At 42.4% G+C, this 1115935-nt stretch overlaps 2 protein-coding genes and 2 non-coding genes across 4 annotated transcripts; 2 read left to right on the top strand and 2 right to left on the bottom strand.

Moving 5' to 3' along the window:
- Positions 1 to 141269: 141269 nt before the first annotated feature.
- On the bottom strand, positions 141270 to 1022780 carry LOC126263277 (uncharacterized). Its single transcript, XM_049960363.1, has 16 exons — positions 1022605 to 1022780; positions 1002925 to 1003414; positions 568945 to 569167; positions 558151 to 558303; positions 523725 to 523778; positions 516030 to 516164; positions 456173 to 456319; positions 438146 to 438274; positions 390573 to 390754; positions 379640 to 379748; positions 309341 to 309592; positions 298127 to 298347; positions 232589 to 232828; positions 208090 to 208223; positions 161252 to 161354; positions 141270 to 144610 (listed from the first exon to the last, which is right to left on the bottom strand). Exons 1-16 carry the CDS (start codon positions 1022778 to 1022780, stop codon positions 144440 to 144442), a joined length of 2919 nt encoding a protein of 972 aa, XP_049816320.1. The 3' UTR covers positions 141270 to 144439.
- Trnat-cgu (transfer RNA threonine (anticodon CGU)) lies at positions 334207 to 334280 on the bottom strand. Its single transcript has one exon. It is a non-coding gene; the product is annotated as a tRNA-Thr (tRNA).
- LOC126262375 (uncharacterized) lies at positions 658252 to 762207 on the top strand. Its single transcript, XM_049958971.1, has 3 exons — positions 658252 to 658541; positions 716170 to 716494; positions 760692 to 762207. Exons 1-3 carry the CDS (start codon positions 658285 to 658287, stop codon positions 761484 to 761486), a joined length of 1377 nt encoding a protein of 458 aa, XP_049814928.1. The 5' UTR covers positions 658252 to 658284; the 3' UTR covers positions 761487 to 762207.
- Positions 1022781 to 1069110: 46330 nt separating the features above from the next.
- On the top strand, positions 1069111 to 1069183 carry Trnaa-cgc (transfer RNA alanine (anticodon CGC)). Its single transcript has one exon. It is a non-coding gene; the product is annotated as a tRNA-Ala (tRNA).
- Positions 1069184 to 1115935: the final 46752 nt, after the last annotated feature.

Genomic DNA, 1115935 nt, shown 5'->3' with positions numbered 1-1115935 from the left:
TTTGTAATTCACGGTGCGAGCGAGCAGCGAAAACTGTTGCTTATGGAATGGAAACTAGTGCACTGTTTCAATTTTTATCGGATTTCTCGCAGGTGCGTTGCACTGTTCTTGTGCAGACCTGACATGCTCCTGCGGTTGTTTTTTGCGTAGCTCTGAAAAAATGCACAAACTTTTTCTTGGCGGTTTTCCAGCGCTCTAAAAAGAATTTTACGCTTGACACACAATATCTTAGACAGTCACTTAATACCACTTTGATTCGACATTACATACAATTTCAACGTAAACACATACACTCACACCCGCACTTTTGTTCTATAACTGTAGAAGGGCTGGATTTTGCACTGGGAGAGAGGGGAAAGCCATTGTGGAGGGGATGGTCACGTGAGGTGCTGAGTGCGAGACCTTGAGCCACCTGTCCAGACTGAAAAGAGTGTAGTTTGAAAATGTACATTTGTTGCAACCTCACAACATAAAAATAAAGTTTCAGAAAAGCTAGTAACAGATGTGATCGTCCTTGAAACAGTATAAATGTAGCAAAACCGTCGTGACCTGTGTCATTACGTATGCCGTGAAGTAATTACTGCTGCGCAACTGTACCGTAGTACTGGGTCCCGCCGGCCGAAGTGGCCGTGCGGTTAAAGGCGCTGCTGTCTGGATCCGCAAGACCGCTACGGTCGCAGGTTCGAATCCTGCCTCGGACATGGATGTTTGTGATGTCCTTAGGTTAGTTAGGTTTAATTAGTTCTAAGTTCTAGGGGACTAATGACCTCAGCAGTTGAGTCCCATAGTGCTCAGAGCCATTTGAACCATTTTTTACTGGGTCCCAGGGCGAGTGCTGGTGGTTTCTGTGCCGCGTAGTGAAGCGATGCGACGTCATGCAGGGTCAGCTGAACCTCCAACAGATGGTATGCCGTAGGCGACAGGAGTGAGGGGTCTGGTGTGGAGTTTTGACTTAAACTGACTGATGGAGCTCGCTCCGCGGCTTAAGTCTACTGCTTCGGTGGAATAACCGTGGGCTCTTGAGGAACACGAAACGTCAGGACGCTGATAGCAGCGCGCAAAGCGTGCTGCGTATGGACGATGGTAGCGTTCTCTGGTGGTTCCTACTAATGTTGAGCCTGTTAAGCAGAGTGTTTACTGTCACAATCGAGTCTAAACACGGAGTGTTCTGGCGAGCGCGTAACTGTCTCCGAAGGAGGAACGCCTGTGGAATTAAAGAGCGGCAACCCGCAGGATGCTGACGTCGTGGCAGAAACAGGAGTGGTCGAGTACTGCGCTCCATATACAGGCAACAGGCACTCCAAAACGGATAATGAGGAAATACAAAAAATAAACCGATGTCTTCCGGAACCTGATAAAACAGAATTTAGTGATCTTCAGGAGGTCTTACAAAGCCGGAAAAACCTAAAATCTCCTAGAACGGACATTACCAACGTAGAACTTTTTAAATACCTTCCGGAAGGAGCAAAGTATAGCCTTTATATTTTTTAAAAATTAGTGATGGCAGCTAAGGAAAATAGCAGTGGAATTGAAACCAGTAGCAATCAGCATTTTTAAAAGAGGAGGAAGTTGTAGAGCCATAAGTTTTTTAAATACGTTATGAAAAATACATGCGAAGATAATGGCAAAAGGATTGCGAAACATCGCAGACAGCATAGTACTCGAAGACCAAACAGTTTTTCGGAAAGTAAGATCTTGCTGTTTTTATAGATGATATAATGATTCTGATAACTGGTCACATAGAAAGTGTGGGAAAAATAGGAACACCACTAAATTTGATCGAAGTTATCCGAAGTACATATACAAGAACACAGACAAATGTACAGCTAAAATCTGTAAGTATCATCCAAGGAAATTTAATAAAGGGCTGCGACAAGGGCGTTGTATTACACCGCCACTTTTTAATTTATATTTAGACAACTTTTGGAGGGAATGGAAACAACGGATTATAAAGTTTCACTTCAGTGGAAGACACTTTATAAAACTGCAATGTTTGCTTACGACCAGATGCTGATTGCGAATAACAAAGATAACTTACAGAGAGCAGTGTAAGAACTATATAAGATATCAGTGCAACATAAAGTATATCGACAAATAAAGTCACGTCCATGGCAATCCAATAGCTTTAAGATGTAAATTCATATTACGAAAGAAAGTTGTTGAACAACTTAACAACTTTACATTCTTAGGGTGTAAAGTATCAAACCTTGGAGAAATTGATGCCGGAAAAAAAAGAACGAGAGATTCAATGTGATCTGTGGCACCATGTAAAGAACGCTTAGGGGAAATGTACAAAAGCACATAGTGCTAAAATGTTATGAAGTTATAGCAGTTCTCTATGGACTAAATGGAAGTGAAAACTGGACTATATACTCTAGAACATACAGTAGACTCTAGGCAACCGAGATGAGATTTCTAAGAACAGTCCAGGGAGTAAAAAGAAGAGAAAGATTAAGAAATTAGACCATCCGGAAGAACTTACGAATTTACCACTTACGAGAAAATATTAAGGAATACAGAAATTAATAGAAAAAAACAAGAGAAATAATGAGCGATGACAGTATTACAAAACAACTACTACAGTATATCCCTAAGGGAAGAAGGAACATTGGTAGAAGAAAGAAAAGATTAATGAATCAAGAGATCATAAAGAGCCAGTAGGTCTAATGCTTGTAGAAGGAGAAGAAGACAACGACTAAGAAGAAGAAGAAGAAGTAATTAATGAGGAAATTCCATTGAGTTAGGAAAATAAATTGGTTTTAGCAGCTATGTTTTCTACTAACAACAGACATAGTGACACTAAGAGTCGGCCCTGCTGACATATGAACAGACCTGAAGTGTCTTCCTGGACACTCATCTAACCTGCAGGCTTTGATTCTCAAACTGAAGTTCTTTGCATGTGTGTGTGTATATATATATATATATATATATATATATATATATATATATATATATATATATATATATATATAAAGATTTTTAGTTTTGTTTTATTTTTAAATCTTTATTTTTTTAGGGTATCATCAATAACTCAGTTTTTAAATGAACGGAAAAATTTTGTTCGTGTAGCTTCTAACATTTAGTTTGTACGGAAACGACCAGTGTCAGAACACGGCGTAACGTGTAAAATATATGAAGCAATAAACAAATCTGTTTCCGGTTATCGGTGGCCCTTTTACGGTAGCCTTGGTACGGTAGCCTGTCAGATGGTTTTTAAGCTGTTCTGATCGTCCCTTCAGATCGTTTAATCAGGGGCACACAGTTAACAGTGCAAACGATATGGTGTGACAATAAGCAGTAACTCACTTTAATATTTTGCTATCTGTTTAATTCTTCTCACTTATCCTCTGCACGTGTAATACTTGTCACTTATTCGTGAATAAATCAAAACAGTTTATTATGTTAAGATATTCCTGAGCATATATACCTTAATAATATTTCCTAAATGATGACACTCGGCCACAGATAGACCTATAACGAAAATACATCTTAATCTGGTGCTTAAAATACTCTTCTTCTTGCTACATTTTCGAGGGACACTGTGAGAAAATTTAGAGAACCAGCACTTGAAATTGACTGAAGAACGATTCTACTGCCGCTAACGTACATTTCGCGTAAAGACCACAATGGTAAGAGAAATTAGAGCACGTACGGAGGCATATAAAGAGCTGTTCCATCTTCCCTCTATTTTCGAGTGGACAGGAAAGGAAATAACTGATAGTGGTACGAGATATCCACATCTACATATGAATGGATACTCCGCAAATCACGTTTGAGTGCCTGGAAGAGGGTTCATAGAACCACCTTCACAATTCCCTATATTCCAATCTCATACAGCGCTCGGAAAGAACGAACACATACCTATCAGTACGAGCTCTGCTTTCCCTTATTTTATTGTGGTGATCATTTCTCCCTGTGTAGATCGGTGTCAACAAAATAATTTCGCATTCTGAGGAGAAAGTTGGTGATTGTAATTCCGTGAGAAGATTTCGTCGCAACGAAAAACGCCTTTCTTTTAATGATGTCCAACCCAAATCCTGTATCATTTCAGTGACACTCTCTCCCATATTTCGCGATAATACAAAACGTGCTGCCCTTCTTTGAACTTTTTCGATGCACTTCGTTAGTCCTATCTGGTAAGGATCCCACACCGCGCAGCAGTATTCTAAAAGAGGGCGGACAAGCGTAGTGTAGGCAGTCTAGTTAGTAGATCTGTCACATTTTCTAAGTGTACTGCCAATAAAGCAAAGCCTTTGTTTAGCCTTCCCCACAACATTTTCTATGTGTTCCTTCCAATTTAAGTTGTTCGTAACTGCAATTCCTAGGTATTTAGTTGAATACACGGCCTTTCGGATAGACTGATTTATCGTGTAACAGAAGATTAACGAATTCCTTTTAGCACTCAGTGCGATGACCTCACACTTTTAGTTATTTAGGGTGTAGTCCCAATTTTCACACCATTCAGATATCTTTTCTAAATATTTTTGCAATTTGTTTTAACCTTCTGATAGCTTTATTAGTCGATAAAAGACAGCGTCATCTACAAACAACTTAGGACGGCTGCTCAGATTGTCTCCCAAATTGTTTATATAGATAAGGAACAGCAAAGGGCCTAGAACACTTCCTTGGGGAGCTCCAGAAATCACTTGTGTTTTACTCAATGACTTTCCGTCAATTACTACGAACTGTGACCTCTCTAACAGGAAATCACGAATCCAGTTAAATAACTGAGACGATATTCCATAAGCACGCAATTTCGCTACAAGTCGCATGTGTGGTACAGTGTCAAAAGCCTTCCGGAAATCCAGAAATACGGAATCGATCTGAAATCCCTTGTCAATAACACTCAACACTTCATGTGGATAAAGAGCTAGTTGTGTTTCACAAGAACAATGTTTTCTAAACCCATGTTGACTGTGTGTCAGCAGACCGTTTTCTTCAAGGTAATTCATAATGTTCGAACACAATATATGTTCCAGAATCATGCTGCATATCGACGTTAATGATATGGGCCTGTGATTAAGAGGATTACTTCTACTACATTTCTTGCTGTGACCTGTGCAACTTTCCAGTCTTTAGGTACGGATCTTTCGTCGAGTGAACGGTTGTTTGTGGTTGTAAGGTATGGAGCTAAAGGAGCAGCATACTCTGAAAGGAACCTAACTGGTATACAGTTTGGAGCAGAAGACTTGCTTTTATTAAGTGATTTAAGTTGTTTTGCTTTGCTTCACTACTTCTTCGTTACTCATGTTGGCGGCTGTTCTTGATCCAAATTCTGAAATATTTACTTCGTCTTCTTTTCCGCTGCGCACCTTATGGTGGCTTGTGGTGTGCATGTAGATGTAAAAGTCTGACCACGAACGCGCCTGTCCTCAGTGAGCTGCAAGTGCCAGCCGTAGTCGTAACGGCGCTTCGTGTCGTTGGGAGTCCATTACGTCCAGGCCAAGTGAATTCAAGCGTCGGCAAGCTGTTGGCGCTCGTATGTTGGGTGCTTCCGTAACCGAAGGAGCCAAAGTGTTTGATCAATCAAGAAGCATCTCATTGAAGATGTATACCACATACAGGAAGGCGGGGATACGTCATCTACACTACTGGCCATTAAAATTGCTACACCACGAAGATGACGTGCTACAGACGCTAAATTTAACCGAAAGGAAGAAGATGCTGTGATATGCAAATGATTCGCTTTTCAGAGAATTCACACAAGGTTGGCGCCGGTGGCGACACCTACAACCTGCTGACATGAGGAAAGTTTCCAACCGATTTCTCATACACAAACAGCAGTTGACCGGCGTTGCCTGGTGAAACGTTGTTGTGATGCCGCGTGTAAGGAGCAGAAACGCGTACCATCACGTTTCCGACTTTGATAAAGGTCAGATTGCGGTTTATCGTATCCCGACATTGCTGCTCGCGTTGGTCGAGATCCAATGAATGTTAGCAGAATTTGGAATCGGTGGATTCAGGAGGGTAATACGGAACGCCGTGCTGGATCCCAACGGCCTCGTATCACTAGCAGTCGAGAAGACAGGCATCTTAGCCGCATGGCTGTAACGGTTCGTGCAGCTACGTCTCGATCCCTCAGTCAGCAGATGGGGACGTTCGGAAGACAACAACCATCTACACTAACAGTTCGACGACGTTTGCAGCAGCGTGGACTATCAGCTCGGAGACCATGGCTGCGGCTACCCTTGACGCTGCATCACAGACAGGAGCGCCTGCGATGGTGTACTCAACGACGAACCTGGGTGTACGAATGGCAAAACGTCATTTTTTCGGATGAATCCAGGTTCTGTTTACAGCATCATGGTGGTAGCACACGTGTTTGGCGACATCGCGGTGAACGCACATTGGAAGCGTGTATTCTTCATCGCCATACTGGCGTATCACCCGGCGTGATGGTATGGCGTGCCATTGGTTACATGTCTCGGTCACCTCTTGTTCACATTGACGGCACTTTGAACACTGGAAGTTACATTTCAGATGTGTTACGACCCGTGGCTCTACCCTTCATTTGATCCCTGCGAAACCCTACATTTCAGGAGGATAATGCACGACCGCATGTTGCAGGTCCTGTACGGGCCTTTCTGGATACAGAAAATGTTCGACTGCTGCCCTGGCCAGCACATTCTCCAGATCTCTCACCAAATGAAAAAGTCTAGTTAATGGTGGCCGAGCAACTGGCTCGTCACAATACGCCAGTCACTACTCTTGATGAACTGTGGCATCGTGTTGAAGCTGCTTGGACAGCTATACCTGTACACGCCATCCGAGCTGTGTTTGACTCAATGCCCAGGCGTATCAAGGCCGTTGTTACGGCCAGAGGTGGTTGTTCTGGGTACTGATTTCTCAGGATCTATGCACCCAAATTGCGTGAAAATGTAATCACATGTCAGTTCTAGTATAATATATTTGCCTATTGAATACCCGTTTATCATCTGCATTTCTTCCTGGTGTAGCAACTTTAACGGCCAGTAGTGTAAATCATAACGCGGATGAAAGTGTATATTTAGTGATCTCGACAGACGTTCATTGACAAGGACTGTGGCGAAAAATAAGAGGACTACAGCTGGAAACGTCACTACGTAACTGACTATCGCACTCGCGAACCGTGTCTGGACAAGGCAACAAAAAGGGAGCTCCACAGTCTGAGAATTACAGGGCGAGCTGGAATTACAAAACCACTCACCGGTGATGAAAATATCGGCAACTGGAAAACGTGGTGGCGAAGACTAAGAACCTGGGCTACGGAGCAATGGAGGAAAGTCATTCGGTCGGATAACTCTTGCTGCACACTGTTTCGAACTTTTGGACGAACTTAGTTGGTTCAAATGGCTCTGAGCACTATGGGACTCAACTGCTGTGGTCATAAGTCCCCTAGAACTTAGAACTACTTAAACCTAACTAACCTAAGGACAGCACACAACACCCAGCCATCACGAGGCAGAGAAAATCCCTGACCCCGCCGGGAATCAAACCCGGGAACCCGGGCGTGGGAAGCGAGAACGCTACCGCACGACCACGAGATGCGGGCCGACGAACTTAGTCCCTTGGGCGAAACATGGTAGGGGTTCACTGATGATTATGTGACCTGTATGGCTCTTAAGGTCCATCATATGATACAATGTTTGTTCCCCAATTGTGGTGCTGTGTTCCAGGTCGAAAGGGCCGCTGTTCACACAGTTCACATTGTCCATGACTGGCTTTATCGGCAAGAGGATGAACTGCCGCATCTTCCCTGACCGATACAGTAACAGTTCTCAATATTATTGGGCTTTATTGTGATGCTTTGGAGAGAAGGTTTCATCAATGTTATTCAACACTGAATGTGCCACTGTTTTGTAGGAACAATGGTGTAAGATTCTCATGAAAACCTTATAGGACCTCCACTCGTCCACTCCAAGATGGCTGGAAGCTGCTTTGAATGGCAACGGTAATGGCATTGTAATGTGTTTTTAGGGATTCCATGTTCTTGTGCAACTCCTCTATGACTGAAAGGAATATTGTATATTCGAAAACAAATTTTCATCATCATACTGTGCAGTTTTCATGTTGCATACTCATTTGTAGAACTGTAGGGCAAAATGTGTTGACTTAGAAGGACAATCAAATACTAAATTGAGACAGTGTAAAATAAATAATACACGTTTTTTTGGGAAAAATGCACGTGTGCAACCGACAAAAACGATTGTCTGCACCGCAGTTATAGTGCGAAGATTTTTTACACAGAAATAGCGTGTTTCAAACATCAACTAACCTCAATCAAAATTCACTTTAAAAATGTAATGAATCAATGTAGGTTGATTCTTACAAAGAAGAAGACAGCAACCAGCCACTATTAATACTGTTGTTTACTTAAGTAAATAGCGCCATAATCATGTGAACAGCCGTCTGTTGATGAACTTGTCAGTTCGAAACCGGTTACGGCGCTATTTACTTAAATAAAAAGCAGTATTAATAATGGCTGGTTGCTGTCTTCTTCTTTGTAAGAATCAACATAGATTAATTGTACACAGCCACGGTCTCACTATGACAGTTTTAGATGTAATGAGTCAGTTTTGCATGAAATTGAATTGCTACTAATTGCTGATTAGCTCCTCATTCCTTTAACAAACGCACCCATTTCTCTCACTACCAAGCTTCATAGTGTCATCTCTGGTTCTGACATTTCGGTGCCGCAGATTAATTATGGACAGTTGTTTGTAGACGTGGTACATCACCGTCTGTAAACATTTCGTTCACTATTTGCTGATAAAGTCGTTTTATTTGGAGCTACCTTAAACAGTGCCGGCATGAAATCGCTTCATCTGGAACGCAGATCCGCGTGAAACATTGAAACCCCCTGGGGATTTCAAACACTGGCCGTGTGTGCGCGCTACGTGTGGCAGGTGACGTAAAGCCACTGGTTGCCCCAGCGGAGCTAATTAGAGCTCTAGCGTCCAGTCGTGTGTGCAGCGATAGTGCTGCACTCGCCGGGGTTCGAAACGCCGCCGCCGAGCAGGAAGGCGGCGCGTGTTTGAGTGCGAGCGCCAGACCCGGCCGAGCATCTAATTAACACTGCGCCACCGCCCCAGCGACCCACCGCCTCTGTGCCACCCAAGCAGGCGGACTCATTCCGCGCCGCAGTAGGCGACGTCTGTCGACTGCCCAGAACGAAGCACTGGCCTTCTCAGAATGTGGCAGTTCTCAAATACTAGTGAATGTTGTAAGTGTACCGTATTTTCTGGGTGCAAATTCATTGGGAAACATTTATTGGGCGCTGTCTCGCTGGTAGTGCAAGTCTTGTGATTTGAGTGCGTGTGCTGTATGAACTAGACGAGAGTGTTTCGAGCGACCTAGTAGATGAGACTGCGTCACAAATTAAGGAACACAGGATATCAAGAGGATCGGAGTCATACTGAATATTAGTGAAGATTAAAAGTGAATAAATGTCTATTATAGTTACGAAGTAAAAGTACCAAGAAAGGAAGAATACTCACAGCTATTGGATAAAAACTTTCCGAAACCAAGATCGTATAAATACTTCTTGATTTACAAACAATAGGTGTCAACAGGGTTTGCTGCCATGTTAAGATCTTCAAAAATTTATATTATAAAATGCGTTCGTTTTGAGTTGGACCTCACTTGAAGTTGTCATGTAGATAAAACGTAGAACATAATGTAATTTTATCCACGAGGGTCACTCCAAACAAAATGCACACTTTTTTTTAATCCATCTTTTATTCTACATGTTTGAAAGTTTTACAGTGTGTAGATACATCCTTTAGGAACAATATTTTCATTTCTCCACATAATTTCCATCCCTCTCAACTGCCTTACGCCATCTTGGAACGAGCGCCTGTGTACTCGCACGGTAAAATTCTGGACCAACCTGCTGGAGCCACTGTTTGTCAGCGTGCACAAGGGAGTCATCATCTCCAAACCTTGTTCCACGAAGAGAGTCTTTCAGTTTCCCAAAGAGATGATAGTCACATGGAGCCAGGTCAGGACTGTAAGGCGGGTGTTTCAGTGTTGTCCATGCGAGTTTTGTGATCGCTTCCATGGTTTTTTGACTGACATGTGGCCGTGCATTGCCGTGCAACAGCAAAACATCCTGCTTTTGCCGATGTGGTCGAATACGACTCAGTCGAGCTTGAAGTTTCTTCAGTATCGTCACATATGCATCAGAACTTATGGTGGTTCCACTCGGCATGACGTCCACAAACAAGAGTCCTTCGGAATCGAAAAACACAGTAGCTATAACTAATCCAGCAGAAGGTGTGGTTCTGAATTAGCATGATCCCACTCCATTGATTGCCTCTTCGTCTCTGGTGAAAAATGATGGAGCCATGTTTCATCACCTGTCACAATTCTTCCAAGAAATTCACCTCCACCATTCTCGTACTGTTCCAAAAGTTCGTTGCATACCGTTTTTCTTGTCTCTTTGTGAGCCACTGTCAACATCCCGGGAACCCACCTGGCGCAAACCTTTTTTAACGCCTACACTTCCAGTATTCTGCAAACACTTCCTTCCCCTATCCCAACGTAGCTTGACAATTCATTCAATGTGATGCGTCTGTCAGCAGTCACCAATTCGTTAACTCTCTGCACATTGTCTGGAGTGTGTGCAGTACGACGCCTGCCGCTGCGAGGACAATCCTCAATATTGCCGTGCCTGCTTTCATCACGTAACCTGCTTGCCCACTAACTGTACTGCGATCGACAGCAGCATCTCCATACACCTTTTTCAACCTCTTGTGGATGTTTCCCACTGTATCGTTTTCACAGCACAGGAATTCTATGACAGCACGTTGCTTCTGACGAACGTCAAGTGTAGCAGCTATCTTGAAGACACGCTGTGACGGCGCCACTCACGGGAACAGGTTGAACTAAGTTTGAAAACAAGCGGGAAGGATGTATCTACACACTGTAAAACTTTCACACATGGAGAATAAAAACTGTATTTTTACAAAAACAGTGTGCATTTCTTCTGGAGTGACCCTCGCACGCCAGCCGGAGTGGCCGTGCGGTTCTAGGCGCTACAGTCTGGAACCGAGCCACCGCTACGGTCGCAGGTTCGAATCCTGCCTCGGTCATTGATGTGTGTGATGTCCTTAGGTTAGTTAGGTTTATTTAGTTCTAAGTTCTAGGCGACTGACGACCTCAGAAGTTAAGTCGCATAGTGCTCAGAGCCATTTGAACCATATTTGACCCTCGTACATGACAACCTGGCGTGAGGTCCAACTCAAAATGAACACAGTTCATAACATAAGATTCTGAAGATCTGAAGATGACAGCAAACTGTGTCGAAACTGATTATTTGTAAATAAATAAATATTCATGTGACCTCAGCTTTAGAAAGTCATAACCAAGTAAATTCAATGAAAGCTATTAGATGAAACTGGTGTGGTAATTAAGCTGAACATCGTAGGTGAAAAGCTAAAAGATGCTCTGAGTAGCCGAGAACACTAATGTGCTGCCTCCTGGACTCGGGTAGGCGCCCCGACCCCCGGATCGAATCCACCCGGTGGATTACCAATGTTGGCCGGTGTGCCAGTCAGCCTAGATGTGGTTTTTACGCGGTTTTCCACATCCCACTAGGTGAATACCTGGCTGGTCCCCATGTTTCACCTCAGTTACATGACTCACAGATATCTGAACACGTTCGCACTATTCCATGGATTACACTAGATGCAGACAGCTGGGGTGCACTAATTTCGTCCCGGGGGGGGGGGGGGGGGGGCTACGGGGAGGCGGCAGAAGAGCATCCGGCCACCCCTTAAAATTAATCTTGCCAAATCCGTCCTATCCGTGCCACAAACGCGGGACAGGGCACCAGCAAAAGAAGAAGTTATCCCTAAGCAACTCTGGAGCTTCAGGAGATGACTACATGAAAACTGCTACAGTAAAGAGACCACCTCTCCAAGTTTAAAACTCACGTTACAGTTGCTTAATACCAGCATCGTTTGTGAAGCGTCAATATTATATGGACGGAAGACTGAGTCTTTGCAGTTCACTAAAGATACAGCGATTGTTGTTGTTGTTGTTGTGGTCTTCAGTCCTGAGACTGGTTTGATGCAGCTCTCCATGCTACTCTATCCTGTGCAAGCTTCTTTATCTCCCAGTACCTACTGCAACCTACATCCTTCTGAATCTGCTTAGTGTATTGATCTCTTGGTCTCCCTCTACGATTTTTACCCTCCACGCTGCCCTCCAATGCTAAATTTGTGATCCCTTGATGCCTCAAAACATGTCCTACCAACCGATCCCTTCTTCTAGTCAAGTTGTGCCACAAACTTCTCTTCTCCCCAATCCTATTCAATACCTCCTCATTAGTTACGTGATCTACCCACCTTACCTTCAGCATTCTTCTCTAGCACCACATTTCGAAAGCTTCTATTCTCTTCTTGTCCAAACTGGTTATCGTCCATACATGGCTACACTCCATACAAATACTTTCAGAAACAACTTCCTGACACTTAAATCTATACTAGATGTTAACAAATTTCTCTTCTTCAGAAACGATTTCCTTGCCATTGCCAGTCTACATTTTATATCCTCTCTACTTCGACCATCATCAGTTATTTTACTCCCTAAATAGCAAAACTCCTTTACTACTTTAAGTGTCTCATTTCCTAATCTAATCCCCTCAGCATCACCTGATTTAATTCGACTACATTCCATTACCCTCGTTTTGCTTTTGTTGATGTTCATCTTATATCCTCCTTTCAAGACACTGTCCATTCCGTTCAACTGCTCTTCCAAGTCCTTTGCTGTCTCTGACAGAATTACATTGTCATCGGCTAACCTCAAAGTTTTTACTTCTTCTCCATGAATTTTAATACCTACTCCGAATTTTTCTTTTGTTTCTTTTACTGCTTGCTCAATATACAGATTGAATAACATCGGGGAGAGGCTACACCCCTGTCTCACTCCTTTCCCAACCACTGCTTCCCTTTCATGCCCCTCGACTCTTATAACTGCCATCTGGTTTCTGTACAAATTGTAAATAGCCTTCCGCTCCTTGTATTTTACCCCTGCCACCTTCAGAATTGGAAAGAGAGTATTCCAGTTAACGTTGTCAAAAGCTTTCTCTAAGTCTACAAATGCTAGAAACGTAGGTTTGCCTTTTCTTAATCTTTCTTCTAAGATAAGTCGTAAGGTTAGTATTGCCTCACGTGTTCCAACATTTCTACGGAATCCAAACTGAACTTCCCCGAGGTCCGCTTCTACCAGTTTTTCCATTCGTCTGTAAAGAATTCGCGTTAGTATTTTGCAGCTGTGACTTATTAAACTGATAGTTCGGTAATTTTCACATCTGTCAACACCTGCTTTCTTTGGGATTGGAATTATTATATTCTTCTTGAAGTCTGTGGGTATTCGCCTGTCTCATACATCTTTATCACCAGATGGTACAGTTTTGTCATGACTGGCTCTCCCAAGGCCATCAGTGGTTCTAATGGAATGTTGTCTACTCCCGGGGCCTTGTTTCGACTCAGGTTTTTCAGTGCTCTGTCAAACTCTTCACGCAATATCATATCTCCCATTTCATCTTCATCTACATCCTCTTCCATTTCCATAATATTGTCCTCAAGTACATCGCCCTTGTATAAACCCTCTATATCCTCCTTCCACCTTTTGCCTTCCCTTCTTTGCTTAGAACTGGGTTGCCATCTGAGCTCTTGATATTCATACAAGTGGTTCTCTTCTCTCCAAAGGTCTCTTTAATTTTCCTGTAGGCAGTATCTATCTTACCCCTAGTGAGATAAGCCTCTACATCCTTACATTTGTCCTCTAGCCATCCCTGCTTAGCCATTTTTCACTTCCTGTCGATTTCATTTTTGAGACGTTTGTATTCCTTTTTGCCTGCTTCATTTACTGCATTTTTATATTTTCTCCTTTCATCAATTAAATTCAATATTTCTTCTGTTACCCAAGGATTTCTATTAGCCCTCGTAATTTTACATACTCGATCCTCTGCTGCCTTCACTACTTCATCCCTCAGAGCTACCCATTCTTCTTCTACTGTATTTCTTTCCCCCATTCCTGACAATTGTTCCCTTATGCTCTCCCTGAAACTCTCTACAACCTCTGGTTCTTTCAGTTTATCCAGGTCCCATCTCCTTAAATGCCCACCTTTTTGCAGTTTCTTCAGTTTCAATCTGCAGTTCATAACCAATAGATTGAGGTCAGAATCTACATCTGCCCCTGGAAATGTCTTACAATTTAAAACCTGGTTCCTAACTCTCTGTCTTACCATTATATAATCTATCTGATAACTTTTAGTATCTCGAGGATTCTTCCAGGTATACAACCTTCTTTTATGATTCTTGAACCAAGTGTTAGCTATGATTAAGTTATGCTCTGTGCAAAATTCTACAAGGCGGCTTCCTCTTTCATTTCTTCCCCCCAATCCATATTCACCTACTATGTTCTTTCTCTACCTTTTCCTACTGACGAATTCCAGTCACCCATGACTATTAAATTTTCGTCTCCCTTCACTACCTGAATAATTTCTTTGATCTCGTCATACATTTCATCAATTTCTTCATCATCTGCAGAGCTAGTTGGCATATAAACTTGTACTACTGTAGTAGGCATGGGCTTTGTGTCTATCTTGGCCACAATAATGCGTTCACTATGCTGTTTGTAGTAGCTAACCCACACTCCTATTTTTTTATTCATTATTAAACCTACTCCTGCATTACCCCTATTTGATTTTGTACTTATAACCCTGTAATCACTGACCAAAAGTCTTGTTCCTCCTGCCACCGAACTTCACTAATTCCCACTATATCTAACTTTAACCTATCCATTTTACTTTTTAAATTTTCTAACCTACCTGCCCGATTAAGGGATCTGACATTCCACGCTCCGATCCGTAGAATGCCAGTTTTCTTTTTCCTGATAACGACGTCCTTTTGAGTAGTCCCCGCCCGGAGATCCGAATGGGGACTATTTTACCTCCGGAATATTTTACCCAAGAGGACGCCATCATCATTTAATCATACAGTAAAGCTGCATGTCCTCGGGAAAAATTACGGCTGTAGTTTCCCCTTGCTTTCAGCCATTTGCAGTACCAGCACAGCAAGGCCGTTTTGGTTAAAGTTACAAGGCCAGATCAGTCAATCATCCAGCCCGTTGCCCCTGCAACTACTGAAAAGGCTGCTGCCCCTCTTCAGGAACCACATGTTTGTCTGGCCTCTCAACAGATACCCCTCCGTTGCGGTTGGGCCTACGGTACGGCCATCTGTACCGCTGAGGCACGCAAGCCTCCCCACCAATGGCAAGGTCCATGGTTCATGGGGGAAGGATACAGCGATACAGCGATAGCAGTGATGAATATGATCATCCGGTTTTCTGTCTACAGATCTGAATTAATTCGATATCAAAATTTGGAGTTAATGGCTTGTGTCAATTCAGTGCACGATGCCACGCGAGATAGGCAAAGGGCGCGCGCAGGCGAAGCAGCTGCTTCGGTCGTGCAGGGGTCGGCCGGTAAGGCTGTCCGACAGGTTTTGCCCCTCCGGCAGCCCCATCGTCCACCCCCCTCCCCCCCAGCCACTGATGACGATCCTGGCAACGCTTATGACGAATCAGGCAACGGATAGGGCGCACACAAGGGCAGCTCCCACAGGGGACAACGTAGAGCCAGGGTCCCGCGAAGAGAGGTTAGCCCTTCCCCTCTCAGACCTTCCCCTCTCAGATACAGGTCGCTGTCGGCAACACGGCAGGCGGAATCAAGTGGGGCTCATTGCACTAGAACCGCACACTCCTCCTTCCCAGACTATACAAGCGCTGTCGATGGAACCAGACCACCATATCTTCCCCAAGACAGAAGACACTGAAATGAACGTGCTAAGGGATTCGCATCAAGACGTGAAATTGTAACATGTACGAGTGATAACGGAGAGGTCATCGAAGGCGTTAAGGCTAATAAGGAAGAATTTCTAAGTCATATGTGTAGTACAGAAATACAAGTCGCTGGGGAATGAAATAAATAGGAAATGCATAGCAGCTAAGGCGAACCGGCTGCAGGAAAAATATGAAGACATCGAAAAAGAAGTGATTGTCGGAAGGACAGACTTAGCATACAGGGAAGTCAAAACAACCTTCGGTGACATTAAAAGCAAGGGAGCACGTTTAAAATTAAGAATACAACGCGATTTCCACTGTTAAATGCAAAGGAGAGAGCGGATAGGTGGAAAGAATACATTGGAAGACTCCATGAGGGGGAGGATTTGTCTGATGTCATAGAGGAAGAAACAGGAGTCGATTTAGAAGAGATAGGGGATTCAGTACTAGAATCAGAATTTAAAAGAGCTTTGGAGGACTTAAAATAAGGCAGAAGGGATAGAAAAAATTTCACGAGAATTTCTGAAGTCATTGGAGGAAGTGGCAATAAAACGACTATTTACGTTGGTGTGTAGAATGCATGGGTCTGGCGACATACTGTCTGACTTTCGGAAAAGCATCATCCACACAATTCCGAAGATGGAAAGAGCTGATAAGTGCGAGAATTATTGCACATTCAGCTTAACAGCTCATGCATCCAAGCTGCTTACAGGAATAATATACGGAAGAAAGGAAACGAAAATTGAGAATCCACTAGATGACGATCAGGTTGGCTTTAGGAAAGTTAAAGGCACGACAGAGGAAATTCGGACGTTGCGCTTAGTAATGGAAGGGAGAGACGGGTCATATACAATATGTACAACAACCAACAGGGAATAATAAGAGTGGACGACCAAGAACGAAGTGCTCGTATTAAAAAGGGGGTGAGACAAGGATGTAGGCTTTCGCCTCAACTGCTCTATCTGTACATCGAGGAAGCAATGATGGAAATAAAAGAAAGGTTCAGGAGTGGAATGAAAATTAAAGATGAAAGGAGATCAATGATACGATTCGCTGATGACATTGCCACCGTGAGTGAATGTGAACAAGAATTACATGATATGCTGAACGGAATAAACAGTCTAATGAGTACAGAGTATGGATTGAGAGTAAATCTAAGAAACACGAAGGTAACGAGAAGTAGTAGAAATGAGAACAGCGGTCACGAAGCAGATGAAGTTACGGAATTCTGCTACCTAGGGAGTAAAAAACTAATGACGGATGGAGCAAGGAGGATATCAAGAGCAGACTAGCAATGGAAAAAAGGACATTCCTGTCCCACAGAAGTCTACTTGTGTCAAATATCGGCCTTAATTTGAGGAAGAAATTTCTGAGAATGTAGGTCTGGAGCACAGCATTGTATGGTAGTGAAACATGGACTGGAAAAACCGGAACAGAAGAGAATTGAAGCATTTTAGAAGTGGTGCTACAGACGAATGTTGAAAATTAGGTGGACTGATAAGATAAGGAATGAGGAGTTTCTGTGCAGAATCGGAGAGGAAAGGAATATGTGGAAAACCCTGATAAGGAGAGGGGACAGGATGACAGGGCATCTGTTAGGACAAGAGGGAATGATTTCCATGGCACGAGAGTGCGCTGTAGAGGGCAGAAACAGTAGAGGAAGACAAATATTGGAATACATCCAGTAAATTATTGAAGGCGTAAGTTGCAAGTGATACTCTGAGATGAGGACGTTAGCACAATAGAGGAATTCGTTGCGGGCCACATCAAACCAGTTAGAAGACTGATGACAAAAAAAGGTGCCATGATCATAATTATAATGTAATATGTATTCAGGAAACACACAGAGACGTGAGTCATCGTCGTCCCAAAATCAAAGGAATGAGTGTAGTGATTGAATATCCTCATCGACAGTACGAAGTGATATATTCATCCAATCTCATATTCAGGTTCTCTCCACGAAAATATCAGTGGAAGATATTACGTAAAATCTCACAGTTGAGTTCAGTAACTGTTCCGAAGCGTATGTTTATAAGTTACCAGGCAATCAGTTGAGATTTGTGGAGGCTAGTAACTTCCAGAGCAGACATATAACTCTATATGTTGGTGGTTGGCGACTTCAGCAGACATAATACTGCACTGCCAGAAAAATAGTACACCCTTTTCGAGGTTTCCAGTAAACACAAGATTTATTGTTTCAAAAGTGCGTAAGAAATACACGAAATGATTACATTTACAGTTCAATAGCACAATCGGGTCTCAGGTACCAGGTATCGACCCATTCTGGAACACCCACATTAGTACGTGTTTTTGTCTCCAACGGGTACAAAGCAGGCGCTGACTGTGACATCCAGTCGATTGTACAGACGGCGAATGCTGTCCTGGGATACGTTATGCCAAGCCTCCTCAACCTGTTTACGTAGTTCTGTAAGAGTTATTGGTTGACGAAACGCACGAGTCTCATCGTATCCCACAGTTGCTCGACTGGAGACAAGATTGAAGATCGGGCCAGGGAATTTGATGCACGTATTGTAAAGCCCACTGAGTTTACAATGTTACTTATAATCCGTCTTGATTGCAAAATTTTTGTTCATATGACCGGTTTCGGTTCATCTAGAACCATCTTCAGATCTGATATTTCGGTTACAGCAGTAACCCGTCCAAATCCAGCAACTTTCACATGCTGCGACACAACAAGTTGTTGGATTTGGACGGGTTACTCCTGTAACCGAAATATCAGATCTGAAGATGGTTCTAGATGAACCGAAACCGGTCATATGAATAAAAATTTTGCAATTGAGATGGATTATAAGTAACATTGTAAAATCATTGATTGCTGCTATCCTATCCCACTGAGTTTCAAAGGCAGTATGTGACCGGGCATTATCCTGTTGAAACAACACATCAACTTCTTGTTACAAGAATCGGAAAATAGGGTCTAATAACATTCTGCATTTTTGAAACTGCCTGGTAGATTAAAACTGTGTGCCGGAACGAGACTCGAACTCGGGACCTTCGCCTTTCGCGGGAAAGTGCTCTACCATCTGTGCTACCCAAGCACGACTCACGCCCCGTCCTCACAGCTTTAGTTCTGTCAGTACCTCGTCTCCTACCTTCCAAACTTCACAGAAGCTCTCCTGCTCTTATGCACGTACACCGTGAATTGGTTTACGTCCCCTCCAGAAACATCAAAACTGAAGGTAATCAAACGGAACACCTACAGACGTCCTTACCACGTTATTTAGTATATGGCTACCAGTTTCTGTGCTTCAGTGCACTATCTTCAGGCCTTAAATGAGACCGAGGTGGTTAACTGCAATCGTATATAGGATTCATCAGTGGCCTACATCTATGAACAGATCTCATCTGATTTCCGGAAAAACATCATCCACACAATTCCGACGACTTCAAGAGCACAAAAGTGCCTAAACCTTGTACATCCAAGTTACTGAGAAAAATAATATACAGGAGAATGGAAAAGAAAATAGAGGGGGTGTTACATGATCAGTTTGTTTGGCGTTAGGAAAGTTAAAGGCATCAGAGAGACAGTTCTGACGTTGCGGTTGATAATGGAAGTCAGACGGAAGAAAACTCAAGACACTTTCGTAGGATTTGTCGACCTGGAAAAAGCGTTCGACGATGTCAAATGGTGCAAGATATTCGCTATTCTGAGGAAAATAGGGGTACGCTATTGCGAGAGACGGTTAATATACCGCATGTAGAAGAGCCAAGAGTGAATAAAAAGAGTGGAAGACGAAATACGAAGCGCTGTGATTGAAAAGGGCGTAAGACAGGGATGTAGTTTTTTGCCCCTACTGTTCACTCTACACATCGAAGAAGCGATGATGGGAATAAAAGAAAGGTTCAAGAGTAGAATTAAAATTCAAGGTGAAAGGATATCAATGATAAGATTCGCTGATGACATTGCTAGGAATCTTCTGAATTACAGGATCTACTGAATGAAATGAATAGTTAGCTCTGGAAAAAATGTCATTCATGGCCAAGAGAAGTCTACTAGTATCAAACACGGCCTTAATTTGAGGAAGAAATTTCTGAACTTTCTAAGGATGTACGCTTGGAGCTCGGAATTGTATGGTACTTAAACGTGGACTGTGGGAAAACCGGAATAGAAGAGAATCGAAGCATTTGAGATGTGGTGCTCCAGGAGCACGTTGAAAATTACGTTGACTGGCAAGGTAATGAATGACGAGGTTATGTGCAGAATCGGTGAGGGAAGACATATGTGGAAAACACTGAGAAGAAGAAGGGGCAGGATGACAGGATACCTGTTAAGACATGAGGGAATAACTTGCATCGCACCAGAGAGAGCTATAGAGGGTAAAAACTGTAGAGGAAGACAGAGATTGGAATACGTCCAGTAAATAATTGAGGACGTAGGCTGCAAGAGCTTCTCTGAGATTCCCTGTGATGAAGAGGTTGGCACGCGAAGGGAATTCGTGTCGGGCCACATCATACCAGTAGAAGATTGATGACTAAAAAAATATAAAAATAAGAAACAAGAAGAAACTGTGAGATACATCTCTTCTACTGAGCAACTTATAATAGATCATAATTAGTGTATTTCGGAATCCATGTTTACTGAACAATTTTCTCTTGTTTTGATCCATCCTACCTACACCCAAATTATGAAAAGCAAAGAGTTTGTAGTAAAAAAGATTTGTTTCGTGGTACCTAAAATGAAGAACGGCTGATGCTCTTAAGATATGCATTGTAGAACCCATTTTTACTAGACCTTTTTGCTTCAAGTGATCGTTCCTGTCATATCCCTGAATATTGACAATTCCTCCTGGGATAGCCTGTATACCAAGAGGAAGTGAAAGGTTAAAGTGTACAGGATTGTTCGTAAGTGCGTGAATAGGTTTCGACAATTGGCAGGTAAGAAACTGAGTTCGTTTGCACTGAGAAGTACAGAGATTGACAAAATTTTGAAACTGATTGTTACGACCCATGGCTCCATCCAGGCTTATTATGCTAAAACCCATAAATACATTACCGTCAATGCTAGTTTCCATACCAGAAATGTGGGTGTGAAGACGATACCCATCACAAAACACCAATGGAAAAAAGTCGCAGAGGGTTATGTTACATCAGTGACTCGCTTACCTACCCTCTGAGTCGTGTACATCTCTGTGGCAAAATGCGATTAAGATATTCTTCAACATCTCTGTGATGGTGTGTTGGACAGCCGTATTTCTGCAAAATGTAGTCGTTGCTGCTTTCATTCAGGTGTGATATAAATCAGGCTTTTCAATAAATCGAAGTAAACTAGCCCGGTCACTGTAGAAACACCTTCTCCTTTGAAATGGCGTAGGAAACAAAGATCTTAAGTTGTGCATATTTTGCCCATTTAATTTTCAAAACAGAAGGAAAGTTTAAACGCATAGTGTTCCACTGTGAGTGCCACTCTCAACAACAACCTGTTGGATATTAAGCTGCATCATTTTGAGAGATAAAAAGACAATGTCCACTCGTACACAACCCAGAATGATTGGCACTCTCCGGAAAAGTGCTACGAACAATTTTTGTTTATCTTCAAGCAGTTGGTGGCAAATTTTTCCCTCGAATCCAATTAGACCAATTAATGAAACGGCATCAGGATGTGTACGTTACAGCCACAAAATTTGGAAAACTCACAAAGCAAACGTTCCATCAGTTTCTGAACAGAGTTTAGCGGTCTTACGTATAAGTGAAGCTGTTTCTATACGTTATTGACTCGTGGGATGGGCAAAGCGATTCCTCCTCACACGATGGTCTGTTTGTCGATGAAATCGGAATGCCGTCGCGTTCATTTAAGGAAATACTGCCAAATTGTATGCCGTTCTGTTACGCGTGCGACGTACACGTTTACTGACAAGTGAAGAATTACATTGGTCGATTACGGAAGTGTCCTATTGTCATTGAACAGCAAAGGGAAAGTAGAAGCGATGCTCGTATTAAAATAAACGTCTTGATTCAAAGTCAATTGCAGGCTCTAGTTTTCGAAAAACTACTCCGATATACTTGGTTTGCCAATAATTATTGCCATATCAAGATGAGTTTTGTTTGTCATAATATTTCCTAATGCTGTTCACAGTATGCTGCGGGATATGTTCCTTTGTAAGCTGCTCGTGATGGTCCATTTTTTTATGATTGTAATGTTTTTGTGACAGATAGCACCCTGGGGAATGCACTGTTTCTACATAGATATGAAAGTGAAAATTAAAGAAAAAACTAGTATACTGGAATTTATACGAATTTCATATATTAATATTAATGGTATAAGATCACATAAGATTTGTGGTGATAAATCCGTATTTAATAAGACCTGGAATGTTTATTTCTTTTGCCAATAATTCTATTATATTTCATGATGTCACAAAATACATTAACGTCACACACCTCGGCGAAAACAAATGATAAAGGAAACCTTAAGACTGGATTTGACCACTGGGCGCAAAAATTCGGAAAAGTGCTCTCAGCCACTGCCGCTACCAACTCGCGCGAGCGGATTGATGGAGACCAGTGGAAACTCTGACCGTAATTTTCTTGGGAACTGTTACACTGCTGAGTTTCGGCACCTCAGCAAAATATATGTACCTTTACTAGTATCCCTCTCTCACCTTGCGAAGTTACGACTGAGTCGGACAGCGACCTACGGAGGTTTCCTTGTAATAGCTGCCCTGTACAGAAAAAAAAAGTTCAAATGTGTGTGAAATCTTATGGGACTTAACTGCTAATGTCACGAGTCCCTAAGCTTACTCACTACTTAATCTAAATTATCCTAAGAACAAACACACAGACCCATGCCCGAGGGAGGACTCGAACCTCCGCCGGGACCAGCCGCACCCTGTACAGACATCTATGGAAACACTGAAACCAAAGAAACAAACCAACTAGCATAATTATTGCTCTGCTATTCAAACAGCACGGCAATTAGGAATTTGTATCAGGTGGGGTTCAACCTCGTACGCCAGCAAAGTGAGGAATGGGGGTTTAAAACCCTGCTCGATCAAGCTGATGAGTTTTCCGTGGTTTGCCTAAATCGACCGAAAGCATATTTCGGACGTGTTTCTTCTAGAAAGGACACGGCTCAGTTTCTTTGTAAGGTGTCAGGCAAATCCAACACCTTCCATGAAAACCCTGACATGATAAGCAAATCCAGTAGTACGTCACATAGCTCCGAATAAATCGTGACATTAAATTAACCAAAGTAATACGTGTAACGAGTGAGCAAATGGAATACCACAGACTAACACAAGAATGCCTAAATGCATGTCATACCTTCCCACAGTCAGACAGACGCAGTTCCGAGGGGAGAAACGAGGACAGAAGCCGAGAGCAGAACCGTGTTAAGCTGGAAGGCCCTACGATAAGGGACGGACAGACAGCCACGTCGCCAGCTAACTGCTAGGACCACACCACCCGCAAGTTTTAGCGTGAGACTTTTTCACGTCTCTGTTATGTTAGGACCACCCCCCAGCCCATGTTAAAAGCTAGAGCCCTCCAGAAGAACAGTATAGACCTTACGATAACGCTAAAAGGACCACACCAGCTGCAAGTTTTAGCGTGAGACTTTTTCGCTTCTCTGTTACGTTGCAAACTATAAAAACATTGCCCCACCACGAAAAGTATAACGTTTCTCATTGGATAGACAGAATTTTTGTAGGCGGAGCTTAAGGTTAACATTGAGACACTGATTGGTCAGATGAAAACACAGCCAGATAGTTTTTTTTTTAAACCAACTTCGGTAAATTGTAGTAAGGAGAAGTTAGGACAGAGTTGCTTCCGAGAGGGCGAGCTGGCCGGAGCTGCGCCGGCCGCCGCCCCCTGACGAACACCAACAAGGTAATGAACGCACGCGATGCCGCATTTTTGAGTGCATAATGCTTCACTCAGAACTGCAGAAGTCTCATCTGTTACACCCCCTTTTTGCGTAATACTAGTGTCGATCGTCAACTAAAGCTCATGGTGTTCACATTTGCCACTTGAAGTAAAAATCTGAAACGCGATGATTTTTCTGTTATATAGTTATTGAGAAGCCACATCAGCCACTGTAATTTACGACAAGTTAGATAAGTAATTAAAGATAATTGAGGATCACTGTAGACCATTTTGATAGTTTTCTCTTTTGTGAAACTTAATTTAAACGTAGATTATAGATGTGATATAGCATAGGTCATCCTTCGATCCATTGTAGAACTTGGAAACCCATTCAGGGAATATTCGTTCACATTTTTGTTTAACGCAGTTGGTTTTTACCATTCTGTATTAAACCATTTCGCTGGCCGAAGTGGCGGTGCGGTTCTAGGCGCTGCAGTCTGGAACCGCGAGACCGCTACGATCACAAGTTCGAATCCTGCCTCGGAGATGGATGTGTGTGATGTCCTTAGGTTAGTTAGGTTTAACTAGTTCTAAGTTCTAGGGGACTAATGACCTCAGAAGTTGCGTCCCATAGTGCTCAGAGCCATTTGAACCATTTTTTATTAAAACATTTCCTTTTATCAACAGTGCGATTTATAAACGATAATTTGTGAGTAGAATAAAATTTCCAATGGTAAACTTAACTGCTTTTTCGACGTTATTTTACCAGCTAACTAAAAATAGGAAAGCCTTGAACCCCTTCCACTAAATTTAGTTAGTATTAAGATTCTTTTACAGGGAGTGCAGTGGAGCTGACGCTGAAATCATTAAGTATTTGGTTATATCATCGCTAATCTCACTGAACACTTCTGAATTCTACATGCCATGTGTGGTCTGACGTCTCCTTAGCAGCAACAGGTCCCAGGTTCAAACTAGTCAATTCCCTAAAAAACACGCTCAGAGTGTCGTTGCGTGAAAGTGGTAGGGAGACACGATATAGAACAAACAGACACCACGCAGAATGTTTAGAAAATGGCGACCCTGCCAGGATGATAAAATACCATGATTGAAGGTCGACCACATGCCTAACCCTGTCAGAAAAATATTCTGTTGAAAAATTTTCGTAATAAAAAAAAAATTTTTTTCTAAAGTTATAAATACTCGAAAACAGTAGCTGCAGCGATAGATAGTAAGAAAGTATTCAATAAAACAGAGACATTCTGGCAGAGACAATAGCATAATTAAGTTATGAATTTTAATATTGTTGGAATTAAGTTTTCTCTCCAATGCAAGCGCACAGGTGTGGGATACATCGTTGACAAGTTGGTTCTGACCCAACAAGTAAGTGAATGGTTTGTCAAATCGTGTGAACAAAAAACTTTATGAAACGTGTGAGATCGTATGAGCGCATGTTGACGCGAAGTAGGGCGCGTGAATTGCTTTTAAAGCAGAAAATAATTGATTCGGAATGATTAGCAATGGCAGATCGAGACCTTGACCGAATTGAGGTAGAGACCCAGCATGAAAATGGACAGAGAATAGAGGACAGTACAACAGACGATGCGGTATCGCGAGAAATAGGATCTACAACGCCCCATAACGAGGATAATGTACGTCAAGGCATAGAAAACGTAAGTCAGCATACGACAGACGAGCAGGAAAGTAGAGAGACAGTCGATGAGGATTCTAACTTGCATCTTGAATACGTAGAACCCATAGTACAAGTAATCAGAGCTCCCTCACCACAGAGTACAAGGAATTCGAGCAGAAACGTGTCACCGCACAGTTCAATGCAATCGGTTGCAAACCAACACTTGGATGAAAACACAGAGCGTAGGACGTCGGAAGAAAACGCAATAGGACCCACCAATCTGGCAGAATTATTACAATTAATGACGGAAACCATGACAAGACAAAATAAAGAAATTGCGAACCAAATTAAAATTCAGAATGCAGAAATGACGAAACAAAATGTAGAAACCACGAGACAAATGCGTGAGATTAAAGAACAAAACAAAAAAAATTCAGTTACACCTAAGTCATATTGAAGACGAGGCAAAAGAATATCGAGAAGTGATAGGAAACTTAATAACAGGTCACAATCAATTGAGAACAGACATTGACAAGGTACAAGCGGACGTACAAACATTGCGTAATGACATTAAGGACGAGATCAAAACATTACGTAACAACACCCAGGGAGAAGTCAAGAAACTAGAGAAACAGATAAACCTAATTACTAGATTAGCAGCAGGTACAGCGCGTGAAGTTGTTGAAAACAGTGTGTTACACAAACGTATCACAAAAGCTGCGCTGAAAAGATATGACGAACCGCATAGTCAAAATAGAAGCGCAAACGAAGCGACAATTTCAGAAATTGCGAACAGAGTTGTTGCAAACCATTGAAGAGCGTAGTGAACAGGATCGAACAAGCACAGAGTCTGCAACCACATCCGTATCTGTAACAGCACCGGAAAAACAACCAATTAACGAATATATCATGCATTTGCGATTCCAATCACAGGCGGAAAGTATCATACGTGACAATGGAAAGCCAGGTCGCGAAGAGTACAGTGCAATGCATTCAGCTACACGTTCACAACAGATCGAAGAAAATTATTGCGTACCACTCCAACGATACTACGCAAGGGTAGGCGAAAGTTACAGTGGACAATATCCAATGGATCTACCACAACCGGAAAGTACGACGGGAGAAATGATCAGAAACAAAAGTGGCGAAGGATCGCGAATTTCATATGGAACTATGACAAAGTACGACAACGATCATTTCCTCACAGTCAGAAAATTTCAACACTTTCGAGAAGGAAACTCATTACATCCACGAACTTTTATTGATCAATTCCGAGTAGGATTACCAGAACACTGGACGCTAGCACACAAATTAGACTTTATATGTGTATACATGTCAGGAACAGTCGCAGAAACCATGCAGAATGTTGCAGCGACATGCCGATCGTACGAAGATTTCACAGAGAAGTTTCTCTCACGATATTGGTCCAGCGAAGCACAGAACAGAGTGAAGTACGAATTATTACGGAACCCATATTTTGAAAATTCAGAAGAGAAGAGTCCCGTGAAATTTTTCGAATTAATGGCCAAGAAAAATCAATGCCTAGATGTACCATACAGTGACGGAGAGTTGATTAAATTATGCGCGATGAAGCTACCATTGAAATACCAGCAATCATTAGTAGGTCGCGGAGGCAATGACGTCGAACCATTTAAAGGTATTCTAAGGGAACTAGAGTTCATATTTTCGGAAGATGACGCAAGAAAAAGACGAAGCGCACGTGAAAACGAAAGCAAAAAGCAGTGGAATCCACAAGACACAGTACGAAGAAACATTCATTACGAACCATGTGATAACTTCGCACCAAGAAACGACAATAGATTTCAACAAAGAACCGGTTATGGATTTAGAAGAGAATATGGCAATAACTATAATTCACCCAGGAACGACAACAAATATTACAGAGGGAATAACGACAATCGGAACGGGCACTGGAGAACGAATAGACCGACAAATTATCAACAAAGAAACCACTATCAACAAGCTGAACAAGAAAAGAGAATAAAGATAGAAGAGGTGGAGGTAAGACCACCAAACCCCGATAAACGTTCGAATTGACAGCTAAGCGCCCATGCCAAAGAGAATGACGCACCGACCCAGGACAATTGCAGCACCTTGAACAGAGAGGTAAAAATCTTATCACGAGAAGAGAAGAACGAAGAAACAAATCCGCATGGACCAGATAAAAACGAAGACAAGAAAATAACACTATCGTGTTGGAACGAAATTAATTGGGAGAATACTGACGAGGAAGATGAATTACCAGAGGCATGCACAACGAATGTAGGAGGAAAGGACGAAGTAATGAGTATTGCAGAGCTATTTGAGATGGAAACCAGGGAAAGCGAATTCAATGAGGATAATGCGCAGTCGACAGAAGTTGAAAATAAGTTACGAGTGGGCACACAACCCAACGTATATAATGAAGGAAGTTATGAAGCGACAATTAGAGCATTTAGATGCGATTATGTGGAAGTAGCGACGAAGAAGGAGAAGATAGACGAGGATGAGGAAAAAGTAGAGGATGTTGAAGAAAGCGTAAATGAAGGAAGAAATAGAGAAGAGGAAATAAAAGAGAGAGAAGTAGCAGTCGAAGCTTATCCTACAGAAAGTTCGAATTCACAAGGGAAATTCCTAAAAAGACTCACGTATGATTCAGTGGAGGATTCGTTGATGCAAGAAGAAGAAGAACAGAACCAACCCTTTCAAATTCAACCAATTGTGAAGGCCATGGTAAAGCATATCCCAGTCAATATTGTAATTGATAGCGGAAGTGAACTGACTGCGATATCAGAAAATTTATTCATGCAGTGTAATGCCAATGAGGAATTGCCGGTTCTGAAAACACGTAAGATTAAAGTAAGAGGTCGTATTAGAAACAATGCTGCGGAAGTTACGAGACAAACAAGATTAACTCTTTCGTGCCAAGGTAAAAAGATTGAAGCCAACTTCGTGATTATACCTAAACTAACTGTAGATTTGATTATAGGTGCAGATTTTTTAAATGAGAGGCGAGCGATAATAGATATGGGGAAAGGTAGCGTAACATTCAGGAATATCACACTTCTCTTTGAGCAAAAGCTAAAATTAGAAGAAATACCAGTTACAAACAAACAATTAAGAATGACGTGAGATAAAGAGGATGAAGAATTAGAATGGTATGCACAAAAAGAGGAATCGCCTCAACTCATGTTAGAAGTCCATAAAGAAATCGACGAAAAATTTCAAGAAGTTCAAGGTATTTCGGAACACAGTAAAAGAGAATTAGAGGGTATTTTACGAGATAAAGCAGAGGTATTTTTACCTAAGACTGGCAGTATTAAACACTTTCAGTACAAGTTTGAAGATTAATTTTATTACTGGTAAATAATCAGTACAATATTTCAAGATTATGTTGCAGATAAGATCGTCAGGAGAAAGAAGAATGAAGAGAGAGGAAGGTGGGAAAAAGAAAGTAGTTTCAATAAAAACAAAAACAAAAATAACACCAATAGTACCATTGATTAAGGAGAGGGGATAAAGCATAAATAGTCTAACAGCATGAAATACTAAAATGCTATACACCACGACACTACACAAAAAATAAAAAGAACCGAATTTAAGGATTTTTGTAGAAGTTAAGATTCAAAATATCTTAGAATGGTAACATGGAAATGGCGCCGAAATTTGTAAAGCTTTTAAAAAGGCGCAAAATAATGTAGGTACTAGACATATGTTAGATGATTATAAGTAAAACTTTTTGTAAGAACCATTGTAAAAACTCCAGCAAGGACGAGATGCAAAGACCCACAAGTTAAACGCGAGAAGTATCAAGAAAGAAAAGGACGTAATTAGCAAGACACGATTCCTACAAGGCAGAAGCGTCGAGAGAAGGGAAAGGACAGCGACACCAACAGAAGGCCCTTGTAACTGAAGTGGGCAATAAATTTGCCTGCTAGGCAGAACCCTGCTGGGACAGAACACCCTGCAGTGACGCGACGCAACGCCGAACTCAGTGGAGTGGAGTGAGCAAAAAACGGCCCAACGAGAAGACCGCTTGGGCAAGCCACTACTGGCAAAAAAAAAAAAAATATGTGTAAAAGTCACACTACCGCTATTAAACAGCACGCTGATGCACGAAACTGAAGAAACATCCACAAAGTAAAAATGACACACCCAAACAATTTATCAAACTGTTACTAGGAGGAGAACTTCAAAGCGACTAGCTATCAATAAATATTTCCATATCCTGCCCAGAGAAGAACCAAGAAGCAAGTAAGAAGCAGAGAAAAAGCAGGAAGAGCAGAAGTTGAAGATTTGCAAGATTGAGACCAAGAAATAGACGACACACCTTCCCAAATCCCTATCCTATTGTAAACTAGTCATCTGCGAAGTATTACAACGAAAAACGACCGCTTTCAGCGACACATAACGATGACTTTTATGCATACAAAGCCAGTAAACCACGAGATTCCGCACTCACAGCTCCATTCCATTATGGGACCTCCACAACAGCAACACACACTTGCAAAGCCAACAAGGAACGACGAACGAAGCTGTACATCAAATACCTGCCCACATCCATCTTGCTCAAGTCCATCACCTTCGTGCAAAAACATTTGCCAACCTCATGCTTAAACATTCATAGGATTGTGTGAATGTGTGAAATCAAATTATGTGATGTAGGAATTGTGAAAAAGAAACATGTGAAAAACTAAATAAGTTAAGCACACCAGACAGCTAATAAACTACAAAATAACAGTCATTGACTATGGACTTAAATAAAAAAAAGATTATCGATAAAAATAAGTCATTAGTTCTGAAATGGACAGTATATAAAGAACAAAAGTAAGGCATAATAAACACTAAAACTATATGCCACTTATTTTCTCCTTATAAAAATAAAAGAATAACTATATTTTACTTATTTGCTCCTTATAAAACAAAGAATAAAAAATTATATTGTTGGATGTTTTCCCTTTTTTAACATTTGTCCCATTTGTTAGGATAATATCTCAATACTTGTGTATGTATATTTCTTTGTCAAAGCAATTCTTGGAAATAATTGTTATTTGTTAGTGTAACAATGTTGAAATGAGTGTATAGAAACAAAAACATTTTACTTGTACATGATATTTAGAAAATGTGTTAGGAATAGATTTTACTTAATTACTACATTTATAAAAAAATATATTTCTAAGAAAATCGATGTGAAAGACTCCTCACTTTCGATAACAAACTTCTTAAAAAACAAACTTCACACTTAAATAAAGAAAGAAAATAATTAAAAATTAATAATAGCATAAAAATATTCTTCTCTTGTCATTTTTAATTATAATATGGAGGAATATAAAAATATAAATTAGTAATACAAACCAGCATAGAACCAGAATAACGTGGCTAAACAGTAGGCAACAAAATTTAGATAAAGCAATAATTTTTGACTGACTTAGACAACGATTCAATCATTGCCTAACTTCAGTAGAAAAATTAAGTTCGAAGGGTTGTGATATGTAAGGTGTCAGGCAAATCCAACACTTTCCATGAAAACCCTGACATGATAAACAAATCCAGTAGTATATCACATAGCTCCGAATAAATCGTGACATTAAATTAACCAAAGTAATACGAGTAACGAGTGAGCAAATGGAATACCACAGACTAACACAAGATGCCTAAATGCATGTCATACCTTCCCACCGTGAGACAGACGCAGTTCCGAGGGGAGAAACGAGGACAGAAGCTGAGAGCAGAACCGTGTTAAGCTGGAAGGCCCTACGATAAGGGACGGACGGACACCCACGTCGCCAGCTAACTGCTAGGACCACACCACCCGCAAGTTTTAGCGTGAGACTTTTTCGGGTCTCTGTTACGTCAAGACCACCCCCCCAGCCAATGTTAAAAGCTAGAGCCCTCCAGAAGAACAGTATAGATCTTACGATAACACAAATAGGGCTACACCACCCGCAAGTTTTTAGCGTGAGACTTTTTCGCATCTGTTACGTTAGGACCACCCCCCAGCCCATGTTAAAATCTAGAGCCCTCCAGAAGAACAGTATAGATCTTAGGATAACACAAAAAGGGCCACACCACCCGCAAGTTTTAGCGTGAGACTTTTTCACGTCTTTGTTACGTTAGGACCACCCCCCCCCCCAGCCAATGTTAAAACCTAGAGCCCTCCAGAAGAACAGTATAGATCTTACGATAACACAAATAGGGCTACACCACCCGCAAGTTTTTAGCGTGAGACTTTTTCGCATCTGTTACGTTAGGGCCACCCCCCAGCCCATGTTAAAAGCTAGAGCCCTCCAGAAGAACAGTATAGATCTTACGATAACACAAAAAGGGCCACACCACCCGCAAGTTTTAGTGTGAGACTTTCTCACGTCTCTGTTACGTTAGGACCACCCCCCAGCCAATGTTAAAAGATAGAGCCCTCCAGAAGAACAGTATGGATCTTACAATAACGCTAAAAGGACCACACCAGCTGCAAGTTTTAGCGTGAGACTTTTTCGCTTCTCTGTTACGTTGCAAACTTTAAAAACATTGCCCCACGACGAAAAGTATAATGTTTCTCATTGGATAGACAGAATTTTTGTAGGCGGAGCTTAAGGTTAACATTGAGACACTGATTGGTCAGATGAAAACACAGCCAGATAGTTTTTCATTAAACCAACTTCGGTAAATTGTAGTAAGGAGAAGTTAGGACAGAGTTGCTTCCCAGAGGGCGAGCTGGCCGGAGCTGCGCCGGCCGCCGCCCCCTGACGAACACCGACAAGGTAATGAACGCACGCGATGCCGCATTTTTGAGCGCATAATGCTTCACTCAGAACTGCAGAAGTCTCATCTGTTACACCCCCTTTTTGCGTAATACTAGTGTCGATCGTCTACTAAAGCTCATGGTGTTCACATTTGCCACTTGAAGTAAAAATCTGAAACGCGATGATTTTTCTGTTATATAGTTATTGAGAAGCCACATCAGCCACTGTAATTTACGACAAGTTAGATAAGTAATTAAAGATAATTGAGGGTCACTGTAGACTATTTTGATAGTTTTCTCTTTTGTGAAACTTAATTTAAACGTAGATTATAGATGTGATATAGCATAGGTCATCCTTCGATCCATTGTAGAACTTGGAAACCCATTCAGGGAATATTCGTTCACATTTTTGTTTAACGCAGTTGGTTTTTACCATCCTGTATTAAAACATTTCCTTTTATCAATAGTGCAATTTATAAACGATGTTTTGTGAGTAGAATAAAATTTCCAATGGTAAACTTAACTGCTTTTTCGACGTTATTTTACCAGCTAACTAAAAATAGGAATGCCTTGAACCCCTTCCACTAAATTTTGTTAGTATTAAGTTTCTTTTACAGGGAGTGCAGTGGAGCTGACGCTGAAACCATTAAGTATTTAGTTATATCATCGCTAGTCTCACTGAACTCTTCTGAATTCTACATGTCATGTGTGGTCTGACGTCTCCTTACCAGCAACAGGTCCCAGGTTCAAACTAGTCAATTCCCTAAAAAACACGCTCAGAGCGTTGTTGCGCGAAAGTGGTAGGGAGACACGATATAGAACGAACAGACACCATGCAGAATGTTTAGATCTCCAACATCACACACCTGAATGGGAATTTTAAAATCGTGGTTTGAATAAATAATTAGTACAGCTGAAGCGGGTCTCTTAGTTGCAGATGACCTAAGCACCAAGTCTTCGCCAACTTCCTGTAGCTGAACTTGAGCGCCGACAGGGCGGCAGCGCAAGCCAGTCCAGGCGGCTCGGGAAGTCATCTGGATTGGCCCGAAATCGCAGCAGCACATCTACTGCCGCTGGAAACGAATTCTCCCCCAATACTCCATTTTATTTTGGTTCCTCTAGTAGCGTGCTGCGGTATTATGGTATACGTATTTACGTGTGTACTATGACTGAAGAACCTGTAAACAACGAACAGGAACAACAGAGGGCCTATAACACTTCTTGGAGAGCGCCAGATACTACTGTTTCACTATGACTTTCCTTTAGTTATTATGAACTGTAACCTTTCTGACAGGAAAACGCGAATCCAGTCAAACATCTGAGACGATACTCCATAACACGCAATTTTATTAGCAATCGCTTGTGAGGAACGATGTCATAGCCTTTCGGAAATCTAGAAATATGGAATCAATTTAACGTCTCCTGTTGACAGCACTCATTACTTTGTGAGAACGAAGAGCTAGTTGTGTTTCATATGAACGATATCTTCTGCATACATCCTGGTTATATGTCAATAAATCGTTTTCTTCGGTGATTCATATTGATCGAGCACAGTATATGTTCCAAAATCTGGATGCTGGATAACTGCAATGGTAAAAAAAAGCCGTAGAAGAAAAAGTGATCTGTAAACGCAATAGATAAAAAATTTTCAATTATTTTATGACCAGAATATTTATCGTCAGGCCGTAGACGATTTCAGGCTGATTTAGACGAGAATGCGCGACCGAGAATGGGGCTTTGACTTTGAAACTAATAGCGAACAAATAAAAAAAATAAAAATAAGAAAGTAAAGTTGTACAATTCTTGATTTTGGGGAAACGTGAAGTTCATGATGACATCCTAAACACGAAGTCAAACCATAATCTTTCTTCCTCCTAGCGACTCACCGAGCGTGGATGAATATTTGCGGAAAATTCACTCCTTCATTGACTAAGCTGTAGCTTGTGGAGAAATACACTGAAGCGCCATGTGTATTCAAATACAGAAATATGTAAACAGGATGAATACGGCGCTGCGATCCGCAACGCCTATATAAGACAACAAGTGTCTGGCGCACTTGTTAGATCGGTTACTGCTGTTACATTGGTAGGTTATCGAATTTAAGTGCGTTTGAACCTGGTGCTATAGTCGGCGCACGAACGATGGGATACAGAACCTCCGAGGCAGCAATGAAGTGAGGATTTTCCCACACGACCATTTCAGGAGTGTACCGTGAATATCAGGATTCCGGCAAAACATCAAATCTCCGAAATCACTGCGCCTGGAGAAAGATCCTACAAGAACAGGACCAACGACGATTGAAAAGAATTTGTTCAACGTTACAGAAGTGCAACTCTTCCGCAGATAGCTGCAGATTTCTATGCTGGGCCATTAACAAGTGTCAGCGTGCTAACCACTCAACGAAACATCATCGATAAGGGCTTTCGGAGCCGAAAGCCCATTCCTGTATCCTTGATACTGCACGACACGAAACTTTACTCCTCGCCTGGGCCCACCAACAGCGACATTGGACTGTTGATGACTGGAAACATGTTTCCTGGTCGGATGAGTTTCTTTCAAATTGTATCGTATGGATGCACGTGTACTGGAATGGAGACAACCTCATGATTCCATGGACCCTGCATTTCAGCAGGGGATTGTTCAAACTGGTGGAGGCTCTGTAATGATGTGGGGCGTGTGCAGTTGGAGTGATGTGTGACCTTTGCTACTTTTAGATACTACTCTGACAGGTGACACGTATGTAAGTATCCTGTCTGATCACCTGTATCCATTCATATCCATTGTGCATTCCGACGGACTTGGGAAATTCCAGCAGGACAATTCGACAACCCACACGTCCAGAGTTGCTACAAAGTGGCTCCTGAACACTCTTCGGAGTTTAAACACTTTCGATGGCCACCATCATTGAGCTTATATGGGATGCCTTGCAACGTGCTGTTCAGAAGATTTCGACCCTGTCGTATTTTTACGGATTTATGGACAGTCCTGCAGGATTCAAATGGTTCAAATGGCTCTGAGCACTATGGAAATTAACAGCTGTGGTCATGAGTCCCCTAGAACTTAGAACTACTTAAACCTAACTAACCTAAGGACAACACACACATCCATGCCCGAGACAGGATTCGAACCTGCTACCGTAGCGGTCGCGCGGTCCCAGACTGAAGCGCCTAGAACCGCTCGGCCACCCCGACCGGCTAGTCCTGCAGGATTCACGGTGTCAGTTCCCTCCAGCACTGCTTCAGACGTTAGTAGTGTTCATGTAACCTCGTGTTGCGGCAGTTCTGCGTGCTCGCGGGGGCTCTACACGATATTAGACAGGTGTACCAGTTTCTTTGGTCCTTCAGTGTATGTAGATGTACATGTAAATGGTTGGAGGAAAGTGTTACATAATGAACGAGACACGTTATTAGTTGAACGCATTTATCCTGGTATAGATGTTTCTAAGTCACTCACCAGAGACAACCCAGTTGACAACGCTTGTATCTGAATGCAGACGCTCACGATAAATCAAGGGAAATCCGCAGACCATACGTGTGACATCAAAGCAACGTTGTCTTAGGAATTAGTACACCGAGGAAGCCACAGGAGAGCTGCAGGTGCTGGACAAAAATATGGAAATACCACGAGAAATGCATGCTCCAGCATAACGAGACGCTAGCCAAGCCTGCAAGTTGCGCTCTTGTATTTGGCCACGAACGGCAACTGTGCAATGTTGTCAATATGTTGCCAGTGCTAGTCGTGGTCAGAACAGTGATACGTTTATTCATCTGTGCATTATGTCGAAGCTGTGAGCAAATTCGAACGTGAGCAAATTGTTGGTGCTCGAATGTTGGACGCTTTCGTAGCGAAGGTAGCTGTAGTGGTTGGTGTTTCAAGAAGCAGCGTGTCGAAGACGTATATTGCGACCGATGACCTTTGTAGTCTGGTCCATTCAACCCCCAAAAACAAACTTATACGGCACGCAGGCAAAGCGGTAAACATCAGCCGCTCATTCAAAACACAGCCTAATTTGTGTGTTGACTGATAGTCACAGAAGGGCACTGAAGAGGATTGTGACGAAAAAGAAGAAGACGACAGAAGCAAAACTCACTGCATAATTGAAAGTCCCACACTCATGAATCCAATCAACAGCGAAACAACAGGAAGGGAAATGCAGGACGAGCTGGAATTCCGGAACCACTTATCAGTAATGTAAATTCCCATAACAGGAAAACGTGTTGGCGAAGCCATGAAACCTGGATATTCAACAACTGACGATAGTCATTTGGTAGGATGAGACCTCTTTCACGCTGCTTGTAGAGAATACGTCCAAGAGTGATAGTCTGGTCTGCCACGTTCCTTATGGGTGCTGTGCAAGATCTCATTACTGCTAAGAATTATATGACCATTATGGCTGATCACTCCATCCAGTATTACAATGTTTGTTCCCAAAGGTGATGCTGTGTTTGAAGATGCTCGAGTTGACACAGGACTGACTTTGTCAGTGTGAGGACGAATTGCCGCATCTGCTCTGGCCAGCACTGTCACCAGATCTCAACGTTTTTGAGACTTGCTGGTCTTCTGTGGAGAGAAGTGTGTTTGATTGCTAACCATCTGCATCATTGTTATCCGGACTTGTCACAGTTTTGCAGAAAGAATGGTATAATATTCCCTTGAAAACCACACAGGATCTGCATTTGTCCATTCCGACACGACTGGAAGCTGTTCTAAATGCCAAGGGTTTCCATGCATCGTATTAGGCGTGGTAATCTGTTGTGTTTTAGTGTTTCCGTATTTTTGTCAACCCCTTGTATCTTTCCTCAGCTGCCTAATTCAGTTACTGGTCAATACAGTAGCATGCAACATGCTCCATATGCTTCACTCGTACTGTAGCTACCGTTTATTCTTTTTTATTTTTTTTTCTTTCCTGTCTGAATTGAGGGGGTCCGTAACGTATTCCTCTCTTGTGCCAACCTCTTCCTCAGAGTAGCACTTACAGCCTCCGTCCTCTGTTATTTCCAATCTTTGTCTTCCTCTACAGCTCTTACCCGTTGCAGCTCCCTCCAGTACCATGGAAGTCAGACCCTGATGTCTTAACAATCGTCATATCATCCTGTACCTTCTATTTGTCAGTGCTTTCCACATGTACCTTTCCTCTCTAACTCTGCGCAGAACCTCCCCATTCCTTATCAAATTAGGTGAACTAATTTTCAACATTCGTCTGTAACATCACATCTCAGTTGCTTCGTTTCTCTTCTGTTTCGGTGTTCCCACAGACCATGTTTCACTACCATTCAATGCTGTGCACCAAACGTACATTCTGAGAAATTTCTTCCTCATGTTAAGGCCTATGATTGATACTAGTAACTTCTCTTGGCCAGGAATGCCCTTTTCGCCAGTGCTAGTCTGCTTTTGACGTCCTCCTTGCTCCGTCCATCATTGGTTATTATGCTGCCTAGGTATCAGAATTCCCTAAATTCATCTACTTTGATCAGTGATTATGATGTTAAGATTCTCCCTGCTCTCATTTCTACTGCTTCTCATTAATTTCGTCTATCATAGAGTCACTCTCAGTTCATACTCCGTACTCATTAGACTGTTAATTCCATTCAGTAAGTCCGTTATTCTTCCTCACTCTCATTGACCACAGTAATGTCATCAACGAATCTTAACATCGAGATCATTTCACTCTGAATTTTAATTCCACTCTCGAACCTTGCAGTTATTTCTATCATTTCTTCTTCGATGAAAAGATTGAATAGTAGGGGCGAAAAACCTCATCTTTGTCTTACAACCCTTTTAATCGGAGCACTTCATTCTTGTTCTTGCAATATTATTAGTCCCTCTTGACTCTTGTACATGTGCATATTACCCGTCTATCCTTGTAGCTACCCCTTATTTTCCTCGGCATTTCGAACGTGTTGCATACTTGACGTTGTCGAACGCTTTTTCCAGGTCGACAAATCCTACGAACGCATCTTGATTTTTCTTCAGTCTTGCTTCCATTATCAACCGCAACGTCAGAAATGAATTGCTGGTGCCTATACCTTTCCTAAAGGCAAACTGATCGTCATCTAACACATCGTAAATTTTCTTTTCCATGCTTCTGTGTATTATTCTTGTCAGGGACTTTAATGCTGTTAAACTGATTGTGCGGTAATTCTCGCACTTGTCAGTTGTTGCAGTCTTTGGGACTGTGTAGATATTATTTTTCCGAAAGTCAGATGGCATACCGTCAGACTCATATATGCTCCACAGTAACGCGAATAGTTGTTTTGTTGCCACTTCCACCAATCATTTCTGAAATTCTTTTGGAATATTATCTATCCCTCCTGCCTTATTTTATCTTACACTTTCGAAAGCTTTTTTGAAACCTGGTTCTAATACTAGATCCCCTTACTCTCCCCTGTCGACTCATTATTCTACTTGTGTTAATTCAGACAAAGTATTACCCCTCACATAGATCTTCAGTGTACTCTTTTCAGCTATCCGTTCTCCTCTTTTCATTTAACAGTGGAATTCCCATTGCACTTTTAATGTTACCACCCTTGCTTTTAGTTTCACCGAAGGTTGTTTTGACTTTCCTGTATGCTGAGTCTCTCCTTCCGACAATCACTTCTTTTTCGATGTCTTCACATTGTTCCTGCAGACATTTCGTCTTAGCTTGTCTGCACTTCCTATTTATTTCATTCCTCGGAGACTTGTATTTCTTGTACTTTTGCACTTTCTCCTTTCATCGATCAATTGAAGTATTTCTTCTGTTGCCCATGGTTTCTTCGCAATTACCTTCTTTGTACCTGCGTTTTTCTTTCCAGCTTCTATGACTGCCCAGTTTAGATATGTCCATTCCTTTTCTACTGTAGTGCCTACCGGACTATTCTTTATTGCTCTATCTATAGCATTAGAGAACTTCAAGTGTATCTCGTCATTCCTTAGTACTTCTGTGTCCCACTTCTTTGCATATTTATTGATCTCTTACACTTCAGCGTTGTTTTCGTCACTACTACATTGTGATATGAGTCTATATCTGCTCCTGGGTACGCTTTACCATTCAGTATCTGATTTCAGAATCTCTATTTGACCATGGTGTCTTCTAACTGAAATCTTCCTGTACCTCCCGGCTTTTTCCAAGTGTACCTCCTCGTTTTCTGATTCTGGAACTGAGTATTCGCTATTACTAGCTGAAATTTACTGCAGAAATCAATTAGTCTGTCTCCTCTCTCATTCCTTGTCGGGAGCCCATGTTTTCCTGTAACCTTTTCTTCTACTCCTTCCCCTACAACTACATTCCACTCTCCTATGACTATTAGATTTTCATCTCCCTTTACGAATTGAATTAGCAGTTCAACATCCTCACATACTATCTCTAGCTCTTCCTGTCCTGCCTGCTACGTTGGCTTGTATACTTGAACTGTCGTTGTGGGTGTTCGTTTGCTGTCGATTCTGATGAGAAAAGACCTATCAATCAACTGTTCACAGTAACACTCTCTCTGCCCTTCCTACCTATTCATAACGAATCCTAATCCAGTTACACCATTTTCTGCTGCTGCTGTTGTTACCCTATACTCATCTCACCCAAAATCCTTGTCATTTTCCTATTTCACTTCACAGACCCCCACTATCTCTAGATTGAACATTTGTATTTCCCTTTGCAGGTTTTCTAGTATCCCCACCACGTTCAACTTGCAAGCCCCGAGTCGTAGAACATTATCCTTTCGCTGGTTATTCAGTTTTTTTTCTAATGGTCATCTCTGTACTGGCAGTCCCCTCCCGGAGGTCCGAATAGGGGACTATTCCAGAATATTTTGTCAATGGCGAGATCATTATAACACTTTTCAATTACAGGCCACTTAACCAGTGGATACATTTTATGTGTCTTTAATGCAGTAGGTTTCTTCTGTATCCTCATGCCGTTGGTCATTGCTCATTCTTCCTCCTGTACGCCCATATGGTACCACTCTATTTTTCGGCGTTGGACCCAACGTCTTTTAGCTTAAATAACCGCCGCATAACCCGCGAAGTGAATCCATCATTGGGCCGAACAGATGGACGTCGGAAGGTGCGAGATCCGGGCTGTAGAATGGATGAGGAAGAACAGTGTAATGAAGTTTTGTAAACTCCTTTCGGATGCACAGAGTTGTGTGAGGTTTTCGTTGTCATGGAGAAGGAAAAGTTCGTTCGTGTTTTGGTGGCTACGAAAACGCTGAATTCGATTTTTCAATTTCCTGAGGGTAGCACATACTCGTAGATTTCAGAGTTGTTCGTTGCAACATGAGTGGAGACGTCAAACAGAATAAAACCGTCAGAGTCCCATAAAGACCGTTGCCACGACTTCACCGGCTGTGGCGCAGCTTTGAACTGAGTCTTCGGAGGAGAGGTGGAGTGGCGGCACTCCACAGATCACCGTTTTGTTTACACTTCGAAGTGATAAACCCGTGTTTAATCGCCTGCACCTCTGGCGATGTTAGACAAAATATCGTGACGATCGACCTTGCAATGCGCAAGCAATTACTTTGTTTCTCTTTATGGTCTTCTATTAGGCGGCGAGGAACCCAGCTTGTACACACCTTTGAATACCCCAGCTGGTGGACGAGCGTGCTATCATTTCCAGCGGAGACGTGTAGTTGAGCAGCGAGGTGTTTGACTGTGATCCGTCGGACCACTGTTCGCACGTTCCAATATTGCGGCCGGCACGCGGGAGATCGGACAGGTTTTCGTGACTTTGTTGCGATGATGACAGACGCCTCGCCAAACGACTCACCGTGCTTTTGTTCACCACCAGGTCTCCGTAGATATTCTGCAAGCGCCTATGAGTATCTGCGATGGTGTGGTTTTCTGCCAAAAGAAACACTGCTTGGAACACAACTCCGTTACGGAAGCCACTTTATGAAACGGAATGGGCTGAAGCGGCAATATTCCACGATGTCTCACAACAGATTTCGCATTTTTTACAAACCGAAACTGGCAAAGAAAAAGTAAGTCTGCAGGCTTTCGTGGGCGTTGTCACTGAAGTTAAAATCTTCTGGGTTATTAGGCCGCGTCATGTTTCTTCTAAAATGTTCGACGTTTCTACCCCTCTGCTGGGATCTTCCTCAGGATCTTTTGGTGTCCACTACTGCTAAGACAGTGTCAGAGACGAGTGTCGCGTCCACTTATAAAGGTGGAGTTTCCTGGTGTTGCTCCAGATGTTTGTGACTTAATCGAATTATGTCATCGTTCGAACTATTTTAAATACAATGGTGAATTCTATGAACAGGATGACGACCTCACTATGGGCTCGCCAGTTGCAGATGACGTTTTTATGGAACATTTTGAGCAACAAGCGTTAAGTAGTGCTCCTTTGATGGCTCCGCTATGTGGACGATACATTTGTTATATGGCCACGCGGCGAAGAACAGCTTCGCTCTGATCACTATGGGACTTAACATTTGAGGTCATCAGTCCCCTAGAACTTAGAACTCTCCGGCCAGTGTGGCCGAGCGGTTCTAGGCGCTTCAGTCTGGAACCGCGCGAGCGCTACGGTCGCAGGTTCGAATCCTGCCTCGGGCATGGATGTGTGTGAGGTCCTTAGGTTAGTTAGGTTTAAGTAGTTCTGAGTTCTAGGGGCTGATGACCTCAGATGTTAAGTCCCATAGTACTCAGAGCCATAACTTAGAACTACTTAAACCTATCTAACCTAAGGGCATCACACACATCCATGCCCGAGGCAGGATTCGAACCTGCGACTGTAGCAGTCGCGCAGTTCCGGACTGAAGCGCCTAGAACCGCTCGGTCACTAAATGGAATTCACCCCAAAATCAAATTCACCTTGGAGGTTGAGAGAGAGGTCGGTCTCCCGTTCCTAGATGTGTTGGTATACAGAAGATCTGATAACAGTCTAGGTCACAGAGTGTACAGAAAGCCGACTAAAACAAACAGGTGTTTAGATGCCACTTCGCACCACCCAGCCCAGAAGCAAGCAGTACTCAACACTCTGTCTTCACGTGCCTTCCGTATCAGCGATGACGACAACTTGGAATCGGAGTTGAATTTTTTAAAGAGGACATTGAAGGCAAATGGGTATGATAGTTATTCAATCGACAGGGCTTTTAGGCAGAATATTTATACCGCTAATAAGAATGACGAGGAACCGACTTCTCACTCCGTCAGGTTACCGTTCGTTTCGGGGTCACTGACCACATAAGCAGAATTTTAAAGAAAAATGGTATTCAGACATCTTTCTTTAGTATAAACAAAATAAAAGACTTTTTCTGGCGGAAAACGGATGCACCTGATTACCTCCACAATGCAGGCGTCTACCAAGTGTCATGTGGCTGCGGCGAAGTGTTTATAGGCGAAACGGGAAGAACTGTTAAAGAACGCATTAAGGAACACGAACGGCACATGCGGCTAAATCAAAGTGCAAAATCGTCAGTAGCGGAACATCATGAGAACTGTGGCTCTGACATCGATGTTAATAACGTACGTGTACTGGCTAAAGAAACAAACATTTGTAGAAGAAAGGTCCGAGAAGCGGTTGAAATTTCTAAGAATTCATCTAATTTCAATAGAGAGGACGGCTATAGGCTTCAGGCATCGTGGCTCCCCGCCGTCAAGGAAGTAAATACGCGGCCGCGGTGTGTGAGCGGCATAAACAACGCGCTGCAAGTCACCTCGGAGCACACTAATATTTTGGGTAAACATTCCCCCTCTCTTGCTCTGCCCGTTTCGAATCTAGCCACTGATGACGACCAAACAATAGCGGTAGCAGGTTCAAATGGTTCAAATGGCTCTGAGGACTATGGGACTTAACTTCTGAGGTCATCAGTCCCCTAGAACCTAGAACTACTTAAACCTAACTAAGGACATCACACACATCCATGCCTGAGGCAGGATTCGAACCTGCGACCGTAGCGGTAGCGCGGTTCCAGCTTGTAGCGCCTAGAACCGCTCGGCCACTCCGGTCGGCGCGGTAGCAGACATTTCAACCAATAACCCTTCTCCAGCATAAGTGTGGAATAGTGCCTTTCTATGCAATGACGATGGACCATCATTGTTATCCACAGGAGATGAGCTACTTCTGCATCAGAGCGGGAATATTAGCCTATGGCTATGGCCCAACAATGGTAGCCATATGAATTTTAACCAATACTATCACTAAGCACGAAGGCCAGAAAACTTCCCCTTTATAAGTGGACGCGACACTCGTCTCTGGGCCGGAGTGGCCGAGCGGTTCTAGGTGCTGCAGTCTGGAACCGCGCGACCGCTACGGTCGCAGATTCGAATCGCGCCTCGGACCTGGATGTGCGTGATGTCCTTAGGTTAGTTAGCTTTAACTAGGGGTCTGATAACCTCAGAAGTTAAGTCCCGTAGTGCTCAGAGCCATTTTTGAATTCGTCTCTGACAGTGTTATAGCATTAGTGGACACCAAAAGATTCTGAGGAAGATCCCAGCAGAGGGGTCGAAACGTCGAACATTTTAGAAGAAACATGACGCGGCCTAATAACCCAGAACATTTTAACTTAAAAAAGTGTTATATTACTTATTGGACGCCCGTCAAGGCTTTTACCCTGACGATACTAGATCTGTGGTCCCAAGCGGAACCCTGTCTGCGGACCTTCTCTATTAGCTTCTGTAATGCTCCCGTCTATTGGCGGGATTCCGTATTCAGGATCTGGCATCTGTTACAAGATGACGCTGGTTGTCGAATCACTTTGAGGTCAAGACAGTCACCGTATTCTGCTGCCTTAATTTTCAGCAGGATCCCTGAAGCGCCCAGGAGGTGGTCTAAAACTGCGTGGCGCCTCCCCCGGCGCGCCGCCTCTGCGCAGCAGGTGTTGCGGCGCTAATGCGGCAACGCGGCGCGGCTGCACGCCGCGGTCGTAACCACCTGCCGCCGCACGCTGCGCGCCAGCCGCACGAGTTGCAAACTGTCTGCGCGCAAATTACCGCGCCGCCGCCGCCGCCGCACCGCAGCCGCACGTACGAGGCCGCTGTACGCGGGCTGTGCGGCCGCCCCATAAAATATTAACAGCGCAGCGCGCTGCCGGCGCATCCCTCACAAAACAGCGCCGGCAGGAATGTTAAGAGACCGCCTTCCGGGCACCGGTCGTAAATACTGCGGCCGGAACGTCTTACTCGGCCCGTTACCGCCGCCGCTCGCCTACTTTAATTGCCTCTGCTGCCCCAATCTCATCCACTGGGGGAGGGACCCTAGGCAACCAAATCCAGACCCTAAGATGACTATACTGTATACTGTAAGGCCCCAAGGGCAGAAACCCCCAATTAACAAACTTTGTGGAAACTTAAAGTAGCGAAAGGTATCATCTTGACAGTGACTGCTGCTATTGACGATTAAGTCTACACTGGTAATATTTTGATTAACACCTATATTATTCAAATACTGAGAATAGCATACAAAAAGGGGAGATAAAAGGATTATCATAGATTCTTTATCAAACATCTATAGAATATGTGCATTTTCAACTTCTCGCGGCTTAATGAATAATCCATTAAATTTCGGGCATGCAGCCGCATCGGGCGCACTGTATATCCGATAAAGACAATTTGCAAGAAGAGATCACATACCTCAAGAGCATTTTTAAATCGAATGGATTTTCTCCGCAACAAATTCGTAGAGCATTCGATGCGAAACCTAAGAAGCAGGTATGTGATGGCGAAGAAGATAGTAATTCCTTCAGATCTAGTGCGATTTTGCGCTATGTGGGTGCTCTTTCCTCGAAGATAGGCCGTATTCTTGAGAAACACTGTGTTAAGGTGATCTTCCGGCCCCCCACGAAGATTGCAGCTTTACTCTGCTCTGTGAAGGACGATTTACAGCTTCGCAAAGCGGGGGTATATCAGATTCCTTGCGGAAATTGTGAGAAGTCGTACATAGGTCAAACAACACGCACCGTTCATGAGAGGTGTGTGGAGCATCGAAGACACACACGCTTATTACAGCCAGACAAGTCATCTGTGGCCGAACATTGTATTGACACAGGTCATTCCATGAATTACAGTGATGTCAAGATTTTAACATCCACCTCTTCTTTTTGGGAATCTGTCTTCAAGGAAGCTGTAGAAATGAGGTTAGCTAACAATTTAATAAACAGAGATAATCGTTTTAATTTGGACAAAGATGGAATCCGGCTCTTGGAGCAATTAAACTGCAGACAAGTCGTCATCGTGTCACCGCCGCCGATCATACATCGATAAGCGAATCGAATGTCAGTACGCCTTCTCCACAGGCGGCGCATGTGTAAGCGTATGTCTCTGCCGCCGACCAGCATCTGTGACCCGCATGCGCAGTACCGCCGCGGTGGAGCTTAAAAGGCCGCGCTTGGCATCTTGTAGTCCATTTTCGGCGGTAATCCGGCAGGATCCCGCCCTTCAATTGACCTTTCGGTTCTAATCGAAGCGTTAGGAGTATTGCAGGTGCCAGCCAGCCAGCCAGCCAGCCAGCCAGCCAGCCTTCCAGCCGTCCAGCCGTCCAGCAGTCCAGTAGCAGCAGCAGCAGCGGTCCCGGTCCCGGTCTGCAGCGGCGGTCCAGCCGGCAGCAGCCAGCCAGTCCTCCTGCAGCAGCGGCAGCAGCAGCAGCAGCGGTCCAGCCAGCCAGCCAGCCAGCAGCAGCAGCAGCAGCCCCGGCCCCGTCCGCGGCAGCAGCAGCAACAGCAGCTGCGGCGTTCCTGCCACCCGCCGTCGCCTTCGCCGTCGCCGTCGCCGTCCCTGGTCTTCGTCAGTTTTCGTCTGTCCCCAGTTTGTGTCCTTCGTCCCGTGCGTTTTTGTTTCTCCCTGTCGTCATGTCCGCCCCCACCCCCACCCCCACCCCCACCACCACCGCCACCACTACCACCACAGCCATAGTTTATACTTCCCCTTCCGCCGCCGCCACCACTATAACATGGTGTGCCCATTCACACCCCCCTCCTTCCATCCCACCTCTTCTCACTCTCCCTTCGCCCTCGCTCTTTGTCGCCCCCTCTCCAGCTTCTTCCTCCCGCTCCTCTCGATCTGATCCTTTCCACCCACTCCCCCAGCCTGTCACTGCTGCTCCAGCTAGGGTGGTGGCCCGTCGGGCCACTGTCCATGCCCAGCTCTCCCCATCGCCTTCGCCATCACCGCCGCCACCGTCGCCGTCGCCTTCGCCTTCGCCTTCACCATCACCATCTCCGGCGCCGACTGCTGCGTCCACGCCGGGACCTGTCCCTTTCCACCACCTCCCTATAGCTCCCGTCCCTCATATCACCACCCGCCCTTCTGCCGCCATAAAACGCCCTAGTGGCACCACCACCTCCTCCGCTCCCAAAAAGGCCCCGCCACGTCCTCCTTCCCCCCAGGGTGCCATGGATGTCTCCCCACCTGGCCCTGCTCCCTCTGCCTCCTCCTCCTCCTCCTCCTCCTCCTCCCCCCCTCTTTATACAAATACCTCCTCTCCCATCCCGATCCTTCCCTTCTCAAGGCCCGGAATCTCTCCCTCCTCCTCCGCCAACACTTCCCTGGTGCCCCCAACTCTCTCCTCACTCCCAGACAGGATTCTGTTCTCATCTCCTCCCCCAGCCCCACCCTCCATACTGACATCCTCTCCCGCCTCCCCATCACCCGTTTTGGCCCCAACGCCTCCCTCACCCCTGCTCCTTCTCCATCTCCTACCTGCCAACCCCAACCCCCGCGTCGCCCGCCGACCCTCACTGCCGTGATCACTCGGCTCAGTCCGTCGATCACGGAGGAGGAGGTGTTGGCAGAGCTCAAGGCGCATCCCACGCTGGAGGTGCGGTCGGTCCGCCGCATTTTCAACTCGGCCGGCCCCACTCGCCTTATGCGGGTTTTCTCCGAGGACGCCCCCTCCATTGACCGTCTCCTGAAGGAGGGTGCCCTCCTCTTCAACCAGCGCTACAAGGTCGACCCCTCCCGTTCCCCTCCTCAATCCCTGCGCTGCCAGAGGTGTCTGCGCTATAATGCACACCCAACAGCTGAGTGCCGCGAGGCCCCCACCTGCCCACATTGTAGGCAAGCGCACTTCCTCCGGCAGTGCCCTAACCTTCAATCCCCTCCCTCCTGCAATACCTGCAATCTCCCCCATCCCACCTACTCCCAAAAGTGTAAAGCCCGACCCCCTCCGACCACTCCTGAACTCACCGTCCCTGTCCGTCCTCTGGACGCCCCACCCTTCCTGGCAATTCCCTTCGTCCCCCCCCCCCCTGCTGAGGACATCATCAGGTTCCTCACCATCGTCCTTCAGAATGTTCATCCCTTTCAGCGCCCCCACACCCTCCAACAGATCTCCCTCGCCGCCCGTTCCATTTTCCAACTCAAGATGTGCGCCACCTACTCCAACAACCAGGCCCATTTCACCTTCTCCCGTCTTGACACCCTCGTCTAAATCCCTGTCATGGTGCGACAGCAACGTATCCTTTTCAACAATATCCGCTCCCTTCCCGCCAACAAGAACCTCTTCCTGCACACTCTTGCCACCCACCGCATGGATGCCTTCCTCCTCAATGAAACCTTCCTCCAACCCCACCACTCCATCCACACCTCACCCTATCTCCTCCACCACTCCGATAATCCCCTCCCAATTGTGTGTGGCGGAGTTGCCATTGGTCACCACCGCCAGATCCCCATTCGGCTCCAACCTCTCCTTCCCGACCCCACCGAACACCTGATCCTTAGTCTCTTCTTCCCCGGCCTTACCATTACCTGCGCCACCATCTATGTCCGCCCCAACGCCCCTATTCCTTTCGACTTCCTCTCCCACATCGACCGTACCTTCTCCTCCTACGTGATCGCCGCCGACTTCAACATCCATAGTCGTTCCGCTGCCCAGTTACGGTTCCTCTCCTCCCTTCAAGGCGACCTCATCCCCATCCCCCAGCACACCTGTCCCGAATCCAACTCCACTCCTGATGTTATCCTCTCCTCCCCCAACCTCCTTGGCCGCATAACAGTCGATGTCCTGGAGCCTATTGGTAGCGACCATCTCCCTGCCCTCCTCACCGTTTCAGACAGTCGTCGCCCCTGCCCCGACCCTCGTCATGGTCCTCCCCCCAAGTACGTCCATGACTATTCCCGTGCCAACTGGAATGCCTACCGGGATACCCTTTCCACCCAGGTCGATAGCCACCCCTTCACCTACCACCACCCTGACGATGTCACCCATGCCGCCTCCTTTCTCCAGCAGACCTTGTCTGAGGCCGTGGAGGCCCACGTCCCTACTGTCGTCGTCCACCCCCACCGTCCTACCTTACCCCCACAGGCTGTCCTCCTCCTCCGTGAATCCCGTCGTCTCTACCATGCCTTCCTCCGCACGCGTGACCCGGACACACTACGACGCCACCGGCAACTCCAGCGACACATTCATAATTTGCTCGCGGCTAAGAAACGCCGGGACTGGCGACAGACATGCACCCGTTTAAATGCTACCCTACCAATCAACTCGTCCAAGTTCTGGTCGGCCTTCCGTCGCCTTACCGGAACTATACCCTCCCCCTATTATCCTCTTCTCCATGATGATCACCCCTTCCCTGACACCCTTAGTAAGGCCAATCACTTTGCCTCCTACCTCTCGAATGTATTTTCCATCCCCGATGATCCCCAGTTAAATTACTCCCTCTTCCCGGATATCCGCGATCGCGCTGACACCTCTGTCCCTCCCCTCGTTCCTGGTTTCCAGTACTTGGACAACATTGCACACACGGAACTCAATGCCCCTATCACTGCACAGGATCTCATTGTTACACTCCGCACAAAACGCAACACCGCTCCTGGTCATGATCGTGTCACCTACCGTCACCTTCGTGAAGCTCCTGTCTCTTTCCTCTCCACCCTGGCCAGGCTCTACAATGTAGTCCTGTCCACCGGTTACTACCCCGACCTGTGGAAAACCTCCCGTATCCTCATGTTCCTTAAACTTGGCAAACCGCCGTCCGCCGTCTCCTCCTACCGTCCCATCAGCCTTACCTTGGTCTTCAGCAAGGTCCTGGAATCTATCCTCACCCGACGCATCCACCAGCATATCCGCCAGCACCGCCTCCTTCCCATGTGTGGCTTTCGGCCGTCCTTCTCTCCCGACGACCTTCTCCTTCACCTCACTTATCTCCTTTCCGAACAGCTTAATTCCCGTCGCTCCGCAATCTTCCTCTCCCTGGACATCAAACCTGCTTATAACCGCGTATGGCATTCCGGTCTCCTCTTCAAGCTCCAAACCTTCGCCCTTCCCATTAACTACGTCCGTCTGATCGGCTCCTTTCTCTCCCGCCATCCTTCCTATGTCACCATCCATAACACAGTTTCCTACACCTTTTTCCCCTCTGCCGGTGTGCCCCAAGGCTCCGTCCTCTCCCCCCTTCTGTACCTTTTGTACACGGCGGACATGCCGCCGCCGTCAGCCCCCGTCCACCTTCTCCAGTTTGCCGATGACACCGCCTTCCTTGCCCTTGCCCCCACCCTATAGCGCTCCCAACACCTTCTCCAATCCCATCTTGACCGGTTCACCACTTGGTGCAACCAGTGGTTGCTCAAGGTCAATCCCTCCAAAACCCAGGCGATCATTGTAGGCAAAACCACTTCTTCCTTCCGCCTCCTTGATTTCTATCTCACCATCTATGGCCATCCTATCGCCCTCACTCCCACCCTTAAGTACCTTGGCGTCACCCTCGACCGCCGCCTCTCCTGGACTCCCCACCTCCGGACAATCCAAGCCAATGCACACTCCCGACTCAGTATCCTCAAGCTCCTCTCCGGCCGTACGTGGGATCTGGACCCCTCCACCATCCTCCACACCTATAAATCCCTCATCCGCCCTATCCTTTGTTATGTCCATCCGGCTTGGATCTCCACCCCCCCTACCTTTTATAAATCCCTCCAAATCCTTGAAAGCCTCGCTCTCCGCCTCCCCTATCGCATCCGTCTCCCCTCCCCCACGCGGATCCTGTACGATGTAATCCCCTTCCCCCACCTCCTCCTTTTCCTTGAAAGGATACGGATCCTGTACACCTCCTGCAAACTCGATCCTCCTCACCCGCTCGTCTCCCCGATCCTCTCCCACCCCCGCCCGCTGCCGCGCGTGTATTCGCACATCCCACCCGGTCTCCATCTCTCCACACTCCTTACCCTCTCCCAAGGTGGCTTCCGCCAGCTCCCTCTCCCTGATGATGCCCTCCTCCCCTCCATCTACCCCTCCTACCAACTTTGATCCTCCCGCCCTCCTCCTGTGCTTGCTCCTCTGGGCACCCTCACTCCCTTCTCTCCCTTTTCCCTCCCTCCTCCATTTCTCCCCCCTCCTCCCCCGGGCTTCCCCTCCCGTGTCCCTCTCCTCCTGCCCCCATCTCCACAGCCATTGCCACCCTTTTTCTCCCCTCTCCCCCACCTCACCCCTGTTCCCCTCTTGGCAGGTCCCCGGACTCGCACACGCTAAGTGGACATTCGCGCGCCAGAGATCACCGCCATCAGTGTTTCGTGTGTGCCGTCATGTTTAGTGTTCAGTGTTCACCGTCACACTCCATCGTTCACCAGTGCCATCGTCTTCTTCAGTGTTTGTGCGTCGTGCCAACAGTTCGTAGTGTGGATTGTCATCGAGTGTGTACGGCTTCAGGTTTTTTTATGTTCATGTGTCTACTGTTTTTTCCCGCCGTTTTTCCAAGTGCTGTATCTTCTCTGTTTATATCATTGTACTCTCTTCGGCTGAAGAGGGGCGTATTGTGCTGCTGCCAGCCTACCTGTTTCACAGGTTTTAAAATCACAATAAAGAAAAAAAAATCTTGTCGTCAGTCTTGTGACTCGCTCTGAGGATGGCTGGACGATACGCGGCCGAAATATCAGTGGAGAAAATTTTATTTGCGTGGCTGCATGCCCGAAATTTAATGGATTATCTATAGAATGAATTCAAAATCATATGAACGAAGGTTAAATCCAAGAAAGTAATTCAGTCAAAGATAACATTTACCATGGAAGAGAGTTGTAGCCGCATCGAAAAGGAAATTCAATGCGACTACAATGCAACTCGGATATGGAAATGTTCAGTTAGTTGCTCTTGAGTCGCTCTAGAGTACTTTTGCGATAGTTGTCTGGACGCAAACGCTATTAGATTTTTCAGTTTTGGAATTCGTGAGGTAGAGACTGAAGTACTGCTCAGTCATTCGACTGATGAAAGTTAATCTTTACCGTTCTCAACGCGACGGTATAGTACGACGAGTGCTAGACTTCAATTGAGTGATATTGGTTTATCGGACTTAACCTTCGTACTGATGAACAGTTACAAACCTTGAGAGCAGTGGATCAACGACAGAAAAACAATTCGTAGTTTTGAGTAGGACACTGAAACGAAGACAGGAAGAAAGACAAGTGCGTCGATTAGTCAAAAGTTGTCGTCAGCGTCACGATTACTGAAATGAACTGAAATCCTCGCTATGTATGATGTGAAAAACGACCGTAATGATGAAACAAGAATCAAGATTTTATTTCATCTCGGAACTAACCGGGCATAAAAATAAAAATAAACGGTTGCAGATTATCAGTTCGCACAAACTGAGAAGACTGTTGCGGACAAGTAACAGAATATTTCTAAACCACCTTGCTATAAGAACTGTTTATTACAAAACCAAGCTAAATAAAACCCCTGAGACTAATGTGTGTTGTAGCGACAAACAATTAATTACCGAAAGAACAATAAAATCTGAGTCAAAAGGTAATTCTTACGTGTCGCCTAACTCTTTAATCATTTTAAGTGAGTAAGTGAGTACATGAATAATGGACAGTGAAGAGTGATTAGTTTAAACCAGTATTACGCGTATTAAAAAAAAACATTTACTCCAACATAAGTTATCTCTGGAGTTACGTCGAAGACCGCAGCTCGTGGTCGTGCGGTAGCGTTCTCGCTTCCCACGCCCGGGTTCCCGGGTTCGATTCCCGGTGGGGTCAGGGATTTTCTCTGTCTCGTGATGGCTGGGTGTTGTGTGATGTCCTTAGGTTCGTTAGGTTTAAGTAGTTCTAAGTTCTAGAGGACTGATGACCGTAGATGTTAAGTCCCATAGTGCTGAGCCATTTTGAGTTACGTCGAACCGTAGTTAATAACTGGACGTAGCAACGGAATAGTAGACAGAAAAAATTTCATCCTCGCTATGTATGATGTGAGAAACGACCGTAATGATGAAACAAGAATCAAGATTTTATTTCATCACGAACAAACCGGGCATAAAAATAAAAATAAACGATTGCAGTTTATCAGTTTGCACAAACTGAGAAGACTGTTGCGGACAGGTAACAGATTATTTCTAAACCACACGAGGAGTTGTGTTCCTACGAGAGTCGCGGGTGCTGTTCCACGTCACACCGACGGGGACGAACATCGTTAGAGTTGCGTTTCTTCCCGGCAAGTGAAGAAGGAGGGAAGGGACGTCACAATACGTACAGTACAGTAGAAACAATTGCGGGAACAGACTCGGGTCCTCCAGCACGACATGATAGTACAACTTCTGATGGAATTTATTATATTGTTATTGCTGACCCTCTGGAATTTTGGGTGTCCTCCCTCCGAAACCTCTTCTCACCTCTCTCTGTTAATAAATTAACTACCTATTTAAGCTTCTTGTTGTATCACTCTATCTTTCCTTCAGTCAAACTGTGCCATAAAGTTGTTTTCTGCCCGATTCGATTCAGTAAATTTTCGTTAGTTGTCCGACCTACACATTTAATCTTCAATATTCTTCTGGAACACCACATTTAAAATGTTCCTATTCTTTCCTCATCTACACTGTTACTTCTAGCTGACAAGTTAAAATAAATTCAGAGATGTTTGTCACGGCTCTTGCAATTGAACACTGACATCCATATATGGTGCAGATGGACGACGTTCCTTTTCTGGATAATTTGAAACTTTGTGATTTGTTTGACTTGTTACTATTTACTTTATGTAAACAGAGGTTTTTGCTATACACACACTATTCTCATTAAAGGTCATTTTATTTGCATAATAGTTTTCAGAGATGCTATGATTCTGTTACTACTGTTCATCACATTTGTTATATGCGGAATGGATGTATATCTAAATCGAACACTAATGCTATCGTGTGCCCCGCTTGCTCTGTAATTTGTTACGTGCGTCATTTAGAGGACTGTAGGTTACGTTCACACATTATAATTGTGCGATCTTGTTGATATATGTGTGTACAACGTTTCGAGATCTTGCTGCAGCATATCGTTGAGTTATAGAGGCCCAGTGACGGAGTTTGGAAGCTGAAAATGCAACTGTTCTTGGCAATGGGGTTGAGTTGTTCGGCGGAGGAGACCAAACAGCGAGGTCATCGGTCTCATCGGAGTAGGGAAGGACGGGGAAGGAAGACATCAGTGAGATTTCAAAGGAACCATCCCGGCATTTGTCTGGAGCGATTTAGGGAAACCATGGGAAACCTAAATCTGGATGGCCGGACGCGGGATTCAACCGTCGTCCTTCCGAATGCCAGACCAGTGTGTTAACCACTACGCCACCTCGCTCGGTTTTTGGCAATGTCGTTATCACAAACACAGCTTTAAATAAAGAGGAGACAACTGTAAATAAAGAGGAGAGAACAAAACAAATACTTTATGACATGTGCGAAAATAAAAGTGCCTCAAAAACAGTCATGCAGCTGCTTTTTCTGGAAAGAGGCAGGAATTAAAAATATTTTTACTTTTTTCGAAATGAGAGCTAGTCAGATCCAAACATACATATGGATCAACTACATTAGAACGCAGATTAATCGAAAAAGGGTATAAACGAAGACTAAAGCAAGCAGATGTCGTATTTATACAGGGTGAAGAAAAAATGCCACATGTGGTATTGGACAAGAAATACCACATCCCAATTCAAGACAAAAGTGTCTCTAGCAAAACTTGGTCTTATCAATAGGTTTAACAGAAATGCAATTTTAAAAAATGGGGCTCTGGCAATGCTGTAATTGCGTGCAGGTTGGCTAGGAGCAGGTAGCACGAGCTCTGTGCTGTGCAAGAGCTGTCCCATTAGGTCAATGAGACGAGACAGGGCTGCGGATAACGATGATAAAGACTTGCCCATGTCCAAGTCACGTTCGTCTGAAACTTTTTTTTTCAGTTAAAACATGATTGTATCCAATTTACACCACCCCAGTGCGGTATCTTGTGTATTTATTTCTGTTGCTTTCATCTTTATTTAAATATTAAGACATAATATGAACATCTTACACATGTAAACGACCGCTTTGTTTCCCCATGAGAGAACTAAAACCCACAGAAAATAAAAATGGATACAGTAATGGTTGTGTCCTCTTCTAGAGGATGGAGGGTGACTCACCGATGTGAGACATTCACCTTGCAATAAGAACTGTTTATTACAAAACCAAGCTAAATACAACCCCTGAGGCTAATGTCTGCGATACTTTAGAACAGCAATGTACGGAGGAGCGGGGAAAATTGGTTACGACACAGGCCCACGAGGCTGGTAACATGTAGGCAGCTTCCTGATCAACAGCGAATGCTGTGACGACACGGTCCTTTGAGGCTGAGAGCTCGTAGGCAGTCCAATAGTAAAGACTAGAGATGGGTAGTTCGTGAACGAACGGGTCCAAAGGAACGGTTCACCAAGATGAACGAAAGGACCGTGGAACGAATTCCAAGGAACTGTCTTTCATAGTTCACTTCGGTCGCGGCGGTCTACTTATAGTTCCCGGGAACGAGGAACGATCGCTTCATAGTTCACTAGTTCACTAGTTCACTTCGGTCGCGGCAGTCACTTCGGCAGTTCTCGTTCCAGCCTTGGTCGCGTGCTCGTCTCAGTCTCGGTCTCCCTCAGCCGCACACGTCGTTCTTCGCATGACCACCTGTCGCAGTTACACTGCCGACTGCTTCTAGTTAGTTCAGTATCCAGTTAGTTGTTTGTTTCGTTCACTGCGCTCGCCCATTTTACATGTGTTTCAAACTGTTCTTACACCTAGTTCTGGCTACTCAGCATCCACGACTGGTAATTAAAAAGTATTTTATAGTTACGTAAATTACATAAAAATTACGTTGTACGTAATAGGTACGTTTTTTCAGGTAACAAAAGGGCATATCAGCTCACTTCATTATATCGATGAACAGCGAAAGACATACGAGTAACAAGGCAAGTTTTTTTTATTCATATATTTTTTTGTTTCATCGGTTTGATTTAGCAACTAACTTTCAATAATTTGCTTAATTTTTAGCGTAAGAAAATTCATATAAAACGATTTTCGTGTATCTTTCATATACAAAACATTACATTTAGGAAGGCTCTAATTATTTTTAAGTTTTGTTGTTTCCAATTTGCATTACCTGCTGGTTTGGTTTCTTTGAGAAAGAAAAAAAAGTTGGTTGTGGGTCATTTTAGCTCAGTAGGATAAGGGGTGCCTCTCCATTTGAAAAGACATAGATTGCCATAAAATCGTATTTAATTGTTATCTCAAAAACATGTGTTCAGAAGGAGCTTTCAAACAATAAACTTTATTACTGCGAACTTAATTATTATAATTGCTGCATTAACTTAAATTATGCAATATAAAAACCTAATTTTTACTAAACGTGTTAGACAAGTATCATGAGAAGACCACATTTTATTTTAGAACTATTTATTCTTCCATAACGTCTCTACATCGCCTAGGAACTCAGAGACAACATGAAGTATATGTAGGGTGTAAATGATTGTTGTTTACAACGTATCATAGCTGTGTAGAGGAAGTCGAGACGAAGAATTTTATATAAGACACTTGTGGTCTATTAAGTTGGGAAACAGCCACCAACAGGTTTACTAGACTACATGAGCTACAGCCCATGCGCGTCGCGTGAGATTTTCATGTTATGTTGTCCAGCTCTCTACAAGCAAACTATTAATGCTAGAAAAAATGAATAGGACCTTTTTTGTAGGAAATTTAATGTAGTTAAATATTATATCGGGATACGTTTTCGCTAGAGCCCACGGTTTTCCACTTATTAAAGAAAAATGTAGGGAAGTGGCTTTGAAAACTATTCCATATTACAGTAAACACAATTATCAGCATTGAACTAGTAATAGATTTCGCTTTTATTTTATTTTCATATACATCTGTGTAAAGTTTATATTAAGTATAGTAAAACGTAATTGTGAAATTTCATATTCGTTTCATTCTCGTCGGTTAATAGGTGCCTGACTACCCTTGCTCGCGCAGAAGTTCTCTTTCTCAAATACCTAATGACTGATTCCATTCACGAACCCTTCCCACCATCTTCTTTCTTTTTTCTTATAATGTTAAGACGATATTCCAGCGTCCTTACGTAGTTGCCGCTGCTGCTGATACAAAGCTTATGATTTTAGTATGCCGTTTCGCAGCTCCTGTGTCGGAAGTTATGATTTATATAAATAAAACTTCAGTTCCCGCACAATTAGTATGGCAGTTTGATGCGCAGACAATGTGATGTAGACACCAGCAAACTGCAAAAGAAAACTATTAATGTTGGTTTGTTAGACGACTCATTACTGGTCAGTTATTTAATGCGAGTAATTCCCTTGCGAATGTGAATTATTTTGCGTAAACAAACAGAAAACAAAGACGTTGCACTTGCTACGATCTTCCCTCGAAAAGGCAAGGCGACTGTGTTCTGGGGTGGCTGTGCTGGATCGTAAACAGGTTTTAGTTCCGTAAATCCGCACTTCCGTTCGCGCTGTGCCTGCCGGCCTATCTGTTAGTCTTTACCTGACTATGTGACCAGCTAGTTACATCTTTGTGTGCTTGTAGTCACTTGCCCGTCACATGAATATAGCGAAGCGAAAAACGTATTCAACTAAGAAAGTCTAAGTAAACAATCTGTCTACATTAGGCAATTAATCAATTTATCATGTAGTCGTGCTTGGGCGGACTTAATACTTTTTCAAGGTTTTCAAATTTGTATGGTCAAGGGGCCTTATCTCATTGAGCTCAAATTTCACAGCTCCTTTCTACATGGAATGGAGCCCAGTTGGGGAAAGGGGAGGGAGGGGTGGTTGCCCAAGACAAGAAAACATAACTTTTAAAATTGTCATAAGAGCAACCGTAACTATACTTCAAATCTTTTATCACTGAATTTATCAACACCATTCCGTGCTATTCAATTTCCAACTATTTTAATCATGTGTAATTTTACGTATCAATATTTATTTGTAATGATTTATACAATGCACACAGAGATTCTCTTTAAAACTTTTCAAGGTAACTTTTTAAGGCAAATTAGTAATGAAATTATAATAATATTACAGATGCCAAGATTTTCATCGTCTGTATTGTGGTATCACTACAAGAAAATAGAGGTGGATTGAGGGGAATGCAAATATTGCAAAGCCATCATCAGTATTGCTGGAGGCTCCATGGCTAATTTAAAAAGGCATCTTATAAAGAAACCACAGTGCCACTGGAGAGGACGGATTTTCGATCTAGGTCTCCATCGTCAACATCTGCAGAAACAGTGCTACGAAATCAACTGCGTCTTGCCAGCGATTCAACCCAGCCTCTACCTCCTCAGCCTCTGTGAGCGAACCTGTCAGGGATGTTGATTCGCATCGTTGAACAATCTGGTCAGCAGGATGCCTGAATTTGCCGCCTTTGAACCTGTTTCAATAGGAGGAGGGCAGTCATCTTTGACAAAGTTTGTCAGTATTATTAAGCCCCTTCCAATTTATAAAAGCAAAGAAATCGACTTACAGTTGCTTAAAATGATTTGTAAGGAATTCCATCGCTTCATCATTGTGGAAGACAAAGAATTTGTTTCCCTGCTCTGCCCCAATTATCAGCTTCCAAGTAGTGCAACCCTTTCGACCAGCTTGCCGCCACAACTATTCAGTCAACTACGGGATAATTTACGAGGAAAACTGAATTCGACGACAGCAGTTGCTCTGACAACTGACGGGTGGACTTCCTCGAACAATCAAAGTTTTATTGCGATTACTGAACACGAGACTTCATTCGAATGTATTGGGCTGCCTGGAATTTTGGCCTCGACACACTGCAGAAAACATAGGTAATTTTCTACGAAGAGAAGCGACTAACTGGGGAATAGGCAAGAAAATAGTGGCAATTGTAACCGACAATGCAGCTAACTGGTTGCTGCGGTCAAAATTAGTACATGGACTCACATCCTCTGTTACGCCCACACTATAAATTTAATTGTCAAATCTGGTATAAAACCAATTGAAAGTGTGGTCGAAAAAATGATATGTCTCGTTCAGTTTTTCAAAAAACGTTTACTTGCAATGAATAAACTAAAGGAAACGCAAGTGCAAATGAATCTGTCCATACTAAAACTAAAACAAGAAGTCCCCACGCCATGGAACTCGCTTTTCGACATACTATTACGTGTTTTTGGAAACAAATTGCCCATAATCTCCACTTTAGCTGTTGTCGGAAACGATGAGCATAAACTGCGCCAGAGGGCTGGGATATCATAGAACATTCAGTTACATTACTTCACATCTTTTATGAAGCAACTAAAGAGATGAGCGTTGAGCAAACTGTGTCGTTGCCCAAAACAAAAGTTTTGACCTGGACGCATTTAAACTGCATGTCTACGTTTAAAAACCAGGAAGGGTTGCCCCCCGTAATAGTTGGAATGTCTGAGACGATGATAAAGGCTGTCGAAGAGCGGCTTGTTAATACGTCATACGTCGTATGTTGTCGGCCAAGCGACGTTAATTGATCCACGATAAAAAAAAAAAAAAAAAAAAAATAGGTTCACAGCAGGAATCACGAAGTACATGCAGGCATACGATGGAATCGTGAGTGAAGTTCATCAACAAGAAAAAACTAATGAACCCACTTCAGTAGCTTCCTCTTCAAACGTACTTACATCATCATCTTTTCCGACATTCACAAATTTTAATTTGTGGAAAGCCTTTGACAACGAAGTGGCAAAAACAACACAGACTTATGATTCTAAGGCTATGACTGTAACTGAAATGGACAAATACATTTCTGAGATGTTGCTCCCGAGGGATGTTGTGGTGGGAACAAAGAAAACTTATTTACCCACATTTATATTCATTGGCCCTAAATTTCTGTAAGTACCAGCGACTTCAGTACCTTCAGAGAGGATATTTTCAAAAGCAGGACGAACACCGACTGAAAAAAGTCGATTGAGGCCATCAAAAATTTCAGAAATTATGCGTATCAATGGCAATGTTTAAGTTTGTACATATTTGTTCTAGAAGCTGTTAAATAAAGTTTTACAATGAAGTGAAATGAATTTACCTAAATAGTCCCCTGTACCATTTTCACATTTCAAATTCGGTCGATAATCCTTTGGAGGAATTACAGGGCAGTCTGACTGCTTTAAGTCCATTCTAATCTCCTTTACATTCGCTCAATTTTTTTTAATACCACGTGTTTCGAAAATGTCTGATCACACTTGAGTATATAAAATGTGTATTATTTATTCAGATACTACAATTTTTGTATTATCTGTAATACTTTTTTGCTGGAAATGAGTCTGTCATGAAAAAAAGATTTATGAATTGTAATTTAAAAAATTGTTTCACAATTTTTATCCAACACTGTAAAACGTAGTGTTTGTAGGGAACAATACTACTAGTCGTGAGTGTCCGCAGAAATTTTTCCAAGGAGGGGGGAAAGGCTCTAAAAGAGCCATTCTTGATATAAATTAATTGATCACTTTTGAGATGTGTCATACCACCAGAATTCTCCTCGAAATGATGGATATCGACTCAATATTCGTATTTATTATGGGTAGACTACTTTGATACTTATAAGACAGGCATTATTCACTATTATCTTCTTTGAAGTAAACCTTTCTGTGTTATTAATATGATTCTGGAAATGACACATTTCTCAAGTTGACGATCTAACACTATATCATTTTACGATAGCATTTAACATGTATTCAAGAAAATCGCCAGTAAGTTAGGAAATAAAACAGCCAAATATTAGAAACCATATTTTTATCAAGTACTAGTAACGTCAAACTGTTACTGAAAACGAAAAATCTGAAGTATGAAACTATCAAAAATGAGAATGCTACTGGTTATAAACAAAAATGAATCAGTCATAAAGAACCTTTGACTAATCTTTCTCGAAAGTGATTAAGCAGAAAAAAAGTTTTAAAGCATAGCGCAATGCACACGGCATTCTGTTAAACAAAACATAGCTCTAGGAAGCGTTACCTTTCGCTACTGCTGATTACGTTAAGAAAACTGTGACAGGGAATCCGGTCCCACGACAATGGTGAAACACCTCATACGCAACTCCACAACAATATATCGAAGAAGGCAGTGAAGAAAGTCGGTCCAGCACAGACGAGCGGCTAGTTTCCGTCTTTCTTTGAAGCATGTTCATTGCTACGGAAAGCAGGCCGACTTACAACCGAATGAAGCCTGCGCTCCATAATCGAGTGTCTGCTCTCATATTCTGTAAAGAGAATATGATAACTTCTACAATATTATTTCAGTTGTACAGTCTGGCACATGAAAAATCAGCCCCGATTACTAGACTGCTCATTGTCCCCCAACAATCATCTATTGTTTCGCCGCTGTTGCTTGCATTAGCTTATTTGTTATTTCTTCTCTGCCTAATTATTACATGTTTATCTGTTTGTTGTATCTGCTCGTAACGGGCAACAAATCTTGCGTAATTGGCGAGCAGTCTGTATTCGGGGCCGGTTTTCTGTGCGCCACCCTGTATTATTTCCCCTTCGATCAGCCACACAATACTACAGTTGGTTAAACGAGAGGTTCTGCCGAATCATGGAAATTACTTCTACAAATGTGTGAGAATTCTGTAATGAATAAAAACTTTGCACTCCAGGGGGAGGCAAGTGCTCTCTCTTGGTACCCTCCATCCTTCAGTCACCTACACTACTAGTTTCCAGTTTTTCATAAGAAACATATACCAAGCACAAACGGACGTTGAACGAGTAAAAAAGAACGGTTTCCAAAAAAGAACGGTTTCCAAAAAAGAACGATCACCAGTGAACTAGTTCTCAAGGAAGAACGAGTTTGCCCATCTCTAGTAGAGACACGTTGCCACACAGTGGAGTCCCCATTGTGGTTAGCGGCAGCGAATTGTTGTGCGTGGTTCAGGATGAGGATGGCACGGCACCTTATCGGGGAACAAAGTAGCAGGAGCTAGTGGCCGTAGTTGAGAATTGAGGCAGCTGGTCTCTGCTCGGAACTGAGGTCGTAACTGGTCCTTCATGGACGAAATGCCGACTTAAGTACGCTCCTGCAAAAGGATACATGTGTAGTGTCATGTGAGCATGTCACCGTGCATATGTAAATTAGTGCCCGTGGTTGCAGCGCTGTGTGCTGTGACTTGCACTCCATGTTGTGGTGAGACTGGCGTCCCCAGAGGCCGTGGCTACTGCTGGCGGCTTGACTGTACACAGTACCCAGCCTCTTGTGCTTACTAACAACCTCCTATGTGAGGCAGGTGTCATACCTAGCCCGAAAAACGTACACATGATTGTAGTGGCCGAAATATGCGAGTGTAGCCCTAAATACTCAACAATATACATTGTTTGCATCCAGTGAGGTGCAAAAAACACAACAGGTAGGCTACACTAGACTGCGAATTATGTTATAAACAATAATTCTATTCTGTACAGTTGACGTCCAGAGTGATCTTCACAGAGCCAGTACATACACGTATGAGCAACATTCACTTTAGAGTAGATGTTCAAAGCGACCACCTTGACAGATGCGGACGAGTATCCAACCCAGTGCCACGCGACCAAATAACCAAAGGAGGGTAGGTAACACAGACTTTAAGTTAGCCTTGACAGTACAAAATAGTGATCTTTAACAATTTATCAGTTATTTTCAAAACACTGGTAACAATGTAGGCAGATAAAATTTCACACACAGTCTGAAGTGCTGATATAAAAAACAAATTAAGACGGAAATACAACAAATTCCCAAAGCAAAATGCCGGAAGGTCTGATTTTAACAAACAGCAAACAACAACCAATAACGCCTGAGAGACTGATTTAAAGAAATTGCCACTACCACAACGAATAACGCCCGAATGGCTGATTAAAAAGAAATTGCAACTAACAACCAATAACGCTTGCAGGGTTGGTTCTAACAACAAATAGCAAACTGCAACCACTAACGCCTGAAGGGCTGATTTTAAGAAGTAGCAACTACAACCAATGATTCTAGAAGGTCTAATTAAAGAAATGCAAATAAAAACTCAATAATTAACTAGTATTTGAAAGTTAATTTTGAAACAGGCCTGATGGGCTATTTGACAACAAGGTATTTGACTGAATAATTAACAGACACTTTAAACACAAGCAAAAAGTTTAACAAAGGAATTACAGTAATAGGTAAACTTTAAAATTTCCACAGATGATAGCTGCAATCGGCAATAAAATAACTGAGATTTGTTTCTCAGCTCTAAATTAGTGCAATGTGCTTCACATTTTGCTCATACATGGAGTGGCCAGTACACTACAGCCGTCTCGCAAACCACAAGTTTAGCGTGGTACTGTCCACAAGTCTACAACACACTAAAACATTCAATTACCAGTCGGTACTGACGATTAAATACAAAATAAAAGAAATGAGGAGCTAAACTGAATTATGCTGGTCCTACGTTAATAAGCTGGCGTCGCAATGAAACATTTTATTATTCAAATAAAAGTTCGCGGCCCCAGCCGCCAATTAAAGAAACACACGTGAGATACCAACACGCCAGATGAATCGTACACAGAACGCTCTCTCCCTGAAGTTGTTAAAGAAATAGAGCATAAAAAATCTTAATATAGGGAGGGGCAGATTGAGCCGACACAGAGGTCAAATATATAAGCACAGTCAGTCAATTCAAACTGCTTAACGACTGACTAGAACGGTTGGCCATAGTGGAAGAATCTTGAGGAGGTGGCACACACTTTCGTAGTAGTCTGCAGAAGCAAATAATAATTTTGCTCTCCATAGCAGCAGGCAGCTGATTTCAGTGCTGATCTAGCAAAACTGGAATGGATAGCCTCTAACGAATCCCGCCTGAGTGCCTCACACAAACACCGAGGCTGTCATTCCATAACTCCTTATCGGTTGCAACTAGCAGGTTGCGCCGTGCTAACAGCCCATACTGAAACCTCCACAAGCAGCGACGTACGGCTTACTCGTCCCTCTAAGCACACACCATGCAACTTACTTGCTGTCACGTGCCAACCAATCCAGAACTCACTGCAGGAACGTTAGCATTGACAGCCAAGGCGCCACTCTTTACATTCTTTACTCCACATCCCTCCACAGACTCTCGCCCTGCCCTCACTAACTTCTATGACGAATATCACTGGCCGCAAGTAGGAAAGATAAACTAGCCGAGCAGTGGTCTGGCTCACACCTTGCATCTGCAAAGATTTCACCACTCGCTGGAGCATAGTTTGCTGGATCCTATGCAACACACCTGGAGCCAGCGTTGCCAAAGCGGCACGCGCGTAAGCTATTTGTGGGTGGAGTACTATAAACTTGTTCCTTTACATTACAAGGTTTGACAGAGCAAAGGCTCTAGAAGATTGTATAGATAGTTGGTATTTGAGTGACAAAGTTGCTATGAGAGCAAAAGGTTTGGAGCTATTTAATGATCATTAAAATCTATTTTAATCACTTAGAGACTGTAGAAAACTGTTTAATTAGCTTTGCGTCAAAGTTTAAATAATCAAAATCGCTTCAGAAATAGTGAAATTACCTTGATATTAATTTTCTGCAGTCAGGAGGCATGTATTGAGAGCTTACTCAACTGTTGCAAGGCAAGTGTAGCTGAGAGCGACAGAGAGAGATAAGGAGGTGTGGATAGTTATCTGAAGGCCACGTCAGCTGCTTTATAACAGCCGGCTGTTTATTCTAGAGAACGTTGGAGTTAGAGGTCTCTTATGGGCAAGAGTTCCGCCATTTCTCTCGCGTGCAGCGGCCAGCAGCTGCCGATACTTTGCTAATGACTCAACTAAAAAATTTTCAATCAAAATTCTGAGTTGTGAATCGTATGTCAAATTTTTCTTACTGTAGATTACTAGATATGCAATTGTATCTTTCGAAATTTTTTCATTAAAATGGCATATAATTTCATTGTAGTTTTCTCTATAGCTAACGCATTCATTCTCCTAGACATATTTATGAAATAGATAGGATAATTTTCAACGAAGTTTAATAGACTCACATTAACATCACGATTCAATTGTGTAGTTCTCTTAAAATCTAGGAAAGCATTATATGTTGTTAGATAGTTATTTGCTGGAACTAGATTCCACATTTCTTGAGGAAAAACTTCGTTTCTTCCATTTTTAATATAGATATTCTGTAATTTAGCACGATTGAATAAGGGAGAGACAACTAACTATTTTTCCTTTTTGTGTGGAAAACAATGCAGATTTAATAAGGCATATCAAATTCTGCAGACTTATAGAAATTTGTAAAATGTAACTCAAATTTTTCTTTTCATCCAAACCGGCAATCTCTACAGTTTGTGACTCAAAGAAAGAATTGGGAATTTTCGGATTTTTAAGTCCATTTTGTTCTAATTCAAGTGAATATTCTGATTCAAATTTAACCACAGGAACACGAATTTCCATCGATCCTATGGCAATTTTAACCTCTTTTGGAAGTGTTGTCACATCTTCAACTCCTGAATAGACCTCCAGCACTTGAAGATCATGTAAAAATTACTGTTAAATCTCCTTCCCACATCATTTCTTTATAATCTTTAAAAAATCCACCAAATAATTCTAACTGATAAAGTACTTAATTTTTATTACTTTTTATCTTTCAATTATTAAGAATATGTTCCTCCATGGTTAGCTCATTGGCTAGAGTCGAAGCCAACCGAATAAGAGGTGATGAAGAAATAAATGGAAATTCCACTCTAAACAAAATATTGTTTTCTTTATTTGTGGTGATAATATCGAACAGTTTTGCCACATAATTATTGACTCATTTTCATTGTATTTTCCATCATAAGTTAGATAATCTGTACCATCAGTCCAATAATACTGATGTTTGTGTATAATTGGGCATGATTAGGACAAAACCCAACCATCTCCAATATTTATATTAATCTCGGTGTTTTTGTTGGGAAGATTAAAATTAGTTTTAGTCTTCTCATTCACAGGGATGAGTAAAACTGATAACTGTCAACTTTGTTCATGATTTATTTAACAACAAAAAATATTAAAAAATTTCTAAAATTACTCTGATACAAGCACCATTAAAATCAATCAAATTATCGTTTTCATCAGTTATAATAATTTCTAAATCTTGAATTGGATCAAAAACTGGCATATTTACAGGATAATGCAGTTCATGAATTATTGGCGCACCAAATTCTGCATGAGGCTTGAGTGAGGCAATAATATTAGTTTCCTATGAAAATTCTCATTATGCTTTACAAACATTGAATCAGCCAAATTAAAATTTATATTTATTAATTTGAATGGAATAATTTTAGTAACATTTTTCGCAACAGTTTTTTCATTAAATTCAACAATTTGAGCACTAAATCCAACCTCACTTGCAATAGTATCTTTTATTTCCACATAGAACTTAAGATCACTCTCAATAGTATCTCTATTTAAAATTTCATGTGCTCTAATGTGAATATTTGGCTTTATGGAATGAATAAATATTTCTGATTCTTTTAAGCTATACTGACCAACAAGAATTTCTATCATTTCTCCATCACAGTAAAATTTATTATTTCACAATGTAATATTTGGAGTTAGAAAGGTGAATAAAAACCAACTAATCCAACATTATTAAGGCTGTCTCATATACATACAGTCAATCTTCTTCTGCGAACAGATGACTTACCACTCAATTGAAATAATCTACTCATTTATTATAAAAAATTATTTAATTAAATGAAAACAGATTTGGGAGCCAAAAGTAAGATTTCCTGAAAAGAAATCAAAAAATAAACATGGTAAACTTTTACCAAATTTAACGAGATAAGTCATAACTGGACTGAGCAGATGTGGAAAAACAACATTAATGATTGACAATTATATTTTTGCCCCAGGATGGCTAAATTGGAATAGAATCGGTCATTTGTACATTTATTCAAAAAGTTTAGATCAGCCAAAATACTCGGAATTTATAGAAGGATGTGAAAAAATTAAAGAGAACATCGCCACTTTATTGCAAATAGAAATTATTCCATTAGATCAATGCCAAGATAATTCTCAGGTAGTTTTCAATTACTTCATTATAGAAAATCAAGATATAGTTAGAGAATATTTCACTAGAGGAAGACATAAAGTAATGGATTGATTTTATTTGGCTAAAACATACCCAAAAATGCCTAAACAGTTACTAAGAGGTAAACTAAATTTTTTAAATATCTTTAGATAACATGATACAAATTTAAATCATGTTTACCATGAGTTTGTTGGAGGCGATTTGAAGTTTGATGAATTTAAAGAAATATGTAGTAAATGTTAGAATGAACAGTTTGGTTTTATTACAATAGATATGACAAGATAACCAAATGATCGGAAGTTCAGAAATAAAATACAGCATTTATTAAATATTTATTCTACATAAATGGACAGCTTAAAAAACGATACTTCTTATCTGTTAGACCACAGTAATAATATTTCACCAGCACATATAAATGAATTTTAAAACTGTCTTGAACATGTAACTGGATATGAAAATTTAGAAAAAATTAATGAATGTTACACTATTTGCCCTTGGCCTGATGAAGAAACTACAGATGGTCCAGATACATATGGTTGCTAGTATTTCGAAAAATGTATAATGAGAATGCGTTATCTTACAAATTTTTATAAACATTAATGTTTTTTCTTCTTTTATTAAATGTTTGCAAAATATGACCCACAGACTGTTAAAAGGGCCAGACGAAATAGAAGAGTAAAGGAGCAATGAAAATAAGAGTTGAAGAAATGAAACAAACAACAACCAAGAATCAGAATGTGAAAAATATGAAAAAGATGATCAACCAGTTATCGATGCTACTGATCAAGTTAAACAAAGAATTGAGGGACTAGGAGATAATATTTTCAAAGCAATTCCGGAAAATAGAGACAGGTTTGAATAACAAATGGTTCCATATCATCACCATGATGATTTTGGAGATTTACAATTACATGATGATATTCCTGTTAAATATGACTATACATTAAGTAAATCAGAAATTGAAATGGCATTGAAAAAATATGATGAAGAGAAACAATCTAAAAAATAAAGGATAGTGATGTTAAGAAAACAAATAGAAGTGAAAGAATGCTAGAATATGTAAACCTATAATGAAAATACTACTTTTGGATTAATACCTGTTGGTGCATTTACATATATAGGAAGATTACCAGTAACATTTGAAGGAGATAAATTAACAGTAGGTGAAATGACTTATGAAGGAGCTGATGGTTTAATAAATCTTTTAACTAAAGTGAATATTACTATGGATCATATGGATGAGAATTTAATTCAGTTGATTTATCAAATTATATTGATATATTTCATAAAACAAGAGCAATATATTCTGTAAATAACCCAAATAGAGTTAAAGCAAGTGGAAGAATCAAATATAAAGGTTTGATAAAAGAAATTGTTAATGGCTATTTTCAAAGTTAAGAAGACCAACTATAGATTCCTCAGTAGGTGATGGCTTAATAAAAAAAAAGTAGACCAATCGAATATGTCTGGATGAATGAACTCCATCAATTAATCGATAGATTAGCAGTTATTCATGGCGAAGAACTAGCTGAAAATAAAAATTATCATGACGAAAAACTTGGAATTATGCAATCGTTGACAGACAAATGCAGTGATTTCTTTGTCAACATTCCAAAAGTAAGTATGTATTTGATTAGAATTTTGAATAATCTTCCTCATACATTTTGGAAGAGTGAAAAATATGGTAAAGGGTTAGTCAGTTGAGTTTAAATAATAAACCAATGCCTGAGATGCACCTATCTGGTTGTGAGTACTGTGGGCTGTTCACTAAATTTGAAGAAACACTAATGTGTACTGATCTGGGAATTAACCCAGAAGATGAAGCTTGTAAAAATCATGATATTGCCTACAGAGATCATAAAGGTTTCGAAAAAAGACATGAAGTGGATAAAGAGCTTCTGCTAGCTGCAAAACGAAGAATGTATGAAAGAGATGCTTCTTTAGGTGAATAATTTGCAGCAACAGCAGTTTGAGGAATCATGTATGGCAAACGAAAATTAGGCATGGGCATAGCTCTTGTGAAAAAAATCGTTGAATATCTAACAAAAAAGATACATGAAGGTGCATTTCTTCCTTTTTTTATTAGCAGCTTTGCCTTATCTTGCAACAATTGGCTCACTTGCTGCTGGATCTGCAATAATCGTAAATGCAGTCACAAACAAGAAGGAAGCTGATAAACAGCTAGAAGAACAAACAAGACATGATTTGGAAATGGAAAAGAAATCTGGAGTGGGATTCAAAACAACAACAAAATTCCAAAAAATGATTAAAAATTTAATAATCCTTTATCTAATTTCTACATAGAAGAATTAATTAAACAATTAAAAATAAAACACTTTAAAGGTATTTATATGATCGATAACTGAAGTTAGGTACTTCTGACCATGTTGGCGCCCATGGAATTTGCCATTATAAGAATAAGGGTAAAAAATTCGTTTTTGATTCATATGGGGGGGGGGGGAATATTCCCAAACAGCTAATTAATTGTTTGGGAAAAAAGATCTGTACTAAAATAGCGAGAGAATACAAAATTTCTATGAAATAATTTGTAGTCATTTGTGTTTGTTTGTTTTGGAACTGTTATGCAAAAATTATAACTTTAGTGATATTTTAGATTTACTGAATGGACTTTTTTTGGATACAAACTCGTTAAGTGTTTTCAGTCATCAGAAAGTTTAATCAAACAGTTTCATAAAGAACTTGCATCAGCTAAAGGACTCTTCAGTTTGCGACTATGAACCATCTTTAAAGTAGCTAAAGGAAATATTGATTTTAAGGGCAGGAGAATTGTAGCTATAAAAGATTTGGTAAATGGTTATGATACTGTTACAAAAAACAATACTTAGTAAAAGAATATGTTACAAAACCTGAATTCACAAGCATTCAAACATAGTTCAGTAATTATATCACAAAAAGAGATCTATCGAATTACTTTACCAAAAAAGAAGTAGAAAAAGCTTTTCCAGATTATTTCTCAAAAACAGATTTAACCCCATACTTGGATGATTTAAGTAATCTCTAAGATAAAATATATGATAATCAAATCATTGATTTTACTTTTGTGACTGGAGTTGAACAAAAAATTCATAATTTCAAGTACAGGTTTATTTTTTAAAAAATTATGGCTACTGGCCAAAATATAAACAAAGAATGATCATTTAATGAATTCGATATTTCGGTAAGTGTTTATGATACTGTGTATGAAATAACTCCTTCTAATCTGTCAATAATAGTAAATAAGTCAAGTTTTCTGACTGTAAGATTGAAAAATTTTCTTAAAACTGTTCCTGTTGATGTAAAGTTAATTATATTTCGTGAAATAATTTAAGCTTTATTATATTTTTATCTACATAAGTGGATGAACACATCTACTGCTTGATGTGTAAAAATTTACTGATAGTCATGAACCTCACAGAGTTATCACAAAAATGGAAGACAAAGAATTAAAGGTCTTGGCACAATTAGTGAAAAGAAGAAAAAAAGCTTCGTTAAAACAATTTTGTAAGTGGAGGGGTGAACAAATGGCTTCATGAAGAAATTGTTAATGAGTTACATAAACTGATGAAAAACATTTTTAAATGAAGAAATGTAATTTCTCTCAGTATTGATGATCTATGGCAAGCCTATCTGATCGAAATGGACTCTGGCAAGTTGAAAGAAATTTCGAAGATAAATCGAGGATGTAAATATTTATTAACTGTTGTCAATGTCTTTCCTAAATTTGCATGGGCTACCCCAGTTAAAGATAAAATGGCTAAGAATGTAGTTGATGCATTTGTTAAAATATTCAGGACCAGCTGGAGAAGGCTTAGACCTGCAGTAATCGCCTGACGCCCAAAAAATTTACAGACAGACAATGGTAAAGAATTCTGCAATAAAGAGTTTCATGAGCTGATGAATCAATACACGATTAATCATTATTCGACTCATACAGAATTAAAAGCGTTTGTTGTTGAGCAATTTAACAGAACATTGAAAGAAAATATGTAGAAAAAAATTTGCTCCTCAAAGAAATTATGAATGGGTCGACCTAGTCTCAAAACTAGTTGATGAGTACAATAACACAGTTCATTGAACTATAAAAATGAATCCAGTAGAGGTTAATGAAGAGAACTATAAGACAGGCATCATTGCGCCTAACGATAAGGCTAAATTTAAAAAAGGAGATAAAGTGAGGATCAGTAAACTTGAAGGACTTTTTGAAAAAGGATATACAGCCAACTGAAATGTTTGAATTTGAAGATATTATTCATTCCAATTGAAATGCGTAATTAAAAGCCTTAGATGGAGAAGAAGTAAAAGGAAATTTTTATGACTATGAGCTACAGAAAACGAAATTCCAGATGTGTATCTCGTTGAAAATGTTCTGATAAAGAATGGAGATAAAGTCTATGATGAGTGGTTAGGTTTCGATAATTCGCACAACATTTGGGTGACTAAGGCGAATGTAGTCGTAGGCTAAGTCGCAGACTTGAGTTGGCGACTGCCAAAGCAGTAGCAACCGAAGCAGCCTTTCTGGATACGCCAGTCCTCAGACAACGTCTGCTTTAATAAGACCTGTTCGGGATCAAAAAATTATATCAATTCAGAGATAGCCATAGCTGTCTCATTTTGCGTCAGTGGACAAAAAATCCGACCCCGGGGAAAGATGAATTTTGTATATATTTTTGATAGCGTCATTTGAATGCTACCAAATATTATATTAATCCAGAGGCTGTGCCTGCCTTCAGACTGTGTCAGTCTGATGAAGATTCATTACATCGTTAATCAAGTATTCTTGAGCATAGTTATTCAAAGTATTGAAATAACTGAGGTGACAGACAATCCTCAAATTTTCTTTCATTCTTTGATATAAATTTAGTGAGTAAGGATTGTACTCAAGTCTCAAAATTTCTTCACAGTTTGGATGTCTGTCTACAATTCCATATAGCTTTCTTTGTAAATTTCTTCTTTGTATTCTAATGACATAATAATCATAGTCACAATCATCAGCAAATAATCTTAGAAGGACAAATATATGTCTCAAATTAGTATCTTCATTTGGTGGAACTACATGCAGTTGTGTTTCTCTAATTTTTAGTCTTAATTTTTGAAAGCCTTATCTTCTTTCCTTTACAACAATTTGTCCTTGGAAATTTTCAATGGTTGATTGTAGTTTATATTAGCCAAATTTTCGAACTGAAGGAAAACTGCATGAGTAATCTATCTTCTAATTGTTTTGCTTCTTCTTTTTTAGAGGATAAAATTATGGAATACAGACTGGATTCATTGATAAATACTATATTTTTTTATGTATTTAAAAGGGTGCTATATGATAACACCCCTTGTTCTCATAAATTTCGAATGTAATTCTTTCATCAACATCAGAATTTACAGTGATAGCTTGTTGTGGATTACTGTATTCTAAAATCTCAGCAACATCTTTTGCTTTGAACTAAGGAACATTATTTCCATCAATAATCACACATACTTGCTTACCATTGTATGCAGGCTTGTTGTTGATAAGGTCTACAATTCACTCCATTTACGAGAAACAATTTTTAATAGATCTGTAAGAAATAATTAAAATTTTGAATATATTCTGATAGGGCCACTCACTGCTGTCGAAATTGTCATAAGTTTGTGGGCGACTGTGGACTGGCATTGCCTCTTTAGGTGAACGTTTCGTTCAGGTTAAAATTGTTTTTTTAAGTTAAACCCATACTGGGTAGGGGTTCAGAAATATCTTCACAGGAATAATTAGATTCCTGTGAAATTCCTATATCTGCAGACAGGAAATCTTACCACCCTGAACGCAATCCAAGACTGGCGACTGCCAGAGCAGCAGCAGCTGAACCAGCCTTTCTGGCTGCACTAGTCTTCAGACTGCATCTGTTTTAGCTGTCGCTGGTTCATTGATAGAAACAATATTCGAAACATCTTTGAAGGGGTGAGTGATTTGCTCACCCTTAAATTTTCGTATATTTTTTTTGCAAATCTATTAAAAATCATTTCTGTATAAATGTATAAAAGCAGTATGAATGCGGAAACTGACACATTCCTTCATTCCGTCTGTATATTATCCTGATGATGACGAAGATATAATCTCTACATTCATAAATCAATTAACTGATCTAAGTGTGACTTATTTATACAATCTCATTGGAGATGAAATTTGAATTGTACATGACTACTTTAAAAACAGATTTAAAAATTCAGTCGCTGACTTTCGTGGGTCCCACACCTGGAATTCCATAATGACTGAAACTCCAAAGTATAAAATATCTTACGTAATTCCAGATGTGGGAATTTTCCATGCTAGGATTTCCATAAAAATATGCTAGAATATAGTTTTTTTATCGTTAATATTTTCAGCCAATAGCATCACATTGTCTTAAATTCATGCAGGGTCCAGGAGTGTGAGTCCTGATCTTCTACAGCACTCTGTTAATTTTTCAGGCGATAAGTATTTAGTGCCTGGAATTCCATCTGTGATTCCCTTTGCATTTTGTAAAATTGGCAGAGGTGATATTTCAAAGCTCTGAAATTCCTTTAATTTTTCAGGAGGTATATTCATATTCTGTAACGAATAAAGCATGAAACTTTTTATTTTTGCATTGTTTTGGGTAGAAAACCCAGAAAGCTGAATTTTTGTGACAGACACAGTTCAGAGTAAACATTGCTGTTTAAAATCTGCAGGGGGCAGAATATTTTTCCTCTGGCATTCCATCGAAAAAGTTGCTGACTGGATGAATCACCCAGTATATATTTTTGATTAAAGAATAGAGACTCACCTCGTTGATAAAAATAGTATTTGAATGGAGAAACGAATCTTCAAACAGTGACCTCGCTAAATTTCTATGAATAATTAGATTCCTGGTAAATCTTTACTGTCTGGAATTCAATAATCTCTTTTCTGGCGGAAAATCTTTCACGTCTGGAACTGACGGTCAGTAAATGAAAATTCTACAGCAGGAACAGTTAATATTATGTCACAAATATTTTTTCTTTCGCCATTACTTCATCAACAATGTCATTGGATTGGTCACATAATTTCACACCAAGTAAGATAGACTGTTGAAGTGCATATTCTATATTTCTTTTCTTTTATTTACTCTGTATACACTAAAATAAATATTAAGCATTTGTTCTATTAAGTTATAATCAGTATACTTATATTTTCTGACATAAAATATTTTATTGTCCTTAGGTCTTACGTCATTATAGCTTGAGAATCTTCTTGAAAGAATATTTTCAGATAGTATGCCACCAACTTTGAAATAATTTTTCTTGGCATACTGCTTGAATGTGGCAATGTATATAATTTGTTCTTTTTCATCTCTACTACAGCAGATACTAGATCTTTTAATTGTAGACATTCTTGATCTTGTTTTTGTATTTCTATCAGTTGTTGTTCAATAATTTTTGGAGATTGCTCTTTTTCAACAGATGTGTATTTTAGGTGATCCACAAAGCTTATCTTGATGCTCAAGTAATACTTTCTCACTTATTTGCGTTGTTTCATCTTGAATGTCATCACAGATTCTTCAAAATGATCAGACAGTTAAAGGAATCCAACACTTTTGTATGAAGTTACTTGCCTTAAGACTTGTTTCTCATTTTGAATGTATTCGTATTCTAAGGCAAAAGGACTATCGTGTTGAATTTCTATGAAAGGGATGCCATTTTATTTAAGAAATTGGATATAATGTCTTCTATTTCTCTATTAAATTCCAGGCATCAAATTTTTGACATCGGGATTTCCGTACAAAAACGTTATAGTATCATTAGTGATGGCACCCAAATGTTAGCAAAACATGGGCCCAAGTTTAATTCACATTTTCTGTCTTCAACGAATTTGAAGATATTCAGCATAGAAGATTCGACTTCCATTTATATTGAATGAAAATACGTTAGTAAACAAAAATTTTCTTTTCAGCAGCTGGCATCATGGTCACTGAAATTCTGTAAATTGTTCAGGTGCCAAATATTTAGAGCCTGGAATTCCATATGTAATTTCCTTAAGAGCATGATCAATTTGCTTTTCACGAAATATGTATGTGAAATAAAAAAAATACATAGTAGGAATGATGGTGACAGTGAAAAAATTGAGAGTGTAAACATTTTATCTACTCAACTATCTAGTGGACAGCAAAAAGAAAGTGGATTCATTTGTTTATAAAAAATTTTATTAGTAAATGGAAGACTTGAAGAAGTGTAAAAAAATGCTAAGTGAAGAAGTCAATTGATAACTTTCATTCACACACATACTCAAAGCATAAGCGTTCATACATTTGTAAATAATATACTAGAATCTATGGTAGAAATAGATGTTGTTGTTGTTGTGGTGGTCTTCAGTCCTGAGACTGGTTTGATGCAGCTCTCCATGCTACTCTATCCCGTGCAAGCTTCTTCATCTCCCAGTACCTACTGCAACCTACATCCTTCTGAATCTGCTTAGTGTATTCATCTCTTGGTCTTCCTCTACGATTTTTACCCTGCACGCTGCCCTCCAATGCTAAATTTGTGATCTCTTGATGCCTCAAAACATGTCCTACCAACCGATCCCTTCTTGTAGTCAAGTTGTGCCACAAACTTCTCTTCTCCCCAATCCTATTCAATACCTCCTCATTAGTTACGTGATCTACCCACCTTATCTTCAGCATTCTTCTGTAGCACCACATTTCGAAAGCTTCTATTCTCTTCTTGTCCAAACTAGTTATCGTCCATGTTTCACTTCCATACATGGCTACACTCCATACAAATACTTTCAGAAACGACTTCCTGACACTTAAATCTATACTCGACGTTAACAAATTTCTCTTCTTCAGAAACGATTTCCTTGCCATTGCCAGTCTACATTTTATATCCTCTCTACTTCGACCATCATCAGTTATTTTACTCCCTAAATAGCAAAACTCCTTTACTACTTTAAGTGTCTCATTTCCTAATTTAATTCCCTCAGCATCACCCGATTTAATTTGACTACATTCCATTTAGAAACAGATAGAAAATACTAAAAAAGAGCGTTTTAAACAGTATATATCTAATCATAAGAAATTTTAAAACAAATTTCGAGTGAAGAGTATACTAAAATGTTGAAAACAGTAACTGATGCAATGGTAGCTGAAAGAGATGAAACTAATGCAATTTTTTTAAAAAATGTAATGGTTGTCAAGAAATTAAGGATTCTGATTGCTTTTATTCGAATCACACATCTAGGGACAAGCTCACCAGTAAATGCAAAATCTGTAAACTAGAAGATAAGTGAAAAAAGAAAATAGTGTGTTGTGGAAAAGAAACAGTTAAAAGTGGTCTCAAAAGACATTTACGATCAAACAAGCACAAGAAATCAATAGAAGCTTAATTTTGTGAGATATTAATTGTTTTTTGTCTTATTTAAATGGATGCTGTGTTGACAAAGTTTACAGTCGCCCAACTTTGCAATTAGTACAGAAAGAATAATTTATGTGTTTATAGAGGAATTAGAAAAGCTGATTTAATAACTTAATCATTTCAAATACTCTACCACCTCCTACAAGAACTCTCGATGATTTGGGAGTAAAGGAACTCAACGATTTAGCTAAAAATCTTGACATTATAGGATGCAGTAGATTAAGGAAGTCAGAGTTAATTAATGCCATTGGATTACAAGAGTTTACATTTCATCCAGAAGTATTCCCAGCAGCAAGATCATGACCACAACATGTACCTAATATAAATTATTTCTACCGATCTTACCTTCTGAGAGAGTAAAAAGTAGTGAGACTAGATCAAATTTACCCTTTCAGTAGCAAAATATTTGAGCAAGAAAAGGAGACTGAGCCATCTAAAAAGCATTTATTTGAGATTGAAGAAATTTGGTCGAGATTTAATGAAAAATTTAAAGCATCGTCTGTTAGCTACAGAATTGTCTTTAACGATGTTAATATTGCCTAACTTGATACCATTAGTGAGAAAACAGATTATACAATGAAAGCAGTCAATTCTAAAGTACCTAAAAAGAGGACTAATTTTAGAAAAGGGGATAAGTTGAATTTAACAATCAACAATACAAAAATGCTTTATCCAGTTTCCACAGGATGTAAAGCATCGAATAATACAAGAGAGTCTGTTCAAGTTTTGTGCAATAAAATTAAAGATATCTTAAGATATAATGAGACTGTTGATATAACTGATACCTCTTTTAATATTCAGATATTAGCGATTCATGGAGTTGGAAAAGGTAAAAAAAATAAATGTAGCTGATGACAAAAAGACTAAAAGAAGTATCACAAGAATTAATAACACTGATAATTTGTTTTGTCTTAGAGCAGTTATTGTTGCATTAACATACCATACAAATAATATTTTGGGAAGAGAACTAACCACTGGCGAAGTTAAGAAGATTAGAGAGTGGGTGAGATAAATACAGATTACAGTAAGAGTTAACTGACAAATTATGTAAACAGTTGGGCGAATAAAATGAAGAAGGATTTACTTTGGATGACATTAAAAATGTTGAAGAATTGTTAGATATCCAAATAAATGTCGTATGTAAAGATGAGATCGAGATATATGCCCATTGTAGATATGAAACGTCAGTGCTTCTCAATTAACAGTTAGATTTTCTTGTAAAACATTTCTATGATCTCTTTGTCGAAATTATATGAACAGATATACACTCTTTTGTTCAGAAAATCACAGGTCCCAGTTGTATCCATGGCAGAAATGTACCTTAGAACAGTAAGTAAATATTTATATCACAATCTTAACCTTCCAACTAGAAATACTACGAAATATGACTCCATTTTTAATAAATCAGTTTTATGACATTGAAAATTCTATGTCATATAATAGCACTCTGCAGCTGATCATTCCATTATTACATATATCACCAGTGGCAAATAAAGTTAACATATGACATACAGACTAAATCTAGCATAGGTGTATACTTGCAGTCGAGTCACAACTCACATATCGATATGATGCTGCAATGCCAAAGACCTTCACAACATCATTGACTTTGAAACCATTGTGGTAGTACCACCTTAGCCCATAGAGGGCACACTGAGTGTACATCGTCTGTATTTATTTTAAAGCTTTTAATTGATATTTTATACAATATTTGAGTAGTACCATGGTTGTAATGGATGTAAACGCATTTTACTGTGATTGATTGACGTGAGGTAGAGGGAGAAGAGGTAGGTGGAGCATTTTCGTATTTAAGCGTATGCCCGTCACATGCTGGCACCAGTTGACATCACAGCAGCTGAGAAGGGTGCTCTACCTACCATCTTCGAAGGATTCCATGGGTATAACAAGTCTTATTGTATTTTATCTTTATAAGCATTTTGTCATATTTTATTGTCAATCTAATAAAGTTCATATTACTTTCTAAATTAAATTACAGGTCTGATGATGGTCGTGTGATATGACGGAAATCAGTCACCTATGTTCTTACAGCATACGTGGTGCGATCAAGACTGAATTTTAAAAAGAAAAATGTTTAAAAAATTTTTTGATCACTGTTTCAAAAATGTTTGTTGAAATTGTTTATATGTCGTATGTGCTGAGAATTTCAATTCGGTTGTCTATAGTGGTGCTGAGAAAGAAATCAAGATATATCTGAATAAAGATCGAAACCATTTTGATGTAATTAACGGCATGACAGCTTTCCTAGCATCAGTGTATTTCTGTGATAAATGTAATAAGCCATATAAAAACAAGAACGGTCACAGACGTATAATAGAGAGAAAAATGTGCATGTTATACAAAAGTCCAGAAAATGAAAGTGAAGAAAATAAGATTTATTGTGAGAAATGCAGTAGATACTGTTATAGTGAAGAATGGTTGAACAATTACCAAACGTTTGTGATACAGCTTACAAATGTGAAGGATGCAAAAAGACTTGTTTTAGATCTAAAGAACATAAATGTGGCTTTGAACTTTGCAGAAAATGTAAACAAGTAGTAACAATGGAAAATCAGAAATGTGGTATCTGTGAAAGAAAATTTGGTGAGAATTTTATAGTCAAGATTGTCCAAATTGTAATAAAGATGGTTGTTATATTAATGGAGAACTTCAAGATTTTTATGTTTATCAGTGCTCTGAATACAATAAAATAGTTGCAGGTAAAGAGTTTAAATGTTGTGATAAAGGTTTACCTTGGAGAGTGAATTGTACCTGTACTGAGAGATACATGTGGTTTGACTATAAGCAACTTAAGAAACGGTAACACACATTCCAAATCTCATAGTTGTTCACAATTTTAATGGAGATACTGTTTATAAGTCTGTCAGTGGATGATATCTAAAACGAAACAGTTCCCACACATTCATAGCTCACCATGCAAGAGGTTACAATTCCCAATTCATTTGGAAGTACTGTGTTGAAAGTACAATAAGGCCACATACCATCTACACAGGAACTGTGTTACTACATCGTACCAACGCCAATCGGTCACACTAAAATCACACTCCTCCTTCATATACCAATTTGTACGAACATCATTAGACAAACTACCTCCATCCACACTATTTACTTCAGCCCTCTCTAAATTTTCTGTTAGTTCTTCCACACCTTTCGCCGATTCACTATCCACAGCATGCACAACTTTAATTTTTTTTCCTCTCCAAAATATCGACACTTGCATATTCAACAAAATTACATATTAATTCACTTTGAAACACATTATATTCCTGAAATAATAGATCGATCCCTAAGCCATCATCACCATAAATATTCATCTCAGCAACCGTATCTGCTGATACACCATTTAAATCACTATATAAATTCACATAGGAAACCTTACATTCCTGCGCCGACAAATTTACGTGAATCCTACACAACTTTATTCCCCACCACTACATTACACGAATTGCTGCTGCCTTGTCGTACAGTTTTGGGACTTCCAGACTTGCTACATTCCGCTGTAATTGGAGAAAAATCAGCACATACTGCCATTTACACACACTTTTCATCCAGATTAACCCCAGATCCTACTTTACAAACATCCTCACATTCATTCTCTGACAAACATTTTAGATCCACACATTCATCAATAAGTTTCGTTTCGCCTTCATTCGTGACTAGAAACGCATAAATTTCTTCCTCCGAAGTATCAATACCAGTAGCTTTTACATCACGACATAAATTACCATTACTCCATTCCTTTAAACAGAAATTATCTACCTCCGCCGATACTGTTTAACTTCAACTGCTGGCGAGACCAATGCTAAGCCTCCCTTAGTAACATTGACGCTTTCCGCCGAAACACAATCACCCCCATTTTCAGCAGGCGAGACCAAAGCTTCGCCGCCTTCACTAACATCGATGTTATTCGCCGACTCACAAATACTTGCTACTAAAACACCTTCCTTACTGCAAATGCTACTATTTGCTAATGCCTCTTCAGAACTCTCCACACAATTTGCTTTCACAAAATTCATCTCCTCTTTATCTTCTTTCTGAACCACTGAATCTTTCCATTCATCACCATTCACACACTCACTCATTACACGATCAAACTAACATAATTCCCCCAAATTTATTCCCATTACTTTTACTTAAGCCTCTCACAAATCTATGCTTCCGTCGTTCGCGCCTACTTTTATTGAAAGAGCCCCCTGTGTAGCCTACATATTTCTTGCCTTTCTACAAACGTATCAACATTTCTACCATTACCATTATCTCCAGTCCTTTTCATCACCTGTTCAGACAGCCATCCCCGGACCTGAGATGCGGCGAACATCAATTTCCCGACCGGTTGTTACGCAATTGCAGTACGCGCGAATTTCCCCCATCAAATCTGCGTTCTTTACTTGGGTCCCATTCACGGAAGTTATCACTCCCGTCGTTCTCCAACCATTCTGTTCACTCCAGCTACTATCTCACGATTTTTATTCTGGTGATGATCATTTGGATTCCCATTTTCATAAATACCACCCGATTTGCTCTGTGTTTGAACTTCAAAGCCCTCTCTAATTTTTCTACAAACTCTAGAAATTCGTCCACGGAATCACATGGACTATGGACAAGATCCCACTGCAAATTTTCGGGTAATCGCCTTTTTAACGTGGTGATTTCCGATAAAACCTCCAATGGATGTTTCACATGCATAGGCTTGCCAAGTTCGCACTTCGCAAAAATCTCTCATCGTCCCATTACCATACCTGTAACTCGGCCCGTTTAAAAATTCGTTTTCGATCCACGTCTGTTTTGCCTCGCTCCAAAGTTTATTAAAAAAACACTTTTCGAACTCTTCTAAGATTCGCACGTACTACATTTAACATTTGCCCAAGACTGTGGGTTTCCCTCCAAATGTCGTTTAACGTATTCTATTTTCGCTTCGTCCGACATGCCATGAACAAAAGCGTCCCTACACGCAGCCAAGAAATTCCGTATCTTCCGTCATCTGTGTAACAGTTCATAGATCCGGTACTTGCCCAAGGGATATTTATAACCGGTGTGGCCTGTTGGGAGCCTAACGAAATTAAATCACTTTTTATCTGTTGCATTTGTTTTTTAAATTCATTTTTACTAGTGATACTGGACTCTACTTTATCTTTAATTTTTCCCACTTCTTTCTCCCATTCACCTACACGATTGGCAATGTCACTAATTGCTAAATTTATATTGCTTTTATGAGCATCTTGCGCTTTTATACAGTCTCTTACCTTTCCCCCAAGTTCCGTCTATACCTTATCCATTTCTTCCCCAAGATCTTTTTCCACTGATTTGATTTTAGATTTTACTATTACACCTTCGTCTGCAGCTTTCCCCTTATCCACTCGGACACATTTTAATTTATCATCAATTGCTTTTTCAAGGTTACCCATAATTTTTTCTACTTCCTCTTTCACAGCGAAACCTACTTCAGTTTTCTTTGTACCCACATCAGTCCGAATTGTATCCGTAACTATGCAGCGAGCCCATATCTGTTCACAATGTACCCATATCTGTTCGATTTGTACTGATATTATTTGCCATTGTATTCATATTATTTCCCAATCCCTGGATTATTTGCATTAGTTGGGACATCATATCTCCCCCACATTAATTCCCCTTGCCTGGATTCCTATTAGTTACACTTTTCCGCTCTGGTTTCGGACTAACCGGCTCACTTCCATTTTCACAATCACACATACTAGGTGACTGTTTTATATTCGCGAGATCTATAAGTAGGGCTTGAGCTTCAGAGTTAAACACTATCTCACTATTTGCGCAAGCACTTATTGATCTGAAATGGTTCCCTCTGCCATGGTGATGCCGTCGGTTGTAGTGTAAGTCGACATTGAAGACTGCCCTGGAGTACTCGAAGACGCTGCCGTCGTACTGCCGATACACTGCGTACGTCACTGAGGCAGTCGCCTGATGTAACTGTAGCTGCTGCTGGTTACCTCGTGTTCCAACCGTCTCTAATGCCGCTGTCTGTTGAACGCGCTAACCACTACCGTTCCCTGCACTCAACTTATTTAGACTCTCAGCCCCCACGAAAATTGCTTTTAACGTGACAGATTAGGACCTCTATCGATAGCGTTGTTAGTTGTGAAAATTTCTGCGTAATTTCACTGTTTCCAGAAACCTACTTGCAGAAAAAAACGATCTCTCACTGAGTTTTGTGAGAGGTTCACTCTACAGAAATCTCTACTGGTTTTGCGAAGGTTTTTACACTTCGCATAGTACGCTGAATAACAGAGAGCAAAGGAATTACCACTCTGCAAGACACAAATCCCAAACGAGCCCCCAGTTGCAGGTATTTTAAAAAAATAATGGTGGCCCTTAACTACGTACCCTCAGACTCAGAGTTGAAATATTACAAGTTTTGGCTGGTTTCGTTGTCTAGGGGCTGGGATACGTAGTTATCGCATTACAAGCCAAATACTGCTGTGATACTTGTAGATGAAGTGATTATTTATGGGTTTATAGATAGACAAAGGCAATCAAAATATGAGGAACACTGAAAATGGGCGAAGAAAACACCTGTCTGTAATGACCTTTACACCCGTCCAACCTTTGTGTTAAAGTGAATCCCGAATCTTATTAATGTAATGTTTGGCTCTTGTGGGAAGCAATATCTGACAGTGAAAGCTCTACAGAATGATCTCAGTCCAGCACATATAGACAAGTTGTCATGCCACTGAATATGTCCTTCTAGATGTTCTACAAACTTCCCACATGACACAATAAAGGTAGCATGTGCAATTTATTTTTATTTAGTAGCGAGTTTCAGCAAAAAAAGCAAAATTAAATGTAATTACAAGGAGTGTAAATATTCGATCTTGCAATGTAACGTCTAACTAACGACCTTTCATGGTAGACTTCATATAACGCTACATCCAGTTGACATATAGATGAAACCTGCACCTCAGGCGGCACATACCATGTAACCTAGACCTCGTGGTGTAAGTCCCAAAAACACTACGATCTATACCTAATATCACCTATCTAGAACTTAAACATAAGTGCCTGTTCGTATGTTCTTTGGATTTCAAGTGATGCATAACATCATTTCAATTCCTGGATTACCAGATAACAGCGTTAGGTGTGTGAAACTAAGACTTCAGTTGAGAAGTGATACCACATTACATCAGGTTATGCATTTATACTGTTATTGAGATAATGGACACCATTCCATTTCTGTGTTTTCGTTACTGTTATTTTTGACTAGACCAAACGACGTTTGTAATCTTTCAGACATTCATACTTTGTAGTGTTTCAGCTTGATCTCTGTAACTATCACATAGCATTTGTACATCTGACAGTTATAAGGTGCCCATTATTAAGTGTGGAATTTTCACCAACTGTACATCACTGTAATTGTGCCAAAATACAGCACATTTATGTGAACTGTTGTCAGACAGAGTATTATGACATTATATAAGTTCTAGAATTGGTTAGGTCATATTTAACGGAAATGTATTTTTGATCCGTTGATGTACGCTATATACATTCTGTCTCAGCGATACAGGTAGCCGAACTGTAGGTGCAACCATAACGGAGGGGTATCTGTTGAGAGATCGGACAAGCGTGTGGTTCCTGACTAGGGGAAGCAGCTTTTTCAATAGTAGCAGGGGCAACAGTCTGAATGATTCACTGATCTCGCCTTTTAACGTCAATCAAAACAGCCTTGCTATGCTTGTACTGCGAACGGCTGAAAGCAAGGGGAAGCTACTGCCTTAATTGTTCCCGAAGGCATGCAGCTCTACTATATGGTTAAATGATGGTGGCATCCTCTTGGGTAAAATATTCCGGAGGTAAAAATAGTCCCACATTTACATCTCCAGAGGACGTCGGTATCAGGAGAAACAAGCCCTGCGAGTAGACAACGTTCTGTTAGAGCTGGGGATAGCCTCATAATTACAGTTCCAAAGAAATCCGGTGCTGCCAGGTGTGAAAATTGTCGAACTATCAGTTTAATAAGTTACGGCTGCAAAGTAGAATCCTTTACAGAAGAATGGAAAAACTTACGGAATGCGATCTCGGGGCAGACCAATTTGGATTCCGGATAAATGTAGGAACACGCGAGGAAATACGGGCCCTACGACCTGTCAAAGAAGATAGATTAAGGAAAGGCAAACCTACAATTATAGCATTCGTAGACTTTCAGAAAACGTTTGACAATATTGACTGGAATACTCTCTTTTAAGTTCTGAAGGTGGCAGGAGTAAAATATTGGGAGTGAAAGGCTATTTACAATTTGTAAAGAGACTACATGGCATTTATAAGAGGCTAGGGGCACGAAACGGAAACAGTGATCGAGAAGGGAGAGAGCTAGGGTTGTAGCCTATCGCCGATGTTATTCAACCTGTATGTTCAGCAAACGGTAAAGGAAACGAAAGAAAAGTTAGGAGTAGGAATTAAAGTCCAGGGAGAAGAAATAAAAACTTCGATGTTTGCCAATGACATGGCAGACATAATATGACATGACATGACAAAGACAGCAAATGACTTCGAAGAGCAGTTGCACGGAATGGACAGTATCTTGAAAGGAGGATATCAGATGAACATCAACAAAAGCAAAACGAGGGTAATGGAATGTAGTCGAATTAAATCAGTTGATACTGAGTGAATTAGATTAGGAAATGAGACACTTAAAGTAGTAAATGAATTTTGCATTTTGGGAATCAAAATAACTGATGATGGTCGAAGTGGGGAAGATATAAAATATATACCTGCAATGGTACGAAAAGCGTTTGTGAAGAAGAGAAATTTGTTAACTTCCAGTATAAATTTAAGTATGAGGAAGCCCTTTCTGAAAGTATTTATGTGGAGTATAGCCACGTATGGAAGTGAAACATATACAATAAACATTTCAACCAAGAAGAGAATAGAAACTTTTGAAATGTGATGCTACAGAAGAATACTGAAGATTAGGTGGATAGATCACGTAACTAATGAGGAGGTACTGAATGCTATTGGGGAGAAGAGAACCTTGTGGTACAACCTGACTACAAGAAGGGATCGGTTGGTAGGACACATTCTGAGGTATCAAGGAATCACCAGTTTAGTACTGGAGGTCAGCGTGGGGGGTAAAAGTCGTAGAGGGAGACCAAGACATGAATACAGGAACCAAATTCAGAGGGCTGTAGGCTGTAGAAGTTTCTCGGAGATGAAGATGCTTGCACAGGGTAGAATAGCATAGAGAACTGCATCAAACCAATCTTTGGACAGGAGACCACAACAATTACAACAACAAAAACCGTGTTCTCCTGTGAAGATGGTTATAACAACAGAAACTGTTAGCGAATAAACATACAATTGTGCACAAAATAATATGCTTGTTTCAAAACTGATTTTATTCCTGTTGTATAAGCAATGCCAGCGTGTAACTACGGCGCCAGCTTGAACTAACAACTGTAAACAACAGATGCATGTTCTACTATTCAGTTGTGAGGAGGCAGTGTCAAGCAGTGGATATATGGCCATACTACGTCAGCGTTGTTGCGTCTCAAATCGCGAGGGAACAACATCTCTAAAATAAGTGTTGAAGACATTCTCATTAATGTTCTGGAGAAGATAAAAGTATGTGCAAAGTTTGTGTCGCACATCTTAACTCCTGAACGAAAACAAAGTCGCTTGGAATCCTGCCACGATTTGACTGAAATGCAAAACCCGGACACTTCTCTTCTGTAGGAAATCATCACTGTTGACGAGACTTGGTGTGATCAAAACGTAACGACCACAAAACCACACAGCACGGAAATTCACACGAAGAATAAACACTTCGACGGCATAACCGATATTCAAGCCAATATAACGCGCGAGTTGAATAACGTTCCGAGGGAGGACTTTTGACAGTTTCTAATTGTTATATGAACGTTAAGGGCGTTGTGCTAAAGTTGAAGGAGACAGAACACCTGGAGCATTAAAACCGGCAACATAACGTTTCCCTAATTTTTATAAGTCCAGTGTGGAAATTGATTGACTGACTAGGTAGTACAAGAATACTGGAGGCTACGCAAACGTTAATGTATTTTTCACTAAGTACACTAATTAATAACTTGTCGACTTAACTTTTACAGGCCAGGCGAATTTAACTTATTTTGGTTGATCTCCGCGCCACTAAGCACGAAAAATTATTAACTCATCCGTCGCTTACTTCTGTTTGTGTAACATGCTGTAGCAAGAGTGAATAAATAACCTCAAAGTTGCTGAACGAGGGATAATATTTGTCAGTAAAAGTGCTCTGGAATAGGTACGCCAGTAACGCACAGTAGGTCCACATTCTATGAAATTTAAAAACATCTGAAATATACGCATGACATGTAACGCAAAGTGAAGAGAAAGTCAACGAAAAGCCTATGGCTTGTATTTCTGGACGTGTGATCAGCGGGCCCCGCCAGGTGCTGTGATGCGAGCAAACGGCCCATTTTAATGTCAAAGGAACACTCGCTTTTGAAGTCGAACGCACGACAAACACTTCGCTCTGGCGAACAAACCAAAGATGTATCTCGTGGCCCTGCCTTTACAGCTCTCTCTCTCTCTCTCTCTCTCTCTCTCTCTCTGTCTCTCCATTCGTCTTGCCAGCGTCCTTCTCTTGGATCGATGGGGAACAGTACTGGAGATTTATATTTCGTTAACACTTTCAGTTATGCCGCAAATGCTGTGTCCTTTGCAGGTATTTCTCTATATTAGCCACAGTGTATTATGTAAACATTGCAGTTTTCCCTCTGCCGTTTCCGCATCAAGTCTGACAGCCGTGACTGAAAATCTCGATCTGATGTTTACGTTCAACATATAGCCGAAAGTATGTATAAGACAAAAAAGGCATTACTTTTCAGAGGCTCATTTTTTGCCATTTACCAGGGCAGAGTGTTTTCAAGTATATTTTTATTTGTTTCTGGGACGATATTGTCCTTTAATCCAGACAAATATATATATATATATATATATATATATATATATATATATATATATATATATATAAGCCCGGTTGAAAAAGGAGGAGGGGGAGGAGTAACACCTCGTTAAAAAACCTTGGTTCACCTGGCCCGGGTGATAGTACCTCGTGAGGGTCCCTAGCCAGGGAAACGGTGAAGACCTCAACGGCAGTGAAGGCGGCGATGAAGATCATCAGAACGGCGGAACTGGCGGAAGAGGCAGGCTTTTATATAAAAGCACCAGACTGTAGCGTCTGTTCCCACAGTGGGCGGCTGCAAAAGGCGTCTGTCCCACATGTTAGTGGCGGCCTCACTTATAATTCTAAGCTAAATGCTTGAATTTTTATCATCGAAAGGTTCAACTACCTTTCCCCAAACCAAACTTTAACCTAAGACATGATGGTAAATTTCAAAATGGAAACTACTCCAGGAAGTAACCAATCTTCCATCGCTATTCATGGCGGTGCAATTAGGCCTTTGGATTCTGGAGAGCCTAGAACATCATGTAAGGAAGAGTCGGAGCTTCCTAGTACTTCTTCAAAGATAAGACCCAAGAAAAAACATCTACTGGGGACTCTGAATATCAACACACTTATGAAAGTTGGAAAACTAAAACACCTAACGGACGCTCTCAATCAACGCAACATACTTATATTAGCTCTTCAAGAAACAAGGTATCTGGATGAAAATGCATTTGAATCAGGTGAATACAGGATCTACAAAGGAAAACAAGTCATTAAAAATTCCAATAATACGAATATATTAGGGACCGCATTTATGGTCAAACAGCAACTTACGGAATCAATAACTAATTTTAGCTCCCCATCAGAACGAATTTCATTTCTGACGTTCAAGTCAGGCAATAAACGCTACACTGTTATAAATGCACATGCACCTATTCACCAACATAGCAGAACAAATGTTGACAAAGTGGAAGATTTTTGGGAAATTCTTGAACACGAAACATCCATATTACCAAAAGACCATATAAAAATTTTAGTGGGAGACTTTAATGCACAAGTTGGCAAAGAAATAAAATTTAAATCAGTAGTTGGAGATTATCCAGCACATGCAAGAACCAACAGAAATGGGGAAAGACTCATAGATTTTTGTAGACAGTTTAATCTAAAATTAATGTCGACATGTTTCAGGAAACTTGCAAGAAAGAAAAAACGTGGGTGTCACCTAATCCAGATCAAGGTGAATATCAGTTGGACCATGTGACAATAACGACTCGCAACTACAAGGAAATCTTGGATGTCAGAGTGAGGAAGGGCCTAAACATAGACTCAGATCATTATCTGACAGAAATAAAGACCATGTTCCAACCAAACAAACCTAAACCAAAACCAAGAAGATTTCCAAGAGTAAATACTAAATTTCTCCTGCAAAAGCAGGACAAATTCTGTCATATACTAAACACAAGAAAAATGGATAATTGGGAAGAAATTAAAGAAACAATGATAGAGTCAGTTAAAGAAATGGGACAGCCACGAAGAATACCAAAACACAGATGATGGAATGAGCTGTGTGATGAAGCAATTGACAATCGACTAAAGGCATGGAAAAAATGGAACAGTAATAAGAAACACGAATACTGGGAAGAGTTTAAAGAAGAAAGGAAAAGGACAGCAAAAATCATCAGATCAGTGAAAAGAAAATATGACAAAGACAGATTAGAAGAAATGGATTCTGATTTCAAAAGGAACAACACTAGAGACTTCTATAAGACTTTCAGAGAAGTTTTAACAGAATTCCAGTCACCAAGTTTACATTTTAAAGATAAAAATGGAAAAATGGTTTTAAGCAATAAAGAGAACTGCCAAATCTTAGCTGAATACTTTGAAAATCTATTAAATTGTGAGGAGCCTATTGACAGGTTACAATTTCAAAAACCGCAACATGAAAATCCACCGTCGGAACCACCTACAGTAGAAGAAATAGAAAAGATTATCAAAGCATTGAAGAATAACAAAGCACCAGGTGAGGATGGGATAGTGGCAGAAATGTAGAAACTAGGGGGCTTATCCGCACGTCAGAAAATTCACAAAGTAATTAAAGACATTTGGACAAAAGGAATCATACCCAGTGACTGGAAACAAGCATTGATCCGCCCTCTCCATAAAAAAGGAGATAAAACAGACATTAACAACTACAGGGGCATATCCTTGTTACCAGAGACATACAAAATACTTTCTAAAGCACTTTTAAATAGAATAGAGGAACAAGTAGGACCTAATATAGGAGATTATCAAGCAGGATTTAGAAAAGGTAGATCATGTGCAGAACAAATTCTTAATTTAAAAACAAATTTGAGAGTGAGAGCTATACAAAATAAAAATACAGTAGTTACTTTCGTAGACTTCAAGAAGACCTACGACTCAGTTGACAGACAAACACTATTCCAGATACTTTACGAATCAGGGATAGATGAAAACACCAGAAGACTTGTTGAACAAACGCTCACAGATACGACATCAAGAATTAAGTTTCAAGGCGAAATTTCTGAACCATTCAAAATCAAAACAGGAGTTCGACAAGGTGACGGACTGTCCCCAATTCTCTTTAACTTGGTTTTAGATAAAGTAGTAAAAACATGGGAAAACACATTAAAAAACAGAGGCACAAAGGGTATAAGCATGGGCCAAGGAAAGAACGAATTTGAAGTAAAATGTTTAGCCTTTGCGGATGATATGGCATTGATAACTGAAAACCGAACAGACACAACAGTTATGCTTGATATGTTACACGAGATTGCTGAAAAGACTGGGCTAAAAATATCCTACGAAAAAACCGAGTATATAGAACACAAGCATAATACAGAAAAGTTTATGAAAACAAAGTATGGAAAAATTAAAAGAGTTGATAGATTCAAATACCTGGGGGAGTGGATCCAAGCCAATGGACTGGATAACACAACAAATAAAGAAAGAATAAAAAAGTTGGAATTTGCATATAAATTAACACAAAACTACTACAATAAGAAATCAATATCCATACAAGCAAAGATTAAACATTATAATTCAGTTATTAGGACACAAGCAACATATGGATCAGAGTGCCTAACATTGAATAAGAAAGGCGAATTAAGAGAACTAGAAAAAAGAAAGAGAAAAATATTAAGAAAAATTCTAGGTCCTGAGAAAAACAAGGAAAACAGGTGCATTAAAAGGAGAAATGAAGACCTATACAAAAATACAGGAAAGATCACAGATACAATGAGGAAGAGACGGCTAAAATTTTATGGACATTTAAAAAGAATGGAAGAAACACGGATTACAAAGAAAATTTTTAATTACGTTAGTAAGCTGAAAAACACTGTAGGATGGATAGAAGCAGTAAAGAAAGACGCCAACAAAATAGGTGTTACAGAAGAAATGGAATAACGTTAGGCTACTTATAGAAAACGCAAACTATGAAGAAGATGCGCCAAAACCTCGACCCAAGAGAGTGTGGACAGATGAGCAGAGACGAGCAGTTGGCGAGAAAATGAAGAAGTACTGGGAAGAACGGAAGAAAAAGAAACACCATAAGTCTTAAGTTGTATGCGGCCCATAGCTGGCCAAATTCATAATATATATATATATATATATATATATATATATATATATATACGAGGTGTGGCTAGAAAAAAACCGGACTAGTACTGGTGAAACAATAAAACGAATGCAATAAGGCTGAAAGTCGCGTGGCCTGTCACGTGACTCTCGCTCCGCCTACTGCTCGAGTTTCATCTGCCTCCTACACTCAGTCTGCCCGTGGCGTCTGTTTTAAGTAGTTGACGTTTTGTCTGTGCGTCGGAAAATGTTGAGTGTACAGAAAGAACAGCGTGTTAACATCAAATTTTGTTTCAAACTAGGAAAATCTGCAAGTGAAACGTTTGTAATGTTACAACAAGTGTACGGCGATGATTGTTTATCGCGAACACAAGTGTTTGAGTGGTTTAAACGATTTAAAGAAGGCCGCGAAGACACCAGTGATGACACTCGCACTGGCAGACCATTGTCGGCAAAAACTGATGCAAACATTGAAAAAATCGGTAAACTTGTTCGACAAGATCGCCGTTTAACAATCAGAGTAGTGTCTGAGTTAACAGGAGTTGACAAGGAAAGTGTCGAACAAGTTTACCGATTTTTTCAATGTTTGCATCAGTTTTTGCTGACAATGGTCTGCCAGTGCGAGTGTCATCACTGGTGTCTTCGCGGCCTTCTTTAAATCGTTTAAACCACTCAAACACTTGTGTTCGCGATAAACAATCATCGCCGTACACTTGTTGTAACATTACAAACGTTTCACTTGCAGATTTTCCTAGTTTGAAACAAAATTTGATGTTAACACGCTGTTCTTTCTGTACACTCAACATTTTCCGACGCACAGACAAAACGTCAACTACTTAAAACAGACGCCACGGGCAGACTGAGTGCAGGAGGCAGATGAAACTCGAGCAGTAGGCGGAGCGAGAGTCACGTGACAGGCCACGCGACTTTCAGCCTTATTGCATTCGTTTTATTGTTTCACCAGTACTAGTCCGGTTTTTTTCTAGCCACACCTCGTATATATATATATATATATATATATATATATATATATATATATATATATATATATATATATATATATATATGTGTGTGTGTGTGTGTGTGTGTGTGTGTGTGTGTGTGTGTGTACAATGTAGTGTAATGTCTGTGTTGTATGATGATGATGGTGAAAGAAGGTAGAGGGTGAAATGCAGTGCTAGCACAAAGCTCATTCCTCGCGAATAGCACCATGGGGTTGACAAGCTTAACGTTCCCATCTAATGGACGGATCACCATCAAGTGTCACATGTCTTCACTTCAGATGACGCTGCAGAGAATTTCGGTATTTAATCCAGCACATCTGCTGATCAGGAACTTTACGCCACCATCTCTCCTCCCCTTTCCGGTCAAATACTGGCTGTGAATATTTTTTCCACCACCAAAATTCGAATCTGCTTACCTTCAGCTCGAGTGTCACCGCAGAAGCATGCATTAGCGTCTATAAGCGAGGAGACATGTTCCTAACAGAATCTGAAAGTAGGAGAACAGAGCAGTTTCTCATGATTCATGACCATTATGTAAACAAACACTACCTGTCATCCTTATCTTAATCCTATCCTTCCTTCTCCCCATACCCTTGCCCCTCTTCCAAGTAAGCCAGTTGTTCTCTTATCTAGTATTTAAGCCAAATTTGTGACCTTACTTAACACCTTAGCGGCTATAGTTTATGATCCAAACTGATTGCCTTATATTAATTACCATGATTACCCAGTATGTATGCCACTATCAAAACATCACTGCCGCTACATTTATAGTTATGTTATGGCTATAATTTATGACACAATATTGCCACCAGATGCTTACCTGAGATACCTTTATCTTAATTAGTGTAATTTATGACCCTAGATATCTGCTGGAAATATCTCCAAGACATCCTTATTTTATTGTCTATAATTTATGACGCAAAATTGCTGAAATATTATGATATCATTAACAGGCTGCCCAGAGTAATCAGACCCAATAAAATTAGAAATTTGGAAATTTGTGGTAAGGACTATGGGACCAAACTGCTGAGGCCATCGGTCCCTAGGCTTACATACTACTTAATCTAACTTAAGCTAACTTACGCTAAGGACAACACACACGCCCATGCCCCAGTGAGGACTCGAGCCTCCAATGGCGGGAGCCGTGCAGACCGTGACAAGGCGCCCCAGACAGCATGGCTACCCTGTGCGGCATGAAACTAGAATGGACATGTGAAAACATCACGGTAAATTAAAAAAATTCAAGCCAGTATTACGTCAAAAAATTCTGTTACACACAAGAAACCCCTAACTACACTGTGGAGGTGTATAACCAAATGATAGGCCCTGTTTCATTGCCTAAGAATTACCATAGATGTTTTCTTATGCAGTCATGCTGTTACCACCTCAACTGGGATAATATTGGAGCAATTAAATCTTAATTTAACACAAACAAGATGCATGACACCTCTCCCACAAGGTCGACGTAGTGTATTTGTAAGTGGGCCTATCCACTCCATGCCACCACCGTAGGGGCAAAGAGCCCTGTGTTGCCAGCACCTCTTCTACACCATCAGGCACTACCTACAGTACTGGGCTGTGCTCCACTAGCAAAAAGCACTGCTGTGTGACTGCAACATTAGAAATGTTGCACCCAAGTACACACGTGGATAAATAAATTAAAGTGCACGCTGGGAACCTTCCTCTCTGAGCCTCCACTGACAGGCGCCTCAAGGAACGACTGCCTGACCACTGCATGTGGGAAGCAGCCATCACTATTACACTTATCAAATTACAGAGTGTTCCAGCTAGAGCCTTAATCTGCTTGAATATTTCCAAGAAAGAGACATCATTATTAATATTCCATCACCATGAGTTATGTATTGTTCTTTTGTGTGGTCTTCGGTCCAGAGACTAGTTTGATGCAGCTCTCCATGCTACTCTATCCTGTGCAAGCTTCTTCATCTCCCAGTACCGATTGCAACCTGCATCCTTCTAAATCTGCTTACTGTATTCATCTCTTGGTCTCCCTCTATGATTTTTACCCTCCACGCTGCTTCCAATACTAAATTGGTGATCCCTTTATGCTTCAGAATATGTCCTACCAACCGATCCCTTCCTCTAGTCAAGTTGAGTCACAAATTTCTCTTCTTCCCAATTCTATTCAATACCTCCTCATTAGTTATGTGATCTACCCAACTAATCTTCAGCATTCTTCTGTAGCACCACATTTCGAAAGCTTCTATTCTCTTCTTGTCCAAACTGGTTATCGTCCATGTTTCACTTCCATACATGGCTACACTCCATACAAATACTTTCAGAAACGACTTCCTGACGCTTAAATCTATACTCTATGTTAACAAATTTCTCTTCTTCAGAAACGCTTTCCTGGCCATTGACTGTCTACATTGTATATCCTCTCTACTTCGACCATCATCAGTTATTTTGCTCCCCAGATATCAATCTAATTTCCTCAGCATCACCCGATTTAATTCGACTACATTCCATTATACTCGTTTTGTTTTTGTTGATGTTCATCTCATATCCTCCTTTCAAGACACTGTCCATTCCGTTCACCTGCTCTTACAGGTCCTATACTGTCTCTGGCAGAATTACAATGTCATCAGCGAACCTCAAAGTTTTTATTTCTTCTTCATGGATTTTAATTCCTACTCCGAATTTTTCTTTTGTTTCCTTTACTGCTTGTTCAATATACAGATTGAACAACATTGGGGAGAGGCTACAACCCTGTCTCACTCCCTGCCCAACCACTGCTTCCCTTTCGTGTCCCCCGACTCTTATAACTGCCTTCTGGTTTCTGTACAAATTGTAAATAGCCTTTCGACTGATCTTCCCCGAGGTGTGCTTCTACCAGTTTTTCCATTCGTCTGTAAAGAATTCGCGTGAGTATTTTGCAGGCGTGGCTTATTACACTGATATTTTGGTAATTTTCGCATCTGTCAACTCCTGCTTTCTTTGGGATTGGAATTATTACATTCTTCTTTAAGTCTGAGGGTATTTCACCCGTCTCAAGCATTTTGCTCACCAGATGGTAGAGTTTTGCGAGGGCTGGCTCTCCCAAGCCTATCAGTAGTTCTAATGGAATGTTGTTTACTCCCGGTGCCTTGTTCCGACTTAGGGCTTTCAGTGCTCTATCAAACTCCTCACGCAGTATCATATCTCCTATTTCATCTTCATCTACATACTCTTCCATTTCCATAATATTGTCCTCAAGAACATCGCCCTTGTATAGACCCTCTATATACCCCTTCCACCTTTCTGCTTGCCCTTCTTTGCTTAGAATTGGATTTACATCTGAGCTCTTGATATTCATGCAAGTGGTTCTCTTTTCTGCAAAGGTCTCTTTAATTTTCCTGTAGGCAGTATCTATCTTACCCCTAGTGAGATAAGCCTCTACATCCTTACATTTGTCCACTAGCCATCCCTGCTTAGCCATTTTGCACTTCCAGTCGATCTCATTTTTGAGACGTTTGTATTCCTTTTTCTCTGCTTCGTTTACTGCATTTTTATATTTTCTCCTTTCATCAATTAAATTCAATATCTCTTCTGTTACCCAAGGATTTCTATTAGACCTCGCCTTTTACCTACTTGATCCTCAGCTACCTTCACTATTTCATCTCTCAAAGCTACCCATTCTTATTCTACTGTATTTCTTTCACACATTCTTGTCAATATTTCCCTCATGTTCTCCCTGAAGCTCTGTACAACCTCTGGTTTAGTCAGTTTATCCAGGTCCCATCTCCTTAAATTCGCACCTTTTTGCAGTTTCTTCAGTTTTAATCTACAGTTCATAACCAATAGATTGTGGTCAGAGTCCACATGTGCCCCTGGAAATGTCTTACAATTTAAAACTTCGTTCCTAAATCTCTATCTTACCATTACAGTGTCTCCAGGCCTCTTCCACGTATATAACCTTCTTTCATGATTCTTAAACGTAGTCTTAGCTATGATTAAGCTATGGTCTGCGCAAAATTTTACCAGGTGACTTCGTCTTTTATTCCTTACCCTCATTCCATATTCACCTACTATTTTTTTATTCATTATTAAACCTACTCCTGCATTACCCCTATTTGATTTTGTATTTGTAACCCTGTATTCACCAGACCAGAAGTCTTGATCCTTCTGCCACCGAACTTCACTAACTCCCACTACATCTAACTTTAACCTATCCATTTCCCTTTTTAAATTTTCTTACCTACCTGCCCGATTAAGGGATCTGACATTCCACGTTCCGATCCGTAGAACACCAGTGCAGAACTCCATATGCAACAACTAAACAAATATGCATATTAATGACACTGAAGCTACATACACTTTTCTCCGACGATACTACATAGTGTTATTTAAACAACTCGTGTTATAAAATAAATGTGTGAAGACTCATAAAGGTAATTGGGAAGTCAGTGACAGCAGAGGACAAGACCGAACGACCAGTATACACTATAACAACTTATAAAATTTCATTCGAATTTGATAGTAGTCAGGGATTCCAATAGGGTGCCAGGCTCTCCCTCCTTTATGTTCCATAACACTAACGCCATCGAAGCTACTGGAGATATGTAATCACACTACTGCATTATAACAAGAAATATGTGTGTATTTTCAGGAGTTTAAATGGATTTTCATGGAAGAAGGCAATGAAATTCTCACCCAAGCACCATGTTACAGAGCACCATATCAGTAAGCAATCATGAGCTTCATTTTAGCACATTGATACAGGTTTTCGTGCAGGGGTACCATATACTCACATCAAAAAAGTTTCGTATCACCTCGGTTCCCAGAATGCCTGAAAACATATGTTGATAGTGGATATTGTAGCTCAAAAAAATGGTTCAAATGGCTCTGAGCACTATGCGACTTAACTTCTGAGGTCATCAGTCACCTAGAACTTAGAACTAATTAAACCTAACTAACCTAACGACATCACACACATCCATACCCGAGGCAGAGTTCGAACCTGCGACGTAGCGGCCGCTCGGTTCCGGACTGTAGCGCCTAGAACCGCACGGCCACTCCGGCCGGCGATATTGTATCTCAGACTCAGTCCCTTTGACTGTTCAGAGATATCTCTAAACCAGCCCACGGATGTAAACAATTATGCATGAGCAGCGCCTATTAGACGGAGGGGGTCCGACAGCCGATCAGTTTTAGTCATTCCATCAGGAAGGAGGTACACGGCTCATGTTGCCTGTAGTTCAACCATGCCTAGACGGTCAATACCGCGGTTCGATCGCGTCCGCATTGTTACTTTGTGCCAGGAAGGGCTTTCAACAAGGGAAGTGTTCAGAAGCCTCGTAATGAACCAAAGCGATGTTGTTCGTACATGTAGGAGATACAGAGAGACGGGAACTGTCGATGACATGCCTCGCTCAGGCCACTCAAGGGCTACTACTGCAGTGGATGGCCGCTACCTACGGATTATGGCTCGGAGGAACCCTGACAGCAACACCACTATGTTGAATAATGCTTTTCGTGCCGGCACAGAAGATCGTGTTGCGACTCAAACTGTGCACAATAGGCTGCATGATGCGCAGCTTCAATCCCGACGTCCATGGCGAGATCCATCTTTGCAACCACGACACTATGCAACGCGGTACAGATGGGCCCAACAACGTGCCGAATGGACCGCTCAGGATTGGCATCACGTTCTCTTCACCGATGAGTGTCGCATATGCCTTCAACCAGACAATAGTGGGAGACGTGTTTGGAGGCAATTCGACCAGGCTGAAAGCGTGAGACACAATATCCAGCGAATGTAGCTAGGTGGAGGTTTCCTGCTATTTTGGGGTGGCATTATGTGGGGCCGTCATACGCCGCTGGTGGTCGTGGAAGGCGCCGTAACGACTGTACAATAAGTGAATACCATCCTTCGACCGATAGTGCAAGCATATCGACATCATATTGGCGAGGCATCCGTCTTCATGGAAGACAGTTCGTGCCGCCTTCGTGCACATCTTGTGAATGACTTCCTTCAGGTTAACGACATCGCTCGACTAGAGTGGCCAGCATGTTCTCCAGACATGAACCCATTCGAACATGCGTGGAATAAATTGAAGAGGGCTGTTCATGGACGACGTTACCCACCAACCTGTCTCAGGGATCTAAGCTGTATCGCCGTTGAGAAGTGGGACAATCTGGACCAACAGTGCTGTGATGAACTTGTGTATAGTATGCCACGACGAATACAGGCATGCATCAATGCAAGAGGACGTGCTACTGGGTATTACAGGTACCGGTGTGCACAGTAATCTGGACCATCACCTCTGAAGGTCCCGCTGTATGGTGGTACAACATGCATTGTGTGGTTTTCATGGGCAATAAGAAGGGCGGAAATGATATTTATGGTGATCTCTACTGCAATTTTCTGTACGGGTTCGGGAACTCTCGGAATTGAGGTGATGCAAAACTTCTTTTCATTTGCATACATGCTACCACTTTAGCAGTACATGTACACAAACTTGCTACCCTATTAGTTGCTCGTAGTGCATTGTGCGATCTGCATTGCGCACACACAATATGATCAAAAGTACCTGGGCACCTGGTGGTGAATCTATTAGCCAAAATACACGCCGAATTTAGGTCCCATACCACTACTTTGTTGATGGTAATCAGCTTTTTAAGACTACTGTGGAAAAGTGCTTACACTGCTCTGAGTTATTCTGTGCTTCTATATTGTTAGGTACGGTATATACAGCTGGCACTCTTCTACAGTTAAAGTAGCCATGATTTCAATAAAATCTGTACTTCATTCTATCAGGTAACTTCTCCTCTACAATGACAAGAACAGCTCTCCAGGAATTAGTACATTCGTCTATTATGCCACTGTTCAATTATTGATGGATAAATTCTTCCATAATGGATTGTAAGTGATTGGGGACTCTGTGTGGTTGTCGAAACACGGGCGGTTAATTTCCCATCGGAATCCTGTGTTGTTTATGGGTAGTGTTAGCGATGGATGATTCAAATTGCTCTGAGCACTATGGGACTTAACATCTGAGGTCATCAGTCCCCTAGAACTTAGAACTACTTAAACCTAACTAACCTAAGGACATCACACATGTCCATGCCCGAGGCAGGATTCGAACCTACGACCGTAGCAGTAGCGCGGTTCCAGACTGAAGCGCCTAGAACGGCTCGGCCACAACAGCCGGCTGTTAGCGATGGACCCTGAGGACTAAGCAAGTCCTCGAATACCAACAATAACAACAACAACAAGCCGGCCAGTGTGGCCGAGCGGTTTTAGGCGCTACAGTCTGGAACCGCGCGACAGCTACGGTCGCAGGTTCGAATCCTGCCTCGGGCAAGGATGTGTGTGATGTCCGAAGGTTAGTTAGGTTTAAGTAGTTCTAAGTTCTAGGGGACTGATGACCTCAGAAGTTAAGTCCCCTAGCGCTCAGAGCCATTTGAACTATTTGAACAACAACAACAATTTCTCCATAGCTGCTATCTGGGTTCCCTTCAAATGCTACACTTTTGCACGTAATGTAGTGATGCCGTTGGCTTACCAGTGGCTATAGCCCATTCTCGATATGTCTAAATGAACTTCATCCAGCACATCTATATTAGCGAATAACAACCCCTTAAACAAACTTACAGGTCTGAAAGTTATACACAGATGGGAACCACTCTCTCATTATTTATGTACTGTACCTTGGAATGTGCCCGCCCGGTTGGCCGTGCGGTCTAACGCACGGCTTTCCGGGCGGAAAGGAGTGCCTTGTCCCGGCACGAATCCAGCCGGCGGATTTATGTCGAGGTCCGGTGAACCGGCCAGTCTGTGGATGGTTTTTAGGAGGTTTTCCATCTGCCTCGGCGAACGCGGGCTGGTTCCCCTTATTCCGCCTCAGTTACACTATGTCGGCGATTGCTGCACAAACAAGTTCTCCACGTACGCGTACACCACCATTACTCTACCACGCAAACGTAGGGGTTACACTCGTCTGGTGTGAGACGTTCCCTGGGGGGGGGGGGGGGGGGGAGGGGGGGGGGGCGTGTTGCTCCAACGCAATTTGAATCGCGCGCCAAAAACAAGACAACCAATCAGAGACTGTGCTCGACATCTATTGAGCAGCCCAGAGAGCATCAAAGAGTGCCCCAGAGAGCATCCCAGAGTGTCCCAGAGAGCTAAAACACCAAGAAGAATCGCTTCTCGGCTTTTGGCAAGATCAATGTGTAGTACTTGTGGCCCTTAAAAGGGCCGTTTGTTGAGAACTGCTTTCAATGATTATATAATCAACACAACAATCACCCACAATGTGACAATCTTCCAAAGAAGAAGGACCACTAGCCTTCACCCATAAGTGAACGTTAGAATCAGAATTTATCTTAAAACGTCTACGACAAGACAAAGACAAATTCCCGTGAGGTAAAAGGTAGGAACCCTCACTAGCAATAATAATTTCAGAAACAGGTATAGTACGGTAAGCTAAAACTTGTCTGTTTGTTGCTGGAAAACTCACTTCCGGTTGCGCAACCTTGCTGATAAGCATTTCCTGTACAGCGTTAGTAGTTAGTTCTTAAAATAGACATTATGTAATCCTGTTTTCTTCAGCAACTCTGGGTTCGGTGTGGGGCGGTGGAGGGGTGAAGTGGACTGAGGTAGTCGTCGTGGGGTTGTGGACCACTGCGGCTGCGGCGGGGACGGAGCCTCTCCGTCGTCTCTAGGTCCCAGGTTAACATACAATACAATACCTTGGAATACTTCTACATAAAGAACATCGTGATGCATCCACTACGTAAACTTTTCTAGCAGTTGTACTATTCACAACACGTCAACAGGTATTTCATCTTCACACTCTTCCAAAGAAATTTCGTGGTGCCTTATCTAATTTAATCTAATCTTTACTACTTGAGTTGAGCTTTAGTGATTTTGGCTGCAATTCAGTTGGTTTGTTGTCCCTTGTGACGGACAAATCTTGCGACAATACATAACTAATGTCACTTTCTTCCAGCTGGATCAATGTTTCCACGAATTCTACTGTGTGTCACCGAAGGCCAATTTTAGCATGATGCTTAAACCGAAAATCCTAGCGTAGGCGTTTGCAGTGCCCTTCCCCTCTATAGGAAACAACTCCCAAAGACTGTTGGAACCATTTCGTCCTACTGAAAACTCAATAATGCTGAACTTAGTGAAGCCGCACCACTGCCCCCCACGCCATGTAACGTATAATGTGGAGGGTTCAACTACTTTTAATCCAGGTGGTCCAGACTCTTCACTGACACAAGTGCCCATGAGTTGAATAAAATTCTTACCGTTCACGACGTCAGCTAAGCAATACTCCACATCTGCATACGTTTAGCAGCATTGAAACTGACTGGGAAAGCCCACTGGAGGATTTGGAGTTCCATTTACGATTAATGCGTTATTATTCGGCCTCTGCCAATTTTGTTTACATTCCTGCAAGCCTGCTGCTATCAAGGTTCACCGTGTTTACTACATTGTGGTTGGCAACACGTCCTCTGGATGAGGTTCAAATGTTGACACTTTACAACAGGAGACACCTTCGCTCCATAGTCCTGTTACTACACCTACAACTTCGAGCTCTTTAGCTAACTTCATGGCAGCAGAGATATCCTTTAGTGTTTCTGCCTGTACCCTCCTCGCATACCACATTCCCGTCACCTAAGTAAAGCGTCTAATGTACTATGCCACATTCCTGGAAAATGACTGACTGCTGTGTCATTCTGCATCAGCTCTTAATTATTTACGTTAACTTTTCGTATTATGTTGACAAAACTTTCTCAGCATCGTGAGACCCACTCAGTTATTCCAAAAACAACCCTGATAATGTTTGTTTCATAATTTAGGTAGTGGCTAATTTCGAATACAGGACTGAGGATGTTCCGTTTATTAGTGAGCAATTATACCCCTAGACCACGGGTCCACCACCTAGTGAGCCACATTCCTTTCGCAACAACATTGCACTTTCCAATACGCAAAAACTGAAGCACATTTCCCATAATTCGCATACTCTTGCGTCGTGACAACTCCATTCGCTAAAGACAAGAAAACAGTAAAACAAAATAAAAATATGAGAAGGAAGCTTAACCATAACACCGTCATAATACACTCCTGGAAATTGAAATAAGAACACCGTGAATTCATTGTCCCAGGAAGGGGAAACTTTATTGACACATTCCTGGGGTCAGATACATCACATGATCACACTGACAGAACCACAGGCACATAGACACAGGCAACAGAGCATGCACAATGTCGGCACTGGTACAGTGTATATCCACCTTTCGCAGCAATGCAGGCTGTTATTCTCCCATGGAGACGATCGTAGAGATGCTGGATGTAGTCCTGTGGAACGGCTTGCCATGCCATTTCCACCTGGCGCCTCAGTTGGACCAGCGTTCGTGCTGGACGTGCAGACCGCGTGAGACGACGCTTCATCCAGTCCCAAACATGCTCAATGGAGGACAGATCCGGAGATCTTGCTGGCCAGGGTAGTTGACTTACACCTTCTAGAGCACGTTGGGTGGCACGAGATACATGCGGACGTGCATTGTCCTGTTGGAACAGCAAGTTCCCTTGCCGGTCTAGGAATGGTAGAACGATGGGTTCGATGACGGTTTGGATGTACCGTGCACTATTCAGTGTCCCCTCGACGATCACCAGTGGTGTACGGCTAGTGTAGGAGATCGCTCCCCACACCATGATGCCGGGTGTTGGCCCTGTGTGCCTCGGTCGTATGCAGTCCTGATTGTGGCGCTCACCTGCACGGCGCCAAACACGCATACGACCATCATTGGCACCAAGGCAGAAGCGACTCTCATCGCTGAAGACGACACGTCTCCATTCGTCCCTCCATTCACGCCTGTCGCGACACCACTGGAGGCGGGCTGCACGATGTTGGGGCGTGAGTGGAAGACGGCCTAACGGTGTGCGGGACCGTAGCCCAGCTTCATGGAGACGGTTGCGAATGGTCCTCGCCGATACCCCAGGAGCAACAGTGTCCCTAATTTGCTGGGAAGTGGCGGTGCGGTCCCCTACGGCACTGCGTAGGATCCTACGGTCTTGGCGTGCATCCGTGCGTCGCTGCGGTCCGGTCCCAGGTCGACGGGCACGTGCACCTTCCGCCGACCACTGGCGACAACATCGATGTACTGTGGAGACCTCACGCCCCACGTGTTGAGCAATTCGGCGGTACGTCCACCCGGCCTCCCGCGTGCCCACTATACGCCCTCGCTCAAAGTCCGTCAACTGCACATACGGTTCACGTCCACGCTGTCGCGGCATGCTACCAGTGTTAAAGACTGCGATGGAGCTCCGTATGCCACGGCAAACTGGCTGACACTGACGGCGGCGGTGCACAAATGCTGCGCAGCTAGCGCCATTCGACGGCCAACACCGCGGTTCCTGGTGTGTCCGCTGTGCCATGCGTGTGATCATTGCTTGTACAGCCCTCTCGCAGTGTCCGGAGCAAGTATGGTGGGTCTGACACACCGGTGTCAATGTGTTCTTTTTTCCATTTCCAGGAGTGTACATTTCATCGCTACTTAATTGCTCTACCTGAGGGGCTGCTCAAAGCTACTTCTTTGCACACTGAAAGCAATGGATACTCCATGACAGCACTCAGCTTCATCTCTTTGAATCACTACAGATGGGTACTACCCTGTACACCCCTGGACAATGAGCCACACTCCTAACTTGTCATAATGTAGAATGCCAAATTAACATTTCTATTTACACACTCACAGAACACTGTCTGTGAATAATGTATACGAACTGAGCTTACTAATACACTTACTCATTTGGCAAAAGACCCACTGACGCTTTTTGATACTTTCAGAAAAAAATAAATTAATAAAAAAAGGACTGCACTCAACGAACTGAGTGTTCACAAAACTGCCACCCCACAGTAGTCGAGTCTTCCTCCTCATTCATGAATGGCGGTTGCAGGCATTGTCGATCCCACCTCTGACGCCAGAAATGCCATCAGGTGGTGCACTACTCCTAACGCGTGTTTCTTTCTTTTCCTTTTTTTTTAGGGGGGGGGGGTGTTGTTGGTGACGATGTGACAGGAGCAGGCCATAGGTATCGTAGGCATAGAGCATCAAAAGGCAAAACATTTTACTGGCTCTCGTTTGACTATACTGACAGTAAGTTTTTGGGGGCGACAGACACGCCCCCTCGCACCAGATGACAGGGTTTGTGCGTGGTGGTGGCGACCTGAAAACTAGCGCACAGTGACGTTAGTGCTCAAGAATGCCGACACCAGTGGCTTATACAGCAGCATGAGGCCCAGCTAGTGAGACACGGCTGCTTGCGAAACAGAGCCAGCAGAGCTGTAAACTGTGGAGTTACTTGCAGGTGATGGCAGCCTCTGGTGGTGGATCTCGCCCCAGGGAGTGACGGTGTGTGGTGCTTTTGTGTGTGCACCAGCACAGAAGTGTGGGCTGATGTAACGCGTGGGCCTCATTCTGCTACTTTCCAGGCAACGAGTCTGGCAGATGCTGGAGTGGATCAGGAGGCAAATCACAGGGGGAGATGTACCAAGTTCAAGGAGGAGGACATTACCAAGCCAGAAGGTGCGGTGGTGCACACCAAAACTTTTAGCTGTTGTTTGCTGTGTCATACCGCCCTGCCGTCCGGTGTGACACTATCTCCGTAGGCAGTATTGGATTGCTGAATCCTACGCTCCAGTTGGTTATCTACAACCGTTTACGGCCCACTTGTACCGATGTGCTGTTGCCAGCCATGTCCAGTACAAAAAGCCGTGGCCTGAGAGTGTGGAAGAAGCTTGAATCGACCTGCAATAGTGACGTCTTACTGCTGGGATTGCAAAATAGTCGCGCTAGGCTCAGTGCGCCGGGTGCTGTCTAAACATCACCCATGCTGCAATTGGCACATTGGCACACTGGCCCCCGCCAACTGCCTTCCACTGCTACGGATGAACTGCTAGTATCTCTGGTACCGCCAAAAAAATAATGACGGTGTTACGTTTGATTTGTGTCTCACTGAGACATTACGGAGGAAAAGCGTTACCTGTAATAGTTTCCGCGCACTCCCAGACAATCAGAGAGATAATGGTTAACTGGGCGACGCTCTCGTGTATAATTCTGAAACTAATTTGGTTCTGGAAGGCGGTAGATGAGTAGACACAGGTCGGAGGTGGCAGCAGCTGTCGGCAGACTTGGTGAGAATGGTATCCTAGCTTAAGTGCAGTACAGTTGCAGTTACACAGAATTTGTTTATGAATACATTTTCTAATGTGTTTTATGCTCACAGGTCGACAAAATTTTTGCGAATAATGTAAAACTGTGTACCTTGTACGATGAGCTGTGGAGAGCATTATGCGGATATCAAGGATCAGAGATAGTACTGAAAAGATAGTGCCGACAGAAGCAGTTAATGATGTCTTGTAAAATTATTGGACATGAAGTGGAAGACAAAGATGAACCCGATGAGTGGATGTAGTGGCGTTGTGTTGGTAACTAAGTGCAACTTAATAATAAAGGAAGAAGACTTGTTACTGCGGTATTATGCCTAGTTTTAAACTAATTCGGTTTCTGCGTCCAATGTACGTATCTGAATTAAATTTTATTTTAAGCATGTTCTGCTCGTAAGTCAATCATTGTTTTCAACCGTGGTTGTGATGGACGTGCAAGAGGAAGGAATGATTATGTAAATAGGTTGTACTCTTTTAGGCACAGAGGAGACTTAAACAACACGACAACAGAAATGATACTGTTTCGTGAGCAACAAAGTTCTTGCACTCCCAGGTGGAGCTTCTGCGAGAATGTTCTCTTTGACTGTATGCGATCTACACTGAAGTTAGAAAAGTCATCGGGTAGGTGTATGCTTATGCACAGATGGCTTTAGCATCGCGTTCAAAGGCATAAAAAGCAGTGCATTGGCGGATTCATGTGAGAAGGTTTCTGACGTGATTATGGCCGCACGAAGGGAACTAACATACTTTGAACATGGAGTGGCAAATTGGAGCTACACACACGAAACATTACGGAAATCGTTAGGGGATTCAGTATTCTGCGATCCAAAGCGTCAAGAGGGTACCATAAATACCACATTTCAGGCATTACCTCTCATCACGGACATTGTAGTGGCCAACGGTCTTCATTTAACTACCGAGAGCAGTTTGGAGTTGTCAGTGCTATCAGGCAAGCAACACTGCGAGCAATAACTGCACAAAACGGTGTGTGACGCTTTCAGTGCTATCAGGCAATTAACTCTGCGAGAAATAACTCCAGAAAACAGTGTGTGACGTTGTCAGTGCTAACAGGCAAGCAATGCTGCGAGAAGTAACTGCAGAAAATACAGGGTGATTCAAAAAGAATACCACAACTTTAGGAATTTAAAACTCTGCAACGACAAAAGGCAGAGCTAAGCACTATCTGTCGGCGAATTAAGGGAGCTATAAAGTTTCATTTAGTTGTACATTTGTTCGCTTGAGGCGCTGTTGACTAGGCGTCAGCGTAAGTTGATGCTAAGATGGTGACCGCTCAACAGAAAGCTTTTTGTGTTATTGAGTACGGCAGAAGTGAATCGACGACAGTTGTTCAGCGTCCATTTCGAACGAAGTATGGTGTTAAACCTCCTGATAGGTGGTGTATTAAACGTTGGTATAAACAGTTTACAGAGAATGGGTGTTTGTGCAAAGGAAAAGTTCTGGACGGCCGAGAACGAATGATGAAAATGTAGCACACATCCAGCAAACATTTGTTCGCAGCCCAGGAAAATCGACTCGCAGAGCTAGCAGAGAGCTGCAAATTCCACAATCAACTGTATGGAGAGTCCTACGAAAAAGGTTAGTTATGAAACCTTATCGTCTGAAATTGGTTCAAGCACTGTCTGCAGCTGATAAGATTAAAAGAATCGATTTCTGTGATTTTATCCTTGCTCAAATGGAAACAGATGAATCTTTCGTTTCAAAGATTGTGTTTAGTGATGAAGCAACTTTCCACACTAACGGGAAAGTCAACCGTCACAATGTCTGTATATGGGGCACTGAGAATCCGCGGGAAACAACTCAGTATGAACGTGACTCGCCTAAGGTGAACGTTTTCTGTGCCATTTCAGCCAATAAAGTTTTTGGTCCCTTTTTCTTCGAATGTGCTACTGTAACTGGACTACAGTATCTGGAGATGTTAGAGAATTGGCTGTTCCCTCAGCTCGAACAAGAAGCACAACAATTCATATTTCAGCAGGATGGAGCGCCACCACATTGGCACTTATCTGTCCGTAACTACCTGAACGTCAACTACCCGAGGCGATGGATCGGCCGCCAGGCAGCCCGTGACAGAGCACTTCATCACTGGCCTCCAAGAAGCCCTGATCTTACCCCCTGCGATTTTTTCTTATGGGGGTATCTTAAGGATATGGTGTTTCGGCCACCTCTCCCAGCCACCATTGATGATTTGAAACGAGAAATAACAGCAGCTATCCAAACTGTTACGGCTGATATGCTACAGAGAGTGTGGAACGAGTTGGAGTATCGGGTTGATATTCAAAAATGGTTCAAATGGCTCTGAGCACTATGGGACTCAACTGCTGAGGTCATTAGTCCCCTAGAACTTAGAACTAGTTAAACCCAACTAACCTAAGGACATCACAAACATCCATGCCCAAGGCAGGATTCGAACCTGCGACCGTAGCGGTCTTGCGGTTCCAGACTGCAGCGCCTTTAACCGCACGGCCACTTCGGCCGGCTGGGTTGATATTGCTCGTGTGTCTGGAGGGGGCCATATTGAGCATATCTGAACTTGTTTTTGAGTGAAAAAAAACCTTTTTAAATACTCTTTGTAATGATGTATAACAGAAGGTTATATTATGTTTCTTTCATTAAATACACATTTTTAAAGTTGTGGTATTCTTTTTGAATCACCCTGTAGTGTGGGACGTACGACGAACCATCCCGTTGGTCGGTTCGGCGAAATTTGGTGTTAATGAGTTATGTGAGCAGACGACCCACGCGAGTGCCTTTGCTAACAGTACAACATCGCCTGCAGCGCCTCTTTTGGGATCATGGCTATATAGATTGGATCCCAGAAGATTGAAAAACCGTGACCTGGTCATATGAATCCCAATTTCAGTTAGTTAACCTGATAGTAGAGTTAGAGTGTGGTGCAGATCCCACGGAGCCATGGACGCAAATTGTCACCAGGCCACAATTGTTCGCGGAAGGCTTATAAAACGCTCTAGACATTTCGAGCGAATGGTTTGGCCACCAAGGTTGCCCGACAGGAATCCCATCGAACAGTTGTGGGAGGTCAGTTCCTGCACAGGACCCTATACCAGCAACACTTTCTAAATTGTGTACAGGTACAGAGGCAGCATGACACAACATATCTACGGGGACCTTCTAACGACTTGTTGAGTCCATGCCACGTCGAACTGCTACACTACGCCGGGCAAAAGGACGTCCGACAGGATATGTTGTGATATACCATGACTTTTCTAACCTCAGTCTATGTATATTTGCAAGCTATCGTGGGTGTTGTCACTGAAGCCAAAATATTATATGTTGTTAGGCAACGTCATGTCATTCTTCAGTTTCTTCTAAGCGATCACGAGTGTCACGCAGAAGAAACTGAAGAATAACGTGACGCGACCTAACAGTCTTGAGGATTTTAGCTTCAATTGTATGCGATCTGCTAGCCACAGACATAGAGAATCGTCAAGAAGAAGACATGCCCACCACAAATTTAAGCAGGTGAGTCATGTGTAATATTTGTGTAGTAGAAAGTAGTAATGTATGGTTCTTCACAGAGTAGAAACGTAATTTTGAAAGGGAGGACACTATTTTTCTAGAATCTGTAGAGGATTAATAGGATTTGCATGTATCGAATCGTTTTCTGGCCGTCTTCAAAGAGGATCCGTGAATATCCCATTTTTGCACAGAATTTATTTAGTAATATTGTGTATGACTTTGGTGCTTTAATTATGATCATTTAGATGTCAGCTTTGTTTTATTCTTAATTATTTTGAAATTGTCAAGTACCTTTTGTGTAATTCAAGCTATTATATCACTCAAATTTCTCGTCAAATGAAGAGTTTTTTAAATTCATAAAATGATGTACCATCAACTATACAAGTATGTATTGATAAATTGTACTAGATTTAGATCTAATTCTTTTGTCATTTTTTATGTGCCTAACGAGGAATGGAGGAAGTAACGGAAGTTAACGTAATGACACACGTGGCATGGACTAACCGGTCAGCTCATTGCTGGACATCTTGAGAAGAACTTATCCAATGGAAGCACACAGATGTCCATTACATTGCCTAGCAGAATGGCATCCATCCAACACCATTGCTGGGAGTTTTTACTAGTTTGAGTGTGGTGCTAGCCGCTTTACCTTAAACATGAACAGGATGCTGTACTTGGGTCCACCAACTAAGGTTCATCACTTGCGGAGTGTGACAGAGACTGCCATAGTATCCAAGGAACAGGCAACCAACGAAGTCTCTAAAACATCAAGATAGTTCGATAATGTCTAGTATCATTGCCCAAAAGTGTATTTCCTTTGTGCATGCGACTGTGTAAATGTGCAAACAAGTGTCACCTATAATGTTCTGTAGTACAGCTGGCAATAAAAGTGCCCTGGAAGACTGGATTCAGTTGGACGTGAATGTATGCATATAACCACACCACATGTACGCCCACCACGTGATCCAGACTGGTTCAGAGCGCAGTGTGAGCTGTCTCAGTGTGAGTGAAGCTGTACAAAGGGGACGGTGATACTCAGAGAGGAACAGCGGATATTCGTTGCGGAAAGTTACGTGACACCAAAGTTGTGGAAACGGTGTGGTCAATTGCTTGGTCAGAGGTTTAACGGTCTCGAGGTGTTAGCAAAGTGTGCCTGCAATGCTTAGGCCAAAAATGGCGTCAGACAGGATCTGTTATGGACAAGTCAAAAAATATTCACAAGGGAACCTCCCCATCGCACCCCCCTCAGATTTAGTTATAAATTGACTCAATGGATAGGCCTTGAAAAATAACTGATCAATCGAGAAAACAAGAAGAAGTTGTGTGAAACTATGAAAAAATAAGCAAAATATACAAACTGAGTAGTCCATGTGCAAGATAGGCAACATAAAGGAGAATGTTAGCCGACGAGCCGGCACGGTAGCTCAGCGTGTTCGGTCAGAGGGTTAGCAGCCCTCTGTAATAAAAAAACTGAGCTAATCGATCAACAACGAACTTAATCGGATGTATTACCACGTCCGCCCCGAGCAGATGCAACGAACAAAAGTGAACAAAATGAGAATTAAAAAAAAAAAGCGCCATGGTCTCGTGGTTACAGTCAGCAACTGCGGAACGAAAGGTCCTTGGTTCGAGTCCTCCCTCGAGTGAAAATTTTACTTTCTTTATTTTCGCAAAGTTACGATCTGTCCGTTCATTCATTGACGTCTCTGTTCACTGTAATAAGTTTAGTGTCTGTGTTTTGCGACCGCACCGCAAAACCGTGCGATTAGTAGACGAAAGGACGTGCCTCTCCAATAGGAATCGAAAACATTTGATCTCAAGGTCATAGGTCAACCGATTCCTCCACAGGAAAACACGTCTGATATATTCTTTACGACACTGGTGACGGCATGTGCGTCACATGACAGGAATATGTTGTCGACCCACCTAACTTGCACACTTGGCGAATGGGTAAAAAGATTCTTCTACCTTGCCCGATTTAGGTTTTCTTGTGGATGTGATAATCACTCCAAAAAAAGTGATGAAAACATAAGAGTTTGTCACATAAACTGCATCAAATGAATGCAACAGTTTCAGAGTCGCACAGTTTTCACTGTGCTCTGTCAAAACATATGTTTTTTACGTTTTCAAATGTTTCCGTGCGTAGACCGTCAAATTCTGTATATATCCAAGCAAATCTGAACATGTCCTGGAATTTTGGAGAGCGAAGTTGATTATGTGTGAGTGCCTGAACTTTGATAATTATCTGAAAATAAAAAATTAAAATTTTCACCCGAGAGAGGATTTGAACCAAGGACCTGTCGTTTCACAGCTGCTCACGCTAACCACGGGACCACGGCGCTCGTAAGCCAACACTCTCCTTGATGTTGCCTACGTTGCGCATGGACTACCCAGTTTGTATATTTTGCTTATTTTTTTCATAGTTCCACACAACTTCTTCCTATTTTCTCGATTGATCTGTGTTCAGTTTTTCAAGGCCTATCCCTGTGCTAACTTATAACTAAATCTGAGGGGGGTGCGATGGGGAGGTTCCCTTGTCAGAAGCCATTTGTGGCAGCATTAATGAAGAAGGAAAAGACCTGCATGATGGGCCAACTGATCATACAGTCTGCCGAACTTTGGAGCACATCTTCACAATATTCATGCCTGACAGAGTTGTAAGTAGAGGAGCACATCTTCACAACCTTCATACCTGACACAGTTGCTAGTAGAGGGCAGTTCGGTCGCGGCCCTAACTGGCCACCCAGGTCATCTGATCTGTCAGTGCACGATTACTTTGTGTGGAGAGCCCTCATGTGTAAGATGTATCATAACAACCTTTGTAGTCTTCAAGAACTGCAGCAGCACTTCAAATAGTCCAGCTCCGATCCACCTCCAGCAACCTTCTGACCAGGGGCCAGAAGTATGAAGAGATAAATGGTGGCCACTTTCAGCATCTGCTATAGTCAGCTTAGTGCTGTATTTCCTTTCCTCTGCTGTGTTTCTTTGTATCCTGGAACTCTGTTCTCTGGGCCGCATTTATTTGCTCCACCCTCGATCTCTTCTCCGTTCTTAGAACAATGAAACTTTATAATTTTATTTATGCAGGGAAATTTCTAGGAAAAAGACCATACATTTAAACGTGTTAGGTGAATTCTTTCCCCAAAGATTAACCTACAAAATAATGAACTCGTTTGCTACCTCTTCTTTTAAACTGTGCTAACAGCTCATGAGCCAAGTCAGAAAGGTTAACATGTTTTTTGCATAAACTTGGTATTTTATGAACACTGCTGATGATTTTCATACATTATGACACAAGAAGATAGCTCAGTTCGAGATTAATGTCAGTTTTCATCTTCCATTACACTGTTCTACAAAAAAACCTTTTTTTCTATTTCTGATAAAAATATTGTGATCCTAGTTGTATTTTGCATGCTGAATTGAAAACTGTTTCCGGTTTTTTTCTGTCAGGGATAGTTTATGAGTAATCGCAATTTTATTTCTCTTTTCAGTTTCTGATATAGTGCAGCAAACGTGAGGTGAAATTCGACAAACAAATGCACATCTTTATGATGTTATAAGTTTATCACATTACTGGAGGGTGGGATCTAACATATAACACAGTAACCTTTGTGTATACACTTTGAAGCATTTATTTGACGTGTGAAATTACAGAAAATTGACAAACAATGAGCCACTGCCTTGTAATGCACATAACTTTTTCTCTTGTATTGTGAATCTTTCTTGTACCCACTTCCCTTCGTAGCGCCTTTCTATGGTAGAAATGTCTTTATGGAATCTTTCCCCATGTTCATCCGATACGTCACTACAACTCTCTGTGACGTAGTCGAGATGAGAGTCCATCATATGTACCTTCAAAGACTTTTTTTTTTTTTTTTTTTTTTTTGTCATCAGTCTACTGACTGGTTTGATGCGGCCCGCCAAGAATTCCTTTCCTGTGCTAACCTCTTCATCTCAGAGTAGCACTTGCAACCTACGTCCTCAATTATTTGCTTGACGTATTCCAATCTCTGTCTTCCTATACAGTTTTTGCCCTCTACAGCTCCCTCTAGTACGATGGAAGTCATTCCATCATGTCTTAGCAGATGTCCTATCATCCTGTCCCTTCTCCTTATCAGTGTTTTCCACATATTCCTTTCCTCTCCTATTCTGCGTATAACCTCCTCATTCCTTATCAGTCCACCTAATTTTCAACATTCGTCTATAGCACCACATCTCAAATGCTTCGATTCTCTTCTGTTCCGGTTTTCCCACAGTCCATGTTTCACTACCATACAATGCTGTACTCCAGACGTACATCCTCAGAAATTTCTTCCTCAAATTAAGGCCGGTATTTGATATTAGTATACTTCTCTTGGCCAGAAATGCCTTTTTTGCCATAGAGAGTCTGCTTTTGGTGTCCTCCTTGCTCCGTCCGTCACTGGTTATTTTACTGCCTAGGTAGCAGAATTCCTTAACTTCACTGACTTCGTGACCATCAATCCTGATGTTAAGTTTCTCGCTGTTCTCATTTCTACCACTTCTCATTACCTTCGTCTTTCTCCGATTTACTCTCAAACCATACTGTGTACTCATTAGACTGTTCATTCCGTTCAGCAGATCATTTAATTCTTCTTCACTTTCACTCAGGATAGCAATGTCATCAGCGAATCGTATCATTGATATCCTTCCACCTTGTATTTTAATTCCACTCCTGAACCTTTCTTTTATTTCCATCATTGCTTCCTCGATGTACAGATTGAAGAGTAGGGGCGAAAGGCTACAGCCTTGTCTTACGCCCTTCTTAATACGAGCACTTCGTTCCTGATTGTCCACTCTTATTATTCCCTCTTGGTTGTTGGACGTATTGTATATGACCCGTCTCTCCCTATAGCTTACCCCTACTTTTTTCAGAATCTCGAACAGCTTGCACCATTTTATATTGTCGAGCGCTGCGCCTTTTGTTTACTTAGTCCTAGATCACGTACTAAATCATTTAAATCTGCCTGTGTTAACAAATGTGGCGACGACTCACTTGTGCAGTGATATAAAGAATCATCATCAGTGATTTCTTCAGTACTACTTATTTCACTGTCTGTCGCTCGGAATTTGACCTCGAGCTCTTGAAGGTATTGGAAGGTTGTCGGAATGCTGCACTGGCATTCTCGCTGAAGGCAGATCTGGGTAAACAATGTATCTCTTTGACTTTTTGTTTGTAAAACCCTGAATTTTTGTTAGACAGAAATAACAATCAGTAACATGGTCCTTAGGCTCCCTCCCCACCATGGGAACAGCAAACAACGCCACATTCTCTTTACCTTTCCACCACTGAATTAGTTTGCAGTAACATGTAGCACAACAGAAATGTGGTGCCCATTTTTTATCTTGGTCTCCTACCTCTACTCCAAAGTAATGTTTGTATGCTTTCTTTATGACTGAAGAAATTTTCTTCCTATTTCTGGCAAAAGTGGACTTCCCACAGATGTAGCAGAATTTGTCCGGCTTATATCGACATCCACGACGACGTGGCATTTCTGCAAATTTAAAAATACCACTTTGGTAATACACCTGTATTAAATTAATAGCAGGGAACTAGAGGAACGCTTATGTGTAAAAACAAGCAGTCGACTTACCTTCAGCACCAGGCTCAATCAGTTTACACACAGGAACTAAAAAATTCAACCGTGCTCGGAAATATGACAGACAGTTACTTGTCAGCCAAAACACTCACTCGTTAATACTGACACAAATTGCGGCTAACACCACTGTTGTAAACTCGATGCACCTGCCCCTAGGAGGCACGAAGCTTTACTGCCGATGTTTCAGGTGGTCTTAATGACATAGGTGTGGCGGGGGATAACCTAATGATGTCTGATTCTTCCCACCTGCTGTTGCACAAGAAATTATCACGTTCTATCACTACTGGATGCGGCAACATACCCGTATTTCTCTATAACATCTCTGTGTTTGCCATGAACTGTGAATATACATACATATACATATTACATAAAAAGTATCCCTGACAACGATATTTTGTTTACATATTTGAATTTCCCACGGTAAAATGGTCTAGAAGCACATACTTTAATATCAGAAATAGAACCCATGTCGAACGCTCTAATAATTATTAGAGTAGATGTAGCATATTTTATGTAGTGCTGCTAGTTTGGTGTTGTGTCGCAGCTCTGTCTCTCACAGCAGAAAAACTCTGTGACCAGCTGAACAGGAGACGTCACATCAAGGTGACACAAGAAGACACATTATGGGGCCATACATAAGAAGCTGTAAACAGATTATGCTGACACTGGAAGGCTAAATTACCACACAGCCAAGGCTGTGGAGCTACTGACACAAGAGAAAAGCTGAGGCAATAATGTTATGTACGGTCAGTCACATCTTCCACCCAATCTTACTCTATCTTAGAGAGCTAAATTGCTACCATTTCAGAAACAACAACTGGCCAAATCTGCCTATATAACGCCAATTCTAGACATGCATCATGCAGACACTGCTAACAGCCAACTACGAGAGGAACTTTGCGCTAGGCTATTATTTAAAATGTATCAACAGGCTGCCATTGCCTACCTCTGTGTTCACTAGTTTCAGTCTTGGTATGCAAGTTACATCGGAATACTGCTGACATCCTGCCTACCAACCAGTTGGCCCCTACTGGCTAACTTCCAACCACTACTGACCTCCTACTATGAGGGCAATTGGGTCATGCCAGGGTCATCTAGCTCTCCAACTCTTATTACCTGTTAGTGATTTTCACCTGTGTGGGCAGCCACTGTTGTTGTCCATTATCGTCTGTGCAGACATATGTCACGACTTGTGAACTGCCTCCGTCGACACTGAGACTACGTATTGTTCTGCACACTCCATTGCTTCATGCAGTGACCTGTGTAATCGTGCCAGTCTGTGTAGCTGCCTATACTCTGTGCCGCTCACTGCCCTGCATGGGTTATGAGTCAGCACACCTGCTGTAGTGTCGATCGCATTACCTTACCCAGCTGCCACAAGCTTCCCGGGGAAAGGCCACAAGCCAGCCGTGAGAACAGGCCATTGTTCAGCCAAACAAGCTTCATTGGCTGAGTCCAGCTGGCTGAGTCCAGCCGACGCCATTGTTGCATTGGCCGCCGCCTAGTACCATTACAGTTGTTTTACTTCGATATGAAGTACTGTTTTTGTGATGAAATGTTGAACAGCCACCAAAGTATCACTTCAACCTAGAGTGGTGGACTGAAGACGTTCCTAACCACTGTCCACATAGCTCTACCATTCACAGTAGACGCCATTCACTTCAACCGCTACAAGTCGTTTCAGAAGCGTCGCTGCCACAAACCGTCACATCAGGGACTCTGTCTCCAGCCATATTGAGGAGCATCAAGAATGCAGTGAGTCAAGACAACAACCATGTGCACGAACAGTTCGACGACGTTTGCAGCAGCATGGACTATCAGCTCGGAGACCATGGCTGCGGTTACCCTTCACACTGCATCACAAATAGGAGCGCCTCACGACGAACCTGGGTGAACGAATGGCAAAACGTCATTTTTTCGGATGATTCCAGTTTCTGTTTACAGCATCATGATGGTCGCATCCGTGTTTGGCGACATCGCGGTGAACGCACATTGGAAGCGCGTATTCGTCATCGCCATACTGGCGTATCACCCGGCGTGATGGTATGGGGTGCCATTGGTTACACGTCTCGGTCACCTCTTGTTCGCATTGACGGCACTTTCCACAGTGGACTTTACATTTCAGATGTATTACGACCCGTGGCTCTACCCTTCATTCGATCCCTGCGAAACCCTACATTTCAGCAGGATAATGCACGACCGCATGTTGTAGATCCTGTACGGGCCTTTCTGGATACAGAAAATGTTCGAATGCTAACCTGGCCAGCACATTCTCCAGATCTCTCACTAATTGAATGCGTCTGGTCAATGGTGGCCGAGAAACTGCCTCGTCACAATACACCAGTCACTACTCTTGATGAACTGTGGTATCGTGCTGAAGCTGCATTGGCAGCTCTACCTGTACACGCCATCCAAGCTCTGTTTGACTCAATGCCCAGGCGTATCAAGGCTGTTATTACGGCCAGAGGTGGTTGTTCTGCGTACTGATTTCTCAGGATCTATGCACCCAAATTGCGTGAAAATGTAATCACATGTCAGTTCTAGTATATTTGTCCAATGAATCCCCGTTTATCATCTGCATTTCTTCTTGGTGTAGCAATATTAATGGCCAGTAGTGTACTTACATTCGAGCAGCTTAAATAAACAGCGATATAAGAAGCACTATAGGGCTGAATTCCTTGAAGAACATCTAAATGGTGTACCACAGTGGCGAAACGAGTCAATAGAAGGTTTTGTGGATAGAACAGGAAAAATGAATACCAATATGTGCGATATGGTGAGAAAGTGAGTCAGCAGGGAGCGGAACATACAGCATTGGCGGGTTCTTGAGGGAGCTGCTGCTCTCTATGTAGAAAGCCAGAAGGACGTGGCTACTGCCGTCAGGGGAGTCACACAGCTCGAGGAAGGTGATATCGATGTGGGCATTCTGGTCGCATTCAGAGGCATTGGCACCAACCACAGTATAAAAAATCAGGAGCTGTATGGTGCCGAGATGAGGAATGTTTACGTTGAATGCAAAATGAGAAGGTAAAAAGTAAGAGCAATCGATCGTTAAACACCAATGCGAACTCGAAATCCGCCGGACGACGGTCCCAGCAACTTTCTATGAAACATGTACGTATGTAGGCGTGCAGTGTCGATTAACTTGTGTAATAGAGGGTAGAGAGCGTACTTTCTTACTAGAAACAGAAACTCACGTATCTGTGACGAGTTTGTACCTCTTGGAGAAGAGATATTATAGGCTGCGTGGGGTGGGGAGTTATAATGTTGAGTCGTTACGTTCACCGGTACTAAGTTTTTAGAATGGAAGAAAACACTTCCAAGACGCTATGTAAGTTTCGCGCCACATAAGTGAAGGCTACTCCAAGATCGCCGGCCGAAGTGGCCGTGCGGTTAAAGGCGCTGCAGTCTGGAACCGCAAGACCGCTACGGTCACAGGTTCGAATCCTGCCTCGGGCATGGATGTTTGTGATGTCCTTAGGTTAGTTAGGTTTAACTAGTTCTAAGTTCTAGGGGACTAATGACCTCAGAAGTTGAGTCCCATAGTGCTCAGAGCCATTTGAACCATTTGAACTCCAAGATCCTTGTGTAAATTTCATGCATAAATTGATCTTATGCTGCATAATCGGTGTTACAGCTGAGGAAGGTGTTGCCAATGACTGTCACAAGGGTTGCCTGTCACGGAGGACAAACCAATTAAACTGTGCACAAAGACATTAAGACTCGATTCGCGTGATAAGATGCCGCTACGCACAGGGAAATTACTTTGGATGAAGTGGGAACGTACTGTGCGTGGTAGAACCACTAGAGGGGAATGAATTAAATACATTGCGATGTTTTACATGCAGGAATGTTCTACGCGTACAGGAAGTGGATGGTGAACAAGAGGTTCCTGTCAGTGTGGTTAATTTCTGCACCGATGGAAAAAGTTTGACAACGGATTGTTAGCTGCCAAATTAGAGTTCTATACGAGGATGATCTAGACACGTCCAGTGTGGAAATGTGGTGGACAGATTTTTTAATTTCCTTTCTTTCAAATGCCTTCAAGTATCTTGTGGTTTATGTGTTCTAACAGGTAATGAGAAAGTGTTATGTAACTGATATTATTATTATTTTGAATTATATTACTTACAATGTACTTGTGTATATTACCTGTGTATATCTTGAATCAAAAGATCGACCGAAAAGGAAACAATTGAGGAGCGAGTTTTTCAACGAATCGATTTGGATGTTAAGACGGAAAGTCGGAATTTTGGGAAAGTTTGTTAGTTTGTTAAAAGAAAAGTTGTTTTACGAATGTGGAAATAAGGAGTGCTTTGGAGAATACTACGCTGAAGAATCAAAGAAACTCGTACACGGGCCAGGCACTTTATTGTGAATAGCAGAGTAATCACGTAGATGTAGTTGTAAAATCGTGTAGGACCCCCGCGAGCACGCAGAAGTGCCGCATTGTATTAGATTAGATTTACATTCATTCCAATTGATCCGTAGTGAGCAGGTCCTCCAGAATGTAGAACATGTCAAAAAAAAAAAAAAAAAAGAAAAACCAACAATACATGACAAATATTTACAACTCAAACAAATAAGATAATGTGCCATTCCACAGGTCCCAAAGGAATGATAGTCATTTTTTAATGAACAGTATATGAAAGAATCATTTTACAAATACTAATACACTGAATTTAAAATAAAAAAAGTTTATTTATTTATAAGGTAATAAACGTGTAATACAACTACTATAATACTTATTTAGAATGAACACATTACTGCACTGAAATGGTGCAGAAGTTAGATTGTACTTACACACACACACACACACACACACACACACACTTAGTGCGTTTTGTGTACGACTGTCTGCAACCTCAGTGATCTAATAGTATGGTGATGTGTTATGTGTGTCCATGAGGAATAAATGACTTAAGGAATTGCGGCGACTATTGACAGTGAACTGAACAACTTTGACTATAGAATCTAAGCTTTTTGACTACAGTCTTGCTTCTGCTTCACGATCATGCTTGTTTGTAGTGGTTTTGTGAGACATATAAATAATTCTGTTACATGGAGTAGTTGGTATTTGTGCGCACTTCCGCAGAGTTTAGTACTAGTAACCCATAGAGTGTTTGAACATGAGCTTCTCTATAACAAGCGTCCTTCAGGGTCGTAATTTATGCCATAGCTGATGGTCAACTGCGCATTCATGGCTAAAATTTGGCAGCCTTTCGAGCCAGTCCGCAAACTTTCTCCTCCTCATAGGCATCCACAAAGGGAGCAAGAGGGGCACTTACTCCAACCCCCCCCCCCCCTCCCCTGCTATGCCATTCTCCCCTCCTCCTCCCCATGGTCCCATGGAATGTGGAGAACAGAGTTTTTACTCTTTACAGAATTCTCAGACACTTATAGGCGTGATTTGCGGTAATTACATAATACGTCTTGTTTGGCCAATCATTATGTGGCTGACCACAGTGAGACAGTACTATAGCAACTACCATCCTCTCTTTAGAAAATGGAATTCCGGACATTCGATTATGGAGCACTGGCTTCAATCGTTTGTGAGTCGCTCTCTTTTCCATAATAAAGAGCACGCTCTATACGGTGGATCAAACAAAGACGGAAGAAAAGCCACTGTCGTGTGCCGTGCCGACTTCTTTGATGCGTTTCTTCGGAGTATTTGTGTCACGTTACCTGTGAGGTGTACCCCAAATGTATCGGAATCAAATTCTTGTAGCAGTCTCCAAAAACCGCTAAACACTGCTCATCGTTGAGCATTATTTGGTTACACGTGTGGTACCGTGTGCACTGCGCTATGCCTTAATGATCGCTTTCGAAGCAGCTTTGTCGCCTTCATCACAAGTAAAGAGTACATTTCAACATTCATTTTTTTAATTTATTGGCTTTCGGAACTTGCCCATACAGTAATCTCAAAACTGAAAATGTTATGCTTCAGTCTGTTTTTGACAGTTCAGAATATACATTAGTTTAAGTCGTACCCTGGCACGTAGGCTTACCAAAGGACAAATTCCGAAATAAATGAAATTTTACACCCACAATATAATGAAACGAGGAAACAAGACGAAAGAAAATCAAATGGCTCTGAGCACTATGGGACTCAACTGCTGTGGTCATAAGTCCCATAGAACTTAGAACTACTTAAACCTAACTAACCTAAGGACAGCACACAACACCCAGCCATCACGAGGCAGAGAAAATCCCTGACCCCGCCGGGAATCTAACCCGGGAACCCGGGCGTGGGAAGCGAGAACGCTACCGCACGACCACGAGATGCGGGCAAGACGAAAGACGAACACAGAATACAGAGGTAATATGTTATAAAAATCCTCCTACTAACTTAATAGGAAATAGCAACTCGCCGTTGATACACATTTGGCATATTCCAAGTTTCGCCATTTCATAATGCTGGAAAGAAGTGTAGCCTACTTACGGAATCTTGGTCACTTAGTTTAGTGTATTATGTTTATTTAACAAGAAGGGAACATCACTGTCAGGTCCGGACATTCACACTCGAAGTGAGGGTAATCCCGTATACTGCAGTAAACTAAAGCCGGAAACAAGGATCATTCACATTTGTCGCGGCTAGCGGGAGTCAGTGACTGAGGTTTTAAATAGTTAACAATTCGGCACAAGTCGTCAGCTGAACCCATTTCTACATAATTATGACTTAGCACTGGAAGATGGCAGCACCTTCTTGCTTCCCTCTGTTGAAGAGCAATTCCGGAATGGCGGTTGCATCTTGCAACACTATCGAACACGTGTTCATAATGCACGACCTGTGGCGGAGTGGTTACACGACAATAACATTCCTGTAATGGACTGGCCTGCACAGACTCCTGACATGAATGTGTTATGACAGTCGGAGGGAGGCAAGTGCCAACCACTTCGACAAATACTTCGCCCAGGACAGCAATGACGAATTGTTGCGTTTGTCCCCAACACTGACTTCTTGATGTAGGACTGAGGTTAATACCTTTCCCAACTTATGGTTTAGTTTTGTATGTCCTTATATTGTCTGATGTCAACCTTGCTCATTCGCTGATTACAACTGACGGTGTTAACAGAGGGCGATCACTTATTACCAGCGTATTTTATGTCCATGTGCCTGTAAAGGAAACGCAGATCTCATACTGTGCTTATATTTTTGTTACTCAGATAAAACAGTGATATTGTATGGGCGGTCTGAAGTAACATAGTCAATATTAACAAGATTTTATTATTTCGTAAAATTAACAAATATGATTTTTAGGTGATTCACCAACAAAAACGTGATAAAGTTTCTTTATTACACATGCAGTTCATTGGACAGACCATCATCGAGCACCATAAAATAAACACGATTACAAGACGATACAAAGTCAATGGCGTCAAAAGATTTTGATTTCTTTTTTCGATAAGCTTCCTTTAATTTACGTCTATGGTCACAAACTTTTTTAACAGATTACCGGTTTCGGTCTATAATGACCACCATCAGATCTGTTTATAAAAACAAAGTCCTAATGTACTGCAGCCATAGTGGCATCGTCAAATGTTAAATGTTTCGAGACCATCGATTTCGTCTTGTTAGGTGTTGTAATTATTTTGTGACACCTGATAATGGTGTTAGTATCGAAACTGGATGAATAATAAAAAAAAAAAAAAATCATCAGCAGCTCTTGGCGTTGAATCATAAGAACTGAGTTTTCTACTGCCTCAGTTACACTCGTTGCACATTGTTTGAAATGATTCAATTTGACTATGCCCTCTATTTTCTACCTAAAAGGATTCTTAAGAAGCGGTTACCCATAGTTGCCTGTTTATGTATGTTTGATTTATTCGACGTATTCAGAAAATGTATCACCTTTCCCGCTACAAAAGCTGCCTTAAAGATCACTGCATTAACAATTCTTCCTCCTTGGTGTGAAAGAAAAATCAATGTACTTTTGCTATCGTTCGGGTATGCGTAGGTATTGTGCAGTCACAAATGGGCAGAAATGGTAAATCTCTGATTCAAATGCGTCTTGACACGACCGACATCAGTTCGCTTTCAACTTTTGAGATTGTAGCTGAATGATGGAACAGTTACTGTAGTGGTCATTACCAAAAAGGGCAGCTCACAGTCATTCGCGCTGTGTGACGTCAGGCGCTGTGATTTGTTCGCTTCAAATCTTTGTTAGCACATGCAAACTGGAACAATAATGGAGATCAGCGCCAGCTTATGTTCGATGCTCGCGCATATCCTGTGCTCGTGTGAGGTTTCAGCCTTCATCAGAGAGGTGCACTGATCTCTGTTTTGGAGTGAGCAATGGCTTTACCAGACGGTGTGAATAACAGGCGACAAGACATTGGAAAATAAAACAAAATTTCCGTATCGAACTTACTCAGGCTTTTGTTACTGACCTGGCCAACAGTGGAGAAGGCAGGAATAACACAAATTTTCTTGCAAATTCATAAATTGACAGCACAAGCTGTTGGTATTTCCGAATCGACTGTATTCCGTATTATCTATGCAGTAAAATCGGCAAAACATGCAGATATGAGTACGTGTTTTCATTCTCTAAGAAAGGGATGTAATAGAAACCGGAAAGCTACGGAATTTGAATATTTTAACAAAAAGTTAGGGCGGAGTATTGCACTAAAAACTAAGACAGAGGAAATAATTAATTACTCTGGCTCAGAGGCCATTTTTCGTCTTCTTCGCTCACTTGGTTTTCGATTCAGGAACTCTAATGATTGACAAAAGGCTTTAATGTAATACAGAGACTGTGCAGCAGCAAGAGCGAAGTTATTGTTTACAACGCACTTACTGCGTGCTGACGGTAATAGTCTTCTAGTATACCTGGATAAAACTTGGGTTCCTCATAACCATACGAACAAATTTATTTTGCTTGTCTTCAACAAAAATGGAGTCTATCGTAAATAAATTGCGGTCGCAGATGACGTGATACATTAACGATATCTCAGATGTTACGAAAATTAATTTTATAGTTTTCTTAACAACTTTCAAGCTAACAATTTCTAAGAGTTCCAACAGAAGACAAATTCATCAACGACGACATTTTTCGCTACACAGGCGAAAGCGTTTAATTTTTTTATCTCGGAATACTTCCACGTTTCCAAAACAAAATGTGTATAACAGACGTCTACAATCTTGGAAAATTTCCGTTTTTTTTCAGTCCAAATGTGTTTTCACATGCGTTGAAATACAAAAATGTAATACTTCTTGAAAATTTCCTGTAACATAACGTTTAGCCATTTATGTATGTATATTTCGTGAAGACTGGTAATAACTTTCTGTCTGAAGATACTCTTTCATATTATAGACTAAAAATAGAGAGGTTAAATGTTTTTTTTTCGGAAATTTTACTAAGATCTGAAATTATCACTATCTGGCAATTCAGTGAGAATGTGGGATGACCTTTATCTGTCGGGTTCTGTGTCGTTCATTATTAATGCATGGTCTACTGTGAAGGGGAGTTGCAGGACGATGCACTTGAGGGAAATGGAAACAAAGTTATTTAGATGCAAAATCTCCTGCAGATTTTATTAAGACAATAATCGAAAAGGACACATTTTAACGGGTTTCTTCTACTATCAGCAAAAAGAATGTGGTACACCAATAATTTCATACAGACCAGGAGCAGGTTTCATTGCAATATCACAGTTATTTCTTACAACTTATATTACGTTCACAAATTAAGGGGAGGTTTACTATCATTTGGTTCAAAAATTCGATTTTTTAAAAAATTGCATTTTCGGATCCATAAAAGTGTTTAGAATCCAGTCCTGAAACGGTTTTTCCGAATAAGGAACGGAAATGTTTGTTGTTGGCAGTTGAACAAAAAAATGCACCTGCCTGAAATCTGCCTTTTTCACGCACCAGTTTTTTCGGGAATTTGGACTTTGTAGCCGCGAAAAATTATTCTATTTACATGCCCATGACTAAAACTGATACAGTGATCAAGGAGCTTACGACGTACTACGGCTTGGCAATCCGACGGCATTCCAATTCGGTGGAACAGGTGAAGAAGGCAATTTGGGCAACGTATTTCCGCAAGTGTTCGACGGATGACCATAAACAACACCAAAATTGTCCGGCTGGGGAAACTAGTTGGTGCAAGTGGCGCATTGCAGAGGCTACCGGACATCTGGGCGAATATCAACACGACCAGCCGCTCTCCAAAGAAATTCAAAATGTGATTCATCTTATCTACGAGGCCCTTTCGGAGGATGAGTTATTGTACCGATGCTTGGGAGGAAACACACAAAATTCAAATGAAAGTTTGAATGCGTGTGTTTGGAAGTTAGCCCCCAAGCATTTTCATTCTGGTGCGAAGACTGTGGAGATTGCGACTTTCCTGGCAGTGAGCAGCTTCAAGGAAGGGTATTCAGCAATTCTGAAGACCATGACAACGATGGACGTCACCCTGGGAGTCTATTCGACGCATCTCGCCAAGCATTCGGACGACCACCGGATTCAAGCGGCCGAAAACCTTCTCACCGGCCGTACGAGCGACTCTGGAGCAGCGCAGGGTGGCCCAGATCGAGCAGAACGCCCTCTATGAGTAGAGGAAAGACTAGTTTATGGACCCAGAATAGCAGATTGAACGTAAGTTGCGTAATATTGCATTTATATGTAGTCAAAACTTTAAAGGCATTTTTCTGGAAATGACGTTTCTTTATCGCGCGGTATGGTAACTTCAAATCTACTGGCATGATTCTTTGTTTCCAACGAAGCTAACTGAATTGTCTAGTTGTTGTACCACTTTTATTCCAATCCATCAAATATAAATATATTTACTTCGCTGTCGAAGTCGAAAAATCGAGGAAAAAACCCTTTTTTTAAATAAATGGCCGCTATTTTGTTTCCTATGGTCCAAATAACTTAAGCGAGGTACAACTAAAGAATCTTATATACTCTGCTAACGTCAACGCAATTTTGATTTCAGACGAGCCGGCTGACTTGTGACATGTACATCGAAATTTTGTTTCGTTCCGACGGCACGTCCGCCTTTGCTTTTCGACGTTTCCGGTCGAAAAAATTCCGGTTTATAGAGGAAATATCAGTAAACATTTTGACCAAATTTGACATTGATATCTACAGGGAGTTACAAAAAGGTACGGCCAAACTTTCAGGAAACATTCCTCACACACAAAGAAAGAAAATATGTTATGTGAACATGTGTCCGGAAACGCTTACTTTCCATGTTAGAGCTCATTTTATTACTTCTCTTCAAATCACATTAATCATGGAATGGAAACACACAGCAACAGAACGTACCAGCGCGACTTCAATCACTTTGTTACAGGAAATGTTCAAAATGTCCTCCGTTAGCGAGGATACATGCATCAACCCTCCGTCGCAAGGAATCCCTGATGCGCTGATGCAGCCCTGGAGAATGGTGTATTGTATCACAGCCGTCCACAATACGAACACGAAGAGTCTCTACATTTGGTACCGGGGTTGCGTAGACAGGAGCTTTCAAATGCCCCCATAAATGAAAGTCAAGAGGGTTGAGGTCAGGAGAGCGTGGAGGCCATGGAATTGGTCCGCCTCTACCAATCCATCAGTCACTGAATCTGTTGTTGAGAAGTGTACGAACACTTCGGCTGAAATGTGCAGGAGCTCCATCGTGCATGAACCACATGTTGTGTTGTACTTGTAAAGGCACATGTTCTAACAGCACAAGTAGAGTATCCCGTATGAAATCATGAACACGTGCTGCATTGAGCGTAAGTGGAAGAACATGGGGCCCAATCAAGACATCACCAACAATGCCTGCCCAAACGTTCACATAAAATCTGTGTTGATGACGTGATTGCACAATTGCGTGCGGATTCTCGTCAGCCCACACATGTTGATTGTGAAAATTTACAATTTGATCACGTTGGAATGAAGCCTCATCCGTAAAGAGAACATTTGCACTGAAATGAGGAATGACACATTGTTGGATGAACCATTCGCAAGAGTGTACCCGTGGAGGCCAATCAGCTGCTGATAGTTGAGAGGTGGCATGAGCCCCCTCTCATATTTCTATCTTACGACTCTCCTCTCTATTTGCATGCGGTGGAGGGCTGCTATTCCTTCACACGCGGACTTCCCATGCAGCGTCTCTCGTCACCCGGGTGGTCCAGTGACAGGCGGGCTCTTCTGACTTTGAAAGGGTAGGCCGACAAGCGTGGGGGGTCGAGTGAATGCTTTCCGGACGCCGGCATTGTCAGGAGACGCGCCCGTTTGGAGCCGGAAGTGGCGGCTGGGCTGGAGGTTCCGTTGCTTCGCAGAAGCTTAGCGAAAACACTTTCTGGCGGGCTACCAGCGAGGCGTGGGAATGACTTATGTACCCAGGCAGCTGTGGCGGGAAAATTCCCGCGCTTTCTGCAAAATAGGACTGTGATTGGCTTGCTCAGGGCATAGCTCCGTGACGGAGCAAAATCAGCACAGAAATTGGCGCCAAGAATCTCCATTGGTGGAATGGTAGTGCCCCGGCAATGGAGTGGAATTTCCGCCGGTTTTCGAGTTGCTGATTGGAACGTAACCACGGCCACTGTCGTGGGGGCGGGAATGTTGTGTGTTCGGCCTGTACGGGTGCTCTGGTAGTCGGCAGTCGCCTTTCGGTCGAGGACGTCGAAGCAACCAGCCAACGGCTCCGGTACGCCAGATCGTGTCCTGGCAGTCAAGAAGACAGTTTGGTAATGTATGTCCGCAGCACCGGAAGACAGGGATTTTCCTAGGTGATAATCAGAGCTCAGCAGAGCGCGCCTGTTCGTCTTTTTCTAACTTTGTTCTGTCTTGAGTAGCAGCAATTACTGTTGGGTTAGCTGTGTGTCTCTCTTGAGATTTGAGTGGCAAGGAATTGGCTCCACATACCACCTCGTCTTAAACCTCACGATCTAGTTTAGGGACAACTTCACCTTTACAGTGTTTGTATGAATCTCCAATTTGTGCCAATTTGATGTATTATAAATATTTCCTGTGTTTCTTTTACTATTCTGTGTTTAGTCCTAATAAATCATATTGTTATTTTGGACAGAACTTTCATTCTGTTAATCGATAGAGCAACCCTATCATTCCTCACTATGCTAATGAAACCTTTGTTTATTTAACTTATTTATCAAATTAAATTATTGCAGGTGCCAAACTCTCTTCTACTCCACTGGCAGGGTTGATTAGAGTCAGATCGCGTATTTTTTTTATCCTTGTGCAACAGCAAAGAGTTACATCACCCATGTGTGACGAGGATCAAATTGATGACATTAACCCAATACTGAGCTTCCTACGATCAATGAAAGAAGAAGCTGACGAACAGCGTAAGAAGGAGAAAGAAGAAGCTGACGAACAACGCAAGAAGGAGAAGGAAGAAGCTGACGAACAGCGTAAGAAGGACACTCAGGCAATAATTTCGCATATAGGGAAAATTCGTGGGGAATTACTAACAATAAAGAAAGAATGTGGAGAAGCAAAACAGATGTCACTGGTAGCACAAAAAGTAGCAGGCCTAGCCAAAACGGCAGCAATGGGGGCAATGAAAGTTGCAAAAGTAACTTCTCAACTCGCAGGTCGCTTGCGACGTGCGACACAAGCCCACTCAAAATCCCTAGCGTTCTTAAAAACCCAAGGTAATATTGCGGTTACGAACATCACGAAACAAATGAAAGAAGTAGAGAGTCGGATAGCAAAACTAGAGCGAAATGGGCACACGAGCACTGCGCGTTCGGATACCAATGATGGAGTACACAGAATTGTGTCTCCGAGGAAAAGCCCGCCGTGCTCCAGCCCAGTGACAGAGTGCGGAACTAACAATGCACACGCAGAAACACCTAGTAATAGTTCAAATAATGGTAGTCCACTTAGGAGAGGGAATTCGGAGTGCCACTTCCACTGTGATACAGAGGTAGCACATCACAGTCATCAGCAAGATAGATCAGGACACTCATCAGACGTGCAAGTGTCGGAAACGAGTGACAACACCAGTGCGAGGATCGGACAGGATTTTGATCACAATCACTTCCTGTCGATACTAAAATTCCAAAAGTTCAGAGATAATGGAGGGTCGATGCATCCGAAGAGCTGGGTGACGCAGTTTACTAATTCATTACCGTCATCATGGCCAACCCACGCAAAATTAGAATTCATGTGTGGACACATCGAAGGCCAAGCCGCGGAAAAGATGCAGGGTGTGGCAGCGACGTGTCGGACCTATCAGGAATTTGTTGGTGCATTCCTGCGTACCTACTGGTCAAAGGAAACGCAAGACAGGATTAAAGAGGAAATAATATTTTGTCCTGAACTGGAAGTGTCCGGGCATAAGAACGCAACCAAATTTTTTGATGATTTACTCAAGAAGAATCAGTTTTTAGATAGCCCATATAGCAACGGAGAAATCATTAAATTTTGCTTTTCCAAATTGCCTATTAGGTATCAACAGACACTTGTCGGGAAGTGTGGATCTGACATAGAAGCATTCAAGAGTCTATTGCGCGAACTCGAAGTAGTCTTCGATAAACAAGACGCAAAGGACAGGAAGAAGGCGCAAAATAACAAATACCACGGGCCAGCAAGGGCAGACGACAACAGATCGCATAATCGCGCTCGTCGGTTAGGAAACCAGAGTTACGGAAATCAAGGTTACGCAAGTCAAGATTATGGAAACCAGGGACACGGAAACGAGAACGTTAGGGAACAAGGTCAATCTAGACAAGGAATCTGGGACAGGAGGAATGACGAACGGCAAAGCGACCGTAATTGGAGAGAGCGAAATCAAGGACAACAGGAGAACCAGGAGATTGAAATTAGACCTCCGAATCCTAATGCACGTCAGAGGAGGGGGAGTCTAAGAAGGGATTGACGCTAGTCCATAGGACTCCACCACTTCCCTCACACAAAGAAGTTCATGGAATAATAGTAGTTTAAGTGGTGTACATAGTAGAATAGGCAAATATATGAACCTTTCTTCGGGGAACAATAATTGTTGCATTAATAGATTAAGATTGTTAAAAGTATTAACACGCTGCATTGTCTCACATAAGAATGTACTGCTGCTATCCTTTTTTGTGTATGTTCGCGACTTCCAATGTCGATGGAGTAGGAGACACTACCTTTCCATGAGCAATGTTTTAGTCCTTTCCTGTCTGGTGTCCATGTTGAGGGATAATGATGAGTGAGGAGATGTCGCACAAACGGGCGCATACAAGAACGTGCTCTTAGAAGCGTTCTGAGAAGTCGTGATACGCTCAATAGCGGCCACAACCAGATCGTGAAACGTTCATACCAATGATTGCAGGGACGCGTCAGTGCACGGCAAGATTGTGGTATATTGCGTGATTTCGAGGATGAATATGGGCAGTATAGTTTTTTTGCAGAGCTGCGCCAGCATCGTTGTCTTGCAAGTCGGGGTGATCCTGTGAGCGTTTGACTCCAATGGTGCCCTAGACGAGAGAAATGCGAGCATAAAGCCTACCATGCCAATGTGCTGGTTGGGGATTTAGCGTGCTGCTCGTGACTGTCACAGATGAATAACCAGGGACTTATACTTGGATATTCGTGACATACTGTGTAGCTGGCGTGTGTTGGGCGACTGAATCCTCAACAGGAACCAGTCCTGGCTTGGTCATATTACATTGCTTCTGGAAAGGTGTGCTTTGATCGCGAAAACCGCATCACATAGAGAAGGAAGTTGCAACTATAAATTTATTGTCGTGTATAGCCATGGCTAACCCAGTCTCTGGAGTTTCAGTGAGGCGTAGTGAGAACTCGGAGGCCATGTCGTACGGCGCGCACATCACTGTCGTCAATAGCGGCGAGCAGCGAGACATCTCAACGTAACAGGAATTATGTAAGAGTATTGTATAAAAAAAAGTAATAATAATAATAATAGAGTACCATATTCTAGGATAAATTAAACTTTAGGATTTTTACAATAACTAGATTAATATTGTGGGGGTTTTCTACCACAAGTGTTGTGTTTGGCGCGCGCCTGTTGGGATGTTATTTTTCAGGTCATGAAACCACAGACCCGAGATGGAGGGACGACCGGCGAGCGAACGTACAATAGTTGCATGTTCGAACGTAAAATAGTTGCATGTTCTTTATAGCTCAGTAAAACTTCAGCCTGCATAATAATATAATTTATTTAGAAGACATAGAATGTAGATCGTTGGCATATGGTAGTTAATTCTTGAGCATGTCTACTGTCGATCTATATAATTAATAGTAATATTAGTGCGGGCCCGCACATTTAGTTGTTCATCCATTACAAAGCATCAGTTATCACACACCATGTACATACTGAGATCGGTCTCTACACATATATCAAAATAAATTATTTCCATGTCTAGATTAGATGTTATAATGATTGCCATAGATTAATAACTATAAAAGTAAAATAAGAGTGTCTGAAATGACAGACCATCAATGTTTCATTATGTAAATTTATTATAACATAGAAGGTCATGGGAAAAAGTTAGGCATAAGATTTTTGTAAGAATTGTGCAGATGACGGGGATCGTGGCAATGCAGAGGCCGGCCAGAGCGGGAACAAGAGGTCTGCGGCTACCTGCAAGAAAAGAGCGTCAGCACCCCACCTGACGTGAAGGGCGAGAGCATCCGGTCCTACGAGCTGACAGCACGGGGCCGTGTACCTGAGGGATTAGGCGGCAGACAGCCCTCGCCGGGCCACAAGCGAAAGTGGGGCTGGCCGTTGACACTGACACGCGACCCACACGCGACAGCCTGCTAGCTCTCCGGACGCGGCAGCCGTTTGGAGGGATTCCCTGCGGCAGACCATGTTGTCGTGAGTACACGAAGAAGATCACATATCGTGTCAGAATCTGCGCCTCATGTGCCTCAGGACAGAAAGGGACGCTATATACTCACCTGTTTGGGTTTTTACAACTCATTAGCATTGGCCGATCTGCATACACAAAGCAGGATCGTGCCACACTAACAAATGTATGTCTCATTTCTTACTTCTCCTCTCTATTAGAGAGCAGTTTTAACAATAGTCGCTCCTAGTTCGATCCTGTATGGATGACCTCACACACTTGTGGAGTCACTCCACGTGCCATCATCCCTCGTCGAACTGCAATATTGGGAAACGTAAAGTTCTGTCCAGCGAGAGAAGAGACCTAGACTAGTGATGTATCCCAACAAGTAGATCTCAGAGACAATTAATCGACGTGAGGTGAGCCTATCACTGTGTCTTCCTACCGTACTACCGTGATCATATGTGTGGGTCTTGGTGCAAGCTCAACAGAGTACTGCAGAAGCTCCAGCACACCCTATTGCCGTTGCAACAACGTAGCAACAACACCCGACGTTTAGCCTTATGTGATGTCAGTAAGGTGTAATGTGTGAAGTGCTTCGAATATTTCTAACAATGTGATTTAGTGCCTCATTCTCAGCACAGTCGTGAACTTTGTGCAATGTGCATGCACAATTTGATGCCCCATGAACCTTGTTTTTTTTTCTTAAATTTCTTTCTCTTATGTTGTTTTTGTAATGTATGTTATACCTTGTATGCGTTCGTGTTTTACACTGTAATTCTTATTACAGATTACTGTATTGTTCTCCACACCATGTTTTTTTTTGTATTTTGTGTTTATTGTTGTGTGTATGCGAACAGTGTGCCTGAAGTCCCCATAAACTGAAGCAGATACCACCACTGTCATTGTGAATGGACCATCAGTTCAGGGAACATTTTGTAAAGGTTATTCTTGCTGCAGGGAGACAGAATGAATCGGAGGTTGTAATTAGATTCTGAAAGCTCACAAAGAGATTGTTAACTTAAATAGTATCATGTGTGAGTGAGTTCAGGTTAGTTTAATGATTAAAATTGTTGTAACATCTTGGGCATTTAATTGCGGAGCACTCCAACTCTGATTGTAAAGAATAAACTGCTCCATATTTGGCTCAGATGCCCGGGCCATATTTAGAGCGTGAATGTCTGCGTGAATCGGTGTTTGGAAGGGGCTCCCTGGGTATGGATGTGTGATGTGAGTCCTAGTGTTCCATATTAAGAAGGTGAAGTTGGCTACATCATAAATAATCCTCCCTCTATGAGCTGCATTTTTCAGTTGCAGTGATTTTCTTTATAGAGTGCGGCATGTGGAGCCAGTTGCGAGATTGTTCTTGGGCGATTGACTCACTACCTTGCTCCTAAGTGAGCCAACCACTCACCAATTACAATCTAAAATGGCGTAGGGGCTATGAGAGGTGGCATGAGCCCCCTCTCATATTTCTATCTTACGACTCTCCTCTCTATTTGCATGCGGTGGAGGGCTGCTATTCCTTCACACGCGGACTTCCCATGCAGCGTCTCTCGTCACCCGGGTGGTCCAGTGACAGGCGGGCTCTTCTGACTTTGAAAGGGTAGGCCGACAAGCGTGGGGGGTCGAGTGAATGCTTTCCGGACGCCGGCATTGTCAGGAGACGCGCCCGTTTGGAGCCGGAAGTGGCGGCTGGGCTGGAGGTTCCGTTGCTTCGCAGAAGCTTAGCGAAAACACTTTCTGGCGGGCTACCAGCGAGGCGTGGGAATGACTTATGTACCCAGGCAGCTGTGGCGGGAAAATTCCCGCGCTTTCTGCAAAATAGGACTGTGATTGGCTTGCTCAGGGCATAGCTCCGTGACGGAGCAAAATCAGCACAGAAATTGGCGCCAAGAATCTCCATTGGTGGAATGGTAGTGCCCCGGCAATGGAGTGGAATTTCCGCCGGTTTTCGAGTTGCTGATTGGAACGTAACCACGGCCACTGTCGTGGGGGCGGGAATGTTGTGTGTTCGGCCTGTACGGGTGCTCTGGTAGTCGGCAGTCGCCTTTCGGTCGAGGACGTCGAAGCAACCAGCCAACGGCTCCGGTACGCCAGATCGTGTCCTGGCAGTCAAGAAGACAGTTTGGTAATGTATGTCCGCAGCACCAGAAGACAGGGATTTTCCTAGGTGATAATCAGAGCTCAGCAGAGCGCGCCTGTTCGTCTTTTTCTAACTTTGTTCTGTCTTGAGTAGCAGCAATTACTGTTGGGTTAGCTGTGTGTCTCTCTTGAGATTTGAGTGGCAAGGAATTGGCTCCACATACCACCTCGTCTTAAACCTCACGATCTAGTTTAGGGACAACTTCACCTTTACAGTGTTTGTATGAATCTCCAATTTGTGCCAATTTGATGTATTATAAATATTTCCTGTGTTTCTTTTACTATTCTGTGTTTAGTCCTAATAAATCATATTGTTATTTTGGACAGAACTTTCATTCTGTTAATCGATAGAGCAACCCTATCATTCCTCACTATGCTAATGAAACCTTTGTTTATTTAACTTATTTATCAAATTAAATTATTGCAGGTGCCAAACTCTCTTCTACTCCACTGGCAGGGTTGATTAGAGTCAGTTCGCGTATTTTTTTTATCCTTGTGCAACAGCAAAAGTCGGAGTTAGAATAGGGGGGGCTTAGAGCAAGATTTACATATGTGGATTCTAGTAGAATTTAGTGATAAATACACTGCTAGCCCTGGCACCTCGCATAGTGCCTGCACACGCTGTACATGGTACGGCAACAACTGGTTCTCCCGTAGCACTTTCCATACAGTGACGTGGTCAACGTTACCTTGTACAGCAGCAACTTCTCTGACGCTGATTAGGGTTATCGTCAACTACGCGAAGAATTGCCTCGTCCATTGCAGGTGTCCTCGTCGTTCTAGGTTTCCCCAGTCGCGAGTCATAGGCTGGAATGTTCCGTGCTCCCTAAGATGCCGATCAATTGCTTCGAACGTCTTCCTGTCGGGACACCTTCGTTCTGGAAATCTGTCTCGATACAAACGTACCGCACCACGGCTATTGCCCCGTGCTAATCCATACATCAAATGGGCATCTACCAACTCCGCATTTGTAACATTGCACTGACTGCAAAACCACGTTCGTGATGAACACTAACCTGTTGATGCTACGTACTGATGCGCTTGATGCTAGTACTGTACAGCAATGAGTCGTGTGTCAACACAAGCACCGAAGTCAACATTACCTTCCTTCAATTGGGCCAACTGGCTGTGAATCGAGGAAGTACAGTACATATCGACGAAACAAAAATGAGCTCTAACATGGAAATTAAGCGTTTCCGGACACATGTCCACATAACATTTTTTCTTTATTTGTATGTGAGGAATGTTTCCTGAAAGTTTGGCTGTACCTTTTTGTAACACCCTGTATAACACATCCCGAGAAAAAAAATTCTCAAGGAACATGCTTTTTTCGGGCCAACGATAGTAAACCTCCCCTTAAGCGGAATGTGGTGGAGAGCTAATCCGTTCGACGTGTCCACAGACTGAGTACCCGTTCGGTATCGACGGCTCAGTACGTAATGCTGGTTTGGTTCAACGGAGAGGCACAACCGCCGGCAGCGTGTGCAGAGCTTGCAGTTCTGGGAAGACAACACGTGGCGTGTGTTGGGTCTGCGCGGCGTGCGGCTCCAGAAGCCCGGCCTTTGACGCTGCCAGGACGCGCACGTGCTGCGGTCTGCTGGTACAACACGGCCACGCGTGTTGTGTAGCGCGCCGCGCGGAACAAAGCGACGTGTCCGCACAATGGACGCTGCGGCGCGCTCTTCTCCATAATTCAGACGGGCGGCAGTCGCCGCTTTGACGTCGTCGCTGCCAGCTTCTAGACGTCCGGTCGCTGCTGCTGTTTGCCGAGGACACACACCGAGCCTTCCGGGCCTGAAGTGATCGCTGCCGGGGGCGGAGGCTGCAGGCACAAACAAGTGGACGCAACACGATTGATGGGGCCGGGGCGTTAATTAACGCCGGATACCGAGACACCTCTTGTTAGACAATGGTAGCCAGTTCTTAACAAATATTGTAAGAAAGTACAAGCTAAATGTAATATTCAACAGGTACCAATTTCGAAATATTGACCTCAAAGTAACCCCATTGCGAGGATAATGAAACAGTTGAATCGCATTTGTCACATTATTTAGCTTAAGCTGAGAAGTAGTGTTCAACAAAGACTTAAAAGATATAACGGAACAGGTATGCTTGCTATGTTTCACATAGGAGATAAACACATATTAGGAGTTCCACACTTCATAAAGAAATAGGGAATTTTAGTCATTTACTCCAAGGACCCTGACAGGTGATACGTAAGCCCCACCCAAAAGCCCTACTTTTATATAATGCTGAGACTCAGTCTATTACAGGACTATATGATGCAGCACACATGTGGACGTATGCTGACACATAAATCATAAAATATCTCTTTACGAAACTGTATACAGAAGTGTAAAATGCAACAGTGCAGTAAAAGACAGATTGTTGTGTATTTCTTTGGTCCTAATTGACCAGTAGTAAAAAAGAAACATTTAAGTTTCATTATTGCTGTTAAAGTAAAGAAAGAAAGAAATAATCAGTAATATCAGGGAATGTGGTAACACTAATAGATATAGTGAAAATGAGTGTAATGTATGTATGCTAGAATGTAAAGCAGTATAATTAATAACTACCAGCCAAGAAGGAAAGCTTAGGTCTGTTGTGGTCTGTGGGATGTTTTTGACTTACCAGGCTTGGACCTAATACTTTGGGACTGTAGTTAGAGAAGACGTATTGCACTCATTCTGTAGGAAAATGAAAATCACTCCTCTGGGCTGTAGGGAGAAGCTCAATTCACACCAGAGATTCCTGTGATGGGGGACACGACTTTTGGATTGTTTGGGGGAAGAGACCAAACAGCGAGGTCATCGGTCTCATCGGATTAGGGAAGGACGGGGAAGGAAGTCGGCCGTGCCCTTTCAAAGGAACCATCCCGGCATTTGCCTGGAGCGATTTAGGGAAATCACCTAAATCAGGATGGTCGGACGCGGGTTTGAACCGTCGTCCTCCCGAATGCGAGTCCAGTGTGCTAACCACTGCGCCACCTCGCTCGGTGGGGGGACACGAATAGTTATTGTGTTTTGGGGACTATCATCATCATCGTTGGTTCCAACAACCTAAATCTGTCTTGATTTTTCCTTTCTCTGTCAATCTGTGCAGAAACAGCTTTGTAATCCCTCTTTTCAGACACAAATGCTTCTGGCTAGGATGCTTCTTATTTCTGTCACTGTAACCTTGCAGAACATAATTACACTGCAGGCTAAGTGACTCCTCACAACTGTTAAGAGAGAGAGGACAGCAGAAAGCTATAATACATGCCTCAAAGGGCGCGCAAGTAAGAAATATAAACAACTGAATTCTGAAAATTATTGTCACAGTCGGCTCACAACCATAATTTAACACTGTGGAGGCAATGAGAGAATATAACGTCTACGGTTAATAATAATCGTAGTGAAAGTTAGATAAAATAAGAGTGAATCGATTACATCCAGTAAAATGTTTGAGGAGAAACAACTGGGCTAGTACCATCAGTCTCTGACTGTTAGGAGAATAATGAAGAAAGCGTGGGTTTTATGTATGTTGCGTATATAGTTTACTAAAGGAAATTTTTATGCCCATGCCTCATTTAGTCAGAGATTAATATACAGACCATGCCTAACGTAGTTCTTGTTTATTTGTGACACGGTACTCAGAGTATTTCAAGGAGTCAATCTCCACAGTGACCTTACCTGCAGAAGAGTGGTGGCAGGTTGACTCGGGCTGGCCATTTATGAAAACGGTGGGTGGTAATCCAAACATGGGCCAAAGCTGCTTGTTAGGGCTCGTATATCACAGTAAGATTTTGAGTAACCCCCATTCATCTCACTGATACTACTGGAGTACATACACTATGTGATCAAAAGTATCCAGTCACCTAGCTTAAAATGAGTTACAAGTTCGTGGCGCACTCCATCGGAAATGCTGAAATTCAATATGGTGTTGGCCCACCCTTAGCTTCGATGACAGCTTCCACTCTCGCAGGCATACGTTCGATCAGATGCTGGAAGGTTTCTTGGGGAATGGTAGCCCATTATTCACGGAGTATTGCACTGAGGAGAGGTATCGATGTCGGTCAGTGAGGCCTGGCAAGAAGTCGGCGTTCCAAATCATCGCAAAGGTGTTCTACAGGATTCATGTCAGGACTCTGCGCAGGTCACTCCATTACAGGGATGTTATTGTCGTGTAACCACTCCGCCACAGGCCATGCATTATGAACAGATGCTCGATCGTGCCGATAGGTGCAATTGTCTTCCCCGAATCGCTCTTCAACAGTGGGAAGCAAGAAGGTGCTTAAAACATAAATGTAGGCCTGTGCTGTGATAGTGACACGCAAAACAACAAGCGGTGCAAGCCCCCTCCATGAAAAACACGACCACACCGTAACAGCATCGCCTCCAAATTTTACTGTTGGCTCTACACACGCTGGCAGATGATTTTCACCGAGCATTCGCCAAACCCGCACCCTGACATCGGATCGGCACAATGTGTACCGTGATACGTCACTCCACGCAACGTTTTTCCACTATTAAATCGTCCAGTGTTTACGCTCCTTACACCAAGCGAGGCGTCGTTTGGCATTTACCGGCGTGATGTGTGGCTTATGAACAGCCGCTTGACCACGAAATCCAAGTTTTCTCACCTCTCGCCTAACTGTCATAGTATTTGCAGTGGATTCTGATGCAGTTTGGAATTCCTGTGTGATGGTCTCGATAGACGCGTGCCTACTACACATTACGACCCTCTTCAACTGTCGGCGGTCTCTGTCAGTCAGCAGACGCGGTCGGCCTGTGCGCTTTTGTGCTGGATGCGCCCCTTCACGTTCCCACTTCACTATCACACCGCAAACAGTGGGGATGTTTAGGAGTGTTGAAATCTGGCGCACAGACATATGACACAAGTGACACCCAATCACCTGACCAAGTTGGAGGCCCATGAGTTCTGCGGAGCGCCTCATTCTGCTCTCTCACTATGTCTAATGACTACTGAGGTCGCTGATGTGGAGTGCCTGGCAATAGGTGGCAGCACAATGCACCAAATATGAAAAAGGTATGTTTTTGTGGGTGACCGGATATGTTTGATCACATAGTTTATTATAATGGAATTAAGTCCAGTATATCGGACTATCCAGTTCCTCTAAATAATTCCCGCTGAAGATATCTAGTAAATGTCATACTAATGCATCTTTAAAGGTTTATCAGACAAAACCTCGATTGAAATAGACACAATACGTTGTAGAATATGCATATAAAAGTCACTAATAATATAAAGAATTTTGAAAAAAAGCTAATCATACATCACGAACAATCAGTCATACTGTAACACCATGGCTCTAATACTCTACTGGTTTATTTTGCCTTTTGTTTTATTTAATGTTACATCGTTGAGCTTCTGTAAATATGTTTGATTGAATAGATAACAGAAAATTGTATACTGCTTTCTTTATACAAACTTTGATGTCATGGTTTGGTTCTATGCAATGTAGTGTATCTGTCATTTAAACTCTTTGTCCCATTTGGAGGGAACAAAACTTACTGTATATAATTGTAATTTTGTGTGAATAATTTTTTGTAGAGATGTCAGTGTGTGTAAATGTTTTGTTTTATTTAATGCATTTGGTTGCTGTTATGTAAACTGCTGATCCTCACTTAGGGCTCTTAGTTATTCTGTATGTAAAAGTTGTTATGGTTCCCCTCGGGAACGGAACTGTGTAGCGCGCGCAAATTGTGGTTGGCCTAGATAGGAAAGGTGGAACTGATAGTCAGTCGGGGACGAGCTAAGAGTCGGGGACGAGCTACGAGTCGGGGACGAGCTACCAAACTGTGCACTGCCATGTAAAAAAATTGCATATTGTGCTGGTTCCGAGAGAGGCTTTTTCTGCTACTTTCCAATGCCTCGGATGGATGGATAAATAGCTGGAACTATTCTGGAATTTGTATCTATCATCGCCACCAAGAAATGACACAGTCCAGCAATTCTACCTGCAATTCCACCTACCAACATGCAGTTGCCACCACATTGCGCAATCATTGCATCGGAATACTACAACGATGTACAGTGAAGGATCAGCTTAATGGATGTGTTAGTGTGCTCAAATATAAGGTAATTTATATCTGAATTTATGTACCTACCTTGATTTTCCTCCTCATCATAACACCTCTCAGGTTTCTCTCCGTTTGAACTAAAGTGATTACCGAGTGTCCCTACTGAAATAACAATAAATCCCAGTGTTTTGCTAATCGATGCCTCTTTAACATAGTAAAAAGAAAGTTAAAGTTAATGTAGCTTGCTGAAAGTAATTTTCCCAGTAAAACTGCTTATTAATGTGCTGAGGCCAACTTCAAAATTAAAAGTTCTTAAGATTGAGGCTTATAAAGTTTTGCTTGGTGAATGACCACATTACTGCCTGTTGTAAATCGCAGAAGGTGAGTCAGTATCTTACACATATGTTAATTTTGTCTCTCAATGTAGTAAAAGTGGAAAACTGCAGTTGTGAAAAGTTATATACTCATGTTTGCTAAGTGTTTGTCTCTCTTGTGTATTGGAAGTGCATATTAATAACATAACAGGATCCACAGTTTGTCTATTGTGTTAATGCTGGGTAACAAGTAATGGGAAGATGACTAATTATGAAAACTATAATTTCTTTATTCAAATGATAGTGAGAAGCAACCTGTTAGTGGATTCCAATTAACTTTCATTTTAAATAGTAAAGTATTTAACCGAGAGAGACTTAACCTATATCCAATTAATGATTCTGCAGTGAATAGTAATAATAACGTTATAAAGACCATTCAGTTTGTATAAGCCCTGAAAGTGATAGTGTTTTTCTGTACCTGTTATAATTTTGCAAATAGTTTGTACTGCTCTAACTGTTAGTTTCAATCTTACCGTAAACATATGTATGTGTCAGAGTTCACTGCACTAGCGTGTGACAAAGTATAGTGTGTGTTTATCCATTAAAGTTACTAATAACTACTTTCTTAAACGAGAATGTTAATCTTTCTCTTGCCTAATTAGGCTGGCGACCGTTTTCGATTATCAGTTAAACAGTGCAGATAGGCAAAATTTTGTTTGTTACTGTTCAAACATTTACGTAATTCTGACTTTCATTTCCGATAAGCCACCTTCGTTAGGTACAACACGGTCAACATAGCAAAATTCCTCTCAGAGGGTAACACTGCTCTGTTGCTATACACCATAATTGCTTTAACAAAATAGTTTTATTTCACAACCTGTTTCCAGTTTTAAGGTTATGGTACAGTAGTAGCAGACGGGAGTGTTATAATACCTCCTGAGAATATCACCCAATTAGATAATTTTAAATGCCAACGCCCATGACGCAGTGGTAACACCGTCAGATCACAGAACTTAAGCGCTGTCGGGCTGGGCTAGCACTTGGATGGGTGACCATTCGGTCAGCCGAGCGCTGTTGGAAAGTGGGCTCCACTCAGCCTCTGTGAAGGAAACTGGGTAGCTACTTGATTGAGAAGTAGCGGCTCCGGTCTCGTAAACTGACTTACGGCCGTGAGAACGGTGTGCAAACCACATGCCCCTCCAGTGACTCCTGTGGGCTGTGAATCACACGATCGGTACCGTTGGGTCTTCATGGCCTGTTCGGGCGGAGTTTTTTTTTTTTTTTAGTTTTAATTTTAAATATCCCAAGATCGGGATTTCCTAGGATTGAAGGAAAATTAAAAAGCGAGGTTGGTTGCAAAAAATGGGTAGATAGTGCCTACACAACACTTAGCAATAGAAGCAGTGGCGTAAATCCTCTAATATGATAGAAACACAATCATTACCCTCTAGAAAAATAAGTAAATTAATGCTAAGAGTGGTAAGTAATAGAATAAGGATCAAAGACAACTGCTTTTGCTTCTTATTGTTCTTACTGTTTAAATATAAAGAATCAACTGAAGTATAAATAAATACAAATAGCCAGAAGAAATTTTGGCTTATATTAACAATAAGGCAGTGTCCTCCCAAAATCTAGTATGATCAAAACAATGTCAAAACACTGAACCATGGAATCGTACATATTACATGGGAAATTGTTCATCTTTAATTAGAGCCTAATGCAAGTATGACAAGCGTGTGACCTAAGAGAAAATCACATTTCTGTATTTCAGAATAATGATAGATTTGGTTGCAAAATTATATATCAGTAACGCATTTTGCCCTTTCGGGGCACCAACAGATTGTCTATAAAACAAGAAAACTTTGTATTACAAACAAACAGAGGAAGGAGTATGTTCCTATATTTTTATACTACGTAGCTAAAATAAACTAAAAGTACGAGTAATAGAAACTTAAATGTTCTTCATAAGAACATATAAAATGAAATCTGGACCTAGTTAAAAGAAAATTGCCATTACATCACCAAGAAGGTAGAAGAAGGTGGCGGAAAAATATCATAAACTATCACATGTTACCTTAAGCACAGCAGCAGACCCCACCATAGTAGGCCACTGCTAGGATTGTTCCTTTGAAAGGACACGGCCGACTTCCTTCCCCGTCCTTTCCTATCCGATGAGACCGATGACCTCGCTGTTTGGTCTCTTCCCTCAAACAATCAAATCCAATCCCCACTATAGCAGCATGGAACAGGACCACGCTTACAAGATACACGCTGTATGAGCCACACGCAGCTCAGGGTGCGCGCCAATGTACACTGCGATACACGCCGTCTAAGGTAGACCATACGTTTTGCAACAAAAATTTTTGAAGACCTGAAGACGACAGCAAAACCTGTCGAAACCTGTGGTTGAAAATTGAAGAAATATGTATGCGGTCTTGGCTTTAGAAAGACTTTTAGCAAGTAAAACAGTTCGCTTCCTCTCATTTCTCAATATGAGAAAATTCAATACTACTGCCAACAAGGTTTGATGCAGCAATAATGGATGGTTCAGCCAAATTACATGGTAAATTACTGTGTTCTGTGTAGAGACCTCGGAGATAAAAGAAAGTAGTTCTCTTATCGTTAATTGAATGTCATATGAGGAAACATATTTTGTAATATAAGAATGGATACCATCGTAAATTATATTTTATTGTAGTCGTGTCAATTGGTTACATACAAATGTTAAGGTACTATAATACAGTTTTTGTACAAAGAATAATGATATCAGAATATAACATCCATCCAAATAAGTCTTTTATATTAATGGTGAGTCATTTTCCTTAACTCTTGATTGCAAACGGTTTGCACACCGTATCGACTTCGGTTCAAATGATTCGTACTGGTATGGAGGGCCACACACACCTGTAATGATAGTATGGAGCGGAGCAGAAAGGGAGTTGGATTCTTTCGTCTGCTCTGGCACACGTATTTGGCTACATTTTCGAAGCTGTGTACATAGGCTACTGTCTCTCATCTTCCACTGAACCAGCACAGCGCGAAATGGCTACTTGTATTTAAGTGGTAGAAATAGAAAAAACACCAGTGAACGAGAGCTGAAGAGGATATCATGGGAGAGGTTAGCAACATATGAAGAAACATAGCGTGACAAAAAAAAGTGACAAATTTCTGCTGTAGCTGATAAATCATAATTAACAGTGTACAATGACGTTGGTAAAGTGTAAGTTAATAAAAGCAAAAACATACCAATGAACATGAGTTTACAAATCAACTGTAAATTTGTGATTGTGAGTCGCCACTGACTTCAGTAGGAAGTATCGCCCTACTTAGTAGAAATGTCAGTGAAATATAAACTTTTCGATTAATTTCTCTTCTAATTAGGCTCGAATTTCTCCAGCTGTCCATGGTTGTGGAACGTGGCAGATGTATACGGCCACCGACACTTTCTGCTGCTTACGTAAGACGACGACATGTGACGCCCGATATGGTCAGTGATGGACTTGTCTAACAGGGGCCACATCTTTATATCCAAGATCATCTGACATCAATCCTCGATATCACTCTTGGGAGTGATGTGAAGACCTCTTTCATTGATCCGATTCAAGAACTGACCAGAGAATTTTACAACCTTTTCAAGATTTACGAGATCATCCAGGGGGTGTCATAGACAATTTGTATCTCACTGCAGAGACGAGTATAGAGTTGCATCCAAGTCCGAGGGCGACACGCGAGACACCTCCTTGAACTGGTACCAGTATATATAAAAATGTACCACACAATGGGCTGAAGTAGTATTCTATTTCTTGCTAAGGTAGACCGAGGGTGAAATCTGCACCTAAGTCTTCGGGGACAACCAAAACGTTTACATTTCGCATACATTTCTACCAACAGGGGCAGTAATTTATAGTGAAGTCCGTATTCACAATTATGTGGCAAACGTGTCGCTTGGAGATTCGTGTTTGGTGGAACGTTTTTGCTTCTATTTTCGTGCACTTTCACCTGTCTCAGTTTTCGGTATCAATTACAATACACCCAGTATAAAATCTAGCAGATCATGTTAACTTAATGACAATGCGAGGTCCTCTACGAGGATATTGGTATTGCGTGGTGATGTTACGAAGTTTCGGGGATGACGAAGAAGGGTAAATGTGTTAATTTGAGGTAAGGAGCCCTAGTCCGGAAACGATCGATTCGGAAGTTGTAAGCGAAAATTGTTCCGACAACTATGACAGTAGAATATATGTATCGGTACAGTTGTTGCTAAGATTGTAAGGAAGGTAACTTTCAGACGTGGTAGTATGGACGAAAAGAAGAAGAAAATGGTAGGTAAACACAGCCTCTAAAATGCATACTTTAAGAGCGATGAGAACCTGTTCATCCTCGCTACTTTGAACCACATCTCTTCTACTGAACAAGTACCCATAGCTTCAACAGGATGCATTTGACACCCGATACTTACTGGACATTATTTCTTGTGTTGGTCCATACTACCTCCTTTAAAATATGGAAAGCAAAGAGCTTGCAGTACAGGAGATGTGTTTCACAATAGCGAAGATGAACAACTGCCCATAGCTCTTAAGGGATGAATTTCAGAGCCAATGTATTCCAGACTCTTTCTTCTTTTGGTCCATACTACAACCTCAGAAAGTTGCTTACCCTATAATCTTAGCCACAATTGTGATGGTACGTTTATTCCATTGTCAGAGCTATCACATCGATTTTCGAACAGATGGAATTACATTTTTGTGGGAAAATATTAAGCTTCAACTTTGTCTTCAGATTCTGTCCTTATCGAAGGACGATAATCGCTTATAACATTCGACTCCATCGTTTTTGAACCAGGATTTCTGTTTTCAGATTAATATATCTACGTTTCTCCATCATCTCTGAACGTGTGTAACGTCATTATCGAATCATCGTGGGTAATACTGAATACGTATCAATATTAAAATTATTTATAATTCTATCGAAGCTGCGGTGCGAAAAATCATCTATTTACGGTGGTTAGTTTCGGACGTGACGCCCACTATCAAACCGTTGACTTCATCGTATGTACTGATACATAATACAACAGTTAACTGGTGCTACGTGGCTAGGAAGATTGATAACACTCTGTACATGATGTCGAAAATGTTACTCACTATTTCCAGTTGTGGCTGTCTGTAAATGTGCTGGTTGTATTACGTGCCAATACTTATGAAGAAAGCGATGTTTTTATAATGGACGTCGTGCCCAAAACTAGTCAACGCATATAAAAGATTTTTCTCCACGCAGCTTCGACAGAAGTACCGAAAATAGTTTTAATAAAAGTAAATTGCTGACACGTTTTCCTGCATGATATTGGATGTCCACAAATATCATTATGCCAGCCTATAAGGAGGTTTATTTTTGATATTTATATCGAAAAATCGTTTTATGTTATTGACACCATTAATATGAAAACAGATGCATGATTGTTTCTAGAAGTAAAATATTCTTAACATAATAGATCAATGACTGTCGTCTCCCCACGATAAATATGCCGTAGTTCTATAGCCTGTTATGCTCAACTAAGCAGTCCGCGGTTGTCTGACGGGTGCAGAGCAATGAAAGGAAATAAGTTTCCGGTGGATTAAGAATGGGAGGGAAAACCGGCATGCAAACCACTAGAGTTTGCGGCATCTTACGAACAGCACAGTGTCCGTACCCTCCCCTCGGTCCCCCTGCTACCACCTACACGCGCCTCCTGTGAGGCGCACAGTGCCCCCACGCTGCGGGCACCGCCAGCCAGTGCCTGGGCAGCCGCGTCGCGCCGCGGTAACCACTCAGCGGTGTTGGAGGTGGTGCGGCAGCGGCGGCTGCGGGTGGCGCGGCTACGAAACCTCGATGCCGGTGTGCACCTGGCCGCTGGAGGTGTCGGAGTCGCTGCGGTCCTCGACGCTCCCGCTGCCACCTCCGGATGACGTGGCGTTCAGGTGGTAGCCCATCTCGTGGTAGCGCACCGGGTACGTCAGCTGGTTGCCCTTGTCCCACGTGAACAGCTCCTGTCGACACACGAGAGCAGGACGTACAAAATCGGGTATTATAACACTTCCGTACGTTAACGGAATTCTGCCTCACGTCCACATACAGGATCAACAAAATATCCTCCTATTGTTGAGGAATACACGGAAACTGGTCCATATACACCGAAGCTACAAAGAAACTGGGAGAGGCATGCGTATTCAAATACAAAAACATGGTTCAAATGGCTCTGAGCACTATGGGACTTAATTTCTGAGGTCATCAGTCCTCTAGAACTTAGAACTACTTAAACCTAACCAACCTAAGCACATCACACACATCCATGCCCGAGGCAGGATTCGAACCTGCGACCGTAGCAGTCGCGCGGTTCCAGACTGTGGCGCCTAGAACCGCTCGGCCACTCCGGCCGGCTATTCAAATACAGAAATATGTAAACAGGCAGGATACGGCGATACTGGGTAGTCCTTTGATCATGACCGGCCCAAATATCTCACGAAATAAGCGACAAACGAAAGAACTTTTTTTTTCTTTTTTTTTTTTTTTGGTCATCAGTCTACTGACTGGTTTGATGCGGCCCGCCACGAATTCCTTTCCTGTGCTAACCTCTTCATCTCAGAGTAGCACTTGCAACCTACGTCCTTACTTATTTGCTTGACGTATTCCAATCTCTGCCTTCCTCTACAGTTTTTGCCCTCTACAGCTCCCTCTAGTACCATGGAAGTCATTCCCTCATGTCTTAGCAGATGTCCTATCATCCTGTCCCTTCTCCTTATCAGTGTTTTCCACATATTCCTTTCCTCTCCGATTCTGCGTAGAACCTCCTCATTCCTTACCAGTCCACCTAATTTTCAACATTCGTCTATAGCACCACATCTCAAATGCTTCGATTCTCTTCTGTTCCGGTTTTCCCACAGTCCATGTTTCACTACCATACAATGCTGTACTCCAGACGTACATCCTCAGAAATTTCTTCCTCAAATTAAGGCCGGTATTTGATATTAGTAGACTTCTCTTGGCCAGAAATGCCTTTTTTGCCATAGCGAGTCTGCTTTTGATGTCCTCCTTGCTCCGTCCGTCATTGGTTATTTTACTGCCTAGGTAGCAGAATTCCTTAACTTCATTGACTTCGTGACCATCAGTCCTGATGTTAAGTTTCTCGCTGTTCTCATTTCTACTACTTCTCATTACCTTCGTCTTTCTCCGATTTACTCTCAAACCATACTGTGTACTCATTAGACTGTTCATTCCGTTCAGCAGATCATTTAATTCTTCTTCACTTTCACTCAGGATAGCAATGTCATCAGCGAATCGTATCATTGATATCCTTTCACCTTGTATTTTAATTCCACTACTGAACCTTTCTTTTATTTCCATCATTGCTTCCTCGATGTACAGAATGAAGAGTAGGGGCGAAAGGCTACAGCCTTGTCATACACCCTTCTTAATACGAGCACTTCGTTCCTGATCGTCCACTCTTATTATTCCCTCTTGGTTGTTGTACATATTGTATATGACCCGTCTCTCCCTATAGCTTACTCCTACTTTTTTCAGAATCTCGAACAGCTTGCACCATTTTATATTGTCGAACGCTTTTTCCAGGTCGACAAATCCTATGAAAGTGTCTTGATTTTTCTTTAGCCTTGCTTCCATTATTAACCGTAACGCCAGAATTGCCTCTCCCGTCCCTTTACTTTTCCTAAAGCCAAACTGATCGTCACCTAGCGCATTCTCAATTTTCTTTTCCATTCTTCTGTATATTATTCTTGTAAGCAGCTTCGATGCATGAGTTGTTAAGTTGATTGTGCGATAATTCTCGCACTTGTCAGCCAGACTCATATATTCTACACACCAACGTGAATAGTCGTTTTGTTGCCACTTCCCCCAATGATTTTAGAAATTCTGATGCAGTGTTATCCATCCCTTCTACCTTATTTGACCGTAAGTCCTCAAAAGCTCTTTTAAATTCCGATTCTAATAATGGATCCCCTATCTCTTCTAAATCGACTCCTGTTTCTTCTTCTATCACATCAGACAAATCTTCACCCCCATAGAGGCTTTCAATGTATTCTTTCCACCTATCTGCTCTCTCCTCTGCATTTAACAGTGGAATTCCCGTTGCACTCTTAATGTTACGAACGTTGCTTTTAATGTCACCAAAGCTTGTTTTGACTTTCCTGTATGCTGAGTCTGTCCTTCCGACATTCATATCTTTTTCGATGTCTTCACATTTTTCCTGCAGCCATTTCGTCTTAGCTTCCCTGCACTTCCTATTTACTTCATTCCTCAGCGACTTGTAATTCTGTATTCCTGATTTTCCCGGAACATGTTTGTACTTCCTCCTTTCATCAATCTACTGAAGTATTACTTCTGTTACCCATGGTTTCTTCGCATCTACCTTCTTGTACCTATGTTTTCCTTCCCAACATCTGTGATGGCCCTTTTTAGAGATGTCTATTCCTCTTCAACTGTACTGCCTACTGCGGTATTCCTTATTGCTGTATCTATAGCGTTAGAGAACTTCAAACGTATCTCGTCATTCCTTAGTAGTTCCGTATCCCACTTCTTTGCGTATTGATTCTTCCTGACTAATGTCTTGAACTTCAGCCTACTCTTCATCACTACTATATTGTGATCTGAGTCTATATCTGCTCCTGGGTACGCCTTACAATCCAGTATCTGATTTCGGAATCTCTGTCTGATCATGATGTAATCTAATTGAAATCTTCCCGTATCTCCCGGCCTTTTCCAAGTATACCTCCTCCTCTTGCGATTCTTGAACAGGGTATTCGCTATTACTAGCTGAAACTTGTTACAGAACTCAATTAGTCTTTCTCCTCTTTCATTCCTCGTCCCAAACCCATATTCTCCAATAACCTTTTCTTCTACTCCTTCCCCTACAACTGCATTCCAGCCGCCCATGACTTATTAGATTTTCGTCCCCCTTTACATACTGAATTACCCTTTCAATATCCTTATACACTTTCTCTATCTGTTCATCTTCAGCTTGCGACGTCGGCATGTATACCTGAACTATCGTTGTCGGTGTTGGTCTGCTGTCGATTCTGATTAGAACAACCCGGTCACTGAACTGTTCACAGTAACACACCCTCTGCCCTACCTTCCTATTCATAACGAATCCTACACCTGTTATACCATTTTCTGCTGCTGTTGATATTACCCGATACTCATCTGACCAGAAACCCTTGTCTTCCTTCCACTTCATTTCACTGACCCCTACTATATCTAGATTGAGCCTTTGCATTTCCGTTTTCAGATTTTCTAGTTTCCCTACCACGTTCAAGCTTCTGACATTCCACGCCCCGACTCGTAGAACGTTATCCTTTCGTTGATTATTCAACCTTTTTCTCATGGTAACCTCCCCCTTGGCAGTCCCGGAGATCCGAATGGGGGACTATTCCGGAATCTTTTACCAATGGAGAGATCATCATGACACTTCTTCAAATACAGGCTACATGTCCTGCGGATACACGTTACGTGTCTTTAATGCAGTGGTTTCCATTGCCTTCTGCATCCTCATGTCGTTGATCATTGCTGATTCTTCCGCCTTTAGGGGCAGTTTCCCACCCCTAAGACAAGAGAGTGCCCTGAACCTCTATCCGCTCCTCCGCCCTCTTTGACAAGGCCGTTGGCAGAATGAGGCTAACTTCTTATGCCGGAAGTCTTCGGCCGCCAATGCTGATTATTTATCAAAATTTAGGCAGTGGCGTGGATCGAACCCGGGACCGAAAACGTTTTGATTATGAATCAAAGACGTTAACCCTAGACCACGGGTACGATTACGAAAAATCTACAGAGAACGAAACTCGTCTAGCTTGAAGAGGGAAACCAGATGGCGCTATGCGTGGCTCGCTAGACGGCGCTGCCATAGATCAAACGGATATCAACTGCGCTTTTTAAAAATAGGAACCCTCATTTCTTATTGCATATTCGTGCAGTAAGTAAAGAAATACGAATGTTTTAGTTGCACCAGTCCCTCAGACCTCAAGAAGAATAAAATAATTCCAATCCCAAAGAAAGCAGGTGTTGACAGATGTGAAAAATACCGTAATATCAGTTTAATAAGTCACAGCTGCAAAATACTATCGCGAATTCTTTACAGACAAATGGAAAAAGTGGTAGAAGCCGACCTCGGGGAAGATCAGTTTGGATTCCGTAGAAATATTGGAACACGTGAGACAATACTGACCCTACGACTTATCTTAGAAGAAAGATTAAGGAAAGCCAAACCTACATTTCTAGTATTTGTAGACTTAGAGCAAGCTTTTAAAAATGTTGACTGGAATACTCTCTTTCAAATTCTAAAGGTGGCAGGGGTAAAATACAGGGAGCGAAAGGCTATTTACAATTTGTACAGAAACCAGATGGTAGTTATAAGAGTCGAGGGACATGAAAGGGAACCAGTGATTGGGAAGGGAGTGAGACAGGGTTGTAGCCTCTCCCCGATGCTATTCAATCTGTATATTGAGTAAGCAGTAAAGGAAACAAAAGAAAAATTCGGAGTAGGCATTAAAATCCATGGAGAAGGAATAATAACTTTAAGGTTCGCCGATGACATTGTAATTCTGTCAGAGACAGCAAAGGACTTGGAAGAACAGTTGAACAGAATGGACAGAGTCTTGAAAGGAGGGTATAAGATGAACATCAACAAAATCAAAACAAGGATAATGGAATGTAGTCGAATTAAGTTGGGTGATGGTGAGGGAATTAGATTAGGAAATGAGACACTTAAAGTAGTAAAGGAGTTTTGCTATTTGGGGAGCAAAATAACTGATGATGGTCGAAGTAGAGAGGATATAAAATGTAGACTGGCAATGGCAAGGAAAGCGTTTCTGAAGAAGAGAAATTTGTTAACATCGAGTATAGATTTAAATGTCAGGAAGACGTTTCTGAAAGTATTTGTATGGAGTGTAGCCATGTATGGAAGTGAAACGTGGACGATACATAGTTTAGACAAGAAGAGAATAGAAGCTTTCGAAATGTGGTGCTATAGAAGAATGCTGAAGATTAGTTGGGTAGATCACATAACTAATGAGGAGGTATTGAATAGAATTGGGGAGAAGAGGAGCTTGTGGCACAACTTGACTAGAAGAAGGGATCGGTTGGTAGGACATGTTCTGAGGCATCAAGGGATCATCAATTTAGTACTGGAGGGCAACGTGGAGGGTAAAAATCGTAGAGGGAGACCAAGAGATGAGTACACTAAGCAGATTCAGAAGAATGTAGACTGCAGTAGGTAGTGGGAGATGAAGAAGCTTGCACAGGATAGAGTAGCATGGAGAGCTGCATCAAACCAGTCTCAGGACTGAAGACCACAACAACATCAACAGTTGCACTACTTTTTTCAGTTGCACCACTTTTTTCGCTTTGTGATATATGGCGCTGTAATAGTCACAGACATATGGCACACAGTTGTAGACGAACACTTGGTAACAGGTAGGTTTTTTTAAATTAAAATACGGAACGTAGGTACGTTTGAACATTTTATTCGGTTGTTCCAGTGTGATACATGTACCTTTGTGAACTTATCATTTCTGTGAACGCATGCTGTTACAACGTGATTACCTTTAAATACCACATTAATGCAATAAATGCTCAAAATGATGTCCATCAACCTCAATGCATTTGGCAATACGTGTAACGACATTCCTCTCAACAGCCAGTAGTTCGCCTTCCGTAATGTTCGTACATGCATTGACAATGCGCTGACGCATGTTGTCAGGCGTTGTCGGTGGATCATGAGAGCAAACATCCTTCAACTTTCCCCACAGAAAGAAATACGGGGACGTCAGATCCGATGAACGTGCGGGCCATGGTATGGTGCTTCGATGACCAATCCACCTGTCATGAAATATGCTATTCAATACCGCTTCAACCGCACGCGACCTATGTGCCGGACATTCATCATCTTGGAAGTACATTGCCATTCTGTCATGCAGTGAAACAGATTGTAGTAACATCGGTACAGAACATTACGTATGAAATTAGCATACATTGCACCATCGATAAAATGGGGGCCAATTATCTTTCCTCCCATAATGCCGCTCCATACATTAACGTGCCAAGGTCGCCGATGTTCCACTTGTCGCACCCATCGTGGATTTTCCGTTGCCCAATAGTGCATAGTATGCCGGTTTACGTTACCGCTGTTGGTGAATGACGCTTCGTCGCTAAATAGATTGCGTAATTTCTCTTGTGCGCAGTGGCAGAACTATACACGACGTTTAAAGTCGTCGCCATGCAATTCCTGGTGTATAGAAATATGGTACGGGTGCAATCGATGTTGATGTAGCATTCTCAACACCGAAGTTTTTGAGATTCCCGATTCTCGCGCAATTCGTCTGCTATTGATGTGCGGATTAGCCGCGACAGCAGCTAAAACACCTACTTGGGCATCATCATTTGTTGCACGTCGTGGTTGACGTTTCACATGTGGCTGAACACTTCCTGTTTCCTTAAATAACGTAACTATCCGGCGAACGGTCCCGACACTTGGATGATGTCGTCCAGGATACCGAGCAGCATATATATAATACGCCCGTTGGGCATTTTGATCACATTAGCCATACATCAACACGATATCGAACTTTTTCGCAATTGGTAAACGGTCCATTTTAACACGGCTAATGTATCACGAAGAAAATACCGTCCGCACTGGCGGAATGTTGAGTGATACCACGTACTTATACATTTGTGACTATTACAGCGCCATGTATCACAAAGCGAAAAAAGAGGTCCAACTAAAACATTCATATTTCTTTACGTACTACACGAATGTGTAATAAAAAATAGGGGTTCCTATTTAAAGAAAACGCTGTTGATATCCGTTTGACCTATGGCAGCGCCATCTAGCGGGCCTACCATGGCGCGATTTGGTTTCCCCCTTCAAGCTAGACGAGTTTTGTTCTTTGTAGTTTTTTTGTTTGATGATTATTTCGAGAGATATTTGGCGCGGTCACTATCAATGGACCGCCCTGTATAAGACAACAAGACTCTGGCGCAATTTTTAGAACGGTTACTGCTGCTACAAAGGCCGGTTATCAAGACAAGTGAGTGTGAAAGTGGTGTTATAGTCGGCGTACGAGTGATGGGACACAGAATCTCCGAGGTAGCGATCAAGTGGGGATTTTCCCCTACCGATCCATTTCACGAGTGTACCGTGAATATCAGGAATCGGGTAAAATATCAAATCTCCGCCATCGCTGTGGCCGGGAAAAGATTTTGCAAGAACGGGACCAACGACCACTGAAGACAATCGTTCAACGTGACAGAAGTGCAACCCTACTGCAAATTGCTCCAGATTTCAGTGCTGGGCCAAGAACAAGTGTCAGCGTGCAAACCATTCAACGAAACTTCATCGATAGGGGCTTTCGGAGCTGAAGGCCCACTCGTGTACCCTTTACTTCTATCCTGGGTTCGTCAACACCGCCATTGGACTGTTGATGACGGGAAACATGTTATCTGGTCGGACGAGTCTCATTTCAAATTGTATCGAGAGAATGGACGTGTACGGGTACACAAACAAACTCATGAATCCATGGACCCTGCATGGCAGCAGGGTACTGTTCAAGCTAGTGGAGGCTATATAACGGTGTGGGGTGTATGCAGTTGGAGTGAAATGCGACCTCTGATACGTGTAAATACCACTCTGACGGGTGACACGTACGTAAACATCCTGTCTGATCACTTGCATTCATCCATGTCCATTGTGCTTTCCGACAAACTTGGGCAATTCCAGCAGGACACTGAGACACCCCACATGACCAGACGTACAACAGAGTGGCTCCAGGAACACTCTTCTGATTTTAAACACTTCCACTGGGCACCAAACTCCACAGACATGAACGTTATTGAACATATCTGGTATGCCTTGCAACGTGCTGTTCAGAAGAGATCTCCACCCCTGGTACTCTCACGGATTTATGGACAGCCCTGCGGGATTCATCGTGTCAATTCGCTGAAGCACTACTTCAGACCTGGCACATCGTGTTGCGACACTTCTGCCTGCTCTCGAGGGCCCAACACGATATTAGGCAGGTGTACCAGTTTCTTTGCCTCCTTCGTGTATATTACAGGAATAAACTACATATAAGCATATAGTCAAATTGCTGCCTAGTGTGCGTTCTCTCTGACAGTGATTTTTGGGATTGTTGAAATTAGCAAAGTAATTAATGGACTGTTTCATGGAAGGTAAAATTACTTCCCAACAAGAAATTACAACAAAATATTGGATACATAGGCTTCGCCTGGAATATGCCAATGAATAGTTGTATAAGTTTAGGTTATTGTGATAATTTTTACTTTGGCACCATCTAGTTACAGCCGAACGAAACATAATTTTTGTGCCATATGCGTTTCGCCTTTATTCTTTGCACAGCATCTTTAGTGTCCTAGAATATGTAAATATTTTTGTTTATACAATTTACATTTAGGACGTTGTATATAATCAGTTATGGCAGTTTCTGCTTTTCTATGAGACAGCAATAATTAAATTTCTACTTAAAATTTTGTGAATGTTGATCTGCATTTTGTCTTTTTCTTCCTTTGCTAGCGCTGTTCTTCTCATTATAATTGCCGTTTGAAAATTTGTTTTCAGACTTCACCGCAATAGAAACTGAACACTTGTTTTGATGTTATGTTTTTTCGCTGGTGTTATCGGCTGTATAATGTTACTGTCAACTTTTGAATATGTTTTAAAACATGGTACGAAGAACACATCAGGTATTGTAAGTATAAAAAAAACACTTCATATTTGCAGAGCCCTTAGAATAAAACAACCACCATCCTACAAACATGCAACGATATGAGAACAATCCGAATAAGCAACCATGAAAAATATCTGATACAAATGCAGTAAAACTAGCACATCCAGAAAGCCATTGCTGAGAAGTAATGTGATAAATGAGCAAACAAACGTCAATATACACTCTCTACTAAACTTAATAAAAGGAATGATAAGGTAAAAATCATGCTGCCACATTAAAACAAATTCATAATCTCTCTCTCTCTCTCTCTCTCTCTCTATTTGACGCAAACACACACACACACACACACACACACACACACACACACACACACACACACCAGCGCGAGCATACATACTCACACCATTACCATACAAAAAGTAAGAAACTGTGTATACTATCACTTGTATCACACCAAAGGAAATAAATACCATGTCGCACACACACACACACACACACACACACACACACACACTCACACAAAAACAGATGCACACGCAACCGGTTCACAGATATCACAAAAACACATTCATTAGTTGGCAATAACATCCGACAGTTGTCAACACCACCTAAAACATAGCATTGTAACAAGTGTTGAGTTCCTAAGCCTGAAAACAAAATTTCAAATGGCAACTATAAGAATAAGAGTAGCACTAACGAAGAAACAAAACCGCAACATATAGATCAACATCAACTTAAATCTGTAAGTATAATTTAAATTTTTATTAGATCATAGAAAATCAAAAAGTGACACTACTGTTTCTAACCTATATATGCAACATCCTAAGCGTAAACTAAATAGTAGAAAGAAATACGTATACATATTTTAGGTTACTGAAGACGCCATGCAGGAAATGAAGGCGAAACGCGTTTGGCATACAAATTATATTTCCTTCAGTTGTAATTAGACCAGGCCAGGCAAAGCTTTGCACGGAAGCCATTTCCTCCAACACTACTCGCGTAGTGACGTCAAGCTTCGCTGTAGCCCACAGTTCGCTTGTTTACTAGCAATCGTGTGGAGCAGACTCTCTTAGGCTGATCCCTAAAAGCACAGGCTTTCGCATGTTAACTGGCTTAACTTCGTAGGCGTATCGCTGTTTTGTTAGTCTGCTAGCTCTTGGTGTTTTGTTCAGATTTACTCTCATAAATATTGCTCTGTCGTTCAGATTGAAAACTTGACTATTGCTGTATCTATTATTTTGGGTTTTATATGGTTATTACTGTGACTGTTCTTGTGTTTCAGTTCTCAACAAAGTCGAAACAAAAGAATACTGAAAAGCATGCTTTCAGTGAGGAATGGAAGACTGAGTAATTCTTTTTACACAATTTCAATGAAATGCTCCAGTGTTTAACATGCACAAGTAAAAAATGCTCAAGTCAAAGCAACGGTAATAATCTTGTTCGACATTTCTCTTCGCTTCGCAAAATATCACACGGACGTTACTGACATGACGAACTATACAATTAAAGAAAGAGACATAAGACAACGCGTGAACGATCAAGTCTTAAAGAAAGATTTTGTCTTTGCAGGGATCGATAGCCTCCAAATGCTTAATAGAGGAAATAATGGTCTGCAGTTGATTGTAATGTAGACGATCTTTATTTAAATCGTTCTATTACCTAATATCCCCGACTTTTTTATTTCAAGCAGCTGTAGAACCAAGGTGGAAAAGTATCACATTGTCTGGATACTTCTTAATATATCACCATGTATAAGTAACACATTACACACCTCACATAAACATACCACTTTACCATGTGAAATACCTATTGGCATGTTTACTGTTGTGTATGAAATGTCATAATTGTCAAATTATTTTCAACACACGTAAAAAGTAGACTTTATATTTCATCCTTACATTGAGATGTTATATTCCATCAGTATACTGTGAATGAATCCACACTGATATGACAGCTGTAAACATCATTTTCGAACTTTGCTCTAGGAACTACAGCTTGACGACTAAGAGCAGCTAATATATTGTTGTCAAAGATAAAAATACACTCAAACACTGTAGCGATATCGATAGCAAATATCAGAGGCACGTTACATATATTGTTGGTGTGTTAGACTTGGTTGATGTGTTGTATATCAGACAACCAGCGAGCAAAGACTGCTTACGGCCGTACAAACAGACCTAATTAAATATTTTAGTCAGTAAGTTAACAATAATATCTGAAGTAAATACAAATTTAACAAAATATTGAAAAATGAACAATCTTTAGAGTATCGTTTTGGCAGTATTGTGCGTCCAGTAAGGTGTACCCAGAAAATAGTGTCGTTTGTACTCTGAATCTCGTGCATGTTTATTACATCATCACAACTTACCCATTTTAGCGAAGACAAAGTGAGGATTCTGCCTGCTTGTCAGTAATAATATAATTATATTGAAATTGTATTTCTATGGAGCACTCTTTTGTAAGAAATGCCAATAGTTTAGCTTCAGTGAGTCTATTTATAGCATCCAGACATCGATGATCTATGATATAAGACATTCGTTAAGTCTGGCTCACCAGTAATTAATGGTTTGTTCATTTTTCAATACTTTGCGAAATTTTTACTTATTTCATATATTATTGTGAATGTACTGTGTACAGTAGTTTATTATGTCTGTTTGTACGACCTTAAAAAGTGAATGGTCGCTGACTGACTTATATACAACACATGAACTAAGTCTGGCACACCAGCAATGCCTCTCACATTGGCTATAGATTATCTTACAGTGTTCGGATGTATATATATCTTTGACAACAAAATACTACCTGCTTCTCCTTGTCAAGCTGTAGTACTTAGAGCATATGATGTTCAAAGTAGTCACGTTACAGTGGATTAATTCACAATGTAATAATGGAATATAATGTCTAATTTGTACGTGTAGTGAAAAATAAATTGTCAATTATGCCATATAATACATAATATCACACATGTAACTAGTAATTTTGCAAGTGATATGTTAATGTGAACTGTGTAATGTGTCACTCACTCATATATGGTGATGTATAGCGACGTGATATTTTTCCACGTTGGCTTTACAGGTACTTCCAGATGACAAGTCAAGATAATTAGCTGACAGCACGATCTAAATAATGATCGTCTACAGTACACGCTACTTTAGACCATATTTTCTTTTATTAAGGAAAAGAGTTTAACTGCCTCATGTGTGGTACGTTTAAAATTAGTAATAGCTCAAAAAAGATTTAGAATATGGAATAGAAACGGCAAAAGCAGTTTGTTACTGTGATGCTGCTGAGCATTTTAAAACACTGGCTTTGCCACATAACAGAGTAAAAAGTCATGTTCTTCATATGGGACATGTCGGAAAAAAGGAATGAACTATGTACTGGTAAATTGTCGGCATTATTCTTTGTGTGAGAACGAGAGTACTGATCGCACAGATCTTAGTCAACCACTAATTTTTATTCGTCGAATAATGGTCGACTTTTCTGTACCAGTACATGAACAGTTACTCAGAACAACGTATTTGGGTGTTTTTAGGGCAGTGCTAACAAAATTGGTGGTTTAAAAAGTACTCTGCTATTTGCGTGGATGGTACATCGGCTACGGTCGAAAGCGAAAATGGCTTAGTTGGTTGTTGTTGTTGTGGTCTTCAGTCCTGAGACTGGTTTGATGCAGCTCTCCATGCTACTCTATCCTGTGCAAGCTTCTTCATCTCCCAGTACCTACTGCAACCTACATCCTTCTGAATCTGCTTAGTGTATTCATCTCTTGGCCTCCCTCTATGATTTTTACCCTCCACGTTGCCCTCCAATACTAAATTGGTGATCCCTTGATGCCTCAGAACATGTCCTACCAATCGGTCACTTCTTCTAGTCAAGTTGTGTCACAAACTTCTCTTCTCCCCAACCCTATTCAATACTTCATCATTAGTTATGTGATCTACCCATCTAATCTTCAGCATTCTTCTGTAGCACCACATTTCGAAAGCTTCTATTCTCTTCTTGTCCAAACTCCTTATAGTCCATGTTTCACTTCCGTACGTGGCTACACTCCATACAAATACTTTCAGAAACGACTTCCTGACACTTAAACCTACACTCGATGCCAACAAATTTCTCTTCTTCAGAAATGCTTTCCTTGCCATTGCCAGTCTACATTTTATATCCTCTCTACTTCGACCATCATTAGTTATTTTGCTCCCCAAATAGCAGAACTCCTTTACTACTTTAAGTGTCTCATTTCCTAATCTAATTTCCTCACCATCACCCGACTTAATTCGACTACATTCCATTATCCTCGTTTTGCTTTTGTTGATGTTCATCTTATATCCTCCTTTCAAGACACTATCCATTCCGTTCAACTGTTCTTCCAAGTCCTTTGCTGTCTCTGACAGAATTACAATGTCATCGGCGAACCTTAAAGTTATTATTCCTTCTCCATGGATTTTAATACCTACTCCGAATTTTTCTTTTGTTTCCTTTACTGCTTCCTATATATACAGATTGAACAACATCGGGGAGAGGCTACAACCCTGTCTCACTCCCTTCCCAACCACTGCTTCCCTTTCATGTCCCTCGACTCTTATAACTGCCATCTGGTTTCTGTACAAATTGTAAATAGCTTTTCGCTCCCTGTATTTTACCCCTGCCACCTTTAGAATTTGAAAGAAAGTATTCCAGTCAATATTGTCAAAAGCTTTCTCTAAGTGTACAAATGCTAGGAACGTAGGTTTGCCTTTCCTTAATCTAGCTACTAAGGTAAGCGTAGGGTCAATATTGCCTCACGTGTTCCAATATTTCTACGGAATCCAAACTGATCTTCCCCGAGGTCGGCCTCTACTAGTTTTTCCATTCGTCTGTAAAGAATTCGTGTTAGTATTTTGCAGCCGTGACTTACTAAACTGATATTACGGTAATTTTCACATCTGTCAACACCTGCTTTCTTTGGGATTGGAGTTATTATATTCTTCTTGAAGTCTGAGGGTATTTCGCCTGTCTCATACATCTTGCTCACCAGATGGTAGAGTTTTGTCAGGACTGGCTCTCCCAAGGCTGTCAGTAGTTCTAATGGAATGTTGTCTACTCCCGGGGCCTTGTTTCGTCTCAGATCTTTCAGTGCTGTGTCAAACTCTTCACGCAGTATCGTATCTTAGTTGGTAAGTTAAGGAAAAACAGAATAAATTAATTAACTTTGTATTGCGTCATACATTAGGAAGCACTATGGGGGAAAAGCGGCATTGTTTTCCGCAATGAAAGATGTGACGAAAATTAAGACTGCCGTAAATATTTAAATATCTCGTTAATGTAGGTACTAGAATCTGGGACAAGTAAACAAAAATCAAAGTTTTGGTAGTCTATGTCTTAAGACGTTTACTTTGAGGGACTAGGCAGGTCTCATGACCAAGACCGACTGTCAGTTATTCCTGAAATTGGCCGGTGTGGCTGTGGCTGGATCGTCACGACACCGCATGGTTCGCGTTGGAGGGGGAAGTATTTGCTGGAGGGGAATGTGTCGCGAGCCACTCTTTGCCAGGTCTGAATTAAACGGTCCCAAAGCTTAATTCTGGAGACATTCACCCGTCATGCACAAGAACTGGGGTGCACGTAAATATTGTAAACATTGCTTATGAGGACGAAGCAAACGTATATGTTAGGTGGATACACATTGCTCTTAGAAGACGTCAACAACTGGCGTTAGCTTACGAACGACAATACACTGTGAACACTGCAGCCAACATTTACGTATGTTGTTTCTTACCTCAAAAAAAAAAAAAAACGAAAAGTTTTACCACAGCTTTGCTTGACTGATACTGAAGTGTGTCTTTCCTCAACGCTTCAGTTATTTACAGGAAAGCATGCATCTGGTCGACCGGGAGCGTGTGGCCTAGCGTGTCGATTCATCACTAGGGAACGTGGGGATTACAGGTAACGGACTACAGCGTTGGATATACTGTGCATGCATAATTATGTACAGCCATAAAAGTTACTGCCAGGCAGCTTAAATACGCTATTATGATTCAGATTATCAGATCGGTATGTTAGAAACTCAAATTCCATTGGACCTAGTCTTTGCCTGTAGACATTTAGAAATCTCTGCAAACATAGAAACACAAGGCTTATCTACACCGATGCTTCGAACAACGAAGCATAATGATAGCTGAGTTATGGCTCTACGAGGAGCGTTTCTATGCACCGAGAAACATCAGGATATCCAGATTGTTATCCTCTTCGATACCAGAATAACGCAACAGCTACTGAGATAGCGCTACAGTGAACGACGCTATCATTCGACGGCCTACGACACAATTAACCTGATATGCACAACACCAGATGAGGTGCCAAAAGCCGTTACTTTTGAGGGAGAGAAAAATCCCATTTGCAGTCCTTTTAAAGCTTCTCAAACTATTAATACTAGAGAAGTAGAATGTAGAATTGGAACAGTCATCATAATACAAAGGCCGAGATTATGACAAAATTAACCAGGTAACAGATGACTATGTTCAGATGTGAGAAACAATAGTGCAGTAGATTCGAGAACATTATACTCCGTATTATGTTCGCTGAATCAAACACTATCACACTGGTTTGGTAGTACTTGTATTTTGCTACTGCAGTATAGAACAGATGTCAATCACATTTTCTTTGGTTGTCAGGTAGACGTAATACTACAACTGTTACAACATATGCTCGATATGGACTGCCCTCCTCTGACTTCTACAATTACGCTGATATGCCTAAAATATTTTAAGCGTATTCTATCTATTATAGTCAGTTTTGATTGAAGTGCAGATGCCCTTTTAATATGATGCACTTGAACAGAATTATTCATAAGTACCTCCGAAGTTTTAGAAACTGTGCCACAAATTTGTTGCCATCTTTCAATATTTATCTAGAACTACGAGGATAAGAGAAATTAGGGAGTGTACCGTCCATACCATATAAAGAGTGATTTCTACCTCGCATATCAAGCGAATTAAATTCAACAGATTGCATTATAATTTGAATCCAGTGTACAATTTGTTGTGGTATATGTATGTAGACGTAGGTGTCCAACTGTTAGTGTAATACAATGAGCAAACCGGATTCACGGAAGAGATCGATAAGTTTCATAAAAGTAACACCCTTTTCTTCAAGTGCATTATTTCACAACATCAGAGTCATACGTAAATAAGAGAAATGAGGTATACTTAATATTAGGAAACGACTGTGTCAGTAATTTGCAATATCGGATCACTCCCGCATTTCACTGGACTCCTGGTACATGTGGAAGAGCGAGTCAATGTATTTCAGATTCGAAACCTGTATAGAAATAGACGGAGTGCGCTTAGACAAGTAATTCAAATTTCAAAGCATGTAAAAATTTACCCGAAGCGTGTTTCGCACATATCAGTGACTACTGCCTCACAATAGTGTGGTATTGAGACACGTGCATAGTTACACTTTTCTTTTCTTTTTGTCTGAGAAACATTATCCTAAAAACACTGCCTTTTTGAATCTTTGTATAATGTCATACACGCTGGATATCGCAAGGTTGGCCTAAAGGTTGCTTCTGATATTGGAATATTGTCTTAAAGGATCCACAGTAAGGAACAGCAAGAAAAATGGCAATAATCCAGCGATCACAGTGTCTTCAGGTAAATTAAAAGTACAACTGTGTGATGTACGTAACGATGACGAATCTACATTAAGTTCAGTCTGACGTTCCTGTGCGATAAGGAGTTAACGTAATCATTTCTGAACAAAGTGTGCGCGTAAAGCAGCGCTTAGTACATTCCTGGTGATATTCAGAACGTGACACTGCTACAACGTCAGTTCCTGGCTACCACTGACATGTAAACAGAAATATCACACACAAGTCTCCAAGAAACAGAATTCGATGATTTGTATTTCCCCTTTCGAGATCACCACTAGTTGTATGAGTGAAAGCAATGGTTGACGTACCTTGTTTCTGTGATTGTATCCGATCATTGTTGTCCTCCTGAATGGATTAGTAAAGTTGAGATTCACGTCCTGTAGATTGTTCGTATATAGGTCAAGGGCAAAACTGCAACAGAAAACATTTGTGTCCAATTAAGCTTCATTAAAATACACATAATCTAAAAATCGACTTTAGTCACAAATTTTTCAAGGGAGTGCTTGTACCAACAGGAAAGCTGAAAATGTGTAAACAAAACTGTTAATTATAAGAGTATTTAAAATTATGAACGACAGTTACAGCAAAAAATTTGTTTCAGGAAACAATGGAGAGGAACAACACAGCTTCAGGAATGGGCAGCCAAGTACACCCTTGTCATATTTACACCATGCTCGTAATTCAAAAAGTTAATACCGAAAAGAATGGAATCAAAGGCACATTTAATTAGAAAGTTAATATAGAAAACAAAGCAGTCAAAAGACACATAATGTCTCAAATACGAGAAAATATCAAGTTTTAGTTTCTTTATGCAAAAAAAACATGTTTCTAATTACACACTTAAATTAAAAGTTTGAAAATTAACGACAGTTATAAACATTAATCATGGCTATCAGGATCCATCACCATTATTATCATTTATTTATGTGAACTACATAATCCAGGGATCTAAAGCAACTGTTCCACTTCTTACAAAATTCTATCTAATAATAATGCTTGAAAGTTGCTATCTGCAGACGACTGGACACTAATGCCAGTAAGCGAAACTAATTTACAAAGATCTATATACAATATTCGTAGCCAGCTGAAATAGTTTAGGATTTGAAACACGGGGAAACAATGAAACAACTGAACAAGTAATAGATTTTATATATGTGGGCAACACATACATTTACAAATCATACCGTCGCAGAGACCATTAACGAGATACAATAAATTTAATGTAATTTATTTTAAAGAGAAAATATGGAAAAGTAAAATCTAGCTGCAGAAATGAGGCTCTAAAGCAATACTTACAAGAGGAAAGCCTCAAATACGGCCAACGATTCGGCTCATATCTGGTAGGTTGCTTGTGTAAAACGTAAAATGAAATACTCATAAAACTTTTTGGCTAGACACCCACCAGTTTTCTTGGGAAAACCACTTCTAAAGTTCATCAACATTGACGGGATTGATAGATAATTGAAAACTAAGCATTTTTTAATCATATATGGGGTCCTGAAACACACATTCCAATACGTTTTGAGAAAATAAACTGTTACGATTGCTGCTTAGGTAACGATAAGATAAACGCCGTTCAACGAAAGTGCCGCTGGCGTAAAAACGAAGAACTCTGACTGGGGAGCAGAGAATCTGTGTTCGCTTCCACATGCATCATGCAGTATTTTTTATTTGTATTTATTTTGCCTCGAATTTCGTAAGATTAATGTGGTAGGAAAGCAATAAAGAATAATGACAAGACAGGCAAATAAACTTCTCGATCGACATGGATTAAAGAAAAATTAAAATTACAATGTGCTTCTAAGAATTCAGTGGGAATTGCACAACACCACGGACGCAATAACGATTCATAGCATAATTCATGAACAAGTTTCAATACCATAAAAATGGTTCAAATGGCTCTTATGACAATGGGACTTAACATTTGAGGTCATCAGTCCCCCAGACTTAGAACTTCTTAAATCTAACTAACCTAAGGAGATCACATACATCCATGCCCGAGGCAGGATTCGAACCTGCGACCGTAGCAGCAGCGCGGTTCCGGACTGAAGCGCCTAGAACCTCTTGGCCACAGCGGCAGGCTTGAGTACCATATTTTCTGGTGATATTATCATATGTGTGACAGGCATCAAAATTAATTGCGGAAAAACGATTTATTTTTAAATGTAAAACTAAACTGTTTTCCTCCGAATCTTCGGTAGATATTACGCAGTTGGACTAAGACTGCATTCATTAGATGTTCTCGATGTTGCCAGTGTATTTACTTCGAATTGTTTTATGACAAGTACCATCTGTATAGTTGTTCCAAGGAAAGTGAGGTCGTGTAACAGACAGAGTGAAAAAGGCGGTATAGACTCACTAGGATTAAAATTTTAATTCTTTACTGGCACAAGTTGTTTCAGAAATTTATTTGTCTACCTTTTTATCATTTCTTATCGAGTTACTTACCTTCTTAAGCCTCTTATTCTCGCCAATTTTCATACGGAAAAGAACAAAATACTGCAGAATACATTTGCAAATGGAACACAGGTTCTCCGTTACCCAGCCATAACCCTCCGTCGCCGACCAGCGGCGCTTCCGTTCAACATGGTTTACCGTATTGGTACATTAGCGGCACTCGAAACAGTTTCTTTCCTCAATTTTTAGGAAAACATGCGATTTAGGTTCCCATGTACGTACGATAAAAATGCTTAATTTTCGATTATCTAAGGATGCCGTCATATTCGAGTTGATTGCGCGTAATGAACTTCAGCAGTGGTTTCCTCAAAAAGGGCTGGGTATTGAGCCAAAAATCTTAGAGCCATTTATTTTACGTAGACCCTATACACAGGTGAACTGCCAAATCGGTTGGCCGTGTCTGAGGCCCTCCGCCGATTAGAAATCGTCTCTGTGCACTGAAGTGAGAGCTAATCTCCACGTCAAAATCATAAATCAAGAATAAACAGCCCATACACTATTTTCTTCCTGGAGTAGTTTAAAGAATATAATTTAGAGATAGGCCGTAAAACAATATTGACACAAAAAAATGGTGCATAAAGTCCAAATGTATCAATTACAGTTGTAACAGGATGCTCTTACGATGTCAAAGAATAGGCTACCGTACCGTAAAATTTGCTCTACATTGATGTCAAAAGAGGACATAGTGAGGAAAACGTTATTGTTGACACTGAACGGTTTGACTAGCGGAGTATGGGAACTCTTCCAAAACCGCTCATATATAAAAACGATTATGACGATAATCATAAGCTGTAAAATTATTACATGACCTTTGGTAAATATTACGATCACGATTATCAGTAAATAATGGATCCTATAGGTACGCTATCTGCCTAAATGTGAAACACTCAAAACTAAATTTTCATCACTAGTACTAGTTTTCCTCTAGATTAGATTAGATTAAATTCAGTTTCTGTTCCATAGGCGCAAAAATGAGATGATTCTCATGGGTGTGGAACATTTCAGGTGATTGTCAAAATAGGTGAATACATTGCAGTAAACTTTATCTGCTAACATTTACAGAATCAATACAGTGTCAAAATCAAACATCAATCAATATCATATTACAATAACCACTATCATTTCAGACATTATGTCATAAGGATTACAATTCCGTACACCATATAAAACGATGAATTACAGTAACATTTTTATATATTGCAACCCCTTTGTTCAGTGGAATGCTGTAAATCTCGGTATAAGGTGAGCGAGGTACAAATCTTTATCATTTACTCTCTCTATCTAAGTGAGAAGGTGAATACGCGAACGGTTTCATCACCAACACAAAATCCGGACTTTTTTTTGGAAATTTTAACAACTACTGTTACGTACTAAAGCAGAAAAGGGTTCCTAAAAGGAAACATACACACGCGAATAACGAGGGTGAAATAGAACTTATACTACTGCACCTCTGTTAGCTAGGAAGAAAAAACCTTGTCGACTTCAAAACACGTTAAAGGGAGGAACGCACACAGAAAGTGAATTATACACTACATTCAGTAGCGAAAAATATTTTTAATAAGAATCTAACTGAAGAATCGTATTATGAATGCAATATTTGTAGAACATGACTAATCATAATGCTTTGTCAGTAACAGTGCAACACATCTCGTGTTCATTCTCTTAAATTTCAGTTCGACAAAGACAGGAAGAAAGTCAGATGACAGTTCCACTCTTTCCTCTTCAATATTTTAATACTGTCAACTGGTATTTTTACAGGTTTACGTGTTGGGAACGATACATTATTATCATGTTGTGTCTATCATTCGCCTATATCATTCTGTTACTTTGTCGAGTAATTTATGCTAACTTAATGAGTGCGGTCTCGCGGAAAATTATCCCTGAAAAGTGGCAGCTCAATGCTGTGCTATAGTTCTGTGGTTCATCAGAAGAGTATAGAGCTACTCTAACTTTAATGCCGAGGATTAAGGGTATCTATGTTTACTAAACCGTTTAATGAGATTGCCGCGATTCGAATGACCGATACACGCATACATCGGATTTGGACATCATGAAAGCTAGCTGCGAGTCAGGGCATTCCCGCCTAGGCTTGCCACACGGTCATGGTTGTGAGACCGCTACGTGTGTGTTAGTTACCCTTTGGTTGCTTTGGTTTCCTTCTTTCGTATTGCTCCTTGGAGTAATGTTTATGATGCCTAGGCGGTCTTCCATATTTATTACGCACAGGGCAGTGAAAAATTTCATTGTTCTCTAACTTAGTTTAACAGGTAGATAACAATAAAACATGAAGTAGGGGTTGTACATCATCATTTATTTTTATAAACAGATATAAAAAGTAATAAAATTAACGAAAGTGTGTAGAGCATCAGCGGCCACAGGCTCCATCTTATTGGAGCCTCATTCATGAAACCCTTTAATATAAAGAAGCTCTACCCTTTAGCAGTCTTTAGCAGTAGAAATGAAGAACATAAGCTGCACTCGACACGGACGGATGGGAACTGATTCTGAGATTGTAGAAAAGTCAGTTAACTACTGCAGTGCATTTTACTGTTGAATGCCTTTTCCAATTTATTATTGACAGCAGTCCCTCTATATATTTCGTGCCACAGTAAGGACATCGTTGTAATCAAATGTTCAGATGATCGAAATCTTTAAGTAATAAAGATTTACCACGTCAGTAGGTCTCAGGTTCCTGAAATACGACGTTCGTCAAGTATTTGTAAACTTACAATACTCACACTGCAAGCGAGATAAAAAACGTAACAAAACAGTACATTATACCAACGTAGAATGCTCCACCCAACTGGCGACAAAGGGAAATAAAAACTAACGCACCACAAAGGAGTTTGCAAATCGGTCACAAACTAATATTCATATAGGTATCGACGGAAAGCGCAAAATTATAATCTTTGGTGGCAGAAGGATGAATGTCTGACGCAACAGCGTAATTCCACCGCGCAGATAGCAAGGATAGTAAACAATGGACATATCGACAGCAGGGCATAAAGTCTTCGCGAATTTCGTTACGTGTACCCAGGTCGACAGCAACTTTGCCTCGCTTACAGGTGAGTGAGCAGTACACTGATCAGCTAGAGAATTATGACTGCCTTCGCAATACCGAGCGAGGTGGCGCAGTGGTTAGACACTGGACTTGCATTCGGGAGGACGACGGTTCAATCCCGCGTCCGGCCATCCTGATTTAGGTTTTCCGTGATTTCCCTAAATCACTCCAGGCAAATGCCGGGATGGTTCCTTTGAAAGGGCACGGCCGACTTCCTTCCCCGTCCTTTCCTAATCCGATGAGACCGATGACCTCGCTGTCTGGTCTCCTCCTCCCCCCCCCCAAAAAAAAAAACAACAAAAAAACGCAATAACCGCTATGTCCACCTTTGGCAAAGATAACAGTGGCTAAGCGTCGTGATATGGAAGCAGTGAGGCCTTCGTAGGTCGTTGGATGCAGTTGGAACCATATATGCATACGCAAGTTACCTAAGTCCCTAATATTCCGGGGAGGGGGCGATGAGCTCTGACGCCTCGTTCACTCACACCCCAGATGCGTTCGATGGGGTTCAGATCTGGGGAGCTGGGGGCCCAGCCCATCAATTGGACTAGCCATTTTGTTCCTTGAACCTCTCCATCACACTATTGGCTTTGCGACATGGCACATTGCCTTGTTGAAAAATGCCACTGCCATAGGGAAACATGAGGGGGTGTAAAGGGTCTGCAAACAGAGTACGAAACTTCTTGGCTGTCATGGTGCCTTACACGAGCTCCACTGGACCCATGGATGCCTATGTGAATGTTCCACAGAACATAATGGAGCCGCCCCCAGCTTGTCTCCGTCTGGCAGGACAGCTGACAAAGAGCTGTGGGCCTGGAACACAACTGATTCGCGCCCTCCCACCAGCATGATGAAGAAGGTATCACGATCAATCAGACCGTGCAAGGCTCTGTACTGCGTCGACGTTCAGTGCCGTTGATCACGTGCCCATTCCAGTACTAGTTGCCGATATTGTGGTGTTAACAATGACACATGCATGGATCGTCTGCTGCGGAGGCCCATCATTAGGATTATTTGGTGCTCTTTCTCAGACATTCTTGAACTCTGACCAGCATGAAAGTGTGATGTTAGTTCCACCACAGCCCGCCGCCTCTGCTATTTTACCAACCTGCCCAGCTTGCAACGTCCGACATCTGTAATGAGGGGGAGCCGCCCAATCCCAAGACATCTGGACTTGGTTTCACCTGGTTTCGCCATGTACTGAAGATACTCCTCGAACATCCATCAAATCATGCGGTTTCGGGAATGCTCGTGTCGAGCCTCCAGGCCATAATAATCTGCCTCTGTCAAACTCAGTTATTGCGCCTTCCCCATTCTACACACGGATATTACACGCAACGTGCGTGTGTCTGACTGGCAGCCATTCACTGCCAGGTGGCGCTGCTATCGCCTGGACGGGTTTATATCGATAGTAGGTCGATAGTTATGATGTTCTGTCTGATCAGTGTGTATCCAGATGTCGGCATTTGAGAGAGAATCTATAGTTGGAATTAAATATTCTGGTTGGAGCAATCGGGGAATCCCTCGACATTGAAATAATGCAGTGCCATTGTTGGACGATCTTGTTGAGAACTGATGAACCATGGCGTGAAGAAGGATGATGATGATGTCTGGTTTATGGGGCGCGCAACTGCGCGGTTATCAGCGCCCTTACAAATTCCCAACCTTGCTCAGTCCAAACTCGTCACATTCATGAATGATGATGAAATGATGAGGACAACACAAACACCCAGTCATCTTGAGGCAGGTGAAAGTCCCCGACCCCGCCGGGAATCGAACCCAGGATCATGTGCCCAGGAAGCGAGAACGCGACCGCGAGACCACGAGCTGCGGACGTCAAGAAGGAAGTGGTTGACCTAGAGAGAAGGTAGAACATGAGTACCGAGTACAGAGGCACTCCGAGCGCCAGGTTCATCATTACCATCGATCCGACGTGCAATTGTGGTTTCAGTGCCCACAAGGATCATTAATAGGCGGCTCACAGAAAGGGGGCTGAGCTCACAACGCCTCTAGACTACCATTGACTTCTGAACACCAACAAGTCCACTTGCAGTGGCGTCGGCCGCATTCGGCCTGGAATCACATTTGGAGGCGCCTTAGACAACGACGGGATACGGGGAGTGACGGTCTGAGGTGCCATTCTGTTTCACAGCACGACCCCTTTGGTTGTCATGCGCGGCAATCTTACAGATTAGCGGTATGTCGACGATACCCTACGTCAACGTAATGCCTGCTCGCGAACAGTGAGAGTTTCTACTACATGTCTTCGTGCTTGATAAATCCTACCTTGTACAGCAAGACTGCCACATCGCTCCGCAATTGAGGACGTTTGGAGCATCATGGTCAAGGCTCTTCAACGAATTTGGGTTTTTGAGAATCTAACGCACCAATTGGACAGAATCTGGCACGATATCCCTCAGGATAACATCCAACAACGTTGTCAGTCAATGCCAAGCCGAATAACTGTTTGCACAAGGACCAGATGTGGACCAATGCGTTACTGACTAGCCCAAATTGTGAAACTCTTTCTCTCGAACGAATAAATGAGCCAATTATTCTGAAATAGTAATTACTTGTTTGCCTGTACATATAAATCACATCTACCTGTTTCCCGGATTATTTTTCAGTTGTGCGGCGCTCTTTCTTTTCCCCCTCAGTGATATGTGACGCACTGGAAACAGTCTTACAACTTTGGAATACTTTGTAGGCGCATTTACATTACGTTTACTGCGTGTAGGTGATATCCTATACTACTCCTTGAACAAATAAAGCGATTTTCACCGTGCCTATTGAATTCGTCAGCAACGTCTTAACAGAAAAAAGTATTGGGTGTAGCAGCCGACAAATTTTTATTTTTCGTGTGCTTCTAATTGCAATTTTTATACAGTTCGAAAGGTTTTGAATAATTATTTCCTTCCCTATTACTTCGATATTTTCATTTTTAGTATTACGAATGTTGCGAATCTCTCGTGAAATTAACACTCGAAAGTGTCTAAGAGTGAAAATCGCTCCAACTAACAATTTATGGAAAGGGTGACTGGGCACATATGCAAAACCTTACGTGGACTGTAGTTGGCAAACGGCGAACTTTTCAACATCGATGGCCTTTGTTTGTATGTACATGATGTTGGAGCCCATTGCAAACTCAAGTATAATAACGTCCCACCTTCAGGAAGAAAAGCCTTATGAAAATTGATGAGAATCAGTCCATTTGAATAATTTAAAGAGACTTAAAATATGAAGCTGTTGTTATATTGTTCTGCTAATTCCATCAGCTATGTGTCACACATAAGATTTAGGCATATATGTATTGCATGTATCGCTAAAGCCGATGTATAAGCATTGCACGAGAATGATGCCAGATTACACAGGGAGGGAAAGTAGTTGGTGCCAGCCTCGTTGAGTCTGTAACCAATGCCACCGATTTCTTAGGGTATCGGCAAGAAATGAATCAAATACAATTACTACTTAATTTCCTAAAAATTATCGACGTTGAATGTACAAGTAGATAGAGATGAAATGTCGCTGGAATGAAATATTGACCTGGCAAAAAAAAAAAAAAAAAAAAAAAAAAAGTCCTAATTAGCGGGCTGCAGCTTCCCAAGATGTAATGCTAGTGCTAAAGCTGATGCTAATGCCAATGCTGATGCTGATGCTAATGCTGATGATATTGCTAGCAACATAACAAATTAAGGCATTCTCATCGCCAGCATAACCCAACCAGCCTGAAAATCACAGGGAAATTTGTAAGGTGATGGGGTCTGCCTTGATGAGAGTAGTTAAATTTCAATCATTCAGTCGTCACATCATATTGCAAGGTTGGTTCGCTGTCGGAAATTATGCGTCTATTTTGGCTGACGAAACTTCTCCCGTGACGTGAACCGCTTTTTATAGAAAATCCATTGCATCATGACAGCAATACTTTCATTTATTCAACTGGTGCAGTTCGTTTGAAGATTCCTAACTATATAGACATTTCCTTGTGTCCTTCATTCTTGGCACCACTACAGAAACACAATATAACAGGACTCTCTGTTTTTTTTCGAAGAATGAATTTACTCGCCATATCTACTTTTACGTCAGCTCAGGATATTTTGGTTGGATTATGGGAAACATTTTTATCCTTGGGAGAGTCTCTCTCTTAAGTGCAATGGGCCAGTTTTAATGCACGTAATGGTATGAAGACTACTCGGTGAAATATTAGTCTTCACCAGCATACACAATTATACCTTAAGAATCACTGTATGGAAGAGGGTACTTCATACTGTATACAAAAAAAAAAAAAAAAAATTGTGTATCGGTAACCGAAATCTGTAATCAATGAAAACACGATGACAAAATCGTACGTGAAAGTTCTTCTTGTACCACATGTTAATATTTCTTTCCGTTCAATTTGCTGCGCGTAGCACGAAAAGTTGCATGTGCTCCTGTGCTAGATGTTATCCGTGCCGTTTCCAATTGAGGAGACGAAGAAATTCCTATTTTCTGCCATAAAATAGAGTGCTTGGAATTTTATAAGCAGCTTTTCATGGGGTATAAGACGACTGTATTTCAATGCCTACCATTTAAAATGATTTAGCATTTGTGTTACAAAATTTGAACCAGTAATTCTTTCATTTATTCAAGCTGCCCTTCTTCATACACGCTCGATGTCCCTTCTTGTTCTGACATTGTAAGGATCTCAACCACTAGCGCAATATTCAGTTATGAATAAATATTTATTCGGTGTAAATCACAAGAATATAACTTCACATTATTAGTTCTGATCAAATTTTTCCATCGCCTAATGTGGTGATACACTATGAACACTGAGTGATTTTTCATGATAATAGCTGCAATATACACCCACAACAGTGAATGGTCAAACTGGAGTCTGAAATTATCTCATTGTGTCCTGGACTGAATAAACCATTTGGCAGTTTATTTTTCGGTGGCTGTATCTCCTGCAAACTTTATGTCAACAGTTACTAAAGTCAGTTATTAACAGAATAATGGTATTGCTATCAATACAGGTTCCAAATGTCCTACCAATAAATCGAATTTGATTGAACTACAAGTGAACGTATTTTTACTTCTTCCTTTATACAGGGTGTATCGTAATTAATGGAGTAAACGCATACAGTTGAAAGTACACGATACCAGAAGCAAAAAAGTCTCAGTAAACATAGGGTCAAAAATGCATACCTTAAGAGTTGCGAGCAATTTTTCATCTTCGATACTGAGAAACAAATCTCTTCTATTGCAAGTTCTTTGCTTTCCATATTTTGGGTAGTGGTAGTATGGACCGAAATAAGAAAAAAATATCCAGCAAATTTGTGCTGTAAAACGCACACCTTAAAAGTTACGGGCACTTGATCATTAGAAGAGTTGTGTTTCAAATTAGCAAAGATGAACAAGTGCTCATAGCTTTTAAGGAATGCATTTTAGAGCACTTGTTTATTGGACATTTTTTCTTGGTTTGGTCCATACTACCAGTTCCCAAAATATAGAAAGCAAAGAACTTGCAGTAGAAGAGATATGTTTCACAGTATCTAAGATGCTCGTAGCTCTTAATGTATGCATTTTCGACCCTATGTTTACTGAGACTTTTTTGCTTCTACTTTCGTGTACTTTCAACTGTATGCGTTTACGCCATTAATTATGATACACCCTGTATAGGGTAGCTTAAAGGTATCTATACTATATAAACGACTATTCGCCAGTTAAGAATAACGCACCCAAACAAACCTTTCGTTAAGTGTAGAGATTTACTTTGTTCTAGACTGGACGTTGGTTTCCAGTATTACCACCACAGACAGATATGTTGCTAATGTGTAACTGGATATAACTATCAGATTAAAATTCCGTATAGGTAACAACACCATCTTCAAAAATCTATGGCTCTAATAATATTTTGGACTCTCAGACATCAGTGTGTTACATGAATTGTAATGTTTGTATTACTTTTTCACGGGAAGTCCAGTTTTTTTGTGTTTGTATATTATAACTCTTCACTCAGGGTAAAGTGGTTCCTTTTGTATTTCAAAAGTTGTCAGTCCATTGGAAAGGCTGACTAAATATCTAACAGCAACATCCTTATATGTGAGGGCAGGCTTTCTCGGCGAATTTCATATATGAAGTCTTCACGCGCTGTCAGCCGAGTAGCGTCGTCGTCTCGTAGCAACACTTTAGTGTTACGAGCACTTGATCATTAGAAGAGTTGTGTTTCAAAGTAGCAAAGATGAACAAGTGCTCATAGCTCTGAATGAATGCATTTTGAGCCCATCTTCGCCTGAAGATGATGGAGACGCATTCCATCGAAACGTTGCTACAAGACGACGACGCTACTCGGCTGACAACCCGTGAAGACTTCATACAGGCGACATCCTTCCTTTAGTAGGCTTCATTGTGATCCCGAGTCAAAACATTTTTGAAAGTCCGTAGGATAAAAATAGCAACGAAGATCCGTAACCAGCCACAATACATCGCATTAATTTTGTGCTACACGTTTCGAGGTTTAATGTCTCATCTTCAGACATTTTCCTTCTCCAGCATCTGAGTTGATGTTGACGTTTGACACTACTGACTATAATTACGTAAGTAAACAGAAGGATAATTGAATATTAACACTTTAGTGACTGGGGTGTTCATATGTCTAGACCGATCGCTTCAATTAATTACAAAGTGATTAATTTCACTATTGTAATGTGCTGTTACGGATCTATCTCGGAATAGGAGCTACGTTTCATTACACAAATATGGTTCAAATGACTGAGCACTATGGGACTTAACATCTGAGGTCTTCAGTCCCCTAGACTTAGAACTACTTAAACCTAACTAACCTAAGGACATCGCACACATCCATGCCCGAGGCAGGGTTCGAACCTGCGACGGTAGCGGTCGCGTGGTTCCAGACTGACGGGCCTAGAACCGCTCGGCCACAGCGGCAGGCTTCATTACACATTATAGGTTTGAAAAGGCTCATCTACCAGAGGCATGAATAGTGGTAGGAACTTCGTCTACAGATTGTGTTGCACACCGTGTTCCTAACTCCACGTATGTATGTCGGTACGAAGGAACTATTGAGAGGGAGATGTGGAGTCCATGCGAGGTGATGACGTGGCATGGCACTGGGCCAGGACATGGGGACGAAGCCTTCTGATCCGTGCCCTGCTGTGCTGTGCTCTCGCATAATCCCTTCTTCCGCAGCCGTAGCTGGCCCTTTCCGTGTCGTTCCCTCCCTCGTGTTTTCGGACAACTTTATCGCTCAGAGCTGTTAAAGGCGCGAACCTCCCTTTCCTCCTACCCTTCCACATACACAAACACAAACACACACACACACACACACACACAGAGAGAGAGAGAGAGAGAGAGAGAGAGACGCGGTAACAATTTATCCGATATCTGGCCCAATGCCACTCGCTTACATTTGGCCCCCGCTGACGTTAATTCAGTCGCCCGAGCACGGCAGAAGCGAGGAGCACGTGCAGTCGACCGGCTCTAGGCAGATAATTAAAAGCACAAGAGGCGGCGATTTTTGCCGCTCGAGTACCGCTCGTTAGCGCCATAGAGGAGCAGCGAAAAAAGAGAGCCAAGAGCGTCACAATACCTTTGTGTGTGTGTGTGTGTGTGTGTCCGAAGAGGAAAAGCCAACAGGTTGATAGAATCCTTCATGGCTATCGATACATCACAGTAACCCTACACGTAAAAAGACGTTCTCTACATCAACAATATGAAGTAAGAAAAAATTACATATATAAAGGCGAAAGTTCCCACTGCATGTGGCTCCAATAAAGTTCTCTGCTCTCTGCTCCAGTAACGGGACTGCTTCAGTTCACAGATTTTATTGGAAAAAATGTTCTAAATCTGGCAACAGACGATAAAATGCAGTGGGAAAGAAATTTTGTTCATTACACAAGATGTGGCATCCACCATCGGCTTTCTCAAACACATCCAAAACGTGGGCAGGTTTTCGTTAAATTACAGCGGAAAAAGTGGCAAGTTTTCTGGCGTACACAGGTAAGTTTTAAGGCTTATAGCTACCGAATTATAACACAAAATTTTCTTAATGGAACTAATTTCCATGGTATTGGAAGAACTACCAAGGAGAACTTCAGCAATGTCACTTTTTCGGAACTTTATCAAAAACAGTAACAAGTTAATAGCGCCGCAACAAACCACCGTTCCTCTGTCAGGAAGACGGAACTTATAAAAATCTGCCCTGCTATACCAAAGGTGGGCAAACACGTAACTCAGATACGATTCGCGTGCTTATTGTTATGATTATCACATGAAGATATAACACTACTTTTTATGGTTCATCTGAATATTTATAATTTTTTTGCTCTAAAATATTCTCATATTAGTACTATATTTTCTGTGTATGTAAAGTGTACTATACTGGAAGTTGACGTTCTTTGCATTGTATGTGAGTAATGTAAGTAAATAATACGTAAAATGTTTATTACGTTAAATAATTTTCTGACGGCATTCGTATTTAAAAATATTTGTGTATATAAACTATTCATTTTGATGTAAATTTGACAATTCTAGCCGGCCGGTGTGGCCGTGCGGTTCTAGGCGCTTCAGTCTGGAACCGCGTGACCGCTACGGTCGCAGGTTCGAATCCTGCCTGGGGCATGGATGTGTGTGATGTCCTTAGGTTAGTTAGGTTTAAGTAGTTCTAAGTTCTAGGGGACTGATGACCTCAGATGTTAAGTGCCATAGTGCTCAGAGCCATTTGAACGATTTTGACAATTCTGAGAAATGGTCACGCTTAGGAACAACGCAAGAAATAGGTGTTATGTAAAAGCCAATGTGCTTTTGTTTGAAACGGAAGTGGCTCTGGGGAGTGGAAAAGACGACAAGGGCGAATTGGCGTCACACAGTCTGTTGACAGCAGTGATTAAGGCAACTACCTTGTGGAGCAGGAGGAGCTTTGCCAGCAAATTTGCACAAAAATGCCTCGGATGAAGACTGCAAGCGGCTTACGGCATAGTTGCGAGTTGTTGGGCTATTGTATGTAAAATTGAACGACTCCAAGAGGAGAAATTTAGCCCAAACAGCAAGATACTTGCAGGCCGTACTGTGGGAGTGTAGCTGCTATAATTGTTCGCCACTCTCAAGCCTACAGCCACCAGATATGATTTTTGAGTTCTACTTTTGTACAGCGTGAACCATTAACTTAAACTGTGAATAATAATTCTTGAACTTTAAAGAAACTGGTTCGCCCTGTTATTTCATCCTAATCAGACATCTACACTCCTGGAAATTGAAATAAGAACACCGTGAATTCATTGTCCCAGGAAGGGGAAACTTTATTGACACATTCCTGGGGTCAGATACATCACATGATCACACTGACAGAACCACAGGCACATAGACACAGGCAACAGAGCATGCACAATGTCGGCACTAGTACAGTGTATATCCACCTTTCGCAGCAATGCAGGCTGCTATTCTCCCATGGAGACGATCGTAGAGATGCTGGATGTAGTCCTGTGGAACGGCTTGCCATGCCATTTCCACCTGGCGCCTCAGTTGGACCAGCGTTCGTGCTGGACGTGCAGACCGCGTGAGACGACGCTTCATCCAGTCCCAAACATGCTCAATGGGGGACAGATCCGGAGATCTTGCTGGCCAGGGTAGTTGACTTACACCTTCTAGAGCACGTTGGGTGGCACGGGATACATGCGGACGTGCATTGTCCTGTTGGAACAGCAAGTTCCCTTGCCGGTCTAGGAATGGTAGAACGATGGGTTCGATGACGCTTTGGATGTACCGTGCACTATTCAGTGTCCCCTCGACGATCACCAGTGGTGTACGGCCAGTGTAGGAGATCGCTCCCCACACCGTGATGCCGGGTGTTGGCCCTGTGTGCCTCGGTCGTATGCAGTCCTGATTGTGGCGCTCACCTGCACGGCGCCAAACACGCATACGACCATCATTGGCACCAAGGCAGAAGCGACTCTCATCGCTGAAGACGACACGTCTCCATTCGTCCCTTCATTCACGCCTGTCGCGACACCACTGGAGGCGGGCTGCACGATGTTGGGGCGTGAGCGGAAGACGGCCTAACGGTGTGCGGGACCGTAGCCCAGCTTCATGGAGACGGTTGCGAATGGTCCTCGCCGATACCCCAGGAGCAACAGTGTCCCTAATTTGCTGGGAAGTGGCGGTGCGGTCCCCTACGGCACTGCGTAGGATCCTACGGTCTTGGCGTGCATCCGTGCGTCGCTGCGGTCCGGTCCTAGGTCGACGGGCACGTGCACCTTCCGCCGACCACTGGCGACAACATCGATGTACTGTGGAGACCTCACGCCCCACGTGTTGAGCAATTCGGCGGTACGTCCACCCGGCCTCCCGCATGCCCACTATACGCCCTCGCTCAAAGTCCGTCAACTGCACATACGGTTCACGTCCACGCTGTCGCGGCATGCTACCAGTGTTAAAGACTGCGATGGAGCTCCGTATGCCACGACAAACTGGCTGACACTGACGGCGCCATTCGACGGCCAACACCGCGGTTCCTGGTGTGTCCGCAGTGCCGTGCGTGTGATCATTGCTTGTACAGCCCTCTCGCAGTGTCCGGAGCAAGTATGGTGGGTCTGACACACCGGTGTCAATGTGTTCTTTTTTCCATTTCCAGGAGTGTATATAGGGTTCCTTCCTGGTGTTTGATTAATGCGAATCTCCAGTTTCACAGACTTATGAAGCACCAAGTTAATATAAAGAAGCACCAAGTTAGTATTAAGAGGCACCATTTAAATTGTTTTTGTGTAAATAATGAGAAAGTTTTCTTAACTATTGCAGAGTGTTATAGTAAAAGTTTGCTTACGTGAAATTAAATCAGAGTGAAGCCAAGTTACTAGAATCTGTTAAATGACTATACAGAGTTAGTTAAAATAATTATAACTTTTGAAAGTAAATTCCAGTAAGAAACACGTTTTTTTGAAGTGAAATGTTCAGTATTAAAAGTATCTAAGTATTTGAGTATTTAAGTTCGTTGATTATGGAAAGTGCTTTTCTAAAGGTCCCTCCCGGCAATTTTTTTTTAGCTTCCTGAATGTTATCTATTGGGATTTTTCTCTTTTGAAAACGTAATGTATAACGGTGTAGTAGTCAAAAAGAAATTCCAGTGTCTGCACCAACAATGTTTACGTGGAGTAATATTAATTGGAAGAAACAACTTAAACAGTAGCAAGAAAGCAGGAAAAATTAATACTTCTGCTTTTCCAATACTTCGCTGTTTCGTTTCCCGGGTAGGTTGGAGAGCGTTAGTGCATGTTTTAAATCATTAAATGAACTTGGAACTAAGTTTTCCTAGATTCAATATAATACTATTAATAGTGCGTTTCTTTCTAACCACTGGGTAATACCTTAAGTAAAAGAATTGCATAGCCTGATTTTCTTAACCACTAGACACAACACAGTCAAATCCTGAAAAAAGGGTAACTCTATTGATTAGCTTTTCCTATTAACAAGACTGTCCCCCCATAGTGTACTTTATTTGGAAACTAAACTAAATTTTAGTAAGAGGGTTATACGTGGCAACATAGAGACAGGGTTTTCTGTTATTTAGGTAAAAGCATACTAAATTACAATAGTAGTGGTAGGGTTATAAAGTGCTCAAAATATTTAACTAGAAAACTGATACGAGGGCAGTTCAATAAGTAATGCAACACATTTTTTTTCTCGGCCAATTTTGGTTGAAAAAACCGGAAATTTCTTGTGGAATATTTTCAAACATTCCCGCTTCGTCTCGTTTAGTTTCATTGACTTCCGACAGGTGGCAGCGCTGTACAGAGCTGTTAAAATGGCGTCTGTAACGGATGTGCGTTGCAAACAACGGGCAGTGATCGAGTTTCTTTTGGCGGAAAACCAGGGCATCTCAGATATTCATAGGCGCTTGCAGAATGTCTACGGTGATCTGGCAGTGGACAAAAGCACGGTGAGTCGTTGGGCAAAGCGTGTGTCATCATCGCCGCAAGGTCAAGCAAGACTGTCTGATCTCCCGCGTGCGGGCCGGCCGTGCACAGCTGTGACTCCTGCAATGGCGGAGCGTGCGAACACACTCGTTCGAGATGATCGACGGATCACCATCAAACAACTCAGAGCTCAACTTGACATCTCTGTTGGTAGTGCTGTCACAATTGTTCACCAGTTGGGATATTCAAAGGTTTGTTCCCGCTGGGTCCCTCGTTGTCTAACCGAACACCATAAAGAGCAAAGGAGAACCATCTGTGCGGAATTGCTTGCTCGTCATGTGGCTGAGGGTGACAATTTCTTGTCAAAGATTGTTACAGGCGATGAAACATGGGTTCATCACTTCGAACCTGAAACAAAACGGCAATCAATGGAGTGGCGCCACACCCACTCCCCTACCAAGAAAAAGTTTAAAGCCATACCCTCAGCCGGTAAAGTCATGGATACAGTCTTCTGGGACGCTAAAGGGGTTATTCTGTTCGATGTCCTTCCCCATGGTCAAACGATCAACTCTGAAGTGAATTGTGCTACTCTTCAGAAATTGAAGAAACGACTTCAGCGTGTTCGTAGGCACAAAAATCAGAACGAACTTCTCCTTCTTCATGACAACGCAAGACCTCACACAAGTCTTCGCACCCGAGAGGAGCTCACAAAACTTCAGTGGACTGTTCTTCCTCATGCACCCTACAGCCCCGATCTCGCACCGTCGGATTTCCATATGTTTGGCCCAATGAAGGACGCAATCCGTGGGACGCACTACGCGGATGATGAAGAAGTTATTGATGCAGTACGACGTTGGCTCCGACATCGACCAGTGGAATGGTACCTTGCAGGCATACAGGCCCTCATTTCAAGTTGGCGTAAGGCCGTAGCATTGAATGGAGATTACGTTGAAAAATAGTGTTGTGTAGCTAAAAGATTGGGGAATAACCTGGTGTATTTCAATGCTGAATAAAACAACCCCTGTTTCAGAAAAAAAATATGTTGCATTACTTATTGAACTGCCCTCGTACATACAGTAAAGCGATTTCGAACAGACAATATTGAATTTCATCTGGAGTTCTGCAGCACAGCCTCATCTTGTTTGGTATTTCATCTCTCTGGGAGTCGTCGGTGTCTCCTTCTAGATAACTTCCTTTCATTCAGAAAAAATCGCCAAATTGAGTGCTATCTCTCAGTGAAAACCACACTTAACTATATTTACTAGCCCTGAATGTAACTGGGTTTCCGTTAGCTCCCTCATCCTACAGAAGGATCATCAGCTCAGCCAAACCATGGGTTACTAATTCGTTCCACCGATTTCGAACAGCTTCAACGTGGGAAAGGGGAGCAGAATGAACTCGTGTAAGCGTGGCGATCATACCTCATCACCCACAAGAAGAACGGATGGGATCGATGGACCTGTTCAATTCATCTCTGGTTTTGCCAATCAACGATCGGATCGAATTACTCAATGGACATCTGATGGATTGATTCCGAATGAAAACTCTTTATTTTCTATACCTTACGCTTGAAGTAGTAAAAGTTGGTTCTGATACAGAATAATGGACCCTTTCAGCTACAACATAAAAGGGCTGGAAATTATTTTTATCTTTGACAGTAACTGTTCCATGCGACAGTGCTTGAAGAACGTGGATAACACATTAAAACAGAAACACTTTCTTGATGGTCTACAAATATAATTTATCTGATCTCTTACTGGTATACATGAAATAACTAGCAAGCACGCAGCTGCTTCTTGGCAAATGTTTTCACATTACTTACAAAATTTCGTGAACAGTAGCTAACGTCGGAAGTTCTTTTCAGTTTTATATATTTCCTTAACTTCTATGTTAAGAAAAAGAGTAAATAATATAGCATTAATTATATATTATTTATAAAGTAAGAAAAATGTGTTTAACGGTTTCAGTATCATCAGTATTAAACCCACCAGGTTAGCCGAGAGTCTTCCAGGACTCTGGTAGGCGCGCTGGCCCCGGATCGAATCCGCCCGGTGGATTACGACGAGGGCCGGTACGCCGGGCTGCCTGGATGAGGTTTTTAGGCGGTTTTCCATATCCCACTAGGTGACTACCAGGCTGGTTCCCACATCCCGCCTCAGTTACACGATTCGCAGACATCTGAACACGTTCGCGTTACTCCACGGCCTACACTAGACGCAGACAGATTGGGTACGCTAATCCCATCCCAGGGGTATGGGGTGGCGACAGGCAGGGCATCCGGCCACCCTCTGACACTAACAACGCCAAATCGATAGTAACAAGGCCGACCCTGTGTTGCAGTGGGACAAAGGCACAAGGAAATGATGATGATGACGAGTGTCATAGGTATTAAATGAATTAACACCAGGTTGTTCTGTATTCTCTCGTCTTTATGCCAAATAAAAGACAAAATAAATCGTGGGAGTAGTGGAACTGTGTAGCATTCCAAGAACAATATGAAATATATTTCTTACTTGTGAGGTACATTTTAGCTTAATAATCCGATTAATGATGTTCCATCAAAGTTTTAAATTCAGTTTTACGGAATGTTATTTTTATTGTAACACCATATATGCAGAAACCATAGACAATAACATTCTATTCCATTTTTACTTTGGTAGTTTCACAATAAATTTTTTCGTGTGTTTATAGCTCTTCTGTACACATATCTTTCCAGCTGAATGCTCGAATTACAAGCGTGGTTCGCATGCAAGGACTATGTTTCCATTACTGGAAATTTCTCGGAAGCAGATGTGCATAGACTTTCAGGAGCGAAAACACTGTCAATGACGATGTCTGCAAATTTGGTTACCATGAGAAAGCGTATTGGCCGCTACTCTTTTTTAACGCCAATGTTAGCTACCAACACTTGCTGAGTACACCACAAGTTTTCATTACGCCTACGATCTGGGTTTAGCAACTTAGGCTGAGTCCCTTGAAGAAGTGGAACTTGACTTGATACACTTTAGAGAAGATGAATAGTTATTAGAATACGAGGTTCGGCTAGAAAAAAACCGGACTGATGCTGGAAAAAACATTTATTTACAATTATTTACAATTTCATGTTATCTCCTTCAATGTACTCTCCTCCTCGGTCTCTACACCGCTCCATACGAATTTTCCACTGTTCATAGCAATGCTGCAGATCATTTTCGGTAAGTCCATACATTACTTCCGTCGCTTTTTCTTTTACTGCTTCAACAGTCTCAAATCTAGTTCCTTTCAAAGCTGACTTGACTTTAGGAAAAAGAAAAAAGTCACAGGGGGCCAAATCAGGTGAGTAGGGTGGATGATCTAAGATGGGAATGTTGTGTTTTGCCAAAAACGTCTTCACTGACAACGCACTGTGAGCTGGGGCATTGTCTTGGTGAAGGATCCATGACTTTTTTCTCCACAAATCGTTCCGTTTTCTCCGTACTCGCTCACGTAGGGTAGCCAGGACGCTAATGTAGTAATGCTGATTCACTGTTTGTCCCTCTGGTACCCAATCAATGTGCACAATCCCTTTGATGTCAAAAAAACAATCATCATTGCCTTGAATTTCGATTTTGACATTCGTGCTTTTTTTTGTCGTGGAGTTTTCCAATGCATCGATTGGCGTTTAGTTTCGGGATCGTAAGTAAAAAACCACGATTCATCGCAAGTAATAACATTTTGTAAGAAGGTGGGATCACTTTCAATGTTTTCCAGGATGTCAGAACAAATCATTCTTCGGCGTTCCTTCTGTTCAATTGTGAGACACTTTGGAACCATTTTTGAACACACTTTGTTCATGTTGAAACTTTCATGAAGAATCTGCCTAACACTTTCCTTGTCAACTCCTGTTAACTCAGACACTGCTCTGATTGTTAAACGGCGATCTTGTCGAACAAGTTTACCGATTTTTTCAATGTTTGCATCAGTTTTTGCTGACAATGGTCTGCCAGTGCGAGTGTCATCACTGGTGTCTTCGCGGCCATCTTTAAATCGTTTAAACCATTCAGACACTTGTGTTCGCGATAAACAATCATCGCCGTACACTTGTTGTAACATTACAAACGTTTCACTTGCAGATTTTCCTAGTTTGAAACAAAATGTGATGTTAACACGCTGTCCTTTTGTACACTCAACATTTTTCGACGCACAGACAAAACGTCAACTACTTAAAACAGACGCCACGGGCAGACTGAGTGCAGGAGGCAGATGAAACTCGAGCAGTAGGCGGAGCGAGAGTCACGTGACAGGCCACGCGACTTTCAGCCTTATTGCATTCGTTTTATTGTTTCACCAGTACTAGTCCGGTTTTTTTCTAGCCACACCTCGAATGAATCAACTTCGAACTATTCCAGTTACAACTCAACTATATGATTTCCGTCTTAAACACAGACATACATAGCGTTTGACAGTGAGGAGTAGAGTTGGATCATACACTAAGCCACAATAATTAGATGTTGCATTTGACCGCTTCTTGATTTGCAAGCAGTGTTGCAGTAATACAAGACTGGAAGAGTAAGCAACAACTAACTGTCTAAAGAAGATAATCTGTGCTACACGCAGGTCTCAGACACTAATTTTAAGAACAGTGGCATTATTAGTTATGCTGTGGCAGAATACACATGCCTTGTCTGTAGGTCTGCGCGTACCGAAGAGGTTGACAAGGCACTGACAATGAAGCGCGCAGGACTGTTACTGGGTGTCAGTGCCCTACACCGCTTGCCGAGGTATATCATCTGCCAGGCACTGTTCTTCCCACATATCTGTCTGTAGGATGCTGGCAATGAAGAAAAAACGATCCTAGTCGCCAAGCCTATGCCACCAAAAACTGCTATCAAAGATTGAGGTCCAGGAAAAACATAAATTTGTAAACGACTCGATCCGGAACAAAAATGAAAATGTGGGAAGCTCAGATTTTGAGGACCCCATCTGAAAATCTCTCACTTGGCTACCAACAAGGCGATCTCTCAATCGCCTATGCATTGATGTACGAAGACCGAAAAATGGCGACTTCTGTTGTTATTAACAACTGTAGGGAAGCGCAAACCGTGGACCAATTGCTCTGCTGAAGACTTTGCAGGATTCATGGTGTCAGTTCGCTACAGCACTACTTCAGACATTAGTCAAGTGCATGCCACGTCGTGTTGCGTCACTTCTGCGTGCTCGCTCGGCAGCTATACCAGCTTCTTTGTCTCTTCAGTGTATAGGCACAGTTTTTCCGAATGTACTTCCTACCAAAAAGCGATTCTGGTAGGTGGAGTTAGAGGTCTTTGTTAATCCTACCTTTTGAGTTCTTGTGGTAATACTTTCACAGAAGCTTTCACCCACTAACATATATTTCCTTAGAAGACCAGTAACAATTTTCATAGTCTTAGCTTAAAAACGTTTTGATATAGCGGTAACGAAATATATTCAGAAACATCTTCATGCCATACTTCATATCCCTTAGTCACTAAATTTCCAAAAATACTGGAATACCTATTCTTTATGTTTACCCGACAAGTCAAACGCCAATTTTCCACAGACATAGCTTTAAAATGCCTTATCAGTACGTTAATAACGATTTATTTTCCAATCAGTTTTACCACACATTAGTGATTGAAGAGTCCAAAAATGCTGAAGCACATATTTTTTCTTTCTGACCGAGAAACGAAATAGCAATTTTCTTGGTTCTAGATTCAAAATTGCCTAAAGAGTGATATATTTCCAAAAAAATTTTTTCACCCGGCACTTCACCCCCCCTTAGGGGTCGAATTTCCAACAGTCCTTTAGTATATGACGTGTGTATAAGACGAACAGCCTTTCCAAATTTGAAATTCCTGTCCTTAGCGGTTTGAGCTGGGCTATGCTATGTCAATCAATCAGTTAGGCTTTGTTTTATCCCCTTGCGGGTTGAATTTCCAAAAAACACTGAAACCCTAAAATTTTATATTCTACCCGAGAAGTCAAATACAAAGTTTCATGGATTAAGCTACGAAAATGGTGTCACAATGAACTATTTGTATAATAACCTTTATCACCTATCTAATCCTCTTAGTTACTGAATTTTCCAAAAACACTGAAACACGAATTTCTTTTGTTTCTAATGGAGAAGTCAAATACCAAATTTCATAGACGTAGGTTAAAAAACTTTAGTAATGATGTAATTTTTTGAAAAAGATATTTCACCTGCTATTCCACCTCCTTAGGGGCTGAAACACGTATGTCTTCAGTTCTGCTCGAGAAACCAAACACCAGTTTTCTTAGTTCTAGCTTCAAAATTGCCTTAATGGCGACATATTTTGAAAAATTCTTTATTTCCCAATTTCACTCTCTTAAGGATAGAATATGAAAAATGCTTTCTTAAACGGTGCCTATGCCTATGGTCAACACCGTCTCTAAATTTCAAGTTTCTACCCTTACCGGTTTGGGTTGGATGATGATGAGTCAATCCTCGTATATATAGAGATTTAATACGACAGTTGCAGCAGGGACGCATTTTGGTCAATTAGTGTTTGAAGGTCCTGTGCAGATCTTCGTTTATTATATTCCCTTTTCGCTATCCACTTAAGGAATTAGGAAAGTAGATGCGAGTCGAAATGTGTCAATCTGGATACCTTGTTTCACACAAATTCGTTGGAAGTACAATCACTCCTCAATAACAGTCAATTCACAGCAGTGATAAACTCACGTATCTGTCCAATGAAACTTACGTAAACACTGAAAAACTTGTATAGGATTTGATGTACACTGTGCCTGGTTCTAGTTTCCGTAATGATTCAACTAGTTTGCTTAGTGCAACGTCTCCGAAGCACGCGGTGCTGAAGCACCGGCGCAGTTGCTGGCCGCTCGCCACGTCTATTACGAGAGCAAACTAGCGTGCGAGCCGGCGTGATTGGAATCTAATTATAAGTAAGAGTTAGTGCGTTCAGGTGCACGCGAGCCGCCGTCCCAGCAGGCTCGGCCGCGTCTTCTGACGCTGGCGTGGCCCCAGGCGGCAACTTCATCAGCAAGAAGGGGGCTTTAGGGGAGGCACTACCTAGTGAGGGGAAACACCCGAGGCGAACTTTTTGAATATTTACCTAAGAGTTATTTACTGTCCCTTGCTGGTTCCAGTCTGTAAGTGGCGAAATTTCTCGCTCTTTTGCTGTTGCATTGTAAAATGGTGTACAAAATTTAAGGAAGGCAGTCATATTTCGCATGGTGTCACGGCAAGTAACATAGCTCGATGACACTTGGACCATACATAGGAATATCTGCTACAGGATAATACACTAATGGCCATTAAAATAGCAACACCACGAAGATGACATGCTGAAGATGCGAAATTTAACCGACAGGAAGAAGATGCTGTGATATGCAAATGATTAACTTTTCAGAGCATTCACACAAGGTTGGCGCCGGTGGTGACACCTACAACGTGCTGACATGAGGAAAGTTCCCAACCGATTTCTCATACACGAACAGCAGTTGACCGGCATTGCCTGGTGAAACTTTGTTGTGATGCCTCGTGTAAAGAGGAGAAATGCGTACCATCACGTATCCGACTTTGATAAAGGTCGGATTGTAGCCTATCGAGATTGCGGTTTATCATATCGCGACGTTGCTGCTCGCGTTGGTCGAGATCCAATGACTCTTAGCAGAATATGGAATCGGTGGGTACAGGAGGGTAATACGGAACGCCGTGCTGGATCCCAACGGCCTCGTATCACTAGCAGTCGAGATGACAGGCATCTTATTGGCATGGCTGTAACGGATCGTGCAGCCACGTCTCGATCCCTGAGTCAACAGATGGGAACGTTTGGAAGACAACAACCATCTGCACGAACAGTTCGATGAAGTTTGCAGCAACATGGACTATCAGCTCGGAGACCATGGCTGCAGTTACCCTTGACGCTGCATCACAGACAGGAGAGCCTGCGATGGTGTACTCAACGACGAACCTGGGTGCACAAATGGCAAAAAGTCATTTCTTCGGATGAATTCAGGTTCTGTTTACAGCATCATGATGATCGCATCCGTGTTTGGCGACATTGCGGTGGACGCACATTGGAAACGTGTATTCGTCATCGCCATACTGTCGTATCACCCTGCCATTGGTTACACGTCTCGGTCACCTCTTGTTCGCATTGACGGCACTTTGAACAGTGGACGTTACATTTCAGATGTGTTACGACCTGTGGCTCTACCCTTCATTCGATCCCTGCGAAACCCTACATTTTAGCAGGATAATGCACGACCGCACGTTGCAGGTCCTGTACGGGCCTTTCTGGATACAGAAAATGTTCGACTGCTGCCCTGGCCAGCACATTCTCCAGATCTCTCACCAACTGAAAACGTCTGGTCAACGGTGGCCGAGCAACTGGATCGTCACAATACGGCAGTCACTACTCTTGATGAACTGTGGTATCGTGTTGAAGCTGCATGGACAGCTGTAGCTGTACACTCTATCCAAGCTCTGTTTGACTCAATGCCCAGGCGTATCAAGGCCGTTACTAAGGCCAGAGTTGGTTGTTCTGGGTACTGATTTCTCAGGATCTATGCACCCAAATTGCGTGAAAATTTAATCACATGTCAGTTCTAGTATAATATATTTGTCCAATGAATACTCGTTTATTATCTGCATTTCTTCTTGGTGTAGCAATTTTAATGGCCGGCAGTGTATAAACGTGAACTGAAAGAAATACGCAATGAGACGAATGAAAATGACAGTTTTGTTCAAAGACAGTGATTACACTGAAGTTACCGCGATTGATGATGGTCCCCTGGACACGGGTCTTAAAAGCGCTCCCATGCTGCCCACAAGACTGGTAAATAGTTACTGAGGTAAGGTGACACATTCCTCCACCGGCGCAGTCGAAAATTGCTGGATGGTCTTTAGTAGGTGTGGACGTGTTGCAGTACACGTCGCCCCGTCGCGCCCAACACGTGCTCGATGGGACTTAAATCGGGGGAACCGGCAGACCAGTCATTTCGCCGATTACCCTATCATTCCAAGAGCTCCTCCACCTGTGCTCTTAGATACTGTCTATCAGTTGTATACCACAAAATTGAAATCTGGGCAGACAACGACCCTGGAAAGATGCACAAAGGGAAATGAATATAACGACACAACAGCGTTGACCGGTGGGTGTGCCGCATTCGAACATTTGGAGTTGAAAATTGCTCATGCAACCTTACACCGTTCCACAAGACAACACCTGGACCAGCAAATCGACCATGTTCGACTATGTTCCTGGGTTCGTTGCGTGTTTCAACCTCTCGCCATATGAGGGTACGTCCAGAGACACTTTTCAAAACGGTTCAAATGGCTCTGAACACTATGGATCTTAACATCTGTGGTCATCAGTCCCCTAGAACTTAGTACTACTTAAACCTAACTAACCTAAGAACATCACATACATCCATGATCGACGCAGGATTCGAGCCTGCGACCGTAGCAGTCGCGCGGTTCCGGGCGGAAGCGCATAGAATCGCTCGGCCACAACGGCCGGCTCACTTTTCAAACTGAATCTAATCTGATACGAGAAGAGTACACGACCCTACTAATCGTTGGTGGATCACGGGGTCCCAGGTTCGATTCCCAACCGCATTGTGAATTTTCTCCGCCCGGAGACTGGGTGTTTGTGTTGTCCTCATTATTTCATCATCATCCATGAAAGTGGCAAGATTGGACTGAGTGGAGATTGGAAATTTGTACGGGCGCTGGTAACCGCGCAGTTGAGCGTCCCGCAGACCCAACATCATCATCGTCATCGTCAACATCATCATCATCATCATCATAATCATAATCATAATCATCCTCGTTTGTACACGTCCAACACTCCTAGAACAATCGCTAACGGTGTGTCGATGTGCAAGTGCCAACGGAACACAACGTCGTGTTCGTAGGCAAAGGGATTACCCCATGTGTTGGCGGGCCACTGTGAGCTTGACATTGCGTACCTTGCAGTTTTGTTAAACGTCATGTTGGGCACTAATAAACCGCTTCAGCTGTGTTTAGTCCTTTATTACTGGATAACTACCGGCTTCTTGGCACTAAAAGCCACATCTTCTGGTGAACGTATCACTGAAACATTTACCGGAAAAGCTTGGAACCAGGTTATCCATCATTCGTTGTCCCTCAGAACAAAACACCACTAAATGGCGGTATGTCATAGAATAAAACAGCCGGGTTCCAATATAGTGGATGGGTCCGCGTCTCTGATCTATACGGAATCGCGAACAGGGTTCGTGGTAGTTGGATAAAAAAGATTCCGAGGTTTTCCGGTCTAATGTTTTAACCATATGTTCAACTGAAGGTGTGTCTTTTAGTGCCATAAAACCGGTAGTCATCCAATAATAAAGTAATAAATACAACTGAAGCGGTTTATTAATATCTAAGACGACTACTCATAGCTGTGGCTGCCGTATCTACAAGGTTGTTTGTTAAAAGTGGTTGCATATACAGCCTCTGTTTGACGTCTTTCCCTTGTTGCCCGCAGCAGAAAGTAGAGCTGTTGTGCTGCTGTAGTTGACAGTGGTCGAGCGCCTCCTCTCCAATGAGCAGCAGTGCCTGTGGTCCGGAATGCACCTCACGCACGTGAACTAGTTCTGTAAGCAGTATCAAACTCTTGGGCTACACTCGCCACACTTGATCCTTCTTCCAGCTTCTCGATGATTCTTCGCTGTGTGAAGTCAGTGAGGTGTTGTGTCCCAGGCATGTTTTAATGACGTATACCTCCACAGTGCACCGTAACCGTTCCTTGACTAACACAAACTGTCTTTTCCCGTTGCCTCAACTGTCTCGTGTTGTGAGGTCAGCCCCGTTTGACGCTACGTTCACGCTGGCCTCATACCATGTGGCGTCCAATACTCTGTGCGCGACTTCTGTCAACATTCTCCAGCTCTTTCATTCATTTCCACCTAATAGTTAACATGCGGTGCTACTTTATCCAATCTCGTCCTTAAGTTTTGCAGAGCAGTGTGTTTCTCTCTGAAAGGTCTGACTCTCAATTCCGGAATAGCAACAGCTCTTATCCAGCACATCTAGAAGTACTACATCAATCATCAATATAACAATTGGCGAGGAAATAACTTGGCTGGAAACGTCGGAATTTGAGTCCCTGTTGATAATGTAACACGGAGGAACGGATTTTCGAGCTCTTCTAACTTACTTTGGGCACATTTGCCCGTTGAAACAGCAAAAAATCTTGGCGAGGGGCCAGTCAGTAAGTTCACATATTTTTCGCACTTCAAATAAAAGTCATATTTAATAATGGGTAAATAGACGTCCGGGAGAGACCAAGGGAGGCGGGGCAGTAGTTAGCGTACTGGACGCGCATTCTGGAGAACGACAGTTCAAACTCGCATCCGGCCATCCAATTTAGGTTTTTCGTAATTTCCCCAAATGGCTCCAGGCAAATCCCGTTATAGTTCTTTCAAAAGGGCACAGCCGATTTCCTTCCCGGCCCTTGACACAATCCGAGATTGTGCTTCGTATATAATGACCTAGACGTCGACGGAACGTTAAACTAAATCTTCCCTCCCTTCTACTCAGGAAGACGCCGGCTGGGGTGGCCGAGCGGTTCTAGGTGCTACAGTCTGGAACCGCGTGACCGCTACGGTCGCAGGTTCGAATCCTGCCTCGGGCATTGATGTGTGTGATGTCCTTAGGTTAGTTAGGTTTAAGTAGTTCTAAATTCTAGGGTACTGATGACCTCAGAAGTTAAGTCCCATAGTGCTCAGAGCCATTTGAACCTCAGGAAGAAAATGTCTATGTCCAATGGAGTTCAGAAGGAACGAAGACGTAGATAATTGCAATACCAGAAGAAAAGATGACGTTCGTTACCTGACATTAAACATGTCTTCCATTCAGAATGGGGGTGCACAGTGTTGCCTCCAAAAATTTTGATGACTTGCCCCGTGGTATACAATTGCTGACAAACAGCTAGGTTGAATTTGAAAACGTACTAAAAAAAGTTTTTTCTTGACAGATCCCATTCCATGCTCCTGAGTAATTCTAATGCCAAAGAAATTAAAACACAAAATATCAGTTTATGACACGATGGTAGTGATGTGATGTTCATTCTCTTCAGTTGTCTGGGGCGTCTGTAAACATATCGTCGTCGGGGCTCAGTTCGAAGCGAGACTCATCACTGAAGACAATTCTGCTTCAGTCAAGGAGACTCGGGACGAAGACGTGTCTGGAGACATCTAAGCCCATGGTAGAATACCGACCTAACTGTCTCCCCATAATGCCCGACACCGAGCGAGGTGGCACAGTGGTTAGACACTAGACTCGCATTCGGGAGGACGACGGTTCAATCCCGCGTCCGGCCATCCTGATTTAGGTTCTCCGTGATTTCCCTAAATCGCTCCAGGCAAATGCCGGGATGGTTCCTATTAAAGGGCACGACCGACTTCCTTTCCCGTCCTTCCCTAATCCGATGAGACCGATGACCTCGCTGTCTGGTCTCCTTCCCCAAAACAACCAACCAACCATAATGCCCGACAACAAGGAGTGATGGCGTGGGGTGGATTTTTTTTTGTCACAGCAGGACCTCTCTGGTTGTCATCCGCACCACCCTTGCTGCACAGCGGTACGTCGACGATACTCTACGTCCTGTTTTGTTGCCCTTCGTGGCAATGCATCCTCTGCTTACATATTAACAAGGGAATTCCCACCCGCACACGGCGAGAGCTTCTGCTGCTTGTCCTGGTGTTTCCCGTACCCTACCTCGACCAGCACTGTCACCGGATTTTTCCCCAATTGAGAACTTTGGAGCATTAGGGTCAGAGTCAAACCAACGCGGGATTTCGACGATCTAACGCGCCAATGGGACAGAATTTGGCACGATATACCTCTTGAGCACATCCAAAAACTTCCAATCAGTGCCAAACCGAATAACTGCTTGCATGAAGGTGGACTTACGCATTATTGACTTTGCCAGTTTGCAAAGCTCTTTCTCTTTAATAAATCATCAAGTTTTTCTCCGCTTGTAATCATTTGTTTGTCTGTACATGAACATCACATTAACAGACTTTCGATACATTTGGCTAATTCCTTCGTCGCGAGTCTTTTTTTTATGTCTTGAAGTGTAACTCAGATGCTCCGCCATAGAATTGGCCGAAGCACTTGCTCACACCTAGCCCTTTCATTTTACATATCCTGCTAGGGGTATAGGGGTAGCGCTTTTGATTCATAATCAAAACGTCTTCGGTCTCGAGTCAAATCCCGCCGCTGCTTAAATTTTGATTAATAATCAGCACTTCCGGCATAAGTAGTGACCCCTCATTCTGCCAACGATCTTGTCAAAGATGAAGAGTTAGAGAACGTGTATGAGGATATTGAAAGGTTAATACAGTACGTAAAATCTAATAGTAATGGGAGACTGGAATGCAGAATAGAAGAATAGGTTACAGGAGAATACAGGCTTGGGGCAAGGAATGAGACAGGAGAAAGACTAATTGAGTTCTGTAACAAGTTTCAGCAAGTAGTAGCGAATACGCTGTTCAAGAATCACAAGAGACGGAGGTATACTTGGAAAAGGCCTGCTGATACGAAAGACTTCAGTCAGAATACATCATGGTCAGGCAGAGATTCCGAAATCATATACTCGATTGTAAGGCGTACCCAGGAGCAGACATATACTCAAACATATACTATATAGTAGTGATGAAGACAAGGCTGAAGTTTGAGACCTTAGTCAGGAAGAATCAATACGCAAAGAATTGGGATACGGAAGTACTAAGGAATGACGAGATACGTTTGAAGTTCTCTAAGCCTATAGCTACAGTAACAAGGAATAGCTCAATACGCAGTACAGTTGAAGAGGAATGGACATCTCTAAAAAGAGTCATCACAGGAGTTGGGAAGGAAAACATAGGTAGAAAGAAGGTAACTGTGAAGAAACCATGCGTAACTGAAGAAATACTTCAATTGATCGATGAAACGAGGAAGTACAAAAAACTTCCGGGAAACTCAAGAATAGAGAAATACAAGTCACTGAGGAATGAAATAAATAGAAAGTGCATGAAAGCTAAGTGAGACAAAATGGCTGCAGGAAAAATTAGAAGACATCGAAACAGAAATGATTGTCGGAAGGAAAGACTCAGCATACAGGAAAGTCAAAACAACCTTCGGTGACATTAAAAGCAAGGGGTATAACATTAAGAGTGCAATGGAAATTCTACTGTTAAATGCAGAGGAGAGAGCGGATAGGTGGCAAGAATACATTGAAAGCCTCTATGAGGGGGAAGATTTGTCTGATGTGATAGAAGAAGAAAAAGGAGCCGATTTTTAACAGATTGGGGATCCAGTATTAGAATCACGATTTAAAAAAGCTTTGGAGGACTTAAGATCATATAAGGGAGAAGGGATAGATAACATTCCATCAGAATTTCTAAAGTCATTGTGGGGGGTTGCAACAAAACGTCTATTGACGATGGTGTGCAGAATGTATGAATCTGGCGACATATCATCTGACTTTTGGAAAAGTATCATCACACAATTCCGATGACTGCAAGAGGTGACAAGTGCGAGAATCAACCGCACAATCAGCTTAACAGCTCTTGCATCCAAGGTGCTTAGAATAATAATACATAGAAGAACGGAAAAGAAAATTCAGGATGCGCTAGATGATGATCAGTTTGGCTTTAAGAAGGTAAGGGCACGAGAGAGGCAATTCAGACGTTGCGGTTGATAATGGAAGCAAGACTAAAGAAAAATCAAGACACGTTCATAGGATTTGTCGACCTGGAAAAAGCGTTCGCCAATGTAAAATGGTACAAGATGTTCGAAATTCTGAGAAATGTATGAGTAAGCTACAGGGTGAGACGGGTCATGTACAAAATGTACAACAGCCAAGAAGGAATAATAAGAGTGGACGACCAAGAACGAAGTGCTCGTATTAAAAAGGGTGTAAGACAAGGATGTAGCCTTTCGCACCTACTGTTCAATCTGTACAACGGGGAAGCAATGATAGAAGTAAAAGAAAGGTTCAAAGTTCAAGTGAAATGATATCAATGATTCCATTCGCTGATGAAACTGCTATCCTCATTGAAAGTGAAGAATAATTACATGATCTGCTTAACGGAATGAACAGCCTAATGAATTCAAAATATGGTATGGGAGTAAATCAAAGGAAGACGAAGGTAATGAGAATTAGTAGAAATGAGAACAGCAAGAAACTTAACATCAGAATTGATGGTCACGAAGTACATGAATTTGAGGAATTCTGCTACCTAGGCAGTAAAATAACCAATGACGGACGGAGCAAGGAGGACATCGAAAGCAGTCTAGCGATGGCAGAAAGGGCTTTCCTGGTCAAGAGAACTTTACGAATATCAAATATCGGCCTTAATTTGGAAAGAAATTTCTAAGAATGTACGTCTAGAGTACAGCATTGTATGGTAATGAAACATGGACTGTTGGAAAACCGGAACAGAAGAGAATCGAAGCATTTGAGACGTGGTGCCTCAGACGAGTGTTGAAAGTTAGATGTGATTAGGTATGGAATGAGGAGGTTATGCGCAGAATCGGAGAAGAGGAAAGGAGTATGTGGAAAACACTGATAAGGAGAAGAGATAGGATGATAGGACATCTGTTAAGACATGAGGGAACGACTTCCATGGTAGTAGAGGGAGCTGTAGAGGGCAAAAACTGTAGAGGAAGACAGACATTGGAATACATCCAGCAAATAATTGGGGACGTACGTTGCAAGTGCTACTCTGAGATGAAGAGGTTAGCACAGGAGATGAATTCGTCTCGAGCCGCATCAAAACAGTCAGAATGCTGATGACCAAAAAGAAAAAAAAAATTATGGCAGTGAACCCAGCAATGCTTTGCAGTTGCTAAATATCTACGGAAACTGATTTTTTTTTTTTTTTAGTCAACGGTCTTCTGACCTTCTGACTGGCTTCATGCGGTACGCCACGAGTTCCTCTCCTGTGCCAACCTCTTCATTTCAGAGTAGCACTTTCAACCTACGTTCTCAATAATTTGAAGTACGTAGTCCACTCTCTGTCTTCCCCTTCAGCTTTTACCCTCTACAGCTTCGTCTAGTACAATGGAAATTATTTATCGTGTCTTAAGAGATGCCCAACCATCCAATTCCGTCTGCTCGTCAGTTCAAATGGCTCAAATGGCTCTGAGCACTATGCGACTTCTGAGGTCATCCGTCGCCTAGAACTTAGAACTAATTAAACCTAACTAACCTAAGGACATCACACACGTCCATGCCCGAGGCAGGATTCGAACCTGCGACCGTAACGGTCGCTCGGCTCTAGGCTGTAGCGCCTAGAACCGCGCGGCCATTCCGGCCGGCAGCTTGTCAGTATTTCCCATATATTCCTTTTCTCCCCGATTCTCCGGAGAACCTCCACATTTCTTACTCATCAGTCCACCCAATTTTCAACATTCGTCTGTAGCATCACATCTCAAACCCTTCGATTCTCTTCTGTTCCAGTTCTCTCACAGTTCATGTTTCGCTACCGTACAATGCGCGCTCATTCTCAGAAATTTCTTCCTCAAATTAAGGCGTATGTTTGACACTAGTCGGCTTGTCTTGGCGAGGAATGCAGTTTTTGCCAGTCTGTTCTACTTTTGATGTCCTCCTTTCTCCATCCGTCATTGGTTACTTTGCTGCCTAGGTAGCAGAATTCCTTAAATTCATCTACTTCGCGACCATCAATACTGATGTTAGGTTTCTCGCTGTTCTCATTTCTCCTACTGCTCATTACTTTCGTCTTTCTTCGATTTACTCTCAATCCATATTCTGTGCTCGTTAGACTGTTCATTCCATTCAGCAAATCGTGATATTCTTCTTCACTTTCACTTAGGATAGCTATGCATTAGCAAATCTCATCACTGAAATCCTTTCCCGTTATATGTTAATCCCACTTTCCAACCTCCTATTATTTCCGTCATTGTTCTTTCGATGTATAAATTGAACTTACACGTGAAAGATTACGTCGAGTCTTGCACCCCTTTTAACCCGAGTTCTCCGTTCTTGGTCTCCCACTGTTATTTTTCCCTCTTACCTCTTGTGCATGTTGTATATTATCCGTCTCTCATTATAGCTCACCCCAATTTTTCTCGGAAATTCGAACATATTGCACTATTTCACAATGTGGAGCGCTTTATACAATTAACGTGTGTTGATTTTTTGTTGGCTCTTGCAGTCTTCGGAAAGTGAACTCCTCTCCCCCCCCCCCCCCCCATTTCTCTCTGTCCATCTCATCCTCCCCCTCTCTTTGTCCAATTTCGCTGTCTGTGCATCACCTCCTCACCCTCCCCATGTCCATTAATTCTCGCCCCACCTCTTACTCCTCTCTCTGCCACTGAGCTATGTTTATTGTTGTTGCAAACAAAACCATGATTGAAACTTCCTGGCAGATTAAAACTGTGTGCCCGACCGAGACTCGAACTCGGGACCTTTGCCTTTCGCGGGCAAGTGCTCATTCTGGAAACATCCCCCAGGCTGTGGCTAAGCCATGTCTCCGCAATATCCTTTCTTTCAGGAGTGCTAGTCCTGCAAGGTTCGCAGGAGAGCTTCTGTAAAGTTTGGAAGGTAGGAGACGAGATACTGGCAGAAGTAAGGCTGTGAGACCGGGCGTGAGTCGTGCTTCGGTAGCTCAGATGGTAGAGCACTTGCCCGCGAAAGGCAAAGGTCCCGAGTTCGAGTCTCGGTCGTGCACACAGTTTTAATCTGCCAGGAAGTTTCATATCAGCGCACACTCCGCCGCAGAGTGAAAATCCCATTCTTAAAACCATGATTGGGAAGTGTAGTCGCTTAAACTCCACGATGAACACCTCTCCAGCTGCTGGATCTGTGACAATGATTATGTTCCGTATAGCTTTAATCTGAAGTGGGTAGGTTTGCAGTGTCTCAGACGATTCAAGTTCCGTCGTAGTACTGAATCATAAGCCAGTGAGCCATACATGCAACTTCCTGTTTTCTGTTGACCAACAAACAAGAAATTGTTGTGAATATAATATTTGTTTGAAAATATAGGGAGAATCAATATATATGGAAGAAATAAACTGTCTAACGGTTATGTGTCCCCCTATCATACGTAGTAGTAAGTGACGGCTAGAAGGAAACCTAAAGCGCAAATGTTCGCAGAACAGCACACAATTTTCTTAATCGCATGTGGTTTTAATACGAGTGTTGGCCAGAAAGTAAGTTCCGATCGCCAATAGGAAAATTCGGTAAAGTTTGCACAGGTGTGTTGGGCAGTGTCTCTAGTACACACGTCGATCGTGTCGTAGGAGAGCCTGGTTAGAGATTTCCCCTGTGTCATGCAGCCCACATAACACAACTGTCGAGCAGTTCCTTCATGCCAATCCTCGGCAGTACACTGCAGGGGCAATGAAGACGCTCCTGCAGCGATTCCAATTAGAAGTGTTTGATCACCCACAATACAGTCCTAACTGACTCCCCCTGAATCTCATCTCTGCTCACAAGAACCGCTGGCTATGAAGACAAAATTTTTCCACAGACAACGAGCTGCAGACAACTTCAGATAACTGGCCGAAAGTACAGGCTGCTGCTTTCTATGACGAGGATATTGGAAAGTCGATACACCACTACAACACGCGAAGTTGGAGCGGCGACTATGTAGAGAAGTATGTGGATGGTATACCTAACTGTTGCAAATAAAACGTTTCTGGTTTTCACTGTGGTTTCCATTTCGTGACCGATCGGAACTTACTTTCTGGGGACAACACTCGTAGAATCCCTGTCCGCCCGATTATTTATTGGGGTATCACGTAAAAATGTGACTGAGTCGGTCATCAGCTTCCTGAGGTTTTTGGTAACAAGGGTTTCCCCTTTCTATATTATATTTATCTATTATGTATACAAGAAGTATGTAGTGTATGTTCTTTGGAGCTTAGATTAGATTAGATTAGATTAATACTAGTTCCATGGATCATGAATACGATATTTCGTAATGATGTGGAACGAGTCGAATTTTCCAATACATGACATAATTAGGTTAATTTAACAACATACTTAAGTTAGTATAACAACTTTATTTTATTGTGTTTTTTTTGCTTTATTTTTTATTTTTATTTATTTTTTTTTCTTAATTTATATCTAAAAATTCCTCTATGGAGTAGAAGGAGTTGTCATTCAGAAATTCTTTTAATTTCTTCTTAAATACTTGTTGGTTATCTGTCAGACTTTTGATACTATTTGGTAAGTGACCAAAGACTTTAGTGCCAGTATAATTCACCCCTTTCTGTGCCAAAGTTAGATTTAATCTTGAATAGTGAAGATCATCCTTTCTCCTAGTATTGTAGTTATGCACACTCCTATTACTTTTGAATTGGGTTTGGTTGTTAATAACAAATTTCATAAGAGAGTATATATACTGAGAAGTATATATTTGATTTATGCAGCCTAGAACTTTTAGAGATTTTCGGTGACAAAGTTTTCGCTTTACACTGAGGTGACAAAAGTCATGAGACAGCGATATTCCCATTTACACATGGCGGCAGTATCCGTACACAAGGTATAAAAGGGCAGTGCACTGTAGCACGTGTCATTTGCGCTGAGGTGGTTCATGTGAAAAGGTTTCCGGCGCGGTTATGGCTGCACGGCGAGAATTAACAGACTTTGAACGCGAAATGGTACATGTAGCTAGACGGATTGGAAATTCCATTTCGGAAATCGTTAGGGAATTCGATATTGCGAGATCCACAGTGTCTAGAGCGTGTCGAGAATACCAAATTTGAGGTATTACCTCTAGCCACGGACAACGCCGTTGATGGCGGCCTTCACTTAACGACCGAAAGCAGCACCGTTTGCGAGAGTTACCAATGCTAACAAACAAGTAACACTGATTCAAATAACCACAGAAATACATGTTTGACGTTGGTCGAACGTATCCGGTAGGACAGTGCGGTGAAATCTGGCGTTAATGGGCTGTGGCAACAGACTACAGATGCGATTTCCTTTTCTTAGAGCACGACGTCGCCTGCAGCGCCTCTCCTGGGCTCCTGACCATGCCAGATTTACCCTACAGTCCTGGAAAACCGCGGCCACGTCGCGATTTCATTTGGTAACAGCTGATGATAGGGCTCTAGTATGGCAGGAACCCTGCGAAGGCATAGAACCAAGTTGTCAGGAAAGGACTGTGCAAGCTGGTGTTGGCTCCGTAACGGTGTGGGCTGTGTTTACATGGAGTGGAGTGGGTCTTCCGTTCCAACTCAACCGATCGCTGACCGTAAAAGGTTATGTTTGTTACTTGGAGACCATTTTCAGCCATTCATTGACTTCGTGTTCCCATACAACAATTACATATTTATGGATGATAGTGCACTTCATGGAGCCACAAATGTTCGCGATAGGTTTGACGAACATTCTGGACAGTTCGAGTGAATGGTTTGACAACCCAGAATGCCCGATATGAATCACATCGAACATTTAAGGAATATAATAGAGAGGTCAGTTTGTGAACAGAATCCTGTACCGGCAACGTTTCCACAATTTTGGACGGCTGTAGAGGCATCATGGCTCAGTATTTCTGCTGAGGGCTTCCAACGACTTGTTGAGTGAGTACCACGTCGAGAAGCTGCACTACGCTGCACAAAACGACTTCCGACACGATATTAGAAGGTGTCCCGTGACATTTATCTACTCAGTGTTTACATAGCTTAGAGAAACGTGCAAAAATTTTGATGTAAATCCTTTAGATACTTTTCGAGATTTGTGGTAACAGCGTTAAACAACAACTTGGCTTGATATTGCGTAGTACTATTCTGACACTCCACTCCTTTTCTCTTTCGTCAGACATTAGCATAAACACCCTGTGAGTGCGTTAGCGTCTATAGAATAAAAGACGGGCGTAAGGAGTGGAGCTTTATTCTATGACAGAGCACAACGGTGCTTAACCTGTACACAAACTGTTTTTAATTCAGAATTATTATCAAGGAAATACACGAATTTATATAGGTTGTAGTGTGACAAAGATAGGGCAGTTGTCAAGATAACACATTCTGTTCTGATGAATCGAAATAACTCTAAACACAACAATATCAAATTTTTAACCACAAGGTTCTTCACAAAATTATTCCTACTACTACATCGTGAAGTTGACCAATATTACGACAAATTATCCGATTCCGGTTCTATATTTGGTACTATTTAGGATGACAATCAAGTCTATGGAGGATGGTTAGTTTTTGTGGCAAGCTGAGAAAAATATTACTCAAGGTTGCTCGAGTTCACAGGGGACAAAAGCTGGTGAACCAACAAGTTTATGCCTCTGCACGCGGTACTTACCTTAGCTGCGATGAGCTGTTGGCTGCATGGCTACTCTTGTCCTCTGAAAGTCCTATGAAAGCTAATCAAAACCTTTAAAGATTATATCAGCAGAAACTCTTCTATGAAACTCTCCTATAAAAACATGCACTCATCCCTAGTCTTGAAATATGGCGATTTGCACGTGCGTGGATGGAATAGCGTGCATATTACAATGCCCTCTCAATTATCACAAGAACAATTAACTATGTGGCTGTTTCTTTTCTCCGCTGTTGGAGCTCAACGACGCTACAGCTAATATCTAACTGAATGCCAGCTGAAGTGAATGCAGTGTTCACTGAACATTCCTCCTTTGTGTCATAGAGTGCGTGAGGCGCCCTGTTCTGCAGTTAACGCTGGTTCAGAAGAGAGTCCTCGAAATTTTCGGTCTTGTGGTCTGTCGTAGCAAAACTCTCGCCCACCTGGATCCTTTCGTGCTCCAAGTCACGGCTTTTTCCGACGAATAGGAACGTTCCTTGTACTTTGTGAAAACTATCTCTGCCAATCGCAAAGGGCCTACCATCAAACTGTGTCAAAATTTCGGCACTTTACTCCTTCCTAGTCCATGTCAACCAATCGGATATTTTGTGCTCTCTCCATATGCCTAAAAGTTACATGCATACATCATGAGTGAACCACGCGCAGTTCTGGTGATCGACTGCGTCACTGGTTTGTTCGTATCCATCTGGCAATTCCCCAACGCAATTTTATAAAGATTCTCTCTGTACCACGCCACCTACTCCTTAACTCCCTCTTCGATGAGTCACCTAGCTTGTTGGTTGTCCATCGCCCTGGGTCCCTTTAAGAGCATTCCATTGTACTCAGGCCGTGACATCACAACTCGCGACCGCTCCCAAACTAGGACATTTCCTCCAGCAGCTTTTTTCTTCTCTTGCTCGTTGACATGCAGGATTTAGGTTCCGTGTGTTAATACCGTCGACTGAGTGTCATCCCTTTATATTGCATACTATACATTTTAGTTGGCAAATCTGCTCATTTTCTCTGAAGTTTGTCAGTTGACATATTCACCTTCCTGTTACGATGTGTAAAATCTCTCATGGAATCTGCGAAATTGATATTCATTTAATCTGTAACCTTACACTATTTATTATCTGATGTTAGTAGCATATTGCAGGGTGATGACTGATCTGGATAAAAGGAGGTACATGATTCGCTTATCTTCACATCAAAATGATTTCCAATACAATCTTTGATTATTTTAACATGCCGAAAGACTGACCGATTTTACAATTTTTTTTCCTTCTCATCCTGTTGTGGGAACATCCTCAAATGATCATCGTAATAAACATTTATATTCAAAATTCAGGACACGTTTTGGACTAACGAATGCCCACGATCAGGTGCAATTAGTCACGTGCTGTGACCGCTAGTACTGCTAGACAGGTAGTGTGGAGGCGACCACCGCAAGCGATCGCAGAACACGAAATCAACCGTGAGTTTCGAAACTGAAGCGGTGTCTTCCATGTTTACTTGGGATTTTCATTTTTTTCTATTTTCCGCTATTTCATTTTCATTCCAAAGTCATTTCATCCTCAGGTCGTTCCAGCCCTGCTACGTTCATCGAATAGTTTCCTTAATGGAGCGGTGGTTATTTTCCGCATATCCTGTTTGATAAAACAAAGTATTGCGATGCGACGCGGTTCTAACAATATAGGAGTCTCTGCAGCCGCCCATACCATTGCTCAGCATCTGTTTGAGGTGATTGGCAAGTAATACGAGCCTATCCGTCATTATTTAGAAAAATCTTAGAAAAAACCTTGAAATGTAGTAATAAGCCGGCCGCGGTGGCCGAGCGGTTCTAGGCGCTTCAGTCCGGAACCGCGCTGCTGCTACGGTCGCAGGTTCGAATCCTGCCTCGGGCATGGGTGTGTGTGATGTCCTTGGGTTAGTTAGGTTTAATTAGTTCTAAGTCTAGGGGACTGATGACCTCAGATGTTAAGTCCAATAGTGCTTAGAGCCATTTTTTGTTGTAATAGCAAACAGCAACCATAGAATTCAGAAGATAAACCATGCACAAAGATTAGACTCCAACCATGCCATAGCACCCAAAACCCAGGTGTCAAATTAATTGCACCTTTCTGTGAATGCATCAAATTCTCATAGGCATGTGTAGTTAATAAATATGGAAATTTTCTATATTGTAGCTACATTCACGGTAGTTTTATTTGACAAACTAGTCGTCCAAACTCTTTATCAACTTTTATGTGGGGTGATTTGTGTTGGAAGAGAAAGATTTTTATAAATAATGTAATCACAGGAAAATCGGAAAACTACAGATTATACATTCTCCCATAAAGTTTCCATGCCAAGAGGTCTGTATACTCATTTGACATATCGAATGTGTCACTGTAGTATCTTGAAACACACTTTTTCCATGAACATATTATAAGAAGTAATATATTTTTAATAATTTATGTCTCATTTTAGACGAATTTCTATCATTAAGATGTATTTTTGTTAGAAAAATAATTTGATTTTTAAAGTCCATGAATATTACTACAGTAATGAAATGCGATCTGAAATAGTTGCGTCTGAATCCGTATTGTGATCAACTTTCGTCTTTGTGCTAGTTCAGTTTGTATCCTCAGTTCCAGTACAGAGTGCCCACATTTTCTTGGCTCCTGGTCTCTTTAGTACTGAGTAGGTAGGGTCACTAGAAAACTGCTCATATGGATTGTGGTATGAAGTTAGAGACATTTTAACTTTCTGTACTGCATATTACCACTCGTTTCCCCCCGGGACGGAATTAGTGTACCCCTGCTGTCTGCGTCTAGTTTAAGTCATGGAATAGAGCGAACGTGTTCAGATGTCTGTGATTCGTGTAACTGAGGCGGAATGTGGGGACCAGCCCGGTATTCACCTAGCGGGACGTGGAAAACCGACTAAAAACCACATCCAGGCTGGCCAGCACACCGAACGACGTCGGTAATGCGCCAGGCGGTTTCGGTCCGGGGCCGGTGCGTCTACCCGAGTCCAGGAAGCAGCGCATTAGCGCTTTTTTTTTTTTTTTACAGCAAGTGACTCTGGTTCACACTGAATTCGGCGCACTGCCGGCGCCGTGTCGATAAGTGGACTAGTAGTTTTGGATGCAGATAACAGACGGCCTTGTCGTGAAAGCTATGGCGTACAGCGTATCTCCGAGTGCAATGTATTAAGAGAGTGGTGACCAAGTTATTGTTTGATGTGAACCTTGCCTACGTCTTCTGTGTCAGATGAACCAACAATGAAGTTTCAGCAAATGGCACATTCATTTTCTTCTGAATATCGAGTGAATTAAATTGCTACAATTAGAATGTACCGTATATGTGAAGAATAGTATCTTAATCTTCCTTTTTTGCATCTCTGCTCTTATGAAACCATATAGCAATGGTAAAGATTCTTCCAGGGAGACCAGTACATTGTGTAAGTCTAATACCGTTTGCACGATTTTTCCTGTTTCATGCTCCCCGCGGCAGGGTCTGCCCATGCGAACAGTGAAGGTAGCAAGTAGTATATCTGCACAAGTGGGAGTGGGAAGGCAGCTGCAGGTCCTAGTAGAGAACTAGAGGCCACCAATTGGCCCCCCGGTCGCAGAGTGCCAAGTCCTCAGCGTTGAGCACAGCACCGTGGATGTTAGCATGTAAGTCCACAAGAGAAGACGTTAAGATCCATTAAACTTGAGTATCAGTAGACACTAAGACTGCGAACTGTTGTATGTCCCTCCTCATAGAAGAACGCCTGCACACTATGATATCGCTAGCTGTAAATGAGGAACATTTGTGCGGGCTTGCCCTGTTCCAGTTAGTTTACTTATTCGTATGGTGATTTTATACAATATACACTTGATAAAAGACAAGTGATTTTATACAAATTGATATAAGACAAGATTAAACCGTAAAGTGCGTGTTTTTCAATCAATTAATAAAGCTGGGTGTGAGAGTGAACGAGTCGTCGGGAATTACCGGTTATAAATGTAGTGGACAGCGTTAGACTAGATGTTCAATTGTCTGCTCTCCTTGATTACATTCACACATTGGTGAACTGATCCACCCTCATTTGTAGCAGAAGTAGCTACAACAACCATGTCCAGTCCTTAACCTGTTGAGGCGGCACCAGAGGTTCCTTGGTAGGTCAAAACCTTTTGGCTTCTTTGTGGGATCAAGGTTCAAATGGTTCAAATGGCTCTGAGCACTATGGGACTTACCTTCTGAGGTCATCAGTCCCCTAGAACTTAGAACTACTTAAACCTAACTATCCTAAAGACATCACACACATCCATTCCCGAGGCAGGATTCGAACCTGCGACCGCAGCGGTTAAGTTTATGAACAACAACCAGCTGAATATACAGGATGCTTATAGTTAAACTTCCAGTACTTGAGAGGGCCTCCATGAAAAACGAGTGATCGTAGGACAATGAAACTTTGTGGAAACATTAGAAGGACATGCTGCAGAGAAATAAGAAGTATGCCGTTGAAACAAACACATTTTTGATTTCCACATTTTAAATTTACACATGAGAGGGTAACGTTTGTTAATTGCGTACCATGTTTACGATCCAGGTCATAAACTTTGCTCAAAGTGGCGATCATCTGCAACAATGACAGCCTGAAACCACACTAGAAACACCATTTCACAATTGTTGGCAGCACTCTTCGAACGGTGGACCAGGGAATGTTCAGCTGTCGTGACGCAGCTCTTGCACTGCTTCAAGATCGCACGTCGTATCCAGCATTCTCAGCCACGATGACAGTAACTGCTTTAACAATTTGTGACGCAGCTGACCACTGGCCTATCCCAAAGCAGTTCCCAAATCGCAAGTTAATCCGAACTTCTGAATGATGTACTTCAGTCCAGTGCGGAAGGAGAACTTCTCCTTACTCCTTTAATGCTCTAACAGATTTTCGAGTAAAGCCCTGCTCACCTTGTCCAGACCCTTGTTGAAAAAAGGAACATCAGGTTTAACGTCCCGTCGACATCAAGATCATTAGAGACGGAGCACAAGCTCGAATTGTGTCAAGGATGGGGAAGGAAATCGGCGGTGCCCTTTTAAAGAAACCATCCCGGCATTTGCCTGGAGCTATTTAGGAATACGAGGTGCCAGAATAAAGTAACGAGACGGATGTGAAAAAATGTTTCTTACCGTTTTAGTCTAGTAAAGTAGTTCCATTCTTATTGAACACCCTTTTTCCAGCGCTTCTGCCATTGATGGTAACATTTCTGGAACTCATCTTCTGTAATGTCCTCCAAAACCCTCGTCACAGCATTTTTGACATCTTGTGTTGTTTGAACATGGTGTCGCTTGACCTCCGTTTTGACTCTTGGAAATAGAAAAAAGTCGCACTTAGCGATATCTGGTGAATAAGGTGACTGTGGTAGTACTGAAATTTGTTTTGAGGTTAAAAATTGCAGTATTGACAGAGCAGTATGGGATGTCACATTATAGTGATGCAGAATCCAATTATCAGCAATGTTGGCACCGACACCAAGAACTCTTTTACGAAGTCTTTCTAAAATTTCTTTGTAGTAATATTGGTGAAGTGTTTGTCCAGGAGGCAGCCACTCTTTATTCCCTTGGAATCAAAGAAGCACACAACCATGCATTTCACTTTTGACTTTGACATGCGAGCTTTTTCTGGTCTGGATGATCCCTTTGAGCACCACTGCGAACGCCGGCCGAAGTGGCCGTGCGGTTCTAGGCGCTGCAGTCTGGAACCGCGCGACCGCTACGGTAGCAGGTTCGAATCCTGCCTCGGACATGGATGTGTGTGATGTCCTTAGGTTAGTTAGGTTTAACTAGTTCTAAGTTCTAGGGGAATAATGACCTCAGAAGTTGAGTCCCATAGTGCTCAGAGCCATTTGAACCATTTTGAACCATTGCGAACTTCGGCGTTTTGTCTCTGGATCATATTGAAAAAGACAACTTTCATCACCAGTGATAACACGGCTCAACAATTCTGGACTACATTCCGTTTGCTCTAGCAGATTTTTCCGTGTTTCTCGCTGTTGTGGTGTGTGAGTTTTGGGGACCATTTTTGCACTAATCTTTCTCATACCAAGATCTTCAGTTATTATTAGACGAACCGTTTCTCTATTGACGTTCAGTTTTTCTGAAATCATTTTCACGGATAATCTTAGGTCAGATCGTACAAGTTCACGCACCCTGGCCGAGTTGACATCCATCCGTGAGGTTGATGGTGGTCCACTGCGGTCTTCATCTTCAATATTCGTTCTGCCTTCACTAAACATTTTATGCCAACGAAAAACTTGAGCTCTTGACACATCCTCCTCTCCAAAAGCCTTCTGAAGCTTACTGTAAGTGGTCGTCGCATTTTCATCTAATGTAACGCAAAAAGAAATGGCATACCGTTGCGCAATATTATGCAGTTCCATTTCTGTGACGAGAGATACAAACACGTGTTAACTTATTAAAGCACAGCTCACGACTGAGCAGTTGCATCGATGTGCCGGTTGGACTAGAATCAGCTTATAGACCAAGGTCAAAGATATTGTGCCTACGCAAGCCTGCAGGGTAGCCACATCTTGCAAAGAAAATCAGTCTCATTACGTTATTGTCGCACCGTGTATCATGGAAAACCTAAGTCTGGATGGCCGGACGCGGGTTTGAACCGTCGTCCTGCCGAATGCGAGTCCATTTTCCTCGGACCAGACCCAGGTTGAGTGTTGGGAACTTCCATGCGCACTGATCCTTGTGGTTCAGCCCTACTTGGCAGTACCAGTGCCGGCACCTAACGACAGGTCAAGACACTAACCCTACTAACAGTGCAAACCTTGCAGCGTATAGTCTGAACAGGATTCCTTTAAAATTATGTACTCCTACGTAAATGATTTTCCCTCTACACTGGCTTAAGCAGCGAAAATTTAAGAATAACGAACCTGTCCCGTAATTATAATATTATTACAATAGGTCATTCCATTCATTCATTTACATTTCTGGAGATGCTTACCTCAATCGGTAAAACGGAAGTCTACAGGATCACTTCGTTGTCGTCCGTTTGCCTGTCTGTGTGCCTGTTCGACTGTTCAGAACTATTTCTCTCTCGAACGCGTATCCAAGTTGAAATTCATGTCAAGTATTAAGGTCTTCAGTCCCTTGGCAGTCTAAAATAGGGGAGCTTATAAGTCAGTGGAATCAAATATACGGCCGTTTATGTTACACATTTTAACACTTGCCTACCCACTCATCGAACCTACAGGATACTTAACGTTAATCTAGAATCACGAAATTTGCCAAGAAGCAAGGTTTTACCAGAAAAGGAAAAATTTCGGAAATTGTTAATTTGTAATCACATCACAGGCAAAAAAGTCGTCATTTGTTATCCGATTGACTGTCTGCTCCTCTGTGTTTTAAGAGCTCTTTTTCTCAGGAACGGGTAGTTCGGAATGTATGTCAAATGCTGAGCTCTACGGTCTTACGGCGCTGCAGTAAATGTTAGCTTCTAAATCAATGCAGTCAAAGGATACCGCTATTTGTGTCAAATATTCCGATACTCGCAAACCCATTCACTTTCCGTTGGTGTAGGAAAATTAAATTTGGTAAGAAGAAAGACTTCACTGTACAAGTAAAGTAAAAAAATCGTAAAATCGTTAATACGTAAAATATTTCTTCTGTCATTTATTATCTGGTTTCAAACTCGAAATTAAAAATATTTATTATAGAAAACAGTCTTGATCACAAATTATTTATTACGGTGACCGGTTTCGACCACAACTGTGGTCAACTTCAGACCAATGAGTAAGAATCTCCTACGGTGGTAAATCACTGAAGATCACCACAGTCGTGGTCGAAACCGCTCACCGTAATAAATAATTTGTGATCAACACTGTTTTTATAGTAAATATTTGTAACAACATTGATCACTGCATACTCCCATAATGTATTCAAATCGAAATTAAAACACTCTCGAAAGTCTTGGAATCCCTGGGACCAATATCTTGCCAATATTAATGTCGATAGCACGCGAAATCGTCAATATCTTTGGTACGGAGCCCTCAGTTCTAGTACTACCCGCACCCGGCCGATTTTTTTCTTTTACGGGGCATCACAGCGCACGTATTATACCTCTGCAACGTGAAACTGCTCATCGACGCATTTATCGTGGATATGACCTAAGGAACACACAACTAGACTAAACAGAGCTACATTGACTACAAACACAGCTGGAAAGGATCCTGTGTTGCAGAAACTGCAGCTAACAGTTGGAACCCGTGCCTCTCATAGGGCGCTGTTGCAGGGCTGTCGAGTCGGCCACCCCCTCTGTGACTTCTGCAAGTCGTGCTCCCAGCAGCAGGCGGCGGATGCGTGGAGAGGGCACACGTGCAGGTCGTGCGCTCTCCAGGCAGTCGCGAAGGGTCGCTGCTCATTAGTGTTGTGCAGCAAGTAGTTGCCGCTGCAGACGCTGCTGCTGCCGCTGCTACTCACGCTATCTTTGTGATGCGGTCGGTGACGCTGTTCACGGCGTACAGCACGCCGCACACGACGAACATCTCGCCCACTTCGTGGTGGTTCACGCTGATGTTCCACATGTACTGCTTCTGCATCGTCGACGTGTCCACCTGCAGCAACGCAATAAAGACAAAACAGGATTATGTACAGCCGCAGCATCGGAGCACAGGGGGCAGCGCTATTAGGCAGTCAAGCCTATTTTTGAAACTTCCTGGCAGTGTGCCGGATCGAGACTCAAACTCGGGACCTTTGCCTTTCTCGGGAAAGTGCTCTACCAACTGAGCTACGACTCACGACCCGTCCTCACAGCTTCATTTCTGCAAGTACCTCGTCTTCTACCTTCCAAACTTCACAGAAGCGAACCTTGCAGAACTAGCACTCCTGGAAGAAAGAATATTCCGGAGACATGGCTTAGCCACAGCCTGGGGTATGTTTCCAGAGTGAGATTTTCACTCTGCAGCTGGGTGTGCGCTGATACGAAACTTCCTGGCAGATTAAAACTGTATGCGGAACCGAGACTCGAACTTACCTTTCGCGGGCAGAGCTCTACCAAATATAATATAACAAGAAGTCCACCTTACAGAATGCGACAATAAGACATTAAAATACAGTAAACTAATGGAATGCTTACTGTGCAACCGAAGCACTGCCCTCACCAACCATGGCCCAGCTGAAAGGACGAGATAAAAGAAAGGAAGATATTTTAAAAAATCCGTGGCCTCTTATTCCATAACAACAAACTTGTCCGAAACAAAAATGAAACCTTTAGCAAATTACCGGAAAAGTCTGAGGCACAATGAAATGTTATTTTATGGAGACAACCTCAGAAAAAAATTTTGGCTACTTCCACAATAAAGAAATAACCAAATTTATCCAAGATAACCCCAAATCACAGAAAATATGCTCACAGATGAAACTACAAAAAAAAGCAAAGAAAAGAAAGACAGATTCCAAGTCAAAATGAAAGCCAAACGAAGGATCGATATTGCTGAAGTAAAAAGGAAAGCAAGATGTAGAATGGAACAATATTGAGCTAATAGAAAAGCACAGGACACTAAAAACTGACTTAATGAATCGCAGCATCTGGTGAAACGAAAATACAATAATTAGTTTATTGGCGGTGATCTTGCAGCAGAAAAGTTGGTCCCGGCGCTTTCATTTCCTTTTTTTTTTTTTCAAGATTTTAGAAACATTAAGGATTGAAACAAAAGCAAAATGTGTTAATGTGGAATTATTGAGCGTGCTGTAAGTATAGCTGTAGATTATCCTGACGTCAGAACGAAACGGCGTTAACACTTTTACAAGCACTATAGACGCCTGTGTCAGCTTGCAGGAGGTGCTCGCGCCCTGTGCATTTGATGATAACGGCTTTCACACTGGTTGTGGCGCATAAAGGACAGGCAGACACGTCCCGTCTGCCAACATGCAATACGAAAGTTGGCATTTACAAGAGAAACAAAGGAGTCTATTACCGCTTCTGACGGTAAAAGCAACGTGGAATTGGGATTACGAGAAACGCGTAATCTAGATTAACGCAACATGCAGTAGAGGAACTAGGCTGCCTTAAATGTAAACGAAAAAATACGTTGGAGAAAACACACACGGACACATGTTTTACATGGTACACAGAAAAACCATTGCTTTTGAACAGGACTAACCTATCTAGGTCCGAATGGGTACTGAGGGTGCAGGGCATACAAAAAGCAAACGAATAGCGAAATAGGCTGACCACATGTGGAAAAACAGTTCACTTGGTGGTGCGGCTCTTAATGAAGTTCTCGTGGCCGGGTGACCGAGACGTGGACTGAGGAACTAAGCTGCTGCTGCTTGACAACAGGACTTTGGTGGGCTTACAGTTTCGCTCAGAATTTTTCTTTTGGTGGCTTTTCCATTACCTCCTGGCTCTAGCTGTCAAGTCAAGTGAGGGTAACCTGAAGAAACCAACCCTGACTGTCAGCTTACACAAGTCAAGGGCGAGCACCACCCATAGCCAGCAAGACGCCTCCACATGGTGCAAAAAGCTGTGAACGCGCCCTGGGTGCTTCGCCCGGCAAAGTCGACATTCATTTAACTTCCTAAATTGGTGCTCATATCCTCTGCCCGAGACATGCAAACCAGCAGACCCGTAATTCTTTGCAAAATTGCTGCTTTCTGTTGTAGTAAATGTCAAACTTAGGGGTATGAAAGTAGAACTAGGAGAAAATCTAGTGAAGTAATTTACAACTGGCATCTCTAGTTGTTTGATATAGTTGGTAATCCGAATAATAATAAGAAATTTTGATAAATATCGTTACCTTAAAGTATTCGTCATCCACTACCCATTCCTTCATCTATATGAAAATTTACTAGTAACTTCAGTATTTTAACTCTTGCATATTAAAGAGAGAAGAGTACCTACAACACTCACATAACGTTTTTTAAAAGTAGTGCTACAAGATGACCCTAAAACGGAGAAACTTACTGTGGGCGTACTGGTGAATTTCTTGGTGCTGAGGTGTTCCTGGTGCTGTTGCTGTTGCTGATGTGCCCATCGTGTGAAGAATAATGGCGGTTTTCTGGCTTGAAGGGTTTATGGTTGGGAGGAATAGGGTCTCCAGGTGGGAGGTCAAATTGTGAGACGACGTGCGAGCTGATTTAAGGGCGTGAAGGGAAGGAACGAGTTTGTTGTGGAACATTATGATGGTTCGGGAAACTTTTTGTAATGCGTGCACTGGACAGAATGAAAGAAAGAAGAGACAAGGGTATCTAGCCATGAAGAAAGAAAGTGAGAGTGGATGTAGGAGAACACGAAGGTGGAATTTGGGTGGAAATGAGAGGGGGAGGAGGGTGCTGATGAAACTGTTGAAGGGAGCTTCAATGATATTTAATTGCATTATAGTTATAGGAGTAGGTGAGGTGGCGTACTTTACTGGAATTACGTAGGGTGGGGTGGAGATTTGGGTACCTAGCGATTATCTCTGAAATAAAGACAAGTCGGAAAAAGTTTGTAGTTTCAAGTAAGATGGTCGTTGCAGGTAAGGCTCTGACCACTATGCGACTTAACTTCTGAGGTCATCAGTCGCCTAGAACTTAGAACTAATTAAACCTAACTAACCTAAGGACATCACACACATCCATGCCCGAGGCAGGATTCGAACCTGCGACCGTAGCGGTCACGCGGTTCCAGACTGAAGCGCCTTTAACCGCACGGCCACACCGACCGGCTGCAGGTAAGGTATTAGTGGGATCAGTATTCAGGTTAAAGCTGCTGCGGATGAATTTTCTTGTTTTGAGAAAACTGAAGGGCGATCTGTGTAATGGTTTCAAAAACCATTCAACAGCTAAGATCACATAATTTTTTAAAAAATTTTAAGACAACCGGTTTTAGCAGACTATGCTCTCATCTTCAGGTCTTAAAATCTTTTGTTGTAAAACATGTTCCTTTTACGCTGACCTCACGCAGATGATGTCAAGTGGATAAAAATGGACATTATAAAAGGTTTGTCATCGCTAAAATATTTAAAAATGTAAAGCACACTGCGCAACAGGCTATGTCCATAGCCATCTAGCTCGCAGTTGCTTGTTACATCATACAAACTCGGTACGCAATAGCACAACTCTTTAAATTTGCTGGACATATTCTAAACAGTTTAGAATGCATATGTAAACAGATGTGCTACTGTGTACTGAGTTTGTATCATTAACAAGCAGCTGCTAGCAGTATATACGGACACAGCCTGTTAGGCAAGGTGCTTTATGTTTTTAGATATTGTAGTGGTGATAAACATTTTATAATGTGCTGACTTTACCCACTTGACATCTCAATCGTGAGGTCGGCGTAAAATGAACATGTTTTACAACAAAAGATTTTAAGACCTGAAGATGACAGCATAGTCTGTTGAAAATGGTTGTCTTAAATAAAAAATATTCTATGCGATCTTGGCTGGTTTTTAATCATATCTGTGTCCAATCAGGCCTTCTCCGCTGTGATTTGTGCTGCTAGTCGTAAGTGTGGGCTGAACTTACGTTATATTACCCAACGGTTGTCATTATTACAAATGATGCAATTATAGTCAGACACTATACGCTCTGGATCTAGTTCGCTGTAGAATATTTTGTTAATACGAAATGTTCTGAGAACACTGATAATTAAATAAGGTTTTCCAACCGTGCGCCGATTTCTGTCGATACCTGATGAGAGCTGTCTAACATGGTGTTGCTCAGCGCGGCGTGGTGGTCTTTGCCGCGGTCCCATAGGGAGCGCGCGAAGAGGAAAAGTGAGTGTAATGTCAGTCTTTCCCTGCAATTCGATGTTACCTCGTTGAGATCGGGCGTTCTACCGGTAGTCCGCGTCTTCCAAGCAGGATATTTTGACGATGCAACAATACGTCTTCGTCAGGTGTTCCATGAGCCTCACGGAAAACTTGATGAAGATGTCGAGTTACGGAGTCTAAATATCCTGCTGCGAATACGCGGACCATCTACATCTACGTGATTACTCTGCTATTCACAATAAAGCGCCTGGCAGAGGGTTCAATGAACCACCTTCAAGCTATCTCTCTACCGCTCCACTCCCGAACGACGCGCGGGAAAAACGAGCACTTAAATTTTTCTGTGCGAGCCCTGATTTCTCTTATTTCATCGTGACGATCATTTCTCCCTATGTAGGTGGGTGTCAACAGAATGTTTTCGCAATCGGAGGAGAGAACTGGTGATTGAAATTTCATGAGAAGATCCTGCAGCAACGGAAAACCTCTTTGTTTTAATGACTGCCACTCCAGTTCACATATCATGTCTGTGACACTATCTCCCCTATTTCGCGGTAATACAAAACGAGCTGCCCTTTTTGTGCTTTTTCGACGTCATCCGTCAGTCCCACCTGATGCGGATCCCACACCGCACAGCAATACTCCAGAATATGGTGGACAAGCGTGGTGTAAGCAGTCTCTTTAGTAGACCTGTTGCACCTTCTAAGTGTTCTGCCAATGAAACGCAGTCTTTGGTTTGCTCTACCCACAATATTCTCTATGTGATCCTTCCAATTTAGGTTATTTGTAATTGTAATCCCTAAGTATTTAGTTGAATTTACAGCCTTCAGATTTGTGTGACTTACCGCGTAATCGAAATTTAGCTGATTTCTTTTAGTACTCATGTGAATAACTTCACACTTTTCCTTATTCAGGGTCAATTGCCACTTATCGCACCTTATAGATATCTGTTCTAAATCATTTTGCAAGTCGTTTTGATCATCTGATGACTTTACAAAACGGTAAATGACAGCATCACCTGCAAACAATCTAAGACGGCTACTCAGATTGTCTCCTATATCGTTAACATAGATCAGGAACAATAGAGGGCCTATAAAACTTCCTTGGGGAACACCGGATATTACTTCTGTTTTACTCGATGACATTCCGTCTATTACTACCACCGGCTGAAAGCCCGATCTCAGCGAAGTGATAGGAAAAGTGAGGATTTTACGCAACACGACGGAGGGAGAGTGAGGTTCTCTTCGCCGTTTCTTGCGCTAGAGCACTTTGGTACGCTGCTTGGTTTGGGAGAGGGCAGAACACGAGACACTGCAGTGGACGGGTTGCGCCTGCTCTTTACCATGCTGTGGTGCACCACGATGAACGGTGGTAGCCGAGCAGCGTCGTCCGGAAGCGTCTTACGGCACCTGCATTGAAGATTTCTGCCAGGAAAGGTTTAAATTAGGCTTCAGGTTGTTGGGGTGTATTCACTTTAGATTTAGGGCCATCTCATTTTGACTGTACTGTCCTGGTCGCGTTTTGGCGATATTAGAACTACTTCTGTTAAACAATTTTAATCAATGTAGAAAAATATCCCCTGCCAGTCACAGTAAAAGGTTATTTATTTGTCACACGACCGGTTTGGGGCTTGCGCCCATCCTTGGGTGTTTATACTGAGTGATCAAAAAGTCAGTATAAATTTGAAAACTGAATAAATCACGGAATAATGTAGATAGAGAGGTACAAATTGACACACATGCTTGGAATGACCAAAAAAATACAAAAGTTCAAAAAATGTCCGACAGATGGCGCTTCATTTGATCAGAATAGCAATAATTAGCATAACAAAGTAAGACAAAGCAAAGATGATGTTCATTACAGGAAATGCTCAATATGTCCACCATCATTCCTCAACAATAGCTGCAGTCGAGGAATAATTTTGTGAACAGCACTGTGAAGCATGTCCGGAGTTATGGTGAGGCATTGGCGGCGGATGTTGTCTTTCTGCATCCCTAGAGATGTCGGTCGATCACGATACACTTACGACTTCAGGTAACCCCAAAGCCAATAATCGCACGGACTGAGGTCTGGGGACCTGGGAGGCCAAGCATGACGAAAGTGGCGGCTGAGCACTCGATCATCACCAAACGACGCGCGAAAGAGATCTTTCACACGTCTAGCAATATGGGGTGGAGCGCCATCCTGCATAAACATCGTACGTTCCAGCAGGTTTTTATCAGCCAGGCTGGGGATGATGCGATTCTGTAACATATCGGCGTACCTCTCACCCGTCACGGTAGCAGCTACTGACGTTTTACTGTCCAGCGCCATCCGTCGGACATTTTGTCAACTTTGTTTTTTTTGTTTCTAATAAAGCCCCATGTCATTCCAAGCATGTGTGTCAATTTTTACCTCTCTATCTACATTATTCCGTGGTTTATTACGTTTTCAAATTTATACTGACGTTTTGATCACCCTGTACATTCATGTACATGTTTATACTGCTGGAGGTCACCGTATAAATACAAAAAAAAAAAAAAAAAATTGTAATAGCTTTTAGTAATTTCATATATATAACATCATTGTACTTCCTATATCTAAGTTCTCCGACCAGAATGTGGATCAAAAAATTTCATAATGTGTATCAAAAAACTTCGCAGTCTATAATAGTTTCTATATGTGCAACACTCTTGCACTTCCTGTGGCTAAGTTCTTTGACCATAACCTACATGTTTCTGTATGAGAAACATCTTTACATCTGCTACGTCTAAGTTCTTTGACCACAGCCCTCATGTTTGTATGTAAACACAGTGTATTTCACGAGTGCACATCGTAATAGTCAAATATGTAGCTAAACTTGGTAAAACTGAAATATGGACGTGAAAATGATAATAACTGTGTCACTAAGTGGCAAAACTGTAACCACAGCGTAACTATACTAATGGTGCTTCATCTTTATGTAAGTACAGATATATTTTCGTCAAATGCTGCCTTGCCACTCACAATTGTCCCACTTGTATGTGTTTAGTCACAAACAAATAATTTTTTTTGTATTTTGAAACACGTCGCTGGTAATGAATACATACGTGTTTCAATTTATACAGTGATCTCCAGCAGTATAAACTTGTACATGAAAGTATAAACACCGAGGATGGGCGCAAGCCCGAAACCGGTCTTGTGACAAATAAATAACCTTTTATTGTGACTGGTAGCGGATATTTTTCTACACCCCATAAAGGAACAGTCACGGAGTTCTACAGCATCCACTATGGATAAAATTCCTTTAATTTTAAACGGCTTTCCTTGTGGTGAAACCAGTTTGTACTGTGGTTAGTTTCCTGCATTGTATTAATGTAAAATACGACTCAACTAGGCACTGATGTTACGTAAACTGAGTACGTGCGTGCCTTCAAACTATTAAGTTCAGTGTATTTCCAAGCACGGCTTAACACGTAATTATTCTTGCATGCTTTTCATGTTTTAATGTCCGTTGTGTAGTTATATTTCTTCTGTCTTCAAGAGTGTGTAACTTTCCTTTCTGTACATTGTAGTCAAGTGGCCCAATGACGCCGGTGGTATTCGTAATCTCTAAGTCACCCACACCACTTGTACGGAGTCGATTTTAATTTGTGTGTTGATTAGGGGTCCTTGCTGCAGGGTAGATGGTAATGAATTGTTATTGCTTTTGAAACATGTCTGTCTGTCAGACTTGCTAGTAACCGAATATTTAAAGATGTAATTGAAGGGTATTTTTTATTTGTTTTAAAACTGCTTTAATAATTGTAATTGCTTAGTTCAACCTGTAACCTTAATGTTGAAGATTTTTGATATAATTTATTTAATTTCAATTTATGATTGTTTTAGAGCGCTTGGTTTAAACTGTATTAAATTAAATTGAATATGTTTCTTTCGAAGATTGTGCTAAAACTCCTTTGTGAAGACCTCTGCAAATAGAGACAGTTATTATATTGAAATTATATATTATATTGAATATATATATTCTCTCTCTCTCTCTCTCTCTCTCTCTCTCTCTCTCTCTCTCTCTCTATATATATATATATATATATATATATATATATATATATATATATATATTATATTGAAACCCTCTACTAAAGCCCAATACCTACCACTTCCCTTCTCCACGTAGTTGCTACCATAGTAAACATCCTTCATCATATTAATGGTAGCAAGAGCGTGGTTGCATAAATGCAAATCCAAGGGAAATTTGGCAAACTAAGGAAATTATTAAAGCAGTTGAGTTTTAATGTTTGTACTGTTCTTTACGTTGTGTTGCAAGTTATTCTACTGCCAAGCATGGCCTCCCGAGAAGCTATTTGCATCTCTCATTTAAAAAAGGAATGTCTTAACACGAACTGCGAATAATGGCCCAAGTAGCTGAGGTAAGCGTGACGGAACTAGCGCAGAGGTTGCGGGACGCTTTGCTGCCCATTACAGCTATGTAGGCAGGATGTAGCGAGGTAGCTGCGGCTGCTAAACTGTGTTACGAATACCTCTCCAAATGGTTCAAATGGCTCTGAGCACTATGGGACTTAACTTCTGAGGTCATCAGTTCCCTAGAACTTAGAATTACTTAAACCTAAATAACCTAAGGACATCACACACATCCACGCCCGAGGGAGGATTCGAACCTGTGACCGTAGCGGTCACGCGGTTCCAGACTGAAGCGCCTAGAACCGCTCGGCCACATCGGCCGGCGAATACATCTCCGCGGTGAAAGTCAATATTAAGTTTTTGCAGGACAGCTGCCTTCTCTTAAGCAAGTATACCGTATTGAAGCAAAGTTAAGCCACTTGGCTTTTTTCAAATCAATACGGATAGGAAACAGATTCCAACTGTAGAAACACTGCGTGGAAGACTGGTGAAACTTCAGATCATGACCAAATGGTTGTCGTATATGCAGAAAGGATCGGAAGACAGTGTTATGCAGGACTGTGGCGGAAGGTGATGACTTGGGACTGCGGCGTTGCTTCAATAAGTTTCCCAGTCCGATTGCTAGAATATTTTAGGAAGTAGGAGTTTGGAAAATTGAGTCGAATATGGAGACGGTGTTAGCGGCAAGTGAACGTCCTTCATTTTTCGCACCTTCAGATGTTTCAGGTGATTTATACTCTCGCTAGCGGTAGACTGAGTGGAGCAAATTATCGGCGACCAGGTCTCCCTTGAGGCATTGCGTAGCCTAATTTTTCATCGAAACCTCTACAGCAGGTGTAACAATGAGATGATAAATTCGTATTATTTTAGAGTTCATGGAGGCATCGAAAGTTTAGTCCATTGCGAGGATGATATCCAAAGAGTTAGGATTGCGCTTTGTTTGGGAACTACAGAAAGTGACACTAATAATAATATTTTGAAAGCATACGTCTGGCAGACGACTCGCGGGTGATTTTCATGGTAAAGCCTCAGAATTTTCTGGAACTTGTGGAGTTTTCGCTTTAATGATGGAAAAGGGACGAAAGCGGAGTACGACTCTGTAGTGGCAAGTCCAGTGAGCCTGTGGACGGAACGAAAAAGGTAAGTTTCACGCGGGGAATTGTTTTGGATGTAATCAGAATATGGCTCGCGACTGTTAATTTCAGCTAAGCGATCTTAAGAACAGCTGACGGCACCGGCGAAGCGGTGGGCTTTCGAAGGGTTGTAATAAAATCATGGCCTGAACCGCGGCCTACCATTCATTTGCACCGCTATCAGTCGCGAGTCCACGAATCGGTGTGCAGTTTATTGGATTCTGGGAATATTTGTTCCTTAATGGATTATCATTGGTGCTAGAGACATAGGTCTATTTGTAGCTTTCCTCTCTAGCAAACCTTTAGTAAGAAATGTCGTACAGTGAGTAGGGAAAGTTTACTGTTGCTAAGCAAGGTGCGGGTTCAAGTAAAAATCATGATTTGTATTGTTCGTTAGAGTTCATGGTATCTAGCAGCTCGTCTTCAAGTGTTACTTTGGGTTGGGATTGTATAGTCAAGACGCCATGCATTTTGGATTATGCTGGAATAAATTTTCTCTTTAAATTTCACCCGCAGAAGAAGTACATGCTGTGCAATTATAAGAGGGCCAATAGAACTAAAGCAGGTCTCTGATGCTTTGAAAGACCGGTTGGGCGTCACCAACAAGCTCGAATATGACATTCAGCTAATGGATCACGTGCCAAGAAGGCAATCGCACTATCGTCTGACTCCGCCCAAGATCAAGATTCGAGAGTTAAAACAGCTGCTGTGAATTCTTCCGGGTTGTATGGCCGTGGTCCATGGAACTTTTCAATCCCTGACGTTTCGTCCAAGGCCGTCGGCAAGACTCAGCACAACCAGGAGCACCTCCGAAGGTGTCCAACGTAGCCTTGGACGGAACTTCAGAGATTCAAGGGTTCCATGGACCACGGCCATACAACCCGGAAGAAGTCTCAGCAGCTGAAACATCCGGTCGTGAAAGCCTTCTTTGTATGATTAGAGTTAAAACAGATCATCAGTCAGTTGCTAGAGGATGGAGTCATTAGACCCTCCACTTCGCTTTATGCGGTTCCTAGTTATTTTTCTTTTTCCTTTTTTTTAAAAAAAAGAAGGCAAGGGGTACCGATGGTGTAGTAGATTATCGGGTCTTGAACCAGAAGGTTGTGCTAGAATCACAAGAATCAGTTCTATTAACGGATCTCCACAAATGCTTTACGTGGTTCAGAAGAGCCCGCTATTTCACAGTATTATATTTGAATCAGGCTTAATGAATGCTAACAACTGTTGTATTAAAACGTTACTCTGTTGCAGCCCCGTACCTACCGCTTCTCTGCCCCTTGCAGTTGCTACCATGGGAAATACCTTTCACCATATCAGTTTGTTTACCTTACTGAGAAATATAGACAACAAGGCACGTTTAACGTTCGTCGTAGCTCAATTTCTTCCGTAGAAGGTGGCATATTTAGGTAAAATCCACTAAACGTAATGAATACGTTGCGAAAGGATGGTTATAATCAAAGGATTTTTCTAAACTACTAGTACTTCACACGATTTCAACAAACAAGGACCGGTAGATGTCGCCGAGCGGTTCTCGGCGCTTCAGTCCGGAACCGCGCTGCTGCTACGGTCGCAGGTTCGAATCCTGCCTCGGGCATGGATGTGTGTGATGTTCTTAGGTTAGTTAGGTTTAGTTCTAATTTTGCGGCCTGAAGACCTCATATGTTAAGTCCCAAAGTGCTTAGAGCCATTTGAATCATTTTTTGAACAAAGTATGTAGCAATAAAAGTAATGCTTCCAAAGTGTTTATTGCATTACATGGCTTCACATGAAGCGAGTTATTGGAAGGAAAAAAAGACAAATGGTCTTATACATAGAACGAAATAATTCTAAATTAGTTACTTCGACGGTATGGTTTGACTTGACAATAAGAAACTTCATTTCTTTGTACAGAAAGAATTTACAAGTTACTGCATGACGACATAGCCCTCTCTACCATAGGACAGCTGGTTACCAATGAGTAAACCATAGTACATAACTATTCATAGAGCATCACACCTGATGAGTTGGGAGGATTTTACTGAAATTAGTAGCGCCATCACCTTTATGAGCGAGAACAGTACCACCTGCTTACTAGTCGCTCTTATAACGAAAGAGAACAAACCTTTCTGCATTAGAGAGAACACTTGACGTAACTTTTTTGGGAGTGAAATTGTCTTCGCCTTATTTTAGTGCAAGGCTACCGACTTCCCCCGTCCCTCTCTGCCCGCCCTTCCTTAACTGCCTCATTGTTCCTGGCGTGAATTGGCTGACCATTTTCAGCAACGAAATAATAAGATGCACGTACAGATTATTTGTGCTGCCGCAACTACTGATACTACAAGGTGCTCATAAATCAGCAGTGTTTCACGGGTTGAATAATTGTTATAAAAAGAAGGACGTAGTGACTTTGACTAATAATCAAAAAGCCTTGTGTTCCTTTTTCTACGCAAGCCAATGCTTAAATTCTGAATAAAAGTTATCAGCAAGGGCTGTTGAAGGCTTCCGGCATAAGGAGCCACCCGCGCTCTACCAACGGTCATGTCAAACAGAGCGGAGGAGCATGCAGGCTAACTCTTCCCCTCTGGGTGGGAAACTGCCCACAAAAGGCGAAAGAATCAGTGATGATCGACGACTTGAGGATGCAAAAGGCAATGGAGATCACAGCTTTAGAGACACAAAATGTACATCCATAGCATGCATGACTTGTAATTGGATAAGTATCTTGATCATCTGTCTATTGTTAAAGGATTCGGAATCGGTCCCCTATTCGGATCTCGAGGATGGGATTGCCAAGGAGAAGGTAACCACCAGAAAAAGAATGAATAATTAACGAAAATCTAACATTCTACGAGCAGTCGCGTGCAATGTCTCAAGTTTGAACGTGGTTGGGATGTCGAAAAATTTGAAAAGTGCAGTGGAAGGCGGAATCTAGATATAGACAGGGTCACTGAAGTGAAATGAAAGAAGACACGGCTTTCTGGTTAGAGGAACATAGAATGATATCAACAGCAGCATAAATGTTATAACGCAAATGTGGTTGGTTATGAGAAGGATAGGAGAGAGAGGGACGGCAGAGAGTGAATAAACATTTCAGCGATAGGGCAGAACACGTCAGAACCAGTAGCAAACCAAAGCCAGCAATAATAGTACAAGTATATATGCCAAAATCTCACGCAGAATATGAACAGATAGAGATTATGAAGGCAGTGAACCGGTAAATCAGCGTGTTAAGGGATTTCATAACTTAATGGTCATTGGGTATTGGTATGTGGTAGTACCGAAAGTCATGGAAGACACAGTTAAAGGTGAATACTACCTTGGTAGTAGGAACGAGAGAGGAGATAGAATAGCTGACATCTGTAAGAAATGTCAGGACTAGCGACTACACAATTCAAAAATCACAAGAGGAGTAGGTATGCTTGGAATAGGACCGGAGACTAAGAAAGATTCCACATGGATTACATGGTCAGCCAGAAATACTGGAATGAGATATTTGATTGTAAGTGGTTCCAACGAGCAGATTAGAGTTGGATCATAATTTGGTAATGCTGAAAGGTATAGTAAAGTCTATGAGAATCGTGTGGAAAAATCAAAGTGGAAAGATGAGGTTAAAGAAATAAAGGGGAATGATGAAATGCGTTTGAAGTTCTGTAATCCTGTAGATACTGTGATAATGAGTACTACAGTAGGCAGTTCAGTTGAAGAATGGACATCTCTAAAAAGGGCGATCGCAGAAGTTTGGACAGACAAACTTTGCCACGAGAAAGAAAACTCCGAAGAAATTTTAAGTGTCAGAACAAATAATTCAGTTGATCAACGATAGAAGAAAGTATAGAAAAGTTCAGGGAAAGACAAGATTACAGCAACGTAAGTCACTTAGGATTGAAATAAAGTGCAAGTGCGCCGAAGCCAACGCCAAACGGTTGCATGAAAAATGTGGAGAAATTGAAAAGTGCTGCTCGTCGGAAGGACTGATTCGGCGTATAGAAAAGCCAAAACAAACTTCGGTGAAATTAAAAGCAAGGACGGCAACATTAAGAGCGACGTGGAACTTGCATTGTTAAACTCAGAGGCGAAAGCGGACCGACTGAAATAGTAGAATGAAATTCGCTACTTGTCTGACGCCTTGATGGAAGAACACATGGGAATCGAAATGAATGGTAAAGGGGACCCAGTATTAGGGTTCAACAGATCGTGGAAGAAGAGGTAGATTATATGCCTTCGAAATTTCTAGAATCATTGTGAAAAGTGGCAACAAAGAGAATATGTAGAATCGAAGGTACTATAGACACCATAACACTTTCGGAGAATAGCATGCACATAATTCTTAACGTCTCATGCATCCAAGATGTTGACAAGAATAATTTACAGAAGAATGAAAAAGGAAAATGAGGGGCTGCTAGATGACGATCGTTTTGGCTTTGGGAATCGTAGGGGCAACAGGCAGCCAGTCCTGACTTTGTGATTGATAATGGAGGCAAGACTTAAGAAAAGTTAGGGCTCGGTCGCTAGATTTTGCTAGATTTGCAGACGGAGGAAAAGCGTTCGACACTGTAAAATGTTAGAAACCCCGAGAAAAATAGTAATAAGCCATGAAAAAAGACGAATAACGTTGGATATGTACAACAACCAACAGGGAACAATAATAATCGAAGTTCAAGAACGAAGTGTTCGGATTAAAAATGATGTAAGACGGAGATGCAGTCTTTTTACCCTATTGTTTACTCTATGCATCGAAGAAATAATGACGCAAATAAAACAGAGGTTGAGGAGCACAACTAAAATTTAAGAGGGAACTAAATAAATTACAAGAATGGCTGATGACACTGCTATTCTTAGTGAAAGTGAAGGAGAATACAGGAAATGTTGGATGAAATGAACGGTCTAATGGGCACACACTATGGATTAAGAGTGAACACAAGAAAGACGAAAGCTATGTGCAGCAGTAGAAAAGATGTTAACGATGAACGTAACATCAAAAGCAGTGACCATGTGTGCGACGAAGTATGGAAATTCTGCAATCTTGGAAGCAAAATAGCACTGAAGGACCAAGCAGCCTAGCACAGGGGCAGAGAGCATCCTCCGCCAAAATGTGCCTACCAGCATCAAACATAGGCCTTAATTTGAGGAATAAATTAGTGAGAATTTACGTTTGGTGCACAGCATTGTCTGAAAGTGAATCACACACAAGTCATGTGAACATCAGAAATGACTCCAAGCGTTTCGGATGTGGGACGTAGTGCTACAGAAGAATGCTGATAGTTAGGTGGACTTATCAGTCCAGGTATTCTTCGCTTAGTTAGCAAGATAAGGAACATGTTATGAGACATGAAGAAACAAAAAAAGAATGAAATGATCGTGTGGCACTGTTGGCCGGGAGGCCCATGCGGGGAAGTTCGGCTGCCGTATTGCTAGTCCTTTTTAGTTGACGCCACTTCGGCGACTTGCGCGTCAATGATGATGAAGGACACACATCACTCAGTCATCACGAGGCAGAGAAAATCCCTGACGCCGCCGGGAATCGAACCCGGGACGTCGTGCGCAGGAAACGAGAACGCTACCGCAAGACCACGAGCTGCAGACAACATCCACTGGACTAAATGGAGCTGTAGAGGGTAAAAACTGCATGGGATATATCTAACAGATAAGTGGGGACAAATGGTACACGTCCTACTGTGAGGTAAAGAGGGTCATGTAGGAGAGGAATTCGTGGCGGGAGGCGTGGTGATTTACATATATTTTTGCGCAATACACCGCGACGTAAGGCTTCTCCCCATTTCTAGTAGATTAGATTCATCAGAAGATAAAATGAACCACCCATTTATCATCTACTGGATACGAGGAGATCCCTCGTAAACCTTCTCCAAGTTTGGTTGAATTTTCGTTAGTCTTAAGTAACAAAATAAAGAATTTTGTGATAGCGTGTCGATCTAAACGTACTATAAGAGTTGTCTGCTCACACATGATCAGGAAATAATGCATCTAGTCTCTTGAAGTTGGCGCTGGAAATTTCTGACTACTCGAGTTCTGAGCTTAAGGAATCAGTGAGCGTTGCGAGGTCAGAGAAATACGATTAATTTGCAATAGGGCTGATAAACGAATCCAGACAGGAAGATGACGACTTTTTTATAATAAAACAAATTAATTGTTTGGTTTTGGTTAAACTTGACAAAAGATACCTGACGCCTGAGCATACTTCCATAATTCTAGCTGTTGGCAGAGATGTTGCGAAGTCTAGTCTTGCTCACAGAGATTCAATAAAGCTCGCAATTTGCAGCATTGTTCACAGAACTTCTCACGGGTCCGTGGTTCCGAATCGAGTGGAAGGATTGAACCAGAGACTTGGAAAACTCTGTAACAAACCAAACCGCAACATTTGTACTTGGACCATAAGGCTGAGAACTGTAGATTTGTCTAAGTGGGTCGGGTGTGCACTACACATCAGAGGCTACTAGTCAGGTGGCTGACTGCTTTCGTAGTTGTAGGTGAGCAGAAAGTGCCAGTATAAGATCAGGCCCCACCATTGCCAAAAGAGTATTTGATTTCCTAGGCACATTTACTGTGGAATCCTTGTCACTAGCACACGTGGGCTAGTTTTCATCAGGAGACTATACTCGACACCGCGTTGTCTCCAATACTGTTTTCCGTAAAGTAATGTTCATTTCAAATTCTTCAGTAGTGATAATAATTGAGTTTGGAAGGACCTTATAGTTTTCTTGCTTAGTCGCAAGTATATTACAGATTTATAAACATAAATGATATGTCACTTGAACTCCACTCACGGAAAGAAATGAGTTGAATACACAATTCAGCCGGCCGAAGTGGCCGTGCGGTTAAAGGCGCTGCAGTCTGGAACCGCAAGACCGCTACGGTCGCAGGTTCGAATCCTGCCTCGGGCATGGATGTTTGTGATGTCCTTAGGTTAGTTAGGTTTAACTAGTTCTAAGTTCTAGGGGACTAATGACCTCAGCAGTTGAGTCCCATAGTGCTCAGAGCCATTTGAACCATACACAATTCATATAAGGCTCAGTAAGTAAAAGTATAGTAATGATATGAGATAACAAAGAAAAGTGGCTTTCACATACTTTGCTTACTTTAGATCTTGATGACTTTCTTCAGAAAAAAATTGCCGTGGCAGTCAGGGGAAGGATAATGAAATATATGAGATATGCTGATAAAATGGTAATGCTAAGCAAAATGAAATTGGCATTGACAGTATGTTAAAAGAACTGAATACCAGCTGTAAGGAATATGGGATGAATATAAAAATAGTGGAAAAATGCAAGTGCCTAGACTGCAAAATAAGCAGTAACATGACGTGTAATAAAGAAATAAAATGAAGGACAGCTATCCCAAAAGAAATTTCTTTGAATAAACAATAAAGTAAATCATTAGCGAAGTGTTTTGTTTAGAGTGTCCTGTTATGGTTTCGAAACATGAACACTACGGCGGAGAAAGAAAAAACCCTTAAGAGTCATTTGAAACGTGGATTTGGATGAGAATGGAAGGTGTGAAACGGACGGGTAAAATGCTGTATAAGGTTGTGTTACACAGGGTGGATGAGAGAAAACAAATACTGGAAACAATTAAGAGAGGGAAACTAAATTGGATAGGACAGTGGACGAGAGGAGACTCTGCCATATGATAATGAAAACATTTCCTTTCGAAGACCACATTGACCTTTTAGCTATATGTCGGTGCTTATATACCCACCTCTGAGTGGCGCTTGGTTGGTGCTTATATACCCACCTCCATATACGCTGTAGCGACGAAGTCAAACGGCAACTTTTTGATCGCTTCTTGCAGAATGCAATAAGGAATTCTGACGGAGAAAGGGCTAGAGAAAGAAGATACCAGTTGATTCACGATTTCAAGATAAGAGTACCATACTTAGCTACGAAAAGGACGGTGGAAAAGTGGGATTACTGCAGAACGCTGAATTGCAATAATGGACCTACAATATGGGCATAGCACATCACTTCACACTAATGGTACAATCTAGTTTTTGTCTCTGCAGTGTGGCTTTTTATAAAAAAAATACATTGCTGTCCAAAACGTAATGAAGAAATAGCAAAAGCACCATAACAAGTTAACTACCCGATGGAAATGAATGGAAATGCTGAAAGATGTTGTCATAGGCCTCCCAGCCGTGGACAGAAAGCTCGGCGTCACGGAACACAACGTACTGAGCGTCGGGCAAACAGACCACTCGGGTGCAGTCACCATGCCACTGTCAACTACAGCAGCAAATGTCCGCTACATTGTGCAACAGGCAAGAAGGTTCTCATGTCAAACGGCTAGTGCAGTTGCAACCACATTTAACCAGACTGCTACGCTTGTGAGCGCAGGAACTGGACCAATGAACACTGACGTCGCGTGTTTCGATAAGAGCGAATTCAATCTGCGTAGTGAGTCTGGACGTGCCCTCATTTGAAGAGAGGTGGGAACACGCAGTGCCTCCAGGAACATAGTCGGACACGATCGTTTTGGCGGTCCAAGCGTTATCGTGTGTGGAGGCATAGTGTAGCATGGTTTTCTTGTCCGAATCATCAGTCTCCCGATTGGTTTGATGTGACCCTCTCAGAGTAGCAATTGCAACCCACTGCCTCAGCTGTTTGCTGAATGAATCCCACTCTCTGTCACCGTCTACAGTTTTTAATCTCTACAGCTCCCTCCAGTACCATGGAAGGTATTCTTTGATGTCTTAACATACATCTTACCATCCTGTCCCGTCTCCTTGTCCGAATTTTCCATACATTCCTTACCTCGCTGATTCTGCAAAGAACCTTACTATTTTGTACATCTTCTGTAGCAGCGCATCGCAAAGAAAAGATTTTTTCAGTTTAGATTTTCCCACAGTCTATGTTTTACTCCCCCCACCCCCCCCCACCCCACCCCATTAAGCATGGATCTCGTCGTAGGTGGGGAGGTTTGCGTGCCTCAGCGATACAGATAGCAGTATTGTAGGTGCAATCACAACGGAGGGGTATCTGTTGAGAGCCCAGATAAACGTGTGGTTCCTGAAGAGGGGCAGCAGCCTTTTCAGTAGTTGCAGGGGCAACAGTGTATATCATTGACCTGGCCTTGTAACACTAACCAAAACGGCCTTGCTGTGCTGGTACTGCGAACGGCTGAAAGCATGGGGAAACTACAGCCGTAATTTTTACCGAGGGCATGCAGCTTAACTGTAGGTTAGAAAATTTAAAAAGGGAAATGGATAGTTTAAAGTTAAATATAGTGGGAATTAGTGAAGTTCGGTGGCAGGAGGAACAAGACTTTTGGTCAGGTGAATACAGGGTTATAAATACAAAATCAAATAGGGGTAATGCAGGAGTGGGTTTAATAATTAATAAAAAAATAGGAGTGCGAGTAAGCTACTACAAACAGCATAGTGAACGCATTATTGTGGTCAAGATGAACACGAAGCCCACGCCTACTACAGTAGTACAAATTTATACGCCAACTAGCTCTGCAGATGACGAAGAAATTGATGAAATCTATGATGAGATAAAAAAAAATTATTCAGATAGTGAAGGGAGACGAAAATTTAATAGCCTTGTGTGACTGGAATTCGATAGTAGGAAAAGGGAGAGAATGAAATATAGTAGATGAATACGGATTGGGGGTAAGAAATGAAAGAGGAAGTCGCCTGGTAGAATTTTGCACAGAGCATAACTTAACCATAGCTAACACTTGGTTCAAGAATCATAAAGGTAGGTTGTATACAAGGAAGAAGCCTGGAGATACTAGAAGCTATCAGATAGATTATATAATAGTAAGAGATTTAGGAACAAGGTTTTAAATTGTAAGACATTTCCAGGGGCAAATGTCGACTCTGACCACAATCTACTGGTTATGAACTGTAGATTAAAACTGAATAAACTGCAAAAAGGTGGGAATTTAAGGAGATGTGACCTGGATAAACTGACTAAACCAGAGGTTGTACAGTGTTTCAGGGAGAGCATAGGGGAACGATTGACAGGAATGGGGGGAACGAAATACAGTAGAAGAAGAATGGGTAGCTTTGAGGGATGAAGTAGTGAAGGCAGCACAGGATCAAGTCGGTAAAAAGACGAGGACTAGTAGAAATCCTTGGGTAACAGAAGAGATATCGAATTTAATTGATGAAAGGAGAAAATCTAAAACACAGTTAATGAAGCAGGCAAAAAGGGATACAAACGTCTCAAAAATGAGATCGACAGGAAGTGCAAAAAGGCTAAGCAGGGATGGCTAGAGGACAAATGTAAGGCTGTAGAGGCTTGTCTCACTAGGGGTAAGATAGATACTGCCTACAGGAAAATTAAAGAGACCTTTGGAGAGAAGAGAACCACTTGTATGAATATCAAGAGCTCAGATGGCAACCCAGTTCTAAGCAAAGATGGGAAGGCAGAAAGGTGGAAGGAGTATATAGAGGGTCTATACAAGGGCGATGTACTTGAGGGCAATATTACGGAAATGGAAGAGGATATAGATGAAGATGAAATGGGAGATAAGATACTGCGTGAAGAGTTTGACAGGGCACTGGAAGACCTGAGTCGAAACAAGGCCCCGGGAGTAGACAACATTCCATTAGAACTACTGATGGCCTTGGGAGAGCCATTCATGACAAAACTCTACCATCTGGTGAGCAAGATGTATGAGACAGGCGAAATACCCACAGACTTCAAGAAGAATATAATAATTCCAATCCCAAAGAAAGCAGGTGTTGACAGATGTGAAAATTACCGAACTATCAGTTTAATAAGTCACAGTTGCAAAATACTATCGCGAATTCTTTACAGACGAATGGAAAAACTGGTAGAAGCGGACCTCGGGGAAGATCAGTTTGGATTCCGTAGAAATGTTGGAACACGTGAGGCAATACTAACCTTACGACTTATCTTAGAAGAAAGATTAAGAAAAGACAAACCTACGTTTCTAGCATTTGTAGACTTAGAGAAAGCGTTTGACAACGTTAACTGGAACACTCTCTTTCAAATTCTGAAGGTGGCAGGGGTAAAATACAGGGAGCGAAAGGCTATTTACAATTTGTACAGAAACCAGATGGCAGTTATAAGAGTCGAGGAGCATGAAAGGGAAGCAGTGGTTGGGAAAGGAGTGAGACAGGGTTGTAGCCTCTCCCCGATGTTATTCAATCTGTATATTGAGCAAGCAGTAAAGGAAACAAAAGAAAAATTCGGAGTAGGTATTAAAATTCATGGAGAAGAAGTAAAAACTTTGAGGTTCGCCGATGACATTGTAATTCTGTCAGAGACAGCAAAGGACTTGGAAGAGCAGTTGAACGGAATGGACAGTGTCTTGAAAGGAGGATATAAGATGAACATCAACAAAAGCAAAACGAGGATAATGGAATGTAGTCAAATTAAATCGGGTGATGCTATGGGGATTACATTAGGAAATGAGACACTTAAAATAGTAAAGGAGTTTTGCTATTTAGGGAGTAAAATAACTGATGATGGTCGAAGTAGAGAGGATATAAAATGTAGACTGGCAATGGCAAGGAAATCTTTTCTGAAGAAGAGAAATTTGTTAACATCGAGTATAGATTTAAGTGTCAGGAAGTCGTTTCTGAAAGTATTTGTATGGAGTGTAGCCATGTATGGAAGTGAAACATGGACGATAACCAGTTTGGACAAGAAGAGAATAGAAGCTTTCGAAATGTGGTGCTACAGAAGAATGCTGAAGATAAGGTGGGTAGATCACATAGCTAATGAGGAGGTATTGAATAGGATTGGGGAGGATTTTGTGGCACAACTTGACTGGAAGAAGGGATCGGTTGGTAGGACACATTCTGAGGCATCAAGGGATCACCAATTTAGTATTGGAGGGCAGCGTGGAGGATAAAAATCGTAGAGGAAGACCAAGAGATGAATACACTAAGCAGATTCAGAAGGATGTAGGCTGCAGTAGGTACTTGGAGATGAAGAAGCTTGCAGAGGATAGAGTAGCATGGAGAGCTGCATCAAACCAGTCTCGGTACTGTAGGCCACAACAATAACAACAACAACAATGGACGACCGAGCCGTACAGCGCAATTGCAGGAGCTCGTGAAATGGGAGCGTATTCGGGGAATGGACTGGCCTGCTTGTTCCCTCGCCTTCAGTAGCTTCGGGCACTTGTGGAATGCGTTGTGGAGACGTATTGCGTCGTGTCCACATGCACCAACGGCCTTTGAAAACCATTCTGGTGGAGAAATTAAATGCTCTACCACAAGAACTCTTCACCAACCTTGTTGCTATCCGTGGTGATCAAATATTCTGTTAACAACCACGTCCCCCTCTTTGTAATTTCCAGGTGACCATCATAATTTGCGGTGGATCACGTATTTGTTGTTTTTGTATTACACGAGCGTTTCTGTTCCTCAGTTACCATATGCACTATGTGAACCATGTTAGATGGTCCGAGATTACCGCTGAGATCGAGTGACTGGTTTGTCTTCATAGAATGTCTTTGGTGGTATGGATGAGGCTTGCGAGCCCAGCGGTAGAGCGCGCTCGCGGAGTGGATGGCCAGTGGCTCTGCGCGAGCAGTAAGAGTTTGCGAGCGTAACGACCAGTGATTGGACGGTTTTTGGTGAGGCTGCCGGAGGCAGAGAAGTGTGCGTATCTGATCGAAGACACATGCACAGACCTTCACTAATTCGGGGAAGAAGACGGCACGGCATGGCAGCCACCTTACTTAGAAAGGTGGTATGTTGCTTTTGGAACTTCTGAAACTTTTGCTAGTTGAAAATGAGGACACTGGTTTCGGCTTCACCCGATGAAGTGATCTTGTTCTAGGATCTCGTAGAACTGTGTTTTGAAGCTGACCTTCTTCGAGGGGGAGAAATATGGACCGCGCCGGTAACGAATAAGTTGATTTGGTTTGGTGGAAATAAGGCATGAACTGTAACCTGCTGTATTGGTCAAGAAGGACCTATTGTTCTGGTAGTAACGCTTAAGAAGTGTGATATGGAAAGTACAAAAATACGTCCGGTCCAAAGGGTGGGTACATGTTTAGGTTAGTCTGTACATGGTACGAGTACTTTGATGAAAGGCTGTATTTTCTGTTATTTTAACACCTCACTGTGTACGATTATATGGTACACTGGATTTCTTTTGTTTGAGGACTGTATGTATTAGCACAGTGTGGTAATTACCGGAAATAGTGGAGCGCTCTCAGGTTAATATGTTGGTAACTGTTCTTGGTAAAATGAATTTTATAACTGCATTTCCTTTGGTTAACTATCTGAAAATTATGGCGTGAGAACTTTTCTGATCATTTTCTGCGTGATCTTTGGTTAAATTATTTATCAAGAGCTTCAAATACTTTTGTGGAAATTTAATGGCAAGCGTCCTCTGGAATTGTTATTTAATAGATTATTGTGAAAGAATTGTCTTCTGAAATTGCCTGAGTTTTTAATTTCAACTTAAGGGATTGAAATCCAAATTTGTTCAGCGGAGGTTGTTTTAGAAAATTGTTTTAATATTGTTATTCAGTTAATTTTTTTAAATTTTGAGAGTGCTGAAGGGCGATTTGTTTTGATTGTTAAAAACCATTGAAAAGCAAAGATCGCACAAAATATTTTTTACTCAAGACAGCAGGCTACACAGATCTTAGCTGTCATCTCCAGGTCTTCATGTTTCTTTCCTTGTAGTGAAATATTTCATTTTACTCTGACCTCATGCAGAAGACGTCAAATGGATAAAACTCAACACATCACAAAAGTTTATCATCACTGAAATATTTAAAAAAATGTTCAAATGCGTGTGAAATCTTATGGGACTTAACTGCTAAGGTCATCAGTCCCTAAGCTTACACACTACTTAACTTAAATTATCCTAAGGACAAACACACACACACACACCCATGCCCGAGGGAGGACTCGAACCTCCGCCGGGACCAGCCGCACAGTCCATGAGTGCAGCGCCTGAGACCGCTCGGCTAATGCCGCGCGGCAAATATTTAAAAACACACAACATCTTGACAATAAGATATGTCACAGATATTGTTCACAGAAGCTTGTTACTTGACAGAAATACAATACACAATACCACATCTGTTTATGTATCCTGGACACGTTTGTTGTGTCATGCATACGTAAACATATGTGCTATTGTATACCGTATTTGTAGCATCTGTGAACAGTATGTACATGTACATAGCCTTTTGGACAAGATGCTGTGTGTCTTTAAATATTTTAGCAATGACAAACGTTCACAATGTGCTGCGTTTTATCCACTTGACATCTTATGCATGACGACAGCGTAAAATAAGAATGTCTTTGAAACCGGTTGTCGTGAATAAGAAATATTTTGTGCGATCTTGGCTCTTGAATGGCTTTTAAGAACTGTTGTTTAAATTTTTATGGGGTATCGTCTTTGCGTAAGCTCTTGCAAGTGACTGTTAGAAAACAAAACCAAAGGATTTCAGCGTACGACGAAACTGAAACACTCGCCGATTGACAAAATAAATGAAATGGTAGGGCACAGTGTTGACTGTTCAACCAATGTAGAAAAGAAAGGTTATTGGGCTACTGAAAATTAATAAACTTTTGTAATAAGGAGTCTTCAACTTTCACTGTACCACCACTCTGCTCCACTTCCCCACTAAATCCGTCTCTCTGCCGTTCACTATACTGGAGCAGTTCTTTCTACGTTTGGTACAAGTTTCGTCGAGTTATTTTACTTGGCACTGACACATCAAGCGAAAGTTACTCTAGTCCTTAAGTTTGGCACAACGTCATGTTTAGGGATTTACCTTCATGACGATGGTGTTGTTGATATCTGGCAGGGCATAGATGAGCCAGAGGCCGTTGTCGTCCACGGAGAAGTCGATGTAGTTGTGGTCGGTGGAGTAGAGGTAGTTGGAGCCGTTGGTGGCGACCAGGGGCACGTCCAGCGGCGTGTAGTGGCCCGTGGACAGCTCGTAGCGCAGCACGCGCCGCTGGTCGCGCTCATGGTAGAAGAACGACCCGTTGTACACCACGTGCGCGTTGCCCTGCGGGTCACCGCAGCACAGGGTTAAACGACGGGGAAACTGCTGTACAGGCGAAAGCAGGTGGGATTACGTTAACAGAACAATACGGCTATATGTTGAGCAACCAAGGTACATTTCTGCGTACCATAAATTGATGCCATCAGTTAAGATTGTCTCCCAGTCCACTCACGAAGTAGTTCATACCAGTTTAATGCAATTAAGGGGGTTGGACAATAATATGGAAACATCGTGAATATAATGCATTACCATATGTAATGTTGTTGTCTTCAGTCCTGAGAATGGTTTGATGCAGCTCTCCATGCTACTCTATCCTGTGCAAGTCTCTTCATCTCCCAGTACTTACTGCAACCTACATCCCTCTGAATCTGCTTAGTGTATTCGTCTCTTGGTCTCCCACTACGATTTTTACCCTCCACGCTGCCCTCCAATGCTAAATTTGTGATCCCTTGATGCCTCAGATCATGTCCTACCAACCGGTCCCTTCTTCTCAAGTTGTGCCACAAACTCCTCTTCTCCCCAATTCTATTCAATACCTCCTCATTAGTTATGTGATCTACCCATCTAATCTTCAGCATTCTTCTGTAGCACTACATTTCGAAAGCTTCTATTCTCTTCTTGTCCAAACTATTTATCGCCCACGTTTCACTTCCATTCATGGCTACATTCCATACAAATACTTTCAGAAACGACTTCCTGACAAATCTATACTCGATGTTAACAAATGTCTCTTCTTCAGAATCGCTTTCCTTGCCATTGCGAGTCTACATTTTGTATCATCTCTACTTCTACCATCATCAGTTATTTGACTCCCCAAATAGCAAAACTCATTTACTACTTTAAGTGTCTCATTTCCTAATCTAATTCCCTCAGCATCACCCGACTTAATTCGACTACATTCCATTATCCTCGTTTTGCTTTTGTTGATGTTCATCTTATGTCCTCCTTTCAAGACACTGTCCATTCCGTTCAACTGCTCTTCCAAGTCCTTTGCTGTCTCTGACAGAATTACAATGTCATCGGCGAACCTCAACGTTTTAATTTCTTCTCCATGGACTTTAATACCTACTCCGAATTTTTCTTTTGTTTCCTTTACTGCTTGCTCAATATACAGATTGAATAACATTGGGAAGAGGCTATAACCCTGTCCCACTCCCTCCCCAACCGCTGCTTCCCTTTCATGCCCCTCGACTCTTATAACTGCCATCTGGTTTCTGTAAAAATTGTAAATAGCCTTTGCTCCCTCTATTTTACCCCTGCTACCTTCAGAATTTGAAAGAGAGTATTCCAGTCAACATTGTCAAAAGCTTTCTCTAAGTCCACAAATGCTAGAAATGTAGGTTTGCCTTTCCTTAATCTTTCTTCTAAGGTAAGTCGTAAGGTCAGTATTGCCTCACGTGTTCCGACATTTCTACGGAATCCAAACTGATCCTCCCCGAGGTCGGCTTCTACCAGTTTTTCCATTCGTCTGTAAAGAATTCGCGGTAGTATTTTGCAGCTGTGACTTATTAAACTGATAGTTCGGTAATTTTCACATCTGTCAACACCTGCTTTCTTTGGGATTGGAATTATTATATTCTTCTTGAAGTCTGAGGGTATTTCGCCTGTATCATACATCTTGCTCACCAGATGGTAGAATTTTGTCAGGGCTGGCTCTCCCAAGGCCGTCAGTAGTTCCAATGGAATGTTGGCTACTCCCAGGGCCTTGTTCCGACTCAGGTCTTTCAGTGCTCTGTCAAACTCTTCACGCAGTATCGTATCTCCCATATCATCTTCATCTACATCCTCTTCCATTTCCATAATATTGTCCTCAAGTACATCGCCCTTGGATAGACCCTCTATATACTCCTTCCACCTTTCTGCTTTCCCTTCTTTGCTTAGAACTGGGTTTCCATCAACTCTCTTGATATTCATACAAGTGGCTCTCTTTTCTCCAAAGGTCTCTTTAATTTTCCTGTAGGTAATATGGTGTAGGAAACTCACTAGCATTCAAAACAACTTCCAAAGATAAACACATGTCCTGTTTGGTTTTCAAAGACATGTTATACCGTAATTCCTGAAAACAGTGGAAAGCTAAGGCAAGTATGATGGAGGTGGATAGTGGTCACGCCCCCGTCTTTTCAAAGCACACCACAAAGGCTCAAAATATTGACAAGGTGTAAGGGATCCGTGATGCCACGAACATAGATGCTAGTATCCGACACCCAAGTCGATAGCAGACATGAGTCGATTGTCGAGCGCTGCAGGAGGCAGTGAACCTAAATAGTGTCGAGCGCGTAGTACTGTTACTGCAGAGATGGCCATGAATGGTGGTCGAGTGAGTAGTAAACGGTAAATTCACCGGAGTATGACTAATGAGCGCGGCCCCCTGATCGTCGAGGGATGGACCCTCATCGCAAGCGATTCGCGAGTGATATGAAACCTAAAGTGACAAGTGCCGAATTACATGTTTCGCGTCAACCGCGTCGGCCAGCAACAACCATGGATTGCAGTGAGGATTGTTGTGAATGTTAACCACCATCATTGCGTGTGACGAAGTACTTAAAAGCCATAATCAATAAAAGATATAACCCTAATTAAGCGTGTAAGGCGAAGGTAGCATCTGCCTCAGAATTTGTTTGTTATTATAGAAAATACATATCAGTTTGTACATCGCAACCTTTATGGTCTTTTATGACAGACAGACTTTCAATCAATAACTATTCCGTCTCAGATCAGCCGCATTCGGTTGAAATACCCCCGAAACCACAGCAGGAAAACCGATAGCCTTCATCCATTAAGCACACGATCATATAATAATTAATTGTTTTGGCGGCTTTGGTAATCACACAAAACCCAATAAAGGAATTTAAACGGAGGTATTTCGAAGGGGAGCCTCCATACTGTAAATCACGGATTTTGATGCGCTTCAAATATGTTGTAGAGGCACTTACTTTGAGTACCTGGCTATACGGATTTTTAGCGACGGGCCTTTTGAGAGAATCGATTTTGAAGTTCATTGCGCGCTCTGTATACCCGTAAGATTACTCATATTCCGAGCAAGTCAGCGTAGCGCAACGGTAAAGGCTCACGGCTACCACGCTGGAGGTACCGTGTTCGAACCCTGCTGCCATATGTTTTTTACGTATGCAAGAACTGTCCGGAAAATTTGGTCCTAACGTTCAGAAACGAGTAGACGAATTAACTGGGAAATACAGAAATCCGGGAAGTTTACGAAACTGGTGTTCGAAGAATTTTTGGGTTCTGTAAATCTTCCGTATGTGGGACAGAAATTTTTTTTTTTTACATTATCGATTCGTGGGGAGGGCAAACCGATTTAACTTAATATGATCATCTATGCACTGATGAAAGGAAAGCGAGCACCTGCACCCTAAAAGTGGTCCCACCAAAGTGCATTCCTTATTGCCAGCCCTGCGATGTTTATTTTTACCACAAGGTGAAAATCTTCACGAAAATTATTCAGAATGCTCCCGACTTGATGAAAGACAATAGAGTGATCGTTTCTAAGGAAGATTCGATAAAATTAGATTCGCTAATCCTACATAAATTCAGAACACCTAATTTTGAAAGAATGATTAGATACGAATGGTTCTCATCGAAATTAGCGGATGAAAGAGAAATCTTTTTGAATGCAAAAGAATTGTGTTTCCCGGTATCGCTCATGAAAAAACCTTGCGCCTGCAAGACGGTTGCTTTTATAAAATGCTCGTGATGCTGCGAAAATTTGTGCTTCGGTTGTTCCTATGATAAGTGTCACCCAAACTATTGCTCTGGCACATCAAGCGATGTGGACGATGAAAAATACGATGTTGTAAGACTGACTGACAGAAAAAATTAATAACTGAATATATCTTTATAATTTCGCACACCATACACTGTTTTTTGATATTTCTTGATTTAAAATTGAAAAATTCGGTTGATTTTGAAAAAAAAAGTACAAGAGCAGGATTCGAACACGGTACCTCCACCGCGATACCCGTGAGCCTTTACCGCTACGCTACGCAGACTTGCTCGGAATATATGTAATGTTACGGATAAACAAAGCGCGCAGTGAACTTCAAAATCGATTTTCTCAAAAACCAAGGCCCGTCACTAAAAAACCGGATAGCCAGGTACTCAGGGTAAGTGCCTCTCCAACAGACTTGCAGCGCATCAAAATCCGTGATTTACGGTATGGAGAGTCCCCTTGTGAGATCTGCTGAGTGTGGTGGCCAGCGAAGATGCGACAGACAGTTCATCGTCGTCCTCACAAAACGAGTCCTTTACGGTGCGAGATGTGTGAACAATTGACTGTCGTCTCTGATACCAGCATCATTATTGCGGAACAAACATTGTAAAATGGGATGGACTGGATCAGCCAAAGTGACCACACAATCCTTGGCAGCAACGAGACTTTGCAGGGTAAGTATAGATCCCCCGGAATATCGCAATATTCCTGCTCAAATCATCACCGAATGCCTCAATGTTTCGATACAGATGCATTAAACTCAGCCAGGTTGAAAACAATGTAACAAGAGTCATGTGACCATTCTTCCATTGCTCCACAGTCCAGCTTTTTACGCTTCGGCATCATGTTTCCCTGTTACTGGCTTTTGAATCACTGACAGGTAGTTTTGGAACTCCAGCTCCCATTACAATTGCCTGCTCACGGAGCTCCCTTCGTGTTGTTTTGGAGCTGGCCCTCGTTTGAGATCGCAAGAGCGACACTTAGTTCTGCAGTCAGTTTTGCAGCAGTTTTACAGCAGTAAGCATCTGTCACGATCACATAACACATAGTTTCGTGCACGTTGTGACTTAGCTGGTGATCTTTTCCTGCTTTCCCTGCACGGTATAAATATTCGATAAGGTGCCTGCTGAAACACCAAACACTTCGGCTTCCTTGGTTACAAGTACCAACAATTTATCAAGTTAGAATCCTCTTAGATACGATAAAATGCTTTCACTACAACACAGGACACTGTTCAGGCCCCGAGTGGCGCTTGCAGGGTATTTAGGACATAGAGTAAAAACTCGGTTAACCATCACTCTTTAATCCTTCAGTTTCTGTTAATCGTCACTGCTGTAACAGCATAATAATACTGTAATAACAGAATGCTCTAAGGTGCAGTGACGCGTTCGCTTTGTTTATTTACTCTATTTTAGTGGGAAGTGAATGTACCCGCCAGCCGTAGAATGGTACATAAAATATGACCTTCAGTTGACGTGCTAACACATCTCCCCCTATTCTTGTCTTTGTCTCACTTGTGAGTCAACAATCACCGCTGGATCCGTTTCCAGTTGTGGCGAGAAAACTGTAATTGTATCAGTGTATCTAGCGGGCTGTGCCGTGTTACGTGTTTTCCACTTGAATAAGCTTTATTGACTAATATTCTACACTACTGTATTTAGTGCAGGTGTGTGTGATACAGTGACTTGATAAAATGTCTGAAAAACGCAAACGTGTTGTTTTAGGACTTAATCAAAGACTTGAAATTATAAAACGCTTACGAAAGGGCGAAACTGCGACAAGTGTAGCGCTGATTTATGGTATTGGAAGAGCAACAGTTAACGATATAAAACGTGATGCTGATCAAATAGAACAACATGTGTCAACAATGCAGAGCATGGATGGAGATGTGCGAACAAGAAAGACAATGAAACCTGCAAAATATGATGAATTGGACACTGCAGTGTGCCGATGGTTTATACAAGCAAGAAGTCAGGGGATTCCACTTTCAGGGCCTATAATAATGGCCAAGGCTGTTGAAATGAACAACAAACTTGATGGCAACTCGTCTTTTAAAGCAAGTATCGGATGGCTCGACAAGTTTAAATTTCGTCATGGCATTCGCCAACTTGATATCAGTGGGGAAAAACTCAGCGCGGATAGCTCTGTAATTGCTGAGTTTCGGGAACAATTTAAAGAAAAAATGGCTGAATTGAATCTTGTTAGGGATCAAGTTTACAATTGTGATGAAACTAGGATTCACTGGTAGGCTTTACCACAAAAGACATTAGCATCACTCTCTGAAAAAGCTGCTCCAGATTTCAAAGTATAAAAAAATCGCATCACTGCTATGGTTTGCGCAAATGCGACCGGCAATCATAGGCTACCTCTACTTGTGATTGGGAAATCAAGAAAACCTCGTCCATTCAAGAATTTGAATTTGAATGCTCTCCCTGAACAATACTACGCCCAGAAGAGTGCTTAGATGGATCAATCAATTTTTTCTGACTGGTTTCACAAACAATTTGTACCTCAAGTTAGAGCACATTTGGCTGAAAAAAAGTTGCCACAGAAAGCGCTATTGCTATTAGACAATGGCCCAACGCACCCTACTTGTGAAATGAAAAGTGATGACGGAAACATAACATGTCTCTGCCTTACAGCAAACACAACTTCACTTATACAGCCCATGGATCAGGGAATCATCAAAAACATGAAACGTCGTTATAGAAAAATATTTATCGAAAATTTGCTCTCATCTGATGAATCAACATCGGTAAAACAGTTTTGGAGGTCTTACAGTATCAAACATGCCATTTTCAATGTTGCCAGTGCATGGAGTGATTTGTCAGTGTCAAATCTCAAGAACGGCTGGAATAAACTTTGGCCTCAACGTAGAGGTGAAGAATCGGAGGAACCTGAGTGTGTGACAGTTGACGAGATGGTCAATTTGTGCAATAATTTACAAATCAGCACAAATGTGACGTCAGAAGAAGTATCAGAGTGGTTAGAGTCTGACAAAGTGGACGAGGGTTTCAAATTTTGAGTGATGACGAAGTTGCTGCCAGCGTAAGTGCCACCAAAGAAGAAGAAGAAGAAGGGGCTGATGAAGACGAGTGGTCAAACCATGAAGAAAAACAAACTATTAGCCATTCAGAGGCCGAAACAATGCTGTCCAAGTGTGTAGAATGGTTTGAAAGTCAAGAAGAGGCTGATGCAACGCAGGCACTACTGCTCCGAAAAATACGAAATATTGCCGCGGTGAAAGCTGGAACATCAAAAAGGCAGAAGAAATTGACTGTCTATTTCCAAGCTAGATAAACTATTTCGCCTGTAAGTTTATAGTACAGTACAGTACTGTACATTACGTATTTTGCAACTTTTGTAGCTTATGTACAGATGTTTTTATCATGTACTGTAATAAATAGTTTTATTTGCTATTACAATCGTGTTTAATTTGTTTTCGCTCCGAAATATTATTATATTACTGTGAGAGTGATATGTGTCTATACATAAAATAATTGATTGAGGTTATGTTTTGGAGTAATGCAGTGTTTCTGTTATCCGTCTATTCGCTCAACCGTCACGACCACGGTCCCGAAGATGACGGTTAATCGAGTTTCCACTGTAAATGCAACAGTGAAACTTGTAGCTATGCTGGGATCTGCATTTAAGTTCAAGCATGCATCTCTCACGGTTTTCCCACATTTTTATCCAAGCCTTGTATGTAAAGCAAGGAAACTCACTTTTTATACGTCTTGTGCTGAGAAACTTATTGTAACCGTGAGTCGCAGCGCCTGCAAGCTAGTCTTCCCTCAAACAAGTCCAGCTGTACAGCACGGCCTCAACCCAGGCGAAAAGAATCCACCTACAACTTGCAGCGTCTTGTTGTAGAGGTCGTTATTAGGTAGGAACAATATTTCACGTGGCGCATCACGTGGAAAAAAATAGTTCGGAGCTTAGTATTAATTCGCATCAGTAAATAAGTCGCGCTTTGGGGCTTAACTTAGGTAGGGTCGGCCGATCACAATGCATCGTGGCGTGCCCTCCCACCCGCCCCGTTTACAACCACCCTGGTCATGGAGGAGAGACATCCGACAACGACGACTTAGGCTACGAATACGGCACCTTCTGGTTCGACGCAGTCGGAAAACATCACAGAGCCTGGCACCAGGCTGCTGCTGGTCAGCTCGCGTCCTCCTAGATCGAGATCCAGATCGGGAACCAGGCAAAATGCCGTGGGCAGGACTGTCGGTTTAGAACCTTACACCCCACCCGGCGTCAACATTTATCCTCTGCCGACCACGGACGACCTGCAAATCACCGAAGAAGACAGCAGGGGCTGCGACCAATAAGCGTGGGACATTGCCGTCAGGCGTGGACTGGTAACGCCTGAAGTTGACTACGACTCGTCAGGTGAGGATTGCAGGCGTGGCCCGCTCCCAGGGTCGGAAACCGACTGTGCACAGCCATCAAGCGATGAAGGGAATGGGCAACCATTCCAAGAGGTTCGCTACAAGTGGACGGGAAAAAATCGAAAAAACTCACCAGAACTTAAACACTCCTACAAGCACCAGCACCTGATTCCTACATCAATTTGACCCATTTCCAGTAGATGGTGACTAGATGTGAGTGACAACGCAACCGGCTGCAGAGGAAAGCCCTCTGTGAGCAACCACAGCCGCCGAAAGTGCCAGCAGCGAAGGCGCCACCAACCACGACTAACTGTACAGGCAAATATCGTTACTTGAACGTGGAGGTCAAGAAAGAGATAAGAGACTCGATAAAGGCCATATATAAGGGGGAAACTATTAAATGCCATTTTTAAGCTATGGAGGATCAACCCAAAGCGCTCAACTTCCTACAGCAGAGAAAATCCCGTTTTTCACTCACTAGCCGCGCATGGGAAAATCTCTAAAAGTGGTGATCAAATATCCAATTACAGCCAAAGAAAGGAAACGGAGCTGCATGTCCACCAATTCAAGTCCAGAGATGAGAAAACCACACAGTTGGTGATCAGCCCATCTCCACGCCCGCAGGACCAACAAGTGGATATACGACGTTCGCCATACAATGGATACTTGAATCAAGGTGGAAACATACCGAGCTCGGGACGGTCCTCCACGATGCAAGCGCTGCCTCAAATTTTTTTACATAGCTAATTATTGTGCGCCGCATGCCAGGTGTGTTCGGTGCTGGGACAACCATCAACCACATCCTGTATCCGGCCACGCTTTCAAAAGCCGTAGTGCCCAAACTGCGATGTCGATCATCCGCCTACCTACAGAGGCTGTCCTACGTGTCAACAAGCCCTTTATGCGTATATGGCTCAGGGGCAGGCTATCCCAGCAAAGGGGCAGCAAGCCAGCAAAAATCCAACACTACTGACAATTGTCGAAACCAAGACATTTCCATCATTGTCACAACGACAGCATCCTGCTTGGACGTCATCCACCTCCAGCCGCGTCCCGCGGGGCCGTCAAACAACTGCAACTCAGTCTAGCGTCCAAATCCTCATAGATGGTACCGACCTCTCCCGACTTTTCACTTCATTGTTGCTCTGCAACAATGGGAAATCTTCACCACCATCAAGAATACTCTACAAAAATTCAACTACACAACAAACAACCTTATGTAACTCTTGGTCCTCTTCGAGGGAGCAATGTCTCTGTTTGCCGCCAGTCATGGTCTGTGAAGTCGTCTGGTCCAGAGACCTTTTACACGCGTTTCCAATCTTAATGGAATTTTTCGTCAAAAATTGGAACTGGAAGAATTTATACAAGACATTCTGCTGTTAACTGAAACACATCTCCGTCTGACTCAGACGTTTAAACGAAAAGTCCTGGCAGGTTACAGGACAGACAGGGCAAATGGCCATGTGGACACGATGGCCATGTTTATCAAAAACTCAATGGCTCATGCGCCGGCCGCTGTGGCTCTTCAGTTCGAAACCGCGCACCTGCTACGGTCGCAGTTTCGAATCCTGCCTCGGGCATGAATGTGTGTGATGTCCTTAGGCTAGTTAGGTTTAAGTAGTTCTGAGTCTAGGAGACTAATGACATCAGCTATTAGGTCCCATAGCACTTAGAGCCATCAGTGGATCATTCACACTCTTGAGCTCACTGAAATTACGATATCCACGTTCTACGGGATTATTATCTTCTTCATTGCTTACCTAAGTCCTCAGAGTCCCTTCGAGGAGAGCGACTCACAGCTCATTTTCAGTCAGTTCCCCGAGGTGCCCTTAGGTGGCGACTTGAACGCCGGAAACATCACCTGGCAATCTCGACGTACAAATCCACGTTGGATACGTCTTTACAACATGGAGGAGCTCCTGGAGGTTACAACCTTTGGACCAGAAAACCCGGTGCACAATCCAGAAAATCCACCCCATAGCCCAGATGATCTGAATATCGTAATACTCAAGATCTAGTCACATCTTCAATTACGTACATTCAGCTACCTTACATCTGACCATCATCCCGTACTTGGTGTGCTGTCTGAGGGCCTGGACTGCTTGCCAACGCCACTGCCTGTTACCACCTAATCGGGATCAGTTTGCGCGGTGGCTCAACGATCTCTCGAAGAAGTGTATCTTTTTGTCATTGAATAAATGTGTGTTTTGTAAATAGATATGTAGTGATTTCAGTACTGAGAGGTTTGGTGCGTATCGAAATTTTGGTTGAAAGAAGCGTCCCTGTTTACACTGACGACTAACAACCAACATCGCTCGCCCTCTCGAGATACAACAACTTCAGTACCAATTTCAGTATTATGCAATCCTTCTCTTGGATTGAGTTGCAGCAGAACTATTAGACTGCAGCTTGTCTTATTCAAAAAACTTTCAGATGACCACCTCTGGCTCAGTGCTACCTACCAGCACAAACTCAGACTAACGGGCACTTGATAAGTGAAATAGCTCAGCGCATACTAACTCACGATAATATGCAGTGCGTTACATGCCCATATGTGACCACGACAGACTGACTGACTCCCTCCAACTGCCACTTCTCTTTCCTTTCAACTTCTACCTTTTCACGTGGCATGATGTGATGTATCTTTTGAATTTCTTGCTTTTATGTTTTCGTTTTCTTAAAAGACAAATAGAAATGGTGAGGCGATAGCCCAGCGTAGAGCCTGCGCCAACCGTCATGTATTCTTTATTTTAAAATGTTAAAAAACAAAAGATGTCTTTTCCTGTTCCTCAGTAAGGTGGGGGAGGGTGGGGGCAGGGGACTCGCTCTCTGTAATGAACGAAAGTAGACGCACGTTATTTTAGCAGCGAAATCGGCGGCAGACATTTTTTGTATGAGAATAAGTAAAAAGTCTGTATTTTTTATATTTGTAGAAGAAATAATACAGTCGTATTTCATCAGGGAAAACCTGAATTGTTATTCCAAGTAGTATTGTAATATACAAAAATCCAAGAAGCTCACCTGTGTACGTCAGAGTTAACACGAAGATCCAATTACAATATGATGGACACAGTCAAGATTTTGTACGTGGATACGACGATCGGACGTAGTATTATTAACTGGTAAGCATAATTATATGACAAGAGAAAGACTATTTTTCCCATATAGAACTAATACGAAAAAATTCTTTACCATTTACAGGCATAGCCCAGCTTATTGTGCATGTCCGACATGGCGAAAAATTAATCTCATTATTTCCATATATCTAAATATTTATTATATATTCTTTTAGTATATTATAAAGTGGCGACCGTGACAAGGCGATACGTAGTGGGCAAAACTGTGAGTACTAATATTCTTAAGACAATGAATGTACACGTATGTTAATAATTTCTTTACGTTCCATTTATTCTGATGACATGACGGTGACGATGATGTAACACTGGAGAAATACTAACTGAACGAAAAAGAAATAATAAATAAATTAGAAAGAAAAAGACAAGAATACCAAGAGTGGACAACAAGAAGTACAACAGAGGGAAGTACCAGTTACAAGACAACAATGCATGTAGAAAATGCGTTCCTCGTAAATCTATTAGAAAATCCCTTGGATTTCCTAAAATCCAGAACCTAGAGCTTCAAAGGTTTCTTTGTCAGTACGAAGAGCATATTGAGTGAACAGCAATTGAGATTACATTCTGTCGTGCGTGAAATAGCGCGGAAGTGAAATCCAAACAGAGAAAATTTTGGTAACTGCAGAGGCATAAAGATTTCTATAATGGATGGACAAAACAATAAGGAAAAATCTTTTCAAAATCAAAATGCTAATGTGGTACACTTGCATTTGCAAAACGTAACAATGTGTGGTTTGCAACCGTCAAGCGTTGGTTATTTGCATGCCGGGCGCCTTCGACGCCCGTGAATGCGGAACATTTCATTAGAAGTAATACGTTGATTACAGAAGATGAAATTAATGACACCTCATGGAAGAGGAATATTTCAAATGAAAGTAGTACGCAGAGTACACACGCAGATGCCGACAGGCGCAGGCCAGAAGTAACTAGGGAGCCTCAACACAAACACAAACATACATGAACGCAATGAAAACAGACATCAAAAATGTCGGGTTTAAAGACCAATTTGAATACAGTAAATTAAAAGAATGTGGAGTTGGGAAACAATACAGGCGGGCATGACTAATTTGAAAGCAGACATGACCACAGTAAAGTCCGTGACTGGGAAGGTAAATACATACATGACACACATATCAAGTGAAGTAAAAAATTTCCGCACAGAACTTAATAATATGGACACGAAGTTCACACAGCAGATTCCGCAAATCTCCACTGAGGTGGATAGCAAAATTAACAAACTAGTACAAACTTCAGTTCACGATATGAGTGATAATTTAAAAGGCACAGTGGAAGAAAAATTTGAAACGCTCACGCACACGTATGGACAGGAGCTATCCGGAATCACAGAATCTCAGGATAATTTACAGGTAATGCAAAAGGATACGCAGGTTAACATACATAGTGTACAATCAGAAGTAGCGAAGCTGCATTCGTTCTGTGACTACTTGCCAGAAAAAGTGGAGACTGGATCACTTAAGTTAAAACATAAAAGAATCAACTCAGACATTGTGCAACTTTACGAAACAGTAAAGGATAATACAGAAGATGAAAACACAACGTTGGCGGAAAAATGCGTAGGCGAACAGCGTACTCACGTGGAAGCGGCAAAGGAAGTAATGGGAGACAAAAAAGAAGAAACTTTAAAACGTGTAGAACATGATATGAAGCAGGTGGAACAAAGATTAATGGATAAAATAGTTAGCAAACAAAGTACGGTAATATCATCGCCTGGGGGCGGTAAGCGGAGCTATAAACGGCCGTCTGCCGGTGAGAGAGGTCAGTGCAGTGGTACGGACAGCTACCCAAGCGGCGCGAGCGCGTGCCGACGCGCGGCGCCAGCAACGGGCAAAACTTTCATAAGAGAGATATGTCATCACCACATGTAAACGCTGTTCTGTCCTGCTGGACAGCGTTGTTAATGGACAAGAGTTTTTATAAGACACCGACAGTTTCCTGTATTTTCGTGTGAAACAAAGCGAACACGTCCGGTGGCGTACAGCCTTTAGGAATGTACTGCCTAGGACTTGGACAGAAGTTCAGTAGATCAAATATGTGGTAAGACACACAGAAGGTGGCGCCCTTTTGTGGGCCACAGAGATGTTGGAACTCTGCAAGACATATGACCAACTTGAGAATGCATTATTAGATAAATACTGGTCAACAGCTATCCAGGAGAGATTAAGACAAGAGGTATTTAACCCGTTATCATATCATCTAATATTCGGAGGGCTAAGAAACTATTTTGCAACATATCTGAACAAGACCTGCTACTGGAATTATCCGATGTATCATGTCGGTGTACTGAAAATCTTAAAGAACAAGTTGCCTGCAAATGTTAGGGAAAATTTAGTATAGATTCCCGAATATGACCTCGAGTATTTTCTCTCAGTGCTCGGCTGAATAGATCTAATTCATGAGGACGGGAAAGGCATGCCTAGTTATCATAACGGTAATGAACACAACCCAAATGGGAGGAACAAGTACGGTAACGGTAATGGCTTTGGAAACTATAACGGTCACGTGCGTATGAATGAATGGCATTCTTATGCACCACGGCGCCACAACGGAAATCCGTACAATCTGTTTACCTATCAGCCACAGGGTGACCGAAGGTACGAACATAAATGTCAGCCCCATCGGTACGCCAATGGCCCAGACAGGAGAAATTCGAGAGTAAACTTTGATATTAGGCGACAAGGAAATGCAATTTACCAGGATCGGAAGGTGGAACTCAGGGATCAAAGAGAGAACCGCCAACCGTACGGTTAAACCGAAACAACCGGGATACGAACTGGAGAAAACGCGAACATACGTGAATATAGTAGAAGTGACTGCAGAAAATGAAATAATACCTTTACCGCCCCCTGGAAATAACAATAATCGGGTATGACTACACGAAGAAGGTAATGAACTGCCAGTGTGTCACAGTAATAATATTAGCGACATACACACTAACAGGAACAGAAATAAAAACGAGGAAGTAGACACTGAAACAAGCTTACACATACAGCTTATCTGTAATTTAGTTTTAAGGTGTGATAAGGAAGCAGAAATGAAAGAAGATTTGTTCACTGAAGAAAAAGAAACAACACGAAAGGTAAGTTAAATCACTCAGGCAACAACAAAGGTAAAGGTGGGAAACATAGTTATACCAGTTGTTTTGGGTACTGGCGCATCAACAAGCCTGATGTCAACCAGCTTGTTTAAAGAGATAGCGCGGGAAGTAAATGTACCTACGCCACCCGCAGGGAACTGAAAGATCGTAACGGCGATGGGAATCTAAAGTTATAAAATTACAGGCCAGCATACCCATTAGCATATGAGATGTAATTTTGTAGTGTACATTCTTGTTGGTAGACAAGCTTATATTGAACTGTTTATTATTATTTTACTATATACTTGGTGTGAAGGTGTTCTGAAGCTGGGAGGTTCGTCGCCCTTTGACGAATAAACCAAATGGCGCTCGGTTCCCCTCCAGTTAAGGAGTATAATATTTATATTTCCGGCATCCTCTCCCTCTTCTTCTATCCTGTTTAGACAGTAAGGAATGTTCAGTTTTTTTCTACTATCTAACATGCAAAGAATGACATGCAACTCACTGAACAAAAATTTTCCATGTATTTTGATGTTGTGCATTCTTAAGACTTAAATATCGGTAGAAGCAAAGGAAACCTTTTGATATTTAAGAAAACATGAAATAGACAATACGAACGAAGACAATTATACATAATTCTTAAGGAGTTAAAGCCATTAGATGACGTAGTTGTCCTACATCAAACGAAAAAACTTGAATAAGAGTGATGGAAAAGGAAGGGATTCACAGCGTGCGAGATTTAAGCGAGAGCGACGAGCGGTGAAAAGTACTGAGACGCGCAGCCGCGCTTAAAGCTGAGCGCACAGTAACAACGATGTGGGTAGCGGCTAACAGCTGATCGTAGGGGTAGAGTGCGCAAAATGCAAAGTTAAGTCCAGGGTCACCTTTAGGGGCCGGCTGCAGCCGAGATGCGCAAAGACACACTGTGCACCACCACGGAAACCATTTTAGAATTTAAGCAAATCGGCATGGACAGCGCGCAGCCAACTGGGCGAAAGAGAAGCGATACGAAATGGAGTACTGTCAGCTGATTACTATAACGTAAATCAGCTACACAAACAAAATGAATAGAGACATTTATTCCCAAATCGGAGACTATACTGTAAAGGACACTAATTATAAGAGTATATCATTGGGTGAAGCATACGTAGTTTTAAGAAAAGGAGCGCATTGACGTAAGTAAACTATAAGGAGCGTAAAATACGCTCAATTTGTGAAATTAACATCGGCTATTGTATGTACATAGTTAGAAATAAGCACACGGATTAAAAGTAGAGGGGAATACATACAGGAAATGACTTATCCGACTATATACAACAGGATTAAGTCAAGTTTAAAAGAAAATAACACGTACACTTAAAAGAAAGTGATTACCACAGAACTTAAGAACTAAGCGACTTACATACAGCAAACAAGAAAGCGACAGTGAGAAACGCAGAATGAAATATGAACATAGAAAAATGCGTATGACTAGGACGTAAAGTATAAAATAACATATTGTACAATATTTAGCGAGAGGACCAGTTGTGCACTTATAGAACTAAACTTCTTTACAGACTACATTACAAGAAGTGAGCTTAATGTACTGGGAGAATACATACCCACAAATTTGCTATTACAGAAGAACTCACTTATGTTAGTGGCTATTAATTACATAGTGCCTTATAGGAAAAGCATAAGTAGCAAAATAAAACTGTGAACATGAATTGTACAACACGCGGGAGATAAGCAAACTAAATATGTAAACAAACCAATACCCACACTGCATAATTACATGAACTTTAACAAAATAATTGTGGTAAGTACTGCATGTTTAAAAATCGATATGGAGAAATAAATGAAATTTCACTGCTGGGTAATACTAGGAAGTAGAGAGAGTGTGAAAGATTTTAGATTCAACTGGAGGTATTAATTAGTTAATCTACGTTTGTGGTGACATATCATACGTGGAGTGCAACTAGGAAGAAATTGAAAGTGTGTTAGAGTAATGTGAGTTTATTTATATTTGTGGGAAGAAATAAATAGGGTGGTGGTGCCAGTGTGAGAACCCCACAGGTAATATATGGGTATACATCGAGATTTTTTATGAATAATTATATGGGTATACGGCGATGAATATGAAGATGAATATTACAGGCGTACCTAGGAAAGGGCCACGAAATCGACATAAGAAAGATTATATTATTTAGTTTTGAGCCTTAAAATGAATGATTGTATGACTGTGGAAAGCGAAGTATGGTGATACATTTGTTGTTGTTGTTGTGGTCTTCAGTCCTGAGACTGGTTTGATGCAGCTCTCCATGCTACTCTATCCTGTGCAAGCTTCTTCATCTCCCAGTACTTACTGCAACCTACATCCTTCTGAATCTGCTTAGTGTATTCTTCTCTTGGTCTCCCTCTACGATTTTTACCCTCCACGCTGCCCTCCAATGCTAAATTTGTGATTCCTTGATGCCTCAAAACATGTCCTACCAACCGATCCCTTCTTCTAGTCAAGTTGTGCCACAAACTTCTCTTCTTCCCAATCCTATTCAATACTTCCTCATTAGTTACGTGATCTACCCACCTTATCTTCAGCATTCTTCTGTAGCACCACATTTCGAAAGCTTCTATTCTCTTCTTGTCCAAACTCGTTATCGTCCATGTTTCACTTCCATACATCGCTACACTCCATACAAATACTTTCAGAAACGACTTCCTGACACTTAAATCTATACTCGACGTTAACAAATTTTTCTTCTTCAGAAACGATTTCCTTGCCATTGCCAGTCTACATTTTATATCCCCTCTACTTCGACCATCATCAGTTATTTTACTCCCTAAATAGCAAAACTCCTTTACTACTTTGTGTCTCATTTCCTAATCTAATCCCCTCAGCATCACCCGATTTAATTTGACTACATTCCATTATCCTCGTTTTGCTTTTGTTGATGTTCATCTTATATCCTCCTTTCAAGACACTGTCCATTGCGTTCAACTGCTCTTCCAAGTCCTTTGCTGTCTCTGACAGAATTACAATGTCATCGGCGAACCTCAAAGTTTTTACTTCTTCTCCATGAATTTTAATACCTACTCCGAATTTTTCTTTTGTTTCCTTTACTGCTTGCTCAATATACAGATTGAATAACATCGGGGAGAGGCTACAACCCTGTCTCACTCCTTTCCCAACCACTGCTTCCCTTTCATGCCCCTCGACTCTTATAACTGCCATCTGGTTTCTGTACAAATTGTAAATAGCCTTTCGCTCCCTGTATTCTACTTGAAGTCTGTGGGTATTTCGCCTGTCTCATACATCTTGCTCACCAGATGGTAGAGTTTTGTCATGACTGGCTCTCCCAAGGCCATCAGTAGTTGTAATGGAATGTTGTCTACTCCCAGGGCCTTGTTTCGACACAGGTCTTTCAGTGCTCTGTCAAACTCTCCACGCAGTATCGTATCTCCCATTTCGTCTTCATCTACATCATCTTCAATTTCCATAATATTGTCCTCAAGTACATTGCCCTTGTATAAACCCTCTATATACTCCTTCCACCTTTCTGCCTTCCCATCTTTGCTTAGAACTGGGTTGCCATCTGAGCTCTTGATATTCATACAAGTGGTTCTCTTCTCTCCAAAGGTCTCTTTAATTTTCCTGTAGGCAGTATCTATCTTACCCCTAGTGAGACAAGCCTCTACATCCTTACATTTGTCCTCTAGCCATCCCTGCTTAGCCATTTTGCACTTCATGTCTATCTCATTTTTGAGACGTTTGTATTCCTTTTTGCCTGCTTCATTTACTGCATTTTTATATTTTCTCCTTTCATCAATTAAATTCAATATCTCTTCTGTTACCCAAGGATTTCTATTAGCCCTCGTCTTTTTACCTACTTGATCGTCTGCTGCCTTCACTACTTCATCCCTCAAAGCTACCCATTCTTCTTCTACTGTATTTAGTTCCCCCATTCCTGTCAATTGTTCTCTCATATGCTCTCCCTGAAACTCTCTACAACCTCTGGTACTTTCAGTTTATCCAGGTCCCATCTCCTTAAATTCCCACCTTTTTGCAGTTTCTTCAGTTTCAATCCGCAGTTCATAACCAATAGATTGTGGTCAAAGTCCACATCTGCCCCTGGAAATGTCTTACAATTTAAAACCTGGTTCCTAAATCTCTGTCTTACCATTATATAATCTATCTGATACCTTTTAGTATCTCCAGGATTCTTCCAGGTAGACAACCTTCTTTTATGATTCTTGAACCAAGTGTTAGCTATGATTAAGTTATGCTCTGTGCAAAATTCTACAAGGCGGCTTCCTCTTTCATTTCTTCCCCCCAATCCATATTCACCTACTATGTTTCCTTCTCTCCCTTTTCCTACTGACGAATTCCAGTCACCCATGACTATTAAATTTTCGTCTCCCTTCACTACCTGAATAACTTCTTTTATCTCGTCATACATTTCATCTATTTCTTCATCATCTGCAGAGCTAGTTGGCATATAAACTTGTACTACTGTAGTGGGCGTGGGCTTCGTGTCTATCTTGGCCACAATAATGCGTTCACTATGCTGTTTGTAGTAGCTAACCCGCACTCCTATTTTTTTATTCATTATTAAACCTACTCCTGCATTACCCCTATTTGATTTTGTATTTATAACCCTGTATTCACCTGACCAAAAGTCTTGTTCCTCCTGCCACCGAACTTCACTAATTCCCACTATATCTAACTTTAACCTACCCATTTCCCTTTTTAAATTTTCTAACCTACCTGCCCGATTAAGGGATCTGACATTCCATGCTCCGATCCGTAGAACGCCAGTTTTCTTTCTCCTGATAACGACGTCCTCCTGAGTAGTCCCCGCCCGGAGATCCGAATGGGGGACTATTTTACCTCCGGAATATTTTACCCAAGAGGACGCCATCATCATTTACTCATACAGTAAAGCTGCATGTCCTCGGGAAAAAATACGGCTGTAGTTTCCCCTTGCTTTCCGCCGTTCGCAGCACCAGCACAGCAAGGCCGTTTTGGTTAATGTTACAAGGTCAGATCAGTCAATCATCCAGACTGTTGCCCCTGCAACAACTGAAAAGGCTGCTGCCCCTCTTCAGGAACCACATGTTTGTCTGGCCTCTCAACAGATACCCCTCCGTTGTGGTTGCACCTACGGTACGGCCATCTGTATCGCTGAGGCACGCAAGCCTCCCCACCAACGGCAAGGTCCATGGTTCATGGGGGGGGGGGTGATACATTTACGGTAAGTAATTGTGAAAACGAACGTTTTCGAGAAGCAGTGAAGAGTAAAGAAGAGACAGTGAAGTCAGTAGTAACAAAGGTACACTGTACATTTAACGTACGCCACAGTAAAGTAATTTGCTAGACATACATCAGAATGAAAAACAACTTAGCGACTAACAGCGTGAGCAACTATTAGATGAATATAAATGAAAATATGACACACAATTCGTACGGGGGATGAACAGAAACTGCAGTAAACAATATTTTCTACGCTGAGTTCTTGACACACGCAGAAGCGAAGGCAGTACATTTAGCATGAGCACCTTCTTCTTTAGCGGGAATGAATTATGAGTGGAATCACACCTGACAAAAATACAATACGATTACCAGTCACACGTTACGAAGGTAGATATTTGTATGTCGTCGGATCAATAAGGTGCTTATGCTTTTCCTATAAGGCACTGTGTAATTAACAGCAACTAACATAAGTGAGTTCTGTAATAGTGATTTTTTGGGTATGTAATCTCACTGTACATTGTGCTCACTACTTCTAATGTTGTTTGTAAAGAAGTTTAGTTCTATAAGTACACAATGACCGCGCCCCAGCCTTTTACCGGCCAAGCCACCAACTCCAAACACTCAAGGTATACCTTGAGTACTTCCTATGTAGCAGAGATGAATATCGAAATGAGTCGGCATGTGATCGGAAAATAAAGGCAAAGAGCTCTCCCGCAATTGGTGAAAAAAATACATGATCCAAATGAAGGTGGCTGAATGAAAAGATGCATTTCAACTTTAATTACTACGGAGAGGGAAAGAATATGAGCCTTCGAAACGTTGTGTTACAGAATAATAGTGCAGATCACTGGTAGACGGGTATATTGAGAAACTAATTAACGAATTACTACGTCGAATTGGGAAAGAAAACAGCTCTACGGCACAAATTGACTAAGACTAGGGATTGGTTGATAGGAGCCTTCGTGAGGCACAATTTTAAGCGAAGGATGTGTGGAAAGTGAAACTTGTAGATGGGGACCCATGCTTGGCTACAAGAAAGGACGTTGAAGTCGATGTAGGTTGCAGGCGTTATGCATAGATGATTAGGTTCGGAAGGGATAGAGTTGTGTGGAGAGCTGCATCAAAGCATTCTTCAGACTGAAGAGCCAACAACATAATAATACCTAATCAGAAAGTAAGATAAGGAGAGGCACTGGAAACTGAATAAAGAAAAGGGTTTTGCACTTTCACTAGCTTTGGCTATACATTGGCGGGCCAAAACATAAGGACGGAACTAATGTTCGTATGCCAAGTAAAATAGCCCGATGAAACTTGAACCGTACATGGAAAGAACTGCTACAGTATAGTACAGAAGATGATTGACAGAAGTACACAGTTTGAAAAAAACTGACCCTTTTTTCAAAGACAATAATTACATTAAAGTCACTGCGATAGCAACTATCAGCCTCGATTGCGATAATGAAACCAACCTTTACCTAGGTTTGAGCCCAAATAATTGAGCCTTCTTCAAAAGATATACCTGAATCTGTAATTTACCTAAGAGGGCATGGTCTAGAAATAAAACTAAAACAGCCTGAATAGGCGTAGCCACATTTTAAAAATGCGCTACATAAGTACTAAGTCAACACCAAGACTTAAGCTCTGGCGTGCGCCTCGTCTCCATGGAAGCCGTGCGGTGGGCCTCGGGAGCCCACGTGAAACTAAGTAGGACTAGATAACCCGCTGCAAAACTACATGGCAGGGAACATTGCGTATGTCTAACTGAGACCATGACTGTCAAAGATAAAAGACCGACACAGTTATATCTTAAAACAAATAACTTATAGAAAGGTTGAAAATCTTAAACATAAAGCCTCTGCACCAGGTTATGACTAAAATGTAACAAACTGAGCATGAATTTATATAAGTTCGAACACACTACCCCGACTTACACTATTAGAATATATCGGCCCTCTCACAACGAATGCTGCATAACGCACCCATTGTTATTAATGAAATATGACATAGGACATAAAACAGTGAAACTGTAGTATGTAAAAGCCATAATGCAATAATCTCGGTTAACGTGTACACAGATGGTCGAGTAGATGTTTTTATCAGTTGATGGAGATATACTTCTTATTGCTGACACGCACTGAATGAAGAATATTATCATGATTAGTTTTTTATCTTATTACTAAAAATAACGTTTGAGTGAACGAACAACGCCACTTCATCGCCATGTAATAGCAAATGACCAGCATAGGTAAAATTATGTTCTACGTGTAAAAATGTCACGTACTGATTCCTATCAAGTGGTCTTACCACATACTGTGCTTACATAATGTGGCACACATGGTTTTTAAATAATTAAGGTTCAAAATGGTTCAAATGGCTCTGAGCACTATGGGACTCAACATCTTAGGCCATAAGTCCCCTAGAACTTAGAACTACTTAAACCTAACCAACCTAAGGGCATCACACACACCCATGCCCGAGGCAGGATTCGAACCTGCGACCGTAGCAGTCCCGCGGTTCCGGACTGCAGCGCCAGAACCGCTAGACCACCGCGGCCGGCAAATAATTAAGGTCCCCTCATCTATCCCATAGACAATGGTCATGTTCATATGAGTTGTTACTAGCCCACGAGCGGTGAAATGGAGCCTCAGGTGAGAAGATGAAGTTTAGCTGGTCCGTCTCGACCTTTTGGGATTTAATTCCCTTTACATTTATTTGTAGCTGCAATCCAGAGACGACTTCATCCTTGTCCATTTATGGCATGTGCATGGGCATATTAGTAGCTATCTTTTATTTCTTTTTAATTCTTCCCTGTGAAGAACACGTCCATAAAATTATCCTATGTGTGATTTCGGGTCAAGCACGTTTTATCGTATCATATCTATTTAACAATAGCCTTTAATATAAGAGACGATAATTTTCTTTTGTAGCGCCAGTGAAATTGACCTCTGTCGGTTGATAGAGTATAAGGGCGATGAAAGGGCGTTGTACGTCCGTTCACGCAGTTACTATATTTCTACACGTAATACATAATTTGACCTATGCTGGTCATTTGCTATTACATGGCGATGAAGTGGCATTGTTTGTTCACTCAAGCGTTATTTTTAGTAATAAGATAAAAAACTAATCATGATAATATTCTTCATTCAGTGCGTGTCAGCAATAAGAAGTGTATCTCCATCAACTGATAAAAACATCTACTCGACCATCTGTGTACAGGTTAACCGAGATTATTGCATTATGGCTTTTACATACTACAGTTTCACTGTTTTATGTCCTATGTCATATCCAAATGTTCAAATGTGTGTGAAATCTTATTGGACTTAACTGCTAAGGTCATCAGTCCCTAAGCTTACACACTACTTAACCTAAATTATCCTAAGGACAAACACACACACCCATGCCCGAGGGAGGACTCGAACCTCCGCCGGGACCAGCCGCACAGACCATGACTGCAGCGACTCAGACCGCTCGGCTAATCCCGCGCGGCGATGTCATATTTCATTAATAACAATGGGTGCGTTATGCAGCATTCGTTGTGAGAGGGCCGATATATTCTAATAGTGTAAGTCGGGGTAGTGTGTTCGAACTTGTATAAATTCATGCTCAGTTTGTTACATTTTAGTCATAACCTGGTGCAGAGGCTTTATGTTTAAGATTTTCAACCTTTCTATAAGTTATTTGTTTTAAGATATAACTGTGTCGGTCTTTTATCTTTGACAGTCATGGCCTCAGTTAGACATGCGCAATGTTCCCCGCCATGTTGATCTGCATGTAGTTTTGCAGCGGGTTATCTAGTCCTACTTAGTTTCACGTGAGCTCCCGAGGCCCACCGCACGGCTTCCATGGAGACGAGGCGCACGCCAGAGCTTAAGTCTTGGTGTTGACTTAGTACTTATGTAGCGCATTTTTAAAATGTGTCTACGCCTATTCAGGCTGTTTTAGTTTTATTTCTAGACCATGCCCTCTTAGGTAAATTACAGATTCAGGTATATCTTTTGAAGAAGGCTCAATTATTTGGGCTCAAACCTAGGTAAAGGTTGGTTTCATTATCGCAATCGAGGCTGATAGTTCCTTATATATTAGATTATCAGGACTGCTGATTGGGCTGCAATGTTGAAAGTACAATCACTGCGATTCATGTTGGTCTTCTTGACGTTAGAAGCGTCGGGAATTGGTTCTTAACAGGGTTTGTGATTATCGCACGCGCTCGATGGAATTTATCTCAGTGGAACGGGCAAGCCACTCCACCCGCCGAATATCCTCTCCTACCAGGTGCTCCTCCATTTGCGCTATTCGATGCGGTCACGCAGTGTCATCCATAAACACGAAGTCAGGGCCTAAAGGACCCTTGAAAGAACGCATTGTCACAACAACGTTGGCTGGTGTACGTTCTATGTTCAAAGATTTGCAGGTCAGGTGACATATGCAACATTAAGCCTCCTCACACCATTACACCTGGGCCACTAACACAGTCGAGTTGGACAAATATCCCGAGGTTGCTACGAATACCCATTTCTCGCCTTATGAGGGTCCGTTCAGCATTGTCGAACATGACCATTTTGGTGGTCCAGATGTTACGTTGTGGGTAGGCGTATCGTTGTTTGGGCACACTGACCTCCAGATCATTGAACAGGGTACACTCACCGGTAAACGCTATGGTGACAATGTACTCCTCTGATCATAGAATCAAGGCTTTCACAACCGGATGACTTAGTTGCTGGTAAACCTTTCGGGGTGTAAGGTCTTGGTCCAAGAAACTCTTCTGTTCCTGAAGTTCCGTCCAGGACTGCACTGGACATCCTCAGAGGCCTTACACCCCGAAAGGTTTACCAGCAGCAATGTACTCCTTTCCAATGTGCGTCTTTTCAGAGGTGTATTCCACCATGAGTTCACTTTTATGGCTGACAATCGATACCTTCAATGCGCGATAACAACGGTAAAAGTCACAGATGACAGTGCCACTAAAGCAGGGTTATTAGAAACGGTTTTCCGAAACTCCTTCACCAAAGAAGACGAAGTAATTAATCCTGAATTCGAATCAAGAACAACTGCCAAGGTGATAAACGTAGAAGTAGATATCCTCGGTGTATAAAGCAGCATAAATCACTGGACATCGGGTCCAGATTGTATACCATTCAGGTTCCTCTCAGAGTATGCTGATAAAATAGCTCCATATTTAGCAATTATATACAACCACTCGCTCACAGAAAGATCCGTACCTTAAAGACTGGAAAATTGCTCAAGTCACACCATTACCCAAAAAGGGAAGTAGGAGTAATCCGCTGAATTACAGGCCTATATCATTAACGTCGATTTGCAGTAGGGTTTTAGGACGTATACTGTATTCAAACATTATGAAGTATCTCGAAGAAAACGATTTATTGACATATAGTCAGCACGGATTCAGAAAATATCGTTCTTGTGAAACACAACTAGCTCTTTATACTCGTGAAGTAATAAGTGATATCGATAGGGGATGTCAAATTGATTACATATTTTTAGATTTCCAGAAGGCTTTAGACGCCGTTCATCACAAGCGTCATCTAACCAAACTGCGAGCCTTCGGAGTATCGCCTCAGTTGTGCGACTGGATTCGTGATTTCCTGTCAGAAAGGTCACAGTTCGTAGTAACAGACGGAAAGTCATCGAGTGAAACAGAAGTAATATCCGGCGTTCCCCAAGGAAGTGTTACAGGCCCTCTATTGTTCCTGATCTATACTAACGACATAGGAGACAATCTGAGTAGCCGTCTTAGATTGTTTTCAGATGATGCTGTCATTTACCGTCTTGTAAAGTCATCAGATGATCAAAACAACTTGCAAAATGATTTTGATAAGATATCTGTATGGTGCGAAAAGTGGCAATTGACCCTGAATAAAGAAAAGTCTGAAGTTATTCATATGAGTACTAAAAGAAATCAGCTAAATTTCGATTACGTGATAAGTCACACAAATCTTAGGGCTGTTAATTCAAGTAAATACTTAGGGATAACAATTACAAATAACCTAAATTGGAACGATCACATAGATATAGTGGGTAGAGCAAACCAAAGACTGCGATTCATTGGCAGAACACTTAGAAGGTGCAACAGGTCTACCAAAGAGACTGCTTACACTACGCTTGTCCGCCCTATTCTGGATTATTGGTGTGCGGTGTGGGGTCCGCATCAGGTGGGTCTGACGGATGACATCGAAAAAGTAGAAAGAAGGGCAGCTCGTTTTGTATTATCGCGAAATAGGGGAGATAGTGTTGCAGACATGATACGTGAATTAGAGTGGCAATCATTAAAACAAAGGCGTTTTTCGCTGCGACGGTATCTTCTCATGAAATTTCGATCTCCTGTTTTCTCCTCCGATTGCGAAAACATTCTGTTGGCACCCACCTACACGCTGGTTGCTCCCTCTTCCCCGCCAACACTGTGGTGTTCAATAACGTAATTTTTTACATAAAATTCCATTTTTCGGAACAATGATAACAGTGAAACAACTTGCTATCGTTATTGTGTATTATCCCACTAACACAAAAGGTAGAACCTACACGGTGTGATCAAAAGTATCCGGACACCCAAAAAAATATGTTTTTCAAATTAGGTGCCAGGTACTCCATATCAGCGACCTCAGTAGTCATTAGACACCGTGAGATAGCAGAATGGGGCGCTCCGCGGAACTCAGGGACTTCGAACGTGATCAGGTGATTGTGTGTCACTTGTGTCATACGTCTGTCTGAGAGATTTCTACACTCCTAAACATCTATAGGTCCATTGTTTCCGATGCGATAGTGAAATGGAAACGAGAAGGGGGACGGACACATACAAAACAAAAGCGTACAGGCCGAACTCGTTTGTTGACTGACAGAGACCGCCCACAGTTGAAAAGGGTCGTAAAGTGAAATATGCAGACTTCTATCCAGACTATCACACAGAATTTCCAAACTGCATCCGGATCCACTGCAAGTGCTGTGGTAGTTAGGCGAGAGGTAAGAAAAGTTGGATTTCATGCTCGAGCGGCTGCTCATAAGCCACACATCACGCCGGTAAATTGCAAACGACGCCTCGCTTAGTGTAAGGAGCGGAAACATTGAACGATTGAAGAGTGGAAAAACGTTGTGCGGAGTGGTGTATCATGGTACACAATGCGGTGATCCGATGGCAGGCTATGGGTATAGGGGATGCCAGGTAAACGTCATCTGCCAGCACGTGGAGTGACAACAGTAAAATGCGGAGGCAGTGGTGTTATGGTGTGGTCGTGTTTTTCATGAAGGGGGCTTGCACCCCTTGTTGATTTGCGTGGCACTATCACAGCACAGGCCTACATTGATGTTTTAAGTACCTTCTTGCTTCCCACTATTGAAGAGCAATCCGGGGATGGCGATTGCATCTTTCAACACGATCGAGCACCTGTTTATAATGCACGGCCTGTGGCGGACTGGCTACACGACAATATGGTTACACGACAATATCATCCCTGTAATGGACTGGCCTGCACAGCGTCCTGACCTGAATCCAATAGAACACCCTTGGCGCGTTCTGGAACGACAACATCTTTCCAGGCCTCACGAGCGACATAGATACCTCTCCTCAGCGCAGCACTCCGTGAAGAATGGGCTGCCATCTCCCAAGAAACCTTCGAGCACCTGGCTGAACGTATGGTTGCAGAGTGGAGGCTGTCATCAAGGTTAAGGGTGGACCAACACCATAGTAAAGTCCAGCATTGGCAATAGAGGGCGTCACGAACTTGTAGGTAATTTTCAGTAAGGTGTCCGGATACTTTTGATCACATAGTGTATTGGTAAATCGCAGAATTGTGTTATTTTAAAGGGTTTGCGATAATCCGTACAGTTAATTTCTCAGCGTAAAACTGCTGGAATTGGAAACAGAATGGGTCAAATAATCTACAAAAATTCTCCAAAAAATACGAGAAAAATCAATTGGAAAAAGGAATAAACTGTGGGCGATATACTGCTGCCACTGACTCAGAATGAAACAAAAACGAGAACACGGAATGGGGCGAGTGTCTAAAAACAGAAAGAGTTGCTTAGTAGATTCTGGTTGAATATCAAGGCGAGCTGGGCGGCTACACTTGGAAAATGGTTTTGATTGTTAACAAGTATTCATTACGGTTATGTTCTGAAGAAAAACTAACTGTTTTCTCTGACAATCCTAAACGAGGAAACCGATAACGAGTTCGAATACAGTGTTGATATCTTAGGGTAACTGATCGAATTTTCAAGTATGTGAAAAGAGCTTATTCACAATTTCTCTGGACTAACGTAAACACAAGAACCCAGCGAAACAGTTTCTCCATCCACATTTTATTTTAATCGTTTAGTAAAGTAACGTCCACCTATGATCCTTTTCAACATTATTACTCGTACTGTACCTCAAGCACTTTAATATATCTTTCAGGCAGGAACAATCATTGACGATATTAAAATAAGAGCTATTTCAGCAACACATTACAGGTATTTTGCTGTTGGCCTGCAACAGAGGTACTTAAAATATCTCATATGGATCTTTAAAACTCTGAACGACTTGTGTTAATAACAGCACAGTTCTGTATTGCACCGTCTCAATAGATAGTTTGAATCATAGTTTTCTTCAGGTGAAGTAAGCGATCATACGCCATTGTAGCATAGGACTGTAAATGTTTAGAAATGTTATGCACATGATTAAATAGCTTTTTTCTGGAGATTCTGTTTATTATTATAATTCCCTCGTTACAAGATATAGGCTTGTAACGAGGATACCTGGGTGGTGGGACTGCCGCTTTCAGATACACCAGCACACGTGTTTTTCTTCTGAGGTTGTCTCTCTCAGATAGTTGCCTTCACTACAGCTATGGCTCCGTAATTCCAGATTTTGTAGGGTGTCTTTCCTCGTTTTTCATCGAGGTTATCTCCTATTGGAGCTCTCTGCCCGACTATGTTGTGGTCTGCTCTTGGTCTGACTCCTTCCCAAGAGACCTGTCTGGCTTGAGCGGCCAGCGTCGGAAAGTTGTGCTCGCACCAGCTAAGCCCTCTGGGCCATGGCAGAGTGCACGAAGCTCCTCGCCACGCTAAGCCGGCAGTCTTCCAGGTGTAATTACAGGCAGAACGTTGGGAAAGACACTCCACAGAGATACCCTATTCATGTTGTATAAGGTCGTGACAACACCAGCACTGCTTTATGGATGCGAAAATTGGATCATTAAGAAGAGAGAGGAAAAGGGAGTAGATGCATGGAGAAATAACCTCCTTACTCATGTGACTGTACGAACTTTAATGGATAAAATGAGAAATGATGACATCCGAGATGAATCTAATGCGGATAACATAGCTGACGCAATTAAGCAATACCAGTTGAAATGGAAAGACATAAACTGCATGCCCGATGACAGAATCACTAAAACAATAAAACAGTACAACCCAAGAAGCAAAAGATCTTCATGAGAACGATTAAGAGGTGGCTTGATCAATTTTGAAGGAGACCGACCGAAAGCACCAACCCCTGATGTAGATGATGATGAAGACTATTAAATAGCGTCATGCTCTTTTCATCAATAGAAAAGGAAGTGTGCAATATGATATTCTTTACACTAATAATTTACTTTTTTGATTTCTGGAATGAGTCCGCAAGACATAGAGTTAGAGGGGAAAAAATGTAGTAAAAGTCACGAGATCAAATTTACCCTAATTTGTCACCTGGCCTTCACACTTACTGTGAAACTGAAAATAGGAGTAACAGCCAGATGGTAACCTCGATGCTGAGCGCCAGTAAGCGCCAACCACAAATATGAGCCGTCGTAGAACGCTATGCGTAAACAATCCTATTTTCTTTTTTAGTGCAGAGAAAATTCAAGTCTTTCCCGCTAGTCCATTGACATTAGCATCAGTGTCTACAAGTTTGTGTTCAGAAGTCCCGTGCACAATATTATTTATTGAAGTGTCGTTGTAGCGTCACTACTGTAGTGCTCACACACTGTTGACGTTAATCTCGGAGGTCAGTCGAACGTTGAGTTCTGTGAATTCTGTACTTCGCCAGAGCTCATCTAATAGCATACGATAAGAGCTGGGAGTCGTAGGTGTGATAAAGGTTCTCGACAGCGTCTGTACAATGATTAATGATATATTTTCGATTAGATTATAATCACACAAATCTAAAGGCTGCCAGTTCCAGTAAATACCTAGCAACTACAATCACAAAGAAATAAAATTGGAAAGATGACACAGATTAACGTTACTGGGAAGGCCAACCAACGACTGTGTTCTGTTGGCAGAACACTTCAATGATGCAACAATTGCACCAAAGAGACTGCCTACTCTACCCTTGACCGTTCTTTCTTAGAGTATTTCTGTGCAGTATGAGAGCCTTACCAGATAGGATTGACGGAGGACACTGAGAAAGTTCGAGAAAGGGCAGCGCGTTTTGTATTATGGCGAAATAAGGCAGAGAATGTTACGGACATGACACGCGAGTTGGTGTGGCAATTATTAAAAAATAATGGCTCTGAGCAATATGGGACTTAACTTCTGAGGTCATCAGTCCCCTAGAACTTAGAACTAGTTAAACCTAACTAACCTAAGGACATCACACACAATCATGCCCGAGGCAGGATTCGAACCTGCGACCGTAGCGGTTGTGCGGTTCCAGACTATAGCGCCTAGAACCGCTCGACCACACTGGCTGGCTAATTATTAAAACAAAGGCATATTTCGCTGGGGCGAGATCTTTTTCACGAAATTTGAATCACCAACTTTCATCTCCGAATGCGAAAATATTTTGTAGACGCCTACCCCCATAGGTGGAAATGATCATAGTTAATATAATAAGGTAAATCACAGATTGGACGGAAAAATGTTAAATGTTCGTTTCCACCCGCGCGCTGTTCGAGTGAGGAACGGTAGAGAAAAGATTTAGATTAGATTATTCGTATGTGATGGATATCAAGTGACGTAGGACTAAGCAAAAAACGAGAATGTTACGTTTGATAGCCAATAGCTTAGGTATACGAGTAAATACTTTACAGTGCGCAGACCGCAGATAGGACCTCATTTTGGCGCTTGCCGGAGTAATGCAACACAGAACGCTGCGTGTGGAGGGAACCGTAAGGTAGCCAGTAACCGCTGCGCATCGCACGACATGCGGTAGGGTCAGCTGTAGCCGGGGCCAGATGGGAATCGATAACAGCTGTTCACCTGTTGCTTGCGTCCGCAGATACGTATCAACAAGTTGTTGCGGAACAGCTGACCCCCTCTACCAGGCGGGGAGGTTGCGGGGAAGTAAAGGTCAACGTTGCGGCTGGCATGTTCAAAGGGTGAGAGTCAACAGGCAGACGACATCTCAACAAAGAAAGAGGGCCAAGAGTATTGTGAAGGTATAAGAACAGTGAACTTATCAGTGTTTTCACTGCTACTAATGAGGCTTTCCGATATTTATTTTTTGCTGCATTATATGGAGATGAGCTACTTAGGAACTGCAGCAGACCACAATTTGTTATTGTTAATCTTAAGTACAGGGTGTACATAAACTCCAGGAAGACTTTCAATTATTTACTGCACAAGAACCAAACATTGTATAGATATCATACATATGTCATTTTGAAGAGTAACCCTGGAAGTTTTTTTCCATATATACCGCCACAGCGTAATTTGGTAATTTGTCGATAGTGAGCGCTAGCCGCAAACATGGCGAGTGCAGGTGCGTTGGAGTTCGACAAAAACAAATGTGCTACAGCTGTTCAACGGATCTTTCGAACCAAGTACGGTAAGAGGCCACCAGCTTTCAGCCGGATGGGGCTCGACCCCATTTTTATCGTGAGGTTCGTGGGTACCTGAACACGAAGCTGCGGCATCGATGGATCTGCCGTGCTACAGATGGGGACAGCTGTTTCATGAAATGGCAATCCACCATCACCAGATCTCACTCCGTGTGACTTTTTTCTGTGGGGACACATTAAAGATCTGGTGTATGTACCGCCTCTACCACGTGATGTAGCAGAGCTCCGGGAGAGAATACGGGAAGCGACTGACACAGCCGACGGTGCCATGCTGGGACGGTATGGCAAGAATTTGATTACCATATTGACGTCTGCCTGGTCACTCATGGTTTGCACATCGAATGCTTGTAAAAATACATAAAAAAGAGTTTCTCTTCAAAATGCCTTATGTATGACATCTGTACAATGTTTAATTCTTGTGCAATAAATAACTGAAAGTGTTCCAGTATTAATGTACAATTTTATTTAGAAACAATTTTGAGAGAAATGAAAAGTGCCTACTAATTCTGTAATTAGTATGCTAGCGCTACTTATCAGCAACATATAATTACGCATTACTTTAACTACTTGCTAACATCTCGGTCCTTTCGATTGAATTTTCTCATTTTCAGAAGGCCGAAGGAGCCATTAAACTACTTGCTAAAAACATTCAGCTTAGGTAGCATAAATATTTCTTTATTTACGATAACCGGTTTCGACAGCTTTCGCTGTCATCTGAAGGTCTTAAAAAATCAACTAGGAAACGTGTTCATTTACTTGGCGTGAGGTCCAGCGTAACATGAAGACGTTCCATATCAACAGGATTTTTTAAAAAACTGAAGATGACAGCAAAGGCTGTCGAAATGGTTGTCTTAAATGAAGAAATATTTATGCGATATAGGTTGGTGAATGTTTTTAGCACGGTTCTTTCGTTTTGATTACGTCAGAGGTTACACAGGACTACATGCGTTAACAATAATTTACGTCTACAGGCACATCTCCACATGTACTCCAGAAGCTAGCTTGACGAGGTGTGGTGGAGTGTGCTGCGTGTACCACTCTCACTACACCAATCCCCCCCCCCCCCTCCCGTTTCTGTCACATTTGCATATGATTCGCGGGAACAACGATTGTTTTGGTAACCCTCCATGTGGGCTCGAATCTCTTTAATCCTGTCTCCAGGGTCTGTTTGTGAGATGTACGCAGGAGGAAGCAATGCAGAGGTTGACTCTTCCATGAACATACGCTCTCCGCACTTTTAACAGTACGTCTGTCTTGAAGCGTCTGCCATTGGAGTTGGCTGGTTATCTGTTTGACGCTTTCGCGCTTAGTACATGAACTTGTAACGAAACACACTGCTCTTCTTTGCATCCTCTTTGTTTCGTCCATCAGTCCTATCTTGTACAGATCACAGACTGACAAGCAATATTCAAGTACTGCTCGAACGGGGAGTCGCTAGCTACAGCCTTTCTTGAGGATTGTTCCAGTTAGTCTGGCATCGGCCTTACCTGCTATTAGTTTTATGTGGTCGTTCTAATTTAATCGCTCCACAAGAGTACTCTTATACACTTCTTGCCATTAAAATTGCTACACTACAAATTTTTCGTCACATATATACACTACAGGCCATTAAAATTGCTACACCACAAAGATGACGTGCTACAGACGCGAAATTTAACCGACAGGAAGAAGATGCTGTGATATGCAAATGATTAGCTTCTCAGAGCATTCACACAAGTTGGCGCCGGTGGTGACACATACAACGTGCTGACATGAGGAAAGTTTCCAACCGATTTCTCACACACAAACAACAGTTGACAGGCGTTGCCTGGTGAAACGTTGTTGTGATGCCTCGTGTAAGGAGAAGAAATGCGTACCATCACGTTCCCGACTCTGATAAAGGTCGATTTTAGCCTATCGCGATTGCGGTGTATCGTATCGCGACATTGCTGCTTGCGTTGGTCGAGATCCAATGACTGTTAGCAGAATATGGAGTCGGTGGGTTCAGGAGGGTAATACGGAACGCCGTGCTGGATCCCAACGGCCTCGTATCACTAGCAGTCGAGATGACAGACATCTTATCCGCATAGCTGTAACGGATCGTGCAGCCACGTCTCGATCCCTGAGTCAACAGATGGGGACGTTTGCAAGACAACAACCATCTGCACGAACAGTTCGATGACGTTTGCAGCAGCATGAACTATCATCTCGGAGACCATGGCTGCGGTTACCCTTGACAGACAGGAGTGCCTGCGATGGTGTACTCAACGACGAACCTGGGTGCACGAATGGCAAAACATCATTTTTTCGGATGACTCCAGGTTCTGTTTACAGCATCATGATGGTCGCATCCGTGTTAGGGGACATCGCGGTGAACGCGCATTGGAAGCGTGTATTCATCATCGCCATACTGGCGTATCACCCGGCGTGATGGTATGGGGTTCCATTGGTTACACGTCTCGCTCACCTATCGTTCGCATTGACGGCACTTTGAACAGTGGACGTTACATTTCAGATGTGTTACCACCCGTGGCTCTACCCTTCATTCGATCCCTGCGAAACCCTACATTTCAGCAGGATAATGCACGATCGCATGTTGCAGGTTCTGTACGGGCCTTTCTGGATAGAGAAAATGTTCGACTGCTGCCCTGTCCAGCACATTCTCCAGATCTCTCACCAATTGAAAACCTCTGGTCAATGGTGGCCGAGCAACTGGCTCGTCACAATACTCCAGTCACTACTCTTGATGAACTGTGGTATCGTGTTGAAGCTGCATGGGCAACTGTTCCTGAACACGCCATCCAAGCTCTGTTTGACTCAATGCCCAGGCGTATCAAGGCCGTTATTACGGCCAGAGGTGGTTGTTCTGGGTACTGATTTCTCAGGATCTATGCACCCAAATTGCGTGAAAATGTAATCACATGTCATTCCTAGTATAATATATTTGTCCAATGAATCCCCATTTATCATCTGCATTTCTTCTTGGTGTAGCAATTTTAATGGCCAGTAGTGTATTTTATGAAGGTGACTGCTTCCAATTATTCCGCAATCAAGTAACCATACACTAGTGCGTCTTTCCTCTTATTCATGCGCGTCACGTTACATCTGTTAATCATAATTAAAATTGCCCTCGGGTTTACAAATTTAAAATGTAAATGGATTCTGATAAACAGTAGGCATGGCAGAAGTGTAAAGCCACCATTATATAAATCGCTGTATCGAAAGTGCTACGAGAACCGAGGAGTATCTATGGAGAGGCCAACATTCGGTGCCGTCAAAAGGGAAGACGTCTACATTAAATATGCAAGAGGAATTGCACTGTTAAACATAGAGGAGAGAGTGGATCGGGGAAAAGAGTGCCCCAGCAAAGTGTGATAGGAGCTACGCTCAGAAATGATTTGTTGGACGGAGTGGGGAGCAATCTACTGTTGTTTGTTGAAGATGCGCTGGTGCACAGGAAGGTGTCGAAGTTGGGCATAGGAAGATACAAGACCACTGAGACTAAATTTCTAACTGGTGTGATGAATGCAAGCTAACTCAAAACGTGGAAAAATACAATTTAATGGGGATGATTAGGAAGAACAAACCGGTAACGTTCGGATATAGTATTAGTAGTATAGTATAGTATAGTATTGACACAGTCAAGTTGTGTAAATATCTGGGCGCAACTTTGCAGAGCAGTACGAAATGGAACGAACTTGTGAGGACTGTGGTAGAGAAGGCGAATAGCCGACATCGGTTTTCTGGGAGAATTTTAGGAAACTGTGGTTCAATGTAGAGGATACCGCATATAGGACGCTGCTGACAGCTGTTCTTGAGTACTGCTCGAGTGTTTGGGATACGCACCTAGTCAGATTGAAGGAAGACATCGAAGGAATTCAGGGGCATGCAGCTAGATTTGTTACCAATAGGTTCGAACAACACGTACACTACGTGATCAAAAGTATCCGGACATACCCATCCACATTAGGTACATTGTTTTGCCACCTACTGCCAGGTACTCCATATCAGCGATCTCAGTAGTCATTAGGCATCGTGAAAGAGCAGATGGGGCGCTCCGCGAAACTCACAGACTACGATCGTAGTCAGGTGAGTGTGTGTCACTTGTGTCATACGTCTTTACGCGAGATTTCCACACTCCTAAACAGCCCTTGGTCCACATGTTTCCAATGAGACAGTGAAGTGGAAATGTGAAGGGACACACACAGCAGAAAAGCGTACAGGCCAAACTCGTCTGTTGGCAGACAGAGACCGCCCACAGTTGAACAAGATCGTAATGTGAAATAGGCAGACATCTATCCAGACTATCACACAGAATTTCCAAACTGCATCAGGATCCACTCAAAGTACTATGGCAGTTGGGCGAGAGGTAAGAAAACGTGGATTTCATGGTCGAGCGTCTGCTCATAAGCCACACAACACGTCCGTAAATACCAAAGGACGCCTCGCTTAGTCTAAGGATAGTACACATTGGACGACTGAAAAATGGAAAAACGTTGAGTGGAGTGGCGAATCACGCTACATAATGTGGGGAACCAATGTCAGGCTATGGGTGTGGGGAAAGCCTGGTGAACGTCATCTGCCAGCGCGTGTAATGACAACAGTAAAATTTGGAGGCGGTGGTGTTATGGTGTGGTCGTGTTTTTTATGGAGTGGGCTTCCACCGCTTGTTGTTTTGCGTGGCGCTATCACAGCACCCCCTAACCCCCCATCCCCCTGACGAACCGTGGACCTTGCCTCTGGTGGGGAGGCTTGGGTGCCTCAACGATGCAGATAGCCGTACCGTAGGTGCAACCACAACGGAGGGGCATCTGTTGAGAGGCCAGACAAACGTGTTGTTCCTGAAGAGGGGCAGCAGCGTTTTTCAGTAGCTGCAGGGGCAACAGTCTGGATGATTGACTGATCTGGCCCTGTAACACTAATCGAAACGGTCTTGCTGTGCTGGTACTGCGAACGGCTGAAAGCAAGGGGAAACTACAGCCATAATTTTTCCCGAGGGCATGCAGGATTACTGTATCATTAAATGATGGTGGCGTCCTCTTGGGTAAAATATTCCGGAGATAAAATAGTCCCCCATTTGGATCTCCGGGCGGGGACTACTCAGGAGGACGTTGTTATCAGGGGAAAGAAAACTGGCGTTCTACGGATCGGAGCGTGGAATGTCAGATCGCCTAATCGGGCAGGTAGATTAGAAAAATTAAAAAGGGAAATGGATAGGTTAAAGTTAGATATAGTGGGAATTAGTGAAGTTCGTTGGCAAAAGGAACAAGACTTTTGGTCAGGTGAATACAGGGTTATAAATACAAAATCAAATAGGGGTAATGCAGGAGTAGGTTTAATTATGAATAAAAAGATAGGAATGCGGGTAAGCTAGTACAAACAGCATAGTGAACGCATTATTGTGGCCAAGATAGATTTGAGGGCAACGCCTACGACAGTAGTACTAGTTTAAATGCCGACTTGCTCCGCAGATGACGAAGAGATTGATGAAATGTATGATGAGATGAAAGAATTTATTTAGATAGTGAAGGGAGACAAAAATTTAATAGTCATGGGCAACTGGAATTCGATAGTAGGAAAATGAAGGGAAGGAAACTAGTAGGTGAATATGGAATGGGGGTAAGGAATGAAAGAGGAACCCGCCTGGTAGAATTCTGCACAGAGGATGACATAATCATAGCTAACACTTGGTTCAAGATTCATAAAAGAAGGTTGTATACATGGAATAAACCTGGAGATACTGCCAGGTTTCAGACAGATTATTTAATGGTAAGACAAAGATTTAGTAACCAGGTTTTAAATTGAAAGACATTTCCAGGGGCAGATGTGGACTCTGACCGCAATCTATTGGTTATGAACTGGAGATTAAAACTGAAGAAACTGCAAAAAGGTGGAATTTAAGAAGAACCAGAGCTTGTAGAGAGTTTCTGGAATAGTATTAGGGAACGATTGACAAGAGTATGGGGAAGAAATACAGGAGAAGAAGAGTGGGTAGCTTTGAGAGATGAAATAGTGAAGGCAGCAGAGGAAAAAGTAGGTAAAAAGACGAGGGCTAATAGAAATCCTTGGGTAACAGAAGAGATACTGAATTAAATTGATGAAAAGAGAAAATACAAAAATGCAGTAAATGAATCAGGCAAAAAGGAATACAAACGTCTCAAAAATGAGAGCGACAGAAAGTGCAAAATGGCTAAGAAGGATGACTAGAGGACAAATGTAAGGATGTAGAGGCTTATCTCACTAGGGGTAAGATAGATACTGCCTACAGGAAAATTAAAGAGACCTTTGGAGAAAAGAGAACCACTTGTTTGAATATCAAGAGCTCAGATGGAAACCCAGTTCTAAGCAAAGAAGGGAAAGCAGAAAGGTGGAAGGAGTATATAGAGGGTCTATACAAGGGCGATGTTCTTGAGGACAATATTATGGAAATGGAAGAGGATGTAGATGAAGATGAAATGGGAGATACGATACTGCGTGAAGAGTTTGACAGAGCACTGAAAGACCTGAGTCGAAACAAGACCCCAGGAGTAGACAAGATTCCATTAGAACTACTGGTAGCCTGACAAAACTCTACCATCTGGTGAGCAAGATGTATGAAACAGGTGAAATGCCCTCAGACTTCAAGAAGAATATAGTAATTCCAATCCCAAAGAAAGCAGGTGTTGACAGATGTGAAAATTACCTATCAGTTTAATAAGCCATGGCTGCAAAATACTAACACGAATTCTTTACAGACGAATGAAAAAACTGGTAGAAGCCGATCTCGGCGATGATCAGTTTGGATTTCGTAAAAATGATGGAACACGTGAGGCACTACGGACCCTACGTCTTATCTTAGAAAATAGATTAAGGAAAGGGAAACCCACATTTGTAGACTTAGAGAAATCTTTTGACAATGTTGACTGGAATACTCTCTGTCAAATTCTGAAGGTGACAGGGGTAAAATTCAGGGAGCGAAAGGCTATTTACAATTTTTACAGCAACCAGATGACGGTTATAGGAGTCGATGGTCAAGAAAGGGAAGCAGTGGTTGGAAAGGGCGTGAGACAGGGTTGTAGCCTATCCCCGATGTTATTCAATGTGTATATTGAGCAAGCAGTAAAGGAAACAAAAGAAAAATTCGGAGTAGGAATTAAAATCCATGGAGAAGAAGTTAAAACTTTGGGGTTCGCCGATGACATTTTAATTCTGTCAGAGACAGCAAAGGACTTGGAAGAGCAGTTGAACGGAATGGACAGTGTCTTGAAAGGAGCATATAGGATGAACATCAACAAAAGCAAGACGAGGATAATTGAATGTAGTCGAATTAAATCGGGTGATGCTGAGGGAATTAGATTAGGAAATGAGACACTTAAAGTAGTAAATGAGTTTTGCTATTTGGGTAGCAAAATAAGTGATGATGGTCGATGTGGAGAGGATATAAAATGTAGACTGTCAATGGCAAGGAAGGCGTTTCTGAAGAAGAGAAATTTGTTAACGCCGAGTATAGATTTAGGTGTCAGGAAGTCTTTTTTGAAGGTATGTGTATGGGGTGTAGCCACGTATGGAAGTGAAATGTGGACGTTAAATAGCTTAGACAAAAAGAGAATAGAAGCTTTCGAAATGTGGTGGTACAGAAGAATGCTGAAGATTAGATGGGTAGATCACGTAACTAATGAGGAGGTATTGAATAGAATTGGGGAGAAGAGAAATTTGTGGCACAACTTGACTAGAAGAAGGGATCGGTTGGTAGGACATATTCTGTGGCATCAAGGGATCACCAATTTAGTATTGGAGGGCAGCACGGAGGGTAAAAGTCGTTGAGGGAGACCAAGAGATGAATACACTAAACAGATTCAAAAGGAAGTAGGTTGCAGTAGGGACTGGGAGATGAAGCTTGCACAGGATAGAGTAGCATGGAGAGCTGCATCAAACCACTCTCTTGACTGAAGACAACAACAACAACATCACAGCACAGCCCTACATTGAAGTTTTAAGCTACTTCTTGCTTCCCACTGTTGAAGAGCAATTCGGGGAAGGCGATTACATCTTTCAACACGATTGAGCACGTGTTAATAGTGCACGGCCTGTGGTGGAGTGGTTACACGACAAAATCCCAGTAATGAACTGGCCTGCACAGAGTCTTGACCTGCATCCTATAGAAGATATTTGGGTTGTTTTGGAACGCCGACTTCGTGCCAGGCCTCACCGACAGACATCGATACCCGTCCTCAGTGCAGCACTTAGTGAAGAATTGTCTGCTATTCCGCAAGAAACCTTCCAGCACCTGACTGAACTTATGCCTGCGAGAGTGGAAGCTGTCTTCGAGGCTAATGGTGGGCCAACACTTATTGAATTCCAACATTACCGATGGAGGGTGCCACGAACTTGTATGTCATTTTCAGCCAGGTGTCCGGATACTTTTGATCACATAGTATAAGTTTTACGGAGATGCTTCGGAAACTCAAATGGGAATCCGTGGAGGGAAGGCGATATAGAAATGGCATTTGGAGCCGGAAGACATGGCAATTTCCAACGCTTACTGCTCCACCAAACGTAGATCATCTCATGTGTAATCGGCGATCTTCACTTCTATTTAGTCGGCCGGGGTGGCCGTGCGGTTAAAGGCGCTACAGTCTGCAACAGCGCGACCGCTACGGACGCAGGTTTGAATCCTGCCTCGGGCATGGATGTGTGTGATGTCCTTACGTTAGTTAGGTTTAAGTAGTTCTATGTTCTAGGGGTCTGATGACCTCAGAAGTTAAGTCCCATAGTGCTCAGAGCCATTCACTTCCATTTATTTATGTAACTACTTTCTTATGGTGACTCTGTCCTGGATTTCTTCTTCGTTTAGATTGTACGACAATGAATCATACGTAAGATGAAAATCATTCCATGATTTGTTTCAGATTCGATTGCTCTGTGATATCTCTGAAGGGAATACTGTGCCATACATCATCTGTGTTCTAATTTCTCCACAGTCATAATTACTATATAGTTAGCATCCTGCTTTGTACAGATACGTTTCTAGCGTCCATACCGCTCGAGGTTATAGTTTTTCCACACACCGGGAAAGAAATCAGAGACACGTCGCACTTTTGTACCTACATCTCCGGCCTCCTGCCATTCTCGCGTTACGCACGAAGCGATTTCTGTCTTTGAGTTTAACTGGTAATATCTACTTTACTTTTCAGAATCTCCTCATGGAAATAGCTAATGCGTTCAGTTGTTCCTGATTACCTGGTCTAAGGAGCCAACAGTTGCTATTTCGTTCATGAAATTGAGAGTTTGAAAAAGTTCGGAAATTTGTGATAAGGTCTAGGAAGAAACTATTGCGGTCATCGGTCCCTAAGCTTATGCACTACTTAATCGAACTCAAAGTAATTTACGCTATGGACAACACACACACCCATGCCCGAGGGAGGACTCGAACCTAGGACGGGGGGATCCACGCGGACCGAGACAAGATGCCTTGGACCGAGACAAGACGTCATAGACCACGCGGCTACCCCGCGCGGTCATTGAGAGTTGGTTGACTAATTGTAATGTATTTAGGAAAATTTTGCTTTTATAAAAGTGCAACCGCAACGATACTGTTAACACAGATCTGTTAATTGATATGTTATTTATTCTTTGTGGTCGGATTTCTTGTCTATGAAAGTTTCCCTCTGAGTACTATGTTGTTGTTAATGTTGTTGCTTTCTTCAGTCCGAAGACTGATCTGGTGTAGATCTGGACGTTAATCTATCTGGTGAAAGCCTAGAGAACAAGACAGGTCGCCACAGTTTATCAAAAGCTCCGAATATGTCATAACCCAAATTATGTACTTTTCCTCTGATTCATTGCTTACTTTTAACACCTTATTCACAGTACCCTTGATGGATTTTCGTTTTCAGAAACCACTCGAAGATTCGTTCACGCCGACTAATTTTCTTATTTCTTTCAACCTACTGGGAATGGCAAATTGCCTTTGTTGCATTTAGGGCCATGAACGCATATTATTTGGAGATTCATTTCTTCAGCGAGCCTCTCACTTCCTGTAACTGCTTAGTGGCTACTACGCAAAGCTGACGGTCGATAGAGGATAGGCGTCCCTCTTACGCACCATTTGCGAAGGAACAAAAGGGAGAAGTGAGAAGGGAGGGAGAGGCACGATGGTAGTGGTACCCCACGAAGGTCACGCGTAGGCTGCGGAATGCTGGCATACTTGTACGAAGACTGAAGCCACTACATTCCGTGTTAAAGTCACGCAGTGCAGTTACAGTGTTTATGTCCACTTTAAAAGCACACCGGCTCTCTTGCAGGCTTAAAGAAATATTTAATACGGTTACTTGCTTGTTTCATGAGTCGCTACCTGGATACATCACACTCGCTTGAAATGTATATTTTACACGCTATTCAATGTATTTTATATAAAAATACTGTAAAATAACTGTAGGCTGATCATTAACCGATGTGATTATACAAGAAGGTACAACAGTAAGTCTGAATGACGCAAATTTTCTTCTCTGCAATAATTTAAATCGATTCTACTACATTCTTCACCTCATTTATTGTCTATGGTTCTAGCGCTCATCTGATGTAAGTATTACCGATTTTTATTCTATACAACTTCTAAAATGGAACTTGTACTTCAATATGTGTAATCCCATCTGTAACTATTCGTTTCACTGTTCTAAATTCATGTAATGTTAACGTAAATTATGCGATTCCTGTAAACGAAGTACTATGCCCAGCAGGATAAAAATTAACATCTATGTAATTAGATAAAGAGGACGGCATCAGAAGTTGTGAAGCCTTCTAGTGAAGACGCGTTCGTGAATGTACGATTCCGGTAGGTATGGCGATAAGAAGTTTTTCTAGTAAAGTTTCGGACTGGGACGTGTGGAACAGAAGAACAAAGAGGAACGACTAGGAGAACAGGTCGAATAGAAGCAGTTATAGAATATTACCAAACGAAGCGCAGAATTTTTCTCGGAGACTGAGCAATGGCTTCTTGGTGGAACTTACTGGCGAAAGCTTAATGGAACATCAAGCACACTAATTACTTTGAAGTACAGAAGCTAGCACAAGAAGAGAAAAGACTGATATATTGACAGAAGAAGAAGAATGCAAAGCAATTTTTTGAGGAAGATTTGACATACAACAACAGAAGGAAAGAGAATCAAGAATCATGTAATGATGGACGGAAGAGACGCGAAGTTTTGAAGAATTGGGCAACTGAATGGAATTTGACTTGAATCCAAATTAGAGAAGTGAAGGAACTGGGTCCTGTATTTGTATACTTCCCCTGGGCGGAAGGGGGGGGGGGGGGGGGGAGGGTAGTCAGGATCGGAAAGCTGTGTGCGCATGTAAATGATACGTAGTACTCATGTTTGTAAAAAGAAAGTGTATCGGTTTGTTTGACGACGACAGGGGTAAGGGGGGGGGGGGGAGAGCGGGAATTACATGGTAGGGATTCCCAGGCGGACGAGAGAAGATAATTCCAGTGGCTGTAGACCAATCTTGGAGCAGAAGGGAACATGTCTAGGCGAAGAAATTGAGCCATTTAGCATCTACTCTGGGTGGCAGCTCGGAACAGAAGAGAGAGGTGTTTGTGCGACGTGATTTGATTACCAGGGCGGCTTTACTGATGTCTGGTTGACAGAGTGCTGCGTGAACCGATCGACAGCTGAAATGCGACGTACGAAAAGCCGACCTCTTTGTAAAATTTCAATAGCAAAAATTAATCGCGTTGGCCCTGGGGAGGGGGGGGGGGGGCACATTTGTACTGATCAATGGAGTGGAAGGGAGACTTGGATTGTGTTGCGTATACGGAGTGTGGTATGAAAACTAATTTTTCATTGGAATCTATGAAAGTTATTTGCGTATAAGTGATCAAACATCATTTTGATGAGTTCAATTGTTCTATATGTGGGTAAAGTTCGTTTGAGTGAAACTTTAAATAGAAGGTTCATTCCACTTGATTAAATAAATATGTTGTAGGAGTGCGTTGTTATTATGTACAGTGTGTGCTCTAACCCACAGAGTATATCTGAATTCTATCCAGCAGTTTTCTGAGAGAAGTTTATTACGTTTCGTGTTACGGAATTGTTTTCTAGAGCTGTGAGTTATTGAAAATACTTTTTTACGCAATTTACAAAGCTTAAACCGACAGCTAGCACCGAACTCTGAACATCCTGGTCCAGCGACGTCTTCTGCCGCCAGCAATTAGGACTGTGTCATTTACGGATAGCGCCGAATCGCAACTTTGACTGACATTCAAAGCATCGATAGCAAGTCGCGTGTATGAGAACATAACAACACACAAGCGCTATCTGCAATATTTCACTACAGTTGATGTTTTAAAACATATTAGAAAACTGTTGAAAATGAAGAAATTAAATAACAGGTTCCTAAATCTTTTGTATTTCGAAAACGCTTAGAAAAAATTCACGGTATCAGCACTTAGCCTACAAGAAACTGTGAACATTCAAATACTTGCAAAAAGGTGAACTTTTAGCCAATGTCGTTGGTTAACAACCTACAGCCTTTATTGTTGATTACCGGTTCCGGTAAGCATGGTTACCATGTTCACATCTCGATAAAGGGTTATTACATGTCTTCTGTACATGCTGTACAAATACTCTTTCCAAAACATTGCCAGGTATGTGAAGGACAAGATAAGAGACGCATCGGGAAGTCAGCGTGTGGTATGGGACACGAACATTTGTATACGGTGGTTTTAACTCCGACTTGCCGATGCATCGTTCACATACCTGGTAATGCTTTAGAAGGGTATTTGTGTATCTTGTATAGAAGATTTATAATAACCTTTATAGAGATCTGAAGGCGGTGGCCATGCTTACTGAAACCTATAAACAACAATAAACGTTTTTTTACAAGCGACCTTGGCTAAGCAGTTCACCTTCTCTAAAGTAATTATTACAGATCGCCTCCTTGTTTCTGAAGAAGAATAAACTAGTTAATGCATTCCAATAGTATTTTCTCTCGCTGATGTTTGATAGATAGATTTTGTATATATGTATACGTAGTGAATCTGATGTGCAACCCAGGCAGTTCGCAATTTTGTTGTGTTCCTGGTCCATCAAACGACATACACCGACAGACATCCATCGGAGAATGTCGAAAGTGTATGGGGCAGTACGTCTCTCAGTAAAAACCGGTATGAAATGGTGTTCCAAGGGGTGCTGCGGCTCCTTCATAACTCACGTTCCGGCATCTCAAATGGCGTAACGCAGGAATTACGCAAACTCAACTGGAAGACAAGCCATTATTACGTCTTCGGTCCCTTAAAGAAAGGCCTTGCAGGGTTAACGATTCCTGTTGATGGAGGAAGTGCAGCGGGCAGTTATGGACCTCTTCACGCAGAAGGATATGGTGCTTTACCAAACGGGTGTCGTCAGCCTAGTGCGTTGATGGGTTAACCCCACCCTGTTCACGGCGTTTTTTCCTCGTTGGCATGCCGATGCAGGACTGTACGGCCTTTCAACGCAAACTTTTTTATCACCACTTGTGTGTTTCCAAGTTGCCACGGAGCTAGTGGTTTGTATAGACCCAAATGTAAGTAACACTTATCTAACGCTTCACGAATTTCAGTCAAACAAAATGAATCAGAATAATTTACTGCACTTTTTTAAGATCACAGTGAGTGACGTTCCGTTCCGTAGGCTTAGACTCAACACGGTTCACTCGCGTTCGGTCGGTTTAACAGCAGTAAATTCCAACCTCCGTGGCACCAAAATGAACACAACAGGAGTTCGCAGCTATTTAACTTGGACTGACTTAAAATCCCGTCAACCCAGTTTGGTAACTCGAGTTGATTCATCTCTATTCAGAAACTTGGACTGACTTAAAATCCCGTCAACCCAGTTTGGTAACTCGAGTTCATTCATCTCTATTCAGAACGTCTTAGGATATAGGAAGGTAAAGTAGGAAACAGAATGATGAAAAATGTAGGACATTTTGAAACAGCCTGTATAACAGAAAAAATTTGTTCGTTAAATTTAATTCCCAATCTGAAACAATCTCAAGTCTTACATCTAAAAACCCAAACAACATGTACACCGCTATTAATGCACATGCACACATAAATGTAAGTCAACAGGAAAAGTAAAGAAAAAGTGGAAATATTTTCGAACTAACTGACATTATTCAAAAACTTCCAGAGAAAAGAACATCATGATTCTTCTTGGAGATTTTAATGCACCGATTGGCCAAGAAAAAAGTTTTAAGATTGTTGGAAACTATCCAGTCCATTTTAAAATAAAAAGAGGAATGGCATCAGGCTAATAGAACCTTGCCAGTTACATAACCTAATTCTCAAATCTACAGCATTCAAAGCACTGCCATGAAACAAAAAAAACATGGGTTTCCCCAAATCGCACCTTTGGGAAACACCAACTTGATCTTGTAGCGATTAAGAACTATGAATGTTAGTAGGCTTATAGCTGCACTCTTGGATTCGGATCATAATCTGTCTAAAAGCAAGTTTAAAGTTACCCCAAACGGGAAATACGAAGATAAAAAAAAGGACTGAGGTCGCAAATACAGCACGGATATAATACCAAGTTCAGAAGACTTTACAAAGACAAAAGAAAACAACCAGACTGGAACACGGGAAAAAATTGAAAAAAATTTGCTTAACATAGCCGAACAAAAATCATCCAATACTAAAATTAGAAAACATGCATTGTGGTCGATGGAATGTGATACATATATTTCAGCCAGAATGCAGTCTTTACAACAATGGCAATCACAAAAGACAGAGGAAAATAAATTAATATTTCTTAGAACAGGGAAAAGACAGACAAAAATATAAATAAGGTTACGAAGGCACATGAAAACAACATTCTCCTCCAAATTGATGACGAGTTTATCAAAAACAACACAAGAAGCTTCTACAGAATCGTCAAGCGAAACCTGTTGTTGTTGTCGTCTTCAGTCCAGAGACTGGTTTCATGCAGCTCTCCACGCTACTCTATCCCCTGAAAGCTTCTTCATCTCCAAGTAACGACTGCAACCTACATCTTTTTGAATCTGATTAGTGTATTCCTCTATTGGTCTCCCTATACGATAGCAAGAACTGTCAAAATATAAAGCACCAACCCTTCGATTTCGAGATGCCAATGAGAACATTGCTCATAACAATACAGAAAATTGTAATGTATTAGTTGAATAATTTGAGAAACTCTTGAATGGTGAACAAAGTCTTGAAAAATTTGGATTCATTCCAAATACGTCTAATCAGGTACATTCAGAACCACCAACAATTCAAGAATTACAAAACATTTCAGACTCAAAAAATAATGAAGCATTTGGTGAAAATCAAATGGTGGCCGAAATAAAAAGAAAGCTAATAAAAATCCACTAAATCACTTCAGTTGGACTACAACAAAATTTGGAAAGAAGAAGAAATTCTAGTAGAGTTGTAACGACAACTGTACATATAATAATTTTTTTCTGTATGAATTTCGATAAATTAGTGTGAAAAATGGTTGATTTAATTTCTTGCTCTTTTCGTGTCATGTTAAAGAAACAGTGAGCAACTTTTGAAATGAATATTATTATTTATGTTAGATTTCAAATGATGTGATAATCAAAAGAAAGTGTACTTAATGTTAAAACTATTGTAAAATATGGAAATTGTAATTTAAACACTTGGTCCATACGTAGGTAATGCATTAGGATATGTGTAGTAGAAAACCTGTGGTGAATACCCTACCTGTAGGGGAGCGGGAAAAGGTGGAGGCAGGCGAGTGCGGGAAAACGCACACTGGGCGCGGTTCGGCACAACGGGCTCAAGTAGACAGTCGGAGGCGAGCATCAGTAACAGTCGGAGTGGTGAATCGGTCAAAGGAACACGTACTGTACCGAGGCGGCTACCCAGGAAAAGTGGATTCCAGTGAGCCTCGGATGCACCGATTCCGACGACTATTTGGCATGGCTATATTCTGAGGCACAAAATTGGAAAGATTACGACGCTAAGAAGATGGAAAGTGCCGATATAGTGTGAGCCTTAGCCGTGCTTGTATGTGTGCCGTGCTGCCCGCTATCTCGCTGCCCGCCAACCGCCGCACCGACTTGCACAGGTCAAACATTTATTTCATCTTTAGAAGTGTATCTGTGTGGACCAGTGTCGAAAATGTTTCTAATTGTCCAATAATAACGTGATTTTTACCAGAATTGCTTTAGCCATGAATTATCCTGATCACTGACCTAGACAGGATCCCTACCTCGTATTGTGCAACCCGAGTATCCTGAACTGAAAGTTTATAATTAGTGTAAATGAGAATTATCAGCATTCAAACTTTTGCTATAAAGAAATTTAAAAGTTCTGTGAATTATTGCAAATGTTGGTAAAGGACAAAAGTATGACTAAACTGAAAGAGAGTTTTTTGAATTGAGTTAGCGATGCTATTTAATTAACTTGAGACAGAAATAATGTCAGTTAAATTATTCAGAAGTAAGACAAAAGAGTAGTTATCCACAGATTGATAATTTTGAGTGTTAATTTGCCTTCTGTACTTAACAGTTTCAGTATAACGACCATAACAGTTTCAGGCCCCCCCCCCACCCCTCTTGTCTTGTCCATTCTTTCAAACCTTGAAATGTGTCGATCATATTTGACCTGTAAATTTAAGTCCTTTATTGAACCTAAGTGTATTAGTGTTGTTTTCCCAATTTCAATAGTGACATTGTATGTGTGTTTTCAAAACTGTGCACTCTAGGAAAATCTATGCCCGATTTCAGTCTGATCAATATACGAAATGCAGATCGTAATAATCATTGCTGTGTGGTGTTGTGTGAATTTAGCTCGTCCAAATTAGTACAAAAAGAGAAAGCTTTAGTTCAGTGGATTTTTCCGGGTCCAAACTTTGCCATATAACGCATCATTACTACGTGTTACTATGCTTGTACATGCACACACTTGTACAAGGAAAAGCTCACTCATTGCCTAAGTAGGCTGGCGACCGAATCATGAATTATAGGTAGCATCTACTGTGTATACTTCTGGTCCATGCGAACGAGCAATTATACTTTACATATGCTTGATGAATCACTGTAGTTATTGACTGATTACAAGTCCGATCTTGCTTCTATTAGGTACACGCGGTCAACTTATGTACTAAAATCCTTGTTTGTAAGGTGAAGCCCGTGAAATTATTATAGTACAGGCTTTATACAGCTAACGTACGTCCGTTTAAGGGCGGTAGCGTTACACGTGGCTTCCCGGTGACAGGACATCCAGTTGTTGTCGATTACAAATTAACATAAAGATCGAACAGTGGATGTTCAGTGGCACGAATAGCAATAAAGTTCAGTAAAATAAACTGCAGTGGGAGTCAAGTATAATAGTGTGGTGTAGTTGGCATTCAATATGGACAGGAACGTAGGCAGGGTAGATGCGCCAAGCGAAATGGAGAATGCGGCTGGCAGTAGCAGGAGTTTACGCGGCCAGATAACAGATGGCGTTAGCGAAAGACAATTGGCGTACATACAGTACCATGAACACGTCAACGAACAGATTGAAATGTCGAGATCGTCTCGAACACAGCAAGGGACAAAACAGGAAGTAGAGGGTGACTTGGTAGATGATAGTGGGTACGTGAACGAATCCACTGACATGTTTGATTCACCACAGATAAAGAAAGAACCGAAAGAAACTTCTGAAGTAGAATCGGAACACATCGATCCCGTAGAACAAAACAATATAAAAATTTTAAGTATGAACGACTTATTTGAACAATTAACCAAACAAATTGCAGGACAGAGTGAGCAGCTCAAAATACAGAATGAGCAACTTCAAAAACAAGTCGGCAATCAGGTTAATCAGCTTAAAACGCACGTTGACGAGCAACTCAAAACACAGAATGAGCAGCTTAAAACACACGTGGATCGAATTAAAGCACAGGTTGAAGGACAGGGAATTAAAATTAGTAAACAAATAGAACAGGTAGAACAAAAAGTGGGTAATTTAAATTCTGTGGTACATACTCTGAAACTTGAAGTTGATACCATTAACAAGAATATGGATACTATGCAGGGGGAAATTGTTAACATTAACAGTATGTTCGATGTTGAAATTCTCAACATCCAAGAGAAAGTAGAACCTCTGGTTGAAACTAAGATAGACGAAAAAGTTTTCGGTCTCAAATCTGAGATCGTAAACGAATGTCAACACGGAATTTCACAATTGAAAAGGGCAGTTTCAGACACTGAAAAAGATTTAGGCGAGAGAGTTACCGAATGTGAACAAAATTCTTCGAAAATTCAAGGCAAAATTTTTGACCTTGAGAATAAAATTAAAGATAGGCCTGGTGTTGTCTGTAATGGCACACCGATTACGAAGCTGTTAGAAGGCGAGGAACGCTTTGATCCCGCCAAGAAACACAACGGATGGCATCCGTTAGATTTCATCAAAAATTGCGAGAGAATATTTCCTGAACACTTGTCTAATCAGGAAAAGATAAACATTGTAATTAGCGCCTTAGCAGGTGACGCTAAGCGCTGGGGAATTAATTTAAATACCGAACGAATGACGTTCGAAGAATTTAGGCAAAGATTTACGGAAGAATATTGGTCTGAACAAAAGCAGGACCATTTATGGCGGGAGTTCATCATGGCCAAACAGCATGATAACAGGGGCAGGAATTCTTTAAAAGATTTCTGCGAACATTGGTACCGGAAATTGACACACTTAAGAGGTAGGAGATCAGATTCGGAAATTATCTGGGAGCTATATAAAAAGCTTCCGGAGGATTCAAAGAGGTATGTGGGAAGCAATCATCGCAGCTTCCAAGCATTTCTAGAAAGGGTCGAAGACGAAGACCATTGGCGCGAAAGTCGTGCCAATTATCAAAATTTTGGTCATCGTAATAATCGTAATAATGACGAACGAAATGACGGCGAAGGATTTCGCGTCAATATGTTGCAAAGAGGTAGGGGCAGAGGTAGAGGAAGAGGAAATTATTCAGGTCGCGGTAGAGGGTATACCGCGCAAAGTAACAACGACGCGGGAAACTAATTTCCGCGAACGTTGCGGGCCAAACGGAAGCGGACAATACATACCGGCCCCGATTTGAAAAAAGATACCGGACCGACCGTAATGTAATGAGACAGGCTAGGGACAGGCACGGGACGCTGCGACGTGTTGTGGCGAAACAAGCGTCAGCTGCGAGCCAGAATGAGTCATTTCTGCGGCACAGAACGCTACATGTTAACAGGCGAGTGGAGCATCAGAGGGCAACGGCCCAGCCTAGCAGAACATCTGTTAGGAAAGAAGCCGCTGGAAATACGGCAGCAGTAGATACGAACATAGCCGTCAGGGCTAATGAAAATTTTACGAGTGATAATTCCGTGGCAAAGGAAACGATAAAGGAAACTGTGAATACACAGAGAGGTGCGGTTAGCAGGGTTTGCAATGAGAGAAAAGTCGAGGATAAATTAGCAGAAGTAACTGATTGGCGTGTGCAGATCGACGATCTGTACAAGGGCCTAAAGCAATGTGAGTGGGAGGATTTTAAGAAGGAGTATGAGGCAAAGAAATTAGTTAGTGGAAAAGGAGATAGTAGGGACGTCGATAAGGTGACGTGGCCCGAACTGGAAGAGGAGAGAATAAATAGCGCCGCGCAAAGTACGCGTGCCGCCGATAGGACGCAGATTAAGGGTAGGAAGGATTTGGAGGATGAAATCCTCAGCATTGACGAAGAAATAACTTCTGCTAACAGTCCGCCAATAGTACAAACTGCTACCGAGAGGCACCGTGGAGAAGGGGCAGATGATTACCTGAAAGTAATCAAAGTCCACGAGGATTACACCGAATATGAAGTCACAGTGGATGTGAATAAAGCTGAGGATGAGGCCGTATTGCAAAAAGAGGAGATTGAATTGAAATCCAAGCCTGACGACAATACAGAGGAGGAACTTAGTGCCTGTCTCAGAAAAGCTTTTATGTTAGAACCTGAAAGCGATCCGGAATGGTCGGATTCTGACGATAGTTCAGATGATGAAAGGTACGCAAATACAGACGAAAATGAATATACTAACTTTCCCTATTGTTCAAAAGTAGCGTACTTAAGTGAATCTGATGGTGCGGAAGAGAGTAATGATGACTCTAGTGACGATGAATTTTTAGGTGTAGACGAAAGTAAATATACTTTTACTGAAAGAGGGTATGAGAAAATTAGTGAAAATTTTCCAGAGCAAGATACAGTAAATAGAAGTGGGCAAAAACCGAATGAATTATTCAGTAATGTAAAACAGGGGCATAATTTGCAAGAACCTCCAAATGATACTATACTGGGGCACGCCTTAATAAATGTTTTGAAGGAGTGTGAATTACAGGAACAGAAAGAACCACCTGATAAAATGATAGCAGAACAGGGAATGTTGTACCTTGCTAAAGACTTTGAAATTTCAAAACCTAAAAAGCCACCTGATGAAACAAAACGTTGGCAAGATCTGAATGGTTTAGTGAAAGATGTAGAAAATAGGAGGCCTAAAAAAACCACCAGACTTAAGTGACTGTTTTATGAACCCTAAAAGACTGCCTTGTTAATAAAGAGACTGGGGACAGGATACTGTATTTGTATATATTATTAGTATTATACATGACTTTATTATTACTGTATCTCAGTGTTACCTGAAAGTGAATTATTGTTTTCTTGATTTAGAGTCTGGGGCAGATTTATATCGGATTTTGAGAACGACATGAACACATTACATCATGAAACTACAGGATTTCCACCGGAAGAAATTTTGTTAGGCAGAAGTAGTAAAAGTTTAATTGAAGAAAAACTAGAGTTTCCACCTTGTACAAGTTTGGGATTGGATCAAAAGAAAGAATTGGTGATAAAAAGGGCAAAGCAAAAAGCTGAATCTAGATCTAAAAGACACAATAAAAATTTAAAAGTTTCAAAATTTAAAATTGGAGATTATGTTCTTTTAAAAACCCACGAAAAGTCTAGTGAACTAAATCATGAAATTTCAAAATTTAGATATATTTATAATGGACCATATATAATACAGAATATTCCACACGACAATGCTTACTACCTGATCTACCCAAAATCCAAAAGACCTTTAGGTGTAGGAAATATTGTGGACCTGAAACTGTATGTTCCTAGAAATGAGTGATATAAAGATAATCAGAAAGCGACTTGCAGTAAATGTGCTGTATCTTATGCTGAACCCAAGTTATTCTAAATGTAACTGATCTTTGTAAATGTCTGTATAACCTTGAAAGTGTGCTAATGTAGTTATGTGAGTTTCAGATTACCAATTGTACTGTAACTATAAAAATGTATGGAGAAAGGGACTGAAATGAAAGGATAAATGCTATCAGCCAGATAAAAGATGGGACTGTCAAAAATGAAAATGGGCAGTGTATGAACCATGATATGAAGGACTGCCAAATACCAATGAGGGCAGATAAATAGTCGATGGAAAATTGTAAATGTGATCCAGGAGATGTAACAATATGAAGTGAAAAGGACTGCCCAAATCCGCATGATAGGCAGCAAATATGTGTAGTTAATTTTCTGAATATATGTGTGTGTGTGTTTTGTTTAGTAAGTAAGGAAATGGACTGCTATTCAAAGCAAGCAGCGATAAATTATCTTATAGTGTGTACAAAATATGCTATTGTTTTTGTAATTAAATGTTTGTATTCCAGAAATTTAAAGTATTTCTTTGGAAAAAAAAAGATTAAATTGCTATTTTAGTAATGGTATGATGGGAAGTTGGACTGTGCAAAAGGCAATTGAGTAAATGACAAATAATTATTCTGGATGTGTTAAAAGAGTGTAAACCTATGTACAGTAAGTAAAAGGGAATATGTAGTGTAAATCTTTTTGGATGTTTAAGTAAAGATTCAGAACCACTGTATAATTGTAAGATTTAGTGTTCCCATAAAATTTGAACTTAAGCAAAATTTTCTGGAAACAGGGGCATGTGTAACGACAACTGTACATATAATAATTTTTTTCTGTATGAATTTCGATAAATTAGTGTGAAAAATGGTTGATTTAATTTCTTGCTCTTTTCGTGTCATGTTAAAGAAACAGTGAGCAACTTTTGAAATGAATATTATTATTTATGTTAGATTTCAAATGATGTGATAATCAAAAGAAAGTGTACTTAATGTTAAAACTATTGTAAAATATGGAAATTGTAATTTAAACACTTGGTCCATACGTAGGTAATGCATTAGGATATGTGTAGTAGAAAACCTGTGGTGAATACCCTACCTGTAGGGGAGTGGGAAAAGGTGGAGGCAGGCGAGTGCGGGAAAACGCACACTGGGCGCGGTTCGGCACAACGGGCTCAAGTAGACAGTCGGAGGCGAGCATCAGTAACAGTCGGAGTGGTGAATCGGTCAAAGGAACACGTACTGTACCGAGGCGGCTACCCAGGAAAAGTGGATTCCAGTGAGCCTCGGATGCACCGATTCCGACGACTATTTGGCATGGCTATATTCTGAGGCACAAAATTGGAAAGATTACGACGCTAAGAAGATGGAAAGTGCCGATATAGTGTGAGCCTTAGCCGTGCTTGTATGTGTGCCGTGCTGCCCGCTATCTCGCTGCCCGCCAACCGCCGCACCGACTTGCACAGGTCAAACATTTATTTCATCTTTAGAAGTGTATCTGTGTGGACCAGTGTCGAAAATGTTTCTAATTGTCCAATAATAACGTGATTTTTACCAGAATTGCTTTAGCCATGAATTATCCTGATCACTGACCTAGACAGGATCCCTACCTCGTATTGTGCAACCCGAGTATCCTGAACTGAAAGTTTATAATTAGTGTAAATGAGAATTATCAGCATTCAAACTTTTGCTATAAAGAAATTTAAAAGTTCTGTGAATTATTGCAAATGTTGGTAAAGGACAAAAGTATGACTAAACTGAAAGAGAGTTTTTTGAATTGAGTTAGCGATGCTATTTAATTAACTTGAGACAGAAATAATGTCAGTTAAATTATTCAGAAGTAAGACAAAAGAGTAGTTATCCACAGATTGATAATTTTGAGTGTTAATTTGCCTTCTGTACTTAACAGTTTCAGTATAACGACCATAACAGTTTCAGGGCCCCCCCCCCACCCCTCTTGTCTTGTCCATTCTTTCAAACCTTGAAATGTGTCGATCATATTTGACCTGTAAATTTAAGTCCTTTATTGAACCTAAGTGTATTAGTGTTGTTTTCCCAATTTCAATAGTGACATTGTATGTGTGTTTTCAAAACTGTGCACTCTAGGAAAATCTATGCCCGATTTCAGTCTGATCAATATACGAAATGCAGATCGTAATAATCATTGCTGTGTGGTGTTGTGTGAATTTAGCTCGTCCAAATTAGTACAAAAAGAGAAAGCTTTAGTTCAGTGGATTTTTCCGGGTCCAAACTTTGCCATATAACGCATCATTACTACGTGTTACTATGCTTGTACATGCACACACTTGTACAAGGAAAAGCTCACTCATTGCCTAAGTAGGCTGGCGACCGAATCATGAATTATAGGTAGCATCTACTGTGTATACTTCTGGTCCATGCGAACGAGCAATTATACTTTACATATGCTTGATGAATCACTGTAGTTATTGACTGATTACAAGTCCGATCTTGCTTCTATTAGGTACACGCGGTCAACTTATGTACTAAAATCCTTGTTTGTAAGGTGAAGCCCGTGAAATTATTATAGTACAGGCTTTATACAGCTAACGTACGTCCGTTTAAGGGCGGTAGCGTTACAGAGTGAAAACCATCTCTCATCCAATCACTCCAGAAAATAGGCTTCAAAATAGACGCAAATAATCTTAGCTAGATGTAACTTGCAACATTCTTCCAATAGTCCTTTTAAATAGAGCATATCTGCAATTGGCCCCATAGCTGAGGGAGAACGATGGAGGGTTCAGAAAGGGTAGATCATGCTCTGAACAAATACTAAACCTCAAATATGGCAGAGCAAAAAACAAGGACAATGCTTTACGTAATTTCCTTCATTCATTTCAAGCAGACACATGGTTGAATTGATAAAGAATCCTTGATACCAGTAATCGAAGAACTGGCTTTGAATAAGAATACAACTAATAGAATATAGGCCAGCATTAAGACTAGGTTTTCAAGAGTTAAATTCATGGGTGAAGTAGCAGACCCATTTGAAATCAAAACAGGAGTACGACAAAGGGACGGGTTTTCCCCACTATTGTTTAACTGTGCACCTGAAAAAATAATCAGAGAATGGAACGCAAATATAAACAGTGGAGTAAGACTGGGTCGCAAGAAGAACAACCTCAGAATCAATTGCTTTGTCTTTTCAGATGATCTGAATCATTTTGCTGAAACGATGGAGGAGTTAAAGGAATAAGTCCTTGAACTAGAGTACCAAGCAGCTATAATAGGTCTTAACATTTCCTTTGAAAAACCTAAAATCGTGGCAAACAACGAACGTGAAAATAAATATTTAACAGTTCAATGAATAGAAAATATAAACATTAAAAGAATTTCAGTATTATCTGGAATGCAACAGAACGCAAGGCAAGGTAATCCGGGGAAAACAAACTTCAATTGGCTTTCCAACTGACAAAAGAGACATACAAGTAATCCTTTTCATAGCGGTCCAAAATTAAGCATTACAAAACACTGACAAAGCCAGAAGCAGTTTATGCAGCAAAAACCCTAACCATGAATCTCATAGGCCTGATAGAACAATGAGAACTAAAAGAAATATTTTAAAAGAAAATCATAGGATGAAAACCCCTCAGATTCTACACGTAAGAGAAGACAAAATTTTTACGGACAACTTCGTAGAATGAACAGTAATAGACTAACTAAGGCAATTTTGGGTGTCTTCCATTGTCGCATAACGAAACCTAACTGGTTTACGGAAATTACTCACTCACTTTATTCCGACGAGGGTGAAACGAAAGAAGACGAAGATAGTATCAATTATTTATTACATACATGTGTGGCCAGCCTGGGTGGCCGAGCGGTTCTAGGCGCTACAGTCTGGAACCGCGCGACCGCTACGTTCGCAGGTTCGAATCCTGCCTCGGGCATGGATGTGTGTGACGTCCTTAGGTTAGTTAGGTTGAAGTAGTTCAAAGTTCTAGGGGACTGATGACCTCATCAATTAAGTCCCATAGTGCTCAGAGCCATTTGAACCATACATGTGTGGTGTTTGTTCTGTCAGATTTGTTTGACAGAACAGACATCCCGCATATATATACAGTATACCAGTTGGATGACTCCCTTCATAACTTCAGTGTGGATCTACAACGGTGACCGAACCTCTTGTGGGAATACAGGACCCGCTCTGAGCAAGACAACATGGACAGTTAACGACTCTAATGCGTGACAAGTAGAGAATTTGGGTGGCACCGGAAGCTTTTCCGGACGGCTGAGGCGATAAAGACAACAGCTCGCGTTAAGTGGGAGATCAGGGATCAAATTCTGGTCTGGCACAAATTTTCAACTTTCTTATCGAATTACTTCGATGCCTGATTGCGACTGGAGCTGCCTCTCCTTTCAAAAATCATCCACACTTGTTATGAACCCATGTTTCGAACACCTGTAGCAACATCGATGTTTACTGGTTGCTTGGATTTAAATACGGACTACATAACTTACCTAAGTATTTAATATTTTTGTATATTGTAATGCCGAGTGATATGAATGCATCAGTGTTAATAAATATAGTGTTTACATCAGCAAGTGAAGCCGCGAGACGGTCCAACGGAACAGCAATGTTGTTTATTAGCGTAAGCAGCCACTATTTAAAAATATGTACGGAGAATAATGAACAGTTCTGTGTATGTGTCCGTCAGCCCAGTGATAGAGATAAATTTTCATCCAGTATGTGAAACATTGCAATGAGGTAGTACAAAGATGACAGTTTGTTTTTATTCTTCTGTTTATTTTTATAAAGTGGTAACAAGTGTAAGAACAGTCATTCAAGTCAAAGTTAAAATGTAGTAAAGTTGAAGAAAGCAGGTTAGCAGATACTAAGTCAGCAAATACCTATAAAGAACCGTTTTAGTGGTAGTCGCTGTTTTTCACAGCAACTACATCTTTTTATGGTGCAATATTGGTATATAAATAAAACTTGAATTTAATTAGATACCACTATTACACCACGAAAAATGAGTTTTTACGAAGGAATATAACCATTTACTTTAACAACTTGTACGTAATTATTTTGTACTGTATACGCACCAAATTCAGAAATGAAAGAGGAAATAACTGTGGAATATAATGAGCAAGCCAAAAGAAAATTAGCTTTGCCATGAGTCAGGTATTTTATGTCATTAGATAAACAGAGTTTGGTTGCAGTATTATGCGTCTCTTTATCAGCCAGAGTCAGTTTTAACGCAGTTTTGTCTCTAGTAGTATTCATTACTATTTCTAATATATAAGATGAAAGAATATCTGAACTCTCAAGGTGTATGTAAATGGAAAACACGTGACAAGCCCCGCCTCAGCTGTTTCCAGGTAATCACACCTCCTAGTGCAGTGGAGATTGTGCCTTTCAGTCCTAGTCTCGATTAGTTCCAGATTCAAACTGGTGTTTCATGATTGGAATAAGAAAATTGAAATCGAATCAGGCAAGTAAACATAACATTAATATGTGGCGAACACATATAAATGGCCGAATTCAGAGCTGATGAGAAATTGCTGTTTGGTCTGATAGTGAAATATCAGTTAACGAAACACCTGAAGCATATGTCTATAATGTTAGCGTAAATGCGGTGGAATCTTACTATCTCAAGGCTTCACATAATGAATTACTCATTAATTATTGGTGAGTTATTCTTAATTAGGAGTCCATGGTATATTAATGGTTGAAAAGGAGGTACTCCTCTTGATTTATTTTCCTGAAAGACATCTAGGAAGTCGGAAACGACTGAACTCAATTGTTTAAGATCTCCCATTAAATTGTAGCGTCAAATAACATAAAAGTCACCCTATGTCAACAGTTAATCTTGGTTTACATATTACAGTTCGGCTCCAATTTTTCATAAGGAGACAGTCGACATGTGCATGTAGAGCGCCTCCACATGAAAATCTTAAGTCTTCCATTTTCCTTCCTTAATTATGATTGTAGTTGACCGTCCCATTTCGAGTCGCTCCTTTGTCCTTAGTCATAAATATTTATACAATGTGACGCAGTATACTACCGGGTTCTTCCTATTTGTTATAAGCATTAGTTTACGAGTGTCAACATTCGAAAATTTTGTGCTGTCGTCCAATGACGATATTTTCCTACAGACAACATCGTCAGCGCGCAGTTTGTTAGTACTGCTGACTGTCGGATAAGTCGTTCGTGTATACTGGGGACTCTAAGAGGTCCGACTAAGCTTCCTTGGGGCATTGTATTGTATTGTATGTTAACCGGGGACCTGGAAACGACGGAGAGGCTCCGTCCCGGCTGCAGCCGCAGTGGTCCACAACCCCACGACGACTACCGCAGTGCACTTCACCCTTCCGCCGCCCCACACCGAACCCAGGGTTATTGTGCGGTTCGGCCCCCGGTGGACCCCCCAGGGAACGTCTCACACCAGACGAGTGTAACCCCTACGTTTGCGTGGTAGAGTAATGGTGATGTACGCGTACGTGGAGAACTTATTTGAGCAGCAATCGCCGACATAGTGTAACTGAGTCGGAATAAGGGAAACCAGTCCGCATTCGCCGAGGCAGATGGAAAACCGCCTAAAAACCGTCCACAGACTGGCCGGTTCACCGGACCCCGACACAAATCCGCCGGGGACCAGGCGCTCCTTCCCCCCCTGGAAAGCCGTGCGTTAGACCGCACGGCCAACCGGGCGGGCTCCTTGGGGCATAGTCGATGTTACTTTCGTTTCTGTAGAGCGTTCGTCTCTAGTATAAGGCAGTGGGTCCTATTAGTAAAATATTCATCGAGCCAGTCACATCTAAGTGAATAAATTCTGTGTGACTGTATCTTGATTAACAGTTGACGATGTGATAATACTGTTGAATTTACGTTCTGTAGATTCATGAAATTATTTTTTACTCAACTGACAGATCCTCTGTTCCCCTATAAAACATCTGTGCACGACTGTGATTCAGATTCCAACTAGCCTGAGTATTGATACTATAATACTAAGCAGCCCAATGCTCAGGACAAAAGGGCTCTACATAGGCCGCGCCTGGATATTCCGAAAGCCACAGAAGACGGTTTAACTGCGCTCTAATAGGGATGTCTTTGTTCAAGCTATCTGACAGTTGAGGGATACCACTCACTGCCAATCGTCTAAGACGCTTGTGCTAAGCCACTAAGGCTTTTCTGTTATGAACAAGTGGGGCTGCACCGTTCCCAACAGCTCAGGAATGAAGGAAAACAGCTGAGGGAATTCACTGCGGTTTTCACAACAAAATCCGTCACGTAAGCCGCTAGGGAACCGGCAGCCAACGATTGGCAGCACAAGAACAGAGGCCAGTGTTCGACGCTAGAGTTCCCATTATACACGACAAGCGCTACCCACAGACTTCTCGAAGTAACATCAGGCAGTTAGGGCCTTTATTCAGGGTAGTTACCCAGCGCCAGTCTTCATCGGGTGACACTGCAGATTAAGCCCATTAATGACAAAGATGATAGCATAACAAATTCAGCGCCCTGTAAGAAAGAGTGGAGAAACATTAACAAAACTACCGAGAAGGGGTAGCATAGGGATCTTTTTAGTCAAACAGAATGCAAGGTTGCCTTACTATTCTGTTTTTTAGTGGCTTTTTATGCTTTACGCTATTAGACATGAAGCAATTGAGAGCGAACTGAGCTCTTGTAATACTATGATACTGTGCTGTTTATCTCCCTCCCCTGCTGCATGCTGAGATTAAGTGTGCATGAAAATTTCTTTCTGTTGTGTAATTCATTACAAAGACTAATTTTAATTAACGATGTAATGGAAAAGGACTAATTCATGCAACGGGTAACGCGACAAGCACACAAAACCAACGCTCTAGGTAATGGGGGCGGTAACCGCTTTCTTTACTCATGTCTGACAACACAGATCTACTGAATTGTCAAGAGGGGGTGGGAGAGAGTGAACGAATGACTACTTAATTTAGCATCTCTTAAGGTGACCAGACGGGGGCTCCTATTGGTTTATAGCTGTGAAATAAAGTTAATCATCGAATAATTGGGTAGGAAAGGTAACAACTGTCTGTAATTCTAACACATATTTGTGTATTCTCCCGACTCATTTGCATACGTTGGTATTACTTCTGGTTCCTAATTGGTCTCTTACGTTTACGCTATGAATGGTCACACTATGAGGAGATTGGGGAGAGGGGGTGGGTGGGGAGGGATGGGGGCGGAATTAGTTTCTCTCTCTCTCTCTCTGTCTGTCTCTAGGGCAAACAACAGTCCCATGATGCATGTAATGCTGAAGTATACAGCGAAGCATTACGCGAAATATCACTGCTGTATAAATTAAAGCGGAAGCACGGTCACATAGGGAAGCTGCAGAATGAAACGCCTGGGAATACACATATTCATCTGCGCACGAGAGGTGAGCCCAGAGGAGATGTTAACTAATTACAGAATTTAGACAACACCAATTTTAATTGATTGTGATAATATAGATGCGTGTCATCAGTGAGAATGACGTGACAGGTTTCTCTCTCATGTAATTCAAATACGCGCTGGCAGAAATGGTGAAAGCCGTGTTCTGTTTTTAAAATATTTCAATAAAATTGGTCAATCAGTTTCAGTGCGAGGATGGCGGAAGGCCACTGTCAAAGATTATTGTGAATGAGATCGAATTGCATGCGAATCATGACGTATAAAGAAACTATGAAAGATCATTACTACTTATGTGACTGTTCCAAGCAGTCAGAAACTGTACCTTAATATTAAAAAAACTAAATTCAAATAAACTGTTCTTAAAAGATCCATGAAACATCACACTAATATCTTCCTGCCTCATATAACCCACAGGCATACTAATACACCACGGGGCCGCAGCACACAAAAAAGAAAGTTAGCATTAGAGAAAACCAACAGAAAAGCAACGTTAATTACGTAAAGCATACCTCCTTTAATTCGGAATAAATCTATGACTCCTCCAACGTTATTAAACATTGCAAAACCTAGATACTGTGGCTTCTAGAGCGCTCATTTACACATGGCATGGACTTACGACCCAAACCAAACCGCCAAAATTCACAAAATGATGAAAAAACACGCTATCTAGCTGCTATTACCATTAACAATCATTTGCTATTCCTTTCTGCTCACAAAGCACTTTGTTTCTCGCAACGAGGGTGCCACATGGAAGTGGCGCGGACATGTGCTCGCGTCTATGTTACAAAGAGAACTACTCAAAATTACTAAAAAAAATTAGCTTTTCCCCACAGTTCAAATGGTTCAAATGGCTCTGAGCACTATGGGACTTAACTTCTGAGGTCATCAGTCCCCTAGAACTTGTTGTAGTTGTGGTCTTCAGTCCTCAAACTGGTTTGATGCAGCTCTCCATGCTACTCTATCCTGTGCAAGCTTCATCTCCCAGTACCTACTGCAACCTACATCCTTCTGAATCTGCTTAGTGTATTCATCTCTTGGTCTCCCTCTACGATTTTTACCCTCCACGCTGCCCTCTAATACTAAATTGGTGATCCCTTGATGCCTCAGAACATGTCCTACCAACCGATCCCTTCTTCTGATCAAGTTGTGCCACAAACTTCTCTTCTCCCCATTCCTATTCAATACTTCCTCATTAGTTATGTGATCTACCCATCTAATCTTCAGCATTCTTCTGTAGCACCACATTTCGAAAGAACTACTTAACTTTGAACTACTTAAACCTAACTAACCCAAGGACATCACACACATCCATGCCCGAGGCAGGATTCAAACCTGCGACCGTAGCAGCAGCGCGGTTCCAGACTATAGCGCCCAAAACCGCTCGGCCACTCTGGCCGGCTGCCCATCAGTATCATACCGCGGAAGTAATATTTCTGTCCGTTGACGAAGCCCACTTCTACGTCTACATATTTCTTTTTTTTTTTCTAGCTTTCGCGTTTTTGATAGATTCTGACACTATCTGATTAATTTGAGTACTTACCACAATTTCGATGTTACGTAAATATAACAACGCTCTTTCTGAGGAGTGAGTTTGTAGATTGGCTTAATCTATAGGGCAGCTTGCATTACATGCAGGACGATGTTTTCACCCTTTTCTCTTTTACGTTTTGAAATTCACAAGTTGTAAAGATTCTGTTGCTCAGTAGGAGCAGTGATTAAGGCTAAGTATGACCTTAGGGTTTTACTGAAGAGTGAGAATGATGTAATATTTTTTATCTTATTTGGAGAACTATAGTAAATTTGTATCGCGCTATTGTGAAGTTGTATCGCGCTGTATCCTTATTGGCTGGACATGGTACTTTCCTTGTTGCCTTAAATCATGTCCATAGATATTCGAGTTTTTATTTGCGTATCTTACAGACAGAACAACGTGTCTAGCATATCGACAATGGACGAGATATGCGTTTCAATAGAGCTAATACCCACGCAGAGCTAACGTAGGAATTTTACGCGCGCGCATTTCGTACACAGTGTGATTTACGAACCAGAAACACCCGACGACTGCCGCTGCGGCATGTTTTGATCGCGTATACCACGTTGCGGCACATATACCCTATGCCCAAGACGCATCGTTTCTGGGCATTCAGCAGCACGCTCAACGTTAACGTTCAAAAGCACGGTTCGTCTGTCTGCATCTTCAAAAATCCCACACATTCATACACCATGTCCTGCTACATACTGGAAAAGGTACAGACAGACGACGAGGACATGTGACAATGCAAAAGTTACTGAAAGAAAACGCTTAGTGGCCCTTATCCACGTCAATCAGTTGCGTTTTTTGTTTAACAGGAGAGAAGAGGAAAACAACTGGTGTCACATCATATAGCATTTCTACGATCAGCTAATCAACTTCTGATATCCCTCAACTGGGACTGTGAATGAAGCATGGTTTACGTTCTTAGTAACGGTTCAAGAGGAATCAGAGTTTATTGGAGGGGTGAGATCAATCGATCCGCCTGGGAGCACCGTGAATTCAAAGAGAAGTGTGCCATTTGGATGTCATTCGGAGGTCATATGGAGTGCGGGAACTCTCAATCAGAGGTGATTGGAAGTTTCTTCTGAGATCACTTGAGAACTGCGCAGCAGGTCCTTTTAGGAGATTCTCATGCATCCTGCCAAGTAATATACATGCTGTTTTTCTTAAGGCATTCTGACTTCCTCCTGGATTCATGTCAGTCTGCTTTCCGTAGTCATATCCCTGCATTCACTCCGATGACTGTTGTTACTTTGTGGCATCTTCAGTTCTCTGCTGAACAAAAAATTGGAAACTGAAGCATCAAAAACAAAAAATACAAAATAAAACAAATGAAACATCATGAGCGATGGAACGTGATACATACATTGCAATAAAAAAATAGTCTTGGCCACCAGGCAATCGCAAGAAACAGAGAAAAATTGATTAAATTTCGTTATAATTATGAAAACGGTTGATAAAAATACAAATAAGGTTACGAAGGCACACGAAAACAACACTCTTCTCCAATTTGATGAGGAGTTTACAAAAAACAACACAAGAAGCTTCTACAGAACTTTCAAGCAAAATCTATCAAAATAAAAAGCATCAACCCTTGAATTTCGAGATGCTAATGGGAACAATCTTCACAACAATGCAGAAAATTGTAGGATATTAGCGGAATACTCTGAGAAACTCTTGAACTGTGAACTCAATCATGAAAAATTCGATTTCTCTCAGAATAATTCTGATAAACCAGATTCAGAACCACCAACAATTAAAGAAGTATAAAATATTATTTCAGAATAAAAAAGCGGGTGAAAATTAAGGGTGGCCGAATTATGGAATAAAACTAATAACTATGCCAGTGAATCACATTAATATATCTTCATTAAAATTTAGGGAGAAGAAAGTATCGGTAGACGAAGAATCGAAAATTCGTTTGTACCTTGATACAGTTGTGTTAGAACGTCTAAACTATCCACTTACCATAAGCGACAAGCGTCAATTGACAATGAGTGAACTAGGCTCAGTGCATCCATCAATAGGACGAATCTAGCCAGACTACTGGGTGTGTTAAAAACTGTGTCACATATACTAGGATTGTTGGCATCTTGTTGTGGTTTTGGGACAAACGGAAGAAATGGAAAAGTGAGGGCACCCTAACCGATTCAGACAAACTAGTGGCTTTCGTTGTTTTAAAATATCTATAAACGTAAATCTGGACGAAGAGAGGAGGAATTCTACTTACTTCATCAATAGTACAAACTCACTTTGTTAACACTTTGTTAGTAAAAAGACACGGAGGCTCTTTAAAGAGAGTATTTCGTTGTTAATGTAACCTAACAGAGATCATCAAGAATGATGCGCAAAGTTGATAAGAGTCTTTGTTAGCGTACTATCTTTGCAATCTGTTTTCAACTGGATCGTGGATCACACTAGTCACATATGAAGAAATAGTTATATACCATATGATTACAAAAACCTCCACAGACCCAAATCTGAGGTGAAACGAAGATCTTGCTGTCCTACGTTCAGAATACTGGACCCGTGTAAGGGGTGTAAATAATGTTTGATCATAATTTTCGCTTTTTATTTTGTTATTTTATCTGTACGTGACACCTAGAAGGACTGTTTCTCGTTGCCTCGTAGCAATTTGCTTAGGAGTAACAACCGACGTTACCATAGTTTACTGACGGAATAATAAAAATTATTACTAAATACGTGGGAAGCGATGGAGCGCGAGTCGCACGGCTTTGAGCGACAGGACGTTGTTTGAAGCGCGGACTGCACGCATCGCTGCTAGCACGACGCGTGATTTAATTTTGGTGTCACGCACAGCTGCCCGATTACTCGGCTGCGCGCCCGAGCTTAAATTTTCATCACTGGCGATCGATGTAAACACACACGCAGACTGCAAAGAGGATCTCGTGTGGCGACAGTTGTTGCGGTACTTACCTTGAATGGGTGGTCGAGCTTATAGACTTTGGTCGGTACGTCCTTGCTGAAGGAAGTCTTGTTGGCGAATTCGTACAGGTGGTACGGGTCAGTTTCGTTGGTGACCCAGAATTTCTCCGCGTTGGCTTCAGGCCGCGGCATGGCGTCTCGCATCCAACTGCCGTAAGTCATGTCCGTCCACCGATGGTACACAGGCTTCCCGATGGCGTACAGCAGGCAGTCTGCAAAAGCATGAGGCGTGCCCGTGACCACGAACAGTCTGCAGAGACTTGAAGCACAGTCGCACTGGAGCTGAGAATAGCGGCTTCGTAAGAGCAGACACTAAAACACAAGGGAAACGTTTACGAAAGCACAGGAATGTAAAATCAAATGGGCTGGCACTGCTGAAGCGTCTTAACAAATCTCTATTTGCAATGCGAATTGTGTCAGACACATGGGATATAAAAATGAAAAAGCTGGCATAATACAGGGTGATTCAAAAAGAATACCACAACTTTAGGAATTTAAAACTCTGCAACGAAAAAAGGCAGAGCTAAGCACTATCTGTCGGCGAATTAAGGGAGCTATAAAGTTTCATTTAGTTGTACATTTGTTCGCTTGGGCGCTGTTGACTAGGCGTCAGCGTCAGTTGATGCTAAGATGGCGACCGCTCAACAGAAAGCTTTTTGTGTTGTTGAGTACGGCAGAAGTGAATCGACGACAGTTGTTCAGCGTGCATTTCCAACGGAGTATGGTGTTAAACCTCCTGATAGGCGGTGTATTAAACGTTTGTATAAACAGTTTACAGAGAATGGGTGTTTGTGCAAAGGGAAAAGTTCTGGACGGCCGAGAACGAGTGATGAAAATGTAGCACGCATCCAGCAAGCATTTGTTCGCACCCAGGAAAATCGACTCGCAGAGCTAGCAGAGAGCTGAAAATTCCACAATCAACTGTATGGAGAGTCCTACGAAAAAGGTTAGTTATGAAACCTGAACGTCAACTACCCGAGGCGATGGATCGGCCGCCAGGCAGCCCGTGACAGAGCACTTCATCACTGGCCTCCAAGAAGCCCTGATCTTACCCCCTGCGATTTTTTCTTATGGGGGTATGTTAAGGATATGGTGTTTCGGCCACCTCTCCCAGCCACCATTGATGATTTGAAACGAGAAATAACAGCAGCTATCCAAACTGTTACGCCTGATATGCTACAGAGAGTGTGGAACGAGTTGGAGTATTGGGTTGATATTGCTCGTGTGTCTGGAGGGGGCCATATTGAACATCTCTGAACTTGTTTTTGAGTGAAAAAAAACCTTTTTAAATACTCTTTGTAATGATGTATAACAGAAGGTTATATTATGTTTCTTTCATTAAATACACATTTTTAAAGTTGTGGTATTCTTTTTGAATCACCCTGTATGCTTACTTTCATTCCATAAAGTCATTTGGGATTATTTTTGGAGTAATTCATCAAGCCAAGCTAAAGTTTTTCGGGCACAAAAACGTGTAGTAAGAGTTATATGTGGTGTGAACTCAAGAACATCCTGCAGAGGCCTGTTTAGGGAACTAGGGATACTACCTACTGCCTCCCAATATATTTATTCCTTAATGAAATTTGTTATTAAAAATATATCACTTTTTCATGGAATCAATACCAGAAATAAGAATAATCTTCACAAGGATTTAAAGTCACTTACTCTTGTACAAAAAGGTGTGCATTATTCAGGAACACACATTTTCAATAACTTGCCAGCAGCCATAAAAAGCTCAACAACCAATGAAATTCAGTTTAAGAGAAGCCTAAAGGATTTATTGGTGGCTTTCAGTACAGTAATGTGTTCATTGTAAATAAGTGTGTGTGTGTGTGTGCTTGTGTGTGTGTGTGTGTGTGTGTGTGTGTGTGTGTGTGTGTGTGTGTGTGTGTGTGTAAGTACAATCTAACTTCTGCACCATTTCAGTTCAGTAATGTGTTCATTGTAAATAAGTATTATAGTAGTTCTATTTCATGTTTCTTACCTTATAAATAAAAAAAAATATTTTAAATTCAGTGCGTTAGTGTTTGTAAAATGATTCTTTCAAATAGTGTTCATTAAAAAAGATGACGATTATTCCATTTGGGACCTGTGGAAAGTACATAAGCTTATTTGTTTCAGTTGTAAATATTTCTCATGTATTATTGTTTTTCTGACATGTTCTACATTCTGGAGGACCTCCTCACTACGGATCAATTGGAATGAAAGTAAATCTAACCTAACCTAATCTAATCTTTGGGGCTAGCAGAAGTTCCACGGCCTGAAGTACCTATATAAACAGGTCAAAAGTACTACCCCGTTTTCTATAGGTTAGAGATGCTGAATTGATTTTAAGCTAGCTGTGAGACACAAAATACACTGCACCATATTATCAGCACGAATAAATCTGATTTCGTGCAGCCAACTCAAACAATAGGAAAAACAATAGGAACTGCTGAGCCCTTTGGAAGGCACGGATCACAGCCATATGTGGAAGAGCTCCGAGCAGCCTACAGCTCTGATGCACCATAGTTACGGTTAGCCTCCTTAGAGGCCACACGAGATAAGATTATGTTTTCACCTCACGTCACACAAAGAGTTCCCAAGTGGAGATTTACCCGACAAACTTTAATATAAGCCGACACGCGGTTCCACTCAGTACCAGCAACAGTTCCGTACGGTACCTCAAGAGGGCCTCAGGATCGTTTCTACAACCGCCGACAAGACGAGCCAAACTGGACATTGTACAACTGATCGGGGTCCTTTGGTTTGGAGCCGAGTGGAGGGTCTCAACCAGAGGCTTCATCAACTCTGTGACCGTTTTGGCTGCAGATTTCTAGACTTGCGCTATTGGGTGGGGAATTGTAGGACGCCCCTAGATAGTTCAGGGGTGCACTACACAAAGGAAGCGGCTACTCGGGTAGCAGAGTACTTGTGGCGTGCACATGGGGGTTTTTTAGGCTAGGCGGTAGTGCGAAGTGTCCGGATGAGCACTCACCAGTCGACGTGCAGGCAGGGAAATCAGGACGCGCTCAGTGTAAAGACGCTTCAGCTATCAAGATATTAGCAGTAAATTTTCAGAGTGTTCGGAATAAAGTTCCTGAATTTACTGCCCTCCAGGAAGCGTGTGGCGCGCAAATTATTCTCGGGACTGAGATCTGAAATATTTAGTGAGGGTTGGAACGTGTATCGGAAAGACAGATTAGACACCGTAGGAGTTGGTGTCTTCATTGCAGTTGACAAATATTGTGTCTACTGAGGTCGAAGTAGTGTGTGATGCTGAAGTTATCTGGACACGTTTAACAGGGCTAGGGGAATAAAGTTAATTGTGGGGTGTTATTACCGCCCACCAGGTACCACCGTGACAGTTCTAGAATCATTCAAAGGGAGTCTACATTCTGTATCGCAGAAGTACCCGGATCATGCTATATTAGTCGGAGGCGACTTCAACCTACCTAGTATAGACTAGGATGTCTATGGATTCATTACAGGTGGTACAGACAAGCCGTCGTGTGAATTACTTTTGAACACATTATCTGAAAACTGTCTTGAGCAGCTAAATCTACTGCCAATTCGTGATGGCAGTATTTTAGATCTGGTAGCCACGAACAGACCAGACCTCATCGACGGTGTCAGTGTTGAGACAGGGATTAGTGATCATGATGTTGTCATTACGACTATGGTTACGAAAGTTAAAAAGTCGGTCAAGAAGGCCAGGAGAGTATTCTTACAAGAAAGAGCAGATAAGCGGTTGTTAGCATCCCACTTAGTAAATGAATCGACTTCATTTACTTCCGGTACGATGGACGTGGAAGAATTATGGGCAAATTTTAAACACATGGTAAATCACGCATTGGACAAGTATGTGCCGAAAAAGTGGGTTAAGGACGGAAAAGACCCACCGTGGTTTAACAGCGCAATTCGGAGAATGCTCAGGAAGCAAAGGCAGTTGCATTCGCGGTACAAGAAAGATCGGGAGAATGAGGACAGGCAAAAGTTAGTAGAGATTCGTGCTGCTGTAAAAAGAGCGATGCGCGAAGCATACAACCACTACCACCGTCATACCTCAGCAAAATATCTTGCTGAAAACCCAAGTAAATTCTGGGGTTATGTAAAATCGGTAAGTGGGTCGAAGGCTTCCATCCAGTTACTCACTAATCAGTCTGGCCTGGCAACGGAAGACAGCAAAACTAAAGCTGAAATTTTAAATTTAGCATTTGAGAAATCTTTCACGCAGGAGGATCGTACAAACATACCGCCGTTTGAGTCTCGTACAGATTCCCGTATGGAGGACATAGTGATAGACATCCCTGGGATTGTGAAGCAGCTGAATGGGTTGAAAATAAATAAATCGCCAGGTCATGATGGGATTCCAGTTCGGTTTTACAGAGAGTACTCTACTGCATTGGCTCCTTACTTAGCTTACATTTATCGCGAATCTCTTGCCTAACGTAAAGTCCCGAGCGACTGGAAAATAGCGCAGGTGACGCCTGTATATAAGAAGGGTGGAAGGACGGATCTTCAAAATTACAGACCAATATACTTAACATCGGTTGTTGCAGGATTCTCGAACATATTCTCAGTTCGAATATAATGAATTTCCTTGAGACAGAGAAGTTGCTGTCCATGCATCAGCACGGCTTTAGAAGGCATCGCTCCTGCGAAACACAACTCGCCCTTTTTTCACATGATATCTTGCGAACCATGGATGAAGGGTATCAGACGGATGCCATATTCCTTGACTTCCGGAAAGCGTTTGACTCGGAGCCCCACTGCAGACTCCTAACTAAGGTACGAGCATATGGGATTGGTTCCCAAGTATGTGAGTGGCTCTAAGACTTCTTAAGTAATAGAACCGAGTACGTTGTCCTCGATGGTGAGTGTTCTTCGGAGGTGAGGGTATCATCTGGAGCGCCCCAGCAAAGTGTGGTAGGTCCGCTGTTGTTTTCTATCTACATAAATGATCTTTTGGATAGGGTGGATAGCAATGTGCGGCTGTTTGCTGATGATGCTGTGGTTAAGGCAAGGTGTCGTCGTTGAGTGACTGTAGGAGGATACAAGACGACTTGGGCAGGATTTGTGATTGGTGGAAAGAATGGCAGCTAACTCTAAATATAGAAAAATGTAATTTAATGCAGATGAATAGGAAAATGGATCCTGTAATGTTTGAATACTCCATTAGTAGTTTAGCGCTTGACACAGTCACGTCGATTAAATATTTGAGCGTAACATTGCAGAGCGATATGAAGTGGGACAAGCGCGCAATGGCAGTTGTGGGAAAGGCGGATAGTCGTCTTCGGTTCATTGGTAGAATTTTGGGAAGACGTGGTTCATCTCTAAAGGAGACCGCTTATAAAACACTAATACGACCTATTCTTGAGTACTGCTCGAGCGTTTGGGATCCCTATCAGGTCGGATTGAGGGAGGACATAGAAGCAATTCAGAGGTGGGCTGCTAGATTTGTTACTGGTAGGTTTGATCATCACGTGAGTGTTACGGAAATGCTTCAGGAACTCGGGTGGGAGTCTCTGGAGTAAAGGAGGCGTTCTTTTCGTGAATCGCTACTGAGGAAATTTAGAGAACCAGCATTTGAGGCTGACTGCAGTACAATTTTACTGCCGCCAATTTACATTTCGCGGAAAGACCACAAAGATAAGATAAGAGAGATTAGGGCTCGTACAGAGGCATATAGCCATTTTTCCCTTGTTCTGTTTGGGAGTGGAACAGGGAGAGAAGATGCTAGTTGTGGTACGAGGTACCCTCCGCCACGCACTGTATGGTGGATTGCGGAGTATATATGTAGATGTAGATCGTACTTGCCGCTGGATTCAGGAATAGACCGAAGTTACAGTTCAGTGCATGTGAACATCTGTGGTAAGGCCTTATGCGACCAAACGGCTGAGGTCATCGGTCCCTAAGCTTACACACTATTTTATCTAACTGAAACTAACTGACGCTAAGGACGACACACACACACACACACATTCCCGATGGAAGACTCGAACCTGCGATGGGGGCAGCCTCCGATGGGGTGAAAAGACGCCTCAGACGGCGCGGCTACCCCGCGCGGAATATGGACACTGAAGTATTGCGAGGTACTATTTTCTAACTACAGTCAGTAGTTATTTTTAAGTTTCCGTTAATAAATTATTGCAAATTATTGCTAAACTGTGAAAACAACCAACATTTTGTCGTAGGTGTAACCTAACCCAGTTCGGTGCTGTGATAAGGTAGTTTAGTTCATTCCTCATGAAAATAACTGATTTCGGTTGTAGCGGCTTCTCTTCCTGACACATGCTTGACTCTAAAGGCATTTGGTGAATTTAACAAGAACAAATGTTACGTTATATAACAGTCATTCAGGAAATGCGTGGAATGACGTTCATATTCATTTCCTGGCCATCTAGAATCAAGGACTTGGAAGAACCTCAACAGAATGAGAACAAATGCAAAACTAATCTCAAAAAAGGAGTGTATCAATGATGAACTTTGTGAACGTGGGGCACGGCAGGGCTCCGAATACTTATTGGTATGCAGTAATCTGAGCGAACAGTGTGTGTTGGAAGACTTAGTGATGAAAAACCGTGCCTTTCTGGCTGCCGAACAATGGATTCATAAAATGTGAAATTATCTGTAGTTAATATATGATTGCCGTTTTAGATTTATTGTGTTTTAGTATTCTTTCGACTCGACTAAATAAAGATAGACACAAAGCCCATGCCTACTACAGTAGTACAAGTTTATATGCCAAATAGCTCTGCAGATGATGAAGAAATTGATGAAATGTATGATGAGATAAAAGAAATTATTGAGGTAGTGAAGGGAGACGAAAATTTAATAGTCATGGGTGATTGGAATTCGAGAGAAGGAAAACGGAGAGAAGGAAACATAGTGGGTGAATACGGATGGGGGAGAGAAATGAAAGAGGAAGCCGTCTGGTAGAATTTTGCACAGAGCATAACTTAATCATAGCTAACACTTGGATCAGGAATCATAAAAGAAGGTTGTGCACATGGAAGAATTAAGGAGATACTAGAAGGCATCAGATAGATTATATAATGGTAAGACAGAGATTTAGGAACCAGGTTTTAAGTTGTAAGAGATTTCCAGGGGCAGATGTGGACTCTGACCACAATCTATTGGTTATTAACTGTAGATTAAAACTGAAGAAACTGCAAAAGGGAGAGCATAAGGGAACAATTGACAGGAATGGGGGAAAGAAATACAGTAGAAGAAGAATGGGTAGCTCTGAGGGATGAAGTAGTGAAGGCAGCAGAGAATCAAGTAGGTAAAAAGACGAGGGCAAGTAGAAATCCTTGGGTAACAGAAAAAAATATTGAATTTAATTGATGAAAGGAGATAATATAAAAATGCAGTAAATGAAACAGGCAAAAAGGAATACAAACGTCTCAAAAATGAGATCGACAGGAAGTGCGAAATGGCTAAGCAGGGATGGCTAGAGGACAAATGTAAGGATGTAGAGGCTTATCTCACTAGGGGTAAGATAGATACTGCCTACAGGAAAATTAAAGTGACCTTTGGAGAAAAGAGAGCCACTTGTATGAATATCAAGAGCTCAGATGGAAACCCAGTTCTAAGCAAAGAAGGGAAAGCAGAAAGGTGGAAGGAGTATATAGAGGGTCTATACTAGGGCGATGTGCTTGAGGACAATATTATGGAAATGGAATAGGATGTAGATGAAGATGAAATGGGAGATACGATACTGCGTGAAGAGTTTGACAGAGCACTGAAAGACCTGAGTCGAAACGAGGCCCCGGGAGTAGACAACATTCCATTAGAACTACTGATGGCCTTGGGAGAGCCAGTCCTGACAAAACTCTACCATCTGTTGAGCAAGATGTATGAGACGGGCGAAATACCCTCAGACTTCAAGAAGAATATAATAATTCCAATCCCAAAGAAAGCAGGTGCTGACAGATGCGAAAATTACCGAACTATCAGTTTAATAAGTCACAGCTGCAAAATACTAACGTGAATTCTTTACAGACGAATGGAAAAACTGGTAGAAGCCGACCTCGGCGAAGATCAGTTTGGATTCCGCAGAAATGTTGGAACACGTGAGGCAACACTGATCCTACGACTTATCTTAGAAAATAGATTAAGGAAAGGCAAACTAACATGTCTAGCATTTTTAGACTTAGAGAAAGCTTTTGACAATGTTGACTGGAATACTCTCTTTCAAATTCTAAAGGTTGCAGGGGTAAAATACAGGGAGAGAAAGGCTATTTACAATTTGTACAGAAACCAGATGGCAGTTATAAGAGTCGAGGAGCATGAAAGGGAAGCAGCGGTTGGGAAGGGAGTGAGACAGGGTTGTAACCTGTCCCCGATGTTATTCAATCTGTATATTGAGCAAGCAGTAAAGGAAACAAAAGAAAAATTCGGAGTAGGTATTAAAGTCCTCGGAAAAAGAAATAAAAACGTTGAGGTTCGCCGATGACATTGTAATTCTGTCAGAGACAGCAAAGGACTTGGAAGAGCAGTTGAACGGAATGGACAGTGTCTTGAAAGGAGGATATAAGGTGAACATCAACAAAAGCAAAACGAGGATAATGGAATGTAGTCGAATTAAGTCGTGTGATGCTGAGGGAATTAGATTAGGAAATGAGACACTTAGAGTAGTAAAGGAGTTTCCTATTTGGGGAGAAAAATAACTGACGATGGTCGAAGTAGAGAGGATATAAAATGTAGACTGGCAATGCCAAGGAAAACGTTTCTGAAGAAGAGAAATTTTTTAACATCGAGTATAGATTTAAGTGTCAGGAAGTCGTTTCTGAAAGTATTTGTATGGAGTGTAGCCATGTATGGAAGTGAAACATGGACGATAAATAGTTTTGACAAGAAGAGAATAGAAGCTTTAGAAATGTGGTGCTACAGAAGAATGCTGAAGATTAGATGGGTAGATCACGTAACTAATGAGGAGGTATTGAATAGAATTGGGGAGAAGAGGAGTTTGTGGCACAACTTGACAATAAGAAGGGACCGGTTGGTAGGACATGTTCTGAGGCATCAAGGGATCACAAATTTAGCATTGGAGGGCAGCGTGGAGGGTAAAAATCGTAGAGGGAGACCAAGAGATGAATACACTAAACAGATTCAGAAGGATATAGGTTGCAGTAAGTATGGGGAGATGAAGCTTGCACAGGATAGAGTAGCATGGAGAGCTGCATCAAACCAGTCTCAGGACTGAAGACAACAACAACAACAAATAAAGAAACTGCGGGTTAACAACTATCCAAGGGTTTCCGCTCTCACCAATATTCCCTTTACTCTTCCTGAACCGCTCTCTTAAATAAGGGGTTAAAGTATAATTTAACGCCTATTCTAAATGATGTAAACATTAAACATATAATAGCTGTCGTTTACGTTGCGACGAAGGGTTCCCATTTGAGTAAATTAGATGTTTGTCAAATTGTCTTAAAAACTAAAGATATAATCACCAAAACAAAGTAAAAGTGAAATAGATAACGAATTTCTAAAGGTAAAAATATTAATGAGAAGTGTATATATTGTCTGCTATTTGTAGATGGCCACGTGATTGTTTCTGGGGACGAAGAGGACATGATTTAAGCGTAGAATTTTAGTGGTGAAATACTAGGAACATAGCTGTGGGATAAATACTGGAAAAATTCAGTATATGATCACTGAAGCGGAAGGACGTACAAAAACAAAAATAGAAACCGATGTAAGTACTTGGTCGTCCACAATGACAACAGATAGGAGGGATGTTCCAGCTGAGTAGAATAAAGTAAAGAAAGGTCGTAACTTAGGAGCCACATCAGTACTGGGTAATGACTATATCTCTAAAGCAATAATGAACTAGTTGTACAGGAGTTTTGTGGAAAGCAGTGTGGCATGGAGCAGAAGTGTAGCAATGCTCCACACAACGGAAGTGGTGTGTGGGAGAAGGAGTTGCAAACTTCAGTAACGGAAAGGAGTACAATGAGCAGAGATTTCTGGGATGGGCTGAGCGCTGATAGGCTGATTGGCTGCTAGCGAATGGTGACATGAGGCACTGTTACGGTCCTGATTGAAGTCATCTTCATTTATGGCTGTAAGTTGGTAAACCCAGCCGTCTAAAAGATTGAAGTCTGATTTGCGTCACACACCAGGGTGCGAAACATGAGGCAAAAGCAGTCCACGTTACACATCACACACACCTTCAACTGTAAGGAATGCAGCGATATGGAACAGAACACCAGGTTCACTGCTGTTATAATAGGAAAGCTAGTGATTTTGCTACTACTTTATCTTCGTTTTGTTGTTTGGATTGTTTTATTGAGATATTGAGGAGGTCGACATATTCCTGTTGGTGTTTTCGCACAAAATAGTTCACATACATGAAAACACAAAAACGCGAAGAAATACTTGCATAGTTCCTGCGCCTTTTCTTAACAAAATTAAATATCATTTAACGTAGTTAATAGTTTCTGTGATTGGCATAAGAAAGAAACTGACTCTCCTAATAGTTGTCTTGATGTATTTCGAGTATAATATGATTTCAATTTCAGTGTCATACTGATACAGGTATCTTCGAATTCAGTAAAACCTTAACTCTGTGTCACTGCAGGGGATGTTACTGTTTTAGTATATATGGAATGGATAGTCGTTCCATACGTGAGTTCTGCGTTATTTGTTTGTATTCAAGTCATGTCTAAGTAGAAAGAAAAATAGAACGATACCCGTTGTAAAAGTCGCGGCCGAGCTTCGCCACCTAACATCACTGGTACACACAGCAACAAAAACAGGTATGGATCGTATATGAAGGGCTTATTTTATTAGTGGTACAAGTCCATTACCTCCACTTTTATGATTACAGTGCTTCTGACATTAATGATACAAAGAAACAGTAAGAAAGGTTCATCTCTCGCAGGAAGCCATATGCGTGAATATTTCTGGTATCGCAACTGCAGATTTTTCATCTCTCATTTAACTTTAAGTCTCTGTATCTTAAAATGAACAAAAATGGACTTGTACCACTACTGAAATAAGCCCTTCATATGTAGTCATACAAAATAGCGTATAACAGGCAGATGTGGTACTCGATGATGTCAGAACGCATCCTAAACATGTCATAATAACGGAAATGTTGCTATTTAACGTGACTGGAGCAGAAAATCGCGTTGTCCGTAAGCCTTTACCTGGTAGACCACAGACCTGCCAAAAGGTGTGCTGCTAGGGCAGGACATGCGTGGCGCTACTCACCGGTGGTCCTGTTCGGCAAGCCGGGCACGGTGACGTTCTCGAAGCCACGGATGTCGAGCCGGCCGCCGACCAGCTTGAGCAGCGAGAGGTCGCCGCCGAGGCAGCGGCCCGCCCTGGGGCACTCGGGGCAGGGCTGGGGGGCGGGGCACAAGTCGTCCAGGTCGAGCGGCGGCGGCGGGCCCTCGCCGTACACCACGGCCCCCGGCAGCGACGCCAGCACCGGCGGCGGCGTCGCCAGCCGCGGGTCCACTCCTGCGGGCACACCACGCGGATGGCGGTCATCGCTGAAGCAACCGGTCCCCGCTTACAAAGGTTTTCTTCCACGCCAGTTTAACCCGACTGTTAAAACCGATCAAACTAGCCGGTTTCTGAAATAACCGATATTTTTTTGTTCCTATTATTTACCGTAACAAACGTAGAAATGGAACTAAGAGTTGAAAAGTTTGACTCACCCAGTTTCAAGTTATATGGAATTAAAACATTAAAATGATTAGACAAATAAAAGAACGCTTAATCCGTCCACCATTCGCTGTTTTTCTCGAAAAGTGATGACTGGTTGAATGATAAAAAGAAATCACCAGTACTCTCCACCTGATTCTAATTTCTTAATTTCTGTTAAATAAATGTCATGTGACTAGGGCCTCCCGTCGGGGAGACCGTTCGCCGGGTGCAAGTCTTTCGATCTGACGCCACTTCGGCGACTTCCGCGTCGATGGGGATAAAATAATGATGATTAGGGCAACGCAACACCAGTCCCTGAGCGGAGAAAAATCTACGAGCCAGCCGGGAATCGAACCCGGCCCGTTGGATTGACATTCTGTCTCGCTGACCACTCAGCTACTTCGGGAGGAATTAATTTCTGCTAAAAATCATTTTATAATCGGGTAGCAAACCACTATTTGACATTACGAATAGTCGGTACTAAAGGGTGAAAACTGATGTTGAAGAACTCTGTTTTTCGTGTTAATTCGTCCGTTTTCAAGAGCTACAAGCAGATAAAGTTTTGTATCCGGCCCGGAAGGTGGCGCGTGGATCTGCTCCTGCAGACTGAACGGTAGGCCTAATGAAGAAAGCGAGTAGGAGCATGAGGGGACAGGCACTTCGGTACTGCGATTAAAATATCAGACGTTTACTAAAGGCAAACACAAGTTAATTAATGGTTACATAACTTTGCGTACACCCCGTCGTGAGTAGTAGACGGTCTCTATAGCAAGTCAACACACACTGTAGTTTAAGCGATGTTCGAGGCCGTCTGCTTTCGATGAAATGGGGAGAATCTGTGGCGGAGCTCTTAGAGCTCTATAGCATCGGCAAGAGAGCGCTGTCGTCGGTGTCTGTCGTAGTGCCAACCTAATAACTTTAATCCGCCGTGGCATCGTTGCTATCGATACCACATAAAGGTGCACAGGCAGCAGGTCAGCTATTTTCTGAAACCTCCTGGCAGATTAAAACTGTGTACCGGACAGTGCTAGTCCTGCAAGTTTCGCAGGAGAACTTCTGTGAAGTTTGGCAGGTAGGAGACGAGGTACTGGCGGAAGTACAGTTGTGAGGACGGGTCGCGAGTCGTCCTTGGCCAGCTCAGTTGGTAGAGCACTTGCCCGCGAAAAGCAAAGGTCCCACCTTAGAGTGTCGGTCCGGCACACAGTTTTAATCTGCCAGGAAGTTTCAAAATCAGCGCACACTCCGCTCCAGAGTGAAAATTTCACTCGAGCTATTTTCTATTTTTATTATATACTGCAAATGAAATGTTAAGTTTTTGTTTATTGTTGTTACCATAATTACCTTTCTTTCTTAAAAGTGGCAGACGAATCTTTAGTCTTTTAAAGCAAATGAAGTATAGTGTTTCACTACTACTTCACTTCGTAAAAATATTTCCAGTCTAGGGTTGGTGCCATTCTGCAATACAGCGGATGTCCAGCGTCGATAGCGAGAAATCGCCGCTTAGAGGGTGTTTTACAACGCATGTTACACACTTCTCTGTAGAGAGAGCTTATAGATCAAGTTTTACATAGAAACAGAAACCCATGTCCGGAAATGCAACCAACGACGTTACAGAGCGTCGCAGTTATATACGTCCGCTCCTGTAAATGTGTGTGTGTACACGGTGATTCTGTGTTGATGTTACAAATTCTCAAGGATGATGGAGACGGATACATGTATCAATTTGAGATAACGACCCGTGGTTCGGAAGCGAACGAGTCGAAAGCTACAACCGAAAATCATTCTGAAACCTCTGACAATGCAGTACATGCACTGGTACTGTTGTTGCTAAGAATGTAGGCTAAGCAACATTCAGAGGTTTTAGTATGGACGAAGACAAGAGGAAGTGTAAACATGGGCTCCAAAACGTATATCTTAAGAGCTATCAGCTTTGTTCAATACATTCATTCATTTCCGTGTCCGGTCAGCATTTCCAAAAAATAGCAGGTGAGATACCTTTGTCGTTTCCTTCGTAAACATCTTGTATTGTGCACGGGTTGACGAGGAGGGGGAATACAAGGAGGTGGCTTCGATTTCCTTCTGCCCCGCAGTCACAAGAGGTGTCTGCGCTCGCTGGAACGATTCCCCATTTCTTCAGGATGGTCTTGCATCGGGGTACGCCAACTCTTAGACGGCTGAGGGACCTCTATCCAGGGTATTGCTTGCGTCAGGAGTTAGTTCTTCTGTTTGTGGTACGTCTACGGGCTTTGACCTCTTCCATGTTGCAAGACGAATTTCCTCTGGTGCTCCCTCCAGTGGCGCAGTCCTAGCAAGGAAACTCTAGCGGGATTTAAGGCGGGATCTTGTTGTCTGATGGCCTTACAGAGGGTGTGGGCGGTCATTCCCCTGCTTTCTACTCTCACTGTCTGCAGCAGTGGCCCACCAGATGTTCGTTGGGGCTATTCCCACAACCGTATACAATTTCTGCACTGGTGTTGGCTTCAACGAACAGCAAGAAAGAGTAGTGACCCAGAAACTATCAAACATTATAAAAACTAATGTGTTATATTAAGAAAAGTTATTAAAAAAGAAAAGTTATTAAAAAATCCAGAAGTATGTGTATCATGTCTGAAATCAGCAACTCTGATAATAAAATTAAAACAATTTGGAATATTATTAAAAGAGAAACAGGGCAACCAAGAGCACAGGAAGACAGTATTACCATCAAATTGAATGAAAACTTTACGAACAAAAAGTCAGAAGTTGAAAATATTTTTAATAACCATTTCCTAAATGTTGTGGATATAGTAGGATCCAGGTGTTCATTAGAAGATGCTAGGCTGTTAATGCAAGAGGCCATACCTATGCAATTTGATACAATTGAAATCTCACCCACTTCTCCCTCTGAAATTAGGAAAATAATAAACTTGTTTAAAAGCCAAAACTCACATGGCATTGATGGCATTTCCAGCAAAATACTAAAAGCTTGTTCTCAACAGATAAGTAAGAATCTCAGCCACCTGTGTAATAGCTCTCTGGAACAGGGCATTTCCCTGATAGACTGAAATACACTATTGTTATACCTTTGCATAAAAAGGGGGATAGATCTGATGTCAACAATTACCGTCCAATCTCCCTTCTAACAGCTTTATCCAAAATTTTTGAGAAAGTAATGTATTCAAGAGTAGCTTCACAGATCTGTAAAAAATGATGTACTAACAAAATGTCAGTTTGGTTTCCAGAAAGGTTTTTCAACAGAAAATGCCATATATGCTTTCACCAATCAAATTTTGAATGATCTGAATAACCAAACACCACCCATTGGGATTTTTTGTGATCTCTCAAAGGCTTTTGATTGTGTAAATCATGAAATTCTGCTAGACAAGCTCAAGTATTGTGGCATGAGTGGGACAGTACACAAATGGTTTAATTCGTACCTAACTGGAAGAGTGCAGAAAGTTGAAATAAGCAGTTTTCATAATATGCAAAGATCAGCACATTCCTCAAACTGGGGAACTATCAAGAATGGGGTTCCACAAGGGTCAGTCTTGGGTCCTTTGTTGTTCTTAATATATATTAATGACTTGCCATTCTATATTCATGAAGAGGCAAAGTTAGTTCTCTTTGCTCATGATACAAGTATAGTAATCACACCTGACAAACAAGAATTGACTGATGAAATTGTCAATACTGTCTTTCAGAAAATTACTAAGTGGTTCCTTGTAAATGGACTCTCACTGAATTTTGATAAGACACAGTACATACAGTTCTGTACAGTGACTGGTATGACGCCATTAATAAATATAGACCTTAATCAGAAGCATATAACTAAGGTAGAATTTTCAAAATTTTTAGGTGTGTCCATTGATGAGAGATTAAATTGGAAGAAACACATTGATGATCTGCTGAAACGTTTGAGTTCAGCTACTTATGCAATAAGGGTCATTGCAAATTTTGGTGATAAACATCTCAGTAAATTAGCTTACTACGCCTATTTTCACTCATTGCTTTCATATGGCATCATATTTTGGGGTAATTCATCACTGAGGGATAAAGTATTTACTGCACAAAAGCGTGTAATCAGAATAATAGCTGGAGTCCACCCAAGATCATCCTGCAGACATTCATTTAAGGATCTAGGGATATTCACAGTAGCTTCTCAGTATATATACTCTCTTATGAAATTTGTTATTAACAACCAAACCCAATTCAAAAGTAATAGCAGTGTGCATAACTACAATACTAGGAGAAAGGATGATCTTCACTATTCAAGATTAAATCTAACTTTGGCACAGAAAGGGGTGAATTATACTGCCACTAAAGTCTTTGGTCACTTACCAAATAGTATCAAGAGTCTGACAGATAACCAACAAGTATTTAAGAAGAAATTAAAAGAATTTCTGAATGACAACTCCTTCTACTCCATAGAGGAATTTTTAGATATAAATTAAGAAAAAAAGAAAAAAAACAAAAAATTATAAAAAAATAAAAACACAAAAAATAAAAAAGTTGTTATATTAACTTAAGTATGTTGTTAAATTAACTTAATTATGTCATGTATTGGAAAATTTGACTCGTTCCACATCATTACGAAATATCGTATTTATGATCCATGGAACTAGTATTAATCTAATCTAATCTAATCTAATCAAGCATCCTGAGATGATCCTTGCAGTATTGTTGATCACATTATCCACTTGCTTAGCGTGGGCTGAAGCGTTCCACTCAGAAGCATGATACTCAGCAGCAGATACACAAAGCACAAGTGCAGAAGCCCTTCGGAGGTGTGGGTTCGCTCGCCAGCTGCTGCCAATCAGCTTCTTAAGTGTCCCATTGCGAGCAATGACTTTCTGTTTCACGTCTAGACATCGCTGCCTCTACGTTAGAGTCCTGTCCATTGTGACACCTAGGTAGACTGGTGTTGGGCAATGTTTCAGGTGCTGTCCTCGCCATGTGATGTCCACCTTTTGCTGCGCTTCCCTGTTTCGTAAGTGGAAGGAGTTCATTTGAGTTTTACTGGGATTTGGAATCAAGTGTTTGGCATCATAGTACTTAGAGTTCATTCACTACTAGAGACAGTTGTCCCTCTACTTCTTTAAAGTCTGGCCCCTGAATATCTGTGTCATCGGCATAGATGAAGAACCTAGTACCTGCTGGTATTGACTGATCATTTGTGTAGATATTGTACAGCGCTGGAGCAAGCACGCTGCCTTGGGGGAGACGGTTATTCTGCGTTCGGCATCTACTCCTCTTACCCTGTAATGAAACTTGGCATCTTCTGTTCTGAAGATTGTTCAATAGAGGAGATGTGTTTCACACTAGCCAAGATGAACTGATGCTCATAGCTCCTTATGTATGCGTGATAGAGTCCATGTTTACTACTTATTTTTTCTGGTCTTGCTCTATACAACCACCTCTGAACTAAAATACCGGTATTGGCTTTAACTGGTGTGTTTTCCCATCCCTAACACACCACGTACACACTCGCTGCTGCAGACATCTGAACACACATTGCGTTAGGTTGCTCGCATTTCGTCTGAAGGCCCGATCGCCACCGGATAGTTGGTCTCATGCAGTTCACAGTCCTGTTGTTTGTCACCTATCCTTCACTGCAGTACACCTATCGCATACTACATCGTATATGCATATCGAGTATCATCTCAGTTGTGTGACTGGATTCGTGATTTCCTCTCGGAGAGGTCACAGTTCGTAGTGATAGACGGTAAATCATCGAGTAGAAGTGATATCTGGCGTTCCGCAAGGTAGTGTCATAGGCCCTCTGCTGTTCCTGATTTATATAAATAATCTAGGTGATAATCTGAGTGATCCCATAGATTGTTTGCAGATGACGCTGTAATTTACCGTCTAGTAAAATCATCAGACGATCAAATCCAATTACAAAATGATCTAGAGAGAATTTCTGTGTGGTGCGAAAAGTGGAAATTAGTGCTACAGAAAGAAAAGTGCGAGGTCATCCACGAGTATACTAAAAGAAATCCCATAAATTTTGGGTATACGATAAATCACACAAATCTAAGGGTTGTCAATTCGACTAAATACCTAGGAATTACAATTACGGGAAACTTAAATTGGAAAGACCACACAGATAACATTATGGGAAAGGGATATTGCTGCGCAGTATGGGATCCTGACAAGGTAGGATTGACGGAGGACATCGAAAAAGTGCCCAGAAGGGCAGCTCGCTTCGTGTTATCGAGCAATAGGGGTGAGAGTGTCACTGATATGATAAGCGAGTTGGGGTAGAAGTAACTGAAACAAAGGCGGTTTTCTTTGTGGCGAGAGCTATTTACGAAATTTCCATCACCAACTTTCACTTCCGAATGCGAAAATACAGGGTTATTACAAATGATTGAACCGATTTCACAGGTCTACAATAACTTTATTATTTGAGATATTTTCACAATGCTTTGCACACACACACAAAAACTCAAAAAGTTTTTTTAGGCATTCACAAATGTTCGATATGTGCCCCTTTAGTGATTCGGCAGACATCAAGCCGATAATCAAGTTCCTCCCACACTCGGCGCTCACTGCAGGCCGACCCGTTGATTTCCCCTTACAGAGGCATCCAGAAGCTTTAAACTGCGCATACCATCGCCGAATGGAGTTAGCAGTTGGTGGATCTTTGTTGAACTTCGTCCTGAAGTGTCGTTGCACCGTTATGACCGACTGATGTGAGTGCATTTCAAGCACGACATACGCTTTCTCGGCTCCTGTCGCCATTTTGTCTCACTGCGCTCTCGAGCGCTCTGGCGGCAGAAACCTGAAGTGCGGCTTCAGCCGAACAAAACTTTATGAGTTTTTCTACGTATCTGTAGTGTGTCGTGACCATATGTCAATGAATGGAGCTACAGTGAATTTATGAAATCGCTTCAATCATTTGTAATAGCCCTGTATTTTGTTGACACCCACCTACTTAGGGAGAAATGATCATCAAAATAAAATAAGAGAAATAAGAGCTGGAACGGAAAGATTTAGGTGTTCCTTTGTCCCACGTGCCATTCGAGAGTGGAATGGTAGAGAAGTAGTATGAAAATGGTTCGATGAACCCTCCGCCAGGCACTTAAGTGTGAATTGCAGAGTAACCATGTAGGTGTAGATGTGGCTGTGTAGATCAACGCTCTCCCTTTCATACTCAGCATTCTTCCTTCCCATCACCTCTTTCATAAAAATTTCCACTAGAGACTCCGGCGTTAATAAGTGTCCAACCATTATCTGTCTTCCATTCATTATCTAACTTATTAGGGATTTTACGGCAGTGACAAGTTTCAAGCGTTTTTCATTTCTTACTAGATCGATTCGGTTCAAATGGCTCTGAGCGCTATGGGACTTAACATCTATGGTCATCAGTCCCCTAGAACTTAGAACTACTTAAACCTAACTAACCTAAGGACATCACACAACACCCAGTCATCACGAGGCAGAGAAAATTCCTGACCCCACCGGGAATCGAACCCGGGAACCCGGGCGCGGGAAGCGAGAACGCTACCGCACGACCACGAGCTGCGGACTCGATTCAGTTGATCTTCAACAGCGTATGATGAACGACATTTTACAAAACAACATCAATAAACCACGTATTTACCAATGGTATCAGAGAGGCACGTAGTTGTCAGTGAGTCGCTGCATCTGCAGCAGTGAGGCACCAGAGTACTTGGATTCAGTACTATCTCGTGGTTTTTAAGTCATCACCGTAACCGTACTCTACCTTAGAAATAATTAGCCAAGCATTCCCCAATTTATTCTTACCCAGTACAAGTCCTTCCCGCGTAATACACGTAAATAGTACATTAAAAAAAAAAAAGAGACACACGACGAAGGAATTATCTCGCAGCTGTCTGACAAGGGAACCTCCCCATCGCACCCCCCTCAGATTTAGTTATAAGTTGGCACAGGGATAGGCCTTGAAAAACTGAACACAGATCAATCGAGAAAACAGGAAGAAGTTGTGTGGAACTATGAAAAAAATAAGCAAAATATACAAACTGAGTAGTCCATGCGCAAGCTAGGCAACATCAAGGAGAGTGTCAGCTCACGAGCGCCGTGGTCCCGTGGTTAGCGTGAGCAGCTGCGGAACGAGAGGTCCTTGGTTCAAATCTTCCCTCGGGTGAAAAGTTTAATTTTTTACTTTCAGATAATTATCAGAGTTCAGGCACTCACACATAATCAACTTCGCTCTCCAAAATTCCAGGACATGTTCAGATTTGCTTGGACATATGCAGGATTTGACGGTCGACGCACGGAAACATTTGAAAAGGTAAAAAACATATGTTTTGACAGAGCACAGGGAAAACTGTGCGACTGAAACTGTTGCATTCATTTGTTGCAGTTTATGTGACAAACTCTTATGTTCTCATCACTTTTTTGGGAGTGATTATCACATCCACAAGAAAACCTAAATCGGGCAAGGTAGAAGAATCTTTTTACCCATTCGCGAAGTGTGCAAGTTAGGTGGATCGACAACATATTCCTGTCATGTGACGCACATGCCGTCACCAGTGTCGTAAAGAATATATCAGACGTGTTTTCCTGTGGAGGAATCGGTTGACCTATGACCTTGCGATCAAATGTTTTCGGTTCCTATTGGAGAAGCACGTCCTTTCGACTACTAATCGCACGGTTTTGCGGTGCGGTCGCAAAACACTGACACTAAACTTATTACAGTGAACAGAGACGTGAATGAATGAACGAACAGATCGTAACTTTGCGAAAATAAAGAAAGTAAAATTTTCACTCGAGGGAGGACTTCAACAGAGGATCTCTCGTTCAGCAGATGCTCACTCTAACCACGGGACCACGGCGATCCTCAGCTTGTCTTCTCCTTGATGTTGCCTATCTTGCACATGGACTACTCAGTTTGTATAGTTTGCTTATTTTTTCATAGTTCCACACAACTTCTTCCGGTTTTCTCGATTGATATGTGTTTAGTTTTTCAAGGCCTATCCACTGTGTCAATTTATAACTAAATCTGAGAGGGGTGCGATGGGGAGGTTCCCTTGTGAGTCGTCTCCACGCACGTCTTCTTCCTAGAATCTCATTGACTGGAACAGAAACGTCTTCAGTGATGGGTCCTGCTTCGAACTGAACCGCTATGACCAGAGAAGTCGTGGTATCTTGAAACGCCCCGGACTGCAGTGGGATACGAACCTGACCGCAGCCTGCCACACGACTCGACAACCAGCAGTGACGTTGTGAGCTGCCATTTCAAATGGTTCAAATGGCTCTAAGCACTTTGGGGCTTAACATCTGAGGTCATCAGTCCTCTAGACTTAGAACTAATTAAACCTAACTAACTAAGGACATCACACACATCCATGCCAGAGGCAGGATTTGAACCTGCGACCGTAGCAGCAGCACGGTTCCGGACTTAGGCGCCTAGAACCGCTCGGCCACAGCGGCCGGCGGTGCCATTTCATTTCATAGCAGGACCCCTTCGGCTGTCATCCGTGGTACGCCGATGATATTCCGGTACGACCCATTTCGTCGTCCTTCTCAGCAAGCATTTCTGGGCTTATATTTGAGGAAAATAATGCCCGGCCATTCTGGGCGAGAGTTTCTGTGCTCGTCTTCATGCTTGCCAAATATTGCCTTCTCAGCAAGAGTGCCGGATCTCTCGCCAGTTGAGAATGTCTGCAGCATTATGGGCAGAGTCGTCCAACCACGTCGGGAGTTTGACGATCTAACAAACCAATTGGACAGAATTCGGCACGATGTTCCTGAGGAGGACATCCAGAATGTCTACGAATCAATGCGAAGTCGAATAACTGCTTGCATAAGGGCCAGAGGTGGATCAATGAGTTACTGACTTACCTAATTTGTGAAGCTTTTTCTCTTGAACAAATCACTCAATTTTCCTGAAATTGTGATCATTTGTTTGTCTGTACTTTTGTCGGTACATGTACATCGCAGCTACCGATTTCCGTCCCATTCAGATAATCCCGTCATTGTGCGTCGTTTTTTGTCTTAGAGTGTATTTCCTTTAAAATCTCTCATCACGTTTGTTTCATATGCCTTATGTTATTCAGAGGCCATCAATACATACCTCACATTTAAAGATAAGAACGTGGATATTTATGCTCTTTAAAATTTTGAATTCCATTTTTAATTTTTGAAGATGTTTATGTGAATAGTGGAATTTTGGATGGCCGTAAACATAACAAAGGAAACAATATCTTCCAAGCTAGCCCATTCAGAGCAAGATCTCGTTTGATCGGAGCAAAAGTAAGTTCTCCACCGATCTTGTCCTATCGCTTTCAGCTGGTCATTCTCTGATATCCGTTGCGTTGTCTGCTATAAGTTTCTCTAATTTCCACATCGTTATTTTCCGAATTTCTCCCCAATTTAGAACGTTCGGAGCATTATGGGCTAGGGATTTGGACGCTCTAACGCGTCAATTGGACATTTTCATTCTATATTATCGTTCTAATTCAATTCATTTATCTCAAGCGATTCCTAGTTTGCCTACGCTTTGGTAGAAAATGAATAAAATTATTTTCCACTTCACAAATATTTGTCACTTTTTATGATGGTATGTCTAAACCACTCAAAAATATATACCAAGAACATTGTAAACACCATTGCCTGTCCCGTTCTACTGTTAGGCTTCTCATGTATTCGACGACGATCAACTTCATCCTTACAATAGAGGCAATGCCTAATTTTGAATGCAGCAGTTTGCAACGCTTATGCCGTGATAGTTGGCTAAAAACTAATTAAACAGAAGAAAGAGCTTATTATCATCATGTGCGTGAAAATGCACTGTGTTATCAAAGTATCCGGACGCCCGTATTTAACGCGAAATGGAGCACTGGATGTCATGACAGACGTACCCGGAAGTATATAATAAGGAGACGGGGAGTACTGCGTTGTCAGTAGAGAAGCAGGAAACCGGGATTAGTCCCTTAGGAGAGATGACTTTGAACGTTGAGTACTCACTGGATGTCACCCGAGTAACAAAACTATCAGACACATTTGAGCCCTTCAGAATCTGCCCAAGTCGACTGTTGATGACGTGATTGTGAAGCGTCAATGCGGAGGGACAACGAAGAACCGCCAAACCATCGAAAATTGTGGAAATCGGTTGTACAAATCGCATTAAATCGGCGGAAGGAATCACTCGTGAGTTCCAAAAGTGCTGCTAACAGTCTAGATAGCACACTGGCTGTGTGTTGAATGGGTGGAATGGACGAGCAGCTCTTCATAAGTCACACAATTCAGCAGCTAGTGCTAAGCGAAGCTCGAGGTGGTGTGTAGAGCGACATCAGAAACGAGTGATTTGGATGAAAGGCTCTGGGTTTGGAAAATGCCTGGAGGAAGTTACCTGCAATCGAACAGAAGAGGGGGTATCACGATATGAGGTGGTTCATCGTAGTTTCGGTGTGGTAGACTTGTTGCTCATAAGAAAACACAAAATTCGAATGAATGTGAACAAATTTTACAGCAAGGTGTACTGCGCACTGTAAATGAACAGTTTAGAGAGGATGATTGTATCAGCATGACGATGCACCCTGTCATAAAGCAGTATCTGTGAGGCAATAGCTTGTGGACAGCCACATTCCTGAAATGGACTGGCCTGCTCAAAGTTCCGACCCCATCCGAATACGTCTTTGGGGGTGGTTAGAGCATTAAGCGTTCAACATCACTAAATTGGCTGGTTTGGATCCTCGAGGAAGAATGGGCTGTCGTTCCTCCACAGACATTCAGATACCTCGCTGAAAGTGTCCCCAGCAGAGTTCAATCCGTCATAAAGGCGAGAAGTGGACGGCCACATCCCATACTTATTCCGACAAGTAGTTTCCCTGTTAAGTTTGATGAGATAATGGATTTACAAAAAATGGTTCAAATGGCTCTGATCACTATGGGACTTAACTTCTGAGGTCATCAGTCCCCTAGAACTTAGAACTACTTAAATCTAACTAGCCTAAGGACATCCAAGCCCGAGGCAGGATTCGAACCTGCGACCGTAGCGGTCGCTCTGCTCCAGACTGTAGCGCCTGGAACCGCACGGCCACTCCAGACGGCATGGATTTACAGTTTCTGGTATTTGTGGGACAAAGCTGTGAGAGGCTTTATCATGTAATGATAAATACAAACAAAATTCGACGCTTTAAGTCAGTTGGTGCGGATCGCCAATAAACAAAGTGTTATGACCCTCCCATGCAATGGATACTGCAGTTAGCTGAAAGCAAAAGCGAAGAGCTAGAAATCTTAAAGACTAGACGACGGGAACGTAAGGTTCTCGAGTAGTTAGGGGTAAGATTTGGACAGCACACAGCTAAAGGACTGCGGGAAGTGGATGAGCTACGTATACGTGATGCAGAGTTAGCTGCTTAGCGAATTACAAAAGAAGCAAGAAAGAAAAGCAGGAGGCAACCACTGGGCTGTTGTGACACTTAAGAAGACACAGACTACGGACCAGCGCAATTCTAGTGCATAAAAGACACGGAAATGTAAGTCTGTATGAGAAGTTATAATAAAAAAGTTTTAAACCTCGATATCTCTGAACTACATTTTTTGAAATAAATGACTGATGGAAGAGACAAAGAAATTTTCACAACATGCGAAGTGTGATTCAACTCAATGGAAGTAGAATACTTAAAATATCCTGAGTCGTTTTGTTTTTATGTTCATTAATTTACAGAAGTCTGTCAAAAAATTCAATGTTTGAAAAATAAAGATAACATGCCCGATAATACAATTTCAGTAATAATTTTAATTCAGTGTATCTAGAAAGGTGCTTTGAACAATTATGGAAAACTGTAAGTTGGTGTTTTCAAAAGTTTCCAAGATAATGGGTCACAAAATTCACTAATTGAAAGCTGACGATATAGGACTTCCTATTAAAGGCATTATTACTGGCTTCAATGCGGCCGTTTGGACAATAATGTCCCTAATTAATGTAATATTATTGTAATATTCTGGCTGCGAGTACCAGCGATGAAGTGCTATCGTAATTGAGACGACAACGCTCTTTGCTGGGAAAAAAGAGCATCTACGATTTTTGTAATTGCCGGCGATAAGGAATATCGATTGGACATTGTGTTTTCTTGAGGTCATATAAGTTTGGATGTAGAAGTAATTTTTAAGTGCAAAGGAGATACAACTTGTAATCGCAATTATCAAGAATAAAAAAAAAATTATTTGTGGAAGAAGAAGGTAAATACCGTGTACGAAAGTTTATTCGATGTTGGATCCCCGAATCTTCATTAAAACTATTAGTGCGTTAAGCAATACAGTGCATAGTGATTTTTTTCGCGAATTAACAATACTGGGCGAATCTGCTACTATCACGGTCCGAACGATGCGCAGTGTTGCGCCGGCAGCTTGTGTGTTCAAGACGTTCCCTAAGCGACCAGTTTGTTAGTCAGAAGATATCATACTGCCAATGTTATTCAACCTTCTCATTCTGAAAGTGTTTCCAGATAAATCTTACGGCGTGTAGCTGCCGTAGAACGGAGTTTTCGTCGCGAGTTGTAGCAGTTGTCTCATACTTTGCCTGGCGTTATCTGAGAACCGGAGAGACTGAAACCTCCGACCGCCAACTCATCCTTTACCTAACCCGTTCTCTCCTTACAGCTGCAACGAAGAAAATATATCCATCTAATATTTTCACATATTGTTTGTATTAGACAGGTAAAAATTTTTAAAATGTATGCATGTAGGCAAAAAATCAAAAGAGTTTTAAATGCGGTACCTGTCTTATCTGTGTCAAAGTCAAATTTAGCAAGTTAATATTTTTTTTTTTTCTTTACGACATTCATTTTACTGGTTCTCGTGTGATCTGATCTTTAATGTAGCACTCTAATATTCTTTGAGGACCGTCTTATTCTTTCGTGAAGGCATTCCTATCGCCGAGGTGCTGAGGTGAAATGTTGCTTTTTGGCAGGTGCATAGGTTGTCAACTTTTTAATCTTAGCTTGGCCCTTTTATATGCCCCTTATGGCACTGGTCGCACAGTGGATCGTTGGAATTGTTATAAACATGAAGTTGTTTATCTGCTGCGTAAGAATCCTCCGGGTATTCTGTTGGATGGTGATTTTAACCGTGCATTGCATCCGGCAGATCAATCTCTAAATTTTAATTTCTCTTTTGAATTTCATCAATTACGCCTGAAAGACGTATGGATATGTACATACCTGACGTTAGTTAAATTTAGCCACTTGACTGCAATTTCTAGTGGTAGGTTAGATACGTTTTACTTATCAGACTGCCCGCGCGTTTTCTTAATGTTGAAATCATCTCATCTCCCTTTTCAGATCACTGTGTTGTGACTACAAGTCTGTCTTCAACGGCTACCAGTCAAATTTCTTCGCACTCCGTGGATGATAAAAGCTGCTAAACTAGCTGAATGCTCCCTCGATCACGTGATGCGAGCTATGTGATACCGTCCTCTACGGCCCACTGGGAAGTACTCTTCCATCCTTGACTGGTCGACACAGCTCGCAAAACCGAGGCTGAGGCAAACTTTTGTACTTTTTTGTGTGGGCATAGCGCGAGACTTTCGGAGAACTTACGAATATTACTGTTCCACCATGCTTGAACTTAATGATACTAGAGATCGCGCCCCTCTGCTAATTGCGGATGTTAGGCGTGTAAAGGCAAAATTGCTGAAAATGAAGAAAATACAAATAGAAGGTTTGAAGATGCGATCCAAGCCACATTCATTGGTGACAGACGAACTGACTTTTTGTATAATTTGCTTCGGCATCAGACCCGTCGTCGACGCGCTTGTATTCATTCTCTCACAACAAATAATGGACGTATCGTAATGGCGCAAGCTGATATAGTGCGTGTAGACGTCTAAGACACCGATGATTCCAGTGAAACCTTTTATCTTGGATAGAACAATTACACCTGAACACAATGAAAAGTTCTTACCTGTCTTTCAGCATGAGGAAATTTACAAACTCATCATTAGATCGCCTTCTCAATAGTCCCCAGGTCTGGATGGACTTCCCAAGGAATTTTACGTGCGCTTTTGGCCGTTGTTGGTTGCTATCTTTACGTCCCTTTTGAATGAAGTGTTACAGGGTAGAGTAGAGCCGACCTCGTTCAATGTGGGAAAAATTGCTTTAAACCCGAAACGCCCTGGACCGGCTGCCCCTGTTAGCTTTCGCCCAATTAATCTTTGATTGTAAGACTGTGTCACGGGCAGTTAATAGTAGGTGTCGCCACTGATGGAGACTAGTGTCACAAAACATCAAAGCCGTGTACCTGATCGTACCATTCCTACCTCTATATTCGGGTGTCGTGACGTGGTTTCGGTTGCTGCTGTAACGTCCGTCCCTTGTGCCCCTGCCTGTCTAGAATTTGATAAGCCATTTGATCGTGTTAATCACGACTTTTTGCTTCGGACTGTGAAGGCAATTAGTTTTACGAGGTGCATTCAAGTTCTAAGGCCTCCGATTTTTTTTCTCCGGACTGGAAAGAGATAGAAACATGCGCATTGTTTTAAAATGAGGCCACGTTCATTGTCAATACGTCCCAGAGATGGCAGCACCGTACGGCAGATGGAATTTTACCGCCAGCGGCGAGAATGAGAACTGTTTTAAATACTTAAAATGGCGACGTTTTCCTTACTTGAACAGCGTGCAATCATTCGTTTTCTGAATTTGCGTGGTGTGAAACCAATTGAAATTCATCGACAGTTGAAGGAGACATGTGGGATGGAGTTAGGGATGTGTCGAAAGTGCGTTCGTGGGTGCGACAGTTTAATGAAGGCAGAACATCGTGTGAGAACAAACCGAAACAACCTCGGGCTCGCACAAGCCGGTCTGACGACATGATCGAGAAAGTGGAGAGAATTGTTTTGGGGGATCGCCGAATGACTGTTGAACAGATCGCCTCCAGAGTTGGCATTTCTGTGGGTTCTGTGCACACAATCCTGCATGACGACCTGAAAATGCGAAAAGTGTCATCCAAGTGGGTGCCACGAATGCTGACGGACGACCACACGGCTGCCCGTGTGGCATGTTGCCAAGCAATGTTGATGCGCAACGACAGCATGAATGGGACTTTCTTTTCGTCGGTTGTGACAATGGATGAGACGTGGATGCCATTTTTCAATCCAGAAACAAAGCGCCAGTCAGCTCAATGGAAGCACACAGATTCACCGCCACCAAAAACATTTCGGGTAACCGCCAGTGCTGAAAAAATGATGGTGTCCATGTTCTGGGACAGCGAGGGCGTAATCCTTACCCATTGCGTTCCAAAGGGCACTACGGTAACAGGTGCATCCTACGAAAATGTTTTGAAGAACAAATTACTTCCTGCATTGCAACAAAAACGTCCAGGAAGGGCTGCGTGTGTGCTGTTTCACCAAGACAACGCACCCGCACATCGAGCTAACGTTTCGCAACAGTTTCTTCGTGATAACCACTTTGAAGTGATTCCTCATGCTCCCTACTCACCTGACATGGCTCCTAGTGACTTTTGGCTTTTTCCAACAATGAAAGACACTCTCCGTGGCCGCACATTCACCAGCCGTGCTGCTATTGCCTCAGCGATTTTCCAGTGGTCAAAACAGACTCCTAAAGAAGCCTTCGCCGCTGCCATGCAATCATGGCGTAAGAGTTGTGAAAAATGTGTACGTCTGCAGGGCGATTACGTCGAGAAGTAACGCCAGTTTCATCGATTTCGGGTCAGTAGTTAATTAGAAAAAAAATCGGAGGCCTTAGAACTTGAATGCACCTCGTACTGTTGACACAGGGCGAGTGCTCTCAAATCTGTTTAAGAGTATTTCAGATTCGGTGGTTGTTAATGGCCTCCGATAAATAACCGTCGCGGAGTGCCTCAAGGAAGCCCACTGTCAATGACTTTACTTGTGTTAGCATCCCAGCTAAAGGTTGGACGCTTTCCCGAGGGACTAAAGCTGTTCGTGCATACGCGGATACAGATCGTTCTATTCCTCCATCCTGCTGAGATACACCGACTGAAGGCTGTAATCGATGATTATTGTCGGAGTTGCGGTGGACTACTTAATGAAGTTATATTCAAGCTTCTTACTTTGCGGGGTTTTGGTGACGTGGTTGTTTCATGAGCTACTGCAGTGGATTGGCATGCGTCTCTCGGTATCATCATTGATCAAAGTCCACTCAAAATGGTGACACTCAACTGGAAGTCTGTTACGGAAAAAATTCAGGTAGCTATACAAAAACATGAAAGGCGTTCTCTTACTTTGCTCCAAGAAGTCCGAATAATGGACACATATGTCTTACGCGAAGCGTATTACGTGGCCCAAGCTTATCTTCTTCCCTCGATGATGGCGGAGAAACTACAGTTGCCTGATCATTTCTTATGGAAAAGACAAATATTTCGCTTACAGTATTAGGTGGTCACGAAGCCTCGTTCCTTTGGGGGTTTGGGCCTAGCTGATATACGAAGGGAGATGCAGGTGCTATATGTGACATGTACTGTTTTTACGATGACTAAAGTAACTCACACATTCATGTCTCGTTTATTTCTCTCTGTCCGTCCTGCTAGTCTCGAACCTCTTATTGGTGTTTGTCACCTAAATTATAAGTTAGAACACATTCGGTCTTCTGTCTTGCGGTGAGCTACTTAGGGACTGACATTTTATGGAGACCCGTCCTCACCATGAAATTTCTAAAGACTCGTTGGGAAGCAGGATCTTGGCCGAACCTAGTTGAAAGAGAATCGCCGCAAACAACTTGGAAGACAGTTTGGTTCAATATCAGCCTACCGATTTTGCCGATGCGCGTAGCGTCCTTGTAGTAAGAGGTAGTAAACAACTTGATTCCAATGGCTTCAAATGGCTCTGAGCACTATGGGACTTAACTTCTAAGGTCATCAGTCCCCTAGAACTTAGAACTACTTAAACCTAACTAACTTAAGGACCTCACACACATCCATGCCCGAGGCAGGATTCGAACCTGCGACCGTAGCGATCGCGCGGTTCCAGACTGTAGCGCGTAGAACCGCACGGCCACCCCGTCCGGCTGATTCCAATGAACAAGCGGCTTTTCCGTATTGGGCTTAGCGACACGGGTTTATGTAGTCATTTTACGTCTACAGAAACGAAACAGCAACGCTTTACTTGTGGAGGTCATATGGCAAACTGGTCTTCGATTAGGATACAATTGCTCTTCCTTGCTCCATCTTCTGAGACTGAATAAACTACGGACATCACATTGCGCCCAGGTTTTTCCTTCTTTCCACGGTCGAAAACCCATACCGTTACGTGGTTGCTGGGGCACTTCGTTCATTTTGTTGTAGAAGGTGAGGACGAAGATCCCATGAACTTTATGCAGTACATGATCATGGCGTATAGAACATGCTTGCTATATCGAGACCTCTGCGCTAACATGTTGAATTTTGTTTTCCGTCGGCAGTGAGTTGGTTAATGTCATTTTACTTATGATAGGTATTTTCATTCTTATGTTTGTTCCCATATGATTTGCTTCGGCTTATTCTCTCCGGTTTTCCCTGTTCCTTTTGTTTTGTGCTCTGACTCAGTATCGCTCCAGTTCTATTGCTAAAGTATATAGACGAAGTATACAGGGTGGTCCATTGATCGTGACCAGGCCAAATATCTCATGATCTAGCTTGAAGGGGCAAACCAGATGGCGCAATGGTTGGTCCGCTAGATGGCGCTGCCATAGGTCAAACTGATATCAACTGCGTTTTTTAAAAATAGGAACCCCCATTTTTATTACATATTCGTGTAGTACGTAAAGAAATATGAATATTTTAGTAGGACCACTTTTTTCGCTTTGTGATAGATGGCGCTATAATAGTCACAAACATATGGCTCACAATTTTAGACGAAAAGTTGGTAACAGGTAGGTTTTTTAAATTAAAATACAGAACCCATGTACGTTTGAACATTTTATTTCGGTTGTTCCAAAGTGATACATGTACCTTTTTGAACTTATCATTTCTGAGAACGCATGCTGTTACAGCGTGATTACCTGTAAATGCCACATTAATGTAATAAATGCTCAAAATGATGTCCGACAACCTCAATGCATTTAGCAATACCTGTAACTACATTCCTCTAAACAGCGAGTAGTTCGCCTTCCGTTTTGTTCGCACATGCATTGACAACGCGCTGACGCATGTTCTCAGGCATTGTCGGTGGATCGCGGTAGCAAATATCCTTCAACTTTCCCCACAGAAAGCAATTCGGGGACGTCAGATCCGCTGAACGTCCGGGCCACCTGTCATGAAATATGCTGTTCAATACCGCTTCAACCGCACGCGAGCTATGTGCCGGACATCCATCATGTTGGAAGTACATCGCCATTTTGTCATGCAGTGAAACATCTTGTAGTGACATCGGTAGAACATTACATAGGTAATCATCACACATTGCACCATTTAGATTGCCATCGATAAAATGGGGGGCCACTTATCCTTCCTCCCATAATGCCGCACTATACATTAACCCGCCAAGGTCGCTGAAGTTCCACTTGTCGCAGCCAGCGTGAATTTACCGTTGCCCAATAATGCATTTTATGCCGGTTTACGTTACCGCTGTTGGTGAATGTTGCTTCGTCGTTAAATAGAACGCGTGAAAAAAATCTGTCATCGTCCCGTAATTTTTCTTGTGCCTAGTGGCAGAACAGTACACGACGTTCTAAGTTGACGCCATGCAATTCCTGGTGCATAGAAATATATTAAGGGTGCAACCGACGTTTTTGAGATTCCCGATTCTCGCGCAATTTGTCTGTTACTGATGTGCGGATTAGCCGCGACAGCAGCTAAAACACCTACTTGGGCATCATCATTTGTTGCTGATCGTGGTTGACGTTTCACATGTGGCTGAACACTTCCGGTTTCCTTTAATAACGTAACTATCCGGCGAACGGTCCGGACACTTGGATGATGTTACGTGATACCACGCACTTATACGTTTGTGACTATTACAGCTCCATCTATCACAAAGCGAAAAAAGTGGTCCAACTAAAACATTCATATTTCTTTACGTGCTACACGAATATGTAATAAAAAATGGGGGTTCCTATTTAAAAAAAAACGCAGTTGATATCCGTTTGACCTATGGCAGCGCCATCTAGAGGGCCAACCATAGCGCCATCTGGTTTCGTCTTTGTAGTTTTTTCGTTTGATGTTTGTTTCGTGAGATATTTGGCCCGGTCACAATCAATGGACCACCCTGTATATACACTTGAGCATATACAGTCCTTGAAGTCAAATTGGAATTTTTCTAAGTTTACTTCTTAGAACACAATCTGATTTCGTTGTCCATCTGCTTTTAGATTTTACGTAAGGACTAAAAGAATAAATGTAAAATATACAACATAAATAAAATTTTTAGAAAGAATTAATAAAATATAAAAGCTATATAAAAATGTTGATAGACATCATGAGAGCTTGGTTATGGTTTGTCGGCAATGTTCTTGGGTTTTTTACTTTCTCTTTTTGTTGCTTTGTGATCATAAGTAATTTTTTTTTTCATTTGCAGCTTACATGATGATTTGTATGGTCTACTGAAGATCCATGATAGTGCCAAGTCGTTCTGATAATAAAAAAAGAAAAAAAAAAAGAAAAAGCCGGCCGGTGTGACCGTGCGGTTCTAGGCGCTTCAGTCTGAAACCGCGTGACCACTACGGTCGCAGGTTCGAATCCTGCCTCGGGCATGGATGTGTGTGATGTCCTTAGGTTAGTTAGGTTTAAGTAGTTCTAAGTTCTAGGGGACTGATGACCACAGATGTTAAGTCCCATAGTGCTCAGAGCCATTTGAACCATTTTTGCATAAAAAAAGGAAAAAGATGGCGCTGTAGTTAACGTAACTGCACAGTAAAAAAAGAGAAAAAAATGGTCTAGGGTAGCGTCTTTGATTAGTATTCAAAATGTCCTCGGTCCCAGGTTCGAAATCTGCCGCGCTTAAATTTCGATTAACAGTCAGCATTGGCAGCTGAAAATTTCCGGCATAAAAAGTCACCCTCATTCTGCCACCGGCCTTGTCAGAGAGGCCGGAGGAGCGGATAGAAGTTCAGGGCAGTCTCTTGTCCTTGGGATGGTAAAATGCCCCTAAAGGCGGAGCAATCAGCAATGATCAACGTCATGAGAATGCAGACGATAATGGAAACCACTGCATTAAAGACACATAACATGTATCCACAGGACATGTGGCCTGTAAGTGAAGAACTGTCATGATAATCTCTCCATTGGCAAAAGATTCCAGAATAGTCCCCCATTCTGATACAAGAGGGCGTGACCATGGGAAAACGATTAAATAATCAACGAAAGGATAACGTTCTGCGAGTCGGGACGTGCAATGTCAGAAGCTTGAATGAGGTAGGAAAGCTAGAAAATCGGGAAAGGGAACTGCAATGGCTAAGTCTAGCTATAGTCGGGATCAGTGAAGTAAAATGGAAAGAACGCAAGGATGTTTGGTCAAACGAGTATAGGGTAGCATAAACAGCAGCAGAAAATAGTATAACGTGAGTAGGATTCGTTATGAATAGGAAGGTGGGGCTGAGAGTGTGTTACTGTGAACAGTTCACTGATAGGGTTGTTCCTATCAGAATAGACAGCAAATGAGCACCGACGACGATAGTTCAGATATACATGCCGACGTCGCAAGCTGAAGACGAAGAGATAGAGAAAGTGTAAGAAGGTATTGAAGGGTAATACTGTATGTAAAGGGAGGTGAAAATCTAATTGTGATGGGGGACTAGAATGCAGTTGTAGGGGAAGGAGAAGAAGACAAGATTACAGAAGAATATGGGGTTAGGACAAAGAATGTGAGAGGAGAAATTTTAATTGAGTTCTGTAATAAATTTCAGCAAGTAACAGCGAACACTCTGTTCAAGAATCACAAGAGGAGGAAGTATACTTAGAAAAGGCAGGGTGATACAGGAAGGTTTCAGTTAGATTACATCATGGTCAGACAGAGGTCTCGAAATCAAATACTGGATTGTAAGCCGTAACAAGGAGCAGATATAGAATCAGACCACATTGTTATAATGATGAACAGCAGTCTAAAATTGACGAAATTAGTCAGAAAAAATTATACACAAGAAAATGGGATACAGAAGTAGTAAGGTATGACGAAATACGCTTGAGGTTCTCTAAGGCTACAAGTACAGCAATAAGGAATCCCTCAGTAGGCAGTGCAGTTGCAGTTGAAGATGAATGGACATATCTAAAAAGGGCAATCACAGAAGTTGGAAGGAAAAACATAAGTACAAAGAAGGTAACCGCTAAGAAACCATGGTTAATAGAATAAATGCTTCAGTTGATCGATGAAAGACGGAAGTATAAAAGTGTTCAGGGAAATTCAGGAATACAGAAATACAAGTTTCTGAAGACTGAAATTAATAGGAAGTGTAGGGAAGCTAAGACGAAATGGTTGCAAGAAAAATGTGAAGAAATCGAGGAAGAAATATTTGTCGGAAAGATGGAGTCAGCATGCAGGAAACTCAAAACAACAATCGCTGACAAAAAAGCGAGGGTAATATTAAAGGTGCAGCGTGAATTCCACTGTTAAACGTAGAGGAGAGAGCGTATAGGTGGAAAGAGTACATTGAAGTTCTCTGTAAGAGGGAAGATTTGTCTGCTGTGATAGAAGAAGAAACAGTAGTATATTTAGAAGTGGCAGGGGATCCAGTTTTAAGAATCAGAATTTAAAAGAGCTTATGAGGACTTAAGATCAAATAAGCCAGAAGTTATTGATAAAATTCCATCCAAATTTTTAAAATCATTGGGGGAAATGGCAACAAAAGGATTATTCACGTTGGTGTGTAGAATGTATGAGTCTGGCGACATACCACCTGACTTTCGGAAAAGTCATGTTGAAAAATGCAATCGTCAACCCCGAATTGCTCTTCGATAGTGGGAAGCAAAAAGGTGCTCAAAACATCAAGGTAGGCCTGTGCTGTGATAGTGCCACGCAAAACAACAAGGGGTGCAAGCCCCCAGCATGAAAATCACGACCACACCATAACACCACCGCCCCCGCATTTTACTGTTGGCACTACACCCACACTGGCAGATGACGTTCACCGGGCACTCGCCATACCCACACCTGCCATCGGATCGCCACATTGTGTACCGTGATTCGTCACTCCACACACCGTTTTTCCACTGTTCAATCGTCCAATGTTTCCGCTCCTTACACCAAGCGAGTATTTTCCGGCGTGATGTGTGGCTTATGAGCAGCCGCTCGACCATGAAATCCACGTTTTCTCACCTCCCACATAACTGTCATAGGACTTGCATTGGATCCTGATGCAGTTTGGGATTCTTGTGTGATGGGCTGGGTAGATGTGTGCCTATTAGACATTACGACCCTTTTCAACAGTCGGCAGTCTCTGTCAGTCAACAAACGAAAAAAAAAGTTCAAATGTGTGTGAAATCTTATGGGACTTAACTGCTAAGGTCATCAGTCCCTAAGCTTACACACTACTTAACCTAAATTATCCTAAGGAGAAACACACACACCCATGGCCGAGGGAGGACTCGAACCTCCGCCGGGACCAGCCGCACAGTCCATGACTGCAGCGCTTTAGACCGCACAGTCCATGACTGCAGCGCTTTAGACCGCTCGGTCAACAGACGAGTTCGGCCTGTACGCTTTCGTGCTTTACGTGTCCCTTCACGTTTCCACTTCACTATCACATCGGAAGCAGAGGACATAGGGATATTTAGGAGTGTGGAAATCTTGCGTTCAGACGTATGACACAAGCGACACCCAATCACCTGACGACGTTCAAAGTCCGTGAGTTCCGCGGAGCGCTCCATTCTACTCTCTCACGGTGTCTAATGACTACTGAGGTCGCTGATATGGAGTAGCTGTCAGTAGGTGGCAGCACAATGGAGCTAATATGAAAAACGTATGTTTTTGGAATTGTCCGGATACTTTTGACTACATGGTGTATTATAAAATGTTTCTTGAAATGTCTTTGTCCAGTTGGGGAAAAGTGATAGATATTTTTATTAATGCAGGTGGCTTCTTGATTTGTCAGCTGTAAATTTACCAATTTCATTTGTTCTTTTCCTTATCGAATTGATTTTCAAACAGTGTTTTACTACATTACGAAGGTGTGTTCATACGCATCCTCTTTGCAGTATCCTATAAGAGGTACCGTCTCAAAAGCCTTTTTGCTGGCAATAAATAAATTGTACATTGGCAATATCAGCTTTTTCCCGTGTCTGGTTAGTCGTGAGAATACTAATTTCACAAGATGTTGCTTTTTAAAAGTAACTAGTGACCCACCCTGTCTTCGCACGGGTGCCTCTAACTGTCTCCCTGGCAACACGACTTGTCTGGCATAATGGGTTGCACACACGCAGACACACACACACACACACACACACACACACACACACACACACAAGAGTTCCTCGCGAATCAGCCTACAGTAGTTGATAATTAATTGAAATCCTCAGCTGCCGACAGGTGTTGTTGATATACCTCGATAGGGACAGCTGAAAATGTGTGCCCCGACCGGGAATCGAACCCGGGGTCTTCTGCTTACGTGGCAGACGCTCTATCCATCTGAGCCACTGAGGACACCTGTCGGCAGCTGAGCGTTTCAATTAATTATCATTTATTCTAGAGAAGCTGCACTGTCATCAATGTTATCTGTTCTTTCGAGAGCAGTTACTATCTTCATATATCCTACAGTGATGTCTGAGATTAGCCTGACGTACAGATAGAAAAACACTACGAGGAATGTTAATTTAGTGATATGTGTAGATATAGGTGTATAGATATGTATAGATATTGCGCTTCTGTTATAAACTTTTGGCTAACTGGTAACGACCGCTTATTTAATATCTTAGCATGGGCTTGGCAACAACAGCTCCGTAAACAAGTGACACTGTAATGAAACATTGAATTCTGTCACTCTTCTTAAACATTTGTCAGATACGTAAGTGTATGGTGGATATATTTTTATTATATTCAGTAGTTTATGGTTAAATAAACATATGAATGTTATTGGACCTGGTATTGGAAACAAATTTGTACATTGTACTACTCGAACTTTTGTTAACGAATCAGTCATTTCAATGAAGGGGAAAAATTCCCCATGACCGTCAGTGGGGATGTATATGATTTGATTCTCAAGAGTGTTCGGATCGTTAGAGCCCAAGACAGAGTATTTCTTAGCTTGAGATACTTTTGATAAGGTGTTTATTAAGAGTGACGTTGGCCAGAAATGCATTGCCACGTTTGTCCACGATGAAAATTGTGTGCAAAAGTAGGGTTAGGTAATTGTGTTGCTGTCGCCGTTTCGCCTTGGCAGAGCTCCTTCCGTGAGCGAGAAGCCGACCTCACAGAACTTAAAGATGAACGCGATTTTGTGCTCGTGGAAATCGCGCCAGTCTCCACTCTGTTTCGCAAAGGTCGTTCAACCGAGGCTGCCATTCACAAAATAAAGTACTCTCGTAAAATATCAGGCTTATTTCCACCAGCTCTTAAAAATAATGGCAGTGGATCGACAAAGCCCAAATCTCATCATATCTTTGTCCTGCGTTCAGATAGCTTGACGTCAAAGACAAAACCTATTCCTTAAACATCGAAGTAAATTTATTCAGTTTTGATGGGTGGAGAAGATGGAGTAACAGCTTAAAGTAAAAGCATGCCATAACCTTCTGTGACAAGAAACTCATGAGATGTATAGAGAAACACTCCATCTTAATTAAAAGGTGTATGATTATATTCGTCACGGTAGCGTGTCAGTCTATTTTTTTCCTTTTCTTAAAAAAAGAAGAAGACTATGAAATAAAATCTGTTCTTTTTCAGCGCTGTCTTACGGTAGCGGGACGTTTTTCCAGTAGAAGCGGGAGACAATGGCGTTGGCAACGGTTGGAGTGGTGCGGTGGTGGGGGGAGGGTGGAGGGGAGAAACAGCCGCAGATTAATCTCGCGTCCCCCAACAAAAGATCCTCTTTAATGCCGGCCGGCAGGGGGCGGCGGCGTTCAAAAGGACTGGCACCCGCGGTCCTTCTCATTTTAATGAACTTGTTCATCTTTCGGGGGCGTTGTCACAGGCCGGAAATCGGAACCCAGCACTGGAGGGAGATACAAGCGCTTTAAAGCGCGGAGCTGAAAAATCTGTGCAAACGGTTGCTTTGTGCTTTATGGACTCTTCGCGTACAAGGAAAATATTTCCACATCTTGTTCTTTCATCGTGGTGGGTCTAAAATATCATTCCGTATTTTCATCATCAAGAGTTCTCATATAATATAGAGAGGTACAGAGGTAATTTGCAATCTCAAACGGAGCTCTGTAAAGAGTACGTCGCAAAGGCTTAACGAATAATGACTAAATGAAAGTCGGAAACGAACATAAATGCTACTCATTTTGAGACAGTTACTGTCACATCGCGATAGAAGGAGTGATTCTTTTAAAATGTAGTTTTAATTTTTCTCTATGCCATGATAAACACGGAACAGCACTGCGTTGTTTCTTATGAAGTAGGAACCTGAAACGTCCACACATCACCATATAGGCACTATGTACTGTCTTCGCTCGGTGCAAACGCATGGGCAAGGCTGTCACTAAATTATATATCTCAACTAATATTCTCATTGATATCTACAGACACAAAAGTACTACTCAAGATACCTTAGGGTGCCTGATCTACGGTACTTCATGCACGACTATAGTTTCTTCCTTTTTTCCTCTATATTCAGGAATAGTGGGCGAAAGAGCGTCTTTAGTTAAGTATGAATGTAAATTTTACTTTCTAAGATTTTAGGAAATGTTTACGACCAGTTAACAGTAATTAATACGTTGATTGTATCTTATTGGACACTATTTTTTCAGAATTTTAAGAGTTGCTTACTCACACACACACACACACACACACACACACACACAAACACACACTGCATGATATACCACTCCTTCTTCCCTCACCTATTGTCCAGTCAGAGACTAGTGTCTAGCATATTTGCTGACATTAAAATGGAAGAGCCAATTAGGGGATAGCCCCCATCACAGACATTTATCGAAAAAATACGTTTCCAGTATTTCAAAATGACACCAAAAATATTGTCAACTATCTTTTCATTACTGATTACAGAACATCGTTTACGGGCTGGCTCACCAGCCACTTATGCCAACATCATTCGAAGCTATGTAACGTTCGATAATGTTTGTTTACAGAATGCAGAACATGAATTTGTCTTAAATATTGTTCCGCAACACTTCAAAAACGTGAAATAAAAGCAACTACAGATTTATTCCCCTGTTGCCTCCCTTGCCAGCAGGTAGCTGTACCACAGTGCGAGACACAACACAGGTGCAGTTTAATTGTTACTACATCTACGATGCTTGTCAAACCATCAAATCACACAGGATCCTTTCCACGTCTAAAAAGTCGACAAATTTATATCAGCAACGCAAAGAATGGTATGTTTAGTGAAACATCACAAAGTTTATATACAGTATCACAGTGTACCTTCACACATATTCGTCAAACTGGTGCCCAAAACATTGGTGTAGACTTTTAAATTAAATGCCACAATGCTATTTTTATGAATATAAAAATAACTGACAGTTTAAATTTCCAGTTAGGCCTAAAATATTGAAACCTGATTAGCCTTATAACAGCACAAAAGACAAGTCAGCTAAAAATACTATGCAAGAACACAGAACCATCACTGTGGATTCTGAAATTAAGTGCCCAAATTATATTTACACGCGTAAACACAGTTTGTTTAAGAAAACTAACATACAGTTAACATTTAAAATTAGACCTAGAACGTCTAAACTAAGCCGACTATGATAAAATACTAATCAAACACACAGAAAATGTAATTTTGAAGCCTGATATTGGTGGAACACCCTGAAGTTAAATGTTTAAGTGTCACAACGGCATCTAAATATATAAAGGGTGTTCAATCTGATGCTGTGTACTGTCATCACCAAATATTTTTTCCCATTAATGTTTCACCACGAACTTAGAATGAGTGCAGAGACACAATAAATAGCTAAATATAATCGATTATACTGATTAGAAAATATTAACCAAGGTTAAGTACAAAACAAATTGCTGCAACTGGAAGAGTGGCTCTTTAAAGCTGTGATCAACTACTCAAGCATCTAATAAAAATACCACCACACACACACACACACACACACACATATGCGCGCATGTAGATGTACACACGCAAAAATCACTTCAGGAAGGAAGGAAAAGGTGTTTTTCTATTGCGATGTAGCACTTAAACTACAAAGTTTACACACACAAAATTATCAGAGATGATGACTAACATCCCTTCAACGACAATGACAGAGTCGATATCTCGAAAGGGAATTCTTTCTTAAAATTAATTATCATACATCAAGTACACACACACACACACACACACAGACACACACAATCGAGGGCGCACACACGCTTGCCATAAAACCTAAGTATAATTACAGATGTCTTCGAAAATTCGACCAAAATAAAAGTGTATTATATCTCCAAATTTAGAACATTTTTGGGCTTCAACTTAAATTTTTCGACATCCAAATTGCCTATATTACTTATTATAATACATGCAGCTTACATGCTTACCGTGATATGCAAGTATAATTATCGACCCATATGAAAATTCGAACCTGATAGCAAAATAAAATTTCACAAAACACACTTTGCAAGCACAATTAGCCTTCAGATTAAATATACTCACATCTAAATTGTCTGAATTTCTCTTTAAAATACCCACATCTTGCTTATTGCCACTACTAATACAAACCTTCAAGTTAAGCAGCACACAGAGGTTCATTAGCTGGACCGCTCTTTGCAAGTTCTATGAACCTTCAAATTAAATATTATCACATCTATACTTTCTGTTTTACTTATTAAAATACATACCACTCGCTTATTGCAGCCCTTAAATAAATTATAGATATGCAGACAGCAGTAGTTTGATCATCTTACCACATATTTAATTGATCCAGTACATAGAAATTGGTTGCCAAAACACGAACGTGAGAGCAACTGCAGATCGAACTTACAGGCTAAAATTCACAGAGAATTACGAAAGTTATCAATGACACAATTTTATGTTAGCAAAAAGCAGTTACAAATATCGCTGTCTTACCAATAGTATGTGTAAGACTTAATGTCCTCAGTTTCAACTTATCAGTCTTCCAATTCATTTTCCGCAACGTCAAGCAATAATCGACGGTTCTCAAAGTTCATCTTGAACAGGTATTATTTAATTATCATGTGAATTATTGCCCACTGCTTTCGAAACAGGCAAGAAAACTAGATGCTCCACCAACTCGTTCGGATCAGTATCTGCTCTTGATCTACTGGCGATTCTTATCCAGTAAAGAATTTCATCGAAATCATCCTCATCTTCCTTTTCCTCTTCATCATAGTCACTATCATCATCTTCCTCATAGCAGTTATCTTCTTCTTCTTCCCCAACTTGAGCTTTCATAAATACGCTGGATTCGCCGTATTTGCCTTGGTCCGTTTTCTTCTTTCAGATTTGTGGTCCCAGTCTCTGTAGTAGTTGAGAAGTGGATTTAAATGGTTTCTAGAGTACAGCGTCAGATTCATGCTGAGATTTTTTTGTATCCATCGTCAGGAACAGCTGTAATAGGGTCTGACACTGAGAATACCTAGTTAACATGTTTATTAAGCAATGGTGAGAGACCACGTAAATATTATTCCCTTACATACTGACTCACTGCGTTTGATAAAGGATTTGATGGGAAGTTGAAATATATGCTTCATAACTGGAATCTTCTCCTCTGATAAAACATGGTGGGAATTTTTCGTATCCAAGATTAGGTACAGAATTATTAGGATCTGAAATTGAGAATAATGTAATCATTATGTGATGGTAAGAGACTATATAAATAGTCTTTAACGTTCTCTTATGTAAGGATTTGCTGAGTTTTTTGTGTATGATAGCAATACCTATTTGAAATTTAATTCACTAAATTACTTTATGTAAAATAATATTAGCAGCAGACTCAGTTTCCATTTTTCAACCGAATCGCTATAAGAGCACGAAATGTATTCAACGTATATCAGCAATTTTCCTCAGTGAGGAGCCAGTTATTAATTAGTTGGTTGATTTTGGGTAGGGGACCAAACAGGAAGGTCACTGTTCGCATCGGATTAGGGAAGGATGGGGTAGGAAATCGGCAGCGCCCTTTCAAAGGAACCATCCTGGCATTTACCTGTAGCGATTTAGGGAAATCATGGAAAACCTAAATCATCGTCATCCCGAAAGTGAGTCCAGTGTGCTAACCACTGTGGCACCTAGCTCGGTCAGCTGTTAACCTTTTTTCTGGTTCTCCATATAATTCTTTTGTTTAGTGGCCCTTTGTTTGTCTTCTTTTAGTACTTCCCCATATTGCCTTCACAAGGAAAATCAGGTTGTGATGTCATAAAAAATCGCAGAAAAATGAAGTAAGTTCGGGGTAAGATGATACAGTTTGTGAGACAAGTTTATACAGTGTTTCGTGCCAGTTGGTATAGTTCCAGGGAAGGTGATTCAGTTGAGAAGAAAGCTGATGCAGTTTTGGAGGAACTGATGCAGTTATGAGGCAAGTCGACCTAATCTGGGGGCAAGTTGATACAATTTATGAATGAAACTGGATATAGTTTGGTGACAAGTTGATGTAGTTTAAAGGCAAGCTGATACAGTTTGGGGCCAATCTGATGAAGTTTTTGGGGTGGAGGTACGGTTTAGGAGGGAGTCAAGTCGATATATTTCAGGCAGGTTGATACAATTTTGGGGTAAGCCGATATGGTTTAGGAGCAAATAGACACAGCTTAAGGTAAGCTGCTACTACTGTGGTGGAGGGAGGGGGGGGGGGGAGGACGTTGGTACAGTTTGGGAGGGCAGGTAAACTGATACATTTTCGAGGTATGTTGATACAGTTTGTGTACATACACAGCATAAAACAAGTTGTACAATATTTCCTCTTCTGTCTCATGATAATCAGTAAATTTCAAGTCTCTGAATTGTAACACACAGTAAATTTCCTCCTCTCTCTATTTGTAACAGTTATTTTGATAAAGCAATAACGTTATATTTTCTTGACTTAATAAACGTGAACTGGCTTTTGTCTGTTATTACTAGGCGGAACAAATCTGAACATGCACAGTCGACATCACGATGAGACTTGCTGACATCTGCATACATTCGTTGAAGCAATCTCCAATGTTTTGCTGAGTATGGGCAATGCTTATCTACAACCAAATATAAAAGGCAAGGGATGGCCAATTTGTTTCATTTCTCTGTGATTTGTTATGGTGTAACAACCTGAATTTCCTCGTGAAGGCAATATGAGGTAGTACAAAATGCGGACAAACAGAGGCCCAATACTAAAAGGAACGTACAGGAAATGGAATGAGAAGTAATAACCAGGCCATCACTGACGAAATTATCTCATAAGTATGGAATGTATTTCAGCCCTACAGCGATTCTGCTGGTAATATTATTTGACATGAAGTAATTGAGTGAATATTTTAATTCAATTGTTTCGTACTGCTATCATCCACAACAAACATAGTGAATCCATATATAAAAGAACGTTGAATATAGTATTTGTTAGGCTCTACATCATTTAATCGTGATATCACAATATTTTTAATTTCAGACCTTAATCCAACTCTGCCTAATGTTGTATTCTAAAAAAATCTCACCATGTTTCGTAAGTGGAGGAGGCAACATTTAAGAAACATCCATTTCGATCCAGATCAGATTCATTTCCAAACACTGTGAATCAATAAATAATAGATAAATATTTGTAAGGTCTCTTATCATTATAATTTATGTATGGAAATATTTAATTTTGTAGGATTATAGTGCTTGCAAAGAGTATTTTGTGTTGTTTTAATTTGAAACAAATTAAAAATATCCATAGAGATTTGTAATTATACTTACATATTACCATAACCATGCAAACAATGTGTATTTTAATAAGTAATACAGAAAATTTAAATGTGGAAATATTTAATTTTAAGGTCCACTGTGCTTGCAAAGTGTAACAAATATTACATATTTTGAGAAATTATACAATTTCAGGTTGTTCCACTTTTCATAGCTATTAGTAATCATATTTTCATAATACAAAAAGCAATCTGCATATGTTCGTGTTCTGTTGTACTCGATAATTGATAAATAATTTTATGTAATCATTTTCTTTCAATATATTAACACTGTTATCATTGTTGGAGATGTTACATCTCTGTCACCATCTTAGACCATGTTGTCTGTACGTAAAGATAAGAGCTTCAGTGATAGTTTTTTTTGTGTGTAGTGGAGTATTGTTATTAGATATTTGTGTAGTTGATTACAGCCTTAGAGAGCCATAGTTATGAATGCAACAGTTGTTCTATACTTAGCCTGGCTTGGCTTAATCATGTTTAACACTCAATGATGAACGTCATTTCTTATATTTTTATCGTGATAAATTATCTCTGCCCTCATCCTTAACTGGTGGAAACAAAGTTAAGTGATGACAATACATGGCATGAGACTGAAACGTTGTGACAAATATGTAATTCTAGGGCGTTGCAGCAATACTAGACCTACATCTTATCCTGGTCAGCTTATTTTCGATATTTTGTGCCTAACTATAAACGTCAACTATATGTTAGTTTTCTTAAACCATGTCTGTTTATGCATGGGAATAGCGTTGAGATATATGCATATGGAACATGGCTTTCTTATAGCTCCCTCCAAACGCGTTGTTTTGTATGAGTCTCTGATCTTTACTAACGATAGCCCTGAAGGAAAGTACAGCTATTCCTGGTATCTTCTTCTCTAAGTCATACACTGAAGTGCCAGAGAAACTGGTATAGGCGTGCGTATTCAATTATGGGGATTGTAAACAGGCGGCTCGAAACCCTGACACTTATAAGAAAAAAATTGAAGAAATTCTTCCTGTCATTCTCGCTGTGCTTCCCCAATTAACGTATATGGCCAGCCCTTCTTCCTCTTTTTCTATCTCTATGAGTCATTCCACCTTTACCTCCCGTAAATTTTTTAACTGTGCGTTGTCACATTCATCTTTACCTTCCTAGTCTGTTCCTTTCTCCATGCCTACTGCTATTAGCACTCATGATGAAAAACCCATCTTATTGTTACTTCTAATATTAATGTTGTACTTAGATTACACAAGTATAAAATTTGTGTATATTTTTCGTATCAGTATTATTGTAAATTTTTCCTTTTATAAAATAGGTATAACGTGCTTACTGTAATACATGTAATACACTGTAGCGCCAAAGAATGGGGGATAGCATGCGTATTCAAATAAGGAGATGTGTAAACAGGCAGAATACGGTGCTGCGGTCGGCAACACGTTTATATGACAACAAGTGTCTGGCACAGTTGTTGGATCGGTTACTGATGTTACAGTGGCAGGTTATCAAGATTTAAGTGAGTTTCAACGTGGTGTTACAGGCGGCGCGCGAGTGATGGGACACACCGTCCCCGAGGTAGTGATGAAGTGGGGATTTTCCTGTAAGAACATTTCACGTGTGTTCCGTGAACATCAGGAATCTGGTGAAACATCGAATCTCCCACATCGCTGCGGCCGGGAAAAGATCCTGCAAGGACGACTGAAGAGAAACTTTCTACGAGACAGAAGTTCAACTCTTCCGCAAATTGCTGCAGATTTCAGTGGTGGGCCATCAGCAAGTGTCAGCGTTCGAGCCATTCAACGAAACATCATCGATACGGGCTTTCGAAGCCGATGGCCTACTCGTGTGCCCTTGATGACTGCACGACACAAAGCTTTACGCATGACCTGAGAGCGTCAACACCGACATTAGACTGTTGATGACTGGGAACATGTTGCGTGGTCGGACGAGTCTAGTTTTAAATTGTATCGAGTGGATGGACGTGTACGGGTATGGAGATAACCTCATGAATCTATGGCCTCTGCGTGTCAGGAAGGAACTGTTAAAACTGATGGTGGCTTTGTAATGGTGTGGGGCGCATGCAGTTGGAGTGATATGGAACTCCTGATACGTTTAAATACGACTATGAACAGGTGACACGTACGTAAGCATTCTCTCTGATCATCTGCATCCATTAATGTACATTGTGCATTCCGACGGGCTCGACCAATTCAAGCAGAAAAACGCGACAGCCCATACGTCCACAATTGCTACAGAGTGGCTCCAGGAACACTCTTCTGAGTTTAAACACTTCCACTGACCACCAGACTCCCCAGACATGGACATTATTGAGCATATCTGGGATGCCTTGCTAAGTGCTGTTCAGAAGAGATTTCTAACCCCTCGTACTCTTACGAATTTATGGTCAGCTCCGCAGGATTCATAGTGTCAGCCCCTCCAGTCCATGTCACGTTGTGGTGCGGCACTTCTGTGTGCTCATGGGGACCCTACACGATATTAGGCAAGTGCACCTTTTTTTTGTTCCTCAGTGTATATTAAAACTACCTACAAGTGCCCCTACGTGACAAACAATACTCTAGGCCTCACTGAAGGAATGTTTTGTGTGCTGCCATCGTCACTGGTCAGCTGCATTTCCATAGGAATATTTCAGTGAATCTGCCTAGCATCCGGCTTTCCTGCTACTAGATTTAAGTACTTTAATCCAATTTAAACCTTTCGTGACGCAAACTCTTAGATACCTAATAGTTGTGACGTTTTGCCAGTGTTTGATTGGCAATGGTATGGGACGTGTGTATCCCACGATAATTTATCAAAGAACCAATAGGAATTTGTTGCAGTTTGTTGCTAAGTATTAGTGTCTGACTAGTAACGGTAAGCATAATAATGCTAATGAAATTCGTATAGTTACAAATTTCACCTGTAGATTGTGCTGTCCTCAAGTTTCGTTGTTAACCCTCATGTCCTCATTGTCACATCGAGTTGGTTTGGACCTGCAGATAGGCAACCCATTTACCAGATTCGCAAAGCAGGCTGCGTTCGCGCCTTCCCGAACACATCGTGTGAACGTCTTGCACCCGCGAATTGACGCTTGTACGTCACAAACGAAGCCCACATTGGGCACGTGTGGTGTGAGTCACAAACGTGGAAAGATTTCCTGTGCACTGATGTGCGTCTGTTTTCAGCGTGTCGTGTAGTCACCTGATTAGAGTAATTGAATCACTCTTGTCATCAACGGTGCGTATGTAGTTTTCATGTGTTGCAGAAAGACATTTAATAAACTAGACCGTGACCAGCGCGGTAGTAAACACCGCTGTTTCACCTGATAACGGGCATGCTGCAGGTCCGGCCGTCTTGTAACCATTGACATATTGTTTGATGTTTTGCAATACAGCACTTCAGACTTCTTTTGCAAAGGTTATTCAACTTAAAGTTTAAGGTCAAAAGAATTTTGCAAATTCATTCATTTTGGTAAATAAAATTTCATGGTTAAATGCTTCGATTATCTGTAAAACACAGTTTACATATTGTTAAACAGGTTGTGTGAAAAGAAAGTTATATTGGTGGGTCCTCCCTTCCACATTTTCCTTATTTTCAATAAGTACCACGTATCAATAAACACTTTCACTGATGGTGCAGTTCGTCCCATAAAACACACCGAAGCAGAATGAATGTTTTTTCTAAATGGAACATAGTTTACTGAGGTACTGTGGTAATGACCAACTTTAGGCGCTTTTACATGCTACACTGGCTGGACTAAATGATCTGTGAGTGTTTCCGGTCTCAGGTTGCTTTGTGCCGGGTCAGAACTGCTCAGGGACGCCGCCTCCTGTACTTGGCCACCCTTCCTCTCTCCCCTCTTCCCCTCTTCCCCTCCCCCTTCCCCTCTGCGCTAATTACCACCGCCTTGTAGTTAGCAGCGCCCACTTGCGACAGTGCTTGAAGACGGCGTTCCTGCGGTTGCCGAAACGCTTCGCCTACACAGAAACTTCCTCCAATGGTGCTGCGGTCTCCGAAAAGCTTGCCGTACCCCAGTCGTCCCCAATATTCCGGGGGACTCGGTGTTACACTACACTCAGCACCCAGCCCTCTCGGCCCACAAGTCGGCAGCTCTGTGTGTCCGCCAAGGAGGGGCTTTGCAGTGTAGGTGTTGGCAGCATTAGGAAGCCCTGCGACTCAGTTCTGCCTGGGATTAAACATGGCCCAGATCTTGCTGGTGTTTTGTTCCTTATCGTCACCTGTACACTAAATCCATCTTTACACTGTAGCAGAAGTAGCAATTTGTATTTTCTGCGAGACGAGGTAATCCTTCTGAGACCTTTGTGTACTGATTCCAAAAGCGAAAAAGTTTCTTCGACGATAAGCGTGAAAGATGAGTCAGACATTATTGTCGGTTGCTTTTATGATCTATCTGCCTGAGTGCGACAAATGCTACATAGAACAACGGAAAGGTGTTAAAAACTGTGCAGGACAAACCAAATACACTATAATAATAATAGTAATAATAATAACAGTCCGACTCCACCTGAGCCGATCCCAAGCCAGATTGAAAAAGGAGGAGGGGGAGGAGTAATACCTCGTTATAAACCTTGGTTCACCTGACCCAGGTGATAGTACCTCGTAAGGGTTCCGTGCCAGCATAACGACGAAGACCTCAACGGTAGTGAAAGCGGAGGTGCAGATCATCGGAAAGGTGGAAATGGCTGAAGAGGCAAGCTTTATAAGGCAATTAAGCATATGCAAAAGTTCAGACACGTCTGTGTGGTAACCAATCTGCCCAGCGTCTGTTCGCCATATGAGGTGTAGCTGAACACTGCGCTGCAGGAACTCACAATCCCTGGTTCTATCTAACCAACATTAGCTGGAACCTAATTACAAGCAGAATGATTTGTACAAATAACATTAAAATTATCTCAGACGATCAATCGACTCGCGCTGTAGCGACAACAAAGCTATCGGATTCTGGGGAGCTTCACCTTGTACGACAGAGAAAGTCGGAGTACTTTGGTAAATTTACACGAATATCTCACACGTATAGTGTCACTTTTAACTTCTAAACACTCAAACTGAAAAATTACAGAATGTTACTACCAGAAATCAACAGACAGAAAATTCAAATCCTTGTACTTCAAGAGACTAGATTCACCGATTCGGAAACAACAGAGTAAGACAACTCCATTAACTTTAAAAGCAAAATAGACAAGAAAATATGCAGAGGAGCTGCGTTATTTGATATGGCACTTATTGTGAATAAGGACATCCTTGACTATGTTATTGATGTGAATCAAATCAGCAACAGACTAATGAGCATGCGAATTATAAGTACACCAACAAAACATACACAATTATTGATGTTCACTCCCCTACTAACATTGACAACAAAAAAGAACTAGAGAACACAGAAAAATTTAGTGGAAAACTTAAAACTGAAATGACAAAAATTCCGATGGAGGACATAAACGTTCTCCGCGATTTCAATGCACAAATTGGCAAAGAGAGAAAATATTAAAAAAAACAGTAGGCAATTACCCTGCACACAAATTCACGTTCGTCGAGTTGTGCCAACAAAACAATCTAAAAATTATGTCAACATCCCTTTGGAAGGACCTGAAGAATCAAAAAACGTTGCGATTTTTGATGTATTCGTGTGGAATACACATGAATACATCAAAGAAACAGCCAGGCTAGCTAGAGCTAATAACAGAATACAATTATTTTCAGTTCAATAATGAATTCTATTTGCAAAGGGAAGAATTACCAATGGGATCTGTAGCGACCGGAACCATAGAAAACATATTTATGAACCATGTAGAACAGATTATATTTAAGAAAATAGTGCTGAACAGGTACAACATCCTATACTGGACTAGATATATGGATGACATTTTGTTTCTGATAGACGAACCAAACAATAAAATTGACCAGTTACACACAGACATAAAATCTGTTCATGATAAGATACATTTCAAAATAGACAGTTAAATTTCTTGGATATCACCATAAAGATTCAAAACAATCAACACACATTTTCCATATACCGAGAACCGACAATAACAGACACAATTATACATAAGACATCACAAAACCCCAATTCTCTAAAGCAGGCAGTAGTTAGATACATGCTCCGCAGACTAAACACAGTACAACTACTTACAGACAATTAGAAAAAAGGAATGAATACTATAATACAAATAGCCACAAACAATGGATACAAAGAGAATTTAGTAACAAAGCTGAACAAGAAAATCAAGAAACAGAAAAGAACAAACACCCAACTGTCACCAACACAAGGACAAAATCACAAACAAATACACAAAATACAAGAATAGAAATAAGACAAAGTGTGAAAGGAACAGAAAGTAAAAGACGGTACACAATCACATACAACCACAAAAACACACACAGAGTATCCAATATTTTCAAAAAACAAGGCATAAAAGTAGCACATCAAACCAACAACTCAACAGGTCAAACCAGGAGTACATCTGACACCAGATACAAAGAACACGTAAGAACATGGAAGTATAGGAGAAGTCATTCAACTTTTGAAGAAACTTACACAAACATAAAATTACAACCAGAGACACGGACATGGAAATCATAATGATAAACAACAACAAAAAACCACCTCTTCACCTTAAAAGAAAACTACCACATCCAAAAAACCTTAACAGAAAAGAAACAACGCATAAATGATCAGATCAACTTGGCAAACCACACACTCTTTTAACTGATTGACCACTTAATATAACATTAAAAGTACAAATATAACCACAGGCTTCATATACCACTACCATTTTCTCCCAGATCTGTCCCATAATCACTGTCCAGACCATCACTGCCGTTCCTCCCCCTCCCCTTGGAAAGAAACAACACGCGTCTCACATCTCTACGTAATTTCACTAACTCTCTCCCTCTGTCTCTCTGTCTCTGTCTGTCTGTCTCTCTCTCTCTGTCACACACACACACACACACACAAAATCGTTTCATAGTTTGGCAACACTCACAACGTGAACGAAAACAAACGAATATGCATAAGCATTGTAGCGGTGATGAATGAAAAACAGTTAAGAAAGTCAATTATAAATAGTGCAGCGCAGGACATAACGCAAAATGCCAAAAAATGCAGATGTGAAATTAAACCTGTCGACATCAACCACTGCCAGCAAGAGGGGAGGGTGCAGACTGTGTAAAGAAACATTGGAAGTATCTTATGGACCAAATTCATAAAGAAAACGCTGTTTTTAAGCTAAAAGAATCAAATAAATGTACAAACATGTGTATCCAATTCACAGAATACTACAGAAGATGCTTTGAAAATAAAAGTGAAACACGTCTGGTGTAATTCTTTTAATTACATTGCAGTCAACTCAAAACAGATAACCTATTATAACAGATTTTAACAGCTGCTGCGGAAGATGGTCACACAAACAAAACAATGGTGGAATTCAAATTGTTATAACGCAACAGGGACAGCTGGCCTTCTTAAACTACAATTGTGACAAATCAGAAACCACACAACAGAAATTTTTCGAAGTCAGAAAACAAACAGCTAAAATAAATAAACCAAAGAAAATATCTTAATGTGCAGCTAAACTCAATTGATGAAGACTTTAGGAACCACAAAATACACGATTTTTACAAAAAATTTACAAATCAGATTAAAGAATACTCTATATGAAACCTCTGTTTCAGGAAAAAAAACGGAAAAGTGACAGTAACTAACAAAGAATATTGTCAAGAATTAGCTAAATACTTCTCATGACTTCTAAATTGCTTGCAATCAAGTACTAGATTCCCAAGATTACAACCAGAACATGCGAATGAAACAGTACCATCGAAAACTCGAGAAGAAATTTATAGTCACATAAAAAGCTCAAAAGTAATAAGTCATTGGGAGAAGATGAAATGTTAGCTGAAGTAGTGAAGAACATTTGTCCAAATTCCTTAAAACGTGTCACTCAAATCGTCCAAGAAATTTGGCAGACAGAAAATATTGCAGAGGAGAGAAAGTTTAGATGTTAAGAACTACATTGGCATTTAACTTTTACCTGTCGCTTACAATGTTTTATCCGAATGTCTCCTAAACAGGGCACATAAATAACTTGAACATAAATTTCAGATTACCAGTCAGGCTTTCGACCTAATAGGTCGTGCCCGGAACAGATTTTTAATCTTAAAACTATTTTAAAAATTAAAGCAACCGGGTTGAAACCTATAGTCTACACATTCGTTGATTCTAATCTCTATGCAGTATTCTAGGAGAACGTGGACTAGATACCATAACTCGAAAACTGATCGAGCAACATTGACAGAAACCAAACCTAAAATAAAATTCATAGATGAATGATCGGAACTATTCTTAGTTAAAACGAGAGTATGACATGGAGATGGGATGCCGTCACTATTATTCAACAAAGTTTGGACAAGGTAATGATAGAATGGGAAATGGAACTAAGGAAACCAAACTTTTGGAAGCCAATCGGACAAGGAAGAGCTCAAGGAAAATTGAACATTCCATATTTAGAGTTTGCAGATGACTTAGCTATTCTAGCCGACAATGAAGAAACAGTAGTAAAACAAATCGAGGCCTTCAAAGAATGAGCTGAGAAGTCTAACCTGCGAATCTCCGTTGAGAACCATGAATTCATATGTTGCAAGTCAGATATTCCGAAACTTAAAACAAACTATAGTGAACTCAACAGACAAACACTTTAAGTATCTCGGTGAGATTATTGAACTAACGGGATTTGAAAAAAAAAAACACACAAGAAACAGACTGCAGATAATGCAGAAAGCATCTGGACTTGATCAAATTTGTATTACAAAAACTGCCCGTCAAAAGGCATTAAAATGAGACACTACATAACAGTAATCAAACCGACAGTCACATATGCTAGTGAAACACTCTTGCTGAATCGAAAACTAGATTTACAAGAAATTAAGAAAGGAGAGAGCAAGATTATTAGAAAATTCTGGAATCAACATTCACAAAATGGATACAGACTGAAAACCATCGAGAAAACAGAAGAAGTATCAAACGTCGAAACTGACATTATAAAGAGACGAATGAAGTTCTAAGGACACTTAGACAGACTACCTGAAAACATACTATAGTGGCTGGCACAAAAGTAGGGCTTCAAGGTCATGTCGCCGTCTTACAGCATTGTCAGTTTTTTTATAGTGATAATTCCAAAGTTCGTAAAAGTTCAAAAAAGATATTGGGCAACTCTATTTTAGTCTAGAATATGATGGAGTACTTTCCAAAAGAAAATTATCACTAGCTGCTAGGAAAAAAATGAAAACTAATGTTACAAGAAATTATGGAGGAAAATAATTTTTTTTCAACCTGTGGCATTAACAGAATCACTAATGTAATTGGACTGAAAAAATATAAACATCCTAAAAGTTTACAGATGCATATGCTGTGTCTTTTATTTCTGGAACATAAATGTATTCTGAGATAAAAAAACAAAATATTGTAAGAGGTGTGAAACTGTGGCAACTGCGTAGCGAAAAATGTAGTCGCTGATGCATTTTCGCTCTGTAGTACTGCGAAGAAACTTTCCGCTAGAGAATTGTTAAGAAGACTACAAAATTATTTTTGGTAACATTTCAGACATAATTATTGTATTGTATTACATACAGAGGCAAATGACTTTCGCGATATTCCGTGGGCAGCAGCGAGTGAGAAGTAGGCCGTCACCAAGAGTTTTGCTCGGACGGCTCGCTGTAATATGACCGACAAAACTTTCCGAAAATATTTTAATACTTGCTAATACATATTCTTCGTCATTGGGTCAATCACTCAAAACGTCAATATACGCTACGGAAAAGTAATTGTAGTTATTTTGAAGCCAATATTTTCAATGAAGTTAAGCCAAATATTTGTTCGAAAGGTTTTTTGAAACCCAAGTTTCATGTAAATTTTCTGTAGGCCTATTATTCTCAGCACGCAATACATGCTTGGTACACAAAAACCTCATTCTTACTACTGCAATGGTCCTGTCTTGTGTTACAAATTTCGTCCATCATTAAAGTTTCTGAATTAAAAACCAAGTGGGCGGAGAAGACAGTGCATTGATGTGCCTGGCCAGAATAATCAGTTTTATCACGGACATTATCCTGTATTTCTCTAGCCACCGGATACTATCCTCTGTCATACTAAAGTAATACAATTCAACGTTCTAGCGTTCTGTATAAGTCGTCAAAAATCATAAATTTGTATGCCCTTCTCAGAGAATGAGAATAGGTGCTGGGACTGTTCTGATGATACTGCACTGCTTATACATATGTACAGTCCATATAGAAGGACCACAACGTCTTGTCATTTTATGAACTACGAAACAGGCGGTAAATCCTTCTATGAAAAAAAGAGTTAAATTTGGAATGTACAAGTAAACCGAATGCAGTGAGATTATATCCGAACGTAAAGACATTCGATAGAGGTTTTTAGGAAAAACTGTTGTTAATTAAAGCAGAATTGACAATCTTATTTTAATTGACAGTTACTGTTGAGTAAACTAGTCGCCACCACTGGCGATAAATTTATCAGACGTCTACTATAAGGGAAAAACATTCGCAGTATGTCCTCTATAACTGAAATGAATAGACAAACATGTAAATCAAGTCATCTTTTTACATAGACGGCACTTACCTAAAGTGGAGGATCTTCTGACTCCGTGTCTTCAGATTCACTGTCGCTTATTTCAGCCAGGTATATCATCACAGATTCCACTATGGTTTCTCTTAAATCCTGATACAAGAAATCTGTTTCTTACAATGCTTCTGCGTGTTTTACGCACCTCTCCCAGTCCTGCTGAGTAACTTTGTCAAGAGCTTCGTGTGTTACCTTGACATCAGCAAGTTTGAAAGTGGTATTTCTTTTCTCTGAGTTTCGCTTTACTTGGGCCCATATCATTTCAGTGGCATTTTACTGCTAGTGCTACGGTAGTAGACGTACCACTTGGTGTCCCATTTCGTTTGCCAATTGATCTAATTCATAAGTTTTTGGCACCTACGATTTCTTCCTTAGACAGGAGTTCAGCCTTCATTTCATCGACTGAAAATGAAACATTCTTTCTCTTTAACCACTCCATAATATCTGCCGTGCGCCAATTTTAAGGTGGCAGTTTTTCTATCTGAATGGAGTGGTAGCTGGCCTGATCCATCACGATAATTGACCCTTCTTCCAGCGAGACAACAGTCGAATAAACCAATTCTTAAAAACTTCTCCAGTCATTTGTGAATAGTAATCCGACTGGCAAGAACTTTTCCTACCACGAAAAACAAATTTGGCCTCTGGAACGAAGCCTGTGGTTAATGAACAAGCGTGGGCGATGATTAATCAGCCACCTCTACCAGTAGGCACTTTCAAACCAACGTTTCCTTTGGAGCCGTGCCATATATGTTTATTGTGTGGTTCTGTGAAACCCAAGTTTCATCCAAGTACACTATAGGTCTGGTGTCTTCAGAATACAAGAAGAGCATTGTACGCAAAAACTTCGCTCTTGGTGCTGCAATGTCTCTGCGTTCCATTAAGAATTTCCGTCCGTCATTAGACTTCTTGAATAGAAAACCAAAGGACCGGAGAAGACGAAGAACGGAGGTCTCTGAGCCCGAGTAATTAATTTTTTCACGGAGGTCAGCCTGTAATTTTTTAGCCGTTGGATACTCTCCTCTGTCCTAATATCCAAGTACAGTTCTACTCACAAAGTATTTGTTAAAATCGTCAAAGTCGATTGATTCTCGTTCACGTTCGTATCCCTTTCATGGAGAATCGAAACACTCATTCATGTCTGGAGATTCTGCCAATGACACAGATTTGCTAATATGGCCTACAGTTGACTTGGAAACACCACATGCTTTAGCAGTAACTTTATGAATTTGCGCAAAATTTAAGTTATTCCTCACTTCTTCATTGTCGGCCAAATCAGTACAAAACTTGAGTACATTCGATATGACAATTTTCGATTGTTTACGAATGTCTTTCCGCCCTGTACGCACACCGACCGGAGGAGTACTACAAGTAGGCCGTTGCACCTACGTTGTTGTTCACCAGCGAATACGTCAAAACACCTTTCTAAGAGACCAGAGGTGAACACTCGATATAGGACAGTACCACTGAGCTTCCAGCTGCTCTGATCTACCGCACCGCTAACGGTACCTACATGGCAACAAAGCCGAGAGGCGGGCCAATCGCAGCCCGCAGCTCCTGCTGGCGGCAGGAAGAGGTCCTGACCTTGAGGACTCTACTTTCATGCCGGCAACTATAGCTAAAAGTGACATCACTACCCTGATATCAGTACCCTGGATAAATAAAGTTGTGAAGGCTTTGGCGAAAGCAAAAATCGACATAAGAAGCACATGAGATGGGGATGCATTCAGAAGCAAAGTTGACAAGTGGGAGTTCAATCCAGAGACGGAACATAAACCTTACCGACAAAAGTGGACCAAAGAAAGAAAGAAGTCCATCGGGGACAAAACGAAGAAATATTGGGAAAATAAGAAGCCTTAAGAAAAAGAGAAAATCACATGTCTACTGTCCTCCAATGGGGGCATTCGCTAATAATAATAATAATAATAATAATAATAATAATAATATCCTCCTAAACCTACGGCGTATCCACTTTCTTCAGACAAAAACGTCTAGGTTACCTGAGTACTGAATCTCTTTTGACCATTCTTTGGATTACATCAATGCTCGAATGCTGTCTGAAATATTTTTTTTACACCTATAGCCTAGTCAGTCGAGATGAGGAGCACGAGTTAGTACCTTTGTGACCTGAACTGGACAGTTCAATCAGCTGACCCATAACAAATATGACAACTGTGTCTCCATTGCCTCTCTGGTTAATTTCTTTCACCGCGCTTGTAGTTTCTCGCAAAATATAGTATAATTCTGGCAAACATAAAAATTAATGTTAGATTTTTAAATGCTCTGCATTTATGTAGGTAACAAGAAAAAATAACCAACAGGGTGAAATTGCAGTTGTGGTAATTTTGTATTTATTTATTTATTTAACCTAGCAAGAATAGGGCCATCAGACCCTCTCTTATACCTAAACAGACGTCCCGTTAATTTTAAAACGCATATACACTGAAGAGCCAAAGAAACGCTCACACCTGCCTAATATTGTGTACGGCCCCCGCGAGCACGCAGAAGTGCCACAACACGACGTGGCATGGACTCGACTAACGTCTGAAGTAGTTCTGGAGGGAACTGACTCCATGAATCCTGCAGGGCTGTCCATAAATCCAAAAGAGTACGATGGAGTGGAATAATCTTCTGAACAGCACGTTGCAAGGCATCCCAGATGTGCTCACTAACGTTCATGTCTGGGGAATTTGGTGGCCAGCGGAGCTGTTTAAACTCAGAAGTGTGTTCCTGGAGCCACTCTATAGAAATTCTGGCAGTTTTGGGTGTCGCATTGTCCTTCTGGAATTCCCCAAGTCCAGTGGAATGCACAATCGATATTAGTGGATGCAGGCAATCAGAAAGGAAGCTTACGTTCGTGTCACCTATCAGAGTCGTATCTAGACATATCAGGTGTCCCATATCACTCCAACTGCACGCTCCCCATACTATAGCAGAGCATCCACCAGCGTGAAAAGTCCTCTGCTGACATGCAGGGTCTTTGGATTCATGAAGTTTTCTCCATACCCGAACACTTCCATCCACCCGATACAATTTGAAAGGAGACTCGTCCGACCAGACAACATGTTTCCAGCTATCATCAGGCCAATTTCAGTGATATCGGGCCCAGGAGAGGTGCAAAGCTTTGTGTCGTGCAGTCATCAAGGATACACAAGTGGGCCATCAGCACCGAAAGCCCATATAGATGATGTTTCTTTGAATACTTCGAACGCTGACACTACAGCCATTTGCGGAAGGGTTGCACTTCAGTCATGCTGAACAATTCTCTTCCTTTGTCGTTGGTCCTGTTCTTGCAGACACTTGTCGTCTTATATAGGCGTCGCCGACCGCAGCACCGTATTCTGCCTGTTTACACATCTCTCTATTTGAATACGCATGCCTATACCACTTTCTTTGGCGCTTCAGTTTATTACAGTAAGCATGTTATACTTATTTTACAAATATAAAAATTACAATTGTACTGATATGAAAAACATACACAGAGTTTATATTTGCGTAATCTAAGTACAACAGCAGTATTAGACATAACAATAAAGTAGGTTTTTAATCATGGGTGCTAACTGCAGTAGGCATGGGGAAAGGAATAGACGAGCAACGGAAAGATGAATGTGACAACGCACAATGAAAAACTGTACGGGAGGGGAAGGTGGCGTCACTCATAGAGAAAGAAAAAGAGGAAGAAGCGAGATGAGAGAAGGTAGGAGCACTGGCTTTGCTTTTTGTTAGAGGTGAAGTTGGCCATATACGAAAATTGGGGGAAGTATAGCGAGGATGACAGGAAGAATTTCTTCAATTTTTTCCTTAAAAGTGTCAGGGTTTCGAACTGCGCGAAGAGTGCAGGGCAGCTTATTCCAGAGGGGTACAGCAGCGACAGCGAAGGAATGTGCCATTATTCGTTTTTACGAATCGGCACAGCTAGGATACTAGATGGTGACATCTTGTTTTTTAATTACTATTTCACAAAAGATGTTTAATCTCTGACTCGAGGCGTTGAGCGGCTCGCGCACTGAGGAGGCAGTGAAGTAGACACAGCACGTGGTAGTCCCGTTACTAGTCTGGCCTCAGCTGGTGTATGAAGCGCTGATACGATCGTATTGCTGGTGCAGCGCACACAAGCGCTCATGGCTAATTCTAATCGCTTTGCGTTTTCACTACTTGTGCCATGTTAAATTACATCACACTAATGGAGCTTCGTTAGAACGAGTGACTGCACAGGTTTGCGTTTCACATCCCGGGGAAATACGCTTAGTAACTTTTTGAAGGCACAGAGGCAACAGGAAGCCTTACAGCTATGGTGACATATTCTCTGTCCAATTTAAACGATCAGCCAAAATTACACCCAAATTCTTCACTGCTTTCTGGTATGGTGTTGGGAAGCAATCAAGTTGAATGGGAAGCAACAAATCACGGAATTCGGAATTCAGCTTAAAAGACAGTAAAGAGGAAAATATTGTTCTTCAAATGGTTCTACACGAATGTTTACCCTATTAAAGACGAAACTATGGATGTGTATTTTCCGCCTAACAGTTATGATATTTAAGCTTATTCCAAGTTTTCTCAGACTGAAGTTTCAATGAAAAAAAAAGTGCATCGCAATGACAGCCCAGTCAACGAATTGTCAATTTTAAAAAGAATTCTTTTTAGGTCATCAGTCTTTTTGCTAGTGCCAACCCTTCTTTCAGAGCAGCACCTCAGCCTAACATCCTGAATTATTTGTTCAAATATGTTCTTCTAAAGCTGTTACCCTCTACAGCTCTTTCTACTGTATTACCGTGTACGCTTCTCCCCGTTGTCTTAATATACACTCCTGGAAATGGAAAAAAGAACACATTGACACCGGTGTGTCAGACCCACCATACTTGCTCCGGACACTGCGAGAGGGCTGTACAAGCAATGATCACACGCACGGCACAGCGGACACACCAGGAACCGCGGTGTTGGCCGTCGAATGGCGCTAGCTGCGCAGCATTTGTGCACCGCCGCCGTCAGTGTCAGCCAGTTTGCCGTGGCATACGGAGCTCCATCGCAGTCTTTAACACTGGTAGCATGCCGCGACAGCGTGGACGTGAACCGTATGTGCAGTTGACGGACTTTGAGCGAGGGCGTATAGTGGGCATGCGGGAGGCCGGGTGGACGTACCGCCGAATTGCTCAACACGTGGGGCGTGAGGTCTCCACAGTACATCGATGTTGTCGCCAGTGGTCGGCGGAAGGCGCACGTGCCCGTCGACCTGGGACCGGACCGCAGCGACGCACGGATGCACGCCAAGACCGTAGGATCCTACGCAGTGCCGTAGGGGACCGCACCGCCACTTCCCAGCAAATTAGGGACACTGTTGCTCCTGGGGTATCGGCGAGGACCATTCGCAACCGTCTCCATGAAGCTGGGCTACGGTCCCGCACACCGTTAGGCCGTCTTCCGCTCACGCCCCAACATCGTGCAGCCCGCCTCCAGTGGTGTCGCGACAGGCGTGAATGGAGGGACGAATGGAGACGTGTCGTCTTCAGCGATGAGAGTCGCTTCTGCCTTGGTGCCAATGATGGTTGTATGCGTGTTTGGCGCCTTGCAGGTGAGCGCCACAATCAGGACTGCATACGACCGAGGCACACAGGGCCAACACCCGGCATCATGGTGTGGGGAGCGATCTCCTACACTGGCCGTACACCACTGGTGATCGTCGAGGGGACACTGAATAGTGCACGGTACATCCAAACCGTCATCGAACCCATCGTTCTACCATTCCTAGACCGGCAAGGGAACTTGCTGTTCCAACAGGACAATGCACGTCCGCATGTATCCCGTGCCACCCAACGTGCTCTAGAAGGTGTAAGTCAGCTACCCTGGCCAGCAAGATCTCCGGATCTGTCCCCCATTGAGCATGTTTGGGACTGGATGAAGCGTCGTCTCACGCGGTCTGCACGTCCAGCACGAACACTGGTCCAACTGAGGCGCCAGGTGGAAATGGCATGGCAAGCCGTTCCACAGGACTACATCCAGCATCTCTACGATCGTCTCCATGGGAGAATAGCAGCCGGCATTGCTGCGAAAGGTGGATATACACTGTACTAGTGCCGACATTGTGCATGCTCTGTTGCCTGTGTCTATGTGCCTGTGGTTCTGTCAGTGTGATCATGTGATGTATCTGACCCCAGGAATGTGTCAATAAAGTTTCCCCTTCCTGGGACAATGAATTGACGGTGTTCTTATTTCAATTTCCAGGAGTGTATATGTTTCCAAACCGTCGTTTGCCTTCACAGAGTCTTCATTTCTTAACTTGTCGGAACACATAATTTCAACATCTTTCTATAGCACCACATCCCAAACGCTTCATCATCTTTATCGGTTTTAACATAGTCCATGACTCATTCTTATACTGTGCTATATTTCAGGCGTATATTACAAGAAAATTATTTCCACGATCTTGAAAAATACGAATGGAAGACGGAAATACAGGTTGCTTCGGAAGTAAAGTGTAATGAGGGAAATTCAGAATGGATGACAGAAAGATCTTGATGGAACTATGATTCACTGAAAATCGACACGTCATACAGGATTAAAAGTAATTCTGGAAAACTAGAATTTAAATGTGCTAATTTAGCTTTAGCAGCTTTACTGTATGATTAAATGATGATGGCGTCCTCTTGGGTAAAATATTATGGAGGTAAAATAGTCCCCCATTCGGATCTCCGGGTGGGGACTACTCAAGAGGACGTCGTTATCAGGAGAAAGAAATCTGGCATTCTACGGATCGGAGCGTGGAACGTCAGATCCCTTAATCGGGCAGGTAGGTTAGAAAATTTAAAAAGGGAAATGGATAGGTTAAAGTTAGATATAGCGGGAATTTGTGAAAGTCATTGGCAGGAGGAACAAGACTTTTGGTCAGGTGATTACAGGGTTATAAATACAAAATCAAATAGGGGTAATGCAGGAGTAGGTTTAATAATGAATAAAAAAATAGGAGTGTGGGTTAGCTACTACAAACACCATAGTGAACGCATTATTGTGGCCAAGATAGACATAAAGCCCATGCCTACTACAGTAGTACAGGTTTATATGCCAACTAGCTCTGCAGATGATGAAGAAATTGATGAAATGTATGACGAGATAAAAGAAATTATTCAGGTAGTGAAGGCAGATGAAAATTTAATAGTCATGGGTGACTGGAATTCGTCAGTAGGAAAAGGGAGAGAAGGAAACATAGTAGGTGAATATGGATTGGGGCTAAGAAATGAAAGAGGAAGCCGCCTTCTAGAATTTTGCACCGAGCATAACTTAATCATAGCTAACACTTGGTTCAAGAATCATAAAAGAAGGTTGTATACCTGGAAGAATCCTGGAGATACTAAAAGGTATCAGATAGATTATATAATGGTAAGACAGAGATTTAGGAACCAGGTTTTAAATTGTAAGACATTTCCAGGGGCAGATGTGGATTCTGACCACACTCTATTGGTTATGAACTGCAGATTGAAACTGAAGAAACTGCAAAAATGTGGGAATTTAAGGAGATGGGACCTGGATAAACTGAAAGAACTAGAGGTTGTACAGAGTTTCAGGGAGAGCATAAGGGAACAATTGACAGGAATGGGAGAAAGAAATACAGTAGAAGAAGAATGGGTAGCTCTGAGGGATGTAGGTAGTGAAGGCAGCAGAGGATCAAGTCGGTAAAAAGACGAGGGCAAAAAGGAATGCAAACGTCTCAAAAATGAGATCGACAGAAAGTGCAAAATGGCTAAGCAGGGATGGCTAGAGGACAAATGTAAGGATGTAGAGGCTTGTCTCACTAGGGGTAAGATAGATACTGCCTACACGAAAATTAAAGAGACCTTTGGAGAGAAGAGAACCACTTGTATGAATATCAAGAGCTCAGATGGCAACCCAGTTCTAAGCAAAGAAGGGAATGCAGAAACGTGGAAGGAGTATATAGCGGGGTTTATACAAGGGCGATGCACTTGAGGACAATATTATGGAAATGGAAGAGGATGTAGATGAAGATGAAATGGGAGATAAAATACTGCGTGAAGAGTTTGACAGAGCACTGAAAGACCTGAGTCGAAACAAGGCCCCGGGAGTAGTCAACATTCCATTAGAACTACAGATGGCCTTGGGAGAGCCAGTCATGACAAAACTCTACCATCTGGTGAGCAAGATGTATGAGACAGGCGAAATACCCACAGACTTCAAGAAGAATATAATAATTCCAATCCCAAAGAAAGCAGGTGTTGACAGATGTGAAAATTACCAAACTATCAGTTTAATAAATCACAGCTGCAAATTACTAACGCGAATTCTTTACAGACGAATGGAGAAACTGGTAGAATCCGATCTCGGGGAAGATCAGTTTACATTCCGTAGAAATGTTGGAACACGTGAGGCAATACTAACCTTACGACTTATCTTAGAAGAAAGATTAAGAAAAGGCAAACCTACGTTTCTAGCTTTTGTAGACTTAGAGAAAGCTTTTGACAACGTTAACTGGAATACCCTCTTTCAAATTCTGAAGGTGGCAGGGGTAAAATACAAGGAGCAAAAGGCTATTTACAATTTGTACAGAAACCAGATGGCAGTTATAAGAGTCGAGGGGCATGAAAGGGAAGCAGTGGTTGGGAAAGGAGTGAGACAGGGTTGTAGCCTCTCCCCGATGTTATTCAATCTGTATATTGAGCAAGCAGTAAAGGAAACAAAAGAAAAATTCGGAGTAGGTGTTAAAATTCATGGAGAAGAAATAAAAACTTTGAGATTCGCCGATGACATTGTAATTCTGTCAGAGACAGCAAAGGACTTGGAAGAGCAGTTGAACGGAATGGACAGTGTCTTGAAAGGAGGATATAGGATGAACATCAACAAAAGCAAAACGAGAATAATGGAATGTAGTCAAATTAAGTCGGGTGATGCTGAGGGATTAGATTGGGAAATGAGACACCTAAAGTAGTAAATGAGTTTTGCTATTTAGGGAGTCAAATCACTGATGATGGTCGAAGTAGAGAAGATATAAAATGTAGACTGCCAATGGCAAGGAAATCGTTTCTGAAGAAGAGAAATTTGTTAACATCGAGTATAGATTTAAGTGTCAGGAAGTCGTTTCTGAAAGTATTTGTATGGAGTGTAGCCATGTATGGAAGTGAAACATGGACGATAAATAGTTTGGACAAGAAGAGAATAGAAGCTTTCGAAATGTGGTGCTACAGAAGAATGCTGAAGATAAGGTGGGTAGATCACGTAACTAATGAGGAGGTATTGAATAGGATTGGGGAGAAGAGAAGTTTGTGGCACAACTTGACTAGAAGAAGGGTTCGGTTGGTAGGACATGTTTTGAGGCATCAAGGGATCACAAATTTAGCATTGGAGGGCAGCGTGGAGGGTAAAAATCGTACAGGGAGACCAAGAGATCGTTACACTAAGCAGATTCAGAAGGATGTAGGTTGCAGTAGGTACTGGGAGATGAAGAAGCTTGCACAGGATAGAGGGGCATGGAGAGCTGCATCAAACCAGTCTCAGGACTGAAGACCACAACAACAACAACAATTTAGGAGGTACCTACGGAAAAGCTCTATTAAATGCAAATGGTCGGCAGACGGAGAGTTCGTGACAGTAATAACACTGGTCAACACTCATTTTCTTGCCAAGGATATTTGAGTGGCTTTAGGATGGGTTAGTGGTGCTGAAGACGAATATAGCAACCATTTATGCAGTTTGGCTCTAGTTTTTGAGATAATGCTTGATTTATTCAAAAAATTAGTAAAAATTGCTAATACTAAACTCGAGCGCTACAAACCACAATGAAAAAAGGAAATAATCTTTATAAATAGCTTCTATGAAAACCTGATAGGCATTTGTCCACGTATAAAACATAATTGAAAAGTTTCTCTATAAGTATATCATTTTCCGTCCATGACGAACCGCTTCCTGCACGCTTTCCTTTTATAGGTCTCTTCAGAACAGTGACGTTGCAGATTCCAGCAATAATCTGCCATCATATGCCTGTCCCATCTTCCTTTATATCTTTCCTCTATTCCTTTCATATCTTGATGGAACCGCTCTCCTTGTTCCTCACTGAAATCACCTAGATTACGAGGAAATCGATCCAAGTGGCTGTGAAGGAAGTGCAATTTTATGCTCATGTTAGCTCCTAAGTTTTGAAAGTTAGTGAGCATGTTTTTGAGCAGTTCCTCGTAATTGGGAGCTTTATGATTGCCCAAAAAACATTTTACAACAGCGACAAAACTGTTCCAGGCCGATGCTTCAGTGACAGTCATGACACTTGTAAAATTGATATCGTTGATGAGCCTGCGAATTTGAGGACCATCAAATATTCCTGCCTTAAGTTTTTCGCTACTGAGTCCAAGGAACGTATTGCAGATGTATGTGAAGCAATTACCATTTCTGTCTAAAGCTTTGGTGAGTTGCTTCATTAGTCCTAACTTAATATGTAATGGTGGAAGAACAATCTTGTCCCTACTAACCAGAGGTTCATTAATGATGTTTGCTTCACCAACAGCCATATGTTCCCTTGGAGGCCATGTTTTCTGCTTCCAATGTTCGTGCTTTGCCCTACTATTCCACATGCAGATAAAACATGGGTGCTTTGTGTATCCACTTTGTTGTCCAAGCAAGAAGTTCACCATTTTCAAATCAACACAAATCAACCACTGGTGCTGCATATACTGAATTTTCTGCAGAACCATCTTGATGTTAGCATTTGCTTCACAAAGTTTTGTTGAGTGGGCAATTGGAATAGATGCGTAACGATTGCCATTGTGTAGGAGAACACATTTTAAACTTCTAGTGGAACTGTCTATGAAGAGACGCCAGTCCTCTGGTCTATATTCCGGCAGCCCCAATTCAAGTAAAAGTCCAGATATATTGCTGCAATACACTATAACCTCTTCTTGGTTGAAGTATGGAAGAAGGTTTTCTTCTCTCGTCCGGTAAGCTGTTATTTTAACACTTGGATGAAGACAGTTCTTTTCCTTAAGCCTGGATGCTAAGAGTTCTGATGCTTGCTTTGAAACATTGAGTTCTCGTATCAAGTCACTGAGCTCCTTCTGGTCGAACTGCTGGGGTTGTGTCTCACGACCTTCGTATTCCGAACCACTACTTGTACATTCCTCGCCGTGCACATCGTCATCTGATGATGTTAGCGTGGGTAATGTTGTGAAGCTTGGTACAAGAACATCGTTGCTGTGCACCACCGGTCTTCTTGCTGACTCCAAATCGGGATATTCCCACTTTCGTTTTTTGAACCTATTAAAACCTTTCACATTAACAATGCAAAAATAGCAATCATCTGTATGGTTCTTCTGCTCTCGCCATACCATAGGCACTCCGAAGTTTAAGCTTTTCCTTTTTCGTTTTGTCCACTGCCGTAAGCACTCCACACAGCATTTACAAACTTTATGGGGTGCCCACGCCTTGTCTTGATCTCCAAGTTTAATTCCGAAATATGCCAGATACGCTTCCTTCACAAAAGGAGTGGTATTCTTCCTGTTCTTTTGAAGAACGTATTCACCACAAATGTAGCAGAACTCATCTGGATGGTTCACGCAAAGACGGCGTGAAGAACTCATGTTTTCCTAAAACAAAATTGCACAAATACTACATATTATGCAGAACTTTCTTGTATTTGCATGTCAATCCCATCCAACAAACATCATTAATTGTTTTGTGTGAAATGAATACTCACCTCTTATTTGCTACGTCACGATGAAAAGGTTCTATCTCCTTGAAGCTGCACTGCACGTGTGTGTGACTTTCGACCATCGCCATTTTTCTTGTTTACACTGAACGCTACCTATCGGCTGTTGTGGGGATTACCTCGGTCAACAAATGAATGTCGAGTACCGCCGAATTCAAATCTGCACAACCCTCAATATCTTCAACACACGCACCGCACAACAGGATTGAACACATGCTGACAGAGTGATGTTTGCATGATGTAATCCTCAACCACACAGATGCACTCCCTGAGCACAATTGTTTAATAAAGATAGTACAATATCACTAATTAAAAAACAGGTAGCAAATACATTACACCATATATGGACCCTGCAGTCGATATTATCCACATGAAACACTCATTTCCACAAATAACCTATATCTCAAAAACCAGAGCCAATTTGGAAAAAGTACAAATATACTCGGAATGAGTATCATAACAATATCCCATTTTCGTTCAAACTTCCCTGGCAACGAAAAAAAAAATTTATTTTGTAGAGCTGTGTAATCTGTCTCCAAGTAAGGTGGAGGAGGAAGGGGATTTTAATGTGAAACAAATAGGTGATTGGAATACGACATAACACTAAACGTTAGAGCTCAATGTAGTCAGCAAGAGTCGGTGAGATACATTCGGAGGCACCGATATCTGTAGCAGGAGTAGAGGTTAGGTTGTTGTTGTTATTGTTGTGGTCTTCAGTCCTGAGACTGGTTTGATGCATCTCTCCATGCTACCCTATCCTGTGCAAGATTCTTCATCTCCCAGTACCTACTGCGACCTACATCCTTCTGAATCTGCTTAGTGTATTCATCTCTTGGTCTCCCTCTACGATTTTTACCCTCCACGCTGCCCTCCAGTGCTAAATTTGTGATCCCTTGATGCCTCAAAACATGTCCTACCAACCGAACCCTTCTTCTAGTCAAGTTGTGCCACAAACTTCTCTTCTCCCCAATCCTATTCAATACCTCCTCATTAGTTATGTGATCTACCCATCTAATCTTCAGCATTCTTCTGTAGCACCACATTTCAAAAGCTTCTATTCTCTTCTTGTCCAAACTGGTTATCGTCCATGTTTCACTTCCATACATGGCTACACTCCATACAAATACTTTCAGAAACGACTTCCTGACACTTAAATCTAATTCCATCAGTATCACCCGACTTAATTCGACTACATTCCATTATCCTCGTTTTGTTTTTGTTGATGTTCATCTTATATCCTGATTTCAAGACAATGTCCATTCCGTTCAACAGCTCTTCCAAGTCCTTTGCTGTCTCTGACAAAATTACAATGTCATCGGCGAACCTCAAAGTTTTTATTTCTTCTCCGTGGATTTTAATACCTACTCCAAATTTTTCTTTTGTTTCCTTTACTGCTTGCTCAATATACAGATTGAATAACATCGGGGAGAGGCTACAACCCTGTCTCACTACTTTCCCAACCACTGCTTCCCTTTCATGCCCTTCGACTCTTATAACTGCCATCTGGTTTCTGTACAAATTGTAAATAGCCTTTCGCTCCCTGTATTTTACCCCTGCCACCTTTAGAATTTGGAAGAGAGTATTCCAGTCAACATTGTCAAAAGCTTTCTCTAAGTTTACAAATGCTAGAAACGTAGGTTTGCCTTTCCTTAATCTTTCTTCTAAGATAAGTCGTAAGGTCAGTATTGCCTCACGTGTTCCAATACTTCTACGGAATCCAAACTGATCTTCCCCGATGTCGGCTTCTACCAGTTTTTCCATTGGACTGTAAAGAATTCGTGTTAGTATTTTGCAGCTGTGACTTATTAAACTGATAGTTTGGTAATTTTCACATCTGCAAACACCTGCTTTCTTTGGGATTGGAATTATTATATTCTTCTTGAAGTCTGAGGGTAGTTCGCCTGTCTCGTACATCTTGCTCACCAGATGGTAGAGTTTTGTCAGGATTGGCTCACCCAAGGCCGTCAGTAGTTCTAATGGAATGTTGTCTACTCCCGGGGCCTTGTTTCGGCTCAGGTCTTTCAGTGCTCTGTCAAACTCTTCACGCAGTATCATATCTCCCATTTCATCTTCATCTACATTCTCTTCTATTTCTATAATATTGTAATCAAGTACATCGCCCTTGTATAGACCCTCTATATACTCCTTCCACCTTTCTGCATTCCCTTCTTTGCTTAGAACTGGGTTGCCATCTGAGCTCTTGATATTCATGGAAGTGGTTCTCTTTTCTCCAAAGGTCTCTTTAATTTTCCTGTAGGCAGTATCTATCTTTCCCCTAGTGAGGTAAGCCTCTACATCCTTACATTTGTCCTCTAGCCACCCCTGCTTAGCCATTTTGCACTTCCTGTCGATCTCATTTTTGAGGCGTTTGTATTCCTTTTTGCCTGCTTCATTTACTGCATTTTTATATTTTCTCCTTTCATCAATTAAATTTAATATTTCTTCTGTTACCCAAGGATTTCTACTAGCCCTCGTCTTTATACCTTCTTGATCCTCTGCTGCCTTCACTACTTCATCCCTCAGAGCTACCCATTCTTCTTCTACTGTACTTCTTTTCCCCACTGCTGTCAATTGTTCCCTTATGCTCTTCCTGAAACTCTGTACAACCTCTGGTTTAGTCAGTTTATCCAGGTCCCATCTCCTTAAATTCCCACCTTTTTGCAGTTTCTTCAATTTTAATCTGACCAATAGATTGTGGTCACAGTCCACATCTGCCCCTGGAAATGTCTTACAATTTAAAACCTGGTTCCTAAATCTCTGTCTTACCATTATATAATCTATCTGATACCTTTTAGTATCTCCGGGATTATTCCATGTATACAACCTTCTTTTATGATTCTTGAACCAAGTGTTAGCTATGATTAAGTTATGCTCGGTGCAAAATTCTACCAGACGGCTTCCTCTTTCATTTCTTAGCCCCAATCCATATTCACCTACTATGTTTCCTTCTTTCCCTTTTCCTACACTCGAATTACAGTCACCCATGACTATTAATTTTTCGTCTCCCTTCACTGCCTGAATAATTTCATTTATCTCATCATTCATTTCATCTATTTCTTCATCATCTGCAGAGCTATTTGGTATATAAACTTGTACTACTGTAGTAGGCGTGGTCTTCGTGTCTATCTTGGCCACAATAATGCGTTCACTATGGTGTTTGTAGTAGCTTACCCGCACGCCTATTTTTCTTATTCATTATTAAACCTACTCCTGTATTACCCCTCTTTGATTTTTTATTTATAGCCCTGTATTCACCTGACCAAAAATCTTGTTCCTCCTGCCACCGAACTTCACTAATTCCCACTATATGTAACTTTAACCTGTCCATTTCCCTTTTTAAATTTTCTATCCTACCTACTCGATTAAGGGATCTGACATTCCGCGCTCCGATCCGTAGAATGCCAGTTTTCTTTCTCCTGATAACGACGTCCTCTTGAGTAGTCCCCGCCCGGAGATCGGAATGGGGGACTATTTTACCTCCGGAATATTTTACCCAAGAGGACGCCATCATCATTTAACCATACGGTAAAGCTGCATGCCCTCGGGAAAAATTACGGCTGTAGTTTCCCCTTGCTTTCACCCGTTCGCAGTACTATCACAGCAAGGCCGTTTTGGTTAGTGTTACAAGGCCAGATCAGTCAATCATCCAGACTGTTGCCCCTGCAACTACGGAAAAGGCTGCTGCCCCTCTTCAGGAACCAAACGTTTGTCTGGCCTCTCAACAGATAGCGATACAGATGGCCGTACCGTAGGTGCAACCACAAGCCTCCCCACCAACGGCAAGATCCATGATTCAGGGGGGAGGTTAGGTTATTTGAGTCAAAAATACACTGTCCGACGAGTAACGTGAAGCACCTGGAAAGCAGGAGGAAATAAAATGAAACTACACGGGTTGAAAGGGTATGTTACGTCATTTCATTGTTTATAATCTCGAGTCCAATTTACAATGAATTTGGCAGCATGGGTCCACTTATCAGTATAATGTAATATCTCCTCTTGCGTAGACGCACGCACTGATTCGGTTTGAAATGCTGTCATAAAGCCGTTCTTTCCTCTTCTGAAGCAAACTGACCTACTACAGTTGTAACATGTCCTTGATATGTTGGATACTGGCACTGTACGAAGTTAACGTTCGAGCTGTCCCATACACGTTCTATCGGGGACAAATTTAGTCACTTAGCTGGCCACGGGAGTATGTGAACATGACGCAGACATTTCAGAGACACATTCCATGTATGGACGTTCCGTTGTCTCTCTGAGTTCCGTCAATCACTATCAGGCGTGATATGAAATCATCCCATTGGTTCCCCCCACCACAACGCCAGACGTAATTCTGCTGTGCCTCTCCAAAATATCGGAAGAACAGGAAGTCTCCACAGGTCGCTGTCACACTCCCCGACAAAAGTCACCTGGGGTCGTGCAGAACCGCTGGACAGAATGCGGCGCTAATCAGCAGTCCACGCTTCCCATTTACGGCACCACACGAAACGCAGCCAGTTGTGTTGTGGTGCTAACGACAGCCTACGCATGGGGCGGTATTTCCTTAGTACGGTTGCTGCAAGCCTTCGACAAATGCTGCCAGTGGCATAGAAAGCTGCAGGCAGTCTATTACTAATTCTCGGATGGCAGGCGCAGATATGAAGGGATTAGGTGCACAAAAGAGGGATCATCCCTGGCGGTTGTCAGAAGTAATCGAACAGAATCTGGACGACGACTTCAAGTTCTCAGTCAATCCAAGTCGGGGTGCTGTCACGTCCGTCTCAGTGCTCCACAAAATCGGTTATTACACGATTCGACCAGCAGGCTAAATGGAGGCCCACAATAAAGCCCCGCTCCAATTGCTTCAAGTGTTGATAACGCTGTCTCACATGAGGACGTGGCATCTCCTTGTCGTTCACAGTGATGACTCAACATCTCACGCCTAAACACGAGCAGCCTAACGCACTCTGGTAGCTGCACTGCCTGAATTGCATCTCTAACCATTTACGTATTCGCAGATGGTGTGTACGTTACGAAGTTATATTGCCATCCGTCCATATTTTCTTCACTTTTTTTTTGGCTGGCAGTGTATTTAAAAGGGGTGAGAAATGACATGACCATCACTTGAGATAAATGTGAAAACAAAAACATTTCTAAAACTGCAGAGTGGCTGGAGTAATATATAGAAGATCACAAGGAATATCTGAAGCCACACTCTGTTAATGTCAATTCGGTTACAGAAAGGGAGAAAATAGCAGAGAAAAAGTTCTGACGTTGCGTTTAGTTATCACGTCACCACGTGATGTTCCCCTGGGCCTTACAAAAGACAGGACAGAGGTCTTAATAGGGTACGTGATCACCACGGACGGCAGTAAATGCCCTGCAGCGTGTTCTCATGCTGGCCACAAGGCTGGTAAGGAATAATTGTAGTAGGGCGTTCCGTTCCTCTGTCAGCGCGGCTGGCAACTACCCAGCGCATACCACATACGCTCGATAGGGGAAGACCTCCATTCGTTAAATGTCCTCTCGTTCTCACAGCTCCGCCACCTGCAATGCAGTCACGCATTGTCATGCATAAAAATGTTAGTGGCCGAATGCACACCTGAAAAGACGCACGTTCGAAATTAGTATAGTATCACAGTAACTCTTTGAACACGGTACACTCAGCGGTCAACATTCTTTTGACACTGTACTCCTTCCCCCAGTGGGTCTTTCCAGATGTGCATTCAGCCCTGACTTCATTCTGATGACTGGATGGTAAGTGACTGCATCAAACAGCGCAGTGCATATTCGACGAATGGGCCGGCCTGCCTCTTACCCCGTATTAAATTCCATGCAGCATTGCCGTTCGTGGTGATAGATTACACACCCTATTAAGACCTATGTAGTGTCCCGGGGCCATCATGAAATGTTCTCAAAAATTACTTCAGTGCAATTTTTTTTTGGATAAAAGTGTCACATCTGTTCGACTCAGTATGTACTGGGTTGTCTCATAAGTTGGTTCGTTTCGTTCGAGCGTTCCATCTGTAGCCCCTGCAAACCCTGCACCTGTCATGCCCCACTCCCCTGCACTCAGAGTAACACGGTTACCTAACAGCCCCTGCGACGTAGAGGTCGACAACCTGAATCACCGTTGGATATATGAGGTGTTTGTGCCTAGCGTTGGATGGACCAGCATGATCGTGTGATTGAAAGCTCTGGAAAGCAATAAATTTAGCTGATTTCCAGCTGGGATTTTCACCCCAACAGACAAACCTCTATCTGGATGGCCAACAGATACGGACATGGAACGGCTCAACAATCCACGAATGACAACGCTGGTGTTGGTATTAGAGCTCAAGGTAGCTCGTATTATTGTGGCCAGGAACTTGAAGAAACTGGGATACGTAAATATACACGAAGTATGACTTCCTCATAAACCGAGTGAAGGCAATTTACTCAGGAAGATCACATCTGTATTTTCGTATAGAGATGCAGCCAGAATTCTCCTTTTCTGGAACGACTGGTAACTGGAGATGAGAAATGGACCGTGTAGAACTACATTCCTAAGGGTAAATTGTGGCGCAAGACAGGGCAGCCACCACTATCTGTTCCTACATGAGGGTTGCATCCGACAAAGGTTCTGCTATTCATCTGGTTGGATTGCAAAAGCGTCCGGTATTACGAACTTCCTCCGAATGAGACTATCACTGTTCGTAGTTGGATCGCCTCACGGCAGCCATTGATGAGAAACGACCGGATCTGAGACACGATGTCGTCTTTCAGCACAACAACGCCAGACCACATACCTCTTTAGTCACCTGTAAAAACCTGTATTTTTTTGAGTTGAATGTGTTACCCCAACAGCTGTATTAGCCAGACATTGCCCATTCAAACTTTCATCTGTTCCGTTCCGTGAACAATTTCCTGAATGTCAAACGTTTCACCTCCTTGGAGGACTACAGACTGAACCTCGTAGAGTTCATCAACCTGGAAACACCCACTTTTTGGAAGGACAGCATTTATAAGCTTCCAGAGAAATGGCAATATATTGTCGACAATAACGATGTATACTGCAAGAAAAAGTTTGTTTACAAAACCGATCCACCTTATTTAATTACGTGGGCCATTCTGAAAGTAAGTTCCCGTCGGCCGATAAATTTAAATAAATGTTAAAATCATACATTTTCATTCGCAAGAGTTAGCTACAACTTCTAGCTACATATCTACGTAGTCGCCGCTCCAACTTAGACATCTGTCGTAAGGTTGTGCCAACTTTCCAATAACCTCGTTATGATAAGGCAACCTCCAGCGCTTTCTGCCAATTCTCTTCTCTGGTCTACAGGTCGTTGTCTGCGCCAAAGTGTTGCCTTCATAGTCAGCGGCTCATATGGGCAGAGATGAATCTCAGAGGTGGTCAGTTATGGGTTGTATTGTGGGTACTGAAACACTTCCCATCGAAAACGTTGCAAGAGCATCTTCATTACCGCTGCAGAATGCGGCTGACAATTGTATTGAAGAAGTAAACGCATGACAATTATGCTATGTGGGCTGCATAGCTTCAGGCGAAATTTCTCACCCGTCCCTCATATTTGGTGGAAGACACTATTTTCTAGGTATCCTTATGTTCTCGTAGTGCGCTCGAAACTGAAAAGAGCGACGTGACGCTATCGACGGGAGTACTAGAGACACTGACAACACGTCTGAGTAAAACTTAATCCGATTTTTACAGTGGTTTCTGTTACGCCGTCGCCAAGGTAGCCCCTGCGGGCCGGCAACACATCTAACACGACACAGGACCGATGTTGCCTATGCCCAAAGGCGTAAGCAATGGGAAACATCGGCTGTTCTGGAAACAGACATTCCGCGTATTACTTCCTGCAGAGGGAGTTCGAGATGGCCTGCAGGACGTTTAACTACACCAACATCTGATTGGCTGGCCAATACTGTTTAAATTCTAGAACCAGCACCGGACGTCAGTTCACGCCGAATACCGACCTCAAGGACGTCTCCACCGAAGACTACGTCTTCGATATCGGAACAGGATTTGGAATTAAGTGTATGTGTGTTACAACGGACTCTTGTGGGAAACTTATAAGTTATCTTTTAGTGCCTCTAGTAGGAAACCTCTTACTGGCTTTGTGGTTGTGATTTTTCGTTATTATTCAGTCATTTCCATGTAGACTCACGTCAATAAAAGTTGTGCTGTAAAAACGTTCGAATTGTCAGTTACAAACAGTTTTCATTTCACGACCGATCGGAACTTACTTTCTTAACAGCCCTGATAATATATTGTGCACGACCTTATGCACTGTAGGGAAAAGCGAACGAACTTATGAGGCAACTAAATATTTCTTTGAGTTACCTCCTCTATTTTACTGAAGAAGTCCTTTCTATATATGGTCCAAGATTCAAATATCTATGTTACTTTTCAGTGAACATCATGCTAAAGTATCTATCGTCCTTAAGGTTTAGACATCCCTGTACAACAACACAAGCGGCTGCGTTTGGAGTGGGGCAGATCAGGAAGTATGAACTGCTGCCGAATTGCGTCGCGTTGTGTTCACTGTGAATATAATTCTACACTCTCCCAGATGACTGTCAACAGTGAGCACGCAGCGACCTTGAAAAAGGTCCCATTCTTCCAGTCTTTAGGAGGGGCACAGTCGTATTACTACTCTCGTTATGCTGTGAGGAACCATCGGATATGACGTCAGAGCACATTTGGTTGTGATGGAGTGAACGCTGACGGCACAATGGTTCGTCACGGTCAGCTCGCTTACTCATGTGCCACCTCTCAAATGACAGCATTGTGGCACCGTTCTTCAACAGGACTGTTCTCATCTACCCATAGGACGCATCTCTATGACGTGTCTGCGTGATGTTGAGGTCCTTCCGTAACGAGTAAGATGCCGAGAAATGTCCGTGATAGAATATGTATGGAACCAACTCGGACACTAACTCCGTCCTAGTTCTAGTATCAGAGATATCATGGACGACTTACAACAGTCGCGGGGCAACTTGCCTGATGGGAGAATACAAAGGCTGTATAATACCTTTTCCAACTGAACCCCTGACTAATTCCACGCCAGAGGGCCTTTAATGTCATGTTGATAAGCAGTCCTTTGTAAATCTCACTCTATTTTGTAAATACTGAAATAACGTCATATATTCTCTCAACCCATTAAGTCACCTTCTTCACTTCTTGGTGCTTCATTTATTTTCTCTGGCAGTGTATACAGAAGAATCCGAGTAGGTTTTAGCAATGAATCATTATTGGTGATGAAAAAATAAGTTATCTTCTCTCGTTAGGTACATTATTAACAGCTCACAGGTCATGCGAGAAAGTAAGAGCAAGCAATATAATGAAGTGTTGCGAAACTTAGAAGTAGGGAAATGCTTCTGGAAGAGGGCGTTGCCACCATGCACCCAGGGTGGAGACGCACGTAGGTCGGCAGAATTGCCTGCAGGTGTGCAAGAAGATGGAATTCCAAAAGTGAGCCGGAGAGCGTCGTTTCCCGCGGGCTGCCTGCTCATTTAATTACTAGCTGGCGGAAACGCAAACGTTCGCAATGAAATATTAGCCGGCGCGATTACCTAGATTAAAACCACCGCCCATTTTTCTTCCGTCCGCCTCATAAAAATATTTTTGTAATATCCTGCGGTCTACGGAGAGACAGACCTGCTGTGGGCACATTCTAGGTACCGCATCCGCCGCATTCCACATGTAAACTAAAACCGTGGCTCATGACGACAGCAACTGCGCTAGGTCTAAGTTTCTCACCTGCCTTCACAGTGAAAAGCAAAAGATCCCGTCCTTATAGACTGCAAAATTTTCAACAGGGTTATATAAGATATAACTCATAGTAATGAACGCCCACAGAGTTATGATCTCGAAGTGCAGGCTTTTCTCCATGGGAAACTCACTTCTGTTAACAGTATATCATAGAACGAAGAAAGGACACCATGTGGTGTGGCGGAGTAAAATCTTCTCTGTAGGAATCAAACTGCTTTCCGCAAACGAATGCCTAGTGAGACTTGGATAGAGTGTGCCTCCACGAGATCTAGCTTCTGGCATACGGTTTATTAAATAGTTACTTGACTTCCGGGAGGGCATTCGAAAGAATAACGCAATATCGCTACCTCTACGAAATATCAAAGAAGCTTTGCGACTGGATTCAGAACTTCCGAGCAGGTAAGTCTCGACATGTTGATCTTAACGAGGCGAAATTTTCAGATGTAAAAGTAACTTTGGTAGTAAACCAGAGTAATATTGTAAAGCAGTTACTTTTCAGTATAAATATAAATGATATAGTATTTAACGTAGCTAATTCCATGAGGCTGATAGCGATAAAGCAATTGTATACAAAAAAGATGCAAATCCAGAAGACTCAGAGAATTTCTGGGCTTTGTGCAGAGGATCGATGGTTGGTGAAGGGGCTGACAATTGACATTTAACGTAATTTGTACGTATTGCAGATAAATAGTAAAAAAAAAATCATTACTGACCGATTGCATTTTTCGTGGCTCACGATTCGGAGTAATAACAAACAGAAAATAGCTAGGTATATCCGTCGAAACTGACCAAATCTCAAAAAATGGTTCAAATGGGTCTGAGCACTATGGAACTTAACATCTCAGGTCATCAGTCCCCTAGACTTAGAACTACTTAAACCTAACTAACCTAAGGACAGCACACACATCCATGCCCGAGGCAGGATTCGAACCTGCGACCGTAGCAGCAGCGCGGTTCCGGACTGACGCGCCTAGAACCGCTCAGCCACAACGGCCGGCTGACCAAAGCTGGAACGCAGAACTTAGTGAAGCAAACAGAGATGCCAGATTGAGATTTACTGGGAAAACCATAGGGAAAATTGTTAGAATGGTGTACACGTTTGTAGCGTTTTTGTTTTACATGTTGGTATTCCGAATGCTATGGGTTTACTTACCGATTATCACTCTTTATTTGTAGCTCACTGTTGCTATTTGAGTTTCTTACTGTCGTTTTGTAATTTGGAGACAGTGAGTAGGGCTGTGGACTCTAGATGTTGTGGCAAGTGGATCAGTCGCAACATTTCCGACATATTCATTCTTTTGTTTGAGTGCAGTAGAGAGGTGAGAGCAGCGGAGGCAGCCAGAAAAATTTGGGTTTTGTATGGCGATAATGCCTTTGGACAGAGCACAGGAAGGAAATGGTTTTCTCGTTTTATGGAGAACCGTTTTCACATTAGTGACTTTGCACGTACTGGAAGGCTTTGGGATTCGATGATCGGTTACGAGCATTAACCCACAATGACCCACGTCAGTGCACACGAGAACTGCCAGATGTGATGACCAAAACTCCGGTGTACGGGTACCGTTTGCTCTAAGCCAAAATCACAAAATTCAGCGGATGTTCACATGTGGATTTCTGCTTGCTCGTCATCAACTGTCTCGTGAACATCACCGAGCATTCCTATGCTGTATCGTTACTGGTGACGAGAATTGGTATCTTTAAGCTAGCATTAGGTAAAGAAAGGAACAGCTGAGCAAACCAAAACAGCAACTTTCCGTAGAAGAACCTGCGCGCATCCACATAAGATAATGTTTCTGGTGGAACAGCGACAACGTGGTGTACTATGAATTGCTTCCACAAGGTGCAACCGTCACTACTGACATTACTGTCAACAGCTGAGACGTCCTGCAGATGCAGTCCTACAACAACGACCGAGACGTCTGAGTGGCGTGCTGCTAAGCCGGCCGCATTCTGCTAGACTGACGAAAACTGTATACAGGAGTTGGGCCGGCAAGTCATACCGTGTCTACGTACTTTACCTGACCTCGCACCCTCAGATTTTCACCTTCCCCGCTCTCTGTCGAACAACCTTCAAAGAAGTTCCTTCACGGAAGAAAGTACGCTCCCAACACAGCTCCACGAGTTCTTCGCCTCAAAGTTCCGTGATTTCTCACAAGGCAACCTCCCCATCGCACCCCCCTCAGATTTAGTTATAAGTTGGCACAGTGGATAGGCCTTGAAAAACTAAACACAGATCAATCGAGAAAACAGGAAGAAGTTGTGTGGAACTATGAAAAAAATTAGTAAAATATACAAACTGAGTAGTCCATGCGAAGATATGCAACATCAATGAGTATAGGACTCAAGGAGCGCCGTGGTCCCGTGGTTAGCGTGAGTAGCTGCGAAATGAGAGGTCGTAGGTTCAAGTCTTCCCTCGACTGAAAATTTTAGTATCTTTATTTTCGCAAAGTTATGATCTGTCCGTTCGTTCATTGATGTCTCTGTTCACTGTAATAAGTTTAGTGTCTGTGTTTTGCGACCGTACCGCAAAACCGTGCGATTAGTAGACGAAAGGACGTGCCTCTCCAATGGGAACCGAAAACATTTGATCGCAAGGTTATAGATCAACCGATTCCTCCACAGGAAAACACGTCTGATATATTCTATACGACACTGGTGACGGCATGTGTGTCACATGACAGGAATATGTTGTCTACCCACCTAACTTGTACACTTGGCGAATGGCTAAAAAGATTCTTCTACCTTGCCCGATTTAGATTTTCTTGTGGATTTGATAATCACTCCCAAAAATTGATGAAAATATAAGCGTTTGTTACATAAACTGAAAATAATAAGTTAAACTTTTCACCCAAGGGTAGGTTTGAACCAAGGACCTCTCGGTCCGCAGCTGCTTACGCTAACCACGGGACCACGGCGCTCCTGGGCTCACGTGAGCCTTGTTGTTGTATATCATACGTATGGACTACTCAGTTGGTATATTTTGCTTATTTTTTCATAGTTCCACACAACTTCTTCCTGTTTTCTCGATTGATCTGTGTTCAGTTTTTCAAGGCCTATCCACTGTGCCAACTTATAACTAAATCTGAGGGGGGTGCGATGGGGAGGTTCCCTTGTCAGTAGTGGAATCTGAAAGTTACCCAACTTTTGGCAGATTGTTGTACGTAGTGAAGGAGAATACATTATCGGTGACTAACGTCTTTGTGATGTGTGTTCGTTGTGTTTGTTAATCTTATGGAAAAACGCTACGAACTTATGCTCCAATACGATAATTCAGCCTTAAGTGGCTCAGAAAAGAATTATTCGACCAATTCGTGAATATTGGTCATCAATCCGGGACTGTTACGAGTGGGTTAAGTAGATTAGTTAGAGAATGTGCAACGCGATTCGTCTCGGGTTCGTTAAGTAGGCTCGGGAGCGTTGCGGAGATGCTCGTCAAATTTGAGTGATAGACGCCTCAAAAAACGACGTGAATTTCTGGGAGGATTAGACTACTGTCAAAATTCTGAGGGCTTCCGTTCGAACCGAGCGAGGTGGCGCAGTGGCTAGCACACTGGACTCGCATTCGGCAGGATGACGGTTCAATCCCGCGTCCATCCGTCCTGGTTTAGGTTTTCCGTGATTTCCCTAAATCGCTCCAGGCAAATGCCGGGATGGTTCCTTTGAAAGGGCACGGCCGACTTCCTTCCCCGTCCTTCCCTAATCCGATGAGACCGAGGACCTCGCTGTTTGGTCTCCTCCCCCAAACAACCCAACCCCCTTACGTTCGAGTAAGTTAGACACTACGTTATTTCCAGGATAAGTTTTCATTCGGCAGCGAAGTATGTGCTGGTTTGGGACTTCTTACAGTTGAAATTGCGTGCCTAGCCGGGACCTGAACCTGGGACGCTTACCTATCGTCGAAAAGTGCTGCAACGACGGAGCCATCCAAGCACGACTCACGACCTCCTCGATACGCAGTTTTACTTCCGCTAACATCTCATCCCCTGCCTCCCAAAATTCACACTTCCTGTATATCTCCAAAGTGCTGGAAGTATTAGTCCCGCAAGGTACGCGGAACACCTGTGAAGTTTCGGAAGCTGTGGAGAGACATCATCGGAAGTGAAACTCCGAAGGGAAGGAGCTCGTGAGACGCGCTTGTATAATTCAGATGGTAGAGCAATCGCTCAGGAAAGACTAACGACCCAGGTTACGGCCTGGGTCCGGAGCACCGTTTTGAGCTGCTGTAAAGTTTCGGTATGTCATTTCCTCTTAGAACTATGGTGCTGGTACACACCCTAACACTGCAACGTGGCTTTAGGAGAATAGACGTACCTGTAGATTTCTCGTAGATGCTTTACGTGTCCTGTAGATCTCGTAAATTCTTGAAACGAACCCATTTATGAATATTTTAGCTAACTTAGCAGGATTAACGTGACTGCGATTAAGACATATTCACGTAAGAATTTCAGGCTGTCAAGCTTGATGATTTGGAAGGAATAAAGTTAATCCTTTCAAGTTCCATCGACCACGCGATCGCAGCAGACAAAGCTCAACTCGGGCGGGTAATGACTGGCAAGGAAACGGGCGTGTCCTTTCCCGTAAACCTGGGTGGTCGGATGAGGATCTGAACCGCCGTCCTCACAAATGACAGGCCACGGTTTCAACCACTGAACCGCCGTCATTGGTCGTGATTTTTGTTTCCTACAGATCTGGTACGTCATTCCATGTGAATGCCAAAATAATTCTTAATGATGAACCATGACTGAGTTCTCATTATGCAATATGTTTTGTAAATTATTATACCGAATGATTATTATTGCTATTATTACTGCTATTAATCACCGTATTTTGAATCCCACGTTTAAAAGAACTGATATTTTTTCTCTTTAAAAAGCTATGAAGACACAACTGCATCTTGTATGATAATGGGCCGCATGCGGAAATATCCTACGGAGGATAACAAAAACAAAAAATTCTTCTGAAGCAGCATTATATACATATAAATTAGGTACATTGTAATGGAACTTGAGACACTATGGGGCTTCGTGAACGCCTAAAATGTGTTACCGAGAAGTTTCTCCGTGACTCAGGTCGCGCGGTTCCTGACTGAAGCGCCTAGAACCGCTCGGCAAGAAGGAAGTATTACAAAGATATTCAGAGCATTTTAGTATGATAGTGGAAGAAACGTTTAAAACTATAGTGTAATTTCAGAGAAAATATGTATTTGAATTATAGTATGATTCCACTTTGACAAATCTGTTTTGCGCTCTGTATCCTCTATTTCATTTGTAATGGCAGTAGTGGCACCGGCCAGCCCGGGTCTTACTAACCTGCTCAGAGATATGAGTTACGTAGTTCCGTTCATGACTGATTAGCTGGTTGTCTTAGCAAGGGACGACAACTATATGTTGAGTTGCGCAAAATACGTCATTGCTTAAGATAATGAGCAAATTAATTCATCGCAACTACGCAGTTAATGCCCGCTGGTTCTGTTAAACAAGAACCTGCAATGGTGAAGTATTTCCTCGGAGGAGGCGACGATGATATGGAGCCAATCAGTACTGTGGAGTAGTTTGCAACATTCTCGTAAAGCTAAGGCCGTAGCAGGAGAATCTTACCAGTGAGTCGAAAGACTAGTTGTTGCTAAGAGCATTGAAAGACCGAACCGATCAACATGTAGCATTGGAGTTGCTAATGTCGTTGGAAACGTGTCTTTATTAACGAATTAACTCGGTTACGTGAATTGATGGACAGAGTGAAGAAATAGTATGTGTATATCGACCCACAGAAAGTCTAACGTATTAGTTAATTATTATTAGGGTGGACACGGATGCGGAAATATAAAGGAAAAATTTTCCTGTCGTGAATAACACAAAACACGAAGAGAGAAAATACAGTGAGGTAAGTCATAGCATACAGCTGGCATTCTAGGAAAGACTTTCGTTTACCGTAGACGTTGAAGACACCCCTGGTGATGCCCATCTCATTCTTGGCCACGCAGTGGTACTTCCCGTGGTCTGGCGGGTAGACTCGCGTGATGTTGAGCTGCATCCGCATCTGTGGACACGGGGAAGCCAGCAACAGTGACAGGGTGGCAGGAAAAGAGGTTAGACCACAATCTCTGTCACCAAACAACCTCAAATCAAGGCAGATGATATAGGAACCTAAACATACATTGACGGAAAGATTACGACACCAAAAGTAATTAACAAAGAGTAATGAAATTTTGGAAATAAATTTGTTCAGGTAATATAATTAGTAACTAAAATTGCACAATCGCAGGTTAATGTAAGCGCGAGATAAGCCATTCCAAATGTGAAGCACTGGCACATTACTAACTGATGTTACTGCCAGAATGTGGAATGCAAGCATGGAAACGTACATGAATTGTGTTGCACAGGTGCCGCATGTCAGTTTGTAGGACAGAGTTCCATGCCTGCTGCACTGGGTCGGTCATTACAGGGACAGTTAATGCTGTTTGTGAATGTCGCTAAAGCTGTCGTCCGATCATGTCCCACTTGCGCTCTGTTGGAGGAAGATTTAGAGATCCAGCAAGCCAGGGCAACATGTCGATACAGCTTTGTTAGTTTTAGATTACTAAACAGTTGACTTCGCGATTTTTTTTTGTAAAAAAGTAATTACTTAACTTTTGCTGATCTGCGTTTCCGCACATCTGGTCTGGAGGTCGCACTACCACTTTTATCACTGTCATATAATGACATATTTGTGTTCTCGTCTTCCACACACTGTTCGCCATGTTTCTCACTCTTTTTTTGTGGTGGACTATTGTTCTTTTGTCACTCGATACAACTACTTCGTCGTACACTGTTTTTCAAAACGTAAATATTGCGACTCCATTACGTGTTTCATCTTCTTTGGTATGTTTACCTATTTGTTGCCAACCTAATGAAGTATATGTTCGAGACTAACTTCTATTTGTGATGTTTATACTGTGCTTGCGTATGAGTGAGAGAGAGAGAGGGGGATAGAGCCGACGAGTTTTTCTTGGGGTGGGGGCTGGGGGGTGGGGGGAGGGGGAAGTGTACTAGCTATTAGCGAGTGGCTGAAATCTTTGGTGACAGCTGATTTGACTTTTCGTTTCAGTATGCTGTGGAGGGGTTCATGGATGAATGAGTGTAAAGATGTTGGGTTCTATTATTATTATTGGGACAGTATTATTAAATTAATACTTTTTACGAACGTTATTCTGTTATTTTATCTATTACTGTAAATAATGTATTGCTTGGCATGTGTACTTGGTTATTCAACAGGATTTGCCCCTCTGCTTTGGTTCTATGTATGTGGTAATTTTCTTGTATGGTAGGGAGGTGTTTTTTATTGTTTATTTTAATTATTTTCATGTCATCTTCCCTAGTGGTTGGTTTGTGGTCATTTTCTCTTAGGTGTTCTGCAAATGTGGAGTGCTTCGTCCCATATTTCCAGGCTCTCATGTGTTCTTTGTATCTGACATCGAATGTTCTATCTGTTTGTCCTACGCATGTGTCTTATTTACAAAACAAGTATTTATATGCTCGCTGCGGAGGATGGCCACACAAACAAACTTGTTAAAGCATTTCTCCTTCACTACTTACCTCTTGTTTCAGTAGGAGGGGACTATGATAACAGTAAGAGGAGCCCAGCGAGCATACACAGCGCAAAACAACACTGAGGAATTTTCTGCTTATTTGCGTCGAAAGTCCTATAGTGTTTTAGAAATTATAACGAGGAAGCTCGTATCTTAAATGTTGCTTATCCTTTTGTGTGAATTTTTATATATGAAAGCCAACTCCAACGAAGCCTGTAATAAAGGATCAAGAGTCACCGACAAATGTGAAAACCGTAGAACGATTGGTTTGGAAAGCCATGCTTGTAAACTGGTGCCCAGAATTGTATACAAAAAAAAAAAAAAATAGAAGACATGCTGGAAGAATGTCAATTTGCTTTCTGGGTAACAGGTACAAGAAAAGCGACAATGGGCAAGCCAAAACAAAGAAAAATAAATGTATGTTGGAAGCAATCGCCCAGAGAAAACCTTCGAGTCTGTAAGATGGAATAAGATACTGAGAAATCTAAGAAGACTGAGGGTAAAATATAGAAACAAACAGCAAAGATACAGCACTTACAAACTCAAGTAGAGTTTGGAGAAAGCCAAGTTAATTTTAATAAGCAGTGGATACGGTTCCACCCTTTAAAATAAACAGAATGGCACTGAGAGAAGTGTGTTTTAAAATCTGCGCTCCCCACTGCACTTTAACAGCGTATGACTGACCGAAGTTTCGACTGTAGTCCAAATATGTCCGTTTCACGGGTTGTGACATACATATGAAAATTCTTTCAAAGGCGAAACTGTGTAGTGGTGAAGAACATAACACAATTGGATGTCGTAGGCTAAATAATGCTAGCCAGTGCGGAAGATCATTGTCAAACAGAAATTTAAAAAACTGCCAAAAAACAGTAAAATGTTCTGTGAAATGATTTGTCTAAAAGTAAGAGACATAAGAAACATATGACGCGCTTTTGAATTATGCTCGAAATGATGTAGAGCAAATGAGACTGCACCATCTAAGCAGTTAACGAGACAAATTTCCTCCAGTACCGGTACTGTTTAACATTCTAAGTTTCAGAGTTAAATATTGAACTTAAAACTCTCAATCAGCACCGCATTTGCTGTACATTATTTCGAGTATGATCAGGAGGCACATCAAATGTTCCTCTAATCTGATTTATTTCTTACTTTTAGATAAATCATTTCACAAAACAACTGACAGTTTTTTCAGCTCTTTTCGCTTCCAAGTTTTGTTCAGAAACCTTACGCGGGCTGCATAAAATCTGGCTGAAGGCCTTAGCATTGAAATATAGAAAGACAGCACGCACTTCTCACTTGGCACGAGACTGCGCTCAGAACTGAAACGTGCGACCTGACGCGATCGACGAGAACACTGGAGACACTGCCCGACACATTTCTTCAAGATTTCGTCGGATTTTTCAATCAGGTTTTAATTCGTGACCGATCGGACATTGAAAACAGAAAATGCCTTGCATATGAAATTGTGAGAATAAAATTTTCTTGCCCCTGGAGACCCTTAGACAACCTGCAAACGGGACTGAGTGGACGTTTTAGGCGTTTAGTAATATAGATGAATCATTGCTTTCGTAAGGTTATTATTGACCCTTACTGCCCATTATAACATATGTCTTCCACCACTCCTTAACCACAGGTATTTTCTCTGAGGCCTGGGAAAAGGGACTAGCTAAGCCACTATCTGGAAAGGACGTTGCCACAGCACCCTCTGATTACTGACCTATTTGCATTATTCCTGCGCTGTCCAAGGTCTCAGAATATGTGATCAACGACCAGCTAACAAACTGTCTAACCACAAACAAACAAGTAGACGAATATCAGTCAGATTTTCGTGAACATTGCTGCACAACATCTGCATTAATAAAGCTAACATATGACCTGAAGTTTTCCGTGGAAGCACAAGAGGTGACTAATGTGCTTCTTGTACTTCAGTAAAGCCATTAACACTCTCCACGTCGACGTTTTACTTGCCAAACTCAGCAGTCAGCAGCCTACATTTCTTTACTAGTGCAGTGCAATGGTTTCGCTCATACCCGACATCTCGCCAGCAGTGCGCCTTGTCCAGCACTGTAAGGCGACCATAGTGGCAGGCAGTGTCCGGCATCACCTCCGGTTCGGTATTAGGTCGTATACCCTTTCCATTGTGTGTCAATGACGTGTCATCTATTCTGAGCTACTGCAAATACCACATATAAGCTGATGACTCCAGTTGCGTCTAAGTGTAGAAGCAATAAACCCGAAGACAGCTGTGGAGAACCTCAATACCGATCTATGTGCACTGTGAAAGTGAGTGTAGGGTGTGGGGTTAAAGCTCAATCCCCCAAAACCCAAGTGGTACCTCTTGCTTATTGTAGGCTTATTAGCCTGAAATTAGGGGAATCCCTACAATCTTCGACCGTAAACGGGGCTAATAACAACTTTCTCCCTCAGCAAGGCGTCTATGAGTAATAATAGACGAAAATCTAAATTAGACTGAGCACGTAACTGCAATATGCGAGAAGGCATGAGCATCTCTCCATGCCCTACTAAAATATCAAAAACTCTTTCCTCTTGACCTGAAAAAGAAATTTGTACAAACACTTATACTTCAAACGATATTTCGGCGAATAACTTTTCCACCATCATCAGGTGGTTCTGATGGAATGGCCTGTCTACTCATTGTCAGTGTTATTTCTGTCCGTCAGTCGGGCATCGATTCCCTGCGCCGACGGTCCGACTGCGGCCGTCGAACTTCCGGTAGCGGCCGCCGACATTCCGTTTGCGAGCGCCGACGCTTCGATTGCGGCCGCCGACATAAATTGCACTGACAATGAGCAGACAGACCATTCCATCAGAACCACCTGATGATGGCGGAAAGCTTGTTCGCCGAAATATCGTGGGACTTCAACGATCGCATCCGGCTGGACACACGAGAGCCCTGGAAACAACACACACGCCGCGAAAGCCTCCGATCACACTTATACTTCTAATTATTGATTACAGCGATGTTATACTGTGAGGTCATTCTCTGGAAAGCTCCCGGCGCCTGGATCTGGTTATGAATGACTGTGTTCCTTACATCTGCAACGTTCGGGTTGTTGTTGTTGTGGTCTTCAGTCCTGAGACTGGTTTGATGCAGCTCTCCATGCTACTCTATCCTGTGCAAGTTTCTTCATTTCCCAGTACTTACTGCAACCTACATCCTTCTGAATCTGCTTAGTGTATTCATTTCTTGGTCTCCCTCTACGATTCTTACCCTCCACGCTGCCCTCCAATACTAAATTGGTGATCCCTTGATGCCTCAGAACATGTCCTACCAACAGGTCCCTTCATCTCGTCAAGTTGTGCCACAAACTTCTCTTCTCCCCAATTCTATTCAATACCTTCTCATTAGTAATGTGATCTACCCATCTAATCTTCAGCATTCTTCTGTAGCACCACATTTCGAACGCTTCTATTCTCTTCTTTTCTATTTATCGTCCATGTTTCCTTTCCATACATGACTTCACTTCATACAAATACTTTCAGAAACGACTTCCTGACACTTAAATCTATACTCGATGTTAACAAATTTCTCTTCTTCAGAAGCACTTTATTTGTCATTGCAGGTCTACGTTTTATATCCTCTCTACTTCGACCATCATCAGTTATTTTGCTCCCCAAATAGCAAAACTCCTTTACTACTTTAAGAATCTCATTTCCTAATCTAATTCCTTCAGCATCACCCGACGTAATTCGACTACATTCCATTATCCTCGTTTTGCTTCTGTTGATGTTCATCTTACACCCTCCTTTCAGGACACTGTCCATTGCGTTCAGCTGCTCTTCCTAGTCCTTTGCTGTCTCTGACAGAATTACAATGTCATCGGCGAACCTCAAAGTGTTTATTTATTCTCCATGGATTTTAATACCTACTCCGAACTTTTCTTTTGCTTTCTTTACTGCTTGATCAATATACAGATTGAATAGCATCGAGGAGAGGCTACAACCCTGTCTCACTCCCTTCCCAACCACTGCTTCCCTTTCATGTCCCTCGACTCTTATAAATGCCATCTGCTTTCTGTACAAATTGTAAATAGCCTTTCGCTCCTTGAATTTTATCCCTGCCTCCTTTAGAATTTGAAAGAGAGTATTCCAGTCAACATTGTCAAAAGCTTTCTCTAAGTATACAAATGCTAGATACGTAGGTTTGCCTTTCCTTAATCTTTCTTCTAAGATAAGTCGTAGGGTCAGTATTGCCTTACGAGTTCCAACATTCTTACGGAATCCAAACTGATCTTCCCCGAGGTCGGCTTCTACCATTGGTCTGTAAAGAATTCCCATTAGTATTTTGCATCCGTAACTTATTAAACTGATAGTTCAGTAATTTTCACATCTGTCAACACCTTCTTTCTTTGGGATTGGAATTATTATATTCTACTTGAAGTCTGAGGGAATTTCGCCTGTATCATACATCTTGCTCACCAGATGGTAGAGTTTTGTCATGACTGGCTCTCCCAAGGCTGTCAGTAGTTCTAATGGAATGTTGTCTACTCCCGGGGCCTTGTTTCGACTCAGGTCTTTCAGTGCTCTGTCAAACTCTTCACGCAGTATCATATCTCCCATTTCATCTTCATCTACATCATCTTCCATTTCCATAATATTGTCCTCAAGAACATCGCCCCTGTATAGACCCTCTATATACTCCTTCCACCTTTCTGCTTTCCCTTCTTTGCTTAGAACTGGGTTTACATCTGAGCTCTTGATATTCATGCAAGTGGTTCTCTTTTCTCCAAAGGTCTCTTTAATTTTCCTGTAGGCAGTATCTATCTTACCCCTAGTGAGATAAGCCTCTACATCCTTACATTTGTCCTCTAGCCATCCCTGCTTAGCCAGTTTGCACTTCCTGTCGATCTCATTTTTGAGACGTTTGTATTCCTTTTTGCCTGCTTCACTTACCGCATTTTTGTATTTTCTCATTTCATCAATTAAATTCCGTATCTCTTCTGTTACCCAAATATTTCTACTAGCTCTTATCTTTTTACCTACGTGATCCTCTGTTGCCTTCACTATTTCATTCCTCAAAGCTACCCATTCTTCTTCTACTGTATTTCTTTCCCCCATTCCTGTCAATTGTTCCCTTATGCTCTCGCTGTAACTCTGTACAACCTCTGGTTCTTCCAGTTTATCCAGGTTCCATCTCCTTAAATTCCCACCTTTTCGGGTATTTGATCTTATTTCACAATCATGTGTACAATCATGTGTACAGCTATCCTGTCTGCGTCCAGACAAGTGCAGAGATTTCCATATCCTTTATATTCTATACCGTCTTATGAACGTTCACTATCCCCCAAATCTCTCCTTGACATTAAAGCTCTCTCCTTGCCTGAACAACATAGCAGAAAGAATCACTCTCATCAGAGCAAAACCCTCTCTATCCCATTCCACAGATCAGCCACTTTCTCGAAGCCTTTCTCGGTAGAAGAAACCTGATATGGAATAACTTTCCGCATTATATTAGAGAACAGAATAACATCTCCAGCTTCAGATGAGGGTTAATGATGTATGTACCAAAGCAACAATAACGATTATCATTGTCCATATACGCACTTGTAGTAGCACTGCCAGTATAACCATTATTAGTTCAGAGTCAGTATTACTTACTCACATTATCACTATAGACACAGTTAGTTCGCCTCCACGTTGTGCATCCTGTGTAACGCTAAATGAACTAACACAACTGGCGGCAGACCGAACGAAGAATTCCTGCCCCACATCACAGTGAAACAGAACGACAGACAAAGCGCTATGCAAGATACATACAACGGTCCTTTTAGGGACCAGCTGACTAAGGATCTCGGACCATGCATCCGAATCTGCCATTTCAACATTGAGGGCATAAGCAGAGCAAACTGTCAAGTATCGCAGAGAATTTTACACGATAAAGACATTGACCTGGTAGCCATACAGGAAACTCATGCTGAAAATAGAGCCCAACTTGAAGCTAGAGGAAGGATACTGAGATATGATCTACTTGGAGCCGCGTATGACAGACACTATGGCGTTGCGACATATGTGCGTGGGGACATAGAGGACGCCTTTCTAATTGGAGCCTCCATTGCAAATGATATCCATGAAGTTGTCATCAAAATAAGAGAAGTTACAGTAACGAACATCTATAAACCTCTTGCTACTACGTGGCCGGCTGAAGTGATAAAGATCCACCCACACCAGAGCGTATACGTTGGGGACTATAATAGTCACCACGAAATGTGGAAATACAGCACGAATGATAGCAATGGAGACATGCTGGTCGATTGGTCCGAGGAACAAAATACATATCTGGTCTTTGATGCCAAGGACCTAGGGACATTCAGATCAGCCGCATGGAACTGCGACTATAACCCGGATCTTGTTTCGAGGGATACAAACGATAAACCACTGACAGCCTCTAGAAGGGTCCTGACGGACTTCCGTCATAGCCAGCACCACCTCGTGCTTATTAATATCGGTATATCCATCCCGATAATAAGGTCTTACCCTCGACCAAGGTAGAATTTTACAAAAGGTGACTGGACAAAAATCTCCGATCAACTTGATTATACCTTGAGCTGGATCCCTCCAACCAGCAAGAGTTATGAGAGGTTTGTGGGAGCTGTCATTAGCTCTGCGAAAACAGAGATCCCAAGAGGGTACCGCAAAAAATACATTCCCGGTTGGACAGGGATATGCGATGACCTGTACGTTGAGTTCCTCAAGAATGGGGACCGGGAAATAGCGGATGAACTATTACATAACATCGACTTTATTAGACGGCAAAAATGGGACAATACTGTTGAAAATCTAGACTTTTCAAAGTCAAGCCGGTACCTACTGCGTAAACTTGGAGGTGCAAATCCCCCTGAACATAGAAAGGACGAAATAGCTCCCAGCAAGGTTGCATCCCTCATAGTTTCTGCGTCTAGAGCCCCCCGAGATAGAAAGCACACAACAAAAGTGAAGAAGGACTTGAAAACATTAAAAAGGACCCGTGCAATGGACTCAGAATATTCATCAGATATTCGTATCGAGGAGGTTACCAATGCCCTGAAGAAGGTTAAACCAGGCAAAGCTCCGGGTTTCGATGGTATCCACCCTGAGTTCCTCATACATGTCGGAGCCTACACAAAACAATGGCTGGTTAAGTTCTTTACGGACATTCTCCAAGTGGGTAACATTCCTCCCTCACATAAACAAGCAAAGATCATCGCAGTCCTGAAACCTGGTAAACCAGACGATAGACCAGAGAGTTACCGAGTTACTGCCCCATTGCCCTTCTCAGTATGATCTATAAATTACTAGAAAATTACAGAATAGGCCAATATACGAAGACAGTAACTTGTTCTCGAAAGAACAGTTACTGTTGATGACCGGGCAGCTTTTCCCTGGAATAAATGATGACTAACTGACAACCTCAGCTGCCGACAGGTGTTGTTGACAGGCCAAACTATACTCAAAAAAATCCGTATCGAACAAGCAGGATTTCGTCCCTATCGCTGCTGTACAGATCAAGTTCTATCACTGACAACATATATAGAGGCGGGGTTGCAGAAGAAACATAAAGTAGTTGCAGCATTCATAGACCTAACAGCAGCCTATGATACAGTTTGGAAACAGGGAGTCATGTACAAATTAATCTGTGCCGTCCCCTGCAAGAAGATAACCAACCTCATTGACGATATGTTGTCAAATAGAACCTTCCAAGTAATAATGGGGAATGAGAAAAGTAAACAGATGAAACTCAATAATGGACTCTCATAAGGCTCTGTCCTTGCACCCCTTCTTTTCAGCCTTTATATCACTGACATGCCTGCAACCAGATCGCGCAAATTTGGTTATGCTGACGACTGGGCTCCGGCAACAGCCCACAGAAATATAGAAACTGCCGAAGATATCCTTACGAGTGACCTAGGGATTCTCAGCGAGTACTTGAGAAAACGGAGGCTACAACGTAGTGCTACAAAGACGGAAGTATCTGCCTCCCATTTGAACAACAAAATGGCCAACAGAGAACTACATGTATATCTAGAAGGGAAAATACAAAATCACAACAAACACCCAAAGTACCTTGGGGTTACCCTATATAGGAGACGAACATTCAAAGAACACCTAACGAAAACTGCAGCGAAACTTAAAACACGCAACAACATATTGCAGAAGCTCTGTGGCACCACTTGGGGCTCCACAGCATCTACCTTAAGAATATCCGCACTTGGCTTGGTGTATCCAGTGGCAGAATACTGTGCCCCAGTGTGGCTCAACAGCAAACAAACACACACACACACACACACACACACACACATGGTAGATACCCATTTTAATGCAACAAAGCGTATTATATCAGGCACAATCATGCCAACTCCTACAGTGTGGCTGCCCGTTCTCAGTAACATAGCCCCTCCTAACCTGCGCCGAGAACACGCTCTGGTTAGAGAATTTCAAAAAATCATGACCGACCCTGAATTACAAATCCATGAAGATACTCACGACATCCAAGGAAAACGACTCCGGTCTAGGGATCCTCCACTAAAGACCACGCAGGCGCTGCACCAAACCAACTTTTAAATAAATGACCGATGGAAACAGGAATGGGAGAACAGAATAGCAGTAAACTGCCACAGTACGCCATGCATCTTTAGTAAACCAAAAGGATTTGATCACATCAGAACCAACTATGGAAGATGCGCCGACTTCTTACACAGATGGGGTAACTTCCTTCGGCCGCTTGCGACTTTGGCGCTGAGAGACAGGCGGTCAAACACATCGTGCAGGAATGCCCACTAAGGGCATATGAGGATGACCCACAGGATTTCCTAATGGCGACCCAAGAGGCAATCGACTATTTATTATCTAAGCTGGACGTTTGTTTGTGATTGCTCTTCTGTGAGTGTAAATTTACAATTGGTGGTGTCCTTATATACAAACTGTTATTTATTGTTCTGGTTATACATATGTGATTTTTTTTAAAAATCGTGTTGTTTCTGTAATTTTTACTGTGATGTTATGAGCCATACGCTAAATAAAATAAATAAATATAGACACAAAAATCATTTAAATTTTTTGTCTTATTAAAATTGTTGTTCCTGAGGTAACGGTGATATACAAATGACACTGTGTATATGATTTTGGATGTCGCAAAGGATGTGTAAATTTGGAAACATTTAAGAGTAGAGGAGAAAGTAATACAAAATCTATCTTGCACAAAATGTTCTATGTTTCATGCCGAAATTAAAATAACAGAGTTTGCAAATGAATTAGATGCCGTTTACATGTGCAGTGTTTAGGAAGCAGGTCGGACGCACCTTGTAGCGGTCCCTGTCGGACAGGCTGGTGACGAACTTGTGCCCGGGCTCAATGAGGCGGCCGTCCTCGCGCTCCCAGTAGCAGACGGGCTCCGGGAACGCCTCCACGTCGCACTCCAGCACCCCCGTCGAACCGTTGACCACGCCCACCAGCTGCCTGTGGATGCGGATCAGCGGCGGGACTGCGGGCAGAAGGCGCTTGGCTAGTACTTGTCCCACTGCAGTTGTACACCAACTGCAAAATAGGAGCTGCCGACAACGAGGTCACTACAGCTGCTTCACAACATCGGGTTCTCAATGCCTTGAAGGAGTCATCCAGGAATTTGAACGATGACACACATGGAAAATTTACACTGCTGGCCATTAAAATGGCTACACCAAGAGAAATGCAGATGATAAACTGGTATTCATTGGAGAAATATATTATACTAGAACTGACATGTGATTACATTTTCGCGCAATTTGGGTGCGTAGATCCTGAGAAATCAGTACCCAGAACAACCACCTCTGACCGTAATAACGGCCTTGATACGCCTGGGCATTGAGTCAAACAGAGCGTGGATGGCATGTACAGGTACAGCTGCCCATGTAGCTTCAACACGATACCACAGTTCATCAAGAGTAGTGACCGGCATACTGTGACGAACCAGTTACTCGGCCACCATTGACCAGACATTTTCAATTGGTGACAGATCTGGATAATGTGCTGGCCAGGGCAGCAGTCGAACATTTTCTGTATCCAGAAAGGCCCGTACAGGATCTGCAACATGCGGTTGTGCATTATCCTGCTGAACTGTAGGGTTTCGCAGGGATCGAATGAAGGGTAGAGCCACGGGTCGTAGCACATCTGAAATGGAACGTCCACTGTTCAAAGTGTCGTCAATGCCAACAAGAGGTGACTGAGATGTGCAACCAATGGCACCCCATACTATCACGCCGGGTGATATGCCAGTGTGGCGATGACGAATATATGCTTCTAATGTGCGTTCACCGCGATGTCGTCAAAGACGGATGTGACCAACATGATGCTGTAAACAGAACCTGGATTCATCCGAAAAAATTACGTTCTGCCATTCGTGCACTCAGGTTCGTCGTGGAGTACACCATCGCAGGCGCTCCTGTCTGTAATGCAGCGTCAAGGGTAGCCGCAGCCGTGGTCTCCGAGCTGATAGTCCATGCTGCTGCAAACGTCGTCGAACTGTTTGTGCAGATGGTTGTTGTCTTGCAAACGTCCCCATCTGTTGACTCAGGGATCGAGACGTGGCTGCACGATCCGTTACAGACATGCAGATAAGATGCCTCTCATCTCGACTGCTAGTGATACGAGGCCATTGGGATCCAGCACGGCGTTCTGTATTACCCTCCTCAACTCACCGATTCCATATTCTGCTAACAGTCATTGGATCTCGACCAACGCGAGCAGCAATGTCACGATACGATAAACCGCAATCGCGATAGGCTACAATCCGACCTACATCAAAGTCGGAAACGTGATGGCATGCATTTCCCCTCCTTACACGAGGCATCACAGCAACGTTTCACCAGGCAACGCCGGTCAACTGCTGTTTGTGTATGAGAAATCGGTTGGAAACTTTCCTCATGTCAGCACGTTGCAGGTGTCGCCACCAGCGCCAACCTCGTGTGAATCTTCTGTAAAGCTAATCATTAGCATATCACAGCATTTTCTTTCTGTCGGTTAAATTTCGCGTCTGTAGCACGTCATCTTCGTGGTGTAGCAATTTTAATGGCCAGTAGTGTATAAGGGGCAGTCAAATAAAAACGATAAAGCCTACACTGAGGTGACAAATGTTATGTGAAAACCTCTTACAGGCAGGCATATTTAGCAACTCGACATGGCAACGACTCAACAAATCGTTAGAAATCCCCTGCAGAAATATTTAACTACGCTGCGTCTATAGCCATCCGTAAATGCCAAAGTCTCCAAGCTGAACATAACCAGGTCCCGTAAATGATCAGCTAGACCAGAGGACCGAGTCCACTCCATGTAAACACAGCCCACACCGTTATGGAGCCATCACCAGGTCGCACAGGTCCTTGTTGCCGAGTGAGTTCATGCCTTATGGAGTCTGCAACACACTCAAACCTTAGTATCAGCTCTTACCGACAGCCGATCAGTTCCAGTCATTCCACTAGGAAGGAGGTACACGGCTTGTGTTGTCTGTAGTTCAACCATGCCTAGACGGTCAATACCCGATTCGATCGCGTCCGCATTGTTACTCTGTGTCAGGAAGGACTCTCAACAAGGGATGTGTCCAGGCGTCACGGAGTGAACCAAAGCGATGTTCGGACATGGAGGGCTACTACTGCAGTGGATGACCGCTACCTACGGATTATAACTCGGAGGAACCCTGAGAGCAACGCCACCATGTTGAATAACGCTTTTCGTGAAACCACAGGACGTGGTGTTACGACTCAAACTGTGCGCAATAGGCTACATGATGCGCAACTTGACTCACGACGTCCATGGCGAGATCTATCTTTGCAACCATGATACCATGCAGCGCGGTACAGATTCGCCCAACAACGTGCAGAATGGACCGCTCAGGATTGGCGTCATGTTGTCTTCACCGATGAGTGTCGCATATGCCTTCAACCAGACAATCGTCGGAGACGTGTTTGGAGGCAACCCGGTCTGGCTGAACGCCTTAGACACGCTGTACAGCGAGTACAGCAACGTGGAGATTCCCTGCTGTTTTGGGATGGCATTATGTGGGGCCGACGTACGCCGCTGGTGGTCATAGAAATCGCTGTAACGGCTGTGCGACACGTGAATGCCATCCTCCGACCGATATCGCAACCGTATCGGCAGCATAGGGGTTAGGCATTCGTCTTCATGGATGACGTGCACGTCTTGTGAATGACTTCGTTCAGGATAACGACATCGCCCGACTAGAGTGGCCAGCATGTATCCAGACATGAACACTATCGAAGATGCCTGTGATAGACTGAAAAGTGCTGTTTATGGACGAGATTTCCCGCCAACCACTCGGAGAGATATACACCGAATCGCCGTTGAGGAGAGGGAGAATCTGGGCCAACAGTGCCTTGATGAACTTGTGAACAGTATGCCACGACGAATACAGGTATGCATCAATGTAAGAGGATGTGCTACTGGGAATTAGTGGTACCGGTATGTACAGCAATCTGGACTACCGCCTCTGAAGGTCTTGGTGTATGGTGATACAACATGTAATGTGTCGTTTTCATGAGCAATAAAAATGTGGTGTGGACGTGTTGGGAATATTGGTCTCACCTGGAGCGTACAAGGGATAAGTCCCTGCAGGCGCACTATCATCTGTGCCGTCGGTGGCTCAGATGGATAGAGCGTCTGCCATGTAAGCAGGAGATGCCGGGTTCGAGTCCCGGTCGGGGCACACATTTTCAAGATGTTCCCAATAATGTATATCAACACCTGTTTGCAGCTAGGGTGTTGATTTAATTATCATTTCATTCTAGAGAAGCTGCACCGTCGTCAATGGTATCTGTTCTTTTGGGAACAGATACTACCTTCATATACAGAAAAAGCGAGGCTCTTAGGAATGAGGAATGAAGACAGCAGGATTGTCTGCTTAGGGAAGAAGTTAACAGGAAGTACAAGCTAAATCTGAATAGGTGAAGGGTTCATGCAAGATATTGAGAAAGATACAATTGTAGCGAAATTGGACACGCTGTACACGAAGACAAAATATAATTTTGGAAAAGTAAAGCGCAAAAGTGTTTGCTTCTGAGGTACAGATGGAAAACCACTATTCAATGCAAGAGAAAGGCAGAAAAATGGAGTACTTTGTCGCAGGTTTGTACGATGAAAAAGTAGCTGTCCCATAGTGTGATGAAGAGGCTGATGAAGTTGGTGTGGAAGAAGCTGGTGACCCAGTATTATAGCTCGAATTTGCCAGTGGACTAAAAGATCTGCAATGACACCATTCAGTAGTAAATTAAACATGTATGAGGTGAAGGAATTAGCTACTTTGAGTTTTGACAATAATACACTGCTGGAAATGGAAAAAAGAACACATTGACACCGGTGTGTCAGACCCACCATACTTGCTCCGGACACTGCGAGAGGGCTGTACAAGCAATGATCACACGCACGGCACAGCGGACACACCAGGAACCGCGGTGTTGGCCGTCGAATGGCGCTAGCTGCGCAGCATTTGTGCACCGCCGCCGTCAGTGTCAGCCAGTTTGCCGTGGCATACGGAGCTCCATCGCAGTCTTTAACACTGGTAGCATGCCGCGACAGCGTGGACGTGAACCGTATGTGCAGTTGACGGACTTTGAGCGAGGGCGTATAGTGGGCATGCGGGAGGCCGGGTGGACGTACCGCCGAATTGCTCAACACGTGGGGCGTGAGGTCTCCACAGTACATCGATGTTGTCGCCAGTGGTCGGCGAAAGGTGCACGTGCCCGTCGACCTGGGACCGGACCGCAGCGACGCACGGATGCACGCCAAGACCGTAGGATCCTACGCAGTGCCGTAGGGGACCGCACCGCCACTTCCCAGCAAATTAGGGACACTGTTGCTCCTGGGGTATCGGCGAGGACCATTCGCAACCGTCTGCATGAAGCTGGGCTACGGTCCCGCACACCGTTAGGCCGTCTTCCGCTCACGCCCCAACATCGTGCAGCCCGCCTCCAGTGGTGTCGCGACAGGCGTGAATGGAGGGACGAATGGAGACGTGTCGTCTTCAGCGATGAGAGTCGCTTCTGCCTTGGTGCCAATGATGGTCGTATGCGTGTTTGGCGCCGTGCAGGTGAGCGCCACAATCAGGACTGCATACGACCGAGGCACACAGGGCCAACACCCGGCATCATGGTGTGGGGAGCGATCTCCTACACTGGCCGTACACCACTGGTGATCGTCGAGGGGACACTGAATAGAGCACGGTACATCCAAACCGTCATCGAACCCATCGTTCTACCATTCCTAGACCGGCAAGGGCACCTGCTGTTCCAACAGGACAATGCACGTCCGCATGTATCCCGTGCCACCCAACGTGCTCTAGAAGGTGTAAGTCAACTACCCTGGCCAGCAAGATCTCCGGATCTGTCCCCCATTGAGCATGTTTGGGACTGGATGAAGCGTCGTCTCACGCGGTCTGCACGTCCAGCACGAACGCTGGTCCAACTGAGGCGCCAGGTCGAAATGGCATGGCAAGCCGTTCCACAGGACTACATCCAGCATCTCTACGATCGTCTCCATGGGAGAATAGCAGCCTGCATTGCTGCGAAAGGTGGATATACACTGTACTATTGCCGACATTGTGCATGCTCTGTTGCCTGTGTCTATGTGCCTGTGGTTCTGTCAGTGTGATCATGTGATGTATCTGACCCCAGGAATGTGTCAATAAAGTTTCCCCTTCCTGGGACAATGAATTCACGGTGTTCTTATTTCAATTTCCAGGAGTGTATATGGCACGGATGACTCAGCATCAGATTTCTAGAAACGTGTTAATACCACAGTAGGAAAGGAATTGCTTTGGAATAAAAACGCCATTTTCTTCAGAAGTACAAAAATAATAGAGGTAAGCAGACTAAATAAGAAAATATCCCAATATTACAACAACATAAATGGATCAACGAAGCTCAAAAACACGCAGAAAAAATGAATTGTGCTGAAGAAGGTACCCAAAATACAGAAAAAGTTAGAATCAAAAACCATAACGTCGAGGGTTTTCAAGAGAGCGAGGGAAGCAAACGCAGAAGAATCTTCACCGGGAAACAGAGGAAATTGCACCGTGAAGAGATACATAAAATACTGAAAGGCAAGAAAAATAAATAAGCCGAAAATAAGAATTCTTAAGTAAATGTTGTCAGCGATCGTTAGTAGGTAAGATCAGACACAAAGAATAATAAAAGTAAGACTAATATCTATGGATCCTCATTTATATAACTAGATTTAGGAATAACTAATTTTGTCCATAGCAAATTCTAAATCTAAAACATGTAAATGTGTATATGAAATCTTCAAATAAAGAAATAGTGTTAGTATATTTTTGATGATAAAAAGGCTTATGTTCCGATAGATGGAGGCTCTCTCCTCAAAAACTTGAAGAATTTGTTGTAGGAAGGAAATATCTCGAAATAATTCAATAAACACAGTATCTAAAGTTAAATTCCTTGGAAAACTTCTTGTCCATTTCAAATTATTTCAGGAGTCATACAAGAGACATTTTCCACCACTAATATTCAATTGCGTGTTGAAAAAGTTATGAGAATGGAAAGAAGAGAAGAAAAAACAACAATTTTTTGAGTCATCAGTCTTCTGACTGGTTTTATGCGGCCGCCATGAATACCTCTCTCGTGCCAATCATTTCATCACTTGCAGCCTATGTCTTCAATTTTTTGGTGGAGGTATTCCAATCTATATTTTCCTCTACAACTTCCCTTAGTACTGTGGAAGTTATTCCCTGATATCTTATCAGATGTCCTACATCCTGTCCCTTCTTGTTGCCAATGTTTTCATGTATTCCTTTCCTTGCCAGTTCTCCGGAGAACCTCGTCGCTCCTTATCTTATCATTCCACCTACAATTCAACATTCTTCTGTAGCACGACATCGCAAATGCTTCAACTCTTTTGTTTTCTGGTTTTCCAGCATACAGTACTATGATCTAAACATAGATACCCAGAAATTTCTTCCTCTCATTCAGACCTATGTTCGGTAGTGGTACGCTTCTATTGGCTAGGAATGCCCTTTTTGCCAGTGCTAGTCTGCTTTTTATGTCCTTCTTGCATTTTGCTGCCTAGATAGCAGAATTTCATAACTTCATCTACTTCCTGATCACCAGCCCCAATGTCAAATTTCTCGCTGTTCTCATTTCCACTAGTTATAAATACATTCGTCTTTTTTCGAATTATTCTCAGTCCATATTCCGTACTTATTACACTGTTCATTTCATTCAACAGATTCTGTAATTGTTCTTCACTTTCACGAAGGATGGCAATGCCATCAGCGGATGTCATCATTGATATCCTTTCACCCTGAATTTTAATTTCACTCTGAAGCCTTCTTTTATTTTCGTCATTGCTTCGATCTATAGACTGAACAATAGGGGCGGGGGACTACATTCCTGCCTCACTCCTCCCTTGAGCACTTCGTTCTTGGTCTTCCACTATTCTTGCTCCTTCTTGGCTCTTGCACACTACCCGTTCTCCCTGTATATTACCACTATTTTTCTCAGAATTTCGTATTTCTTGCACCATTTTACATTGTCAAAGCTTTTTCCAGGTCGACAGATGTCATAAATGTGTCTTGATTTATCTTTAGTCTTGCTTAGATTATCAATCGCAATGCCCGAACTGCCGCTCTGGTGCCTTTAACTTTCCTAAAGCCAAACTGATCGTCATCTAATACATCCTTAATTCTATTTTTCATTTTCTTTTCCATTTTGCCGGAAAGATCTAAGGGAGCGACGATTTATTTGGTCTTTGCAGACGAACTAGCAATAAACACGTGGAATCTTAAAGAGTGCAAAGAAAAGACTACAACTCCTAAAGGAAAAAAATGAAAAAGCGGGTCTGCAAATACAGTTTGAAAAGACAGAATACATGACAAAGGAATGTAACTCACCAAGAATTTAAAAAAAGAAAACACATATGATAAAGTCAAGAAAGCAGACAACTTGAAACATCTGGGTGAAAATACAAAGATAAAAAGTAAGAAAACGAAGTTAGAATTTGCACTGAAAAAAATGAACAGAGTTTACGTGAAAGTGAGATACTTGTAAAATAAAAAATGTCTTTCTAAAGACTTAAACTGAGGCATTGCAACACAGTTGCAAGCCCAGAGGCTCTCTCTTTTCCGGGAACAACACTTTTATTTGAATGTAAAATGCCATTGGAAGATTTGGAATAGATAGAAACAAGAATCTTGCAAAAATTATTTAGGTGCAGTCAAGAACAGAGGTGGCAACTGGGTTTGAGACCAAAGAAGGAAATAAGCTTATTCTGCCCTAAAATAACAGGTAATTCAAGAAAATACATGTCACGTACTATGGGCATCTAGCGAGAATTAAGGAAGGCCGATTAAAAAATAAGATCCACACATTCTTCCAAAACAGGAAAACAGGAAAAGAAAATGCGTTGGGAGGAAGGACTAAAAAGACTGAACAGGAGACCGTACTCAACAAAGACAAATTCAGACTGGAGATTGAGAAATCAGAAGGTTTTCGGGAAGATAAAACGAACAAGAAAACAAGTGGCGTCAGATTGTCAGGTGAGCGAAAATGAGCTCCTTCTGAGAAAATGAAACAGTTGTGGAGAAAGCTGAACGAAAAGAAAAGTAAATAATTATATTGACGTGGTCCTTGAGTGGTCTGAGACGAAGCAGAAAAAAAGGAACTCGAAACACGGCCCACGGCCTGCAATATCTTCTATGGTGAAAGAAATGTGCTGCAACGGAGTTTCACTCTGTGCCCTCACTTCTTTATAAAGTCATCCATAACAACACATTCACGACACCATGTGGTACAAGAATCAATGGCAGTTATTCACACAACAGGGATACACTCTTGGTGAAGACAGTGATAAACTGATCGTGGGTAAGGGAGCGTGTTCTTTAGATTGTGTTCAATGTACAACAGCGTGAAGTTCACTTTTTTTTATGTTGTCCATTTCACTAGTTTTAATTCACACAATATTCGATACTTAACTTAACCCTTAGTGTCGTATGTGTATGACGACAGGAGGAAAGCACAAATGAGATATTCGAAATAATGATGAAAGTTTGGGATATAAATTGAATACCTGCAGGTAAATATTTTTGATTCAGTAACGATGAATCCCAAAAATGTTAGAGAGCTTGAATTGACAGAGAAATTTAGAGGCAGATTGTTCACCAATTCTCCTACCTCCACTGTAACTCTCACTTAGCGGTCCTGAGAGCACAATAAGAGAGATTGGACCTCACACGGAGTGTTACCATAATAAGACCGCTACACAGTTTTTGCTCCAAATGTTAAACGATGTGTAGGATAAGGCCATTTGTTAAACGACGTGAAATTTGCAGATGTAGATAACTGAGTGTGCGACTAATAATCAATTCAGTATGGACTTTAGTGTCAACATATTTTCTTACTATTCGTGGATAGACTTACAAAACCCATTGAGCCCAAACTATCCATTTTTCGTGGAATGATCGTGGTATTAAAATTGTGTGAGTTTCAATCTACACACACGTGAGTCCACAGATTTTATTGCCATCCATCAATAGAACAGGATGTATGGAAAATTATTCTGGATCACCAAGTACATTTTACTAGGTCTTGCGGGTTCAACATCTACATCTACATGACTACTCTGCACTTCACATTTAAGTGCTTGGCAGAGGGTTCGTCGAACCACAATTATACTATCTCTCTACCATTCCACTCCCGAACAGCGCGCTTGAAAAACGAACACCTAAACCTTTCTGTTCGAGCTCTGATTTCTCTTATTTTATTTTGATGATCATTCCTACCTATGTAGGTTGGGCACAACAAAATATTTTCGCATTCGGAAGAGAAAGTTGGTGACTGAAATTTCGTAAATAGATCTCGCCGTGACGAAAAACGTCTTTGCTGTAATGACTTCCATCCCAATTCGCGTATCATATCTGCCATACTCTCTCCCCTACTACGTGATAATACAAAACGAGCTGTCCTTAAAGATGTAAATGGCGATCTAGTATGTATGTTTGGATACGTATATATATATATATATTTACATACAGACAGTCATGTTTATTTCACTCTCTACGAAAATGAAACAAAACAGGTAGTGCTAATATAGGTACGACGGGCTCTTTGCTATACACTGTACGACAGAATTTCGGATTATGTGTGTATACATAAATAAGGAAGTACTTTACAATTTGTTCTCAAAGTAATTCAAAGTACCGTACACGTAACTAAAACATAGCTCCTTTTGCGTTTCCAGTCTGCGTTTCGCACCAGGACACAGCGGGTAAATAAAATGACCATATAATATTAAAGAAGAAAGAGAAAATTTCAGCAGTGGCGAGGAATGGCAAGCGACTGGTATGAATTCGCTGACCTCATGCATATTAAGTACAATGTAACAATGGTTCGAAATGTGAAATGCAAATGAACGCTAGTGTCATCATGTGTGGAAACTATGCATACCAGCGATGCGGCACATTTTATTTGTTTTACCACGTCACATTGCTCTGCATATAAAATGCGAAAATATCTCGTATCAGGATATTCTCGCACGTCTAAAATCATGTATATTGACAAAAATGAGAAATTGTGGTACATTCCACAGCTTTCCTGCTATGGTATCTATGGAAAATTTTCATTTTCATCTACTTATTACGTAGAGAACTCTGTTACACTACCGACACATTTAATGTTTGTAGTAGTTTGGTTTTGGTACCAGTACTCACGCAGAAGCACGTATTACCGTTATTTTAAGTTCCTTTCAGAGGTGGAGGATGTAAAAAATATTCGAACAAAAAAATGGCTCTGAGCACTATGGGACTTAACTCCTAAGGTCATCAGTCCCCTAGAACTTCGAACTACTTAAACCTAACTAACCTAAGGACATCACACACATCCATGCCCGAGGCAGGATTCGAACCTGCGACCGTAGCGGTCACGCGGTTCCAGACTGTAGCGCCTAGAAACGCACGGCCACCCCGGCGGGCAAATATTTGAACAGATTACTCCATACTTGAAGTTCGTCATTACGGTTACTTCAAAGATTTCGTGATTTCCAGAATGCTCATAGACTCCGCCCTGAAAAGCAGTTCTTGAACTTTCAACAATAGTTTCTGGTAAGACAGTAGGCGTGTTTCTTTGACAGATAGATGACAATTTCTGTAATGCTCTACGATGAGGACAACAACACTGTGAACTTTTCCTTTGCCCTTGCTTGTATAATCTTAATGCGAGTATATGATCGAGCTCAAATGGATCTCAGAAAGTGTTGCAACATACGCCCTACACCTGCTTTCTAAGCACGTTCTTTAATTGAAATGAAGCAGTTGTCGATGGCCTATCGACTTCTCTTAGCTTTCCGTTTGCTTCATCTGTAACTGACCTACGTTATCGTTTAAGACTAACTTTACTGGTAAATAGTTAGTCAGGTAATCAGAAAGTACGACGTTTCATGAACTTAACAACTTAAAATTTCTCAACATTAAGAATTACTTACGTAAAATCAAACGAAAATGTTTCATGGGTAATTTTGTCATGTGCAAGAAAAGGGAGACTGAAAACAATAAAACTGTTAAGTAATGTCTAACATAAAGGACAATAGCCCTGTCTACATTTTTGAAGCAGGCCAGAACTTATTTCCGTACCTGTGTGTGGATATCCATTTTGGTTAACAAATTGCTCCCAGCATGTCAAGAAGTTTACATTTCAGTCGTAAACCTGACTAAATAATAGAAGTAGATACGACGTTGATCCAAATATATTAGAAAAGTCTAGAAATACCAACCCCACTTGAATATTTCAGTCCATGGTTCTCAGGGCATGATTTCTAATGAATGCTGTGTGATTTCCACGTGATATATTTATGACCGCTGAACCAGCTCTCAAGTACGAAATTACCGCGACGTAGTGTGATGGTTCTTAGTAGTTATCTAACTTTTCGTGTAAGTCAAACTGTACTCTCAATTTGCTCCATACTGTGACACTTTGTACGTGGTTCACCTGAAACTATGAAGAGATGATTATCCAAGGGTGTGAATGTACAATGCTTTGCGTCGTAAATGAAAAGCGGCCAAAGGGTGTCTGGGAATGGCACGCTGTATTTGGGGCGAAACAAAAATAGCATCTTTAACATACGTAACTAGGCACACATCTTAAGGGGACCACACCCCCGACTATCTAATCTATGTTAATTGAAGCAAGTATTTGACCCACTTCTGAAAAAAAAAACTATTTGATGCAGGACGTTAATATTTTTACTGTATGTTACATGATGCTAATAGAGTCAACTCCACTAAAATCTACATTATCCGTTTTATAGTTTTTAAGAAATACTTTTTAAAATTTATTAACAAAAAATATTAAGTTTTTTCTGCAGAAAATATTTTTTGTGAACTTCCTAATGGGGGAATATTAATGAATGTAGTACCAGAGGTGGCTTTTTATGTTATGCAGACTCTGAAAATTTCATTCATTTATCTATGATAGTTTCTGATATAATGGGGCATAAGTACTGAAAATTTTAGTTTGCGGTAAATTGAGTTTAAAGAAAAAACTTTTGAAATTTGTTACTTGCAGTTAATTAAAACTGTCCTGCTGCGTATGATGGCCCTTCTTTGGCCTCTAGCAGGTCTTCCAGATTCTTTTTCACCTTCCTGGATGTTTGTCTTGCTTTCTTGGCCATATTAGATGCAGACCTGTCTGCATCGGCTATCCTCATTTTATCGCAATGTTGCAGCCCAGTGATCATATTTTCACCAGGATTAATTGGTTCAAAATGGTTCAAATGGCTCTGAGCACTATGGGACTTAACATCTGTGGTCATCAGTCCCCTAGAACTTACAACTACTTAAACCTAACTAACCTAAGGATATCACACACATCCATGCCCGAGTCAGGATTCGAACCTGGGACCGTAGCGGTCACGCGGTTCCAGACTGAAGCGCCTAGAACCGCACGGCCACATCGGCCGGCCATGATTAATTCCCAGGTTTTTCAGTACCCAACACTTTCCAATATTACCGCAATTGAATGTAATAACAGCATCATGAACTCCTAGTTTCGTTGTATGCATGCCTACAAATACAGTTTTAGGAAGGCGGTTTCAAATTATGCTGTTGAAACATTCATTTGGGTTCTGTGCCTGCCCATGCACACATGTCCTTAGAAAGTCAGGATGAGCCAAGTCTCTGAAAAGAGGTTTAATTGCTATAATAACAGCAGCAGGAAGAGAATGCTGGTGAGAATAAGATTCTCCAGTTGCCTGAGCCCTATTGTATTTGCACCACGAATTTTCTCCTGATGGACACAATCCATGACATGGCGTATCATCAGTAGAGGACTTATGGAAGAATATGGCTCAAACATCTCTCTTCATTGCCTCCAGATTTTCTTTATTTCTCCTAATTGCCTGCCCATAGCATACCTGCAAGTTTTCTATTTCAGTTTTAGCTAACCGACCCTGTCCGGTCAACTATTTTCCATCTTCTAGTTGAAAGCGTGTTGTTTACAAACAGCAGAAACAAAATAATACCGACCGTTGCATTGTAAGGATAGCCAACACACTCGGGAGTAAAAAAATCCCTAACGTGCAATATAGGGGATATAAAGATCTAAAATATATGCAGAAAAGTGGGTGACAGAAAAGTGAGCGTGGCACATAAATACACGTGGTAGGAAAATGCTCTTTAAATGCTCGAAAAAAGTTTTTTTCAGCAAAATCCTTTTCAGAGTACTTAAATAAAACCTTAATCTATCGAAATATGATGAAAACCGAAAACCGATTTTTTTCGACCTGAACCACGGTGTGGTCCTCTGGCCTGAAAACTTACAGACGTACCTTTGACTTACAGTTAATGAGAAAATCTTTTACATCCTTTGGGGTGGCGTGTGCGATGCATCGGATCCCAGTTAACGTGGGGTGCTTCACTGAACTGCTTTGGAGCTGGTACCTAAAGATGATGTGTCTGTCATTTGTCGTGTTGTTTCTGGAGCACTCCTTTTGGTAATTTCTTGATGACATTCTGTATAACAATCTGTAACTGGTCTGGAAGCAATCTATCCAACGTTACAGTGAGGGACATTCACAATACAAGGTGGTTATAACTACATTTTCGCTACTACAGAGGGTCCTCATAAGAAACGAGTCATCGTAGGACGATGAAACGTTTTTGGAAACGTTTTTAAAGACAAGCGGAAGAAAATTAACAAATAAATCATTGAAAAGAAAACACTTTTTAGTTCCCAAATTAAGGGTAACATTTGTTAGTTGCGTACCATGTTCAAGTTGGAGGTTACAAATGTTGCTCACTGTCCCAACCATCTACATCCATCACAGCACGCAACCGAACTAGAGATTTCTCTGTCGCTGCCGGAAAATCTCAGCTGGAGTGTTGACTACGTCTCTTTCTATGTTCATCTTGAACCTACCACGTGTGTTAGTGTCCCGTTGATGAAAAGTGTCCTTCAGGTAACCACACAGAAATCACATGGGTTCAAATTTGGTGATCTTGGTGACCACGCTGTTTGGAACGAATGACCCTTGATTCGGATTTCTCCCGATGTGTTGCGGATTAGCCGAGTGGCCTCGTGAGTAATGTGAAGTGGAGATGCATCGCCCATGAAAACAGTTGAGTCGAAAACACCTCTCTCCCGCAGACCAGAGATCACATGTTGGCGAAGCAGATCACAGTAAGTTGCATGTCCTTGATCCTTGGAGTTCCAGTTCCTCTCCGTATTCTTTTAATGCATCGATTGCATCGATACTCGCGGAGAGCAGTAGCACTACTGCTGTTGGTTTGATGAACAGCTTTACGAGTAAAGCCCTGCTCACTTTGCCCAGATCCTTGTTGTCTGTAAGCAACTGCAATGCTCTCTGGTACTTGTCTTTCAAGCCATGACACTAACACCATTAACAACGCAAATCCTGCAGCACCCAGTCTCTACATCATTCCTATGTATTTGGTTACCCATACGGTAAATATTCTTCCTTCCACACTGGCACAAGTAGCGAAAGTTTCATTGTTATCACCCTGTACCACCCTGTAGATTAACCCTTCATTTGGCACTGTTGATCACTAGCTACATGAAAATTGCACACTGTTCTCTGCAACATGTTTCAAATTTGGTCATCGGATGGGTACTGGTGTTGCAAGCAACATTTAAGAACTCATATACACTGATATTCTATCTCTGGTGAAACGTTTCTGAATAGTGTGCATCTTTGGCAGACGTATTTCGAGGTTATGTGAGCATCAGTTACCGGTGTAGCAATCCGTTCGATTTTGTGGCGCAGTTTTTTTATTGTACAACGAAAACTGCGTATAAATGGAAATAGAAAGTCTTGAAGATGAATTACTATACAATATCTGGGACATTGTAAAGTCTGAGAAGACGAAGCCTGGCTTTGAGTATTGGATGGACAACAACTCCAAAAGGAGATCCTGAGTCAATGAACCATATAACGACACTTCTGGTCACTGCCCAGATTATGGGCCAAAACTAATATATAGGCTTTGCGCTCAGGGATAGTCGACTGCAAAATTCCGAAAATGTGGTATTCTTCTGCGCTTTGTAGGAAAAAAGGATTGTTTTAAGACATTTCACATCCAACAGTGAAAAATGCAATGACTTTTGCAGCCACAGCAACAACATCCGAGTACTTTTATTGCAGCGTCCATGCGCTTTTTGTGGGCAATGATACTGACACGTAACATCTGTATATTGAAACAAATTTTGTAAAATTGTCCATATGATCACATACGTCTCATCTAAGTACCTTATACTCTTTCTGCACGATATTTTCATGTGTGCCAAACAAATGTCTGAATATGGGAATATGTGAAATGGATCCAAACAAATTATCAGCCAGTTTCCTCGACAGATAGAATTAACTAGATTAGACAAAATCGTTACAGCTTCTGTAGCATGTGATGTAGATTACATTTCTCCTGAAGCATTGTTTATTTGGATATTTTAAGGTTCATAATTAAGCTGGATAGTCACAAAATAAAGTTATGTAATTAATTTTTTGTTTGTTCGGAGGCCAAATACGCTCTGAAAACCCCGCACCAAGGTGTCGTAGCACGCTGCCAGAGGAACTGCTGATATAGTGAAATATTACGCGGTAATTCGTTTTCGGCATTAGTGGGGGACCAACGCCGAAACATGCCATGCTGGTTTGGTATGAATGCGCGGTAACATTGTGCCATCATACGATACAAGTCCACAGACGCTTTCAGTGAGGTCAAATAATGCTGAATGCTGAAGAACGCACTGGCAGACCATCTCTCCGTGAATAAATAGCTGTACAGAAATGGATCTTATGGTGCTCGACGACCGTCGTATCAGAACCGAGGTGCTAGCGCAACAATAGGATCAGGTTTCAACAGCTTGCACGACATCTTGGAAATGGTTAAGTTCGCTGCCCGAGTGGTTCCACGGGTGCTCGCAGCCGCTCGAGAAGTCAACAGCACCAAGGCAACAGCGGCAACGTTTATAGCTGTGCCAGTGCTATCCAGCTTTCTTCATGCTTCCAATCGCCAACGAACAGTGCAGAGTATCGGTAAGCAAGAGACAGCATGAGTGCCTAACATGTTCCGAAACGGCGCACATAAAAACAGGATATTCCGGTGCTCAAACGTCCGGTTCTGTTGGAGATAAAGGTAGGGTCTAGTGCTTTAGACAGCCCTTGACTTAGGGACCGTTTCTATACGTAACAGAGGGATCGAATTTGTGCGACTTAGTGTCACTATCTCACACTACAGGGTCAATGTATGAATATTACACGTTCCTTACCGTTTAGGCAAATGGTGCAAATCGATTGGTTCTTTTTTGCATTTGAGGTGATTCACGGTGGGCTTGGCAGGACTTATAGAGGCGCCATTAGTTCGTGGGCGGTTCCTCTGAGAATCCTCAAAAGTTTTCTTTCTACTATATTTTCACCAGAAACCCAGAAACCCAGCCGTGGATTCGAAAATGGCTATGTACAGGAAATGGCTGCAATCTTTACGATGTATTCCTAATATCCAGTCACGAACTAACTTGAAAATTCTCTTCATACCCTAGGTTTGAGTTACTTTACTACTACTCGTAAAATCCAGTAAGGACAGAAGTCTAAATAATAAATAACCGGAGGAAATAGCTAAAATTTTAACGGTATATTCTGTAGGCATCTATTTATAAGAGTAACCTCCCCGTTTTCGAAAATCCTTATCTGTTATCGAGAAACATCCCAAAAACTTGTTTTTTGGGTACCAAGCCTCAAATGTGTATTCCGGGCCGGCTGTGCACAGCAATTGGCTGTATTGTTTACGATGTACTCGATTCCTAAGATCCAGATCTTGAGCAACCTTGAAAATTTTATTCATCTCCTTACCTGTTTCTGAGATACAGACGTTCAAAGTAGGATACTCGTAGATTAAAATATGCACCTAAAATCCGGTGTGAGACGAAAATTTAGTTTATAAAGTGATGTATGACGGAGAAATATGCTGTAAAATGTCTCCGTTGTCGTCTGAGAGCCCCATTTTATAGTACTGAAGCACAGGGAAAAATTTTTTGAACATAAAATCCGGTCGGAGGTGTAAAATTTAGTTTTGCATTATTTCAATTTTACATATGTAAATTATCTAAATTTTACTAACCAGCACGTTCCTTTTCGTATAAGTTACAAACTCTGACTGGAAAAAGGGATACCAGCTACTTCATTCTTCCTTTCTCAGCACCTTTAAAAATTTTCCCAAAAGTTTTGGTATGCGAACATATTGACGTTTTCTTTATATTGAGAGAGAAGAAGACAGAGGCAGTGGCAAAGAGAAGGAAAAGTAATAAACACTGGGATGTAGTAAACAGGGTATGTGTTATAGAAAGGGGAAGGAGACAATGCCAGTGAGGGAGAACGAGAGGACACAGTGGCAGTGGAACCTAGTTGACAGTAACAGAACTGATGGGAAAAGAGTGAAGGAGACAGTGGCAAGGGGGTGAGGGGAGGGGGGAGGAATAAAGCGAAAGAGAAAGTGGAAGTGTGTGGCAGCCAGTGATAATGAGAGGCGGTGACAACGTCGAAGATTGAGATAGTGACAGTGAGAAGAGGCGGCAACAGTGGCAAGGAAGGAATAAGATAGTAGCAGCAGGAGAGTACAAGAAGAAAATACTGACAGTGAGAGGGGACTACGAGAGGGGACAGAAAGAAGGGAACTGGGAGTGTGGTCCAAAAGACAGTGACAGAGAGACAACGAGCTGCGCTGACTGAGTGGGTGAGCAAGGGCAGCTGGCAGCGTATGGGTGTGGGCGACTTACAGCGAAGGACTAGTAGATGTGAGTGTGTTACAGTTAGGGGAGCTTGTATAGTTAAAGGTGAGTTGCATGTTAAGAGAAGCGTGAATATGTTCACATGCAAAAATTTTTTCGAAAATTTTTACCGGTGCTGAGGAAGGTAGAATGAAGCAGCTGTTACCTTACTTTTCAGAATCTTGCGAAACACATTCGCATTTTTTGTTTTCAGACAGCAACACTTTTCCACTAGTATGGCTATGACCCCGAGACTTCTTCGAAGTGTCCAGTGTGGCCTGTAATTATCACATGACGGCGAAACTTGGTAGATATTCTAAAGCGTTAATGCGGAACCGGTGTGAAAATGCAGTTAAATGACCAAAGCTCTGAATAAGCTACTAAAAGACAATTGTATGGGAATTTGGCGTATTATCGGTGCATTCTCCTTAAATGACCGAAGTTCCGTACAAGACAATCGTATGGGAATTTGGCGTATTATCTGCGCATTCTCCATGTTCCAAGGTCAAGATTTTATTATTAACGACACAGCTGCAGGCTTTCCAAAAACATCGATTATGGTGAACGAAACATGAGATTTTATTTCTGTAGGAATATTAACCTACTGATTATGTTGATAGGTGAGTAAATACTTGAACTACAGTGAGTGAGGTGGAGCAGTTGTTATCACACTGGACTCGCATTCAAATCCACGTCCGGACATCCTGATTTAGGTTTTCCGTTATTTTCCTAGATCGCTTCAGTCAAATGGTGGGATGGTTCCTTTGAAAGGGCACATCCGATTTCCTTCCCCATCCTTCCCTAATCCCATAGGACCGATAACCTCGCTGTTTGGTCTCCTCACCCAATTCAACGAACCACTGAACTTTAACAACAGAGCCGCTAAACTTTGTGGTTTAAGAAAGTTAACATTATGATGGTTAGAGTTTAATTTTTTATCAGTATATCCAAAAATTTGAAACTTTGTGCCATATTTATCGCCCTGCATGCGCACCACTGTGTATTTAGGGGCAGTCCATTTGTTTCATTCTTTTAACACTACATTTTGTGTCAACCTGTAAAGTATAAGGCAAACTATGTGTTTATCATTATCATAATTGTCATCATCATCGTCACTACCTACCCACATCCCTGTTTCGGTTTAACAGTCCAACACATTCTAAGGTGTCATACATTACATATTATTGAGACACGATATGTTGTTAGGTTTGGTCAGTGATTTTTGAATATTCTAATTACGTAACTGATCCAATAGTTTTCATGTCAACACTCTTTTCCTCTTTTGGAGCAGTGCTTAACCGAACCTAGAAACTTCGATCAGCTGATTGGGTTTGGCCTTTATCTCTCCTTATTAATACACGTGTTTCCATCTCACACAACAGAGCTGGTGCTGTCATGATTTAGTCAAATTTGTGTGTGCTTTTGTGTAGAGTCTACCTAGGCTCCTACGTATGTACCACAAATATTAAAGAAGAAATCGTTACCGTATGTACAGCGTTCCGGTCGTAATTTGTGGATGACAGAAACAATGAGTGTAGTCTGTTGAAATGGAATAAGATGTTTGTACGTCGAGCACACATCTGCTGTTTTTGTTGCTGGAGGGTAGCACTGGACGACAGACTAAAATTTGTATGCTTGTGATTGTCGAGATGCCGGCCGCGGTGGTCTCGCGGTTCTAGGCGCTCAGTCCGGAACCGCGCGACTGCTACGGTCGCAGGTTCGAATCCTGCCTCGGGCATGGATGTATGTGATGTCCTTAGGTTAGTTAGGTTTAAGTAGTTGTAAGTTCTAGGGGACTGATGACCACAGATGTTAAGTCCCATAGTGCTCAGAGCCATTTGAACCATTTGATTGTCGAGATGCCCATAGGGAGATTGGGCAATTGGGAGAGAAGAAAAGAAGCAGGAAGTTGTTTGGACCTTTGACTGTACGCAAGCGAAGACTCGGGGCAGTGATGTAATGTGCTTTTTACGATTTTGTTTCAGATGTGTCTATGTTTTTTGAAGCAAGTAAATTGGTACTTTATTGAACTTATAAACATTCAATCTTGTCATCAGTTATGAACGTTAAATATTAAAAAATGCGAAAATGAATATGATTGCTAATAATTACAGTTATATAGATTTTCCTTTTTGTGGTAACTGATATTAACCAAAAATGCAATATTAATTAACACAACAGTGGAAGGTTCTGATATTATTTTAATTCTTTCAGACCAAGCCTATTAAATATTTTATACTTTTCATAAAGGAATTAGTAACTGAACAAAATAAAAGTATAACGGAACAGATTTTTGAGTTATTTGTGATGCGTGTTGGATAATAATTATACTTGTATGAATGATAATGAGTTAATTTTGGGAAATTCTCAGTAAAATTTTGAACTAAATGAACTGTACTTTGTCGTACAGTATTTTGCCGTGTTATCATTACCAATCCACAGAACTATTTTTTATTATTATGGAACGGTTGGGAGTAGGGTTTGGGGTGAGATATGGAATATATCTACTAAATTCTTTTATTCCCACCGACCTAACGCCAAGTTTTCCGTTACTCTGCTGTAATACCATATCAGTTGTAGAGTATAGTAGTTTTCTAGCGGTGTATCAGATTCCATCAGTGATATAACTGTTGGAAGGTATAATGTTTGGAAAATTATTAATTTTTATTAATTTTACACATACACGAATATTAGGAACAATTCATATTGGAAGTCGCTGACAACTTTCCTTCTGTTTTGGTTTTGAACTTTCTATACTAGTACTTCCCCCAGTCACTTATTTTTGCTACATAGTCTACATTTGCTGCATCTGTTGAGTGGTAAGTGAATCCAGCGTTCCGTAATTCTCTTATCCTAATTCCGTTTTGCGTTCGTTCCCAAATTTATGAAAGTAGTCTTGTTTCAGTTAATGAGGTTTAGGTTTTTAAGGGTCTTGTTTCCTCACAAGGCAGTTGAAGGCCTTGCCATCTAATTGCAATTAAAGCTAGAAGTATATATCATTTTATCATTTGTCTAATTTAACGAGAGTAGGTAAGATGCCCTGCGGATTTTTGTTCATCAGTCAGAACTGTTCCAGGCTTCTTTCCAAGTTCAACTGTTATTTTGGCCTTATATGTTTAGTATCTGCGACATATATTTCCAGTGTACTCCACGGACTCAACTTATGACTCTCACAGCTTCGATGGCGCCCTCTCACAGCCTTTGCTGCTACCAGTTGTCTGTTCTGTTTTAATTAATAGAGTTTTTGCGCTGTTCGTGGATGTAGGTCAAAGGGATATAAATAAATTCTTTGAGAGCAAGGCAGCTTGTGGTTTTACAATGAGGGGTGTGAAACGTTGATTTTAATTCACGTTTGTGCCTCTTCATGCTTTATTTAAATTCCGACGCCGCGTTTCGCAGTGGTATGCCGAGCTATGTGTGTGCAGGGTTTGAATTATGAACTTGGGCACATCTGAGACTAGCGCAATATGTAAATACAAATGTGCCAGGCAACGGACCACGTTCTGTGTCGCTTCAGAGAGTGTTTTTTCCTGCAGTCAGGAAGTTGATTTCTGTGTGGAGTGTATAGCTCGTGGTACAGGTATTACTTATATGCACAGTATTTTTGGTTTCGGTTTTTGTGTATTTGTTAAAATGGGGACAAACGATACTTATCTTGAAGACTATCGTGTGAGGTGTCAGGCAGGGCTCTCCACTTCACCATTGAAATTCAGTATGTTTACTGAGGAAGGCGTTGACACAATGAAGCACAAAAACAAAGGCACAAAGATGATATTCTGGAAAGTACATGAATAGGATTATAGAAGTACTATCAGCTTACGTGAAGCAATACAAGTTACATATAAATGCAAAGAATACGAAGATCCTAGTATTAAGCAAGCTCCTCCAAACAGTGACATAAATGTTTAAGTGGGTAATTCAGTATGCAATTTTCTTTTACTTAGTAAACATCATTCGGAAGACAACAGATCCAACTCAGTAATTAAATGCAGAAAAGCCCTTGCTGTGTGCACCTTCCAGAAACAAACGTGTTTCCTATCAATCCACTACATGAAAATCAACATAAGGAAGACTTTAAGAAAGGTTTATATTTGGGGCATAATTCTACTTGGAAATGAAAAAAAGTTAATACCAGCGACATAAATGTGAATATGAAGGGAGCAAAGCAACCGATCTACACAAAAATGAAATCCAATGAGGGAGTTGGACTAGCAAGTGAAACAAGATAACTTCTTACGGGAATGGAGTTACGGGGAACAAATATTATACGTTATGCTCCTGGACACAAACGGTATACGCTTCTTTGCAAAATCGCCGAGGAAACGCCAGTTGTTCTCAATGAAACAGGACGGTTTTCACCCCTACACTATATATATGTATATATTGTGAGAAACAATATACACTCCTGGAAATTGAAATAAGAACACCGTGAATTCATTGTCCCAGGAAGGGGAAACTTTATTGACACATTCCTGGGGTCAGATACATCACATGATCACACTGACAGAACCACAGGCACATAGACACAGGCAACAGAGCATGCACAATGTCGGCACTAGTACAGTGTATATCCACCTTTCGCAGCAATGCAGGCTGCTATTCTCCCATGGAGACGATCGTAGAGATGCTGGATGTAGTCCTGTGGAACGGCTTGCCATGCCATTTCCACCTGGCGCCTCAGTTGGACCAGCGTTCGTGCTGGACGTGCAGACCGCGTGAGACGACGGTTCATCCAGTCCCAAACATGCTCAATGGGGGACAGATCCGGAGATCTTGCTGGCCAGGGTAGTTGACTTACACCTTCTAGAGCACGTTGGGTGGCACGGGATACATGCGGACGTGCATTGTCCTGTTGGAACAGCAAGTTCCCTTGCCGGTCTAGGAATGGTAGAACGATGGGTTCGGTGACGGTTTGGATGTACCGTGCACTATTCAGTGTCCCCTCGACGATCACCAGTGGTGTACGGCCAGTGTAGGAGATCGCTCCCCACACCATGATGCCTCGGTCGTATGCAGTCCTGATTGTGGCGCTCACCTGCACGGCGCCAAACACGCATACGACCATCATTGGCACCAAGGCAGAAGCGACTCTCATCGCTGAAGACGACACGTCTCCATTCGTCCCTCCATTCACGCCTGTCGCGACACCACTGGAGGCGGGCTGCACGATGTTGGGGCGTGAGCGGAAGACGGCCTAACGGTGTGCGGGACCGTAGCCCAGCTTCATGCAGACGGTTGCGAATGGTCCTCGCCGATACCCCAGGAGCAACAGTGTCCCTAATTTGCTGGGAAGTGGCGGTGCGGTCCCCTACGGCACTGCGTACGATCCTACGGTCTTGGCGTGCATCCGTGCGTCGCTGCGGTCCGGTCCCAGGTCGACGGGCACGTGCACCTTCCGCCGACCACTGGCGACAACATCGATGTACTGTGGAGACCTCACGCCCCACGTGTTGAGCAATTCGGCGGTACGTCCACCCGGCCTCCCGCATGCCCACTATACGCCCTCGCTCAAAGTCCGTCAACTGCACATACGGTTCACGTCCACGCTGTCGCGGCATGCTACCAGTGTTAAAGACTGCGATGGAGCTCCGTATGCCACGGCAAACTGGCTGACACTGACGGCGGCGGTGCACAAATGCTGCGCAGCTAGCGCCATTCGACGGCCAACACCGCGGTTCCTGGTGTGTCCGCTGTGCCGTGCGTGTGATCATTGCTTGTACAGCCCTCTCGCAGTGTCCGGAGCAAGTATGGTGGGTCTGACACACCGGTGTCAATGTGTTCTTTTTTCCATTTCCAGGAGTGTATATATTAACAGGATGACATTTTTATAAAGTTTTTCGAAATATTAGTGTTTTCTTCAATATTTTGTGTATTTTATGTTATGTATTTTAATGTTTTTAATCTGTAAAGATCTTTAATTTATATATGAATGTAAGACATATTTTGTGTACTGTCACTAGCTCATGCTTAGGCCGATACACTAATCGATATGGTAAAGAGGAAGGTAAGTGTACGAACAGAAAAGGTGGAATGGAATGGAATGTAGAGAGTGAAACAACTGTAGAAGAAACACTGCTGATCTGTGGCCGGCCTCTGAGAAAGGAGCATTTGGAGTAACATGCGAGGCTAAAGTGCTCATAAATTATTTCAAATGGTCCGCAAATGCTGCTAGTTTGGATTCTTAGTAACGTGGCATATAATTACATCCTCTGGATTACTATTCCTACGCTAAGAAGAGTTACTGAGTATATTACTTTATTACTTGGAGAGTAACGGCTGCACTATTTTGTCCAGCATCTGAAAATAAAAGATATTTTAATTTCCAATTATACGCCGAAAAAAAGGGATACTCAGCACCGATATTCAGCAAGCCCAGCACTGGGTTTAAACTATTTCCACAACCATAGCACTATCGCGGAAAACCGATGCCGATTTTAGCCAAGATCGGTTGTTGGCCTGGTTGAGCTCAGTTGTTGTTTTGTTTATGAGCTCAGTTGTAACCTGTATTTGAAAGTAATGCTTACAATGAAAGGTCACGTAGCCGCCGCGGAGAACAGAACGACACCAAGTCTTGTTTTGTTAGTGACTAAAAAAAACTCAAAAAGTTTTAGCTGCTGTGCTGCAACGATATTGACAGGAGAGGGAGGAACACGCAGGGCGATAATAGGTTTTCCATCTCTACTACGAATTTCTCTAAAAGCAGCGCAGAGATCGCAATTCGTCAGACGGGTTTGTATTTGCTGTAAAAGTAAAGTAGAGAACTGACCCTCTCAGTTCATTGCAGTTAAAAGCTTCCAACTCGTGGGTAAAATTTAGATGTAAGACTGTCTTTCGCAAAATAACCCACAAAGTTAGCAAGTGTTTCGTTGACGGGGATGCCGACATTCAGCAAAACGTTTTTCATGTCGTGAGAGGAAATAGGCCTCTCATTGAGGAAAACCTTCTGACACCAGGTCAAGTAATTAACGCCGACCAGTCAGAATCAGATAAAAAGCTACAATCTGGACGGATCCTCAGAGTGATGGGAAGCAAACACGTATTTCGTGCGGTTGGATCCAAAGCGGTAAAAACACACTTTTATATAATAATGTCTGGGATTATGATGAATGGTACGCTGGCACCCCATTTGTATGTTCTTGTAACTGAAGCCAAAGGTCATTTTTTTGCAAATGTGAATATGAATTTGCCAAACATCAAGACGACTACTAGTAAATTTGCTAATATGACGAAGAAGAATGTAATAGTCTACCTATAACAAGTAATGTAGCAGATACATAAGAAAAAACTAAAGCCCTTTTTCTTGTTGAGTCCTGGACAACCAATAGAGATGACGGCATATACAATTCTACAGCTCCTGAAGGCGTTGAATGCACGAAGAAGCTGATTCTAGAAAAGTGCACAGGCACTGTGCAATATACCGACGGTTTCTTCTTCCGTCCGAATACATATTTTGTGAAAATTATGTCAGACACAATTATGGTATCTTTTTTACGCCTTCAGTCACTTGTGTATTTCACAAACTTAATCAAATTCGCATTTTTTCAATACAGCTACGCCATAGATGTTGCTAGTGTATTTCAAACACACTAGCAGTTCTGCTCCGAAGAAGGATTAACTGATGAATATTTCCATTACAACTGTGACCAAGCTGCTTTCATCAAATGTGCACACTGCGAAAACTGTCTACGCATTGACTGCGCTGTCATTGTTGACTTGCCTACTTTTTACCTGAAATAGTGTAGTCAAGTAAGTAAACTCATTGACTGTGTGTCTCAAATAATTCATTTGCGTAAGAAACCATACTTACAGTATTCTCACCGTAGCTCTGACGACAGATACATTGTAATAGTCCACATCAGCTGCAACTTTTACGGTGTATATATATTTTGTTGCTGTATTAGCTGGGCCATGTACGAATATCATTTGCGCGGCGACATATCGTGATGTTCAAAATGGTTCAAATGGCTCTGAGCACTATGGGACTCAACTGCTGTGGTCATCAGTCCCCTAGAACTTAGAACTACTTAAACCTAACTAACCTAAGGACATCACACACATCCATGCCCGAGGCAGGATTCGAACCCGCGACCGTAGCAGTCGCACGGTTCCGGACTGCGCGCCTAGAACCGCGAGACCACCGCGGCCGGCTCGTGATGTTCCCTTGCCAGTTTTTCGCCTACCTCAGGCAAAGTAATGCCTAAGTATTGTGTACGTAGCATGAACTAGAGTCTCGTGTATTTTAGGTTAGTTAAAGTGCTTTATTCATGGCGTAGATGGTCAAGGGCAGACGATAAATCAACCATTAAATTACTTTACCTGTTTCAAATGGTACACTTGCCAATAAAAGTTAATTTCTTATTTCAGTTTCGATAAATTATCGAATTTTTCTCAGTACAGCACCATTAAAAGTAATTTTGTTAGTACAGAAATCTGAGTGTGAAACTTCTGAAAAAAGAGAGGTAATGCACTGAGTCAGTTTGATGGACTAAAATTTGCACACATAAAAAAAAAGTTTTGCATCACCCCGGTTCCCAGAACTTCTGAACACTGACGTTCACTGTGGATATTGTATCACAGACACAGTCCCTTTAACTGTTCAGAGCTATCGCTAAAACCGCTCAAAGATGTAAACAACCATGCATGAGCAGCGCCTACTTGTATTAGACGGAGTGGGTCCGACAGCCGATCAGCTCCAGTCACTCCACCAGGAAGGAGGTACACGGCTCGTGTTGTCTGTAGTTCAACCATGCCTAGACAGTCAATACCGCGGTTCGATCGCGACCACATTGTTTCTTTGTGCCATGAAGGGCTCTCAACAAAGGAAGTGTCCAGGCGTCTCGGAGTGAACCAAAGCGATGTTGCTCGGACATGGAGGGCTACTACTGCAGTGGATGACCGCTACATACGGATTATGGCTCGGAGGAATCCTGACAGCAACGACACCATATTGAATAATGCTTTTCGTGCAGCCACAGGACGTCATGTTATGACTCAAACTGTGCGCAATACTCTGCATGATGAGCAACTTCACTCCCGACGCCCATGGCGAGGTCCATCTTTGCAACCACGACACCATGCAGTGCTGTACAGATGGGCTCAACAACATACCGAATGGACAGCTCAGGATTGGCATCAGGTTCTCCTCAATGATGAGTGTCGCGTTTGTCTTCAACCAGACAATCGGAAACGAGTTTGGAACTAACCGGCCTAGACAAGCCGTCCAGAGAGTGCTGCAACGTGAAGATTCCCTGCTGTTTTGGGGTGGCATTATGTGGGCCCACGTACGCTGCTGGTGGTCATAGAAGGCGCCGTAACGGCTGTACGATACGTCAGTGCCATCCTCCGACCGATAGTGCAACCATATAGGCAGCATATGGGAGAGGCTGTCGTCTTCATGGACGACGTGCACGTCTTGTGAATGATTTCGTTCAGGACCACGACATCGCTCGACTGGAGTAGCCAGCATGTTCTCCAGACATGAACCCTATCGAACATACCTGGGATAGATTGAAAAGGGCTGTTTATGGACGACGTGACCCACCAACCACTCTGAGGGATCTACACCGAGTCGCCGTTGAGGCGTGGGATATTCCGGACCAACAGTGTCTTGATGAACTTGTGGATAGTATGCCACGACGAATACAGCTATGCATCAATGTAAGAGGACGTGCTACTGGGTATTAGAGGTACCGGTGTGTACAGCAATCTGGACTAGCACCTCTGAAGGTCTCGCTGTATGGTGATACAACATACAATGTGTGGTTTTCATGAGCAATAAAAAGGGCGGAAATATTGTTTATGTTGATCTCTATTCCAATTATCTGTACAGGTTCCGGAACTCTCGGAACCGAGGTGATGCAAAACTTTTTTTGATGTGTGTAAATTAGGATCAAACAGGTTTGTTAAAAGGGTACTTCATTACTAAATACTGTGTGCATGTTTTCTAATGTGCCATGTAATGAAAGTGTTCGTAGAACAGTGGCAAAGAGTGCATGACAGTTGAAGGGTGTTATTATTTTTTTGGTTTTATTACTTTGTTTATTGCTAGTCAACATAAAGCCTCTACTTACTGCCTACTTTAAGATTTGCACAATTTCTTGAAGTAGCTTAAAGAGATATGAGGGAGGCTGAATGCGTAATGCAACACTTTCTTTTCTCAGCCAATTTTGGAATTTGTTGTGGGACTTCGTTGAATATTCCCGCGTCAGCCCCTTTATTTTCATAAAGTTCTGATAGGAGGCGGCACCATATGCAGCCTTCAAAATGGCATGTGTAAGGAAGGTGCGTTTAAAGCCGAGAGCTGTCATTGGGTTTCTTTTAGTGGTAAAGTAGAGCACCGCAGAGGTTTATAGGCGAATGCAGAAAATCTAGAGAGACCTGGTAGTGAACAAAAGCACGGGCCGTCGTTGAGCGAGGCTGTCATCATCACAACAAGGTCGCGCATATCTGTCGAGTATCCCGCGTGTCGGCCGGTCGACATACACCTGTGACGACTGAAAAGTAAAATGTAAACTTTCACTGCCGGAATTGTCACAATTAATATAATATTCCGGCCTTTTATACCGTGGCCGTAGGGATTTCACTTTAGAACCCGATGTTTCGTCCCCATCTGTGGAGGGAATTTTCAAGAGGATCGTAGCTTAATTGAACGTCCGATTCACATCCTGGCTCGCTACTGACTACAGGTAAATTCCGCTTCCACGAGATCTCGTGCAGTGGTGTGACGTCACATGTTTTGAATATGCGAACGCAACTGGCCGTTGTCGACAGCCGTCGTCCGCTGTTACTGTCACCCCCTGGTGGAAGACTGGTACACATCTTCTTCAGCACCGGAATTCAAATTTCATTGTTTCAAGCCATCCTCATTCCTATTGAAATTCCTGATGTGTTTCACAATCTCTTTGGCCTCTCTGTATAGTCTTTCCTGGATTTGCTTGTGCCTGTCAGTACTTGAGTCGTATCAAAATGAATGTGGTGGTCGTCTGGCTGTAAATCATGTTGTGCAACAGCAGATCTGTCAGTCTTCCCTCTTCTGTAATTGCCTTTGTGCTCTTCGAGTTGTTTTTTGACAGTACACCACCCCACAACTACACGGAGTCCTATAAATTCCACCTTTTACTAGCGGTGCCCACTCACAAAAATGTAGTCACAAGGCTCATGTGAAAAGTGCAGTGTACTCAACGCCTTCAACAGGCATTAATAAAGTTATCAAGCAAATAGTTTCTTCAGTGCAATGCCCGTCCAACACACTTTTCGTTCATTTGCATATTAGTGGAAAACGAGTGAAATTCCAGTTGGACACGGGTGCCCCTGTTACATTGCTGAATCGTAACACACACGAGCTGTCAGGCTTATAATCACAACACATTCCCATTCTCGAAAAATGTACTTTGCCTGCCATGTATCTTTCGCATACGCATACTGTGAATTTCACTGTACTGCCCGCATCTCGTGGTCGTGCGGTAGCGTTCTCGCTTCCCACGCCCGGGTTCCCGGGTTCGATTCCCGGCGGGGTCAGGGATTTTCTCTGCCTCGTGATGGCTGGGTGTTGTGTGATGTCCTTAGGTTAGTTAGGTTTAAGTAGTTCTAAGTTCTAGGGGACTGATGCCCTAAGATGTTAAGTCCCATAGTGCTCAGAGCCATTTGAACCATTCACTGTACTACAATCCGCTATTGTGAGAACCTATTTGGCCTGGATTCTTTTCATTTGTTTGGCTTTAAAATTCAGGCCAATGTGTTGTCAGTGTCTGCATTCAGCGCAAAAGAAAGTGTAGCTGAAAGAATTCCATTAACTCTTTTCTTAAGGTTTAGGCAAGGCTATTTTTTTTTTTTTGCACATATTACTGTGAAAGACAATGTTCGGACGAAATTTTGCTGTGCCAGAACTGTTCCCATTACATTACGGGACAAAGCCGCCGCTGAAAAAGAATTGCAAGATAGTGAAGCTATTGTGACTATACAAGCTATACAAGCTAGTCAGTGGGCAAGTCCATTGGATTTGCTCCTCAAACCTTCATGTTGAAATCCCACTGTGTTTACTTTAAGGCAAACTGTGATTGATACATATTCATTGCCACGAATAGAGGATCTCACGGACAGATTGGCGCTGATCGATGATTTTCTAAAATTGATTTGCACGACGCATATCTTCAAATACCATTAGATAAAGAATCTCAAAAAGTTTGTGTTGTGAACACTCATTTGGACTTGTTTAAATATTTGCGTTTGCCTTTTGGCAGTGCTTCCGCACCCGCCTTTTTCCAACGGTGTTTGGAACAGCTGACTGCTCAAGTACCAAACTGTTCGAACTAGCCGGCAGCGGTGGTGTAGCGGTTCTAGGCGCTCAGTCCGGAACCGCGCGACTGCTACGGTCGCAGATTCGAATCCTGCCTCGGGCATGGATGTGTGTGATGTCTTTAGGTTAGTTAGGTTTAAGTAGTTCTAAGTTCTAGGGGACTGATGACCACAGATGTTAAGTCCCATAGTGCTCAGAGCCATTTGAACCATTTTTTTGTTCGAACTATTTGGACGATATTGTCGTAGCAGGTCGTACAACTGAAAAACACATTGTAAATTTGTGTGTTTCGTTTCGTGTGTTATCTGATGCAGGACTAAAGTGTAGACTAGACAAGTGTGATTTTTTTGAACCTGGGCTGTGGTATCTTGGTCATGCCATAAACAGTCAAGAAGTACATCCTCTTCAATGACATTTGTTAGACATATGAGATATGCCTGTTCCTCTCAATATCACAGAACTTCAGTAAGTCTTAGGGAAAATGAACTAATATGTTCGGTTCATACCGAATGCTGCACAAATCTCAGCATCATTTCATCGCAAGAATGTCCCCTTCATTTGGACAGACGGGTCCGGAAGCTTTTCAAAAACTTCAAGATGCGCTGGTCTGTGATCGATGACTGGTGCACTTTGATCCTGACAAACCCGTTGTGTTGCAAGTTGAGGCTTGGTCTTATGGAATCAGTGCAGTTCTTTAGCACAGAAGTGGTGATAACGACAGACTTACTGCTTTCGCATCAAAAGTGTTGTCCAACGCTTCGTGAAACTATTCACAAATAGGGAGAGAGGCATTGACTATTGTGTATGGTGTCACCAAATTCCACCACTATTCGGATATCAGAAAATTCTACTTAGTTGGTTGGTTGGTTTGGGGAAGGAGACCAGACAGCGAGGTCATCGGTCTCGTCGGATTAGGGAAGGACGGGGAAGGAAGTCGGCCGTGCCCTTTGAAAGGAACCATCCCCACATTTGCCTAGAGCGATTTAGGAAAATCACGGAAAACCTAAATCATGATGGCCGGATTCTACTTAGTAACGGGTCGCAAGCCACTGTAGCCCTTGTTTCATCTGAAGAAAACGATTAACTCCCCAAAAACTTTCCATTCAGAAAGCTGTTGCACTCAGTGACTGTTATATTGATTTGTAAATTATAGATTGCAGCGATCAGTAGTCCTTTTTTTAAATTTTATTGTGCAGATCTAGATTTAGGCTAGAAGCTAGCCATTCTCAATGAACTATTATTTTCGCTCAGTGCATGAATCCCGTGGATGAAGCCCTATTCCTAGTTGAAATCTAGAGCTGCACAGTAAATTTTAAAATAAAGGAAGACTGACCGCTGCAATCTATAATTTACAAAGATGGGCGTTGTTCTTGCTCCAACACCAGTAAGGGATTGTGTATCGTGCGTCAGCTCAACATGGTAATGTGAACGCACTTCCACGTTTTCCGATTGGCCCTGATACAGACTTTGAAGCTTCTGCTGCATCTTGTTGTCACATCGATGCTCAGGATTCTAAATTGCTTCAGTCCTTTCCACTGAACTATAGGAAAATTGCACAGGCCACCGAAGCTGATCCAGATCTGAACATTCTGCTAAAATAAAAGCGCAAATCTTGGCATCGCTATTTGCATAGCATAAAAAAACACGGTAGTGCTTCGATATTTTGCCTGTCGGCATAGCCTCGCTATGCAGAAAGGTGTGATTATTGGTCAAACTGACAGTTGACAGTTGATTCCCAAAGCTTTGCAAAAATAAGTGTTGCAGTTATTTCACCAAGGACACCGGGGGTTGTTCGTACGAAGCAGTTAGCTCATCGACATTGTACTTGGCAGGGTATGGACACCCAAATAGAACAGATGACGTCCCCTGCAGGCACAGCTTGCTGTTCAGCGCAGCGTCCACGATCCTGCCGGGCTTGCGTTGGCGAGCTCCTTGTACGACGACGGTCCGTCGCTTTGGAGGGGAGGAATGTCCCGGCGTAAAGTCAAGCGCCGGCGCACCAGGCGGGAATGTTAGAGCAGAGAGCGCTGTGGAGAACACGTCGGCGAATTGCACGCTCACCGAGCCCTCTCTAGGACGGCAACCCGACGGCAGCGCCCTCGACACGAAGAGGACATAAGGGGCGCGCCGCCTGGCCGCGGCCCAGTCGGAGACTTGCAGTTCCACGACTTCCACAGCGGCATCAAGAATAGGCACTTGTATAGCACTGACTTAGGAACTATATTAATTCTCTTGTATTACGAATTGTATACACGGTGAGTCACCTAACATTACCGCTGGATATATTTCGTAAACCACATCAAATACTGACCAACCGATTCCACAGACCGAACGTGAGGAGAGGGGCTAGTGTAATTGTTTAATACAAACCATACAAAAATGCACGGAAGTATTTTTTTAACACAAACCTACGTTTTTTTAAATGGAACCACGTTAGTTTTGTTAGCACATCTGAACATATAAACAAATACGTAATCAGTGCCGTTTGTTGCATTGTAAAATGTTAATTACTTCCGTAGATATTATAACCTAAAGTTGACGCTTGAGTACCACTCCTCCGCTGTTCGATCGTGTGTATCGGAGAGCACCGAATCACGTAGGGATCCAAAGGGAACGGTGATGGACCTTAGGTACAGGAGAGACTGGAACAGCACATTACGTCCACATGCTAACATCTTTTTATTGGTCTTTTTCACTGACGCACATGTACATTACCATGAGGGGTGAGGTACACGTACACACGTGGTTTCCGTTTTCAATTAGGGAGTGGAATAGAGTGTGTCCCGACATGTCAGGCCAATAGATGTTCAATATGGTGGCCATCATTTGCTGCACACAATTGCAATCTCTGGCGTAATGAATGTCGTACACGCCGCAGTACATCTGGTGTAATGTCGCCGCAGGCTGCCACAATATGTTGTTTCATATCCTCTCCTTTAACGTACCCCACAGAAAGAAGTCCAGAGGTGTAAGATCAGGAGAACGGGCTGGCCAATTTATGCGTCCTCCACGTCCTATGAAACGCCCGTCGAACATCCTGTCAAGGGTCAGCCTAGTGTTAATTGCGGAATGTGCAAGTGCACCATCATGCTGATACCACATACGTCGACGCGTTTCCAGTGGGACATTTTCGAGCAACTTTGGCCGATCATTCTGTTGAGTGGTCCTCAAGCGTCAACTTTAGGTTACAATATCTCTTGATGTAATTAACATTTTACAATGCAACAAACGGCACTGATTACGTATTTATTTATATGTTCAGATGTGCTAACAAAACTAACGTGGTTCCATTTAAAAAAACGTAGGTTTGTGTTAAAAAACATACTTCCGTGCATTTTTGTATGGTTTGTATTAAACAATTACACTAGCCCCTCTCCTCACGTTCGGTCTGTGGAATCGGTTGGTCAGTATTTGATGTGGTTTACGAAATATATCCAGCGGTAACGTTAGGTGACTCACCCTGTATACTGAAGAGACACATCATTCTAAATTTCTCAAAGTCAAATATCTTCATTTCTTTTCTGCAAATAAAATTCATTAATACGATTTGCTTGAATTGTTGTCTGGTAACCCCACTTTCCTCCTGCCCCTCCTCAGGGCTCCCTATCCTCCCCCTCCCTTCTCGTGAGCGGCTTTCCCTCCTACGCCTCCTCCCTCTCCTATGCTCCCCTTCAGTGCCTCTGCACTCCCTCCTGCCTTGTCTTCCCTCTTCATCTCCCGCCAGACCTGTCTCCTGCATCTCGGTGCACCCACTGACGTCCCTACTCTTTTCATCCCGCCCCCTCTCGTGCTGCACCTTGCCCTCCCCTCCTTTTTCTGTCCTCTAAAGGCCTATCCCTCGGCAGGTTCCTCCTGGCAGTTTTATTCTTCGTCAAGTGTGCTTCATCTCTCTAGGTGGGTTTAACGTGTTTTGTTCTGGAGTGATTTTTTAATGCTGTGGACAACTTTTAACCTGTGTATCCCCCCATGAACGTCTCCATGTCAGTGTATTTTTACTTCCATTATCTCTCCTTACTGTGTTTTTATGTCCCCCATTTTTATCGCCTTTCTATGTATCATTTTCTTCTTGAATTAGCTGCCATGTCACTCGGCTGAAGAGCGGCGAATTGTACCGCAGACAGCCCTCGCCTGCCCATATGGGGCAGGGGATGAAATCACAGTAAAGAAAAAGAAATGTGGTCTAGTGGTCCGAGAAAGCAGGCTTCCTAGTCACTCCATATTTGACGAGTGGGCAGTATACAACACTGTTTATAACAAATGGTTCAAATGGCTCTGAGCACTATGGGACTTAACTTCTGAGGTCATCAGTCCCCTAGAACTTAGAACTACTTAAACCTAACTAACCTAAGGACATCACACACATCCATGCCCGAGGCAGGATTCGAACTTGCGACCGTAGCGGTCTCGCGGTTCCAGACTGCAGCGCCTAGAACCGCACGGCCACTTCGGCCGGCTGTTTATAACACTATGTCACACAGTTGTATCAGGTAAAATAGAGTATTCCTAAAACTGTTATTATAAAAAAAAATGTTCGAAAGGAAAGAACTGGGCAACCGGCGAAGAGGTAGACTTGGAGTTGCTTCGTTGAAGACCCCAAGAGACAGATGGCGTCTGTGAAGTATGAGGACATGAAGTTCGAGGCTGGGGACAGGAGATGCTGTTGCCACAACAAGGTTTGGGCTTTGGAACATGTCATTAGGATTCTTCACAATTCTTAATAAGCAACAAATCTAGCTACTTGTGAAACTATTTCAGACTGATTCCAAACTGGAAGCCAGAGGAGGAGTATTTTCTGAAGCTTTTGCAAGCCAGAAATGGTCGGTATAGGACGAGAGGAGGGAGAAATTAAACAATTAATAAATAAATGTGTCATATTGAAGAGTTAAAGAAATTCCGTTGTGAGAGTAATGAACTTGAATGTTGAGTCTAAGTACAGTGTCAGTAGGTAGAAACGATAGTGACTGGTGGGCAGCCACAGAATCCTGATTTAGTCAATTTTATCCAGTTATTTGATAAAACTGTCGGAGATACAAAACCGTGCAGCTCACCTACTGAAGCGGATTTAATACGCAAAGAAGGGAGAGTACTGTACAACCAAGAAGAAAGTTTCTCTTCGAACATTGTTATTCAGAATTTTAGGATAAGGGTTCAGTTCAGAGATGACGATCCGCATAAAAAATTTCATACAGCACTTCACAGTGACACACAAAAAACTGGACTTAGTGTACTACGTGAAATAGCGGGCCCATCTGCATAAATCGCGTAGCCGATAAATGTGCAATAGTTTATGAGTTTAAGAATATATTCTGTAGCTATATTCGTCCAGAGATAAACGACTGAGGGCTACAGAAAAACTATTTTCCTCACTAATTAAGAACGAAGTGATAGGAATATGAGAGGTTTTCTTGAAAAATCACTCTGCCCGGATATCTCCTCGAATGATCCAGTTAGACATAACGATTTGATCAGTGTCTTGACGACACACAAGCTGTGGAATGCACGCGATTTCCGATGATATCGACAAATTGTTAAATCACAGTCCAATATACTGTATATACAGGGTGGTCCATTGATCGTGACGGGGCCAAATATCTCACGAAATAAGCGTCAAACGAAAAAACTATAAAGAACGAAACTAGTCTAGCTTGAAGGGGGAAACCAGATGGCGCTATTGTTGGCCAGCAATATGGCGCTGCCATAGGTCAAACGGATGTCAACTGCGTTTTTTTAAATACGAACCCCCATTTTTTATTACATATTCGTGTAGTATGTAAATAAATATGAATGTTTTAGTTGGACCACTTTTTTCGCTTTGTGATAGATGGCGTTCTAATGGTCACAAACATATGGCTCATAATTTTAGACGAACAGTTGGTAACAGGTAGGTTTTTTAAATTAAAATGGAGAACGTAGGTACATTTGAACACCTAATTTCGGTTGTTCCAATGTGATACATGTACCCTTGTGAAGTTATGATTTCTGAGAACGCATGCTGTTACAGCGTGATTACCTGTAAATGCCACATTAATGGAATAAATGCTCAAAATGATGTCTGTCAACCTCAATGCATTTGACAACACGTGTAACGACATTCCTCTCAACAACGAGTAGTTCGCCTTCAGTAATGTTCGCACATGCATTGACAATGCGCTGAGGCATATTGTCAGGCGTTGTCGGTGGATCACCATAGCAAATATCTTTCAACTTTTCCCAAAGAAAGAAATCCGAGAACGTCAGATCCGGTGAACGTGCGGGCCATGATATGGTGCTTCGACGACCAATCCACCTGCCGTGAAATATGCTATTCAATACCGCTTCAACTACACGCGAGCTATGTGCCGGACATCCATCATGTTGGAAGTACATCACCATTCCGTCATGCAGTGAAACATGTTGTCGCGACTGCTACGGTCGCAGGTTCGAATCCTGCCTCGGGCATGGATGTGTGTGCTGTCCTTATGTTAGTTCGGTTTAAGTAGTTCTAAGTTCTAGGGGACTGATGACCACAGATGTTAAGTCCCATAGTGCTCAGAGCCATTTGAACCATTTTTGAAACATGTTGTAGTAACATCGGTAGAACATTACGTAGCAAATCAGCATACATTCCACCATTTAAATTGCCATCGATCAAATGGGGGCGAATTATCCTTCCTTCCATAATTCCGCACCATACATTAACCCGCCACGGTCGCTGATGGTCCACTTGTCGCAGCCATCGTGGATTTTCTGTAGCCCAATAGTGCATATTATGCCTATTTACGTTACTGCTGTTGGTGAATGACGCTTCGTCGCTAAATAGAAGGCGTGCAAAAATTTGTCATCGTCCCGTAATTTCTCTTGTGCCCAGGGGCAGAACTGTGCACGACATTCAAAGTCGTCGCTATGCAATTCCTTGTGCATAGAAATATGGTACGGGTGCAATCGATGTTGATGTAGCATTCTCAACATCGACGTTTTTGAGATTTCCGATTCTCACGCAATTTGTCTGCTACCTATGTGCGGATTAGCCGCGACAGCAGCTAAAACACCTACTTGGGCATCATCATTCGTTGCAGGTCGTGGGTGAGTTGACGTTTCACATGTGGCTGAAAACTTCCTGTTTCCCTAAATAACGTAACTATCCGGCGAACGGTCCGGACACGTGGATGATGTCGTCCAGGATACCGAGAAGAATACATTTTGAATAGGCATACATCAACAGGATATCGACCTTTTCCGCAATTGGTAAACGGTCCATTTTAACACGGGCAATGTATCACGAAGCAAATACCGTCCGCACTGGCGGAATGTTACGTGATACCACGTACTTATACGTTTGTGACTATTACAGCGCCATCTATCACAGAGCGAAAAAAGTGGACCAACTAAATTATTCATATTTCTTTACGTACTACACGAATATGTAATAAAAATGGGGGTTCCTATTTTTAAAAAAAGCAGTTGATATCCGTTTGACCTATGGCAGCGCCATCTAGCGGGTCAACCATAGCGCCATCTGGTTTCCCCCTTCAAGCTAGACAAGTTTCGATGTTTGTAGTTTTTCCGTTTGACGCTTATTTCGTGAGATATTTGGCCCGTTATTGAATAAAACAAGGTGAAAAACATTAAGCTTTATGATTTTCAACGAGAGAAAACGAGCAATCCTGATTGATGTAGAATATCATGATGGCTTTTGTGTGTCGTAGACGAGTCGAGGTTAGCCCCTGCAATATTAATGATGAAATGTGCACTTTTCGGTAGTATCAGAATGTAAGTACTGTACTGATGCCTTAGTGCTTTTTTTTATGTGCTACATCTGTTCGCTTCCACCATTGCTGATGCAGGATCCAGACATCTGCTACACGCGCACCTTTGAGTAAGTAATACCTAGTTGCTTGTTCATTGCTGCGTTTGACGGCTAAGACATGACTGCACCATTTTATGCCGAAGAAAGATTTTCCTTTGTTGTACTCTCGGGTAATGTTTTTTTGTTTAAGTGCACCGTTACACGTGAGAGTTGATTTCCTCACCTGCCGCGCTTCTCGCAGCTCTTTAGGGAGTGTTCGCGCACAGTTGGTGCCTTACCACGACATAATGAAGTCATCTGCATTTAGTGTACCGCCCCTCCCTCCCCTCCCCTCCCCTCTCCCTCCCTCACACCCCTCTCCACCCCCGTAGAACCCGTGAAGCAGATGTCGACCTGCGACATCCTTCAACGTGTGACTACGAGAAGTTCAAAAATGGTTCAAATGGCTCTGAGCACTATGGGACTTAACATCTATGGTCATCAGTCCCCTAGAACTTAGAACTACTTAAACCTAACTAATCTAAGGACAGCACACAACACCCAGCCATCACGAGGCAGAGAAAATCCCTGACCCCGCCGGGAATCGAACGTGGAACCCGGGCGTGGGAAGCGAGAACGCTACCGCACGACCACGAGATGCGGGCAGTACGAGAAGTGTCGCGTAGGATTTATCTATAGCACAGAAACCACATTTGCTTTACACTGTATTCTAACGGTACAACGGTAATTAAAACAAAAAGTGTAATGTGTTATTGGATAACGTTTCGAAGGTGTTTATAAAATTGCGTGTGCCTAATTATTCGTATTCTATTTAATGCTTATCTGTACGATATTTTCTACGTCGTCGCAGATTTTCAGTATGAAGCTCATTTTAGCAACTACCGTTTGTAATTTGCGGCGCGCCTTTCTAGCCGCGTTCACGCTGCTCTCGTGCTAATTCGTGGACACGGTCGGTGGCGTTTGTGGCGCTGCTCCGAACCCGCGTCGTGCAGTGCGAGACTGCAGCAGAGAACCTGCGCTGATAAACACACAGGCCAGAGTCTTGGATAGACCAGCGGGCGTGCCAGAGAAAGTAGTTGGGCTTGGACTGCGAGTGGCGACGTGTGATGGACTTCATTCCCGTGGCGACAAGGAATGGACGCCCGGCATTGTTTTACGGGAATCGATGCGTGTTTCAAATGCCTTGCACGCCTTAATTAGGATCGTCCATAGAGTTCAGTGTTTGCCCATGGAGCAGTTGGAGAGAGACTCGGTGAAGAACGGAGAACCAGAAGTCACCTCCAAGCTGGTGGACCAAGGACCTGTCTACTGGATGCCACTAGTGGTCAGAGCGGGACGTGTCCGCTGTGTGGACAGTTGGTGTCTTTTCCTGGGCGATTTAAGTGGAGCTGCAGAAGAGGGAGTCCAGACTACAACTGGCTGATTTAGTGAACAGTATTTCGTTCGCTCGAGTGATGGAACAGCGTGCGGTGAAGACTGCAAGCTGCGCTTTTAGCGTGTCGGGCGATCAGTAATATTACAAGGTGCGCGGGTACAACGTGCCGGTTATGGTTGTCTGGTGGCACGCTGAAAATGCGGTTGTTTCCCCTAAGTGAGAACTTTCTCTAAGCTGTGAGCATGATTGGTGTTCAACATATCACTGTTTGTTGTTGTTGTGGTCTTCAGTCCTGAGACTGGTTTGATGCAGCTCTCCATGCTACTCTATCCTGTGCAATCTTCTTCATCTCCCAGTACCTACTGCAGCCTACATCCTTCTGAATCTGCTCAGTGTATTCATCTCTTGGTCTACCTCTACGATTTTTACCCTCCACACTGCCCTCCAATGCTAAATTTGTGATCCCTTGATGCCTCAAAACATGTCCTACCAACCGATCCCTTCTTCTAGTCTAGTTGTGCCACAAACTTCTCTTCTCCCCAATCCTATTCAATACCTCCTCATAAGTTACGTGAGCTACCCACCTTATCTTCAGCATTCTTCTGTAGCACCACATTTCGAAAGCTTCTATTCTCTTCTTGTCCAAACTAGTTATCGTCCATGTTTCACTTCCATACATGGCTACACTCCATACAAATACTTTCAGAAACGACTTCCTGACACTTAAATCTACACTCGATGTTAACAAATTTCTCTTCTTCAGAAACGATTTCCTTGCCATTGCCAGTCTACATTTTATATCCTCTCTACTTCGACCATCATCAGTTATTTTACTCCCTAAATAGCAAAACTCCTTTACTACTTTAAGTGTCTCATTTCCTAATCTAATTCCCTCAGCATCACCCGATTTAATTTGACTACATTCCATTATCCTCGTTTTGCTTTTGTTGATGTTCATCTTACATCCTTCTTCAAGCGTGGAATGTCAGATCCCTTAATCGGGCAGGTAGGTTAGAAAATTTAAAAAGGGAAATGGATAGTTGAAAGTTAGATATAGTGGGAATTAGTGAGGTTCGGTGGCAGGAGGAACAAGACTTTTGGTCAGGTGAATACAGGGTTATAAATACAAAATCAAATAGGGGTAATGCAGGAGTAGGTTTCATAATGAATAAAAAAATAGGAGTGCGGGTTACCTACTACAAGCAGCATAGTGAACGCATTATTGTGGCCAAGATAGACACAAAGCCCATTCCTACTACAGTAGTACAAGTTTATATGCCAACTAGCTCTGCAGATGATGAAGAAATTGAAGAAATGTATGACGAGATAAAAGAAATTATTCAGGTGGTGAAGGGAGACATATCATTGTACAGAAGGTAAATAAAATGTAAATGTCGGATAGACCGTTTGTCGGGTGCAAGTATTTCGATTTGACGCCACTTTGGCTTCTTGCGTGTCGTTGGGGACGAAATGATGATGAGTAGGACTACACAACACCCTCTCCCCGAGCGGAGGAAATCTCCGTCCCAGCCGGGAATCGAACCCGGGCCCTTAGGATTGACATTCCGTGGCGCTGACGACTCACCTACCGGGGTCGGACTGTACAGAAGGTGATTTTGTTATTATCACGATGTAAACATGTATGATTTGTGTATGCCACTGTATCGAAAGATATCCAATTACTTCTGTCTGTAATCGTGGTATGCTTTGAACGTTATATCGTAGAGAAAACCGTATTGAGGAATCTGCGTTAGTCACGTAGATGACTCATTGTTATTTTTCTTGATGACGTTGGTTGTGAGATCTACTGTCACTTGCCTACTTGTAACTAAAGGCCTTATTTCACAAACTATTAGCTGAGAAATTCGACTGTAGGAGTACCTTTCTAGGAAAGCGTAATGTATTAAAACTTCATGCAGGGCATGGCATTTTGTCATGCAGCTAATTGTTTATGAAGTCCTATCTTTTGAACTGTGTGTGTTACAGTGATGTATTTGTGTAGGTACATTCAGCGGAGCATTTGAATACTGTCTGCGAAATATGTTTCGAATAGAGTTAGTAACAAAGAAGTAATAAATTCAAACGGCGTGCACAATGCGATATTTTTTCACACATCCCAGCGTTTATGACATCATATCTCCTCAACTGTCGGGGATACCATGATATAATTTTATAGGTGCATTTAGTGGCACATGTGGATATTGTCTGCGAAATTTATTGCGAATAAAGTCACTAAGACAGAAGTAATAAATTTAAATGTCATATATGATGCAGTTTTTCACGTATCTCAGTGTTTATGACGTCATACGTCCTCGACTATTGAGGCATATGGTTTCAACCCCGACAACAATTCTTACCTGACAGTAAGGAATATATGTAACAAGTTTGGTTGAAATCGGCACAGTGATTTAGAGGAGATGTCGAAGATAAACACACACACACACACACACACACACACACACATACACACACACACACACACACACACACACACACACACATAAACACACGTCCATTGTAGTAATATGTATGAATTATTATCGCTGGCCCGATTTTACCTACGGGGGCGAAATGCTTCTGAATGTCGTTTATATGTGCTACAGATATTTTATGTTGTTATTCTCTTGTTGAACCCTGCCTCCAAGAGCCATATTGGGCAGTAAATTAAGTTCTGTTTTTTGACTTAAATTCAAAGGCTTCCACGACCGGTGGCATTTTAGATAAAATAATTTTGGGTGCTATGTCGAGTCATTGTAAACTACTAAAACAACTAAACTGCGGACGTTTTGGTCAACTTGCTGCGGTCCTCTTTAGGGCGGTTCACTGAACCATCGTCTTGCTGCGGTCCCCTTCAGGCCGGTTCACTGAATCACCCTGGTCGAAACGTCGGCACTTTAGTTGTTTTAGTAGTTTGCAATGACGCAGCCCAATAGCCAGAATTATTTAATCCAAAATAGTTATGTTCTGTTTTCATTTCTCTCTTGTCAAGAAGAATACAGGGTATTTCAAAAAGGTCTTTACAACTTTGACAATTCATATAAATTAATTCATAATACCTACAGAGGTGACTGTAGCGTCAATTTGTAGGGAAATACATCAAGTTTTGTCTCGCATAGTTTGGTAGTGCCGAATCGCACCGTAAGAAGCGCTAGTGGCAGTTGCGTTACAGATGGCTGCTTTCACTCGACCCGTGCATGCTATCTGTGTCTTTTGATTTGAAAAATCGAAGTCGGCGACAACTTTACAGCGTAATTTCTGTACCAAGTACGCTAAACATCCTTCTAGTAGGCCTACAACTTATGAGTGGCATAAGTGTTTTGTAGAAACAGCGTGATCGGTAACACTTGGGTAATCATCAGATCGTCCAAGCACATCTGACGACGTCGTTGAGCGAGTGAGACAACGTTGTGTCAAGAGCCCTACGACATAGACCTGACGTTCATCGCGCGATCTGAAAATCCCAAGTACGATTGTTTGTCTTATGTTGAGATACCGTTTGCATTTGAAACCGTACTGATTCAAAAATGGTTCAAATGGCTCTGAGCACTATGGGACTCAACTGCTGAGGTCATTAGTCCCCTAGAACTTAGAACTAGTTAAACCTAACTAACCTAAGGACATCACAAACATCCATGCCCGAGGCAGGATTCGAACCTGCGACCGTAGCGGTCTTGCGGTTCCAGACTGCAGCGCCTTTAACCGCACGGCCACTTCGGCCGGCTCCCGTACTGATTGACGGTCCTACAAGCAATAAAAGACACTGATGAAATTGCTTGCAAGAACTTCTGTGCAGATATGTTAAATCGATTACATGAGGATGAACATTTCTTGGACAAAATCATCTCTTTGGACGATTCTACTATTCACATGAGTAGCAAGGTCAACACACATAATTGTAGGATTTTCGGCAGGCAATATCCACTTTTTTGACGAGTCGACTTTTCACTTCAGAAGCAAGGTCAACACACATAATTGTAGGATTTTCGACAGGGAATATGTACATCAAACATTGAAACATGTTCGTAATAGCCCTAAACTGAACCCTTTTTGTGCACTGAGCAAGAACAAAGTGCACGGCCCCTTTCTTTTTCCATGAGAGAACCATCAGTGGAGTAGTGTACCTGGATATATTACAATTTTTAATATCATAGCTCGATAAGGATGATCAACAAGGAAACGTTTACTTCATGCAAGATGGTGCACCACCCCACTACCTGGCTGAAGTCTGGGATTTTCTCAGTGACCGCTTTCCAGGTCAATGGATTGGCCATGATGCGCAAATTGCATGGTTTCCATGTTCCCCAGACCTGACATAACTCGATTTTTTTATCGGGATTCATCAAGGATATCGTGTTGGTACCTACTGTGCCGGCTTCTCTACCTGAACTTAAGAGCAAGAATTTACGCCGTCACTGAGCAAGTTACACCTGCAATGCTAAAGCGAGTTTAGGAAGAAATTGACTTCCGATGGGATGTGTGCAGAATAACTGACGGAAGCCACATACAACATCTTTAGTTTAAGGTATTAAAAAAAAAAAAAAAAGGCTTGATGTATTTCCCTACAAAAGAACGCTAAACCCAGCTCTATATCTTCTTTCAAAAAATTTATATGGATTTGTAAAGTTGTAAAGTCCTTTTTGAAACACCCTGAATTTTAGGTTTAATAAATTCATTGTAAAATTCAATCCAAGCCTGCACAGCCCTCAACTTGAACCCGACGCCACCCAGACCCTGCGCTCCAAGCATATGTTCTTCCGTCAGATCACGCATTACTAAAATTAGTCATGTATCTTTGGATTATTATTTACTCTCCTGTTGTGATGACTATTCAGTTTTGTATAATTTCGGCACTGTACACAATATTTTAGTTTTAATAACATATTAGCGGAAAGTTTTAGTTCACTGCGTCATATATATATATATATATATTCAGTGAGACATCTACTGTAAATATCGACTTATAAACAGATGACTTGACAATTAACAATCTTATTGCTGTTAATGATTATTCATTTTCGACAAAAGAACATGGTTCAATCAGATATGCATTAATGTTTTGTGGTTTTAATCGTAGTGGCGATGTATTACTTTGACGCGATTTTCATAAATGTTGGTATGTACATAGCACTCGGTTCACAAACATAAACACAGCACAGTTTCGTATATCTTCCCAATGTCTATGCTACGGTGTTAGATGCGTGACGGTCAGGTTTGGGTTTAGTACACTTTCTACTTTTTCCGTTTTTGATTGCAGTTTTCTTTCACTTCTAAATGGAACTTTAGATCGCCCAAATATTAGAGTATAGAAATGTTCGTGCCATCCGAGGATGTGTAAGGGCCTTGTTCCTTTACAAGTAAGTGATATTAACTTTGGTAGACACGCGACAGTAGGTCAAATGTCAAGCTGTTGAAAGATGAAGAAAAGCATGTTGCTGACAGACAACAAAGGGCTATAGAGAACCGTAGTACTTCGTTTTCAGCCAGGACACAATGGAGATGTGGAAAAAGTTATGTTGTCATACGGACCTAGTGGTTCAATGAATAATCAGAGCATGAGAGAATGGGAGTGAAAACTGAAGGTGCGCATCTACGTTGGGAACGGAAACGCGATCTACAGTGTCGGTGTGAATGGGTTTTGTCGCGCTTTGTTGTGTTGCACAGTCCACTGTGCATTTTGATTTCCGATCCCTCCATGATATATAATTTGTGTTGTCCCTTGCACTTTTCTGTTAGGTTTTTATCATCTGGTGCGGTGCGTTTCGTAGCTAGTTTTGTTGCTGCCCAATAAGAAAACTGCATCTGCAAACGAATCGGCTTGAAGCATTCTCTTCAGTTAATATTCCACTGCCGCTGGTTTCTGAAACTACCATCACTGTGGTTTCTACATGCAGACTCATAGCAGGTAATAGTATCCTTTCGTTCCTCATCCAGCAATACGTTCTCCTTCGTGCAGAATTTTTTAGACTGTTATCTACCTCTTATTCGTTTTTGTACATCCTCTGGTTAACATTAGCGAACACTATGTCTACAGCCGGCCGCGGTGCCCGTGCGGTTCTAGCGCTGCAGTCCGGAACCGCGGGACTGCTACGCTCGCAGGTTCGAATCCTGCCTCGGGCATGGATGTGTGTGATGTCCTTAGGTTAGTTAGGTTTAAGTAGTTCTAAGTTCTAGGGGACTGATGACCTCAGAAGTTAAGTCCCATAGTGCTCAGAGCCATTTGAACCATTTGAACCACTATGTCTACAAATGCCAAATCTACGAATCAATTAAGATTAGTCTGTTGAGCTCAAAGAGTTAATAATAATTTGTCACAATACGAATTAGCATTTCGTGTTCCACGATTTATTAAAAACTTAGTTACTTGGACGTTCACTACTTCATAATTACAATCTTCTGCTGTGTAGAATTGTGGGTCCACCTATATGCAAATACTTTTCTTTTGTGTACCTCCCAAATAAATTTCCTCATTCCCTTTACTTTGAAGTCGTTGCATAACCGCTGTTTTCTCGGCATACAGCATGTCATGTTAGTTGGTCGACTTTTAGTTGGTCTGAAAACACAGAAAGAGCATAACTTTTCAACTGGCCATTACTTAAAACATTAGCGTAATTCTAACACTCATAATCGGAAACATCTCTTTATTTTCAAGACTCGGTGGTCTGGAGCCTGGGTGTAGTTCAATAAATTAATCGTGATGGGCTTAGCCGCAAAGGTTGACTAGTATGAATACTTTTGCTTTCACTGGACCAGTATCTGTTGTAAGTAGGCTGTTCATGTATTTGTATGTTGGCAGCGCTATGTAGCGCTTTGCATTAATAACTCTGACAGCACTGTCCGTGAGACTCTGTAAGAGAGACTGTGGCTGGTCGGACTCGCAGTTGGAGGTGAACAGCCAGCAGTGATGGAAGTTGGTTGAGTAGTCAGCAATGATTGAGGTTAGAGGTTAATAATTAGCAGTGTTGGAGGTTTGCAGCATTAGCACGAGCTGACGGTCTGAATGTGTATCCATCATGGAGATTTATTACTGGTGATTATATGATTTTTTTTAACTTGTTGTCACTTGATTAAGGTAAAATCTGCTAAATACATTGTTTGCTCTGCAACAAAACCTTCACCAGAGTTGGTAATTTGTGCTACTTACTGAAATGCTTATGAAGTGATGAAAAATATTCTCACGTTTACATACCTGATTATGACATGTATCTCTCTACGAGAGTTGCGAGAATTTTTACTGACTTATGAAATGCCACATGGCTATTAAATGCTGTTTCACGCTTTACTTTGTACATATTTGCTTATTTTATTTTATATCTAGTTTCTAGCTGCCCTGAAGCGTTGGTTATATAAAATTAAAAAAATTAATACATATGCTAATGTGTACAATTTCTGTCAACAGATCTTTTAAATAATAATTCTATGATCCACATACATAAAAAAGGGGAGCACTTGAAAAAAATAATAAGAAGGAGAAGTGACTAGTAACTGGAATTGCATACATAATTTTCTTTTCCAGGACTTGATAATTTTTTAGTAGAATAAGTTGTTGTGGTGCATCACTCTAGTGTTACGATATGACATAGGCAGTAAGACGTGAATAGATAGTTCCCTTATCTACATTGCTGTCTTTACTGTAACATTTTCTCTGCCTGTGCTTTCTCATGTTTAGGTGTATGTTACTGCATTTGCTGGTGCTACAGTACTGGCCATTAAAACTGCTACACCACGAAGATGACGTGCGACAGACGCGAAATTTAACCGACAGGAAAAAGATGCTGTGATATGCAAATGATTAGCTTTTCAGAGCATTCACACAAGGTTGGCGCCGGTGGCGACACCTACAACGTGCTGACATGACGGAAGTTTCCAACCGATTTCTCATACACAAACAGCAGCATGAGCAGAAGATAAAGGAGAACTGGAACAAAATGAAATCACGGAGGGGAGGAACTGATGTTGTAATATGATCATACCTGACCAATACGAATCTGGAAAGAGTATTATAGTAGAAAGTAATGAAATTTACGCTAAAGTAGTAGGCAGGCAGGTGCTATTTAATTAGCCACTGCAAGGAATAATGAGGCAGAGGACAACTAGGACGACATGGAGAGTGCTGGAGTGAAGGAACATGGTGGGCTGTGGATGGTACTCACAGTGTACCTCGAGGCGGTACGTCTTGTTGGCGGGCGGCGGGATGCCGTTGTCTGCGATGCACTGGTAGACGCCCATGTGGGCCCGCGACACGCGGGTCAGGTTCAGCGTGTAGCCAGACACCGACACGGCTGTAACACAGCACACACACACACACACATGTAGACTACACAAAGGCGCACTACAAGCAGCCGCGGGTAGATGCTGCCACAGTCCACGAAAGGACCACCGCCGGGAATTCATCTGCCAGTCTCATTCGTTGCCTGAAAGAGCGAGACGCTTCGAAGTGCACCTGTAACAGTGCAATCAGGCCGATGTAGTTACTGGTCACCGTGTCACTATTACATACAGGTTGGTCGGAAATTCCCGTTACAGACTTCTAGGACATGTGGAGGGTAGTGAGTACATAGCATTTTGAATAGGAACCCATGTCCGGATACGTATCGTTTCCGTTCTACGACAGTTCCAATGCTGATGATTATCTCATCCATACTCACGTGACGAATGTACTTAGGCGTGACCCAGTACAATTGTTGCAATCCATTTCAAAAGGATATTGACTCGTTCCGTTATTACTTACGCATTTGCATTACAACTTACACCTTATGGTTTACATTAGTCGACAACAATAAGAGCCCAGCATCTACGGCACCAGCCGCAACGTACCGAGGCATTACAACAGCGGTTCGATGTGGCGACCACCAACGTCGTTACACACATTGTATCTCCGAAGCATGTTCCGGTACATTCTCTCCATCCTAAGTGGTGTCTCTTCAATGTCTTGTGCAGCGGCCAGAACTCGTGCCAGCAGATCTTCCTCTGTCTCTACAGGTGCCTCATAAATTAGTCTCTTCATACGACGCCACAAGAAGTAGTCCATATGGGTTAAATCCGGCGATAGTTGCGGCCACGCGGTTGGACCATCACGTCCTATCACCATACTGTCTGTTGAGATGTCTCTGGACAGCCCGTGAAAAGTGAGGTGGTGCTCCATCATGCTGAAACCACGTTTCCTAACGGACATTCAATGGCACAGCTTCCAAGAACGGGTCCATTACGTGTCGTTGGAAGACAAAGTATGTGGGACCCGTGAGAGTGGATGGAAGGAGGTATGGTCCAATCACATGACCGTCCAGAATACCTGCCCACACGTTAATACCAAACCTGTCTTGAAATCCCTTAACATGCGTGGCATGAGGGTTTTCGTCCTCCCAGACATGGCTATATCGAGCATTCAGAACACAATCCCTTGTGAACCTACATTCATCTCTGAAGAGAACTCGACGTGGAAACAGGAGCGCGTCGATGCAACGGTGCACGAACCATGTGCAGAAGGCGAAGCGTTGTGGAAAGTCTGCTGGATACATAGCGTGTACCCTTTGTAAGTGGTACGGATGTAATTGTTGCTCATGCAGGACATCCAAGACGGTACTGTGACTAAGAGCCACTGCACGCGCAATTGTTCGCGAACTCTTTGACGGGCTATCTTCAGTGCGACGCAACTTCTTCAAATCCGAGAGTGCGAAGTCGCCGTGGAGCACCACAGTCCTGCCTCCTCACGGTGGAGGTACCCGTTTCTCGTAGCCGTTGTGTAACTTGGGCAAACAGTTTGTGCGATGGAGTGTGACGGTGTGGAAAACGTTCGTAATACAGCCGATTAGCAGCTCTTCCGTTACCTCCAGCTTCGCCATACACAAGGAACTTGTCTGTGTATTCCAAAAACGTGTACTGCACTATGTTTCCGCTTTCGGTGATGCACAGGTACTGACTCTGTCTCTCAGCAACGCGGACAGTAAGTGACATCTGGGGATCGTTTGACGTAGTACACGTCATCGTGTCTACCCTGCTGCATACCAGGACAGGGAACTCTGAGACGTTTCTTTTGCTCTAAGCAGACGTTGACGAGGTACACATCTGAAGTGAAACTGCCGTAGAACTGAAACGATACGATTCTGGACACGGGTTCCTATTCAAAATGTTCTGTACTCACTACCCACTACATGCCCTAGAAGTCTGTAACGGGAATTTGCGACGACCCTGTATTCCATCTAGAGTGAGTGAATAGTTTATGACCGTACTAAGCCGTATCGATAACTTATTTCTCACATATCTCATGGTAGTTTTGTCCTTTTCAAGCTGCGGAGTGGTGAAGCCATGACAGCTATACAAATCGCTTGTATTTACACATTTGTAATCATCATGTTGCTTCCACAGCGCTGGAAATTTGCGGCGTTAGCAGTGAAATACACTGGTGTGTAAACTTCGGGACGAAAGTAGCTTTCAGCTGACGTATCACTGCAAAGTAACATTGCAAGGTGAAACTTGGACAATACGTAGAGGTAGGGGTGTAAATGTGAAAACCCAGTTTGTTTTTGTTGTATAAAAGAAATGTTTACTTCTCTTTCAGCTTCAAAAATTAGCCGAAGCTAATTCATAATGTTTCAGCAATAAATGTAATATTATGAAACACAAAAACTAAATATGTTAAAATTGAAAAAACATTTTCTGCTTGCACAACGACTCACTATTTTTTCAAGAAGGGGTAATGTGGGGGTGATGTGGTAAAGCCTTTAAATTGTGGGAAACTGACTACTTCAAACGACAAGTGTTGAAAATGTTAGAAACGATTTTATTTTACATTAAATTTAAATTACACAAAAATATTTTAAACGGAACTGTATTAGAAAAATGCTTCATAAGCGAAGTTCACTTGCAAAAATCGCATATGTAAATATCTCCTTCATTTCCGGCACAGAAAAATTTACTCCACTCCTCACACACTACACACTTAATCCACAATTCTCCCGAATGTCTTTGGAAAATGCGGCTTCACAAAAAATACAAATTGCATCTTCTTCAGTAGGTTTTTCTTCCCCAACTGCGAGATCCAAATTTGACTCGCCTGAAGAGACAGTTGGTGCATTGGGCTCTTCATCTGAATCCTCAGATAACTTATGCCGTTTTTGCACGGTTTTCTAAGAGGAGCTTCAAGTTTTTTCTTGCTTTTGGCAGGTGCATTGGGAAGCTTCTGTTTACCCTTCAGTAAGGAGTCTCCAAGGCGTGTTTTATAAGGCGAAATGTCAAAACAGCTGATGAACCTGGCTTACGACTTCTGTTGGAAATCTTCCTCTTTAGAGGGGGGACTGGCATGATATCTTGTGCAGAGAGACACGTATTTGATGAGGTATTTGACAACGATGTTGACCTTCTGTTTTATCCATTTCAATGAGATACTGTACCAACTGATCCTCAATAGCATCAGGTAGTACAAGCTTCTGTCCAAGTCTCAGAGAAACACATTCTTCAGGTGACATATCACTATGCACAAACCTTTGAAGTGTCGTCTGAGGTATACTGAAAGCTTTTACTGCTCTTCTGAACCCCACCTGCTTTCCCTTGAGGCTATTATAGCCTTAATCATGTTTTTAGCATCGCAATCCTTCACAATAACTCTTGGTTTCCTATCAGTTAGCTTTCGTAGCATCTAGAAACAGACGCAAAACGTATTAGAAGTAACGTATTTGATGTTGGTATTGTGGAAACTTTTCCACTATTCCATTGTATGTATGCTTCCACATTACCTACGCAATGGCCATTTTAAATTTAGGTAGATTACATTAAGCAACTATCCATTTAAGGTTGACAAAGGACTCCTAAAACCTTCTATGCACCTCCCTTTATAAGCTGTCAGACGTAAAGAAAGATAACTACAAAGTATATAGATAAATATAATAGCACAACTTACCTCGAAAAACGCGCGAACGTAAATTGCATCACTGTGGCGGCGTCTGTTGCTCAACTGACTTCTGACCCTCTACCGTGACAAATAGGAACTATTGCAACAATTTCTGGCTGCCCCGCTACGGTGCAGCACTCTGCAGGCCAGATACTAACGTTTCCACATTACCCACACGTTTCCACATTTACACACCTACCTCTACACGAACTACTACAACATAGCACAGAACGTTACAAAAGGGGAGTTATGGTTTTTAATAGAGCATGTGATCACCACCGACCGCAATGCGTGCTCTGCAAAACACTCCCACGCTGGCCACAGGGTTCATACGCCGTCCTTGAGGCAGGCCGTCGCATCCCTCCACCATCACTTCCGACAACTGCTGAGTGGTCGTGGGTGCATGTGGACGTGCTGCATTAAGTGCCCTCCCCTCCCCTCCTCCCCCCTCCCCCAAGAGATCCCGCACATCTTCGATGGGATTTAAGTAGGGGAAACGAGCTGGCCGGCCGAAGTGGCCGTGCGGTTAAAGGCGCTGCAGTCTGGAACCGCAAGACCGCTACGGTCGCAGGTTCGAATCCTGCCTCGGGCATGGATGTTTGTGATGTCCTTAGGTTAGTTAGGTTTAACTAGTTCTAAGTTCTAGGGGACTAATGACCTCAGCAGTTGAGTCCCATAGTGCTCAGAGCCATTTGAACCATTTTTTGAAACGAGCTGGCCAGTCCACTATCCGAAAACCCTCTCGTTTCGAAAGCTCGTCCACATCCACAGTTCGATGTGATCACGTTTTGTCATCCACACAAAAGAAGTTAGCGCAGAATGCACGTCTCAATAGGCGGACATGAGGAAGGAGTATAGTGTCAGAATAACGTTTACCGGTGAGTTACTGTGTTCAAAAATTTGGAGGTCACTACGTCCACGCCATATTATGCCTTCTCACGTCATAACCACTGGATCAGCAAAACACTAATGTTTGATAATGGTGAGTTTACCCTCCTATGGCGAGAGTTGGGAACACATAATGCACCCACAAACACTGTCGAACATGATCGATTTGGTGGTCAAGGTGTTATGACTTTGGAAGGCATAATGCTGCATGGCTATACTTATTCCAAATCTTTGAACACACTACACTCTCCCGTGACCGTTATAGTGACACTGTACTGTTTCCCCATGCGCGTCTTCTCAAGGGTAAATTCCTCCCAGACTTAATTTTTGTGGACGACAAAGCGCGACTTCATAGAACAGCGGAACTGAAGGCGCTCTTGGAACAAGAGGATATTCGGCCGATGGACTGGCCTATCAGTTGTTGTTGTATGTTATATGTTAACCGGGGACCTAGAAACGACGGAGAGGCTCCGTCCCCGCCGTAGCTGCAGTGGTCCACTTCAACCCTGCGCCGCCCCACACCGAACCCAGGGTTATTGTGCGGTTCGGCCCCCGGTGGACCCCCCAGGGAACGTCTCACACCAGACGAGTGTAACCCCTATTTTTGCGTGGTAGAGCAATGGTGGTGCACGCGTACGTGGAGAATTCGTTTGCGCAGCAATCACCGACATAGTGTAGCTGAGGTGGAACAAGGGGAACCAGACCGCATTCGCCGAGACAGATGGAAAACCGCCTAGAAACCATCCACAGACTGGCCGGCTCACCGGACCTCGACGCAAGTCCGCCCGGCGGATTCATGCCGGGGACCTGGCGATTCTTCCCGCTCCGGAAGGCCGTGCGTTAGACCGTCCGGCTAACCGGACGGGCTCCGCCTATCAGTTACTCCGATTTAAGTCGCATCGAGGGATGCGTCGGGGAGACGTATTCCGGCACGTCCACGTGCAGCAATGAGAATCTAGCAGTTACAACCGCACTGACGGACGAATGGAACGCCTTACCACAGTAACTCCTTACCGACTCGTGGCCAGGAAGGGAGCGCGTTGCAGAGCATGAGCTTTTGTCCGTGGTGAGCACACGCCCTGTTATGAATCATTCTCGCCTTTTTTACTGTCCAGCGGACCATCACGAATTTCGGTGGCTGCAGCGTAATAATTATTTCCTTTGAATCGAAGTCTCATTTGTGTTCATCTCATTGCGTATTTCATTCAGTTACCTTCTGCACTACACTGTAGCAGTTCTTCCTGTCAGTGACACACAATGTGAAAGCTATTTTCGACTTTACGTTTTGTACATGAGTGAATTTTTCCATGGAGAATCAAGAGTATTCTCTTATTATTATTATTTTTGTTCTACTCAGCTCCGTTTTTCGTTTTAATGTGTATAATTTCGATTTCCATGCAACTACGGTTATATCTTCATGCATTTTTCTCTCTTTCATCGACGTGATACATTATTAGTGTGCCCTGTCACCCTCTAGTATGGTAACTATGAGACTAATATAGTACCTTAGCTTTTACACTAAAGGATGCTGGGGAGAAATTAACAGGACATATTTCCAGTGGCAAATCACAACAATCACAACGATAAAACGTCTCAAGACGAAGGCGTAGTTGCTTGGAAATGATTGCAAACAAATTGTAACAACAAAAACAAATGAATGAAAAAAGTAAACTGCGTAATTTTTGGTATGGAAACTGTAGCAGCTATTCATTTCTTCACAAACAGCGAATGTCAAACTAACAAATAAATTGTAAGTGAGAAACATACACTTTTTTTAATGAAATATGCATATTTTAAATGAGTGTTCAGGTAGACTTTATTACCTGCATTCTAGAAAAGTCGTTTCCGATGTGCGTGAGACGCAATAAAATCTTACTCGAAGAGCACAAACATGTGACAATAGTTTAGGAAGAATTTCAAAATGATATTCATCTATGTTGAGTCATGAAATTATTTAGTTTTCTATGTTCCACAGATCATTTGAACTATTCTTTTATCGATATGATGCGGAAAGAATCAGTTTATAGTATATTTATACATGTGTTAACATTAAACAATACATTTTTTTAGTCCTCTTCGTGCCACTTCACTTCAACTTCTTTTCAACCTATTGGGCATTTTATGGTATTGGGCAAATGATCAAAAAAATTTTGTTGCGTATTAAAGTCCTTTCTAAGCCACTGATAGATTTAATAATGGGCAATAAATGTCTTTTTCATCTAGTTTTGTTGGTATGAATATCAATTTTCTTGTCAAATTGTCACGGATAATTTATGAGAAATATCTTTAGCGAATGCGTATATTCTGGTGGTGCAGTTAAATTACCGAACTCCTTGAAGAGGTTCCTGTATGACGACCACAGGTGAAAACTATATGTTATTCTTACTGCTCTTACTTGTTCAACCAGTACTCTCTTAATGAGTTACGAGTTACTCCGGAAAATAATTCCAAAAGACATTACTGAGTGGAAATATGCAAAACATATCAGGAAGTAAATCCGTCTGTTTCCAAGACATGGGATTACGCGAAGAGAAAAAGCAGCTGAACTTGTTTGAGAAGCTTAGTAACATAGTTCTTCCAGAGAAGCTGTCATCTTTGTGTACACCGTAACATTTACAACAATCTACGCATTTACCGACTATTGTTCATATGCTAAATCAGTTGCTGGTAATACTCTGTTTGTTGTACAGAACTGAATACAGTGTGTTTTCTTAAAATTTAGGGGAAGTTCATTTTCAGAGAGCCATTTAGTAACTCTTCGTAAAGCATCGTTAACATTATGTAGCTTTTTCTCTAATGGGTGTTATTTAAAATCTTGTTGATAGTTTCAGAATAACTACATTATTTACATTTTACGATTTATCTGTTTTGAACATGAAACATATAGCTGCCTTATGCAGGGGTTCGTCATTTCATGCCCAAATAAGGATGTGCGTCACGTCGAATAAGGTGTTGCTTCGTCGCGATACCGGTATAAAACTGGCACAAAGAAATATACCTTTCATTGCGTCTGCGTCTCCTAGACGACTTCTTCTCAGACGAAAAAATTGGTTTGTTAGTTCTTTGCGATAATTCAGAAGAGAACAGTTGAAGTGTACATACAGAGATGTCCCGACAGACGATATCCAAGAGAAATGACAATTCAGTCAATGTGCAAAAAGTTATTATTTACATTACACAGGAGCACTATGCAGACGGTAAAGAGCAAGCCTTTAACGAATGGAGCGAACTAAATGGAAGTTGGGTCAGCTGTTCTTCATAATACACATGTTAGCGAGAGCTTCCAGAATAAGTCATACAGGCATTGTTGGCATTTTGCGCACAAACATCTTCCAACAGTAACACAGTAACAGTAACACACTTGATCAGTAGCTTTACCAGTGAGGTACAAGAATATGAGTGTAATTCTGTCACCCGGTTCTGAAGCGACATCTAGACAAATGGTCTCTCTTCACAGAATTCTCTTTACCGAAGAATCTACCTTTGCTAAATGAAGAAATACGCATTACAGGGCCTCTGAGAACCCGCGCTGACAGAGGTTAAACGTCAGAGGCAGTGGAGTGTGAACATTGGTGGGAGATTACGGTGTAGTACGTGATGGGTTCTTATTTAATTGAAGAAACATTAACGGATAAAAGATGCTCACAAATGCTAACTGAAGAACTATCAGCTCTCCTAGAGGAGGTATCACTTGCGTGCCTGGCTCACTACCCCTAAGTCATGGCTAGAAAGCTGCTCATCGACAGCTTTCCTTGTCGCTGGTTAGGCAGCGTAGGCGTTATCAGTAGGCCTGCACGTTCTCCTGATTTTGATACCATACATATGTACCGGCGATTACGAACCCTAACGGTAACGCGCCAACCTTTCAATATGCCTGCATAGATTTGCGTCCATATATGGCGATCCTGTGCACTTTGGACCCAGGACATCCAGTGCTTGAAATCCTTCTGCAGTTCATCTTCTAATCGCTTCCCTTGTCTTCCAATTAGTCTATTTCCACCATGTTTCTCAGTAAGTAAAGTTTTGGGCCGGAAAGTGTCTGCCCAAATGAGGAGGAGGAGGATATTTAACGTCCCGTCGACAACGAGGTCATTAGAGACGGAGCGCAAGCTCGGGTGAGGGAAGGATGGGGAAGGAAATTGGCCGTGCCCTTTCAAAGGAACCATCCCGGCATTTGCCTGAAGCGATTTAGGGAAATCACGGAAAACCTAAATCAGGATGGCCGGAGACGGGATTGAACCGTCGTCCTCCCGAATGCGATGCCCAAATGAGAATGTGCCCTGCCGGGCTTATTCTCCCCGCTTTCATTTTCTTCACGACATTCAGTTGCTGCATCACGTTAAACATCAGAGGCAATGTAGCATGAACATTTGGCGTTCTCTTCGCGGGCTGGTCCAAAAATCTTTCTCCCGATTTTCCGCTATAAAGGTCAACAGGTTCTCTTCGTCTTTCTCTGTGATGTCTTAAAGTTTGATCTTAACTGACAGATTTTTTGATGAAATTACTCGCATCTGCTTCAGACCGAAGTAAGTTTTAGACCAAATGATAAAAGTCATGCAATGTAGGCTTTCACGGCCGGTGTTGTCTTCAGTTGAAACTTCCGGATTAAGAGGCCGTGGTCGATGTATAAAATTTCCACCTAACGTTTCGATACCGTCTTCATCACGTGACGAATGGTGGTGCCCTCTACGAGCTCTATAAATGCTAGAGTACCTGGAGCCTCAGTGGCAGTAGCCGGACGACCTCAGAAGATGTCTCCCGCAGATGGAGACGAAACGTTAGGTGGAAATTTTATACATCTACCACGGCCTCTCAGCCCGGAAGTTTCATCCACTGACAAAAGGTTTATTAGACCGAGGCGCTTGTCGTCAGGCAACTGGAATCACAGTGATGTTAAGGGGTTGCCTACCTACAGGCACAATAAACTACTTTATAGATTCTCTCTGTAAACGCTCACTTTTAAAATTCTCAATAAAGGTGAGCGGAAGCCACCGACGGTTTTGCCGAAATGGGACAGGGGGGGGGGGGGGGGCCTTTCAGAGCGATCCTTGGCCATTTTATCCACGCATGTGTCAGTACCGGATCCGTCCGTGATTACGCCAAAGGAGGGACGCGAAGTCGTAGGGCTGAAAAAGCATAAGCATCCTTTGTTGCTTTGGATAACGTTCAGATTTCGTCGAACGGTTTTCAATAGTCCCTAGGTCTTCCAGCCTGTTCACGAGAGCATACATTGTAGTCGTGCTGTTCTCCAAAGAGATGTGATCACGCTTAATGGTGGTGAAACCCGACAATGTCCATAGAGAAGGGTTGAAACGTCCGAGGATGTCAGTACTGTCAAAGGCTGCCTAGAACGTCTTCCTGCTCCTCATCGCACTGCAGACTGTCGTTTTTGGCTGCGAAATGTGTTGGAATCAACAACCCAAGGAAACGTGTGGCCCACTGACGCCATTTATGAGACCTCCTGAGGCATTTTCGTGACATTGGTGAGCGGTGGTTTGTCTGGAATGTTTTCCTCGGTCACCCACACGAAAATCGCGAGATTTCAACGGTGGGCGCCACGGTTCTGACCTCCACCACAGAGGCGTGGAAAGAAGATGTGAGATGTGGAGAAGAAGGGCTGTGACACGTCAACGGTGGCGTTGGGCAGAATTGTGGTGAAACTTGGTGCCAATGTGAAGTCATTAAGCCGCCTTAGACGTCACATGAACTTCTGAGACGTAGATTTTTTTTTTTTTTTTCGTGTGTATCGACACTTTGCTGTTTGAAGCTTCACCGAGTGTTTCACAGAGTGTCAACAGATGAAACCCCACGGCATGGTTTCAGTTCGGGGTTGGCGTGGCCGCGCGGGCTGCTCGGCAAGCCGGGGCTCGTCAGCAACCGCGTGGTGCCGAACGTTAACCGGAGCAAGAGGGGCAGCCACAGCAGATGGTCCAGACCGACCGCGTGCCTGGGAATTCCTTGTTGACACTGTGTTGAGGAAGGTACTTTGTGTCAATGATGGAGATTTGTATGCCGGGTGTGCCAAAGATTGCAGACAATGTGTTTCCATAATGGCAGACATCTCACAGTTCATGTAGAAATTACGAGGGCAGTTCAATAAGTAATGCAACACATTTTTTTTCTCGACCAATTTTGGTTGAAAAAACCGGAAATTTCTTGTGGAATATTTTCAAACATTCCCGCTTCGTCTCGTATAGTTTCATTGACTTCCGACAGGTGGCAGCCCTGTACGGAGCTGTTAAAATGACGTCTGTAACGGATGTGCGTTGCAAACAACGGGCAGTGATCGAGTTTCTTTTGGCGGAAAACCAGGGCATCTCAGATATTCATAGGCGCTTGCAGAATGTCTACGGTTATCTGTCAGTGGACAAAAGCACGGTGAGTCGTTGGGCAAAGCGTGTGTCATCATCGCCGCAAGGTCAAGCAAGACTGTCTGATCTCCCGCGTGCGGGCCGGCCGTGCACAGCTGTGACTCCTGCAATGGCGGAGCGTGCGAACACACTCGTTCGAGATGATCGACGGATCACCATCAAACAACTCAGTGCTCAACTTGACATCTCTGTTGGTAGTGCTGTCACAATTGTTCACCAGTTGGGATATTCAAAGGTTTGTTCCCGCTGGGTCCCTCGTTGTCTAACCGAACACCATAAAGAGCAAAGGAGAACCATCTGTGCGGAATTGCTTGCTCGTCATGTGGCTGAGGGTGACAATTTCTTATCAAAGATTGTTACAGGCGATGAAACATGGGTTCATCACTTCGAACCTGAAACAAAACGGCAATCAATGGAGTGGCGCCACACCCACTCCCCTATGAAGAAAAAGTTTAAAGCCATACCCTCAGCCGGTAAAGTCATGGTTACAGTCTTCTGGGACGCTGAAGGGGTTATTCTGTTCGATGTCCTTCCCCATGGTCAAACGATCAACTCTGAAGTGTATTGTGCTACTCTTCAGAAATTGAAGAAACGACTTCAGCGTGTTCGTAGGCACAAAAATCTGAATGAACTTCTCCTTCTTCATGACAACGCAAGACCTCACACAAGTCTTCGCACCCGAGAGGAGCTCACAAAACTTCAGTGGACTGTTCTTCCTCATGCACCCTACAGCCCCGATCTCGCACCGTCGGATTTCCATATGTTTGGCCCAATGAAGGACGCAATCCGTGGGAGGCACTACGCGGATGATGAAGAAGTTATTGATGCAGTACGACGTTGGCTCCGACATCGACCAGTGGAATGGTACCGTGCAGGCATACAGGCCCTCATTTCAAGGTGGCGTAAGGCCGTAGCATTGAATGGAGATTACGTTGGAAAACAGTATTGTGTAGCTAAAAGATTGGGGAATAACCTGGTGTATTTCAATGCTGAATAAAACAACCCCTGTTTCAGAAAAAAAATGTGTTGCATTACTTATTGAGCTGCCCTCGTAATAATAGCCAGAGGAATTATGATACCTTGAAAAGAAATATGTACATTACCATTATTTGCACGACAATTCTGACGGTGTAATCAGATTTTCAATATCCTTATTGGCTATAAGTTTAGTATCTGACTGTAAATTATACAAGTAACACCCGGTAACGAGTTTTCAAAATCCAAATGGTTCATCCGATTTTGTCTATCGTCATGTAACTTGGCGGCTGAGGACTGAATGCGCAGTAGCACTGAAGTCACGTGACCTGCCGACCAATAGAAGTCAAAAAATGGCTCGGAGCACTATGGGACTTAACTTCTGAGGTCATCAGTCCCCTAGAACTTAGAACTAATTAAACCTAAGTAACCTAAGGACATCACACACATCCATGCCCGAGGCAGGGTTCGAACCTGCGACCTTTGCGGTCGCGTGGTTCCAGACTGTAGCGCATAGAACCGCTCGGCCATTCCGGCCGGCAAAAGGAGTCAGTCAGCCATAGCGAGCGCCCAATTTTATGTCGTTTTGTGCGGAGTAAGTTTTCGACTGGTTTTAGCATTATGTGTGGTGCTTTTTCGGAAGTTATTGCAAGGCATTATGGTAATATGAGTGCCAACAGCAAATCTCACCCAGTATTACACAGGCAGGCGAGGGAAATAATATTTTGCGAGTATCAGTTCTTTAGACGGCAGTTGGAAGTGGCAGCCTCAGCTGACAAAAAAGCGTCACCCAGTGTTGCCAAGTGCCAAGAACAAACAGCTGAGGCGTGTGGTATCGGTTTGAGAACTGTACAATGGATCGCCAGTGAAGCCAAAGCATCTGCTGAAGAGAACGCATCACCTATTTTTAAGTCGCCTGGTAAGAAATTCGTAAGTGAGCTTGACGATTTCAGCAAGAATGTGTTACAGCGCAAAATATTCGACGTGTATAGCCAAGGTGAATATCCTGCAGCAGATAAATAATGTTCCTCCATGAAAGAAGCCGAAAGTTTCAATGGCAGCAAATCTACCATGCTCAGAATAGTAAGACAGATGGGATTTAAATACAGAAAGAGCAATGACGGAAGAAAACTGCTCTTAGAAAGAAGTGACATTGTAGTTGCAAGAAATGTGTTCTTGAGAGAAATGCACTAGGTAAGACAAGCCAGAAAATCAAGTATTTATTATCTCCATGAGACATACATTCACCAGAACCATTCAAGACCAATGTTCTGGAAGATAAGTGACAATGTTGGTGGTCTGAAGGTACCTGTGGGAAAAGGGGGACACCTTATTGGCTTCACGCTGGTTCTGCAAAGACAGGTATAATACCAGAGAGTAAATTAATATTTAATGCATCGGAGACGAAGGAATCAGATGACTATCACTCTGAAATGACCTATGCTGTCTTCAAGCGGTGGTTTGTGCAACAGCTACTTCTGTACATGGCAGAGATATCTGTTATTGCCATGGACAACGCGAGTACAAGTAAATAAGACTCCTACTTCAAGCCGGCCGGAGTGGCCGAGCGGTTCTAGGCGCTACAGTCTCGAACCGCGCGACCGCTACGGGCATGGATGTGATGTGTGTGATGTCCTTAGGTTAGATAGGTTTAAGTAGTTCTAAGTTCTGGGGGACTGATGACCTCAGAAATTAAGTCCCATAGTGCTCAGAGCCATTTGAGCCTCCTACTTCAAATACCAGGAAGGATGAAATTGTTTCATCGTTGTCGTCTAATGGAATTCCTCACACAGCGTCACAGACCAGGGCAGAGTTACTCATGCTCGTAAATGCAAGCAAGCCGAAATACCGCACTTACAAGATAGATGAACTGGCAAGATAGTCTGGTCACCGAATAATCAGGTTACCACCATATCACTGACACTACAATCCTACTGAGCTGGTATGGGCGCAAGTTAAAGCCCATATCTCAGAAAGAAACAGCACCTTCCGAACTGATGACATGGAAAGACTCACACATGAAGCAGTAGACAACTTAAGCATATCAGCATGGGCAAACTGCATCAGACATTCGGAAACACTCCAGGAAGAAGATTTTAAAAAGGAAATCGACAGAGACTCCGTGTCGGAGCCTTTCATAATTAATCATCACGATTCGGATTCGTCTTTATCAGACAGCGAGGATGAAGACGATGTTTTGGAATACCTGTGACAGTACTGCAATGCTGCAGTAAGCATTTAAACATATATCGTAAATCATAAGCCTACATTATGTAACTTGAGTATAGGTTTGCATGGCTGGTAAACGTAATTATAAAAAAAGATTTTAGCTTCTTACGCAGTTTCGTTCTGGATTTTGTTTAGAGCTTGTCTTCAGTGATTACACTCGTCGATTTTCTTATTGAATTATCCGTCAAAACATGTAAATTTTCGTTTGTATTTATGCTTGATGGAGTGCTATCTTCATTTTTTAAAAGTAATTGCCCTTGCTTGCCCGAAAATTAGTCGCAACAAACAGCATGTGGAGACTTGTTTTATATTATGTATGACAATAACTATGTACCATAGACACAATATCAACAACTATAAATTATTTGTTTTAAGCAAGGTGTCTAGAAACAGAAAGTGCCTTTGGTTCTCTTAATAACGATTTTTAATGTGTGACAGGCTCATTTTACATTTTCTGAAATATGATTCTTTCAGCTATGTGCCGAAAAGATGCTCTACAAGTAGACTGCTCAGACGTTTGCTTAGGTCACTTAAAAGCAGGATTGTAAAAATTTCACATATGCGAATATTTCCCCTGCAATCCAAATAAATATTTTGACTACATATGGCTAGCCATCACAGGGTGAACGTATTCTCTGGGTTCGAAATGGAGACAGCAATTTTTCCCAGTACTCACAGATATTGTAAAACATTTTATTTGCATTTTTATAATTTGAGTATTAGTAGGTATACATTTTTTCGAGAGGTTTATTCTAGTTTTCAAATTTTATTTTTCAAGACAGCACAAGAGGATCGTATTTTCTGAGTTAGAATAGGCTCTGAGCACTATGGGACTTAACATCTATGGTCATCAGTCCCCTAGGACTTAGAACTACTTAAACCTAACTAACCTATGGACATCACACAACACCCAGTCATCACGAGGCAGAGAAAATCCCTGACCCCGCCGGGAATCGAACCCGGGCGCGGGAAGCGAGAACGCTACCGCACGACCACGAGCTGCGGACAGTTATAATAGGAAATATAAATAAATGCACAGCAGTTTTCCCAGTTACTCAACATGGTATTCTTGTATTGATCGACAGACACAATAAACAATGCAAATCTATGTTCATAGCTTTTTTATTGTTACACATTTTATACGACTCCATATTTTAAAGGCAGACGATTTGATGACAACGTCTTTCTCACAAAGATATATAGGTATTATTGCTCTCGTCACCTTTCCTGCATGCAGGCGTACTTCAATGCGCGGCGGTCAGTAGCCGACAGTCGAATGGAGCGGTAACGCGTAGTGTGGCTACACTGCCGCGGCTGGCGGCTGGATCCTTCCACCACTAACTGCTGGCTGTGCAGAGCTCCTCCATCACCCGCCAAGATACGTGATGCTCGCTCTAGTGTAAACTTAAATTGGTATGAATTACAGGCATGTAACTTTAATAGTACATGAGTTATTGGAAGTCAAAGTGGCCGATTACAATTGATCACGTCAGGCCATAAGTACTCCACAGTTACACGAAAAAACGGTAGCAGCATGCTTATCGATATATTTATTTCCCTATGTCTTTCTATGTATCGGATATATACTGTTCATGAAGAAATTGGTCAAATATTTACTGTGTTTTAGAAAGCACAGAGACATTAGGGTACTGGCCTACTTTTGTTGCTATTCCTTTGATATCCATCCAAAACTTTTAATATTTCAACTCTGAGTCTGAGGGTACATAGTTGAGGGCCACCATCACATTTTTATTCGAAAGCCCGCAAGCTCTCTATTAATAAGCGGCGGGTAACCAAAGAAGAGACAGCTGCAGAAGCTGCTACGGAGTCAAAGATAAAGAAAAGAATGAAGAGAAAGAGTATGTAGGATAAAGAAACAGGAGGACAACTGGAGTATGCAGTTGGAATGTTCTAAACGAGCGTAGTGGTAAGTTAATAAATCTGTAAATCTTCTTTTGCGATTTTCCAAAAACTTGAATTTTCATCATTCAGGTAAACTTTTCTCTTAAATGACTGAAGTTAAACTCACGAAAACTTGTACAGATATTTAGAATGACCTCTTCTGCCTCCCTTGCCTACTATTTCCTGAAAAATTTATGAACATGATGTCGCTGATATTCGAGCTACTTTTTTAAATATTTTTGTTGTAGTGAAATAAATTACTTGTCTCCTTCGCAGATCAGTACAGGGTAGGAAATCGGAGGCTTGAAGCACTTATGTGAATGTTGTCTGTACTCTGACTCTTTCTTACAAGCTGTGCAGTCAGTGGTTCCAAAGAAAATCGTACCGCAGTGAAATAGTGTTCCGTTTCTTACACTACTATAAATGTTGTTGTCAGTACCAAAATATAATAAATGTCTCAATGATTTTTTGGGAAATACTTTGAGTAATGACCCTAATTGCGTTTACGAATTTTGAGCTATCTCTCATTTATAGATCAGTTGCACTATGAAGGTGAAGATAATGCTAAAAATGCAACCAGTTCAGGGGTGTGTCCACTTACGAGCTGTGAGCTCTTGTTCGATAGAGGTGTATTTCACTCTAACGAAGATGAATAGGTGTTCAAAGCTCCTAAGGTATGCCTTTTACAGCCCATATTTACTAGACATTTTTTCTTGTCTACGTCTATAGTATACTACCACCTCTGAAAGTAGCATACCTCACATTCTTAGTAACAACCGTGGAAATGGAGATGAGCGTTTGGCGTCATTTTCCGGGACAGGTCTGGGGCAGGTCTGGCCGCCTTGGTGCAGGTCTTATTACATTCGACGCCACATTGGGCGACCTGCGCACCGGATGGGGATGAAATGATGAAGAAAACACAACAACCGGTGCCTGAGCGGGGAAAATTCCCGACCTAGCGGAGAATCGAACCCTGGCCCGTAGGACGGCAATCCATCACGCTGACCACTCAGCTATCGGGGCGTACAGGAACAACAGTACCAGTGCATATATTCCCTATCGGATGTATCAGAAAGATTTTCGCTTATAGCTTACATCTCGTTTGTTTCCGAACCAGAGGCCCTTACCTAAAATTGATACATTTATCTGTCTCCTTCATACCTGAAAGTTTGTAACTTCACCAAGAAATCACTCTGTATATACATACATTTACAGGCGCAGGCCCCTATAAGTTGACGCCCTGTAGCGTCGCCGGATGATGTTTCCGGACATGGGTTCCTATGTAAAAAATGGTTCAAATGGCTCTGAGCACTATGGGACTTAACATCTGAGGTCATCAGTCCCCTAGAACTTAGAACTAATTAAACCTAAGTAACCTAAGGACACCACCCACATCCATGCCCGAGGCAGGATTCGAACCTGCGACCGTAGCAGCAGCGCGGTTCCGAACTGAAGCGCCTAGAACCGCTCGGCCACTCCGGCCGGCTTTCCTATGTAAAACTTACGTACTAAGTCCCCTCTGCAACGTCTAGAAATCTGCCAAATGAATTGTGAAACACCCTTTATACACCTACCGTGCAACTCGCATCAAGCTTGTTGAAGGTGGCCATTGTGTGAGGAGGCAGAAAACCTTTTCTGATTAGAAGGCTGAACCACTTTTCGACGTCTTCCAGCTGACAGTACCCTAGTACTCGTTCTATCTTACCTTTCTTTTCAGTTTCTCAATATTTAATATAGTAGCCCGTGAGATACTGAAGAAAGTGATTGTCTACAAAGTCCACAAAGGTTAAAATGAAAATTGGACATTGCTATGGCAAGTGGCGGACGCCAGCGATTACAAGAGCGTGCTGCCAGCAGCTGAGCTTCTCTCTCTCTCTCTCTCTCTCTCTCTCTCTCACACACACACACACAGGTAGAGCCGTACTCACTCTGCCAGGAGCCCAGTGGGATGGGCGCGCCATCCAGTTTGCGCCACTCGACGTGCGGCCGGGGGTTGCCCGCGGCGCCGCAGCTGATGCGCACGTTGTCGCCCTCGTGCACCGCCGTTGGGTCCTTCCTCTCCATCGATCCTGAACCTATACAAAGAGAAAACATTTCAATCTTTGTTACGTGCCAGATTTAGACAGCGAGACGCCAGCTGCTACATTATTAATTATCTCGAAATAAACGATCTATTGCCACATAGTGCGGATTCAGAAAATTTCGCTCGTGTGGAACACAATTACTTCTTTATTCTCACCTACATCTACATTTACATGTATACTCTGCAAAACACATTTAACCCTCTAACCGGAACATCTTTTACTCGGCGGTAAGATGGAACATCGGTCTGCTAGACCGCTAGGACATTTAAAGTGTATTTTTCTCTATTTTTATGACTTTTCCGCACTTCTACGTTGCTTCTCTCTCTCTTTAAGGTGTAATTAAACATAATAATAGGTTTTTGAACCATAATATTTGTTAAAATACCAGTAAATTCAAGTTTATTACTAGGAAAAACTTTAATTTGCAGTGTTTTGTTGTTTACACATTACTCCTTTAGAAATACTTTTTTTTTACATTATTATAGTTACAACACAAAGAAAATGAATACTAAAATGTAATGCAAAGAAAAAATTTAACTTTTATTTTTAATTGCACAAGTCTTGCACACTTTTCGTGAACACTCCAAGCACGTTGGTTCTTCGCAAGAAATACACTTGTAGGCAGTTTTCCTCTTTTTTTGATATGGACAAAATCGACAGGTTTTTCTTTTACCAAGTGTGTCCGTCGGACACTCATCAACTCGAACAACAAATTTATTCCGTTGGCTAACGATTTGCTTTTCTTTTGCTGCCTCTTCTTCTAAAGATGAAATAATACTTTGTAGCTCTTGAGGCAGATTGGAGATTGCCAGTCGGGATTTTACGAAATCGTAGACCAAATATAGAGAAACTCTTTTCAGGAAATCAAAACGTGATACGGTTTTCTTCTCTCCAAAAAGTCCATAAAGTATACTTGCGTTTGATCCAGCCATGGCCACCATGTGGTAAAAAATAGCCAACGGCCACCTTCTTGTTTTGCGATTAGTAGAATAAACACTGCACTTCATATCTAGCGTGTCTATTCCACTTTTTGTGGCGTTATAAAAAGATATGATTTCAGGTTTATCATTTGAAACGTCAGTGTAATTGGAATGATGCATTGACGAAAGAAGTAGGACTGCCTTATTCCTTTTTGGGACATAAGAAAGCAGAGTCATTTCTTTCGTAAAGCCATAAAGGCTGGACCCAATTTCACGATCGCTTCTTGCTTGAAATTCTGCTGGTATCTGGGGTCTGTTTCTTTTTAGTGTCCCAACTAATGTCAAATTGTGAGCTAGTAGCTCCTGGGCAAGTTCCACAGAACAAAACCAATTGTCGCAACTAATATTTCTGTTTGTGCCATACAGCCCTTTAGATAGGCGGATTACAGACTGCGTGGGAATGCTCTTTTTCTTTTCTGCTGTAGAAAGTGTGGCTCCATCACAGCCTTTGCCGGAGTAGATGTAGGCATTGTAAATATATGCATTGTGTGCATCTGCCAGACCCATGACCTTAATGCCATATTTAGCCGGTTTATTCGGCATATATATACGAAATTTAACCCTCCCTCTGAAAGGCACCAAAGTTTCATCAACTGTCAAATGCGCTCCAGGGCTATAAATTTGTTGGCAGTTCCAAATAAACTTATTAAATATGTCTGTAATGGCAGCAGCTGGGTCATATTTTTCCCTCTGTTCCCTCGTGCTCGAGTCATCGAATCTAAATGCCCTAAGCAATATTCCTAATCGCTTTTCTGTTATTATTGATCGAAAAATTGGCCTCCCCAAGACCGAAGTGGAAAACAGCGAGGTCATAGGCTCCCTCGCAGATTTGAATATGCTGCAAAGAACTGTGACTCCAATCACAGCGTTCACTTCCTGCACAGTAGTGTCTCTGTAAGCTACACTTTCTTTTAGTTCAATAACAGAACGAATTTTGGCCAACTTTTCATTAGTATGCTTTACAATCGTCTCAATCATGTCGTCAGTAAACAAAAGGCGCCACACTTCACCTGGGAGTGGGTTTTTCCCCACGGTAAGAGCAGGCCCTTGTATCTTTGATAGCCGTACCTTTATTATATTGGATGCTGCTGTTCGCGTCTTAGAGCGAACAGGAGTTGATGACCATGTGAAACACTTGTTTCTTCCGTAGTAAGAAACTGGAAGACGACTCTCATCTAGAGTGTCATCAGAACGCGTAGATGAGCTAGCAACATCAGCAGGCTTCTGTGGAGTGATTAGTCTGCTTCCACCAGAAGTTATGTCAGACTGTGGTTGCTCTCCAGTTTCTTCGCGAACTGCGGTATTTTCGACTTCAAATATTTCTCGAATAGTTTCATCATCGCGATCATCATCATTGGGAGAGTCATCGTCATTATCTGTTTCATTGCGAGGATCTTGGATAGTAAGGTCCTCATCTGGAATGCATGATTCATCTGAATCCACTTCCGAGTCTGATTCTTCAAGGTAATTTTGAGAGCGTGCAAGGGCTACAATTCTTTTCGACCGATTTGAAACATATTTCGGACCTTCCATTGTAAACCTGCAAGGAAAAAGGGAAAAATGAGTTTTAACGAAATTTAATGGGGATAATTCTATCGCTGTAATAAGTTTGCGCGGTAAATTGGAGAATGTGTGTGAAAAACGGAAAGAGGAAAAATTAAAACGTTAAATACGAGTTGTTACACTTTTTTCTCGTTCTTCTATGAACACAAAAGTATTAAGCATCGTGTGGTGGCAAAAATTTCAATCAAATAGATGAAATGTTGCTACACAGAAAACAGAAGAGTTCAAAGAGTGGAACATCGGTCATACAGACCGACAAATGCGTGATACTTTTAGGAACACCGGTCTGGGAGACCGGCAAAAATTTGACACTTTTAGGAACACCCGGTCTGTCAGACCGGGAGGGGAATGCATTTTTTCGGAACACGGTCTCACAGACCGACAATACGTAACAAAAATTCTACTTACTTGAAAACAATGCATGCGCCGACAATACGTTGTTGGCCAGCTGCGGTTCGGGACCCGACTGAAGATTACTGGGCTTCTCCCCACCCTCACGAACAATGCAGCGCCGTTAGCATTGTTAATGTCAACTATGGCGGTATCTCAGACCGATGTTCCGTTCAAAGGGTTAAGTGCCTGGGAGAGGGTTCATCGAACCACCTTCACAATTCTCTATTATTCCAGTCTCGTAAAACGCGCGGAATAAACAAACACCTATATCTTTCCGTGCGAGCTCTGATTTCCCTTATTTTATTATAGTGACCGTCTCTCCCTATTTAGGTCGGAGACAACAAAATATTTTCGATTTGGAGGAGAAAGTTGCTGATCCAGATTTTGTGAGAAGTTTCCGGCGGAGGGAAGAACAACTTTGTTTTAATTATATCCACCCCTAATCGTGTATAATTTCGGTGACACTCTCGCCCCTATTTCGCGTTAATACAAAACGTGCTGCCCTTCTTTGAACTTTTTCGATGTACTACGTCAGTCCTATCTGGTAAGGATCCCACACCGCGCAGCAGTATTCTAAAATAGGACGGACAAGCGTAGTGTAGGCACTCTCTTTAGTAGGTCAACACCATTTTCTAAGTATCCTGGCAATGAAACGCAGTCTTTGGTTAGCCTTTCCCACAACATTTCTACGAGTTCTTTCCAATTTAAGTTGTCCGTAATTGTAATTCCTAGGTATTTAGTTGAATTTATGGTCTTCAGATGTCACTGATTTATAGTGTAACCGAAGTTTTAACGGATTCCTTTTAGCAATCCTGTGGATGACCTCACACTTATCGTTACTTAGCGTCAAATGCCAACTTTCGCACTATACAGATATTTTTTCTAAATCGTTTCACAATTATTTTTTTTTATCTTCTGATGACTTTACTAGTCGATGAACGACAGCGTCATCTGCAAACAACCTAAGACGGCTGCTCAGATTGTCGGCCAGGTAGTTTATATAGATACGGAACAGCGAAGGGCCTATAACACTACCTTGGGGAACGCCAGAAATCATTACTTTTTCACTCGATGACTTTCCGTCAATCACTTCGAATGTGACCCCTCTGACAAGAAACACGAACCCAGTCACATGAAGTAATGCTATCGAAAATGAATCCATGTTTCTTGATATACAGAAGGCTTTTGATTCTGTTTCTGACAAGCGGCTTCTAATCAGATTGCATGTCTATGACGTATTGTCTCACAAAGGAATGGTCTAATCCGACATGTCGTAACCTACACAGAAATTTTTCGTACAGGAGGAATACATCAAAAGAAATGCACCGTCAAAATTTTAGTCGCTAAGGCTCACAGTAAGTATTTAAAAAAGATGTTAAAAGTTACTCATTTTAGCTGCACGAAGAACTGCTTATAACAGCTGTTTTATCGCCCTTGTTTCCTAGCGCATGATTGCCGAATAAGCAGACGAAGTCGCAAGTGTACAGATTTTAAGTACTTAAACTACACAAAAAATTTCTCAAATCCTTAAGTTTTTAATAACTTGCACTACATATCGACAGGTAAACTGTTGCAGATGTAATAGTTAAGACATGTGACTGGCAAACGAAAGAAAGTTAAGGAGGTGTATGACGTTACATTACAGACGATCCAACAATTTATTGACATTAAATATTTTATAACAATTCTTGTTCTTGTGATCATTTTTGAATAACTTAGATTTTGCTAACAATGAAACAGTTCCTTGTTTATTCTTCTCTATTAGATGCAAAAACATTTTCCGTTACACCAGGTACACCTGATAAAAGGAAAATTAATGCTTTCAGGCACTTCAGGATAATTTCTAGTTTAGACAGAACTGGAATGGGGTAAGAAATGGTCGTGGTGAATGTTGTGCATATTGTGCTGCGTAACAGGCATGCTTAAGCAAATTCGTAAAATGTGGTGATGCAATCAGAGAATGCAGAAATGACTGAAACTTAACAATACTGTTTCGCTGATAAACTTGAAATGACAAAGAGCTAACGGAAATTACATTGCCCGACAGTTTTCTAAAAAATACTATAAACTATTGAAATATTTTTTATTCAAGGCTGAGTTGCTATTAGTTCCAGGTGAAATGCGAATTATATTAACAAGTCTTCTCGTTCTCCTAAAGCCAGAGATGGCGTTATGTCCAGACCTCGAGTGCAACAAAAGCAATGAATTTTTTTCCCGATGTAACTGAGAAAACAATTCTGTCCCATTTTTCAACGTTTTGCGATGTCGATTACAACATTTTTGTACGTAAACATACAGTTTCTAAAAATTTTTATCCTATTTTGCCTTGATGTTCCTGAAGACGGACATAAACCTGAGGAAACTGTGATCCATTGATACTTATCAGTGGCATTGTCGTATTCGGTTGGCGCTAAACCCAACTGTCCGGCTTTATACGCAGCACTTACGAGGACAACAAGATGGTTCGTCTTCACGTCACCTACGAATTCCTCTGTAGTATTACCTATTAATGACGTCCCCCCTACATGTTTAAGTGAGACAAACTTTTGCGGCTTTCCTGTTCGTAAAATTTCTTGAATCCTTGTAGAAGAAGCCTGTCGAAGAAGCCTGGTAATCAGAAGTATTTATCTCACTTGCAATTCAGAGCGCCCGATCTATGCCTCCCTTGGGTACGGTGCACTGACTCTCGCGAGGAGTTCTAAGTCTTTCGAATAGTTTTCTATAACACTTTTGAAAGTTCCATTTTAATTTCGTGCTTCATGTAAATCTTTTTTTCCATCCATACAATTGGTGACAAGATTTTGCGATATGAAACTGGCTTTGCTTACTGCTTATGTATAAGAGTTTTGTCCTCCTTTGTTTAACCAAACGTTTATAATCCTTTCTTTTTCTTTGAAAGCTATCGCCGTACATGTTTTCTTTTGGTTTAGAAAGTAATCTATTTTTGTTCTGAAATTCAGCTAGCACAATAGCCATCGTTCGAACCACAGTTCACGGAATCGACCGAACTATTTCCTGTTTTCTCTAATGTTTCCACAGTTTCTAACGAAGTGTCAACATGATTCGAACGAATGTAGAAGAAATTAAGTAATAAGTATCACATACGTAGGAGAAGTGGGTGCTCTCGTTTGCATAACACATTATTCATATTTATTTTTTGCAGGATTGAAAACATTAAATGGATTCCACATTACTGTGAAATTCTGGAAAATGCACAAAGACAGATCCTATTAGCAAGCATTACGAAGAAACCACGAAGAAAATTAGTTCAGTTTTATCTCCATTTTCACACTTAGCCAGATTGCAAAACGAACTGCTAATTATTATCGATATTAAATGAGTTGCATATTCGAGCGAAAATTAACTGTGAACAACTGTGTTAGAGGAACTATCAACGGACACTGAAACTCGCTTTACAAATTACGATTGTGTTGTGCCGTGTTATCTGTTTATCGATGTGCGGTTAATCAAGGACGTGTGCCCGCGGTGTTGTGCATACGCTGTCTGCTCCAGCTACGGCCGGTGTACACCGTACAATTCTCCAGCTGCCTGACGAGCTACGAATAAGGCAAAACTCAACATTAAAAAAATATTTGCAGTATGTTCTAGCAACTAAAATTTTGATATTGTGCTTCTTTCGGTGTATTCTTCCTGTTAAAAAAAAAGTCAGGTCACGTTTCGAGATCACAGTTGGTAGTAACTGGCGAAACACCATCGAGTAAAATAGAAGTAATATGTGGCGTTCCCAAAGGTAATCCAAGGAAATGTTGCAGGACCTCTGCTGTCCCTAATCTATATATGGAGACGACCATGGAGGTATAAGGAGGGGAGATGCCATGACGTCACAAACTTGAAGCCGACAGAAACCGAGCTCCGCCATTGGAGTTTGGTCAGAAGACTCGTTTCCGATTGTGCTACTGTCTAGAGCTGCTGAAGGTTTTTTTCATTTTAAAATGCCGGTTTGCGTTGTTTACGGGTGTACTAACCGTTGGAATAGTGCTACCAAGTTAAAAGGAATCACGTTCCATGCGTAAGTGGCCCCGTTCGTAAAATACTGTCGTTTATATTCGTGAGATGTGCGGCCTTGTTTACGTTTTGTGAAACTGTTTTCTTCTTATTTTATTTCAGATTTCCGATCAATGAAGCTCGTAGGGCTCTGTTGGTTCATATGCTTATTTTTCTTGACAAAGCACAAACGATGTTTGTATTTACAAATGAAATTTTGTATAAGTGTGTAAACGAGTAAGAAATATCATCCGGTATGTAAACTAGCATAGCTTTCGGGTTCTGCTTTCAGTTTTAAAAAAATGGTTCAAATGGCTCTGAACACTATGGGACTTAACATCTGAGGTCATCAGTCCCCTAGAACTTAGAACTACTTAAACCTAACTAACCTAAGGACATCACACACATCCATGCCCGAGGCAGGATTCGAACCCGCGACCGTAGCGGTCGCGCGGTTCCAGACTGAAGCGCCTAGAACCGCTCGGCCACACCGGCCGGCGCTTTCAGTTTACATCGACACAAATACAGTAAAAGGTGATTTGAGTTTGAAAAGAGCTTTGTACACTGTTATTTTTCATCATTCGAAGTTCGTATCCAAAAGAAACACTTAAGTTAACGATACCAAATCAGTTGTATTGCTGGGGCAAAAACGCATTAAAAACAAAACGAAAACACCTGAAAAAGCTATTCTGACGTTGTGTTATGCATGTAAACATTGTAACACTCATCATCTGAAATTATTTCGCAGACATAACGTTAAATGTGAAGAACACGCAATTCTAACAAGAGCTCGGTCACTATTTTGACCAATCAAACATGGCGGCCCACCGGCTTCAAACAGACGTACAGCAGACGGCCATAGTGCCATCTCCCCTCCTTATACCTCCATGGAGACGACATAGTAATAAGCATCTCTGGCGTAGAGAAACAACTGAAAGGTTTGAAAGCAAATAAACTTTCTTGGCCCGCATCTCGTGGTCGTGCGGTAGCGTTCTCGCTTCCCACGCCCGGGTTCCCGGGTTCGATTCCCGGCGGGGTCAGGGATTTTCTCTGCCTCGTGATGGCTGGGTGTTGTGTGATGTCCTTAGGTTAGTTAGGTTTAAGTAGTTCTAAGTTCTAGGGGACTGATGACCATAGATGTTAAGTCCCATAGTGCTCAGAGCTATTTGAAACTTTCTTGAGACTGAGAAGCTTATGTACACGAATCAGCTTCGTTCCTAGAACCGTCGCTCGTGCGAACCTAGGATTGCCCTTTCCTAGCATGATATACTGTGAACTGTGGATGAAAGGCAACAGGCATATTCCATATTTCTACATTTCCGGAAAGCACTTCACACAGTGAACCACTGCAGGTTTTCAACGAAGGTAAGAGCATATGGAATAAATTCACAGATATATATGTGGTTCGAAGACTTCTTAAGTAATAGAACCCAGCATGTTATCCTCGACGGCGAGTGTTCGTCAGAGACAAGGGTATCGTCAGTACTGCCCTCGGAAAGTGTAATAGGACAGCTGTTGTTTTCTGTATAGGCCTACGTAAGTGATTTGGTGAACAGGATTGGCAGCAATCTGCAGTTGTTTGCTGATGATGCTGTGGTGTACGGTAAGGTGTCGATGTTGGGTGACTGTGGGAAGATACAAGACGACTTAGACAAAATTTCCAATTGCTGTGATGAATGGCAGCTAGCCCTAAATATGAGAGAATGTAAGTTAATGCGAATGAGTTGGAAGAACGAACTTGCAACATTTTGATACAGTATTACTAGTGTCCTGCTTGATACAGTCAAGTCGTTTAAATATCTGGGCGTGACGCTGCAAAGCGATATGAGATAGAACGAGTATGTGAGAACTGTGGTGGGGAAGGCGAATGATCGACTTCGCTTGATTGGGAGGATTTTAGGAAAAAAATGGTTCACCTGTAAAGGAGACCGCACATAGGATGCTGGCGGGACCTATTCTTGAGCACTGTTCGGCGTGTTTGCGATCGGTGCTAGGTCGGATTGAAGGAAGACGTGGTGTCACTGCCAGACACCACACTTGCTAGGTGGTAGCTTAAATCGGCCGCGGTCCATTAGTACATGTCGGACCCGCGTGTCGCCACTATGTGATCGCAGACCGAGCGCCACCACACGGCAGGTCTCGAGAGACGTACGAGAACTCGCCCAGTTGTACGACGACGTTGCTAGCGACTATACTGACGAAACCTTTGCTCTCATTTGCCGAGATACAGTTAGAATAGCCTTCAGCTAAGTTAATGGCTACGACTTAGCAAGGCGCCAATTGTATCAGTGCATGTATCTTACTAGTCTCATTTGTATAGTCAAGAGAGATGTACCAAAGGAAGCATTAAAAGTTAAGTATATTCCAAAGCTACGTATTTTCTTTATAGCAGTCATAACGTATCCTGTTCCAGACTTGACGCCAGTCGGCGTGTGTGTACGCGTGCCTTTCGGCTTCCTTCTCAGTGTGGCGTAGCGAGCTTGTTACGCCACAACAGAAGACATCGAAGCAATTCAGAGGCGGGCTGCTAGATTTGTTATCAGTAGGTTTGATGCTTCGGAGTCTCAAACGGGAATCAAAAAAATGGTTCAAATGGCTCTGAGCATTATGGGAGTCAACTGCTGTGGTCATAAGTCCCCTAGAACGTAGAACTACTTAAACCTAACTAACCTAAAGACATCACACACATCCATGCCCGAGGCAGGATTCGAACCTGCGACCGTAGCGGTCGCGCGGTTCCAAACGGGAATCCCTGGATGGAAGCCGACGTTGTTTCCTAGAAACACGATAAAATTTAGAGAACCGGTATTTGATGCTGACTGCCGAACGGTTCTACTGCCACCAACATGCATTACGCGTAAGGATCACGAAGATACAAGAAATTAGGACTCATACGGAGGCATATAGGCAGTTGTTTTTCCCTTGCTCTATTTACCAGTGGAACAAGATAGGAAATGTCTGAGAGTAGTACAGGGTACCCTCCGCCAGGAATCGTACGGTGGCTTGCGGAGTATCTGTATACAAGCAGATGTAGATGTAGCAAGTGACTATGACCGCACGAGTGGATGTTACAGACTTTGAAAGCGGAATGGTAGTTCGGGCTAGAAGCATGGAACATTCCATTTCGGAAATAGTTAGGGAATTAACTATTCCGAGATCCACAATGTCAAGAGTTCGCCGAGAATACCAAATTTCAGGCATTACCTGTCATCACAGACAAAGTTAACAGACAAACCACAGAGCGTGAACTAATCGCAGAAATCAATGTAGGACGTACGACGAACGTATACACGAGGACTGTGCGGCGAAATTTTGAGTTAATGGGCGATGGCAGTAGACGAATGACGCGAGAGCATTTGCGAGCAGCACGACATCGTATGCACATCCTGAGCTCGTGACCATGTTAACTGGAGCGTGAATGACTGGAAAACCGTGAATCCTGATTTCAGTCGGTAATAAATTATGGTAGGTTTCGAGCGTCGTGCAGACCGACGAATCCATGGACTCAGGTTAACAAGGCACTGTGTAAACTGGTGGTAAGTCCCTAATGGTGTAGGCTGTGTTTACATTGAGTGGACTGGTTTCTGGTTATGGTTCAAATGGCTCTGAGCACTATGGGACTTAACATCTGTGGTCATCAGTCCCCTAGAACTTAGAACTACTCAAACCTAACTAACCTAAGGACATCACACACGTCCACGCCCGAGACAGGATTCGAACCTGCGACCGTAGCGGTCGCGCGGTTCCAGACTGAAGCGCCTAGAACCGCTCGGCCACTCCTGGTTATGTTCGGCCACTTGGAGACCATTCCATGGAATTAAAGTTCCCGAACAACGATGAGATTTTTATGGGCGACAATGCGTCATGCCACTGGGACACAAGTATTTGCGAGTGGTTTGAAGAGTACTGTGATAAATTCGAGCGAATGATATGGCCACCCAGATCATCCAACACGAATCCCATCGCAAATTTATGGGACGTAAGCAAGAGGTCAATTCATGCACAAAATCCTGCACCGGCAACACTTTCCCAATTATGGACGGCTGTAGATCCAGCACTGCTCATTATTTCTGCAGGGCATTTCAGACGACTTGTTGAGTCCACGCTATGTCGAGCTGCTGTACGGTGCTGGGCAGGAGGAGATCGGACGCGATATTAGGTGGTATCCTACGACTTCTGTATAATTATGTGACCTTCCCTCGTACCCTTTTGTGCCCGCAAATAACTCGACCCAAGAACAAGTAAAAAGTCCTTATCGTTTGGTACGCTTCTCCCCTCAATCTGTCGCGGACACTTGAGTACTAGAGTCCCGAATATGTTATTCACGCAATTCCGTTGTGTTAATGCTAGTCCGGAACGTACTTTTCACGTTGATTTGTACTGTCTTTTTCGGCTGTGTGCCGTCGGTCTCTCTTCTTGCCGTGGCTTCCCTGCGACCCTTTTAGCGCGGTAGGGGCCCCTGTCTTCCTTCCGTCAGTGGCGTGGAGATTAATTGCCCCCCCGTAACAGGCTGCCCAGTGTGACTGATTAAACTTTTATTCAAATCGGCCTCCAGCCTGGCGCTGCTGGTCTCCGCAGAGACGGCCCTGCAGGCCCCTCCGATGTTTCGGTGTTTACTGCAGCGTGTGTCGCATTTCCATATCTGCTCAGGTCGGCGATCAATTGTGGGAAGGCTGAATGGAACATGAGACGAGAAAGACAAATGGGATTTGCAGCTTAGTTATTTGGCAAGTAGCGTTACGCTGGAAGCTCAACTACCGTGTTATTGGGAACAACGTAATCACACACATATAATCGACCTAACCTAAAATGCTGGTATGCGATAACAGCCATTCTTCAAAGAAAGAAGAAACTGGGAAGTACATCTAGAAATAATGCCAAAAACTGCAGATGTGAAATGAAGCCTGTCGACACCAACCACTGCTAGCAAGAGGGGAAGGTGCTGACTATGCAAAGAAACACCAATGCCACACAATATTCTTTGTAGATAAAAGCGAAACGCGTCTAGTGTAATTCTTTTTAATTAAATTGCAGCCAGCTCAAGACAGATAACCTATAATAACATCTAGAAAGTTTAAATAAATACCGGAAATTTACAGATGCAATTTGCTGAACGAAGAGAGTTTAAGGCAATGGACTCGTATCCGAAAAGTAACTATTAAATCAGAGTACAGCACATCTAATTAACGTCTTCTGTGTTTTAATTTTTTATTTTCAGGTAAATGATGATACAGTCATAGCCGCTCTTTATTCAAATGGTACAAATGGCTCTGAGCACTATGGGACTTAACATCTTAGGTCATCAGCCCCCTAGAACTTAGAACTACTTAACCCTAACTAACCTAAGGACATCACAAACACCCATGCCCGAGGCATCATTCGAACCTGCGACCGTAGCGGTCGCGCGGTTCCAGACCAAAGCACTTAGAACCGCTCGGCTACTCCGGCCGGCCGCTCTTTATTATGACACGTAAACCTGTAATGAATTCGACGTTCGTTGAAATTTTTGTTGAAAACCTTCAGCTGTCTTTCATTTTGCACAGTGCTACTTGGTTCGGTCATAGACCATTTTAAAACTTAGCAGGCACAAGTGGCAGGAATTTAACATTTATGCCTGCTAAGCCTAAGCTTGATAATGGTCTAGGAGCGAAACTAGTAGTTTTGTGCAAAACAAAAGACTCCTGAAAGATTTCACCATGAAACGATTCTTTATCAGCTGATTTTTCCCGATCTATATGCGTACATGAATTCGAAATTTTGGCAAGATTAGTCCACACTAATAGCGTCAGATGCAGGTAGAGGGATACTACAAATCAATTCCGAGCAAGTTGTGAAATTTGCCTGTGCATGGCGTAGAGTGTATATTGATGTAATGTGAAATGCTAAACTATTATCCTGTCACACTGGCGCATCGAAATTCGTATTGTTTATTTGTCTTTCCAGAAGCAAACATAAAATCGTAGTCTGTCACTTAAACCTATAATATCTTTAAAAAGTTTCTGATTGTAAAACGTGTTTCGCAACACATACACATATTAATGACGTCTGTCGTTTTCAGTATTTCTTATTTTTAAAAAAATGGTATTTTAGTAATAGGTTTAAAAAGAGTCTCTACAAAGATTGCAGAAGTTTACCAACAGTACGTAAGGGAGTCAAGTACATACACAGATGTATCTGCAAGAGGAACATCAAATGTCTTGTGAGTGACATACGGCAGCTTCAGAATGAAATAATCAGCTATCTGTTCGTCAGTGGTTTCTATTCTATTAACGAATACCATTACGAGCATCCTTAAAGCTAATATTTTGACTATAAATCGTACTGGCGTTGCAAAATAATAATGTAGTATGTTTCAAAACAATTTATATGACCTCTTAAGACTACATCTTTAACATAAATTGAGACAGAAACTGGAGGTACGTTTTAAGCCTCACACAGGACTACAAAGTCTACATTTTCAAAAGAACTACCAGTTTTCTTTGGGGTTAGGGGGGAGGGGAGAGGGGAGAAGTAAATCAGTGAATCTTACTGATGTGCCTTTACATTATTTTGCAGTCCTATTCCTAAAACGTGCTTTAATTTCCATCATTCATTCTTTGATGTTTAGATTAATCAGTAGGGGAGAGAGGCTGGATCCGCCTTCAGTCCCAGCACTTAATTCCTGGTCTTACATTATTACTGTTGTCTCCTGGTTTTTGTGCATACATTGTATTATTTGTCTTTGCCTTGGCCGTACCTTAAATGTGTTAGGTGCACAGTTTCAACGGAGGCGTGATGTGTGTGCGTGTGTATTTGTTTTTCTCAAGTCTGGCTTCCAAAATCAATCACAAAGTCAGAATTGCCTGTCTGCCAGGAATTTGTCAGTTTGTCAAAAGGGTCGGGAGAGAGGGGTCACATTTGTTAAAGAGGACATTAAAAAGACTTATGTTTTTCACTTATTCTATAAATTTCCGTAAAGAGCAATTAACCGTTTTCTCGACAATAATCTTGTAGTGTTCAGTGTTCGAGTTGAGGAAGTGATCAGGAATGGACGAGACCTAATTTATTGGGATACCGTGAATATTACTGACACATCTCTGAAATTTTCTGTCAGATCAAAACTATATACCGGACCGAGACTCGAACTCAGGACCTTCGCCTTTCACGGGCAAGTGCTCTACCGACTTTTTTTTTAACCTCGTTTTGTTCTATATTGTTCGTTGACTTTGATCGTGACGGGCGTCCGATGACACTCGTTCAGGTTGTTCATTGATCCGTTCACTCAGTTTTTTTATTACAGAGGGTAGCTAAACCCTCTGACCGAACACGCTGAGCTACCGTGCCGGCATCCGACTAAGCTACGCAAGCACGACTCACAATCTGTCATCACAGCTTCAATTCTGCAAATACCTCGTCTCCTACTTTAAACACTCATAGAAGAGCTTCTGTGAACTGTCCGTGGATCTAAACCACGATCTGCTAAAATTATAACAAATAACACGGTATAATTGCACCCGTGGTCTAGGGGTAGCGTCTTTGATTCATAGCTCCGGCACGGTAGCTCAGCGTTTTCGGTCAGAGTGCTGGCTGCTATCTGTAATAACAGATTGGTAGAGCACTTGCCCGTGGAAGGCAAAGTGGTTAGAACACTGGACTCGCATTCGGGAGGACGGCGGTTCAATCCCGTCTCCGGCCATCCTGATTTAGGTTTTCCGTGATTTCCCTAAATCGTTTCAGGCAAATGCCGGGATGGTTCCTTTCAAAGGGCACGGCCGATTTCCTTCCCAATCATTCCCTACCCCGAGCCTGCGCTTCGTCTCTAATGACCTCGTTGTCGACGGGACGTTAAACACTAACCACCACCACCACCACCACCACCGTGGAAGGCAAAGGTCCTGAGTTCGAGTCTCCATCCGGAACAGTCTTAATCTGCCAGGAAGTTTCATATCAGCGCGCACTCCGCTCCGGAATGAAAAATCTCACTCTGGAGAGAGATCTCTGTTCGACAGAGAAACTACAACAATTTTTCTACATTAAACTTTCCTCGTTTAAGTATGCATCTCTCACTTCTTGCAGTGGAAGGAAGACCATTTTCTGCATTAAAGAATGTCCCGGCAGACAAATGCACGAGCCTAAATGACGAGAATTTGAGATTATTATTTCTTTTTCGTGTGGCTTTTAGTGCCAGGGGTTTCCGAAGACATGCTCGGCTAGCCTTCGACGCATCTCTTTTCATTTAAGCAAATGGGCTGCATCTTTAAGGTAACTGAAATCTGCCACGAAAGAAAGGTATTCGGAAGGAATTGGTTGTTGCCTATAGTAAGGGACCAACCCCAAAATTTGCTTATACTAAAGATCTGAAATCACAGAAAGCCATTTTCGAAGTTGCTGGCAGATGCATTCAAAGCACCTCATCTCCCGAATACAGGGATTGCTACCTCAGCAAACGTACGATTCAAGGAGTGTGCTGTCATCACATACAACTTCCACTCTCCAAAAATCCCCTACTCATTGTTCTGTATCGGAGCTGGTTTTGTAACTGCGTACCCCTGAGATGTCGAGACTGGGCGTTATTTTGCCATTTGGGCTACTAATGATAGAAAACTCAGCAGATTTTCTAAATGCAAAAATCACCGTTAGGACGATGTTTTTTATGGTAAACGTGATTTTGAGGCGACACAGACAAATCGAAGTGTACTATTATGCTCTGATTTTAATGTTATTTGTAATGATATTCACCGCTACACAGCCTTGTGAAACACTGAAATATTGCAACACCAAAGTTCTGCCAGCCTCCAAATAATGACTCTGGTCCTAACATTACACTGCTATAGATAGGTAATTATCTATTATAGGTGTTCAAAAATGTTCAGATGTGTGTGAAATCTTATGGGACTTAACAGCTAAGGTCATCAGTCCCTAAGCTTACACACTACGTAACCTAAATTAACCTAAGGACAAACACGCACACCCATGCCCGAGGGAGGACGCGAACCTCCGCCGGGACCAGCCGCATAATCCATGACTGCAGCGCCGTAGATCGCTCGGATTATAGGTGTGCGCACATATTTTTAACCTACCATACTGCTAGCGGACAAATTAAAAATCGGTTTTCCTCTTATTTCTTATTACAAAATTATTCATAATTACACTAGGCTGACAAATTTCACAGATAACGATATGCACATATATAGATATAGGCAGTAATGTCGCGTAAACAAGGTATTGAAGGGCAGTGTATTGGTGCAGCTGTCATTTGTACTCGGATGATTTGCGTGAAAAGATTCCCGACGTGAGTATGGCTGCTCGCCGAGAATTCACAACTTCGAACCCGGAATAGTACTTGGAACGAGACGCATGGGACATTCCATTTCTGAAGTCGTTAGAGAAATCAGTATTCCGCGATCCACAGTGTCAAGAGTGTACCGAGAATACCTCATTTCAAGCATTACCTCTCCCCACGGATAACGCAGTGGTCGGCGGCCTTCACTTAACGGACCGGGATCAGCGGCGTTTTCGGGGAGTCGCCACTGCTAATAGACTAGCAACAATGCGTGAAATAACGGCAGAAATCAATTTGGGACATGCGACGAATCAATCCGTTAATGGGCTACGGCAACAGACGACCGACGCGAGTGTGTTTTCTAGCAGTGCGGCGTCGCCTGCAGCTCTCCTGAATTCGCGATCATATCAGTTGGATCCTAGACGACTGTGTCTTGGTCAGATGAGCCCCGACTTCATTTAGTAAAAAAGCTGATAGTAAGGTTCGAGTGTGTGGCAGCCCCGTGAAGCCATAGACCCAAGTTGTCAACAGGCACTGTGCTCGCTGGTGGTAGCTCCATAATGGAGTGGGCTGCTTTTACCGGGTACAGGCTTGGTCCTCTGGTCCAACTGGTACTTGGAGACCATTTGTGGCCGTTCATGGGCGTCATGTTCCCAAACAACGATGGAATTTTTATGGATGAGTTTGCAACGTGTAACCAGGCCACATTTATTAGCGATTCCTTTGAAGAACATGCTGGCAAGTTGGAGTGATGATTTGCCCACCCAGACTGCCCGACACAATTCGCATCAAACATTTATAGGACAAAATTCGCGCACAAAATCCCACAATGGCAACACTTTCTCAATTACAGACGGCTATATAGAGGCAGCATGTGTCAGTATTCCTGAAGGGGCTTCCAACAACTTGTTGAGTCCATGTTACATCGAGTTGCTGCATGTGCCGGGCAGAAGGACGTGGGAGATGATAGTAGGAGATATCCCGTGACTTTTGTCAGCTCAGTATAGAACCTATACAATATCACAGCACAAAAACAGTAAACGATAGCACTTATATTAAATCCATCTGCAAGTATGAACTTGTCTCATTATGAAAACAACTGAGTTCCAGCAAGGTCAACAATTGGTCTTGGCTAATATAGAGATTAGCGATAGCCGATAGTGCTATGGACGTATAGATAGTGTAAATTTATCGTTACTGTTATTCCCTGTAGATAGTGTGTATCTCATTTTCGTAGTGTGACAAATGAGAATATCTTTCAATTTCACTACACGGAAACTACGTCACGGTTGATTTCATTTAGATGATAGCGAGGGGAGCGGTCGTGATACCCTGAACTGTTCCCTGTCGTCAGTCAACAATTCCTCAATTTCATTTTAGATCTTGTATATTACTATTGTTAACAGCTTCGTCGAACGATCTATTAATCTGATAGTGAGATAGTTCTCGCACTTATCTGCACTTGCTACTTTCGATGTTGTGTGGGTGGTTTCCTTCCAAAAGTCTGATGGTATGTTTCCAGTCTCGTAGATTCTACACAGTAACTTGAATAGTCGCTTCGCTTCCACTTCCCCAAACATAATTTCAGAAATCCCTTCCATCAATTCTGCCATACTTAACCGCAAGTCCTCCAAAACCCTTTTAAACTCTGATTGTAAGACAGGATGTGCCGTGTGCCACTTAATGTCTTCCATTTCGACACCCCTACTGTCATCAGCCCTCCCCCTAGTATAGACCTTCATCGTTCTTTTTCCAACTATCCGCCTTCCGCGTTAAACAGTGCTATTTCCATTGTACTCTTAATGTTGACGCTCTTGCTTTTAATTTTAGTTGATGTTGTTTTGACTTTTCTGTGTACTGAATCAGTCCCTCGGACTAACACTATTGTTTTGATGTCTTCGCATATTTCCTGCAGCAATTTCGCCTTTGCTTCCCTGCACATACTACTTATTTCATTCGTAAGTGATTCATATTGCAGTATTCCTGTCTTTCCCTGCACATTTTTGTCTGTCTTTCTTTCGTCTGTCAATTAATCTGACTGTGAGATTAGGTGACTTTGGAGGTAAATGGTGCAAAGAGATTTCCGTACTCCCACATCATTGTAGGATATCAAGTATGTTGGGATAGATAACACAACGCCTTTTTGGTGTTTAATAAAAGAACACATTGTCCGTTGTAGGCTGCATTTACTTTTGAAACTATTACTGCTGTCTGTCAGACATTTTATTTCATCTGGTAATTTATCGAAAAGTTTACAGAAGCATATTTTAGCTCTTTCTGTGCCAAAGATAGGTTTGGTAGAGGATAGTGTAAGTGTTTCTTTTTTCTGGTATTATAATCATGAATGTCACTGTTGTTTTCAAACTGGTCCATGTTGTTGAGAACAAACCTCATTACCGAGTAAATGTACTGTAAGACCGTTGTAACAATTTCTAACCTTTTAAACAGGTGCTTACAAGACGTGCGACTATGAGCACCATACATTATTCTAGCCACGTTATTTTCAGCAGTGAATACTTTTTGCGTAAGTGTTGAGTTACCCCAAAATATTATTCCATACGAATCAGAGTGAAAGTATGCAATGTGTGTTAGTTTGCTGATTTGTACATCCTCAAAATTATAAATTATTCTAATTGCAAAAGTTGCTGAACCTAGTCGCTTTAGGAGATCCAAAATATCAATTTTACAATTAAAATTCTCATTTATATGAACACCCAAACACTTAGCATGGTCTGCCCTAGCTACTTACTTCCGTTGATGTGTTATATACTTCTTGCTTTAGAAAATTGGATATACAGTAATTTTTTCAAAGTTTAGAGCAAGCCCATTCGCAGAAAACTTATCAATAACTTTTCCAAAGACATTATTTGCATCATTTTCTATTGGAGTATCTTTTACTGTATTAATAATAATTCTTGTATCATTAGTAATCAGTGTCTGTTTAGCTTCTTGTTTCAGGTAAATATATATAAAGAACAGAAGGGGATCCATGATCGAACCCAGTGACACACCTAATGTAATTTCACACCAGTTAGATGAAGTGGGAAACTTCCTTAAATGAATTAAACCATATAAACAAACTTTTTCTTCCTGTTCTGTAGATACGACATAAATCACTCATATGTTGTTCCATTTATACCATAGAATTGTAATTTCTGTAACAGTGTCATGGTTCACACAATTAAATGCTTTGGATAAGTCACAGAAAATTCACATTGATGACATTTCACTTTTTGAAGACTGTATTATTGCGGCTATGAAACTGTATATTTCTGTTTCATTAGAACACCAGTTTTGAAATCCAAGCGATGATTTACCAAGTATTCCATAACCTTTGAGATGCCAAACAACTCTTGAGTACATTACTTACTCTACGATTTTGAAAATGCTGTAATTATTGCCAGTAGTTATTGATATCTGTGGTGTCTTCTTTTATGTAGAGAGGTTTGACAATGCCATATTTTAACATATCTGGGAAAATGCCTTGAGTTAGTGATGCATTATAGATGTGTCTCAGAACATGAGCTGTAACTGCTCCACATTGTTTTAATACCTTGTTAGAGATGTCATCTACTCCAGCAGACCATTTATTTTGCACATTTTTAATGATTTTCCTTATTTCACAAGATGTTGTTATATGAAAATTAACCTGACAAGGATTTCTCGAAACTGACTCTTCCATGTACTGCTTGACTTTTGCTTTTGAGCTATTCTCACCAATGTTTTCACCTACACTTAAGAAATGGTTATTAAATACATTATCTACTTGTGTACTGTTGGTTAAGATGGTTTCATTACCTTTAATAGTAATGCTACCTACCCCAGTGGTTACTTTTTCTGTCTCTCTTCTAACTGCATTCCTCGGTGATTTGACTTTATCACCCGAGTCGTTAATTTCATATTTTTTGATTTTCTGACAAGTTTTCTCAGTATGTTACAAGAATTTTTGTGGTGTAAAATTAATTCTGGATCTTTAGTAATTCTTGTTGTGTCATACAGTTTTCCTTTTCTTTTTGAACTCTCTGTAATTCCTGTAATAACCAAAGGTTGGTGTTACATTTGATAATTTTTGAGGGCAAAACAGATCAAAAAGGGATATAAATCTATCCAGAAATATGTTACAATTACCATAAGCATTTGGCTCATTATATACTTCTCGCAGTTAACATTTCTTAAACTTTCTCGGAAGTGCTCTGTAGATGCCAGGCTGACCAGCCTTACACTTTTACTTAATGGTTTCTGAACAGTACACCCTGCTAAGTTTAGTAAGTTAACCAATTGTGCATCATGGCCCGATAATCCATTTATCACAGGGAAGGCATACGTTAGTTTTACATCTTCTTTTTGTCTAATACACTGCTACTGTCTTGATCCCTATGTGTAGGGAAGTTGATCACTGATTCTACGCCGGCCGGTGTGGCCGAGCGGTTCTAGGCGCAACAGTCTGGAACCGAGTGTCCGCTACGGTCGCAGGTTCGAATCCTGCCTCAGGCATGGATTTGTGTGATGTCCTTAGTTAGGTTTAATTAGTTCTAAGTTCTAGGCGACTGATGACCTCAGAAGTTAAGTCGCATAGAGCTCAGAGACATTTGAACTGATTCTACGTTATATGTCATTAATAACACTTCCAGTTCACTTCTCCTACAATAATTGTTTCAAATGGCTCTGAGCACTATGCGACTTAACTTCTGAGGTCATCAGTCGCCTAGAACTTAGAACTAATTAAACCTAACTAACCTAAGGACATCACACACATCCATGCCCGAGGCAGGATTCGAAACTGCGACCGTAGCGGTCGCTCGGTTCCAGACTCTAGCGCCTAGAACCGCACGGCCACTACGGCCGGCTCTATAATAATTGCTTAGGAAGTTTACATATAAATCACCACAGATGACTAATGTTTTTTTCTTGTCTGACAGACAGCATAGTAGGCAGTTAAAATTTTTTATCGATCGCTCCCAATCTCCTAATGGGGACTTGTACACTGTTGCTGATATCAACACTGCATTATCTAGCTATAGTTCACAAGGACAAACTTCAAAGTTCTGATTGATACAAAATTTGCTTATTTCTACGGTTTTCTACTTATACCCTTGTTTTGTGTAAATGGCAACTCCTCTTTTATCCATCCTTGATGTGCAAGTTTAAGATGCTCAGTTATACCCATTTATAACGACACTTTCCATCCCCACAGTTACATGGTGTTCAGACACACAAAATATATCAATCTCATTCTTATTTTTGAGACATCTAAAAACACTAGCAACTCATCTACTTTATTTTTTATTCCCCTAATATTTTGATGAAGTAAATTGGTACTACACTTAGCTATATTCCTATTTAGTGCACATGATGCTTCTTTTATTCTGTTTTTCTTGAATATTGTCAGGACTTTGGCTTTAACCTAAAAAACCTGTCTGCCTGGTCCCATTGACCACAGGGATCATCCCTTGTGTGACTGTGGCCCTCGTTATAGTATCTGCTGATACAGAAGCTAACTAGTCTTTATCTTTCCTATTTTGGTGCAGCCATGTATAGCGTGCCTGGAGCATTCTGTTCACCACAGTTTTAACATGCCTTATAGTAGTGTTAACCCAGGGCCGATCATGGCGCTGAAATACCTCCACAAATGCCACATTTGTGTGCCCTGTTTCTGCTGCTATTTTGTCCAGGTCACTCCTAATACTGTATCTTGGGTTCACAGCCAGGCTGTTTCCTGCTCCCCCAACTTTAACTACCTGATCTTCCTTCTCAAAGTCCCTGCATAATTGACCTAAGTCTTCTGTCATCTGGCTAAGGCCAGCACTTGGTTTAAAAAAACTTATGACCTAGTACCCTGCACCTAATTTCTCCTGAAGATGCTGGCCTGTTTTTTTTTTTTTTTCATCCGTACTGACTGGTTTGATGCGGCCCGCCACGAATTCCTTTCCTGTGCCAACCTCTTCATCTCAGAGTAGCACTTGCAACCTACGTCCTCAATTATTTGCTTGACGTATTCCAATCTCTGTCTTCCTCTACAGTTTTGCCCTCTACAGCTCCCTCTAGTACCATGGAAGTCATTCCCTCATGTCTTAGCATCTTAGCAGATGTCCTATCATCCTGTCCATTCTCCTTATCAGTGTTTTCCACATATTCCTTTCCTCTCCGATTCTGCATAGAACCTCCTCATTCCTTACCTTATCAGTTCACCTAATTTTCAACATTCGTCTATAGCACCACATCTCAAATGCTTCGATTCTCTTCTGTTCCGGTTTTCCCACAGTCCATGTTTCACTACCATACAATGCTGTACTCCAGACGTACATCCTCAGAAATTTCTGCCTCAAATTAAGGCCGGTATTTGATATTAGTAGACTTCTCTTGGCCAGAAATGCCTTTTTTGCCATAGCGAGTCTGCTTTTGATGTCCTCCTTGCTCCGTCCGTCATTGGTTATTTTACTGCCTAGGTAGCAGAATTCCTTAACTTCATTGACTTCGTGACCATCAATCCTAATGTTAAGTTTCTCGCTGTTCTCATTTCTACTACTTCTCATTACCTTCGTCTTTCTCCGATTTACTCTCAAACCATACTGTGTACTCATTAGACTGTTCATTCCGTTCAGCAGATCATTTAATTCTTCTTCACTTTCACTCAGGATAGCAATGTCATCAGCGAATCGTATCATTGATATCCTTTCACCTTGTATTTTAATTCCACCCCTGAACCTTTCTTTTATTTCCGTCATTGCTTCCTCGATGTACAGATTGAAGAGTAGGGGCGAAAGGCTACAGCCTTGTCTTACACCCTTCTTAATACGAGCACTTCGTTCTTGATCGTCCACTCTTATTATTCCCTCTTGGTTGTTGTACATATTGTATATGACCCGTCTCTCCCTATAGCTTACCCCTACTTTTTTCAGAATCTCGAACAGCTTGCACCATTTTATATTGTCGAACGCTTTTTCCAGGTCGACAAATCCTATGAAAGTGTCTTAATTTTTCTTTAGCCTTGCTTCCATTATTAGCCGTAACGTCAGAATTGCCTCTCTCGTCCCTTTACTTTTCCTAAAGCCAAACTGATCGTCACCTAGCGCATTCTCAATTTTCTTTTCCATTCTTCTGTATATTATTCTTGTAAGCAGCTTCGATGCATGAGTTGTTAAGCTGATTGTGCGATAATTCTCGCACTTGCTGGCCTACACCCCTCCATAACTGTAGCTAGAAGCATAACTGTTGTTTACAACAGTTTACAACACTGTAATGCGTATAATCAGAAGCTCTGTAAAGATGTTCTCAGACAAGTGGTGTAGGAACTGCAACTGATCATGAACGGAAATTAATGTAAGGCATTGCAAATCAACAGGTGAAGGGTCCATTGCTGGTCGGTCACGCTATTGGTGAAAAACGACTGGAAACAACAACAGCATTAAAATAGCTAGGAGTGACTGTCCAGAGCAAAGTAAAATGGAAAGACTCAAAGAACTGATTTTAGGATAAGCAGGTACCAGACTGAGGAAATGTAATTCATCCATGAAACAAGTGGCTTACAAGACAGTTGTAAAAAATGTTTTTGAGTATTGGTCTTCTGTTTCGGATCCTTAGCAGGTTGGATTAATAGCAGAGATAGAAAAGATCTAACTGAAGGCGTCCCATTTGTCAGGGGTTCATTTGGTAAGCTGAAGAGTGTTGCAGGTATAAAGGAGATAACTCCCGTGGCAGGCACTACGTAAAAAGCTTTTTGATTTATTGTTGAGAGATGTATTGTTGAAGTTTCTAGAACGTATATGAAGCTAGTCTATGTCGCGAATCACAGGACTTCTAGATTAAGAGAACACTAATCCTGCATATTTAAATGAGCGAAGTGGCGCAGTGGTTAGCATACTGTGCTCGCATTCGGGAGGGCGATGATTCAAATACGTGCCCGGCCATCCTGATTAACGTTTTCCGTGATTTACTTAAATCGCTCCAGGCAACTGCAGGATGGATTCCTTTGAAAAGAGCACGCCCAATTTCCTTTCGCACTCAGAGTTTGTGCACCGTCTCCAATGGCCGCTATGCCAACGGAATTTCTAATCTTCCTTGGCTTTACAGTTTGGCACTTAACCTGGAGCATGCTGACGTAATCTCTTTAAGATGATTAACAGTGAATGTAATTACGAATTACGTTGGTCGTTTCCCATTTTTTCCATTTATTAAACTGCATAGTAATAGTATCATTAATAGTACGAATGCACAGATCGGTAGAGAAAAAATGCACAGGAAAAGAGTTGGAAATCATCCCGCATATAAATTCACCAACAAAAATGAAACACGGCTCATAGAACTTTGCCAGCAGCACAACCTCAAGCTCATGTCGACATCCCCCATAAAATTAAAAGAAAGGTCAGCGTTGGTCTTAACATTGATGGTTTATTGATAGCAAATCGATTTTCAATCACATAGTGATCATCTTCAGTGCTGTGGTGTACAAATTAAACTCATAGGTGCTGATATCAAGTTATTATCAGTAACCAAATCTGAGAAACAATCAAAATAAGTCAATGAGTTATTGTGATCGTCAAACTAGAACATCCACGTTTAATAAACGAAGGTTCATAGAGAAAGAACCCTCCAAGAAAGCATTTCTTACTTACGCAGATGAAGAACTGAGAACATAATGAGAATGTAAAGTACATCGGAAGTGTTAAGCCGAGGATGTGCAGTGAACATGCTTTGAATTAAGTTAATAAGTCAATAAATTAGTTATTTACTGAGTTAGTTAGTTACATGTTCCGTACATTATGTGAAAGATTCTGTTACTGAAATAATGGGGAGTGAATCAGTGCACAGGATACGTGTACATGGTTGGTGTTTACATCAACAAACACATTTTAGTAGTCCTACTCATGCTACTGCTCTTAAAAACAAGGCTTTTCTTATTTTTCCTTGCCGGGTTCTAATCATGAATACGGCTGTATAATAGAACGAGTTGTACAGCATAAGTGATTTTAGGCTAGGTTTAAAACTTGCTTTGCTACCTGTCTGACATGTTATGATATTGGGCAAAAGATCAATCTTTTCTTTTTGCTGCATATTGGCATATTGACTTCCCTATTGATCCATTGACAGCTTTATTAGTGGGTAATACAGGTAATTTTTTTCTGTAGTGTTGTTGGTATGGGCATCAATGTTCTCCTCAAAAAAAGTGATGGATTACTTATGACGAATTTCATCAGCGGATATATGTACCGTCAAGGTACAGTTAAAATGCCTACCTTCTGAAGAAGTCATACATAACGACTGCGGGTGAGCACCACATAACTTTCTTGCTGCTGGCTTTTGCACGATCAGTATTTCCTTAAGTTGTGAGTTACCCCAGGACATTATTCCATACGACATTACTGATAGGATATATTCCAAATATGCCAGGACGTTGATTCATTTCTTTCCAAGAGTAGAAATTCTGCGAAGAGAAAAAGTAGTTGGAGTTAACAGATTGAGAAACTCGGTAATATACTTCTTCCAGTTCAAGTTTTGATCAACGTTTATTTAAAAAATGTCTCCTGTTCGGGTGCTACATTAATTGTTGATATGGCTCTATTTATTGTGCAGCAATGAAAATGTTTTTTTCTCAAACTTAAGGGAGACTCCACTTTCAGAGAACCTCTTAATAATTCTATTATAAGTAGTATGTTTTTAGGTTGGGGAGTACGTTCAAGTACATGTGGCAAGAGTAAGCCATTACTGCTTGTTTATGCCTGGTCAGATAGTCAGGTGTTGACACGTGGACGCAAAATGGTGAGTTTCTACAGACAGGCGTTGTCCACTTAGTGGTGCAGTTACGACCGTCCAGAAAACATCAGGCCGTCAAGTTTGTGACGTGTTTATGGAAAGACTGTTCGACCCAGGGAAAAAACAATCAACGCACTGCTGTGTGTACGTGTTAACGCCACGTATAAAAATACAGGCACCTATGTCCGTTACACGCTGTGTAGGGAACAGGTGGGTGCCAAAAACGCCGAATTAGGAGCAGTGGTACTGACGTCATAGTCAACTGGTGGTGGGTAAACACTTGTAGACATGTATACTTTGTACCTGTTTCTGACTTTCTGCTCTTCCTCATGGTACCAAGGGCGCCGGCTTCCGTATACCTCTCTCTTTCACTGTGTATGTATATGTGTGTTTGTGTGTGTGCTGTTAAGTGCGGCCAGTGCCGCCTGAGACCACAAGGCTCCTATCGATTCCTCCCGCATGGAGACAACTGCACTCTCCGTTGCTGCCACTGTCTTCCGCCACGGCCGAGACGCCGGGGCAACTGGATACGTGAGAAGTGTGCCATCTGCTGACCGCTCCATTATACCAGCTCGCCACGAAAGCATCAAGGCATTGTTGTGTACCTACGATGTGAGAAGCTTCATTAGAATGGCTGCAGAAGATATTACCTTGCGCCGTAAGCCGAAAAGAGCAGAGCTGTTCCGCATCTTCTCGGAAAAAGTTAAGCGTAAATGTACAAAGCAGCGAAAGGAATTCAGACGAGTGGTGACGCAAATGGATCGTACTTTGAAGAAGACCATTAGACCACCATTAATGGAATATATCTTGTAAATTCACAAATCTATATCATCAGTCAATTTTCTGTTTGGAGGACATCGTTCCATGTTTTCCATTGGACTGCAAGAATAAGTCTGTTGTAAAATGCTAGTCCACAACCGTTGAGAGGACATATGTCAACGAAAATTGTGACAATGTAAGGACGCAGTTCACAGTCTCGAAAAAATCATCAGGGAAGAATATTTCAAAGTAAGCAGAACGTAAAGGCAAAGCATCCAGTATTTTTTGGCCGTATTGTTTAGTTTTGTTTGTTACCAGCCAGGTGACTTATTTGACGTCACCAGCTGCGGTTCAATCTCTAGTGCAAATGACTTCATCCCTTTCACCATGCCAGTATGGCACTGCGGTGTTGAAACGAACATTTGTATTTAGGACAGCATTACCTTACTAACATTTGTATATATTCAATGAGCACACTGATTCCTTAGTGTGCGTGTGGTAAGAAACACTTGCTTCAAGTACCACGGTTAAGAAATACAGCAGCGTAACTTCTACGATTCTACGTTCTTCCTGGGGCTAAGTCGTTAGCCAAAATGCATTAGGTTGTAGTACCAACGGCTGTGTAGTTAGGAGACAAATACGTGCGTGAAGTGACGTGGCTAAGCTCGTTTCGACAAAGACTCGTAGTCAAAACTGAAGAAGAAAACTAAGATTGGAAGATACCCAACAAATAATTGAGGAGAGAAAATCGTGACGGTATGTATATCAGACTAGTCAGCAGACTGATACCAAACACTTACAGCAAAAAAAGACTTGCTTCAATTTGTCGACAGTTTCCGGTGATGGAGACAGAACAATTAAGAATCTAGACTCTCCATTTTTGCTGGGTAAATTTGTAACGTTCTTTAAGGGGGTCGTTCATGAAATTGTCTGAAACCGTTAGTTTTTTTTTTTTTTTTTTTTTTTTTTTTTTTAAGAACTCATGTACGCCATCGGCATTGCCGCAGCGCTAACGATGCTTCCGGTCATACCATCTAAGTTAAGCGCTGTCGGGCTTCGCTTACACTTGAATGAATCACCGCCTGGGTTTGCCGAGTGCTGCTGGCAAGCGGTCTGCACGCAGCCCTTGTGAGACCTATTGAGGAGCTCCGGTCTCGATAACTGACAGCAGCCGGGACAGCGATGTGCTGACCACATGCCACTCCATATCCGCATCCAATGACGCCTGTTGTCCGAGGATGACACGCGGTCAGTCGGTGCCAAGGGGTCTTCCGAGTCCTGCTCGGACGGAGTATCAGAACTCATGGACAACAAGTTCCCAAAGCATAAATAGTGATATCGCATCCGATGTGCCTGAAAAAAATAATTAAATGTTTGACGCGACCGTACTTCCACGGCCACGTTTTGAAGTCACAATTCAATACTAGATCGGTGGACAACGATTACGTGGATTACTTTCAAGCAAACTTGTTCGGGTTACATGTAGAAGGATGTGCATATACTCTTTGCTGTACAGATATTCTGTGACTCTGTCCGGATCTTAGAAACTATAACAAACCAGCTACAATGTTTATTAAGGAGAAGTTCTTGTTTTGCCTTGTGCAGCTGACGGGGATTTACGCAAGTTTTCGATTCTTTCATCGTTCAATAATGCCAGAACATATGTATTGTAAATGGAATGAGAGTGCACTACGTGCTACTGTTTTCAAAGAAGCGCTGTATCATTTGAGAGATGCAGAGGCGAGCGAGTGTGCCGGGACATACTCCAGTTCACTGCTACTAGCGCCACGTCATCATAACGCGGCTGTGCGTAGCATACAAGTATTACACTATAATCTAATGATGAAATTAAAAATTAAAGTTGCTTTTCGAACTTTGTGAACATGTGCTACATTATGTTGTTGTTGTGGTCTTCAGTCCTGAGACTGGTTTGATGCAGCTCTCCACGCTACTCTATCCTGTGCAAGCTTCTTCATCTCCCAGTGCCTACTGCAACCTACATCCTTCTGAATCTGCTTAGTGTATTCACCTCTTGGTCTCCCTCTACGATTTTTACCCTCCACGCTACCCTCCAATACTAAATTTGTGATCCCTTGATGCCTCAGAACATGTCCTACCAACCGATCCCTTCTTCTAGTAAAGTTGTGCCACAAACTCCTCTTCTCCCCAATCCTTTTCAGTACCTCCTCATTCGTTAGGTGATCTACCCATCTAATCTTCAGCATTCTTCTGTAGCACCACATTTCGAAAGCTTCTATTCTCTTCTTGTCCAAACTATTTATCGTCCATGTTTCACTTCCTTACATATCCTCTCTACTTCGACCATCATCAGTTATTTTGCTCCCCAAATAGCAAAACTCCTTTACTGCTTAAAGTGTCTCATTTCCTAATCTAATTCCCTCAGCATCACCCGACTTAATTCGACTACATTCCATTACTCTCTTTTTGCTTTTGTTGATGTTCATCTTATATCCTCCTTTCAAGACAATGTCCATTCCGTTCAACTGCTCTTCCAAGTCCTTTGTTTTCTCTGACAGAATTACAATGTCATCGGCGAACCTCAAAGTTTTTATTTCTTCTCCATGGATTTTAATACCTACTCCGAATTTTTCTTTTGTTTCCTTTACTGCTTGCTCAATATACAGATTGAATAACATCGGGGACAGGCTACAAGCCTGTCTCACTCCCTTCCCAACCCATGCTTCCCTTTCATGCCCTTCGACTCTTATAACTGCCATCTGGTTTCTGTACAAATTGTAAATAGCCTTTCGCTCCCTGTATTTTACTCCTGCCACCTTCAGAATTTGAAAGAGAGTATTCCAGTCAACATTGTCAAAAGCTTTCTCTAAGTCTACAAATGTTAACATTATTTTCCACTTTTGTGGCTGAAAATTAACTATGAACATCAGAAGTCATGACGAAACAACACCGTCAAGGAGACTCTGAACGGCTGATAGTGCGGTTTATGATGATGACATTATTATTATTATTATCAGGAATGTTACTTCGCTGTGAGTGTGAAAGTTTACCAAATATATCGATCAATTAGAACTCTAAATTTTCATTTATAATCGTAGTTACTGATCCCACTGAGTAAACAGAGAATAGAAACATTTCTTTCAGTGAGCCAAACAAAAATGTGGACTTTCAGACCGGAAACTATAGTCAGTATGATCTTCATCGCCTTCTAGCCGACCATGAAATTAGTTTTCAGGTTCTCACTAAATACGGCGAATACTCCTATATTTCATTTTTTTTTTAATTTTACTATCGACCTGCCGCCCTACCCTACGTATGTGCACGTGGTAAAACAGCTGAACATCCCATTCGTCATACTTATTTCTGTTGTTGTTGTGGTCCTCAGTCCCAAGATTGGTTTGATGCAACTGTCCATGCTACTCTACCCTCTGCAAGCTCCTTCATCTTCGAGTAACTAGTCAACATGCATCCTTCTGAATCTGCTTACTGTATTCATCTTTTGGTCTCCCTCTATGATTTTTACCCTCCACGCTACCCTCCGGTACAAAATTGGTGATCCCTTGATGCCTCAGAATGTGTCCTACCAACAGACTCCTTCTTCTAGCCAAGTTGTGCCCCAAATTCCTCTTCTCCCAAATTCTATTCAGTGCCTCCTCATTACTTACGTGATCTACGCCTCTAATCTTCAGCATTCTTCTGTAGCATTCTTCTGTAGCATTCTTGTCCAAACAGTTTATCGTCCATGTTTTACTTCCATACATGGCTACACTCCAGACAAATACTTTCAGAAAAGACTTCTTGACACTTAAATCATTACTTGATGTTAACAAACTTCTCTTCTTCAGAAACGGTTTTCTTGCCATAGCCAGTCTACATTTTATATCCCCTCCACTTCGACCATCATCATTTATCTTGCTGCCCAAACAGCAAATCTCGTCTACTACTTTAAGTATCTCATTTCCTAACCTAATTCCCTCAGCATCACCTGATTTAATTCGACTACATTCCATTATCCTAGTTTTGCTTTTGTTGATGTTCATCTTATACCCTCCTTCATTCCGTTCAACTGCTGTTCCAAGTCCTTTGCTGGCTCTGCAGAATTACAATGCCATCAGAAAAGCTCAAAGTTTTTATTTCTTCTCCCTGGTCTTTAATTCCTACTCCAAATTTTTCTTTTGTTTCCTTTATTGCTTGCTCCATATACAGATTGAATAATATCAGGGATAGGCTACAACCATGTCTCACTCAATTCTCAACCATTGCTTCCCGTTCGTGGCCCTTGACTCTTTATAACCGCCATCTGCTTTCCATAGAAATTGAAAATATCCTTTCGCTCTCTGTATTTTTTCCCTGCCACCTTTAAAATTTGAAAGAGAGTATTGCAGTCAGCATTGCTGCCTGCTTCAGTTACTGCATTTTTATATTTACTACTTTCATCAGCTAAATTTAATATCTCTTGTTTTACCAAAGGATTTCTACTAGACCTCGTCTTTTTACCCATTTGATCCTCTGCCGCCTTCACTATTTCATCTCTCAAAGCTACCCGTTCCTTTTCTACTGTGTTTCTTTCCCCTGTTCTTGTCAATTGTTCCCTAATGCTCCCATGAAGGTCTCTATAACCTCTAGTTCTTTCTGTCTATCCAGTCACATCTCCTTAAATTTCTACCTTTCTGCAATTTCTCCCGTTTTAATCTACTGTTCATAACGAATAAATTGTTTCAAAGTCCATATCTGCTTCTGAAAATCTCTTAAAATTTAAAACCTGGTTGCTAAATCTCTGTCTAACCATTATAGAATGAGTCTGAAACCATCCGCTGTCTCTGGGTTTCTTCTACGTATACAACCTTCTTTCATGATTTTTAGACCAAGTGTGAACAATTATTAAATTATGCTATGTGCAGAATTCTAACAGGCAGCTTCCTCTTTCATTCCTTTCTCCCCAGTCCATGTTCACCTACGACTTTTCCTTCTCTTTCTTTTCCCACTATTGAATTTCAGTCCCCCATGACTGTTAAATTTTCGTCTCTCTCAACTACCTGAATAATTATTTATCTCGTTATACATTTCTTCAATGTTTATATCAGCTGCAGAGTTAGTCGCCTATGAACTTGCACCACTGTGGTGGGTGTGGGCTTCGTGTATATCTTGGCTACAATAATGCGTTCACTACGCTGTTGGCAGTAGCTTATCCGCATTCCTATTTTTTTATTCGTTATCAAATCCACTCCTGCATTACTCCTGTTTGATTTTGTATTATAACCCTGCATTTACCAGACCAGAAGTCCTTTTCCTCCTGCCATCGATCATCACTAATTCCCTCCATATGTAACTTCTACCTAACCATTTCCCTTTTTAAATTTTCTAACGAACTTACCAGATTAAGCGATCTGACATTCCAACCTCCGATCCGTAGAACGCCAGTTCTGTTTCTCCTGATAACGACATTCTTCTGAGTAGTCCGCACCCGGAGATACGAATGAGGGAACATTTTACCGAAATATTTTACCCAAGAGGATGCGAACATCATTTAATCATATAGTAGAGGTGCATGCCCTGTAGTTTCCCCTTACTTTCAGCCGTTCGCAGTACCAGCACAGCAAGGCCTTTTTCGTTGATGTTACAAGGGTTGATAAGTCAATCATCCAGACTGTTTCCCCTGCATCTACTGAAAAGGCTACTGCTCCCTTTAGGAACCACACGTTTTTCTGGCTTCTCAACAGATACCTCTCCGTTGTCGCTGAGGCACGCAAGCCTTCCCAGCAACGTCAAAGTCCATGGTTCATTGAGAGGTGAGTGGAGGGGGGGGGGGGGGGGGGGAAGGGACGACGTCACTTACTTCCTTAAACCCAATAAATAATGTTTCAACTCTTCAGACACGTATGTCTATAAACCCTATAAATGTTGTCTCAAGAGTAAATTTTGAAATTCTTAGCATAAGCTGAGATAGGGAGAAAAGTGCTTTGAATTTTGCTTGAATTTTATACTATACTTACAGAATTACAATTTTAAAAAAAATATTAAAATTCTTCTATTCTATATATGAAAGAAAACCACATGAGAGAACGTCATTGTGTGCAGAGAGATTAAACAGGGAAATTTTTTGTAGAAATCTCGTAAATAATCTCTGAGAAAAAGGTACCTTTTATTTTTTGAAAATAAAGTTTTAAATTCCATAAAAAAGTTAAATATATGTAATCCAAAGATACTTAACAGTCAATGTACTAATTTCATTTAAAACATAGTACAAAATTTCATTGCCGTATCTTCAAAATTGTGAATTTGGTGCATCTTTTAAATAGTTTGTGCTTTCTACGAATGTCCGCCATTAAAGAAGGTTGAAGTGAGTGTATTATTCCTCAGTTATATGACGGATAATTAAACGCAGCAGCAGGAAACGTTTGCTAGAGTGTAGTGCTTGCAAATCTTGCACAAACCATTAGTTTCTGTAATGGTTATGCATTCTGCTAGGCCACTGTTGAAATGTATGGAGTCATCAAATGGCTCTGAGCACTATGGGACTCAACTGCTGAGGTCATAAGTCCCCTAGAACTTAGAACTACTTAAACCTAACTAACCTAAGGACAACACACACATCCACGCCCGAGGCAGGATTCGAACCTGCGACCGTAGCGGTCGCGCGGTTCCAGACTGTAGCGCCAGAACCGCTCGGCCACCAGCGGCCGGCTATGGAGTCATCCTTCAGCTTGACAAGAACATCGGAATGTGTCTTAGTTCATTTCCCAGTTTTTCAGCAAGCTAGAGCCTCCTGAACATATTAGCGTTTTAAGAGAAGATCGACGTTCGTCTGACACCTGGTTAGTTTCTTTCTGTAAGTACAGCCGTCTTAGGCATAAACTGAAAAAAAAAAGACACGAAACCAATAGCAGGCATTTGGAGTAATTTATAAAAATTATACATATGGATGGGAGAACATACGACATTAACAGGTTATATGTTAACGTTTTTATTTATAATACAAAGAGAGGAAGAAGTTTATATCAGATCAAGTGCTCGGGAAATATATCAGTTAGGGTTTAACATATTTGCTGTATACGGAGCACACTGAATGATTGAACAGAGAATCCTTTGGATACTCCAACGAATTAGATTCTGATTATGTGGGAACAAAATAATATCATGCAGTCAATTCTTTTGTGTTATTCTGTTCAGTGGTTCAAACACTAAGCTAGAGGAATCTATGAGGCCTAACTGATAATAGTTTTCCGTGGTAACTCTAAACCATTTCAGACAATTTCCGAAATCATATTTTAAACTAAGCTATGAGAAATTTCCTCCCCCATTTCCATCCACTCCGACATATATAATGATCTGAAAATCGACGTGACTTTAACATACAATCTTTGGTTAAGGCAGTTGTGACTATCCCTTGGTGCAAACACTTTATTTGCTGCACCCAAATTAGTTTCCGCGACAACTCGCCATCTTCACGATTTTCTGTAATCTTTCTCGAAGGCAGCTGTGATTATTCCTTTTATGCAAAAAAACTCTGTTTGTTAAATACAAATCAGTATCAGCGGCAACTCGCCATATCAGGATTTTTTTTTAATTATTACTTTTTCTGTTCCATACATGGGATAAAATTAATAGCCTATTGTGTTCCATCCAACAGCATGTCTAGTGCAAACCTCGATTTACGACGTAAATGGTTTGAAAACTTCATCTTTGCACCTGAAAGCGCAGTTAACTATTCCTCTGTAGTTGTGTAATAGAGTAACTGCTAGCATGATGACCACATCCGCGTACTGAGTTTTCGTTCCCATAACCTGCTTCAGTGACAGCCACATTATAGCAGACCATCGGACAATTACAGAGGCATAATTAACGGCGCTTTTGTTCACAAGGATAAAGTTACCAAAGCAATTACTCAAAAAGTCGAGTCCCTCGCATGGCATGCAATATGAAGTAACACATCACGTCACTATTATTGCGACATGTATGGAAAAGAAAAATTAAAAGAATGAAAAACAGAAAGTGATTACATTAATGCAGGCTCCCAAAACTCAGACTGTTTTTCTGCAAACAGGTACCAGTAGGGTGCAGGGCTTGCTAACACAGTTAATATTATTTCTCCTATTTTATGTAAGGTGCTATCAGAACGGATGTCTATAGATAATCTTTTATGCTCTAAAACTTAAAAGAATGTAAATACATTTCCCATAGCTGCTTATTTCTAAAACAAATATCTTTTATCGCACGTGCTGGCTGCTTTTACCCTTCTACGTTAACAACTGTATCTACTACGTTTGCACATACGAAAAATAATTTTTTGAAATGACTCATTACTCCTACATCTCAACGTGTTGGTTTGTATTTCACTACTATTGTAGAGTTATGGCATTAAGCTATTTTCGAATGTTTGGCACCAGTACCTCTATGCGCTTTCTCAAAAACGGCACAAGGCCACCAGTGTAAAACAGTACGGAAAAATACTACCACTAAGGTACCGTTTATTAAGGCATTGAGCTCCTACACTGTGTACCTAGTACTGTTTAAAGCTGGTTCTCTTATTTCCATGTTGTAGCTTCTCAATGACATACTGGAAATCTTGATAATAATAACTTGTCCCTGTACGTTGGTATGTGTGATACATAGATTCACACATTGTACGTAGGATTTGTTATTATTGTTTTAATTTTAGTACAAAGATTTTTGTCATAGGTCATTTCATTTACATTATTGTCATGTAAAGCTTATTAAACAGATAAAAAAACTGTTTTGGACCGGTGATGCTTTTGGTTTTTGTACGTTTTTTCCTTAGGACTGCTCTGTAATTGTTAAAATTATGGTTGTTTTTTCTGAAACTTATCTTTTGTGTCAAGATTTATATCGATTAGATATCTTCTTGGTGTTGTCTTTGAGATTACAGGTGCTTTGGCTTGTCATGTTATGTGCTGAGTACATACGGCCAGTTTTCTGTTGTGTGTGCATGAGAAATTTTGCTGGTGTTGTTCTCCTGCATTATTACTCATTAAACCGACATTTAATACGACTGTACGGTTCAGCATTATTGACATGTGACATGCAGTAGCCAATGTTTCGTAAGTTTCTTTTTTATATTTCATGTCCTTAAGACATTTTGCGCAAATATTTTGTTGTCATTTCTGTTTTGTAACGTTGATTCAGCTGCCAGATGATGGTAAGTGACCCACACCAGCAGCAAATTAATAAATTCATGTAATGCAGTCAAATGTCACGAATCTCCTGAAAAATAAACCAATATGTCGACAACTGCTGGCGGTACGGAGTCGTTTTAGAAATTACTAGTGACCGTGGACTCATGTTCAAAGAAAACCAGCAAAATACTTTCATGGGATGATTTATTTGACGGAGTTTTAGATAAAGACTACAGTAGAATATAGCAACAAATGTCTTGCATTTTCCAGATAAGGCTCAATAGTGGAAAGACATCTGGGCCAGATAAGATAACTGTAAGTTTCTACAGAGATTATGCAAGTGGGTTGGACCCCCTTACAGCATAAGTTTATCGTACGCCACAGGAGCGGCTACTACTGTTTGATTAGAGTTCTAGGGATAAATCACTGAAATAGTAATTCCTGTAAAATTCCCGGTAATAAACGTCCGGCAAGGCCTGAAGAGGAATGAGGACATAAAATTAACTGTAGGGAAAGCAAATTCCGGGCTGAGATTCATCAGAATAATCTTAAGGACATATAATTATCTGACGAAATAAGTGACCTGTAAAACACTTGTCCAACAGATTTTTGAGAGTCGCTTGTTAGCCTAATACCCTTACCAAGTCTGATTAGCAGAAAGGATACAGAAAATACACTGAAGAGGAGATAGGAGCGAGAGCTTTACAAAGGTGCTTGACTTATTCTAACGGAAGACAACGGAGGCGTTGTGCATCACGGAGAGGTTCCCGTTAACATTCGGATGGCTTAGGCCTAGTTTTGAAATTTGAAGGGCGTAAGTACCAATAAGAAACGAATTGATTCCTCCCATATACTGATCGCGTGATGCCCATAGTCAGAAAATAAGATAAATTACAAATAATTCTGAAATTTAGTGCCAGTTATTCTTCTCGCTATCTTTCCGTAGGGGAACAAGGAAAGGGGGCGGGGGGGGGGGAGAGTTAGAAGAACGACAGCGTTCCCAGAAGCACCATCTACCATGTGTGGTAGAAGTGCAGAATTGTAGATGTCAATGTATGTCTGAGACTGCGAAAGGTCTAGCGGTTCTGGCGCTGCAGTCCGGAACCGCGGGACTGCTACGGTCGCAGGTTCGAATCCTGCCTCGGGCATGGGTGTGTGTGATGTCCTTCGGTTGGTTAGGTTTAAGTAGTTCTAAGTTCTAGGGGACTTATGACCTCAGATGTTGAGTCCCATAGTGCTCAGAGCCATTTGAACCATTTAGACTGCGAAACTAATTTTCCGCAGAATACCTGTGTCTCTGTGATGACCTCAAGGAAAGAGTTTCACGAATGACTGAGTTAGAGCAAACTGTGATTTTATTACGAGCATTCAGGAGTTTTGTGATAGAAATGTTTCCTCACATGTAAGTAACATGAATTAACTGAATTCTACTACTGACTTGGTTAATTATAGATGCAACGTTACATTAATTCACGGTTTTACTGACTTTTTTAATTTAAGGGACAGTCAAATGAAAAGAGGATGGTAGACAAAAAGTAAGTATACTTTTTATTATTTCAAAAGTAATCCACAATGGCTGCGAAAAGTGGAACATAAGCGACCTTGGCGGGTTAATGTATGGTCCGGCATTATGGGAATGGCTCTGAGCACTATGGGACTCAACTGCTGTGGTCATCAGTCCCCTAGAACTTAGAACTACTTAAACCTAACTAACCTAAGGACATCACACACATCCATGCCCGAGGCAGGATTCGAACCTGCGACCGTAGCAGTCGCACGGTTCCGGACTGCGCGCCTAGAACCGCGAGACCACCGCGGCCGGCGGCATTATGGGAGGAGGGGTAATTGGCCCCCATTTTATCGACGGCAGTCTAAATGGTGCAATGTATGCTGATTTCCTATGTAATGTTCTACCGATGTTACTACAAAATGTTTCACTGCATGACAGAATGGCGATGTTCTTCCAACATGATGATTGTCCGGCATATAGCTCGCGTGCGGTTGAAGCGGTATTGAATAGCATATTTCATGACAGGTGGATTGGTCGTCGAAGCACCCTACCATGGCCCGCACGTTCACCGGATCTGACGTCCCCGGATTTCTTTCTGTGGGGAAAGTTGAAGGATATTTGCTATCGTGATCCATCGAAAATGTCTGACAACATGCGTCAGCGCATTGCCAATGCATGTGCCAACATTACGGAAGGCGAACTACTCGCTGTTGAGAGGAATGTAGCTACACGTATCGCCAAATGCATTGAGGATGACGGACATCATTTTGAGCATTTATTGCATTAATGTGGTATTTACAGGTAATCACGCTGTAACAGCATGCGTTCTCAGAAATGATAAGTTCACAAAGGTACATGTATCACATTGGAACAACCGAAACCAAATGTCAAACGTACCTACGTTCTGTATTTTAATTTAAAAAACCTACCTGTTACCAACTGTTCGTCTAAAATTGTGAGTCATATGTTTGTGAATATTACAGCGCCATCTATCACAAAGCGAAAAAAGTGGTCCAACTAAAACATTTATATTCCTTTACGTGCTACAAGAATATGTAATAAAAATGGGGGTTCCTACTTTAAAAAAAAACCAGTTGATATCCGTTTGACCTACGGCAGCGCCATCTAGCGGGGCAACCATAGCGTCATATGGTTTCCCCCTTCAAGCTAGCCAAGTTTTGTTCTTTGTAGTTTTTCGTTTGACGCTTATTTCGTGAGATATTTGGACCAGTCACGATCAGTGGACCACCCTGTATAGAGAACAAGACAATATACGGCAACAGGATGATGCCATCCGTCAATATACCGGTGCGTTCTGACTTTAGAGCGTTGCTGTTTTTGCAAAGTGTCCATGTTTCGCTGTGCGTTAATCATGGCGCCGTATTTCAGAAAGTCAACGAGCGGGCGGTTGATGGACGGCATCATTCCGTTGCAGAAGAATGTCATCTCACGTGTTGGTAAGTCGCTACGACTACGCTGCATAGTTTTCGCTTGGAAGCCCTTGCACATCCTCCATACAGTCCCGATCTCTCCCCATGCGATTTCCTTTTTGGTGCCCTGAAGAAAGACATTCGTGGCCGTCGATTACCTTCGGACGAAGAGGGGCACGCGTGGCTATAGTAACGGTACCGCAGGCTACCGCAAACATTTTCCCGTGAAGCCATTGACCGTTTTGTGTCACAGTGGGATGAATGCATTAGCAGTTACGGTACTTACCTTTGAAGTAATAAGCACTTTACTTACTTTTTTCCCATGTGTCTCTTTAACATCTGATTGCCTCTTTTACACAGGTTAAAATTAATTTCTAATATTTCAGTGTATGTAATCGTATTTGTAAAAGTGTTTTTTCTAGTGATTTTGTCTAATATTAATGTATATGTTGTGGTTAGTGTAAGTGACGTACTTTGCCCGTTACATCTAAGTCGTTAAATGAACAAGAAGACAGCCAAGAGTGGAAACATGGTGAGAGACGTGGAAGTACGACAAGGGTAGATCGGTTAATGTATTGAGGATAGAGGGTTTTGAGGAAAGGTTTAGATTGTGACGTGTGGAGTAAAAGCATAAAGAGATACTGTTGTGAAATGAAGTAAAAGTGGAGCGTTTCTCGAGAACTTGCAGGCTGAAAGACGTGAAGTGAGTTGTTGGATGTTTTTACCGGCTGATTCCAACGTGACAGTTTTAGAGCATTCAAAGGAAGTCTACGCTTAGTAGCACAAAATACCCAGACCATGCAGTATTTGTTTTAGGAGACTTTACCTTACCGAGCATGAACCAGGACGTCTATGGATTCATTGCAGCGTGTGCGGACTTCTTCTTCTTCTGTAGTGATCAATCCAAGGATTGGTTTGCAACAGCTACAATGGCAGCTTGTCTCCATTCTGTGCGTCTTTCAGCTTTTCTCTTCATTTCTTTATAGGTGTTACATCACACATCTTTCACGATTTGATCCATGTACCTCAGTCGTGGTCTTCCTCTTGGTCTTTTTCCCTCGACATATCCCTCTATGATTGTGTTCAGGAGTCCTTTATGTCTTAATAGATGGCCTGTGTGCGGACAGGCGGTGTTAAAAAGCGCTTTTGAACAAGTTTCCCGAAAACTGCCTTGAGCAGCTAGTTCGTCAGCCCACATGCAACGGAAATATTTTAGACCTTGTAGCTAAAACATAGCCTGACCTCATCGACGGTGTCGGTGTAGAAACAAGGATTAGTGACGGTCATGTCATCATAGTGATGATGGTTACCAAAATTAACGACTCAGTCAAGAAGACTAGAAGAGCTGGAGAGAGCAGATAAGCAGTTGCTATCATCCCACTTAGGCAATAAATGGACATCATTTAGTTCCACTACGATGGAAGTAGAACAACTACGAGCAAAGTTTAACGAACTGTAAATTACGCTTTCGAAAAGTATGCGCCATAGAGTGAATTACGTACCGAGAAGACCCGTCAATAGTTAACAGCAAAATTCTGAAAATGCTGAGAACCAAAGACTGTAAGACTGTTCCACTCACGGTGCAAAAGAGAACGCTTAAATGAAGACAGACAAAAGTTAACAGAGATTCATACGTTCGTAAAATGATTGATGCGCGAAACGTACAACTACCACCGTTATGACTCAGGAAAAAAAAACTAGCCAAGAACGCGCGAAAATTCTGAGCCTATGTAACATCTACATCTACATTTATACTCCGCATGCCACCCAACGGTGTGTGGCGGAGGGCACTTTACGTGCCACTGTCATTACCTCCCTTTCCTGTTCCAGTCGCGTATGGTTCGCGGGAAGAACGACTGTCTGAAAGCCTCCGTGCGCGCTCTAATCTCTCTAATTTTACATTCGTGATCTCCTCGAGAGGTATAAGTAGGGGGAAGCAATATATTCGATACCTCATCCAGAAACGCACCCTCTCGAAACCTGGTGAGCAAGCTACACCGCGATGCAGAGCGCCTCTCTTGCAGAGTCTGCCACTTGAGTTTATTAAACATCTCTGTAACGCTATCACGGTTACCAAATAACCCTGTTACGAAACGCGCCGCTCTTCTTTGGATCTTCTCTATCTCCTCCGTCAACCCGATCTGGTACGGATCCCACACTGATGAGCAATACTCAAGTATAGGTCGAACGAGTGTTTTGTAAGCCACCTCCTTTGTTGATGGACTACATTTTCTAAGCACTCTCCCAATGAATCTCAACCTGGTACCCGCCTTACCAACAATTAATTTTATATGATCATTCCACTTCAAATCGTTCCGCACGCATACTCCCAGATATTTTACAGAAGTAACTGCTACCAGTGATTGTTCCGCTATCATATAATCATACAATAAAGCATCCTTCTTTCTATGTATTCGCAATGAGCTACACAAAATTTCTCGTTGATTTGATAAATAGCAGCTAACTCTAAATGTCCAAAAATGTAAATTAAAATCGCTTAGCGGATGGATGGCTCCTGTCCAGTCACTCGTTGACAAATATGGTGTGGCAATAGAAGATATCAAAAGAAAAGCTAAAGTTTTAAATTTCGCTTTTAAGAATTCGTTCACGCAGGAGAACTGTACCAACATACCGTCGTTTGAACATCGCACAGACTTCCGTATAGAGGACACAGTTGTGACATAGAGAAGCAACTGAAACAGTTGGAAACAAGTAAGTCACCAGTTTCTGATGGAATTCCAATTCGGTTTTTTAAAGAGAACTTTACATCATTGACTCCTTACTTAGCTTGCATTCATCGCTTATCTCTCGGTCAACGCATAGTCCCAAGTGACTGGAAGAAAGCGCGCGTGAGTCCTGTGCCTTAGAAGGGTAAAAGGACCAACCCGCAAAATTACAGACCAATAATCTTAACATCGGTTTTCTGCAGATCTCTTGCACTTATTCTCAGTTCGATTATGAGAGAGATACTTGAGACGGTAAAGCTTCTGTCCTCGAATCTGCTCAGTTATAGAACACATCACTCGTGCGAAACTCAGTTTACAGTTTTCTCATGTGATGTCCTCCGAACTATGGATGGATGGCAACAGGCAGATTCCATATTCCTAGTTTCCCGAAAAGTGTTCGACATTTTGTCCAATTGAAGACTTTTTACGAAGGCACGAGCATACACAATATTTTTCCAGGTGTGTGAGTGGTTCCAAGAGTTCTTAAGTTAAAAGTCCCAGTACGTTATCCTCGATGGTGAGTGTTCATCAAAGATCAACGTAGCGTCAGGAGTGCCCCAGGACAGTATGATAGGGACGATATTGTTCTCCGTATTCATAAATGATCTAACGGACAAGTAAGCAGCAGTCTTCTGCGGTTTACTGATGATGCTGTGGCGTACAGTAAGACGTCGTCGTTGAGTGACTGTTGGGTGCAATATGAGCTACATAAAATTTCTCGTTGATTTGATAAATAGCAGCTAACTCTAAATGTCCAAAAATGTAAATTAAGACAGATGGGTACAAAAAAAAACACTACAGTTAAGTGACTTAGTAAAATGCGAGAAATAATTCTGCAAAGCAGGAACCAAACAACAGAAGTTAAATTTCGCTAACGTTTCGAAAATGTAGAAAATATATTCAGAATATTATTATTCAGTCTAAGTGTGATTGCGTACATAGCAGTGGTAATCTTGTTGTTGCGTGATATACAGCATGTGTGTAAATACAGTTAGTTATGCTCAGATTAGTTATAGATTTTTTTAACTTGCTTTCAGGACGGGCCCATACAACCATTTCAGTTGTTTAATATCAATTATGAGGATACGAACTTAGGGGCAACACAAGACCCAGTCCCCGTGGGGAGAAAATCTTTGATCTAACCGGAAATGGAACCTAGGCCCCTTTCGTTAGTACTCCTCGAAAAACCTGCCAATTTGAAAGATTCATATCAGATTAAGCACTGTAGCCCCACATTAGGGAATTCGCGCTGCAACAACGATGCTCACAGTTCTGTTTAAACTAAGAAGGTGTCCAGTAGTTACCACATACTACATCATTTACTATTGTAGTTTATCCTTCTGCTTTTATATTTGCGTCGCATGTTATGAGAGGGTCTATATATATATCCGTGTTGCGAACGGAGAGAAGTGACATAGCGCAAAAACGGAAATGTTTTGCTCATCATTGCATATGGTTGTCAGCTGATCAGACGTAATGAGAGCAGTAATAAGGTTCTTATTTGTGTCAAACGAGGAAGCAAAGAACCCTTGGTATTTGATTCATTGAGACAATGTTGAGAGATAGAATTAGTGTGAGAGCTGCGGATATGCGGCAGCCAACTCTACATGCCGTTTCCATCAAAATTAGTGTGTGCCTGTGTAATTCAGAGACTGATAATAGGATAAATTGGCATGAGAATGTTTACTGATGAAGTGGAATCATGGTTACAGGTAGCACGGTACTATCTAATTGTCATTTCTTTCTTTTATTAACACGGTGTTGCGCTCACTGGGTTGTGGAAGTTCCTGGTACGCATGCAAATAAAGAACGCATTGGATTTGAAAGGGCGAGCAGGGAACGCAACGACCAAACAGAATCGGCCAGCGGCAAGGACCGGCCACCCAGGTGGTGAATTCTTCGAAAGAAACTCCAGAACGCCCGCCCTGTGAAGCGGAAAGCTATTGTATTGTTCACTTTTGCGACTGCGCAGGCTGATGTCCGGTAGGAGAGCAGCGGAGCTTTGAGTGCAGGAAGCAGGGGCGCCTTTCGAGGTTTTAAGGACCTCCAATGAAGGTAGCCACCTAACGGTTGTAGAAAGCATGGGCTACGGGAAGGAAAGTCTAGCCTGGTAGCGACTTTTGCTTTATTTCTCGTGCGCTGAGGTGCGAGGCTATCGACACAGGTTGGAGAACGCGCGATTGATATACTATTGTCTGATGTCAAGAGTGCAGCTCTGAAGTCATGGCTTTTTGGTAGTGAGGGAGGCAAGCCATTTTTGAGCTTTTCACTAGTTGGAAAGCAGTGCTTCTTGATTTTGCAATTGGTGACTAGCACTGTTTGGTGGGAAGGAGTTAGGACAGCAGAAGTGAGTGCCACAGGAGAAGACGTTCGGATGTGCAGGCGTCCACACTGACAAGGCGTTTGGTCGCGGAGGTGTCCACGTCCCTTGCGCTTTGGTCGCGGAGGTGTCTGGATCGAATCCGTGGACGGAAGCTGTAGATGTATCAACTTGGTGTTACATCTCTGTTGGGCCTGTATCACCTTCACATTGCAACAGGGTGCTGACGACCTCGGCTTAACGAAGGGCCAGCACCTCTGCAGCGTACAGCATGGCGCAACACAGCCATAATCACGGTGAGCATACTTCGCAGCACCGGCGAGTAGTTCAGTTCGATTTCACACATGTGGATTCATGGACGATCGCATGTGGACGGACGTGTGGACGTTTGGGGATAGTTATCTACTTCCAATCTCTGAGTCAGAAATTTGCAGGATTATACAGGGTGTTACAGAAAGGTACGGCCAAACCTTCAGGAAACGTTCCTCACACACAAAGAAAGAAAATATGTTATGTGATCATGTGTCCGGAAACGCTTACTTTCCATGTTAGAGCTCATTTTATTACTTCTCTTCAAATCACATTAATCATGGAATCGAAACACACAGCAACAGAACGTACCAGCGTGACTTCAAACACTTTGTTACAGGAAATGTTCAAAATGTCCTCCGTTAGCGAGGATACATGCATCCACCCTATGTCGCATGGAATCCCTGATGCGCTGATGCAGCCTTGGAGAATGGCGTATTGTATCACAGCCGTCCACAATACGAGCACGAAGAGTCTCTACATTTGGTACCGGGGTTGCGTAAACAAGAGCTTTCAAATGCCCCCATAAATGAAAGTCAAGAAGGTTGGGGTCAGGAGAGCTTGGCCATGGAATTGGTCGGCCCCAACCAATCCATCGGTCACCGATTCTGTTGTTGAGAAGCGTATGAAAACTTCGACTGAAATGTGCAGGAGCTCCATCGTGCATGAACCACATGTTGTGTCGCACTTGTAAAGGCACATGTTTTAGCAGCACAGGTAGAGTATCCCGTATGAAATCTTGATAACGTGCTCCATTGAGCGTAGGTGGAAGAACATGGGGCCCAATCAAGACATCACCAACAATGCCTGCCCAAACATTCACATAAAATCTGTGTTGATGACGTGATTACACAATTGCGTGCGGATTCTCGTCAGCTCACACATGTTGATGGTGAAAATTTACAATTTGATCACGTTGGAATTAAGCCTCATCCGTAAAGAGAACATCTGCACTGAAATGAGGATTGACACATTGTTGGATGAACCATTCGCAGAAGTGTATCCGTGGAGGCCAATCAGCTGCTGATAGTGCCTGCACACGCTGTACATGGTACGGAAACAACTGGTTCTCCCGTAGCACTCTCCATACAGTGACGTGGTTAACGTTACCTTGTACAGCAGCAACTTCTCTGATGCTGACATTAGGGTTATCGTCAACTGCACGAAGAATTGCCTCGTCCATTGCAGATGTCCTCGTCGTTCTAGGTCTTCCCCAGTCGCGAGTCATAGGCTGGAATGTTCCGTGCTCCCTAAGATGCCGATCAATTGCTTCGAACGTCTTCCTGTCGGGACACCTTCGTTCTGGAAATCTGTCTCGATACAAACGTACCGCGCCACGGCTATTGCCCCGTGGTAATCCATACATCAAATGGGCATCTGCCAACTCCGCATTTGTAAACATTGCACGGACTGCAAAACCACGTTCGTGATGAACACTAACCTGTTGATGCTACGTACTGATGTGTTTGATGCTAGTACTGTCGAGCAATGAGTCGCATGTCAACACAAGCACTGAAGTCAACATTACCTTCATTCAATTGGTCCAACTGGCGGTGAATCGAGGAAGTACAGTACATACTGACGAAACTAAAATGAGCTCTAACATGGAAATTAAGCGTTTCCGGACACATGTCCACATAACATCTTTTCTTTATTTGTGTGTGAGGAATGTTAACTGAAAGTTTGGCCGTACCTTTTTGTAACACCCTGTATAGAATGGAATTATCATTGTCCTTTATATGAATGTATATTGTCAAGTACTAAATACATATATGGGCAAGTGACACTGCTATCCACTTAAACGTACACCTGAGTTTGGAAACAGTATTGTCACGATTTTCGTAGTTGACTTTATATGTCGTTAATTGATGTGTTTGCGAATAATTTTGAACATTTAATTAATCAGCACTTCTGTTTGGTGTCTTTACTATATCAAGTTAGATGCATTTAAACAATTTTCGGGGAGATATTTTCAGTCATACTAAATCATTTGCAAATAATTTATTCTAGTAAGACAGCATCAATCACATTCAGATTTATGCAAATTCCTCATTTTTGAGGTCTATGTCGAGGGCCGTAATTTCGTGTTATACACTTTTTGCACAATGGAAATTTAAAGGGTAGATTTTAAAGAAGTGGCCTGCTCACAGTTAGTTTTGAGGGCTTCGCCATTATATCCATGGCCGGGGTTTTGCACTGTTTTTGTTTACTTGGTAAGGTGGTAGCAAGTAAGAGAGAAACTCATTGAAGTTAGTTAGAGGAAGGTTAGCACCGTTTTAGTTTGAATGTGATAGGTCCTGAGTTACTTCATTTACCAGATGACGATCTGTCAGTATGAACGCTAAAGTTTGTCTAATTAGCATCGTGATCATCTCCCTGGTAAACTGAAACGTCAGGGAAACTGTTAGGTGGCTGGCTGTTTCGCTATGTACACGCATCTGTTGTCAGCAGTTGCACTCCGTATTTACCGCCTAATAAACTGACAGAAAAAATCACAATACCAAAGAAATCATTAATGTAGGGTAATGAAATTTAGGAAATACTTTCGTCTGTGTAACATGTTTAAGTGATTGATAGTGTAAGATCAGAGGTGCATGTAAGTGCGGGATAAACCATTACAAACGTGAAATTTTGGTCCATTAATTACCAGGATAACTGCCAGAATGCTGAATGCAAGCATGCAGACGTGCATGTACTGTTGTTGTACAGGTGCCGGATGTCGGTTTGTGGGATGGAGTACCATGCCCGTTGAATTTAGTCAATCAATACAGGGACGGATAATGCTGGTTGTGGATGGCGCTAGCTTTGTCATCGTATGATGACCCATCTGTGCTCGACTGGAGACAGATCTGGTGATCGAGGAGGCCAGGACATCATGTCGACACGCTGAAGAGCATATCTGGTTACAGCAGCGGTGTGTGGGCGAGCGTTAGCCTGTTAGGAAACACAACCCGTAATGCTGTTCATTAATGGTAGCATAACAGATCGAATCCCCAGACTGACGTACAAATTTGCAGTCAGGGTGCGTGGGATAACCACGAGAGTACTGCTGTCAAGCGAAATCGTACCCCAGACCGTAACTCCAGCTGTAGGTCGGGTGTGTCTAACACGCGGACAGGTTGATTGCAGGCCCCCAACTGGCCTTCTACTAACCAGCACAGGCTGTCGTTGGCACCGAGGCAGAACCACCTTTAATAAGATAAACAACAGACGTTCACCGTGTCCTCTAGTGAGCTCTCGGTTTGGCACCACTGAAATCGCGAATGGCGGTGATCAGCTTCAGTGGAACGCACGCTGCAGGGAGTCTGGCTTGGAGCTGACCTTGAACTAACCGATTTGTAACAGTTCGCTGTGTCATTGTGGTGCCAACCGCTGCTCAGATTTCTACTGCAGATGAAGTTCGACGCGCCAGAGTGATACGCTGAACGCGATGCTCTTCCCTCTCGGTAGTACCACATGGACGTCCAGAGCCCGGTCTTCTTGCGACCGTACAATCTCCTGATCATTGCTGCCAGCACCCTACGCACAGTGGCTAGCTTCCTGCCCAGTCTTTCTGCAACATTTCAGAAGGAACTTCGGGGTTCTCGTAGTATTAATATCCGACCTCGTTCAAACTCAGTGAGGCGTTTTTGTTGCCTTAAAGACATTAGTGATTTACATAAAATCACCACGTCTAGTCTCAAAGTCAACTGACGCTCACGACCGTTACAGCGAGCACTTACAGGAAACCTGATTTGCATTCTCATAGTGGCGCTTCTAGAGCCACCCTTTTGCGACCAGCACGAAATTCGAATACACGTCATCTTTCAGATGTAGAAACACGCCTACCAACTTTCATGTACGTCACACATTCCTTCTTGGCGATTTTTTTGTCATTGTCGTCAGTCCAGCCTACGAAGAGGTTGTGTAAATAGTTTCATATTGTAAGATAAGTGCGGAACACAGCGTTCTCTTCCGTCTTGTGTCGCTGCAACCCGTGCCGGCCCTACGATATCTACATTCCCATCTACAGCTACATTACTCTACTATTCACAATAAAGTGACTGGCAGAGGGTTCAATTAACCACCTTCAGGCTGTCTCTCTACCGTTCCACTCTCGAACGGCACGCGGGAAAAACGAGCATTTAAATATTTCTGTTCGAGACCTGATTTCTCTTATTTTATCGTGATGATCATTTCTCCCTATGTAGGTGGGTGCCAATACAATGTTTTCGCAATCGGAGGAGAAAGCTGGTGATTGAAATTTCATGAGAAGTTCCCGTCGCAACGAAAATCGCCTTTGTTTTAATGATTGCCACTCCAATTCACGTATCATGTCTGTGACACTATCTCCCCTATTTCGCAATAATACAAAACTAGCTGCCCTTCTTTGTACTTTTTCGATGTCATCCATCAGTCCCACCTGATGCGGATCCCACACCGCACAGCAGTACTTCAGAATAGGGCGGACAAGCGTGGTGTAAGCAGTCTTTTTAGTAGACCTGTTCCACCTTTTAAGTGTTCTGCCAATGAATCGCAGTCTTTGGTTTGCTCTACCCACAATATTATCTATGTGATCGTTCCAATTTAGGTTATTTGTAATTGTAATCCCTAAGTATTTAGTTGAATTTACAGCCTTCAGATTCGTGTGAGTTATCGTGTAATCGAAATTTAGCCGATTTCTTTTATTATTCATGTGAATAACTTCACACTTTTCCTTATTCAGCGTCAATTGCCTCTTTTCGCACCAGACAGATATCTTATCTAAATCTTTTTGCAAGTCGTTTTTATCATCTGAATACTTTACAAGACTGTGAATGACAACATCATCTGCAACCAATCTAAGACGGCTGCTCAGATTGTGTCCTATGTCGTTAATATAGATCAGGAACAATAGAGAGCCGATAACACTTCCTTGGGAAACGCCGGATATTACTTCTGTTTTACTCGATGACTTTCCGTCTATTACTACGAACTGGACCTTTCTGACAGGAAATCACGAATCCAGTCGCGCAACTGAGGCGATACTCCGTAGGCACGCAGTTTGGTTAGAATACGCATGTGAGGAACGGTGTCGAAAGTCTTCTGGAAATTTAAAAATATGGAATCAATTTGACATCCCCTGTCGATAGCACTTATTACTTCATGACTGTAAAGAGCTATTTGTGTTTCCCAAGAACGATATTTTGTGAATCCGTGTTGACTGTGTGTCAATAAATCGTTTTCTTCGAGGTAGTTCGTAATGTTCCAAAACCCTACTGCAAATCGACGTTAGTGATATAAGCCTGTAATTCAGCGGATTACTACTAATTCCTTTTTTGGGCATTGGTGTGACTTGAGCAATTTTACAGTCTTTAGGTACGGATCTTTCTGTGAGCGAGTGCTTGTATATAATTGCTAAATATGGAGCTATTTTATTAGCATACTCTTAGAGGAACCTGACTGGTATACTATCTGTACTGGAGGCCTTGCCTTTATTAAGTGATTTAAGCTGCTTCGTTACTCCGAGAATATGCTTCTATGTTTCTCATCTTGGCAGTTGCTCTTGTTTGGAATTTTGGAATATTTACTTCCTCTTCTTTGGTGAAGGAGTTTCGGAAAACCGTGTTTATTAACCATGCTTTAGTGGCCCTATAATCAGTGACTTCACCCTTGTATCGCTCAGTGAAGGTATTGATTGCGTCCTGTCACTGGTGTGCTTTATGTATGACCAGAATCTGTTTGGGTTTTCTGCCAGATTCCGAGACAGAATTTCGTTGTGGAAATTATTAAAAGAATCTCGTATTGAAGTACGCGCCATATTTCGAACTTCTGTTAATCTTGGCCAATCTTGGGGATTTTGTATTCTTTTAAATTTGGCCTGCTTTTTTCGCTGCTTTTGCAACAGCGATCTGAGAAGTTTTGTGTACCATGGGGGATCAGCACGATCACTTATTAATTTATGTGGTATATATCTCTCAACTTCCCCCATGAACCATGGACCTGGTGGGGAGGCTTGCGTGCCTCAGCGATACAGATGGCCGTACCGTAGGTGCAACCACAACGGAGGGGTATCTGTTGAGAGGCCAGACAAACGTGTGGTTCCTGAAGAGGGACAGAAGCCTTTTCAGTAGTTGCAGGGGCAACAGTCTGGATGATTGACTGATCTGGCCTTGTAACATTAACCAAAACGGCCTTGCTGTGCTGGTACTGCGAACGGCTGAAAGCAAGGGGAAACTACAGCCGTAATTTTTCCCGAGGACATGCAGCTTTACTGTATGATAAAATGATGATGGCATCCTCTTGGGTAAAATATTCCGGAGGTAAAATAGTCCACCATTCGGATCTCCGGGCGGGGACTACTCAGGAGGACGTCGTTATCAGGAGAAAGAAAACTGGCATTCTACGGATCGGAGCGTGGAATGTCAGCTCCCTTAATCGGGCAGGTAGGTTAGAAAATTTAAAAAGGGAAATGGATAGGTTAAAGTTAGGTATAGTGGGAATTAGTGAAGTTCGGTGGCAGGAGGAACAAGACTTTTGGTCAGGTGATTACAGGGTTATAAATACAAAATCAAATAGGGGTAATGCAGGAGTAGGTTTAATAATGAATAAAAAATAGGAGTGCGGGTTAGCTACTACAAAAAGCATAGTGAACGCATTATTGTGGCCAAGATAGACACAAAGCCCATGCCTACTACAGTAGTACAAGTTTATATGCCAACTAGCTCTGCAGATGATGAAGATATTGATGAAATGTATGACGAGATAAAAGAAATTATTCAGGTCGTGAAGGGAGACGAAAATTTAATAGTCATGGGTGACTGGAATTTGTCAGTAGGAAAAGGGAGAGAAGGAAACATAGTAGGTGGATATGGATTGGGTGGAAGAAATGAAAGAGGAAGCCGTCTGGTACAATTTTGCACAGAGCATAACTTAATCATAGCTAACACTTTGTTCAAGAAACATAAAAGAAGGTTGTATACCTGGAAGAATCCTGGAGATACTAAAAGGTATCAGATAGATTATATAATGATAAGACATAGATTTAGAAACCAGGTTTTAAATTGTAAGACATTTCCAGGGGCAGATGTGGATTCTGACCACAATCTATTGGTTATGAACTGCAGATTGAAACTGAAGAAACTGCAAAAAGGTGGGAATTTAAAGAGATGGGACCTGGATAAACTGAAAGAACCAGAGGTTGTAGAGAGTTTCAGGGAGAGCATAAGGGAACAATTGACAGGAATGGGGGAAAGAAATACAGTAGAAGAAGAATGGGTAGCTCTGAGGGATGAAGTAGTGAAGGCAGCAGACGATCAAGTAGGTAAAAAGACGAGGGCTAATAGAAATCCTTGGGTAACAGAAGAAATATTGAATTTAATTGATGAAAGGAGAAAATATAAAAATGCAGTAAATGAAGAAGGCAAAAAGGAATACAAACGTCTCAAAAATGAGATCGACAGGAAGTGCAAAATGGCTAAGCAGGGGTGGCTAGAGGACAAAAGTAAGAATGTAGAAGCTTGTCTCACTAGGGGTAAGATAGATACTGCCTACAGGAAAATTAAAGAGACCTTTGGAGAGAAGAGAACCACTTGTATGAATATCAAGAGCTCAGATGGCAACCCAGTTCTAAGCAAAGATGGGAAGGCAGAAAGGTGGAAGGAGTATATAGAGGGTTTATACAAGGGCGATGTACTTGAGGACAATATTATGGAAATGGAAGAGGATGTAGATGAAGATGAAATGGGAGATAAGATACTGCGTGAAGAGTTTGACAGAGCACTGAAAGACCTGAGTCGAAACAAGGCCCCGGGAGTAGACAACATTCCATTAGAACTACTGATGGCCTTGGGAGAGCCATTTGTGGTGTCGCCGCCAGACACCACACTTGCTAGGTGGTAGCTTAAATCGGCCGCGGTCCATTAGTACATGTCGGACCCGCGTGTCGCCACTGTCAGGATCGCAGACCGAGCGCCACCACAAGGCAGGTCTCGAGAGACGTACTAGCACTCGCCCCAGTTGTACGGACGACATTACTAGCGACTACACTACCAAGCCTTTCTCTCATTTGCCGAGAGACAGTTAGAATAGCCTTCAGCTAAGTTAATGGCTACGACCTAGCAAGGCGCCATTAACCATTTGTACCATTGCATGTATCTCAAGATAGTCTCACTTGTATCATCAAGAATGCTGTATACCAAAGGACGATATAAAAGTTAAGTGTTCTAGTAGCTACGTTCTTTTCTTTATCACATTCATCACGTATCCTGTTCCAGACTTAACGCCAGACGGCGTGTGTGTACGCTTGCCCTTTCGGCTACCCGTCTCTGTGGACTGGCTGCCTTAACAGTCCACAACATTGGCGACGCGGATTAATCAGGATCTTGTTCGTTCTCATTGCTTCCATTTACTTGTGTCATGGCTTCGCCACATTCTCCAGATGTACTGTCCGAATTTTATCGCTTGCAGAATCAGCAGACGCAGGCGTTATTGGATGCCCTGGGACAGCTCGTCCAGGGTCAACGTGCGCTGCAAAACGATGCGGCCGCCGCCGCTTCATCGATACCGCAGCCACAACACGCCGTTGCACCGTCCTTCTGTAGTTTTGATGCAGCCAACGAATCTTGGAGAGAATGGTCCCAACAATTTGGATTTCATCTAGCCGCCTACAGAATTCAAGGTAATGAGCGGCAGCCGTTTTTGCTTTCGTGTGGCGGTATGTCCACCTTCCGTGTGATAGTGAAATTGTTTCCCCGACGCGACGTAGCAACTCTGTCATACGAAGAAATTTTGTCTGCTTTAGATGCCTATTTCAAGGAAACAGTAAATGGCGTTGCAAAAAGGTATACGTTCTTTCGTACAAAACGTACGGCCGGTCAGACTAATAGGGAGTGGGTTGCAACTTTGCAAGGACTTACTAGGGAGTGTGCATTTGATTGTGACTGTGGCCTCCCTTATTCAGATACTATGGTGCGTGATGCAATAGCACAGAACGTTTCTGATGTTCGCATACGGGAACAGATTTTGAAACTAGTAAATCCCTCCCTTCAACAAGTGATAGACATATTGGATAGGCAAGACACACTTGACTTTGCTCAGGAATCATTTGCAACTTCGCCAGCCGTGTGTCACATTAACCGGCCCGCCGGGCCCGCTGCACGGAACGCTAACCTGCCCTCGCACACGTCCGCGCAGCCACGTGTCCCGCGCAAGCAAGCAACTGCAGTGAAATCATGCCCGCGGTGAGCAACTAGACATTCGCGTGAGAATTGCCCGATACGCCAGCCTATTTGCTTTTTCTGTAATAAGAAAGGGCATGTTCAAAGTGTTTGCCAGAAAAAGCTCAGATCAGACAATCACAACCATTCCAGGCCCTTTGCTTCGCGCCGGAATCGCACCAAGGGCAATCGGGCTCGTGAACCTTCGCCCATGGACATTCATGTAGTTAATTCCACCCCGTCCAGTGTTCCTCTCGCTAACAGTGACTGTGTTCGTCCCACAAAAAGTGTGCGTCGACGTCGCCGCAAATCCCGTCATGTCGCACGTGATTCTGTACCAGTGTCTGTTCACGTTGCACAAAACAGTCGCTCTTGTCGTCAGCAGGACAATAAACTTTTTGTAGATTTGGACTTTGCCGGACAAGTGATACCGTTCCAGCTCGATACCGGAGCTGCAGTTTCATTGCTCAGTCACGCCACGTACAAACAACTGGGCGCACCTCCGTTGTGTGCCGCAAATGTTAAGTTACATAGTTACTCCGGCCAAGCTATCCCTGTGTTAGGACAGTGCACTCTTCTTGCCACATACAAGGGACAAACAAAACTTGTGTCTTTTTACGTTCTTCGTTCTTCTTCGTCAGTGAACTTGTTTGGTTTAGATTTATTTCAGTTGTTTAACATGTCTATAGTCAATCGGGTCCTATCAGTGAATCAGACTGTGCCTTCAGACAGTGTTTCTCGTTTATGTGAGGAATTTGCAGACATTTTTGCACCGGGCCTTGGTTGCGCTAAGAACTATGCAGCACATTTGGAACTCAAAGTGAACGCGCAACCGAAATTTTTCAGAGCTTGCAATGTTCCACACGCATTGCGTGTTGAGGTCGCCAGAACATTAAACGATTTAGAATCACAAGGTGTCATTGAACGTGTGCAGGCTTCTCTCTGGGCATCACCCTTAGTTATTTTGCAAAAACCTTCTGGAAAATTGAGACTTTGTGTGGACTTCAAGGCAACTGTGAATCCACAACTTGTGACTGCTACTTTTCCTTTGCCCCGCCTGGAAGATCTTTTTGACAAATTGTGCCCGGGAACGTATTTTTCAAAGTTGGACCTAGCAGATGCGTACTTGCAAATACCGGTGGACGAAGAATCCCAGCGAGTATTGGTGGTTAACACGCATCTTGGATTGTACCGATTCAAAAGACTGCCATTCGGGTGTGCATCCGCCCCTGCATTGTTTCAGCAATATTTACAAACTGTTTGTGCGTCGGTCCCTACTGCTGCGAACTATCTGGACGATATTGTGATCTCCGGAAAGACAGAAGCCGAACATTTCGCCAACCTACGCACATTATTTCAGGTCTTGCGACAAAATGGTCTTCACTTGAGGAAGGACAAATGTGTGTTTTTTGCTCGTGACTTACCATATTTGGGACATGTCATCAACGCCCAAGGCATACATCCGACTCCAGAGCACCTCCGTGCCATACAGGAGTTGCCTTCGCCACAGAATGTGAAGCAGCTACAGAGTGTGTTGGGAAAAATTAATTACTACCATAAATATGTTCCCCATGCCTCTTCCATTTCAGCTCCGCTTCATCGCTTATGCCGTAAAGGTGTTCCGTTCGTCTGGACGACGGAGTGCGAACGCGCCTTTCGCCAGTTGAAATCGGCGTTGCTTTCTAATACTTGCCTTACGCCATTCGATCCCCAGAAACCCCTTTTGTTGATGGTAGATGCGTCGGATTTCGGGATCGGTGCTGTGCTTGCGCACAAAGATGGTTCGCATGATCGCCCTATTGCCTTTGCGTCAAAATTGCTCTCGTCTGCGCAACGCAATTATTCACAAATAGAGAAAGAAGCTTTGGCTCTCGTGTTTGGTGTTACGAAGTTTAACGATTTCTTGTATGGTCGTCACTTTACCATCATCACAGACCACAAACCTTTGACATCGCTTTTTCATCCGCACAAGCCTGTACCTCCACGTACGGCGCAGAAATTCATTCGCTGGTCTATTTTTCTCTCGCAGTACCGCTACGATATCTTGTATCGGTCCACTGCTAAGCACGGAAACGCCGATGCGTTGTCCCGTTTGCCTGTTGCTGCGTATAAAGCATTCAATTCTTCCGAACTTGCTTGCATGTTCATTGACTCGGCAACCGATGACGTGGTCGAATCGTTTCCGATTGATTTTCGTCGTGTAGCTACAGCCACAGCTTCTGACCCTGTCCTTGTTACTGTTTTGCGTTTTGTTGCTACGCAATGGCCCTTGTCAAAGTCGCAGATCGAGGATCCGTTGGTTCGCCGATTTTTTGCTCACAAGGAGAGACTTTTTGTACGACGTGGTGTTTAGTTGTTGCGTTCTGATAATGATCAGTCTCGGGTCGTGGTCCCACGTTCGTTACAGTCCTCTGTCTTACGGTTTCTTCACCAAGGACATTGGGGTATAGTGCGCACGAAACAACTTGCTCGTCAGCACTGTACTTGGTTCGGAATCGATGCTGCGATTACGACTATGTGCTCCTCTTGCATGGCGTGTGCCGAACAACAATCCCCACCACCGCGGAAATTCTTTGCGTGGCCAAAAGCCACTTCCCCTTGGCAACGCTTGCACATAGATTTTGCTGGTCCATTCTGGAATGCTCGATGGTTGGTTGTTGTCGATTCCTTCAGTAATTTTCCATTTGTTGTCCGGATGTCTTCCACGACGTCTTCTGCCACCATCCAAGCGTTATCCGCTATTTTTTGCATTGAAGGTCTTCCGCAGACTATTGTTTCCGACAATGGCCCACAATTCCTGTCCGCAGAATTTCAGTCATTCTGCAAGGCTAATGGTATTCAACATCTGACATCCGCGCCGTTTTCGCCTCAGTCAAACGGTGCCACTGAACGATTGGTCTGGACTTTCAAGTCACAGATGTTGAAGTTGAAAGAGTCGCATTCTCGGGAGGACGCGTTGTTCCTCTTTTTGTCTTCGTATCGCTCTCAGCCCCGAGATGGTCGCTCGCCGGCTGAGTTGTTGCACGGTCGTCCTCATCGAACCTTGATGTCTTTGCTGCATCCACCGCATTGGGTTCCTGTGCAGCGGCAGCCACCTGCTTTTGCTCCAGGCGACGTTTTATTCTATCGCAACTATCGAGGTTCACGGCGTTGGCTCGCAGGGCGCATACTTCGCTGCCTCGGCCGCGCGATGTATTTGGTTTTGGGGGCCTCTGGTGAGGTGCGTCGGCATCTCAATCAGCTGCGCCTCTGTCGTCACCCGGGTTCTGCCGCTCCCCGTCTGCTTTCAGCGACGGTGCCGTCCGGTCAGCGCCCTGGGGACCCATCTACTGGCTCGCCTCATCCCCAGGTGTTACCGACGATGCCTTCCATTTTGCCCCATGGCGTCGCGCCACCGCCGCCGCAGCCGCCGCCGGCGCCGCCCGCAGTGGACGCTTCGCTGCAGCCGCCCAGCGCCTCCCTGGGTCACGCGCCGCCGATCGCTTCCCGTGACACGGTGTCCTCCGCCATGGAACTCTTGCCCGTTCCGGACCAGATGTCGTCGCGCGTCGGATACCCCGACGCAATGGAGTTCGACCCTACGGCCCCTCCTGTCTCATTACGGGCGCATACACCGCATGTTGACGTGCACCCTGGACTAGGTTTTCAGGCGTTTCCTAGCTCCCCTCGGACCGAATGGCAGGGTGCGGGTGGCACAGCCTCGCCTGTTGTTAGGCTCCCCACCCCATCGCATACGTCTACATGGGGTCCTCCCCACGGCGGGCGGAAGCCTTATCACACGACCGTCCGCCGATTTGCGGGGGAGGAATGTGGTGTCGCCGCCAGACACCACACTTGCTAGGTGGTAGCTTAAATCGGCCGCGGCCCATTAGTACATGTCGGACCCGCGTGTCGCCACTGTCAGGATCGCAGACCGAGCGCCACCACAAGGCAGGTCTCGAGAGACGTACTAGCACTCGCCCCAGTTGTACGGACGACATTGCTAGCGACTACACTACCAAGCCTTTCTCCCATTTGCCGAGAGACAGTTAGAATAGCCTTCCGCTAAGCTAATGGCTACGACCTAGCAAGGCGCCTTTAACCATTTGTACCATTGCATGTATCTCAAGATAGTCTCACTTGTATCATCAAGAATGCTGTATACCAAAGAACGATATAAAAGTTAAGTGTTCTAGTAGCTACGTTCTCTTCTTTATCACATTCATCACGTATCCTGTTCCAGACTTAACGCCAGACGGCGTGTGTGTACGCGTGCCCTTTCGGCTACCCGTCTCTGTGGACTGGCTGCCTTGTCAGTCCACTACACCATTCATGACAAAACTCTACCATCTGGTGAGCAAGATGTATGAGACAGGCGAAATACCCACAGACTTCAAGAAGAATATAATAATTCGAATCCCAAAGAAAGCAGGTGTTGACAGATGTGAAAATTACCGAACTATCAGTTTAATAAGTCACAGTTGCAAAATACTAACGCGAATTCTTTACAGACGAATGGAAAAACTGGTAGAAGCGGACCTCGGGGAAGATCAGTTTGGATTCCGCAGAAATGTTGGAACACGTGAGGCAATAGTAACCTTACGACTTATCTTAGAAGAAAGATTAAGAAAAGGCAAACCTACGTTTCTAGCATTTGTAGACTTAGAGAAAGCTTTTGACAACGTTAACTGGAATACTCTCTTTCAAATTCTGAAGGTGGCAGGGGTAAAATACAAGGAGCGAAAGGGTATTTACAATTTGTACAGAAACCAGATGGCAGTTATATGAGTCGAGGGGCATGAAAGGGAAGCGGTGGTTGGGAAAGGAGTGAGACAGGGTTTTAGCCTCTCCCCGATGTTATTCAATCTGTATATTGAGCAAGCAGTAAAGGAAACAAAAGAAAAATTCGGAGTAGGTATTAAAATTCATGGAGAAGAAGTAAAAACTTTGAGGTTCGCCGATGACATTGTAATTCTGTCAGAGACAGCAAAGGACTTGGAAGAGCAGTTGAACGGAATGGACAGTGTCTCGAAAGGAGGATATAAGATGAACATCAACAAAAGCACAACGAGGATAATGGAATGTAGTCAAATTAAATCGGGTGATGCTGAGGGGATTAGATTAGGAAATGAGACACTTAAAGTAGTAAAGGAGTTTTGCTATTTGGGGAGTAAAATAACTGATGATGGTCGAAGTAGAGAGGATATAAAATGTAGACTGGCAATGGCTAGGAAATCTTTTCTGAAGAAGAGAAATTTGTTAACATCGAGTATAGATTTAAGTGTCAGGAAGTCGTTTCTGAAAGTATTTGTATTGAGTGTAGCCATGTATGGAAGTGAAACATGGACGATAACCAGTTTGGACAAGAAGAGAATAGAAGCTTTCGAAATGTGGTGCTACAGAAGAATGCTGAAGATAAGGTGGGTAGATCACGTAACTAATGAGGAGGTATTGAATAGGATTGGGGAGAAGAGAAGTTTGTGGCACAACTTGACTAGAAGAAGGGATCGGTTGGTAGGACATGTTTTGAGGCATCAAGGGATCACAAATTTAGCATTGGAGGGCAGCGTGGAGGGTAAAAATCGTAGAGAGAGACCAAGAGATCAATACACTAAGCAGATTCAGAAGGATGTAAGTTGCAGTAGGTACTGGGAGATGAAGAAGCTTGCACAGGATAGAGTAGCATGGAGAGCTGCATCAAACCAGTCTCAGGACTGAGGACCACAACAAAAACAACATATCTCTCAATTGCTGTCGATACTATCTCTTTGGAAATATTCCACAACTTTTCTACACGTACATAATGAGATCGGAAGGAGTGAAGACTGCCTCTTAAAAAGGCGTTAAGAGCATTTTATCAGCTTTTTTAAATATATATACTTTGCGTTTCCTTTTGATGGTTGTGGGTGTTACGGTATTCAGCCTAGCAGCAACTACCTTGTGGTCGCTAATCCCTGTATCCGTCACAATACTCACTATTTGTCCAGGATTGTTTGTTGCTAAAGGGTCAAGTATGCTTTCGCAACCATTTACGCTTCGAGTGGGCTCGTGAACTAATTGTTCAAAATAATTTTCTGAGGAAGCATTCAGTACAATTTCGGATGAGGTTTTATGCCTGCCGTCGGCTTTGAACGTATAATTTTTCCATCGTATCGAGGGTAGATTAAAGTCACCACCGACTATAGTTGTATGAGCGGGGTACTTATTTGAAATGAGACTCAAGTTTTCTTTGAACTGTTCAGCAACTATATCTTCTGAGTCCGGGGGTCGGTAAAACTATCAAATTAATCGTTTAGTCCGATTGTCAGGTATAGCCTCTACCCATACTATTTCACACGAACTATCTACTTCAGTTTCGCTACATGAGGTGGTTGGTCTGTGTAGCGACACGCTGGCTACTAGAATAGGAGCGGCGGGTGGACTGACCTGTGATGGAGGGCGGGATGAGCAGCTCGTTGCTGATGGTGCCGTTGACGCGCACCTTCCACGTGTTGATGCCCGGAGTGCCGGGGATCCCGTTGGTTCCCGGCTTACCAGGACGCCCACGGGGACCAGCGATACCTGGGAAACACGACAAGTACGTTCCGTCATTTCAAGTATAACACGCAGTGGATACATCGCCGTAGAGGAGAGAAAAATATAAGGAATTCACACAAACTTTTGGACTTATTAGCCGTCTGGGACGTTGACGTTAGTCTGAAAGCTTATCCAGTAATAATGAAACACTTCAAGAATCTCGTATACCTAATGTCGACACTTTTACTACAATGGAAACCTTCAACTTCAGTCAGTTTATCTTCTTTCAACAGATACTTCTGTTTTTAGGTGATATCAACTATTTAAAAAAATTAAGGTCTTATGTGTGATTACCTAATAACAGTATCACGCAGAAAATTTTGTTCGTATGGTGTACAGCTTTTACGATGTATCAATTATCGCCACTCGTCAGACAAGGAAATGGTTTAACTATTGAGTCAGTTTGCAGGAAAAATATTTCTGTTACTGATAAATCAGATATATGTACAGTATTTAACAATCATTTTCTGAACATTGCTGGTAAATTAAATAAAAATTTAGTTTCTACAGGAAATCATATAACTTTCTTGGCAAATGCCTTTCCGAGATTGATGTCTGAAATACTCCTCTGTGATACAGACAAGAGGGATATTGAGTCAATAATTAAATCACTGAAGACTAAGGACTCCGATGGTTATGATGGAGTGTCTAGCAGAGTATTACAGTACTGTGCTGCACATGTTATCCCTGTATTTAGCCATATTTGTAATTTTTCCTTTAGGAAAGGTCAGTTTCCTGTGCGATTAAAGTACTCAGTAGTAAAGCCACTTTATAAAAAGGGAGAACTGATAATGTAGATAATTTTAGACCTATTTCTATGCCGACAGTGTTTGCTGGAGTTATTGAAAAGGCTGTATATGTAAGGATAATTGATCATTTTATATCATACGATTTGCTATCAAATATACAGCTCGGCTTTAGATGTCGTTTATCCACTGAAAATGCTATAATCTCTTTTCTCTGTGATGTGCTTGACGGGCAAAAAAAAAAAAAAATTTCGAACGCTTGGCGTATTTTTTGATTCAACTAAGGCGTTTGATTGTGTTTATCACAAAATATTGCTCGAAGTTGGACTATTACAGAATATGGGAGTAGCTCACAATTGGTTCACCTCTTACTTTAGCGATAGGCAGCAAAAGGTCATTATTCACAATGTTGATAAGAGCTGTGATGTGGCATCTGAGTGGCGTACTGTCACGTGAGAGGTGCCCCAGGGATAAGTGTTGGGGCCACTCCTGTTCCTTGTTTATATAAATGATATGCCCTCTACTATTACGGGTACCTGTAAAATATTTAAATTTGCTGATGACACTTGCTTGGTAGTAAAGGATGTTGTGTGCAACATTGGCTCGGTTTCAAATAATGCAGAACATTACCTCAGTTCATGGCTTGTAGAAAATAAACTAACATTAAATCAGAGTAAGACTCAGTTTTTACCGTTTCTAACATACAATTCAACAAAATCTGAAGTTTTAATTTCACAGAACGGGCGTATGATTAGTGAAACTGAACAGTTCAAATTCCTAGGTGTTCAGGTAGATAGTAAGCTGTCGTGGAAAGCCCACGTTCAGGATCTTGTTCAGAGACTTAATACTGCCATTTTTACTATTCGAACGGTATCAGAAGTAAGTGATACTTCGATACGGAAATTAGTCTACTTTTCTTATTTTCATTCGCTGATGTCGTATGGTATTATATTTTGGGGTAACTCTTCCCATTCTACAAGGATATTTTTGGCTCAGAAACGGGCCGTTCGGGCAATAAGTGGTGTGAGTTCACGAACCTTGTAATGCTATTGTAAATATAATACTGCCATTAATTTGTAAATTTTAAAATTTTTTGCTCCGTAATAATTTTGAAAAATTAAGCAAATACTATAACGAGAGTAAGCTTTTGTTAACTGTAGTTTATCTGTTTAAAATAACCTCTTTGACGTAGGTGGAATAAATGTATTAAAACATATTTTGTAAATAATTATGTAATATTTCAAGTACAACTGTAATTAATTATGTCACTTTTGTATGTATATGATATAATGCAATTGTAGGTGGTTCATACTTAGGGCATTTGTAAGCAGAAGTGTAAATTGAAAAGGTGTAGGGATCATAGGTAGAACGGAACTCCGTTCTGTGGTGGAATGGAAAAGGTAGTGGGGCGCGAGAGTAAGAATTGGTGCGCAAGTGGCACCACACAGTCGGTAGCTGCCCTGGAAGTGGTGAACACGCATTACGTTGGTCAAGCACTAGAGGCCCCGAGTTTACCTGCAAGACTGGGTTTTGGCCTCGGACGTGTTATACATGATTGGCGCAGTACGGCAATAAATTAATCAGAAATTTGCAATTTTGTCGTCGCCACCAGGAGGAAAACAGCGCTATGTACATCAAGAGACGTACTTGCGCAATGTTACACCGCAGCACCGCCTCACGCCACCTTCGAAATCAGTAACAGGCAAGGTACTTTATTTAGAAGTGTATCACAGTATGAACCATCCATCTCCAATCAGTGGAACATAAGTGTTAAATGTACCTTTGCGTTTAACCGTAATTTTGCTATTTCAGGTACCTCAGTGGGGTCCTTACCTAAACGAATTCATTCCGAGTATCCTGCCGTTTATTGAAGCTTGAATAATAGTAAATTACTGGCAATAGTAGTGTTTTAGTAGTAAATTCTGAAAATCATTATTAAATACTAAAGTTTGCACGTATCAGTTTAAGGGCCACCGCTTTGCGTGACCATGAGGATAAGTTTTCAATAGCATTTCTGAAAGTAAAGTAACATAATTGTTTAAGTGCAACAATCTTAACAGTAATTGTTTGTGTTGCTTCTCCATGTCAAAGAAAGCCAGACAAATGTTGGTGTTAGTAAAACGTTAACAAATAACAGTCCTAAGGAAGTGAAATTTAGTCACGTTAAATAATAGTTTTGGTCATATGAATAACAGCTATAAGTTTAATATTTTTTTGTATCCTTGTTGAAACATATGTGTGTCTTCTTTAAATAATTACTGAAGTATAGTGATAAATTCCATAAGGAACAGAAAGTGGGATTAATAGTACTTACTGCCAAGTGACCGTAGTAAATGGAAATTAAGTGGTGTTGCGATTACGTAGTAAGTGAAAGTAGTTATTTATTCAGTGTCGAAAATTGACTTTATCTTTTGTGTAGACACTGTACCCGATTTGGGCTGGCGGCCGTTGTATTAAGCGAAACTGTTTATTGTTATAACAGGCATTCTCTGACTAAAGGTTTCCGAAAGTAATTATTCACAATGATTTCCCACAAACTGTATGATTCGGAGAAAAATAGTTCTATACTTTAACATTAGGTTAAACACGGTTAAAATCTCTCTCCGAGAGTCGATGGTTTGTAATGTTAGTGCTGCGTGATTTTGTGGTGGTGTTCCTGCCGTTACTTACTGCACAGTTCTGACATTCCGAATCGCGGATCTTCCGTCTTTACAGTGGCAGAACTTAAAAGTTCTGGTACCGTATTGACGAGAACGCGAAAGTACCGTTGCAACCTCTAATCGACCTCTGTTCACGAGTATGGTTATTTTGACATTGGCCTCTCAATATGTATATTCCTTATTCTCGTTTCTTGTTACCAATATTAGTTTATTCCCAACATTAAGCAGCTTTCTCTCGGTTAATACTCGGCACAAATCAAACCTGCATTTGGATCGGACTTCCTTAACTCTTGTGCAAAAAGGTGTGCAGTATACTGCTGAATCCATTTTCAATAAGCTGCCACTCGAATTCAAAAATCTTAGGAGTAATCCACGCGCTTTCAAATTGAAACTGAAGAGTTTTCTCATGGGTCACTCCTTCTATTCTGTCGAGGAGTTCCTTGAAAAATAAAGCTGATTCTCATTGTATTGCTGATAGCGTTTACTTAAACTTGTGGACTGACTTTTTTCAAGTTCATGAACATTTATTTTCATCAGTTATTAATTTTATGTTGTAATTTCATGTACTGACACGTCCCATGAGCTTGGAGATTTGCTCCTCAATTTGGTCCTACGGAACTTGACGTGTAAATAAATAAACAAATTCCAGCGAAAGCTTCTACCCTGCTAATGGCAAGTATCCTGCTGCTGCACCAATTATTTTGGGTTAAAATAATGTCTGTCACGTATGTTACATTCTTTTGTTACGTATGTTACATTCTTTTTGTTAACCAGTGAACACTTATCATAGTGGACGATTGCGAAAAATTATAGACGTATTAACTTACATAACACATTTAACTACTGATGATTTGGTTATTATGTGCAAAACGTAGTATAAGATTACGTGATCTGTTCTGGTGAACTTTGCAGTGTTTTGACGGAGAGTGACTCGTCCTCCCTCGAGAACCTATCAGGCGGGCGGCGCGGAGGCAGCTACCGACTGGAGCTTGTTTGTTTAGAATGTTTGGAACAAGCAGACTCTGCCGTTGCGACGGCTTTGCCGTTGATTCAGATCAACAGTTCCCGTAAGATGAAAAAGAAGTTGTACTGGGTCGTTCAGTGAACCAGCTATTAGTTGCATAAAAATGTATCAACGGCCTCGTAGATTGATGAGGAAACGTTATTATGCCGCCTCGAAAATGAGACAATAAATTCCTTAAAAAAGGCTGAATGAGTAGCGCAAATAAGACTTTGAATGTAGAAAAATCGAAAAAATGTAAGAAAACATATTGAAAAAATTCGTTATCGTTACCCGTCGCTTCACGTCGACTATTGAAGTTGTTGTTGTTGTTGTTGTTGTGGTCTTCAGTCCTGAGACTGGTTTGATGCAGCTCTCCATGCTACTCTATCCTGTGCAAGCTTCTTCATCTCCCAGTACCTACTGCAACCTACATCCTTCTGAATCTGCTTCGTGTATTCATCTCTTGGGTCTCCCTCTACGATTTTTACCCTCCACGCTGCCCTCCAATACTAAATTTGTCATCCCTTGATGCCTCAGAACATGTCCTACCAACCGATCCCTTCTTCTAGTCAAGTTATGCCACAAACTTCTCTTCTCCCCAATCCTATTCAATACCTCCTCATTAGTTATGTGATCTACCCATCTAATCTTCAGCATTCTTCTGTAGCACCACATTTCGAAAGCTTCTATTCTCTTCTTGTCCAAACTATTTATCGTCCATGTTTCACTTCCATACATGGCTACACTCCATACAAATACTTTCAGAAATAACTTCCTGACACATCTATACTCGATGTTAACAAATTTCTCTTCTTCAGAAACGCTTTCCTTGCCATTTCCAGTCTACATTTTATATGCTCTCTACTTCGAACATCATCATTTATTTTGCTCCCCAAATAGCAAAACTCCTTTACTACTTTAAGTGTCTCATTTCCTAATCTAATTCCCTCAGCCTCACCCGACCTAATTCGACTACATTCCATTATCCTCGTTTTGATTTTGTTGATGTTCTATATCCTCCTTTCAAGACCATGTCCATTCCGTTCAACTGCTCTCCAGGTCCTTTGCTGTCTCTGACAGAATTACAATGTCATCTGCGAACTTCAAAGTTTTTATTTCTTCTCCATGGATTTTAATACGTACTCCGAATTTTTCTTTTGTTTCCTTTACTGCTTGCTCAATATAAAGAAGTAATACACAATATAATACTGTAGCAACTACCGGTGTCAGGATATCAAGTGTTAAGACTGCTGTCTGGGACTCACAGTCATGATCTCTGTTTTCAGTCTATATGCTGCTTGCTTTTAGTGTTTTTATGAAAGTGAGTCGTTATTTTTCTGAGATTATATTCTTCGTGCTGCTCCAGAAACTGTTTTCTAGCCATACGTATAGAGTGACATTTTATAGTCGGTACTAATATCTTTCCGCTCGAGGAATTCGTATAAAATTATAGCTTAGTAAGGAGTTAATTCACGTACAAAAACTATATTGAATTTAACAAGAGCAGGACTCTTAAAACTAAGTTCTTTAAAACAGCTACAAGTCGCATCTAGTACCATTTATTTAACCTTTTCGCTCCTCAAATGAACAAAAACATAATAAGAATATTCAATTTAAAATAGACTGACAGCACTAAATATTGCGTTTCAATTTGACTGACAGCACTAACGACTGCGTCTGAAGTTGGCTACAGCATTAAAGATGTAACTGGCTATACTAAAGTACTTAACTTAAGCTTAAATCTTTGGCGCTGTCTAAGTCATCATTTACTACTGTAGTTTAAAAGTGAGTTTGGGTGCTACAGTAAAGCCAGTTTAGTATTTAGTAGTGTCAGTCAACATTAAACGCAATCTTTAGTGCCGTCTGGCATCTTTAAACTGTATAAGCTGATGGTGCTGTTCTTCCTTTGAAGAACGAAACCGGTAAACAGAAAACTATGTGCCACTTCTTGCTATTTTCAAAAACTTATATTGAATTTCATGAAGAGTGTTGGGAATTTTTGAGTTTATCAGCATTTTGTTCTACTCAGCACCACTGCAATTGATATCTATACCTATGTACCAATCATGGTACATTACACAAGAGCCAACCCACAACAGAGGTCACGTTCTCCCTCCACCGCAATAACCTATTAAAATAAAGTTCCCTCTCCTTCTTCCTTAAGTGACCAATGAAACTAACTACCTTTTTAAAATTATGACGTAATGGCATGCGCAGTGAACAGTAACAACAAAATATAAAGGATACTGCATAGCTAGAACGCACCATTAGACCCAGAACTAAATGATATTAACTCTTATCTGAGAAGTGAGGTATTGAGAACACGTTTACTTATGTTGTTCTTACCATTTATACTTCGGTGATCGTTGTTATTATTACTGCATCATGATGGCTAACCGCAGTCTCACTGTGTATATCCTGAAAGTGGTCAGATACGTTTCTTACCAAGCAAACTAACACATTCCGTGATGTTTCCAAATTATTTGTTGTAAATCTCTGACAGAACCCTCGCTGACAAACTACCCCTCACTGTAGAACTGACCACAGACCGTTGATGTACTGCAATGTCGTATTAAAGTATGAAATGTACTAAACTATTCTGTACTCAGGAGAATATAATTAACAATGCAAAACTTCTTTTTCAAAACTTGTTTCAAGTCCTATCTCCAAACATTCCATTCTTTGCGCAGAGGCCAATATGGTTAGTTTTACTAATTCATTTTCGAGACAGCAGTCAAAACACGTTGCACACAAATCCTTTATCGTCCTCCAACTTCCGCTGGGCCCACATATCAAGTTTATTAGAAACTGTGCGTTAGTTAAGGTGAACATGTAACCTAAGAAAAGTGTTGTATTCTATCACTGAAATGCAGACGACGTACCTCCATTTTTACATCGATTTAGCTGGTGGGTGGATATAAATTCTCTATGTTATTTACACTATACTGCATCATAACGTTGCAAACACCAGCTGTAGCCAGAATAACGTTTCTACTTCCCGACAGTCACTTCTTCGCCTCATTGTGCACGCTACCCGTAGTTTCTCAGTGCTCGTCTCTAATCGGTGCTGTATACAGTGAGCATAGCCTAGTTGTATTCATCTGGTATAAGATAGCTACAGCCTGTTGGTACTCACCTCTCGGTCCCTTCGGCCCCGGTGGTCCAATTGGTCCCGGCAAGCCTGGCAGTCCTGTAACGACGCAGACATCGACATTAGAAGTTGGGAACAGCTGCTGCTGTCGCGTTGTCAAAACATTAGGCAAATAGCTTTTTCATATTTTAAATTGCAAATAACGATGACTCGAGCAGATGCAGCTCAGTCGGCAAATGTATTCACAGGCCGAAATTATTATTGAACGCTAAGGTTTCTAAAGCAGTTGAGATACCACTCGGAGTAAAGCATTGGTAACACACCAGACTCGTATTCGGGAGGATGACGGATCAGAAGTGACCACCAAAATTTAATTTTTCCATGATTACGTGAAATCGATTTATAGACTGTCATGATGGGTCCTTTAAAACGATACGACCAGCTTTCCTCCCTATCTTTCTTAATTATTCACAAAACTGGGCTTGTGCCCCATTACTACAGACCACGTCGTTAAGTTAAACCCGAATCTCCTACCCTTACTTTCAATAAGCTGAGTCTCAGAATTAGGTGTCACAACGGAAATCTGGTGACATTTGTTTCTGTTTTATCAAAAAACTGCCACAAGTGGTTTAACTGCATGTTGTATCTTACAATGCAGAGTTATATACATGAGTACAAATTCCTTGCTTTTATTGGTAAACCCAGTTACAATAAGAAAACACTATTCTGTATGTATCTATACTATCGAATAGGTAAGTAGACATTTATAGTACTTATGGAATATTCCGTCGGTTCTTGGACGGACATAGACGTATAAATAACTTGACTACAACGTATTAAGGTCCCATAGTAATATTTATTAGTTTGTTATGAACCGGGTTTCGGCTTCTAATTAGGCCATTGTCAGATAACTTCTGACGACAGCCTAAGAACTAATAAATATTATTGTGGAATATTAATACTTTGTATTCAAGTTATTAATTAAATATTTATAGCTTGCCACCTACTGAAAATTAGGTTACAATTAACTCTATTTGTGTGAAAGGATACTGATCTCAATTTAGAACTTCCTTAGTGTGGCGTGTCTTTTCAGACGGGAATCTCGTACTCTTGTTACTCCACCAGTTGGGAAGATCACAATAGTCTATGCATAATTCGCCAACGTTGTGCTTGACATTAGAACTGTTGTTCTACCTTCCTCCAATTTGTGTATACAAGTGTACTAACGGGTGTGATAAGGGCCTTGATTTTTCTGTTTGCATTGTTATGAATGAAAATAAAAGATAGGACAAAAACTTCTCCTGGAACATATCCTATGTGTTTCACCTGAACTTTGCAAGGTAACTCTTCTTCGATGAGGTAATAAATTAAATCTAAAATATGGATCCGATTATGTCGTGTGCGGTTAGATGTTATATGGTTTAATGTCCCGTCAACATTCAGGTTATTAGAGACGGAGCACGAACTCGGAAGGAAATCAGCCACGGACTTTCAAAGAAACCGTGCCACATATGCTTGCAATGAATTAGGACAATCAGGGAAAACCTAATGCGACAAATAAATAAAAACACCAACTGTCGTCCTTATAATTTTATTTTGTCGCTACTAGTTTCAACGCTTCAGTGCGTCATCTTCAGGCTGTTTTTGATGCTCAGTTGGCACTTGATGGTTGGAGTGCTGACACATTATCTGCGTATCCAGTAATGCTGGCAACTGATGTATTAAGAACATTTTACTTGGCCGTCTATGGACCGAGACGTTAGAGAGATGGCTCCTCGGTGTCGGTTGTGTAGTGCGGCCAAGGCTAAGAACGCTCTTCAATAGGGCTTCTTGAGTTCTGAGCGCGAATCCTGCCCCATGGACAAACTCTATATCGATTATGTGGGGCCCTAACCTCTCATCAAAAGAGGCCATCGGTACGTATTGGTTATTATTGACGCGTTGTCGAGGTTTATCTGGTTTCTTCCGAGTTGTAACATGACTGCTGCTACAACAATTGCGGTTTTAACTAACGTATTTAGTGTTTTTGGACCCCGTAAGCAAATCGTTAGTGATTTCGGCTCCCTTCAAGGCTTTCTGTTTTCAAAGCGGTGTGAAACAGGTGACTACCACTCCATATTACCTGCAGGGCTCTTTCGCAGAGAGGGTAAATCGTAGTCTCAAATACACAATGATTATCTTCCGTCAGAAGAAGTCCAGTAAGTGGGATTCTTGTCTCCCTTGGCTTAGTCTTGCCTTCAATACCGCCAGCCAAGAGACTTTGAAAGCTACTCCGGTTTCCTTGATCTATGCTTATCCTGTTAATTCCCCCCTTATGTGGAATTCAAGATCTAATCCCTGTTGATATTACCTATCATCAAAGAAAACTGGAATCGTGCCAGGCGCAATATTTTTAGGGCCCAAAACAAACAGGCTGACCGTTAAGCCGTAATCGACGAGTCTTTAGGGGTAAACCAGGAGACCATGTGTATGTCCGTAATTTTCCGGGGAAAGAGGTGCGTCTTGGAAACCTTGGTAAGTTCACTCCCCGTTTTCTGGGTCTCTGTACTATTATGCAAGTTTTAGGCCCAGTTAATCTTCTGGTTAAGGACAACTGCACCAGTAAGCAATACTGGGTTCATCTTAATCAAATTAAGTTTGGTTAGGATGGTGTTTGAGGGGGGAGGTTGAGACTTGTTGCGGCTCGCGTTGGTGCCATTGGTAGGTTGGCATCGTGTGATACAGATAGTGGTGTCTCGTTTTCTTCTTGTGTTTACTGGTGCCACTACATCTGCTAGGGCTGTCTGTCCGTAAGTGGCAGCAGAAGCTGTTACCGATATCTAGTGCAGTGGTACTATCTTTGGAGGGACGTCAAGTGTTTTCTGGGTCGGAATGTGTTGGGCAGTAAGGGCCGGCAGCGCCAGGACATGCTGGGACCGCTGGCAGCACGCAGGCACTGCTGGATTGAGGGGCTGTAGTTGCAAGGGTCACAACCTGGTTGTCCACCGGACCCAGGGCGTTTGAGTTGAGTGAACATTAACCCGGTAGTGAAACCTCCACTATTTTGAGATCAAGCCATTTGTTCGCGCGTTGCTGCTCGCAGGGTCACTGAGCTGAAGAGTGACGAGTGGAGTGTTTGGTGTTGTCAAAATTAATTAGCCGTCCTCCACTTCTTATTATTAATCATTGAATTCCTTTTGTTTACTGATGAAGTTCCACCAACGATATTTTTCTGCCTAGTGGCCACTAATGCCCCAGTTACCTGCCCTGGAAGTTAGCGTGTTTTCGCGGCAGTGTACTTTTGCTCCCCTTGCCGCTGCTGTCTGGTAAGGCGTGTAGTTCGACAGCCTCCTTGATTGTGGTTCGGATATATTGTTTTTTCGGACTACCTTGGTCGAAGTGGTTCCTTCTGCTTCTGAATGTTCTAAACACTGGATTTTGAAGACGCAGTGCTGTCCACCGATTCTGCCTTGCCTGGGTTATTCTATCGTTGCGTTGGTAAGCAGATGTTAGGTAGATTTTGCAAGAGTGGTGGTCTGCGATTAAACTGTCACTAGTTTGAGTTGCCATCCGGTTAAGTGAATACAACTCTTGGCTGCCTGTCTCATTGTTTACGAAGTTGAGCGACTTTCCCAGGCCCACTTCTCTCTTGGTTAGATCAGATTGTTACGATTATTTTTTTAAATAAAAAAAATTATTTTGAGATAGTACTATTGGGGCCTTCAGCCGACAAGTCATTTGAATTTCTTGTCAATAAGGCCTTCACCCGTGAATGCAATTTCTCTAAAGAATTTTTAGATATGGTCTCTTAATAGTGAAATTTTAATGATTGTGTTTCTTCTTTAAAAAATATTTTAGTATATCTTGGAGAAGTTTAACAATTTTTAAGAATTTGCTACCCAGGCCTTCAGCTGTTAAATTGTTTTTGAGTTATTACTATTGGGGCCTTCAGCCGACAAATAATTTGAATTTCTGCTCAATATGGACTTCAGCAATGAATGTACTTTGTCTAAAGAATTTTTAATTAGATATTATCTCTTATTAGCGAAATTTTGATGATTGTGTTTTTTTTTTAATATTTTAGTATCGCTTGGAGAAGTTAACTGTTTTTAAGAATTTGCTATCCAGGCCTTCAGCTGTTAAATTGTTTTTGAGTTATTACTATTGGGGCCGTCAGCCGACAAATAATTTGAATTTCTGCTCAATAAGGCCGTCAGCCGTCAGTGCAAACTGCTTAAGGCCGTCAGCCGTCAGTGCAAACTGCTTAAGAATTTTTTGTTAGACATTGTGTATAAACAGACAAATTTGATAATTGTTCCTTATTGTCAACCTCATTTGCAATTGGTTCCAAATAAAGTGTGCGTGATTAAAAAAAACTAAGCAACCAACGGTAACTGAATAAGGCCCCGTCCACACCAAATCCTACCTTTCCCTAAGTCCCATGTCTCACACTTTTACATATGACTTCCAAATGCACCCTACATTGAACAATCTACAAAACTGTGAGCAAGATTTTGCCTACTGATGGCATGGCCTTGAACTTTTATGGCGTGGCTGATCCTTTGTGGCGGAACTCTATTGATGGCTCCAGTATTGGGATTCAAGCCAGTTAACTCAGCTTTCAACACCTCTCACAGTGTCGTTAAGAAACCCATCACCATACACAGCTTTCATTCTTCTAAGGATTTGAACTGGACACAAATTTTCTCGGAGTGGACACTGGATTTTCTCATGCACTGGCCTAACTACGTTACACACCGCCATGTTACACGCTACAACTCGGAGCCCTCTACCGGCAGGGGGCTGCAAATTGCGTCAGCGAAGCGGGGAAGGCAACCGAAAACTGTGAGTGAAATGTTACAACCTCAGCCGGTACTGACGACAAAACGAAGAATCCAGAGGCATTTACTGTACAGCATACCCTCGCACTTCAATGCCTGTAGCTGATCCTGTATTCAGGATAAAGTGCTGCGTCATGTCTGGTAAGGAATTTTCGATCCAGTCGTAAATCTGGTTAGACGTGACTCGCAAAACATATTTGGTTTAGAAGCTGTCAATGTGCTGACGAATCGGAAGAAAACGAATATCTAGAACAATTTGATATCCTCTATCTACAGCACTGAGGATATCATGTGTTATGTGCGCGATGTTTTGGGAACCCATTCGGATTGCCGGCCGAAGTGGCCGTGCGGTTAAAGGCGCTGCAGTCTGGAACCGCGAGACCGCTACGGTCGCAGGTTCGAATCCTGCCTCGGGCATGGATGTTTGTGATGTCCTTAGGTTAGTTAGGTTTAACTAGTTCTAAGTTCTAGGGGACTAATGACCTCAGCAGTTGAGTCCCGTAGTGCTCAGAGCCATTTGAACCATTTTGAACCCATTCGGATTTCCATGGAGAAGAAAAATTTGTTGCTGGCTGGTATAGTTTTTAGCTCTGATTATGTTCTAGTATTCAACAAGGAATAGGGTTGGGTTGTTTGGGGGAGGAGAGCAGACAGCGTGGTCATCGGTCTCATCGGGTTAGGGAAGGACTGGTAAGGAAGTCGGCCGTGCACTTTCAAAGGAAACTTCTCGTCATTTGTCTGGAGCGATTTAGGTAAACCACGGGAAACCTAAATCAGGATGGCCGGGTGCGGGATTGAACCGTCGTCCTCCAGAATGCTAGTCCAGTGTGCTAGCCATAGCGCCACCTCGCTCGGTTTCGCAAGGAATAGATCTGGCTGATACAGAACGCCAGTCCTACGAATTACTCCCTGTTAGATGGCTGTGAACTGTGGTCTTCCCCAGTCACGGAGTACGTCTCTTTGCTGAAAAGATCGCCGGTAAAAAGTGCTAAGGAATGCAGCCAATTCACTCGTAAAATCCTCACACAACTGGACTACAAAGGGGCTTTGATTTTCAGTAAGTAAGATTTAAGTAAAGTCGTCTTCGACGATGCTCCGTTGTTTGCTTCTGTCTTCACCTTATAAACAACAAGTTACGAGGAGGATTTTTGGTAGAAACGAACTGGTTGCTTTTTGATTTAGATAAGCAGTAAGGTTTAACGTTTAGGATGGGGCTCTTCCTTCAGGCATCACAGTTGCCCTGTGCCTTTGACTCTCACTGACACGTGCAGCGGTTAATTATCCACTACTGTTTTTCAGCGTGGTGTCACAGGTCTATTCACGACACACCGTAAGAACAGAGAAACGTCCACGCTTTCGAAAGTTTGTCGTCCATCTCTTTCTGGAGCCGATAATCATCCGTTTTTGGAACTCGTTTTCATCACGTCTCTTATCATTCTTTAAGGGGCTCCGGAACGCCCTATACTTGCAATGTTAAAATAACACTCATAAATTACATCTTTCCTCACAAAGTATTTGAGGTAGGAAGTTGAACTTTTTACAGATTATTTATTGGAATATGGGCTACAACTTAACACAGGGATTTTACAAAATTTTAGTTCAGTTATTAAAGATGATTTTTTTTTTCAATTGTAATGAAAATTCACAACATTTTTTTGCAATTTTTTATTTATGTATTCAAAAATATACAGTTTTTTGGAAAAAGGCTGTGTTAAATTATGCAGAAGGTACTTTGTAACATTTACTGAAAGTTTGAAACAAATATGTTTGGAAGATCCTTAGAAAACATGTAATTAGTATGAGAAAATAAAAGTTTTGGGAATCGAGCGACAAAGATTGGATTAACTTTTTAGTGCATTCCAGGTCCATAGGATGGATTATCTTCATCCTCTGCAAACTCCTCCTCCAGCTTCCTCTTGTTCCTCCTCCTGTTTACTCTTGCTTGTATTTCTAGACTCTTTACAGCCCTGTCTGCGGCCCGAAGGCGCTCCTTGTCTAAAGCAAGCATCGCTCGCACCATGTTAGAACCTATCTTCATTCCCATATTTCTAAATACCTTGCACCTTACAATGTTGCCATCATTGAAAGTCGCAACAGCATCATACACATCAAAGTGAAGTGTTTCTATTCCAACAAATACAGTCTTGGGGATTCTCGACCATATAACACTACTTACACTTTCATTGGGGTTTTGAGTTTTTCCGTGAATACACTTTTTCAACAGTTCAGGTGCTGCTAAGTCTCTGAAAATAGGTTTTATCACCTCCATTATTGCATGAGGCAGACTATGCTTATGAGTGTACACTTCACCAGTTAGCAATCCTTTGTTATATTTACATCAACTGTCTTCTTCTTTGGGACACAAGCTATGTTGGGGATTTTCATCGTCTTTATTGTTTACAGTAATAACACATACCTTTGGCTTTCCAACATTTCTCCTTTTCTTAAAAGCCTTCAGAGGATTTCTAATAACTTTACTTTTAGTCATTATTATACTTCAACAAAACAGAGACTCAAGAAACAGAATTAATTACGAATATTTTCGAGATAACGACAGAGTAAATAAACATGAAACAATCGACAATCACACCAGCGATATATATTGAACCATCACAGGTTAGCCACAACACATACTTTATCTCACATCACTAAAATGTACCTGATGAACACGGACGTTAATAATAACACCATTTGACAGCAGTTTAACAGCGCCACAGTGGGTCACGCCCATGTAGAACACATTTCAAAAAAAATTTAAAAATAGTTGTAGTCTTCGGAATTGAATAAATTGTATATCTATTAAAAGGTAATAGTCTGCAGTTTCAGAAAACGCAAAAAAGAAAAAATTGAACTTTTCATGATTTTGAGCCTTTCCGGAGTCCCTTAAGCATGGGCCTACAGCCGTAATGAATTCTCAAAATGAAAACTACAACGTTGTCCTCCTGCAGTAAAGTAAATTTAAAAATCAGTCTTGACTCCGAAGGCCTCATGTTCGATCCTGCACGGGCCTCTCCTGGATTCCACCTACCAGGGCTGTTGCGGACCAACCTAAATCCCTACGCACCAAACACGAAAGACGGCCGGACTTGAATCAGAAGTGGACAGAAAGACACGGCTTCCGTGCCTTGCTGTCCAGGTTGGCGCTGTGCTTGCTGATCCTACGCCCCATGTGTTTGCCTGACACGGGTTCCTCCCCCCTCCCACCCCCACCCCCAAATCCCCCATGACTTACTGCCCGACCGCCACACATTTATACTCTCAAAATCATCTTGTGGCATCTGAAGCTTTATGCATCGAAGCCGGTGTTACAATAAATTAAGATTACTTTTCCATGAAGCGGTTCGAGGAAATAAAATAAAACCTAAACTTGGCAGAATTCACAGAAAGATGTCCACTTCATACTAGAAGTCAACACTGCCAAGCTTAAGCGGAGGAAAAACCAATTAAAGATTCAAATAAGTATGGGCTAAGAGGAAAATAATTACATGAAATGGAGTATGTGCAAAGCTCCGACAGTCAGTCACTGTTGGCGAACACCACGAATAAACTGTTACGACACATAGTAATTGGTCTTACACTGTAATTGATCTTACGCTAGTCTTTACTAGGAACTTCATGTAAACGGCGACTTCCCGCATGTTCTGACATATATATTGGCTATTAAAAATTAAATATTAATCGTAAGCTGTTTAGCCTTTGAAGAATTTAAGTGAGCGTTAGATGGCAATAAATTTTGTTGGTGTATATCTGCTGCCACCCTGCCCGGCCTTTATTTCGATTGTCTGCATGTGGAAGTATAGGTCATACCCTTCGCGCTGTACGTGCTACTTTTAGAAACTGATCGCAATTATTCGCTCTGTACTACTAATTCCACGGCTAAATGGCTGGCAAATTTTTTTTACTGATTTCCTGAACACTTTGTAACTTTTATATCTATTAGAAGTAGGTTTATATTATGTAGCTTTGTATCTGTAATTATGAAGTGTTTATTCTTTATTAGTTAAGGTCATTAATTTGTGACAGGAAATTTAAAGTTTGTAATGTACATATGGAAAAAGATAACTGATTGTATAAAAAAATTAAATTTTATGATATGTGTAAGTTTATAGGGTAAAAAATGTGTACTGGAAGCTGGTTCATGCTTAGGACACTTATATCATAAAATGTAAAAGATGTAGTGAAATCCCTCCACAATGGAAGAGGCAAGGCGCGATGTAAAAGGTGGATTTGGCGGTCGAAATGGGCGGCTCCTTGGCGCGAACCATACGCAGGCAGTGGCTAGCCATTGCACCGTACACTTCGACGGTGCCCAGCAAGGCAATTGGAGGCAGCTTTGCATGGAATTTTGCCTCGGATGTGGATTTGGCTGTTGCATGGTACTCTCGGCAATAAAGAATGGCTCTAATAAGTTGAATAACCGTCGCCAAGAATATATTGTATAGAGCATTCAGACATCAACAGGAGTAATTACAGTTAGCGGCCACGTTGCTTGCCACCATAACTTCACCACTGCTCCACCAACTTCATTCATAGAGATGTGTATCGGAGCATGGACCAGTTAATCTGTGTGAGTGATTTTAATAACAATCCAAGTGCCATAAATCTGTGTATGGGACCGTATCTTCTATCCTGATCATGAACCTATGCAGGGTCCTCTCCTAAGTGTTTATAAAACAGAGTATGCTATTTCAAATTAACTAGTGATTTATTTATGTTTGTCAAATTTGGAAGGATTTACAAAAGTGAAGTTAGTTAGAATTTTGCTAAAGTACTCTCAGCTTATTACAAAGTATCGTTTAGCAAAAGTACTGTGCCAGATTGTGTATATGTTACTGTCTAAAATAACTGCTTCACAGGTGATGAAAAAGTGAAATAATTTAAACTCGTTTGAAATATAATATAGCCTTGATTACTAACATGAATGATTTTTTTGAAGTTATTTGAGCTCAGTGTTAAATAATTTGCCTTGAAAAGTAAAATATAAACTATCCCAAGTGAAGTTAAGAAGTGAATTTGTTTAAATTAAATTTTGCTACTGAAAGAATCGTAGAGTTTGACCAGTGATACGACACCAGTTTATAGGTCCCCACCATATTCTTCTCATATTAGAAAGATAATTGTAATATTATTGCTGCTAAGTAAAACAAATATGATCAGAGGGATATGAACAGTGTAATTTTGGTATCATTTATCTTTATTTGTGTTTTTTACATCCCAGTTAAGACTAGAGGCTCCTCAGGTCCATCTTTAGTCCTGCACATCTTGCATTAACATTTCAGTACTGGTTCAAGTAATTATCTAGAGTGTAACTGTTATTAGTATAAGTTGGTACAATTTTTGCTTTCTATGATTACTAATTTGTGCATTATTGGTAACTGCTGCTACCCACAGCTCAGAGTGCCCTGTGTCCGCTTGTATCCTGTGTGCTATCCAAATACTAATGAAACTAACTATAACTAACATCCAATTTTCTTCAATATATATTTCCAAATTCATGTGCCTAATTGGGCTGGCGACTGTTTATTGTTTCATTCCTATATGAATTTTACTACTTTGATTAACCCCAGACTTAAATCCTGTTTAGTTTTCTATTAATTGCAGTATCTTCAATATTACAAGTATACAAACGTTCAGAATTCCCAAATCCACTCAGAGGGTAACATTAGTTTTTGTCACAGCAGACTAGTGTTATAAATTACATTCGAAAGATTATCTGTCGGAATACCTGACACCGATTAATGCTGTGCAAAGAAATAAATTACACCATCAGCGGTCATTAACTGCGCTGAAGACATTGAAATAATAAATCCAGAGACATCATCTGGAAAAATTGAGTTATTTATTAAAGCCGGAAATCTATATTCAACCGGAGCTAGCGGAAGCGCTACATGGAGATACCTACGGTGTCTGAAGCCCGTCGACCGTGTTCTGACATCGACAACATTCCGTGTCGCACACACTGCAGGTGGACAGTACTGCCTGCAGAGTTTGCTTCTGGTGGGTATCACCTGTGGGCAGTTTACATCGAGTACAGAGCGTCTGACGAGTCTCCTGACAGACTGAGAACTTCGAAACTTGTCGCCTTGTAAATCTGGATGAACAAACCAAGATTTCAAGTCAGCTCATCCATCTTACGTCTCCAGTGCCCTGAACACTACACCAACTTTAGTCAACTCTTGGGGGAATTGTCAAGGCGTGTTTGGTGCATAACAGGATGGCTTCTCCCGGGGGCCTCTGTGAGAACTTACGGCAATACTAGGACTTCAAGAAGCGGAGCGAGTGGATGACATAATCATCATCCTGTTAGACTTGCGTTCTGCGCTGGAAGTATTGAGGAACTGTGTAGTCAAAAACAACGGCAACTGCTTAGTGTATCACTTCGTAGAACAGGGGGCGTAGTTGTATCGAAACGTGAACCTTCGTATCCCCTATCAGCACAATTGAAGATACCGCTGAAAAACCTTCGTAACATTCCATCACTACCGTGGCATGATTCTGGCACGTATCACAGGAACTTTCATACGATAATGTTAACCACGGAAAGTTTAGGCAGCACCTTCACCGATATAACAGTGGACTTACCCCTGAGCGAGTACACCACGGTCGAGCCTACTAACACTTTCGTCCTCTGAGGTCAAAAGAAACAACTCGTTTACTTCAGCGTCTAGCGAAGTGTGAGCAACTAGTTCCAACTAGGTTGAAGACTAGCGACATATGACGAGCTGCTACAAAATATGCCATCAACTTTTTAGCTACTACGAAAATAATGATATAGCCTATAATGCGTATAGAGTGTAGCATCCCACATTAGGATTACTTAGTGTAAGTTTTCTGTTTGGGCAGATAAGGGATTTTGAACGTCCCCTCCTTTATATTCCTTCCTTCGTCGTCTAGTATTTTTCTGTCATAAGTACACGATACTGGCAATACTAATACTTCTTGATTTTTTATGCCAAGATGGTTATTCAAGAAGGTACAATGAGGCGGTTAGTAAGTGTGTGAATAAACGAAAGCTATAACTAAGGTTATGGACTTTCCGTCCATTGTCACGTTTCACGGAAATGAGCACCCCAGACAGTTCACATCATGCCGATAACTACTTCTTCTCGATTTTACCACTACACAACGAGTCACACTAGAAGCTCAAACGACACCATCTTTGATACTATCCTCTGTCGACGAGCAACGACAAAGTTAACTTTCTCTTCCATGTTCTAAGTAATGAGGAAAGGTGTATATCAGAACCGCCAAGAGATGCTTATTAATTAATCTTTATAACTATTGATTTTCAACATCTAATGATCATCTGGTATATGTGGAGAACATGCTGAAAAAAACTGTCATAATATGATGCAACATACTCAAGTAAACTTATATTATTCTGAAATATCAGGTACGCCAAGATCGCTTGTAAATCTTTTTATTAATTAAGGGTTTCAACAGATCTGTGTTGTCATCATCGGATCTTGTAAAACATTAAAAGAAGTTCGTAATCGTTACAAACTTGCAAGTCATATAGTGATGTTGCGTCGTTTTACGAGGTAGCAAGCCACATCAGCATGTCAGACGTAAAATACCATGAATATAAAGCAAACATCATGTTCTGCCGATATCCTAGGGAATTCCCTCAACTAACACCACAATGGCGTCTGGCATAGTATAAAATAATTTTGACAACGTTCATGCATATAAAATTAATACTGTAGTTTACTGCTGTTCATTTGTACATTGTCGCCTGCCTTTGATGGAGAAAAGGTAACACTGTGTAAATGAATTTTAACACCTACTTCGTTTACATGCACGCACGTTGGTAGTTTCAACACTTTATAACATAATTTCAGTAGCGGACGATTGTTCTCATTTGACTTGTCGCCATGATAATAAAGTTGCTATACAGGATGCTGTACAGAATTTAAACTGAGAATGCTGCGTTGTATTGTTTTAATTTACAAGGCTCTATTCACCTCACATCGATGAACTGATACATAGTAGCTGTTGGAGTCTGTATCTACAATCATGCTCATAAATTAAGGATAATTGCAGAATGTGGTGCCAAACAACGCGCACTACACAAAACTGGTGCTAATACCATAGGCAGATAGGGAACACACACGACACAGATCTGTAAGTCCACGGTATTGGTGATAAGTTGAGAAAACCGTCCTGAAACACATGCTGCGCATGTACCCCAACATCAATATGGGATATGATCACCATGCACACGTACACAGGCCGCTCAACGGGTTGGCATACTCTGGATCAGTTGGTCGAGCAGCTGCTGGGGTATAGCCTCCCATTCTTGCACCAGTGCCTGTCGGAGCTCCTGACATGTCGTAGGGGTTTGAAGACAGGCTGTGATACGTCGACCGAGAGCATCCCCGACATGATCGATGGGGTTTAGGTCTGGAGAACAGGCAGGCCACTCCATTCGCCTGGTATCTTCTGTTTAAAGGTACTCCTCCACGATGACAGCTCGGTGGGGCCGTGCGTTATCATTCATCAGGAGGAAGGTGGGACCCACTACACCCCTGAAAAGGCGGGCATACTGGTACAAAATGACATCCCGATACACCTAACCTGTTACAGTTCCTCTGTCAAAGACATGCAGGGCTGTACGTGCACCAATTGTAATCCCACCTCACACCATTAAACCACAACCTCCATACAGGTCCCTTTCAAGGACATTAAAGGGTTGGCATCTGGTTCCTGGTTCACGCCAGATGAAAACCCGGCGAGAATCACTGTTCAGACTATACCTGGACTCGTCTGTGATCATAACCTGGGCCACTGCTCCAATGACCATGTGCTATGGTCTTGACACCAGGCTTTACTGGCTCTCCTGTGACCAGAGGTCAGTGGAATGCACCTTGCAGGATTCCGGGCGAATAAATTATGTCTGTTCAGTCATCTGTAGACTGTGGTCTGGAGACATCTGTTACAGTTTTTGCGGTATGGTCCCGAGCAAGGCTACCTGCAGTACTCTGTGGCCGTCTGCGGGCGCTGATGGCGAGATATCGGTCTTCTTGTGGTGTTGTACACTGTGGACGTCCCGTAGTGTAGCGCCTGTGTTATTTGAGCCACTTGCAACACACAGTCACCATTAGCACGTCTGAAAACGTCTGCGCACTTACTCGCTGCACCGTACTCTGACATGCATCAACACACCTCTGCGTATGTGGACTGCTGCCAGCGCCACCGAGCGACGACCGCAAGTCAAATGCACCGCACGGTTATACCCCGAGGTGAATTAAACCCGCAAACCGCCCAACAGAGCGTTGTTTCACCATGTAACAGCATAATCCTTAATTTATGAGTATGAGTGTACATACGTACTTCGCAAGCCACCGTATGGTGCATGGTGAAGGCTACCTTGCATCACTGCTTCAGTCATTTGGAAGATAACTTGTTACTCTACTGCCGGCCGGTGTGGCCGTGCGGTTCTAGGCGCTACAGTCTGGAACTGAGCGACCGCTATGGTCGCAGGTTCGAATCCTGCCTCGGGCATGGATGTGTGTGATGTCCTTAGGTTAGTTAGGTTTAATTAGTTCTAAGTTCTAGGCGACTGATGACCTCAGAAGTTAAGTCGCATAGTACTCAAAGCCATTTGAATCATTTGTTACTCTACTTCAATCATTTACTTTCCTGTTCCTCTGGAATATAAATCGAGGGAAGAGCACACACATTCAGCTTCATATGCCGAATTAGGGCAACTAGAAATTTTGACCGCGTCATCCTGTATCCTTCTGCAATCACTCAACGACGATATCTTCCCGTACTCCACAATATTTTCGGCGAACAGCCGCAGATTGCTGCTCACCCTGTCTGCCAGTTTATTTATGTACATAAAGAATAACAGCGGTCGCATCACACTTCCCTGGGACACTCCTGACGATACCATTATACGTACAACTGAGTGTACAGAAATGGTTAAGTGAGAAATATTTATTCATCAGCGTCTCAAAGTGGTTCTGAAATGTGACTTCTTTCAAATATTTCTGAGATGGGAGGCACCACGAGCACGAACTACTTTCCAATGGCTAGGTGATGTTGGACAAGCTACTGAATGATCACCAGTGGTAAGCGAATAGGTATCAAGACGCAATTACAGAAGTGATAAAAGGATGAAATACTAAATACAACGTGCGATAATATCGGACCATCAGACGTAAGAAGATACGAGGGTGAGTCAAATGAAAACCTTAAATTTGTAATAACAAATCGAAATTTCGCGCCGTTATCTTGTAAGTTGGTAAGCGTGCTACGAACAGCGTGGAGAATGGCCTGTAGGTGCCAGCATAGTGCAGATGCACACATACCGTCGCAGTATCAGTATAAAGATGGCCGCCCCACTTGTCACTTGCACCAGGGAAGAACAGCGTTCTGTTATTCGGTTTTTCCGTAGTGAAGGTGTGAAACCTGTTGTAATTCATCGACGAATGAAGGTTCAGTACGGTGATGCATGTTTGTCGCAGCAGCTTGTCTACGAATGGAGTAGGAAGTTCGCAAATGGTGTGATTTCAGTGGAAGATGCTCCTCTTCCAGGTCAGGAACAGCGAGTTGTGACTCCACAGAACATTGCAGCAGTTGAAGCCATAGTGAAGGAAAACCGCCGAGTGACACTGAATGGCATTGCAGTATGTTTACAGATTAGTCATGGGTCAGCACACCACATTGTGCATGATTTGCTCCAGTTTCACAAAGTGTCTGCAAGATGGGTGCCATGGCAGTTGACTCCTGAAATCAGAGAACGACGTGTTGATGCTTGTGAAGAACTTCTTCGACGCTTTGAACGAGGTGATGGCTTCCTTGCAAGAATCGTTACTGAGGACGAAACCTGGGTTCACTTCCACCAACCGGAAACGAAGAGAGCGGGCAAGGAATGCCGCCATTCCTCATCACCGAAACCAAGAAGTTTCGAACAGAACCATCAGCAGGGAAGGTTATGCTGACTCTCTTTTGGGACGAAAAAGGCGTCATGTTGGAACATTACGTGCCTAGAGGGACCACTGCCACCAGTGCATCAAACACAGATCTCCTAAGAAATCATCTGCGGCCTGCAATCAAATCAAAGCGACGTGGATTGCTGTCAGCAGGTGTCCTTTTGCAACACGACAAAGCAAAGCCCCACACTGCCCGCACAACAGTTGCAACAATCACAGACCTGCATTTTGAGTGTCTTCCTCATCCACCATACTCACCAGACCTTGCCCCAAGTGATTTCCGTATGTTTGGACCACTCAAAGGCGCAATGGGAGGAAAGAAGTTCCGTTCTGATGAAGAGGTACGCCACGCGGTGCACGAGTGGTTGCGCGTACTACCAACAGAATTTTTTTCCAAAGGAATTTATGCACTTTGTAAGCGCTGGAGGACTTGCATTGAGCGTGGGGGAGATTATGTTGAAAACTGATACAGCTTTGTACCACTTCTGCACAGTGAATAATATTTCACTTGACTCACCCTCGTATTTGTGTAACACAAAAAAATGGTTCAAATGGCTCTGAGCACTATGGGACTTAACATCTGTGGTCATCAGTCCCCTAGAACTACTTAAACCTAACTAACCTAAGGACATCACACAAATCCATGCCCGAGGCAGGATTCGAACCTGCGACCGTAGCAGTCGCGCGGTTCCGGACTGAGCGCCTAGTGTGTAGTACATTCTCTGCAACATCTAGTGATAGGGGCTTGCTGAATGGATGGTGTACGATAGACAAAAAGTAAAAATTATCGGTGAAGATTGTGGAACACCAGGTAAAAAGTGTTCCCGGAGCAGACGGTCGCAGCCGCGAGACTCGTGTCCGTCCGGGCCCCTCCGCCACCCCCATTCCTGCTGACGTCATCAGTGGCAGGTGGTGGACGACGTCGCGGGGAATGCGGCCGCCGGCTGGCAGATTACATTCCGCCCGCGCCGGCCGCAATGACACGCACCTTCGCTCTGCCCCGGCCACCGGCACGTGTGAGGGGGTCAGCCTGCGGGTTCGTGTTCCCCGTGGCGACAGCTGCCTCTGAGCGGCTGAAATTGCACAGTCCAGCCCCACTTGGCCACACCTCGTTTCTGGTGGTCTGACACGACGCAGGTGTCTCTGCTACGAGATGGCCGGTGTTCCTCCTGTTCGAGGTTGTACTCAAGCTAACACTTAGAAGATGAACTCAAGAACGACAGATATACATTTATAGAGTCTTTATATTTAGAAACAGCATTTAACGAAATTGACTAGGAAACAATGTGTATTCTGAAATAGTTATTGTTGGTGCTGTTGTTGTGGTCTTCAGCTGAAAGACTGTATTGATAGAGGTTAACGCGCTATTCTATCCTCTGCAAGAACTTTCATGTTAACGTAAATACTGCACCTTACATCTATTTGAACCAGCTTCACTACCTAAGTTAAACCACACAAAGCGAAATGTTAGCCACAAATTGTACCGAAACCCTGTGGTACAGCTGTAAGAGGGGTGAGACCTGAAAAGGAGTCAGCTGCTGAGAACAGAGTCAGGCACGGTTGTTAGCCTACTCGTATAGTCCATGGTATTCAGTCGATTCAAGGAGAAAAAAATAAGTTTACAAAATGTAGCAATGTTTCAGGAGAAGAAATAGAAATTCTGAAGTTTGCTGATGGCACTGTAATTCTGTGAGACTACGAACGACTTTATACTACGATTGAATGGAAATGATAATGTCTTGAAAGTATATAATAAAGTGAACATCAACGAAATCGTACTCGTACAACGAACTGGTACTCATGTGAAGTTGCGTTAAATCAGTTGAAGTTCAGGGGATTAAATTAGAAAATAAACAATAGACGAGTTTTTTTTTCATTTGTGTAGTATATCAGTGGTGGTGAGAGATGAAAATAGGTATAAAATAGAGAATAGCAACAGAAAATTTTTTCGGAAAAAGAGAAATTTCTTAACATAGAATTTAAATTTAAGGGTTAGGAATTTTTTTTTTTTTTTCTGGAACGATTTGTCTGTGATGTAACGTTGTATGGACCAGAAACGAAAACGTGGACGATAAACCGTACAGAAAAGGCGAGAATAGAAGCTACTGAAATGTGGCGGCGTAGAAGAAGGAATCAAATCAATGAGAGCAGGGTTTTGTGACACAACTTGAATAACATAAAGGATTCGTTGATAAAGGATCCTATGACATCAAGGAATATTGGTTAAAAACAGTATTGGTTGCAATTTTAGATTTTTATTTTTTAACTACGCGTTTCGCCTTTTTTTAGGCATCTTCAGGTTGTCTTAATTTGGTATTTCTTATAAGAATCCATTAGTCAGTGTAGCCAAAGGGCATCGTCGAATATATCAGGCCAACATCGCCTTCGTTAAACTTAGTAAAAAAGAAAAGTTTTTACTGAGTTTAACGAAGGCGATGTTGGCCTGATATATTCTACGATGCCCTATGTCTACACTGACTAAAGGATTCTTGTAAGAAATACCAAATTAAGATAACCTGAAGATGCCTAAAAAAAGGCGAAACGCGTAGTTAAAAAATAGAAAACTAAAATTGCAAGCAAGACTCTTTCTAACAAATACTGTTAAGCACCGGTTTTCTGTATGCCACATATGGATTGGAAGAACATCAAGGAATAATTAATTCGGCAAAGGAGAGGATGCTGACTGTGTGGGTGTGTATGTGCGTGGGGGGAGGGGGAAGGGGGGGAGGAGGCGAAGGCGGGAGGGGGCGGGAAGGAGGAGCTGGGTGGTAAAGTGAAATGCACGATCAAAGTTTGACTGCATTGAAACGGTTGAGGAGAACACAGGATGCAATAGAGAGAGAGAGACGAGGAAACACGTACAGGTTTGGCTAGTGTGGAAAGCAGCATTATTCGGACTGAAGATCACGTCTATTGAAGGCAACAGGGATATTTGCGAAACATATAATGTGTTTCAAAATTAATATCATGATCTTAAGGAATTCTAGTATTTATTGCCTTCGATACAATTACAAATAATATACAACATCTAATGAAAAAGAAACTAAAACAGTTGTCCATTCAATTATCTAATGTGAGCATAATTCGTCACACGGCATAGATCACAGCGTGTCGGGAGTAATTGTTGCAAAAACTGCTTCAATCCGGTTTGGTAAGTCAGGTAGATCAGCCAGTAGTGGTGAGAAACACATGATACTTTATGAACCCTCCAAGGTAAAAGTCGCGCGGCGTCGGATCGGGGAGAACATAGAGACGGTGTGAAACAAACTCCATCGCATTCGGGAGGACGACGGCTCAATCCCTCATCCGGCCATCCTGATTTAGGTTTTCCGTGATTTCCCTAAATCGCTCCAGGCAAATGCCGGGAAGGTTCCTTTGAAAGGGCACGGCCGACTTTCCCCGTCCTTCCCTAATCCGATGAGACCGATTACCTCGATGTCTGGTCTCCTTCCCCAAAGAACCCAACCCAACCCAAACTCCATCATCTGGTCACTTTCGATCAGTCCAGTGGTCGGGTACAACACAGTTTAACCAATGGCATAGCGAGTTATGCCAGTGAAGCTGCACACCATCTTCCTGCCAAACAAAGTTCTCTGGTTCAGCTCCTTCCAGTTCAGGAAGAAGCCATAGTTCTACGCATCAAGATATGAAACACCAGTTACAGATGCTTCACCGAAAAAGAAAGGCTCATAGACTTTTTGCCGGGATGTGGCACAAAAACATTTGCTTTAGGGGAGCCCCTTGCAACTGAACCATCTCGTGGGTATTTGCTGAAACCCACCACCTGACGAATGTGTGGTCACGTTTCCACTTAGGTGAAATGTCGATTCATTACCGAAGACGACACGATCCAGAAAATCTTTATCGTCATTGAGGAATATTTCGTTTGCGAAGTTTGCACCTAAAGCGTAATCCGTGAGTTTGTAACAATTATAACAGGTAAGGACGTAGTTGAATGTATCTCCTTAAAAGGCCTCATACAGACGCACGACTAGTGTTCCGAACTGATTTCTTGGGGCTACGCGTCGCTCAACAAGTTCTTATATAAAACTTCCTGGCAGATTAAAACTGTGTGCCGGACCGAGACTCGAACTCGGGACCTGGAGTCTCATTCTAGGAGTTCTTCTATAACTTTTGCTTGCCCCATATTCTTCCCTCTGCAAAGAAAGCCGATCTCTACAAACTGATGATACGGATGTACAAAGTAACTTCATACGCAATGCACGTTACTCTCTAACAACATATTCAGTCCTTGAGAACTATAAAATGAAAAATGCTTTTGTTCACTAGGCGCCATCTTTGCTACTAGCGCTTTCTAATAGAAGTCACAGAAATCAGTGCATGCCCACAGGTATACAAACAAAACTCTTTGAGTTGCTCTTTCATTTCATGTATTATTTACAATTCTAAGTTGAATATAATAAAGGCTGCAAAGTTAAAGCCCAATATTCGTTTTGAAACACTCGGTAGACTTGTTTATTACCTTTTTCAGTCAGTTTACTCACGTAGTAAAATCACAACTGGTACTTTTACTTATATTTGTTGACAACGTAGTAATTTATGAACCGGTAATAACTTGAGTCGCCTGAACTGACTTTGTAACCCTATACATTGGAGGTTAATGTAGCCTAACTCACAATAACAATTTGTAGCATATCCGCTACTTGTGAATACAGTAATACATTCCTTAATAAACACTAGTAGCATTGATACCAAACAAACACTTATCTGTCAATTGTTTATAAAAGGAAGCACTGGGAATCCTCCAGTTTATAGTTAAAAGAATACATTTTTGCCATTATTGCTACCACTTTCACCTGCTATTGAGCTGCAGAAAGTATTGTCATATAGGCAGAACTATGGTGACGTGGAGAGAAATAAATACAACAATATTTGAAGGTAAAATCACCGGTCCTTACTTTAAAAATCCTCACCTTCTGTAGTTGCCTTGGAAACAAAAAATGCTGGACTTCGACAGCTCATAAAATAGATGACTATTATTTGGAAATGTATAAAATGAACATAGACTATATAATTAAATAAGCACCCATCAAAAATAATTTTAAAGCAAATCAGATTGTTGGGAATTTTTTGAGTTCATGTTAATAATTGTTGAACTAATAACTGGTACAAACTGTGTTTGCGAAGCACAATTTCGGTTGGGATCTCAACTAGTAAAATCCATTTGGTTCGAATGAGTCGATCAGCTACTGCTACAATTAGGTTAGACATGTCTGAAAAGTAGCCTTTCGGTATGGTCCAGGTTGATTTAGGTTGCCCGAGAGGTCACCTCAGCGGCAGGCAGACTGGAATTACGGGAAGTACCCTTATATTCTTTGGTGATCCAATTGTTAATCTTAGTTGAAGTACCTTAAAAGGAAAAACACACACTTAATTGTTTCGTCATATATATATGTAAACTGCGTTAAATGAACTGCATTAAATGTTTGTATCAGTGGAGTTGTGAATATTTAAAGCACCTTCTCATTCAACAGATTTCACGAGTTTGAGTCATGTACCACCAACCGATAGTTTATAGGCTCAAAATGTGCGGTAAAATGAAATTCTTACCTTGGAACGTTACTAGTATTTACTTGGTCGCGGTACTGTTCCAATACTCTTGATACTGATGAAATCTTTGTGGCGATTTTAATATTTGTCGTGATCTTGATCACTATTATGCATCCGTTTCTCGAGGCTGTCAGGGTGGAAGACTAACACGTGAGCCCAGTCAGTAACTCGAAAACTCGCTTTATCGTGTACCACATGTTGTGCGTGATGCTTCTAAGCACGCATCTCGTGGTCGTGCGGTAGCGTTCTCGCTTCCCACGCCCGGGTTCCCGGGTTCGATTCCCGGCGGGGTCAGGGATTTTCTCTGCCTCGTGATGGCTGGGTGTTGTGTGATGTCCTTAGGTTAGTTAGGTTTAAGTAGTTCTAAGTTCTAGGGGACTGATGACCATAGCTGTTAAGTCCCATAGTGCTCAGAGCCATTTGAACCATTTGATGCTTCTAAGCTCCTGAACAACAGCAAAACATCGGTTTAACCGGACGTGTCAGCTAACATAGCGTCCTGTCCGGTATAAACGGTAGGCGAGCACGAACGAATAGCATTTTATTTTTCGCTTTCGAATATGCTTGCTGGTATTCCACTCGTCGATTATTTAGTGAATTATCAAAGGAAGTTCGCGGACTCTCTGCTTCGGTACGCGCCTCAATGTGTACAGTACAGAGGGCATTCGCTATCGCTGTCTGTTGGTTTACGCGCGTGAACTAGCTCTGTTACTGAACTTTAACTGTATGTGACACTTGTCAGGAGAGGATGTAACGTTGCTGATCCAACTGTATATATGTCAGAACCGCTTGTGAGATCCAAAACATCCATAACGACAAACGTAAATACCCGAAGTATTCGACATTCCCGCCAGTGAAATGAGGGAGGACAAATTCTATGCTCTATTCCTTTGGCGAGAACAGAATAAAATAGAAACTAGCTTCGGAATCGCTAAGAGCGAGAGAGAGTTCAATTTTACTACTGACGACAGATAAGTCTGTAGAAACTTATCGCATTAAAATCTCGCATTTCGTTTATGTGTACGAAACCTGCCAGTAGTAGTGTAATCTTTTGTTTGCCACACACAGCAATATTGTGAAGAAAAAGTATTAAGTTATTTAAATTAGATGTAAATGCTCACTTGAACGCTTTTACATCCACTTTGTCAAAATACAGTTTGTATCCTTTTAAATATCATTGCCCACAAGAGGGGAACGGATGCTGCACCATAAATGCTACAATGTTCAATATTTTATCCACCCTCAGCAATTGTAGTCGTATATAACGAAATGACCAGCAACCAGCTGCCATAAAAGAAATGTAATTTATTTACCGGTTTCGTGCACTTGGTGCCCTTCTTCAGAGGGTTACACGTACCGCATTATTTGTGTCAACAATAAGATGTATACAGAAAAATTCCATGGTCCTAAAAATATACTGAAGCAAGTAATTGAATAGTGAATCCATTAATGGCTTTAGTACTCTATTACTTATTGCTCTTGTATATTTTTATGACGGTGGAATTTTGCTGTATGCATTTTGTTGTTGACACTCGCAAATAATTATTCGATAACTTTCTGATGAAACTAGGAAAGAAATTAAATATCTTTTGTGCAACTGGATGCTTATTATTTTGTTATATTCTACAATGTTGTTCCTGTGGTTAATAATATGGTAGCATCTTGCACTATTTCATGTGAAATGTCTTTTATGCACAAAACACGGAAGAATTCCACATTTTCTACAATTTATACCCGAACACCTCTGAAGGCCGACACCAAATCTCCCTTTACGGTCCATAATCTAGCCAGTGCGCAAAAATACATTGTACATGATTCACTGACACTGGAGCTACAGTTTTCTTCTTCTTTTGGCCTTCTCGTTCCTAGTTAAAGCCAGACTTGCTCTTCCCAGAATAGATCAGACCGTTTGCAATGTTCCAGGTAAGCATTCGCTAACATAGTAGTACAATAACTGACCTTCAAGACTTCCTCATATACTGTTTATAAGCAGTTTCCAAATGGTTCAAATGGCTCTAAGTACTACGGGACTTAACATCTGAGGTCATCAGTCCCCTAGACTTAGAACTACTTAAACCTAACTAACCTAAGGACATCACACACATCCATGCCCGAGGGAGGATTCGAACCTGCGACCGTAGCAGCAGTGCGGTTCCCTACTGAAGCGCACAGAACCGCTCGGTCACAGCGGCTGGCTATATGCAGTTTTCAAAGCACAATAGAAAACAGCACTACAAAATCGAAACAAGCTGCTAAACCGGTAACTGATGCTCACGTAACCTAACACGTTATCTTCAAAAGATGCACGCTATTCAGAAACATTTCACCAGAGACGACAGACTAATGTTGTATATGACGAATTAAATGCTCTGTGCAAGCGCTGTTGCCCAGTCAAGGACCAAACTTGAAACACATTGCAGAAGACAGTGTGGAATTTTGATGTTGCTTGTGAGCAACACTTCTAAATGAAGGTTTTGGACAACGCTGTAGACCGTGGAGATACTAAGCGACGTCAAATAAGTTTTTAAATAACATTCGTTAGTGAGTTTGTTTGATTGTGAGATAGTGGTACCATAGTAATTAGTTTTTCTGCTTTTTGTAAACTTTGTGCTGTTACGACACCACGCATATCAATAAGAGATTACTGAAGAGTTTCGGTCAACCCGCTCCTTTTCACCACTGTCAGAATTTCCTAAGATTTTCCAAAACATATTTCGCGATGGTCAGAACCTTCATACCTAAGAATGAGCTGATGCTATATTTATTTATAGTGAATACACGAAGTTGACTAAATGGTTGGGACATTTTCGTAAAATGAATATATGTAAATAACTAGAACACCGTTTTCAATCTCAAATCGTTGTTTTTTTTTTTAAGATACACAGTGCATTTAAAGCCCTGGAGGGACATTTCAAGCGTGTAACTACAATACTTCGTTACTTTCTTACGTATCAGTTCATACTGGCTGTATTAAGCAAGTCCAGATCAATGAGAACAGAAAGTATTATGATGAAAGAGTACTATCTACTTCAGTCAGCAGATGTACTGACTTGAGACTCAATTAGATAATTAGATCTTTAAGATTGTGAAACTTTTACAGGATCCAGTGAGCAGTTTGAGAGAAATGGTTACTTTAGCCATAAATATCCGATTAATTGGCGTTGCCCAGTTACGTATATCTTCTCGTGTTATATAAAACAGGGCAAGGAATGAGACGTCTTAAGCGTAAAGATAAATGTATTTTACATAGATGCCTCTGAAGTTATCTATACAATACAGAAAATAATTAAAGTATTTTTCTTGCTTTAGATATTTTCGGTGTTTCTGAGCTGATCAGCGACTCTCCAGATTACATCTCTGTACTCGCTTCTAACCACATGTATTCTAAACTTGGATGGAACTTCTTCACACATTCCAGAATTTTACGTATGTGTCTCCCTTTATCGTCTATAGCGTCATCCCCAAAAGTGAAGCAGACATTATTATTGTTATTATTATTATTGTTATTATATTAGTAGCAGTGGTAATAGTATTATTTGAACTCAGACAGAATTCCTTATGTCTACCACCAAATTTCTCTAAACATAAATCATTTACCTAACGCCTTTACAATCTGTAAGATCAGCACTGTCCCCAATCGCCACTGAGACCGTCAACTTGTCTCCATCATCGTTGTCATTCGTTTCATTTTATTCTACATGACACCCCTCCACACTCGAATCCCATCCAAAGCGTGCTAGGCGTGGGCGCTTCACAGAGCCGCGCGGTTTGAGGTGCCTTGTCACGGATTGCGCGGACTCTCCCACCGGAGGTTCGAGTCCGCCCCCGGGCATGGATGTGTGTGTTGTTCTTAGCGTAAGTTAGTTTAGATAGTGTGTAAGTCTAGGGACTGATGAGCTCAGAAGTTTGGCCCCTTAGGAATTCACACACATTTGAAGATTTTCACAGAAAACAGGAAAGTGGTATTTATGGCTTATCTGTTTATGATTAGAATACCACCTGGAGGGCATTAAGCTACTCCACCAAGGATGGAGTAGGGGATCTCCCTGGCGACTACAACGGCCAAGATTACTTCGTGATCTGGCTGCTTACAGGAAGTATTGTACCCCGGACCACCTTTTTAAAATTAAACTTACTGAGATTTTAGAACGCCATTCCGATTTTATTACTGTTTACACGGATGGGTCTAAACAGGGGGATTTTATGGGCTGCTCTGCTGTGTTTCCCGATACTGTCCATCGGATGGGGCTCCCAGAGCAGTTCTCAGTTTACTATGCAGAACTGTTTGTCATTCTGCAAGCATTAGGGCATATGCGCCGACATCGGGGCACGAAATTCATCATCTGCTCCGATTCCCAAAGTGCTCTACACGCTCTTGAACAGATGTACCCAGCAGATCGGATGGTGCAAGAGGTGCAGGACGCACTCCTGCTCTTGCAACAGCAGGGTAAGGATGTAATTTTCTGCTGGGTTCCAGGGCACATAGGGATTCCTGGAAATGAACTTGCAGATGCGGCTGCCAAGGAGGCTTGCTCCATCCCACCTCCTGCTCGCTGTTCCGTACCCCTGCAGGCCATTACGTCTTTCGTGACTCGGAAGGTCATGCGTTGGTGGGAGGCTCAGTGGCTGGACGTGAGGGATAATAAGTTGCGAGCGGTGAAGGATTCTGTCCGAGCGTGGCTCACCTCCTTCCGACAACGACGCGCTGAGGAAGTAGCCCTTACACGGCTTAGAATAGGACATTGTCCTTTGACACATGGTTTTCTGTTACGTCGTGAGGAGCCACCAACGTGTCAGACATGTGGGACACAGCTGTCGATACGACATATTTTAACTGAGTGTGTTTTATATGCGGGTTTGAGGGAAGATTTCAGTTTCCCACCAGACCTACCCTCTCTTTTAACTAATAATGAGGCGAGTGTCGCTAGAGTTTTACGTTTTTGTGTGATGTCTGGCCTTCTTCCCAAAATATTGGGATTGAAGTCTTAATGTGCTGTCCAGTGGTTTAGTCACCCATTATTTGTAAGTGGTCACTCAGCCACCGTTAATTATTTTTCCCTGTTTGTACTGCTATTTTATTTTTAGTTTTATCTCCCTGTTTTGATGTGCTGTGTCCAATCTTGCAATTTGAACAATACCAATTCTCTCACAATTCGGCTCTGAATTGAACTTTTGGGAACGGGCGCTGATAACCTCGCCGTTGTGAGCCCTAAAACACTAATAATAATAATAATAATAAAGAATCTGTTCGCAGATTAGAACTGTTGAAAATATTGTCACTGAGGCTACTATCCTCTCAAATCCGGCAGCAGAAGAGGCTCTCATATCGAATATACAAATGATCGGAATCGAATTACACATTCGTTTTAAGCTACTAATCAAGATTTCGTTGGCAGTAATAAGGCTCAGTCGAAGAGGTGGAATTCTACATACCCATTCCATAAAGTGGTCACAAATTAGTGTAAAGTGATTTTCGTCTCATCGAGATTAATTAACAGGGGCAGTAAAACAAGAAGAATTATCGGTGTTCCAAAAGCAGACATTGCCCAACTGGCCCCGTATCGTGTACCTCCAAGACCTCGCTTCCTGCTACCGCCATACAGCAACGCTACTCAGTCGCTACTGGAATACTGGTTGTTCTTGGTGTGTAACTGTTCCTACTAATACAATCGTTAGACCGGATATCCTGGTAGACCAATTTGGGACGTCTCTATGGAATGGAATCATAAAATTTCACTTTATAAGTAACTTTATTGTAATAGGTAAGAAACCGAAGTTTTCTGTTTACACTGGATCAGCATTTGTTTGGATCGACTCACGCTACACAATGCAAAACGCAACTGCAAATACGCTATTGGCCATTAAAATTTCTGCACCAAGAAGAAATGCAGATGATGAACGGGTATTCATTGGATAAATATACTATACTAGAACTGACATGTGATTACATTTTAATGCAATTTGGGCGCATAGATCCTGAGAAATCCGTAGCCAGAACAACCACCTCTGGCCGTATAACGGCCTTGATACGCCTGGGCATTGAGTCAAACAGAGCTTGGATTGCGTGTACAGGTACAGCTGCCCATGCAGCTTCAACACGATACCACAGTTTATCAAGAGTAGTGACTGGCGTATTGTGACGAGCCAGTTGCTCGGCCACCATTGACCAGACGATTTCAGTTGGTGAGAGATCTGGAGAATGTACTGGCCACGGTAGCAGTCAAACATTTTCTGTATCCAGAAAGGACCATACAGGACCTGCAACATGCGGTCGTGCATTATCCTGCTGAAATTTCGAATGAAGGGTAGAACCACTGGTCGTAAAACATCTGAAATGTAACGTCCACTGTTGAAAGTGCCGTCAATGCGAACAACAGGTGACCGAGACGTGTGACAAATTGCACCCCATACCACCACGCTGGGTGATAAGCCAGTACGGCGATGACGAATACACGCTTCCAATGTGCGTTCACCGCGATGTCGCCAAACACGGATGCGACCATCATGATGCTGTAAACAGAACCGGGATTCATCCGAAAAAATGACGTTTTGCCATTCGTGCACCCAGCTTCGTCGTTGTGTACACCATCGCAGGCGCTCCTGTCTGTGATGCAGCGTCGAGGGAAACCGCAGCCATGGTCTCCGAGCTGATAGACCATGCTGCTGCAAACGTCGTCGAACTGTTCGTGCAGATGGCTGTTGTCTTGAAAACGTCCCCATCTGTTGACTCAGAGATTGAGACGTGGCTGTACGATCCGTTACAGACATGCGGATAAGATACTTGTCATCTCGACTGCTAGTGATACGAGGCCGTTGGGATCCAGCACGGCGTTCCGTATTACCCTCCTGAACCCACCGATTCCATGTTCTGCTAACAGTCAGTAGATCTCGACCAACGCGAGCAGCAGTGTCGCGATACGATAAACCGCAATCGCGATAGTCCACAATCCGACCTTTATCAAAGTCGGAAACGTGATGGTACTCATTTTTCCTTCTTACACGAGACATCACAATAACGTTTCACCAGGCAACGCTGGTCAACAGCTGTTTGTGTATGAGAAATCGGTTGGAAACTTTCCTCATGTCAGCACGTTGTAGGTGTCTCCACCGGCGCCAACCTTGTGTGAATGCTCTGAAAAGCTAATCATTTGCATATCCCAGCATCTTCTTCCTGTCGGTTAAATTTCGCGTCTGTAGCGCGTCATCTTCGTGGTGACGCAATTTTAATGGCCAGTACTGTATTTGCTGAAACACCAGAGAAATAATCCTGACGACTCCTAGGGGAGGCAGCCGAAACAAGTCTTAATATCACCTCGAAAAAGTTGCATAATTAATATTTTATTTGTTTGCAGGTGCATGTTTACTGTCGTGTTTATATTCCGTGCACTTCACTACCGTAGCAAGCCGCGAGAGGAGAAGGAAATTGCGCAACCTAACGATAGTGTAGCGGTGCCACTTGATAAAGTAGTTTTAGTGTGAATTTGAAGTGGTGGATTGCAGCCGTACCCGTAGGTCAGGCGCGGGCTTCTTGATAGTAACTTCATGCACTGTGGTGCGCCTGCTTAGCTTGATGGTAATGTGCTTGCCTCCCATGCAGCGGGCCCGGGTTAGATTCATGGCCGGGTTAGAGATTTTCTCCGCACGTGGACTGGCTGTAATGTTGTCCTGATCATCATTTTATCCTCATCACCGGCACGCGAGTCTCCCAATGTGGCGTCGACTGAAATAAGACTCGCACTCGGCAGCCGAACTTTCCCGGATGGGGCCCCCCGGCCAGCAAGGCCACACGGTGATTTCATTTTATGCACTGTGAAGTAGCACAGCATATCGGGCCGTCATGGACACGGGCCCACATGGGCATGCACCGACACGAGCGCAAGAGTTGACGAACCGACGTGCTCATTGGGAAAGCGATTAACGCTTGCTGGACGCCACCATCGAAACAGTGCACTGTCGCCAACTCAGTGTGTGTCAGTACGTGAGTTAAAGAGGCGCATTCCGAGAGAGGAGGACATTAAACACTAATCTCCTCGTCCTCCTCCTCCGACAGAGGACCATAGTTCCCGTATGTGGCGGGGTCATGGTTCGACCCTCTGAGTACGCAAGGGATTCGGAACCAGCCAGCAGCAGACGAGATCAGGCCTTCCAGCAGCACGGTCGACTCCTGTCCAGAGGCAGTGGTGTCGCGTCCCGGTTGCTGCAGAGTGCATCCACCCAACAGCAGCCGCCTTCCGCCATTGCGTGGAGCGGGTCGCCGTCGGGCGAGTACTAGTTGAGCACGGCGCGTGGCCGCCATCGAAGTTCGCTGCTGCGGCAGTGAGCCTCGCTGTGGGTTGTCGCCACTGGATCACGGGCAACGGGGTTGGTCTTCAGCAAAGCAGAACGACCAAGCTGCCGAATGCGGGAAATTCGATGTGAGCGGGACAAGGACACTTGTGCCACCTGAGGCAAAGGAAAAAAAAATGCTTACAGTTTTCCCTAGCGTCTCTCTGCACCCGTGAGCTGCCCTGTGACCCAGCCCACAGCCTTCACTCCAGCATCACCACGCCTCTGGCGACTTCAGTAGCGTACCGTGCGATAATTCGTTTTGTGCATTCGAAGGGAAACAATGCACCAACAACGGTTCAAATGGCTCTGAGCACTATGGGACTTACCTTCTGAGGTCATCAGTCCCCTAGAACTTAGAACTACTTAAACCTAACTAACCTAAGGACATCACAAAGATCCATGCCCGAGGCAGGATTCGAGCCTGCGACAGTAGTGATCGCGCGGTTCCAGACTGTAGCGCCTAGAACCGCTCGACCGCTTCGGCCGGCGCACCAACAATCCTATTCAAAAATCTCGCCGAACGGATGCAGTAACTAGAGAGTGAAAAGATTTGTCAAGCCGGTCCAGATGACGTTTTAGTGGCCTGATCACCGTGGTTGCGTGATTGGTGTATCACTATGAATCAGAGCCAAACGGGAAAACCAAGGAGTAGAGAGACATCGATGCAGCAGCGCCGAAAAGCGATAAGACCTATGTATGGTATGGCACCTTGGGCTGTTTTTTGGGGGCTAAGATGGTGTTGTACTAATAGACTTTGCTAGTAAACAGTAAACCATTACGGGCGCATGCTGTCGAAAATTACTGATGAAGTTGCGGGAAGATGTCAAGATTAAGAGGCGAGACAAGCTATTCAGGACGTTATTTGGTTCACGATAATGCGCCAGCTGTTCCTGTACAGAGCGGAGTCATTCGTGCTGCTTCTTTCGACTATCAAATTATTTCACTTAAGCCCCATCCCATTCCTCCGTTCTTTCTCCTGCCTTGCCACACAGTGACCTCTACCATTTTCCTCATATTAAGAAATTATTGCTTGGCAGACATTTCCACAAATAAATCAAAGCGAAAATGTCCCTGAACAGCCAAAATGCAGACTTCCATATTGGTCTCCGCCACGTCATCCGTCACTGGAAAAAGTGGACAAGTGTTGGTTGGACTCGCTCTCTGAGGGTTCCGTACAAACTTCATTATGTTTACAGATAGTCCTATGTGTTTTAATGATTTAGTTTGCGAGTATCAAAACATCTACATGTACATCAACGTACATACTCCGTAAGACACTGCGCACTGCGCGGGCGAGGGAAAAATGATGGTCCATCTGCCTCCATACGAGCCCTAATCTCCCTAATCTTCGTGTCTTTGCGCGAAATGTACGTTGGCGGCAGTAGAATCGTTGTGCAGTCAGCCTCAAACTCGAATTCTCTAAATTTTCTCAGTATTGTTCCTCGAAAAGAACGTCGCCTTCTCTTCAGTGGTTCTTACACTACTGGCCATTAAAATTGCTACATCACGAAGATGACGTGCTACAGACGCCATATTTAACCGACAGGAAGAAGATGCTGTGATATGCAAGTGATTAGCTTTTCAAAGCATTCAAACAAGGTTGGCGCCGGTGGCGACACCTACAACGTGCTGACATGAGGAGAGTTTCCAAACGATTTCTCATACACAAACAGCAGTTGACCGGCGTTGCCTGGTGAAACGTTGTTGTGGTGCCTCGTGTAAGGAGGAGGAATGCGTACCATCGCGTTTCCGACTTTGATAAAGGTCGGATTGTAGCCTATCGCGATTGCGGTTTATCGTATCGCACCATTGCTGCTCGCGTTGGTCGAGATCCAATGACTGTTGGCAGAATATGGAATCGGTAGATTCAGGAGGGTAATACGGAACACAGTGCTGGATGCCAACGGCCTCGTATCACTAGCAGTCGAGAAGACAGGCATCTTATCCGCATGGCTGTAACGGATCGTGCAGCTACATCTCGAACGCTGAGTACAGATGGGACGTTTGCAAGACAACAACCATCTGCACGAAGAGTTCGACGACGTTTGCAGCAGAATGGACTTTCAGCTCGGAGACCGTGGCTGCCGTTACCCGTGACGCTGTATCACAGACAGGAACGCCTGCGATGGTGTACTCAACGACGAGCCTGGGTGCACGAATGGCAAAACGTCTTTTTTTCGGATGAATCCAGGTTCTGTTTACAGCATCATGATGGTTGCATCCGTGTTTGGCGACATCGCGGTGAACGCACATTGGAAGCGTGCATTCGTCATCGCCATACTGGCGTATCACCGGGCGTATGGTATGGGGCGCCATCGGTTGCACGTCTCGGTCACCTCTTGTTCGCATTGACGGCACTTTGGACAGTGGACGTTTCATTTCAGGTGTGTTACGACCCGTGGATCTACCCTCCATTCGATCCCTGCGAAACCCTACATTTCAGCAGGATAATGCACGACCGCATGTTGCAGGTCCTGTACGGGCCTTTCTGGATACAGAATATCTTGGACTGCTGCCCTGGCCAGCACATTCTCCGGATCCCTCACCAACTGAAAACGTCTGCATGGGCAGCTGTACCCGTAAGCGCCATCCAAGCCCTGTTTGACTGAATGCCCAGGCGAATCAAGGCCGTTATTACGGCCAGAGGTGGTTGTTCTGGGTACTGATTTCTCAGCATCTAATCACCAAAAATGCGTGAAAATGTAATCACAAGTCAGTTCTAGTATAATATATTTGTACAATGAATTTCCGTTTACCATCTGCATTTCTTCTTCGTGTAGAAATTTTATTGGCCAGTAGTATAGTTGAGTTCCCGAAGCACTCCGTTATACTTGCGTAATGTTCGAACTTATCCTTAAAAAATCTAGCAGCCTGACTCTGAATTGCTTCGATGTCTTATTTAATTCGAACTAGTGCGAATCTTAAACAGTCGAACAGCATTCGATAATGGGTGACCCTTGTGTCCTACATCCAGTCACCATTACAGGTGAAGTACACTTTATTAAAATTCTCCCAATAAACTGAGTCGACCATTCGCCTTCCCTACTGCAATTATTACGTGCTCATTCCATTTCATACTGTTTCGCAACGTTACGCCTACATAATTAATCGACATGACTGTGTAAAGCAGCACAATACTAATGCTATACTCGGACACCATAAGTTTGTTTTACCTATTCGTCTGCATAAACTTACATTTACCTACATTTACAGCTAGATGCCATTCATCTCATCAACTATAATTTTTTTTACGCCATCTTGCATGGTCCTGCAGTCATTGAGCGTTCCCATACAGCAGAGGACCATCAGCAAACAGCGGCAAACTGCTGCTTACCCTATCATCAGATCAGTTATGTGTGTAAAAAAATAACAGGGATCCTGTCACACTTCGCTGGGGCACGCCTGATGATATTCTTGTCTTGAATGAGCGCCCACCATCGATGACAACGTAATGGGTTCTTTTCGCTCTCAAGGAAATTTATTATACTCGAAATTAGAATGTGTTGAAGGGTTGTGCAGCAAACCGATGCTAAAGATATTGGTCTGTAATTCTACGTGTCTGTTCTTTTACCCTTCTTGTATACAGTAGTCACCTGAGCTTTTTTTTCAGTCGCTTGAGACTTTGTCCTGGTCGAGCGATTCGCGATGAATACAGGCTAAGTAAGGGCAAATGCTGTAAATTATGCTTTGTAATGCGTGACATAAGTGGGTGTATCTTTGGATTGCATTGACTTGGAAGTTTAAATTTTTTACAGTACCAATTGACCGTAGACCTTAGTATTTGGTGTAAATTTGAACCGGATAATTCAAAACCTTACTGAGAAAACGAGGTCTTAACAGGCGGACGACAAACATCTGAGGTCATCAGTCCCCTATACTTAGAACTACTTAAACCTAACTAACCTATGAACATCACACACCCATACCCGAGGTAGGATTCGAACCTGCGACCGTAGCAGCAGCGCTCTTCTGGACTGAAGCGCCTAGAACCACTCGGCCACAGCGTCTGGCCACAGAGTTGGACAACAGAGGGATTGTATTCAGGTTTCGTCTTTACTAGCTGAGGTATGGAACCCTAAAAATTGGGATAACCGTGTCACAATAAAGGCATTAATTTACGGAGCCGCTGCTTTTGATGCAATAATTAAAGTTTTATTCTTCCCCTTTCTCGTTACGGTAATCCATGGGTGTAATTTGAGCCGTTCTGAGGCTGATTTTTACGAGAAGTTTTTTGCTTCTAGTATTGTATAGTTCCACAAGTGCCAGTTTTCGCTTTTAACTTAATATGTATCAAGTAGGAGCAGTGGGACGTGCACGATACAAAAAGTGATGAAAAACTAATGTTGGCCTACTGTGACTGAGCCGCCAGCTTCGGAAATGCCCATTGTATAACAAACAAAAAACAGAAATTACGATTGGAGCAGACATATCACACCCCAGTGTAGCATCTGTAATTTAGCCTGCAGTTTTTGAAATGCTCCTTGTATCCCAAACACAAAATAGATATTATAACTATAACTGTGCGTCTCTGCTGTGTGCTGTATGCTGTTTGCTGCATGTTGTGTGCTGTCTTCTGTTTCATGTACACCATTTGCTGTATAGTGTATGCTGTTTGCTGTCTGCTGTCTGCTGTTTACTGTATGCTGCCTACTGTCTGCTGTTTGCTGTTTGTTGTATGCTGTTTGTTGTCTGCTGTATGCTGTTTGCTGTCTGTTCGGACAGTGCTGTATGCTTGTGGTGTTTGCTGTTTACTGTTTATTGTTTGCTGTCTGCTGTGTACGGCGTGCTGTTTGCTGTATGCTAGTGCCGCACCGTCCGTGCCGTTCCTGCCTGGCGTGCCCGGCGTCCCCGGCACCCCGTCCGTGCCCGGCCTGCCGGGCACCCCGTCCAGCCCGTTGCGGCCGGGCAGCCCGTCCAGGCCCGGCTCTCCGGGCACTCCGTCTCGGCCGTCCAGTCCGGGAGGACCTGCAACAGGCCGACAGATACACGTGTAACAGCAACGTACACGTGTGACACTTCTGCAAGCAGAACACATCATATCAGTATCATTGTGGTTGCAACATAACACCAGTTATGCAGAAATCACAAGTTGGTGTACGATACTTGAAACAGCTATAAGCTGCGGGAAATACGAGTAATATGAGGGATCGGTAAAGTTTTAACTATCACCCAAATAAGACAAGCTACGTTATTGCTATGATCGTTTGTGATATTTGTTTATGTTGTACTGTAGGGAAGAAAGAATGCATGCCTTAAGTCCTTCTTAATCGAAGAACTTTTGTCATTATCTCAGATTATAATTGTTCCCTGTTCATTCTCTTAAACACTGTGCTGTGTCCTTGCTATAAAATAGCAACCAGCAATGCCTCCTACTACAGGAGGCTTTTTTGACTTCATTCGGTGCTCTGTCAAATTCTTCTGGATCACATCTCCCATGTCATCTTCATCCAGTCTCCACGTTTATTTCCTTTGTATACCCCTTCCATATCCTGCCAGTTTTGAGCCTTTCCTTCTCTGTTTAGTAGTGGCCTGCTGTCTGCTGACGTTCATACCTCAGGTTCTTATTTCTAAAATGATTAATTCAAGTTTTCTCTGAGCTGTGTCTATCTACCCCACGACCAAGTACTTTTCTACAACTTTGCATTTCCTTTCAGTCTTACGTTTTAGGCATGAATTCACTTTTACCACATCATTTTCTATATTGGTATATTTTATCCTTTCATTTACTTTATGTGATTAAAAAGTATCCAGATTCCCCCCCCCCCCCAATTATGTAACGCACATTGGCCACGAGATATCACGACAGGCGGACCCGCCGGTACGAAAGCAGGTGGGAAGCATTGTGTTATCAGTTGAGAAGCAGCAACAGTAGGTTCGGCTAACTAGAAGAGCTCAGTGAGGTCGAACATGAAATTTTCACTGGACGTCTTGAGGAAAGTAGTATTCCTGTCTGGGCTGTTTTTATTTTGAGATAGTCACTTTATTTCGTGATTCAGTTATCATCTAATTTCGCCATATTGGGCATTTTCTAGGTGCCTCTGCCGCTTGCATCGCATCAAAAATCTGTAATCATACAGCAGCTTATATTCCATACTTCTGTCTGAAGGAAGCAACTTCTGATAGTGTCCTTAACTCTCAGTCGGTGACAATGTTTTACAAAATAAACTGTGTCATGGGATATTTACATACTCCGTATTCCTACTGCATTTTCTAAATAGGCAATTGGACAGAAATATAAAGTAATGACTACAGGTTATTCCGATTGCTGTTTACTATTTTTTGACATCAAAACATCTTTACCAAATCAAAACATAACAATGGCTTGTTTGAAAACTAATGTCTCGTTATGGCAACAGCTTCAAATTGCATTGAATCTGTTAACTACTTATAAAACTTTAAAGTACATTGAAGATAATTAGGAGAAGTGCAGTTATGAGCATTAGTGTCCGAAATATAAAACTAAAGGAAGTTTATCATGTAAGCTTCAACTGTAGGCAATTTCGCAAACGCTGAACTTAAGCAATTTTTCATTCATCCACACATTCGAAGCAGATTGAGCGCCTGCAGGATGCCTGTATATACAGGCCACTTCAGTCTTCTTATACAATGTTTGAGGACACAGTAAATACCCCTTTAGTTTCGTTGGACCAATCTTCTGCACTATGGAAGGCAACTGAACCTCTGAGTTCTCTAGGTAGCTTGCAATGAGTAACCTTTCATTTAGATACATGTCGCACAGTTGTCTTGAAAGACCTTGTAGGAAATCAAATCTTGAGAGGTATTTATTGTCGCTGAAGGCTGACAGAAGTACATGCTAATTTACGACAGCAATGTTTAGAATTCTGAAGAACACTGCCATTGGCCAACGAGAGGTGTACCTACTATTTGAAATGTTCATACAGTTTGGATCTAATTCGTCGACATACTGGTTTGTTAGATTATAAAAAAGCATGATTTCAGGCTTAGGAGAGAGTGGGGAAAGTGGATAAGTGGGCAAGTGGGTACAATGGGACTGTGAGCTAACACGCATGCGCAGGGCGGACATGGGTGAGTAGAGGCTGTTGTTTACCGTGACGCAGTGCCACACGGCGTCAACAGAGTACTCTACGCGTTTTTATTGTTGAAATTGTGTTTTCATGAGTAGAAAGTAATTGTTGGCTAGTGTGTTTGAGTTGGCGTACCAGCAAGAGGATATTCTTCAGGAAGTTCACTGTTGGCACTGTTAAACGCCTGCTTCTTTCTAAGAATTTCATGATAGTTTCATCTTTCTAGACTTTATATTTTAGAGACTTAAGTTTGACTTACGAGACACTTATTCATGGGGCAAGATGATACGCGTAGCTGGGGCAAATTGATACACTGTATGAACGTACCCCAATATTGTAAAAATTAGAGTTTTGTCTTTTCTTACAGAAACATGGTGCGGAATTATACTAGGAAGACAGATCGAGGGAAAGTCCCGAATGAGATCTTTGAAAAAGCCTATGAAGCCGTCAAGACCAAAACCATGTCTTTAAGGGAAGCAGCTGTAGCCTTCGAGATCGACAAAATGACATTGTTTAGATCTATAAGAAAAAAAGATGAATCGCAAGGTGAAACGGCTACAATGGGGTATGGCAAACCAAGAAAAAATTTTCCAGACCAATTAGAATCCAACTCGAAGAGTTTATAATACACTCTTCTAAAATCTACTACGGACTTACACCACAAAACATCAAAGTTTTAGCTTACGAACTTGCTATTGCTAATAGGAATATCATTACATTGCCTGATTCATGGATTAACCATAAAATGGCTACAAAGGACTGGTTTAGCTAATTTATGAAAAGACACCCTCGACTATTAATTAGGGAGCCTGAGGCTACGACCCTTAGTCGCGCTACCAGTTTTCATAAAGCCAATGTTGGTCTATTTTTTGACAATTTAAAGAGTACTTTAGATAAATACAAATTTGAACCTAAGGATATTTGGAATGTCGACGAGACCGGTGTGCAAACAGTTCAGAGACCAAACAAAATCGTTGCTCAGGAAGGAGTACGCCAAGTAGGGAAAGCTGCGCCAGCGGAAAGGGGGATGGCTGTCACTGTGGTATTGGCTGTCAGTGCCATCGGCAACTCAGTTCCTTCGATGTTCATGTTTCCGAGAGCATTCTTCAAGGATCACTTCATCATTAACGGACCACCAGGATGTATCACATCTGAATCGTTTTCGAAGTTCATTAAACATTTTCACGGCAACGTAACAACTTTTGCAAAGAAAATGGTATCGTCATGTTGTCGCTTCCCCCACACACTTCCCACCGCCTGCAACCGCTTGACAGGTCAGTTTATGGGACTTTCAAGAAATTTTACTTCGCTTCAGTCGACGACTGGATGATCAACAATCCAGGGAAAACTGTAACAATCTACGAAATTCCTGGCATAGTAAAGATGGCACTACCTAGAGCAATAAATCCCACAAATATTATATCTGGATTTCAAGCAACAGGAATTGCGCCATACAACAGAGAAGTGTTTACTGATGATGACTTCTTGTCCAGCGCAGTCACGGATAGAGAGATGACTTCACAAGACAGCACTGTCAAGACTTCTCAGGCTGGGACAAGCAGCGCTGATGGTCTACAGTCCAAAGTGAACCGAACTGAGACTACAACTGCAGTTCCATCTACAAGTAAGGATGTTTCTCTAGATGTATTCACTGTGAGCCCTCAAGACATCCGCACCAACCCAAATGTTGGAGAGCGAGAAAATATCAAAAAAGGGAAGAGACCTTTAAAATCCGCTATCCTTACTAGCACACCAGTAAAGGAGAGACTGGAAGAGGAAGCAAAAGAAAAGGAAGCTAAAATGGTAGCCAAGTCAGAAAACGCCCAAAGAAGACTTTTTAAAACGATAGAGAGTCAGACTAAAGAGAAGAACAAGATGAAGAAAAAGAAATGCGTCCCAAAGAATAAAATGAAGATTGCACCAGAGTCTCAGCAAGAGAACGACGCCTTGTGTCTCATATGTTTGGAGCCATTCTCCGAATCCAAGCCAGGTCAGGACTGGATACAGTCCATTTCTTGCAAAGAGTGGGCCCATGTAGAATGTGGTAAACACTGTAAGATGTACACTTGTATTCACTGTACATCTAACTTTGTAATCAGTGATTCTGAGTAGGTTATGGACACAATCTCATGATCTGTGTGTTTAAAATAAGTTAATGATATGTCTTACGTTACCTTTGTAACATATTCTGCTTAATAATTTTTTTCGATTATCTATTGAGTAATTATTTGCCACCTTATTGTCAATTAGCTTATTATTTAAACATTTGTATCAACTTGCCTCTCGCTAGTATCAACTTGCCCCCATGTGGGGAACATTGATACACTTTGCAGCATTAAACAAATATTTCAATTTTGGGAGATATATGTGGTTAATCAAAGCGTCAATACCATAGAAAAGTGCACAGCTAATTGAAGTATAATATCATAATTTTCCCAATTAAAACAAAATTAAAACAAAAAATGTAAAAAATAAAATCTGAAATTTGTCTCAACATGCCCCGCTCTCCCCTACCTGTCTTATTGTTAGGGCATTTACAACGATGCATAGATGAAATTAACACAACTGTCTTACTTTTTTTGGGCACATGTGAAACAAGTGGCTTGTCTGTAGTAAATCAATCTTTACGATTCTGTTGTGGCAAGAAAATTAATGGAAATATCCTTTTATTTTTCTTCAGATTGCCTACATAAATTAGGTTCCGTTTTTCAGTCCGATTGACGATTCTGCAGCGGCAACAGTATTAATGGAATTGTCCTTAAATTTTTCATTATATTGAATACATAAATTAGCTCCCGTTTTTCAGTTCGTAAACAACTTCTACTGAGCTGATATATCTTCAAGTACCTTCGACAGGTTTTGACAGTCAAATTAAATTCTGTGATGGTATCAATAATTTCTTCTTCTCAGACGACAGTCCCATCCCTTCGCTGCCTTTGTCAGTACATACGTGGGCAGCTAGGAGATAATGTGTTCTGGTGTCACATAATATCATGATTTTGAATTCAAAATTTTGATACCATTTACACTTTAAATCTGCATCGTCCATGAAATCTAGCAACATTTCGCCAGTACAGAAGTTTTCTTCAAAGCAGCAGTAGGCGTGACTGTTCCTTACAAGTGAATTAAATAGTGCGAAACTGCAACTGTAGGATCGGTTTTCAGTCTACCATCCATTTTTCTGGAGTCGTCGAACCGAAGACAGATTAGCAAAATTAACATTCGTTTCAATGACATAGTGCAGGAGAACAACACACATCAAAAAAAGTTTTTCATCACCCCAGTTCCCAGATCTCCTGAATATAGACGTTGACTGTGGATATTGAATCACAGACACAGTCCCTTTGACTGTTCAGAGGTGTCACTAAACCCTCCGAAACATGAAAACAACCATGCATGAGCAACTCCTATTAGACGGAGGGGGGTCCGACAGCCGATCACTTCCAGTCATTCCACCAGCAAGGAGGTATGCGGCTCGTGTTGTCTGTAATTCAACCATGCCTAGACGGCCAATACCGCGGTTCGATCGCGTCCGCATTGTTACTTTGTGACAGGAAGCGCTCTCAACAAGGGAAGTGTCTAGGTGTCTCGGAGTGAAAGCGATGTTGTTCGGACATGGAGGAAATACAAACAGACAGGAACTGTCGATGACATTGCTCGCTCGCTGCCTACGGATTATGGCTCGGAGGAACCCTGACAGCAACGCCACCATGTTGAATATTGTTTTTTGTGCAGCCACAGGACGTCATGTTACGACTCGAACTATGCGCAATAGGCTGCATGATGCGCAACTTCACTCCCGACGTCCATAGCGAGGTCCATCTTTGCATCCACGACACCGTGCAGCGCGGTACAGATAGGGCCAACAACATGCCGAATGGACCGCTCAGGATTGACATCAAATTCTCTTCACCGATGAGTGTCGCATATACCTTCAACCAGACAATCGTCGGGGACTTGTTAGGAGGCAACCCGGTCAGTCTGAACGCCTTAGAAACACTCTCCAGCGAGTGTAGCAAGGTGGAGATTCTCCGCTGTTTTGGGATGGCATTATGTGGTTCCGACGTACGTAGCTGGTGGTCATGGAAGGCGCCGTAACGGCTGAACGATACATGAATGCCATCCTCCGACCGAAAGTGCAACCATATCCCATATCGGCAGCATACTGGCGAGGTATTCGAATTCATGGACGACTATTCGCCCCCCCCCCCCCCCCCATCGTGCTATCCGTAGGTAGCGCTCATCCACTGCAGTAGTAGCCCTTGGGTGGCCTCAACGAGGCATGTCATCGGCAGTGCCTGTCTCTCTGTATTTCCTCCGTGTCAGAACAACATCGCTTTCACTCCGAGACGCCTGGACACTTCCCTTGTTGAGAGCCCTTCCTGTCGCGATGTAACAATGCGGACGCGATCGAACCGCGGTATTGACGGTCTAGGCATGGTTGAACTACAGACAACACGAGCCGTGTACCTTCTTCCTGGTGGAATGACGGGAACTGATCGGCTCCGTCTAATAGGCGTTGCTCATGCATGGTTCTTTTCATGTTTCGGCGGGTTTAGTGACACCTCTGAACAGTCAAAGGGACTGTGCCAATATCCACAGTCAACTCTATATTCAGGAGTTCTGGGAACCGGGGTGATGCAAAACTCTTTTTAATGCGTGTATAAGCTGGTTGTTTAGAGTGACTGTGATTGCGACAGAATCTCGGCACTGTAACTTCACATTAGTACAGACTTGGTGGTTAACTTGCAACCAAGACGCGAAAATATATCAAATTTAATTCCAAATATTTCAGGTTTTTAATAGCTAATTAAACCTGACACTACAAAACCATTTGTTGCAGCTTCTAGATACGTCTAATGCGACTGGTTTTGCTACATTTTATCCAGTCGAGAAATATAATTCCATACATGGAATTCGTTCGCAGTTGCGAATACGGACAACTGTCATCTGTATAATGGAATGATGACAGTGAAAATATGTGCTGGACCGTCCGTCGAACCATGATTTCCCGAGATAACACAGAGAAAGGGATAACGTCTACACTACAGAAAACTGCATCTAATCTGAGTGATCGGAGCCAAGCCACGCGTTTGCGCACGTAAGTTTCTAGGGCTTGGGATGAGTCGATATTGATCTTCAGTTTTTACTTTCATTCTGCCATCTGGCTTTCAGTAAAATAATCAGTGCTGGCGCGACAAACATGAGCTTCACGTGGCTAATGGATTGATTGAGTCCTCGTCTAGGTAGGCACAGTATAATTTGCACAGTTTTACAGAAATATGTACGCCGTGCTCTTTTGTACTCCAAATACAGAGAAACTGCAGTCGACGCTTGTTGAAAACATAACGGGAATTTGACTGTGTCATCTCACAGTGTGTCATTACGGGCACATTTGCAACCAAACGATGTTGTTTGTGCTTGTGCTTCTGATGCTACTGACTGGCATCACGCATCACTTTGTGATAGGGGGAGGAGTTTATTTATTATCCACCGTTCACCACGCAGAGAGTGTATATATCCGTGTTTGTTACACTTCCATTTAGGCCAATGTTATCTCCAATTTCTCTTATTCGATTTTGTGTGATCTCATGACAAGCAGTGCTGCTACCTCTCAGAAAATCATGATTGTATGGCTCCTGCTTGGAAAAAAACATGAGCCTTCTTATCGGTAGCGAACCTTTCGAGAGCTGTCAAACCTCTAAACATGGATGTACAATGGTTACTTGTGCTGTATAATAATTTTAGTACAAAGTACCTGCAGCTGTACCTAATTCTAACTATCACAGTTGTGGAAAGAACAGTTCCCTATATCCGTCAGTAACAATCACAAAACTAACATTAGAAACAGAAAATTCTGTTATTCAATAATGCTTCTTCTATGTACTGCCACTATTTAGTGATAAAGTGTCCATAACACTACTTAAGTGAAATTTAGATATCTTACAGTGTTTTCTATGTGTCAAGTTCATGTAAGTTGAACAAAAGACGATCATATGGGCTTCTACATGTCTTCCAGAGTAAATATCACAAGTGGTAGGATTTTTGGATGATGCACTGATGCAAAGTGAATGCACAAACACATCGTTAATAGACACCTTTAACATACAGAAAATTTCGCTCTATTAAATGCCACTAGGTTAGAATACAGCCCGCAACAGAATGCAAAGAACTTAGCAACAAGGCAAATAGTATCTCTCTGTGACAATCAGTTGATGCTGTCGACTTTCAGGCCCTACAAGTTTACGTTGAAACCTCCGTGACTTCAAGCCAAGTGCAAGCTATGAAAAGAAGGGTAGCAAGGGCAATTTCTGAGCATAAGCAAGTGAAAGATGCCTATACAGGGTGGTCCATTGATTGTGACCGGGCCAAATATCTCACAAAATAAGCGGTAAAAAGAAAAAATTACAAAGAAAGAAACTTGTCTAGCTTGAAGGGGGAAACCATATGACGCTGTGGTTGGCCCTCTAGATGGCGCTGCCACAGGTCAAACGGATATCAACTGCGTTTTTTTAAATAGGAACCCTCAGTTTTTATTACATATTCGTGTAGTACGTAAAGAAATATGAATGTTTTAGTTGGACCACTTTTTTCGATGTGTGATAGATGGCGCTGTAAGTCACAAACGTATGGCTCACAATTTTAGACGAACTGTTGGTAACAGGTAGGTTTTTAAATTAAAATACAGAACGTAGGTACGTTTGAACATTTTATTTCGGTCGTTCCAGTGTGATACATGTACCATTGTGAACTTATCATTTCTGAGAACGCATGCTGTTACAGCGTGATTACCTGTCAATACCACATTAATGCAATAAATGCTCAAAATGATGTCCGTCAACCTCAATGCATTTGGCAATACGTGTAACGACATTCCTCTCTATAGCGAGCAGTTCGCCTTCCGTAAATGTTCGCACATGCAATGACAATGCGCTGACACGTGTTGTTAGGCGTTGTCGGTGGATCACGATAGCAAATATCCTTCAACTTTCCCCACAGAAAGAAATCCGGGGACGTCAGATACGGTGAACTTGCGGGCCATGGTATGGTGCTTCGACGACCAATCCACCTGTCATGAAATATGCTATTCAATACCGCTTAAATCGCGGGTGAACTATGTGCCGGACATCCATCATATTGGAAGTACATCGACATTCTGTCATGCAGTGAAACATTACATAGGAAATCAGCATACATTGCACTATTTAGATTTCCATCGATAAAATGGGGGCCAATTATCCTTCCTTCCAAAATGCCGCACCGTACATTAACCCGCCAAGGTCGCTGATGTTCCACTTGTCGCAGCCATCGTGGATTTTACGTTGCCCAATAGTGCATATTATGCCAGTTTAGGTTACCGCTGTTGGTGAATGACGCTTCGTCGCTAAATAGAACGCGTGCAAAAATCTGTCATCGTCCCGTAATTTCTCTTGTGCCTAACGGGAGAACTGTATACGACGTTCAAAGTCGTCACCATGCAATTCCTAGTGCATAGAAATACGGTACGGGTGCAATCGATTTTGATGTAGCGTTCTCAACACCGACGTTTTTGAGATTCTCCATTCTCGCGCAATTTGTCTGCTACTGATGTGCGGATTAGCCGTGACAGCAGCTAAAACACCTACTTGGGCATCATCATTTGTTGCAGGTCGTGTCTGACGTTTCAAATGTGGCTGAACACTTTCTGTTTCCTTAAATAACGTAACTATCCGGCGGAGGCTCCGGGCACTTGGATGATGTCGTCCTGGATACCGAGCAGTATACATAGCACACAACCGTTGGGCATTTTTATCACAATAGCCATACATCAACACGATATCGACCTTTTCCGCAAGTGGTAAACGGTCCATTTTAACACGGGTAATGTATCACGAAGGAAATACCGTCCGCACTGGCGGAATGTTACGTGATACCACGTATTTATACGTTTGTGACTATTACAGCGCCATCTATCACAAAGCGATAAAAGTGGTCCAACTAAAACATTCATATTTCTTTACGTAGTACACGAATGTGTAAGAAAAATGGGGATTCCTATTTTTAAGAAACGCAGTTGATATCCGTTTGACCGATGGCCGCGCCATCTAGCGGGCCAACCATAGCGCCATCTGGTTTCCCCCTTCAACCTAGACGAGTTTCGTACTTTGTGGTTTTTTCGTATGATGCTTATTTCGTGAGAGATTTGGCCTGGTCACGATCAGTGGACCATCCTGTATAGCCATTGCAACAAACAACTGTAGAAAACTACTGTCACACTATGAGTACTGCACAGTTTAAAAGAAATCATCAGTTTGACCAATCAGATTGACCAATTATTAGAAGGAGTGCCTGAGAATAAGATTACTACCCCGAAACTAGTTACAAAGAAATGAGGTATAAATACATAAAATAAAAAGTGATGCTATGAAGCTACTATTTCCAAAAGAAATAATTTATCAGTTACCGATCTACAAATATAATAATAATGGGAAAGGTCAGGGTAATCAAAAGTTGATATATGATTGGACAGGGCATGTTATGACATAGCGTAGACAGAGAGCAGGATGAGGCGCTTACTCACCAGGATAGCCGAGTTCGCCCTTGGGGCCGCGGGGACCGGGCAGCCCCGCCACACCGGGGAGTCCCCTGGAGCCGGGCTCGCCGGGGAACCCCCGCTCTCCGCGGTCGCCCTTGGCGCCGGGCTGGCCGTGCAGTCCGGGCGGCCCCTGAGGACCAGGAGAGCCCGGCACGCCCGGCGGGCAGTACTCCCGCGTCGACTTGCAGAACCCCTGGATAGCCACCAGCTGCAACACCACAACAAACAAGCGCTGTGAGGACAGATGGTTAAACACGAGACTGGTACTGCTACCCATTTCACAATGATTGATCTCTGACTTATAACTCACGTTTCGCTTAAAGTGAATGATCGACGTCGATGTATTGTACCTTGCGGGAAAAATTGGAAATGTGTACATTTATTTTATTTGAAAAGTGGGTGACATACGCGGTAATATTTAAGAGAAAGCGTACTTCTTCGAGCACTTTTCGCCGAGTGTCTAATTTGAGGAGTCATTAAAGCCAGATCGTAATTTCGTTAACAGTTTAAAGATACAACCATTCTTTCTTACAGGTGGGTTTTAGTTGCTTTCTGGTTAGTCGCTTTTTTCATAATATTTGCGGATGTAGATTCCCACAATCAGCCTAATGGTAAATAAATAAAATGTCGTTTGACTAGGGCCTCCCGTCGGGTAGACCGTTCGCCAGGCGCAAGACTTGCGTACCGATGGGGATGAAATGATGATGATTAGGAAAACATAACAGTCTCTGAGCGGAGAAAATCTTCGTCTCAGCCGGGAATCGAACCCGGGCCCTCAGGATTGACAGTCCGTCGCGCTGACCATTTTTTTTTTTAATCTCATTTTGTTCGTTTTCGTTCGTTGTATTTGCTCGGGGCGGACGTCGCAAAACACCCGTTCCAGTTCGTAGTTGATCCATTAACTCAGTTTTTTTATTACAGAGGGCAGCTAACCCTCTGACCGAACACGCTGAGGTACCGTGCCGGCCACTCAGCTACTGGGGTAACAAGTATGAACAAGACGAAATGCGTAAATGGAATAGTATTGTTGCCCTTCACAACTGTTACGTTTCCATGCTGATAAATTTACATAAATTGCTCATATCTCATGTTTCATTCATTTGCGTTTTCGTTTTTTGCAACATGTGGTTGCCAATGCTATGCTGCCAAAATCGCTGAGCAACATTTACTTTCCATTGTTTCTTGTTGATTACGTATTGTTTGCGGTGGATATCAGGGAGGATCTTGAATTAAAGTCCATGATCATTTTGAAAGAACTGGCCTCCGTTTAAACATCCAGAACGCTGAATACTGCGAAACTATTCCATCTCCTGGAACTGTAAAAGTTGATGGAACTTTTGTTACTAGTGTGGACACATTCCGACATATATGTTCTTGACTACAGAGTTGTGGCAATGTAAATGAGAACGTGACAGCAGGAATAAAAATGGACCTGGATAAGATTCAGAGACGTGACTGGTATTCTTCATGATAAGAAGGTGCCTAACCACCTAAAATCAAAGATATGCCGCACATTGGTGAGACCAGTTGCAGTATACCGAGAGCTGGAACACACTTAGACGTGCTCAGCACTCACTAAACGCCATGGTAATGCAGTTACAGAGAAGATCATTAGGCATTTCCCTATTTCACTGCCTAACCGTATCAAGAATACAACGGTCCGACAACTAGCTGGAGTGACTCCAGTCAATGAGAAGATGCAAGAATGGAGACTCGGATGGCGTGGACACATCATATGGTCGCCAACTAGTTCACTCATTAGCTCAGTCTATCATCTAACTGTTGCTAACCAGAGACAACGTGCAAGAACTGGGCACTAAAAACGTAGAGTACGAAGTTGCCATCCTTCACCGATCAAAAGGCGCTTATTGCAGCATTACAACAGTGGCAGCGTGCTGCAGTAACAAGTGCGCTCTGTTGGAGCTTTACATAGACTGGAGTTATTAACGCAGCTGCTTTACGAAAACTTAACTGACAAACACTGGGACTGTTCGTCAGTAATGACAACTGATGCAACCAACCAAAAAAAAAAAATTTAGCTTTCCACCCGTGTGTCTTCCGCCGCAATAGGGAAGCACAATCGCAGTGTCTGGCTTTTGAAAATGTAGCGGTGAAACGAATAATCAGAAAATAAGGGAAATAGAAAACGTAATATCTTCAAAGAGCGAAAATAAATTTTTCTCCTAATCTACATCTACATCTACATGGTTACCCTGCAATTCACATTTAAGTGCTTGGTAGAGTGTTCATCGAACCATTTTCATACTACTTCTCTACCATTCAAGTCTCGAATGCCGCGTGGGAAAAAGGAACACCTAAATCTTTCCGTTCGAGCTCTGATTTCTCTTATTTTCTTATGATGGTCATTTCTCCCTACGTAGGTGGGTGTCAACAAAATATTTACACATTAGGAAGAGAAAGTTGGTGATCGAAATTTCGTAAATAGATCTCGCTGCAAAGGAAACCGCCATTGTTTCAGTGACTGCCACCCCAACTCGCGTATCATACCAGTGACACTCTCACCCCTATTGCGCGATAACACTAATCGAGCTGCGCTTCTTTGCAGTTTTTCGATGTCCTCCGTCAATCTTACCTGGTAAGGATCTCATACCGCGCAGCAATATTCCAGCAGAGGACGGACAAGTGTAATGTAGGCTGTCTCTAGCGGGTTTGTCGCGTCTTCTAAGTGTTCTGCCAACAAAGCGCCGTCTTTGTTTCGCCTTCGTCACAATATGATCTATGTGGTCTTTCCAATTTAAGTTGCTTGCAATTGTAGTTTCTAGGTGTTTAGTCGAATTGACAGCCCTTAGATTTGTGCGATTTATCGTTTACCCAAAATTTATCGGATTTCTTTTGGTACCCATGTGGATGACCTCGCAGTTTTCTTTGTTTAGTGCTCATTGCCACTTTTCGCACCATACAGAAATTCTCTCTAGATCATTTTGTAACTGGAATTGACTGTCTGATGATTTAATAAGACAGTAAATTACAGCATTATCTGCATATTATCTAAGGGGGCTGCTCAGATTATCACCTACATCATTTATATAAATCAGGAACAGCAGAGGGCCTATGACACCACCTTGCGGAATGCCAGATATCACTTCTGTTGTACTCGATGATTTACCGTCTATCACTACGAACTGCGACCTCTCTGAGAGGAAATCATGAATCCAGTCACACAACTGAGACGATACTCCGAATGCACGCAATTTGATTAATAGTAGCTTTTGAGGAACGGTATCAAAAGCGTTCTGGAAATCTAGGAATATGGAATCGATCTGAGATCCCTTGTCGACAGCACTCATTACTTCATGGGAATAAAGAGCTATCTGTGTAGCAGAAGAGCGATATTTTCTGAATCCGTGTTGGTTATGTATAAATAAGTAATTTTCTTCAAGGTGATTCATAATGTTCGAGTACAGTATATGCTCCAAAATTCTACTGCAAATTGAGGTCAGTGATATGAGTCTGTAATTTAATGAGTTATTACTATTTCCTTTCTTGGATATTGGTTGAGCTGTGCTACTTTCCAGTCTTTAGGAACAGACCTTTCGTCAAGTGAGCGGTTGTATATTATTGCTAAGAAAGGCGCTATTGAGTCTGCATACTCTGAGAGGAACCTCACTGGTATACCAATTACGGTCTGGTTTCTTGACTCCTCAAAGATGACACGCACCAGAAAAACGCTCGTAAACATACCTGATCTCTTAAACATTATCACGTATGTCGCTCCCTTTTCAACTAAAATGTAATATTCGTTCCCCAAATGAAATAAGACATTTCCGCGATTCCGAAAAGGTACACCACATCGATGTGCGTGATGCGATATAACCAGATTACCTGCTCAAAGTCAGAGATCAGTCATTATAGAATGGATAACTGATTACACTATCTGGTCGAGCAGTTCCCTACATGGAGATAAATTCCCCCGTAAATGTAAAATAAAATTTTCACGAAAGACATTTCTTTTCGAAAAGATCATCTTCATGATGTTCTCGTTAGCCTCAATAACATACATAGCAGCCTGTAGTTGCCTAAAACTTTTAAAGAGTGACGCAATCCGGAGATAACCACTTCTCCTGAAAGGATTATAAGCACGACGTTATTTGAAATTCACGTCTAATTCGGGTTTTCCTAGGGGCAGGCATTTTGCTCCATGTAGTACGTAATACTCCTGGCGCAGTGCGTCGTCCTTTCGACAGTGACGAAACAATGAACTTGTTTTCCGACGGAATGCAATGCGTATGAGGCAGCACTTTCCGTCACGCGTGACACGCCTACTGGTTGTTGACGAGTCTAATGCGTTATACGTTCTATTAAAGCAGTTGCTTCAAGTAAAAAAAAATTTGTGTGCAAATCGCTATTACGTGTGCTAAAAAGCTATGATTGCGCGTCATTGCCAAGGAAGATGAACTGTTAATTGAAGCAGTGTCCAAACCGTGTTGTTTGCACGTGTGGACTGAATAGTTAACACGCTTGCTGTTTCGTCTTCTGGGAATACAAAATTCCGCAACGTATTTAAAGTTTTGTGTCCCATTCGATGGAAAACACCGTATCCTGTTCGCGCGGCGCAAAATTCCTGCTCCAACGAAAACACAGCTTTACTCAGCAACTACCACGAGACGTGCCGCCAATGGCCCTTGTCTTGATGTCTCGTCGTTCATTATTTCGCCAGTCCACTTCTGCACACAACGTATTCTGGATTCTTTCGCGATGCAAGCAGCAATATTTTATTATTTCAGTTGAAGCACCTCATAATTTTTAATGCTCAGCGTCAGGTGCAACTTCCATAACCATGCAATTCTTTAGGTAAATAATTGTGAGATACGTCTAGATCTTCTGATGAACGCTAGACGGTAAAAATTCTGCGAGGGCTGTTCAGAATGTCTCCTAAAACGTTTAGGTAGATAGAGAACAACAGAAAGCATATGAAGTTTCCTTGTGGAATCTCGGTCATAGCTTCTGTTTCGCTGTACGACTTGTTGTCAGTTACTACGAAATGTGTCTTTTGTGATACGAAATCGCGAATCCAACGGCATATCTAACACTGTGATTCAGAGGAACGCAATATGATTACAAGCTGCTTGTGAAGAACTGTTCCAAAACCCTTCTGGAAATTAAAGTTATCGAATCACCTTGAGAACTATTGTCGCCACCACTCATCACTTCGTGCAAATAAAGAGCAAGTTTGGTTCACAAAAACGATATTTTGTGAGTACATGCTGATTAGGTGTCAATAAATCGTGTTCTTCGGAGCATTTGATATTTTTGGAACACAATATCTGTTTCAGAATCGAGTTGGAAATTGATTTCAATTATGTGAAGATATAATTCAGCAGGTTACCTGGATTTCCTTTCCTGTGTACTGGTGTGACCTGTGCAATTGTGAAGTCTTTATATTCGGGTTGTGTGAATCTGAAGATTTTCAGTAGGCGACCATTGCTAGTGAATCCATTCAACCAGTTATTGTCCCAATTCTAAGCCCTGCTAGTGCTTTTGTGAGCTTTAATACCAATCTGCATCATATCTCGGAACCCAAGGCCACGTCCGCTCAGTGCGACAGCTCGTAACCGACTCCTGCCACTTTCGCGCGCAAGACGCTTTCCCTAGCCAACGTTTTCTAGATCTACATCTGCGTCCATACTCTGAAAACCACTGTGAATTGCGTGGCAGAGGTTGTTACCCGTTGTATCGGTTATTATGAATACTTCCCTATCCATTCAGGTACGCAGCGCGGAAAGAACGACTATTTAAATGCCTCTGTGCAGACTGTAATTAATCTGAGCCTGTCCTCATGACCTCTATGGAAGCGGTATGTAAGGGGTCGTTATACATTTCGCTGGTTCTTGAAGCTTTGAAAATTGGCTTTTTTTGTATTGTTAGCGTCATATCTTCAAGTGTCTGCCAATTCTGTTCTCCAACATTTCTGTAACATCATGATGTTCTCGTTAGCCTCAATAACATACATAGCAGCCAGTAGCTGCCTAAAACTTTTAAAGAGTGACACAGTTTGGAGATAACAGCTTCTCCTGAAAGGATTGTAAGCACGACGTTATTTGAAATTCACGTTTAATTCGGGTTTTCCTAGGGGCAGGCGTTTTGCGCCATGTAGTACGTAATATTCCTGGCGCAGTGCGTCGTCCCTTCGACAGTGGGTCAAACGAACCTGTGGCCAATCGTGCTGCATTTCTCTGTACACTTTCACCTTTCCCCGTTAGTCCCATTTTTGTAGGGGTCCCGGGACTCGAGTAGTAATCTAGGATGTGTCGCTCGAATAATATTTAATCAATCTCCTTTGTGGACTGACTGCGTTTCCTCACTGTTGTGCCAGTAAACCGAAATATGTTGAGTGCTTTGCCTACGGCCTTGTCGCAGCGGTAACACCGGTTCCCGTCAGATCACCGGAGTTCAGCGCTGTCGGGCTGGGCTAGCATTTGGATTGGTGACCATCCGGTCTGACGAGTGCTGTTGGCAAGCGGGGTACACTCAGCCCTTGTGAGGCAAACGGAGGAGCTACTTGATTGAGAAGTAGCGGCTCCGGTCTCGTAAACTGACATACGGCCGGCCGAAGTGGCCGCGCGGTTCTGGCGCTGCAGTCTGGAACCGCGAGACCGCTACGGTCGCAGGTTCGAATCCTGCCTCGGGCATGGATGTGTGTGATGTCCTTAGGTTAGTTAGGTTTAACTGGTTCTAAGTTCTAGGGGACTAATGACCTCAGCAGTTGAGTCCCATAGTGCTCAGAGCCATTTGAACCATTTGAAACTGACATACTGCCGGGAGAGCGGTGTGCTGACCACATGGCCCACCATATCCGCTTCCAGTGACGCCTGTGGTTTGAGGATACCACGCCGGTCGGTCGGTACCGTTGGGCCTTCATGGTCTTTTCGGGAGGAGTTTAGTTTAGAGCCTATGTGGAGTTCCATTTCATGTCTCCACAATGTGTTACACCCAGGTATTTGTATGAATTTTCCGATTCCAATGTGAGTCTTTGATAGCGAGTCACACAATAACTCGCTCTTTCGTTTTGTGAAGGGCAGCATTTTTCATTTCTGAACATTTAAAGTTAGTTGCCAGTTTTTGCAACATGTTGAATTCTTATCGAGACAGACAGCTTTATTCAGACAGTACTTCATTGTCATCTGCTAAAAGTATGAGATTACTTTTAATATTCTCTGCAAGGCCATTAACATACAACGTGGATAGCAAGAGTAAGAACAGCCCTGGGATACAGCCGTAGTCACTTCTACATCTGTCGATGACTCTCCATTCAGGATAAATAACATGCTATGTCCTAATCAATAAATTCTCAATCCATTTACAAATTTTCTCTCTCACTCCTACGATCGCAGTTTTGATAATAAGCGTAAGTGTGGCACCGAGTCAAATATTTTCAAAAATAGAGATATAGCGCATGTATTTGAGTGCCTTGATCCATGGCTTTCAGGATGTCAGGCGAGAAAATTGAGTTGGGTTTCGCATGATCAATGTTTTCGGAATCCACGCTGGTCGATATGGAGGAAGTCATTCTGTTGGAGAGAAGTCATTAAGTTTGAGCTCAAACTGTATTCAAAGATTCTATAACAAACAGTTGTTAAGGACACCGCACATTAGTAGATTACTTCTGCTACTCTTCTTGTAGATGGGTGTGACTAGTGCTTTTTTCCAGTTATCGGTAGTGGTTTCTTGTTCGATGGTTCTGAGGTAGATTGTATAAGTGGCAGTCAAATGAAAAAGTGACACATGGAAAACAGTAAGTAAACGGTTTATTGTTACGAAAGTAATCGCCGGAGGTGTTAATACACTTTTCCTACTGTGAGATAAGACGGTCAGTTCCTTCACGGAGATATGTTTGCGGCTGCCCACGGAACCATGACTGTATGCAGGTGTGCACCTCTTCAACCGAAGTAAATCGCCGCCCGCGAATGTTTTTCTTCAGGGCTTCAAGAAATTACATAGGGTGAGATCGGGGTTGTAGGTAGTATGTGCAAGGGCTTCCCGGACGTCATCATTCTGTCGCAGGATAATTCCCGCACACACGTTGCCAAGATTTTTTCGAGTGCGCTGCAGAAGTTTCGCTTCAAACCTGTAAACCTCCTCCATACAGTCGCGATCTCTCCCCACGCGATTTCGATATTTCTGGAGCGCTGAAGAAAGACAATCAAGGCCATCGATACCCTATACCAGTTCAGTCAAAATATAAGGCTTCATACGTTACGTATTTTGATACTCGAAAACTCACTCATGAGGACGTACAGGGTGTGTGTATTGTGTATTATATATTAAACCGGGTATCAAGAAACGATGGAGAAGCTTCGTCCCGCCTTAGCCCTCAGTAGTTCACAACCACACAACCGGCCACAGCAGTCCACCCACCCCACCGCAGCTCCACACCGAATCCAAATTTATCGTGCGGTTCGACCCCCAGCGGACCCCTCCGGCAACGTCTCGTACCAGACGATTGTAACCCTAAATGTTAGCGTGGTAGAGTAATTATGGTGCACGCGTACGTGGAGACAGTGTTTGCGCAGCAATTGTCGACATAGTGTAACTGAGGTGGAATAAGGGGAACCAGCCCGCATTCGCCGAGACAGATGGAAAACCGCCTTAAAACCATCCATAGGTTGGCCGGCACACCGAACCTCCACAATATCCGCCGGACGGATTCGTGTTGGGGACCGGCACGCCTTCCCGCTCGGGAAGCAGCGCGTTAGACTGCGCGGGGAGCATGGCGGGCACCTATAGGGTACTTCCCATAGACATAGAATCATGACATTTGTCAAGAAGCGAGGTTTTACAGTTCACTCACGGTTTCGCAGGCAATTGCAAACACTTTTCCACGAAGGTATTGATGGTCTTGTCTCACATTGGGATAAATATATTAACAATTATGGCGATTACTTTTGAAATAATAAATGGTTTACTTACTGTTTAGGGTTTCCGTGCCTCGAACCTTTTCTCTCAGGAATGAGTAGACGTATGACATTCAAGTGTATGTCACATATGTCTATGGTCCCTTGGCGCTTTAAAACTTTTAAGGTTCTAAATCATTTCAGTCAATAGATACGGCTATTTATGTATGATATTTTGATGCCCGAAAACTTACTTATCAAAACCTATAGTGTACTTCTCATGGACCTATAATCATGAAATTTGACAAAAAGTAAGCTTTCACAGTACAGGTGAAAGGAAATAGCGGAAACAGTTAATTTTTGATTCTGATACACGAAAAAAATATATCTTTTGTCATTTGTTACCCGACATGAAACTCGAAATTAAAATATTATCGAAAGTCTAGGAATCCCTGGGACCAATATCTTGGCAGTATCCATGTCGATACAAGCGACAATCCTGAATATTCTCGATTCCCGCTAAGAACGGACTGTCTACGTACGTAATTAAGTTTCTACGGAACCCTTAGTGCGCGAATCCTATCCGCATCTTCACAGTCGTTTCCATGTCTCATTTTCATTTGATAGCCGCTTATCCCGGTTGGTTCTAGTTAAACTTTCCCTATTTAACACGTTATAACACGGAAACCGTACGAGGACCAAGCTTGGTAGCATTAACGTCAAGGACATGGAGAAGAGAAATAATGCAGTATCAGTTCAACTGAAACAGTTTTAATGTGCTGCTACGGTACATCGTACCATTGCGTACCGGTACCATTACTGTTACAAAATGGGCTCATTATAGAGCCCATCATTGTCTAGAAGAGTCTGAAAGCGCGGGATTGCATTCTGCGCAGCAGAACGAAGCATGTCCGTATTTATCTTGGCTGCCTCTCTCAATATGCTGCGCTTCAGATCAGCACATGTGTGAATGTGCCCCGGTGAACTTTGTCCTTCAGGTAGTCCAAAACCATAAATCACAGGGATTGCAAACAGGTGACCGCGCCGGCCAAGCATTTGAAACCGATTGGCTGATAATTAGATCGTTTCCAAATGTGTTTCAGAGAAGCAGGTGACCTTCACGAGCGATGTGCTGTGGGGCCCCATCTTGCATGAAAACTGTTGAATTCAATGCGTCTCTCTCTTGTAGGGCGGGTATGACATGCTGGCGACGCATATCGCAGTAACGCAGGTCAGTCACACTGCACGTCTTTGGTCCTTGAGCGCCAACCTGTTCAAAAAAGAGTGGTCCAATGATGAAGGTAGCCGTGAAGCCACAACATTGACGCATTCACCATACAGAGGAACTCATTCGACAGATCTGTGTGTTCACCTCACACGTCGGAGAGAAATGAGCTTCGTCTGTCCATAGGATGGTCCATGGCCAGCCCTCGTCAACTTCAATCCTTACGATAAGGTGGAGAGCGAAGTCAACACGTCTTCGTACGCCCTGTGGTGCAAGCTGCTGGACGATATGGATTTTGTACGGATAACATTTGAGAATGGCTCGAAGCACCTTCCCTCAGTCTACCACGGAATAGTCAATCGTCGTGACACAGCACGCGCACTGCCTGATGATCTGGAATTGCATGCAGCTTTTTCTGCCATAGCAACAGCGATGTCATCAACCTGTTGGGGTGCAGCCAGTTGTCGGTCTCTTCCCGGAGCGACGCCCAGTTCTCCAGTTGATTCGAACTTCATCATGCTCCGCATGTGGAGAAAGCGGACCCTTCCGTAATCCTTTCAGCAGGTGATGTCTAGAAGTACAGCTGTAACATTACTGTTGGTAATGCCCTGCTCCTTTTGTCCAAGCTCATGTAGACACGTCAACAAGTGCACTGCGACTAGTCAGGTGTGAGAGACTATGAATTACGATGACTGATCACGGTACCTCGTGGTCATAGTTAGAACTCAACGGTGGTCCTGTGACGCCTGGACGTCATGCACCCCATACTCAGGACATTAATGTACCAAGTTTGTTACTCGTAGTGTAATTAGTTTCCGTGTTATAACAAGCTAGATAGGGAAAGTTTAATTATAACTACCCGGTTGTTAACAGAACAGCTAACTCAGCCACAAATTTGGCATAGAAGCTGATAAGGACTCCTTCGGACACGGGAGCTGTGTTCAGTTTCAGCGATTTCAGCTATTTCTCAAAACCACTGACACTAATATCTATGTCACACATCCTTGCAGTCGTGTGAGAATTAAATAGGAGTAAATAGCCTCAGAAGTTACTATGTTGCCTAAAACTTAAACAGGAACCAGTGATTCTTACAATGCTTGCTTGCATTAGTCTTGAAATAGCAATCTTTATATCCCTCAGTATATGAGTGGACAGTTATTCAGTTAAAGAGAAAGGAAAACATTACGAGTGTGCGTATATTTGTCACTGTGTTGTATGAGGTGTGACTAAGAAATAAAGGGACCATTTCTGGAACACGTTTATTACAAAAACATACATGTTTAATTACTGTCACACTCAATGCACTCCCCTCCTGTATCCATACAACGCTCTTCACAAGCTTTCCATTGAAGGAAACACTGCTAGAAATATTCCTTTGTGAGTTCTTTGATGACATGTGCTCCTTCTCCCTTTACTGCTTTAACGGACAGAAATGTTGCTCCTTTCATGTAGATTCGACTTTGGCGAATAGACGACAGTCAGATGGTGCTAGGTGAGGCAAATGGCATTGGTGGTCTAACACTGGGATGTGTACTTCTATAGAAACCTCTTAACAGACTACACGGATGAGTTGGTGCGTTGTCTTGTTCTTCCACAATTCTTCCTATTTTTTCACGGAGTAGAGTAAGACCCTCAAGGTTGTAAAGCGGACTAACAGCTTGACGTTCAGGAACCCAGTGAAGATGCACAACTCCAGGAATATTGGAAAAAAAGAGAAAAAAAAATCATCATCGCTTTGAATCTTGATTTGCTCATTCGAGCTTTTCCGATGTCGGTGAAGTTAGGTCGCATGAATTGGTATTTAGTTTCAGGATTTTAAGTGAAAAACCAAGATTCGATCGCACACAGTTTTAACACGTGTGTAAACTATGCCTTATCCATTCTTTGTCAATTCGTTCAGTTTCAGCAATCGATAAAATACTCGACCGACGGGCGGATCGAGTAGATTATCTAGTTTTCGATATTTTCACCCGTGTTTGTGGTTGAAGGGCGTTCGGGGCGTGAGTCATTTTCAGCGTCTGCTCGGCCATCTTGCAAACACTTGAACTACTCAAAAACTCGCGTACGTGACAAAAAGTCTTCGCCATAAATTTCTTATAGTACAAGATAGGTTTCAGCAGCAGATTTCCAAGTTTCATGTGAGACATCACTACAATTCGTTTCCTTTACTTTACATCTATGGTCACAAACTTTTGGTTAACACATTACTGGTTTCGGTCTATAATGAACATCATCAGATCTGCAGCAAAAATGGGAAAAACATAAATACATTCGCAGATTGTCTACAGCTTAAAAACAATACATATACCATAATGGAAAGTACTACTGACAATATATGCATGTGTGTGCTTTAAGTATGAAAAGGCATACCTGTTTCATAAAAACAAAGTCCTAATGTACTTTGTTTTTTATGAAACAGGTATGGATGTACTTTATTTTTATGAAACAGGTATGCCTCTTCATACTTAAAGCTCACACATGCATATATTGTCAGTAGTACTTTTATTATGGTCTATGTGTTATTTTTAAGCTGCTGACAATATGCGGATGTATTTATGTTTTTCCCATGTTGCAGATCTGATGATGTTCATTATAGACCGAAACCGGTAATCTGTTAACAAAAAGTTTGTGACCATAGACATAGAGTAAAGGAAACTTATTGCATATACAGGTCACTGTTTTATTCGCGACAATGTCGCAGCTTCTGTCACGACAATTCGTTGTCCTATTTTTACGCATATCATTATACCAGAAAAAAATAACAGCTCTTACACAAACGGGGGCCATGGCCACACTGATCTGTGTACAGGTACCGGAGATGCCGCTTTCGACTGAGAAGGCTTCACGTTTCACAGCTATTGGTCCTTCAGCTTCGGCGCATGTGTACTTACTCAGTGATGACAAGAGATGGAACTGATCCCCTATGGTACACAAAACATGTCCGAACGCTGTTGCAGAGGCAACGGAAAAAGCATGCGAAGTTCAGAAGAACGCAAAATTCCGAAGATTGGCTAAAATTTACAGACGCGCGAAATTTTGCACGGACTTCAATGCGAGATGCCTTTAATAGGTTCCACAACGAAACATTGTCTCGAAATTTGGTAGAAAATCCGAATAAATTCTGGTCATATGTAAAGTACACAAGCGGCAAGACGCAGTCATACCTTCGCTGCGCAGTGCCGATGGTACTGTTACCGACGACTGTGCCGCTAAAGCGGAGTTATTGAACGCAGTTTTCCGAAATTCCTTCACCAGGGAAGACGAATGGAATATTCCAGAATTTGAAACACGAACAGCTGCTAGCATGAGTTTCTTAGAACCTTAGGGGTTCGAAGCAACTCAAATCGCTTGATACGGGCAAGTCTTCAGGTCCAGATTGTATACCGATTAGGTTCCTTTCAGATTACGCTGATACAATAGCTCCCTACTTAGCAATCATATACAACCGCTCGCTCACCGATAGATCTGTACCTACGGATTGGAAAATTGCGCAGGTCGCACCAGTGTTTAAGAAGGGTAGTAGGAGTAATCCATCGAACTACAGACCTATATCGTTGACGTCGGTTTGCAGTAGGGTTTTGGAGATTATACTGTATTCAAACATTATGAATCACCTCGAAGGGAACGATCTATTGATACGTCATCAGCATGGTCTCAGAAAACATCGTTCTTGTGCAACGCAGCTAGCTCTTTATTCGCACGAAGTAATGGCCGCTATCGACAGGGGATCTCAAGTTGATTCTGTATTTCTAGATTTCCGGAAAGCTTTTGACACCGTTCCTCACAAGGGACTTCTAACCAAGCTGCGGGCCTACGGGGTATCGTCTCAGTCGTTCGACTGGATTCCTGTCAGGAAGGTCGCAGTTCGTAGTAATAGACGGCAATTCATCGTGTAAAACTGAAGTGATATCAGGTGTTCCCCAGGGAAGCGTCCTGGGACCTCAGCTGTTCCTGATCTACATAAATGACCTGGGTGACAATCTGAGCAGTTCTCTTAGGTTGTTCGCAGATGATGCTGTAATTTACCGTCTAGTAAGGTCATCCGAATACCAGTATCAGTTGCAAAGCGATTTAGAAAAGATTGCTGTATGGTGTGGCAAGTGGTAGTTGACGCTAAATAACGAAAAGTGTGAAGTGATCCACATGAGTTCCAAAAGAAATCCGTTGGAATTCGATTACTCGATAAATACTACAATTCACAAGGCTGTCAATTCAACTAAGTACCTGGGTGTTAAAATTACGAACAACTTCAGTTCGAAAGACCACATAGATAATATTGTGAGGAAGGCGAGCCAAAGGTTGCGTTTCATTGGCAGGACACTTAGAAGATGCAACAAGTCCACTAAAGAGACAGCTTACACTACACTCGTTCGTCCTCTGTTAGAATATTGCTGCGCGGTGTGGGATCCTTACCAGGTGGGATTGACGGAGGACATCGAAAGGGTGCGAAAAAGGGCAGCTCCTTTTGTATTATCACGTAATAGGGGAGAGAGTGTGGGAGATATGATACGCGAGTTGGGATGGAAGTCATTAAAGCAAAGAAGTTTTTCGTCGCGGCGAGATCTATTTACGAAATTTCAGTCACCAACTTTCTCTTCCGAATGCGAAAATATTTTGTTGAGCCCAGCCTACATAGGTAGGAATGATCATCAAAATAAAATAAGAGAAATCAGAGCTCGAACAGAAAGGTTTAGGTGTTCGTTATTCCCGCGCGCTGCTCGGGAGTGGAATGGTAGAGAGACAGTAATGATTGTGGTTCGATGAACCTTCTGCCAAGCACTTAAATGTGAATTGCAGAGTAATCATGTAGATGTAGATGTAGATTTTATAGTCACACCCCGCATGTGCTACGAGGAGCGACAATGCTGTTAGCGCCTGCCGCGGCCAGTGCCACAGCAGGTAGGCGCCACCCGCCACCACTGGGACGACTGCCGGTACTGAACGAGGGCGGCTGTGGCTACCGGGACTTGCAGCAGCCCCACCCTGGGCCGCAAGTTGCCGGTGGAGTGTCGCGAGGAGTTGCCGAACAGCAGCTGGGAGGGGCGGGGCGCGGCGGCGCAAGGCGGCGGGCGATTAGCGGAAGAGGCGCCAACTTGTGCTGTCGCTCCATTACCCAAGTTTACCCTCCAGCACGCCCTACGACTCGGCAAGGAAGGTGCGCGGTCAGGACGCTCCGCGCCACACTTACGTTACCGCGGCGGGCCTACGCACTCGTATTCAGCGCCCAATGATCATTGTGCCGAGAGGTGGGGTGAAATGGTTCACAAATAAATGATTCATTCAAGGAATTTTCTAACAAGGGAACCTCCCCATCGCACTCCCCTCAGATTTAGTTATAAGTTGGCACAGTGGATAGGCCTTGAAAAACTGAACACAGATCAATCGAGAAAACAGGAAGAAGTTGTGTGCAACTATGAAATAATAAGCAAAATATACAAACTGATTAGTCCATGCGTATGATAGGTAACATCAAGGATAGTGCGAGTTCAGGAGCGCCGTGGTCGTTTGGTTAGCGTGAGCAGCTACGGAACGAGAGGTGCTTGGTGCAAGTCTTCCCTCGAATGAGAAGTTTAATTTTTTATTTTCAGACAATTATCAAAGTTTGAAAACGTTAAAAACATATGTTTTGACAGAGCACAGGAAAAACTGTGCGACTGTGAAACTGTTGCATTCAGTTGTTGCAATTTATGTGACAAACTCTTTTGTTTTCATCACTTTTTTGGGAGTGATTATCACATCCATAAGAAAACCTAAATCGGGCAAGGTAGAAGAATCTTTTTACCCATTCGCCAAGTGTACAAGTTAGGTGGGTCGACAACATATTCCTGTCAAGTCACGCACATGCCGTCACCAGTGTCGTATAGAATATATCAGACGTGTTATCCTGTGGAGGAACCGGTTGACCTATGACCTTGTGATCAAATGTTTTCGGTTCCCATTGGAGAGGCACGTTCTTTCTTCGTCTACTAATCGCACGGTTTTGCGGTGCGGTCGTAAAACACGGACACTAAACTTATTACAGTGAACAGAGACGTCAATGAACGAACCGACAGATCATAACTTTGCGAAAATAAATAAAGTAAAATTTTCCGTCGAGGGAAGATTTGAATGAACCAAGGATCACTCGTTCCGCAGCTGCTCACTCTAACCACGGGACCACGGCGCTCCTGACGTCCCATTCTCCTTGATATTGCCTATCTCGCGCATGGGCTACTCAGTTTGTATATTTTGTTTATTTTTTCATAGTTCCACACAACATCTTCCTGTTTCCTCGATTGATCTGTGTTCAGTTTGTCAAGGCCTATCCACTGTGCCAACTTATAACTAAATCTGACGGGGGTGCGATGGGGAGGTTCCCTTGTAAGAGGCGAAAAACATTACCCAAAATTTCGAGTGCTCTAGGAAAAGACGGAAGCTTTTCTTTAACGAATCGGATTCCTTTATATAAAACGGTAAAATGTCACAACTTATTTAGTTTTTTTTTTTTAGTTTATTAGTTACTTGCGAACCCAGCAATGCTTCGCAGCTGCTAGATTTGAATGGGAACTGTCTCGCACTCTTCTCTCTCCCTTCTCTTTGTCAATCTTCTCCTCCTCCCCTGTCTATCTCCTCCTTCCCTCCCTCCATGTTCACTTCCTCCACACTCCCTGTTCACCCTCTCTTTCCCCCTTCCCGTTGACTACGAGCCTTGTTATTGGTCTTGCAAAGGGAACCTTGAATGTGAGTTAAACTCGTTTAAAATGAATGGGTAAATCAATTGGGATCATTGGTGTGTGGGGTATGAGAGGGACCACTCTAGCTTCTGGATCTCTGAGGATACTGGCTTCAATGTCAGTATTTTGCACGGCTTTAATATATCAGTCTGTTGGATTACGAAGTTTAGGAGCCGGCCGAGGTGGCCGAGCTGTTTTAGGCGCTACAGTCTGGAACCGCAGGACCGCTACGGTCGTAGGTTCGAATCCTGCCTCGGGCATGGATGTGTGTGATGTCCTTAGGTTAGTTAGGTTTGAGTAGTTCTAAGTTCTAGGGGACTGATGACCCCAGAAGTTGAGTCCCATAGTGCTCAGAGCCATTTTTTTTTTTTTTTTTGAAGTTTCGGATAATTCCGTGTGAACAAGTCAATGACGATTTGCAGAAAATTAATGCGTGGTGTAATGACTGGCAGTTATCTCTCAGTATTAGTAAGTGTAACCTACTGCGTATAACAACGCGGAAGTCCCCATTAATGTACGAGTTCAACACAAATGCCCAGTCTTTGGAAGCGGTAGCATCCGTCAAGTACTTGGGTGCGACTATGCGAAACGATCTCAAATGGAATGATCAGATTACACAAGCAACGGGTAAGGCGAACTCTAGATTGCGGTTTATTGGTAGAATCCTGGACTGGTGACCGCAGACGTTATGTCCCATAGTGCTCAGAGCCGTTTGAACCATATTTTTGGTAGAATCCTGAAGCGCTGCAGTCCTTCAACTAAGGAAATTGCTTACAATAGTTCATCCAGTCTCAGAGTATTGTTCGTCTGTATGGGACCCTTACCAGTTGGGTCTGATTCAAGAGATTGAGAAGGTCCAAAGCAGAGCGGCAAGATTCGTGACTGGCACATTTAGCCATCGCGAGAGCGTTACAAATCTCATAGAAAGTCTGAAGTGGGACACAGTTGCAGGTAGACGGCGCGCTAAACGGAAGGGGCTGCTCACTAAATTCCGAAATCCGATCTTCACCTAGGATGTAGAGCATTTATTATTACTACCAACTTTCAAACTGCGCAGTGATCACCATTGAAATATAAGGGAAATTAGAGCTCGTACTGAGGCGTACAGACAGTCGTTTTTCCCTCGCGCGATCCGTGAGTGGAACAATTCGCGAGAGGGGGGAGGGGGGGGGGGGAATATGACTTTGGAGCGAATTGTGCCCTCCGCCACACACCGCTTGGTGTTTAGCGGTGTATATATAGATGTAGGCGTAGACACAGTAGTATTCTGATCAGAAGCCAATAAGTCATATATACATATTTCCTGTTTTCTATTGAAACCAACTTTGACGAATAGAACGAACGGCACACTATTGTATGTCCACATTTCCTTTCGGTAGGCCTGCAACGTTTTTGTAATTGATGCTTCACAGGTCGTAAATGTTTTAAGACAGTCACATTTAAGGATCACTGAGAGTTGCTGATGACATAAACCGTTAGTACCTCCCAGTTTAGTTCAACCGATCATTATCCTGTAACATAAAATTACTATGTCAGCCTGTATGGCGTCGTTCTTACTGTGACGCCAGTCAATAGATCGGAAATTGTCCTGTGTCACTGGAACGTCCTTTAGTAATGAAATACGTTAAGGGTAAAATGTGTTAACATAGTTAAAAAATCTCAGTGCACTGTCAATACTTAGATTTAGTTTTATTATGCATACTCGGCAGTACCCAGAATGTACTGCAGACTGTAGGATGGTACCTGAATAAAGACCGTATACCAAGGTCATATGGATACGTTAATTCATTTTAATGTTACTGTTTCTGTCGTATTAGCCGTTTTAATCTTTTTGGATGCCAAACAATTTGAGATAAACCATCGACTGTCGAATTTACAAAGTTAGGAGCAGGTAACTTGAAGAAAAGCGACCAGGAGGAAACACCATACCTCAGATCAAATGAAGGGCTTTTTTCAATAGTGGTACAAGTCCACTTTTGTTCGTTTTGAGATACAGAGTCCTGAAGTTAAATTAGCGCTGAAAAATCTGCAGAAATATTCAAGCATATGGCTTCTTGCTAGAGATGAACCTTTCTTTCTGTTTGTTTGGACCATTAATGTCAGAAGCATCATAGACAGAAATAAGCCTTTCAAATTAACCTAATCAATTTGTGCTTTCAATGAAGTAAGGAAACTGCACAGTTACCTGTCCATTCAGAGCGCATGGCCAGGATGCACTATTAATTCTACATTAATAATTCCATGTTCGTGGGGTTGCGTGTAGCGAGAAATTTGGAGTCGTCGATCTGGTAAATAGGTTAGAGTTCTGCCTGGTGCTGTGACACGTTCCAGTCTTTGCTTCGCCAGTTTAATTGCGAATTAGTGGACCACAGGGCGCTCAGCATATCAGTGTCAGTGAACAGAAAATATAGGAACTTTTCAGAATCTCTTCTGGCGCAAAAAGATTGGACAAGGCATATAGCATACAAAACAATAATCTAGATTTGAATATCATCCTACAGTGTCTTTGATACCGGCTCATATTGAACTCAGTTATGAGAGTGCAAGGATTGGGACAGGTAGTGCAAAAATCTTTAGCTGCAAATAGTTGTAGTATTTGGTACATATCAAGTGTGGAATGTTGACTGGCGACAAATTTATTAGTGCCTTGTGACCAGTGAACGTCTGGGATCACACAGGTCCGGACTGGACTGTCTCATGAAAGGCAGTCATAACAACAACGTATGTGCTTGAGTGTTCCACGGGCGTCTTGACGGATAACGTTACGAAAGCTGCACAGTACTTCAACCAGACAGCTGTTGTCATCTTCACGTGCTTGCAGACGTGTTGCTGGCGCCGAAGGGTGAAGATACGTATAACATCAATACATGAAGTAATGAGTGCTGTCGACAAGGGATCTCAGATCGATTCCATATTCCTAGATTTCCAGAAAGCTTATGATACCGTTCCTCACAAGCGACTATTAATCAAATGGCGTGCATGTGGAGTATCGTCTCAGTTATGTGACTGGATTCGTGATTTCCTCTCAGAGATGTCACATTTCGGAGTGATAGACGGTAAATCATCGAGTAGAATAAAAGTGGTATTTGGCGTTCCGCAAGGTAGTGTCACACGCCCTCTGATGTTCCTGATTTACATGAATAATCTAGGTGATAATCTGAGCAGCCCCCTTAGATTGTTTGCTGATGACACTGTAATTTACCGTCTAGTAATATCATTAGACGATCAGTAACAATTACAAAATGGTATAGAGAGAATTTCTGTATGGTGCGAAAAGTGGCAATTAGCACTAAACAAAGAAAAGTGCAAGGTCATCCACATGGGTCCTATAAGAAATCCGATAAATTTGGGTATACGATAAATCGCATAAATCTAAGGGCTGTCAGTCATCCACATGGGTCCTATAAGAAATCCGATAAATTTGGGTATACGATAAATCGCATAAATCTAAGGGCTCAAAAAATGGTTCAAATGGCTCTGAGCACTATGGGACTTAACATCTGTGGTCATCAGTCCCCTAGAACTTAGAACTACGTAAACCTAACTAACCTAATGACATCACACACATCCATGCCCGAGGCAGGATTCGAACCTGCGACCGTAGCGGTCACGCGGTTCCGGACTGAAGCGCCTAGAACCGCACGGCCACACCGGCCGGCAAATCTAAGGGCTGTCAGTTCGACTAAATACCTAGGAATTACAATACGAGCAACTTAAATTGGAAATACCACACAGATAATATTGTGGGGAAGGCGAAACAAAGACTGTACTTTGTTTGCAGAACACTTAGAAGATGCGACAAACAAACTAAAGACACAGCCCACATTACACTTGTCCGTCCTCTGCTGGAATCTTGCTGCGCGGTGTGGGATCCTTACCAGGTAGGACTGATGGAAGACATCGAAAAAGTCCAAAGAAGGGCAGCCCGTTTGGTGTTATCGCGCAATAGGGGTGAGAGTGACACTGATATGATACGCGACTTGGGGTGGCAGTCACTGAAACAAAGGCGGGTTTCTTTGCGGCGAGATCTATTTACGAAATTTCAATCACCAACGTTCTCTTCCTAATGCGAAAATATTTTGTTGACACCCACCTACGTAGGGAGAAATGATCATGATAATAAAATAAGAGAAATCAGAGCTCGAACGGAAAGATTTACGTGTTCCTTTCTCCCACGCGCCATTCAAGAGTGGAATGGTAGAGAAGTAGTATGAAAATGATCGATGAACCGTCTGCCAGGCACTTAAATGTGAATTGCAGATTAACCATGTATATGTAGATGTATTTATTTATTTCATTAACAGTACAGAGTACCCCACCACCTTGAAATTTAAGATGGGTTGGATGCTTCTGAATCTAATAGCAAAGACTTCTCATTGTTACAGTCTTATTGGTATACAGTTGTTAATGCTTTTTTTTAATAATATAAAGAAAAAAATGCATAAAGGTTACAGCGAATTGAATGCTTAACAATTGTTAAAATGGTTCCATATAATTTGTTACTACCTAGTTGATAAGAATATAATTTATGTAATGCAAATGTCAAAGAAAAATAAAAAAAAGAAAATGTAACACAGTGAGCGCGATGAAAAAATTTGTAGTATGTAGAGGGAAGTGACATGCTGTATTTGGATGTGTAATAAAGTCTAACTACCATGTTGGTTAATAATGGCCTATTTCTACCTATTTCAGATGGAAAGGTCTCGGTACAACCTCGAGGTATTCTCATCTGGAATGGTTTGTGCTCTATTGTGTCTTTATTAATCGGCTTATTAATTATACTTTGTTTATTTATACCTTGTGTAGCCCTTTGTTCCCATAGCAGCTAACGACTTTATGGAAGACTTCTAGGAAAAAGCAGTTCAGTCGGCGATTTTGAAATCTAAATGTTTCTGAAGATATGTAGACGACACCTTTTGTAGTATGGCCACATGGACAGCAACGTTTCCTGTATTTCTGGAACACTTTAACTCCCTCCATCCGAGCACTCGTTTCACCATGGAAATGGAGAAAAATGGAGACCTACAGTTTTTAGATGTCTTGGTTCCCAGAAAAGAAGATGGTTCCTTGGGTCACAGTGTGCTCCGTAAACGAACTCACGCTGACCTTTATCTGTGAGTTACGACCTGCCATCATCCATCTCAACGCAATGGTGTATTACTGATACTCGTTCAACAGGGCTGTAGTTATCTCAGACCTAGGAAGCTTATGTAAGTCTGCATGCTTTCCTGGCCGTTGTCACTGCAGTTAAAATCTTCAGGGTTATTACGTCGCGTCATATTTCTTCTAAAATGATAGACGTTTCAACCCCTCTGCTGGGATCTTCCTCAGGATCTTTTGGTGTCCACTACTGCTAGAACACTGTCAGAGACGAGTGTCGCGTCCTCTTATAAAGGGAATTTTCCCGCGTTCGTGCTGAAGAAGTGATAGTATAGCGGGAATATTAGCGTATGACTATGGTCCGCTAATGGTAGCCATAAGAATTTTAACCAATACCTGCTTGATTCCTCGGGGAAGGTATGTTCTCGAAACTTCAACAAAAGCCCGTATCGAGCTACTGAGCGTCTCTCTTGCAGAGTCTTCCACTGGAGTTTGTCCATCATCTCCGTAACGCTTTCGCGATTACTAAATAATCCTGTAACGAAGCGCGCTGCTCTCCGTTGGAACTTCTCTGTCTCTTCTATCAACCGTATCTGGTACGGATCCCACACCGGTGAGCAGTATTCAAGCAGTGGGCGATCAAGTGTACTGTAATCTACTTCCTTTGTTTTCGAACTGCATTTCCTTAGGATTCTTCGAATGAATCTCAGTCTGGCATCTGCTTTACCAACGATTAATTTTATATGGTCATTCCATTTTAAATCACTCCTAATGCCTACTCCCAGATAGTTTATGGAATTAACTGCTTCCAGTTGCTGATCTGCTATATTGTAGCTAAATGATAAAGGATCTTTTTTTCTTTGTATTCACAGCACATTACACTTGTCTACATTGAGATTCAATTGCCATGCCCTGGACTATGCGTCAATTCACTGCAGATGCTTCTGCATTTCAGTACAATTTTCCATTGTTACAACCTCTCGATATAATACAGCATCATCTGCAAAAAGTCTCAGTGAACTTCCGATGTTATCCACAAGGTCATTTATATATACAGTGAATAGCAACGGTCCTACGACACTCCCCTGCGGCACACCTGAAATCACTCTTATTTCGGAAGACTTCTCTCCATTGACAATGACATGCTGCGTTCTGTTATCTAGGAACTCTTCAATCCAATCACACAATTGGTCTGATAGTCCATATGCCCTTACTTTGTTCGTTAAACAACTGTGGGGAACTGCATCAAACGCCTTGCGAAAGTCAAGAAACACGGTACCTACCTGGGAACCCGTGTCTATGGCCCTTTGTGTCTCGTGGACGTATAGCGCGAGCTGGGTTTCACACGACCGTCTTTTTCGAAACCCATGCTGATTCCTACAGTGTAGATTTCTAGTCTCCAGAAAAGTCATCACCGATTTGTGGAGAATTCGGATGTTGAAGTGGCCCGATACTGGAATGCATGGGAACATGAAGGCAGGAATCGTGTGGTCAGGTTTGCGATCGACCACGACTGACCACCAACAAGGGCGGTTCGTCGTGCTGGCAGCAAGAACGTCGCAACCTCTTCACGTCTGCGCCTGCTAGCACAGAACAAATGATGGACTACCTGTGAAATTCTTTGTCATCCCCCACCAAGGGTCAGAGTCTAGCAGCAGCCGGATTAGAGAATTACCGTCACATGCGTAGGCTAGTCTAGAATTGTAAATTTGTGGTAAGATCTTATGGGACCAAACTCTTAGGTCATCGGTCCCTAAGCTTACACACTACTTAAACTAACTTACGCTATTGACAACACACAGACACACACCCATGGCCGAGGGAGAACTCGATCCTCCGACGAGGGGCGCCGCGCGGACGGTGCAGGACACCCGAGACCACGCGGCTACCCCGCGCGGCGCTGCGTCTAGAGTGGTGCCGTGGCTGGAAAGAGTGGACTGCTACTGAATGGCGTTGCAGTGTGTTCAGCAATGAATTGTGGTTCTTTACCGTCACAGACGACCATTGCTCGAGAGTACGGTGGTGACCCTGTGTCAGGTCCCATACTTACAATGACTTGTACTGGCGCAGCGGTGTTACTCTTGACCTGATGGTGTGGCGAGCCATCGTGTACGATTTCAGGTCTCGGCTAGCAGTGGCTGAGGGAACTCTGGCGGCACGACAGTTAAGTCACGGACACTCTGTGGCTTTATCTATTACCTCTCACGCCACAGCACTACGGTACCCTTTAACAATAGGACAATGCTGGTGCACATATGGCGCGTTTCAGTATGAACTGTTCCGCGTAGTCTTGAGGTATACCGGTGGCCAATAAGACCCTGACAACTGTTCCCATATTCCCGGGTTCGATTCCCGGCGGGGTCAGGGATTTTCTCTGCCTCGTGATGGCTGGGTGTTGTGTGATGTCCTTAGGTTAGTTAGGTTTAAGTAGTTCTAAGTTCTAGGGGACTGATGACCATAGATGTTAAGTCCCATAGTGCTCAGAGCCATTTGAACTGTTCCCATAGAACGTGGGTGGGCAGCTCAGAAATCAATTTCATCCCAGTGTCGGTATGCAGGACATCGAGGACCAGTTACAACAACTTGGCTCTGGATCCTTCCCAACAGAGTCAGTGCATGCATCCACACCAGAGCGGGTGCAACATCGTATTGGTAAGGGGCTGATACTTCCAAGTTCTCTGTTAATTTGAGTCGACTGTGAAGCTTCGTTTTGTCTCTTCAGCCACTTCTGGATACTTCACTTTCTTGGAAATAGGAAGTAACGCTTGTACACTATACGTCCTCCGACGTACACAGTTCTTACAATGGCCTGTGGAACGCTTGTAAATGTACATATTGGCTCCAGGAATTACGAGCTCTACAGAAGCCATGGGAAACCTAAACGTGTACAACTGTACGAAGAACTGAACTTCGTTCATGCTCAATCACTGCGCAACCCGGACTTGTAGCCGGCCGGTGTGGCCGAGCGGTTCTAGGCGCTTCAGTCTGGAACCACGCGACCGCTACGGTCGCAGATTCGAATCCTGCCTCGGGCATGGATGTGTGTGTCCTTAGGTTAATTATGTTTAAGTAGTTCTAAGTTCTAGGGGCTGATGACCTCAGAAGTTAAGTCCCATAGTGCTCAGAGCCATTTTGAACCGGACTTGTACCGGGGTACTCTTGTAGCAGTCAAGCAGTGCCCCACACATTACAGTACAGTGTAGTTAGTTCGTTCCACCGAGACATCCAGAATAAACTCCAATTTTATGAAGCACGGACATGAAAATCAGTGCTGGAAATCTAGCATTTATAGTACAAGATAAGACTATATGTCACGGGTTCTTACAAGATAAGACTATTTATTATTGTATTTCGCGACAGTACATCAGAAAAATTGTTGCAGCTGCCGTTTTTAAACATAAAGATGTTCAATAAAATCTTATGAAGGAAAATAAAGGTTTATGACAGTTTGTGTCGGATTTTGAAACTAACTTTTGCGGCCAAGCACAATGCTGTGTACTCTAGTAAATGTGACTGATAAACATCATGTAAGTTGCAGTAAGTACTGATATTTCCGTTGGACCTGTCAGTGGACAGAAATAGCTTCGCCATCCATTATTGTGTCGGGCAACATTTGGCTGTCACCAACGTATGCGGGCACCAGTCGGCGCTATGCAATTCCTGAGAGCAAGTGTCTGCAACCATCAGCAACTCCTGTAGCCCTACCAGAGCTCATGTTGTGATTTATTCATCTACTTGAGTTCTCCTACTACACAACCACGATATTCAATCTTTTATACATCTAAATCTACGTGATTACTCTGCTATTCACAATTTAGTGCCTGGCAGAAGGTTCAATGAACCACATTCAAGCTGTCTCTACAGTTCCACTCACGAAAGGCGAGCGGAAGTAAGGAGCACATAAATTTTCCTGTGCGAGCCCTGATTTATCTTATTTTATCACGAGGATCATTTCCCCCTATGTAGGTGGGTGCCAACGGAATGTTTTCGCAATCGGAGGAGAAAAATGGTGATTGAAATTTCATGAGAAGGTCCCGTCGTAACAAAAAACGCCTTCGTTTTAATGACTGTCACTCCAATTCACGTATCATATCTGTGACACTATCTCCCCTATTTCGCGATAATACAAAACGAGCCGCTCTTCTTTGAACTTTTTGGATGTCATCCGTCAGTCCCACCTGATCCAGATCCCACACCGCACAGCAATACTCCAGAACAGGGTGGACAAGTGTGGTGTAAGCAGTCTCTTTAGTAGATATGTTGCACCTTCTAAGTGTTCTGCCAATGAATAGCAGTCTCTGATTTACTCTACAGCCGGCCGTAGTGGCCGTGCGGTTCTAGGCGCTACAGTCCGGAACCGAGCGACCGCTACGGTTGCAGGTTCGAATCCTGCCTCGGGCATGGATGTGTGTGATGTCCTTAGGTTAGTTAGGTTTAAGTACTTCTAAGTTCTAGGGGACTGATAACCTAGGATGTTAAGTCCCATAGTGCTCAGAGCCATTTGAACCATAAACTCTACCCACAACATTTGCTATGTGATCGTTCAAATTTAGGTTATTTGTAATTGTAATCCCTAAGTATTTAATCGAATTTATAGCTTCAGGTATGTGTAACGTATCGCGTAATCGAAATTTAGCGGATTTCTTTTAGTTCTCGTGTGAATAACTTCACACTTTTCTTCACACAGGGTGGTGTAAGCAGTCTCTTTAGTAGATATGTTGCACCTTCTAAGTGTTCTGCCAATGAATAGCAGTCTCTGATTTACTCTACAGCCGGCCGTAGTGGCCGTGCGGTTCTAGGCGCTACAGTCCGGAACCGAGCGACACCATACAGATATCTTATCTAAATCATTTTGAAATTTGTTTTGGTCATATGATGACTTTGCAAGACGGTAAATGACAGCGTCATGTGCAAATAATCTAAGATTTTGCGTTCTTTTAAATTTGGCGTCCTTTTTTCGTTGCTTCTGCAACAACGATCTTACCTGTTTTGTGTAGCATGGGGGATCAGTACCATCACTTATTAATCTATGCGGTATATATCTATCAATTGTCGTCGATACTATCTCTTTGAAATTACTCCACATCTTTTCTACGATTACGTGATTGGATCGGAAGGAAATTCCTCCTTTGTTCAATATTTTAATCCTGGACAACACCATTTTATTTCTGAGCACTAAATGTGTAAGAAAAAACATCAGAAACTAAGAGCTCTTACCTACAGATACTTTCAGGTACCCGAGCAGCTATGATACAAAGACACGATACAGACTGATGAATAATCATGACTTGTGCGGTCACGTCTCATCTTTGCAGAGTTTCAGCTCTTACCGCTCGCCTCGAATAAAAAACAGTCCACGGTTGCAGTAAATGATGTTTACTTCAAACCTTGACCATGGTTTCTGCTATGATAATATAGCCTTGAAACTTTCTGGCAGATTAAAACTGTGTGCCGGACCGAGATTCGAACTCGGGAACTTTGCCTTTCACGGGCAAGTGGTCTACCAACTGAGCTACCCAAGCACGACTCACGACCCGTCCTCACAGCTTCAGTTCTGCCAGTTCCTCATCTCCTATCTTCCAAACTTCACAGAAGCTCTCCTGCGAACCTTGATAATATAGCCTTCTTCAGAAGTCCTAAAAATAATTAAAAAAACATAGAGACACTAATAAATGAAAAATGTCTTAGCCCAGCGGCTGCGTCAGGACCAATGAAATAACTTCAACAGACATAAGCCTGTTTCGAACATAAGTAAAATTAGGTAGTGGCGGAGGACATACGATGCCATATGGAATTTTACTTATGTTAGAAACAGGCTTATGTCCGTTGAATTATTTTATTGGTCCTGACGCAACCGCTGGGCTAAGACATTTTTCATTTATTAGTGTCTCTATGTTTTTTTAATTATTTTTAGGACTTCTGAAGAAGTCTATATTATCACAGCAGAAACCATGATCAAGGTTCAAAATAAACATAATTTAGTGCAACTGTGGGCTGTTTTTCATTCGAGACAATTTGTAACGGTTGCTGTTGTCGCTACCATGATGAAAATGATGTTACCATTCGCTTCAGGCTTCCTAAAGCTCGACAGCAGGGATGGGAAAAGACCGGTTAAAACCGATACCTGTATTTTGGTACCGAATAACCGATAGTCTTCGGTACTTGTTTTTTCTCGGTTATGAAAGGTGTTTTTTAAAATTATTTACCAGGTAAAAAATCGAAATACTAATTGGAAATAGCAGCAGGGCTAAAACGGTCGATTTATAAATAAACCGTTTTTAAAATACTAGTAAAGTTTATTTGTGACATTTCCATTGCATTGAAATACTGCGTTACCATATAAAATGGGAAAGCAACCATAGCTATTGTAACAAGAATGCCGACAGAAACGAGTAACAAACACATGTTACAAGAATTGGTACAGCATTGCTGGGACAATAAGATACCTGTTAGCATGTGGATGATGTGCGTGTACATGCGGTGTGCGAGACTTACCCCATCTGGTCAATATAGCAGTTTCACGCCGCCGCCGGATATTAGTCTGTCAGTAAATATTTTACGAAGTGCGGTGCCAAACAAGTACAATGCTCCATATCCTTTAAAAATTAAGAACGGGAAGAGCCACAACAAACTTCCGACATCATACAAGGAGAAAACTTACAAATTAACAATTGATTCATAGTCTATAATATTGTTGCGCCGTAACGATAAGCGCCGGCTTGACGATGAACATTAGAGGAGAGAGGGCTGTGAGACGCTGTCAGACAATAGTACTCTGACTAGGGTGACACCAAGACAGGAGCGGCTACTATACGAAGAGAATAAGCACCAGCCGGCAATGTGCGCGAGCGGCCCCAAAACCGCGCTGCTGCTATGATCGTAGGTTCGAATCCTGCCTTGGGTATGGATATGTGATGTCCCTAGGAGAGTTAGGATTAGGTAGTGCCAGCCGTGGTGGCCGAGCGGTTCTTGGCGCTACAGTCGGGAACCGCGCGACCGCTACGGTCGCAGGCTCGAATCCTACCTCTGGCATGGATGTGTGTGATGTCCTTAGGTTAGTTAGGCTTAAGTAGTTCTAAGTCTAGGGGACTGATGACCTCAGATGCTAAGTCCCATAATGCTCAGAGCCATTAGAACCATTTTTGAACCTGTCCTGTCCTGCGGGTTTAGCATGGCGTTTCATGTATAACCGAACACCGGTTGTTTCAGCGATAGCCGCCATCCCTACAACACGGCAGTTACAAGTGTCACCCGACCCCCCCCCCATCCCCCCTCCCCCCCCCCTCCCCGCTCCCAGCACTGTACTATGCTCAGCCCTGGCAGTGGACCAACAGCTCATTATGTGACTGTGTCAGGAGTCTTGGTACAGGCAATGACCAGGCTAGCAGATTTATTTAGCAGGTCTAGGGTAGGCTGGTGCTGAGGCGCAGCTGGTGTGGTGGCGGTGGTGGTCGTGGTGGTGTTAGGTAGCTGCGCCAATTAAGGCTGCGGGAAGTGCGCCGTGTATCACGATTAGCGGCCGTGAATAAGTGAGCCAGCGGATAACTGCCCGGGCCGCCCTAATTGGGTTTGTCCGCAGTGAATGGACGGCGCGGAGAGCCGGTGGGTCGCCCTCCAGCTGACGGCCCGCCTCTGATCCCTGAGGAGCGACTCATTTCAATTACCGGCCAGTCACGCGCCGCGCCGCGCCGCAGCCCCTGCACGGGGATAGTCCCGTTATCACTGCGAGAACATTCCATTACGTGAAGATTTCGTGTCGGCGTCTGACTCACTTCTGACAGAGGCAATATCAAGGAATGAACGAAACAACATTTGCTTTAATACATGTTTCACTCTACAAATAGGAAACCGTATTCAGATAATAATCGTCCTGAAGGGCAAACGCTAAAACGCTCAACACCAATGTCACTCACAAACGTAGTGTTTGATCGTTCCGGAAACGAGTCGTTGTTGTTGTTGTTGTTGTTGTTGTTGTGGTCTTCAGTCCTGAGACTGGTTTGATGCAGCTCTCCATGCTACTCTATCCTGTGCAAGCTTCTTCATCTCCCAGTACCTACTGCAGCCTACATCCTTCTGAATTTGCTTAGTGTATTCATCTTTTGGTCTCCCTCTACGATTTTTACCCTCCACGCTGCCCTCCAATACCAAACTGGTGATCCCTTGATGTCTCAGAACATGTCCTACCAACCGATCCCTTCTTCTAGTCAAGTTGTGCCACAAGCTACTCTTCTCCCCAATTGTATTCAATACCTCCTCATTAGTTATGTGATCTACCCATCAAATCTTCAGCATTCTTCTTTAGCACCACATTTCGAAAGCTTCTATTCTCTTCTTGTCTAAACTATTTATCGTTCACGTTTCTCTTCCATATATGGCTACACTCCATACAAATACTTTCAAAAATGACTTCCTGACACTCATATCTATACTCGATGTTAACAAATTTTGCTTCTTGAGAAACGCTTTCCTTAGCATTTCCAGTCTACATTTTATATCCTCTCTACTTCGACCATCATCAGTTATTTTGCTCCCCAAATAGCAAAACTCCTTTACTACTTTAAGTGTCTCATTTCCTAATCTAATTCCCTCAGCTTCACCCGACTTAATTCGACTACATTCCATTATCCTCGTTTTGCTTTTGTTGATGTTCATCTTACACCCTTCTTTCAAGACAATGTCCATTCCGTTCAACTGCTCTTCCAAGTCCTTAGGTGTCTCTGACAGAATTACAATGTCATCGGCGAACCTCAAAGTTTTTATTTCTTCTCCATGGACTTTAATACCTACTCCGACCTTTCTTTCGTTCCTTTATTGCTTGCTCAATATACAGATTGAATAACATCGGGGATAGGCTACAACCCTGTCTCACTCCCTTCCCAACCACTGCTTCCCGAAAAGAGTCGCAGTACCAAAAAAATAATCAATGTAGAGTAATGAAATGTACGGAATACATTGCTGTAGGTAATATGTTTAAGTGATTAACATTACAAGATGACAGGTTAATGTAAGTGCGAGATATGCCATTTGCGAATGTGACTTGCAGATACATTAACCCTGTGAGCATCACATTGTTGAATGCAAGCATGTAAACATGCATATACTGTGTTGTACAGGTGCCATATGACAGTTTGTGGGATGGAGTTCGATGCCTGCTGCATTCAGTCAGTCAGTATAGGGATAGATAACGCTGGAGTTATCGTCCGGTGATGACCCGTGTGTGTTCGATTGGAGACAGATCTGGTGATCGAGCAGAAAACACACTCGACACACTGTACAGCATGTTGGATTACAACCGCGTGTATGCGTCAGCGTTCTCCCGTTGGAAGAAATCCTGGAATGCTTTACATAAATCAATGAATGAACAACAGTTCGAATTACCACATTGACGTACAAATTTACATTCTGTGTGTGGGGGACAACTAGAGAGTGCTCCGGCTGTCATACGAAATCGCATCCCAGAGCATAAGTCCTCGAGTTAGTCCAGTGTGTCGAGCACGTAGACAGGATGTATTGCTCCTGATCTATATTAACGACATAGTAGACCATATGAGTAGCCGTCTTAGATTTTTTTCAGGTGATTCTGTCATTTACCGTCTTGTAAAGTCACCAGATGATCAAACCGACTTGCAAAATGATTTAGATAAGATATCTCTATGGTGCGAAAAGTGGCAATTGACCATGAATAAAGAAAAGTGTGACGTTATTGACATGAGTACTAAAAGAATTCAGCTAAATTTTGATTACGCGGTAAGTCATACAAATCTGAAGGCTGTAAATTCAACTAAATAATTAGAGATTACACTTACAAATAACCTACATTGGAACGATCACATAGATAATATTGTGGGTAGAACAAACCAATGACTGCGATTCATTGGCAGAACACTTAGAAAGTGCAAGAGGTTTACTAAAGCGACTGCTTACACCACGCTTGTCCACCCTATTCTGGAGTATTGCTGTGCGGTGTGGGATCCGCGTCAGGTGGGACTGACGGATGACATCGAAAAAGTTCAAAGAAGAGCGGCTCGTTTTGTATTATCGTGAAATAGGGGAGATAGTGTCACAGATATGATACGTGAATTGGAGTGGCAGTCATTAAAACGAAGGCGTTTTTCGTTGCGACGGGATCTTCTCATGAAATTTCAATCACCAGTTTTCTCCTCCGATTGCGAAAATATTCTGTTGGCACCCACCTACACAGGGAGAAATTAACATCACGATAAAATAAGAGAAATCAGGGCTCGCACAGAAAAAACTAAGTTCTCGTTTTTCCCGCGTGCCGTTCGAGAGTGGAACGGTAGAGAGACAGCTTGAAGGTGCTAAGAATGAAATTTTCACTGTAGCGGAGAGTGCGCTGATACGAAACTTCCTGGCAGATTAAAACTGTGTGCCGGACGGAGACTTGAGCTCGGGACCTTTGCCTTTCACGGGCAAGGGCTCTACCAACTGAGCTACCCAAGCACGACTCACGGTCTGTCCACACAGCTTTAATTCAGCCAGTACTTCGTCTCCTACCTTCCAAACTTCGCAGAAGATCTCCTGCATGGCTCTGGGTAAGCCATGTCCCCGCAATATCCTTTCTTCCAGGAGTGCTAGTTCTGCAAGGTATGCAGGAGAGCTTCTGTGAAGTATGGAAGGTAGGAGACGAGGTACGGGCGGAATTAAAGCTGTGAGGACGGGCCGTGAGTCGTGCTTGGGTAGCTCAGTTGGTAGAGCACTAGCCCGCGAAAGGCAAAGGTCCCGAGTTCGAGTCTCGGTCCGGCACATAGTTTTAATCTGCCAGTAAGTTTAGCTTGAAGGTGGTTCATTGAACACTCTGCCAGGCACTTTATTGTGAATAGCAGAGTTATCACGTAGATGTAGGTGTAGATGTGGTCTGTTGTGGAGTGTCAAGTGGCCTCCTTCTAACCGACACAGAGGCAGAGCCAGCTTTCATCATGATATACAGCGGATCTCCACAGTGTCCTCCAATGAGCTCACACTTGATGGCACTGAAGTCACACATGGCGGTGGTTTGGGTTCGGTGGGACGTACGCTGTAGGGCATCTGGCTCTAACCTGTTCTGATGCAACTGTCTTGTCATAGTTTGCTGCGCCACTGTGGCGTCCACTGCAGCTCAAAGTGCTGCTCCAGATGCAGTACGATGCGCCAGAGCCGCGTCCCGAACACGATGGTCTTTCCTCTCGGTGCACCACGTGACCATCTAGACCCCAGGCTTCTCGCAACCGTACATTCCAGTGACCATCGCTGCCACCGATCGTCTACATAGGGTACCTTCCTGCCAAGTCATCTGCAAAATCGCAGAAGTAACATCCACCTTCTTGTAGCTTTATTAAACGACCTCGCTCGAACTCAGTGAAATGTTAATAAAGGCTTCTTTGCTGCCTTCAAGGGATTCTTGACTAATATCAGCTCACCGTGTCCAATCTCAAACGTATTTAATAGTCGAGACCGCTAGAACGCGTATTTAAAGCAAACCTGACCTGCGTCCTCGTAGAGGCGCAGCCAGCTCAGCTCTTATGTGACTGGCGCGAAATATGAATAGGCATCATCTTTCACATGTAGAACCACTCCTACAGACTTTCGTTTATGTTGCACAACTCCTTAGTATTGTGATTCTTTTTCCGTCAGGGTATTTACCGTGTTTGTGTCAGAATGATCAGTGTCTGAAGATACCCCAGTGTGTAGAACGAACCTAGTAATAAATCAAATAACAGAACATTTGAGGTGCGTCACGTGTTTATATACACTGGTATGCAAAATTTCCCCCCATGAACCATGTACCTTGCCGTTGGTGGGGAGGCTTGCGTGCCTGAGCGATACAGATGGCCGTACCGTAGGTGCAACCACAACGGAGGGGTATCTGTTGAGAGGCCAGACAAACGTGTGGTTCCTGAAGAGGGACAGCAGCCTTTTCAGTAGTTGCAGGGGCAACAGTCTGGATGATTGACTTATCTGGCCTTGTAACACTAACCAAAACGACCTTGCTGTGCTAGTACTGCGAACGGCTGAAATCAAGGGGAAACTACAGCCGTAATTTTTCCCGAGAGCATGCAGCTTTACTGTATCGTTAAATGATGGCGTCCTCTTGGGTAAAATATTCCGGAAGTAAAATAGTCACACATTCGGAACTCCGGGCGAGGACTACAGAAGAGGACATCGTTATCAGGAGAAAGAAAATTAGCGTTCTACGGATCTGAGCGTGGAATGTCAGATCCTTTAATCGCGCAGGTAGGTTAGAAAATTTAAAAAGGGAAATGGATAGGTTAAAGTTAGATATAGTGGGAATTAGTGAAGTTCGGTGGCAGGAGGAACAAGACTTTTGGTGAGGTGAATACAGGGCTATAAATACAAAATCAAAAAGGGGTAATGCAGGAGTAGGTTTAATAATTAATAAAAAAATAGGAGCGCGGGTAAGCTACTACAAACAGCATAGTGAACGCATTATTGTGGCCAAGATAGACACGAAGTCCACGCCTACTACAGTAGTACAAGATTATATGCCAACGAGCTCTGCAGATGATGAAGAAATTGTTAAAATGTATGATGAGATAAAAGAAATCATCCAGGTAGTGAAGGGAGACCAAAATTTAGTAGTCATGGGTGACTGGAATTCGAGAGTAGGAAAATGGAGAAAACGAAACATAGTAGGTGAATATGGATTGGGGGTAAAAATGAAAGAGGAAGCCGTCTGGTACAATTTTGCACAGAGCATAACTTAATCATAGCTAACACTTGGTTCAGGAATCATATAAGAAGGTTGTGTACTTGGAAGAAGCCTGGAGATACTGACAGGTTTCAGATAGATTATATAATGCTAATACAGAGATTCAGGAACCAGTTTTTAAATTGTAAGACATTTCCAGCGGTAGATGTGGACTCTGACCACAATCTACTGGTTATGAACTGTAGATTAAAACTCAAGAAACTGCAAAAAGGTGGGAATTTAAGGAGGTGGGGCCTGGATAAACTGACTAAACCAGAGGTTGTATAGAGTTTCAGGGAGAGCATTAGGGAACAATTGATAGGAATGGGGGAAAGAAATACAGTAGAAGAAGAATGGGTAGCACTGCGGGATGAAGTAGTGAAAGCAGCAGACGATCTAGTAGGTAAAAAGACGAGGGCTAGTAGAAATCCTTGGGTAACAGAAGAAATATTGAATTTAATTGATGAAAGGAGAAAATATAAAAATGCAGTAAATGAAGCAGGCAAAAAGGAATACAAACGTCTCAAAAATGAGATCGACAGGAAGTGCAAAATGGCTAAGCAGGGATGGCTAGAGGACTAATGTAAGGATGTAGAGGCTTATCTCACTAGGGGTAAGATAGATACTGCCTACAGGAAAATTAAAGAGACCTTTGGAGATAAGAGAACCACTTGTATGAACATCAAGAGCTCAGATGGAAACCCACTTCTAAGCAAAGAAGGGAAAGCAGAAAGGTGGAAGGAGTATATAGAGGGTCTATACAAGGGCCATATACTTGAGGACAATATTATGGAAATGGAAGAGGATGTAGATGAAGATGAAATGGGAGATACGATACTGCGTGAAGAGTTTGACAGAGCACTGAAAGACCTGAGTCGAAACAAGGGCCCCGGAGTAGACAACATTCCATTGGAACTACTGACGGCCTTGGGAGAGCCAGTCCTGAGAAAACTCTACCATCTGGTGAGCAAGATGTATGAAACAGGCGAAATACCCTCAGACTTCAACAAGAATATAATAATTCCAATCCCAAAGAAAGCAGGTGTTGACAGATGTGAGAATTACCGAACTATCAGTTTAATAAGCCACGACTGCAAAATACTAACACGAATTCTTTACAGACGAATGGAAAAACTGATAGAAGCCGACCTCGAGGAAGATCAGTTTGGATTCCGTAGAAGTATTGGAACACGTGAGGCAATACTGACCTTACGACTTATCTTAGAAGAAAGATTAAGGAAAGGCAAACCTACGTTTCTAGCATTTGTAGACTTAGAGAAAGCTTTTGACAATATTGACTGGAATACTCTCTTTCAAATTCTAAAGGTGGCAGGGGTAAAATACAGGGAGCGAAAGGCTATTTACAATTTGTACAGAAACCAGATGGCAGTTATAAGAGTCGAGGGGCATGAAAGGGAAGCAGTGGTTGGGAAGGGAGTGAAACAGGGTTGTAGCCTCTCCCCGATGTCATTCAATCTGTATATTGAGCAAGCAGTAAAGGACACAAAAGAAAAATTCGGAGTAGGTATTAAAATCCATGGAGCAGAAATAAAAACTTTGAGCTTCGCCGATGACATTGTAATTCTATCAGAGACAGCAAAGGACTTGGAAGAGCAGTTGAACGGAGTGGACAGTGTTTTGAAAGGAGGATATAAGATGAACATCAACAAAAGCAAAACGAGGATAATGGAAGGTAGTCGAATTAAGTCAGGGGATGCCGAGGGAATTGGATTGGGAAATGATACACTTAAAGTAGTAAAGGAGTTTCGCTATTTGGGTCGAAGTAGAGAAGATATAAAATGTAGACTGGCAATGGCAAGGAAAGCGTTTCTGAAGAAGAGAAATTTGTTAACATCAAGTATAGGTTTAAGTGTCAGGAAGTCGTTTCTGAAAGTATTTGTATGGAATGTATCCGTGTATGGAAGTGACACATGGACGATCAATAGTTTGGACAATAAGAGAATAGAAGCTTTCGAAATGTGGTGCTACAGAAGAGTGCTGAAGATTAGATGGATAGATCACATAACTAATGAGGAGGTATTGAATAGAATTGGGAAGAAGAGGAGTTTGTCGCACAACTTGACAAGAAGAAGGGACCAGTTGGTAGGACATGTTCTGAGGCATCAAGGGATCACAAATTTAGCACTGGAGGGCAGCGTGAAGGGTAAAAATCGTAGAGGGAGACCAAGAGATGAATACACAAAGCGGATTCAGAAGGATGTAGGTTGCAGTAAGTACTGGGAGATGATGAAGCTTGCACAGGATAGGGTAGCGTGGAGAGCTGCATCAAACCAGTCTCAGGACTGAAGACCTCAACAACAACAACAACAATGCAAAATTTAATGTAGAAAGTAACTCTCGCGTGATGCGTTCTGCCATGTAACATAGATCAGTGAAACTTGCACCACAAATACGAATAGAAAGAACAGTTACAGTATAGTGCAGCAGATAACTAAAAGAAATAGGCAGTGAGATGCAGAGAAATTGCAGTTTTATTCAAAGATAATAATTACGCTGAAGTCATCGCGATTTGCGAGGGTCCCCTGGACTTTAAAAAGGCTAGACATGGTTCTTTTATGTTGTGTGATCACTACGGACTGTATCATGCTCTGCAACGTAGTCCCACGCTGTCACAAGGTTGGTAAGGATTTCTTGGGATATAGTGTTGCAGTCCTTCCCCCGTGCAGTTGACGCCTGCTGGATGATCACAGGTACAAGTGTACATGCTTCTGTACGTTTCCCAACGCAACCCCACACGCGCTCTACGGAATTTAAATCGGGGGAACGGTCGTCCGGTCCAATCGCTGAATATCCTTTCGTTCCAAGAGCTCTGTCACCTGCGCTGTGAGATGCTCTTCCGCATTGCCATCCATCAAAATGAAGTCTTGGTGGTGCACCTCTGAAAGGACGCACGCGCGGAAGGAGTACAGTGTGTAATAACGTGACCGGTTAGTGTACCGTGTTCGTAGGTCTGGAGGTCAGAACGCCCAAGCAGCGGTACCCCGCCCGATACCATAACACCTTGGCCACCGAACCGATCAAGTTTGACAATTTTCCATGATGCATTACGTGTCTTCATACGGCGAGAGGTGGAAACAGTAATGCATCCAGTAAAAAACTTTGATTATTTTAGATGAAGATAATTTTGGTTTTCAGAAAGCTATGGACACCAGAGAAGCAGTTCCTACATTGCAACTGATAATAGAAACAATAGGTAAGAAATATCAAGACAGATTCATAGGATTTATCGACCGGGTAAAGTGCTCCAAGAAGTAAAATGGTGCAAAATATTCAAAATTATGAGAAAAAAGGAGTAAGCTATTGGGAAAGATAAAGTTTGTACAAAAACCAAGAGAGAACAAGAAGTTTGGGAGAACAAGAACAAAGGGATCTGACTGAAAAGTGTGTTAGGCAGGGATGTAGTCTTTCAATCCTGGTATTCATTCTTTGCATCGAAGAACAAGAGACGGAAATATAAGATTAAATAAGAGGATTAAAATTATTCAGGGTGATGGATGCCATTGATAAGATATGCTGATGATATTGCTAACGTCAGTGAAAGTGATGAAAAATTACAGGACGTGTTGAATCGAATGAACAGTCTAATGAGTACAGAATACGGATTGTGAGTACACCGAAGAAAGACTAGTAGAAATAATTGTTTAAAATCTCGACTGACCTACAGCACTGAATCCCAACATATGACCGGCAGTAACATCCTAAGAATATTCGATTACATCTAGACGCAGTGATTAGCGTCAGAAGCAGTGTATGGTAACGGCAGAAACATAACCGAAACGCTGAAACCCATATCGAAATCTGTATTTGCTTTCGGCACGGCAGATAATTTTTGGTTATTGGGGCGTGATTGCAGGCATAACTTTTTACTATTACCACACATTTCTTCTACAGCATTGCTGCGTTCTGAATAAGAAGAAACATGGTGTTTTTTCGTATCAGAGTCCTCTCGAACAACTAAGCCATGCTGGAGTTGGTTACACTTCCAAATCGATCAAGACAAAGTAAATACCAACACCACGAAACACAGTAGTCCATCTCTTCCTCTGTCCACTTCTTTTTCCCTCCCCCCCCCCCTGCCTTTCTCTATTTCCCCTTCTCTCCCTCCATCCCTCTCCCTCCCCCTCTCTCTCTCTCTCTCTCTCTCACCTCCTCCATCTCTCTCTGTGTCCCCTCACCCTCCTCTCTCTCTATCTACTCTTTCAAGCTCTATGTGCATCTCCTCCTCCCACTTCTCTCTCTTCATCTCTTCTTCCTTCTCGATCTCCTTCTGCCTCTCTTTCTCTTTCCATCTCCTCCTATCCCCTCTCTCTGCATATTCCTCCTCCCCTTCTCTCTTTCCATCTGCTTCTTCCCTAATCACTCCTCATCCTCCCCCATGTCTCTGACCATCTCCTCCTTTCCCCTTTCTCTATCTGCCCTTTTACCCTCTTCTTTGTTCATCTCCTCCTTCCCCCATGTCACTCTGTCCATCTCCTCACCATCTCTCTGTCCAGCTCTTCGTCCCTCTTCTCTCTGTCAATCTCTTCCTCCTCCTTCTGTCTCTTCCTCTCCCGTCTCTTTGTCAGATGGTGCATATGAGTCAGTCGCTTTATACAGCGGCAAGTGCCGTATTGTTGAGTTCATATATTACTCATAAACACTAAAAGCCTTCACCCTGCATCTTGCAGACTGGCCCTGTGTGTCGAAAAAATGGAAAAATGTCAGCTACATAGATTAGAGCGTCCACGAATAGTGATGAATAAAAAATTACTTTAATGTAGTCAAAGAGTAGCAAAATAATTTTGGTGTCCTGTGTGACGGCGCTGAATCTTTGAAACAGCTATTGACAAAGACTGTAACGTAAAACCTATACCGACAATTTTTACTGCAATAAACATTAAACGTAAATTTCTGTTTTGTCAGACGTAAATAAGAACCAGAAACATGTCATGAATGCATCCGAGAGCAGCGGCATATGAAAATAAATAAATGAATAACTAAAAAATTAAAAATGAAGCGACATCAATCGTCCGGTCGTGTATAATTTTCTTAACAAATAAGATCATTTTCAAAATTTTACTGTGGCAGAAATGCAGATGGACAACAAATGCTAAAAATCTGAGAGTCTTTATCGTGTTCTGCGGGTTTGAAATACTGTTTCAGTCATGTTTTCTTGCCACAAGTCCACCACCGTGATATAGTGAACCAGTATTTCTGGCATTGCTGGCTCCGACTTTCCGTTACCTGTTGAGTCTTTTCTGGGGTGGGGAGGACCGAAATGTGGCCCACTCGAATTGTGCAAAGATGACGCTCAAGATCTTGAAGCGTTCCACAGTTTTAGACTTCTATGTTGTTGATCATGTGAGGAATGTATTGGTTCGTAAAATCTTAACTGTAGAAAAGAGCTCTGAGGGCAAATGCCAACATTGCTTTCCAACACGAATTGTATCAGTCTGAAATAAAGCTCTGGTGTCGCAAGGCCAAGGCAGATAGGGAGGAAACTGAAAGTTTCAGGCATATGAGAATGTTGATCCCTATAGTACAACAACTTGAACGACAAATATCAGTTTCTTTCACAGCTCTTTTACATTACTACTGAATAAAGAATTTGAGTAACTAATTTCGTTAGTACTTTTGTAGGAGAAATGGGTAATATAAAGCATGATAACTATCGACTTAGAGAATTCAACTACAAGCAAAACTGAAAACGGGGAGGAATGTTACTAGACGGGCCTAAATAATTCTTTGCACCGAGAGAACAGCGTGGCCCCAGAACGAAATTAAAACTGTATGGAAGCTTGTGAATGAAATATCAGGACCGTTGTTAGAACTCCAACGTGTTACTTCTTCGCTGTGGAGAAATGAAACAGTTTTTAAATGCATAACAATTCTGGAAAATATTTAACAACAACTTTCTGTCTATAATTTACATGTAAAATCGATATTTAATTGGTATTGACAAGTACGCACAACTTTTCAAATATGTCGTTCTGAGACAATTACATTCAGCTATTGAAAACAGGAAAGGAGGAAGTGTAAACCACTGGAGAAAAAAATACAGCTTGGGTTTGAAGAAATATCTAGTAGAGCTATGAAGTTTACTGCACCGTGGGTTGTCTGTCTTTCAGGAATTGACAGTGTCCAGATAGATTGAAAATCTCCTTAAGAAAATCATTTTATAAAACGGCAGAAACTGTTAGTTCCAGAGATTTCGAAGGCTTTCCAGAAAACGTACCTTTTAATCAAAATTTACTGCAATAATCGCAATGTAAATTTTTGAGTGAGATACTTTCGGGAATGAATGATAACCTGAAGAGAGAATTTTGTTAAAAAATAGCGACCAAAAAAGTAGCGACCAATAAACAGCGAACAAATATGATTCTCACTTCGATGCTGTAAAAAGAGATGATATACCGTTCTTTTCTAGGTTAACAGCTTTTCTGAATACGTCAATTATATCTCAATAAAATATGCACAAGATTCAAAAAAAAAATTCTTTATTTGGAAGGCATAAGTATTGTCCGGAAAGAGTTGGAATGTAATGTAAGTGATTTAGCAGAAAAGAAATTGGTTACTATCAGTGCATGACTTAAAGAAAACAGATTATCATTAATTCATAAAAAAACGCAATGCATACAGTTTCTGAAACAGGAGTTCGTAAAAATACCGTAGTTATTATTTCAGGCTGATCAAACAATCAATGAATCTAAACATTTTAAATTCTTAAAATTGAATATAGAAAAATAGGGTTTCTTGGAACAATCAAATTCAACCTATCGTGAAAATGAATACTACTCTTTACCAATAAGAATAGTATTCGCTGCCGCCGACATTGAAATAAGACAAGGTCTTACCTCGGCTTGTTCTCAGTATTTTTCTCCTATGGTATTGTATTTTGTGATATTCTCAGCATTCGTAATGAGTGTTTTGAGGCTACTTGCCATATAAGTCTGCGAAAGTTATGCACTTTTTACAGACAGCTTGTCTTCATACTCTCCCATTGCTGGAGAAATACTCTCTTAATGGATTTGAGTTTGATAATATGTCCTCAAGAGTAAAGAATACATACGAAAAGAGAACGGTTGGCACAAAAACTGTTCGCACTTGAATAATACTTTCTTGAGTAACAGAGCAGTATGTGCGTTATTCTATACGTTCTGTTTTCAATAGGCTTCCAGTAAACCCTACAAAAGCTAGACATAGAATAGGGTTTTCAATCAAATGATGAAAGGCTTCCTAATGACAACCTTTCTTCTGTACATCAATACCTCGGGATAGGCAGGGCCTTTAGACGTGTTTCGTTTTCGTATTCCTTTATATACTGATGAGTCAAAATATTATGACTCACCGATTCTGCGTATCACGTATCCGGAAGTTTATTGGTAGGGTTTTAGAAGTATGTGGCGTTAGCTGTCTGCGCAAAGGTCATGTAATTCGTGTGAATAACGGGCTGCTGATTTGTGTACGTGGCGATGGCACCCGATGGCGGCCCAGATGGGTTCCATAGGATTAACATCAGGCGAATTTGGTCACCGATACATCAACGTGAGTTCACTGTAATGCTCCATGACGACTGTATCACGTTCTGGCTCCGAGATAGACAGTTACATTGCTGAAAGATGACATCGCCGTTGGGAAGACATCAAGCATGAAGGGATGCGGGTGGTTCGCAGCTGTCAGCGCGCCTTCGATTACTACCATAGGCGTAGGAGATATCTCTCGAAGGATAATACTTCTGCCACCATCCTGCGTCCGTGGTGTGCTGCACGTTTCGAGCCGCCGTTCACCTCGAACGTATTGACCCACTGCAATCGTAATTGACGACCTTGTTAGGTCAACATGTGAACACGTAGGGGTAGTCTGCTGTGGTGCTCCATCTTCAACGAAGAACGATGAACGGTGTGCTCCAAACAACTTGTGCGTGCAGCAGTATTGTGCTCTTTCGTCAGAGATGCCACAGATCACTATCTATCCTTCTTTACAGAGCAGACAGCCTTCGAACCCTGAAGACTTCTATGAAGACGCGTGGACATGCAAACGTCTAGCGCAGGGCTTAACAACTGGCCGGTTTTGAGCACGAGTACTCGCGTCTGCTCAGGCACCTGCTCGCGAGCAGCTGCAAGGTCGCGGAGTGGGGAGGGAGGGGAAATGCGCGCGCACGTTTGAATAGGGCCGCAGCGTGCCTATTGAATTCGCGCCGACTGTGTAACGTTTAAAGTACTACGATCAGCTCGTAACAGTCACTTCGCTGGTTAAGAATCATGTGAAGTCGCCGTTGTGTAACCCCAGCCATGCTTTCGCAGTTCAACCCCCATTGGGAGGAATTGTATCTGTTTACTGAAAAAGTTGGTGTTGCAAAATGATTAGTATGTCACAAAACGCTGAATTCTTTTACGATATTTAATTTGCAGCGACATTATATGTCGTACCACGCGAAAGACTACGGACGTGGAAAATGTGATTGACCAGATCGTGCACAGGAAGTTATTAAACTTAAAAGGAAGCTATCCGAAGAAGATCTGGACGACGAAGAAAAATCAACTGAGGCAGCTCTCAGAGTGGGTTACAAAATTGCTTTGCTTTTAGTAAAATCCCTGCGCCCCTTAACTGATGGCGATTTAATAAAAGAATGTTTGTTGGTAGCTGCAGCGGAACATTTGTGTCCATCTCAAGTTGAACAGTTTCTGATTGTGCCATTATCTAACATGACCATTATGCGTCGCATACAGGACATGGCAGACGACGTCCAGAGCCAGTTTGCAAATATCTGTAAAGATTTTATGGCGTATTCTCTAGCTCTGGACGAAAGTGTTGATATCACTGGAACAGCGCAGCTTGCCATATTTTTTAGAGGTGTTAATAGAGATCTTCAGGTGAGGGAGGAGCTCCTCGATGTAGTAGCCATGAAGAACACTACAAACGGAGGTGATATTTTAAGTAGTGTTGAAGAAAGTGTTGAAAATATAGGATTGTCGTGGAATCCTTTAGTTTCAGTGTCTACAGATGGTAGAGGCATACACTAAGCTAATAAAATTATGAGGCACGTGTACATTCTCCTTTATTTGTTTCATTTCTCGCAGTAATAATTCGTGAGTGATATCCCTGCAGGTGGCCACGGATTTACATCGACTGGCGGCAGCTGTTGTGTACCCCACGTGATTCTCCCCACTCTCTGCTCTGGTCCGGTGGTGGGGGTAGCGTGCTCGCGCTGCTCCGTGCTCGCGCCTTGCTGCTCACAGCTTGCTCCGCGAGCACGTATGTTGTGAAGCCCTGGTCTAGCGCCTAGTGGTAGTTTCACTATCCTTCTACCTCTACTCGCATTCGGGAGGACGACGCTTCAAACGACATTGTCTACAAGGACATACCAATTACACCCGATTATATGAAGCGACGTACTGTACTACTGCGGCCTGCTCGGACATCTCCGCTGAAATGCAAGCACGTTTGCAGCAGCTGTTCCATACCAGACTGGAATCTTGTACTGGCCGCTGCCAGTGATCGTTTTGAACACAACCTGTGGTAGTCAATCGTCTCTCTAGTGGTCAGAATGCACAAAACTAGTGTATGCACCTGTGTTGTTAGTGTTATTTAGTGTGTGCTGCCACAGGCATTGTACAAGTGTCGGTGTGGGGACTTTTCAAAATCCGAAATCTCTTAAACGCCTCGCACTAGAATCCTGCAACAAAAACCACTGACATTCTGATTTACCCTACTTTTATATTGGTCATGTCAGTAGGCATTGTTCCATTTGAAAAGTGTATGTTTGCACAAAAAATACGCTTTATAAGTATTGTTACAATCTGTTGATTGGCTAAATATACGAGCTCCATTCTGTGAAAACCGCTTATCAATAACACTTTCCATTCCTGCAATACTCGGGATGCAAGTATTAAGTGATACTCCTTTATGCATATAGTGCTTGATTTGTAAAGAGAGGTACTGTAACCATGACGGGGGTGTTGTTTGGAAATTTAAGCTCCTCAAAACTTTATTTTAACGTTTTCTTTTTGTCAGAGGTACCGGTACGATACGCTTCGGTTCGCCGTACCATTACCTCTGTCAATAGGGTGAATCGCGGAAAACTTTCAACGCACATATTGGGGAAACGGGAAGTTCTATTGATGTACGGCGGGCTCGTATTGTTGGCCAATCAAGAAATTGTGATAATACTTAGAAAGTGTATTTTAGTGCAAATACACTTTTTTGAAAGGAAAAATGCCTGATAACATTAAAAAACTAAAAGTAGCGTAAATTAGAATGGCAGTGGTGTTTGCTGCAGGATTCTACTGCGCGTCCGTTACAAGTTGTCGTATTTTGAAAAATTCCCACTTCTCCACTTGTACAATACTTGTGGCAGCACACACTTTAGAGCAACACAAGTGCATACACTACCCATGCTCGTTTAGTCGATTCCGACTCTCTGTGACCACGTGAACCAAGGCTAATTTCTTCTGCACTGCATTTTCTCCGCAGACTTTCCATGTTGGAATCCATCACTTCAGCGATGTCATTGATTCATATAATCCTCTGCCACCCTCTTCCCCTTTTACCTTCGATATTCCCAAGCATTTCGTCTTTTCCAGCGGGCAGACCTTCCAGTTGGAAATCTAGTTTCACTTCCTATAGCACTGACCTATTCGTTCTCTTCGCCGTCCATGGGACTCCTAGGTGTTTTCTCGAATACCATAATTTAAGGGAGTCTATTCTACGCCGTTCAGCCTTTCTTATGCGATAGGTTTCACGCGCGAGCGGGCCGTGTTGCTGTTGCCAGCCATCCTACGTTACGGCAGCAGACGGCGCCCACTGTACAGAGCTACCGTAGCCGTGGCTCAGAAGGCACGCTCCATTGGGTCCAGTCGACCGTTATCGGCCTGTGACAGAAACTTGCAATTCCGTTGCCAACTTCACGAGGCCCTTGGGGTGGTGTCGACACGTGATACCACATTAAGAGATATTAGGTTTCGTATAGTGAAATGCCAGTGGAAATTGATGGTGGACAGAATTTGATATTACAGTTGTTTACGGCAAAGCACAAGTTGATCTAGCTAAATTAAGATTGTAGGAAATTGTATAAGTGATTGTAGTGTTATATTTCCCCTTAACATAGACGTGTGGGATAGCTGCGTGGTCTAGGACGCCTTGCCACGGTTCGCGCGGCTCTCCCTGTCGGAGATTCGAGTCCTCTCTCGGGCATGGGTGTGTGTGTTATTCTTAGCGTAAGTTAGTTTAAGTTAGGTTAAGTAGTTTGTAAGCCTATGGACCGATGACTTCAGCAGTTTGGTCGCATAGGAACTTACCACACCTTAACATAAGCGTGGAGGGTACAAACGACTTAATTTGGTTCATGAATAGAGACACTTGCACATTTTAGTACTGTCATGTGATATTTGCATTTATTGTTGAAATACGTACATACATCTACATGATATAGAGGATGAAGCACCCAAAACATACACTCCATTAATTCCGTGAACTTTGGAAGATACTGAAATGAGGATTTCGGTCTGCGAAGGATACGCAGAGGATCAAATAATTCTGTTCTATTTTGAAACCCTAAGACTCTTGTCTCAACTGACCTCCTGAAGTAAGTAAGTTTTTTTAAGGAAATGGTATATTATTTTCAGTAACATTCTAAATCCCTTGAAAGGACGAGTACACTCATCACACTAATTTAATGTTGGAGTCGCAAATTTTTGCAAAAATATCTGAGAAATTTGCTTAGGTTTAGACACAACGCGGCTAGAATCTGCTGCTACGATTAAAACTTCATTCTGTCAACGTTTTCAACGGTTTTATTGTTTCCTCAAAAGCTCTTCACTTAACATGACTAAATTCAGTTTCAATGTTTTGCAACGAATTTCTTATCCACTATCTGGAAACTCTAAACAGGTCGTACATGTTCAATAAGTATAGTGAAATACAATGAGTTATATTTTGTATAGACTAATAATTTATGTTAACAGTGCGGGCTTTCAAATAACAACCACCCTCCGACACAGAGTTGCAAATATTAAAAGTTTTGGCTGGTTTCCTTGTCTAGGGGCCTGGATACGTAGTTGCCTCATTGCAGGCCAAACACAGCTGAGTCTACAGTATACGATAAGAATACACGCATGAATCGAATGGTCGAAGGTTTCTATCACTCGGCAATTGCCAATTATGAAAGTAACATATAAATTTACAAATGAAAGTATTGCAATTACATAAAATCTGCAAGTACTATCTTAACGACTTTAAATGATGAGTACGATAGTAGAAATACTTTTGAGAATGCGGTACATTTCTCCAAAACACTTATTGGAATCGATGGTCCAGTAATTAAATAAACTGTAAGTTGAATAACGGGGAAACAATATATTCCTACTGCACGTAATTAGTTATGAACAACAACAACATAGCTCGCGAGATATTCACTTCTAAACGCACATTACGTCTTCACTGCAGAAGCCACGGAAATCACACAAGAGCGAAGGTCGGCACTCCGAAATATTTCTATCCTCCGCGACCACGCGCGAACTGCTCCACTGTCCAAGTCTTTCCGCCGACTGTGCGTCCGTCGCGCTGTACTGTCCGAGTCCAGGACTCACTCCCGTGTCGTGCCGTACTCGAAGAGCTGCCGCACTCTCCCGAACTACCACGTGTCCTCCCCGGGAACGATGTTCCTCCCCAACCTCCATACATCTCTCTTAGAAACGAACACTGTGATTGGCTAGAGCGCTCCCTCCATGTCTCCAATCCAACGTATCCACACAAACATCTTGAAACACATACGAAATACTGGATTTACATTCAAAAAAACTTGAAATTAAATAAATATTTCTACGGCTGGACCATAAAGACGCTCTAACACACATTATTAAATACATAAACAAATTCAATAAACATACACTACTGGCCATTAATTTGCTACACCAACAAGAAATGCAGATGATAAACGGGTATTCATTGGGCAAATGTATTGTACTAGAACTGACATCTGATTACATTTTCACTCAATTTGGGTTCATAGATCCTGAGAAATCAGTACCCAGAAGAACCATCTCTGGCCGTAATAACGGCCTTGATACGCCTGGGAATTGAGTCAAACAGAGCTTGGATGTCGTGTACCGGTACAGCTGCCCATGCAGCTTCAACACGATACCACAGTTCATCAAGAGTAGTGACTGTCGTATTGTGACGAGCCAGTTGCTCGGCCACCATTGACCAAACGTTTTCAATTGGTGAGAGATCTGGAGGATGTGCTGGCCAGGGCAGCAGTCGAACATTTTCTGTATCCAGAAAGGCCCGTACGGGACCTGCAACATGCGGTCGTGCATTATCCTGCTGAAATGTAGGGTTTCGCAAGGATCGAATGAAGGGTAGAGCCACGGGTCGTAACACATCTGAAATGTAACGTCCACTGTTCAAAGTACCGTCAATGCGAACAAGAGGTGACCGAGACCTGTAACCAATGGCACCGCATACCATCACGCCGGGTGATACGCCAGTATGGCGAGGACGAATACACGCTTCCAATGTGCGTTCACCACGATGTCACCAAACACGGATGCGACCATCACGATGCTGTAAGCAGAACCTGGATTCATCCGAAAAAATGACGTTTTGCCATTCGTGCACCCAGATTCGTCGTTGAGTTCACCATCGCAGTCGCTCGTGCCTGTGATGCAGCGTTAAGGGTAACCGCAGCAATGGTCTCCGAGCTGATAGTCCACGCTGCTGCAAACGTCGTCGAACTGTTCGTGCAGATGGTTGTTGTCTTGCAAACGTCCCCATCCGTTGACTCATGGATCGAGACGTGGCTGCACGATCCATTACAGATGGCTGTCATCTCCACTGCTAGTGATACGAGGCCGTTGGGATCCAGCAAGGCGATCCGTATTACTCTCCTCAACCCACCGATTTCATATTCTGCTAATAGTCATTGGATCTCCACCAACGCGAGCAGCAATGTCGCGATACGATAAACCGCAATCGGCATAGGCTACAATCCGACCTTTATCAAAGTCGGAAACGTGATGGTACGCATTTCTCCTCCTTACACGAGGCATCACAACAACGTTTCACCAGGCAACGCCAGTCAACTGCTGTTTGTGTATGAGAAATCGGTTGGAAACTTTCCTCATGTCAGCAAGTTGTAGGTGTCGCCACCGTTGCCAACCTTGTGTGAATGCTCTGAAAAGCTATCATTTGCATATACAGCATCTTCTTCCCGTCGGTTAAATTTCACGCCTGTAGCACGTCATCTTTGTGGTGTAGCAATTTTAATAGCCAGTAGTGTATATCAAAGGAACAGCAACGAAAGGTAGGGCAGTAGCCTAATGTCTCTGTGCTTTCTAAAACACAGTAAACATTTAACCAATTTCTTCATGAATAGTATATATCGGATATAAACAAAGACATAGATGAATAAGTATATTTATAAGCATGCTGCTACCGTTTTTTCGTGTAACCGTGGAATACTTATGGCCTAACGCGATCGATAGTAATCGGCCACTTTGACCTCCGATAACTGATGTACTAATCAAGTTACATGCCTGTAATTTAGACCAATTTAGGTTTACACTAACAGATTTCTAAAGACACGTCGATCGACGAAATCGGATGAAGAGTTTAAATTTTGGAAATTCGTTGCTGGGTGTTCCTTGTATAATTTACCGTCAGATACTAAGCTTTAAACTAATAAAGATTTTGTATATCTGATTACACCATCAGAACCGTCGTGCAAATAATAGTAATGTACATGTTTCTTCTTGAGGTATCATGATTCATCTGGCTACTGTTGATTTCAATACGAACTGCGAAATGTCTGCCATTATGGTTTCACAAAGTCTTCCATCTTTGTCACTCCCGGCATAAAAGTCTCTTTCACTGACACAGCGTCATCATGGTATTCGCAGCCACGCGGTCGGGCTGTACGGCTCTTGCTTCGGCCAACGTCCGGCACCACGTGGTTGCTGCCGGGCCGCAGCTTTGACGAGCGTCCTGTGCGGCCGCCCCAACTCTGAAAATATAATATTTCCAGGGCGCCTCAACTCGCCCGTCACCTCATAACAGCAACCACTGGTAATATTAATGTGTTAACAAAACAGAAAATTGAAAACAATAATTAATTAAAAAAACATTAGATAAAAGGAATTAACTTTCAAGTGATTATTTCCAGCTTTTATTACTCAATGTGCTGGTGACAGCCTCCTAATAACTTAAATTTTGCCGGCCATCTACAACTATGCCTACTTCTAAACATATTGTTGCTACACTATTCTGCATTGCCCACTCTGGTATGTGCTTGCCTTGACGATCCTCTAGTCTAGGCGTACAAGTGTGTACGACCATAGCGTTATTTCTTTCTTTCCTTCCTTGTTTAAAAAAATTCTTATTTATTTCTAGATACCTGTATTTTAAAGTTTCTCTTAACTAAATTTATATGGACATATCATTAAAATCACCAGTGATTCCACGATAGGTGTGGTGCGATAGGCACCGATGGCTACGAGAAGTAGGGTCCGCTGAATTCGTCGGAGTACTGTTTTCTAGCTGCTCAGTCGAAGCTGATAAACCCAGACGCTGGCAGTGAAGGCCACCATGGCGTCGAATACAGCTTCGTGCTATGACCATACCATATGCGAAATGGTCATATGGCTCTAAGCGCTATTGAACTTAACATCGGAGGTCATCAATCCCCTAGACTTAGAACTACTAAAACCTAACTAACCTAAGGACATCACACACATCCATGCCCGAGGCAGGATTCGAATCTGCGACTGTAGCAGCCGCCTGGAACCGCTCGGACACCGCGGCCGGCACACCACACGCAACGGTAAGTTACAGTCAGCAGTGCCAGCCCGGGTAACGTTATGTGTTATTTCGGCGCTTTCTGTCGAAATTTACATGTGCGAAACACTTTTATTAAGCCCTCTTCGGTAAGTTAGAAGTTAGCATACAGTAACAGTTACAAAAACCGCAGCTGACCTTGTATTTGTGTCGCCCGAAGCAGGCAATTTGCATAATTTCAGTATTGTTGTCCTGCTTTCTTGTTGTAACGACAGAGCCTGGCATGAGAACTGCGCTTGATGGTGTTTAAACCACAACAGCCGTTTCCTGTCGCTTTGCTTCGTAATTTCAACGTCAAAGTTAACAACTGTTAAATTATTACAAGTCGTTTCAAGTTCTTTTAACTACCGTTAAAAAGAATTCATTGTTCCACTAAAAAATACTTGCCTCAGTATCTCCTCGGTTGATACAGTTGTCAAACTGATTAAACGTGCAAAAAAAATTATGGGCCCTTCTGCGTATCATCATATACTGGTCAGCTCGTTTCGATATTCTAAATAGTTCACTCTCTATTTTGACACGTGAGCCTACAAAGTTCTAAGTTTCTCTTGTATTCGCTATTTTCAATGTTTTTATCCAGTGTGTGTTCCAAATCCAAGGAGTTGCTTTATTGTTTGAGAAAACTATAAATCATTTGTTGGGGAAGTCAGATAGCTAATATAATTTTCTCATTAAGAGGTGTAATTCAATTTCGCTGAAGTAATGCTCTTAATTCGTGTTAGGAGTTGTCGTCCATAGTGGAAAATAACTTTAATAATGACGTAACATCGATCTAGTAATGCACAATACGAGTTTTACAAATATTGCATGTCTATTATTTTGAGACTGGGTGTCGTCCATGGAAGGGAAGTATAAGCGAAATATGTTACATGATGCGAAACAGCGTTTCAGATATTACATCCGCAACAGCATCGCAGGAATTCCGTTGTGTGTTCTTATTACAAGCCACATAGCTGCCGAATTACAATGCAAAACGTGTTGCCAGACTTCGGAAATGTGGAGACGACCACAGACTTGTTTAGGCGTGTGCATTTCTACCTGGCTACTCCATTTTACGAACGCCGTCTTCTGTGTGAACAAAGAACGTCTGTGGCAGAAACGTTAATAAACATCATTTCATCTGTGGCCAGATCCCCGTCTCATTTCCGCTGGCATCTGCTCCTCATAAATGCAGCTGCTGCGAGAAACTTGTAAAAGGATGCCATGCGGGGCGTAGCTGCTCCGCGGAAGCGAATTAATCCTGTTGACAACAACGGAAATGGGCGACTTTTTTAACTCCATTACCGTGCCGTGCTCCAGAAAACCAGAATTACAGTATTTAGAACTCAGTACGAGTTATGTATTCCAACAAACTTGTTAATGATTCAATTCTCGTTTTTTCAATATTGTTAAAATTTGGAATTATTACGTGAATTAGAGATGATGATTTTCCGTAATGTAGTAGTACTATATTCATACGTAGATCACTTTTACAAGGATATTGGAAATGTCATGGTACTACAATTTAGGAACAGCAAAAATAGCGTAATTTAAATATATAAGCATTTACATATAAATGTAGTCCGACAAGGATGAGGCAGTGGGCTTATTGTGGTGTCCATCGCCGCATTTGCCTGAAGTAATTTAGGGAAACCACGGAAAACTTAAATCAGTCTGTTTAAAACACAGATACAGCATTAGATTCATCAACAGAATCGATGAATAATGCCCTAAAAAGAAAATAATAGTAAGACAGAATTTGTATCATTAAGAGGTATTACGTTTGAAACATCCCCTTACAAGGGAACCTCCCCATCGCACCCCCCTCAGATTTAGTTATAAGTTGGCACAGTGGATAGGCCTTGAAAAACTGAACACAGATCAATCGAGAAAACAGGAAGAAGTTGTGTGTAACTATGAAAAAAATTAGTAAAATATACAAACTGAGTAGTCCATGCAAAGATATGCAACATCAATGACTATAGGACTCTAGGAGCGCCGTGGTCCCGTGGTTAGCGTGAGTAGCTGCGGACCGAGAGGTTCTAGGTTCAAGTCTTCCCTCGACTGAAAATTTTAGAATCTTTATTTTCGCAAAGTTATGATCTGTCCGTTCGTTCATTGACGTCTCTGTTCACTGTAATAAGTTTAGTGTCTGTGTTTTGCGACCGTACCGCAAAACCGTGCGATTAGTAGACGAAAGGACGTGCCTCTCCAATGGGAACCGAAAACATTTGTTCGCAAGGTTATAGGTCAACCGATTCCTCCACAGGAAAACACGTCTGATATATTCTATACGACACTGGTGACGGCATGTGTGTCACATGACAGGAATATGTTGTCTACCCACCTAACTTGTACACTTGGCGAATGGGTAAAAAGATTCTTCTACCTTGCCCGATAGATTTTCTTGTGGATGTGATAATCACTCCCAAAAATTGATGAAAATATAAGCGTTTGTTACATAAACTGAAAATAAAAAGTTAAACTTTTCACCCGAGGATAGGTTTGAACCAAGGACCTCTCGTTCCGCAGCTGCTCACGCTAACCACGGGACCACGGCGCTCCTGAGCTCTCGCGAGCCTTGATGTTGCCTATGCTGCGTATGGACTACTCAGTTGGTATATTTTGCTTATTTTTTCATAGTTCCACACAACTTCTTCCTGTTTTCTCGATTGATCTGTGTTCAGTTTTTCAAGGCCTATCCACTGCGCCAACTTATAACTAAATCTGAGGGGGGTGCGATGGGGAGGTTCCCTTGTTAGAAAAATTAAGAATGACTGTATTGGTAAGCTTCTACGTCATTTGATTTTCAAACAGCTGAGCAAAACTTAACGAACTCAAACAGTTTTCTCTTTACTTATTCTGATCATCACTAAACTGACACACAATGTTTTAGCGCAACGCAGTCTGACTTTCAATAATCCCTACAAAAGAATGACCCTGAATAACAATAACCTAAACTTTTCATGAATCACTTACCTCACGAAAATCTTCGTTACTCGAACTACTGAAATATAGCGAGCGCCAATACTGCCAGCTAAATAAAAGATTCTAACTACTGAAGGCACTAACTACTAATAGGCATTGTTAGCAAATGAAAGATTTTGATAGAGAACAAACAATGTATTTACCTTAATAATGTTCAAAAGTCATCATATATATATATATATATATATATATATATATATATATATATATATATATATATATATATACGACATCCATCTTTACAAATCTCCTTTTTCTGGCGGACACACGTCCAGATCGGCCGCTCATATTAATATCTCAAAACTCTGGCATCTCTCTCCTCACCTCCAACTGCACAACGCTACGCGCTATTCACATCCAACTGCCCAGCACTACAATAGCGAATATTCCAACAATAAGTCCAACCAGCCACAGGCTGCACACAGCGCAGTCAGCAATTTTCATACAGAGCACTGCGTGGCGTTACCAAGATAAAAACCTAAACAGCCTACTTACACGTTCCATTTCCTATTAACACTTGTGGATGTTTGCGGATTGCAAACGATCTGTTTACGAGATAACTGCAACTGCGTGGTCTTGGGCCGCCACTGACACTAACATGGCATATTCTCCTAGTTAGAACAGATTTATTTGCAATGTAAACTTTTATATTAAGTCTCCATATGAAGGTGCTCTAATTTAAGGTTAACACACATAATGTTCATGAATCTGCAAGTCTGCAGCGTTTCTCACTGAATGTGCGATTAGGGGTACTAGGTGGTCATACTGGGCGAAAAATTCCTCCAAGGAAACTTGATGGATGGAAGTACTACGGGATCACCAGAATTTGAGGTAGATAAGTTTCTTGCACAATACTGTGGAATGTGGTAAGCGCATGACAGGGCATTAGCGCGTTTTGCTATTGTTGTCAGACGTTACTTAAAGCGCCAATATAGTCGAACAGGTCTTCCCTCTACTTCGGTCTCTAATATTACTTTAGCTTGAGAGAGGACAAGTTCAAGTTACTCTCTCAACTATTTTTCACGTACGGAAAATTAATAAAGACTTTATTATATTACAACCTGACACACCTTGACTGAGACACTAGAAAGTAAATGGCCTGAGCAGATGTTGATGGATCCTGGAAGGACGCAAAAAAAAAAAAAGAAAAGAAAAAAGCACTCCGTCTTCAGGCTACGAGTGGCCTACCGGGACCATCCGACCGCCGTGTCATCCTTGGTGGAGGATGCGGATAGGAGGGGCGTAGGGTCAGCACACGCCTCTGCTGGTCGTAAGATGCGTAAGATGGTGTTCTTGATCGAAGCCGCTACTATTCGGTCGAGTAGCTCCTCAATTAGCATCACGAGGCTGAGCGCACCCCGAAAAATGGCAACAGCGCATGGCAGCCTGGATGGTCACCCATCCAAGTGCCGACCACGCCCGCCATCGCTTAACGTCGGTGATCTCAGGGGGAACCGGTGTATCCACTGCGGCAAGGCCGTTGCCGCTAAAAGCATGAGGTTTTTTATGATTCTTAGCTCGTACAAACGGCTTGTTGGGAGTTGAAATCAATTGGCGGCGAGCCCACCCCTTAGTAAATCTTGCTGGACAGCCACACAGCCGTACAGGGCAGACAGGGCAGTCCCTCGTCGAGATAGGGATTGCTCTGCTTTGAAATGAGTTTGTGCTGTCGTATGGGATGGGAGGTTTAGGCCTTTAGAGCTCTGTGATTGGCTCAAGGCTGTGTGATGGCGGTGTCGTTCATGCGTTTTGTGGGAAAAAGGAATTTTTTTGTAGAGAGGTGCGAAGCATTCGGGTGGTCTGGTAGGCACTTCTGGTCGAAGCTCTGGCATGTGCGGTTGGTACTTGGAATCTGTCCTGAGACTGAGTTCACTTGCGAGTTATTTCGACTGTGGAGCCTATGGTGAAGTTCTTACTGTACCGACAATATGACTTCAAACGTCTCGCACTACTCATTTGCCGAGGGCACACTTATTCCTTTTTGGTTTACCAGTCTTGACGTTTGGTATCCTTGTGCGCTCTGTCGTACAAGTGAGCCAAACTGGTCATTGGTACGAACATGGAACGGGTGTGTCACACTCTGAAATCTACCGAGTTTTCAGGGTTCTGGTAGAGAGTAAATTGCGATCCTTCTGCCTGATCGCTAGACCGTGAGATTTTTGCATGTTTCATGGCCGCGATCGATTCACAGGTGCCGCCGCTACGTCTCACCTCCGCCGCACACATCTAGCCAGCTGCAAGTTACATCAGCGCACGAAGTAAACAGGGTAACGAACTGCCACCCCGGCATTGATTGGGCGTACAGATCTCAATCTCCACTTGCTCACAGCTGCACCTATATAAAGAAACTTCAGTAGATTTGATCAATTAAAGTCTTCTCTGCGTCAGATCAATTCAGCTTGCCTTAGCCACATGTTTAGGGCCAGAGTACTTGAATCACCATCTAGTTAAACTGTCTTTGCCAACCAGAATCCACCCGATGGAGTAGTAAATAACCTATTAGCTGTTTTGGGGTATTCAATCTATAAAGTATTTAGTATTATTTGTGTTGTGTTTGAAAAAAAAAGTAAATGTTGTTACGACACTAAATTTTGCCTACATTCTCAATCAATTATATAGTCCCACTGGAGTTGCGTTTCAAGCTCAATCATCTGGCCTGGTTATGTAGCGTCATCTCGGCAGTCAAGTGTGCAGTAAATTGTTGCATGAACGTGCTGAAACAGTACCGTATTTCTTGTTAAGGTACACCTTTGCCAAAAACCAAAAGATAAGACTGTAGGAGGTCATGCTGAAAAGTAATACCTCCAAATTTCTTGGTTCAAATGACTCTGAGCACTATGGAACTTAACATCTGAGCTCATCAGTCACCTAGAACTTAGAATTACTTAAACCTAACTAACCTAAGGACATCACACACATCCATGTACAACACAGGATTCGAACCTGCGACCGTAGCAGTCGCGCGGTTCCGGACTGAAGAACCTCTCGGTCACCACAGCCGGCTCCAAATTTGTTGTTTGGAAACAAATGTCATTAACGTTATACATCTTTATTCTTCGCGTCTATATTTCTCAACATAGTCACGCTGGTGACAAACACAATCCTCCCAAAGAGAGACCAGTTTGTTTATACGGTCACTGTAGCATGGTGGAATTTGTTGCCGGAACGGCAGCCTACCACTGCCCACACCACTTCGTCAAAATCAAAGTAAAGTAAAGTCCACGAAGGTATTCTCTAAGTTTTGGGAACAGATGGAAATGTGTTTTGATGTTTCAGAGCAACAGTCATACAATAGTTTTTAAATGAACACACCGCCATTTGACTGTATTGTTGTTTATTAAGTTAGGACCCAGGTGCCCGCATCTCGTGGTCGTGCGGTAGCGTTCTCGCTTCCCACGCCCGGGTTCCCGGGTTCGATTCCCGGCGGGGTCAGGGATTTTCTCTGCCTCGTGATGGCTGGGTGTTGTGTGCTGTCCTTAGGTTAGTTAGGTTTAAGTAGTTCTAAGTTCTAGGGGACTTATGACCACAGCAGTTGAGTCCCATAGTGCTCAGAGCCATTTGGACCATTTTTTTAGGACCCAGGTGCGGTCCTTTACGCCGTTTTCAAGTGATTGAGTTTATGTCATTAACATATGCTGAAAGACATGAAGCTCAAAATGGGGAAATGTCGGTCGATTTTTATTGAACAGATATTTCTGTTGTAAATGAATACCAAGAGTTATATTGAAACGATATTCCATAAAACAACGTTTACGTGTAAAATTCTCCTTGTAAACACCAGTTCAACTTCACCTAGTTATTGTGTGGGTCCTATGGTACATGACTCAATGAGTAGCCGTACTAATTTGCTACATAAAGGGGCCTGAAGATGACGCAAATGTAGCGTTGAAAGTAGTCATCTGAATAATAAATACTTTAAAAATATGGCTGCGGTGTTCCACTTCCATTACTTATATTTCAGCCGCTGTCCCACGTCCACAAGAATGATGGACGTTCATAAGCGAAAACTTGCCGTTGGTTGACAGACCATAGCCTACTAGATCTTATTATTCATCGTCTCATAATATCGAATTTAGTGATACAACTCTACATCTACTTCTATGCGAAGTGCATAGGAGGGGCCAGGTCCCATTGTATCAGTTATTAGGACTTTTTCCATTCACTTACTGAGTTCATGAAAATTGATTGTTCAAATGCCTCTGTGTGCCGTGCAATTGATTTTGTCCTCAGGTTCCCAAGCGAGCAATATTTAGAAGGTTGGAGTACATTCCTAAAGCCACCATTTGAAGCCGGTTCCTGAAACTTTGTAAGTAGGCTTTCTCGGGATAGTTCACGTCTGTCATCAACAGTCTGCTAGGTTATTTCTTTCAACATCTGTGCGGTACTCTCAAGCAGGGGAAACAAACCTGAGAGCATCTGTGCTCCTCTTCTCTGTATAAGGCCAATATTCCCTTTTAATCGTGTTTCGTACAGGTCCTACACACTTGAGCAATGTTCTATCATGGGCTGCAGGAGTGATTTGTAAGCAATATTCATTGTAAACTGATTACATTTCCTTGGTACCCTACAACCAAATGAAGATTACCACCTGCTTTAGCCACGATTGATCCTATGTTCTTGTTCCATTGATGTCGCGCCGAAGTGTTACACCCAAGTATTTGTATCCGTTGACCGTTTACAACTGTGAATCACTGGTATTATAGTCAAGTATACTACGTTTCTTCTTTTTGTGAAATGCACAATTTTACATTTTTGGAGATTAAAAGCAATTTGTCAATCTTTGCACCGTTTTGAAATTTTGTCAAGGTCTGACTGAATATTTATGCAACTTCTTTCAGACTTTGCCACATTACAGATAACTGTATTATCTGCGAAAAGTCTGAGGTTACTATTAACATGTCCACAGGGTCATTAACATACATACAACATAAACAGCAAGGCACCTGACACATTTCTCTAGGGCATACCCGATGTTACTTCTACATCTGTCCATGGCTGTTCATCCAAGATATTCTGCTGCCTCCTCTTTACGAGAAAATCCTCAGTCGTCACAAATACGGCTTGATACGCAATAAGATTGTAGTTATGATAATAAGCGTAAGTGTGGTACTGAGTCAAATGCTTTCGAAAATCGAGAGTAACTACACCTATCTGACTGCCTTGATCCATGGCTCTCATTATGTCTTATGAGAAAAATTCGAGTTGGGCTTCATATGATCGACATTTACGAAATCTGTGCTGGCAGACACGGAGGACATCCGTTTATCTACATCTACATCGATATCTACATCTACATTTATACTCCGCAAGCCACCCAACGGCGTGTGGCGGAGGGCACTTCACGTGCCACTGTCATTACCACCCTTTCCTGTTCCAGTCGCGTATGGTTCGCGGGAAGAACGACTGCCGGAAAGCCTTCGTGCGCGCTCGAATCTCTCTAATTTTTCATTCGTGATCTCGTCGGGAGATATAAGTAGGGGAAAGCAATATATTCGATACCTCATCCAGAAACGCACCGTCTCGAAACCTGGACAGCAAGCTACACCGCGATGCAGAGCGCCTCTCTTGCAGAGTCTGCCACTTGAGTTTGCTAAAGATCTCCGTAACGCTATCACGCTTACCAATTAACTCTGTGATGAAACGCGCCGCTCTTCTTTGGATCTTCTCTATCTCCTATGTCAATCCGACCTGGTACGGATCCCACACTGATGAGCAATACTCAAGTATAGGTCGAACGAGTGTTTTGTAAGCCACCTCCTTTGTTGATGAACTACAAAAATGGTTCAAATGGCTCTGAGCACTATGGGACTTAACATCTATGGTCATCAGTCCCCTAGAACTTAGAACTACTTAAACCTAACTAACCTAAGGACAGCACACAACACCCAGCCATCACGAGGCAGAGAAAATTCCTGACCCCGCCGGGAATCGAACCCGGGAACCCGGGCGTGGGAAGCGAGAACGCTACCGCACGACCACGAGATGCGGGCGATGAACTACATTTTCTAAGGACTCTCCCAATGAATCTCAACCTGGCACCCGCCATACCAACAATTAATTTTATACGAACTCATTACCTTTGATCTTAGAATATGTTCTAAGATGAAGAAAGAATGGTGAAGATATTAGGTGGTAGTTCTGTGATTTACTTCTGCTGGTCTATTTTTAGACAGTTGTGATCTGTGTTTTTTTTTTCCAACTACTGGGCAGGGTTTCTGTTCGAGGGTCTACGTCAGATCATAGTTAACAGAGGGGCTAACTCAGCCGCAAATTGGGCGTAGAAACTGATAGGGCTTTGTTCGGATTTAGCGATTTCAGTTGTTCCTCAACACCACTGACAGTAATATCTATTTCATTCGCCTTTTCAGCGGTACGATAATTATATTCGGGGAAATACTTCCGGGTTTTCCTTTGTAAATGAACATTTGAAAAAAGAATTAAACATTTCAGCTTTTGCTTAGCTACCCTGTATTTCAGTTCCCCTCTAATCCGTGAGTGACAGGACACTAACTTTGGTGCCACTAACAGCCTTTACCTGTGACCAGAATTTTATGATATATCTTTCGACAATATTGTTCCACGGTAATTACTGAAGGCTTCACGCGCTGTGTGCTCTTGACAGCCGAACGAGTTTCATTCAGCATATCTCTGTCTATAGGCCTATGCTCGCTATACCCCTTTGCGGTAGCCTCTGTTTCTTTACAGTGGCCTCGATATTATGGAGGGTCCGTCCCATCATGACATGTTCTACTGGGTACGTATCTATCCAGTGCACGATCAAATGTTCTTTTAAACTTGATCCATTGTTCCTCTACATGCTCATGTCTTGCGCTAAATGTTCAGAGCTCCTCGCTGAGGCACGATACTATTGCTTCTTTACCTAGTTGATGAACAATAAATTTTTCGACTTTTTCCACGTTATTTACTTCAGTATGTCATTTTCGAAAACGTAAACTATCTGTTCATACTTTATGTCTTAGACGTTCGTTTCGCATAACAGAGCTAAGGAGAAAAGAAATACGTGTTTGGTACAAAGGTTTTGTTTTTCCACTAAGATGACACACACAGACAAACACACTCACACGAAGTGTATCTTTCTCTCCTCTCTCCTTTCAATTTGTAGGGCAACGTTCGTCCTTCAGCGTGCTCCTATCTGCCGCTAGTGAATCCTTACATCAGTTTTCGCGTTACAAATTCACTCATTACAAAGAGTTGAAAGATTTGTGCTCATACTATTTAATTTCATGGAAATACCCCACTCCTCTGTCCCCGCTGTCAACAAGTTTTCAATGACATCGCCTCAATTCAAGGTGCGAGATTGTATTTCATAAATACTTTGTACGGTCTGTTACGTAAATTCGGAGTATTTTTAGTATTCTGAACTGCGTTCTCACATTCGTCCATAATTGGATTGCTGGACCAGTCGGCAGAATGACGCAGTGCTTTTATCAGAAGGCAAGTCGCGGCTGTACATACCGCCTTTCATGGAAGTACGCCAGGCACCAGTGCTGCGGTCAGATAAGAGACGCGGTCAAAGGCCAACCAAACTCCTCGCTGCTCCAGCTTTGCAACTGAGAGTCCAGTATATGCTACGAGATTCATACTGAATACGACGTCTGAAATGCAGAGAAGGAAGAAGGGACGACAAGTTTTCATCACAGTACAAGGTTATGATAAATGACACGAATTCACAGATTTTATGAAACTACATTATTTGACATACCGTCAGAGGGACTCGCATACACATAGAAAAACTCTAAAAGCTTTGTTGTATGTATTACAAATGCTGCATATGCTGCAGATGTCAGGTCGATAATCAAGTTCTCCCCACATTCGGTGCAGCTTGTCCCTATAAATCAGCTCAAAATCACTGTTGACACGAGCTTGCAATTCTAGTGGATTTGTTGGTAGAGAAGGTGTAAATTCTTAATTTTTCACATAAACACACACAAAAAATCAAATGAAGTTTGGTCGAGAAAGTGTGGTCATGACGTGAAATGCGGATCATCAACACCACCATGACCGATCCATTGGTTTCTCAATCTCCCATTTAAGAATTCACGAACGTCATTGTGGATATGGAGTGGAGCTCCATGCTGTTATCAGATGAAATCCACACTGTCGGTCTCCAGCTGTGACATGTGCCAATTTTCCATTACGTCCAGGTATACGTGTTCTGCAATAGTCTTTTAACAGAAGAAAAATTGACCATACACTTTAATCTGTGAGACTTTACACAACACACAGCTTCGCACACTGTGCCTACCTTCTGTGCCATTTACAGTAAATATTGCTTCACCACTGAAGATGAGTTTCTCACAAAACTGATCCTCTTCCATAATCTGTTGCAACTGTGCCGCAAATTCAAAGCATCTGACTTTGTTATCGGGAGTCAGGGCTTGTAGCAATTTCAAACGGTAACGCTTCAGCTTCAATCGCTTCCGTAAGATGTTCCAAACGGTCGGTTGTGGTATGTTCAGCTCTCTGTTAGCCCTGTTTATCTACTTCTGTTGGCTACGTGCGAAATTTGCCCACATGCAGTCAAGCGTTTCTTCACTCATTGCAGGCTGATCCGTTGATTTCCCTTTCTAGAAGCATCCTGAAAGTTTAAACTACACAAAGCATCGCCGAATGGAGTTGGCAGTTGGTGGATCTTTTTAAAACTCTGTTCTGAAGTGTGGTTCCGCTGTTACGGCAGACTCACGTGAAAGCATTTCAAACACAACATACGCTTTCTCGGGGCCTGTCACCACTTGCCGAATCGCTTAATGCTGCGCTCTCGTGGCAGAAATCTGAAGTACGGCTGCAGCAATAAAAACTAAGTTTTTCTGAATGGGTGACAATATGTCAATTAATGTAGCTACAGCGCATTTACAACAACCTAGTTCTTTGCACATCGTCCTTCAACCACACGACAGACATTTGAGTAGCTGTAGTTCACGGTATCCGTGGTTGGTGGGCAACTTTAGACCGTTGTGGCAAAGTGAACATAAAAGACTAAAGAATAACTCCCCCCCCCCCTCCCCATCTCCGAGAATAATACTACTAATACGACGTACATCGACCCTTAGCCTTAACAATGGTCTCAGTACAGCGAGGAAGGCAGTCATAATTTCTTTCAGGAAGGAAGGAAGATTTTGGCTTAACGTCTGGTCGACATCAAGGTCACCAAAGACGGAGCACAAGACAGGAACGTTTGAAGGCTGGGAAAGAAAACCGGCCGTGCCATTTCCAGTGGACCATCGCGGTTTTTGGCTGGAGCGATTCAGGAAAATAACAGTAAACCTAAATCTGGATGACCGGACGCGATTTTATCTGTGTCCTCCCGAATGCGAACCCAGTGTGCGAACCACTGCGCCAGCTATCTTCGCTTCTTCAGCTACGCCATATGTACCAGGGATGTTGGCTGCTGCTTTCAACCGCTGTTCCAGGTAGCCCCATATTCTTTATATGGGATGAAGAGCGCGTAATTTAGTCAGATGGTCGAGGTGTGGGTGAGTGAGTGAATGTCCATCAACCCTGGAGCGTACACTATGCGTACAGCTCTGTGAACACTGTTTTTGTGATCTTGGAGAGCGCGAGTATACACAGAATTATCACAACGAAAATGCAAAAGAAACGGCACAACTTGGTCTCAGAAAATGTTGAAATAAAAATCCTGGTTCATGTTCACAATAAGGTGGTGCGCCAAGCGCGTGAGGCCTCACAGGGCCTTCGCCTCACCCCGTGATTTATGTCAGGGTCGGAAGATCGCTTGAATTGCATCTTTATTGCTCAAAAGAGACTAGTGTGTGCTTTTAACAGGGTGATATATTTTGTCCGTTGAGTTTAATAACTCCATTTCCAAAGAAGACAGATGATATAAGGTGTGAACAGAACCAGTCCACCACTTATATTAAGCTATGGTTGCAAATTACTAACACGAATTTTCCACAGAAAAAAATCGAAAAATTGTGGATACCAATTTGGGGATTACCAGTTTGGGTTCTGAAGATATGTAGGAGTGTGCGAGGCAATATTGACTCTACGATTTATCTGATTGAAATTATATCGCTTGGAAATTCCTACATGATTAATACTGAGGCCTGGACTCGAACCGAGACCCTTGCCTTTCGTGGCAATACTTTTAACAAGTGAGTTTAGGCATGGTCCGTCTACAATGGCAGCCTGTTATCATGCGTGTATGTGTTACAGGACACAGTAAATATCACACTAAAATTGTGCCATTTCTTTTCGAAAGCGAGCCGGAAATTGCACTAATATTACGTCATTTCCTTTCGAATGTCTGCTGTATGCACATAAAAAGGACAAGGACATGTTTTGTAGCACTCTTTCCGTAGTATATCGAAGCCACCGTTGAGTGCTGAAATAGTGGTCAGCCAGGCTACGATAAACTCAGATAAGGGGTGCAGAAGCTTGTTTTCTACTGTGATGTGACATCCCTTCTGGCAGTATGGGTGCTGTATTGCTCACAGCGCCAGGTCAGTATATATATTTGAAATTGCGTGTAGCGTATGTGCAAGAGTACAACATGAGGGGTTTTTGAGGAACTGTTGTAACCGCGCCATGGCTAAATGGTTTAATGCTCAGACTATTTGTGGACCTGGGTGCGGTTCACTCTGTTTTCAACTTTTTGTTTCGAATTTTAATTATTACTCGCAATGTTAAACTATCACTTATAAAATTTAAATGTATTTAAACAGTTTAATTTATGTAGGTAAAGTTAATATATTCAGTTTAGTTGCCATTATTATCCTTGTAAGCCCAAATGGTAGAGGCCACCACATTGTCCACACTGGCAAAATTTTACACAAGCTACCAATGCCCAGCCACCCTCACATCCTCATTCCTCCAATACCAATTACTAATTTCTAAACTTCACATAACTTCTGTACACATTGCTACAGTAGGAGGAAATGTATTTCGGAGTGAAGGATTATTCATATCTTAGGTTTGCAGTCCAACGTGATATACAGGAATACTCGTGTGTAGTTTGTGGAGTAGGAGTGAGATACACAGAATTAAAACTGTTGGGGTCAGCGACGATAGCTTGGTTGATCAAGCACTGCCCGTGAAACAAAGGTTCAGAGTTCGAGTCCCATCGTGGAGCACAGTTTTAATCTCTTGTGTATCTCTTTAATTAACCACAATAACTTGATGCGAAATAAACGAAAGTAAGAATATCGCGATGCATTCTCTTTACGAACGACAGACACTAAAAGAAAGGCTTTAGAAATGTCAAGTGTTCTACTAACGCCTAGATACTGATAGACTACATTTCAGTGGGTAAATTTGCGTTGGGTTTGGTCTTATACTATCGACCTCATTCGGGTATTTTCGCGGGTGTCGAATATCGTCTATTGATATTAATTCTACTTACAAAATATTTAAAATAAGAAATAACAAGAATATGAGAGGCTTTCAATCATCATAATCTACCGTTTCTGATTAGTGGATAAGTTGTTATAAAAAACAGTTTGAGTTCGGCACATCAACAGCCGTGATTTATTTACACCAGGCTCGTATTCTGTTTAGTACGACTGCCGAAGTAGCCTCTCATTCTCCTGAAGATGCCACAGGCGTTCCTGCTATAGCCCATGACTAAACTAGAGATGTACTAATCCAAAACTGTTGCCCGCAATTTACGAGTACCAAACAAAAAAAAAATTCATAGTGTGAGTGAAGACGTAACACAAAGAATACTTAGAAAGACATAAAAGGGCGAAGGTATTAGTATTAACAGAACAAGGTCTAGATCGGAAAAAAACTTGCAATCATGAAACAGACTGACAGATACAGAGTCCAAGAAAAACGGGAGTAAGACAAGAAGATGGGCTGTCTCCATTATTTTTCAACTGGGCGCTTGAGAAAGTGATGCAAGTGTAGCGCAAACAGAAATCAGTCTTTAAAATTGACCAACTAGGCAGAGGTAATTTATCTACTGATGCCTGGCATTCGCAAACGGTTCAACAATGTTAACATGCTGCATTTTATCTACCAAAAATAGACTGAACTCTTGAAAGAAACTGCAGAATATGTCGGTCTCAACATATCTTTTGAAAAGATGCAGTTCGTAGCTGCAACAAACAAGCACCGAAATTCGTGGAGACGAAATATGGGAAAATTAAAGGAGTACCAAACTTTAAACACCTCAGTGGAATCATTCAGGAAGATGGAATCGAAACAAAAGCAAACGAAATTATATATGAAGGTAGTATCTGTTCCCGAAAGAACAGATATCTTTTATGATTGTGCAGCTTCTCTAGAATGCAGATTCTCTTAAATCGACACCCTAGCTGCAAACAGGCATTGGGGGACATGCTGAAAATGTGTGCCCCGACCGGGACTCGAAACCGGGATCTCACGCGGTGTCTCACGGGGAGCGTGCAAGGGATAAGTCCCTGCAGGCGCACTATCCTCTGTGCCCCCGGTGGTTCAGATGGATAGAGCGTCTGCCATGTAAGCAGGAGATCCCAGGTTCGAGTCCCGATCGGGGCACACATTTTCAACATGTCCCCAATGATGCATATCAACGCCTGTTTACGGTTAGGGTGTCGATTTAATTATCATTTCAAACGTAATTAGATATCAAAAGATAAAGACTTACCCAGAATATCTACAACAAGAAACGTGTCTCTCAGAACACAAAACTGAGACATTGCAATAGTGTGAGTAAATCAGAATGCGTCCATGGATCAGAAACATTAATTTTGAACAGTAAAACACATGTTGGAGACATTGAGAAAGTGGAACGACAAATTGTAAGAAAAATTCTAGTTCCAGAATTAGTGGACAAATAACAGCGGCTCAGAAGGCATCAGGAAGTCAAACAACACACAAATAAACGTAGTGACATTAGGAAACGCAGGCTAAGATTCTGTGGACACATCAAAAGACTGAGACCAGACAGACTAACAAAACAAAGAGACAATTTTTTGGACAACAGGAGCAAAGTTGAAACGAACACAACGGAAACGGATTGGTGAGATCAAAACTGACATAAAATTGGCAGCAATTATTCCATAAAATTTACAAAACCGTCAACTTTTAAGTCTAAAATTCACAAATGGCGAATTGCCCGAGAGGAAAATCCAAAGAAGAAGACTGTAACAATATGATATGAAGAGAGAGAAAGGAAGCCCACAAGAAGAGAATGAAAGAAATATGGGCACAAGGAAAGGCAAATGCCCTCCACATAGTACTTTGCATAGTGTTAATGGGCTTATTCACCAATTATGATAGCAATAATAATAAAAAAGGAAGCTTGAAGGAAAAATCATTCTGTCTTGTCATTCATCGTTTACAGAAAGACCCACAATTACATGTTTTGCCATACAACTGCCAATTTTTTACATTTAATCATGTATCTTCCTGAAGTGCAACAATTTAACATCTTCAAACAACATAAAAAAGAAGGAGAACATAATTAAGATAAACAGTTTTCAATATGTACAATGATGTACGGCTTAAGCATAACTGTAATAATTTAAAGTATCAAATGGAACGAAAGACATTGTAAATTTAATGCCCATAACACAATGCTCGTTAAGTAACAAACCGGCAACTTAAAAACATTAAAATCAATAAGAAACGCGGTTAACGTAATAATGTAACCAATTAAGCAGTATCCACACTCAAATGCTCTTTATATTCAATTGTGACTATTTAAAAGAGATCTGAACACAGTAGGGTTCACGGTAAACATAATTAACGTATTCAGTACCCATACCGAAAATCTCCTTATATTCAATCGTGACAATTTAAAAATATTAAACATAATAAAGAGCACAGCAAGGATAAATAAAACGACCATTACACTCTGTATTCAGAACAAAATTTTTCTTGCGTGTAACTTTAACCAGCAGTTAAAGTTATATGTTAAATATTTTTATTGATATCATGTATGTACAACTTCTAGGAGCTTTAAGCAACGTTGTTAGTTACAGGAACATGGACTCAATTCCGCGATAAATTTTTGAGATCTTTTTTAAGTCCAGAAAGTGGTCACGAGAAAATTGGATGGGCAATGTCGCCACAATTCCATTGTTGCACTTACAATATGGCATTTCTCGTTGGACAATTGACTGGAGAAAGACTTTGGTTCAGCCTCATTCTGAATAAGATAGCACGGATGTTTTCAGCCCGCAGTTGGATTTGTGAACCTGATCCGTAAGAGCGGGTTTATGTCCTGCACTTTTGTCATTCGAACTAGAGCGTATCGCGTGTGACAAACACAGGGGAATCTCAATTACTCAAGTATCTCAGGGTTAGGCTTAAGCAACACGCAGCCTCCCTACAGATATAATTTCATTTTAATTAGTCCTGAAGATAGAATTTAAGTAAACAGTTATTTTTAATGTTGTGCTGACACACAGTTCTCGCTCTCGTTATTTTGTTACACTAGGAAAGAGCGATTCACTGGCAGAATGAAATTTTCACCCTGCAGTGGGGTGTACGCTGATATGAAGCTTCTTGGTAGATTAAAACTGTGTACTGGACCCAGACTAGAACTCGGAACTCTTGCCTTTTACAGGCAATTGCTCTAACGATTGAGCTACTCAAACGCGATCCACCCTCAGAATTTTAGGCAAATGTTTCCTACCTTCCGGACTTGACAGAAGTTCTCCTGCGAAACTTCGGGGGTGGTCTGTTGTAGTATTTCGCTACCTATTATCTAATGTACAGTCTGTTGAAAGATTTTGGAGATTTTAAATACAGCTGGTAACGATGCTTCCTCTTTAGAAGCTTGCATTAAAAATGCCCTCGCCGATGTCGCCCAAGAACAGAAAGAAACAGTAACACCTCAAAGTTATGATGGTGATTGCATCTTGCACGATCAATAGGCAGGGGTCCAATCATTACCATTTCGCGTACTACGCGCATTGTTATGCTCACCGACTGTATTTTTGCCCGAGCTACAAGTCTAAATAAAGAAGTAAAACTGTTTTTCGGTACTACTGTAAAGGTACCGATACTCTTCTCTCATTCACCTCTGCGAGTGGCTGTTCTCGATGCTACTGTTAAACGAAGAGGCCCTCAAAGTTGAGCCACAAGATGGAACAATCCCTAAAGTCCACGAGAGTTAAGAGACCATTCTAGAATATCATCAACGCGTCGAAGATAGCAGCAACCAGACGGCAATGTGAATCATGGATATGATCTAAGCTTGAAAGTGCAACAGCCAGTTTTTTTCCCTTTTGGTTGGAGGTATTTTAAAAGGAGTGCCCCAAGTTGGTTCCTGCACATACAATTGCAGACGCACACCACTGATCCTGTCTCAATAAATCTAGGAAGACCAGCATCCAAAAATTATATTTTGAATATTGGAGACAACGTTAATAATACCGTAATTGAGGAAGAACCAAATCAAGCAAAAAAATAAATAAAAATAAAAAAGAAAAGAAAAGAAAAGAATGTAACTAGAAAGAAATTCAGCCGCAAAGGAAGTCTGTAACATAATAATTCAACAGAGCAAAGAGAGATTTGAATTCTCCAGCCACTCACCGACCTCTAATTTACTTAAGCAGCACTTCGTACCTTCGCTGACACATAAAGTTTCAGAAAAAAATCTTTCTGCTGTTGTGCAGTCCGATCCATTCTAAAATAAATCGAAGTTAGAAACAGGACTACAAATCATTTACCCTGGAAATGAAATCCAAGAATGGAAAAGAGGATAACTTCTTCCGAAGTTTTTAATGGAAAATAATGTTTAGGTGACGTTATGAAGTTGTTGAAATTAATAGCTATTGTCTCAATGAGAACGTGTGAATCAGGGAAGTGTTCTGCACATTATTACAACTCAGAACGTTGCTTGGAAGTACTGTGAATGAAGATAGGCTGTGTGCTCTTGCAATGGTATCTACTGAAAAAGAAACGATCCACAGTATTTCAACGAAAGAGCTATGTACGGATTCGCCGCGAATCCCCTCGAAGGCAATCATGCTGATTGATGTCCCCCTGACGGCTAAAGAACATTTACTTGAAACATTTTGTAACTTGCATGTGGACAAACAGTTAATTACGGTGGTCAGGATAAATGGGACACCCTGTATTTAAATCTTGATTCACCTCTTTTTTTATAGCTAAGTTTATCCTTAATTTCTTGATTAATTTGTAATTTTGTTCCATAGTTCCGTGTATCTCCAGGTTGGATTTCGTTGTTACCCTGATATGCACATAAGCTGGGATGAATTTGTTCTTGAAGCGTTGTTTATTATATCGAATTCTTTGGATTATTTTCAACATCTTGATTTTTAAGCGCAAATATCACAGCGTATTCCCCTTTATTTTATATGACGCTATCGTCAATATTTTCTGCATGGTCGGGCATGCAGCATGAAACTCGACGTAATTTTATGTTTTAAATTGAATTTTCCATTTCCTTACACACGCACATACTTTTATTTATCTACGTTAAGTCGATTACCATCACACACACACACACACACACACACACACACACTCACACACGACACACACACACAGAGTGGCGGTGCGTTTTAAACTCAGATTCACGCTTAATGCGGGACAATCATATCATTTCCGCATTACGAGGCACCGACGGTCCCCTGCAACCGTTGGTACGTGTGTGTGTGTGTGTGTGTGAGTGTGTGTGTGTGTGAGGGGGGGGGGGGCGTGTGTGAGAGAGAAAGTGTGTGTGTGAGAGAGAGAGAGAGAGAGAGAGAGAGAGAGAGAGAGGAAGGAAAGATTATTCGGCGTACAAACCTTTTCTAGTAACTTTAACTACTAACGTATACAAGGAGTACCGAAAGTAGATCAATGTATCAGCCCGCGAACAATGATTCTTGTCAGACATAGAGCATCTGAACATGTAGGAACTGAAAGCATACTGCATAAACAAGCGACAAAGAACAACGAAAGTTAATACTGCTTATGAAAATGTATTTCAGAGAGCTCTTCCAGCCACTACGTTTCGCTGATGTACCTAAATTATTTAACAAAAGGTGGTTTTTGTACTTTTTCGGGACAAAAATCTCATCTTCAACCTAGAACGACAACACAGAAATGTTTAACAAAAGCACGCACAGAGACTAAATCTGTTTGTTACAGTTTTGGCATGTGCCGTGGCCATCCTGTGGACAGAGACAAAAATAATCTGCGAAAGTATTAATTCCTTTGTTAAGTATGTTGTTCATATAATTTTTTATGTACTAACTGATTTAATATGAAATGTCTGCCTCCTGAAGTGTTATGTATCGAAAGGAGCAAAGTTATTTGAATGGGACTCGAATCAACGGTATGTTGTTTAAGAGACTATATTTTTGGTCATGATTATTAAATACTGTCGCCAGTAATTTCAAGTAAACGTGTAGCCAAGAAAGTAAGCCATTTGCTGTTGTAGTTGTTGTTGTCTTCAGTCCAGAGACTGGTTTAATGCTGCTCTCCATGCTACTCTATCCTGTGCAAGCTTCTTCATCTCCAAGTAACTATTGCAACCTACATACTTCTCAGTCTGCTTAGTGTATTCATATCTTGGTCTGCCTCTACGACTTTTACCCTCCACACTGCCTTCCAGTACTAAATTGGTGATCCCTTGATACCTCAGAACATGTCCTACCAACCGATCCCTTCTTCTAGTCAAGTTGCGCCACAAATTCCTCTTCTCCGCAATTCTATTCAGTATCTCCTCATTATTTACGTGATCTACCCATCTACCCTTCAGCATTCTTTTGTAGCATCACATTTCGAAAGCTTCTACTTTATTCTTGTCCAAACTATTTATCGCCCATGTTTCACTTCTATACATGGGTAAACTCCACACAAATACTTTCAGAAACGACTTCCTGACACTTAAATCTATACTTGATGTCAACAAATTTCTCTTCTTCGCAAATGCTTTCCTTGCCATGGCCATTCTACATTTTATATCCTCTCCACTTCGACCATCATTAGTTATTTTGCTCCCCAAATAGCAAAACTCATCTACTACTTTAAGTGTCTCATTTCCTAATCTAATTCTCTCAGCTTCACCTGATTTAATTCGACTACATTCCATTATCCTCGTTTCGCTTTTGTTGGTGTTCATCTTATATGCTCCTTTCAAGACAATGTCCATACCGTTCAACAGCTCGTCCAGGTCCTTTGCTGTCTCTGACAGAATTACAATGTTATCGGCAAACCTTAAAGCTTTTTCTTCATGGATGTTAATTCCTATTCCAAATTTTTCTTTTGTTTCCTTAACTATTTGCTGTATTAAACTTCAGTTAGGAATACGTTTCGAAAATTTACACGAAATCAACAACACACTCGTGCTTGTACTAGCAAAATAGCTTTGTACTGCGCAGAGCACGAGTTGTACATGGATACCCTGAATGTTTTGCAGTCCAGGTACGATAACGTAGCTCTTAATTTTAATAAATTGGTTCAAATGGTTCTGAGCACTATGGGACTTCTGAGGTCGTCAGTGCTCTAGAACTTAGAACTACTTAAACCTAACTAACCTAAGGACATCACACACATCCATGCCCGAGGCACGATTCGAACCAGTGACCGTAGCTGCTGCGCGGTTCCAGACATTATAGCCTAGAACCGCTCGGCTATCCCGGCCGGCTTTGATTTTAATAACACACATAGTTGAATAATAATTAATTCAGTTTTTCGCGACCTTTCGCTGTGACTTGCTGGATGACTCACAATAACAAGGGGGATCCTACAACTATTCAGTCAAATAACCCATTTCTTGATTAATTCTTCCAATAATAAACAATAGTAAAAACATAGATCTAAGGACAGACACACAAAATCACTATTTAAAAACCAGTTTTACCTGTATGGCTATCGTAGGCGTTGGAATTGTTAAGACCTATATTTCTATTTCTGTAATTACAGTTTTGAAGTAAATTTTTTATTCTGAGAAATGATTTTAACAATCTTTGAAAGTTTTACTTCAGAATAAAATTGCAGGTGAATATTCTTTTTTATAGATTGAACTTAGAAACTTTAACTACCACATGGAGCACTTCACTTAAAAGACTATCTGCAAAATCAGATCCTATTAATCCACGAAGTTAGCAATTCTTTTCATTATTGTAACTAATCATTTAAGAACTTTCACGTTGTACTGAAAGAAAAGGAACAGGATCCCATTGAGGTGAATGACTATGTATAAACCTCGTTTCTTGATTTAAGATTACTGCTAGTCACTTATTATTTGAACACTTCAGCAAACATTGGTCCATGCATGCATTTACACTATTAAATGTTACTTTGCCTGAAGGTGGATATAGTGATGATATTCTGTGGCGGTAGAGCAAAGTCACATGTTGCAGTCATGGCTCTTGATACAATATGCTCTGCAAAATATCTTCTTGGTGTCGTAAATTCAGAATTTACAGAATGCAATAAATTCCACTTTACACCAGCTAGTAACGGTCCACAGCCGGGGCATGATTACTTCACTTTTCCAGAAGTCTTTGCTCATTGATCACTCGGGAGATTGACTCGTCGAAAGGCAGGCACTGACTATCTTGCCGCAAACACGTGTCGTGCCGATGCGCACTCTTCCACCTTCACTATTTCCTCCTAAACCCTTTGTTGAGGAGAGACTTTTCCCTAACTTTTCTACCATATATAATTCTACAATTCCTAAGCAGAAACCAATTACATATTGCAATTTAGTACTTAAAATGTCATAGCTTCAGAAAACACGTTTAGAAAATATTTTCAAATTACGTCCCATTGCAGAATATGAAAAAAATAATGATATACATCTCAAGTCAAATAATCAACATCGGCCTTAACACTGTTTATAAACTTCGCGAAGGACACTTGCAACGCGTCATCACTTTGTGCTTTAGGAACAAGATGTTTACTTTTTAAATTATTATTTTATTAAAAAAACTATGAGTATAAGACTGACAAACGAAGTATATATTCCCTCATATTATGTTATCATTTCTTCACGGGATGGTTATAGTACCTGCTGGACTGTAAAGAACAATTGTAACTTTCGTTAAATGCTTTTGTATTGCTATTATAGGCTGAAGATGAGGTTTGCATCTGGAAATATATTGCTTTAATCAGTTATTAAAGTTAATCAACGAAATTTTGTAACTGGTAGCGGTCTCTGAAAAACCTTTTCATGTTCATGATACAGTGGCGGTCGATTAACACCAGTATGTCTTTAACCTGATAACAGAGCTTGGTAACTGGTCAGTAACAACAACACTGCACACTCGAAAGACTGCACGCCCAGTTTCTGAAAAGTAATTTAGGTTAATCCATTGGTTCAAGAACCGTGCATGAAAACAGATTGAGCCAAATGGTATGATCACAGGGCAGAAAATCCAGTTACGTCGAGTCTAACTCACACTAAAAATAGGAGTGACTATGCTTTTCTGGTTGCTTCTTCCACCTGCTAGGTAAATCTCACGAGATAATTACGAAGGGAAAATCAATGGAATTCGAGGTCATACTTAGGCTTCTCAGCAGCAGATCTGTCTGTGCCCAATCGCGAATGCAACTGGAAAAGTGCTTGGGAGGAATGATAGTGGTGCCCGAAGAGCCGTCAGTGAATACAGACACAGATGTGAAATATAGACTCCTATCGAGCAAGTTAGAGCGACCGTGTGACTGCGATGAAGAATGCAATACTATAGATTTTTCTCTCTAGTCAGTAAATACGTTGAGAATATATCGTTCATTTTAGAGTGAAGTGTAAAGGGTCACCGAAACTTCGTGATATACATTGTCCATTCGAAGTAATCTACTCAGCTGTGAAGAGCCTGAATAATCAGCCGTGAGACGTGCAGGAAGAGTGTCAGTGAGGTTCTGGAAGGTAATGTTGCGGACGTGAAGCCATGACGACTCCAGTGTCTTGGTCAGCTGCGCTGGGTCTCTCGGTTGAGGATGCATGGGGCGCACAGTTCGATCGAGGTGGTCCCACGAATTCTCGGTTATGTTAAAATCCGAGAGGAGATTAATGGCCAGATGAGTACGGTGAAATCAGCGTGGTGCTCTTCGAACCACGCGAGCTGAGTGACACGTCACACTGTCCTGCTGGTAGGTGCCATCGTAAGGAGCATGTAGGGCTGAACGTGGTCTCCAAGGACAGATAAAATGCTTGTGTTGATCCGCTGTGCGTTCCAGAATGATGAGGTCACCCAGGGAATGCAACAAAAACCTCCCCCAGATGATGAAGCTCCTATCTCCGGCCTCGACCCTTTCGACGATTGTTTCACCGTGTCTGCTTCCAGACGTTTCACGCCGTCAACGCCAACGTCCATGTTCAACGAGATTTGTCTGTAAAAGTCCTTGTCACCACTCAGTGGACGTCCAGCTACGGTACTGGCGTGTAAATTCCAGCCTTCGTCCTCCATGAACGACAATAACAATGGGTACATCAACCGGACGCCTGCTGCAGAGGGCCACCACAGCGACGACCGCTGAACGTGGGGTCAGGAGAGACTTTTGGCAGCTCCTTGGTTCATCTGACAGTCAGTTGCTCAACAGCTGAATAGTTGCATGCCTATTCTCCCGTACACATCTCTACAGTCCCTACGGCGCTTGGTGCACCACTGCACTTCCACGCTTGGCCCGATAGCCAATGAACATACCATATCGGACGTCAGATACATTGTTCCGTTTACGCTTTGCGACAACGACTGCGCCGTTTTCCATCCTCCCTCCCCTTCCCCCTAAACGACTCGCTTTATATACCCTCCACTGTTAGTGTTACCATCTGCAGTCCGTGAGTGGTTATTGCACGTTGACGTCGTATGTTGGTGGTGGTCAAATTAGCGTGACTGGACCGTGTAGCAATAGAGGGTGTTTCAAAAAGTATATACAGGGCAAGTCAAAAGTCCTTGGACACCTTCGTAAGTTGGAAAATTAAAGGGAAAATTGAAATGTGATTATGGGAACACAGGTTTGACGTGGGCCGCAACATTTGGAGTGAATCTCATTCATGGCTGCCATCTTAAAATCCGCCATTTTGGATTCAATTCATTTATTTTAAATGGGAAGGGGGTGTATTACACGTCAAATAACACTCGCTTCAGCTCTGGAATTGAGTTGTGTAATTTGTTTTTGTCTGTCTTGTACAGTTTAGAAGTTACTGATGTTCAAAGTTACCTTGATACGACCCATGTCTCTCTTTGTTCCAGGTGATCTAAAATGGTTCTGACACGTGAACAGAAGATCGAAATCATCCTTATATCAGGGGAACGCAGCTATCGAACAATAGCAGCTGTACATATTTGAAATGCATATATTTATTAAACTTTAAGACATACGAATTTGATACTTTACACACATATTTACGAATCTCTCAAATTCAGATTACAGATGTTCAATATGTCCTTCATCAGCGACAATAACAATATCGCATCGATACTCAGATTCCTCCCATACTCGGGCAAGCATGTCCTTCTTTACTGATGCTATGGCAGTACGGATCCGGTTCTTCAAGTCTTCCAGGTTCTGTGGGAGTTTTCTTTTCCTTTTGTTTTTGCCTTGTCCCACGGTTACGAAGGGTCGGCATGGTTAGAAAGGATTTGGCTAGGTTAATTTTAAGGGGTGGCCGGAGGCCCTTCCTTCGCCACCCCGTATCCCCCGGGATGGAATTAGTGTACCCCAGCTGTCTATGTCGACTGTAATCTATGGAATAGTGCGAACAACTGTGAGTCGTGAAACTTAGGTGGAACGCAGGGACCAGCCCGGTATTCACCTATCGGGATGTGGAAAACCTCCTAAAAAACAACATCCAGGCTGGTCGGAAAACCGGTCGACGTTGGTAATCCGCCGGGCGGGTTCGTTCCGGGCCGGCGCACCGACCGGAGTCCAGGAAGCAGCGCAGTAGCGCTGTCGGCTAACCTGGCGGGTACTTCCAGGTTCTGGTGTAGTGGTGGTACGTAAACGTTGTCTTTAACGAAATCCCACAGGAAGAAGTCAGAAGGTGTCAAATCCGGTGACCGTGGAGCCCAACTAAGACATGCTAAGTCGCCAGCTCCTTGACGACCAATCCAACTGTTCGGTAGAGTTTCACTCACATATTCACGCACTTGGCGACTGACCATTAACCTTGTTTCCATCAAAGAAGAATGGGTCATAAAAGCTGATTGGGATATCGCACAAAACACATTTACTTTGGGCGAATCTCGTACATGCTCAATGGCTGCATGTGGGATCTGTAGACTCCAAAATTCAAACACTGTGTTTGTTTACATGACCACTAACATGGAAAGTCGCCTCATCACTGAACACGATGCGTTGTGCGAAAGTGTTATCATCGTCAATGGCATCAAGAATCTCGTTACAAAATGCCTCACGTTTGCGTTTGTCATCAGGACGCAGAGCTTGTAACAGCTATTACTTTTATGGCTTCATAACCAATCGACGTCTCAAAACACGTCCAATTGTTGTTTTAGGCAGTTGTAACTCCTGACTGGCACGACGAGTTGATTTTGAAGGACTACGTTGGAAAGCAGTTTGAATTCGTGCAACATTTTCTTTAGGAATACGAGGACTGCCACAACTCTTTCCATTACATACACATCCCGTATCTAGATACTGTAGATACCCACTGCGAATGTTCCACCCATTCGAAGGATCAATTTGGTACCTCAACCTGAAACGTCTTTGCTCTGTAATCATGGAATTGCACTTCGCACAAAATGATTTCTGCTGGGGAGTAGCCATTTTAAACGGTTATCAAGCAAAACAGAAGACACCTGACATCTAGTGACTATTAATATACACTAGACTATGTATTCGTTTCTCCAATACACGAGCCGAGGCGCAGCGATCGATGTTTTGGACCAATAATACTTCGTAATAAGTATATTCTTTTCCAAACACCCTGTACTGTGAGCAACCTCAGGCTTTTACATTTCGCGGGAAATAATGGCGACTGAGCTACCAATTTAGGGGAAGTACTCGTAGAAGGAGGTTATGTGGAGGGCCTTGAATCAACCTAGACAGCTCACTTGGCAAGAATACCGCATATAGGTTTAATGAGTCAGGAAGGTTCTTGAAATATGTTCTTTAATTAAAACCAAAGGCAGCTAAGAATACCAAAAACCTTCATTATCATTTCCCAGGAGCCGTAAATGCAGTAACCCGGGAACTCAGCTTGAGAATCAACATTTTATTGACACTCGAATGACTACCAGTGACAAATAATGTGCTCAGATGTGGGAATGAAAATGAAATGAATCATGACAATCCGTCACAATTGCGCAGACGCAACGCAGTGGCGCTTGTTCCGAGGTGATACAGCCGAGTTTTTTTGTTTTATATCGATCTCTGTTCTAAGTGCTTTCATCCGTTGCCCTCAAGTTCATCTCCCCACGTACATTGTACGGCTTATCTGGCGGAACAGAGGCTGAAACCAAACAAGGGACGTTGGTCACTGACTCCGACGTGTTGTAATTACATCACAATTGCTCTCTCAACGCAAGGGGTTATTGATTACCGAGGAAATGAAGCGCGTATATCAAAACGTGCGCGCACAAACAGAAGACCTACGTTACTGTGGAGTGTGTCGTCTGTGGCACGGATAAAACGTAATCTATGGCAAACAGTTGCTTCCCTTCAGTGAATCCCATTTTGATAATGCGGGGGAGAAAGTTCATTAAGCACAGTCGATACGTGGAAAGGCCATTAGCGTGCTGTCGTGGGGTAATTAAAGAAATGCGGAAAAGCTGTTAGTCTTTTCAGAGCTTCATTATACAGAGTCGGAACAGCTAATATGCTTACAGCCGCTGAAAACAGTACAATTTCGTTTCTGTATGGATCCTGTAAGACTTAGTACGTGGTAAAAGGTAAGATCTTATGAGATTTCTACCTTCAGATCGTGCAATTCCAGTAGACGGTGAGGACTGAGCTGCTTAAACTTTCAGTTCCCTCGATCTGGCCTAGATGAAGTGGTCAATATACAGGGTGGAGAAAAATTGTGTCACGAAATATTAACCCTGTATTGAACCCTGGATTGGCCGTGGGATTGCCATGTTTCCGTTGGTCTGTTGACGGTCTGTGCTATGGTCGTCGGTTCACATATGAAGGGCTTATTTAAATAGTGGTACAAGTCCATTACCTCCACTTTTCTGCCTATAATGCTTCTGAAATTAATGATCCAAACAGACAGAAAGAAAGGTTCATCTCTAGCAAGAAGCATTTCTGGTATCTCAACTGCAAATTTTTCAGCGCTCATTTAGGACTCTGTAACACAAAATGAACAACAATGGACTTGTACCACTTGAAATAAGCCCTTCATATACAAACGTCCCTCGCCCCGTCACTGCCCCAACGTTATACGCACACCTGTCGAATAGGTCTTGCTGTTTGTCTCCATATAATATCAGAGGCATTCACCCGTAAGCTTTGCTTCGGAGCACACAGACAGACCTGCGATTTAGTCGCTATCTTCGGCAGGCAAAGCATTCGCGATCATGCGTTGTCCAGAGCATCCGGCAACAGGGCAATCCCGCGGCCAATCGGAGCGCGTGGCGCCAAGATTTTGTAGTTCAAAAATTGTGCGTTATTGACCTACACAACATTAGTAAATTTGGTTCCTACTGTCATTAGCTATCCAGGGTTAAAATTTCGTGTCACAATTTTTCTCCACCCGCTATTTTATGACAGAGTAGCTGATGCTAATCAAAGCTATATATCATCCTCTCCACATTTTAGATCTGAAGATGGACTAATTGTGTCAGAACCAATTATTAAGTAAGCAGGAATTAGACGATATTTTATTCTTTAAATTTACGCATTTCCGTATTTCTTATGTGGTGCATTAACTTGCCCTTATAAAGCATGTCATCTGAGTATCCATGTTCTTATTCCAGCTTACATGATATAGGTGTTCATTTAGTACCTAAACGCTATGTAAGTTTCTGAATTACTAAATCTGAAGACGGGAACCAACATCGTGAGATTTTAAAAAATAATGCTGGAAAATGTCATTAGAAGGAAGCAATAAGAAAGCATAAAATAGCTAGTGTTAGCGTCCACAAATCTTTGTTTCAATTCGTGTTACATATCTAATACGAAAAAAAAAAGTTATGTTCCCCGGAAGACCTCGCCAGCCGACTAATAAACAGTTAAGGTACCTGAGGGGATATCACTAAATCTGTCCATCAAGTATATTTCCTGCAACTTTAAAAATAAACAGAAGCATGTTTCCTGAAAACGATTGTTGTACCATATACAAAAATTTTTCAGTAACTTATCACCATGTTCACCACCAGAACTAACAGATTTATATTGCGAGAAGAATAAATGTTGAATTCTCGTATCCATACTCACTTTAAGCAAAAGTAGTGTGCATAGTTCTGCGTAAATGAACTGTCATTTTGTTCTACGAGTGACAGTCATAAGGTTGTAATTACCAGCTCGAAAATGATTAAGTTACTTACGGTAGTTAATTTTTTGTTTCTTTCCAAGTACGTGACTGAAGTCCTGGTACTTACTGAAATTCCCGTGCCACAGTATCGTAGCACGCACTTTGAGGCGCAGCGTATTGATAAAGTTGAGATTACGACCCCTCGTAAGTTGTGGCATGCGACATTACACAACTTAACGGACCAATTTGCCTGACAGAATCAGTCACATCTGTATATCTATTTTGATTTAAGAATGTATAAGTGAGAACAAGTCACAGGAGCAATAACAGTTTATAACAGCTACTGAGACATACGCTAGTAAGTCGGAACCTTTTCACCACCTCGCGTGTATAAAATTAGCAATGGAAATAGCTCTATGCTTAATATTGCCGTGAGCTGTGGTGCCGGCAGTGATGCGTAGTGCTTAGCATGGCGCACCGGTGTGCTGCCGGTCGCCATTTCAAACCCGACCGCCAGCAGTTAGTTTCTGTTGTTACCTGAATGTTATGTGTGTTGCATACCTGTCGTACGTTACCTCATTTCAGTCCCTTTCTTTAGGTATGTGATCAGTGTCTTACCAGATTCCCTTCAAGCCCAGAAGCGTGAATCGCGTAGAGACTGAGGAAAGATATACAGGGCTATTACAAATGATTGAAGCGATTTCATGAATTCACTGTAGCTCCATTCATTGACATATGGTCACGACACACTACAGATACCTAGAAAAACTCATAAAGTTTTGTTCGGCTGAAGCCGCACTTCAGGTTTCTGCCGCCAGAGCGCTCGAGAGCGCAGTGAGACAAAATGGCGACAGGAGCCGAGAAAGCGTATGTCGTGCTTGAAGTGCACTCACATCAGTCAGTCATAACAGTGCAACGACACTTCTGGACGAAGTTCAACAAAGATCCACCAACTGCTAACTCCATTCGGCGATGGTATGCGCAGTTTAAAGCTTCTGGATGCCTCTGTAAGGGGAAATCAACGGGTCGGCCTGCAGTGAGCGAAGAAACGGTTGAACGCGTGCGGGCAAGTTTGACGCGTAGCCCGCGGAAGTCGACGAATAAAGCAAACAGGAAGCTAAACGTACCACAGCCGAAGGTTTGGAAAATCTTATGGAAAAGGCTAAAGCAGAAGCCTTACCGTTTACAATTGCTACAAGCCCTGACACCCGATGACAAAGTCAAACGCTTTGAATTTTCGGCGCGGTTGCAACAGCTCATGGAAGAGGATGCGTTCAGTGCGAAAATTGTTTTCAGTGATGAAGCAACATTTTTTCTTAATGGTGAAGTGAACAGACACAATGTGCGAATCTGGGCGGTAGAGAATCCTCACGCATTCGTACAGCAAATTCGCAATTCACCAAAAGTTAACGTGTTTTGTGCAATCTCACGGTTTAAAGTTTACGGCCCCTTTTTCTTCTGCGAAAAAAACGTTACAGGACACGTGTATCTGGACATGCTGGAAAATTGGCTCATGCCACAACTGGAGACCGACAGCGCCGACTTCATCTTTCAACAGGATGGTGCTCCACCGCACTTCCATCATGATGTTCGGCATTTCTTAAACAGGAGATTGGAAAACCGATGGATCGGTCGTGGTGGAGATCATGATCAGCAATTCATGTCATGGCCTCCACGCTCTCCCGACTTAACCCCATGCGATTTCTTTCTGTGAGGTTATGTGAAAGATTCAGTGTTTAAACCTCCTCTACCAAGAAACGTGCCAGAACTGCGGGCTCGCATCAACGATGCTTTCGAACTCATTGATGGGGACATGCTGCGCCGAGTGTGGCAGGAACTTGATTATCGGCTTGATGTCTGCCGAATCACTAAAGGGGTACATATCGAACATTTGTGAATGCCTAAAAAACCTTTTTGAGTTTTTGTATGTGTGTGCAAAGCATTGTGAAAATATCTCAAATAATAAAGTTATTGTAGAGCTGTGAAATCGCTTCAGTCATTTGTAATAACCATGTACTGTATAAACGGACGCAAAACCTGGGGAAATTAGCAAGCGACCAACGCACTTGATCATGTGTCTTCGTTTGGAAGTGTGAGAATTGTACGAGAACCGTTGAAAACAAGACAAAAGTCACGTGTGATGTCTGTGGAACGTGCTTATGTCATAATGCACTTGCTCTACGTCTACGAGAAAACCTCCTAAGTGTAGACTCTATCAACAATCAAACGTGTGGCTCAGAAATCTTTACAGAGTTTAGGAAAACTTTCGAGGACGGCTTCTAAAACAATTACTGAAGTGTCGGTGTGTACAATGTCTTCAACCTCACCTGAAGAGCAGCCTAGTCTCTCTAACGCCACTTCATCAGTTTCATCGGGGACACTTGTAACAATATCTGACAGACACAGACAAGTTCGCCGCTAGAGCTGTTTATGCTTCAGGAGCCTCATCATCGACATTAGAGACCAGTACTGGAGGAAAGCTGTTCGTTTAATTAGTGCCGGATACAAGCCACCTTACCATCATGCCATCGGTACCACATTGCTCAACACTGAATATCAACGTGTTCAAGCTGTTGTCACAGATAAGATTAAACGTCCAAATGCTCTCCCTGATGGATGAGTAGATGTGTCCAGCCACCAAGTGATTAATTGCATTGTCACCAAACCAGAACCCATTTTCGTCCATTCGTCCTGGTGAGTGCAGAGAAGCAGCACAATGGATATAAAACACGAAGTGGTCTAGCACTGAACCATGTGAGGTTCTAATTATGTACAAAACAAACAAGCAAAAGAACCCTGAAGTCGTATGCTCCCAGCTTCTCTGTTGCACAGTCAGTTCTTTCCATACCAAAGCCACCCAACGCACTGGTAATCCTACAATTTACTATGTCATTTATGTACTGTACCAAAAGTACCTAACAGTGGTTTTGGTAGAGAACAACTATAGTTCTAACAGTTGTGCTTCATTGGCAACCTTGCCTTCGGATTTGAACTTGGGTATGGTTGACGTGACAATATTGGCAAAACGGGAACGAAGGTCAGCAGCCGGCTTAAGAAGCTCACGACGATATGTAACAATGAGCCTTCTGCATATGCTGCATATTTAAAGGAGTTCAAGAAAGAGTGCTTATAATTAATAAATCAATGCAGATTTTGCGGAAGGTGCACAGAGGTGAAGTAATGGACGTTACGCAGGAGATAGAAATGTATACTCATCTAAGGAACCAATCTGATAGACTTATGAGTGGAAATGCTTGCAAAGCGAAATATGTCTGGAACATTTTGCCCCTTTTCTATGACGAGGCGTTGCAGGGCCTCAGAATGCGCTATAATCTCTATGGTGACAGTTACAGGCGGTCACAATACGGGGGAATAAGTAGCCATGAAATCGTAAGTTGTGGTGGTTCTGTCTTACTATATAACTGTAAGGGTAACTGTTCAATGAATTTTATTTTAGTGGAACTGTAAATTAGACAGCCTGACCTTTTTATGTACTTTATCTCACCGGTCCTAACTCTTCACGAAGTAAGTCGACAGATACAGGCTGGTAATTACACAAGTCTATGTCATCTCTGAGTGTTGAGGACATCACCCCTGTACCAGCGAAATGCATTCGCAGTTGCGAAAGTGGGCAACCTTCAGCTGTATAATGGAATGACGACGATAAAAGTTTGTCTCGAAGTGGCACTCGAACCCAGATTTCCTGCTTATCGCGGATGATCGCCTTACCATTAGGCTATCCAAGTACGCTTCAAGGCCAGACTCAGACTTCCATATGTTGTCAACCATGTGAAGCGTGCCGGCAGAGGTGGCCGAGCGGTTCTAGGCGCTTCAGTCTTGAACGGCGCGACCGCTACGATCGCAGGTTCGAATCCTGCCTCGGGCATGGATGTGTGTGATATCCTTAGGTTGGTTAGGTTTAAGTAGTTCTAAGTTCTAGGGGACTGATGACCTCAGAAGTTAAGCCCCATAGTGCTCAGAGCCACGTGGAGCGTGCTCAGATATCGTAATGGTAAGGCGAGCGCTTACGATATGTGGGAAATTCGGGATCGAGTCCCAGTCCGGTACAAATTTTCACTGTCATCATTGCATTATACAGCTGATGGCCGTCCATATTCGCAAATGCGAATACAACTCCCGTATTTCATAACGGCTGTAGTCGCCGCAGTGTCTGTTCCTCAGAATTGTATGCATGTCTGAAGGATCATTTCATTGTACTTCTGAACAAGACAGCCAATGCAATATCGTATTCATCCCTTTATGTGTAGCTTAGCGTAAGAACAGCGTTTCCCGTAGTGCCATGCCCAGATTAACCATTGTGCGGTGAAAACGCGTATGTCAGGGGCGGGCAGGAATTCTGCACGTGTGCGGTGCACATGCACGTGTGCAGTTAACAGGTGTTCTGCGTGCACACAGGGGCAAGCTGGCCACCCGCTTCTCTCCCCTCCCCACCATACCGTCTCTCCGCTTCTTCCTCTGTAATGCGTTTTGTTTCCTGGCCTGCTTTATTGAATGAAGGAATAAGGTTAGTAGGAGTGCTTGAAAGTAATCATCGTTTGAAAGAGTACCTATTACCTACGATACGTTTTATTTAATTATCACAGGTGGAGTTTACAATACGTTTAATGTCTGGAACAACATTTCTACATACAGACAAACGCAAACAGTTACGCAAATTTTCATTACTGATGTTTGCTCTTAACCGAGACTTATTAATTTTCATAACAGAAAAAAATCTCTCACAAACGTATGTCGAGCCAAACATTGACATTATCTTCGCGGCTTCACGATGGAGACGAGGCAACTTGCTGTGGAAAGTCGTGATAAAAATCTATCACACGTCTTGCCAAAAGGAACCTGTCTCTCAGACGAGAATTACGCTGTAGACCTATTAATTCCATTTGCAAACTGGGATGAATATCATCTACAGAAACAGCAGATTGTCTCGAGAACTATTCAAGACCTTGGGATAAGTAAGATATATCCCCAAATCACTTGAGAAATTCCTCTTTTATTGCACTAAGAACGGCAACATACTGAAATTTATTATAATGGCGTTCAATATTAAACTTCCGCTGACCAGCGAGAATACTGTCACATATTATACATTTCCAATTTTCACGTTTTTGCACAGAGAAAAAATGATTCTCCCATTCCTTTTTAAAAGATAGCAAATCTCCAATTCTCCGTTTCCTTGATTCACTCTGCATTTTCCGGTTACTGAAATTCACTACGTAGTGGTCGCTTCGCTTCAACGTCCGCAGCTTAGCCTGGAACTACACTGCGGCAACCTGCCGGCTGTCGCCACTGCTCCGTTCGACGGTTGCACGCGAGCAGCACACGTGCAGCGCTGTGTGCTCATGAGCCGCGTGCAACGTTTTCCCGCCCCTGGCGTAAGTCGTCTGCCACGGTGCGTGGAAATACATACAGTTTTAAATGTGTGACGTACATCCTCTTAATCGTGATGGTGACAGTGAGTAATGACACCGACGACATTTGCACTCACAACCCAACCACAATGGCCATTCAAGTATAACGTGCAAAGACCACTACAGGACAATGTGCCACCGCCGAATTCCTGGACGGTAACTTTTTATTAATCCTAATAATTTTTGTCATCTGAATGGTCTCTGTGTTAACCTTTAACCGACTGTTTATGCACTCAGTTCGTGTTGTTTCAGTTTACCAGGATATCTGAAAATGGTCCAATAACGGAACTGTACAACAGTTACAAATAAGAAAAAAACGACAGCTGCAATTTATATGAAATCAGTCAAACAAATTTTCGCAGTTGTGGACCCAGCTCAGTGAAGTTCGCCGTTCCATTAAAATGTCATGTTTACGGCTCAAGACGAAGATATTTCTGTCTGTACAGTTCGGGTCGGATCTATAGATTTCTTGTAAAAACTTCGGGATAAAAGTAAAAGAAGCGTAATTTACGAGGGTAGTCCAATAGGTAATGTCCCATATATTTTTTTAAAAACGCCATTAATAGTCACAGACAAACGTCCTTGTTCGTGCTTCACATTTGACGTTTGTTCTGTGCGTCGGTGAAGTTACGGACGGTTGTGGCCGAAGGCAGAGCCGTAGTACAGCGTCAAAATGGCATCTGCATAGAACTCACGTTACAAGCAACGTGCTGTTATTGAATTCTTGTGTGCAGAAAAAGAAACCGTGGTGAACACCCATAAACGTTTGTTGGCAATGTATGTTGATGCTGCAGTTGATAGAAAGTTACAGCCTCAGGAAATGCAGAAACAGAGCTCCATGATCAGCCACGCTGGGAAGGTCCTGTCACAGCCACTACTCCAGACATGCTTAATCGTGAGGACCCCATTATTCGTGCCGACTGGCTCATCACAGCCCGACAACTGGCTCTACAGTTGTCGGTCAGCATTGGAAGTGCGTCTGCAAGGATCAAGGCTCTCGGATATTGAAAGAGGTGCTCACGATGGGTTCCACGATTGCTCACAGCGGACCACAAGATTAAAAAAAAGGCCATTTCATCTGAATAGTTGAAGCGTTTTGAGACCGACGGAAAAGCCTTTCTGTCACGGTATCTGGGTGCACCACTTTGCGCCGGAAACAAAAAGGCAGTCCATGGAGCGCCATCATCCTCATTCACCACAAAAGAAGAAAGTCAAGGCGACCCCCTCTTCAGGAAAAGTCATGGTGACAGTCTTCTGGGATTGTGATGGCGTCATGCTCATGGACGTGATGCCAAGGGGGTCAACCATCAATTCAGAGGCATAAATGAAGACTCCGAATAAACTCAAGAACCGTTTCCGACATGTTCGTACGGACAAGAATCCAGCAGAAATCTTGCTTCAAGACAATAATGCACGCCCACACACAAGTCTGAGAACCCGGGAACACATCGCCAAATTGGGTTGGACATCATTGCGTCATCCAGACTATAGTCCAGATCTGGCACCCTCGGACTTCCATCTCTTTGGGCTGCTTGAAAATACTCTAAGGAGACCACACTTTGAGGGTGACTAGAGTGTCAGTCACGCAATGAAAACATAGCTACACCTACAGGAAAAGAGCTTTTACCATCAGGGAATACATGCTCTTCCATAACGTTTCCGTACGGCCATAGAGCGTGATGGAGACTGGAGACTACGTAGAGAAATACGACTTGGGCAAGACATGTTGATGTATATCGCCACGACGTTCTAACTCTTAAAAATCAATATGTTCTGCGAAAGAAATATGGGGCATTACTTATTGAACGACCCTCGTACTTATGAAGTTCAACCAAGGAGCGAATCAATGTTTTCACGTCAAAAACTGATTGGGAATATCAGTTCACCTCTGACGGGATTCTGTCACACACAAAAGTTCGACTGACGAGTGAATGTTTTCACATAAAAAAAAGTGTTTGGGAAGATCAGTTGCCAGCCGGAGTGGTCGAGCGGTTCTAGGCGCTACAGTCTGGAACCGCGCGACTGCAGGTTCGAATCCTGCCTCGGACATTGATGTGTGTGAGGTCCTTAGGTCGTTATTGTTGTTGTTGTTGTGGTCTTCAGTCCAGAGACTGGTTTGATGCAGCTCTCCATTCTACTCTATCCTGTGCATGCTTCTTCGTCTCCCAGTACTTACTACAACCTACATCCTTCTGAACCTGCTTAGTGTATTCATCTCTTGGTCTCCCTCTACGATCCTTGCCCTCCACTGTGCCCTCCAATGCTAAATTTGTGATCCCCTGATGCCTCAGAACATGTCCTACCAACCGGTCCCTTCTTCTTGTAAAGTTGTGCAACAAACTCCTCTTCTCCCCAATTCTATTCAATACCTCCTCATTAGTTATGTGATAAACTCATCTAATCTTCAGCATTCTTCTGTAGCACTACATTTCGAAAGCTTCTAATATCTTCTTCTCTAAACAATTTATCGTCCATGTTTTACTTCCATACATGGCTACACTCCATACAAATACTTTCAGAAACGACTTCCTGACATTGAAATCTATACTCGATGTTAACAAATTTTTCTTCTTGAGAAACGCTTTCTTTGCCATTTCCAGTCTACATTTTATATCCTCTCTACTTCGACCAATATCAGTTATTTTGCTCCCCAAATAGCAAAACTCCTTTACTACTTTAAGTGTCTCATTTCCTAATCTAATTCCCTCAGCATCACCCGACTAAATTCGACTACATTCCATTATCCCCGTTTTGCTTTTGTTGATGTTTATCTTATATCCCCGTTTCAAGTCACTGTCCATTCCGTTCAACTGCTCTTCCAAGTCCTTTGCTGTCTCTGACAGAATTACAATGTCATCGGCGAACCTCAAAGTTTTTATTTCTTCTCCATGGATTTTAATACCTACTCCGACCTTTCTTTGGTTCCTTTATTGCTTGCTCAATATACAGATTGAATAACATCGGGGAGAGGCTACAACCCTGTCTCACACCATCCTAACCACTGCTTCCCTTTCGTGCCCCTCGACTCTTATAACTGTCATCTGGTTTCTGTACAAATTGTAAATAGCCTTTCGCTCCCTGTGTTTTACCCCTGCCACCTTCAGAATTTGAAAGAGAGTATTCCAGTCAACATTGTCAAAAGTCTACAAATGCTAGAAACGTAGGCTTGCCTTTACTTAATCTATTTTCTAGGATAAGTCGTAAGGTCAGTATTGCCTCACGTTTTCCACTACTTCTACGGAATCCAAACTGATCTTCAAAAAAAAAAAAAAAAAAAAAATGGTTCAAATGGCTCTGAGCACTATGGGACTTAACATCTATGGTCATCAGTCCCCTAGAACTTAGAACTACTTAAACATAACTAACCTAAGGACATCACACAACACCCAGCCATCACGAGGCAGAGAAAATCTCTGACCCCGCCGGGAATCGAACACGGGAACCCGGGCGTGGGAAGCGAGAACGCTACCGCACGACCACGAGATGCGGGCAAACTGATCTTCCCCGAGGTCGGCTTCTACCAGTTTTTTCATTCGTCTGTAAAGAATTCGTGTCAGTATTTTGCAGCTGTGACTTATTAAACTGATAGTTCGGTAATTTTCATATCTGTCAACACCTGCTTTCTTTGGGACTGGAATAGGTTAGTTTGGTTAAAGTAGTTCCAAGTTCTAGGGGACTGATAACCCCAGAAGTTAAGTCCCATAGAGCTCAGAGCCATTTGAACCATTTTTTGAAGATCAGTTCATATCTGACGGAATTTTGTCATATAAAAAAGTTCGACCGACGAGAGAATAGACGTTTCCACGTCAATCAGTGATTGTGAAGACCAAGTAAAAGACTGATCGGCTAATACAGTCGGACGTAAGATGCCGTTAGGCAAATGCGTGAGGAAAGAAAGAGAAGCTGGAGTACCCGTGTGCGTTATGGACTAGCGGGAGGTGTCATTGACACCTATTTTGGGACTAGCCCGCCGAGCAGGCAGTCGGCTGCAAGCAGACACCGGCTGCAGACGCCGAGTCTCTGCGGCCGTAGCTGTAAGACAGAAGGGGCCCTGTGTAGTGCGATCCATTTCCCTGTGCCGACGTCAACGCGGCCGATAAGGCAGAGTGGCGTGGGAATGTGGAGTGAGAAGAGCCAGACGGGCTCTGGAGGGGCGCTGCCGGCCCGCGGTCTCGGCCGCCCGCAGTGCCTCCCAGAATGCGCGCCAGACCGCCAGCTGTGCTGCCGCTGCTGCTGTGGCTGGTGGCCACCGCCGGCGCCTCGGAGTGTCCAGGGGACGGCCAGCAGCAGCACGCAGTCTTCGGCTCCGGCCGCCACCTGGTGGGTTACGTGGTATTCAGCACGTGCGACCTGCTGGACCGCACCGTCAAGCCCACCCCGGCGGAGGTCCGCCGGTACCTGGACGCGGCCGCCGGCAGCGCTGGCGCCCAGGTCGACTGGCACGCCAACTACAGGTACTGCGCGGCCGGTCTTGTGTGCTCAAGTGGCAAGACAATACTTTGCGGCGGCGTCTACGTGGCACCTGTCTCTCTCCCACACCACACGCTTTAGCCTCGCCTATCGCTGCAACTGGCGACGCTAATTTAAGTGCCACTTTGAACTGTTCCTGTCTCCGATTCTCCCTAGAGACGTGCATACGGTCGGCCTGCTATCGCAGTCACTTCTTAAGGGGGGTAGGACGTCAAACGGGCCGACTTGGAGCAGGAGAGGCACCACACGACATTTTAATTTCCACTGTCCATACTTTTATAAATAAATTCATAAATCTTTGCCAACATGACCAGGAGGGACTCAGAATTCACACTCTTAGCATTACCGAACAATCAGTTTAATAAGTCACGGATGCTAAATACTAACGCGTATTCTCTACAGACGAATCGAAAAACTGGTAGAAGCTGACCTCGGGGAAGATCAGTTTGAATTCCGTAGAAATATTGGAACACGTGAGGCAATGCTGACCCTACGACTTATCTTAGAAGCTAGATTAAGGAAAGGCAAACCTACGTTTCTAGCATTTGTAGACTTAGAGAAAGCTTTTGACAATGTTGACTAGAATACTCTCTTTCAAAATCTGAAGGTGGCAGGGGTAAAATACAGTGAGCGAAAGGCTATTTACAATTTGTACAGAAACCAGATGGCAGTTATAAGAGTTGAGGGCTATGAAAGGGAAGCAGTGGTTGGGAACGGAGTGAGACAAGGTTGTAGCGTATCCCCGATGTTATTCAAGGAAACAAAAGAAAAATTCGGAGTAGGTATTAAAATCCATGGAGAAGAAATAAAAACTTTGAGGTTCGCCGATGACATTGTAATTCTGTCAGAGACAGCAAAAGACTTGGAAGAGCAGTTGAACGGAATGGACAGTGTCATGAAAGGAGGGTATAAGATGAACATAAACAAAAGCAAAACGAGGATAATGGAATATAGTCGAATGAAGTCGGGTGATGCTGAGGGAATTAGATTAGGAAATGAGACACTTAAAGTAGTAAAGGAGTTTTGCTATTTGGGGAGCAAAATAACTGATGATGGTCGAAGTAGAGAGGATATAAAATGTAGACTGGCAATGGCAAGGAAAGCGTTTCTGAAGAAGAGAAATTTGTTAACATCGCGTATAGATCTAAGTGTCAGGAAGTCGTTTCTGAAAGTATTTGTATGGAGCCTAGCCATGTATGGAAGTGAAACGTGGACGATAAATAGCTTAGACAAGAAGAGAATAGAAGCTTTCGAAATGTGGTGCTAAAGAAGAATGCTGAAGATTAGATGGGTAGATCACATAACTAATGAGGAGGTATTGAATAGGATTGGGGAGAAGAGAATTTTGTGGCACAACTTGACTAGAAGAAGGGATCAGTTGGTAGGACATGTTCTGAGGCTTCAAGTGATCACCAATTTAGTATTGGAGGGCAGCGTGGAGGGTAAAAATCGTAGAGGGAGACCAACAGATGGATACGCTAAACAGATTCAGAAGGATGTAGGTTGTAGCAGGTACTGGGAGATGAAGAAGCTTGCACAGGATAGAGTAGTATGGAGAGCTGCATCAAACCAGTCTCAGGACTGAAGACCACAACAACAGCAGCAATGTAAGTTCATAAATATAACAAAATATTTTTTTTACGTGTGAAGTTTCATCATTTTTTCACTTACTATTGGCTGCATTTGTTACTATAGGTACACTTTTCTTCATAAGTAAGAGAGATTCTTCGATGATTTTTGCACAGCATACAAACCATGCTTACAGTTGTATGAAACTCTAGAATTTATTTAATTAATGAAAAAATGATTGAGCTGTTACATTTTAAACTTCATGTTTAGAAAAAAACTCAAATTTTATGGTTAATTTTCTCAATTTTTACCACAGTTTTTAAAGATTTGGAAAATTCTAGAGTTTCATACACCTGTAAGTATGGTTTGTATGCTGTGCAAAATTCATCGAAGAATCTCTCTTACTTATGAAAAAAAGTGCACCTATAGTAACAAATGCAGCCAATAGTAAGTGGAAAATTGATGAAACTTCACACGTAAAAAAAAATTATTTTGTTATATTTTTGAACTTACATTGCTAAGAGTGTGAATTCTGAATCCCTCCTGGTCATGTTGACAAAGTTGTATGAATTTATTTGTAAAAGTATGGACAGTGGAAATTAAAATGTCGTGTGGTGCCCCTCCTGCTCCAAGTCAGCCCGTTTGACTTCCTGCCCCCTTAATGTCACCAGCAAACCTCACATCGTTAAGAAATTGAACGTGCGGTTATTTCTACATCTACATTTATACTCCGCAAGCCCCCCAACGTTGTGTGGCGGAGGGCTCTTTACGTGCCACTGTCATTACCTCCCTTTCCTGTTCCAGTAGCGTACGGTTCGCAGGAAGAACGACTGCCGAAAATCCTCCGTGCGCGCTCGAATATCTCTAATTTTACATTCGTGATCTCCTCTGGAGATATAAGTAGGGGGAAGGGATAAAGGAAGGGTTGCCATTTACACAAAACTAGGGTATAAGTAAAAAACTGTAGAAATAAGCTAATTTTGTATCCATCAGAACTTTGAAGTTCGTGCGTGTGAACTTTAGCTAGATAATGCAGTTTAGATATGAGCAACAGTGTACAGGTCCCTATTAAGAGATTGGGAGAGATTCATAAAAAAGTTTGACTGCTTACTGTGCTATGCTGTCTGTCAGTCAAAAAAAAAAAATTGTTCATCTGTGGTGATTTCTATGTAAACATCCTAAGCAATTGTTATAGGAAAAGTGAACTGAAGACAGTAACACTGTAATAGACAATAAGAGGATGTAAAACTAAAACATGCTTTCCCTGTGATAAATGGATTATCAGACAATGATGCAAAATTGATTTACTTACAAAACATAGCATGGTGTACAGTTCAGAAACCATTAAGTAAAAATGTAAGGCTGGTCAGCCTGGCATCTGCAGAGCACTTCACAGAAAGTTTAAGAAATGTTAATTGGGAGATGTATATAATGAGCCAAATGCTAATAGTAATTGCAACATATTTCTGGATAGATTTATATCCCTTTTAGATCAGTTTGCGCCCCAAAAATTATCAAATGTAACACCAAATAGTTTTCAAAGAAACGTTGGGTTATTACAGGTATTACAGACAGTTCAGAAAGAAAAAGAAACCTGTCTGACACAACAAGAATTACTAAAGATCCAGAAGTAATTTTACACTATAGAAATTCTTGTAACATACTGAGAAATGTGGTCAGAAAATCATAAAATATCTCTTTTAGATATGAAATTAACAATTCAGGCAATAAAATAAAATCACTGTGGAATGCTGTTAGAAGAGAAACAGGAAAAGTAACCTTTTGGTAGGTAGTATTACTATTAAAGAGAATGGAACCATCTTAACCAACTGTACAAAAGTAGGTAACGTATTTAACAACCATTTCTTAAGTGTGGGTAAAAACATTGGTGAGAATAGTTCAAAAGCAAAAGTCAAGCAGTACATGGAAGAGTCAGTTTTGAGAAATCCTTGTCAGATTAATTCTCATATAACAACCTACATCTACATCTACATTTATACTCCGCAAGCCACCAACGGTGTGTGTCGGAGGGCACTTTACGTGCCACTGTCATTACCTCCCTTTCCAGTTCCAGTCGCGTGTGGTTCGCAGGAAGAACGACTGCCGGAAAGCCTCCGTGCGCACTCGAATCTCTCTAATTTTACATTCGTGATCTCCTTGGGTGGTATAAGTAGGGGGAAGTAATATATTCGATACCTCATCCAGAAACGCACCCTCTAGAAACCTGGACAGCAAGCTACACCGCGATGCAGAGCGCCTCTCTTGCAGGGTCTACCACTTGAGTTCGCTAAACATCACCGTAACGCTATCATGCTTACCAAATAACCCCGTGACGAAACGCGCCGCTCTTCTTTGGATCTTCTCTATCTCCTCTGTCAACCAGACATGGTACGGATCCCACACTGATGAGCAATACTCAAGTACAGGTCGAAAGAGTGTTTTGTAAGCCACCTCCGTTGTTGATGGACTACATTTTCTAAGCACTCTCCCAATGAATCTCAACCTGGCACCCGCCTTACTAGCATTTAATTTTGTATGATCATTCCACTTCAAATCGTTCCGTACGCATATTCCCAGATATTTTACAGAAGTAACTGATACCAGTGTTTTGTTCCGCTATCATACAATCATACAATAAAGGATCCTTCTTTCTATGTATTCGCAATACATTAAATTTGTCTATGTTAAGGGTCAGTTACCACACCCTGCACCAAGTGCCTATCCGCTGCAGATGTTCCTGCATTTCGCTGCAATTTTTTAATACTCCAACTTCTCTGTGTACTACAGCATCATCCGCGAAAAGCCGCACGGAACTTACGACACTATCCACTAGGTCATTTATATACGAGGACGGTTCAGAAAGTAACCTCCGATTGGTCACAGTGCGGGTTGTGGGGGGAGTAGCGACGCCATCTGTGCGTTCACGCACTCAACAGGTCAGTCGGCATCAAGCCGTGTTCGAGTGAACGTCGTACCTGCGCTAGTTTAGTTTTTGTGGCAGTTTGAAATGTGTGCTGCAATAGAAAACCCCGCCAAATGTGAAGTGCGTGCTGTCATAAGGTTTTTTACAGCCAAAGGATATTCTGCAGCAGCTATTCATCGTGAGCTTTGTGCCGTGTACGGACCAAGAGTTATGAGTGAAGGAGTTGTCCGTGAATGGGTACGTTTATTTAAAAGTGGACGAGAAAACGTTCATGATGAAGAGAGGAGTGATAGACCATCATTGGTGACTGACGAACTCGTTCAGACAGTTGATGCAAAAGTTCGTGAAAATCGACGTTTCTCAATGTCGGAGTTGTCTACTGGTTTTCCACAGATTTCTAAGACTCTCTTGTACGAGATAGTGACAGCAAGATTGGGTTACCGTAAGTTCTGTGCACGATGGGTGCCCAAAATTCTTACCGACCACCACAAAACTCAAAGAATGGCCTCTGCATTAGACTTTCTGTCACGTTATGAGGACGAAGGAGAACCATTGTTAAACAGAATCGTGACCGGTGACGAAACTTGGATTAAGTACGTGAACCCTGAGACAAAAGAACAATCAAAGATGTGGGCACATTCAAATTCGCCTACCAAACCAAGAAAAGCCACGCAAGATTTTTCTGCCAGAAAACTGATGGCAACGGTGTTTTGGGATGCCAAAGGGGTGTTGTTGATTGAATTCATGGAACGTGGTACGACCATTAATCAAGACGTGTACTGTGAAACAATAAAAACGTTACGACGGGCTATACAGAACAAACGCCGTGGTATGCTGACTTCCGGTATAGTTTTTTTGCACGATAACGCCCGTCCTCACTCTGCTCGCAGAACAACGGCCCTTCTTGAGTCCTTCAAGTGGGACGTTATCAACCATCCACCTTGTAACCTCCCCACGGAAATTTAAAAAAGACTATATTTATTAGTAATGGTGCCACAGCTAAGTATAAACTCGCCACAAGAATATTAATGGCAAAGACAATTAAATGAAAGCTCGCTATCTGACTCAAGTACAAGTTCCCATTAAATAATGAACGCTAATCCCATGATAATGAAACTGTAATGATAACCTAAACTCAATTCAACCGAAAAGTCGGTGTTTGCCCTGTGCGAAACGAGAATAAATTTCTTACCTTAGTGAAACTGCATGTCAAAATTCTGCTCTTATTGTTCTCTGCCGCTTGCATGAAAAGCATTGGAAGTACCTTTTAAAAAATCTTTGTTAAAAGGAAATGGAAGGAAATTTGAATGATTGTCTCAAAAAATTGCTTTTAAATCAAGATTATTATTGGGGGCGATTTTTGAAAGTTAAATTACAATGACTGTTCGTTACATTATCTGATGAGCGCAAAGCTGCATGATTATTTATTTAAATAAATTATACCTCGTCCTGAATCTCGACCATTGCGATGCCGGCGCCCGCCGACTGCTCTCCGCTACTGCTAGCAACCGACTCCAAGCACTACTGAGGACTGACTACTGCAGACTGACTGACTGCTCGCTACTGCGAGTCGAGCGCAACTGCTCTGGTCAGAGATTCTACAATGTCTCAGCATCGCTGCCGCACAACATACGTGTTTCATAACCCTCCACTGGGGGGGCAAAAATTTGGCAGCGATGGTGAGTCATTTGGACTTGCCATCGTAACAAATTTTTCTTTTAATTAATTAACATTTACAAAATATTTAGATGTATCACATGAATTGAATGTTGTGCGCATGCACCGATTACAAAACATTACAGACAAGACAAAATATAAGTACAAAACAAATCAGGAAAGATGTATATACAAATTATTTGACAGATAACAAAGTGTACACACACTAAAAAATTCTTTAGCAGTTTCATAACAGGCAAAAAAAAAAAAAAAATCATGTTGACAAGTGTCATGAGTGCACATGCACTGCAGTGGAGAACATATTAGTAAAAGACGAAATGTATATACAAGAGTAACAAATGACATAAATCATAAAAGGTATACAGAATGAACACAAATCATATCGAAAATTGAGAAGAGTGCACAGGCACTATAGTTCAGTTGAAAACATATTCACATAAGTGCACATGCACTGAAAACTTTTGGACATTTTTATAACAAATAAACGCAAGAGTAGAAAAAATCATCAAATCACAAAAAGTATATACAATATAGATGACAAGAGTGCACACATACTGCACTTCAAAACAAATCGAAAATGTCTTTAGTATTTTGACAACAAATGGCAAAAATCATGTCGACAAGTGACACAAGTGTACTCGCACTAGAGTTCAACAAATCGAGAAAAAATGTATATGCCATGAACATAAATGGTGTTAGTAAAAAAATGATTTTCACTATTAGGATAGGAAAGGAAGGATTGCATCATGGTTGTAGCACTTTAGTTTGCACATAGCTGCACTGAAAGTCCATATCTTTCCACAGAATCACAACTAAGTGATACAATCTGCAGTTCCGTTCCCAGAAGTATTTATCAGCTTATCAAGACAGTGAAACGTCGTAGTAGTATTCCATACTATCATTTGGCAGTATACCAGGTACACCAAACAGTGGGACCAGAATAACGTCTTCATCGCTTACGGTGGTGGACAGCATGTCGTGTCAACACCACGCTCTTAAGAGGCACACCAACGTAGAATTAGTGCAAAACCAAATATAGTGCTCCATGATAATGAGGATGGACAAGACAAATGGATGTTACAATAATTTCAGGTAGTTAGGTCAGAAGGTGAAGGACATTAACTAACACACAAGTCTTGATTAGTGATTACATAAGTAGTTTGCGGTATCCATACTCTAGTCATTGAACATTTCTGTACCATGAATGTAGTATTACAGAAAAATGTTCATTAATTAATTTAAAGACAAGAGTGGTAATCAATCGCCATCAAGTATTGAGTATTAGAAAACATTTTTCCTCATTCAAATGACATATTTACAAGTAACTATTAACACTCAGTGGCCTAGCAACTTTCGATTAGTACAAAATATTTATCATCATTCAGTATTAATATGGGAAGTCATCATTGAAAACACTAACAAAACGTTAAGTTACATTAATTATTGGCACTCAGTGGCCAGCAAGTATTGAATAGTATAAAACATTATTCATCATTCAGTATTCTTCATATCATTAAGAAATCATTATTAAAAATCAGTTAATTACAGTCATAGCATTAATAAGCATGGGCATTATAAGTTACATTAATTATGGGCACTCAGTGGCCAGCAAGTATTGAATAGTACAAAACATTATTCATCATTCAGTATTATTCATATCATTAAGAAATCATTATTAGAAAAATCAGTTAATTACAGTCATAGCATTAATAAGCATGGGCATTATAAGTTACATTAATTATGGGCACTCAGTGGCCAGCAAGTATTGAATAGTACAAAACATTATTCATCATTCAGTATTATTCATATCATTAAGAAATCATTATTAGAAAAATCAGTTAATTACAGTCATAGCATTAATAATCATGGGCATAATAAGTAATTACATTAATTATGGGCACTCAGTGGCCAGCAAGTACTGAATAGTACAAAACATTAGTAGCATTAATAAGCATGGGCATAATAAGTACTCTCATTACAATAGATAGTGGCAATTATGTTTAGGTATCATTAAGAAGTCATTATTCAAGTGACATACTATTCAGAGCTGATCAGTGTTATTCAGAATTATCATAAACTAGTGACATTATCTGGGACTGTTAATACATTTTGTTTTTTCTGCTAGCAATGCATTACTTTGGGTAATTATAAGGGAAAGCAAGAAGAAATAAGAGAAAAAATTGCTTCTAGGTTGTTCCTATAAATGAAAAGATTGTGTAACGTCATTCGTCATGAGTCAGCTATAGCAAGGTTATCACATTTATAAATGATAGACACAAGTGGGTAAGAAAAATGCAAGTACTAGAACAGGTATAATAAGTAACAAGTTTAGTAAGTATCATAAAAAGCTTCTCCTGAAAGAAAAATACAAAATGGATTATTGAACTGAAAGAAGAAACGCAGACTATGCTGAAAAGTAGTGAACTTCGAATTAACAGGTAGTGAAATGTGTATAAAAAATGTGTTCCATAGCTGTCCTTTCCAAAACCTTCAGTCATCCTACTACGCAATATAACACCTGCTGTCAAAGTAAACTGCAACAAATACTTAAATAACTACATAGCATAAATACATAACTTCAACATTATCCTCATCTGTAAAGAAAAACTTCATTATTCATATCATCATAACTCCATCATTATCATCACCTGTAAACAAAAACTTCATTATTCATAGTACCATATTCTTCATCATTGTTCATTATCAGCATTCATTATCATCTGCAAAAATCATTTCATTATTCATCACACAACTATTCCTAATCCCTAGCATATTTCATCACTTAAAACTAAAATGTGTAGTTCTGTCTGACAGCTTGCATCAATCGCTTTGTATTCTGAAAGAAAAAATTAGTTAAGACTGCTATTCTGCGATGTGTATAATATATTCTGGTTAATGCTTGTTAATTCTGATCCATTTACTCGTCCTCATTAGCTTATTGCATCTTCTTTCGTTTATTCCATAGGTGAAATTCCCACTTCTGTTTAATTCATTTCCTGTACGCATCATTTATTTCTGAAATTGATGAACAAAGATTAATGTCTTGCATTTAAATCATATACCCATTAAATAGTGACTGGTTAATGGTGACTCAATTAAGCATACAACATAACATGACAGAAAACGTAATATCTCAAAACACAGACAGTGTTTAAAGGCAAAAAGTGTACAGAGAATATCGTAATGCAGCAGCAAAAAAGGAAAATGTAAAACAGTCATGATGTTGAGATATCACAAGGCAAAATGTCAAAGTCAAATGGTGTGTGTTATACCTTAACTAGTTCACAGTGCATACAAACAGAACATGAAAACAATCGTACATACATAAGAAAGACAAAATGTGACATTCGTTGTGTTCAGCTTATATGTAGTGTAGTTAATAGATGCGATAATTAAAGACTTCAATGGAGAGAGAATTTGATAAAATTAATGCGTCATTATAGAGAATTGCATAATTATTCATAAAATGCGTAAGTTCATCTGAAAAAATGCACGGTCTAGTGTGTAACGACAAGAAGAGCGACCTGCTAACCTTACCTTGCCGGGCACTTGCCAAGAAAAAATACGATAATCATCAATAGGTAGTCACATAAATGTAATTGCATAAGTGGTCACAAAATGTGTAAGTTCATCTGGAAAATATGCACGGTCTGATGTGTAACGACAAGAAGAGCGACCTGCTAACCTTACCTTGCCGGGCATTTGCCAAGAAAAAAAAATACGATAATCATCAGTAATTAGTCATGTGAATATAATTGCATAAGTGGTCATAAAATGTGTAAACGGCCTCATAGCATGTTACATCGTAAAGTGGTTTCATTCGATAAAGGGTTTAATGTTTGACACATGATGGTTCCCCTTACTTTTCCTGGTTCTCAAAGTTTCGACGTGTACAACATTAGGGTGAGGAATGCTGCGAATCCGATATGGACCTGCGTATAGAAGTTCAAATTTACTGCACTTACCTTTTAATTTGCTGGATAAATAGTGTGTACGTACTAATATCTTCTGTCCAACGTGAAAGTCTCGGCGTCTACAAACCTGTTTTTGCTGTCTTCTCCGGCGCTCTGCGGCACGTTTGATGTTGTTCAGCGCAATGTCAATTATTTCGTGGTGTCGTAATCGACGAGATGTAGGAAATGTTACTAATTCTTTAATTTTGTTTGGTGGTTCAACGTTTTTCAGTATAACAGACGGAGGTAGCATAGTGGATTCATTTGGAATGGAATTAATTACATCTTGAAATGAGTGTACGTGTGTGTCCCAATTAACATGTCTTTTGTGGCAGTATATTCTACACAGTTTACCAATTTCTTTCATTAGTCGTTCACAAGGGTTCGAAGAAGCGTGGTACTTAGATGTATAGATCGGAGAAATGTTTCTAGCTCGTAACATGCGTGTCCATATGACAGAACGAAATTGTGATCCATTGTCAGAAATTACTTTCATCACATGCCCTACATGAAATAAGAAATGCTTTACAAATGCTTTCGAAACAGTTTTAGCAGTAGCTTTGCGTAACGGAGTGAAGGTAACAAATTTTGAAGTGAGTTCAACAGCGACAAAGATGTAGCAAAAACCTCTATTAGTTCTCGGAATTGGACCAAAAATGTCTACTGCGGCCATATGTCTTAATTTAACTGGTATAATGGGATATAATGGAGGAATATGTGAAGTGGTGTCAGACTTAGCTTTCTGGCAAATTTTACATGACGCTAAAACTCGTCGTATACGTTTTTCCATGTTGGCAAAATAACAGTTCTGTCTCAGTATCAGAAAACATTTTCTTGCTCCATAATGTGCGTAGCTCAAATGAGTGTACCAGATTAATTTGTTAACCAGTTCGTCAGGAATGCATAATAACCAATTGTTACTGTCTGGATGAGAGCGGCGAAACAGAATGTCATTGCGTACAGTGTAGTGGTTTCTAATCGTAACATTATTCTTATCTTGCCAAAGGTGTTTAATTTCTTTCCACACATTGTCTTTGCTTTGCTCTTTTGCTATGTCCTGTAATGATGATGAAATAAAATTTTCAAATGCAACTTGTTGAATGTACATGACACTGAAATTTGCTTTGCAGAAGTTGGTTGCTACGTCTTGCTGATTGTTGCTGAGAGAACGAGAAAGTGCGTCTGCTATAACATTTTGTGTACCGGGAATGTGAACAATCGTAAAATTAAATTCTTGTAAATACAGTTTCCATCTGCTTAATCTGTCGTGAGTAAATTTAGCTGAAAGTAAAAATTGTATAGCTCTGTGATCTGTGTAAACGGTGGTATGTCTGCCATAAAGAAAGTGCCGAAATCTCGTAAAAGCCCATACAACACATAATGTTTCTAGTTCAGTAACGGAATAATTTCGTTCAGCAGGTGACAAAATGCGGCTTGCAAATGCGATGTTTTTAATTACTATTGAGCCATCTTCTTCAATTTCCTGAAAAATGTGTACGCCTAAAGCTGTGTTGGAACTGTCGGTGGCAATGGAAAAATTTCGAGTAAGATCTGGGTGCGATAAAAGTGGAGCATTCAACAAAGCATGTTTCAGGTTCACGAATTCAGAGTGTGCTTGCTTATCCCATGACCAAATAGTGTTTTTACCTGTTAATTGGCATAATCTAGGCGTGTCTAAAGCAGAGTGATGAATAAATTTACGAAAAAAGTTAATTAAACCCAAAAAACTGCGTAATTGCTTCTTCGTCGTAGGAACAGTAATGTCACGTAGAGCTTGAAGTTTTTCCGGATCAGGCGCAATGCCTTCTGCTGAAATTACGTGTCCAAGAAATTTTATAGAAGTTTTAGCAAAATGCGATTTACTGAGGTTAACTGTGAGTCCTTGTGCATGGAAAGTTTGCAATAGTCGTTCTAAAATCAGATTATGTTCAGACCAGTTAGCTTCTGCAATAAGAATGTCGTCTACGTACGTCGTAATTCTGTCTTTAAGTTCTGTCGGAAGTATTGTGTTCAAACCGCGAATAAATGCTGCAGAAGAAATAGTTAAGCCGAAAGGTAATTTACAAAATTGATAACAGTCGCCGAAACAGAGAAAAGCTGTATATTTTCTGCAATTTGGATGAAGTTGAATTTGCCAAAATCCCGATTTCAGATCTAATGTAGAATAAATTGCTGTACCGTGAAATTTCTGTAGTAGTTCTTCTAATGTCTGTGGTCGATCTGTTTCATTAATAATAATGTCATTAATGTGACGTGAATCAAGTACGAGGCGAAGTGAGCCATCCTTTTTCTTAACAATATGCAGCGGGTTTATGTACGGACTAACTGCTGGTTCTATAATTCCTTGGTCGAGCATATCCTGCAACTCTTTTTTAACCTGCTCTCTATGAATATACGGAATAGGATAATGCTTAGCTTTAAATGTGTCGTGCTGTTTGACTTGAAATTCATACATAAAGCCGGACATAGTACCAGGAATGTTGTCGAAAACTGGAGCTTGTTGTAAAAGAATTTTGTGTAATTGCGTTCGCTCGTCGTCTGTATTTGCACTGCTTTGTTTAACTTTATCTGAAATCATCTGCATTACGTCGTAGTCAGCTTCGTCTGGAATGTTATAGTTATGTACGTACGTGTCCGTGAACAATGAACTACAGTCTATGTTACGTGTTGCGGAAATGACCTCTGTGCGGTTAATTGTTTGTTCTTCTGCAGATAGTGAATGCTGAAATTCTAAAGCTAATTGCACATTTTCATCTTTTAGCATTAAATAAGAATTTTGAAAATCAACCACTGCGTCGTGTTGTACGAGAAAATTAGTACCTAAAATTACGTCTGTTGTCAATAAAGGAACAATCCAAAAATTTGAATGAAAAGTATGACCTCCAATGCAAAATGATAAATGCGTCTGTAATTTAACGTCTACTCCTTTACTTGATACTGCTCCTTTCACTTTGGTTTTGCCTAAAGGTAATGTGGGATAGGTATTCTCTTTGTTACACTCGTTAAAAGTTTCCTCATTAATGACTGACATAGGTGATCCGGAATCTATTACCGCTGAAAATTTCGATGAACCAATTTTAATTTCGATGACAGGATGTGAAATAGTTTTCTGAACAACTGGTTTTTCCTGCAAAAGAGTGTCTCTGATGTCGTCAAACGTAATTACATTCTCGTGAACAACATTTTGCGTGTCAAAACTAGTGCTTGTGTTATTGGAAGATGCGTCCTGTACAGTATCTAGTCAGATTCTATCTGACGTGTTATTATTATCATCACGAGGATGTTGTGGCATTTCTACAATTTGAACAGTTCTATTACTTCTTCCAGACGTGTTACGCCCTGGATGATACCTACTATCGGGTTCATTCACAAGAATATGTTGTTGCTGATCATTTTGCTGCTGGTAGGACCGACTGTTGTTAGATGTACGCTGAAAATTGTCCTCATTATTTTTACGTCTATCGTAATAGTCATTCCTATACGGTGCATTGCGATAGGAATTGAAGTACTGTCTTCTCTGTACGTAGTTATTTCCTTGCTGCCGTGCGTTACTATTTGTTGTATCAGGGACTATACGTGCACGCGGCGAAACATTGTAGTTGGGTTGACCTTGTGTATTACATTGTTGGTTATGTATTCCAACCGGCTGACTTTCATGCTGTTGTGGTGGAAAACGTCTATTGTTACTAAAAGGTGGTTCCTGTTGCTGAAAATTTTGACGATATTGATAATTAGTATTTTGTCTGTGATTTAAGTTCTGGTAGTTGTCATTCCTAAAGCGTCTGTTACTTTTCCTATTGAAATTACGTCCCTGATCATAATTACTGTAAGTTTGTTGACCTTGGTTGTTATATGAAAAATTTTTGTTTACAAAAGAATAATCCGATTGCTGCACTTCTAAAAGCTGCAACAGATCCCTGAATGCCGAAATGTTTTCTTTTTGCTGACCCGTCAGAAGTGACACTCTTAATGACCGCGGTAATTTAGAGATACATAATTGTATGAGGGCGGATTCACTGTACGGTTCACTTAGGTACTGGTTTTGTTGCACCATGTGCTCAAAAAATTGCGTCACACTGGGAAAATTGGAGTTCTCATAATTCGGTAAACTGATTAACTGATCTTTAATTCCGCGCTGTGTCGTCTTCGACCAATACGCTGATAGAAAAGCATTCTGAAATTCTTCCACTGAGTAACATTGCCTCGCGATCGGCCTCATACGAGTTGCCGGTTCGCCTTCCAAAAAGCTGCAAATGAATTCCAGTTTGTGCGTTACAGGCCAAGTCGGTGGAAAAGCAAAGCTAAACTGTTGTATCCAATCTAGCGGGTGAATCTGTGTTCTGTCGTTTTTAAATATTTTAAACTTTCTCACTGACAGAAAATGTTTGTAATCGAAATTATCATCTCTGTGAGATGGAACAGGTTCAGGATTGTAAGAGAATCTGTTGAACTGTGGTTGTTCGGAATCTAAGTCCCTTACTCTCTGTAGATTACCCAAATTACACGCGCTGCGTGAGTCTGGCAAATGTTCGAAAAGTGGTATCTGCTGTGATGTGTTATTAACTGAAATATTTTTCATCTCTGTTACTTCCTGTTGTAAACTTGACAGTTTTCTACGCAACGTGTTATTAGACGAATCGATTTCATTAATTGTCTGCTGTAAATTTTGAAATTCAGATGTTTGATTAAATGCAACCGGTGAAGTATCGTCTGATTTATTGTCATTATTAGTTTCAATAGCATCAATACGACTGGCCAATTCATCATATTTTTCAGTCAGTATTTTTGCCTGATCATCGTTTTTAGAATCGGACGCGTTAATCTGTTTTTCCAACTTACGTGTAATTTCGTTCAGTTTTGTAACATCGGAATCCTGTGTTAGTTCCAATTGTTTGAGTCTATCGGTCACTGACTGAATATCTACTGCGTGTGTATCTGTTTTTGATTTAAGATCCGAAATCTCATCACCTAATTCCGCGTTCAACTGTTTGACGGAATTAATTTCGTCGGACACTGTAGCAATATTGTTGTCTATATACGTTTTTGCCTTCGCAAACATTTTACGTTTGTCTTCCTGTCTCTGAGCAGTGATTGTTTCCATTACTTGACGTTTTACTTTATTTTGATCATCAATAAATTTGCGGAAACGCGTATCACTGTTCTGTATGTGAAGACTAAGACGTTCGTTAATCTGTGTGTTCTGTTGTTCGAATTTCGCGTCAATCTTTTCATCCATTGTGCGCGAAAGTTCTGTTGTCATTGCTTTAAATTCGTCGCGTAATTGTGTAGCCTTTTCCGAGCATTGTTTAGCGACTGTACTGATTTCCGCTCTAAGTGTTTCTGTTGTGGCTGTTTGCATTTCCCTTAATTCTTGAGCAACAGACCTAATTTCTTCGCTACTTTTTCGTGAACAAGCCTCAATTTCTTCGCGTAACTGTTCCTTAGTGTCATGGCACTGCGCGGCAACGGCTCTAATTTGTTCACTTAACTGTCTGGAATTGTTATCTAATTTTTCATTTAAGTGTTGTTTAAGGTTTTCGTTATCTTGTTTGTTCTGTTCTCTAAGTTGTTTGAGATTTACATCATTGTTATCTAATTTTTCACTAAGTTTGTCTTGTTTTTCATTCTGCTGTCTGACCTGTTCATTAAGTTGTTTGAAATTTTCACTCTGTTGTTGTAGCAATCTTGCCAAAAGTTGTTCCAACCCATTATTACCTACTCTATTCTCCGTGCTGTTCAATGGTGGATCTGGAATTGTCTCATTTTCCGTAACCATTTGGTTATTCTGAGATTCACAAAAAGGTTTATCAGTCGGATGTATACTGTCAGACACTATTTCGGAATTAAATAAATCCGGCGTACTTTGTGTATCCTGCTCATTTTCATTAGAGAAATTTGTCTGTACGTTATTTGAATTTTCCAAACTGGGTGTGTTAAGTTGGGCAGCGCTCATTACAATAGAGCTCCCCGCGTCATCAATTGTCGTCAAATTAATAGAAGACACAATCGAGTTCGTTTGTTCATCATTAAGACAAAAGTCATCATTAGTGGTTGGAAAGCATTGACTGTTAGTGAACGCAGCATTGTCACCACTACTCTGCGCGTCACAATTGCTATCGGTCATGTTTAAGTCGGCAATTTCGTTCATAATGCCTCGCGATACACTATTCACTGTCTTTCGCGGCATTTTCACAATAGTCACAATTATTCACAAAAGAAATAAGCACAATGCAAAAGCAACACACAAATACAACAGAGCAACGAATTGCCGATGATCTGAAGAAAGAAAGTCACAAGATTAGTAAAAGCGTTGCGCCAAATTCTAATTATATTTAAGCAATAAGAGCAGATATCTGTTTTTCAAAAGATTCTCTACGAAATACGATCCTGGACTGGGTGTCGCCAAGTGTAACCTCCCCACGGAAATTTAAAAAAGACTATATTTATTAGTAATGGTGCCACAGCTAAGTATAAACTCGCCACAAGAATATTAATGGCAAAGACAATTAAATGAAAGCTCGCTATCTGACTCAAGTACAAGTTCCCATTAAATAATGAACGCTAATCCCATGATAATGAAACTGTAATGATAACCTAAACTCAATTCAACCGAAAAGTCGGTGTTTGCCCTGTGCGAAACGAGAATAAATTTCTTACCTTAGTGAAACTGCATGTCAAAATTCTGCTCTTATTGTTCTCTGCCGCTTGCATGAAAAGCATTGGAAGTACCTTTTAAAAAATCTTTGTTAAAAGGAAATGGAAGGAAATTTGAATGATTGTCTCAAAAAATTGCTTTTAAATCAAGATTATTATTGGGGGCGATTTTTGAAAGTTAAATTACAATGACTGTTCGTTACATTATCTGATGAGCGCAAAGCTGCATGATTATTTATTTAAATAAATTATACCTCGTCCTGAATCTCGACCATTGCGATGCCGGCGCCCGCCGACTGCTCTCCGCTACTGCTAGCAACCGACTCCAAGCACTACTGAGGACTGACTACTGCAGACTGACTGACTGCTCGCTACTGCGAGTCGAGCGCAACTGCTCTGGTCAGAGATTCTACAATGTCTCAGCATCGCTGCCGCACAACATACGTGTTTCAACCTTACAGCCCAGACCTGGCGCCAAGTGATTATCACCTCTTCATGCATTTGAAGAAATGGCTCGGGTCACAGCGGTTTGATGACGACGAAGAGCTCAAAGATGCGGTCACAGGCTGGCTCCAGGCACAAGCGGGTGATTTTTATGCAGAAGGAATTTCAAAGCTTGTGAAGAGATACGATAAGTGCCTCAATCGCTATGGAGACTATGTAGAAAAATAGTGCAAAGATGTAGTTGTAAGATGTATATATTAAAATATTTTTATTTAACTTGGTGTATTTTTTTAAATCAACCGGAGGTTACTTTCTGAACGGCCCTCGTATATTGTGAAACGTTAAACATGTAAGCGAAAAAATTTTAGAGCAAGACCCAAATCACGTTTAAAGTGTGTTGGTAGCCTCTAACAGCTCTCGTTATCAACCTCTGGATCAGTAAAGCCTGTGTAATTTGCGCTCCACGTTAAGAAGAGCAAGTTTATCACACATCATATTTATTATGTCATATCTCCTGAACTAAGTGTCGTGCAATCATATAATTTAGCAGTGCATTCAGTGTTGCCGGCCGTTGAGGCCGAGTGGTTCTAGGCGCTACAGCCTGGAACCGCGCGACCGCTATGGTCGCAGGTTCGAATCCTGCCTCGGGCATGGATGTGTGTGATGTCCTTAGGTTAGTTAGGTTTAAGTAGTTCTAAGTTCTAGGGGACTGATGACCTCAGAAGTTAAGTCCCATAGTGCTCAGAGCCATTTGAACTATTGTTTGCATTCATTGTTGCATATGGATACTGTTTGCAAAATCTTTTGCTACTAGAGTTGCAAGTAAATAAGTAATACATTAAAACGTCATCCCTGATGCTGAAGTTTCACTGCACGAACAGTTTAAATGTAGTGGGCTATAAACTTTTGTTCCAAAATGGCTTGGTTCAAATGGCTCTGAGCACTATGGGACTTGACTGCTGAGGTCATCAGTCCCCTAGAACTTAGAACTACTTAAACGTAACTAACCTAAGGACATCACACACATCCATGCCCAAGGCAGGATTCGAACCTGCGACCGTTGCGGTCGCTCGGTTGCAAACTGTAGCGCCTAGAACCGCTCGGCCACCCCGACCGGCACTTTTGTTCCATGAATAACTTTGTCTGTGGGGGTGGGGATGGGTGAGGGGGGGGGGGCGACATAAAAAAAGTTTCGAAAAGGTTGAAAAGAAATTTTAAAATTTGCTGGAAGCCGATAAGTGCAGTCATTGTCAAATACCGGATGAATATAGTCTGGAATATTTGCGCGGCGTGTGTTACGCTGCCTCAAGATATGTACTATGTTGCTAACTATAATGCTTGTCTTATTGTACTGAACCATTAACGTAAGATTAATTTTATTAAATTGTTTTTGAAGCATCAGTGCCTTTTGCATGAAACAACGGATGCTCATGCAAGAAAACATCTAATGGTTCGGATGTGGTGAATGGTTGCAGTCGGTTAATAACGATCAGAGCGACAGCCAGTGAGATGGGACTATGTGACTGCAGGAGATTCTCATAGGTGTTTCTATTATAGTGGCCGTATTGAGGAGTTTATTGACAGTTGCTCTGATAAGCCGAAACCTTATGACCGCTGCCCACCACAACGTCTAATGCTGCCTGGTGCCGTTGCAACTATATACCACGGAAGCAAAAGTTTGGAAGCGGAGAAGACACGAACGAAGATATTGACTGCAAAAGCGGAAATCGATGGAGATAAGCGACGTTGACAGAGGGAAGATTATTGTTGCCCAGAGGATGTGAAAGAGTGTCTCGGAAACGGCGAAGCTGGTCGAATGTTCACGTGCTACTGTCGTGAGCATTTACCGTAAGAGGTAGTAGGACAATAAAACTACCAGTAGGTGCTAAATGGTTGAACGTTCACGACTCTTCACACAGCTTGCGGTTCGAAGGCTTGTCTGCTCTGTAAAATAGGAAGATGGTGATCTGTGGCATCTCTGCCGAAAGAACACAATACTGGTGCACGCGCAAGTGTTTCGGAGCACACCGTCCATCGTGAACTGTTGAACATGGAGCTCAGCAGCAGACCTCCTGTATATTCACGTGTTGACCCAGCTATATCGTCAATTACGAATGCAATGGAAATGGGACCATTAGGATTCGACCGTGGATCAATAAAAACGTGTCGGCTCTTCGGGTGAATCACATTTTTGCTACACTTGATCGATTGTCGTCTACAAAATCTCTTGTCATCGAAGTGAACGGCGGCTCGAAATGCGCAGCGCGCCACTGACACAGGCTGGTGGGAGCAGTATTATGCTTTAGAGACATTCTCTTGCGCTTGCATGGGACCTGTGGCAGTTATCTAAGACACACTGATAGCTGCGAACTACCTGCATCTCTTCATGCTTGATGTATTCCCCGACGTCGATGTCATCTTTCAGTAAGCAATATAATTATCCCTGTCTCGGAGCGAGAACCATGCTGCAGTGGTTTGGGGAGCATTATAGTGAACTCACGTTGATGTCTCGCCGACCAGATTCACCTGATGTAAATCCTAAGGAACCCATCTGGGTCACTATCGGAGGCCATCACAGCGTACGCAAATCAGCGGCCCGTTATTTACGCGAATTAGATGAACTGTGCGTAGACTTCTAACACCACATACCTCTACAAACCTACCTGCAAACTGCTGGTCCCTGACATGCAGAGTCGCAGAATCAGTGTTGTATTTCGTTCCAAAGAGGGACGAACAAGCTATTAAGCAGAGTGTAATAATGTTTTGGCTCATCAGTGTATTTTAACGTAAATTGTACTACTGCTTTTACGTGTGGTTTCGAAATAACACCACTGTGGCAGTACATATTTATGATACAAAATTTGTTACACGTAGGCCCATTTTAGCTTCGTCGTTAGGACTATAATTTGTTTTAGGCATTATGAGTTTCGAAGTGTGAGATTGTGTCTACGAAAAAAGCAAATTTGCTTTGAAATATACAACATGAAATGATGGATGGTCGAAAACTTTATGTTCTAGAGGTTTCAAAGTGAAACCACCTCCTTAAAACAATTGAATGTTTAATTTATGACCCTTTCTTCTTGTATTCTTTGCTTACTGTGATAACAAGGGGTTAGTTGTGTGAAAATTAAAATTACCATTTATCTTTTTCTCATATAGTGGGACTGAAAGGGTTAATGAGTACATTATGAAATAATTTTAAATTTTTTAATTCGGGCAATAATTACACGAAATGTCGAAAGTAAATTTCTTTGTCCTTGGAAAAGCGTTAGATGGGCAAGCAGTGTACCGAGACCAGCTTTAGCTGTTTACTAATTAACACACCTGACGTGTGTCCCTTATCCCACCCCAACGAACATTTGCTCCCTAATTTAGTGCTCAACCCTAACGTCGGTTTGCAACAGTACGCTCTTTCACTATTTTATCTGTCTTCCTTTTCATTTCAGTATGTTAAGCACACACTACAGCCCTCAGTCGGATGTGTATATGACATCCTTGGTCGTCCCTGTCGATTCCCTCCCGCTATACCTCCTTCGGGAATTCTTCCATATGTGATATTGTATCTCAAAATGTTTCAATGTGCATCCAGAGAGATTTGATTTCCTCTATTCTTCTGGCGCCACTTCGTTGCTAACTGCCTCCCCAGCTGATCTTCAACATCCTTCTGTAGAACCACATCTCCTAGCTGTCTTCTCTCTTGTCCAAATTACACACCCGCATAGTGCCACAATCTAAACAAATGCTTTTATGATATGTTTCCTTCTTTCCAGAATGATGTTCTGGCTGGTGAGTATATTCTCTCAAAAACTAAATGCAGTTTGGATTGCTGTATTCCCTCCACAGTTTCGTTCCGGATTGTACCAAACATTATGATCCTGTTCGTCTGTCACTTCTAACACCACTCTTACAACGTTCATTCTTCCAAGGTTCATATCATTCTTCAACTTAATACAATACACGTAGTCTTTCTACACTACAATTGCCAAACATCTTCACCGTACCTAATCTAGCATATGTACCGCCACGCCATCATACGTGCAACTCACAGTAACTAGGCAGCCGTGTGTCCAAGGCAGTGAGTAACTACTTGCACAGGTGTGGCTCGTCAGCAGAATCTTTAACGCCGAGCAGGGAGCGCCCTGTCGTCTCTTGACATTGAACTGAGGTGCAGGGGGTGTAGTATGTTTAAAGCGTTGTTCACAGTCATTTCGTACTTTGGTACGCTTGTGTAATTGACATACCACCAGACTGACAACTAACTTGATCACTTACTGGTCTGGGTATTTTGGACCATAAGTAAGTAATGTGATGGGCGCCCACCCATATGTCTCTGCAACATCCTTTCTTTTAGGAGTGCTAGTTCTACAGGTTCGCAGAAGAGCTTCTGTGACGGTAGGAGACGAGGTACTGGCAGAACTGAAGCTGTGAGGATGAGTCGTGAGTTGTGCTTGCTCTCGAAAGGCAAAGGACCCGATTTCGAGTCTCGGTCCGACACACGGTTTTAATCTACCAGGAAGTTTCATATCAGCGCACTCTCCGCTGCAGAGTGGAAATCTCATTGTGGAATAGTAATGATTTATGAAGCATCACGACTTAACACAATATCTGTATGTCAAGTTATTGAGACTTCTAGTTTAATTTACGTAATAAGTCAAGATTATAAAGGAATTTTTAAATTATTAACACTTAAAATGTCGCCTAATTTATAACGTCACGTAATATTTTCAACGCGAAGGCGATATTTACATTTTTCTGCATAGTCTAAGCCACTTTAAAAGCTGTATATTATAGAACTTCCGGTGGATTCTGTTATTTGGAACAAAGCACGGTAAATACACTCCTGGAAATTGAAATAAGAACCCCGTGAATTCATTGTCCCAGGAAGGGGAAACTTTATTGACACATTCCTGGGGTCAGATACATCACATGATCACACTGACAGAACCACAGGCACATAGACACAGGCAACAGAGCATGCACAATGTCGGCACTAGTACAGTGTATATCCACCTTTCGCAGCAATGCAGGCTGCTATTCTCCCATGGAGACGATCGTAGAGATGCTGGATGTAGTCCTGTGGAACGGCTTGCCATGCCATTTCCACCTGGCGCCTCAGTTGGACCAGCGTTCGTGCTGGACGTGCAGACCGCGTGAGACGACGCTTCATCCAGTCCCAAACATGCTCGATGGGGGACAGATCCGGAGATCTTGCTGGCCAGGGTAGTTGACTTACACCTTCTAGAGCACGTTGGGTGGCACGGGATACATGCGGACGTGCATTGTCCTGTTCGAACAGCAAGTTCCCTTGCCGGTCTAGGAATGGTAGAACGATGGGTTTGATGACGGTTTGGATGTACCGTGCACTATTCAGTGTCCCCTCGACGATCACCAGTGGTGTACGGCCAGTGTAGGAGATCGCTCCCCACACCATGATGCCGGGTGTTGGCCCTGTGTGCCTCGGTCGTATGGAGTCCTGATTGTGGCGCTCACCTGCACGGCGCCAAACACGCATACAACCATCATTGGCACCAAGGCAGAAGCGACTCTCATCGCTGAAGACGACACGTCTCCATTCGTCCCTCCATTCACGCCTGTCGCGACACCACTGGAGGCGGGCTGCACGATGTTGGGGCGTGAGCGGAAGACGGCCTAACGGTGTGCGGGACCGTAGCCCAGCTTCATGGAGACGGTTGCGAATGGTCCTCGCCGATACCCCAGGAGCAACAGTGTCCCTAATTTGCTGGGAAGTGGCGGTGCGGTCCCCTACGGCACTGCGTAGGATCCTACGGTCTTGGCGTGCATCCGTGCGTCGCTGCGGTCCGGTCCCAGGTCGACGGGCACGTGCACCTTCCGCCGACCACTGGCGACAACATCGATATACTGTGGAGACCTCACACCCCACGTGTTGAGCTATTCGGCGGTACGTCCACCCGGCCTCCCGCCTGCCCACTATACGCCCTCGCTCAAAGTCCGTCAGCTGCACATACGGTTCACGTCCACGCTGTCGCGGCATGCTACCAGTGTTAAAGACTGCGATGGAGCTCCGTATGCCACGGCAAACTGGCTGACACTGACGGCGGCGGTGCACAAATGCTGCGCAGCTAGCGCCATTCGACGGCCAACACCGCGGTTCCTGGTGTGTCCGCTGTGCCGTGCGTGTGATCATTGCTTGTACAGCCCTCTCGCAGTGTCCGGAGCAAGTATGGTGGGTCTGACACACCGGTGTCAATGTGTTCTTTTTTCCATTTCCAGGAGTGTACTTCTTTGAGCTTGTCAAATTGGGTACATGAGGCCGATATGCAAGCTGTATAAAATGGTTCAATGGCTCTAAGCACTATGGGACTTAACATCTGAGGTCATCAGTCCCATAGGGGAACAAGGAAGGAGCATCCACGCGTGCACTGTCTGAGATAAGAGACCGAGAATCATCTGTCAGATAATGCCGGCGTCCCCCAGAAACGTTGCAATAAAAGACAACGGCCAATCCTTCCAACACCGGAAAAGCAAACAAGAATGAGCCCTTCTCAGAGCCAACTCTGACGATTGCAAGCCTAGACATAGAGAGTATCACCAAAAACAAACAACAAATCATATCACAACTTTGCCGCACGCACAAATGGGAAATACTGTGTATACAAGAAACACACAAGAAAGAAGGGGCAATAAGACCAGAAATAGAAGGAATGAAATTAGCCATAGAAAATCCACATCCTAAATATGGCAGTGCTGTCTTTACAAAACCTGAGATGGCTATAATATCAACTAACAGAACTACATACAATAACATAGAATTACTGACTGTCGAATGTAGCACTTTAACCGTAACGTCAGTATACGGGCCGCCCGGAGATAAGTTCAACTTGAATTTGCCGCCAAACTTCAACAACCAGAAAACACAGTTCATCTTAGGAGACTCCAACTGCCACAGCACATCATGAGGCTACAAACATACAGACGACAACGGACATAAATTAGAGCAGTGGGCGGAAATAAATAACTTATCCCTGATCCATGATCCCAAGCTAGCATGCTCGTTCAGCAGCAAAATCTGGAAGCGCGAGTACAACCCTGATATTTGTTTTGTAAGCGCAAACGTGGAAGACCGATGCTTAAAAACTGCATACGCACCTCTTCCTGAAACACAACACCGACCTATCGGAATCCAAATATACGCTGCTTTGAGAACAACGAAAATACCATTTCGCAGACGCTTCAACTTTAAAAAAAGCTAAATGGACAGAATATGCTCTGGAACTGGATACAGAAATAAAAAATCTACATCCAATTACAGAAAATTATCAAACTTTCGTAGAGACCCTCCAAAAGATTTCTCGAAGACACATACCCCGAGGCTGCAGAGAGCATTTCATCCCAGGTCTCTCGGACGAATCAAAGAACATCCTGAGGGAGTACGAAATGCTTTACGAACAGGACCCCTTTAGTGAAGAAGTAGTCCAATGTGGAGAAACACTAATGGAAATGATTAGTGAATCAAGACAAAGAAAATGGGTCGAAGCTCTGGAAAGAATGGATATGACCCACGGCAGCAAAGTCGCTTGGAACTAAATAAAAAAACTTAATTGTGACTCTGGGACAGCTAAACAATGCTCTTCAGTAACAGCCAATCAAATTGCCCATCAGCTCCTACTAAATGGAAAAACCAACAAGAAATGTCAGAAAATAAAAATCAGCAGAATTCAGAGTCAAGAGTCAAGCATGTTCGAAATACCATTTACCATGAAAAATCTTAATCATGGAATGAACTCAATGAAAAACGGGAAAGCAGCGGGAGTCGACGATATATGCGTGGAACAGACCAAACAGGTCGGACCTAGTGCCAAGCAATGGATCCTGCAGCTCTTTAATCATTGCTTAAAAACGTGTAAGATCCCAAAGATGTGGAGGAAATTAAAGGTAGTGGCGCTACTAAAACCTGGGAAAGACGCTGGTCAACCGAAGAACTACCGCCCAATAGCACTCCTGTGCCATCTGTACAAACTGTACGAACGAATAATCCTAAACCGCATAGCAAATATCGCAGACCAAAAGCTCATTCCCCAACAGACTGGATTCAGACCCGGGAAATCATGCACCAGTCAAATCCTAGCACTCACAGAACACATAGAGGAAGGGTTTGAAAACAAACAAATGACAGGTGTAGGATTGGTGGACTTAAGTTCTGCATACGACACCGTCAACCACAGAAAGCTCATGGAAAAACTGTACTGTACATTTAAGGATCATCAGTTCACAAAAACCATTGAATCTCTGCTGCAAAACAGACAGTTCTATGTAATGCTGTACGGAAAAAAAAAGCCGATGGCGTCGACAAAAGAACGGTCTCGCCCAGGGCAGTGTGCTGGCCCCCCTACTATTTAACCTATACACCAATGATTAACCAACACCGGAACGTACTACCCATTTGTTGTATGCCGATGATCTGGCCATTACAGAGCAAGGAAATAGCTTCGAGGAAGAAGAAGGGAAATTAGAATGCTCGCTACACGTAACGTCTGAATACTATAAAGAGAACTCCCTCAAACCAAATCCATCTAAAGACACATGTTAGCGCTTTCCACCTCCGCACAAAACAGGCAAACAGAAAGCTGAACGTCACCTGGAATGGCAACAAACTGGACCATACGGACAAACCAACATACCTTGGTGCCGTGCTGGATAGATCACTGACGTACAGATATCACTGTGAAAAAACCTGCCAAAAAGTTGCTGCCACGAACAATATTTTAAGAAAACTGACGAATAGTAAATGGGGAGCTAGTCCGACTCTATTACGAACAACTGCTTAAGCACTTTGCTTCTCCACGGCAGAATATGCATGCCCTGTATGGTCCCGATCCACACATGCCAAAAAAGTCACTACAGTCCTTAATGAAACATGCAGGCTAACAACAGGATGCATGAAACCCACTCCACTTGGGAAAATAGACAAAGCAGCTGGATTCTCATCTCCTGAATCCCGAAGAATTGCGCACGAACATTCAGAAAAATTTAAACAGATTTTCGACGAGCGCCACCCGCTGCATGGTTCTTCATGTGGACGTAGCAGACTTAAATCCCGCAAGAGATTTCTCACTAGTGAACTGAATGAGCCTCCGAAGGACTACCCTGCCTCACGAGAAATACCCAGCGGCAGTACATCAAGCTGGAAGATCTGGAGAACACTGAACCGCATCAGAACAGGCGTAGCTAAACAGCCTTAAAGCAAACCTAGTCAAATGGGGCTTCAAGGACGAAGGAGACAACAAATGCGACTGTGGTGAAGTTCAGGATATGGAACACCTTCTACAGTGTTCCATCTGACCCACAAGGTGTACCCTAGACGAACTATGGCTTGAGAAGAGAGAAACATGGGACTTTGCCCGACATTGGGCTGAAAGGCTTTGAAACAAATCTCCGGACACGAAAAAGTAAAGTAAAGTAATCAGTCCCCTGGACTTAGAACTACTTAAATCTAACTAACCTAAGGACATCACACACATTCATGCCTGAGGCAGGATTCGAACCTGCTACCGTAGCAGCAGCGCGATTCGGGACTGAAGCGCCTAGTACCACTCGCCCACAGCGGCCGGCGCAAGCTGTATATATTTCTATAAAAGCGCGATGGCTTCTTGACGTTTGTTTGAATGTGCATGCACCGATATCGTCAGAATTCCTACGAGAATTAGTAATTTACCAGTAGGGGATTAATGGACGAAGGACGCTGCATTGCAGCATGAAGTAACTTAAAAATTTGAGTCGGTTAGGTGCTGTTTACGGATGGTCGAAGCGGTAAAGGCAACCACTTTTGGAAAGTGATAAATCCGGATTCAAGTTCCGCTCCTACACGAGTTTCCGCCATTGCATTACTACTTTGCCCTTTGCGGCTCAAGTCACGAATCCTCACTAACCCCCTTCCTTTCTTTCCCCATTATCTATTTCACATAAACGCCATGCGAATCATTTATGCTGTGGCACCAGAAATAACAATCATGCTAATTGTGATCATTCAGCTTACATTTACAAAAGATTAACAAAACGAAGTGAACAAATTTAGACTTAGTGGACATTTGTGGTAAGGTCTTATGGGACGAAACTACTGAGATCATCGGTCCCTAAGTTTACACAGTAGTTAATCTAACTTAAACCAACTTACGCGAAGGACGACACACACACCCATGCCCGAGGGAGGACTCGAACCTCCAACGAGGGGGGCCGCACGGACCGTGACAAGACGCCTCAGACCGCGCGGCTATCCCGCGCTATTTTGACTTATAAGTTAAACACTTACTCCCATTTTAACCAACTTCTATAAGTATTATCATAATTACTCAGGAAATCAAATCATCGGGTTTCAAAACTTTTTTATTTTACAGGGTGTAGCTTCGGGTTCCAAGGCTGTTTCCTACTGCCACTGTTAGACAGATCTTATTCGTATCTTCTGATGTGCGATGAAATTACCGAAGAAATGAAGTGGTAATTCGAAGTAAATCAAGAGAGTTCAACAAGCAGCAAGCCATTATTAATATTTTTTCTAACTTCATCGTATTGGCATTGGGGTACTGTTTAGTATAAAATAGGAAGCCAAGGTCATTTGACCAACTTAGTCAACATCTAAAAACTGAGTTTTTGGGATAAATTGTGTTCTATAGTTGAACAGTACGGGCTATGAAGGGTGGGAGGAAGGATCGACAAGGTGACCTCTCTGGTGTTTTTCAGTTTTTAATATTTCAAATTCTGAATATATATGTCCTCTCTGTCCTGAGAAGAATATTCTGACGTACGTTTAATTTCCAAACAATCCTGGAAAAATATATTTTTTACCTGTAATTTACAGATTTTGTTGATCCTGAAACAGGGCAGTGTGCGAGAAATGCTATCGAACAAAAGCTCCTAAAAGTATTTGATAGTCGTTAGGCGTTTAACTCGCTACTGTGACCCGCTTCTCAAAATATCTGAACGTACCTTTTAGTTATCACCGTATGTAGTTTTCTCCTACTTCAACGCAATGGTACTGCCAATCTTGCCAGGAAATGAGCTGGGCTTGTCAGTAATAAGTCGCGGGCACTAAGGTTTTACTTAAAAATAATTCTTCTTTATAGTAAAACACACAGTCTTAAATTCTGCAATAAATAGTACACTTTGCACCTTCCGTAGCAACCTAGCGCCGCTGTTACTGCCAAAGATTCATCTGTTATGTCTGCATAGAGCGTTTAATGCCAAGAACTTGCTAATGTATGACGTCAACTGTCCCTTATAAATATTTCCAGTGTCGTTAAGGTTATCACTTCTGGATACGAATATAAGACGATCTGAATAATTTTGCATACACAGCCTGGCGAGAATTAGGAAATGGCCATAGGCGTACATTTATGAATACCGAGGGACAAGAAAGACACTCAAGACAAATTGATGGCAGATTGGGAGTACGACATTAGAAAACACTTGGAGTCCTGGAGTAACATGTGTGCCTATAGCTAAAGAACGTAGTGCATGAAAAAACCTTGGGGACACCTTTAGTCAGCAGTGGGCGTCTCACTGCTGTTGATGATGAATAAAAAGAAGATGAAGACGAAGTAGAAGATAATTTGGAATTCTTTTTAAGGTCTTATGGGATCAAACTGCTGAGGTCATCGGTGCCTAAGCTTACACACTACTTAATCTAACTTAAACTAACTTACGCTGTGGACAACACACACCTCCATGCCCGAGGGAGGACTCAAACCTCCGACGGGGGGAGCCACACGGATCACGACAAGGCGCCCGAGACCGCGCATCTACCCCGCGCGACTAGTAGAAGATATTATGTCGCTTATTAATATCCACAGTTTAGCGTATTGAAAATCAGCCGATACATGTACTAAATATAAAAGTAATCTGAAGATCTTCAGATAGATATAAAGTAGGGTGTTTCAGTAGATGGTTTAGTAATAATGGCAAACAGCCGAAAAACAAAAACTTAACCGTCAGAACATTGGGAAGTCTGGAAACAGTAAAAATTACTTAGAACGTCCCTCGACTAAAGTGTTGTAGTACAAGGTAGAATTCCCATTGGTGTAATTTCTACATCTACACCACTAACAGAAATGTTAATGCTAAAATCATCTCAAGGCTGCCCGCAAGAAATGGCTGAAAGTGACTGAAAGTGCCTTTTGCTGTCAAACGTGACGCCCACATTTAGAATATTTATCTGTGTAGAGAGGACAATACACCCATTCATCAAAATGGACATGATGAATGCATGTCACAGCAATGTATTGACTGTCAAATACGCATTACATTTTGTTAATGATAATTCGCTGCGCACGATGCCATCCTTATTACGTCTCTCTGACACGTTCTCATATCCTCATACGAGGATTGGTTTGCAAGTCCAGAATATGTTATTTCGATGATGGCATGTCGTTTAGCTAGATCGGAGATTTTGTGACATCTCAACTTGCACCTGAGAATGGCTATAAAGCCGAAATAATGACTTTTCGAAATAAATGAACAGTAGTTAACAGTCAAACGGCGGAAAATTCTTTCGAAAATTGCTTACTTAATTTTAGGGATGTCCGATTTATGTGCGCGTACAATCAGCTAACCGTCGAGTTTTAAAGTAGGAGTTGCAGCAATCCCACCCAAATACACTCCTGGAAATTGAAATAAGAACACCGTGAATTCATTGTCCCAGGAAGGGGAAACTTTATTGACACATTCCTGGGGTCAGATACATCACATGATCACACTGACAGAACCACAGGCACATAGACACAGGCAATAGAGCATGCACAATGTCGGCACTTGTACAGTGTATATCCACCTTTCGCAGCAATGCAGGCTGCTATTCTCCCATGGAGACGATCGTAGAGATGCTGGATGTAGTCCTGTGGAACGGCTTGCCATGCCATTTCCACCTGGCGCCTCAGTTGGACCAGCGTTCGTGCTGGACGTGCAGACCGCGTGAGACGACGCTTCATCCAGTCCCAAACATGCTCAATAGGGGACAGATCCGAAGATCTTGCTGGCCAGGGTAGTTGACTTACACCTTCTAGAGCACGTTAGGTGGCACGGGATACATGCGGACGTGCATTGTCCTGTGGGAACAGCAAGTTCCCTTCCCGGTCTAGGAATGGTAGAACGATGGGTTCGATGACGGTTTGGATGTACCGTGCACTATTCAGTGTCCCCTCGACGATCACCAGTGGTGTACGGTCAGTGTAGGAGATCGCTCCCCACACCATGATGCCGGGTGTTGGCCCTGTGTGCCTCGGTCGTATGGAGTCCTGATTGTGGCGCTCACCTGCACGGCGCCAAACACGCATACGACCATCATTGGCACCAAGGCAGAAGCGACTCTCATCGCTGAAGACGACACGTCTCCATTCGTCCCTCCATTCACGCCTGTCGCGACACCACTGGAGGCGGGCTGCACGATGTTGGGGCGTGAGCGGAAGACGGCCTAACGGTGTGCGGGACCGTAGCCCAGCTTCATGGAGACGGTTGCGAATGGTCCTCGCCGATACCCCAGGAGCAACAGTGTCCCTAATTTGCTGGGAAGTGGCGGTGCGGTCCCCTACGGCACTGCGTAGGATCCTACGGTCTTGGCGTGCATCCGTGCGTCGCTGCGGTCCGGTCCCAGGTCGACGGGCACGTGCACCTTCCGCCGACCACTGGCGACAACATCGATGTACTGTGGAGAACTCACGCCCCACGTGTTGAGCAATTCGGCGATACGTCCACCCGGCCTCCCGCATGCCCACTATACGCCCTCGCTCAAAGTCCGTCAACTGCACATACGGTTCACGTCCACGCTGTCGCGGCATGCTACCAGTGTTAAAGACTGCGATGGAGCTCCGTATGCCACGGCAAACTGGCTGACACTGACGGCGGCGGTGCACAAATGCTGCGCAGCTAGCGCCATTCGACGGCCAACACCGCGGTTCCTGGTGTGTCCGCTGTGCCGTGCGTGTGATCATTGCTTGTACAGCCCTCTCGCAGTGTCCGGAGCAAGTATGGTGGGTCTGACACACCGGTGTCAATGTGTTCTTTTTTCCATTTCCAGGAGTGTATGTAGCAAGGTTGGTAGTACAGGAAACGTAAATTAAGAGGTTTTTATTATCTACTACCTCTCACGATAATCGCGGATCGATATATTCCGAGTTATGGCCGTCTGATATTCCCTTAATACGTCAGCGGTCTATCTGAAGAGGCGTCATACACGAGCATTCTCTTGGTGTCAATGAGTACACTGTCATGTGCCCTTAATCTGAACAGTAAAACATCAGGAATAGTCTATGAACCAAGCGTTTGAGTCAGCGGCTAAACTCTACGATCGTAACAATTCCAGCGATCTGCTTGAGGACTGATGACCACAGATGGTAAGTCCCATAGCGCTCAGAGCCATTTGATCTGCTTGAGACTATGTTTGCAAGCTTGTCGGAAACATTGCATACCAACAGTGCATGTCATAAACGGACTAGTACCTCTGAAAGCGTGCCTCTATATAGAGAGATAAATAAAAGAAAAAAGAAAACCGGACAAGTGGGAGTAGAGACTCCTCTTCAGAGGGTTCCGTATGAGCTTCCTTATGCATATAGATAATAACAATAGTTTCGTGTTTCTCAGTGACGTGGTGCAAGAGTTTCTATTGGACCCCACTTCAGCGACTTGTGTGTCCCCAACCGACCCCAGTTATCCAACCGGCGAAAGGGAACCCACAGCTTAGCGTGGATTCTGAACCACATGTTGTCCCTCGTTGTTCTTCACATCATTGAGAGGTGAAGGTTAGGTTAAAACGAAGACTGAAAGATCCTGTAGGGCAATGGACATTGGGTCCCGTGACCTCTCGGTTTCCAGGCACCTTCAACACTTCATTGATTTTTTTTCAAATTTATAGTACTTTTTCATTTGTTCTCGTGTTTTTAATTTTTAAATTTACTTTTGGTTATATTTGTGTTATTAAGTTTTTCTTTCCATTGTATCTATTTTATTATTCTCTGTTTTTCTCTCATCTCGTGGTGCATAAGTCATGACCTGAAGTTCAACATCTTCTGTTTCGAAACTATTACCTTCATCGGTTTGGGTGTTGAAATGAAAAATACTTATTTCTTCATTAACTATTGTACAGAAAAGTCTCTTCCTATGTTAAAAACGTACACTCTCAATCACCACTTGATCATCAGGCCCAACGTGTAAATGAACAGTACATCTATAAGTTCTGACGAGTGAGTTTTCAAGCTTCAAAGTGCGTGACATAAACGGACGTATTTTTTGATTGCATTGACATAGATCGCCGGCCGAAGTGGCCGTGCGGTTAAAGGCGCTGCAGTCTGGAACCGCAAGACCGCTACGGTCGCAGGTTCGAATCCTGCCTCGGGCATGGATGTCTGTGATGTCCTTAGGTTAGTTAGGTTTAACTAGTTCTAAGTTCTAGGGGACTAATGACCTCAGCAGTTGAGTCCCATAGTGCTCAGAGCCATTTGAACCATTTTTTTGACATAGATCCTTAATTTTTTACACGGCTCGTGGGACCGTAGACCTTAGTGCGCCTCATAAATTTCACCTTTTTACCCATATCTGTCACCAAGAAAAGAGGTTTTAATTGACGGACAAGCGTACGTCAAATGGCAAAAAAATATTACAAGTTAACAATTTTCGGTGTTTTTACTTTACCTGCCGAGAAATTTTGTTTCTTGTGAAATTTCGTTATCATAGAAGTACACTATAGGTTTTGATGAGTGACTTAGCAGTCATGATGAAATACGTGACATAAACAGCCGTACATTTTGATTAAATTGATTCAAAAGCTTGAATATGCCACACCGTCAGTGGAGCGGGGACCTTACTATAAGATATAAGTTTCAACTTGATACCTCTAGCTATTGCTGAGAAAAAGGAGTGGTAACAGTTGGACAGACAGACAGATGAACGATAAACTGGTCCTACAAAGGTTTCGTTTTTACCGATTGAGCAACAGAACCTTAAAAAGGACATTGTTGCAAGAAAGCGCCCCTCTGGAGTCACGAAATGTACTAGCGAGGAACATAAACGAGTAAGCTCTAGATGTCACCTCCTCGGAACACAGGATGTGTGCGAATCTGCCACTTCAGAATGCACACCATCTGCGCTGCCGCTCGTCCATTGCCATTGTTCGAGATACGTTTCGTACTATGTCGGCTGGTAGTGCACCTTCAAGCGCCGACCTAGTAGTGAAAACCAAGTTCTTTTAATTCTGTTTCGGATGCTAAGTCAGAAACGTCGCGTGCGTTTTGTTTCTATGAATCTTGAAATAAATGTTACATATACCCGTGTTTTAGCTGTTCTTATATTCTTGTGAGAAGGAAATGGCGGGTCTATGCGGAATTTGTCTACAAACAATAAAAAACCTACCTATAGTACACTCCGGGTGTCTTGTCCAGCGACCAGCTGCAGTTAGGCGGGTGGCTGAAATATGGTGCTGACACATTGTGTAACTCTTACGAACAACAAAGTTAATGTCGCCAAGCTTTGCGTCCCCATTCGGCGCAATTACGCCTCTTAACAGTGGCCCATGCTTTCACTCCTTGAGGCAGAATGAGGAAGTTTGTTCGACGCACATTGACATAGCATTTATTATTGAGTGTACGCTAAATTCCTTGGTTCCTTGCGGTATAAGGTCAGATGGTATAAATTTCTTCCACCCTTTTCATTCTAAATGACCAAGTACACCACTGGCCATTAAAATTGCTACACCAAGAAGAAATGCAGATGATAAACGGGTATTCATTGGACAAATATATTATACTAGAACTGATATGTGATTACATTTTCACGCAATTTGGGTGCATAGATCCTGAGAAATCAGTACCCAGAACAACCACCTCTGGCCGTAATAACGGCCTTGATACGCCTCGGGCATTGAGTCAAACGAAGCTTGGATGGCGTGTACAGGTACAGCTGCCCATGCAGCTTCAACACGATACCACAGTTCATAATGAGTAGTGACTGGCGTATTGTAACGAGCCATTTGCTCGGCCACCATTGACCAGACGTTTTCAGTTGGTGAGAGATCTGGAGAATGTGCTTGCCAGGGCACCAGTCGAACATTTTCTGTATCCAGAAATGCCCGTAAAGGACCTGCAACATGCGGTGGTGCTTTATCCTGCTGAAATGTAGGGTTTCGCAGGGATCGAATGAAGGGTAGAGCCACGGGTCGTAACGTCCACTGTTCAAAGTGGCGTCAATGCGAACAAGAGGTGACCGAGACGTGTAACCAATGGCACCCCATACCATCACGCCAGGTGATACGCCAGCATGGCGATGACGAATACACACTTCCAATGTGCGCTCACCGCGATGTCGCCAAACACGGATGCGACCATCATGATGCTGTAAACAGAACCTGGATTAATCCGAAAACATGACGTTTTGCCATTCGTGCACCCAGGTTCGTCATTGAGTACACCATCGCAGGCGCTTCTGTCTGTGATGTTGCGTAAAGGGTAACCTCAGCCATGTTCTCCGAGCTGATAGTCCATACTACTGCAAACGTCGTCGAACTATTCGTGCAGTTGGTTGTTGTCTTGCAAACGTCCCCATCTGTTGAGTCATGGATCGAGACGTGGCTGCACGATCCGTTAAAGCCATGCGGATAAGATACCTGCCATCTCGACTGCTAGTGATACGAGGCCGTTGTGATCCAGCACGGCGTTCCGTATTACCCTCCTGAACCCACCGATTCCATATTCTGCTAACATTCATTGGACCTCGACCAACGCGAGCAGCAATGTCGCGATACTATAGACCGCAATAGCGATAGGCTACAGCCCGACCTTTATCAAAGTCGAAAACGCATTTCTTCTCCTTACAGGAGGCATCACAACAACGTTTCACCAGAACAACACCGGTCAAGTGCTGTTTGTGCATGAGAAATCAGTTGGAAACTTTCTTCACGTTAGCACGTTGTAGGTGTCGCCACCGGCGCCAACCTTGTGTGAATGCTCTGAAAAGCTAATCATTTGCATATCACAGTATCTTCTTCCTGTCGATTAAATTTCGCGTCTGTAGGACGTCATCTTCGCGGTGTAGCAATTGTAATGGCCAGTAGTGTACATTTCTCATGCGCTGCATGCGGAATGTGGACATTTAATGTAAACTGAGGTGATAAAAGTCATGGGATAGCAATATGCACGTATAGAGATGGCGGCAATATCGCATACACAAGGTATAAAAGGGAAGTGCTTTGGCGGTGCAGTCATTTGTGCTCAGGTGATTGATGTGAAAATGTTTCCGACGGGTTTATGGCCGTACTACGGGAATTGTCAGACTTTGTGCGCACGAATGCTAGTTGTGGGGCACAACGTCACAAAACGACGGAGAGCATCGGCGTTTGCGTAGAGTTACCAGTGTTAACAGACACGCAACACTGTCTGGAATAATTGCAGAAATCAATGTGGGGTAAACAACCAACGTATCTGTTAGGAAAGTGCGGCGAAATTAGTCTTTAATAGATTATGGCAGTGGTCGAGCGACGCGAGTGCCTCTACTAACAACACGACACCGCCTGCACCACCTCTCCTTGCCTCGTGGCCATATCGGTTGGACCCTAGATGACTGGAAACCTGTGGCGTGGTCATATAAATCCTGATTTCAGTTGGCAAGAGCTAAAGGTAGGACACGAAGCCGTGGACTCAATTTGTCAATAAGGCACTGTGGAAGCTGATGGTGGTTTCATAATAATGTGGGCTGTATTTACATGGAGTGAACTGTTTCCTCGGACCAACTGAACCGACCGTTGACTGGAAATGGTTATGTTCGGCTACTTGCAGACAGTTTGCAGACATTCATCGACTTCAAAAAAACGGCTCTAAGCACTACGGGACTGAACGTGTGAGGTAATCAGTCCCCTGGACTTAGAACTACTTAAGCCTAACGAACCTTAGGACATCACACACATCCATGCCCGAGGCAGGATTCGAACCTGCGACCGTAGCAGCAGTGAGGTTCCGGACTGAAGCGCCTAGAACCTCTCGGCCATAGCGGCCGGTTCATGGACTTCGTGTTTCCAAATAACGATGGATGACAATGCGTCGTGTCGTTGGACCGTGATTGTTCGCGACTGGTTTGAAGAATTTTATGGACAATTCGAGAAAATGATTGGCCACCAAGATCGCTCGACATGAATCCCATCGAACATTTATGGGACGAAATCGAGAAGTCATTTCGTGCACAAAATCCTGCACGGGCAACACCTTCGCAACTAAGGACGGCAGCGTGTCTCACTATATCCATTCCACGTCGAGTTGCTACACTATGCTGGGAAAAAGAAGGTCCAACACGGTATTGGCAGGAATCCCATGACTAGTCACCTCAGTTTTGCATGTTGTGGCATTAGTAGGACTTCGAAATTTGAAGGGATAGTGTGGAGTGGAATGCGGATCCAATATGTGATTATCTCATGTGGAAAGCAGTAATGTGCCACACAGCTAAAAAGAAGGAAACCCACCAGCAGTCTTACTCCTTTACAAGTTGTAACAGTGACATTCCAAATGTAACCCTAGGTGGCAGCCCAACATCAATTAAAGACGACGGTTTCGCTCTATCTATAGTAGAACAAACAAATCTGAATCGGGGTTCCCGCTTTTTCCCTCTCTCTTGCTCGTGGTGAAGTCGCCAGATGGACTATAATTCGGCAGAAATTTAATTCAAATCTACATCCTACCGCGCAATCTGGGTTTTCCGTGGTTTTCCTAAATAGCTTAAGATGAATGCCGAAACAGATACTTTGAAAATGCCACGGTCGAACTGGTTCATCCTAAGAAATATTTGCTCTTTTCTAATTTCATCAAGGATGTTAAGCGATAACCTCTCTTTCTTGTTGTTTGCTATTTCATTATCGGTTCCACGACATCCACAGAGAAAACTTACGACAGTCATTGGGGCAAACAGCCTTGGTCGTTTTGTGTAATTATTTGCATAATAAAATAAGACGACTGGCGTAGTATTTAGTTGACAGTATGTGATCGTGAAAATTGCGAAGAAGCTGAAATACTACCTTGCATCAGGTTATTAAATTAAAGGGGACATGCCTAAGTTACACATCGGTTTAAACATTATTAATATATCTGAAGCATCATCAATAAATGTCGTTATAGGCCTATGGTTCCCTATTTGCGTTTATAGTCTCGTCGTACACACTCTCTCTCTCTCTCTCTCTCTCTCTCCCTCTCTCTCTCTCTCTCTCTCTCTCTCACACACACACACACACATGCGTCCACTGCAGACTATATTTGCAACACAATGCGGCATGCCACATACAATTATTTTTTATCAACAGTAATTTAATGTCTGTCGGCTTCAAATTCTCAGTATCAGCTTGGTTTACGAGGAACATAACTACATATGAACGCCCCTTTTCATTACACATGAGTTTCAAAAACAAGTCGGATGTCAGTAAATAATTTATTGGATCCCCAGGAGAGAACAATCTGTAAACACATTTTAAAGCAGATAGCATTAATTGACATGCATTACGCAGTGCTAATACCGTTTGCGACATCTAATTACCGTTACTAGTGGCTGCCATACAAATGTGATTTGTTTTACATGGAAATATTAGTAAACACACATATAAAATAACTAAAATCACTCTATATAGCAAACCGACGGAAAAAAATACGACACAGGCGCTAACACGCCACAGACGAAGCTACTAAAGCACATTTCTGTAACGTATAACCTGTTTATTCACTTATACACATCGGAGGCTACGACAACAATTTTGATTTTAGGTGTGAGTATACAGTATATCATTAAACTGAAAGAAACACAATTAGAAAACAGAAACACTTCATATCTCTCTCACTAATAGTTTTCGTGTCGTGTATTTATTATGAGCTACGATGTAACGTGATTGTAAGGAAACAAAGTTTTTACCATGTTCGCTAGACTCGTTTGTTTGCTCACTATATCTTTTTCCTGTGATGGTTCTTGCACCTCTAGTCCGAAGTAAAGGTAACCACGACTTTATTTTTCATAAATTCGTAGCCTAGAAGATTCAGAGCATCAGTATCCTCCATAAGTAATCCTAACAAAGATACTCTCATCTCTTAGTATTTACTCAACCGAATCTCTGCTTGTTCTGCGATTTAATATTATTAATATTCAATTAATCCTAAACATCCTTCCCTTAATATTTGTCTGTGTTTCGTTACAGCGAGAGTAAATTGTGTATGGGTTAATGTTTCTTGATACTGTAATAACCGTTATGTAACGAAGTTATCGTACGACGACTGATGTATGTGGGGACAGTTTGGTAAGATGCTCTGTAACTGTTAATTCTTTACCATCTCCCCGGCACGCTGGCCGTTAGAATGTGCTGGTGAGGATAACGTCCAAACACATGTGGCTTATGAAGCTGTCCCATGGCAATGGTGCGAGAATAAGTTTTCTACGATATCACTTTAGTTCGGTCCCTGATAAAAAAAAGAGGAGTAATCGCAGATTTCTATTTTTATATTTTTTTGTAGAACTAGTCACAATGTATAACCAGAAGCACTTTGTGACACACGGATGTCGACGGAGAAACAAATGTGGTTGTATTGGGCATAAAAACAAACCAGTCTCTTTATACTGACAAAGTGTCCAAAACATATAGAACAAAATTCATAAAATGTCGGTTTTGCCGTGCGTTTATTTCTTCTGCGGTTATTTCTTCCAAGAAATCTCTGTTGATTCTCCGAAAACTGGAAGTTTCATAAATCTGTAACAGAGTGAAACAGCATGTTTGGGCAACAGACATCAGTGATGCAAAAGAACAATTTAGCTAATACCGACAACACATACTGGTTAAAAAAAAAAAGAATATTTGCTTCTCAAGATACTCACTTGTGCGTGCCCATTATGATGGTCCAGCACGACTGGATAAAGAAATATGTTTGCAAGGGCATTGCAAAAGACTGAGTCACTTGTTTCTCCTCCCAACAATTTCATGAAAATGGACTGTGTAATAATGTTTTAGCAGTAAAAGTTTGTACAAGGATTACTGATGGCCAATGACACAACCGGAGAATCTTCTCGAGAATTTTGTTGTTAACGAAACTACACCCTCAAAGAAAACGCGACACTAAACGTTCCCTCATTAAATCTGATTTCGATCGATTGTGTCGTCACGGAGCAATAGCTGGTTTGCAACTTCTTTCGGAATTTTTACAAACCTATATCGGAAAAACGGCGCATGTTTTGTGACAGAAATGTCAATTTCTATCTGTTGGTAGTTTCTCGTAGCTTTCTGGGTAGGTGTCAAAGGGTAGGTCTGTGTGGTAATGTGTTAAGGGAAGAGGGCCATACAGTATGTGCAGCTCACTACATAAACTAAAAATTAAGAGAAAATGGTTATAACTAATCGATGTACACTTTAATTTCTGCGCGAGTTTACTGTATGGCAATATGTTTAAAGCATTTTTAAAGTATTCCAGTTGTTTCCCCTACACTGTTTAAAGCGTTATACATGGTGCAGAGCAACACTATCACCAGTAAACGTTAAAAATGGTCGCTTCTACTTACGACTAGCAGATGTTCTTCTATTGAGATCGCTAATTCGAGTATTACTCATCGTCTGCAGACTGAATTCTCAGACAGAGATTTTATCTTTACTGTTATTTCATATCCATCGCCCCATATGGGCGGGGTAAGCTGCTAGCGGTACAATTTTCCGCTCTTCAGCCAAGCGAATTATAACAAATTTACAATGAGAAATACAACTGAGGCTGTCTATAGTTAAAAACGGAAATGTATTCTTTAGAAACACATCTCTGGAACGCGAAATTCTTCTGATAAAAACGCCGAAGGACTGCACTTTCACTTAAAATCTGAAAGACGTACGCTTGGGTGAGAAGTATTGCCGGAGGAGAGAGTATGTTCCATAAGGCTGAGGGGTATGGATAGAAAGGTAGAGATCTGTTAGATACGAACACTGTGGAGATGAGAGGTAGGAGCTGAGGTGGATAGTGAGAAATACAATTGGTGAGAAAGACAGAGGATGAAGGGTAGTGTGTCGTGTACGTAGGGCAGGCATTGCAAGAGAATTAGGATGGGGATGGATGGAGGGGGAAAGGGGGGAGGAGCCCTGATGTGGAGTGGGATCGATGGGGAAGAGTTAAAATTGGTACGAGGAATAAATATAGGCCGGGCCTCATTGTCTGGGATACGGAGTTGGTCGAAGTTGCGTTGGGATAGGATATGGAGTGTGTGTAGGTGTAGGGACGTACGGATGTTCAAATACGAATAAGAACACAGGTATAAATACTGCTGTAATTCTAAATGTCAAACAAGTACGAACGGTGACCAAGTCATACTACGCGTGAATAACGACAAAACTAGAAGAAAACAACTGTTAATATATGTGTTAGATTCTTATGGTCCCAACTGAAAGCTGGGCAAGCGCAAGCGACCGTGTTTAATAACAGTATGATGAACGCTGTGAGCCCATTCCGCATCAAATATAATATAGAAAAATGAATATGTTTTCGTTCATATTCTGTGTTTTCCCATAACATTCTTCCGATTGTGATTAATCTTTGAATAGTTGTGTCATGCACACGAAGGTTTTTGTAGGGGTAAAAAACACCTAGCACCAATAGAGATGGGGATAAAAATGGGGTGACATAGAAGCTTAACTCAAAAATATCTGGAGCAGTTTCAATCAAATTTTGTGTATATATCAATCATTATTTCCAAAACCATTTTTATAAGTATATCGTGGAGATAAACTTCAGTCACATAGGTTCGAGAATGGCGGTGAGAAGGCGTGACGCGAAAATATTCTATAACAACGGATATTAGTATCAAACCCATAGTTCTCGGGGTCGCTAGACTTGTTGGTGTCGTTTACGATGTCGTCCCACACCTAGAGTTGAGGGTAGCAGAGGGGGGGGGGGGGCGGTGTAAAATCAGTTACACATCAGCCTATTGTCTCTAACACCTTCAGGAATCTCTACCAGAATTTGTACACATATCTCTTTCAATGTGGAGAAAGTTACTGTGACAGTGTAAGACGCCAACCGAGATAGCAAGCTTTTTGGTTGCTGCGGTGTTGTTTACCAGTTGTGCTGACAGACAGATTGCTCTGTATGAACACATATAAACAAATAAAAGTGTCACACAACGGTCTCTATCGTATGAAAGGAGTAGTCTTCGTGAAGAGTTAAGTTGTTGGTGCCAACAAAACATAAAAGTTTAATTAATTAAAAGAGGGTCTACTTAACTAATGAGTCAAAAGTTCTGGCCTAATTTAATCTCAGTTTATTACGATTATTCCTTGTATACACACACGTAATCAAGAAAGAAAATCCAGAATGAGATTTTCACTCTGCAGCGGAGTGTGCAGTGATGTGAAACTTACTGGCAGATAAAAACTGTATGACGGACCGAGACTCGAACTCGGGACCTTTGCCTTCCGCAGGCAAGAGCTCTACCATGTGAGCTACTCTCGCACGACTCACGCCCCGTCCTCACAGCCTTACTTCTGCCAGTACCTCGTCTTCTACCTTCCAAACTTCACAGAAGTTCTCCTGCGAGAGGCAAAGTTCCCGAGTTCGAGTCTCTGTCCGGCACATTGTTTTAATCTGCCAGGAAGTTTCAAGAAAGCAAGTATTTCACACTGACATGAGCAATAAATTACAAAGTCACAGGAACAACTAACTGCGACTATTAAAGTAGACTTAAATCACGGCTGGCTTAGTTTGTCAAAGTCCACTATGACCAAGTGGGACGGGTGTGACTATCGTCTCTAGGCGCTACAGTCTGGCACCGTGCGACCGCTACGGTCGCAGGTTCGAATCCTGCCTCGGGGATGGATGTGTGTGATGTCCTTAGGTTAGTTAGGTTCAATTAGTTCTAAGTTCTAAGGGACTGATGACCTCAGCAGTTATGTCCCATAGTGCTCAGAGCCATTTGATTTGACTATCGTCTCAATAGGCCATAATCAAAAGAATCTAACTGTGGATGGGTGTGCATCAATTGGCCAGATCGTGCCAGAAAGACATACGTAATACGCATGCAAATGTAAAAGTCTCGTTGGGGATGCACGAGCCTTGGAATCACTAACCATGCATTAAATCACGGAACCCAATCAAGTTTAGAAGCAACGGTTAGCCTGCGCTGCAAACTAATTTCACCAAAGACGAAGAGTTAGTGTGTCGTCAATGTGGCAAAGTCTTCTTTCAGCCACTAATCATCTGCCACGATGTGACCGGCTGACCCTCAGAAATGCAAATTGGGCTTCTGTCACACTGCCGAAGTCAGAACGTTCACAATTCCACTTCTCCAGGCTCCATCCAGAGTTTTCTAAGGGACATCATATTCACCGTTGACTACATAAATTATTTATTTCACTATCGCATTTTCAAGTGGCACTGCTAAAGCTAAAATAATACAAAAATGAGGCACAGAGTATACTCGTGTATACAGAACTACACCAACGTAACATGTTGCACATTCCGAAAAGGGCGAAAATAATACATCACTTACTTTTTGCTTCAGCACATGGCAGACTTGAAAAACCTCTGACACAGTAAAAAATACACCTTTTCACTATAGAAATACAGTAACATCAGACAAGTGCGAAGCTCTGTACGTCGTGAAATAACGTAATCATTACAAATCGATGTTCTAGCACACCGTTTACATGTAAACTACGGCCGTTGGCTCGAAAATAATTTCACAAGTTAAGACTGCCTATGCACTAATCAGAGACAGTACACTCCAACGATAACTGTTGTAAGCTTCGTATCATACCATCTTTTTACATCAGTTGATAACATACAGCTTTCTAGGTGGTAATGCAATCATAAGATGCAAAGGCACAGCTTAGGAAAATTTATTTGTAACAGAGTAGCAAAAAATCACGTATGTCATCTACTGAAAGGGTTTCACACAGGCTCGGGAACTCATACAGAACAAGGCAACACTAATGTTACGTATAACTTTATTTGCGTATACATTGCAATTGATGAAAATACATGGAAGGCGCAAAATGACTGTCAATGATACAGCCAAGAATATGTCACAACATATTTGGACAATACTTCACAAGACGCTACGTTGTAAATACAGAAATACACGATGAGTCTTCTTACCAACCCCTAATATGGGGAACATAGATATGTAAAAGCATATAATTATCAATTCCAAAGTGCTTAAAATGTTTCCGATCAAAGTGTATAAAAGTAATTATGTAATAATATGTGCACTGTTAAAATAGGTTAGACACAACAGCACACAGTTGTATAAAATGAAATGTAGAGAATAAAATTAGTTTACAAAAATGTACGTGGAGTGCACTTGATCCTCCCTCGTTGTTATGTACAAATCTTGCAATACTATAGAAAACTTCGGGATTACTGCTAAAATTTATTAGACTGCATTTATGAAGAGCTGGTAAAATACGTCACTTACGAGATTATAGAAATAAAATAAATAAAGATAAAAATAATAAGTAGCAGGGAACATGATTTTTCCATGTCACCAAAAAAAGTATCGTAAGTGCCTAACATATTATGAAATCTGCATACACACATCTCTGTACAAAATGTTAGGGCAGTAAACCGACATTCGATGGGAAAGGTAAGCCGTCTTATGCTGTACTACTTGCTGTTATTTGCATATAGAGTGGAAATTATCTAAAAAATCTTCTATTTCTTAAATTCTTTTAGTCGTTTGGTGAGTCACCTAGATGATTTTTAATGAAACTGTAATTTTCTGTGTCTTCGTGAATGTTCATGATTCTACTTTTAGGCAGTCTATGCAATACTGTAAGAGCTCAATTTATTTTGTTCACCATAAATTTATTTTCACATTATGTAATATTGTAAGGGCTGAATCTCTGTTGCTCACCATAAGTTTATCTTCACCTAAGTGTTCACTGAAGGTGGAGGTATTGTTGTTTGCCTAATATGTTATTTAAACTTGTCGCTGAACGTCCGCCCAGTTCGTGCAATACAACATTTTGTGCATGTTCCGCACACTATTCTGTATATCCGCTGATGCAAACTGATTGGTTCTACCAGTCCTGTGTCTGGTTTCCGGACTTAAAGAGTTGCGTGTGTGAAAACTGGTCCTTATGTTGGCTTTCTTGGATACCTGCACGATTTTATCCGAGACTGCACTGAGGTATAGTAAAATGGAAACTTAGTCTTTTTGTACTTAGCACTTCCTCTTAACGTTCATTCCCTATGCACAATGTCACCCTTATTACGAATCTTTGAAGTGTACTCATACCCGATAATACGATGACTGGTCTCTTTATAAGATCAGAGAAATGTTATTTCGACGATGACATGTCAATTAGGCGTATCGGAAATTTTGTGACTTTCTGATCAGATAGTTTAGTGATCATTTCTGTCTCCGAAACCATCGTTAATAGCTACCCCTAGAAAGATATCTAGTTCCTTTTTTGCTTCATCATAGCCTAGCGCTGGTTGCTTAGTCTCTGTATCAGAGAGTTAAAATAGGTTCGCTTATGACGTTACTGAATCGCGAGAATCGGTACTTATCGTGTAAAATGGTTCAAATGCCTCTGACCACTATGGGACTTAACTGCTGAGGTCATCGGTCCCCTAGAACTTAGAACTGCTTAAACCTAACTAACCTAAGGATATCACACACATCCATGCCCGAGGCAGGATTCGAACCTGTGACCGTAGCGGACTCGCGGTTCCAGACTGTAGCGCCTAGAACCGCTCGGCCACTCCGGCCGGCACTTATTGTGTAATTCGTGGTGGTTTCCCTACGAAAAATTCCAAATTTGTGTTGGTTGTTGATATTTGAAATCTGAAGTTCTAGGGAACTGATGAAATTACGCCAAATTACCATGCTCAAGTGCACTCTTGGATAAAATGGGCAGATATTCAAGAAAACCAACGTAGGGACCAGTTTTCACACAGGCAATACATTAGATAACAAAATAATACACAGCACTGGTAGAACCAACCAGGTTTCAAATTCAGGGGTATACAAAGTAGAATGTGGAAAATGCACAAAATTTTATACCCGTATTGGACAAAATGGACGGGCGTTCAGAGACAGGTTTAAGGAAGATGTTAGGCAGACAGTACATTCAGTAAACATTTGAGAGAGAATAAACATATGGCGAGCAACATAGATTGTCATTACAGTACTGCATACAGGGCCTAAAAGTGGGATGAGGCACATCCTCGAGGAAATAGAAATTAACAGCTATGTTAAAAATTTACTGACGACTTACTTAATGATGAAACTGATTTAAGAAATAGAAGATTTTTAGATAATTTCCACTCTGCTTTATGTGCAAATAGCAGAAAGTAGCACAGCATAATAAAATTTGGAAATTTGAGGTTAGACCTTATGGGACCAAAGTGCTGAGGTCATCGGTCCCTAAGATTACACATTACTTAATGTAACTTGAACTAACTTACACTAAGGACGACACACACATCCATTCCCCAGGGAGGACTCGAACATCCGACGGGAGGAGTCGCACGAACCGTTTCAAGGCGCCCTAGACCGCACGGCTACCCCGCGCGGCCATAGCGTAAGGACGCATTACTTTTCCATCTGATGTGAGTTTATTGCCCCAACGGCCTAACATTTTGTACAGAAATGTGTGTACGCTGGTTTCACAGTGTGTACGGTGCTTACGAAGTTTTTATTTGGTATCAAGGAAGAAACATACGCGCTACCACTTTTTATTTTCATCTTTATTCCATTTCGTTTTAGAATCTCGTATTTAATGTACTGGAATACTTTGAAAATATGAAGTGTCACCTGTGTCTTGTTTGCGTTGTTCAATGTATCTACATATAAACCTACGTGACTATTCTGCAATGCCCACTAAAGTGCCTTGCGGAGAGTTCATCAAACCCCCTTCAGATTATTTCTCTACCGTTTGTACAGTTCCAGTCTGCCCGCATCTCGTGGTCGTGCGGTAGCGTTCTCGCTTCCCACGCCCGGGTTCCCGGGTTCGATTCCCGGCGGGGTCAGGGATTTTCTCTGCCTCGTGATGGCTGGGTGTTGTGTGCTGTCCTTAGGTTAGTTAGGTTTAAGTAGTTCTAAGTTCTAGGGGACTGATGACCATAGACGTTAATTCCCATAGTGCTCAGAGCCATTTGAACCATTTGAACAGTTCCAGTCTCGAATAGCTCGTGGAAAAAGCCAACACTTAAATATTTCCTTGCGAGCTCTGATTTCTCTTATTTTATTGCGACTATCATTTCCTCCTATGTAGGCTGGCGTTGACAATATATTTTCGTATTTGTGGAGAAAGTTGGTGATTGAAATTTCGTGAAGAGATTTCGTCGCAACGATTCATTGCCACCCCACCTAGTGTAACATTTACGTGGAAGTATCTGCACCGTTTCGCAATATTGCTAAAGGAGCTATCCTTCTTTTGACCTTTTAGATGTCGCCCGTTAATCGTATCTGGTACGGATCCCCTACTGCGCAGAAATGCTGCAGAAGAGAACGGACAAGCATAGTGGAGGCAGAGCACTGCCAGTGAAAGGCAGGAGGCCTTGGTTCGTCTTGACAAAATATTATCTATGTGATCGTTCCAAGTGAAGTTATTCGCTGTTATAACACGTAAGTCTTTAGTTGAATTGACAGATTTGCGTGATTTCACGTGTAACTGAAGTTTAACGGATTCCTTTTAGTAAACATACTTATAATTATTCACAGTCGAGTGCCATTTTTCGCACCATGCAGATATCTTGTTGTTTCAGGAGCATAGATACGGGGGGGGGGGGGGGGGGAGGGCAGGGAGGTTGCCAACGCCCCCCGCCCCTTCCACTACCCATGAGAGGTTAACTTTTTTTATTTTATTTTTTAAAGAGTTTAAAGGGTTTTGAAAACATTTAAAATCGCTCATGTTGAAATATGGCAATTATAAGTTAATCAATATTACATTAATTTTTGCCTCTTAATCACTTACAATGACAGACTGCGAAGCTTGGCAGCAGACAGAAGCAGCACGATGTCTATAAAGCCGCGTCCACAACGACCGCGGCGCGCAATACCAAAGGAACAACGACGTTTGGCGCAGCGCGCCCTGTGGGGTCAACACACCGGGCAGCTGTGCGCCGCGCTAGCCTACAACTAATGCGGGGAAAGCGTCGTGTCGGTACTTTAAAGGAAATTGTTTGTTCTTGCATGACTCGGCTTGGTCGTCGTGTCTCATTTTGCGTTGTTACTGGTGCGCGCGCGTGCACACTGGAACACTGCTGCGCATCTGCGAATACCCTGCTCCACTCTGCGCAGTTGTGCGCTGCTCTGCGCCACGAGTTGTGTGCGGTGCATCGAGGCGCTGCACGATGCGGTGCGTCCGGTGTGGACGCCGCTTAAATTGTCGATTTCTAAAGCCGAGCTTCGGTTCGCTATTATCGGTACAATTCAGTATATTCGTGTAATCCTCCTATGCTTACGACTGTTGCCAACTGCAATGATCTAACAGCTGTAGCACTACAGTGACGTGGCACTCTCGTAAATCTGAAAATTAAATAACGTAACGACTGTGTTTGAACATGAACAACTCTGTGCTTTCACATGGCCGTGTGTAATTTGTACCATAGCTGCTGATTCTCTGCGTACGAGCATGCCTAAAGTTGCATCACTTTATAGCAGACTTAACCCTCCAACAGTAAGGTGAAGTTTCCTGACATAAACCGTAAGGTGGGGTTGGATCAGACCCCACCCTCCAAATATCGATTTTTCGGGGTAAAATAAAAAATGAATAATGGGAAAAAGTTTTATTATCAATTAAACACATATAATATTTTTTATAACAACAAGTTTTTTTTATTTTTATAGTCAATAAGTAAGAATATAAAGTACTTTGGAAAAAAATAGGAACTTGATTACAAAAAAATACCTTAATAGAAATATTCTCTATAAAATTATCGAAAACATAGTAAAAATCAATAGATTCAGTCATCAACTAGGAACTTGAGTGCTTTAGAAATTCTAAAGATAGGAACTAAATGAGGAACATATCTTACTAATTGTAGAAAATAATTACAGTGTCAGCAGTTTCGAAATATAAAGTTCTCAATAATAAATGACTTTGTACACATAATGTAACAGGAAAAAATAATAAATGTATAACGTTATCCTGGAAACGACCACATACAGCCCTGAAAATACATATTTGGCACAATTTATCACATCTCAGTTTCTTTACAGCCAGGGCATATAATAACTTTATGCTCCCCACATATAGAACGATTACACTTACTACAAAAAGCATTCCCCTTCCCATCTTTTGATCTGTCACAAAAATCACATCTTTTCTTTAGTGGCTGTGCTTGGGTAGGTTGTCTAATTCGATTCGTTCTTTTTCTAAAAGTTTTCCAATGGACGAACGGAGCTCATGGGGAAGATGTGTGTTATTCAACCTCTTTTCCATAAGAGGTTTTGTCAGAGAGAGCGCAAGATTTTTGAGAAATGATATTCTCGCGTCATTTGAAAAGCAGTCCATTTTGCTATTGCTTTTGTAAATCATAAAACTATTTATAGCAGCGATGTCTAAAATAACATAAAAGTACCGCATGGGCCACCTTCTCGATTTTCTTTTTGTGGTCCTGCTGTGGCAAAGCATATCTAATACATCGACCCCTCCTTTAGTTAGATTGTAGAACTCCACATTTCAGGTGTAAATGACATCAAAGTTTTGTCGTCCTGGTACATAAACGTTGAAGAACCTACTGGAGCGGAAAGCAGCATTGATGGTGGTATTTGCGGTTTGTTCCTACTCAGTGTACCTACAAATGTGAGTTTCTTTTGGAGGAGGGCGTCAGTCACCTCCAGTGAGGAGAACCAATTGTCCGCTGTAATGTTTCTATTAGAACCCCTGATAGATTCCGTCAGGCGAAAAACATACTGGGCAGGTAAAGGCAAATCTCCAGGTCTCTTCTTTATTCTGTTGTCCTTGGCAGTGTATGGAATGCCACACAAAAAATAGAATATCCTTGCGCCGCATAGTGACATCATTTTCAACCCATATTTGTCGGGTTTCGATGGGATATACGTTTTGAATGGACAGGCACCCCGAAAACTCAGTAGAGTCTCATCTACTGTGACATATTCAGATGGGCTATAATTGTTTTCACTGTCCCAAAATTCCCTGAAAGCAGCAAATTTGCCGTTGATTTTTCTGGCCTCTCTGGTGGCTTTATCATCGAAGCACAGGTTTTCTAGAAGAAATGCAAACCTTTTCTTGCACATAGTGCAACGGAATACCGGAGGTCCATAGGTTGCTGAGAACATCTCATCTACACTGAACATAGTATTTTTAGGACACCACTCATGAAGAGAAGGCCCATCAACCCTTTTATTTCAACGCTCTCTGTTGGTGAATGAAACCACTGGACCGTATTGTACTTTTGCCTAGAATTCTCGATTTCAAGATTTGTGTACAAAACAATTTTTTCTATAAGTTTCGAATCTATAAATAATAAAAATATTTCCAATTCACTAGTGACCCCTCTTGCTTCCCCTCGTGGACCACGGAGATGAGTAATAATATTTGACGCTGGTGTCCTAGAAAATTTTGAATGGATGAGTTTGTTGGTCCATATTGTCTCGGAGTCTTTATCTAGCTCGAAATTTCTCTCAACATCTACATCTGACTGAGAATTATCAAACTCGACTGCTCCTGTCGCACAATGAAATACCTCATCCTCGTCAGCAGTAGTAAATAATACATTATACTCGGTTTCTGAACAGTTTTCTGCATCGATATTGTCGCCATCCTCTGACTCACCCTCCTGTCGAAGAAACCCGTTGTATATCTCCTCAGGAGTTCTAAGGAGTTGATGCGCCATTTTAGTAAGATACTAGAAGAGAAAACAAAACTTAGGTGTAATGTAAACATCAATATGGGGTTGAATCCTCCCCACAAAAGAAACTAATAAGTGTGACGTAAACAGTAAGGTGGGGTCGGATCCAACCCGAGCGCGGGTAATGTAGGTTTCGGATAGAGAGGGTAGCTGCAGGTCACTCACCAGACTGACGTGGCCCCTCGGCGTTCTCGGGACGACTGGCTGGTGGGGTAGCTGGAACCACAGCGCTCTCAGAAACGGGAGTGGGGAGTTATAAACAAAACACACTCGCTGGGGTCGGATCCAACCCCAACCTTACTGTTAGAGGGTTAAGTTCGTCCTCCAAGTGACGACAAACTTCCCCTTCCTGCAGTCTCCGCATGTCGCTCTCCACTGAGGTCGAAGCTTTGTAGCAGTGAGGAAGATGTTAATCATCTTTGTCTGTCACAGAAGGTTTCAAAAAGCTACGAGACTACTACAGCATCGACTGACCTAGCGTATAAGATCACCGCGTGGGGTAGCCGTGCGGTCTCAGGGGTCTTGTCACGATTCGCGCGGATCCCCCAGTCGGAGGTTCGAGTCCTCCCTCGGGCATAGGTGGGTGTGTATGTCGTCTTTAGCGTAGGTTAGTTGAAGTTAGATTAAGTAGTGCGTAAGCCTAGGGACCGATGACCTCAGCAGTTTGGTCCCATATTCATTACCACAAATTTCCAACACTTTTTTGCATAAGCTCCTACACGATTTTATAACAGAGCGTCAAACAAGAATATAAGAGAAACGAATGTTTCATACATTACATATAGTAAATACACTCTAAAAAACACAACGAAGGAATTACCCGAATCGGACGGAATCGGAATGCGCCATGTACATTTGCAATTAAAAGCAAGGTTTTAACATCAGAAAAATTGGATGATTTTTTTCAAGAGAAGCAGTATTACAAACTGAGCAAGTCAGTATCGTATTGGTCCACCCTTGTCCACATCTGGTCCTTATTCAAGCAGTTATTGGGCTTGGCATTGACTGGCAGAGTTATTGGATGTCCTCCTGAGGGACACCATGCAAATTTGGTCCCACTGGAGAATTATATCGCCAAAATCCCGAGCTGGTTGGAGGGACCCGCTCATAACGCTCCAGACTTTATAAACTGGGATAAATCTGACGATCTTGCTCTCTCCTTCCCCAACGACTACATTCCAGTTCCCCATGACTATTAGATTTTCATCTCCGTTTAGATACTGTATTACCCTTTCAATATCCTCTTTCACTTTCTCTGTCCCTTCATCTTCAGTTTGCGACATCGGTATGTATACCTGAACTATCGTTGTCGGTGTTGGTTTGCTGCGATTTTGATAAGAATAACCCTATCACTGAACAATTAACAGTAACACACTGTCTGCCCTACCTTCCTATTCATAAAGAATCCTACTGGTTTATACCATTTTCTGCTGCTGTTGATATTACCCTATACTCATCTGACCACAAATCCCTGTCTTCTTTCCACTTCACTTTACTGACCCCACTATAACTAGATTTAGCCTTTGCATTTCCCGTTTCAGATTTTCTGGTTTACCTACCACGTTCAAGCTTCTGACATTCCATTCGTAGAATTTTATTATTTTACTGATTATTCAATCTTTCCTCATGGTAACCTCCCCCTTCGCAGTCCCCTCCCGGAGATCCGAATGGAGGACTATTCCGGAATCTTTTACCAATGGAGAGATCATCATGACACTTTTCCTATAACAGACCACATGTCCGCTGGATACACGTTACTTGTCTTTAATGCAGCCTTCTGTATCCTCATGCCGTTGATCATTGTTGACTGTTCCGCCTTCAGTTGCAGTTTCCCACCCCTAGGGCAAGAGAGTGCCCAGAAACTCTGTTCGATCTTCCGCCCTCTCTGACAAGGCCGCTGGCTCACACCAGACGAGTGTAACCCCAATTTTTGCGTGGTAGAGTAATTATGGTGTACGCGTACATGGAGACAGTGTTTGCGGAGCAATCGCCGACATAGTGTAACTGAGGCGGAGTAAGGGGAACCAGCCCGCATTAGCCGAGGCAGATCGCCTTAAAAACCATCCACCACAGTCTGGCCGGCACGACGGATCTCGACACTAATCGACCGGGCAAGTTCGTGCCGGGACCGGCACGCTTTCCCGCCCGGAAAGGGGCATAAGCATACTCTGACGAAGTCGCGGGAAAAAAGTTCAAAGTGTGTCAATTAAGTTTGAAAGATTGACACGTTTCACACAGTCAGTTAGAAGTTGCATTCTCACGAGTGTGACAGACGGAATGGCTAAAAATATTCCATACCCCAAAGCAGCTGATAAACACCTCTGGAAATTATGTTTAATGCACAACATAGCATTGTCTTTCAGTAATTTTGTACATCTTATTTCACTCTGTCTGTTTTGTGTTTGTGTACCTACTTAAAAAGAAGAAGAGGCGATGCAATGTATGCCCTTCAAGTTAGTTACCAATAAATATGTTAGAGAGAAGGGCAGCGCTGTTTATTGGTTCACGGGAGAACGTCACGGAATAGAAATACTGGAGAACTCGAATTGGTAGATACTTCAAGATGGACGCCAAGTACACGGTGACAGCTTGCTTACAAAGTTTTGTAAAACAGTTTAATGAATCTCGGCATATACTTCACTCCATACGTACCGCTCCCATGACGATGACGAACACAATATTGCGCTACGTAAACATATATGCATTCTTTTAAGCAGTCGTTCTTCTCGTGCTCCATACGCGACTGGAATCGAAAATACCCTTAACATTTAGCACAGTGGAGAACCCTGTGCGACGCACTCCACGTTGATTTGCAGAGGATTGATGTAGACATAGATCTTCCTCCTACAATCGTAGAACGGCTTAAACAAGTGTGTTGTAGAAACTATGAAGATTCTCTAGGAGAAAGAAATTACAGCTATGACAACAAAATTAAGAGATTCCGTTAATTTATGTAATGGAAGTTTTCAGTGACAGTATAATTTGATGCGAGTGGATAACAATTCACATGGTTAGACCTTCGGTAGTGGTCTGCAACTCAAGAGGCGCTACTTTCCCCAGCGACGACGGTGAGGCCTCTTGACGAATGGCCACCGACGACTTCATTAAAATATTTTATAAAATCCTCATGGTAATTGCAATCCTTCGCCTTAGTTGGTAACCGGATGGAGGTTCTGGCGTGTCAGTTGTGTCTACCGTTTCAAAAATCCTTTTTATTAACAGTCACGATGGTGCTGAACTAGCGTACACTCAAGCACATTCATCTAGGAGAACGGAAGCATGTTTGCACCACACTGTTATTTGAGTTCATAACCCGAACTTTTATTTTGTTTTTTATTTATTTAGTTATGGCAAAGGCCATACAGCGAACCGTACTTACAAAAGTGTCATATTGACATAATTGCATTTTCCAGAGTAGGACAATAAAATTCTTAATGTACAATAAAAACAGTAAAAGACGAACACCAGACAGTTCTTACAACACTATCAAGTTAACTTTAGCCCAATTTTCGCAATAGAACATTAATAAGAGTGTGAACTACATAGACAAGTTCTTTATATAAATTAAAAGAACACAAAATTACGACCTGGACCGGTTCGAGAGGAGAACGACATCCACAGCAACTTACGATTGAAACCTGGAATACGGCGTCGTTTACAGAGATTAGGTCATAATGCAAACTGAAAACACAAATAGATGTCTCTGTTTTCGAACAAAGCTGCGAGGGCAAGATCCACACAAATTATGGATCAAAGCTGGATACTGGCGTGTTTTAAATATCTCGCGAGCAAATAATACCTTTAGCTATCGAACTGGTGAAATCAAGTAGTCACACTTGAAGGCAGGGGGGTAGCCCCTCGCAACTAATTATTTGTACAAGACAGACTGTGTGGTTGGTACACGCCTATACGATGTGGTTCAGTTCTGCCACTGCCATTATGTCCTGATTATAATATCCAGAAGCGATGGTTGTTAGCCAGTATAGGTGGGCGAGATAACACCATTGTCCCAGCCTCATCTACATCTACATTTATACTCCGCAAGCCACCCAACGGTGTGTGGCGGAGGGCACTTTACGTGCCACTGTCATTACCTCCCCTTCCTGTTCCAGTCGCGTATGGTTCGCGGGAAGAACGACTGTCTGAAAGCCTCCGTGCGCGCTCTAATCTCTCTAATTTTACATTCGTGATCTCCTCGGGAGGTATAAGTAGGGGGAAGCAATATATTCGATACCTCATCCAGAAACGCACCGTCTCGAAACCTGGCGAGCAAGCTACACCGCGATGCAGAGCGCCTCTCTTGCAGAGTCTGCCACTTGAGTGTATTAAACATCTCCGTAACGCTATCACGGTTACCAAATAACCCTGTGACGAAACGCGCCGCTCTTCTTTGGATCTTCTCTATCTCCTCCGTCAACCCGATCTGGTACGGATCCCACACTGATGAGCAATACTCAAGTATAGGTCGAACGAGTGTTTTGTAAGCCACCTCCTTTGTTGATGGACTACATTTTCTAAGCACTCTCCCAATGAATCTCATCCTGGTACCCGCCTTACCAACAATTAATTTTATATGATCATTCCACTTCAAATCGTTCCGCACGCATACTCCCAGATATTTTACAGAAGTAACTGCTACCAGTGTTTGTTCCGCTATCATATAATCATACAATAAAGGATCCTTCTTTCTATGTATTCGCAATACATTACATTTGTCTATGTTAAGGGACAGTTGCCACTCCCTGCACCAAGTGCCTATCCGCTGCAGATCTTCCTGCATTTCGCTACAATTTTCTAACGCTGCAACTTCTCTGTATCCTACAGCATCATCCGCGAAAAGCCGCGTGGAACTTCCGACACTATCTACTAGGTCATTTATATATATTGTGAAAAGCAATGGTCCCACAACACTCCCCTGTGGCACGCCAGAGGTTACTTTAACGTCTGTAGACGTCTCTCCATTGATAACAACATGCTGTGTTCTGTTTGCTAAAAACTCTTCAATCCAACCACACAGCTGGTCTGATATTCCGTAGGCTCTTACTTTGTTTATCAGGCGACAGTGCGGAACTGTATCGAACGCCTTCCGGAAGTCAAGAAAAATAGCATCTACCTGGGAGCCGGCATCTAATATTTTCTGGGTCTCGTGAACAAATAAAGCGAGTTGGGTCTCACACGATCGCTGTTTACAAGAGACGAATGAGAGACATCACATGACGTCTTCTAAGGTTCTCCGAGCTGGGCCAAGGCCAGAAAAGAGACGTTCGGTTCCACTGCCGGCAGATGGCCGCCCCGACAGTGCTGGGCTACGTGCCATTCTGAAATCCGTACAAGGGCTGGTGTTGGGAGGAACTGTCCTTCCGTAATTCTCCTGTTAGCGACGCGATCAACGCTTTCTTTATGGAGAATGGCTGGACGATCTTTTATCCAACCAAAGTGAGTGGACGTGAATGCCCAATGTCTGCGCGTCTATAGGGGCCTCCAAGACGTCCAGAACACATCTCTTGTCTGTTTATCAAGCGCCGTATATTGTAGTTTCCGCAACCCACTCTCGCGGTCCGTGGGGATCAGTACGAGCCGCAAAGTCTACGTGTCCTGATGGCCACAACTCCGCTGTGCAGACAGACGAATCAGGCGGCAGCGCAAACATCCGAACTGTTTAGTTTCGTAAGAACTATCGGAGCTTCCCACACTGTTGACATCAAACACTCCTGCGACAGCATTTCCGCTCTGTCCCTTGGAGGCCAGGCTTTCTGCTTTGGACGCTACCTTCGAGTAGCTTCTGGCTGTTTTGCACCGCTTAATTTCTTATCTCCATGCTGGCACTTTAGGTTCAGAACTCCGTTCAAACCAGTTAGACCTGTCTGAGATCACAACTGCAATTTCTTGGGTGGGTAATAACCGTGCAGTGAGACAAATATGAAGAACCCATGTAAATACATCCTATCCGCAAATTCTTCAAGGCACTTGTTGGTCCAGATTGTCCCACTCCTTAACGGCGATTGGGCGTAGATCCCTCAGAGTGGTTGGTGGGTCACGTCGTCCATAAACAGCCCTTTTCAATATCCCAGGCGTGTTCGATAGGGTTCATATCTGGAGAATATGCTGGGCCCTGTAGTCGAGCGATGTTGTTATCGTAAAGGAAGTCTTTCACAAGATGTGGACGATGAAGGTCGAATAGTCGTCCATGAAGACGAATACCTCGCCAATATGCTGCCGATATGGTTCCACTATCGGTCGAAGGATGCATTCACGTATCGTACAGCCGTTACGGCGCCTTCCATTACCACCAGCGGCGTACGTCGGCCCCACTTAACACCATCCCAAAACAGCAGGGAACTTCCACCGTGGCCGCTGTGGTCGAGCGGTTCTAGGTGATTCAGTCCGGAACTACGCGGCTCTACCATCGCAGGTTCGAATTCTGCCTCGGGCATGGCTGTGTGTGATGTCCTTAGGTTAGTCAGATATAAGTAGTTCTAAGTCTAGGGGACTGATGACCTCAGATGTTAAGTCCCATAGTCTCTAGAGCCATTTGAACCATTTATTTTGAACCTCCACCTTGCTACACTCGATGGACTGTGTGTCTAAGTCCGCGTTGCTTCCAAACAAGTCTCCGACGACTGTCTGGTTGAAGGCATATGCGACACTCATGGATGAAGAGAACCAATTGCCAATCCTGAGCGGTCCATTCGGGATGTTGTTGGCCCTATCTGTACCGTGCTGCATGGTGTCGTGGCTGCAAAGATGGACCTCGCCATGGACGTTGGGAGTGAAGTTGCGCATTATGCAGCCTATTGCACACAGTTTGAGTCTCAACACGACGTCCTGTGGCTGCACAAAAAGCGTTATTCAAATGGTGGCGTTGCTGTCAGGCTTCCTCCGAGCCATAATCCGTAGTAACGGTCAACCACTGCAGTAGTAGCCCTTGGGTGGCCTGAGAGAGGCGTGTAGTCGGCAGTTCCTGCCTCTCTGTATCTCCGCCATGGCCGAACAACATCGCTTTGGTTCACTCCGAGATGCTTTGACGTTTCCCTTGTTGAGAGCCCATCCTGGCACAAAGTAACAATGCGACGCGATCGAACCGCGGTATTGACCATCTATTCATGGTTGAACTACAGAGATCAGGAGCCGTGTACCTCCTTCCTGGTGGAATGACTGGAAATGATCGGCTGTCGGATCCCTCCGTCTGGAAGGCGCTGCTCATGCATGGTTGTTTTCATCTTTGGGCGGGTTTAGTGGCATCTCTGAACAGTCAAAGGTACTCTGTCTGTGATACCATACCCACAGTCGACGCCTCTCTACAGGAGTTCTGGGAACGCAAAACTCTTTTTGATGTGTGTATACAGGGTGGTCGATTGATCGTGACCGGACAAATATCTCACGAAATAAGCGTCAAACGAAAAAACTACAAAGAAGGAAACTTGTCCTGCTTGAAGGGGGAAACGAGATTCGTTCTTTGTCGTTTTTTCTTTTGATGCTTATTTCGAGAGATATTTGGCCCGGTCACTATCAATGGACCACCCTGTATATGTAGCCCTCTGCCTGATAGCCTCCCCATTGCCCGCAGCTGCCCAGAGGACAGCGACAGCGGCCAGGATGCGGCGTACCCGGCAGAGGTGGAGCGCCAGCTGGCGTCGTCGCGGCCGCAGGACACGCTGTTCGACCTGCCGGTGGACGTCGCCCCCAGCGCAGCCGACTGCTTCTCCGAGGCGGACGGCGACGGCGACTCTGCCGACGGCGCATGCGCACCCTGCGCAGACTTCCTCAACCTGCGCGCCAGGCTGCGTGACGCGCTCGGCGGCAAGGCCAGGGCGCTCGCCAGCGCCCTGAGGGCCGCCGCCGCCCCCAGCCACTGCGCGCAGGGCGAGGGCGACAGCGACGCCGTCTGCCGGGTGAGCCCGCAGTCTCACTGGAAATTAGCCCGCTCACTGGCGTTCCCATGTTAAAGCCGTCAGTAGCACGTCAACACTTAGTAAATGATGTCAAATATCTGAAACGTTGCATTCCCCGTGACCTATGCTTGAGAAATACTATATCATTCAGTCTATAGTCTATTTTTTTTATTTTACTTACTAGCTACCGGTTCGGGTACATACACTACTGGTCATTAAAACTGCTACACCAAGAACAAATGCATATGATAAACGGGTATTCATTGGACAAATATACTAGAACTGACACGTGATTACATTTTCACGCAGTTTTGGTCCATAGATCCTGAGAAATCAATACCCAGAAAAACCACCTCTGATCGTAATAACGGCCTTGACACGCCTGGACATTGATTCAAACAGAGCTTGGATCGCGTGTACAGGAACAGCTGCACATGCAGCTTCAACACGATAACACAGTTCATCAAGAGTAGTGACTGGCGTATTGTGACGAGCCAGTTGCTCGGCCACCATTGACCAGACGTTTTCAAATGGTGAGAGATCTGGAGAATGTGCTGGCCAGGGCAGCAGCCGAACATTTTCTGTATCGAGAAAGGCCCGTACAGGACCTGCAACATGCGGTCGTGCATTATCCTGCTGAAATTTAGGGTTTCACAGGGATCGAATGAAGGGTAGAGCCACGGGTGGTAACACATCTGAAATTTAACGTCCACTGTTCAAAGTGCCGTCAGTGCGAACAAGAGGTGACCGAGACGTGTAACCAATGGCACCCCATACCATCGAGCTGGGTGATACGCCAGTATGACAATGACGAATACACGCTTCCAATTTGCATTCACCGCGATGTCGCCAAACACGGATGCGACCATCATGATGCTGTAAACAAAACCTGGATTCATCCGAAAAAATTCGTGCACCCAGGTTCGTCGTTGAGTACACCATCGCAGGCGCTCCTCTATGTGATGCAGCCTCAAGGGTAACCGCAGCCATGGTCTCCGAGCTGATAGTCCATGCTGCTGCAAACGTCGTCTAACTGTTTATGCAGATGGTTGTTGTCTTGCAAACGTCCTCATCTGTTGTCTCAGGGATCGAGACGTGGCTGCACGACCCGTTACAGCCATGCGGATAAGATGCCTGTCATATCGACTGCTAGTGATACGAGGGCGTTGGGATCCAGCACGGCGTTCCGTATTACCCTCCTGAACCCACCGATTACATATTTTGCCAACAGTCATTGGATCTCGACCAACGCGAGCAGCCACGTCGCGACAGGATAAACCGCAATCGCGACAGCCTACAATATGACCTTTATCAAAGTCGGAAACGTGATGGTACGCATTTCTGCTCCTTACACGAGGCATCACAACAACGTTCACCAGGCAACGCTGGTCAGCTGTTGTTTGTGTATGAGAAATCGGTTGGAAACTTTCCTCATGTCAGCACGTTCTAGGTGTCGCCACCGGCGCCATACCTTGTGTGAATTCTCTGAAATGCTAATCATTTGCATATGACAGCATCTTCTTGCTGTCGGTTAAAGTTCGCGTCTGTAACACATCTTCGTGGTGTAGCAATTTTAATCGCCAGTAGTGTAGTACCGTCCGCAGGTCAGGCCATCCGCTGGCACGCGGCCGTCGCGGTCGCTTCCCAAGTAGGTGTGTCGAAAACCGGGGTGACCGACGAAAAGATTTCAGACACACCGCAACTCACAATCGGCAAGAAAAGTCCTTAGACGTCAATGGAACAACCCTTTTCCTTGGGGCTTTGATTCCCTCACATTTTGCCGTCGAAAACGACAGTTCTCAGTGCAATACGAATAGGACGAGGTTCTTGACAACCTTTGAGACTGCTGTCACCTCCTGATGTTTCAAACCCTCTCTGAGGACACTGTGATCCCCACTGAACGTGATCACATTTCCTTGGAGTTCAGGGCGACGGCAATGTTTGCTCTCGGATGAAGTTGGAACCACTATAGATCGTACAAAACCATTCGACGTAATTTCAGAGTGATAGCAGCCTTCTAGGTTCACACTCTCCCACGACGTGATCACGGAAAGATGTGACAACAGATACGCCAAAACAACGACAACTAGTCCTCTAAGGACCTCTCTAGTTCGGTTATATTCGCGGTGGCACCTGCACACATATATTGAGCATTTTAAAAATATGCCTTTACATATAAAACTTTCGAAGTAGCCCTACTGGCAGACAACCACTTGACACCCTTCCAATACCTGTTCCCTGCCTGCAGGACATCTCGATCTACTTCACAGGTTCTCTCTGTAAAGGCACATCTTTTAAAGTCTCATTAAGTCTGGTCATCTGCCACCGTGGGTATTGCCGAACGAGCGATCCTTTGCCATTGTCTTCTCGGATGTGTTAGGGTCACACCACTTAGTCATTATGCCACAGGAGAGTGTGAACCAGGAGGACTGAAAAAGCGTAAGAATAAACCCCTTTGCTGCTTCCGATCACGAACAAATTTCGCTGAATGATTTTGTACGGTCCGAAGTAGTTACAACCTGTACACGAGAGCAGAAGCTGCGGTCGCTCTGCGCTCTAAAGGGGTGCGATAACGTACGATGGGGATGCAGCCCCCAATATCCTTAGAAAGTGATGTCAGCAGTGACGAAGGTTGTCAATAAAGTTGTTCTGTTGTTCACTGCACTGAGAACTGTCGTTTTCGACCGCGAAATGTGCATGGATCGACGCCTCACGGAAACGGGTGGTTTCATTGACACCCTTTGTGCCACCCTCTGAGGCGTTTTCTTGTTAATTCTGAACGGCGATGTGTCTGAAATCTTTCCGTCGGCCCCGATAAGAAAACCACGTAATTTATGACCTCAATTGCAGAGGCTTCAAAGAAAGGGGTGAAATATGGCTAAGAGGGCGTGTGACGGACTTCCCATCCTGCGACACGCCCACAGTCGTGTCGGCCAGAGTTGTGTGAGATTTGGTGCCAATGCGACGTCTTTGACCCACCTCAGAGCTCTGGCCTTTTTTCGCTTCTGTCGACACCGTGATGTTTGAAGTGCTGTGGAGCCCTAGGGCGATGTCGCAGGCTGCCACGCTCTTGCATGATTACAGAGGACGGACGTAAGCATCTTTGAGCTAATTTTCAAACGTCTGCGCCACACTGTGGAAGAGAATTACAGGGTTCCTGAAAACTGATAATTTAATTCTGTTGCGTAGTGTGCACACATTTAACGCGGAATTGATTACTCTATTGGAGTTATGAAGTCACGAGCCCACGTCTTTAAATGCGCATTCAGTAGCAACCGGACAACACTGTTGCCTCCACTTCAACCTCAGCCACTACTGTCACCAGACGAAACACCGTAGTATTTGCATGACATGGTAATAAAATTTCATCTCGTCTGTTTATGATATTACTACCCAACGGGCAACTCATATCTGCATTTTCTCACTTGGTTTTAAGGATTAGGCGAGTCTTTTGCTTTCTGGTTCAGTATCACCAAATTGGAGCACCATTAAGATTCTTCATGCCACTCTCAGCCCATAGACCACTTCTTTTAAACGAATCAATGTCTAACACGCGCAATTATAATCAAATAAATGTCAACTTGTACATATATACATAGACGTCCCTTAGGTTATGTCGGGCGAATGGGGGAGAGGGGGGGAGGGGCAAGGGGGAGGCGTAAAAAGTGGATCTTATTCCTTCTTGTGATTTGGAATACAGAATTTTAACACTACATGTTCGCTGTAAATGATGTCTCGATGCAGACGTGAGTTGAGCGTTGTCCTTGAATGATGGCGGACCTGACGATTTACAGAGCTTCCTGGCATTACAAGAATGGGGGCGATTTGTAATACGATGGACTCTGGAGAAACTCCTAACAGCCATGGTTGGCAATGAAGTATTTTTTAGATGAATGGTTCGGATCTTTATCCTTAAAATTCAAACAATCTTCGCCATCTGTGATTTGTATCGTGTTATGTCACAAATGTATGTGTAATAACTGTGGAATGCTTTGAACGTCCGCATGGCATAATTAAGATAACTGTATACTCAAAATATCAGATTAATAGGGTGGTCTGTATTCAGCTGTGTTATGAGCGTAGACACTGGCAGTTGGTGCATTAATTTTATGTTTTGTATACACTTTTATTTTAGTTATGACATGTGGTGATCCATTGTGATCTACTGTCCTTACACATGCATTTGTGATATGACACAATACAAAGTTCAGATGGCGGAGATTGTATGAACTGTAAAATTGAAGATCCGAAGATGGTAATATAGTCTTACCGAAACGGGTCACCTAAATAAATGCTTTACTGACGATCTTGTCTGTCTGGAGCTTTTCTGGGCTTCATTTAGAGAGCATTGCCAAAACACAGTCCCCAGACTACTCTATCCTCTCATCGCGCAGTGCTTGTCTAACTCCAGAAAGGGACTATTTAAAAACAATGGCGCTTGATTTCCGGCGTCTGCTGCATAACGTAACAGCAACAGTCGTTTACCAATAGCGTGTGGTCAAAGAACATTCGTCACGGCTCGCTGAGACCACTTCCATGTTCCACTCTCGAAGGGTTTGCACTAGACTCTGAAGAACACGGTTTTCATATAACATGGGTGTGCTCATCTGTACCTCAACTGCGGACCAAAATGTATCAATATAAACTAAAAAGATACCAATGGAAGAGAATAAAGTGTGAATAATGAAGTTCAGAAGTATGTCAACTTGAATAAATAGGTTCTTCTCAAACCCGTATGATGCAACACAATACAGCAGAATGCAGTGATAGAATTGCAAATCCAGCAGTCCAGAAGAAATGGTTGAAAAAAATTAGTCAAACTGACGAAAAGAGGAGTTAGAGAATAAGACGCATCTTGATTCAATCCTACGCCGTTAAGTGTTAATTGCACCTGGCCTTTTGTGACTGTTTTGATAGGTTATCCACATTCATCTTGTCGCAACTTGTAAAATGAATCTTTCAAAACACGTTTGATTAATGTTTAATAATGTCACTCAATTTTAAAAACTGAAAAAAGTGAAAATAATGAAATAAAATGCTTATACATGATATAATGTAAAGCTTTCAAGCAAACGCACAATAGTTTGGAAAGCAGGAGAACAGGAACTAGCGAAAGTAAATCTGTGGAGAGGACTGACGCCTCCTGCTTGGCTAGTTCACTCAGTAGAGCCCCTGACCGCCAAAGGTCTGGCTCACAGATTTAATCTGGCAGAAAGCTTCAAACATCTTTATCGGTTACATAATTTTAATAAGCATTCTTGAAGTTGCCATCCTGTTTCTTTACTTTACTGAATATTAATCAGTGGGAATTTTGGCGGTTACGTTTATTAATAATCAAATGGAATTTTGTCAAGTTTCCTGATATTATAAACAGCAATGTAAACCCTTGCCCTTTCTTGAATAAATTTCGGTGAACAGCCATGTAGGTAATTGTCTTCAATACCACAGAATTATGATGTCCACTTCATCACTGCAAAAGGTAACGAGACAAATTCTAAAATAAAAAAAACTCTAAGAATGTTCTGAATGCCACAACGAGTAACTGACTGGTTCTAAGTGCCATTGAGGTAGCTTTAGTTTCAAGTGTCATTAATACTGAGGCATTACGTTTGATTTACAACAATACAATTCCATAAATCCTGCAGTAATATTTTAGCTAATATAACCGTAGTCAAGCAAAACATTTTCTCATTTTTAAAGCTTTTTAGAAGAGGATAACAAAATAAAATTCAAGAATAATAATCTGTTAGTATCGACGTCTGTTTCTCGCACAGCTTCTTATTTGGGATCAGATGCTGCAAAGTTTACTGTAATACGTCCTGTGCTATTGAGAAAGAAATGGCAACATCTTCTATAGGACTTCCTATTTCAAACTAGTAAAGATGACTGGTCTTCCAGATAAAGTACGGCATAGCGTACGTCTGCCATTGTCTTTCCGCTTTTGGAATGTGCTGACATTTTTCCATTCTTCCGTATCAGAGTAAGAATTTTTAATAGCCATTTGAGATGGCTGAATGAGACGCACTTTGCTCACAGTGCAGTAGGAGATTTTACGCTCCTGCATTGACAACAATATTTCAACACCATCTTTAAAATCAAGAAAGTCAGCTGCATGAATTGGAATTACATCGAATGGGTTCATTCTTTTAACTGACTCACCCGTCTAGTGCAAATCGTGCGGAACAAGGCTTTGCTTATCTTCCTTCATTTCACTGTAATTGCAAAATGTGGCAGCTCAAGAAACCGCGCCCACTCACCAAAAAGCTGTGTGTTACCTCTTAAAACTATCTGGTGTTACATGCAGCAGTTTGTGATTAAAACATCAGATGAAGTTGTACAGTTCTTTATGACGGAAGTCTTTAAACTACCAGGTTTCCGGGGCTGAGCCCCATCTAAAGGTGTATACACAAACAGTAGGTCGAAGCGTCCGTATGGTAGCTAACTTACCAGGCAACACGTGTGCCGTGCGTGTCGTGACTCGCAAGAGTGAATATCCAAATGAGGCATACAGGACAGATGTGTTGCCTTGTAAGTTAGGTTTGACGTGGACGTTTCGTCCTACTATTTGTAAATACACCTGCAGGTGGGGCTGAGTCTCTGAAACCTGGCAGCGTAAATACACCAGTCAAAAAAACTGTACAACTGCAGCGGATGTTTTAAACATGTACGTTACACGCAACATTTGTGGATGTCCCACCGGCAAACATTCTTGCAAATCGAAGAGACCATGACACATGGCACTTCAAGCTCCGGAGAAAAGCTCGACTTGGCACAAAGACCGTTCGCTGTCTAGTAATAAATTTTTGAAACATTTTCTCCCTGATTTGACATTTGGAAAAGGTCTAGGGACATGCAACAGAGTACGGAGAAAACAATAGCACCGAAAATGCGCTTTGCGAAACACGGCCAAAGACGGCATGGGGATAAGCATCGATAGATGCTCAAATGGCTCTGAGCACTATGGGACTCAACTGCTGAGGTCATAAGTCCCCTAGAACTTAGAACTACTTAAACCTAACTAACCTAAGGACAACACACACATCCAAGCCCGAGGCAGGATTCGAACCTGCGACGTAGCGGTCGCGCGGTTCCAGACTGTAGCGCCAGAACCGCTCGGCCACCATCGGCCGGCAATAGATGCCTGTATGAAAAGGCTCCACTGCATCAGACGCACAGTCCTGTGACGTTGCTGCCTGGAATACCGGTGGCGTCACCCAATTAAATCGTTGGTAAAACTGGCGACATAGTGCTTAGAAGTTCAGCTCTTACACAGGAAAGGTAGCTAATATCAAAGACGAGCGACAAAAATATTACTGGACGCGGTCAGTTCATAGACATAGAGCATTAACCCAAAGAACAAAAGACATCGTTATTTTTCATGAAGCCACACCCCCCCCCCCCCCTCAATCAACTACAGTTGACATGAGTCCAATGGACGAACGCGGTTTGTTTGACATCAAAGAGTTAGACGAAAATGTCCAAAAAATTTAATTAGTATCACCGATAAAGAGACGTCCTGCATTTTTTGTACTTTTAAACTTCGTATGCACGATGATTTTGCAACGATTCGAAATTGTGCACCGGCTCGTATAATAAAATGGGATATATTTTTATTTACAAATAACATTATTAGAGTGTTACATTTCCACGGGATGTCGTGTTTCGTTTTTGAGAGTTTAAAGTTGTATCGCATATTTCTCATTCCGATACTTGTGAGGTATTGTCCTTTCATCTCATTTGTTGTGTTCTTTCCCAGTTTGGGTAATCATATAAGCTCACGCATGTTTAGAGAAATCAATCAATATCAAAAACAGCATTTAGCTTTCAGCAAATTCGGACACATTAAAGGGCGTGGAATACATTCATGACATATTATACAACCCATTGAAAAACATATTCACGATATATTTAAAGAACGAGAGGAAGTAGAAAAGCACATAATCAAAGCATTCTGAATATCTCTACTGTTACAGATATTTTAACATGTGTTTAAACACCACAGAAATCCTCCTTTTTGAAGATTTCAAGAACTTTTTTCACTTCTTTGATATTGTTGCTAACAAATTATGTTTCATTTACACCGATTATTCGCTGGTAACGTAAAGAGATTACAAAAAATCCATAACTGCAGTAGTATGAAAAAGAAAAATAATTAAAATAAATATTTTTCCGTTGCTCTGTTTCCAACCACACTGTCATTTTCAACCAAACTCTCATTTTCTGCAGTTTCCTCTTTTGTTGCTGGTGTGTGGAATGGCTTTGTTGGCAGGTTGGGGTTCATCAAAGTCTATGCATGAGTTTAAAGCTGCTCGGCTTGCAGCGGGTGTGTTGTCTTTGCACAGACGGTATTACTTTAATGGAAGCTGTCTCCAAAGATACCCCCAGATCTTGGTTCAGTATTCTGAGGAGAGTTAAATTACTGATAGAATAATTACCAATAAGAATAGATGAGAAAAGAATTCTATGGAAGACTTATCAGAAGAGAATGGTTAATGCGACAGCCAGGAATACATAAACTGGCTCTAGAAAGAACAGTAGATACCGAGGTGCAGGGCCTTTCACAATTCCAATTAAAGAGTTCTAGCGAGTGTAGAGACTTAGTAGATAAAGTTTACGTAAGGAATCCATGTGCGGAAATGTAGCGTTGGATACAAAGAAAGATTGAAGGTCGGGGCACTTTCAAATCTCTCACTCCACGGTACGCGCACAGCGGAGTCAACGATTGGTGACCTCTTTACTCAACAGACCTGTCCATGTTGGGACCCTGCTGTTCGTTGCACAACGTGTATTTGTGACGCATGCTTTCATACACATCGTCCACAAATATTGGTGGCCTTCCATGGTGCACTCCAATCAACCCTTCTAGATGCGAATCCACCATCCTCTCGAATCGTTGTCGTAGTTTGACGAAACGTACTTCTGAGGGATTAAGTCTACCTTGCTATGAAGCGGCAGATTTGAAAATTATGCGATACTGAAACTTACCTCACATTCACCCCTCTCTAACCCATAGAGCCCTGCAACAGCAGTTGTGGAACGTCTTGAAGGAAGGACAGACCAGTACTAGAATATATCAAACGGGCTGTAGAGAGTATTTGGTGTAGTACTTACAAGATAAGAAAAGATGGTCCGCAACATCCAAGAGTAGAAAAACAGATGACGTTAATAAAATTGCGTGTTGAGGTGGCCGAGAACATCGTGAGCCAGTAATTACAGTAGCACAGAAGGCAGTATTCTAGATGTGGTGATCTAGGGCTACGATTTACACCTCCTGACGTTGTAGCCTGGGACCGTAGCCAGTCATGAAGTGTCGAAAGCCAGTACGTAGTGGGAAGTGCATCCTTTGATATTAAACGTAATTCTCTTAACAAATAAGAATATGGATACTCGGAAAACTTTTCTATTTAATTTGATTTTCCAATTAGTTTGTGCACAGAATTAATAGTCATTAAAAAGCAATATTTAATATATCATGATTTAAAATTGGACAAAAAAGCATCAAATAATTTCTGTCAGCCTCTTCCAAATTTCTGACCTCATATAGATAATCCTAACAATTTTCGATGTATATTTTTTAGAGCTATGAAATTACATATAAGATTAAAAAGGAAAAACTATGCCATACTCAACGGATAATAGTAAGGAGGCGAAGTAAGCACGAAAGAATTACTTGTGACATGCGCCCCTATTTTTTCGTTGTAAACCTTCAAATATTTTCATAGTGATTAAAAACTCACAATCAAAAAAAAAAAAATTGCAGTCGATTTCAAACACATTGATGAGTTTACAACAAAGACATGTGGTGCTTTTCAAGTTTCCATTTTCACTTTAGCTTCACTTGAGTCAGCCAGTACATTGCTTCCTGATGCGTATATCTCACGAAAACACCGCGAAGGTAAAAATTAGAAAGATTCAAGCTCACACAGAGGATTGCCAGCAGGAAAGAAGGGGAAAGGCCACCGCACGCCTGACGAAAAAACGCTTTAACATTGCATTTCCATCCTATTCTCAACTACACTGGTGTCCAACATTAAAGCAACAAACCGAAATTTTGCAAGGTAGTGTTTATTTTGCCACAAAACATATAGTCAGGTAACAGTAACTCACATTACTGGCCATTAAAATTGCTACACCGCGAAGATGGCGTGCTACAGACGCGAAATTTAACCGACAGGAAGAAGATGCTGTGATATGCAAATGATTAGCTTTTCAGAGCATTCACACAAGGCTGGCGCCGCTGGCGACGCCTACAACGTGCTGACATGAGGAAGGTTTCCAACCGATTTCTCATACACAATCGGCAGTTGACCGGCGTTGCCTGGTGAACAGGTTGTTGTGATGCCTTGTGTAAGGAGGAGGAATGCGTACCATCACGTTTCCGACTTTATAGCGACGCCTACAACGTGCTGACATGAGGAAGGTTTCCAACCGATTTCTCATACACAAACGGCAGTTGACCGGCGTTGCCTGGTGAACAGGTTGTTGTGATGCCTTGTGTAAGGAGGAGGAATGCGTACCATCACGTTTCCGACTTTATATAAAGGTCGGATCGTAGCCTACCACGATTGCAGTTTATCGTATCGCGACATTGCTGCTCGCGTTGGTCGAGATCCAATGACTGTTAGCAGTATATGGAATCGGTGGGATCAGGAGGGTAATACGGAATGCCGTGCTGGATCCCAACGGCCTCGTATCACTAGCAGTCGAGATGACAGGCATCTTATCCGCATGACTGTAACGGATCGTGCACCCACGTCTCGTTCCTTGAGTCAACAGATGGGGACGTTTGCAAGACAACAACCATCTGCACGAACAGTTCGACGACGTTTGCAGCAGCATGGACTATCAGCTCGGAGACCATGGCTGCGGTTACCCTTGACGCTGCATCATAGACAGGAGCGCCTGCGATGGTGTACTCAACGACGAACCTGGGTGCACGAATGGCAAAACGTTATTTTTTCGGATGAATCCAGGTTCTGTTTACAGCATCATGATGGTCGCATCCGTGTTTGGCGACATCGCGGTGAACGCACATTGGCTGGCCTTTGTGGCCGAGCGGTTCTAGGCGCAACAGTCTGGAACCGCGCTACCGCTACGGTCGCAGGTTCGAATCCTGCCTCGGGCATGGATGTTTGTGATGTCCTTAGGTTAGTTCAGTTTAAGTAATTCTAAGTTCTAGGGGACTGATGACCACAGATGTCAAGTCCCATAGTGCTTAGAGCCATTTGAACGCACATTGGAAGCGTGTATTCGTCATCGCCATACTGGCGTATCACCCGGTGTGATGGTATGGGTGCCATTGGTTACACGTCTCGGTCACCTGTTGTTCGCATTGACGGCACTTTGAACAGCGGACGTTACATTTCAGATGTGTTACGACCCGTGGCTCTACCCTTCATTCGATCCCAGCGAAACCCTACAGTTCAGCAGGATAATGCACGACCACTTGTTGCAGGTCCTGTACGGTCCTTTCTGGATACAGAAAATGTTCGACTGCTGCCCTGACAAGCACATTCTCCAGATCTCTCACCAACTGAAAATGTCTGATCAATGGTGGCCGAGCAACTGGCTGATCACAATACGCCAGTCACTACTCTTGATGAACTGTGGTATCGTGTTGAAGCTGCATGGGCAGCTGTACCTGTACACGCCATCCAAGCTCTGACTCAATGCCTAGGCGTATCTAGGCCATTATTACGGCCAGAGGTGGTTGTTCTGGGTACTGATTTCTCAGGATCTATGCACCCAAATTGCGTGAAAATGTAATCACATGTCAGTTCTAGTACAATATATTTGTCCAATGAATACCCGTTTATCTTCTGCATTTCTTCTTGGTGCAGCAGTTTTAATGGCCAGTAGTGTAGAAACAATATAAAGAATACAGAACGTAAACAACTGCAATATGCATAACGGTAGACAAAAATGTTCGTCGTTTTTTTCCAACTGAACGGATTTACACGCACATTCCGACAACTGGTTAATGCTCTCAATATTGGATGACCACCTCTGGCGGCAACATAGGCCTGAAAACGACGGGGCATCGTGTAGACGATGTCATCAATCTTATTTCGAGGCAATAATGCTCATTATTCCTGTAGAGCTGCTCGCAAGTCTTTGAGAGTGGTCGGTGGACGCTGATGCGGTACAGTCCGTCCCCCTAGTGCGTCCCAGACATGTCGTATGGGATTCAAATAGGTAGAGCGAGTTGGCCATGCCATGCGTGCAATATCTTCCGTTCTGGAAAACATCAACCAGCCGTTCTCTATGAGGTCGGGCATTACTGTCCAGCAATACGATGTCTGGGCCCACAGCACCTCGCAACAACCGCACATGGGATCCCAAGGTCTCGTCACGATACCTGACAGCAGTAAAGCCTTTCCGATTTAACCGTACAATTTCGTAAAGTGGTGTTCGAGTGATCAACATAATCCCTGCCCATACATTCTCGTATCAGTCTCTTTCCACAATGGTTGGGCCACGAAATCGTGTTCCACGTTCCCTCCAGGCGCGAATCCGTCCACAATCACTGTCCAGACCAATCTGTACTCTTCTGTGAAAAGAACATTGGCCCACAGTTCGACCGTCCAGGTGGCATGTTTACGGCTCCACTGTAGACGTTCCCTTCTGTGAAGACGCGACGGTGGTATGCATACAGCAGGTCTCCGACAGTAAAAGCTACACTGCCGAAGCCTTCTGTACACCGTTTGTCTCCACTCCAACAGGTGCAGTGGATGCTGCAAGGTAAGATACCAGCTGCCATGCAGCACTAAGGCGGTGCTGCCTCACCCTTGCACCCGCATAAAGGTTCTCTCCTCCTGATGTCAACCGTGGTCGACCCTGCCTTGGTCTTCAGGATACAGTTTCATTGTCTATAAACTGTCGCCACATCCGGAAAATAGCATAGTGATTTACATTAAGCCATCGGACCACACCAGCTTGCGGCTGTCCTACTTCCGTTCTTCCCATGGCCCTCCACTGCAGAGAGCCGCGTAAGCGTCTTCTCTGTGCAATACTGCACCGTCTGTGAGCGTACACACAGCGATTGTGGATGTGGGACTACCCGGCAAACACTATTCGGTTTGATAGGTGCCCTGATGTCATCGTTGGTGTGGTTGTCCGTTGACAAGAATGCCATCTTCCGTGCAGATACGATGGTACGGACATCTCTTGATAGTTTGTACGACCATATCGCGAATTAGACATAGGGGAAGGAAACAGTGACTCTTTGCTTTAATTTTGGACACCAGTGTACACTGAGTTTCTAGTTTCTAGCTCATCAGGAAGTTACGTTTTAAAGCAATTGCAAAATTTCTACAAAACAGACAGGCAAGAGAATGAATTAATAAAAATGTGGTAAAATCAGTCACGCACATACCAAAATCGGTTGAAATTGACACAGTAGTCATTTTGACCTCCATCCCCAGCAGTCACAGCAGTTACTTTCCAGGTCCCAAGTGTTACACTGAAGAGAAACTATTTCAGTCGTTGCAGACATGCACCTATAAATCGAATGAGTTTCCATGTCGCTAACCGTTTTCTGTGGCAAGTAATTCAAGCACAAAGCGCCTGTAGGGGCTGTGACGCAATCTGCTAATCACAGCCATCGTGCAGGAACCCAAACACGACAGGCGGTGCTCTCCATTATGCTTTGTTGTCACCCCGTTTTACCACCACCCGGTGCCCTGTTGCAAATACGTAGTTTTTACTCCTATCCAATTGTCAGCTAAGTTTAAAATCTCAGGTCATTAGCTCATCGGTAAGTTGTGCATGTACACTATTCGTGTACAGTGATGGCCAGTAACAACTGCATATATTTCGTAAAAGAATTCCTTATGGGGGTTACATAGGTGTATATATTAATCATGTAATCGTCTTATTATATGACCATTCGAAATAACGTCATTGAGACACGCTGCAGAATATCACGTAGAAGGCAAGTCGAATTAGAACGCATTGAAAAATCACATTTACCGACAACACTACAGTATACACTGTAAGTAACTTATTATTAGAAATATATGTGTTTGTGCAATACATATACCGCTGATGATGGACAACGCCGTAAACAAGTCTGGTGAAGTGGCTTACTACTACAAAGCAGTTCTGTCGAACAATTAATGAATAAGATGACATGTTTACGATTTCTACAAGCTGCAAAGCGCCAAACGTGCAAGACATTCAGATTATAGGGATTTCAGCGTATACCGGTTACACAGAGATGGTAAAGTAGCACAAGTGAGAAACTAGTTGAGGACAGCGTGAAACTAGTGAAAAGCAACTAGACTCCTATGGCGATTTCCAGAACTAACATTGGTGCTCTCCACTATAGATTTATTTCTCAGTGATTATCATGTCTTTTCGCTCCTTGCTTATGTTCCAAGATGCTACGCCAGGCAGGTGTAAATATGAATGTGCGCAACAGAATATAGTGAACGTGAGAATCAAGATATGGGCCTGTATGACTACCCCCAGCAGCAGATCTTGGGATCTCTTAGTTGTGATATTATTTCCCCGTTCTTGCTCTTTAACACATAAATTACAACAAAAACATAAATGAATGGTTAAGGGAACTAGTAACTACAAAATGATAAGTATCTGCTTATACGTTTACTGTAGATTAAAAACCCTTTTATATATTAGAAATGTTATATATCAGTGTCCAATGGACATAGAAAGATACAACTGAATTTCCTAACTAATATGACTGATCAAATTGCCTAAATCTCCCCTCTTTTATGGCTACACGATCTAATATAAATAATGCGAGATGACTGACAACATCTATGCACCAAACACTAGAAGACAATAGTTTCAGACATGATCTACAGTGATGTGGAACCTCAGTGGAAATACACCTTACGTTATCACAGCTGTTTAGCTTTATAGTCCTAATAAACCAAAGCAATTAGCAATATCACCATGTGTACTGTGTCTGATGCATTAGGGTGATGGTTCTCAGACACGTCTGCGACGTTGGAAGAACTCCAATCACAAAATAGAAATTCTTTCTAACACTAGGACGGCAGAAGGCGGTCCTCTGACTAGTAAATCTAATAATGTCTTCTCCTCTCTGTGTTCTACAGACAAGAAACGCGAACTCCCAGCCACAAGGGCGGAATTCAGATAACGTCTCCACGTGAGTATAGACACAAGAAGTGCTCTCAATCAGTGAACACTGCATACTCAATGACAACTCCCTACCCGGACGCGAAGTCCAGAGTCGTATAAGTTTGCAACTCTACAGTACCTAGCCGTTCTATCTATAAAATCTCCTGAGAGCAATGACAGCAAGTCCGTCTGTACCAACAAAGCTGATACTGAGTGACTATAAAACACGGGCGCTCAAAACAGAAGACATCTTTCTCTCCACTTCTGGGTCCGCAGCAGAGCTCAGTTCCCCTCCCTCGTAACTGCAGAAGGCGAATCACATTCTCGAAACTATGGAATATTCTCCCTCTCTACAGATTCTTCCGAACGCCGACCAACCATATTTTAGTCTTTTGTCGTCCAGCGCTGAAAGTTTGCGCGGAAATACCTATCCTCATTAATTAGGAGTACATAAAATTGTACACTTCTGAGAGTAAAATTCCTCGGAAATAACCCAGCCTGCGTGATTTCCGAGGTAATGCTTCCTTGTTCCTCTCTGCTGCGTCCGAGATTTTCAGAGTTTCCGAAATATTATCCGGTTATTCTTCGCCCCCCCCCCCCCTTCAACATCGGCCGGCCGCCGCTATATTGTGCTCCACCACTCAGGTGCCACACCTGTTCATCTTGGCGACTTCCTGTGTTAAGGAGGACCAACACATCAGTACGGGCTTTTCCAACCACAGCTTGAGTTACGTCTGCTGTTTCGTTTCCACTGGCATTACAACCTCTACTAGTATAGGCAATCATTCATTATGCCGTTTTGATAATAAAGACACTCCGTCACCTCTCATGCAATAGGCGTTAACGATTATTTATAAGGCGTACATGACAATGTCAGTCTTATTTAAATATTCATATATGCGATGTACAACCTATGAAATGATTCCTAATTCCAGTTGTAAATCATGACAGTGTATGTAGATGAGTGCTTGTAAGGTCCAAAAATTACAGCCACTGTAGGGAAGCAGCCTACTCACGCCGTATAAAATTCACATCAGTCTTTCCATTGTGTGCCAGCCTAGTCCGCTGTAACTAGCTCTGACGTCATAAATTTTGCGCAATACTTTAAAAATCAAGTAAATAACCTGAAACGTTTCTAGCATGTCAGGAGTAATACTAAATCAATATGTGTTGAATATCAGTTCAATAACTTTAACCATTTTCGAACTTTGGACGTTTTTCTGTAAAAATCATTGGCGCAACAGAAAAGAGCTAGAGACTTAAAAATTTGTATTTAGATTCCTTTTTCATAATAGTTTAGTAGAAACAGTATTCTGGATCTCACAAATTAAAATTTTAGTTGAAATTCATAATTTTCTGGTTTTTGTCTTAAAAATTAAGGAAGCAAGATAGATTAAGTAGGCGAATAAATAAGGTTAGGATGTTTAAATTTAAGTAGAAGGGAGATCCGCTATAATCATAAAGATGTGAGAAGTTTCAACTGAATAACTATAAAACTATAGCGAAAGCGTATCTCCAAAGGGCAAGTTCAGAGCTCGTCTACTGCGTGTAGTGTAATTAAATTAATTCTCTCGCCCAAAATATTTGACTTAGCCACGTCAGACTTTTATTATGATTACTTACCTGTGTGATGATTGCACACTTAAATTGAGAGCATCAGTGGCCATCAGCAAAGGAAGCAATAACTTAAAGTGGTGCATTACTAGCCCAGTGGCTAGTCGCGAGAGCCGATTTGATCAGGCGTTTCCTTATCCGTCCGCACCGCGGCTTTATATATAAGAACGCTGCGCGAGGAAGGAAGGCCCCAGTTCTCCCCAGACGCTGATTAGCGCGCCACCTGTGTCGGGAGTCGCGTCGCTTCGGTATCATTGCTATAAACAGCCTCGGATGCCGTAATAAGTTACTCGGGATACGCGTAACCATGAAATCGTTTTCGAGTGAAGTGTTAATTCTGGGATGACTTTAATGATCTATCTTCAGTTTGCGTATGTCGTATTTTCACGTGCCGCCGCGGGACAAACATTCTACCATTATTTAGCGTGGCGTTTGATGAACATTATCATCAAATTATGGCGAGCATTCACTTAAACATTTAATTTGAACAGTTATAGTTGCATCAGCGCATTAGACTCTGAACTGCTCTGGTAGTTGGATTGTGTGGATTCTTTTTTTTGGTCTGTGACTTTCAGAATATAGTGAACATTTTAGACAGAATCGTTTTTGATTATGAATCCCAGACAATCTCCTAATTCCTCAGAGTTATAAGCTGTAGCTATAAGTGTATTTCTCAGATGAAGTGGGCACTAGGAATTCTAACTACAGGCTTCACATTTTGCTAATCACTTTCTGGTTGCCAATATTGTGGTTAGAGAGCCAGTGTTGAGAACGGCAAAAGACAGCATAAATAATAGAAACATTTTATAACAACAATCATTCCACCCGCCGCCCCACATATGGTTAATCGGCCGGGAAATACATATTTTCTACATTAAATTCAAATAACATCATAAATTCCACCAGCCACCCCACACCACCTTACAACGTTATTATAATACTGCATTTGCAATTGAAGCGTATGTCGTGCCATCTAACAGCCATGCTTAACCAATATCGGTCGGCAGTAAAATAAATTGTTATCACCACTCTTGTTTGAAACTCGTTGAAAGTGGTGTTCTTTTATTCGATGAAAGGGAAAAAAATCGCAACTCGTTTTATTATCTCCATTTATGTGGAATTTCGTTTACTGCTACACAAAAAATATTTCCAACTACGCACATTTGTTTGACACAAAGATTGTCTTTGCAATTGACGAAGAAGAAAGGATGATTCGTCATTAGAGACGTAGTACGAACTTGGATAATGGAAGGATGGGGAAGGATATCGACCGTTTTATTTCAGGGGAATTATGCTGACATTCATCTTGTGGGATTTAAAGAAAACAAAAAAAAGAAACATGAAACTGGATAGCCGGACGGGAATATGAACCGTCGACCTCTTAACTACGAGTCCACTTTCTTTCGCAGCGTCACCTTCCTCAGTGCATTCGACGAAAATTTCTTCTTCCCAAAAAATTCCAGTGGGACCTAATCTGTGTTAAGTATCAGTGGGAAAATAACTGGATGATGAAGATGGTTATGATGATGTGCAGTGCTTTTTACTCCTTGGTTATTCGCGCCCAAGGTTGCTAGTGCTGTGTGAAGGAAATGTGACACATAAAATTATATCCACATTCAGAAAATCTGTAAAAACTTAACTGTGATGCAGAGTGGTTAAATGAAAAGTCGCTCGGAAAAAAAACATTAAAACCGTTTTGGTTTACTGACAACTGATCGGAGGGAAAATATCTGAAATACGTGGATGAACAAGCTATTAAAGGGCGCCGTAATACACTGTGGCCATAGTTCTAACAGGAAGACAATGATGTGTAGCTTTGGCACTATCGTAGCGGTCGCATCCACAGAGCTGTGCGAAATTAAACAGTGTTCATAGATGCGCAGCACGGTTCCAGAGTGCTTACGAACATCAGTAAAAGTACGAGACGAAGCTTCGAACATCGCAAGTGTAGCTTTCATACACTACTGGCCATTAAAATTGCTACTCCACGAAGACGACGTGCTACAGACGAGAAATTTAGCCGACAGGAAAAGGATGCTGTAATATGCAAATGACTAGCTTTTCAGAGCATTCACACAAGGTTGGCGCCAGTGGCGCACCTACAACGTGCAGACATGAGGAAAGTTTCCAACCGATTTCTCATACACAAACAGCAGTTAACCGGCGTAGCCTGGTGAAACGTTGTTGTGATGCCTCGTGTAAGGAGGAGAAATGCGTACCATCACGTTTCCGACTTTGATAAAGGTCGGATTGTAGCCTATCGCGATTGCGGTTTATCGTATCGCGGCATTGCTGCTCGCGTTGGTCGAGATCCAATGACTGTTAGCAGAATATGGAATTGGTGGGTTCAGGAGGGTAATACGGAACGCCGTGCTAGATCCCAACGGCCTCGTATCACTAGCAGTCGAGATGACAGGCATCTTATCCGCATGGCTGCAACGGATCGTGGAGCCACGTCTCGATCCCTGAGTCAACAGTTGGGGACGTTTGCAAGACAACAACCATCTGCACGAACAGTTCGACGACGTTTGCAGCAGCATGGACTATCAGCTCGGAGACCATGGCTGCGGTTACCCTTGACGCTGCATCACATACAGGAGCGCCTGCGATGGTGTACTAAGCGACGAACCTGGGTCTACGAATGGCAAAAGTCATTTTGTTCGAATCTAGTTTCTGTTTACAGCATCATTATGGTCGCATCCGTGTTTGGCGACATCGCGGTGAACGCACATTGGAAGCGTGTACTCGTCATCGCCATACTGGCGTATCGCCCGGTGTGATATTATGGGGTGCCATTGGTTTCACGTCTCGGTCACCTCTAGTTCGCATTGACGGCACTTTGAACAGTGGACGTTACATTTCAGATGTGTTACGACCCGTGGCTCTACCCTTCACTCGATCGTTGCGAAATCCTACATTTCAGCAGGATAATGCACGACCGGATGTTGCAGGTTGTGTACGGGCCTTTCTGGATACAGAAAATGTTCGACTGCTGCCCTGGCCAGCACATTCTCCAGATCTCTCACCAACTGATAACGGCTGGTCAATGGTGGCCGAGCAACTGGCTCGTTACAATACGCCAGTCACTACTTTTGATGAACTGTGGTATCGTGTTGAAGCTGCATGGGCAGATGTACCTGTACACGCCATCCATGCTCTGTTTGACTCAATGCCCAGGCGTATCAAGGCCGTTGTTACGGCCAGAGGTGGTTGTTCTGGGTACTGATTTATCAGAATCTATGCACCCAAATTGAGTGAAAATGTAATCAAATCTCAGTTCTAGTATAATATATTTGTCAATGAATACCCGTTTATCATCTGAATTTCCTCTTTGTGTAGCAATTTAATGGCCAGTAGTGTAGTTAGTTATGATCGGCTGAAGGGAGGAAAATGTAGTAAACGTTATAAGCTGGTGACACCAAGGCTGGAAAGTCTAAAGACGAATGTTAGAAATGAAGGTTCGGTAGTGGTCGGTAGGATATCAGTGATATTTTTAGCTGATGACATCCCCATCCTCAGTGAAATTGAGGAAGTCTTACATGACGTAATGCATGGAAAGAACAGTCTGCTGGTCCCTAAAGACACACGAGGGAATTAGGAGAAGCAGAATGAGATTAGTGAGACACTTGATATCAGAATTATGAACGATGATGTAGATAATGTGAAATAATTCTGCTGTCTTGAACACAAAATAACACGTGTCAGACGCATCAAGGAGAGCATAAGTAAAGATACTAGTACAGGGAAAGAATATAGTCTTTGCCAGAGAAGCATACTACTATAAAACGTCGGTCTTAACTTGAAAAACAAATTTCTGAGAATGAATGTTCGGAGCAAGCCCAAGTAAGGGAGTGAATCATGGACTTTGGAATATCCGGAAAAGAAGAGAATCGAAGCTTTTGATATGAGGTGCAATAGAAGGATACTTGAAGTGGCACTGATAAGAAATGAGGAGGTTCTGCACAGAATCGGTAAGGAAAGGGATATATGGGAAACACTGACAAGAAGAAAGGGCAAGATGATAGGACATCTGGTAAGACATCAGGGAATAACTTCCACGGTAATAGAGAGAGAGCTGCAGAATGCAAAACCGTAGGGGAAGTCAGAGACTGGAATAAATCCAAAATAATTCACGTCGTTTGGAACAAGTGTGTGATAAAGAAACAAGACACTAATTGTAGAAATCAGGAAGGCCTGAAGAGAGAATGTCAATATTACTGTTTTTTTGGATACTTTTAAAAGTTTTATTTTTCTCTTCAAAGTATCTAGCATGTTACTGATTGTTTCTAAATTGTAGAGGTCTCTCAATGATGCACTGAATTCAGATTTCTTGTACTATCCGTACAACTTAGGAGGTAAAATTATTAACTATTTCTTGTAAACAACCGAAATATAATAAAGTACAGGGTGTTTCAAAAATGACCGGTATATTTGAAACGGCAATAAAAACTAAACGAGCAGCGATAGAAATACACCGTTTGTTGCAATATGCTTGGGACAACAGTGCATTTTCAGGCAGACAAACTTTCGAAATTACAGTAGTTACAATTTTCAACAACAGATGGCGCTGCGGTCTGGGAAACTCTATAGTACGATATTTTCCACATATCCACCATGCGTAGCAATAATATGGCGTAGTCTCTGAATGAAATTACCCGAAACCTTTGACAACGTGTCTGGCGGAATGGCTTCACATGCAGATGAGGTGTACTGCTTCAGCTGTTCAATTGTTTCTGGATTCTGGCGGTACACCTGGTCTTTCAAGTGTCCCCACAGAAAGAAGTCACAGGGGTTCATGTCTGGCGAATAGGGAGGCCAATCCACGCCGCCTCCTGTATGTTTCGGATAGCCCAAAGCAATCACACGATCATCGAAATATTCATTCAGGAAATTAAAGACGTCGGCCGTGCGATGTGGCCGGGCACCATCTTGCATAAACCACGAGGTGTTCGCAGTGTTGTCTAAGGCAGTTTGTACCGCCACAAATTCACGAAGAATGTCCAGATAGCAATGATTCCTTTGGAAGAAATGGCGGCCCAGACCAGTACTTTTTGAAGATGCAGGGACGATGGGACTGCAACATGGGGCTTTTCGGTTCCCCATATGCGCCACTTCTGTTTATTGACGAAGCCGTCCAGGTAAAAATAAGCTTCGTCAGTAAACCAAATGCTGCCCACATGCATATCGCCGTCATCAATCCTGTGCACTATATCGTTAGCGAATGTCTCTCGTGCAGCAATGGTAGCGGCGCTGAGGGGTTGCCGCGTTTGAATTTTGTATAGATAGAGGTGTAAACTCTGGCGCATGAGACGATACGTGGACGTTGGCGTCATTTGGACCGCAGCTGCAACACGGCGAACGGCAGTCCGTTGAAATTTTTCAAACAGATCCTTTATTGTATCCCTTTTCGGTCCTTTGGTTACATTAAACCTCCGTTGAAAACTTCGTCTTGTTGCAACAACACTGTGTTCTAGGCGGTGGAATTCCAACACCAGAAAAATCCTCTGTTCTAAGGAATAAACCATGTTGTCTACAGCACACTTGCACGTTGTGAACAGCACACGCTTACAGCAGAAAGACGACGTACAGAATGGCGCACCCACAGACTGCGTTGTCTTCTATATCTTTCACATCACTTGCAGCGCCCTCTGTTGTTGAAAATTGTAACTACTGTAATTTCGAAAGTTTGTCCGCCTGCAAATGTACTGTTGTCCCAAGCATATTGCAACAAACGGTGTATTTCTATCGCTGCTCGTTTAGTTTTTATTGCCGTTTCAAATATACCGGTCTTTTTTGAAACACCCTGTACATGATGTCGTCTTTGACCGGGCGACTGGACTATCTGACTTAGTGAATAATAGAAGTGAAGGGATCAGAAGTGATCGGTGGCCCAGTGGTTCAAAATTGTACTGAATTGTATTGTACTTAGTAATGCAATCTGCATCAAGTTTTTTAATTGGTTTTTGTGGCATTCGTTATATTTCGGTTCCTCAATTCCGATTGTTCTCTGTAAAAGATTCCACTCGAAACTCGTTTTGAGATAGAATGTAATTTAATTTACGTTTCTCCTGTCGGTTCACTAGCGTATCGTTCTGGCTCGGTAGCGAGAAACCTCGTCCCAAAAACGCGCACGAACGGACCATTACCAGTGATGTGCCGACACTGTGAAGAACAAGGTCGTGGATGCCCACACCGTACGTGGTGTGGCAGTACGGATTTGCTAGCTAAATGCTCCTATCTTTCGCTTCAACTTGCCTTGCAAGACAACGAACAACTTTATGTGATATGAATCAGTCCCCACTTCAGGTATACATTAATTCCTTCTCAGATCGACAGTAGAAAGAAGAGAGACCACCACGAAAAGGTGCACCAATTTTCTACAGGAAAGTGGCGTTTTTTTTATATAGGCTGTATTTAATTTTTCCTCATCTTCTTTCTTAATTTTAGCCTTCGAAACCGTTATCGAGTGTTGTCATGCACTCCTAAGAGTACCAACATATTAACAGGATTTGTTACCATCCTTATGATATACCAATTTGTATTGGCATTACATGATAATGAGTAAAAGCCAAAAACACAACGAGACGAAGAAGGGTTCTAAATAAATGGAGCCCAAGAACAAAAATGTTGTTTTCACTAAAAAATTATTTTTACAATGCTTACTTTTCTTTTATTTATTGTTTCCTTTCAACATCATTCGTCATTCCCTAACCCAATGTTTTAAACCTTCAGGCTATCATGTTGGATCAACATCTCGTCTTAAGACCAGCGAATATTGCTTCAATTTATCCAAATTCGAATTTATAATCGGCAGTTACGAAAGTTTTACGCTAGTAGTCGGCAAACGAGACATTTCTCTCACGTTATGCTCCTTCGTAAGTATAGCTTCATTATTACATAAACCTTCACTTCACGTTCAAATCATCTCAACAATCTTACAATTCATAATATGATTATTGCGATGTAACCTGAATTTAGTGGCACTTATTTCGGACTACCATGAAATGTAAATGCGTTTTTCGATAAATTCATTACTTTCATTGTTGTGTTTCGAGATGCTGCAGCTCATTGTTTCATCAAGAGATGTGTGTTCTAGAGTTTCCTTCAGGTTATCATCTTATTTTTTTGATGTGTTAAAAATGGTTAAATGAAGAACTTCGGATAATATGTTTGCTTATTTGACACTACGAAACACAAACGGCCTATAATACAGGACAACTATGGAAAATTAAATATGGCTGACATCACTGTTTTAAATGTTGATACAAAGCAGTTAGGCTTATTAATGAGAACTGGATAGAATGTTGTAAGGGTAAGTTAAAAGAGGTAGTGTTGGATGCTATCTTTTGTGATCTTTTCAAAGAGTTCGTTTGTACAGATCATGTTACATACTTAGAAAACCTCAAGTTTTGCGGAACCGATGATTGCACACAGAACTAGTTTCAATTATACTTATTGACAGAAGAGTTGTGCTGAATAATTGAAACAATGTTGCAAGGGTAGAAAAATTTAGCAACTGGGGAGAGATCAGAACGGAAGTGACACAGGGTTCAATTTTAGGTCCACTTGTATTCCTTAGATTATATGTAAATGAGACTCCACTTAAAAGACAACATTCGAAATTGGTCCTTTTCCAGGCAGTAATAAATGCGATTGGAGAGAAAGCAATAGAAACGATTCTAAATGATTTTTATCGAAGAATTATTAAGTGATTCTCTGAAAATGGACTCTCCCTAAATTTTAAGAACACATGCTGTATTCAGTTCTCTACAATAGACTCATACCAGTAACTGATGAAGCCAATGAACAGACGTTAGTATATAGGTAGAACGCTCCAAATTTTTGGAAAGTGGAAGAAGCATATTACTGAGCTTCTCAAACAACTCATACTATTAAATGCGATTATTTTACGTTAGCCTTTACTGTGACTGTTATTGGTATCTAATGAAAGAAAAAGTTTACTGTTATCTGCCACTATTTATATCCACAATGTGTTTCGATGGTTTAAACCTCCATCATCAGGTGGATTTATGTTTGTTATGTGACATACATGTGTGTTGTGTTACGATTTTGGGGTAACTTGTACCACTGTCTCCACTGGTCACAGGAACCTTTCTCCGTTTTAACACATTGCAAGTAAAAATGTAAAACATATGATGTGTTATGGCAGAGAAAAGAGCTTTTGACCACTGGAAATAGTGCCACAAGTCACCCCAAAATCATAATACAACACACACACATACCATAATGACACATGTAAATCGACCTGGAGGTTTAAACCTTCGAAACGCCTTATGGATATAACTAGTGAGTGGTAACAGTAAACTTGTTGCTCCATTCGGTAAGTTCAGCTATTTTTGCGCTTCATGTAATTGCTAGTCTTGCAAACCACCGTACCAACCTCCAGACATATGTTGCATGTTTGCAGTCAATAATGTCTTATGGAATAACTTTTTGGGGTAACTCATCACTTGGAAAGAAATATTGATCGCGCAAAAACGAACAGTAGGAATAGTGCATCGCGTTCACCCGCGGTCATCATGCCATCACATCCTCAAGAAGGAAAACGTTTTAACTGGATCCGCACCTAAATGAAATTCATCGTATATAATACATCAGAAGAGTAGTGATGTCAATACGTACAAAAATAGAGGACAAACTTATCTTTATTAACCATTATTAAAGCTATCAGTGGCTAGGAATGAGTTCAAAGCAACAACAAAAATTTTTGATCGTGTACCTTGTAACATGAAATGTCTGAGAGATAGCGGTGCCAGTTTAAAATCTAACCTAGATTCATTTCTCCCATACAACTCAAATTCCTAGGACGGATATCTGTTTAAAAATTGGTAGTGTGTAAAAAATGCGAGACAGTACGAAAATCGGATGTAAAATGAAATATAGTCTAATACGTATGAACAATGGGAATACTTGTAAAACAGTTCAAAAGAGTAACTCACGCACGGATTCGCCGGCAGGGACGAATTTCGACAGAACACTATGGGACGAAATCTCCTTCAGTTTTATATGGAACAAAAACGAATATGGAGCCATATATTCCACACAATATCACAGATGTATGCAGAAATAAAACAGTGGACAAACAATATATTGACAATGCAAAATGTTCAAATGTGTGTGAGTTCTTAAGGGACCAAACTGCAGAGGTCATCGGTCCCTAGACTTACACACTACTTAAACTAACCTACGCTTGGAACAACACACACACACATGCCCACACACACATGCCCAAGGGAGGACTCGAACGTCCGGCGGGAGAGGCCGTGCAGTTCGTGACATGGCGCCTCTAAGCGAGCGGCCACTCCGCGCGGCTATTGTCAATGCAATTGAACCAAAGCAACACATATAAGATGTCGTTAACAGGAGACAGTGCCGTGAAAGCACCTTTTGGGACGTGTCTTGTCAGATGATTTTTAAGTTTTGACGTGTTCTACGGCGCAATTATTTGCAACTGATAATGGTCAGACGGTTGCAATTTCAATATCTGGTCTTACAAATAAACAATTTTACAGTCAAAAGGCGACCACAACGTCATTTACAATATTTTACATGACTGTGAAACCCCATCTACGGGATGTTAATATTAGTTTTTGATTAAGAATTCTTGAATATACACTACCGGCCATTAAAATTGTGACACCAAGAAGAAATGCAGATGATATACGGGTATTCATTGGACAAATATATTATATTAGAACTGACATGTGATTGCATTTTCACGCAATTTGGGTGCATAGATCCTGATAAATCAGTACCCAGAGCAACCACCTCTCGCTGTAATAACGACCTTGATACGCCTGGGCATTAAGTGAAACAGAGCATGGATGGCGTGTACAGGTACAGCTTCCCATGCAGCTTCAGCACGATAGCACAGTTCATCAAAGGTAGTGACTGGCGTATTGTGACGAGCCAGTTGCTCGGCCACCATTGACCAGACGTTTTCAATTGGTGAGAGATCTGGACAGTGTGCTGGCAGGGCAGCAGTCGAACATTTCCTGCATCCAGAAAGGCCGGTACAGGACCTGCAACATGCGGTCGTGCATTATCCTGCTGAAATGTAGTGTTTCGCAGGGATCGAATGAAGGGTAGAGCCACGGGTCGTATCACATCTGAAATGTAACGTCCACAGTTCAAAGTGCCGTCTATGCGAACCAGAGGTGACCGAAACGTGTCATCAATGGCACCCCATACCATCCCACCGGGTGATACGCCAGTATGGCGATGACGAATACACGCTTCCAACGTGCGTTCACCGCGATGTCGCCAAACACGGATGCGACCATCATGATGCTGTAAACAGAACCTGGAATCATCCAAAAAATGACTTTTGTCATTCGTGCACCCAGGTCCGTCGTTGAGTACACCATCGCAGGCGCTCCTGACTGTGATGCAGCGTCAAGGGTAACGGCAGCCATAGTCTCCGAGCTGATATTCCATGCTGCTGCAAACGTCGTCGAACTGTTCGTGCAGATGGTTGTTGTCTTGCAAACGTCCCCAGCTGTTGAGTCAGGGATCGAGATGTGGCTGCACGATCCGTTACAGCCATGCGGATAAGATGCCTGTCATCTCGACTGCTAGTGATACGAGGCCGTTGGGAACCAGCACAGCGTTCCGTATTACCCTCCTGAACCCACCGATTCCATATTCTGTTAACAGCCACTGGATCTCGACCAAAGCGAGCAGCAATGTCGCGATACGATAAACCGCAATCGCGATAGGCTACAATCCGACCTTTATCAAAGATGTAAATGTGATGGTATGAATTTCTCCTCCTTACACGAGGCATCACAACAACGTTTCACCAGGCAACGCCGGTCGACTGCTGCATGTGTATGAGAATTCGGTTGGATACTTTCCTCATGTCAGCACGTTGTAGGTGTCTCCACCGGCGCCAACCTTGTGTGAATGCTCTGAAAAGCTAATCATTTGCATATCACAGCATCTTCTTCATGTCGGTTAAATTTCACGTCTGTAGCACGTCATCTTCGTGGTGTAGCAGTTTTAATGGCCAGTAGTGTATTACTTTGCTAGGTGAAAAAAATCTTTCGGATCCCAGGCACGCACTTTACTGCTACAGTACTGGAAATGAAATGAAGTCCCATGCTTCTTTACAGAGCGTAAGGGAACGATGCGGGAGACCCGCACCGCTTTACTAGGCAAGTTCCTAGTGGAGGTGGTTTGCCATTGCCTTCCTCCGACCGTGATGGGGATGAATGATGATGATGAAGACGACGAGTACTAGCCTGCACATTAACTATAAATGAAAAATTTTGTCATCTAAATCGTGTATTTTGAACTAAAAATACGTTCTTTCCTTATTCTGTCGTATTCAAAGTTCACGTTCAAGCTATTAGGAACGTTGCCGTCGTTCTTCGTTTCCGTATCGTAATACGGACCTAGCACTTCTTATGAACTGACGAAAAAAAAATTGCTACCATAACAAGAAGTTGTACGTCATAAACGAAGGTTGGTAGGCGTGTTTCTACATGTGAAAGATGATTTCTAGTCAGATTTCACTCCAGTCGCATAAGAGCATCGTTAGTAGCACCACTATGAGGATGCATATCTGGTTTGCTTCAAACATACGGTGTAACGGTTGTGAGTGTTAATTGCCTTTGAGACTGGGCGTGGTGAGTAGATGTTAGTGAAGAATGCCTTTAAAAAGACAAAGACGCCATTATTAACACCTGAGTGAGTTTGAACAACGTGGTGTAATAGGGCTACGACAAGTTGAATGTTCCTTCTGTGACACTGCAGAAAGACTTGGCAGGAATGTAACCACTGTACATGTTTTCTGGCAGCGGTGGTCACGAGAATGTACGGTCGCAAGCAGAGCGGGCACTACCGAGGCGGAAGACCGTATTCGGTGTATGGCTCTGGCGCATCGTACAGCATCTGCAGCATGAATTTGAGCAGCAGGTGGCACCAAAGGGACACAACGAACTATTAAAAAATTGGTTACTTCAAGGACAATTCCGAGCTAGACGCCCTGTAGCCTACATTTCACTGACCCCAAACCACCACCATTTGCGACTTCAATGGTGTCAACCGGGAGTGGGTGGGGATTTGCTGTGTTTTCTGATGAAAGCTGTTCTACCTGGGTGGCAGTGATGGCTGTGTGTTGGTTAGAAAGAGGCCCAACCTATTGCGTGCGGGACACTGCGATGCCACTGTCTGAATTTACTGTATTATTATTAAACCATGCGGCATCGGACTTCCGGAAAGCGGCTCTCGTGTGTAATAGGTTTGAATAGACACCCTATGGTAATCCCACTACTACACGGAATTTTTGGAATAAATAATGATAATGGCGCGTAACAAACTTATTTTTACGTCTATATTTGATTATTAGTAGCACTGATACTCTCTTTGAAGTTACTGAACAGGGAGCACTTAATTCTGTATGTTTGATATTGACTAGCAGGAGGACATTATTCATTTAAAACAATACCACAGCCTGAAATCATTTGACAATACATAAACACACATGATAAACATTTGAAGTTGTTTTAGGTTAATGTAAACTACACAAATTAAAATGACTGAATTTTAATGTTATTGAGCTTGCATGTGTACTGTTGTGGCAGCAATTTCCTTGAACGCTTAATTAAAGAACAATATAGACCTGCTTATCAATATAGTTACTGACAACACTAATTGAGAATCACGTTGCTCGGACGGAACCGAGTAATTTTTGACTATAGCAATGTACTGAGAAGCCACCACATCGAGCTGGATAGTAAGTAAGGTGGCACAATACCTGACATCTTCCATCCATTGCATGAAGCGGGGTCTGCTGGCAATTTCGGCGTTAATTCCGACTATTTTCTCTTGTAATATAGCTACGCCGATACTCACGCACCAAAACTTTTCACTGATGTTGCATCACATAGAAATCACTGGATACGGGGTAATAATGAGCTATTTCCTTTAAATAATTGATTACACTCGGGGAATGCAATTTAAACCAAAAAATTATTATTGCCTCCAAACTTTACACATTGTAGAGAACTTGGTTTTGCCGGCCGGAGTGGCTTGCGGTTCTAGGCGCTACAGTCTGGAACCGAGCGACCGCTACGGTCGCAGTTTCGAATCCTGCCTCGGGCATGGATGTGTGTGATGTCCTTAGGTTAGTTAGGTTTAATTAGTCCTAAGTTCTAGGCGACTGATGACCTCAGAAGTTAAGTCGCATAGTGCTCAGAGCCATTTGAACCATTTGAACTTGGTTTGACTATTACACAAACTGATTCACAAAGTATAAATGTACTGGTAATGGCGTCGGTATAACAACCACTGCTCATACTAATACTCTTGTAAGATGACTCCTAGTTCGTTGCTACCGAAGTGAGTTCACCAATGGACCTCACCAGTTATTGAGATCACAATACGCCGTTGGATGCGGCTACTGGTCCCTTCACACCTCGCCGTTGGCACAAGCAACTCGTCGGAATTAACACAGCATTGCACCATGCAGTGCCATGTACCTCAGAGCGGGAAACTGTAGTATTTTGCCGCTCACAGCCCATCTCCGTCGAAATACCGCGTCTTACAAGCCTTAGTGTCCATTTAGCTTGTAGCCATACGATAAACGAAGTCCATATCTGTTTTCAGCTCACTTCTAAATGGTCCGTTAGCAACGTTACCGTAGCATACACCGGCAGTTACTTTTACGGGACTTAACACTTGTTCTGCCTCAGAGCTACGCCAACTTACTTCTACCGCCAATATTATGCGCCAACCTGTACACTGTTCTCATTCTCGGGGATTCCCCCCACACCTAAACATTATTTTACACTACGTCAAGTTCTCTATTTACAATTAAACATACCACAGCATTACAATATTCGATTACAGTCATTTTCATATATTAAAGTAATATTACATTTTTATTTTTACTACACATAACAATATTATTTAGTTTTATTCTTTTGTTATTTCGCTGTCAGAGTGTAGCACAAGCCAGACACTGTCTCCTGCATAGCGTTCTTTAATTTAGCTATCACCGCTTTGCCTTCGATTCTGGCCCACAGATGGCATAAGCGTCCACTTTCTCTAGCGTTGCGCCTTGACTATGTCTGGCATTCACTAGACGGCACGTTGTCACATTACAACACAGAGGACCACACCTTGAGTTATGGTCTGCGGTGAGATTTCGTATGATAGCAGGAGTACACTAGTGATTATCTCACGGGCCCTGACTACAAAACTGAACGTCATTCTGGTAATTCGACCTGTTGTACTGGCATTCACGAACAGCGATTCAGGGCGCCTTTTCCAACAGGGTAACGCTCGCCTGCATACCGTTCTTATTACACAATGTGCTCTACAGTTTGTCGACATGTTTCCTTGACCTTCTCGATCACTAGACCGGTCTCCAGACATCAGCGGACATCTCCTGCACCATCCACAAGCAGCATTAAACGTCCCTATATTGACTGAGTGTGCAACAGGCATGGAACTTCATCCCACAAACTGACATTCCGACCTGTGGAACACAATTCATGCACGTTTGTATGCTTGCATTCAATAAACTGGTGGTTACACCTGTTAATAATGTACCATCGTTTCACATTTGGAATGACTTATCTCGCACTTAGGTTAACCCGTTATGTTGCAATGTTAATCACTTACATATGTTACCTAGACGAATGTATTCCCGAAATTTCATTGCAAATGGAATGGAAATATCTATAAGACTGGTATTTCACAGTTTAACACTTCCTGTTTCTGTCAGTTGTTCTCGTTATAAACAAAACACTAGGTGGGAAGACAAGATGGTATGTTCAGTTAATCTACAATGATCACCATATTCTTTTTTTTAAATTTTTATTCGGTTTCCAAGATTTATATCCACGTGTTGTCATAAGAGCAACCGTTTGATAAGAAGTATCCGAAACACATAAAACAATCAAGCTATCGTTTATTTTGAGGATGAAAAGAAGGTCCAAATACGCTGTATTCTCTTTATTATCCATGCAGTTGGCTAGTATCAACCGTGGGCCATTTTCAAGCCCTGATCTTAAGTTTCTACCCTAATTTCACTTTGCAATACATCGCTGGTACTAGTCTTGTGCCTGAAGTCAACAGCAACAAGAACAGCAGCAGCTAGAGTCTTCTGGTTTGTGACCGCACCAACTGTAAGGTTTAGGGAGCTATATAGACAAGTTTGTTGCTGTTACCAGTCTATTTCTGTAGGTGATTTGATAACTTTGTCTTACATAACACCAAGTTTGTTGTTGTTACCAGTCTAAATGGCTCTGATCACTACGGGACTCAACATCTGAGGTCATCAGTCCCCTAGAACTTAGAACCACTTAAACCTAAATAACCTAAGGACATCACACACATCCATGCCCGAGGCAGGATTCGAACCTGCGACCGTAGCGGTCGCGCGGTTCCAGACTGAAGCGCCTAGAACCGCTCGGCCACACCGGCCGGCTGTTACCAGTCTATTTTTGTAGGTGATTTGATAACTATGTCTTACGGAGCACCAAAGGCGTGAAGGAAGCCGTTGTTCTTCACGAATTTTTAACGTTTTCTAAAATATCCTTCGATTGCACCAACAGTCATAGGAACCTCTCCTTATTCGCCTGCGCTGCTTATTCTGGCCAGCATATTGACTGGGCGCCTCATATCTGCCTGTTTTCCATTTCTGAGCCTTCTCAGCGCCCATTCATCTTTTCGCGGCGTATCGCGGTGGGGGAGCGCTGCACGCTCTTCCTTTTGTCGTTCCTGACTGCTCCATTATTTTCTCCTGCATTTTAAATTTCTTTCACTCCCCCGCCGTATCGGGCTCACAGCTCCTGTCATCTGTAAACCCCTGACGGTCCGATACCTCACTGCCCAACTTTTTTATAGCACCGCAGCGATGCAGTAGTTTCACTGTGCAAAGAATTTGCCTTTTCGTCTCCCCCTTTCTTTTACAGCCAACGGACCATTTTCTTTTCTTTGAAGAACGACTGTCATCTACATAGTAAGGGTTATTCTCACACAGATGACAAACGTTTCCAAGGCAGCTAATGATTATGCAGGCAAAAACAAAGCAAATAGCGTTTAATCGGTATTGTACTCGATACCACGATGGACAGGCAGGTGTGACAAAGTTGTGCGTGATAGAGTGAAATGTTGACGAGTAGCTAGAGCCGTTATTGTAACTTTTTTCCCCAAACACATGAAGCTCGCAGTATGTTGTAGGCGAACATCTGATGTGATAGAGGTTATACACTTCGTAGACACGAGCAAACACGTATACTGTATAATCTCTAGTAATAAGACATTTTCATTACGTAAACTGGAATAGAATTCACACAGAATCAAAGTTGAGGAAAGTTTCGTATGGGTCAGATCCCTGTGTTATACCACGACTCGAACCAAGATCCTTGCCTTCCACAGGTAGTGCTGTTACGGACTTTCCTTTTAATTTCTGGAATTTTGTCTTATATTTTAAGTCATTATACCTTCAATCGTTTTATTATGTCCTTCCCTTTTTCACATGCCGTTACCGACGACTCTTTGGTCAAATTCATTATTGATATTAAAAAAAAATCTATTTAGAAAGATGAAGATATGGTAATAGTACTGCACTCGTATGACACATTCACTGGTTTTTAAAAATTATAAGCCATTTGATCAAAAGTATCCAGACATCACTGCGTAATGTGTAACTGATCAGTATGGTCGGATTAAAATTGCTTGATAGTTGATACTTCACGTTATGGAACTGGTTTCCTCCAGTCATAGAGCTCAACGAAACGGTCGAACTATTCGCCGTTGCCAAACAAGCACAATAATTGTTCAGTTCACATCCAATTCCTTGCCCCGGCCAATTTTCTTGATGTGTTTGGTTCCCGAATCATGGGTCTGGCACTTTGATTTCATATTCCATGACACAAGATAATCGCACTGAAAACTACATACACACACACACACACACACACACACACACACACATGATACTAATGAAATACACACTTCCATCCACAACACTAACCGAACACTACTGTATACTTCCGCACAAGAAGCGATTCTACATCACATACACATTTGACATAATCACAGAGATCGACTTACATTAGTTCAGATTCGCACGAAATTTTGTGAAGCGGAGATTCATCGTTGCGATTGTGTCTCTACAGCAATAAATATCACAACCTTACCCAGTGTCGGGCGAAAAACAGTGGTTAGCACGTGTAGAAGATCGTAGGGTCGAATCTCGTCAAATGTAACGAATAGTTTTTTTATTTCGAAATCTAATCAAAAGAGTTATTTTTATTCAATTAATTAGTGTAAATGTATTTTTTTCTAGTTCTTTGCTGCATCATTTTCACCGTCGTATTGACCATATTATTTGCTTTTATTTTTCTTCTTATAATTCATTTTTGGTCTGGAATCTCCTCGTGTCGCCTGTAATGTGCAACCAAGTGCCAACAAGGACTGCTCATCGGTTGGTAATGCGCCAGCTCGTGTGGCCAGTATGAGGATGGTTTCAGGTAACCAATAACGGCGAGAAATTACGCGTTCCTTATACCACTAAAACTGGATTTTTTCTGTCTTGAGTTTGCTCGTAGACGCTAACTCTAATCGCCCTGACCAAAGCGATCGTGATTTCAGTTCTGCCACAAACCGTTGGCTGCCGTTTTTCACGGATACATGGCACACCATGAGATTGTCGTAGGTCTAGAATATGTGTTTTACATTCAGGACTGCAAGACGCTTCGTCTGCCACAGTTCATTGGTCACTTAAAATTAGCTGTCGACAGAGAATCTCGCATGCCCGTCATACCCCGCGGCCGCCACTACCAACATTGCTCCTCGTTGTACATTAATAGCTTTTATGAAGTTATAAGCCATGTTTGTATGTCGTCTATAACCCACCGTTAGCCTTCAGCCGCCGTGGCAACACTGTAGCGACAAGTCTATCAAGTAATTTAAATCGGACTGTAGATGCCTGAAGAGGCGAATCCGCCTATATAAAAGGAGGCAAAAAGTATTGCGTTGTCAGTTGAGAACACATAACATCAAAATATATTGTTGGAAAAAAATTTGCAAAACCAAAAAGTAGTTACTGGAGACTAATGCCCTCCATAATCAGTATTAAGTGTGATCCTGAGTTACTACTACGGATCTAGATATGTGAGTAGCTCGAAGAAGACTTCGTAAGTTATAGAACCCTATGTGTTGTGCTCGATAGCGAATGTTCACTAGAGACAAGGTTCACGTCAGAAGCACTCCAGGAAAGTGCGGTAGGACCGCTGCTATTATTCTCCTTCCCTCCAGGGAATCCCATTTGTGTTCCCGAAGTATCTCTATAACTCGCGTGGCGTTCGAAAATACCGAACACAAATTGGAATCTCTCGAAAATAGGCGACATTCTTTTCGAGAAATACTATTGAGAAAATTTATCCAGAGTGGCCGGAAATTCCCGTTACAGACTTCTAGGACATGAAGAGGGGAGTGAGTACATCGTATTCTGAGTAGGAACCCATGTCCGGAAACCTCATCCAACGAGACTACAGAGCGTCAAAGTTATAGGCGCGGGCGTCTGTAAATGCCGGCCGCGGTGGTCTAGCGGTTCTAGGCGCTCAGTCCGGAGGCGCGCGACTGCTACGGTCGCAGGTTCGAATCCTGCCTCGGGCATGGATGTGTGTGATGTCCTTAGGTCAGTTAGGTTTAAGTAGTTCTAAGTTCTAGGGGACTGATGACCATACATGTTAAGTCCCATAGTGCTCAGAGCCAGTTGAACCAGTTGAACCAGCCAGTCTGTAAATGTACGAATACACGGGGTGTTTCCGTGATGTTAGAGACTTTCTAGGATGATGGAGAACGACAAATGTATTAATTTGAAGTAAGGATCCCTGTACCGGAAACGAACTAGTCGAAATTTATAAACGAAAGTCGTTCTGATACCTCTGACAGTTGAATACATGTACCGGTTTTTGTGTGGCGAAGAGTGTAGCACTATAGGACTTAACTGCTGTGGTCACCAGTCCCCTAGAACTTAGAACTACTTGAACCTAACTAACCTAAGGACATCACACACATACATGCCCAAGGCAGGATTCGAACCTGCGACCGTAGTAGTCGCGCGGTTCCGGAATGAAGCGCCTAGAACTGCTCGGCCACCACGGCCGACTAGTAGCGGTATGAGGCACCTCCGCCGTAGTGTGGACTGCGGAATATCGATGTATATGTAGATGTATATGTAGACCGCTGAGACAGTAGATTAACTGCGGATTACACGGACTAAAAATCCTTACTGGAGTGAAAAATCGTTGCCGCCTGATACCAGCAGCAGTAGGCTACGTTCACCGCTCATAGACTCGTATGCTGATAATTGTTGGCAACGATCAGCGTAATGACGTTATAAAATCTGAATTTTTGTACGCTTTTGCCTCACACAGTCAGTACATGAAAGACACTAGCGTGCGGCCCCTCCCGCCGGAGGTTCGAGTCCTCCCTCGGTCATGGGTATGTGTGTGTGTTATTCTTGGCATAAGTTAGTTTACGTAGTGTGTGATCTCAGCAGTTTGGTCCCTTAGGAATTCACTCACATTTGAGTGAACTATGAAACGGAATTATTTCCTGTAAACGTTATTGAATCAATCAAAACCAAAATGCGGTCACCTTATTTTCTATACAGTCTTTGGACTTTGGTATGCATTTCTCCCGTCGAACCGACAACTTTCTGACGAAATACTCGAATAAAAAAGAAGGAAGTGTGGGAGACCACTTGCGCTCCAAGTGCTCTACTGCTGCGTTGTCATCGAACCGGTGCACTCAGAGGTACAAACATTTGGTAGTCGCAGGGTTACAAACCTGCACTTTGTCATCGAATTTCCCCCGTTTTTTCCCCGGTAAAAGCAGCAGAGTGCCGCGTTGCATAGTCGTGCAGAAGAATCACGCTTCGGATCATTTGCCGGAGTCTTTTGTTGCTGCGCCTTGCTTCTGCCTTAACCAAAAGCGGGCATTAGGCACCGGTCTTCTGCAGTAATGCTGTCTATGGTTGTCCTTCGCGGGGTAGAGAGACGCTCAGTAGCTCGGTACGGGCTTTTGTTGAAGTTTCGAGAACATACCTCCACCGAGGAGTCAAGCAGTATATTTTCCCCTCTACGTGTATCTCGCGAAGAGACAATGAGGATAAAATCAGAGAGATTAGAGCCCATACAGAGGCATACCGACAATCTTTCTTTCCACGAACAATACGAGACTGGAATAGAAGGGAGAACCGATAGAGGTACTCAAGGTATCCTCCGCCACACGCAGTTAGGTGGGGCTTGCGGAGTGTGTATGTAGATGTAGAAGTCGATGTACATGTACGTTTCCCACAGCTACCCGCACTGCCACAAACGTTTTATGCCGTTCATACACTCGGTTCTTCGAAAGGGTTTCTTCCACAACCTGTGAACGGAGCCTCCTCAAAATTTCCGCAGGTTTGGTGCCTTCTTTCTGAGAAGCCTCATCATTGTGTGCTGCACAACAGAGTTGCTTGCCTCTTGTTCGCTCAGGGTGGCCTGACTCGAACGCTCGCATGACGCTAACTGCGGCATCACAGTAACATTGTCCGCAGCTCGTGGTCGTGCAGTAGCGTTCTCGCTTCCCGCGCCCGGGTTCCCGGGTTCGATTCCCGGCGGGGTCAGGGATTTTCTCTGCCTCGTGATGACTGGGTGTTGTGTGATGTCCTTAGGTTAGTTAGGTTTAAGTAGTTATAAGTTCTAGGGGATTGATGACCATAGCTGTTAAGTCCCATAGTGCTCAGAGCCATTTGAACCATTTTGAACAGTAACATTCTTGACATCCCCTACTAAGTCCGGTCAAGGTAGCGCCCATTTCCACCCACAGTCACGGACGCCACATTTCAATTCCATTTCATATCTGATACGCTCTCGAACGTGAAAGAATAAACAATGTGTCCTTGCAAATGCAGCAATAATGTCTGGTGATTGTACGATTCAAAAATCATTTCATATCAAAAAAAAAATCAATGCAAATTATATAAATGTTCTCAGAATAATTACTTTTCTTCATTTTTAGAAGTTTTTTTATAGATCTGTACTAAACTTTACTGGTTCATTTAATACACTACAGTGACATTTACCTCAGCTTTCAGAAACACCTTCTTGTCACATTTATAGCTGTTTTCTTATTCCTTATCGTACGCAACGTCAGTGGAGCCTGACGCAAAAACGACGGGTATCGCAAAAGTCTGTTATGCACTGGTAAAAGAAAGCAGTTTCAGGCTATAGACACAATAGTTCAAATATCCTCAGTGAACAATATATTTCCGAAGTGCAGCAGGGAAACGCATTCTCGGCGTAAACTTCAATCTAAGTAATAGAGAGTATTGAAAAGTTGCACTTCATGGACATTGAAACTCTCCATCAGCCTGGTACATGTCGGCGCTATTCAGCTACTTCTCTATTTCTCAAAAATGGCTCTGAGCACTATGGGACTTAACTTCTGACGTCATCAGTCCCCTAGAACTTAGAACTACTTAAACCTAAGGACATCACACACATCCATGCCCGAGGCAGGATTCGAACCTGCGACCGTAGCGGTCGCGCGGTTCCAAACTGTAGCGCCTAGAACCGCTCGACCAGCCCGGCCGGCTTCTATTTTTCAAGCCGACACTAACATCCATCAAACCTTTGACAGTTTTTTATGTTGACCGGCATAATAATGCGGCATACAAAATTAACAGCTCTCTGTCTTCCTTGCATACTGTGTCACTTTCTTGATATTGCTGCTAAAGCCCCTCATCTCGTCACTTGCTTTATGAGTCTTGATTATTCATTAGCGAGATGAACTGTCACCATCAGGATGTCCTCTCGTATCAGTAGCTAAGCACATATATCGCCATACGTGGCTAGACACACACGCACTTAGCTTTCTTACGTCAGAAGTAGTTCACTAAATATGTTGTAAATATTCATACACGAACTATAAATACAAAAAATAACATTTTATGCTAAATAGTAATTAAAATTCTTAGTTTAGGAAGACAAGACTCTGTGATATATCATACTATCTATAGAAAATATTATTTATCGATATATTTGCCTCAATCCTTGCTTGCTCATCCGGTACCTGTGGATATAGATGATATATTCACCGCCTATGACCGAGCGAGGTGGCGCAGTGGCTAGCACACTGGACTCGCATTCGGGAGGACGACGGTTCAATCCCGCGTCCGACCATCCTGATTTAGGTTTTCCGTGCTTTCCCTAAATCGCTCCAGGCAAATGCCGGGATGGTTCCTGTGAAAGGGCGCGGCCGACTTCCTTCCCCGTCCTTCCTTAATCCGATGAGACCGATGACCTCGCTGTCTGGTCTCCTTCCCCAACCCACCAACTAACCAGTCACCGCCTATCTTCCACGTCAACCACCATTAACCAGTCACAGACAGCAGACGCCCGCACTATCGATGGAGGATATATAAAGCATGTCAGAGAGACACGAAAAATGTGCAGTCGGCGTCGTAATGAAGAAACGGAACAATATGTCTCTCATCCAGAAGGGTATGATCATTGGCTTTCGGACCAAGCGTGGAAGCATTTCCGAAAGAGTACAGTATGTAAAATGTTCGCGTGCCGCCGTGCTTAAAATATACCGTGCATGGCAAAATGGCGCTATCCAAAACTAGTACCGAGGCAACGGTGGTCCATAGATGACAAGGGTGATCGACGGCTATAAAGATGTGTGTGGGCAGATAGACTTGAAACTGTTGAGCAACTAACCGTCAAGGTGCATCAAGAGGCTACAAACAGTGTCTCCTCAACGTTGCTGTGTATTGGCCTCCGCTGCAGGCGCCTGGGTCATGCACACGTACTGACTGCTGTCTACCGGCAACGAAGGCCGGAATCTGGACGTCACTACCACAACTGGACGCCCATGCCGACAGGTGGCCTTTTCCATCTGAATCACGTTTTGCGACCCATCGTTTCTGTGTGCGGCGTCAAAAGTCTGAAAGCAAACACGTTGCAATCAAGAGGGAGCGTTATCGTCTGGGGAATGTTTTCGTGGCATTCCCCGGATGATCTCATCATTAAGAAAGACGCAGTAGGTCAACACAAGTATGTCCACGCCTACACGCAATTTGTTTTCCAAAAACACGATGGCATCTACCAGCAGGAAAATGCAACATGTCAAATTTCTCTTCTTCTGAAATGCTTTCTTTATCATTGCCAGTCTAAATTTTATATCCTCTCTACTTCGGCCGTCACAAGCTTTCTGCTGCCAAAACAAAAAGCCTCATCTACTCCTTTAAGTGTCTCGTTTCCTAATATAATACCCTCAGCTGATTAATTCCATTACATTCTATTATCTTTGTTTTGTTCCTCTTGTACCCTCCTTTCAAGATACTGCCCATTTGTTTCAACTGCTCTTCCAAGTCCTTTATTGTCTTTGGCGGAATTACAGTGTCATCAGCAAACCTCAAAATTTTTCTATCTTCTCCCTGAACTTTAATTCCTTTTCATTTATTTTTCTTTGGATTTCTATACTGCTGGCTTATTTTGCAGATTAAATAACATCGGCGATAGACTAAAACCCGCCTCACACCCTTCTCAACCAATGCCCGTCGACTCTTATAACTGCCGTCTGGATTCTATACAGGTTGTGAATTCTATACAGGTTGTAAGTAGCCTTCCGCTCCCTATATTTTACTCCTGCTACCTTCATAATTTGAAAGAGAATATACCAGTGAACACTGTCAAAATCTTTCTGTAAGTCTGAAAATGGCATAAACATACTTTTGCCTTTCCTTAACCTAACTTCAAAGCGAAATAGTAGGGTTAGTACTACATTTCTCCGGAATCGAAACTGATCCTCCCCGAGCCCAGCTTCTAACAGTTTTTCCATTCTTCTGTAAAGAATTAATGCTAGTATTTTGTAACAGCTAGTAAAATTATGACATTTGTCCTGTTTTTGTTCTTCTGTCCCTTTAAAAGTCATTGCTTTACTTCTCATTATTTAAATATAAGGGGCAGTTCAGTCCTCGTTATACCAATCAAGATAATTCGCCTTGAGCATGGATGCATCAGCTTCAAGATAACAGTTCGGTGAGAAACCGTGTCCTGTTGCATGAAGAAGTCGTAACTGACTGCTTCACATCCTTGTCCGAGAGGAATTGCCGACTATTAGACGTCTTATTTTAAGGAACCGAAGGTGTGATAGCCGCATGAGGAATTATCAGGACTACAGTGCGGACGCTAGAATGCCTCTCATTTTCAGGGGGCGGGTAACTAGTGCGTAACATTTGTGACATGGGACGTCTGTCACCACACATTCATCAACATTGGATTCTGACAGACATGTTGCCCCATTCACATTTTTCAATCTCCGATAGATGTTTACCTGCGGTTTTCCTTCGGCACACATGAAAAGAATAACGGCACGTTGGTCTTCTTTGAACGAATTTGGTAATAACGTCACCACAGTTCACGTTTCAGCTTTTACAGCATGCACGCCAGAAAGACAGTAATGCCAAACGAATACCTTGCCTAGATGTCGCCGCTTACATACCCGCATCGGAGTCGCGCTATGTTGCACATACGCTGCAGCAACGCCCTCAAATGGAGACTATTTGATCGCTCCTTATGAAGGGTAATCACCTAAAACTTGCGCCACAAATATTTCGACAATGGTATGCTCCATTGATATGCGGATTGGACAGATTGGAATGACAGGCAATGTGTCCAACTATGCAGCCCATATTAGGGTGTTATGAATATCAAATGTGTATTTATTTTAAAAAAGTACAAATATTTCAATTAAATCGCGTCTACTGACAGTACCACAATCAAAGTAGACTAAATTAGACGTCAATGGCGTTTGTTGCAGGAGTCTTGTGCAAGTGGTTTACGAGACATCGTAGTTTGAGCATTGTAAACACCGACAGTTGTTTGTTCCATGTTTTAGAACAGACGAATATGAATTTCACATTTGTGCGTAAGTACAGACCTACACAGATGTTAGTAAGTCTCCGGTGGTGTCGCGTTGTTAAGTTGGACACTGCCTAGGACAAACGAAAGACAAACAAACGTGAATGCAGTACCTCTGTGGGGTCTGACACGTAAAGAACCACTGTAGCCTCAAAGCCTGCGCTCAAAAAGACCATCACCAGCTTCAGTACAAGCTTGCAGTCTGTGATGCAAGGACTGCTGCACACGTTCTAACATTTCAGCCGAAATTGCTGAACAAACAGCAGTAATACACAGTTTCATATCATCTGTAACTGTTTGAAGAGGTTGATGTCTACTGGGATAATGTTTGGTGTACACGGTTCACGAACGAACGATACACTTCTTAGATTCATCATAAGCCATGAGCATGTCCACTATTTTGCACTCTGAAATACTGTCTTCCAAGCACGTCCTGCTACGTCCGCTATAACACAATAAGTGACAGGAAGCTACAATGCAATCGCTGTCTATGCACAACGCAGTGTAAACAAACATGACATCGTCGCCTAGCATGTAAGCAATATGATGGAATGAACAGCTGTTGGTGTTTACAATATTCACAACACGGTAACTCAAATGTTCAAATGTGTGTGAAATCTTATGGGACTTAACTGCTAAGGTCATCAGTCTCTAAGCTTACACATTACTTAACCTAAATTATCCTAAGGACAAATACGCACACCCATGCCCGAGGGAGGACTCGAACCTCCGCCGGGATCAGCCGCACAGTCCATGACTGCAGCTCCTTAGACAACACGGTAACTCGTAAACTGCTTGCACTAGTTTTCTGCACTGATATTCTTATGTACGGCACCTTTAGGGTACTGTCAATTTTGCCCCATTTAAAAATTTGTAACTATTCTAGAGAACTGAACTTATCAACATCTCAAAAGTCTGTGGATTGGCAGCAAATAGGCGCCATTGCCTAAAATTCAGTACTGTGAAAACTGTGAAAACTGCATATAAATAGTGCGTACCATGTCCGAAATATCGGCGGTACAAGTTTACTTAATATTTTGTATCTGTGAGAATCCACACCCTCCAGATGCTTAAATAAATGTCAACATGGTCCATAGTAAGCTGCAATGCGATGTTTATTTCAAAAAAAATGGTTCAAATGGCTCTGAGCACTATGGGACTTAACATCTATGGTCATCAGTCCCCTAGAACTTAGAACTACTTACCCGGCCGAAGTGGCCGCGCGGTTCTGGCGCTGCAGTCTGGAACCGCGAGACCGCTACCGTCGCAGGTTCAAATCCTGCCTCGGGCATGGATGTGTGTGATGTCCTTAGGTTAGTTAGGTTTAACTAGTTCTAAGTTCTAGGGGACTAATGACCTCGGCAGTTGAGTCCCATAGTGCTCAGAGCCATTTGAACCATTTAGAACTACTTAAACCTAACTAACCTAAGGACATCACACACAACACCCAGCCATCACGAGGCAGAGAAAATGCCTGACCCCGCCGGGAATCGAACCCGGGAACCCGGGCGTGGGAAGCGAGAACGCTACCGCACGACCACGAGATGCGGGTGATGTTTATTTCATCGTGCCATTAGCTAATTTCAGATATGCGTCGTTATCAGACGCATTTGTACATTGGTAACCATGTTTTTATTCCAGTCTTTGGCAACAATATCAACTCTTTAGGCGATGACCGGTTTCAGTCCGTAATGACCATCCTCAGATCTTTTTTACACCATGTTCTAAAGTGATAAGGCCATAATGACATCGTCAAAACATACAAATATAATCAGCACAGCATTATATTTATAAAAAATGATTCAAATGGCTCTGAGCACTATGGGACTTAACATCTGTGTTCATCAGTCCCCTAGAACTTAGAACTACTTAAACCTAACTAACCTAAGGACATCACACACATCCATGCCCGAGGCAGGATTCGAAACTGCGACTGTAGCAGTCGCGCGGTTCCGGACTGAGCGCCTAGAACCGCTAGACCACCGCGGCCGGCTATATTTATATGTTTTGACGATGCCATTATGGCCTTATCACTTTAGGACATGGTGTAGAAAAGATCTGAGGATGGTCATTACGGACTGAAACCGGTCATCGTCTAAAGAATTGATTTTGTGATCAAAGACTGGAATAAAAACATTTGACAGTATTGGATCACTGTTTGTATACGTACGCGACCATGTCGTAGTTGGTGTGATTGGTAACCATGTTACTGTACACAGAGCAAAGCTCAGAATACGATCTAAAAACGTGTCACTGTACAGTGGATCCTTTCGTAGAATGACGAAATATGGATACTTTTTACTTGTAATTAGGAGTGATTTGAAAACGACATGAAAGCAGATGTTACAAACGTGCTTCATAATGGCGCTTAGTCGAAACTAGCTAATCGCACGAATAAACAAACATCGCATTACAGAATACTACGGACCATGTTTATGTTTGTTAATACTCTGTATTTAGGTGATAGTTCTGATATACAATTCATCACTGAGTGACACACGAGGACTTTTTTGCAGGAGTGGCAGCGCCAGCGAACGCCGGTAGGCCTGCTGGAGGTGCCGGTGGCGGAGGCGGCGGAGGCGGCGCTGCGACTGTGGGGGCGGTTGTGCACCTCGGCGGGCGGCTGCTGCGGTCGCGCCGGTCATGCGCTCACCGTGCGCGACGAGTTGTGGCGCTTCCAGGCGGCGCTCGACAACGCCAGGGCGACAGCGATCCAAAGGGCGGTAGACGACGCGCTGGGGGCGGCGCGACAGGTGGCCGACAGATCGCAGCTGGGGGCGGCAGCGTCCGCGGCGCTGGAGGAGGCGCGCCGTGACCTGGAGGCTGCGCTGGCAGACCAGCGGGCCGTCCTGCACACCGTGCGCAGCGCGCAGCGCGAGGCCCTGGGGGCGGCGCTGCTTGGAGCCGGCTGTGGGGGCGGCGCGCTGGAGGAGGCCGAAGCGGTGGAGGCGGCGGCATGGGGGTTGGCGCGCCACAACGTGGGCCGTGTAGCCGCGCGGCTCCTGGGGGAGGAGAGCGGCCGCGTCGAGGGGCGGTGGGGCGGCGCCGCCTCCGGCTTCCAGCTGACGGCGCAACGCGGGCTGCGGGCGCTGCAACTGGCCCTGTGCCAGGCGCAGCGCGTCTCCCGCGCCACCGCCGCCCTCTCCGCCACAGTGGTGGTCATGCTGGCCCACAGCGCCGCCCCGCCGCCGCCCACTGACGACCACACTGTCGACGCACAGGCAGTGGCCACCGCGTCTCACTTCCGGACGATCCGTATCGCCCTTCCACTGTCTGTCGCCGTGGTCCTACCAGCACTTTTCGTGCTATGAGCCAGTCCAGACACTGTTCAGCACTTTTAATTATAAGAGCGTCGGCAGCTGACAGTTACTTGTGTACGTTCATTCCAAAGTGGCTGCCTAAACTCTAACGTCCATGATAAGCACTTCAGAACATTGTGTATTACTTCACACACAGCGACACTCTAACACTACTCGTATCTATAGCAAGAGATAATCACCCAATCATTTAAAGGATTAGGTGACCCATCTAATGTCTCACTATCTTCTCACTTACAGGTATTGTAATCCAAAGGGTTGTGAAAAGATAAACAACGATTTCTATCTGTAGGAAGTAAGTCTATTAAATGACTGACATAGTAATGAGAAAAAATGTGCGTTTCACCTTCTGTTTCATAACTCAGCAGTTGCCTTTTTCCATTTTGCATGAGCTATAGCGACATCATTTATAAGGGCTCACAGTACGTGAACGGTCGAAGTTGACACAAACATATGTGCAAAATTGGAGCCAGTTGTACCCGTGAAATGTCTGACGGATATTTACAGCTGTGCGTGATACTAAACTCATTAAGACAATTACATCAGCTTTAGTGATCTAAGTTCGCGTCACGGTGCAAGTTGAAATTTGCTGTTATTTAAGATACGTGTCTTAGATTTACTCTCTGTGATAATTTTCATGTTTAGTTGCTTTGAAGCACCGTGGAAGACTACGAAGATTTCATACTTTTGCAGATCTTGCCCTTACATAGTAATATGTGAATAATAAATAACTTGAAAGAACAAAAACCATAATCCAAAGTAAACAGTTTGCTTTAACTGCTTATTAAGATCTAGAAGGAAATCCACAACAACGCCACTTACTGTGATTTAATTTAGTAAATTCAAGTAACTAATAAACCAGCGTTCTGAACACTATAAACGGAAACGAGAAGCCGATCCAACATTTTCTACGTAGCTAAAGAGGTTTTTTTTTTAATTTCGATGAACAGGGAGGATCGCTCTGACAGCGAAAAGCTGTGTCTTCGCCATGGGATGCGCAACGTGGGAATCGAACACACAATTCTCTCTTTACGAAGAAGAATCGTCGACTCCATCAAGACTCAAGCTCTATGCAGTCCGAGACCAAGGAAGAGAGAAAGAAAGTATTTTGCACCGTGTTCACATGAAGTAACACCAACGACACATTTCCATTCCTAATACTATGTACAAAAACAGTTGGCATTCGAAACAGCTCCCTATCGTCACAGGATGGGGTAAATACAGGTTGTACATGGTTTCCACGGGAATCATGTACTCTTCTTCCAGTAACGATGGTGGAGGTGGATAGCGATCACACATCCTTGCCTCCAAAGTAGAGAACTAAGGCTGAATAAAAGCGATATTTGGTGACTGTTGTGGTTAGGGCAGATGCTACAATAGTCCTTCGTACTCAGAAAACAAGTTCTGGACGATGTGAGCTGCGTGAAGCGGGGCCCTGGCGTCCTGGAACGCAGCGTTACCAATAGGGTAGAAACATTATACCATGGGATGGAAGTAATACGACTTTGCAGAATAACCTTGGTTCCCATGGAATACTACGATATGGCAACCCAAATCATCACCAAACCACCACCTGGAAGCAAGCAGTATGTGCCGCAGGCTTAGGACGGCGTAAAGTTGGCCAGAAGTTGGTAACAGTGTGAAACAAGACTCATCCGTCCCGATGACATTCTTTCATTGCTTCATATCCCAGCTTGTACGGCTTCGACAAGAATAATATCTGGATTTGGAATTTCAGTTCGATTAGAAATCTCCCATTGTTTTCATTTGGCGCCGATAGGTTTCACGAATGCGATATTCAGTTCTGTAGTGGCTTTTGCAGCTGTCGTCCTTTTATTTTTCGGAGTATTCCTCTTGAGTTACATTGTGTCACGATCACTCAACGCCGCGCGGGATTAGCCGAGCAGTCTAGGCGCTGCAGTCATGGACTGTGCGGCTGGTCCCGGCGGAGGTTCGAGTCCTCCCTCGGACATGGGTGTGTGTGTTTGTATTTCGGATAATTTAGGTTAAGTAGTGTGTAAGCTTAGGGACTGACGACCTTAGCAGTTAAGTCCTAAGTCCCATAAGATTTCACACACATCTCAACATTTTGATCACTCAACACACACTTTTCGTCCGCGTTGTGACTTAGCGCACAATACTAACGGGTGTTAATCTTCGATAGACTCTCTCCTGGATCACCAAATCTTCGGCTACTTTAGTTACGGAAGCAAGGGCCATACGAACACCAAACCTTTGCCCACGTTCAAATTAATGTAGCTCCGACCTAATGCACTTCCATTTACAAAGAACGCGGTTCTGACCAGTACTGACACCTGCAACATATTTAGGGCATTGCACAGACCTACGTCTGATACTAGTAGACTTCCCTTGGCCAGGAATGCCTTTTATGCAGTCCTGCTTTCCTTTTTATGTCCTCCTCGCTCCATCCGTCATGGGTTAATTTTCCGCCTATGTATCAGAATTTCTTAGCTTCATCTACTTCGTGATCATCAATTATGATGTTAATTTCTCCCTGTTCTTATTTCTGCTGCTTCTTATTACTTTCGCCATTCTTCGATTTACTCTCAATCCACATTCTATACTCGTTCCAATCAACAGATCTTGTAGTTTTTCTTCGCTTTCGCTGAGGATAGAAATCTTATAAACGAATCTTAACATTCATATTCTTTCATCTTTAATTTTGCGTGTGCGAATTTCTATGGGACCAAACTGCTGAGGCCATCGGTCCCTAGACTTATACACTACTTAAACTAACTTAAACTAACTTACGCTATTTACAACACACACACGGTGCCTCTAACCGCGCGGCCACTCCGCGCGGCTTTAATTTTGATCCAACTCTTGAAGCTTTCTTTTATTTCCGTCATTGCTTCTTTGACGTATGGATTGAACAGCAGCGGTGAAATACTACATTCCTGTCTTACACCCTTCTTAATCCGTGCACTTCACTGTAAGTCGTCCATTCCTGTTGTTCCTTCTTGGGTCTTGTACTAGCTTACCCCTATTATTGGCGCTTTTTCCAGGTCGACAAAATCTATGAACGTGTCTTGATTTCCCTTCAGTCATGCTTCCATTATCAACCGCAACGTCAGAACGGCCCCTCTGCCGCCTTCACCTTTCCGAAAGCCAAACTGGTCGTCATCTAACAGAGTCTCAATTTTAATTGCCATTCATCTGTAATTATTCTTGTCACCAACTTGGATGCATGAACTTTTAACATGAATGTGCAATTATTCTCGCACTTGTCGGCTCTTGCAATCTTGGAAAGTGTATGAATGATGTTTTTCTGAAAGCCTAATGGTATATCACCATCAAAACACCAACCTGAATAATCATTTTGTCTCAACTTCAGCCAATGATTTTAGAAATTCCGATGTAATGTTATCTATCCCTTATGCCTCATTTGATTTTAATTCTTCCAAAGCTCTTCTTTTAATACTGCATCCCCTATTTCTTCCTTATTTACACCTGCCTTCTTTGCCGGCCGCGGTGGTCTAACGGTTCAGGCGCTCAGTCTGGAACCGCGCGACTGCTACGGTCGCAGGTTCGAATCCTGCCTCGGGCATGGATGTGTGTGATGTCCTTAGGTTAGTTAGGTTTAAGTAGTTCTAAGTTCTAGGGGACTGATGACCACCGATGTTAAGTCCCGTAGTGCTCAGAGCCATTTGAACCATTTGAACCTGCCTTCTCTATCACGTCATCGGATAAGTCCTCCCCCTCATAGCCGCCCTCGATGCACTCTTTCCATACAACCCCTCTCTCCTTCGCATATATCAGTGGAATTCCTATTGTACTCTTAATGTTTCTGCCCTTTCTTTTAGTTTCACCGAAGATTGTTTTGACTCCTCTACGTGCTGTTTCAGTCCTTCCAACAATTATTTCATTTTCAGTTTCTTCACATTTTTCTTGCAGCCATTTCGCCTAAGCTTCCCTGCACTTCCTATTTACATTTTTGTAGTTCCTTCTTTCGTCGATTAACTGAAGCATTTATTCTGTTACCCACAGTTTCTTCACTGTTACCTTCCTTGTATCTACGTTTATCTCTCCAACTTCTGTAATTGCCATTTTTAGCGATGTCTATTCCTCTTCAACTGAACTAATGAGCTATTCACTATCGGAATATCTATAGCTTTAAAGAATTTCAAGCGTATTTCTTTATTTCTTAATATTTCCGTATCCCACTTCTTAGCACATTGGTTCTTCCTGACTAGTCCAATAAACTTCAGTCTACGCTTCATCATTACCAAATTGTGACCTGAGTCTATATCAGCCGCTGGTACCCTTTACAATTCAATATCAGATTTCGGAATCTCTGTCTGATCATGGTGTAATTTAACTGAAATCATCCTGTATCTCCCGGTCTTTACCAAGTGTACCTCCACCTCTTGCGATTACTGTTCAGAGTTTTCGCTTTTACCATCTGCAATTTATTGCAGTACTCAATTAGTCTTTCTCTTCCATCATTTCTACGACCAAGCCCATATTCTACCCCTTTTTCTACTGCTTCCCCTACAATCGCATTCCAATCCCCCATAACTATTACATTTTCATCTCCTTTTACGTACTGGATTACCTGTTCAATCTCCTCCTACACTTTCTCTAGCTCTTCATTTTCTGCCTGGACTATCGTTGTCGGCGTTCATTTGCTGTCGATTCTGATGAGAGCAACCCTATCACTGAACCGTTCACATTTACTCACTCCCTGTCCTATTCTTGACGAATCAAACTCGAATTATTCGATTTTCTGCTGATGTTGATATTACTCTATACTCATCTGACCAGAAAAGCTTGTCTTCTTTCCATTTCACTTCAAAGCGACCACTATATCCAGATCGACCTTCGACAGTTCCGATTTTCTAGCTCCCCTACCACGATCAAATTTCTGACGATCCACACTTCACCTCGTAGAACTTTATCCTATTGTTGGTTATTGAATCTTTTTCTCACGATTACCTCCCTTCTGGCAGTCCATTCCAGGAGATCCGAATGGGGTACCAGTACGGAACGTTTTGCTAATACAAATCTCATCATGACACTTCATAAATTACAGGCCACATGTCTTGTGGGCGCATGGTATTTGCCTTGAATTGAGTAGTTTAAATTACTTTCTGCATCCTCATGCCGTTGATCATTGGTGGTTCTTTCGCGTTTTAGGGGCAGTTTCCCACTCCAAGAGCAAAAGAGAGCCCTCAGCGTCTGTCCTTTCCTCCGTCATCTTCGACAAGGCCATCGGTGAATGAGGGTGACTTCTTATGCCGGAAGTCTTCGCCCGGCATTACTTATGATTTTTGCTCAGAAGTAGAGACGTGGTGAGGTTCGAACCCGGGAACGAGGAAGTTTTGATTACTAATCAAGGACACTTTTTCTTCTCCCTTCATCATCTATTCTGAGCGGACGCCACATGACACCCGTTCAAGTTCATCGTTGATTACTTCATTCAGTCTTTTTTGTTGCATGGGGCAACCAGCCATTCAACCAAACACGCTGAGCTACCGTCCTGGCAGTTCCACTCCGCCAAGGCAGGATTAGCATATAGGATGATGTTAAGCAAGCATTTCTCCTGGTATTCCCATTTTCTTGTCGACTCCCCGGCATTATAGTAATATTACTCCTGTCATATTGAGGGACTTGAATAACTGTTTTGAACAAATGACAGTCAACGATGTAGATGGGTACTTCTTCTTATGTCAAAATACCTCTTCTGGCTGGTCCCCTTACGTTATCACTATGTCATAGATATGGCGGAAATGAATGTTTTAATGTGGCCATAGATAATGTACCTCAGACAGTTATATGAATTGCGTCATGGATCACATCAGGATGTATACTACGAAATACTTTGTTGACAGTTGCATCTCAGGCGTTCCAAGTATAGTCTACAATCTCCTTAAGCTGAAACAAAGTCTTCTGTTTGCTGATAAGCAAGTGGTAAAACGTTGTTGTATATGTATTACAGACAGCCAGATCGATTACGCGAGTGGGAAGGGAGGTGATTCTTATCAAAGGCTCGAAATTTTATCCGAATGTGGCGAAGTAAGTAAATGAAGTAACTTTTACTCAAGTGATCAGCTGTGACATATTTTGTTACATTCGAGTTACATCTTGTGGTCAAATGCGGCTAACGAAACGGGATGTAAAACAACCGCTTTTATAAGAAATAATTAATGTTAAAGAAAACCATAACAACAACTGCATCAGAATAGACGCAAAGCGAGAGTTTAGGGAGGCTGATAAACAAATATATGTTTGATATGCACTGGTAAGTAATTGCGGAATCCATTTCTAGTAACCTGTTACTGACAAGTTTAGATATTTAATATTTGTGACTTTTTTTTGCCGAGATGTATTTGAATTTGGAATTCTTTTTTCGTTCATTCGCTTCTCGGCGAGACACTGTGTTGTGCTACTGTCAACCGTCGACGTTTTAACTGTTAATAAGGCTCCTGCAATGGGAAGTAGAGATATAACTGCGAGCCACTTGAGGTACCGCAGGAAACCAGCCGAGTGCCTCGCCGGCTTTGGCTGGTGCTCGTGATGAAATGGGGCGAGTCGGTGCGTTGCTCTGACGAGCGGCGGCTGCCTAGGCCACAGGGACACTGGCGCAGCGCAGCAGCGGAAGCCGTAAGACGCGCTCTGGCGGCGTCTTTGGCAGACGCAAAGGCCTGTGAGGCCAGCAGCGGCAGGGGTGTCCTCACAGCGGCCTTGCATACTGCAGGCGTCTGCTTTTAAAGGGAGCCCAGCCAGCGCCTAATCTGCTACGTCAAGTGGTGGTGGTGGTGGTGGGGGGAGGGGGTTTCAGGATATCACTGTGCTTCCAGCCTATATACTTTACGTCCTAGATACACTGACCTTAACTCTACTCAGCCGTGTGTATTAACTGACTGTATGTATACAGTTTATGGTGCATGTTGTGTAGAGCTGCTTACCCAGCACATGAGCTAATGTAGGCCACGGATCGAACATATGGTAAAGACAGCACAGGCTCTTCGGCGAGCACGAAGTATCCTCCTGCACCTGACTGGCGCGTATAGCACAACACCGACTGAGGCGCTCCTGGTGATACTAGGCTCACTTACCACAAGAAAAAAAAAGAAACAATGTTGGATCAAAAGGGTCGAATACGTTATGGTAAATGAGATAATGGGCACAGGAGCCACATCGAGAATGAAAATAAAGGCATATATTGGCAGAGAACAGCAAGAAATAGCTGTACACGCTTTTAGTTATTTTATTAACTGGCTTTCTCCCCACAGCATGGCCTGCAATTGTTTTGGATACATATCTTGAACGCACTTCCTTCTCCCTTCTCAGTGTCCACCTCCTCCTTCCCCTGACTCTCCACATCATCCTTCCACCTCTATCTGTCTCCTTCTCCACACTGTGTCAGTCTCTTCATCTCCTCCTCCCCACTCTTTGTCTATTTCCTCCACCCCATCTTTATGACCATATCTTCCTCCTCCCTCCCTCTGACCACATTCTCTACCACCTCTCTCTTTAGATCTCTGCCTACCCTACTTCCTTTACCAAATGCCCCTACCCCTCTATCCCTTGCACCTGCCTCATGCATCTCCCCCTCCTACCATCTCTCCATCCATTTCCTCCACCTGTCTGTCCATCCCCTCCTCTATCCATCTCAATCTGTCTCCAGCCACACTCACCACACTGTGTAGCCCACAAAACACAGTTCAGTGAAGGAGGCTGATACTACTATCACAACATGTCTGACAGGCAGGAGAGTCTGCATGTTGTTGACTGGAAAATGGCTTTTACCCCTGACGTGTAGGCTGTTCTGCAAATCAGGTTGATTTTGGGGGCCGATACTGTTGCCACACGACATACTTGTGATGCAGGGCAGCCTATGCACCAGGGGCTGGAAAAAGCACATTTTTGCTCATATCTCACTGTCCATATCGTATTGGAACTATGAGGTTCTAAACTCCATAGGCTGATCCTCGTGAGGCCTGCTGCCTCTGTTCCAAATTTGGTTTAAATTCATCCAAGGGTCTGGCAGGAGAACAATGCATACACACATAAACTGTGCTTTGTATACATTACAGACTTAGCGCAATATAAACCCAAAACACCCAGAGAGCTAGCTTCCTTGGATTCAGTCAGCGAGCGACTACTTGACGTAGCAAGACAACACTACCAATGTGTTGTTTCACATATACGTTACAGAAACATATGGCTCTGAACACTATGGGACTCAACATCTATGGTCATAAGTCCCCTAGAACTTAGAACTACTTAAACCTAACTAACCTAAGGACAGCACGCAACACCCAGTCATCACGAGGCAGAGAAAATCCCTGACCCCGCCGGGAATCTAACCCGGGAACCCGGGCGTGGGAAGCGAGAACGGTACCGCACGACAGTGAGCTGCGGACTACAGAAACATATCAGCAGGGCTAATTTACTGGTGAAGATTTTATATACATTGCTGGTTAAGTTTTTCTTTACTCATCAGTGTGATTTTATTTCGTGAATAGTCGTGTATTACATGTGCCAGAGATAATATTGCGTCTGCTGATAACAATATTTTAAATTGCTGTGCAATATTTTAACTTGTAACTTGACAACAGCAAACGTATGAGACCTAATTTTTTGGTACATAACAAAATTTAAATTAAAAACTAAAATCACTGAATTTCTTGAATGGTCTATTTTATACTATGCATATAATAATAAACAATATTCTTCAGATATGCATGTGTATCTGAAGGAAGTGTCTAGTACTATGAAGTACATTGCATAGTACTGTGCACACACTGTAAAATACAAACATAAAAGAAAATATTATTACATGCCAAGACAGACTGAAACGACGATAATAATAATGTCTCTCGCTCTGTGGGAATCACATAATATGAATGAGCAATAAGGGCTGTGAACATGGTAACATATGGAGATCTGGATCTGGCCAAGGGGTGTGTACAGATAACCAAAGGGGTTGAGGTGATCACTCCCGTTAGATAGGAAATCTGGGTTGGAGCTCTGGTCCAGCACAAAGTTTCATGTGTCATTAATAAACTGAACATCTGTTGTCTAGTCGTATTCACAATTTGTAAATACATTTCTTCTAAATCCTCTAAATACACACAGCCAGAAACTTATGCAACTGACAAATATTTTCACAAATTGATACATATATTTCAATAAAATTGATTTTTCTGTAGGAATGAAATAAATGTCATGAGCATTTTTACCGAAGGCTCTCTTTAACATCAACATCTAATGGGCAATTAAGTAATAAAACTTTTGCATTTAAAACCACTCATATGGATGTTCAGAATTTGTTTCTTTTCATCTTATCCAGAACTGAGCATAATGGGAAAAAGTAACATTTAATATTTATGTGTCATTATTGCCTCGAAATGATAACGAAAATCACCTGTTCTTTTACTTTCAATTGTGCTCTTCGTATGAGCCAAAATAGAATAAACCAGAGCCTGCGTATTTCAAAATTTAGTTAATAGAATATATTGTGTGGCTAAGTTAAAGCTAAGTCAGTTTTTTTTTCAATTTTTAAAGTAAGATAACAAATTTATTGTTTTTATACTTTTTATTTTTATACAGACATGATCTTGCCTTCTGAGAAACTTATGTATTTCATTCGCTCATAAGTCTACAGTTTTGCTTAACAGTTTCCTACAAACTCAAGCGTGATCTTTTTATCCTAATCTCATCCTAGTATATAAATGCACATATTATTGACATCAGAATCTACCCACAATAATTAGTGACACACGAAGCAGTGTATTTCTGATACACGATAGACAGACTTCTATATGATAGCGAGTCTCAACGGTTCCACATCTTCTTTCGACATGACTGTGGACCATGGCCACAGACTCAGACCAGCTCACGCTATCTCAACATATAAAACTGAACAAGGCTTCGGCCGCTTACAACAGTGTACTTAATTGTAACGTGGTTTAAACTCACTGCAACCTGCGGCCTGCTAGCTTCTTGGTTTATGTATAACATTCTCGATGGACTGCGATTGCCTTAGGTATGACGCCATAATTCTTCATACTGATCGCCAGATGTAGCGTTGTGTTATATTGGAGCAGAACAGTAGCACGGGCGTTCTGCATTTTGTATAGACATGTATCTGTGCTCCAGTTGGAAAAGAGTAATATATAGATTTATACATTATTTTTATTTCCTTTTTGAGGTAGAAGATTTTAGTTGAGTTTATTGAAACGCCCTGCTCCTGAGTTATACTAACACATCGAAATTTTATGTTAAATCTATTGTGTGTTACATTCATACACACAAAATCATGTGCAACATTTGGTCTTTTCTTGTGTCTACATAATGCACTAAAAGACAATAGCAAATAAATAAATGATGTCCTTAAAATTTCCTTAAAACGAAACTAAAGAAAGCTCATTCAGCTAGGAAACCAGAGCGAGGACCAACAGTTTGACATGGGAATATACCTTCCATCCAACTTGGTTTGCAACTTATCTACAGATGTACGAAGGAATATTTTTAATTGATGTAGTTTTCTTTGAGATCTTCTAAAGGCATGGACAGTTACATGTCGTTCATTACAGTTCCACGAAAATTTTTCGTAAAATAGTACAAGATGTCCGGCCATAGCGCAGGCCCCGACGTGTTCCCTTAAGTTAACGCTACACATCATACGAAACGTTTATGTGCTAGGACCTCGGCATTCTCTATTTTACACAGTTTCCGTCTACTAACGAACATCGTATATTTGATACAGACAAGTACTGTCACTTCTAGAACAAAATACGACCTTACGGAATACTGACGACTTCCTATCAGAAAGATCCAGGCATGTCATGGTTAGCTGAGATAAATCTTAGTAAATGTCGCCTCGGTCTATCGCTGTGGTATGATAAATGGCCATTACTTTTTGATATATGTAAGTATTTCTGGGGGATAGTGTCATACGTACGCTGAAGTCGTTCACGGTTGATGCTGCTATAAACGGGGAATTGCAAAATCGGGAAAACTGTAGTGAAACACAGAAAATTGCTGAATATGATGCAATGATTGATAGTTGACCCTCTATAAAAATAAATGGAAAGCACTATGCATAAATAGGAGAAAAGTCTTATTACTTATTTGATCAGACGTTTCACTTTAATTCACTGAATATGATGATGGTCATTAGATATTAACGAGTATGCGTCCTGAGTGATTAATTGTGGAACTACCGTACAAAACCAGTTTCTAAGAAACGCAAATATCAGACACAATTGAAGAACTGGAAGTAAAATAATGTAATTCACTTTCGGAGTAGAAAATGGGCAAAACTGTCGTCAGAATCGTTTTTCAGTTTTACTCTTCAGTCTGTGGCTCGTAGAAGGGTGGATTACTAGATGAGAACAAAGGATATCCGTTGTCTTACGTTTCTGCGTCTCAAGGAGATGCTTATCTAACTTGAGCGGAAACGTTTCAACAAAGGCGTAATATTTAGCTGATTAAATTCCGAGAGTGTACACCACAAAAACATCAAGGCACATACATCATGTGAAATAACTACGACGGTAAAATCAGAAGGCCTCAAACCCCCGCCCAGCACCCTCGAATGGATCTGGAAAAGAGAGAAATGCTTAGTGTACAACATGCCCTGGGCCACTCATAGTGCATGGAGGTAGGTATAGACTTCAGATCATTACAAGCCTCTTACCATTGTACTCCTCATCCGAATGAGTGTTAACGAAAATGATATGTAATGCAATTTGAAACTGATGTTTGCTTCAGTATCTTGATGGATCATAAAATCTTTTACGGACATTAACGTTACTGTCCGTCTAGCTGCTATCAGATCTTGAAAATCTTGTTTGGTAACCTTAAGTACTAATGAAGTATTGTGGATGTCCATGTTACATCATAAACAATATGCGCGGTAATGAAGGGCAGCCCGTTAGCGCTTCTGCAGTTCAGAGTCGGCGTTAGTTTGGTGCCCGATCACCATTGGCCGCCCATGGAAATGTTATGTCATCTCAGCGATGAGAGCATTAGGGGCAGTGCAGAGCAAAAGCTCGGTATTGACAATCCATCGGCTGTGACTTTCTTCACCAGACCATGCGAGCACTCGCCTTAAATGATTTCAAGAAATCGAGGAATATCTAAATATGCATGACTTGATGCGAAATTAAGGCCCGCTTTCTCATAAAAGTGATACCAGTGCCTAAACCACCTGCGTGAGTCCACTGCCTAAACAATCTGCCTGAGGCCATTTCTCTGTGCAACGAATTCACCATCGCCCTTGTGAGCAACCGGCTGACTCACTTCCTCTTATCATAGTGTTTGGTACGTGCTTCGAAGTCACAGAATACACACCGTCCGTCAACTATTCCTTGAAGCAGATGAATATGTTGAGTGATAAAAGTCACGGCAAGTTGAAAGGGAGAGAGAGGGTAAGTGATATTTGTGTGTATGATAAACCCCTCAAAATATTTCTCTCTTTCATATCTCCTTTGTGTTACCACAGGTGACGTGTCACTGACTTCATTTATACTGAGACTGCAGTACACGCGAGGTGCCTGTTAGCCTCCATCGCCCTGAGTGGAATGCGCAAGTGCTGATAAACGTTCACCAACCTGCAGTCTTCCATAGTTGTTGTCCCTTGAGGCTGTAACAAACTCTTAGCGACGAACTATTATTTTAAAAATAATTAAATTTCCGATCAGTTTGTTCATAAGGGACAGCACTCGCTTTTTATTGGCAGAATACGAGGAACTGCACATTACATTCCACTTTAGAGTCACAAATATTTTCTATTCTTCAACAAATTAATGAACTACGTATTTCTGCAATTATAATCACATTGTTCTTAGCTACATGTCCACGTAACCAAACACTGCTAATGAAGTCTTAACCTGACATCGACCACGGCAGACAAAATATCTGTTCTGCGACATTGCGGAACCAGCTGTCACCTCACAGCCGTACCACTTCGCCAGCCATCTAAGTTAGGCGCGACCCGAAAATTACCGAAGTGCTTCGTCGGCCTTTTCGTTTCGAAGTTGTTTATTCTTCTGCTGATAATTAATACTTGTGAGGTAATGGAATGATGGCACGCTATTGAGAGATGCGTTAATTTGAAATTCAAGAAATACGCTGTTTAGTTTTTCTAATATTAATAATAGAAGATTATCACTTTGGCCCGCAGCTTCCGAATACAGCAGCCAATCGCTGTGGAGGACCACAATTTGGGCGGTCTTTCTCACGATATCGGTATCGAACAACCCAATTATCACCGGTACCTCACACCACATTACGTCATCTTGCCACTTCTGCCTTCTAGACTGCTCTAAGAAGAGCTTCTTCTACCTGAATATGATGGATGTCAAGCCAGAAATATTACAAAACGTCTTATTATTAATCTCAATTCGACGTGAAATCTTATTTCATATCAGGTAAATTTATACTACTATTTAATTTAAATGTTAGGTGTTTGTTTTCTTCAGAGAAAGATACTGATAAATTTAACCCATAGTTCCGAAACTTTAATTTACCCTCGATATGTTGGCGAAAGTACATGTTTAATTCCGGAGGTACGCATCAAATATCACCCGAAACTGTGCTAAACGCATTCTCTGAAAATTATTTCAAGAAGTTAGTTCATGAGCCCACGCGCGTAGCAAACGGTTGTGAAAACAAACTAGACCTCTTAGCAACAAATAATCCTGAGTTAATAACGAGCATCAAAACAGATTCAGGGATTAGTGAACACAGAGTTGTCGTAGCGATACTGAATATTGTAATCCACAAATCCTCGAAAAATAAGCGAAAAATGTACCTATTCAAAAAAGTAGATAAAAATTCACTTGACGTCTTCCTAAGAGACAATCTCCACTCATTCCAAATTGATAATATAACTGTAGACCAAATGTGGCTTCAAATAAAAAAAAACAGTATCGGCAGCAATTGAGAGATGTACACGAAATAAATTAAGAAACGACGGAGCTGATCCTCCATGGTACACAAAACGTGTTAGAACACTGATGCAAAAAGAACGAAACAAACATGGCAAATTTAAACAGACGCAAAATCCCCAAGATTGGCGATCTTTTACAGAAGCTCGAAATTTAGCGCGGACTTCAATGCGAGATGCCTATAAGTTTCCACAACGAAACTTTGTCTCGAAACCTGGCAGAAAATTCAAAGAGATTCTGGTCGTATGTGAAGTATGTTAGGGCCAAGAAACAATCAATGCCATCTGAGCGATAGCAATGGAGATCCTATCGAAGACAGTGCTGCCAAAGCAGAGTTACAGAACACAGACTTCCGAAATGCCTTCACAAAATTAGAATAAGTAAATATTCCAGAATTCGAATCGAGAACAGCTGCCAACATGAGTAACGTACAAGTAAATACCCTCGGAGTAGTGAAGCAACTTAAATCACTTAACAAAAGCAAGTCTTCAGGTCCAGACTGTATGCCAATTAGGTTCCTTTCGGAGTATGCTGATGAATTAGTCCATACTTAACAATCATATACAACCGTTCGCTCGACGAAAGATACGTACCCAAAGACTGGAAAGTTGTACAGGTCACAACAATTTTCAAGAAAGGTAGTACGAGTAATCCACTAAATTACAGACCCATATCGTTAACGTCGATAAGCAGCAGGATTTTGGAACATATATTGTTGTCAAATATTATGAATTACCGCGAAGAAAACGGTCTATTGACTCACAGTCAACATGGGTTTAGAAAACATTGTTCCTGGGAAACACAACTAGCTCTTTATTCACATGAAGTATTGAGTGCTGTTGACAAGGGATTTCAGATCGATTCCGTATTTGTGGATTTCCGGAAGGCTTTTGACACTGTACCACACGAGCGGCTTGTAGTGAAAATGCGTGCTTATGGAATATCGTCTCAGTTATGTGACTGGATTTGTGATTTCCTGTGAGAGATGTCACAGTCCGTAGTTACTGACGGAAAGTCATCGATTAAAACAGAACTGATTTCTGGCGTTCTCCAAGGAAGTCTTACAGGCCCTTTGTTGTTTCTTATCTATATAAACGATTCGGGAGACAATCTGAGCAGCCATCTTACGTTGTTTGGAGATGACGGTGTCGTTTATCGACTAATAAAGTCATCAGAAGATCATAACAAACTGCAAAACGATTTAGAAAAGATATCTGAATGGTGCGAAAGTTGGTATTTGACCCTAAATAACGAAAAGTTAGAGGTCATCCACATGAGTGCTAAAAGGAATTCGTTAAACTTCGGTTACCCGATAAAGCAGTAAAATCTAAAAGCCGTAAATTCCACTAAATACCTAGGTATTTCAATTACGAACAACTTAAATTGAAAGGAACACATAGAAAATGTTGTGCGGAAGAGTAAACTAAGTCTGCTTGTTATTGGCAGGACACTTAGAAAATGTAACAGATCTACTAAGGTGACTGCCTACACTACGCTTGTCCGACCTCTTTTAGAATACTGCTGCGCGGTGTGGGATCTTTACCAGATAGTACTGACGGAGTACATAGCAAAAGTTCAAAGAAGGACAGCACGTTTTGTATTATCGCGAAATATGGGAGAGAGTGTCACAGAAATGATACAGGATTTGGGCTGGACATCATAAAAAGAAAGGCGTTTTTCGTTGCGTAGGAATCTTCTCATGAAATTCAATTCATCAACTTTTTCCTCCGAATGCGAAATAGTCTGTTGACACCGACCCACATAGGGAGAAACGATTACCGCGATAAAATAAGGGAAATCAGAGCTCGTACGGAAAGATACAAATGTTCGTTCTTTCCGTGTGCTATACGAGACTGGAATAATAGAGAATTGTGAAGGTGGTTCGATGAACCCACTGCCACGCGCTTAAATGTTATTAGCAGAGTTTTGCAGAGTATCCATGTAGATGTAGATGTAGATCGTCAATGTGTCATTAAGAATCCTTCTTGGATCAATCTTGGATTTCGCTCATATCTCAGTGTACAGCTTTTTCTAGAGACACTAGAGTCTTGATAGGAAGGTATCATACACGCGGGTGTATACAGACTGATTTCGAATACTGAGGACAAATTGCTAGGTACTATCCTTGGTCTGAAGAGAAACAAATGAAGTCGAAAGAATGCATGACCAAAAATACTTGGTTTTCACATAATTCATACCAAGAAGGATACTGCCCAGTACATTACAATGCACGACAAGATGTTTCCTGCCATAGACGGCAGGTTGGTGCGTAAGTTCGTAGCGTTTCAGTTTTGCAAGTTGCTATTCCGGTTGCTATGGGTTTATTTATCGATTGCCTTTTTTATTTGTATTTCACTGTTGCTATTTGAGTTTACATAATGTATTATAGTCATCTGGAGTTAGTGAGGGGAACCGTGAACGCTAGATTATTGAATGCCAAGTGGAGATATCGAGACGTTTTCGACACATTCTTCTGTTTGCGTTCAATAGAAGAGCGACAGCAGCGGAGGCAGCTGGAAATATTTGGGCCGTGAATGGGGATATAGCCAACGGACAGAGCACAACAAAATACGCTACTGGCCATTAAAATTGCTACACCACGAAGATGACGAGCTACAGACGCGAAATTTAACCGACAAGAAGAAGATGCTGTAATATGCAAATGATTAGCTTTTCAGAGCATTCACACAGGGTTGGCGCCGGTGGCGGCACCTACAACGTGTTGACATGAGGAAAGTTTCCAACCGATTTCTCATACACAAACAGCAGTTGACCGGCGTTGCCTGGTGAAACGCTGTTGTGATGCCTCGTGTACGGAGGAGAAATGCGTACCATCACGTTTGCGACTTTAATTAAGGTCGGATTGTAGCCTATCGCGATTGCGGTTTATCATATCGCCACATTACTGGGCGCGTTGATCGAGATCCAATGACTGTTACCAGAAAATGGAATCGGTGGCTTCACGAGGGTAATACGGAACGCCGTGCAGGATTCCAACGGCCTCGTATCACTAGCAGACGAGATGACAGGCATTTTATCCGCATGGCTGTAACGTATCGTGCAACCACGTCTCCTCTCGATCCCTGAGTCAATAGATGGGGACGTTTGCAACACAACAACCATCTGCACGAACAGTTCGACGTCGTTTGCAGCAGCGTCGACTATCGGCTCGGAGACCATGGCTGCCATTACCCTTGACTCTGCATCACAGACAGGAGCGCCTGCGATGGTGTACTCAACGACGAACCTGGGTGCACGAATGGCAAAACGTCATTTTTTCGGATGAATCCAGGTTCTGTTTACAGCATCATGATGGTCGCATCCATGTTTGGCGACATCGTGGTGAACGCACATTGGAAGCCGGTATTCGTCATCGCCGTACTGGCGTATCACCCGGCGTGATGGTACGGGGTGCAATTGGTTACACGTGTCGGTCACCTCTTGTTCGCATTGATGGCACTTTGAACAGTGGACGTTACAATTCAGACGTGTTACGACCCGTGGCTATACCCTTCATTCGATCCCTGCGAAACCCTACATTTCAGCAGGATAATGCACGACCGCATGTTGCAGTTCCTGTACGGGCCTTTCTGGATACAGAAAATGTTCGACTGCTGCCCTGGCCAGCACATTCTCCAGATCTCTCAGCGATTGAAAACGCCTGGTCAATGGTAGCCGAGCAACTGGCTCGTCACAATACGCCAGCCACTACACTTGATGAACTGTGCTATCGTGTTGAAGCTGCATGGGCAGCTATACCTGTACAAGTAATCCGAGCTCTGTTTGACTCAATGCCCAGGTGTATCAATGCCGTTATTACGGCCAGAGGTGGCTGTTCTGGGTACTGATTTTTCAGGGTCTATGCACCCAAACTGCGTGAATATGTAATCACATGTCAGTTCTAGTATAATATATTTGTGCAATGAATACCCGTTTATCATCTGCATGTCTTCTTGGTGTAACAATTTTAATGGCCAGTAGTGTAGTTTTCTCGTTTTAAGGATTATCCTTTTGATAATAGTCTCTCTCTCTCTTTCTCCTTCCCTCTCTCTCTCTCACTCTCCCCTTGTTCAAGAAGACCTTTGGGGTTTGATAAAGATCGCCTAAACGCATTGATTCATAATGATCCACGCCTATGTACTCGAGAACTGGCAAATGTGGTGGGTGGTGACCATTCCACCATCGTGTGACATTTGCATCCAATGGGGAAGGTTCACAATTAGGTACACGGGAGCCTCATGCTGCATGCTAGTGAACAGCAGCGACCATTCCTACCCTGTGTTTCGACTGGTGACGAGAAATGGTGTCTTTATGCTAACACGAAGCCCGCCGGCATTCTGCTAGACTCACAAAAACATAGAAGAGTTGGAGTGGGGAAAATCCACACCCACCTTATTCATCCGATCTTGTGCCATCAGATTCTCTCATTTTCCGCTCTCTGTCGAACAACCTTAAAGGAAGTTCCTTTCCGGATGAAAATGCGCTCCGAACATGGCTCGACGAGTTTTTCGCCTCAAAACCACATGATTTCTAAGGTTTCGAATCGAAAAGTTACCCAAGCGTTGGCACATTATTGTAAATAGTAAAGGAGAATATATTATTGATTACTAATGTCTCTGTTATGTGTATCTATTATGTTTATTAAGCTTACAGAAAAGGGGTACGAACTTCTGCAACGACCCCGTCGTTCTCCACGGCGGCAGTAGTGCAGTTCCTTATACGTGACGTGTCCCTCATTAGTCCCTGGGATCGCCGTCCTTCCAGAAAGCGCGTATCTGCCGTCCCTGCGAGACAGGCTGTCTCTCCCACTGCGAGAAGCTCTCTTGTCGGTGGGACACCACGTGGACGCTAAATTATGAAACTCCCGCAGAGTCCACATAGACAGAGCAGCTAATGATGATGTTGCCTCCTACTGGCTGAAGACCCTTTTGTATTGTTTTTACCAGTTCTATGTTCATTTCGGCTTTTATACAGTGTGCACTATCGTTTTAGGTTAGTTAAAATCTCTGAATACTGGTTTGATGGTGTTTTATTTGTTGGTGGAATAGAGTACGCATTTTCGAAGCACTGAAATGTTTTGGTTACGACTCAGTTGAATGGAAGTCTATCGAAATGCCTCCTGCAAGTCAAGAAACACAGCATCAGTATGGAAGCTGTTATCTTCTACAGTGCAAGCAGTCTTGGATTTATTCAGTCGTGTGAGTTGAGATGTTATTACCTTTTAAGATACAGTTTCCTGTTCACTCCCAACAGCGCGTGATACATAAACAAAATCAGGTTCATTGATAGCAGAATACTGAATGAAAGTCAGTAATGAGAACAGGAAAGTCGAGCTACAGTGCAGTCTCACCATCCAGTAAACAGAACAGCGTAAATGATAGTAGTTCGTGAAACGGACTATGGTAGACTGAATCACAGGCGCCCGTCTGGCCCCGTTGCTGCAAGTGGCTCAGCCCATGTGACTTCCCATAATTGCCCCCGATGGCGATCGTCAACCACGAGATGTTTCACTTCTGAGTCGCAATCAAATCGACTGTTGGCGCGGATATTAAATGGAATCATCAGGCCGCTAAAATATATGCGCCACTGAACGATTATGATAACTAAAACGTTTTTATACTTTCACCAGTCACCTTTTCTTACTGTAAGATCACAGCACTCGCTGTAAAAATATAATCATGTGACCAACCTAAATATAACCAAACCTACAGTATGATTCGCTCATGGAAAAAGACAGACGGCATTGCAAGCTGCCCCACGTGTTGTGCATACGTTAACACTGCCTGTGGCCGGGAGCAGTACAAAAATAGGTAAGTCACACCACACTATGTGATTTCATTGGTTGGTGCTTTCGTACATTACTGAAGCCTCTTTCAAAAATCCATTTGGTTTACAGAAATGCACCTACAGTAGATCTGACAGAAACGTTTACTTAATTCCTGCTGGTCTCCTTTCGTTGACAGTGTATACCGTTTGTATATTAAGTTCATAGTTGTTGCCGTGGTAGTTGTCCTTTTATCAGGGTCCTACTGCCACCATCAGAAATATTTAAGTATTATACCACAATGTTTATAAGATGAAATTTTTGCATTAACTCTGCATGCTTTCATGACAGCAGATCCAGTAGAGTCTCCTCTCCCTCCTTTCTGACTGTGTAAGCATACACTAGATCTGGTATAACTTCTAAGAAACACTATTGACGGCAATGGAGATATGTATACCAAATAAATTAATAACAGATGCCGGCCTGTGTGACCGAACGGTTCTAGGTGCTTCAGTCTGGAACCGCGTGACCGTTACGGTCGCAGGTTCGAGTCCTGCCACGGGCATGGATGTGTGTGACGTAGTTAGGTTAGTTAGGTTTAAGTAGTTCTCAGGCAATCTCCAATGTTATTCAATCTGTATATTGAGCAAGCAATAAAGGAAACAAAAGAAAAGTTCGGAGTAGGTATTAAAATCCATGGAGAAGGAATAAAAACTTTGAGGTTCGCCGATGACATTGTAATTCTGTCAGAGACAGCAAAGGACTAGGAAGAGCAGTTGAACGGAATGGACAGTGTCTTGAAAGGAGGATATATGATGAACATCAACAAAAGCAAAACGAGGATAATGGAATGTAGTCGAATTAGGTCGGGTGATGCTGAAGGAATTAGTTTAGGAAATGAGACACTTAAAGTAGTAAAGGAGTTTTGCTATTTGGGGAGCAAAATAACTGATGATGTTTGAAGTAGAGAGGATATAAAATGTAGACTGGCAATGGCAAGGAAAGCGTTTCTGAAGAGGGAAAATTTGTTAACGTCGAGTATAGATTTAAATGTCAGGAAGTCGTTTCTGAAAGTACTTGTATGGAGTGTAGCCATGTATGGAAGTGAAACATGGATGATAAATAGCTTAGAAAAGAAGAGAATAGAAACTTTCGAAATGTGGTGCTACAGAAGAATGCTGAAGATTAGATGGGTAGATCACGTAACTAATGAGGAGGTATTGAATAGAATTGGGGAGACGAGGAGCTTGTGGCACAACTTGACTAAAAGAAGGGATCGGTTGGTAGGACATATTCTGAGACATCGAGGGATCACCAATTTAGTATTGGAGGGCAGCGTGGAGGGTAAAAATCGTAGCGGGAGACCAAGAGATGAATACACTAAGCAGATTCAGAAGGACGTGGGTTGCAGTAGGTACTGGGAGATGACGAAGCTTGCACAGGATAGAGTAGCATGGAGAGCTGCATCAAACCAGTCTCAGGACTGAAGACCACAACAACAACAACAACAACAACAAGTTATAGGGGACTGATGACCTCAGATTTTAAGTCCCAAAGTGCTCAGAGCCATTTGAACCAAATAACACATGATACTGATCCCCGACGGTACACAAAACAGGTCAGAACACTGTTGCAAAAGGAACAAAAAAGTATGCCACATTTAAAAGAATGCAAAATCCCCAAGATTGGCGAAGTTTTATATAAGCTCGATATTTACAGGGAACATCAATGCTAGATGATATTAACAGTTCCCACATCTAGACTCAGTTTCGAAATGTGGCAGAAAATCCAAAGACATTCTGGAAATACGTAAAGTACACCAGCAGCAAGACGCAAGCAATACCTTCAAAAATGGCTCAAATGGCTCTGAGCACTATGCGACTTAACGTCTGAGGTCATCAGTCGCCTAGAACTTAGAACTACTTCAACCTAACTAACCTAAGGACATCACACACATCCATGCCCGAGGCAGGATTCGAACCTGCGACCGTAGCAGTCGCGCGGTTCCGGACTGAGCGCCTAGAACCGCTAGACCACCGCAGCCGGCGCAATACCTTCACTGCGCGATAGAAGGGGGTAATGATAATGATGGCCGTGCAACTAAAGCGGTATCAGTAAACACAGTTTTCCGAAATACTTTCACCAAAGAAAGTGAGGTAAACATTCCCTCGGTCTAGCGAAGCAGCTTAACACTTAATAAAACGAAATCTTCCAGTCCAGAGTGTATAGCAATTAGATTACTTTCAGTGTACGCTGACACAATAACTCCTTACTCAGCAATCTTATTCAACCCCACGCTCGACGAAAAATCAGTACCTGGAGACTGGAATCTTGCACAGACCACACCGGTACTCAATAAAGGAAATGGGAGTAATCCAGTGAACTAGATTCCCCACAAGCTTTTGACACTGTTCCTCATAAGCGGCTTCTAATATTATTTAGTGCGTAGGGAATAATGTCTTAAATTATGCTACCAGATTTGTGATTTCCTGTCAGAAATGTTGCAGTTAGTAGTAACTGACGGAGAGTCATCGAGTGCAAGAGAAGTAACAACTGGCGTGCCCCAAGGAAGGGTTACACGTCCTCTGCCGATCCTCATCTATATAAACGAGTTGGGAGACAATTTTAGTAGCTCTGATACATAGTTTGCAGACGATACTTCATTTATCATCACATGATCAAATCAGTTGGATATTGTTATAGACAAGATATCTCTATGGATCAAAAAGTGACAATTGGTTCTAAATAACGAAAAATGCGAAGTGATCCACTTGAGTACTAAAACGATTCCAGTAAATTTCGGTTATACGATAAATCACACAACTCTAAAGGCTGTGAATTCAACTAAATTATTAGGGATTACGGTTACAAATAACTTAAATTGGAACATACACATAGATAACGTTATGGGGAAAGCGAACCAAAGACTAAGGTTTACTGGCAGAGCACTTAGAAGGTGCAACAGGGCTACTAAAGAGACTCGGGAAAGCAAACAAGATTTATTTGCAAAGCACTTAGAAGATACAACAGGTCTACTAAACAGACTGCTTAGGCTACGTTTTTCCGTCCTCTCTGGAATATTGCTGGTCGGTGCGGCATCCGCATCAGATACGACTGTCGAAGGACATAGAAAAACGTCAGGGAAAGGCAGTTCGTTTTGTATGATCCCGACAGCATCTTATCGTGAAATTTCAGTCACGAACTTTCTCATCCGAATGTGAAAATACTTCATTCATGCCCCTCCCCCCTTATGTAGGAAGAAACGATCATTATAATAAAATATGGAAAATCAGAGCTTGCCCGAGAAGACTGATTTGTTCGTATGTATACACACCGTAGAATGGAGCTGCTGAGTCGCAGAGACGCACAACTTAAGGACCGCTAAACAAGGAAAATTTCGGCAAAAAGGCTTTCTTCTGAAATGGTTAAAACATACACACATACGCGAAACACTACTCACACACAGACTACTCACACACCGATGACCAGCGTCTATATGCTGCCGAGGTCTTTTGGCAGTCTTTTTGTTGTGCCTATATGCAGCTAAACTTCTCCACTACATGATGAGCAGGCAGGCTATGCTTTTCATAACATTTTCACTATTCCATCTTTGATGTTCCATTGTTCGTCTTTGTTATTTTTTAAAAAATAACGTATTTGGTGTGATTCAATCAAAGACACGCATTAAAAGACTGGCAGTATGGTATACAGTATGGTGTCGCTGAAGCAAACACTTTAGAATCACAACATGGCTGCGACAGCAAAGGACGTGTATACAGCGGTATAATTACTCAGAAAACAGTAGTCACAAAGGGGATGGACTGATATAACTACGTTACCTTTAGAGTTCTGACGCAAGGATCAGTACATGCATTGCGTTTGGCTGTAATTTTTCGTACAGCTGACGTAAGATATGGGAAAAAAGAGTATTTCTCAATACAAGCATAACTAGAAACAACGTCGCTGCTTTTGTTTTGTAATGTTATGTAAGCCAAAACAATTACATTGCCGACTGTGTTAGATGAAATACAGGAAATGATTAAACACAAACATCAAAAAAAGTTTTCCATCACCTCGGTTCCGATAGTTCCGGAACCCGTACAGAAAATTGGAATAGAGATCAACATAAACATCATTTTCGCACTTTTATTGCTCATAAAAACCACACATTGCGTGTTGTACCACCACACAGTGAGACCTTCAGAGGTGGTGGTCCAGATTGCTGTACACACCGGTACCCCTACTACCCAGTAGCACGTCCTCTATTGCATTGATGCATGCCTGCATTCGTCGTGGCATACTGTCCACAAGTTCACCAAGGTACTGTTGGTCCAGATTGTCCCGCTCCTCAATGGCGATTCGGAGCAGATCCGACGTCGTCCATAAACAGCCCTTTTAAATCTATCCCAGGCATGTTCGATAGCGTTCATGTCTGGAAAACATGCTGGCCACTCTAGTCGACCGAAGTCGTTATCCTAAAGGAAGTCATTAACAAATGTGCACGAAGAGGGCGCGAACTGTCATCCATGAAGACGAATGCCGATATGGTTGCACTATCGGTCGCAGGATGGAATTCACGTATCGTACAGCCGTTACGGCGCCTTCCATGACCACCAGCGACGTGCGTCGGCCCCACATAATGCCACCCCTAAACAGCAGGGAACATCCACCTTGCTGCACTCGTTGGACAGTGTGTTTAAGGCGTTCAGCCTGACCAGGTTGCCTCCAAACACGTATCTGACGATTGTTTGGTGAAGCTGCGCATCATGCAACCTATTTCGCCCAGTTTGAGTCGTAACAAGACGTCCTGTGGCTGCACGAAAAGCATTATTCAACGTGGTGGCGTTGCTGTCAGGGTTACTCAGAGCTATAATCCGTAGTAGCGGTCACCCACTGCAGTAGTGGCCCTTGGGCGGCTTTAGCGAGGTATCTCATCCACAGTTACTGTCTGTGTGTATCTCCTCCACGTCCAAACAACATCGCTTTGCTTCACTCCGAGACGCCTGGACACTTCCCTTGTTGAGAGCCCTTTTTGTCACAAATTAACAATGCGGACTCGATCGAACCACGGTATTCACCGTCTAGGCATGGCTGAACTACAGATAACACGAGCCGTATACCTCCTTCATGGTGGAATGATTGGAACTCATCGGCTGTCGGCCCCCTCCGTGTAATAGGCGCTGCGCGTGCACGGTTGTTTACATCTTTGGGCGGCTTTACTGGCATCTCTGAACAGTCAAACGGCCTGTGTCTGCCATAAAATATCCACAGTCAACGTCTATTTTCAGGATTTCTGGGAAGCGCGGTGATGCAAAACTTTTTTTGGTGTGTGTAGTTTACTCATATTTCAAGGAGTTTAATAAATCGGCTATTAACAGATGTAGCTTAATGTCATATTTTTAAGCAGTTTTAATCAGCTTCGATTTTTCTTCACGTAGTATGCTCGATATGAAAGTACTCATATTTGTCGTTGATAACAGTCTTTATTCATTTCAGCGTTCGTATAAAAATTATAGTCTGCTTTAAAGGTGTGTATATGTAATTTTATGTTTTTCTCTAACATGATTCTACAATAATCATAATCAATACGCAAATATTTACTCAACTGCAGAACTTGAGTAGGCCACCTAATCGTAGTAGCTTCATACATAAACTTTCTGACGCCGCCATTTTGCTTCACCATGCGTCTCGTAGTAAAACCCTACACACCCATTCTGACTCCTCCGCTTTTGCTTAATTGCAAAGCTTCTGTAGACCACCTTTCAGGAAATTAAAGTAATGCCATACACAGTATTCCGCCGACCGGGATGGCCGAGCGGTTCTAGGCGCTACAGTCTGGAACCGCGCGACAGCTACGGTCGCAGGTGCGAATCCTGCCTCGGGCATGGATGTGTGTGATGTCCTTAGGTTAGTTAGGTTTAAGTAGTTCTAAGTTCTAGGGGACTGATGACCTCAGAAATTTAGTCCCATAGTGCTCAGAGCCATTTGACCTACAGTCTTCCTGACGCTGCTAATTTGCCTCATCACACATCTCGTAGTAACGCAATGCACAAACTTGCCGCCATTTAACCATGATCGCCGTTGCGTCGTAGCCACTCTAGTAATATATGTCTGTGAATTAGACTTTGAGTGCATACGGGACAATCTTTGTCTGCTGTGGTTTTCTGTGGAGAGCGGATTCTATGGATAATGCTTTTTTGACAATAAGTCCCGCAAAATTGGCGTTATTTTAACGTCAAGCGCAAAATCGACGACCGCACGATCGGCTGTCGGCTTTGTGACAAGAAAGAATATGGATATTGTTGCTCCTCGATTTATTCGCAGCAATTTAAGGTGTCCTCTTACGTTCTTACCTAACCACAAACTCGGAAGTCGCTATGCTTTCGGAAACAGAGAGACTAAAACTTGTGAGAAGGAAAAAGAACAAATTTTACTTCAGCTCGGTTTAGTCGCAGCTTCTCAAGTTGTACTCTTTGGTTCCAGCCTAACCACACGCTCGAAAATCACCATGTATTGGGAAATAAAGAGCCAAATATTAGTGAAAAGGCAGAATATGAATTTTATTGCTGCTCGTTTCAGTCGCAGCATTTAAAGCTGTACGTAATCTTAGGTTCCTGCCTAACCACACCCTCGGAAAACGCCACAGATACTCAAATAGACAGCTAAATATTTGTGACAAAGAAAAATATGAATGTTAACGCTCCTCGTTTAACTCGCATCAGTTTAAACTGTCCTATTCGGTTCCTGCCTAGCCATAAACTCAAACGACAGCAAGTATTCGGAAATATGGAGCCAAATGTTTGTGAGAAGGAAGAACAAGCATTTTATTGTTGCTCCTTTCAGTGGCATCAATTAAGCTGTCCTCTTAGGTTCCTGCCTAACCACATACTATGAAATCGCTAAATATTATTTCATCCTTCGTTCTCAGATCAGACAATGTAAATAACATCCAATATTGCAGATCATACTTGTATAATATTAACAAAAAATTAAAAGAAAATATTAAAAACGCGAAACAACTGCATGTAACGGCGTGCGACCCAACAACATTCTATTCCAGAAACCATGACGTTATTAATTCAAAAAAATGGTTCTGAGCACTATGGGACTTAACATCTGTGGTCATCAGTCCCCTAGAACTTAGAACTACTTAAACCTAACTAACCTAAGGACATCACACAAATCCATGCCCGAGGCAGGATTCGAACCTGCGACCGTTATTAATTATTCCGTTACTTAACCATGTGATGTTTAACTCCGGTCTTGGTTAACATACTCTATATTGAAGGCTTCAATGTCGATGTGTTATTAAATGACATTTAATGATAATGGTGATGTGTTTCTGTTATGTTTTCGATGTTCTGTTACACTGAAACGGCAAACGGGAAATATAAAAGAAATAAATTTAATTCTTAATTTGTAATTTATTGGCGATAATAACAAACTCTTAAGAAAGCACTCTTATATGAAGGCATTAACCGTGCATAAACCATTACGTGAAATTTTATTATAGCAAAGATTATAATAAATCACTTCAAGAATGACATCTTTTTTTTAAAAAATCTGTGCCACTCGCATGAAAACTCGGAGGCCTGAATCGAATGCAATAGAAGTCGATAGCCGATCATTCGGTCGTCCATACTATCTGTGACGTCAAAATGACGTCAAGTTTGCAGGAATTATAAAACGAGCGTTACCCGGATTCTACACTAAAAGATTGCAGCGACTGTATTATTATCCTCTATTATCTAGACGTAAATGGTAGCGGACGCTATATCGAGTTACTCTCATTTGAAATTCAAGGCTATTGTTGTGACGTCCATTACAGTCTGTCGATGTTAATTTGCAATTTGTACGGTGTTAATTTCGTCAGATTAATGAAATTCTGCTCACAAACCAATGTAATAATTACATAAACATCAGTTCATGTTAAAAAAAAAATTTCTCGTTTATTCAAAACTCATTTACCTGATATTGTGGACGACGAATACGGTTGTAGGACTTCAGGAATACAGTTAAAGGATGCTCACTGGCCAATCCACAGCCGCGGTCAATACAGTACGTCATGAAGAAATATTAGCCCATGATTATTTCTGTGAATTTCCTAAGAAGCCTGTCGGGCATCAACGTTTCATTTGTGTGCTGCATTGCACTTTTTTAGAATCGGAAGGTTGTATAAGTGAAATTAAAGAATCATTTTAGTTCTCAGTCGACTGTACAGCATTTAACATTTGTGCAGCTGAGCGACGAAATCTCCTAGACAATCACTGCGACTTTTTAAAAATCGGTTTTCATGTTTCATTTACAATTTCTACGACGAGCAATACTGAATACACTTCATCATCGGAGCTAAGCCGAACTGATGCTAAATAAAAAGAGAATCTAAATAAAACCGAAAACTAATAACCACTACTTAAAATGAAAGATACGTTAGACATTTTATATGGTTTTGCCGATTCTCATAAAGAAACTTGAAGGTAGTTCGCTGAACCCTCTGGCAGGCACTTAATTGTGAAATGAAAAGTAATGATGTAGACGTAGATCAAATAAATGTCGTTCCACAGATGCAATACAAGATGTGACATGTCCAGCTAGTTGATTGTAACTATACATAGCAATAACTCTTTCTCCACCACTTCCTCTATTTCAACCACTCGACTCGAACATAATATCCAGAACCTGTGCGTCATTCAATACAACGCTTCATTCATAAGGAAATTGAAGCTTTACTTATATGTATTAACGTAGCTTCTTTCTCAGCGTATCCCAGCTTTGTTCCTTCTGTCGAGCAACGAACCACTATTTCAGTGTAATTTCCCCTATCTATCACAGTTACCTTCTCCTCGATATCGTCCTCTGACATTATCCCGTAACTTCTTGCTCATACTAGAACGAATCAACGTCTTCAGATTTGATTCCTCCTGTACTGCTTTCATGCATATGCGCTAGTATGTAATTACTCTGACTCAGAAGGAACGTCATGTTATGATAAAACTACTTAAAATAATGTCAGTAAGACTGACATTACTATAGTACTTATATTAATTTCTGTAATTGTTTTTGGCTCTGAGCACTATGGGACTTAACTTCTGAGGTCATCAGTCCCCTAGAACTTAGAACTACTTAAACCTAACTGACCTAAGGACATCACACACATCCATGCCCACGGCAGGATTCGAACCTGCGACCGTAACGGTCGCGCGGTTTCAGACTGTAGCGCCTAGAACCGCTCGGCCACTACGGCCGGCTGTAATTGTTTTTAATTACTATTAATTAATTATTACAATATAAATCTCATGTACTAGGTACACTTCAGTGTTAATTCTAAAGCGCAGTTCTCACTGTGGCAATACGATATGCGGTACAATATACTATGCACAAGCAGAAGTAACCCGTTGAGCGCATGGAAACGCAGTTGAAGCGACTTAACTGGTCCACACCGGGACGACAGTGATTCAACACCGATATGGTTCTCTAACGTATCGGCCGGTGCGACATGGTGTCTCTTTTGGACTTGCACGTGTTCTCTGCTATGTCATTCGATTTTGAGGAAAGTATTCGGTAAAAAAATGCGTCTTACAGTCAGGTAAAACAGCCTGTTTGCAAAATGGTTTTCTTTTCGATATTGCCCATAGTTATAGTAACACTTGGAAATTAATTAAGGCGCAGCATATATTTTGAGAAGTGTACAGTGTAATATTTCTGACTTTATAGCCATCATATTCGGCTACAAGAAGCTCTTCTTCAAGTAGTTGAGAAGGAAGCAGTGGCAACATGACGTAATGTGGTGTGAAGCACCGATTACAGGTGGTTTCTTCGGTAAGAGTACCGTGAGGAAGACCGCCGAAACTGCGCTCCTCCTCCGCGACTGGATGCTGCGTTCGCAAGTTGCACGCCAAAATGATAATCTTCTGTTATTAACATTACAGAACCTAAACACTGTATTTACTTGCATCTCATGCAAAAGCGTCTCTCAATAGCAGGCTATCATCTCATTATTTCTGAAGCGTTAGTTACCATCAGAATAACAAAGAACTGCTAAATGGAAAGGCAGGACAAGCCACTTCGGAAATCTGCGGATCGCACCTAACTTGGATGGCGGGCGAAGTGATTCGGCTGTGTGATTAGAGCTCGTTCGGCAATCTCGTAGGACAGACATGTTGTCTGCCGCGGTCGGTGTCAGTTAAGACTTTATTAGCAATGTCTGGTTATGTGGACATGTAACTAAGAATAATTTGACACTAACTACACAAATACGCTGCTCATTATTTTGTTCATTTCCGATGAAAAAAATGGTTCTGAGCACTATGGGACTCAACTGCTGAGGTCATTAGTCCCCTAGAACTTAGAACTAGTTAAATCTAACTAACCTAAGGACATCACAAACATCCATGCCCGAGGCAGGATTCGAACCTGCGACCGTAGCGGTCTTGCGGTTCCAGACTGCAGCGCCTTTAACCGCACGGCCACTTCGGCCGGCCATTTCCGATGAAAGTGTGAAGAACGGAGATGATTTGTGATACATAGGAAACGGGAAATTTGTAGTAAGGTCTTATAGGACCAAACTGCTGAGGTCATCGGTCCCTAACCTTACACACTACCTAATCTAACTTAAACTAACTTACGCTAAGGACGACTCACACACACCCATGCCCGAGGGAGGACTCGAACCTACAACTAGGGGAGCCGGGTGGAGTGTAACAAGACGGCCTAGACCGCGCGACTACTACGAGAAACTGCCCAATTATAATCCACTTTGATACATAAAGTGGATTAAAATTCGGAAGTTTCTCGTGGTCTGCTAGTAAGAAAGCGAGTGACGTCCACTGTCAACAAACCAACTAAAAATTTATTATTCATACAATATCAGTTCCTCGCTAAGAGTTTATTACAGCCTCAAGATAACGGATTCACGAGCTACGTGCTGTTTTCTGCGCAAGGGCCAACTATAGAAGACTGCAGGTTGGTGAACATTAATTAGAGCTTATACACTGCATTCAGGGCAGTGAAAGGAATAAGGAACCTCTCATGTACTGCAATCTTAGTACAAATGACATCAGGGACACGTCATCTGTGGTAACACAGAGGAAATATGAAGGACAGAAATTGTCGACGAAAGCGGTTTATCATAATCTCTCCCTCACTCTTTTTCAACTTGCCGTAACAGTAAAAATGTATTTTATGGCCAGTTTACATTTGGTATATTTTAGCTCATTCAGTGCTATATGCGAAATGTAGCTAAGACACTGAAATTGTTTATAACGCTGGAAAGAGAGCCATACGTCGCCTTTCCTCCGTACGTCCACCTTTTCAAAGATGGGTGCGGAATCTCGGCTGATCAGTACAGAATGGCAGACAAACATCCAAACCAACCAGTCAAATATGAAAATCCATCTTTTCCTGGTTTGGTTTGAATGCTTATCTAACAGTCGGCAGATGATGGTTAACGTAATCACCGTATCGAAAATCTACAAATACCAGTTTTTGAATGCTGGCCCCCGTTTTGACCGAACCGAGGTACGAATCCTCCTAAACGTCGACCAGGGGGTCTGAAGATAGCGTAATATAGTGCCAAAACTGGTAGCCCAATAAAATAAGTTTGTAAATTTAGCCGGCTGAAAGGCGCTTGATTCGACGTTCTATACGTCTTTCCAGTCTCGAGTACATTCGCGAGGTATTTAGAAATTGACTGTGTTGATGTGGAGGTGGAGACCACACGCGAGGCAATTGCCACCTACTTGCTCTCGTTGCTTGTTTTATCGCTCACTTGAGAAACAAAACTGTCGCACGAATAACCGTCACGTCCACCTCCCTTTTTTGCAACGTATTGTATCACATTTCGTATCACCTCAGTAAAAAAACATGCCTCGTCTTAAAATGAATACGTAACTAAACAAATGAAATTATGAAACTAACACTAGTGAGGTGCACAAAAATGGCAGCCTCACATCGTGAAAAAGCGTTACGCATACTCTAACAAAGTATTTTCAAAAAATTTTCAAATGTGTATGAATTTCTAAGGGACCAAACAGCTGACGTTATCGGTCCTTAGACTTACACATTACTTAAACCAGCTTATGCTAAGTACGGCACACACCCATGCACGAGAGAAGACTCGAACTTCCGGCGGGAGTGGCCGCAAAATCCATGACATGGTGCACGGCCACTCCACGCGGCAAAACATTTTCAGTCAGCTGACATTTGTACCACAGGACTGTTTTCAACGAAGCCGCCATGTTCGACAAACCCACTGTCTCATGGATGGTGAAATCGTCCTCTGCAAACGCCGGTACACTGTACTGCTAAATACATTGAAGAGCCAAAGAAACTGGTACACCTGGCTAATATCGTATAGGGCACCAGTGAGCACGCAGAACTGCCGCAGTACGACGTGGCTTGGACTCGACTAATGTCTTAAGTAGTGCTGGAGGGAACTGACAACATGAACCCAGCAGAGCTGTCCATAAATGCGTAACGAGGGGGCGGGGAGCTCTTCTGAATAGCACGTTGCAAGGCATCCCAGATATTCTCAATAATATATTAAAAAACTAGAAACCCGCCTCGATTGTGAAAAAAACACCTAGTGTTAACCTAGGTTTCGGCGTGGATAACTACACCTTCTTCAGAACAATAAAACCCACAAGTGCCTAAGAAGACCTTTGTCAATGATTAAAAGAACACCATAGCTATACATTTATACACGAAAAAAAAGGAAAACACAAACAGTACATGAGTACAAAGTCTAAACCGTTACATAACTTAATGGTGTAATCTCCAACTCACACCGGCCTATGTTAGATGGGCCATGACCCGCCATAAACTGCAGCTACAAATGGAATCCGGTAAAACATCATATCTCCGACACCGCTGCGGCCGGAAAATGATCTAGCAAGAACGTGGAGGTTACACCATTAAGTTAAGTAATGGTTCAAATGGCTCTGAGCACTATGGGACTTAACAGCTATGGTCATCAGTCCCCTAGAACTTAGAACTACTTAAACCTAACTAACCTAAGGACATCACACAACACCCAGTCATCACGAGGCAGAGAAAATCCCTGACCCCGCCGGGAATCGAACCCGGGAACCCGGGCGCTAGTTAAGTAACGGTTTGGACTTTGTACTCATGTACTGTTTGTGTTTTCCTTTTTTTCGTGTACAAATGTATAGCTATGGTGTTCTTTTAATCATTGACAAAGGTCTTCTTAGGCACTTGTGGGTTTTATTGTTCTGAAGAAGGTGTAGCTATCTACGCCGAAACCTAGGTTAACACTAGGTGCTTTTTTCGCAATCGAGGCGGGTTTCTAGTTTTTTAATATATTAACCAACGTGCTGACGCGCTGCGATGTAGAAGGTTCTTAAATTCTCAATAAGGTTCATGTCTGGGGAGTTTGGTATCCAGCGGATGTGTTTAAACTCAGAAGAGTGTTCCTGGAGCCACTCTGTAGCAATTCTGAAGTTGTGGAGTATCACGTTGTCTTGCTGGAATTGCCCAAGTCCGCTGGAATGCACAATGTACATGAATGGATGTAGATGATCAGACAGGATGCTTACGTACGTATTGCCTGGCAAGAGTCGTATCCAAAAGTATCAGAGGTTCCGTACCACTCCAGCTGCACACGTCCCATGCCACTACAGAGCATCCACCAGCTAGAACAGTTCCCTGCTGACCTGCAGGGTCCATGGATTCATGAGGTTTTCTCCATACTCGTGCACATCCATCCGCTCAATACAATTTGAAACGAGACTCGTTCGAGCAGGCAACAGGTTTCGAGTCATCAATAGTCTAGTGTGAGTGCTAACGGGCCCAGGCGAGGCGTAAAGCATTGTGTTGTGCAGTCATCAGGGGTACACGAGTGGACGTTCGGCTCCGAAAGCTCATATTGATGATGATTGGTCTAATGGTTCGCACTCTGACTCTTACTGATGGACCAGCATTGAAATCTGCAGCAATTTGCGGAAGGGGTGCACTTGTCACGTTGGACGATTCTCTTCAGTCGTCGTTGGTCACGTTCTTGCAAGATCATTTTCCGGCCGCAGCGGTGTCGGAGATATGATGTTTTACCGGATTCCTGATATTCACGGTACACTCATGAAATAGTCGTACGGGAAAATCCCCACTTCATCGCTACCTCGGAGATGCAGTGTCCCATCGCTCGTGCGCCGACTATAACACCACGTTCAAGCACACTTAAATCTTGACAATCTGCCATTGTAGCAGCAGTAACCGATCTAATAACTGCGCAAGACACTTGTTGTCTTATATAGGTGACGCCGACCGCAGTTCCATATTCTGCCTGTTTATATATTGTAACAGGTCCATGACTAAGGAATTTATTGCTAGCGCACTCGAACACTGCTCACCGTGGTTCGACACTGGACTCCCATTCGGGAGGACGACGGTTCAATCCCGCGTCCGCCCCTCTGGTTTAGGTTTTCCGTGATTTCCCTAAATCGCTCCGGGCAAATGCCGGGCTGGTTCCTTTCAAAGGGCACGGCCGACTTCCTTCCCCGACCTTCCCTAATCCGATGAGACCGATGACCTCACTGTCTGGTCTCCTTCCCCAAAACAACCCAACCCAACCCAACCCAATGCTCACGCGCTGCCTGCGATATGTAAGCTATAAGAGAACCTCAGACCAGAGAGGAGTGTTGGCTGCAGTAGGAACTGTGTGGCTGTAGGAGTTTGTAGTAGCGAGCAGTCTGGTGTATGGAGTTGGCTGGGCCGGTCGTGGAGAGTGATGGCGGTGCCTGAGCAGTGTAGTATAAGGTGAAAGCAGCCTCGCGCATACGTACTATTGTTACATCAAGTCCCATGTAAATGTTTTTAAAAAAATCTTTTAATGATAATCTTTCTTATAAAAATTAACTTTTGACAATCATTCATTTCAATTTAAAGAATTTACTAATTTCTCCAATCCATGGCCATCCCGATTATTGTAAAGAAAAATCTGTTGTCTCCTTTTATACATGACAACTCTATCGGCCAGCATTGCACTGGGCTGTGCCAGAAAAATTTCTTATAGGAGCAGATAGGTATGCGTTATCCGGCGACCTTATTGAGGTAAGAATTTTCAATTTATTCAGTATGATCTTTCAGGGGCATGACGCATCACTGCTGACGTAGAAATTTACCAGTTTAGATTCACAGTCAGTTAATTATTGAAAGCTTATAACTGAGCCACAATTTTATTGAGAGGTTAGTCACGTTATTATTGCGAGGTTACGGAATCATATATAATTATTTTTAACGTTGGTAGATTACACTGAATGTGAATGATATAATTATATAATTTTTGTGCGGAGGTTACAATATGAAGGGCTTATTTCAATAGTGGTAGAAGTCTATTAACTCCACTTTTCTGCCTATAATGCTTCTGACATTAATGATCCAAACAAACAGAAAGAAAGTTTCATCTCTAGCAAGAAGCCATATGCTTCAATAATTCTGGTATGTCAAATGCAGATTTTTCAGCGCTCATTTAACTTTACGACTCTGTATCTCAAAATGAACAAAAATGGACTTGTACCACTATTGAAATAAGCCCTTCATATCTCTGTATTTGAATACGCACGCCTATAGCAGTTTCTTTGGCACTTTAGTGGATATCTCAAGACCTGACCTTAGATTCAGAAAGCAATCTTTATTCTAGTCAGAGACAAAAACGTAACGCGCAACAGAGTAGTATATATTCAAAGTGCCGCAAATTAAAGACAGAAATTTGACATACTAAAATTCTTGGTATTTAGGCCACTTGAACGGTGCTGCAAAACAGATTGTCTTCAGTGTTATTAATCAAATATCCGGATGTCTCTGTACTAACGATAAAATGAGGTAAGCCATAGTAATGTAAGGATATCCTTATAAAATTCGTTGAAAGATACTGACACTGGACACTTCCTCTTGCAGAGCACACATAACTAGCTTGGACATGAAGCTCAGGAATTTGTAACGGAGTCTAGTCTGGTCGTCGACTCATAAGCCGTCGATCATATCGTCTGAGATCAATACTGACCCATCTATAGTTTACTTGTCGAGGTAGTTATCTTCTGGACTCTGCATACACCTAAATCAGTACAGCACATTACTAGGTTGGGATATATTTGTGGCATCACAAAACGTGACTCAGCCACCGGAATTTGAAATGCTGTGTGAACCAAGTTGCGGCTGCAGAAAAGGGTGCGAGACCGGCAGGACAAATTGAGCAGAAAGGGGGTAATACGAGAGCGAACCCTGTGGTACCACCAAGCAGCCGAACAGGACAGATACGACAGGACGCCGAGGCAGCTATGGTCTAAACGGCGGCGGATATGTAAAGTGTGCTGCCCGAGTACAGGAAGGACGCTCAGTGGTGTTTGGCACAGAGCAGTCTGTTGCTGGCAGGCGTGTGTGAGGAATTTGTTGCCACACAGCACCTACCACATACCTGGTGCAAATCGTCGTTAGCTCTCTCCTTTACATGGGCGGTGTCGTGCTTGGGAGAAAGAGCATACTGTGTTATTGGTGCGTACAGAGGTTCGTAATCTAAGCAAGGGTTCTTATTGCGTGGCTGTAAACATTTTTGTAATGGATAACCACTAATTCTGAGTACATGTACTCTGAGAACCGCAACGTTATGTTGTGTTGTACCTTTCAGCAGATGACGTTAGTACGTCTAAGAATAGCAAACCGTTGGCGTATTCTGGTGCCTTCGATGTAAATGACCTAGTAGATAGTGTCGGAAGTTCCATGCGGCTTTTCGCGGATGATGCTGTAGTATACAGAGAAGTTGCAGCGTTAGAAAATTGTAGCGAAATGCAGGAAGATCTGCAGCGGATAGGCACTTGGTGCAGGGAGTGGCAACTGTCCCTTAACATAGACAAATGTAATGTATTGCGAATTCATAGAAAGAAGGATCCTTTGCTGTATGATTATATGATAGCGGAACAATCACTGGTAGCAGTTACTTCTGTAAAATATCTGGGAGTATGCGTGCGGAACGATTTGAAGTGGAATGATCATATTGTTGGTAAGGCGGGTACCAGGTTGAGATTCATTGGGAGGGTGCTTAGAAAATGTAGTCCATCAACAAAGGAGGTGGCTTACAAAACACTCGTTCGACCTATACTTGAGTATTGCTCATCAGTGTGGGATCCGTACCAGATCGGGTTGACGGAGGAGATAGAGAAGATCCAAAGAAGAGCGGCGCGTTTCGTCACAGGGTTATTTGGTAACCGTGATAGCGTTACGGAGATGTTTAGCAAACTCAAGTGGCAGACTCTGCAAGAGAGGAGCTCTGCATCGCGGTGTAGCTTGCTCGCCAGGTTTCGAGAGGGTGCGTTTCTGGATGAGGTATCGAATATATTGCTTCCCCCTACTTATACCTCCCGAGGAGATCACGAATGTAAAATTAGAGAGATTAGAGTGCGCACGGAGGCTTTCAGACAGTCGTTCTTCCCGCGAACCATACGCGACTGGAACAGGAAAGGGAGGTAATGACAATGGCACGTAAAGTGCCCTCCGCCACACACCGTTGGGTGGCTTGCGGAGTATAAATGTAGATGTAGATGTAGATGTAGTGTTGTCATTACCACTCTGTTTTCTTTTGCAATGAGCGAGTTATGAAATTTGCATATTCTTTTTAATGTTGTGGCCCATAACACTCGTTCTGAAAAAAATGGTTCAAATGGCTCTGAGCACTATGGGACTCAACTGCTGAGGTCATTAGTCCCCTAGAACTTAGAACTAGTTAAACCTAACTAACCTAAGGACATCACAAACATCCATGCCCGAGGCAGGATTCGAACCTGCGACCGTAGCGGTCTTGCGGTTCCAGACTGCAGCGCCTTTAACCGCACGGCCAACTCGTTCTGAGCCAATGCCTAAAAATATTCATAGATTAGATGTCAGGAACTTACATCACGTTGTAAATTTGAATTGCAATGTGTGTGTGTGTGTGTGTGAATTCCTAAGGGACCAAACTGCTAAGGTCATCGGTCCCTAGACTTGCATACTACTTAAACTAACTTATGCTAAGAACAACACACACACCCATGTGGCGCTTTGAATTGTAACGAAATTCCTTACATATTGCTATATTCCTGATTTCTTATTACTGTATTGTGTCGTAGAGACTGTGGTCACGATTATTCAGAGAATTTGATTTTATTTTTACCTTTTTTATTTCAATTTATTGGCTTTCGGTTCGTGCCCCTGCATCTCAGTAGTGGAAGGACGCGTACAACAATGTGTTTGAGGTAGCGATGATGCGAATGTAAGGGAAATACAACACCCAGTCCCCGAGCGAAGAAAACTTCCGGAACAGCCGGGAATCGAAACTGGGCCCCTTCGGTTAGCAATCTGCCGCGCTGACCCTGCAGCTATCGAGGCGACAGGGCGCAAACTTTCATTTATATGTTCTCACTGCTATAATAATATTGAATTGGCTGCTCTGGCCTGCGTGCAATCAATTTGTTTTTGAAGCTGGTGTATGGTTTTCAATAGTTCTCATTCTGTGAATTGCTCCAGTGTAATTTTATTATTTGTTTTCGATGTTACGGTTATTATCTTTGGGGCCTGTTACCTAGTTGTGGATTTTTATAAATTTTAATGGTTCTTGGATTTTAATGGTTCTGCCACTTTTTCTGGGTGTTAACACATTACTCTTTTTTTGTTTCTTTAATGATTGTAATAACATCTCTGCTATGTTTTTAAATAAGTTTTAAAATTGTGATCACTCAGCAATGATCCCAGCTCTCCAGCCCCCTGTTACATCGCATCATTTTAAAGAATTAAATTCAAAATAGGTGTCATCCTCCTATTGTGAACTAGGTAATCGAGAGGTTTTCCTTAGTTGAATGACAGGATGATTCTGATATCTTAATGTGGGTTAGGATTCTCTGCTGACGGACGATGTTGGGCAGCTGAAGAAGGCCGACTCACGTTGTAATGACTTCTTTGTTAAGACTTGTTTCCAATAATTAGTGGGCAGTGCGCACAATATGAAGGCGACTCCCCCCAGAGGCGACGGCCTTGGTCTGCTGCCCGCGCGTTCTGAGGCGGTGCTGTGTTGCTGTGCCTCCAGGTCCCCGTGTCTGCTGTCAGTACTGAGCGCATCGATGCTCCAGGGCTCGGAGCGTAGTGGTCAAGTGGTACGTCATCACATCACTGCCCAGCTGTCCGACAATGACAGACTGGTTCTAGTGTCAATAAATCCTGCTGGAACATGTCTGTCAGCCCCCCCCCCCCCCCCCCGCCTCCAACCGTCTTAACTGAGTCGTTGCAGTACTCCTGCGGGCTGTGTCACGTGGCAGTAGCAAGTATAGTCTGTCGTCAGCGTAGTGTCTTGAAGTTCCTTATCACGGAAACCTTTCGCCGGCTGCGACCGTCCTGGTGGTACCTTGGTTTCGTCATGACGCTATTCGGCTGGTTCCAAAACTTGTTTATAATTTTATCCCCTTACATTCCTCTCCGAGACGAAGAAAATTCACCCTCGAATGTTATTTAAATCGAAACACTAGTTATCTTCACTCATTTTAACTTCGTATTTGTTCCTCCATTCGCGGTATCATGTTGCACATTATTTGTCTGACTTCACCAACACTTATCTCTACGAAGAGGTCTTTGTTCGTGGAGCACTTTGTCTCTCGTTCATTGCCTCCGGTTGGTGCTGATGTGACTAGCTCTAACGCATTGGGAGAAGGTGTAGTATATGATTCCCATTAATGCGAAACTTGTACAGACAAATGTGGTTGAAGATCCTATAAATACTAGTTGCCGCTGATGTTCGCTGTGGTACTTCTTTACGTGCTCTAAGAGGTGTTCTATTGACATGTGGCCATGCTGTGTGAACAGATTTCGATCTAGGGAGGCGAGCAGGATCGGGTCTAACGTGTTATTTATAACGGTTAGGTTTTCCATGGGTAAAATCGGAGGGGTAGATCGGGTACAAACGTCATTTTGTGGGTTGTATTTAGGGTAGAACTGTCTGATGTTAACTATGCTCTCACATAAAAGAAACCGAATAAGATAATATCTCTCCCCATTAACAAGAATACCAGTACTGTGCACAATCATCGTAAGTTGCAATTTGTCTGGAATTTAAGACTGCTGATGGTACACAATTACTTCCTCGACAAATAAATGTGCACCCTTTACAAAATAATTAATTATCGTACCACGTATATTGGTGTTTTCCTGCCGACCTAAGCGTTAAAGTTCAACTACCTTTATAGTGTCATGCAAAATCACACAAAACATTTCCTTTATGTTCACTTGTCAGCCTCTTTCACAAAAATAATATCCTCTACAATCCAGTCTTTCATAAAACATAAGTATAACCAAAAAACCAACTTTAATATTTAATAAGGGAACAAATCAGTTATAAAGTGTATTGAGTTCACAGTTATCCTGGAATTCTCTAATTACCTTATTATTCCAGCTCATCCCCTAAGAGTGTAGTGATGTGGCGGGGTAGTTACATAACTGTATTGCTTATCTTGCATAACTTTTCCTTTTTTCACTTGCTCCCAAATTTTTACCTCCCTTCTGTGGAAGACGCTGCCGACAGGTGGGACGGCACCTCTATGTTTCCATTAAAAGGGCGAGTCAGACTGACGTCAACTAAAGTGGGGCGAGCTGGGAGTTGTAGCTTAACGTTCATAGGCGACGTCATTTCTATAATCCAAAGGAGCCCTGATAGCGCCTCACGGATTTCTTACTTTTTCCTTTTGGTGCGTAGGGTTGTTCACCATAACCCACTGACCGTTGTGATAGCCAGGTAAATCTGCTTTTCGTTCCAAGGGTTTGGTGTTCATCTTCTTCACCTGCCGCCACATAGTTTTTAACCTTTTGGAGTAAATTTTCACTGGCAAAATATTACTTCCTGGGGCAGTTTTACAGAGCTCAAAAGAAGACGGCATCTTCTGACGAAAAACATTCTCATAGGGAGACAACTCTTCGCTCTAGGGAATTTTTGAATTGTATGCTCCAGTCACGTATGTGCCTAAAATATCCAAGTTGTAATGTTGTGAAAGAACGTAGTAACTTAACAATTTCGCAGTCATCCGACGAACTATTTCTTTCAGTCGATTGCCTGTGGTTGTAACTAATTAGTCCAAAGTTTCGTAAAGCGCTATAACATAATTGCATCAGTAATTAGGACTTACAGTTGGTCACTTTTTCTGTTATTGTTGTGTCAGTCCTTCTGAAGTTGAGTATCCAATGATCTTTGCATCTGCTACTGTTTCGGCCTGCTGCTTTGGTATGGCTATCAAGAAACGAAACACAAAAAATGATTGATTATCATCAAAAAGATACCAGTATCCTGCTGGTGCTTTTACAAAAGGTACAACGTCTGTCAACCAACGCACCTGAAATTGTTTATCTGCTTCAGGCAGTCTTTATAATAAAATCTTTTGGTGACTGATTTCCGTCCATTGCCCACATGGTCTACAATTCTTTATGTAACGATCGATGTCCTGTCTACAAGTTACACACCAGTAAGTCTGCACTTCTCTGCGTTCTGTTGCTCTGCGACCAGCGTGTCCTGCTAAAATCAAATGATGGGCCTGCCTCAGCACTTCGTTTCATAACGCTCTGGCACTACGATGCACAGCCCGCATCTCGTCTGCCTGTACACTAGTCTGTGCTGAATTTCGGCTACCTGTCGAACCGCTGACAAGCTGGGCCATTGTTTTCAGGGCCGTCTGCATTTGCGTGTGACCTTCCTGGACGATGTATTACTTCGAAATCAAACTCACTGAGACACGATGCCCATCTCGTTGACTTACTACTTGGAGCTTTAATTCCTAATAACCATTTGAGTGTAGCCTGATCGGTAATTACTTTGATACGACGTCGATATAAGTAACATGAAAAGTAATTTATTCCGAATATTAATGCCAGCATTTCTTTTCCAGTTGTTGAATAATTTCTTTCTGCCCGATTAAGCTGTCTGAATGCATGTGCCCTGGGGTGCTCCCGTCCATCTACTTCGTGATTTAAGACACAACTGAAAGGCACAACTGCTAGAGAAGAGCGGTACGAAGGTTTCTGAAAATGTGGAAAGGCAAGAACTGGTCTAGATGTTAATAAAAACTTCAGTTTTAAAAATGCTGCTTGACAATCTGGCGAGCAATGAAACTTTATTCCTTTCCTTAGCAATTATGTGAGAGGTTGTGCAATTTCAATGAATTTTAATACATAGTTGCGATAAAAATTGATGAGACGTAAATATGATTGTAAGTCCTTTACTGTAGGCCGGCCGGCGTGGCCGACCGGTTCTAGGCGGTACTGTCTGGAACCGCGCGACCGCTACGGTCGTAGGTTCGAATCCTGCCTCGGGCATGGATGTGTGTGATGTCCTTAGGTTAGTTAGGTTTAAGTAGTTCTGAGTTCTAGGGGACTGATGACCTCAGATGTTAAGTCCCAAAGTGCTCAGAGCCATTTGAACCATTTTCGACTTCATCTAGTACCTATAAATTAGCTATCAGAGTTCCATGTGATAGCTGTATGTCCTCAGCAGTAATGCTGTCAAAACTGATAGACACTACTTTGTTTCTTTCAGTTTCCAATATGTAGGATAAACTAAGCCATGCAAAAAACTTTACCTTGTCAGATTATTCATTTTCAGATAAAGTTTCAACAATGCGTAAAGAAGTCACTGGCAAATCAGCTCCTACATCAACTGAGGTTATCTTTCCAGTACTTCCGGTCTCATATCGCCGAGTTGCCTTTAAGAGATATCATGTACGCAGTTTAGATTGTCGCCTCTGGCCTAGGGGTGAAACTTATGACAGCAGTTGTATTTCGGCCCATCCAGTTCTACTATACATCGTTGGCGTGACGTTCAACTAGCAAATCTAAGCCTACCACGGGAAGAACCCCTACATCAACCCGGAAGTTATCTCCCGCCCTGGGAAACCTATTACCGCTCAGCCGAGTGCATCCACACGACCTCCAGCGACGCCGCTTAATGCCCCGCGTGATGAAATTAATTTGACTCTACTCAGTATACTGTCCCAGTTCCCCGTTGAACTGGAAGAAGCAAGGTCTGACATGTGACTGTGTTCCATGCCTCTGCGAATTTCTGTCCCTAAAATTCTTCTCACAAGGGAACCTCCCCATCGCACCCCCCTCAGATTTAGTTATAAGTTGGCACAGTGGATAGGCCTAGAAAAACTGAACACAGATCAATCGAGACAACAGGAAGAAGTTGTGTGGAACTATGAAAAAATAAGCAAAACATACAAACTGAGTAGTCCATGCGCAAGATAGGCAACGACAAGGGAAGCGCCAGAGCAGTAGTGCCGTGGTCCCGTGGTTAGCGTGCGTAGCTGCGGAACAAGAGGTCCTTGGCTCAAGCCTTCCCTCGGATGAAACGTTTAAATTTCTATTTTCAGTTTATGTGACAAACGCTTATGTTTTCATAACTTTTTTGGGAGTGATTATCACATCCACAAGAAAACCTAAATCGGGCAAGGTAGAAGAATCTTTTTACCCATTCGCCAAGTGTACAAGTTAGGTGGGTCGGCAACATATTCCTGTCATGTGACGCACATGCCGTCACCAGTGTCGTATAGAATATATCAGACGTGTTTTCCTGTGGAGGAATCGGTTGACCTATGACCTTGCGATCAAATGTTTTCGGTTCCCATTGGAGAGGCACGTCCTTTCGTCGACTAATCGCACGGTTTTGCGGTGCGGTCGCAAAACACAGACACTAAACTTATTACAGTGAACAGAGACGTCAGTGAACGAACGGACAGATCATAACTTTGCGAAAATAAAGAAAGAAAACTTTTCACCCGAGGGAAGACTTGAACCAAGGACCTCTCACTCTGCAGCTGCTCACGCTAACCACGGGACCACGGCGCTCCTGAGCTGACACTCTTCTTGATGTTGCGTATCTGGCAGATGGACTACTCAGTTTGTATATTTTTGTAATTTTTTTCATAGTTCCACACAACTTCTTCCTGTTTTCTCGATTGATCTGTGCTTAGTTTTTCAAGGCCTATCCACTGTGCCAACTTATAAGTAAATCTGAGGGGGGTGCGATGGGGAGGTTCCCTTGTCAGAATGTCCAAACTGTCTGACACTTCCATTATCTGCACTCACGCCTCTTATGCTTCGTCTATCTATACCTAAAACATTTAACATCTGTGGTACCTGTAACCAACTCTCTTTTCCCGAAGCTTGGTCGCCACATCAGTCTCGTCTAACACCAACGCTGTTTCTGTTGCTTCGTTTTGGAGCTTTTGGAAATTCAGTACGAACTCTTGGACACATTTCTGGCCATAACGACGATATGTAGCAGGATTTTCGAACATATATTGTGTTCGAATATTATGAATTACCTCGAAGAGAACGGTCTAATGAGACACAGTCAACAGGGATTCAGGGAACATCGTTCTTGTGATACACAACTAGCTCTTTACTCGCAAGAAGCGTTGAGTGCTATCGACAAGTGATTTCAAATGGATTCTGTATTTCGAGACTTCCAGAAGGCTTTTGACACTGTACCTCATAAGCGACTTGTAATCAAACTGCGTACTTATGGAATGTCGCCTCAGTTATGCTACTGTATGCGTGATTTCCTGTCAGAGAGGTCACGGTTTGTAGTAATTGACGGAAAATCATAGAGTAGAACAGAAGTGATTTCTGGCGTTCCCCACGGTAGTGTTATTGGCCATCTTCTGTTCCTTATCTACATAAACGATTTAGTTTTAGCATGTCCCCGTCAAAAACGGTACACAGATCATACATGAAAACAAGAAGAAGGTGTACTGAACTGTGGGAAAAGGAGCAGAACAGAAACAGTGGAAGATCCAAGCTCAAGATGTGCATCGTCGAGTGAAAGCGGGAAATACGTGTTTAAATCTCTCTCATGCTCCCTTTATTTATTTATGTTTCTAATGTATGAATTTAAATGTGATCAATAGTGAATGATGATGGCAGTTATAAGAGTCGAGGGGCATGAAAGGGAAGCAGTGGTTGGGAAAGGAGTGAGACAGGGTTGTAGCCTCTCCCCGATGTTATTCAATCTGTATATTGAGCAAGCGGTAAAGGAAACAAAAGAAAAATTCGGGGTATGTATTAAAATTCATGGAGAAGAAGTAAAAACTTTGAGGTTCGCCGATGACATTGTAATTCTGTCAGAGACAGCAAAGGACTTGGAAGAGCAGTTGAACGGAATGGACAGTGTCTTGAAAGGAGGATATAAGATGAACATCAACAAAAGCAAAACGAGGATAATGGAATGTAGTCAAATTAAATCGGGTGATGCTGAGGGGATTAAATTAGGAAATGAGACACTTAAAGTAGTAAAGGAGTTTTGCTATTTAGGGAGTAAAATAACTGATGATGGTCGAAGTAGAGAGGATATAAAATGTAGACTGGCAATGGCAAGGAAATCGTTTCTGAAGAAGAGAAATTTGTTAACATCGAGTATAGATTTAAGTGTCAGGAAGTCTTTTCTGAATGTATTTGTATGGAGTGTAGCCATTTATGGAAGTGAAACATGGACGATAACCAGTTTGGACAAGAAGAGAATAGAAGCTTTCGAAATGTGGTGCTACAGAAGAATGCTGAAGATAAGGTGGGTAGATCACGTAACTAATGAGGAGGTATTGAATAGGATTGGGGAGAAGAGAAGTTTGTGGCACAACTTGACTAGAAGAAGGGATCGGTTAGTAGGACATGTTTTGAGGCACCAAGGGATCACAAATTTAGCATTGGAGGGCAGCGTGGAGGGTAAAAATCGTAGAGGGAGACCAAGAGATCAATACACTAAGCAGATTTAGAAGGATGTAGGTTGCAGTAGGTACTGGGAGATGAAGAAGCTTGCACAGGATAGAGTAGCATGGAGAGCTGCATCAAACCAGTCTCAGGACTGAAGACCACAACATCAACAATTTATGAACTGTCCGTACGGTCACTGGCGTGTCTGTTCTCTTCTGCGGTTAGAAACTGTCATACTATACATTTGTTATAGAATATGAGTCACACATGGCAAGAATATATCAACGCCGTAAGGAAATGTGATGAATAGTGAAAGCAGGCGAGATGCTACGTAGACTGCTCACAGAAATGAAAACAACAAATAAACGGATGTGAACTATGCTACAACAAAGGAATTCAAAAGTTGAAACTTCCAAAGCAGAACGCGATAGTCATAATATGGGGTACTTGTGTAGAACAAATAGGAGGCAAGTACGTCTAGAAGTCCCTTCGTCACAGCCCCTGTTGCAGACCGACGTTACACAACGACACACACACACACATTTGAATACAGCGAACAGACACGTCAATAGTCGGACGAACAGTTCATAATTTTGTCAAATACGTGACGCACGAAGGAGATCTGAACACAAATCTTCCCCTTCGCAGTCCAGCGCTGCGAGCACACTACAACGATGCATTTGCTTTTCAAATTCGCTCGATTTTGCACATTTTAAGCTTGGACTGTTCAGTGTTTCTATTTTGCTTCTTTTTCACAGTTCAGTATACCTTCTTCCTGTTTACTTGCTTGATCTGTGTTCAGTTTCTGTCGGGCTGTCCACTGGGTCATTTTGCCACTAAATTTGAGGGGCAAGTGATGAGGAGTTTCTCTTGTTAGTATAAACTGCCGTTATGAGCAGATGCACACAGAATACCAAAAATAACAACAATGTACAAGTATATGACAGGTGCACTTTTTTATATCGACTGCATATTTCGCTGCTCCAGAGATATTACTTTTTCCCAGTAGCATAAATGTACTTGCTTACAAATTGGTGGAGCCATGGTATCTCAATATCAAGCTACTTAGCATACCTACCTAAGCAAAGTTTCCATATGTATCAAAACCATTCATATCTATCCTGCCAGTTACTCGCGGTCTAGTAGCTAGGGTCACTGCATCTAAATTTCAGGCTTCTATGTTCGACTCTTGGACAGATTGAAGATTTTCTTCTCTCGGAGACTGGGTATTTGTGTTATCCTAATCATTTCATTTCATCTTCACCGACGCGCAAGTTGCCAAAGTGACGTAAGACATAAAGAGAAGTTCAGATATCGGAACGACCCTGGATCGCATCTTCCGGCAAATAATGCCATACTATCAGTTTACTCCATATCTACGCAGCATTTCTAATTGCTTAGTTTCTGCCGTTCCATCTACTCCATTTCATTTGTGTCACTATCTCTTTCCTCAAAACAGTTTCATACCTAATTCCCAACAACTGCATCCAAGCTTCCTTACACTCCACATCAATATTATGCTCTACAATTTCGCCATTATTACATTTTTTGTTCGAGTTACTTCTGGCGCTATCGCTACATTATCAGAAAATACACAAATATACCCTCTGTGTATTGTTTGCTTACACCATACCCAGCTACCAGTATTTTTTGTCTGCTACATCCCTCGTCAGGGTCTATCTTCTGCTCAATGATATTTTAACAGGTATAATGACGCCTTTGAAGTGTGTTACACTATTTTACCGTATGGATGAGAAGATAGTGGAACACAGCATATCAATACGTCAGAGAACAGCAAGTGGGAGAGCACTTAGAAATGGAAGCACTCTGATATCAAGTTCCTTTTTCTGACATATGTAATTGATATACCACTTTTAATGTCACAAAATGTTAGCTTTGCCATTTTTGCTCATGGTTAAAACACAAGAACAACAAACCAGATCTAGTCCTATCACTGAAGTGAGAGCAGATGAAATATTTGCAAATATCAACAGATAGTTGGAGGAACACTGGATATAATAACCTTTTGTTGAAGCTCAGTACTGAATTATATTACATTATCCTTATTCAATTAATCCGCAAAGAAAAGTGTTATGGAACTGCAAAGTAGTCGAAGATGTATATTATACAAATTTTATTTTTCCCGTACAACCACTACTTTTCTTAGCACTCAAAAATTAGTCTATTCTTACGATAAAATATCAGAATTAAATTGTTCCAGTATTTTGGTGCTACAAACAGACCACACTCTTGATTGGAGAACACACAATTGAATTAATGAAGCGCCATAGTTCATCTACTTTTGCAGTACGCACCAATAAAGCTACAGCTGATGTAAAACTGAAGAAATTATTGCACATATTTCCATCCGGAAGTGAGTTATATAATTTTTTTGAGGAAACCCAAGTCATAGGGAAAGTATTTTCAAAGTGTGGATGTTGTTGTTGTGGTCTTCAGTCCGAAGACTGGTTTGATGCAGCTCTCCACGCTACTCTATCGTGCGCAAGCCTCTTCATCTCCGAGTAACTGCTGCAACCTACTTCCCTCTGAATCTGCTTTTTATTTTATTCATCTTGGTCTTCCTCTACTTCCCTCCAGTACTAAATTGGTGGTCCATTGACGTCTCGGAATGTGTCCTGCCAACCGATCCCTTCTTCTAGTCAGGTTGTGCCACAAATTTCTTTTCTCGCCAGTTCTACTCAGTACCTTCTCATTACAACGATGTTGGCAGTAGATGGCTGGAGATTCAACATCGTTGTTACAGATAATCTGCAAAAACCAGTTCGTCGATCTTGGCCAGTGATAATCGTATATGCGATTTAAGTTAACCCCCTCAGCATCAGTTAAGACCTGAAGATGCTTCAATGAAGCAACGAAACTTGTAGCCACATAATAAATAGCATCATAAGGACAGCTGTAGGTGTTCCATTATTACAAAACAGTCAGTCTACACAGACAGGCGCAGTCCACATAGTGCTGCATTGTGGCCATGCAGAAGACATCAGTTCGTAAAGTCTGTAGCGTGTTTGTGAAAGACTGTTAAATGAAGAAAATAAACTACAAACATTCTGATGTGTTTACATACAAATTTATCAAAAATGAAAATGTATGTTCCAATATGTTACAAAACGTCGTGCATAAAATCTGGATTTTTCAGGGGCTCATATCATGGTTTCCATTGGTGCCAGAATGATAGGGTCAACCTTTTTGGGTAGTCCTTGGTCTGGGGATCGTTTGTATACGCAACCAAGTATCGTCTCAATATCGCCATCCCACAGTACAGGGTCATACTTTAAATGTTACGGACTTCCTCCAACTTAGGCACAAAGAGGAAATCGGTTGGTTCATTTTGTACCTTAAGGGGCTTATGGATGTACTACTTAGTTCAGGGGTGGTTTCCCAGAAAACTTGAAAAAGGTGAGTTTCGCTATTTTTTCGCCGTCACAGCCGGCATCTAAACAACTAACTGCATCAAATTGCTCAAATTTTAACGTTGTATTATTTGGGCACTTATCTAGAAGTGCCATCTTCCAGTTTTCAAAACTTTTTATCTGTTATGGAGAAACATCCCAAAACCAAGGTTTCTGGTTACCAAAACCGAGCCAAGACGTTGATTCACAGCAAACGGCCGCAATTTTTTCGATATATTCCAAAGATCTCGATCTCAAACAACCTTTAAAATTTTATTTATATATGCATCCTACATGTACGCGTGAAATACGACCGTAAAACCTGGTGTGAGGCGAAAACATAGTTTATTAACCGACGTAGCATAGATAAGTATGCTCTAAAGTGTCTCCATTATGATCAGAAGGTTTCTGAGAGCCCCATGTTGTAGTACTGAAGCACATGCAAAATTTTTGTGCACGAAATACAGGTTTGAGCTATAGGACTAGTTTTCTGTTATTTCAGTTTCTTAAAAGTAAACTATCAAAATTTTACTGGTCCATAAATTTCTTTTCATTTAAGTGACATGCCAGCTGTAGCAGGAAAAAGATGGAACCAGCGGGAAAATACTCCTATCGGACCGCAGACAAATTAAATACGGTCTTGTTTAGTAAAAGACAATGACTGAAAAGTAGAGTATCAGCTGCCTCAGTCTACCTTCCTCAGCACCTTTAAAGATTTTCTCACAAATTTTGACTTGCGAACATATTCTCGCTTTTTTATGCCTTGAGTGAATGAGACAGTGGCACTGAGAAACGGAAGGAAAACTAACAAATACTGCAAGGGAGTAGACAAAATTTGTGGTACACAAAGAGTGAAGGAGACAATGACAGTGTGGGAGAAAGAGAGGGACACAGTAGCACATAGTTGACAGTGACAGAACAGAGGTAGGGAGAAAGCGGAAGAGACGTGCCAGTGGTAGAGGAATAAATACAACGAGAAAGTAGAAGTGATAATGAAAAACAGAGTCTATGACAATGAGAACGAGGATGAGAGCGATAGTGACAGCAGCAATAGGAAGGAATGAATGGGATACCACTAGTATGAAAGAGCAAAAGGGAGACAGTGACAGTGGTAGTAGGACAGAACGAAGGAGACTGTGACTGTGAGGTAGGAGACACAAAGAGATACTGACATTGAGTTGGGCTGAATGTGTGAGTGAGAATGGGCAAGTGGGAGTGGTTCAAATGATTCAAATGGCTCTGAGCACTATGGGACTCAACTGCTGAGGTCATTAGTCCCCTAGAACTTAGAACTAGTTAAACCTAACTAACCTAAGGACATCACAAACATCCATGCCCGAGGCAGGATTCGAACCTGCGACCGTAGCGGTCTTGCGGTTCCAGGCTGCAGCGCCTTTAACCGCACGGCCACTTCGGCCGGCGGAGTGGATAGGTATAAGCGACTTATAACGACGGACTAGTGGGTGTGAACGAATTACGGTTCGGGGAGCTCGTGAGAATGAGAGCTTAATTGCATGTTAAGAAAAGCGGGAATACGTTCGCATTCGAAAAATTCCAAAGGTACTGAGGGAGGTGGAATGAGGCAGCCGGAATCCCACTTTTCAGCGTCATTTAAACAGGAGCATACTAGCATTTTTTGCGCCAATAGGAGCATTTTGCCGCTGGTTATGTATTACCCGTCTTTCCCTACACCTTAATCCTGTTTTTCTCAGAATTTCGAATATCTTCTTCTTTTCTCCATTACTGAATATTTTTCTGTGTCAACGAATCCTATGAACACGTATTGATACATCTTAAGTCCTGCTTCCACTACCAAGCGCAGCGTCAGAGCTGCATGTCTTTCCGACAGACAAACTCATCATTATCTAACAGATCAAAAATTGAGAGATAATTCTGTACCTATCTGCTCTTACTACCTTCAACATGATGTGGATGATATTTTACCGGAAGTCTGATGGTATGTTTCTTGTCTTATAGATTCTAGAGACTAAACTGAATAGTCCTCAGGTTGATCTCAGAAATTCCGAAGGAGTGCTATCTCTTCCTTTTGTCTTCTTTAATCTAAAGTCTGCGAAAGCTTTGTCGAATTCTGTTAATGGATCTCCTGTGTCCTACATATCGACTTTCTTTTCTTTTTCTCTTACATCAACCAAGTTCCGACAGCTTTAGAAGCCTTCAATGTACTCTTTTCATGTATCACTCTCTCATCCGTCCATAATAGTGGAGAATGTCACTGCACTCTTAATGCTGTCACCCTTGCTTGTAATTTCACACAAGGTTTCTTTCACATTTACGCAAACTGAGTTAGTCCTTCCGACGATCATTTCTTTTCTATTTCTTCACGTTAATCCTGCAGTTATTTCACCTCGTCTTCCCTGCACGACCTCTTTATTTCATTCCTAACTTACTTATATTGCTGCACTTCTGTCTTTCCTTGAACACTTTTGTATTTCGTTATTTCTTCGATCAGCTGAAAACATCTTCTAATACTTAAAGTTCCTTCGTACTTATCTTCCTAATGTCTACGTTTGTTTTTCTAACATACGTGATTAGTGTTTTCTGTGATGTACACTCACGAATTTAAAACACGTCTCATCCTTCCTCGGTACTTCAGTACACCACTTCCTTCCACACTGATTGCTCGTTACGATTCTCTTGAACTTCAGTTACTCTTCATCAATGCTAATTTGTGATCTCAGTCTATATCTGCTGCTGGGTACGCCTTAAAAGCCAGTATCTGATTTCAGAAGCCAAGCTATAATCCAACTGGAATGTTCCCGAGTCTCCAGCAATTTTTACGTATTCTTCCTCTTATGATTCTTAGACAGTGTATTCCCTATTATTAGATGGAACATACTGTAGAACTGAACCAGTCTTTCCCCTCTCTTATTATTAATACCATGCCCATATTATCCCGTAACTCTTTCTTCTGTTTTCTCCCGTACTACTGAGTTCTAAAACCCGCATGACTATTAGATTATCATTTGCTTTCACATACAGAACTACTCGTTGAATATCCTCATACACAGCCTCTGTATCTTCCACTCTTGCTTGTTGATGGCGTTGGCTGGTTCTGATTCTGATTCTGAGCAAAACAACCGTATCACTGAACTGTTCAGCGTAATTCTCTCTCTGCCCTATCTCCCTTTCCACAAAGAATCCTATTTTCTTTACGAAGTTTTCTGCTAATGTTGATATTCTCCATATTTGTTTGATTAGAAATCGCTGCCTTATTGCCATATCACTTCACTCACCCCCACTATATCTCCACTCTGCCTTTGCATTCTCCTTTTTCAGATTTTATAGCTTCCGTACCATGTTAAAACACTTGACATACCAGGCTCTGACTCATGGAATGTTACTCTTTCTTTGGTTATACAAACGTTGTGGTTACCTCCGCCTTTTTGTCCCTTCCTGGAGATGCGAATGGGGTACTGGTCCCAAACCTTTTGCCAATGGAGAGATCATTATTGCAGGCCACATGTCCTGTGGGTACACGTTACTTGTATCTAACGCTATAGTTTCCATTTCTTTCTGCATCCTCATGCCGTTGATCGTTGCAGATTCTTCGAATTTTTAGGGGCAGTTTTCCATCCCCTGGACATAGGGCTGCCCTATAACTGTGTTTGCTTTTTCACGCTGTTTGATAAGTCGTTGGCAGAACGAGGGTGACTATAGATATCGGAAGCCTTCATCTGCCATTGCTGGGGATTTTAATTCAAAATTTAAGTAGTGGCTGTGACAGGACAGCAGAAATAGGACGTTTCGATTGCCAATCAAAGACACCCCCAGTAACTATTGCTAATGATATTTATTATTATAGTTTGAGAGTTAAATAATGTGTTAGGCTAATCGAATTCAATGTGTGGTTTTCCTTGGAGATCCATGTTAAGTTCCCCCAGAGCGGCACATAATTCAGATATACGCTGAATATTGTAAGCAGTTTGTAGCGACAGCTTTAGCAGCACTTTATGATGTGTCCCAAGTTCCTGACCGCTCAGTAACTGGTCCTACCGCGAACAATGCATGCGTGTCGTTACGTTAGTCTAGATCATTAGTGGAAACATATTCGTTTCTTAAGCAGACACAGGTTATTTAAATGGCTTGAGCTGCGACCTCATTCTTATTCGTCCGACTTAACTTGTGGAAGTTAGTCAGTGGATTCGGTGGGAGGTATCAAGTCGCGTCATTTTGCACAGCTGTTCCTTCCAGTCGTACCCCACACAATTCCTCGGTCACTCGCAGATGCCATCCCGCTGCCAAAGCACATTCCGGGGTAACACTCTAACTCTCCAACTATATCTTCTGTTTCTCTGCTCACTCGCTCTCAGTGATTTCTAAGTTAATTTCCCAACATTGAATAAAACTGCAAATGGGCTTCATTCCTTCGTGGTTTATTCGTGACACGCTTGTTGAAGTTTTGGTCTATATTTGTCAGTGTGTGAAGATTTCACAAGAAGCGACATAGTCGCGGATTACAAGAGTGATACAGGATCTCTACAAAAAATTGCTTGTATTTCCGTCAACGAACGCAATACTTTTAGTCCTTAGGCTACCTGTTTCGGTCAGCAATGACCATCTTCATATATCTGGAAATGAAATACAACTAGCACACAGTTTACATCCTAAAACAATAAAATATGATATAATGAAAAATATTTCTTTCATAGATGTGTAAACATTTGATTAAAATATGACGAGGCATATATGTTTTACAACGTGTCCCAAAATAATAGAGCCATAGTGGCATCGTCGCAAAATGCACATAAAATCAGCTTACCATCGTCGCAGATGTTTAAAATATATTGTAGACTATGCCACAGTGCCGGCAGAGTCATAATGTTACAAGCACAACTTAGAAATTTGTGGTAAGGTCTTATGGGACCGAACTGCTGAGGTCATCGGTCCCTAAGCTTAGACACTACTTAATCTAACTTAAACTAACTTTCGCTAAGGACGACACACACATCCATGCCCGAGGGAGGACTCGCAACTCCAACGGGGCAAGCCGAGCGGACAGTGATAAGACGCCTCTGACCTCGCGGCTACCCCGCGACTAGCGCAACTGTTCATAACAAACTGCAGTACAGTAGCCACAACATATGTTTGTGTCGTAAGCTCGTTAGATGTCGCTAGTGTAGGTCTACACATAGTCGTCAATTATGAAATTGTGCAGAATGCAATAAAATGAACAATACAATAGTTAAAGTCTGTAGTGGACTTACGAAGTATATAACTTAATACAGCGATATGAAATACGGTACATTAAAAACACGCTTAATACAGCGATATGAAATACATTAAAAACGCGAACGAGATGTGAAGAGTTAATGTGAAGATATTATTATTATTTCTTTCTTTTCTCAGACGTTATGTCTGGTCAAAAATGGAAAGTCACGTGGACCTTGATCAAGCGTGACTTCCTTTTAACTATACGGTATATGTTATATTGCATTTAGGAACTTTCGGGTAATTGAACATGTATCAATAATTACGGATTTCTGTAGTTGTACATATAAGTTTGGATGTAGCTGTATTGCATTGATGTACTGGTGGATATTTTGAGGTATGACTCCTGTAGTTGATATCATAATTGGTATAATGTCAACTTTATCCTGATGCCACATGTCCTTGACTTCCTCAGCCAGTTGGATGTATTTTTCAATTTTTTCTCCTGTTTTCTTTTGTATATTTGTTGTATTGGGTATGGATATTTCGATTAGTTGTGTTAATTTCTTCTTTTTATTGGTGGGTATGACGTCAGGTTTGTTATGTGGTGTTGTTTTATCTGTTATAATGATTCTGTTCCAGTATAATTTGTATTCATCATTCTCCAGTACATTTTGTGGTGCATACTTGTATGTGGGAACGTGTTGTTTTATAAGTTTATGTTGTAAGGCAAGCTGTTGATGTATTATTTTTGCTACATTGTCATGTCTTCTGGGGTATTCTGTATTTGATAGTATTGTACATCCACTTGTGATGTGATCTACTGTTTCTATTTGTTGTTTGCAAAGTCTGAATTTATCTGTTGTGGTATTGGGATCTTTAATAATATGCTTGCTGTAATATCTGGTGTTTATTGTTTGTTCCTGTATTGCAATCATGAATCCTTCTGTCTCACTGTATATATTGCCTTTTCTTAGCCATGTGTTGGATGCGTCTTGATCGATGTGTGGCTGTGTTAGATGATACGGGTGCTTGCCATGTAGTGTTTTCTTTTTCCAATTTACTTTCTTCGTATCTGTTGATGTTATGTGATCTAAAGGGTTGTATAAGTGGTTATGAAATTGCAGTGGTGTAGCTGATGTATTTATATGAGTGATTGATTTGTGTATTTTGCCAGTTTCTGCTCGTTCTAGAAAGAATTTTCTTAAATTGTCTACCTGTCCATAATGTAAGTTTTTTATATCGATAAATCCTCTTCCTCCTTCCTTTCTGCTTAATGTGAATCTTTCTGTTGCTGAATGTATGTGATGTATTCTACATTTGTGGCATTGTGATCGGGTAAGTGTATTGAGTGCTTCTAGGTCTGTGTTACTCCATTTCACTACTCCAAATGAGTAGGTCAATATTGGTATAGCATAAGTATTTATAGCTTTTGTCTTGTTTATTGCTGTCAATTCTGTTTTCAGTATTTTTGTTACTCTTTGTATATATTTTTCTTTTAGTTCTTCTTTAATATTTGTATTATCTATTCCTATTTTTTGTCTGTATCCTAGATATTTATAGGCATCTGATTTTTCCATCGCTTCTATGCAGTCGCTGTGGTTATCCAATATGTAATCTTCTTGTTTAGTGTGTTTTTCCTTGACTATGCTATTTTTCTTACGTTTGTCTGTTCCAAAAGCCATATTTATATCAATGCTGAATACTTCTGTTATCTTTAGTAATTGGTTGAGTTGTTGATATGTTGCTGCCAGTAGGTTTAGATCATCCATGGATAGCAAATGTGTGATTTTATGTGGGTATGTTCCAGTAATATTGTATCCATAATTTGTATTATTTAGCATGTTGGATAATGGGTTCAGAGTGAGGCAGAACCAGAATGGACTTAATGTGTCTCCTCGGTATATTCCACACTTAACCTGTATTGGCTGTGATGTGATGTTATTTGAATTTGTTTGGATATTAAGTGTGGTTTTCCAATTTTTCATTACTATGTTTAGGAACTGTATCAATTTAGGATCTACTTTGTATATTTCCAATATTTGTAGTAACCATGAGTGGGGTACACTATCAAAAGCTTTTTGGTAATAAATGTATGCATAGTGTAGCGACCTTTGTTTAGTTTTAGCTTGATATGTTACCTCTGCATTTATTATCAGTTGCTCTTTACATCCTTGTGCTCCTTTGCAATAGACTTTTTGTTCTTCGTTTATAATTTTGTTCTGTGTTGTATGTGTCAATAATTTCTGTGTAATGACTGAAGTTAATATTTTGTATATTGTTGGTAGGCATGTTATGGGGCGATATTTAGCTGGGTTTGCTGTGTCTGCTTGATCTTTAGGTTTCAGATAAGTTATTCCTTGTGTAAGTGTATCAGGGAATGTGTATGGGTCTGCAATGTAACTGTTAGATAATTTAGTTAGATGTGAATGTGTTGAGGTGAACTTCTTTAGCCAGAAATTTGCTGTTTTATCTTTTCCAGGGGCTTTCCAATTGTGAGTAGAATTAATTGCTTGGGTGACTTCATGTTGCAAAATTTTTACTTCAGGCATTTGTGGTATCAACTTGTAAGTGCCTGTTTCTGCTTGTATCCACCGTGCATGCCTGTTATGTTCTACTGGGTTTGACCATATGTTGCTCCAGAAGTGTTCCATTTCTGTTATGTTTGGTGGATTGTCTATTTTAATGTGTGTGTTACCTATTATCTGGTAAAATTTCTTTTGGTTTGTGTTGAATGTTTGGTTTTGTTTCCTTCTAAGTCGTTTGGCCAATGCTTGCAATTTCTGCTTCTTTTCATCTAATTGCTCTATCGCTTCTTGTTGTGAGATTTTACCTTACCTTTTTCGTTTTTTTCTGACATTTCATTTCTTATAAATTGTGTTAGCTGTCCGATATCTTTTCTCAGTTTTTCTATTCTGATCTGTAGCCTGTGTTGCCATGCTGGTTTTGTGGGTTTCTTCTGTGTGTTGGTTGGTTCTGATCTCTGCCTAGTGTGTATATTTGGTGTAGTGAGTGCTCCTATATAAACTAGTAGTTGTAACTCTTCCATAGTTGTGTTTTCATTTATTTTGTTGTGTATGATTGTGTTGATAGTTTTTATTGTTGTTTCTACTTGTGGGTTATTTGGCGGTCTATGCAAGAATGGTCTAATGTCTGTATTTGTGTCTTTGTATTCTACATATCTCAGCTGAAATTTTTCTTCTATATCTAACATGTGTGTCACTTCGTGTTCTATTTGTACTTTTTCTGGTGGCTGTCTTAAGATTTCGTTTTCCTCTGATTGTTTAATTGATGCGTGTTGTTCTTTGTTTGTTTGCTCTGGGATGTTTGAGTCCATTACTGTATTTTCTTCTTCTTCTGATTGCACATTATTTTGTTCCAGTATTTGTTGTACTTGTTGTTTGATGTTTAATTCTGACTGGGGTATCCTGTTATTTTTGATTATTACACGGATCTGATCAGCTAGTCGTTGTTCTGTTAAAAATTTTAATTCTGGGTATCTGGTAATAAATGATGTGTATACTTGTGATCTGTATCCAGTTGTGTTTGTTCCTAGGTTTGTTGCTTGGTAATAACAGAACATGAGGTGTCGATTAACTTCATCTGACCATCTCATCCTCTGTCTTTGTTTTCCTTTTAGGGTGGTTGCAGGAAGCATATCCTGCAAAACACCTCTATTTGGATTTAAATCAGTTTCCAGTTCGCTAGCGGTGTTGTTACCATTGTGGGCGGGCATAGGGTTCAAGCGTCGTCCCCGGCCATGACGGCGCTTGTCCGAGGCTTCTTTAGTTCTGTCTTGAACCAACTCATCACACTAAAAGGGGGGTTAGCCCTATTAGTGGTTTGTTCTTTTCGTCGCCTTTTACGACTGGCAGAACATACCGGAGGCCTATTCTTTTCCCGGGCCTCCACGGGATTTATTATTATTATTATTATTATTATTATTAGTATTAGTATCTATGGCTGAAAAGCACCTGTCGCCGCTTGAAGCGGAGCGTCACACTTCGACTGCCCTACACTACTTTACTCTCATTACTGACAGCCAGCGCGTTCGAAAAGCAGAACGAGCCGCCGACAACGTGGCACCGCGGCAGTTGTTCGCTGAAGTCGCGTCTCGTAGGCCGTTTCGGCAGCTGACGGCGACCGCTTCCTCACGCGCATGCGCACGTGACTGCCGATCCCAGGCCAGAGGTCAGGGCAGCGATACGTCTGTAGGTCTCTCCCCGAAGGCCCGAGTCACCAGGGCAGTGCCATTAAAGGCGGCAGGCTACGTCTCCCCAGCCATCCACCGCAGCCATGCAGCGTATTACCACTAAAAAGTTTAAAGCATTACACAACGAATGTAGCAGGTAGTTATCCCTTAGTTTAACTTTTATAAGTTGCTTATTTCTGATAAACGAGTTTCGGTGCGTTCATTTAACGGGAAAGTGTCCTGTCTGCTATGATAGGAGGGTTTTCTTTGTTGTTCACTGACGCTGCGTGTCATGGTAACTCATTCTGTAAATTGTGTTGTTTACGCTGTATATGTGAAGTCTGAGTCATATAAAACTTCTACACAGAATAGGAGAACCTCATATAACTGGGTAAATATTATGTATTATTTTCTGGTGCTACGTCTTTGGACTAACGCAACGTTTTAATTGCGATATCGCTCTGAAGTGTGGTGATTATCTGATATAATGTTACTACAAAGTGGATGCTACGTTTTCTTAGCATTGATGAGTGTACGTTAATGTTGGTGATCGTACACAGAAAATAAAAGATTATCCTGTTTTCTGAAAATGGGTAGTAGCTTTTGAAGAAACTAGCAATCAATAAAAATAATAAATGGCGAGCTTGACTTGTAAAGGTTCAAGTGGTTCAAATGGCTCTAACCACTATGGGACTTAACATCTGAGGTCATCAGTCCCCTAGACTTAGAACTACTTAAACCTAACTAACCTAAGGACGTCACACACATCCATGCCCGAGGCAGGATTCGAACCTGCGACCGCAGTAGCAGCGCGGTTCCGGACTGAAGCGTCCAGAACCGCTCGACCACAGTTGCCGGCAGTTTGTAAGTAGGCTGTTTAGGTTTTTATATTGGTAACGCCACGTAGCGCGCTGTATGAAAATCACTGGCTGTGCTGTGGGCAGTCTGTGGCTGGGTGGCATTGTTGCAATATTCGCTATTGTAGTGCTGGGCAGTTGGCTGTTAACAGCGCGTAGCGTTGCGCAGTTGGAGGTGAGCCGCCAGCAGTGATGGATGTGGGGAAGTGAGATGGCGGATTTTTGAGAATGGATAATCTGGAGGTGTGTCCATCAGAAACAGTACATTTGTAAGAATGGATGTCATGAACTGCTATATATATTATGACTATTAAGGTAAATACATTGTTTGTTCTCTATTAAAATCTTTCATTTGCTAACTATGTCTATCAGTAGTTAGTGCCTTCCATAGTTTGAATCTTTTATTTAGCTGGCAGTAGTGGCACACGCTGTATTGCAGTAGTTCGAGTAACGAAGATTTTTGTGAGGAAAGTGATTTGTGAAAGGTATATGTTAATGTTAGTCAGGGCCATTCTTTTGTAGGGATTATTGAAAATCAGATTGCGTTGCGCTAAAAAATATTTTGTGTCAATTTAGTGTTGATCAGAACAGGTTGTAACAACAACAACTGTACATATAAAAAAATTTTCTTCTGATTTTCGATAAATTAATATAAGCGATGTTTTGATGCCATTTCTTTTCTTGTCATGTTGTTATGTTAAAGACACTGTAAACACATTTCGATGTAAATCTTAATATTTATGTTAAATTTCATGTAATGTTATAATAGAAGTGAAGTTTAAATAATGTTGGGAATATTGTAAGATGTGAAAGTTGTAATTGTACGCCTGGTCCATACGTAGGCAATGTATTAGGATATGTGGAATGTAAAACCTTTGGTGAATACCCTATCTGTAGGGGAGAGGTAAAAGGTGGATGGCAGGCGAGCACGAGAAAATGCACTCGGGGCGGTACGGCATAACGGGCTCAGCAGACAGTCGGAGTTGGGCACCGGTCTGAGGAACACGTTCCGGATCGAGGAGGCTATCCTGGAAAAAGTGGTTTCATTTGAGCCTCGGATGTGCCGTTGCCGACGACTATACAGCATGGCTATATCCAATAGGCACTGAATTGAAAAGGATTACAACGACAAGAAGAAGCAAAGTGCCGATACAGCAAGAGCCATAGCTGTGATTGTATGTGTGCTGTGCGCCTCGCCCTCTTGCTGCCCGCCAACCGCCGCATCGACTTGCACAGGTCAATTCTTTACCAGTGTATCCGTATGGACCAGTGTTAAATTTGTTCCTAACTGTTCAATAATAACTTGACTTTTGCCAGAATTGCCCTATTAATTAATGATCCTAATCACTAACCTGGACAGGGTCCTTTCCGCATGTTGTGCAATCCGAGTGTCCCGAAAGGAAGATTTAAAATTCATGTTAATAAGAATTACGTGCAGAACTATCTATGCTAGAAAGATATTTAAAGAACTTTGTTGTTAATGAATATTTTGGTAAATAATAGACCTGACAAAATTTGAAGATAATGTTGAAAGTGGTTTAGTAATGAAGCTTAATTAATTAGAGAGACGAAAATAATGGTAGTTAAATGAGGAATTAATAAGACAAAAAGAATAGTAACTCCTATTTTGTAAATATTGAGTGCTTCATGTTTTCAATAGTTAATAGTTTCAACACAGTGACCATAACAGTTTCAGGGTCCCCCCCCTTTTTTTCATTCTTTTCATTTCTATTCATTTAAATGCTGAAGTGCACTGAACTGATTTGATCTGCAAAGTGAAAGCCAATATAAAACCTAAATTTATCAGTTTTTTTCTCTTATTAAGATTGACATTGTATATGTGTTTCAAAAGTGCTATTTCTAGGGCAACCTATGCCCGATTTCAGTTGGATCAATAGACAAAATGCAGTGTGTAGTAATCATTGTAGTGTAATGTTGTGTATTTGTAGCTTGTCCAAATCAGTACAGAATGGGAAAATACTAGTTTAGTAGATTTTTCTGGTCCTAAAGTTTTCCATATAATGCAGTATTACTACATGTGGTTATGTTTGTACGTACATCCACTTGTACAAGGAAAAAGCTCACGTAATGCCTAATTAGGCTGGCGACCGTATTATTAATAATTGGTAGCATCTGCTGCGTAGGTTTCTTGTCCATATTAACGTGTAGTTGCACTTTATAGTAGCTTGACGTATCATTGTTGTTACTGACTGGGTATAAGTCCGATTTTGCTTCCATTCAGGTACACGCGGTCATCATATTTAATAAAATCCTTTTCTTATAAGGTGAAGCCCGTCAACTTATAATAGTACAGGCTTTAAAGAGTTAACGTACGCAAGAGCGGGGACGTTACAAGGTACAGAGCGAAATGTCTGGGTACGTTCAGTTTTGCTCAGCTGTTTGAAAATCAAATAATGTAAGAGATTTATCAGCACAGTAATTCATTAATTGTTCTAAGCTGACGTTTCATATGTCGACCCTTAGCCGAGGATACCTCACTGGAATCTTCTGATTTTTTCTTGTAATTTGTGTAATTAGTGTAGCCTTTGTTTATTGCTAGCGCGTAATTGTAGAGAGAATTTTCTTTGTAGTTGTAGTTTTTCATTCTTGAACAGTAAAACAGTTGTGGCATGCATGTAGATTTTGCACCAAGTATTTCGCAGCTGCGCTTGCAATTAACGAGATATTATTTTCAATGCTATGCTAATGTGTTTTCTTATTTTGCTCTTCAAATTGTGGTTTTCTGTGTTGTCGTGTGAAATATCTTGACAATAATGGCGTGTGAAAAACGCAATACTAGGCTCCAAAGTAAACTGAGAAATGACAGTGAAGACGAAAGCAGTATGTTAACGCCGCCGAGTAATGAATTAACTAATGTTCAAAGTAGTAATTTGGTAATTGTGCATAGGGAAATGGAGCGGGCTGCAAATAATGGTGTAGGCAGTGAAACAATTAGTGAACAGGGAAGCATTATCGATCGATCGGTCGGCAACAGCTCGCCTCAGGAATCCGAAATGACAGGACACAATCTTGCAAATACTGTATATTCAGGTTTTGCGTCCTCACCGTTTTCTCAAATAAGTCAAGACATATTTTCTGCTTGTCAAAATGTGAATGTTGCTGGTGCAAATGCACTGCCGAAAAGCATAGAGGAACAGATTCCAGACACTAATACATTATTACTGCAATTAATGCAACAAGTGAAACAAAACCAGAGACAAACACAGCAACAGTTAGACACAATGGAACAAAATCAGAGACAAACACAGCAAAAGCTTCAAAAGTTAGACACAATGGAACAAAATCTTCAAAAGTTAGACACCACACTTGAACAAACACGTGAAGATTTAACTACTGAGTTACATAACATTGAATCGAAATGTCAAAAAGTCTGTAATGACGTAAAAACACAAATTTGTCAGTATTTTCAACATATTTTTTCGCGGCATGAAAATGCATTACAGAATCACGAAGCAGCCATAAAAGAACTGCAAACTATTGTTCATGAAAATCATGAGACCTTGCAAGCTAAAGTTGACTCAGTTGCATCTACCGATTCGGTTACGCTACTTGCAAAAACTCAGGAAAACTTAAAGGACACAGTATACTCTTAAAATTGGTTCAGAAAGACACATGGAGGAAGTTAGTTCATTATCAGAGAAAGTAGTCGAACTTTCGGATCAGCTAAATAATTTATCTACGAAGGTAGATGATAATCTAAATGACACAAGACCGGTAGTCTTTAATGACACAGAAGAGTGCGAACAAATTAGGAAATTCAATCAAAATCAGAATCAAATTAATACGCAACACCAAAGAGAAATCCGGTAAGTACATGGTCAGCTGGCACAAGTAATACAAGAATTACAAATTTCAGAGGACACTCGCGCTCAAACACGGGAAGAGGGACTTAGAAATACGGAAAAGCCACAAAATAATAACACAGGGCACTTCGGAAATTATGAAAGAAATTGGCAAGATACACCGAATTTTGAGATGGAACCGCTGAAACGAAGTAACAATGACCGATATGCGACTTGCCGACATGATGATTTGGACTATAAGCTGTTTGTTACTACACTTAAATTCAAAACATTTAAGAATTCTGGCAACGACATTCATCCACAAGCGTGGCTTGATCAATTCTCTCATTGTTTTCCTCCCAACTGGTCATTAGAGCACAGATTAGAATTTATGTGTAGCTATTTAGAGAATGAACCAGCTGTAAGAATGCGATCGGTCATTCACGATTGTCACAGTGAAGGAGAATTTTATCATGCCTTCCTCTCAGCATATTGGTCTCAAGCTACACAAGACCGAGTAAAACATAGTATCATAATGATGAAAAATTTCGAACAATCGGAATTTTCTAGTCTTATCAAATATTTCGAAGACATGTTACATAAGAATCAGTATCTGTCAAACCCTTACAGCCCCTCAGAACTCATCCGCATTTGCTTAATCAAATTGCCTGAACATTTACGACATATCATTTTGGCAGGACGTTGCAAAGACGACATTGCAGCTTTTCAGGGACTGTTACAAGAATTGGAAATTGACACTGCCAATCGCAGAACGCGAAAACAGGAGCACAACAACTACAGGTCACATCCGTCACAATTCCGCGATGACAGAAATAATAAATGGACACGCCAAGGCTATTCTTGCAACGTAAATCGTGACCAAAACAGACACGACCCGTATGACAACCGTTGGCAGAGTAGTAATAATTACAGGGAAAGATCACCTCTCCACGATAATGACTATGACAGAGACAATCAGAGAAACAGAGAATATGGGAACCAAAATAATTATTATCAAGGGAGACAGAATCACTTCAGACGCAACGGTCCAGCGCGCAGTTACGATTCAGGGAGAAATTCTCCACCACGTGACCGACAAAAAAGAAACTATGTTAATTACCGACAAAACGACAGACCTGAATTTCATCGGAACTGGCGGGATTCAAACAGGGCAGGGCCCTCTCGACAAGGTGAATTACTAGAAGTTAGATCTCCAAGTCCCAATAACGACGCGCGCCAACAAAGAGACAGACAATGACTCGCACTGCAGGCAGCCACGTGTGCAGGCTGGCTCAGCGAAAAATAACGTAGACGCTAACCTTGAGAAAAATTTTAGCATTTCTTATCGACGTATATAACATGATAATTACTTTGAAGTTGAAACTCTGCGTACTAGAAAGGGTAAAAGTTTACACCACATTTCACATGTAAAACCGTTTATTGAAAGATAACATGCTTTTTAACTTAGTCTTTGCCATAAAATTTTTCACTTCACACTACTAGTACAATTTGTCACACTGAGAAACTGTTAACATGCAACAATGTTTTGAAGTTAACTATCCAGTCTAGAACCTAGGGAACATATTTAGACAGTATTTACGAGTGCATTGTTATAGTGAACAGACGACACAGTGTTATTGTGTGTGTACATTCTCGCTTGTTAGTTGCATGATTACGTAACGACTATAAGGCTCACATACTTAGAACATGTACCAGTACTGCTAATGAGATTTTAATGCAACATTTTGGTTTACCTGAAAATACATCCTAGATTTAAAGTACTTTCTGAGAGATACCAGATGACACAGTGGTTTAGTTGTCAGTTACACGATTATATCACGACGCTACTAACGAGTGACACAACTTATATTATTGCTTTTGCTCTGTATCTGTTTTATATCTGCACAGTTTTTCTGAATTCTTCTGGAAAATATAACATGTTTTAGTAGCAACTTTTGTGGTATAGCTACAATGAGATAGCCTTTTCCATAGCACAACAATACGTTACAGTACAGTACTTTCTTCATCACGGCAATAAGCATAATAACTACGATATCTATACGCAAAGCATTTCACTTTTCATTATGAGGAGGTAAGTACATTGACTTCTACAGAACTTTGCTTACACACAACAATTATTACTACACTTGGCACATTTTTACCGTTAAGTAATAACAGACATTATCTTACAATAAGACGCACAGTTTAGCGCTGCAGTACACGTATTTGAGTGATTAATTTTGTACTTAAAACATTTAGGCTTAAAGATTTTTGAATTACAATGATACAAAGGTTTTCCGTGATACATTTAATTCCGTTGCTGTAATCTGTAACACCTGAGGGTATAATTACATTGTTCCTCAGGGGGGTACACGCTTACTTTGTGTACCATGTGTTTGGCAAGCACAAGGAGCCCTAGCTAATATAGTATTTGCTTATACATTTTTACACATCGGTACCATATTTCTCTAACACAGAATTACACAGCTATCTGATTATTTAACAGAGAAACAAACATTTTTTTACTATGTCAGTGACAGATATTTACGCAATTACACAGTTGGATAACTTCACACTTATGAAATTGTATTTTGTCTGTACTTAGTGAACTGTTCATATTTTTTCAGACCCATTGTGATACTATGAGAGCTTTGAATGATGTATTTGGTATGGGATAATGATTTTTAAAGTACGTTTGAGGTAGATGACACTATTGAAATGAGCAGAGAATTTTCTTTAGGTTTTGAAATTATTGCAGAAAGCTACGACGTTTTTGAGATTTGACTGAGGTGTTATTATTAGGACGACGATGTGTATTATGCTGTTGAGGAATGTTTATTATGATATGTATTTATTATGATGAAATATTGAAGAAGTGTCGACGAATATGTATATGTGTTTATATGTATATGAATAATGCATAGAGGTTAGGGACTCTAATTTGTGAAAAAGGATGTTGGAAACCAAGAATCGTACTTTAAGAGTTATGAAATGTGTGTACATACGTGAATGTATCACAATGCTGGCGAAAACTTTTTGGACACTGTTATATTCATAGGATTTTGTTTCTACACATTTGCAACGCAAATTCTCGATCTGTGAAATTTTTTTACATGAGACTGTAACTGTAGTGCAAACTGGTGTCGTAAATATTTCGGTAAGAAAGCTAAGTGACCTTGACGTAATGCGTTATGGGCGACCAGCTGTGCGAGTCGCCTGGAGAAAAAGCCATTAGTTGGAGAAAAAAAGAGACCATTAACCTCGCTATTAACATTCCTTTGTAGAAAGCATTGCAAATACGACACGCTCAAACTTGAAAACATATGATTACACTGTGGAGCTCTTAATTTATGATATATCCTAAAATGCCTAATGAACTGATGAGAAACATTTTACATCTATTGTCTTTCTAGTTGAGAGTTTGCTCATTTTGTTTAATATCTAGTTTCTAGCTGCACTGCAGCATTGGTTAAAATAAAATTTTATAGATGTACTAATATAGATATTTTATGCCTACAGATCCAGTAAATAATAACTTTATGATCTACTTCCAAAAAAAAAAAAAAAAAAAGAAACAAAGGAGCTCAAAAAGACATTTCCCTTCACAGGAATTGCATACATAATGTTCTTTTCAACTACTTGGTAATATTTTTCGTAGAATAAGTTGTGGTGCACGACTTTAATGACATAGACATTAAGATGTGAATAGACATTTCTCTTATCTGCATTGTTGTCTTTAGTGTACTATTTTCTCTGCTTGAGCTTTGTCATGTTTAGATATTAATTATTGCATTTGCTGCTGCTGTTTGCCAGGCATTGCGCTACTAAATTTCACTTTGTATTACTCTGTTAGCCAGTTTTACTATTGATTTATTTTTCTTGTTTGCTGCACATTGCCTTATATTAGTTGTAATGTTGCATTTGCTTTCCTAATTTATATTTATTGCTGCTTGCTTTGCCGATTTCCATTTTTTGTCATTGCTTTTGTGTGTTAATTGTTTTGTGCTGCTGCATTGCCTCGTCCCTTAGTTTAGCATCTGAGCTCAGTAGATTTAAGTTTGCTTAAGATGGGGTAGGCTATATAAGAGAACGAGTTGTGATGAATTGGAAGAAATGCATTGAGAAGCTATAAGAAAATGGTTTGGCCAAAAAAGTAGTGTGCAGTGGAGAAAAACTATTTTTGAAAGAGGATGTGAACAGAATACAGAAAGCATGCTTAGATAGGATTTTTTTTTTGGTGGAAACTAATGTTGAAATGAGAGGAAAGATCTACGGAATGAAGTTTTGGGTTGGACTGCAGTACCAAATGTCACTCTGAAAACAAACCCTCTCCCTTCCTTTTGTATTGTTCCGCTATGTGTTTGTGTACCATTGTGTATTTGTGTTCTTCCTGTCTTTATGTGTTTATCTGATAAGACTTATGTTGAAGAATTTTTCTAATGCTCAGTTACATTCACTATGATGAGGAATACTGTTATCCTCAAATATAATTTGCATTAATAATATGTCATTTTCTTTGTAAAGATGTTTACACATTATTAATTCTGTTCTGTTTCAATTCTATGCGTGAAATTAATGTTTCAAAAACTATTCTCATTATTTTATTTATTTACTTATGTCATAATTCCTGTAACACTGATGTATCTGGTTATTTCGATACTTTTGTAGAGCCTGTATTACTACAAATGTTATCTGTATTGTTATGTTCTTTAATGATGTATTTTTTACCTTTGTAATTGTATTCTCATGTCGTAAATTTATAATTGTATAGACACCAGTTCTTCAAATTAAGTTACATTTCACTGCACACGTTTTTGTTGGTCACAGTATATGGACAATATGTGAGAAGTAAGGACTGATAGTGTTTGCACGTGTGTTAATAATTCAGCAAGGGACTGGTTAACAGCATTGCTGGTTCTAAGGACAAAAAAAAAACTTTGTGAGTGCACAAGTGGTGGTTTATGGACTTGCTATATTCTCTGCAAGACTCTTCAGTGGTGATGGTGCACCTGCACAGTCCCAACAGATGGCTGCTAGCCATCTCTACAAGGACTACAGTGGGTCTACACCTTTGCTGACTCACCAGTACCATTATTTCTACAAGGACTGCTGTGGGTCTGCACCTCTGGTGGCCCACCAGTACCATAATCTCTACCAGGAATACAGTGGGTCTGCTCTGTGATGACCTACCTACCAATATGCTTCAAAACTTCGACTGGCTCTGCTGTGGGTTTGCTCTGTTGTGGCCCATTACCTGTCTGCATGTCAAGAGTCAGCACTGTCTTTCTGTTGGAAGGACAACACTACTTCTTCAAGACTGCATGGAAATCCACTACTTCTGTGTGCATTTTCTTTTACTGCTCAGACTGAATGATCAGCACTGTCTTTATGGACTGTGAGAAAATTTTATCTTTTGATCAACATTGTATCAATAAGTGTGTGCATTTGATTTCTTTGTTATTGTAATTATGAAAAATTTTTCAAATCTGTATTGGCCACTGCCCAAAACAATTTGTAAAATTTTTTGTGGGGAGCATGGGGCTATGTAAGTAAGCTGTTTAGGTTTTTATATTGGTACCGCCACGTAGCGCGCTGTATGAAAATCACTGGCTGTGCTGTGTGCAGTCTGTGGCTGGTTGGCATTGTTGTAATATTCGCTATTGTAGTGTTGGGCAGTTGGCTGTTAACAGCGCGTAGCGTTGCGCAGTTGGAGGTGAGCCGCCAGCAGTGGTGGATGTGGGGAGAGAGATGGCGGAATCTTGAGAGCGGACGATCTGGACGTGTGTCCAACAGAGACAGTAAATTTGTAAGACTGGATATCATGAACTAATATATATATATATATATAAATATATATATATATATATATATATATATATATATATATATATATATATATAATCACTTTTGAACGCTATTGAGGTAAATACATTGTTTGTTCTCTATCAAAATCTTTCATTTGCTAACTATGCCTATCAGTACTTAGTGCCTTCAGTAGTTAGAATCTTTTATTTAGCTGGCAGTAGTGGCGCTCGCTGTATTGCAGCAGTTCGAGCAACGAAGATTATTGTGAGGTAAGTGATTTGTGAAAGGTATAGGTTAATGTTAGTCAGGGCCATTCTTTTGTAGGTATTATTGAAAGTCAGATTGCGTTGCGCTAAAAAATATTGTGTGTCAGTTTAGTGTTGATCATAATAGGTAAAGAGCGAAATGTCTGAGTACGTTCAGTTTTGCTCAGCTGTTTGAAAATCAAATAATGTAAGAGATTTATCAGCACAGTAATTCAATAATTTTTCTAAGGGACGTTTCAAGTTGTAAAGGATTGCGTATTTCCAACTTGACGGTGTCAAGTTAGAGGAATTACCCAAAAACTTGTAGGACAACCACGAAAGTGAAACATCCAAGAGACTGAATCAATAGAACCGTTCAAAGAGAATAAAGTGACACATGATAAAGTATTAGCTTAGTACTTCCATGCAAAAGTCAAAGCTACTGCCAAAGAAAAATCTTCGTAAATGTTTTTGGACCATAAGCAATATAAGCTCTGAAAGCCAGCCAATACCCATCGTTTTTCCAGCAGATTATGTGTATCGATAACACAAGTCGCAACGATAATGTATCTATAATGTTGCCAACACATGAATTTCGTGTGTATCTGCGTGTGTGTGTGTCTCCTTCTTTCATATTAATTTTCTGACTGATCTAATGTGACCCGCCATGATTTCCTCTCCTACAACGAGCCCTTCGTCCCATATTGTCACTTACTCCAACTTCTTGAATAATCTGTTATGTTTATTCCAACCCGGGTCTTCCTACAATTTTTGCCCCTTATGGCTCTGCTAATACCATGGATTGTATTACCTTATGTCCTAACAAATGTTCTATCAAAGTGTCCTATCCTCTAGTTAGTCTTTTCGATATTTAGCTTTCTTGGCCTATTTTGTGGAGAACCTTCTCATGTCTGCTCAATTTACCTCATCTTTCTGCAACACCTCCTCAACTTAGAACATTAATCGACACCATCCTTCAGTTTATTACACAGCCAGGTACTTAATTACCAGTATCGAGCCGCACTCGAGTTTCCCCTATTTTCGATTACGTAAAATATAGGGACACAACATTAGCCAACACACAGTAAAATAAGCATACTGCAACATTTCACAAGAAGCATCGAAAACTGTAGATGCTACGGACTAATCTAGTAATGGATGGACCGTATAAGGAGACAACACAAAGCCGTTTGCCATCCGAATAATAAGTACACTAACTGAAAGACACTAAAGTTGATACGAGTATGCTCAAAACCATTAAAGAAACTGAATCTCATCAGAAGCGTTTTCATAAGAACCACATGCTGTATAAAACAATCCAACGCGTCAACTACACAGGATCAACATTGAGATTATTTAGATGTCGGTAAAGACCATTGAGACATTCGTGGGAATCAAACAGCAGTTAAGTTACTGAATGAAGCGGTTATCAGGTTGAAGGTTTGTGGTTAAGTTCCTATGGGACCAAACTGCTGAGGTCATCGGTCCCTAGGCTAACACACTACTTAATCTAACCTAAACTAACTTACGCTAAGGACAGCACACACGCCCATGCCCAAGGGAGAACTCGAACCTCCGACGGGGTGAACAGCGCGAACCTTGACAAGGCGCCTTAGACCGCGCGACTTCCCCACGCGGCGCGGTTGTCAAGGATAGTCAGGAGTACGGAAAGACTATGGTCTGAAATCTGGTGTTTAAATTACGGGGACATTGAGAAATACACGGTCCAGTGACATTAATGTGACCACCACCTATGTTCGACGTCAACGGGGCATGACCATTGGCTTTACACCAAGGACAGAAGCATTTTTGAAACAGCTGAGTTTCTAAACTGACAGCGTCATGCGACGGTTAAGGAATCTACATCTACATGGTTACTCTGCAATTCACACTTCAGTGCCTGGCAGAGGGTTCATCGAACCATTTTCATACTACTGCTCTAACATTCCACTCTCGAATGGCGCTTTGGGGAAAAGGAAGACCTAAATCTTTCCGTTCGAGCTCTGATTTCTCTTATTTTATTATGATGATCATTTCTGCCTACGTAGGTAGGTCTCAACAAAATATTTACGCATTCGGATGAGAAAGTTGGTGATTGAAATTTCGTAAATAGATCTCGCCGCAAAGAAAACCGCCTTTGTTGCAGTGACTGCCACCCCAACTCACGTATCATATCAGAGACACTCTCACCCCTACTGCATGATAACACGAAACGAGCTGCCCTTCTTTGCACTTTTTCGATGTCCTCCGTCAATCCTACCTGGTAAGGATCCCATACCGCGCAGCAATATTCCAGCAGAGGACGGACAAGTGTAATGTAGGCTGTCTCTTTAGTCGCATCTTCTAAGTGTTCTGCCAACAAAGCGCTATCTTTGTTTCACCTTCCCTACAATATTATCTATGTGGTCTTTCCAATTTAAGTTGCTCGTATTGTAATTCCTAGGTATTTAGTCGAACTGACAGCCCTTAGATTTATGCGATTTATCGTATACCCAAAATTTATCGGATTTCTTATAGTACCCATGTGGATGACCTTGTATTTTTCTTTGTTTAGTGCTAATTGCCACTCTTCGCACCATACAGAAATTCTCCTTCGATCATTTTGTAATTGGTACTGATCGTCTAATGATATTACTAGACGGTAAATTACAGTGTCATCTGCAAACAATCTAAGGGGGCTGCTCACATTATCAACTAGATCATTTATATAAATCAGGAACAGCCGAGGGCCTATGACACTACCTTGCGGAACGCCAGATATCACTTCTGTTCTACTCGATGATTTACCGTCTATCACTACGGACTGTGACCTCTCTGAGAGGAAATCACGAATCCAGTCACACAACTGAGATGACAATCCACATGCACGCAATTTGATTAATAGTCGCTTGTGAGGAACGGTATCAAAAGCCTTCAGAAAATCTAGGAATATGGAATCGATTTGAGATCCCTTGTCGACAGCACTCTTTACTTCATGCGAATAAAGAGCTATCTGTGTTGCACAAGAACTATATTTTCTGAATCCGTTTTGGTTATGTAGCAATAAGTCATTTTGTTCAAGGTGATTCATAATGTTCGAGTACAGTATATGCTCCAAAATCCTACTGCAAATTGAGGTCAGTGATATGGGTCTGTAATTCAGTGGGTTACTCCTATTTCCTTTCTTGAAGATTGGTGTGACCTGTGCTACTTTCCAGTCTTTAGTCTTCGTCAAGTGAGCGGTTGTATATGACTGCTAAGAAAGGCGCTATTGTGTGTGTATATTCTGAAAGGAACCTGACTGGTATACCATATGGAGCGGAAGACTTGCCTTTCTTAAGAATGCAGTATAAAGCAAAACAGCGCTATCCAAAACCAGCACCACGGAAACGGATGCACCACGGGCCGTACGTGACAGGGGTGGATGACAGCTGCTGAGATGTGTACGGCCGATTAGACGTGCTATTGTTGAGCAGCCGGCTGCGCAAATGAGCCAAGGGGCTGCCTACAGTCCGGCGAACGTTGCTGCGTGTTGGCCTCCGCAGTAGGTGCCTGGTTCGTGCACCCGTTCTGGTTGCTGTTTATCGGCGAGGAAGAGTAGAATTTGCACGCCACTGCCACGACTGGACGTCCACTGAGTGCCGAAAGGTGGCCTTATCAGGTGAATCACGTTTTCTGCTCCATCGAAGTGAAAGCCAACACAACGCAACAGTCGTCGGAAGGGTCCAGGCCAGAGTAGGAAGCGTTATGGTCTGGGAAATGTTTCAGTGGCATTCTCTGCGTGATCTTGTCATTCTCTAAGGCACAATTGATCAATACAAGCATGCATCTATTCTTTGGGAAAATGTCAACCATACATGAAGATTATTTCTCCCCGGCACGATCGCATTTAAAAGCAACACAATGTAACGTCACACGTCTCGCAGTGTACGTATAGTTCGAATAGCACAAGGATGAGTTTATCGTACCCCTCTGGCTATCAAACTCAACGGACACAAATCCAATCGAGAACCTGTGCGGTCACCTCGATCAGGTTGTTCGCACCGTGGGCCCTCAACCGAGAACCCTAGCACAACTGGCCACAGCATGGTTCCACATCGCTGTCGGTACTATTTACAAACTCAGTGCCTCTCTCCCTGCAACGTGCGTGATGCAAAAGACGGTTATTCAGGCTATTCACGGGTGGTCACATTATCGTGGCTGGACAGCTTCCGAATGGAAATTACCCGACACTTCTAGAGACTATCACGATCGGTTCAATCACACAAAAGTCCCAGAATTCCACCAGTAAACTCAATGAACCTTCCCACGGAAGTTCTTTATATTAATACCAACTTCATATTCCTTCGTGGACGTTTTAAACGACATTCAAGCCAAGCTTTGAGATTACAATCATCCTACTGAAAGAAAGGAGAACAAGGTTGTGTTAACCACCTGGTGCTCGCCTGCCAGAGGCGCAAACACGTAACTGAACTTGAGATACAAGAGCCTTTACAGCACTACAGTACTTCAGTCTGCTGTCAGCATTATATGTATTTAAATCACCGTTGGGCTTCTTCACCACAGCAGGTGTAGTGTTGTAAAATGAGCCGATTTAGAAACCAGCGATGAAAAACAGGCGCAGAAACCAAGAATGTTACTGCTCTGTGATGACATGCTGTTCTGTGAAAGGCTTAAATGTAGCCATTGGAAACTATGGCCGTGTTATACAGGAGAGAACATGGTATCGCGCATAAATGCAAGATTGCGATAGTTTCAATGAGTCGTTTTGAAATGTGCGCTGCAATCAATAGTAGGATTTTTACCGTATTTGACATGCAATTATAAAAAAAACTGCTCTGTTACAGTTTGTAGCTTCAGCTAGAAGCACCGGTGCAGCTTCCATATGTTTATATGTGCCCTCTATACATCTTGTATAGGGTTATACGGTTATCGCGTCGTAATATTTTTTCCCCTGGGAACTGACAGTGAACTCCGTTGGACCATTCGTTTGGTGGCATACGTTGATCAACTCCACTTCATTTCCGTCACGATCATAGCTGGCTCTGTCATTGGCGTCTGTTCTCTTATGAACCTGACTCTTTTCGTCCCTCGTAACAATTTTCCATATCACCATTTCTTACTAACCATTCCTCAGTTTTTAATTACTTTCCACATTGACAGTTCCTCAATTTCTGCCGCAATAAAAAAAAATTAGACGATGAGTAAGAAATGAGTTATCAGAGAGTTCGGAGGCTTTAGTTCAAAAATTTTATTTTCGTTACCACAGGCACTGAAGGACCATCTTTACTTTCTGTTTATTTAATGTTGTCAACAAATATCGTTGTCTTCAAATGCTCTAAGTATAAAAACTCATGAATTGCTTCTATAACTTCGTTCCTAGCTTCCACTATTATTTTTCAGTGCGTTCATGGGATATTATATTAGTTGTATAATAGTTTTTTTCAGATCTTCTTCCATACTTGCTCTAGTAAGTTTCTCCAATATCTGTTGGAGTTCATCTGCATTAGAGGCGAGCTTAAGCACAACGAAGTTGGTTCCGATAAATACCATTTGAAAGTACACGTGGTTTGTTTTCACTGTGTGGCTCTGGCTCTGAACGCTATGGGACTTAACATCTGAGGTCATCAGTCCTCTAGAACGTAGAACTACTTAAACCTAACTAACCCAAGGACATCACACACATCCATGCCCGAGGCAGGATTCGAACCTGCGACCGTAGCGGTCGCACGGTTCCAGACTGAAACGCCTACAACCGCTCGGCCACACCGGCCCGCTTTCACTGCGTGAGGATATCAACATTTCCGCAGCTCTGTTGAGAATAGTTTTGGCGATTGCAAAGTTCTTTGTCTGGTACCTCTTGCAATTCTGAATTTTTCTCTCTCTTATGATAATGCATAATGTAAGCTGTATCACTGGTGTGTATATTCGTCGGTACAATGACACATTGAAACGATATTTTGTTTCAGATTGCTGTCTGTACGTATGCCGCTGGAACTGAGAGAGAAGTTCCCTGAAACTTGCGAATCCCAACCAATATTGTAATTCATGCTTGATATTCTTGTACATAATAGGAGCAAGGTTTATCTTCTCAACAAGTCGTGGAACCTTATGCTGACCTGCATTAAAAGACGACGTTCTCGATCTATTGATGATATTGGCTATTAGTTAGAGCACCAGTACCTCGTTCTTGTTTATCTTTTACAGTATATCATTCTTAAGTTACGTGCTTGGGCTATTCCAGAGTAGTTACTGACTCCACTCAGTTGTCTGGAACCATAAATGAGAAAGACGTAATACATGAACACACTGATCTGGAATGCAAATCTTGTACCTCTTTCTGTAAAGAGGTGTACTTGAAGTAGAGGCACGAAGTACGGCAGTTTCTTAAAGCATAATTCATAATTTTTGATTGATTACTGCAAGAGCTTAATAAATGGTTGTCATCCTTTATGGTGATAAAACACAAAATTACAATTTGAGGTTCGTCTCAGTTAATATTTGATGTTAATTCTGGATCTTGTTATGGGAATATTTTCACGCTATAGTGATGATTGTTGGTTTGTGGTAAAAAGCAATAGAGCTGCACAGGCTTCTGCGATAGTTTTCATTCATTCATGACTACCAACTATTTGAACGACAGTTACCACAACCATCAGCCGGCAAGTAAGCAACTCTGTGCTCTGTCCCAGCCATTTTTGCATTGAAATAAAAAATAAATACATCACAAATAGTTTGTAACCTTCAAAGATTTTTTCAAATATATAAAATAATTAGTAAAAAACTATTATACTTCATCACCTGCGGCACAGCTTGTATTTTTTGCAGTATAGACAGCATTCATAGTACTTGGCGCTTGCGCAGAGTGCTGTAAAGTACCGTTTTATAAAGGAACGTCGGTTCCAACGTTGCCTAAGTTTATTTGCTGCCACGGCTCAACCTACGATTGACCAGCGGATCAACACTTCCCGATATGCAGTTCGCGCTCCGAGCAGGACATTCCACGCCTCTCCGGCTCTTCGGAGTCGTGGAAGAAGCAATTTTAATTACGAAGAACATCGTGGCATGATCCACCTGGATGTCTACCATGCTTCTGACAGCCTCTGGCATCAGGGTCTGTTTTACAAGCTATTCAATCATGGACTGACGATCGCTCTTGTACGACTCCTCGCCAGTTCACTGGAAAGCGTTGGGCTCGTGGACACCACTTCAACGCGTAGAAATGTAATGGCTGGTGTCCCTCAGTGCTTTGTGTTGGGTCCTTTCTTGTACAGTGCCTACACAGTATGTCTTCCATCGTCACCACTTGTTAGCCAATACATCTATGATGTATATACTGCCCTATATATTGGCACAGAAGACCAGATGTGAAACTACGCAAATTACAGGACGCCTGCAGACAGATCAAATAGTGGACATCAAACTCGCACATCGAGTTCAGTTCTGCGAAGAACCAGACGATTCTGCTCACAGAGCGGCGGCTCACACCAATAGGAGACGTCTCTCTCTTCGAAACCCGTATATGACTGACACGGACAGTACAACATCTAGGATTCATACTTGATCATCAGCTCACATGGAACACCATGCCGACAACACCTGCAAGAAAAGTATTGCCATTCTAGTAGCCCTTTACTCGCTGCGTGATGAGAGATCTGCTCTTCCTGAAGACTAGGCACTGAGAATCTTCCGGTCCTGTATGGCGGATGATGCTAAAACTCATACTGGCAGAGTCGAATGCTTCCAGAACAAAGCGATCAGGCGCATACATCCCGTTCCCAGTAATTTGCCGAGTTGGTATCTACGCGAAGCTACTGGGGAAAAACAAGTGGTCCAGAGAGTCAAGTTATTACGCAGTAACTCGCAAAATGCACCGAACGCTCTTATACGGCGCTTATGCCAGGGCGGTGAGGACAAACACCGCTTCGTAGTTACTTTTCATCCATCTGTTATCTAGGTGGTAACTTTCTATGTAACAGTAATACGGTAAAACGAGCGCTATTTATATTGTATTTATAAGACGTAAATAGTAATAATCATATTGCCTACTATGGTTTAGAGCTCATTACGCAAAACATGGAACGAATATTGAGTATCTTCTGTACAAGAGTCTGACATTATTCAATTTTCCAATCGCCAGTGGGAGCTTGTACTGCATCACGAGAAATTGTTTCTTGCGGACGTGCCTCAGCTGTCTTCTCGGCTGTTTGTTTTGGACTCAGCTACGCTGGAGCACTCTACACAGAAGCAACAGTCTGTTGCCAGCCGTAGCAGCCTTGATCTCTATAGATGGAAAGTCGTGTCGGCAATGAGACTCCGTTGTCCGTTACAAGAACCCCATCTTCCTCAGCTTCTTATTATCTATGACCAATGCCGCGCGAATTGTCCAGAAAAGAAGTATCTATTCTCTTGAACATACCGGTAACTACGTATTACAGACAACAGCTAATCTCACTCTTATACCACTAATCAGTGATCATTATTAATGCTACATTCACTGAACAATGTGCCTTACAGAATGGTTTTAAAATGAAGTGCTATGTAAGCAGATCTGAATTTAGTGGATAGTGGAACTCACGGACGCACCTTAAAACGTTCTGCAAAAGGGGACTTTATTGCGACAACTAGCGACTCACATATACTTACAGCATATTGAGAGAGAAATCTGGACACACTGAGAATATAGATGAGGCCTCACATGGCAGACAGGCCATTTTCATCTCGATCATAGACATTAGTAATCCTACAGTAGCAGGAAATTTTGCAAACAGATGAAGGTAGAAACAGTGTCGTTGTCGTGTGAACACAAACCTGTGAATTGTGTGAGGGATAGCATTAACTTTTTTTTTTGTTTTTTTGTTTTGTTTTTAGTGTAACTGTTGCATTTGTTCAATGAAAGTTATGTGGTTATCTCGGTAGAAAGATTCAATGTATCAGAAATATCACGATAAAAATGCGAGTAGGGCAGGAGTACAATTAACTACAGAAAAAATGGTTTCAGCAGACAACGATTGGCTCAGCTGAAAAGTATGGAAATAGTAATCAATAGTGAAATTATAAAGGTTTCATTGTATCGCTTCTCAATGAAGATAAGCATACGAGACAACGGAGTGAATTATTTTTCGGATAGAAGCAGGAATTAAAGGAAAAAGGGAAAGGGAACCCTTTGTGTGGGAGGGTGAAAAGGAGAGAGGAACTCTTAGAGGAGCTGGGTATTTCTTCATATGTGCAAAATATATAATGTATTAAAGTATTATTGCAAAGACAAATCTATAAAAGGTATACATTAATACTTTTACAGGTATTATTGATTATGGTTTGCAGACAATGAAGTATAACCTATTTTCTCTCACTCTAGGTATGTTACTAGGAATTCTCGTTCATATGTCACACTAGGGAGGAATGATAGTGAACGGAGGTAGGCAGAAAACTGAATAAACAAACTGCACTGACTTCGGGATGAAGACGAACAAAGTCATTACGATGATCGAAAACTCATCTGAAGTAAGCTTAAGGAAGGAAAAATTTATGAAGAGTAAAATATACACAACAAAAAAAGCTTTACGTCACCTCGGTTTCGAGAGTCCCGGGACCTGTACAGAAAATTTGAACAGAGATCAACATAAACCTCATTTCCGCACTTTTATTGCTCATAAAAACCACACATTGCATGTTGTACCACCATACAGGAGACCTTCAGAGGTCGTGGTCCAGATCGCTGTACACACCGGTACCTCTAATACCCAGTAGCAAGTCCTCTTGCATTGATGCATGCCTGTATTCGTCGTGGCATACTATCTACAAGTTCATAAAGGCACTGTTGGTCCAGATTGTCCCACTCATCAACGGCGATACTGCGTGGATATCTCAGAGTAGTTGATGGGTCACGTCGTCCATAAAAAGCACTTTTCACACTATCCCAGGCATGTACGATAGGGTACCCGGTTTGAACAAGCTGACCACTGTAGTCGAGAGATGTCGTTATCCTGAAGGATGTGCACGATGGGGGTGCGAATTATCGTCCATGAAGATGAATGCCTCGCCATTATGCTACGGATATGGTTGCACCATCGATCGGAGGATGGCATTCACGTATTGTACAACCGTTAAGGCGCCTTCCATGACCACCAGTGGCGAACGTCGGCCGCACATAATGCCACCCCAGAATAGCAGGGAACCTCCACCTTGCTGCACTCGCTGGGCAGTGTGTCTTAAGGCGTTCATCCTGACCGGGTTGCCTCCAAACACGTCACCGACGATTGTCTGGTTGAAGGCATATACGACACTCATCGGTGAAGAGAACGTGATGCCAATCCTGAGCACATTCTTGGGCCCATCTGTACCGCGCTGCATGGTGTTGTGGTTGCAAAGGTGGGCATCGCCAAGGACGTCGGGAGTGAAGTTGCGCATCATGCAGCCTATTGCTCACAGTTTGAGTCGTAACACGACGTCCTGTGGCTGCACGAAACGCATTATTCAACATGGTGGCGTTACTGTCAGGGTTCCTGCGAGTCATAATCCATAGGAAGAGGTCATCCACTGCAGTAATAGCCCTTGGGTGGCCTGAGCGAGGCGTGTAGTCGGCAGTTCCTGCCACTCTGTATCTCGTTCATGGCCGAACAACATCGCTTTGGTTCACTCCGAGACGCTTTGACGCTTCCCTTATTGAGAGCCCATCGTGGCACAAAGTAACAATGTGGATGCGATCGAACCGCGGTATCGAACGTCTAGGCATGGTTGAATTATAGATAACACGAATCGTATACATCCTTCCTGGTGAAATGACTGGAACAGATCTGCTGTCGGACTCAAAGCAAATGGCTCTGAGTACTATGGGACTTAATATCTGAGGTCATCAGTCCCCTAGTTCTTAGAACTACTTAAACCTAACTAACCTAAAGATGTCACACATATCCATGCCCGAGTCAGGAGTCAAACCTGCGACGGTAGCAGTCGCTCGGTTCCGGACTGAAGCGCCTAGAACCGCTCAGCCACTACGACCGGCCGGCTGTCGGACCCCCTCCGTCTAATAGGCGCTGCTCATGCACGGTTGTTTACATCTTTGGGCGGGTTTAGTGACATCTCTGAACAGTCAAAGGGACTGTGTCTGTGATACAATATCCACAGTCAACGTCTACCTTCAGGAATTCAGGGAACCGGAGTGACGTAAAGCTTTGTTTGATGTGTTTATGTATTTGTGTGATCAAAATTATGTTATTTACATCGAAATAGAAAATATGGTTCAAATGGCTCTGAGCACCTTGGGACTTAACATCTGAGGTCATTAGTCCCCTAGAACTTAGAACTACTTACAAGGGAACCTCCCCATCGCACCCCCCTCAGATTTAGTTATAAGTTGCCACAGTGAATAGACCTTGAAAAACTGAATACAGATCAATCGAGAAAACAGGAAGAAGTTGTGTGGAACTATGAAAAAATAAGCAAAATATACAAACTGAGTAGTCCATGCGCAGGATAGGCAACATCAAGGATGGTCAATACTAAGGAGCGCCGTGGTCACGTGGTTAGCGTGAGCAGCTGCGAAACGAGAGGTCCCTGGTTCAAGTCTTCCTTCGAGCGAAAAGTTTAATTTTTTACTTTCAGACAATTATCAAAGTTCAGGCACTCACACATAATCAACTTCGCTCTCCAAAATTCCAGGGCATGTTGAGATTTGCTTGGACATATGCAACGTTTGACGGTCTACACATGGTAAAATTTGAAAACGTTATATGTTTTGACAGAGCACAGGGAAAAGTGTGCGACTGTGAGACTTTTGGATTCATTTGTTGCAGTTTATGTGACAAACTCTTATGTTTTCATCACTTTTTGGGAGTAATTATCACATCCACAAGAAAACCTAAATCGGGCAACGTAGAAGAATCTTTTTACCCATTCGCCAAGTGTACAAGTTAGGTGGGTCGACAACATATTCCTGTCATGTGACGCACATGCCGTCACCAGTGGCGTATAGAATATATCAGACGTGTTTTCCTGTGGAGGAATCGGTTGACCTATGACCTTGCGGTCAAATGTTTTCGGTTCCCATTGGAGAGGCACGTCCTTTCGTCTACTAATCGCACGGTTTTGCGGTGCGGTCGCAAAACACAAACACTAAACTTATTACAGTGAACAGAGACGTCAATGAACGAATGGACAGATCATAACTTTGCTAAAATGAAGAAAAATTTTTCGCTCGAGGGGAGACTTGAACCAAGAACCTCGCATTCCGCAGCTGCTCACGCTAACCACGGGACCACGGCGCTCCAGATCTTAACTTATCCTTGATGTTGCCTATCTTTGCGTGGACTACTTAGTTTGTATATTTTGCTTTTTTTTATAGTTCCTCACAACTTCTTCCTGTTTTCTCGATTGATCTGTGTTCAGTTTTTCAAGGCCTATCCACTGTGCCAACTTATAACTAAATCTGAGGGGGGTGCGATGGGGAGGTTCCCTTGTTAGACCTAACTAACCTAAGGACAACACACACATCCATGCCTGAGGCAGGATTCGATACTGCGACCGTAGCGGTCGCGCAGTTCCAGACTGTAAGACTGTAGCGCCTAGAACCGCTAGGCCACTCCGGCCGGCACAGTGGGACATTTGAAGGTGTTTCTGGCGCTTGTTCTGAGTCTGCCAGACGTGTCTGTGACAAATTCTGTGTGTGTGTGCGTGTGTGTGCGCGTGTGTGTGCGTGTGTGTGCGCGTGTGTGTGCGTGCGCTCGCGTGTGCGCGCGCGTGTGCGCGCGTGTGCACGCGTGTGCGCGCGTGTGCGCCCGTTTGCGCGCGTGTGTGTAGAAGGTTTTTTTTTTTTTTTCAGGATACCTAACAGCAGCCTGAGACTTACTTTTTGACGTGCACGTATTTCAGATGACGCTTAAGTGTTAACCCCAAGACATATCACATATTATTTATTCCAGGATGTCTAGGCTTGTTCTAAATTCAACGAATAAGCACTGAATACGCGTAATATTAATATCCAGACTTCTTAACATTGGTCTCACTGTACAACATAGTAGTGTCGCCACATATTCACTTTTGGCGTCAACCTTTCAAGGAGATAAAGTACAGATGGTGACGGTAGCATTCAAATTGTTTGCAACTGCTTTTACTTAGCTCTTGTGACGTGGAGAAAGTATGAAACGATCATCACGACCACAGTAGCATAAACTGGCTGGTAACTTCCAGAAACTCTCCGCAGAATTTCGAGGCTAGTTACATTCCGTATCCCACTGTACGTTGGTTACGTAGGTGGGTGTGCAGTGGCCACACTTACGCTACACAGTCGCACGCAGAATAAGCCGTCAGAAGAGGAGACGCAGCTGCCTGTAGGTCAAAGTTTAGGAATACCCCATAGAAGCGCTGTAGCCGGTCCCGTCTTTGTAACCGCTGTTACTACGCGAAAAACATCCTTGTTTCTGTAAACTATTTCAATGAAATAGCTATATGAAAAGATTTCGACATTTAATACTTTGGAGAGCAGCTTTCACGCTTCGAAAGCACGATGACTTTTGGACAGTTTAACAGTGGCTGTTTTTGCTGCAGCAGCTGTGAGTACATCGGGAAAAATTACGCGAAAAATAAAACAGTTTCTCCCTTTTTCAAACAGACTATATCGTTTGCTGTGTGGAAAGCGTGACCATGAGTGATGTTACATTTAGCCATATTTAATTAAAGCTGTCAGTTTACTAGATTGGAAAGTTGTCTGCTTCCTTTCGACATTATCTACAGTGAAATAAAGGAGGTACGTATTATGGGCTATAGAACAGCATCAGTAGCGTAGGATCTGAATGTGTGTCTCTCCTGATGACTGGGTGTTGTGTGCTGTCCTTAAGTTAGTTAGGTTTAAGTAGTTCTAAGTTCTAGGGGACTGATGACCATAGATGTTAAGTCCCATAGTGCTCAGAGCTATTTGAACCAGCCATTTGAATGTTTGTCTGCTATTTTTTGTCAGTGGAATTTATTTTCCTTCGTTGCTTCGCAGTAGCCACTGTAGCAACAGTACTCTGGAGCAGAGAATGATTGTAGTTTGAAAACAACGTACATGAGCGCTCAGGCTAAACAGTACGGTTGCCACTGATTGGGAGCATCTAAAGAGCAGGCGATCCCCTTAGAGCTATTGTTGTTGCAGGTCCGAGTAACAGGGCTGAAGTCTTGTAATGCTCAAGAAGCGTTACAAGATACAAATAGCAACACGACGCAAGTTTTCTAGATTCTGAGAGGACTTTTCTAGATTCTGACAGGTATCAGCACTATCAGCACTCAAGAATGCTTTTAGTAACAACATTTTTTTGGTAAGTTTTTGTTCCCTTTAGTGTCATAAAATATGGCGTCATACAAGAGCAACGTAAGTTGCTAATAAATAATTTGGTTGATGAGATGAGCAATCTGAGCAGCCCAATCGAATCCCAGGAAGCATCCTAAGTGGAGACGAGCATACCCCCACTATGGGACAGTATGCCACTTCAACTGGCGTCACAGGGTAATGGTATGCACAAAAGCATTACTGCGAAAGTCTAGTTGCCAGTGCTCCATTATTACACAGTAATATGTAGTAGTAAAGTCTTTGAATAGAAAGAAAAGTGTCCCGGATCCCAAATTATGTCCTAGCCACTGCTTAAGCTTTGAATATAAATCACAAACAATGGCCACCGAAGATTTTCCGTATGAGTCATCATCGTTCTGCCAACGGTCTGGTCAAAGAGGGCGGAGAAGCGGACGGACGTTTGATTCACCTTCCTGCCGTTGGAGTGGGGAACTGCCCCTAAAAGACGGCGTAATTAGCAATGATCAAGGGCCTAAGGGTGCAGATTGTAATATAAGCCACTGAATTAAAGACGCAAAATGTATATTTGCGGGATATATAATCTGTAATTAAAAAATTGTCATGACGATCTCTGCATTGCCAATAGATACCGGATTAGTTCCCCAAGTGTATCTCCGGAAGGGGACTGCCAATGGGAGATATGACCATGAGAAAAAGACTGGATAACTAACAGAAGGGTAACAGTCTACTTATAGGAACGTGGAATGTCAACAGATTGAATGAGGTAGGGAAACTATAAGATGTGAAGTGGGAAATCCAAAGGCTCAGTCTAGACATAGTGAGTTTCAGTGAAATGAGATAGAAAGAAGATGAAGATTTCTGGTCATGTGCGTGTAGGCTTGTATAAGCAGCAGCAGAAAATGGTGTAACCGGAGTAGGATTCGCTATGAATAGAAATACAAAGCAAGTGAGCTAGTGTGAACAGTTAGACAGCAAACCAACGCCAACAGCAGTAGTTCAGTCACACATTCCGACGTCACGAGCAGAAGATAAAGAGTTAGAGAAATTATATTAGGATACTGAATACCTAATTCAGTCTGTAATCGTGGTTGACTGGGACATTGTGGCAGAGGAAGGGATAGAAGACAGTGAATATAGCTCGATAATAGGACTGAAAAAGTGGAAAAGCTAATTGACATCCGCAATATACACTCCTGGAAATTGAAATAAGAACACCGTGAATTCATTGTCCCAGGAAGGGGAAACTTTATTGACACATTCCTGGGGTCAGATACATCACATGATCACACTGACAGAACCACAGGCACATAGACACAGGCAACAGAGCATGCACAATGTCGGCACTAGTACAGTGTATATCCACCTTTCGCAGCAATGCAGGCTGCTATTCTCCCATGCAGACGAACGTAGAGATGCTGGATGTAGTCCTGTGGAACGGCTTGCCATGCCATTTCCACCTGGCGCCTCAATTGGACCAGCGTTCTTGCGGGACGTGCAGACCGCGTGAGACGACGCTTCATCCAGTCCCAAACATGCTCAATGGGGGACAGATCCGGAGATCTTGCTGGCCAGGGTAGTTGACTTACACCTTCTACAGCACGTTGGGTGGCACGGGATACATGCGAACGTGCATTGTCCTGTTGGAACAGCAAGTTCCCTTGCCGGTCTAGGAATGGTAGAACGATGGGTTCGATGACGGTTTGGATGTACCGTGCACTATTCAGTGTCCCCTCGACGATCACCAGTGGTGTACGGCCAGTGTAGGAGATCGCTCCCCACACCATGATGCCGGGTGTTGGCCCTGTGTGCCTCGGTCGTATGCAGTCCTGATTGTGGCGCTCACCTGCACGGCGCCAAACACGCATACGACCATCATTGGCACCAAGGCAGAAGCGACTCTCATCGCTGATGACGACACGTCTCCATTCGTCCCTCCATTCACGCCTGTCGCGACACCACTGGAGGCGGGCTGCACGATGTTGGGGCGTGAGCGGAAGACGGCCTAACGGTGTGCGGGACCGTAGCCCAGCTTCATGGAGACGGTTGCGAATGGTCCTCGTCGATACCCCAGGAGCAACAGTGTCCCTAATTTGCTGGGAAGTGGCGGTGCGGTCCCCTACGGCACTGCGTAGGATCCTACGGTCTTGGCGTGCATCCGTGCGTCGCTGCGGTCCAGTCCCAGGTCGACGGGCACGTGCACCTTCCGCCGACCACTGGCGACAACATCGATGTATTGTGGAGACCTCACGCCCCACGTGTTGAGCAATTCGGCGGTACGTCCACCCGGCCTCCCGCATGCCCACTATACGCCCTCGCTCAAAGTCCGTCAACTGCACATACGGTTCACGTCCACGCTGTCGCGGCATGCTACCAGTGTTAAAGACTGCGATGGAGCTCCGTATGTCACGGCAAACTGGCTGACACTGACGGCGGCGGTGCACAAATGCTGCGCAGCTAGCGCCATTCGACGGCCAACACCGCTGTTCCTGGTGTGTCCGCTGTGCCGTGCGTGTGATCATTGCTTGTACAGCCCTCTCGCAGTGTCCGGAGCAAGTATGGTGGGTCTGACACACCGGTGTCAATGTGTTCTTTTTTCCATTTCCAGAAGTGTATTTCAGATAGTAATAGTGTTTAACTAAACGTAAAATCCGTCTACAGAACGTGGCGCACCGACTGGTATCGACTAAACGCCGTGTTATCTTCCGCCACTGGCGTTATTGGATGCGGTACGTATTGGCATAGGGTCAGAACACCGCTCTCCCAGCTGTCGTCAGTTTTCGTGACCTGCAGCCGCTTCTGAACTTGACCACCCAGCAATGGAGGCGGACAATAGTGATTATACTGTCCAAAAAATGCAAGAAAATAAGACACTGGAAGATTCCAGCTGAATTACATCCAGTCCAGATTCCAAAATCAGATATTGTTCTGTAAGGGGTACCCAGGAGGAGGTATAGTCTCAGAAAGCAGTTCATTAATAATGAACGGCAGACTGAAGTTCAACAGACCCGTCCGAAAAAACCACTGCGTAAAGATATTGGAGCTATTGTTGTTCACTACGCTATTCGTGACAGATTGCTGGATCGTAAAGTATTTGAAAGTAACCATCTGTAGAAATCTAAAGCAGACCGTCACTTAAAACTAGATGAGTAAAAAAGGAGGAATCTTAAAATGATGAATTAAAACAGTGAAAGAAGTGACATTTAAAACATTTGCAAGACCGACTTTTATGTATTGATCTTTAATCTAGAGCTTTTAGCAGATACAATCAGTAGAAGAGACAGAGGTGGTTCACGAATACCAGCGCATTTCGCCTTTAATTCGTTTCTCAAGCGCGAGATTGCTGTGTAGATGCGCACCCGATTCCAGTTGCAGACGCTGCAAGAGAGGCGTTGTACACCACAGAGAGTCTTCTGTTACGATTCCGAGAGCGTACGTTCCTATGAGAGTCAGGCAACATATTACTTCCCCCTTCATACATCCAGAGAAATGTTCACGAAGGAAAATCAGAGGCTTAGCAGGAGTAGTTCTTCTGATGTAAAATGGAACGGGAAGTAAGATAAAAGCACCAAATTTCCTCTCCGTACCTAATTTCGTCCCGCTAAGGTTCTCTGTTCTGCCGGTAGGGGCGCCATCGGCGATATTTTCAGTTAATTGTGCTAATGGCCACCAGTTAGTTCTTGAAAGTTTCATGCGTCCAGTCCTCTGCGTGGCCTTTTGAGAAAACGTATTCTAATTTGTCAAAAGATGACTAGTCGAAATACTATCTGTAAATGCTCTATTCGAATTATTATAACGTGTTTATTTAGTTGTATTTGACATATCTGTTTAGGGTAAGCTACAACGAGAATAATCTGAGTGTTTTGCCATGTTTGGTTTACTTCACGAAGTGCAAGAAGGCGCCATGTTGGCAAGTAGCATGTACCCATTTTCGTCCCCCCAACTGTTCCTAAATTCGACAATGGGAAGAAATTTAGAACATAGTTTTTCATTTTACTTCAGATGCCGCCAAGAGGAAATCGGATAGAGAGACGATGAAATCGTCAATAACTGCGGTGAGAAACAAGGAAATGGGATATAAAGCTGCGAGTATGCCATTTACTGTGTCTGGGGAAACTCTCAAGCATTATGTAAGGAAAGGAGAAGGTAAAAGTGCTGAAGTGTTGATTGAAAAAGCTATTCATAGAAAAATAGTTTTTTACGTGAGTTAGAGGCTGAGCTAGAGTCTTATTGTAAAGCCATGGAGAAAAATTTCTGTGGCCTTACTCTGAATGATGTTAGGCGAATGGCCTATTAGCTTGCTATACCCAATAATGTTGCTCACTCATTTTCAGTAGGGCAAAAAACTGCTGGACGGAAGTGATTGCATCTGTTTTTTCAGAGACATCCGACGCGTTTCTATACGAACGCCTTAATCCTTGTCACTAGCTAGGGTACAAGGCTTAACGAGGAAAGTGTTAAGCTCCTTTTTTCTATTTTGAACCCCGAGTTGGAGAAAATACAGTTTAATCCAGTTAAAGCGTTCGACGTAGATAAAAACGGCATCACAGTGCTACAACGTAAAGTACGAAATATTATTCCTATAAAAGGGAAGAAGCGTGTGCACAAACTGTCGTCTGCAGAGAGAGGTGCACTAGTGACTGTTGTTTTGTGCACTCGGCATCAGGTACATTTGTGCCTTCTCTTACGATTTTTCTCAAAAAGCTGATGAAGAACGAACTCATGGATGGAGCTCCACCTGGGTCAATAGGAGCAGCGAATGAGTCTTGGTGGATCACAAGTGATCTTTTAGAAAAATTGTTTCGACATTTGATTTCAATTGTAAAGCCATCAAAGGAAGATCCTATTGTGTTGATATTGGACGGACACTATTCACGTTCTGGCAATGTGAATGTTATCAACATTCATCGTGATAATGGTGTTCCCATAGTTTGCTTGCCTTCTCACTCCGCTTCAAAACTGCAGGCTCTCGATGTGTCGTTCATGTTTCCTTTTAAAACATTTTATGCGCAGCCAATAGAAAATTGGCTGTCTAACCATCCTGGCAGGATTGTTGGTAACCTGCAGATTGCACAGCTATTCAATGAAGCCTATGAAAAGGGATCGGTTGTAAAAACTGCCGTGAGTGGTTTTAAGAAAACTGGGATTCTGCCTTACAACCCGAATGTGTTTGGCCCAGAAGACTTTTTGGTGATTGATGACGCCTCCTCAGCTTCTGACCCACACCCAAAAAATCAACCCTCAACAATCTCAGCTATACAGCCGGCCTGTCAAGCCTCTCAGCCTTCAAGCAGCACACAGACGCCACAGTTAACAGCAGTTAGCCCAAGAGATATCGTAGGAGTGCCTGTTATCTATTCATCTTCATCTAAGAGACGAGGCAGTGCTTCTCACCTTACAAGATGAGACTACAACAGTCTAAAGAGAAAACCAATCTTAATGTTAGAAAACGGTTAGATCTAGTTCCGAAGACATTGCCAGGAAAGGTAAAGACACCGTTAAAAAACAAAACAAAACTGGAAGTATCTAGTGACTCTGGTGACGGCTGTGATGTCCCACACCAAGATTCAAGTGAAGCGAGGATAATGAAGATGATCCTCAGTGCCCCAGTTGCCTAAAACGTTTTTCTCAAGGCAATCATGAGGAAAAAGGGGTGCGTTGCACTCACAAGGGGAAGGCCTCAGACACGGCCAATCGATTCGGCTCAGATTTGGCAGGTCGCTTGTGTACAACCTAAAACGAAGGAGTCTAAGATATTTTGGGTCAACACCTCCGCAATTTTGAGAAAATCATCCTTAAAGGTTATGACGAGCAATAGACTCAAAATTGGCGCGATCGATAGATAATTTTAAATAGAGTAATTTTCATCATCCGGTATGTGACAGGCTCCCAACTATATATTACAGCACTAGTCGAAGTGTGTACATCGTCCAATATTCAGATTATGCACCTGAAAGATATGACACATCAAACAGTTACTAGTTACTACGGCATAAACAGAAGAGCTAATTACTACAAACTACATACAGTAGTCGTCATATGTTACTTACGGAAGAACACTGTATTCATTCACAAAACGCATTTCATTCGGCGCATTAACGATGCACGTATCCGCGAGGTTCGCGGCAGCCTAATGACAGAAAACAACTCTTTCCGACTGACTTCTATACGGCCGGTGCTGGACACCTTCACTCTTTCAGGTTCACAACTATGATATGACGAAGAGGCAACCGGGACAACATAACTCTCCCGGCGTGCATTCCGTCCCGTGCTTCGTTGTAAACAAGCGTCGGAGTTGTTTTCATGTGACAAGGCTTAAAAGTTTAATACTTTACTAACTCAACGCCATTTGGGAAATTAGTTTGCCTACCTGCATATTATCATTCCTTATTGATCTACTTACCTTATTAACCGTCCTATCCCTATCAATTCAGATATGGAAAAATACAAACGAAAATAATAACATTCGCTAGGTTTCTTTGAGATTCGAACCCGGGTTTTCCGATTCCCAGCCAGTTACCTTGGCCGTTGCGCAATTTTTTTTTTTTTTTTTTTATCGTTGGGTTTGGTCGTTGCGGTCGTCACATGACATCCATTAAAGTTCGTTTTGTTGATCCTTCCACTCAGTTTTTTATTACAGATGCCAACAAGCTCCCTGACACGGAACACGCTTAGGTACCGTGACGGGGTGCTATCGGTGGAAAAGCGTTTACCATGAGGGTACAGAAGCGGCAGTTGTAAAAGTTTCTTTCCTCGATTTCTGGAAAAGTTTGCGTTTGCGGACCCCATACCTGGTGATGAAAAATGCTCTATTTACAATTATCTATCGATCCCAACCATTTTGAGTCGATTGCTCGTCGTAACCTTTAAGGATGATTTTCTCAAAATTGCGGGGGTGTTGACCCAAAATATCTAAGAGTCCTTCGTTTTAGGTTGTACACAAGCGACCTGCCAAATTTAAGCCGAATCGGTTGGCCGTGTCTCAGGCCTTCCCGTTGTCAGTGTTCTGTGTGGCAACACGAAATGTGCTCAGGAGCTCTTCTTTGGAAGGGTAAAAAATAATCTTACAGTTGCTAATCAGTATTTTTCGTACCAAAGGTGAACGTTTGTAGCCTGTATCTAATATAGATAAATGTTGTTACATGACTTTCTTATTACTACCTTGTTTTTAAACTGTTAATACCTCTTTTACAGGACGTTTTAGTAGGGCACGAAAATAGAAGCACTCTTTCAAGTTTGGTAAAAGTACATTGTCTTAGAAGTTTTTTCAGTAAGGATAACAAATCGTTTCTGATATATTTTGAGCTAAATCCCATGTGCAGGCTTAGTTGGTGATGTTATATAAATTTTTTGGGAATGATTGATTTAAAGATACGGTATTCAGAGACCAAAAACGGACTGAGGGCCGAAATTTGGCGCCTTTACCATAACCGAAATGAAAGCCGTGTCAAAAGTGGAGGAGAATTTTGTAGCTAGAGAATAGTGGACCTAGCAGCACACGATGTTTTATGGTCGGTACTTCCGCCTAGCGACTGATAATAGAAACACATGAATTAATAGGTTCTGGACACTGCCGTAAACCGTTTTCTCGATTTTATACAATTTTTGTTGTTGTATGAGGTTGTGTTTTGTGTAACACTTGTAAATATTTAGAGCTCCCCACTTTTAAAGTGCTGGGAAAATATTGTCAATTCTTCAGTTACAAAATATTATCGCCAATAAAATGCTGCACTAGTAATTTTAGGACTGTTTATGTGTGGACAGTTAAGCCATACTTGGTCACTTGTGCAGCATTTTGTACCTTGAAACGAAATAAGGTCTTTTTACCATGGAACATGCGATACTTGCAAATTAACTGAGATTCATTAATATCTTACCACTTTTATCTGTCTTGAAGATAGAAATTTTGTATTGATTTCCAATAGCTCCAATTTCAAAACGTGTTTAACTTGTAACTGGTTTTTGATAATACTTTTGCTTAATTTGATTTCACTTATAGGTTATTGGTATGCGGTAGGATATTAATGTAACAGATAGACCGTTAAATACCTTATTCATAAAATTTTACTGATTGCAGAGCTTTTTAACTTCAATAGAATGTTTGTTCCTAGCTGCATCAGCATGTACTGCCTTGAAACATTCTCACCTTTGGAAAAACTTTAATTTTTCGCAGTAATTTTTGCAGTTTCACAAAAATATTGCAGCATAAAAAACGTGAAATCTATAAGATAGAAATGGAATCAGAAAATTTAGGGGTTGGGAAAAAAAACGTAGAAAAACTGAATAACGCATGCTTGAACGTAAATGCATATTCTAGCCAAGCCTCCCGGATGTTCTGCTGTATTTGACCCAGAACGGAAACTTTGCGGTGTCTTCAGAACATTGCAATTGTCAGTCATGGTCAGAACGGTGTTCTGTGTAATTATGAGTGGATTATTACGTCGGTGGTAAGGGAATTTGGACGTGGGCAAATTGTTGGTGCTCATTTGCTGGGTGCTTCCGAACCAAGGTTACGGAAATTAGAAAAATCCAATTAAGTTACTATGCCAAAATGCGGTAGCAGGAAAAGCAAATCCCTTATCTTAGAGGCCTGGGTTTCGTCCTTTCAATATGTCAATCACTGAATCGTCTGAACACCTGTAAGTGTAACGGAAAATAATTTCTTTCCAGCATAATCACGCGAATTTCAAAATGAAATTACCAGAACTGGTGGAAGTGAACCAAGGCATCTGTCGTAGGATCTACAGATGGCCGGTGGTGGCTGAAACTGGTAATTCCGTTTTTAAATTGATGTGATTGTACCGGACAATTAATTATTTTCAAAATACGTAATCACTGTATACATTTCGACTGAAATGTCGTTCTTTCCAAAATGTAATTGTATATGTCTGAACAATATTAGAAGACTGATATCTTGCGGGCAAACTGCGCAACTTATGAAGTATTGCGGTTTAGAAGGTTTTAAAACGAGGAAGGACATCAACAAATGTTGTCAGAGACATCTGTTGTTATTTCGGCGATAGATTGGTACGCGGAATTAAAATAGTAGAGTGCTGAACAGCGCTGTCATCATCGCCATTTCTCAAGACCGTCGTACTGGCGTGTAAGTGTTCATTCTTGTTAATACTAAAAGCAAAGGCCACCTAACAACACCTACTGTCCTAAAACAGTTCACATACATTCTCCAGTATGTCTCTTTATACCGCTGTCAGACTTAGTGTCAACTAAACTGTCGACGACACAAGGATCGACACCACTCTGAGTTCTACAAGTGTGCCCAATTAATCGACCACGGATAGTTTAAGAGGTTAGCGAAGACGTTGAAAACAAACAAGAGTAATGAAACAGTGTCAACTGGAGAGTCGACGGTACCAGCCCGGTAACTGAAACTGACGAAGACATTAAAACTGATACTGAACCAGACTCGAAACTGGATGTTTGCGTTACCTGAAACTTTTGATCACACTGATTACCGTTCCCGAATAGCCAACGAAAGGCGAACATCCTAGTTCAAGTACAGCTCCGGTTAGGCACAGTCACGACTGAGCATACTAGTTGAAGAGTGGAAGACATAGCATGACGATGTTTACTGACCAAGGATTTATTTATTTTGTTCAAATCGAGAAGTTCAGGAAAACGGTGAATTCTTCTCACAAAATAGGCACTGCATGACGCTCATAAAACGACTGGTATTATATTATTGCTTAAAACTGATTTTGTGATAGTACATTAAAACATGTTGTTTTACGTTCACTCATATTAGCGACTCAGTTTCGGTACAGAAATACGTGAAACCGTTTCACAGCACAAGTAGCACTTGACATTTTGCCGTCCACGAATCAAGTGGGACAGCGTCACATTAGTAATGAGAGACAAGCGGCTTGCATTAACAACATGTACAGATTCCCTGCAACCAAATGAAACTGCTCTTCTAGAATATAATTGAGTGCATATTTTTCAAGGTATACAAAATTTTCTCTGAATGAGAAGGTCAATGAGGACGCTCCTGCAGTGTCTTCAATGGAACGTGTTAGATCGCCCACCATACTACCGGGACTTGGCTCCTTCTGATTTTCGTCTCTGTTCACCTGAACTACTGGCTATGAAATTAGCTTAGACAACAAGCTGCAGGTCCATGCAGAGAATTGCCAGAAAGCCTAGGCAGCAATGAACAATCGCTGGCAAAATACCCGAAAGCAAAACAGACTGCGAGAAACTTCAGCAACTAACGCGGTCTACCGCTCGTCTTTTTCTTTCCTTTATTGGATTTCGATTCCCCCCGAAGGGGGCGGGCTGGCAGCAGCTTAGTACGCTGCTCTTCAGCCTACAGAATTTTTAAAACGTAAGAAGATAAGAAACAATAAAAATAGGCGATAAAACGGTGAAGTAAAATGTAAAACGGCGGAAAATTGTGGAAAGTTAAAACATAAAACTAGTGGTGGGCGATGATAATAAAATACACAGGAAGCAGACAGTGAAAAAGTCGACAGATAATTAAAAAGACAAGGCGACAGTCTGGACTCTGTTCGCAAGAGATATTAAAAATCACACCCTGTGACAGCATGATTGCTGTTCGCAACACTTCGGAAAAGAAGCACAACATTTCAGAATCACTAGAAACAGTGCACTAAAAGGTCGGCACGAAGATGACACTCCACAGGCAAGGACAGATGGGAGGGGGGACCTGGACAGAGGAGGGGGAAGAAAAAGTAGTGGGGAGAAGAGAGGGAAAAAAGGAAAGGCGGGGGGGGGGGGACGACAAAGGGAGAGGACTCAGAAGGAGGGAGCAGGGTAGACGTGAGAGGGAATGGGGAAAGGCAGAGGAAGGAAAACTGTAAAGGACTCAGGGGAGAGAAGGGAGGGAGAGAGAGGGTAGGTGGGGAAAAAACAGGATGGAGGGGGGAGGAGGGAGGGGAATAGGGAGCCTGGGAAAAGGACAAGGAAAGGAGGGGGGGGGTGAAGATCAGAGGTGATAGGAGGGACAAATGGAGGGAGAGAGGGCATCATCCGGGAGGGGGAGTTGATGGAAGCCACCTTGTGAAAGGAGATGAAGGGTGTAGAGATGGGGGGTAGGGGGGACACAACAGTGAAGGCACGGCAGAGGGCGGGTATTGGAGAGGAGAGGAGCAACCAGGGGGTGAGGGGGATCGAGGCGGTGGGAGGTGTAGAGTATGTGGATATGTTCGAGGAATAGGAGCAGATGGGGGAAAGGAATCGCTCGTCACATGAACCCTCTAGAAACACTATCGCGGGTAAGTGCGCGTCTACGAGCGTTACGTCTGAACTTAGCCTAAGGCAGCATTTCACAAACAGCATAGATATTTCTGGGAACACCTAAATGATTGGTGCCTTGTGCTAACATTAAATATCTGTCTAAGAAGCCGATTCCTGCAGCATTAGTTGAACTACTGCGGCTGAGGAACTATCCCACAGTGGAGTGACCGCCGCTGCCGCCGCTACCGCCGCCGCCACCGTCCTGCTGCAGAGCGCAGTAATTGAGTCGATACAGCGAGAGCACTTCGTGACGCCACGCCGCCAAGAAGATTGCGAGCGCGAAATTTAGGACTCCCACTACAAGTTTTAATGGGAGTTCCACTTTCAATTAAATTCCAATTTAATATGAGATAATTTACTTCCAGTATCTCTCGTCGCGTTCTTTCTTGCAGGGACAGTGTCCTGCCGCTTAGAGAAGGAAGTAAGTTTCAGCGCAAGTAATTATCGTCTCCTGATTCACTGTCATGGCACCAAAGAACTTGTTGATCATTTATGAATACCTGCAGCCAATACCTGTTTCCTCTTGTTGTTGACAGGAATAATTATCCGGACGAGGTGGATTCGTGTTTAACGTCACTTTGAGGATGAGGTTATTGGAGCACATGCTCGTAAAAACCAGAATACGTCTGGGAATCGTACGTGTCTTTTAAATATGAACCGTTCTGGTATTTGGCTGAGGCGATTTAGATAAATAAAAGCTAAATCTGACGCGAATTTCAACTCTGCATCTCCAGAATGCAATATCAGTGCCTCTCTCTCTGCACTACCTTCATTAGTGGGAAGATCTTTTGAACCACGTGGTTTGCATCTTAAGGTCGGAAACTTATTCATTTTTGAATGCGCTGCAGCCGACAGCGAACTCAGGTGAAGAAAGCCGTCTTTTCACCCAAAACTTTTCTTCATTACTTATTTACAAACAGCAATCTTCACCCTTCAAGGTTATTTTCAGGAGTTCTCCAAAAAATTATAGATACCGTTTTAGATTGGACAGTGATTTAATTCAGTTTTCACGACAGTATTAGACATCCATTGTATAGTTCAAATCGCCTCTTGATTAATCGACATCTGCGGCAATACAGGACGGTATCAATAGATTCACCTTGCTGCTAACTCTTCATTTATTATCTTCAAATTAGTTATAGGGATTATCATAATCATCGGCGGTTCCCTTTTCTTATTCCTTACACGTGACAACATGAAAAAATGTTTCCTAGAGGCCAGCAAAAGACACACTAAATGAAGAGCCGCAACATATTTTTAATGATGCAACATGAAAGAAAGAAATAAAAGGAAGAGAAAGGACAACAGATGAAGAGGAATTATTGCTGAAACTTGCCTTGGGACAACCAACAAAGTACGGCATCTTCATTAGGAATCAAGGTATACCCACAAAATCATATTATAATTGTAGACCACCTGGGCTTTGCTGGGATTAAAGCTTAAATGTAGGCACTGACTATGAAGCAATGGAGTTTTGCATTTAGCGTCCCACTCACAACCTGGTCATTAAAGACGGAATGCAAGTGTGGCTGGACGAGAATGTGGAAGGATCTATGACGTATGGTTTCTTAACGGTGTCAACCCAGAATTCGCCTCAATCGACTTCGGAACATGCTAAATGCGCAGCGAATACACTGGTTCCCATCAGATCGCCGAAATTAAGCAACGTCTGCCGTGGCTAGTACTCTGATGGGTAACCGCCTGGGTATCCCACGTGTTGTTCGCTGCTTTGGCTCTGAGCACTATGGGACTCAACTGCTGAGGTCATTAGTCCCCTAGAACTTAGAACTAGTTAAACCTAACTAACCTAAGGACATCACAAACATCCATGCCCGAGGCAGGATTCGAACCTGCGACCGTAGCGGGCTTGCGGTTCCAGACTGCAGCGCCTTTAACCGCACGGCCACTTCGGCCGGCTTCGCTGCTTTCTCTTGGGCTTTACGGCAAAGGGTAGGGGTGGAGGTGGCGTAGAGTTCCTGTTCACCAGATTTTGTGCCAATGTCCTGGATTAAATTCCAAACCTCTCCGCAGTGTCTCATGAAGTGAGAGCTGCAGCACTGTTGATGGCGATACCGCCCATCGGATGGGGAGGTTGAGCTCAGCGGCCTAGTTCGAGCTCTCGAAGAGGACTAGGCTACGAGCCGACATTGGATTTCACTCTGTGCCTCCTCTCATCAACCTCATTCTCCAACACAAACATGACATTATACAGGGTGATTCAAAAAGATTACCACAACTTTAAAAATGTGTATTTAATGAAAGAAACATAATATAACCTTCTGTTATACATCATTACGAAGAGTATTTAAAAAGGTTTTTTTCACTCAAAAACAAGTTCAGAGATGTTCAATATGGCCCCCTCCAGACACACGAGCAATGTCAACCCGATCCTCCAACTCGTTCCACACCCTCTGTAGCATATCAGGCGTAACAGTTTGGATAGCTGCTGTTATTTCTCGTTTCAAATCATCAATGGTGGCTGGGAGATGTGGCCAAAACACCATATCCTTAACATACCCCCATAAGAAAAAATCGCAGGGGGTAAGATCAGGGCTTCTTGGAGGCCAGTGATGAAGTGCTCTGTCACGGGCTGCCTGGCGGTCGATCCATCGCCTCGGGTAGTTGACGTTCAGGTTTCATAACTAACCTTTTTCGTAGGACTCTCCATACAGTTGATTGTGGAATTTGCAGCTCTCTGCTAGCTCTACGAGTCGATTTTCCTGGGCTGCGAACAAATGCTTGCTGGATGCGTGCTACATTTTCATCACTCGTTCTCGGCCGTCCAGAACTTTTCCCTTTGCACAAACACCCATTCTCTGTAAACTGTTTATACCAACGTTTAATACACCACCTATCAGGAGGTTTAACACCATACTTCGTTCGAAATGCACGCTGAACAACTGTCGTCGATTCACTTCTGCCGTACTCAATAACACAAAAAGCTTTCTGTTGAGCGGTCGCCATCTTAGCATCAACTGACGCTGCCGCCTAGTCAGCAGCGCCTCAAGCGAACAAATGTACAACTAAATGAAACTTTATAGCTCCCTTAATTCGCAGACAGATAGTGCTTAGCTCTGCCTTTTGTCGTTGCAGAGTTTTAAATTCCTAAAGTTGTGGTATTCTTTTTGAATCACCCTGTACTACACACACTACAGTCACCGCCACTTATGAGATACACACATAACTGGGGACTGTAACACTCTTTCCTCAGTATTGTGAGTCCCGTGTCTTAATACTGCATCAACACACGTCGGTGCATATCCTGCAGTCAGAACATACGAGGAGCGTTTGAAAAGTCCGTGCAAAATGAGAGAGATGGGACTATCGGCGCGTATCGAGGTCATGTTTAGTTAGTAGCATCTTTGGAAAGAACGCACACCAAGTTTCAACCATATTGCTTTATTTCTTTGTGTTTGCAATTCGTGTGAATCAAGGAAGTCGAGTGATTGTCAAAAAATGGACGAAAAGGAATTTCGTGTGGTGATTAAACACTTTATGAAAGGCAAAGCGCCTCAGGCGACTAAAGAGAAGCTTGATAAACGTTACGGTGACTCTGCACCTTCGATTATAACAGTTTACAAGTGGTTTCAAAATTTTCGGAGTGGCCATATGAGCACAAGTGATGCTGAACGTTCTGGACGCCCTGTGGAGGTTACGACTCCAGAAATCATTGATAAAATCCATGATATGGTGATGGATGACAGAAGAGTTGATGTGCGTGAGATTTCTAGTACTGTGGGCAGCTCGAATGAATGGATACATAATATTTAGCATAAAGACTTGGACATGAGAAAGCTATCCACAAGATGGGTTCCGCGATTGCTCACGCTTGACCAAAAACGGAATCGTGTGAAGTGTTGCAAGGATTGTTTGCAGCTGTTCAGGAAGAATCCACAAGACTTTAAGCATCGTTTCGTCACTGTGAATAAAACATAGATACATTACTATACTCCTGAGACCAAACGACAACCTAAACAATGGGGAGGAAGAATCTGCACCAAAATATGTGAAGACCATTCCTTCCGCCGGAAAGGCTATGGCGACTGTCCTTCGGGATTCGCAAAGGATAATCCTCATCGACTATCTGGAAAAGGGTAAAACTATTACAGGTGAATATTATTCATCGTTATTGGACCGTTTGAAAACCGAGCTGCAAGAAAAACGCCGGCGATTGGACAGCAAAAAAGTCCTTTCCCATCACGACAATGTATCAGCACACACCTCAGCAGTGGTGCTCACAAAATTAATGGAAGTAGGATTCCCACTCGTTTCACGTCCCCCCTATTCTGCAGACTTGGCTCCCTCGGAATAGTATTTGTTCCCCCATTTTAAGGAATGGCTGGCGGGACAAAGATTTTATTCAAACACGGAGGTGATTGCAGCAACTAATGGATATTCTGCAGACTTGGACAATTCCTGTTATTCGAAAGGGATCAATAAGTTAGTACAGCGTTGGATGAAGTGTATAAGTCTAAAAGGAGACTATGTCGAAAAATAAAAAAAATAAAAAGGATTACCCCAAACACGTTCGTAGTTTTTATTTTGGCACGGACTTTTCAAACGCCTCTCGTACCGAAGAGAGTAAATTAAATAGAAGAGATGTAGGAAATAACAAATAATCTCAGCGTATGCATAAAAATACATCCCAAGCGAATTGATATAGCTAATAGAGTTTAGTACTAAGTGTGGTAGCGGAGTCGGCAGATGTTAACGGGTAAAAGACAGAAGTACAGTGTTGAACGGAGTCTCAGATTTTGTTCTAGGAGCAGTCAAAGACATGGCGAACACTAGATTTCTCTCTGTTTCTGTGCTTATAAGACAGAACTGTAAAAAGAAGAAAATGAGGAAAGAGAGAGAGAGAGAGAGAGACAGCAGAACCATGAATCTCCTTGGAAAGAAAAAAGCAAACTTTATGGGAAACAGTGATTGGATCATCCATATTAAAAGCAAACTTTATGGGAAACAGTGATTGGATCATCCATATTAAAACCAAAATATGGAAAATAGAAAGAAGAAAAAGTTAAGTATATGTATCTAGGAGAGATCATCGAACACAACGGTGGGGAAAAGGAAGCTATCGAAGGAGTATTATGAAAGATTCCGCTGAAAATAATATGCTTGTATTAAAAGCTATTAATGTCTAGAAGTAAATAATTCATCATTTCTAGACAGTAGGTTGCAGGGTTTAAGCTTCGTTGTTACCCTAGCTACAAATGGTGAAATGATGTGTGGTTAAACACATGAACGATTTATTGAAGATTTATACACTTCGAAACTTTTAGTAGATTGTTAGTAACATGCTGAACATTTATAAGGCTTCTTTTAAACATACAGATGCGAGTCAGTAATTCCTCCTCACCACCTGTTACACATTACAACGATAGATGTTCTTCTGCGGAGTAGGGGGTGTCACGGAGAGACTTTTCCAGTTAAAAGCGTGAACAGTAAGTGCGGTTTGATTGTCAGCCAGCTGGTCAACATTTTCCATCCGCTTTCTGACAGCAAGACAGCGTGGTGTGCTGGCGACATCGCGGAATTTGCGTTTGATGTGTTTGCCCGGGTGTGAAGTTGCAGGTGTAGGAGGGTGCGGGTCACTAGTGGTTGAGTCTCACGGCGGAGCTGCTGTCGGTTACAGAGCAGCGAGAGGCGTGGCCGTTAGGTCGCCCGAGTGAAAGAGTCTCATTCACGTCACACTTCCATACGACTAAAGTGTTTGTTCCTCTTTGATATTACTTCGTGTGGACCAGAATACGGAGAAGTGAGAAGTTAGTGTACAGCGTCATCACGCAGCCAGACATGTGTTGATGTGTTCAGCTCTCTAAACGAAATGAGGGTCTGTGACGTTGCGGATTTTGTGGGCGTAATTCTCGGATGTGCAGCTGTAATATTTTGGAGAGAACCAATGTGGTCATTGGACGGCTGGGCTGTTGGTAGAGACGGTGTGGTGAAATCACCAGGTACTCACAGCTATTTGCCTAACACTAGCTGCACTGGAGAATAGGATAAATCTTCTTCTATAGCTATCCGGAAACAGAGCAGAGCACACGACAAAATTTCAATCCATGGCTCTTTGTGGAACATGAGAGTAGATTGAAGTGAGCACTGCATGTGCTCGACCATGCCGTTACTAGCTAGGTGGTAGCTCGTGGTAAGAATATGGCGGCTGCTACAAAGCTCAATGAATTGTAGCCCCCGTCGAGAAAACCAGACAGTCACAAAAGCGTCGGTGACGGATTCAGCTGTAATGTCAGCTAGCGGTATGGCTTCTGGATACATGGTATAAACTCTCCGTCCGAACAGGCCTCGTAAGGGCCAACGGTAGCAAGCGACCGCCGTGTCATCCTCAGCTTATGGGCATCACTGGGTGCGGATGTGGAGGGACAATCAGTTAGCAGACCACTCTACCGGCCGTTGTCAATTGTCGTAACCAGGGCCACTGTTGTTCAATCAAGTAGCTTCTCAATTGACTGCACAAGGTCTGAGTGAACCTCGAGTGCCAACAGCGTTCGGCAGACCCGGACGGTAACTCATAAAAGTGCTAGCCAAGTCCAAGAGCGCTTACTTCGGTGATCTGACAGGAACCGGTGTTACCACTGCTGAAATGCCGTTGGCCACATGGTGTAACAGTCAGCGTTTATTAGTAAGGGTGGCCGTCTATACAAGGCAATGGGCCGACAAGAGCTAGGTGGATATGTGCGAAGCGTGCCGTCGGTAGAGGAAAATCCTGAATGGTTGCATGTAGATGACGTGAAACTGTTTTTGTGGCACAAAGCACGGGAGTGTGCCCTCACACAGCTGTCTTTATTTACACCTGGCCAGACCACTTTGCTTGCGACAAGTTTCACAGTTGCTTTCACGCCAGGGTGAGACATGTGAACAGCACTGAAGTTTTTGCAGTGGTAGAGGCCGTAAAAGATCGTTGCTGCAGACACATCACGTTTCATTTCCAGATTCGTCAACTCGAACATGTATCAGGCGAAGTAAGGCAGGTGCTCCATCGAGACTGTACTGTCGTATGAAAGTGTCTGCCAAGTGCCTATTTGCAGTCATTGCCTAATCCACCATTGTTACGCTGGCTTTCTCGAAAGGCAGTCAGCCACGGTATGGTCTTCGTCTTTGATTGTCGAACGTCTGTTGTGAATTTTATCACAAATTCCACATGTCGGCACTGACGTGGTGAAATAAGCCCAATTAGCCACTGCAGAAAATAAGTTCTGGCCGTCCAAAATTGGTTGGAAGTGTTTTACGGTTCTCAATCTATAGCGCTCCATTTAGTATCCATCTCGAAGACATCTGGAGAAAAATGCCAGGCGTTGTCAATATCTGTGAATATGTTACTGTAAGGCAGTGCCCACCACTAACTGGCTGGCATCTATAGAGTCAGATTGCTGCGCCGGGATTTGGATGTGTTAGCAGTGTTCCCTTAGACAGTGCTGTCTTCAGATCTTCAAACGCTTTAATTGATTCCACACACCACGTAGATTTTCTAAAGTGTTTTTTCCTGTAAGAAGAAGATCGAGAGACTACTGCACAACATCAACGTGCAGTAAATGATGGAGATAAAAGTTCTTCACGCCAAAACACCGTCGAAGGTCCTGTGTGTAGTAGGCAGTGATATATTTTGAATAGCCGAAAATTTTTCTTGCAGTGGTGACAATCCAGTGTAAGAGACCTTGTAGACCAGAAAAGAAATCTCTGCTTTTGCAAACACACATTTTTGTGCTTTAATGAGGATGCCAAAATCTTCAAGGTGCTGAAAGAACTGGTGTAAATGCTGTAAACGCTCTTGCAAGGGCTTATAAAAGATCAGAACATTGTCAAGATAGCAAAAGTCCAATGGCAGATCATAAAAACGCTGTGCATGAATTTCTGCCACCTCTATGGCCACTGGAATTTCAACACAATCTACGACACTAAATACAGTGCATCACTAACTGCATAATTAAATCGGCGATGTTTGGTACCAGATAGGGCTCTGATATAATGGGAGTCTTTAATGCTTGATAATTGCCTGATAATCTTTTCCATCATGAGGCGTGGATATGCTCAGTCGTTGTCTGACGTAGATGCAATGTTTTCTGCTATCGTCATTTTCATTTCCTTTGTGCTGCTGCAAATCTATCTGGACGTAGAGGACGTGCACCGCAAAATATAGGCTGTCTCTGCATCGTCTTGATGGGATGCTGTATGATGTGGCAGCGTTTTTCCAGTGCTTTCACTGGGTCTGTCAGTGTAGGAATTAATTCAATAACTGTGCACAGTAGGCGTCACTGGAGACGGGACATAATTCACTTGCCACGGATATTCTGGAAGAAGAAACGAGTTGCTTCTCTGATATTGCACACGTGTGTGGTCATACTTTTCTGAAGATCGAGACTCTTGGATACGTCGAACGCACCACGGAAATTTTCGTTCTCGTCGGAAAACATTCTGTGCACTCTTCGCGACGAGACAAGCAGAAACTTGTTTGTTCTGACTCGCACTAAACAACCGTTAACCAGGTCCTGCATCACTCCGAACAATGTTACGAAGTCAGCTCTTGTGATTGAGTCGCTGACACAAACGATGACAGACTTCCACGTCATCATGAAAGCATGACAGAAATGTAATGAGATCCGTCCACTGTACATATTGATGCGGGCCGCCATCAAGTTATGGCATGTAGCTGATGTTGATTCAGAGTGCTACGGAAAAATACTAATTTGTGAACCTACAAGAATCTGCGTCCAGTATTTGTTTTTACAGCCCGTTAGAATGTCCTAGCACTGCGACTGTAGCACTGTTGCGCCGTACGCTACGATTATTTTTGTTGTTGTCTGGATGGTGTTTATCTGCATAACGAGTGCGGCCGCACAACCAACAACCGTCGTTTCCGTTTGAGTAATCGCACAGCGCTGTACCTTGTCTTGCATTGCGTTCAAACCTTTTGTGGAACCAACACCAAGTTCTCTTTTTAGGTCAAGCACTTGCACTGCCGTCAAAATTGTGTTCTCTCTACACACATGATCTGTTTGTATGTACTGACCTGTACATGAACAGCTGTTGTCCGCCCCAGTAGCTGAGTGGTCAGCGTGACGGATTGCCGTCCTCTGGGCCCGGGTTCGATTCCCGGCTGGGTCGGAGATTTTCTCCGCTCAGGGACTGGGTGTTGTGTCGTGTTCATCATCATTTCATCCCCATCCGGCGTGCAGGTCGCCCAATGTGGCGCCGAATGTAATAAGACCTGCGCTATGGCGGCCGGACCTGCCCCGCGAGGGGCCTCCCGGCCAATGACGCCAAACGCATTTCCATGAACAGCTGTTTATTTTCACTGCGCAAGCTGTATGCTGTTGGCGACTGCGGCATCTTCCTCGTGAAGTCGCCCGATTAGGTGCCGGTCGCATTTTCTGCGGTTGTCATGCCCGTTCCAGCGCACATTCTGGAACCGCCCTCGCAAGATGAAGAAATTTGGCCTTGAGAATCTTTATCTTCTGGGTAATTATCCTTTATGTCTGCTAGCTTTGCTAATACCAGGTTAGTATGTGCTGCTGACACATGACATAGGTTTGCAGCGTGTTCGTTAAGCCATATAATGTAGTCGCACCAGTATATTTTTTGGAAATTTGTGGCAAGTTCCTATGGCATCAAACTGCTGAGGTCATCGGTCCCTAGGCTTACACACTACTTAATCTAACTTAACTTACACTAAGGACAACACGCTCTCTCTCTCTCTCTCTCTCTCTCTCTCTCTCTCTCTGTCTCTCTCTCACACACACACACACACACGCACACGCGCACACACACACACACACACACACACACACACACACACACACACACACACACACACACACACACACACGCCCGAGGAGGACATCGTCATTTTCATTTCCTTTGTGCTGCTGCAAATTTCTCTGGACGTAGGGGACTTGCACTGCAAAATATAGGCTGTCTGCATTGTCTTGATGGGATGCTGTATGGTATGGTATGGCGCGAGGGGAGCCGCTCGAACCGTGGAAATGCCACCCTAGACCGTGGGGCGCACCAGTGAATCAGATGGTTTCACTTGCACCTACATTTGACGTGAAAGCAAATTTTTCAGACATTCGTGTTACCGCATGGAGTTATTCTCAATAAAACCAACATTCACAAAAACATACGATTGTTCATGTAGCAGATCCTCAATCATTTTATATGATCACTCTCTAATTGGGTCAACGCTACGTGCGCTCCGTGTTTCTCTCGAAACCACAACTTACTGTTTGTTGAACAGAGTGAAGGGAGTTTCAGTTTACCAGTAATCGGTGGAAGTCAAGCGTTAACAGACCGGATTGGTATCGAATTTCAATGGCACATTTGTAGTCAGAGTTGAAGTGGTTGGAGTTGAGAACTACGTAATTTCTTCTTTGAGTGCTGTGGTAAGAGGCGACGATGGTGTCTCCATTGTTGACAACAAGGATAATACTGACTCAGCTATTAAATTTTTGCATGTTCTAGTCGCTATTTCACAGAACGTAGGGTTTAAAAATGGTTAAAATGGCTCTGAGCACTATGGGACTTAACGTCTGAGGTCATCAGTCCCCTAGAACTTAGAACTACTTAAACCTAACTAACCTAAGGACATCACACACATCAATGCCCGAAGTAGGATTCGAACCTGCGACCGTACCGGTCGCGCGGTTCCAGGCTGTAGCGCCTAGAACCGCTGGCGTAGGGTTTAAGCTTTAGTGTTATCCTTTCTACAAATGATGGAATACTGTATGGTGAAACATAACAACGATTTGCCGTAGATTTGAATAGATTGCTGGTAACATATGGCTTTACAAGACAGCAAAAGTGATCTCTGAGAAAGATATCATTTCAACTACACTGAGTCGATCGGTCGATCTCGTAGTCCCCATAAGCTAATTGAACCAGAATACACAGCATTGGGCAAATAAAAGTGGCCCGCACAAGTGGATACAACTGGACGTGAATGTATGCATATAACCACATCCACACGTAATCCACACAGGTTTAGAGCACAGTGCGGGCCGCAACAGTCTCAGTGGGGCAGTGTAAAGGTGGCCAAGGTACTCACAGTGGGGCAGCGGTTGTTCGCTGCGGGGAGTTACGTGACAGCATAGACGTGGAAACGGTGCGATCAGCTGTTTGCTGACAAGTTTAATTGTGTCAAAGAGCCTGCAAAGAATGCCATGCAACGCTTAGTCCGAAAATGGCGTCAGACAGAATCTGTTTTGCACAAGACAAAAAACATTCCCAAACGTGGCCGCACAATAGAAAATGTCGCTGCAGTTCACCAGAAAATGCTTCAGAGTTCTACCAAACCAAACCCGACGCCTGTCGCAATAGAGAGGCTTATCACGCCCATTATACGGACGAATACTGCGCCTGGATTTGCACACGCATTCCTACTGACTCTCTGCTGTTCATGTAATAAAAGCAGCAGGTGCTTGTCAGCGTCTCCAGTTTTGTGAGTGGCTGTTCACTGAGATAACAATGCGTGTCTTCACGTGGATCTGTTCTTTATGTCTGCTTTCACCGGAGTGGTTATGTCAACTTACAGAATGACAGGTTCCGGACAGCGGAGAATTCGCGTACCTTCCAGACAGACAGAACTGCTAGCAGAGGTCAGTCTGGTAGCGGCCCTAGCTGACCAACCGGGTCATCTGATCTGTCAGTGTGCGATTACTTCGTGTGGGGAGCCCTCAAGTCCAAGGTGTATCGCAACAACCCAAAGGGTCTTCAAGAACTGCAGCAGGACAATTCGAACGCTACTGCACCAATTCCAGGAGTTCAGCTTCGATCCGCCATCAGCAGCTTGCTGACCAGGGCCCAAAAGTGCCAAGAGACGAATGGTGGTCTCTTTCGATATCTGCCACAGTCAGGGTAGTACTGTATTTCCTTTCCACTGCTGTGCCTCTTTGTACTCTGGAATTCTCGTCTCCGGCCCACTTTTATTTGCCGTACCTACTATGTATGAATCACGAACACTAATCTTAATACCGATAAACAGAAAAAACAGTCCGGAAAAGTCTGTGGGGAGATATCAGGCAATACGACAACTCCCAAACTATAGGAATCAACGAGTGTTACAGAAGTATACAAACGTAAAAGAAATTAAAATGTAACTAAGAAAAAAAAAGTAAATGGGCTGTGGACAAATGAAAGGAATTTATTGTAACAGACTGAATAAACAACTTTACAACATTTAGAAAAATCAATAACAAGCCACAACCAACCAAGTTCATAGGTACCAAGACAAATCGGCATAAATAAGGAATAAATCGAAGATAGAACAAAATAGAGACATGGGCAGGTTTAATAAACAAACAAGGAACAAAGGAAATGAAACCAGTGATCAGTTTTAGACATGGATTATTTTTTTCTCTTTCATCGTAATTCACGACAATCACTGGTTCTGTTTTTGCAATTGCCACTATTAGGAGTAACCTACTGTCATATTCAAAATCGTATGGAAGCATAAAAAGCCTCGTAGCCAAGACGTCCTGTAATGGCGAGAGGAAATGAAATGCCGGCTATCATTAGTTCAGGAAACGTCGTCTTCATTGACGTCATAATAAGTTTGTGGTAGTGACAATCTTTGGTATGGTGATAGGATCGTGTCGTGCTATTCTGTCGTGCTTGTTTCACGATGTAGCGGCTGTTGGCGCATTCTGACATAATATACAAGATACGACTAATTTAGTGTAGTTAGACAGTGATGATGGCTCCCCGATAAAAAGTATCAGTTACGCATACATAGATGCTTAACACACAATGCGTTCACGTATCTTTAAACTCAATGAATAGTCCCCTAAATATGGCGACATAGTGATTACGGTTCCTCATCGTATTTTATAAAGGAAGATCCCCTTCGCCTGCAACGTTTAGAGACTTTCTCAGCCTTTTCCCTCTCACATTTTGACGTCACTCAGGAACACTGCAGCGCTTCATCTTCCCCTTTTACTGCATCTAAAACAATGTCTTATCTCCGGGCCGAGATGGAGAGATTCCATTTCCTCACCAGATTTAGTTGCAGCTGGAGGAGGCACCTTATCTTTCCCATTAACTCCCCGTATTCAGGAACTGAGGGTCCACGACGGCTTAAAGCAAAGTTTATGAAGACAATGAAACATTTTCCGATAAGCAGGACACAGCGAGGAGTCTTCAGTAAAGAACAACACGGTGTTTACACAGGCAGCAGATTAGGACGCAGTCCACTCGGGAAACAGAGATGCATATATGGCGCCGCGGCATTCACTGTTTCAGAATGCTGTAGCCACGATTTCAGATTACTGATCTTACCACACACTTGTTAAATTGCAAAAAAGAAAGAAAAGCAAATAAAGGTAAGCAGCTGTCGATTGAATGCAATGTTTATCTCCTGTAAAAATCGCATAGCAAATGACTTTCTGCAGAGCTTCTAAAAAAGATAATAATAAAATGGAAATGAAACTCAGCGGCAGAGTGAAGGATACATGAATACTAAGAAAGTATCTGCAAAACGGCATTCTAACAAACATATTTTTCACATCAAAATAAACGTAAGTAAAACAAGGAAATCTGACAATAAACTATACATTACTAGAAAAGAAAAAGAAGGAATGTTGATATTTAAAGTTGTCGACATTCAGTATGAAACTAGAATCGACGTCTACATCTGTAGCCCACTTGACATCGAACCAGTGCGTAGCGGGAGTACAGGGTGATTATACACTACTGGCCATTAAAACTGCTACACCACGAAGAAATGCAGATGGTAAACGGGTATTCATTGGACAAATATATTATACTAGAACCGACATGTGATTACATTTTCACGCAATTTGGGTGCATAGATCCTGAGAAATCAGTACCCAGAACAACCACCTCTGGCCGTAATAACGGCCTTGATACACCTGAGCATTGAGTCAAACAGAGCTTGGATGGCGTGTGCAGGTACAGCTGTCCATGCAGCTTCAACACGATACCACAGTTCATCAAGGGTAGTGACTGGCGTATTGTGACGAGCCAGTTGTTTGGTCTCCATTGACCAGACGTTTTCAGTTGGTGAGAGATCTGGAGAATGAGCTGGCCAGGGCAGCAGTCGAGCATATTCTGCATCCAGAAAGGCCCGTACAGGACCTGCAACATGCGGGCGTGCAGCATCCTTCTGAAATGTAAGCTTTCGCAGGGATCGAATGAAGGATAGTGCCACGGGTCGTAACACATCTGAAATGTAACGTCCACTGTTCAAAGTGCCGTCAATGCGAACAAGACGTGACAGAGACGTGTAACCAATGGCACCCCATACCATCACGCCGGGTGATATGCCAATATGGCGATGACGAATACACGCTTCCAATGTGCGTTCACCGCGATGTCGCCAAACACGGATGCGACCATCATGACGCTGTAAACAGAACAATGACGTTTTGCCATTCGTGCACCCAGGTTCGTCGTTGAGCACACCATCGCAGGCGCTCCTGTATCTGATGCAGCGTCAAGGGTAACCGCAGCCATGGTATCCGAGCTGATAGTCCATGCTGCTGCAAACGCCGTCGAACTGTTCCTGCAGATGGTTGCTGTATTAAAAACGTCCCCAACTGTTGACTCAGGGATAGAGACGTGGCTGCACGATCCGTTACAATCATGCGGATAAGATGCCTGTCATCTCGACTGCTAGTGATACGAGGCCATTGGGATCCAGCACGGCATTCCGTATTACCCTCCTGAACCCAAGGGTTCCATATTGGATCTCGACCAACGCGAGCAGCAATGTGGCGATACGATAAACCGCAATCGCGATAGGCTACAATCTGACCTTTATCAAAGTCGGAAACGTGATGGTACGCATATCTCCTCCTTACACGAAGCATCACAACAAAGTTTCACCAGGCAACGCCGGTCAACTGCTGTTTGTATATGAGAAATCGGTTGGAAACTTTCCTCATGTCAGCATGTTGTAGGTGTCGCCGGCGCCAACCTTGTGTGAATGCTCTGAAAAGCTAATCATTTGCATATCACAGCATCTTCTTCCTGTCGGTTAAATTTAGCGTCTGTAGCACTTCATCTTCGTGGTGTAGCAATTTTAATGGCCAGTAGTGACATAAACTTCCGCTACTTTCGCCAGTGTAGACGGAAAACTATTTACAGCATGGGTGCCAAACTTCATAAGAATGATGTTCAGACAATGAGCTGCAGAATCAGCGCTGTTAATAGCATCGGTGTCAGGACTTGCCGTTAGGCACTGGTACTGGCATGACGACGTTGCGCTGATACACAAGCATCAGTGTGGGTTACTCGGAGATGACGAAATATATGGGACAGAGATATATAGTGATTCAGGTGAAAACGATTCCGACATGATTATGGCAGCACGACGCGAATTAAAAGACCCTGGGTGCGGAATGTTCATTGGAGCTAGACTTATGAGACATTCTATTTCGGAAATAGAGGATTCGATATTTTGCGATCGACAGTGTCAATAATGTGGTGAGAATACCAACTTTCGGGTATTACTTATCACCATGCACAACGCAGTGCCCAACGGCCTTCACTTAACGACCGAGAGCAGCGGCGTTTGCGTAGAGTTGTCAGTGCTATCAGACAATCAACACCTCGTGAAATAACCGCAGAAATTAATGTGGAAAATACGACGGACGTATCTGTTAGGACAGTGCGGCCAAAGTTGGCACTAATAGGCTATGGCGGTACATGACCGACGCGAGGGCCTTCGCTAAAAGCACTACATCGTCTGCAGCCCCTCTCCTGGGCTCGTGACCATATCGTTTGGACCTAGACGACTGGTAAACGATGGCCTAGTCAGATGAGTCCCTATTTCAGTTGGTAAGGGCTGATGGTAGGGTTCGAGTGGGGCGCAGCCCCCACGAAGCCATGGACTCAAGTTGTCTATAAGGCACTGTGCAAGCTGCAGCGTGGGCTGTGTTTACTTGGAATGAACTGGTTGTCTCGTCCATCTGAAATGAACATTGATTGTAAATGGTTATGTTCTGCTCTTTGGAGTTCATTTTCAGCCACTCGCGGACTTGAAGCTTCCAAAGAACGATGGAATTTTTATGGGTGACAATCCGCCACATCATTAGGCCACAATTGCTTGCCATTCTTTTGAAGAACATTCTGGACAATTCGAGCGAATGATTTGGCCACCCAGATCGCCCGACTTGAAACCCATAGAACATTTATCGGACGTAAGTGAGTGGTCAGTTCGTACACAAAACCTTGCACCGGCAACATTTTAGTAATTACGAACGGCTCAGAATTTCTGCAGGTGCTTCTGACAACTTGTTGAGACCATGCCACGTCGAGTCGCTGCACTACACCGGGCAAAAAGAGGTCCGACACTATGTTAGGAGATGTCCCATGACTGTCACCGAATTGTACAGGTACAGGCAGTCTACGTGGCTCTGGACAAGGTGAGCAGGGCTTTATTCGTAAAGACGTTTTATCAAAACAATAGCACTAGTGGCGATTTATTTAGCGAGTATCGATGCGTTGAAGGAATACAGAGAGCTCCTCTTTCTGCACTGGGGTTCAAGAACGTAGTTCGGCAGTGTCAATTAACTGGCGATTTGAAACTTGCTTCCGGGACGCAGATTGTTGAAGGAGTTCCTGCTGCCACGGCTGAGAATGATGGACGCACTGCAGTGCACGAGCTGCTGCGTCACCACAGGCAACATCCCCCCACCCCCATCCCCCCCATTTCCCCACCCCCCTCTCACAGAGACGTTTCGGACAGGAATGGAGCAATGTCTAGTATAGTCCCACGCTGTCGTGGTTGCAGATGGCCGTCACAATGAGCAACGCTTGTAAGCTGGAACTGAAAAATAGTATGCAGTTAACAAATGTTATCCTCTAAAGTGGAAATTGAAATATGTTTCTTTCAGCCAGTTGGATTGGATTGTTTGGGGGAAGAGATCAAACAGCGAGGTCATCGGTCTCATCGGATTAGGGAAGGACGGGGAAGGAAGTCGGCCGTGCCCTTTCAAAGGAACAATCCCGGCATTTGCCTGGAGCGATTTAGGAAAATGACGGAAAACCTAAATCAGGATGGCCGGACGCGGGATTGAACCGTCGTCCTCCCGAATGCGAGTCCAGTGTGCTAGCCACTGCGCCACCTCCCTCGGTTTTCAGCCAGTTATTCGTTATTTCTCTTTCTCATGTACTTCCAAATGTTTTCACAAATTGTTCTGCGATCATTTATTTTTCATGGCGGCCCTCTGAAGTAGCGTGACTTAGCTACATCCGCCCTGAACAAAGCGCACTGGTACCATTCCGCAAGATCCAAGTTGTCTCATTTCACGAACCTAGCTCGTCTTTAGAGAACACCTTATGTGTATGAACTGCGTTGTCAAGAAAGGCCGAGGCCGAGACCGAGTATGACTTTTTTACACATTCTACAGAGTCTTCTTTGTGGAATATGATTCATGCCTAAATCTTACTGTCAGCAACGGTGAAATGAAGTCACACGAAAACAAAACATTGCGATTTACGATGCGAAAAACACATCCTAAACAGATTCATCTTCTGAAAGTCGTACAATGTATAATATTTTTATGATCAACGCTTTGCTGACAGTATGATTTTTTCATTATTATTCCTGAAGCAATTCTGAACAAATTTACTATCATGACGGCAGTATAATTATGGAACTAGTCAGCGAGCGTACTGCACTTTTTCACAAGATACGAAACTTAGTACACTTTTGCCAGCAGAATGTCCTGTACCTGGTTGAAAACTGTTCTAGAGTGTTTCATTAGGGCACAACAGTCCTTAGAGTTGCAGTTACCTTGCGTTTCCATTTGCGCCTATGACTGAGAAATCAAACGAATTTGTACGCAGTTTCTGCGTGGGCATTCACTGTAGTGTTTGTAGTTTCCGCGCGGAGTTCGCACAATAACACAGCAAACCGTCATTCAAGGCTGTTACGTGTGTACTTTGCTTCTTTCTCTGAACTGCTTCAAGCGCTTCTCTTTATGCGAAATTTGCATAGTAAGCGTCTGCATAGGCTTCCAGCAACGCTCGAGAGTTGTGTGACCCATTGGTCGACTAACATCTCAACACAGTTACCGTCTACATACAATGGAGAAATCGTTTAGAGGGTTTTCGTAAACACAGAGAGCAAACACATTCATGGGAGAGGGAAGAAAAAAGCAGGAAAAAAATAAACAGGAATTATCTCATTAAATGACGCAATGAAGTTCATTCCATTATTGCGTCAAACTGTAACCAACATGTCCAATATGTCAATTATGTTGGAACTCTTGTGACGTCCACTGCCAAAGCACCGAGGAGCAATTAAATTACAGAAGTCAGCTAAGTTCCATTATAAATAAGCACTACAAATAACATTACTGCACACAGGGGAAGAACTTCGACGCTCGAGAAAAAGGACTGCGATTGTTGACTGTTTCATCTTTTGGCTAGTGGTAACTCTACTATTACCAATCTACCAGGAAGCGAGTGCACGACCTGTTAAATAGCTCGTATGCAAAAGGGTTTTGCTGCACAAAGTTGCATTATGCCTTCACATAAGCGAATAACTATTATTAAGATGGCCTAAGAGATCAGTCAGTCAGTGAAATACTAATATATAAGACATGAGTAAATTAACCAACGAAACAGGGAATTAAGGCTATGATCCCTTAATGTACGTTTAGCACAAGATTGAATTACACTGTTGCTTTATTCACATGATATTACTGTGCTACGAATGATGGTCCTACACATACTATACATAATGGTACAGACGGACTATGAAATATATCTAGCAGAGCAGTTGCAGACAAATAAACAATTCAGTACATCACAGTCACTGTAAATTGCTCTACCTTCAGAGTTCAAATTCCTAATTAGAAAACAATACTAAACACAGTGGTACAGACGGAATCTGAAACAGTTCTAGCGTAGCAGTTGCAGGCAAATAAACAGTTTATTATATCGCAGTCAATGTAACAAACACGTTACACAATTTCGTGGCCGGCCGAAGTGGCCGTGCGGTTAAAGGCGCTGCAGTCTGGAACCGCAAGACCGCTACGGTTGCAGGTTCGAATCCTGCCACGGGCATGGATGTTTGTGATGTCCTTAGGTTAGTTAGGTTTAACTAGTTCTAAGTTCTAGGGGACTAATGACCTCAGCAGTTGAGTCCCATAGTGCTCAGAGCCATTTGAACCATTTTGAACAATTTCGTACACAATTATTGTAATCAGATGCTATTACATTTTCTTGTCATAAATATTTTTATTTGAACACAGCCGGCCGCAGTGGCCAAGCGGTTCTAGGTGCTTCAGTCCGGAACCGCGCTGCTGCTACGGTCGCAGGTTTGAATCCTGCCTCGGGCATGGATGTGTGTGAGGTCCTTAGGTTAGTTAGATTTAAGTAGTTCTAAGTCTAGTGGACTGATGACCTCAGATGTTAAGTCCTATAGTGCTTAGAGCCATTTGAACCATTTGAACACACTGCATGAATAGGAACAACAATTTCTCGGCTAAACTTTATTCTTATACTTCTTATAATTAAATTACCTGTTTTGCATTATGTTATTCTAATTCCTATACAATTATTAATACATATAGTTATTATTAAATAAACATAGAAAATTAAATATCAGTACAAATTTCTCAAGTAGAGACGAATAGGTTTATGTTTTTGTGGATAACGCCGTTTTAAATGGTTCAAGCACTATGGGACTTAACATCTGAAGTCATCAGTCCCCTAGACTTAGAACTACTTAAACTTAACTGACCTAAGGACATCACACACACCCATGCCCGAGGCAGGATTCTAACCTGCGACCGTAGCAGCAGCGATGTTCCGGACTGAAGGGCCTAGAACCGCTCGGCCACAGCGGCCGGAAACTGCGTTTTAGGCAAACTATTGTCACACATACATGTAGCACGTGTGCCATGATTTTCAACGGTTGTTCATAACAGTGGCACAGTGATATGTGGCACACATCCTTGGGTTGGTTTGTTGCTACTTGAGAAAGTTTATCTTGGGGTGGATGAGCAGTGGTTTGGGAACGTGGTATTCAAATTTACGACACTGGTGGAGACACTAGATTTGGACCAAATCACAATTAGAGCTCAGCGTGTACTGTTGGTCACACCGCCTTTTGCTGGGATCGCCGACGTCATTAAGATATGTGAACATACAAATCCCTTTATAGTTTACGAACAGTTGAACGTAACTGCCAAATGTATTGTTATCTCGTTGTGGCAACACTTTTCTTTAAGTCAAATGATCAGTTTTGCCACACAATACCACACGTGAACAATACTAATGTATTTTTCTGTGGAAATATTTCATAAAAGGCAGGCAGGCACTCTGTCTTCAGGCCACAAGTGGCCCATCGGGACCATCCGACCGCCGTATCATCCTCATTGAGGATGCGGATAGGAGGGGCGTGTGGTCAGCACACCGCTCTCCCGATCGTTATGGTAGTTTTCTTTGACCGGAGCCGCTACTATTCGGTCGAGTAGCTCCTCAATTGAGATCACGAAGCTGAGTGCACCCCGAAAAATGACAACAGCGCATGGCGGCTGGATGGTCACCCATCCAAGTGCCGACCACACTCGACAGCGCTTAACTTCGGTGATCTCACGGGAACCGGTGCATCCACTGCGGCAACGCCGTTGCCTGAAATATTTCATAAAAGCTGTTACGAAACTACCAGGCATCGGACATCAGCGGATAAAAATTTATATCACGTGAGATGCTGTTTGCATTCATAGATGTTCCATATGTTCCCAGTCTAACTGGAATTTATTAGTTCAGAGTGGTTCCTCGGCCACTAGTACACAATTATTATTGCAATTATAACCAACAACATTTGAATCTATATAGAAAATCAAACTGCCGCTGCAATGTTTCACTAAGATGGCGGCTAACTTAAGACAATCATTCATCGATTCTGGTTCAGGCATTATTTTACTCGTAATAAATAATACATATTAAATCTGTTCTCACCTTCACTATATGCATTAACGTTCGAAAATATTTCTCAATATTTCATGACACATTAATATTCACTATTTACCTATAAAGAGCGCTGTAAATCAATGGCGGTAATGACTGCCCTCTTTGGTAGCTGAGAACAAACCTTAACATTTATATAGGACGAAAATTACAATGATATAAGACTCCAAACAAAGAAGATTCATTTCAATAACATATAAACTCTATTTTTAAATATCAGTTAGCAACATAACAATACTTTAGTACAGGTTTTATAGATCTCTGTGTTACGAGACATCAATCACATACTCTCACTACAACAGTTCGAACAAAAAGAATGATCTTTCTACAAAAATCATAAGTAACAAACGATTAAGATTTTCATTATTTTATACATGAGTAACGTCTGAGATATAATTTTTTACAAAATATAAAATAATGTTGTTGACAATAATTATTTTACTAACGATGAAGTCCCTTTCACCAGTATCATGAGAATACGATCAAAGTTCAGTCACATTCCATATACAATGCTGTCGTGAATATTATTTTGAATAAAATATACGCGTGGATGTTGCACTACGTATTTGTTTCTCAACATAGTTACCCTAGCGACAAGCACGTTTCTCCCAATGGTAGTACAGTTTATTGATACTGTCAGTGTAGACTGAATTTGTTGACAGGTGACAACGCCACCTCTACTTGCACCGCTTCATCACTATCCAACTGAAGTCCACGAAGGTGTTATTGAAGTTGTGGGAACAGTTGAAAATCGGGCGGAGACAAGTCCGAACTGAATGGAGGATAATCCATGACAATGAAACCAAGGCATCAGGCTGGTGCAGACGTCACAGAGGTCGTATGTGGCGGTCTAGAACTGTCATGTTGCAGGAGGGGGTGCTCCAAGTCCGGACGAAATTTTCGAATTCGCGATTTCAGTTTTCTGAGGCCTCGTAGTACGAGGGTAACTCCAAACGAAATGCACACTATTTTTCTAAAAATACAATTTTCATTGTGCATGTGTGAAAGTTTTACTGTGTGTAGATACATCCTTTCCGCTTGTTTGCAAACTTAGTTCAGCCTCCCGTTCCCGTGAGTGGCGCCGTCACAGTATGTGTTCAAGATGGCTGCTACACTTTATGTTCGTCAGTAGCAAGGTGCTGTCATAGAATTCCTGTGCTGTGAAAATGAGACAGTGGGAAACATCCACAAGAGGTTGAAATAAGTGTATGGAGATGCTGATGTCGATCCCCGTACTGTTAGTCGGTGGGCAAGCAGGTTACGTCATGAAAGCGGGCACTGCAATATTGAGGATTGTCCTCGCAGCGGCAGGCCTCGTACTGCATACGCTCCAGACAGTGTGCAGAGAGTTAACGAATTGGTGACTGCTGACAGACGCATCACAGTGAATGAATTGTCACGCTACGTTGGGATAGGGGAAGGGAGTGTTTGCAGAATTCTGAAAGTGTTGGCGTTAAAAAAGGTTTGTGCCCGGTGGGTTCCCAGGATGTTGACAGTGGCTCACAAAGGAACAATAAAAACGATATGCAGCGAACTTTTGAAACAGTACGAGAATGGTGGAGATGAATTTCTTGGGAGAATTGTGACAGGTGATGAAACATGGCTTCATCATTTTTCACAAGAGACGAAGAGGCAGTCAATGGAGTGGCATCATGCAAATTCACCCAAGAAAAAAAAAAATTCAAAACCACACCATCTGCTGAAAAAGTTATGGCTACGGTGTTTTTCGATTCCGAAGGACTCTTGCTTGTGGACATCATGCCAAGTGGAACCACCATAAATTCTGATGCATATGTGACGACACTGAAGAAACTTCAAGTTCGACAGAGTCGTTTTCGACCAAATCGGCAAAAGCAGGAATTTTTGCTGTTGCACGGCAATGCACGGCCACATGTCAGTCAAAAAACCATGGAACCGATCACAAAACTCGGATGGACAACACTGAAACACCCGCCTTACAGTCCTGACCTGGCTCCATGTGACTATCATCTCTTTGGGAAACTGAAAGACTCTCTTCGTGGAACAAGGTTTGAAGATGATGACTCCCTTGTGCACGCTGCCAAACAGTGGCTCCAACAGGTTGGTCCAGAATTTTACCCTGCGGGTATACAGGCGCTGGTTCCAAGATGGCGTAAGTTAGTTGAGACGGATGGAAATTATGTGGAGAAATGAAAAAATTGTTCCTAAAGGATGTATCTACACACTGTAAAACTTTCAAATATGTAGATTAAAAGATGGATTTAAAAAAAGTAGTGTGCATTTGTTTTGGAGTGACCCTCGTACCTTGCAGTGTTTATGGTAGGCTTGAATTACAAATGCACCACACCTTAACCATTTCAGAACACTGTAAAAACGACTTTGCCTTCTGGTGGCATTGTCGTGAACTTTTTGGCGTCGGTGACCCCTTGTGGTGGCACTTACTTTATGCTCACCTGTCACAACGTTGTTAACAAGCCCATCAACATCCCGTTCAAAAGCGCGAAACAAATTGTTTACAGTTGTCCAATCCCCTGTCTTCCATGCCAGGAGTGAGCGTTCGAGGCACCGACAGTGCACACAGTTTTCTGCACCGTGATTCTGTAATGATGGGTTACAGACGCCCTCGTGCTGTACCACACTTATACGAGAACTGTCTCTGTGTTGTCCGACGATTTTCTCTGACGATTTCATCGGAACGGTCCCGACGAGTCTGGTCGGTTGCCGTAAGCGGTCGTCCACTCCGAGCTCTGTAACGCACGTTGAGGTCAGCACCACCGTTTCCTTCATTACGAGTAAGAACAACCCAGCATCACGCGTTACTGATGTTGATACAATCATCACCGTACACAGCTTTCATTCCACTCTGGATTTCAATTGGAGGCACGTTTTCTGCGGTTATAAACTCGATTACAGCACGTTGTTTCTCACTCACCCACGTAGTTACGTTACACACCGCCATGTTACACGCTGCAATTCAGAGCCCTACAGATCCAGAGGGCTACAACTTTCGTCAACGAACCGGGAAAGTCGACCGAGTAGTACGAATGAAATGTAATACGTCAACTGATTGCGGGCTAGCATGAGATGTTTGGCCTCACGGGCGGTTCCTCATCATTGGCTCAAACTCGTCTAGTGGTTGAACCTCGCATGTCGCATTACACGCCCTAAATTAGACGCTTGTGATCCTTTGGTTAAATCGTCTGGCTGATGCAAAGTTTGCGAGATTGTATGAAATATACAACGTTATTATAACAGTGATAATAATATCGGGGCCGGCCGAAGTGGCCGTGCGGTTAAAGGCGCTGCAGTCTGGAACCGCAAGACCGCTACGGTCGCAGGTTCGAATCCTGCCTCGGGCATGGATGTTTGTGATGTCCTTAGGTTAGTTAGGTTTAACTAGTTCTAAGTTCTAGGGGACTAATGACCTCAGAAGTTGAGTCCCATAGTGCTCAGAGCCATTTGAACCATTTTTGAATAATATCGGGAGCTAAATTAATAATAACCCATAAATGATATAGGCCACACAGCTGCGATTTGTTTAGGATAATGTTTATTCAGAAAGCAAACAAATAGCGAAAGTGGTTATATGTAGTTCCATCATTCACAATCTTATCCAGAATTACAAGTCCAATACTCCACCTCGTTAAATACGCCCAAAGATAGAATTCACACCAGGCGCGCGGCTGCTCAGAGACTAAGTCCACCGATACCACACAACACGAAATTTTCTAAGTCGTTTCACTTCCTAGCTACCTACAGACCGACCGTCCGCTTTCTTGTCTTCACCAGCACTGTCCCTCTGCCCGTCCCCGGCCGCGTTCACCAGGCGGCGAAAATCCTCGCTTAAGTGACTAGGACAGTTTCCTTTCCTGAAGCCGTCCATATGATTGAATACAGCTTATTCTACAAAAAAATATCCATTACATAATGAACGTTAAATTATTTTACATAACACCAATACAGTAGCCTTGCACCAGTTTGCTTTCACATAAATAAATAAAGAACAAAAGTAACTATTATGCGCTAAACTTTACAACAAATATTCTATTACCCTTCATGCAATAAGGTTTCATGCTGTCATCGTTCAATGTGTTTTGTGTGGAGGAAATGATGATCTGATGCTTAAATGAAAATACTGATAATTTTAATTTACTATATCTTTTAAACAAATCAAGTTATATTTGTCATTTTAATAATGACCTTCTATATGAAATATCGATAGTTAAGATAGACCAAAGCGTTCAGATTTTAGCATTCAGTTCTTTGTTACAAAACTTGTTAATTTCACTTTAACAGTAACTCCTAAACTATTATACACATGATCAATATTCATGTTTTACTGAGATCCCCATGAAAATTTGTGAGAGATGGTAGATTAAAATTACTGTGGCTTCACTCCCTGTTTTACTACAGAATTAAACAGTTTTCATAAATGTTTCGCCCGCATCTCGTCGTCGTGCGGTAGCGTTCTCGCTTCCCACGCCCGGGTTCCCGGGTTCGATTCCCGGCGGAGTCAGGGATTTTCTCTGACTCATGATGGCTGGGTGTTGTGTGCTGTCCTTAGGTTAGTTAGGTTTAAGTTGTTCTAAGTTCTAGGGGACTGATGACCATAGATGTTAAGTCCCATAGTGCTCAGAGCCATTTGAACCATTTGAACCATAAATGTTTCCCTTTGTGACCGATATTAGGTCCGCCATATTTAACACTGCTGCGTCTCCCTGGCCACAAATAGCTTCTACGGGATTTCCCTATGATGTAGATTCTCGTCTGTCTCACTCGCAAACTACAACGTTTAGGCCTCATTCAGCACAACAGACGCTTGTCAATGTCCCCATCTCGTGGCGAATCTGCGCTCTTTGTGGCCCATGGTCCTGGACGACAGGGTTCGTTTCACAATTCCTGAAGGCTGACTCTTTCGGCCATATACTTAAATGAGAGCGAAATGCTCGCTAGCTCACACGAATATGAAAAGAGAACACAAAATTCGGATGCATTAATTCTCAGCACGCCCTCGTAGTAAAGCTGTTAGTGAAACATTCCACTTCTTACTGCACACGACACACAAACGAAACTATGTGCGAGCAATACCGCACTACAGGTAGCGCTTAAATTCACGAAATTTTTTCTTGTCATTTCTTTCCCCAAACTTGCACCAGTTTGTGTTCTTAAATCTCAGTTGTCACATTTGTTGGATGCATGTTAAGTGTTGTTAACTTCCGGCCCGGTCCAAATCGCAATACGTTAACGAGTATTCCATTTCTACTGTTAGGTTGATACAGTAATTGACAGAAGGTATCTCCAGAATACTTTTTTCAGCTTTCCACATTATGAATGTTAAAGGTCTACTAGACTAGGTAAGTAAATTACTACTGACTAGAGTAAATTGAAGCTAACTTAGGTAAACTGAGACAAATATGATGAAGGTTTTCTGCATTTGTAATTAGGCCAACGTGATGTTTGGTAATACGCAGATCACAAGTTCATTGATTAAAGCGTTGGACAAAAACGATTAGTTTTGTGTACGACCGCATGTAGCCTGGCGTGACGAATTTTGACCCAGAAAGATAACTCGGTATTTATTCTCATAGGGAAGTTATATATAGTAATGTAAGAGTCAGTTTCTTCATCAAGGAAGACCGGAATGGGGAAAGATTGTGTTTCCTCTATCATACGTGGTGATCAAGAACTCTACCGACAACATTTAGGAGGTTGTTTAGGAACTGTAGGTAGAATCTTCTAGGATGTTATACTGTGCTGTGTTTCTTCTACACGATCGATGTTTCGACCCCTCTGTTGCGAACTCCTTCAGGATCTTATGATATTAACGATTAGCTGAACACTGTCAAAGGGCACTGCGGCGTTCTCTTATAATAGGGATTTCTCACGCACTTATGTTGAAGAACTGAGTTTATTGCGTAAAATTCCATTGTTTGGTCATCGTCATTGCTGAGAAAGGGAGTTTTCCCGCGCTTATCCCGAAGAAAAGTTACATGTTGCTGCTGGTGAGCCATCTTCATTGGCTAGAAGCGAAACGAGCAGAGCGAGAGAGGGGGAAATATTTATCATAATGCTTTCTGAGTATTTTGGTTCAAGGGATCTTTTATTTAAAGCGGTTCATTACAGACATTACTTCGTTTAATTTCTTAACCCCATTTACCTTCGTATCTAAATTAAGCCAAAAATATCTGATCAACAGCGTAAATGAAGGCGTTAACAGTAATACGTACGGAAAATTGTAGTGATGAAGAACTGGCCAACATGCATCTCTCGTATGAATCCACTGAATGCAGTGGGAGATCGGCAGAATGACGCCGTGCTCATGTATTCCGGCAGCGATGGAACTCACTTCACGCTACTTTTGCAGACGACGGTTGTGCATTACTCCGTGTTGTTTTCTGCACGATTTGGTGACTGCATATTATATGATTTCTCATTGTTGTGAAGGCATTTACACAGAAATAAAAGTAACTGGGGTAGAAGCTGTACATTATGGGGACCACGGATCCTTTAAACCAATATGCACAGAAAATATCTCTGAACACCCCCACAGTTTCGTCGCTGGAGTTCAGGTTCCCCCTCTATAAAGCACTTAGGGACGATGAGAGCATGAAAGGAGACTTTGGCGCTCTACCTAGCCTACAGTTTTCCACGTCTTGATGTCTGCATACGTGAATGGAACAAGAAATGTCGTTGCTAACGTTTCTGCCAAGTCTACCTTTGTGTTCGATAACTTCCACGCCCTCACACTACCAGCTTGAGACCTCAACGCCCTTGCCTAAAAATCGGCTGTAAATAGTGCTGCAAGAAACCCAAATTTAGGATATCACAAGGAAATAATGGAGTAAGAAAGGAATGGAAGCTAGATTACGACGTGCTGTGAACAATGTATTCATTGATCACAGTCAAATACCTCAGCTGAACTAGGGTAACGGATTAACTAGAGAAATTTGCACCTGGAGAGCCGGCCGCGGCGGCCGAGCGGTTCTAGGCGCTTCAGTCTGGAACCGCGCGACTGCTACTGTCGCAAGTTCGAGTTCTGCCTCGAGCATGGATGTGTGTGATGTCCTTAGGTTACTTTGGTTGAAGTAGTTCTAAGGCCCACTGACGCGTGATCCATTCACTATAGAAAAAGACAGCGCATAGACTGCTCCATAAACAGTTCGTTTTGGTATGCCGGACTTTGTCAGAAAAGGAAAAACACCGATCGCAAGCAGATAATCAAAAATAAAATTATAAAAAAAATTTAAAAAACTTTATAAGAAAATTTTTTTAAATTTTTATTTATTGTCTCATTCGCATTTAAAAAATGATTTTTTTTGCAAAGTGACGACAAGTTTCGTTAGTTTTTAGTTTTGTCTGAAACAGACAAACCAAAAGAAAAGCCTCAAGTAACATGTTACGCAAAAGTTGATATTGGCTTACTTTTAAAAAATTACAGGGATTTAATATACCACATGTAGTATTACAAAAGCAACTACTTTCGTAGGCAAATCACTGTTTGCAGTTACTGACTGTAAAAAAATATTTACATACACGTTTCACTTCATAAAAAAATTAATATTCTGTACTAGCTCTGTGTGTCACGTTCAACAAATTATTCTTTCCTCTAAATAACTATTTTCTTTTTCTTATTCGTTTGTCAGTAGATAATACACTGATCAGCAAGAAAATTCTGGCTACTGACCTGTTATCGATATAAACCCGTCAAGGCGACAGCAGCGTAATCTGGCGAGGAATGACTGCTAGTCAGACCACGGTGCATGTAATATCAGTGAGCGTGCTGTGCGTTTGTAGAATGGGGAACGAGTGCGAACTATCTGTTTGACCGAGGAAAGACTGTGATGGCCCGGAGGCTCGGTAGAAGCATTTCGGAACCTGTACGACTTGTCGGGTGTTCGAGAGTGCTGTGGTGTCTTCCACACGTGGCGAAACCAAGGTAAAACAACGCCCAGACGTAGCGTGGTTGGGCGACCGCCCGTCGTTACAGATGTAGGACGTCGTAGGCCGTGCAGATGGCAAAATAGGACAAGTGACGGACTGTGGCGAACCTTACACCAAACTTTAGTGCTAGTCAGAGTGCAGGTGTGTGCGGACACGCAGTGCGCCAAACACTCCTAATGATGGGCCTCCGAGCCAGCGACCCATGCTTGTGCCAATGTTAACCCCACAACATCGGCAACTACGGATGAAATGGGCGTTTGACCATCGGCACTGGACTTTGGCGCAGTGGCAGAGCGTTGCATTGTCTGATGATTCCCGATACTTTGTCCATCACGCCAATGGGAGGGCGCGGATCCGTCGTATTGTAGAGGAACAACTCCTAGACATCGGTACTGCGGGACGGACACAAGCTGGCGGCGGCTCCATTATCTTCTGAGGAACGTTCATGTGGGCATTCAGGGGTCCAGTGAAGCTCCTGCGAGGCTTCGTCACGGCCTAGGAGTACCGTACACTCCTTGGAGATAACGTAAACACTTTTACGACGACCATGATTCCAGACGCCTGGGGCATTTTTCAACAAGATAATGTGCCATGTCACAAGGCCAGGAGTGTGATGCAATGATTCAAAGAGCAAAGTGGCGAGTTCCAGTTGATGATCTGCCCCCCCCCCCCAAATCGCCAGATCCGGGCCGTATCGAATACATCTCCGATGTGATTGAAAGTTGCGTCAGAGTTCATCGCCCCCCTCCCATAATTTACGGGAATTTGGTGATTTGTGTGTGCAGATGTCATGGCACATCCGTCATGCGACCTGCCAAGTCCCCATTGCTTCCGTGCCACGACGCGTCGCCGCTGTTATCCGTGCCATAGGTGGACATACCGGTTACTCGGTAGGTGGTCATAAAGTTCTGGCTGATGAGTATATGTTTTTGCCTTTACGTTCGTTTTAGGCTGAATACATAACATTTGACCCGAAGATTTAAAATAAGAATGTTACAGTCGGTGCAACGGTGTTGTACACTTTTAGTTGCATTTACAATACTACATGTGGGCCGGCCGCGGTGGTCTCGCGGTTAAGGCGCTCAGTCCGGAACCGCGCGACTGCTACGGTCGCAGGTTCGAATCCTGCCTCGGGCATGGATGTGTGTGATGTCCTTAGGTTAGTTAGGTTTAAATAGTTCTAAGTTCTAGGGGACTGATGACCACAGATGTTAAGTCCCATAGTGCTCAGAGCCATTTGAACCATTTGAACTACATGTGGTACGTCAATTCTCCGTAAACTTTTTAAAACGCAATAGCAATTTTTACATAAGTTGTTACTCAAGGCAAATTTTCTTTTGGTATGTCTGTTCGTAGTCCTGAAAACTTAGCTGGGACATGAAGCAGAGCATCACTTCGCAAAAATTTTTAATCATAATTGCGATTGAGACAATATATACAAAATTTCTGAATAATTTACAATATTTCATAGAAAGTTTTCAAAATTTTTTATAATTTCATATTTTATTAGTTCGCTCTGTGTCTGTCCCACTTTATTTGCTCCGAATCTTCTCTCCCCTGACATCTGCTAGTACTGGACGTACTGGAGTATTGTCCACTCGGAGTCACTTCTGCTGTTTTTGAAATACACAGATTAGAAATAAACGATATAAGTTTCGAGAATTGTACAGTGTCTCTAGGATCAGACTGAAGACAGGTACCGACGTCCACGAACGTCATTCAAAGCCGTTGCAGAGCGCCCAAGGTACGTGGCCGAGGCCTGCAGCTACAGAGTTATACTGGGCAGCGAACCGTGAACGGCGGAAATCTCCGCACCTGCTTCAGAAGCATCAAACAGGCAGGCGCTTTCAGCCGGTCTAGAATCCGCGCAGCACACGCCGCCGGTACCTTCCTCAAATTCTGTCGGTAGTTGCCGGGAAACTTACTCGCACGCGATAACTGCGAACGTCACGCCCAACATCAAATCCTGTCGATCTGATAACCTCGATAGCCGGATGGAAGACGTTTTCTGGGCTTTCACATTGTCCCTCTCACTGGTATGTAGTGTAAGGAAAAAAAAATTAGATATAGCTCAGCACTGGATAACGAAACGTCCTTTAGTAGAGCCAAAAATTATGCTGAATTTACGTCTTCCAGGAGATTCCAATGATCGCTAAGCTTTTCTCCAAGCTACGTCAAAGCAAAGACGGGGAACTCTGTGTGAGAAGCGTTCAATGAACTGAATGCTTGATCTTACTTACGGAGTTGCCAGAACACTACCAAAATTTTTGAGCCGTCGGAAAATCAGTCAGTGAGAGAGAAAAGTCTTTCAAGGAGATCGTCGGTCTGATGGCACCTAAACGAAAGTCAGGGCTGAAATACTCACTTCTGTCTTCGCAAGTTGATTCAAGAATGATCACTTACTTGACGAAACACAGCAACCAACAACTTTTATCTTCATTTATGCGAGAATGCATTCTGGATATTCACCCATCTTCACTTACACAAAATTTCGTACGTAGGACATTCTCAATTGAGAGGCATGATAATTAATTGAGAGAGGTTTGCTAATTACTTATTCAAACTATGTCCATTTTCGGGATCTGAAAATCTCATCAGTTCGTGGTTTGCGTTCATACTGTGCGGGTGGCCGGCGGTGGCACAATTTCCGCAAACATGCAGTGATTGGGAGTAGTGATTTGGAGTGCTTGCACTGATTGGCCCGGCCGCATGTTATATGTTACCAAATACAATAATTTCAAACATCTGAATATGTGCTTTTTAAAATCTCGAAACCGGTCGCGGTTTAAATAAATAATTAGTACAGCTGATGCGGTTCCCTCTAAATTAATGATCATCTTCACTCAGCATGTTAGAGTTATATCTTCTTCAATACTACATTTTTATTGGATGTATTTTAAACGCTGGAGCTGCCTTTTATTCTGTAATTTATAGCTCCTTGTTTTCCATTTAACCGCATGATAATAATACTTTAGTTTTATTGATGCACTAACGCAGAGCTCATTTTCCTGCCCATGTCAGCGAAGATTACAACACAAATGTTTTCCAATGTTTGGTGAAATAACGTTGTCCTTAGTCGTCTAGTACACTCAAGCGCAAGAGAAAGTGGTGTAGGTTCAAATGGTTCAAATGGCTCTGAGCACAATGGGACTTAACAGCTGTGGTCATCAGTCCCCTAGAACTTAGAACTACTTAAACCTAACTAACCTAAGGACATCACACACATCCATGCCCGAGGCAGGATTCGAACCTGCGACCGTAGCAGTTGCACGGTTCCGGACTGCGCGCCTAGAACCGCGAGACCACCGCGGCCGGCAGTGCGTATTCAAATACAGAGATATTTAAACAGGCAGAATACTGCGCTGCGGTCAGCAAAGGGCTATGTAAGACAATAAGTGTTTGGCGCAGTCGTTAGATCAGTTACTGCTGCTACAGTGGCAGGTTATGAAGATTTAAGAGAGTTTCAGCGTGGTATTATAGTCGGCGCACGAACGATGGGACGCAGCATCTCCGAGATAGTGATGAAGTGGGGATTTTCCCGTACGATCATTTTACGAGTCTACCGTGACTGTCAGGAATCCGGTAATACACAAAATCTCCGACATCGCTACGGCCGGAAAAAGATCCTGCAAGAACGGGACAATCGACGACTGAACAGAATCATTCAACGTGACAGAAGTGCAATCCTTCCGCAAATTGCTACAGATTTCATTGCTGGGCTATCAACAAGTATCAGTGTTCGAACCATTCAACGAAACATCATCGATAGGGGCTTTCGGAGCCGAAGGCCCACTCTTGTACCCTTTATGACTGCACGACACAAAGCTTTATGCCTCGCCTGGGGTCGTCAACACCGACATTGGACTGTTGATGACTCAAAACATTCAAATTGTGTGGAGCGTATGGACGTGTATGGGTATGGAGACAACCTCATGAATCCATGGATCATGCATGTTAGCAGGGGACTGTTCAAGCTGGTGGAGGCTCTGTAATTGTGTGGGGCGCGAGCAGTCTAGATACGACTCTGACATGTGACATGTACGTAAGCATCCTGCCTTATTACGTGGGTCCATTCAAGTCTACTGTGCATTCCGACGGACTTGGGCAATTCCAGCAGGCAAATGCGACACTTCGCATGTACAGATTTGATAGAGAACGGCTCCAGGAACACTGTTCTGAATTTAAACACCTCCGCTGGCCGCCAAACTCCTCAGACATGAATATTATTGAGCAAATGTGGGATGACTTGCAACGTAATGTTCAGAAGAGATCTCCACCACCTAGTACTCATACGGATTTATGGACAACCCTACAGGATTCATGGCGTCAATTGCCTCCAGCACTACTTCAGACAATATTCGAGTCCATGTCACGTCGTGTTGCACACTTCTGCGTGCTTCTGGGCGCCCTACACGATATTATGCACGTGTACCAGTTTCTGTGGCTCTTCAGTGTAGTTGTATGTCTAGCGAATGAATTAAAAAACTAAACTCCAACCGATCAGGACACGAAGATCCGAAGGTACCGTCCGGCCGCCGTGTCATACTCAACAGACAGGCGTCACTGGATGCGGGTAAGGAGGGGCGTGCGGTCAGCACCCCGTTCTCCCAGCCGAAGTCAATTTACGAGACGGGATCAGATACTTCTCCATCAAGTACTACTTACTTTCCTCACAAGGGCTGATTGCACTCCGCCTATCAACAGCGCCGGACAGCTGAGTGGTCACCAATCGGAGTGCTAGCCCAGCCCGACAGCGCTTAACTTCGGTAATCTGACGGGAACCGGTGTTACCACTGCGGCAAGGCTGTTGACAGTGAATGGATTAAGAAAACGGTAAATTAACGAGAAGATTACTTTTAGTGAAATTCCTGTAGCGTATCATCAATTGCAAGCGCAATTTTTCAGTAAAGTGATCTGTTATGCGTGGTTTTCCGCGTAAAGTTATTGTCAACGCATGAAATCTTCAACAGTATTGACGTCGTTTCTTTCCTGAGTGAGATTGATACGAAGAAACGTCAATGTCGCAAACCCTCATTCGTCCGATGCTCGCTGTGTTCGTAGTTTATATGTTTCTATAAACACCATCATTAAAAGGCAATGCACTAAAGCTTCCTTGAAGAATAAACATAAGAAAGCAATATAAGAATTTATACAAGAATTTATATAGGAATGAAATGCAATAATCTGAGCAGCAGAAGATATTTTAACGCCTGGAAATACCTTTCACACATACATTGAAGAGCCAAAGAAACTGGTACACTTGCCTAATATCGCGCAGGGCCACCGTGGGCACGCAGAAGTGGCATGGACTCGACTAATGTCTGAAGTAGTGCTGGAGGGAACTGACACCATGAATCCTGCAGGGATGTCCATAAATTCTTAAGAATACGAGGCGGCGGAGATCTCTTCTGAACAGAAAGTTGCAAGGCATCCCCGATACGCTCAATAACGTTCGTGTCTTGGGAGCTTGGTGGCCAGCGTTAAGTGTTTAAATTCAGAAGTGTTCCTGGAGCCACTCTGTAGGAATTCTGGACGTGTGGGGTATCACAATCCCTTGCTGGAATTGCCTAAGTCCGTCGGAATGCACAATGCACAAGAAGGGATACAGGTGATCAAACACAATGCTTACGTACGTGTCACCTATCAGAGTCGTATCTAGACTTATCAGCGACCCCATATCTCTCCACTGCACACGCCCAACACCATAACAGAGCCTCCACCATTTTGAACATTCACTTGCTCCCATGGAGGACCCATGGATTCATGAGGCTGTCTCCGTACGCGTAGAAGTCCCTCCGCTCGATACAATCCGAAACTAGACTCGTCCGACCAGGCAACAGGTTTCCAATCATCAGCAGGCCAATGCCGGTGTTAACGGGCTCAGGCGAGGGGTAAAACTTTGTGTCGTGCAGTCATCAAAGGTACACGAGTGGGCTGTCGGCTCCGAAAGGCCATATCGATGATGTTTCGTTGAACTGTTCGCTCGCGGCAGTCCATGATTGATGGCCCAGCAGTGGAATTCGCAGCAATCTCCGATGGGTTGCACTTGTCACGTTGAACGATTCTCCTCAGTCGTCGTTGGTCCCGTTCTTGCAGGATCTTTTCCCGGCCGCAACCGTGTCGGAGATTTGATGTTTTACCGGATTCCTGATATTCACGGTACGCTCGTGAAACGTGAAAGGTGGCTACACTGAGCCACAGCGCCAGAGATCGCGCTAGAGAGTATTGTTCCGCCGCCTCCACTGGCAGTGATTATTGAGAACTCGTAGTTGGCAGTGCTTGGGGAGAGCTCGTGGTAGTCAGTGCTGAGATGTCGTAGTGAGGAGTGTTTGTTGAGATGAGCTAGTAGGCAGTGCTTGCTGAGATGTGATACTGAAAAGTTCTTGTTGAGATGTGATAGTAGCGAGTCGGTGTGGAGAGATTGTAATGTCTAGAGTGCTTTTCATCAATATAAATTAAGGTAACAAACTACTTTTCCTTTCTTTCTCATTATTTCAATGTCCTGAATAATGCGTCATTACAGGTTCAGTCAACAAAGCATCTGGCTTGTGTTCTTGTATTAGAGTGTAATTCTGGTTTTCTTGAGTAATTATGGTATTTCTATTTTCTTTAATTAATTCAGTATAAATGATATTTAAAATTTCTTGTGTTGTTGAAGAAGAACCGTGCCAGATGCGTACGTAGAGTCATACTTCCACACACAGAACAGTTACACTTGTGCTTTGGTTTCGTAGGTTTTATAGTTGCTGGGGACTTAATTAATTAATTGTGTTAATGAAAATTTCCATTTCATTCTTTGTTGTTGTTCTTTGCAGTCAGATAGCGTAATAATACTAGTCAGGGCCAACCGTTACGAGACTTCGTAACCGAACAGACAGCTACTGAATCAAAAAATTAAAATTATTTGCATTATATTTTAATTAAGCCCCCATGCACGTGGCGACCGCTGCTTCGGATCGTCCCTTGGAATCTTCTGATTGTAAAAATAGTAGACAGTAGTATTGTTGTAGTAATTTGTAGTTTAGCAATTGTAGTCTATTTTGCATGTGTAGATTTGGTAATTGTCATTCTTCTAATGGTAATTTTTTTTTTTTTTTTGCAAAATTTCATTTCTGTTGTCTTGTCCATGGGTTTGACAATTAGTGCAATTATTTCAGTTGTTCGATTAATCGTGTTTGAGGGAAACATTTCGTGTGAATGTTATTGTTGGAGATAAAGTGTCATTGTGTGTAATTTCATATAGTGACGAGTTTTGTATGTTTTGTAAATGATTACGCGGTCGATGAAAAAGGCAAAAATGAAGGACAGTGAGAATGACGAAATTGTTGACATGGCGAACTCGCCAACACAGGACAACAGTATGATGAATAATGGAGTGGAAAACAATTTAATAAGTCGGGAAAATAGTCCGGAACCATTTCAAAATTTTTCTCAATCAGGAAATTCACAGAATACGAGATTAACGATAGAAGAGTCTGAAATAGTATCGAACACAGATAGCTTTACAGCTATGACGAAGGAAACTGGTTTTGCGGGAAATGTTAGGGGCGAAAGGAGTTTCGAATCAGTTACTATGGAGCAGTTGATGAGTGCTATATTAAAAATGGAAACACGGTTTGGATCTGAATTAAAAACACAGAGGGGAACAATGGAATCACTGGGATCACAAATAGGAACAATTAAAACAGAGATGGGAACTTTACGATCTGAATTAAAAACTGATATGGGAACAATGGAAACACGGTTTGGATCTGAATTAAAAACACAGATGGGAACAATGGAAACACGGTTAGACTCACGAATAGGGACATGTTTCAAAAACATGAAAGATGAATTAAAGAAAGAAATCAGAGAAGAAGTACAACCGATTTTGAATGCTCACAATAATAGATTAATTGCAGTAGAGATTAGACAAAGGGAACAGGATAGAGAACAGGAGGAAAGAGATCGCGTGATAGTACAAAAATTTTCAGAGTTAAATTTACAACGTGCACATGATAAGGAAGAAATATTTGAGAGAATCGAGGAATCCGTACCAAATGACAGAATAAATAATCTAACACAACAATATGAACAGTTAACTACCAAATGTGTCAATACTGAAACCCGAGTCGCGACACTTACGGAAGACGTAAGCAAACAGAAAGAAAAAATAGGTGACTTATCGGAAAGAGTTGAGGAGATTTCAGATAAATTGACAAGTCTTAGTTTAAATGGGGATAGAGATTCAGATGATACAGCTCCATTACCATTTGCAGAAACCGAAGAGTACCAGAACATAAGTAAGCATGTTGAAAATCAGGGAAAATTTAATTAACGTGTTAAAAGGGAAGTTGAGGCATTACGAAAGCAAGTCAAACAAATTGAAGGGGAAATTGTAGGAAAAGACAGCGAAAGAAATTTGGAATCACAGATAGCAGAGGGGTTTGAATAAAATAATTTGTTTCATTTACGGGATGCAACAAGAGAGCGCCAGGTGCGCGAACTTTACAATAATCGACATTGGGACTGGGACAGACGCGGTAGGTCTTTGTCGCCACGAGGCGAAAACTTTGACTATAAACACTTTTTGACTGTTCGGAAATTTAAGATCTTCCGCAATTCTAAGAATGACATACATCCATGTTCATGGTTAGATCAATTTACGTACGCACTTCCACCAGATTGGCCATTAAGTCACAAACTGGAATTTATGAGCGGCTATTAATGTCCTCAGGGGATTCACTATACTAAGTGAATATGTGCCGTAGCGTTCACAGGGCCCCGAGCTGTAGTGGTGCTATTTCCCTTTTAGTTTTCTGCACCGCTGCCTACTCTTTCACTATTCCTTGCATCTATAAAAACAATTCTTCTACTATCCATCTATCTAGACAGTAGGTAAAGATTAACCGGATTTGACTGTTTTACCCAAAAGTGACTTTGGAAATTACCGTTTGGACTTACTGTATCTTCATCAGCATTCATTCGCAGTTTAAACGAAATTTTACCTGTTTATCTTCGTGACAATATTACTTCATATGTTGACGACATTCTTATTGCTAAACATTCTTGGAGTGAGCACAACAAAATTTTAGATTCATTATTACGTATTTTTGCAAGAGTTGGCATTGCAGTGAACTTAGAAAAATCTGAATTTGGTCGTTCACAGGTGAAATTTCTCGGTCACATTATTTCTACAGAAGGTATTCTCCCTGATCCAGAGAAACTAGACGCTATTCGTAATTATGCTGTTCCTTCCACAAAACGTGATGTTCGTAGTTTCCTTGGTGTCTGTAATTTTGTTAGACGCTTTGTTAGATTGGATGATTTGGCCACACCTCGTTTAGACATTTCAGTTATGCACACTTTGGTCCCAGAAAATGCTTTCATAAATTACGAGAAAATTACTACTTCAGTAATATGGAAAAACGTATTCGATCTGTTCTTGCCAAATGCAAATTATGCTAATAGGCTAAGCCGCCAACGATTTCTCACAGAGCACTGTTGTTTCCTATCATTCCAGCGAAATTAAAGGACATAGCTGCAGTCGATTTGTTCGGTCCAGTGGTTCGTTCTACTAATGGTTTTGCGTACATTTTGGTAGCAGTGGAATTAACATCAAAATACGTGTGTTTTACACCTTTACGCAAAGCAACAGCTCGTTCAGTATCTAATGCTTTCATCAAACATTTTCTTAAAGAAGTTGGTCATGTTGATAAGGCTATATCAGATAATGGATCACAGTTTCGCTCTAAAATTTGGCTTCGTACTCTACGGCGTCGTAAAATTAAACCAATCTTCATTTCACTTTTTCATCCTCAGTCTAACGCTTCAGAAAGATGGATGAAAGAAATCAATAAATTGTGTCGTCTTTATTGTCATCAGAATCACAGAACGTGGGATCAGTATCTTCATATTTTTCAAAACATTCTGAATGAACTTTCTAATGATTCAACTTCTTTACCGCCTATATTGATATTAAAAAATAAAGTACCAACAAATCGCATTTCTGAAATCGTTCCGTTTCCGCCTTCACGGAAACTGCGGCATTCTGAAGTTGTCAACCTGGCTCTACAAAATATTGCATCTGCGGCTGCTAGAAGAGAGAAATCAGCTAAACGTCCTGGTCGTTTAAAAATCTTGTCAGTTGGTCAGAAGGTGTTAATTAAGTCTCATCGTTTGTCTCATAAAGGAAAAGGCTTGTGTCGCAAATTTTTTCTGCTTTATAACGGTCCATATAGGATTCGCAAAATTATACATGATAATACTGTGGAAGTAGAAACTCTTAAATCTCGGCGCTCTAAGGGAGTACATCATATATCGAACGTAAAAATTTTTGTGGAATGACATACTTTTGAGAAACCAACAGTTATACGTAAACAGGTGGAGAATGCAAGGATACCGCGCCGTGTTCCGGCGGCGGCAGATACTCAAAGCAACAGTGAAGTCTGCGCGCCGCAAAAGGCAGTCGTTGACCGCAAACAATTACTTCATACGTCACGCGCCTACAGCTGAGCGAGTGTGAATGCACTGACAGCCGTAAACAAATACACAGTCTAATTTTTCCGACTAAATTCTGTATAAAGCTATGGTGACTTTATAAATTATGTTATTAACGTTCAGTATTTTTCAGGATACGGTTGTGTAAAATATTTAAGACCTTTAGGTAAATTCTGTGCGTGTCCGACGTTAAGACGACTTGCTATTGAGAAAATTTCAGGAAGAATGTCATTTCGAAGAAGAAAGTAATAAACAAAAAAGGTAACGATTAATTGAGTTTATTTTTCATAACATATTTCCACTTAGGTACGTACTTTAGACGTAATTTGCTGCTTGCGATTACGTGACTCATACTTTGTGCTAAATTTCGTGTTCTATGAATTTACTTGTGAAGCGACGTGCTTACGCACATTAACTGATTTTGACGATGATTGATTAATGAACGGGCTTGATATTTGTATATATTACGCATCGCTTGGCTGCACTGCTTTTTCACTGATGTCACATTTTTCTATTATGTGCCTGCTGTGCTTATTTATTTAAATTATAATTGTCACCTGATTAATTGTGCTGACTGTAGTCAGGTATGTAGGTTACACTTTGTGATTTATCTGCTTGCGCCTTCATGTTTACTTATTAAGATTACATATGAACATTTATTTGCTTATGCTGAATGATGCTAATGACTTGTTTATTACGTAAGATGTATGTTTGCTGCTGTGCGTATGGATTGCATATTTACACACTTCTGTTTTGTTGTCATAACTATAAGTTGGTATATAGAAATGCTGATATACTGTGTACAAACATAGAGTTTAGGTTACACTATGGTATTAATTGTAGATTGTTCGCTTGGCAGAGCCTCGTTGTAGGGATTGTGCTGCATCCACTTGTTGACATTCTGTTCTCTACTGGTATATTTACTCGCTATTGCATGTTTTGCTTACGCTCAGTGCCTTATATTTTTAAGATAAGAAAATGAACTGCTAATGCTACGAACGACATTAGTACAACAAAATTCATAGAAGCCAGATGACATGGAGGTTTTATGGAAGTTGTATAAATTTATGCTAATAGGAAGGAAGCTAACGACATGACATACCAACACTAGGTTAGACCATTGACAGTTATTACACTGCATTTTTCGTGAGTAATTGAAATAGGAAGTGACACTTGACACAAGAAATACTCCACATGTTTGCTTCTGTTTGCCATAATTTTTGAAGTGGTGCACACACTGTGAAATATTATGATCACTAACACTTCGTAATCGTACTTACTTACTGAAAGTTATTCAAACTAAAGGCTGTTAGAGGTCATGTATGCATTTCTTTTATTTAATGATGGACAAGGAACCAAAATGTATCTTATAATTTATAATGAGTAGAAAATTTGTGTCAGATGGATTACACAGAGGTTGTGTGTGGACACTGTGTCTTCGGATTGTATGGGATGCTGAATTGAAGTTGCACTAGGATTTTGTCTGTACTTGTTCGAGGAGACTGACTACAGGAAAGAGTTGTTATGGAAGTGAAATGATATTGGTGCTGAGGTTTATATGTATCGACGTATTATTGAGGTATTGAGATTATGTGAAGTTGATGATTATTGGAGTTTCGTGGACAAGAGGTAAGGTAAATGAGGTATTATTGAAGTATTGAGATTATGTGATGCTGATGATTATTGGAGTTTGGTGGATAAGAGGTAAAGTAAGTGAGGAGCATATTTTTTTTGTTGGTCTATATGGAACAAGGAGGATGAAGATGGCAGACTAGAACACTCAAGTAGAAGGAAGATTGTCTACACATACACTTTGTTAAATCACTAAGTAGTATATACTTTTTTTTGGGAGAGAGGAAGTAATTGCATATCTTGGCTCACTGTCAGTTGTTCAGCAACTGTACATTTTGATCTGGCTTGGCAAACATTGGTCTTAACATGATGAATATGATGTTGACTAACTATTATTGACTGTTATACATTGCTGCCACTACCACTTGATACACATGATGAACATAAAATTTTGACAGAATTGCATTTACACAGTTAACACTATTCAACTACACAGTAGCACTAAATGTGGATGAAAGATGAGTGAGTGTGTTTTGTGTGCTTTCCTTTTATAATCCCAGAGAAGTGATCCCAACCTATCTCCTAAATATTATTTTACTTGTTGTTGTGGCTTGCACTGACACTCATAAATATTATAGGTTTACTGGTATTTGTGTATTGTAATAGTTAATAGGACAATTATCTGATATCATTTGTGTGTTTGTTATGATTTGTATGTTTAGTGTAAAAGCATTGTATGTGTATTCAAACTATTGTTCATGCCCGAACTGTCTGATTAGTGATGGTGCTGCACTTATCAACATGATGTGTGACATTTAGTCATGTTTAATTTCTGCTGATGAACTGTGTGATTAGTGATAGGGAATATTATGAACTGTTATTTGCACTTTTTCTACATGATGGGTGCCACTGATGGACTGCTTCTACTGAAAAGATGTCACCTGTTGATGTCTGCACCTGCTCAACATTGCTGGGTGCCACTAATGGAACTGCTTATACTGAAATGGTGCTACTTGTTGGTGTCTGCACCTATTTAACATTGCTGGGTGCCACTGATGGACTGCTTCTACTGAAAAGATGTCACCTGTTGCTGTGTGCACCTGCTCAACATTGCTGGGTGCCACTAATGGAACTGCTTATACTGAAATGGTGTTACTTGTTGGTGTCTGCACCTATTCAACATTACTGTGTGCCACTGATGGACTGTTTCTACTGAAAAAATGTCACTTGTTGGTATTTGCACCTGTTGACCATTGCTGGGTGCTACTGCTGGAACTGTCAACTGCTTATTCTTGAGCTATGGAAAGCGTTTATGTGAATATTTGTATAAACTCATTTTTTTGTGTATTACTGTTTGTGAAAAGTTATGAGACTCTTATCTGCACATATTCGTCATTGCTGACGCTATTGATTGAACTGTTTAACCACATAATACTTGTGTAAACTGTTATGTAAAGTCACATGTATGAAAGAATTTATATTGCTTACTGTATTTTATATATTAGGTTATTGAAAGGTCAGTGCAAAGCCAAAATTTTATCTAGTTATATGATATTTACGCATGAATATTATCTTTTATTTTTGTCTGTATTTTTTTTTGACGAATTTGGTGGTATTTTCACCACCAATGCTGGCAAAAATACCATCAAATTCTAGCCTGTGGAGGAAGGGCATATGAAAGGTGGCTACACTGAGCCACAGCGCCAGAGATCGCGCTAGAGAGTATTGTTCCGCCGCCTCCACTGGCAGTGATTATTGAGAACTCGTAGTGGGCAGTGCTTGGGGAGAGCTCGTGGTAGTCAGTGCTGAGATGTCGTAGTGAGGAGTGTTTGTTGAGATGAGCTAGTAGGCAGTGCTTGCTGAGATGTGATACTGAAAAGTTCTTGTTGAGATGTGATAGTAGCGAGTCGGTGTGGAGAGATTGTAATGTCTAGAGTGCTTTTCATCAATATAAATTAAGGTAACAAACTACTTTTCTTTTCTTTCTCATTATTTCAATGTCCTGAATAATGCGTCATTACAGGTTCAGTCAACAAAGCATCTGGCTTGTGTTCTTGTATTAGAGTGTAATTCTGGTTTTCTTGAGTAATTATGGTATTTCTATTTTCTTTAATTAATTCAGTATAAATGATATTTAAAATTTCTTGTGTTGTTGAAGAAGAACCGTGCCAGATGCGTACGTTGAGTCATACTTCCACACACAGAACAGTTACACTTGTGCTTTGGTTTCGTAGGTTTTATAGTTGCTGGGGACTTAATTAATTAATTGTGTTAATGAAAATTTCCATTTCATTCTTTGTTGTTGTTCTTTGCAGTCAGATAGCGTAATAATACTAGTCAGGGCCAACCGTTACGAGACTTCGTAACCGAACAGACAGCTACTGAATCAAAAAATTAAAATTATTTGCATTATATTTTAATTAAGCCCCCATGCAAACGATCGTATGGGAATGACCCTACCTCATCGCCACCTCGGAGATGCTGTCCCCCGTCGCTCGTGCGCCGACTGTAACACGACGTTCAAACTCATTTAAATCTGGCCATTGTTGCGGCAGTAACCGATATAACAACTGCGCCAGACACTTGAATAGGCGTTGCTGACCGCAGTGCCGTATGCTGCCTGTTTACACATCTCTGTATTTGAATTCGCTTGCCTATACCCGTTTCTTTGGCGCTTCAGTGTATATTAAGTAATAAATGTATTACACTTTTTTGTGTAATTCACTTGTAATATTTAACGCCCTTGTATCCACTATTTTGATATGAAACATTCCTGTGGGGGAAGCACATACGGACGTGGGTAGATAAATGAAAAAATTAAAAATTAAATACATAAAAACAATAATCTGGTTTCGAACACGGCGTGCAAAAATGAGAGACCGCCAGGCTATCTACTGTGCTATCACTTCGGTTAAGATTAGAGCGCACTGACAAACTTTGGCTGTCGTTTACTCAGAAACAGTTGAGTATACCCAGATAATGCGTTCGGTTAATTAGACTCCTCTTCCACTGAGCGAAGTTCCCGGAAAATCGTGTTGTGACACTTGCCGTTTTCTCCTCGTTAGTAGCTGCGTCTGTGACGAAGCCATTATGAGAACAGCACGGAGGCGTCACTGCCACTGCAACGCGAGGACGTCAAATACCTGTAGCAGAGTGAGCTCAACTCCACAGAATACGTAGTTTTGCTGGTAGTGTCTGCGGGACTTGCCGTAGCGCGGCTGCATCCGTAGCGGCGCCGCTGCCTACACAAAACACATTCGAGTTGGCGGAGAGCAGTATTACTTGAGGCATGGATTGTCTTTCACTAAGACCCGCTAAAGCCGTGGTTCAAGCCTAAGTGCTAAAATCATGGGCAAGGCTGTTGTTGTCTTATATCGAGTGATCAGGACTGCCCATGATTTGCCAGTCTCGTAGGATGGATCTAAAATAGGATGCTGGGATAAGCGCATTCTTATTTATACAACCTCTGCAAACTGTTATCGTGATTCTCCTTCTCTTCTCATTAGAGAGGCACAGGAATTAAATATTAAGCTGCATTTGATAGTGACCGTTAACGAAACGTCCCAGCCAGCAACTGGCTGGACCTTTTATACTTCAGAACTATTTCCCTTGACTTCATTGTAGACCAACTGAAAACATGCCACTTTTAAGATCAACGAACGACTAACTGACTGGATAAGTGGCTTACAGGCCACGAATTCGATTGGTATTAAATATTATAACAAGGTATTTGACCTACTTGTATTCAGAAGTGCACATGCCGTGTGCAACATACCAAATCAGGCAGTCCACTTTTCAGAAACTTTTACTTTATCAGATGGGCAATATGATAAACTATTTTTCACCTTGGATATTCGTGAAAAATGAATCAAGTTAATAAATTTTCGGTTCAAGAGTAAAATTACGAGGGAACCTATAACACTACGAGCTCTTACTAAATTAGCGATTCATCGGTAATGTTACTCCTTTGAAAGGATTAAAAAAATCGCGATAGTGTGTAATGGAAAGGCATTGGACTGTTTCCGTGTCTCGACTATTGAAAGGAGGCAGTAGCAAAACAAACGGGTTTAGAACTAAGACTCCGTTAGTTATAAGTAAACTGCAATAAACTCTAATTGTGTAGAAGTGCACCAACTTCTAGCACTGTTCAGAAATAAGGTTAACTATCTGGATTCACTTTAGTTGGTACTGAATTTCTATATCACAAATAAAACAGAAGAAATTAGCTCAGTTTAGCAAGCAGTATAACAATGGTTTGGCATGAACAATACAGAATTGTTATAAAACGCTTTGTCAACCACTGGCTCTCAATATCACTATCCGTACATTATAATGGGAAGCTAATAATAATTAAATGGTTGTTAATGGTTCAGCACTAATAATAGTATCGCAAAATACTGTGGCTGAAGTGGTTTTCAGGTACTTAAGTTCTCTACCCTGACTACTGTTTGCTTTCCCAAGAAGCATTCTGTTGTTTGTATTACATAGCTCAAACGAAACATGTGGTTCCCATAGGTCTGCTGCAGTTTGTAGTGGTAGCCAGTTACTGATTACAGCGCACACAATTCATAAGAACGAAAGTTGCACTTGGTCAGTACCTTTACGGCAATATATACTGCAAAACTGATTCAACAACTGCCATGGGGACCCAGAAACGGTTCTATAAGCTAAGTCAGAGCAAAATTGAACGTTTTAGTAAATACACACACTTTCAACTACATATGTATCAAAATGTAAACGCTGCTACTTACGGAACTGCACAATAATTATTCTTTGTGTTGTCCCTTCAAGTTTATTAGCTATTATACTGTTTTATACGATCCCAGCTTTATTTATGTAACTTTAATATGGTACTGGGATTTCAATAAGAACAACATTTAAGCAAAACACTTTAGTTAATGTCTTTGCAGTTGTATTATGGTGAAACTTTAACTATCTTAAAACGGGTAGAGTACTTCAAAAACTAGACTCACTGAATAAATATGGATTTTACTTCTCTACAAAAGTTACCAAATTTTGTTATGGAAAGTAATTACTTTTCAGTTCAATAAAATGGGATACTCGGAAACGCTGCAGCACTTCGAAAAGGATCTGTCTCGGTAAATGACTAAATGTTAAATATGGGTCTTCGACACAAAGTTTAAACAAAATAGTGTTATTATTTAGATAAGAAAGCAAATAACGGGTCCATGTCATTATACAGTAATCAACTGATAATTTGAGATGAAGTAGTGGCTGCGACGATTTCCTGTAGCTACTCAAAAAGGCGGAAAGAATACCGACGTCTGTTGCTATGTAACAAGCTCTGAAAATTATCTGCTTAGAGTCGGATTTTCGCTAACCAACGTATACCATGAGCAGGCCAGATTGTTTCCATATCCAAAGCTATACTATATAATCTTGCTGCTCTTCTGTCTCGTTGAGCACACAACATGTGAACACTCTCCTTGCTTACCACAATCTCTCACTGTCTGACATTGACTAACTTGTGCCACACGGGAGCCTTGCAGTTCGACCGGCAAGTACACCTTTTACGTTGCCACCATGTCGGATCTTTTACATATTTACAAACCTACTTTTCCTATGCATTAACCTCTACTATAAGTGAACTTTAAACATTTATTTTCTTTTACAGAACAATACTTTTTAAAATTACATCCATAGATTAAATAAATTGACATAAATATTGAATAAATACATTTACGTAGATATTACATCAAAAAGCATTGTTATGCAGATGTCACATTAAGTAGATGCAGACAAAGGATTTATATGACGTAAGTATAGATAATATCATTCAAAAAATGGCTCAAATGGCTCTGAGCACTATGGGACTTAAGATCTCAGGTCATCAGTCCCCTAGAACTTAGAACTACTTAAACCTAACTAACCTAAGGACATTACACACATCCATGCCCGAGGTAGGATTCGAACCTGCGACCGTAGCGGTCGCGCGGTTCCAGACTGGAGGGCCTAGAACCGCTCGGCCACCAGCGGCCGGCCATATAATATCGTTATTCGTGTCTAAGTCAGATACCAGTGCTATGACTAACAGACGATGTGGTTCTTCTGGCCGACTGTAAGAACGTCTTAGAAGAGCTGTTGAAACAATAGAGCAGCTGAGATGATTTCTTAAAAACAAGCAAAGTAATGACGATGGCTATGTACATTGTCAGAGAGGGAATAACAACTGATTTTACTTCCACAGTGTGACGGGACGTTAGAGAACGATTTCCATCTCTAGGAAGCAAGATTATTTAGTTTGTCGATGCAGGGAAGATATCTCAAGTAGATTGGCACAAATGAAGAAGCTTTCTTCCGCAAAGGATCTTTACTGTTTACTTGGTACGGAAATGAGGCCGAAGTTGCTGAAACTGTACGTCTGTAGTAGAGCACTTTTTTAAAGTCAGAAATGCACTACCGTTAATCCGGAAAAGAAGAAACTACCCACAACACCTGACAAAAATGTGAAGTATACAGATGACATGCTTGAACGTCACTGTTACTTCGTACATGTACAGCAGACACGTAAATGGTCAGAGCTACAATTCCTTGTGACAAGTAGGACGCCCATAGGCGTGAGTTGTGTCTTTTGCGTTCAGAGCTGTCGTCAGGCCATGTAAGGTATATAAGAAGCGTGAACAGCTCCAGACGTTGAGTGGTCACTGCGAAGGACACGGAGCTGCCGCGACCTCGCGTGAGACTGCCATCTGAGAACAAGTTGTGAACTCCTACAACAGTCTGTGTCATCACGCACTAGTGCGCGGAGGCCAACAGCAGCTGCACTAGGCTATTATCATGCCATGTGTGTTCTGCTGTCAACACCACGACACAAAAAGTCTGCATTTGCAATGGTGGTTTAACAGAAACATGGACCGCTGATGAATGGCGTCGTCGATCGGTGACCTAGGGAAACGTTCCGTTCTTCCAACGTTGAGGAGGGTACTAGCAGTGCAACTCCTAGTGTCATGATGTGGAGAACCATTGGGTTTAACTTCACGTCATGGCTGCTAGTGATTAGGACTGTTGATATTTTTCCAAACGTCGCAAATCCGATATCGATATTTGAGAAATAGGTATCGATATACCGACGAAGAATGTGTCGGCGTATTGGCCTATAAAAATATTGGTTGCACACTGTAAATATTTTGCCTGTTTTAGTTCTGTATATTTAAGTATTGATTTATTATTAGTTATTCTGTACATCAACAAGCTAGCTGTCAGCTTGTCCCCCTTAGAGCAAGAGTTGAAAGGAAAACGATGCACGTTCACACTTGCCGATAACTACTTTGCAACAATGGTAACTGCTTGTATGTGGCACAATAAAAGGTGTCCGATGGGTCCGTCGTTCGGTTTCGTCACATAGAGGATTTTCCTGGAACACTTAATGCCGACTTCACTGTTTTTGAATATCTGCACACCCCAGCACCCTAGCAGTTGCAGTGCCAAAATTGCGTGGTGAAGTTACTACACGCGCAAAGTTGACACTCGGCGTGATGGCTGATGGGAGCGACCGTAAATGTATTTCCCATTTACAGTCGCTGCCATCAGCCACCGCGCCGAGTATCAACTTTGTTTCAGCGAACAATAAACATTGCAGTTTCTGTTGGTAGCGCCAAGCGCCGATTACGTCAGCATATCCTCTCATACGTCTCCACCCACCACTAAAACCAATATTGTCACTTTGGTTATGGTCATATTTTTCAGAAATGGTTTTGAAGAATGACGATTGAAGAGATAGCACACAAGTTGCGTTAAAAATTGGTTTTTAACATAACTGGTGAGCTATTTCTCCACGTCGGAAAACTTGTTACCCCCCCCCCCCCCCCCCCCAGTACAATCGGACTTCTTCTTTGCGCTACCTTGTAATAGTTCCATGACTAAGGAATTTATTACTAGCGCACTCGAGCAGATGTAACTTCGATGGATTGCTCACGCGCTGCCTGCGATATGTAAGCTACAATAGAATCGCAGACCAGAGAGCACCGAGCGAGGTGGCGCAGTGGTTAGACACTGGACTCGCATTCGGGAGGACGACGGTTCAATCCCGCGTCCGGCCATCCTGATTTAGGTTTTCCGTGATTTCCCTAAATCGCTCCAGGCAAATGCCGGGATGGTTCCTTTCCATGGGCACGGCCGACTTCCTTCCCCGTCCTTCCCTAATCCGATGAGACCGATGACCTCGCTGTCTGGTCTCCTTACCCAAAAACAACCCCCAACAACCAGAGAGCAGTGTCGGCAGTAGTAGTAGTAGTAGTAGTAGTAGCTCGCAGTCGGGAGGTTGGGTCAGGTCGCTCATAGAGAGCAGCTGTCGAGTTGTATAGCTCACAGAGAGCTCTTTTGTCCCGGAGTTCGGACAATGCAGTCCCGTAGTGATGTTTTGCAGCTCGAGAAGAGCAGAAGAGTTATGGAATTATTAAGGCCGATCGTGGAGAACGATGGCAGTGCCTGAGCGATGTAGTATAACGTAAAAGCAAAATATTATCGTTCTTTATTGCCACGCGCATATATTAATTGCTAAAACTAATTTTTGTAGTGTTGTTATATCAAAGTCCCATGTAAATGTTTTCAAAAATCTTTCAATAATAATCTTTCTTATAAAGACAACTTTTGACAGTCACTCATCTGAATTTAAAGTTTTTTCTCCTTTACATAGTCATGCCGATTATCGTAAAGAAAATCAGTTGTTTTTCATACATAACAAATGGTTCAAATGGCTTTGAGCATTATGGGACTTAACATCTATGGTCATCAGTCCCCTAGAACTTAGAACTACTTAAACCTAACTAACCTAAGGACATTACATAACACCCAGTCATCACGAGGCAGAGAAAATCCCCGACCCCGCCGGGAATCGAACCCGGGAACCCGGGCGCGGGAAGCGAGAACGCTACCGCATACATAACAGAATCTAGTGGCCAGCACTGCACTGGGCTGTGCCAGAAAAATTTCTTATAGCAGCAGATATATACGCGTTATCCGGTGACATCATTGAGGTAAGAATTTTCAGTTTATTCAGAATGATTTTTCAGGGCCATGACGCAGCGCTGCTGACGTCCAGATTTACCAGTTTAGATTCACAGTCAATTATTGAAAGGTTACATTACTAGATTTCTTTTGAAAGGCTATATATGAGTCACATTTTTATTAGGTTAGTCACTTTTTTATTGGGAGGTTACGGAATTTATCTGTTTTGGAGGTTACAACATAAGCTTACTTAACATAGTCAAAGAGAATGACCAGATGTAATGAGAGATCAAAAATTAGTGAGACTTATTTACACAGTGAAAGTAAAATTGTGTTCTTCTACATTTTCGAAAGAACAATTTCATACATTTACCGAAAATTGCGAAAAAAGTATAATATAAAATAAAAATGTCGGCACTCGATATTGATATTTCGATAATGATATATCGGGGAAAAAGCATCGCCTACATAAATCGACATTTTATGAAGAAATATCGATGTACTGGTATATCGATATGTTATCAGCAGCTCTAGTAGTGAATGAGGGAACTCTGACGGTACGGCGGTACGTTTCGGACGTCCTGCACTCCCATGTGTTACCTCTTTCGCGACGCTACATTGTTGCTATTTTCCAACAGGACAAGGCTCGTCCGCACGTGCCACGTGTCTCTACAACTGTCTGCTTGATGTTGAGGTAGTCTGTCACCATGAAGACCATCATAACTGCCCCTGATGGAATATGTGTGGGACCATCTCGAAAGTCAGTTCCGTCCTATGCCAGTAACCAGGATATTAAGCACTAGTTACAACAGCTGAGGACCATCTTGCTTCAAGCGGATTCAAGGGCTTCATAAGACTATTCTCAACCGAGTTAACAGTATGCATCCAGGTCAGATGATCAGTGCTACGTCATAGTGATAGGTCGGCTTATATTTCCAGGTTAATTGTACATTTAAGTGGATTTGGCAACGGCCTTACCGCAGTGGATACACCGGTTCCCGTCAAATTACGGAAGTTAAGCACTGTCGGGCGTGGCCGGAACATGGATGGGTGACCATCCGGGCCGCCGTGCACTGTTGCGTTTTCGGGGTGCACTCAGCCTCGTGATGCCAACTGAGGAGCTACTCGACCGAATAATAGCGGTTCCGGTCAAAGAAAACCATCATAACGACCGGGAAAGCGGTGTGCTGACCACGCGCCCCTCCTATCCGCGTCCTCAGCTGAGGATGACGTGGCGATCTGATGGTCCCGATGGGCCACTTGTGGCCTGAAGACGGAGTGCTTTTTTATTAAGTGGATTTAATAATCAGTGAAATAACACCATGTACCGTCTCAACCCTAAATGTTTCGTTGCCTAGTCCCCTTCTGGGCATTTAACAATTTTTTTTAAGCAATGTAGTTGAATATTCCTATCGAACAATATTAACAATTAATTGCTTTCATAATTAACAAAATGAGGATCAACTAGAACGAATAGACGGAGAGACAAGTCTGTGGGCAACCCTCACCAGAAGGGACAGGTTTGTGGAAGATCTACACCGTCCAGGTGTAGTCAACGTGCCAGTGGAAGGAGCAGTAGTGTTGAACAGCATTGCGGGTAGACAAAGGCTTGAATACGCTAAATAGATTACAGAGAATGTTTGCAGTAGCAGTTTAGTCTTATTGTCTTTACGTGGTTATGGCTTTGGCCGAGCGATCCCAGGCGCTTGAGTCCGGAACCAGGCTGTTGCTACAGTTGCAGGTTCGAATCCTGCCTCGGGCTTGGATGTGTGTGATGTCCTTAGGTTAGTTAGGTTTAAGCAGTTCTAAGTCTAGGGGACTGATGACCTGAGATGTTAAGTCCCATAGTGCTTAGAGCCATTTGAACCATTTTTGGTTATGACTTGTTGCTGCGCAACAGAATGAAATATTCTGATAGCAACAAATTATTCGAAAGACTGTCGACTTAAAATAGATGTTGCTGCAACCATTGGAGTTAACTTCGTTAAGCTCAAGCCGTAAAAGTCTGTCGGTAAAATTTTTCAGGGTATGTGATCGCTTTGCCAATAAGTATAATTTTTCTTACGTTTCGGCCACTGTTGCAAATGGCCTTCTTCAGGATGTTTTGCTACCTACTGAATGACTGGCTGTTATGGTAAACTGATAATGTCCTGAGTAAGAGGACAGGTATTAGAGGTCCTTTATTGGTGTTTGCTTCATTTCTTGTCATTGGCAGGAATACCCCTCCTTGACTGGTGCTTGATTTATTTCTTCCACTAGTGGAAACAGGATATTTGAGTAACGCACGGCAGTTTCGACGCAGCGCTGTTTACTTGCTGCCTAGCGCCGGCTGACGCCTGCCAGTGCATCAGCGGCCGTTGTGGCCTCCCACGCCTCTGTGTGGGTGGCTTGCTTTGCGAGAGATGTCATCCGGCACGAGTTTACTGCTGGCAGTCGAGAGGATGGAAAGCTGTACCTGTCTTCTCTGTTGGCGTTGACGGGCCGCTTGGCTATTCCTATCGCCTCGATAATCCTCCTCCTCAAGGTAAGTGGTTGTTTCGCCAGTGCGCAGGATTCTCGAAATACAATCTGTTTGCTGCTCTCATCCCGGTGTTGATCCACCGCTGACTTCTTATGTTGCCTTAGACAAACAAGTCTTCCATGTTCACATATCTGTCTACTAATCGGTCGCCCCGTCTCGCCTACATACTCTAGACCACATTCGCAGCCGAATTCGTGGATTCCAGCAAAACGTAGCAGTGGCTTGTCGACTTCATCTTTCGTTGATCAGAGAACATTTTGTATTTTGTTGCTGCTTCGAAAAATGGATGCTCGGTGGAGGGTTTTCTTCACACGTTCAGAGCCCCTTTTACGTATGGTAGTAGAGTGGTGTTTTTTTTTCATTTTCTTCTGCTCTTCCCTTTTGCCTTCGTACTTTGTTGCCACAGTGTTATCTATCATCTTCATCCCTTAACCATAGGCTCCAACGATGGACCTGAGAAATTGTAGTTCCGCCTTCAGATGTTCTTCTCTGCTAATCCCATGGACCGTCTTCGTTAAAGTATACATGTCGGATTTTGCCTGCGTAGGGTGATGGTGAGAGCAGACATGTGGGCACCTGTCAGTGTTGCTCGTTTTCCTATACAGGGTGTTACAAAAAGGTACGGCCAAACTTTCAGGGAACATTCCTCACACACAAGGAAAGAAAATATGTTATGTGGACATGTGTCCGGAAACGCTTACTTTACATGTTAGAACTCATTTTATTACTTCTCTTCAAATCACATTAATCATGGAATGGAAACACACAGCAGCAGAACGTACCAGTGTGACTTCAAACACTTTGTTACAGGAAATGTTCAAAATGTCCTCCGTTAGTGAGGATACATGCATCCACCCTTCGTCACATGGAATCCCTGATGCGCTGATGCAGCCCTCGAGAATGGCGTATTGCATCAGAGCCGTCCACAATACGAGCACGAAGAGTCTCTACATTTGGTACCGGGGTTGCATAGACAAGAGCTTTCAAATTCCCCCATAAATGAAAGTCAAGAGGGTTGAGGTCAGGAGAGCGTGGAGGCCATGGAATTGGTCCGCCTCTACCAATCCATCGGTCACCGAATCTGTTGTTGAGAAGCGTCCCAACACTTTGACTGAAATGTGCAGGACCTCCATCGTGCATGAACCACATGTTGTGTCGTACTTGTAAAGGCACATATTTTAGCAGCACAGGCAGAGTATCCCATATGAAATCATGATAACGTGCTCCATTGAGCGTAGGTGGACGAAACTTAAATGAGCTCTAACATGGAAATTAAGCGTTTCCGTGACACATGACAACGTAACATATTTTCTTTATTTATGTGTCAGGAATGTTTCCTGAAAGTTTGGCCGTACCTTTTCGTAACACCCTGTATGTTATGTTGCCAAATTAACTACCAGGGTTGCGGTAAACTTACACATCGAGGAAAGGCAACATGCCATTATCTTCTATCTCCATAATAAATTGGGTGTGGCTGCGCTACCGACTGAGGTTTTGGCGGAAGTTCTGAAGGTCTTCTTCTCCAAGTGACCAGATAAGGAAGGTACCATCAACACGATGGAAGTCAGCATTCTGGGGGTAATGGTGTGGACTGGAGTGCTGTTCCTTCAGATGCATCCATGAAGATGTCTTCTGGAATAAGCGAGAGAAGGGAACCCGTAGCTACATCACCTGTATGTTCGTAGAATTCCTCATTCCATCTGAAATATGTGGTCGTTAAACCAAGGCGTACTAGCTCGCAGATATCAGGTGCCACGCGTTAGTCTAAGGTGTTCACCATGTCTGACACTGGTACATACTGCAAAGTATTAACCGAGTGAAAGCCGCTTACTCTTGGCAATAAGCTAATACTGTTAACAAGAAATTACAGTAAAGAATATATATATATATATATATATATATATATATATATATATATATATATATATATATATATATATATATATATATTGAGAGGCTGCGACAAGAGGTTCGCCAACTTACACCAGTTATTGCCCGAACTGCCCATTTCTGAGCCAAAAATATCCTTTGAGGATGGGAAGAGTTACCCCAACATATGATGCCACGCGACGTAAGCGAATGAAAATAAGCAAAGTAGACTACATTTCGTGTCGAACGATCACTTACTTCAGATACCTTTCGAAAAGTAAAAATGGCAGCATTAAGTTTTTGAACAAGATACTGAACGTGGGCTTTCCACGACAGTTTATTCTCTATCTGAACACCTAGAAATTTGAACTGTTCAATATTACTAATCATATGCCCATTCTGTGAAAGTAAAACGTCAGACTTTGTTGAATTATGTGTTAGAAATTGTAGAAACTGAGTCTTAATGTGATTTAGTGTTAGTTTATTTTCTACACGCCCTGAACGTATGTCATGAGCTGCGCTATTTGAAACAGAGCCGTATCAGCGCCCACTCTGGGACAGAGAGAAAAAGCATCCTATCACTTTCTAGATTGAACAGTCTTATTTGGTAAATATTTCAGGTGTGCTTTTTTTCCTTCTCCTTAATACAATGTTTTAAACCCTCTCTGAGTCTTTCGACATGTTTGTACCCTCTTGTCTCAGTTCCTTGAGCTTCGGTGGCCGCTTGAGAGACAGCACACTGGAGGTGATCATATACCTCTCCTGTTGGTTACTATCTCATAGATGAGTAAGTTGTTCTCCATCTTGCTTTTATATAACATCTTAATAACATACTGTCTTAGTAGGTCTGTTTTAAATACATCCTCATACTCAGAAAAAAAACAGCTTGAACGACACGAAGTTCATATGCACACGACATGTACATTAGTATGTTCTGCAGAACTGATTAGCATTTCAGTCACCTCGGTTCAACATGTGTCCCGTTAAATAGTAGTCACAGGGTCCCCATGGGCCTGATGATTAGTTCCATGCGTGTTGGCATCGACGCGTATACGGCGCGAATGGCGTCCTGTGGTAAATTCATCCATGCTGCATTCACCTGGTTCCAATGTTCACGCAGCAACATGCGATGCTGCATTGTCTTGCTGAAAAACTTCGTCTGGGGTGTTGTGCAGAAAGGGTGTGGCTACGAGTCGTAGGACGTCATTCACGTAGGTCACACTGGTCACAGCGCCCTGGACAAGCGCAAACTGTGATGTTCGGCTGTATCCAACTGAACCGCATACCATATGACTCTGTATGTCTTGTGCGAATGCTGTCACGGTGATGTCACTCTCCCTGTCTGAGGCGAACCAAAATGCGGTCATCATTTTCAAAAAAACAGAACCAGGATTCGTCCGAAAACTTTATCTGATGCCATTCCTGTCCCCAAGTGATATCGTTCCATACACCACTGCCGTCTAGCACGTTTCTGCACATTCGTAAGTCGGAGAAGTAGACAACGCTCGCTTAAGCCATGCCGTGATGAACGGCGACGGACTGTCACCCCTGACAGTGTACGAAGTACTACACTGTTCCCCTGTTGTCCCAGAGCCGAGGAGGACGCACATATGTCCTGCTGCGCAATTCGGATGAGGTGTCGATCTTCTCGAGGGGTCCTCTGGATGGTGCGACCTGACCCATCTCGTCGTGTCATACGGCCTTCCGTGAACCATTCTGCACACATGTGTTGCACTGCCGAAACACTTAGTCCCACACGAGCAGCAATTTCCCGGAAGGATGCATCACGTTATCTCAAGCCAGTAATACGTCGTCTTGCAAACTCAAACTCACTGATTTGACGGTACGCTTTGCGCATACGTCTGCGAGGTATCCTACACGTCAGCTCGAGTCACTCTGATCCATTACCTTCGGTTTATAGCGGCAACGATAGCCGCGGGCACAGATTACCGGTGGATGGTGTTGCGTCGTGATATCAATGTTGACCCTGAACCTGCGGTCCGACGTCGTTTAAACGCTAATCATTTCTGTAGAACGTACTAATGTACATGTCCCGTGAATATGAACATTCTGTCTGTAGTCGTCCACGGTGATCTGTTTTTTTTTCCGAACATGAAAGTATGTTCCTACAGTGTTGTTTCATTTCTGTGTTTTCTTATAGTATACTTCATTACATTGAAGAGAGAAATGACTTTTTCTTCCACCACACGGTGCATTTGCACGCTCGAGTTGTCTAAACACTTTTACATTTCTCGCCCTGTTTTTAGATCCAGTAGCTCGCACTGGGTCCTCCCTTGTATGTATGTGTACTTTATTCTGATGAAATATCTGCAACTACGTATTCATGTTCCCTACACATCTGTATTAGTATGTGACCATTGATATTTCTGATTTTGTTTCCATTATTTCCTACAACTCGTGTGTCTTTTCAGCCAACCCTACGGTTTGAATTTCTAAATACACTCCTGGAAATGGAAAAAAGAACACATTGACACCGGTGTGTCAGACCCACCATACTTGCTCCGGACACTGCGAGAGGGCTGTACAAGCAATGATCACACGCACGGCACAGCGGACACACCAGGAACCGCGGTGTTGGCCGTCGAATGGCGCTAGCTGCGCAGCATTTGTGCACCGCCGCCGTCAGTGTCAGCCAGTTTGCCGTGGCATACGGAGCTCCATCGCAGTCTTTAACACTGGTAGCATGCCGCGACAGCGCGGACGTCAACCGTATGTGCAGTTGACGGACTTTGAGCGAGGGCGTATAGTGGGCATGCGGGAGGCCGGGTGGACGTACCGCCGAATTGCTCAACACGTGGGGCGTGAGGTCTCCACAGTACATCGATGTTGTCGCCAGTGGTCGTCGGAAGGTGCACGTGCCCGTCGACCTGGGACCGGACCGCAGCGACGCACGGATGCACGCCAAGACCGTAGGATCCTACGCAGTGCCGAAGGGGACCGCACCGCCACTTCCCAGCAAATTAGGGACACTGTTGCTCCTGGGGTATCGGCGAGGACCATTCGCAACCGTCTCCATGAAGCTGGGCTACGGTCCCGCACACCGTTAGGCCGTCTTCCGCTCACGCCCCAACATCGTGCAGCCCGCCTCCAGTGGTGTCGCGACAGGCGTGAATGGAGGGACGAATGGAGACGTGTCGTCTTCAGCGATGAGAGTCGCTTCTGCCTTGATGCCAATGATGGTCGTATGCGTGTTTGGCGCCGTGCAGGTGAGCGCCACAATCAGGACTGTATACGACCGAGGCAGACAGGGCCAACACCCGGCATCATGGTGTGGGGAGCGATCTCCTACACTGGCCGTACGCCACTGGTGATCGTCGAGGGGACACTGAATAGTGCACGGTACATCCAAACCGTCATCGAACCCATCGTTCTACCATTCCTAGACCGGCAAGGGAACTTGCTGTTCCAACAGGACAATGCACGTCCGCATGTATCCCGTGCCACCCAACGTGCTCTAGAAGGTGTAAGTCAACTACCCTGGCCAGCAAGATCTCCGGATCTGTCCCCCATTGAGCATGTTTGGGACTGGATGAAGCGTCGTCTCACGCGGTCTGCACGTTCAGCACGAACGCTGGTCCAACTGAGGCGCCAGGTGAAAATGGCATGGCAAGCCGTTCCACAGGACTACATCCAGCATCTCTACGATCGTCTCCATGGGAGAATAGCAGCCTGCATTGCAGCGAAAGGTGGATATACACTGTACTAGTGCCGACATTGTGCATGCTCTGTTGCCTGTGTCTATGTGCCTGTGGTTCTGTCAGTGTGATCATGTGATGTATCTGACCCCAGGAATGTGTCAATAAAGTTTCCCCTTCCTGGGACAATGAATTCACAGTGTTCTTATTTCAATTTCCAGGAGTGTAGTGCCCGCCTGCTTAGCTAGGTGGTAACGTGCTCCCTTCCCATCCAAGAGGAACCTAGTTCGATTCCCAGCCGGGTAGGAGATTTTTCCCGCTCTGGGACTGGGTGTTGTGTTGTTCTCATCATCATATCATCATTGTCACCAGCGCGCAAGTCGCCCAATATGGCGTCGACTGAGATAAGACTTGCGCTTGGCAGCCGAACTTTCTCGAATGGGGCCTCCCGGCCAACGATGCCATACGTTCATTTCCATTTTTTCCAAATGGTATTACTTCCTTGTGACAGGGTGTTTTTCCCAAGATTTCCACATATTTGTTTAAAAAATCTTTCTCCAGGCAATCGCATAAGCCAAACCCTTCCATCGGATGGCCACCGGCTATAGCGTGCTTCATCATTCCAAACTACTCGTTTCCAGTCCTCAAGCGTCGCTCAGCAATGACTAAAGAGATATGTGGCTTATAAGGAACTGTCCGACCATTTTATCCCATGGTTTGTTGCTCCTTGGGCTCCGCCGTTGTGCTAGCCGCACTGGTGATGGGACTTCTTTCCGGTGGCTTCATGCGATTTTTTACAACCGCCTTCGTCAATACCGACGGTTCCTGTCCGTCATTACAAGAGTTTTATCTGGTCTTGGTTCAGCTGTGTGTGTTCTTTAGCTTATGTACAATCACATCACCACCATCATACTTGGGCAGCTTTAGCAGGGTTTAAATGTCGCTGGTGGATTTGTTACTCATGTGACATCCAATGATTAGTCTTCCTTCTATAACAAAAAAATCCATGGGGGGGGGGGGGGGGGAGGCCGCCTTTCGTACCGCCTAGGGCTCAGTTCTGTAGTAGCTTATTCCCGATGTTTTTGATCAGATAGTGTATATGGCTGATGTTAATGTGTTTTACAATTGAACAGCAACCCAGATAAGGTTGTAACCCTCATTTTTACAAAAATACGCTTTCGCATGGAAAAAATGTTAACAGTACTTGGCACAAGGTAGGGATATTGGAACTGCTCTACACAAACTTTTTTTGGTGTCAGAGTGGCAATAAGTTTTCATTGTGCAGAACTAGGCTGTATCTGTAAGGAAGGGATTCTATTTGTGTTTATCTGCTCTGCATAGAAACTAACAGTTCTTGATCGTTAGGAGAGAAATTTATTTTGTACTTATTTGCTGCGCTTAGCTTTTAAATAGTTTTTCTGGGAAAACCTAGCGTAGTTTTCGCGTCTCGTATTTCAGTGAGTGTTTCTTGATTATCAGAGTAGCTCATCAGAAGATTATCTTGGGAATTTGGCACCGTATAGAGTAGGGTAAACATAGTCATGTGTAGGGACTGTGGTTGTTGTGAGCGGACGCAAGGAGAATTGGCCACTCTTCGGGGGCAGGTGGAGGCTTTGTCTGTTAGGCTCATCGAGCTCGAGGCGCAGGCGTCGGCTCGTAGTGGCGTTGGGGCAACTGTGGTGAGACCTATGCCTACTTCGGTGGCCTTGGAATCACATGGAACCCCTGATGTCGCTGCGTCTTCCGGCAGTGAGCATCTTACCGGTCAGCCATCACTCCAGGGTGAATGGCGGACAGTGGTGGGCTCGCGCGTGCCTGGCCGAAAGGCGAAGGTGGGATCTGGCCGCGTGGCAGCTGCCTTACCCCTTTCCAACAGGTACGGGGTGCTTCCTAGTGGTGATGACATCGTTTCCGAGCCACCACAGGATGCCTCGCCTGTTGGGCCAGTGGCCGATTCTCCGGCAAGGTCCCGACAGTCACAGAGGGCGGGCCTATTAGTTATAGGGAGCTCCAACGTTAGGCGGGTTATGGAGCCCCTCAGGAAAATAGCGGGTAGGTCGGGGAAGAATGCCAGTGTGCACTCGGTGTGCTTGCCGGGGGGTCTCGTCCGTAATGTGGAGGAGGCCCTTCCGGCAGCTATTGAACGCACTGGGTGTGACCGGCTGCAGATAGTAGCACATGTCGGAACGAATGACGCCTGCCGCTTGGGTTCTGAGGCCATCCTTGGTTCCTTCCGGCGGCTGGCCGATTTGGTGAAGACAACCAGCATCGCACGCGGAGTGCAAGCTGAGCTTAATATCTGCAGCATAGTGCCCAGAGTCGATCGCGGTCCTCTGGTTTGGAGCCGTGTGGAGGGTCTAAACCAGAGGCTCAGACGACTCTGCGACTATAATGGTTGCAAATTCATCGACCTCCGTTATTGGGTGGAGAACTGTAGGGCCCCCCTAGACAGGTCAGGCGTGCACTACACACCGGAAGCAGCTACTAGGGTAGCAGAGTACGTGTGGCGTGCACACGGGGGTTTTTTAGGTTAGAAGGACCCCCCCTTGGGCGAAACGATAAAATACCTGACGGCTTACCAGAGAGAACATCAGCATCGTTGATAAAGAACGTCCGTCCTCAGAGACCAAAAACAGGAAAAGTTAACGTAATATTGGTAAACTGCAGGAGTATCCAGGGCAAGGTTCCTGAATTAGTATCGCTTATTGAAGGAAATAGTGCGCATATAGTATTAGGAACGGAAAGTTGGTTAAAACCGGAAGTGAACAGTAACGAAATCCTAGACACAGAATGGAATATATACCGCAAGGATAGGATAAACGCCAATGGTGGAGGAGTATTTATAGCAGTAAAGAATTCAATAATATCCAGTGAAGTTATTAGCGAATGCGAATGTGAAATAATCTGGGTTAAGTTAAGTATCAAAGGTGGGTCAGATATGATAGTCGGATGCTTCTATAGACCACCTGCATCAGCAACCGTAGTAGTTGAGCGCCTCAGAGAGAACCTGCAGAACGTCGTGAAGAAGTTTCGTGATCATACTATTGTAATAGGGGGAGACTTCAATCTACCAGGTATAGAATGGGATAGTCACACAATCAGAACTGGAGCCAGGGACAGAGACTCTTGTGACATTATCCTGACTGCCTTGTCCGAGAATTACTTCGAGCAGATAGTTAGAGAACCAACTCGTGAAGCTAACGTTTTAGACCTCATAGCAACAAATAGACCGGAACTTTTCGACTCCGTGAATGTAGAAGAGGGTATCAGTGATCATAAGTCAGTGGTTGCATCAATGACTACAAGTGTAATAAGAAATGCCAAGAAAGGAAGGAAAATATATTTGCTTAACAAGAGTGATAGGGCACAAATCGCAGAATATCTGAGTGACCACCATCAAACGTTCATTTCTGAGGAAGAGGATGTGGAACAAAAATGGAAAAAATTCAGAAACATCGTCCAGTACGCCTTAGATAAGTTCGTACCGACTAAGGTCCTAAGCGAGGGGAAAGATCCACCGTGGTATAACAATCATGTACGAAAGGTACTACGGAAACAAAGAAAGCTTCATCATAGGTTTAAGAGTAGTCGAATCATAGCTGATAAGGAAAAGCTGAACGAAGCGAAAAAGAGCGTAAAGAGAGCAATGAGAGAAGCATTCAACGAATTCGAACATAAAACATTGGCAAACAATCTAAACAAGAACCCTAAAAAGTTTTGGTCATATGTAAAATCGGTAAGCGGATCTAAATCCCCTATTCAGTCACTCGTTGACCACGATGGCACCGAAACAGAGGACGACCGAAGAAAGGCAGAAATACTGAATTCAGTGTTCCGAAACTGTTTCACTGCGGAAAATCGTAACACGGTCCCTGACTTCAGCCGTCGCACGGACGCCAAAATGGAAAATATTGAAATAAACGATATCGGAATTGAAAAACAACTGCTATCACTTAGTAGCGGAAAAGCATCCGGACCAGACGAGATACCCGTAAGATTCTACAGTGATTATGCTAAAGAACTTGCCCCCTTTCTATCAGCAATTTATCGTAGATCTCTGGAAGAACGTAAAGTACCTAGCGACTGGAAGAAAGCGCAGGTCGTTCCCATTTTCAAGAAGGGGCATAAATCAGATGCGAATAATTATAGGCCTATTTCGCTTACGTCAATCTGTTGTAGAATAATGGAACATGTTTTATGTTCTCGTATTATGACGTTCTTAGATAATACAAATCTCCTTCATCATAACCAACATGGATTCCGCAAACAGAGATCATGTGAAACTCAGCTCGCCCTATTTGTCCAAGAAATTCACAGTGCCGTAGACACTGGCGAGCAGATTGATGCCGTATTCCTGGACTTCAGGAAGGCATTTGATACGGTTCCGCACTTACGTTTAGTGAAAAAAATACGAGCTTACGGAATATCGGACCCGGTTTGTGATTGGATTCAGGATTTCCTAGAAGAAAGAACACAACATGTCATTCTTAACGGTTCAAAATCTGCAGATGTAGAGGTAATTTCGGGAGTACCGCAAGGAAGCGTGATAGGACCTTTATTGTTTACAATATACATAAATGACTTAGTTGACAACATCGGAAGCTCCGTGAGGCTATTTGCAGATGACACGGTTGTCTACAAGAAAGTAGCAACATCAGAAGACTCGTACGTACTCCAGGAAGACCTGCAGAGGATTAATGAATGGTGCGACAGCTGGCAGCTTTCCCTAAACGTAGATAAATGTAATATAATGCGCATACATAGGGGCAGAAATCCATTCCAGTACGATTATGCCATAGGTGGTAAATCATTGGAAGCGGTAACGACCGTAAAATACTTAGGAGTTACTATCCGGAGCGATCTGAAGTGGAATGATCACATAAAACAAATAGTGGGAAAAGCAGGCGCCAGGTTGAGATTCATAGGAAGAATTCTAAGAAAATGTGACTCATCGACGAAAGAAGTAGCTTACAAAACGCTTGTTCGTCCGATTCTTGAGTATTGCTCATCAGTATGGGACCCTTACCAGGTTGGATTAATAGAAGAGATAGACATGATCCAGCGAAAAGCAGCGCGATTCGTCATGGGGACATTTAGTCAGCGCGAGAGCGTTACGGAGATGCTGAACAAGCTCCAGTGGCGGACACTTCAAGAAAGGCGTTACGCAATACGGAGAGGTTTATTATCGAAATTACGAGAGAGCACATTCCGGGAAGAGATGGGCAACATATTACTACCGCCCACATATATCTCGCGTAATGATCACAACGAAAAGATCCGAGAAATTAGAGCAAATACGGAGACTTACAAGCAGTCGTTCTTCCCACGCACAATTCGTGAATGGAACAGAGAAGGGGGGATCAGATAGTGGTACAATAAGTACCCTCCGCCACACACCGTAAGGTGGCTCGCGGAGTATAGATGTAGATGTAGATGTAGATGTAAGTGAGACGGTGGACGCATCAAGTATACCTCTTATAGCCAGTGCTAAAAGCCACAAGGATAGAGGCAAAAAGCGTAAACAACGTGCCAGTGAATGGCGTGATGTGAATCGTAAACGACTCAGGGACACTGGAAAACAAGATATATCAAAGACGGGGAATTTAGTAGTGCCAAAATGTCTAACAGGTGAGGCACGGAGGACAAGGTTGCAATCCAACTTTATACACTTTATGCATCGCTATTTTTCATTGTAATATTATGATTCAATAGCCTTAAATAAGTTGCCTAGTTTGTGGCTAGAAAAGAAAATTTCTGTCCAGCCTTTCCTGTGAATTATCACCAATTAGTGCGGACCATATCGCAGCATAATGGATAGTCGTACAATGGAAGGTTGCGTAAAGTAATGCATAATAGTGTAACACAACAGAGCACTTGATTTACACATTCAGACAGCATTATTATGTAATCATTGTCTACCACTGGATAAATAACAACGAGTTACAGTATGTTTATAAAAAATATAATAAATTTATTCAAACATTGCTTCAAAACGTTGTGCTAGCACACCAGTCGGCACTAGGAAACATTGTATAGCAGGCGCTGAACTGGGCGTGCCTATGACAAGAGAAGACCACGACACGCACTCAGGCTACGCGCAGATAACGCCCCCTGAGCAGCGTGCATCTAGGGCGCCACCGCGGACCGATCCACCCCAATCGCTCGATCTCATTACCTCAGTACGTTCCATTGGTACCCAGTTCGCGTTGCACCTCAATACGTCGCAATGTGCTCTGGACTTTTACAGTGACGGTCCTCGCCTCGCACCTTAGCTAGCTGCGACGGAACGTTACTCATTGTATATAGCTGTGATATGGACACGGAGAAGATTCTAGAATTAGCATATATTATTTGATTGCTGTTAACCACAGAACTTAAGACTGGACACCATTGAAGTTAAGTACTCAATTGGTTCCTGCAATAAAGCGCATTTTAACCACGTGTGCATTTTGTGTTGTAGTGAGAGGAGACCAACCACCCTATCATATCACCTCTCCTCATCCAGCAAGGAATCACAAAACATTACAAGAGGGCACAGCCACAACAAAATTGATTATATTTTTCAATGTCAATACACTTTACAAACAGCCGTATACTTCAAGGTATTTTATTTTATTCTGAAACCAAACAGTTTCAGCAATTCATTTTGCAATCTTCAGGCTCCATACGCTTTTTTCCAAACTAACGAACTTATCTTATAGCGCCATAAAACACTGGATTTCGTGAATTACAATCGTTATACAGACGCTTCATACGAAGACGTGACGGCAACTGAGCCCACCCATAAGATGGCAAAATGAATTTCAGAAACTTGTTGCTTTCAGAATAAAGTATCTTAAAGTATACGGCTATAGGTAAAGTTTATTGACATTGAAAAGAACGTAGCAGCCGATGTCCCTTGGCCGTAATGGATCAGCAGAGAACGTGATTATATTTTTCTGTGATTTCGGGCATTCGGCTGCAGGTGCCCCTATCAATGTAGACAAATTACGCTGGATACAAAACACATTGTTCAGAGACCTCTATACTTGAGTTACGATCAAGAGTCAGCATTGTTAGGATAAAACTGTGTAAAACATTAAAGGAAGAGAGGCTGAAGAAAGTGTCTCTGATAGACATTGCAGTTTTTCTTATTTATTAACAGTTCTGTCAGGTGACACTTACCGGGTTTGTCAAAAAACGTAATGCTATGTTCATAACATCATGGCTCGTAGAATGCAGAAAATACAAGAGAAAATAAAAAGTTCGGAGTCTTTCTGTGACAAGAGGAGCAAACATAGAAATCGACCTTATGCTATATCTGATCATGTAAAGGAAGCTATGCAAAATCATATACGATCATTGCCAAAAACAGGAGGTCATTATAGCTGCCACAAATCCGAAAAGAGTTGCTTGTCCGCTGATCTAAATTTAAAAAAGATGCTTGATATATTTAGAGAACGACATTCTGAACATAAATGCAATAAACACATTTCTAGAGAGATTTTCCACTCAGATTTCAATCTGCGATTTGGTCTCCCTAGAACAGATTCCTGCTCATACTGTGACAGGTAGTATTTGGGTATTATGTCAGCAGAGACAGATGAAGAGAGACAAGTTATTGAAGTTCAAAGTTTATTACATCATTCCAGTGCTGAATTAACTTATACAGCGATGAAAGAAGATGAAAACAAAGTCAGAGTCGTAACTACATTGTACTTTACATCGATGTACAGCAAGTGCTCTTCTGTTCTGTATTGTGCCACACCTCAGTGTTCCATCAGAGACAGTATTTATGTTATAATCAAGCCATACATAATGCTGGAGCTTACGATGCAAACATGTACTTTTGGCATCAGAGTTTATATTGAAGTGCCTCACCTCAAACTATCAGCTCCTTGCTGGGGGTGAAGGAGAGACTTCAATATTTGGTCTGACAGTTGCGTAGGGCAAAAAAATGATGGGCGTATGCTATGACTTTGTCAGTACTTAATAACACAGCGATATTTTACGATAGTCAATCAAAATTTCTTGTTATCAGGTCATATATTTCTACACTGTGATCAAGACTTTGCCCTAATAGAGCGTCAAAAGGAACATCATATGTTTCTGTTCCGAAACATTGGATATAGGTTATCGCTTTAGCAAGGCCAGTGAAACCTTTCCTTGTATATGATATACAGCCTGAAGACTCCCCAGGGAAGCGTCCTGGGACCTCTGCTGTTCCTGATCTATATAAATGACCTGGGTGACAATCTGAGCAGTTCTCTTAGGTTGTTCGCAGATGATGCTGTAATTTACCGTCTAGTAAGGTCATCCGAAGACCAGTATCAGTTGCAAAGCGATTTAGAAAAGATTGCTGTATGGTGTGGCAGGTGGCAGTTGACGCTAAATAACGAAAAGTGTGAGGTGATCCACATGAGTTCCAAAAGAAATCCGTTGGAGTTCGATTACTCGATAAGTAGTACAATTCTCAAGGCTGTCAATTCAACTAAGTACCTGGGTGTTAAAATTACGAACAACTTCAGTTGGAAAGACTACATAGATAATATTGTGGGGAAGGCGAGCCAAAGGTTGCGTTTCATTGGCAGGACACTTAGAAGACGCAACAAGTCCACTAAAGAGACAGCTTACACTACACTCGTTCGTCCTCTGTTAGAATATGGCTGCGCGGTGTGGGATCCTCACCAGGTGGGATTGACGGAGGACATCGAAAGGGTGCAAAAAAGGGCAGCTCGTTTTGTATTATCACGTAGTAGGGCAGAGAGTGTGGCAGATATGATACGCGAATTGGGATGGAAGTCATTACAGCAAAGACGTTTTTCGTCGCGGCGACATCTATTTACGAAATTTCAGTCACCAACTTTCTCTTCCGAATGCGAAAATATTTTGTTGAGCCCAAGCTACATAGGTAGGAATGATCATCAAAATAAAATAAGAGAAATCAGAGCTCGAACAGAAAGGTTTAGGTGTTCGTTTTTCCCGCGCACTATTCGGGAGTGGAATGGTAGAGAGATAGTATGATTGTTGTTCGACGAACCCTCTGCCAAGCACTTAAATGTGAATTGTAGAGTAGTCATGTAGATGTAGATGTAGACTTCAAAGTTCTAAGTGATTTGGAACATTCGCTGAGAAGGGATCCTAACTTCAAACTGACATCATCACGTTGGATGCAGATATCAGCAGATGATCCCAGAACATTTCGTATGAGAATGGGTCACAGTGTATTACATACAACCCTGGCACGCATATCTCATCTTAAGGAAACCAGAAGGGGTTCGCAGTACATATTGTAACCCTTACGGTGTGCCACTTACTGGAATTCCTCTTCTTTGTTCTCAGCCTGTGACAATAAAAGTAGGAAAGTTTAAAGACTTAATGGATATGTGCAACTATATTCCAGAGGAACTGAAATAATTTTATGAAGAACTGAAGGCTGAGTAACATTTTAATGTACTGATTTCTTTGTAACGGAAGTCAGCATAATCCATACTACAAGAAATAACTAAAGTAACATTATTTCCTCTGCACTACACATAAAAATTGACAGATCTATAGGAATTTAGTGTTATCAATGTTCCATATGAATATTTTGTTGGATACTGTGGTTAAAGACAGTAATTTATATATTGTTGTTGGTTACAGTCTTGTACTTCTGTGTAAGATTACAACCTTGTTCGGTCTGAAGATATTATTTTGTCCATTATTTCTCCTTTAATTTAGAGGTGACCTTTACAAGTGCTTGTTAGTCAAATAGTGAAGTCAATATACTTGTTTGATTGTAATTTTGGCTTTCTAAGTATAAACGTTTATACAATATAATGTTTAATGCTTGCTGAATTATGGAATATATTATGAGTTGGCACGGGATGAATTTTCTGGAGGCGAAACAGCCCCTACGTTTGAATTAACTTGGGTCGCGCAAGCACCAATCGTGCGAAACCCACTTTCTCCGTCTGTTTATGTTATCTAGAATCCAGTAGACAGCGGAGATGAGTTTTATGCCTTGTTTCTCGACTTCCAGAAAATCTTTTGATGCAGGTCCGCATCACGAAGATACGAAATATCCTAACAAATATAAGACTGAATTGAAGACTTCCTAACAAAGGGAACTCACTGTGTCGTGCTAGAAGGGGACAAACTGCCAAGAGGTAATGTTGAAAAAAGATATATTTAACATCTATTCGTGGCTGGAAAACGACGGCGATGGACGCTGTGTTCGAATAGCTGTAAGGCAAAATTCTTTCATCTCATCATTTCCTTTTCATTTATATTACTGTTTGTGAAAAAAATCCGTATCTCACATTTGACTGTGCCTAGTTAACAATCCGATAGGTGCTGGCTTCAAATCCCTGTCCAACACAAATTTTACGCCTCACCATTTCAAGTGTAAACGTATGCATACTTCGTTATTTGTGAATGGTGTTTAAGATCTTTTGTGGTTAGTTAACAGGGACAATAGTTGCTCGATAACTAATCTGTAGTTGAAATGTGTTTTTTAAAATGTTATTTACTGTATTAAATTTGAGTTTATATGCTATAAAGCAGTGTTATCCTTAATAAAGTGTTTCCTTATTTTTGTTACTGTGGTATTAATTTCCATTTGGACTGATTGCCACAGAGGATATTATTCTTTAGTGGTCTCTTGTAGTAGCCATTTTATGTCATACGACTGAACCGAAGAGAAATTAGAGGTGCTGCAAGGAAGTTGCATCACGTGGGTTGCATACAAATAGGGTGGAAAGCAGTTTAGGTCGTTCGTTTACTTTTGTGCATGAGAGTACACGTCTGCGCTCTTGGCACATACTAAAATCCCCGTGACACAGTAGAATAGCTCGGCGCTAAAGAAGCGAAAAGAAAATGGCGCACCCCAGTCCACTGAATTTTTTATAGATGAAAATTAAAACTTTACACCAACCCGTCAGAGATGACCTCGCGAGTAAAGACTATAGACGTGTGAGTCTATCCATATAAGACCAGTTATATACAGAGAGTTGTCATCATAAGAAATTTAATACGAAATCCAGAAAGACGTACAGACGGCAGATGCCTTTGCAACAAATGTAACTTTATTCTGGTCATTAATAAAGTATTGTTATGAGGTAAATAAAGGTATATAACTTTTGAATATGTGATAGACGATCAGCTACTGTAATCAGTGACATTGACACACGAAAGAAGTGGCTTACATAAGGCTTTTCATGAGAACCGTTCTTCCCTTTAGGACCCTTACGACGTTGAAATGGAGAATATTCAAAGAAGAGCGGCACTATTGGGCAAGTATTTGTCAGTGGATGACATAGAAACGGTCGACAAACTGCACTGTGAGACGTTGCAGAAAACGTGATGTGCATTGCGAAGACTATCTCACAAAAATTTCCAGGAGCAGACATTCCAAACAGAGTTGAAAAATGTACTACTTACCCCTATGTACGTCTCGTTAACATTAGAGAAATTAGGGCTGTCGGCGAGCGTCCATCATCTAATGTGTTTCCTGAGAATTTCTAATAGTTTTATGGTAAACGTTGTAACTAATAGGTGTGACATGTTTAGATACAATGGTTGAAGACAATTATGCAGAAGCGGTAAAACAATTTACAAATAAAGTAGTGGAAGGCGTTACAGATACGGTTTGAACTGAGGGATGAGTGTGGGGTCATTACACTAGCCCTTTTATTGCTAGATAAATTGATTCAAACATGGTCTTAATAGCACCGTACATGTGAATCAATCTGGACCCCTGATTGACGTTTATTGTGCAGAAATTGATGTTGAAATTCGTGGCATCGTAATTTAATTTAAATTCGTATTGTGCATTTCGCCTGGTTGAAACATTGGTACTGTACGAACTTTGCAAACTATGCTAGCTGCTGTATTCAGTTTACTGTCGAGGAATACGAAGGTTTGCTCCTTTTATTTTATTGGAAGAAAGTGTGGCACAAACACACTTCACAATGTCTTTCTTTGCTACTAGTTTCCGAGTCGCAGCCGCAGTTTCCTGAGTTCAGCCTCGGCCAGCTCAGCTCAGCTGTCATGGTGCAACTTGGTTTCATCCCTGGCCACAATTAGTCTAAGATTGGATATGGAAGTGAAATATTCAGTTTGGTACGCCATTTTCGTCTGCAACTCTAGTCATATTCTGAGCAGCGGTGATGCGAGGTTACAGCATCACAGCTTTGCTCAACTGGTGGAGACCGATCGCCGGAGAATGGGAATTCAAAGCCGAGACTAGTAGCACAGAGAGAGACTTTTAGACTGGAGTTTTGGTTCATTTTCAGAAAAATACTTTATCAGCTACGAATCAAACACAAAATTCTCATAAAATAATAGACAAGATAACGAAATGTACGTTGGGCTGGTTCAGCTGGCACCCTCATCTTTAGAGGGCAGACTGCATGGTGGCGAAACGAACAGCGGTCATGTGTTTGAGACTCAGGGGTAGCCGTGCCGTCATTGCGTTCGGATCCCTCCTCACACTCTGCTCTCATTATGCCAAACGTAAAGTCTCGTGGTTTGTTAAGGCAGATCAGCTGACTTTGTCTATCTGGTTCTGCTGAAGTAGGATTTCTACTGTTTTAGGATTTCTACTGTTTCCCCAAGCACTGGATTCTGTAACAGAGAGGACAGCCGGCATATACAGGGTGTCCCAGCTATCTTGTCCACCCAAAATATCTCTGGAACAATAACAGCTATTGGAAAACGACTTTCACCGGAATCAATGTAGGGCTGGGGCCCATGAATGTACATATTTGGAAACATTCTAAAACGAAAGCATATGTGTTTTTTAACAAAAACTTATGTTTTTTTAAATGGACCTCCTATATTTTTTCTTCAGCAATCCATAGCATGACAAAGCACATACACATTGGCGTTGATTTCATCGCAATATTCCCATTACATCCCGCGATATTAAGACGCGAACTTGACGCTTGAAACACCCGACATGCGCTGCTAGCGCACGTCCTGAGGCTCAGACGTGAACCCCATACTGCCCGTAATCGCGATGTGATTGAGATCTGTAATCACACCTCCATACTTATCAAGACGCCCGAAACGAATCATACGGTCCGCTGCCATCAACTCTCATAAGCACATAATGGTTTCCCTCTTGCACGTTTTACGTATCTACGTACACAATATGAACCAGTACCGATCGGTGTACACCCGTCAGGTTGTCTTATATATCCTGCACACCCAAAATAAGGTTTATCTAATGCGTTATATGACCCATTGTGCCTGTCGCGCAGGGCCTGGCTCTACCTAGTCAAGCGTCCAACGTAGTTCCCACTACTGCCACAGTGACCACTTCGCCTTGTTTATGATTTGCGACCCATGCAAACTCCTGTACTCCACCACCCTCCGAGCATCCCATTTGTTGTTGCTTTGGCGTGCACTACACCGCTTGCCAGTGTAGTCGTGCATCAGAGTAATCTAGTGACGGCACGGAGGAAGTACACATTGTGAATAAACGTTGGGTTGTGGAACCTGTAACGCCGGAAATGCATATCCTTCAATTTCCACCTATTGCACTGCAAATTATTATCCTTATTTTGTTACCTGAAGATATAACATTTCTGTGTCTTTGTATATTGTAATTGTTTTACTATTTGTATATACACTCCTGAAATTGGAAAAAAGAACACATTGACACCGGTGTGTCAGACCCACCATACTTGCTCCGGACACTGCGAGAGGGCTGTACAAGCAATGATCACACGCACGGCACAGCGGACACACCAGGACCCGCGGTGTTGGCCGTCGAATGGCGCTAGCTGCGCAGCATTTGTGCACCGCCGCCGTCAGTGTCAGCCAGTTTGCCGTGGCATACGGAGCTCCATCGCAGTCTTTAAGGGGATACGGAATCGGATTTTGGGTTAAAAAATCGAATTTTTTTTATTGGCGTATTATATTCTGCCATGTTTCCTCTTTAAAATGACGTATCATACATAGCTCTACTACAATTATAACTATTTTATTTTTATATATTTGTGAGATCGGGTATTGCGCTTTAGTTATACACGTCTCTCGTGGCTGACCATGAACTTTTTGGCAGTACCTTTAAAGTGACATGAATTCAAATATCCCGGTTTCCAGCGACTATTTATACACTAGTTGCCCGAAAATGTTTCTCTCTGGTTTCCTCAAGTTACTCTTTGACTTTGTGGCGGGACTGTTTTGTAAACAGTGTGATATAAGAAAGTAGTTGTTGTTGAGTTATTTCGTATTTAGTGCTTCATTTTTCGCAGTGAAAATGCCTAGAGCTAAAGCAAAAGTATTTAAAAAGCGTGTGAACTGGCAAAAGAAAAGAAATAATGATTCATTAGCAAAGCAAAGCAGTTCATCATCATCACTGTTGGAAAATGTGAATCCACTTATTACTGATTTGCCGAACGAACTTACACCAAATGAAAACAGTGCTTCTCATAAAAAACTAAGAGATTTGGAAGAGAAATATAATTTACTTGATAGAGGGAATGAAGTTTTTGAACTCATTGATACGAATATATTGTGTGAAGCTCTTGAAAACAGTTTGTGCTGCAAAAAATGTCATGGAAACGTTTCTCTGAAAGTAGAATCCCATGTTGGCCTGGCTGCCCAGTTTAATTTAATATGCAGTGTTTGTAAATACAGCTGTAAGTTTCCAAGTTCGGTTTCAGTAACTGTAAATAATGGATACAAGAAAACTGAACTTTATAGTGTAAATATTAGGTTAGTTTATGGATTGCGAGCAATTGGTAAGGGCAAAGCAGCTGGTGATATGCTATGTGGTGTTCTAAATCTTCCAAGTGCACCTTCAAAGTTTGAAGCTTACAATTATGTACTAGGATCTGCAGTTGAAGATGTAGCACAGAAGTCAATGCAGGTTGCTGTGGAAGAAGCAGTGGAAGAAAATGACGGCAGTCGTGACCTCACAGTGGCGTTTGATGGCACGTGGCAGAAAAGGGGCCACACCTCCAACAATGGTGTTGTAACAGCAACTAGTGTTGATACTGGCAAGGTTATTGATGTTGCAATAATGTCTAAATACTGTAGGTGCACAGGCAGGCTGAAAAATGAACACAGTGATGACTGTATTGCTAATTATTATGGTAGTAGTGGTGGCATGGAGGTTGCTGGGGTGAAGAAAATTTTTCATCGCTCTTCACAGTGGTATAATGTTCGCTATGTCAAATATCTGGGAGATGGTGACTCTAAAGCATTCAAAGAAGTTTTGGAAAGCAAACCATATGGGAACAGTGTAAATATAAGCAAACTTGAATGTATAGGACATGTGCAGAAGAGAATGGGTGCCAGGCTGAGAAGGTTAAAATCAGTTATGAAAGGGAAAAAACTAGATGATGGGAAAACCTTGGATGGCAGAGGAAGATTGACTGATTCCATAATAGACCACATTCAGAACTGCTATGGCCTTGCAATCAGGCAAAATACAGGCAATCTTGAAGAAATGAGGAGAGCTATATGGGCTTTATATTTCCACACCGCATCCACGGATGAGCATCCACAACATGGTTTGTGCCCCAAAGGTGAAAACAGCTGGTGTAAATACAATAGGGGACTAACAACAGGAGAGAAATACATTCACCACCACAGTCTACCATCAGCCATCATGGCAGAAATAAAGCCCATTTTCAGAGATCTGGCTGACAGAAGTCTTCTGATGAAATGTCTTCACGGAAAAACGCAGAACCCCAACGAGTGCTTGAATAGTGTGATATGGCATCGTCTCCCAAAAACAGTGTTTGTCGGAATTAATACACTACATTTTGGTGTGTATGATGCTGTGGCAACCTTCAATCTTGGAAATATAACTAAATGCCAGGTCCTTCAAAAGTTGGGTATGTGTGTTGGTTCCCGTACGGTACGTGCTATGTTCTTTTTAGATCAGCACAGACTAAGGCATGCTGATAATATAATCAAGACATTAGTGAAAAAAGCAAGACAGGTGCAGAGGGGTGCCAAAAGAAGACTTGAAGATGATTATGAAGACTGTGAAGGGGGTATTAGCTACGGATCAGGAATGTTTTAATCTTCTTTCTCCGTTTCCCGTAAGTTTACTTTTTACTTCATCTAGGAACATTATCTCAGGTACTGGTCAACCTAGAAGTTTGAAATTTTTATGACGTAGTGACATAGGTCCCTATTACATACTGAAACAACGATTTTTTAATTACTTGATTTACAAAAGACTTAGGGGTGATAGTCTAGTAAAAAGCGATGGAAAAAATTTACTTAAAAATAAATGTACAATATCTCTGTAAGAAAATACTTTGACAATAAACTGTTGTTTCAGTATTGTTGTAACATATGAATGCACATACAGTAAAATTTTTACCTCTCTGTCTCCAGTAGTTTGTGAGAAAATGTTCCCTATAGTAGGCATATATTAACATTGCGGGGATAGGTGATTCCGTATCCCCTTAACACTGGTAGCATGCCGCGAAAGCGTGGACGTGAACCGTATGTGCAGTTGACGGACTTTGAGCGAGGGCGTATAGTGGGCATGCGGGAGGCCGGGTGGACGTACCGCCGAATTGCTCAACACGTGGGGCGTGAGGTCTCCACAGTACATCGATGTTGTCGCCAGTGGTCGGCGGAAGGTGCACGTGCCCGTCGACCTGGGACCGGACCGCAGCGACGCACGGATGCACGCCAAGACCGTAGGATCCTACGCAGTGCCGTAGGGGACCGCACCGCCACTTCCCAGCAAATTAGGGACACTGTTGCTCCTGGGGTATCGGCGAGGACCATTCGCAACCGTCTCCATGAAGCTGGGCTACGGTCCCGCACACCGTTAGGCCGTCTTCCGCTCACGCCCCAACATCGTGCAGCCCGCCTCCAGTGGTGTCGCGACGGCGTGAATGGAGGGACGAATGGAGACGTGTCGTCTTCAGCGATGAGAGTCGCTTCTGCCTTGGTGCCAATGATGGTCGTATGCGTGTTTGGCGCCGTGCAGGTGAGCGCCACAATCAGGACTGCATACGACCGAGGCACACAGGGCCAACACCCGGCATCATGGTGTGGGGAGCGATCTCCTACACTGGCCGTACACCACTGGTGATCGTCGAGGGGACACTGAATAGTGCACGGTACATCCAAACCGTCATCGAACCCATCGTTCTACCATTCCTAGACCGGCAAGGGAACTTGCTGTTCCAACAGTACAATGCACGTCCGCATGTATCCCGTGCCACCCAACGTGCTCTAGAAAGTGTAAGTCAACTACCCTGGCCAGCACGATCTCCGGATCTGTCCCCCATTGAGCATGTTTGGGACTGGATGAAGCGTCGTCTCACGCGGTCTGCACGTCCAGCACGAACGCTGGTCCAACTGAGGCGCCAGGTGGAAATGGCATGGCAAGCCGTTCCACAGGACTACATCCAGCATCTCTACGATCGTCTCCATGGGAGAATAGCAGCCTGCATTGCTGCGAAAGGTGGATATACACTGTACTAGTGCCGACATTGTGCATGCTCTGTTGCCTGTGTCTATGTGCCTGTGGTTCTGTCAGTGTGATCATGTGATGTATCTGACCCCAGGAATGTGTCAATAAAGTTTCCCCTTCCTGGGACAATGAATTCACGGTGTTCTTATTTCAATTTCCAGGAGTGTATATGCATTTATGTCGATGTATAATTGGTTTGTTTCGTAAATATTATTTGTATTTATACGCTGGGTCTGGCCTAGGGAAAACTATACTATCGAACGAATACATCGATAGGTCGTGTGGAGAACGAATCTTTGGTAGTGTTAACTCTGCCGCGTGGAGCGCGGGCTGAGCAGAAAGAGTCTGGCTGGAGTAGTGCAGTGGAGCAGGTGTGTTGTGTGACGCTCCCGCGAGTTGCCGCGCGTTCGGAGTTTGGCAGCAAGTAATTGCGCTCGACTTGCTATGTTAGTTTCTGACACGGTGTTGCGGACGGGAAACATTAGCTGGCGCACGTCAAGAGCCCGTTTCGCCTGGTGACAGTGTCGAGAAGAAGGTGCGCCAACATCCAGCTTCTGCAACAGCGACGGCCGACAATGAGTGACTGTCGCCACCTCCTCGACCGACGACTTCAAACCTTCAATCAACCAACAAGGAAGACTGGAAGCGCGTAAAGTTTTAGAACTGTTTGGCAGATCTCAGCTTTTAAAATTGTTGCATCACAAAATTACAGCAATTTAGCATGAACCTTTGTCGCTCATTGTCCCAATTGCATTACCAAGAAGGGTCCCCTCCTTTTCCGGAATGAATCCGAGTGTCGTTGAAATTCAAACGCCTGCATTAAAGTAATAGCGTTCGATTTCACTGCTTTAATTTCGAAGTTCAGTTACGGTATTCATAGCTGGCTACAATATTTAGGTTACACAAGCACAAATTAAGAGTGCGAGTTTTCTGAGCATATTTTAGCTTACCTGTGACTGCAGCTCAGCTTGGTTCGTACTAAATTTTACTATTGTTAATTGTTCAGAATCATTTAGTTTAAGTTCAAAGTTAAATCTCTTATTTCTAAATTGCGTGGATTCTAGTAGCTTTTGAAATGATTGTTGAGGTAGTCCAAGACTAACCGTATTTTACTGAATTTCGATGTGCTTCAGAAAGAAAGCTCACTATTAACTTCAGTCACTAAATTAACTTTCGATTTTCCGGTTTTATTAATTATTTTGCTAAATTAAGTCAGAGTGTAGTGAAATTTATTACTTCTGACAAACTTTCAGTTTTCACACTACACCTGTCAACCTTCAGTTGCCACGCCTCTAATGCTAATTATATGTATAATAACTTTCCTTTTTTCAGTTACTATAGTAATTGTCCTTAGGACTGGCGACCGTAATTTCCCCCAAATCTCAAATATCTAATTACCGCTAGTTAATTGTTAACGTAACGGCCGCACATTTACTTTCTTTATTAACTTTACCCCTTTTCAAAATTAATTTCCACCAGTTTCATTTGCATTTTTCCTTTCATTTAGATGTAACCCTTTCCTCCCTCTTTACCGACAGATTAACTTCGGTGACGATTGCTTTTTCCTAATTTCCATTAGGTACACGCGGTTTAATTTTTCACTGTCATTAAGGTCGATAAGTGAGGGGGAGGTTATAAACTTATACTGTACAGTATAATGTACACACATGAAGATATGGTAGAAATGCTGCTGATCTATGGTGAATGTGCGTTGACGGCAAATACGTTATGAGATTGCTTGTTTGTTGATAGTACTTTTAGCGAACATTATGATTATTAAGTTAATATGTCTGTTTTCTACCCTACTCTACATACCTGTACTGTACCCTGTTGTAGGTGGACGAAATGCTGTTCAGGCAGAACGACTGTACAGAAGACGATTCCCTGACAAGCCATCGCCTTCGCGCCGGATGTTTGGTCGTCTCACATCTCGTCTACGTGAAACGGGAAGCTTAAATCCAAGACCTCGGCATCGTCCTCGTCCTCAATGATGAATTTCAACTAAAATTTTAATTTGTGAGATCCAGAATACTGTTTCTACTAAATTATTATGAAAAAGGAATCTAAATACAAATTTTTAAGTCTCTAGCTCTTTTCTGTTGCGCCAATGATTTTTACAGAAAAACGTCCAAATTTCGAAAATGGTTAAAGTTATTGAACTGATATTCAACACATATTATAGTATTATTCCTGACATGCTAGAACCGTTTCAGGTTATTTACTTGATTTTTGAAGTATTGCGCAACATTTATAACGTCAGCGGACTAGGCTGGCACACAATGGAAAGACTGATGACAATTTTATAAGGCGTGAGTAGGCTGCTTCCCTACAGTACATCTGAACCGGAGAATGGTCATGTGGTATCAGCATGACGGATGCCCTGCACATAAAGCCTTACGAGCACGACGACTTCTGAACCGTAAGTTCCCTGGTAGGTGGATTGGGCGCGGTGGCCTCGCCTCGCGTGGATCTGCACGGAGATAACTTGTCCTCCTATGTGTGATGGAGTTCGCAGCAGTTATTGCTTTGCCTCCCATGCATGCCGATGTAATGCGCCTTCACATGTAGATTGTCTTCTTGGGTGTCTCCTCAGCACAGTTCTGCAGTGCTAGCTATGTAGCGAGCAGGTGTGGCCAGCGGGTGGTGACGCTGCGCGGCAGTTTGCGGCCCAGCGTCCGGATTTGGGCGTTGTGTGACCTGCCTGCACGTTCGTAAAAGGTGCGGGCGGTCGCCTGGAAGAGGTCACGAAGCAGAGGTACTTCCGCGATGTCGTGAAGATAAGCGGTGGGGAAATCGGAAGGCAGGTGTAAGGCCAGCCGAAGGATGCGGTTCTGCAGTGTCTCCAGCTTCTTCAGGTTCGTGTCGGCGGCGTTCCCCCAGACGACGGCGGCGTATTGGAGTACAGAGCGGAGCAGCGGCTTGTAGAGAGTGATGCCCAGCCGGGGTGGTAGTTGGGAGCCGGGGTTCAGCACCGGGTACAGGATGCGGAGCCTGTTCCGCACTTTGGTCTTCACTTCGCGGATGTGCGGAACCCACGTGAGTCGGCGGTCGATGGTGACGCCGAGGTAATGCGCCGTTGGACGCCACGGGACAGGGCTGCCACCGACGGTGAGCGGTTGCAGACCTGCAGTAACGAGTCGCCTGGTGACGATCAGGAACTGCGTCTTGGCCCCATTGAATTGTAGACACCACTTGACGGCCCAGGCTGCCAGGGTGTCAACGGCGAGCTGCAGACGTCGGCGCATGACGGCGGCATTCAGGCTCCTCGTATATAGAGCCGTGTCGTCCGCGTACAGGGCAAGCCTCACACGGTCGATCTTCGGCGCATCAGAAGTGGACAGCGAGTACAGGAGTGGCCCCAAGACCGAGCCCTGCGGCACACCGGCGTTGATGCGGCGGATGGAGGACAAGCCATGCGCGGCCCGCGCATGGAAGATCCTATCGGCAAGATAGGAACGGATGAGACGGACGTGCGACGTCGGGACCCCAAGTTCAAAAAGTTTGAATAAGAGGCCGCGGTGCCACACACTGTCGAAAGCACGCGACACGTCCAGGAACACCGCGCCGAAGAACTCGCGCTGCTCGAGGGCGACGAACGCATCTTCCACTAGCCGAAGGAGTTGGTGAACTGACGAGTGGCCCCTGCGAAAGCCGAACTGCTCTTCGGGCAGGAGGCCTTCCTCGTCAACGTGGCGCTGCAGCCGCTTGATGTAAACCCTTTCAAAGACCTTGGAGACGGCCGGCAGTAAACTAATAGGTCTGTAGTTCGCAGGCTGACGCAGATCCTTCCCCATCTTCGGAATCGCCACGATCTCTGCATGCTTCCAGGACCGAGGAAAACTGCAGGACCGGAGGATTACAAAAATGGTTCAAATGGCTCTGAGCACTATGGGACTCAACTGCTGAGGTCATTAGTCCCCTAGAACTTAGAACTAGTTAAACCTAACTAACCTAAGGACATCACAAACATCCATGCCCGAGGCAGGATTCGAACCTGCGACCGTAGCGGTCTTGCGGTTCCAGACTGCAGCGCCTTTAACCGCACGGCCACTTCGGCCGGCGGAGGATTACATTAAAGACGTCGGCGAGATGAGTGACAGCCACCGGCGGCAACTTCTGGAGTAGGGCGTTGGAAACTTCGTCTGGGCCCGCAGCTTTCCTGGGGTTCAGGGCACGCAGGATGGACGACACCTCCTCCGCCGTCGTCTCGTCAATGACGTCATCGTCGTCGCGTGCCTCCAGGTAGCGTGGGAGCCGGTCAGCAACCAGGTCGTCGTGGACAGCGTCGGTCGGGTCTTCGATCGGCGTAAACGCAGCCTCAAAGACGTCTGCGGACGAGGTGGCCCAGTTAGGTGGCCTGCCCGATCTCCGGACCTTACACCGCTGGATTATTTTCTTTGGGGAGCAGTGAAGGATGCTGTTTATCAACATGAACCAACAACACCAGAGGACATGAAGCAATGCATTATTGATGCTTGTACAGCCATCAAAGAGGAAACAGTAGCACGAAGTATGGCATCCTTCATCCGCAGAGTGACCCTATTTATGCAAGCCAATGGACATCACTTTGAGCATGAGATGTGAACGCTATGTTTAGTATGTAGTGCTGGTATCGCAGTGGAAGTTTCTACAAAGGGCCATTTTACCCAGTGATGTTAAGAAACATTTGTTTGTCACAATTTGTCATTTAACGCATTAGATAAACATAACATTGATAATTATGTGATAATAAAACTAATTGGTTAAACATGTTTACATTAATCTTCTATGTCCTACCTGAACTTCCCAAATCAAAACATTTTTACCTAAACAACGGTAAAACTTTTAGTCCACTTGCTCGTTTCACTAAAACCATCAACATGAATTTTACTATTACGAGCGAATGGTTAACAGTCACTTGCGCTAGACCTACAGTAAAGTAAAGTTTTAACGTTTAACGGCATTACCTTTTTAGCAACGGATTAACGATAAGCGAAGTTAACTTTGTGACTAACGTTGCGGTACACAGATATGTTACAGAACTGCATCACCCCTAGCCTATGGGATAAATACCTGCTGGAATGTACGATGTTAATGCAGGATGGCAGCAGACCGTATTATTCGTTTCGGGATAAGTATGGAGGTGTGATTACACATGTCAATCACATCGCGATTACGGGCAGCACGGGGTTCACGCCTGAGCATCAGGACGTGCGCTAGCAGCGCATGCCGGGTGTTTCAAGCGTCAACTTCGCGTCTTAATATCTCGGGATGTAATGGGAATATTGCGATGCAACCAGCGCCGTTGTGTATGTGCTCTGTCATGCTATGGATTGCTGAAGAAAAAATATAGGAGGACCATTTTAAAAAAACAAGTTTTTGTTAAAAAACATATGCTTTCGTTTTAGAATGTTTCCAAATATGTACATTCATGGGTCCCAGCCCCACATCGATACCGGTGAAAGTCGTTTTCCAATAGCTTGTAAGAGGTATGCGCTGCCTGCGATATGCAAGGTATAAGAGAATCGCTGACCAGAGAGCAGTGTTGACTGAGTACGAACTGTTTAGCTGTAGCAGTAAGTTGTTGCTAGTCGCGAGTCTGCGCTTGTCTGCTGTCTGCTCTGGTCTGGTGTATCGTGTTGGCTGGGCCGGTCGCGGTGCAGCGATGCCGGAGCCTGAGTATTATTGTATAAGGTAAAAAGCAGCCTCGCGCATATCTAGTAATGTATGTGAATTCCCATGTAAATCTTTTAAAAATGTCCTAATAATATCCTTTGTGATATAAAGAATTTACTAATTTCTCCAATCCACGATTATTCCGATTGTTGCAAAAGAAAAATCAGTTGCTTCCTTTCATAAATCACAAATGTATAGGCCAGCATTGCACAGAGCTGTGCCGGAAAAATTTTAGGTAAGAGCAGATATATTCGCCGTTTTTATTGAGGTAAGAATTTTTTTTTTGCTTTTTTATTCAGAATCATCTTGCAGGGCCATGACGCAACACTGATGTCGTCCCAAAATTTACCAGGTTACTGAATTTATTTTTTTATTATTACGAGGTTTAGGAATTTTTCTGTTTCGAGCTTACATTAAATGAGAAAAGAATTTTGTGGGTACATTAAATGGGAAACAAATTTTGTGTGGAGGTTAAATGTGAATGAATTTCTGTAGAGAGGTTACACTAAATTAGAATCACAATCATTATTCATATTAATTTATTTAATAATTTTGTGGGGAGGTTACACTTGGCGACAACCGGCCACGATCGTATTTCTTTATGAATCTCTGAGAAGCAGTCATATATCTGCTCTTATTTACTTAAATGTAGTTTGCATCTGGCGCAACGCATTTACTAATTTGTCACTCTTGCTTTCACAGATCATCGACAATTTATTGCTCTTTGTTGTAAATGTTTGTTCCATTTCGCTTTGTCTTTGTTTCATTTGTGCTTAGTTTCGATTTGTGGAAAATGCCGCGAAAAACTGTTAACAGTACACCGCGATGTGTAATGAGTGAAATAGCCGACTCGAATAATTTGACCGATAATATTTGCGACACTCAGGGTAATAATGATAATCCTCCATTTACAGACAATCAGTGCGAACCGATCACTAATATTGATTTTTGTCCTAATGATGAGCAAACAAATGCAATTATGTCCAGAGTAAATGTAACAATTGATGACGCGGCACGTTCCGATACAATGAACGCTGCCCAGTTTGACACACCCGGTTTGCAAAATTTACGTAACGAACAGATAAATTTTCTAACGAAAATGAACAGTGTAATCAGAATACGTCAGATTTATTTGATTCCGGTGTAGTGACCAACAGTGCACATCCGATTAGCAAAAATTTTCAAGTATCACAGAATAACCAAATGGTTACACAAAGCGTGACACATGCCGATACACCATCACACAGTACAGAGAATAGAGTCGGTAATTTTGACTTGGATGAAGTTGTAGCATTATTGCTACAATTCAATGAAAAACAAGACAACAATTATAAACAAATTAATGAAAGTCTTAAACAGTCGAATGATAAGCAAGACAACAATTACAAACAACTTAATGGAAAACTAGATAACAATTCCAAACAGCTTAGTGAACAGATTACAGCCGTTGCCGTGCAATGTCATGATACTAAGGAACAATTACGTGAGGAAATTAAGGCTTGTGCTAGGAACAGTAGTGAATAAATTAGATCTGTGGCACAAGAATTAAGTAATACACATGCAGTCACAACTAAAATACTTAGAGACGAAATTAGTGTAGTCGCTAAACAATGCTCTGAAAACGCAACACAGTTACGCGACGAGTTTAAATTAATGTCAGCAGAACTTTCAGGCACACTGGATGCAAAAATAGACGCGAAATTTGACCAACAGAACAGCCAAATTGACGAACGTTTTAATCACCACCTACAAAACAGTGAAACGCGTTACCGTAAATTTATACAGGAACAGAATAAAGTAAAGCGACAAGTCATGCAAACAATTACTGCACAGAGACAGGAAGATAAACGTAAACTGTTTATGAAAGCAAAAACATACGTAGACAACAATATTGCTACAGTATCAGACGAAATTAATACTATCAAACAGTTGAACACCGAATTGCGTGATGAAATCTCCGATCTTAAAGCGAAAACAGACACACACACAGTGGACTTTCAGACAGTGACAGACAGACTTGAACAATTAGAACTAATTCAGGATCCCGATGCCATCAAAGCAGACGTTAAAAAGTTGAACAAAACCACACGTAAAATACAAGAACAAATTAATGCTTGCGATACTAAAAACGATGATCAGGTAAAAGCACTGACTGAAAAATATGATGAATTGGCCAGTCGTATTGACGTTATCGAAAGTAATAATGACACCAAATCGGACGATACTTCACCAGTTTCGTTTAATCAAACACCTGAATTCCAATTTTTACAACAGACGATCAGTGAGATAGATTCGTCCAATAATACATTACGTAGAAAAATGTCAACTTTACAGCATGAAGTGACAGAGATGAAAAATGTTTCAGTCACTAACACGTCACAGCATACGCCACATTCTGAACATTTCTCACACTCACACAGCCTGTATAATTTAGGTAATTTACAGAGAGTACGTGACTTAGATTCCGAACAGTCACAGACAAATAGAATCTCATACAATCCTGAACCTGTTCAGACGTACAGAGACGATAATTTTGATTACAAGCATTTTCTATCCGTGAGAAAATTTAAAGTATTTAAAAATGACAGAACACAGATCCACCCCTTGGATTGGATACAACAATTTAGCTTTGCTTTTCCACTGACTTTGCCCGTAACACACAAAGTTGAATTTATTTACAGTTTTTTGGAAGGCGAACCGGCAACTCGTATGAGACCGATCGTGAGACAATGTAACTCGGTAGAAGAATTTCAGAATTGTTTTCTGTCAGCGTACTGGTCGAAGACGACACAGCGCGGAATATAGGACCAATTAGTTAGTTTACCAAATTATGAGAACTCAAATTTTTCCGCTGTCGCGCAATTTTTTTAACACATGGTCCAACAAAACCAGTACTTAAGTGAACCATACAGTGAATCTGCACTTATTCAATTATGTATTTCTAAATTACCACGATCATTAAGAGTATCTCTTTTAACGGGTCAGCCGAAAGAAAATATTTCAGCATTCAGAGATCTGTTACAGCTTTTGGAAGTGCAGCAATCGGATTATTCCTTCATAAACAAAAATTTTTCATATAATAACCAAGGTCAACAAGGATACAGCGGTTACGATCAGCCACGCTATGTCAATAGCAAAGCTAATAGACGCTTCAGGAGCGACAACCGCCAGAACTTTAATAACAGACAAACTTTTAATTATCAGTATCGTCAAAATTATCAGCAACAGGAACCACGTTTTGGTAACAATAGACGCTTTTCACCGCAACAGCATCAAAACCAGCCGGTTAGCATACCTAACCAACAATGCAGTCTGCAAGGTCAACCAAGCTTTAATGTTTCGCCGCCTACACGTATAGCGTCAGCTCCAACAAATAGTAACGCACAGCAACAAGGAAATCAGTACGTACAGAAAACACACCATTTCAATTCCTATCGGAATGCACCGTATACAAATGACTATCATGACAGACGTAAAAGTAATGAGCACAATTTTCAGTGTACGTTTAATAACAGTCGGTCTTACCAGCAGCAAAATCATCCGCAACAACATATTATCATGAATGAACCAGACAGTAGATATCATCCCGAACGTAATACGTAATACGTCAGGAAGAAATAACAGAACAGTACAAATAGTTGAAATGCCACAGCATCCTCCCGAAAATAATAGCAAGTCAGATAGAATTTGACTAGATACAGTACAGGTTGCATCTTCCAGCAACGCAAGCAATACTTTTGACACACAGAATCTTGTTCACGAAAATGTTATTACTTTTGACGACATCCGAGACACTCTTTTGCAGGAACGACCAGTTATTCATAAAACCATTTCACACCCTGTCATTGAAGTAAAAATTGGATCATCCAAATTTTCAGCAGTAATCGATTCTGGATCACCTATGTCAGTCATAAATGAAGAAACTTTCAACGAATGTAACAAAGAGAATACCTATCCTACATTACCATTAGGCAAAACTAAAGTAAAAGGAGCAGTATCTGGTAAAGGAGTAGATGTAAAATTACAGACACATTTATCATTTTGTATTGCAGGTCATACATTTCACTCAAATTTTTGGATTGTTCCCTTATTGACAACAGACGTTATTTTAGGTACGAATTTTCTGGTACAACACGACGCAATTATTGACTTTCAAAACTCCTATTTAATGTTAAAGGATGAAAATGTACAACTGGCTTTAGAATTTCAGCACTCTTTATCTGCAGAAGAACAAACAATTAATCGTACAGAGGTCATTTCCGCATCACGAAATATAGACTGTCATTCCACATTGTTCACAGATACGTACGTAAACAACTATAATACTCCAGACGAAGCCGACTATAACGTTATACAGATGATTTCTGATAAAGTTAAACAGAGCAGTGCAAATACAGACGACGAACGCACGCATCTACGCAAAATTCTTTTACAACAAGCTCCAGTTTTTGACAACGTTCCTGGTACTATGTCCGGCTTTATGTATGAATTTCAAGTTAAACAGCACGACACATTTAAAGCCAAATATTATCCCATTCCGTATATTCACAGAGAACAAGTTAAGAAAGAATTGCAAGCTATGCTTGACCAAGGTATTATTGAACCGGCAGTTAGTCCGTACATAAACCCGCTCCATATTGTTAAGAAAAAGGATGGTTCACTTCGCCTCGTACTTGATTCGCGTCACATCAATGACATTATTAATGAAATAGATCGCCCTCAAACACTAGAAGAACGTCTACAGAAATTTCATGGTACTGCTATTTACTCCACATTAGATTTGAAATCAGGATTTTGGCAAATTCAACTCCATCCGGACTGCAGAAAGTACACGGCTTTTCTCTGTTTTGGTGATTGTTATCAATTTTGTAAATTATCGTTCGGTTTCTTCAGCAGCATTTATTCGCGGTTTGAATACTATACTCCCGACAGAACTTAAAGACAGAATCACAACGTACGTAGACGACATTCTAATTGCAGAAGCTAACTGGTCTGAACACAATCTGATTCTTGAACAACTGTTACGAACTTTTCGTGCACAAGGACTCACAGTTAATCTCAGTAAATCACATTTTGGCAAAACTTCTATAAAATTTCTTGGACATGTAATTTCAGCAGAAGGCATTGCGCCTGACCCGGAAAAACTTCAAGCTTTACGTGACATTACTGTACCTACGGCGATGAAACAACTACACAGCTTTTTGGGTTTAATTAACTTTTTCCGTAAATTTATTCATTACTCTGCTTTAGACACTCCTAGATTATGTCAATTGACAGGTAAAAACACTATTTGGTCCTGGGATAGCCAAGCACATTCTGAATTTGTGAACCTGAAAGAAGCTTTGTTGTATGCACCACTTTTATCACATCCAGATCTTACTAGAAATTTTTCCATTGCCACCGACAGTTCTAACACTGCTTTAGGCGTACACATTTTTCAGGAAATTGAAGAAGATGGTACTACAGATTAAAAACATCGCCTTTGCGAGTCGCATTCTGTCACCTGCTGAACGTAATTATTCCGCCACAGAACTTGAAACATTATGCGTTGTATGGGCATTTACGAGATTTCGGCATTTTCTTTATGGAAGACACACTACCGTTTACACAGATCATAGAGCTATACAGTTTTTACTTTCCGCAAAATTTACACACGACAGATTAAGCAGATGGAAACTTTATTTACAGGAATTTAATTTTACAATTGTTCACACTCCCGGTACACAAAATATTGTAGCAGACGCACTATCCCGTTCTCTCAGCAACAATCAGCAAGACATCGCAACCAAATTCTGCCAAGCAAATTTCAGCGTCATGTACATTCAACAAGTTGCATTTGAAAATTTCATTTCGTCATCATTACGAGACATAGCGCAAGAGCAGAGTAAAAACAACGTATGGAAAGAAATTGAACACCTTTGGCAAGATAGGAATAATGTTAACATTAGAAACTATTACACTGTACGCAATAATATTCTGTTTCGCCGCTCTCACCCTGACAGCAACAGTTGGTTACTATGCATTCCTGACGAGCTTGTTAACAAACTAATTTGGTATACTCATTTAAGTTACGCACATTACGGAGCCAGAAAATGTTTTCTTATACTGAGACAGAACTGTTATTTTGCCAATATGGAGAAACGTATTCGACGAGTTTTAGCGTGATGTAAAATCTGCCAGAAAGCTGTCAGATACGACTTCACATATTCCTCCGTTACATCCCATTGTACCTGTTAAATTGAGACACATGGCCGCTGTAGATATTTTTGGTCCGATTCCCAGAACTAATAGAGGTTTTTGCTACATCTTTGTCGCTGTTGAACTCACTTCGAAATTTGTTACCTTCACTCCGTTACGCAAAGCTACTGCTAAAACTATTTCGAATGCATTTGTAAAATATTTTTTATTTCATGTATGGCATGTATAGAAAGTAATTTCCGACAAGGGGCCACAGTTTCGATCTGCTATATGGGCACGTATGTTACGAGCTAGAAACATTCCTCCGATCTATATATCCAGGTACCATGCTTCTTCGAACCCTTGTGAACGACTAATGAAAGAAATTGGTAACCTTCGTTACCCTCGCATTCGGGAGGACGACGGTTCAATCCCGCGTCCGGCCATCCTGATTTAGGTTTTCCGTGATTTCCCTAAATCGCTCCAGACAAATTCCGCGACGGTTCCTTTGAAAGGGCACGGCCAACTTTCTTACCCGACCTTCCCTAATCCTATGAGACCGATTACCTCGCTGTCTGGTCTCCTCTCCCAAAAACAACCCAACAACCTTCGTTACTCGAACTACTGCAATACAGCGAGCGTCAATACTGCCAGCTAAATAAAAGATTATAACCACTGAAGGCACTAACTACTGATAGGCATAGTTAGCAAATGAAAGATTTTCATAGAGAACAAACAATGTATTTACCTTAATAGTGTTCAAAAGTCATAATATATATATTTTTGTGGCATCCAATTAAACAAATTTCCTTTCTCTGACGGATACATGCCCAGATCGTCCGCTCAAAATTCTGGCATCTCTCCCCACACATCCACCACTGCTGGCGGCTCACCTCCAACTAACTGCCCGACGCTACGCGCTGTTCACATCCAACTGCCCAACACTACACAAGCGAATATTCCAACAATGAGTCCAACCAGCCACAGACTGCACACAGCGCAGTCAGCGATTTTCATACAGAGCACTACGTGGCGTTACCAACATAAAAACCTAAACAGCCTACTTACAAGCTCAATACAGCAGTAGGAAGAAGGGAAGATGATTCGGTGATTCACGTCGAGTGACCGGCCGTGGCACGCAGAAACAGAGGCAGACGGCGAGAAGTTGCACGCTCGGTCTGAAACCTCGATCACCGGAGAGCGTCTCTTTCGCGTACTGTTCACCAGGATGCGGCCAGCAACAACCACGTAACTCATTTCTCATATTCCCCTATTTGTCGCCTGGGTGACGTGTAGAGCTGGTTTATTCAGCAGAGCACGGTGAGGGATACGCTGTCAGCAACGCTTTCCGGAATGAACTACTTCTAAAGTGAAAGACGGGCTGGCTTGCCACGTAGGACACAGTGGGAACACATGTTGGTATTCTGGACGAAGGTTCAAACACGATAGAAAATTCATATGGTCAATAAAATATTAATGGCTTACATACCCAATTTAGTGATCAGTGTCAACCGTGTATGAAGCGAATAATTCACAGCATCTAAATAGCAAGGATTACCACTGAAATAGCATAAATACGTCTGAAATTTCTCCGGACATAATAAATTAACACAGTGTTGATTGCACTGAGAAAAAAAAATGTTGGAAAATCGTTGTTTACTGTCTTTTTTACAAAATCTACCTCTAACAGTGACTTAACTGGGAAGAGTTCATGGATTTAGAGTTTGTATTAAGGGGACATGTCCTATGCCGCCAACGTTAAATCATCGAATTTAGTGATCCATTTTCTTGGAAACTTTTTAAGACACAAACTTACAATTCTCCATAATTATTGAATGCACCTCTATAGATACAATGAATTAGAATTATTACTAAAATTGTATTGTGGGGCATGTTATCTTTTTTTTCAAACACACTATTTTTGACAGAATTTTGTAACAATAACATGAAAACAAAACAACTCAGGCTTTTTAATTATCCAAGTTCCATATGTGTTGAATCTCACACTTGGCATGCTATGAAAATTTCATGTCTCTACCATCAGTACTTTTTTTGAAAACGCGTCATTTATTGTAAAAAATGTAGTTCAGAGATTTTAAGGTTTAAAACGTTTTTTATTACAAATTCTTATACAGATTTACATTTCTGCGTCTTTTATGCACAAGAATTGCGCTGCCCCATAGTCTGTGTCTTCTTCAGTGTCACAACAGCCCAGTACTTGCCTCCTGCTTTTCTTTCTTGCTTCTTTTGTCATTTACTGAGCAGCTAACACTGCTTCACGTAGACGAAGCTCATCCAGTTCCCGCAGACCTTTAGCTGTGTTCTGTCGAAATCTTACCTCTAACTTCTCCAGAACCTTAAGTCTTTCATAGTTCACACCATTCAAAGTTATTAGAGCATCCCACACTCCTAACTTTAGAGTCATAAGGCCAACAAATACATTTTTAGTCACACGGCACCATACAGCTTTATTGAAGGACTCATTCCCGTTCTGGGTCTTCCCATGTAAACACTTCTTTAGTAGCTCAGGAATTGCCAAATCTCTGTAAATAGGTTTTATTGCCTCCATTACTGGTAAAGGAAGAGAATGTTTATGTGTAAATTCATGCAGGGTGCATAAAATACAGCTTGCCTTTATTTACACCAAGTGTTTGGCGGAGGTGGACACAAAGCACGACATGTGTTTTCATCGATTGATATTCGATGAAAGAAAGTGCTCCACACAGCTCTTTTCATCTTCTCTAAATTGTCACAGTTATCTCTAATGGCCTTCCCATAAGATTCCTGTAACTCATCAATTACTTGGTCCGTTAGTCTTCCAACACATTTTATTGTCTTGCCATCAGAGAGTTTTGTGTTACTAAGTTTGGTTTTTGGGTTACACAGGCGTGTTCCGATCTTTTCTTGACATGTCCTACACAATCAAGTTGTTTATAGGAACATCATATAGCTTACTGTTTTGTACTGCAATGAAAGTCTTGCTGTCTCCATCACCATATCTGACACCTCTCTTCTTCTGTGAACGCTGGAATATGTTAACTGCTCCTTTAACCTCCATGCCTCCACTTGTGCCATCATATTTCTTTATACATTGCTGCTTATGAAGTAATCTGTTTTTCTGGTTCACTGTACAACCTTGGCAGTACTTACTGACAACTTCAAAATCCAAAACTTTACCAGTGTCAACATTTCATGCAGATGTAAAACCATTTTTAGAAATAAACTCACGGTTCTGCAAGAATCCAGTCACAGCAATGGTGATGTCTGTGTCACCCTCATTTTCTTCTACAGCTTCTGATGTAGAAGCACCTATTGAATTATCAGCCACAGAATTTACAGGGTCTGCAATTACTGCTACATATTTCATATACCTAGAAGGTGGTTTTGGCAAATTCAACACATTGCAGAGAGCATTACCAGGCCTTGCACCTTTACCAACGCATCTAAGGCCATAGAACAGTCGCACATTAGTTTCATACACTTCATTACCTGAATACTTTGATGAAATATGAAATGCTTTTTCGTTTTTGCACTTCTGATATTAATTAATAATTAATTTAGACGCAACATCTATTCTAGCTCCAATATCCTCATTAAGTTTAACTTCACCATCGCAAAGCCAGCAAGAGACAGTTTCAGAAAGAACTTGTGCAAGGATTAGCGTTGTCTATAATATCATTCCTTTTACCACTGTCACCCATTCCTAAAGTTACTTTCCTTTTCGATGCACTATGCGGCGTGGTCACTTCAGAAACATTATCTTGGTTTCCTTCACTACTAGCACACATGTTTTCAAGTACTTCAGAAGAAAATGCAGGTCTCACAGATCTGTTACCCACACATTTGCGTTTCTTGAAATTACTTTTACACATAGTAATTTTATTTACATATAAAACGCAGTAGAATTTAGCTTACTACAAAAATAGCTGATAATCACACAACTTCCAACGAAAACTAGTATTCGAAAAAAAGGACTGATTTGCTTATTCGTAATGCCAACTTCTCAGACGTAGCAGTAGACACAATGCAAAGCAATTCACAGCCTTCTAGACCATGTAGTTCCCAAGATATGTCTACTCCACTGTGGCAGTATGTGCAAAGCCGCGAAATTTTACAGTCACAGATCAATATTCAAAATATTATTTGAAGATCTCACAATTGTCTGATTTTAATGTATTATGTACAAAAATGTTCAGGAAAGTCCGAAGTACATTATGGAGTAGAAAACAGAAAATGTCAAATTTCAATTATTTTCATGTACAATGTCCCTCCAAGAACCATGGACCTTGCCGTTGGTGGGTAGGCTTGCGTGCCTCAGCGATGCAGGTAGCCGTACCGTAGGTGCAACCACAACGGAGGCCAGACAAACGTGTGGTTCCTGAAGAGGGGCAGCACCATTTCAGTAGTTGCAGGGGCAACAGTCTGGATGATTGACTGATCTGGCCATGTAACATTAACCAAAACAGCCTTGCTGTGCTGGTACTGCGAACAGCTGAAAGCAAGGGGAAACTACAGCCGTAATTTTTCCCGAGGGCATGCAGCTTTACTGTATGATTAAATGATGATGGCGTCCTCTTGGGTAAAATATTCCGGAGGTAAAATAGTCCCGCATTCGGATCTCCGGGCGGGGACTACTCAGGAGGACGTCGTTATCAGGAGAAAGAGAACTGGCGTTCTACGGATCGGAGCGTGGAATGTCAGGTCCCTTAATCGGGCAGGTAGGTTAGAAAATTTAAAAAGGGAAATGGATACGTTAAAGTTAGATATAGTGGGAATTAGTGAAGATCGGTGGCAGCAGGAACAAGACTTCTGGTCAGGTGAATACATGGTTATAAATACAAAATCAAATAGGGGTAATGCAGGATTCGGTTTAATAATGAATAAAAAAATAGGAGTGCGGGTAAGCTACTACAAACAGCATAGTGAACGCATTATTGTGGCCAGCCCACGCCTACTACAGTAGTACAAGTTTATATACCAACTAGCTCTGCAGATGACGAAGTAATTGAAGAAATGTATGATGAAATAAAAGAAATTATTCAGATAGTGAAGGGAGACGAAAATTTAATAGTTATGGGTGACTGGAATTCGGTAGTAGGAAAAGGGAGAGAAGGAAACGTAGTAGGTGAATATGGCTTGGAGCTAAGAAATGAAAGAGGAAGCCGTCTGATAGAATTTTACACAGAGCACAACTTAATCATAGCTAACACTTGGTTCAAGAATCATAAAAGAAGGTAGTATACATGGACGAAGCCTGGAGATACTGACAGGCTTCAGATAGATTACATAATGGTACGACAGAGATTTAGGAACCAGGTTTTAAATTCTAAGAAATTTCCAGGGGCAGATGTGGACTCTGATCACAATCTATTGGTTATGAACTGTAGATTAAAACTGAAGAAACTGCAAAAAGGTGGGAACTTAAGGAGATGGGACCAGGATAAACTGAAAGAACCAGAGGTTGTACAGAGTTTCAGGGAGAGCATAATGGAACAATTAACAGGAATTGGGGAAAGAAATACAGTAGAAGAAGAATGGGTAGCTTTGAGAGATGAATTAGTCAAGGCAGCGGAGGACATAGTAGGTAAAAAGACGAGGGCTAGTAGAAATCCTTGGGTAACAGAAGAAATATTGAATTTAATTGATGAAAGAAGAAAATATAAAAATGCAGTAAATGAAGCAGGCAAAAAACAATACAAACGCCTCAAAAATGAGATCGACAGGAAGTGCAAAATGGCTAAGCAGGGATGGCTAGAGGAGAAATGTAAGGATGTAGAGGCTTATCTCACTAGGGGTCAGATAGATACAGCCTACAGGAACATTAAAGAGACCTTTGGAGAAAAGAGAACCACTTGTACGAATATCAAGAGCTCAGATGGAAACCCAGTTCCAAGCAAAGAAGGGAAAGCATAAAGGTGGAAGGAGTATATAGAGGGTCTATACAAGGGCAATGTACTTGAGGACAATATTATGGAAATGGAAGAGAATATAGATGAAGATGAAATGGGAGATACGATACTGCGTGAAGAGTTTGACAGAGCACTGAAAGACCTGAGTCGAAGCAAGGCCCCGGGAGTAGACAACATTCCATTAGAACTACTGACGGCCTTGGGAGAGCCAGTCCTGAAAAACCCCTACCATCTGGTGAGCAAAATGTATGAGACAGGCGAAATACCCTCAGACTTCAAGAAGAATATAATAATTCCAATACCAAAGAAAGCAGGTGCTGACAGATGTGAAAATTACCGAACATGCAAAATACTAACGCGTATTGTCTACAGACGAATGGAAAAACTAGTAGAAGCGGACCTCGGGGAAGATCAGTTTGGATTCCGTAGAAATGTTGGAACACGTGAGGCAATACTGACCCTACGACTTATCTTAGAAGCTAGATTAAGGAAAGGTAAACCTACGTTTCTAGCATTTGTAGGCTTAGAGAAAGCTTTTGACAATGGACTGGAATACTCTCTTTCAAATTCTGAAGGTGGCAGGGGTAAAATACAGGGAGCGAAAGGCTATTTACAATTTGAACAGAAACCAGATGGCAGTTATAAGAGTCGAGGGGCATGAAAGGGAAGCAGTGGTTGGGAAGGGAGTGAGACAGGGTTGTAGCTTATCCCCGATTATATTCAATCTGTATATTGAGCAAGCAGTGAAGGAAACAAAAGGAAAATTTGGAGTAGGTATTAAAATCCATGGAGAAGAAATAAAAACTTTGAGGTTCGCCGATGACATTGTAATTCTGTCAGAGACAGCAAAGGACTTCGAAGAGCAGTTGAACGGAATGGACAGTGTCATGAAAGGAGGGTATAAGATGAACATCAACAAAAGCAAAACGAGGATAATGGAATGTAGTCGAATTAAGTCGGGTGATGCTGAGGGAATTAGATTAGGAAATGAGACACTTAAAGTAGTAAAGGAGTTTTGCTATTTGGGGAGCAAAGTAACTGATGATGGTCGAAGTACAGAGGATATAAAATGTAGACTGGCAATGGCAAGGAAAGCGTTTCTGAAGAAGAGAAATTTGTTAACATGGAGTATTGATTTAGGTGTCAGGAAGTCGTTTCTGAGAGTATTTGTACGGAGCGTAGCCATGTATGGAAGTGAAACATGGACGATAACTAGTTTGGACAAGAAGAGAATAGAAGCTTTCGAAATGTGGTGCTACAGAAGAATGCTGAAGATTAGATGGGTAGATCACATAACTAATGAGGAGGTATTGAATAGAATTGGGGAGAAGAGGAGTTAGTGGCAGAACTGAATTAGAAGAAGGGATCGGTTGGTAGGACATGTTCTGAGGCATCAAGGGATCACCAATTTAGTATTGGAGGGCAGCGTGAAGGGTAAAAATCGTAGAGGGAGACCAAGAGATGGATACACTAAACAGATTCAGAAGGATGTAGGTTGCAGTAGGTACTGGGAGATGAAGAAGGTTGCACAGGATAGAGAAGCATGGGGAGCTGCATCAAACCAGTCTCATGACTGAAGACCACAACAACAACGACCCCTTAAGTACTTCTTTAGTGACCAATTTAAGTATGCTTATATCTGTTGAGAGAGAACGGAAAGTTACTAACCTGAACGCTAAGAACTGGGGTATCTAGGTACCGAATTTTAGACAGGTAGCCCTTAGATGGAACACCTTGTTTGTTATGAAAGTTAATAAAATTCTTAAAAATGAAGGAAACTTCTTCATTTAGTGATTACATCAATTTTAAATCTTAAATGATAACGCAGAACCATAATACAATTCTTAAAAAGTCATAAGTATCAACAAAATGTTGGTAAAAACGCCATATTATTAGTAGTTTTTCGTGGTGCACTTCGCGTGGAACACAGTTTGGGAAACCCTTGAAACACGTATGTATTCATTACCAGCGATGGCGAGGTATGACAGAATCTCTGACCAGAGAGTTATTTATCGTTGCTAGTCTGCGCTTGACCGCGCGAGTGTTCAGTTGCGAGTTGCACTCTGTCTGCAGTAGTAGTCAGTCGGCAGTAGTTGTAGCGAGTGGACGGTTGTACTGAGAAGGCGTCGCCATGCGTCGACGGCGTGCTGTTCTTCCGAATCTGGTCAGGATTGAGGTGGACTATGTGTATTATTGTAGAAGGTAATGAAGCAGCATTGCACTCAGCTAGTAATGTATGGTAATTGTAATAAATTTGTTCAAGAAATGCCCCAATAATAATTTTTTATAAAGTAAATCTTTTAAAGAAAAGTAATCATTTCAATTTAAAGAATTTTTCCACTCTTTTGAAGAAAGAGCATTCATTTCAATTTAAAGAATATTTCCTATGCATTTCCTCCAAGAATCAGAATTAAATATAGGCCAGCATTGCACGAAGCTGTGCCGAAAAATAAGAGCACATATAGATGCAGTTTTACTGAAGTAAGAATTTATCAGGTTTAATTATTTCACAGGGCCGAAGGTCAGCGCTGCTGCCCTTATAAAATTTACCAGACATTATTATTTCTGTTAGGAAGTTACATTTCCTATATGGTTCACTATTTAATCAATATTATTGTGTGGGTTTGTGATCAATCTTCATTCCTTAACGTTAATTTTGTGGAAAGTTTACGTTTGGGCCATTATTATTCTTTAATTTTGCAAGGAGGTTACGCTTGGCTCATTTTTATTATTCAGTTTTGTGCGAAGACAACATTTGGCACTTTTTTTTTATAATCATTGACTTTCTAATTTCTCACGGGGAGGTTACACCCTGAAGTAGAGCAACTTAGAAGAATGCGTGCGTCCCAATCGATCCGCTGACTCCGCCAGGCAGATCGTTATATGGTACCTCATGTCTTGTCGGCAAAGCAACGCAGTGCCTTTACGGTGGTTTCAAAGCTCCGGATGTCGGTGTTTCAACCCTACTCGTGTCCGATCTTAAGGAACAGCAACACATATACCTCGACGCTAGGTGTGGGTATTCTGGTCATGTAGAGACCAGCGAAGCTTACTTCGATTCCGTCACATATAAAGCGATCAGCAGACATAAGGCAGTGTTTTAGACGACCACGCAACGTGTTTAGACGAGTGAACGACCTTGAAACCAGCTGAAAGGAGGCAGACGAATTACAGCCAGACATGTTTTAATCAATACACCTAGCGCCGAACACTTCTTTCCTCACGCTACCTCAGGGTCCTTAAATAAATCTAGATTAATTCGAGTTTGAATGTGGTTCTTTTCGTAATATTACCAACATCTCGCAGACTGATTTTGTTGTGACTATAATCAGTGGCCCTGATAATATCGTTTAGAAAATGAATATCCACTCATGTATCGTACATATATTTTTTCCTGTAATTTTACCTACTTTCAGGTGCTTGTCCAATTCCGGTGAGATACAATATATATATATATATATATATATATATATATATATATATATATATATATATATATATATATATATAGTATGTTACCCACTGCTTCGCTCGAATATGAGTAGTTTTGTTATGTAGAGTGATGGTGAGTAAGCAAGCTAGAAATTTTACAAGATGTGGTGTATAAAGTGCTGTAGAAACATATGTATAGAAAAGTACGCAGCACTGGTACTTAGGTATACAATCAATGTGTTCCTATTATTTTGTTGTATGTCGAGTCTGAAAGCATGCGTTATGTTTTCCAATTATATTTAAAAATGCGTCGATTCATTACAGTCGAGCAGAAGTAGAGATTTTAGAGTTTCTGTGTCACACCTAGTACTAGGTGTGAGATGCCACCAGACCAATACATACCAACTGTTTGTCCTTCCATTTTAATTAGTTATAGTGCTACGTTTTTGATCCATCGCCCAATGATGACCAATTTCTGATTACCATATTCAGTTAAAAGATCATAATCAAATGTAGACTCACCAAAAGCCTTCCAAGTTCCACATATAGTGATACGGCTCTGTGTTTATCGAACAGCCTTTAAGTGATGCCGTCGCCGTGAGTCCTCAAGCATCTTGAAGCTGTGAGAGACGTGTGGAGATCAGCGTGTAAAATACGACCGGCTTGTAGCTTGTAACTCTTAACGCAGCCTAGCGTTCCACATCCAAGTTCCGACAGACATGAGATTGCTCTGAGATGTTATGTACTATAGTAGCTTTCGCAGCTTGAGCTCTCTTAGAAGTACACACTAAATCAGACTTAAGTCTGTGAGGCTTGAAGTAGTAATTTAAAATACGGTTCCCGGGTTTACTGTCCAATTTTATTGTTGTATCTGCACCAAAGCTCTCCAGCTATGCCTGTTGGTGTAGGAACTCGGTATCACAGACCACGCGCACAATAACATTGCATTTGCACTGTCACGGAAAAAAACTATGGACACTAAGAGTCGCCGACCATTGCGCCAGCGTGGCCTGCATAGCACTCACTTATGCCATATTTAAAAATGTTAATGATACTAAAAAAATACAGCTTTTTAAAATAGCCTACGATCCTCCTCAGGGTTCAAGCTATCTGCAAACCAAATACCATCGGAATCGGTTCAGCGGTAGATTCGTGGAAACGTAACAGAATGAGTTACTTATGCAATTAATAATGCTGTTAATTAGCAAGCAAGAATGCATTAAACACATTGGGAACTGAATAATTATTGTACTGATTACGCAGATCAAATCAGCCAATAAAAGTATTTTTAAAGATTGGATATAGTTCAAACGTGAAAAAGTAAATAGCTTTTTCAAAGAGTACATATTTTTCCTTAATTTGTCGTGATATTCTTCCTATCAATAAATATCTTGCACTACATACTGTAAGTAGGCTGTTTAGGTTTTTTTATTGGTAACGCCACCTCTGTATGAAAATCACTAGCTGTGCTGTGTGCAGTCTGTGGCTGCTTTGCATTGTTGTAATACTCGCCATTGTAGTGTTAGGCAGCTGGCTGTGAACAGCGCGTAGCATTGCGCAGTTAGAGGTGAGCCGCCAACAGTGGTGGATGTGGGGAGAGAGATGGCGGAGTTTGGAAATTTGTAAGATATACAATGATCTGTTATGTATACTATGAGTTTTCAACATTATTAAGGTAAATACATTGTTTGTTCTCTATTAAAATCTTTCATTTGCTAACTATGCCTATCAGTAGTTAGTGCCTTCAGTAGTTTGAATCTTTTATTTAGCTGCCAGTAGTGGCGCTTGCTGTATTGCAGTAGTTCGAGTAACCAAGATTTTTGTGAGGTAAGTGATTTGTGAAAGGTATAGTTTAATGTTAGTCAGGGCCATTCTTTTGTAGGGAATTTTGAAAGTCAGATTGCGTTGCGCTAAAAATATTGTGGGTCAGGATAAGCACAGTCGTGTATAATTGTTCTAAGGGGACGTTACATATGTCGACCCTTAGCCGAGGATACCTCACTGGAATCTTCTGATTTTTTCTTGTAGTTTGTGTAATTTTGTTTATTGCTAGCGCGTAATTGTAGAGAAAATCTCCTTTGTAGTTGTAGTTTTTCATTGTTGTACAGTAAAACAGTTGTGGCATGTATGTAGATTTGCAGCAAGTATTTCGCAGCTGCGCTTGCAATTAACTGGATATTATTTTCAGTGTTATGTTAATGTGTTCTCTTATTTTTGCTCTTCAAATTGTGCTTTTCTGTGTTGTTGTGTGAAATATTGTTACAATAATGGCGTGTGAAAAACGTAATACTAGGCTCCAAAGTAAACTGAGAAATGACAGTGAAAACGAAAGCAGTGTGTTAGCGCCACCGAGTAATGAATTAACTGATGTTCAAAGTAGTAATTTGGTAATTGTGCATAGGGAAATGGAGCGGGCTGCAAACAATGGCGTAGACAGTGAAACAATTAGTGAAGAGGGAAGCATTATCGATCGATCGGTCGGTAACAGCTCGCCTCAGGAATCGGGAATGACAGGACACAAATTTGCAAATATTGTAGACTCAGGTTTTGGGTTCTCACCGTTTTCTCAAATGAGTCAAGACACATTTTCCGCTTGTCAAAATGTGATTGTTGCCGGTGCAAATTCACTGCTGAAAAGCACTGAGGAACATGTTCCAGACACCAGTGCATTGTTATTACAATTAATGCAACAAATGGGACAAAAGCTTGAAAAGTTAGACACAATGGAACAAAATCAGAGACAAACACAGCAACAGTTAGACACAATGGAACAAAATCAGAGACAAACACAGCAAAAGCTTCAAAAGTTAGACACAATGGAACAAAATCAGAGACAAACACAGCAAAAGCTTCAAAAGTTAGACACAATGGAACAACACCAGAGACAAACACAGCAACAATTAGACGCAATGGAACAAAAGCTTCAAAAGTTAGACTCAGTGGAACATAAGCTTGAACAAACACGTGAAGATTTAACTACTGAGTTACATAACATCGAATCGAAATGTCAAAAAGTATGTAATGACGTAAAAACACAAATTTGTGAGCATTTTCAACCTATTTTTTCGCGGCATGAAAATGCATTACAGAATCACGAAGCAGCCATAAAAGAACTGCAAACCATTGTTCATGAAAATCACGACACCTTGCAAGCTAAAATTGACTCAGTTGCATCTACCGATTCGGTTACGCAACTTGCAAAAACTCAGGAAAATTTAAAGGACACAGTAAATACTTTGAAACTTGGTTCAGAAAAACACACTGAGGAAATAAGTACACTATCGGAGAAAGTAGCCGAACTTTCGGATCAGTTCACTAACTTATCTACAAAGGTAGATGATGATCTCAATGACACAAGACCGGTAGTCTTTAATGACACCGAAGAGTGCGAAAAAATTAGGAAATTCAAACAAAATCAGAATCAAATAAATACGCAACACCAAAGAGAAATCCGGGAAGTACAAGATCAGCTGACACAGGTAATACAAGAGTTACGTATTTCAGAGGACACTCGCGCCCCAATACGGGAAGAGGGACATAGAAATACGGAAAAGCCACAAAATAATAACACAGGGCATTTCGGAAACTATGAAAGAAATTGGCAAGGTGCACCGACTTTTGAAATGAAACCGCCGAAACGCCGTAACAATGACCGATATGCTATTCGCCGACACGATTATTTTGACTATAAGCTGTTCATTACTACACGTAAATTCAAAACGTTTAAGAATTCTGCCAACGACATTCATCCACAAGCGTGGCTCCATCAATTCTCTCATTGTTTTCCTCCCAACTGGTCATTGGAGCACAGGTTAGAATTTATGTGTGGCTACTTGGAGAATGAACCAGCTGTAAGAATGCGATCGGTCATTCACGATTGTCACAGTGAAGGAGATTTTTATCATGCCTTCCTCTCAGCATATTGGTCTCAAGCTACACAAGACCGAGTAAAACATAGCATCATAATGATGAAACATTTCGAAGAATCTGAATCCTCCAGTCTTGTGAAATATTTTGAAGACATGTTGCACAAGAATCAGTACCTGTCAAACCCATACAGCCCCTCAGAACTCATCCGCATTTGCTTACTCAAATTGCCTGAACATTTACGACGTATCATTTTAGCAGGACGTTGCAAAGACGACATTGAAGCTTTTCAGGGACTGTTACAAGAACTGGAAATTGACACTGACAATCGCGGAACGCAGGAGCACAACAATTACAGATCACATCCGACGCAATTCCGCGATGAAAGAAATAATAACTGGACGCGACAAGGCTATTCTTACAACGCAAATCGTGACACCACCCATATGACAACCACTGGCAGAGTAATAATAGTTACAGAGAAAGATCGCATTTCCGTAGTAATGACTATCACAGAGACAATCAGAGAAACAGACAATATGGGAACCAAAACAATTATTATCAAGGGAGACAGAATAACTTCAGACGCAACAGTTCGGCGCACAGTTACGATTCAGGGAGAAATTCTCCACCACGTGACGGACAAGGAAGAAACTTCGGAATCTACCGACATGACGACAGACAATATATTCGTAACGACAGACCTGAATTGCATCAGAACTGGCGGGATTCAAACAGGGCAGGGCCTTCTCATCAGAGTGAATTTGTAGAAGTTAGGTCTCCTAATCCCAATAACGACGCGCGCCAACAAAGGGACAGACAATGACTCGCACTGCAGGCAGCCGCATGCGCAGGCTGGCTCAGAGAAAAATAACATAGACGCTAAGCTTGAGAAACATTCCAGTATTCTTTACCGACGTATACTGCATGATAATTGCGTTCAGGTTGAAACTCTGAGTACTAGGAAGAGTAAAAGATTGCACCACACTTCACATATAAAACCGCTTATTGAGAGATAATCTGCTTTTTAACTTAGTCTTTGCCATAAAACTTTTCACTTCACATTTCTAGTATGCTTTGTCAGACTTAATAAACTGTTAACATGCAACAATTTTTGAAGTTAAATATCCAGTCTAGAACCTAGGGAACATTTTTAAACAGAAATTACGAATGCATTGTTATTGTGAACAGACGACACAGTGTTATTGTGTGTGTACATTCTTGCTTGTTAGTTGCTCGATTACGTAACGACTATAAGGCTTACATACTTAGAACATATACTGCTAATGAGATTTTAATGCAAGATTTTGGTTTACTTGAAAATACATTCTGGATTTAAAGTACTTTCTGAGAGATACCAGATGACACAGAGGTTAGTTTATGTGACAGCTACACGATTTTATCACGACGCTACTAATGAGTGACAATTTACAATGTTGCTTTTGCGGTGTATCTGTTTTATATCTGCACAGTTTTCTGAATTCTTCTGGAAAGTAAAACATGTTTTAGTAGTAACTTTTGTGGTATAGCAGCAATGAGACAGCCTTTTTCGTGGCACAACAATACGTTACTGTACAGTACTTTCTTCATCACAACAATAAGCGTAATAACTACGATATCTATACACAAAGCATTTCACTTTTGTTTATCATGAGGTAAGTACATTGACTTCTGCAGAACTTAGCTTTCGGAGGACGATAACTACGACACTTCCACAGAGATTATGTTGCAACAAGACGCACAGTTTAGCGCTACAGTACACGTATTTGAGTGATTAATTTTGTACTTAAAACATTTATTTTTAAAGATTTTTGAATTACAATGATACAAAGGTTTTCCATGATACATTTCATTCCATTGCTGTAATCTGTATCACCTGAGGGTATTATACATTAACCCTCAGGAGGGTACGCACCTACTTTGTGTACCACGTGTTTGGCAAGCACAAGGAGCCCTAGCTAATATGGTATTTGCTTATACAACTTTACACATCGGTACCATATTTCTCTAACACATAATTACACAGCTGTCTGATCATTTAACTGAGAGAGACAAACATTTTTTTTTTACTACGTCAGTGACAGATGTTTACGTAACTACACCGTTGGATAACTTCATGTTTACGCAATTTCACAGTTGGGTAACTTCACACTTATGAAATTGTATTTTGTATGTACTGTGTGAACTCTTCATATTTTTTCAGAATCATTGTGATACTATGAGAGCTTTGAATGATGTATTTGGTGTGGGATCATGATTTTTAAAGTACGTTTGAGGTAGATGACACTATTGAAATGAGCAGAGAATTTTTTTTAGGTTTTTAAATTATTGCAGAAAGCTACGACGTTTTTGAGATTTGACTGAGGTGTTATGATGTTATTTTTATGACGACGATGTGAATTATGCTGCTGAGGTATGTTTATGATCAATAAGCTGATGCTATATGAGGAATTTGATTATGCTATGTATTTGTTACGATGAAATATTGAAGAAGTGTCGACGAATATGTATATGTATAATAAGGTAAGGAGTAATGAATAGTGGTTAGGGATGTTGGAAACCAAGAATCGTACTTTAAGAGTTGTGGAATGTGTGTAAATGCGTGAATGTATCGCAATGCCGGCGAAAATTTTTTGGACACTGTTATATTCATAGGATTTTGTTTCTACAGATTTGCAACGCAAATTCTCGAACTGTGAAACTTTTTTATATGAGACTGTCACTGTAGCGCAAACTGCTGTCGTAAATATTTCAGTAAGAAAGGTAAGTGACCTTGACGTAATGCGTTTTGGGTGCCCAGCTGAGAGGTAGACGTCTGACAAAAGAAAGCCATTAGGTGCAAAAAAAAAAATAGAGGAGACCATTATCCTCGCTATTGACATTCCTTTGTAGAAAGCATTGCAAATACGACACGCTCGAACTTGAAAACATATTATTATACTGTGGAGCTCTTAATTTATGATATTTACTAAAATGCCTAATGAAATGATGAGAAACATTTTACATCCATTGTCTTTCTAGTTGAGAGATTGCTCATTTTGTTTAATATCTAGTTTCTAGCTGCACTGCAGCATTGGTTCAAATAAAATTTTATAGATGTACTAATATAAATATTTTCTGTCTACAGATCCTGTAAATAATAGTTTTGTGATATATTTCCAAAAAAAATGAGGGAGCACAAATAGACATTTCCCTTCACAGGAATTGCATAAATAATTTCTTTACGATTTGGTAACTTATCTGCTAGTGTAAGTTCTCCTGATGCATCACTCTAGTGTTAAGATGTGACATAGGTATTAGACATGGCCATTTTTAGTGTAATATTTTTTCTGCTTGAGCTATGTCATGTTTAGATATAAGTTTTTACATTTTCTGCTGCTGTTTGCCAGGCATAGTGCTACTGAATTTTAATTTGTGTTACTCTGCTAAGCCAGTTTACTACTGATTTATTTTTATTGTTTGCTGCTCATTGCCTTATATTAGTTGTAATTTATACTGCTTGCTTTTCCTTTTGTATTTTTTATCATTGCTGTTTATGTTAATTGTTTTGTGCTGCTGCATTGCCTCGTTCCTTAGTTTAGCATCTGAGCTCAGTAGATTTAAGTTAGCTTAAAATGGGGTGGGCTATATAAGAGAACGAGTTGTGATGAATTGGAAGAAATGCATTGAGAAGCTATAAGAATATGGTTTGGCCAAAAAAAAGGTATTTTGAAAGAGGATATGAACAAAAAAAAGTAGGGTTTAGAGACAACAAGTTTAGGTAGGATTATCTTGGAAATAAAAGATGTTAGATAATGGAAAATAAATAATGAGGTAAGAAATATGTGAACATATAAATACAGAAAGCATGCTTGGATAGGATGTTTTGGTGAAAACAAATGTTGAAATAAGACGAAAGATCTATGGAATGAAGTTTTGGGTTGGACTGCAGTACCAAATGTTACACTGAAAACAAATCCTGTCCTTTCCTTTTTGTTATCCCACTATGTGTTTGTGTACCCTTGTGTATTTGTTTTCTTCCTGTCTCTGTGTAGTTTCATAGAATTTTTTTCTTCTAATACTAAGCTACATTCACTATGATGAGGAATACTGTTATCCTCAAATATAATTGGCATTAATAATATGTTATTTACCTTGTAAATATGCTTAGATATTATTTATTCTGTCTTGTTTTAATGCTCATGTGTAAAGTTGATGTTTCAAAAGTTATTCTGATCTTTTATGTATTTACTTATGTCATAATTCCTGTAACACTGATGTATATGTTAGTTCGATTCTTTTGTAAAGCCGGTACTACAAATGTTATCTGTATTATTATGTTCTTTAATTATGTATTTTGTACCTTTGTTATTGTATTCTTATGTTATAAAATTGTAATTGACACCAGTTCATCAAATTAAGCAACTTGTAAGTTACATTTCACTGCACACATTTCTGTTGGTCATAGTATATGGACAATATGTGAGAAGTAGGGACTGATAGTGTTTGCACGTGTGTTAATGATTCAGCAAGGGACTGGATAACAGCATTGCTGGTTCTAAGGACAATTCCAAAAATTTCGTGAGTGGACAAGTGGTGGTTTATGGACTTGCTATATTCTCCGCAAGACTCTTCGATGGTGATTGTGCACCTGCACAGTCGCAACAGATGGCTGCTGGCCGTCTCTACATGGACTACAGTGGGTCTGCATCTTTGATGACCCACCAAAACCATTATTTCTACAAGGACTACAGTGGGTCTACACCTTTGCTGACTCACCAGTACCATTACCTCTACAAGGACTATAGTGGGTCTGCATCTTTGATGACCCACCAATACCGTAATCTCTACCAGGACTACAGTGGGTCTACGCTGTGATGACATACCTACCAATATTCTTCAAAACTTCGACTGACTCTGCTGTGGGTTTGCTCTGATGTGGCCCATTACCTGTCTGCATGTCAAGAGTCAGCTTTGTCTTTCCGTTGGAAGGACAACACTACTTTTTCAAGACTGCATGGAAATCCACTACTTCCGTGTGCATTTTCTTTTACTGCTCAGGCTTTGAAAAAAAAAAACACTGCAGTTTTACTGTGATGATTGATCAGGACTGTCCTTATGGACTGTGAGAAAATTTTAGCTTTTGACCAACATTGTATCAATAAGTGTGTGCATTTGATTTCTTTGTTATTGTAATTATGGAAAATTTTATCAAATCGTTATTGGCCACTGCCCAAAACAATTTGTAAATTTTTTTGTGGGGAGCATGGGGGCTATGTAAGTAGGCTGTTTAGGTTTTTTTATTGGTAACGCCACCTCTGTATGAAAATCACTGGCTGTGCTGTGTGCAGTCTGTGGCTGCTTTGCATTGTTGTAATACTCGCCATTGTAGTGTTAGGCAGCTGGCTGTGAACAGCGCGTAGCGTTGCGCAGTTAGAGGTGAGCCGCCAACAGTGGTGGATGTGGGGAGAGAGATGGCAGAGTTTGGAAATTTGTAAGATATACAATGATCTGTTATGTATATTATGAGTTTTCAACATTATTAAGGTAAATACATTGTTTGTTCTCTATTAAAATCTTTCATTTGCTAACTATGCCTATCAGTAGTTAGTGCCTTCAGTAGTTTGAATCTTTTATTTAGCTGCCAGTAGTGGCGCTTGCTGTATTGCAGTAGTTCGAGTAACCAAGATTTTTGTGAGGTAAGTGATTTGTGAAAGGTATAGTTTAATGTTAGTCAGGGCCATTCTTTTGTAGGGAATTTTGAAAGTCAGATTGCGTTGCGCTAAAAATATTGTGGGTCAGGATAAGCACAGTCGTGTATAATTGTTCTAAGGGGCCGTTACAATACTTCGTAAAGTAGCCTGGCTGCTTCATCAAGGTTCAAGATATCGTTCTGTGGTTTAGTCGAGAAAACGTAGCTGACAGAGGTATTTTTGCATTTATAATATTGGGATGAATGTCGGACTGATATGGACTAAACGCGTCGAGGATTGTATAAACATTGTATTCTTGCTGTTACCCACGGATACGCTCGCGGTCAATAAAATGAACCGTGCATATGGCTTTATTGGCTAGGAGATCCCGGTTGGGATGTTCGGCAGCTTGGTGCAAGTCTTTTTATATGACGCCACTTCGGTGATTTGCAGGTCTCTGATGATAAAATGATGAGTACAATGCACAACACAGACACGAGCAGGAAGAAAACGACTCGGACGGTGAATTGAACTCGGGAACTCACGATAGAGGAACAGCAACGCTAACCGTAGAGTTATTGGGCCACAATTCGCATTACATAGGTCGAAGTGGGTAGATATCGTAAGATTCAAACGAAGCGTACAGTGTAACTTAAGGAAGTCTTGTATTAACGATACGACAGAATAACTCCTTCGTAGTTGTAAACTGGGAAGTTGCGTTGTTTAAAAAATACTACGATGTGGTGACAGACTTAAGGAAAATCAGAGCTTGTTTTAGCGATTGGTTGCGTGAATAAATTAGTCATAATTTGAATAAATAGTCAATAGGTCTTGATGTCGTTAGACTACACCAAGGAATTACAGAAGTATGCAGGACAACTAGCTTGGATCGACGTATGATGGAACTATCACAAAATCCAGATATCAGCAGGCTAGGTGCCAAATTGAGAACTATAATACACTGAAGGTAACTAAATTGCAGTACCAAGGAGTTGCGCGACATAAACAAAAATCTATAGGCGTGTTTCTACCCCTAAAAGTTGAAGTATATTCACATTCCGCGTCAGTCGCATAAGAGTGGCACTAATCGCGCCACTATGAGGGTGGAAATCAGGTTTGCTTTAAATACAAGATTGTCATTCCACTGGCGCTACACTTCCGTCATTTGCGACCTCCGTGGTGTGAACCGAGAGGTCACTGGAGGGCGGCAGCGTGGAGGTCTGTTTTGTTTTCTCATGACAGCTGGTTCTGCCTCGGTGCCAGTGATGGCCGTGTGTTGGTTAGGAGGAGGCTACTTGTGGACCTGCACCCAACTTGTCTGCGTGCTAGACACATTGAACCTATATTTCTAGTTATAGTGTGGGATGCTATTTCGTATGACGGCAGGAGCGCTCTCTTGGTTATCCGACGTACTCTAGTTGCAAAATTGTTCGTCAGTTTGGTGGTGTTTTCCGAAAGGATAACGCTCGCTCCCATACCACTGTTGTAACGCAACATGCTCGTCGACATGCTGCCTTCGGTTTGCTGGATCACCAGATCTTTCTCTAGTCGAGCAATTATGAGACAGCATAGGAAGACAGTTCCAGCGTCATTCACAAAGAGCATGAACCGTCCCTGTATTGGCAGGCATGGAACTCCATCCCACAGACCTATACAACACAATGCATGCACTTTTGCATGCTTACATTCAGCATTATGGTGGTTACACCTGGTATTAATGTACCAGCATTTCACATTTGCAATGGCTTATCTCGTACTTACATTATTATCCTGTGATCTCGCAATATTAATCACTGAAATATGTTTCCTAGACAAATGTATTCCAGAAATTTTATTAATCTACATTAATCAGTTTTTGGTGTTGCGATTTTTTTCCGGTAGGGTATCATGACGACCCTAAAGCTAAATTTACACTGCCGGCGATGCGATGCGATGCGATGCGATGCGATGCGATGCGATGCCGAGCCAAGTGGAGCGATGACGCGCTTAAATCGCGTGACAATGGGCAGGCTTGGTTTTAACAGTGGCAACAGAGCGGTGCCCGTTTAGACGGCGGGCTGGGCCGAGCGCTGTGATGCGGTGCGATGCGCTGACTCCGCTGTAGTCGCAACCGAGTTTGTGTTTCGCGCGAGTGTTTGGAGCGATTGCTTGCTTGCGATGGACGTCGAAAGACTAATTAACAATGTGCGTGAACGCCCCGTGTTGTGGGACCAGAAAAATAAATATTACCACAATAGGGATTTTGTTCGTCAAGCATGGAATGAAATAGCTGAAGATTGTGGAACAGACAGCAAGTACAAAAAAGTAAAATAAATAGCTACAAGTGCCCAAGAAATAAGTAACACAAACAACTTCGTTTATTTTCTAATTTTAATTGTGTATAGATACTATTACAGTATTTTGATAATGAAATGACGTTCACAACAGTTGCAGTATTTGATAATTTCGACATGAAATATATTTGCATTAATGACTGTTGACATAGTTTTTGAAGGCCTCTCTGACACTCCTCGCTCTTCTTGAAGCACTACTGTTTGCTCTGTCATTTTGGAAGCATGCTGCTAAAGCACTGTGTTCTGTTATGTCCTGGTCAATAGACAATTGAAGGGAAATGTGAGACCCATCTTTATCGATTATTATATTGTGCAATACGCAGATGCACTGAATAATAATGTCTGGATGTTCTACAAGAGTTTCAAATTCCTTTCGGAGAAGACGCCACTTGCTGGCCATAATTCCGAAAGTGCGTTCCAGCACTGTTCTAGCCCTCGACAGCCTCCTGTTAAATAACCTCTCTTCCTCATTCAGTGACGGTCCAGGGAAAGGGCGCATTAAGTTTTCCAGTAGTGGAAAGGCTTCATCTCCACCCAACACTAATGGGGCTTTTACTGAAGTACCTGGTAGTTCTTTCGGAGGAGGCCAGTTTTCAGTTTCGTTCAAAATATTATTGTACAAGTTACTTGCTCTAAATGTGCCACCATCTGATTGCTTGTCATAGCCTCCAATGTCACCTGCTATTAATATGCAATTAGCATCGGCTACAGCTAGTAAAGCAAGCGAAAAATATTTTTTTGTAATTGTAATACATTGTCCCAGAATGAGAGGGACATTTAACACGAACATGCCTACCATCAATGGCCCCCATACAATTCGGAAAATTCTAGTTGGCATACAAGTGTTTGGCAGCGGTTTGAAGCAGTGGTATAGTAGGAGAAGGCAAGTGTACTGGGCTCAGAATTTCACATATTGCGGCGCACGTTTCATGCACACATTGTGCGACTGTAGTTAGAGCCATCCAAAACGACTGTGACAGTGCATGGAAAGACATCCCAACTGACAAATATCTGAAAAAGAATGAAATGAGCGTAATTGAAGTATATGTAGGATCTTCGTAGGGTTTGCAGTTAATGTTCTAAGGACAAAAAATGTATTAAGTATACAGTGTACTTAATTACTTACGCATATTTTCACGTCTATATTTTCAGAATAAATGGAAGAACCTACGTGGCACTTTCCGCTCCGAACTAAAAAAAACTCGTGCTGAACGTTCAGGAGACGAAGGTAGCATGCCTCCTTTCCAATCCAATTGGCCGTGGTACGAGCTAATGACCTTCCTGACTGACAATGATCCACGGAAGACGAAGAAAAAGAAGTAAAAGAACAGCATCGCAACACGACGACGCACCATTCTCACCAGCTCTTACAGAGAGAGAGAGAGAGTGTTTCACCTGATGAAACCAACCAAGACTGTCTGTAAGTTCAGAGGGTAGAGTTTCGATGCCTCCTCCCTCATCCACCCTACACACAAACCAAAACAAGAGATCCAAGAAATCGACAAACTCTGAGTTGCTAAATATAGAGAAGCAAAAGTTGAAGCTAATTGAGCAGCAAATGTCGAAATCAGAAACGCAAGATGACAGCTATCATTTTGTAGTGAGTTTGCTGCCAGCAATGCGAAAACTATCATCAGCGGCTCAGTTGAGAACCAGGATAAAAATTCAGCAGGTCCTTTTGGAAGGCCGGCCGAAGTGGCCGCGCGGTTCTGGCGCTGCATCTGGAACCGCGAGACTGCTACGGTCGCAGGTTCGAATCCTGCCTCGGGCATGGATGTGTGTGATGTCCTTAGGTTAGTTAGGTTTAACTAGTTATAAGTTCTAGGGGACTAATGACCTCAGCAGTTGAGTCCCATAGTGCTCAGAGCCATTTTGAACCTTTTGGAAGAATTGGAACAATCAACCACTTCCACTGCACATTCGTTGGTGTCACCCAATGCACCTGAAAATCCAGTTGAAATCGTAATTGCTGGAAATTCGCAAAATGAAATAGTAATTTCTGAAATTCAACCTGATGACATTGTTATTTCAAGCCACCAAGATTCTGAATACTTTGATACTTAAGTGAGTGAACTGTGATGTATTTTACTTCTCGTTGTCAGTCAAAATTTATTAAAAGAAAGTTTAAATCTATCACAATTTGTAAATTTTTCATAATAAAATGATTGCTGTAAACTTAATATTGCGTACTTACCTGATGGTGACCATAACTTTCTCTTCAGGGGTAATAGCCATTCTGAAATTTGTGTTTTGCTTCTGTAATCTATTTGAAACAGACGACACTATATAATCAAATGTTTCTGTACTCATTCTGAAATAATTCCAAAATTTATCCTCATCTTTTCTCTAGTCACTGTACATATTATGAAATTCTCCTAAAGCCCTCCTCTCCTTGTTGATTTCATGTACCCATTCACGACTGCTTTGAATTTTCTGACCACTGTTTTGTAATAAAAAAGAATTTACTGGGTCGAGGAAAAACGACATCGTGCCGAGACTGCTCAATTGCTGGCCAGATCACGTGCACTGTGAACGTTCCATCGCATTGCATCGCTTTGGCCATTATACCTCGCGTCGCGTCGCGTCGCATCGCATCGCATCACAGGCAGTACACTTAAGGCAGAATTCCCATCTTATTCCATATAGCTGTCAGTCTTGTAGTCTACGTTTAACATTTTTACATAGACATCTGGGCTGATACTACAATAAATATTCGCAGTAAGTACGCGTTTTTGGAGTGCACAATAGCACTTTGCACGTTGGTTGTCATTGATGGACTCCAAACCCCAATCCCATTATCCTGGGGTCTCTACATCACAGCATACACAGTATATGGTGAGTTCAATCACATTTAGAAGATCGTGAGTCTGGAAACGTTACTATCATAGATCTTACCCGATGGCTTTTTTCTGCTCAGAGAATAATCATCCTTAGTAAGAAAAACCATTTGTTGTTGTTGGTCATAGTGCCATGCTACGAAGCAACGTACTGTTGACTTGTGTGACTATGCATATATTCCATATAATCACAGTCGATAATTGTTTAGAGTGCTATGCTCTATATGTCTACCGTTTTAATTTTTTAAGCTGCAGATCGATTACATGAACCATTAAACAGCATTGTTGATAGTTCCACTACCAACTATATGTAGACTGGATAAATGTTTATTCATCATAAGGGTACCAGTATCTGTCACAAGTGTGTAATTCTCATTATGATCAATACAAAATTTCTGAAGAAAAAAATACGGTGCATTAATTTCTGGGCATCCCTCGTAGATCAGATGTTGCTGATTATGACGTATTTTCTGGTTATGGCTCCTAAAAAACGAATACATAAGTCTTATATTTTTAGCTGTATGTCTACATGTCGCGGAACACTAGTTTTAATGGATTATTCGGTAACGACAGGATGTAATATCTCGATACTATACCTAAAGAAAGGCAATCAGGACCTATAATGGTTTATAGAACTATCCACTGTATTCCTATCTTTTCAGCGTGGAAATCGATTACGAAAGACAAAGCAGCGATGCTGGCAGCTGCTTTGTAGCCAGTCTGATGGTGGAATTCAGAATTACTCCATCGGATGATTGAAATCGTCCCATCTGCCCACGTTGTTCCCTATAGAACGAAGACTGGTAAGCTAGCTTTATTATGCCCTCACAGTTATGTCTGGCAGTAACATTGTTTAATTACGGTTCCATTACGCTGTGCTGATGTCAGTATGGCGTAAATAAATACCTACGATTGGCCTTAGAATCTACAACTATTTATCACTTACGTAACATGTTTAAGAACTTAGTGGTGTGTTAGAATAAAATAAGGAATTTAATCGACAGTCTTTCCTAAGACAGACACACACACACACACACACACACACACACACACACACACAAAATGGTTTCCCGTCACCCACAAAAACGGTGCTAGAAAGTATCATGTCTATCGACATGTCACTATCTTAAGCGAAGATGTACGATGCCTATGAATATTACATTTCAAAAGTATTTTTCGTGAAAACAGTATTGGATGATTTTAGTTCAAGTAATACTAATGCATTGACTCAACCCACTGGAACTATGTCCCGCATTACATTCTTGTTTTTTGAAAAAAGTTTCGTACTTAATAAGGTGTGTGTTACAGCAACAACGGATCGCTGCTACGAAGTGTGGTCAGCAAACTTACAATAACACATTACAGTATTTGATTATCAGTCTGAGACTCATACCAGGTTGGGTTAATAGATGTGGAATATAATTATCGTGTATCCCAACTTTAAAGTACGATCACTAAACCAACACTGTCCAACAGAGACTTATGAGAGGAAAACATTATCTGCAAAAGATTATAGATATTTGTCCAAATGAGATGCCACATTTACCACCTTAGAGGAGAACAAAAAAAATATTTAGTAATAGCCTCTCCACAGGCTTCTCCTCCCAGACGATTTAGGCTCCACGCCTGACTGTGCTATTATCTGATTTGCACTTTGTCATCAATGACTGTGTCATAGACGGGAAGCTGTTGGGGATGTAACGATACATTTTAAACAAGGGAGAGGCGTTCTAATAAATCTTAACATCCAACACTTTACACCTGATGACATTATTGTAACAAATACAAGCAGAGTATGTTTTTTGCTACTATATGATGCATAATAAAACTGTGTGGGTAAATCCCACAGCTTACAGACGTGTAATAAAAATATTAGAAAGTGTCTTATTCATGAGGCTTCCTCTGACTGCTTTTCACTGTCGCCAGGTGAAACAACGGTGGTCTTATCAGTTTCTGGCGCTCATGGACACTGTCGGTTCTTAACAGTCATCCCATATGCTCCGATCATGGGGAGGAATTTCTTAACCGTTACTGCTAGAGGTACGTAGAGACACCGATTCCCCCTACTTGTCAGTTTCACTCGAGGTTGCCGTCAGCCAGTGTCCACACTATAAGGCTGTGGACCTCAGGACCAGACATCTCATTTACACCGAGAGTAGGGTTCTATGACATTTCTGAGCTGCCTGGAGCTTTGTGACGGTCACAGAAGTCGAGAATAAATAGTGGTGTTTCTACTGTATCAGGTATGTGCAGCCTTATTTTCCATCAGTCGTTATGCATGTGTTGGTCGAAATTCGAATTACGAGGGGCGTTCAGAAAGTAAGCTCCGATCGGTCGCGAAATGGAAACGATTATGAAAATCCGATAAAGCTTTGCACAGATGTGTTGGGGGTAGTGTCTCTAGTATAACCCCAGTTAGCATCACGTTGCTCTTCTCATTTCTGAGCTCGCAGTGAGTGCGTAAAGATGTCTAGAAAATAGTGTCTGCCGCCAAGTACGAGGGCCTGGTGAGAAATTTCGCCTGAAGCTATGCAGCTAACATTACATAACTGTCGTGCTGTTTCGTCTTCAAGACAATTCTCAGCCGCATTCTGCAGGGGCAATGAAGATGCTCCTGCATCGTTTGCAAATGGAAATGTTAGATTACCCACAATACAGTCCGCAATTGTCTCCCCCTGAGTTTCATCTCTGGTCACATGAACCGCTGTCTTTGACGACAACATTTTGACACAGACAACGAGGTGTAGGCCAGCGTGGAGAATTGGCGGAAAGCACTGGCGGCTGCCTTCTATGATGAGGCTATTGAAAAGTTGGTACAACGCTATGACAAAAGTCTAAGTCAGAACGGCGACTACGTAGAGAAGTAGCTGAAAGGTGTAGCTAATTGTTACAAGTAAAACATTTCTGATGTTCACTGTGGTTTCAATTTGGCAATCAATCGGAGCTTACTTTCTGAACAGGCCTCGTATATTTGCGACACTTTAATTGGTATTTGAAGCATATTATTGCCGATAGATGGTGCGCGATCTCTCTAATGTCGTATTTTTTATCGTATTGTGGGAGAGGTATCATTACCTCCGTGAGGTGGAGGTGGTTAGTGTTTAACGTCCCGTCGACAACGAGGTCATTAGAGACGGAGCGCAAGCTCGGGTTAGGGAAGAATGGGGAAGGAATTCGGCCGTGCCCTTTCAATGGAACCATCCCGGCATTTGCCTGAAACGCTTTAGGGAAATCACAGGAAACCTAAATCAGGATGGCTGGAGACGGGATTGAACCGTCGTCCTCCCGAATGCGAGTCCAGTATGCTAACCACTGCGCCACCTCGCTCGGTTTACCTCCGTGAGTCTATGGTTTTATATGTTGGGAGAGTTCATTTTTGCTGCACTGTGACCAATGCTAAGCCTCATTTATGTCTAGAGAGGGCATATGTATTTTGGATTACTTCCATATCTGTTTAGGAGTCTTATGGTGACGCCTACACTAATGCTGCGAGAGTTGCAGGTACTGGGAGCCCTGGCGAATTTCGTCCATAGTCAGGGTTCTTGCAGGAACGTATTTACGAGTCTTATAGCATCGCCGCAAACTTATTATATTGCAATGTTTATTGATTATAAATACTGTTTTGTGGTACGTTCTTAGCAATGCCTTAGCTTTCCACTATTAAAAAAAATGGTTCGAATGGCTCTGAGCACTATGGGACTTAACTTCTGAGGTCATCAGTCCACTAGAACTTAGAACTACTTAAATCTAACTAACTTAAGGACATCACACACATCCATGCCCGAGGCAGGAATCGAACCTGTGACCGGAGCGGTCACGCGGTTCCAGACTGTAGCGCCTAGAACCGCTCGGCCACTCCGGCTGGCTTTTCCACTTTTAAAACCAGATAAGTTTTTGTAGCAATAATGTTTTTGAAATACTGCTGTGTGATTGTTGTCCAACATGTGTCTTTGGAATTCTGTGGATCAGTCAAAGTGACGTTTAATAGTGATTGCCACACTGGAATTTTCTTGTAGCTAACCTGCGAGACATTCAGCAATGTCGCGTTTACTAATAACACTGCAGGTTTTATTTTGTTTAAATATCGTAAATGTAATTACGTATTTTAATTCCACGTGGGAGTGCCACGTGGCTGAAAATGAGGTCACCCACGCAACTTTCAAAAGTATCATGGTTGGGAAAGGACTGGAATCTTGTTTCTTTTTAGTCTAGGTAGAGAGGGAGGATTGCCGGCCGAAGTGGCCGTGCGGTTAAAGGCGCTGCAGTCTGGAACCGCAAGACCGCTACGGTCGCAGGTTCGAATCCTGCCTCGGGCATGGATGTTTGTGATGTCCTTAGGTTAGTCAGGTTTAACTAGTTCTAAGTTCTAGGGGACTAATGACCTCAGCAGTTGAGTCCCATAGTGCTCAGAGCCATTTGAACCATTTGAACTAATGACCTCAGCAGTTGAGTCCCATAGTGCTCAGAGCCATTTGAACCAGAGGGGGGATTGTGGAGGGGAGTGCATGGCACGTAAATTGTTAGCAGCATTCATTTGCAGAGGCATCCACAGATTTCCTTTGGTAAGCGTGTAGACGTTTGCAAGTTACGACTGGTTTTCCTAGGTGGTATCACTCCTCCCTTAATTATTGAGTGCCTTTTTTGCCATCCACAAGGCTGGAGATGATTGTACTTACAGTAACGCAATTTCCCTACTAACATGGAGAGATGGTGTGGCTTGCAGTTAGTGTGAGACAGCCATGTGGAACTCTTTCGTTTACGGCAAGGGCTTCGGTGTCAACTGTGGCCACTCAAGGGTTTCCATACCATACTAGCATCTCACTTTGCTTGTTCGATCTACTAATGCCGTATTGTGTATTTGTAGCAGTCTCTGATATTTCCTGGTCTCGGAAACTGACCTACGGCCGGGAGAGTGGTGTGCTGGCCACTTGCCCCACCGTATCCGCATCCAATGACACCTATGAGCTGAGGATGACACGGCGGCCGGTCAGTACCGTTGGGCCTTCATGGCCAGTTCGGGAGGGGTTTTAGTTCTGATATTTTCACCGAGGTGTTGCAATCTGCTTGCCGTTATTAGCGCAGGTTGTAGATACCTCGGCCACAACTCATATAGCAGACGTGTCTTTTGTGTCAGAGACCAGGTCTGAGAGGATTACACCTAATCTCTCGGCCATGGGTGGTTGGGGGCGGTGGCGGGCAGAGTGGAGCAGCACTCGCGGCAATATTCTACACGTTTGAGTCCGAAGAGTGGGGTACCCTGCAGGTGACATTTTTTGGTGGGGCTGTTATAGATACTACTCATTTCTCTAGAGGGATATTTTCTAGCGCTATGCTGCACGTATAGCATCCTTGACTGGAAAATTTAGACTTTTATTATGACGTCATACATCTAGTAATGTTGTGATGGCTTAACAATGATACATAATCAGCTACATGTCGCATTGTGCTTGGCTGAGAGCTTCATGGTGTCAACGTGATATACTACGCTACGTCATGACACGATGCATCGCGGTGTTGACATGATATCGAGACAGAACTAGCTTAATTGGGTAAAATGCGTAAAATTGTGAGAAACAAGGATAATGTACGTAAAATTTGGGAAGAATGAGTGTAGTAACAAATCTGACTGGGCGTAACTTCTGTCGGTGCCTCTAATGATGGAATGTTATGTTTAGTTGTTAACAGAAAGACGCGTCCAACAGCTTCTCCTTGTGCTGCTGTGTGGCCCCAAAGAGTCTCAGATATACAAGATGAAGCTGACAGGGGGTGTGTAACGCCGGAAATGCATATCCTCGTATTTCCATCTATTGTACTATAATTTTTTTTCCTTAATTTGTTACCTGAATATATCACGTATCTGTGTCTTTGTATATTGTAATTGTTTTACTATTTGTATATATATGCATTTATGTCGATGTATAATTGGTTTGTTCTGTAAAGATTATTTGTATTTTTACGCTGGGTCTGGCCTAGGGAAACTATGCTATCGAACCATTACATCGATAGGTCGTCTGGAGAACCAAAGTGTTTAGGATCTTTGGTAGTGTTAACTCTGCAGAGCAGAGAGAGTCTGGCTGGGGTGGTGCAGTGGAGCAGGTGTGTTGTGTGAAGCTCCCGCGATTTGACGCGCTTTCGGGGTTTGGCAGCATGTAATTGCGCTCGACTTGCGATGATAGTTTCTGACATGGTGTCGCGGACGGGAAGCATTAGCTGGCGCACACGAAGAGCCCGTTTCGTCTGCTGACCGTGTCGAGAAGAAATCGCGCCAACATCCAGCTTCTGCAACAGCGACGGCCGACAATGAGTGACGGTCGCCACCTCCTCGATCGACGGCTTCAAACCTTCAATCAGCCAACAAGGAAAACTGGAAGCACGTAAAGTTTTAGAACTGTATGGCAGACATCAGCTTTTCAAACTTTTAAAATTGTTGCATCACAAAATTACAGCAACTTAGCATGAACCTTTGTTGCTCATTGTCCCAATTGCATTGCCAAGCAGGGTCCCTTCCTTTTCCAAAATGAGCCCGAGTGTCGTTGAAATTCAAACGCCAGCATCATTCGATTTCACTGCTTTAATTTCAAAGTTCAGTTAAGGTATTCATAGCTGGCTACAATATTTAGATTGCACAAGCACAAATTAAGAGTGCGAGTTTTGTTACCGTATTTTAGTTACCTGTGACAGCAGCTCAGCTTGGTACGTACTACATTTTACTATTGTTAATTGTTCAGAATCATTTAATTCAAGTTCAAAGTTAAATCTCTTATTTCTAAATTGCGTAGATTCAAGTAGCTTTTGAAATGATTGTTGAGGTAGTCCAAGACTAACCGTATTTTACTGAATTTCGATGTGCTTCAGGAAGAAAGCTCACTATTAACTTCAGTCACTAAATTAACTTTCGATTTTCCGGTTTTATTAATTCTTTTGCTAAATTAAGTCAGAGTGTAGCGAAATTTATTACTTCTGACAAACTTTCAGTTTTCACACTACAAGTGTCAACCTTCAGTTGCCACGCTTCTAGTGCTAATTATATGTGTAATAACCTTTCTTTTTTCAGTTACTATAGTAATTGTCCTTAGGACTGGCGACCGTAATTTCTCCCTAATCTCAAATATCTAATTACCGCTAGTTAATTGTTAACGCAACGGCCGCACATGTACTTTCTTTATTAACTTTACCCCTTTTCAAAATTAATTTCCACCAGTTTCATTTGCATTTTTCCTTTCATTTAGATGTAACCCTTTCCTCCCTCTTTACCGACAAATTGACTTTGGTGACGATTGCTTTTCCCCAAATTTCCATTAGGTACACGCGGTTTAATTTTTCACTGTCATTAAGGTCGATAAGTGAGGGGGAGGTTACAGGTGGTTCAATAGGAATGATACATAATTCGGAAGCATGCTCCATTGTGAGCATCATGACGTCGGGTGTACACTACTGGCCATTAAAACGGAGGTTCAATATAGGGTGTTAAGTTAAATACACTACTGGCCATTACAATTGCTACACCAAGAAGAAATGCAGATGATAAACGGGTATTCATTGGACAAATATATTATACTAGAGCTGACATGTTATTAGATTTTCACGCAATTTGGGTGCATAGATCCTGAGTAATCAGTACCCAGAACAACCATCTCAGCGGTGGTCTAGCGGTTCTGGCGCTGCAGTCCGGAACCGCGGGACTGCTACGGTCACAGGTTCGAATCCTGCCTCGGGCATGGGTGTGTGTGATGTCCTTAGGTTAGTTAGGTTTAAGTAGTTCTAAGTTCTAGGGGACTTATGACCTAAGATGTTGAGTCCCATAGTGCTCAGAGCCAACCATCTCAGGCCGTAATAACGGCTTTCATACGCCTGGGCGTTGAGTCAAACAGAGCTTGGATGGCGTGTACCAGTACAGCTGCCCATGCAGCTTCATCACGATACCACAGTTCATCAAGAGTAGTGACTGGCGTATTGTGACGAGCCAGTTGCTCGGCCACCATTGACCAGCCGTTTTCAATAGGTGAGAGACTTGGAGAATGTGCTGGCCAGGCCAGCAGTCGAAAATTTTCTGTATCCAGAAAGGCCCATACAGGACCTGGAACATGCGGTCGTGCATTATCCTGCTGAAATGTAGGGCTTCGCAGGGATCGAATGGAGGGTAGAGCCACGGGTCGTAACACATCTGAAATGTAACGTCCACAGTTCAAAGTGCCGCCAATGCGAACAAGAGGTGACCGAGACGTGTAACAAATGGCACCTCATACCATCACGCCGGGTGATACGGCAGTAGGGCGATGACGAATACACGCTTCCAATGTGCGTTCACCGTGATGTCGCCAAACACGGAAGCAACCATCATGATGCTGTAAACAGAACCTGGATTCATCCGAAAACATGACGTTTTATCATTCGTGCAACCAGGTTTGTCATTGAGTACACCATCGCAGGCGCTCCTGTCTGTGATGCAGCGTCAAGGGTAACCGCAGCCATGGTCCATGGTCTCAGAGCTGATAGTCCATGCTGCTGCAAACGTCGTCGAACTGTTCGCGCAGATGGTTGTTGTCTTGCAAACGTCCCCACCTGTTGACTCAGGGATCGAGACGTGGCTGCACGATCCGTTACAGCCATGCGGATACGATGCCCATCATCTTGACTGTTAGTGATACGAGGCCGTTGGGATTGAGCACGGCGTTCCGTATTACCCTCCTGAACCCACCGATTCCATATTCTGCTAACAGTCATTGGATCTCGACCAACGCGAGCAGCAATATCGCGATACGTTAAACCACAATCGCGATATTCTACAATCCGACCTTTATCAAAGTCGGAAACGTGATGGTACGCATTTCTACTCCTTACACGAGGCATAACAACAACGTTTCACCAGACAACGCCGGTCAACTGCTGTTTGTGTATGAGAAATCGGTTGGAAACTTTCCTCATGTCAGCACGTTGTAGGTGTCGCCACCGGCGCCAGTCTTGTGTGAATGCTCTGAAAAGCTAATCATTTGTATATCACATCATCTTCTTCCTGTCGGTAAAATTTCGCGTCTGTAGCACGTGATCTTCGTGGTGTAGCAATTTTAATGGCCATTAGTGTATTATGCGTGGATGGAAAAAAAAAGAGAATTAAGGAAAAATACGTAAAGATGTGGAAAATCTGGGAAAAATTGAAACATACGTACAAACGAGGAAATGTGGAAACTATAGAAACTTGTGGAAGAACGAGAGTATTTAAAAATATCCTTTGGTTTGGTTTCTGTTGATGCCTGGAATAACGTAATATTAAAATGTTAGCATCAAATAAAAGTCAAGTGACTTGCATTTACGTAATTTTTATTAACAAATAGACAGTGTCTCATCCACTCTCTATGCTGCCCAGCCTCAAAGTGAATGCCTCCTACTGAAGTGTCCGAGCTGTAAAAGATGTGTGTGTAGAGGGGGTGCTTGTTCCTCGTTGGTCCACAGAGGAGATGTGGGGAGGTGGAGGGGCTGGCGATTCCATGGGTGATTTTAATCACTTCGCGGTGAGAGAAATACACGGGGCGTCAAGGAACTCATGTGTTTAACCTAACATCGGATGTGTTATATGACACTGGAAATGGTAAGATCGTTGTCTGCACCCGTTCTTTCATTACTGTCGTATGTATGATTACACAACTAAGCAATGGCACGTAAGGTCAGCTATTATTGTGTAAATTTTGAGTCCAAGAGGGACGTATATCATTTTCTCAAGCAAGCAAATTTAGTAGTCTAAAAGCCGGTTCAAGTAATTCAAGATTTTTCTAATGAAATCTGTTAACAGCCACAATAAAATTTTGCTATATGCTCACGAAATGTAACATAACTGAGTCGTTCATAGTAACGTAGTGACATAGAAAGTGTCGTTTTGCTGAAAATTCTCGAAAATCACCTCATTTTGCGTCTGCAGAAGACGACCCAAGTCGACGCTTAAGGTATTATCACGAAGGACCAGCAGCCTCTTAGCATTTCAAATAGGGAATGTTTCGTGATTAGATTGTGTAGAACGACAGACTGAAAGCACTTCGCTAGCAATCTCCTTTTAATGAGAATGGAAGCCCAAGAAATATGTGATAGGATGAAAAGGAGTAAGAAAGCGATACAGTCTTTCATCCCTACTGCTCAATCTATACATCAAGGAAGCAATAACGGAAATCAAAGAAAGGTTCAAGAGGGAGATTAAAATTCAAGGTGAAAGTATAACAAGAATAAAATTCGTTGATAACATTGTCATTCTCGCTGGAACTGAGGGAGAATTACAATACTTGTTAAAGGAAATGCACAGTCTGAACACACTGCATGGACTGAGAGCAAACCAAACAGAAAAGAAAGTAATGAGGAGAAACAGAAATGAGATGAGCGATAAACATGACGTCAAATCTGGTGGTCACGAAGAAGTCCAAGTTATGAAATTCTGCTACTTTAAAGATAAAAAACATATGACGGACGAAATTCAGTACGCAAAGAGGATGAAATGTGGGAGAAGTTCTGGAAAAGGACGTTGCCTCAGAAGACAAAGCTTTTTATATGTACCTTGTTAACGCATTGTGATGGTTTTCTTGGTTTTCTATATTTTGAGTTACAGTTATTTTTCTTTCACAGTTTGTCATCTGCAACCATAGAGGAGTAACTACAAAAACTTTTACACACACACACACACACACACACACACACACACACACACACACAAACACACACACACACACACACACACATGCACGAACAAACAAACAATCCATGTTCCACACAAAGTAAACTAACGTTAACCACAACTTTCCCAGCCGTAAATTTTCGATGTAAATAACCTCGTACGTCAAGTTCTCTGTGGTTGCAGATTACAGAATGTAAAAGAAAAGCAACTCTAACGCCAAACCCAGGAAACCACAAGGCCATCGGCATGTGGTAACAAGGCACTTACAAAAAACGATTTATCAGTTACCAAATTTGTAAATCTGTTTCCTTAAAAATGGAATTTGGACACATATTAAAGAGCAATTTTCCTGTTGTTTAATAGAAATAAAATAAAAATATTTTAAACATAGCTGCACAACAGCAGCGGTTCCACGTAATAAAATTATAACCAGCCGACCAGTTGCAATGGATAAAGAAATTCTTTACCTAGGTTTCGACAAATATAAATTTGTTTCCTTCAGAAGGTAGCAATTTTACATTAGTAAGGACTAATGTACCATCGCCGTTGTTACAATTGTCGGCATAGATCCATTTGTCAGAAATGAAAATTGCCTTAGAATTAGGGTTTGTCACGTAAATACAAAATAGTTCATCGATCTTGCAGAGCTCACAACCAAATTCTAGGGCTATCTTTCATTTTTGACAAATGGATCTATGCCGACAGTTGTAAAAACGGCGATGGTACATTAGTCCTTACTACTGTAAAATTGCTACCTTCTGAAGAAGACAAATTTATATTTGTCGAAACCTAGGTAAAGAATTTCTTTATCCATTGCAACTGGTCGGCTGGTTATAATTTTATTAATAAAATAAAAATCTCACTGAAAATGCTGTAATGTAACTTCAGCGAAACCTGTCAAGGTAGAAAGAAGAAAAAACTGTTTTTTCAAGGCGGAACCTATCCAAAAACCAATTTATATATAAGGACTCACGGACAAAAAAGCCACTTCAAAGTCAAGGTGACTGAAAATAAATTACCAGAGGACGAGCCTGGTTTTTTCCAACTCTGTAGTTAAGTGGTCAGCGCGTCTGAATTGCATGCACAGGATGCGGGTTTAATTCCCGGTATTGATAGGGATTTTTCCTTGATGGGAGAAATGGAAGGAGTTGCATTCAGCCTTGAGATGCCAGTTGAAGAGCTAGCTGAACGATACACTATGTGATCAAAACTATCCGGACATCTGGCTGAAAATGGCTTACAAGTTCCTGGCGCTCTCCAACGGTAATGCTGGAATTCAATAAGGTGTTGGCCCACCCTTAGCCATTATGACAGCTTCCACTCTCGAAGGCATACGTTCAATCAGATGCTGGAAAGTTTCTTGGGGTTTGCCTGCCCATACTTCCAGAATTAGATTTTCACTCTGCGGCGGAGTGTGCGCTGATATGAAACTTCCTGAAATATTAAAAATGTGTGCTTGACCGAGACTCTAACTCGAGTCTCGGTCCGACACACAGTTTAAATCTGCCAGGAAGTTTCAGCCCGTACTTCACGGAGTGCTGCACTGAGAAGAGGTATCGATGTCGGTCGGTGAGGCCTGGCACGAAGTCGGCGTTCCAAAACATCCCAAAGCGTCTTTATAGGATTCAGGTTAGGACTCCGTGCAGGCCAGTCCATTTCAGGAATGTTATTCTCGTGTAACCATTCCGCCACAGACCGTTCATTATGAACAGGTGCTCGATCCTGTTGAAAGATGCAATCGCCATCCCCGAATTGCTCTTTGACAGTGGGAAGCATGAAGGTGCTTAAAACATCGGTCTAGGCCTGTGCTGTGATAGTGCCACGCAAAACAACAAGGGGTGCAAGCCCCCTCCATGAAAAACACGATCACACCATAAAAACAGCCTCCGAATTTTACTGTTGGCACTACACACGCTGGCAGATGACGTTCACGTTTCGCCATACCCACACCCTGCCATCGGATTGCCACGTTGTGTACCGTAATTCGACACTCGACAACGTTTTTCCATTGTTCAATCGTCTAATGTTTGCAATCCTTACACCAAGCGAGGCGTTGTTTGGCATTTACCGGCGTGATGTGTGGCTTATGAGCAGCCGCTCGACCATGGAATCAAAGTTTTCTCACCTCCCGCCTAACTTTCATAGTACTTATAGTGGATCCTGATGCAGTTTGGGATTCCTGCGTGATGGTCTGGATAGATGTCTGCCTATTACACATTACGACCCTCTTCAACGGTCGGCGGGCCGGCCGAAGTGGCCGAGCGGTTATAGGCGCTTCAGTATGGAACCGCGTGACCGCCACGGTCGCAAGTTCGAATCCTGCCTCGGGCATCGATGAATCTGATGTCCTTAGGTTAGTTAGATTTAAGTAGTTCTAAGTCTAGGTGACTGATGACCTCAGAAGTTAAGTCCCATAGTGCTCAGAGCCATTTTTGAACGGTCGGCGGTCTGTCAGTCAACAGACGAGGTTGCACTTTACGCTTTTGTGCTGTTCGTGTCCCTTCACGTTTCCACTTCACTATTACATCGGACACAGCGGTCCTAGGGATGTTTAGGAGTGGGGATATCTCGCGTACAGACGTATGACACAAGTGACACCAAACCATCTGACCACGTTCGAACTCCGTGAGCTCCGCGGAGCGTCCCATTCATCTCACGATGTCTAAGGATTACTGAGATCGCTGATGTGGAGTACCTGGCAGTAGGTGGCAGCACAATGCACCTAATATGAAAAACGTATGTTTTTGGGGGTGTCCGGTTACTTTTGATCACATAGTGTAAGTAGCGTTACCAAGGTCAGCAAATCCGACAACGGCCGAGACAGTGGTGTGCTGACTCCGTGCTGTTCCGTACCGAATATGCTTGCCGCGCACACGGCAGAGGATGCCACGGCGAGCTGTCCGCCACCGAATGATATTCAGCGCCAGAGTTAAGCTTTTACACTGAAGTGACAGAAATCGTGGGACACCTCCTAATACCGTGTCGGATCTTCTTTTCTCCGGCGTAGTACAGCAACACGTCGTGGCATGGACTCACCAAGTCGTTGGAAGTCCCCTACAGAAATATTGGGCCATTCTGTCTCTGTAGCCGTCAATAACTGCCGGTTCAGCACTTTGTGCTTCTCGAATCTACCCCACAAATATTCGATGGCACTCATGTCGGGCGACCTGGGTAGCCAAAACATTTGCTCGAACTGTCTATAATGTCCTGAGATGACGCACTGTCATCCATAAGAATTTTGTCATTGTTTGGGAACATGAATTCCATAAATGATTGCAAATGGTCTCCACGTAGCCAAACATAACCAATTCTAGGCAATCATCAGTTCCGTTGGATTAGAAGACCAAGTCCATGCCATGTATACACAGCCCACACCATTATGGAGCAACCACCAGCTTGCACAGTGCTTTGTTGAAAACCTGGGTACGTGGGCCGTCTGCGCCACAGTCTAACCCCACTATCATCTCTTACCAACAGAAATCGAGACTCATCTGACAAGGCTACGGTCTTCCAGTCGTCTAGAGCCTAAAAGATACAGCCATGAGCCACGGAGAGGCGCTACAGGCGATGTCCGACTGTTAGTAAAGGCAGTCGCGTCGGTCGTCTGTTGTCATAGCCCAGTAACGCCACATTTCACCGCACTGTCCTAACGGATTCGTTCATCATACGTCCCACATTGATTTCGGAGATTATTTCACTCGGGTTGCGAATCTGTTAACACAGAAAACTCAACGCAAACGCAGTTGCTCTCGGTCGTTAAGTGAAGGCCGTAGGCCAGTGTGTTGTTCGTGGTGAGAGGTAACACCTGAAATTTGGTATTCTCAGCACACTCTTGTTACTGTGGATTTTGGAATATTGAATTCCCTAATGCTTTCCGAAATGGAATGTCCCATGCGTGTAGCTGCAACAAGCGTTTCGCGTTCAAAGTCTGTGAATTCTCGTCGAGCGGCTATAATCCGGTCGGAAGTCTTTTCGCATGACTCACCCGAGTACAGATGACGGTTCCGCTAATGCACTGCCCTTTAGCACTTTGCTCGAGTATCATGTCGTTTTTGGAAACCCTGAATCTGCTCTGTAGGAATCAACATGGATTCCGTAAACAGCGATCGTGTGAGACCCAACTCGCTTTATTTGTTCACGAGACCCAGAAAATATTAGATACCGGCTCCCAGGTAGATGCTATTTTTCTTGACTTCCGGAAGGCGTTCGATACAGTTCCGCACTGTCGCCTGATAAACAAAGTAAGAGCCTACGGAATATCAGACCAGCTGTGTGGCTGGATTGAAGAGTTTTTAGCAAACAGAACACAGCATGTTGTTATCAATGGAGAGACGTCTACAGACGTTAAAGTAACCTCTGGCGTGCCACAGGGGAGTGTTATGGGACCATTGCTTTTCACAATATATATAAATGACCTAGTAGATAGTGTCGGAAGTTCCATGCGGCTTTTCGCGGATGATGCTGTAGTATACAGAGAAGTTGCAGCATTAGAAAATTGTAGCGAAATGCAGGAAGATCTGCAGCGGATAGGCACTTGGTGCAGGGAGTGGCAACTGTCCCTTAACATAGACAAATGTAATGTATTGCGAATACATAGAAAGAAGGATCCTTTATTGTATGATTATATGATAGCGGAACAAACACTGGTAGCAGTTACTTCTGTAAAATATCTGGGAGTATGCGTGCGGAACGATTTGAAGTGAAATGATCATATAAAATTAATTGTTGGTAAGGCGGGTACCAGGTTGAGATTCATTGGGAGAGTGCTTAGAAAATGTAGTCCATCAACAAAGGAGGTGGCTTACAAAACACTCGTTCGACCTATACTTGAGTATTGCTCATCAGTGTGGGATCCGTACCAGATCGGGTTGACGGAGGAGATAGAGAAGATCCAAAGAAGAGCGGCGCGTTTCGTCACAGGGTTATTTGGTAACCGTGATAGCGTTACGGAGATGTTTAATACACTCAAGTGGCAGACTCTGCAAGAGAGGCGCTCTGCATCGCGGTGTAGCTTGCTCGCCAGGTTTCGAGAGGGTGCGTTTCTGGATGAGGTATCGAATATATTGCTTCCCCCTACTTATACCTCCCGAGGAGATCACGAATGTAAAATTAGGGAGATTAGAGCGCGCACGGAGGCTTTCAGACAGTCGTTCTTCCCGCGAACCATACGCGACTGGAACAGGAAAGGGAGGTAATGACAGTGGCACGTAAAGTGCCCTCCGCCACACACCGTTGGGTGGCTTGCGGAGTATAAATGTAGATGTAGATGTAGATGTGTACGCTATTCTACCGCCATCTGTACTCGTACATATCGCTATTCCATGACTTTTGTCACTTCATTGTAATCTGGTAGTCTTGTTTTAGGGGAAGTAGGGGCACTCGTAAACCGTTTTTAACCCTGCGGCTAGTAAGAGAGGGCTGATTTAGGGAAAACAGACGAAACAACATTGCATTCGCAGAATTTAAGAACCGTTTTGTTAATGTAAAATGAGATAAAATGTTTCCCATTCTTAGGCAACGATGAGGGGTTGAAGGGAGAATATTAGTCTTACGACTCGAAGCAAAGTGGAATATTTCAGCGCTTACAGAGCGATACAACAGATTAAATTTAAGGCGAGTGTAACGTACGGTAGCTAATTCTCATCACTGATACTTAATTTGTATATTGAAGAAAGACCGAGGGAAGGTGTGGGCAATCTCGGTTTGGGAGCCGTTTGCCACGGACAGAAATTCAGTAGAATGCATTTCGCCGATGACCTAACAGTATAGCCGCTACAGATGGTAGAGCACTTGCCCGCGAAAGGCAAAGGTCCCGAGTTCGAGTCTCGGTCGGGCACACAGTTTTAAACTGCCAGGAAGTTTCAGTATAGCCGTTAGTTAGCAACAGTTGATTCGGGTTCTTATTCAGTTGAATTTCTGACACCTGATGGCCATTAATTACACAAAACAAAACGATGATTGAGGTAATGCTATACGTAGCAGTTGGACTGAATACGAACAGCAGATTCCTCTAACACGCATCACCCGCAGTTTCTGTACGCTAATGATTCGCGCTAGCTGTCGGATGTAACTAGCGAAAGGGTATTTAACTGATGGCGCAAACAGACTATCTACTGCCCTTCGATGATGCTTCACGATACTGAAAAAGAAGCAGAGACGAGAAAAAACCCATTATTATGTAGATGCCGCTTTGACTGTAAGCAACACAGAGGCGGCTAGAGGGAAATGTTTGCAGAAGGCAGTAGTACGAGGAGCGGATTATCTGAAAGCTGTTGACAACTCCGTGTTCATATTTTGTTGACGCCAGTTGTTTTATCTGACCCACTGACGACCCCGATGTAAATCATGAAACAGCTATCGTCTAACAGCTGCCTGTCGGAATTCTGTCAGTCGCTTGCGTCATCTTACGTATCATTCAGGAAGCGGTCAGGATGTTACTAGAACAACTGCGCTACGATGTTCTATGTACTGCGCAACAAATCAAAACGACGGAAGGAAAATCAGTTGCGAAAAAGATCTAACATTGGTAGCAGCCCTTTTCTTTTACTGTCCCTCTTTCAAAATTCGATAGAGCAACAGCAATGGTGTCACTTGATTATAGAACAATAGTTACAAAACAAATTTACGTTGCCGAAGAAGCATTCGTCAAACACTGCTACTGCAAATTAAGGAGAGCTATAGCGAGAACAGCAACCAAGAAATTTTTTCAAACTCTACTTTATTTACTTCTGAATAGTAAAAACGGGTATTTGTGATATATAACTAAACAATTAGCAAACTTTTTCAAACTTGATATATTACATCATTCATACCGAACACGGAAAAACAGTGCGGCTAAACAATAATGCAAGAAGATTAGCGTAAAACTAATCACATCTCAGCGCATAATGATTCATTTTACTAATGAAGCTACCACAATACAAATGCTCCAACGAATAAATCATAAACTATTTCACTTGTTTTATCATTTGCGCAACATAGCTCCTACATTCACGGTGATCTCCCAGTTGCTTACAATGTAAGGTACTGTGAATCTCACCGTCCGACAATAAATCTGCTCAGGCCTACGACGTAAGTCACAGAACTTTAGAAATTCCAAGAGACTGAATCGCAAGTGGCGGCTACTTTTTACACAATTCCTCTAAAACTTAAATACATTACGTTAAATATATAACTGCATGTATGTATAATAAATTAGTTTCCAGTCAATAATAAGAGGAAAACATAGGGAAGATGACGACTTTGGCCTTTCGTAGGAAATTAACGTTTGTCCGAAATGATCTGGGAAACCCCAGGAAAACAAACCTAATTTGACTGTAAGAACATTATTTCTCAAAATTTCATTTGTTTTAGTTCATTTCAGTAGCAAGACTTTGATGTAACAATGCGTAAAGTATTCCTGTAACCAAAAGGAAAACCTTCAAGCCTTCAGTGGCTAGTAAATCGAAATGTTATCCACTGATTCGTACTTGAGGTCATTGTTTAAATACATTATACGTAGTTATTATTCTTTGTATTTTATCAGCCATGTTCTATATATTACATAATTATGCAGATCAGAAGGACATGTTCCTATGTCCAGGTTCTCTGTGATACTATATGCTTGGTGTTACCACTAAAGGTGTAATAAATGAGACAGATTGATATCTTTGAGAGTATGAAGATGCGATAGATACTCTTCAAAAGTATAATTATTTGTTTATGTTGTAGACTGTTGGTAATAATAATTGCAGGCTACTTAATGCTTGTCATAGATTCAGAATCTTTTCCTTGAGAACTCCTATTATGAGTCCCAATAACAATGAACGAGTTACGTTTGCTTTTTCTTTATTTATTAGATAAAAATCTACACTTCACTTAATAATTTTATATTTGCTGTGAGCACCAGTTCTGAGATATTATGTACATGATGGCTTATACATACAATGAAATAAAAAGGGTTTCGATATATTTAGGATATTCTATTGGTTATGACAACTGAAAATATGCTAAAGTCCATTACAGGGCAACAGTAACGCTTGGAAGAAATGGAAATAGTCATCCATGGCCACATGGGGAATAACGAGATCCTGAATGAAATGACTTACTTCAAAAATTCACATTTCTTTTCCAATTTCACTACAGTACTCCTAGAATAAAAGATACATAACATGACAGTCGGTTAACTCTAGCCGCGGCAATAGCTTAGAAATATGTAAAATAAATAGTTTATATCGTGATGTGTTCAATAATACTGTAACAGGTGCTCAACTTGTAATGTTATTTCGTCAACCTCTGTAATACGATAACAAGACGTGCAGACGACATGTAAACATATGGCACCACACAGATCGACAAATCTATAGTAAAATCGTCCTGGCGGAGGTTCGAGTCCTCCCTCGGGCATGGGTGTGTGTGTTTGTCCTTAGGATAATTTAAGTTAAGTAGTGTGTAAGCTTAGGGACTAATGACCTTAGCAGTTAAGTCCCTTAAGATTTCACACACATTTGAGCATTTTTTTGATAGTAAAATCGAAACCAGCTACATTTCGACCGCCATCTTGTCCACTGAACTACAGAACTGCTTGTGATCGTGTTTCCAAGTTACTGCTATATTAGTGACAATTTGTGAACAGTGACCAAGAGAGCCACGGAAATGGATACACCGCAACATGTCACAACGAGACTGCCACGACAAAAGAACAAAGGAGTGACCGTTACACAACATTTTCGTGCTAAAATCAGTCCAGCTTCCAAAGTGACATCGCCTCTTACTAAGTTTTCTCTTCTTCCACAAGATGACAACAGCATTTGCGAAAAGACTATGTAACATCACTATGACCTTATTGTAAAGTTGTTTTTGTAATGCCATTTAGCCTGAAGATGAGGTTTAACCCTCGAAACATCTCAGTAAATAAATAAGCAATACAATAGTTGACAATATTTGTCACTGGTAGCGCTAATTAAAAAAAAATCTTTACATAACAGTAAAGCCATTCAGGTAAAGAGTGGTACATTAAAAGAACCGTAGCTGATGGTGCTGTAGAGATGACGCAAATATACTAATTATTATACTGAACTGAGTTATCTTGTGGGAATTATGTGTCAGAAGATTTCGAAAAGAAGTTTGCAATACCTTAGATGTATCGGCACCAGCTGAACGTTGAGGGCGTAGTGGTATGAGCAGCGAGTCCCCTAAGTGCTGCATGTAAATGCTGAATACATGGTTGAGCGTTGTGTATGGCCAGCAAGTTGCAGTCATGTGGCTGGGCACTGAGCAGATCAGCCAGGTTATTGTAGCGAGTAGACAGAGGCTGGGTGTCGCTGACAGGGTCGGGTGGGATGCGGGAGTGGCGATTTGGGTGGGGGGGGGGGGAGGGGGGGTGGCGCTCGGCAGGTAACATCGGCTCAGTGATTTGGAAAACCCGAGTGCTAACGTGACAGTGAACTGGACCGTGCTTCAGGAGCGAGGATAGATGACTCAAGAACTGAGTGTTAAAACAGGAACTGAGTACGTTAAAACTGAAACCTAATGTATTAAACTAAAACAACAAAACTGCTTAAAGACACGGTACGAAAAATCTAGAGACAGTATTGCAACCGCTATGCAAACATGAGCTGAGTGAAATTATTACCGTGTGTGTAAAATTATAATCAACTAAGTTATTAACATTTTACACGATTTTTTAATGAAATAGGTATCAAATAATTCAGATATGCAGTATGTGCATCAGACACAGTTTTGTAGCTCTTGACGTCAACTAGGGAGTGAGTTCTGTTGCTGTTGATGCCAGCTAGGGAATGGCCATATTTCTAATATTGTTAAGCAAGTAACAAATATTTCGCTGCAGTTAGAGAGATTTAACTGCTCCCTTCCAGCCCTTTAGTTAACATACATTACTGCTTGCACTGCAAAATTAATTATTTATGCTGTGTTCAATCTGTAATGTGTTCAGCAACAAATTATGTGAGACCAGCATTCGAATACACTTGTCAGTACTTGAGTAAAGAAACAATCAGAGATTATTCTGTATTTTGTAGCACATTCATTAACCAGCAGAATCATTTCTTAACGATTTCCTTTAGTGATCACAATCCATATATTCATTTGTTTCACTATATCATGTTGCCATTATTAATTAAGGAGCTCACGCATATTCCATGTTACCATAATAGCTTAAAGCAAACGTAACTGATCTAACCCCCTTGATCAGATGGACGACATTAAAATCTAAGGTCTTCCTCTTGTGGTTAGGCAGCAATAAATTCATGCTAACTGACGATGAATTCCACATTGTTGTTACCTGATTCTCACAGAAGTTTGCTATTAGCAGCCTGTCAAGGATGGGATTGCATTTCCAAATAACTCTAGGTTTACTGTTGGATCAGCTTCCTAATAAATATCTTGAGGCCTTAGAAACAGACGAAAAGCATGGGATCTCTGAGTTCCAGATGGGGCAATAGCTGCAGCTTTAGTAGCAGTGCAATCGTTATGTACTGAACGACGTTTTGGTGTAGCAGCTGGTGGCAGGACCTCGTGTCACGGTCTTCATGCCGTTGTCTTAGGGCCATTCATAGTACTTTTGTATAACAGACCCTTCGCATCGCAGCATCTTCATGCCACTGACTCACCATGCCACTGCGTACCAGTGCTGCCATTTCTAAGCGCCACAGAATCTCAGCGTTGCAGCATCTTAGTGCCATATTCTCTGCATCACAGTCTTCATGCTGCATGCATCTTCACAGTGCGTCCTTGCTGCAATCTTTGTGCCGAGGTCTTTGCGCTACAGTGTCTCAATATCAATGTGGCTCTGCATCGTAGAGTCTTCGCGCCATTGTGCATCCATGATGTTGTGTACTTCGCTGCTGAGTTTCAGCAGTGCAGCGCCTCTGTGCCACAGCGTCTCAGTGCCAATACATCTCGGCGCTGCTTTGTCTCTGCGTCGCACTCCCTCCATCACAGTCTTCATGCTTCAGCATATCCGTGCCACAGTCTTCACAATAAATCTGCACCGTAGTCTACCTGCTGCAACCCCTGTGTTGCAGTCTTCGCGCCACAGTATCTCCACTACACAGCACCTCTGTGGCAGTCTCTGCATCAAAGTCTGTGATTTGCACCGCATCGGCACTCAGTTTCCACAGAATAACTAAACTCTACCCTCTGTGCTGAAGTGACTCTGTTCCAAAACCTCGACACATCTCAGTGTCAGCACATCTGCACAATATGAACGAAATTAAAAAGTTGCCAAGTGAGTGTGGATCAGATGCAATGCAAACAGATCTGAGATGCGCAGATAAGACACAGATATGGAGTATCAGTGTGTATTAGGAACTCAACCAATAGCGACCAAAAATATGTTGGCATCAAACTTTGGAGAAATACAGGGTGATTCAAAAAGAATACCACAACTTTAAAAATGTGTATTTAATGAAAGAAACATAATATAACCTTCTGTTATACATCATTACAAAGAGTATTTAAAAAGGTTTTTTTTCACTCAAAAACAAGTTCAGAGATGTTCAATATGGCCCCCTCCAGACACACGAGCAATATCAACCCGATACTCCAACTCGTTCCACACTTTCTGTAGCATATCAGGCGTAACAGTTTGGATAGCTGCTGTATTTCGCGTTTCAAATCATCAATGGTGGCTGGGAGAGGTGGCCGAAACACCATATCCTTAACATACCCCCATAAGAAAAAATCGCAGGGGGTAAGATCAGGGCTTCTTGGAGGCCAGTGATGAAGTGCTCTGTCACGGGCTGCCTGGCGGCCGATCCATCGCCTCGGGTAGTTGACGTTCAGGTTTCATAACTAACCTTTTTCGTAGGACTCTCCATACAGTTGATTGTGGAATTTGCAGCTCTCTGCTAGCTCTGCGAGTCGATTTTCCTGGGCTGCGAACAAATGCTTGCTGGATGCGTGCTACATTTTCATCACTCGTTCTCGGCCGTCCAGAACTTTTCCCTTTGCACAAACACCCATTCTGTGTAAACTGTTTATACCAACGTTTAATACACCACCTATCAGGAGGTTTAACACCATACTTTGTTCGAAATGCACGCTGAGCAACTGTCGTCGATTCACTTCTGCCGTACTCAATAACACAAAAAGCTTTTTGTTGAGCGGTCGCCATCTTAGCATCAACTGACGCTGACGCCTAGTCAACAGCGCCTCAAGCGAACAAATGTACAACTAAATGAAACTTTATAGCTCCCTTAATTCGCCGACAGATAGTGCTTAGCTCTGCCTTTTGTCGTTGCAGAGTTTTAAATTCCTAAAGTTGTGCTATTCTTTTTGAATCACCCTGTAAAATCTGAATTAAATGTGGAAGTGGAATCAAAGCTTCGCTGGCTGGAGTAGCTGAGCGGTTCTAGGCGCTTCGGTCTGGAACCGCGCGACCGCTACGGTCGCAGGTTCGAATCCTGTCTCGGGCATGGATGTAAGTGATGTCCTTAGATTAGTTAGGTTTAAGTAGTTCTAAGTTCTGGGAGACTGATAACCTCAGATGTTAAGTCCCATAGTGCTCAGAGCCATTTGATCCATTTTTGGAATCAAAGCTTGGTGGGGGTGTTGGGGAATTAAGTGAATTAAGCGAATAATTTGATCAATTGGAAGCCAAATTACAGAAATAAAAATGAAAAATGAGACTAATGCCAAATCAGCAGAGGCGGTTAGTCATAGGGTTAATGATGTAGAGAAATGGTTATTAGCCAGGATTGAGGCAGTGTAATGTGATCTTGTGGGGTAGACTGAGGCAGAAGAACGGAAATGAAAGAGGTATGAAAAGCAAATAAATGTAGAGTTTAAGTCCATTAAAGTCAAAATTTCTGAATGTAATAAATAGATAAGAAATAATAAGAATGAATTCGAAGGGAAATAAAGTTTTGAAGAGATTATCAATTGTGTACCTGTAGGGAATGGTAATTTAAGGTTATGTTATCCTATGGGGCCTGGGATCAATTACCACACCTTTCAATGGAGAAACTGAGTATCATGCACTGGATTTTGTAGCTGTGTTTAAAGTTAATTTTATAGTTGGCATGAGTGGCAGCATAAAATTTAAATCTGTAAAGAGGCAGTTAGAAAGGAAGAGCTCAGATTTGGGCAAACCACCATGCAGAGCAATTTACTGGTTTTAAAAGTTTTGAAACAATTTTCTTGATAAATATTTGGGGCATGCTAAGTAGTTGAGACTGCAAAATGATTTTCTGAACAGACCAGCTTACCAGAGCGGGAAACATGAGGAGTTTTGTTGTAGTCAGTTGAATAAATTAAATCATTTGGATAGGCCAATGGGTATCTTCACACAGATTTCAAATTTGAACACGAAACTGCCAGAATACTTGCAACTGGAAGTAATTCACAGTGTTATTGATTCTATGGAAGAATTTCTATTTCAGTGAGAATATGAGTAGGGCTCTACGTTATAGATAGAAATTCGTTGAATAGAGAGAGAGAGGGAGAGAGAGGGAGAGAGAATGGCACGAATCAGGAAGGGAAATTACAATAACAACAGTTTTAATGGAAATATTGGCAAACGTGGTAGAGCTGGGCACATTACAAGGACACAGATTAGAGAAACAAAAGAAGGAAGTAGAAATTATGGGGGAAGGAGAGAGCATTTTAATCACAGAATAGAGCAATAAAGGGATAAAGTTAGAAAGCAGGGACTGCAAGGCGAGAATTTTCAAGGTATACAATGAGAAAACTATCTGGTGCCGCCCCAATAGCTGAATGGTCAGCACGCTGGATTCCCACGATCCACAGGTACTGGGTGTTGTGCCGTCATCATCATTTCATCCCCATAATCGACGGCAAGTCGCCCAATGTGGCATGGCACTCAATAAGACCTGCACTTGGAAGCCGAACTTCCCGACTGGGAACTCCAGGCCACTGACGCCATACGCTCCTTTCCATTTCCACTACCTGGTGCGTGACATAATATCCATAGGGAGGTTAGTGACAATGCTATGAATAGGACCACAGAAAATAATATGGGATTAGCTTCAGCCTAGATGACTAAGGTTGGGTGTATATCAAGTCTCGTGATTTTTATTTATTTATATTTTCGGACTTGCTACCTTTCATCTCATCAGAATATGTGGTGATCGGTATCAATTTCTGAGTTGACCATCCGAAAATTCAAGTGACTTGTGTACATATTTTTCCTCAGAAGTTGGTAAATTAATTTTTATGTGTTATGATGCTCAGAGAGGATGGGAAATGTTCAAATCGGATGTCTGCGTTTATCCATGACGATAAATTATTCATTGTTATTCACACATGCATTTCATTTATCATATGTTTGGGTTTCACAAATTCATTATGTTTCACTTTTTTCCTTTGTTCACAACTTCCACCACGTGTACCTTACCTCTACGTGTGAATATTTAAGGTATCAATGATACTTAACTTTTACTGCAATTTACTCAGTGGCTATGTGTTAGATTAATTATTACTTCCACAACATAAGCCTTCCGCTTTCAGGTTATTACCTGATATCGGGCGTAGGTGGCAGACATTTATCCCGCACAGCTTGAGCCTATAAGGCGTAATTTTAAGGTACTTTGAGACAGCATGATGCGATGTTTACAGTCAATTCAAAACTCAGCTCTTACTTCCGAGTAACCCAGGATCTTATAAACGAACACATCGCTTATTCTAAAATAATTTCTCACTAACGAGAATAAATATGATTCAAGGAGAATAACTGTTTGTCATTTTTACTGAGACATGATGACTAGTTGCTGCTGGCCGGAGTGACCGAGCGGTTCTAGGCGCTACAGTCTGGAACCGCACGACCTCTACGGCTCGTATCCTGCCTCGTGCATGGATGTGTGTGATGTCCTTAGGTTAGTTAGGTTTAAGTAGTTCTAAGTTCTAGGGGACTGAAGACCTCAGGAGTTAAGTTCCATAGCGCTCAGAGCCATTTGAACTAGTTGCTACTTGCAGTGCAATATGCATAAATAATCAGAAGATTAAACAAGAAAAAATAACGAGTAGAAAGATTACTTCGACATAGTGTAAGTTTTGCGAGGTGAAATGAATGGTGGGATTTCCGAGATCTGCGTAATTTAACACAGGATTCGAAACACTTAAATATTCAGAAATGTTCAACATTTCTGTAAGTGAATTTTGAGCATGTCTGTGTGGAAATACTAAACACGCCAGAGTGGTGCATGTTGCATAGCGGTCCAATGTGACAGAAATTGCTTTCTTCTTCGGAAAAAGTCAATTCGAAGAGAGTTTAGCTTCTGCAACCGCTATATCTGTGGCTGATTGATTGTTTTTATGAGAATATCAGAAAGAGAATATGTAAACACACAATACCGCATATTCACACTTCGAAAGAAGGCACCAACAAAGTACTTTGTCCACTGTGAGCGAATGTAGTGACAAACATACTATAAACTGTTCCATAATATTTCGGGAGAAGTGCCGGATGTCTGCAGCTTGCTGCCACGAGATTTTGGCGGAGTCTTCTGGCCATCTTCAGGTGAATACTGACAGCAAAGGAACTGAGCTCATGTATTTAACACCCCGGCGGTGCATCCAGCTGGCGTTGCGCATGCGCTGTTTGTCTACCAGTCTGTGGGCTGTCCCATGGTGAAACTGGTTTCATCGATATCAGATCGTCTTCGTAAAGTAAACGACGCCGGCTACGCAGAGCACAATGTTATACAAATAAACTAAATTGAAACGATCGCATACATAATGTTGTGGGTAGAGCAAACCAAAGACTTCGATTCATCGTCAGAGCGCTTAGACGGTGCAACAGGTCTACATCTACATGGATACTCTGCAAATCACTAAGTGCCTGGCAGAGGGTTCATCGAACCAACTACTCTGCTACTCTACTACAGAGACTATTTACACCACGCTTGTCCTCCCTAATCTGGAGTAATGCTGTGTGGTGTGGGTTCCGTATCTGGTGGGACTGACGGATGACATCGAAAAGTTCAAAGAAGGACGGATTGTTTTGTACCATCGCGAAATAGGGGAAATAGTGTCGCAGACATGATACGTGAATTGGAGTGGCAATCATTAAAACAAAGGCGTTTTTCGTTGCAACGGTATCTTCTTATGAAATTTCAATCACCAGTTTTCTCCTCCGATTGCGAAAACATTCTGTTGGCAACCACTTACATAGGGAGAAATGATCATCACGATAAAATAAGAGAAATCAGAGCTCGCACAGAAATATTTAAGTGCTCGTTTTTTCCCCCGCGCCGTTCAAGAGTGGAACGGTAGAGAGACAGCTTAAAGGTGGTTCATTGAACCCTCTACCAGGCACTTTATTGTGAATAGTAATCACGTAGATGTAGATGTTTTCTATGAGGGGATTCCATACACAATTTAGGAGGAAACAGCTGTCTTGATTAATAAGGGACTCACGCAGTTGTATTGAGAGGGTACAGTACTGCCCGACATTGAAAATAGGTACAACATTCTTCGTTATTCCTGTCATAACAACATATTTTTTCTAATACTAACTCAATTTCTGTTAATACAGCGAAGCCGGATACCAGTGTAGGAAAGAATGAGAATTTATTTATTTAATTGATTAAATGTGCACTCCCAAAAAATAAATCCCTACATCCAATTTGGTGAGACCTGCAAAATGAATGAATGTATGGTCGTCTGCTAACCACAGATAGTGAACGTGCAATATATCATCATCTTTGAGACGGTCCTTTGGTCAGCTTTGGTGGAACAAATGGTTCAAATGGCTCTGAGCACTATGGGACTCAACTGCTGAGGTCATTAGTCCCCTAGAACTTAGAACTAGTTAAACCTAACTAACCTAAGGACATCACAAACATCCACGCCCGAGGCAGGATTCGAACCTGCAACCGTAGCAGTCTTGCGGTTCCAGACTGCAGTGCCTTTAACCGCACGGCTTTGGTGGAACCAAAGAGATGAAATTTACCTGAGCTTTGAGCGCCTGAAATGTGGCTGACCAATACGGTAGCAAGGTGCTCCCCCACTTCAGCAGAGGTGCGAGATGACCTGAAGAACAGCCATGTTTCAGCACTCTGCCGCTGGATCTTGTGCTGTTAAGACCTGTCTTAGGTGTGCTCCGTAAAGACAAAAGAGTGGATAGAATGATATGCATGTGGAATACTTAAGAGTAGTTTGGAATAATAATTTCTCTATTTCAGGAAATTTTTGGGGGAGAATTAAATGTCAGGCAGGTAATATTAAGGGGATCGTAGTAATCTTCGGAAGTGACCAACGGTCACAATGAAACCACGTGTAGCAATAAGTTGAAATACTTCCGAGTGCTTAAGTTAAGCTGAATTACTGGCGTGTGTACTATAAGTTGGAAATATTTAAGAAATGACGTGTGCAGGACTTGAAATTGGAGACGAGTACTTCCATGTGGTGAGTACTGCGTGAGTCTCAATCTATGTATGAGACAAAGGCTAAAGAGAAGTACTCGTCCATGGTATCAGTTGAGGACTCGCGTGTGTGACGAATATGTTCTTAATATTACTTTGCGTGTTATGTTTCCGTGTGACGCTTGATTCAAACTACACTCCTGGAAATTGAAATAAGAACACCGTGAATTCATTGTCGCAGGAAGGGGAAACTTTATTGACACATTCCTGGGGTCAGATACATCACATGATCACACTGACAGAACCACAGGCACATAGACACAGGCAACAGAGCATGCACAATGTCGGCACTAGTACAGTGTATATCCACCTTTCGCAGCAATGCAGGCTGCTATTCTCCCATGGAGACGATCGTAGAGATGCTGGATGTAGTCCTGTGGAACGGCTTGCCATGCCATTTCCACCTGGCGCCTCAGTTGGACCAGCGTTCGTGCTGGACGTGCAGACCGCGTGAGACGACGCTTCATCCAGTCCCAAACATGCTCAATGGGGGACAGATCCGGAGATCTTGCTGGCCAGGGTAGTTGACTTACACCTTCTAGAGCACGTTGGGTGGCACGGGATACATGCGGACGTGCATTGTCCTGTTGGAACAGCAAGTTCCCTTGCCGGTCTAGGAATGGTAGAACGATGGGTTCGATGACGGTTTGGATGTACCGTGCACTATTCAGTGTCCCCTCGACGATCACCAGTGGTGTACGGCCAGTGTAGGAGATCGCTTCCCACACCATGATGCCGGGTGTTGGCCCTGTGTGCCTCGGCCGTATGCAGTCCTGATTGTGGCGCTCACCTGCACGGCGCCAAACACGCATACGACCATCATTGGCACCAAGGCAGAAGCGACTCTCATCGCTGAAGCCGACACGTCTCCATTCGTCCCTCCATTCAAGCCTGTCGCGACAGCACTGGAGGCGGGCTGCACGATGTTGGGGCGTGAGCGGAAGACGGCCTAACGGTGTGCGGGACCGTAGCCCAGCTTCATGGAGACGGTTGCGAATGGTCCTCGCCGATACCCCAGGAGCAACAGTGTCCCTAATTTGCTGGGAAGTGGCGGTGCGGTCCCCTACGGCACTGCGTAGGATCCTACGGTCTTGGCGTGCATCCGTGCGTCGCTGCGGTCCGGTCCCAGGTCGACGGGCACGTGCACCTTCCGCCGACCACTGGCGACAACATCGATGTACTGTGGAGACCTCACGCCCCACGTGTTGAGCAATTCGGCGGTACGTCCACCCGGCCTCCCGCATGCCCACTATACGCCCTCGCTCAAAGTCCGTCAACTGCACATACGGTTCACGTCCACGCTGTCGCGGCATGCTACCAGTGTTAAAGACTGCGATGGAGCTCCGTATGCCACGGCAAACTGGCTGACACTGACGGCGGCGGTGCACAAATGCTGCGCAGCTAGCGCCATTCGACGGCCAACACCGCGGTTCCTGGTGTGTCCGCTGTGCCGTGCGTGTGATCATTGCTTGTACAGCCCTCTCGCAGTGTCCGGAGCAAGTATGGTGGGTCTGACACACCGGTGTCAATGTGTTCTTTTTTCCATTTCCAGGAGTGTATAATACACTGAGAGTGAAGCAAGGTGAGTCTGCCGTCTATCCAGCAACGCCACTTAGTTGCATTGGACAGGAAGCCGTGCATATATCCTCCAGAGTTCGTAGTAGGAAAGAAATGTTACGCAGTGGGGCAGTGTCGTGTGAAACTGGGGTGAATATTAATTGATGTGGGAAAGCTGAAAGTGATGTGATTATAACGTTGTGACTATTCTTGGTGTTGTATTGTATATTGCCAGTGTGGTGTATTTCATGTAATTTAAGTATGTGTGGTTTGCTTGGGAGAGTAGCAAGATAGGTTCAGAGGTAGTGGGTTATGCATGTTTCTTTTGTACCGCTCGGTATGGAGGAAATTTTCGTGATGATAGGTGTGAGAGTCGAAGTGTGAGATATAGCAAAAGATCCACCATCCTATCCAGAAAGTGCACTGTAGTGTTAGATAATTACGAGACCATAAGATAGAGAATCACCAACGTAAGGCCATGCCCACTGGGCGGAGTTTCTCATGTGCAATTGTTGTAGAAAATGTAATGGTGTGTTTAGGTTATAGAATTTATCGGAATAAATAATATAGCGAAAAGAAAAAGATTGGTGGCCTTTTCCTTCGAATTGTATGTTGTCATGATATCCAGAATTTATAATGTGTGCGCCATTCATATTCAGTGCGATGGCCACGTGTTGATCAAAGCCGTTGGGTAAGAAAGAAAATGTGGTATTGCCAGTGCGTAGTGAACAGTTAGAGTTGTGTAAATTACTAATAGTCAGATGGGCGTTATCCGTTTCCGTTGCGTAATATTCAAACAGGAGAATAATTTGTAACTTAATTGTGAGTACTAGAGCTCATGTTACTCGATAAATAAGAATGAATCCACTCGCTTGGCAGACCACTCATCTTGCAGGCCTGACTGCTTGATGCCACAGTATGAGCAAGGCATGTGGGTGCCTCTCAGTATTTCCACTGATTCACTGATGACGGAGCTCCAAAAGTTTGACGTTTGAGCCATAGTTTTTGTCTTGTTATATTTCATAAAATGACAAGTGAGATACAACGCTGGTCGATAGCGCAATTACTGGCTTCTAGGAGCCGAGTACCGCGCTCATGTTGTACGTCGTGTTTCTGCGCTGTGCGCGTCATTTGCCCTATGTATGATTTGCGCTTCCGCACGGAATTCTGTAAACACTGCCATGCGTAACTCTGTCGTCTTTAACAGATCCCAATAGCGCCGAGATTTTAGAAGCAGGATGAAAGACTGCTTTAAATTTATGTCTTCTTAATATTCTGCTTATTTTGGCTGAAATATTTCCAATATACAGGGCTATTACAAATGATTGAAGCGATTTCATAAATTCACTGTAGCTCCATTCATTGACATATGGTCACGACACACTACAGGTACATAGAAAAACTCAAACTTCTGTTCGGCTGAAGCCGCACTTCAGGTTTCTGCCGCCAGAGCGCTCGAGAGCGCAGTGAGACAAAATGGCGACAGGAGCCGAGAAAGCGTATGTCGAGCTTGAAATGCACTCACATCAGTCAGTCATAACAGTGCAACGACACTTCAGGACGAAGTTCAACAAAGATCCACCAACTGCTAACTCCATTCGGCGATGGTATCCGCAGTTTAAAGCTTCTGAATGCCTCTGTAAGGGGAAATCAACGGGTCGGCCCGCAGTGAGCGAAGAAACGGTTGAACGCGTGCGGGCAAGTTTCACGCGTAGCCCGCGGAAGTCGACGAATAAAACAAGCAGGGAGCTAAACGTACCACAGCCGACGGTTTGGAAAATCTTACGGAAAAGGCTAAAGCAGAAGCCTTACCGTTTACAATTGCTACAAGCCCTGACACCCGATGACAAAGTCAAACGCTGTGAATTTTCGGCGCGGTTGCAACAGCTCATGGAAGAGGATGCGTTCAGTGCGAAACTTGTTTTCAGTGATGAAGCAACATTTTTTCTTAATGGTGAAGTGAGCAGACACAATGTGCGAATCTGGGCGGTAGAGAATCCTCACGCATTCGTGCAGCAAATTCGCAATTCACCAAAAGTTAACGTGTTTTGTGCAATCTCACGGTTTAAAGTTTACGGCCCCTTTTTCTTCTGCGAAAAAAACGTTACAGGACACGTGTATCTGGACATGCTGGAAAATTGGATCATGCCACAACTGGAGACCGACAGCGCCGACTTCATCTTTCAACAGGATGGTGCTCCACCGCACTTCCATCATGATGTTTGGCATTTCTTAAACAGGGGATTGGAAAACCGATGGATCGGTCGTGGTGGAGTTCATGATCGGCAATTCATGTCATGGCTTCCACGCTCTCCCAACTTAACCCCATGCGATTTCTTTCTGTGGGGTTATGTGAAAGATTCAGTGTTTAAACCTCCACTACCAAAAAACATGCCAGAACTGCGAACTCGCATCAACGATGCTTTCGAACTCATTGATGGGGACATGCTGCGCCGAGTGTGGGAGGAACTTGATCATCGGCTTGATGTCTGCTGAATCACTAAAGGGGCACATATCGAACATTTGTGAATGCCTAAAAAAACTTTTTGAGTTTTTGTATGTGTGTGCAAAGCATTGTGAAAATATCTCAAATAATAAAGTTATTGTAGAGCAGTGAAATCGCTTCAATCATTTGTAATAACCCTGTATTCAAATAAGCATTCGTTTTGAAGGTCTCACCCTCTTGTTTGTCTTGCCGTTTGTACGTATGTAGCGCTCTCTGCATTAACTGGGATCAATATCTGCCCATGTCAGTTTGCAGATTATCGGCGTTCGAGATCTTACGAACTAGGTGGTTTAGGGCTTTAATAACGCCCAACGTTTGTGGCAACTTCTGTCTTGCGGATGCAGGTCTCTGTCCCATCGCTCTTATGTCACACCAAGACGTTTAAGAAAGGCCAGCAACCATCTTCCATATCCATAGTAAATTTTATGTTTTCGTGTACGGAGTTCAAGACGTTTAAGGAACTCTTGGAGACCGTTCGTACCATGACGCCAACTATAAAACTGTCATAAACGTAACGCTAAAATACTGTTGGCATTAAAATACTGAGGTGAGTGATCGCTCATAAAAATCTTCCATAAAAATAGTGGTCTCTAGGGGAGACAAAGGGCTCCCCATGGTGACACCGTCAGTTTGTCCTAAGAACTCGTTAAATTACGAATTATTGGCACACTTAAAATTTCTGTTATTAATTACGCAGTCCTGTACTGTTTACTACATTTATTTCTGCATTCATTTATTAATAATCGAATTTAATAACGTTACTGAAACTAGTAGAAATTCATTTGTTAAGAAATATTGTAAACCCTTCGGAATGTTGTTATTTGCGCAAAGTATGGGAATCGTTAGCTTGCCTCTGATGTGATAGGACGTATTTTTGTATTTTTTGCGAACAATGTAATTTCGGCTTTGTTAATGCGAAAAATCAGAATACTGTATATTATACTAAAATGTGAGGAAACATATTTACGTAAAAAAATGTTGCAACAACAATCTCCCAATAAATGTAGTTCAAACCAACCGTGAGGACCTGATGTGAGATTTTCAGCTTCAAGAATCAGACCCCTAGACAAGAAAAACTGGAGCCATCTCAATAAGATAAGCTAAGTAAACTTAAAAGTTTATTGTAATCTTCGCTCCTCTCAAATCTTCATAAAAAACTTTGCTTATTAATTACTTGAATTGGACGTTATTTAATGGAAGGAAGGGGGAGATTACGGAGACCACCAGAGGTACATTCATAAAAAGTCAAACGACATCGAAACTGACAAGAAGTCGTTGATTTCCAGCTTAAGTAACTGAAGTCTGCTGATAAAATGACTAGGATTCCTTATGTGATGTGGAGACTTGCTTACAATGGGTTTCAGTAGTAACGCCAAGTATTTGGCCAAATCATAGGTGGCTACTCCAGAATTGCTTACTACAGGACGTAAAGGCACACCTTCTTTGTTGACCTTGGGCGGTCCATAGAGCCCTAGGTGGAACTGAACTATTTCTTCTCAGTTTCTTAAGGATCTCCTTTGGTAGAGAACTGTTAGTAGAAGTTTTTCACATAGCTCGATTAGCAGTATCCTTATCGATTTTGCGGTGTCACTCAATAAAACAGTGATCTTTTTAATCTCCCGTGGCATGAGAACACTAGCATTATCTTTATCCGACTTGAGTACACCGTATCCACGTCTGTGCCTAAGTTACAGATAGCTGCCCTCTCCACAGGAGAGATGCTGCTTTTCGGTGTCAACACACTGCAAGAGTCTCGATTAATTTCCTTATGGAATAATATGAGTGCCGTGAAAGCTTTAAATGTCAAGGGGAGTAATGTCCCGATCGGTGGATTGAAAGGAACGGTCCAACACCCTGGCCACCCTGCTCTACAGACATTACGCCCCTTGACTTGTTTTTTTCTGGGGCTATATCAAGGACAGATTCTTCGTCAAACCAGTTGCTGACGTCAGCGAACTGAAGGCTAGGATACAAGCTGCTGTAGGTACTGTGAAAGAACACATGTTATGAAACTCCTGGCGGGAACTGGATACAGCCTCGGCATTCTCCGAGCTACAAAGGGAGCACACGTAAGGTTTACTAACGTAACTTTAAATGCGAACATTTTAGGTTAGGCTTTACCGTGACTATTACTGACATTAAATGAAACAACAAGTTTACTGTTACCAGTCACCGTTTGCTAACGTAAGTTGTCTTAAACTAGTAACTCTAATCTATGTAACGGCATCAAATGTAACTTACTATGTCAAACATTTATTCTGTTATAAATTTCTATAATCAGGGCAAGACTTTGTGCTCACCCGGTATTATATGATGAGAGCTGGTTCTGCCTTGGCGCCAGTGATGGCCGTGTGTTGGTTAGAAGGAGACTAGTTGAGAGCATACAACCAACCTGTCTGTCTGCTAGACACACTCGACCTATACCTGGATGGGAAGCGATTTCGTCTGACAGGAGGAGCACTTTCATGGTGATCCCATGCACCATGACACTGCTTAGTCTGTATGTCAGTCTGGTGCTGCCATTCATGAACGGCATTCCAGGGGACGATTTCCAACCGGATAACAATTTCTCACATACCGCTTTTGTAGCCCAACATGCTCTGCAGGGCGTCGACATCCTGCCTTGGTTGCTCCATCACCAAATCCCTCTCCAATCGAGCATATACAGCACATCATCGGAGAACTCCGGCGTCATCCACAACCAGCATTAACCGTCCCTGTATTGAGCGACGCAGTGCAAAAGGCATGGAACCCCATCACACAAACTGACATTCGGTACCTGTGCAACACAATGGATACACTTTTGCGTGCTTGCATTGAACATTCTGGAGCCTACTCTGGTTATTAATGTACCAGAATTTTACATTTGCAGTGTCTTATCTCATGCTGTCTTTAACCACTGATCCTGCGATATTTATCACCTGCGTATGTTACCTAGATAAAAGTACTCCCAAAATTTCACTACCCCACAGAAATTATTTTTTCATTTTGCAGTTTTTTCCGTAGGTGTAAATACAACTAATAAAGCATATCTAGTGATAAAGACGCGAGCTCCACAAAAGAAGGGGTTTGATATGCGAACTACAAGCGCCCACTAGCCATCTGATACCCGATTTTTCTTTCGGCATCCACGCTGGCCGTCGTGGAAACCCACAGGTTCCCGGAGTTCTGACTCTCGAAGATGTAACAGCTAGCGACAACTTAAGAACGTGAATGTCGAATTTGAAGTCATTCTTCAACTGAAATCACAGTTCTTGTTTATTTTGATTTCGGACTCTGCTGCTTTTGAACAGATTCTTGATGTCACTATACCGTGGAGCCAACATCACGAAGTTGATCAAATTGTACCTAATTTCTTGACTGTACCTGAGCCAGTTATCAATGACAGCGCACATGCTTTACTGTTTTCGTTCGAAGTGTCGATGGTGTTTTAGATTATTATATGCTAGTGCACTTAGTTTTGATTAGACGCTAACGCAGTGCACTTGAACTAGAGTCGTCGTTGTCGTCGTCATTATCGTTCCGATGTGCGTTGCACGCGATGTACGGAAAACAGAAACGACAACGCAGTAAAAACAAAATGCAGTAGCTTGGCCTGTGCGTATCAGCTCTGGGGATGGCGCTTACAGTTGATGTGTGGTTCGTTGTGCGAAACTCACCGGTACTCTAGAGACGGTGTCCAGCGTAACCCAATCCTCGTCGGCCCCGGACGTCTTGTTCGCAGGCCTCGTTTTGTTGGTACCGAGAAACTCTACGTTGGCCCCCTGGCCGATGAACTTGCCCGCCACTTGTGCGCTGCGCGGCACGCGCACGTGAGCCGTTTCGTCCGCGCTGCCGCCTTCCTCGGGCGCGCAGCAGCAGGAGCGCTCCACCCTCTGCACGTAGCGCAGCAGGTAGAAGGAGGAGGCGAGCTGCGCCAGCAGCAGCGCGCACAGACACGCGTACACCGGCGGGCAGCGGCCCGCGCGGTCGCCCGTCCCGCCACTCGCCGCGACCATCGCGATCACTGCCGGCCGCTCCCAAAGGGGGCCGACGCGCCAGCAATAGAAGCGGCAGCTGCGCATGCGCGTCGCCGTGGCAACGGACGCACGTGCTCCCGGCGTCCCGACAGCGTAGCCACAGCACGGCGTCTCGGCACTTCGCTCTAGACTACGGGGGTGAAAACATAAGAGGATAAATACCCACGGAGTGAGCGTTCGGATGCGTAGAACAAGAATTCTGTCCTCGACATCTGCTGCAGCTCAAGTCTGAGCCAGATCGCTGGTCGATTATCAGCGATCGGCTTGTTATCTTTGGCGCGTCCCCGGGCATGAACATCTTTGCGTTTTCGGCTGGGGCGCGCGGGACGGCGAGAGGCAGTCGGTTTGGGGCGGCCGGTGAGACTGGCGGAGTTGTGGCTCGGGTGCAAGCACATGTGTGATGTCTGTTATGCTGGGGCTGTTAGCTAATCGTGAAACTCCTGCGGCCTGGAAGGCATTTCATGTAAACTGTGCCAAGCCTCGCAGTGAGAGGGGAGTCAGGAGTTGGTGTTGGCCAAGATGTTTGTACAAATCGAGGTGCCTGTGTGAGAAGCACGGCGTGGGCCTGTTAGGTCCTGCGCACGTTAGAGCGCAGCGTGACGTGACGCAGTTTCTGCGCTTGGTGACCCTGCGGACCGCAGTCTCCTGTAAGCAGTTTACTGCGAGGCTCACGGTGGTTCTGGCTGTTGGTGGTTCGAAATGGAGGAAAAGCTAACTGAAGCCGTACGTGTTCGCAAAGTTGTGTATGATACAAGCCATGAAGATTACTTGAAAACGAAGCTGAAAGTTGAGAAGTGGGAGGAAGTGGCCAAGGAAACGGACATACGAAATGGTAAGTTGCATTGTCATTCGTTGTCAACATTCTACATTGACACTGTTAAAACTCTGTAGCAAATTTTCATGATGTGCTCTGTCCTGGTTAAATATAGGTTATATATAATATATTAAAGAAATAGGTACCTAAAAACCATCCTGTATTAGAATGCAACGTTGTGTCAAAATTTCAAAGCAATCGGTCAAGAGCTTTCGGAGGTTAGTGGCTATACACAAACCAACAAAACATTTTTATATATAGAGATATATGTTAATCATAATAGCTTACCTTAAAAACACAGCTAGTTTCTCCTTTGTTCCATTCGGCCTTGTAGCGTTGCATCACTGTCTGTAAATTTCATTCTTGATGAGACCATGCACTTCTTGGAATTGATCATGGTTTAATCTAAAATAGTTCGTGAATTGTTCATCATCAAATTCCTTAGTTAAAGCGAATTCCCCATGACTTAGTCTTCTTTTCATGTACGCACTTTTTTCTGCTTTTTGTTTCATCAAAGCGATGTAACATACCGTTTCGAACTCAAACACAGAATCGGAATGCGATTCTGAACTTATATCTATTAATAGAGCAGAAGTAGTCGCCATCTCTGCAAGAGTCAAAGTTCCTCAGCAAACTACGTATTGAAACTGCGATCCAACTTGCGATGATTGTCGCCGTGACTCCCGCTGCCGTGAGGAATTTGGCGTGAGCCCCCCTGCGTCACCTCACGGGTCTGCGTCTCATCTTGCGGCCCGCCTTAGTTGCTTCGTCCTTCTGCCAGCCACCGCAAGCGGATGTTCGGCCGGAATGTCTACAGTTTGTGGTGAGCATAGTGAGAACAAGTTCCCGTAGGATGTGCTCCCAGCCTGACTCATAGCCTGTGTTATTTGTGGGTGCCGACCCATTGTCTGTATCTGCTTCTGGGTGTCCTGTAAGATTTCACAGCAAAACTGTGTTTTTGTGGCATTCTGTGTTTCTGGCTCAGCCTCCTCCTAGAAGGGTTCGATTGGACATCTTTTGTAATTCCTTAATGCTGTAATTTAAACATATAAAAAAAATTGTTCTTCCAGAATGAGCGCCTGTTTCTTTGGGACACTGCAGTTCAAACATGAGTGGCGTAATGTTAATGAGTATTTATTCGTCAAATGAAGTGTATTTAATGTCTTGCAGTTTTATGGGGCACGCAGCTGTGTTATTGAATTCATTTTGAAGTGTTCTGTGGGGTGAATGACTGCTCCCCACTTCAGTGTGTTCTTTTGATTAGTATTGTAAGGTTTTTTGGGTATTTGTCAGTGGGGTATATTGATTCAATTTTGTTTTCCTCCTCCTTTTGAATTACGTAGAATTGTTCAGTTTATCTGGTTATTGGCTTAACTAGCGCTTCACGCACTAAATAAGCTGAAAATAAAAATTGATATTTTTATTCCTGTCTAATGTCAGACAGATTCAAATGTAACTACATTTATGTTATTTGAAATAAATGTCTTGGATTGACCTTAATGAGTTATGTGAAATCGAAGTAAGGGAACCAGTCCTTCATTAGTGCTTAACAATGGCGTGTGGTTCGGGTTGTGAGCCCAGTGCTCGGTCCAAAGTCATTTGATTTTGTACGGCGCCTTTTAGCCCATAAGCGCTTAACGTATTTCGGGTGTTACTACTTCGCTGATTCATATACACTCATGCTCATAAATTAAGGATAATGCTCATACACGGTGAAACAACGCTGTGGTGGGCGGTTTGTGGGTTTAAATCACCTCGGCGTATGACCATGAGGTGCATTTGACCTGCGGTCGTCGCACGGTGGCGCTGGAAGCACTCCACATATGCAGAGGTATGTTGGTGCATGTCAGAGTACGGTGCAGCGAGTAAGTGTGTAGACGTTTTCAGATGTGCTAATGGTGACTGTGTGTTGAAAATGGCTTAAAGAACACATGTTGATGACGTTATGAGGGGTAAAATACTAGGGCGACTGGAGGCTTGTCAAACACAGCAGGTCGTAGCACAGGCCTTCCGTGTGCCAGAAAGTGTGATCTCAAGATTATGCCAACGATTCCAACAGACAGGAAACGTGTCCAGGCGCTACAGTACGGGACGTCCACAGTATACAACACCACAACAAAACCGATATCACAAAATCAGTGCCCGCGGACGGCCACGGAGTACTGCAGTTAGCCTTACCGCAGGTAATGGAACAATTGTCTCTAGACACACAGTCTACAGATGACTGAAAAGACATGGTTTATTCGCCAGGGGACCTGCAAGGGCATTCCACTGACCCCTGGGCACAGGAGAGCCCGTAAAGCCTGGTGTCAAGAACACAGGACCTCGTCATTGGAACAGCGGTCCCAGGATATGTTCACGGATGAGTCCAGGTATAGTCTGAACAGTGATTTTCACCGGGTTTTCATCTGGTGTGAACCAGGAACCAGATATCAACCCCTTAATGTCCTTGAAAGGGACCTGTATGGAGGTCGTGGTTTGATAGTGTGGGGTGGGATTATGATTGGTGCACGTACACCCGTGCATGTCTTTGACAGAGGAACTGTAATAGGTCAGGTGTATCGGGACGTCATTTTGTACCAGTATGTCCGCCTTTTCAGGGGTGCAGTAGGTCCCACCTTCCTCTTGATGGATGATAACGCACAGCCCCACCGAGCTGGCATCGTGGAGGAGTACCTCCAAACAGAAGATATCAGGTGAATGGAGTGGCCTACCTGTTCTCCAGACCTAAACCCCATCGTGCACGTCTGGGATGCTCTCGGTCGGCGTATCTCTGTACGTCTTCAAACCCCTAGGACACTTCAGGAGCTCTGACAGACACTGGTGCAAGAATGGGAGGCTATACCCCATCAGCTGCTCGACCACCTGATCCAGAGTATGCCAACCCGTTGTGCAGCCTGTATACTTGTGCATGGTGATCATATCCCATATTGATGTCGGGGTACATGCGCAGGAAACAGTGGCGCTTTTTGGCACATGTGTTTCGGACTTACAGATCTGTGTCGTGTGTGCTCCCTATGTGCCTATGCTATTAGCGAGAGTTTTGTGTAGTGCCGTGTTGTGTGGCACTACATTCTGCAGTTACCGTTAATTTATGAGCGTGAGTGTAGATCACCTTCAGAAGTACAGGTGAAACGCTGTATACGCGTTTTGCAGACCTCTCAGCAGCTTGACACCAGGAACTGAAGTGGGCTTAAAGAAGTGAAGAGCAATGGTGTTGTGCTTTGTCACCACAGTATCATAGTTAAGATTCCACTTTACTTACGGAATAGGAAGTGACAGCCAACAGTGTCATTTTACGTTTCCTATTGCACTTATTAATATTGGCTAACCTCTGTTCTAATTGATTACTTTACAGCTACCCTGTAGGCAGCGTCGAAGTGTCAAGAAGAAACAACGCATTTGAAACTATAAAATTGTTACAGTAAGCACGTTAAACTATTTGCTCCACCTACTTGTCCGTTATTTTTTCGCCATCACATCAGAAAAGTAAAATCATACACTATGCACAAAATAAACTAAGAAATAAAAATAAAACGAAAAATACAAGATCAGTGCTCGAATTTTGGAGTACTAAAAGAAGTAACAGCCATCAGTATTGTTTTTACATTTTCTCTTTCTCTGCTTCATACTGTCGATTGATAACGTTACAATGGCACTGTATAGGAAACTGCCTCATGCAAAAATACTTTAAATTCTTGGATACACGTGAGAGATTGATAACCTGTATAAATTGGACGAAATTAATCAGACTGCCATCCATAAATTTTATCAGAATATGAACATAGCACCGATATATATGCACTGGTTTGCTTGCAGATTTATCTGGTACTTGTCTCCGTAAACAGATGGCCATAACATTATGAAAATTGTCTCTATAGTACAAGACTTTACAATGCCGTGTCTCGTTATTTTTCAACGTATAAGGTGTCTCACATCAGTATCACATTTACAGTTATACAGTTGCAGTAAACGTGCAGAAATGTATATAAACCAAGATGAGTAATTGTAGACAAGCAGTGGTGTCCCAGTCATGTGGCTAGTCTGGTTTGATGTTGAGAACGTGCTCACTCTATAGATATACGAGGTGTTTCAAAATTACGCCAACAGACTAGGAGAGGATGCAGAATGTGTCTTGGGGAACAAACTGAGGATAGAACCCATGTCCGGAAATGTCAACCAACGGTGCCACAGAGCATCACAGTTATAGGACCCGCTTGTGTATATGAATTTGTATTCAGGATGTCTCGGTAATGATGTTATAAGCTTTCAGGAATGATCGAGAAGGGTAAATGTATCAGTCCGAGGTAAAGAGCTCCGGTCCGGAAACGAACAAATCGAAAGTTATAAGCAAAAATCGTACTGATCTCTCTGACTGTGGAATGCACGTACCGGTACTGTTGTTGCTAAGATTGTAGCGTAGGTAAATTTCAGAGGCGATAGTGTAGACCAAAAAAAGAAAGGAACTGTATTTAACATGAGCTCTAAGATGCGTATCATAAGAGCTGTGATCACTTGTTCATTAGAAGTGTTTCACAGTAGCGAAGATCAACAAGTGCTCATAACTCTTAATGTATGTATTTCAGAGCCCATGTAAACTGGATTTTTTTTCTTGGTTCAGTCCATACTGCCACCTCTGACACTTACCTACTCTACAATCTCAGCAAGAACAGTAACGGTAAGTGTATTCAATGTCACAGGTATCAGAACGATTTTCGCTTATAACTATTGACTCGTTCGTTTCCGGACCAGGGCCCCTTATCTCAAATTGATACATTGACCATTCCTCATCATTCCTAAAGTTTGCAACATCACAGAATCATCCTGAATATATATACTTACACAGGCACTGCCGCCTGTAACTTTAACGCTTTGGACCGTCATTCGATGATTCTTCCGGATATGGATTGCTATACTCATTTTGTTCCTCAAGACACCATCTACATCCCTTTGAAGTTTGTCGATATAATTTTGAAACACTCTGTATATTTTCTATGGGTGAAAGTCATATCGGGACTTCTCGTAACACGACCCTGGTTCTCTGTCAGATCACTTGGAAAGCTCAAAGCATAACAGTTCACCTTCTCCTTTCCTAATTTGGTGATTTAAGGTCTTCCATATTTATTTTGATTCCGTTCAAAACAGAGCATTGTGATCCTGATGACGATTCGTTTGAATATTGCACACTTTGAATTTCATTGTGAATGTATTGCACATATTCTGCTCGATGTTTGGTCGCATCTATGATATTGGGTGGAGTAAATGATTCTATATTTGCTTTTGTTCATAAAAGACAGAAGCTGGTTTCATCACACGGTTTCCTGTGGACTTGCGTATATGTGGACAGTGATTACTTACAGGCGATGAAGATGAACTCTGGGCACCTGCAACTGATGAAGACGCAGCTTGCGAGATTAGTAACAAGTATATTACAAGCACTGGAAAAATTTATAGCTCCAAACATCCTCCCATTAGAAGACTAGTAGCACAAAACATTGTGACAGAAAGAGAAGCCATAAGAGACGCAGGTAAAGTAGGAACAATAGGAGAATTATTTTAAAAGGTTTTGCCTCCAGCAATTGTCAACATCAAAATAAAGCATACCAATGAAGAGGCATTGAGGCAGAAAATACCCAAGGCAGACAGACTTGAATTCATGCATGTATTAGGCTTCTTATTATTATGTGGAAGGAAAATGACAGTAAGTCATCTGTTACGGATTTATGGTCCTACACTTCAGGAAGATTTGTTTATACTGCTACCATGAGCCTAACCAGATTCCATCAGCTTATTAAAATAGTAAGATTTGATGACAGAGTTGCGAAGTGATCACAGGAAACGTGATAAGTTTTCTGCAATATGAGAAGTTTTTGATCAAATGAATGAATTGCCAAAATATTATTCTGTTGGGATGCACATCGCTATTGATGAAATGTTGTCATTGTTCCTTGGCAGGTGTCACTTCAAGGCCTTCACGTAGGAAAAACCTGGTAAATACGGTATACTTATACGCATGCTCACAGACGCTAAACCAGATTTGTTGTCAACAAGGAGTGTTATGCTGGGAAAACAAATGAAGGTACACAACAACCAAATTCCGCTGCACCTGTGGTCAAACGCCTGGCGTTCCCTATGCATAATTCAGGGCTAAATGTCACCACGGACAGATATTACACTTCAATTGATTTGGCCAATGATCTAAGGAGGAATCACAAGCTAACTCTCAAGGGAACGTTACAAACTAATAGGAATCGTATACCTCAAAAACTGAAGGATGCCTCAAGACGAGAATTATATTCTAGTAAAATTGCTTTCAGTGATACTGGTACTGGAAATATTCGAATCACAATTGTTTTATCGCAATTATATCCCCCGTGGAAAACCCAAAAGAAATGTACTGTTTCTATCATCTCAACATTATGATGTTGCAATTGGTTCACCTACTAACACTAAGAAGAAAACACTTATAAATCTATATGATAGTGAGACTAAAAGTGGCATTGTCACTATAGGTCAAACTGTGAGGAAATATGCAACTAAGAGAGCTACAAGATGGTGACCGCTGTCTGTTTTCTGTACTCTTGTAACATAGCAGCAGTAAATAGTTAAACACTATTTTTGTTGAACTTCCCGGACTGGAATTAGAAAGAAACCTAATAAGCGACGACTTTTTCTTCAAAGAACTAGGACTACAGCTCACGAAACCATACACTGAAGAAAGGGCTATAAATATTGCAGGACTGCCAAAGCCTGTAGTTTCAAGTATGGAGTGTATTCTCGGACGGAAAATCAAGCAGAACTTCGGTGCAAAGGAAGCTCATGGAGGTAATGGTAGATGTCATGCGTGTGTTAGTGAAAGCCGCTCAAAAGCAGGAAAGTACAACAAAGTGAATCAAACAACAATAATCTGCAACAATCGTAAAAGGTAGACGTGTGGTCAACCCAGCAGTTGTATGATTTCCGAGGGTGATGTAGATTCCGAAGAAAGTGGTGAATAATTCTTCTCACAAAACTATCTTATGTAGCTAAGCTACTGGTATATTACCTCACGTTTTTGTAACATTTTTTAATTACAGTAAAGTGTGCTTCAATAGTACTACAACGACTACTACTAATTTTCCTCAACATAATCAGACTTAGTAATCTTAAATGATGACGTAAGTTTAAGATATAAAATGCGTTTTTGAAAACAGTTTTAGAAGAAATATTCAGGTTCTGGATCCTGATTATGCATCAATAGAGCTTTAAAAAGTATGTCATTAATGTAATTCGAGAACAATTAATGAATTTTATTTATTTTTTAAATTTTTTTATTGAGGGCACAAAGAACCTCCCCCTTCCCCCTTCCCTCATTTGTCTGATGTCAAAAGGGCATGATAATTAGATTTCGGGCCAAGGGTAGAAGCATTCCCAAAACGGCTGAGTCTGTAAACTGTTCGCGTCCGCCGTGGTTGAAGTATACTATGCGTGGCAAAATGGCGCCGTCCAAATCAGGCGCCGCGCCGAGGTAGCTACAGGGTGTTTCAAAAATGAGCGGTATATTTGAAACGGCAATAAAAACTAAACGAGCAGCGATAGAAATACACCGTTTGTTGCAATATGCTTGGGACAACAGTACATTTTCAGGCAGACAAACTTTCGAAATTACAGTAGTTACAATTTTCAACAACAGATGGCGCTGCGGTCTGGGAAACTCTATAGTACGATATTTTCCACATATCCACCATGCGTAGCAATAATATGGCGTAGTCTCTGAATGAAATTACCCGAAACCTTTGACAACGTGTCTGGCGGAATGGCTTCACATGCAGATGAGATGTACTGCTTCAGCTGTTCAATTGTTTCTGGATTCTGGCGGTACACCTGGTCTTTAAAGTGTCCCCACAGAAAGAAGTCAGAGGGGTTCATGTCTGGCGAATAGGGAGGCCAATCCACGCCGCCTCCTGTATGTTTCGGATAGCCCAAAGCAATCACACGATCATCGAAATATTCATTCAGGAAATTAAAGACGTCGGCCGTGCGATGTGGCCGGGCACCATCGTGCATAAACCACGAGGTGTTCGCCGTGTCGTCTAAGGCAGTTTGTACCGCCACAAATTCACGAAGAATGTCCAGATAGCGTGATGCAGTAATCGTTTCGGATCTGAAAAATGGGCCAATGATTCCTTTGGAAGACATGGCGGCCCAGACCAGTACTTTTTGAGGATGCAGGGACGATGGGACTGCAACATGGGGCTTTTCGGTTCCCCATATGCGCCAGTTCTGTTTATTGACGAAGCCGTCGAGGTAAAAATAAGCTTCGTCAGTAAACCAAATGCTGCCCACATGCATATCGCAGTCATCAATCATGTGCACTATATCGTTAGCGAATGTCTCTCGTGCAGGAATGGTAGCGGCGCTGAGGGGTTGCCGCGTTTGAATTTTGTATGGATAGGGGTGTAAACTCTGGCGCATGAGACGATACGTGGACGTTGGCGTCATTTGGACCGCAGCTGCAACACGGCGAACGGAAACCCGAGGCCGCTGTTGGATCACCTGCTGCACTAGCTGCGCGTTGCCCTCTGTGGTTGCCGTACGCGGTCGCCCTACCTTTCCAGCACGTTCATCCGTCACGTTCCCAGTCCGTTGAAATGTTTCAAACAGATCCTTTATTGTATCGCTTTTCGGTCCTTTGGTTACATTAAACCTCCGTTGAAAACTTCGTCTCGTTGCAACAACACTGTGTTCTAGGCGGTGGAATTCCAACACCAGAAAAATCCTCTGTTCTAAGGAATAAACCATGTTGTCTACAGCACACTTGTACGTTGCGAACAGCACACGCTTACAGCAGAAAGACGAAGTACAGAATGGCGCACCCACAGACTGCGTTGTCTTCTATATCTTTCACATCACTTGCAGCGCCATCTGTTGTTGAAAATTGTAACTACTGTAATTTCGAAAGTTTGTCCGCCTGAAAATGTACTGTTGTCCCAAGCATATTGCAACAAACGGTGTATTTCTATCGCTGCTCGTTTAGTTTTTATTGCCGTTTCAAATGTACCGGTCATTTTTGAAACACCCTGTATGTTGCACCACGGAGATACGTGACAAAGGTGAAGGACGGCTGAGGACACGTGTACAGGAGATTGGGCTCGCAACTGTTGAGCAACTGATCGGCCAAATGAAACACGAACAGTGTCTTCTCAATGACGGTTCAGTGGACGTTGCTGCGCGTGGGACGCCAGAGCAGGCGGCTGGTTCATGCACGCTCGGTGACTGCTGTTCATCGGCTACAAAGACTGGAGTTGGCACACCAATACCGCAAATGGACGTCCATTGAGTGGCGACAAGTGGCTTTTTCAGACTTTTTATGCTCCTACTGACAGGTGGCCAACACCCTGCAACAATCGTCCGAAAGGTTCAGGCCGGAGGAGGGAGCGTTGTGTTCTGGGGAACGTTTTAGTGGCATTCCCTGCGTCATACTCCTATTCTGAAAGGCACGACCGCGCGTTCAGAATGAAGCACACATTTCTTGCGGTGCTTCGATATTGTTGGCGAAACCCTGTGGGTAACAACAACGAACAGTCGTACAAGAAATTGCAGAAGAACGGTAACAGGTTCATTACGTAAATCTTTTTGAAAATAGTTTGAGAGAGAAGAGCTTTCTAACAGTTATAATGTCTCCTGAAGAAATGCTTAGTTCTGGCTAATGGATTGCCGTCATCCCATGTTGGTGGTCCATGAACCGTATTACTGTAATCTTAATAAAAATTACCGCTGGAGTAAGGCTTTTGAAAAAGGCCACTTGCGTAAGATGCAGCAGAATTGTCGTTTATAGTGTTCTCGTTGATTGAAGTATACATCGGTGATCAAACGAGCTTCACTGAGTAAAAACGCGATGTTAACTGACGCCAATCCGCTTGTTAAATTTTTCTTACCTCTGATGGAACGTTACGGTTTTTATATTGCTTCTTCAGATAAGCGTTTTGGTGAATAGCATTTCATTACATTCATTTCTCGCACTCCGTGCTACGAATCGAAAACAGTACACTTGATAAACGTGCTACACCATCGTCCGGACATCATACTTTCTAATTACTATTTTGTGAGATAATACTTCGTAGCAGAAGCCTATTTAAATTCATAGTAAGGACGGTGTAATGAAAACAGTCCACTCAGCAAACACGTTATTCCACTGTCAGCATATCGCTGTTTTCAAGTTTACTTTGTGAGATGATAATCCAGGGCAGCAAGGACTTTAATCTTTAATATATTTATATTTTGAGTTCGCAGTCTGCGATATGCTTCGAAAACAGTACGCGGTATACACTGAAAACTGCTAAAGCTAAAGCTGCTGCTACATAGAAACCATTTCTACGCAGAAGCGCGGTGATAATGTTTCTGCTATTCTTTTCATAATTCGTTATCGCGCCACACGGCGACCTATTTCTACATTTCAGAACTCGTCTAAAGGAGAATATTACATAGATCACAATTTCTTAAACTTCTAAGAGAAATTACGATTTTATGAACATAGAAAAGTCCTAAGTAGACAACAGAAAAAAATGAAAAATCACAATTCCGCAGAGGGTAGTTACAGAACGTGTATACGAGTAGAAAGAAGCACAAAACCCGCACGATTCTAACCTTCTTTGATGTAAACAGGAAATAAAAGAGAAAAAAGAAACATTGTCAGGCTCTTAGTAGTATTTTCACTGGGGAAAGATAAGACAATGAAAATCTAAGTCACTTAGGAAAGAAATAAATAAATAAGAAGCCAAGGTGAAAGTGAAGAAACTGAAGAAAATGATCGTCTGAAGGACTAATTCAGTATGTAGAAAAGAGGGAATAGGTGGAAAGGCCTGTATTTGATGGCGCGACAGAAAAAGAAATGAATGGGTATGGAAGGTATTAGGGTTTAGCAGAGTTTTGGGTGGCTTGCGATCAAATAAGAGAGAAAAAAACAGATAACATTAACATTCCTTCGGAATTTTTAAAATCAGTGGCGGGGGGAGGGGGAGAGGGAGGGGGGGGGGAGGAAACTGCAGTCCATCATCTGTTCAAGTTTATGCGTAGAATCTATGAGACTAGTGATATACCGTCAGAGATTCGGAAAAACATTATCCACACAATCCGGAAAACAGAAAGGACAGATAGCTTATCAGCTCATGCTTTCACCTTGCTGACAAGAACAGTATATAGAGTACTAGAAAAGGAAAATGAGGCTTTGTTAGATGACGGTTAGTTTGTTTTTAGAGAAGGTAAAGAGACCAGTTCTGAGGCTGCGCTTGGGAATCAGATCAAAAGTTAAGAAAAATTGAGCCACATTCATAGGATCTCTAGATTAATGAAAAGCGTTCCACAACGTAAAATGATCTAAGATGTTTGAAATTATAAGAAAAAATCTCCGGATAAGTGCAAGAAGGACTCGCTTACAGAGGGTTTCTTACAAACTTGATTATGTGTATAAATAGTTCATCCATTCCAAGAATTGAGAATTTCGATGGTTTATTCCTGTTACCGATAACGATCATATAATGATGATAATATATCAAAATATGTGACATAAATGGCTATTTATTTGGACTGCATTGAAGCAGAAGCTTAAACTTTTTACACCGCCACGGGACCGTAGACTTTAGTGCCTGATAGTAATTTCAACTCGATATGTTTACCCATTCCTAAGAAAAAGGGGTCTTAACAGACAGACGGACGGACAGACAGACAGACAGACAGGAAGGCAGGCAGGCAGGCAGTCGGATAACAAAACAAGAGCAAAAACTGACCAAGGGAGCTTAGGACCCGCGCACTGAGGGTTCCGTTCAAACTCACATCCGTCATCCATGCTACTCGGTTGACTTTACAGGTTCGCTAACGCAAGCTGCAGACTGTCTGCCGCAAGAGGACTCCGAATTCTAGAGCGTAAGATGAGTATAGATAGTTCACCCATCCCGTGAATTGAGAATCAAGATATTTGCCTGTTATCTATATTGATATTGGCAAGATATTGGTCCCGTGAGTTCCAAGAGCGCATCAAAATCTGTACAGTATTTCCTCGGACAAGTCTGGACATGATAAAGAAGCGAGCAGGGGACTTAAGTTTATATATGGAGAGAGAAATGATTTAATAAAATACTTTTTATTTACTTACGAACACATATCTACAACTCACATTTTATGTTTCCATGCAGTAACGTTCGTCTAATACGCTTTGTACAGTGAAGAATGCAAAATACGTTCAAATGGCAAAAGATGTGTTTTTAACATAATTATCATTTAACAAGTTTCAGAATTTTAATTTACCTGTACTTGAAACTTTGTTTCGTGCCGAATTTCATGATTCTAGTTCAAAGATAAGTACCCTATAGGTTTTTATAATGAGTTTGCGAGTATCAACTTACACTGAAACTGGTACAGGCATGCGTATTCAAATACAGAGACATGTAAACAGCCAGAATACGGCGCTGCCGCGCGGGATTAGCCGAGCGGTCTATAGCGCTGCAGTCATGGACTGTGCGGCTGGTCCCGGCGGAGTTCGAGTCCTCCCTCGGGCATGGGTGTGTGTGTCTCTCTTTCAGATAATTCAGGTTAAGTAGTGTGTAAGCTTAGGGACTGATGACCTTAGCAGTTACGTTCCATAAGGTTTCACACACATTTGAACAATACGGCGCTGTATGTGAGTTAACGAGCATTTCGCTCTCGTTTAAATATGTGGCCGAAAAGTCAGCCTTCAGGAATGGTAAATCAAACCTTGTCGTCTAGGAGCATGTGCCCCAAAGAGCGTAGATTCGCCACGAGAATGGGAAATTCACTGGCGTCTATTGCGCTGAATGAGGCCTAGGCACGGTAGTGTGCGAGTGAGACAGATGAGAACCTAAATCATAGGGAAACCCAGTAGAAGTCGTTTGTGGCCAGGGAGACATAACAGTGCTAAATATGGCAGACCTAAGATCGGCCATAAAGGGAAATATCTATTAAAATTTTTTAATTCTGAAGTAACTCAGGGAATGAAGCAACAGTAATTTTAATCTACCATCCTTCATAAATTTTCATGGGGATCCCAATAAAACTCGAAAATTGATCGTATCCATAATAGTTTAGGATTTACTGTTAAAGTGAAATTAACAAGTTTTGTAAGAAAGACCCGAATGCTAAAATCTGAACGCTTTGATCGATCTTAACGATCAATATTTCATGTAGAAGCGCATCATTAAAATAACAATTGCTGTAAATATCAACTCTGTAACATTATTTGTTTAAAATATGTAGTGAATTTAAATTATCTGTATGTTCAGTTAAGCATCAGATCATCATTTCCTCCACACAAAACACATTGAACGATGACAGCATGACACTTTATTGAATCAATAGGTAGTAGAATATTTGTTGTAAGGTTTAGTGCATAATAGTTACTTTTGTTCTTTATTTATTTATCAGAAAGCGCGTTGGTGCAGGGCTAATGGTCATGGCATTCAAAGCTAAGAAGGAAATCCTATTGGTTTTATGTAAACGAATTTAACGTTTATTATGTAATGGATATTATTGTTACTTTATTTAGAACGTGAAAATGGTCAAGCATTGATTATTTAAATATGTTAAAACGTAAGATAATGTAGAATAATCTGTCGCCAAACAGATGGAAGGCATCAGGGAAGGAAATTGCCCTAGTCAGTTGAACGAGGATATTCGGCGTGCGGGAAACGCGTCTGGGGACGGACAGAGGAACAGCGCTGGTGCAGACGCGGAAGCTGACAGTTCGGATGGAGACGCTAAAGTGGACAGTTCTGGTCTAGACACCAAAGGGTGCAGTGCTGGTGGAGACGGACGATCGGTCTCTGGGTAGATAGGAAGTGAAATGACAGAAAATTTCGCGTTGAGCGGTATTGTGGGACTTAGTCTCTGAGCGGTGAGCAGCCGCGCCTGGTGTGAATTATAACTTTTCGCGTATTTAACGAGATGGAGTATTGGTCCTTCAGTTCGCGATGAGATTGTGAGTAATCGAACTGTATCAAATGGATATATGCTCGAGTGTAATAGTAATTCTAAATACGACCACTTTCGCTATTAGTTTGCTTTCTGAATAAAAATTGTACTAACCAAATCGCAACTGCTTGGCCCATATCGTTTATGGGTCGTTTATTTGATTCCAGATATTATTATTATTATTATTATTGTTATTATATGTTATACTAACTTCGTATGTCGCAAACTTGCCATCAGCCAGACAATTTACTCATAGGGTCACAAGTGTCTAATTTAGGGCGTGTTATGCGACACGTTCGGTTCAACCACTAAACGAATTTGAGCCAAGACATTTCGACGAAGAGGAACCGCATGTGAGCCACAAAAACATCTATGAGATGTTCTCTCGCCTGCGATTGGTAGCGCCTATGTGATACAACAAGTGTCTGGCGCAGTTTTTAGATCGATTACTGATGCTACAATGGCAGGTTATCAATATTTAAGTTAGTTTGGACGTGTTGTTATAGTCGGCACACGAGCGATGGGACACAGCATCTCGTAGGTAGCGAGGAAGTGGGGATTTTCCCGTACGGCCATTTCACGAGTGTACCAGGAATATCAGGAACGCGGTAAAACATAAAATCTCCGACATCGCTGCGGAAGAAAAGGATCCTACAAGAATTGGTACGAACGACGACTGAAAAGAATTGTTCAACGTGACAGAAGTGCAGCCCTTCCACAAATTGCTCCAGATTTCAATTCTAGGCTATCATCTAGTTTCAGCGAGTGAACCATGCAACGAAACATCGATATGGGCCTTCTGAGCTGAGGGCCCACTCGTGTCCCTTGATGACTGCACGACACAAAGTTTTACGCCTCACCTGGGCCAGTCAGTACCGACATTGGACTGTTGGTGACTGGAAACAGGTAGCCTGGTCAGACGAGTCTCGTTTCAGATTGTATCGAGCGGATGGACGTGTATCGGTATGGAGTCAACCTTATGAATCCATGGGCCCTGCATGTCAGCAGGGGACTGTTCAAGTTGGTGAAGGCTGTGTAATGGCTTGAAGCGTGTGCAGTTGGAGTGATATGGACCTCTGATATGTGTAGATACGACTCTGACAGGTGACACGTACGTAAGCATCCTGTCTGATCACCTGCATTCATTCATGTCGATTGTGCATTCCGACAACTCTGGCACGACAATGCGACACGACACACGTATAGAATTGCTACAGAGCGGCTACAGATACACTCTTCTGAGTGAAACACTTCCGTTGGCCACCAAACTCCTCAGACATGAACATTATTGAGCATATCTGGGATGCCTTGCAACGTTCTGTTCAGAAGGGATCTCCACCACCTCGTACTCTTGCGGATTTATGAACAGCACTGCAGGATTCATGGTGTCAGGTTCCTCCAGCACTACTTCAGACAGTAATAGAGTCCATGCCACGTCGTGTTGCAGCACTTCTGAGGGTTCACGGGGGCCTACACGATATTAGGCAGGTGTACTAGTTTCTTTAGCTCTTCAGTGTCTGTGAGATAAATGATAGAATTTTTGGCTGCACTGACTTACAATCATAATTTTTTTTACACTCCCACAAGACCGTAGCCTTTAGTATGAAACATAAATTTGAACTTGATACGCTAATCTGTTCGAGAGAAAAGGGGCCTAAAATACGGACAGAGAGACAGACGGACTAAAAACCTAAAAAAAATCATTTAGTATGATTCTAAATTAACAAATCTCGCGTTTTTGCCTGTGATACTTCGTTTCTTACCAAATTTCATGATTCTATCTTAATGGAAACACCATATAGGTTTCGAGGAGTTAGTTTTCGAATAGCAAAATATGTGAGATAAATGGCCGTATCTTTTGATCTTAACAGTCGGACAGACAGACGTAAAGACAGAAAGACAGAGAAACGGATGGACAACAAAGTGATCCTGTGATTTTTTTGTTTATACGACTGAGATACAGAACCCTAAAAGGAGTGAACTGCAGGGAAGGGCGAGTAATATACAATATGCACATGAAACAAGAAGGAACAATAAAAACGGAAGACCAACGACGAAGTGTAGATAGGGATGCCGTCTTTCGTCCCTAGTGGTCAATTGACAGATCGAAGAAGCAATTATGGCAATAAATGAAATGTTCAAGAGTAGAATTAAAATGCTGCGTTGCAGAACATCACAGATTCGGCTATTACACCACTAACTTTGAAAGTGAGGAATAACTGCAAGACTTGCTGAATGGAATGAAATGTCAAGCGAGACACGCTAGGTTTTGAGAGTAAATCTAAAAAAACGAAACAAAAGTAATAAAGAATAGCAGAAATGAGATTACCGATGAATGACACCAATATTTGTGGCAACAATGCAAATGAGTTTGACAAGTTATGATAACTCGGAAGCAAAATAACATGTGATAGGCGAAGCAAAGAGGACATATAATGGAGACTAGCCTAGGCAAAGAGGGAATTTTCTAAGAAAAAGATCTGGTATCAAATTTAGGCCTTAAACTAAGGAAGGAATGTTTGAGAATTTACATTCGGAGCACAGCGTTGTATGGTAGCGAGTCATGGACCGTGGGAAAAGCAGAGAGTCGACGTGCCAGAGATGTGGTGCTACCGAAGGACGATGAAAATTGGGTGTACTGTTAAGATAAGAATTGAGTAGGTCATCCACAGAATTGCCGGAGAAAGGAAAATAATTATGTAAAAGGCTGACAAGAAGAAGGTACAGATTGACAGGACATGTGTTCAGACATCTGGTTCAAATGGTTCAAAGGGCTCTGAGCATTATTGGACAACATCTGAGGTCATCTGTCCCCTAGAACTTAGAACTATTTAAGCTTCATGCCCGAGGCAGGATTCGAACCTGCGACCGTAGCGGTCACGCGGTGACAAACTGAAGCGCCTAGAACAGCTCGGCCACTGCGTCCGGCCAGACATGTGGGAATAACGTCCTTGGTATTAGAGGCAGTTGAAGAAGGTAAAAATTGTAGGGAAAAGTAGGTGTAAGAAAATATACAACAAATATTTGAAGAAGTAGGGTAAAAGTGCAGCTCTGAGATGAAGAGATTGGCACAAGGTATAAATTCGTGACGGGTCGCATAAAACCAGCCAGATGTCTTCGGACAGTCAGCTGAGCATTTGCACATACGTGTGTGGAAAACAGATCACTAATCTAACCTCAGCTGGAAAGTGTACGAGAACAACAGTCTTTGATCTGACAGTCCAGTTATAGCTGGGATTTACTCACGTCCTTTCCTGGTTATCTAAGGAGTGACGGATATATCTACAAATCAGTATGATTTTAGAAAACGTCGCTCATGTGAAACGCATCTTGCCAATTTCACACACGATATCGGCAAATATGGATTCAATCCAACAGACAGACTCTATATTCCTAAATTCACAAAAAGCATTCGACATTTTACCACCAAGTAGACTCTTAAAATCCTATCAAACACATGAGTGGTCCTTAGAAATTTCGAAAAACAGAACACATTACGTTGTATTGCAAAGCAAGTGTTCTTCAGTGGAAATGTAATGTCAGGTATGAGTGGCCGTGGGAGAGTAGTGTGATAGGACCACTCCTGTTCTACAAGTACAGAAATGATCTACCTTTTGTAGTGGGCAGCTTTCTGGTACTGCTCGTTGAGCACAGAATTGTATACGGATACATGTCGTCATTGGATTAATTAAGGTGTTGGGGTAGGAGAGTCTTCATGTAATGTTGCAGTACAATGTAAACGTAGGCTTCCGCGACCATTGTCGCAGTCGATAAAATTGTTCTCGGCTTATGACCGCATTGTCAATATATAAAACTACCGACGTTTCGGTCACTGTTGCAAGTGATATTTTTCAGGGTGTTTTTGATTACAAAACGTCGGTAGTTTTATATATTGAATTTCGGTGTACAAAAACATTCTGGGAAGGTAACTTGCAACAGCAACCGCGGTCACAAACCCACAAAAATTTTATTGATTGCAGTACAATGTTAATGGAATGCGGCTTTAAATCGATTAAATACCTAGGCTTAACACTGTAAAATGAGCACAGTATTTCAGCTGTAGCGAAGGTAAATGGCTGACAGCGGCTTACTGAGAAACTTCTTGGAAAATTAGCGCAAATATAGAACAGAACCTTGTACAGAATGCTTGTATGGCCCATTCTTCTCGTAAGTCATTCGATTCGTGTATGCGCTGTTAACGTAGCTTAGAGTTCAGAAGGTGTAACGATTCTTTTCTATGGCAATAATAATTGGTTGCTAGAGATTATTTTTTCTGTTGGGGCTGGGAGGTGACTCGAACATGGACGCAGAAAATAGGAGTACCGAGGTCGGGATGGAGAACTGCTTCCTTCACCAGGACTTGGGATGTGAATGGTGACTGAAATCTAGCAGCGGGCCGTCAGACCAAACCTGAATGAACTAGACTCTTATTCATGCTAGGTGCCGCCGCCGCAAAAGTGGACGCCGTTGGCGTAGGATGACATAGCGGGACCTCAGGGGATCAGCGATCCGCTGTCAGCAAGACCTCCACGGTAGCGACGTGCGTGGGCAGCGTCACCCGCAGATGGCAGAAGGACAGCAGTACCTGGCAGGGACCGCGCGCCGCGGCCGGTGAATGGCAGCCACGTCCAGGCAGTTTGCTCACCTTTGGCCGCGGCATACTGAACAGGAAAGGACGATATCCAAACCACAGCCCCAGCTCGATCGACGTCGAAGGCATGTTCCCGACCTGGACGGTGGCCAGGAGCGAGGTGGTCCACAAGAATGCATCGACTTACTAGCCAGGCAGCTACCAATCTGGACTCGAACAAACATGCCACTAGTGAGGTGAACGCCTCAGGGCGTCGTCACCCAGTAGGCGAAACAGCGTCGAGAAGAAGCCAAGTAGCAAGGATGCAATAGTCTGTTCGGGCAGAAGCCTGCAGCTTATGGAGCCAAAGTCCTGAGTAGGTCACTGGCTACATCACCATGAGCTGCAAGCGGTCAAACGGTCTTCATCTCAAAGTCAGTGACTGGCACTGACCGTGTAACTTGTCACCACGTAAACACTTTGATACTCTTCAAGAACATTTGAGTACAATGAGTACATCTGAGAGGGAAGACTTCGTAAAAGCACTGTTCTTGTGAACCAGGCCAGATAGCGTTTTCCCGTCCCGAGCACTTTAGCCTTAAAGCTGAAACGAAATAGTACGATCGCTCGCCAATGTGAAGCAATAGTGTCTTCACTTGGTCTGCTTTTCTCGGCCTGTCATCTTTTGTGGGCGCCCTGTTGTAGGCGAAAGGTGTCTGAACGTGGCCAGTTATGATGGCTGGCGTATTTTGCAGCGTCGGCGTGTTGAGTAAGTACCTTGCTCTCTGAATATGTCTTCTTACTTCACAGTGCTGGCCTCCATAAAGACGGCACTTTTCTCCGTAGGTCGCCGATTTTTTGCATTGGCGTAAGGCAATTCACTGCTCCAGAGTAGCTCGTGGAACAAAATTCCTCCTTTCTTCGAAGAAATACGGCCTCCAGATTTGTACTGTTTACATCTCTGAAAAGAAACTACATGAACACTTTGTGTTGAAATAGTAATATAAATGAATGCAACTTTTCTGCTCGCCAGCGTACACTAATATAGTATAAACCACATGGATCACTAGTTATTCCTTCGATTGCGTTGTTGTACATCATCATACAACAATAAACTACCAAATCTCTTCTTTCTTAGCGAATTCCTTTAACCAATCATTTAACAGCAAATAGTCCCACTGAATAATTGTTCCTTATAATTGGCATTTGTCCCTGTTTATCAGGTGGCTTTTATTTCGTTATTACTAAACTAATCATTATGCACTACGGGTAACGCAGCTCATTGGTAATTGATGAACTGTGAGCTCTCAGACATGAACGGCTTCCCACATGAGGTAATGCAGGCTAAACAACGCCAAATTAGGGTCGTAATGTTATTGGGTTAATTATCGCTATACTGCCGTACATGTTGAAACATTTACTTAACAGTTAAAAGTCTGGTTTTGGAGTGGATTTAAAAAGGGTCAGGTTGTAGTTGATAAGACGTCAGTACACCTGGCCAATACAAGAAGGTATGTTGCAGGTTTATTAGAGTCGTTCCAGTGATAGTAGCTGGGAGACAGAGCGTCTTAACATTGGCTAATATTCACCGGTCTTTAAATTCCACCTCGTCATTCCCTTGGTATTTCATGCCTACGATGTGAATGGATGGGTGTGGTGTCAAACAACCCCCCTGGTATTATGCCTCACCCCATTACCCAAGAACAATCGCATTTGAGCTGCTCCTGTGCCGGTCTGAACCATCGCAGTTAGACATATGGTAAATCTCTCTCTCTTGCACAAATGGGGCTCATCCACTGACATTAATTACATACGTACAGTGATGGCGAAACTTAAGGAAGAAAGTAACTTCTACGTGGTGGTTCACTGCCACGTAATGTAGCTCTATGAAACTTTAGTCACACATAGAATGATCTGTTATAGTATAATACAGAAGCTAACTATAAATGACTACGAAATAAGACAAACACAAATGACACTTTTATTCAATGACAATAATTATACTGGACTCACAGTGATTTGTGATGGGCCCCTGGACATTACAAAAGTCAGTAGCGTATGTAATCACCAGATCTCTAATGTGCTCCCATGCTGCCCTCGAGGTTACTGCGGTTGACGACTGCTCGATGGTCTTTGGTACATGTGGACGTGCTGAAATACGCCTCCATAGCATATCTCATATGTACTTGATGGTATTTAAGACGCGGGAACGGGTAGGCCAGCCCAATCGTCGAATGTTTTCTCATTCTGAGAGCTGCTCCACTTGCGTAGTTCGATGCGGTCGTACAACGTCATCCATTAAAATGTGGTCTGAGTGACCCTGTTTTGCTTAGTAAGTGTCTTCATGGGGGCACTCAGAGTACGAATGAAAGTTTCAACCATTGCATATGGGAAAGATTACCCAAGAATGTTTTCGTGGGACTAAATACATTAAAAGTTGGTGTACAAGATGCAGTGATATGTTTCGGTGAAGGAGTGATAGGAAGGTTGGAAGTCCTGAGAAATTTAGGCATAAAATGTGGCTCTAATATGGAAGGTCAATTGCTTGTGTGCGACAGACAACGGGTGCATGAAGCTGAAAGTTGCGCTCTTCAAGTTACCAAAGAAGCAAGAAGTGCTAAAAGGAATGCCAAGAGAAAGCTTGAAGAAATGCCGCTGGATGAAGCCTATGCTTCAGGAATGTTCTGAGGCACAGTTTAATTGGACTCATATCTTCATTCGCAATTTCCTGCAAGTTGTATTTTTCAGAATTCAGGTACAAATACTTCCTAAAGTTTACAAATCATTGCTCTACTTTTTTCTGTAACTTGCAATAGTCCATAGTTATGTAGTAGACCTAAGCTTTATTGCATAATCAACTAAATTATAGAAAAAAATAACATTTTACTAGGAAAAAAAATTTATATCTTTTTTATTATACATAATAGGTAGAATGAAATAAGTCTAGTACCTCATCCATCATGTCATGCGAATCTGGTAAAAATTTGGTCTCCTTCACATGTATAGCATTGGATTAAATGGTACCTCAACTTGAGGAAGCATTTTGAAAAGAAAAAAAATGCATCAATTTCTTTCTAATTTTTTTAATAACCGTGAGCAGGTTCAAAAATATTCAAAATACTTCTAATTTGTTAAGAAATTGTGCTGCATTACCTGATCTATAAAACATATACATTATAAACAGTACCTGAAAGAAATAGGTGTTAATTATTACGTAATATTACGGAAAAGTGCCTTGTATCCTTAACACGTTACCTCTGACTATAACGAACAATATTGAAATCTGGTTTCGCAGGACACAGCGTATCAGGTTATGCTTGTGGAAAGGGGCCTGATCAGTTACTGTTAATTGCAAAAAAAAAAGATAAAAAATTTTATTTTCCTTAACACTTAATCACACATGCCCTTAAAACCATTTAAAAAATTACGGCTGTAGGCCCGAACACAAGTTATTAAAATTGTCTTAAGGAATACACACGTCTGAAAGCCTTAGTTACAAAATTTTACATAAAACTCGCCTGAAGGCCGCACACTGGAGATAGAAGAACTGAGGGCTTAAGGCCTGAATAAGAAAGATTTGAAATAGAGCAAAATCTCCGTTTTGAAAAATAAGTTTTAAACAATTCAGTCTTGAAACCTTAGTTTAAGTAGGCTGAAGGCCTTATTTTAAAATTAAAACAAACTAAATTAATAAACGGCTGAAGGTCTCGCACAGTACTTGAGACAAAGAAAATCACAGTCTAAAAACAACAGAACAATGGTGCTCAGAAGTGTTCCAAGGGTCGGCCTGAGGAGGTAACCATAACATAAATTTAGGTGAGACAGGAAGGCAAAAGTAAGATTAAATAATCAGACGGCAACACGACCTAGGGACGGTTGAAGAAGCAACCAACAACCTAATCAATTCCCTTCCACACGACCACCGGCAAGACAACCGAAAATATCAGCGAGGACGAAGACACCTGCAGCACTACGTCTTGACAACTGGCGTCTAAAAACAGTCAAGGCACAATAACCACTCAAAAAAAAAATATAAACAACTCTAAAGGCTGTCAAACTACACGCGGTACGGACAGCATCAAGACGACGAGGGAAAACACATTGTAGAACACTGCGCTAATGCTCTCGCCGCGGAGACTTCCTCGCTGCACTGTCCCAAACGACCGACTGCCTACTCCAGTACGCAGACAGCATTAACGTAACTGCTCAGTGGAAATTACACAATCTAGACACAATTCCACGAAAACACTTCCACAAGATCTCGAACAGTCGTAAAAGCAATCACTGTAGAATAACGAGGACGAATGACAAGTCGACACACACAGAGAACCCGAAGAGGTCGGCGACCAAATATAAGTCGTCCGATGAGACGACCGACCGAACGACCAACCAAGTCATATGTGTCAGCAACAGTCGGGCGAGTCTTGGCTGTCCGGACCTGCAGGGACTATCCCAATAGACATAACAATAAGATACCGTGCGGCAAGGTACTGGCTAAAGATGGGGAAACTAGACCAGGTTCGGCAGATCACTGGTGTACCATATGCTACATCACGTCAACTCAAAGCATGGCGAGTGGATACCTGGCAGAGCGAGTGGGCTAACAGCGATAAGGGCCGACGAGTCTATAGCTTTTTCCCTGACATCAAAGAAAGATTAAGACTAAAGCATATCGACCCTAGCCGCGGTATGGTACACTTTCTGACAGGCCATGGCCCTTATCCCACGCACCTGAGCCGCGTGAGTCTGCAACAGACTACCAGATGCACATGCGGGGAAGAAGGCTCCCCAGAACACACTGTCCTATTCTGCGGGCAACGCACAAACAATAGACACACACTACACATTACCCGGCAGAATACCCAAGATGAAATATACACTATCTTACGTGAGCCAGACCTATGCGACAAACTCAATACATTAACTGACGAAATATCCAGGACTCTGTATACAGAATATCTGAACAACAGACCATTTAGAAGGCAAGACCGGGGACGCAGACCGCAGAGTGCCCATGGGACGGATAGCAGCACAAACACCTCGGGCGAAGACACGGATGTTGAAATGAATCATGTAGACGACCCACTGTGGCGACCTGCGCATGAGTAGTCTAGGTAACTGAACAGCACCTAACACAAAAGAACACACACATGCACACAAACATCACAAACTGAGAAATAGCCAAAGCCAGGCACCTACCCCAGGGACCTACGCATCCTGGCGAGAAGCAACACTCGGCCTGGATGGAAGGATCTTAATTGTGGATCCCCTTAGCTGGGCCCAACCCGACGGATACTTAACGTAGATCGGGGAAAACCACCGTCCAGGCTGAGTTGCCACGTAACCGGGAGGCGGTACTGGCCTGACATGCACACATACACACACACACACATACACGCACATAACACCTAACATACAAGAACACACATCTAAGGATACGGAGTCAAAAGGTGACACCACACCTGTAAACAAGGGTTAGCTCCAAGAAAGGCACCTACCATAGGAACCTATGCCTCCCGACGAGCGGCGACACCCGGCCTGGATGGAAGGATCTTAATTGTGGTTCCTCTTAGTTGGGCCCAACCCGACGGATACATAATGTAGATCGGGGAAAACCACCGTCCAGGCGGAGTTGTCATATAGCCGGGAGGTGCCAACCATTCAAAATCACCCCATCATATATAGACTAGTTAATATTTAATTTTAGTACCGTTTAAATAGTAATAATTAAATTAGTATATACGCATATGTGTGAACTGTGAGTGGCGGCCAGCGTCTTGAAGGTCATTCCAAGACCCTGACCGCAACCCACACACTGGTGGCGGAAACTTCTCTATTCTCTTCTTTCCTATCTTTCTTTTTTACTTCTTATTAAACATAAAAAGAAATTGTTTTCCATTTCCGTAATTTATATTATTTGTAAATGTATCAAAAAGCTGCACTACGAGTAGTAACAACGAACAAAAAGCACAAAAGCCCGCCTCCACGAGGCGGGACACGGGCAACAGTGTGAGTGGGATCGGGAACGGGGGAGGTGACACACAACCACTCCCGGGCCCGAGCCCAGTCACAGTGGCTAAGAGGCTTATCACGACCCACCATAAGCAATTAGAAGGTGGGTCAATAAATAAAGAGCAGCAAGTGAAAAAAAAAAGTGCCCGGACCTAACTGCAGCTCCATCCCGACGCCATTCCATGTCTAATATGGATATGGTGACTGTTCTTCGGACATGTCCGAAAGAACAGACACCATACCCATATCAGTATATAGTTCTGGCAATACCGGCTACCACCTTTTTCTTCTGTGCGGATGCACACATATTCCCAGTACTCTTACGGGACTTGGTAAGGATGACTTCCACAAGTAATGAGTGTGTTGGGGTGGGACACTACGAATGTACTGTGTGGACAAATATGGTTAGAATGTGGGTCTCGCGGGAGGCGTGTGTCAGATAGTCCCTGCAGACGCACTATCCTCTGTGCCTTCGATGGCTCAGATGGACAGAGCGTCTGCCATGTAAGCAGGAGATCCATGCCTCGAGTCCCGGTCGGAGCACACGTTTTCACCTGTCTCCATTGATATATATCAAAGCCCGTGAGCAGCTGACGGTATTAATATAATTCTGATTTCACCTCCATGTCCGTTCGGAACTCGGTGACATGGTGAAACGGGTACACTGGCTCGGACCAAATTATGCAGAGGTAACGCTTGCCCATTGGCCACCCGACATCTCTGCACAAGAAAGGAACCGACCCACGTCCGGTAAGATGACCAACTGATGAGACCCAGAAACGGTCAAAAGACCAAATACACGTCTCCCGATGAGACGACCGACCGAACGACTAACCAACGGTCGTTCCCATTCGAGTCTCACATTCCGTCGGAGACATTGCATGTGTGTCGCAAGCGGTCGGCGAGTACTGGCTGTCCGGACCTCACTGGCGCTGCGTCCGGGAATGAACCACCGACACACAACGAGGCGGAAATACTAGCGGTCGCTTCAAAGATAATACGAAAGTGCTCTTATCGATACGCGCTGCTGCTGCCACGCACGGGCAGGCAAGCCAGCAACTTAGTGACTCCAGTAAATCGAATAAGAAACGAGACGACAGTTCCGTAAAGAGAAGCTGTCAAGCAAGAAACGGCATGAACACTAGCAGCGCACGGCTCAAATATCTATGGGGAAAGAGAGCCCTTGATACAGATCACAAATGCAAGCCATCGCTGTGTATGGCGACAAGGTGATAGCTTAAGATTGGAGGGGTCAAATTAATTAGACTACTGCGCTGGTGTAGTGAATACATTATCACCTGCAAGACTGGCCACGTACCGACATCTCGGAGCACATAGGTGATGTTGCAGCTGCTCTCAGTGGCAGTCCGCGCCGGTGGGCAAAGACCTGACCGAAATATTGTAAGCGTGAAACGACAAAGAAATCCCACTGTTGTCACCAAGTGGTAACAGATAAGTTCTGCCCAAACTACCATGACAGTAATACTTCGGACTCTTGCAATCGCTTTCACTCTGGCTGAAATCTGGCAGAAGCCAAACACGACCGATCTCTCTGGCCATCCAGAAGCGAATCTCTGAACTCCTCATTTTGTCTTCACACTGAAAGATTAGCGCCTTGTCCCCATCATACAGGAAAATCTCCAATCGTGGGAGGGCTCAGAAACAGCTGTTGATCATACTCTTAGATTCTGCCACTACTTTCCCATCAAAACCATTACAGCCGGCCGGTGTGGCCGAGCGGTTCTAGGCGCTTCAGTCTGGAACCGCACGACCGCTACGGTCGTAGGTTCGAATCCTGCCTCGGGCATGGATGTGTGTGCTCTCCTTAGGTTAGTTTGGTTTAAGTAGTTCTAAGTTCTAGGGGACTGATGACCTCAGATGTTAAGTCCCATAGTGCTCAGAGCCATTTGAACCATTTTTAACCAAACCATTACAACAAATTTTCCTCCTATCAAGGGTCACCCCACCAAATTTTGCGCCAGCGCACGTCATACCGGTCTACTTATCAGATGATCATGATGATGATGTCTGGTTTGTGGGGCCCTCAACTGCGCGGTCAGCAGCACCCGTACAAACACGTACAAAGCCCCGACACGAATGATGATGATGATTATGATGATGAAATTATGAAGGACAACACAAGCACCGAGTCTCCGTGCAGAGAAAATCCTCAACCCGTCCGGGAATCGAGCCAGGGACCACGTAATCCAGAGGCAGCAACGCTAGATACTAGATTAAGAGCTGCGACCCGCATCAGATGTCGTTTCTCGGTCTACGCACGGGAAAGTATAGGCCTGAAACTGCTTCTGGCCATTGGACGGCAGTGGTCTACGTGGGCTCCTCTCTGTCGACACTCGTGGACGCAGACTTTAAAATTCTCTGAACCGACGCAGACAAAGCAGCCGTCCGGCGTCGTCTGGTAGGCGAGCGGCAGGCCTCAGTGCACTAAAACGATTTGCGAAGCGCTGGCCCGGACGCTGGCCACGTCCCACACACGCTGCTCGCCCCGCCTCGCTACGAAAGGCAGAGACGCTGGGCACCTGCTGTGGTGGTGCGACGAGCGGCCCGCTCTCTCCTCTTGTCACTCAGCTAGCCCTTCCGCCCACATATAATAAAGTAAGACAGCCCCGTTACCCAATTACCATCTCAAGAAAATTGAAGACCTCATTCCAGATTTCATTAGTGAAATGACTTTAATTGGCCGTCACCACTCGGGAACCTAACAAGAAAAAGTTGAATCAAGGCAAGAAATTGAAGGCGACAAGCCACGAGAACTTGGCGTCTTTCAAAATGAATCAACTGTCTACGATTTCAGTAAACCCTCTTACCTATTTCTATAGCAATTACATAAGCCTAAAAGTGAAGTTGTTTCATTGTTAACAGCAGTAAGAAATCATAGACAGTGCATATCACTATTGCGCCAGACTTCATGCCATCTTGGGTAATCACATGACGTCGATCGTTTACGTCTGTGGATGCGAAATGACTCACTCCAGTATCTAACGTTATACGTGCCAAATGCAACCCATTAAACACTTGATCCTGTTACTGCGCATACTCCTCTACATCTACAGGGAACTGGATACTACTAATTAATACTTTATCAAGTAGTGATCCAGTTCGTTTAACATGGATAGCGTTAAGTATCTACGGCCAAACAGCTAAGTTGTAAGCCTTACTGGATAATTATTGCCAACAGTCTACATATGCCTACGAGAGGGTACTGGCTCCCTTAGATCGAGGATTCACAACACAGGTGGTTGGGTATGCGGCGCAAAATGTAGGAATGTCGTCATTACTTCATAATTCTGAAAATTTACAACAGCCCTACAGAGAAAGATATTGATATGGTGAAGACGTATGACCAGGAATGACAATTTTTTCTTCTAATTGGCTTGAAGAGAGGTCAAATAAATCCAAAATTACACAACAAGATTTTTCAGTACGAACGATCACCATCATGCTGTCTTAAAGTTATTCCCACATAGGCACTCTCCTTGGGCAACCCTGCGACGTCTATTTTTATCGTCAGGCACAGATTACGATCAAAAAGCCTCAAAACTGTACTTATTTCATCGATTGAGAAAAAGAAATCTCATCAAATACAATATCTGCCGAAATGATGCGTTACGCAGGTTTTTTTACCAAACTTTGTGATGAGAGAACCTTCAATGATGTAAACCAAGTTTAATTCTCTACAGAAATTTTGAAACAACCATGTAATTCTAATAATGTGAAGTTCATGACGTGTGTAAAATGTCAAGAAAACAATTGCTTCCTCCGTTTTTTCGATGACTATCAGACCACCATGTGAATGTCATCAACTGAAGAATAATGGAAGTATCTAATCTTATATCCGAAGTTCTTGTGTATGTGTTAATATCTCTTTCCGGAAATTTATTTGCAAAGCCAATTTTTCCTTTGGCTTTTACGAAAATATTGATAAATACAAATTACTGAGCTAAAAATTTCTGTTTATTTCCAGTGTCAGTAACGGACAATCTGAAAATAAGGAAGTATTTCCGCATAAGGGCACGACCCCGCATAGCCCTCGCACTTTCCATTACGCCATCCGCTGCCCAGAAACAACGCTGACCTAAATGACTCCATGCCTCGGCCGTCCCGCGCCAAAAGTGGTGTTTCTCTACTCGCTTAGCGGTCTGGATCTCCCATTTCTCTTATTTTTATTTACGGCCAAGTCTTGCACATACCAGAAATTTGAACAAAATCGGCGGTGACGAATACGGTCCTTCGTGAGGCAGGGATATATAGGGTGCGGTGCAGAAATTTCGTTATTTGGTTGAAATGGCTCTGAGCACTATGGGACTCAACTGCTGAGGTCATAAGTCCCCTAGAACTTAGAACTACTTAAACCTAACTAACCTAAGGACAACACACACATCCATGCCCGAGGCAGGATTCGAACCTGCTGTCGTAGCGGTCGCGCGGTTCCAGACTGTAGCGCCAGAACCGCTCGGCCACCAGCGGCCGGCTCGTTATTTGGAACGCGAGCCACACAGCGGACGTTACTCATCGTGTGTGGGGTTGAGCGCATTCGAAATGGATGACCTAACTTTTTTTTTGTTTTGTTTTGTTCAGTGGCAATAATGCATTGGACGAGAGAGGAGCGCGCGTTCGCCGTGGAAACTTACTTTTCCAATGGCGTTCGGTCATTGCAACTCCGCGTGCATTCAGGGAACAGTTAAATACCGCGCTTGCAGGTCGTGTTTCTGATCGACAATAGAACTTTAAGTGGGCGGACATGTTTCTGGATAATGGCAGTGTACAAAATAAGAAACCAGGACATTCAAGACCCTCCAGGACATCAGAAAACTACGAGAAACTAAGGCTAGCGATTTTGATTTGCTCTCAAGCGACCTGCAAGCAAAAATGCAGCTGCTCTTGCAATGGCTGCTGGCAAAGTGAGACGAATTCTCATGAGGTCTTGAGATTTCATTCATGGCAGTGGTGCACCAACTTAATCTCAAATGCAGGTGAAGCGTTGAACGAAAACCTGCGTCATGGAGCCCTTGCGTTCTTCAGCGACGAGGCACATTACCATTTGTCTGAATGCATGACGAAACAACACGTGCCTTATTCGAGTGGCACGAAACACAGAGACTTCATGAGCAGCCCTTACATACAAAACGTGTGGTTGTTTGGTGTGCATTTCCAAAACTGGTTTTATTCGCCCATGGTTTTTCGAAGAGAAAGATAGGGCAGCTACGGCCACCTCTGAGCGTTATGTACAGATGATTGAGCAGTTTTCTCTTTCTGAACTTAAAGAAACGTATGTGTGTGGCGGTAGGAGGGGAGGGGGGCGGGCTGCCTCCAACAAGATGGCGCCACATCTGCAAACAGCACGAACACGTCATTGACTTGCCCTGCGCAAACGCTTCCTCGGCCGTTTCATTTCTTTGACGGGTGCTCTCCTGTGGCCAGCAGGCTCGCCGCATTTAGCCACCTATGACTTTTTATTATTGCTCTGTCCTACATCCTTGGAGTGTACCAATCGTCCACGGACCCTGAGTGAGTTGCGGAAGCCGGCCGGGGTGGCTGAGCGGTTCTAGGCGCTACAGTCTAGAACCGCGCGGCCGCTACGGTCGCAGGTTCGAATGCTGCCTCGGGCATGGATGTGTGTGATGTCCTTGGTTTGGTTAGGTTACAGTAGTTATAAGGTCTAGGGGACTGATGACCTGAGAAGTTAAGTCCCATAATGCTCAGAGCCATTTGAACTATCTTTTTGAGTTGCGGAACAATATTTGAATATTAGTGCAGGTATTGGTAACACAGTCAGAGACATGCTGGACACAGTGGACTGAAACTTCCCATTTCGACTGTGTAAATGCATTGAGCAGAACATAGACCACTTTCAAGCTATCATTTTCAAAACCTAATGAAATAAAATTTTTGATAACAGTTCTATGTAAAGAAAGTTATTAAATTGATATCACAAATGGTTTCCGTTTTATGATTTTTTTAACAAGTATGTTCACCGCCGCAACCTCTCGAAACATGGAAAGAAAGAGAGAAAAATCTCAAGAAAAATATCGAAGCCAATAAAACACAACTTTGAATAGAGGAGTAGGAGTGATGAAGATATGTACAAGAAAACTGAACACTTGCGTCTGACGAACAGAAAACGTGAAATCATGTTTTTAAGGCCATTTGGTTTGGGTGAATGAACACAGGATACGTAAGAGAATATTTGAGTATCTGAACCACAAAAAATTTCCCACGTGCAAGGACCACCAAGAAACCAGAAGACTGAAGGACATGAAATTCTGAACAGAGATTCGTTTATTTCGAAAGATGGCGTATTAGTATTCCGTCACATTAGCGTATGTCGAACTGGGAGTAACTCACAGTCGAGAGGCAGTGCGATGAGAGACGCCACCATAAGCGCCGAGAGTTCCGCACACAAAAATTTCGTGGTTGGAGCATGCGCACTCTGGAGTAAGTCGCATTCTAAAGGGAGCCCGAATCTTGTTTAATCGGTCTACGCTCGCTTCCATAAGTCGCTGTCGATAGTTACTGCGTTTGTCCCTGATTTTACTTTCAGCCTATCTCCTCGCTAGTCAGGTTTGCACCCCTCGTCTTTCACGTACTCCGTGTGTCGTGGTACTTCGCTCTCATCCAGCGCGGTTTCGTGGATGCTACCATCTCGCTACTCGAGAGATAACAGGTCTAGGTCCCTACCTCCTTACGAAAACAAAAAAGAAAACAGAAGAAAAGTGATCCGAAGTAAGTTCGGATGCAACATCATTACGATCGAATGCAAACTATTGGAGAAACTGGAAGTTAAATCAGAAGTAGTTGTTTATGTGGTCCTTAGAGGCCCAAGTCAACTGTAAAAGCCGGCCGAAGTGGCCGTGCGGTTAAAGGCGCTGCAGTCTGGAACCGCAAGACCGCTACGGTCGCAGGTTCGAATCCTGCCTCGGGCATGGATGTTTGTGATGTCCTTAGGTTAGTTAGGTTTAACTAGTTCTAAGTTCTAGGGGACTAATGACCTCAGCAGTTGAGTCCCATAGTGCTCAGAGCCATTTGAACCAACTGTAAAACAATCGCAATTAAAAAACTCGTTTCATTCCACATGTTTCTCTTTTTTCTTCTTGCAAGATTTGCACGGACGTTCTCAGTATAATTTCTTTTATTTACTGGAAACTCTCCTCTAGATAATATTATAAGCTTACCCTCTTTCCAAGCTCAAAATTGTAACGCCACATGTCCTACGGCGCTTTAATTCCGACGGAACCTAACCAGTTGTCCTGTATCAGTTGGTTTGTAGCAACAGAATTAAATTAAATTATCTGATGTACCAATTTGCAGCTACGTGACAACCAGCGGGCAGGCAGCTAACCATTTAACAGATTTCGTGGCTCGAGTAGAAGTCATGGGGTCTGATTGTGTGCTGTTGCATCGCGTCCTTTAGAATTTCTTTCGATAATAACAGGTAAGTCTACCAACTGTGGCTGAAAATATCAAAAGCACATGTAAATATGAAATATAAAGTAAGATGAACAGGTAATAGTCCGTTGCAACAAGGATGTACCCTGACAAAGATTTAGATTCAACTTTATTTTTATTAAAGCCAAAAAACTTGGTCCCCACAATGGTAGCCTTACACAGACGAGTATTCACAATAGCTAAATATGAATTAGTATGGCAGTGCAACCAAAGCCGTTAGACCCCAATACAGACAACGATTTACTTGTCCACTGGCGTCGCCCACGAAACTAGCTCGTTGATGTAAGTTAATTTAATTCCCTTCATTTAACCATTTCACTTACTCTGTTGAATAGCTCTTGTCTAGACCGAAGAAACCGACGAAAGACCTTTAAACATGCTCTACTCTATCATTCCTCAACATGGTCATGTCCTCACTAATGAATTTTATGTAACGTCTACGGAGAACGGCGATCTCATTGTGATAAAATTATTTAAAAGCAGTCTTGATCGCTGCAGATTTTAACTTTTGAGCGGTTTCAGAATTTTAGTTAGGGGCCCTCATCAGAGTTTGCACCGTCTGGAGGTGCGATCGCTGACATCCAGATGGTGCAAACTCTGATGATGGCCCGTAATTAAAAGGCCGAAACCGGTCAGAATTTAACATCGACTGCGATCAGGACTGCTTTTAAATGATTTCCGCAATACCGAAGTTAAGTTAGCTTTTTTTATGTTGTAGACCACCATCGGAAATTATTTACAATTTTAAAAGTATTTCATATGTTAAAAAATTGGATTCATCTTGAAGATTCAGTCGCACCCCATTATCGTACAGGTTAATTTTACACAGAGCTAAAATCATATCTTTTAAATAACTATTTCTTGCGTTACAAATCGAAACTGCAGAAACCTAGTCAAGTTTCCAACTTAATTCATTATGCCTCTTCGGCACAGTTTTAGTCAACTGACACTCTTACAACCATACATTGTCAGCAGTTCTTACTAATACATATGAACAAAAAAGACAGTAATATTAGACAGTTCATACAATATAGACAGTAATATAAACTAAGGCTAATCTTGAAGTGTAGTTGTGGCGGAACTTTTGCATTGGTACGTAACTATTGTAATAGGATGTTTTTTTATAGCAAATTCCAAAATTTCACTTTTGTATAGTACTATATCCTACGGGCTCAATCTGTAGATAACTTTTTATTCATCCTCAGATGGCATAGCATTTTCTTGTAGCTATTGTCTGCAACCGTCAATACTTATGCTATAAAGTATTCCATATATTAACAATAATATTGCTAAATTTTTTGTAGTGTCCGCATCAGTAGGTGTGTGGTCAGCGTGACTGACTGCCATGCCGAAGAGACGGGTTCGATTCTCGGCACTGCCAAGGATTTTTGCTTTGTGGGAAGACTGGTAGGGGGTGTTTGCGGCCTCCAGAGGAAGTATCTGAAGCTACTCGATCTATTAATAGCGGTTCCAAAGTCAAGAAACCGGAAAAAGATCGAGAGAACAATGTGCTGAACACATATCCCTTCCATCACACATGGAATGACGCCATTGTGAGAGCATGATATGGCGGTCGGCCGGGGCCGTTTAGCCCGTCAAGGGCCAGAACGCGGAACTTTGCGTTGTCTTTTGTAGGACGTAGGTCCTCATAACTTAATGGAATCGTAATTTTATTGCGATTATAATTTTTTTTATGAATGTAGCTTAGTTTTAGATAATCAGAATCTCACCACTTTAGCATGCTGCTCGCGAGAGGTGTCGGTGGTGTGTAATTAACGACGTGAGACTTCTACGAAACGGTCGTACATCCGTCTGTAGCTCAGAGGTCTCAGCCCTCACTTTCGTATTTTGGAATGTTCTATCTCGAGTATAGCTACATACGGGACGTTCTCCCTGTCCCTCGGTTATCAACCGCCAGCGACATCTATCGCACCCTGCTTCTTCTAAAATCTTGGCTATAGTAACGCGTCATGGCGTCGTGGAAAAGATGGATTTGTTCTTGTCAATAAATAAATGAGTATTCTCCTGCTACCATGAACCCTTCCATTTCTTCTTGTATTGCGTCAGAGACATTGTGACCAATCCTCGTACAATGACTATTGACTAATTGAACCCTGCCATCTCTGCCCCCTGTACCGTAATAAAAACCATTGTCCTTATGGCATACAGTACATCTTAACATCTCACCTGACTTACACAAACATAGCTATTGACTCCAGCGTCAGAACGTCTCACACATTATAGGAGCGTACTGATTGAATGTTTCCGACAAGCAAATCGGAATTTGGGTTGGAACACAGTCGTTGTGGTCCTGATGTCAGCTGATAATGAATATACTTTCCATTATCAGAACCTTTATATATAGTATGTTTAGTGATTGCAGAAATCAGTACTGAGAAATAGATGAACAATGTAGCACCAGGAATTTACATCATCAAAACATTTTATCAAAAAAACATAGGTTCGGAAAAGTATTGTACAGCAGGAATAAATCGAGTAAGTAGGCACTGCTTTGAACAGAACGGCCTTGTATTCTGGAGGACGGAAACTACTGTCTCCATCCATCCATCATTTTCTAGTTTTTTCATAGTTTCCCTAAATTACGTCAGGCAAACTCTGAGATGGTTCCCACTATAAGGCTACAGCCGACTGCCAGTCCTATTCTTGTACAACCACACCTGTAAGTATGTATGTACCTTTTTTATAATCTATTTTTTTATTTCTACTTTTATATCGTTACCATGTCCAATATCCTTGCAAACGTGATCCATGGATGGAGAAAGCTGGTACTACTACTTCATACCCACCGGTTATGAAAGTTATTCTTGCAAGCTTTAGTGTAGTCTGTAGATTGCATCTACCTGAACCCGACAGTAATATGTAGACGAAGATTAACTGTGTTGGTACATTTCACTGTCGAATAAGCAATGCATTTTATTGACTGTAGTGTTTCAGAATAGACGTCTTTGTTATTCGATGTCACAGTTTCAACATTGCCTCGTTAACTGTTGTTAATAATTTTAAAACCCGGAAAATAATTTGAAGATGAAAACCAGTTGTGGATAAAGAGCTACGGTCGGCTCCTGATAATTCAAAGTTCAAGGGACTTAAAAAATTAAAATAATTGAAAGTTCGGCTTAAAAGTATAACTGAGCAAGGTAGAATCAGAGAAAAGTCGCAATAAGCGCACAAGTTAATAAACGATACTGTACTTATTTCTTTACAAAGGGAAGGTATTCCAGATTAAAAGGAACTTGATTTTTAACCTCAGTGATTGATATGAACATTAAAACGATAAACATGTACAAATTTCAGACAACACAGAAGGAAAATTCATTTTCATTTATCGTTCAGGGCAAGGGAAACTTTTTCATCGTATTTATTCACAAATCTTCTTTAAAGTAAAGGCGTCCTTGTAAATAAAGGCGCCCTTGTTAGCGCTCCGCACATTAACCGGTAACACGTAACAGGATAATTTTAATGTACGTCTGTACGTTTGTCCTGCTAAACCCGTTTTTCTCACGAACGGGTTGAGATTCGTGTCTAAAACCGAGGTCGAAGATCCCTTGAAGATGTAAAAAATTTAAGCTTCTCAGTCAATGTAATCAAAAGATACGGACAATTACGTTACATATTTTCATACTCGCAAACTTCGCTCACAACATCCCGTAAATGAATTGTGCGTACATCTACATCTACATGGATACACTGCAAACCACATTTAAGTGCCTGGCAGAGGGTTCATCGAACCACGTTCACAATTCTCTATTATTCCAGTCTCGTATAGCGAGCGGAAAGAACGCACACTTATATCTTTCCGCACGAGCTCTGATTTCCCTTATTTCATCATGGTGATCGTTTCTCCCTGTGTACGTCGGTGTCTACGAAATATTTTCACATTCTGAGGAGAAAGTTGGTGATTGGAATTTCGTGAGAAGATTCCGTCGCAACGAAAATCGCCTTTCTTTTAGTGATGTCCAACCCAAATCCTGTATCATTTCTGTGACACTCTCTCCCATATTTCGCGATAATATAAAACGCGCTGCCCTTCTTTGAACTTTTTCGACGTACTACGTCAGTCCTATCTGGTAACGATCCCACACCACGCAGCAGTATTTTAAAAGAAGACAGAAAAGCGTAGTGTAGGCAGTCTCCCTAGTAAATCTGTTGCATTTTCGAAGTGTCCTGCCAATAAAACGCAGTCTTTGGTTAGCCTTCCCCACAACATTTTCTACGTGTTCCTTCCAATTTAAGTTGTTCGTAACTGTAATACCTATGAATTTAGTTGAATTTACGGCTTTTAGATTAGAATGATTCTTCGTGTAACCGAAGTTTAACGAATTCCTTTTAGCACTCATGTGGATGACCTCACACTTTTCGTTATTTAATGCCAATTTGCGCACCATTCAGATATATTTTCTAAACCGTTTTGCAATTTGTTTCGATCTGATGATTTTACTAGTCGACAAACGACAGCGTCATCTGCAAAAAACCTAAGAGGGCTGCTCAGATTATCTCCCAAATCGTCTATATAGATAAGGAACAACAAAGGGCCGATAACACTACCTTGGGGAACGCCGGAAATGACTTTTGTTTTACTCGATGACTTTCCGTCAGTTACTACTAACTGTGACCGCTGTGACAGGAAATCAAAAAACCAGTCACATAACTGAGACGATATTCCATAAGCACGCAATTTCACATACAAGCCGCTCGTGTGGTACAGTGTCAAAAGCCTACTGGAAATCCATAAATACGGAATAGATCTGAAATCCCTTTTCAATAGCACTCAACACTTCATGTGAATGAAGACCTAGTTGTGTTTCACAGGAACGATGTTTTCTAAACCCATTCTGACTGTGTGTCAATAGACAGTTTTCTTCGAGGTAATTCATAATGTTTGAACACAATATATGTTCTACAATCCTGCTGCATATCAACGTTAACGATGTGGGCCTGTAATTTGGTGGATGTCTCCTAATACCTTTCTTGAATATTGGTGTGACCTGTGCAAATTTCCAGTCTTTGGGTACGGATCTTTCGTCGAGCGAACGCTTTTATATGATTGTTAGCATGGAGCTAATGCATCAGCATACTCCTAAAGGAACCTAACTGGTATACAGTCTGGACCAGAAGACTTGCTTTTATTAAGTGATTTAAGTTTCTTCACTACTCCGAGGGTATATACTTCCACGTTACTCAAGTTGGCAGCTGTTCTCGATTCGAATTCTGGAATATTTACTTCGTCTTCTTTTGTGAAAGCATTTCGTAATGCTGTGTGTAGTAACTCTGCTTCGGCAGCACTGTCCACGATAGTATCTCCATTGCTATTGCGCAGAGAAGGCATTGATTGTGTCTTGCCGCTAACATACTTCACATACGACCAAAATCTCTTTGGATTTTCTGCCAGGTTTCGAAACAAAGTTTCGTTGTGGAAACTGTTATAAGCATCTCGCATTGAAGTCCATGCTAAATTTCGAGCTTCTGTAAAAGATCCCCAATCTTGGGGATTTCGGGTGTGTTTAAATTTGGCATGTTTGTTTCTTTGTTTATGCGACATTTTTCTAACCCGTTTTGTGTACCAAGGAGGATCAGCTCAGTCGTTTGTTAATTTATTTGGTATAAATCTCACAATTACTTCCGATATTAATTCTTTGAATTTATGCTACATCCCGTCTACACTTATATTATTAATTTGGAATGAGTGGAGATTGTCTATTAGGAAGGCGTCAAGTGAGTTTTTATCTGCTTTTTTGAATAGGTTTACATTTCGCTTATTTTTGGAGGATTTGGGAATTACCATATTCAGTCTCGCTACGACAACCCTTTGTTCACTAATCCTTGTGTCGGTTTTGATGCTCATTATTAACTTAGGATTATTTGTTGCTAAGAGGTCAAGTGCGTTGTCAGAACCGTTTCCTATTCACGTGAGCTCATGGACTAGCTGCTCGAAAAAATTTTCAGAGAATGTGTTTTGCACAATTTCGGATGATATTTTATGCGTACCTCCGCAATCAAACGTATTTTCGCAAACATATCGAGGATGAATTGAAGTCTTCACTAACTATTATCGTATGAGTCGGGTATGTGTTTGAAATCAAACTCAAGTTTTCTTTGAACCATTCAGCAACTGTATCACCTGAATTGGGAGGTCGGTAAAAGGATCCAATTATTATTTTATTCCCGTTGCCAAGAATGCCCTCTGCCCATACTAACTCACAGGAAGTATCTAATTCTATTTCGCGACAATTTAAACTACTTCTAACAACACCAAACACGACACTGCCAACCGTATTTATACTATCCTTTCGGAACACCGTTAGGTTCTTCGCAAAAATTTTGGCTGAGCTTATATCCGGCTTTAGCCAGCTTTCAGTGTGTATAACGATTGGAGCATCAGCGCTTTCTATTAGCGCTTGGAGATCTGGTACTTTCCCAACACAGCTTCGCCAATTTACAACTGTTATACCTATGGTTCCTGTTGTTGCGCTAGTATTAGTCTTAGTCGTAGGATAGGGGAATTTTGTTACAATTCAGTAAAGGCACAGTTGGGCGATGAAGTCTGGGGCCGCTGGCAGTGTGTGGTAATAGTCGGCAGCGAGTAGGCCAGGCAGGGGAAACATGGCGCGTAGCTGTAGTGGCGTATTGCATGTACAATTTTTTTGTATTGGAGCAACAGCAAGGCAGGGAACTGCAGTATTACTCTAAGTTATTGTGATGTATGAGGCAAGGCTGTAGGCCAGAGCCGGGAGTGGCTATGTGTAAGTGGCTGACGTTTGGGAATTTACCCCTGCCATAGTTTCTCTCTCTTACACTATGTCAGAAGCGAGGGGAAAAGCAGTATAAATAGTCAGGCACTTCTAGCTTGACGAGGGGTCCAGGAGGGTGCCAGGTCAATCGAGAGTCGGGTCGGACCTGTGCTGGTCTATGCTTATAGCGACCAGTCTGGCAGCGATGTTGTAAATATTCTGTGTAAACCTGTACTTTGTTTCTATGCACTTGTTTGGGCTGCATTCTGCCTCCGGGGACACAACAAGGGGCAGGACGGAACAGCAGCTGGGTACTTGGAGATTGCACGGTCTGCCTGAAAGGGGGCAGTGACAGCGGTCTGCAGCAGGTCCAGGACGGGCCAAGTTCTTCCCACCTGGCGTACCAGGGTCAGGGCGAGGCGTACGCTGTGGGAGGCGCAGCAGCGCTGAAACTGCGTTAGGGACGGTGGCGGAAGTTGCCATCTGGCAAGCACCACTAGTGAAAAGTTTCGGCACGGCGTCCAGGAGGGCGCGGGTTCGAGTCTGGTCCTGTCCTAGGAGCAGCAGCGGCTGAGGGCCACAGGTGACCAGTACAACCACGCTACTGATATTGCTCGGCCTCCTGACGAAATACGGCGCCATGGGTCCTGGCTTCAGCTCGGCCATATGGAGTCCCAAGTTCGACCATCGAAGGTCCGCAACACTATGTTCGGTCTGCACCCTTTGTGACCGAAGCCCTCTAACCTAAAATTACCGCCCAGTCCAAGCCGCACAGCCCCTGATATCCGTGTATCTGCCTCCTGCATATGGTAGACACCTGACCTATTCAGCAGAACATGAAACCCAACCACCCTTTGGCGCAAGTCGAGGAATCTGCAGCCTACACGGTCGCAGAACCGTCTGAGCCTCTGATTCAGTCCCTCCTCTCGGCTCGGTACCAGAGGTCCGCAATCGGTCCTGTCAACTAAGCTGCAAATGGTCAGCTCTGCTTTAATCGTGCAAGCATGGCTGGCAGCCTTAACCACTTCTCTTAGCTGCTCGAAACCAGAGAGAATCTCTTCTGATCCAAAGTGACACACATCATTGATACCAACATGAGCAACCATCTGCTGTTTGCTCCCCCTGTGCTCCCCCTGTGCTCTTCATGGCATCTGGGAGGGCCCTTTCCACATCTGGAATGACTTCACCCGAATGCACACTGAGTGCACATTGATTTTCTTTCATTTTCTTGTCAGCCAAGTCCCTAAGGGGCCCCATACCGCGGTAGCATTGGAGCTCCCAACTACCAATAGTCCTACCCTCTGTGATTGTCCGGATCTTGCAGGCTGAGTGGTTTCCTCTGTCCTGAAACAAGACAGGCGACAGCATCTGGCTCAGCAATAGTGTCAGCCACAGAAAGCACCTGGAACCTGTTTGTCTGACAAACCGGGGAGGCCTTAACGTGCGGCCGCCTGGGAAGTCTTTCGCAGCCTGTTTCGCCCTGGGGCGACGTTCCACCCGACCACAGGTGAGGGGTCAACCTCAGTGCGAGCAGTAACTGGGCTGTCCACCGGTGAGGACTGATCGGAGAACTCTTACGTGCTGGACGTCCGTTGGATCGCCACGGCCGGCCCACAACAGTGGTGCCCGTTCACTGCAGCCTCAAGCTGTGTAACCGAAGCCATCACAGCTTGAAGCTGAGATCGAAGTGTCACCAACTCGGCTAGCATCCGCACACAACAATCGCAGTCCCTGTGCATACTTAAGACCGTGGAAAACTAAACTATCCAGATAAACGGACTATCGGCACGTGCTGATCAACTCTACTGTAGAACCTGACGAAAGCGCAGGAACTGTGTCTAATAATACGCAGATATTCAAAAACCTAACTAACGAAGCACTCAGGTGAAACTAAATAATTCTCCCCTGATTAAGAACTTGCAATATGTCACAAAATCGGTTTACTTTCCGATGCAAACGAAAATGCTGGAATCTGGCTATTAGATATTAAATTTGCACGCAGAAACTCAAGAAACTAAAGTATTAAAGCACACAGATGATGTAATAAAAGTCGCTCCTAGATAGGAACTTGTTGCTGTGACTGTCTCGGTCGGCTACTACTGTTAGTTAGTACAGAATCCTCAGAGCGGGAGTCCTACTCGCACTTGTTCCTTGTCCCTTTTTTTAAGTGAGCCACGCTTGTCCACCAGCGAACCCTTCCTGCTCGGACCAACAGCGAGTGGTTGTTCCGTCCTCTACACTGGCGATGCCACGTGAATGATCATTCTTCAAGACGTGGGAAAACATCACGATCCCTCCTTTATTATACTTCTACAGCAATGATTTTAGACAGCATGGATGACGGAATCCCTAAACCTTTTGCTAAATATTTTTTTCTTTTCTTTTTCACTTCGCATTCCAAGACCTCAATAACCTACTTCTTTTCTGCGACAGTTAAACACTTGTACTTCATTGAAGTCATTTTTGTAACTCATTTATGTACTTTAGTATGTTATGCATGGGCGTCCACAGAAATTGTTTCAGGAGGTGGCAGGACTCAAGAATTGACAGCATTTAAATAACTATTTCAGTGAGTTTGGTAACGAGCCATGGCCCAAAAACCAGAAAAGACGAGAAGCACACAAAACCTCTTGTATCTTGTTTTCCTACTTTGTACTAAGCACGGTAAAGTGCTGTGCATTTTGGTGTTTGCATATTTTTGTCCGATCTCTGTCTCTCACAAACTAAAGCCCAAAAATTTTAAATTATCATGTCACTAATATAAAAACGTTAAACCTAAATTAATTTTTTTCGTTATATGCTATAGTGAAAATATATTTACTCGAACGCTTCCTCTTTGATTTTGTCTTCATCCCTGTAGGAGTTACGTGTGGTATGCACTCGTGTAACTCATATAGACTTAGTTTACATATTTCAGGTGGACACGCAAAGTACATCTTCTTACGTTACTAATATGAATATCGATCCTACTTCTTTCAAATTACGACCTCTTATGATTAAATTGCGACGTTACCAAACGATTTTCTCTCTAACCAGAAGTCCACACGAACAAACAATTGCGAATTTAACTGATGTTTCTCACACTTTAGGTAATCAGACTACGCACGGCTCTGTTAAGAAAAGAACAGCTCGATAGTCATAGGGTCGAGTTGCACACGTCTGCTTTCATGCCCAGCAGATAACTCACTGCAAATAATAACCTGTTGCTGTCATCCTACGGTCAAATTATTTAAGCATTGACTAGAATTGCGAAATAATGAAATAAACAGACATGTTAAATAAAGATAAATGGATATTTAATCAAAAGGTTTCTATTCTAATATCTTTAATTGAAGTAGAAGACAGCGAATTACGTCCAATAATGTTTATTGGAGTAGTAAAAACTCGAAGAAAAAGAAAGTGGTCCTACAGCAATTAAATATAATACAGACAGATTTAACCTTCATAATGCCATCATGTTGCTTTGAGAGTGTTACTACAATGAAAATAGATCCCCAATCTAGTCATCCAAGATATGTGAAAGCTAAGTCCATTTATTGATCACTATACACATAATGTTTACCAGACTTAAACATGATGATTTACAAAGAACACATGCGAGATGACGTATAGAAACTCGTATACTGTCTATTCGCAATTCTGTAATGCAACTGCAAAAATTTAGAGTGTCATAGTGGCCGTATACTGTCCAGGATCAATCACCCACAGGCCTGAACAAAGAACTACATCACCGTCAAATCTGGCTTCTTCAAGAACCAACAAAAAATATCTTCTTTAACATTTAAACGAAGAGTATCTAGAATATCATTGATGAGCGTACCACTCGAAAAAAGTCTGTCTCTACCTGATGGCAGTGGTGGAACACCACTGACTGCTTTTCCATTGGCTGAAGGCCATCCTCACTAAAAATACGTCATTCTTAAGTTCTACAGACACGTTCTGACTGAACCTGACCACATCTTGAACCATACTAATGCATTACAATAGTATTCAAATAAAGAAATGTTATAAACATTCGATCACACAAAACATGCAAAATAAATATAAATAAAAGGTTTTTTCAAAAATAAGTAAACCAGTACTCTTGTACAAGCTCGCTCATGTTAAATGACAACAGACTCGTTAACTGTTGTTTGAACAATGATTTGGTTCTGCTTGACAGAAGTGTCTTTTGACCCTATGCCATTCTGACGGATAAGCTTTGTTGCACACTAGAATGAGATTTTCACTCTGCAGTGGAGTGTGTGCTGATATGAAACTTCCTGCCAGATTAAAACTGTGTGCTAGACCGAGACTCGAACTCGGGACCTTTGCCTTTCGCGGGCAAGTGCTCTACCATCTGAGCTACCCAAGCACGACTCACGCCCCGTCCTCACAGCTTTACTTCCGCCAGTACCGAGTCTCCTACTTTCTAATCACCACAGAAGCTCTCCTGCGAACCTTGCAGAACTAGCACTCCAGGAAGAAAGGATATTGCGGAGACATGGCTTAGCCACAGCCTGGGGGATGTTTCCAGAATAAGATTTCCACCCTGCAATATCCTTGTTTATTTATTTACTTATTTATTTATTTATTTATTTTTATTTTTATTTTTTATTTTTTAGCGAGAGAGAAGAGAGGATGGTCGCTATCAACTTCTATCATCGTGATCTGAACCTGGCACTATTTAGCAGGACGAATTGTATGATTCCCTTGAAAACCACACAGGATTTGTATTTATCCATTCCGAGACGACTGCAAGCTGTTTTGAATGCCAACGATTATCATGCATCCTGTTAAGCATGGTAACGAGTTGTGTTTTTTTATGTATGTATATTTTTCCCAATTGATTGTCTTTCATTTAGCTGCATTCCCAGGCTCTTTAAATTATAAGGTGACTAATATAAAAACGTTGAATTTAAATTAATTTTCTTCATTAAGGGTTTTTCTATCTCAAAAAAGTGCGAATACTTTCTCTCTGACATTGCCTTCATTCCTGTAAGAGTTGCATGTGTTGTACATTCACCTACAGTGATATAATTCCCTTTAATATTTTTCTCCAGCTTTCAGTTCTTCTGATTGGCACTTCTTTCTTTCGATTGTATATGCATATTGCACGTCAAATTACGTCTCGTTTAGTGCAACGTACCAGTAAAATACGCACGTCGTATAGTGTTCGTCATTAAGCTGGTTGACTACGAGGGAAGAGTAGAGGGGATTATAGTTGGTGAAGCGTTCAGACCACGTGAAAACTGCAAACATGACGCGTTAGTTGGCGTTTGTTTACGTCTCAGGACCTGTCATACGGTGGTACCCCAGAGCCATTGTGGGATGTTGCTTATTTGTACGGTTAATGACAGAAATTGTTTCAGTCTGGGCGAATGTAGCGTTTGGTGAATTCTGGGAGGAGTCAAAATTTTATGGCTCTAGTATTCCAAGATTACATGCTAAAGATCTTATACACATTTCATTGCATAGATATCAGTTTTGCTCAAGTTTTAATATGCATTTAGGTGTTAATTTCTGGTTTAAGGTGAACACTGTCATTTCTTGCAGAAGTGATATGAGGTACGCTCCTGTTTCGTTACACTCTGAATATTTCTGTACTCCTTATTGCGTCTAACAATTGAAGTATTTCTTCTATAACTGATCGTTCTTCGCCGATTGCCTTCCTTGTACCTGTGTTTGTTAGTTCAGTGTATGTAACTGTCCCTCTTACATATGTCCATTCCTCTTCAATTGTACTGTTTCATCTATAAACATTTCAGTAACACAATATTGAGTTAGATGATAAACGGACATGGTACAAAATTAACATGGTTCCCACACTGATGGCATATACCATTTTCTATTTCCTCTCAAGGCGATTGACGATGCAGTGACATGAATGGCACCTGGTCGCAGGAAACGGCGTTTACACTTCTGGAGTGCTAGCCCAGCAAAGGTATGCAGGAGACCTGCTGTAAATTTTGGCATGTAGGAGAGAGGTACCCGCAGGATGGAACATGAGAGATTAGGTAGGGAGTCCCGGTCCACCATAAAGGCTTAAACAGCACGGAAGTTTCATGCTCTCCGAAAACTATATACGATACGGTCGCAGGTTCGAATCCTGCCTCGGGCATGGATGTGTGTGATGTCCTTTGGTTAACTAGGTTTAATTAGTTCTAAGTTCTAGGCGACTGATGACCTCAGAAGTTAAGTCGCATAGTGCTTAAAGCCATTTTTGATAACTATATAACACTGTGTTAGTGACTTTTTTCTCCAGTTTCTTCTTTCTTGTGAATCAGGTCGACTATAGAGTGCGTAGAACTGAAGATTTACTGTCGTTTCTTTTTTTCTCTTCCCATACCTCTCCATTTTTCACTTCTTTTCTCTCTCTCTCCTATTCGAAAACATGATGTATGGACCTTCTTTTCAGTGATTTATCTTCAAATGATCTGATGCTGCTGTTTTTGCTTCTGAATACTTCTCTGTTTTGGGTCGTGTGTAGTGTAATGCTTGTTTCTTGTGCGTCTCTTGTGACCTCTATCAAACATATAGTTGGAATTTCATGATTTGATGCAAAAGAATATCGTTTTGCTCTGATTTCCGTACTTGCTGGGTGTTCATACAGTTTCAGCCGTCGTTTCCGTACTGTGTCGGTGAGCTCTTTGGTGTACTTGTAGAGCTCCTCGCTTTTCCTGTTCCTCCAAGCTCCATCACTCGGCTTCTGAGGTCCCAGAATTATCCTGAAAACCTCTCTCCCCCCCCCCCTCACCCCCCCGGCTTTTGAAGTTCTTTCAACTGTCCTTTCTTATTTAAAATAAGACACTCAGAAGCAATTTTGTGACTGAATCACAGTGCTTGATTTTGCCCTGTTAGGAATCTGTCATTTTTTGAACCTGTTTGTGATAGTTTGTAAACACCGTCAAATTTTCTGGCCCTTCCTCTAATTGGCACTTTATCCAGTCCATTAGGCTGGAGGCATTTCCTAATTAATTACTTTTGAATACATTTGGGAGTGACAGTGATAAATATGTTACAAATATTTACTATTGAAAACAGTCTTGATCACAATTTATTTAGTACGGTGACCGGTTTCGACCACTACTGTTGTCATCTTCAGACCAATGAGTAAGAACCTCCTTTGCTAGAAATTCTCTAGCAGAAGGAGGTTCTTACTCATTGGTCTGAAGATGACAACAGTAGTGGTCGAAACCGGTCACCGTACTAAATAAATTGTGATCAAGACTGTTTTTAATAGTAAATATTTACTAGTTATCTGAATTTATAGGCCGTTTTCATCTTACCTTATTCTGCTTCAAAGTATCTCTCCCCTTGGTCTTCCATGAATTCAGCCTTTCCTTATACGACTTTGAGACAGCTATTTCATGCAAGATCTCCACTTCTTTGCGTATCCTTTCTGTTTCTGTCTCAAAAGGCAGGTTCATTGGCAAAGGCTAAACACCTGACTTCCAAGTTGTTGCCTTTCTTCTCAAGTTATATTCCACTTCCTTCTTCCAGATTCACCAGGTCTCATTACCTTTTCCAGGACGATATTGAGCAGAATTAGGAATAATTCGTCTCCTTGTCTGACGTCTGTCTTTGTTCCAAAGAGCTCAGAGATTTCTCCATAAAACTTCAGATACTGTGTCTGCCAGTGTTTTCTTTACTATTTCTCTCTGTTCTGGTGTAACCACAAGCGCCGGAACGAAGATGAAGACGCAAGACCAGAGAAGGCGGTGAAACAACGTCGGCCAAGGGTGCGCTGACTAGGACCGCACCACGACAGGAGCACCCCCTGCAAGAAGTGAATATAAGCGCCCCTCCTGCCAACGTCGACCGCTCAGATCGACTCCATATACCAACATTAGTGGACAGTATAGGCACAGTTGTAGACCGCCAGTCGTAGATCAGTTCTTAGTGACGTGTGTCAACTTGCAGGAACATTGCGTACAGCAAGGACTTGGGATTATATTGCCTGTCGCCCCATGTTTGCGACAACATGTTTTTCATTCAAGTTAAGTATTGCCAATCTGGTTATTAGAAACAAAACTACTAATGTTATTTACTTGAATTGTTGTATAACATTCCGAGGACGCAGCATCCCTTAGGCACCCTATACGAGACGAGTGGGCAAGACCCAACAACTGGCGACAAGTTGTTACAAAGAAATCCCGTGCCTGATGACCACGGCATTTTGTGTATATTATGCTGGCTCCTTAATTCTCTCTTGTCTTTACTTTGCCGAAGGCGGAAGCCGAAAGAGGGAGCAGGCCGTGCGCTTGGCTCCCTCCGTCTTAGTAACAGGTACGAGGTGCTTCCCAGTGTTGATAATAATTCTGAGCCAGCACGGATTGCCTCTCCCGTTGGGCCAGAGGTAGATTTTCCTGCCCAGTCCGGACAAGTACAAAAGGTGGGTATGCTAGTCATTGGAAGCTCCAATGTTAGGCGGGTGATGGAGCCCCTGAGTGAGATAGCAGGCAAGGCGAGAAAGAATTCCTGTGTGCATTCGGTATGTTTGCCGGGAGGTCTCATCCGTGATGTGGAGGAGGCCTTGTCGGTGGCTATCGAGCCCAGCAACCGGCTGCGTGTAGTAGCACATGTCGGCACGAATGACGCCTGCCGCTTGGGTCTGGGCCATCCTCGGCTCCTTTCGGCGGCTGGCTGATTTGGTGAAGGCAACTAGTAACGCACGCGGAGTGCAGGCTAAGCTGTCTATTTGTAACATCTTACTCAAGGTTAATCGCGGTCGTCTGGTTTGGAGCAGAGTGGAAGGTCTAGACCAGAGGCTCAGGCGATTCTGCGACGGTATCGGATGCGAATTTCTCGACCTCCGCTGTCGGGTGCAGAATTGTAGGGTTCCCCTTAATAGGTCAGGCGTGCACTACACGCAGGAAGCGACTATTAGGGTAGCGGAGTACGTGTCGCGTGCGCATGGGGCTTTTTAGGTTAGAGTACCCCTCCCTTGGGAGCAAACACGATTTGCCTGTTCAATCAGCCACAGCGACCTCGAAGAATCTTGGCCCTCGCAGATCACGCAGATCAGAGACAGAAAAGATTAATATGATTTTCGTAAACTGCAGGAGTATCCAAGCAAAGGTCCCAGAATTAATATCGCTTATTGAAGGTTATGATTTGCAAATAGTATTGGGAACAGAAAGTTGGTTGAAGTCAGGCGTCAATGACAACGAAATCCTAAGTTCAGACTGGAATGGTTATCATAAGAATAGGTTAGTCGCCAATGGCGCCGGCGAGTTTATTGCAGTAAAATAATCGATAAAATGTAGCGAGGTTATCACGGGTTCTGAATGTGAATTAACCTGGGTGAAACTGAGTATCAAAGAACCGTCAAAAATGGTGATAGGATGATTTTATAGATCATCTGGGTCAAGATCTGTAATTGTAGAGCGCTTCAGACAGAGTTGCTAGTCGTTAGTAATTTTCCTGATCACGCCGTTGTAATAGGGGTGACATCAACTTCCCAGGTTTAGATTGGGAGTGTTATGCCATGTACTACTACAGTAGTACAAGTTCATATGCCAACTAGCTCTGCAGATGATGAAGAAATTGATGAAATGTATGACGAGATAAAAGAAATTATTCAGGTAGTGAAGGGAGACGAAAATTTAATAGTCATGGGTGACTGGAATTCGTCAGTAGGAAAAGGGAGAGAAGGAAACATAGTAGGTGACTATGGATTGGGGGGAAGAAATGAAAGAGGAAGCCGCCTTGTAGAATTTTGCGCAGAGCATAACTTAATCATAGCTAACACTTGGTTCAAGAATCATAAAAGAAGGTTGTATACATGGAAGAACCCTGGAGATACTAAAAGGTATCAGATAGATTATATAATGGTAAGAGAGAGATTTAGGAACCAGGTTTTAAATTGTAAGACATTTCCAGGGGCAGATGTGGATTCTGACCACAATCTATTGGTTATGAACTGCAGATTGAAACTGAAGAAACTGCAAAAAGGTGGGAATTTAAGGAGATGGGACCTGGATAAACTGAAAGAACCAGAGGTTGTAGAGAGTTTCAGGGAGAGCATAAGGAAACAATTGACAGGAATGGGGGAAAGAAATACAGTAGAAGAAGAATGGGTAGCTCTGAGGGATGAAGTAGTGAAGGCAGAAGAGGATCAAGTAGGTAAAAATACGAGGGCTAATAGAAATCCTTGGGTAACAGAAGAAATATTGAATTTAATTGATGAAAGGAGAAAATATAAAAATGCAGTAAATGAAGCAGGCAAAAAGGAATACAAACGTCTCAAAAATGAGATCGACAGGAAGTGCAAAATGGCTAAGCAGGGATGGCTAGAGGACAAATGTAAGGATGTAGAGGCTTGTCTCACTAGGGGTAAGATAGATACTGCCTACAGGAAAATTAAAGAGACCTTTGGAGAGAAGAGAACCACTTGTATGAATATCAAGAGCTCAGATGGAAACCCAGTTCTAAGCAAAGAAGGGAAGGTAGAAAGGTGGAAGGAGTATATAGAGGGTTTATACAAGGGAGATGTACTTGAGGACAATATTATGGAAATGGAAGAGGACGTAGACGGAGATGAAATGGGAGATACGATACTGCGTGAAGAGTTTGACAGAGCACTGAAAGACCTGAGTCGAAACAAGGCCCCGGGAGTAGACAACATTCCATTAGAACTACTGACGGCCTTGGGAGAGCCAGTCCTGACAATACTCTACCATCTGGTGAGAAAGATGTATGAGACAGGCGAAATACCCACAGACTTCAAGAAGAATATAATAATTCCAATCCCAAAGAAAGCAGGTGTTGACAGATGTGAAAATTACCGAACTATCAGTTTAATAAGTCACAGCTGCAAAATACTAACGCGAATTCTTTACAGGCGAATGGAAAAACTGGTAGAAGCGGACCTCATGGAATATCAGTTTGGATTCCGTAGAAATGTTGGAACACGTGAGGCAATACTAACCTTACGACTTATCTTAGAAGAAAGATTAAGAAAAGGCAAACCTACGTTTCTAGCATTTGTAGACTTAGAGAAAGTTTTTGACAACGTTAACTGGAATACTCTCTTTCAAATTCTGAAGTTGACAGGGGTAAAATACAGGGAGCGAAAGGCTATTTACAATTTGTACAGAAACCAGATGGCAGTTATAAGAGTCGAGGGGCATGAAAGGGAAGCAGTGGTTGGGAAAGGAGTGAGACGGGGTTGTAATCTCTCCCCGATGTTATTTAATCTGTATATTGAGCAAACAGTAAAGGAAACAAAAGAAAAATTCGGAGTAGGTATTAAAATTCACGGAGAAGAAGTAAAAACTTTGAGGTTCACCGATGACATTGTAATTCTGTCAGAGACAGCAAAGGACTTGGAAGAGCAGTTGAACGGAATGGACAGTGTCTTGAAAGGAGGATATAAGATGAACATCAACAAAAGCAAAACGAGGATAATGGAATGTAGTCAAATTAAATCGGGTGATGCTGAGGGGATTAGATTAGAAAATGAGACACTTAAAGTAGTAAAGGAGTTTTGCTATTTAGGGAGTAAAATAACTGATGATGGTCGAAGTAGAGAGGATATAAAATGTAGACTGGCAATGGTAAGGAAATAGTTTCTGAAGAAGAGAAATTTGTTAACATCGAGTATAGATTTAAGTGTCAGGAAGTCGTTTCTGAAAGTATTTGTATGGAGTGTAGCCATGTATGGAAGTGAAACATGGACGATAACCAGTTTGGACAAGAAGAGAATAGAAGCTTTCGAAATGTGGTGCTACAGAAGAATGCTGAAGATAAGGTGGGTAGATCATGTAACTAATGATGAGGTATTGAATAGGATTGGGGAGAAGAGAAGTTTGTGGCACAACTTGACTAGAAGAAGGGATCGGGTGGTAGGACATGTTTTGAGGCATCAAGGGATCACAAATTTAGCATTGGAGAGCAGCGTCGAGGGTAAAAATCGTAGAGGGAGACCAAGAGATGAATACACTAAGCAGATTCAGAAGGATGTAAGTTGCAGTAGGTACTGGGAGATGAAGAAGCTTGCACAGGATAGAGTAGCATGGAGAGCTGCATCAAACCAGTCTCAGGACTGAAGACCACAACAACAACAACATGCCATCAAAACTGGTGCCATAGATAGGGATTCGTTGGCATTGTTCTGGACGTCCTGTCCGAAAATTACCTTGAGCAGACAGTTAAAGAACCAACTCGTGAGGATAGCTTCTTAGACCTCCTGGCGACAAACAGACCTGAACTTATCGAATCAGGTAACGAAAAGGAAGGTATCAGTGATCATAAGGCTGTGACAGCATCTATGACGACGGGTCCTACAAGGAATGTTGAGTAGGCAGGAAGATATATTTGCTCAGCAAGTGTGACAGTATACAAATTTCAGAATATCTCAGCAGTCAGCACCAAAGATTCGGTGATGAGGACGAAGATACGGAGAACAAATGGAAAAAAATTCAAGTGCATCGTTCAATATGCTCTAGATAACTATGTCCCGAATAAGATTTTAAGGGATGGCCAAGATCCACCATGGTTTAATAGCCGCCTTAGAAAAGCGCTCCATAAACAGCACATTATCTCAGATTCAAGGGAACTAAAAACCTAGCTGACAAACAAAACCTGAACGAAGCGAAAATGAGCATAAGGAGAGCGATGAGAGAAGCGTTCAATGATTTCGAAGGTAAGACGTTGTCAACCGACCTGAGTAAAAACCCTATGAGGTTTTGGTCGTATGTAAAATCAGTAAGTAGGTCAAAATCATCTATTCATTCTCTCAGCGACCACACCGGCACCGAAACGGAAGATAACAGAGAGAAGAACCTTCAACATCGCAGCGCGTCATCAATCGTTGGTTAATATATTAAAAAACTAGAAACCCGCCTCGATTGCGTAAAAAGCACCTAGTGTTAACCTAGGTTTCGGCGTAGATAACTACACCTTCTTCAGAACAATAAAACCCACAAGTGCCTAAGAAGACATTTGCCAATGATTAAAAGAACACCATAGCTATACATTTATAAACGCAAAAAAAGGAAAACACAAACAGTACATACGTACCAAGTCTAAACCACTACTTAACTTAATGGTGTAACCTCCACCTCATACCGGCCTATGTTCGATGGGCCATGATCCGCCATAAACTGCAGCTACAAAATAATTATGTGAGGTGGAGGTTACACCATTAAGATAAATGGTGATTTAGACTTTGTACATATGTACTGTTTGTGTTTTCCTTTTTTCGTTTATAAATGTATAGCTATGGTGTTCTTTTAATCATTGACAAATGTCTTCTTAGGCACTTGTGGGTTTTATTGTTCTGAAGAAGGTGTAGTTATCTACGCCGAAACCTAGGTTATAACTAGGTGCTTTTTACGCAATCGAGGCGGGTTTCTTGTTTTGTAATAAACAGAGAGAAGGCCGAAATACTGACTCGGTCTTCCGAAGTTGTTTCACCACGGAAGATCGTAAACGGTCGCTCCTTTCAATCCTGCAAAAGTCAAAATGACAGATATTGAGATAACCGATCGCGGAATTGAAACGCAGCTACAATCGCTTAGCAGTGGAAAGGTTTCAGGACCAGATGAGATACCTACTAGATCCTATAAAGCTTATGCGAAAGAGCTCTATCCCCTTCTGGCAGTAATTTATCGTAGAATGCTTGAGCAACGAAAGATACCTAACGACTGGAAAAAAGTGCAGATCATTCCGGAAAGGCCGTAAGACAGATCCACACAATTATACTCCTACATCGTTGACGCCAATCTGTTGCAGAATTATGGAACATGTTTTATGCTCAAGAATAATGACGTTCTTGGAAAATGAACAGCTCCTTTACAAAAATCAACATCGATTCCACAAACAGAGATCCTGCGAAACTCAGGTCGCTCTGTTCCTCCATGAGATCCACAGCGCAGTGTACAACGGCGCTCAGGCTGATTCTGTGTTCCGTGATTTCAATATGGCATTTGACACTGTCCCGTATTGCCGTTTAATGAAAAGAATACGAGCTTACGGAGTATCGGAGCACTGCGATTGGATTCAAGACTTTCTTGCAAATAGAGCTCAACACGTTGCTCCTAACGGAACTAAATCGACAGATGTAAAGGTAATATCCGGAGTACCACAGGGAAGTGTGATAGGACCGTTGCTGTTCACTATATACATAAACGATCTAGTAGAAAGCGTCGGATGCTCTTTAAGACTATTCGCATATTATTCAGTTGTTTATACCAAAGAAGCAACGCCAGAACATAGTAAGAATTTGCAGAACGACCTGCAGAGAACTGATGAATGGTGCAGACTCTGGCAGTTGACCCTGAACGCAAACAAATGTAACATACTGCGCGTACATAGGAAAAGAAATCCACTACTATACAGCTACACTATTGATAAACAGCTGGAGACAGCGTCTGCCGTAAAACGCCTAGGTATAACTGTTCAGAATGATCTTAAGTGGAATTGCCATATGAAAGAGAGAGTGGGAAAAGCAGACACAATACTCAGATTCATCGGAAGAATCTTAAGGAAATTTAAATCACAATGGAAGGAAGTGGCTTGTAAGGCAATTGTTCGCCCGATTCTTGAGTTTGTTCATCTATCTGGGATCCATAACAGGTAGGACTGATAGAGCAGATAGAGAAGATCCAACGAAGAGCAGCACGTTTCGTCACGGGATCGTTTAGCTGGCGATAGAGCATTACTGAGATGCTAAACAAACGCCACTGGCAGAGGTTACAAGAGAGACTTTGTGCATCACGGAGAGATTTACTACCGAAGTTTCGGGACAGAACTTTTCAGGAGGAGTCAGACAACATATTACTTCCCCCACCTACATCGCCGGCCGGGGTGGCCGAGAGGTTCTAGGCGCTACAGTCTGGAACCGCACGACCGCTACGGTCACAGGTTCTAATCCTGCCTGGGGCATGGATGTGTGTGATGTCCTTAGGTTAGTTAGGTTTAAGTAGTTCTAAGTTCTAGGGGACTGATGACCTCAGAAGTTATGTCCCGTAGTGCTCAGAGCAATTTGAACCATTTTTGAACGCAGATACATCTCGCGTATTGACCACGAGGAGAAAATTCGAGAAATTAGAGCCAATACAAAAGCTTACCGACGATCATTCTTCGCACGCACAATTCGCTAGTGGAACAGGGTTGGAGGGATCAGATAGTGTTACCGAAAGTACCCTCCACCACACACCAATAGGTGGCTTGCGGAGTATGGTGTAGATGTATGGGCGCTCGCTTTGCTTTAACAGTTTCTTGTAGTTTTTGCTAATCAGTGTTTTCAGGTCGGTGTTGCAGAAAATTTCTTTGATTTTGTCGTTATTTACATTGCTTGCCTTCTATATTTTTTGCATTTCTGTCTTCCAACATGCCCACCAGTCCTGTCCCGCCCCCTGCTCAGGCGCCGCAGCCACAAGCGTTAGAAGCCACACAGCTAATGCAGATGTTTCAGTTTCAGCCACAGCAAATATCATCACTACTCAACACGGTGCAGCAGCTACTCGCCAATGCTGCGCGCCCGACGGAACAAGCACCGCTTATTACAGGTGCTATACCACCTTTTCGACAGTTTAGTGAACAAGAAGAGGAATGGCTCTAGTGGTTATCACAGTTCGAGGCTCATTTGCTAGCTTACAACGTCCAAGGTACTGTGAAACTTCCATATCTATAATTCACGGTAGGAAGTGCAGGGTTGAGATTAATTCAAAAACTCTTTCCCAACGCCACTCCGAGTGAACTGTCGTACGACCAAGCAGTACAGTCCCTAACAAACTACTACGACCAGCAAGTGAATGTGGTAGCAGCTAGGTATCAGTTCTTTAGTTGCAAAAACCGGTCAGAACAAACATATCGCGATTGGGGAACAGATTTGCCGGGTATGACAAGGAAATGGAAATTTAAATGTACTTGCGGTGCTTTATATTGAGATGATATGTTACGTGATGCGATCGTGTACATTGTATCTGATGTCAAACTTAGGGAACAAATTTTGAAACAGTCCGATCCATCATTTCTGCAGGTAGTGTAAATACTAGATCAGTACAATTCCGTTGCCTTGTGCGGTCCATACATTTGAGCAGCTGCGTATTTGTCGGCTTGAATCCCGTAGTTGCGATCGCCCCATTCCGCACCGGTGGCGTGCAATAGCCGTGCTGAGTAAACAACCTTCCATACCGCGTAAGCAGTTCGCTAAACAGGCGGCTACACAAACAAACAGAATTAAATATTGCCCTAGGTGTTATTCACGGCACAAACGCCAAGATTACCCTTCCCGACAAGCACAGTGTTACGCTCGTGGTAGGAAATGACAAGTGCAGTACGTATGTTTGGAGCAGAACAAACATAAGAATTCAGCCCACTTACAAAACCCTAGTCTTAAGGCTCATTTAATTAATGCTCTATATTCAAAGTCTGCATTGGGCATTAGAAAAACTAGCAAATGTGTAGTTTCGTCAGTGATACGCCAGTCATTTACTTACTTGTGGGAAATGTGTGTAATTTCAGTAGGACACGGGTGCCTCTGTCGCATTGGTCTATCGTCACACATATGTACTGTTAGGCTCCCCACGCTTGTTTAAAACTAGCACGCAACAGACAACTTATAATAGACAACACATTTCCGTTCTTGGAACATGTACTTTGCCTGCTATGTATCGCTTGCATACGCGAACAGTGACTTATACAGTGCTACAATCATGCGAATGTGAAACCATATTTGGTCTTAATTCTTTTCATTTGCTTGGCTTTAATATTCACGACCATGTGTTGTCAGTGTCTGCATTCAATACAAAAAACAGTGTAGCCAGCTAACTAAAAGAATTCGCGGAACTCTTTTCTGAATATTTTGGCAAAGATAACAATTTTGTTGCACATATTACGCTTAAATACAATGCTCAGTCGAAATTTTGTTGGTCCAGAACTGTTCCCATTGCATTACAGAACAATGTCGTGGCTGAACTTAAGGAATTGGAAGATAACGGAGTTATTGCGCAAGTATCAGCTAGTCTACTGGTTTTGCTCCCCAAACCTTCAGGTCGCATTCGTCTCTGTGTTGACATTAAGTCTGTAGTCAACCAACAAACTGTCATTGATACTTATCCGTTGGCACGCCCAGAGGATCTAATGGACAAATTAGGCGCTGGACGCTACTTTTCAAAAATTGGTTTGCTCAAAAAGTGTGTGTCGTAAATACTCATTTGGGTTTGCTTAAATATTTGCGATATCCTTTTGGCAGTGCTTCCGCACCCGTCATTTTCAAACGGTATTTGGAACTTGTGACTGGACAAGTGCCAAACTGTTCAACCTATTTCGACGATTTTGCCGTAGCAGGTCGTCCACCTGAAGAATATATCGCAAATTTACGTGCTATGTTCCGCATGTTACCTGAGGCAGGGCTAAAGTGTAGACTGTACAAGTGTGATTTCTTTAAACCTGAGTTGCAGTATCTTGGTCATATCACAAACAGTCAAGGTGTACATCCTCTTCAGACGCACTTGTTAGCCATACGCGATTTGCCAGTACCTCGCAGTATTACAGAATTGCAGTGAGTCGTATGGTAAATGAACTATTATATTCGGTTAATACCGAATGCTGCACAGTTCGCAGCTCCATTGCATCACTTGCGTCGCAAGAATGTCCCCTTTATTTGGACAGATGACTGCCAAGTGGCTTTTTAAAAACTTAAAGATGCATTACTTAGTGATCGATGCTTAGTTCATACTGATCCGCAGAAACCAGTTGTATTGCTAGTTGACGCTTCCTCTTACGGAATCGGTGCAGTGCTTTGGCACAGAATTGGTGATAACGACAGGTCTATTGCTTACGCATCAAAAGTGTTCTCCAAACCTCAGTGTCACGATTTACAAACTGAAAACGAGGCTTTGGCTGTTGTAAATGGTGTCACCAAATTCCACCACTATCTGTATGGTAGAATATTCTCCTTAGTAATTGATCAGAAGCCTTTGTAGTCCTTGTTTCATTCGACGAAACCGGTCCCTGTACGAACTGCCCAAAAATTGCATCGATAGGCTTTGTTGTTGTCTCAACACCAGTATGAGATTGTGTATGGTCCGACGGCCCAACATGGTAACACGGACGCACTTTCACGTCTTTCAATTGGCCCTGATACAGACATTGACGCTTCTGCTCCATCTTGTTGTCACATCGATGTTCAGGATTCTGAATTGCTCCAGTCTTTTCCGCTGAACTATAAGAAAATTGCACAGGCCTCGGAAGCGGATTCAGATTTGAACATTCTGCTCAATTCATTAGCACATCTTGGCCTCACTCACTGAATAGATTAAAGAATTTTGTAGTGCGCCGATACTTTGCCCGTCGGCGTAGCCTCGCTGCATAGATAGGTGTGATTTTTGTTAAGAATGACAATGGCCAGTCACGAGTGTTGGTCGCTAAAGCTTTGCAAAGGGAAGTGTTACAGTTACTTCACCAAGGGGATTGGGGGATTTTTCCTACCAAACAGTTAGCCCGTCGACATTGTACTTGGAACGGTATGGATGCCCAAATAGAACAGATGACGTCTCAGCGTTACGCATGTACTGAAAATCAGTCTGCTCCGCCACAAAAACTCTCTGCTTGGTCTAAGTCGCAATCGCCATGGCAACGTGTGCACACAGACTTTGCGGAACAGTTTTCGAACACCGGTAGGTTGATTGTGGTTGACTCATATAGCAAGTTTCCTTTTGCTGTGCCACTGAACTCGACTACTTTAGGTAGCACAACTGAGGTGTTGTCATCAATTTTTTGTGTAGAAGGTTTACCTGAAGTCATACTGTTAGACAACGGACCTCAGTTCACGTCAAATGAATTTGAAAAATTCTGTGAACGCAATGGCATACAGCATCAAACTAGTGCAAAGTTCCATCCACAGTCAAACGGCGAAGCGGAACGTTTTGTCGGAACCTTAATTCAGCACATGGCCAAACACCGCTCCGTGCACACCAGGAGTCAAGCATTGCAACTGTTTCTCGCCTCATATCATTCACAGGGTTGTAGCCTCTCCCCGATGTTATTTAGTCTGTATATTGAGCAAACAGTAAAGGAAACAAAAGAAAAATTCGGAGTAGGTATTAAAATCCATGGAGAAGAAATAAAAACATTAAGGTTCGCCGATGACATTGTAATTCCGTCAGAGACAGCAAAGGGCTTGGAAGAGCAATGGAACGCAATGGACAGTGTCTTGAAAGGAGGATATAAGATGAACATCAAGAAAAGCAAAATGAGGATAATGGAATGTAGTCAAGTTAACTCGGGTGATGCCGAGTGAATTAGATTAAGAAATGAGACTCTTAAAGTAGTAAAGAAGCTTTGCTATTGGGAGAGCAAAGTAACTGATGATGGCCGAAGTAGAGAGGATATAAAATATAGGCTGGCAATGGCAAGGAAAGCGTTTCTGAAGAAGAGAGATTTGTTAACATCGAGTATAGATTTAAATGTCAGGAAGTCGTTTCTGAAAGTATTTGTGTGGAGTGTAGCCATGTATGGAAGTGAAACATGGACGATAAATAGTTTGGACAAGAAGAGAAAAGAAGCTTTCGAAATGTGGTGCTACAGAAGAATGCTGAAGATTAGATGGGTAGATCACATAACTAACGAGGAGGTATTGAATAGAACTGGGGAGAAGAGAAATTTGTGGCACAACTTGACTAGAAGAAGGGATCGGTTAGTAGGACATGCTTTGAGGCATCGAGGGATCACCAATTTAGTATTGGAGGGCAGTGTGGAGGGTAAAAATCGTAGAGGGAGACCAAGAGATGAATACACTAAGCAGATTCCGAAGTATGTAGGCTGCAGTACGATGTTGCGCCCACTCTCCTGCATCCCCCACCGTTGTCACATTCCTTACACGTCGACGGTACTTCGCTTTGGGTGGTTGGGGGGGGGGGGGGGGGGAAGAATGTTCTGGCGTAACTACAAGCTTCGGAACGAAGACGAAGAACGCAAGACGAGAGAGGGGGGATCAACAACGTCGGCCAATGTTGCGCTGATTATGACTGCACTACAACAGGAGCGCCCCTGGAAGAATTGAATATAACCGCCGCTCCTGCAAGCCTTGGCAGCCTAGGCACAATTAGTGACGTGTGTCAACTTGCAGGAACATTGTGTATAGCAAGGACTTGGAATTAAATTGACTGTCGCCCCTCACTGGCGACAAAATGTGGTACATTTAACTTGAAGACCGTCAATTTGCTTATTAGAAATAAAGCTACTAATGTTATTTGCTTGAATTGTTGTATAGCATTCTGAGAACGCAGCATCCCTTAGGCACCCTATACGACACGAGTGGGCAACACCCAACACACTCAGTTTTCTATCAATTCCGAATGTCACTAAATAAAGGTTTGTCTGTCAGTTTAGTCATCTGCTCTTTTGAAGCCGACGAAAGCTTCTGTACGAGTACTCTGGCTTCTCGGTGCTCTAGTTTGCAGAACGCTCTTCAGCTGACTTTCACATTTGACCCGTCTTTTCTGAAATAAGCTTTTAATTCTCCAGTGAGATCACCAGACAGTTCTTCAAACATTTCAGCCGGTCTTATAAGAAACTGAATGTAATGAGATCCCTCTCAGTTTCGCGGACCCCCCCCATCCCCTTCCCTCTCTTTTTTTAAATACTTGTGCTAGGAATCCAAGGAAGCTTCAGTTGTTCATTATAACAGTGAGAAATCGCATCTATAGTATATGAAAGTCTGTCTAACTAATACAGCTTGCCGAACATGTTGTGAATTATTTTGGCGGCTTTGTCACTTATTTTAAAATATTTTGTAGGTGCCAAGTTTTTGTATCCAGATGAAATATGTGAAATGATAACCTTCTGATTCTCACACTTAGTGCAGTAACCTTCTATTCTTTGCCTCTTTCAGATGTGCTTCCTACACTTTCACGTCGCAACGACCTCACTTTGTATCACTGTCAGAAATCTCTCACGTTTCAACTGCAAACACTCGTGCTTGAACCATATGTTCGGTGCTTGAAAATCGATGTGATCCTGCCTGAGGTTCCTCTTTCTAACCCAATTTATGGTTTTTGTGTCAATTACTTCATGCTTACGCGAAGGTACTACTACAGATGTTTGTTTCCAATTAAGTGGTATGTAATTTATATCTGCAGTTACTCCTACTTTAGAGAGTGTTATGAAAAACTGCTTGAGATTAGAAAGTTGCTTTTCATGCAGTTGCTCAATAACTTTTAGAGCCCTGTACTTTTCTCATGTGTGTTGGCCGGGCTTTCAAAAGTTGATTTAAGATGATGAATCCCGCAATACGCTACAATTCACTACGATGTCTTGTAAGCCGGTCATGTTAACATTACGATATTATATACCTCATAAGAGTCCCCCACAATTGCTGCCTTGTGGAATAACTGCGACCTATTGGTTCAAATGGTTCAAATGGCTCTGAGCACTATGGGACGTAACATCTTTGGTCATCTGTCCCCTAGAACTTAGAACTACTTAAACCTAACTAACCTAAGGACATCACACAACACCCAGTCATCACGAGGCAGAGAAAATCCCTGACCCCGCCGGGAATCGAGCCCGGGAACCCGGGTGTGGTAAGCGAGAACGCTACCGCACGACCACGAGCTGCAGACTGCAACCTATTGGACCTTGGTTAAGTTCCTGGCACTGCCACGGATTACTCCATTGTGGGACTGAAACGGTGTGGATTGAAGGTCGTGATGGCAGCTACAGTTTGTAGGAAACTGAAAACGGCCAGGAGAGTGGCGTGCTATCCCCACAATAGTCAATTAAACACAGCATACAGAAGGCCTGAACCGAAACACCGGACAACTCTGAATTGGCCATCTTATTCCTCTAACGGCCCACCGCATCCCACGAGTCATAATTCAAAACACGATTCACGACGAATTTTTCTGGAAGCATCGTACTTAAAGGCTCTGCCTGGATCTTTTGGCACCTCCGCACCAAAGTGGTACGATTGGTAGACGCTGATTCGGTAGCCGGTGGACAGCGATGGTTTAAATGGCTCTAAGCACTATGGGACTTAGCATCTGAGGTCATCAGTCCCCTAGACTTGGAACTACTTAAACCGAACTAACCTAAGGACATCACACACATCCATGCCCGAGGCAGGATTCGAAGCTGCGACCGTAGCAGCAGCGCGGTTCCGGAGTGAAGCGCTTAGAACCACTCGTCCACAGCGGCCGGCGGACAGTGATGGTCGGCCAGCGTCGGAATGAGCAGCTTGTAGTTAACTCATAGTAGCTATGTGCTGATGGACAAAAATACGGAAACCCATTACAATCCTTAATACGAAGTGGGAAACCATTGGTATTCAAAACGGCTCCAAGTTGTCTCGGAATGGATAAATACATGTCCTGTATGGTTTTCAAGGAAATTTTACAAGTTCAAGTAACGATGATGAAGATGAGAAGCGAGCACGCACCTGTCTCTCCAAAGTACGTCATAAAGGCTCAATAATATTCAGATCTGGTGAGTGTGGTGGCCAGGCGAAATATGACAGCTTATCCTGGTGCTCACAAAACCACTCCTGCACGGTTCGAGCTGTGTGAACAGGGATCCTGTCGTCTTGGAATACACTATCACCATTGGGGAGCAAACACTGCAGCACAGGATGCACCTGATCAGTCAAAATGGTTGGGTTGTTTGGGGGAAGAGACCAGACAGCGAGGTCATCGGTCTCATAGGATTAGGTAAGGACGGGGATGGAAGTCGGCCGTGCCCTTTCAAAGGAACCATCCTGGCATTTGCCTGGAGCGAGTTAGGGAAATCACGGAAAACCTAAATCAGGATGGCCGGACGCGGGATTGAACCGTCGCCCTCCCGAGTGCGAGTCCAGTGTGTCCAAATTGTCACGTAACCCCTGGCAGTAACGCGATCTTGTTGAGTAACCATCAGGAGTATGAGTACCACGTAAGGCTGTGTGCGCAAGATGCATTCCCATGAAGGGCAACAAAACCGAGTGTAGAATATCGTCTATGTACCGCTGTGTTGTAAAGCTGCTGCAGATGCGCCCAGCTATGAAAGGAAATAACACCCTAGATCACCACTTCTGGTTGTAGGACCGTAGGGCGGGATTCAGCGGGGTTGGTATCCCACCGCTGTCCACTGCCTCTCCAAATATGATTTCTCTGGTCGTGGGAGCCCCATTCAAAGCAAGATTCAACACTGAAGACGATTCTACTCAGTCAATAAGATCCTAGGCCAAAGATGTGTCTGGAGGCGTCCCAGACAGCGGTGGGGTACCATCCTAACCCCCCCCCCCCCCCCTCCCCAACACAGGAGTGATAGTCTGGGATACCATTTCTTTTAATAGCAGGATCCCTTTTGTTGTCATACGCAGCACACTTACAGCACAGCGGTATGCGGTATGTCGACGTTATTCTATGCCCGTTTTGGGTTGAGGATTTTCTCTGCTCGGGGGGGGGGGGTGTTGCCACCATCATTTCATCATCATCATTTGTGACAGTGGCTTGATTGGATTGTGAAAAAAATGGACTGTGTAAAAATTGGGACTTTGTTCGGGCTCTGATGACTGCACAGTTGAGAGCCCCACAAACCAAACACCATCATCATCACACTCCGGTTTTATTGCCCTTCAGGCAAGCCTTTCTGGGCTGACATTGTGCAAGATAATGACCACCCGCACATCGCGAGAATTTCTGCTGCTTGTCGTCAAGCTTGCAAAACCCTGCTTTGGCTAGCAAGGTGGCCGGATCCCCCCCCCCCTCGCCACCCCTCCCACCATCAATTGAGAACGTTTGGAGCAATATGGACAGGGCCCTCAAAACAACTCAGGATTTTGACGATGTAACTCAGCAACCAAATATCTGCTTGCCTAAGTGTCAGAGGTGGACCGATGCATTATTGACTTCCTCAGTTTGTGAGGAAATCTGTTCAATAAATCATCCAGTATTTCTGAAACTGTAATCATTTGTCTATCTCTGCATGTATATCACATTTACCGATTTCCGTCCTATTTCAGAGAGACATTCACAAAAGGAGGCAAGTAGTCACAACCACACAAATTTATTGATAAACACAGTTCCCACTCTTCCAAAGTTTCTGTGAGTCTGAATAGACTGATACGCCGTCTCCTCTCTCTCTCTCTCAGAGTGTATTTCAGAGTACATCATCAGCATTCGAGCACTGATGGTAAAGCTCCAAAACAGTACAGCACTGCAAGACAACTCATTAGGCAGATTCAAGCAGACTGGGGCGATTTCGTTGTCATAGTTAAGCAAAAGTGATAGGGAGAAGACGTTTCTACAATAACATACTTGAGGAGAATGCCGTGTTTACAGTTATATGGCTGATTCTGCAATTCTCCATGTAACCGAGTTGCATTGCCATGGGTCATGTTCCGTAGTTCACGCACATTTTGACCGTACCACTATAGGAGGTACATCATCGGGAAAATGGTGTCACAGATCCCAGTAACATCATGAAGAACATGTCAGACTAGCTCGTTGATCTCATGCCTCAATAATGTGACCCATGCATACAAATGGGGTACAGTGTTTCAGTGGATCATATAATGGAAGTCAGCATAGATTTAGGGACACTGGCTTTGCATTCGGCGAAAACACGGTTTTATTCATCGTCCAGCAGTCCATATCTAGTGATGTGTCCCGTTCTAGAGACACATCCACAAAAGAAGGCAAGTAGTCACAATCACACAAATTTATTGATAAACCCAGTTCCAACACTTCCGTAGTTCCCGTGAGTCTGAACAGAATAAGTCTCCTAAAGCCAAATAAATGAAATTTCTTCATCAACGAAATTAATTTAAAGTATAAGTTCACAAAATAAACAATTTCCTCAATGCTTGAAACAGCTAATCACATTCAGTAATCAAATAAAACAATATTCGGAACTTTAACTTGAACAAAAAAAGCCGTCCTCCGCGATGTTTTAGTAAACATGTCTGCAGCCAACAACTAGCAAACTTCACTATATAGTAAGAACAAACACTTCACGAAATCTTATATATAGAGTCCAACAGTAACGTTAAATTATAAGTCCAACAATGATAGAAAGCTTTACGTCTGAGGCTATGTTGTCGGTTAGCAAAACAACAAGATAAATGATACGAAGTCCCATGTCGTATTCTTGACTGTAGCCGTCAGTATTTTATCTTGCTAGAAGCTCGCCTTTGTGCAACTTGATACACATGGAGTTGTGTATGGTACAAAAGTGGATTGAGGTACAATACCATTCCAGTGAAAGAGTGAGCCAATTATACCGAACTTTCTTCTGATTTGTTGGCACATTCTGGTGTTAGGCGCCAAAACACATAACTTCTCTTATTAATTATTTACATACTTTTCATTGTATGTAACCCGTTAACCCTGTTTTCTCTATGACCATCTCTCATGGTTACCCTACGAGTCTACAGTATTTGTTTATTACATCTCACTAGTTTGAGAAACATAAGAGTAATGATATTGCATATTGGCGTCCCTGGAAGACGAAGTACTTCGGCTGCGCTATTCACTCTGTTTCTGGTGTTCTTTAAGGACGTGAATCACTGGTTCGGACGGACATGTCCTACTCTACATCGGAAGTTGTCATAAAAGTTACCTTACTATTGAGAAAGCTATGCCGAGTTTTGTAGAAGACAGTGTAAAAAGTGACAGTTGAAAATATAAACAAACAGGATACATTAATGAGAAGTGTCGCCTACCATCATTGTCAGTACTACAGATCTTGCCCTCTGTAGATACAGATAGTAACCTGGGCAAGTGGTATCCCATAAAAAAGAGCACAAACACAGGCTCAAGTTCGAGATGACAGCACAGCAGCCTCCACCAAAGAAGATCCTTCGACTGATGAGCTACCTTCTGAGCTGGGGACAGACCTACAGAAGACGACAGGTTGGAGGAAAGAACGGTTAAAGACTCTTATTCAATTCCTAGAGATCTCTCCAGCTTCGAGATCTGATTTCCAACACGACAACGTATAGTTTTATACCAGGCTGGCAGTCCGGCGGACACTTACAGCCCCAGGCCGTGGACGTGGTGTGCTATCCAGTGCGCTGGCTGAGTCCCTGACGCAGCGTATGTGTAATAGTTCTTCCGGTTGTTGGCTGTGACGGAACTGGCTGTGATGGAACACTGACCATAGCTCGCGTGTCGGCCTAAATAGCTGCACCGCAAATTGATCCCTCTGGGCCTATTTTCGGCACATGACACGACAGATCGATGAAGAGGTGTGGCTTGTCAACGGCCTCTATCATCGCCATGTGTGCTGCCTGGTTGCCTGGCAGAGGCTCTGAGCTGGCCTCGCCACTGAGTTCTGGACCGGGCGAGGTGGCGCAGTGGTTAGCACACTGGACTCGCATTCGGGAGGACGACGGTTCAATCCCGTCTCCGGCCATCCTGATTTAGGTTTTCCGTGATTTCCCTAAATCGCTTCAGGCAAATGCCGGGATGGTTCCTTTGAAAGGACACGGCCGATTTCATTCCCCATCCTTCCCTCACCCGAGCTTGCGCTCCGTCTCTAATGACCTCGTTGTCGACGGGACGTTAAACACTAATCTCCTCCTCCTCCTCCTCCCCTGAGTTCTGGAGTTTTGAAGTCCCGCGTTGTCTGTACTGTAGGGGCTGAGCTTGCTCCAATCTCCACGCTACTTTTGTTGGTGGTGGTGTCGTCGGTGCCTGCTGTCTAGGACGCCATGACATTTAGTCACCCTGTAGTTTTACTAATCCCTCATTTCAGATGATTCATTTGAAAAGTACATGACCGATTTCCTTCTCTATCCGTCCACAAATCCGTGCTGCTTCTCTAACGACCACTCCGTTGACGGTAGGTTAACCATTGTTCTTCTTCCAGGCCTCCTAAACACACTGTGGATATGGAAATTAACAGCACAAAATAATCCCCTCTAAGGCGGCACCTGCCTTAAACTGGTGTCGGCCAGCGGAAAGGGATGCTCCGTTCCCCTTTAAGCCGACCTCCTGGGCTCCAAACACCTGTAAGTGTTGTGCTGCTTCGCAGGTGTCCCGCCTGTATCACAAGACGATAATTACGGGGGGGGGGGGGGGGGAGGGAGGGGGGCGGCGTGCAGCTCCCGCGCTAAGCTCGAAAGAAGGGCCGCAACGGCAGTAAATTATCTCATATTAAATTGGAATTTAATTGAAAGCAGAACTCCCATTAAAACTTCCGGCGAGAACCGTAAATTTCTTAGTTTTCTTGGCCGCGTCAAGAACTGAAATCACTATATTGGCTCCATTACTTGAGGCTACAGCGGCGCAAACTGACCGTTTGCTGTTGGGTTCTCCTATGTGGATATATAATCACCGCACAAGAGGTCAGCTACTCGATGATCTGGTCGTTATTGGTACACAAGACTCGAATAAAAATTTACGTGCTTCTACATCTGTGTTCCGCAAGCCACCTGACGGCGTGGGGCGAAGGATACTTCTGGTACGACTACCTGACCCCTTCTGCAGTGTTCCATTCGCGAAGGCTGCGTCGGTAAACTTCTGTATCAGCCCCAAATTCTCCAATTTTCTCGTTGTGGTCATTTCGCGGGTCGTGTGTGCGAACGTACTCTCTCGTAATATCAGTAGTAAACCACTCAGTGATGCACAATGCCGCTCTTGTAGCGTCTGTCACTTGAGTTTGTTGAGCATCTCTGTAACGCTCTCGATCGACTAAACGCCCTTTGACGAAAGGCACTGCTCTTCGTTGCATCTTTATGACTCTTCTGTTAGTCCTGTCGGACAAGCGTCCCAAAGCGACAAACCAAAACTCAAGAGCCGGTGGAAAAACTGATTTGTGATGGTTCAAATGGCCCTGAGCACTACGGGACTGAACATCTTACAAGGGAACCTCCCCATCGCACCCCCCTCAGATTTGTTGGAACAGTGGATAGTCCTTGAAAAACTGAACACAGATCAATCGAGAAAACAGGAAGAAGTTGTGTGGAACTATGAAAAAAATTAGCAAAATATACGAACTGAGTAGTCCACGTGCAACATATGCAACTTCAAGGGTGATGTGTAGACAGAAGCGCCGTGGTCCTGTGGTTAGCGTGAGCAGCTGCGGAATGAGAGGTCCATGGTTCAAGTCCTCCCACGAGTGAAAAATTTACTTTCTATATTTTCGCAAAGTTATGATCTGTCCGTTCGTTCATTGACGTCTCTGTTCACTGTAATAAGTTTAGTGTCTGTGTTTTGCGACCGCACCGCAAAACCGTGCGATTAGTAGACGAAAGGACGTGCCTCTGCAATGGGAACTGAAAACATTTCATCGCAAGGTCACAGGTCAACCGATTCCTCCACAGGAAAACACGTCTGATATATTCTACACGATACTGTTGACGGCATGTGCGTCACATGACAGTAATATGTTGTCGACCCACCTAACTTGTACACTTGGCGAATTGGTAAAAAAATTGATGTGTCGGCAGAAGTGCCAACACCGTGTTGTTTGAGGAAGCCGAAATGCACGCTATAAGCTCACGCAGGATGGCGTGAGGTCTGAAACAGGATACTTAATGAATGCTATAAAGAAAAGTACGTAGCTGCTGGAATACTTAACTTTAATCCACAATTGGTGAACATTGGTCTTGTTACTGTACATGCTTCATTAGATACACAGCAAAGGATAAATGGCGCCTTGCTAGGTCGTAGCAATTGACTAAGCTGAAGGCTATGCTAACTATCGTCTCGGCTAATGAGAGCGTAATTCTCAGTGAACCTTTCCTAGCAACGTCGGCTGTACAACTGGGGCGAGTGCTAGTAAGTCTCTCTAGACCTGCCGTGTGGCGGCGCTCGGTCTGCAATTACTGACAGTGACGACACGCGGGTCCGACATGTAATAATGGACCGCGGCCGATTTAAAGCTACCACCTAGCAAGTGTGGTGTCTGGCAGTGACACCACAAAAATTCTTCTACCTTGCCCGATTTAGGTTTCCTTGTGGATGTGATTATCACTCCCAAAAATGTGATCGCATCGGACGGACAGACGGACAGATAATAATTGTCTGAAAACAAGAAATTAAAATTTTCAGTGATGGGAAGACTTGAACCAAGGACCTCTTACTCCACAGCTGCTCACGCTAACCACAGGACCACGGCGCTCCTGACTGAACATTACACTTGAAGTTGTATATGTTGCACGTGGACTACTCAGTTCGTATATATTTATTTCATAGTTCTACACAACTTCTTCCTGTTTTTTCGATTGATCTGTGTTCAGTTTTTCAAGGCCTATCCACTCCGCCAACTTATAACTAAATCTGAGGGGGGGGGGGTGCGATGGGGAGGTTCCCTTGTTAGGTCATAAGTCCCCTAGAACTTATAACTACTTAAACCTAACTAACCTAAGGACATCACACACATCCATGCCCGAAGCAGGATTCTAACCTGCGACCGTAGCAGTCCCGCGGTTCCGGACTGAAGCGCATAGAACCGCACGGCCACCGCGGCCGGCTGCTTTGTGATCCACTTTTTTCGTTAGTTACTTTTCCTTAAGATTCTTCCTATAAATCTCAGTGTAACATCTGCTTTTCCTAAAATATCTTTAATGCAGTCATTCCAGTTACAGTCGCTCCGATTGGGCCGATATCTAAATGATGAGGCATGTGAATAATAATTGCCTGCACATACACTGATCGGACAGAACATTGTGACCATCGACCTACTATCGATATATATCCGCCCAGGCAATAGCAGCGTCACCTGGCGAGGAATGATACTAGTCAACATACGCACGACGCGTATAATATCAGTGGGCGTGCAATCCGTGTGTTGAATGGGGAATGCACGCGATGTGTCAGAGTTTGAGCGAGGGCAGATTGTCACGACCCGCAGGCTCGGCACGATCATTTCGGAAACTGCACGACTTGTCGGCTGTCCGAGTAGTGCGGTGCTGAGTGACCAACACTGGGCGAGACCAAAGTGAAACCACGTCTAAACGTGGGGGGGTTGGGCGGCCACCCTCATCACAAATGTCAGACTTCGTAGGCTAGGCAGACTGGTAAAATAGGACGGGTGGCGAAGTGTGGCAGCACTAACATAAGACGTCAACGCTAGCCAGAATAAAAGTGTGTCGAAACACATAGTTGCACCGGACACTCCTAACGATGGGCCTGGTCAGCCGACGACCCATGCATGTGCCAATGTTAACACCACGACGTCGGCAACTACGACCGAAATGGACACATGGCCATCGGCACTGGACGATGGCGCAGTGGCAGAGCGTTGCTTGGTCTAATGAGTCCCGATTACTTCTTCATAATACCGGTGGGAGGCCGCGAATCTGTCGCCTTGCAGGGCAACAGCTCCTTGAAACCTGTACTTCGGGACGGAGACAAGCCGTCAGCGGTTCCACGATGCTTTCGGGAACATTCACGTGGGCAGCCATGGGTGCAGTGGAGTTCGTACAAGGCTCCATGACAGCCAAGAGGTATCGTACACTAGTTGCAGACAATGTACACCCCTTCATGACGATCATGTTTCCCGATGGCAGTGGCATTTTTCAACAAGATAATGCGCTATGTCACAAGATCAGGAGTGTGTTGTAGTGGTTCGAGGAAGATAGTGGCGAGCTCTAATTGATGTACTGGCACCACAACTTGCCAAATCTGAACCCAATCGTTTCAATAGATGTACTGGAATCACAACTTGCCAAATCTGAACCCGATCGAACACATCGGCGTTGTGATTGAACGTGGTGTCAGAGCTCATCGCCACCCTCTCCCGGAATTTACTTGTGTGTGGAGATGTGGTGCCAACTGCTTCCAGTGAAATACCAAGGCCTCATTGCTTCCATGCCACGACACGTCGCCGCTGTTATTCCAGCCTAAGGCGGACTTATCGGCTCTTAGGCAGGTGGCCACAATGTTCTGGCTGATTAGTGTATGCATCGAGGGACACGTGGAAAGGCAACTCAAACGTTGAACAAATTGCTCCTAGGCAGCTGAGAATGCAGTAGAGAAGTATACGAGCGTATGTTTTTTTTTTTTTTTTTTTTTTTTCACAAACGCGAAATACGACAGAGACGCATGCGGTTAGCTCCACCTGTAAGGAACAGTAGAATTAAGTTTATGAATTATTCAGACTCTCCTAGATCGTTTATGACGATGCGCCATTTTCAGCTCGACTGTCGACAAGCTTTGCGACATACATCAAGCGCGACGTATTGTGGAACAAAGTTTATCGCGGATTGAACTGTACTAATTTACTAGTTCTGTAAGTGATGGTTCAAATGGTTCAAATGGCTCTGAGCACTATGGGACTTTACATCTATGGTCATCAGTCCCCTAGAACTTAGAACTACTTAAACCAAACTAACCTGAGGACGTCACACTACACCCAGTCATCACAAGGCAGAGAAAATCCCTGACCCCGCCGGGAATCGAACCCGGGAATCCGGGCGTGGGAAGCGAGAACGCTACCGCACGACCACGAGCTGCGGACAAGTAAGTGATGTAAAGGTACTGTAATTAATAGAATATAAGAGACACTTTCGACAAAATCATTTACAGATGTATGTATAGATCTGCTCAGTTTCAAAACGGCTACCACATGGCTACCACGCACAAGACTACAATGTATAAACGCAATGCCTTTCCAATAATTCGTCGTACAATCGAAACTAGGTTTATGATAGATTCTTCTGATGTATTTCCATCAAAAACATATAATGTCTATAATCAATACATGCTACATACCAAACATTTCTCAAAATAAGCCATCGGGCGTTCGTTACGAAATTGTGAAGATCCTTTCTGTGGTGTCACCGCCAGACACCACACTTGCTAGGTGGTAGCCTTTAAATCGGCCGCGGTCCGTTAGTATACGTCGAACCCGCGTGTCGCCACTATCAGTGATTGCAGACCGAGCGCCGCCACACGGCAGGTCTAGAGACACTTCCTAGCACTCGCCCTAGTTGTACAACCGACTTTGCTAGCGATGGTTCACTGACAAATTACGCTCTCATTTGCCGAGACGATAGTTAGCATAGCCTTCATCTACGTCATTTGCTACGACCTAGCAAGGCGCCATTACCCGTTACTATTGATGCTGTAAAACATGTACCGTCAAGAGCGATGTTCACCAATTATGAATTAAAGTTAAGTATTCCAGAAGCTACGTACCTTTTTTGCTAGTCTCAATCCCTTGTCCTGTTCCAGACCTCACGCCAGCCTGCGTGATCTTAAACGCGTGCCTTTCGGTTTCCTGTCATAGTGGATTGGCTGTCATGCCAAGTCACAACACTTTCCAAACTGACGCAATGATCAATTTTGTTCCTTGCCTTCGTTTTGGGTCAGCCTCTGAGAACCTATAACAGAAACTCGGTAAATGCCAGCTACAAGAACATGTTTTGAAACTGTGATAAGATCCCAAAAACTGCTCAGTTAATGGAAGCTCTTGGGTTACCATCACCATTAATACGAATTACTTAACCCACCAGTTCCAAATACTGCGGTCCCAGCTATCTGGAGCTCCCCTCATAGATGATGTCAGGAAACATTCTGCCAGTTGCTTCTCCAATCGACATTCAACGCGAACCTTCGGCCTCTCGAGCCAGTATTCTGTGCCACGGTCTTTGAGTCAGACGTAATTATGAACCTACCGTATACTACTGAAGTCGTAAATACAGCTTAGTTATTAAAATACTGGCAGAGGTCCTAATGCTAGAGCAGTATATACTGACGCGTTAAACAATGTGAATGGCGGTATATGTGTGTTCTGAAACCTAATGTTACAGTTTGAAGCCACAGACAAATGAAATTTTGACGCCACTGTATCACCCGCAGAGATTGTGGCCGTCCTTAAAGCTACAAAGTATGCCCTCGTATCGACAGATAAGCATATCATCACATTTTACAATTTTAATCTGAATTTCTCTCGCTTAAAAATCCAAGGAATGTACATTCAAACTATACAACAGCCTACTTCGCAGTGACCATGTACGCTGATTAGTTTCGGGGCGAGAACCATTCGCAAACCAGCGTAACGAAGTCGAAAACGGCGTTTCCGAATATGTCAAACAAGTGTAATGTCTCCAGAATGAGATTTTCACTCTGCAGCGGAGTGTGCGCTGATATGAAACTTCCTGGCAGATTAAAACTGTGTGCCCGACCGAGACTCGAACTCGGGACCTTTGCCTTTCGCGGGCAAGTGCTCTAGAGCACTTAGTAGAGCACATGGTAGAGCACTTGCCCGCGAAAGGCAAAGGTCCCGAGTTCGAGTCTCGGTCGGGCACACAGTTTTAATCTGCCAGGAAGTTTCATATCAGCGCACACTCCGCTGCAGAGTGAAAATCTCATTCTGGAAACATCCCCCAGGCTGTGGCTAAGCTATGTCTCCGCAATATCCTTTCTTTCAGGAGTGCTAGTTCTGCAAGGTTCGCAGGAGAGATTCTGTAAAGTTTGGAAGGTAGGAGACGAGGTACTCGCAGAAGTGAAGCTGTGAGTACCGGGCGCGAGTCGTGCTTCGGTAGCTCAGATGGTAGAGCACTTGCCCGCGAAAGGCAAAGGTCCCGAGTTCGAGTCTCGGTCGGGCACACAGTTTTAATCTGCCAGGAAGTTTCATATCAGCGCACACTCCGCTGCAGAGTGAAAATCTCATTCTGGAAACATCCCCCAGGCTGTGGCTAAGCCATGTCTCCGCAATATCCTTTCTTTCAGGAGTGCTAGTTCTGCAAGGTTCGCAGGAGAACTTCTGTAAAGTTTGGAAGGTAGGAGACGAGGTACTGGCAGAAGTGAAGCTGTGAGTACCGGGCGCGAGTCGTGCTTCGGTAGCTCAGATGGTAGAGCAATTGCCCGCGAAAGGCAAAGGTCCCGAGTTCGAGTCTCGGTCGGGCACACAGTTTTAATCTGCCAGGAAGTTTCAAGTGTAATGTCATTCACAGTGCATACAGATAAATAGTCATCGAATGAAAAATAAAATATTTGAAACTTCGACTGGTTTTTCGTTATGTTGATAAACAGAAGTTGCTGACCCAAGTTACTCCAGCATTCTGGAAGTTCGTAAATCCCCGACAATATCTTGCGAAGAAAGCCACACCTCTACGGCATCAGTAATGTATATCTCTTCTGTGTGACTGTGGCGAATGGAAGATCGAAACCACATTTACGTTTGTTGCATTGACTGGAAGGACTTGTCAACAACGTTACTAAGGAACTTCAGTCGACTAATGTCTCGTCTCAAATCACTGTTACCAACCACAGTCGTTGTACCTTTGATATAAAAAGACACATTAATATATAGAACATTATACATCTCCTTAGTCGAAGAAAACCTGTATGAGATATTCATGTAACACAAAGCAACTATTCTAATGTTGGAATATGATTGTAATCACATTAGCTATATTTTCGTGCTATTTTTAACCTACTGTAACTAAGTATTTAGCTTCAGTGTATTATTTTAATATATTTCCCTCGTGTCTGTTATCTGTGTAGGCTGCTGGGTGGGGTTACCCGAAAGCCAACAAAACAATGAAAAAAAGGGAACTGTCGCCACTTCCAAACTTTGTAATCGCACATTTTCTCCTGATGTTCCAGGCCAACCGTGAAGAACATTTCAGGAAAACTGACATATAAGGTACTGCTGTACCAGTTGTGCAGTAAGTCAGGAGGATAAACAACCTAAACAGCAAAGGAATCCTAAGCCCTATGTAAGTACACGTGAGAACAATATGTATTGTGCTCGTAAGAGACGAACTACAGATGTTGATAGCAAGTGTGCCATACGTCTTGGTCAGACGTCGTAACAACCAGGTAGGGCCTTAGTAAAAATGCGAACTTCAAGCCCTCAAATCGGAAGCGAACTTAGTTCAGAATATGTGCAATGATATACCAAATTCCTGTAGTTGCTACCGTTTTGTTCCTCTGTTATACATACATGAACAATAATCAGCATATGCTACGAATTCAAACGACAAATATTACTAGCTGAGAGTAGGTACTAACACATCCATTACTGATCCACCGTCTTGATTTAATGTGTGTTCCGCCGTATTTAACTTGGCAATCTGTGATATTTAGCGTGCTTTTGTGTTAATGGGATATCTTTTTTTACTAGAGTAGGTGGGGCATTATTAAGCAATACTCTCCGACGCTGCCAGAGTGCATAATGACGTAATTGCTGTGTTTCGCGTGTGTGAATGTGTCTCTTTGAATCTGTCCATTTGGCAGTTAGAGATTTCGGCAGAGTTATGGACGTTATTGTCGTTGATAGTACAGCATTGTAGTTACACTTTCCAATTGTTTGCTCGATGCAATGTTCGATTTTCGTGCAAAGTGTTGCTTGCAACGTTTTGTTAATGTTCTTGTCTTTTGGAGTGTAATTACTATATGAGTTGTTAGTTATTTAGTGTACTAATCTTAATCATGAAAGGCTGAAAAGTTCGTCTACAATTACTAAGTCGTACTGTTGCGATGTAGTGCCTTTGTAGTTCATTACAAGCGTTTACAGTCTTTCTTGATACGCGAGCACTTACATGGCCCCGTTTACCCGGCGTGGTACTGGTTGACTCGGAAAACCTATTTATACCTCTATCGCAAAAAGTCTCGCGTACTTCTTGATACCCTTGCTGGACTTTTTAGTATGACTGATACGACTTTCTTGTACACAATCCAGCATTTCAAGATGGGATTTACATCCTGAAACTCGGGTAGTTTGTATGATCTTATCTAAATAAACGATTTTCCAAGTACATCTATTCATCGTGAAAAATTTTAACAACAGTTGTGGATATCCCATAAAACGTATATTAAACTTGTGGCGCTTTGGACTTCGACTACACTACTCTTCAGAACATTAAAATTTTAATACAATGAAGACGATATGCAGCAAGTGTCAAAGTGGTATGAAGTATACTACACGGTAGGATGTGCAAATGACTAGCATTTCAGTGCAACAGCGCAATTCCGGTATGAGTAACTCCATCTACATTCTGTACAAGGGGTGCGTATTATGAAACAGATCTCTTCTACTGCAAAAACTTTGCTTTCCATACCTTGAAAAGGGGTAGTATGACCGAAACGAAGAAAAAATGTCCAGTAAATATGAGGTCTCACATCAAGACGTAGGAGCAATTGTTCATCTTCGGTAGTATTAAGCACATCTCGTCTACTGAAAAAGTGCACATAGAAGGTTATGCATTTTAGGGCCCACGTTTATGCACTTTTTTCCTTGCTTTGATACAAGGAACCAGTCCCTATAGCTTATCAGTGTTTCTTTAGCACGCCCTGTATAAGCAAAGACAACGCACCAGGCTTCTCTTTCGTAAATCGCGTTTGAATATTGTTTGCCCGTTAGAAGAGCATATAAGAGAAATATACGTGTACCAAAGTTTCTGAAATTCGACAGCGCCAATGCCTAACCCTATCGAGATGTACGGTTTATCGGTGTGCGATAACCCAGCTTATGTTGCTCAGGATAGCACAACGGTCATACGAAAATGGAATCGATGTGCTTGGGAGGACCATACTGATATGTCATGCAAGATCTCAGGAGCATGCGTCAAGACATTCGCTCGGCCGTGTAGGTTTGGTTGGTTTGTTTGGGGGAAGAGACCAAACTGTGCGGTCATCGGTCTCATCGGATTAGGGAAGGACGGGGAAGGAAGTCGGCCTTGCCCTTTCAAAGGAACCATCCCGGCATTTGCCTGGAGCGATTTAGGGAAATCCCGCGTCCGGCCATCCTGATTTAGGTTTTCCTGACGTAGGGCTAACTGACCTCGCTACTCCTAGGTCAGGGCTTCACAACATACGTGCTCGCGGAGCAAGCTGTGAGCAGCAAGGCGCGAGCACGGAGCAGCGCGAGCACGCTACCCCCACTGCTGGACCAGAGCGGAGAGTGGGGAGAGTCACGTGGGACACACAACAGCTGCCGCCAGTCACTGTAAATCCGCGGCCACCTGCAGGGATATCACTCACGAATTATTACTGCGACAAATGAAACAAATAAAGGAGAATGTACACATGCTACATAATTTTATTAGCTTAGTGTATGCCTCTACATTCGCATTAATTTGTGAACTGTTACACAATAAATGGTGTCACTGAAGTGTGGGATTCTCGGTTATCTTGTACTTTTTGCCCTTTACAATTGCGTCTATGTTCGGAGTAATTGTTCTTGTGCATTTTAGGCGCAGCGTGAAAGTTTAAATTTCGATCAGACAATGCGTTTCTCAGGCGCGTCTTGTTACATTTCATTGCAGAGAACAGTTGTTCACAAACATACGTGGAACCGAACATTGATATTATTGTAGCCGCCAGTTTGTGCGAACGAGGAAATCTATCCTGAGGGAAGTGTCTGTAGAATTCCAAAATGTTTTTCTTGTTCTGAAATTTGTCTCTGTATTCTCTGTCACACTGCAGGTCAATAATTTCTTGCTGCAGCTCAGGACGAATCTCTGAAATATTCGCTGAATATGGAGAGAACAGATCAAAATCACTGTCTAGTCCTGTCAGATCTTGAAAGCGCTGATCAACTAAACTATGTGAATAACGTTCACAGTCTTTGTGAACATCTTGCATGGATGATAATTTGGGAAAATGAGCTAGGTTTCCTGTTTCCAGCTGACTCACCCAAAGTGTCAATTTCATTTTAAAAGCTCGAATTCGATCTATGAAATGAGTAATTAGCAGATCTTTACCTTGCAGTAAAATGTTCAAAGCATTCAGATGGCTAGTTAAATCTGCTAAGAACGCGAGATCACATTCAAACGTGCGCGCGCATTTCCCCTCCCTCCCTACTCCGCGACGTTGCACCTGCTCGCGAGCACGTGCCTGAGCAGACGCAAGTACTCGCGCTCAAAACTGGCCAGTTGTTAAGCCCTGTCCTAGGCTGTATGGGTCAGATGGTCACTGGTCCCTAATGTAGCGATGACTGCCATTTACTGCTGCACATGAAGGAAATGGCCGCCAACATCTGGGAAAACGACCACTGTATCTTCAAAGACTTGCTGGAATGTTATTTTATTAGCTGACCTTAGCACTGTAGCGATAGTTGAGAGCTCCATTTACATAAGCTACAATGAAATGTCCTGGTAGATTAAGACTGTGTGCCGGACCGGGATTCGAACTCGAGACTATTGCCTTTCGCAGGTCGCGAGTTGTGCTGGGGTAGCTCAGTCGGTAGAGAATTTACACGCGAGAGTTCGGGTCTCGGTCCGGCACACAGTTTTAATCTGCCAGGAAGTTTCATATCAGCGTACGCTCCGTTGCAGAGTGAAAATCTCTCTCTATAAGCTACAATTTTTGCTGGGAATACATCACTCGTAAAAGATATTTGAAGCAGTGAGTTATTATCCTCCTAAGTAACTGTAAATTACTGAATCTGGCTCCTCTGAGAAATTTCTTGCGGGAGATTAAAGCAGAACGATATCGGAACATGTAGCGAGCTGTCTCGCATCATCTCGTCAAAATCAGTGCTACGAAGATATCTCAAGGAAGTGAGCTTCTCGTATACATAGAATTGAGAGCATAATTTCAAACAATACAGGGTGATTCAAAAAGAATACCACAAATTTAAAAATGTGTATTTAATGAAAGAAACATAATATAACCTTCTGTTATACATCATTACAAAGAGTATTTAAACAGGTTTTTTTTCACTCAAAAACAAGTTCAGAGATCCAGAATGAGGTTTTCACTCTGCAGCGGAGTGTCCGCTGATATGAAACTTCCTGGCAGATTAAAACTGTGTGCCCGACCGAGACTCGAACTCGGGACCTTTGCCTTTCGCGGGCAAGTGCTCTACCAACTGAGCTACCGAAGCACGACTCACGCCCGGTACTCACAGCTTTACTTCTGCCAGTACCTCGTCTCCTACCTTCCAAACTTTACAGAAGCTCTCCTGCGAACCTTGCAGAACTAACACTCCTGAAAGAAAGGATATTGCGGAGACATGGCTTAGCCACAGCCTGGGGGATGTTTCCAGAATGAGATTTTCACTCTGCAGCGGAGTGTGCGCTGATATGAAACTTCCTGGCAGATTAAAACTGTGTGCCCGACCGAGACTCGAACTCGGGACCTTTGCCTTTCGCGGGCAAGTGCTCTACCAACTGAGCTAGCGAAGCACGACTCACGCCCGGTACTCACAGCTTTACTTCTGCCAGTACCTCGTCTCCTACCTTCCAAACTTTACAGAAGCTCTCCTGCGAACCTTGCAGAACTAACACTCCTGAAAGAAAGGATATTGCGGAGACATGGCTTAGCCACAGCCTGGGGGATGTTTCCAGAATGAGATTTTCACTCTGCAGCGGAGTGTGCGCTGATATGAAACTTCCTGGCAGATTAAAACTGTGTGCCCGACCGAGACTCGAACTCGGGACCTTTGCCTTTCGCGGGCAAGTGCTCTACCAACTGAGCTACCGAAGCACGACTCACGTCCGGTACTCACAGCTTTACTTCTGCCAGTACCTCGTCTCCTACCTTCCAAACTTTACAGAAGCTCTCCTGCGAACCTTGCAGAACTGCAAGGTTCGCAGGAGAGCTTCTGTAAAGTTTGGAAGGTAGGAGACGAGGTACTGGCAGAAGTAAAGCTGTGAGTACCGGGCGTGAGTCGTGCTTCGGTAGCTCAGTTGGTAGAGCACTTGCCCGCGAAAGGCAAAGGTCCCGAGTTCGAGTCTCGGTCGGGCACACAGTTTTAATCTGCCAGGAAGTTTCAAGTTCAGAGATGTTCAATATGGCCCCCTCCAGACACACGAGCAATATCAACCCGATACTCCAACTCGTTCCACACTCTCTGTAGCATATCAGGCGTAACAGTTTGGATAGCTGCTGTTATTTCTCGTTTCAAATCATCAATGGTGGCTGGGAGAGGTGGCCGAAACACCATATCCTTAACATACCCCCATAAGAAAAAATCGCAGGGGGTAGATCAGGGCTTCTTGGAGGCCAGTAATGAAGTGCTCTGTCACGGGCTGCCTGGCGGCCGATCCATCGCCTCGGGTAGTTGACTGTTTATACCAACGTTTAATACACCACCTATCAGGAGGTTTAACACCATACTTCGTTCGAAATGCACGCTGAACAACTGTCGTCGATTCACTTCTGCCGTACTCAATAACACAAAAAGCTTTCTGTTGAGCGGTCGCCATCTTAGCATCAACTGACGCTGACGCCTAGTCAACAGCGCCTCAAGCGAACAAATGTACAACTAAATGAAACTTTATAGCTCCCTTAATTCGCCGACAGATAGTGCTTAGCTCTGCCTTTTGTCGTTGCAGAGTTTTAAATTCGTAAAGTTGTGGTATTCTTTTTGAATCACCCTGTATATTCAACTGCGTCAGTTACCTTTTGCTTGATTAATCTGCCACTCCCATAGCTTGTTGCTAAGATGTTAACTACCATTTTATTTCATTGAAATGAAATGATAGTATGGCACTGAAGGCCGCTAGTGCCCAACTGTGGAAGTCGGCTGCTGAATTCCAACTCTTTTCAGCTGGCGCCATATTGGGCGACCTGCGTGTCGATGATGATGAAATGATGATGAGGACAGCACAACAGCCAGGACACGAGCAGATAAAATATCCGACACGACATGAAATCGAATCCGTCCCCGCTGCATGTCAGTCAGACCTGCTGTTCACTCTGCTAAGAGGGCAGACATTCTTTCATTAAAATCTCAGTAGTTAAATTAATAAGAAATTGCTATATTTCATTCATGTGTCGACTCGGCATCTCTCATGAAGTCGTCACCTGTCAGCACTATGGCATCAGATGTAGAATGGGGAAGACTGGAACGAGTGAAAGCGGATGTGATTGTGTCGCAGCCTGTTGCCAAATGTAGATATTAAAATACTGAGTCTGACTCACAAGCAGACAACACGGCTATCGAGTTTCTGTATTTTATTTCATATTTGTGGTACATGAAGCTCAGAACTCAACGTAAACTTCCCAAATCAGTCCGACGGAACTCTCAAAAATTTTTTAGTAAATCGATTTCGAGCTTTTCCGAGTCTCTCCAGCAACTTAATGTGAGGTCGTCTTTTGAAAGGCAGCGTGGCACTGTGGTAGAATATTCACGAGCCACAAACCGGGAATACGTTCGATTCCCAGCTGACGTAAATTTTTAAACGAAGTTCCATATTCTACAAGAATTTCTAAGAATCATAAAATTCGTCCAATATATGCTTATTAACACATATCTGTCAGTTTTGTCAAAATGCACGTCTTCATGATAGAATTCAGGCTTTCACGGCTGGTATTTGCGTTATCTCTTTGTCCGTTATGGGCACAATGCCGTCGTCCAAGGCAAGATTCTCTGTCTAATGTCTCTTCTTCTTACACTGGAGACGTCATCAGAGGCTTTAACAACTCGGAACGTTGTTACACATTCAAATAAGCTTAGCAAGCTGAATGTTTATATGTTCTACGAGAATTTCCCTGAAGCGCAAAATCCATAAATATGAGAAAAAGTCAGTAGCACTCGGAACCGTTTATTTCGAATACATTTAACCAGTTCGGCTTTCTGAGTTTGTCTGTACAACAGCTTTCTGAGTCGTTAATGCCTCTGATGATGTCTGCAGCAGCGGAAGACGAAACTTTAGGCAGAGAAAAACCTTTGACCACGGCCTTATCTCCATAAATCAAATATGAGCAAGACGTACATCTTACTGTTTGTAATTACATACGCCACTAAAAAAACCCAGTTCTCATTGTAAATATAACATCTCAGTTACTGATTTTCTGGCCGGCCGGAGTGGCCGTGCGGTTCTAGGCGCTACAGTCTGGAACCGCGTGACCGCTACAGTCGCAGGTTCGAATCCTGCCTCGGGCATGGATGTGTGTGATGTCCTTAGGTTAGTTAGGTTTAAGTAGTTCTAAGTTCTAGGGGACTGATGACCTCAGAAGTTAAGTCCCAAAGTGCTCAGAACCATTTGAACCATTTGAACTGATTTTCTGTAAACAGATTGTTAATAATGTTTAAACCAAAAAACATTACAAGATAAGCGTTTTTCATCTTGACATATTTTAAGGGTCATGGAAACGCTGGTGGAACATGCACTTTTGTTCAAATGGAATCGAACCCGGACCGCCTGTGTGACAGGCAAACATTCTGTCACAGAACCACGCTGCTTGTCTAAAATTCGTTGTAACTTTAAGATATTGAAGACGCAAGGGAAAACTTCAAAGTCAAATTTTACGATTGTCCTGCGTCTGATGACAAACATTTGTGTGCTGAACACTTACTCATAAATGTGAAAAATAAAAAAATATGAATGTCTTGTGTTCTCGTTATTAGTAGCAAAGTGAAAACGTAGTCCGAGAACTGAAAAATTATTGTGACGTGCAGGAAAATGTAATTTTCACGAGAACCAGCGCTCGCGATTTAAGTATTTTAAGTGACAGCAAACGTTACCATATGGCGTTGTGCTGATGGTCGTGTATGAAGGTTACGAATGATATCAAACAGTATTGATTCTGTCGACAAAATCGAAGCCAGTTTCTTCACTGTTAGAAGAAAAACAAATGGAGTTGCTGGACTGACCAGCAACACAGAGCAAGCGAACAAGCGTGGAAGTGTGGAGCAAAATCTGTAGTATGAGTAGCAAGCCAAATTAATCCGGAGAGAACAGGAACAGTTAACGACTATACTGTATTCAAATCTAGAGACTGTCTCCTCCAAACGCTGTAGGCCTGTAGGCCATGTGAGCTGGTTCTCGGCGAAGTAACTTTCATGGAAAAGTATTTTGTCATTATTTTCTGTCTCTTTCACCATATTCCATACTGTTCCTATCTCTCACATTTCTTCCCAAATTCTAACAATACCACCACTTGCAAAGTAGATTAGAAATCAGATTAATAATGTTGCTCACGCAGCATATGTTCGCTTTATCGGGCAACAACAAAGTTATTGACTGTAGATGGTATCGTCAGAATGGAAATAATGAAGTCACTGTAAAAAAGTCATTAATTTTGGCACTTATCTTGAATGGATTCCAACGTAGATTTCGTCGAAGTAGCTATGGCTCCTCTTGTTGATTCTAGGGTGATTCCACTTTGACTGCTAGAAGGTCCAGAACTGTATTTTAGCAATATTTGAAGACCTAAAAATGCGTTTTCAAGGAAATTCTTAATGATCAAACAATCCCAGATCAGAACAATGGTAAGGTAGAAATAATTTTTGACTTGGTGTTCACGATCCACATTTTTATTAAACTTCTTGTAAATTCACATATACTTCTCCTTAATTGTCACATCATCAAGAAAACAGTTTTGTATCAATCTTCATATATTTAATTTCCACTTTAACCAAAGACAGGACTTGATTGTCCTTTTGCAAAGCGAAATAACAACTTAACTTCTACAAAGTGAAACAAAGTCTCTCTCTCTCTCCCTCTTTCCCTCCCCCTCTCTCTCTTTCACTCTCTCATTCACACACACACACACACACACAGAGAGAGAGAGAGCGGCGAGAGAGGAGAGCGAGAAAGGAACACTGGGAAGGAGTGTGAAAGACAGGAACAGTATGGAATACGGTGAAAGAGACAGAAAATAAGGACAAAATACTTTTTCATGAAAGTCTCTCTCTCTCTCTCTCTCTCTCTCCCTCCCTCCCTCCCTCCCTCCCTCCCTCCTTCCCTCCCTCCCTCTCTCTCCCCTTCCTTACCTCCCTTCCTTCCTCTCTCTCTCTCTCTCCCCTCCTTCCCTCCCCCCCCCCTCTCTCTCTCTTTCTCTCTCTCTCTCTTTCTCACGCACGCACACACACACACACACACACACACACACATGCACAGACATGCGATTCTCTCCCTTCCCACCTAACTTGCAGTTCATCACAACTCCATCATCCTTCACCTTCCATATCCTCTCTCCTCCACTCCACTACTGCCTCCTTCCCTCCCCTCTCTCTCTTCCCACTGTAACCCCTCTAATCATTTGTCAATTCACTGCAATATCCTTCCCTCCGTCGCCCTCCATTCCCCTCCTTCTCTTCATCCCTGTCATCCTTCCCCCTACCTCGGTTTATCATTCTTCCTCTCGACCCCTTTCCCTTGCTCCCTCCCTTTATACTTCTCTTCCATCTGCTTCCTTTTGTCTTACCCTCTGTCTCTCACTCCTCTCTCTCCCTCCCCCCCCCCCTCTCTCTCTGTCTGTCTGTCTCTGTCTCTCTTTCTCATTCTCACTCTTTTTTTGACTCTCTTTCCCTCCCCTCTCCTCCCAGCCTCCTTCCTCCCTCGCTCGCTGTCATTTTCTGGGGAATCAGTCCTTGATACCACTACTGCAGAAACTTAAATGAACAAATAAATGGGAGATACGTGATCCACAGCATTCCACGAGTATCTGGCGCGCACAGAATGTGATACTGGTGAAGACAATGCGCACTACAGCCTGTTCCAGTACTGGATCCTCTACAGCTATCCGTCACATTGGGATGCACAGCATTGGCAGCTGACACAGAAAAATGAAGAGGCGGTAGGGAAAGCGGAGCCAGCACTCGCATCAGGCGCGCGCCATCATTTGTCACCGCGAGAACGACGTCTGCCGCTGCGGTAGTGGAGTGGCGCCGTGATCGGCACGTGAGCAGACTCCAGTGATATACACACACGGAGCTGTGATAAATGGGCACCATAAGAGAGGGAGCATCTGAATCTACACCCATACTCCACAAAAAATTGAAATTGCATATCAAAAAGAATTACTTTTTGTTTCATTTTTAAGCCCGTATCTGATTGTTATCGAGAGCCAGATTCCAACAGACGTGGGTTAAATCCAACATATTTTACAGTCTAAGGTCTACTGTATTTTCGTATAAATTCTCACTCGGAAACGCATAATAACGGAACTTTCAAAAGCCATGTCCATGTCCGAGGCCGGTTTATCGAGACAGGAAGACTACTATATGGTAACACAGAGTAGCAGAGCAACTTACTGTACAAGGTGTTAAAGCATCTTCTCACTGCATTCGCAAACGGAGAACCAAAAGAATACTTCGTGTAAGTTATTAGTAACCTAATATGTTAACCCTCACTAAGGTAGATGCAGAGTTTTTAAACAAAATGTCCAATATTCCTTAGAGTTACATATTCGCTGTACTTTATAGTAGCCAGTTGTCAGTGTCATAAAAATTGTAACACATTTATTTTCCATAGCTGGGATGTTTACCGTGTTTGAAATACATGAAGAGGGCCTATAAAAACATTTTCCTGCTGGAAGTTATTGTATTTGTTATAATGAAATTCTCAGGCCAGTCACACAGGTACCATTGGTAATACAAACCTCTGGATAGATCTGAAGGTGGTTTGGTAACATCCAAAATACTGTGTAACTGAGTCGGTGAAAAAAAAGAGACTAATATCCACATCTTTTATTTTATTTGTTCACTGGAGCAGTGACCGAGTGACACAAAAAGACTGGACGCTGTTAATATCAGATGCTAGCGGTAATTTTAGATACACAGCTAATTACGAAATCACAGAGTCTCTCGTAGAAAGATGCAGAAAGATAAAAAAATGGCTCTGAGCACTAAGGGACTTAACATCTGAGGTCATCAGTCCCCTAGAACTTAGAACTACTTAAACCTAACTAACCTAAGAACTTCATACACATCCATGCCCGAGGCAGCATTCGAACCTGCGACCGTAGCGGTCCCGCGGTTCCAGACTGTAGCGCCTAGAACCGCTCAGCCACAACGGCTGGCAGAAAGATAAAACATACCCGGTTTAAGGGAGAGCTCTGAAACGTCAGTCGGTGCTAAACTCAATTTCACGCTTTCTTTTCCGGTCGTATTCACTATGCTTTCACACCATCATCGCTGTAATGAAATACTTCCCACTAAAATTACAACTCCAGGGAGGATCCAAATGATGAAAATTTGTTTGTTGTACTTATACAGAACACAGGATTAAAGCTACAGCTGCATTATAAGGGCGCACACGATATACGGGCACATCATTCCATGCTGCTTCAGCTTTACGCCAACTGCAGTGGCTGCCGCGTGCCAGTCTCTTTGCAACCTACAACCAGATTTCAGTGGGTGAGAGCTCGGAACAGCGTGTTGGCCAGGTCACGAATCGGACACCCCCTATATTGAGTTTGGTCAGGACGGCATGGGCAACGTGCTGTCTTGTATTGTCGAAGATAGAACACAGCTGCCAGCTTTATCAGATCAGAAATGTAACGGCTTCTTTTCGGATTACTGGCTGTTCGAATCAGAAGTGATCATGTTGCCTATCGCCGGCCGGAGTGGCCGTGCAGTTCTAGGCGCTACAGTCTGGAGCCGAGCGACCGCTACGGTCGCAGTTTCGAATCCTGCCTCGGGCATGGATGTGTATGATGTCCTTAGGTTAGTTAGGTTTAATTAGTTCTAAGTTATAGGCGTCTGATGACCTCAGAAGTTAAGTCGCATAGTGCTCAGAGCCATTTGAACCATGTTGCCTGTCCAGTAGCAGCTCTTACCATCGCCCCACGTGCTAGGCCCGTATGAGCAACACGAATCCAATGAGGTACATGCATCTACATTCAGGACCTACATACCCCCAACCCATCGTAGGGTGCCGGCGGGGGATACGTTGTACTACCGCAAATCACTTTCTTTCCTCTTCCACTCGCAAACTGAGCGAAGGAAAAACGACTGCCTATATGCGTCAATATGGGGCGTAATTTCTCTTACCTTTGTGGCCCTTAAACGAAATGTACGTATATTGGCGGAATTAGAATGTTCTGCAGTCAGCTTCAAATGACGGTCTTCTAAATTTTCTCAGCAGTCTTCCACGAAAACAACGTCGTCTTCCCTCCAGGCATTCCCACTTGAGGGCCGCAGAGCGGTTCTAGGCGCTTTAATCTGGAATCGCGCGACCGCTACGGTCGCAGGTTCGAATCCTGCCACGGGCATGGATGTGTGTGATGTCCTTATGTTAGTTACGTTTAAGTAGTTCTAAGTTCTAGGGGCAGATGACCTCAGATGTTGAGTCCCATAGTGCTCAGAGCCATTTGAATCCCATTTGAGTTCCTGTAGCATCTCTCTAACACTCTCGTGTTGATCCATCCTACTGGTAACAAATCTAGGAGCCCACCTCTTAACTGCTTCGATATACGCCTTTAGTCCGACCTGGCGGGGAATCAAACATTCAAGCAGTACTCAAGAAGGATCAGCAATGGCGTTCTGTACGCCGTCTCCATTACAGATGAATCACGCTTTCCTAAAACTCTCCCAAAACACCTATACTGACGATTTGCGTTCCCTACTAGAGTCCTTACGATCGCGTTGCATTTCATATCGCCTTGCAGAGTTAAGCCCGGATATTTAATCGACGTGATTGTATCAAACAGTACAATATGAACATTACCAGATGGTTTTTCCTACTCACCTGTATTAAGTTACATCTTCCTACATTTACAGCACGCTGTCATTCATCACTCTAACAAGAAACTTTGTCCAAGTTATCTTGTAGTCTCCTAGAGTTACTAAACGGTGTCGCCTTCCCATAGACCACAGCATCGTTAGAAAACAGCCACAGATTGCTGCTCAACCTGTCTTTCAGATCATTTATACAGGGTGTTAAAAAAAGGTACGGCCAAAATTTCAGGAAACATTCCTCACACAAAAATAAAGAAAAGATGTTATGTGGACATGTGTCTGGAAACGCCTAATCTCCATGTTAGAGCTCATTTTAGTTTCGTTCTTCCACCTGCACTCAATGGAGCACGTTATCATGATTTCATACGGGATACTCTACCTGTGCTGCTAGAACATGTGCCTTTACAAGTACGACACAACATGTGGTTCATGCACGATGGAGCTCCTGCACATTTCAGTCGAAGTGTTCGTACGCTTCTCAACAACAGATTCGGTGACCGATGGATTGGTAGAGGAGGACCAATTCCATGGCCTCCACGCTCTCCTGACCTCAACCCTCTTGACTTTCACTTATGGGGGCATTTGAAAGCTCTTGTCTACGCAACCCCGGTACCAAATGTAGAGACTCTTCGTGCTCGTACTGTGGACGGCTGTGATACAATACGCCATTCTCCAGGGCTGCATCAGCGCATCAGGGATTCCATGCGCCGGAGGGTGGTTGCATGTATCCTCGCTAACGGAGGACATTTTGAACATTTCCTGTACCAAAGTGTTTGAAGTCACGCTGGTACGTTCTGCTGCTGTGTGTTTCCATTCCACGATTAATGTGGTTTGAAGAGAAGTAATAAAATGAGCTCTAACATGGAAAGTAAGCGTTTCCGGACACATGTCCACGTAACATATTTTCTTTCTTTGTGTGTGAGGAATGTTTCCTGAAAGTTTGGCCGTACCTTTTTGTAACACCCTGTATATTCAGAGAATAAGAGTGGTCTTTTTACACTTCGTTGGAGCACTACTGATTATACCCCTGTCTATAATGAACACTCGTCATCGAGGAATTCGTAATGGGGTCTACTACTTACGGAGTCTTCGAGCCACTCAGATATCTGTGAACTTATTCCACATGCTCGTACCTCCATTAACAGTGTGGGGCACCGTGTCAAACGTTTTCCGGAAATGTACGAGTATGAAGCGTGCCTGTTCCTCTTCGCACCTAGTTTACACAATGTTATTTGAGAAAAGGGCAAACTGAGTGAGGGACGTAATAATTTTGGGTGCTGGGTCGCGTCATTGTAAACTAATAAACCGATGAAACTGCCTACGTTTCATCCGACTTGCTGCGTTCCTCTTCAGGGCGGTCGAAACGTCGGAATTTTAGACGTTTTAGTAGTTTACAGTGACACGGCCCAACATTCAATATTATTTTATCCAAAATGATACCAGCCGTGGAAGCCTACAATGTTATATGCTCGAGTATTGCGTTTCCGTGTAAAGGAGATTTATTAGAAAGGCAAAAATAGAAAACGATGCACCCGAAGCAACTAACCGAATGGGAAGGAAATCGGTACATCTACATCTACATTTATACTCCGCAAGCCACCCAACGGTGTGTGGCGGAGGGCACTTTACGTGCCACTGTCATTACCTCCCTTTCCTGTTCCAGTCGCGTATGGTTCGCGGGAAGAACGACTGTCTGAAAGCCTCCGTGCGCGCTCTAATCTCTCTAATTTTACATTCGTGATCTCCTCGGGAGGTATAAGTAGGGGGAAGCAATATATTCGATACCTCATCCAGAAACGCACCCTCTCGAAACCTGGCGAGCAAGCTACACCGCGATGCAGAGCGCCTCTCTTGCAGAGACTGCAACTTGAGTGTATTAAACATCTCCGTAACGCTATCACGGTTACCAAATAACCCTGTGACGAAACGCGCCGCTCTTCTTTGGATCTTCTCTATCTCCTCCGTCAACCCGATCTGGTACGGATCCATCACTGATGAGCAATACTCAAGTATAGGTCGAACGAGTGTTTTGTAAGCCACCTCCTTTGTTGATGGACTACATTTTCTAAGCACTCTCCCAATGAATCTCAACCTGGTACCCGCCTTACCAACAATATGATCATTCCACTTCAAATCGTTCCGCACACATACTCCCACATATTTTACAGAAGTAACTGCTACCAGTGTTTGTTCCGCTATCACATAATCATACAATAAAGGATCCTTCTTTCTATGTATTCGCAATACATTACATTTGTCTATGTTAAGGGACAGTTGCCACTCCCTGCACCAAGTGCCTATCCGCTGCAGATCTTCCTGCATTTCGCTAAAATTTTCTAACGCTGCAACTTCTCTGTATACTACAGCATCATCCGCGAAAAGCCGCATGGAACTTCCGACACTATCTACTAGGTCATTTATATATATTGTGAAAAGCAATGGTCCCATAACACTCCCCTGTGGCACGCCAGAGGTTACATTAACGTCTGTAGACGTCTGTCCATTGATAACAACATGCTGTGTTCTGTTTGCTAAAAACTCTTCAATCCAGCCACACAGCTGGTCTGATATTCCGTAGGCTCTTACTTTGTTTATCAGGCGACAGAGCGGAACTGTATCGAACACCTTCCGGAAGTCAAGAAAAATAGCATCTACCTGGGAGCCAGTATCTAATATTTTCTGGGTCTCGTGAACAAATAAAGCGAGTTGGGTCTCACACGATCGCTGTTTACGGAATCCATGGTGATTCCTACAGAGTAGATTCTGGGTTTCCAAAAATGTGATGTACACGTACCCACAAAGAAATGGTTAGAATTTCATAAAAACTGGATGGCTTATTCAAGAGAAAGAGCTTCACAAATTGAACATGTAAATAAAGAATTCCCCCATCTCTTGCCATTATGCAAGCAGTTGTTTGGCTGCATTGCTTGATAGAGTTGTGTATCCACCAGAGGTGCATCGTGCAAAATTCTGTCCAACTGGCGCGTTAGATCGTCACAATCCTTACCTGACTGGAGGGCGTTGCCCGTAACGCTGTACGCGTTTTTGGTTGGTGAGAGATCAGGCACAGTATGGTTTGACAAGCACAAAGACAGGCAGTAGAAATTTCCACCCTGTGCAGGTGAGCGTTATCTTTCTGAAGTGTAAGCTTGCAATGGATGGCAACAAAACCTGGTGTAGAATACCCTCGACAGACGTCTGTGCTGTAAGGATGCCGCAGAAGACAACCAACTGGGTCCTGCTTTGAAAGGAAATGGCACAGCAGACGGTCACTCCTGCACGGCGGGCGGCAGTCAGGTTGGTAGACCACGGATGTCCAGGTTGTCTCCAGACATGTCTTCGCTGATCAGCGGAGCTTAGTTAGACGCAGGACTCATCACTGTAAACAGTTCTACTGAAGTCAGTGAGATTCCAAACCGAAAGTGCCCGATACCACTGCCGACGTGCTTGTTGGTGTACAGAGGTCAAGAGTAGTCCGGGAAGGGGGGCCGTGAGGTCAGTCCCCTTCCTGTCAGCCGCCTATTAATGGTCCTTGTGGTTCCTGAAGCACCTGCTGCACTTCGGATCGCTGAAACGATGAATGAGGGACCCTGACGATTGCTCGAGCCGTGAGGTAACGGGCGAGTTGTGGCGCCCTGAAAATATTCTAAGCTCTGAGTTGGCGTGGCCACACGGGCCGCTCAGCCAGTCGCGGCCCGCCAGCAAACACGTGGTGCCGAACGTTAGCCGGACGAGAGGGGTAGCCCCAGCGCATGGTCCAGCCGCGTGGCTGGGAGTTCCATTGTGACGCTGTGTTGATGAAAGAGACACGCTGGGAGTGCCAAAGACGGCGGACTATGTGAAACCTTAATGGCAGACATTTCACAGTTCGTATAGAAATTAATAGAAGCCAGATGAATCATGATACCTGAAATAAAAAACATGTACAGTACCATTATTTGCACGAGGATTCTGATGGTGTAGTCAGATTTTCAATCTTTATTAGTTTAAAGTTTAGTATCTGAATGTAAATTATACAAGTAACATGCAGCAACGAATTTCCAAAATCTAAACGGTTCATCACATTTCTTCCTTATACATGTCTTTAGAAAGCTATTAGTGTAGATCTAAATTGGTGTAGATTACAGCCATGTAACTTTAATTGTACATGATTTATTGGAGGTCAAAGTGGCCGATTACTATCGATCGCGTCAGGCCGTAAGTACTCAACAGTTACACAGAAAATGGTAGCAGCATGCTTATACATATAATTATTCATCTATGTGTTTCTCTATATCCCGTATATACTATTCATGAAGAATCTGGTTAAATATTTACTGTGTTTTAGAAAGCACAGAGACGTTAGGCTACTGGTTCAAATGGTTCAAATGGCTCTGAGCACAATGGGACTTAACATCGGAGGTCATCAGTCACCTAGAACTTAGAACTACTTAAACCTAACTAACCTAAGGACATCACACGCACCCATGCCCGAGGCAGGATTAGAACCTGCGACCGTAACGGTCGCGCAGTTTCACACTAAAGCGCCTATAACCACTCGGGCATTCCGGCCGGCTAGGCTACTGGCCTACCTTTTGATGCTATTACTTTGATATATGGTTATTTAATTTGTTTATGCGTTTAATAATGTGTGTTAGATCATCTCTGTGGTACAGTCACAGGAATATTTATTTAATTTCAAGTATTTAAGTGTAAATCCAGTATTTCGTACGTGCATAAATATGTTTGTGTGTGTTGTTGGCTTGGAGATATGGAGGGAGAGCTCTAGCCAATCACAGCGCTCGTTAATGGTGAGACTGTATGGAAGTGGGGGAGGAGGATCGTTTCGAGAGAGGAGTGAAGTAGTTGTAGACAGTACGGACAGGACACGGGAGGTGCTGGAGGCGACGGCGCGACGGACGCACAGTAGCGAGAGGGACTTGGACTGTGGAGCGGTTTGGGCTTGGTCGCGGCAGATAGAAAAACTTCGGAGTGCCGTCGTAGTGTGCGTCCAGAAGTGAATATTTCGCGAGCTGTGTTGTTGTTCATGACTAATTACGTGCAGTAGGAATATATTGTTTCCCTGTTACTTAACTTACATTTTATTTAATTGCTGAACCATCGACACCTAAAAGTGTTTTGCTGAAATATACCACATTCTCAAAAGTACTTATACTACAGTACTCATCATTTAAAGTCGTTAAGATAGTAGCCGTGGATTTTATTTAATTGCAATCTTTCATTTACAAATTTATATGTTACACTCATAATTCGCAATTGCCGAGTGACAGAAACCTTCGACCATTCGATTCATGTGTGTATTCTTATCGTATACTGCAGACTGCTTCCCTCGTGACGCCGTGTCCGGCCATGGTTCACCCATTCCTGACAGCGTCGTCGTATAGCGGCATCGCTCCTATTAAGATGCTAAGCGATTCGCCGATTACTCTAACCGGCTTCTCTGAGACAAAATATACGTTCGCTTTCAAATACTGACATGTGCGTATATTGTTCACTCGCCTGTCCGCGAGGCTTCGTTACTGTCCAACTGTCCACGAAATGAAATTCACAAAAATTTTATACGCCGCTATCGACCTGTCTTCTTTGCTATCCTTGCAGCTACGCTGTGAAATTGCGCTGCAGCGTAACAAATTTATCCATTGGCCGCCAAAATTTACAGTTTTCCGTTTTCCGACAAGACCTGTATGAATAATAAGTTATGACTACTTTGCATAACTCCTTCGCCGTGCGTCGTTTTTCTATTGTCTTACAGTGTGTTTCAACTGACAACATGTTCAAAATATTTGCAGCAAACCGGTGGTAAAGGTATGGGTCCGCAATTTTCCGGGTCAGTTTGTAGGGAAGCAGCCTACTCACGCTGTAGTAAATTCACATCAGTCTTTCCATTGTGTGCCAGCCAGTCTGCTGTAACTAGCTCTGACGTCATAAATGTTGCGCAATACATAAAAATTAAGCAAATAACCTAAAACATTTCTAGCATGTCAGGAGTAATACTAAATTAATGTGTGTTAAATATCAGTTCGATAACTTTAGCCATTTTCGAAATTTGGACGTTTTTCTGTAAAAATCATTGGCGCAACAGAAAAGAGCTAGAGAATAAAAAATTTGAATTTAGATTCCTCTTTCATAATAATTTAATAAAAACAGTACTTTGGATTTCACAAATTAAAATTTTAGTGGAAATTCATGATTTTCTGGTTTTCGTCTTAAAACTTAAGGAAGCAAGATAGATTAAGTTGGCTAATAAGTAAGGCTAGGATGTTTATATTTAAGTAGAATGGAGATCCGCTATCACCATAAGGATGTGAGAAGTTTCATTTGAATACCTATAAAACTATAGCGATAGCGTAGCTCCAAAGGGCCAGTTCAGAGCTCGTCTACTGCGTGCAGTGTAATTAAATTAATTCTCTCGCCCAAAATATTTAACTTAGCCACATCAAAATTTTATTATGATTACTTACCTGTGTGCTGAATGCACATTTAAATTGAGAGCTTCATCGGCCATCAGCAAAAGAAGCTATGATTTATTCGGTAACCTAAAGTGGTGCATTACTAACCCAGCGGCTAGTCGGGAGAGCCGATTTGATCAGGCGTTCCCTTAGCCGTCCGCACCGCGGCTTTATATACAACAACGCTGCGCGAGGAAGCAAGGCCCCAGTTCTCTCCAGACGCTGAATAGCACACCATCTGTGTCGGGAGTCGCGTCGCGTCGGTATCATTGCTACAGACAGCCTCGGATGCCGTATTAAGTTACTCGGGATACGCGTAACCATGAAATCATTTTCGAGTGAAGTGTTAATTCTGGGTTGACTTTAATTATCGATCTTCAGTTTGCGTATGTCGTATTTTCACGTGCCGCCGCGGGACAAACATTCTACCATTATTTAGCGTGGCGTTTGATGAACCTAATCATCAAATTATGGCGAGCATTCATTTAAATATTCAATACGGACAATTATAGTTGCATCAGCGCATTAGACTCTGAACTGCTCTGTTAGGTTGTGTGGATTCTTTTGTTTTTCATCTGTGACTTTCAGAATATACTCAACTATTTTAGAAAATCGTTTTTGATTATAATTCCCGTACAATCTCCTAATTCCTCAGATCTGTAAGCTGTAACTATAAGTGTATTCTCAGATGAAGTGGGCACTAGGAATTCTAATTACAGGCGTCACGTTTTGCTAATCGCTTTCTGGTAGCCAATATTGTAGTTAGAGAGCCAGTGTTGAGAACGGCAAACAACAGCAAAAATAATAGGGACATTTTTAAGAACAATAATTTCACCCGCCGCCGCACATATGGTTAATCGGCCGGGAAGTGTTTCTACATTCTACAAATTTTAAACCACCATAACAAATTTTCAGCAACTGCCGCCCCACAAGTTCTTTTACCCGTCTTGTATGCAGGAGTCATCTGAGCTTTTCCCATTTTCTTGGAACTTCGTGCTGAACGAGAGATGCGCGAGGAATGCTAGATAAGTATGGGGCCATTGCTGAAGAGTACTCCCTGTAAAACCGAATCGGAGTTTCTTCCGGGCCTAGCGATTTACTATTTTTTTAATCTCTTTCAGTCGCTTTTCTACGACAGGGTTGCTTATTACTGTGTTCTCCTCAGAGCGTCGACATATGTGTGCGCCCATGATACTGCATGCAGTAGTGGAATCCATCTAAAAGGCGACGTGGCGGCACTCAGGTTTTACCGCTAGGCACACCTCGGCCTCATTTAGATTTGTGTGATCATTGAAATTCTTCATGGCGCCGAATATGGCCCTCCTTACCCATTCGATCCTATAGTCGTATGATAATAGTGTGATCTCGAACAACGCTAGTAACAGAATTCTACAAAAAACCCATTTTAAGGATATGGGTTGGTAATTTTAGGGATCCGTCCTCTTACCGATTTATGTACAGGATTCACTTAGGTTTTTCCAGTTGCGCCTAACTTTGTGCTAAGTGCGAGATTAATGATAAATGTAGGCTAAGTATGGAGCCAATGCTGCAGAGTACTTGCTGTAAAGACGAATGGGGATTGCATTCGATCCGGCAATTTGTTTGTTTTCAACTATTTCAGTTGTTTCTCCACACCAGCATGCCGATTACAATATGTTCGAGTGAGATGGGCCACGTTTTCCCTCTGTGACTTCAGGCAGCATGTTCGTACAGTGTGTCATATTAAGTGCAAAATGCACTGCATGCAATGCGCTGCCATTTAAAGTACAACAGATACGTTAAAATGGGAATATACATGAATGGCCAGTCTCAGCCACTCGTGTGTGGGTGAGATGGACCAGTGCACTGCGGCCAATACAAATGGATACACATGAAGAAAAGAGACAATTAAAATTTCATATTTTTATTTGGTACATGTTGTAACATTACATCACTATACTATGCTGCTGCCGGATTACGACACGTGCTGCTACGCGTTCATAATTACACGAGGCGTGACGCGATCTTCTAAAAAAACTCATTTCACGCAGTGAGAGACCAATTTGTTGGTACTGTCATTGTAGAATGTTTCACTTCGTTGTCCGAGCCATAACATCGCCTCTGCTTTCACCGCTGCACTATCGAAGTGATATCCTCGAAGGTATTCTTTAAGTCCTGAAAACAGATAAAAATCGGGTGTGAGCAAGTCGGAACTGTATGGAGGATGATCGTTAACAATGAACCGAAGGCGTCAGATCTTAGCAGATATCGCAGCCCTCGTGTGTGCTCTGGCATTGTGGTGAAAAAGAGTGCTCCATGTGTGGAAGAACTCTTCGAATTCTAAACTCGATGACAGCACGCTGTTTCTCATTCACGGACGTACGTTCAAATCAACATGTTACACGCTACAACTCGGAGCCCTCTAGCGACAGAGCGTTGCATACTTGTAGACATGAAGAGCAAAGATGGAGAATCTTGGTCATGTTTGTTTCATTTAAAAAGCTTTAAGAGCTTCCACATAAAAAAATCGAAGTTATTACTTTCCATCACGCCCTGGTACGCTGAGCTCGTTTAGTGGCGACTGTGGAGCGTGGAGACTACGTCTTTGTTCCCCTTCCAAGCCATGTCTCCATACGTGGCCCGCGTTCATCTCCTTTTATGGGATTGTGTGAAAGAGAATGTGAATGTGCAGATTTTTCTGTAAACAACTTCAGAGCTCGAAATAAATGTTGGTAATTTAATCATGCTACTGGCTTGACATTTGCTTCAAACATATGGCGTGAAATGGAATATCGCTTAGGTATTGATGGTATTGATGATTGGTTGATCACATATATTGGTGGTGTGACCCAGAGGCCTCATATGGAACACATATAAATCACATACAAAAGGTATTAACGTTCTTTTACGTTCTACGCAATTCTCAATTGGCAACGCCAGTCAACTGCTGTTTGTGTATGAGAAATCGGTTGGAAACCTTCCTCATGTCAGTACGTTGTAGGTGTCGCCACCGGCGCCAGCCACGTGTGAATGCTCTGTAAAGCTAATCATCTGCATATCACACTACTGGCCATTAAAATTGCTACACCAAGAAGAAATGAAGATGATAAACGGGCATTCGTTGGACAAATATATTATACTAGAACTCACTTGTGATTACATTTTCACGCAATTTGGGTGCGTAGATCCTGAGAAATCAGTACTCAGAACAACCACCTCTGGCCGTAATAACGGCCTTGACAGGCCTGGGCATTGAGTCAAACAGAGCTTGGGTGGCGTATACAGGTACAGCTGCCCATGCAGCTTCAACACGATACCAGAGCTCGTCAAGAGTAGTGACTGGCGTATTGTGACGAGCCAGTTGCTCGGCCACCATTGGCCAAACGTTTTCAGTTGCTAAGAGATCTGGAGAATATGTTGGCCAGGGCAGCAGTCGAACATTTTCTGTATCCAGAAAGGCCCATACAGGACCTGCAACATGCAGTCGTGCATTATCCTGCTGAAATGTAGGGTTTCGCAGGAATCGAATGGAGGGTAGAGCCACGGGTCGTAACACGTCTGAAATGTAACGTCCACTGTTCAAAGTGCCGTCAATGCGAACAAGAGGTGACCGAGACGTGTAACCAATGGCACCCCATACCATCACGACGGGTGATTCGCCAGTATGGTGATGACAAATACACGCTTCCAATGTGCGTTCACCGCGATGTCGCCAAACACGGATGCGACCATCATGATGCTGTGAACACAACCTAGATTCTTCCAAAACAATGACGTTTGGCCATTCGTGCACCCAGATTCGTCGCTGAGTACACCATAGCAGGCGCTCCTGTCTGTGATGCAGCGTTAAGGGTAACAGCAGACCTGGTCACCGAGCTGATAGTCCATGCTGCTGCAAATGTCGTCGAACTGTTCGTGCAGATGGTTGTTGTCTTGCGAACGTCCCATCTGTTGACTCCGGGATCGAGACGTGGCTGCACGGTCCATTACAGCCATGCGGATAAGATGGCTGTCATCTCGACTGCTAGTGATACGAGGCCGTTGGGATCCAGCACGGCGTTCCGTATTACCCTCCTGAACCCACCGATTCCATATTCTGCTAACAGTCATTGGATCTCGAACAACGTGAGCGATACGATAAACCGCAATCGCGATAGGCTACAATCCGACCTTTATCAAAGACGGAAACGTGTTGGTACGCATTTCCCCTCCTTACACGAGGCATCACAACAACGTTTCGCCAGGCAACGCCAGTCAACTGCTGTTTGTGTATGAGAAATCGGTTGGAAACCTTCCTCATGTCAGCACGTTGTAGGTGTCGCCACCGGCGCCAGCCTCGTGTGAATGCTCTGTAAAGCTAATCATTTGCATATCACAGAATCTTCTTCCTGTCGGTTAAATTTCGCGTCTGTAGCACGTCCTCTTCGTGGTGTAGCTATTTTAATGGCCAGTAGTGTAGATGGCGTGACCCAGGGGACTCATATGGAACACATGTAAATCACATAGAACTTGTATTAACGTTCTTTTCGTTATACGCAAATCTTATCGATATATCGCTATGCATGAAATAGTTATAGCTTCTTGTAATCGTCGTACTCATTTCGAATTACGCTGTATTCTCGTTAAAGCACATGGCGCCAACAGATACCACATTTTCAGCAGGTATTTGTTTGCAAGCTTTGTGGACGAGATGACTGAAGTTTCCTTTTCCATTTAATTTTCACGAGTGAAACCTCTGGCACGCACATCCTCGCTTCGTGGCGATTGCGGGAGGCGCCCGCTCTGTCTGTGAGTCCGCTACGCTCGTCCGCACAGCGTGTTGTCGCGTTTTCAGGGGCTCATGGCACTTGCCACCTGGCTCTGCAAACGCAGGAAAGCAAACGACAACAGACGCGATGCAGTTGTGTATTTATATTTCTCCAAATACTGCACAAACAATCTTGCGAGTAAACATGGCGGCTGCCGCCCCACTCTCGTAGACCACATACATCGCGCCACAGCACGCTCACCTGCATTAATATGAATAAACGTTGTACTGTAATTAGCGAGCTAATTAAGCATTTCATTTGTCGCCAGGATACTGTGCGGTGCTGTTTTTACCCGACTGTGCGAGCAGTTAAGTTACTGCAAATATTGCCACATGGAATTTTGTTTACACTCGACGTCACAGGAATGTAGTAGGTAGCTGAATATTTCCACCGTCCCGAATGCTAGCCCGCAAATAATAATATTAGAGGATGGATAAAAATATCAGAAGTTTCTATGTAGCATTACAAGTATATTGAACAACCTGAGTATTTAATAAACAACTATAAATATTGAAACATGGTTTTCCACAAGCGGCGATACAAAAAGGGAAGTATGCTTTCATTTAAGCCTCATACTAGCAGTGTTTTTATTTACGAACGTATAGAAATAGACAAGTGTTTTAACGAATTTAGTGATGTGAGTACAATTATATAACGCTGGTCAACATTACCACAATATTTCAACCATCTCGAACAGCTGTCTAAAAATAATATTACGGAATGGAGCAAAATATCAGTTGTACTGCATATAGTGTACCATCTAATCCCTTATCTTTAGTAAATAACTGTGAATATAGGAACTAAGTATGTATTTGAGACTAATGTCTTGGATAATGCTTATGTAGTACCATCAGAGGACACAAACATCGTGAAATGAGTACTGTAACGAAATACATGCGCTAGAGAAAAGTAAAACATTAGTTACGTGGTTCCAAACAGGATGAGTTCCCGTGAAATAGTGACTACGTATTTCAATTGTTCTAAAACCAATCAGAATCTTTTATTTAAAAATATATCGTTAAATTAAATGACACTGATTTATTTTAGACTAAGTGAAATACATATAGTTGCCATATTACGAGGACTTATCCTGTTTAAAACCACGTAACTTATGTGCTATTTTCCTCTAGCGCAAAGATTTGTTATTCTCCAATTGCTGTAATATCTCATTTATCGTTGAGTACTACAATACACTCCAAAAGAATTGATCATCTTTTTAAAATTCATTGAACTATATTTTTTGAGTAGAAACAAAATAACAACCAGTATATTTATTATTGTACATTTCACAATGTTATCTCATGTTTCCTTCGATCTTGACTGCCCAGAATCTGACACACCTTTTAAATTTTCATCTACTGATATTTCAATACCCCGGTCTTGTACCTAAATACGGAGAAAACATAGTTAAATCGCTGTTTCCGTCAACTCAGCACAGTTAGAAGCTGGTACACCTTACACTTATAAATGCTTAAGGTAAAATCTCACATTAGAAAGTGAAAGTCTCCTTTTATAAAGGGAATTAGTTTCAGAAAGGTTCTTGATTATATGAGTAATCTCTAGAATGGCAGCAGAATAAACTGTTAATAATTTTACACCATATTTATAGCAATTCAATTCTTTTCAACATAAACTCGATTCACATTTCGATTAGATAAAGGGCCTTATTATATCTTGGCTTAAGATGATGAGGTTCAGGGAACTGACATTGTATTTCATTTGTCCAATCTGACAACCGTTCAAACACAGACCCGGTTATGTGAGTCTGCACGCTTTCTACGTCAGGATCTTCTGATGTCCACGGCTGAAGAAGATTACAGCAGAGGGGCCAAATCCTCGATCGTGAAGAAGAAAATGAAGTGTAACATGACATGGCCTAACATCCTAGTTGACTTCACCCTCATATACCTAATTATCTCATAAATGCTGGTGGAAGATAACGTGGAAGATGGCAAACCTCTTCATAAATATGCAGCGTTGCAGACAAAATATTGAGTTTCTGTATGCTAGCACAGCCTCGCGCATACTTGATAACGCTATTAACTTCTCCAATGACTGACATACCGTTCCAGACTCTCTCTTCATCCACGCATCGTACGCTGCTACCTCTAACTTTCTTTAGTCTCCGATTATGTTTTCATCGTTACATCACATGCTTATCGATATCTAGTGCCTGAATAGGAACTAGTTACAGTAATATACATGCACTAATTAGTCATAATATAACAATTCTCAGACGTTTACACAGGCTTAAGTGATAATTGTTTACAACGTACGACGGTGGTGTAGGTGAAATGGAGATCAACAAATTCATGTAGCACACTTCTGGTCCACGAAGTCGGGAAGAAGCCTCAAATTGGCCATAGAAAAGGTACCGACGTACTGCACATTCGTGCTGCTAAAACCGTCCTCGAATATTAAAGCCACTTGTTCTTGCACTTATAAAATGTAATATCTCCTTTCCTGTGAGGGTAATAAAAGAAAAAAAGACACTTGTACGTATTATGCAAAAATTAGTTGCGTTTAAAATTCGATCTAATTTTTACTCTCGTAAGCAGAATAGTTTCGTAGTAAGAAGGTCATAGAAACAAAACGATATAATTGATGATTTTATTCTGTTAAAATTCACAATATTTTGAAGTAAATAATCGTACCTAACCTAAGCTAATCTATCAATTATTCATTTTGTCAGGAAAAGGAAAAGAAGCTTTTAATTTGCAAACACGATTTTACCCAAAATCTCGATCAGTGCTCATGCGCTATAGCTTAGATGGATTTTTAAGGCCAATATGAGGCTGTTTTCCAGGCTGATGGGCCACAAGTCTCCTGTATCGATTGCTTTGTCTCGACTTGACATACACCATTGTGGTACGTTGTAAAATCTTATCGTTTACACACTATATGATTTATTCATTACCTTTACGAGAGTTGTAAAATGATGATTTGCCTACCTTTTTAATGGTAATATTGAACATTTACTGCGTTAAAGAAACATAATTTCAAATTCTTGATGTGTATTTAACGATGTGTCGTATACATTTGTGGTAGCATAGATCAGAATAGTTCCCGAGAAGTTAGCTTTTTCCTGCTATTGGCAGGATGTACCGACCACGAAGAAAACTTGGGCTGAGGTTAATTGAAAGGCTACTGCATGTCGAATTCTGGGCGAAGTGGCTGCATGTGACGGACCATTATAAAGGGAACCGTAGCTGACAGCTAGAGATTCCACGGTCGCCAGAGGAATAAAAACAGCACCAATAAAATTACGAAAAAAAAAATTACAACCATATGAATGCAAAAACCTAGACGATGATACTCTGAGTGTGCCATAGTATATTACCAATGTACGATGAACTGTGTTGATCTTTCTTTCTCCTTTAACAATTAATAACTTGTAAATGCCTTAGGCGATCGAAGAAATGTGTCCACTAGCATCATTAAGGGACTCCATTTGGTCGAATAGTGCAATATCTATATTTGTGGGACATTCGGATGTGACAGTAATCCGATGTTGGACTGCGTGGGTACGTGAAGACAGACGTGGCCGTCCTCAATGTTCCGGTCTATTACGTCTGATCACCGCAAGAGAGGACTGACTTATTCTGAACCAAGCACACTGTAGCTCCTTTAGTCTGTGTCTGCCACCCGAGAAAAAGTAATGAGCTTCCTTCGACATTCCGTGTCATACCGCACCGTTGGTCAGAGACTAACAGAAGTTGGACTATTGGATTGCCGTCCCAGGAATAGGCTGAGGTTAACACCACAACAAAAACGGTTGCCGTGGGAGGGGTGGTGCTACCGGGAAGCATTCACTCGTGATAAGTGTCATCGGATTATATTCACCAATGGTTCAAATGGTTCAAATCGCTCTGAGTCCTATGGGACATAAAATCTGAGGTCATCAGTCCCCTATAACTTAGAACCACTTAAACCTAACTAACCTAAGGACATCACACATACCCATGCCCGACGCAGGATTCGAACGTGCGACCGTAACGGTCGCGGGTTCCGAACTGAAGCGTCTAGAACCACTCGGCCACAGCGGCCAGCGTTTACCAATGAATCTCTGTACTCAACTATCGCGAATGACCATCGTCAATGAGTGTATTGGCGACCTGGGGAGAATCCCATACATAATCCCATACATCCATTGTTTAGGAGAAGCATAGTGCTACTTCTGGCGAGCCATCAGCCATCGGGTATCCTTCAGGTCACGGTTGTTGACTGAGCGTATTTCACAGCACAACGGTTCGTTATGGACATATTGTGTTCTCATGTGTTGCCTCTAATGCGACGGTATCGTGGTACCAGGCCACTGCATGCCCACACGTGGCTCGTGTTTCTAACACTTGTGGGAGCAATATGTCTTATCATAGCAATTATTCCGTGCATGGCGAGCAAGAGATTATATTCCAGATTTACCTAAGTACCACAATGAAATTGGCACACTCTAACATGTCAATTGAATCACCACACACGCGAGAGTTGTGTAGTGTACTTCTAGTTGTAATATGTGTAATAGTTGAATTGATGGTATTTTGCCAATTACAACTACACAGGTGTCAAAAATTAAAACAACAGATGGAAGTTTTGCTAGGTTGCGTTTATTTTGCCACAAAACAGTGTAAACAGCTGGCATAAAGTACAAAAAATGTAAAGAACACAGAACGTAAACAACTGCAACATGCGTAACGGTTGACAAAAATGTTCTTCGTTTCTTCCAACTTAACGGATTTGCACACACATTCCAGCAACTGTTTACTGTGCTCAGTATGAGGTGTGATTGCCTCTGGCAGCAATACAGGCCTCACAACGACAGAAAATGCTCTGAATGATATCATCAATGTCATGGTGTGGCAATAACGCCCAATCTTCCCGAAGAGCTTCTAGCATGTCTAGGAGAGTGGTTGGTGGACGCTGACGTGATGCAACCTGCCAGACATGCTCTAGTGGATTCATATTGAGAGAGCGAGCAGGTCATGCCATTCGTGCTTATATTCCGTTTCCTAGAACACATCAATGGCCTGTGGCCTATGGTGTCGAACATTATCGTCCATCATTACAAAGAATGACTCCACAGCACCTTGCAACAATCGCACATGAGGTCCCAAGATCTTGTCACGATACCTCACAGCAGTTCGACCTTGTCGAATCACTCGTACAATTTCATGAAAAGGCATTCTAGTGGTCCACATAATCCCTGCCAACACCATTTGGGATCCTCCTCGATATTGGTCCCTTTGTACAGTGTTTGGGTCCCACGTTCTCTCCAGATCCGAATCCGTCGAGAATCACTCTTCAGCCCAAATCGGGGCTCATCTGTGACATGAACATTGGTCAACTGTTCGGCCATCCAGGTAGCACGTTGACGACTCCTATCTATACGTACCCTTCTGTAAAGTCGTGTCAGAAGAGGCACATGCAGCAGTTCTCTGACAATGAACGCCACTTGCCGAAGCCTTCTGTACACCGTTTGCCTCAATATAACACATCCAGTGAATGCTGCGAGGTCAGATGCCAGTTGCCGTGCTATACTAAGGCGGTACCTGTCGTGACATTACAGCCAAATAACGGTCCTATCTGATTTCACTTGTGGTAGGCCCTGTGCTGGTCTTCGGGGTACAGTTTCGGTCTCTATAAACTATCGCCACATCTGAGAAACAACAGAACTATTCACATTAAGAATTCAGACCACCAAATCAGTTTGCCACTGTCCTGCTTCCATTCCTTCTATGGCCCTTCACAGCAGAGTATGGAGGCGTCTTCTCTGTGCCACACAGTACCGTCTATGACTGAGTGCACAACGAGTGTGGATGTGGGACTACCTAACAAACAGTTGATGTCATCGTTTGCATGTTCGTCCGTTGATCAGAGTGCCGTCGTCCGTCCTGAACATGATTGTAATGACATCTGTTGAGATTTTGTATGATTATATGGGGAATTAGTCACAGACAGGGAAACGGTGGTTTGTTGCCTTAATTTTGGACACCAGTGTACATAAGGGCCTTGACCACGCTGGTCTCGGTCAGTCTGTTGCGCGCACTCAAGGTAAGACCGGTGATAGCCAACGGAAGCTTGCGGATAAGTGACGTGTTAGTCCCTCCTGAAAAATATTGCAAACGTATCGTGCCTCAATTGGAGGGAGTTTTAAAGTTTATCTGTGCGATCGTGAAGTTTAATTCAAACTGCACCCTGGTGTTCAAATCTTCGTAAATGCTTGTACGAGTTCGTAGATTCGTGATGTTTTCGGTAGTGATCGTTTCATGTAACATGAGTGATCAAAACTTTATATTATTTTGCAAAGCACCTCATAACTCAGGCGCCGAACGGTGTTTAAAAAGGAAAACATATCACCTGTCATTCCACTCTCATTCGAAATAAGAACATTTGAAATAAATAGTTTATTTAACAAATTCTATCAAAAAATCTGTTGAGGTCGTTCATTTTTCCCTCGTCAATTGCTGTCTGCCTTTCAAACAACACCCTAGAAATATATGAACAGCAAAGGGACAAAGCAATGTGTATATGGCAGCACTCAAAAAACGTAGACACAAACGCAGAAGCAAACACAGAAAACCAACATTAAAACCGGCCACACATTTTAATTAAGTTCACAAATCAACAAATGATGTGAATATCAAATGTAAATGTCGTGTGACTAGGGCCTCCCGTCGAGTAGGCCGTTCGCCGGGTGCAAGTCTTTCCATTTGATGCCACTTCGGCGACTTGCGCGTCGATGGGGATGAAATTATGATGATTAGGACAACACAACACCCAGAAAATCTCCAACCCAGGCGGGAATCGTACCCGGGCCGTTGGGATTGACGGTCTGTTGCGCTGACCACTCAGCTACGGGGGGCGGACATGAGAATATTAACACAATATGATATAATAATACAAGTATTATACGCTTTAGTATTAGATTTCTTGTCACGTAGTGTATGTCTAAAACTATTTTACACATGGTAGTGATATACTGTAAAATTTTCTAAAGACTGTAAACAACGTTCCCCAAGTTTCTTGTATGTTCATTTTTTACCATTTACCCTCGTTTGTGAGGGTATTTATGACCTATGCCTGGGCATGGACCTGACGTAAACCTCTGACTACGCAACCAGCACTGATTTGTAAGCTATTTCCGAAGAGACGTATGCTTAGATGGTTGCAACTGTCTTACGAGTTCGATGTCTTTGCCACTTTTATATTTTAATTTATTTGTTTTACTGTTAAAAGAATTCATCACCTGTGTTTTCTGACATAGATTTTGAGCTACAACGTAATGGAGTGTGCTGGGCCAAGGAATCTTATAATCATGGTTGCGGTAACAGTCTTGTTACAAAAAATACGAGCGATTGTCAATAACCAAATGATTGGTAGCCGAAGTAAGGCAACCATAAGTTGCCCATACAGTTTTTTACACTTTACTATTTATCACCTTGTTACTAAGAAAATATATATCTACATCTACACTATTTTACGGATGAAACTGAAATACTGTTGCTTCAAGTACGAAACGAATGTTCTCCATTTATCACAGACCTTCAGCATCACCATCAGTGTCCTCTTGGGCTTTCATGTAGGCCCTAGACCTCGAGCTAAGGAGCGGCACTCTGATTTCGTTAAAATCGTCAGCATGCTGCACGAAGGTAATCTTGTGATGCACGTAACGCCTAAGTATACTACTGGCCATTAAAATTGCTACACCACGAAGATGACATGCTACAGACGCGAAATTTAACCGACAGGAAGAAGATGTTGTGATATGCAAATGATTAGCTTTTCAGAGCATTCACACAACGTTGGCGCCGGTGGCGACACCTTCAACGTGCTGACATGAGGAAAGTTTGCAACCGATTTCTCATACACAAACAGTGGTTGACCGCCGTTGCCTGGTGAAACGTTGTTGTGATGCCTCGTGTAAGGAGGAGAAATAGGTACCATCACGTTTCCGACTTTGATAAAGGTCGGATTGTAGCCTATCGCTGGATCCCAACGGCCTCGTATCACTAGCAGTCGAGATGACAGGTATCTTATCCTCATGGCTGTAAGGGATCGTGCAGCCGCGCCTCGATCCCTGAGTCAACATATGGGGACGTTTGCAAGACAAAAACCATCTGCACGAACAGTTCGACGACGTTTGCAGCAGACAGGACTATCAGCTCGGAGACCATAGCTGCGGTTACCCTTGACGCTGCATCACAGACAGGAGCGGCTGCGATGGTGTACTCAACGACGAACCTGGGTGCACGAATGGCAAAACGTCATTTTTTCGGATGAATCCAGGTTCTGTTAACAGCATCATCATGGTCGCATCCCTGTTTTTGCGACATCACGGTGAACGTACATTGGAAGCGTGTATTCGTCACCGCCATACTGGCGTATAACCCCTCGCGATGGTATGGAGTGCCATTGGTTACACGACTCGGTCACCTCTTGTTCGCATTGACGGCAGTTTGAACAGTGGACGTTACATTTCAGATGTGTTACGACCCGTGGCTCTACCCTTCATTCAATCCCTGCGAAACCCTACATTTCAGCAGGATAATGCACGACTGCATGTTGCAGGTCCTGTACGGGGCTTTCTGGATACAGAAAATGTTCGACTGCCGCCCTGGCCAGCACATTCTCCAGATCTCTCACCAACTGAAAACGTCTCGTCAATGGTGGCCGAGCAACTGGCTCGTCACAATACGCCAGTCACTACTCTTGATGAACTGTGGTATCGTGTTGAAGCTGCATGGGCAGCTGTACCTGTACACGCCATCCAAGCTCTGTTTGACTCAATGCCCAGGCGTATGAAGGCCGTTATTATGGCCAGAGGTGGTTGTTCTGGGTATGACTTCTCAGGATCTATGCACCCAAATTGCGTGAAAATGTAATCACATGTCAGTTGTAGTATAATATATTTGTCCAATGAATACCCGTTTATCATCTGCATTTCTTCTTGGTGTAGCAATTTTAATGTGCAGCAGTGTCGTAATTACGCAAATATAGCGATCTTGGCAAGTAAACTGGTTTTCATAGGAAAACTACAGTACCGATAATATAATCTTGAACGGTAGCAAGTTACAGTCTGTTCAGAAGACAATGTTGGGCGAATGTTAAGTAAGCATTGTAGCGTCTCCCTGTATGCAATGCCCCATGACAAAGCTAGTTTAGTGCTCGCGGCTACTCATATGTGGACGGAGGTGATGCTCGGTACGCAGCCGGGAGGCGCGGGTGGGGTAAAGGGAGGGGGGGCGTGGAGGTGTGGGGTTGGGGGTGGCACACTATTCTGCCGTGCAATCCACGGCTGCCAGAGGCACTTCACCCGCGCTCCTGTCCTGGTCTCCATGTTCCAGTCACGAGTGTGGCGTCTCAACCACTGAGGCAGGGTCTCGTTGTGACTAAACGATACGGTGCCCGTGTCTCTCTGACTCAACAAATCGCATCACAGAAGATTATCACTTTTCCTAGCCTCACACATGCATCGTCATATCATTTTCGTGCAGTGACTACTATAGTCCATTGAGGTGTCAATAGCTGGAGGCTACGTAGAAGATGAGGCCCGAAAGTCAAAAATATATATAGTACACTACTGACCATTAAAATTGCTACACCAAGAAGAAATGCAGATGGTAAACGGGCATTCATTGGACGAGTATATTATACTAGAACTCACATGTGATTACATTTTCACGCAATTTTGGTGCGTAGATCCTAAGAAATCAGAACCCAGAACAACCACCTCTGGCCGTAATAACGGCCTTCATACGCCTGGGCATTGAGTCAAACAGAGCTTGGATAGCGTGTACAGGTACAGCTGCCCTCGCAGCTTCAACACGATACCACAGTTCATCAAGAAGAATGACTGACGTATTGTGACGAGCCAGTTGCTCGGCCACTATTGACCATACGTTTTCAATTGGTGAGAGATCTGGAGAATGTGCTGGCCAGGGCAGCAGTCGAACATTTTCTATATACAGAAAGGCCCGTACAGGACCTGCAACGTGCGGTCGTGCATTATCCTGCTGAAATGTAGGGTTTCGAACGAATCGAATGAAGGGTAGAGCCAAGGGTCATTACACATATGAAATGTAACGTCCACTGTTCAAAGTGCCGTCAATGCGAACAAGAGGTGACCGAGACGTGTAACCAATGGCAACCCATACCATCACGCCGGGTGATTCGCCAGTATGATGATGATGAATACACGCTTCCAGCAGGCGCTCCTGTCTGTGATGCAGCGTCAAGGGCAACTGCAGCAATGGTCTCAGAGCTGATAGTCCATGCTGCTGCTAACGTCGTCTAACTGTTCGTGCAGATGGTTGTTGTCTTGCAAACGTCCTTATCTGTTGACTCCTGGATCGAGACGTGGGTGCACGATCTGTTTCAGCCATGGGAATAAGATGCCTGTCATCTCGAGTGCTAGTTATACGAGGCCGTTGGGATCCAGCGCGGCGTTCCGTAGTACCCTCCTGAAACCATCGATTCCATATTCTGCTGACAGTCATTGGATCTCGACCAACGCGAGCAGCAATGTCGCGATACGATAAACCGCAATCGCGATAGGCTAAAATCCGAGCTTCATCAACGTCGGAAACGTGATGGTACGTATTTCTCCTCCTTACACGAGGCATCACAACAACGGTTCACCCGGCAACGTCGGTCAGCTGCTGTTTGTGTATGAGAAATCGGTTGCAAACTTTCCTCATGTCAGCACGTTGTAGGTGTCGCCAGCGGCGCCAGCCTTGTGTGAATGCTCTGAAAAGCTAATCATTTTCATATCACAACATCTTCTTCCTGTCGGTTAAATTTCGCGTCTGTAGCACGTCATCTTCGTGGTGTAGCAATTTTAATGGCCAGTAGTGTATAATCCATTGAATTGTCAATAGCTGGAGGCAACGTAGAGGATGAGGCCTGAAAGTCAATCAAAGCTATGCGGTACGTTGCAAATAATATTTTTAATATGCTGCAGTGACATATTTTTACATAGAAATTACATGTACTGAGGTAGGTCGATATTCAGAAATCGTAGGTTGCTATAGATACCATCAGATGATGCCAATAATTTGTTTAAATATATCGGTGACAGTAGAAGTGCCTTGTACTAGCGACGGGGATAGTCACTGCCAACAACGCTAGGAGTACGCCCCTGCTGGCGTGTGAGGTAACTTGGAGTCTTTTCCAGGACGCTCGCACACTTTCTCCCAGTTCATACGATTGTTCACTTTGTGTCAGCAAAGGTTTCAGTCATTCTTTTGCAATTTAAGTTTCTGAAACGAAGAAGTAGTTTTACGATCTAAGCCCTTTGAACGAAAGAGTTAACAGAAGAAATACACACCGCAAAACAAACAAATACACTCCTGGAAATTGAAATAAGAACACCGTGAATTCATTGTCCCAGGAAGGGGAAACTTTATTGACACATTCCTGGGGTCAGATACATCACATGATCACACTGACAGAACCACAGGCACATAGACACAGGCAACAGAGCATGCACAATGTCGGCACTAGTACAGTGTATATCCACCTTTCGCAGCAATGCAGGCTGCTATTATCCCATGGAGACGATCGTAGAGACGCTGGATGTAGTCCAGTGGAACGGCTTGCCATGCCATTTCCACCTGGCGCCTCAGTTGGACCAGCGTTCGTGCTGGACGTGCAGACCGCGTGAGACGACGCTTCATCCAGTCACAAACATGCTCAATGGGGGACAGATCCGGAGATCTTGCTGGCCAGGGTAGTTGACTTACACCTTCTAGAGCACGTTGGGTGGCACGGGATACATGCGGACGTGCATTGTCCTGTTGGAACAGCATGTTCCCTTGCCGGTCTAGGAATGGTATAACGATGGGTTCGATGACGGTTTGGATGTACCGTGCACTATTCAGTGTCCCCTCGACGATCACCAGTGGTGTACGGCCAGTGTAGGAGATGGCTCCCCACACCATGATGCCGGGTGTTGGCCCTGTGTGCCTCGGTCGTATGCAGTCCTGATTGTGGCGCTCACCTGCACGGCGCCAAACACGCATACGACCATCATTGGCACCAAGGCAGAAGCGACTCTCATCGCTGAAGACGACACGTCTCCATTCGTCCCTCCATTCACGCCTGTCGCGACACCACTGGAGGCGGGCTGCACGATGTTGGGGCGTGAGCGGAAGACGGCCTAACGGCGTGCGGGACCGTAGCCCAGCTTCATGGAGACGGTTGCGAATGGTCCTCGCCGATACCCCAGGAGCAACAGTGTCCCTAATTTGCTGGGAAGTGGCGGTGCGGTCCCCTACGGCACTGCGTAGGATCCTACGGTCTTGGCGTGCATCCGTGCGTCGCTGCGGTCCGGTCCCAGGTCGACGGGCACGTGCACCTTCCGCCGACCACTGGCGACAACATCGATGTATTGTGGAGACCTCACGCCCCACGTGTTGAGCAATTCGGCGGTACGTCCACCCGGCCTCCCGCATGCCCACTATACGCCCAAGCTCAAAGTCCGTCAACTGCACATACGGTTCACGTCCACGCTGTCGCGGCATGCTACCAGTGTTAAAGACTGCGATGGAGCTCCGTATGCCACGGCAAACTGGCTGACACTGACGGCGGCGGTGCACAAATGCTGCGCAGCTAGCGCCATTCGACGGCCAACACCGCGGTTCCTGGTGTGTCCGCTGTGCCGTGCGTGTGATCATTGCTTGTACAGCCCTCTCGCAGTGTCCGGAGCAAGTATGGTGGGTCTGACACACCGGCGTCAATGTGTTCTTTTTTCCATTTCCAGGAGTGTAATTACATCCGTCTGAGCCAGAATTTTAAATAACGTTAAATACGCAGCCTGCAAGCGTACAGTCATTTCGTACCCTGTTGTTTATATCCATACCGCTCTTCCTCTCATGACGCAAATTTGAATGTGACAGGAGTTAACGGTTAAAGAGTAGTGAGTGTTTGGAAGTTCTCATTAACGGACATGTTGACGGCCTGTATTTCATGACCAGCAAATTATTTACAAATGTTCCCAGTTACGCTGTAGAATGTTATATCGAGATGCATATTCTCTGCCTATAATTTGTGGCTAATCGCTTATATGTATATTACTTACTTTTAAGTATTTGTGTTGTGATGCTGAGATTAAGAATCATATGCAACGGGGCGGTTTTTGGGAGACTTGAGCACGTGTGTACTTGATACTTTTGTCATTTTGCGAGTAACGTGTTCTTGGTTCACCCTGATGCCGTCGTTATTGAGCGTGACTTTCTACGCAAGCCGGCCGGAGTGGCAGAGCCGCTAAAGGCGCTACAGTCTGGAACCGCACGACCGCTACGGTCGCAGGTTCTAATCCTGCCTCGGGCATGGATGTGTGTGATGTCCTTAGGTTAGTTAGGTTTAAGTAGTTCTAAGTTCTAGGGGACTTATGACCACAGCAGTTGAGTCCCATAGTGCTCAGAGCCATTTGTCTACCCAAGAGATAGTAATTATTCTGTTCTCTTCTGTGCGCAAATAAGCCACGAAGTGTTAGTGAAGTTCCTGTCTCAAAAACCATTAGCTGGCAACACGGGATAAGACGGATATACCTATTTTAAATCGAGGTAACATTTCGCTGAAAGTTCAAATGTATTTGAAGGTACACTAGACCACACAGACGTTCCCGTCAGTCTTCGCGAAAATCAGTGCGACAGTTATCCAGTAGCCCAGATATCTGCGTCAAGGGTAACGCAGATTGAAACTTTCTGGCAGATTAAAGCTTTATGACAGACCGGAACTCGACCTTAGAACCTTTGCTTGTCGTGGGCGAGTGCTCTGCCTACTGAGCTACCCAAACACAACTCACGACGGTTCCACACAGCATTACTTCCCCCGGTACTTCATCTCCTAGTTTCCGAACATGACCCAAGTTTCATTGATAAATGGTAGGAGATAAAGATCTTGGTGTAATGCTGAATGAGCGCATAAATTTGAGTGACAATTCTTTATCTTTGCAAATAAGCTCTAACATTTTGCTTCAGATACTTTAGGGCTCACTACTTTTACCCTTCCTAAGAAAGTTGTTAGTTATGGACAGTCAAAATTCGAGAGTACCACACCCCTCCAAATTACAGCAGAAAATGTCCTGAAACATGATATTTCAAAATAATGAATAATAATTATTTATAATAATGAATAATATAATAATGAATAACAATTATAAGGCTCCTCGTTCTAATTTTGTTTTTTAGTATTTACGCTAGTCTTTTCGTGCTGCAAGCATCTGACTATGGAATAAATCTCCTCACGATATCAGAGAAGTTACAAATTTCTCCAGTTTCAACAAACATTTTTTGTCTCTATTGAAAAAATGGTAGCTCTCACCATGCTTCTCACTGAGTCCATAATGTGCAATGTTAATATTTTTATCAAATATGTCAGACACATTTTAGCTCTTAGCTACTAAAAAATCTGTATTTCTTTTTTCCTGTTCCATTTATTACCCACCCTCTTTAAGGTATGATTTTGAATCAGTTACTGTACTACAAGCAAGTAGTAATAATGTAAGTTGTTTGTATTCTCTCATATATTGTCTTTGATTTTCACTTAAGAAAATGTATCCCCGCAATAGTATTACTTGACATTGTTGCGATGCAGGAGATGATATGAACGCTCGA

Source organism: Schistocerca nitens, chromosome 6 (assembly GCF_023898315.1).
Source record: "Schistocerca nitens isolate TAMUIC-IGC-003100 chromosome 6, iqSchNite1.1, whole genome shotgun sequence".
Lineage (NCBI taxonomy): Eukaryota > Metazoa > Arthropoda > Insecta > Orthoptera > Acrididae > Schistocerca > Schistocerca nitens.
This window is presented reverse-complemented; position numbering and strand designations above follow the sequence as displayed.

What these genes read in the sequence shown, in the direction of transcription:
- LOC126262375 (XM_049958971.1), top strand. Translation starts at nt 658,285, where the DNA reads ATGCGCGCCAGACCGCCAGCTGTGCTGCCGCTGCTGCTGTGGCTGGTG. An exon ending in GACTGGCACGCCAACTACAG is followed by an intron (nt 658,542 to 716,169) that starts GTACTGCGCGGC and finishes CATTGCCCGCAG; the next exon opens with CTGCCCAGAGGACAGCGACA. An exon ending in ACAGCGACGCCGTCTGCCGG is followed by an intron (nt 716,495 to 760,691) that starts GTGAGCCCGCAG and finishes ACTTTTTTGCAG; the next exon opens with GAGTGGCAGCGCCAGCGAAC.
- LOC126263277 (XM_049960363.1), bottom strand. Translation starts at nt 1,022,780, where the DNA reads ATGCCTTCGACGTCGATCGAGCTGGGGCTGTGGTTTGGATATCGTCCT. An exon ending in GGGGCCGAAGGGACCGAGAG is followed by an intron (nt 516,165 to 523,724) that starts GTGAGTACCAAC and finishes CGTGTTTCCCAG; the next exon opens with GTATCGCTGGTCCCCGTGGG. An exon ending in CCGACAGGGACCGCTACAAG is followed by an intron (nt 379,749 to 390,572) that starts GTGCGTCCGACC and finishes CCGTGTCCACAG; the next exon opens with ATGCGGATGCAGCTCAACAT.